At 41.6% G+C, this 1,082,800-nt stretch overlaps 8 protein-coding genes, 1 long non-coding RNA gene, 2 other non-coding genes and 1 pseudogene across 24 annotated transcripts; 10 read left to right on the top strand and 2 right to left on the bottom strand.

Annotated features, from left to right (window-relative positions):
* Positions 1 to 27,816: 27,816 nt before the first annotated feature.
* Positions 27,817 to 48,230, top strand: CFAP97D2 (CFAP97 domain containing 2). 5 transcript variants are annotated; one of them, XM_066237157.1, is made up of 5 exons: positions 27,817 to 27,938; positions 33,118 to 33,198; positions 34,157 to 34,275; positions 36,056 to 36,265; positions 47,644 to 48,230. In XM_066237157.1, exons 1-5 carry the CDS (start codon positions 27,849 to 27,851, stop codon positions 47,657 to 47,659), a joined length of 516 nt encoding a protein of 171 aa, XP_066093254.1. In that variant the 5' UTR covers positions 27,817 to 27,848; the 3' UTR covers positions 47,660 to 48,230. The 5 variants fall into 5 exon arrangements, with proteins under 5 accessions (XP_066093254.1, XP_066093250.1, XP_066093249.1 ...); XM_066237153.1 differs by having other exon boundaries at positions 47,608 to 48,230; XM_066237152.1 differs by having other exon boundaries at positions 47,578 to 48,230.
* Positions 48,231 to 63,746: 15,516 nt separating this feature from the next.
* CDC16 (cell division cycle 16) lies at positions 63,747 to 94,975 on the top strand. Its single transcript, XM_066235921.1, has 18 exons — positions 63,747 to 63,967; positions 66,369 to 66,423; positions 66,526 to 66,623; positions 67,873 to 67,911; positions 68,227 to 68,367; positions 69,938 to 70,097; positions 71,101 to 71,192; positions 71,686 to 71,819; positions 72,653 to 72,732; positions 73,771 to 73,820; positions 75,612 to 75,685; positions 77,250 to 77,375; positions 80,930 to 81,082; positions 83,014 to 83,077; positions 85,526 to 85,587; positions 86,564 to 86,699; positions 88,383 to 88,473; positions 92,374 to 94,975. The coding sequence occupies exons 1-18, from the start codon at positions 63,920 to 63,922 to the stop codon at positions 92,631 to 92,633; spliced, it is 1,863 nt and encodes a 620-aa protein (XP_066092018.1). The 5' UTR covers positions 63,747 to 63,919; the 3' UTR covers positions 92,634 to 94,975.
* Positions 94,976 to 106,859: 11,884 nt separating this feature from the next.
* On the top strand, positions 106,860 to 130,701 carry UPF3A (UPF3A regulator of nonsense mediated mRNA decay). The gene is made up of 10 exons (XM_066236269.1): positions 106,860 to 107,124; positions 108,481 to 108,587; positions 110,467 to 110,573; positions 112,857 to 112,955; positions 113,080 to 113,190; positions 118,409 to 118,464; positions 118,555 to 118,713; positions 124,440 to 124,609; positions 126,148 to 126,433; positions 129,610 to 130,701. The coding sequence occupies exons 1-10, from the start codon at positions 106,918 to 106,920 to the stop codon at positions 129,760 to 129,762; spliced, it is 1,455 nt and encodes a 484-aa protein (XP_066092366.1). The 5' UTR covers positions 106,860 to 106,917; the 3' UTR covers positions 129,763 to 130,701.
* Positions 130,702 to 138,218: 7,517 nt separating this feature from the next.
* On the top strand, positions 138,219 to 152,609 carry CHAMP1 (chromosome alignment maintaining phosphoprotein 1). 2 transcript variants are annotated; one of them, XM_066235979.1, is made up of 2 exons: positions 138,219 to 138,372; positions 149,106 to 152,609. In XM_066235979.1, exon 2 carries the CDS (start codon positions 149,154 to 149,156, stop codon positions 151,617 to 151,619), a length of 2,466 nt encoding a protein of 821 aa, XP_066092076.1. In that variant the 5' UTR covers positions 138,219 to 138,372; positions 149,106 to 149,153; the 3' UTR covers positions 151,620 to 152,609. The 2 variants fall into 2 exon arrangements, with proteins under 2 accessions (XP_066092076.1, XP_066092077.1); XM_066235980.1 differs by lacking the exon at positions 138,219 to 138,372 and adding an exon at positions 145,401 to 145,439.
* Positions 152,610 to 293,957: 141,348 nt separating this feature from the next.
* LOC136307725 (arylamine N-acetyltransferase 1-like) lies at positions 293,958 to 360,029 on the top strand. 2 transcript variants are annotated; one of them, XM_066234433.1, is made up of 2 exons: positions 293,958 to 294,039; positions 356,101 to 360,029. In XM_066234433.1, exon 2 carries the CDS (start codon positions 356,107 to 356,109, stop codon positions 356,977 to 356,979), a length of 873 nt encoding a protein of 290 aa, XP_066090530.1. In that variant the 5' UTR covers positions 293,958 to 294,039; positions 356,101 to 356,106; the 3' UTR covers positions 356,980 to 360,029. The 2 variants fall into 2 exon arrangements, with proteins under 2 accessions (XP_066090530.1, XP_066090529.1); XM_066234432.1 differs by lacking the exon at positions 293,958 to 294,039 and adding an exon at positions 346,319 to 346,380.
* LOC136307724 (arylamine N-acetyltransferase 1-like) lies at positions 293,980 to 314,993 on the top strand. The gene is made up of 2 exons (XM_066234431.1): positions 293,980 to 294,039; positions 310,453 to 314,993. Exon 2 carries the CDS (start codon positions 310,459 to 310,461, stop codon positions 311,329 to 311,331), a length of 873 nt encoding a protein of 290 aa, XP_066090528.1. The 5' UTR covers positions 293,980 to 294,039; positions 310,453 to 310,458; the 3' UTR covers positions 311,332 to 314,993.
* Positions 321,819 to 335,305, top strand: LOC136309001 (arylamine N-acetyltransferase 1). 2 transcript variants are annotated; one of them, XM_066236992.1, is made up of 2 exons: positions 321,819 to 321,874; positions 332,347 to 335,304. In XM_066236992.1, the coding sequence occupies exon 2, from the start codon at positions 332,353 to 332,355 to the stop codon at positions 333,223 to 333,225; it is 873 nt and encodes a 290-aa protein (XP_066093089.1). In that variant the 5' UTR covers positions 321,819 to 321,874; positions 332,347 to 332,352; the 3' UTR covers positions 333,226 to 335,304. The 2 variants fall into 2 exon arrangements, with proteins under 2 accessions (XP_066093089.1, XP_066093090.1); XM_066236993.1 differs by lacking the exon at positions 321,819 to 321,874 and adding an exon at positions 323,860 to 323,897 and having other exon boundaries at positions 332,347 to 335,305.
* A 76,136-nt stretch (positions 360,030 to 436,165) lies between the features above and the next one.
* On the bottom strand, positions 436,166 to 1,055,764 carry PSD3 (pleckstrin and Sec7 domain containing 3). Of its 7 annotated transcripts, none has more exons than XM_066234423.1 (19): positions 1,055,647 to 1,055,764; positions 1,049,726 to 1,049,781; positions 984,968 to 985,017; positions 942,157 to 943,050; positions 801,697 to 801,805; positions 752,177 to 753,275; positions 748,835 to 749,230; positions 693,732 to 693,926; positions 693,563 to 693,643; positions 691,983 to 692,095; positions 687,174 to 687,232; positions 668,589 to 668,678; positions 552,678 to 552,721; positions 534,083 to 534,276; positions 512,107 to 512,177; positions 483,538 to 483,695; positions 480,739 to 480,883; positions 469,014 to 469,157; positions 436,166 to 444,663 (listed from the first exon to the last, which is right to left on the bottom strand). In XM_066234423.1, exons 4-19 carry the CDS (start codon positions 942,925 to 942,927, stop codon positions 444,448 to 444,450), a joined length of 3,885 nt encoding a protein of 1,294 aa, XP_066090520.1. In that variant the 5' UTR covers positions 942,928 to 943,050; positions 984,968 to 985,017; positions 1,049,726 to 1,049,781; positions 1,055,647 to 1,055,764; the 3' UTR covers positions 436,166 to 444,447. The 7 variants fall into 7 exon arrangements, with proteins under 7 accessions (XP_066090520.1, XP_066090521.1, XP_066090522.1 ...); XM_066234424.1 differs by lacking the exon at positions 1,055,647 to 1,055,764 and adding an exon at positions 1,032,216 to 1,032,318 and having other exon boundaries at positions 1,049,726 to 1,050,473; XM_066234425.1 differs by lacking the exons at positions 1,049,726 to 1,049,781; positions 1,055,647 to 1,055,764 and adding an exon at positions 989,447 to 989,556.
* LOC136307726 (uncharacterized) lies at positions 743,857 to 748,828 on the top strand. The gene is made up of 3 exons (XR_010725996.1): positions 743,857 to 744,150; positions 744,268 to 744,435; positions 748,215 to 748,828. It is a non-coding gene; the product is annotated as an uncharacterized lncRNA (long non-coding RNA).
* Positions 842,598 to 857,652, top strand: LOC136308299 (amidophosphoribosyltransferase-like; annotated as a pseudogene).
* LOC136309849 (small nucleolar RNA SNORA48) lies at positions 923,996 to 924,139 on the top strand. The gene has a single exon (XR_010726480.1). It is a non-coding gene; the product is annotated as a small nucleolar RNA SNORA48 (small nucleolar RNA).
* A 6,446-nt stretch (positions 1,055,765 to 1,062,210) lies between the features above and the next one.
* Positions 1,062,211 to 1,062,286, bottom strand: TRNAS-GGA (transfer RNA serine (anticodon GGA)). The gene has a single exon. It is a non-coding gene; the product is annotated as a tRNA-Ser (tRNA).
* Positions 1,062,287 to 1,082,800: the final 20,514 nt, after the last annotated feature.

Below are 1,082,800 nucleotides of genomic sequence, written 5' to 3'. Positions count from 1 at the left end.
CTCCTCACTATTCCCATTCCACTTTTGTGTTTTATGTGAAGAAACTAAAGGAGAGTTTTGGGAGTGCCCAGGATAGAAGACTAGTTAGTATGCAAGCTGAGAGAGATATCATCTCTTCTGATTCTGATATAATGTCACCCCATAAAGTTCTGCCTCTTGTTTCTTACCCCACCCTGGAGGCAAGAGGTATCCATACACAGCTGAGTTGTGAGGCTCTAGTGTTAGAAGCAGAACTTTCTTCCTATCTAGCACTGATCATGTCCTTCTGAGACGTAGACATGGGGTGTCAGAGAGCAGATCACTGCTCCAGGCACATCCACTGTGCCCACAGGTGTCCCAGGAGCCACTACCAGCTGGGCTTCTTGGTCAGGCAGCTAGTACTCACTCAGCACAGATGGGGTGCTGGGTGAGGGAAGGCAGTTGCGGAGACCCAAAACCCAGCTTTGGGAACATGTGAGATCTTTGCTTTCTGTCTATCCTACTGATGCAATCCACTCCTGGGGTGTGCTTCTTATTTGCCCCTTCCAAACTTGTTTATAACATGTCGTTTAGGAGGCAGGAAAAGAGGACCTGGAGTAACTAGGAACATTAGCCCTTTGAACCATTTCTCCAGGCTGCCCCTAAATTAGAAAGAGTGTCTGATGGGGAAACTGTGTGTAGTTTTTGTTGCTATACATGACGGCCTTCACTGCCCATTCAAAATATGTTTAATGACAACATTCCAAAGCATTTCTCTTCCATCATCAATTTTAATTGCTATAAAGGCAACAATTAGGGAAATTTAAAAGAAGCACTCATAGTCCCACCACTCTCGCATGAAAGCTGTGTTTATGTCTCTATAATCATCCCAGCAGTCTTGCTCCTGACACCTGATTTTCACAGTTGTAACCAAGGTCCTGGACAGCTAGAGCCCTACATCATCCTTCCTGAAGCTATTGTGGATAGCCTTCCATGTTTTACCTGAATGGGCACTGAGGCTCTGAGGATTTGCTGTGGGCCTTGGGACCGATAAACAGGGCTCTCTGCTAATCTCCTTGGCATATTTGAAGGGGATGAGGATGAGGTGTGAGGCCACAGTTTCTCTGTCCTATCATAACTCTCTCCTTGCATTTTTCAGGTTTAAATAAGAACAGATACAATTGGCAGGGCCTCTTTTCCTCTAGAGAAAAAAATAAGCTGAAAATTGCAGTGTGCTTTTAATGAGGTAATGGCCCCAGACAGGTCATTGATGAGCCCCAGGCACAGTCCCTGGCTTTCATTGTCCCCGCCTCTCCCACCCCAACCATTGTAGAGAAAGCAGCTTGGGAAGCCTGGGCAGAGGAAAGAAAAAACAAAGGACGACCCCACAGGACAGACTTGGGGCCTCCTGTGATGAAACATCGTGTTTGGGAGCTGGGAGTAGCAGGAAGCTATGACACTCTGGCTGGGTTATCTTCTGTAATTCTAGCTCAATTCTGCCTCACACAATCAAAGGGGCTCAGAATAGAAATTTATAGTGATGAACTAAGTCCTGGGGTGTTACCTGATCCTGTGATCACTATGAAGTTACTTTTGAAATTAATATGTGGAGTATTTCTGTTTTATCAGTCTAGAAATTTGAGATGAATTAAAGCACAACCTCTGGAACCCACCCAGCTCAAGAATAAACATGTACCTTTTTTTTTTCCAAATTACTGCCTTATTATAATAAAGTATAAATATTTAATTTTTAATTTAGAAATTTTTAGTTGCAGTTGACATAAACAATATTATATTAGCTTCAGGTGTACAACACAGTGATTAAACAAACATTTATTTAACAAACAAAGTGATCATTTGCAGCAGTTTTGACAATAACCAAGATACGGACAAACCAATAGATGAATAGCTAAAGATGGTACATCTACTCAATGGAATATTTCTCAGCCATAAAAAGAATGAAATTTTGCTATTTGAGACAACATGGATGGACCTACGTGAAATAAGTCAGACAGAGGAAGAAAAATACCATATGACTTCATTTATATATGGAATAAAAAAACCCACAAAGTAAATGAACAAGCAAAACAAAAACAAACTCATAGACACAAAGAACAAATGCATGGTTGCCCAATGGGAGGGGGTGGAGTTTGGGAGGGGGGCCGAAAAAGGTGAAGGGATTAAGATGTATAAATGGCCAATGCTAAAAGCAGTCACAGGGCTGTAGCCTGATCGGGCGGTGGTGCAGTGGATAAAGCATCAGACTGGGATGCGGAAAACCCAGGATCGAGACCCCGAGATCGCCAGCTTGAGCGCGGGCTCATCTGGTTTGAGCAAGGCTCACCAGCTTGAGCCCAAGATCATTGGCTCAAGCAAGGGGTTACTCGGTCTGCTGAAGGCCCGCGGTCAAGGCACATATGAGAAAGCTATCAATGAACAACTAAGGTGTTGCAATGTGCAATGAAAAACTAATGATTGATGCTTCTCATCTCTCCGTTCCTGTCTGTCTGTCCCTGTCTACCCCTCTCTGACTCTCTCTCTGTAAAAAATAAAATAAAATAAATAAATAAATAAAAGCAGTCACAGGGATGTAAAGTACAGCATAGGAATATAGTCAATAATAAACATTTATTCTTTGTTTCTCAGTGAGAGGAATCCTCTGGAAACTTGATTCAGGCCATGTCACTCCTCATGAGGAGGTTCAAACCCTCTTGCTGGCCTCTCATCTAACATCTCACACCCCTTCCACACCAACGAGAGCTAATGTAATCTGGCCAGGCTCGTGCTCTGCCCTCACCTCCCACCACTCCTTTCCTCGCTGCTCCGGGCCACTGGCCTCCTTACCCTTCCTTCAACGCTCCTGCCTCCGTGCCTTGCACTTGCTGTTCTCTCTGCTGGAACGCTCTGTCCTTACACAGCTGCATGTCACTCTCTCTTCTTCCTTCATTCCTTGGCTCAAATGATACCTGTCAGACAGAGATTTCTCTGACTATCTAATATCAAATAACTGCCCTTCCCATCCCCGTTCATTCTCAATCTCTTCACTCTGCTTTATTTTTCTTCCTAACATTTATCATTACTTGACCTATTATAGATGTAATTGACTGCTTATTATCTGTCTCTCCCGGACTGGCTGGAGTGAAAATATCTCATTTAGAACTCACTTTGCAAAAATAAACAAAACGCTAATCTGCATTCAGACTGAGGATGCTTTTGTAGTTGGTTTTTTTCAATTCCTTAAGAATCTGTTTCATGGGTAAATTGGCGTATCCAGCTAGTAATAAGAATGATAGTGCTGATGGTATGACAGCTGCCATCTGTCATCTGCCGTGGCTGTGAGCCACACCATGCTAGGGCGTCACACTCTCAATCTCACTGGCCTCTCATAGCAAGGAAGTAAGTCTCTCTTGACCCTCACTTTATATACATAGGGAACAGAGCTTCGGTGACTTTCCCAAAGGCGCATAGCTTGTCTATGAACTTTTTAAACAGCAGTTCTTCTCTGTAAAAAGAAAAAAATCTCCAGCCTTTACTGGGCACCCTTTCTATTTCCTCTAAGAATCAAAAGTCAGGCTTATGAACCTCATGCACTTTAGTTTTCCAACTGGGGAGAATAAAGATCTGAAAACAGAAAGGACCAGAACTCAGGGATGCCTGGGTGCTGATCCCAACGTTCTCAGTGTTTTCCACGCCACCATCCCTGAAGAGATGCTCAGCCCGGAGCTCAATGACTCACCGCCACCCAGCCAGTCACTTCCTTCCTGCTCTCTGGAGGAGGGCTTCCCGCAGGGAGACAAGAAGAATTGTCACTCCAGCCTCCTTGGTACCGTTCCAGAAGCCAGCAAGAGAATCTTCCGTTTGTGTGTGTGGCCTGTTTTCCCTGCTCTGACTTCCCTTTACACACACATACACACACAGATTACTTTCACATCCATTCAAATAAGCAACTCAAAAAGAAACTGAGAAAAAGAAAAGTGATTAGACTCAAATGGAAATCAAAAAGTGGGTCAAAATGAGAATTAAGATTCGTGGCATCATAGTAGTTGTTGTCGTAATTGAGGATTTTTTCTAATTTAGCAGCTATTCTGAACCTGAGGACCGATACCTATTTTAAGTTGTGACTTAAGGATCTCAGAGCTAAAGTTTGGTGGGTTTTGTCGGGTGTTGTGGAGACGGGAAGCCACCCGCACAATTTGTGAACCACTAATCCAATGACAACACCTCTTTGATCAAATTTTTCTTACTCCTGTCCAGTCCTCAGCGCTGAGTTTAAAAGGCAATTGAGCCTGATCAGAAGGTGGCACAATGGATAGAGCATCAGACTGGGACACGGAGGACCCAGGTTAGAAACCCTGAAGTTGCTGGCTTAAGTGCGGGCTCACCTGGTTTGAGCAAGGCTCATCATCAGCTTGAGCCCAAGGTCACTGGCTTGAGCAAGGGATCACTCGGTTGGCTGTAGCCCCACAGTCAAGGCACATATGAGAAAGCAATCAATGAACAACTAAGGTGCTGCAACGAAGAACTGATGCTTCTCATCTCTCTCCCTTCCTGTCCGTCTGACCCTATCTGTCTCTCTCTCTGTCTCTCTCAATCCCTGTAACACACACACACACACACACACACACACACACACACACAGACGGCCCAAGAGAAAAAACAGATGCAGATTCATTTCCTCTTACTTTTAGGTGGGTTTAAGGCAGAGCTGGGAAAAGTAAGTAGAAGTAATTTAGATTCTCAAAATGAGAATTTAAGATTGACATTTTCCTCCCATTTCTCATTTGTTAAGTATATATTAGCATCATTTGTGTCTTAATTTCTCCATGAAATAACTAGAAATACAAACAATAGTGTATAATATTTTGAAATTTCTATTCAAAAGGACAGTATTTTGGTTCTTTTTATTTTTTAGCAAGGGAGCATGAGGAGGGACAAACAGGGACAATCAGGAAGGGAGAGAGATGAGAAGTATCAGCTAACTCATAGTTGTGGCACCTTAGTTGTTCATTGATTGCTTTCTCATATGTGCCTTGACTGGGAGGGCTCCAGCTGAGCCAGTGACTCTTTGCTTAAGCCAGCGACCCTGGGCTCAAGACAGCAATGTTTGACTTTAAACCAGCAACCATGGGATTATGTCTATGATCCCACACACAAGCCAACAACCCCGCACTCAAGCCGGCAACCCAGCGCTCAAGGCTGATGAGCCCGCACTCAAGCCAGTGTCCTCAGAGTTTCAAACCTGGGTCCTCAGCATCCCAGCTCAATAGGTCAATGCTCCATTCACTGCACCACCACCTGGTCAGGCTGGCTTTTTTTTTTTTTGAGAGGATCTTACACTTTTGTTTCAGTTTTGTTGTTTTTGTTCTCTAAACTAAATGCCAGCATTTAAACTATATATAAACAGGCACAATTATGTAATTATCAATGTGGGATTCTCTCAGAGATACGTTCAGATAATCAAAGGTCTTTTCACTAACAGAATTTTTTGAAGACTCTCAACCATGTTCATAATGCCCTTGGAAGCGTGACTTTTCTCTGAGAGTTTTCAGCACTAATTGGCAAGGTCCTGCTCAACCCGAGCATTGGCAGGATCACCAGCTATATTTAACTTCCTTGTGCTATATTAAAATGCTTAATTTCTGGCTAAGTTACGGGGACACGTTACAAGACCATCTATTCAAAACTCTGAGAGGCCATGTTATTGCTAATCCCAATGCTAATTTTTCTCCCAAATTCCAGGAAATACTGAGACCAGCAAAGATTTCCAAGGTGCAGTATGCAACAGACACCATGGTAGGAGCATTAAGAACACCTGTCTACTGCATTTCTTAGCAATGATCATTGTGAAGAGTGGCCCCAACAGGCTGCTGTGACCCATCAAATCTCTGGTCCATGGTAGAGTTAGGGGCTCAGGACCCATATCCTATCTGCTTTGCTGCCCACAGCTCACGGCCATGTTCAGAGAGGCCCCATACTCACTGTTCTCTATAGTTTTTGCAGAAGACAATGGTTTCCAGGCTACAGATAATACAGATAATCACACTGGAAGTCAGTATCACTGTAGGGCAATTTCTCAGGTAGTAGAAAATAACCTGTTCTTGTATGGTTTTTATTCTAAGGCATCTGTGAAATAATGGGGATATAACAAAAATTTATAGGGCCAATGTCTTTACTTTGCCCCAAATTTTCTCCTTAATAGATAAAAAGGAGATTGCATTTTTGGTCACACTCACGTCATTAAATCATCTTATTTCCTTCTCTGTTCCGCTAAAGGCAATTTCATAGATTTTTACCAGGATTGGGCAACATTAGCATATATCCTACAAAGCATAGTAAATTTTAAAATTTGATGGAGTAAACAGATACTGAATTTTAAAATATCATTCTTTATTTTTATCCTTCAAAAAAATCTGTGCTTACCAGTCTCAGTGTAACTGGAGCCAAAGAGAGTATTCTTCTTGATGACACATTACTGCACTCAAGTACTAATTACGCCAATTACAAGTTTCTCTTCATCATTGCTGATGGCATAATTTGCCTGCAAGTGCTTTGCAAATGTACACACCTGGTGTTTCAGTAACTCAGTCAAAGCTTGAATTTACTCAGATTTCTAACGGGGGCAATTAGCGTGTGCCACCTGCTGGAAATAACAACATTGTCCCCAAGTGAGAAGAGAAGCCTGGAAGGTGGCCTCAGAGCAAACAGACCTGGCAAACTTAGGTTCTCAAGTCTCGGCAGACTTGGGGCTGTCAGGACCCTCCCTTTGGGCAGACCACACAGCTCCAAGCAGTGGTGGGATTCAAATAATTCAACAGCCAGTTCTTTGCCTTAATGACCCTTTTAAGTATAAAAAAAAATGATATACCGAAAGGTAGTTTATTATTTCATGTACTTAATATTTAAATAAGCAATAAAAAAGGTACACAACACTAGATTATGTTATAAGAAAGAGTTTTAAAATATTAATGAAAAATATTAAATAATACCTGACAAAAACCAATAAAACTTATTTAAGATATTTCCATATTGCTTCTTCGTTTTTTTGTTTTTTTTTTTTACAGAGGCAGAGATAGACAGGGACAGACAGGAACGGAGAGAGATGAGAAGCATCAATCATCAGTTTCTCGTTGCGCGTTGCGACTTCTTAGTTGTTCATTGATTGCTTTCTCACATGTGCCTTGACCGTGGGCCTTCAGCAGACCGAGTAACTCCCTGCTGGAGCCAGCGACCCTGGGTCCAAGCTGGTAAGCTCTTTGCTCAAGCCAGATGAGCCCGCGCTCAAGCTGGCGACCTCAGGGTCTTGAACCTGGGTCCTTCCGCATCCCAGTCCGACGCTCTATCCACTGCGCCACCACCTGGTCAGGCCATATTGCTTCTTGATTGGCATCGTCACTTGCAATTTTTTTCAGCTATGGACAGAACGAACATTAATTACTACATGTACTTAGAATACACTGTTGTCCAGATGCATGTTGAAAAGAGTAAGGAATGTAAACTTGTGATTTCCACATTGGGCGGCTGCCCAGGTGCCCACCTTACAGAGAACCCTGATCACAAGTGCCATTTTTACAACCGGTTTGCCTAACTCAACAAAAAGTTAGGTATTGATTCTGCCAAACCAGTGCAAACTGGCTGAATCCCACCACTGGCTCCAAGTAGCCAATAGTCCCCGTCTGCCAGAAACTAAGGAGGGGTTCTCAGGACTGGATTTCAAAACTGGAGCAGTCCTGGGTTCAAAGCAGTCCAAGGCACTTACTTGGGGACCACACTTTGAAGTATCAGGACCATGATCTAAAGTATCTACCCCAGTGATGGAATTTTACTTCTAATATTAATTGTTCAAAACTTTGTACTTTTATTGAAGATTTTCTTCTTTAATATGTAAATATTCAAGGAAGATAACAGAATAAATCTCTAACACCTAATCTAACTTTGTTCACAAGGAATTTTCTTTTATAAAAAGGAACTTCAAAAGAGGTAGCCACTTAAACAGGAAAAAAATAACAACTTGATAGAACATTGTGCGTTCAAGCTAAATCTGAACTTTATATGCTTCACTTCTTTGGTCTTAGCTCTAAATTTTATAAAAGGTTATGTTCTTTTCTAATGTCAGAATGTAGAATCATTTCCACAACTTGATTTTATGCACGAAACAGCTTAAGTTTTATTCATTAACTTTTTAACAAAATCTCGATCAGTTACATAACAACCCTCCACAAACCTAGTGGCTTAAAGTAGCCAGCATCATTCTCCTGGTTCTGCGGGTTGACAGAATGGCTCCTCTGACAGTAGGAGCTGGGGTCCAGGAGGACCTCACTCTCTGGGGTGAGTGGGGCGGTGGTGGCAGGTAGGGCAATGGCAGTGTGTCTCTCATCATTCTCTCACGTGCTCTCAGGCAAGCAAACCAGGTTCCTTTGTGCTGTGGTAAAAGGGTTCCTCACAGCAAGAGTGGAAAACCCCAAGATCTATGCCCTTTTAAAGTGTCTGCTTGTGTCCCAGTGGTGAAACCAAGTCACGTGGCCCAGACAGAGGCAGTATGGAAGGGAATCACAGGTTCAGAGGCATGGCCATTGTGCAGTCTGTAACAATCTCATTGCCTCTTTTAACAAAAAAAACTATTATTTCTGAATCGTCTTTAAAAGTAACTTGTAGAGGGGAGTGTAATAAAGAGAAAAAATGTATGGTGACAGAAAATGATTTGACTTTGGGTGATGGGCACACAACACAATCAATAGTTCAATGCTATAGAAAAGTTTACTTGAAATCTATGTGCTCTTATTGATCAGTCACCCCATCAAATAAAAAAGTAACTTCTGAGAAACGTGAAAGGCTAACTAGTATAGCACTCACCAAGCATGGTGTGACAAGGCTTCTCAAATTCCAGATCCATGGGGGCCAACAAGCCAGAACTATCCCCGTCCTAGCATCCAAGGAAACCAAGACACTTAGTCACCCTGTGTTCACCCTATTGTCTCCGTTTCACAGTGAAGACATTGTGGGTTGACACATGAAGTGATTGTCCCAGATGTTCCTGTAAGTAAGCAGCCAGGCAAGGTTTGAGCCAGGCAGTCCAATGTCAGACTTATAGCTGCCACACTGCATTGCTTGAACAGCTAAGAGGCATATTTAACATTTGGATAAGTGTTAGGGCCTTCTTATTTGTTCATTTAAACAATGATTCCAAATTACTTTGGTCTGTGTTGGAAAATAAAATTCAAACTTACCTTCAAAGACAAAGATTTGCCATAATTAAGAATAGTCCGAAGAATGTGCTGCTGGTTCTGAAGAAATACAAAAATACTTTGAAGAATAGCATCATCATTGCATAAGCACATCATATTCTAATTAACTATTAGTGGCATGTTAGCAAAAGCTGTCATGCTATCTGTCCTTCTTCAAGGCCCATGTCCAATGCTGTGCTTATACTTTGCTTCATTATCGCTGACTGTCTATGCTGGCACTGTAGTAGGTACTTAGCGTGCGGCAAGTTATTCGATTCTTCATTAACCCCATGAAATATATGTTTTGGCTGGCATTCTGTTTGTTTATTAATTATGTATATATGTATGTATGTATATATGTATGCATGCATGTACGTATTTATTTTGCAGAGTTTAGGCATCTTGCCTAAGGTGACAAAGCCAGTTAGTAGGGAAATTATGGATTGAACCTATCCCCTTATCCCAAGTTAATGCTTAATCACCACACACAGAGGCTCCTTTGCTTAGGCAAAGGTCCAAGATAGAGACCAGGCCCTGGTGCACAAGCTCTTTTCACTAGGCTGTGGTAAAACCCATGCTTGGAAGAACCACCCTCATTTGGCTAAATAAGTTCTCATTGGTTAGTTGAAAATCAAAAGATCCACCACTTCCCACTGGGTATTCTTTTGGTGGATGTATGACAGTTTAATGGCCAGCCCTGGTCCCCACCCAAGGAAAGGGTGGAGAAAACAAATCCATGATTCAAAGAACTACACCTAGAAATAGCACGACTCTTCCACTCCCATTTCCCTGGCTGAGAATTAACCTATGGTCACTGCCAACTGCAAGGAGGAGACACAAGTACATTTAGCCATGTGTCCAAGAAGGAAGAGAGAATTAATTTCGGTGGACAACTTGCAAACTCCACCACAGAGTTTTGTGTAATGTGAATATTCATCTTTTCATAAATTAAGACCAATGTATTTTTGCTATGAAATATCTGTTCATCTTTATTGCTCATTTTTTATGCATCTGTGGTCTTTGTATTAATTTGTTGGTACTCTTTATTTATTAAAGAAATTAAGCTTTTATCTGTGATATAGGTTGCAAATCTTGACCTCAGTAATAGCAAATGTTGGAGAGGCTGTGGAGAAAAAGGAACCCTCATACACTGTTGGTGGGAATGTAAAGTAGTACAACCATTATGGAAGAAAGTATGATGGTTCCTCAAAAAACTGAAAATAGAATTACCTTATGACCCAGCAATCCTTCTACTGGGTATATACCCCAAAAACTCAGAAACATTGATACGTAAAGACACATGCAACCCCATGTTCATTGCAGCATTGTTCACAGTGGCTAGGACATGGAAACAACCAAAAAGCCCGTCAATAGATGTCTGTATAAAGAAGATGTGGCACATATACACTATGGAATACTACTCAGCCATAAGAAATGATGACATCGGATCATTTACAGCAAAATGGTGGGATCTTGATAACATTATATGAAGTGAAATAAGTAAATCAGAAAAACCAGAAACTGCTTTATTCCATAGGTAGGTGGAACTTAAAAGTGAAACTAAGAGACATTGATAAGAGTGTGGTGGTTATGGGGGGAGGGAGGGAGGGAGAGGGAAAGAGGGAGGAGGAGGGGCACAAAGAAAACTAGATAGAAGGTGACAGAGGACAATCTGACTTTGGGTGATGGGTATGCAACATAAGTGAATGACAAGATGACCTGGAGTTGTTATCTTTGAATATATGTATCCTGATTTATTGATGTCGCCCCGTTAAAAATAAAATTATTAAAAAAAAAAATCTTGATCTCAGTTTGGTTATTACTTTTTTTAAATACTTTATTTATTGATTTTACAGAAACAGGAGAGAAAGGGGAGCATGGAATGGGAAGTATCAACTCATAGTTGCTTCACATTAGTTGTTCATTGCTTGCTTGTTGTATGTGCCTTGACCAGGGAAGCCCAGGGTTTCAAACTGGCAACCTTGGCATTCCAGGCCAAAGGTTTATCCACTGCACCACTACAGGCCAGGCAGTTATTTTGTTTTTGAAATACATTCAGATCTTGGGGAGGGGGGTTGAGGCCATATTCTATTTTTATGTAATAAATTTATTTATTTTTATTTTAAATTATTTTCATTAATCTTTCATATTTTGAAATTTTATGTCATACGTAGAAAGACCTTCCCCTCTCATATTATTTTAAAAACCAGTCATATTTTATTTTACTACTTTCATAGTTTTATCTTCTCCAGTTAAGTTTCGACTGGCCTAGAATTTATTTTGGCATTAGGCGTGACATATGGATTAAAGTTCATTTTTCATGTCTATTTAGTTGTCTTAAGATCACATATAAATTAAACCTTTCCCTGATGATTTGAAATGTCATTTGTAGCAATAGATTTCGGAGTGTATTTCTGGACCTTCTATTCTGGAGTGTATTTCTGAGTGTATTCTGGAGTATATTTCTTTTTTTTTTTTTTTTTTTAGAGAGACAGAGCGATCGCTTCTCGGCCTTTTGGCTAAGATCAAGTGTAGAGAGACAGACCGAGAGTCAGAGAGAGGGATAGATAGGGACAGACAGATAGAAATGGAGAGAGATGAGAAGCATCAATCATTAGTTTTTCATTGCGACACTTTAGTTGTTCATTGATTGCTTTCTCATATGTGCCTTGACCGTGGGGCTACAGCAGACCAAGTAACCCCTTGCTCAAGCCAGTGACCTTGAGTCTAAGCTGGTGAGCTTTACTCAAACCAGATGAGCTCGCGCTCAAGCTGCCAACCTTGAGGTCTTGAACCTGGGTCCTCCGCATCCTAGTCTGACGCTCTATCCACTGCGCCGCCGCCTGGTCAGGCTAAAGTGTATTTCTGAACCTTCCAATTTGTTCATTGATTTGTCGATTTATCTACCAGCACTACCACCATGACCATGGGTCCTTTTTCTCAGATATTTTTGTAGCTATTTTTGATGATTTATCTTGTTTAATTAAAAAAAAAAACCCACATCACATAATGATGTCTTTCCTGGATTATTTGCCTGACATGACTTTGCCCATCCTTTCATCCAAATCCCTGTTTTAGGCGTGCTTTCACATAGCATAAAGCTGGGTTTGCCTTGGTGATTCAGTCTGGTTTGCATTTTAATAGGTGTGTTGAGCTTATTTATGGACATTCATTGATAGGACTGCCACAGCTGCTCTTAGCTTTGTCATCCTATTTCACATTATAGTTTCTAGTTATAATGTCTTCTCCTTAAAAACAAAACATTTTCTGTGTACTTTCATTTCCTATGTATGTGTTTCTTAGTTTGGAAGGGCAACATTTTTGTTCCAGGAGCTGTTTGGTCATGATTTTTATTCCTTTATGCCACAGTCTTCTGCTTCTTCTGCAACGTATTTTACTTGTTCCTTTCCTTTTGTTTTATACTTTTTATTCTTGCTCTATCTCTGTATAAATCTTGTGCTGGCTTCTTTCTGATTATGACTCATCTTCAAGTGTGGCGAGTCCTCCCTGATTAGCTATTTTTAGGAGGTTCTGTTGGGGGCTGCGGCCCTGCCTTTCTGCCAGAGCTCCCCTCAAGACCAGCCTGGACAGGAGTGATTGCCCTCCCCCTCCGTGAGCCGTGCAGTGCGCTGCTTCCTGCGGGGGCGTCTTTGCCCAGTGGCTCTATCGCTTCTTCTTTTCTATGCCAAACGAGGCCTGTTGCCCACATTGTTGTCTTCTGAGGATGTGACACTTGCTTTGAAGGCCTGTGACCGATAGCCTCGTGGGGTCTTCCTGTCTTCTCGGACCGGCCTGCTCCATTTTTCTCGCTACTGCAGTTGAGACTCACACTATCTCCTGTCTCATGGGAGCTACAATGTGTTACTCTTTCTTCTTCTTTTTTCTTTCTTTATTTTTGTTCCCCAAAAAGAGAAGGGAGGAAATGTCATTTTCACTCTGCCGTCTCCCAGTGAAGTCTCAAGCACTCCAGTGCCTCCTAAAATGTTGCTGACAGGTCTGGAGTGGTTTGGCTCCGGAGGCTCACAGGTGACCTGGTCTTTCGGATAGCTCCTCCTGCCTGTGCTCTGAGAGGCCCTCTGGCCGGCTCTCCATGTGCTCATTACATCTAACAGCCTCAGCCCTCTGATGGGATTGTCTCATGAGTCACATCTTCTTTCTGCTCTGGGAAATTTTCCTCTGTTATTTCTTAGTGATTACTCACCCTTCCTTTTTTCCCCCTGAAACTCGTAGTGGTCAGACAGTTGACTCCCCAGCTGGTTACCTATGCCTCTTCTCTCCCCTGGTGTTATTTCTCCATCTCTCCACTTTTTTGGAAATATGTTCTAAAGATCCATTTGGCTCCAGCCTCCAACTATCTTGGGACCTTAAGTTCAAAATCATATTTTTAATTTCCTTCTTGGTTCCTGTCAATTTGTAAATAGCATTCTGTTCTTACCTTATGGATATGCAATATTTTCTTGAATCTTTCTGAGGACAATAATTAGATTTTTAATTATTTTCTTTTGTTTTCAATCTTAAAAGTTTTCTCCCTAGGTTGCTGATTTTCTTCTGAAAGTCTAGAGATACCTGGATATCCAAGTATGTTAAGTGTCCATGGCTCATTCTGATGAGCTACTGTGGGTTTTCCCTGGGCTTCTCTGAATGGTAAATTGCAAGTTCTGTGTCCTCAGGTGGGGTTTGTTGGCTGTGCTTTATTTAGGATAGACACATATACCTTGATATACCCCATCCCAAGAGAGAATAAGGGAAATTTTACTCTGGGTCCTCAGATCTATGTAGTCCGACCCATGCTGTTGATTCAAAGTGTTTGCAGAAGCGCCCTCTAGTGTCTGCCTGTTGGGAACCTGTCTGCCTTGGGGGGTGGGGGGCAGTTGCTGGAAGCTTGTTCACAGACAATTACAGCCCAGTTACAGATACATTTCACATCTCAGTGCCTCTCTAGGGTTCCCTCTGCAAGATGAGACCAGCCTCCAGTGTCACCTTCCTCTGCCCTTTCCACTCACCATCACCTTCCATCCCCTTTTCAACCTCAGAGATTGTTTGGCATCTTATGTCCCATACTCTTTGCCATTGCAGGTCTATTCTTCTGGCTTGTTTTCCTCCCAGCCCAGTGGGGCCTAAGGAGGAAGGAAGCTGTGTGTGTGCTCAGTACACTCGGCATCCCACACCATCATATTTGGCTCAAGTTAAGGACAGATGCCGTTGTCCACAGGGCTCGAACTCTTCGGGGCATTCTGTCACTTCAAGACACCCCTTTACAGAGTATTCCCAGGGGCCTTCTTAAAAGAGGGAAATGAAATTTAGGCCTATGACTCTTCTGAGAGATCAGGTCACACTTAGAATAGAGGGTAATTAGTGTCTTTAGTCATGCCCTTGCAAATGGTACCCTGTATCAGTTTATCTTTTTAAAAATCAAGTAGAAAAAGACAATAACTAGTGTCTTGCCAAGGCCTTGGGGGCCTGTGTGGGCTGGGCTTCTGAACTCAAGGTTCTTCAGTTTCAGGGTAAATCTGCATTTTTCCTGAAGAGGTGCCAGCGGTGCGGAGTGGGCGGGAGACCCACAGAGTCAGGAAAAGGCAAGGAGAGGGGGTGGGGTGGGAATAGGAATGTTTGAATTTGGCAGTGAGCAAGTAAGATTTGGGAAATCTTCATCAGTGTGGTCTCTAAGGACTAGAGGCCAGGAGCCTGACTGGAAAGAGTCCAGAGAGCAGCAGTTTGTCAGGAAGCTCACACAGTGAGCTCATGGCAACCAGTGAATCGGAGGAAGGAATGAAGGACACCGTAGCCCCCCACCAGCCTGGGCCCTTCCCCCACCTTCTCAGGCCCGATGTGTTAGTGATACTCAGCAACGAAAACCCTTTGTCTGTAATCTCATTACCTTGAGGAAAACAGAAGCTTGTCCTAAACTAAAGACCTGGTCAAATCTTCTAACTTCTGTGTTCTTGAAACCAAGGTATCTATTATATTATCTACAGAAGAAGGTGAATTACCACCACTGAAACACCTCAGGCCTATTTCATCAAGACATTTCAAACAGAAAGATCTAATCAGAGGGAAATGTCACTGGACTAAGAATCAGGACACTTGGCTTCCAGTTCTGTCTCCACCTGAGCTGGGACTACCTTGTAAGGTTGAAACAATTATTACTGCTTATTGGGTCTGGGTGTTGTTTTTGACAATAATCACTTCTGCTGTGTGTGTGCGCGTGTGTGTGTGTGTGTGTTTTTTTAATTGGCCATGGTCAGTTAGCTCAGTCGATTAGAATGTCATCCCAAAACACCAACCTTCCAGGTTCAGTTCTTTATCAGAGCACATATGGAAAGTGACCAATGAATGCAAAACTATGAGGAACAACAAATGAATGCTCCCCCCACTCTTTTTCTCTTGTCTCTTCCCCTTCTGTCAATAAATTTTTTATTGATTGATTTTAGACAGAGAGGAAGAAGGAGAGAGAGAGAGAGACATAAATTTTGTTGATCCACTTATTTATGCACTAATTGGTTGATTCTTATGTGTGCCCTGACAGATTGAACCCAGAACCTCTTCTATTTTTTTTTAAATTAAGCAGCCCAAGAATGTCTCTGGCCTAAGGCTAAGATGACTACAGAATGCTTTTCTGACATTTGAAATTCAATTTTTTCCTTAGAGGAATAAGATTTAAGAACTCATTACTATATATTATTGAAATGATATCTAATAGGGAAGAGTGTAAACGGTCTTCAAAGGGAGACTAGGGTCTTATTTTTAAAATAAATGTAACTATTAAAACCAAAATAACTCATAACTATAAACCAATATAATTGAGCTTTTATCTGAGGGACTCACTGTGTTTTCCAGATTTTAACTAAGCAATGACTATTTGTTATTGAGGCTTAACAGAACACTCTTGTTCAAAAAATTTCAAAGCACTTAAAAATTCTTCAAGTAGCAATATGAACCTAAAGATCTTGCAAATAGTTGTTAGTTTTTCCAGGGGTCAAATAAAATAAAGAAAAGCTAGTCAACTAGAGATATGAAGATTTTTCTGTCGAAGAAGCTGGGTCACCTCTCAATATGGGAAGACAACTATTACCAATGCATAAACCCAGGTGGAAACAAGAATTACTTTACCTTATGGTTTTAGATTCTTGATCTCTGTCCACTCAAGACAGAGAGAAATTTATAGAAAGATTCTGGAGTCTGATATAAACCCAAAGGAAACAAGACTTTTTGCACATCAAAATTTGTGCCTGGAAAGCCAGCAGGGGCCCATTGGCCTCTTGGTATCCCTTCTCTGCCCCTCCTTTCATGACTTTCAATCTTCTCTAGTCTGAAGGCTGTTTCTCCTTGCTTTTGTGTCTATTGGGTAGAAGATGGCTCCCTCATTTCTAAAGATTTTGTGGGTATCTCAGTGCCAGCACAAGCCCAGACAGACGAGCTGAATTCAAATACTAATTCCAGTTTCTAAAGAGATAATTTTACTGATACAATCGACTGGGGTGCGGGTCAAGGATAGGGGTGGGGGCATCGTATGGTAAGAACATGACATTTAGGGGCAGGTCGGGAGAGCTGGCGGTCATGGGAGCTGGGCAAACACCCTGAAAGGTATCTGCAACACCCATTTATATTAAGAATGTAATTGGAAGAGAGCAAAGATGAGGAGATCTTGCCACAGATTTGAGGAAGGTGAAAGAACAAAAGTTAAGTCCATATCCTAATAATCTCAGGACTGAGGAGCTGTGTTTCCCAACCAGATCCTGTCAGCCTCCCTGAGACATAGTTTCTTATTGAAAATATGAGACTGGACTACAACAAACAATCTATGCATGCTACTTGACCATTTTTCTTGCTCCCACATGACCAACCACTTCCACTGATAGAAGTACAGTACTTCTTTTATACTGGGGCAAGGGTGAATTCCAAGTAGCAGTATGGGGGAGGGGGGTGAGAGATGACACTTAGAGGGGACCACCCCGACTAAGAGGGTTCCTCTACATCTTCTGGGGCAAGGTTGGGATACTGTTTGAACTCTACCCACCAGATTCTGATCCACAAAGGGACCTTTCCTCCCTACTCCCCACTCCCACTTGTGAATCACTGTTCTGAGGGATGTTCACTCATTGTTTAAGGAGTAGTTAAAATAATTGAGGAAGTTTCACCAATTATTTTAATTAAGGGAGAGGTAGATAGTGGAGGGGTACACACTACAAACACATCAAATACTGAAAGGATGTCATGAGCAGAAGGACACCTGTTTCTTCAATGTGACTTTAATTGGCAGAATTAGAATCAAAAGGTAAAGGTTATGAAAAGGCAAGTTTTAGATCATTTAAATTTTTTTTCTCTGAATTCACGTTGTCCTAAGTTCAATATGCTTCTTCTGGAAGTATGAATTTTCCATCCCAGGGGTTATTTATGTACCAAAAATATGTAAATCAGGGAAGGTCAAAGTAGAGAAGATGAAGCTCCTTCATCATTTAGTCCTGAGGTTTAGGGAATTTTTTTTTTTCCAAGTGTTTCTCCCTGTGGTCTTATTTGCCTCTAGTAACATGTCTCAGGTATCAAGTCCCCGAGCCTCACTTATAACTGCACTGGAGCCAGAAGGTGAGTGACATGCCCAAAGACAGCATCAAGGTAGCAGAGCTGGGATTTGGCCCTATGTCTTGGAGTCCTAGCCCAGCGCTTCTGCCACTTGCTTTAGATAGAACAAAAGTTCTTCATTGCCATCGGGGGCGCACTCCTAGCACACAAGGTGCTTCTACACATCCCTACCGATTGAACGGATGCTTTTGAGTGCCAATAAGAAAATAATTTGTTGTTTGGGTTCTTGATCTATCTTTCTCACCAATTTTGGTTAACTTGGCCCAAACTTCCAAAAGTACAGCTTGTGTTAAGTTCTTACACTTTCGGTGATTTCTGTGAATTTCTCATCATCCTCCCTCCCGGGTCCCTCATTCCTGCTGTTGTTCATAAACACTTTCTCCATTTGATCTTGAGCTAGTGTACACACACTACAACTTCCCGCCAGGAAACCCACTCAGAATTTGGTTTTCAGAACTTATTAACTTTACTGAGGACTTGGTAGTTATGAGGACAAATTATACTGCATTCCACACAACTATCTACCAGCTTCCTGACCTACTCCTCATGTCCTCCATCTTCCTTAAACTCACCCCCCTCGTGGCCTCTTCACATGTACAGACCCTTCTTTTGTGTGTGTGTGTGTGTGTGTATTTTTCTGAAGCTGGAAACAGGGAGAGACAGTCAGACAGACTCCCGCATGCGCCCGACCCGGATCCACCCGGCACTCCCACCAGGGGGCGACCCTCTGCCCACCAGGGGGCAATGCTTTGCCCCTCCAGGGTGTCGCTCTGTTGTGACCAGAGCCACTCTAGCGCCTGGGGCAGAGGCCAAGGAGCCATCCCCAGCGCCCGGGCCATCTTTGCTCCAATGGAGCCTTGGCTGCGGGAGGGGAAGAGAGAGACAGAGAGGAAGGAGGGGGGAGGGGTGGAGAAGCAGATGGGCGCTTCTCCTGTGTGCCCTGGCTGGGAATCGAACCTGGGACCTCTGCACACCAGGCTGATGCTCTACCACTGAGCCAACCGGCCAGGGCCATGTACAGACCCTTCTGAAGGGTGGACAGCCTTTCACTCAAACTGCCTTTCTGACGGATACAGACTCTTCAGGCCAGTCTGTCCTTCCTGTTTGCCTGAAATTAATAATAGTAAATAACAGTCTCTCTTTTATCACACATGAAAGACAACTACTCTGATTTCACCAGTCTCCCTCCAAATTAGCCTAGTTACCACACCCAAAGTTTCACAGATTAGACTTATAAATGATCCTCAACTGGGGGGGGGATTTAGCTGCCAGCTCTCCCCAGGGTACAGCTGGCAACATCTGGAGGCATTTTGGGCGTAACTCTGGGAGGGAGGGGTTGCGGCTGGCGTAGAGATTCGTTTAGCCACAAAGACCCGTTCAGCCCAAAATGTCAATAGCGCCGAGGTTAAGAAACCCTGAATTAGACCATTTGTCTAGTTGCCTTGCTTGAAGTTCTTCCAATTAGGCAATAAGCAATCTTAGTGAAGAGTGTGGGGGCAGGGGGTGCATCACTCTAATCGGACTGCTTTCCACCCGAAGCACCAAGTGGAAATCACTGTCTGTAAAATAATGGGAATCCTGACAGGCAGTTCTGAGGAAGTAAGAGAAGGAGAAGGGTGGAGGAAGAAGTGGCAGGCGTGAGGCATTTTGAGATGGGGCAGATTGAGGAAATACAGCAACCAGCTCTGCCCAGAGAGAAGGCTCCACAGCCATCAAGCTGGACCTAGGTGAAACCTCCTGTTAACAGCCTCCTCCTGATCACTTGGAAACATGCCAGGAGAGCAGCAACCCTCAGTCATGAGTCACAGATGAGACACAAAACCATGCAGCGATGCCTGGCCCAGAATTGCTATCTCACTAGGAGGCACTTCATTACCGTTCAGGTGCAAATCATACCCGGTGCGCGTGTCGTTTTCTTTCTAAATTGGAGGAGAGGGTGTAGTTTGTTTTTCAGCTTCATTTTCTTCTTTTCCTTGAAGGGATGGCTATGTTGCCAAAAATACTCATGAACTGCTTTTTTGTTTTTATGATGGAGAAAATGGTTTATTTATTTTACAGTTACATCCACACAAAATGGTAACAAGGGACAGCGGGGTTGAGAGCCTGGACCCTGTTCCCTGCCTGGGTTCCTAAAGCGCTCATGGGCAGGGCATCACGAGTGTCTCCCGGACACGGGCGCGCCCCTCCCCCCGGGGCTCAGAACGCACACACATCCTGTTTGGCTTGTGCCCCCTGCAGAGCCCACACTTCAAGAGCTATGGAGACAGTGTCCGCAGCCACAGCAGTGTTCAATCCAAGGCGGCTCCCAGCAGCCCTCCTGGCAGGCAGGGCCTGTGGGTTCTCCTCCAGGGACTGGCTGCTCTGCAGCCTCCCCTGTCCCAGTCAGCACCCGCTTCCCTGCCCCTGGCCCGCAGGGAGCCTCCCTTCCGTGCTGATGGCTTGAGCTTCACCAAAGGCCGGGCTTGAAGACCAATAACTAGTGACAAAATATAGCTGCTTTAAAATAGCACAAAAGCTCTGAAGGTCTCACTACCTTCTATAGCCAGATTCAAAAATAAGTTGGGGTGGAGACCCTGGGAAAGAGCTCCCCACCCCTGAGTGTTCTGTGATCATGGAGCGACTTGTGCCCTTGCTTCCTCCATACCGGGAGCCGGACAGCTCTTGGCAAGACTGCAGGAGGGGTCGGCTTTGCCCCCTTTCCTGGTAAAAGCAGACTGAAAATTCAAATCAGCTCTCCACTCGGCTGGCTTGAAAGAGGAGGAAGGAAAAAGATGGAATAGTGCCCTTAGGATCCTTTCTGATGTTTTCCCAGGAATTCTTAGTGTCCCTGAAACGGTTACAGAGTTTAGTGCCTTCTTGATACATGGCCTCTCTCTCTGCAGATGCCCTAAGACAGTCAGACGCCATGAAAACAGTGTGGGCTGGTGAGCAAAGGCGCATTCACTGACCACATGACCTGAAAGCGTGAGGACCCAGGAATGCACTGTTTAGACCTCAGAGGCCAAGTAGATTCTTGTTTGCTTTACAAGAGACTGTCTAGTGAAGGGGTCAATGGAGTGTTGGGGAGTGTGGTATTTGTTAGTTGAATTCTCAAAACTCACTGGATAAGAGAAATGGTGTCAGGGAGAAGGGGGTGGGCCATAAATGGTGTGATCAAGGCTTAATTCACACATCAAATAGATTTTTTAAAAAATTAACTACACAAATATGATAAAACTCATTTTCAAAATTACAAATTTTTTCATTCCCACCTATGACAAACTAACTTTTCCAGGATGTCTTCTAGATGTCTGTGAACACTCCTGATTCTTACATATTGTAAGAGAAACAATTTGGTATTTGCTTTATTGGGTTAATCATCTTTCCAACTGTAACAGTAGCGACTGCACAATGTCCATTGTGTTGATATGCACAGATGTCGCACAGCGCACACTGCAGGTGCAGCTCTCCACCGGCACTAAATAAATGACACCAAAATTCATTGTTTGTGTACATAGCTTTTCCTCTCTTGTGGATTAATTGCCTAAAAACATCCCAGAGTAGGGTTAATAGACCTCAGTGAATCTTTTCAGGACTAACATTCTTGAGAAGCAATTGTAAAATTAAGGTTACAGTTAACATCACTGTTACTAATTACTGGCAACTAGAATGCTTTATGTTCAACACCCAACAAATATGTCCAATTTATATTAAAAAGCATCTCTTGAAAGTCAAAGATATCCCTGTCATGTTTTGACCTTTAAAACTGCATTGGTTCATTTCCAAATATATGGGATTCCGAGTTATCTTTGTTGTTAATTCCCAGCTCAGTTCCACTGCCAACAGTATCCACTGCCATCCTTTTAAAGGTGAAACTTCTTTGTGTATGTGTGACAGAGACAGAGAGAGAGTCAGAGAGAGGGACAGATAGGGGCAGAAAGACAAGAAGGGAGAGAGGTGAGAAGCATCAGTTCTTCGTTTTGGCACCTTAGTTGTTCATTGATTGCTTTCTCATATGTGCCTTGACTGGAGGGAGGGGGGCTACAGTAGAGCAAGTGACCCCTCGCTCAAGCTGGTGATCTTTGGGCTCAAACCAGCAACCATGGGCTTCAGGCCAGCGACCATGGGGTTATGTCTATGATCCTACGCTCGACCATGGGGTTATGTCTATGATCCCACGCTCAAGCCAGTAACCCCGTGCTCAAGCTGGATGAGCCCACAATCAAGCCAGCAACCTCAGGGTTTCGAATCTCAGTCCTTGGCATCCCAATCCGATGCTCTATCCATTGCGCCACCACCTGGTTGAGCAAAACGTGAAACTTTTTTACAACTCAGCACATGAACATTTTTGTGATTTCCTGTACATGAAAGTATTTCTAATTTCGTCTTTTTTTCCTCCTTAAAAACAGTGAGGGTAGTTGTCTGTATCTTGTGATTTCAGTATCTGTGATCTCTGGGGCTCTGTTCCAAGGTTTCTGCTGGGTCTCATCATGGTTGATGTCCATGCCATGGAGGCATCAGGAAAGTCCGGGGCCTTTGGAGGCAGGGTCATCACTTTGTCTCGGCATCTTGGGACATTGTCAGTCTCGAGCTACTTTAGCCGGTTTCACTATTTGAGGGTGTTTTGGCTTCCTAACACATTGCAGATATGAGCTGCAAAAACTTTTCCCTGTTTACCCCTGTTCTACACTAACATGGCAGGTGCTTTGGGGGGAGAAGTATTTGATTCATTTCTTGTGTGTGCAGCCTTTGCATTCTATTAGCTCCCCTTCCCCCCACACCATCTTTCTAACCTGCAAAGACCTCAGTTTTCAAGAAGAAGCCCCTGTTTTCTAAGCTGGCTTGGGGCTCTGTTCTCTCTGACCATAGCCTGGAAATTCAGACACCTCTGTCAGCTCCTTGATGCATTTAAGTCACTGTCTAGGATTTCCAGTTGTTGTGCGTGGAAGGAAAGGGACCTGGCCCAGCGTCCCTGGAGGTGAGCACCCTGGTGCTTTAGTTAAGGTTCTTGAGCTACCCACACTCAGCAGAAGGCACTGAAGACATGTTCATTTTTCCTGTAACACAATACGTTTTTCCTCCAAAATCTGAATGAATCTGAAGCAATTTGAGTTTGTTTTTAAGCTACTCTGTCCTGCATAAGAATGAAGTCTGTTGTTTTGTTTTGATTTCATTGTTCTTCTGGAAAGGTGGAGAAACAAAAAAGCCAAAGCTTGAACATAAAGTTATAGTTCATGGAACACATAAAAAAAATAATGACTATTAAGGATTTAGTTAATATATATTATATCACAAAGGCTTTATTATACCATATATTATAAATGATGTAACAACCAATTCTATGTAATGGCCTTTAGTTATTCAAGATATCTATCACTTGGTAACATTTAAGGCATTTCTCATAAGCTCAATATTCAAGTCAATATTGGGCCAAAGCACTGATTAAGGCTGAAGTCAAACATATAGTTATCATCTACATAATCAAATCAAAAATAGGTTTTGGTGTTTATGTTCTGCAGGGTATGAGTAGAAAGTGTATAATATTAAACATTTAAACCTACTTCAATATTAAAAATATAGTCTCTACTTAAAAATCCACAAAATGTGGCTCTGGCCGGTTGGCTCAGTGGTAGAGGGTCAGCCCGGTATATGTATGTCTTGAGTTCGATTCCCGGTCAGAGAACACCTGCCTCTCCACCCTCCTCCCCTTTCTCGCCCTCTCTCTTTCCCTCTCTCACTATTCCCCTACCTGCAGCCATGGTTCAATTGGTTTGAGTCCATTGATCATGGGCATTGAGGATGGTTCTGTGAAGCATCCATCTCAGGTACTAAAAATAGCTCAGTTGCAAGCATGACCCCAGATTGGGTTGCTGGGTAGATCCTGGTCAGGGTGCTTGCGGGAGTTTGTCTATCTCCCATCCTCTCACATGGAAAAAGAAGAAAAAAAAATTCACAAAATGCAAAGTGGTATTATGGTGTGGATCTTAGAATAAGAAAAAGAACATTAGTGGGAATTAATATTAACACTATTTTAAAAAAAATTTTATTTATTATTTTTTTAATAAAGAAAGGAATGGAGAGAAACAGAAACATTTATTTGATCCTGTATGTGCCCTGACAGGGGAACGAACCCTTAACCCTTGCATATCAGGACAATGCTCTAACCCAGTGGTTGGCAAACCGCGCTCGTGAGCCACATGCAGTTCTTTGACCCCTTGAGTGTGGCTCTTCCACAAAATACCACATGCAGGCGCTACCTCGATAAGGAATGTACCTACCTATCTAGTTTAAGTTTAAAAAATTTGGCTTTCAAAAGAAATTTTAATCGTTGTACTGTTGATATTTGGCTCTGTTGACTAATGAGTTTGCTGACCACTGCCCTAACCAACCAAGCTACTGGGCCAGGGTGACACTTACTATTAATTAAACTCCAAACTTTTCAATTTCCACTTTTATGAGTAATTCTTTGATGTGTATGAATCCTTGTCAGTGTTTCAGGCTATTCCTCAGGATAGATTCCACAGAGCTACTGGTTAGCTGACCTTTCTGGCCTGGTCTTGTTAAGAACATGGTAAGAGCCAACACTGAGTTTGAGCTTGTGTGGATGGGAGCCTTGAAATCCAGACCGTGTGGTTGACAATGATCTTTCCAGTTTGGGGGGGAGGGCGTATCTAATTTTTTCAGATCCTTTGTGTGGGGCCCTAGCATCAAGTCTTACAAATGTTAATTGAGTGGTTAGTCAGTTAAGAATAAACATAAATGACTAGGACACTTCCTTGAGGTCACTTATTTGACGGGGCATCAAAAACAATTTGTGATCAAAACATGAGTGCTTCCATTATTTTTAAAAAAACCTCCAGTTTCCATTTTGCCCTCAATCCATGGTCTGTCTATACAAATGTGAGCAGACTGGACAGAACAGTACCTCACCCCTCAGCTGACTGGCAGCACCTCTGAGCATTGTCAGGAGTTTCTCAGCATGTGTGGCAAACAGGCTTTAGATAGCCCTGGCCGGTTGGCCTAGTGGTAGAGCGTCGGCCTGGCGTGCAGGAGTCCCAGGTTCAATTCCCGGCCAGAGCACACACGAGAAGCGCCCATCTGCTTCTCCACCCCCCCCCCCCCATCTCCTTCCTCTCTGTCTCTCTCTTCCCCTCCCGCAGCTGAGGCTCCATTGGAGCAAAGATGGCCTGGGCGCTGAGGATGGCTCTGTGGCCTCTGCTCAGGCGCTAGAGTGGCTCTGGATGCAACAGAGCGATGCCCCAGATGGGCAGAGCATCGCCCCCTGGTGGGCATGCCGGGTAGATCCCGGTCGGGCGCATGCGGGAGTCTGTCTGACTGCCTCCCCATTTCCAGCTTTGGAAGAATGCAAAAAAAAAAAAAACAAGCTTTAGGAAAAGGGAAAGATAAGAATCATACAGAACCAGCCCCATAGTCTGAATAAAAAAAACTCAGTTGGGGAATCATTCATTAAACTTATCATTATTTCTATCATTATTAATTGCAGATATTTATTGAATATCTACTTAATATTGGGCTTGACCAATGACAATAATTGGGTAAAGAAAATTATTTTAATAGAATTCCTCTGGCCCTGGCTGGTTGGCTCAGCGGTAGAGCGTCGGCCTGGCGTGTGGGGGACCTGGGTTCGATTCCCGGCCAGGGCACATAGGAGAAGCGCCCATTTGCTTCTCCACCCCCACCCCCTCCTTCCTCTCTGTCTCTCTCTTCCCCTCCCGCAGCCAAGGCTCCATTGGAGCAAAGATGGTCCGGGCACTGGGGATGGCTCCTTGGCCTCTGCCCCAGGCACTAGAGTGGCTCTGGTCGCGACAGAGCGACGCCCCGGAGGGGCAGAGCATCGCCCCCTGGTGGGCAGAGCATCGCCCCTGGTGGGCGTGCCGGGTGGATCCTGGTCGGGCGCATGCAGGAGTCTGTCTGACTGTCTCTCCCTGTTTCTAGCTTCAGAAAAGTACAAAAAAAAAAAGAATTCCTCTGAATTTCCTCTGAATATGACATATAAATTTTTCCCCCCCAAAGTTAGAAGCAGGGAGGCAATCAGACAGACTCCTGCATGCACCCAACCAGGATCCACCTGGCATGCCCACCAGGGGTCAATGCTTTGCCCATCTGGGGCATTGTTCCATTGGGGCCAGAGCCATACTAGCACCTGAGGTGGAGGCCATGGAGCCATCCTCAATGCTTGGGCCAACTTTGCTCCAATGGAGCCTTAGCTGCAGGAGGGGAAGAGAGAGACAGAGAGGAAGGAGAGGGGAAGGGTGGAGAAGCAGATGGGCGTTTCTCCTGTGTGCCTTGACTGGGAATCAAACCCAGGACTTCCACATGCCAGGCTGACGCTCCACCGCTGAGCCAACCAGACAGGGCTGACATAGCTCCACCGCTGAGCCAACCAGACAGGGCTGACATATAAATTTTATAGGCTATGAAATCTTAATCGAAGCTTATATCTTAAACTGCTGGTTGTATTTTTATTATTATTATTATTAAATGAGAGGTGGGGAGGCGGAAAGGCAGAGAAGCAGAGAGAGAGGCTCTCACATGTGCCTCGACCAGGATCCACCCAGCAAGCCCACTAGAGGGCGAGGCTCTGGCCACCTGGAGCAGCTGCTCCCTTGCTCGGCAATGAAGCTATTCAGTGCCTGAGGTGAGGCCATGGAGACGTCCTCAGCACCCAGGACCAACTTGCTCAAACCATTCAAATCATGGCTGCGGGAAGGGAAGAGAGAGAGCAAGAGAGAGAGGGAAGGGGAGGGAGTGTGGGTGGAGAAGCAGATGGTCACGTTTCTTGTGTGCCCTGACCTGGAATCAAACCCAGGACTTCAATATGCTGGGCCAACACTCTACTGCTGAGTCAACTGGCCAGGGCCTATTGGCTGTATTTTTTAGGTAGTAATTCTTACATCTATCTTCTACTGCATGTGCACAGTTTTCTAAAGCTAACGCTTGTGGACTAAACTAAATTAGTACTTTGAAAAACCCAGACAACTTTTTAACTGTCAGTACATCAACCATTTACCGATCTGCAAAGTTTTCTGCCAAAGTTTTGAAGGTCATTAGAACCAGCAAAGGACAGCATAACTCAGCTTGCCTAAAGCAGGAGAAGGGACAATCATATTCTGATCGTATTCACATCTCATTTTTTCCAAGTGTGTTTCAATTTAAGCTTGGTCCATTCTCTTTCAGACTGACAGGCACTGACTCATGCTAATAGGCAGAACAAGATTTTTCATAAAATGCCCCTTTTCTTTATTTACACCCAGCTGAACAATGAGTTCCCATTCACGGACTCTGCACTACAACATTTTCTTTAATGGGTGCTGTAATGTCTTGAAGACAAGAATTCTGAAATGAAAATAATATTGCTATTTTGTCGTTAACCAATTCTAATCACGTCATCTCCAAAACGATGCATATGTTTTCAACAAAGATGTGTGACTCAACAGATGTCAGCATGACTTCCACTTCATTTGTCTCATGGAAAACCATTCCGACCAGATGAGACATGAAGCAAGGAATGGCTTAGGATGGCTGAAACTTTCTATAACTAATCCTCAAATCAATTTAAAAAAAAAACAACCACTTAATGATGATCTGCCACCTAACCTGCAAATAAAAAAGTTTGAAGTTGTATAAATTATTATAAATTATTCAAAGATAAGAGAGAATGGGGGTAAGGAAGGGAGGAAGGAAAAAGAGGAAGGAACAAACATGAGAAAGAAGGGAATGAAAAGACAAGGAAGAAGGGGAGGAAAAAGCAAAGAAAGGAGGAAGGAGGGGACAGAGAGCAAGTTAGTTGGAGGAGAAATTCTCTGACATCCTCGTGAGTACGGATGGGGAAGGTGGGGTGTGGGTATCAAAATGGCATCACTAAGCTACTCAGTATCTCATTGGAAAGGAAGAATATTAGATTCCTTGTTAAGCACGCACAGCCAGGGATCCTCACACACAGGCAGAGATCCTCACGCTCTCTTTTCTTCTCCGTAGCTTGGATGCCAAGGCGATTGTCATGTGATCCAGCAAACACAGCCGTTCCCAAGGTTGCACCTTGGCCTGAACCAGTCTCTCTCTGAAGGGAGCAGGCTGGTGGTCTTTGAGATGCACAGGGCACCCTGGCTGATACTTCCCTGCAGAAACGAGTGCCTGCAGAGCGCATGGGAGAAAGCCTACCACAATCACAGGAAAAAGGTAGGAAATGCTGGTGCCGGGCCCTGATGCTCGGGGGTGAGGTCCCCAAAGCAGTAACAATGAAACACCAGGGCTTTCCCTGGAAACCAAAAGCTAGTTTTCTCTTCAGGAATGGGATGGTTGAAATGACATTTCCTTACAAAGTTGGCCATATATCTTGCCATACAATAAAAATCCCACTAAATGGATTACGGTTTTTATGTGTCATGTTTTAGGACCATTCCTTTTTCAATTGAAACATACACTTATGAAGGACTTCATTTTGTATGAATCCCTTGAAAGTATCCTGAGACCGAAAGATCTGAAGGACGCTTCCTCCTGTCCGAACAACGTGCTCTGGCGGGACAAAGGCTGCCTTTGATCTCCATTGGGAGATTAATTATTATTTCCATTTTATTTGATGCAAATGTGGACATCTTTCGAGACTGTCGCCATGTGGTTCCCACATGGTCTGCCGTGGCCTTATGCCTGTGGAGAGACCAGTGGGACCATCCACCTGCTTATGCTCGGTTCACATTTCCACGTCTGTGTTCATGAAGGCTGAGGAATCCTCTGAGGGGATGTTCTGGAACAGGCTGTTGCTTCGTGATCATCTGAAATGGTCCCCCAGGCAGTGGACCCAAGGTCTCTGCAAGATCACAAGACCCACGCCTGACCTGTGGTGGCGCAGTGGATAAAGCGTCAACCTGGAAACACTGAGGTCGCCGGTTCAAAACCCTGGGCTTGCCTGGTCAAGGCACATGTGGGAGTTGAGGCTTCCTGCTCCTCTCCCCCTTCTCTCTCTCTCTCTCTCTCTCTCTCTCTCTCTCCTGTCTATAATGAATAAATTAAAAAAAAAAAGATAACAAGACCCAGACAAGCCTTTCTACTCCTTCTGGGTTGTGATGTGAGACAATAAGCCTTCTCAAGGAGGCTCAGGTGGCACTCTCTGCAAGGCTGGCCTGGTGCCCATATGCACAACCGGGCCCTGAACCCATGGTCCCCCTTGATAGTCCCACTAAGCACTCTTCGCCCAACTGTTCCAGGGCTCACCCTCACGTCCTTAGACATCTGGTCTTCCTAGAAGTCTCAACCGTGCCCTCTCTGAGAAACACATCTCTTCATCCTTCTGTGGTCTCTGGTTCTGCTGTCTCATGTCATTTCACGATTGATTTATGATTTGTATTATTTTATTTTGTTTGTTTCTCCCAATCTGTGGAGGTGGTGACCATGTCCTGTCACCATGATATTCTCAGCACCTACGTCACACAGTGCCAGCTTAGTAAATAGTTGTTGCTAGGGAAAGATTGAAAAGGGTATGTGTGACAGTAACAAGTATAAATCAATTCACATCTTTGAATAATAGACAGGAATGTAAACACCATGGGTGTTTCGTTGTTCATTTTATATGCCAGGGGCTAGAATCATCTCTGGTAAGAGACAGGTGGTCAATAAACACCCCTAATTTAAATGAGCAACCAGGCTCTGTGCCTAAAAATCTGTAAGAAAAGGAAGATTCAAAATAGTCACTGTGGAAAGTGGCGAGCTGATCGAATGCAGAGTCAGTGTGTTGACAGTTGGCATGGGCCCCGGGTGTGGTTGGGAGCATGCATGCACATGGCACTGATTCATGCAGTTCCGCTCTGTCCCAGAAACACACGGTTGCTGGGTCTAACAACGGAGTGTGGGCACACCCCTATATGGCTCGTGGCCAGCAACAGGGCATAGGGTTGGGAATCCAAATGATCTTGGCTCAAGATGTTAAAGGGAGGGCCACAAATCTTACCTGGAAGGAGATGAAGTAAAGACGGGGAGCCAGTCAAGGAGAGATGCTGGGAGCAACATGAGGTCAAGGAGTCACTCTTGAACACAGACAACCAAGAAAGCTGAAAAGAAAGGGACTGTGGGCGAGGAATGGGATAGCTGCAGCACAGCTTCCCAGAGGGGTGGTTTCAGGTGAGGGACGTGCCTGCAGTCCTGGCACAGCTGCCCCAGGGTGTAGAACTTATTTAGGGGCAGCTGAAACCGTGGTCAAGATGTTAAAGGCCCTGGTGAATGAGGACAGACAATGGCCTGCAGCAGGAGGAGTGAGGAGGAGCAAGGGCTGGGGTGTGGGAGCCCCCCCCACCCGCTCTGTCTGGACGCAGCAGCAAAGAACCCACATGACTCTGTCACCGCTCCAAACCTCGCCAGTTGGCATTACAACTTGGCTTAGAACAAAGTCTTCCATATTAAGAGAAAGGAAAGTCAGCTCTTCAAAGTAATTTTATTTCTTACTGCTTGGCTTAGAACCCTGGGAATATAAGGGGCTTCGATGCAATAGAAGAGAGAAAACAGAGCTGAAGGGACCTCCGTGCCCAGAGCCAGCTCCTCGTCCTCAGCCTGGCGCCTCCGCAGAGCCTTCCACCTTCCGCATAAACACATACTTAGCCTAAAATAAAATCAAAATAGCCTTGATAAAATATAAATTGCTATTGCTATTGCTCTAACTTAATAAAAAATAAATATCTCATCCCTAAGCCAGTATCTGAATTAATAGGGAAATACTAAAAGTGTTCCTTATAAAGCAAGAAATAAGACAAGGATGCCTACTATCTTTCATATGCTTTTAAATTGTGTTGTGTTGGAGGTATTAACCAATGCAAGTAGTCAGAACAAATCCATTAGGCAAGAAAATAGATATTTTTTTCTATTTGTGGATAAAAGGATTAAATAACTGATGAACCCAAAAGAATCAATGAAAAGATTAATATAAATTGGACAAAATAATTACAAGTTATATCACAGACACAAAGTTAATATCCTATGTATAAAGAACTTCTAAAAATAAGTCGGTTGATTTGAGCATTGACCCCAGAAGGGGGTTGCCGGGTGGATCACGGTGGGAGCACACGCGGGAGTCTGTCTTACTGTCTCTCTTCCTCTCATCTAAAGTAAAAGAACATCTAAAAATAAAAACAATCCTCTATGAAAATGGGCAAGTGATATGAACACAAGTTAACAGAAAGAAATATTGCAAATAACTCTTAACCCATATAAAGATTACCAACTTCACTTATAATAAAAAAATACAAATGAAACTTGCACTCTAATACTGTTTCTCAACTATCAGATTGGCAAAAATTCCCAAGCTTGTTGGCAGTGCTCTGGTGGACAAAAGGGCACAGCCGTGTGTGTGTGTGTGTGTGTGTGTGTGTGTGTGTGTGTGTTGGGGGTGAATTTAGCAATGTGTAATAAAATTATACACACATTTTCCCTTTACCCGGAAGTCCCATTTTTAAGTATTCATTCCAGAGGTACACTGGCAAAGATACAAAAAGAAATTGCAAAAGATTCTAATTGTAGCATTATTTGGAACAGCAAAATTGGAACTAACCAAAGTGCAATCAAAAGTGAGCTGCGGCCTGACCTGTGGTGACGCAGCGGATAAAGTGTCAACCTGGAATGCTGAGGTCGCTGGTTCAAAACCCTGGGCTTGCCCGGTCAAGACACATATAGGAGTTGATGCTTCCTGCTCCTCCCCCTTCTCTCTCTCTCTCTCTCTCTCTCTATCTCTATCTCTATCTCTATCTCTATCTCTATCTCTCTCCCCTCTAAAATGAATAAATAAATAAAAATAATTTTAAAAATTTTAAAAAGTGATCTGGGTGAATAAATTAAAATGCTTTCACATGGTGAAGTAGTATACAGCTATAGAAATGAATGAGAAACAGCTATGTATATTGCTAGAATGTATTTTGAAGTGAAAAAAACGGTGAAAATGTATAAAATGTATTATGTTTAGCTAAAAAAGAGGGGATGAAATGTGTATATACACACACATATAGATATATTTACACATATACACATATTATATATAGCTTTATATTTTCAGAAATGAAAGGAGAAACTGTAAAGTTAGAAGATTTTTCAATAAGGTAAAAACGATAAAGATAAGGCTCAGACCACTTAGAAAAAGAAGTTGTTTGACAGATTCGACTTTGGAGTCATGTGAATATTTTATAAATTCTAAAACAAAATGAAATTTAGCCTGACCAGGCGGTGGCACAGTGGATAGAGCGTCAGACTGGGATGCGGAGGACCCAGGTTCAAGACCTCAAGGTCACCAGCTTGAGTGCAGGCTCATCTGGTTTGAGCAAAATCTCACCAGCTTGGACCCAAGCTTGCTGGCTCGAGCAAGGGGTTACTCGGCCTGCTATAGCCCCCCGGTCAAGGCACATATGAGAAAGCAATCAATGAACAACTGAGGTGTCGCAAGAAAAAACTAATGATTGATACTTCTCATCTATCTCCGTTCCTGTCTGTCTGTCCCCATCTATCCCTCTCTCTGACTCTCGCTCTCTGTCTCTGTAAAAAAAAGAAAAAAAAAGGAAATTTTAAAAGCACCCCACAATGAGTGTGTTAGTCACACGCTCTCACCATTGAGCCTTTCACCATCTCCTGGCTCCTCCCACACGCACTCTGCCCATCACTGCACACTCTGTGGGTCTGGTTCCCGTCGTGCATGATGCTCAGGTTATCATTTTAGACAGACTCAGCTGGTGGAGCTTCCCAATACTGTCACTTTCAGATTATCAGCTAGTAGGTCCCGGTAGTTAGTGATATCTATAAACAAGTACCTATATAGAATCTGGAGGTGGGAAGGAATTTCTTTTTATTGCACGTGATCAATAGCCCTCATGCATTTAGTCCATCACATTTTGAAGTATAAATTTCTTCTCTTGTTTGTACATTTCCAGATAGAAAATTCTGCAGAGATCATTTTGCAGTTAATCAATGTTTAATGCACTCATCCTGAAAATATTGCTGGAGGCTCAGAGATTAGAGTGAGGTAGATATAGGGACATAATTCACCGTCTTAAAGGCCTTTGGCAACAGAGTGAAGAATACAAGTGTCAGCTGGTGGTTATGGTTAATGAATCCTCACTCTGCACCTATTTAATTCTTCACTTGAAAATGACACTTATAGGCTCATTTTTGAGGGCTGCCTGGTTCCTGCAGGGGATATTCAGATTCTGAATCAGATCCTGAACCTCATTCAGAGCTTTCTGCCACAGGCCAACTCGGAATCATTGGTGCCATGAATAATGATCTATACATGTCCCTAGTGCCCGCAACCCAGAAGCTGTGCAGCCTAAGCTCACATTGATTATCTACGACAAGTGTGCCTAGGGTCACGCCACCCTCTCTTGTGCCGTAGGTCCGGGATGCCCAGCCGCTTGTGGACAGCCATGCCCCACTGTGCCTCAGCCACCTCCACCTGAACCTCAAGAAGCTGAAGGTATCTTTCAGTGTTACCTCTCAGCTACCGTCATTGCTAACTAGAAAATGTCAGCATAAAAACCGAGGAAAATGGAAAAGGCAGGCTCAGTAAGGAACAAACAAGTTACTATCAAAGATAAAAAGCCGCCTAGGCAAACAATTAACCTTGTCAAGCTCCAGAACGAGCTGGTGGGTCATTGCACCAGACAGCTGTCTCTAGTCTTTCTGTTGATCCATCATGTCTTGAGAAAAAGGGGGAGGGAAAGGAGAGGAAATTTGCAGTAGTAATGTATTCAATGCAGTTCTATAATAATTAATTAATTAGCATCATTTATTTCTACCAGGCATCCCATAGTCACCTCAGAATGTTGATTTCTTTAAACTTAGGACATCTAGTGAAAGTAAAAATCATGTGGTTATGCTGATAGTATTGCCTCCAAAATCAAAATGCTGTGTGCTTTTTATGTGCTTATTAAATAATAATATCATCAATGGGCAGAACAAAAACTTAACCAGTTTCAAGCAAGTCAGCAGATCAATCAATTTTAAAACCTAGAGCAAGAGGGTTTTTGTTTTCTCTGGGCTAAAATCTGCTACTCAACAGTATAAAATATCTTTCTTAAACTGGAAAGTGATTTCCTCATTAGCATCACTGTTACACATCAGGGTTTTAGAGGCTGACCTAATTTCACAAAGAATCATAACATCCTTGCTGTCACTTCCACTCTGAGCATAGAAGATTTGGCTTCATCCTAATGTCTTCCAATTTACAGACGAAGGGGCCTTCCCATGTCACACGCATTGCTGAAGCTTGCTACAACGGCGTTTGCTGGTATTTGAGCAGGCAATGTACAACCCGCAGGGTACTCAGGTCAAGGGAAGTGTGGGGCTGCAGGAATCCTCTGAATAAATCTGTGCACAGTAATAGCACAGATACAGCGGGTGCTTCTGAAGGCTCCTTGTGTGTCTGCCCACAGCTGGAGGAGGAGAGGCTCTGGACCATTGCCAGGGACAACCGCCTGCTGCTGGAGAAGTTGTCCTGCATTATGAGGTCCAGGGGACAGACTGACAGCAGAAACAACTACACACAGAAGAGGTAACTGGGGCCACAACACCAAACCTGGAAGAACTTGGAGCACTTGCCCCCAGGGCCTGAGCAGAAGAGTTTCCCATGAGCCAGAGTAAGGCATTTCTGCCTTCTCTCAAGAGAACCATCTGCCAGAGAAATGCCTTTTACTGTGGTCCATGAACCGAGGCGGATTCAACGGCGGGTGCACCAGGCCTGCACCCAGGGCCCCAACTTCTGAAGGGCCCACAAAACTCCAACTTGACATTTTTTTCTAATGACACCAAGATCGATTTCATATGGGCGATTTTTAACATTAATAGTACATAGTATTTTTTATTTATTTAAAAATATAGTTAACATGTATTTTTATTTTCCCTGTCTCTCTCTCTTTTTTTTAAGGGGTCCAATATTTTCTTCAGCACCCAGGGCCTCAACCGACCTTAATCTGCCTCTGTCCATGAATCAAAATTCTATGTGAGACTTGGCTTCACTCTGAAGGGTTTGAAGCAGGTGAACTTTGCCTGGGTGTCAGAAACACCCTATGTTCCCTGGTTGCACTCAATACCCAGTCACTGTCATTCAAACCTGGAACTATGGGTCAACCTCCGTTTTCCTGGGACAGTTTATATTAGATCTAGAATCACTTTCTGCTTTAAAGGTAGATATTTAACCTGAGTATAAAATCATTGTTCAGTGTTGCTTACCGTAAAGCTGCAATGAAGGGGCCTAGGATAACAGTTAACCTGAGGTGTCACTCAGAGGAAAGCTTACCATTGTCCCCATTTCCAACTCCAGCGCTCTGAGATTTTACCCAGGGAGAGAAGCAGACCACAAAACAGAGAGCTCCTGATCTTTTTTCTAAAAGGAACTGGCTTCATTTGCAGCAGAGTGTAGAGCAGTCCAAGGCTCATTGAACATGAAATAAAAGGCATCCCATCTGGGGAGAAAGAAGTAAAGCTGCCTCTATACACAGATGATATGATCTTGCATACAGAAAATCATACGGAAATCATTTTTAAAAAGCTATTAGAACTAAAACAAAAATTCTACAAGGTAGCAGGGTACAAGATCATTACACAAAAGTTAATAGTATTTTTATATACTTGCAATAAACCATCTGAAAATGAAGTTAATAAAAATAATTCTATTCACCGAAGTATCAAAAAGAATAAAGCACTTGTGAATAAATTTAACAAAAGAAGTGCAAACATATTCTGAAGTACAAAACACTGCTGAAATAAATTAAATAAGATCTAAATAAATGGAGAAAAAAATCCTGTGTTCATGGTTCAAAGTCTAAATATTGTTAAGATAGCAATATTCCCCAAACTGATCTACAGATTTAATGCAATCCCTATCAGAACCCCTGCTTAATTTTCTTCAGAAATTGACAAGATGTTTCTAATCAGATGGAATTGCAAGAGACACCAAATAATCAAAACAATTATTTTTTCTTTTTTCAAACAAATGAGAGGCAAGGAGGCAGAAAGACAGACTCCTGCACACGCTCTGACCGGGATCCATGGGACAACCCCCATCTGGGGCCAATGTTCTGCCCATCTGGGGCTGCTGCTCTGTTGCTCGGCACCCAAGCTATTCTAGTGCCTGAGGCAAGGCCACCTGGAGAAGGATGGATTACTAAGTATTTATGAAATGAATGAATGGAACAAACACCTTCTCTCTGGGAGCCCTTCCTACCCTATTGGCACTCAGGCACTTCCTCTTGAATGCAGAGTGAGAATTCTGTCACTGGCATCAACATTCTTAGTACTTCAAGAAATATCTATGGTGGTTTTGTTGTTTTCAGTCTAAACAGGGGTAAAAGAGGACAGAAACTTCACAAAATTCAAAGGAAAAGCCATGTGTTGCAAAGAGAAAGCAAAACCATTTTGGGAAGGATCACAAACTCAGAGCCAGTGTATCGAACTCAGAAATGGCAAGACTGGAAGACAAGGGACAAGCCCGGGCTCGCCTTTATGAAGTATCCTGGGAGTCTGCAGACAGGCCCAGGGAGAAGGTACCTGTGGTTTCTTTTTTCTTTTTTCTTTTTTTTTGTATTTTTCTGAAGCTGGAAACAGGGAGAGACAGTCAGACAGACTCCCGCATGTGCTCGACCAGGATCCACCCGGCACGCCCACCAGGGGGTGACGCTCTGCCCACCAGGGAGCGATGCTCTGCCCCTCCTGGGCTTCACTCTGTCGCGACCAGAGCCACTTTAGTGCCTAGGGCAGAGGCCAAGGAGCCATCCCCAGTGCCCGGGCCATCTTTGCTCCAATGGAGCCTCACTGGGGGAGGGGAAGAGAGAGACAGAGAGGAAGGAGAGGGGGAGGGGTGGAGAAGCAGATGGGCGCTTCTCCTGTGTGCCCTGGCTGGGAATCGAACCCGGGACTTCTGCACACCAGGCCGACGGTCTACCACTGAGCCAACCGGCCAGGGCCCCTGTGGTTTCTTTTTAATTTTGAATCTATAGCTATCTCAAATTTTCATTTACTTCCCCAGATTTTTCAAACATATGGGCTCACTGATTCTTTGCTATTTTAGGGTTTTTTAATCTATTGTCAACAAGCATATGCCAAGTGATAATATCCTAATAATAGAAGACACCGAATAATGATTCAACTGACAAATTCATCCACACACAAAATATTATACTTACAGAAGATAAAAATGAGCTCAGCTGGCTGTGGTCAGGTTGCTCACTGGATGGAGCACTGGCTCGGTGCGCGGAGGTCACAGGTTCGATCCCCCATCCCTGGTCCCTGGTCAGAGCACATAAGACAAGCAACCAATGAGTGCACAACTAAATGGAAAAACTAAGTGGAGCAACAAGTTGATGTTTCTCTCTCTCTCTCCCTCCCTCTCTCTCTCTTTCCCTTGCCCCCACTTCCTCTCTCTAACTCTAAAATCAATGGGGAAAAAAATTTAAATATATACATAAAAACTGAGCTCAGTTGATTGATTATAGATGATAAGAGAAAGGTTTTGTGAAAAATAACTTAGCAGGATAACATGCATAAAACCTCATTAGGAAATTATGTGACAATCTTGAACTATTGATAGTTTGCTGCCACATACTATGTCCAGAAAAGCAAAGAAAATCAGTAATTTGAAAGAGTTTGCCAGCTAACTTAAACTTTACATTTCCCTCTTCATCTAATCCTCTTTACTGGCACAACCATAATTCCGAATGAAGAAAAATGAAAATTTGTCATTAATTATCCTGCTCATGAGTGTCCCGATAAATAAAAACCAAAGAGTTGTAAAACCTTCACTCACACCCCTTGCTAGGATATATAGCTCTATGTGGTGGAATATTTCAGCACATTGCTTTCCCTTGAAATCTAACCCATCTTAGGAAAAAAATGCATGATATTGAAGTTAAGAAACTCTCTTGGCTCCAAGTCCCCACCCCCTGCGCATGCTCAGGCTCCACGCGCTCCCCTCCCATGCTCCTCTCTCAAAGGCTCCTGCTCCTTTAGGTCCTTGCTGTCCCCACAGGCATTGGAGTTGATGTTGGATCTACTGACACTTTTCCCCTTGCTTGGTAGGGACGTTGAGAAGCCCCAACCTTCCTGCCTTCTTGCCTTGGGTATTTCTTACAAAATTTTGAGGCATGAAGAAAACAAATATTTTTTTTGCAAAGATGCTTAACTAATAAGCAATTACTAATTACTAAGACATTCAGAAAATTTAGTTTGCTTTGCAATTTATCATACATGGAAAACTTAAACATTTTGTTTGAAATCTTTGTTTTTACTTATAAAAGTAATATTTCTTTATTGTAAAAAATAAATGATCAAACAGTACAGAGTGTCTAAGTAAAAGGTAGGGCTTCTCTTGAACTGAACTCCCTGGAAGCAACCGATATTGACTTTGTTCATTATCTGTTAAAACAAAAATGGAATCGGACTCTACGCAGTTTTTCATCAATTGCTCGTTTCATTCAATAACACAGCAACTTTCAATTTTTTTTCATCTAATGGCACACATAAACTAATTACTGAAATTCTGCAGCACACCAAGAACTATATTATATATTTTGCCAACCTGACAAAAAAATAGACATAATTTTGATTCATTCACAGCAGACAACTATTGTTGTATTAGTTGTTGTCATTTTTTTATTTGACAATCTAAGGGAAAACAGGTCAATGACCCTGACTGAATAGTCAGGTGTGGCATGTTTTAAAAATTCTCATGACACACCAGGGTGCTGCGGAACATGGCTTGAAAATCACTGCCACAACACGTCCTAGAAATAGTTTCATGTCAATACAAAAAGAATTTTTCATTCTTTCTGAACCTGTTAAGAAGATTTTTGTACAGATGGATCCTAATCTAATCATCCCCCTAGCTATGGACATTTAGATTATTTCCAGTTTTCCACTATTCCAATGAAACTATGACAATCATCCTAGCTCACATGTGTCATTACACATAATATTTCTGTAGTTTATATCCCTAGAAATAAAATTGTTCAATTATAAGGCATGCATATTTAATTTTTTGATACTGCCAAATGGCTTTCCAAATGGTCTAGCACTCTGCACTTCCGGGTGCCGTGGCAGCAAATTGCCAACCCTCGGTGTTTTATGTGTTTTAGAGTCTTGTCCTGTCTGACTTCTTCCTCTATGAGTGGTCTCTTCATACCCTTGGATCGTTCTCCTACTGGGTGTGTCTCTTAGTTATTAGTAACTATTTACATATAATTGATAATGACTTTTTTCTATTATCAATGTCACAAATTTTTTGCACATTATTGCCTATCAAATCAGTCCCTCTTTCTCTTTATGACATCTGGTTCTTGTATCAAATACAAGAAGGGCTCTCTCCACCTAAGACTGAAAAATAATATTCTTCTCATGCTTTTCCCAGTTTTCTGGATGCACTTGAAATCTTCCATTAACATAGAATTTAATAAATACGGGATTTTTACACATTGTGTAAATTAGAGATCAAAGTCCTGTTTTTCCCAAATTTATTGCAAGTTAAAAGGAAAAAGTTTGCATTATCTGAAACTTTTTCATATTCTTCATACATCATGCAAAGTGGTTTCCGGAGGTTCCCAAGGGCTTCCAGGTCCTCCCACAGTACACAGGATATTTCCTAGTCCTCCCTAGCACACAGGCGAGAATCACCTCCTTTATTGCACATGACGCTGTCTCTTCCAGTGAGTTCTCAGTGTTTTGGGGTCCTTTTCCATTGGGATCTTGATTTTATTTGTGCTGGTATCTCTGCTGCCCGCCTTTGGTTTATATCTGCCTAATTTGTTTTTTGAGATCATTTTGTTTTATTCACTTATTTATTTATTTAATTTTATTGATTGATTTTTATTTATTTATTTATTTATTTATTTTGGACGCTATTGATTGATTTTTAGAGAGAAAAGAAGGGCGAGAGACAAAGATAGAAAGAGAGAAACATTGATTTGTTGTTCCTCTTATTTCTGCATTCGTTGGTTGATTCTTGTATGTGCTCTGACCAAGGGATCGAACTGGCAACCTTGACTTATAAGGATGATGGTCCAGCCAAACCAGCAACCTGGCCAGGGCCAATGTCATTTTGTTTTTTTAATATTTTTGTGTCATTTTATTTCAGGTTTGTGTCTTCTAAGCAGACCACTATGCCTTGCTTTTTATTCTAGCTTAGAGACTTTTATCCCCTCCATTTTATTCGTTTTATATTTATTGGCATAAATATCTTATTTACTTTCCTTTCTGATTTTTTTTTTTTTTTTACAGAGACAGAGAGAGAGTCAGAGTGAGGGATAGACAGAGACAGACAGGAACAGAGAGATGAGAAGCATCAATCATTAGTTTTTCGTTGCGCATTGCAACACCTTAGTTGTTGATTGCTTTCTCTTATGTGCCTTGACCGCGGGCCTTCAGCAGACCGAGTAACCCCTTGCTTGAGCTAGCGACCGTTGGTCCAAGCTGGTTAGCTTTTGCTCAAACCAGATGAGCTGCGCTCAAGCTGGCGACCTCGGGGTCTCGAACCTGGGTCCTCAGCATCCCAGTCCGACGCTCTATCCACTGCGCCACCGCCTGGTCAGGCTCCTTTCTGATTTTTGTTTGTTTTTATTTTCTTACTTTCCCTCCATTTATATTGTTTTCTTAACAAATGTCAAAAATTAATGCTTGGAATCTAAATTTCAAATCTATTCTTCATTCATTTACTTTGACTCTCTCTCTCTCTCTCTCTCTCTCTCTCTCTCAAGCCCCCTTTTACACACAGGAAACAGATAAAGCCTAAGAGATGTTAAGATAAAGCAAAACAAAGAAATGGAAAACAAGCCTCTAAGAAATAGGGTTTCCGGCAGCTGAAGCCCAGAGACTGCATTTTATTTGAAGTGTCACCAGTTTCGCGCAGTGTTTCAGGCTCGGGCCCCTTGTGATGCAACCCTGAGGAATGGGGCCTTGACAAAGAGAACTTGAGAAGCACTCAGTTCTGACAAAGACCAGAGGCAGGGCGCCAGGGTGGCAGGCAGCCAGCCCGGACCTCCTACTGAGACATCTCTGCTCTGTGTGCGCCTTCCTGCGGACAGATAAGCACGGAAAGAAAGCGTTAAGGAAACAACTGCCAGCTCATTGCCTCTGGACCCCAAGTCGGAATGGAGATCCAAGTGACCTAGATCAACAGGCGGTTCTGCCATGCGCGGCCTTCACACCCTGTTTGTTATAAGTGCCCAGGGCCTTCTGCTGCCGTGTTTGTGGGGGGTGGGGAGAGGTAGTGACGGGGCACAGAGGCAGATGGGCAGGCTATGGAATTCCCCAGCAGAAAACACCCTTCCCTGCTGTCAGGCCCCAGGGCTTTGAACTAGCGGAATGTGTTCTTTTCCTCTGCTAGTCCCCTGCCCGCAGCCTTTCACACATCAGAGACTTAAGTCAGCATCAAGGAGGGGGCGGGGGATAACGGGGCACTTTTTATGGTAGGGTGCTTCCCTGTAGAAAGAAAAACAAGACCAGCTATTTGAAAACTGCGGGTTTAGGGAGGAAAGAACTCAGTTTTATAGGACAAGAAAGTTGGAAAGGGGCCCAAAGAAACGGCAGGCGCCGCCCTTGACCAGCTGTCTGAGGACCAGATGCCACCTACCAGATGTCTGGTCAGCTGGGTCTGGGACCTTTGCTGGTGCAGTGCAGACAGGACACGCCACAGTTTACCGTTAAGTTCTCAGCAAATGTGCCTCTGTCGTTGGCTTGCCTTTCCCTGGACCCCGCCCCTCTCCCCCAGCAGCGTCTCCAAGGGAACACTGTGAGTCTCTCTCTCTGAGGAGGGCTGCCCTGCCAGCTCTGCAGAATGTCTCAATCTTTTTTTTTTTTATTTCCACTAGTTTAAATATTAACTTGAAAAATATCTCAAATATTTTGAAGGAAGAATTTCAACATTCTATCCTCCTCACCCTTTCAAATCATCCTCATTTATCCTTAGCTCCAAAATAAGAAATTACGTATTTAATTTGGTAACTGTGTGTATGGCCAGTGGTGGTCGCCATTGTGGTCATTCACTGTAGGTTCTCATTGAATTTGAGCAGACGGTAAAGAAACAATGGAGCCAAAAAATGGTGGGCCATTCCGTTTATTAAAGTCTCGCACCGGCCAATGAGCAAACACACAGGGAAAATACTTTCCTTTCATTCAGGGCTCCCAAAGCCCTGACACATTCTCCAGTTCCACAACCAGGAGAATCTTCTCCGGTTCCTCCCAGAATCAAAGGCCTCACCAGTCTCCGCAGTGCTTGCAGAGCCCCTCAGCTCTGGTTCCCCATCTGCACACCTCCTCTCTGCACAAACTGACCTCTTCTTCAGCACTCCGCATTCTCTCTGAACAAACTGTCTTCTTCTTCAGCACTCTGCATTCTCTCCCTTTCCCTGCAAAAACTGCCTGGACCCTCAAAGACCTCTCCTCCAGCAAACATAAGCAAAACAATGGTCCCTCCCAAGTAGGAATGCAATCCACAATTTGAAATCAACTGCCCTGCTCTGCGGGCAAGCACACACATGGCTGCCCAGTGCCATTTTTTAACAATAAAAGTGAGCAAACTCAAAAAATACAAAGCTTACAAACTCATTTGTCCAACACTGTGTTTACCAAGGAAAGATGAGATTTCTACAAAATTGTCTAATAAAATCCATTAGCCATCCGGGAATTTACTGGAGCCTTCAATTAACTGGAAAGATGTACTACTCTAATCTAGTGCCTCAACCCCGAATAACCCACCTTCATGAAAAGGAAACAAAAACAAAGCACAAGTGATCTTGAGGAGCAAGATACATGTTCATCTGATCAGTGCAGAGACGCATGGTGGAGACAGGGGAACATGAGGCTGCTTCTAGCTCATTCAGCCCCCTTAAACCCCTATTTCTTGTTTGTAAAGAGAGAATATGAACCTTGTCCAGAACTCATGTCAGGGTTAAATAAGTAGCTGTAAAGCCAGTAGCCATGGCCACCATCACAGCCGCCTGGCCCGTGCAGGTTCGCATTTGATTCAGACAGACGGTAATGAAACAACGGAACCAAGAACTGGGTGGACCATTAGCTTTAATCCTAGCTTTCACCTGGTTGGTGAGAAATACTCTCAGTGAGAAAACACTTCCCTTTCCATTCAGGGCTCCCAAAGCCACTGACTTACCCGAGTTTCCTAGAATCAAAGGTTTCTACCTCACCAGCCTTATTCACCTGTTTCCCACCTCCTTTTCTCTGCACAAACTCTGCACAAACTGGCTTCTCCTTCAGCACTCCACCATCTTGGCTGCTTCTCCTCTCTTCCACGTGGCCTTTCTCTGCTCTCCTCCAGCATGGACTCCTCTGCCCCATTTTATAGTGTAGAAATCAAAACTTTTAATCCAATATACAAACAAGGAAGTCTCTGATACAAAGTCACTTATCTGAGGCATTAGTGGGATTCCTCATGAGAGTGCACCACCCCACATCATGCAACAGTCAAGGGTGTGGGGAAAAGCTTAGTCTTAAAACTAAGCCTTAGGCTATAAGGACCCTGCCTGCTTACAGCCTGTCCTCCACACCCAGCGCAAACTATAAGCAAGCAAACATATATATCATATTTACAAACCTATTTGACCAACAGTAGCGTTTGCAAAAATGACTATAAAAGTGCCTGGTATTTACTTGGCAAGCAATGAAGTTTTTTCTATTTTTCACCTTTAGCTATATGCATCTGCCACATGGAAGAAAAACACAAATTAAAAAATATTTATATATCTGCCCTGGCCAGATAGTTCAGTTGGTTAAGGTGTTCCCTTAGGCACAGAGGTTACCAGTTCGATCCCTGGACAGGGCACATACAGGAACAGATTGATGTTTTTGTCACACACTCTCTCTCCCCTTTCTCTCCCTCTAAAATCAATTTTGAAAAAGATATCTGCACTCCATGTTGATTGCAGCATTATGTACTATAGCCAAGACAGGGAAACAACCTAACTGTCCATTAATGCATAAAGAAATTGTGGGGTGTGTGTGTGTGTGTGTGAAATAGAATATTATTCAGCCATAAAAAAGAGTAGTCAAGTCATTTGATACAATATAAATAGGCCTCAAGAATATTGTGCTAAGTAAAATAAGTCAGACAGAGAAAGACAAATACAGTCTGATCTGTCCTACATGTTGAATCCTTTTTTTGTGTGTGTATGACAGAAACAGAGAAAGAGAGACAGAGAAAGGGACAGATAGGGACAGACACACAAGAAGGGAGAGATGAGAAGCATAAATTCTTTGTTGCAGCTCCTTAGTCTCCTTAGTTGTTCAGTGATTGCTTTCTCATATGTGCCTTGACTGGGGAGCTGCAGCAGAGCAAGTAACCCCTTGCTCAAGCCAGAGACTTTTGGGCTCAAGCCAGCGACCCTGGGCTCATGTCTATGATTCCACGTTCAAGACAGTGACCCTTGCGCTGAAGCTGGTTGAGCTGCCCTCAAGCTGGTGACCTCGGGTCTCGAACCTGGGTCTTCTGCATCCCGGTCCAACGCTCTATCCACTGTGCCACCACTTGGTCAGGCTCCTACATGTTGAATCTTAAAAAAAAAAAAAAAAAAAAAAGCACATTCATAGACACATAGATTAGTGGCTGCCAGAGGCAGGAGGTAGGTGGAAGAAACAAGTAAAGGAGTTCAAAAGGTGAAAATAAAGTAAGGACAGAGCCTTTAACCTTTACACAAACCCTAAATTCTGTTTATAAAAAATTATTTATTAAAAAGATGTGGGCAGCCTGACCAGGCGGTGGCACAGTGGAGAGAGCATCGGACTGGGGTGCGGAAGACCCAGGTTCAAGACCCCGAGGTCCCCAGCTTGAGTGTGGACTCATCTGGTTTGAGGAAAAGCCCACCAGCTTGAACCTAAGGTCACTGGCTCGAGCAAGGGGTTACTCGGTCTGCTGAAGGCCCATGGTCAAGGCACATATGAGAAAGCAATCAATGAACAACTAAGGGGTCGCAACGAAAAACTAATTATTGATGCTTCTCATCTCTCTCCGTTCCTGTCTGTCTGTCCCTATCTATCCCTCTCTCTGACTCTCTCTCTGTCTCTGTAAAAAATAAAAATAAAATAAATAAATTAATTAAAAAAAAAAAAGGATGTGGGCAGGTCCTTCAGACGTTTACCCACCTCAAAGATTTAGTGTATATGATGTGTGTGTGTGTGTGCATGCACACTTGTGTATTGAAGAAGTAGATGTGGAAATAAATGGACAATGAAAAGATAGAGCTTGCTGTTAAAGTTATTTTAATTATCTTATGATAGTGTAAAACTAGGAATAGGGTGACATTTTTACATAAGTAGTTGAAATCAAGAATTAATTGTTAAAATATTTCTGTCATCAGTCAATCAATGTTCATTGAAAGCCTATCAATTATTCGTCATAGCTCCCAGTAGGGATTTGTTGTTTTAGGCTTGTAGTTAGAGCTGAAGAGAATACAGTAGGTTCTTTTTAAGGGTTTTAATCATTTAAGATAATATAAAAACTTTAATGTTTCTCATTTTAAGCTAGAAGAATCCATTACTGTGTTTATTGAGGTGGTTTTTTAATTTACCCCTTAAGCTATGTATAAGCTTTGGAAATTTTTGTAATTATAATGATTATAATGGCCAGGACTTGATGAGTTGTTTGCCTAATTATATCTTTTTTTGGGGGGGTGGAGACAGACAGGGACAAATAGAAAGGGATAGAGATGAGAAGCATCAACTCAGTTGAGACACTTTAGTTGTTCATTGATTACTTCTCATATATGCCTTGGCCGGGGGACTCCAGCTGAGCAAGGGTGCTCAAGCCACTGACCTTGGGCTCAAGCCAGTGACCATGGGGTCATGTCTATAATTCCATGCTCAAGCCAATGACCCCATACTCAAGCTGTTGAGCCTGTACTCAAGCCAGATAAGCTCATGCTGAAGCCGGATGAGCCCGTGCTAAACCCAACGACCTCAGGGTTTCAAACCTGGGTCATCAGCATCCCAGGCTGACACTCTATCCACTGTGCCACCACCTGGTCAGTCACCTCATTATATCTTAACTACATTGTGAAATAAAATAAAACTCTAAGAATTCAACTAGCATCTTAGATGAAAATTTTATACGTGTGTTATAACACTCCCCCCCAACACACACACACACTGTGGAAGGTCAGAGTAAGTGGACACTCTCCAGTGGAGGAACTGGCAGTGAATCTTGATTTTTTCTTTTATCAAGTCCGAATGATTCCATAGCAAAGAAAGAAACCCTATTCCACCTCTTTCCCTGAGAGACCAACACAACTAGGTCCCCTACTTCAGACTTTATCCACATACATTTCTCAGAACAGCTTTCAGAAGAGGAATGAGGGAAATAAAAGGAAAAAAACTCTGGGATTGAGTTACATCCTGAAAGTCCTGCACATCCAACACCAACAAGCAGACAGTGTTCGTAGTGTAAGTGTAGATGCACTAGTTTAGTAGAAAAGTACTTTGATATATTTCAGAAATATTTCAACAACAAAATTGTAATAACAAAGAATTATCTGATTATTTAGGCCCTGGCCGGTTGGCTCAGCGGTAGAGCGTCGACCTAGCGTGTGGAGGACCCGGGTTCGATTCCCGGCCAGGGCACACAGTAGAAGCGCCCATTTGCTTCTCCACCCCTCCGCTGCACTTTCCTCTCTGTCTCTCTCTTCCCCTCCCGCAGCCAAGGCTCCATTGGAGCAAAGATGGCCCAGGCGCTGGGGATGGCTCTGTGGCCTCTGCCTCAGGTGCTAGAGTGGCTCTGGTCGCAACATGGCGACGCCCAGGATGGGCAGAGCATCGCCCCCTGGTGGGCAGAGCGTCGCCCCATGGTGGGCTTGCCGGGTGGATCCCGGTCGGGCGCATGCGGGAGTCTGTCTGACTGTCTCTCCCTGTTTCCAGCTTCAGAAAAATGAAAAAAAAAAAAAAAAAGAATTATCTGATTATTTAAATAGACATTTCTCCAAATAAGATGCACAAATGGCCAATAAGCCCAGGAGAAGAAGCCCAATATTATCAGAGAAACATACCTCAAAACTATAAGACCTGACTTCACATCCACTAGTTGACCTAAATCAAAAGATAGAAAATAACAAGTGTTGACAAAGGATGTGGATAAACTAAAACTCTCAACCTCTGTTGGTGGGGTTGTAAAATGGTACAGCCACTTTGTAAAACAACCTAGCTGTTTCCCTGAAAAGTTAAACATAAAGTCACCATAAAGCCTAACAATTCCACTCCTAGGTATATACCCAAGAGAATTGAAAACATATGTCCTCATAAAAACTTGTACAAGAATTTTATAGCAGCATTATTTATAATAACCACATAATAAGAACAACCCCAACGTCTATCAACTGATGAACAGATAAACAAAATGTAATATAACCATGCAATGAACTATCATGCAATCACAAAAAAGAATGAAATCCGGACACATGCTACATTGGGTAAGATCAACTTTGGAGACTATATGATAAGTGAAAGAGCCCAGATACAAAAGGTCTCAAATTGGATTCATTTACATGAAATGCCCAGAATAGACAAATCCATTGAGACACAAGGTAGATTAGTGATTGTCAGGGCTATGAGAAGGAAAATTGGGGAATCAGAGCTAAGGATTATGGGTTTTGGGGGGAGAGGTGGTAAAATTCTTCTAAAATTGGATTTGGTGATGGTTCACAATTCTGAATATACCAAAACCACAGAAATACACGCTTTAAAAGAGTGAATTTTACGATATAGAATTATGTCTCAATGAAGTTGTTATTTTAAAAAAAATTATATGATTAACTCTAAATAGAGTAGAATTGCCCATGAATTGAAATACTCCATTTCCCTTGCATTACAGCATAATGCTTCTTTACTGTCTTTGCCTAAGGAAGGTGCTTATTTCCAGTATGCATTTTTAATCCAGCAGGAACTTAAACTGAACTTTCAGAACAGCTGCATCCAAGCCTGCACCCAAATGGAGAAGTGGAAAAGGACGGCTCAGAACAAAACTTGGGGAGAAAAAGACAAATGTGAGAAGCAGTGATGGAGAAATGGAAAGGCTGCCACGGGCTCCCCGATGCTCGAGTCACCGCTGGTCCTCTGGGGGCTGACCAGGTCTCCCAGCTGTTATCATACCGAGGGCAGCTGTAAATGTGCATGAGCCAGCACTCTAAAACAGTGTGTTCTTACACAATGTACTTGACCTGATGATACAGCACAACTATTTTTTGTGCTTCTTAGGCTGATAGCTGGAAACAATTATGCAGAGTAACATTGGGAGTTGAAGGGCTTTGAATTAGTTTTTTTTTTCCTCTAGCTATTACTTCTTACTCTATTCCTGTATTTTGTGCAGTTGTGTATTTGTTTATGATTCCCAGATAGGTTTATATAATTTACCTTACAAACCTGTGACTGTTTCTTTAACAACTATCTAAATAAATCAGATGAAACCCCCTCTGCATGATGAAATACAACATAACTTCATAATTGTATTCATAACCTACGTTGTGAAAGAAACCAGTGAGTCCTGGTTAGAGTAATCAAGCATGGCTGAAGAGTGTCTCAAAAACTGCTTATTTTGTCATGCCCGGGTAAGGTCATGTTTAAACTATTCCACAACAACAAACATATCTTATAGTTAGTGCTTCAAAAAATATGATTAAAAGACTCATACACACATCCATTCATTTATTCAACAACCTGTGTGTATGTGCCAGGTCCTAGGGCAGTCTGGGTGTCGGGTGAAGAAGACAGATACGATCCCTGCCTTACAGGGGACCCCTCTGTAAGGCCACAGTACTTAAGGCCATATTTATTCTTCCCTATATTTAATTCATGCTGTAAATGGAGGTTGAGGTCTCTACTTAAAAAAAGAGAGAGAGAGAAGAATAAGAACAAGTTCCTTTATGCACAAAAGCTTTAAAGCATACTTGATGATCAATAGTGAGTCTCGCTTCAGGTTTCTGTATCTAAACAGAGTCATCTCAAGTCCTTGAGTGAACTTGCGGGAAGGCCTTTTAATCAGTGGTGTTTAAGATCATGGACCCTGGAATCAGAAAGATCTGGATGTGAATTTTGACTCTTTAACTCAGTCACTGAGTGATTTGAGCAGTTTGCTCAACCTCTCTAAACTCCTCATCCATCGAGCAAAATAGTGCTGGAATCTGGCTCTTAACTGTGTGCTTGGCCTTCAGTGCACTGTAGGGACCATCTTCAGAACCTCTCCTGGCTGTCCACATCCCTGTCCTATTGTAAAGTCTTGAGTTGGGCACATACTGCGCTAAGAGTCTAGAGCAGTGCTAAATCTGGTAGAGAAATAGCTTCTTTTTTTAATTCAGTGAGAAGAGGGGAGGCAGAGAGTCAGACTCCTGCATGTGCCCTGACCAGGATCCACCTGGCAAGCCCACTAGGGGCAATGCTCTGCCCACCTGAGGTGTTGCTCCATTGCTCAGCAACCGAGCTCTTCTTAGAGCCTGAGGCGGAGGCCATGGAGCCATCCTCAGCACCCAGGGCCTAATCACTTCAATCAAGCCATGGCTGCAAGATAGGGAGAGGGAGAGAGAGATAGAAGCAAGAGGAAGAGGGGTGGAGAAGCAGATGGTTGCTTCTTTTTTTTTTTTTTTTTTTAAAGATTTTTATTCAATTTTCAGAGAGGAGAGAGAGAAAGGGAAAGAGGGAGAGAGAGGGAGGGAGGAGCAGGAAGCATCAACTCCCATATGTGCCTTGACCAGGTAAGCCCGGAGTTTCAAACCGGCGACCTCAGTGTTCCAGGTCGACGCTTTATCCACTGCGCCACCACAGGTCAGGCCAGATGGTTGCTTCTTATGTGTGCCTTGACTTGGAATCAAACCTGGGATATTCACACACTGGGTTGACACTCTACCACTGAACCAACCAGCCAGGACCGAGAAGTGACTTCTTAGTGCTATCATGTATTTGATTTACAAGCCCTTATACTGGCACCTTCTTTATAAAGTGGAAACTTAGGGTTGACATCAGCAGCACATTCTGACTACAGTCAGTATTTTTCGTGCCTTGGTCCTTACCCCAATGAGCACATTACTCCCAGAGTTGTGGTTTTAGTAGCTTTGTCTCTGCAACCTTGTTCCAAAAACAACCTCAATGTTATGAAATTTTTTTTTATTTATTTATTCATTTTAGAGAGGAGGGGGGGAGATACAGAGAGAGAGAGAGAGAGAGAGAAGGGGGAGGAGCAGGAAGCATCAACTCCCATATGTGCCTTGACCAGGCAAGCCAGGGTTTTGAACCGGCAACCTCAGTGTTTCCAGGTTGACGCTTTATCCACTGCGCCACCACAAGTCAGGCAATGTTATGAAATTTTAAAAATCTATCACAGAACTGGAAGCATTGCTGTGTAGTCATGAGGACATAATTCTCTTTTTCCACCTGCTACTTCCCAGAAAACTGACAGTTTATAAAGACGGTCAAATTACTCCACATGGCCAAGAAATAGCACTCTCTATTGGAAAAACAGGCTTTTACAAGTCTTCCTGTTACAGGGTGACTTCAGCTCTTTCCTCTCTGAACCTTGCTGAGGGAGTCTGTAGTCGCCAAATGGGTCTTACTCCATACACCATACACAACCTTTACAGGGGAAACTGGTCATCCAGGAGCTCTGATTTTGAAGATAACTTGAAAAAGAAAAGTACACAATGGGTATCTTTTCAGGTGAAGAAATGTGTCTGTCCCATATTACACTGTCCTTCAAATTAGTTTAAACATGTAGAACTTTGAAACACTTTTAAATCAGCATCATTGTAATAAACAGAAACAGTGAGAGGGTGGGAGGAGGAAGGAGGAAGAGGAGGAAGAGAAAGAGGTGGGGCAGGAGAAGGGAGTGGGGCCTGGAAGAGCCATGCCATGCTGTGCCCAGTGACCCCGCAGGCACTGAGTGAGGCGGGTAAAGGCCTTGGGCAGCATGTATGGGGAAGGTGCTCCCGTCAGGGTGTGCAGAGCCCCTCAGGGTGTGCAGAGCCCCTCAGGGTGTGCAGAGTCCGTGAGGGTGTGCAGAGCCCCTCAGGGTGTGCAGAGTCCGTGAGGGTGTGCAGAGCCCCTCAGGGTATGCAGAGCCCGTGAGGGTGTGCAGAGCCCGTCAGGGTGTGCAGAGCCCCTCAGGGTATGCAGAGCCCCTCAGGGTGTGCAGAGTCCGTGAGGGTGTGCAGAGCCCCTCAGGGTATGCAGAGCCCGTGAGGGTGTGCAGAGCCCGTCAGGGTGTGCAGAGCCCGTCAGGGTGTGCAGAGCCCCTCAGGGTGTGCAGAGCCCGTCAGGGTGTGCAGAGCCCCTCAGGGTGTGCAGAGCCCCACCCTGCACTTGGCGACCTGAGAGTGAGTGCCTCTTCCTTCTCAACTCTTGGGACCCTCCCCTGTACCACCCAGCTTCCAGTGAGAGCACCACAATGCAGTGGCCCCTGTCCCTTTTCACAAGGACAGTGAGATATGGGTCTGCTAGAAACTCCAAAGTCTATTTTGGGCCAATTTTATCAAGTTTTACATGACTCATCCTCTTACTTGCTGCTAAATCAGCCAGCGTCACCTAAGAAGACTAAATAAAGGTGTCCTTGGGGCTCCTGTATCCCCTGTATTCTAGACAGAGAAGAAGGAACTCACTATAAAGGGCACTTTTCTTTCTGTTGGCCTTGGAATACATGAAGACCCCCTCTGGTTGCTAAGTAGATAGAGTCCTGAATGTGAGAGAATATACCGGAACTGCAGATGTGGGTGGCTCTTGCAGTGTTGTTAAAGGTCTATAACGTCTTACTTCCAGAAATGGTTGTCAGGTCTGAAGGTTAGACTTGCCCAGCAGAGAAAACAAGCTCCTGTTCGCTAGAGTGGGTTCCATAAACTGGGTTGCAGGGAACACCAAGAGTGAGCCCAGAAACAGAACTGAAAATGGAAACTGTGACACAGGCTTAATCCACCAGGAAACAGGAGCAGCTGATAGTGAAGATAACTTGAAAAATGCAAATTGCACGGTGCTTTCAGATCTGCAGATGAGCCAGTCCTGGTGCACGTTGAGTGTGAGCCATTCACTGAGGCCTTGTTTTGCTCATGACACTGCCATCGCTCCTGGTATTTATCACCCAGGCCTGTTGTTGGGTAGCGGCTGTCTTCTTTCAACCTTCACTTTAACGTCCTAAAACACTGTAGACAATAATACATTTTTAAGGACCACATTAATTTCTACATAAGCCTTAGTAAATGAAGGGAAACCACAAATAGGACCAGCCCTCAAAACAACGAGTGGCTAAACCAGCAGGAACCCTGTATGTTTACGCTGTTGAGTCAGCCTTGCTACCGGCGACCCTGTGGATGAGTGATGTCCACCCTGTCCTGTCCTCACCAGCCCTCCTAGGCTCCTGGGGACTCATGCCTATGGCTTCTTTTATGGAGTCATTGCATCTCATATTTGGTCCTCTCTTTTCCTGCTGCCTTCTATTTTTCCCAGCATTATTGTCTTTTTCAAAGAACCCTACTTTCTTATAATATGCTCAAAGTAAGCCAGCATCAGTTTTTGCTTCCAGTGATGTTTCAGGCTTAATTTACTCTAAGACCCACTTGTCCATCTTCCTGGTGGTCCACGGTATCTGTAGAGCTCTCTTCCAACACCAAATTTCAAACCAATCAATTTGTTTTCCTGGCAGCCTTCTTCACTGCCCAACTTCTGCATCCCTACATAGTAATTGGGAATACAAAAAAAGTGCATATAATCTTAACCTTGGTTTCTAATAACATTTTTTTACTGCTGGCAATCTTTTCAATTCTCTCATTGTTTTCTTTCTGAGTCTCAGCCTTCCCTTGATTTCTTGGTTGTAGTTCCCATTTGAAGTGATGACTGCATCAAGGTCAGCAAAATCTTTAATAATTTCAATTCAAATTCAAAAGAACCCTAGCAGTCCTCATTGATTCTCAGGCTCTATGACTTGGACTTTAAACTTCCGATGTTCCTAGCCTGACCATGCACCTATCTGGTCAGGGACTTGCACAAAAATCAAATGCCACAGGCCTACCCACCATGGCCCCCACAGACCTTAGGGAAAAGCCAATGGATTGCATAGAGAAGTGGCACCCACTAGTGGTGGTTTCTGAAACTGCAGCTCTAATTTAAAGGAAGATGCTCGATTGGTCCCAGCGGTAAACCACAAAGCACTTCCAAATCACTCAAGGACAATTTAAGGTTTTCTTTCTGTCCAGAATTTTAATGAGAAATTTTAAGAAGCCTACACGTCAACTTCCCTAATTAACATTTTTTCCTTCATATTTCCCCCTAATAACTTCATCAAACCGCAAATTGTAGCAACATAATCAATTGTTCTCAACCAATATGTGCTAAGTGACCCAGAGTACTGAGACTTGATCAAGAAGAATGTTAGCAGTCATCAAGTGCTACTTTCCTGAAAGTAGCAGTTCTTCAGCACAGTTTTACAGGCTGCAGTTTTATAATGAGATTCTCAAAATTGTGGGATTCAATTTGGAAAAATGAAAGTAGATTCCCCAAGAATCTTAACAAAATCATGTTTAAGAAGCGGTAAGAGTAAGAGCCGTAGAGGAGGAAACTTCCATTTACCCTGCCAGATTCTGCAGCCGGTCTCAGAGTTGAGCTGACGTAAAACATTAACCAGAGAAAAGTATATACATTTTAAAAATAATTTCACGTGAACATGGGAGTCTTCAAAAGGAAAATGAAAACCTGAAGAAACTATTAGCCCCAAAGTTTATGTACATTTTGAACAAAGAATGATAAATTATGAAGGTGTGACGAGACAAAGGGGCTTGAGCCGAGGCAGTAAGCTGTGGGACATTGACTAGGAAATACATGGGGAAAAGTAACAAAAGTAAGGGTTATTTGAGTAGCTGTGTTTGTACAGATTCATCTTGCATTGCCTCCCATCTGGTGGTAATCATGTTCTCTTCTTCTTGGTGCAAGGAGGGCACCTTTTTTTTTTTTTTGTATTTCTCTGAAGTTGGAAACGGGGAGGCAGTCAGACAGACTCCCGCATGCGCCCGATCCCGGGATCCACCCCGCAGGCCCACCAGGGGGCGATGCTCTGCCCATCTTGGGGCGTGCTCTGCTGCAATCAGAGCCATTCTAGCGCCTGAGGCAGAGGCCACGGAGCCATCCCCAGCACCCGGGCAAACGCTGCTCCAATGGAGCCTTGGCTGCGGGAGGGGAAGAGAGAGACAGAGAGGAAGGAGAGGGAGAGGGGTGGAAAAGCAGATGGGCGCTTCTCCTGTGTGCCCTGGCCGGGAATCGAACCTGGGACTCCCGCACGCCAGGCCGACGCTCTACCACTGAGCAAACCGGCCAGGGCCAGGAGGGCACCTTTCTCACGGGAATTTATGCCCCCACCTCACTCCTCCTCCCACTCCACACCCCCTCCAGCATGCCTGGCCTTGTTCCCAGGGCCTGCTGCGATTCCTTTATGAGGCTCAACACTCAGTAAGGAGCCCTTTCACTGCTCTCCCCGCAACAGCGGGCCCAAGAGCCTAAATATACATGTGAATGAGCCAATGAGAAGAATACTTTATATTAAAAGATGTTTTCCTAAATTTGAAATAAAAACTGAGATGAATGACCACTCCTTGGCTAATAGTGAGGTTCATGTCTGCTTAACACAACATCAGAGATTTATTGACTTAATGCGATACATTTAGGCAGATAATCAGGTAACCAGCTAGAGAAGACCTGTGTGAATGGGGCCTTTACCCTGATGGAAAAGCCTAGTCGGGCTTGCCCACCCTGGGCAACCAGCTGTCCATGCCCACAGACTGCAGAGCTGCAGTGAATCCATGGTTATTGTTATGTCCTATAGACATCAAGGCAGGATGTGCTGGTTGCTAGGAAGAACTAGATGCTATGCCCAGGTGACATGGCTTGCTACAGGCAGCTTTGTAGTCATTTTAACACTGCAGTTTCAGGGGATAATGGTTGGAGACACAGAGACATGGTCAAGCCTCTCCAGGAGTCCCTTTGCCTGGCAGAACCCCCCCCCCCCTGCACAGGCACGGGATTACCCCCACAGCCCGAGGACTCATTCCCTGGAGAAGCTGTCCCCACACAGAGCAAACACTATGCCGTTGCATCAAGGTGCGCTTTTCCCCAAGCCTCAAACCCACTCCCCCCGCAATGGACTCGGTGATTCCTAGCGTGGAAGAACGAGCCATATACTGAATCTGACAAGCTCAGGGGAGGCCTGCGTGGTGGGCGGGCCTTACAAACTCAGAGACTGAAAGTAACCAAGCCGGGTGGCCTGAACATAAAAATTCCTAACTAATATACGTGGGATATAAAACTAAAACTCATAGACACAGACAACAGCATGGTTGCCAGAGGGAAGAGGGGTGAGGGAGTAGTAAAAGGTGACGGGGGCCGACTATATGGGGATGGAAGGTAATTGGACTTTGGGTGGTGGGCACACAATGCAATGAGCAGCGCATGTATTGTAGAAATGTACAATTGACACCTATACAAAGCAATACATGTTTTATTAACCAATGTCACATGATTAAATTTAATATTAAATGTTTATTTTATGGATTTTAGAGAGAGGAAGGGAGAGAATGAGAGAGAGACAGGAGCATTGATCTGTTCCTATATGAACCCTGACTGGGGGTCAAACCAGCAACCTCTGCCCTTGGGGACAATGCTCTAACCACCCAAGCTAACCCACCAGGGCTAAACTAAAAAAAGAACTTAGCCAGAGCTAAATTTTAAAAATATCCTAACTAAACATGGGGCATTGTGGGTAGTCATGTTAGAAGCCTGTAACTTCCTTGACAAAAATCCATCTTTACTTTAAATTAGCCTATTGTCTTTTTTTTTTTTTTGAACAAAGGACATTAATATTTTATTATAACTGTTATGATTTGCTAAAACAGCATTCATTACACTGGGTACAACTGGTAGATTTTACTTCTCATGCCAATTCCTATTGACTCTTTTTTTTTTTTTATAAATAAATTTTTATTTTAATGGGCTGACATCAATAAATCAGGGTACATACATTCAAATAAAACATTTCCAGGTTATCTTGTCATTTAGTTATGTTGCATACCCATCACCCAAAGAGAGATCGTCCTCCGCCACCCTCCATCCAGTTCTCTCTGTACCCCTCCCCCTCCCCCTCTCCCTCCTTCCCTTCCCCCACTCCCCATAGCCACCACACTCCTGTTCATGCCTCTTAGTCTCGCTTTTATGTCCCACCAATGTATGGAATCCTGCAGTTCCTGTTTTTTTCTGATTCGCTTATTTCACCCCGCACAATGCTACCAAGACTCCACCATTCCGCTATAAGTGATCCGATGTCACCATTTCTCCTAGCTGAATAATATACCATGGTGTATATGTGCCCCATCTTCCTCATCCAGTCCTCTATTTTTTTTTACAGTGATTAAAAGCCTTTAAGCAAACTCTTGGTCAATACAGCAAGAATCCATAAAAGAGTAGTGTCCTTAACATGTTCCCCAAGTCCAAGTTGGCCCCATCACCATACCAAATCCCTGAAAAATGCAACCCAACCACAGTTCAGTCTGTTAGGAGCTGTCACAGGGAGCAGGAGTCCAGGAAAGTTATCCACAGGAAAAGTCCGCATGGCACTGGAATTGTTGTTACCATTCTATACTTTGCAGCTCATGTCCAAGTCCCAATGATTGCTGCTTCTAGCTGGTAATGATTCAGGTAGACTGGAAAAAGCCATTTGCAGCATGCGTGGATATGGAGCTTCTGTTCTCCTCTGCCTGGAGAGTTGAGACCAGGTTGCTTTTCCCTGGAGCTCTGTGACTGTGGCCTGGTAAAGAGAACCTTGGGATACACTAAGCTGGGTGGCAAAGGTAAATTCATAATACTAGTTGGCAAAAGGAGGAAACAGAGCTCTAAATTAAGAGTAGGTCCCAGCCTGAAATATGAGTGGGGCATTGAGGTAGGAGGGATAAAGGAAACACTATATATTAAGCAAAGCAGCAGAAAATAGGACTATCAACACCCACAACAGAGATCTTTGAGGGAAGAATAAAAAACCTGACTATTCAGGCAAAACATAGTTAATTGGCCCTTGTGCGAATGAGATCAGTTTACCTGCTTCTTGGAAGAAATACCCTAGGCTCGTCCACAGTGTCGTAGATGGGGCCGATGGCCCTGGGCACCTTCAGCCTTCAGTGGCAAACCCCAGCTTTCTGGGCAAGGTTAGGTCATAGGTGGCTGGAGCAGGGCTAGAAGAGACTGTACCCTCCCTTAGAGGAGCGAGGGGGAAGCCCACCTTCCAGTGTCCCTGTTTCCTCACAGCAGAGGCGTGTAAGCCTGGCAGGCTTTAGCTCAATGACCTTCCTTTCCACTATTGAAGCAGGACCCAGATTAGCCTATTGTCTTTTTGCATCTCAGATAACATATCTTTGAAATGTCAGAGAATAATCTCTTCTAGAGTCCTCAAGGGACAACCACTGCAACAGAGCAGAGACTATGAACCCCTCATTATTGTCTTATTCCCACACACCATCTCTATGTGCTGTAAATCAGTGGTCCCCAACCCCCGGGCTGCGGACCGGTACCAGTCCGTGGGCCACTTGGTACAGGTCTGCAGAGAAAGAACAAATAACTTACATTATTTCCATTTTATTTATATTTAAGTCTGAACGATGTTTTATTTTTAAAAAGTTAACAGATTCTCTCTGTTACATTCGTCTAAGACTCACTCTTGACGCTTGTCTTGGTCACGTGATACATTTATCCGTCCCACCCTAAAGGCCGGTCTGTGGAAATATTTTCTGACATTAAACTGTTTTGTGGCCCAAAAAAGGTTGGAGACCACTGCTGTAAATGGTCATTGTCAACTATCCTGGACTCACCAATGTAAAAGAAGTACGCCTTTTCTATTTTGCTGTTTTCCCAGTCCCAGACATTTCCCCTCTTTGCTTTCTCCCGCCCCCTTAATCTACCATCAATAAATTTCACATAATCCTCTTTACATCTACTCCTTTGAAATCATGTATAAAATGCGCTGCCAAACTGTTATTCTCTGGAGCGCTTTCTCAATGTGTTGAGACTTTGCTCCCTGGCAATGGTCATCATCAGTTCAGCTCAAATAAATTCATAAACATTCTCTACCGGTTTGGATGTTTCTTACATCAACACCGGTGTTCCAGTAAAGCCCCTGGGTACAAGTTAGCTGTGATTCCCACTGACATGGAAATGTCCCTAAATCACATGCCCTAATTTTAACCAACTGAATAAATCAATATATAAGATATAAACCAATAGTATTCCATAATGGAAATATGCTCAAATTAATATACCACACACACTCAACTGTAAGAGGCCAGGCAAAATGAAGAAGTAATCAATTTTCCAGTGCACTAGTGAACACAGGGTCACACAAGCAAGCAACTGGCAATACTCCAAAGATTCAGAGATGACTATTTGCCCAGAACCCTGCATGACCCTTCTGTGGGATGACCTGAGAAAGCACGAGATTCAGCATGAGTCAGCCGCCTGGGGGTGAGTCTCAGCAAACCCCTGAGATCAGAGCCCATCCTAAACAATAGAGCTGATGCCACCACAACACAGGATGGTGTGAGGTGGGTGACAAGCTACGTGGGAAGGTATTCTGAAAAGGGAGAAGTCTCACATGGATATCGGATATTACCTAAAGATTGCTGGGACTTTGAAATGAAACATTCCAAGGTTTAGATTCTTCAGATAGTCAAATGTCACAAGAATCATCTTGTTTTGAGTGCAGTGAAGAGGATTCTGGAACTTCCCTCAAGAGCAGAAAAGAACAAACTGGAAAAAAGAGTTATTTTTATTCTCAAGGGTATGTGTTTACTTTATTAAATCCTTTTGCAGTAAAGCTTTTAAGACGTGAAGACGTTTGGAGAGCTGCAGAGAATGAAATAAAAGATGTATGAACCTCAAGCACATCTGGGTCATGTCAACATGATGCAGTTACTAAGGGCTTGTAATTCAAACTAGATTCACTATTTTATTTTGTCTTTTTATAAATGAGTTTGATGGAAGACTATTTTAGGCTATATCTGTGATTTTATTAATTACTCATCTCAACTTTGTCACTTTATTTTTTAAATTTTTTTTTTACTATTATTATTTTATTTATTTATTTTAGAAAAGGGGGAGAGAGAGAAAGAGAGAGAGAAGGGAGAGGAGCAGGAAGCATCAGCTCCCATATGTGCCTTGACCAGGCAAACCTCAGCGTTGCAGGTTGAATGCTTTCTCCACCGCGCCACCACAGGTCAGGCTCAACTTTGTCACTTTAACTAGGACATATATGTTAACAAAAATGTTCAGTAGCCTGACCTGTGGTGGCGCAGTGGATAAAGCGTCGACCTGGAAATGCTGAGGTCGCCTGTTCGAAACCCTGGGCTTGCCTGGTCAAGGCACATATGGGAGTTGATGCTTCCAGCTCCTCCCCCTTCTCTCTCACTGTCTCTCTCTCCTCTCTCTCTCTCTTTCTCCTCTCTAAAAATGAATAAATAAAAAAAAAAATTAAAAATGTTCAGTAAAAACTCTACGCATGAAATCAGGTATGACAAATTACCTGGCCAGCCTTACCACAATAGAGCAGTGTCAGGCCTATCTGAGGTCCTAGAAACTTTGTTTGGCAATCTGCTTTATAGCTATTCCATAGAGTCGAGCAAGCCAAGAGGTAAACAAGAAGTTTTGGCACAGAGACCTCAAATGAGACAGGAACAAATGATCTAATTTTGAGACGGACACTGAGAAATGGCTAAGACAGATATCCATGCTGCTAGTTTGTGTCTCTCAGACTTGTTAGCAAACTTCTACTATTACTATCAATACTGATAAGTGCCATTTAATAATATAATGTAGGTACTTCTGGTCAAGATGGCAATGCAGGTAAATGTGGTGTTTGCAGCCTTCCACAACCACATCAAAATTACAGCTAAACTACAGAATGACTATCATTCAGAACCAGCTGAAATCTAGTGGCATGGAAGTCCTATAACTAGGGATTGAAAAAAGCCACTTCGAGACTGGGAGGAGGGGAAAAGATGCTGAATGGGCTGGTCTCACACTCACGTGTGTCAGATAAACATTGAGAGGGATATCTCAGCTGCAGAGGTCCCACCTGAGGAGCAAGGGGTCCTAGCCCACACCATGCCCTCCAGCCCAGGTCTCCAGTGCCAAGAAGAGAAGTCACCAAAACTTCTGTCAAACCCAGCAGGAACTGTGGCTGAATAAGACGGTAGGCTGCTGGAGTCTCAAGCAGTTCCTCTTAAAGCGCTCATGCGCAGACTTATGTGCACTCACTCCTTCTGAGCTCCAGTACTTGGGCAGCAGCTCAAAAGGCACCAGGGACATAGAGAGAGGAACATCTGGCATCAGGGTGAGAGCTGGGGCAGCTTTCCGTCAGACAAAAATGCTGGCAGAAGCCGTTGTTCCTTTTCTGAGTCCCCTTTCCCCCAGGGCCAGTAGGTAAGCACCGTATTTGAATCTTTATCAACCAGGCTCACACTGTTTGCCCCAACCTCATAATTCCCTGAGAACCCATTGCTACATAACCTGTGGACCCACCCAAGCTGTTTCCAGTGGCTTTTCCATAAAAATGGCCTGTATTGGCTCATATTTCAGACTTTCCTAAACCCTTCATGGTAAGTGGCCTCAGGACTGGCATTACCCGCAGCCTGCCTTGGGTCACAGCATGGCCTCACCTGAGCACCTCCAACCTAGCACAAGTAGCAGCCATCTGCAGATTGCTGTGTAGCTCATGTCAGGTAGCAGAACATAAGCGGTGGCTGACATTGGCCTATAACTCTCAGGAGTCCCCACAGCCAGCACACCTGGTGGAGAGCTTCAGACTACATCAAAGTGCCACCTAGCCAGTTTACCTGCAAGGAAGTTCTCATAAGACTGTCAGATGATTCTTTAACAGAAATTTTGCAAGCCAGAAGGGATTAGCAAGAAATATTCAATGTGATGAAAAGCAAGAACCTACAACCAAGATTACTCTACCCAGTAAAGCTATCACTTAGAATTGAAGGACAGATAAAGAGCTTCCCAGACAAGGAAAAGCTATAGGAGTTCGTCACCACCAAACCAGTATTAAAGAAATATTAAAGGGTCTTATTAAGTAGAAGAAAAAAGATAAAAAATATGAACAATGAAATGGCATAAATACATTTTTATTAACAATTGAGTCTAAAAAACACAATAAATGAACGAGCAAATGGAAACAGACTCATAGATACAGAAAACATTTTGACCATTGTCAGATGGGAGGGGGGTTGGGAGATGGGTGATTAAATGAAAGGATTAAGAAGTACAAAGTGGTTCTTACAGAATAATCATGGGATGTAAAGTACAGCATGGGGAATATGTCAATAATATTCTTTTTTTTAATAACTTTAAAAAAATTTTTTTTTTAATTTTATTTTATTTATTCATTTTTAGAGAGGAGAGAGACAGAGGAGAGAGAGACAGAGAGAGAGAAGGGGGTAGGAGCTGGAAGCATCAACTCCCATATGTGCCTTGACCAGGCAGGCCCAGGGTTTCAAACCAGCGACCTCAGCATTTCCAGGTCGATGCTTTATCCACTGTGCCACCACAGGTCAGGCCGTCAATAATATTCTAACAACTATGTGTGGTGTCAGATGGGAATGAGATTTATCAGGATGATCATGTATTAAACTATATAATGTCTAATCACTGGGGTTTGCTCCTGAAATTAATATAATATTGTACATCAACTGTAATTGAAAAACAAACAATGATTTAAATTAAAAAGAAATATAATTTAACAAAAAGCAATGCAATATATACTGATATACATATAGGATGGAACAAAAGTAGGTTTACAGTTGTTCATATGTAAAATAATACAATAATTAATAAATAATAAAACAAGAGTAAACTCTTTGTTTCACAAATTCACAACTTTAGACCTACTTTTGCCCCACCCTGTATGACTTACAATCATATGGTCAGCATTATTATAAGCACTTTACATGAATTATCTGAGTCCTTACATGCATCAGTCTTACAAAGTAGGAGCTATTACCATCCCCATTTTACAAATGAGGAAAATGACCCACAGAGAGGTTGAGAAACTTGCCCCAAATCTGAACCAAGACAGTCTAACTCCAGTGCCCCCTTTCTCACCAAACAGCACGCTTGTTGCTTCCTCTCTGGTGGGCTCCCTTGGCCTTGACTTTTTATTACTCTTCTGCCCCTAGCTGCATTTTAGTGGTCTGCCATCCCCATGCCATGGTTACCGTCCAATGGGAGTGGGTAAATCACTTGGCTACAGTGTTGGAAAGAAGAGGTGGTCCTGGAAAAGATAGTCCATATACTTTGAATTGACTTCTAGTCAGAAGGGTGAATTTTCTCTGATCCATCCATATATATTTTTTTACCTTGCTGTAATAAAGACATGCGTTTGAGTGGCTGACTTGGTTAAGTAATGTGGTGGCCAGAATAACAGCCCTTAAGGTATTCTCACCTAATTCCCGAACTTATGAATATGTTACCTCAAATGTCAAAAAGTACTCTGCAGATGAGATTAAGTTAAAGATTTTAAATGAAGTGATCATCCTGGGTTTTTTTTGGTGGGTACAATGTAATCATAATATCCTCATAAATGAAAGAGAGAGGCAGGAGGAAGGGTCAGAGTCAGAGAGATTTGAAGATGCTATTCTGCTGGCATTGAAGATGGAGGAAGAAGCCATTAGCCAAGGAATGCTGGTGGCCTCTAAAGCTGGAAAAGGCAAGGAATTGTATTCTTCCCCAGAGCCTCTAGGAGGAAAACAGCCCTGCAAACACTTTGACATGAGCGCAGTGAGACCCATTTTAGGTAGTGATTGTACGCTATAGGAAACAAAATTAGAACTCTGCCAAATGTTTACAAATTCAAGGGTGGTTTGACTAATAGAGGAAATTCTATTTATTTTCCTTGGTATTTGCCCTCATATTTGCTCTAAACTTACCTAACAGGATTCTTGCTGAAGTCAGGCCAGGGTGATCAGACATCACCTGGGGGATGGAGGGAGTGAGGAATTTGGTCATATATGGGAGGGGGATTCTGGCTAAATAGACAGAATTTTTGCTAAAATTGGACAATGACTCATAAAGGAACATGAAAGTCCAAAATTCAGGTCTAGTTGAGAAAGAGTTCATCTTTTTTTCTGATGAGAGTGCCTGAGTAGTGTTTGATGGATGAGAGAACCTTTGTCAATGGAATCATGCAATATGTGATCACTTGTGACTGGCTTCTTTCATTAAGCATATTACTTGTTGCATTGTGTGTCAACACTTAATTCATTTTTGCCACTGAATAATATTCCATTGTATGGATTCTAAGTTTTACTTGATCTTTTTGTTTTGTTTTTACTTGTTTGTTTTTTTTTAGGTTTTATTTATTTATTTTAGAGAAGGGGGAGGGGGAAGGAGCAGGCAGGATCAACTCCCCTATGTGCCTTGACTGGGCAAGCCCAGGGTTTCCAACCGGCGACCTCAGTGTTCCAGGTCGACGCTTTATCCATTGCGCCACCACAGGTCAGGCTGTTTTTACTTGTTTTTGATCACAGTGTTCTTTACCTGAGGTTGAAGAATGAGCCTTTCGGGTTTGTTTGCCAAAAGACAATCTGAAAGACACCAGGGTGTGATGATAACAGTAAAAGTTTATACATCACGTGCCAGGACTTGGTGTGTGTGCTCATTTAATCCTCACAACCAGCCTCTGAGGTGGGTCTCCTTACTTTTCCACATGAGAAAAAAACGAGGACCTCGCCCAACATGAGGGAAAAGGAGCTGAACTCCAAACAGGCCTAGATTCTGGGTGCCCACGCCCCATCGAGAATGGGTCCCCGATGCAGGGACATAGGCTGCGTCTTAACAGGGCACTTGGGTCAGAAGAAAAGGCGTCCAGGGCCACTCACGAATCTCAGCCACCCAAGAGCCAAGAGCGCGCCTCGGAACCAACGGCGGGAACCCAGTTCCCGACGCCGGAGGGGACGCGTTTGCGGAGAACTTCCGGGACGAGGCCTGACCGGGAGCGGAAGAACCGGGTCCGCTACATCGCGGACAGGAGTAGTTCTGTCGGGTCTCTGGGCGTTCGCAAATCGGGGTTGGGGTACGGATCTGCTCTGCGGGCAGCGTGGGGGAGGCTGCGCGCCTGGGCGGCGAGGGTGTTCGGCCGGACACCTGGCCGCGCGGCCATGAACCTGGAGCGGCTGCGGAAGCGCGTCCGGCAGTACTTGGACCAGGTGGGCAGCCCGACTCGGGGAACCCGGGCCCCGGGATTCGTGATCCCTTGTCCAAAGGGGTAACAGCGGTGAGGGGTTTGGTGCTGCTTGGCCCGGCCAGGCCTGGGCGTTAGGGTAAAGCACCGGATGGGCGGGATCCAGCCCCCAGACTGCTCTGCAGCCTGGAGGAGGAACACTGAAAATGAAAGCCATCTAAACTTAGGGTGGCCTTCCTTGTACTTAAGGTCCCTCTCTGCAGGCGACCTAACTCCTAGGCACACAGTATGTGCTCAGTACAGACATACTGCTAAGTGGAAGTTGAATTATTTTAGAAGGAAAATTGCAGGGTGGCTTTTGAATTTAGGTAGCTGATAGAAAATGTCGAGAAGCTGTCCTCCTTTATTTGGCCGAATTTAAGTAAATAAAGATACAAACAAGCTTGTCTCAAATCCGTACTTTAAACTGCATCAGTGTTCCCTGCATTGGCCTTCAGTGAACAGCAAACAGTGTTTTAAGGAAAGAAGTGTCTCCAGAAATCAGCATCAGTTCAATCTAAGATGTTTTAGTAAAATGTATGCTCTCCCAATAAATTGGAAACCAAGGAAGGGAGAGAAGAGCATGTTCAAAGTGAGATGTTCAGAATTGGTTGTGAAACGATGCTGCCAAATGTTTGCAGTGCTTTGGAGGGCTTTATATTGGTTTACCATAAGCCTGTTGAACAATGCTTCCTGAGCACTTTTTCTTTGGCACTGGGGATGTAGTGGAGAATGAGAGGCCTGGTTTCCACCCTTGCAAACTCACTTTGGGCAGATTTGTTACCAGCTTAAGCATTCCTCCTTCCAGATTGGCAGCAGTTTGCATCCAGGAGGACTGAGGCAAAGATTATGGAAAAATTGAGAACCACTGCTTATGACTAGATACTGAAAAATAATCATTTAAATTGTCTACTGTTTTCGATGCCTGCTGATACTATTTTCTCTGTTTTTAAAACTTTATTTTCCCCCCAACCCCTTACCCTCCTCTCTTATGACAGCAATCAGCTTGTTCTCTGTATCTATGGGTCTGTTTCTGTTTTGTTTATTCACTTGTTTTTTCTTTTAGATTCCATTTATAAGTAAAATATGACATTTGCTTGTCTTTGTCTGACTCTTTTCATTTAACATCATACCCTCTGGGCCCTGACATATTGTTGCAAATGGCAATATATCTTCATGCATTCATCTACTGATGGACGCTAGGTTGCTTCTGTATCTTGAGCTATTGTAAACAATCCTGCAGTGATCATAGAAGTGCACATATCTTTTTGAATTAGGGTTTTGGTTTTCTTTGGATAATATCCAGAAGTAGAATTGCTGGGTGATAAGATAGTTCTATATTTAATTTTTTGAGGAAACTCCATACTGTTTTTCATAGTGGCTACACCAATTTGCAATCTCACCAACAGTGCATGAGGATTCCCTTTTCTCCACATTCTCACCAGCACTTGTTGATTTATTTGGTAGCCATTCTGATCGGTAGGAGGTGATATCTCATTTTGTTTTAATTTGCATTTCCCTGATGATTAGTGATGTTGAGCATCTTTTCATATGTCTGTTAGGGATTTGGATGTCCTCTGTTGAGAAGTGTCTATTCATGTCTTCTGCCCATTTTTAAATTGGATTGTTTTTGTTTTTGGTGTTAGGTTGTACAGTTCTGTAGGTTATTTTGGATATTAACCCCTTATCAGATGTATCATTTATGAATATCTTCTCCAAATCAGTAGATCGTCTTTTCATTTGTTGGTGTTTTCCTTCACTATTTGTGCAAAAACTATTTTTATGTAGTCCCATTTTGTTTTTATTTTTGTTGCCCTTGCTCAAGACATATCCAAAAACATATTACTAAGAGTGATGTCAAAGAGTTTATTGCCTGTTTTCTTTTAGGCCTTACATTTAAGGCCTTATATTTAATTCATTTTGAGTTTATTTTTGTATAAATATATGGTTTGATTTTATTTTTTTACATGTATCTGTCCATTTTTACTAAACTGCTTACTGAAGAGACCATCTTTACCCCATTGTATATTCTTGCCTCCTTTAATTGACCATAGAAGTGAGGATTTATTTCTGGGCTCCCTATTCCATTGATCTGTTTTTATGCTACTACCTGCTAATACCTTTTTGCAATGTATATGTTTAAAAAAATAAACTGCTTCTTGAACTGTATATATCATTGATCTTACAATAGTTTTTTTTTATTGAACGACAACTCACCTAGCTGAGATAGAAGATAAAAATAAGATTGATAGACCCAATACATGTAAAAAAATTATTGTATTAAGATGTTGACTGGTTATATAGCATTCTAATAATAGTAGATATCTGTTTAACAGTTGAAATAATAGAGCAATTACCACCTTTTTTTTTTTTTTTTTTAAATACAGCAACAGTATCAAAGTGCTCTATTTTGGGCAGATAAAGTAGCTTCACTCTCTCATGGTAAGTGACAAATTCTAATTTTTTTTTTTTCTGATTTCTGTCTTTAAAACATCTTTCTATTTTGCTTTGCACCTCTGACCATTGATGTAATTTTTGCCTCAGAGGAGCCCCAGGACATCTATTGGTTGGCTCAGTGCCTTTACCTGACAGCACAGTATCACAGAGCAGCTCATGCGCTTCGGTCACGAAAGCTGGACAAAGTAAGTGATTGTATGAACTTTAAAGCTTTCCAAAGCTTTTTAAAACCGTCATTAGATTGGTATTATAGGTGTATGTTTTATTGAAATCAAAATTATTTAAAGGATTTGATTTTTCTATTGCTAATCTCAGTCGCCTTGTTTTCCCCTCCCATCTCTAGTCACCAAGTTTTGAAAATCCTATTCCCTAAATACCTCTGAAGTATGGGCATTCCTTCCTATCTCATTACTGCTCATAAGTGTCGGGCCTTTCATTTGTTTGTTTTGTTGTTTTTGTCTCTTTTCTCCAGTAAAATCTTTCCCACTTCCCACCTTCCCTGTCTCCAGTTCATCATTTAAACTATCCCAGGGGTGGTCTTCCTGAAATACAGATCTGCTTATGTCACTCACAGTATCACTCAGGGATTTCCAGTTTCCTACAGGATAAAATCAGACGCTTTAATAGACTCCCAGGGTCCTTGATGACTTCTTGCCAGTCTGCTTCCCACCTCCCATCACCATTGGGACATGTGACACGTACTCAAGGCATGCTGACTACTTGTTCTTCCTTAGACTCGTGGCAGTTACTCAGACTCCGTGCCTGCAGTGCTGACCAACTCCTCAGTTAGCCTCTCCCCTGCAGATGTTTCCTTCAGGGGCTAGTACTTTATGGCCTTCTTTTATAGTTTGTGAAAGAAACTCTGTGGCCCCCCCCCCCACACACACAGGTCCTCACTCCAAGAGGCTGGTCCTCGCTCCTTTATGAGTCCTCAGTGCCTAGTAAACAGTAGGTTTGTGATTGAAAAGACTGGTTGAAAAGACTAGATTTTATTTTCTCTGCAAGAGGAAAAGAGATCCTGGCTGGTTGGCTTAGTGGATAGGACATTGGCCTGATGTGCGGATGTCCCGGGTTTGATTCCCAGTCAGGGCACACGTGAGAAGCGACCATCTGCTTTTCTCCCCCTCACACTCCTTCTTCCCCTCCCACAGCCAGTGGCTCAGTCGGTCCAAGGGCATCAGCCACAGGAGCTAAAAAGAGCTCAATTGATTCAAACACTGGCCCCAGGCGGGTTGCTGGGTGGATCCTGGTTGGGGCACATGCAGGAGTCTGTCTTACTATCTCCCCTCCTCTCACTTAAAAAAAAAAAAAAAAAAGGAGTAGAAGGAGTAGTTCTGAAAATAACTTTCTTTATTTCATCTTCATAGTTTTCTTTTAGCGTGAAGATGCTTATTTATCTTGACCACTATTTTAACAGATTAATTTATTTCCTAGCTGTATGAATCATGCCGCTACCTTGCAGCTAGATGCCATGTAAGTATGCTCTCAGTTTTCGTATTATTTGACAAAAGTTTAATTATGTGAATGTTGTACATTCCTCACATATATGTGAGAATTCTTATGATAGAGTTTGGCAAATTAATATTTTTTGAGGAAATGATTTTTTCTTTAATATTGTTTGCTATAAAATATTGATTCTCCAATTACATGTATGAAGAAATTTCTACTTTAGACATTTTAAATGTAAGCAATGAGTGGGATAACACCCTTTTAAAGTCTGTAGTGTTTGTGTCTATATCTAATGTTAGAAAGCATGACTGATGAACAGTATTTCTGTTTTCTACCTAGTATGCTGCGAAAGAGTATCAGCAGGCGCTCGATATTCTTGATATGGAGGAGCCAATCAACAAACGATTATTTGAGAAGTACTTAAAGGAGGAAAGTAGCTTGAAAGACCCCTCCAACGACTGGGAAATGTCACAGTCCTCAGTAAGTAGTACTGTAATAAGCATGCTTCAGTACCATCAATAAGAATTACCCACACAACATGGCAAGCATCAATCATTATCTTTTACTCGAGTACAAACCATATTAAAAAATTAAGTTCTTTAATTTGAGCACCAAACCCCAAGAAGATTCCAGACATTTCTGAGCCATCAGTTGGAAGCTGTAATTATGTTCTCACGTGCATGAATCTGAAATAGGCTAACTTGAGATCTTCCTTCTCATACTAATGCCTTATAACCTAACCCTTACTGTGTTTAAGCATTGTTTGTTCCTTTCCCCCAAAACTGTAATTACCTTAGATTGTTTCTTTCCAGGGAGTCGTTTGGTGTTACTGTTTATGAAAGTGTAGAGTTGTTTGGCTTTTGATATATTCACAGAGTTGTACCACCCTCCCCACAGTCAATTTTAGAACACTGTCCTTACTTCAGAAAGAAACCCTGGACTGTTTAGTTGTTACCCATCAATTCCTCCATTTTTCCAGTTATTTTTTTTATTACATTTACTAAGGAACTTGGTTACTTTCACCTAAAAAACGTAGCAATACTATGCATTTTTAGGTGTTTTTCTTTCTTGCTTTTTTTTTTCACTGTTTATCTATTAATTTTTGTGCTAAGAAGTTCACATTCATTTTTCTGCTAAGAAATGCATTTATGAGGGAGCTTGGTGTTACTATTATTTTTGGACCTCTTATCCATTAACTTCCATGCTAAGAAATACATGATTTATTTGAAATGTATTATTATTTATTTTATAAAATAACTTTTTTTTAACAACTCATTGGATACTGCATAGATCTAAGATTTTCTCATAAGGGGTTCCAGTATTTTGATTTCATGATGAATTGTCTTCATTCCTTTACCAATTTTAGCTTCCCTTCTATGGATCATCTTTAAGCTTAGTTATATGTTTCTTGAGATTTGGAGTCTGGAACACCAATCAGATTTCTATATTCTGTTGTTAATGAAAATAGTGAGGTCACTACTATGTTACCATCTTACCATGTGCTAGCTGTACAGAGAATATCACCTCTACTCCTCGCAGAGCCCTGTAATTTAGATGAGAAAAGGAAACTGAGGCCAAGAGAGCTTACATCACTTGTCCAAGGTCACTAGTAAGTGTCAGCAGGATTTGAACTCAGGTCTATCCAATTCCAGAAAGCCATGCTCCCAACCACCATGCTGCATTGCTGCCAGTTTTCTATTATTTTTAAAGATCCTTTCATTGAGATCTATCAAACTGTATTAAAGTTTGATTTAATATGTGTGTACTGTTTGCTGTCTCTAAATTATTACCCTACCTGAGACAGAACAAGTAATGAGAAAAGTAGCAGTGACATGTGCACTCTGAAGATTTGTTGGAGTGAGGAGAGCCTAGGGAAGATAGGTTAGAGAAGTTCTGTTTGCCTCCATGTTTCTACTTATACTGTGACAGTGCGATTGACAAACCCCGTTAGATGTTAAAAAATGTCTCAGCTTTCAGATTATATAAAATTTTTTGATAAATTAATTTTGAAAGTATTGACTTAGTATATAACTCATCATTTTTCCAACAGATAAAGAGCTCTATTTGTCTCTTACGAGGGAAAATCTATGATGCTCTCGATAACCGAACCCTAGCTACCTATAGCTATAAAGAAGCTTTGAAGCTTGATGTCTACTGTTTTGAAGCTTTTGATCTTTTGACGTCACACCACATGTTGACAGCCCAAGAAGGTTTGGAAACTCAGGTGTTTTTATGTTTCACACAATTGATATTCATTGTTTTTATTCCTCTGAAATATGTAGAATCAAGAGCAGCCTATGTACAGATTTAGATTTAAATGGACCTATTAACTTCTCTAATGTCTTCAAATATGAAGTTATTACAGAATACAATTTTGTGCAGTACCTGTTGCAGTCAGGATCTCTAGGGATTGTGTTGTAATGAGGCCATTATTTTAAGAAGTGATAAGAGGTAGTATCAATCAACATTTCAATATCTGGTCATGTGACTTTCAGCCTGACTGCACTTTACATTCCCTAGGAGCTTTAAAAACTTCAGTACAGGTCCCAACTCTAGACCAGTTGAATCAGAGTCTCTGTTGGGGAGGCTCTGGTGTGGTTAAAAGCTCCCAGATGATCCTAAGTTACAATAGATTCTGAGAACCGTTGACCTAGAATATTGGCAGTGATATGAGATGGATAAACAAGAGAAACAAAATAAAGTGGGGATATTATATTGATGAGATTCAAACATAAATTAGCCTAGTGCAGCAGTTCTCAAACAGGATGATTTTACCTCATCGGGGACATTGAACAATATCTGGAGACATTTTTGATTGACGTAACTTGGGAATAGGGAGGTTGGGAGGTTGCCACTGCTTGCTAGTGAGTAGAGGCCAGATATTGCTATATATCCCGTGGTGCGTAGGACAGCCAACACAACAGAATTACCTGCACATAGTGCATTAGTGCTGAGGCTGGGAAACTGGCCTGGTGCTCCATCAGTGTGCTGCCGACCAGGATCACCTGAAGTCTTCATGGCATAGCCCTGCAGGTAGTTCTCATCACCTGGGCCTGGAAGCTCTCTAAGCTTTCTCTAGTACACTTTGATCTTGCTGTTTTATTTTTTGAGTTTGAGTTCTTAGACAAGAATGATAGAAGAATATTTTTCATTGCTGATTCTTCCCCACATAAATATTGTAAGGACATTTTTTTTTTAATTAATGTTTTTAAGAGAAAGAACTTCTTGAATCACTACCTCTTAGCAAGCTCTGTACTGAGGAACAGGAATTGCTACATTTTCTATTTGAGAACAAATTAAAAAAGGTAAGTAAAAATACATTTAGTATTTGTATTATGTGTCTTATTTTTTTCACTTAAGGTATCCTCTATTCTTTTACTAAATTTTTAGAAATTAATTTTTATTAATTTAGCACATTTGCAAGAATAAATTTAGATTACTTAAAATATATGATATGATTCCTTAAAAAGCTTCCCAAAACAACTGTCTGCCTCCCAGGGATTCCTTATACTAGAAGATTGAAATGTGAAATAAATGGAATGGCACTGCGTGAAAACGAGGATATTTTTCTTATGTGTCCTGAATTTTTACTTTGTAAAATGCCTTCTACCATGAAGTTCTGTGGTAAAATTGCGAAGAGAATTAAACTCATTGAGAGGAGTCCTGATGGGTCTTGAAATTAAAAATATTTCCAGAGACTCACACTTGTCCTTATGTAAATCCTTGAAACACAGGTCAAGTTCTGCCTTTTGATTTAGTATAGCTCACTGAGTTTATGTTTACCTTCCTCTGTTTCAGTATAATAAACCAAGTGAAACTGTCATCCCCGAGTCTGTAGATGGTTTGCAAGAGAATCTGGATGTGGTAGTGTCTTTAGCTGAAAGACATTATTATAACTGTGATTTTAAAATGTGCTACAAGCTTACTTCTGTGTAAGTATATCTACTCATTTTTGTGTACCAACATAAGAGTTCCGTCCATTTCGCCTAAGAAATGCTTGTCGCATGCTTTCTGAGTAACCTTGAACTAACTGATACTTACTTAAGTTGCCTTTACCATTCTGCAGAGTACCAAAGCAGGTGCTGTTTTAAAAGAGCATTTATAGACAAAGGTTTATCCACATTTTTAGGGTTATTTCATTAACTCAGGAGTGTATAGGTCCCTCGATTCAGTCTTTGACAAACTGCAAGTTTGAAAATGCCATTCCGGCACATAATTTTATAAAATCCTTTCTTTTTTCTGTTAGGGACTAATAAAATCTGGAGATACTCTAGGTGCTTGGTCAGGCTCACGGACTAGACGAGCCATCTTACCCCTCACCAGTTTTCCAGTGTACATAGCTCAAACTTGTCCTTTAGCTAAATTGCGTATACTATTTAATAGATTAAATAGAATCTTTAAGGTTGCTTAAATCCTTGAATTCACAGTAATTTTAATTGCTAAATACTTGGTTCTATTTTACATTTCACATTATTTTTGATCCTTCTTAATAATTGGACTACTTATTTTATGTCCCAATTCTGTTGATTTAAAGTCAATGTATGTGATGTTTATTTTTATTTCTTCAAACAAGCCAGAATTTTCCTTTTCACTTATAACCTAATCATTGCCTTAATTGGGCCAGCCTGAGATAATGGTATTAAGAAAGTAAAAGAAAAATATTATGACCCACAATATTGCACATAATGTTGTAATGATTACTTAAAAATGGATAATTATAATGGGTGCTGTTTCTGAGGTAGTAATGTGCTGCTTTAACTTTCAGAGTAATGGAAAAAGATCCTTTCCATGCAAATTGTTTACCTGTTCATATAGGGACGCTTGTGGAGCTAAATAAAGCAAATGGTAAGAATTTTTCTGTTAACTTGTCCGATTTTGCCTCACAAGTCCTGGATAATTGAGATTGCAGATAACATACAGGGTTCTACAGTCAGAGTAACAACTGGGAGAACTGCTTATCAAAGAGACCTGTGGTCTATTCTGTTATCTCAATAGAATACTCTTTGTCTCTGGTTCCCCTTCCATGTCTCAAATGTAATTTGTGATTTAAGAGACAGTTTTGCTGTTTTCTTTTCTTTTTTTTTTTGGTAAAATCCTTAAGTAAAGTGATATGGCAAGAGTCAGTAACTTTTTAGAAGTTGGAAGGGGGAGGATTTTGTTGCTCATGTTTTCTTAACGTTTTAGAAACATTTAGTTGTGTTTGGACTGTATTTGCCCTTAAATCTTTTCTTCAAAAAGAAAAAAAGCCAGCCACCCCACTCCAAGTCCCTGCTGCTCAAAGTGGTGTCTGTGACCAATAGCATGTCTCCTGGCAGCTAGTTGGAGGTGCAGACACTCCAGCTGCCCTGGTCTGATGAATTCAAGCCTGCATGTAGGAACCATTAGAGTGACATGCCTAGGACTCACATTACTCAAGAGGAAATCATCTGGCTGATTTGATCAACTTGAGAGTTTGGTCCAAAAAGATTGGTTGTGGGTGATGGAGCTGGTCCATGGTATGCCCCTCAAATAGGAGAATGAGCTTCTAAGATAGGTGAGGTGCTTTGAAATAATCTCTTAAGGACCATGAATTGCTTTATCATGTGCCATTCATCCATTTTTCCAGTCACTCTGCACATACTCAGTGCCCACTCAGGGGTCAGGCACCAGCTAAGGAGTTGGGTGGAGGAGATACGATTAAACGGCCAAGGTATCTGCCCCTGGAATTTCTATAGTTCATTGGGTAGATGAGTTTTGTATCTAGAAAGAAAGAAATGAATGAAATAATTGCTGTGAGAACAATATTTATGTGATTGTAGAGTTGTAACTAGGGGAAAGTCATATCTTAACATTCATTTGATGTGAATAATTTTATTCTTTTTTTTCCCATTTTTCCTTCTGTAGAACTTTTCTATCTTTCTCATAAATTGGTGGATTTATATCCTAGCAACCCTGTAAGTAAATATAAACAATTCTCTTTTCTTACAGTGTTTCTTTCTTACTTAAACACAAAGAAAATGTTTAACTAGTATTTAGACAGCTTATATTTAAGTTAAAACAGATATGTTTTATTTTAAGGTGTTTGGAGCATAGTCTCCTGGTGTTGATGATTATTAGAAGCAGCATTAACTTTCTCAATTTATGAAAGTATTTTTTTAGTATTGAAACATAACTTAAAACAAAAATCTTTATTTTTTTCTGATTATAGAAATTATATATCTTACTATTAAAAATACTTAACAGCCTGACCAGGCAGTGGCACAGTGGATAAAGCATCGGCCTGGGACGCAGAGGACCCAGGTTCAAAACCTTGAGGTTGCCGGCTTGAGCGCAGGCTCATCCGGCTTGAGCGCAGACTCACCAGCTTGAATGTGGGATCATAGACATGACCTCATGGTCGCTGGCTTGAAGCCCAAGGTCACTGGCTTGAACAAGGGGTCACTGGATCAGCTGTAGGCCCCTGGTCAAGGCACATATGAGAAAATAATCATTGAACAACTAAGGTGCTGCAACGAAAAAGTGATGCTTCTCATTTCTCTCCCTTCCTGTCTGTCTGTCCCTATCTGTCCCTCTCTCTATCTCTGTCTCTTACTAAAAAAAATAAGTAAATAAAAATACTTAACATATGGGAAAATAAAATAATGAAATTTAAAGTTGCCTGACCAGGTGGTGGCACAGTGGATAGAGGACCCAGGTTTGAAAACCCGAGGTTGCCGGTTTGAGCCCAAAGGTTACTGGCTTGAGCAAGGGGTCATTGACTTGGCTGGAGCCCCTGGTCAAGGCACATATGAGAAAGCAATCAATGAACAACTAAGGTGCTGCAACTATGAATTGATGCTTCTCATCTCTCTCCCTTCCTGTCTGTCTGACCCTGTCTGTCCCCCTCTCTCTCTCATTAAAAAAAAAAAAGTCAAAGTCACACTCCCTCCTCTCATAAGTAATATTAATAATTGCTTAGTAGCTTTCTCATATTGCATATATAAAGTAACTTACTAGATTGTGCACTGATTGAATCACTGTATCTTCCAACTGCCATGAATCAGAACTAAGACCTAGAAATTAAAAATGGATCCGGACCTATGTTCTTAAAGACAAAAGTCAGGAATTGTTGTCTTCATCTCAGGCAAGAATCTGCACCCTAGACCAGTGTGAAAATAATTGATAAAGAAGTGAAACCAGGCCTGGCCTGTGGTGGCGCAGTGGATAAAGCGTCGACCTGGAACGCTGAGGTCACCCGTTTGAAACCCTGGACTTGTCTGGTCAAGGCACATATGGGAGTTGATGCTTTCTGCTCCTCCCCCCTTTCTTTCTCTCTCTCTTCCTCTCTCTCCTTCTCTCTCTCTCATTCTCTCTCTTCTCTAAAATGAATTAAAAACAAAACGAGTGCCAGAGATGTCAGCTAGCAACATAGAACCTGGTAGAACCAAAGTCGAGCCAGGGAAAACTCACAGTGCAGGTGGTAGGCAGGACTTTGGCTGGGTTTGAAGTCAGTGTTCAGGGGCCTCATCCTGTATTCATTCAGTGCTGTAGCGAAGTGATTGGAGGCATCTTGAGGAAGAGCTGTGCAGGTTGGGTTCTCTTTTCATCTAGGACCCTTAGATAGCTTGTCTCAGTGAAGTTTCTACCTTGAAGCAGAATGTGGAATGAACACCTAGCCTACCCTCTGGCCTAATACTACATGTTAGATATTTTAATTCCAAGTTCAGATCTTTGGTCATGGTAAACTTTGAACTGTAACTTTGTAGGTGTCTTGGTTTGCGGTGGGATGCTATTATCTCATGGTAGGCCATAAGAATGAACATGCCAGAAGATATCTCAGGTATGAATTTTTTATCTTTCTCACTCTAGCGAACCTATAGGAAGAGGTTTCTTACTCATGTGCTTTAATGCAATAAATAGTAAATATTTTTAAAGCAGTGTAAAAGAACAAAATGTTTTCTTTGGCAGATTCAGTTCAGTTGCATCAGTTATGAAACTTGCTCTTTCTAAGTTGTCATGAGGGAGATAAAAGTAATCAGTGGTGCTGACCTTGTTCTTGAGGAACATATATTTAAGTTTTTATTTATAAATGAGAACTGTGAAATAATAGAGAATGATATAAAGTGGTTTGAAAAATTTGGTTTTTCCTTACAGAGGTACTACTAACCATTTACTTTTAGGACTTTTGTTTAATAGCTGTGAAATCACAAAACTTTACATAAGATTGGGATCACTAAATGTGTCATAAAACAGAATTCTTGACATAGTAAACTGGTTTATATGAGGACCTGCTGTGGTTTTAGTTTAAGGAACTCCATGCAGCCCAATCAAGATACTTAACCAATATTATTCAGTTATTCAAGTACAGGAAAGTGTCTATATGTGAAGAATTGATTACTAAAGATTTAAAATAAAATGATGCTTGTAATTTCCTTCATGTAAACAAAATAGATAATGGATCTAAGGGAAATATGTATACTTTGGACACAGACTTGAATTCTAACCCAAGTTCTGCCACTTACTAGCCACAATCCCTTGGGAAAGTTAATTTCTCTATTTAATTTTTTCTAAAATTTGGAATGATATAATACTAGTATCCCAGGATTGTTAGGAAAATTGATGACACAAAAGGATCCTGCACTAGGAAGAAAATAGAGCTCTCAGGTTAGTTGTGTTAAGCAAGTTAGAAAACCTAGCTTGTGCTTTTTCCTAGAGTAGGAAGATGATGTGTATTATCATTATTCTTTGAGCTATGCTTCTTTGAGTTAGTATGCTTATTCAGTGATGGACTCTACATGAAACAGGGAACACTTAGGTAAAAGAAAACTTGGAAAATAAAGTGGTAAGAAGTGTGAATCTCACCCTTTATATTTTCCATGTTTTGTAATATTTGCTTTCTTTCCTGTTAGGGGTCACTATGAAGACTGTTTAAGATTGTGTAGTTCACTTTATAGAATCAGGGTGAATCTCTCACCACCTTCTGTAGGATGTCAGTCTTTCCAGCCTCAGTATTAATCTTGCCAGTTATTAGGATTAGAGGATGCAGATAAGGCATCTGACCTGGTACCTGACACACAACAGGCCCTAAATGGTTGCTGCTACCACCATTTACCCACTAGGCTGTGAAGTAGAGCTCCTTGCTCCTTGCCAATCTATACAGAATTAATGGGTTCAACTATAGTACCTAGACTGGAGTTGTGGACCTCTCTGAAAATTTCTTAAAATTTTGCTTGCGCTTTTAAACATTCTTTTAGTTCACATGAATTAACACAAATGTTACCTTAGTGTTTAATATATTGACAGCTCATTTATTTAATTTGAATGTTCTTGAAACCTTCAGCTTACATAAAATTAACAACTTAAGCATAAAAATTATATTAATTGAGTGAAATTTCTCATTTTAGTAAAGCTACCACCCTGGAGAAGACGTACGGGCCTGCCTGGATAGCCTACGGGCACTCGTTTGCCGTCGAGAGTGAGCACGACCAAGCGATGGCTGCGTACTTCACAGCAGCGCAGCTGATGAAAGGGTATGGCGGAGCGACTGACCCCGCGCGTGAGGGGATGTTTCCTAACAAAATGAAATTTCTGTTATCGCTATCACTGCCGTTTGGTTGGTAAACTATCAAAAACAAATCTTATTTTTATCTTGTTACTAGCTTATGATTATAAAATAACTATGGAAATTGAGGAAGAAGGAAGCTGATATAGTGATTTTTGCCTAGCAGTTTATCTTAACCAACACAGAGGAAACTGGGAAATTAGGCTAAGGGAACAAACGAGGAACGAAGCTCGCGTGCTCATGCGAGAATGAAAGTATTCCTAGCAAAATTGTTTATACGCTGTTTATATCCAAAAGGTATTTGATGTGGCTTAATAGTAGGACAGGACTATATTTGTTATATGTTCTAGATTAGTGGTTGACAAACTCATCAGTCAACAGAGCCAAATATCAACAGTACAACGACTGAAATTTCTTTTGAGAGCCAAATTTTTTAAACTTAGACAATATAGGTAGGTACATTCCTTATCGAGGTAGCGCCCGCACGTGGTATTTTGTGGAAGAGCCACACTCAAGGGGCCAAAGAGCCGCATGTGGCTCGCGAGCCGCGGTTTGCCGACCAGGGTTCTAGATTGATATTGATATAAAATATATTTTACTTTTAGGACTCCTTTCATTAATAGTTGTGACATTATATAAAACTTTACATGAGATTAGTGTCGGTAAATAAGTTAATAAGAGTGTGTTACTTCGGGGAGTAGAGTGTTGCTGTCGTTCCCATGGACGATTTGGACTGAAGGTCAGTTCCACCTTGCAGTGTTGACTCCGTGGCCGCCTCCGCTGCCCGCTGCCTCCAGCTCCGTGTGGAGAGGTAGTGGGAGTGTGCTGGTTCAGAGGGCTGGTCCGCAGTCAGGCTGCTGCTGACCTTGCAGTGTTGACTCCGTGGCTGCCTCCGCTGCCCGCTCCCTCCAGCTCCGTGTGGAGAGGTAGTGGGAGGGGAGTGTGCTGGTTCAGAGGGCTGGTCCGCAGTCAGGCTGCTGCTGACCTTGCAGTGTTGTCTCCGTGGCCGCCTCCGCTGCCTGCTGCCTCCAGCTCCGTGTGGAGAGGTAGTGGGAGTGCGCTGGTTCAGAGGGCTGGTCCGCAGTCAGGCTGCTGCTGACCTTGGCAAATATTGTGCACTCTTGAAAAACAGGAATAATAGTGACACTTACTCTTAGGCTTACAGTGAGGAGTAATTGAGATAATACCAGTTAAAGTGAACAGTATCTGGCATGTATCAATAGAGAGCACTCAATAAAAGTTAGCTACCTTAATTTGTTTGCTTCCAGTACTCAGGAGTAGGATCACCTATTTATCTGCATTGAATTTCATCTTGTTAGTTTTGATTTACCTTTTCAGACTATCAGACTCATTCTGACACCCAGTTCTTCATTAAAATTATGATCCCCAGTTTTTTTTTTGTGTGTGTGTTTGATGTTAAATTTGATACATGACTTAAATCTAGTCATTCATGAAAATACTGTAAAGGACATAGCTCCCTAACTGTATTAGTTTGCTCAGGCAGCCATGACAAAATATCATAGACTGGGTGACTTCAACAACGGAAAGTTATTTTTTCACAGTTCCTGAGGTTGGGAAGTATAAAAGGTCAAGGTGCTGGTACGAGTGCTCTTCCTGACTTGTAGACGGCTGCCGTCTCACTATGTCCTCACAGAGTAGAGAGAGAGCTTTGATGTCTCTTCCTTTTATAAGGGCACCAGCATTATGGCTTATTTAACCTTTATTATTTCCTCACAGGCTCTCCAAGGACAGTCACATTGGTTGTAATATGGATTTTGGGAGGGACGCATACATTCAGTCCATAACAGTAACTTATTACTAGAAATAATCCTCCAGATTAACTGGTTCAGTTAGGTGTTGGTCCACCTGATGGTCCTCATACCTAGTCCAGGTCTCTCTAGCCCATCCACCATCGTGTCTGACCTTTTCCTGTGCTTGGCTCCAGGGTCTGCATGGACCCCCATTCTGTCCATCTGTTACTTGTCAGGGGAAAAAATCCTAATAATTTGTTGTGAATTGTTTCTTATCAGCACATTAGGGTCTGCTAATTTTTTTTCCCAATTCTAGGTTCTCTGGACCCAGAATAGTTATGCGTTACTAGTTGCCAGCTAAAACTAAAAACCAATGGTAACTAATGACATAACTAATACTTAAAATTTTTTTATTGATTGATTGATGTTAGAGAGAGGGAAGGAGAGAGATACATCAATTTGTTGTTCTACTTATTTATTCGTTCATCAGTTCCTTGTATGTGCCCTGACCGATCAAACCTACAACTTTCGATGTTGGGACGAAGCTCTAACCAACTGAGCTACCCAGCCAGGGCAATGATTAATATTTTTAATGTTTCCCAATCTGGACAAACTTTATATAATTAAATTTTCAAGTCAGCTTATCAAGCTGTAAGCTTTTGGTTAACTTCTAGAGTTCTGAAAAAGTTTATTTTGATCATTTTTGGCAATGCTCTTGTTGCTTTTATGGAGAAGTAGGGTTAGGGTACAACTTCTTCCAGGTTAGTACTTTTAAAGTATTCTGTAGAACAGGGGTCGGGAACCTTTTTGGCTGAGAGAGCCATGAACGCCACATATTTTAAAGTGTAATTCCATGAGAGCCATACAATGACCCGTGTACGTTACGCATTATCCAATAAAAATTTGTTGTTGTCCTGGAGGACAGCTGTGATTGGCTCCAGCCACCCACAACCATGAACATGAGCAGTAGGAAATGAATGGATTGTAATACATGAGGATGTTTTATATTTTTAATGTTGTTATTATTTTTTTATTAAAGATTTGTCTGCGAGCCTGATGCAGCCATCAAAAGAGCCACATCTAGCTCGCAAGCCATAGGTTCTCAACTCCTGCTGTAGAACATAGAATCTTGACTCATGATTCTAGATTAGAACCAAAGCACATACCATCAGTATCTATTAACATTCTTAGAACTATCTTCAAAGAAAATTTATGTTGTGATTGTTTAATATAATCGCTGGTCTGACGCAGTACTTACTCTGTCCCTAAAACTGTCTCAGCGGATATGAAAATGGACATTATATAATTAAGAACTCGGTGGTAGGAAACTGATGATAACTGATATAATGGGAATCCACACAAGGGAGAGCCAATTTAAGTAGAAAATCAGAAGGAGCGTCATAAAGGAAAGTATAACTGAAACACAATCATGAAGGATACATGGTTCTGAATAAAGGAAGACGAAGAAGACAATCTAGCATAGTGGAGTAAAAGAGGCAGCATAGACCTGCTTTTGAGGATTTTGGGGTCTTATTGTAGAATAATGAAAAGTAAAGAGTAAATTACTGATAGGTTCTAGAAGTGGCAGCTGATTAGTCTAAAAGCCCATTTGACATTTGTTAAATATTAGTAAATGAAATCTTAGAAAAAAGTAAGTGCTCTGTTTTTGGCTATATTTAAATTATTTTGCAGACAGGATTTGAAGTCAATAGATTTCTATCAAATTATGAAGTTTTTGGCATTGAGTATGTGAATTTTCCAATATTTTTAGGTGTCATTTGCCAATGCTCTATATTGGATTGGAATATGGATTGACCAATAACTCAAAATTGGCCGAAAGATTCTTTGGCCAAGCTCTGAGCATTGCACCAGAGGACCCTTTTGTCATGCATGAAGTTGGCGTGGTTGCGTTTCAAAATGGAGAGTAAGTACTGAAAGGCCAAAGGCCCTTCTGTTTCCTTTATATAAATAGAATAATACCTCAACCACTAGAGTTTAACTGATGAGAGTGGTTCTTCAGCAGATTTTTGTTTTTAAATGTGTATTCTTTTAGGAGAAGGAGGTGGGCAGTTAAAAAAGGAAATAGGAAGTGTTATCTTGGATTTTAAAAAAATGTTCAACTTCAGGTTTTGGTCCTTTTTGATGTGGGCTATCACAAGCTCTTAACTTCTAAGATTAGACAGTTGTTGCTAACTGTGTCAAGTCACTGGACCCCACAGGACAGCCCTGGGGCACTGCAGAATCCTTAATCATCTATCTTCTTGTTGATTAGGAGTTGGGTTCATGCATTTGAGAAAGATTTTTTACAGTTTTAAAAGGAAAATGTTTTCTGTTTAATTACCAGTTAATCCAAAAATTAAACTAACTAGAATGGACTAATCTGAGTTTTCTGGTCAGTTGAGGTATTACAGTAGCCTTGGATATTTATGGAATAAGTAATTCAATGTCAGACTCAAAGAAAAAATATCTGTGGCCCTTTGCAATAAATCGTACAGGAATTTAAAATAGTAAATTAGTATTACTATAGTGGTTTGTTATGGCCTGTGTGTGTGTATTTCTAAAAACTGGGTTGTCTAGTATTTCTAAAAGGAAGTTTGGAGCTTTTAAAATAAGGTATAGTAATAATTTAATATGCAGTCAACTTATTTTTAATCCCAAAGTCCATCAAGTTGCTTTCACATATGCAGACATGCACGTGTTCCCAGCGAAGGTCAAACAGTGATGTTCTGCTTTCTTATTTCCACTCTCCTACTATAAGCAAGTGCTCTTTTTTACATTCTGTTTTGTGCCACGTTTTTGTTGGTGATCTCTTTAAAATGACCCCCACTGAAATGGTGTCTAGTGTTCCTGAGCACCAGAAGGCTGTGTCGTGCCTTGGAAAAAATTCATGTTAGATAAACTTTGTTAAGTCATGAGTTATAGTGCCTTGAGCTCAATGTTAATTAACAATATATGTTAATTAGGCATCACTAAACACAAGCACATATAGAACAGATTATAGGTTGAACAGTTGGTGAAAAAATGTGAGCCGAGGTTTATAAAAATCTAATCTTGTCCTTCCACTGGGAGCAGCGGTTCGGTCTGCACTAAAGCAGCGTGCATGGTGACTTCACAGAATGATGAGAGTTGACTGTGTCTCCTAAAATCTTGAACTCCTGTGATGTTAATACCATAAATTAACCATTGATCATTTGACTTAAAGTTGAATTGTAATAAACCATTTAGAGAGGTTTATCTCATTGTATCTTTGTAAAGCTAGAAAGAGATTCAAATTTTTCTTTTTTTCTTTTTTGACTTTTTATTTATTGATTTTAGCGAAAGAGGAAGGGTGAGTGAGAGACAGGAACCTTGATCTGTTTCTGTTTGTGCCCTGACTGGGGATTGAACTGGCAACCTTTGTGCTTCGAGACAATGCCCTAACCAACTGAGCTATCTGGCCAGGGCTCAGATTTTTCTTAAAATGATTCTACTTGCACCTGACCAGGCGGTAGCACAGTGGATAGAGCATTGGACTGGGATGCCAAGGACCCAGGTTCAAGACCCTGAGCTCGCCAGCTTGAGCGCAGGCTCATCTGGGTTGAGCAAAAAGCTCACCAGCTTGGACCCAAGGTCGCTGGCTCGAGCAAGGGGTTACTCGGTCTGCTGAAGGCCCGTGGTCAAAGCACATATGAGAAAGCAATCAATGAACAACTAAGGTGTCGCAATGAAAAACTGATGATTGATGCTTCTCATCTCTCTCCGTTCCTGTCTGTCCCTATCTATCCCTCTCTCTGACTCTCTCTCTGTCCCTGTTAAAAAAAATTATTCTACTTGCTAACTTTAAATAACCTACAATCTTTTTTCCTTCTATTTTAGGTGGAAAACTGCAGAAAAATGGTTCCTCGATGCTTTGGAAAAAATTAAAGCAATTGGGAATGAGGTATTTTATATAATATCTGTAAATATATATATATATATATATACACACACACATAAGTATGATAACTATTGAATGAGAACAATAATCTAAACAATCTGTCTTAGAAAAAAAGTTACCTATTTGTCATATAATAACCTAATATTTATCATAACAATTGTCAGGCTATTAACTGTTTTACTACATGATGCAAAGTTTGTTTCTAATTGAGAGGAGAGCAAAATTTGTTTCTAATTGGCTCTTTGATTCTTAAGAGGGTCTAGCTTTGATATGTGGGAGTAATCAATATATGTGGTGATTATTTGATACGGGAATGTGTGTGATCGTTAATGGGGACTGGTAGGCACTGAAGCATGTAACATAATATATCTTTTTCTAGCTGCCCAAAGAGCCTCATCCTCGATTAATGGGTAAATATAGCAGTTGAGCCCCCTTTTACTGAAATAGGGCTAGGTGTCATTCAAATTCAGACTTATTATTGTTTTTCCTTATCTTGTACTTAGTGTATATTTAGACTGTTAAGTATTTGAAAAATTTACTAGGTTCTGTTGTATGGAAGATGTACCCCATGAATCTGTGCTCATGAATTAACCTTCTAGCCGGCATGGGTGTGTATGTACTACATTATTTTTAAATAATAATAACAGTTTTAGAGATTGTAAACTTCTGTAGGTAATAGATTTGCCTGTTGCTACTCTTCTGTTTCCTGATTCCTTTTATTCGCACCTATTTGGTTTTATTCTGTTCTGATTGTCAGTTCCCGGTTACATTCTGTCTCTGGGAATACTTGCCCACAGTCCACCTCTTCTTTGGCTGTAGTTCTTCTTTCCCAAGACAGACACCAGCTACCTTGGGCCTCCTGCCAGCTGGTAGTTTGCCTCTCCCTATAGACACAGCTTTGTTTATTTTGGTTTCTTCTCTTTTGTCATATGAACTTAAAAACACTATATTTCTGTGTGTTTGCACGTGGATGTATATAAACAGGTTCTTCCACGTGGATGTATATAAACAGACTCAGTCTTAGATGGCTGGATAATGCATGTGGTTTTGTTAATCAAACTGGACCAACCACATCAGTATTACCTGGGAGCTCCTTAGAAATACAGAATCACAGATCTACTGAATCAATTCCTGCAGTTTTAGCAAGATCCCAGGTTATTCTCCTGCACAGGAAAGTTTGAGATGCGCTGTCGTAAATGACACTTAAAATGGAAACTTATGTTCTTTGATACTCAGAAGGTGCTTTGAGAGTGTTACAGAAATTTAAAGTAACGGTTTTAGTTACAAAAGCACAGTACTATTAAATGGTCAGGATGTCCATTAAAAAGTTAAGTGAAGAGGGGAAAATATTGTTTGGCTTTAGTTAACAACTGCAGCAAATGTCAGAATGCCCACAGGAAAGCAGTCACGCCTCAGGATCGCCAAGGGTTTGTTTTCGCCTACAAGGGCTGTGCCTCCTGAGCCAGGCTCAGGAGAGAGTGCGGCTCAGGTCTGCTTTCGTTCAGTTCAGGCTTACTCACTGCTGTTGCCTGTGTCCTAAGCTCTAAGCTAGCATTGGGAGGCAGTGGGGAGTTGTTTTGATATTTCCTGCTCTCAGATCTATTGGGGAATGCAGATAGGTAAATTGGCACTAATACAGTGTACAAAAAGGGCTATAATTGGGGAAATGAACCCACATATAAGGGCAGTTAACCCAGACTTGGGGGTGGGTCAGAAGCCCTGGATACATTATACACCTCAGTCCTAAGGGATGATTGATGTTAACCAGGTAAAAGCGAGGAAAAGGATATTTTCGGTATAGGGAACAGAGTGTGCAAAGTTGGAGCTAATTCAATATGGCTTGGATTTTGAGTTCACAGAGAATGTCAAGAAATGGTGCAGGAGCTGTTAAGGGCCTTGAAGGTGATGTTAAAGGTCTGCACCTTACCCTGAGGGGGTGAGACAACAAAAGGTTTAAGAACAGTAGTAGCATGGTCAGACTTGTCTGATTGTGGCAGACAAGACTTGTTAATGGACGGTTGAAGTTATGTCACGGAGGCTGATAAAACAGGGTGATTCCTGGAGGGCTCAAGGATGACATGACATAGTGCCGTGTACTGGGTGGCGGGACACTCAGGAAGAGGTGAGTGTGGGGAGCTGGGATGGCAGGAGAGAGAAGATGGTTTAGCATGTGTGCTTATGAGATTTCTAAGTAGAAATATTTAGTAGGTAGAATGGAAGCTCTTGGCCAGAGATACAAAATTTGAACTTCAATATAGATGGGCTCTTTGACAGAATTATGCTAATAAAATAATGTCTCAGGAAGTCTCATTAATAGTAAAGAAAGATGGAAAAACCAGGAAGCACCAGGAGAGAGGCCAGCTCTCAGAGATGTGTGAAATAATGCAGTACAAACAGGCCAGGCTGAAAGGGTTGTCTGTGAATCATGGGTTTGCTGGTGCTGTGTTTCAGGTTACTGTTGACAAATGGGAACCTTTGTTGAACAACCTGGGGCATGTCTGCAGAAAACTTAAGTAAGTGAAGTAGAGCATTTTCAGAAATACTCTTTGTGACTAGAAGTTTGCTTAGTTTTGTGTAGCCTTTTCCGTATTTTTATTTTACAAGATCCTCCCTCCATCTTTCTTGTACTTGGCTGCTCAGATATAACAAGCATCAAAGTAGTTACTATCTCTGTTGGTAGAATTTCTTTTGGTACTATATTAAGAATTATAATAACTTTTATTAGATAAAAAATTTTTTAGTGTTCAAAATTAATTTAGAAGAATTAGGACAGTAAGATCTAATTAAAACCTTATCTGTACTCTAATTTACTGTTTTCTCTTGGTAACAGTTTTGTGTTGTGATAAACAGATGGTCGTTAAAAACTAGATTCTTTAGTTAAATGAGTTTGGTACCATCGAGGTTACTCAAAATTTAACAGGTTTTTCTATATCAGGAGTTCTTGGAGTCTTTACTGTGCATTGTGAACTGTAGCATTTCCCAAACTTTATTGAGCACAATACCTTTTTTTTCACAAAGGTTTTACAGGGCAGTTATTCCAGAGAACTGGGAAACTGCTGCTCCATGTAACTCCTCTGGGCCTTAAAGCAAAACGCTGGTTGCTTTTCACCACCCCTGGTGTGGCTCTGACTTCACACAGGAGGCCTTGCCTTGTGATGGGGCAGGGGCCCGGGGTCAGGGGTTAGGTTCTGGCTGCAGTCTTCTTGCTAAGCTTCAAATGGAATGCAGCTGATGGCCCTGCAGGAGTCCCCTCAGCTGGCTGAGTGGGCAAGACAGGAAAGGACATGTTGGACATGTCGAGGACGTGCTAAGATACACTGAAGTGGACATGAAGTACCGTTACCAGTCTAGACTGTTATTTTGATACAGGGAAGTGTTTTTGGTGTGTTTTTTATAGACTTAGGAACTTAGTATTTTTACTGTACCCACCAATTGTTTTCTCTCTTCCCGTTCTCCTTTCCTCACTTACTTCTCTTTATTCTCTCACAGAAAGTATGCTGAGGCATTGGATTATCACCGTCAGGCACTGGTGTTAATTCCACAAAACGCCTCCACCTACTCTGCCATTGGGTATATCCACAGTCTGATGGGCAACTTTGAAAATGCTGTGGACTATTTTCATACAGTATGTCTTTTATTTGTACCTAACTTTAAATCTGCTTAACATTTACCACTTTAAAAAAAAAAGGTCTTTTCTAGGCAATGTTTTGTTACTTTACCATTTTAAACTCCTTTAGGTGACCTTGTATTTTATTTAGTCTTCTCTTTGCAGAGAAAGTTTGTGCATGTTGTGCAATATTCATCAAATTAGAAACAGATGTGAGACTTGTCTTATATACGCAGTGAGACGTGGTAGTGTCCAGTGGTGTCTGTCAGCCCGTATGAGCTGGGCGTTAGTCTAGGCAGGGAGTACAGAAATTCTTGTTGCACAGTGAGAGCCCTTTAGGAATTACAGTCTTTTTATTTATGACTTGTAATTAACTCCCTTAGATCACTTTAATAGGTGAGCAAAACACTGCATTCATTACGAGGAAAGAATCTCTTCTTAACCTATATGCTGTATTTCATCAAGTGTAAGACACCATTAACAAGCAAGATGGCCACAAGGAAAAAAAAACAACACAAACAAAACACTGTCACACTTTAACATCATTTTTTCCTATCACTTAATATTTTTGCACTTAGAAAACATGCTTTATTGGACATTTTAAAATGCAGATTTTTATCGGGGATCACTCTAGTACCTACGTAAAGAAGAAAATGTGATATAAATAGTTAAGATAGTTCTTCACATTCAGACTTTGGTTCTTCTAAATCACTTTTGAACCAGGTGATCAATACCCCTGTTTTCCCAAAGTCCTGTCTTGATGCTAACACACCCTGGTGTTGACTCAGCCAGACATTTGCTCTGCCAATCTTATGCTGCCAGAAAATACCAACGAAGTTTTTAGATAACAACCACAAATCACGTATCTCCTCCCTGTGTCTCCCTCACATGGTTGGTGTCTAGTTTATGCCGCTGACCTGGTCACCCGGTCTGTGCCACTCTCACGGGATACCCTCGTCACAGCGCGGCCAGGCGACAGTGGTAGTGAGAAACCACCAGTGTAGGATATCCCAAGTTCAAAAATGTCAGTATTTGAAAAATGTGGGCCTTAGAATTGATGGAAAAACAGTATTTATAGAAATATAAACAATGATAAACTATAATATTTCAAATATGAATTAAAGAGTGAAAGATTCATAACTGACTTTAAAGGGTTGGTGATAGATTTTCAGGTGAGATTATGTCCTGAGGTGCCACAGTGATAATCAGAATACTGAGCTAGTCAGAAGTGTGGACTAAGCAGGTTTCCTAGTGTGTGTGATTTTCAAATATGTGTATTTGAATATTGTATAATATATTTCTCTTCAGTTATTTAATTAACACAGAGGCTTGGAGGGCTCTATGTGAAGCTAGAGTTTTTAAAATCTTTTTATAGGAGGGGAATTTTAAACATAAAAATTAGAATAGATGCCCAGAATCTATGTACTCTTGTTGACCAATGTCACACTGTTAAATTTAATTTTCTAAAAAAAAAAAAAAAAAAAAGGAATAGTGTAATGACCTGTTACATACCGATCACTCAGCCTCCACATCCATTAACTCATGGCTACTCTTGTTTTAGCTGTATCCACTAACAACCTCCCCTCTACTCCCACCCTAGATTTCTGGAGTAGTTTGAATTGAGTTTAGCAGGTATATTTTGAAACAAAAGAGAAGGAAATACATTTTCTTGTAATAACCATGCTGAATTTTTTCTGGCAGGCTCTTGGTCTTAGGCGGGATGATACATTTTCTGTCACAATGCTTGGTCATTGCATTGAAATGTACATTGGTGATTCTGAAGCTTATATTGGTAAGATTACAATTATTCTTACTGATATTATATTCCCTTTTTTTTAGGCTTCTGTTTAGGTTTCTCAAATTTTTGTGTAAAGTTATCTTTCTAACCATTTTAACTACATTAATATCAAGAAACTCCATTGTTTTATACGCACAATGCTGTGAGAATTAATGACTTATTAAGTATTCATTCAGTTTAAAGTTGAGTACTTGCTATATGCAAAATACTATCACAGAATATGTGCAGAGCCCTGGGATATATAAGAATTATTCTGCCTGACCAGGCAGTGGTGCAATGGATAGAGCATCGCCCAAGGATGCTGAGGGCCCAGGTTCAAAACCCCAAGGTTGCCAGCTTCAGCCCAGGATCATCAGCTTGAGCACAGGGTCGCTGGCTTGAGCATGGGATCATAGACATGACCCCAAGGTCGCTGGCCTGAGCCCAAGTGTCACTGGCTTGAAGCCCAAGGTTCCTGGCTTGAGCACAGGGTCACTCGCTCTACTGGAGCCCCCCAGTCAAGGCACATATGAGAAAGCAATCAATGAACAACTAAGGAGCTACAATGAAGAATTGATGCTTTTCATCTCTTCCTTCCTGTCTGTTCATGTCTGTCTGTCTGTCTGTCTGTCTCCCTCTCTTGCTAAGAAAAAAAATCTAATTGCATAATGGAAAAATCTTGGAGACATTTTTCTAATAAGTGGCTCTGTCCTTAATATTTTATAATGCAGGGTATGGCTAATTTACTCCATTTTTGGAATATTAAGTTGGCTTACATTCACATTATAGTGCTCTATAATTCTTCAAATTATTTTTAATGACAAGCAAGTCAAAGTTTGAATGGAAGTGGTATACTGTACTTGGACGCTCATTTAGTTATAACATTGTAAGGTAAAGAGGGTGGAATAAGGTTAAATCTTGAGATGTGGACTTTGGAGTAGCCAAAGATTTCTGTAACAGGACAAAAAGCCATAGAAGGAAAAATGTTATATTAGGTTTTAATAAAATTAAGAACTGTTCATCAAAAACACTAATATTAAGAAAGTGAAAAGGCAAGTGATACACTGGGAGAAGTTACTCATAGTACACAGACTTGTCAGAGAACTCATGTCTAGAATACAAAATAATATACAAATCAGTAAGAAAAAGTTCAGTCAAAAATAGGCAAAATACTTGAACAGGAGCTTATGAGATACCACTCCACACCTGCCAGAATGGCTAAAAATGAGAAATACTGATAGTATCTATATTGCCGATGATAATGGAGTAACTGGAACTCTTATATATTGTTGATACAGTTATAAACAGATAAAAACTGTTCATAAAATTGTTAAACATATCAACCAAGTTAAACAGATGTATTATATCAGTTATCTGCTTAACAAACCACTTCAACAAAGTTTAATTCTTTTTCAAAGTTCTTTGGGTTGATTGTTGGCTTTTGATGGTATCATGGTGTCATTCAGTTAGGCATCTGTGGTCAATAGGCACTGGGCGGGGCTGATGATCTGAGTGGCCTCATACACAGTTGGGGACCTCAGCTGACACAACTGAGCCTCTTCATGGGTCTTCTGTCCCAAGGTTCTTCATATCATGATGACCTCAGGGTTTTAAAGACAAGAAGTAAATAAAGTTCAAGACCTTTTGAAAGCTACAAGTTATACAAACTCATTTCCATCACATTCTTTTCATCAAAACAAGTCGTATGATTCAGTGCAGAGTCAGCCTGGGAAGGGGTTATTTGAGGGTGGCAGAAATGCCATGGGGGGATGGGTATTAGAGTAGTGATAGTAATCTATCATACTGACCTTACGATGTAGTGGTTCTACTCCCAAGTATATGCCCAGGAGAAACCAGCGCCTCAGGAAGCCAAAGTTCACACACAAGATTGTTCACAGCAGCTTCATTCTTAATAGCACCGAAGTGGAAATAACTAAATGGCCACCAATCGGAGAATGGAGAAATATGTTATACTGTAGAATACTACACAGTTAAAGTTAGGAGGACTGACTACTGAATTGTGTTGTAACATAGATGAATTTCACAGATTTTGACAAAAGAAGAATATATACTGATTAATTTCATTTATATGAAGATTAGTAATAAGTAAAACTAATCAATGACCATAGAAAATAAGAGCAGTGACTACTCCTGGCATGGAAAGGGCACTATTCACTAGAAGCAGCAGGAAGTGGTTTTCTAGAAGCTGGCAGTGTTCTGTTTCAGTCTGGTGGTGGTGATGTGGGTTTATACATATGTGAGAATTCATCCAGCTGTGCACACTTTATGGTTTGTAGGTTATGACTCAGTTTTTTAAAGTTAACAGAAAAAGAAGCTTGAACTCTGGCATCTGGAAGACCATAGGTTGAAATCTCAGCTCTGTCACTCAGTAGCTCTGTGGCTTTGGGGCACACCAGAGCCTCGGTTTCATCATTTGGTCTAGTTGTGAGGCTTAATGCAACATTCGTATATAGATAGCTAGGTGAGGTCTGGAATAAGACAATACTGAGTAAGACAGACCTTTTTTTTTTCCCCTGGGGGAGGGACAGACAGTGACAGACAGGAAAGGAAAGAGATGAGAAGCATCAACTCATAGTTACAGCACCTTAGTTGTTCATTGATTGTTTTCTCTTATGTGCCTTGACTAAGGGGCTCTAGCTGAACTGGTGAGCCTTTGCTCAAGCCAGCGACCATGGGGTCATGTCTGTGATACCACACTCAAGTTGGATGAGCGTACACTCAAGGGTCCTCAGTGTCCCAGGTCAATACCCTAACCATTGTGCCACCATCTGGCCAGGCATGAGTAAGACAGACCTTTTGCTTGTCCTCATAAAGATTTCCAAATGTATTATTCGCTATACTTGGAAATCTCCTCTATGATTTTATATCCTGTACTACTTTTTATTTTATTGAGGTGTAATTAACATATAACATGTAAGTTTCAGCTGTACAACATAGTGCTCCGATATTTGTGTATATTGCAAAATGATCATAATAAGTCTAGTTTAACATTTGTCATCGTACATAGTTACCGAATTCTTTTTCTTATGCTGAAACTTTTAAGATATATTCCTTTAGCAGCTTTCAAACACAGGATTTAGGATTATTAACTATAGTCACCATGCTGTACTATTTATTTTTTGTTTTTCTGAAGTGAGAAGCAGGCAGACAGACAGACTCCCGCATGTGCCCAACCGGGATCCACCCAGATGCTCTGCCCATCTGGGCCATTGCTCTGATGTGACCAAAGCCATTCTAGCACCTGAGGCAGAGGCCAGGGAGCCATCCTCAGCACCTGGGCCAACTTTGCTCCAGTGCAGCCTTGGCTGTGGGAAGGGAAGAGAGAAACAGAGAGAAAAAAGAGGGGGAAGGGTGGAGAAGCAGATGAATGCTTCTCCTACGTGCCCTGGCCAGGAATCGAACCCAAGACTTCTATACACCAGGCCAACATTCTACCACTGAGCCAACCTACCAGGGCCTATGCTGTACTATTTTTATTTTTAGAAGGCTTATATATCAGTATCTGTCAAAACACCTATTCGTTTGGACTGTGTAAAATTGTCCTTTTGTTTATGTCAGAAATGATTGAACCTAATACAGTTGAAAGTCTTTCTTCCATTCTAAAGATTTTGATATGTGGAAAATATATTTCCCTTCACTGTAGTTTTTATATACCTAAAACTTGTTACTATACCAATGCTAAAATGCCAACAGGCAGTTCTTGTCTTGTCTATAATTGTCTGCCTTGATAATAAAAATAGAGCAGGAAAATGATTGGAACATTTTTTCATTCTGAGCTGTACTTGTGTTCTGAAAAGTACCCTTTGACTTCAATGATAGAGGCAGTGTTACATAATAGTGGAATGATAGTGAAATAATGGAATTTCTTATTCTTATTATGGTGTTTCTTTTTAGGAGCAGACATTAAAGACAAATTAAAATGTTATGACTTTGATGTGCATACAATGAAGACACTAAAAAACATTATTTCACCTCCGTGGGATTTCAGGGAATTTGAAGTAGAAAAACAGACTACAGAAGAAACGGGGCTTGCACCACTGGAAACCTCAAGAAAAACTCCCGACTCCAGACCTTCTTTGGAAGAAACTTTTGAAATTGAAATGAATGAAAGTGACATGATGTTAGAGACATCTATGTCAGACCATAGCACGTGATTCCCAAATGGGTCTGATTTTGTTTTGTCCTAGAGCAGAGTAGGTCTGCGTTCCTCACATCCTTGTCATGTCTTAAGAATGTCCCATTTCTGAACATGAATTCAGATTATACCTCTACATTTAGGAATGGAGACCTGCCTTAAGAGACTGGATAGCTCACCTTTGCAATAGATATTTTCTGATCCCACAAAAGAGTTATACATGATGGAATAAAGAAGTAAAGCATCTACTATGTCTTTTTTTCTTTTTAATAAATTTTTATTTTGGACTGATTTTCCCTTTACAGAACAGCTGCAGAGTACAGAGAGCTCTGTATATCCCTCACTAGTCTCTTTCATTATTAGCATCTTATATTACCATGGAACCTTTGTCATAACTAAGAAGCCTGCATTTTTACATTATTAGTAACTTAACTCCAGACTTGGATTTCATCAGTTTTTGCATCAATGTCCTCTTTCTGCCCCAGGATCACAGTCGGGGCACGCTACACTGAACTGAACTGTCCCATCTCATTAGGCGCCTCTTGACTGAGACAGTATCTCAGACTTCTGTTGTCTTTCCTGATGTGAATGGTTTTGAGGACTGGTCAAATATTGTGGAACCTTCCTCAATTTGAGTTTGTTTTTTGTATTTCTCATGATTGGACTGGAGAGAAAACACCACAAATAGGAAGGCTCTTATCACATCATGTTGGGGTACATATCAACTTACCACAGATCGTGTTAGCCTTGGTCATTTGTCTGCCAACTTTCACCTCTTAAAGTGACTAGTTTTCTATTTCCATATGCTGTCTTTTAGAAGCAATCAGACCAAGTGACTCAGTGGGACCAGAGGTTTAAGCTCCACCCCCTGGAAAGGGATATATCTGCACATATCATTTGGAATTCTGTAATGAAAATTTGTGTCCTCATTCCCATCATTTATCAGTATGTACTCACATGTGTATTTTATATTTTAGGTTATAGTCCAATTGATATTATTTATTGTCTAGATTAAGTTCAGCTTTTACCATTGAAGTTCTTTCAGCTGGGCTCCTTTGACATGCCCCATCCATTTGTTTTGTTTTACTATGGCAATGATAGATAGATAGATAGATAGATAGATAGATAGACAGATAAATAGATAGACAAATATCTAACATTAACTGTAGCCTTTAGTTGACAATAATGCATCACTTTTTTGTAACAGAAGTGCCATACCAGTTCAAGATGGGGATCTGGGGGAAGTAGGGAGGCAGAGAGTATATGGGAACTGTGTGCTTCTTGTTCCATTTTTCTGTTAACCTAAATGTTGTAAGAAATAAAGTATGTGTATCTGTTGATATAGCAATAGATAGGCATTTTAACCATTTTTATGTGTGCAGTTCAGTGACATTTATTTCCAAATTTTTTTCATCACCCCAGGCAGAAACTTTGTACCCATTAAGCTCCACTCATCCTTCCTCGGAGCTCCTGGGGACCTCTAATCTTTCTGTCTTTCTGAATTTGCCCATTCTAGGCATATAACCGGAATCATATAGTATTTGTCCTTTTGTGTCTGGTTTATTTTACTTAGCATAATATTTTTAAGTTTATTCAAGTTGTAGCTTTTATCAGAACTTCCTTTTATGGCTGAATAACATTTCATTATATTTATATAATGTATATATATATAATTATATAATACATTCTTCTGTTAATGGACACTTGGGTTGTTTCCACCTTAAGGTTTTTGTGAATAATGCTGCTATGAACATGGGTGTCATAAATATGAGTGTCTGTTTTCAGTTCCGTGGGTATAAATGAGTGGAATTGCTGGGTCATGATAATTCTGTGCTTAACTTTCTGAGGAACCAGCAAATATTTTCCACGTGGCTGCACCATTTTACATCCCCACCAACATGGTGTGAGGGTTCCAGCCTCTCTGAGTCCTCACTAGTGCTTTTTACTGTTTTAGCCATCCTACTAGGTGGATGTGGTGTTGCATTTTGGGTTAATTTGCACTTCCCAAATGACTGGTTTTGTTGAGCATCTGATTCCTGCGCCTATTGGTCATTTGTATGTCTTCTTTGAGAAATGGCTATTCAAGTTCTTTGCCCATTTTAAAATTGGCTTGTTTGCCTGACCTGTGGTGGCGCAGTGGATAAAGCGTTGACCTGGAAATGCTGAGGTCACTGGTTCGAAACCCTGGGCTTGCCTGGTCAAGGCACATATGGGAGTTGATGCTTCCAGCTCCTCCCCCCTTCTCTCTCTCTCTGTCTCTCTCTCTCCTCTCTCCCTTTCTGTCTCTCTCCTCTAAAAATGAATAAATAAAATAAAAATTAAATTTATTAAAAAAATAAATAAAATTGGCTTGTTTATCTTTTTTGGTGTTGAGTAGTAAATTTTTTAAATAGATTTTGGATATTAAACCCTTATCAGATATATAATGTGCACATATTTTCTCCCATTCTTTAGGTTGTCTTTTTACTCTTGATAGTGCCCTTTGAAACACTCAAGTTTTTAATGTAGTTAAGTCCAGTTTATTTTTTTCTTGTTTGTGCTTTGGTATCCTACTGGTCAGAAAAATTAGGGGATAATTCAAAACGCATATGAAGTGATGAAATATCCCCTAGTATTTGTGAGCAGTATATTTAGGATACTATTGTCAAATCCAAGGTTATGCAGATTTCTACTTATGTTTTCTTCTAAGATGTTAATAGGTTTACTTTTAAATTTAAATTGACCCATTTTGAGTTAATTTTTGTAAAGGTTCTAAGTTAAGGGTCCAGCTTCATCGTCATTATTATTTTGCATGTGCATATTCTTTTCCCAGTACCATTTCTTAAAGACACTGTCCTTTCCCCATTGAATAGACCAGGCATCCCCAAACTACAGCCCGCGGGCCACATGCGGCCCCCTGAGGCCATTTATCTGCCCCCCCCCCCCGCCGCACTTTCGGAAGGGGCACCTCTTTCATTGGTGGTCAGTGAGAGGAGCACTGTATGTGGTGGCCCTTCAACGGTCTGAGGGACAGTGAACTGGCCCTCTGTGTAAAAAGTTTGGAGACCCCTGGTAGACTTTGCACCAGTGTAAAAACCAATTGACAGCAAATAGAAAGATTTATTTCTGAGCTCTGAATTCTATTCTATTGACCCATTTGTTTTTCTTTATGTTAGTACCACAACATTTTTATTATTGTAACTTTGTAGAAAGTTTTGAAATTGGGAAGTGTGAATCCTCCAACATTGTTCTTTTTCAAGACTTTTAGATATTGTGGGCCCCTTAAATTTCCAAATCAATTTTACAGTATTTCTGCAAAAAAAAAAAAAAAAAAGCCATTGTACTTTTTTCATTGAATTTTTGTATCTTCTTATTATGATGTCTAATTCATGAACACAGGATATCTTTCTATTTATTTGTGTCCTTAGTTTATTTCAGTAATGTTCTGTAGTTTTTATTGTAAAAATCTTTTACCTCTGTTAAATTTACTCCTCGGTATTTTATTCTTCTGGATGCTATTGTAAACGTAAGGCTTTTTTAGTTTCCTATTTGGATTGTTCATTCCTAGTGTGTAGAAGTACAACTGATATTTGTGTACTGACTGACATTGTATCCTGAAAATACTTGTTCACTTTAACATATGTGTATTCTTTAGAAATTTTATATAATAGGATTATCTTCTCTGTGGCTAGAGATAGTGTTACTTCTTTTCCAGTTGGGATTCTTTTTATTTCTTTTTTTTACATAACTGCTCTGGTTAAAATTCCAGCATTATGTTGAATAGAAGTAGCAAAAATAGGGCATCCTTGTCTTATTCCTGATCTTATAGGGAAAGTTTTCACTTTTTTAACATTGAGTATAATGTTAGCTATGAGTTTTCAAAAGCTCTTTATGGTGTTGAGGAAGTTCTATTCCTAATTTATTGAGTGTTTTTTGTTTTGTTTTTAATCAGGAAAGGGTACAGATTTTGTCAAATGCTTTTTTTTGGTTCAGTTGAGAGAGAGGGCCAGTTGTTTGTAATGAGTTCTGGGATTTCAGAGCTGTTCAAGGAAAAGGCATCACCACGAGGTGGCAGTAGCACATTGTATTTGGGTTAGCTTTAGCTGAGCCAAGCTTTGCAGGTTGTGGGGCTGATAGCCCCTTCCAGAAACAGCAGCGTGGAGCTACCACTCAGAAGGGGAAGAGAGCAAGAGTACTCCTGGGGGAGAAGGGAATTAGAGGCAGCTCCCATGTCTCAATGATGTAGGAGGAACATGGCAAGGAGTCTCTAGGTTAGAGAAGTCAGAAATGCAGCAGCAACCTAGTCTTTTATAGTCCTGGATATGGCTCATTTATGCTAGCAGATGCTGGGTATAGTTTTGCCTGGCATGCAATTTAGGCAGGCTCTAACTGGCTAAAAATATGGGCTTTGTTTAAAATAATTGCAAATGGAAAAATCTGATTTAGTGCCTTGTGGTACTGGCCTGCTGTGAAGAAGGAAACAACATAGGGACTGATACATAGCAGCTATCTTTGGCTCATTTATATAACATCATGCAGTTTTTTTCCTTCATTCAGTTTATGTTGTATATTACATTGATTGATTTTTGTATATTGAACCACTCCTACAATCCTGCGATTAGTCCTACATGGTCAAGGTGTGTGATCCTTTTAATACAATGCTGAATTAACTTTGTTGATATTTTGTTGTGGTGTTTATGTCTATATTCATAAGAAATAGTGGTCTGTAGTTTTCTTGCCGTGTCTTTGGTTTTGGTATCAGGGTTATACTGGCCTCATAGAATGGATTAAGAAGTGTTCCCTACTCTTCAAATTTTTGGAACTGTTTGAGAAGAATTGGTATTAATTCTTTAAATGTTTGGTAGACTTCACCAATGAAGCCATCTAGTCCTGGAAATTTTTGATTAGTGACTCATTCAGTCTCCTTACTTGTTACAGCTATTTCTTCTTGAGTCAGTTTTGGTAATTTGTATATTTTTAGGAATTTATCTGTTGATCTCAGTTACTCAATTTGTTGGTGTATAGAGTTGTTCATAGTATCTTGTTATAACCCTTTGTATTTCTCTAAATAAAGAACAATTTCCCTTCTATTTTATAATTTTAGTAACAAGTCTTCTCTCTTTTCTTAATCTGGCTAAAGGTTTGTCAATTTTGTATGCCTTTGAAAGAATTAACTTATGATTTTGTTGACTTCCTCTTGTTTTTTTCAGTTTCTATTTCATTTCCACTCTAATCTTTATTATTTCCTTCCTTCTGCTACCTTTGGGCTTAGTTTACTGTTCTTTTTGTAGTTCCTTGAGGTGTACAATTAGGTTATTGAATTAAGTTTTGTTTTGTTTTGTTTTTTAACAGGCATTTACAGCTATGAACTTCCCTCTGAGCACTGTTTTTGCTGTATCCCATGAGTTTCGAAATTTTTATTTTTTTAAAAAGATTTTTAAATTGCAATTGACAGTCAATATTATATAGTTTCAGGTGTACTGCATAGTTGTTATACATGTATATAATTTGCAAAGTGATGCCCCCAATAAATCTAGTACCACCTTGACACCATAAATTTATTATAATATTATTGACTCTATTCCCTATGCTGTACTTATATCCCTCTATTTTGTAACTGCCAATTTGTACTTTTTAATCACTTCACCCAGCTCCCCAACCCCAGTTGCACCTGGCAACCATAAATTTGTTCTCTGTAGCTATGAGTTTGTTTCGGTTTTGTTTGTTCGTGTACTTTGTTTTTTAGATTCCACATGTAATTGAAATTGTATGATATTTGTCTTTCTCTGGCTGATTTCACTTAGCGTAATACCCTCAAGGTCCATCCACGTTGTCACAAATGGTCAGATTTAATATTTTTATGCCAAGTAATATTCTGTTTTATATATACTGCAAACAAAAATTAGGGGATATTTTCAAAATGAATATGAAGCAATAAAATATCCCCTAATTTTTGTGAGCAGTAAATATATATTCCACTTCCACAGCTTTATCCAAATGTCTTTATCTGTGGGTACTTAGATTGCTTCTCTATCTTGACTGTTGTAAATAATGCCTTTATATAATGAACATAGGGATATATATTTTTTAAATTAGTGGTTTGGATTTCTTCAGATGAATCTCCAGAAGTGAGATTGCTGGGGCATATGGTAGCCTTGTTTTTAAGTTTTTGAGGAACCTCTATACTATTTTTTTAAAAGAATATTTTTTAAAGATTTTATTTATTCACTTTAGAGAAAGGAGAGAGAGACAGAGAGAGAGAGAAGGGGGGAGGAGCAGAAAGCATTAACTCTCATATTTGCCTTGACTAGGCAAGCCCAGGGTTTTGAACTGACGACCTCAGCATTCCAGGTCGACGCTTTACCCACTGCGCCACCGCAGGTTAGGCCATATTTTCTATAATGCTTGCACCAATTTGCAGTTCCTTCAACAGTATGTAAGGGTTCCCTTTTATCCACATCCTTGCCAGCACTGCTTGTTATTTAATTTTTTTATGATAACCATTCTCACAGGTGTGAGGTGATATCTCATAGTGGTTTTAATTTGCATTCTCTGATGATTAGTGATGGTACATTTTCTTTAGGTGAGAATAGGGAGGATAGTGAGGTAGATTCCCACATGTGCCCCAACTGGGATCCAGCCGGCAACTCCGTCTGAAGCTGATGCCTGAGTACTGAGCTATTTTTAGCACCTGAGGCTGACACTCTGACCAACTGAGCTATCCTCAATAACTGGGGCCATGCTCGAACCAACTGAGCCACTGGCTACATGAGGGGAAAAGGGAGAGAAGGAGAAGAAGAAGCAGGGGAGAAGCATATAGTCACTTCTCCTGTGTGCCCTGACCAGGACTCGAACCCAGGATGTCCATATGCCAGGCTGATACTACCACTGAACCACCAGCCAGGGCCCTGTTAGGTCTAATTCATTTATAGTTTTGTTTGAGTATTTTATTTTCTTGTTTATCTGCCTATTTATTCCATCTGTTATTGAAAGTGGGTGTTGAAGTTTTCAAATACTATTGTAAAATATTTCTCCATTTAGTTCTATTTTTTGCTTTATATATTTTGGGTTTCTCTCAGTGGATGCATATATGTTTATGCTTGTTATAGCTACTTGATGAATTGACCCTTTTATTAATATATAATCTCCTTTTCTGTTATAAAAGTTTTGACTTTTTATAATTTGATTATTAATATAGCCAGCCAAGCTCTGTTACTATTTTATGGTAGTTTTTTCATCATTTTGTTCTCAACCTCTTTGTGTCTTTCTATCTAAAGCAAGTCTCTTCTAGACAGTATATAAGTAGATCTTTTTTTTTTTCCGTAATTGAGAAGCAGGGAAGCAGAAAGACAGACTCCCGCATGCACCTTCACCAGGATCTGGCAAGCCCCCTAGGAGGTGATATTCTGCTCATCTGGGGCTGTTGCTCCATTGCTTGGCAACCGAGCTATCTTAGTGCCATCCTCAGAGCCCAGGGCCAACTTGCGCCAACCAAGCCATGGCTGCAGGAGGGGAAGAGAGAGAGAGAGAGAAGCAAGAGAGGGAGGGTTGGAGAAGTAGATGGGTGCTTCTCCTGTGTGCCCTGACCGGAAATTGAACCCGGGACATCCATATTCTGGACTGACGCTATACCACTGAACCAACCGGCCAGTGCCAGTTCTGTTCATTTTTCATCATTCTTTCAGCTTTTCATACTGGATAGTTTCAATTTCCATATTTCAGGTTTACTGATATTTTTTTTTCTTCTGCTTGCCCAACTCTGTTGAACTCCTCTAGTGAATTTTTTATTTTCACTATTATACTTTTCATTTCTAGAATTTTTATTTGGTTCCTTTTTATAATGTCCATCTTTTTTTTTTTTTTGTATTTTTCTGAAGCTGGAAACGGGGAGAGACAGTCAGACGGACTCCCGCATGCGCCCGACCGGGATCCACCCGGCATGCCCACCAGGGGGCGATGCTCTGCCCCTCCAGGGCGTCGCTCTGCCACGACCAGAGCCACTCTAGCACCTGGGGCAGAGGCCAAGGAGCCATCCCCAGCGCCTGGGCCATCTTTGCTCCAATGGAGCCTTGGCTGCGGGAGGGGAAGAGAGAGACAGAAAGGAAGGGGGGGGAGCAAATGGGCGCTTCTCCTATGTGCCCTGGCCGGGAATCGGACCCGGGTCCCCCGCACGCCAGGCCGACGCTCTACCACTGAGCCAACGGGCTATAATGTCCATCTCTTTGACATTTCCTATCATTGTACCGCATCATTCTTCTACTTCCCTTAGTTTGTTATCCATGGATCTTTTAGCTCTTTGAGCATGTTTAATACAGTTGATTAACATCTTTGTTTAACAATTCCAATATCTGGGATTTCTCTGAGATAGTTTCTGTGAAATTCACTTTTTATTGTGAAAGCACCATATTTTCTAGTTTATTTCTGTGCTTTATATTTGTTAAGACTAAGACATTTGGGTATCATAACATGATAACTCGGGAAGTCAGATTCCTCCTCTCTGGGGACTGGTTTTGCTACCTGTTGAGGTGGCAGTTGTCCATTTGTATATTGACTTTCCCAAAGTCTGTATTCCTCGTTGTGTGTAATTACTGAAGTTTCTGATCTTTTCTCTCTTTAGTTAGCCCATAGCCTCACAGATCTGTTTTAAATGTCTGGATCTTAAAGAAACAGTGTGTATGTGTCTAAATTTTCTAATGGATTCTACCAGGAAAACTGCTACAGCCTGAGGGGGTCAAAGCAAGGTTGACTCAAGTCAAACATTTATGTTGGTCCTTTGCCACTTCCGACAACCAGATGTACAACTCTATAAATTCTCAGAGGACAAGCTCCTTTCTGTCAACCTTAGCACCAGCTAGTTAATCCAGGAGCACAAGCCACTTTTCCACGGCAGGGAATAATTGAGGTCGTGTCCATAGAGCACCACCCCTTATCAAACACCCAGTTTTTCCATTGTCAGCATTCCCCTGGTACCTATAGTACCTGATCAGCTTGCAGCATTCCAAAAGTTGATTCTGATTTACTTTTTTCATCTTAATGGTTTTGGTGGGGGGACTGACCCCTGGAGCGTCCTCCTCGGCCATTTTTTGTGCTGTTATTCCTATGTCCTAAAACTATAGCTAGATCTTTTCCGATTACTGTGATAAATGTTGGGAGTCACATAGAATTGTATACAGTACTTATCAAAAGTAATTATAACACTCAAAGACCGTAACAGTATTTAAACTAATAAACTCAACTAATAAGCAAGTTTTGTGATATTTACAAAAGCCAAAAGAATTGAACAAATTTTGGTGCTAACTTATAATTTTGTTCTATAAAATAAATGTGATCCACTGTTCTCTATAATGTCTACATCCTTGTTTGTAGAAGTTGAGTTCTACCTACCTTCTCACATACTAACTTGATATATTCTTTTAACTGTTGGTAAATGTTATAAATTCTCTTGGCCTGTTGTTTTTTAGTCATTTTAACAGCACTTGTACTTTTCTCACATAGGGATAAGATTGAAAACTAAATGCATGTGAAATAAGTAGGGAATGATCGGTAATGAAGTATAATTTTTAGTGTCATAGCTAGATAACTGTCTTGTGAAGACATCTGGAATCAGCCGTGGCAGAGCTGATTGAAATGATATGCCGCATTTATTGGAGAGAAGAAAGTTCTCATAGAGTTTTGTACATTGGCAAGTGATTTATTTTGTGAAGGATGTTAAAATTTTTCTCTTAGAGAACTTACATTTTCAAAGTTCATATAAAAATTTACTAAATCTCTAATTTTTAAAATTTTTTTTACCTCTTCGCTGAAATTGGCACAAAAAAAATATCTTGCTATGACTCAGGTGGTAACTGCAAAAGCAAAGAACAGCTCTTTCATTAGTCATGTTAATAAAGATGTGTGCTACATTTATAGAAATTCTTTCAATCTCTTATCTTGAATATGACTTCAACAGGCATATTATTCATATTTTTAATAGAAAATGTTGTATTCCAAGATGTTTATTCACAGCTTCACTAACAGATAAGGTACTGTATAGAAATGAATTTTTCAGGCACCTGAAGTGCTCCTTTTTTTATCTTAAAATTAATTCCAGATATTTTTACCTTCTTAATGTAGAAATACATTGGCTAAGGTAGAAAAACTATATATAGTATACAAGTAAGAAAAATACTAGCTCTCATTTTGTGAGGCCCAACCAGTAAGGCTTCCTACAGATGAGGAATCTGAGTACTGCTCATGAGGGGTCAGGCCCCGTTCTCTGTCTCAGCTCATCATAGAGAATGTCAGTTTAAAGCAGTGATGCACTTAGAGACCATGACCTGCCTACTCTTTAACTGTGTTCTGAGGGTTTTTTTTTTTTGTTGTTGTTGTTGGTTTGTTTTTAGAGAGAATGAAAGGAAGGGGGAGAAAGAGAAGCATCAACTCATTGTTCCACTTAGTTGTACTATTGATTGCTTCTCATATGTGCCCTGAACAGGGTTCAAACTAGCGCCCTTAGGATTGAGCCAGTGCCCTCAGGGGTTCAGTCCTGACTGGGGCTCGAAACTACCACCCTGCTCAAGCCACTTGGGATCGGTGACCCCAGGCTCCAGCTGGGGACCTCTGCACTCCGGAGCAGTGTTCTTTCTATCCAGTGTGCTATGCACTAGGGCTGCTCTCTCTTCTGTGTCAGGTGTCCTCTGTGCCTGTTTTTATGCCTCCCCTTCTCTTTAGTTGGGGCTAGAAATTCAAATGACTGCATTTAAAATAATCATTTTTAAAATAAAAAGGAAAGTACATTTTAAATTTATTTTGCTCATTAGACCAAAATATTTCATTTAGTTTCTTCATTGATTATCTATAATTTTTTTAGGTTTCTAGGAAAATGAATTCCTGATAGTGAGCCATTAACCATATTGACCATATTTTAAGACACTAAAAGCAAAAGCTTCAAGACATTTGACTAAGGGGCTTTTCAGCTCAGCAAGTTTAATACCAATGTGTAGACTATTTAGAGAGTATCAACAAGGTAATGTGTAGTTGTGCTGTCATGCTGGCATCTTCAAAGGGAAATAGAAGTGTTACAGTCACCACCTGCTTTTAAGTCACTATCATCCACCAGTTAGCCTGTGCTCTCAAGTAAAACAGACTTTCCTATGACAGGCATTTAATTTAGTCCAGGACCATATTGATGGGTGAAGAGTTCAGATAACCCAGTGATTTTCAATTTTCATCTCATGGCACACATAAATTAATTTCTAAAATTCTGTAGCATAACAAAAAAAAAATATATTTTTGCCAATTTGACAAAAAATAGGTATAATTTTGATTGATTTACCAAAAAAAAATATATATAATAGTAATTACCTACACTTTTTGCTCCAAAATGACTTTTTAAAAAATAAGGTGCCTATATTTTAAGGATTTCTGATACCAAGAATTAACCTACAGACGAAACCTGATGCTATGTGACCAATTAGACACGACTCTATTATATGACCTCTATATTTATGGTATAAGACAGGGCATTCACACCAGATGGCTATTGTTGTGTTGGCTGCTGTTGTTCTTTATTTGACAATCTATGGGAAAAGAGGTCAGTGCCCCTGACTAAATTGTCAGGTATTGCGTGTTTTAAAAATTCTTGCGACTCGCTGCAGCACATCGTTGAAAATCACTGAGTTAAGCAAAATATTTTTTTACTGTGTTCACTGTTTTGAGATGATTTATTACTAGTTTGTTTTGGCTGTATTACTGGACAATGTGTAGGAAGCCTTGTTTTTTAATGTTTATTTTTTCATATAAAATCATAGGCTATTTTACTAGTGTATTTCATTTGCTATATCTTTATATTTTTATTATAAGATTTTTATTTAAAGAATAATTTTAGAACAAAAAACATGAAGACAAAAGAAAAACAAAACAATTTTAGCAAACCCGAGTTCTAAAATTCTGTCACTTTCGTGAGTCCATTTCTCAGAACTTATTTGAATTAACAGGCAGTACAGAATCAGAGGGGTCTTTTAAAATTGACACTGGTATATGTTTGTTGTGGGGGAAAAACATTTGGGCATTTTGCTGGCTGGATTGACAAACAAACATCCAACAAACATGTTACTGCCTGTAAGTACCAGGTGCAGGCCTAGGCTGGGTACACAGACTTGAATATAGACATAATTCCTGCCTAAGTTTTGGGCTATTGGGTATGTCCTTGGAGCATTGAGTATACTGTGGTAACCAGTGAGTGGGGGTGTGCTCAAGATCCTGGGGGATCTCAAATGAAGCCACCTTGACTAAAAGGGTGTTCGGTTCGACTAAGAGGGCTTCATAGCAGTGGGGGCAACATGGACACAAGAAACGTCACAGGCATTGTGCATGACTGAGCCTATTGAGAAGCTGAGGACAGCAGTTATTTTTCCCTTTTGATAATTTTGATGGTTTTTGTCTGAGTAGTAAAATAATTCCTTTGGAGCAAGAGTTCAATAAGAATAGATGTGAGGTCTGAGATTTAGAATCCTTTTTTATTACCCCTATTTAGAAAACTCACAAAGATAAATTAGATACTGTAAGATTGTTTAATCTGAATTATATTTAGAAATTAGGGAAAACCTTCAAATAGCTAGAGAGCAATTTTTAAAAAAGCTAGTACAAATATATGCTCTGTATAAAGATTGCTGAGACATTCAAATTTTTTAAGTGAATGGTTTTTACAATTTTCACCATCAGTCCCCCTGCCCTACCTCCCACCTCACTATATAATAAAAGATTTTGTTTGGCAACCCTTCTTGTTATCACAAATAAGACCATTATAGTTTCTGATCAGCATAACTATACTTTCTATACTGACTCCATTTGAGACAGAAAAGGACACTGGATCTAGTTTGTGTAACTTTATTACAGGTGTGTTTCCTACAGGATACCTTTAGACTTTATGATATATTGAAAACAGCTCCTGGCCCCCTTGGAGGGGGCTGTAGAGAACTCAGTGTTGGAATTGCTTTTTGAATCCTTTGGTCCATTAATATGTCACATTTCCATTGTGTTCACAGGTACTTAGTGGTTCAAAGATAAAGTACTGGATTGCGGTAAGCCTCCATTTACTTCCAGTATCAGCCAGTGGCTCTTTTGATCTCTTAATGCCTCAGTTACTCCATTCTCTAGCTTCCTCTTTTGTTTATACATGGAAGTTCTTGGGAAAAGGTAGTGTGAATGAAAAATATAGCCAACATGCATAAACAAATGAGAAAATTATTTTAAAACGTGGCACTTAAAAATAAACTTCCATATAAAAATTATACTAACCAAAAGTGTTACTGCCTATATGTTTGTAAAAGAAAAATAGGCAAATATGAACCTGGTTTAGTTGCTGTCCGATTGAGGACCCCCCAAAAAAGCTGAGTAAAAATTATATTAAAACCTTATGTCGTTTTGTGAATATAGTGGGCCAGCCTGAACCTCCATCCACACAGTAGTCGACGTTTACACCTGAGCTCTAAGGACAGTCGAACCTTTTATGCCAGCTAATTTATGCATTTATTTTATTCCGTATAGGAAAGCCATGCTTTTGTTAATCGCTTGACTTTTCTTCAATGTAATTGCTATTATCTGGTGAGACACTCAGGTTTTCTTAGAGAAGAAAAACGAGCTGCAAATAGTTTCTTAAGCATGCGTATGTAACCTTCAGCCAAAGGGCCTATTTCCGTGGGGAACACATTCAGCCCTGTAGCTCCTTCTCCTCCACAAGTCAAGTCTTCCGCCGTCACTATTTATGTGACCACACAATACTGTGTACGGAGACATGTAGGATTGGGCTGCTGAAACCTGTATACTTTTGTTAACCAGTGTCACCCCAATAAATTCAATTTTTAAAAATAAAAAATAAAGGCTCCTGCTGGAGCCAAAAGTCCTCTCTCTGGTCCTGATTTTTCCGGTCACTGCTGACAAGCTCAGAGAGAGGCCTTTGACACCTCTTCTGCCCCCAGATCCTCCCTAGTCCGGGCTGCAGGAGAGCGTGGTTAGTCTGACATCTCACCCTCCCTCCCTTGCCCGCGTCTGCTGCTTCCCAGAGACCGTACGCCTGGGCACTGGCGGCACCAGGCGCTGCTAGAGGTGCGGGTCCTCGCGCTGCGGGGGTCCCGACCCCGCCGCAAGCCCACTAACCCCCGGGAGTCGCCAACCCCGTGTGAGAGTTCGGCATCGGAGATCCTGTGCAGGAAGCCGGGCAGCTGGACGTAGAGCAACAAGGACGGGGGAGGAGGGGCGGGGTGACAGTGGGGGCGGTGGCTTCCCAGTTCTCGCGAAGTTTAGGCCCGGGAGGGAGGCGGCGGTGGAACCGCAGCGAGTGCGGGATGCGCTCGGAAAAGGAGGGGGCTGGAGGCCCCGGGGTGGCCGTTGCTGTGCGAGGCCAGAGCGGGAGGGAGAGAACATCGGCCGTGGAAGTTCAGTTCCGCCGGGAGTCGCCACGGCGAGAGACAGGGGCACCGTCGGCCTTGTCTTCCAGCTGCGGAGGCAGCGCAGGCAAACCTCGCGAGGAGAAGAGGACGGTCCTGAGCAAGGTGGGTATGAGACCAGGAACGGGGCGGGGTGAAGACGGAGCGGGGCAGGCAACTTTCGCAAGAGGAGCAAGGTCCTTCCCAGCGTGGAGCGGGGCGAGGACGGATGGTATCTGCAAACTCGGGTGAAGAGCAGCGTGCTGAGCAAGGCGGGGCGGGCCAGGGAAGGACGCCCGGAGGGTGGAGCGCTGCAGGCGGCCCTCGCTGGAGGGGGAGGAGGAGGAGGAGGAGGAGGAGGAGGGTTTTCAGCTCGATGGGCGGGGCGAAGGTGGGGCGGGGCGGGACGAGCAAACGTCCGGAGAGGAGTACGGTCCTTAGCAAGGCGGAGGCGGGGCGAGGGCAGAGGGCGGGGTGAGTACAGGAGATGCGGTCGTGCGTCGCGAGGTAGACATTCCTGACCAAGGTGGAGGCGGGGCGAGGAAAGGGGATGGTGGGCGAGGGCGAGGCCAAGGGAGGCTAGGCGGTGGAGGGGCGGGGCTAAGGTGCCTTCCACGGGCCGGTGGGCGGAGCCGAGGAACCGGGCTGAGGGGCGGGGGCGGGGCCGCCAGCGGCGTGACCGTATCAGCACCGTGGACAGCGGCAAGACCGAGCTCTGGGCATCTCAGGCCTCCAGGGATAGTTTTCGGCGCACTCTGACGTTTACTTTTCTGTTTTGGGGAGAAAGAAAATTCCTTTCAGCCTCTGGAGGTGAACGTGTCTCCTTGAGGCTGAGACGCTGGGCTTACCAGCTAGGTAGGGACAGTAGCTGTCCACACTCTCGAGGATCTTGGCCTGAGGGGGTACGAAAGGGATGTGGTGCAGCTCTGCTGAGGTTCTATCAGGTTCAGGGAAGCCGGGCAGAAAGCCTGAAAAGCCTGTGGCACGATGTGAGAGGACCCGCTGTGTAGACACTGGACTGCAGGCGAAGGTGTCCACCGCAGGTGTGGTTCCTTTTGGCAGTAAGAATAATGCGCCATTGCTTCGTTACTGCTGGTAACAAACATTACAAAATACATACATTACCTGCATGGGTCTTACCTTCCATTGTGGCTTACTGTGCAGATAGAGCGTGGGGAAAGGTAGTATTTTTCAGCTTGGGCACAGACATTCCAACAGTTGTCTGGTGGTAATGAAATGATTACATGAAAAAGGACTGTTATGCACAGCCTTTCCTGACCTCATGGATCCCTTTTCAATTATTTAGCCTTAATTACACCTTTTATAGCTATGGTCTTATGTACGTTTTTCTTAACCTTTCCTAGTGTCTGCTGGACTCCTGGTTTAGATTTTCCTCTGAGCATAAACACAGGTCACCAAGCATTGAAATAAAGGTTAATACAGTAAGAGTGAAACAAAACCCAGCCAGTGTCTTTTCCCCAGGTGGTCATCCGGCGCCTTCCTCCAAGTCTCACCAAGGAGCAGCTAGAAGAGCAGCTACACCCACTACCTGCACATGATTACTTTGAGTTCTTTACTGGGAATCTCAGGTGAGAAGCTGTTTGCTATCATTGAGTATCCAAGAGGCATTGTCACTTTCTGGCAAATTATTATAGATAATAGAACACATTTGCATTTCCATCTTCTTTTCCACATGTTCCTAGAAATCAGTGCAGCCCTTTATGTCTGCAAGTTGTTTCTAAGTAGGCCGATCATTAAATACCTCTAAAGCAATTTGAAATACACCTCTACTGGCAATGCTACAGTCTAAAAAAAAGACCAGCTAACAACGTAATACTTTTGTTTTTGGATATTAACAAACCTTATTTCATGTAGCTTTTTAAAGTAAATTGCATTAAGTTATAACAAAGTAAATTGAATAAATAATAGGTGTATAACCTGATGAATTTTCACAAGTGAACACACCCATGTCACTAATACTAAGTAAAGAAACAGAATATTCCAGACCCAAAAACCCCTCTGGGCCTCTGGGTTCCCTTCCATCACTTAACACCCAGACCACATCCAATCCCCCTTTTATAGTTTTTTTAAAAATTTATTTAAAAAATTATTTTGTGAGAGAGAGAGACAGACAGGGATAGACAGGAAGGGAGAGAGATGAGAAGCATCAATGCATAGTTGAAGCACCTTAGTTGTTTGTTTTTTCATATGTTCCTTAACAGCGGTGGTGGTGGTGGGGTTTCAGCCGAGCCAGTCAGTGACCCCTTGCTCAAGTCAGTGACCTTGGGCTTCAATCCAGAGACCTTTGGACTCAAGCCAGCAACCATGGGGTCAGATCTATGATCCAACAATCTAGCCGGCAACCCTACACTCAAGCCGGAGACCTATGATTTTCAAACCTGGATCCTTAGCATCCCAGCCTGATGCTCTATCCACTGCACCACTGCCTGGTCAGGCTTATTATATCTTTTTAAATTCTCTTTTACAACTTGGGTAGATAACTATGACAACACTTTTTGCTTTCAAATCTCCCTTTTATTAACAAAGAGAGGACTAACCTTGGGTTAGACCTTCAACAGGTAACAATTCAGCTGTGATTTTTCACTATGTTTTTATTAGTATTTCAATTATTATCTTTTTTTCTTAAATATCATGAGTTCTTATTTATGGTAACCATAAAATTGTCCTTTTGAAGAAATATATTGAAGTAAAAAATGTTTGGCTATTCAGTAAAAAAAATACCACTAATAGGTAAATACAGAAATGGTTAAAAAAAAAACCATAAAGATTATTTTAAAATGACTAAAATTGGAAAACAGGTACAGTTAAAAGAGGACTGACGTAGGATCTAGAGTGACTCAGGTTGGAATCCCAGTCTCACGTTTCACCTAACTGCACCTTCTGCAAATACCTAATTTCTCTGAGCCTCAGTGTTCTCATCTGTGAAATGGGGTTGAGAGTTCCCGCCGGTAAAGGAAATTGGTAGTTGTGAGATGGTAGAGAAAGGCCTAGTTCTTCTGTAGACCCTGTATAATACGCTACAATAAATACTCTTATAATACCTAGAACTGTTCTCTTAAATCAGTAAAGAATCATTTTTACGATATAACATTTTTTTCTATGGAGGGATATAAGTAGGTTTTATTGCAGCCATGATACATGATGAGGCATGACCTTTGAATGACCTTGTCTTGGTTTCCAACCCCTGAGAACCAGTATTTTGGCCCTGATTCCAAGGATTTGAGAAACTAACCTAAAGAGTTTCTCTCAACTCATTAAGAAGACCTCAATTAATGTTTTGTTTTTTTGCTAAAGAATATCCAGATCGTTGTCATTTAGTGAGAGATGAATCCTTGGCTTAGAAGTTTCATAGGAAATCGTTTGTTGTATCCAGACAAGGGGAAAAAAAGGCAAATTTAAAAATTCATACTTTATACTAACCATTTTCACTGTTATTTCTTATTTCAGCTTTTATCCTCATCTCTACTCAAGAGCATACATTAATTTCAGGAATCCTGATGACATTCTTCTTTTTAGAGATCGATTTGATGGATATATCTTCATTGACAATAAAGGTTGAGTCATTGGCTTTTTCAATTGCTTGTTACAATCTTTAAGGACATTAATTAAATTTGATGGAAAATTTGCTAATTTTAATTAAAAATTCTTAGATACTGATCTAAAGTAATGTGTAAATTTAGATAATGTTTACTTTGTGTGCTTATTTTTTTTCTTCTTTTTTTTTCTTTCTTTTTGTGAGTCAGAGAGAGGGATAGACAGGGACAGACAGGAACGGAGAGAGATGAGAAGCATCAATCATTAGTTTTTCATTGCGTGTTGCAACACCTTAGTTGTTCATTGATTGCTTTCTCATATGTGCCTTGACCGCGGGCCTTCAGCAGACCGGCAACCCCTTGCTGGAGCCAGCGATCTTGGGTTCAAACTGGTGAGCTTTTGCTCAAACCAGATGAGCCCGTGCTCAAGCTGGCGACCCCGGGGTCTCGAACCTGGGTCCTCTGCATCCCAGTCTGACACTCTATCCACTGCGCCACCGCCTGGTCAGGCTTTGTGTACTTATTTTTAAAATTGCAATTATATATAAAACAAAGAATTTCAGCAATTGTGTGAAACAACCTATTTATGTATTATCATCGATGATTGAGTTTTTTCATATAAATGAACTTTCTAGATGAGTGAGCTTGACTTTTTTATGTCTCCGAACTAAGTTATTTTACCCATGTTTGATAAAATTTTTCTAAAATACATTATTCACTTATATCAGTATTTTCCTAAATAGACTATGCCTCATAATTTTACCATTTATGGATAATCTAATGGAAGGAGGGGATTGTAAAACTAAACATCAGTTTTTGACTGTGTCAGTTTTTGACTGTGTTTAATAGTATTGTCTGCTGAGACAGTGTCATTTACCTCTGCTCTAACTGTGCCAGTTTTCTGAACTTTTGTGTCTGCTTTTGATATATATAAATATTTTTTTCTTTTTTCCCTTATCCTGTCAGACTGTCAGCTATTGTGTTTGTTGCTATCATGTTCGTACACTTTTAACAGGATATTGTTTTTGACACACTCCTTACCAACCAGCCTCCTCCCTCTCCACCCCACCCCGTCTCCTAACAACTGTTTTCTTCCCCTTCACTGAGGGGTTATGGACCTGAAAATACGGTTAAAGGGTGCCGAGGCTGGGCCAAGATATTTTTGCTGTGATTAAAAGCAAGTGTATTGCTTGAACTATTTGACATTTGTGTTGAATGTTCAATTACTCAGTAATTCATTCAAGTACCTTTTTTCTTGCCTTTTTAAAAATTGTGATAAAATACATATAAGTTAACTATCTTATTTTTTAAAGTGTACAGCTCAGTAGCTTTAAGTATGCCCATATTGTTGTGCAGCCAGTCTTCAGAACTGTTTCATCTCGCAGAACTGAAACTGTACTCATGCAGCAACCTTCCCCACTTCTCCCTTTCCCCAGCGCCTGCCTTGGGCAACAACCCTTCTAATTTCTGTTTCTATGAATTTATTCTAGTTACCTCATAGAGTGGAAATCATACAGTGTTTGTCTTTTTCTGACTTGTTTATTACATTTAGCATAATGTTTTCCTGGTTTGCTGATGTTATAGCATGTGCCCTCCAGAGAAATGAGAGAATTACAGTATGATAGTCTCCTGGCCATTCCTGACAAGTCTGAAAGTGATTACTGAGTAGGTTTAGTATGGAGGTGGAGTGGTTCACTTGTTTATTAAGTATATAGCAGATTCTCATCGTGATTATTTCTGTGAGTATGCCGCCTCCCCTCACAGCAACAAATTAAATTTTTAGTGACTTTCATTGGAACATTTTTATTTGAAGCAAATCTTACCTGAATGTTATATATACACTTTGAAACCTTCTCTTTTAGCAAAGTATCTATTCAAAAGCAAAGTAATTTTCTTGAACTCATAACAGATTAATAATTGAATTAACCTTTTAAAATTAAAAATAAAGTTCAACGATACTAAGAGACCAATTTAAAGATATTCCATTCTTGATGAGGAGAGACAAGGCTTATTGAGGCATAAGTTATATTTTAAGGTGTACAAGTAGATGAATTTTGAATGTATTCAGTCATGTAACCACGACAACATGAGGTATCATTTTATTTAATAAGTAATTGTTCTCCTTTGTTTAAATTTGAAGGCTGACATGCTATGATGCATTTGCTTGAAAGTATGATTAAATTATAGATTAAACAATAACATTTTTATTGTTATGTTCACTCCATAAGGAAGCTAGATCATTCTTTTCTAAGATAAATATAGTAGAATTTCAGAATGATTTTTGTAATTTGTTTCTGGCGTAAGGCCTGGAATACCCTGCAGTGGTCGAGTTTGCTCCGTTCCAGAAGACGGCCAAAAAGAAACTAAAAAAAAAAGATGCCAAAACTGGAAGCATTGATGATGGTGAGTCATTTTTCCAAGGCTGGATGATAAAACTGCCAAATTAAATACACTGATTAAATACAATTTCTCTCCTTTACATGGGAAAGAGTGTATTTATTTTCTTTTTTTCTTTTGAAATGTACAGATCCAGAATATAAGAAGTTTTTAGAAACTTACTATGTGGAGGAAGAGAAAACTAGTGCCAATCCAGAAACTCTTCTGGGAGACTTAGAGGCAAAGACAAGAGAACTTATTGGTTTGTTTTGCTCGTTTCTTCTCTTTACTTTATTGAGATATATAGTCATAGAGGATGTGGTTTTTTCTTGTTTTCCACGATTTTCATAAAAATTGACACTTGTGCCTGACCAGGGGGTGGCGCAGTGGATAGAACATCAGCTTGGGATGCAGAGGACCCAGATTTGAAACCCCGAGGTCGCTGGCTTGACTGTGGGCTCATCCAGCTTGAGTGTAGGCTCTAGGTTGGTCATGGGGTAGCCAGCTTAAGCGTAGGATCATAGATATGACCCCACGGTTGCTGCTGTGAGCAAGGGGTCACTGGCTCAACTGGAGCCCCTCCGTCAAGGTACATATGAGAAAACAGTCAATGAACAACTAAAGTGCTGCAACTATGAGTTGATGCTTCTCGTCTCCCTTCCTATCTGTCCCTGCCTATCCCTCTCCCTGTCTCTATCTCTCGTTAAAAAAAAATAAAAATTGGCCTGACCTGTGGTGGCGTAGTGGATAAAGCGTCAACCTGGAAATGCTGAGGTCGCCGGTTCAAAACCCTGGGCTTGCCTGGTCAAGGCACATATGGGAGTTGATGCTTCCAGATCCTCCCCCCCTTCTCTCTCTGTCTCTCCTCTCTTTCTCTCTGTCTCTCCCTCTCCTCTCTAAAATGAGTAAATAAAAAATTAAAAAAAAAATAAAAAAATAAAAATTGACACTTGTGACAGGTTTGACAGAAATGTAGACTATTTCCTAGTTTTGACAAAGGGAAAGCAAGATGGTGGCTTGGGAAAATGTTCTGTGTGTCTGCAGGTGGGACAGTATTGAGTTTTCAGTTTCACTCATTTTCTTTCAAAGTTGTGATACATGAACAGTAGAAAAGACATATGAGTTCTCTGTGCCTGGCTATATTAGGCAAAGAATGTTATATCTCAAGGTTGAAATCAGTACCTTTTCAAATATCAACCGCGTACAGTGTGATGATGAAGGAGGGGTGTGGGGGTGGGGTGCAGGATAAGGGGGGATAAATGGTAATGGACGGAGACTTGACTTGGGGGTGGGGAGCACACAATACATGTCCTGAAGACATGTTGTGGACTTTGTACCTGAAACTTGTATAATTTTGATAATCAGTCACTCCAAGAAATTCATTTGAAAAATATAAATAAAATAAGACAAAGAAAATGACCAATCACAGAAATGAGATGCTTAAGTATAAAATCATCTTACTGCTGTTCAAAAACATATTAAGCCTCTTGCATGAGCTAAGCAAACGAGAGGATAAACCCAGCCACAGCACAGAATCTGGTTTGAACCTCAGCTTGCCGGCCAGTGCTTTATTTATGGAGCCACCCAGCCAGAGCCTATAATTTTCTTCGTATCTGCCCATCTCCTTCTACATAAACTCTCTTCTCATTTGGCTCCCCATTACCCCTGCCAGTGGAACTGTATGTTTGTCTTCGTAGACCAGCACATAATGCATTGCTTGGACAAGTTTAGGTATTCAGTAGAGGTTTGTTGAGTAAATAAAATAGGTTAACATTATTGAAATATTCTTCATTAGTCTAATAATTGAAGTTTTATATTTTTAACAGCTGGTTTAATGTGTAGCTCAAAGGATTTTTAATCACTGAAGTAAATGTTTATTAAGATGCACTTAGGCCCTGGCTGGTTGGCTCAGTGGTAGAGTGTCGGCCTGGCGTGCGGAAGTCCCGGGTTTGATTTCTGGCCAGGGCACACAGGAGAAGCGCCCATCTGCTTCTCCACCCCCCCCCCCCCTTCCTTCCTCTCTGTCTCTCTCTTCCCCTCCCGCAGCCAAGGCTCCATTGGAGCAAAGTTGGCCCGGGCGCTGAGGATGGCTCCATGGCCTCTGCCTCAGGCGCTAAAATGGCTCTGGTCGCAACAGAGCATCGCCCCAGATGGGTGTGCCGGGTGGATCCTGGTTGGGTGCATGCGGGAGTCTGTCTGACTTCCTCCCCGTTTCCAGCTTCAGAAAAATTACAAAAAAAAAAAAAAAGATGCACTTAGGATGCATTTGCTCATTTTTATTCAATGCATGTTGACTGGGTAGCGACTCTGAGCCTAGGCAAGGGGACAGAACATGAGCAGGATGACAAGGCCTGTGCCCTCATGTAGCTGCTCTTGTAGTGGGGATGCCTGTGGTAAACACATGCAGAAATCATCAACCTTCATGCCAGAGCATTTGTATATGTGATACGTGCCACAGTGTAATGAAATGGGATAATGGGATAGAAAGAAAGGCTCTGAGCCGGTATTTCAGCTGAGTCTAGCCGTGCTCAGGGATGGAAGAAGGGGGAATTCCAGCTGGAAGAGCTGCAAGCTGGCACTTTGGGTTATAGGAGCAGGATGGGTTATAGGAGCAAGCGTGTGGTTGGCACGTGGTGGACAAGGAACAGAGTGACTGGAGAGGCAGGTGGGCACATCCAGTCAGGCTGGTGGGTAAGAGCTTTGGATTTTGTCTGTGGGACACTCAGAAAGCATTGAGGGAGTGCACGGTCGGATTTATTTTCCCCATCTGGTTGCTCCACACATGATGCATTATGGATGCCAGGAGGAGAAGCTGGGCCTCTGGTTAGGAGGCCCTGGCTGTAGTCCAGGGAAGGCTGCTTGAAGGAGGCCTCAGAGTCAGCATGCATTCTGGGGACAGAACTGACAGGACTGACTGACGGGTTGGGTGTGGGAGGTCAGGGCCTCCAGGAGTCTCACTGGAGCAGATCAGTGACTGTGGCACCTCAGAGTCAGCATGCATTCTGGGGACAGAACTGACAGGACTGACTGACGGGTTGGGTGTGGGAGGTCAGGGCCTCCAGGAGTCTCACTGGAACAGATCAGTGACTGTGGCACCTCAGAGTCAGCATACATTCTGGGGACAGAACTGACAGGACTGACTGACGGGTTGGGTGTGGGAGGTCAGGGCCTCCAGGAGTCTCACTGGAGCAGGTCAGTGACTGGCGCCGGTACTGACATGAAGAAGACAGGGAGAAACGGAGGGGCACCCCCAGATTCACTGTAGAACATGTTAAATTTAAGAAGAGCTAAAATAAGAAGCAAATTACAAATTGCTTATAGACCTTGCCTTCCTCCCGGTCCCATTTCTTTCCCCCTTTGTTTAAATGCCCCGTACAGGAGAGCGGCAGGAAAGTGGTTCGGGGACATCTCCTTGCTGGTCAGACACACACCCTCCAGCAGTTTGTTGTGGCTTCCCTGCAGAGGAGGGATCACTTCCTCCCTCACCCATTCTCAGGGCCTGCCGCACAGTAGATGCAATGGGGTTATTTACTGAATGAATAAGTGCGGCTGAGAATCCACTGGCCCAGGATAAGGCATAGATCTTTGTTTCTGTGATTCTTCCTTCTGCCGTTTAGATTTGCATTTTAATCAAGCAAATCATGGCAAATAGCCTCTTTCTTTTTTTAGATTCTGGCCTCCAGTGAAATTTTATGATCAAGGGTAAGCAATCCGGGTTCAATGGGAATATGAATTGGCTCTGAAGTTGCAGGTCAGAGCAGTGGCATATCAGAGTCTCTAGAGCAGACAGCCCTAAGACCTGTCAACCATGTGGCCTCAGCCCTCGCCTCAGGTTCCGTGTTTCCTCGCAGGTTGTGGTGACACTGCCTACTGTGCATCAGCTCGCCGTCGGTGGTAACTGTTACACTGTTGGTTAAGTTAGTATATTACATGGTCATGTGTCCTCTATTTAATAAATGACCACTTTTGTAGTGTGTAAAGTGCTTTCTTATACAGGGTCTCATTTCCCTTCACATTGATCATTGGGTTACTCGCCAGGTGTTTCATTGGAGAGGAAGGAAGGTAGGGGTGGTCTCAGGTTGGCTCCTTCACCCACTGGCGTATGTCTCGGCCACTTCCTTGGTAGAACTTCCACAGTGCAGAGCGGAGTCTTCTCTAATTTGGGGTGACCTGCCTGTTACAAAGGCTGTGCTAGTTAATCCTAAGCCACGGTTTGTGGTTAACATAGGAGCCACCCAGGGAGGGAGTGGGCTCTTCTTGGCCCCCAGAGCTGTGCTGCAAAGTGAGCATCCGCATCACGTCAGCTCTTCATCAAGGCCAGGAACCTGGGGCAGAGCTCCCTGGAAGACCGTTGGATACCTGACATCAGGGTGTTCAGCAGTCCTTATTTCCAAGTTCAGAATCCCTGGCCAGGGGCCGTCTTCCAATTTTTTATTCATTCCTGGTCCTCAGAATTCTGGAAATGTCATGTCAGTCTTCAAGTGCATCCAAGGATTCTTCTTTCTTTCACTTAATCTAAAGTATTGAATACCTATACTACAGACCCAAACCATGTTCCACCTTCTCACCTCCACCACAGCCATGGGGGACACATAACTCTCAAAGCAGGTCCCTGGGGGTGGCAGCACCCGGAGACCTGCCATCCATTTGGGCACCCCAATATCCCGGTCATATTGGACAGGTTAGGGGCGTGAAAGTTCAGGACACAGTTAGAGTTTGTGGAGACCTTTGTTCCTGAGTAGTTGGTAATTTTTTTTTAATTTTTAAAATTTTTATTTATTTATTCATTTTAGAAGAGAGAAAGAGAGAGAGAGAGAAGGGTGGGGAGGAGCAGAAAGCATCAACTCCCATATGTGCCTTGACCGGGCAAGCCCAGGGTTTTGAACCAACGACCTCAGCATTTCCTGGTCGATGCTTGATCCACTGCGCCATCACAGGTCAGGCCAAGTAGTTGGTAATTTTTAGATCAACATACGGAGTTATTTTCTAAACTTGAACTTCTGGTTGTTCTGATTTTTGGAGCATATTTTATAAGAAATTAAAAGAATTCACACTATTGTGTAGGAGAGCTGTAAAGGGAGAAGTTACCAGAATATGCATTGAATCAAAGTGAATATATATCATAAATGTTATGTAATGGTTTACAATTTCTGCAAAAATATGAATATATAACATTTGGGAAGTTTAATTCATTTGTAGTCATTTTGCTTTTATACTATTTTTGTAATATATGACTCCCTTACGAATCAGAAATTAAGGGCCTACTATATATAAAATTGTCAGTACTTTCAAATTACTTGACTTTATAGTGATGGAATGAGAACCCCCTCATATGCAATGCATGCTTATATAAATGTAAAAATGAAAATATTCTCCCCTTAATTATTTTAAAAATTACATTGAAAACAAGTATTTAGAATAAAGGAAAGAAATATTCTTTTTGAGTTAATACTCCAATACAATTTTTTTGTTTGTTTTAGCTAGAAGAACCACACCTCTTTTGGAATACATTAAAAATAGAAAATTAGAAAAGCAGGTATGTCTGGCTTTTTATGTGATGACTATCCTTCCTGTTTCTATCACATCCGTGCTGACAATTTGTACACATACGTTCTCACCTCTTTAGAGAATTCGAGAAGAGAAGCGGGAAGAACGAAGGCGGAGGGAGTTGGAAAAGAAACGCCTACGGGAAGAAGAGAAAAGGAAGAGAAGGGAAGAGGAGAGATGTAAGAGAAAGGAAACCGAGAAGCAAAAGAGAGCTGCTGAGAAAGAAGTAAAGATTAAGGTAATTTGGAGGAGAACTTTTATTTCTTTTTATCCAAAAATAGTTATGCTATTTTAATCATTTAAGTATTTTAGTTCTCTAGAAGTAAAAGAACATTTTAATTTGTCTATTTTTTTTTTACTCTAGTTTCTTTATTCTATAATAGTAGTTCTCACGCTGTGTCCCTTAACCCTCGGGGCTCCTCGGGGATGCTGTGTTTGGGAGGACTGCGTGGTGGACACGTGGAGGAGGACTGCCTCCCGTGTGCAGGGAGCATTTCGCCCAGAGGAGCCCCACATTTACGTGTCATATTGGGCTCCTGCTTACATTTTCCTTTTTTTTAATTTTTTTTCTTTTTTTTTCTTTTTTGTATTTTTCTGAAGCTGGAAACGGGGAGAGACAGACAGACAGACTCCCGCATGCGCTGGGCCGGGATCCACCCGGCACGCCCACCAGGGGCGATGCTCTGCCCCTCCTGGGCGTCGCTCTGTTGTGACCAGAGCCACTCCAGCGCCTGGGGCAGAGGCCAAGGAGCCATCCCCAGTGCCCAGGCCATCTTTGCTCCAGTGGAGCAAAGGGGAAGAGAGAGACAGAGAGGAAGGAGAGGGGGAGGGGTGGAGAGGCAGATGGGCGCCTCTCCTGTGTGCTCTGGCTGGGAATCGAACCCGGGACTTCTGCACACCAGGCCGACGCTCTACCACTGAGCCAACCGGCCAGGGCCACATTTTCCTTTAATGAAAAAGTTTCTTGACTAAAAAATACACACTTGAAAACCACTGGCTCAGTGTATACTGGCCTTGCTGTATGAAGGCTGACTCACAGAGCTGGTTTTCTTGTGGAACTGGCCTCTACATCTCTTGCCCGATTTCTCCTTTGCTGGATGCGTTCATCTGGGGAGGGTGGTTTCATGCCTAGAGGGAACTATTCTCTATGTAAACAATGTTGCCCCAAATTGGAGTCAGCCCTGTCCTTCTTGGTACTCTGCTCAGATGACCTTATTAAACAGAGTTCAACCTAATGTGTGTCTTACCTTACTCCATGAAGGATATAAAATGCCTTATAATTCATTAAAATTAGTTGCTATAAAGAAAAAACGATCAAAGCTCAGAACTAGGGGGAAGCTAGAGAGTAGGAAGGGAAAGGCTGGGAAGAGATCACAGTCTCCATCATTGTGCAGTAGATTAGTTTCTGATATTCTCAGCAGTCAGAAAAGTTGATTAGAAACATAGTTTGTATTTTCCATGAAGAGAAAACATGCCAGTTCTTCAGAGGAAGCAAAGCTCCTTCTAGGCCTTTGCTTCTAAAACAGTTTCTTCCATGTGGGGTATACTAGCAATGGAGGGTATAACTTCTTAACAGTATTCATACAAAAGCACATTAGCAGTTGTATCAGTCAGGACTGCTTAGGTTATCCTCCAGTAACAAATAGTCTCAAAGTCTCATTGGTTTCATAAAACTCAAGTTCTGTTCTTGTTCATGTCACTTGCCCATTGTTCATTACTCATTGTGGCCATTCAGTGACCCACGCTGACGGAGGTTCCACCTAGGCATTTGCTTATACAATTTTTTTTTAAGTGAGGGGAAGGGAAATAGAGAGACAGACTCCTGCATGGGACCCCTACTGGGATCCACCCGCAACCCCCATCTGGGGCCGATGTTTGAATCAGTGGAGCTATCCTCAGTGTCCAGGGCTGATGCTCGAACCAATTGAGCCACTGGCTGGGGGGTAGGGGGTGGGGAGAGAAGGGGAAAAGGGAGGGGAAGAGAAGCAGATGGTCATTTTTTGTGTGTGCCCTGACTGGGAATCAAACCTGGGACATCCATACACTGAGCCGACGCTTTATCTACTGAGCCACCCAACCCAGGGCCTCCACAATCTTTATGACAAGGGAAAGGAATGGGTAATATGGCAAGTTGCACACTAGTTCTTAAACCTTCCACATGGAAGTGACATGTCCCTCTGCCCACATGTCACTGGCTGAAGCAGTCACATGACCCTACCAGGTCTCAAATAACAAATAAAAATGGAACCTTAAAATATTACAGTAAAGGCCTTTGTCATTGTAGAAATTCAGCCCTGTAATGACCAGGGACAACATAGGTATACATTTAATGTAAATTTCATGGTCAAGGTGTGTGAATATTGTCTAACCCTTTCATTTTACTTCCTAGACAAAGAGTAATAGCTCACTCAATGCCTAATGCTTTACATTCTCAAAAGCAGTGTTGTCAACAGCTCTGAGAGTTTTTCAGGAAGAATCACTGAAGCTGATAGCCTGCAATTTCAACTGTAATTTTAAGTAAGACTTTAAGTATTTGGAATATAGTATTCTACTTTCTCAGTTTGGAGAATGAAATTAGAATCCAAGATAAGCTAAAGAAAAAAACACAAATTTGTTAGTAAAGTAGATAGAGGATCTTTCATATAGAAAAAAATAAATCAAAGCTTAAACACAGCAAGAAAAAGAGTTAATCTGGTCCAAATCTAATAGAACAAAATCTTGGTGACAGGTTAGACCCAGTGACATGAGTAGTCCACAGCTTCAGTCCTTAGGAGTGTCTAGTGTTCTGATCTAACAGTAAACATCTGACCCAAGTTTACTGTTAAGGGTGCCTTTAATAAGCATCCTTGCTCAATTGGGGTTCTCTAGCTTATGAATGATTTGGAGAATGTAAATAAACCGAGAAACAAAGTCTGTGAAGAAATGCCAAAATAATCTGTATTAATAGCCTAAAAATAACAAGTCAGAGAGCGATCCTCATGGCTAGTGTTAGCAGTAAAGCCAAGGATAATCTAAGAGCAACCCCGCAGCTGTCTATTTTTCTGTGAATACTAGAACTAAGCATTAATCAACTTGAAGTAGCAGGTTAGGTTACCAAAATTACAAAAAAATCCCTGAATATATAAATTGTATAGATTATATTAAAAAATTTGAGTGATATTTTTCACAAAGCTCTTTAAAGACAGATGCATGTGTGTGAGAGCTGGGTACAGGCATGGAGGAGGAGCACAGATGAAGGCTGGAGGGAGCACTCCCGACCTGGCACCTGCTTCCACCACCTCCTGTGTCATGTGCCCCTGGCTTGTCCCTCCTTCTGTTCGTCCCTCCCTCCCTTCTTTCCTTCCACCCTCTGCCTGCTCTTCTCCAGTGAGCTCTCCCCCCAGACGTATGCCTTCTCATAAGGACCGTACTCCTTCTCATCACTTGCTCCCTGTTCCCGTCTTGTTTTCACAGAGTGGCCTTCCCGAACCCCCTTTAGAAACCATTCCTCTTCCTCCTCTCACCCCACACATCTCTGTCATTCTATTCTGTTCATTGCATTTCATACCACCTGAGATTATCTTGTTCACGGTTTTCTGTTTTTGTTACTGCATGTACCAGAATTCGACCCCATGGCCCCACTGCCACAGCTAGAATGTCGAGTGTGAGTTCTTTGGTTGTGGGCACTTGTCTCTCATCCACAGCTATATTCCTAGCACCTAGCACAGGGTCTGTTTCCCTGGTTGCTGGCACATAGCCCTTATAACCCTTGTAATCTCTGGAGTGATAAAATGTCTTCTCTATCATAATGTTGTGACGGTGGCTAATACCCTAGATAGCTTCAGGGTGGGAGCTGGTCACCAGAAGACAAGGTGTGATTAGAGATTGAGTTCAGTCACCTGTGGCCAGTGGTTTAATCAATCCTGCTCAGTGGAGCCTCTATAAAAATTCTTGCAGTATGGAGTTTAGAGAGATTTCAAGCTGGTGAACAGATTTAGGTGCCAGGAAGGTGGTGTCCCTGCATAGGGTGTGGAAGCTCTGAACCAGGCGTCCCCAAACTACAGCTCACGGCCGCAATGCGGCCCCCTGAGGCCATTTATCCAGCCCCCACTGCACTTCTGGAAGGGGCACCTCTTTCATTGGTGGTCAGTGAGAGGACCACTGTATTTGGCAGCCCTCCAATGGTCTGAGGGACAGTGAACTGGCCCCCTGTGTAAAAAGTTTGGAGACCCCTGCCCCCTGTACCTTGTCCTATGCATCTCTTCCATTTGGCTGTTCTGGAGTTGCATCCTTTATAATAAGCCAGTAATAGTGAGTAAAACACTCTCCTGAGTCCCATGAGTCTGTCTTATTCAAGCACCCCCTGAAGTTATAGCCATTTGTCCAGAAGTACCAGCGATGACAACACCATCTGAAGTGGGGCTAGTCTGTGCCCAGGGTCTGGATGTCCCGGACTTGATCCCCGGTCAGGGCACACATGGGAGGCGATCATCTGCTTCTCTCCTACTCCCTCTCCCCCTTTTCTCTCTCTTCCCCCTCCCAGCCAGTGGCACAATTGGTTTGAGTGTGGCCCTGGGCACTGAGGATAGCTGGGTTGATTCAGGCATCGGTCCCAGACGGGGCTTGCTGGGTGAATCCCAGTTGGGAGTCTCTCTCTCTTTCCCCTCCTCTCACTAAAAAAAAAAGAAGAAAGAAAAAAAAAAAAAGGCCTTACTAAACACTTGGTTTCAGAAGTATTGTGAATAAAAACAATTCATAGGTGCACAAATTATTTGCTGGATGAATGGATGGGTGGATGGATGGAGATACATACTATTGTACTTCCAATTGCATTTATTATAAGCATATGTTACCTTTGTAATTTAAAAAACAGGTTGATAGTTATCTGAAAGGAAAAGTTAAATTCACAGATCCCACTTAGGCAGAATAAGAGCATATACAGAGGTAACCAAAATGCATACCTTTGCTACACTATATCTGTTTCTTTCTTAAATGAACTCATTTAGTCCAAATGTATCTGTTTATAATTTTTCTATGCTGCAATTTAAAATATATTTACTTTTGTAAGTGAGAACAAAATTCTCAGAAGTAGATATTACATTTATGCTCTACAAACGGACTCTACTTATGGTGTTTAAATTTCACCAAAGAGTAAGTCATATGGGGAACTAACTGGGAAGAAGGCCCAAATAAAAGGTATACCAAACTAAATGTGTCACAGCAAGCTGCTAAATCTGTTTCCAGAAAGGAAACAATGAGTGTTTCGAAAACTCAAACTATTCTAAAAGTCATTAATATAAAGTGATATTTTTAAAAATTGTTTTTCCTTATTATAAAAGTAGTATTGTCTGTTTTAGAAAAACTACAACCTGTAGGTGAAAGGAAAGAAAATCATTCCAATTCTGCCACCTAAAAATAATCACTATTTTTTTAAAAGCTTTTATTTCTTGATTTTTTTAGAGGGGAGGTGGGGGAGAGAGAGAGAGAGAGAAAAAGGGAGGGAGGAGCAGGAAGCATCAACTCATAGTAGTTTCTTCTCATATGTGCCTTGACCGGGAAAGCCCAGGGTTGCAAACTGGTGACCTCAGCATTCCAGGTCAACGCTTTGTCCACTGCTTCACCACAGGTCAGGCAATAATCACTATTAACACAGTGTCGCAAGCCCTCTAGACATTTTTCTATGTGTGTGTATTAACATAGAACTAGAAATCAGATCGTTCTGTTTTGTATCAATCAGTCCTTTGTTCATTAGTATTATCATCAATTCATCCCGTTAACTATCCTAAATCATTTTTCGTAACTACATAGACTGAATGTTGCCCTAGGTATTTAACTGAAAACCTATTCATTGAACCATTATCTTATATTTTTTGCTATTCAAACATTTGGGCTCAATATTGGTATATATTTCTAATTATTTATTAAATGACCTCTTTTATAATATACTCTTAAAGTGATTATTTTACTAACATTATAATTTCTCAGCTTCTTAAGAAACCAGAAAAGGGAGAGGAAGCAGCCACAGAGAAATCAAGAGAAGGAGGAGAGGAAGCTGATCCTGGAGACGCACAGTGGGAAGCCTGTCCTGGCGGTGGTGTTGGTGGTGTTGTGAAGGCCAAGGCCTGGGAGGGGCTGCTGGAGGAGCGCAGGGAGAAGTGAGCCCGCCCTTCCCTTTCTCTGACCACGTTAAGCATCGCAGAATTGACATCGAGTCATAGTCATTTGTCCTTTGTCAGTATGAGTGCTTATATAATATCCTTGGAAGTCTTGAATGCTTGTCCTCATTTTTGTTTCTCGAGGAACTTGGAAAACCCATTTAAGCTGCAGCCTCAGGTCTGTCATCGGGTTCTGTTACCGCACTTTAGGTCTCCAGGGTCGTCTTCCCAGCCTCTTTTCCTTGTATTTTTTATCAGTTCATAATTTTCCTGTGTGTTTGGAGGTATCTTGTCCATTTGATCTTCCAGACCTCAGTTTGTCTATGGAATTTTAAATTTGAGAACCTACTCTTGTAGGTGCCCCAAATCTTTTGTGCTACAGATAGAATTCTCAGTGCTGCAATTCCTTTGTTGGAGTTGTCATTCTTCTGGTCCCATGGAATTTGACCCACAGCTGTAGATCCTGGTGTTCTGCGGGCCCTGCCGCCTCTCTCCTGCTGGGGGTCCTTTGGCACATAGGTCTTTGCCTGCTTGTGACATGAACCCGGGAAAGGAGCTTGGGCAGGGCTGCTCTGGCAACCTCCTGGAGCCTAGGGCTGCTCTGCTCACAGGGGTGACTGGAGGTGGATTTGAGTTCAAAGGGGAAGATCATAGAATTAGACTGCTATTTGCCCAGAATCCCAATAATGTGAATGAGTTATTACTGCCTCCCTTGCATACAGAGTTATGTATATTTTCTTCCCCCTTTTTTTTGGGGGGGGGGATTCCGGTTTATTGCTTTGTATATAGAATTAACATACATGATATCAAATCTGATCTGTTAGCACTGCGACTTACGTTGCAGACATTTGTATTATGATTGCTTATGATATAGCAGTGCCTTTTGTCATGTTTCTGGCACCAGCTCACACTTGGCTTATAGATCTCTTTGTCCCTGCCAGTCCTGCTGCTTCTGTATGTGGGGAATCCACAGGTGGTATGTGAGGACTTTTGCCTGTGGTTCATGGAGAGAAGGACTTTAAGAGCCAAATGAGCTCACCAGCCACTTATTTATTTACTATTCATTTAATAATCTGACATATGCATACATATTACTAAATTTCAGTCAATTTTAGCTATGGTTGGAACAGAAACTAAGCTGTCAGTGTGAAATCTTCCTCGTGATGGATGTGCACTTGGGCTGCTGGGAAAGTCACTTGACCATGTGCAGCCTCATTTACTTTACCTGCAGTGGGGGGAATATATTTACTTTGGAGGGTTACTGAGAATTGAATATGTATGTATGGTACCTGAGCATAGCACTTAATACATACGTGTCACTGAAGTGTAATAGTAAGTATTGTTAATAAAATTTATTCATCTTTTCAATAGCTTTTTTTATTGAATGCATGTGGTGTGCCCATTACATGCAAACTTGGCATAAAGTTATGGGCAGACATATATTCCCTGCCTTTTCTGGAACTTACAGGCTGGAAGGGAAGACAGGTAATTGAGAAACAATTGATGTAAGGTTACTGATAATTTGTATTAAATCACAGGCCACAAAATGACAGCGATAAAGAGCAAAAGGAGATGGAGAGAAAATTTCGAGAAAAAGACCTTGAAACACAAAGATACCACTTGGATGACAGCAGAAAGCTTAGAGCTCACTGTGAGTTTGACAAGTTTTCAAGAAGAGGTGAAGAAGAGACAAAACGGAAAGGATTCTCCCCAGACCGAGGGGGCCAGGACCGCGGCGTCCCTGTGGAAGCAGCGGAGAGACCAGGCAGAGAGCAGAAGAGAGAGGATGGCCTGGTGCCCAGAAAGGAGCGCGTGGGAAACAAGGTTCTTTAGGGCATTTGGGATCATCTCCCGTTCACCTGTCTATGCTAGAAGTAGAAACGTCACTTCTGCAGGCTTGTAACTGCTTTTCCAAACAAATTATTTTATTTCACGAAAAAAGGAAAGTCTGCACAGGTGTCTGAGGTACAGGACCTCACACTCCAGCAGTGCGGGGCCTGCCGCACTCGCGCCTCTGCTCTCTTAGGCAGTCTGCTCTGGGAGTCTGTATTTATTAGAGCAGGTTTTTGTCCACTTAGTGGGCTCAGGTGCTGAATGACAAATCAAAAAATAGAACCAGCTGTCATCTTTTCACCAGGGGAAAAGATAAGCTTTTCTTAAAATTTAATTTATTGATTTTAAAGAGAGGCAAAGAGAGAGAGAGATAGAAATATCGATCTTTCTGTACTTACCCTGACTATTGAACTAGTAACATCTGTGTATCGGCTCGATGCTCTAACCCAGTGGTCCCCAACCCCCGGGCCGCGGACTGGTACCGGTCTGTGGACCATTTGGTACGGGTCCACAGAGAAAGAATAAATAACTTACATTATTTCCTTTTTACTTAAGTCTGAACGATGTTTTATTTTTAAAAAATGACCAGATTCCCTCTGTTACATCTGTCTAAGACTCACTCTTGACGCTTGTCTTGGTCATGTGATACATTTATCCGTCCCACCCTAAAGGCCGGTCCGTGAAAATATTTTCTGACATTAAACTGGTCCGTGGCCCAAAAAAGGTTGAGGACCACTGCTTTAATCAACTGAGCTATCTAGCCAGGAACCCCTAATAAGCTCTTTTAGTATAAGACTAGCATATTCATACCATTTGCTTGAAAATAATAGTATGTCATCAGATTTCCCTCTAAGACAGTAAGGGAAATATTAATAATATTTCTGGAGCTTTCTTTTCCATTATTAACAATGTCTGATGATTAATGGACAATCAGATAGCTCATGAACACCCAGAGGTTAGAGCTGCACAATCAACCCTGGATTGAGATTGCCCACTTAGCCCAACAAACAGGCTTTGTTTCAGAAATTTGAGGTTAATTTGTGTTCAGATCACATTGTCACAGAGAAGCATTATAAATGGGGTCATGTCCCTTCCAGGGCCAGGCCACATGTTGCTTTCAGTCCCTCAAAGTCCACCATCCAGATGAGCAAGTGGAACCTAGGCTGCCTGGTTGCAGGTCACACTCCCCTCCCACCCATTGCTGACCCTGGCAGCCACTCTCTGTTCTCTGTCTCTATGACTTTGTCATTTCAGGAACACGGTATAAATGGAAACATAGAGTATGTAACCTTTTGAGATTGGCTTTTTCACTCCCCTTGATTCCTGTCACATCCATCCCAAGTTCCACATGGTATCCATGCTGTTGATTCCCTGAATGTTTCTGGTAAAGGCAAGGGAGATCTTCGAAGAGCCAGCGTGCTGTAGCTTCACCCTTGACTGATTATCTGCATTGAAGGGTTTCTGTAGTTGCCTTAACCCCGGGTACACCAAGTACAGTCGTGGGTCTCATCAGTGGGAGTTGTTCCTATGAATACTTGTTTTTCATTTGCCTTTTTATTTAACAGGAGCGAGTGATTTGGTTATTTGCATAGCTTTAGGTGCATAGCTTTAGCTCATGATGACTCCTTCTCCTTCTGTCAATTAAGTCTGCAGTGCCGTAGCAGTGGAAAACTGCTTTGTGGGTAATAGCTCCTTTCTTACCAGACTGGGAAGGTTATGATGTGCTTTTAGGGTCAATTTGAACTCTGTGCACACTGATGTTCCCCTGGTGAAAAGAAGAACCATGCTGTTGACCTGAGAGGTGGTGGCCTCTGAAGGCTGCATCTTGGCCTACACAGTGGATCCTTTCCTACTCTTCTCACCTGCCAGGCTTCTATTAAGAACATTCTGATAAACCCGGGTGGGGGCTGTGGGGCCTCCACACACAGCCCAGGAGAGGGTAAGGGTGAGACAGCAGCAGGACATGCCCACTGAGCTGCACCGCCCTTGCGCTCCAGGTGGCCATGGAAAGGCAAAGGTTGCTGCTGCTCTGTCATACATGCAGGCGTGCAAGGGGCACTGAGGCAGGGCTTCCTCCCCAGGCTGCAGGCTTCACTGAGCTGGGATGGGGTTGTTCCCTCTCTTCTTAAGCGCTGGTTCCCTGGGAGGAGCTATTGTTCCCACTGGGATTACTGATCAGAATCACACTGTCCTTCCCTGGCCTCACTGTCCTCATGCCCGGAAGCTACCTAATTGCATTCTGTGTACTTTATTCTATCTTTGTTTTTATTCCACTACCTCTAAGATTTTTTTTTTTTTTTTTGTATTTTTCTGAAGCTGGAAACAGGGAGAGACAGACAGACAGACTCCCGCATGCGCCCGACCAGGATCCACCCGGCACACCCACCAGGGGCGATGCTCTGCCCACCAGGGGGCGATGCTCTGCCCCTCCGGGGTGTCGCTTTGTTGTGACCAGAGCCACTCTAGCGCCTGGGGCAGAGGCCAAGGAGCCATCCCCAGCGCCCGGACCATCTTTGCTCCAATGGAGCCTCGGCTGCGGGAGGGGAAGAGAGAGACAGAGAGGAAGGAGAGGGGGAGGGGTGGAGAAGCAAATGGGCGCTTCTCCTGTGTACTCTGGCTGGGAATCGAACCCGGGACTTCTGCACGCCAGGCCGACGCTCTACCACTGAGCCAACCGGCCAGGGCCCGTCTAAGAATTTAATAAGACGATAGGTTAGTATTTTCTATAAAAGGGACAGTTCAGAAATAATCCTCATGGAAATGTCTTATTATGACTGTTAATAACTTGAGGTTAGCCCTCTAAAAAAGCTGTTTCTCTGAGGGACCATGCCTCATTTTCTTTTGGACCTCAGGTTCACTGCTTGGCGAGTTTGAGGGACTGAGATGTGTGTATTTGACTTGTCATCTGTCAAATGCCATGCTCTACTGTTTCCACAGAGTGTTCTAGGTTTGTGTAATAACATATTAACTATCTTTTTATTTTGTGGCTTTTTATTTTTTGCCTCGAAATGCTTAGTTTCTGAGATAGTGCTGTGAAAAAGGCTAATTTTTAGCTGCAAGGCTGATAGTCTTTAGATAATTAAGATCATCAGTCCCTAGACATGGAGATGTTGCTCCCTCCTGCATTGCCACCCTTGGAAGAGTAACCCACCCTTCTGTCCTGGCAGAACCGGCCATCCTTGCAGCTGTACCAAGCAGGAGCTCGCATGAGAGCACGTGAATGTGCGGGAAGATTCTCTGAGGAGGGCCGTGATGGGAGGAAGGCTGACGCAGAAGATTCAACCGGGGCTGGTTCCAAGAAGAGCGAAGAGGCAGAATGAGTCCATGTGCGTACCACAGTTGTGACAAGGGTGAGCTCCCATTCGAAATTCCTTGGATTAGAAATATATAAGTTAGCCTGGAATACCACCTGCAAGGGGAATTTACAACTTACAAAGAAACCAGAAACTGGTGGTTTAGAAACAATCCTTTAAAAATTCGAACAGTTTTCTTTGATTTTGCTATTTTTGGTATTAACTACTGCGTATCATTTAGACAAAACAGAGAATCTCCTTTGGAAAGAGAAAAGTATGACCAAAATAGGGGAGGGAATTAGTATTGTGTCAGTATGAATTCTGAAGCACTTTGAAAGTGTTGTAGGAGTAACACACTTCGCACTGTACACATGTGTAAGCAAATCTGTTGAGATCTGTATCTCATTAATGCTTCTTGTTGTTTTCTCTGAGCCATAGTTTCTGGGAATTGGCAGCTCTCACTCCATTATAACCTTGGTAATTCAGCCACCTTTGTGCCTTCTGCCATAATATTCCAGAAGGTCTGCTGTTCTGTAGTTCCTCTGATAGGAACCTTAACAGAAGGTAAAGCCCAATAGCTTTAAATATGGCCCTGTTAACAATTTGGCCACTGACTTGATGAAAATAGTTTCACAGTCTTTTGATGGATGTGGTCATGGTTTATAACCATTATGGTTTAAGGATTGCTAACATAAATAGCGTTACTTTGAGACATGGATAACTTAGGTACAGCATCTACGGTTTTTCTTTTTGCAGTCTGAGGTAACTTTAAAGTGACTTTATGTAGCTTTCTGCAACTATGCATTCTAAAGTATTTTTACTTTTTAGTGAAATTTTAAAATGTTCATGTATTTTTGGCACTGTTTTGAACCATTAAATAAAAATTTTAGTAGCTATGGATTTGAAGTCCAGTTATTGTACTTTTCCTACATAGAATTTTACACAATAAAATTTTGCTTTTTAAAATGTAGCTTTAAAGAAAAATGTAGCTTTATCTGAATATTTTGTTGATTACATCTTATTAAATATGAAATGTTTGTCTTATTAAATAAGAATTACTCATTTATCATTGAAAACATCTGTAATTGTTGGACATACGGTTTTATGGCACTGCTGCCTTCTTCTTCTTCACTCCTGAGCTCCAAGACTCCGGTGGGGGAGGAGATAGAGGGCTCACTGTGGGTTCAGCGAGGCCCATGTGATCCAGAGGAGCCAGCCCTGGCTCACTGTGGGTTCAGCGAGGTCCATGTGATCCAGAGGAGCCAGCCCTGGCTCACTGTGGGTTCAGCGAGGCCCATGTGATCCAGAGGAGCCAGCCCTGGCTGGAAAGGGCTAGATAGTAGGTATTTTACACCTTGCAGGTTCTCTGGTCTCTTTCACATCTACTAAACTGCTGTTGTAGTGAGAAAGCAGCCTTAGACAATAAATAAATGGGTGGGCAGGACTGTGTTCCAATAAAACTGCATTTATACAAACAGGCAACAAGCCATCTTTAACCTGTGGACCACAGTTTGCCGACCCCTACTTACAGGGTGGGTCAGACTGGACCCACTGAACAGTGAGTGGCTGTGGTCCTTGCTGCTCCTGTGGCTTTGATCCAGACCTGAGAGTCCAGGACATAGTAAATCTGATTTCTAAGGCCTCCGTCTTGGTCCTCTTGGCTTGTTGGCTTGTTTGTATTTGGTGATGAAAGACCTGGAGGTCTTTAGTGCTCATTTTCAAAATTTGTGGTTTAAAACATTGGTTCTCATACCTTTTGGTCTTAGGAACTATTTACATTTTTAACAACTATTAGCAACCCCAGAACTTTTGTTTATCAACTAGGTTTTATCTACTGATGTTTACTGTATTCAAAATTAAAACAAATATTTAAGGCACAAGAATACATAAACACATGTTCCATTTACTGTCATAGTAATAACATCATATATTATATAGCCTCTGGAAAGCTCTACTATACACTCGTACGAGGATCAAGGTGAAAAGGGGAATAATGCCTTAGTCTTAACATAGAAGTAGGGACACCGAAGGAGGGACCAAGATGGTGACAGGTAGGTAAGTCTGTAACACACTCGCACCATAAACCCGGACCCCAGCAAGACACTGTACAACCAGAAGGGAACCTTCAATCCCTAGCTTGTCCTTGAGGAGAATCTAGGCTCCTCATATCTAGGACCCAACTTTTAAGGGTTCCACCTGAAGGATGGGCCCCCAAAACACCTAGCTTTGTAAGCCAGAAGGGCTTGCATCAGTGAGACCCACAGGACTATAGCAAACAAAGAAGCAGTTAATGGGTACATGAGTACTTGCTTTTGCTGTCACCCCAGGGCTCAGTACTGAGGGAGCAGACAAAGTATCCATCTCATTTTCCTGGAAGAGCTTTGACTGAACACCAGCTGCTGCCTGAGGGTCTGACTTCTCATTAGCACCCATCTAAGTACTGACTGCAATCCTCCCTGGAGTCTGGGGCAGCTAGTGGGCACTTTTACCACCTTCTCCCGCCAGCTTGCTCCAATGATAAAACAAAGTTGCCAGCTTATATCTAGATAGAGCTTGTACATTTTTTCTGGTGTGTCAGCTTTTGTAGCTGCTGCCTCAGGGTTGGCCCCTGGATCACCTAGTTCTCATATATACAAGGGCACTTGCCTTCACAAGTCCAACAGGACTATGCAAGCAAAGGCATTGCGAACCCCTGCAAGGGAGTTGAGTGCCTAGTCTTACAGCTACCGGAGAGTCCTGCTCCTAGTCAGCCTGTATGTGGAAGCTGACTGGATCGTAATCTAACCTATACATACAGCCTAGCAGTAGCCCAGCACAGACTAGCTTTTATTTAGAATTCATAACTTTGCTTAGATTAACCTGTAAACCCACTTAGATCACTATAGATTTTATAAAGTATAACCATATCTTATAATTTGTCAAAAGTTTAATAGAAAGGCTAACACTTAATTAGCTAAACTTGCTTCCATACGTATGCTGTCACCAACACTGATGATTGCCAGAGCTATTTTTCAGGAACAAACCCAGAATATTTTTGCAGGACCAAAGAGTTAGCTGGCTGAATCTTCCTGAGGCTGGCTGAAGCTGCTTGGAGAACCCTCTAGGCCTCCTCATGAACTTTTCTCATTATAATACAAAATTTCTCCCCAGGAACAGAGATTTTCCAACATTTTTGAACATGGGATGTATGTATAGCCATGTTTTCTAACTGCAGATGCACAGGAACGTCTTTACCTATACACGCAATGAGGAAATTCACCTTAATGTTTATGCATGATATCCCTGAATAAAGACAAATTCAATCATTTGTTTAGGATGCACTGCTTTGGGTATGTCCCTGCTTGCTGGCTCACAATAAAGTTCCTTCTCATATAATCATCTTGGAGTTGTCTTTTGGCCGGCAACTTCTGAGTAATTGGGCCCTGTTCAGTCTGGTAACAGGATACACCCCTATGGGACACTGATGAATCTTGGTATACTCTCAACTACTGGAACCCTCTAAGAACAAAGATGATAGTTTGGACAATCAAAGGTTTGAGGCAACCAGCTGTTTGGGCTGAGTTGATTGACAAGGTTCATTTCCTACATGAGACCAGTCTCTCAGGAGTGGGAGAGATGGCTGTTTTATCTAATGCACAGAAACCAACACAGAGAATCAAGAAAATTGAAATAAAGGAATATGTTCCAAACAAAAGAACAAGATAAACATACATTAACAGATTTTTATGAATTGGAGATAAGTGAGTTACCAAATATAGAGCTCAAAAGAACGGTCATGAGAGCAGAAATAGTAAACTGATACATTTCTAGAAGTCTCCGGGCTTTAACCAGCTCTTTAATTGGAAATTGTGTGATATGAATGATAAACTACTTCCAGGTGTCCTTAGGAGTAACAATTACAATAAAAAGTTGCAAGTTATTTTGGTAATGGCTGATATAGCATCAACACTTCAAATAAAAATTACAAGATTTTTACAATATAGACTCAAAATAAGAAAAATAAAACTTTACACCTAACCAGTGGTGGTGCAGTGGTTCAAAATCTTGAGGTCGCAGGCTTGAGCATGGGCTCACTAGCTTGAGCTGGGTAGCAATCACAAAAGTTAACATGTAGAATTTGATATTCAGAAAAAGATACTCTCATTTTTGCATATAAAATTTACATCTTAAAAAGTGCTTTTACTTGTATTTTATTATTAAGGCTGAAGATTATTTTCACTATTGGACATTTGTCTCTTTTGTAATAGCTGTGTGTTTTGCCTGTATTTCTAGTGTGGTATTCAAGTTTTCTTTTTTATAAAGATCTTTTCAAAGTTGGGCCTTGAAGGATGGGAGGGCTTTGAATGATGCTCAATTATTTAGTCCCCAGTTACCCCCTCCCAGCCATAATTAAATATAATCAAAATGAATGGATCACTTTGTTAGAAAAAACAAAAATCTGACTGTAACGTATTTTTCCCCACTGAGGAAGAAGGAAGGGTATAGCCACCAAGTGTGGAATAGCAAAAGCTTTATTTAGTACAGCGCATCCTGCCCCATGAGGTTCCCTGGTCCAGGGTCCAGGGGCCTGAGAAGTCACATGGAGGAAACCGCATGGGGGAAATTTAAAGGGTTAAGACCATCAAGCTAATATGATGTGGTGAAATTTCATTGGCTGACAGATGGTCGCTCTTTTCCAAAGGACTCCTGGGAAGTTTCTTTTGGCGCACATGGTTGTGGGAGGTCTAGCCAAAGTTCCCCCGTCTGGTTCCTCATGTGACCTTCCCCCATTGCCCACCGACCTTACATTCCGACCTTTTATGTTAGGTGGGGCGCCGCAATTCGTCTACTTCCTGCTGGTTAGGGGCATCGTGTGGAGGGGAGGTCGGAAGGTGGTGCCTTTGAGGGGAGTTGTGAGGGACAACTGTTTGACCATGACTCGAGAAACTTCTTGGATGCGGTCCTGTAAGAATTAAAAAAAAAAAAAAAGGAGCAAATATGAGTTATATACTGATAATTAGAGGATTTAGGATAGGGGCAGCCCAGGTGAGGATGGGTGGCTGCCATCAAGAGTTAAGCGGGTTGTAGGAGGAGAGATTCTTGCTCAGTTTCTCTTGTAGATTGTTGAGGAGATTGAAGTTTTCTTCCGTTAGGCCAGTCTCATTGAACAGCAGTGTTCCCTGCTTCAGCTCGCTCTGGCAGCAGCTTCCTGATGGGAAGGGACAGGAGCAACAGGAGGGTCTGAAGGGCCCAACCTTTTGGTGAGCCAGAGACGGATAGGGCCCAGTGGTTCTGACTGCCAGCAGTCCTGCATGGGGGCAATTTTGAGGTGAGAGACATGATTAGAAATGAAGGTAGCATTGATCATAGGGGAGCCCTTGGTAGTGAGGAAGCCTCTTTCCTTTCAGAGGGCATAACAAAGGAGTGCGAAAAGGAGATTCCATCCAAACTGCATGTCAGGGGTAGCGTGTGAAGAGGAAAAGCAGGGGTCCCATCCACTCCCATAACCGAGACCTGTGAGGGAACTAGAGGTCCAGAGTGTGATGGCGAAATAGAGAAGGTAGCTCCCGTGTCCACAAGAAATAACATGGACTTACTCGCTACATGTAGCATTACCCAGGGCTTGGTGAGGGTGATGGGGGTCTCCAAGTCTGGGCCATGTCAGTTGTCCATGAGGCCAGGAGTTCGAGCGATGGTCCCGCCTGGCTGGCTTGGCCTCCCATTCGGAGGCTTGTCCTCCACGTAGAGGCGCTGAGGAAAAGCCTGTTGCCCAAAGGGGCAATCGCTCCGCTAGTGATCGGTTGCTTGCAGCTAGGGCAGGGCTTAGTGGGCAGCCGTGGGCCGTGGGCAGGGACACTGTCAGGACCAGTGACCCTACTTGTCACATTAAAGCAAGCTCCTGGTGGGGATCCTCTTTGACCGGGCACCTGCTGTGCCTTGCCCCTGTTGCTCTGCTGGCCTCAGGGCTGCCACAAGAGCCTGGGTTTAGAGTGTTGCTTTCTGCTGCATGCGGGCCTGGCAAACAGCCTTGGCCTTTTTCTACTAGCCGCGACCATTAAAAACTTTAAGTGCCATGTTCACAGGTCTCGGATAGGGGTATGAGGGTTGAGAATAAGAGAAGGGGGCTCCTGGGGAGCCCAGCACCCAGATCCAGCCAGAAATGCTGGAGCCAGAGGCAGGACAGGATCAAGCCTTCCTGCAAGAAGATGGGGGTTGGGTTGTGGGGTCAGGAGCCCTGCAAACAGGTGTGAAGGCCAATGCCCGGTGGAGGGTGGCCTGATGGGGGAGGGGCTGAAGAGCACAGTGGAGAAGAGAGGGGCCCCTATCTGGCAGGGGAGGAGAAAGAGGGACTGGTATTTGCAGGTGAATGAGAAACAGGATTCTGCAGAGGAGAGGGGGCTGAGACCTGAGGGAAGAGGTCTGCAGAGGGACCAGAGAGGGGGTCCCGAGAGAGAGGCGCCCCTGGGTATCAGCAAAGGAGGAAAGATCAGAAGTGGAGAGTTTAGGTGAGGTTTCTCTGGCCATAAAGGGCCTGCGCCATATGTAGAATAGGCGACACAGAGATTAGGATAGGAGCACAAATACTAGAAGCCCTGAATATAAGGGATCTCCAACCAGTTCCTGTTAGATTCAGGGAGTACTGATATGCTAGGGCTGCCAAGAGTGTAACTATTGAAGGAACAGGGAGTGCTGATATGGCCCCTGTGAAGCTGAGAACAAAGAAGGTCAGAGACCCTTATCAGAAGTTTATGTTTGAAATTCACCACTAAGCTAAAACTGGCCCCTGTTGCTATGCTGTGTGCGACCTCCCTAGCCAATAGCTAAACTGCCACATCTGCTTCTGTACTATGCTTGCTCACTTAGGATATATAAGGACCTGGCTGTAAGTGCCAGGCACGGCTTCCGTTTGCAGCTCCTTGTGAGCACGGTGTCTCCGGACATCTTGGGAGTTTGCCCCTGCACAGGTTAAATTGGCCAATAAAGTAACATCTAAACTCCTAAAAGTCTCCGACGTTTGTTCTCGTACCCGGTGGATGCAACAGTTCCCACTTCTTTTGGTGGTAAATTGGTGAGGATGTTAAAATTCAAAGTCCCTTCAGGAGGCCACCTGGTTCGATTATCCAGTGGGTTCTGTGGCCTGGGCACAGTGGAGAAAAAGAACAATTTCTTCTTTAGGGAGGGAGAGATTTCGGATAAGGCACTTCAGGAGTGTTTTTGAGTCAGGTTTAGATTCCTGTGCCCCCACGGCCGCCCCCAGTTCTCAGAGTGATCAGAGATGAGAATTGGTGGAAAGAACTGAGGGGAGGCTAGAGGCAGGGGACTTATTGCACCATGTGCCAAAGTGGGTGGAAAGTCAGAAATCCTGGTTCTTTCTTGGAAGGGAAGGGGAGAGGAGCGGGCTTCAACTCCTCCTGGGTTTTGGCACCAAATGTAAGGTGTTTCTCCCCGCCAAGGAAGAAGGAAGGGCACAGCCACAAAGCGTGGAATAGCAAAAGCTTTATTTAGTACAGTGCATTCTGCCCGACAAGGTTCTCTGGTCCTGGGGACAAAGGCCAGAGAAGGTGCATGAAGAAAATCTCCAAACCTTGTGGAAGAAATTTAAAGGGTCGTTAGGACAGTCGAGCTAATATGATGTGGTGAAATTTCATTGGCTGACAGACGGTTGCTTTTTCCAAAGGACTTCTGGGAAGTTTCTTCTGGCGCGCATGGGTGTGGATGGTTCTATCTAAAGTTCCCTGGTCTGGTTCCTCACCTGACCTTCCCCCATTGCCCACTGACCTTACAGACAATTTCCTAAAATGCACCCCAATTACTATACAAACATTAGAAATCAGAATATGTCCAGAAATTAAAGACTACAGAATCTTAAATTCGGTGTGAAAGGGAGACTAGAAGAAACAGCACAACATACTGGAGGTGCCAGTAACTGAGGTATAGTGGATGGATGCCTTTTGCTTACACAAGTGAACCTTGCGGGATGCGTTTGCTGGCTGGCACAGGTGAACCTGGTGGTGATGGGTTTGCTCACACAACTGAATCTGGCGCAGATGCGTTTGCTCACGCAAGTGCACGTGGAGGCAATGCTCACACAGAGGAACCTGCTCTGATCAGAGGAGCGGGAACACCGAGGTAGAATCAGCTTGTTTTACCCTAACAGGTTCTACCCCGGCCTTCGAGCCAGCGAATCTGAAACGGCGCACCTTCTCGGCTGGGCACCCCAACGCTAGGGCTCCACTCCTCGAACTGGCAGGGTGTAACAGCGGACTCAACGAGTGTGAAGTACACAGAGGCCCTTCCCCAAACCCTGGCCGAAGGGAGGGAAGTCATAGGAACCGGGTTAGGGACGCGTCACTTCCGGGGGCTGGGCTAGCCGTTTTACGCGCCAACGCACTCTCGGCAAAGACGCGCCCGGCGATGCGCGATTTGATTGGCCCGTGCGGAGGGCGCGTGTCGCCAAACTCGCTTCCCGTCAGCCCCGGTCCGTCTGTCCCGTGGGCGCGCGCGCGCGCGCACGCACGCTCGCGCGTCTGCATCTTGCGCCTGCGCCTCGCCGCCATTCGGGAGGCCGTAGCTCTGCAGGCCCTTGCAGAGCAGCCGGAGACTGCGAGCTGGCCTCCGGTCGACGTTCACCCTCTTGGACGCAGCCGTGGTTTAGCGGTGAGAAGCGAGGCGGGCATGGGGGGCGTCATCGGGGCCTGCAAACCTCGGGGCCCGCGTCCCGAGAAAGCCTAGGGCGTCCACCGAGGAGGGGCCTGCACCGCTCCGCTCCTGCCCTGCTGGCGGAAGGACCCTCTTTCCAGAGGACGCGGGCGGGGGCACTCGACGGGACTTGGGGGTGGGGAGGCAGGAAACGTTTTATTCAGAACTACTGGGAAGTCAGGTCAGGCTGCTGAGGAATGCGTTCTTTTCGTTTCAGTCCTAGATGCAATTTTCTTTGCTCTTAGACTGCGAGGGCTATTGTCATTGTTTTAAAATCAGCTAGGCATGCCACAGAATGGGAGAGATGTAATTATTTATCAGATAAGGGATTAGTGTCCAGAAAATGTAAAGAATTCTTATAATTCAACAACAAAAAGCAATCCAGTTCAAAAATGGTCAAACGAGTAGTTTGTAAGTAGTTATTTCTCCAGAGAAAATCTACAAATGGCCGGTGAGCACACCAAAGAATGCGCATTCGCCATCAAAGTTATGAAAATGAAAACCAGGATGAACTACTGTATCAGACCCATTGAGATGGCTATTCAGAAAAATCACAAGTGACGGCGAGGATTTGAAGAAATCTGAGTATTTGTGCATTGCTGGCAGGGATGTCAGGTGGTGTAGCCAGGAGCCGTGGTAAACGGTTTAGTAGTGGTTCCTCCAAAATTTAACCAGAGTTATTATATTGTATGATGTGGCAATTTCACCTCAAGGTATAAACTTCAAAAAATTGAAAGCAGAGACTCAGATAGATATTGTACATAAGTATTCATAGCAGCCTTATTTAAAGTATCCAAAAGGAGGAAGCAATCCAAATGTCTATCCACAGATGAATGGAAAACAAAATGTTATTCATCTTTCAAAAGGACTAAAATTCTGTTGCATGTTAGAGTTTACTTGAGCTAAGTGAAATAAGCCAGACACAGAGGGACAAATATTGTGTGATTCTACTCATAGAGAAAGAAAGTGGAATAGAGAGTACCAGGGGTTGGTGGAGGTAAGGTGGGTCTGGGAAGTTATTGCTTAATGGATACAGAGTTTCTGTATGTGGTGAAGAAAAATTCAGAAAATGGGTAAAGGTGGTGGTTTTACAATGTTGTGAACGTACTTATGCCACTAAATTGCACTTTTAAAAAAGTTTAGAATGGTCAATTTTGTTATTTTTTACCACATTTTTTTAAACGTATAGGAAAAGGCAGAAAGATCAGTGGTTGTTAGGATTACAGGGAATTGTTATGGCAGTGACAGTATTCTGTATGATCCTGTAATGGTGGATACATGACACTGTACATTTATGAAACCCATAGAACTGTTAAAATATGTACAGTGACCTCTCATGCAAACATTGGACTTTAGTTAATATCATTATTTGTCATTTGTAGCAAATATACCACACTAATACCAGATGGTAATAATAGGAGAAATTTTGTGCAGGGAGGTGTGTAAAAGAAAGTACTATGTGGAAACAATTTTAATTTTTCTTTAAACCTAAAACTCCAAAAAAATAAAGTTTACTAATTTCTAAAAAGTCATTTGGGGTAAAGAGCAATGCGAGAAGCACAGCTTTAAAGATGCTCTACTGGCCCTGGCCGGTTAGCTCAGTGGCAGAGTGTCGGCCTGGCGTGCAGGAGTCCCGGGTTCGATTCCCGGCCAGGGCACACAGGAGAAGCGCCCATCTGCTTCTCCACCCCTCTCCCTCTCCTTCCTCTCTGTCTCTCTCTTCCCCTCCCACAACCAAGGCTCTATTGGAGCAAAAAGTTTGCCCGGGCGCTGAGGGTGGCTCTGTGGCCTCTGCCTCAGGCGCTAGAATGGCTCTGATTGCGGCAGAGCAACGCCCCAGATGAGCAGAGCATCGCCCCCTGGTGGGCGTGCCGGGTGGATCCCGGTCGGGCGCATGCGGGAGTCTGTTTGAGTGCCTTCCTGTTTCCAACTTCAAAAAAATGCAAAAATAAATAAATAAATAAAATAAATATGCTCTACCAAGTTGAGTTAATTTTAAAAGCTATACATCAAATGCCTGGCCTGTGGTGGCACAGTAGATAGAACATCAACCTGAGCACTGAGGTCACCAAATTGAAACCCAGAGCTTGTCCAGTCAAGGCAGGTATGACAAGCAAGCAATGAACAGTGAAAGTGAAACAACTATGAGGTGATAACTTCTCGCTCCCTCCCCCTCCTCTCTGTAAAATCGATTTTAAAAAAAATTTAAAAGCTGTACATCAAAGTGTTTTTTTTAATGACCAGGAAGAAATTGGGTAAGAATGGGAAATAGGTGTGATATCATATGGCATAGAATGTCATTGAATGATGCACTGGCAAAATAATAATGATTAGAACTTAGGTATTTAGAACATGTATTCTGTAGAGGCAAAACTAGGACAAGAAATTTTTATTAACTGGAGAATTTAGAGTTACTTTCATTGTTAGGCTTTAGAGCTCTGATAAATTGGAAAAAATTGCTAGAATTGTAAAACTGAAAGGAATTTCAGTGTCTATACCCAGCAGCTGAATTCTAGACTCGGTTCTGCAGCAACTCTGTGGAGAAGGCAGCGTTGTGTTACAACATAGTTTCAGAATCAGGAAACCAGGATCTTCTCTTGTTTCTTCTGACTTTGTGTGATCTTTCACAAGTCACTTCTCTCACTCAGCATCAGTTTTCTCAATTGTAAAATGACGAGGTTGTACTTAACTCTGAGGATCCTTTCAGTCCTGTCCTGATCATTTGCTTCCAGTTACGGAGGGCTCCTACCTGACAAAGTAACTTATCCTGGGCTGTGATTAAGCAGTTCATACAACTTTATATGACATCTGTTTTCCAGCCGGCTTCCTTTTGTTGCTTTTAGGACAACTTACATATTATCCATACGTAATTCCTCGTTTGAAGTTATGCGCCCATACTCACGAAGGACATGTTTTCAAAGACTGTGTGCTACCCTGGTTGCTTTCTTTTGCAAGTTCCCTAATGCTAGCAGAACTTCATTCTTGTCCTCCATTACATTGCTGATTATTTGCCTTATGTGGAACAAGTTAATGTCTAGACTTTGAGTTTCCTTAACTATAAATTGAAGTTTTAAAGTAGTGTGTCTGTAAAGTCATGGTGCACTTTTGACCGGTCACAGGAAAGCAACAAAAGACGATAGAAATGTGAAATCTGCACCAAATAAAAGGAAAACTCTCCCAGTTTCATACTTACTCAGTGCAGTTCGATGTGGGCTCACGCACAGATTTTTTAGGGCTCCTTAGGTAGCTATCCCGTATAGCCTCTACAGACTCATCACTGACTGATGGCCTACCAGAACGGGGTTTCTCCACCAAACTGCCGGTTTCCTTCAACTGCTCATCCCACCAGTAATGTTATTCCTATGTGGTGGCGCTTTGTTATAAATGCACCAATATTCACGTTGCACTCTGGTCATGGATTCGAATTTAGCGAGCCACAGAACACACTGAACTTTCCTCTGTACCGTCCACATCTTGACTGGCATGGCCGTGGGCTGCTCCGCTGTATACACGGTGTTACGGCATCATCTGAGCACGCGCACATGCTGCCACATCATCCTACAGAAACTGGGAGGGTTTTCCTTTTATTTGGTGCAGATTTCACGTTTCTGTTATCTTTTGTTGCTTTCCTGTAACCAGTCAAAAGTGCACCATGACTTCACGGACACACTGTAGTTTTGGTCCCCAGCCCTTTTCATCCTGAATTCCAGTGGCTCTAAGACTAGATGGTAGCTCAGGTCTTTTCTAGTTTTAATATCCTGTGAATATAAAATCAGGTCTCCAATCTTTAGGAAAAAATGTGTGAGATTGAATAGATACTTTCTGAGCATATACCATGTGTCGGATGTGCAAAGGTTACAGAGGTGAATGGGTAGACCTTGCCCTTCAAGAGCCCATGGCCTGGTATGGAATCAGGCTGTAGTGCCAGAGGATGACCACTATAATAGACATGTGTGTACTCTAGGGGTCCAATGAAGTTGGTGAGGGTGAAGAATTGGCCAATATTTAAGAGGTGATCCCACCTAAAGAATGGAGGAACTTGCCTGATGCCTGGTGGCATTTCCTGGAGAGGAAATACCTTGTGCAAATGCCCAGAGGCTTAAATTGTCAGGGACTTACAGGTGGGTCAGTACTTTGAGAATGCAGGGTAGTCAGTGAGATTGTGAAGAGCTTTATATGCCATGTTCAAATTTTGTAGTATAGGTGTTGGAATTACCTTGAGAAATTGTGAACAGGCAAGTCACATGAGGTTTTTCTCTTGGGAAGATGACTGGCAGCGGTATATGAGTGGATTGGAAGGAAGTGATACTAGTGGCAGGGAGATAAGTTACCAGAATTAAAGCAGTTGACAAGATGTAGGGAATGGAGGGAAGGGTAGATAAATGTACTAGAACTTAATCAGAAGAGTTTTGTGAGCTCTATCTAGCTTATTCACAGCCAGTTTATCCCATTCTGTTCAAGTCAACAACTTAGACCCTTCTAAATTCATTCATGAAAAGGCCTGAGCAGTCACTGAAGCACCAGTATCTTCCCTTTCCCCAGGGGTCCCTTTCTTCTTTGCCTCTTGGTCCTGTTGATTATGTTGTCCTTTTCTCTACTGCCTGTTTTTTGCTGTTCTGCTGTGCAGGTTGGTAACTGACAAAATGCCAGCTGCACCTGTCGTCAGACAACAGTCTCCTGAGTGCTTGTCACATCAGCTGAAGTTAGATGGTGGGTTTGAGAAGGGTTTGGTACTACTCATGGGGATTAGTTCCATAGTGGATTATTAAAGTGGAATTAGACAGGGATGATGTCATGGATAGAACTGTATTTGGTATCGTGTCATTAAGGTAAGTGTCCAGGCTGACTGGATTGGACCCCTCTCACTGTTGGGGGTGGGACAGGGTAGTGAGAGAAATAAAGGCACACAAGATACCACAGAGATAGAATTTTAATTGCCCTTTAATTTTTTTAATTTTTTATTTTTAGGGTTCAACTTCTTATCTTGGTCCTTTAGGTGGTCCAGACTATTTCCTGTGGTTTAGTCAAAAAGCCATGTAAACTTGCTGTCCTCTGAAGACCACTTTTTTTTTTTTTTCCCTGAAGCTGGAAACGGGAACGCAGTCAGACTCCCGCATGTGCCCGACGGGGATCCACCCGGCACACCCACCAGGGGGCGATGCTCTGCCCATCTTGGGGCGTAGCTTTGCCGCAATCAGAGCCATTCTAGCGCCCGAGGCAGAGGCCACAGAGCCATCCTCAGCGCCCGGGCAATCGCTGCTCCAATGGAGCCCTGGCTGCGGGAGGGGAAGAGAGAGACAGAGAGGAAGGAGAAGGGGAGGGGTGGAGAAGCAGATGGGTGCTTCTCCTGTGTGCCCTGGCCGGGAATCGAACCCGGGACTCCCGCATGCCAGGCCGACGCTCTACCACTGAGCCAGCCGGCCAGGGCTGAAGACCACTTTTAAAACTTCTAGTAAGACAGCTGGTAAGTCTAACAGGGAGAAGCATGTTGGTCTTTCCCACTCTAACAGTACTCATTGTGGATTTGTAAAGTGTTATTCTACCAGCAAACATTTCTTGCTTTCTAACGTTTAGGATAATATTTTATGATGACAATATTTTTGAAAAGTATTTGGAGTTCTTAAGGAAGAACTCTAAAAGCATACACAGCTATATATATAAAATGATTTATGAACATTACTGATATGCAGATAAATAATAGAATTTGGGATTTGAGTGGTAAATTCTGTAATTCTTTTTATTTCATTTTTTTAAGTAAGCAGTTATCAGAGTATGATATTGAGGTTCAGTAGTAGGCAGGTGTGGATAATAGGCACTTTGAGATTGGCCAGAAGGATTTTTGATAGAGGAAATTTTTTTTCTCTCTCTTTGGGAGAGAAAGGGAATGATCCAAGAGTAAGGAGCCATTGGGTTCAGTACAGGGAACTGGGAAGGGATGATGCATTTACTGAGTGGCCTTCCTGACGGGTGGGAGAGCTGGTCAGCGGACAGATTTGGCAGGCAGCAGCTGAGGACAAAAGTAGTCAGTTCACTCCAAGGAGCTGAGGCTGCTTGAAGAGCAGCGGGAATTAGGCTAAGTGATGTTCATGAAACAAAGACTAAATTACAGGAGCAGCTGTAAAATGTAGGGTTAGTATAAAATTTCCAAAGAGGCAAGAAAGGGAGAAATTCAGTCAGTGAAAAGTAGGAGTAAGGAGAAAAGGTGGTAAAGCTTTGCATACTGAAAGGTGCCAAAGGCTGGGATAGCAATCGAGAAAGTGTATGGCTAAAACGGGGACCAGCTTTTTACTGTTTTGCTGTATTAAAGATGTCTGTTATTGAGATGTGGTTTTGTTTTATTCTGTGTTTCATTTGTTGTTTGCCAGAAGCATTTAAAAAAAAATCTTCCTGACTGTAAAATACTGTGCTCAGACATTTCCTTGGGAATAGAATAAAAAATGTTTTACCTGTAAAGTTCATAATCTAATCCCTGTATTATACACTTCCTGGGCTTTTAAATGACCTCTATTATATGAGTTAACTATTGGTAAAAGTTGATGAGGCAGCCTGTAGGAAAGGAAGAAAATTGCTTTGTTAATGGGACTACACATGCATAGAGGAGAGCGGTGTAGCTAAGTATGTGCTGCATTGATAGGAGAAAACAAAAATATATTTTTCATGATGTATATGAGTTATTGCTTGAGAAGTTTAGGAAAGGTTTCTGTGGTTAGCAGTTTGTTAATTAAGCTTAAGAAAGTTGAACAACCTGTGGTGGCGCAGTGGATAAAGCGTCGACCTGGAAATGCTGAGGTCGCCGGTTTGAAACCCTGGGCTTGCCTGGTCAAGGCACATATGGGAGTTGATGCTTCCAGCTCCTCCCCCCTTCTCTCTCTAGTGGCGGTCCAGCTTTCATGGTGGGCCAATCGCAGCGCTGTTTGGTTGCGCTGTAGGGACCAGGTTGACCAGCACTGCAAAAGTGGGCGGTTTTTATAAAGTTTGAAGACCCCATGATCCACTGCATGTTGGTCAGCCATAATGTCACCAAGGTGAGTCGGGACTATTTAATTGCCAGAAACTGAAGGATTATATATTTTACAGACTACCTTGTAGTTTTTGATGTTATAATAATAGCTAACACTGAGTGCTTGCTGTGTAAGAGATACTATTCTAAACATGCTATAAAATGTCACATCATTTTATAGTCAGGGAAACTGAAGCATAGAAATATTTAGTGACTTGATGAAATGGTGGAGCCCAGCAAGCCTGAGCTCTTAACCTGTATATCATAATATATATGATATGACGTTATAATATGATATAATATATAGCATAGTAATATAGCATATATGTAATAATACACATAATATGAACATCCTTTTACTGTTCATTATTGCTACTATGACTATATGGGGTTATTGAGATAACCTATTTTTATATGTTTTCTTAATTTTGTTTTTAAGGTAAAGATTCTTTTTAGTTTTTTTTTTTTTCAGTACTAAGTGATAATATTTTTCTTTTTTTTTTTTTTTTGTAGTCCTTCTAGCCCTAAAAACAATTTTCTAAAAAACAGGACAATTGTGCCTGACCAGGATGTGGTGCAGTGGATAGTGTTGGACTGGGATGCAGAGAACCCAGGTTCGAAACCCGGAGGTCACACTAGCTTGAGCGTGAGATGGATATAAACCTATGGTCACTGGCTTGAGCCCAAAGGTCTCTGGCTTGAGCAAGGGGTCACTTGCTGTGCTGTAGCCTCCCAGTCAAGGCATATTTGAGAAAGCAATCAATGAACAACTAAGGTGCTACAACTAAGAATTGATGCTTCTCATCTTTCTCCCTTTCTGTCTGTCCCCTCACTTTCTGTCAAAGAAAAAAAAAGGATAATTGCTAATACTTTCTGAAGCACTAGTTTGTTTCCTTAGTTATCACCCAACTTTAGCTGCCCTCTCAAAAAATGCAAATGATATACCACTGATACAGGTGATAGAAAATGGTATTTTCAGTAGTAACATTTTAAAAGCAAGTTATCAGAATTAGAAATGATGCTAAAATTTTAAATTAATCTGCTTTAAATTAATAGAGAACTCTTGTGATTATCAGTAAGTATTTTTAATCTTTTTTTTTTTTTTTTTTTTACAGAGACAGAGGGATAGACAGACAGGAATGGAGAAATGAGAAACATCAGTCATTAGTTTTTCGTTGCACATTGCGACACCTTAGTTGTTCATTGATGGCTTTCTCATATGTGCCTTGACTGCGGGCCTTCAGCAGACCGAGTAATCCTTTGCTCAAGCCAGCAACCTTGGGTCCAAGCTGGTGATCTTTTGCTCAAATCAGATGAGCATGCGCTCAAGCTAGCGACCTCGGGGTCTCGAACCTGGGTCCTTGGCATCCCAGTCCGACGCTGTATCCACTGCACCACCACCTGGTCAGGCTGTATTGTTTTTTTATTGAGGAGCAGTAACATGGAAAAAGTATATTTTGACCTTGTTGTTAACCATTAGCACAGAGCATATTGCATACTTTTAGTCATGCTTGTACTTTTGGTAAATGATGGGGCCTAGTTAAATGAGAAGAGATTTTGTAAGCCACTGGTGAAGACTCACTGTGTATGTTACAGAATCTGTTTTAGCAGTTATTGGATTCTTGTGCTGAGAACAGCATACCAGGTAGAACTGATGGAGAACAGGATAGAATCATATGCATGAAATGTAGTAAATGCTAAATGGAAAATTATAAATAAGTTAGGAGAAGGGTTACATAATCAATATTGTTGACATAACTCTCCATTGGGGTCAAAAAATAAGCTGGGTCCCTAGTTCACCTTATTAAAGATATAAATGTAAAAAAAGAATTAAATTATCAAAATCATAGGAAAAATCTTGAGTGGTTAAAAAATAATGATGTGGCCTGACCTCTGATGGCGCAGTGGATAAAGTGTCGACCTGGAACGCTGAGGTCGCCAGGTCAAAACCCTTGGCTTGCCCAGTCAAGGCACATATGGGAGTTGATGCTTCCTGCTCCTCCCCCCTTCTCTCTCTCTCTCTCTCCTCAAACATGAATAAATTATAAAATAAAAATAATTTAAAAAATGATGTGGGTAAACATTTTAAAACACAGATGTAAGGAAAACACTAAAGTTTTGAATATTTGTGTAAACCAGTTGTGTGTGGTAAATGCCATAATAAAGTCAAGAAACAAATGATAGACTGAAAATATTTTCTGTAAGGGAGTTGAATTTTTTATATACAAGGACAGTTTACAAATAATTTAAAAATGACAAAGCATGTCCTAGAAAAATAAATTACATGGCTAATAAACAAGGAAGAATGTGCAGTGTCATTCAAGAAAAGCATATTAAAACAAGAGTGCGGTATAGTTTTCACCTAAGAAATAGCAAGATTAGAAATATGATACTCAGTGTTGATGAGGAATTTCGGGAATTGTTTCTCATATATACACGGTTGGTATGTAATAGTGCTGTAACTTCTTAAGAGTTTGGTAAAATGTGTCCGTTTTAATTGCAAATAGATTTTGAACCAGGTAATCCATTTCTAGGCATTCTTCCTTCAGAAATACCTTGGCATTCAAAGATATGTACAAAGAAATTCAGTGCTTATTCTATTTGTAAAAATGTCCTAGAAAATGCCCTTTAATTCATCAGAGCACCTGAAACCTATACTTGCCCTTTCCATAGAAACTTAGAAACTTGGCCCAGTTTATTTCTAGAATCACAGAACCTCTCATTTTTGTGGAGCCTTGGAAGCCTGGCCTTGTTATTTCACTTGGAGCCAGAAAGATACCTTCTCTTCCTTTAATGAAAGCAGATCGCAGAACATGTTTAATATCCCATTTGTGTAGAATGTGTTTATGCATTGTGTGTACGTAGGACATTTCTTCACTGGCATGTAAGTACAGAGGCTACCCCTAGGCAGTGATACTGTATCAGTGATACTGTATGAGCATCTTGTATTGCGTTAATGAGTTGCTTTTAACTGAACTTTTGTTACTTTTATCACCTAAGAAGACTCACTTGAAGATTTTAAAAAGACATATTTTCTGGCAAGCAAGTTCCTGCTTCAAGCCTCAAGACTGTCCTCTGTCTAAATTGTCCTTTGCTTAGCAAGGGCAACATCTCTGCTCAAGTAATGATTTTAAGCCTTGGGTGGCATGTCATTCAAACCTCTGCCTGCGTCTCCTGACAGAAACAGCAACAACAACAAACCTTCATGGTTAGACTTAATGAGTTCTGAAATGGATTTAAAGTTTCTTGCTTAGCCTGAAATAGCTTAGCTTGAATTTTGATATATATTTAGCTTTGTACTCTGACAGCTTACCTATATTCGAGGTTTTAGGGTCAAGGGGGAAAACACATGCAATAGATAATTCTAGCTTCAGGCTCAGGTCACTGATAGTTTCATAACCTTGATTAAGTCACTTCTCTGAACCTGTTCTTTCATCTGTAGATGAAGACAATAATACTCAAGTTATTGTTAGGAGAATACAATGAGATAATATATGTAAACGTAGCAGAATTCCTGGGACTGAGGTAAAAATTAGTTTCATTTCTTTCTCTACAAAATCTTTTATAGAGATATTATTGAATATTTGCATGTGTCATCCTAGGCTTAAAATTATGCAGTTTTAGAATGGGATAATAGCATTTCATTCAAAACTATGTTCCCTGAAAATAATTTATTTCTACTTTATTGCAGCACTGTTGAAAGTTTTTAAGGAATATAACTGTTGTAACAGAAAGAAAAATGGAAGTATTTCAGGAACTTCGTAAACCATCACTACGCTTGGAGTGTGACCACTGCAATTTCAGAGGCACAGATTATGAAAACGTGCAAATCCACATGGGCACCATCCATCCAGAATTTTGTGATGAAATGGATGCTGGTGGGTTAGGTAAAATGATATTTTACCAGAAAAGTGCAAAGCTATTTCATTGCCATAAATGCTTCTTCACCAGCAAGATGTACTCTAATGTATACTATCATATCACATCCAAACATGCAGCTCCAGAGAAATGGAATGAGAAACCAAAAAACCAGTTGAACAAAGAAACAGATTCTGTGAAAAGTCCTCCTCTTCCTGAACACCAGAAAATGCCCTCTAATTCAGCAGAACTCCAGAAACCTCTACCTGTCCTTTCCATAGAAACACAGAAACTTGTCCCAGTTTTGTCTCCAGAATCACCCAAACCTCCTCTTATTTCCCAGGAGCCTCAGAAGCCTGGCCCTGTTGTTTCTCCTGAGCCACAGACACCTGTTCCTTCTCCTGAGCCACCAAAAACTACTCCTGTTTCTTCTCCTGAACCTCTAAAACCAGCCCCTGTTGTTTCTGAACCTCAGAAACCAGCCCCAGTTCCTTCTCCAGAACCACAGAAACTTGCTCCTGTTTCTCCTGAGCCAGTAAAGGCTAGTCTTATTAACCCCAAGCCTCAGAAACACTCCCATTTCTCAGAAACATTGGGGCCACCTTCAGCCTCCTCTCCAGAGTCACCAGTTCTAGCTGCTTCTCCTGAACCTTGGGGGCCGTCCCCAACTGCATCTCCAGAGTCTCGGAAGCCAGCCCGGACAGTCTCCCCTGAGCCGAGGAAGCCATCCCCGTCAGAGTCTCCTGAACCTTGGAAGCCATTTCCTGCTGTCTCTCCAGAGCCTAGGAGACCAGCCCCATCTGTGTCACCAGGTTCTTGGAAGCCAGGACCACCTGGGTCACCCAGGTCTTGGAAATCCAGTCCTTCAGCATCAGGATCCTGGAAGCCAGCAAAACCTGCATCATCAGTGTCTCCAGGACCTTGGAAACCAATTCCTTCTATATCACCTGGACCTTGGAAACCAACTCCATCTGTGTCCCCTGCATCCTGGAAGTCGTCATCAGTGTCACCCGGTTCCTGGAAAACTCCCCCTGCTTCTCCTGAGCCGTGGAAGGCTGGCCCACCAGAACTTCGAAAGACAGCTCCCACCTTGTCACCTGAACATTGGAAGGCAATTCCTCCATTGTCTCCAGAGCTCCGTAAGACAGGACCTCCCTTGTCTCCTGAGCTTCGCAAACCAGGCCCACCATTGTCCCCAGACATTCGTAGTCCAGCGGGATCTCCAGAGCTCAGAAAACCCTCAGGGTCTCCAGAGCTTTGGAAGCTTTCTCCTGATCAGCGGAAAACTCCTCCTGCTTCACTTGATTTTCCGGAGTTCCCTAAAAGTTCTCGTGGTGGTTCCCCTGATCTCTGGAAGTCTTCCTTTTTTATTGAACCTCAGAAACCTGTCTTCCCTGAGACCCGGAAACCTTCTGGGCCATCTGAGTCCCCTAAAGCGGCATCTGACATCTGGAAGCCTGTTCTCTCTATTGAAACTGAGCCTAGAAAGCCTGCCCTGTTTTCTGAGCCTACCAAAACAGCCCCCCCTGCTTCTCCTGAACCACGAAAACGTGCTCTTTTTCCAGAGCCTCGTAAACATGCCCTTTTCCCTGAACTTTCCAAATCTGCCCTATTCTCAGAATCTCAAAAGGCAGTTGAACTGGGTGATGAACTGCAGACAGATACCATAGATGATCAAAAGTGTGATATTTTGGTTCAGGAAGAACTGCTAACTACACCTAAGAAACTATTAGAAGACCCTTTATTTTCTGCCTCAAAGAAGCTCAAAAAGGACAACCAAGAGAACTCTGATGCTGAGCTTAGTAGCAGTGAGTATACAAAAACAGATTTAGAAGCAGTGGATAGTAAGGGCCAAGAATCAAGCAGTGATCAAGAGCAGGTTGATGTGGAATCGATTGATTTTAGTAAAGAGAACAAAATGGACATGACTAGTCCAGAGCAGTCCAAAAATGTACTACAATTTACTGAAGAAAAAGAGGCTTTTATCTCTGAAGAAGAGATTGCAAAATATATGAAGCGTGGAAAAGGAAAATATTATTGCAAAATTTGTTGCTGTCGTGCTATGAAGAAAGGTGCTGTTTTGCATCATTTGGTTAATAAGCATAATGTTCATAGTCCTTACAAATGCACGATTTGTGGAAAGGCTTTTCTTTTGGAATCTCTCCTTAAAAATCATGTAGCAGCCCATGGGCAAAGTTTACTAAAATGTCCGCGTTGTAATTTTGAATCTAATTTCCCAAGAGGCTTTAAGAAACATTTAACTCATTGTCAAAGCCGGCATAATGAAGAAGCAAACAAAAAGCTAATGGAAGCTCTTGAATCACCACTGGAGGAGCAGCAGATTTGATTTTTAAAAACTGTGGATATGGTCTACGAAGTTGTTTGTTGAAACTATTTGTTGACAATATAGTTAAATAGCCTAGTTGGGTCAGTAGATGTTGCTGTGTATGGTGTTCTGTGTTTGTCTCACTAGTGTACACAGAATAGGCAGTTACTTATTTTTTCATGTTCTCTGTTTATGTTGCTATCTTGTAAGTCAATGCAGACTGTATATTCCAAGTGGATAAAATATCTAGTCTTTTAACTATATTTGAATAATATGAATATGTAGGTGTTCATTTAACAAGAACAAGTTGTACTCAATTTAAAATCTAGTTAAAGTGTTATCTTTTTTGTGAAAGTAACTTCAGACAATGAAAATTATCAGTTGGAATGTTTAAGAATTAGGCATGAAAATTTTGAGAAATTCTGTTTTTCCTTAAAACTATTTTCAGATCATAAAAGTTATTTTGAAGTTTCTATTTGACCATTTTTATAAATCTTGAACAGTTTCTAGATGTTTTATTACTTTGGTGGTATGGAAAATTGGAGTCTCAGGGTTGCTGACTTTCTGCTAAAAGGGGGAAAATTGAGTAAGTATAAAAATTGTTTGCAGCCATTTCCTATAGGGAACAGAAAGATGAGTGTGATTTTAGGTCTTGTCCTTAGTTGTTTGCTTTGGAGTCTTCCATTCTGTGTCCTGTCACAAGATCTGGCCCTTCACTTCCCTGTGAGCTTACACCAATAGATGATCCTTCATTGCCAAATGTGTTAGAAATGTACCTCCTACTCCTAGGCCTCTGGCCACCTGTTGGGGCTTCAGATAAGGGTAATGAGTAGGAACTGAAAGTCTTCCAGAGTCACCATAGAAAAATTTATAAATAGACATTTGTTTGAGAATGTGTCAATTTTTTTTTTTAAATTGTGTCTGTAAATACTTGAGCCTGTTCATGGATTATTTTATTCTAAAATATTTTGTCAAATGTGTATCAGGCAAATTAAAAAGGCTTTCATGTCACCAACATCATGTGTCTTCTTTTCTGTTGTATGATATCCAGTTCATCTTTCCTATTTCCACTTGTTTTCAGCATACTAGTTCTTTCATGTCTGGAGCAGCATTTTCTCAGTACTGTTTTTTCAGTTCTGTAGTCGGTCAGGTAAGTTAGGGAATCACTATACTAGATACTCCTTGTGTAAAATCTTACCAGTGCACACCAGCTTTGTAAAGTTGTTTAATTCTAATGGTTATCAATCTTCGCTGCTTCATTTAAACAATGTGAAACATTTAGTGCTATTAGGATTCTGGTATAATCAGAATTATACCAGAATTGAGACGCTGGCCTTAATTAGCTGTTCCTGAACATTTCTGAACAAAGAGTGCCATTTTTTTTTCTTCTTTTTAATTGCATCCAAATTAATACGCCAGTTGGGAAGAGAGTGTTTAGATAATACTGGGAAGGGCTTACAAGCTTCAGATTCTTGATTTTGGTGAGCAATGTCAGGCAGGGAGAGCACTGAGCAGTTGTCAGTTTACACTGGGCACCTCAAGAACGCTTCCAGTTCTGGACTTCCCCTTCTAGGCATGATGCCGAGTAGGACAGAGATACCTTGGATATACAATATTTTTCTCGGTACTTTATTAAAATTATGAATGGAAGATGGGTCTGCGATACCCAGAAACTCTTGAAGCCTATAGTCTAATCTGTCGTATTCTATGCAATAGATTATTTTCCTTGCACATTTTGGTGCAAACTTCTCACAGAATTCTTTCTAGACCTTTGCTCAAGGTGGTGCCAACTACGTAGTTCCCGTGCCGTCTAATATGTTTTTGTTTCATAATATCGCTATAGAATAGAGGATGTTACACTAGGGGAAATGGTGGTGACCTGTAGTTTTAGCTATAAGGCCTCAAGAAGGGGTAATCAACCTTTTTATAAAAGCCGCCCATTTTCGCAGTGCTGATCAACCTGGTCCCTACCGCCCACTAGTGGGTGTTCTAGCTTTCATGGTGGGCGGTAGCAGAGCAGCCAAATGGCGCGCGATTGGCCGACCATGAAAGCTGGAAGCCCACTAGTGGGCGGTAGGGACCAGGTTGACCAGGGCAAAAGAGGGCGGTTTTTATAAAAAGGTTGACTACCCCTGGAATCAGCATGTTTTTGGCTCACCTCACTGGTGGTTTCCCACTTTTCTCTCCTTTTTGCCTCCAAGGTTAGGGTAAGCAGTGCCATTAATTGAGGACCTAAAAAGTTGTTAGATCCTTGATAATTCTATGTGGTAGCATACCTCTCCAATCAATATGACCCTCTGCATTTTTATTTTATTTTTCCATGTATTTACAGCTTATTGTTAGATCATTGATTTTACTTAATATGCAAGGGAATAAAAATTATTGTATCATCTTTTACTCAACATTCATGGGCTTGATGCCATTATATTTTTGGTGACTAATTCCTTTGAATTGTATCTAGAGACTTAAAATAACTGGTGTGGATTCTACAGCTTTGTCTTGCATGAAGACAGAAGAATGCCTATCTAAGTGTCACAAAAGGGTGCCTTTTTAAGTTGAATTGGGCTAGATCTTAAAAACCCTGAAATTGTTCCTCTTTCTCAACCTACCTGATTGTGTTCATGTAGTGTATTAGTTTCCCACTACTGTAACAAATTATATTAAGCTTACTGGCTCAAAACCACAATTTTTTTTCTTTGACAGTCTGGTTTTACTAAGATAAAATCTGGGCATCAGCAGGACCACATTCTTTCCTGGAGGTTTTATTTTATTTTTTTTTAATAAATTTTTATTAATGGTAATGGGATGACATTAATAAATCAGGGTACATATATTCAAAGAAAACATGTCTAGGTTATTTTGTCATCAAATTATGTTGCAAACCCCTCGCCCAAAGTCAGATTGTCCTCCGCCACCCTCTATCTAGTTCTCTGTGCCCCTCCCCCTCCCCCTAACTCTCTCCCTCCCTCCCTCCCATGTCCTCCCCCCCCCCCCCACCCTTGGTAACCACCACGCTCTTGTCCATGTCTCTTAGTCTCATTTTTATGTTCCACCAATGTATGGAATCATGTAGTTCTTGTTTTTTTCTGATTTACTTATTTCACTCTTTATAATGTTATCAAGATCCCACCATTTTGCTGTAAATGATCTGATGTCATCATTTCTTATGGCTGAGTAGTATTCCATAGTGTATATGTGCCACATCTTCTTTATCCAGTCTTCTATTGAAGGGCTTTTTGGTTGTTTCCATGTCTTGGCCACTGTGAACAGTGCTGCAATGAACATGGGGCTACATGTGTCTTCACGTATCAATGTTTCTGAGGTTTTGGGGTATATACCCAGTAGAGGGATTGCTGGGTCATAAGGTAGTTCTATTTGCAGTTTTTTGAGGAACCACCATACTTTCCTCCATAATGGTTGTACTACTTTACAGTCCCACCAACAGTGAATGAGGGTTCCTTTTTCTCCACAGCCTCTCCAACATTTGCTATTACCCGTCTTGTTGATAATAGCTAATCTAACAGGAGTGAGGTGGTATCTCATTGTAGTTTTGATTTGCATTTCTCTAATAACTAATGAAGCTGAGCATCTTTTCATATATCTGTTGGCCATTTGTATCTCTTCCTGGGAGAAGTGTCTGTTCATGTCCTCTTCCCATTTTTTTATTGGATTGTTTGTTTGTTTGTTGTTGAGTTTTATGAGTTCTTTGTAAATTTTGGATATTAGGCCCTTATCTGAGCTGTCGTTTGAAAATATCAGTTCCCATATAGTTGGCTGTCTGTTTATTTTGATATCAGTTTCTCCTGCTGAGCAAAAACTTTTAATTCTGATGTAGTCCCATTCATTTATCTTTGCCTTCACTTCTTTTGCCATTGGAGTCAAGTTCATAAAATGTTCTTTAAAACCCAGGTCCATGATTTTAGTACCTATGTCTTCTTCTATGTACTTTATTGTTTCAGGTCTTATATTTAGGTCTTTGATCCATTTTGAATTAATTTTAGTACACGGGGACAGGCTGTAGTCGAGTTTCATTCTTTTGCATGTGGCTTTCCAGTTTTCCCAACACCATTTGTTGAAGAGGCTTTCTTTTCTCCATTGTGTGTTGTTGGCCCCTTTATCAAAGATTATTTGACCATATATATGTGGTTTTATTTCTGGGCTTTCTATTCTGTTCCATTGGTCTGAGTGTCTATTTTTTTGCCAATACCATGCTGTTTTGATAATCGTGGCCCTGTAATATAGTTTAAAGTCAGGTATTGTAATGCCCCCAGCTTCATTCTTTTTCCTTAGGATTGTTTTGGCTATTCGGGGTTTTTTATAGTTCCATATAAATCTGATGATTTTTTGTTCCATTTCTTTAAAAAATCTCATAGGGATTTTGATGGGAATTGCATTAAATTTGTATATTGCTTTGGGTAATATGGCCATTTTGATTATATTTATTCTTCCTATCCAAGAACAAGGAATATTTTTCCATCTCATTGTATCTTTTTCGATTTCCCTTAACAATGCTTTGTAATTTTCATTATATAGGTCCTTTACATTCTTTGTTACGTTTATTCCTAGGTATTTTATTTTTTTTGTTGCAATCGTGAAGGGGATTATTTTTTTGAGTTCGTTTTCTAATATTTCATTGTTGGCATATAGAAAGGCTATGGACTTTTATATGTTAATTTTGTATATTTTGTATCCTGCGACCTTACTGTATTGGTTTATTGTTTCTAATAATCTTTTTGTGGAGTCCTTCGGGTTTTCGATGTGTAGGATCATATCATCAACAAAAAGTGATAGCTTTACTTCTTCTTTTCCGATATGGATGCCTTTTATTTCTTTGTCTTGTCTGATTGCTCTGGCCAGAACTTCTAGCACCACGTTGAATAAGAGTGGAGAGAGTGGACAACCCTGTCTTGTTCCTGATTTAAGGTAGAAAGTCCTCAGTTTTATGCCGTTTAATAGGATGTTGGCTAATGGTTTATCATATATGGCCTTTATCATGTTGAGATATTTTCCTTCTATACCCATTTTGTTGAGAGTCTTAAACATAAAATTGTGTTGTATTTTATCAAAAGCCTTTTCTGCATCTATTGATAAGATCATGTGGTTTCTGTTCTTTGTTTTGTTGATATGGTGTATTACGTTAACCGTTTTGCGTATGTTGAACCATCCTTGAGATTCTGGGATGAATCCCACTTGATCATGATGTATTATTTTTTTAATATGTTGTTGTATTCGGTTTGCCAGTATTTTGTTTAGTATTTTAGCATCTGTATTCATTAGAGATATTGGTCTGTAGTTTTCTTTCTTTGTGCCATCCTTGCCAGGCTTTGGTATGAGGGTTATGTTGGCCTCATAAAATGTGTTTGGAAGTATTGCTTCTTCTTCAATTTTTTGGAAGACTTTGAGTAGAATAGGAACCAAGTCTTCTTTGAATGTTTGATAGAATTCACTAGTATAACCGTCTGGGCCTGGACTTTTATTTTTGGGGAGGTTTTTAATAGTTTTTTCTATTTCCTCCCTGCTGATTGGTCTGTTTAGGCTTTCTGCTTCTTCATGACTCAGTCTAGGAAGGTTGTATTGTTCTAGGAATTTATCCATTTCTTCTAGATTGTTGTATTTGGTGGCATATAATTTTTCATAGTATTCTACAGTAATTCTTTGTATATCTATGATGTCTGTGGTGATCTCTCCTCTTTCATTTTGGATTTTGTTTATTTGAGTCCTGTGCCTTTTTTCCTTGGTGAGTCTTGCCAAGGGTTTGTCAATTTTGTTGATCTTTTCAAAGAACCAGCTCCTTGTTTTATTGATTTTTTCTATAGTTTTTCTGTTCTCTATTTCATTTATTTCTGCTCTGATTTTTATTATCTCCTTTCTTCGGCTGGTTTTGGGTTGTCTTTGTTCTTCTTTTTGTAGTTCCTTAAGGTGTGAAGTTAAGTGGTTTACTTCGGCTCTCTCTTGTTTGTTCATATAGGCCTGAAGTGATATGAACTTTCCTCTTATTACTGCTTTTGCTGCATCCCAGAGATTCTGATATGTCGTATTTTCATTTTCATTTGTCTGTATATATCTTTTGATCTCTGCGCTTATTTCTTCTTTGACCCATTCATTTTTTAGAAGTATGTTGTTTAGTTTCCACATTTTTGTGGGTTTTTCCCCCTCTTTTTTGCAGTTGAATTCTAGTTTCAAGGCTTTATGATCAGAAAATATGCTTGGTACAATTTCAATTTTTCTAAATTTGCTGATATTGTCTTTGTGGCCCAACATATAGTCAATTCTTGAGAATGTTCCATGTACACTAGAGAAAAATGTATACTCTGTCGCTTTGGGATGAAGTGTCCTGTAGATGTCTATCATATCCAGGTGTTCTAGTATTTCGTTTAAGGCCACTATATCTTTATTGATTCTCTGTTTGGATGACCGATCTAGAGCCGTCAGCGGTGTATTGAGGTCTCCAAGTATGATTGTATTTTTGTTAGTTTTTGTTTTAAGGTCAATAAGTAGCTGTCTTATTTTGGTGCTCCTTGGTTTGGTGCATATATATTAAGGATTGTTATGTCTTCTTGATTCAACTTCCCCTTAATCATTATGAAATGACCATTTTTGTCTCTGAGTACTTTTTCTGTCTTGTAGTCAGCATTATTAGATATGAGTATTGCTACGCCTGCTTTTTTTTGGGTGTTGTTTGCTTGGAGTATTGTTTTCCAGCCTTTCACTTTGAATTTGTTTTTATCCTTGTTGCTTAGATGTGTTTCTTGTAGGCAGCATATAGTTGGATTTTCTTTTTTAATCCATTCTGCTACTCTGTGTCTTTTTATTGGTAAGTCTAATCCATTTACATTTAGTGTAATTATTGACACTTGTGGGTTCCCTACTGCCATTTTATAAATTGCTTTCTGTTAGTTTTTTATCTAGTTTGATTCTTCTTTTTTGTTTTTCTATCATTTGTTTTTGTTTGTTTGTGTTCCATACTTCTTTCCTCTGTTGCTACCTTTTTTAAGTCAAGTGTTTTTGTGGTGGTTTTTTTAAGGGTGGTTACCATTAAGTAATGAAAAGGGTACCTACCATATTCATTGTAGTACCCTATCTTATAAGTATTTCTGCACTTCATCATCCTTTGCTACTGTTAATCTCCATCCTCTCCCCCCTTTTTTTCCTTTGTTGTCACAGTTTAAGTTTGGTTTTATTGTGTTCTTGGTGAAGCTGTTACTTGTGGTGGTGTTTTCTTTTGTTCTTTGAATCTGGTTGGAAAACCCCCTTTAGTATTTCCTGGAGTGGGGGCTTTCTGTTGATAAATTCTCTCATCTTTTCTGTATTTGTGAATGTTTTTATATCTCCTTCATACTTGAAGGATAGCTTTGATGGGTATAGTATTCTTGGCTGAAAGTTCCTCTCTTTCAGGGCTTTAAATATTGGGGTCCACTCTCTTCTAGCTTGTAGAGTTTCTGCTGAGAAATCTGATGATAATCTAATAGGCCTTCCTTTATATGTTGTACTCTTCTTTTCCCTGGCTGCCTTGAGAATTTTTTCTTTGTCATTGGTTTGTGTCATCTTTATTATGATGTGCCTTGGAGTGGGTTTGTTGGGGTTAAGAAAACTTGGTGTTCTGTTTGCTTCTTGAATTTGAGGCTTTAGTTCCTTCCACAGGCTTGGGAAGTTCTCGTCTATTATTTGTTTGAGTATATTCTCCATTCCATTTTCTTTCTCTTCTCCCTCTGATATACCTATTATTCTTATGTTATTCTTTCTGATGGAGTCAGACAATTCCTGTAGGGCTTTCTCGTTTTTTATTATTTTTGAGTCTCTTTCTTCTTCTCTCTGTTGTGCCTCAAGTTGTTTGTCTTCTATTTCACTAATCCTATCCTCAATCTGGGCTGTTCTGTTAGCTAAGCTTGTTACCTCGTTTTTCAGCTCGTGAATTGAGTTTTTCATTTCTGTTTGATTTGTTTTTATAGTTTCAATTTCCTTGGTAATATATTCTTTGTGTTCATTGAGTTGTTTTCTGATCTCCCTATATTGCCTTTCTGTGTTTTCTTGTATATCTCTGAGTATTTTTAAGATTTCTATTTTAAATTCTCTGTCATTTAGCTCCAAGGCTTCCAATATGTTAAGTCTTTTCTCCATAGATTTTTCCACATCTATTTGTGTTACCTCTTTCTTTTGTATCCATAATATTCAATTTCCTCTTTCTTATCGGTATCTGAGGGTGGTCTTATTGATAGCACTAATTAGAATTAATAAAGAGTAAAAAGTAAAAAAAAAAAAAAGTAAAACACCCCACAAAAAAAAACAGTAATAATTTATTATTTCCCCCTTTTTTTCTCTCTTCTCTTTCCCTCCTCTCCCCTCCTCAGGGAAATATCGTGCCTATAATGGAGGGCCTGATTTGGGGTGAAGAGTTCAAGGGGCAAAAAAAAGGGAGTAGGGACCTACTAAATGCAAAAAAAAAAAAAAAAGGAAGAAAATCTTAGACAAGCATAAGATGATTTGCTTGTATGTGATGGTCAACTAAGAGATATAATGAGAGGGATAAGAGGGAACCAGAAAAAAGGACCAAAAAAGAATAATAAAGAAGAAAAAATAAAAATAATAAGTAAAAATCTGTTGTATTAAGTGGAGCGAAGACTAAATACAATGGAGACCTTGGGTTGGGAGGACCCAAAATGCCACAAAAATAAACAAGAAAAAAAAAATAAAAACAAAAGCAAAAAAGAGAAATAAAGCCAAAAAAAAGCCTTGAGTCCCAAATTAACTAATTTGTTCGTGATTGAGGATTATATGGGAGGAAAGTAAAATGAGAAAAGAAAAAACGAATAGAAAGGAAAAAATAAGAAAAAGAGAAAAACGAAGGAAGAAATAAAATAGGAAGAGAAAAAAACAAAATAAAGCAAGACAAAAAAAAAAATAGGAGAGAGTGAGAGTTAAGTGTTTTGGAGTATAACCTTAAAGGAGGGTGAGGATGAAGAAGAAAAATAAAATGCAACACTCATGGGTAGTGTAGTTCAAGAAAGGGGAAGCATAAGATGGGCAGAGAATAGAAGGACCGAGGTGGAGGAAATAAAGGCAAAAAGATAGAAGAAACAAACAACAACAACAACAAAAAAAATAGTGGATCAAGTTGTAAAGTCTGTGGGTTTTTCTTGATTTTGAGAGGTTAACTTCTTCCTTTTTCTTTTCTCTCCCTCTTCCTGGTCGGTGACTCTGTACCCCAGGCTCTGCCCCTGTGTCACTCTTAGGTAGGGATTTGCAGTTGATGGGATTCTATGGCAATGTCATATAATTGGCTTTAGTCTTGCTGGAAGTAAAGGCTTGTTGGCGTTTGCAGGGTCCAACGATGAGAGAGTTTGCTTTCCTGGATTCTCTCTCCTAGTCCCCCCTTTCTGAATTAGCAGCCTGGTGATCCAGCTATAAGGCTGCAACTGCTTCTGCCTGGGGAGTAAGAGGCTCAAAGAGCTGGGAAATCCCCACTCTATCCCCACTCAGTGCAAGGCTTTGGGAAAGGCTCTGACAGTCAGGGCCTCCAGTGTAATCAGGCGGGGGTGGGAGTCAATTATTGTCAAGGTGACTGTTCAGCGCCTATCATTTAGTTGGACCTCTCAACCCAGGCTTTCCACACTTTGTAGCCTGTTTTTGCAGGGAAGAAGAGGCACTAGTCTCTGCTTACGACTAGTGTAGTATAGACCTTATTATCTGCCAAGTCCTTCTTGTTAGCGTTTATCCCTAAATATGGAGGCTCTATTAATCAGAAGTTGCCCCCGCCCCTTTAGCGAGAGGCACTAAAAAATATCACGCCTCTTGTCTTGGAACGCTGAATTGAGAGAGATCTTATCAATTAGAACCGAGGGTGCGCAGATTTCATGGGTTAAGCTAATTTCAGTGATTGGGTCGCAGCTGTGCTTCCGAAGGTATTTTAGGCTGCCTGCGCGCGCCCCTCCCCCAATGCTTGATTGTTAGCTTGAATGGCTGGGTGAGGTGCCCCGCCCACGGAGAGAATCTCCCAAGCCTCTCCTGCTCGCCCCGCCGCTGGCGGCTGGACCGCACCAGGCGCAGGATAATGGAGCCCCCTGGGTGTGCGGGCCAGCAGGGCACCCTGGGCGCGTGGAATGCCCAAGGCACGCGCGCGAATGGGGCGCTCCGGGCACCGGTGGCCGGCGACCCCCACTCGCAGTGTGCGGGCCGCTGGGAACGTCAGCGGTGCTCAACCGGACCGGGCGCGCGCGGCTGCTCGCGGTGGCTCACGGCGGCGGCTCGTGGCGGCTGCTCGCGGCGGCGGTTCGCGGTGGCGGCTCGCGTCGGCCGCTCGCGGCGGCTCGCGGTTCCCAAGTATATGGGCTGACTCACCGCAGGCGCCTTCCCTTGCGGTTTGAAAGAACGTCCCTGTGGTAGATTCCTCCACACCCTCGTCTCTCAGATTCAAGTGATAACAGTCCTTTTGCTTTCAGTTTGTGTGGAACTCCGGAATGCTCTGAGGATAAATTTTTCTGTTTCTAGTTGATAAATTTGTTGTGATTTAGGGGAGAGCTGTCGGACGCGCTGCTCACGGCGCCATTTCCCTGACGTCACTCCCCTTTCCTGGAGGTTTTAGACCAGAATCCCTTTTCTTCCCTTCCCCCATTCATGGATTATTTTATTCTAAAATATTTTGTCAAATGTGTATCAGGAAATTAAATACATGTTGGCTTTCATGTCACCAACATTGTGTGTGTGTGCTTTTCCCAGCTTCTAGAAGCCACCTGCGTTCTTTGCTCATGGTTCCTTGCCTGCATTGTTGAGCTAGTAGATAGCATCTCTTTGGACCTTCCTGTTGTCACATCTCTGACTCTGTTTCCCTCTTCCACTTAAGGACCCTCGTGATTATGTTGGGCCACCCAGATAATCTAAGTCCATCTCCCTATTTTAAAGTCAGCTGATTAGCAACCTTAAATTTCCTTTGCCATAAACTACCATATTCACAGGGTCTGGCAACTGGGTCATGGACATTTATTTTTAGGGGCCATTCTTTCTACCACACCTGGGTGTGAAAATTGGGAGTTTTGATTCCTCTTCTTGGCCTAAGCAAACCTGGTTTTGTTTCTTCGGCAATATGTCTGTTGCTAGTGCCTAACTGGTGTAAAGCCCTCATTGTGTGCACAGATTGGTGCAGTTAAGACTGCTCATAGTCTGGGGCCTCTCAACCCACCCTTCTTTTTACACGGTAGAATAAGGTCTCTACAGCACTGATTTTATGGTGTATTAATACAGAATGACCCCTTAAGATCGAGTTACTTAAGGCATTGGCAAATGATATTTAAGTAACCTTCGCACCCCAGGTTGCTCATTGCTTTTTCTTCTCCAATTTATAATGCTTACTGTTTTTTCTATTAAAGTCCTACCCATATTGGCACAGTTCTCTCTCTCTGCCAAGGCTACTTTTTCCAAACTGCTTTTCATTTTATGAGCTGGGGGGAAATCCTATAGGACTGAATTGGGCCTTATTTAGTTTTAGTTTAGTTCAAGAATGCTTTTTTTCCTTACAACTCCTGATTGAATACTACATTCATCCTAAAACAAAATACTGTTGTAATAAAATTGTTTTAACACCTTTGATTCTGATCAATTAATATCTTAGTTGAATTTAGCATAATGGCAATTAACTTTGCTTCTAACACCAGCCAATTTCTTGCAAATTCTTCCCATAGGCCACAGGGAGGGTTAGATGAAATAGATGGGAAGCCTACCAAATTCTTACTTTATATAAATACAGGAGTTTTAGGTAAAGTGAACAAAAATTTAATTTGAATCATAGAGTCATGGCTCCTTAATCAGTTCCCAGACTTGAGCCAGCTTACAGACCCAGAGAGAGCCCCTTGGATAAAAGGGAGGCCACGTCTCTTTAAGCAGGGACTCCAGTACACTGTCAGAAAATGTATGCTGTTAATCCTTTTCCTAGCCTCATGCAAAGAGAACTATGGCCATTTCCTGAGTCACTGTGCTTTGGGAAAAAATAATCAGGACACTAGGAATGCCTGGATACTGGCTCTGAACTGACATTGATTCCAGGATATCCCAAGCATCACTGGCCCTCCAATCATAGTAGGGGCTTATGGAGGTCAGCTAATCAATAGACCTTAAGTTTAGGTCCATATCACAGTGAGTTCAGTGGCCCCCTAAATCATTCTGTGGTTATTTCCCCAATCCTGGAGGGCGTAATTGGATTAGACATACTCAGGAACTTGCAATATTCCCATATTGGTTTCCTGACCTGTGGGGTGAGGGAAAGGCTAGTTGGTTGGAAGCCACTAGATTTGCCTCTACACTAGTAAATAGTCAAATACAATCAGGTGATGAGGCTAGGAATCTGTCTCCCTACCTAGACAACAATGTCATTGGCAGGATCTGGTAACTGCTTTGAAGCTGAAGTCTGTTGAAGGTTTGGAACTTCCAGGAGAAGGCTTGGACAGAAAATTGTGGTTCATTTTTGTCCATTTCAGCTCCACACAGTAGCATCTACACCCTCCTCCAACTCCCACAATATGAGCATCTTGCACACAACTTGAGGGAGCTAGGGTGGGTTAAAAGAACCCTATATTCCAAATATTGGGGATCTAAGCTCTGATTGCTAATTGCTGCTTTTGATCACAGTTGCAAAGAGGCAGACAGCCATTCTTACTGCATCTCCCCCATTGTTGCAAGCACCCCCCTCCCCAGCAGAAGTGACTTTCAGGATAGTTAAATTAAAGATCAATGGAAATTATCAAGGCTAAGGAACAGAATGCAAAATGGCTGGAAATAAGTGAGCACAACCTAAGGACCTGTGGGATATCATAAAGTGGAACAAAATATTCATTGTGGGAGTCCCATCAAGAGAAGGGAGAGAGAATGAAGAAATAATGGCTAAAATTTTTGCAAATTTGATTAAAACCATAAAAACATCCAAAAAGTTAAGCAAACTCCAAGTAAAGTGAACTCTAAGATGAACCCAGACACTGAGACATTATAATCAAACTTTCAATAGCCAAAGACAAAGAGTAATTTTGAAAGCAGTAAAAGAGGAGGCAGTCATCAAATACAAGGGATCCTCAATAAGATTTGAAATTTCTCACCAGAAACTGGAGGTCAGAAGATACAGGGTCAATATATTCAAAGTGTTAAAAGAAAAAACCAAGAATCCTACCCATCAAAACTGTTCTTCAAGAGTAAGGGAGAAATCAAGACACTCCTACATTTAAAACAAAGCTGAAGGAGTTTGTAACCACTAGATGTGGCCTGCAAGAAATGGCCAGTGGAGTCTTACCAGGTTAAATGAAAGTACAGGGGTCCTCAGGTTATGACACAGCTCTGTTTCTACGACAGTGACATAACCTGAATTTTGGTGTAAATCGAAACACACCCTAGCCTAGGTCACTTACTTATCCTAACACAGTTGTAAAATCATAATCTAGAAAACAACTAAACTACAGAAAAAGGAAAAGGACATAAATATACTGTACTGTACTATATATAGTAACAGAAAAAATGATTATAAAAAGAATTACCTTTGTTCCTGTGGTTGGCTTGCACACTGGAAGGGGCATTACAAGGTGGGAGAGAGTGACCTATTGGGAGGAGGAAGCGGGAGAGACAGGATAACCTGCAGAAGGTGCTGGAGAAGCTGGGTCAGGTGAATCAGGATTGCCTAAGGAACATGCCCGAGATGGTGGAGATGACTCTACCTGTACTACAGGTGTGCTATCTCAAGAAGCAGCTGATGTAGAGGGTACAGGGTCTGTTCCAGGTCTCTCTACCTTAAAGAATTATTCCAGGCTAGTCTGTAAGGTTGATGACTTCCAAAATCTGCCTATAGCATTGCAAGGCATCCATAACAGCTCTGTAGACCTTACTGAATCTGTCATCGCTGGGGTCCTCAGCCTGAAATTTTGCCAACCCATCCTCTACCATAGAAAAACCTTCTACCAAACCCTTGGTAGTAAATCTCTAGGGTTTCTATTGCTTCCTCTTCAGTCAGCTGCTTCTCCATCTGAATGAGGTCCTCAGCAGACAGCTCCTCTCCATGTGATGCCAGTAGCTCTGTGACATCCTCAGCCTCCACCTCCAAATTAAGCTGTTTATCCATGGTAACAACATTCTTTGTTACAGCCTCCACTGACTCCTCAAAGCCATGGAAGTCATACACAAACTGGGAACACAGTCTTTACCACACACCATTTAAGTTTGTTCTGCATAAGCTGAAACAGGTCTCAATTTTTAAAGTTTTTATGGGAGTGAGTGTCGTAAACTCGAAACATCATATGTTAAGACTGTTGTAACCCGAGGACCCCTTGTATTACTAGACAGTATCTCAAAGCTCTATAGGAAAATAAATATCTTAACAAAAGTAAATGTATTGTCAATTATAATGGCTAATATTGTAACAATGGTTTATACTTTGTTTTCTACTTGACTCAAGAGACAGCTATTACCATATTAATTGTACTTTAAGATAAAAAGCGCCCTGGCCGGTTGGCTCAGTGGTAGAGTGTCGGCCTAGCGTGTGGAGGACCCGGGTTCGATTCCCGGCCAGGGCACACAGGAGAAGCGCCCATTTGCTTCTCCACCCCTCTGCCGCGCTTTCCTCTCTGTCTCTCTCTTCCCCTCCCGCAGCCGAGGCTCCATTGGAGCAAAGATGGCCCGGGCGCTGGGGATGGCTCTGTGGCTTCTGCCTCAGGCGCTAGGGTGGCTCTGGTGGCAACATGGCGACGCCCAGGATGGGCAGAGCATCGCCCCCTGGTGGGCAGAGCGTCGCCCCTGGTGGGCGTGCCAGGTGGATCCCGGTCGGGCGCATGCGGGAGTCTGTCAGACTGTCTCTCCCTGTTTCCAGCTTCAGAAAAATGAAAAAAATAAAAAATAAATAAAAAAAGATAAAAAGCAAAACCTTCAAAACATTTGACTAAGCTGCTTTTCAGCTCAGCAACAATTTAATACCAATGTTTAGACTTCAGAGAGTATAAAAAAGGTAATGTGTAATTGTACTGTCAAGTACAATATTTTTCTGTTACTACCCAATTCTCTAGTATCTCACAATGATGCATAGTTTCCTAAAAAGGCATGCTTATTGCCAACTCTACAACAACTATGATATCTGGATGACCCTGGAGATTATTATGCAAAGTGAAGTAAGCCCGTAACAGAAAGAAAGACAAATATCATATGATCTCACTTGTATGTGGAATCTAATGAACATAGTAACTGATGAACAAAATAGAAACAGGCATGGACATGGAACAGAGGGACAGCTATCAGAGGGGACAAGGGTGAAGGGACTGGATGAAAGAAGGTGAAGGGATTAACCAAAAAAATCCATATACATAACACATAGAAACCGACACCAGGGTGACAACAGCCAGAGGGAAAGGAGGGTGGTGCAAGGTGGAGGTGGGCAAGGGGGGTGGGGATGGAAACTGCTTGGGGTGGAGGGTGCACGATGCCGTGTGCAGATGGTGTTATACTGAGTGTGCACTTGAAACCTGTATGGTTTTTGTGAACCAATGTCATCCCAATATACAGTGTGTCCGTCAAGTCATGGTGCGCTTTTGACCTGTCACAGGAAAGCAACAAAAGATGATAGAAATGTAAAATCTGCACCAAATAAAAGGAAAACTCTCCCAGTTTCATACCCATTCAATGCAGTTGGATGTGGGCTCACGCAGAGGTTTTTTTTTTTTTGTTTTTTTTTTTTCAGAGACAGAGGGAGAGAGTCAGAGTGAGGGATAGACAGGGACAGACAGACAGGAACAGAGAGATGAGAAGCATCAATCATTAGTTTTTCGTTGCGCATTGCGACACCTTAGTTGTTCATTGATTGCTTTCTCACATGTGCCTTGACCATGAGCCTTCAGTGGACCGAGTAACCCCTTGCTTGAGCCAGCGACCTTGGGTCCAAGCTGGTGAATTTTTGCTCAAACCAGATGAGCCCACGCTCAAGCTGGCGACCTTGGGGTCTCAAACCTGGGTCTTCCGCATCCCAGTCTGACGCTCTATCCACTGTGCCACTGCCTGGTCAGGCCAGATTTTTTAGGGCTCCTTAGGTAGCTATCCCGTATAGCCTCTACAGACTCGTCACTGACTGCTGGCCTACCAGAACGGGGTTTCTCCACCAAACTGCCGGTTTCCTTCAACTGCTCATCCCTCCGAGTAATGTTATTCCTATGTGGTGGCGCTTCGTTATAAACGCGCCGATATTCACGTTGTACTTTGATCACGGATTCAAATTTAGCAAGCCACAGAACACACTGAACTTTCCTCTGTACCGTCCACATCTCGACTGGCATGGCCGTGGGCTGCTCCGCTGTATACACAGTGTTATGTCATCATCTGCAAATGCACACATGCTGCCACATCATCCTACAGAAACTGGGAGGGTTTTCCTTTTATTTGGTGCAGATTTCACATTTCTATTGTCTTTTGTTGCTTTCCTGTGACCGGTCAAAAGTGCACCATGACTTTATGGACACCCTGTATTCAATTTAAAGAATTAAAAAATAAAGTGACTATGCTGTCATCTTCAAAGACTAGCAGTTTATATATCAACTATTTTAATATTTGCTTTGTTTTTAGTATACTTATTGAAATAGATATTTTTAATACTTAGGAACTTAGGGCATTTAATGATCTGCCTACTTAAGAAACAATTTGCAGAAATAACGGTCTGCCTCTGTTCTTACTGTCAAGAGGAACTCTGCTGTCCTGGACGCCTTTTGCCTCCAGTCCACAGTGTCACATCGTGGCGCCTTCCCTCCCACCACTATGCCACCAGGCTTTCCCGGCTCTCTACCTTCCCAGCTTCCCCGGACCTGGTGAACCCTCGCTGAGCCGCCGCCTCCTCGTGCCTCCTCAGGGCCGGTACCGGCACTGTGGACAGATACTGTGCAGCGGTGGTGAACCCAGCGTCTCAGCTCCAACGGGGCATCTCCACCTCCACAGGCTGAAAAGACTCCTTCCTTGTCTAACCCGGAGAACTCTGAGTCCAGCAGCAACACGTGCTCCCAAGCAGCGCTACCTAACTGCTGTCCGGGGTGCTGAAGCTCTCGCCGTTCTTGGCCTCAGCACAGGACCCCTCCAGGGATCACACCGCTCTTAGCTCCGCCCATTCCGTCGCCACCCGACCCCTTGAACTGGTCCCATGATCCCATCCGCCCACTCCTCCTCCTCCTTCGCCCCAACCCCCACCTAGCTCAGGACAGTGCACTTCTCATGAGTTTTGACCGGGGCACCTCGTCCTCGCCACGCCCCACATTGCTGAGAACCCCCTTCCTCTAGCTAGGTTTGCCAGCAGGGCCCGCCCACCCGATCCCACCCCACTCAGTAGCTTCCGCTTCCTCTTCCTCTCGCGAGGTTTGCCTAAGCTGCTCCCACAGTTCGGCCCCAGGCGTCACGTGCTCTTGCAGGCGACCCCCAGCGGAACCGAACTTCCACAGACCACGCCTTCTCTCTCCCGCGCGCGGCACCCGCGCTGCAGCGGACAGCCAGGCCTCCGGGTCCCTCCGAGTGCATCCCACACCCGCTGCGGCTCCGCTGCCGCCGCCTCCTTCCCGGTCCTAAACTTCACGAGAACTGGGCTGCCGTCCCCCTACTCTTACTCCTGCTTGCTCCCACTCCATGCTCGCCCTTCCTCCTGGGTTCAGTTACCCCTTGACCCTGATCCAAGTTACTCATAGATCTGCAGCAACTCTCCCAGGCCCACGACCTCCCATGCCACCCCCTTTTACAGTGCTGGAGACACGCGAGGTCCGGGGGTTTGCAGCGGGCCGAGACCCAGCTCCTGGAGTCAGGAGGCCCCCTGCCGGGCCGTGGACCCGAACCTCCACCCTGTTCTGCCGTCACCGGGAGGCGGAGGTCAGGGTGGTTGATGTGTTAAAAGTGCCTGCACTCTCCTGCAGCCCGGATTTTGGAGGGTTGGGGTTGACAACGGGATCCAAGGCCCCTCCTCTTAGCGGATCAGGGGTCAGCAGGAAATTCGGGACCAGAGGACCTTTGACTCCAGCAGGGCGGAGTCCTTCCCACTGAGAAGGTTGGGCTGGCTCTTTGGCTAAACATTACTGTCAATTACATACACGTGCTTAATAAACTTTCCTGCTATTTATTTATTTGTTTTTAGAGAGAGAGAGAGAAACATGAATTTGTTCCACTTATTCATGCCATCTTTGGTTGATTCACATTTGTGCCCTGATGGTGAAATATAGAAAAGAAAGGCTTCTAGCAATGGGTAACTTTAAAAGGCTCTTAGCATAAGTAACTTCATTTAGTTTCTCTTCTATCTTAAACTCTAAATAACCCCAGAACTCTCTTAGGTCTAAAACTCCCTATCCCCCAGCCTTGAAGTTAATTTTGCCAAATTGCAGATGTGTTGGGAGTGGGTCGTAAATCCTGAAATGTTTAGAAGGTTGTAAATTCTAGAATGTTTAGAAATGTTTTTGTTAAGCATGCAAAACATCACTACTGTGTTTATCTTCAAAGTTTATGGTCTTAATGTGTAGAAATATTTTTTCTTTGAATTAAATCCTATAGATAAATATTGTAACAAGACAGTAAGATTAGCGAGATTAATGAATATGTTTTATTGCTTTTGTACCATACTTTGCTGAGCAGATGGTGTTATACTGACTGTGCACTTCCCATACCCCAACCAGCATGTGATTATGTTTTTATGTTTTATTTATTATTATTATTATTATTATTTTGTATTTTTCTGAAGCTGGAAATGGGGAGAGACAGTCAGACTCCCGCATGCGCCCCACCGGGATCCACCCGGCACGCCCACCAGGGGCTAAGCTCTGCCCACCAGGGGGCGATGCTCTGCCCCTCCGGGGCATCACTCTGTTGCGACCAGAGCCACTCTAGCGCCTGGGGCAGAGGCCAAGGAGCCATCCCCAGCACCCGGGCCATCTTTGCTCCAATGGAGCCTCGGCTGCGGGAGGGGAAGAGAGAGACAGAGAGGAAGGAGAGGGGGAGGGTTGGAGAAGCAGATGGGCGCCTTTCCTGTGTGCCCTGGCCGGGAATCGAACCCAGGACTTCTGCACACCAGGTCGACGCTCTACCACTGAGCCAACTGGCCAGGGCCGTGATTATGTTTTTAAAAGCTAGCTCCAAGCTGTGTTTGGGGCCACATGATTTCAATGATTTAGGTCTCCACGTGGTCGCGCCGGCTTTAAAATAAAGACTCCTTAATCATGTGGCAAAACGTCTGTTTTTCCCTGTTCCAATACAACAATGGGACTGAACAGGCAACCTTGGCATATGTGGCCCACACTCTAACCAACTGACCTACAGGACCAGGACCTACAACTATTACACATCAGGCTCATGTTTCTCATAAACATAAGAATGAAAAAACTTAACACCTTCACTCCGGGACCTGCTGAAATTACTAAATCTTACTAAGAATCTATCTATATATATAAAATGATAACTTTTTTGTCGTTTTTTAATTTTTTAGCCCCTCTTTTTTATGAATTCTAAAAAGTGTAACTCAAAAAGTGTAACATAAAAATGTTTTTAATGTCAGAATAAATTTAATTTTGTCATATTTATTTTGTTTAATTACCATAAAAGCACACTTGGACTTTATATTTTTCTTTAATATTTACTTTAATTATTATAACATATTTCTCAGAAATTTGTATATAGTGCACCTACAATTATTTGTAGCAGTTTAAATCTGCCCCGACTTCAAAAAGTTTGTGAACCACTGAACTAATAGCTCATACCAATCACATTCACAAAACAGGGCATAAGGTTTTCCAAATGTAATTTTTACTCAACTTTCTGGGGATTCTCAATGGAATGGCAACCAAGCCAGGTTCCCATTTGTATATTTTCCTTTTACAAACACAGGCAGTAACACTTTATTTTATTGATTTTAGAGAGAAAGGAAGGGAGAGACAGGAATATTGATCTGCTCAATATTAATCTGCCCCAACGGGGATCAAACCAGCAACCTCTGTGCTTCGGAGCAATGCTCCAACCAACTGAGCCATCAGGCCAGGACCAGGCAATAACGCTTTTTTTTTTTTTTTCTCCAAAGTTAGAAGTGGGGAGGCAGACAGACTCCCGTATGCGCCTGACCAGGATCCACCCGGCATGCCCACCAGGGGGCGATGCTCTGCCCATCTGGGGCATTGCCCCTTTATGGCCGGGGCCATTCTAGCTCCTGAGGCACAGGTCATGGAGCCGTCCTCAGTGCCCGGGCCAACTTTGCTCCAATGGAGCGCTGACTGCAGGAGGGGAAGAGAGAAATAGTGAGGAAGGAGAGGGGGAAGGATGGAGAAGCAGATGGGTGCTTCTCCTGTGTGCCCTGACAGGGAATCGAACCCGGGACTTCTACAAGATGGCAGGCACTCTACCACTGAGCAAACCGGCCAGGGCCCAGGCAATAACACTTTTGATTAGAATAATTTATATATGTAATTTATTAATTTTTAAATGCCACATTTTAAAAATATTTTCTCATGTTTTTCTTTATGTATGTTAGCTATACTTTTCATTCAAAGAACCTTTCTCCCCAGAACTTTTAAATACAAACAAGAAAAGAAATTAAAGAATGGAGTAACTGAAGCATTAGGAGATGAGGGCTGATATAGGAAGTAAATCAGGTTTACCTCAATCCAGCATTTTATCCTTGAACCAATAAATTATATATAACTACTATTGATGATTTTATATGACTCTCAACATTTATCACAGTAATAGCAAAATATCTAGTTATAGTTTTAAGACATAGTAGTGACATCATAGTAAATGGCAAAGAAGGTTGCACCAGAGGACCAGTTTAAGAACACATTTAATTAAAATGTTTCTCAGAAACTACTTGAAACATGCATTCAGAACAGTGTTGTTTAAAAAAACCAACAAAAAAAGTGTTTTAATGGATGAAGTGATACTCTAATACATTCAGTAATGTGTTAAGCATACATTTTACAAAGATGTTTTTAAAAGAATTATTTACAAGATGCATTCAAAACAGGTTATTTCAGTGAATGAAAGTGATAGGCACTCTGTAATGTAGGTAGTGAAGTGTTAACACATTTAATGTAGATGTTTCTTCTGACAAAATACTAGTAAGTAGTGTTCAGCATAGTATTATTTCAGGGAGTGGAAGTATTACACACTCTTCAAAGCATGTAGTAAACTGTTTAATAACACATCTTATATTTCTAATAGTCTCCTTGGAGGATGGGTTCACAATTATTTCAGTGAATGGAAGTGATACCTATCTGTAATGTATGTAGTGAAATTTTAAAGAACATTGAATATGTTTCTAACAATCCACAACGCATTCAACACAGTTATTTCAGTGACTTGATGTAACAGACATTCTGTAATGCATGAGGTGAAGTGTTTAAGAACATTTTTTTTTTTGTATTTTTCTGAAGCTGGAAATGGGGAGAGACAGTCAGACTGACTCCCACATGCGCCCGACCAGGATCCACCCGGCACGCCCACCAGGGGCGACGCTCTGCCCACCAGGGGGCAATGCTCTGCCCCTCTGGGGCGTAGCTCTGCGGCGACCAGAGCCACTCTAGCGCCTGGGGCAGAGGCCAAGGAGCCATCCTCAGCGCCCGGGCCATCTTTACTCCAATGGAGCCTTGGCTGCGGGAGGGGAAGAGAGAGACAGAGAGGAAGGAGGGGGGGTGGAGAAGCAAATGGGCACTTCTCCTATGTGCCCTGGCCGGGAATCAAACCCTGGTCCCCCCCACGCCAGGCCGACGCTCTACCACTGAGCCAACCGGCCAGGGCCAAGAACATTTTTTATAAAGATGTTTCAACAGTCGACTTGCAGTATGTATTCGGTACAGAACTTTTCAGTGAATGGAAATGATACACTTAATGCATACTGTGAGATGTTTAAAATACTTATAATGATGTTTCTAACAAACTACTTGCAAGGTGCATCTACCACAATATTATTTCAATGAATAAAAGTAATATTTTATATGCATGTAGTAAATTAAGAATGCATTTAGTTAAGATACTTCTAAGAAATTACTTAAAAAATGCATTTTTAAAAACTCCTGATATTTCATGAATGGAGTGATAACCACTCTGTAATGCATACGGTGAAGGATTTACTCACACATTTACTAAAGATATTTCAAATAAGCTGCTTGAAAGTTAATTTAGTGATTGGACTAGATACCCACTCTGAATGTATGTAGTAAATTTTTTTAATAACACTTCTTGCGAGATGTTTTTAAAAAGCTACTTGGAAGATGTGTTCAGGAAAGTGTTATTTCAATGAATAAACATGATGCCCATATACAATGCACTTACTGAAGTGTTTAAGTACCTTTTTGATACAGATGTTTCTACAGGCTACTTGCGAGATGCATTCAGCATAATGTTATTTCAGTGTATGAAAGTGCCACCCATTCTTTAATGCATATAGGGAAGGGTCTTTTGTTTGTTATTTTTTGAGAGAGAAAGGGAGAGGCAGAAAGGGAGAGAGATGAGTTGTATCACCTTAGTTGTTCTTTGACTGCTTTCTCGTATGTGCTTTGACTGGGAGTCTTCAGCTGAGCCAGTGAACTCTTGCTTAAGCAAATGGCCTTGGGCTAACGCCAGCAACCTTTGGGCTCAAGCCAGCAACCATGGGATCATGGTGATGATCCTACACTCAAGCCGGTGACCTCATACTCATGCTGGTGAGCCTGTGCTCAAGGTGGTAACCGGGGGGTTTTGAATCTGGGACTTCAGCGTCCCAGGTTGATGCTCTAACCACTGCTCCGCCACTGGTCAGGCTGTTGTGAAGTTTTTGTTTGTTTGTTTTTTGTCTTTTTAGGTGAGAGGAGGGGAGATGGTGAGGCAGATTCCCGTATGATCCCTGGCCAAGATCCACCGGGCAATCCCATCTGGGACTGATGCCTGAGTACTGAGATATTTATTTTTTTAACTCCTGAGACTGATGTGTTCTGATGGCGCTATCCTCAGCACCCAGGGCCACACTTAAACCGATTGAGCCACTGGCTGTGGAGGGGAAGAGGAAGAGAAGAGGGCAAGCAGAGAAGCAGACGGTCGCTTCTCCTGTGTGCCCTGACTGGGAATCGAACCCAGAGGTGCCTATGTTGGGCAGGTGCTTTATCCACTTGACCACCGGCCAGGGCATTGAATAAAGTTTTAAGAACTTATTTAATAAAGATAACAGGCTAATTAAAGATACATTAGGCACTTTTGCTCTTTGTTACTTCTCTGACTGGAACTTTTACTTATTCCATAATGCATGTAGAGATATGTTTAAGAACACATTTATGAAGATGCTTCTAACAAGGCACTTACAATTGCATTTAGAACAGAAGATGAAAGTGACACCCAATCTGTTGTGCGTGTAGTGAAGTTTTTAATAACACTTACAAAGATGTATCTACCAAGCTACTTGGAGATGCGTTCAGCATGGTTTTATTGCAGTGACTATAATGTATGACATGAAGTGTACAAGAACAATTCCTATAAAGTTTCCAACAAGCAACTTATAAGATGTAATCAGCAAGTGCTTTTTCAGTGAATGAAAATAATACACATCTTTAATGCCTGCCCTGGAGTTTTTAAGAACACATTTAATAAAGATGTTTCTGAAAAGCTACTTTCAGAGGCAATCAGCACAGCATTAATTCAGTGAATCCAAGTAATAGACATTCAGTAATGCCTCTAATGAGGTGTTTAAGAATTCATTTAATAAGGGTGTTTAACAAGTTACTTGCAAGATGCATTTAGCACAGTGTTATTTCAGAGAATGGAAGTGATACCCACTTTGTAATACTTGTAGTGAAGTGTTTAATAACACGTGTAATAAAGATGTTTCTAATAAGCTACTGGATAGATACACTCAACAGAATTATTTTAGAGAATGAAGCCATGTTTACTCTATAATGCATGTAGTGAAGTGTTGAAGACACATTTAATAAAGTTGTATTTTTTTTTTAACAAACTACTTTCAAGATGCGTTCAGCATAGTGTCCTTTCACTGAATTGAGAAGATAAACTTTCTGTAGTTCATGTAGTGAAGCTTAAAGAACACTTATAAAATTGCTAACCTACTAATGATCTAATAAAGATATAAACTATGTAACACATAGTAATAAAGGATCTCAAGAATTAGCATGACTTAAAAAAAAGAACACTTGGCCCTGGCCGGTTGGCTCAGCGGTAAAGCGTCGGCCTGGCATGCGGGGGACCCAGGGTTCGATTCCCGGCCAGGGCACATAGGAGAAGCACCCATTTTGCTTCTCCACCCCCCCTCCTTCCTCTCTGTCTCTCTCTTCCCCTCCCACAGCCAAGGCTCCATTGGAGCAAAGATGGTTCGGGCGCTGGGGATGGCTCCTTGGCCTCTGCCCCAGGCGCTAGAGTGGCTCTGGTCACAGCAAAGCGATGCCCCGGAGGGGCAGAGCATCGCCCCCTGGTGGGCAGAGCGTCGCCCCTGGTGGGCGTGCCGGGTGGATCCCGGTCGGGTGCATGCGGGAGTCTGTCTGACTGTCTCTCCCCATTTCCAGCTTCAGAAAAAAAAAAAAAAAGAACACTTATAAAAACGTATCTACCGGAGAGACAAGATGGCGCTGGAGTAGGCGGACGTACCAGCATCTACCTCCCAGAACCAAAGTGGATTACAAACTAATTTTATGAACTATCATCTGGAGAAACCAACTTTGGACTAAACTAAAAGGACTCTTCAACCAAGGAACGCTGAAGAAGCCACACAGAGACTGGTAGGAAAAGCGGAAACGCAGAAACGCGGAGAGGGCTGCCCAGCTCCTCGGAGCTAACGGCAGCAGGCAGCAGGGAGAGACTCGTGTGGTGGGAAGTGAGTTTAGCAGAGGGGAAAGGGTCCTGAGCCCCAGGAACAAAGCCCCAGCCTGCAGCCCCAGACCCCAGAAGAGGCGTAAGGACAATATTTAGCTGGAAACAAGTCAGGATACTGTTTGTGAGAGAGTCTGATTTCTCAGACCCAGGATCCTTCTTAAAGGGACCGCGCAGAACATCTCTCTCAAAAACAATCACCTGGGGCTCCTGGGGACGGGGGGAGAGAGGATAAAACCACAGTAACAGGAAGAGAGTGCAATCTAGGAGGCATAGGGAGAAACATTTTGGGAGATAGCCACCCTAACCCCTGGGACGAGTCACTACCCAAAGCTGAAGAGAATATTTCCCCCGGAAACAGCAATACCAGCAAAGGGAAGCAGGAGAGCAGCCAAACAAGCTCCCCTGCAGCATTCAGAGCAGAGTCGCATAGAAGGAGGGAGCTTTTGGGTCTACAGTAGTGAGTCTTAGGGTCCGAGCTGCAACGCCCCCACCCACGCGGCTGAGGGCACATCGGAGAGCGGGTGGCAGTGGGAGACAAAAGCGCGGTTCTGCTGGCAGGGGCAGAAGCCGGCAGGCCACCACTGGGCTCAGGTGTGAGCTCAATCTTGCACGGCTGGGGAGAAGGGGGCCTGCAAAAGTGGTCAAGCTCAGCTGCCGGCAGCCTGTAATCCAGCCTCTGGGAGAAGGGCGGGAACCCCGGAAAGGGTAGAGACCAGCCCCGGAGCAAGGGCAGAGGAGCACAGCCCTGCCCCACCCACGTAACCCAGGCTTGTGGTCTGACTTGGTAGCCGGCTCCTCCCACGGGGGTGGAGCCAAAAGCCCAGAAGAGGCGGAGTTCCGCTACGGAGCTGAGCTTGGGCACGCAGCCCTGCCCAGCGGTAGAGCCAAGGCTAGCAGCTGTTCCTTGACTGGGCTCATCCTGCAAAGGCAGGACGAAAGCTCAGAAACAGGCAGAGACCCGCAGCTGAGCAAAGGTGCTCGCCAGTGCCCTCAGGACCGAGCATAACGTCACACACAGGGGCGGGGCAAAGGCCAAAGCCACCAACCCTTGTGCACCTGAGCACATGATCACAGCCACTCCCGTGAAGAGAAAATGCAGAGGCAGAGAAATACAACACAAATAAACCAAGAGAAATCCCCAGAAAAGGACCTAAGTGAATCAGATATAACCAAATTACCAGATGCAGAGTTTAAAATAACGATTGTTAGGATGCTCAAAGATATTAGAACAACCATAGATGGCCATTACGAAAACCTAAATAAAGAGATAACAAATATAAAAAAGGACATTGAAATAATAAAAAAGAATCAGACAGAAATGACAAATACAATATCTGAAATAAAGAATACAATGGAAGGAATTAAAAGCAGGATGGATGAAGCAGAGAATCGAATCAGTGAGTTAGAGGACACAATAAATAAAGGCACGGAAGCAGAGCAGAAAAAAGAAAAGAGACTCAAAAAATCTGAGGAAACTCTAAGAGAGCTCTGTGACAACATGAAGAGAAATACCATCCGCATCATAGGGGTTCCTGAAGAAGAAGAGAAAGAACAAGGGATAGAGACTTTGTTCAAACATATTATAGCGGAAAACTTCCCCCAATTAAGGCAGGAAAACATGTCACATGTTCAGGAAGCACAGAGAACTCCACTAAGGAGAAAGCCAAAGAAACCAACACCAAGACACATCATAATTAAATTATCAAAGCTAAATGATAAAGAGAAAATATTAAAAGCTTCTAGAGAAAAAAAGACTATCACCTACAAAGGAGCCCCCATAAGGATGACTTCTGACTTCTCAACAGAAACACTTGAGGCCAAAAGGGAATGGCAAGAAATATTCAAAGTAATGCAGAACAGGAACCTACAACCAAGACTACTTTATCCAGCAAGGCTATCATTTAAAATTGAAGGAGAAATAAAAAGCTTTACAGACAAAAAAAAAAAAACTCAAGGATTTCACTGCAACCAAACCAAGGCTGCAAGAAATGCTAAGGGACTTGTTGTAAACAGATCAAAGGAAAAAAAGAGTATAGCAAAAGAGAAAAACAGTTTTAAAGAAAAAAAATGGCAATAAACAATTACATATCAGTAATAACCTTAAATGTTAATGGATTAAATGATCCGATCAAGAGACATAGGGTAGCTGCATGGATAAGAAAACAGGACCCATACATATGCTGTCTACAAGAGACACACCTTAAATCAAAAGATGCACACAGACTGAAGATAAAAGGATGGAAAAAAATATTTCACGCAAATGGAAATGAAAAAAAAGCTGGGGTAGCAATACTTATATCAGACAAAATGAACTTTAAAACAAAAACCATAGTTAGAGATAAAGAAGGTCACTACATAATGATAAAAGGAGCAATCCAAAAGGAAGATATAACCATTATAAATATCTACGCACCTAATATAGGAGCACCTAAATATATAAAGCAGACTTTGATAGAATTAAAGGGCGAGATCAACAGTAATACTATAATAGTAGGGGATTTCAATACCCCATTAACATCATTAGATAGATCCTCAAGAAAGAAAATTAACAAAGAAACAGCAGACTTAAAGGACATATTAGATGAACTCGATTTAATAGATATCTTCAGAACTTTTCACCCTAAAACAGCAGAATATACATTCTTTTCAAGCGCTCATGGTACATTCTCTAGAATAGACCACATGTTAGGGCACAAAAGTGGGCTCAACAAATTTAAGAAGATTGAAATCATATCGAGCACTTTCTCTGATCACAATGGCATTAAACTAGAAATCAACGACAATAGAAAAATTGAAAAACATTCAAACACTTGGAAACTAAATAACATGTTATTAAACAATGAATGGGTTAACATTGAGATCAAAGAAGAAATTAAAAAATTCCTAGAAACAAACAACAATGAGCATACATCAACTCAAAATTTATGGGACACAGCAAAAGCAGTCCTGAGAGGGAAGTTTATAGCATTACAGGCATACCTCAAGAAGCTAGAAAAAGTTCAAATAAACAACTTAACCCTGCATCTAAAAGAACTAGAAGAAGAACAGCAAGTAAAGCCCAGAGCTAGTAGAAGGAAGGAAATAATAAAGATCAGAGCAGAAATAAATGACATAGAGGCTAAAGAAACAATACAGAGGATCAATGAAACCAGGAGCTGGTTCTTTGAAAAGGTAAACAAGATCGATGAACCTTTAAGAAGACTCACCAAGAAAAAAAGAGAGAGGACCCAAATAAATAAAATTAGAAATGAGAGTGGAGAAATAACAACTGACACAACAGAAATACAAAATATTGTAAGAAAATACTATGAAGAACTGTACACCAAAACACTAGACAACCTAGATGAAATGGACAAATTCCTTGAATCATATAATTTTCCAAAAATCAATCTGGAAGAATCAGAAAACCTAAACAGACCAATTACAACAAATGAGATTGAAACAGCTATCAAAAAACTCCCAAAAAAGAAAAGTCCTGGGCCTGATGGCTTCACAAGTGAATTCTACCAAATATTCAAAGAAGAACTAACTTCTATCCTTCTCAAGCTATTTCAAAAAATTCAAGAGGAAGGAAGACTTCCAAACTCCTTTTATGAGGCAAGCATAATTCTGATTCCAAAACCAGGCAAAGACAACACAAAAAAAAGAAAATTATAGGCCAATATCCCTGATGAACTTAGATGCTAAAATCCTCAACAAAATATTAGCAAACCGGATCCAGCAATATATGGAAAAAATCATACACCATGATCAAGTAGGATTTATTCTTGGGAGGCAAGGCTGGTACAATATTCACAAATCAATCAATGTGATTCATCACATAAACAAAAGAAAGGAGAAAAACCACATGATAATTTCAATAGATGCAGAAAAAGCATTTGATAAAGTCCAGCACCCATTCATGATCAAAACTCTCAGCAAAGTGGGAATACAGGGAACATACCTCAACATGATAAAGCCCATCTAGGACAAACCCACAGCCAACATCATACTCAATGGGCAAAAATTAAAAGCAATCCCCTTAAAGATCAGGAACAAGGCAGGGGTGCTCCCTTTCACCACTCTTATTCAACATAGTTCTGGAAGTCCTCGCCACAGCAATCAGACAAGAAAAAGAAATAAAAGGCATCCAAATTGGAAAAGAAGAAGTAAAACTATCATTATTTGCAGATGACATGATATTGTATATAGAAAACCCTAAAGTCTCAGTCAAAAAACTACTAGACCTGAAATGAATTTGGCAAGATGGCAGGATATAAAATCAATACTCAGAAATCAGAGGCATTTTTATACACTAATAATGAACTGTCAGAAAGAGAAATCAGGGAACCAATCCCCTTTACCATTGCAACCAAAAAAATAAAGTACCTAGGAATAAATCTAACCAAGGAGATTAAAGACTTGTACTCGGAAAATTATAAAACATTGATAAAAGAAATCAGGGAAGATACGAATAAGTGGAGGCATATACCGTGCTCATGGTTAGAAAGAATAAACATCATTAAAATGTCTATATTACCCAAAGCAATTTATAAATTCAATGCAATACCGATTAAAATACCAATGACTTACTTCAAAGACATAGAACACATATTCCAAAAATTTATATGGAACCAAAAGAGAACACGAATAGCCTCAGCAATCCTGAAAAGGAAGAAAAAAGCGGGAAGTATCACACTTCCAGATAGCAAGTTATATTATAAGGCCATTGTACTCAAAACAGCATGGTACTGGCATAAGAACAGGCACATAGATCAATGAAACAGAACAGAGAACTCAGAAATAAACCCGCAGCTCTATGGACAACTGATATTTGACAAAGGAGGTAAGACAATACAATGGAGTAAAGACAGCGTCTTCAACACATGGTGTTGGGAAAACTGGACAGCTACCTGCAAAAAAATGAAACTAGACCACCAACTTACACCACTCACAAAAATAAACTCAAAATGGATAAAAGACTTGAATGTAAGCCGTGAAACCATAAGCATCTTAGAAAAAAACATATGCAATAAGCTCTCTGACATCTCTCGCAGCAATATATTCACTGATTTGTCTCCACAGGCAAGTGAAATAAAAGACAGGATCAACAAATGGGACTTTATCAAACTAAAAAGGTTCTGCACAGCTAAAGACAATAAGAACAGAATAAAAAGACAAACTACACAATGTGAGAATATATTTGACATAGCGTCTGATAAGGGGTTAATAACCAAAATTTATAAAGAACTTGTAAAACTTAATACCAGGAAGACAAACAATCCAATCCAAAAATGGGCAAAAGAAATGAATAGACACTTCTCCAAAGAGGACACACAGATGGCCAACAGGCATATGAAAAAATGTTCAACATTACTAATGATTTGAGAAATGCAAATTAAAACCACAATGAGATATTACCTCACACCAGCCAGAATGGCGCTCATCAACAAAACACAGAATAAGTGCTGGCGAGGATGTGGAGAAAAGGGAACCCTCCTGCACTGCTGGTGGGAATGCAGACTCGTGCAGCTACTGTGGAAAACAGTATGGAGATTCCTCAAGAAATTAAAAATCGAACTGCCTTTTGACCGAGCTATACCACTGTTAGGAATATACCCCAAGAACACCATAGCACTGTTTGAAAAGAAGAAATGCACCCCCATGTTTATAGCAGCATTGTTCACAATAGCAAAGATTTGGAAACAGCTCAAGTGTCCATCAGAGGACGAGTGGATTAAAAAGCTTTGGTATATATATACTATGGAATACTACTCAGCCATAAGAAATGATGACATAGGATCTTTTACAACAACATGGATGGACCTTGATAACATTATACTGAGTGAAAGAAGTAAATCAGAAAAAACTAAGAACTATATGTTTCCATACATAGGTGGGACATAAAGATGAGACTCAGAGACATGAACAACAGTGTTGGGGTTACAGGGTGGGGGGAGGAGAGGGAGGGTGTGGGGGGAGGGGAGGGGCACAAAGATCATGGCTTTTCAGCATTTGCCATATTCCCCCCTTAATCTATAGACAGACAGCAAATATTTACGTATGGTGTTCCCAATATAAAGACTGCTGTCTTAGGGACAAATGCTGATAAACTATTTCAGCAGTTCCTCCTTCTTCAAAGACTTATATGTCAACATAGAGCTCCATGTTTCATAGGACATACTCAAGCTCACTCCATGCTCCCTGGAGCTTTAGCACAAGGGAATGCTCCCTCCCCCCCCTTTTTTTTTTAGTATTTTTTCTTCTATTTATTTATTTTTTGTATTTTTCTGAGGATGGGGATGGGGAGGCAGTCAGACAGACTCCTGCATGCGCCTGACTGGGATCCACCTGGCATGCCTACCAGGGGGGAATGCTCTGCCCATCTGGGGTGTTGCTCTGTTACAACCGGAGCCATTCTAGCGACTGGGGCGGAGGCCATGGGACCACTTTTAGTGCCCGGGGTGGCTTTGCTCCGGTGGAGCCTTGGCTGCAGGCGGGAGGAGAGAGACGAAGAGGAAGGAGAGGGGGAGGGGTGGAGCGGTAGATGGGTGCTTCTCCTGTGTGCTCTGGCCGGGAATCGAACCCAGGAATCCTGCACACCAGGCCAATGACTCCGACGGGTCTACCGTATCATGCTTTTTACTTAAAAAAAAAAATTTACATTTCTTTTGAATGCTGATGAACAGGAGACACCAAATATTTTTTGCCTGCAAACTACTACCTTCTTTATTAGATCTAGTTAATAACACTGTTCTGTCTTTTTTCCAAATAGCTCCAGATATATGGAAAAGATTTATATAGGCGGATGGGGATCCTCAAACCCCTCAGCGAGATCTTCTGAGAATGGCTTTTAAGATACCTAGAGGCAGAAAAAGCCCAATATAGATCAGGGGAACTACCAGCTTTTAGGATACACCCTTAAAGGCTCCAACGCCCCAAAGGGGTCTCATAGGATGCCATCTGGGTCCTGCTTCAATAGTGGAAAGGAAGGTCATTGAGCTAAAGCCTGCCAGGCTTACACGCCTCTGCTGTGAGGAAACAGGGACACGAGAAGGTGGGCTTCCCCCTCGCTCCTCTAAGGGAGGGTTCAGTCTCTTCCAGCCTTGCTCCAGCCACCTATGACCTAACCTTGTCCAGAAAGCTGGGGTTTGCCACTGAAGGCTGAAGGTGCCCAGGGCCGTCGACCCCATCTACGACACTGTGGACGAGCCTAGGGTATTTCTTCCAAGAAGCAGGTAAACTGATCTCATTCGCACAAGGGCCACTTAACTATGTTTTGCCTGAATAGTCAGGTTTTTTATTCTTCCCTCAAAGATCTCTGTTGTGGGTATTGATAGTCCTATTTTCTGCTGCTTTGCTTAATAAATAGTGTTTCCTTTATCCCCCCTACCTCAATGCCCCACTCATATTTCAGGCCGAGACCTACTCCTAATTTAGAGCTCTCTTTCCTCCTTTTGCCAACTTGTATTATGAATTTACCTTTGCCACCCAGCTTAGTGTATCCCAAGATTCTCTTTACCAGGCCACAGTCACAGAGCTCCAGGGAAAAGCAACCTGGTCTCAACTCTCCAGGCAGAGGAGAACAGAAGCTCCATATCCACGCATGCTGCAAATGACTTTTTCCAGTCTACCTGAATCATTACCAGCTAGAAGCAGCGGTCATTGGGACTTGGACATGAGCTGCAAAGTATAGAATGGTGACAACAATTCCAGAGCCATGCGGACTTGTCCTGTGGGGAACTTTCCTGGACTCCTGCTCCCTGTGACAGCTCCTAACAGACTGAACTGTGGTTGGGTTGCATTTTTCAGGGATTTGGCATGGTGATGGGGCCAACTTGGACTTGGTGAACATGTTAAGGACACTACTCTTTTATGGATTCTTGCTGTATTGACCAAGAGTTTGCTTAAAGGCTTTTAATCACTGTAAAAAAAAAATAGAGGACTGGATGAAGAAGATGGGGTACATATACACCATGGTATACTATTCAGCTAGGAGAAATGATGACATCGGATCACTTGCAGCGGAATGGTGGAGTCTTGGTAGCATTGTGTGGGGTGAAATGGGCGAATCAGAAAAAAACAGGAACTGCAGGATTCCATACATTGGTGGGACATAGAAGCGAGACTAAGAGGCATGGACGGGAGTGTGGTGGTTATGGGGGGCGGGGGGAGGGAAGGAGGGAGAGGGGGAGGGGGAGAGGTACAGAGAGAACTGGATGGAGGGTGGCGGACGATCTCTCTTCCGGTGATGGGTATGCAACAGAACTAAATGACAAGATAACCTGGAAATATTTTCTTTGAATGTATGTACCCTGATTTATTGATGTCACCCCATTAAAATAAAAATTTATTTAAAAAAACAAACAAAAAAAAAAAACGTATCTACCAAGGTACTTGAAAATGAATTCAGTACAGTGAAAGTTCATTATACATAAGTGATACCCATTTTATAATGCATGTCGTGAAGTGTTTAAGAACATCTTTTTTTTTTTTTGTTAGGGAGACAGAGAGAGATAGAGAGTGGGACAGATAGGGACAGACAGACAGGAAGGGAGAGAGATGAGAAGTATCAATTCTTCATTGTGGCACCTTAGTTGTTGTTCATTGATTGCTTTCTCATATGTGCCTTGATGGGGGGAGGGGGGGGGCTATAGCAGACCGAGTGACCCCTTGCTCAAGCCAGCAACCTTGGGCTCAAGCTGGTGAGCCATGTTCAAAGCAGATGAGCCTGTGCTCAAGCTGGCGACCTCGGGGTTTCGAACCTGAGTCTTCTGTGTCCCAGTCTGACACTCTATTCACTGTGCCACCCCCTGGTCAGGCCCTTTTTCCCTTTTATTGAATTTATTTGGGTAACACTGGGTTAACACAATTTTACAGGTTTTGGGTGCACAACTATACAACACATCACCACACATCACCACCCCAAGTCAAGTCTCTGTTCACCACTATTTATCCCCTTTGTACCTTCCTCCACCACTTCCCCCGCAACACCACACTGGTGTCTGTGTTCTTGAATTGTTGTTTTTTTTTCAATCCCTCTACCCCCCCCCCAGCAATATACCCTCACAGCTGTCAGCCTGCTCTCTATGAGTCTGTCTCTATTTTGATTGTTCATTTTGCTCATTAGATTCCACATATGAGTGAAATCGTATGGCACTTGTCTTTCTCTGCCTGGCTAATTTCACTTAGCATTATGTTCTCCATCCATGTTGTTGAAAAGGGTAAGATTTCCTTTTTCTTTTTTTAAACAGTCATGTAGTATTCCACTGTGTAAATGTACCACAGCTTTTTTATCCACTACTGATAGACACTTGGGTTGCTTCCAAATCTTGGCTATTGTAAATAACACTGCAGTGAACATAGGGGTGCATGTATTCTTTCCAATTAATGTTTTGGGTTTCTTTGGATAAATTCCCAGAAGTAAAATTACTGGGTCATAAGGCAGGGCCATTTTAAATTTTTTGAGGTACTTTATACTGTTTTCCACAGTGGCTGTACCAGTCTGCATTCCCACCAGCAGTGCACGATGGTTCCCTTTTCTCCACACCCTCCCAACACTTACTGTTTGTTGATTTATTGAAGGTAGCCATTTTGACAAGTGTGAGGTGCTATCTCATTGTGGTTTTAATTTGTTTTTCTCTGATTGGTGATGTTGAGCATCTTTTCAACTGTCTATTGGCCATCTGTCCTCTTTGGAGAAGTATCTATTCAGGTCCTTTGCCCATTTTAAAATTTGATTGTTTGTTTTTTTGGTGTTGAGTTGTATAACTTCTTTATAAATTTTGGATATTAACCCTTTATCAGATATATCATTGGTGAATATGTTCTTTCCTTCAGTATGTTGTATTTTCATGTGCAAAAACATTTTTTGAGATGCTCAATATACAAAAAATTAGTTTATTATAGTTCTATTTGTTTATTTCTAAAGATACTTTTAAAAGTTACTTGCAAGATTTGTTCAGCACATGTTATTTCAGGAGTGAAAGTAACATCACTCTGTAGTGCATGCAGTGAAGTGTTTGCAAACACATTAATAGAGGAGTTTATTTTATTTTATTTTTAATGGGGTGACATTGATAAATCAGGGTACATATGTTCAGAGAAAACATCTCTAGGTTATTTTGACATTTGATTATGCTGCATTCCCATCGCCCAAAGTCCAATTGTCTTCAGTCACCTTCTAACTGGTTTTCTTTGTTCCCCTCCCTCCCCCAACACCCTCCCTCTTCTCCCCCCCTCCCCATAACCCCCACACTCTTGTCCATGTCTCTGAGTCTCATTTTTATGTCCCACCTATGTATGGAATCATATAGTTCTTTGTTTTTTCTGATTTACTTATTTCGCTCAGTATAATGTTATCAAGGTCCATCCATGTTGTTGTAAATGATCCGATGTCATCATTTCTTATGGCTGAGTAGTATTACATAGTATATATGTACCAAAGCTTTTTAATCCACTTGTCCACTGACGGACACTTGAGCTGTTTCCAGATCTTCGCTATTGTGAACAATGCTGCCATAAACATGGAGGTGCATTTCTTCTTTTCAAACAGTGCTATGGTGTTCTTGGAGTATATTCCTAAAAGTGGTATAGCTGGGTCAAAAGGCAGTCTGATTTTTAATTTCTTGAGGAATCTCCATACTGTTTTCCACAGTGGCTGCACCAGTCTGCATTCCCACCAGCAGTGCAGGAGGGTTCCCTTTTCTCCACAACCTCGCCAACACTTATTCTGTGTTGTTTTGTTGATGAGTGCCATTCTGGCTGGTGTGAGGTGATATCTCATTATGGTTTTAATTTGCATTTCTCTAATGATGAGTGATGTTGAGCATTTTTTTCATCTGCCTATTGGCCATCTGTATGTCTTCTTTGGAGAAGTCTCTATTCCAGGGGTCCCCAAACTTTTTACACAGGGGGCCAGTTCACTGTCCCTCAGACCATTGGAGGGCCGGACTATAAAATAAACTATGAACAAATCCCTATGCACACTGCACATATCTTATTTTAAAGTAAAAAAAACCAAAACGGGAACAAATACAATATTTAAAATAAAGAACAAGTAAATTTAAATCAACAAACTGACCAGTATTTCAATGGGAACTATGCTCCTCTCACTGACCACCAATGAAAGAGGCGCCCCTTCCAGAAGTGCAGCAGGGGCCGGATAAATGGTCTCAGGGGGCTGCATGTGGCCCGCGAGCCGTAGTTTGAGGACCCCTGCTCTATTCATTTCTTTTGCCCTTTTTGATTGGATTATTTGTCTTCCTGGTATTGAGTTTTACAAGTTCTTTATAAATTTTGGTTATTAACCTCTATCAGATGTATTGTCAAATATATTCTCCCATTGTGTAGTTTGTCTTTTTATTCTATTCTTATTGTCTTTAGCTGTGCAGAAGCTTTTTAATTTGATATAGTCCCATTTGTTTATCCTGTCTTTTATTTCACTTGCACGTGGAGATAAATCGGCAAATATATTGCTGCGAGAGATGTCAGAGAGCTTACTGCCTATGTTTTCTTCTAAGATGCTTATAGTTTTATGGCTTACATTTAAGTCTTTTATCCATTTTGAATTTATTTTTGTGAATGGTGTAAGTTGGTGGTCTAGTTTCATTTTTTTGCAGGTAGCTGTCCAGTTTTCCCAATACTATTTGTTGAAGAGGCTGTCTTTACTCCAAAATATGCTCTTACCTCCTTTGTCAAATATCAGTTGTCCATAAAAGTGTGGATTTATTTCTGGGTTCTAGTTCTGTTCCATTGATCTATATGCCTGTTCTTATGCCAGTACCAGTCTGTTCTGAGTACAATGGCCTTGTAGTATAACTTGATATCCGGAAATGTGATACCTCCCACTTAATTCTTCCTTTTCAAGATTGCTGAGGCTATTCGTGTTCTCTTTTTGTTCCATATAAATTTTTGGAATATGTGTTCTATGTCTTTGAAGTAAGTCATTGGTATTTTAATCGGTATTGCATTGAATTTATAAATTGCTTTGGGTAATATAGACATTTTAATGATGTTTATTCTTCCTAACCATGAGCACGGTATATGCCTCCACTTGTTTGTATCTTCCCTGATTTCTTTTATCAATGTTTTATAATTTTCCGAGTACAAGTCTTTAATCTCCCTGGTCCTAGGTACTTTATTTTTTTTGGTTGCAATGGTAAAGGGGATTGCTTCCTTAATTTCTTTTCCTGACAGTTCATTGTTAGTGTATAAAAATGTCTCTGATTTCTGAGTATTAATTTTATGTCCTGCCACCTTGCTGAATTCATTTATCAGGTCTAGTAGTTTTTTGACTGAGACTTTAGGGTTTTCTATATACAATATCATATCATCTGCAAATAATCATAGTTTTACTTCTTCTTTTCCAATTTGGATGCCTTTTATTTCTTTTGTTGTCTGATTGCTTTTTATTTATTTTTTTTATTTATTCATTTTAGAAAGGAGAGGGAGAGACAGAGAGAGAGAGAAGGGGGGGAGGAGCTGGAAGCATCAACTCCCATATGTGCCTTGACCAGGCAAGCCCAGGGTTTTGAACCGGCAACCTCAGCATTTCCAGGTCGGCGCTTTATCCATTGCGCCACCACAGGTCAGGCCCTTGTCTGATTGCTTTGGCTAGGACTTCCAGAACTATGTTGAATAAGAGTGGTGAAAGGGGGCACCCCTGCCTTGTTCCTAATCTTAAGGGGATTGCTTTTAATTTTTGCCCACTGAGTATGATGTTGGCTGTGGGTTTGTCATAAATGGCCTTTATCATGTTGAGGTATGTTCCTTGTATTCCCACTTTGCTGAGAGTTTTGATCATGAATGGGTGCTGGACTTTATCACATGCTTTTTCTGCATCTATTGAAATTATCATGTGGTTTTTCTCCTTCCTTTTGTCTATGTGATGAATCACATTGATTGATTTATGAATATTGTACCAGCCTTGCCTCCCCAGAATAAATCCCACTTGATCATGGTGTATGATTTTTTTTCATATATTGCTGGATCCAGTTTGCTAATATGATATTTTGTTGAGGATTTTAGCATCTAAGTTCATCAGGAATATTGGCCTCTAATTTTCTTTCTTTGTGTTGTCCTGGTTTTGGAATCAGAATTATACTTGCATCATAAAAGGAGCTTGGAAGTCTTTCATCCTCTTGAATTTTTTGAAATAGCTTGAGAAGGATAGGAGTTAGTTCTTCTTTGAATATTTGGTAAAGTTCACTTGTGAAGCCATCAGGCTCAGGACTTTTCTTTTTTGGGAGGTTTTTGATAACTTTCAATCTCATTTGTTGTAATCGGTCTGTTTAGGTTTTCTGATTCTTCCAGATTGATTTTTGAAAGATTATATTTTTCACGGAATTTGTCCATTTCATCTAGGTTGTCTAGTGTTTTGGCGTACAGTTCTTCATAGTATTTTCTTACAATATTTTGTATTTCTCTTGTGTCAGTTATTTCTCCATTCTCATTTCTAATTTTATTTATTTGTGTCCTCTCTTTTTTTCTTGGTGTGTCTGGTTAAAGGTTCATCGATCTTGTTTACCTTTTCAAATAATCAGCTCCTGGTTTTATTGATCCTCTGTATTGTTTCTTTAGCCTCTATGTCATTTATTTCTGCTCTGATCTTTATTATCTCCTTCCTTCTACTAGCTCTGGGCTTTACTTGCTGTTCTTTTTCTAGTTCTTTTAGATGCAAGGTCAAGTTGTTTATTTGAGTTTTTTCTAGCTTCTTGAGGAATGCCTGTAATGCTATGAACTTCCCTCTCAGGACTGCTTTTGCTGTGTCCCATAAATTTTGAGTTGATGTATACTTGTTATCATTCATTTCTAGGAATTTTTTAATTTCTTCTTTGATCTCATTGTTAACATATTTGTTATTTAATAACATGCTATTTAGTTTCTAAGTGTTTGAGTACTTTTCAGTTTTTCCTTTGTTGTTGATTTCTAGTTTAATGCCATTGTGATCAGAGAAAGTGCTCGATATGATTTCAATCTTCTTAAATTTGTTGAGACCGGTTTTGTGCCCTAACATGTGGTCTATCCTAGAGAATGTCCCATGAGCACTTGAAAAGAATTTATATTCTGCTGTTTTAGGGTGAAAGGTTCTGAAGATATCTATTAAATAGAGTTGATCTAGTATGTCCTTTAAGTCTGCTATTTCTTTGTTAATTTTCTTTCTTGAGGATCTATCTAGTGATGTTAGTGGGGTATTGAAATCCCCTACTATTATAGTATTGTTGTTGATCTCACCCTTTAAATCCATCAAAGTCTGCTTTATATATCTAGTTGCTCCTATATTAGGTGTGTAGATATTTATAATGGTTATACTTCCTGTTGGATTGCTCCCTTTATAATTATGTAGTGACCTTTTTTATCTCTTACTACAGCCTTTGTTTTAATGTCCATTTTATCTGATATATAAGTATTGCTACCCCAGCTTTTTTTTCATTTCCATTTGCATGAAATAATTTTTTCCATCCTTTTATCTTCAGTCTATGTGCATCTTTTTTTTTTTTTCTTGTATTTTTCTGAAATTGGAAACGGGGAGGCAGTCAGACAGACTCCCACATGTGCCTGACCGGGATCCACCTGGCACGCCCACAAGGGGGCGACGCTCTGCCCATCTGGGGCATCACTCTGTTGTTACTAGAGCCATTCTAGCGCCTAAGGCAGAGGCCAAGAGCCATCCTCAGCGCCCGGGCCAACTCTGCTCCGATGGAGCCTTGGCTGCGGGAGGGGAAGAGAGAGACAGAGAGGAAGGAGAGGGGGAGGGGTGGAGAAGCAGATGGGCGCTTCTCCTGTGTGTCCTGGCCAGGAATCAAACCCGGTACCCCTGCACTCCAGGCCGATGCTCTACCACTGAGCCAACTGGCCAGGGCCTGTGCATCTTTTGTTTTAAGGTGTGTCTCTTGTAGACAGCATGTGAATGGGTCCTTGTTTTCTTATCCACGCAGCTACCCTATGTCTTTTGATCTGATCATTTAAACCATTTACATTTAAGGTTATTATTGATATGTAATTGTTTATTGCCATTTTATTCTTTAAAACTGTATTCCTCTCTTGCTATATTCTTTTTCTCCTTTGACCTGTTTACAACAGGCCCCTTAGCATTTCTTGCAGCCTTGGTTTGGTTATACTGAATTCCTTGAGTTTTCTTTTGTCTGGAAAGCTTTTTATTTCTCCTTCAATTTTAAATGATAGCTTTGCTGGATAAAGTAGTCTTGGTTGTAGGCTCTTGTTCTGCATTACTTTGAATATTTCTTGCCATTCCCTTCTGGCCTCAAGTGTTTCTGTTGAGAAGTCAGAAGTCATCCTTATGGGGGCTCCTTTGTAGGTGATAGTCTTTTTTTCTCTAGCAGTTTTTAATATTTTCTCTTTATCACTTAGCTTTGGTATTTTACTTATGATGTGTCTTGGTGTAGATTTCTTTGGGTTTCTCTTTAATGAAGTTCTCTGTGCTTCTTGAACATGTGAGATGTTTTCCTGCCTTAATTGAGGGAAGTTTTTAGCTATGATATGATTGAACAAAGTCTCTATCCCTTGTTCTTTCTCTTCTTGTTCATGATCCCCTATGATGTGGATGTTATTTCTCTTCATGTTGTCACAGAGCTCTCTTAGAGTTTTCTCAGACTTGAGTCTCTTTTCTTTATTCTGCTCTGCTTCCGTGCCTTCATTTGTCTTGTCCTTTAACTCGCTGATTCAATTCCCAGACTCATCCATCCTGCCTTTAATTCCTTCCATTGTGTTCTTGATTTCTGATATTGTATTTGTCATTTCTGACTGATTCTTTTTTATTATTTCAATGTCCTTTTTTTATATTTGCTATCTCTTTATTTAGGTGTTCGTAATGACCATCTATTGTTGTTCTAATATCTTTGAATATTCTAACAATCATTATTTTAAACTCTGCATCTGCTAATTTGGTTATGTTTGACTCATTCAGATCCTTTTCTGGGGATTGCTCTTGATTCATTTGTGTTGTGTTTCTCTGCCTTCTCATTCTGTCTGTGTAAAAGAAAGTTTTGGCCACTGGAGTCCACTGGTGTGGCCTCTGGTTCCCTAGGTGTGGTCTGCCTGCAGGCCCACCACTCCCTCTGCTGCTGCTGCCTAGGGCATTCAGGTATGAGTGTTGCCGGTGCCTGCCCACTGGGGCTGTTGCTGTGGTCCTCGCCTCTCCTTCACGGGAGTGGCTGTGATCACGTGCTCAGGTGTAGAAGCCCTGGTGGCCTTGGCCTTCGCTCCACCCCCACAGGTGGCGTTATGCTCGGCCCTGAGGGCAGGGGTGAGCACCTTTGCTCATCTTCAGGTCTCCTCCTGATTCCGGGCTTTCGCCCTGCCCTTGCAGGAGGAGCCTGCTTGTGGGATGGCTGCAAGCCTTGGCTCCACAGCCAGGCAGGACTGTGTGCCCACGCTCAGTAGTGGGACTCTGCCTGTTCTGGGCTTTTGGCTCCACCCCTGTGGGAGGAGCCAGCTCCCAAGTCAGACCACAAGCCTCAGTTCCACGGGCGGGGCAAGGCTGTGCTCCTGTGCCCTTCCTCAAGGGTGGGTCTCCACCCCTTCTGGGGTTCCTGCCCTTCCCCTGCAGGCTGGATTACAGATGGCCCGCAGCTGGGCCTGACCACTTTTGCACGCCCCTTCCTCCCCACCTGGGCAAGACTGAGCTCACACCTGGGCCTCAGTGGTGGCCAGCCAGCTTCCACCCTTGCCAACAGAATGGTGCTTCCTTGTCCCACTGCTGCCCACCCTCTGGTGAGCCCCCAGCCATGTGGGTGGTGGTGCTGCAGCTCGTACCCTAACACTCACTACTCTAGTCCTGAAAGCTCCCTCCTTCTAAGCGACTCTGCTCTGAGTGCCATGGGAGAGCTTGTTTGGCTGGTGTTCTGCTTCCCTTTGCTGGTATTGCTGTTTCCAGGGGAAATATCTGCTTCAGATTTGGTGAGTGACTTGTCCCAGAGGTTAGGGTGGCTGTCTCTCAAAATGTTTCTCCCTGTGCCTCCTAGATTATACTCTCTTCCTGCTACTCTGGTCCTCTCCTCTCTCCCTGTCCCCCGGAGCCCCGGGTGAGTGATTGTGAGAGAGGTATTCTGCGTGGCCCCTTTAAGAATAATCCTGGGTCTGAGAAATCAGTCTCTTTCTCACAAACAGTATCCTGACTTGTTTCCAGCTAAATACTGTCCATACACCTCTTTTAGGCTCTGGGGCTGCAGGCTGGGGCTTTGCTCCTGGGACTCAGGACCCTCTTCTCTCTGCTAAACTCACTTCCCACCATGCGAGCCTCTCCCAGCTGCCGTTTGCTCCGGGGAGCTGGGCAGCCTTCTCCGCATTTCCGCTTTTCCTACCAGTCTCAGTGTGGCTTCTTCAGTGTTCCTTGGTTGAAGAGTCCTCTTAGTTTAGTCCAAAGTTGGTTTTTCCAGATGATGGTTCTTGAAATTAGTTTGTAATCCACTTTGGTTCTGGGAAGTGGAAGTTGGTATGTCCGCCTACTCCATCTACATCTTGTCTCTCGAGGAGTTTTTAATTAGCTACTTTCAAGATGTGTTTAGTGTTACTTAAGTGAATGGACATGACACCCACCCTGTAATGCATAGTGAAATTTTTCCTCCCTCCCTTTTCCATCAGGAGTCCCAATTAAGTCTAATATTTGTCTTTCTGGTCAAACCCAAGAACTCTCATAGACTTTCTTCACTATTCTAAAATCTTAGTCCTCCCACCCCCGCTTCTTATAAGCATATTGTTTATATTTTCCTATCCTCCAAATCACTTATTCTATCTTCCAGTCTGTCTTCCCTGCTACAGATGCTCTTTACTGCATGATCCATCTCATTTATTGAATTCTTCAGCTCCAGAATAAATCTTTGACTCTTTTAAATAATTTTATTTTTTTGGTTAAGAACTTTTTGTGTTCATCACTTTCATTAAATTTATTGAGTTCATTAAACTTCCTTCCTGAATTTTCTTGTGGTTTATTAAATTTGTTATTTTTGTTTATCAAAATAACAGCTATTTTGAATTCTGTATCATTTATATTACAATATTCTGTACCTTTGAGTTTGGCTGCTAAAGAACCATCATTTAAAAAAATACGTACTTACTTGATTTTTTAAAAATAGTGTTTGCAGCTAAATGCTTCCGCTTTCATGTTTAGTAGCATACCCAGTGGTGAGATTCAAATAATTTAACAACCAGTTCTCTGCTCTAATAACTGTTTTAAGTATAAAAAATATATACCAAAAGGTAGTTTATTATTTTATGCATTAAATACTTAAGAACAATAAAAGAAGTACACAAAACTAGATTATGAGTTTTAAAATATTAATGAAAAAATATTAAACAATACCTGACAAAACAATAAAACTGTTATTTAAGATATTTCCATATTGCTTGATTAGCGCCCTTATTTGACATTTTCTTCACTTTTTATCCAAGAATCATTGGCTGTGTGATTTATCCTTAACCATATTTTCACTGTAGGAGTAGGGTCCCATTTCTGTAGAGGTAGGCTGATCAGACTAATAGTCATCGTGTTTGATACACTGTTTCCTTGAAAATAAGACATCCCCCCAAAATAAGACCCAGTGCAATTTTTTTCAAGCTTAACAATATAAGGCCTACCCTGAAAATAAGACCTAGTGTGTCTTTAGGAGCAAAAATTAATATAAGACACTGTCTTATTTTTGGGGAAACACAGTATTAGAAACAGGTGACTTCTCTTCTCTGAACATATTATGTTCATTTTTGAAAAAACCCCTTCTGCTTCTGCTGAATTTACAGCAATTGTTCTGACAATATTTTTAGCTCTTTGAACACTTTCAGAAATTGCATGGTTCTGGAAATTTTTTAAAACGTTTTTCACAAAATCTCGATGGTCATTAATATCAATTTGGTAATTAAAAATGTCATTAAATATGAGCAATTGTCCCTCAACTGCTTTACATGGAGCTGGTACTTCTTCAATATTCCAATAATCTGTTCTGTTGTGCAGCTGAACATTAAAGAAGAGTAAGTAAACTTGTGATTTCCACATTGGGCGGCTGCCCAGGCACCCAGCTTAGAAAGACCCTGATTATAAGTGCTACCGGTTCACCAAACTGAAAAAAAAATTAGGTATCGGTTCTGCCAAACTGGTGCGAACCAGCTGAATCCCACCACTGCATACACCTAACTAAGCTTTTTAATGTCTTTGGTTCTTAAAATTTACCAGGCTGGCCATTAGAACCTTTCTTTTATATTCCAGCAGGTGGCACTGTAGTTCTAGTGTGTGTTTTTTTCTTTGCCCACTGACCTTGGACTATTTCCTAGCATACTCCCTGTCTCTTGGAACTTGCTCTTGCTTACGCAGTAGAGTAGCAGGCACGCACAAGTAGTCAGCAGCAAAGTCGGGGAGGTTGGGTTTAGCACCTGGGTCTTTGGGGCGCCCTGGGCCAAGTGGGTAGATCTTCCAGGGGGGTGCTCCAAGAGGCCTGTGGACAGACTTCCTCCTAAAGTTCTGAAGCAAACATCAGGAACCACATTCTTTAATATTTGGGACTCTTTTATGTCTCCTTTCCTTGGCCTTCTCTCCCTCCAGTCATGGAGGTCCCTCCTCAGAAATGCAAGTGCAGCTTGAGAATCCTTGGCTTCTCCACTTGTACCCCGAACAGCTGGAAGCGGGGCAGTCTCACCACGTTCACTTTGCACCTCCTCCGCAGGAGCTGTTGCCGCGGCCACCAAACAGCTTAGCCTACTGCAGTATTTCCCTGGAGAGGGTGTAGCCTTGGCACGTTTTTCCCTCTCCTCTGTTTCCAAACTTCTCTCTATCCCACACTGAGGGCAAGCTGGAATCCCCCCCCCCCCCCCCCACACACACACAGGCAAGCTGGACTTCTACAGGTCTATCTCGGCCCTGAGTATCTATCTGCTCAGGATCACATTCCAGGTTTTCCCCATCACAAGTGTGGGAATGGGTCCTGGGCCCTGATTCTGTCTTGCTTGTTTATTTTCTGGTGCACACGGGCACAGTAATCCTCCCAGGTCCCCTGTGTAAAGTGTGGCAGGCACTTTTGTTTAGTTATTGACATTTAATTAGTTTTAAAACAAAAGGAAGAAGAAGGAGAAGAGACTTGTGTCTCCATGATGCTGACATCACTTCTTTTTTCTTTTCATTTTAAAATTATTTATTGATTTAGAGAGAGACAGAGAGAGCCAGAAACAATGATCTGTTTCTGTACATGCCGTGACCGGGGATGGAACTTGAAATCTTTGCATATTGGGACGATGCTCTAACCAACTAAGCTTTCCGGCCAGGGTTCTTTCCTTAATGTAGGCATTTATAGCTTTCATTTTAGATCTGCTTTTGCTGCATCTAATAAGTTTCGGTTAGTTGTGTTTCCAGTGTCTTTTTTTTTTAATTTATTCATTTTAGAGAGGAAAGGGAGAGAGAGAGAGAGAGAGAGAGAGAGGAGAGACAGAGGGAGAGAAGGGGTGAGGAGCTGGAAGTATCAACTCCCATATGTGCCTTGACCAGGCAAGTCCAGGGTTTCTAACAGGCGACCTCAGCATTTCCAGGTCGACGCTTTATCCACTGCGCCACCACAGGTCAGGCTTCCAGTGTCTTTTTGTAAAAATATATTTGGATTTTGCTTTTGCTTCCTTTTTTACCCATTGATTGTTCAGGAATATGTTGTTTATTTTCATGTATTTGTGCATTTTCCAGTTTTTCTCCTGTTATCAATGTCTAGTGTTACACAGTTGTGGTAAAAAAAAAAATATGCTTGATACGTTTGTAAGACTTGTTTTGTGGCTCAGCATGTGATCTATCATGGAGAACCAACCATCTGTGTGTGCTTGCGGGGAACCTGTATCCTGCTCCTTTTGTGTGGAATGGTATATATATCTTTTTTGGGTCCAGTTGTTCTATAGAGTTACATGAAACTTGTTTCCATTAATTTTCTGTTTGAATAATCTATCCATTGTTCAAAGTGGGGTGTTAAAGTCTCCTACTATTTTTGAAATTTTTTCTTTAATTTTTTTATTTTAGAGAGGAGAGAGAGAAAGAGAGAGAGAAGGGGGAGGAGCAGGAAGCATTAACTCCCTTATGTGCCTTGACCAGGCAAGCCCAGGGTTTCCAACCAGTGACCTCACCGTTCCAGGTTGACTCTTTATCCACTGCGCCACCACAGGTCAAGCCTCCTACTATTTTTGTATTGCTGTCTATATTTCCTTTGGTTTTATTAATATTTGATTTCTATATTAAGTTGCTCCAATTTGGTAATAATTTGCCTGTATAGGATCACTGGAATATAACAGACAAATAGTAGCCACCCTCATCCCTTCTACACGTACTCAAAAATGCATAAAAAGGAAGAGGGAGAAGATGATTGATTATTCTCTTAATCAAGTCAGTCCTGAATGGAATCACCTAATGTCATTTTCTGTTGCCCAGGATGAGAATTTATGAAGACCCAGCACTTCAGTCATTGTTTCTGTTTAGTTCTAAATTATAGATGCAGTGAGAGCTAAGATAGAGATAGAACACACTCTGTTCGCCCCACTACTTTCAGCAGAATAAACGAAAACGTTTCCTGTTTCGTAAATGTATTCCTTGGTTTTGGTTGGAGTAGTTTTTTTTCTTTGTTTCAAGATGCCTCCTCTGTTGTGCTTTTATGTAAAACTAAGTAGTTATTGTGTTCTAGCTAAAATTGTTCTCTATAAATCTTGGGGACTTGGCCCTTTTGCTTTGCACTAATCTTCCTTTATGACATCCTAATCAATACTACGATTACTTTGCTTTGTGTCCATCTGTCCAAATAGCCTAGCATTCCAGGTCCAGTTCAAGGTCTTGGTGGTGTTTAGAAAGATGCAACTCTCTGAAGCCACCCTAATCTCATCATAGGAGTGATTCTTCCCACTTCTGAACACCTATAACCTTTATCGTCTATATTACTCAGTGGAGGAGTTTCATTTTCAAGCTTTTATGACTATATGTCTGTGTCTTATGTTTCAACTAGACTAAAAGTTCCTTAAGAGTAAGAATCACAGCTTATATTTATTTCTCTGTACTCTGCAGAGTACCTGCTCAGTGCAGAATCATTACCAATATGTGTTATTTATTGCATAGCGAATGAAACTGACAGGAGGGTTTCAGGAGCTGGCGTGTTCTCGCAGCATTGCATCAGCCACAGATGCTAGGAATGCACTCTGCGCTCTACCTACACTTGAGTGTGAGCTGCACCTAGTATATTGCTTCTAATAAACAGAATATAAACAAAAACTATGAAATGTCCCTTCCAAGATTAGATTATAAAAGACTGTGATCACCTCAGTGTCTCCCTCCTTGCTTGTTCACATTGATGGAGCCAGCTGTCATGTTGGGAGCTTCTCTATGCAAAGACCTACCTGGCAAGACATTGAGGGTGCTGCTTCCAGGTACAGGCAGTGAGGAACTGGGGCCTTCAGTTCAACTACCTGTGAGGAACTCAGTACTGACAACAGCCACATGTGTGAGGTTGGGTGTGGTCCTTGCCCAGGGCAGCCTGCAATGACGACAGCCACAGCTGGCCCCTGGATGGCAGACCCTGAGGGACCGTGAGGCAGAGCAGCCAGCTGAGCCACAGGTGAATTCCTGATATACAGGAACTGTGAGATGGACAATATATTGTCATCTTAAGCCACTAGGTTTTGGAGTATTTGTTATAGCAAAAGATATCTAAAACACCGTGAAGGATGTGCTTCTTCTTATGCACAGGAATTGAATAGGAAGTGTTCATTTTTTTGGTCTTTTTTTTTTTTTTTTTTATTTTTCTGAAGCTGGAAACGGGAGAGACAGTCAGACAGACTCCCACATGCGCCCGACCGGGATCCACCCGGCACGCCCACCAGGGGTGACGCTCTGCTCACCAGGGGGCGATGCTCTGCCCCTCCGGGGAGTCGCTCTGCCGCGACCAGAGCCACTCTAGCTCCTGGGGCAGCGGCCAAGGAGCCATCCTCAGCGCCTGGGCCATCTTTGCTCCAATGGAGCCTTGGCTGCGAGAGGGGAAGAGAGAGACAGAGAGGAAGGAGGGGGAAGGGTGGAGAAGCAAATGGGCGCTTCTCCTATGTGCCCTGGCCGGGAATCAAACCCAGGTCCCCCACACACCAGGCCGACGCTCTACCGCTGAGCCAACCGGCCAGGGCCGAAGTGTTCATTTTTTTCATATCTTAATATTTTTTCCTTTGACAATCAGCAATCTGATAAGTAAGAAACATGATTTAGACATGTGTCTAGAGCCTGTACAGAACCCCTCTGCCAGGCAGCCCTGAACTGCACTGCGGGACCCAAACCTCCCTAGATCCCTTCCACAGTGATGCCTACAGCTTGACTTGAAAAGATAATTTTGATTTCTTGTATTTTTATCATGGAAATTTGGCATTGGTAAACAAAAAATCCACAGAGTCAATTAGCTGTAGAAACTAAAGTGAAGAGATTATGATGTATGTATTTGAAAGAAAGAGAGAGAGAGAGAAGGAGGAGAAAGAGAGAGAGAGACTGGCAATAAACATCTATATTCATTTTGATGTAGAGACGGTAACATTTAAGGGTGAGTAGGAGAAGACAGCTGGTATATACACAGAGAGAAGAATGCAGCAGAGCAGAGAGAACCATATGGTCCATGAGCGAGAAGAGCTGAAATGAGGAACTGCCTTGGTTCCGATGGCCACCGATTAGACCGGCTGCCCGATGGCTTCTATTATCAGTGGGCTCACCTCTGCATTTGCTTATAGTCTGTCTGTTACATCAACTCTGAAAAATTGTGATTAGAATGGGCAGCTGCCCACAGGGGCCTGCGAACCAGCCTGGGACCCTGTCCCTGTGGTCTGGGAGCACCTGGGGAATGCTGACTTGGGCAGACACCCACAGACAGGGGAGCTTCTGTAGAAGTCCAGGTTTCCCGAGGACAGATTACAACATTCTGTTGGAGAATAAAACAAAACTAAACAAACAACCAAATGAGTCTGGATGCATTGGAGAGGGTAAGAGGAGCTTGGCCAGCCTCACACCTCCGGAAACGCAGCAGACACGGGCTGAACTAGCTGACGGCCACCTCTGCGAGCCGAGCCTCCCCAGCGGCAGAAACCCCGGGTCTCTCCTGCTGCACTCAGGTGCCTAGATAGGGCCCCCTAGACTTCAGGTGAGGCCACACTTGTGGAAGTCTAGTTCTCCTGAGGGGAGACTCCGGTAGCCACTGGAGCATGAAAATGCTTAGTTTGGACACTCAGGAGAGGAAGGGACTCCACCAGGGCAACACTGCACAGGCTGAGGTGTGCAGGGGCAGTGGCCTCCCCCACAGAGGGGGAGAAAGCGGTGCGTGAGTGCCTGACTACTCCAGTTACGCGGGTCATGGCTGGAGAAACCCCTTTGCATCCAGCATCACGCTGAGTAGTGCGGTGGGACCTCCAGGACTGGGGAGGAAGGAAGAAGTGAAGGAAGCAGATACTCTAGGACTTTGGCAGGAAGTTCGCACACAGGCCTCTGGGAGTGAGCCGCAAGGGTCTCCCCACTGGGTCCTTGGAACCCTCAACACCTGAATGCTAAGCTCATCCGTCCTGCCCTGCGCTCTGCAGCCACCTCCTTGTGCTCACTCCTGGCAATAATAGCTATAGGAGGTCCGGCAATAGAAAAACCACAAACTGGAGCCCCAGCGCCACCTTCTGGAAAACAAGAGAAGTTTCCAGCATCCAGCCTAGTGAGTCATGAAGAGAACATAAAAAAGCTTTAAAAATTCTGCCACAAGAGGGCGCAAAAAGAATGAAGCAAGCTTATCCAAAATAAACCTAGGAAATCCCAGAGAACACCAAGTCGCAGTGCCCCACGTCAACATCACCAGCAAAGGTACTTCAAATGTGAGAGCAGCAACATAAAAATGGAAACAAAAAATCAAGGAAATATGCCATCTACCAAAGACATCAATAATTCTCCAACAACCGGCTCAACCCATAAAACACAGCAATCTAGCTGATAAAGAATTCAAAATAGCTGTGTTGAAACTCAATGCACTACAAGTAAACTCAGAAGGACAGTTCAGTGATGTCAGAAAAAATAAATAAACAAAATAGAAATGCTTTACAAAAGAGATAAACCATAAAAAAAGAGCCCAGCAGAAATTCTGAAACTGCAGAACTTAGTGAATGAGATGGAGAATATGGCAAGAGCCTCTGCAGTAGAGTAGAGCGGATGGAAGACGGAATAAGTGATGTAGAGACAGCAATTCTGAAATAACACAGTTAGAAAAGGACAAAGAGAAAATAGAAATGAGCAAAGAAAACCTGCATGATCAATATGAGATTCAATAAAACAAAACATCACAAAACACCTATCAGAATAATCAAAATTCCAGAAGAAACTGAGAGGGAGAAAGAGGCAGAAAATTCATTTAAAGATATACTGGCTGAAAATTCCCAAGCCTGGAGAAAGACTTGGGACATCCCTGTTCAAAAATCTAATAACAGATCCCCCTGTTATTTCAATGCCAAAAGACCATTTATCAACACATTATAATAAAACTATCAAAAATCAAAGATAAATAAAAAAGCCGGCTGAAAAAAATTAAGTGACCAGCAAAAGAACCCCCATTAGGCTATCAGCAAATTCCTTAGCAGAAACTCTACAGGCCAAGAGAGAGTGAAGTGACATAGCCAAGTGCTGAAATATAAAAATTGCTCCAAGAATACTCTGTCCGGCAAAGTTATCCTTCAGATAGAAAGGGAAAATGGAGCGTTCCAGACAAAGAGAAGCTGAAGGGATCCATCACTACTGGACCTGCCTTGCAAGAAGTGCTGAAAGGAGTCCTTAACAAATGCATAAGATAGAGTAAGGTAGGATGATGTCAGCGTCGAAGCAGCAGGAGTCCTTCCTCCTTTTCTCTCCCCTTTGATCAGCAACTAATAGGACATCCATTATTGAGGCTCTGCACATTACACCCAGACACGTAGGAGCCTCCTAACTATCTGTGCATCTGAGAGTGGGTAGATAGGACCTCAGTGAGAACTGCAAACCCAAGGCAGTCTGTGGGGCTGATCCCCCCTCCCATAATGACTGGGGAGAAAAAAGGAACCTGGAAATTAGAAAATATATGGAGGTGCAGCCTCTCTAACGGTAGAGTCTGGCATGCCATCTCAGTGGGGTAGAGATGACTTTAGATGCAGAGGAGAGGCAGGAACAAGGTGGTCCCCTCCTGGGACAGCACTGGAAGGTGCTGGACTTCACTAACATCAGCAATGATCTTTTTGGCAGAGGATGTGGAAAGCAAATGTGGTGAGTGACCACCTGCTGTCCACATGTGTGCATCAGCATTGGGATGGTCTCTTCCTCTCCAGCAGCTGCCAGATTTCTGAGAATGGTCCTTCTCAACTGGGGGAAGGAAGAGGAAAGAGAAGAAGGTGGCAGAATATCAAAGGGCACTGATGAAATACATGTCCTGCTGCCTGTTTGGAGACTTCAGCAGGAGCCCACTCATAGCCCTCTGGGTGTACCCCTCTTGAGGACTCTCCAATTTTCTTCCCCCACACAGTTTTTAGAATGATGTGGAAACCATTTAACTATAGTATAAAGGTTAAAGAAAAAGAGTATTAAAAATAACTGTAGCTTCTACAATTTGTTAACCCATTCACAGCATATAAAAGGCAAATTATGACATCAAAAATATAAAAGGGGAGAAGTGAAAGTACAGAACTATTATAAGCAAACAAAGATGAGTTGCTATCAGCATAAAATGGATGTACTTATCTATGAGAACTATTATGTAAACCTCATGGTAACCACAAAGCAAAAATCTAGAGAAGATTTATGAAACATTAAAAAAAAGAAGGGGGCAGGGAACTGTTTACCACCATGAAATACTACAAACTTAAAAAGGTAGGCAGAACAGGAAAAATAAGCAATAGAGACACAAAACAACAGGAAGACAAATGGTAAAATGGCAGTAGTAGGTCCTCACTTATCACTGATTACTCTAAATGTAAATAGGTCAAATTCACCAATAAAGAGGCACAGAGTTTCTGGATGAATAAAAAACAAGATCCAACTATATGCTGCTTACAGGTGATTCATTTCAGCTCTAAAGACACACAGGCTCAAAGGGAAAGGGTGGAAGAAGATATATTATTCAAGTGGAAACCAAAAGATATCTGGAACAGCCATACTTAGAAAAAATAGACTTCAAGTCAAAACATTAACAAGAGAAAAAGAAGGTCATTATATAATAATAAATGGGTCAATAAATCACAAAGCTATAGCAATTGTAAGTATACACATACTCAACATTGGAACACCTAAATATATTAAGCAAATACTAACAGATGTTAGGGAAAAATAAAGAACATATTAATAGTAAGGGACCTCAATATCCCACTATCAGCAATAAACTGATCACCAGGCAGAAAATCAACAGGAAACATTTGAATTGAACAATACTTTAGACCACATGAACTTATAGACATATATACAACATTTTATCCAATAACAGCATAACGCACATTTTTCTCAAGTGCACAGGGAGCATTCTCCAGGAGAGATTATATCATAGGACATAAAACAAATCTTATCAAATTTACCAAAACAGAAATTATACCAACTATCTTTTCTGAACACAATTGAGTATAACTAGAAATCAAAAACAGAGAAGAACTGGAAAATCCACAAACATGGAAACTAAACAACACTTCTGAACAATTATTGGTTCATAGAAGAAATCAAAGGGAAATTTAAAAATTGTCAAAAAACAAGTGAAAGTAAAAACAGAACATATCAAATCCTAAGAGATGCTGCAAAAGCAGTTCTAAAAAGAAAGGTTTAGCAATAAATGCATATGTTAAGAAATAAAAAAATCTCAAATAACCCAACTTTGTACCTCAAGGAACTAGAAAAAGAATATAAATTAAGCTCATTAGCAGATAGAAGAAAATACAAAGATCAGTGCAGAAATAAATAAAGTAGAGACCAGGAAAACTATAGAAAAGATTAATGAAACTAGAACTGTTTTTTCAAAAAGAATCAAAATGGACACATTAGTGGGACTTAATAAAAAGGAGAAGACTCACACATAAAATTAGAAAGAGGCAACATTACAACTGATAATACAGAAATACATAAAATTAAACAGACTGCTATGAACCTTTAAATGCCAACAAATTAAATAACCTAGAAGAAATAAATTCCTAGAAGCACACAACCTACTAAGATAGAATCAAGAAGAAATAGCAAGTCTGAACACATCAGTAATGAGTAAAGTGACTGAATCAGTTATGATAAACCTCCCAACACAGACACCCCAGGGCCAGATGGCTTTACAGGTGAATTCTATAAAGCATTTAAAGAAGAATCAATGTCAATCCTTCTCAAACTCTTAAAAAATATTGAAGAGGAGGAAATACTTCCAACTCATGTTTCCAGGCCAGCATTACCTTAACATCACAAGAACAGAAAACTGTAGATTGATATCCTTGATGAATGTAGATGCAATAATTCTCAACTAAATATTAACAAACAAAATTCAAGAATACATTAAAATGATTATACACCATGACCAAAAGTGATTTATCTCTGGGATGCAAGGATGGTTCTACATACACAAATCAATAAATGTGATATATCACATTAATAGAATAAAAGATAAAAATTACATGATCATCTCAATAGATGCAGAAAAAGCATTTGATAATATTCAACATCTTTTCATGAAAAAATATATAACAGATTGGGTATAGAATAAACACAATTCATCATAATAAAGGCCACGTAAGACAAACCCAAGCCTATGTTACATTCAATAATGAAAAATTGCAAGCTTTTCCTTTAAGATCAGGAATAAGAATGAGATACCTACTTTCACTCTTATTCAATATAGTCCTGGAAGTTTGAGTGAGAGCAATAAGAAAAGGCAAAGAAATAAAATGCATCCAAGACAAAAAGAAAAACTTATTTGTAGATAAGATAATTTTATATAGGATAAATCTCAAAGGCTCAACAAAAAAAATTGTTGGAACTAATAAATAAGTTCAGTGAAGTTACAGACTATAAAATCAACATACAGAAATAAATTACATTTTTATACAACAGTAATGAAATATCCAGGATAAAAAACTATACCATTCACAATAGCATCAAAACAATAAAATACCTAAGAATAAATTTAATCATGAAAGTGAAAGATATATACAATGAAAACTATCACACTTTGGTGAAAAAAACTGAAGATCCAATAAAGAACTGCAAATACCATGATATTCAATCAATCTGACAATGGTTGCATGGACAAATAAGATGATTGTATATACAATGGTGTACTGTTTAGCCACAAGAAACAAAGAAATTGTGATATTTGCAACAACATGGATGAAACTTGAGGGCATTATGCTAAATAAGATAAGTCAGAGATAGCCAAATACTATATGATATCACTTATGCATAGACTCTAAAAGAGCTGGACTCATCTACCCAACAGAGCTATCATTTTGAATGGAAGGACAGATAAAGAGCTTACCAGACAAGAAAAAACTAAAGGAATTCATCACCAACAAACGAATATTACAAAAGAATGTTAAAGGATCTTCTTGAAGAAGAAAAAATGAAGATGACGACGACGAAGAAGAAGAAGAGAAGGAAGAGGAAAAGATAAAAATATGAGTAATAAAATGACAAATACATAGCTACCAACAATGACTTTAAATGCAAATGGATTAAATGATTCAATAAAAAAACATTCGGTCGCTGAGTGGATAACAAAACAAGACTCTTACATATACAAGAAACATTTCAGATCAAAAGACACACACAGACCGAAAGTAAAGGGATGCAAAAGGGTATTTCATAAAAGTGAGAGACAGAAGTAGACTTTAAAACAAAGGGTAAAATAAGAGACAGTGAAGGATCCAGCATTTCCACTTCTGGATATTTATCTGAAGAAACCCAAAACATTGCAGTGAAAATACATATGCATCCATATGTTAATTGCAGCATTGTTTAAAATAGCCAAGATACAGAAGTAGCTTCAGTGTCCATCAATACGTGGATGGATAAATAAGAAGTGGTGCATATATACCATGAAATATTACTCAGGCATGCCAAAAAAAAAAAAAAATCTTGTTTGCAACCACCTGGATGGACCTAGAGCATATTGTGATGTATGAAATAAATCAGACAGAAAAAGACAAACATAATATGATTCACTTATATATGGGATCTAAAAATCAAAATGAAAAAACAAGCAGACCATAAACAGATTCATAGATACAGAGGACACTGCCAGACAGGAGGGAGGTTGGGAGGATGGGTGAAAAAGTGAAGGGATTAAGAAGTACTAATTGGTAGTTACAGAATCATCACGGGATGTCAAGTACAGCATAGGGAATACAGTTAGTAATATTGTGATAACTATGTATGGTGTCAAGTGGGTACTAGGTTTACTGGGTGAACACATTGAAAATTGTATAATCGGAAACTAATTAGATTAGTTGTATAGCTGAAACTAATATAATATTGTATGTTAACTGTACTTGAAATATAAAAGTTATTTTAGAAAATATAAGAAAGCTGAACTCATAAAAACAGAGACTAAAATTGTAGTTACCAGGGACTGGGAGTGATGTTGGTTAAAGAGTACATGTTTGCTGTTAGAGGGTGAGTAGTAAGTTCTGGAGGTCTTACACACAGCACTGTGGTTATAGTCAATACTGTACGACATGCTTCAAAATTGCTAAGAGACTAGTCCTAAATGTTCTCACCACACACACAAAATATAATGATGTGACATGATGGAGATGTTAGCTTAGCTATGCAGGTAGTCATATTGTAATATATAAGCGTATCAAATCAGAACACTGTACCCCTTAGACGTACACAATTACTCTATGTCAGATACACATCAATTTGAAAGAAAAAATGTGGGTTAGTTAGCAGAGCATAGCACAATGGTGACCTACAAAGACTGCAGCTAGACCGCCTTGGTGCAAATTCTGCCCCTTAACAGATTTCATGCAAGTTACTCAGCTCTTTGGGCTTCCTTATTCTGCTTGAGAAGGAGCAAATAATAGCATATTGTGATGGAAGCTACATGGCTTAAATAAATTAATGTATGCAAAATTCTTAAAACAGTCATTAAGCAAAGCGGAAGAGCTGAATACATTTTAGTTGCTATTAGAGGGGAGCATCTGAGACATAGCTTATACCTTTTAATACAAAGTGACTCCAATCACTTATTAAAATTTTGCTAATATGACCAATCATAAACAATTAGGAGGAAAGTTGGCAGGTGGGAGTCTGACCAATGGGAGTGTCAGGACCTCCATAGACCGACACAGTGGGATGTCCTGGGCTCTGGGCCGTGACCCGCTGGTGGAGCAATGGGGAAGAGGAGAAGAAACTCATGTTACTAGACTCAGAGGGAGATTCCACACGCAGGGTAGCCCTGTCTGGAAACGATGAGCCTCAGTAAGTCCCCAAAAGGTCCACGATAGGTGGACAGAAAAAGAGACTGCTGAGAAACTCGGAGAAATGTTTTAAATCAAAAATAACATTTAAGACTTTTAAACAACTTGCCTCTAAAGAGAACGTTCTTTATAAATAACAACTGTCCTTTTCTGAAGCATCCTTTCCATTGAAATAGTATGCACATTAAAGAGAACACAATCTTCTGGGTAAAAATATGCCTTTGCCCTCCCCACATTTCTCTTATTTGAGAGTGAGTGGGAATGTCTGTTCTGAAGGAAAAACCAAAAAGAAAAACATATTCATTTCCCTTCTTAGACACGTAAATCTACCCAAACTGGCAGAATTACAGCAGCTCCTATTTTACTACATTCCCATGACTTGGTGGTGTTAAGCAGGAGTTTAAAAAAAAGAAAGAAAAGGAAACCCTACATCCTGTTATACAAAAATATGGCACGGCTGACATCACTATGATAAAATTTCTAAGTGAAGGAATCAACAGTTTACTTAAACATTCCCGTTTTTGATTGCCATATCCCTTAGTTATGTGCTTCACTAAACACATTTCCAACCATGAGGAAGGTGTGTGAGTGTGTGTGTGTGTCTTCCTTGGGCTGGATATATCTTTTCCTTTGAGATCTCAGCCTAAAATGTAAGGATCTTTCCTGCTATTGATTTTTTACAAGAATGTTGAGGTGAGATATGCCTCAGACCAGTCTTTTTAAATAAACTGACATATGAGAGGGTGTTTGTTTGCCATTGGTTCCCAAATTGAGTTGGATTAAGGGCCAGGCCAGTTTCCTAACACCTTAATCTAATCTATGATATACTTTTTTCCCTTTTTTCTTTCTAGTGAGAGAGAGAGAGAGAGAGAGAGAGAGAGAGAGAGAGACAGGGACAGACAGACAGGAAGGGAGAGAAATGAGAAGCATGAACTCATAGTTGTATCACTTTAGTTGTTCATTGATTACTTTCTCACATGTGCCTTGACCAGGGGGCTCCAACTGAGCCAGCGACCCCTCACTCAAGCCAGCAACCTTGGGGTTTCGAATCTGGGTCCTCAGTAACCCAGGCCTATGATCTATCCACTGTGCCACCGCTCAGGTCATGATGTACTTTTAAAAATCACTAGAAATAAGTTAAAAGTAAAGAAAACTACATTTACTTTTACTCTTCTCAGGGAAAAGAATCTGTAATGGGAAGAGATCAGCTGATAATCAAGAGGAAGGAGGGAGTTGCGGGTGAATGATACAAACCTCACAGGGCAAACCCCTTCTAAGCTGGTCCTCTGGGTGATTCACGGGCTTTTCATTATGCCAGACAGGACCCAGCTGGAGGCCAGAGCGGCACCACACTCCACAGAGCACTGCTTAGAGCAGAGGCCGAGCCATCCCCAGGCTTCTCCTTACCAGACACCTACACCTCAGCCTGTCCTAAAGCATCTCCATCAATTTCAAGGGTGTAGTCAAGTGCCCCAAAGGTCCAAAACATCAGATTAAATTTACTAATTAAAGCAAAAATGTATGTTCTTTCATAGCACTTTTATGAGAGGGGAGAAAATTATGAAATTTGACGAGCCATATCAACCCCTCTCGGACGTGGGCTGGGGAAGAATACAGGTTGGTCTTTTAATCTCTAATGATAGAAAAAAATCTTTGCCTCTCACACATCTGTTTTCTAGAGCAGTGGTTCCCAACCCCCGGGCCGTGGACCGGTACTGGTCTGTGGGCCATTTGGTACCAGTCCACAGAGAAAGAATAAATAACTTACATTATTTCCGTTTTATTTATATTTAAGTCTGAACAATGTTTTATTTTTAAAAAATGACCAGATTCCCTCTGTTACATCTGTCTAAGACTCACTCTTGATGCTTGTCTTGGTCACGTGATACATTTATCTGTCCCACCCTAAAGGCCGATCCGTGAAAATATTTTCTGACATTAAACCGGTCCGTGGCCCAAAAAAGGTTGGGGACCGCTGCTCTAGAGCATCTGGATGGCTCTTCAGTCAACACCACAAAAGGCCAGTCTTCCAGGCAGGCGCTCTTCAGAGAACTCAGCCATGAATTCACGTAGAGCCAGCCCTTCCCAAAGGCTTACTTGGCTTATCAGCATGTGAGGGAGGCCTTCACTACCCATTCCTAAACACTGACCTTCTCCTTTGTAGCGAAACATCACAAAGCAACACAATGAAGTCGATAGATTTCATGTAGAATTTGATTATGGGAAGTTTGTCAAAAATATCAAAAGGTTTTAAAACAGTCAAATAGGATCATAGTCATTGTGAAACAATACTTGGTTATGCACTTAACCCCAGTGCAAAGACTGTGTTTACAGGCAAACACAGAATGTTAACTAGTGGTCAGTAAAACTTAGTTTTTTGCATGTTAGAATACGTAATTTTAAGCAATCAAAGATTGAATGAAGACAGCATGAAGCACAATTGGTAAGATACAATGTCTTTGCTTTCTAGGAAGATTAGTTTAAAAGGAAAAGACAAACCTTTTACACTTCATTATCAAAAGCATAAAAAGTTCAAGAAAACTATCATGTTAGCATATAAGAGAAAATTAAGTTTTAGTTTTACATAAGTGCACCATTCGTATTAAAGATTCTTTTTCAAACCCATATGATGAATTCACTCAATGTTATCTAGCTTGAGCATACATAAAATTCCTTTATTAAGATTCCTTTGTTGTTGGTTTTTTTTTTGTATTTTTCTGAAGCTGGAAACAGGGAGAGACGGTCAGACTCCCGCATGCGCCCGACCGGGATCCACCCGGCACGCCCACCAGGGGCGATGCTCTGCCCACCAGGGGGCGATGCTCTGCCCCTCCGGAGCATCGCTTTGCCGCGACCAGAGCCACTCGAGCGCCTGGGGCAGAGGCCACGGAGCCATCCCCAGCGCCCGGGCCATCTTTGCTCCAATGGAGCCTTGGCTGTGGGAGGGGAAGAGAGAGACAGAGAGGAAGGAGGGGGTGGGGGGTGGAGAAGCAAATGGGTGCTTCTCCTATGTGCCCTGGCCGGGAATCGAACCCGAGATTCCTTTTTCCACCTGAGACCTGGGAGGAACCTCTCTGAAATGTTAACACTAAGGAAGATGGCACTTTTTTCTCCCAGTGGGAGGGTAGGAATCCAACTTTAGTGGATGCCTTGCTCCAACTTGCGAAACTACCTCCTGTATTAGTAAAGATATGAGGAATTTGTTTTTTCTCTGGATAGAGCCAGTTAGCTAACAGATGGTCACCCCTATTACCAGGTGAATTGGAGATGAGCTGCTTGTGACAAATAGTGCTGTCAAGTTCTCTTAACTTGAAAGCTAGTTACCGTTAATCTTGGAAACGTATGTGTCACAGAGTGTATCTTCTTTGCTGTATAAAAGGGGAAGGTGTCTTTCTGCTTTTACAATCTTAGCAGGTTGCCTGTGATGTAACCAATTCTTCCCCCTTTCTCCAAAACACCCATTAACAGAACCTCCAATATTATATTTTTCTCATTCAAAATCTATATATCCTAATCACAAAAAGTGCCTGCTTGACTCGTGGTGCTCTAATAAACTAGTTCTCAGCATAATGTTAGAAGTTGTTGCGTGACCAGTGGTGGCGCAGTGGATAAAGCATCGACCTGGAATGCTGAGGTTGCCAGTTCGAAGCCCCAGGTTTGCCCATCAAGGCACATATGAGAAGCAACTGCTTCTTGCTACCTCTAGCCCCCCTTCTCTCACTCTTTCTCTCCTCTCTCTAAAACCAATAAATAAAATCTTAAAAAAGAAAGCAGTTAAGTTTGATGTGCTGGTATGAAAAGTTGTATAACCCTAAAGTGGTGTTTATAATCACTTTAACAAAAGAGCCATATGACCACTGCATGCTCTACAGAGCTGCATAAAATAACAAAGAATAAATATTTGCATGTGATTAGAATTCCGCAAAGCAAACTGTGACACAGGTGGCGTGACAACCACATCACTGACTGATGCAAGAACACGTGCCTTCTCAAAGGAAGCTGACCAGTGTGCCGTGGGGGTGACCCTAATGCCTTAAAGACATTTATCCTTACCAAATATCTCAGCCTAGTCATCACTGAGTTACAAGGATATCCTCTTCATGACACATACGAGCATTAACGAAGGGCTTTCTAGAAACAACTTGAAATTATTTGTTTCTAGAGCATTTAGTCATTGGTAACCAAACATCTAACACCTGCAGTTCGTTGCTATTATTTCCAAAACTCTCAACACTGTGGTACTTACTTATTGTCACCTCCTAAAAGTCATAGGAAGAAACAGATATAAAGAGCCTGTTTAATAGCAAGACCCAACAAGCAAAGCTCCGATCTGGAATGTGCCCTTGAAACAATGTCAAAAGGGGAGACATGCATTCAGGCTGGGTGGGGCTGTTCTAAGGAGGGAGAGGCAAGAATCCAGAAAGGGACTTGACCTCTGCTTCTTTCTCTTCCACTATAATTAGGCCACATTTGGAGAAATATCCATAAAGTAGCATATGCAAAAAGTAATTATAAGCCAGATGTGTGGGAATAATAGCTTAATTGGAGCTAAATATTTGCATGCGATTAGACCCTCACAAAGCAAACAGTGACACAGCTGGCATGACAACCACATCACTGACTGATGCAAGAACACGTGGCTTCTCAAAGGAAGCTGATCAGTGTGCTGTGGGGGTGACCGGCCCCAAACTGAGGATCATTAACTGAAGTCTCTGAGTCCTAGGATTCTATGGATAATCATTAGGAAACATATGGTTGCTATTCCAAGGAACAGGCCCCTAGTTTCATCAGATTATCAAGCAAACTGAAACACAGTAAAACCTAAAAATCATTTCCTAGGTGTTATACAGAAATGAAGTAGATGACTTACTCCCTACAGTGATTTGTAGGTCGTTGTATTAATCTGAGTTCTCCAGAGAAACTGAACCAATAGGAGAGATAGATATAGATCTCAAGAAATTTATTGTAAGAGAATTGGCTCATATGATTACAGAGCCTGAGGAATCCCAAGATCTGTAGTCAGAAAGCCGGATACCCAGGAGAGCTGATAGTATAGTTCTAGTCTGAGTCCCAAAGCCTGAGAACCAGGCTAGCCAATGGTATAAATTCCAGTTTGAGTCCAAAAGCAGATGGATGGTATTTTAGCTCAAAGAAGAGAGAACATTCTCTCACTCTCCTGTTTTGTTCTTAGGCCTTCAATGGATTAGATGGAACCCACTCACACAGGGAAGAGCTTTTCTCAATCCACCAGTTTAAATGTTAATCTCATGCTGAAACATCCACACAGATACACCCAGAACAATGTATAACCAAATATCTGGGCACCCATGCGCCGGTCAAGTTGACATGTAAATTAACCATTGCAACTCCACCCCTTGTCAACTGGACTGCCATACATATCTGCTGAAACCATACTTAATCCCAAATAATAGCAATAACAAAGCCATAATTCCACCTGCCATAATAAAACCATCCTGCATGTAGAATAAAAAGAAGTAAGACCTTCCCCAGAAAGGAAGGTAACGTCTTTGAGTGATGTTTACTCTTTTCCTTAATATCACATATAATATATTAATACACAGCTGATCACATTAATACTGTGATATAGAATTAACTATACTTAAATACCATGGTATAAAGCCAATACATTCTACAAACATGATGAGGGAATATGAGAAAGAAGAAAATATATTTGCTTAATATATATACGTACACACATCTCTAACAAAATAAAGAGGACTATTCATGACAAATATAGTTCTCATTTTTTATCTGGTCACATGGTCCCCAGGGTATTCATAACTACCTCCTCTTACTATCCGCATTCCCTTCCCCCTACCTAAGCAAGCTTCTCAGCTGATCACGGTTCTTCTCCTGTGGGGTGATGAAAGCTTCAATCCTGAAGGGTCTGGGCCTCACAGAAACATCTAGAAGAATGTCTAACCAATATCTGGGCACCCTGTAGCCCAGTGAAGGTGGCACATAGAGTTAACTAGCACAGGCAAGTTAACCTGATCAGGTCCTCTCCCTGACCTAGGGGCTTGGCCTTGCCTGGTCCTGCCCCATGTCTTAGAATTCTCACCACCTGAATAGTTCTTCCTGATTAACAATAGATGACATAATGTTGTATTATGAAATAAATATGGAATGGAGTAATTTTATTTATTTATTTTTCATTGAATTTATTAGGGTGACACTAGTTAGCAAAATTATACAGGTTTCAGGCACCCCATACTCCATTATGGGATGGAGTAATTTTAGTAATTTAGTCATTTTCTAGGACTGCTATAAAAAACTATCCCAGATTAGGGGGCTTAAACAACAAAAACTTCTTGTCTCACAGTTCTCGTGGTTGGCTCTGAAGTAGAACGTCGTCAGGGGCGGTGCTTTCTGAGGTTGGGAGAGAGAGGCTGATCAGGCCCCTCCTCTGGTTCCTGGGGTTGCCTGGCAATCTTTGATGCTCCTTGGCTGATGGAGGCACCACTCTGAGCTCTGCCTTTATCTTCTCATGCGTTCTCCCTGTGTGTGCTTGTCTCTATAGCTCCCATTGTTATAAGGACACCAGTCATACAGAATTACCTCTTTAAAGGCCCTCTCTCCAGGAAAGGTCACATTCTGAGGTAGTAGGGATTAGAATTTCAACACAGAAATGGGGGTAGGGGCAGTGCAATCCATGGCAGTCTCAGACATTTTTGAATGTTAGATGGTATGTAAGTTTCCGACCCCTCAGGGTCATAGGAAACTGGTATATAACAGATGACAAATCCTGGCTAGAGAGTCTGGAGGGCAATTTTGAAAAGGCCTAAAGCAGCAACAAATCCCGGAACTCTCGTCACATTAGACTGAAAATATAAATAATATCCTTGGCAGCAGTTGACCACTCTTGAGAGATTTTGCTTCTTTTACCTATAGGGAAGCTTAGCTCTATTCTGCCTGGACACTACCACTGATTTTAATACACTTAAAATTTTTTTTACTTATTGATTTTAGAGAGGGAGAGAGAGAGGGAGAGAGAAATATCAATTTGTTGTTCTACCTATTTATGCATTCATCGGTCAATTCTTATTTGCGCCTTGACTGGGGATTGAACCAGCAACCTTGACATATTGGATGGTGCTTTAATCAGCTGAGCTACCTGGTCAGGGCACTATCACTGATTTTAAAGGCCTATCACTCACTCTGAAAGGACTACCTATGTGTTGCAGTATAAATTGCCAAGGATGAATGAAGGGGGTCATAGTGAGATTTTAAATGCCTTGAGTTCTCAATAGTTGCTCACCATTACTGTTTCTCCAAAGGTTATACCAGCAGTGGCCTTAGTCATATGATAAGAATGAGACCCTGGCCGGTTGGCTCAGCGGTAGAACGTCGGCCTGGTGTGCGGGGGACCCAGGTTCGATTCCCGGCCAGGGCACATAGGAGAAGCGCCCATTTGCTTCTCCACCCCCCCCCTCCTTCCTCTCTGTCTCTCTCTTCCCCTCCCGCAGCTAAGGCTCCATTGGAGCAAAGATGGCCTGGGCGCTGGGGATGGCTCCTTGGCCTCTGCCCCAGGCGCTAGAGTGGCTCTGGTCGCGGCAGAGCGACGCCCTGGAGGGGCAGAGCATTGCCCCCTGGTGGGCAGAGCATGGCCCCTGGTGGGCGTGCCGGGTGGATCCCGGTCGGGCGCATGCGGGAGTCTGTCTGACTGTCTCTCCCCGTTTCTAGCTTCAGAAAAATACAAAAAAAAAAAAAAAAAAAAAAAAAAAAAAAAGAAATATGAGGGAGGCATGCTTTTTCATGCAGTCTTTATTGAGTATTTATATGCACACTTAACTGGCACTAAATTTAAAATGATGTCTGTTTGCTAGCCAGTTCTCAGATAGAAAAAGACCAATGAAAGGCTTGTAATCAAGGGAGACATGGGCAAAATCCCAAGAAACCTCTGCATATTATTTTTTCTCACTGTAGTTGGTAGGTTGAGTCTGACCAAATACATCTTACCAAAAATAATCTTATAAGCATACAGTTTTTTTATGAATAAAGAGAGGGTGCTAAGAGAAAAGATTTTTCAGAAATTACTTGGTGATCTCCCAAGATCTGCAAATATGAGTCCCAAAGGACAAAGTGTCCGTGTGGTTTTCATTCCATTAGTCTAAGGTAGCATTTCTCCCATTCACTTTAGGATATTTATTATTATTATTATTATTTTCTGATAAAAGATGTTGTGAAACAGTTTACAGCCTTTGAAATCTCAGAAACAACCGTTCAGGATATTTTGCTACATTTAATATTGGCTACGCATCTTTAATTATAAAATTCTATTTTTCATCCTTAAAAAGAAGAAAAAAGGATCGTAGGTCTCTTTCCCATCTGTTTCTACAGCAGGAGGCAGAGTATTTAGTGGAAGGAATGAAGTGCTCCGAATTTCATTTGCTTTTTCAGAGCTAAACTTTGCTTAGTAACCTGTCTCCAGTGCTGTGCTTTCTCTCTGGACTCCAGGATTCTCACATTAAGGAATCAAACTGCAGCAATGACTTACTGCTTCCAAGATTCAGAGGTGCTGACAATCTAGGTCAGATCAGATGAACTATCCTGCCTTTGGCCAACCTTGGGCTGCTATATTGCACGAAGAAAAGAAGTGTAACGAGACTTGGTAAAATTATAAGATCAAGTAAGGAGAATCTGGATTCATAAACAAAAGCACTGGATGGTGATGTGAGGGCCCCTGGAATGATCCCCAGGGGAGACTGCACGATTATCTACACGTTAATTTCCTTGTGTTGACTCTTAAATATCTGCCTGCAGCTTAACTGCTTTCAGCATCATTTATCTTGATTACTCCAGGAAATATTTCTCAATTATTCTTACACAGACCACCTAAATTGAAATCTACCATGGTGCTGATAAAAATATACAGGTTGGGGGTCCCTTTTTTATATCTACTTGAATCAGAAGCTCTAGAATGAGGTTTGAGTTTTAACAAAACCTCAGTGGTTTTATATACACTGAGGTTTACAGACCACTGATCCAGGGTCTTTCCCCTTCTTGGCCAGGTTCTGGGACAAGACCTGATGCAAAAGCACTTAGGGAAGGCTAAAGAAGAGAGCACTGCTGCTGTCAACCCTGGACCATGGACCCCAGCCTCATCCCAGCTCCTCTAGAGCCGTGATGTCACTGCTACGTCACAACCTACAGGAGAGAGCGCGCCATCGTCCTCCCTGCCGTTGTAGCCTGAGACTCTTCAGTCCAATCCTCCCTTCCCTTCCCTTTCTTCCACAGGGTCAGACCCGCGTCATGCTCTGCAGGCTCTCCCTGCTTTCCCCTGCTTCCTAGCCTCTGTTCTTTTTACAGGTGTTTCCCCGCATAAATATTTACAGCTCGAATTCCATCTGAGAGTTGGCTTCCAGAAGAGCTGAACAGACAGACTAGCTTTCCTCTGGGCTTCTGTGGCATAACTCTATAATGACAGTTTTCAAAATAATTGCTCTTTTTAAAAGTATATACTTTTACTTCTGTTATTGCCCTTAAAAATGTTTTATTGACAAAATAGACACTCAGACCAGTGGAACAGAATAGAAAGTCCAGAAATAAAACCACATATATATGGTCAAATAATTTTTGATAAAGGGGCCAACAACACACAATGGAGAAAAGAAAGCCTCTTCAAAACTGGAAAGCCACATGCAAAAGAATGAAACTCGACTACAGCTTGTCCCCTTCTACTAAAATTAATTCAAAATGGATCAAAGACCTAAATATAAGACCTGAAACAATAAAGTACATAGAAGAAGACATAGGTACTAAACTCATGGACCTGGGTTTTAAAGAGCATTTTATGAATTTGACTCCAAAGGCAAGAGAAGTGAAGGCAAAGATAAATGAATGGGACTACATCAGACTAAAAAGTTTTTGCTCAGCAAGAGAAACTGACAAAAAAATTAACAGACAGCCAACTAAATGGGAAATGATATTTTCAAACAACAGCTCAGATAAGGGCCTAATATCCAAAATTTACAAAGAACTCATAAAACTCAACAACAAACAAACAAACAATCCAATAAAAAAATGGGAAGAAGACATGAACACACACTTCTCCCAGGAAGAAATACAAATGGCCAACAGATATATGAAAAGATGCTTATCTTCATTTGTTATTAGAGAAATGCAAATCAAAACTACAATGAGATACCACCTCACACCTGTTAGATTAGCTATTATCAACAAGACAGGTAATAGCAAATGCTGGAGAGGCTGTGGAGAAAAAGGAACTCTCATTCACTGTTGGTGGGACTGTAAAGTAGTACAACCATTATGGAAGAAAGTATGGTGGTTCCTCAAAAAACTGAAAATAGAACTACCTTATGACCCAGCAATCCCTCTACTGGGTATATACCCCAAAAACTCAGAAACATTGATACGTAAAGACACATGTAGCCCCATGTTCATTGCAGCATTGTTCACAGTGGCCAGGACATGGAAACAACCAAAAAGCCCTTCAACAGAAGACTGGATAAAGAAGATGTGGCACATATACACTATGGAATACTACTCAGCCATAAGAAATGATGACATCGGATCATTTACAACAAAATGGTGGGATCTTGATAACATTATATGGAGTGAAATAAGTAAATCAGAAAGAACCAAGAACTACATGATTCCATACATTGGTGGGACATAAAAACAAGACTAAGAGACATGGACAAGAGTGTGGTGGTTACCGGAGGTGGGGGGAGGGGGGGGCGGGGGGAGGGAAGGAGGGAGAAGGGAAGGGGGAGGGGGAGGGGCACAAAGAAAATTAGATAGAGGGTGACGGAGGACAATCTGACTTTGGGTGATGGGTATGTAACATAATTGAATGACAAGAAAACCTGGACATGTTTTCTTTGAATATATGTACCCTGATTTATTGATGTCACCCCATTAACATTAATAAAAATTTATATTAAAAAATGTTTTATTGAGATATATTACATATACTACACAATTCACCCATCTAAAGTGTACACTGCATTGGTTTTTAGAGTTATTTACAGGTCTGTTCAACCATCACCAGTCAATTTTGGAGCACTATCATCACGTTACAAACAGAGCCGTACTCTTTAGCTATCACCCCCGTGCCCCAGTTTCTCTGGGAAGCGGGTCTGCAGGGGTCCTCCTGCTGTCCTGCTTGAAGTCCCTCTTAGGAAATGACCTACCGCATTGCAGATTAGCCAATAGAAATATATCTCTTGACTTTTTTTTTTTGTACTTTATAGATTTTTCTTTTTTTCTTTTTGTTGAATTTATTGGGGTGACACTAGTTAACAAAATCACACAGGTTTCAGGTTCACAGTTCCACAGCACAGCATTGGTACACTGTAGTGTGTGTTCACCACCTAAGTTGTTTCCTTCCGTCACCCTTTATCCCCCACGCGCCCCTCAGCCTCCCCTCCCCGCAGTCGCCACACTGTTGTCATGTCCCTGAGCTTTCTCTTTTATTTCTCTTTTGTTCAAATCCCTCCACTCCTTCTTCAGCCCGGCAGGCCCCCCCACCACAGCTATCAGTCTGCTTTCTTCCTATGAGTCTGTCCTTATTTTGCTCGTTAGTTCATGTGTAATTGTCTTTCTGTCTGTTGCCTCAGCTAAACTGTGAACACATCAGAATAGGCACCTTAGGCCCTGGCCAGTGGCTCAGTGGATAGAGTGTCGGCTGGCATATGGACATCCCAGGTTCGATTCCCAGTCAGAGCACATAGGAGAAGTGACTGTCTGCTTCTCCCTCCTTTCCTCTCTCTATACTCTCTCTTCCCCTTCCGCAGCCAGTGACTCGATTGGTTCAAGCATGGCCCCTGGTGCTGAGGATAGCTTGGTTGAGCGTGTCAACCTTAGGCACTAAAAATAGCTGGGTTCAGGGGTTGCCAAGACGATCACGGTCAGGGAGCTGCAGGATTTTGCCTCACTGTCTCCCCTCCTTTCTCATAAAAAAAAGAAAAAAAAAGAAAAAACACCTTCTTTATGTTTCCATAACAGCATTTATTAGAACTAGTGATGTTTTATTTACTAGCTCTTTCCTGTCAACTTTCAGAATTGTGGGGACTTGGTCACATTCAGCATTACAATATTCCATTATAATATTGTGCCTAGTAAAATACTTGGTACATGTAAGGAACCCAATAAACCTTAATAAATAAATGTATGCGTTATGACTGATCACAACAGATTCAACCCATTGAGCTAGGCCTATATATTTTGTGTCATATGAGACAGGCTCTTTGGCTCCATAAAAGTTATGCCTATACCCCTCTCCCTTGACTCCTCTCACTTTAGAAACTTAAGGGTCAACTGTTCATTTCCCAATTTTCTTTGCAGCTAGGAGTGACCATGTGACCAAGTTCTGGTGTATATGAATTAAACAGAAATCTACTAGGATAGTGAGTAAAAGACTTCTAGAAAATGTACTGTGTTTCTGATAAAAAGGAGCAAAGAGCATGTAGTCCTTCCTCCTACTCTGCCTTAGAAGTTGATTTGATGACTGTACCAGTAGTAACTACCATGTGACTAAAAAAAAAAATCACAAGATTAGAGAAGATATTTAATCTGTTGAGTGGCTGGACCAATGCCAGAAACTTCCTACCTCCTGATGTCTTGTGATGTGAGAAAGAGAAACTTTATTTGTGGAAGCCAAGGGTGGTGGTACTGTGTAGGCTGAACATAATTATAACTAATATACCACAGTATGGAGGTAGGGCAGATAGCAACTCATGGTATACTTCACCCATCCTTTTATTCATTTATTCACTAGTCATTGAATGGGCCATATTATTTTCCAAACACTGTACTGGCTAAAAAAATGAGTAGTCTGAATAATATAGACCATGTTTCTTAGGGATCTTACCTTCTAATAAGAAAGACAATAATAAAACAAATAAATAGAAAACATGTGATTAAACATTAGATAGTGATATGAGGTACAAAGCAAAATAATGTCAGGGTCTATTCTTTTAGATTAGGAAGGGGAAGTATCACTGAAGTAGTCATATTTGAGTGAAGACTTGGATGAAGTGCCGGAGTAAGGAAGGTAAGGAAATACCCATGGGAAGAGCATTCCGTGTGATGGGGAAGTGCTTGTGATCAAAGGAAATCAAAGAGACCAGTGCATAGGAGCCACTGGCAAGAGTAGGTGGCCCCAAATAAGGGAAGTTTTCAGAAAGGGGACAGACAGAGCATCGGATTATACACTCCGATGTATAATTATACACTCGGATATATCTCACTATAGCTCACAGTGAGAACCTCGAATTTCCATCTAAACCAAATGAGCAGCCAATGTAAAATTTGAATAGAGTGCCATATTTGGGAATATGAGAAATATATTCTAGGGGAGCAAGGGTGGAAGTGAGGAGATGAGTGAAGACATAACCCAGATGAATGGAAAGTCTGTGACGTGATGGAAGTGTTCATTGACCTGATTACAGTCATCATCTCAAAATACATAGGTATAGTAAATCATCATGTTGTACATTTTCAATAGATATAATATTATTTGTCCATTGTACCTCAGTAAAGGTGGAGGATAAAAACTAAATAATAATTTTTAAATTCTACATGTTTATGTTCATTTAATTTGATTAGTAAGTTCTTTTTAAAAAAATTTATGCTGAAGGCCCTGGCCAGCTGGCTCAGTGGTAGAGCGTTGGCCTGGCGTGCAGAAGTCCTAGGTTCGATTCCCGGCTAGGGCACACAGGAGAAGCGCCCATCTGCTTCTCCACCCCTCCCCCTCTCCTTCCTCTCTGTCTCTCTCTTCCCCTCCTGCAGCGAGGCTCCATTGGAGCAAAGATGGCCTGGGAGCTGGGGATGGCTCCTTGGCTTCTGCCCCAGGAGCTAGAGTGGCTCTGGTCGCAACAGAGCGATGCCCGGAGGGGCAGAGCATCGCCCCCTGGTGGGCAGAGCGTCACCCCCTGGTGGGCGTGCCGGGTGGATCCCGGTCGGGCGCATGCGGGAGTCTGTCTGACTGTCTCTCCCCGTTTCCAGCTTCAGAAAAATAAATTAAAACAACAACAACAACAACAACAACAAAAAACACGAAAAAATTTATGCTGAAACAATAGGGGTTTGTGAAGTACATAAATTGTTCACCTTTTGTAAACTGTTTTGAAGTTGTATGAATGCTGTAATTTACTTTCACGCTAGGAATCTAGGGCATTTTTACCCTTTTAATACAGCAATTTTCAACCTTTTTCATCTGATGGCACACATAAACTAATTACTAAAATTCTGCAACACACCAAAAAAAATTTTATATTTTTTGCTGAATTTGACAAAAAATAGGTATAATTTTGATTCATTCATACCAGACAACTATTGTTCTGTTGGCTGTTGTTATTTTTTTATAAGAGGAAAGAAGTCAGTGCCCCTGACTAAATAGTAGTACTACATGCTTTAAAAATTCTTGCGGGAGACCTTGGGAGATGACGTCAGAGTAATGGCGGAGTAGGAAGCGATACTGATAAATCTCCCCCAAAACTCAACAAGATCTTCAACCAGAAACAGAAAAACCTATACTTGGAGCCTCCAGATGCTTCACAATACACCCGAAGGTATGGTCGAGTGAAAAATTGGCTAAATATATAACCAAACCCTGAAGGAAATAGGGAGTAAGAAATGCTCCGCCTTCCTCACTAACCTAAACAGGGCGGCTTTCTCTGGTAACTGTGAATATAGAAACTGAGGCGGGCAAAGGGGGTGAATACATCCAGGCCGCACACAAAAGGCCGAACCAGGCTGTGGCACGGAGATCCTAGCGGAGGAAAAACTGTTCCTGTGGCAAGCCGGGCAATACAAGCTAACACTCGCGCCAAACCCAAACAAAGAAAGACAAGCGGGGCAGCCATTTTACCCGGTCTCCTGGTCGGTGCGCAGTTAGTGGGCGAGAGATCTCTTCCTAAGCCCCAGAAGTGGGTGTCCGTGTAGCCCCACAGAGAGGCAGGGTCAGAGGCCTTTCTGTGGGCCGAAAGCAGAATCTCTGGGCAGCCCCAGCGCCCTGGGAAAGCCGCGCACGGGAGGGAGCGAGAACTAATTCCAACGGTGGAAATTTTCCGTGCTGGTGAGGGTTTCACTCAGGGAAACGCGGCCGGCCTCATATCCTGGTGTGCGCGCGCAGATAGGTAGTGAGCGATTCCTCCGAGGGCCTCGGCAGGGCGCGCCCGTGTTATCGCACAGAGGGGCAGAGTCAGGGGCCTTTGTGTGGGCAAAAGCGGAATCTCGGGCCGCCCCAGCGCCTTGCAAAAGCCACGCACGGGGACGGAGCGAGAGCGAATTCCAGCGCTGCAAATTTCCATGCGGTTGGGGGTTTCACTCAGAGCGTGAGACTACTGGCCGGATATCCTGGTCTGCGCGCGCAGATAGTGAATGAGAGTTTCCTCCAAGCACCCCAGAAGTGGGTGCCCGCCTGTGTTACCGGACAGAGTGGCAGAGCCAGAGGTGTTTGAGTGGGCGGAAAGCCCGCCTGATTATGCTAGCAGCTCTGACTGACTGAGCCTTACCCAGAGCCCTGTGCTGAGTGGAAATAGAGTGGGGAGTTGCCAGCTCTTTGAACCTCTTACTATCCAGGCAGAGGCAGCAACAACCCCATAGCTGGATTATCAGGCTACTAATTGAGGAAGGAAAGACTAGGAGAAAGGCTCCAGGAACACGGACTCTCTCACTGTCGGAGCCTATGAAAGCTAATGAGCCTTGACTCCCAACGAGACTAAAGCACAATACATGACATTGCCATAGAGACTTATCAACTGCAAACCTCTATCTGAGCGTGCCAAAGGGGCAGAACCTGGGGTACAGAGTCACCGACCAGGAAGAGGGAGAGAAAAGAAAAAACAAGAAGATAATCTCTCAAAATAAAGAATAATCTGCAGACTTTATAACCTATCCCATTTTATTATATTTGTTCGTTTGTTTCTCTTATCTTCATTCTTGATACTTTTTTTCCTCCTCCAATTTGGCCGATTAACTCTCTGCCGGTCTTACTCTCTCCTCTCCTTGAACTACACAACCCATAAGTGTTACATCTCCCATTATCTTTTTTCTCCTCTTCCTTTCTCTCTATGAGGGTTGCACTCCAAAACCCTTAACTCTCTCTCTCTCCTTTCTTTTTTCTTCTTTTACTGGTTCCCTCTTTTTTTCTCTCTCTCTCTTTCTTTTCTCCCTCTATATTAGTTTCTTCCTTTCTCCTTTACATCTCCTCTCATTCAAACCTCAATAACAAACAAATTATCTTATCTGGGACTCAAACTTATGTTTGTGGCATTTTGGGGTTTTTTTACTTCACCTTTTTAACTCACTAGCAGTGCTCCCATCCCTGGCTCTCCATTTTATCTAGTTCTTGTTCCACTAAATACAATAGTATTTTTTTAATTTGTCCCCCCATTTTTCTGTTCTCTTATTCCTCTCATCATAACTCTTAGACAACACCTAAAAGCAAATCATTTTATTCTTGACCCAAATTTTTTCCTTATTTGCTTTTTGTGGGTCCATACCGCCCCCCCTTTTTTTTTCCTTTTTTTTCTTTTTTTTTTGCCCCTTTATTACTTTTCCCCAATTCAGGACCTCCATCACAGGCATTGTTTGTTATAATTCACAGTTCACCACAAGATTTTCTCAAGAAAAAGGGGAGAGGAGAGGAAAAAAGGAGGGGGGGAATAATTTCCTTTTTTTAAAAATTATTATTTTATTTTTCTTTATTTCATTATTATTTTTTTTTAAAAAAAAACAACTCTTTTTGATTTTTTATTTTTTTTAACTTTTTATTCTTTATTAAATCTCATTAATACTATCAACAAAACCACCCTCAGATGCCATTAAGGAAGAGAAAATCGAATATCATGGATACAAAAGAAAGAGAGGTAACACAGCTAGATGAGGAAAAATCTATGGAGAAAAAATTTAATATATTGGAAACCTTGGAGCTAAATGACAGAGAATTCAAGATATAAATCCTAAAAATCCTCCGAGATATACAAGAAAACACAGAAAGGCAATTTAGGGAGCTCAGAAAACAACTCAATGAACACAAAGAATATATGTCCAAAGAAATTGAAACTATAAAAACAAATCAAACAGAGATGAAAAACTCAATTCACGAGCTGAAAAACGAAGTAACAAGCTTAGCTAATAGAACAGGTCAGATAGAAGAGAGGATTAGTGAAATAGAAGACAAGCAACTTGAGGCACAACAGAGAGAAGAAGAAAGAGACTCAAAAATTAAAAAAAATGAGATAGCCCTACAAGAATTATCTGACTCCATCAAAAAGAATAACATAAGAATAATAGGTATATCAGAGGGAGAAGAGAGAGAAAATGGAATGGAGAACATACTCAAACAAATAATAGATGAGAACTTCCCAAGCCTGTGGAAAGAACTAAAGCCTCAAATTCAAGAAGCAAACAGAACACCGAGTTTTCTTAACCCCAACAAACCTACTCCAAGGCATATCATAATGAAATTGACACAAACCAACAGCAAAGAAAAAATTCTCAAGGCAGCCAGGGAAAAGAAGAATACAACATATAAAGGAAGGCCCATTAGATTATCATCAGATTTCTCAGCAGAAACTCTACAAGCTAGAAGAGAGTGGACCCCAATATTTAAAGTCCTGAAAGAGAGAAACTTTCAGCCACGAATACTATACCCATCAAAGCTATCCTTCAAATACGAAGGAGAAATAAAAACATTCACAGATACAGAAAAGATGAGGGAATTTATCATCAGAAAACCCCCACTCCAGGAATTACTAAAGGGGGTTCTCCAATCAGATACAAAGAACAAAAAAAAAACAGAGCCACAAGTAAAAGCTCCAAGAAGAACACAATAAAACCAAATTTAAACTGTGACAACAACAAAAAGAAAGAGGGGGAAAAGATGGAGATTAACAGTAGCAAAGGACGATGGAGTGCAAAAGTACTCACAAAATAGTTTGCTACAATGAACAGGGTAGGGACCCTTTTCATTACTCAAAGGTAACCACCATTGAAAAAACCACCACAGAAGCACATGAGATAAAAAAGATAGCAACAGAGGAAAGATGTATGGAATACAACCAAATAAAAACAAAAGATAGAAAAACGAAAGAGAAGGATCAAACAAGACACAAAACTAACAGAAAGCAAGATATAAAATGGCAATAGGGAACTCACAAGTATCAATAATTACACTAAATGTAAACGGATTAAACTCACCAATAAAAAGGCACAGAGTAGCAGAATGGATTAAAAAAGAAAATCCAACTATATGCTGCCTACAGGAAACTCATCTAAGTAACAAGGATAAAAACAAATTCAAAGTGAAAGGCTGGAAAACAATACTCCAAGCAAATAGCATCCAAAAAAAAGCAGGTGTAGCAACACTCATATCAGATAATGCTGACTACAAGACAGGAAAAGTACTCAGAGATAAAAATGGCCATTTCATAATGGCTAAGGGGACACTGAATCAAGAAGATATAACAATTCTTAATATATATGCACCAAACCAAGGAGCACCAAAATATATAAGACAGCTACTTATTGACCTTAAAACAAAAACTGACAAAAATAGAAGATGGCGCTGGAGTAGGCGAACGTACCAGCATCTACCTCCCAGAACCAATGTGGATTACAAACTAATTTTATGAACTATCAACTGGAAAAACCAACTTTGGACTAAACTAAAAGGACTCTTCAACCCAGGAACGCTGAAGAAGCCACCCAGAGACTGGTAGGAAAAGCGGAAACGCGGAGAGGGCTGCCCAGCTTCTCGGAGCGAACGGCAGCAGGGAGAGACTCGCGTGGCGGGAAGTGAGTTTAGCAGATGGGAAAGGGCCCTGAGCCCCAGGAACAAAGCCCCAGCCTGCAGCCCCAGAGCCCAGAAGAAGCATAAGGACAGTATTTAGCTGGAAACAAGTCAGGATACTGTTTGTGAGAGAGTCTGATTTCTCAGACCCAGGATCCTTCTTAAAGGGACCACGCAGAACATCTCTCTCACAAACACTCACCCGGGGCTCCTGGAGACGGAAGGAGAGGGGAGAGAACCACAGTAACAGGAAGAGAGTGCAACCTAGGAGGCATAGGGAGAAACATTTTTGGGAGATAGCCACTCTAACCCCTGGGACGAGTCACTCCCCAAAGCTGAAGTGAATATTTCCCCCGGAAACAGCAATACCAGCAAAGGGAAGCAGGAGAGCAGCCAAACAAGCTCCCCCGCGGCACTCAGAGCAGAGTCGCATAGAAGGAGGGAGCTTTCGGGTCTACGGTAGTGAGTCTTAGGGTCCGAGCTGCAACGCCCCCACTCACGCGGCTGAGGGCACACCGGAGAGCGGGCGGCAGCGGGAGACAAAAGCGCGGTTCTGCTGGCAGGGGCGGAAGCCGGCTGGCCACCAGTGGGCTCAGGTGTGAGCTCAATCTTGCCCGGCTAGGGAGAAGGGGGCGTGCAAAAGCGGCTAAGCTCAGCTGCCGGCAGCCTGTAATCCAGCCTCCGGGAGAAGGGCGGGAAACCCAGAAAGGGTAGAAACCAGCCCCGGAGCAAGGGCAGAGGGGCACATCCCTGCCCCGCCTGTGCAACCCAGGCTTGCGGTCTGACTTGGTAGCAGGCTCCTCCCGCGGGGGTGGAGCTAAAAGCCCAGAAGAGGCGGAGTTCCGCTACGAAGCTGAGCTTGGGCACGCAGCCTTTCCTGGTGGTAGAGCCAAGGCTAGCAGCTGTTCCTTGAGTGGGATCATCCTGCAAAGGCAGGGCGAAAGCTCGGAAACAGGCTGAGACCCGCAGCTGAGCAAAGGTGCTCGCCAGTGCCCTCAGGACCGAGCATAACATCACACACAGGGGCGGGGCAAAGGCCAAGGCCACCAACCCTTGTGCACCCGAGCACGTGATCACAGCCACTCTCGTGAAGAGAAAATGCGGAGGCAGAGAAATACAACACAAATAAACCAAGAGAAATCCCCAGAAAAGGACCTAAGTGAATCAGATATAACCAAATTACCAGATGCAGAGTTTAAAATAACGATTGTTAGGATGCTCAAAGATATTAGAACCACGATAGATGGCCATTACGAAAACCTAAATAAAGAGATAACAAATATAAAAAAGGACATTGAAATAATAAAAAAGAATCAGACAGAAATGACAAATACAATATCTGAAATAAAGAATACAATGGAAGGAATTAAAAGCAGGATGGATGAAGCAGAGAATCGAATCAGTGAGTTAGAGGACACAATAAATAAAGGCATGGAAGCAGAGCAGAAAAAAGAAAAGAGACTCAAAAAGTCTGAGGAAACTCTAAGAGAGCTCTGTGACAACATGAAGAGAAATAACATCCGCATCATAGGGGTTCCTGAAGAAGAAGAGAAAGAACAAGGGATAGAGACTTTGTTCAAACATATTATAGCGGAAAACTTCCCCCAATTAAGGCAGGAAAATATTTCACATGTTCAGGAAGCACAGAGAACTCCATTAAGGAGAAATCCAAAGAAACCAACACCAAGACACATCATAATTAAATTACCAAAGCTAAATGATAAAGAGAAAATATTAAAAGCTTCTAGAGAAAAAAAGACAATCACCTACAAAGGAGCCCCCATAAGGATGACTTCTGACTTCTCAACAGAAACACTTGAGGCCAGAAGGGAATGGCAAGAAATATTCAAAGTAATGCAGAATAAGAACCTACAACCAAGACTACTTTATCCAGCAAGGCTATCATTTAAAATTGAAGGAGAAATAAAAAGCTTTACAGACAAAAAAAAACTAAAGGATTTCACTACAACCAAACCAAGGCTGCAAGAAATGCTAAGGGACCTGTGGTAAACAGATCAAAGGAAAAAAAGAATATAGCAAAAGAGAAAAACAGTTTTAAAGAAAAAAATGGCAATAAACCATTACATATCAGTAATAACCTTAAATGTTAATGGATTAAATGATCCGATCAAGAGACATAGGGTAGCTGCGTGGATAAGAAAACAGGACCCATACATATGCTGTCTACAAGAGACACACCTTAAATCAAAAGATGCACACAGACTGAAGATGAAAGGATGGAAAAAAATATTTCACGCAAATGGAAATGAAAAAAAAGCTGGGGTAGCAATACTTATATCAGACAAAATGGACTTTAGAACAAAGACCATAGTTAGAGATAAAGAAGGTCACTACATAATGATAAAGGGAGCAATACAAAAGGAAGATATAACCATTATAAATATCTATGCACCTAATATAGGAGCACCTAAATATATAAAGCAGACTTTGATGGACTTAAAGGGCGAGATCAACAGCAATACTATAATAGTAGGAGATTTCAATACCCCATTAACATCATTAGATAGGTCCTCAAGAAAGAAAATTAACAAAGAAACAGCAGACTTAAAGGACATATTAGATGAACTCGATTTAATAGATATCTTCAGAACCTTTCACCCTAAAAGAACAGAATATACATTCTTTTCAAGCGCTCATGGGACATTCTCTAGAATAGACCACATGTTAGGGCACAAAAGCGGGCTCAACAAATTTAAGAAGATTGAAATCATATCGAACACTTTCTCTGATCACAATGGCATTAAACTAGAAATCAACCACAATAGAAAAATTGAAAAACATTCAAACACTTGGAAACTAAATAGCACGTTATTAAACAATGAATGGGTTAACATTGAGATCAAAGAAGAAATTAAAAAATTCCTAGAAACAAACGATAATGAGCATACATCAACTCAAAATTTATGGGACACAGCAAAAGCAGTCCTGAGAGGGAAGTTTATAGCATTACAGGCATACCTCAAGAAGCTAGAAAAAGCTCAAATTAACAACTTAACCCTGCATCTAAAAGAACTAGAAAAAGAACAGCAAGTAAAGCCCAGAGCTAGTAGAAGGAAGGAAATAATAAAGATCAGAGCAGAAATAAGTGACATAGAGGCTAAAGAAACAATACAGAGGATCAATGAAACCAGGAGCTGGTTCTTTGAAAAGGTAAACAAGATCGATGAACCCTTAACAAGACTCACCAAGAAAAAAAGAGAGAGGACTCAAATAAATAAAATTAGAAACGAGAGTGGAGAAATAACAACTGACACAACAGAAATACAAAATATTGTAAGAAAATACTATGAAGAACTGTACGCCAAAAAACTAGACAACCTAGATGAAATGGACAAATTCCTTGAATCATATAATCTTCCAAAAATCAATTTGGAAGAATCAGAAAACCTAAACAGACCAATTACAACAAATGAGATTGAAACAGCTATCAAAAAACTCCCAAAAAAGAAAAGTCCTGGGCCTGATGGCTTCACAAGTGAATTCTACCAAATATTCAAAGAAGAACTAACTCCTATTCTTCTCAAGCTATTTCAAAAAATTCAAGAGGAAGGAAGACTTCCAAACTCCTTTTATGAGGCAAGCATAATTCTGATTCCAAAACCAGGCAAAGACAACACAAAAAAAGAAAATTATAGGCCAATATCCCTGATGAACTTAGATGCAAAAATCCTCAATAAAATATTAGCAAACCGGATGCAGCAATATATGGAAAAAATCATACACCATGATCAAGTAGGATTTATTCTTGGGAGGCAAGGCTGGTACAATATTCGCAAATCAATCAATGTGATTCATCACATAAACAAAAGAAAGGAGAAAAACCACATGATAATTTCAATAGATGCAGAAAAAGCATTTGATAAAGTCCAGCACCCATTCATGATCAAAACTCTCAGCAAAGTGGGAATACAGGGAACATACCTCAACATGATAAAGGCCATCTATGACAAACCCACAGCCAACATAATACTCAATGGGCAAAAATTAAAAGCTATCCCTTTAAGATCAGGAACAAGGCAGGGGTGCCCCCTTTCACCACTCTTATTCAACATAGTTCTGGAAGTCCTCGCCACAGCAATCAGACAAGAAAAAGAAATAAAAGGCATCCAAATTGGAAAAGAGGAAGTAAAACTATCATTATTTGCAGATGACATGATATTGTATATAGAAAACCCTAAAGTTTCAGTCAAAAAACTACTAGACCTGATAAAAGAATTTGGCAAGGTGGCAGGATATAAAATCAATACTCAGAAATCAGAGGCATTTTTATACACTAATAATGAACTGTCAGAAAGAGAAATCAGGGAATCAATCCCCTTTACCATTGCAACCAAAAAAATAAAGTACCTAGGAATAAATCTAACCAAGGAGATTAAAGACTTGTACTCAGAAAATTATAAAACATTGATAAAAGAAATCAGGGCAGATACGAATAAGTGGAGGCATATACCGTGCTCATGGTTAGGAAGAATAAACATCATTAAAATGTCTATATTACCCAAAGCAATTTATAAATTCAATGCAATACCAATGAAAATACCAATGACTTACTTCAAAGACATAGAACACATATTCCAAAAATTTATATGGAACCAAAAGAGAACACGAATAGCCTCAGCAATCCTGAAAAGGAAGAAAAAAGCGGGAGGTATCACACTTCCAGATATCAAGTTATATTATAAGGCCATTGTACTCAAAACAGCATGGTACTGGCATAAGAACAGGCACATAGATCAATGGAACATAACAGAGAACTCAGAAATAAACCCACAGCTCTATGGACAACTGATATTTGACAAAGGAGGTAAGACAATACAATGGAGTAAAGACAGCCTCTTCAACAAATGGTGTTGGGAAAACTGGACAGCTACCTGCAAAAAAATGAAACTAGACCACCAACTTACACCACTCACAAAAATAAACTCAAAATGGATAAAAGACTTGAATGTAAGCCGTGAAACCATAAGCATTTTAGAAGAAAACATAGGCAGTAAGCTCTCTGACATCTCTCGCAGCAATATATTTGCTGATTTGTCTCCACAGGCAAGTGAAATAAAAGACAGGATAAACAAATGGGACTTTATCAAACTAAAAAGCTTCTGCACAGCTAAAGACAATAAGAACAGAATAAAAAGACAAACTACACAATGGGAGAATATATTTGACATAGCATCTGATAAGGGGTTAATAACCAAAATTTATAAAGAACTTGTAAAACTTAATACCAGGAAGACAAACAATCCAATCCAAAAATGGGCAAAAGAAATGAATAGACATTTCTCCAAAGAGGACACACAGATGGCCAATAGGCATATGAAAAAATGTTCAACATCATTAATGATTAGAGAAATGCAAATTAAAACCACAATGAGATATCACCTCACACCAGTCAAAATGGCGCTCATCAATAAAACAACACAGAATAAGTGCTGGCGAGGATGTGGAGAAAAGGGAACCCTCCTGCACTGCTGGTGGGAATGCAGACTGGTGCAGCCACTGTGGAAAACAGTATGGAGATACCTCAAGAAATTAAAAATCGAACTGCCTTTTGACCCAGCTATACCACTGGTAGGAATATACCCCAAGAACACCATAGCACTGTTTGAAAAGAAGAAATGCACCCCCATGTTTATGGCAGCATTGTTCACAATAGCAAAGATTTGGAAACAGCCCAAGTGTCCATCAGAGGATGAGTGGATTAAAAAGCTTTGGTATATATATACTATGGAATACTACTCAGCCATAAAAAATGATGACATAGGATCTTTTACAACAACATGGATGGGCCTTGATAACATTATACTGAGTGAAAGAAGTAAATCAGAAAAAACTAAGAACTATATGTTTCCACACATAGGTGGGACATAAAGATGAGACTCAGAGACATGAACAACAGTGTTGGGGTTACAGGGTGGGGGGAGGAGAGGGAGGGGGTTGGGGGAGGGGAGGGGCACAAAGATCATGGCTTTTCAGCATTTGCCATATTCCCCCCTTAATCTATAGACAGACAGCAAATATTTACGTATGGTGTTCCCCCTATAAAGACTGCTGTCTTAGGGACAAATGCTGACAAACTATTTCAGCAGTTCCTCCTTCTTCAAAGTCTTATATGTAAACATAGAGCTCCATGTTTCATAGGACATACTCAAGCTCACTCCATGCTCCCTGGTGCTTTAGCACAAGGGAATGACCTCCCCCCCTTTTTTATTTTTTATTTTTTGTATTTTTTTTTTTTGTATTTTTTCTTTTATTTATTTATTTTTTGTATATTTCTGAGGATGGGGATGGGGAGGCAAGCAGACAGACTCCTGCATGCGCCTGTCTGGGATCCACCTGGCATGCCTACCGGGGGGGAATGCTCAGCCCATCTGGGATGTTGCTCTGTTACAACCGGAGTCATTCTAGCAACTGGGGCGGAGGCCATGGGGCCATCCTTAGTGCCCAGGGTGGATTTGCTCCGGTGGAGCCTTGGCTGTGGGCGGGAGGAGAGGGACCAGGAGGGGGGAGAGGGGGAGGGGTGGAGAGGTAGATGGGCGCTTCTCCTGTGTGCTCTGGCCGGGAATCGAACCCGGGAATTCTGCACACCAGGCCAATGACTCCGACGGGTCTACCATATCATGCTTTTAACTTAAAAAAAAAAAATTTACATTTCTTTTGAAAGCTGATGAATAGGAGACACCAAATCTACCTTCTTTTTAGATCTAGCTAATAACACTGTTCTGTCTTTTTTCCAAATAGCTCCAGATATATGGAAAAGATTCATATAGGCGGATGGGGATCCTCAAACCCCTCAGCGAGATCTTCTGAGAATGGCTTTTAAGATACCTAGAGGCAGAAAAAGCCCAATAGAGATCAGGGGGAACTACCAGCTTTTAGGATACACCCTTAAAGGCTCCAGCACCCCAAAGGGGTCTCATAGGATGCCATCTGGGTCCTGCTTCAATAGTGGAAAGGAAGGTCATTGAGCTAAAGCCTGCCAGGCTTACACACCTCTGCTGTGAGGAAACAGGGACACTGGAAGGTAGGCTTCCCCCTCGCTCCTCTAAGGGAGGGTTCAGTCTCTTCCAGGCCTGCTCCAGCCACCTATGACCTAACCTTGCCCAGAATGCTGGGGTTTGCCACTGAAGGCTGAAGGTGCCCAGGGCCGTCGACCCCATCTACGACACTGTGGACGAGCCTAGGGTATTTCTTCCAAGAAGCAGGTAAACTGATCTCATTTGCACAAGGGCCACTTAACTATGTTTTGCCTGAATAGTCAGGTTCTTTATTCTTCCCTCAAAGATCTCTGTTGTGGGTGTTGATAGTCCTATTTTCTGCTGCTTTGCTTAATATATAGTGATTCCTTTATTCCTCCTACCTCAATGCCCCACTCATATTTCAGGCTGGGACCTACTCTTAATTTAGAGCTCTCTTTCCTCCTTTTGCCAACTTGTATTATGAATTTACCTTTGCCACCCAGCTTAGTGTATCCCAAGGTTCTCTTTACCAGGCCACAGTCACAGAGCTCCAGGGAAAAGCAACCTGGTCTCAACTCTCCAGGCAGAGGAGAACAGAAGCTCCATATCCACGCATGCTGCAAATGGCTTTTTCCAGCCTACCTGAATCATTACCAGCTAGAAGCAGCGGTCATTGGGACTTGGACATGAGCTGCAAAGTACAGAATGGTGACAACAATTCCAGTGCCATATGGACTTTTCCTGTGGGGAACTTTCCTGGACTCCTGCTCCCTGTGACAGCTCCTAACAGACTGAACTGTGGTTGGGTTGCATTTTTCAGGGATTTGGCATGGTGAGGGGGCCAACTTGGACTTGGGGAACATGTTAAGGACACTACTCATTTATGGATTCTTGCTGTATTGGCCAAGAGTTTGCTTAAAGGCTTTTAATCACTGTAAAAAAAATAGAGGACTAGATGAAGAAGACGGGGCACATATACACCATGGTATATTATTCAGCTAGGAGAAATGGTGACAATGGATCACTTATAGCGGAATGGTGGAGTCTTGGTAGCATTGTGCGGAGTGAAATAAGCGAATCAGAAAAAAACAGGAACTGCAGGATTCCATACATTAGTGGGACATAAAAGCGAGACTGAGAGGCATGAACAAGAGTGTGGTGGCTAAGGGGGGTGGGGGGAGGGAAGGAGGGAGAGGGGGAGGGGAGGGGGAGGGGTACAGAGAGAACTGGAAGGAGGGTGGCAGAGGACGATCTCTCTTTGGGTGATGGGTATGCAACATAACTAAATGACAAGATAACCTGGAAATGTTTTCTTTGAATGTATGTACCCTGATTTATTGATGTCACCCCATTAAAAAAAAATAGTGTTAAAAAAAAAAAAAAAAAAAAAAACTGACAAAAATACAATCATACTTGGAGACCTCAATACACCGCTGACGGCTCTAGATCGGTCATCCAAACAGAGAATCAACAAAGACATAGTGGCCTTAAACAAAACACTAGAGCACCTGGATATGATAGACATCTACAGGACATTTCATCCCAAAGTGACTGAGTATACATTTTTCTCCAGTGTACATGGATCATTCTCAAGAATTGACTATATGTTGGGCCACAAAAACAACATCAGCAAATTCAGAAAAATTGAAGTTGTACCAAGCATATTTTCTGATCATAAAGCCTTGAAACTAGAATTCAACTGCAAAAAAGAGGAAAAAAAATCCCACAAAAATGTGGAAACTAAACAACATACTTTTAAAAAATGAATGGGTCAAAGAAGAAATAAGTGCAGAGATCAAAAGATTTATACAGACTAATGAAAATGACAATACGACATATCAGAATCTATGGGATGCAGCAAAAGCAGTGATAAGAGGGAAGTTCATATCACTTCAGGCCTATATGAACAAACAAGAGAGAGCCCAAGTGAACCACTTAACTTCCCACCTTAAGGAACTAGAAAAAGAAGAACAAAGACAACCCAAAACCAGCCGAAGAAAGGAGATAATAAAAATCAGAGCAGAAATAAAATGAATTAGAGAACAGAAAAACTATAGAAAAAATTAATAGAACAAGGAGCTGGTTCTTTGAAAAGATCAATAAAATTGACAAATCCTTGGCAAGACTTACCAAGGAAAAAAGAGAAAGAACTCATATAAACAAAATCCAAAATGAAAGAGGAGAAATCACCACGGACACCGTAGATATACAAAGAATTATTGTAGAATACTATGAAAAACTTTATGCCACTAAATTCAACAACCTAGAAGAAATGGATAAATTCCTAGAACAATACAACCTTCCTAGACTGAGTCAAGAAGAAGCAGAAAGCCTAAACAGACCTATCAGTAGAGAAGAAATAGAAAAAACCATTAAAAACCTCCCCAAAAATAAAAGTCCAGGCCCTGACGGCTATACCAGCGAATTTTATCAAACATTCAAAGAAGACTTGGTTCCTATTCTACTCAAAGTCTTCCAAAAAATTGAAGAAGAAGCAATACTTTTAAACACATTTTATGAGGCCAACATAACCCTCATACCAAAACCAGGCAAGGATGGCACAAAAAAAGAAAACTACAGACCAATATCTCTAATGAATACAGATGCTAAAATACTAAACAAAATACTAGCAAATCGAATACAACAACATATTAAAAAAATAATACATCATGATCAAGTGGGATTCATCCCAGAATCTCAAGGATGGTTCAACATACGTAAAACGGTTAATGTAATACACCATATCAACAAAACAAAGAATATAAACCACATGATCTTATCAATAGATGCAGAAAAGGCTTTCGATAAAATACAACACAATTTTATGTTTAAGACTCTCAACAAAATGGGTATAGAAGGAAAATATCTCAACATGATAAAGGCCATATATGATAAACCATCAGCCAACATCCTATTAAACGGCATAAAACTGAGGACTTTCTACCTTAAATCAGGAACAAGACAGGGTTGTCCACTCTCTCCACTCTTATTCAACGTGGTGCTAGAAGTTCTGGCCAGAGCAATCAGACAAGACAAAGAAATAAAAGGCATCCATATCGGAAAAGAAGAAGTAAAGGTATCACTTTTTGCAGATGATATGATCCTATACATCGAAAACCCCAAAGAATCAACAAAAAGACTACTAGAAACAATAAGCCAATACAGTATGGTCGCAGGATACAAAATTAACATACAGAAGTCAATAGCCTTTCTATATGCCAACAATGAAACAATTGAGAACGAACTCAAAAGAATAATCCCCTTCACGATTGCAACAAAAAAAATAAAATACTTAGGAATAAACATAACAAAGAATGTAAAGGACTTATATAATGAAAACTATAAACCATTGTTAAGGGAAATCGAAAAAGATATAATGAGATGGAAGAATATACCTTGTTCTTGGCTAGGAAGAATAAATATAATCAAGATGGCTATATTACCCAAAGCAATATACAAATTCAATGCAATTCCCATCAAACTTCCAATGACGTTTTTTAAAGAAATAGAGCAAAAAATCATCAGATTTATATGGAACTATAAAAAACCCCGAATAGCCAAAGCAATCCTAAAGAAAAAGAATGAAGCTGGGGGCATTACAATACCTGACTTCAAACTCTATTATAGGGCCACGACAATCAAAACAGCATGGTATTGGCAGAAAAATAGACACTCAGACCAATGGAACAGAATAGAAAGCCCAGAAATAAAACCACATATATATAGTCAAATAATTTTTGATAAAGGGGCCAAGAACACACAATGGAGAAAAGAAAGCCTCTTCAATAAATGGTGCTGGGAAAACTGGAAAGCCACATGCAAAAGAATGAAACTGGACTACAGTTTGTCCCCCTGTACTAAAATTAACTCAAAATGGATCAAAGATCTAAACATAAGACCTGAAACAATTAAGTACATAGAAGAAGACATAGGTACTCAACTCATGGACCTGGGTTTTAAAGAGCATTTTATGAATTTGACTCCAATGGCAAGAGAAGTGAAGGCAAAAATTAATGAATGGGACTACATCAGACTAAGAAGTTTTTGCTCAGCAAGAGAAACTGATAACAAAATAAACAGAAAGCCAACTAAATGGGAAATGATATTTTCAAACAACAGCTCAGATAAGGGCCTAATATCCAAAATATACAAAGAACTCATAAAACTCAACAACAAACAAACAAACAATCCCATAAAAAAATGGGAAGAGGATATGAACACACACTTCTCCCAGGAAGAAATACAAATGGCCAACAGATATATGAAAAGATGCTCATCTTCTTTAGCTATTAGAGAAATGCAAATCAAAACAGCAATGAGATACCACCTCACACCTGTTCGATTAGCTATTATTAACAAGACAGGTAATAGCAAATGTTGGAGAGGCTGTGGAGAAAAAGGAACCCTCATACACTGTTGGTGGGAATGTAAAGTAGTACAACCATTATGGAAGAAAGTATGGTGGTTCCTCAAAAAACTGAAAATAGAACTACCTTATGACCCAGCAATCCCTCTACTGGGTATATACCCCAAAAACTCAGAAACATTGATACGTAAAGACACATGCAGCCCCATGTTTATTGCAGCATTGTTCACAGTGGCCAGGACATGGAAACAACCAAAAAGCCCGTCAATAGATGACTGGATAAAGAAGATGTGGCACATATATACTATGGAATACTACTCAGCCATAAGAAATGATGACATCGGAACATTTACAGCAAAATGGTGGGATCTAGATAACATGATACGAAGCGAAATAAGTAAATCAGAAAAAACCAGGAACTGCATTATTCCATACGTAGGTGGGACATAAATGTGAAACTAAGAGACATTGATAAGAGTGTGGTGGTTACGGGGGGGAGGGGGAATGGGAGAGGGAAAGGGGGAGGGGGAGGGGCACAAAGAAAACAAGATAGAAGGTGACAGAGGACAATCTGACTTTGGGTGACGGGTATGCATCATAATTGAACGACAAGATACCCTGGTCTTGTTATCTTTGAATATATGTATCCTGATTTATTGATGTCACCCCAGTAAAAAAATAAAATTATTTAAAAAAAAAAAAAATTCTTGCGGCACACCAGTTGAAAATCGCTGCTGCCTGACTTGTGGTTGCGCAGTGGATAAAGCACACCTGGAAATGCTGAGGTCGCCGGTTCAAAACCCTGGGCTTGCCTTGTCAAGGCACATATGGGAGTTGATGCTTCTAGCTCCTCCCCCCTTCTCTCTCTCTCTCTCTCTGTCTCTCCCTCTCCTCTCTAAAAATGAATAAATAAATAAATAAAATTAAAAAAAAAAAGAAAATTGTTGCTCTAATAGAATGCAGATATAACCTCAGCCACTATTTCCAGAAAGTGGTGGATTAAATGATGGTTTAATGTAATCTTAATTATTCAAAGGTCATGAATTTAACATGAACCAATTAGTTTATTTTGTTTGCTTTTGCCTTAACAAATCCTTTGTCAAAATAATTTACAAATTATACAGGTTCATTCTATATCATTATATATATAAAAAATTTGGAAAATCCAGAGATATAGGTAGATAACCAATCATAATTCTTAGAGCAATTAATGTTAACATTGTGGGCATATGCAGTGGAATGCTGATACATGTTTAACAACCATGTTGTGTTTCCAGTATGAATTCTTTTTTTTTTTCCCCCTGCAGCTGGAAACGGGGAGAGACAGTCAAACAGAATCCCGCATGCGCCCGACCGGGATCCACCCGGCACGCCCACCAGGGGGCGACACTCTGCCCACCAGGGGGCGATGCTCTGCCCCTCCGGGGCGTCGCTCTGTTGCGACCAGAGCCACTCTAGCGCCTGGGGCAGAGGCCAAGGAGCCATCCCCAGCGCCCGGGCCATCTTTGCTCCAATGGAGCCTTGGCTGCAGGAGGGGAAGAGAGAGACAGAGAGGAAGGAGAGGGGAAGGGGTGGAGAAGCAGATGGGTGCTTCTCCTGTGTGCCCTGGCCGGGAATTGAACCCGGGACCTCTGCACGCCAGGCCGACGCTCTACCACTGAGCCAACCGGCCAGGGCTCCAGTATGAATTCTAATGAGTGTTGGTTGATATTTTTGTTTATATTAACGAGTAAGATAAAAATAAAACAACCAAAACATATGTCAGAGTTTCTATTCATTTGTCAATGACACAATCGGTTTCTTTGCTGAATCAGACTAATAGTTTTTAAGTACTGGAAGAATATTTCCTTAATTTTATGTGCTATTCATGATGTAACAGCTACAAGCACAACACATTTTTAAGTTGAATCTGCATAGTTAATGTATTTTCTCCATCACTTTCTTAAGTCTAGACAATCAATAAAACAATTATTAAAAAGACAACTCAGATGAGACAAGATCAGGATGTGGGAGCAGTATACTGTTAAAGGTCTGGATGTAACTGGAAGGTAAAGCCCACATGGATTGCCAACAGTATGTGAGTGCTTTGTGAGAGAGAGAAGTGAAAATGATCCCCAGGCTTTTGGTTCAAGCAACTGAGTACGTACATGGCGATACAAAGGCAGGAAACATTGGAAGAGGAGCAAATTTGAGGGGACAGAACAAAAGGTGCCAGTTTTAGACATACCTAATTGAAATTTCCAAGGTGCAATGATCAGCAGGCTATTGACTGTGTCTGCAGTTCACAGGAGAGGCAAGATCTGGAGATGCAGTAAGAGGAGTCATAACAGATGGTACTGGAGGCCCTGGGCTTGGATGAGATCAACAGTAGAGTGTGTATAATTAGATAAGAGAAGAGATCCTAGCACTGAGACAGGGGAAATGAGGACAAATCACAGAGCAGACTGAGACGTTGCTAGGGAGGTGGGAAGAGAACCTGAAGAGTGAGCGACCCCAGCGGCCAAGGGAAGAGAGTGTTTGTGAAGGAGAGAATAGTTGGAGCAGACAGTGTTGGAGCACACCCGCTTCCCCTCAACTCTCGTGAGCAAAGAAACCACAAAAATAAATAGACATCTAGAAAGAACAGAAAACTACTGACATGCCAAGGGTTACAAAGGTGTTACGAGAATATAATGAAAATTAATGCCAATAAATTTGAAGACTACCTAGTAGAATGCATAGATTCTGAAAACATAAATTGGCAAAATTAAGGCAAAAATTAAAAAGCTTGACAGTTCCTACAACCACATAATTGTAGTCATTAGTTGATTTTTTTTAAATTCAATTAGAGGAAGGGAGGCAGAGACAGACTCCCTCATGTGCCCTGACAGGGATCAACGGAATCCCTGTAGGGAATGATGCTTTACCAATCTGGGGCATTGCTTCATTGCTCAGCAACTGAGCTCTTTCTAGGGCCTGAAGTGGAGACCACGGAGCCATCCTCAGCACCTGGAGACAACTCAATGGAGCATTGGCTGCAGGAGAAGAAGAAAGAGAGAGAGAGAGAGAGAGAGAGAAGCAAGAGGGGGTGGGGTGGAGAAGCAGATAGGGGTTACTCCTGTGTGCTCTGACCGGGAATTGAACCCAGGACTTCCACACGTCCACCACTGAGCCACCCTGCCAGGGCTGAAATCTTCATTCACTTATAAAGCAAACAAAAAAGGCCACATAGTTTAACACACTAGGGCTATTAAACTTTCAACTACCAGATAATTTTAATCTTAAAGTTTTCCAGAGAAATAAAAAAGGAACTACAGTCATCCCTCGCCATATCATAGTTCACTTTTTGCGGTCTCACTGCTTTGCGGATTTTAAAATTGTATATATCTAATTTTGTATCGTGGATTTTTCACTATATCACGGGATTTTATGTAGGTTTAAGAGTGTAGAAAGTGTTTAAGAGCATAGGAAGTGTTTATAACAGTATGGGAAAGGTTTATAGGAGTGTGGGGAGGGTTTATAAAGCCTTAGAATATATATAAATAATAAAATAAATATAAGGTTGCTACTTTGAGGATTTTTGCCTGTCACAGGGGGTTCTGGAACCTGTCCCCTGTGATCGATGAGGGACCACTGCATTCCTCATTCTATAAAGCTGTGGATCTTTCTTTCCAAAAGTCAAATGAGGGAAGTATAAGAAAGAAATTATAAGAGGAAAAGGGATCCCCCTTGTCAGATGATTAAAGCATGAAGTACTGTTGCCTTGGATGACATTTAGGAAAGCCCAGGTCACTTGTACTTGGTTCCCTCACACCAGCTGGGGTGGCCATTAAAAAAAGACAAGAGGTAAGTGTTGGAGATGATGTGGAGGAAAGGGAACCCTTGTGCACTGTTGCTGGGAATTTAAGTGGGTGCAGCCATTGTGCAAAGCAGTAAGACAGCTCCTCTAAAAATTAAGAATTAAGCTACCATTTGACCCAGCAATATCGACCACTTCTGGGTCTATAAACAAAGGAAATAAAAACAGGAGTTTGAAGGAATGTCTGCACTCCCTTGTTCATTGCAGCTTTACTCACAATAGCAAAGAGATGCAAACAACCTGTGTGGCTGTCGCAGGGTGAATGGATAAAGAAGTTGTAATGTATACAAAATGGTGTCATATTTGGCCACAAGAAGAATAAAATCTTGCCCTTTGTGACAACTTGAGGACAAGATGTTAAGTGAAATGTCAGACAAAGCAAGAAAAGTACTGTATGGTATCTTATATGTAAAATCTAAAAACGTTGAACTCATAAAAACACTGCGAGATTTTATCTGCATCAGTCATTGCCTGCAAAGCTATTGGGCTTTCCGTGGCTTGCGTGCATTCCATTTCCGGTACTTCCTTATGATTTTTTTAAGTTTCTGTTAATTTTGTTTATAACTTCCCCATCATTCATCTGAAATTTACCTTTTTGTTTAGTGCAAATTCTTTGGTATAAAAATTGTTTATCGTTGTAATTTTTAAAGTGCTTTGCCTCTTTCAGTCTCTTAAAGAGATCATTGGCAATTTCTACAGAAATTCCATTAGGAGGATGTTCTATTTTATAAATGTGTACAAACACACATGCATGGGCATGCACACATGTTCACACACAGAATCTTTAATCCAGTGGTTCTCAAAGTGTGCACCAGAGTGCACTGGTGCGCCCTAGAAGATTTCTAGGTGTGCCCTATGGTATTCCAGAGAAATATGTGCCTGTTGGGGACCAAAAAACCAACAGAGTTTTTGGAGTTTAGATTTTTGGGGGATAGAGGGGTGGGGAATTGGCTGTAAGCTGACAGTCTGCCCAACCTCCCACCTCACTTGCCTGATTAGGTTGCAAAAGGCTGTTAAACTGTGGTGCTGGATTGTTTACACTAACCCCCATGTTCACCAGAAAGACTGGAGGCAAGTTTCTTCTATCCTTTGGTGTAAAGTTAAGATGATATGTATGGTGGGGGTTTTCTGCACTCAACACAATTAAGAGTAAAAAGAGAGGAATTCTTCAATGTATTGACAAGGAAATGAGAATTTGCCTTTCAAATAGATGCCCAAACATTCAAGAAATTGCTAGGACACATCAGGCTCATGTTTCTCATAAACATAAGAATGATACTCTGGTTTCTCTTCAGATCGCATAAATCTTTTGCCTTTTTAACATAAGAATGAAAAAACTTAACACATTTGCACCCGAACTTGCCAAACTTACTAAATCTTACTAAGAATGTATCTATATATATATAAACAGATAACTTTTTTGTCGCTTTTAAAATATTTTTTAGCTCCTCTTTTTTACGAATTCTAAAAGAATAACTCAAAAAATGTAACATAAAAATGTTTTTTAATGTCAGAATAAATTTAATTTTGTCATATTTATTTTGTTTAATTACCATAAAAGCATGCTTGGACTTTATATTTTTTCTTTAATATTTGACTTAATTATTATAACATATTTCTCAGAAATCTGTATATAGTGCGCCTACAATTATTTGTAGGATTTTAAATGTGCCCTAACTTCAAAAAATTTGAAGAACCACTGCTCTAATCTGTACCAGGCTTTGTCCTAGGCTCTGAGGTAACAGCAGTTAACAAGGAATGACAATTTGCTGAATCACCTTGTTAGTTGTCTCTCCGCTTGTCTGCTTTTTGTCTCAAGTGTGCCAAGACTTTGTTCATCCTGTTTCTTGAAGTGCCTGGAATAAAATAAGTAGTTTCAATAATTAGTTCAGATTTTTTGAGGTAATTCATTAACCCTTTGACTAGTGAGTTTTTTTCATGCTTGCTGACCCCTAGGAGTATTTTTTCAAAAAATAAAATTAGTTCCAGTTCCAGTTTTATTAACTTAAAATTATGTTTGATAACCAATTTATGGAAACAAGAAGAACATACATTTGCCTTTTTTTAATGTTGCTTTACATATTTTTAAAATAAATTGATTGTACTCTGGATGGTCAGAAGGCATGAGAACATACATGAATGTTTGTACTACTCAAAGGGTTAATTCAGCTGCTATACTTACTTCTTGTATTAGTCAGAGCTCTCCAGGAAAACAGTACCAATAGGACATATAAGAAGAGATTAATTGCAGGAACTGGCTCACCACATTATGGAGGCCTAGAAATCCCACATTACGCAATCTGCAAGATAGAGACCCAGAAAAGACAAGGTAGTGGTGTAGGCCCCAGCCGGGTAGCTCAGAGTGTCATCTGGATACGCCAAGGTTGAGGGTTCAATGCCCAGTCAGGGCACTTAGAAGAATCAACCAATGAATGCATAAATAAGAAACAATATATTAATGCTTCTCTTTCCCTAAAATTAATAAGTAAAATTTAAAAAGCTGGTGGTGTAATTCAATCTAAGTCTGAAAGCCTGAGAACCAGAGGGCTGCTGATATAAAACCCTGGAGTTGGAAGGCCCCAAACCCAGGAGCTCTAATGTGTGAGGGCATAAAAATATGAATATGCCAGCTTAGGCAGAGGGAGAGAGACTTCACTCTTTCTTTGCCATTTTTTGTTCTATTGGGCCCTTGGCAAATTGGATTATGTCTGTCCACCTTGGTGAGGGCAGAACTCTTTACTCATTCTACTGAATCATATGCTGATTGATCACTTCCAAAAACACGCTGAGAGACACACTCAGGAAGATGTTTTACCAGCTAACTGGGTATTCCTTAGCTCAGTCCAATTGACACATTAAATTAACCACTGCACTTCTGAACCATTTATCTGGCAATTAGTCATGTACTTCCTTGTGAAATTTATTTAAACACACATATAAATCAAAAGTTAGAAAATAAATTCATTGTCACCCCCTATAGCCCATCTGAATTGTTTTTGGACAATCACACTGTTTCTTTCTGCTTCTTCCACAAATGACTTGTATTGTGATTGATTCTCAAGAAACGGTGGAGATGGTGATTATAAGAATTACTAAACAAGTTCAAATATAACAATAAAAATTGTCATGAGCATTTTAAAAAGAATGCTCACCAGTTCTTCAGAGTAGTTAATATAAATGTGTGTATATTTGTGTGTATATGTATATACATTTATTGTATTTTTTGCTCCATAAGATGCACCTGACCATAATACGCACCTAGGGTTTTAAGGAGAAAAATAAGGGAAAAAATATTCTGAACCAAATGGTGTGTTAAAATATTTAATAAAATATACTACAATAATATTTCAACAATGTAAACTCAACAGCAATATTAACAACCAGTAGTACTGTTATTAACAAATGAAAAGAGCAGGGGTCCCCAAACTTTTTACACAGGGGGCCAGTTCACTGTCCCTCAGACCATTAGAGGGCCAGACTATAAAAAAACTATGAACAAATTTCTATGCACACTGCACATATCTTATTTTAAAGTAAAAAAACAAAACAGAAACAAATACAATATTTAAAATAAAGAACAAGTAAATTTAAATCAACAAACTGACCAGTATTTCAATGGGAACTATGGGCCTGCTTTTGGCTAATGAGATGGTCAATGTCCGGTTCCATATTTGTCACTGCTAGCCGTAACAAGTGATATAACATGCTTCTGGAGCCATGATGCGTGCGTCCCATGTCACCGGAAGTAGTACTGTATGTGAGCGACGCCACACTTTCCTCTCACTGACCACCAATGAAAGAGGTGCCCCTTCTGGAAGTGTGGCGGGGGCTGGATAAATGGCCTCAGGAGGCTGCATGCGGTCCATGGGCTGTAGTTTGGGGACCCCTGGAAAAGAGACTTTAATGTTCAAATACTCTTCTAGTTGTCCGGGAACCCCAGGAACTCATCATCGCTAGTGTCAGAATTTAAGAAGCTCAGTTGCTCATAATCACTGGTATCATTTTTTTTCACTATTTTCATATATGATACCATCTTCAGTGCCATCTAAGGCATTGCTAATGCCACATTTTTTGAATGACCATACCACAGTTTTGTTCTTCACCAACTGCCATGATGTTTTCACCCATTCACAAACTTGAGTGATAGTGGGTCTCTTCATTCATCCAGTTGGTGTTAGATCATGATTACCAGCACAACTATCCATCTGTTCCAGTCTTCTTGCATAAAGACTTTATATGGTTTGTTGATGGAAATGTTGAGAGGTTGCAACTGGCTGGTAAGACCCCCAGGAATTACAGTTTGATGAGTCTTCACTTCTTTAAAGTTTTTTTTTATTTGTTTGTTTCACTAATAGGTGCTCTAAACTGGTCAAGCACTAATAGAACAGCAAGTGACATCAGCACTTCACACAGAGCTCCAGCCGCTGTAGCGCAGTCCTCCACTGCTGCAGTGCACCTCTCACATCTGCCCTGGATGCCAGATGATGAGTGCATCCACACAACATTGCTCGCCTTCCCTTCTGTGCTGCATGCAGCTGTAGAAACCGGAACCAGGAGATCGCTCAGCAGATGCTGGGGTTCCGCACACCGCTGTGGCGGGTATGTATGCTCCCACTGGCGCTCATTCTACACATGTTTACCAGCACATCACCCCACAACAGCTAAAAATAAATGAACATTTGCTCCATAAGATGCACGGGCATTTCCCCCTCCACTTTTGGGGAAAAAAAGTGCATCTTATGGAGTGAAAGATACGGTACATGTATTATTGAACAAAGCCAGGAGTAGCAGGTATCTCCTATTAAAGTACTGAATTTCATACATATTTTATTTTCTTCATTCTCTCCCCCTCTCTCTCTCTTTAAAAGAAAATTACTTTCCATTTTGCTTTCTCACATATGCCTTGACCGTGGGCCTTCAGCAGACCGAGTAACCCCTTGTTCAAGCCAGCGACCTTGGGTCCAAGCTGGTGAGTTGTTTTTGCTCAAGCCAGATGAGCCTGCGCTCAAGTGGCAACCTCGGGGTCTCGAACCTGGGTCCTCGGCATCCCAGTCTGACGCTCTATCCACTGCACCACCGCCTGGTCAGGCGAAAATTACTTTCCATTTTGAACCAAACAGAATCTTGGTTCTAAATGAGAAATCTCATTGAATCAGACTGGAAGTCCCGTTCAGGCCGGTCGCTCATTCCCGTTTGACCCAAAGCAGAACACTTAGTAACTGCTCACCTGTGGTGAAGACTGGTTTGGGAGGAATTTTCCATCCTTTTTTTGGTAGGCTGTTGAATGCAATGATTTTTATTTTCTGGGCTTTTTATACTTGGAAAACATCTTCATGCCTTTCGGTTTCATTTTTGTCAAGTGTGTGATGTTGTTACTTTACTGGACTCTTGTTTATTTCTTAGAAATCCTGATTAAGATCCCTACCAATGTTTGAAAGATCTGCCTTTGAAGAAAAGAAAAAAAAATTTTCTTCAACCTATTAATCAGGTTGAAAAATACCCGCCATTAACCAGCACACATTTTAGAGGCCGTCTGCAGTAATTTCACAGACGGGCTCACACATGGCAAAAACTATTCAGTGTTTCAAACCCTTGGAAATACTTCTTATTCTGATGCCAAGCCCAAGCAGAGAGGAAAATATAATATGGGAATGTGACTGCCTATAATTCTAAAATTTCTTAATGTTCACTTTACTTCTTGAAATACGTTTCTTTAATATTCATTATAAATCCTGACAGATAATATCCAGAGTATTAATTAACATTCTCAGTGCCCACTTATTTACTCTTCTCTGAAGTCCTAGAAGAGAATAAAGAGATGGGTTTTTCTACAATAATTCCTGCATGGTTCCATAACTGTACTCTCTCATCATGTTCGTGTCCTTTCTTCCCAAGTCAGTTGTGAGCAACTCAACACCAGGGGTTGTATCATTTTCCTGGATGTCCCCCCTGGGAGAGCAGAGCCTCTGAGTGCTGCTGGGTGACTGTGGAGAGGTTAAGGTGGCCTGGGACCCAGCGCAGTTTGTGACTCAGTAAGACAGAATATTGTAGCCTGGGGCACAGCAGATACTCTGAAGTGTTTCCTCAGATGGACCTGGGTAAGAAATAGCTGTGCAGCATGAAGGCACATTTGATATGTCTCCAAAACATCTGTTTTCTCCCATGCAAGCAAAATGTCGAGGTAGCCTGAGACACATGGCTTTAATTTGCCAAGCTCTCCAGTTTGCTTTGTGGCACTTTAATCACAAACACTCACCTGCCCCACGAGGCAGTCAAAAGGGGAGCTTAGGAAGCACTTTCAAGATTACACTCCAAATTCTTACCAGAGTGGTGGAGAATGTATCATACTGATGTTGTGAATTGATTTACTGTCTTACTATGGGCTAATGATAGAATTAAGATTTCCCGAGACCAGCATAATGATAATACTTCGCTGTGAGCGGGGAACTTGTGCACAGCTTCTGTGAGAACTTGGCCAGGGCAGTGATTATTTTTGCTTTGTTTATTTATTATGCTTTGGCCCACAGAGTCCGTTTTTCTTTTTGGTGTTTGAAAACTATGAAACACACATTGTAATCTCTTAATAGCTATGGGATGGCTTCTCTCCTTTATTTACCATAACATGAAATCTGGCCAATCCTGGGGAATACAGAGAAATTGGCAAAGTTGCCTTTACAGTGTGAACCGCATTTTTTCCTCCACTGTGTAAAATATCAACCCATGAAGAAACCCATAGTGTGCATACATACCTCCCTTACAAAACTTAGTGCCATGGGAGGATCAAGTACATTAATTCTCACAGAGGGTCAAGAAACCAATTAGGAAAGAACATTGCTTGATACAGGAGGCTGATGCTTTAAACCAGGGGTCGGGAACCTTTTTTGGCTGAGAGAGCCATGAACGCCACATATTTTAAAATGTAATTCCGTGAGAGCCATACAACAATCTGTGTACGTTACGCATTATCCAATAAAAATTTGGTGTTGTCCTAGAGGACAGCTGTGATTGGTTCTAGCCACCTGCAACCATGAACATGAGTGGTAGGAAATGAATGGATTGTAATACATGAGAATGTTTTATATTTTTAATGTTATTTTTTTTAATTAAAGATTTGTCTGCGAGCCAGATGCAGCCATCAAAAGAGCCACATCTGGCTCGCAAGCCATAGGTTCCTGACCCTTGCTTTAAACCCAGCTGCAGTATTTGTGAACTGGGTCATTTGGGGGTATGTTACTAAGCTTCCTGAGCAAATTTGTTAATGTTTTTATCTGAATCAATCTAGGCGACAAATTATGATATGGAAGAAAGAGTGTTAGAAATCAACTCAAAATAACTTCATGTATTGACCTGAAAAGATGTTTTATGCTATGTGGGAAAAAAGCATGCTAAGAATAGCAAGTATAGTGTGTAAAAAAGGAAGGAAGGAAGGAAAAAAGGAAGAAGAAAGTAATGTAGGAATGACTGAAATTTTACCTTCTACTTTGTTTTTAGAAGACCCAAATTATGTAGAAGTGTATAAATAGCATATATTACCATTGTTTTTTAAATTTCCAAGACAATGGTGAACTATGTCTTCCAGTTATGTATTCCATGTGTACAATGCATTACCCCATAATTAGTATTTTTTTGGTTGGAATGCATTCCTATTTACATGGTTGTATCCATTCCAGAAGAAACCTTTCCAAACAGACTGTGATTCTAGCACAGTATTTTCTTGTGCAAGAGTCTAGGGCAGTGGTAGTCAACCTGGTCCCTACCGCCCACTAGTGGGCGTCCCAGCTTTCATGGTGGACGGTAGCGGAGCAACCAAAGTATAAATTAAAAGATAGATTTAACTATAGTAAGTTGTTTTATAAAGATTTATTCTGCCAAACTTAATGAAAATCTGACATAAAGTACTTGGCAAGTAATTATTATTATATGCTTTAACTTGCTGTAACTCTGCTTTATAAATTTTATAAAGTAAAGTTACTTCCCTACTTTATAAATCACCATTACTGTGGAACCGGTGAGTGGTTAGAAAATTTTACTACTAACGAAGATACAAAAGTGGGCGGTAGGTATAAAAAGGTTGACTACCCCTGGTCTAGGGCCTGACCAGGCGGTAGCGCAGTGGATAGAGCGTCAGACTGGGATGCGGAGGACTCAGGTTCAAGACCCTGTGGTTGCCAGTTGAATGTGGGCTCATCTGGCTTGAGCAAAGCTCACCAGCTTGGACCCAAGATCACTGGCTCGAGCAAGGGGTTACTCGGTCTGCTGTAGCCCCACGGTCAAGGCACATATGAGAAAGCAATTAATGAACAACTAAGGTTTTGCAACAAAAAACTAATGATGCTTCTCATTTCTCTCTATTTCTGTCTATCTGTCCCTATTTATCCCTCTCTCTGACTCTCTCTCTCTCTCTGTCTCTGTAAAAAAAAAAAAAAAAAAAAAGAGAGAGAGAGAGAGTCTAGGGCAGCTTCCTGACTTAATTTATTGAGCCTAATAATCATAGCATTTCATCCACTGCACCCACATCTCTCCAGATACAACGATTATCTTACGGTTTCAATGAAGTTGGTCCTTGTTTTTGCCAGAGTGTCCTATTTTAAACCACTCCATCTTGGGAATAATTTTCTCCCACCCAGTGGTGGTATTCAAATAATTTAACAACTGGTTCTCTGCCGTAATTATCATGTTAAATATAAACAAAATGATATACTGAAAGGTAGTTTATTATTTCATGTATTTAATAAATAAGAATAAAAGAGGTACACAAAACTAGATTATGAGTTTTAAAATATTAATGAAAAAATATTCAATAATACCTGACGAAAACCAATAAAACTGTTATTTAAGATATTTCCACATTGCCTCTTGATTGGCATCCTCACTTGCAATTTTTTTCACCTATGGACGAATGAACATTCCTACGGGCGCTTGGAATACGCTGTTGCGCAGATGAATGTTAAAAAAGAGTAAGGAATGTAAATTTGTGATTTCCACATTGAGCAGCTGCCCAGGCGCCCACCTTAGAGAGAATCTTGATTAAAAGTGTCATTTTAATAACTGGTTTGCCAAACTCAACAAAAAATTAGGTATCGGTTCTGCCGAACCGGCCGAATCCCACTACTGTTCCTACCTCTTCATCAAAACTATTTTTCCACCCCTCCATGTAGGTTATTTTTCTTAACTATTAATTATAAAAGCAAAATATGTTTACTGAGAAAAATTCAGAAAATAGTGTCCAAAGAAGAAAATTAATCCACCACCATTTCCCACTAATATTTTAATATGATCATCAGTCTTTTACTCGTGTTTCCCATACATTTTATTTTATTTATTTATTTATTTATTTTTCCCCTATACATTTTAAAAGAGAAACTTTGGAATGTAACTTCACCAGTTTGTGTAATCTGTTTTAAATTTCAACTTTGGGATTCTGTTGAAAATCCTGGATTCAAATACAGAACCTCTGTCCCATATCTTTGCAGAGGTCACAAATATTGGTTTAGGGGTCTTAATTTTCATAACAAAGTGTTAACCTTGTCACTTGTTCCCAGAGACTAAACTTAAGGAAGTAACTTTAATCAACAGGATAGGTTATCTACATATCAAGCCCTCATCAGAGAGTAGAGCCTCCAACATTATTCTTCAACTCATATTAAAAAGGCCAACTGAGGAAATTGATATATAAATTTGGTAAAATGCTATATATCCCCTGTTACAAATATTCAAAGTTCTATACTTGTGTGGGTCAGTACAACATAAAAAATTACATTCCTGGAGTGTGTTGCATTTGAGCCTGAAAATGAGACTTTGTTGAATTATGTGTTAATGCTTTACCTTTACATTTTATTTTATTTATTTTATTGATTTTAATTTGTTGTGTACATAGATTCTAGTGTTGCACCAAATGCATCCCCCCTCCCCCGTATTCCCCTCAACATCTCCCTTCCCCCTCTCCCCATACCACCCTTCCCCTCTCCCTTCAGGTTTATCCCATCCTATCATCCCCTTTCCCTCTGTTCTCTTTTCCTCTGGTCCCTTTGATCTCTCCTCTGTCTCAATTCTGTTCCTCAGTTCACATTGTTCATTGGATTCCTCAAATGAGTGAGGCCATATAAAAAATATAATATGAGTTTACCTCTACATTTTAAGAAGAATCACAACAAATGACAACCCAATCAGTTTAAATTCTCTAATGTGTGGGTAAATAAGGTTTGAGGCTACAGTCTAATATTCCATCTACAGGGAGTGACCTGAGTGAAAAGGACAGAACAGGCATAATTATGTTCATTTTCCAGATGATAAAGTCACCCACCCCGGAGCCTCAGGGCCAGAGGGGCTAGGGTTATAAATGAGACCTGAATCCACGGGGGGAGCTGTAGAATGCCATATTGCTGCTTTCTCTCTTAGTCTATTTGGCACCTACTCCTACTTCTACTTTAAGTTAAAGTCTATCTGAGGATCAATTTAACATTTTACTAAATTTCTGATGTTTTCTATAAAAATAAGAGATAATGGAGTCTTTGAGTTTTATTGGACAGCATTTCATAGAATCACTTTAGACAAATATATGCTATATATAATTTATGGTTAGGAATTTACAAATCATCCCTTTTTGCTCTTTTCCATTCTCTTACCAATCTTTTTAAACCACATATGCTAGATTTGGTGAAGACTCAACAAATATTGCCCTTGTTTAGGTATTTTTTTTCTGGCTGCCCACATAACCTCTGCAAACAACAGTGGGAACAGACTAGAACACTAGCTGACTGCTCAGAGGACACACAGTCATCACCAGCACACTAATCATCAGCCAGGCAGACCCAGAGCAACACAGAAGCTATGGAACATGAATGCAGGGAGGGGGGCTCCGCAAACCCATAAAACAGTATCATCCTGCTGCCAGTTCTGACTTGACATTATTTTTAGACAGCAGTCTGAACCTCAAGGCAACAATTTTCACAGTAAATGAATGCAGTCTCTTTCCTGGGTAAAGCTGGGAAGCTACTGTTTTATTGGTAAGCTCTTCTTTTCTGGATTGCCAGCAACAAGCCATGAGTAAAGGATGAAGGCAGAGGGGAGACCAACAGGAAGAGGCCTTGTCTGCAGCGTGGAGTATGAACAACAGGATGAAGCTGAAGAAATGGAAATACTTTCCTGAAAGTCAAGTGCTATAAACATGATTATAATTTTGGTTTTCTCTTTGTCCTCCAGGATGTTGATTGTGGTTCAGAGATATAGTAGGATCAGCTAAATAATGTATTGAAACCATAAACTGAATTAGCATTGAACTACATATTATTTATGGTGTTGTTGGTTGCATGTAACAGAAAAATTCAATCCAACTGGCTCAAATGACCATGGAAAATATATTATCTTATATAATAAATCCAAGGGTAAACCAGTTCCAGGGTTGTGCCAGTAGCACAACAAAATCAGGATCCTCTTTTCTTTCCATCTTTTTGTTTTTCCTTCCTTGGCAGTTTTGTCCTAAACTCACAGGGTAGGTTTTTCTTCAGATGGTGCCTTTCATGATTATAAGACAATGTAGCAGCTCCAGATATTACAGCTAGAACAATGTCCAGCAGAAGTATAAGGGGATGTGTGCCCACGTGCGTGTGTGTGTGTATGTGTGTGCTCATGCTTCTCTCTCCTTTTTGCCAGACATCCCTCGTGTTTTCATTGGCCAAAATTTATCTCACACCCATGCCTAAGCTAGACACTAGAAGGAGAAATGAGGTTCCCATGATTATATTAGAGAAAATATGATTCACACCCCTGAGACTGAGGATGTGACCAGCTTCCTCTCAAAAGCTCAATTCCACAGAGGAAAAAGTGATCTCAAAACAAAATTGGAGTCTTGAAAGAATGAAATAATCAGTATAGTAGCATAGGAGAGGATGAAATTTAAGAGCATCTGTTATTAAAAAACCTCATTCATATTAACTACAAATAAGTATGGTTTGAGACAGAAGATGGGGAACTTCCAGAGCTAAGTAAAGTTTTAGATGTCAAATATAGTGGCAGATCTGGGTCCACAAGGGAGTAGATGCCAGATCTGTTCCAACTCAGTGCCCTGGAAAGGAGAATCTACAGAAATTTGGGGAGTAAATCTAGTATGTATTATTGGAAGCTCAGTCTTATTTGTCACCTTTGATTAAAAGAAAGGGTTTGGAGCTTCTGCTCAATGAAATCTTACGGAGCTACAGAGGTCCAAGACAGGTCACATTTCCTTTGGATAAGTACTGTGGTGACTTTGAGAATATACCTCAGTTCAGTTCCAAGGACTGAAATTGACCATGGCCCCCAGCTGCTGCACTCTGAAATCTACCTGAAATTCATTATATTTTCACTGAGGTCACACTCCTTTTGGGATACCCCAAGCCCTTGATTGCACAAGGGAGGGCTGCTGAGGCAACCCCATTCCTAGGTGGCATTGGACTCTATCCAGCAACTTTATCTTGAGGGCTCCCTGAAGGCCTTTTCTTAGACTTCCCACAGGCTAGGACACTTCTGCATGGCCCCCTTTCTCTTTCTCCTTCACTTTGGGTCAGACTTGCATTGTGGTCTGACAACTCTCTGTGTCTTCCCAGGTTTCTCCCTATTCTCTTTCACTGGCATTTACCCTTTTAAAGTTTTGTACTTTTAACTTCATTTTGATATTTAAATTAACAAAGGGCCTGAATTAACACAAATGATACCAGTAGTCTGAGAATCGAATGTTAAAATAAGGATTTGGTCACAGGTTATCTACCGCTAGTGGTAGAGTTAAGTGGGTGACAGATAATCCCTGGCAGGCAATAGAGGCTGAATTGCTAAGATTTCACTGGTGGTGATTTTAGAAAGCATTGGCTGGTATGTTTCAGACACAAGCACAGGAGTTAAGGAAAATGAAGAATCAGAGAAAATGTTCCATACAAAGGAACAAGGTGCCCCTCCAGTAATGATGCTAATAAAACAGAATAATATAATTCACTTGACAAAGAATTCAAAATAATTCATAAAGATTTCCACCAAGGTCAGGAGAACAATTCATGAACAAAGTGAGAATTTTAACAGAGAGAAAATATTTTTAAAGTACCAAAAAGAAATTGTGAAACTGAAAAACACAATAATTAAAACAAAAACAATTACTAAGGGGTTCAACAGCAGAATAGCACAAGCAGAAGAAAAGATCAGCAAACTTGAAGAAAGGTCATAATAATTCAGTTAAGAAGCAAAGAGGAAAAAAAGAATTTAAAAAGTGAAGGAAGATCAAGGAATTTATGAAATGAATTATTATGTGTATTATGGAATCCTGGAGGAGAAGAAAGAGAGAAAGGACTAGAAAGCTTATTTAAAACAATAATGACTTAAAAAAAAAAGAAAAACAGAACACTAAGAGTTAGTTTTTTTTTTTAAAAAGACAAAGTTGACTAACTTTTGGCTAATTAACTATGAAAAAAGAAAGAAGACTCAAATAAATAAAATCAGAAATTAAAAATCAATATAGCTGATATTACAGGGGAAAAGAGGACAATAAAAGACTACTATAAACTGTACATGCCAACAAATTGGGTAACCTTGAAGAAATGGATTTATTGCTAGAAACACAAGACCTACAACAACTAAATCATGAAGAAATATAAAGTCTGGAAAGGCCTATAAATGGTATAGAGATTGAATCAGTAATCAAAAATCTTTCAATAAAGAAAAACCCAGGACCAGATGGCTTCACTTACGAATTCTACAAAACATTTAAGGAAAACTAATGCCCATCTTCCTCAAACTCTCCAATAAAATTAAATAGAAGAAACATTTTTAAACTCATTTTATGATACCAGCATTACCGTGACACCAAGGCCATGCAAAGACACCACAGGTAAAGAATACAACAGGACAATATTTCTGATAAATATAGGTATAAAATTCAAAATTCTAGCAAACTAAAGCCAACATCTCTTTAAAAGGCGCATAACCCATGACCAAGTGAACTGTATCCTTAGGATCTCAGTAAAAATTCTTACCTCAAAAACAAACAAACAAACAACAAAAAACACCCCAGATCTTGGCACAATACTGTGCCCTAGATAGACCTAAACACTTGACTGGGGGACACCAAGTGACCATATATACTGCATTCCTTGTGGTCCACAAAGTTATATAAATGGGTGGGCTGAGTAGCTGTCATTGCAGAACAGAAATGTTATATTTTGGATTGAGACCTGGAAGGACAAGAAGACATGTATAAATAGCATGAACAGGTAGCCTAGATCTTTATACTACACATCCCAATTGCACCAGAGCCTCTCCTGACTTGGAAGTTATTCTGAGCTTGGTCTACCAATCGTTCATCTCAGTACATTGATGCAGGCTGGAAATTAGGATGATTGCATTAAACATTTGTTCATGGGAAAATTTTCCCGAAGGGTGGCATCACAAGCAGTGCACCTGGTCATTCACTTAATGTTAAAGGAGAAGTGGTTTGAAGTGAGAGCAGACAGAGATTCCTGGGCAGTGGAAAATGGCCTGGATGTCTGGTCAGGGGCCTGAAGAAAAAAGGATCAGAAGATTAGAGACAAGAAGTTCATGGGAAAGCATGTGAATGAATGTATGAGTGAGTATGACGTGTGAAAATTTTGGTGCCTCATGTTAAGCTCTACCAGAAAGCATCTGCTAGCTACAGAAAGACCAAGTTGACAAAATTATTTGGCCTATTGACTGACATTAGCCAGCTTTTATAATTAGCCATTTCACAACTGGCACTATGGGCTCATGGATGGAGTAAGTATAGTGGCAAAGAAGAGGTGTGGGCTTAAGAGCACGAACTCCTACTTACCAAGGTTGATGTAGTTACTGCTGCTATTGAATGCCCAAATTTTCAGAAACCAACACTGGGTTACTAATATGCCACTATTACTATATCAACTAACCACTTGATGGCAAACTGAATTCTATCCTAGAAGACCAAAATTGGTTTTCAAAGGGATAAAGTAATTTTTTGGGGATATGGATTTGCCTTTCCTGCCTACAGAGCTTTAGCACTACTCTCTTGAGGCTTAAAAATACCTGATCCACAGGCACAGATCCCACACTATGTCACCTAACCAGAGGGCCTGCTTCACCATGATGAAGTGGGACCGTGCCTATAGGACCACTGGTTGCATCAAATATCACAAGAGTCAGAAGCAGCTAAACTGACAGACTGCTGAATGGCCTTCTAACTAAAGTCTCATCTTGGAGGAAACATTCTGGAATGATGAGATGTCATCCTTCAAAATGCATTGTATTTATTAAATTAGAGATCTTTGTACAGTGCTATGTCCTTAGGAGGAAGGACACAGGGTGTGGGAACCCAGGGTTGGAAGCAATAGTGGCCCCATGTATTACCGCTCTCAGTGAGCCACTGGGTATTTTTGAGCTTCCCATCTCTCCAACTGAGAGCTCTATTAGGTCCATATTTGTGCCAAGACCACATTTACTATGAGCTGTTTTCAATGAATGTTTAAGGCGACCTTGCTCTGCTGATGGGTGACGTGTTTCAAGGATTCCTCATTGGCTTGAAACTTTCCTTAGCTAGCATGTGGTCTGGAACACTTTCACTCAACCTTCCTAACCTCTGTCCCTCACTTGGGATCAAACTTGCTTCATGGTCTCATGGCTCTCCCAGTCGTCCCATGCTTTCTCACTCTTTCTCTCACAGGTATCCCTCCCGATGAAACTCTTGTCTACTGATCATGTCTTGGCATCTGCATCTCAGAAAACCCAGACTAATATATGAAGGGTTTTGTATGAGAAAAAACAACAATAAAGGATACATTCTGGTTAACCTAACAATTAATTAATTTGAAGGTTAACAAAAAAAGTTAGAGAATGGGTCTCAGAAAATGGCGGGAAAGAGAGAAGCTTTGTGGCCCAAATCATGCCAATGGGAGTGTAGCTGGAAAGCTGCTCCCCCACTGGACCTTGGAAGTCCTGCTAGCACAAGACACTGAACCCCACCACCTCCTCCTTCACCACCAGAATCATTTCTGAACTGCTCCAGATTCTTTGTGTTTCTAACTCCTAATTTAAGTTCCTCGGCTGGAGCATTCACTAAGCTGAACTTAGGTGATACTGCAGGGTCATTTCTCCAGAAAGCAATTCTGCAACGGAGGTAAGTGAGACATAATCACAGTCTGTAGAGTGGAAGTCAGTATAAGGTAAGCCATGTCGAACTCTGTTTAAGAGAATGTATCTAAATCAGGGGTCTCAAACTCGCGGCCTGCAGGCCGCATGCGGCCCGCTGAACAATTTTGTGCGGCCCACAGACTAATCCACAAAGTTCAAAATCTTTTGGATAAAATTAAGTAAGCCTAGGGGCCTACTTGTATTTTTCATTTCTCTAGCATCCTAGCTAGATATTAGCTTAGTTAACAGCAGTTGTGATGCGAACTACAGTTTCTGGTCGTTTTGTGACACTGAGTAAACTGCATGTACGATTGTGCTTGTTGTACTGATTTTTTTTTGTTTTCAACAGCAGTGAGAAAAGTGTTGCATAACAGTTGCCTTTTGTAGACCTAATGCGGCCTGCCGAACGGCTGTGATCTTGCTCTGCGGCCCACATGCTGAGTTGAGTTTGAGACCCCTGATCTAAATTGTTAAAATTTCATTATAAAGCAATTTAATCTGTTCTAGGCTCCTGTGACATGCATATGCAATCATCCCTCAAGTTCTAAGGTTAACTCCCTGATCCCATCTTCCCTACTGCTCTTTCTTCTTTGCCTACAGAATCCACTGTGTCTCACTGTGTTTCTATAGAACTACTTTTTTTTTTACAGTTCACATCCTTTGTTGCCTTTCTGATACCTTGTTGCATGCCTCTCACTCCTGCTGGAATGAGCCTCTTAGAGACAGAGTCTTACTGATAGTGGCGTCTCATAAACTCTGACATAAGATAGGTAGAGTACCCACGAACTCAGAGATTCAAGGACAGCATTATAATGCAACAATGACTCCAACCATCAATGTCTTTCCAGAAGCCAATCTACTTCCCTTAGAAACTAAGCTGATGGTTTGTACATGATGGAATCTAAAGCTTGGTTAGATTAGGCAGACTTCAAAGATGTTCCTCACAGTGAGTCTGAGACTAGATAATGGGCAGGAGATTGGGGGAGACTACAGACTGTATCCCAGACAGCAAGAACAGTATGAAGTGTAAACAGCAAGTCATGGTCAGGACCAAGAAGAGAGGGCAGCAGAAGCTAAGGCTGGGATCTGAGACAAGCTAGACTTGTTTCCATAGGAGCTAGAGGCCCATTCCGAGCTTGTCTTCTCCCTCAAAAACTCCCCAAAGAGATCACCTCCCCTTAGAGCACTGCCTAGCCTATCAGCGGTGGGAGGTGTTATGTCTTGACTGATCAGGCTAGCAATGTTGAATCAGATGGTGGGTTTAGCCAGCCACATCATGTATGGGGCTCCCCTTCATTTCAGGAAACACTGACATCATTTCCCAACTCATTCATTCATTCATTCATTCACTCATTCATTCAATTCATTTAACAAACCATACTCTAAATGCAGATCTGAACACTTTCCAACTGAAGAGTAAATAAATTACAATCCAGATAACCTACTCCTTATTTCACCCAGTATCTTCTCTCCTTTTATCTCTGAATTCCCTCCACATACAAAGACAGTCATCAGTGTAATGCTCTGCATGGTCTTTTGTGCTGAATATGTACAAAAGGCTTACATAAGTGGGAGACCACTGGTGACTAGCTGAGTGATGGGGTTAGTAGTATACATTAGAAAGATGATCTGTTAAAGGCACAATCTCCTCTATCAGCTTACCCTTTGTAAAGCTGATAATTTCTCTCCTCTAAAACCTAACTCTATTGTTTTGTTTTTCAGCTGATTTCTGAATTTGGATGGGGAACATAAATACTGTATACATTGAGGCTTATCAACCACCTAATGACAGTCATTATATTAACCCTACTTTTTTTTTTTACATTTAGTCTTCCTTTATCCCTCTCTTCACAACAACTACCATATCAGATATCATATTTTGTTTTCACTCATTCTTCAGCACTCTGAAAAGTACAATGATATCTCTCTGTGGAAAAGCTAGAAAGTAGTTTTTTTCTCACCATGTCACATTATCTACAAACCAAAGTCAGCTTGTCACACTCCCAGTGTTATTAAACCTGAAGAACACGTGCCAGCATGTACCTAGGGACACTTCAAACCTCAGAAAAGCAGGCAGGTTTCATTCATTCACACTGGTATTTGAAAGAATTTGAACATACTATGCTGAACTTGTTTTGTTTTGAATTGTTAAGCTTTTTTATAGTTAGCTTAAGAAAATAATATAAGAATAACTTTAAAGAACATAATTTATGCTTAACAGTAGCATTAGTTATGTTTAAGTATCCTTAATCAGTTTAGACATATGCATTTACAACAAACCATGCTAATTATTTTGGTTAAAGTAGATTAGATTTTCTGAAGATAATTTAATCAGATTTATCATCAAGTAAACTTTATATTATACTACCGATTTGACTGACTTCCTCTTTGATTAGTCTGAATTGTTGAAGTTTAATGTAGTACTTCAATTATGAAAACTGAAGTTCCAGAAAGATTATCATCTAAACATCAATTCAAATTCTACTTAAGTGCTTGCTACGAGCCAACAATTATGTTTGGCATTTTCTCAAATTTCTACCCTGAAGATCCAAAGTAAATTTTCTTTTTTGAAGACATAACTCTAATAATTAAACCTGAATGGTGCTTTTGAAAAATAACTCACTCTGCCACTGTAAAAAAAGGCCACGTATTCTGGGTAACTGAGAAAGACAGCTCTCTCTTAGAAGGAGTAGCAAGAGTCTCAGAAAATAAAAAGCATTTGCATACAGACCCCCAAATTCATTTAATTAAACTTGCAAAAACAATTACTGAGAAAAATACTGACAAGTATAATAAATAAAAAGAAATCTCTTCTTAGTATAGAACACAAGTGACTACAGTTCATGGGCCATGTATGATCCAGCACCTGTTTTTTGTATACCCTGCAAGCTAACAAGAGTTTTTACATTTTTAGAGTAAACAAATAAGATGAATAATGGTTCATGGTAGATGAAAATGATATGAAATTCAAATTTCAGTATTCATGAACTTTTAATGGAAAACAGCCATGCTCACTCATTTATGCATTGTCTGTGACTACAGTGGCTGAGCTAAATCATTGCCACAAGAACTACATGGATCTCAAAACTAAAGTATTTACTATGTATCTTTTTATAGAAAAGTTTGCCTATCCCATTATAGAACATAATGGGAAAGAAATCTTTATCATTACAGAATCCTACCGTTAGTACAACAAGCAGCTAAAAAATTGAAAACCGCATAATTCTAACTGCATGACATATCCTTTACTTAACAGTTTCTGACCTTGCAAAGTTATTGAGCACCTCCCTGACACTGAGGCAGAGAAATAAAGGGACACGCAATATGATCTAAAGCAAAATGTTAGAGAAAATGCTGGGATCATATATGTTTGCTGTTGCCTATTTTTTTATTTTAAGTATAAAAAATGAGAGTGCAGTACTGTATTTACTTACCCACGTATAAAACGCATTCCCCCCCCCCAAATTTGATGTCTACAAACTGGGTGCGTCTTATACGGTGGTTGTAGTTTTTTTACTTGCATTTCCTGCTTTTCCGCGCTTGTTTTTGCGCTCATTGTTGAAGACAGTGATTCATCATCAAACACAGATGCAGACAGGCTAATGGATGGGAGTTTTGACAGTGATGAGGAGTTCTATGAATTTTATGATGAATAAAACTTGAAGTCAATAACTTTATGTAATACATTTTCCCGCCCAAATTTCAGGCCCCAAAATTAAGGTGCGTCTTACACATGGGCTTGTCTTATACATGGGGAAATATGGTATATGTAGTCATACTTCAAGGAAAAGGAAAAACTAGATTCTATAATAGCTTTAAGAAGACTGCTGTTAAAAGTATTTGTGTGTTCTGGAATTAAATATAGAAAACTCAGATGCTCCCAAATTATTCTCCTCATTTAAAAAATAAACAAGTAACATATTTTTCTGAATCTTTGTGTTCCTTTCTCTCTTTTTTATGTTTATAGTCTCCATCATACAAATTGTCATAGTTTTGTTCTTTCTCACACTCTGATAACTTGCTCTAAAAATGGAGATGGGATGCTGTCCTTCTCACTCTAGAGGAATGCCATCTACAGTCTTGATTTTCTGGTTCTTTTTTAGCCTATTTCAGTACCTTCTACCGCTTTCGTAGCCCACATTTTAGGTTTTCTGCGTTTCAGACGTCCTACCAGTTCTCTTGTACCCCCCCCCCCCCCCCCCCCCCCCCCCCCCCCCCCGGCGCGCGTTCCTCCTCCGCAGTTTTCGTTTGCCGATGGACGGCCTTCTCCATGACTCAAAGTTCCCTGCTTTTCTTTCAGCATTGAACCTCACCAGCACCTGCTCCTCTAATCTCTAGTTTCCGCCCTCAGATCCAGGATCCCGTCCAAATGCAAATTCTTCTCCCACACCCAACACACCTGCCAACTGCTCGGCACCGCTTCACACGGTCAGAACGCCTCTCCACGGAACCTGCTCCAATTAAGCCACCGTCCCTTCTGTGAGCATATGGTCCTACGCTGTGCCCTATTCCCTGTATCCGGGAAGATGTGTCTTGCCAAGGATGCATGATGATCAGACCTAAAGAGTCTCACACTCTGGCAATTCAACTTCGTTTTATTTTATGTGAAGCTACAATACGGTAGAAGGCAATTTAAAGAGATTTATTATTAGATTTCAACCTACTCCAGAGAAGACAAACCTCGCCAAAAAAATCAGATTAGTAATTGAGGCTGAAAGGCAAAGAAAAAAAACAACAAGAAAGAAAATAGAAGAAAAAGTATTCATATATCGGGTAGGGCAAATATATATATATATTGGTTTATAGTTGTGAGTACACAAAACACAGTTTATTGTTGTATTATTACCATATTTCCCCATGTATAAGGCGCTTCCATGTTTAAGGTGCACCTTAATTTTGGGGCCCGAAATTTGAAAAAAAATGTTTTACATAGTTATTGACCTCAAGTTTTATTCATCATAAAATTCACACAACTCCTCATCACTGTCAAAACTCCCATCCATTAGCTTATCCTCATCTATGTCTGATGACGAATCACTGTCTTCATATATTGCCTCGTCCTCAGTTCCATCTATGACATTCCAAATGCCACAACCACTGTATAAGACGTACCCAGTTTTTAGACCCCAAAATTTTTTGGGAAAAAGGTATGTGTTATTATATTATTTTCCACATGAATAACTGAAACCCACTTTTGCCTCACCCTGTATATCACACATACACAAACACACACATCTGTGTTTATTAATATAAACATTTATATTGCACTGATCATATAACATGTTTGGCATTGCCATCCTTTTTTAATTACCCCGATCTTATCATCCTTTGTTATACTTACCTATCTGGGCCTCACAGAAATTCAACTAATAATATGGTTGGTGTGGACTTCACTAGGATTAATATTATTCCATGCACATGTTATTTTCACTGTATACTTTTCAATTTTTTTTCATAAAAATGTCTCGTTTAACCATTGCAGTTGTTAGTTATGAGCACTGTAGGCCCTGCCTTGCCTAGTACTTGTGGACAGTTGTTGTTGTCAACAGAATATACTTTAAAGTCAGAGACAAATCTAATTTGCAAGCAACTCTATTGCCCCTGGGATGCTTGTCATTATAGGAGAAGTCAGTGTGATATCTGAATCCAACTCAGTTATCAACCATCGTGAATGGTTACAGTGGCTAAACATAATATACAAAAGTTAATCCAAAATGGATCCAACCTAAATGTAAAGCCTGATGATATAAAACTATTAGGAGAAAACGCAGAGGCAAGACTCCATGAGAGTGGGTCTGCAAATTACATTGGAAATATTATATGACACCAAAAGCACAGGCAACAACAGAAAAAATAGATAAACTGGGCTGCATCAAAATTAAAGACTTCTGTGCATCAAAGGACACAATCCACAGAGTGAGAAGGTGACCTAGGAAATGGGGGAAAAGATTTGCAAATATTGTCCCCAATAAGAATTAATTTCCAAATATATAAAGAACGTCTGCATCTAAACAATTAAAAGCCATATAACAATTAAAAGATGAACATACTCAACATCATTAATCATTAGGAAAGTAAAAATCAAAATTACAATGATATTATCGTCTTATCCTATTAGAATGACTATTAAAAAAGTGTTGGCAAAAACATGGAGAAATTAGAAAGATTTGGGAATGTAAATTGTATATCTGCTATAGAAAAAATTAGAAAGGAAATATGATCTAGCAATTCTAATTCTGGGTATATACTCAGAAGAATGGAAAGAACGGTCTAGAGGAGATATTTGCATACCCTTTCATAGCTTTTCTATTCTTAGTGTCCATCAGTGGATGAATGGGTAAACAAAATAGGGCATATACGTAGACTGAAATATTATACAGCCTTGAAAAGGAAATTCTGACACATGCTAGCACATGGATAAACTTTGAGAACATTATGCTAGGTGAAATAAGTTGATCACACATGCACATACACAAAAATCCAAACACGGTATGATCTCCCTTAAATGAAGTACCTTGAGTAGTGAAATTACTACTCATAATTTTAAGTTATGTGTATTTTAACACAATTTAAAAAACAGTTTTTAGAGGCTGAGACCCTCTGATTTTGTAATATAGTACACATTCTACTCCCATGCAAACCTTGCCTTACCTTAATATCCCTCACCCTCCTATAACAAGAAGAGAACGGTTTTTATGACAGAGGATCCTGGGCTTGATAAAATATACAGTAAGGCCCAATCTTGATGGCTCAGAGCCATAGATATAGTCCTCAAATACAAAGATTACAAAAATCCCACATAAGTGTATTTAAGAAAGGTATAGGGCCTAGTTCTAATTATAATCCAGTCATAAAGAAAAACTGTGAAACATTCAAAAGTTCCAACCAGAATGCAGCCTGATATCTGGTGGAGTATTCCCATCCCCCAAAGCACTTTACATCAGTGAGAAAGACTCTTAGCAATGAAAGGAAAATGAATGACTTCTATGTCCACCACAAGACCTGAAGACCTGTGTACAAGCTCCCAATTCTGTCTGAATGTGTCCGCTCCTTACCTCATCCCTCTTTAGACTCTCCAACAACAATTGCCCTATATTACTACCTTGAGCAAATGGCACTAAATCCAAGGTCAAGTAGTTATTGACAGCCAAGACTAAAGGTCTTCTGCCTTAGGAAAAGAGATGACACCACTCTAGAAGGCCTTTAAAAAATTCCTTCCAATTACTGTCCCATGGAAGGTATATGCAGTAAACCACCTGCCACTGGAAACCACCTAAAGTAGTGTGCTCTCCTTGCCCTCGGAATAAAGCCCAGGCACACGTGAGAAGAAGGAACTGATACCGTGGGTAAGAGGCCCATGCAGAATGGATGCTCACTCGGCCCTGGCCGGTTGGCTCAGGCATTGGTCTGGCGTGCAGGAGTCTCGGGTTCAATTCCAGGGCACACAGGAGAGGCGCCCATCTGCTTGTCCACCCCTCCCTCTCTCCTTCCTCTCTGACTCTCTCTTCCCCTCCCGCAGCCAAGACTCCATTGGATTAGGGGTAGCCCGGGTGCTGAGGATGGCTCTGTGGCCTCTGCCTTAGGCGCTAGAGTGGTTCTGGTTGCAGCAGAGCAATGCCCCGGATGGGCAGAGCATCACCCCCTGGTGAGCATGCTGGGTGGTTCCCGGTCGGGCGCATGCGGGAGTCTGTCTGACTGCCTCCCCCATTTCTGGCTTCGGAAAAATACAAAAAAATAAAAAAAGAATGGACGCTCACTCTGAGGAAGCAGCTTCTGACCATGAGAACTGCAGCAGCAGCTACAGGAAAAACGCTGGAAGTGGAAACCATGCTTGGAGGGACTGCGGAGCATCACCAGAAACTTCCAATAGTGGGAGGGGGCTCGGGAAGTAAACACAATGGCATGGCACAAACATTCTGAAGCCTCTGCCTAACATTTCCACTCCGAACCCTAATTATCCCAGCATCTGCAGGACACTTTGAGGCTGGTTTTTTTATTTTTTATTTTTTGGTTTTGAAGGGTTTTTAGTTGTTTTGTTTTGCACAGATCAAAACCGGAGTTGAATGATACCATTAAAATCAAGAGACTTGGGACAGTATCTTGAATGTATTTGAGGCCTTAAAATGTATAAATTGCCCTGAGCTGCCGTATGACTTACTTAATGAGAGAGTCAACATATGTCTCAGACATTGTGACAAATGGAGTCTTTTATTAAAGACACTGTTTGGACATGGCCAGAAAGGCTGTGAGAAAACCCCACCCCAGGCACATTGATCATGGAAAGTTCCAGGCCACAGGGAGGTTTCCCCTTGCCCTGGGATCCTCACAGGGATGAAGGGCAGCGTGGACCCTGGCTTGGATGCTGATGTGTTGAGCCTTGGTCCTGGCTGCATAGAGATCTCTTAAGACTTTTCCAATAACCCCTCTTAGCTCTTTCCATTCCTCCAGCAGATGGGAGAATGCAAACCCAGATATTTGGCTACATGTTCATACTCTCTGCATCTTTCTAGAGTCATGAGTCTCAAGTCGGGCTGTATAATAAGACTTTTGGGGAGCTTTGAAAATATATCAATACAACCAAAAAAAAAAAGATGCTAGCAACAGAGGCACCATATTTTAATCTCTCGGAATTCCCTCACACTCCCTCCACAAAGAAGAAATTTAGAAGGAACAACTAGCATAGCAAAAAAGATTTAAAAACATTCATGGACAACATCTTTAACAAACAAAGTGACAAGATACACCAAATAACATAAAATATAGTGGGTAGGGTCAAACGACTGGCAGCAACAACATCCAGTTAGTATAAATAACTGTGCAGGAGGAAGAAAGGGCAGAGAAAACTCAGACGGCCCTGAAAATTTGGAAAGCAAGAAATAGCTAATAAGCATTTACCCTAAAAAGAAAGGGTCCAAATCAGAATACAAGATCGGAAGCCGATCTAAAAACAATAGCCAAACTTGGGAGGGATCCTAACAGGCTTGAATTATGGGATTAGTACAGGGGGACTGCAGGAAGGTTGGAGGGAGTGAGTTGGGTCATAAGAATTCTCAAAACACCATTGTCCGGGGGAACAGCCAGCCTTCTAGTGACAGATTGATTACGTAGTACTATTGCCATTATAACACGGGAGCACTTCCTTCTCACTAGACAAGACACTTACTCTGAATACAGATGTGTTCTCTCTATCTGCAAAGTTTCTGCTAAACTCACTGTCCATTGGCTGCCATATTCATTCACCTTCATGTTATTCTATTTAGGATTACTTCCTACCAAGAAACTAATTTTACAACAAATGAAGTGCAGCTATTGGCTCATGCTCGTAGCATTTACTAGTCTTTCATGTGCTCTGTTATTCTGAAGCATATGGCCTGATAGGTTTGCAAAACAGACCTTTAAATATATACAGCACCAATTAAAGGAAGCACCTTGTGAGGCTGGAGTAGTACCTTCCAGGATGTGGCATACCCTCCAAATCAATAACTAATACATGGCACTACTTTTATTACCAGGATTCACAGATCCAGAAACAAAGAGTGGCTTCCAAGAGAGTGGCCCCTCTCACTGTCACCTCTAGGATCCACTAGCATCTTTCCCAGCTCCATGAGTTTGGGCTACGCATGCCTACGAGTTTAGTTCACAAGGGAGAATGCTTCCAACAGGGGACACAGCAGTGGTAGTTGAGACTATTTGAAGCTCCAGGGTTTGAAATAGACCAAAAAGAAAATAATGACAAACATGAGGGTTATTAAAAGAAAAGTATCAGGTATTTAATTAGATCACTTAATTATATAACTGACTGAGGTTTGAGTCCTGAGGATGGAGAAATGTGATGGAGACCAATGAACTGTCCCTGTGCAGGGGTAGACCCTGGGAAGGGCATGCCCCAGGGCACCTGAGCCTCCTGGGACTTGATGGAGTTACGGGATCGACTGCTGGAACTGTGACAAGATGGAGGAAGTGAAAACTACTAGAAATCCTGAGGGAGTTGAAAGGAGTCGCTTGATAAACTGCTAAGGATTTCCAGGTTGGAAATCTCCAAGGAGAATGTTCAGGAATGCAAACTTCTACTTCAGGAGGGTGACCCTGGTTCATAGCAGGGGTCTTGTTTTGCTGACTAGGGTTTCCTGTTTGCTGACTAGGGGCAAGGTGAGAGCAGTGATGGGCAGCAGAGGAGGAGCTGTGGGCCCCTGATGGCTCTCCTCTGCCCGCCCCCTTGCAGCACAGAAAGCCTCTCTGCTAAATAAATATTAAATGTCTACCCTTCCACACGCACATGCGTGCGTGCGCACACACACAGACTCATACAAGCATGCACATGGAAATCCCTTTGGGACTAAATTGGGAGATAATTTTTCAATAAATGTATGAATGATTAAACAGCTGGAAGATCTGTATTGAAGGAACACCAGTGCTAACTATAGAAAATATATTATAAATTTCAGAAAGTTATCCCTTTAATAGCAAAGACAATTTAAAGAGAGTTTTTAAGAAAAGTATAAATCACATGTATGGGATTACAGAAGTATAAACAAAACATTCTACAAGCAACTTGTATTGTTTGGTAAAAATTACTCAACACAAAGAAAAGTCCTCTTAGTTTATTTGGTCTCGGGCAAGTGACTGAACATCTGCAGGCCTTCCTTGCGTGAAGAAGATGAAGGGTAGGTTTCCGGAGTCCACGTAGGCTATGAAATCCCTGGAGCCGGGATTGTTCCACCAGGGCAAGGTCAATTTTAAACTCACTGCCACATTCTTGTGTTCTCCTTAATATTGTCTACGCACTTTCCTGTTGTGAGTCGTTTCAGTGAGAAATTGGAACTCTTTGCCCTCTGGATAACCTTCTTTTCCTTTACACTTTCAAGACACTCCTGCAAAACACTTAGTCTTCCAGCCCAGACTGGCCGCTGTCCCCGGGGCCCCATCTCAGCATCCCACTCTCAGAAACCTGAGGTCAGTCTTGAATACCTTTTCTCCCTAGTCACCCAAGTAGAATATTTTGTAGATGTTTTCAGAATGGCCCTCTATATCAATAGCCACCACATACAAAACATGATTATTTATTTATTTTTGTGTGTGACAGAGAGAGACAGAGAGAGGGACAGATAGGGACAGACAGACAGGAAGGGAGAGAAATGAGAAGCATCAATTCTTTGTTGTGGCACCTTAGTTGTTCATTGATTGCTTTCTCATGTGTGCCTTGACCAGGGGGCTGAAGCAGACCGAGTGACCCCTTGCTCAAGTCAGCAACCTTGGGCTCAAGCTTGTGAGCCTTGCTCAAACCAAATGAGCCCGTGCTCACGCTGGCAACCTCAGGATTTTAAACCTGGGTCCTCTGCATCCCAGTCTGATGCTCTATCCACTGCGCCACCTCCTGATCAGGAGTAAACATGATTATTATCAAAGAAAAAATTATAAACAGTTTTGGGAAAAGTTTTACTTGCATTGCAAGGGAGCCAGACTTTCAGAAAAAGTGTCTTCCCGAATAGAGAAAAGAAGCAACATTTGCAGCTCATTTCTTATATGGTAGTCTATAGTTCTGTTTGCATAGTGATTGTGTGAATTTTAATAAAATTTACCTTAGGACGCAGAACTTCTAAGCTATGACACACAGCATTCATTACCCAAAATGGTGGGGGAGGTTAGACAAAGGGGCAAGATGTCAGTTTTCCTTTTATTATAATTTTTTACTTGCATAATTAGAGTAGTCTTCTGAATGGATTCCCAGCATTCATTTTTGTTCCTTTCAATCTGTTCTCTAGTCTTCCAGCATAATAAGCTGCATAAATTGTGCATCAGTCCATATAATGGCCCTAGAATTCCCGCTGCCACCTAGAATAATGTACTCTCATTCCTGTTTAAACTCTATTCATTCTTCAGGTTGCAGCTTAGTTATTTCTCCTCTGGGAAGCCTTCCTTGGCCATGACCTCCCCGTCTACCCACATACACTTAGTTAGATTCCCTCTTCAATCACTTCAACCACAGCCTCTTATTTAACCCTTTTGAAGTTCATACTTGTTTACTTCAATTTGACTTGCTTACTTCTTGTCTTCCCCACTAACCTGTGGGCCCCATGGGAGCAAAGATTAGGTCTGTCTCATCCATCCCTGTGTTCCAGCAACTAGCCCAGCTCTCAGTCATAGTGAGCACACTGTAAACATTTCTGAGTGCCTCTGTCTTAGACTCCCTTCTGGCAGAGACCCCACTATTGTCTTCGACGGAGATGCCGATGCTGACAGTGATGAATGGAGAAATGATGCTGAGAACTGTCCCCGGAGTCCTCCAACAGTCCCCTGTTCTCTCCACCCCCAGGAGGCTCGGCCTCCGTCTGTCTCTCATCCCACAAGGTGCTTCCAGGTGCAACAGCATTAATATTAAGTAAGATATTGTTCATTCATTCCTTGATTAAGGCTTGTCTTCCTCTGACACCAACACAGCAATTTAAATCATCCTCCAGGTCGCTTTGCTCTGCGACAGCATGTGTCCATCTCCCAGGGTTGGGTTCCCTGCCTGCCCGCACAACGGCCAGGGGCAGCTAAGCATTGCTACGGGAGCTTGGACTTCAATGAACCGCATTCTCTTCTTTCACATGCTGCTGTTTTTGTTTTTCATTATTAATAATTTCTACTCATCAATATTTCAGAGATTTCATTTACTTGGCGCCTGAAGACAGAGATAAAGCAGGGGACCTTCCTGCAGCGCAGTTGTGTATCTGTTCCAGGGAGTGACTTTTCCATGGACGGCTCAGCTGCAGACCCCAGGACTGAGTTATGAGAGCAGAATTCAGGGTCACCAGGAAATGTGCAACCCATTCCTACCATCCTAGTGTCAGCAACCTGATTAGATTGGCTTCACATTTATTTAAAAGTTTACAATGCCATTTCCCACAAGTATCAGGGACCAGTCACCCACATAGCACTGAAAGAACCCAGATAAAAAATACCTGTGTCCACAGTGTCCTTCTCCCTTAACACTCCTTAAAGCAGACATCTGCCTCTTCATCAAATCCGTTTGGCACTTTTGCTCGGTATAGAATTTTTAATGTCTCTTCTGGCAAAGAAAAACTAGAGGTGGATAGTATTAAAGCAGTGAAAACAGATTTTACTCAGGACTATCGCAGTAGGGAGAAAGAGATGTCAGTACAGCACCAGGCTCAGTTCTGAACACAGCATAACAGGGTGGGGATTTACAGTCAAGGACCAGGGCAGGGGTTAGAAAATAGGCAATCACTAAGAGGAAACATCGTGGGTAAAGGAGATCCTGGCTAAACTGGCCCGACGGTATCCCTGCTGAAGACAGGCGAGGGTGATCAAACTTCACCTGGGAAGTGGCGGAGGATGAGGAACCCAGTTAGATGCTAAGGCTGATCAGATACGGAGGCTGGGAGACTGGCTAAGCCGATTCAGCAGGGCTCTCATTAACTGAATTTTACAAGGAAGAATACAGATGGGCCTAGGAGAAGTTTCGGGAGCCTGACCACAATTTGGTTAAGTAAAGAATTTCTGAATATATCTGTACCTAACTGCCCATTCCAGGAAAGAGCCTGGAATGCCTGTTAATGGCTCACATGTTATTCCTCCATTGGACCTCCGGGGTCACCGTGGACAAAGTGGCGCTCCCTCTCTGGTTTTTGTTGCCTATTGTTTGTGCCTTTACAGGACACTACATGAAATTACTTGTATATGTCACTGGACTGAAAGTCAGCAGAAGACTTTATCTTCGTGCCCACGCCCACAATGCATGGCACCTAATGAGTGCTTAGCAGTGGTGGGATTTAGCCAGTTCGCACTGGTTTGGCAGAACCGATACATAATTTTTTGTTGAGTTTGGCGAACCAGTTGTTAAATGGCACTTGTAATCAGGGTTCTCTCTAAGGTGGGCGGTTGGGCAGCTGCCCAATGTGAAAATCACAAATTTACATTCCTTACTCTTTTTTAAACGTTCATCTGTGCAACAGTGTATTCTCAGTGCCCGTAGGAATTTCATTCTATCCACAGGTGAAAACAATTGCAAGTGAGGACGTCAATCATTAAGCAATATGGAAATATCTTAAATAACAGTTTTATTGTTGTCAGGTATTATTGAATTAACATTTTAAAACTTTCTCATAACATAATCTAGTTTTGTGTACCTCCTTTATTGTTCTTAAGTATTAAATATATGAAATGATAAACTACCTTTCAGTATATCGGTTTTTTATACTTAAAATGGTCATTAGGGCAGAGAATCGGTTGTTAGATTATTTGAATCCCGCCACTGGTGCTTAATAAGTGTTAATAGGTTGAATTTCATTGAACTCCTTAAGATTTGTGAACTAAGAATTTATGGTATCCAAACTGTATTCTGGACCTTTCTGTTTCCCAATTCTTTTTTTTTTAATTTTTTTGTAGGCTTAGTTTATTTTTATTTTATTTTTTCAGTTATTTTTAAAATTTTATTTAGAAAATTAACTTTAACAGGGTGACATTGATCAATAAGAGTACATAGGTTTCAGGTGAACATCTCTATAGCATTTGAACTGTTGATTATGTTGTATACCCATCACTGAAAGTCAAATCATTTTCCGTCACCTTATATTTGTCCCTCTTTACACCCCCCCCATTCACTCAAGCTCCCCCCACACACATTCCCTTTCTCCCTGGTAACCACTTTACTTATATCTAGGTTCGTAAGTCTCAGTTTTATATCCCACCTATATGTGAAATCATACAGTTCTTTGCTCTTTCTGATTTACTTGTTTCACTCAGTATAATGTTCTCAAGGTCCATGCATGCTGTCATAAAGATCACTATGTCATCGTTTCTGATGGCTGAGTAGTATTCCATTGTATATATGTACTATGTCTTCTTTATCCAATCCTCTATCAAGGGACACTTTGGTTGTTTCCATGTCTCGGCCACTGTAAATAATTCTGCGACGAACATGGGGAGTACATGTGTCTTTATGTACCAATGTTTTTGAGCTTTTGGGGTAGATATGCCAGTAGAGGGATTGCTGGGTCATATGGTAATTCTATTCTTAATTTTTTGAGGAACCACCAAATTTTCTTCCATAATGGCTGTACCAGTTTACATTCCCACCGGCAGTGAGTGAGGGTTCCTTTTCCTCCACAGCCTCTCCAACATTTGTTATTACCTGTCTTATTGATAATAGCTAATCTGACAGGTGTGAGGTGATATCTCAGTGCAGTTTTGATTTGCATTTCTCAAATAGCTAGTAAAGGTAAATATCTTTTCATGTACCTGTTGGACATTTGTATGTCCTCTTGGGAGAAGTGGCTGTACAGGTCCTCTCCCCATTTTTTAATTGGATTGTTTGCTTGTTTGTTGCTGAGCTTTGTGAGTTCTTTATATATTTTGGATGTTAACCCCTTATTAGAGCTGTTGTGAATATCATCTCCCATTTAGTTGGCTGCCTATTTGTTCTGTTTTCAGTTTGTTTGTTTTTCTGCTTTGCAGAATTTTTTTTAGCTCGATATATTCCCATTCATTTCTTTTTTCTCCTTTACTTCCCTTGCCTTTGGGGTCAAATTCATAAATTGTTCTCTATAGCCAAGGTCCATGAGCTTAGTACCTATGTTTTCTTCTATGTAATTTATTGTTTCAGGTCTTATATTGTTTCTCAATTCTTTACGATTCACCCATTATTCTTCCTCTCCCTGAGAACTTAGAGTCTACAGAGAAATATACCTTCATTGTTGAAAGTGAGATTCCTAGAATATATATATTTCTAGAATTAGTACCAGTGTCTATTTTAAATGCTAATTTATTTTGAAGGATTGTGCCTAGAGATGAGATTTAAAACTTTTAACAACAGCAATTTTATTTACCAGTCATTTTGCAGTCAATCTTTTCATTTGGAACAAATAACTTTTCTGAAATAATGCCACTTGTTTTCAAGTCCCTGATGTCCTCTATATGTGGGAAATGTGAAGTGAGGGCTTGCTAGTGAGGTTCCCTTAGCAGAGGGACTTGGACCCGGTCATGTGATGGCAGCTGTGTGCCCATGCCATGAGGTTCTTTTTTTAAAAAAATATTTTTATTTATTTATTCATTTTAGAGGAGAGAGAGAGAGAGAGAGAGAGAGAGAGAAGAGAGGGAGGAGCAGGAAGCTTCAACTCCCATATGTGCCTTGACCGGGTAATCCCAGGGTTTTGAACTGGCGACCTCAGCGTTCCAGGTCGACGCTTTATGCACTGCGCCACCACCGGTCAGGCTGCCATGAGATTCTTCAGAGAGAAAATCAATACCATTAATTCCAGTAGAATTCAGGGGTTTTCATCCATATCCATGGAATCAATGCACAAGTGTATTCTTTCAAAGGTTAAACATGTGATATTGATGTGAATTATTCTGAAAATTTAATTAAAGATTTAAGACTGAAAACAAAATTGTGTGTTTGTGCGTTTGTGCTGATTATAGTAATTTATGTTTTGGTGGCATATGGAGTCTTAGAAATTTTTTTCTTGTAAAGTAAGCAGTCTATGTAGCAGGTTTATACTTATAATTGCTTATGTGTACATATATTTCAATAGCTGTATTCAGATAAACTATGATATTGCATTAATCAAAAGAGGAGTTGTACTTTCCAATATTTCATAAATGCACTCAGAGTTAGAATTACTGAACTACAAAATTATTGTCTAAAACTGATGTTGAATAAAAGAAACAAACAAAAAAAACCCCACAAAAGCACATAACTGTGCACTTTACCTATCATTTTCACCATCATTTGCATGTTAGAAATAAAGAACTTCCAAAGAACAACTTTTTTTGTTTGGAATCAGTGGGAAATTTTAAATTAAATGTAGTTCAACAAATAAAGCATCCACAGACCTTTAGCTTTTGAGCTTTTTCATACACTGCCATTTTTAACAACAAAACTTACCAAAAAGAAGGCACTGAAATGTATCTTTATGAAAGACAGAAAAAAATTTAAACAAATTAAACAACGAGAACTAAAAAAAACCAAGATTTAATTTAAAAATTTTATAATCCTGACCTAACTGGTGCTGGCGCAGTAGATAAAGAGTCGACCTGGAACGCTGAGGTCGCTGGCTGGAAACCCTGGGCTTGCCTGGTCAAGGCACATATGGGAGTTGATGCTTCCTGCTCCTCCCCCTTTCTCTCTTTCCTCTCTAAAAAATGAATAAATAAAATCTAAAAATAATTTAAAAGTTTATAATCCTAATCTTAATATCATGACTTGTGGAAAAAAATCTGTTAATGAATATCCAATTTTAATTTACCTTCTGTACCAGAATAGAGTGAAATTGAGAAAGCCTATGGTTTTCCAACATCTAAATTTGGAAAAACATTAATAGGGTTCACTTAAATAAATTTTCATAAAAATATTTTAAAATAAAAAACATAAGTAGGGTACACTTATTTGTTTTATTTTATAAAATTATATATTAAAAACTACTATGAGTGGAGACAAAATTATAAACCCTATTAAAATATTTGAACTCAAATATTGATGTACTTCAATTGAGAGAGAATTATCTTCCACTTAGCAACATGTCAGCTTGACTTACAACTTTTAACATTTTTATATAATAGACTATGCCCCCTCCCCACTTCCCAAGTTCTTGCCCTAGCTCCTGTAAGTGTTACAACAGCTGTTCTATCATCAGTCCTGACAGCGAGCTACAACAGATTTCTGGAGGATGGCGTTGTTTTGGTCTCTAGTGGTTGTGCCTTAACTGAACCCACTGTTATATTATGCCATACTCTCACATAGCAAGGATAGAAGAAGGAGTGTCATGAAGGACAGTATTGTAATTACTGGGAAGCGTGAAGGAGGCTCCTGGTCACTGTGTTACACACTGTCCATTGAGCGCTCATTCACGAGAGGAGTTCTAGCCCACTAGTAGCAAGAGCGAGGCATCACCTGATTTCATGTTAGTAGATCCCTTATGGCTTCTAAGAATCATGACACTGATTTTTACATTGGCTGCCAGCGCGTCAGAGCCTGATGTGTGGCATGCTTCTCTGAAATGTACTAGAGCTCATTATGCACTGTGTCCTGACCTTAGGTCTGACTTCCAGTTCTCCTCTAGTCTCATATTACTTTTGTTCTCTTTCTTTCTCCGCTCATTTTTCAATTGAATTTTATTTCACATATATTTATTCAAGCCAAATTAATACTTTTCTGGAACAAAGCTGCTATATGTCCATGTAAATAAATAAACACAACATATAAACTCAATATTTTAGGGGCTAAATAATTCCCATCATATATATTCACCAAATATTGAAAGTACCTGTCCTGAATAGTGAGATTAAGGGTAATTTTTATTTTCTGTATTTTTCTACATTGTCTACAGTTTTCTAATATGTAATAATAATGACAATAATTTTGTAATTAAAAAAACTTTAAACCAGTTTAATAAGGAATTTAGAAAGTTCCTTAGCATTATATATAATATAAATGAGATGAACAGGAATGACATTAGTGTTGTGGCAGAATAAGATGTCGCTTGCTTCTTTCCCCTCCTCAACAGCAACAATTTGACATCCTACCATAGACAAAGTGCCTTTGTGGGAGCCACATGTCAAAAGGACCCAGAAAGAGTTTCACCCACCTGTGTGCCGAGTAGTATGCCAACCTGGCTCTGGGAGGCCTAGAAACCTCCAACACCTCTTGGCTGCAGTCCGGGAGCTTTGGGAAACACTGGTTTAGATGATCAGCCCTTGTCTTTGTGGAAGTCCAGGTTCAGAAACTGTTCAGCATGCTATTGGGGAAAAGAGAGAGAGAAAGGATAAAAAGAACAGCTTGCTTTTACCCATATCCTCCCACCCCAGTCAAGAGACTGCACTGATCACCTGTTTGGAATATTGGTTGCAACCATACATTACAAGAAAAATTATGACACACTGAACACTTTCTTGGTATTTGAGAATTTTAAAAGTAATTTCTTAAAAACACATAATTAAAAAAAAACAGATTTGTAAAATGCTTTAGTTTGGGTCCTGATTCTGGAGGTCTTCCACCGGAAATGCTGCAATCTATTCCATGCTCTTACAGCATTAGTGTAGTAACATGGTATCATAGCAAATTCTGTAAGTATTGCTGCATAGTGACATAACAACTCTGTGTTGCTTGGTGCTCAGTAGAACATTCATTCCTTTTCTGTCTTTGCTTCTCATCTGTCTAGATAGATTTACACAGACACCTTAGAAATATGCAAGACCAATTTCTTCTCTCCGAGCAGTAAACAGAGCTGTTACCGAGTGCTCTCTTCTTCTAGACTGGACTGCAACTAGACTGCTTCCAGGGGAGACAGGGAGAGCTAAGTCATCTCTAAGGCCATCTCTCATAAATCCCCCTTTGAAATTAAGTAGCTTGTTAGTCAAATAAGTTTGTAAATATGATATATATGTTTGCTCGCTTATAGTTTGCATTGAGTGTGAGGGACAGGCTGTGGGCAGGCAGGATCCTTATAGCCTAAGGCTTAGTTTTAAAACTAAGCTTTTCCCCACACCCTTGACTGTTGCATGGTGGGGGTGGTGCACTCTCATGAGGAACCCCATTATGCCTCAGATAAGTGGCTTTGTATCAAAGACTTTCTTGTTTGTGTATTGGAATAAAGGTTTTGATTTCTACAAAACCTTTGAGGTTTTGAGGAGAGCAGAGAAAAGCCACGTGGAGGAGAGGAGAAGCAGCCAAGATGGCAGAGTGCTGAAGAAGAAGACAGTTTGAGCAGAGTTTGTGCAGAGAGAAGGAGATGGGGAACAGAGGTGAAGAAGGCTGGTGAGGTAGGGCCCTTTGATTCTAGGAAACTCGGATAAGTCAGTGGCTTTGGGAGCCCTGAATGGAAAGGGAAGTGTTTTCCCACTGTGTGTATTTCTTGCCCGCTGGGTGCAAGCTAGGATTAAAGCTAATGGCCCACCAGTTCTTGGCTCCATTGTTTCATTACCATCTGTCTGAATCTAATGCAAACCTACAAGGGCCAGGAGGCTGTGATGGTGGCCGTGGCTACTGGCTTTACATAGCTTTATTGTTAAATGTCTAGAAAACTTTAGGAATAAAATTATATGGTTTGTGCATGTGCATGTATTTTAAATTACATAAATGGATCTCATTCTGTTTCATACTCTATCACTTAACACAATAGATTTTGAATTCTAGCCTGTATGGCTTATGTACATCTGCTCTGTGACTACTAACTCTAGAGCATGCAAACATTGGTTTTATCTACCTCTTCTCCTCGGTTGCTTTCAACTCTCTGTCACTGCAAACATTACTGTAGAGATGAATGTCTTTATAATCCTTTATGGACCTCATGAAAACACATTTGGAACATATCTCAGAAGCAGAATCTGTAATCTATTATAATTAAACTGCTCAGAAATTGTGCTTCTGAAATATATGATAAATAAATTCTCACCTAGGTCCATAAGTGTGTGTGTGTGTGTGTGTGTGTGAACACACACACATAAATATATTTGATCAGTACTTCCAGCTCACTCTCCAGAATGGCTGTTCTAGTCAAGCCTCCAATATATACTGTCCTCCCACATTTATCTAAAGATAAATAAATAATGACTCTTATGGCCTTGTCCAACTTTTTAATATCTTGCCAAGTCTTACAGGAGCAAATACCTGACTGCTATTTTAAATAGCAATTCTCTGATTACTAATGAATTAGAGCATCTCTTGATATGCTTGTAGCTATTTGGATTTTCTCTTCTTTAAATTGTTCTTATTCTTGCCTTTTTCTACTAAGACTCCTGTCTTATTCTTGGTGATGCAAAGGAATCTCTTATATATTATACAAAACAGTCCCTTATCAATTTTGGATACTATAGCTATCACCTCTTACTCTATCATTTCTCTGTCATCTTTGTCCCTGATGTCCTTAATTAAACAGATATTCAGATATTTTTAATTTTGAAGGAACCAAATTCTCCAAGTGTTTTTCTCTAAGTGTTGTAGGGTGAGAACATCGTGGGTTTAGATTTGGAGAAAACCCACCTTCAGGAGAATGTTGCTGAGAAGCCAGATCTCACAACTAGTCAAGGCCGGTCTCCATTCCTATGGCCCAATGAACACAGAGAAAGAAGCTGCAGTAGGAGACAATGAATACAGTTTAAGACAACTACCCTCTAGAGCAGTGGTCCCCAACCCCCAGGCCGCGGACCGGTACCGGTCTGTGGGCCATTTGGTACCGGTCCGCAGAGAAAGAATAAATAACTTACGTTATTTCCATTTTATTTATATTTAAGTCTGAATGATGTTTTATTTTTAAAAAATGACCAGATTCCCTCTGTTACATCTGTCTAAGACTCACTCTTGACGCTTGTCTCGGTCACGTGATACATTTATCCATCCCACCCTAAAGGCCGGTCTGTGAAAATATTTTCTGACATTAAACCGGTCCGTGGCTCAAAAAAGGTTGGGGACCACTGCTCTAGAAGACGGCTTGTGAGCTTGAGGGGAGCAAGTCCATTATTAATGAGGAGGTGGTTGTCTGAGAGCAGTTGAAATCCGTAATCCCCTGGCTCTTATTCTTTTATTCTAATACTTCATTTTTCTTATGCTCCTTTCTTCTTTCTCTCCTAACTTTCCTTTTTTTGGTTTTGTTTTTTATTAATTCCCTTCTTCAACATCATTATTTTGGAAGTTCTGGCTAATGCAAAAACCTGGGGGGAAAACATAAGTACAGAAATATTGTTGTAAAGTACCGTACCCCCAAATGTAAAGTACCATACCTCACTTCTGTGGGTTTACGTAGAGACACTAAGTCCAGATGAATTTTGAAGGGTTTTATTAAAAGGAGAAGATTTATTAATATGCCGGCCGCATATGACTGACACGGGGCATAGCAGACCCAAATCGTGCAGCCCCAAATGTATCTCAGAGGCTGGTTATATACCTTTTGACTACACACAGGTTGGGGGAGCATGAAAGCATGACACAATCATTAACAAGATTATAACATTTGTCTAGGGCAGGGGTAGTCAACCTTTTTATACCTACCGCCCACTTTTGTCTGTTAGTAGTAAAATTTTCTAACCGCCCACCAGTTCCACAGTAATGGTGATTTATAAAGTAGGGAAGTAACTTTATTTTATAAAATTTATAATGCAGAGTTACAGCAAGTTAAAGCATATAATAATAATTACCTACCAAGTACTTTATGTCGGATTTTCACTAAGTTTGGCAGAATAAATCTTTATGAAACAACTTACTATAGTTAAATCTATCTTTTTATTTATACTTTGGTTGCTCCGCTACCTCCCACCATGAAAGCTGGAACGCCCACTAGTGGGCGGTAGGGACCAGGTTGACTACCACTGATTGAGGTTAATCCACCTTGGAAATGCCTCTTTTCAGATCCCTCTGAAGCAAAAATACCCTCAAGAGAACACATAATTCCTACCTTGCTTTCTCCCACCTTCATGTAATCTTTTTTATGTCCCCTCCTTAATTCTAAATGTCCTAAATGCATAAAAGAAGCTGCAAACTGCCACTCTGAGAAGCTTTTCCTCAGTCTGTTGAGATCTTTCTTCCAGGCATATCCTCTGTTTTGGCTCACATAAAGTTCTATAAAAACTCTCTACAGGTTTGGACAGTCTTACTTCAACAGAATGCAGTTGATTTTTATTATGCATCCTCTGAAGGGAGAAATAAAGGGATTTTATATAATAAACATCTCATGGAAAATTTTCCGAGTATCTGTTTCAGACACGGTTTCCTCCCTGCAGTGTTCCGCACTGAAGGTGGCTAATGGAAGGACCTGGCTCTGTCACCTGCTGAGTTTCCGCCCCAGCACACTGCTCTCCTCATTTAGCTCCTCTTCCCCCCGCTCCTCCTCCGCTGTCTGATGCAACATCTCCCAGGCAGACGTGAGCCCAGGGACTTCCATTCCCTGAAATGGGAGAGGGTCTCGTGCCTTCTTCACACAAAGAAATTTTTGGAAAGAGTTGTTTCTTTCTCACCCTGAAATCACCTATAGGATGAAATTTTCAGTGAAGGCCCATTTCTCACATCTATTAAAAATAACCTTTAAAACCTAATGTGTCACTTCACACTATATCTCTTGGTATTTTAATAGGGTGTTTAGAGACGTACACATGCTGGCTGTTTCACAAAACAGCACACACAGCTTCTATGTTAACTGCCAGTGTCTGCTGCTTCTTGCTGAGTAGTAAGAGAGCTGCTATGAAGCCTGACATACACTCACTATCCAAATCTGGCAGAACAGGCTTACCATTCACTTAACCCCAAACATCTAACCATCAGTACTCTGAACTTTAGGGAGAAAAGACATTAAAATAATACCTTCATCTCTAAGTTGTGTGTGTGTACATTCTGACATGTGTGTTCTATGTCCTCCTGAAATATAATGATGAGAGTTGACTACTCATGTGGAAAGTTATTTTATAATACCCCAAGTATTTCTTTTTATGCCATATCGTTTTTCAAATAATGAATGTTTATTTATTTCCCTTTAAAATAACTTTTAAATTTTAAATAAAAGACTCGTTTTGAGATCCCACTGCATGACAGACATTGGTGCGAGGTGCCATAGCTTTGTATTTTTCAGGGTACAGGAAAAGGCCATAAAATGAAGCAAAAACTTCAAAGGGGCTACAATATGTGTAAAACCAGTAGCCACGGCCACCATCACAGCTGCTTGGCCCATGCAGGTTCCCATTTGATTCGGACAGACGATAATGAAAAAATGGAGCCAAGAACTGGTGGGCCATCATCTTTATCCTAGCTTGTACCCGGAAGGCAAGAAATACACACAGGGGGAAAACACTCCCCTTTCCATTCAGGGCTCCCAAAGCCACTGACTTATCTGAGTTTCCTAGATCAAAGTTTTCTACCTCACCAGCCTTATTCACCTCTGTTCCCCATCTCCTTCTCTCTGCATGAACTCTGCATAAACTGGCTTCTCCTTTAGCACTCCACCATCTTGGCTGCTTCTCCCGTCCTCCACATGGCCTTTCTCTGCTCTCATCCTGCATGGGCTTCTCTGCTCCATTTTATAGTATAGAAATCAAAACCTTTAATCCAATATACAAACAAGGAAGTCTCCAATATGAAGCCACTTATCTGAAGCATAATGGAGTTCCTCATGAGAGTGTACCACCCCCCACCATGCAACAGTCAAGGGTGTGGGGAAAAGCTTAGTCTTAAAACTAAGCCCTTTAGGCTATAATGACCCTGCCTGCTTACAGCCTGCCTTTCACACCCAATGCAAACCATAAGCAAACAAACATATACATCATATTTACAAACTTATTTGACCAACAGTATGGCTTGTGTGATATTTAGGGTTGATTTCTATGATTTTTTATTCTATCCAGACTCAAATTGGGAAAAAACAGATGACTCTGTTTGACTTCCCATGTAAAACTGAGAAGCATTAAATAAATGGGAAAGGAAAGAACTCTTTCGGAATCCACAAATCTATTTTATTTATGACTAAGAGCCCCACTTAGCAAATATCAAGACGGATCTCAAATATTGTTCAGTTAAAAAGAAGAATTCCATTTTATAAAACCAATGGAAACAATGCAGAATCATCTGTTTTTACTAGGTTTGAATGGGTACATGAAATCATTCTTTTCCTTTAAAATGATATATGCTATCCATATGTCCCATGGGTTTCTTGCAAATCTTACTGTTCTTAGAATGCCTTAAAATAGTTGTTCCCAGATGCTATGGTTTTGTAGTAGGTTATTACATCAATATGTTTTATAATTAATATTTAAACACATGAATAATTAAATTGTTGATTAAAGGATACAAAAAGAGACAAAATTGTTGGTAAACTAAAAAAATTACTTTTTAAAAATGGGTTTTAAAAATAATCTAATGAATGCTTTCTTTAACTTGATCCTCTCTATGATGTTTATTCTTCACCATTTTAGTCTCCCAATTATTATCTTCCTTTAACACTCTGAGCAGCTACTAATCCAGACAACAGAGTTTACATAAAATGTGTAGAGCAAAACTAAAGGTATAGTCTTCAGTTTAAAGGAAAAAGTGCATCTTTGATGAAGATCAATTTCGTATTCTGTTTCCTCAAGTCTGAGCATGAATAAAAGGGTAACATCAGCCAAAACTCATCTGGAAGGGACGCGCAGCCCGACCGCGATGACAAGCTTCCCAATATGCCAGCACTTCGTCCCTGTGGAGGACATCTGCCTTCCCCTCCTGTTGACGAGGCAGTGTTTGTTGAAGCCAGGATGCGGGATGTGTTGGAGATACCGCATGTATAAACAGAATTCTTTTTCATCCTAGGGGAGAAACCCCTTCTCAATTTAAAAATGAAAAAGGTAGCATGTTTTACTACCTAATTTTTCCAAACCAGAAAGCTTGAGTCTACTCCAGGATTTATTAGCAGTCCCCACATATGAGAGTTTGCCCTTGGACTGATTTAGAATAACTTCTTATAGCAGTTCTGTTGATGCCCAAGTGATCCACAGGTTACCAGTTTAAGTGTTGTAAAGTACCATATACCTCACTTCTGTGGTTTATGTAGAGACAATAAGTCCAGATAAATTTTTAAGGAGGTTTATTAAAGGAGGAGATTTATTAAATATGCCGACCTCATATGACTAACAAGGGGCATTGCAGACCCAACATGCACTCCAAATACATCTCAGAGGCTGGTTATTTACCCTTTGACCACATACAGGTTGGGGGGAGCATGACATCATGACATAATTATTAACAAGCTTATAACATTTGTTTAGGGGACCCACAAAAACATTAAATTTTTCAAGGTAATACAATCAAAGACATTTACAAATCTTTTAGTGTCTATCTTCTCTCCTTTGCCTGGAGGTATGTTACTCTCAGGATTCCAGGAAGGGAGGAAGAGCCAAAATCAATGTAGGGTGGTATGTAAATTCTGTCTCTTATTGAAAGAGAAAAGAAGTTCCTCAGACAACCTTTATTCTCTAGTTAAAACTAAATGACCCATTGTCCTTGTAAGTCAGGAAGCTTTTACATTCTTCTACCCCCTCTCCAAGGAAAGGACAGGACAAAAAGCCTGATCTTTCTTCCTAAAATATCAATATTAATTTTGCAACTTTTTGGTATCTTACCACATTCCCCACTGGTTTTATATCCTAAGTCAAATCCTTGACTTAATTTACTGAAGAGCATGAGGCTGTTGAGTATAACTTATAACATGTAACAGATATTTAACAGAGAGCATTAATAGCAATACAGTTCATTAAAGAAACAAATGTTACTGATTAATTTCTTATAAACTGCACAATCCTTCTGCAACTTATATAAAACTAACTGGCTTTTATGACAATTTACTTTTAGTCAGAACTTTAATTTTAAAACCCTTAACCTTTAATGGCAACTAAGCTGGCTTTCTTTTTACCCTAGTTTTTCTTTTTTTCTCAAAGTCTGATTAAAAGGGAGTCCTTAGTGGGTTTCTTCATGCATTAGCTATATGTAGACCAATCAGCTTCTGGTTTGTGGATGGAGCAGGGCATGCTGTCCTTCTCAGGGTTAACATACAAGGGTTGGTGGGATCAGTCTCCGCTGTCCACAAGGGTGTCTCTGCTGGGACTGCAGGCTTCAACCGGCTATGGTGGACCCAGGTGGGCATGTCTTCTACCTTGGCAGCAGTGGGAGTGGTCAGGATCATGGTCTGTAGACCCATTCACATGGGAGTCAGTTCTTGGGTGATGTACTTCTTTACCCAGACTGAGTCTCCAGGCTGAAAAGGAGGTATCAGATCTCCTGACAGTGTTGGAAGTGCCTCTCGGACAGTCTTTTGAACAGCCTGCTGAATAATTTGCAGACCCTGCAAGTACTTAAGGAAGGAGTGGTTATGTTTCCTTTATGATTTAATTTATGCTTTCTGCTTGCCCTGAACCTTTGGGGCCGGTGGACACAATGTAACTTCAAATTAGTTTCTTCTAATTAATATTGGGTTCTCTTCCTACTAGTTGTGAGACTTTGGACACGAATGCAGGCCTAACATTAGAATGGGAAAGCTAAATCTGGAAAGAATTCTACCCAGCAACTTCCTAACAACTGTTACTGTGGCCCCACTTCTAGTAGAAAAAGCTTCTATCTATTTGTCAATTACTTCAGTAAAATCTATTTCTAAATGTTTACCTGGGAAAAGTTTCTCTCTTCCTGTTTCTTTTCACAGTTTCCTTACTTTATTTAGTATTCACTTGGGCACAATCTAAACACTCGGACATTATGTATGCCTTATGCAATAGATTCTAAGTCTGGCTTTTCTAATTATCCCTTTCCTGCTGGCAAAATCCTTTTTTTTAATTGGTTGCAAATAAACCTTTGGCAATACTGGTTCTAGTAAAGTCACTAAAATTTTCTAGAAACCCCGCTGGTTTTATGTAGCATCTTCAGCTGTTTGGTTTTTCTTGAGTCTCCCTTCTTTTGGTGTCCTGGTCAGTGGATGGAAAGCCACTATTTTAGGGGAGCAGGCTCCTGTATTATTGGGGTGAGGGTTTGAGCCTCACTTGGTTAGTTCTTAAGCTTTCTCTTTATGGCCCCTTTTTCGACTGTGCCTGTCTTAGGTTGTCCCTTTCTTTCAGGGATTACCCATCATTGATAACCACTCTCTTTAGGGGCCATGCAGAGCTATGTGATTGAGGGAGAAGCGATGTCCCTTACAAAATGCTTAGTTTTATTCATTTATTTATTTTTAGCAGCTGATGATGCAACCCTTTTTAAATTCTAGAGCTGGTTGCTATGTAAAGACTAAGTTGACTGTCTCAGTATCTTTTCTGAACCTGGCTAACAGAAACTGATGGAAAAATGTCTAAACCTTCCTCACTTGCTTGGTTGCTAAAATCTTACTTAAGCTAGGCAACTAGAAATACTTTCTTGAGGTGGTCTCAATTGTTTTACAGATGGTAGTTTTTTGATTATTGATTCAATTTCATTTCTAGTAATTGGTCTGTTCAGATTTTCTGTTTCTTCCTGAGTAAGTCTTGGAAGATTGCATGTTTTGTTTGTTTGTTTTTTGTTTTTTTGTGTGTGAGAGAGACAAAGAGAGAAACAGGCAGGGACAGACAGATATGAAGGGAGAGAGATGAGAAGCATCAACTTGTTGTGTCATCTTAGTTGTTCATTGATTGCTTCTTGTATGTGCCTTGACTGGGGGGCTCCAGCCAAGCCTGTGACCCCTTGTTTAAGCCAACGATGTTGGGTTCAAGCCAGCAACCTTTGGCCTTAAGCCATTGACCATGGGGTCATGTCTATGATCCCACTGTCAAGCCAACAACCCCACATTCAAGTTGGTGAGTCTGCACTCAAGCCAGATGAGCCTGCGCTCAACATGGCAACCTAGGGGTTTGGAACCAGAGTCCTCAACATTCTAGATCAATATTCTAGCCACTGCACCACTGCCTTGTCAGGCTGCATGTCTTTTAATTAATTATATATACTATTCACATCTAAGTGATTATTTATGTAGTTGAATTAGTATTTATCATATTCTTAACTGTTTTTTGCTTGTTGTATTTGTTTATATTTTAATCATCTTGTCTTTCTGCCTTCTTAGTTTTAATATAACATCTTAAAGCAGTGGTCCCCAACCCCTGGGCCATGGACCGGTACCGGTCCGTGGGCCATTTGGTACCAGTCCACAGAGAAAGAATAAATAACTTACATTATTTCTATTTTATTTATATTTAAGTCTGAACGATGTTTTATTTTTTTAAAAAATGACCAGATTCCCTCTGTTACATCCGTCTAAGACTCACTCTTGATGCTTGTCTCGGTCATGTGATACATTTATCCGTCCCACCCTAAAGGCTGGTCCATGAAAATATTTTCTGACATTAAACTGGTCCGTGGCCCAAAAAAGGTTGGGGACCACTGTCTTAAAGGATTACATGTCTCTCTTTTCTTTGCAGATCAATTATACTTATTTGAAAAATGTTTGCACTACTTGTCCAAGGGTTTGCCACATACATTTACAACTAATCTGTATCCCCTTTCAAAAAACTCTGAAATGCTTCATAGGTAATGGTAATGCAGGTCCTTTATAATATAGTATTCCAGATCTTATCTCACATCCATCATTACATTTGTGATCCATTGCACTTATCCATAAGCCACAATTACACAAAACATTGTTGCTATCATTATTTTAAACAAATTATCATCTATTAGAATAATTAAGAATAAGAAAAGTAAAAGTCTTTTTTAGCTTTCCTTTAATTTTCTTTAATGTTCTTCATCTTTCTGTACATTTGAATTTCCGATCTATATCATTCCTCTTTCTGAAGAACTTCTTTTAAGATTTCTTGCAAGGCAGATCTACTGGTAACAAATACCCTTGGTTTTTGTTTGTCTGGAAACATCTTCATTTTTCCTTCACTTTTGAAGGATAATTTTGCTGGATACAGAATTCTAAATTGGTGGGTTTATTCTTTCAATACTAAATATTTCACTCCTTGCTTGCATGGTTTCTGAAAAAAATTTAGTGTAATATTTCTTGTTCCTCTATATGAAAGATGTCTTCATCTCTAGATTTTTTCTAGATTTTAATTTGGATTCTGTTTTTCTACAGTTTTAAGATGGTATTCTTAGGTGTCTCTATTTTGAATATTTTTTTCTGTGGTGTTCTCTAAGATTCCTGGATCTGCAGTTTAGTGTCTGTCATTAATTTGGAAAAATATTCAGCTATTATTAATTTAAATGTTTTTTTCTGCTTTTCTCTCTCTCTTTTTTCTCTCTGATATCCCATTACATGTATGTTTTGCCTTTTATAATTGTACCAAAGTTCATGAATATTCTCTATTTTTGGGATTTTTCTTTGTATATTTTTCTCTTTGCATTTCAGTTTAGAAAGTTTCTTATTGACATATCTTCAAGCACACTGAATCATTCTCCAACTATGTTTGGTCACTGGGGAGTTGTTTATTTCATTACAGTATTTTTTATTTTTAGCATTTTCTTTTTATTGATTCTTAGAGTTTTAATTTCTGTGATGATGATACTTACAATACCTACCTATTCTTACATGTTGCCCACTTTTCCATTAGAGACCTTAGCATATTAATTAGTTAATTTTAATTCCTAGTCTGATAACTCCAAAATCTCTACCATATCTGAATTTTATTCTGATGCTTGATTGGTTTCCTCAGACCATGTTTTTCATATGTTAGCATGTCTTACAATTACTATGTTGGAAGCTAGACATGATGATGTAGAGAATATGAACTGAGGTATGTGGGCCTTTAGTGTGAGGGTTTATACTTACTTGGCTAGGAGTTATGCTGTGTATCCTATTTTCTTCAGCTATAGATGTTTTAGGTTTCAATTTCCTTTAGTGTAATTGTTTTTGTCTTCCCTCTCTTCTCTGGAATGCCTAGAAATTCCTCATTAAATAGAATCTGATGCTCATCTTCTTTAGTTATTAGAGAAATGCAAATCAAAACTGCAATGAGATACCACCTCACACCTGTTAGATTAGCTACTATTAACAAGACAGGTAATAGCAAATGTTGGAGAGGCTGTGGAGAAAAAGGAACCCTCATACACTGTTGGTGGGAATGTAAAGTAGTACAACCATTATGGAAGAAAGTATGGTGGTCCCTCAAAAAACTGAAAATAAAACTACCTTATGACCCAGCAATCCCTCTACTGGGTATATACCCCAAAAACTCAGAAACACTGATATGCAAAGACACATGCAGCCCCATGTTCACTGCAGCATTGTTCACAGTGGCCAAGACATGGAAACAACCAAAAAGCCCATCAATAGATGACTGAATAAAGAAGATGTGGCACATATACACTATGGAATACTACTCAGCCATAAGAAATGATGACATCGGATCATTTACAGCAAAATGGTGGGATCTTGATAACATTATATGAAGTGAAATAAGTAAATCAGAAAAAACCAGGAACTGCATTATTCCATACGTAGGTGGGACATAAAAGTGAGACTAAGAGACATTGACAAGGGTGTGGTGGTTATGGGGGGGGAGGGGGGAAAGTAAAAGGGGAAGGGGGAGGGGCACAAAGAAAACTAGATAGAAGGTGACAGAGGACAATCTGACTTTGGGTGATGGGTATGCAACATAATTGAATGACAAGATAACCTGGACATGTTTTCTTTGAATATATGTATCCTGATTTATTGATGTCACCCCATTAAAAAAATAAAATTATAAAAAAAAATAGAGTCTGAAACTCAGTTTTTCAACAGAAATTCTCTGTTATATACAAAGATGTATTGATGTAGTTATAAGGTATGGTGGGCAGAGAATTGTTCTACAGTCTTATATAATTAGTCTCAAGCTTTTAGTAAGCCTTGGCTGTGTACTATGGTGTAAACTTATGGACAAGGACAACAGTGTGGTTATTGCCAGAGGGTAGAGCTAGGAGGAGGTGGAGGAGGGTATAGGGGAGATAAATGGTGAAGGACAGAGACTTGACTTGGGTGGGGGGGCTGAGCACACAATATGATCTACAGATGATGTGTTGTAGAATTGTGAAACCTGTGTAATTTTGTTAACCAATGGCATCCTAATAAATTCGATTAAAAATACTTCTCAACATTTTTCTCTCTTAGGTAAGAAAAAGATGCTACAGAAGGTTGAAGTACTGTATTTTCCTTACCTCACTTCAACTAGGCCAGGGGTTGGGAAACTTTTTGGCTGAGAGAGCCATGAATGCCACATATTTTAAAATGTAATTTCATGAGAGCCATACAATGACTCATGTATGTTATGCATTATCCAGTAAAAATTTGGTGTTGTCCTGGAGGACAGCTGTGATTGGCTCCAGCCACTCGCAACCATGAACATGAATGGTAGGAAATGAACAGATTGTAATACATGAGAATGTTTTGTATTTTTAATGGTATAATTTTTTGTGTGTGTATTTTTCCAAAGCCAGAAACGGGAGGCAGTCAGACAGACTCCTGCATGCGCCTGACCGGGATCCACCCGGCACGCCCACCAGGGGGTGATGCTCTGCCTATCTGGGGCGTTGCTCTGTTGCAACCAGAGCCACTCTAGTGCCTGAAGCAGAGGCCACAGAGCCATCCTCAGCACCCAGGCCAACTTTGCTCCAATGGAGCCTTGGCTGCGGGAGGGGAAGAGAGAGACAGAGAGGAAGGAGAGGGGGAGGGGTAGAGAAGCAGAAGGGCACTTCTCCTGTGTGCCCTGGCCGGGAATCGAACCCGGGACTTCTGCACACCAGGCCGACGCTCTACCACTGAGCCAACCAGCCAGGGCTACGTTATAATTTTTTTAATTAAAGATTTGTCTGTGAGCCAGATGCAGCCATCAAAAGAGCCACATCTGGCTTGCGAGCCATAGGTTCCCGACCCCTGAACTAGGCTCTTATAATTTTCCTTGAGGAAAAGGAGGAAACAGTATGTTTAACATTCACTTTAAAAATGATTATGTTGTGTTCCTTCTATCAAAGCAGCAAGGAGATTTTTCTCTAGTCTTCTCAGTGAGGACCTGGTGGGGTTTCTGGAGATAACACTCAGAAAAGGGAAGTGGCTTCCCTGAGACTGAGCCCTCAGCGTTATGAACTTTCAAACTAGTCTACACTGAGTCTGCAGGAATTTATCAAATAACGTGTTTGAGTGTGTTACGAGCTTCAGCTGCGGGCTTCTCATCCTGGGCTGCAGTTGCCAGTAATCTGTGATTCTCTACATGCACTGTCTCCACTTTTCAGGCAGCAGCTTGCCTCGTGACCTGACACTCTGATGAGTCTGTTTTATTCTCATGAGCTGTTGATTTTCTGTGAAAATGGGATAGTTGACTCCCAAAGTTTTACCTGATAGAACAGAAAACAGGAGGGTCAGCAATCAAATGATAAAACAGACTTATTCAACAGTAACTAAAATGTCTTAAATTAGAGGCCAGTGTGTTCCATGGATTCAAAAACTGAAGGGGAGAGTTTGACTTCAATCTTTCTACCTTTGCAAAAGTAAATATTACTCTAAATGGTTTTTTGAAAAGCAATAAAAAGTGATCTAGCATGCTTTAATATTTAAAATAAAAATGTAAAATTGTTATAATATACTAACTAATTTGACTATGTTTGTTTTATAAAAGGGAGTATGCTTACAAATTTTACAGCATTCACATATTGGAATTGAAAGAGCTTACTCGCATATTGTCATTATTATTATTCCTACTTCACTTCTCTCTGTCCCTTCTGTGGTGACAGTAGTGCTCCATGATAGTTCAACTGTTTCCCAGGAAACAGTCAGCTTTCAGCTGAACGTTACTGTCCTTGGGCACTAAGATCTGTGATTCAGGTCTGATACTCCCTTAGCCACAAAATCCATGATCTCAGATTCCTGTGACCTTTTTTTTTTTTTTTTACAGAGACAGAGAGAGAGTCAGAGAGAAGGATAGACACAGGCAGACAGGAACGGAGAGATGAGAAGCATTAAATCATTAGTTTTTCATTGTGCATTGTGACACCTTAGTTGTTCATTGATTGCTTTCTCATATGTGCCTTGACTGCGGGCCTTCAGCAGACCAAGTAACCCCTTGCTCGAGCCAGCGACCTTGGGTCCAAGCTGGTGAGCTTTTGCTCAAACCAGATGAGCCCGTGCTCAAGCTGGTGACCTTGGGGTCTCAAACCTGGGTCCTCGGCACCTCAGTCCGATGCTCTATCCACTGTGCCACTGCCTGGTCAGGCCAAGACCTGTGACAGTTTTTGATGGAGATTTTCAAGAGGCTCCATTCCTTTAGCTACAATGACAAGTGAATACGGTGAAGAGATTAAGCAATGACAAAAAGAAAAATCTCAGAGACACAGACAACCGTGTGGCGATTATGAGAGGGAAGGGAAGAATAGGGAGGTAGACGAGGGTAAAGGGGCGATAAATGGTGAGGAAAGGAGACTGGACTTGGGGTGGTGAAAGTGCAGTGCAGTATGTGGGTGATGCATTATGGAATGGTACACCCAAACCCCTGTAATTTTATTAACCAATGTCACCCCAATAAATTCAGTTGAAAATAAAATTGTAGTAGTATTCTCAAAATCATGAATTAGTCATGGATTTTATGTCCAAGTATCAAATTTTTGTGAATCAAGAGAATAATACTCATACTCTATTGAACAATTCCTGCCCGTAGTTTGTGGTGAAATGGCCCAGCCCCAAAGCTGCATTCTGAGGATTATATCTTTCCCCTGCAATGTCCTTCTAGCAAGATCAGCCCTGCCAGCTAGCTTTCATTTCTGCCAGGTCCTGGTGACCAGGGCAGAGGAGTGCTTCCTCAACGCCTTGCCATGTACTTCTCAAACAAGAAACTGAGAGGGTCAATAGGACTGTGAAGAGCTGCTCAAACTCACTGGGAATCAGAAAAGTGTAAATTAAAATAACACTGAGCTGTCACCTTAGATACATGAGACTGGCAGACATTTGAAGGTCGCTAACAGAAAGTGTCAATCAACATGAGGAAAATGGGACTCTATCTACACAAGAGGACAGTAACGCTCAGTGAAGTTAAGCACACATATGCCCTGTCCACGGTACATCCACTCCTGATGTTTGTCCATGTAGAGTCCTCATTCGTGTCCATCACAGGGCATGTGAAGGAAAGCTTTCCTCACACTGCTGTTTGTAGTAACTGGGAGTGGAGGGCCCCTAGGTGGCCTTCACCAGTGGTACTGGTAACCTAAATGGCCTTACCTTGGTTTCCTTTAAGACCAGACCCCAGATGTAGATTTGCATTTAAGTAGCTTATTTGGGAGGTGATTTAAGGAAGCACCATCATGGAAGTGGGAAAGGCAGGGCGGGGCAGTTTGAAAGTCATTAAAGGCTACATATTGGCAGGTGACCTCAGTGGATAATAGGAGCTTAATCCCACTGAAGGACATTGAGAGGCAATGTTGTCCATGCCCCAGAGTAATCCCACCTGAGCAAGTTGAATGTGACAGTATTTATCATTAATTCCCATCATGCTGGGCTGAGTGGTGGTCCCAGGGGCATAAGTTGCCTCTCCATCTAGCCTGCCCACGCACAGGCCAAGAGAAAGGCTTCCCAAGTTTATGCAGGAGGACACCAGAGGCATGAACTAGAACCGTTAGTGCCAAAGGGAGGGCAAGAGGCAACAACTGTGTCATGTAGACAACTTCCAAAACATAGTGTAGAGGGAATGCATAGGAAACAGCTGAGCTATAGGCCAATCTCATTAATGTGATTAAAAACACAATCAGGAACACTGCCACCGTACTGTAGACATGTCACACTCATACTATAATACATAAGGAGACTCATTTTGGACACATTACACAGGTGCTAGGGTGAGGGGAGTGGTGAGTGGGACTGACATGGGGGATGAAAGGAAGAAGAATAGAAACCGAAGGGCCTCATAGAAACTGATGACAAAGCAGTATCACAACCTAGGGAGAGTGGCTTAAAACATCCATCTTCTGCCTCCTCTATTTTAATAAATCTACTTTTCCTGGACCTCTTTAAAACCCCACATTATGTATAGGAATCTGACTTCAGGCTTTTTAAAAGCGGGAGCTGGCCCTGGCCAGTTGGCTCAGTGGTAGAGAGTCACCTGGTGTGTGGAAGTCCTGGGTTCGATTCCTGGCCAGAGCACATAGGAGAAGTTCTCATCTGCTTCTCCACCCCACCCCCTCCCTTTTTTTTTCTATCTCTTTCTTCCCCTCCTGCAGCCAAGGTTCCATTGAAGCAAAGTTGGCCTGGTGCTGAGGATGGCTCCATTGCCTCTGCCTCAGGTGCTAGAATGGCTCCAGCTGCAACGAAGCAACACTCCAGATGGGCCGAGCATTGCCCCCTGGTGGGCTTGCCAGGTGCATCCCGCTGGGGTGCATAAGGGAGTCTGTCTGACTGCCTCCCTGCTTCTAACTTTGGGAAAAAAAATTAAGTGGGAACTGTGTCAAAAATAAGATCCTACCTCCCACAGCCTGGGACTGAGGCTCATGAGATAACAAAGCTTTCCACTCTTCTCCAATGAATAGATTTGAATAAGAGGAGCACAGGACAACCAGAAGGCTTCACGGTTACATTTCCCAGAGGTCCCTGGGAGGTTCTGAGTAGACTCTGAGGGAGGAGCAGTTTGCAAAGCCAGTGAGGGCACTTCCTGTGTTGGCCTCCAAGTGGAAGGAGTGAAGTCAGTGTGGTTCCTGGTGTGGGTCCAACTTGAACTCGGTAAGTAACTTTTCTATGCTTTGAAATTGGGCTTAATCTTATCTCAAATGTGGGTCCAGGAGACTAGATACTGCAGTGTGCCTGAATTTCAAGTCCAGCGGTGGTTCAGAAACTTTAGCTGGCACCTCCTTTGAATCCGTACCTATGCTGTGAGGACTGTACAGTGTAATGTGAAGATAATGGACCTTAATTCAGACTGTCTGGCTTAGAGTCACACATCCCAGCTGTGAGGACTTGGGCAGGTCAGCCAGCATCTCTAAAAAGTCAGTTTATCTGTCAGTAAAATAGAGCTAATTAGAGAGCATACTTAAAAAGATCGTTGTGAGGATTAAAGAAGTGTAGTAACCATTTCTGCTCCCTCTGCATTAGCTGATCAGAACTTTTCTAATGATCCAGAATGGCCAGGGAGGCTGGGATACGCTGTCTGCAGTGTTTGCAGGAATTCCTAGGGAGAGTTTCATCCTGTTGGAGGGACACTTAGGGGAAAGGGTGCTCAGAAACCATAAATGACAAGAATGAACAGGTTCACTGCCAGGCAGACTGAAGACACCTCTCCCTGGGCAGAGACATGCAGAATTCCACAGGACACGGACCTGTGGGGGCAGACGGCCCAGCAGCCAGGGCCCTAAGGGTGCTATGTTCCAGGCTGTGCTCCCACGTTCTGGCATAATGCCCACAACAACACCTCAGTGGGCTCATTCTTTTGATAAACTGTTCTTTCCCTTCCCAAGACCCCTCACTTTAGTTTTATACTAACGAAATGATCGATTCAAAAGAAATGAACTCCCAACTACTTATCCCACCCACAGAATTATTGTGTTTGCCCATAGGCTTAAAGAGTTCAGAGCCAACTTTTATGAGCTGGCTACCTCAGGATCAATCCGCCTTATTCTTCTATGTTTGGCTCTTGATTTCAATTTCATTCAAAGTAAAGAGAAAGGATCTTTAACCAATTAGAAAACTGCTATTATATATGAACACATTCTGGAGACTGGGAACAAGTTAGTTCTTTATATTGCATCTGCTCTGCAGGGAGATAGCCACGACGGTGATTTGCACTGGAAGTGGCACATGACATAAGGATAAATCAAACAGTATGTCCAACTTAAATACTGACTATTTGACAAAACAAAAGGCATTGTTGTGATCCACATAAAAAAGTCAATCTTTTGTCTGATGTGTGAGGCCTTCTGGAGTTGGCTTCACCCTGTGTATCTTTTCTTATAAACGACTTTTAAGAATGTACCACTCATGTGTCTCAAGTCAGGGTCCCCAAATTCAGACACTCAGATTAGAATTTATATGCAAGTAATTTATCAAGGAAGTGCTCCTGGGAGTAACTAATCGAGCAATTAGAAAAATGTGACTGGATAGAGAAAGAATCCTAGCAGGTATGAGATTCAGGGAAAATGCCAGCTTCATTGTGGATACGAATTGTGTTTTAGACTTTGCCAGACTCCATGCAAAGATACAATACCCCAGCCAGAAATTCATTGGTTCAAAGCTGCCCTGGCAGGATATGAATTTCCTGGCCCGTCCAGCTGTCTGCAGAAGGAGCCAAAGCAGCTTCAGGAGTTCTCAAGTGGTCCTTCAAAGAGTTTAGGGTGCAGGTCCTTAAGTATAAGAACACAGAAGCCAGGTCAGGGGCACAGCAAAATGGTAAAAGACATCTGAAGAGATCTTTAGTACAGACAGAATGCTCCCTACAGTAGAATCCAGTCTCGAATCCTCATCATCTCATGTGGCCTCTCTAGGTACACTGAGCATGCTCTGTTCCTTACTTCTGTACATTGTGGAGGCCAGTAAGTCTAATTGGTTTCATTTACTTTAGATAGGCAATACCCTTTCATTCCCTTCAGGCTCCACTTTCCCCTATTTTATTTCACTGGATGCTTCCTGCCTTTACAGTTCAGTCATTTATCCAGGTTATGTTCTAGTGTTAAGCATGCTTGATCACATTTTCTTAAAAATCTAGTATCTGATTTTTATATATAATTTTTGCTTTGGGTGAGTTACTCCTGGGTCTTTCTTCTTTCCTGAGATTCAGGCCATCTCCTTCAACTGTTTCTACTTTGATCATATCACATATATAACCATATTTTAATTTATTTCATCTTAACTTTTAATATTAGTAAACAACATAATTTTTGGCATGGCAACTTTGAAGATCTGAATTTAAATACTAGATAAATAAACAATCTTAGGGAAATAACTCCATGAAGTTCTAACTTCCTCTTTTTAAAATTAGTTAATATTTATCTTCAAGATTAAATAAAAGTATAGATATCAAATTTTTGGATTTGATCTTGGAAAACAATAAGTATTCAAAAACTGGTAATTACTATTAATCTAGTCTTTTGTTTATACTTGTATTTTATTTTGAAAGGTTTTGTAACATCGTTAAGGGAAAGCTAATCAACATAGACAATTATAATTACATATTAGAAGAAACTTATTTTCTAACATTGAGAGAAAAATAAAGGTTAAAAAAGTATAAACATTATATTAACTCTATTAAAGTGTATAGAAAAAACCTAGAAATAAATGCACTAAAGTATTGAGTGTAGTTATTTCTTAGTGTTGAAGTTAGAAAAAATATTTTCTCTTCAAAGAATCTTTTTTTAGTGTGTCAGTTTAAAAATGTTTCTGTATCATAGGACACACTTTCTAAAAGATTCTTTTAATGTGCAAAAAACACACTATAAATAAATGTTAACTAAACAGAGTCAACTTTCACCTTCATATATATTTTGGTCAAGTAAACATGTTACTTTAACTCCTTATTTCTACTTCCATATAATACAAACTAGTTTATTCAAAACCCATAATTCTCATAAGTTATCTCTTCTTAGTTTTGTTAAAAAAAAAAAAAAAGGCCCTGGCCGGTTAGCTCAGTGGTAGAGCGTTGGCCGGGCGTGCGGGGGACCCGGGTTCGATTCCCGGCCAGGGCACATAGGAGAAGCGCCCATTTGCTTCTCCACCCCCCCTCCTTCCTCTCTGTCTCTCTCTTCCCCTCCCGCAGCCAAGGCTCCATTGGAGCAAAGATGGCCCGGGCACTGGGGGGATGGCTCCTTGGCCTCTGCCCCAGGCGCTAGAGTGGCTCTGGCAGAGCGAGGCCCCGGAGGGGCAGAGCATCGCTCCCTGGTGGGCAGAGCGTCGCCCCTGGTGGGCGTTCCGGGTGGATCCCGGTCGGGCGCATGCAGGAGTCTGTCTGACTGTCTCTCCCCGTTTCCAGCTTCAGAAAAATACAAAAAAAAAAAAAAAAAAAAAAAAAAGGAGCCAAAATTGCTCGCCAGTCCTTTACTGTGGCCCACTGAGGTTGCTCATCATTCAGGTATTCCTCAAGTTCTTTCATGTTTGAGATTATCTTTATATTCATGATGCCTTTGTGATTAAATGAAATACTCGCTGAGAATAGTATTTGAGGCTCAGACTTCTCTCTTAACTTAGCAGACATATTACTGTGGAGTATTCTGACACCTGCTTGATAGTCTCTCCCTTATAAAGGGTTTGCTTTTCTACCAAATACAAGTAGTTTGCTTCAATTTTGAATTTTAATAATTTAACCAAACTTTCACAGAATCTTGCTGTTTTTCAGATTCAAATTTTGCTTCATTTCAGGAAAATGTTTCTTTGATATTTCTTTATATATATATTTTTTCTATTGCACTATTTGAGTTCTCTGTTTCAGAAGCACCAACTGTCTTTATATTGGATTGTCTTTGACAGCTTATTTATGTCTATGGGTTCTTTCCAATTAATGGCTTCATCTTTTCATTAATTTTATTGTTAGTAAAAAGTTTTTCTGCATAAGTTGATAGTATGCTGTATCTATGTGTCTCTTTCTGTTGGGACACATGGGGGTCTATCATATCATATCATATCATATCAATCTATTTTTTGCATGCTATATTCTTTTATTCTTACTCCCATGTTATAGTATATTTGCATTCTATTTTTTCACCATCTTCAGGCTTGTGAAAGTCTGCCTCCAATTTTTATTTATTTTTGAATCTAATGTTGCTGTTGAGATGTCTGGTTGAAGCAAGTACATGGACTCTTCATTCTTTTCTTTTTTCTTTTCTTTTTTTATGTGAGAGGAGGAGAGATAGTGACTCTTGCATGTGCCCCTACTGGGATCCACCTGGCAACCCTATCTGAGGCTGATGCTTGAATACCAAGCTATTTTTAGTGCCCAAGGCTGATGTATCCAATGGAGCTATCCTCAGCACGTGGGGTCAGGATCAAACCAATTGAGCCACTGGCTGCAGAAGGGGAAGAGAGAGATAAAGAGGAGAGGGGAAAGAAGTAGATGGTTGCTTCTGTGTGCCCTGAATGAGAATCAAACCCAGGACATCCATATGCTGAGCTGATGCTCTATCCACTGAGCCACTGGCCAGGGCCTCTTCATTCTTTTCAGTGGAGGTGAGGAGAGATGAGTGAGCTATGAGATATCCTAATGACTGATTTTCTGTATCTGTACTTAGAAGGTCCTTTTTCCTTTCTGGTGACACCAGATATTCAGGGCACTGACTTGTTACTCTGCACTCAAATATCTGCAATTACAGTTATCACCTAGAGGGAGACTTGTTAGTAATCACTATATACTGGTCTTTACTGTGTATGGTATATGAAGTTAGATGTCAAACATGGTTCACCCATTCTTACTGATCCCATGACAACTAGTCATCTGGTTGGCTGCTTCTGAGACCCTTTGTGGTGACTCCCACAATCTCCATCTGTGTTGTTCTCATCTCACATCATTATATCCAGCACTTTACTAGCCTTTATGCAACCCAGATAGCCATGTTACTTTATTCAATTATTTTATTTAAATTTTTTTTACATTTATTAGAGAGAGAGGGTAAAAGAGAGAGAGAGAGAGAGGAGAGAGAGAGAGAGATATCAACTTGTTCCACTTAATTGTTCCATTTAGTTGTGTATTCATTGGCTGCATCTCATATGTGCCCTGACTGAGGATCAAACACATGACCTCAGCACACTGGAATGATGCTCTATCTAATGAGCCACTGGTCAAGGCCTGGATTTTTATTTTAAATATCCTTCATGTTTATGGCTTAAAAAGAATTACTGCTCATGTTCTCAAGGAAGGATATCATATATTTTTAGACAATTTTTTCTGTTATTTCTAGAGTTTAGGTCAGGAAGAAGAAACAGTCTCGGTGTTCTGAGTTAAAATTAAAAATCATTCTACATTTAACTTCTTTAGAAAAGTATTAAGTGCTTTTCTGAGACATCTCAGTGGGCTCCCTAAGTGTGTTTACTCTGCTTCTTTTAGTCTTCTCTTATATTTATGATTAAGCCAAAATGAAGGGGTATATCAGTGCACAGTTAAGCTGCAAGTCAACATATAAATTTAGTAATGTTTTCAGTCAGTTATATCCTAGCAAATATTTCCTAAATGCCTCCATATTTTTCCACAGACGATAACTTCCGTAGTATACAACTCCTTTTACTTAGTCATGGAACATTCAGCTATAACTTGGTTATACCATGTTGCTTGCATCCAGGTCCCTAAGAGAACTGGATTTTTTGAATGGACTTGAAATTACTAAATCCTAGGTTAATATCATACCTTTAAAAATACATGGAAAACAAAATGTAGCTTTTTAAAAAGAGGTATAAAGTAATTTTTAAATAAAAAATATGTTGATCAACCCAAGAACAAATGGCCAGGCATGTCTAAACCATATTCCTTTTCTTGCACATCTCCTGTCCTTCTGACTTAGCACTGCTTCTGAATGTAGAGAAGGAGTAGGTTTAGGATGATCTGGTTAAATAAATTATAGTAGCTCTCTCTGTGCCTGAGTGGTAGTTTTAGAGCTTGTATAGATGTTTAGAGAATGTACAGATAAAAGTTAAGATGAGAATATATGAAATGAATTACATAGTTATAGGGAAAATAATTTTGCAGATATTAAAAGAAGAGAAAATTAAAATACTAGCCGAATGGGAAGAATAGCTGATCAAAAAAGACAGATAGGAGAATCCAAAAGAAATGACATTAAGAGGGGCAACAGGAAAACATAACTTATCACAATTAACCCAGGGAAATGGTGCTTTGTTCCATGTCACCTCAGTCCAGGTCATATTACAATGGTAATGCACCACTGTTATAATCAGAGTAGCAGGGGGCAGAAACCTTCCTACATGGGATTTAACAAAATAAAGACACCCGTATTTTCTTTTGGCTCACCTTACCAGAAAGTCAAAAGATAAGTCGACCCTTGGAGCCTGACTGGTGATGGCGCAGTTGATAGAGCATTGACCCCGGATGCTGAGGTCCTGAGTTCAAAACGCCGAGGCTTGAATGTGGGGTTGCTGGCTTGAGTGCAGGATCATTGACATGATCCCAAGGTCACTGGCTTGAGTCCAAAGGTCACTGACTTGAAGCCCAAAGTCTCTGGCTTGAGCCCAAGGTCACTGGCTTGAGCTCAAATTTTCTGGCTTGAGCAAGGTAAAGATATGGTGTAAAAGTGAAATGTGGTGCTCATGCATAGGTCATTTACCATGAATGGAGCTTGTGGGACTGAAGTGGTTCTGGGGACTCAGCGAGTGAGTGCTGCATAAACGTGAAGCTCTGGGGCATTACAGCACACTACAGTAGACTTTATAGACACTGCAAACTTAGGCTGCACTAAATTTATGAAAACACAAGATTAAATCAAGCACAGGAATATGATGCAATCAAATATATGGTAAGCATGTGACTGTATGAGGCTGTTGTCGGCCTAACATGGCATCCTGTTCTATAGTAAACGTTTTAAATTTCTAAATTTTTTTTTAATTTTAATTTTTAAATTAATTTTAAGGGGGTAACATTGATAAATCAGGGTACATATGTTCAGAGAAAACATCTCCAGATTATTTTGACATTTGATTATGTTGCATACCCCTCACCCAAAGTTAAATTGTCTTCTGTCACCTTCTATCTGGTTTTCTTTGTGCCCCTCCCCTCCCCCCACCCCCCTTCTCCATCCTCCCCCCCTCCCCTTCTACCCCCCCAACCAGTTACCATCACATTCGTGTCCATGTCTCTGAGTATCATTTTTATGTCCCATCTATGTATGGATTCATATAGTTCTTAGTTTTTCTGATTTACTTATTTTGCTCATTATAATGTTATCACGGTCCATCCATGTTATTGTAAATGATCCAATGTCATCATTTATTATGGCTGTGTAGTATTCCATGGTATATATGAACCAAAGCTTTTTAATCCACTCATCCTCTGATGGACACTTGGGCTGTTTCCAGATCTTTGCTATTGTGAACAATGCTGCCATAAACATGGGGGTGCATTTCTCCTTTTGAAACAGTTCTATGGTGTTCTTAGGGTATATTCCTAAAAGTGAGATAGCTGGGTCAAAAGGCAGTTCGATTTTTAATTTTTTGAGGAAGTCTCCATACTGTTTTCCACCAGTGGCTGCACCAGTATGCATTCCCACCAGCAGTGCAGGAGAGTTCCCTTTTCTCTACATCCTCCCCAGCACCTATTCTGTGTTGTTTTGTTGATGAGCATCATTCTGAGTGGTGCGAGGTGGTATCTCATTGTGGTTTTGATTTGTATTTCTCTAATGATTAGTGATGGTGAGCATTTTTTCATATGCCTATTGGCCATCTGTATGTCCTCTTTGGAGAAGTGTCTATTCATTTCTTTTGCCCATTTTTGGATTGGATTGTTTGTCTTCCTGGTGTTGAGTTTTATAAGTTCTTTATAAATTTTGGTTATTAACCCCTTCTCAGACGTATTGTCAAATATGTTCTCCCATTGTGTAGTTTGTCTGTTTATTCTGTTCTTATTGTCTTTAGCTGTGCAAAAGCTTTTAAGTTTGATATAATTCCGTTTGTTTATCCTGTCCTTTATTTCACTTGCCCATGTAGATAAATCAGGAAATATAATGCTCCAAGAGATGTTGGAGAGCTTACTGCCTATGTTTTCTTCTAAGATGCTTATGGTTTCACAGCTTACATTTAAGTCTTTTATCCATTTTGAGTTTATTTTTGTGAATGGTGTAAGTTGGTGGTCTAGTTTCATTTTTTTGCAGGTAGCTGTCCAATTTTCCCAACACCATTTATTAAAGAGGCTGTCTTTACTCCATTGTATTTCCTTACCTCCTTTGTCAAATATCAGTTGTCCATAGAGCTGTGGGTTTATTTAGGGTTCTTTGTTCTGTTCCATTGATCTATATGCCTGTTCTTATGCCAGTACTAGGCTGTTTTGAGTACAATGGCCTTGTAGTATAACTTGATATTGGGAAGTGTGATACCTCCCGCTTTATTCTTCCTTTTCAAGATTGCTGAGTTTATTCGTGTTCTTTTTTGGTTCCATATAAATTTTTGGAATATGTGTTCTATATCTTTGAAGTATGTCATTGGTATTTTAATTGGTATTGCACTGACTTAATAAATTACTTTGGGTAATATAGACATTATAATGACATTTATTCTTCTTAACCATGACCATGGTATATGCTTCCACTTGTTTGTATCTTCCTTGATTTCTTTTATCAATGTTTTATAATTTTCCAAGTACAAGTATTTAATCTTTTTGGTTAAATTTACTCCTAGGTACTTCATTTTTTTGGTTGCAATAGTGAAGGAGATTGTTCCCTTAATTTATCTTTCTGGCTGTTCATTGTTGGCATATAAAAATGCCTCTGATTTCTGAGTATTAATTTTATATCCTGACACCTTGCTGAATTCATTTATCAGGTCTAGTAGTTTTTTGACTGCTACTATAGAGTTTTCTATAAACAATATTATATCATCTGCAAATAATGATAGTTTTACTTCTTCTTTACAATTGGATGCCTTTTATTTCTTCTTCTTGTCTGATTGCTGTGGCTAGCACTTCCAGAACTACGTTGAATAAGAGTGGTGAAAGGGGGCACCCCTTCCGTATTCCTGATCTTAAGGGGATTGCTTTTAATTTTTGCCCATTGAGTATGATGTTGGCTGTGGGTTTGTCATAGATGGCCTTTATCATGTTGAGGTATGTTCCCTGTATTCCCACTTTGCTGAGAGTTTTGATCATGAATGGGTGCTAGATTTTATCAAATGCTTTTTCTGCATCTATTGAAATTATCATGTGGTTTTTCTCCTTCCTTTTGTCTATGTGATGAATCACATTGATTGATTTGTGAATATTGTACCAGCCTTGCCTCCCAAGAATAAATCCCACTTGATCATGGTGTACAATTTTTTTCATATATTGCTGGATCTGGTTTGCTAATATTTTGTTGAGGATTTTAGCATCTAAATTCAACAGGGATATTGGCCTATAATTTTCTTTCTTTGTGTTGTCTCTGCCTGGTTTTGGAATCAGAACTATGCTTGCCTCAAAAAGGAGCTTGGGGCCCTGGCCAGTTGGCTGCAGGAGTCCTTGGTTTGATTCCCAGCCAGGGCTCATAGGAGAAGCGCCCATTTGCTTCTCTACCCTTCCTCCTCTCCTTCCTTTCTGTCTCTCTCTTCCCCTCCTGCAGCCAGGCTCCATTGGAGCAGGGTTGGCCCGGGCACTGAGGATGGCTCTATGGCCTCTGCCTCAGGCACTAGAATGGCCCTGGTTGCAACAGAGCAATGCCCCAGATGGGCAGAGCATCGCCCCCTGGTGGGCATGCTGGGTGGATCCCAGTCGGGCGCACTCAGGAGTCTTTCTGACTGCCTCCCCGTTTCCAACTTCAGAAAAACACACACACACACACACACACACACACACGAGCTTGAAAGTCTTTCTTCCTCTTGAATTTTTTGAAATAGTTTGAGAAGGATAGGAGTAAGTCCTTCTTTGAATATTTGGTAGAATTCACTTGTGAAGCCATCAGGCCCAGGACTTTTATATGTTGGGAGTTTTTTGATAACTGTTTTGATTTTATTTGTTGTAATCGGTCTGTTTAGGTTTTCTGAATCTTCCAGATTGATTTTTGGAAGATTGTATGTTTCAAGAAATTTGTCCATTTCATCTAGGTTGTCTAGTTTTTTGGCATACAGTTCTTCATAGTACTTTCTTACAATTCTTTGTATTTCTGTTGTGTCAGTTGTTATTTGTCCATTCTCATTTCTAATTTTATTTATTTGAGTACTCTCTCTTTTTTTCTTGGTGAGTCTAGCTAAAGGTCCATCAATCATGTTTACCTTTTCAATGAACCAGCACATGGTATCATTGATCCACTGTATTGTTTCTTTAGCCTCTATGTCATTTATTTCCGCTCTGATCTTTATTATTTCCTTCCTTCTACTAGCTCTAGGCTTTACTTGCTGTTCTTTTTCTAGTTCCTTTAGATGCAGGGTCAAGTTGTTTATTGGAGCTTTTTCTAGCTTCTTAAAGCATGCCTGTAGTGCTATGAACTTCCCTCTCAGTACTGCTTTCGCTGTGAACCATAAATTTTGAGTTTTATGTTCATTATAATTCGTTTCTAGGAATTTTTTTATTTCTTCTTTGATCTCATTGTTAATCCATTCGTTATTTAATAACCTGCTATTTAGTTTCCATGTGTTTGAGAATTTTTGAGTTTTTCTGTTGTGGTTGATTTCTAGTTTTATGCCATTGTGATCAGAGAAAATGCTTGATATGATTTCAATCTTCTTAAATTTGTTGAGACCACTTTTGTGTCCTAACATGTGGTTTATCCTAGAGAATGTACCATGAGCACTTGAAAAGAATGTATATTCTGCAGCTTTAGGGTAAAAGGTTTTGAAGATATCTATTAAATCCAGTTGATCTAGTGTGTCCTGTAAGTCTGCTGTTTGTTAATTTTCTTCCTTGAGGATCTATCTAGTGATGTTAGTAGGGTATTGAAATCCCCTACTATTATAGTAATGCTGTTGATCTCGCCCTTTATATCCATCAAAGTCTGCTTTAAATATTTAGGTGCTCCTATATTAGGTGCGTAGATATTTATAATGGTTATATCTTCTTGTTGGATTGCTCCCTTTATCATTATGTAGTGGCTTCTTTATCTCTTACTATAACCTTTGTTTTAAAGTCCATTTTGTCTGATATAAGTATTGCTACCTCAGCTTATTTTTCATTTCCATTTGCATGAAATATTTTTTCCATCCTTTAACCTTCAGTCTATGTGCATCTTTGGTTTTAAAGTGTGTCTCTTGTAGACAGCATATGTACGGATCCTGTTTTCTTATCCATGCAGCTACCTTATGTCATTTGATTGGATCATTTAATCCATTTACATTTAAGGTTATTATTGACATGTAGTTGTTTATTGCCATTTTATTCTTTACAGCTGTATTCCTCTTTTGCTATATTCTTTTCCCACTTTGATCTGTTTACAACAGGCCCCTTAACATTTCCTGCGGCATCGGTTTGGTTGTAATGAAGTCCTTGAGTTTTTTTTTTTTGTCTGGGAAGCTTTTATTTCTCCTTCAATTTTAAATGATAGCCTTGCTAGATAAAGTAGTCCTGGTTGTAGGTTGTTGTTCTGCATTACTTTGTATATTTCTTGCCATTCCTTTCTGGCCTCACGTGTTTCTGTTGAGAAGTCAGATGTCATCCTTATGGGGTTTCCTTTGTAGGTGATAGTCTTTTTTTCCCTAGCAGCTTTTAATATTTTCTCTTTATCACTTAGCTTTGGTATTTTAATTATGATGTGTCTTGGTGTAGATTTCTTTGGGTTTCTCTTTAATGGAGTTCTCTGTGCTTCTTGAACTTGTGAGATGTTTTCCTGCCTTAATTTTTTTTTCTTTTTCATTTTTCTGAAGCTGGAAACAGGGAGAGACAGTCAGACAGACTCCCGCATGCGCCCGACCGGGATCCACCCGGCACACCCACCATGGGGCGATGCTCTGCCCACCAGGGGGCGATGCTCTACCCATCCTGGGCGTCGCCATGTTGCGACCAGAGCCACTCTAGCGCCTGAGGCAGAGGCCACAGAGCCATCCCCAGCGCCTGGGCCATCTTTGCTCCAATGGAGCCTTGGCTGCGGGAGGGGAAGAGAGAGACAGAGAGGAAAGCGCAGCGGAGGGGTGGAGAAGCAAATGGGCGCTTCTCCTGTGTGCCCTGGCCGGGAATCGAACCCGGGTCCTCCGCATGCTAGGCCGACGCTCTACCGCTGAGCCAACTGGCCAGGGCTTCCTGCCTTAATTGAGCGAAGTTTTCAGCTATGATATAATTGAACAAAGTCTCTATCCCTTGTTCTTTGTCTTCTTCAGGAACCCCTATGATGTGGATGTTATTTCTCTTTATGTTGTCACAGAGCTCTCTTAGAGTTTCCTCAGACTTTTTGAGTCTCTTTTCTTTATTCTGCTCTGCTTCTGTGCCTTCATTTATCTTGCCCTCTAACTCGCTGATTCAATTCTCAGCTTCATCCATCCTGCTTTTAATTCCTTCCATTGTGTTCTTGATTTCTGATATTGTATTTGTCATCTCTGACTGATTCTTTTTTAATATTTCAATGTCCTTTTTTATACTTGCTATTTCTTTATTTAGGTGTTCGTAATGACCATCCATTGTTGTTCTAAGATCCCTAAGCATCTTTACAATCATTATTTTAAACTCTGCATCCAGCAGTTTGGTTATTTCCATATCACTCAGTTCATTTCCTGGAGGGGTTTTTTTTGTGCTTTCATTTGGATTGCACTTCTGTCTTCTCATTATGTCTGTGTGTTTGGGTGTATTGTTTGTAGAGCTGGTTGAGTCTAGGCTTGGTGTTGTCTGCCTCCAATTTTCAGTTGTGTTATTTTTAGGTCTTCTTGGGTTGGCATCAGCTGTTATTTGTAATCCACTGTTGGATTTGGCTTTTGTAGTAGAGCTGCTTTGAAGGTTTTTTTTATTTGTTTGTTTGTTTTTTTTCAGAGACAGAGTCAGAGAGAGGGATAGACAGGGACAGACAAACAGGAACAGGAGAGATGAGAATCATCAATCATTAGTTTTTCGTTGTGACACTTTAGTTGTTCATTGATTGCTTTCTCATATATGCCTTGACTGGGGGCCTTCAGCAGACCGAGTAACCCCTTGCTCGAGCCAGCAACCTTGGACCCAAGCTGGTGAGCTTTTGCTCAACCCAGATGAGCCCATGCTCAAGCTGATGACCTCGGGGTCTCGAACCTGGGTTCTCCGGATCCCAGTCCGATGCTCTATCCACTGCGCCACCGCCTGGTCAGGCTGAAGTCTTTATTTGTTTGTTTTCTTCTCAGTTTACTTAACATGTGGTAGTCTTGTTTACTGATCTCAGCAGGAGACTTATTTGAAACTGTATCCAGGAATGCAGTGTGTTTAACCTGAGACTCTGAAGGCCTGATCTGCCAGTCACTCTCTCTGGGGGTGGGGTGTTTTCTTAGCTTCCGTAGGGGGAGATGTATCTCAGATCTCCATGGAGACCAGAGTTACTGCCCTTCCTCCCTACTTCTTGTTTTCATATGTGTCTTGTGCTGATTGGAACTGGAGAGATGTCTGTGATGGGTGACCCGGAACTACTTTAGTCTTGTGTTATGTGGAAGGATCAACTCCTCCCCCAGCTATGGCCGCCTCCAGCACTGGATGAGTCAGCTTCTCAGGTCGTCCCATGCATTCCTCTGCCCCTCACTGTCTGTCCCTTTCTCTCCCCTTTCCTTTTGGAAGACAAGCCAGCCCTTTCAACACACCTTGTTCCCAGGTCCCCAGGCAAGTGGCTGTGAGCAATATTTTCTGCTCTTTTCCTTGGAGTGAGAGCCCTTTGAGAGCTGTTCTTGTAGTCCAGAGTTGGTTTTTCACACTAATTATTCCTAAATTAATTTGTAATCCAGTTTGGTGGTGTGAGCTGGGAGTCTGTGCATGTGCCTATACTGCTGCCATCTTCAGGTCCCCTTAAATGTTTTTTTATTTTAAATAAAAAGAGTATGCTAAAATAATGATTAAAAAGTGTGGTAAATACATAAACCAATAACATAGTCATTTATTATTATCATCAAGTGTTCTGTACTGTACATAATTGTTGTTGCTGTACTTTTATAGGACTGGCAGCACAGTAGGTTTGGTTATGCCAGCATGAGCACAGATATGTAATACTTTGTGTTACAACATTATCCAACTATAATGTCACTAGGTGCTAAAACTTTTTCAGCTTCATTATAACCTTACACACAGCTTGTTACTGACTAAGCTGTAGTTGACCAGTGCATAGCAGTACTATTAAAAGCCCTCTATAGATTAAATTAGTCCCTATCAAAATTTCAACGACATTTGGCACAGAAATTTTTTTAAAAATCATGAAATTCATATGAATCAAAAAAGACTAAACAATACTGAGAGAAACAAGCATCACAATACCTGATTACAGACTTCATTACAAAGATATAATAACCAGAATAATGTGGTATTATTTAAAATAGTCAAAAGGGTAAATTATAAGAGTTCTTATAACAAGAAAAATTCATTTTTTTCTTTTCTTATCTATATGAGAGGATGGATGTTAACCAAACTTACTATGGTAATCATTCCATAACATATGCAAGCCAAATCACTATGTGGTACACCTTAATTTTATACACTGCTGCATGTAAATTATATCTCTATAAAACTTGTGGGAGGAGTCATAAGTTTACACAACTAAAAAATAAATCAAAACAAGAAAACAGCATGGGAATGACAAAAATTATACACAGACCAAAAGAACAGAATCAAGATCCAAGAACTAAACACACATACATATGATCAAATAATATCTGACAAAGGAGTCAATAAGATTATATAGGGAAAGGATAGTCTCTTTAATAAACAGAAAACTGGACAACCATATGAAGAAAAATGAAATTGACCCTTACCTTACATCACTCACAAAAATGAACTCAAAATGGATTAAAGACTTTCATGTCCTTCCAGACCGTAAAACTACTAGAAAATACATAGGGGGAAAGCTTCTTGACATTGGTCCTGGCACTGATTGTTTAGCTGTGACAACAAAAAGCTCAAGCAACAAGAGCACAACTCAACAAATGGAACTATCTGAAACCAAGAAGCTCTGTCAGCAAAAGAAATAACCAGCAAATTAGAAACACATCCTACCCCCTGGCAATGGGCAAGGAGACACCTGATTGGTCTTATATCAGTCAGGGCAAAGCAGACATGTAGCCCTAGTTCATCCTAGTTTGATGGTTATGTTGGTGGCCAGAGCTTTTTCATGTCTGGGCACATAAAAATATATAAATAAATAAAAATGCAAATTACAGAATGGGAAAAAACATTTTCAAATCATCTATTTGAAAACAGGTTAATATCCAGTATATATACAAGGAACTCTCAACTCAATAGAAAAAATGAACCCAAAATAATTCAATTAAAAGTAGGTGTATAACTTGAATAGATATTTTCCCATAGAAGCACTACAAGTGGCCAACAAGTAAATAAAAAAAAATACTCAATGTCACAAATCTCAGGGAAATGCAAATCAAAACCACAATAAGATACCACTTCACACTGTTAGAATAGCTGTTATACAAAAGAGAAGAAACAAATGTTGGTGAGGTTGTGTGAAGAAAAAGAAACCCTTGAACACTGTTGGTGAGAATGTAAATTGGAGATATGGAAAATAGTTTGGAGGTTCCTCAAAAAATTAAAAACAGAACTACTATATGATCCAGCAGTTCCACTCTAGGGATATAGCCAAAGGAAATGAAAACACTATCTTGCAGAGAGAGCTCCACCCCTATGTTCACTGCATAATTATTCAAAATAGTCAAGAAATGAAAACATCCTAAGTATTCATGCACATATGAATGGAAAATAATTCAGCCATATGAAAGAAGAAAACCAGGTCTTTTTCCACAACATGGATGGACCTTGAGGGCATTATGCTAAGTGAAATAATTCAGACAAAAGTGACAAATCCTTTATGTTCTCATTTATATATGGAATCTAAAAAGAGCCAAACTCATAGAAATAGAAAGTAGAATGGTGGTTGCCATGAGCTGGAGGGGAGAAGTAGGTAGATGTCCGCCAAAGGGTGCAAACTACAAGCTAGAAGATAAATAAGGTCTGGGGAGCTAATACACAGCATGGTAATTATAATGACAATACTGAATTATATACAAAAAGAAACTAAGAGAATAGATCTTAGATCTAATCACCAATACCAAGAGAAAATTATAAAATATGACAGCAAAGAGGTGTTAACTAACCTTATCACGATAATCATGTTGTAATATAAATGTATCTAATCATGTTATACACCTTAAACTTACACATGTTATATGTCAATGATATCACAATAAGGTGAAAACATTTTAACTTAAAAATAAATTTAAAAAATTAAAGATTTATAAATACAGATGTTTATAACCATTTTAATCTTAATATATTTATTTATATATTTAAGACTCATTAGATTTATAATTAATCTACTCAAGGAAATCCAAGCACAAAAGTAACACTGTGTTTTTGTTTTATTTTCCTTGCTTTAGGAGATCATGGATATTGAAGCATATTTTGAAAGAATTGGTTATAAGAAGTCTAGGAACAAATTGGACCTGGAAACACTCACTGACATTCTTCAGCACCAGATCTGGGCCATTCCCTTTGAGAACCTTAGCATCCATTGTGGGGAACCCATGGAATTGGGCTTGGAGGCCATTTTTGATCAAATCGTGAGGAAGAACCGGGGTGGGTGGTGTCTCCAGGTCAATCAACTTCTGTACTGGGCTCTGACCACCATCGGTTTCGAGACCACAATGTTGGGCGGGTATGTGTACAATACTCCAGGCAACAAATATAGCAAAACTATAATTCACCTGCTGCTGCAAGTGGTCATAGATGGCAGGAACTACATAGTTGATGCTGGGTTTGGAAGCTCCTACCAGATGTGGCAACCTCTGGAGTTAATTTCTGGGAAGGATCAGCCTCAGGTGCCCTGCATCTTCCGCTTGACAGAAGAGAGAGGGATCTGGTACCTGGACCAAATCAGAAGAGAGCAGTACATTCCAAACCAAGAATTTCTTAATTCTGATCTCCTGGAAAAGAATAAGTATCGAAAAATTTACTCCTTTACTCTTGAACCTCAAGCGATTGAAGATTTTGAGTCTGCAAGTTTATACTTTCAGATGTCTTCAGAATCTGTGTTTACAAATGAGTCTTACTGTTCCTTGCAAACCCCAGATGGTGTTTGGTGCTTAGTGGGCTGTATTCTTGTCTTTCGGAGATTTAATTATAAGGACAATATGGATTTGGTGGAGTTCAAGACACTGAATGAAGAAGAAGTAGAAGTAGAGCTGAAAAATATATTTAATATTTCCTTGCAGGGGAAGTTTGTGCTGAAACACAGTGAAAATTTTTTTACCATTTAGAGTAAGAGTAAAAAAATAGGTCAGCCCCCAAAGGCAAAAGAAGTAGAAACAAAAATAAATAAATGGGACTTGATCAAAGTAAAAATCTTTTTTTCACACAGTGAAAGAAACCATTAATAAAACAAAAAGGCAACACTAAATGAATTGGATTATATCAAACTAAAAAGCTTCTGCACAGCAAAAGAAACCAACAACAGAACAGACAGCCAACCACAATAGCTCTGATAAGAGGTTAATGTCCAAAACATATAAAGAACTCCTAAAGCTCAGCAACAAATAGACAAACAATCCAATTTTAAAATGGGGTGAGCTGACCTGTGGTGGAACAGTTGAAAAAGCTTTGACCTGTGGAACACTGTGGTAGCCAGCTCAAAACACTTCTCTTAAGAAGACATACAAATGACCAACAGATATATGAAAAGATGCTGATCTTCTCCAACTATTAGAGAAATGCAAATCAACATGTCAATAAGATACCACCTCACACCTGTCAGGCTGGCTAATATCAACAAGGTAGGTAATAACAACTGTTGGAGAGGCTGTGGAAGAAAATGAACCCATATTCACTGCTGGTGAGGATATAAATTGGTATAGCCATAATGGAAGAAAGTATGGTGGTTCCTCAAAAAATTACTAATAAAATTACCTTATGACCCAGCAATTCTTCTATTTGATATCTACCAAAAATAACTCAAAAACATTGGTACATAAAGACGCATGCACCTCCATGTTCATCATAGCATTATTCACAGTGGCCAAGACACAGAAACAAAAAAGTGTCCCTCAATAGAGGATTGAATAAAGAAGATGTGGAACGTACATACAATGGAACTACTCAACCATAAGTAATGGTGACATGGTAACATTTACGACAACACGGATGGGACTTGAGAAGATTATACTGAATGAAACAAATAAATAAGAAAAGGCTAAGAACTATATGATTTCATGTATAGGTGGGATATAAAAGTGAGACTCATAGAGATAGATAAAAGTGAAGTGGTTACCAGGGGGAGAGGATTCTGAGGTAGGGCTTGCGGGGTAGGGGCGTAAAGGGGGACAAATATATGATGACAGGAAATTATTTGACTTTGGGTGATGGGTATACAACATAATAAACAGTTCAAATGTTATAGAAACGTTTACTTGAAACCTATATACTCTTATTAATCAATGTTGCCCTGTTAAATTTAATTTTCTAAATAAAAATTTTTTAAAAAGCAACCAGCTGAATAGAAGATGTTTTCTAACAATACCTCTAATAAGGGGCTAATATCTAAACTATATAAAGATCTTATACAACTCAAAAAAAATCTAATTAAAAAATGGGCAAAGGACCTAAACAGATGCTTCTTTTAAGAAGATATACAAATGTCCAGCATATATATGAAAAGATGCTTAAATTCACTGGCTATTAGGGAAAAGCAAATCAGAACCACATGAGATAACACCCCACACCTGTTAGAATAGCTATTATTAAGAAGACAAGAAGTAACCAGTGTTGGAGAAGATTTGGAGAAAAAGAAACCTTCATATACTGTTGGGGGGAATGTAAATTGCTGTAACTACTATTGAAAACAGTATGAAAGTTCTAAAAAAAACTTAATAATAGAGTTACCATATGAGCCAGCAATCCCACTTTTGGGTATCTACCAAAAAATTGAAAACACTTATTCATAAAGATATCTCTATCCTTATCTTCATTGCTGCAACATTATTCACTGTGGCTAAGACATGGAAACAACTTAAGTGTCCTTCAATGAATGACTGGATAAAGAAGTGGTACATATACATAATGGAGTACCACTCAGCCACAAGAAAGGATGAAATATTGCCATTTGTGACAACATGGATAGATCTTGAGAATATCATTCTAAGCGACGTAAGTCACATGGAAAAAGACAAGAACCCTGTGATTTCATTCATATATGGGATATTAAACAGAAAGCAACAGAAGAACAAACAAAACAAACTCACAGACACAAATAACAGTGTGCTGGTTACCAGAGGAGAAGGAGAGTGGTGGGAAGTTGAAGAGAGGAAAGGGGGTCAAACATATGGTGATGAAAGGAGACTAGACTGTGGGTGGTGAGTACACAGATGATGTATTATAGAATTGTATACTTGAAACTTACATACAGTTATTGACCAATGTCACTCCAGTAAATTTAGTTAGAATGGGTCAGTATTACTTCAGATATCAAAAAATTTTAATATGAAGAATTTTAAAAAACATTCAAAAGTAGAGAGAATAGAATAATAAGCTACATATTCATCACCCAGCTCATCAAACTTCTAGATTATTTTGAAAAAATAAAAAATTAGGAAAATATAATTCAGACTCCAAATTTGACCTGTAAACATTTTAGCATATCATTAAGTAATAAAGAAAAAGCATAACTGCATACCTTATAAAAATTGATAATAGTGAGGGAATTACAGGGATGGGAATCACAGTCATTTATAGTAGAAAGCTATACTAGAAAGCTTGCCACATTTGTTGAGTGTTGAATTCATAACAAATGTTTAATGACTGGCTTGACCAGGCGGTGGTGCAGTGGACAGAGCGTCAGACTGGGATGCGGAGGACCCAGGTTCGAGACCCCGAGGTCGCCAGCTTGAGTGCGGGCTCATCTGGTTTGAGCAAGGCTCACCAGCGTGGACCCAAGGTCGCTGGCTCGAGCAAGGGGTCACTCAGTCTGCTGAAGGTTCACAGTCAAGGCACATATGAGAAAGCAATCAGTGAACAACTAAGATGTCACAACAAAAAACTAATGATTGATGCTTCTCATTTCTCTCCGTTCATGTCTGTCTGTCCCTATCTATCCCTCTCTTTCTCTGTAAAAAAAAAAAAAAAAGTTTAATGACTAGGTAGTAAAATATTAAGAAAATCATTCTATTAAGTTTAAGCAGAATTTATTCAATATCTACTTTTTAAATAAAATACAGCATGTGTAATTTGGGATCAAAATTTAGCAAAGAAAATGTAATATATTGTTTTGTGTGGTCTCAGCCTGTTGATAGTGATGCTATTGGCTAGAAATGCCTAAAATCACTGCCGGGGCCCAGAGTTGTGACTGGACAGATCCTTGTGGTTCTTATTATGATTACAAGATGCCCTTCAGCAATAACCATCAGGAAACTTTAAAGAAGAAATATCTTTATTACTTAAAACAACCAGAACATACACACAAAGGGCTACAAGGCAGGGTCAAGGTAAAGGGAGCAAGCCTGGTCCTGGAGTCCGGCTTTTATTGGGCTTGAGGTGGAGGTCTGGGGTTTCCTGGACTCACTCTTTATTGACAAATTTAAATTGTAAGAGTAGAAATTGAAAGTACTGGGAGAGAGAAAAAGGAAAAAGAATGCAAGCAGCTCAAATGGCCAGTTATTTAAACCAGTCAGGAGCTCTAAAATGAAGGAGCCTCTTTGGGGGCAGGGGGTGACTGAATCCTAGCTTTTTATCTAGTCATGTATCTGGCAATGTGTTTATTTGGGACAACTTTCTTTGAAGGGTTTGCCTCTTTAAAAAGACATTTTGGTATGCAACATAATCAAATGTCAAAATAATCTGGAGATGTTTTCTCTGAACATATGTACCCTGATTTATCAATGTCACCCCATTAAAATTAATAATAAAAAAAAGACATTTTGGCAAAGCCTAAGTCAGGCACTTGCATTACAAAAAGGAAAAGCGGCTGTCAGGGTTTACACTACAATGGTACCTGCTTCTGTGGACGAGTGGATTAACAAGCTATGGTACATATATATAATACAACGGAATACTATGGGGCCATGAAAAAGAAGGAAATCTTACCTTTTGCAACAACATGGATGGACCTGGAAACTATTATGTTAAATGAAATAAGCCAGGCAGAAAAAGAAAAATATCATATGACCTCACTCATTTGAGGAATCCAAGGAACAATGTGAACTGAGGAATGGAATTGAGACAGAGGAGGGATCAAAGGGACCAGAGGAAAAGAGAACAGAGGGAAAGGGGATAATAGGATGGGATAATCCTGAAGGGAAGTGGGGAGGGCGTTATGGGGAGGGGAGCAAGGGAGATGTTGAGAGTAATACGGGGGGAGGGAGGGATGCATTCGGGGCGACACTAGAATCTATGTAAACACAATAAATTAAAATCAATTAAAAAAAAAACAACAAAACAAAAACTCATGACAGAGACCTTAACCTAGACAGGAGTTGGGAGGGCCTGTGGGAGGAGCCCTAAGACCCTGCATTGTCTTGAGGGTGCAACCTAAACAACTGCATGTTCAAACATAGCTCTGTGGCCGTAACAGCCTGTCCCTTTAACTTTTCTTCACCAATGGAAAGTTCTTTCTCCACCTTGTTCCAAGCAGAGCTTGCGTGTAAATTGCCATATCTTTACATTCCACACTGCAATCTTTTATTTTTTACCAAATAAATCTTTCTTGGTGACAGAATACAACTTTTATTTTATAGCCAACACTTCCAAATAAACTATTAATTCCCAGGGAAAGACGTTAAACCAATACAGTAAGACCTCTCTTAATGTTGTACTGATAAATTCTCTGTCTTTAAGCTAAATGATGTATAACTAAGACCAATTTCACCAAAGGCTAATTGATATAAACAAAAGTTAAGTTCTTAGGACATGTTCTCAGCATATAACAAAACAATGTGGAATAAAACAAGGTTTTTCAAGGGCATGCTATACATAATAGTATGCGAATCTTCTACATATATATATATATATTTTTTTTCTTTTTGTATTTTTTTCTGAAGTGAGAAGTGGGAAGGCAGAGAGACAGACTCCTGCATGCACCCAACTGGGATCCACCTGGCATGCCCACTAGGGGGTGATGCTCTGCCCATCTGGGGCATTGCTCCATTGTAACTGGAGCCATCTAAGCACCTGAAGTGGAGGCCATGGAGCCATCCCCAGCACCTGGGCCAATACTGCACCAGTGGAGCCTTGGCTGCGGGAGGGGAAGAGAGAGATAAAGAGAAAGAAGAGGGGAAGGGTGGAGAAGCAGATGAGCGCTTCTCCTGTGTGCCCTGACCAGGAATCAAACTTGGGACTTCCATATGCCAGGTCGTTGCTCTACTGCTAAGCCAACTGGCCAGGGCCATGAATCTTGTATTTTGTGCACATAAAAAATTTAGGCTTAAAAAAAATTTTAGGCTATTTCTTATAAATGCCTCTGATAATCACGAACAAAACTTAATATGTACATCTTCCTAAAATGGTATGAGGTAATCACTTTTAACCAATCCCCTGATATCTGGTAATCCCAATTATTATAACCAATACTTTTGTATTTTCCCTTTATAAGCTGTCTTATAACTACATGCCTCTGAGTTTCTTTCTAGTATTGGTTTGAAGTCTCCCAGTTTGCATACTATTTTTTTGTATGCTGAATAATTCTTATATGATCTGATTTTACTTTTGACAGACCATGACACAGCTAATATTTCTTTCACAGTTCTCTGGTAACCACCATACTATTACCTGTGTCTAGAAGTTTGTTTGTTTGTTTGTTGCTTTCTATTTTATATTTCACATATGAGTGAAATGATATGGTTCTTGTCCTTTTTCCATCTGACTTATTTCACTTAACATTATACTCTCAAGTTCCATCCGTGTTGTCACAAAGGGTAATATTTCATTCTTTCTTATGGTTGAATAGTATTCCATTGTATATAAGTACCGCATCTTTATCCTATCATTCATCATATCTAAGAAAAGATTACATCTAAGTAAAGTGATCAATGTATTGTCCAAACCAGAACACTTCTGAGAGCGAAAGGGGAAACCACCAATTATTATGCCAGGACAAGAGGTGTAAAGCAGAACTGTTCCAATCAGACAAGGACATTGTCTTACTCAAACCCTATCAGTTCTCATTACTAAATAAAGGGTGTATTTTCTACAAATGAAGCTTTAAAACAGCGAGTCAAAGGAAAGGTTATGGTTCCAGAGGTCCATGGACTGGGCTCAGGTCATAATCTAGGACTTTGAACTGCCCAATCACATGGTTCTCAGTCATCACAGGAACTTAGCTGAGAACAAGATTTGGACTAATTCATGTTCAATGATTGCAGGCAGCCATGGAGCTTGGTAATTTGAGGAAACACTGAAATCTGCCTGGGCTAGAGGCCGTCCACTTGGACTGGTTCAGAGCCTGAGCTAGGCGTCAAAGAGTGTGGAGCAATCTGCAGCTCTACCACTTTCCGATTATGTGCTGCCAGCAACTTATTAATCACTCTGGGCCCCAATTCATCTGTAAACCGGAAAGAAGAAGAATACTCTTCTCACAGGCTTGTCACTGAGGATTAAATAAGATAATCCAAATAAAGTGCTTTGAACAATGCCTGGCACAAAAGACCATGCTGTGTATGTCACCTATAGTTACTGTTCTTGTATATGTGATCTAAAATATGCATCCTGTTACCCTATGGGACACTAAATTCATGAGTGTCCAATGCTCATGAGATGAAGAATTTTAAGGTATAGTTATAAGCCTAAATCAATTGTTTAAACTCAAGTAGACAAAAAGAAGATGGCTCAAAAGAAGCATTTTGAAACATTGCTTGCTAGACTGTTCTGACACCACATTACTGCCAGAGCACCTCTTTCCCCTGAGACTGGGCCCACACGGCCCCTGCTTCCCCAGGCTCTGTCTGTTTTCCACTCCAGTTCTCTGCCTGACTAAACGCTCTGTGCTCACGTGGGGACCAAAGAGCTGCGAGGTCTCACTGTGTCCCACTTGACTGGCATATAGCTTGCCTACTCTTGTCTTCCCCTCCTCCTCCAGGACTCCCAGCACCAAAGTATCTGAGACTTTGGAAACTAACCTTTCCCGCTTTAATCTAGACTTTCCCTCTACTAATTCTGTCCCTTAACATTTCCTCTCCCCTTACCATACTCACCTACCTACCTGCTGTGGCACTTCCTCACTTTTTACTAAAGTTCCAGCACCCCATTACTAAGAAGTCTCAGAAACCATGGCTGAAATTCAAGACTCTAAACTGATCCTGACTTTCCCAAGACCCATCAATTTGCTGCTTTTCTCAGATCTCTATGGTCATCTCTCCTAAACAAAATTATGTCTGAAGTAAAAACATTACTTAACAGTGCCTTTGAACATTTTAGTTAAAATCCTAGAAAACAGGATAATCTGAAATGATATAACAGAATTAGTCAAAACATTCACCTAAACAGATCAACTGTTTTTACAAGAAATTGCTCCTTGCCTAACTGGTGTTAGCTCACTGGAGAGAGTGTTGACCTGGGATGCTGAGGACCCACGTTTGAAATCCAGAGGTCACAAGTTGACTATGGGCTCACCAGCTTGAGCTCAGGGTCACTGGCTTGAGCGTGGGATCATTGATATGATGCCATGGTCACTGGCTTGAGCTAAAGGTCACTGGTTCAGCTGGAGCCCTCTGGTCAAGGCACATTTGAGAAAGCAATCAATGAACAGCTAACGTGCCACAACTATGATTTGATGCTTTTCATCTCTCTCTTCCTGTCTCTCTCTTTCTTTATCTCTCTCTCACTAAAAAGAAAAAAAACTGCTTAAACTCATCTACAAATAGACATCAGCACTTTTCTATTTCCCGAGTTAAGTACTTTATAATTTCTACTTGGAGGATACAGTTTCAGGCAGAAAATTATTTCTATGTTCCTGCCTTCTGCACACCATTAAAAATAATAATAACAATCTTTAACCAAATATCAGTAATACAAGGCCATATGTATACACATGTGGAAAAGAGAGAACACAACAAACAGAATCACTCAGTAATAAAGTCTCTACTCGGAGCCAGTGTCACCATAAATGTCTTTTTCAAATTAAGGTCTGAGAAAAGAAAGTTTTTCTTCCCTTCTTTCTGCCTTACAAAAATAAAAGTATGATCTTTAGCAAGGAAAGAAAAGTATGAGTAAACTCTACAATTTTGAAATAAATGAATTAACCCATAGGAGAATGTTTACACTAGACACACTAATTCTAGTGCTTTAAGTTTATTTATTTATTTATTTATTTATTTATTTTTGTACTTTTCTGAAGTTGGAAATGGGGAGGCAGTCAGACTCCCGCATGCGCCTGACCAGGATCCACCCAGCATGCCCACCAGGGGGCAATGCTCTGCCCATCTGGGCCGTTGCTCTGTTGCAACCAGAGCCATTCTAGCACCTGAAGCAGAGGCCACAGAGCCATCTTCAGCGCCCGGGCCAACTTTGCTCCAATGGAGCCTCAGCTGTGGGAGGGGAAGAGAGAGACAGAGATGAAGGAGAGGGGGAGGGGTGGAGAAGCAGATGGGTGCCTCTCCTGTGTGCTCTGGTCAGAAATCGAACCCGGGACTCCTGTACGCTAGGCCGATGCTCTACCACTGAGCCAACCAGCCAGGGCCTACTTTAAGTTTTTTTAAAAACCACAATCAGCATTCTTTCAAATGACCTCTGTCATGGTGAAAATGAAACCTTCCTTCATGTTATTTATCATCATTACTACTGCTAGCCCACCTCTGTATCTCTGTCCCTTCTGTAATGAGAAGAGTGCTCAGTGACAGTTCAAGTATTTCCCAGGTCTGCTTTTATTCCATGAAGAAAACCTAGGAAGTAGTAAGACTGTGGCTTAAAAGTTTGGATGGCCACTCTACGGGAGGCAGGAGGAAGTTCTCAAGCCCACAGAAATCTCAGCCCTATAACCTCCGCTGTTTCTGCTGTTAAACACCAAGATGGCTCAGGTCTGACTCTCCCTTAGCCTCAAGTCGTGTGATCTTAGATTCCTGTGACAGTTCTTGATGGAGAGCCTCAAGGGTCAAAGTTCTCATAATAAAGGGGGCAATAGTCATACTCTACTGAACAATTCCTGTTCATACTTTGTACCAAACGGTCCAGCCCCAAAGTTGCATTCTGGAATAATTATACTTCTGAGTAATGTTTTCCTAGAAAGATCTGCTCTGCAGTCCAAGCTTTAACTCTGCCGGGTCCTGGTGACCATGGCTGAAGAGTGCTTTCTCAACACCTTGCCATTTACTTCACAAATGAGAAAATGATAGGACTGTGAAGAGCTGCTTAGATTCACTGCTATTAGAGAAGTGAAAATTGAAACATCACTAACCTATCACCTTAGATACATGAAATGGGCAGACATTTGAAGGTTTCTAACAGAAAGTGTCAATCAGGACATGAAGAAAGTGGGAATCTATCTACACAAGAGGACAGTAAGCTCAGTGAAGTTAAGCACACATATGCCCTGTCCACAGCACATCCCACTCCTGATGTTTGTTCATGTAGAGTCCTCCTCGTGTCCATCACAGGGCATGCATGGGAAGGAAAGCTTTCCTCACACTGCTGTTTGTAGTAACTGGGAGTGGAGGGCCCCTAGGTGGCCTTCACCAGTGGTACTGGTAACCTAAATGGCCTTACCTTGGTTTCCTTTAGGACCAGACCCTGAGATGAGAATTTGCATTTAAGTAGCTTATTTGGGAGGTGGTTTAAGGAAGCACCATCATGGGAGTGGGAAAGGCAGGGCCGGGCAGTTTGAAAGTCACTGAAGGCTACATATTGGCAGGTGACCTCAGTGGATAATAAGAGCTTAATCCCACTGAAGGACATTGAGAGGCAATGTTGTCCATGCCCCAGAGTAATCCCACCTGAGCAGGTAGAACGTGACAGTATTTATCATTAATTCCCATCATGCTGGGCTGAGTGGTGGTCCCAGGGGCATAAGTTGCCTCTCCATCTAGCCTGCCCATGCACAGGCCAAGAGAAAGGCTTCCCAAGTTCATGCAGGAGGACACCAGAGGCATCAACTAAACCATTAGTGCCAAAGGGAGGGCAAGAGGCAACAACTGTGTCATGTAGACAACTTCCAAAACATAGTGTAGAGGGAAATGCACAGGAAACAGCTGAGCTATAGGCCAATCTCATTAATGTGATTAAAAACACAATCAGGAACACTGCCACTGTACTGTAGACATGTCACACTCATACTATAATACATAAGGAGACTCATTTTGGACACATTACACAGGTGCTAGGGTGAGGGGAGTGGTGAGTGGGACTGACATGGGGGATGAAAGGAAGAATAGAAACTGAGGGGCCTCATAGAAACTGATGAAGAAATGGCACCATAAATTTAGGAGAGTGATTTAAGTTCTTAGTCTTCTTCTGCTTCTTCTAGTTTGATGTATCTGCTTTTCCAGGACCACCTTAAAACCCTCACCTCCCACATACACATTGGACATCTGGCTTCAGGCTCCCTAAGGCAAGGACTATGTCAGATACAGTATTATCCCCCTCACAGCCTGGGACTGGGGCTCATGAGATAACAAAGCTCTCCACTCTTCTCCAGTGAATAGCTTTGACTAGGGGGCACACAGGACAACCTAAGGTCCCAAACTACATTTCCCAGTGATCCCTGGGAGATTCTAAGTGGACTTCAGGGAGGAGCAGTTTGCAAAGTCAGTGAGGGCACTTCCTGTGCTTGTCTCCAAGTGGGAGGGGCGAAGTTAGTCTAGTTCCTGGTGTGGGTCCAAGTTGAACTTGGTAAGTGACTTTTTATTTGAAATTGGCTTTGAAATTAGGGCTTAATTCTCTATCAAATGTGGGTCCAGGAGACTAGATACTGCAGTGTGCCTGAATTTCAAGTCCAACGGTGGTTCAAAACTTTAGCTGACACCTCCTTTGAATCCGTATGTATGCTGTGAAGACATGAAGTGTAATGTGAAGATAATGCTCCTTAATTCAAACTGTCTGGTTTAGAGTCACAGCCAAACCACATCCCAGCTGTGAGGACTTGGGCAGGTTACTCAGCATCTCTCAAACTTAGTTTATCTGTCAATAAGATGGAGCTAGAATTTACTTAAAATAAATGTTGTGAAGATTACAGAAGTGTATATGAGTATAATGTGTATTTCAGGGAATTAGATTTCCCTGTTGGATAATTGAAACAGTGATGTCCACCCCCTCTGTCCCCGACTGAGGGTGTCCCAGAGGGCTCAGTTAGTCCTTGTAGCAGCAGGTTCGTAACCACTCCTGCTCCCTCTGCATTAGCTGATCAGAACTTCTCCAGTAATCCCAAGTGCCAGGGAGGCTGGGTTGCACTCCCCACAGGGATTGAGGGAAGTCCTGGGGGCAGGTTCATCCTGTTGGAAGGACACTTAAGGGGAAGGTGTTCAGGAGCCATAATGACAAGAATGAACTGCTTCACTGTCAGGCAGACTGAAGAGCCGTGCAGAATTCCACAGGAGAGGGGCCTTGGGGGCAGACAGCCTGGCAGCCAGGGTGCTAAGGGTGCCATGTTCCTGGCCTTGACCCCCTGCCCCAGTAGGTGTCCATAACATCACCCATCTCTTTTTTGATAAACTGCAGTTTCTTTCCCCAAGACCCTCACTTCAGTTTCTCGCTCACAATATGGCTGACCCCCCTGTTCTCACTCAGAAAAAGTAACAACTGCCCGTCAACTATGTAGTGCGTCTCACCAGAGAATTATTTTATTTGCCCTCTGTGGGTTTTAACAGTTCAGAGCCAACTTTAAAAATACTGAGATTATCACGTGCACATCTGAGCTTGTCAGTTTTGGCCTCTCCTGAGGAGGGGGAAATATACTGTTTACAAGAATTAGGGCATATTTCAAAATGAATATGAAGCGATAGAAGAAAAAGAAGCATTTAATTTTTTTTTTCTTAAACAAGAATATCAGGAAAGCAAATGACAAGTCAAAGAAAGTTGTTCAATTATGTAAATGAGATGCAATATCAACTTTTATTTCATTGGTGAAAATGTACTATATAAAAGGCTGAGAGTAGTGGAGTATCTGCACATTCCCTGATCCCCTAAATTTTGTGAACAGTATATTTAAAAAAACGAAACCTACTCAGAAGTTCCTCTTTTTGCTCTAACCACAGCTTTCCGTGCTCAGGGCATTCTGGGCCTGCGCACAGGCTGTCAGGGCACTAAGCACTGTTGATGGAAGGTCTGTGGGTGAGGCTTGCCCAGTGACTTCTTTCCCATTAAGAAAATTACTGGCTGGCCACCTGCCCCTGGGACCGAGCTGGATTGTAGTGTCCTGGCAGGGGGCCTCACAGCCAAAAGGAAAGATCATAAGGAGGGGAGGGGAGGAGAGGGAGAGACAGGGAAGAAGAGGGAAAGAAAATAACAGCACATAGAAAGCAAAGCCACTCAGAAACACTCCGTAAAATTCTTCTATTTAACTCAGCAAATCTGTTCCTAGGTATGAATGCAAATTAATTGAAAACACATGCCGAAACATGCTCTTGAACACAGACTTCACAGCAGCACTTTTCACAGTAGCCATCGGTGGAACAGTGAACGATGGCCTTTGAGCAGGACTAGCCTGGCAGCGTTCTTTCCATCCGGAAACAAACAGCTGGCCTCTTGCCCTTGTGAGGTGGGGCTGGGTTGTAGAATCAATACAGGGGAATGCCATGACATTCATAGGGACAGAGAAAAAAAGGAAAGGGATGGAAACAAACAAACACCTAAAGAGATAGTCACCCACTACCACTCCTCAAAATTCTTCTGTTCTGCAATGCCAGACATTTAAGCGGTAGGTAAAGAAGATTACATTTCAGTCCATAATTGTACTTGTGTTGCTTGTAGCCTTGATGTGTGACAGCACCATCTCATGTGTGGACTAGTTTTGGATCAATCTGTTTTTAATTATTCCATTTTAGGCTTTTGCCTGTAACTTTGTTTGAGAAAAGACTAGGGTTTTCTTTGGCAAAAATAAAATAAATAGCCTGACTAGGTGTGGTGCAGTGAATAGAGTGTTGGACCGGGACATGGAGGACCCAGGTTCAAAACCCCGAGGTTGCCAGCTTGAGCATTGGCTCATCCAGCTTGAACATGGGCTTGCCAGCTTGAACACAGGGTCGCTGGCTCGAGCCTATGGAATCACAGACATGACCCCATGGTCGCTGGCTAGAGCCCGAGGTTGCTGGCTTGAGCAAGGGATCACTTGCTCTGCTGTAGCCCCCACTTCAAGAAACATATAAGAAAGCAATCTCTGAACCACTAAGGAGCTGCAATTAAGAATTGAGGCTTCTTGGCCCTGGCCGGTTGGCTCAGTGGTAGAGCGTCGGCCTGGCATGCAGGAGTCCTGGGTTCAATTCCCGGGCAGGGCACACAGGAGAAGCGCCCATCTGCTTCTCCACCCCTCCCCCTCTCCTTCCTCTCTGTCTCTCTCTTCCCTCCCGCAGCCGAGGCTCCATTGGAGCAAAGATGGCCCGGGCCCTGGGGATGGCTCTGTGGCCTCTGCCTCAGGCGCTAGAGTGGCTCTGGATGCAACAGAGCGACGCCCCAGAGGGGCAGAACATCGCCTCCTGGTGGGCATGCCTGGTGGATCCCGGTCGGGTGCATGCGGGAGTCTGTCTGACTGCCTCCCCGTTTCCAGCTTTGGAAAAAAGTAAAAAAAAAAGAATTGATACTTCTCATCTCTCTCCATTTCTGTATGTCTGTCCCTATTTGTCTCTCTCTCTGACTCTCTCTCTGTGTCAAAATAAATAAATAGAGAAATAGAAATAAATAAAATTAAATTAAATTAAATAAAAAATAAAGAAACTCACTTATCCATGAAAGATGTAGAGATCCTAGAGACTGGGAACTGGTCAATGAGTTCTTCATGTCAACCTATTTTCCAAGTGTACATTCAAAAAAGTAATTTGAAATTAAAGTACCATGTCATAAGGACAAATTATTGAAAATGTTGAAATGACAAATGAAAATATTGAAAGGACAAATGTTGAAATGACAAAAGTCAGTTCAACAATTGACGATCATTCAGCAAACAAGAAGAATCCATTTGATCTTCAGAGAAAAGTAAGTCTCTTTGACTTGCCATTCCAGCCCCTCTGGAAGCTGCCTGTGTTTTGCACAGCTCTCCTGAATGACCGCCAATATGTCTTAAAGCAGGTTCCCCAGAATCAGACTCTGAGACAAAGACTCAGAATCACAGACAAGTGACATTAAAGAAGTGCTTCTGGTAGAAACCTGGTTGTAGCCTGGTTGTGCATTCTAACTCAAAGTGTATCCAGACTCCAGGCAAAGCAGCTGGACTTTAAAACCTCCCACCAGTCACTCATTGACTCACAGCTGCCCTGGCAGAATATGACTCCCTGGCCCCTCCAGCTCTCTGCAGAGGATGGCAAAGCAGCCCCGGGAGCCCTCAAGAGGTCCTCCAAAGCGAGTCTAGGGTGCAGGCCCTTAAGCATAAGTATAAGCAAACATGCAAATGCAGGTTCGGCTGCCTGCTGCAAAAGAAGTTAAACTCATGAGGCAAGAACTGATGCAAAAAGAAAGAGGTTCATTCAGCTGCCCTGACTTGGGAGAATGATGGACTCCCCACTCAAAGACATCTCTCCTTCCTGCTCAAGACTAAGGTTCTTACAGGGATAGGGAAGGGAGAGTTTTTCCTATCCAAGTATCTTGCTAGCTTTTGGTGCACTGGGGCCCTGTCCGTTCATGTCTCTAGCTTTTGGTGTGCTCAGTGTAAGAACCTCCCCCTGCAGCCATCTTGGTCAATGGGGAAGACTTACTGGTGCTTCCTGACTGTCTAGGTAACATAAGAACATGGAAGTCAGGCCAGCAGCATGGTGAAATGGTAAAAGACATCTGAAGGGATCAGGTGGTACAGTCAGAATTCTCCCCACAGTAGTTCCAGTCCTGAGTCTTCACCAATCCCATGTGCCCTCTCTGGGTACACTGAGCAGCTCTATTTCTTACCTCTGAACTTAGGGTGAGGCCAATAAATAGGTCTAACGGGTTTCATTTGGGTTACTTTTTAAAAAATTTACCATTGCTATAATTCTCATAACTTTCTACTCTTTGTTCTATAATAAAAGGAGCCAATGATGACCATGAGTCCTTTACTGAGGCCTCTCTCTTCCTTCTTTTTTCATTTTGATTCACATCTTCATTGGCCAACGAGGAGGTAGCACTTTATCAGGGTAGCTCATTGTTCATGCATTCCTCAACTTCCTTCAGGTTAGAGGTTATATTTATAATGCCTCTGTGCTTAAATAAAATACTCGCTGAGAATACTATTTGAGGATCGGACCTTTCTCTTAATTTAGCGGACATATTACTGTGGAGTATTCTGACACCCTCCTGATAGTTTCTCCCTTATAAAGGGTTTGCTTTTCTGCCTATTACCCAAGTCGTTTTTGGCAATTTTGAGTTTCAATAATTTAACCAGAATACATACTGAGTCAAACTTCTCCATAATCTTGCTGTTTTTCAGATTTATTTTTGTTTCCATCCAGGAAAATGTTTCTGTTTTTTTTCTATGCATTTTCTATTGTGCTTTTTTAGTTTTCTTCAGATGCATCAATTGCTTTTCTATTGGCTTTTTTCTGATTGTTCAATGGATTTATCTTTTTATTCACTTTTACTGTGAGAGTCAAGTTTTTCTTTTATGTATATAATTTAATATCCTGCTGTATCTATATTGTCCCTTTCTGTTTATAAGTAATTATGTGTTAGTTTGTTTTTTTTTTTCTTAGTTTCCTAAGGTCTCAAATTTGTCTTTCCATAATGCTGTATTATTTTATCACCTCATTTTTTGGCTCTTTGTTATGAGTCCAATTTAAATGATCTTTTGCTCCAAGTACCTGTGAAGAATTTCTTTCCATTGCTCAGTTTATTCTTCTTCTTGAGTTGGTTGTCTTTTCTTTTTTGTCTATCTTTGGCATATTACGTCCTTTTCTTTCATTCCCAACCTCATAGTATAATATATTGCGTCCTGTTTCTCATTATGTTCATGCGTGTTTAGCTTTGTCTCCTCCTTTTACTTGTCTTGAATCTAATGTGACCGGTGAGATGTCTGACGGGAGTGAGGCTTGGCCCCGTTATGAAGGAAGGTGAATATAACAGGAGATACTTTGATGCCTAACTTCCATATATGCATGGTTCTTCCTTTCTGGTGACACTAACAAAAAGAACATTGTGTCTTATTTTTTCCCCCCAAAATCCTAAAGGAAGAACAGCTGCTACTGTTACCTCCTGTGGTGCTGTGTTTGGTAAATCTTGTAGCAATAATGGGGGCATGGAACAAGGCTCACAGCTCCTTGCTCATTCCGTGGCAGTTAGTCATCTGGTTGCTTGCTGCCGAGCCCTCTCCTGGGGCTTCCGTACCCTCCAGGCTTTGAGCCCATCACTGCTGCTCCTGTCTCCTGTGGTTATACTTTCACATTCTCTCCTGTGTAGCTCAGATGTTCACATTATTCTTCAATCCTATCCCTTTTGTTTTGTGATTTTTAGGGATTTTTCATAGTTTATAGTCCATCAAAATACCCTTTTATTTTCTTGGGAGGTCACATGATATGTTTTACTGTCTTTTCTATTATTTTTAGAGTTTTGGCCAGAAAGAAGAAACTTCCAAGTCTTCTGAATTAAACCCAAAAATCAACATACTTCCAATTTACTTCAAAAGATATTAGGTGTATTTCTGAGAGTTCTCATTGTGTTTCCCTTGAGTCTTTTTTTTTTTTTTTTTTAGTTGAGAGACGGGGAGATAGCGAGGCAGACTTCTGCATGTGCCCCAATGGGACCCGTCCTGTAACCCTACCTGGGGCCGATGCTCAAGTACCAAGTTATTTTTAGTGCTTGAGACTGATGTGCTGCAGTGGAGCTATCTTTAGCTGCCTAGGGCCATGCTTCAACCAACTGATCCACTGGCTGCAGGAGCAGAAGAGGGAGAAAAGAGGGAGAGTGGGGGGAATAAGCAGATGGTCACTTCTCTTGTGTACGCTGACTGGAAATAGAACCCTGGGACGTCCATATGCCAGGCTGATGCTCTACCCACTGAGCCACTGCCGGGGCCCCTGGAGTCTTTTCTCATATTTATCATCCAACTGAAACAAAAGGGCACATCCTGCACTGAAATGATATAAGTCAATATATAAAGTCAGTAATGTTTTCAGTCATCTATTGCCCTAGGGACGACCTCCTAACTGCTTCCAGTGTTTCACCTTGAATCACAGCTTTAGTAAATCACAGCTTCATATGTTTAGTTGCAGAATACTGAAATATTATTTGGTTACATGTTACTTGCATCCAGACTCATAATAGAAACTGACTTTTTATGAATGAACCTGCACTTACTCAATTTGAACTCAAAATAGTATCTTAAAAAAAAAAAGAGGGAAAGAAGAGAAAGAAATGGGAAAAAAAGAGAAAAACAGATTATAACATTTAAAACATATTAAATTTTTTTCTAGTAGAAGGAATAATGGTCTAGCCAAAAATCAACTAGTCAGGTTATAAACCACCTAATTTCTTTTTGGTCAACCTTCACCTTTTTTTCTTACATACTCATTACAGATTCTAGGTTAGGGGCCAGAATTGGTGTGGGACAGTCTGGCTAAATACTCGTGTTCTTTTTCTGGCTGGGTGGAAATGTATTAGAGCTTGTCTAAATGTTGAGAAAGATGCTGGTGAGATGAGAAGAGATTCAATGAATCTCATAGATTTAAGGAAAGTAATATTACACATATATAAGAAAAGAAAATTTAGAAACACTGACAAAATGAAAATGATAGCTGGGTCAAAAAGAGAAATAGAAGACTGAAGAAATAATATGAGAGAAAAGAGAGATGCTTCGCTCATCATTAAACTATGTCACCTCAGGCTGGGCCACATTTGCAAAGAGGTCAGTCTTGATGTCTCTGTACCACTGTTGTGATCGAAGTCTCAACAGATTAAGGTAGCAGGTGAAAAAACCTTTTCAGAAAGGTTAGGCATGTTGAAACCACACTCCTTTTCTTCCATATCACCAGCCTTCTTATTCAGCACTGCTTCTAGATGTAGAAGTGATAGGGGAGCCCAAAAGTTAGAAATTTGGCTTCAGTTATAGAAGTTTTTCAGTTGCATTGAATATAAGATTATGTAAGGCAGGGGTCTCAAACTCGCGGCCCGCAGGCCGCATGCGGCCTGCTGAACAATTTTGTGCGGCCCGCAGACTAATCCACGAAGTTCAAAATATTTTGGATAAAATTAAGTAAGCCTAGGGGCCTACTTGTATTTTTCATTTCTCTAGCATCCTAGCTAGATATTAGCTTAGTTAACAGCAGTTGTGATGCGAACTACAGTTTCTGGTCGTTTTGTGACACTGAGTAAACTGCATGTACGATTGTGCTTGTTGTACTGATTTTTTTTTGTTTTCAACTGCAGTGAGAAAAGTGTTACTTAACAGTTGCCTTTTGTAGACCTAGTGCGGCCCGCCTAAGGGCTGTGATCTTGCTCTGCGGCCCACATGCTGAGTTGAGTTTGAGACCCCTGATGTAAGGGATTAAATTACAATAGTTTCTTACAAGGGCTCAGTCACAGAATTTTCCTGCAAAGAGTTAAGGCACTGTGGGTAACAAAGGGTTCACAAGCCATAATCTTTATTTTGTTGCGTAAGAAATATAGGGAGTTCTCTTGCAGAAGTTCCCAGATGCATCACAATCCTGACTGTTCTTGAGAAATGCCAGGGACACCAGATAGGACCATGTTGATTAGGCCTGTGCTACCTCAGAAGACCTCGTAAAGGAGACGTTCCTGCAACTGAACCTCTACTTTCTGCACATTTTTTTTTTTTTTGGTATTTTTCCAAAGCTGGAAACGGGGAGAGACAGTCAGACAGACTCCTGCATGCGCCCGACCGGGATCCACCCGGCACGTCCACCAGGGGGCGACGCTCTGCCAACCAGGGGGCGATGCTCTGCCCCTCTGGGGTGTCGCTCTGTTGCGACCAGAGCCACTCTAGTGCCTGGGGCAGAGGCCAAGGAGCCATTCCCAGCGCCCAGGCCATCTTTGCTCCAATGGAGCCCCCGCTGCGGGAGGGGAAGAGAGAGACAGAGAGGAAGGAGAGGGGGAGGGGTGGAGAAGCAGATGGGCGCTTCTCCTGTGTGCCCTGGCTGGGAATCGAACCCGGGTCCCCCGCACGCCAGGCCAATGCTCTACCGCTGAGCCAACCGGCCAGGGCCTTTCTGCACATTTTTACATGACTATCTGCACGGAACTTTTTCTCCCTTCCACCACTACTAACAGCCCCTGAACCCTATAAAAACCGCCAGCCCAGGGAGAGTGTTTGCCAGTTCTTTTGTACAGGAGTCCTCTGCCTTCTTAAGTTGCTACAATTTGAGTTAAGAACACTCATACCTACTCAGCCCCTGTCTCTCATGAAATTGGCAATAGACAACTCAAATCCCAGCTTGTTCCAGTCACAGAAGCAGAGAGAGTAGGGATGGTTAGGTTAAATTAGTTCTCTCTGTGTCTGACTAGTAGAGTTTTAAGCTTGTATCGATATTGAAAAAGAATATTGATGTAAATTAAGATGAGAAGAAATGAAATGAACTCCATTGATTTGCGAGAAATAATATGGTAGACATCAAGAATACAGAAAGTTGAAACACTAGCAGAATGGGAAGAATAGCTGAACAAAAAAGACAGATAGGAGAATCCAAAAGAAATGACATTAAGAGGTGCCAGGAACACTTGGCTTATCAGCATTAACCCACAGACAGGGTGCTTGTTCCACGGCACCTCAGGGCAGGGCGTATTACCAGTGGTAAGCACCACTGTTCTAATCAGGGAACATACTAGGTTAAGACAGTTTAGTAGTAGCAGGGATAGAAACCTTTTCTACATGGGCATAACAAACGAAGCACTTCTTTTATTCTTTTCTCTTTGGGCTCACCTCACCAGAGAGTCAAGTTAACTTGGGGCTTCATTCAGGTCTTTTCTCATCTTCCCTTCTCTTGCTGTTCATACCTCAACTCAATAAATTCTTTGTTGATATTATTCTCTAGCAAGTTCTCCCAGGTGCTTTGAGCAGATATCCTACCAGCTTCTAGCCTCACAGCAGAAAGTATCTGCTTCGGCTTTAGCAGAGTCCCCCGCAGAGTCTCACCCACCTGACCTGGGCTACATGCTATCCATGTGCAAGCCAGTGGCCGTATGGCACATGTGCTGTGAAGTGGTCCAACCTGGATCACATTTAGCTCGGAAAGAATGAAGAGACCAGCTCATTCTCCATACAATAACCAAAAATGCCAATATGATCATTGTATAATGTGCCCAAACTGCAACCTTTTTACAGTGATTTCTCACCTAAGAGTAAAAGCCAACAGAATTGGTTTTAAGGCCACTGTCATCTGTCTGATTTCATCTCAGCCCACACTTCCTCTCACTCACTCTGCTCTGATCCCCCGGGCTTCTAGGCAGGTGTCACTTTAAGGCTTTTTAATTTTCCATTGTTTCTGCCTGAATGGTCTTTAGTACATATGTGACATGGCTAATTCTCTCATATCCTTCAGGCCATAGTGAGGGTTTTTCTGACCACCTTATTTGAAATGAAATATCACTGTGTGCACATCTTTCTTTGCTGTAGTTTTTTTCCAGACACTTAACGTAATGAAGAAATTGCATGTTTTATTTCTTTATTCAGTTGACTGCTTGTGTTCTCCCAACCAGCCCTGTAAGATTTCTGAGGGCAAGCAAGTACTAGATCAGTAGCAAATATACATAATAGGTTTTTATAAACTTTTTATTGACTGCATCAATAAATCAATGAATATAAATCTTTGAGTAGGTTCAGCTAAAGGTGAAATTAAGGGTGTCAGGCACCAAGAACACAACATACTCTATAATTCTCCTGTTTGCAATGGAACTCTTTGTAAACCAATTTGAAGCTCTTTAAATTTATTACCAACAAAATCACATATCTGTTTATCATCAGTTTATCATCTTGCTCATCATTTAATCTGGATTTACAACGTCTCAAGTTTAAAACATGGACCCAGTGATAATATTTTTCTTACGGGGTTACTGAGACAATTAAGTGAACTTTAGCATGTAAAAGCAATTAATACAATAAAAGTAGTAAACAAATGATTGGATTGCAGATATTCGGAACCACTGTTTTATAATTACATATTTAAAATAATTATTTATAATTAGGCTAAATCCAAGCGCTAAAGTAACACTGTGTTTTTGTTTTATTTTCCTTGCTTTAGGAGATCATGGATATTGAAGCATATTTTGAAAGAATTGGTTATAAGAAGTCTAGGAACAAATTGGACCTGGAAACACTCACTGACATTCTTCAGCACCAGATCTGGGCCATTCCCTTTGAGAACCTTAACATCCATTGTGGGGAACCCATGGAATTGGGCTTGGAGGCCATTTTTGATCAAATCGTGAGGAAGAACCGGGGTGGGTGGTGTCTCCAGGTCAATCAACTTCTGTACTGGGCTCTGACCACCATCGGTTTCGAGACCACAATGTTGGGTGGGTATGTGTACAACACTCCAGCCAGCCAATATAGCAGTGCTATGATTCACCTCTTGCTGCAGGTGGTCATAGATGGCAGGAACTACATAGCTGATGCTGGGTTTGGACGCTCCTTCCAGATGTGGCAACCTCTGGAGTTAATTTCTGGGAAGGATCAGCCTCAGGTGCCCTGCATCTTCCGCTTGACAGAAGAGACAGGGATCTGGTACCTGGACCAAATCAGAAGAGAGCAGTACATTCCAAACCAAGAATTTCTTAATTCTGATCTCCTGGAAAAGAATAAGTATCGAAAAATCTACTCCTTTACTCTTGAACCTCGAACAATCGAAGATTTTGAGTCTGTTAATGAGCATCTTCAGATGTCTGCTGCATCTGTGTTTACAAGCAAGTCATTTTGTTCCTTGCAGACCCAAGATGGGGTTCACTGTTTAGTGGGCTTCACCCTCACCTTTAGAAAATTCAGTTATAAGGACAGTATGGATTTGGTGGAGTTTAAGACACTGAATGAAGAAGAAATAGAAGAAGAGCTGAAAAATATATTTAATATTTCCTTGGAGAAAAAGCTTGTACCCAAATATGGTGATAAATTTTTTACCATTTAGAGTAAGGAATAGAAATGATCTTCAGTATTATATCTAATACTGACACTTTTTATTTAAAAAAATTCCAATAGGTATAAAAGTAGAGAGAATGAAATATAATAAACCCCTATTTTTTGTCACCCGTCTTACCAACTATGAACTGGTAGCCTATTTCTTGTATTTCTTCAATGACCCCACATGATGTTAGAGAAAATCCTAGACATCAAATAATTTCATTCTTTAAAATGTCAGCATAAGTATTCAGATATCATTTTAAAGAAAGAGAACCACACACCTTTCAAAATTAATAACAGTAAAGGTATTTTAAGGATGGCATATGGCTTTCTGGGGGAAAATAGTAATTTCTGGTAGTAAAATTTTCATATAGGTTGAATATGGAATTTATAAGAAATATTTACCCATAGTTCAGTAAATGGAAAATTGAGAATATATCTTTTTTATTAAGTTCAACCAGCATGTGTCCAATATTGAATTTTACCAAAAAAATCCAAAAAGCATAATGTAAAATTAGAATTCAACAAAAAAGAATGAGACATGATATTGCTTCCTAATACTTCTCAAGACAAGGCTTAAACCACAAGTAGTAACGTAATTAAGTACCAAGAGAGACACAGCTAATGATTTCATACATGGTTCTTTTGCAACCAGCTCTTTAAGTAGAATTCTCCTTAATATAGAAACACTGATATTTAGAATTGTTTAAATTCCAGAATTGTCATTCTGTCCAAAATAATTATTGTGAATTTTAAAATACGTATTATCTGTAAAATCTTGATGCCTACAAAGTATGTTAAATATTGGAGGCTAATACAATGTCAGTCCTGAAGTGTGTGTTTGGCAGAGTTGGGATATCATGGGGCCAGTTCTTTCTTGCATCCTTTTTCTGTTTTTGTTATTTTCTTTTATTTCCTCCCACACTCTGTTATAAGAGTGTGAGCTTCAAAGTGTGTAGATCTGAGTTCAAATCCTGTGGACACTGGATGAATCACTTCATGAATCTGTGCCTCTGATCTCCCAGATGTAACATGTGGACAATACTTAGGTAATTAAGTGCCAGACCTACAGTCACCTCTCAGAGTAACATTTGTTATATGGATGAATGAAAACGTCAGTAATGTTTTGGATACTGAGTCAGCATTTGATGAAAGTTCTTCCATCTTGCTTTATCTCCCTAGCTCAAAACTGGTCTGGAATCTGCCTGCTTCTTCCGTGATTAAAATGAATGCAGTATCAGATGGCCTAAATCTGACTGTGGCTGGTGCTTCAGTATTGGAATCTTTACTTATCTATAACTCACATTTTCTGTTAGTGAATTCCAGAACCGGGGCTATAATTTCAACTGCAGCCTTGTTCTTACATTATTCTCCCTCTTCAACTTGTGGTTATCATAATGATAATGAAAAAATAAAACAAAATGGAATGAGCTTTGCCAAGAGAGGCACTTCAAACAGAGTCAGGAGGGTATTAAGGAAGTGGGGCCTTTGCAGCCCAAGCACAGACCAAGCCTCGGTGCTTAGAGCTGTTATTAAGTTGCTAACCTGTTGCTAAACTGAGGTCAAAGGCTGAGCCAGAAACCTCCTGGAACAACTGCTGTATGGATCCATATGGACTTGACTTCTTCCCTGTAGTGTTTGCCTCTCCCACTGCACATTGGAACCAATCAACCCCTGGCAGTTTAGTGCACAATCCTTCCTTTGCAGGAAAGAATTTCACTTTGTAGATTTTGCCTTTATAAACCTTGCCTTTCTTTATTCTCTCTAAAGTGCAGTTTGAGTTGCTACCTGAATTTGCATCTCTTGGATGGAATTCTTTTGCTCAAACACATGTCTTTGTTCTTTTTTTAAAAAATTTTAAATTTCTAAGTGAGAAGAGGGAGATAGAGAGACAGACTCCCGCATGCACCCCAACTGGGAATCACCCAGCAACTCTCATCTGGGGTTGACCCTTTGCCCATCTGGGCCATGCTTGCAACCGAGCTATTTTTAATGCCTGAGGCAGAGGCTCCATGGAACCATCATAAGTACCTGGGGCTGATGCGCTGGAATGGAGCCATGGCTGCAGGAGAAGAAGAGAGAGGAAGGGGGGGGGAGGGATAGAGAAGCAGATGGTCACTTCTGTGTGCCCAGATGGGGAATCAAACCTGGGACATCCATATGCTGTGCTGACGCTCTACCACTGAGCCACCGGCCAAAGCTTGGTTCTTTTTCTATAGCCTGAATCTCTTCTTTGGTTAATAATAAGTTTAAAGGGAGAGCAGTGGCTGGGATGGAGAAATGCTAGTTAAAAGAAGAAGTTACTTTGGATTATGGGTACTTCATGCACTGATGTGAGAGTTGGGATATGCTGCTCAGGGTAGATGGAGATCCCTAGGAGGGTGGATAGACCAGTCCTGAGTGGCAGGAAGGATGAAAAGTGTATTTCAGCATGTGACAGCTTGCTATCTTTCTTACCTTACCTGATGGGCCTTGCTCAGCTCTGATGCTATCTTGTAGCAATGTGGGAAAGGATTTTCTCACATTTTTACTAAGGTCATGTCAATGGAAGAGTAGCTGGCAAGAGACAGACTAGATTAAAAGCTGGCTCAAGGAGAAAGATGCAGGTTTGTACAAATGAGTTAAGGAAGTCGTATTGTACAATGAGTATCCTGAATCCCAATGCAATTGCTTTTCTTTGACTGCACCTCATGTTTAAAAAGGCTAAAATACACGGATCATAAAAATTAGGGGATATTTTATAGATTCATATTCATTTTGAAATATCCCCTAATTTTTGTAAGCAGTATAAATTTGACTGAGATATATAAAATTAGCTGCCATATTGAAGAGTGGTGCCTTATTTGCAATGCTAACTTTTCTTCAATAAATCTAAATGAGTGGTCTCTCCTGAGCAGAGAGTTCAATTGGTTAGAGCATCATCTTGATATGCCAAGGTTTCAGGTTCAACCCTTGGTCAGGGCACATATAAGAAGCAACCAATGAATACATAAATAAATGAAACCACTAATCAATGTTTCTTGCCCTCTATCTCCTCTCCCCATGTAAAAATCAATAAAAAATTTTAATAGGCCCTGGTCGGTTAGCTCAGCGGTAGAGTGTCAGCCTGGAGCGCAGGGGACCCGGGTTCGATTCCCGGCTAGGGCACATAGGAGAAGCACCCATTTGCTTCTCCACCCCCCTTCCCTTCTTCCTCTCTGTCTCTCTCTTCCCCTCCCGCAGCCAAGGCTCCATTGGAGCAAAGATGGCCTGGGTGCTGGGGATGGCTCCTTGGCCTCTGCCCCAGGCGCTGGAGTGGCTCTGGTCGCGGCAGAGCGATGCCCCAGAGGGGCAGAGCATCGCCCCCTGGTGGGCAGAGCATCGCCCCTGGTGGGCGTGCCGGGTGGATCCTGGTCGGGCGCATGTGGGAGTCTGTCTGACTGTCTCTCCCCGTTTCCAGCTTCAGAAAAATACAAAAAAAAATTTTAATGAGTGATCTCTGTGGATGATTATTTTTCCAGATACTATGGCTGCTTAACACATTGCCTGAAATTTAGGGTTAAAACTGCAGATCCTGTCGGTCTGCAGTTCAGAAAGGACACAGGAGAATGTCTCTTTTCTGCCCTACTATGTCCAGTGTCAGCAGGAAGGACTCCGGAAATTGGTGGTTAACTGATGTCTGTGTATGTCTTGTCTAGAAGCTTTTTCACTGACATGTGTGGTTCTGGTCTGAGGGTAGCAATTGGAGTACCTCCATGTGGCCTCTCCATGCCAGCTGGGCTTCCTCACAGTATGGTCGCCTCAGGGCAGTTATATTTCTTACATGGTGACTCAGAAATCTATGTGTGAGGTGGAAGGTGAATCAGCTTTTTAAAACGTGTATTGTTTTTAGTTGAAGTAAAAATTATATAACAGAACTATTTCAAAGTGAACAATCCATTGATATTTATTACAGTTTGTGCAATCACCACCTCTAGTTTCAAAACACTTTCATCACCCGGACACAACGCCCTATCCATTGAGTAGTCTGAATTACCCAGCATCAAAGTCATGCCGCATAATTTCTGCCACAGTCTGTTGGTTATGTCAGTCACAAGTCCTTCTGGTTTCAAGGGGCGAAAACTGGACTTCACTTCTTAATGTGGGAATGGATAGGTTCTAGATCATCTGGAATGGAAGAGAACTCCTTATTTCATTGAAAAATTAGGGTGACATTGTTTAACAAAATTACATAGCTTTCAGGGGTAGAATTCTATAATATATCACCTGTATATTGTATTGTTTGCAGGATGGAAGATACTTTGATGGCCATCTATGGAAAATATTGTTTGACACCATCAACCTTCTGGTTCCCCAAATTATATTCTTCAAATGTGCAAATACACTCTGCCCATTCCAATATTCCACAAAAGCCTCCTTCCATTATGGCATCAGGCTCGGGCTTGAAGTCCAGGATCTTGTCATCATGGCCTGTTGTAGAGGATGCTTCTTGGGTGGTTTTGTGGGTATATTCTTTGAGTTCCATTCTTGATATGAACTCTTGTGAGCTACCTTTCCTCCACATACCCAGCACACTGTAGTGAAACCAGCATAAAACAAACAAGCATAAAATAGACCCTTTTATTCAAAAAGTGGTAAATAAAGCACACAGCCATGACCTAAATTCATAAGCGTTCTGAAATCCAGCTGGGCCCAGGTGGCCAGTTCCTTGATTAAGGCTCAGTCCTATTTCCTAGAAGTTGTTCTCATGGTTCTTGTCTTTATTCTCTGGGCTCTTAGATTTATCACATGCCTCAGTCTTTAAACTATAAAAGAACCTATTTTATAATAAGAAGCTTACAGACCAATCAGACCTAATAGAACTGTTTATCTAAGGACTTTTCTTTGGGATAAAAGCAGTTTCATTTACAGATCTCCCGAGAAATACCAAGACTCAAATGCTGTTTGATGTGAGTTTATGCAACTAAATATGCATGCATTTATTAATATGATGAGACAATGTTTTTAGAAAGTGGTTTCCTAAGTTTGGGTACTCTGAAAACAGAAGTATTTTAAATTGTGGGCATAACAGTGAGGTCAAGTGTGAAGGAGGGACTGTAGTGGAAGAATGGTAGGTAAGAAAAAAGATTACTTGGGAGCATGGAGGTTAGATGCAGCACTTTAACGCTCAGACACTTGTGTGTAGTTTATCTGTGAGGTGACACCAGTAAGCAGGAGAGGGGACAGTGAAAGTGAGGAGGAAGAGGAGAAGTTACATGAGGGCTTACATTAAGTTCGCTGCTGTGGGAAACAGGGGCTCAATGCCACTGGGACTTCCAAAGGAGCATAAATGAGCACCCCCCAGTTTTCCACCAAAGACCAATAGGTGCACTGTTACCACTGGTTCTCATTTGCTGTTCATTGAGAGTTTACCCTGAGGAGTTATCTCCCCTGCACTTCCAAGCTCCACATGAGATTGAGCTCCTAGAAGGAACCACTGGAGAAGCCTGTGCCAGGAATGAGAGCACCCAGTGTCTATGTGAGACAAGACACTATCCACACGAAGCCGCCGGAAGCCCGCATGGCTGGATTAGCTCCTTTGCTTGAGTCCAAGGTCGTTGGCTTGAGCAAGGGGTCACTCGCTCTGCTCTAGCCACCTCCCCCATCAAGGCACATATGAGAAAGCAATCAGTGAACAACTAAAATGCTGCAAAAAAGAATTGATGATTCTCATCTCTCTCCCTTCCTGTCTGTCTGTCCCTCTCTCTGTCTCTGTCACAAAAAAACAAAACAGAACAAAAATAAAACCTCATATTGAATTAATGGCACACATGGCTTCTGAACATGTTTGGTCCATGCAAGGCTCCACACTTGAATATTGTTTTATTCTTCTTGGTGCTTTTTTCTAATTCCATTCTGAGTTAGATAAAGCTCCGTCCCATCGTCCTGTGTGTCTCTCCTTTACTCTCTCACTATGGTCACCCTCACAACCCTTCCGACACCAGATGTGCGGGGTTTTCCCCCCACCAGGCAATTTTTCTGTAACTCCAGCCTCACACTCTACAATTTAACTCAGTTCTGACACTGTCTACCTGGAGACAGCATCAGATCCCACAGGTGGAGGGCTCAGTCTCACACACTTCAGATGCCAATCTCAAGCCCAGGTTGCCACCTGGACCTCTGACCTATAAGTCAAAGGTAGCCATGACTTCCTCCTTGGTTTTGATTAATTTGATAGAGTTGCTCGCAGAGCTAAACAAACAAACGAACACCATTTATAGATGTTTACCAGTTTATCATAAAAGGATATTTTAAAGGACATGGATGAGCATCCAGATGGAAGAGATGCGCAGGGCAGGGGAGGGCAAAGGGGGCGGGGCTTCCATGCCCTCTCCACGCCCACCACTGTTCCTGCACCTCCACGTGTTCACCAACCCAGAAGCTTATGGTCTTGCCCAATAGTATGTGTTTGTTGGCCTCTGTTTGGGTAGTACTGCTTACTGAACCTTCTGATTTCATTCTAGAAGTCTCACAAGGTTCAGAAAATTAACTTCTCAAAGTGTAACTCAAAACTAGCTTTCCAGATATTAAAACTTATTATAAAGCTAAGTGACTAAAATAACATGGTGCTGGGGCAAGAAGAGAAACAATTTAATGAGATAGAAGAGAAATATATCCAAATACATGTAAGAATTTACAACAGAATAAAAACCACATTTCAATTCAATAGGGAAAAAACAGATGATGCAATAAATAGTATTGGGCAATTGGCTAGTTATTTGGGGAATGGGATAAGATGGATCTCCAACAAGAGTCAAAATAAATTCTCAGACAGATCAAAGCATTACCTGTAAAAATAAAATCATAAAGGAATTTTTAAATATATAAATATGTTGACAATCATAAGATAAAAGAAACTTTTAAACATAATGATCATGTAAGTTTGTAATTCTGTGAACAATGGCATTAATATTTTGTTAGGGATTGCACTGAATCTGTGGATTGCTTTGTGTAATATGGGCATTTTAACAATGTTAATTCTTTCAATACCTGAACATGGTACATCTTTTCATTTATTTGTGTCTTTTTTTTATTTCTTTCAGCAATGTGATAGTTTTCTGAGTATAAATCTTTTACCTCCTTGTTTAATTTTATTCCTAGGTATTTTATTATTTTTGATGCAATTTTAAATAAAATTGTCTTCTTAATTTTTCTTTTTGATAGTTCGTTATTGGTATGTGAAAAACACAAGCAATTTCTGGATATTAATTTTATATCTGTAACTTTGCTCAATTCATTTATTAGTTCTAATAAATAGGTTTGTGGAATCTTTAGGATTCTCTCTATATAGTATCATTCCATTGGCAAATAAGTTTTACTTCTTCTATTCCAGTTTGGATCCTTTTATTTCTTTTCTTGTCTGGAAAATGTGGTAAGAGTTGATTTTCTGTTTTGCTACTAATCTTAAAACTTTCAGCTTTTAACCATTGAGCCTGATGTTAGCTGTGGTTTGTCATATATGGTCTTCATGAGGCATATTGCCTCTATCCTTACTTTGCTGAAAATTTTTATGATAAATGGATGCTGGATTGTGCCAAATGCTTTTTCTGTATGTATAAATGTGATCACACAGTTTTTATCCTTTGTTTTGTTTATGTGGTGTATCATGATAATTGATTTGTGGATAATGAACTAGGCTTGTATTCTGAGAATCCATCCCATTTGGTCATGGTGTATGATATTTTCAATGTATTGTTGGATTTGGTTTGATAATATACTGCTCACAAAAATTAGGGGATGTTTAAAAATGAATAAGAAGCAATAAAATATCCCCTAATTTTTGTGAGCAGTATAGTTTGTTGAAGATTTTTGCATCGACTTTGTCAGGAATATTGGCTTGTAATTTTCTTTTTTTGCAGTCTTTGTCTTGTTTTGGTAATAGGATAATGCTGGCTTTGTACAATGAGTATGGGAGCTTTCTTTCCTCTTTAGTTTTCTGAAATAGTTTAAAAATAGGTATTAATTCTTCTTCGAATGTTTGATAAATTTCACTTGTGAAGTCATCTGGTCCAGGACTTTTATTTGTTGGCAGTTTTTTTTATTTCTGATTCAATTTCACTTCTAGTAATTGGTCTGTTCAGATTTTCTGTTTCTTCCTAAGTCTTGGAAGATTGCATGTCTCTCTCTCTCTCTCTCTCTCTTTCTCTCTTTCTCTCTCTCTTTCTTTCCCTCTCTATTTTATTTTATTTTTTTAGTGAGAGAGACCATGAGTGAGGAACAGACAGGGACAGACAGACAGGAAGGAAGAGAGATGAGAAGCATCAACTTGTTGTGGCTCTTTAGTTGTTCATTAATTGCTTTCTCATATGTCCCTTGACGGGGGAGCTCCAGCCAAGCTAGTGACCCCTTGCTTAAGCCAGTGACCTTGGGTTCAAACCAGCAACTTTGGGCTTCAAGTCAGTGACCTTTGGGCTCAAACCAGCGACCATGGCATCATGTCTATGCTCCCATGCTCAAGCCTATGACCCTGCGCTCAAGCTGGTGAGCCTGTGCACAAGCTGGATGAGCCTGCGTTCAAGCTGGAAACCTCGGGGTTTGGAACTGTAGTCCTCAGCATTCCAGGTCAATGCTCTATCCACTGTACCACTGCCTTGTCAGGCTGCATGTCTTTTAATTAGTTATTTATACCATTCACATTTAAGTGATTATTTATATAGTTAGATGAGTATTTACCATATTTTAACTTTTTTTCCTTGTTGCATTTGTTTGTTTGTTTGTTTTTTGGGTTTTTTTTTTTTGCATTTTTCTGAAGCTGGAAACAGGGAGAGACAGTCAGACAGACTCCCGCATGCGCCCGACCGGGATCCACCCGGCACGCCCACCAGGGGGCGATGCTCTGCCCATCCTGGGCGTTGCCATGTTGCGACCAGAGCCACTCTAGCACCTGGGGCAGAGGCCACAGAGCCATCCCCAGCGCCCGGGTCATCTTTGCTCCGATGGAGCCTTGGCTGCGGGAGGAGAAGAGAGAGACAGAGAGGAAGGCGTGGCGGAGGGGTGGAGAAACAAATGGGCGCTTCTCCTGTGTGCCCTGGCCGGGAATCGAACCCAGGTCCTCTGCACGCTAGGCCGACACTCTACCGCTGAGCCAACCGGCCAGGGCTGTTTGTTTGTTTTCTAATCATCCTGCCTTTTTGCTTTCTTAGTTTTTTTTTTTATTTTTGTATTTTTTCTGAAGCTGGAAACGGGGGAGACAGTCAGACAGACTCCCGCATGCGCCCGACCGGGATCCACCCGGCATGCCCACCAGGGGCGATGCTCTGCCAACCAGGGGGCGATGCTCTGCCCCTCCAGGGCGTTGCTCTGCCGCGACCAGAGCCACTCTAGCGCCTGGGGCAGAGGCCAAGGAGCCATCCCCAGCGCCCGGGCCATCTTTGCTCCAATGGAGCCTTGGCTGCGGGAGGGGAAGAGAGAGACAGAGAGGAAGGAGAGGGGGTGGAGAAGCAAATGGGCGCTTCTCCTATGTGCCCTGGCCGGGAATTGAACCCGGGTCCCCCGCACGCCAGGCCGACGCTCTACTGCTGAGCCAACCAGCCAGGGCCTGCTTTCTTAGTTTTAATATAACATCTTAAAGAATTCCATGGCTCTCTTTTCTTTGCATATCATTATACTTATTTGAAAAATGTTTGCACTACTTGTCCAAGTGTTTGCCACATACATTTATAACTAATCTGTAATCTGTGTTGTCTTTCAAATAACCATGTAATGCTTCATAGGTAATGCAGGTCCTTTATAATATAGTTCCAGATCTTCCCTCCCATCCATCATTACATTTGTCATTCATTGCACTTATTCATAAGCCATAACCACATAAAGCATTGTTGCTATTATTATTTTGAACAAACCTATTAGATTAATTAAGAATAAGAAAAGTAGAAGTCTTTATTAGTCTTCGTTTAATTATTTTTAATGTTCTTCCTCTTTTTATGTACATTTGAGTTTCCAATCTATATTATTCCTCTTTCTGAAGAACTTCTTTTAACATTTCTTGCAAGGCTACTGGTAACAAATACCCTTGGGTTTTGTTTGTCTGGAAACATCGTTATTTTTTCTTCACTTTTGAAGGATAATTTTGCTGGATACAGAATTCTAAATTGGTGGGTTTATTCTTTCAACATTTTAAATATTTCACTCTTTGCTTGCATTATTTCAGAAAAAGAAATTTAATATAATACTTCTTGTTCTTCTATATGAAAGATGTCTTTACTTTCCCTCTAAATTTTTCTAGATTTTCTTTTTGATTCTGCTTATCTGCAGTTTTAAGATATTCTTAGGTGTTTCTATTTCAAATATTTTTCCTGTGGTATTCTCTAAGATTGCTGGATTTGTAGGTTAGTGTTTGTCATTAATTTTGGAAAATATTCAGCTAATACTTAATGTAAATATTTTTTCTGTTTCTCCCCTTTTTTTGTCTCTGGTATCCCATTAAATGTATTTTCCGCCTTTTATAATTGTCCTAAAGTTCATAAATATTCTCTATTTTTGGGTTTTTTGTGTGTGTGTTTTTTCTCTTTGCATTTCAGTTTAGGAAGTTTCTTGTTGACATATCTTCAAGCACACCGAATCATTCTTTATCCATGTTCAGTCACTGGAGAGTTGTCAAAGGCATTCTTTATTTCTGTCACAATATTTTTTATTTTTGGCATTTTCTTTTGATTTTTACTGAGAGTTTTAATATATATGATGACAATACTTACAATACCTATCTATTCTTACATATTGCCCACTTTTCCATTAGAGTCTTTAGCATATTAATTAGTTATTTTTAATTCCTAGTCTGATAACTCCAAAATCTCTGCCATATCTGAATCTTACTCTGATGCTTGATTTATTTCCTCAGACCATGTTTTTCATAGTTAGCGTGTCTTACAATTATTATGTTAGAAGCTAGACATTATGGTGTAGGCAATATGAACTGAGGTATGTAGACCATTAGTGTGAGGGCTTAATCAGAAAAGTGTAAGTTAAAACAATAGCCTGACCAGGAGGTGGCCCAGTGGATAGAGTGTTGAACTCTATGCGCAGGACCCAGGTTTGAGACACGAGGTCATCAGCTTGAGCGCAGGCTCATCTTGTTTGAGCAAGGCTCGCTAGCTTGAGCTCAAGGTTACTGGCTTGAGAAAGGGGTCACTCGCTCTGCTGTAGTGCCTCTAGTCAAAGCACATATGAGAAAGCAGTCAATGAACAACTAAGGTGCTACAACGAAGAATTGATGCTTCTCATCTCTCTCCCTTCCTGTCTATCTGTCCCTCTCTCATCTCTCAGTCTCTGTCACAAAAATAACAAAACAAAAACCACCCCACAAAAAACCAAAGAAAACAACACTGAGCTATCACCTTAGATACATGAAATGGGCAGACATTTGAAGGTTGCTAACAGAAAGTGTCAATCAACATGAGGAAAGTGGAAATCTATCTACACAAGAGGACAGTAACGCTCAGTGAAGTTAAGCACACATATGCCCTGTCCACAGCACATCCCACTCCTGATGTTTGTCCATGTAGAGTCCTCCTCGTGTCCATCACAGGGCATGCATGGGAAGGAAAGCTTTGCTCACACTGCTGTTTGTAGTAACTGGGAGTGGAGGGCCCCCAGGTGGCCTTCACCAGTGGTACTAGTAACCTAAATGGCCTTAGGTTGGTTTCCTTTAAGACTAGACCCTGAGATGAGAATTTGCATTTAAGTAGCTTATTTGGGAGGTGGTTAAAGGAAGCACCATCATGGGAGTGGGAAAGGCAGGGCGGGGCAGTTTGAAAGTCATTAAAGGCTACATATTGGCAGGTGACCTCAGTGGATAATAGGAGCTTAATCCCACTGAAGGATATTGAGAGGCAATGTTGTCCATGCCCCAGAGTAATCCCACCTGAGCAGGTAGAACTTGAAAATATTTATCATTCAATTCCCATCATGCTGGGCTGAGTGGTGGTCCCAGGGGCATAAGTTGCCTCTCCATCTAGCCTGCCCATGCACAGGCCAAGAGAAAGGCTTCCCAAGTTCATGCAGGAGGACACCAGAGGCATGAACTAGAACCATTAGTGCCAAAGGGAGGGCAAGAGGCAACAACTGTGTCATGTAGACAACTCCCAAAACATAGTGTAGAGGGAAATGCACAGGAAACAGCTGAGCTATAGGCCAATCTCATTAATGTGATTAAAAACACAATCAGGAACACTGCCACCGTACTGTAGACATGTCACACTCATACCACATAAGGAGACTCATTTTGGACACATTACACAGGTGCTAGGGTGAGGGGAGTGGTGAGTGGGACTGACAATGGGGGATGAAAGGAAGAATAGAAACTGAGGGGCTTCGTAGCCCTGGCCGGTTGGTTCAGTGGTAGAGTGTCAGCCTGGCGAGCAGGAGTCTCGGGTTCGATTCCCGGCCAGGGCACACAGGAGAAGCGCCCATCTGCTTCTCCACCCCTCCCCCTCTCCTTCCTCTCTGTCTCTCTCTTCCCCTCCCGCAGCCAGGGCTTCATTGGAGCAGGGTTGGCGCAGGCGCTGAGGATGGCTCTGTGGCCTCTGCCACAGGCACTGGAATGGCTCTGGTTGCAGCAGAGCTAAGCCCCAGATGGGCAGAGCATTGCCTCCTGGTGGGCATGCCGGGTGGATCCCGGTCGGGCACATGTGGAAGTCTGTCTGACTGCCTCCCTGTTTCCAACTTCAGAAAAGTACGAAAAATAAAAAAAGAAACTGAGAGGTTTCATAGAAATTGATGATGAAGTGGTACCATACATTTAGGAGAGTAATTAAAATTTTTGATCTTCTTCTGCCTCTTCTAGTTTGATGTATCTGCTTTTCCAGGACCACCTTAAAACCCTCACCTCCCATATATACATTGGACATCTGGTTTCAGGCTCCCTAAGGCAAGGACTATGTCAGATACAGTATTATCCCCCTCACAGCCTGGGACTGGGGCTCATGAGATAGCAAAGCTCTCCACTCTTCTCCAGTGAATAGCGTTGACTAAGGGCACACAGGACAACCTAAGGTCCCAAACTACATTTCCCAGTGATCCCTGGGAGATTCTAAGTAAACTTCAGGGAGGAGCAGATTGCAAAGCCAGTGAGGGCACTTCCTGCGCTGGTCTTTAGTGCAAGGAGTGCAGTCAGTCTAGTTCCTGGTGTGGGTTCAAGTTAAACTCGGTAAGTAACTTTTTTAATTTGAAAATGACTTTGAAATTAGAGTTTAATTACACCTCAAATGTGTGTCCAGGAGACTAGAGACTGCAGTGTGCCTGAATTTCAAGTCCAATGGTACTTCAAAAACTTTAGCTGACACCTCCTTTGAATTTGTACGTATGCTGTGAAGACATAAAGTGTAATGTGAAGATAATGCTCCTTAATTCAAACTGTCTGGTTTAGAGTCACAGCCAAACCACATCCCAGCTGTGAGGACTTGGGCAGGTTACTCAGCATCTCTCAAAGTTAGTTTATCTGTCAATAAGATGAAGCTAATCAGAGACTTTACTTAAAATAAGTGTTGTGAAGATTACAGAAGTGTATATGAGTATGATGTGTGTTTCAGGGAATTAGATTTCCCTGTTGGATAATTGAAACAGTGATGTCCACCCCCTCTGTCCCTGACTGAGGGTGTCCCAAAGGGCTCGGTTAGTCCTTGTAGCAGCAGGTTCATAACCACTCCTGCTCCCTCTGCATTAGCTGATCAGAACTTCTCCAGTAATCCCAAGTGCCAGGGAGGCTGGGCTGCACTCCCCACAGGGATTGAGGGAAGTCCTGGGGCAGTTTCATCCTGTTGGAAGGACACTTAAGGGGAAGGTGTTCAGGAGCCATAATGACAAGAATGAACTGCTTCACTGTCAGGCAGACTGAAGAGACCTCTCTCTGAGAAAGCCGTGCAGAATTCCACAGGAGAGGGGCCTTGGGGGCAGACAGCCTGGCAGCCAGGGTCCTAAAAGTACAGTGTTTCTGGCCTTGATCCTCAGCCCTAGTAGGTGCCCAGAATATCACCCTGGTGGGCTCTTTTTTGATAAACTACAGTTTTCTTTCCCAAAGTCCTCACTTCAGTTTCTCGCTCACAAAATCGCTGAATCCCCATTTCTCACTCAGAAACTGTAACAACTGCCTGTCAACTATATAGTGTGTCTTACCAGAGAATTATTTTATTTGCCCTCTGTGGGTTTTAACAGTTCAGAGCCAACTTTAAAAATACACAGATTATCACCTGCACATCTGAGTTTGTCTGAGTTTCTGCTTCTTCTCAGGAGGAGGAAATATTAACAAAGAACCTACTCAGAATTCCTCTCTTTAGCACTAATCACTATTTTCATGCACAGGCTGTCAGGGCACTAAGCGCTGTTGATGGAAGGTCTGTGGTGAGGGTTGCCTGATGACTTCTATCCCATCAAGAATATCACTGTCTGGCCACCTGCCCCCGGCACTGAGCTAGATTGTAGTGTCCTTGCAGTGGGCCTCACAGCCAAAAAGAAAGAGATCATAAGGAGGGGATAGAAGGGAAGGAAGAGGAAAAGAGAATAACAGCACATACCAAGAAAAGCCACTCAGAAGCACTCCTTAAAATTCTTCTATTTAAGTCAGCAAATGGATTCCTAGGTATGAATGCAAATTAATTGAAGACACATGCTGAAAAATGCTCTTGAACACAGACATTCACAGTAGCGCTATTCACGACAGCCATCGGTGGAAACAACCCAGGTGCCCATTGAGGAAGGAAGAGATAAAACAAAAACCGGAATATTATTCTGTCATGAAAAGGAATGAAGTACTGATACGTGTTATGTAATAAATGAACTTTGAAACATTAGGCTACGTGAAAGAAGCCAGCCACAAAAGGCCCCATGTGTGATTGCATTTCTATGAAATATCCAGACTGGATAAACCCACAGAGACAGAATAGGGTGCTGGTTGCCAGGGGCTGGAGGAACAGGGAGTAACTGCTCAATGGGTATGGGGTTCTACTTTACGCTAATGAGATATTTTGGAACTAGATTGAAGTGGTGATTGCACAAAATTGTGCCCTTACTAGATAGTACTGAATTGTTCACTTGGACATGGCTAATTTTACGTTATGTGAATTTCACATCAATTTTTTGAAAATCTATTCAGTAATGCCAGCAATCCTGGAAGTAGGGGCAGACCATTTCCCCTCAGCCCAGAAGTGTCCCCGTGCTGCTATAGCCTGGGGGAAATGGCAGCTTTTTATTTCCTTCCCTCATGTTAGTTCCTCAAACACAAAACAGGGACCCCACTCCTTCCCTCAAGTCAGCGTTGAGCTGTTGTCCCAGGGACTGATTTTGTTTGGCCTTCCCCATCTCCAGCTATTTTGGTGGACTGGCCCCGCGGGCCTGCTCTGTGGACCTGCCTGGCCTCAGCAGGTGCTAGCTCAGAGGCAGGCCGATGCCCAGGCCTTCAGTTCACTAAGAACAGTGAACGATGGCCTTTGAGCAGGACTAGCCTGGCAGCGTTCTTTCCCTCCAGAAACAAACAGCTGGCCTCTTGCCCTGTGGGGTGGCGCTGGGTTGTAGAGTCAATACGGGGGAATGCCATGACCTTCATGGGGACAGAGAAAAGGAAAGGAAAGAAATGGGGTAAAAAAAAAAAACTACCCAAAAAGACAGTCATTCACTACCACTCCTCAAAATTCTTCTATTCTGTAATGCCAGACATCTAGGCCGTAGGTAAAGAAGATTACATTTCAGTCCATAATTGTACTTGTGCTACTTGTAGCCTTGAGGTGTGACAGCACCATCTCATGTGTGGACTAGCTTTGGATCAATCTGTTTTTAACTACTCCATTTTAGGCCGTTGCCTATACTTTCATTTGGGAAAAGACTAGGGCTTTCTTTAGCAAAAATAAAAAATAAATAAATAAAATAAAATACAATCCAAAAAATAAGAAAAATCATTGTTGTCCATGAAAGAGATAGAGATCCTAGAGACTGGGAACTGGTCAATGAGTTCTTCATGTCAACCTGTTTTCCAAGGGTACATCCAAAAAGTAATTTGAAATTGAAGTACCACGTCACTAAAGAAAAATTACAACAGTCAGTTCAACAATTGATGAACATTCAGCGAACAAGAAGGTCCATTTGATCTGCAGAGAAAAGCAAGTCCCTTACCTGACAGTCAAGTCCCTTGGGAAGTGCCTGTGTTTTGCACAGCTCCCCTAAGTGACCGCCAGTACGTCTTAAGGCAGGTTCCCCAGATGCAGACCCTGAGACAAAGACCCAGATTCATGGACAAGTGACATATTAAAGAAGTGTTCTTAGTGGAATCCCAGTTGTAGCCTGGATGTGCATTCTAACTCAAAGTGTACCCAGACTCCAGGCAAAGCAGCTGGACTTTAAAACCTCCCACCAGTCACTCACTGACTCACAGCTGCCCTGGCAGAATATGACTCCCTGGCCCCTCCAGCTCTCTGCAGAGGATGGCAAAGCAGCCCAGGAACCATCAAGGGGTCCTCCAAAGCGAGTCTAGGGTGCAGGCCCTTAAGCATAAGTATAACCAAACATGCAAATGCAGGTTCAGCTGCCTGCTGCAACAAAAGTTAAACTCATGAGGCAAGAACTGATGCAAAAAGAAAGGGGTTCATTCAGCTGCCTGACTTGGGAGAATGGTGGACTCCCCACTCAAAGACATCTCTCCTTCCTGCTCAAGACTAAGGTTCTTACAGGGATAGGGAAGGGAGAGTTTTTCCTATCCAAGTATCTTGCTAGCTTTTGGTGCACTGGGGCCCTGTCCGTTCATGTCTCTAGCTTTTGGTGTGCTCAGTGTAAGAACCACCCCTGCAGCCATCTTGGTCAATGGGGAAGACTTACTGGCGCTTCCTGACTGTCTAGGTACCGTAAGAACATAGAAGTCAGGCCAGCAGCATGGTGAAATGGTAAAGGACATCTGAAGGGATCCGGTGGTACAGTCAGAATTTTCCCCACAGTAGTCCAAGTCCTGAGTCTTCACCAATCCCATGTGCCCTCTCTGGGTACACTGAGCAGCTCTATTTCTTAACTCTGAACTTAGGGTGGAGGCCAATAAAAGGTCTAATGGGTTACCTTAAAAAAAGTTTTTTTGGCCCTGGCCGGTTGGCTCAGTTGTAGAGTGTCGGCCTGGCGTGCAGAAGTCCCGGGTTCAATTCCCGGCCAGGGCACATAGGAGAAGCGCCCATCTGCTTCTCCACCCGTCCCCCTCTCCTTCCTCTCTGTCTCTCTCTTCCTCTCCCGCAGCCGAGGCTCCATTGGAGCAAAAGATGACCCGGGCGCTGGGGATGGCTCCTTGGCCTCTGCCCCAGGCGCTAGAGTGGCTCTGGTCGCAACAGAGCGATGCCCCGGAGGGGCAGAGCATCGCCCCCTGGTGGGCGTGCCTGGTGGATCCCGGTCGGGCGCATGCGGGAGTCTGTCTGACTGTCTCTCCCCGTTTCTAGCTTCAGAAAAATACAAAAAAAAAAAATTTTTTTTTAAATTTACTATCGCCATAATTCTCATAACTTTCTACTCTTTGATCTATAATAAAAGGAGCCAATGATGACCATGAGTCCTTTACTGAGGCCTCTCTCTTCCTTCTTTTTTCATTTTGATTCACATCTTCATTGGCCAATGAGGAGGTATCACTTTATCAGGGTAGCTTGTCGTTCATGCATTCCTCAACTTCCTATTTATAATGCCTCTGTGCTTAAATAAAATACTCGCTGAGAATACTATTTGAGGATCAGACCTTTCTCTTAATTTAGTAGACATATTACTGTGGAGTATTCTGACGCCCTCCTGACAGTTTGTTCCTTATAAAGGGTTTGCTTTTCTGCCTAATAACCAAGTTGTTTTTTTCGATTTTCAATTTCAGTAATTTAACCAGAATACATTCTGGTGTGGATACTGAATCAAACTTCTCCATAATCTTGCTGTTTTTCAGATTTAATTTGCTTCAGTCCAGGAAAATGTTTGCTTTTTTTTTTCTATGCATTTTCTATTGTGCTTTTTGAGTTTTCTTCAGAAGCACCAATTGCTTTTCTGTTGGCTTCTTTCTGATTGTTCGATGGCTTTATCTTTTTATTCACTTTTACTGTGAGAGTCAAGTTTTTCTTCTGTGTATATAGTTTAATATCCTGCTGTATCTATATTGTCCATTTCTGTTTATAAGTAATTATGTGTTAGCTCTGTTTTCTTTCTTAGTTCCCTAAGGTCTCAAATTTGTCTTTCCATAATGCTGTATTATTTTATCACCTCATTTTTTGGCTTTTTGTTGTGAGTCCAATATAAATGATCTTTTGTTCCAAGTACCTGTGAAGAATTTCTTTCCATTGCTCAGTTTATCTTCTTGAGTTGGTTTTTTCTTTTTTGTTTATCTTTGGCATATTACGTCATCTTACTTAATTCCCAACCTCAGTATATTTGCGTCCTGTTTCTCATTATGTTTATGCATGAATAGCTTTGTCTCTTTTTACTTGTCTCGAATAAATGTGACTGATGTGATGTCTGGTGTGAGTGAGGCTTGGCCCCATTATGAAGGAAGGTGAATATAACAGGAGATACTTTGATGCCTAACTTCCCTATATGGATGGTTCTTCCTTTCTGGGGACACTAACAAAAAGAACATTGTGCCTTATTCTTTTCCCCCAAAATTCTTAAGAAAGAACAGCTCCTACTATTTATTACACACTGTGCGTGCTGTGTTTGGTAAATCCTGTAGCAATAATGGGGGCATGGAACAAGGCTCACAGCTCCTTGCTCATTCCGTGGCAGGTAGTCATCTGGTTGCTTGCTGCCGAGCCCTCTCCTGGGGCTTCCATATCCTCCAGGCTTTGAGCCCATCACTGCTGCTCCTGTCTCCTGTGCTTACACTTTCACACTCTCTCCTGTGTAGCTCACATGTTCACATTACTCCTCAGTCCTATCCCTTTTGTTTTGTGATTTTTAGGGATTTTTCATAGTTTATAGTCCATCAAAATACCTTTTTATTTTCTTGGGAGGTCACATGATATGTTTTACTGTCTTTTCTATTATTTTTAGAGTTTTGGCCAGAAAGAAGAAATTTCCAAGTCTTCTGAATTAAACCCAAAAATCAACATACTTCCAATTTACTTCAAAAGATATTAGGTGTATTTCTGAGAGTTCTCACTATGTTGCCCTGGGATCAATTTTTTTTTATTTTTATGTTTTAGGTGAGAGGAGGGCAGATATTGAGGCAGACTCCCACATGTGTCCCAACAGGGATCCACCTTGCAATCCTACCTGGGACCAATGCTCAAGTACCAAGCTATTTTTAGTGTCTGAGACTGATGTACCCCAATGGAGCTATCCTCAGCCCCCTGGGGCCATGCTTGAACCAACTGGCTCCAGGATTGGAAGAGGGAGAGAATGGGGAGGGGGGAATAAGCAGATGGTTGCTTCTCCTGTGTACTATGACCAGGAATTGAACCTTGGACATACATTTACCAGGCTGACACTCTATCTACTGAGCCACTGGCCAGGATCCCTTTGAGTCTTTTCTTATATTTATCATACAGCTGAAAGGAAAGAGTACATCCTGCACTGAAATGCTATACATCAATATATAAAATCAGTAATGTTTTCAGTGATTTATTGCCCTGGGGGACTACTTTTTCAGTGCTTCCAGTGTTTCTCCTTGAATTTCAGTTTTAGTAAATCACAGCTTTTTATGTTTTTTTCACAGAATACTCAAATATTATTTGTTTATATGTTACTTGCATCCAGACTTATAACAGAAACTGAATTTTTATAAATGAACCTGCAATTTTTAAATTCTAACTCAGCATGGTATCTTTAAAAAACAAAAAATAAAATAAAATAGAGAGAAAAGAGAAAAACAGATTATAACATTTAAAACATATTAAATTTTTTTCTAGTAGAAGGAATAATGGTCTAGCCAAAAATCAAACAGCAAGGTTATAAGCCACCTAATTTCCTTTTGGTCAACCTTCACCTCTTTTTCTTACATACTCATGAAAGATTCTAGGTTAGGGGCCAGAATTGGTGTGGGGCAGTCTGGCTAAATACTCATGTTTTTTTTTCTGGCTGGGTGGAAGAGTATTAGAGCTTGTCTAAATGTTGAGAAAGATGCTGGTGAGATGAGAAGAGATTCAATGAATCTCATAGATTTAAGGAAAGTAATATTACAGACATATAAGAAAAGAAAATTTAGACACACTGACAAAATGGGAATGATGGCTGGGTCAAAAAGAGAAATAGAAGACTCTGAAGAAATAATATGAGAGAAAAGAGAGATGCTTAACTCATCACCATTAAACTATGTCACCTCAGCCTGGGCAACATTTACAAAGGGGTCAGTCTTGATGTTTGTGTACCACTGTTGTGATCCAAGTCTCAACAGATTAAGAGTGCTTGGTAGCAGGTGAATAAAGCCTTTCAGAAAGGTTAGTTAGACATGTTGACACCATATTCCTTTTCTTCCATGTCACCTGCCTCCTTATTCAGCACTGCTTCTGGATGTGGAAGTGAGAGGGGAGCCCAATAGATAGAGATTTGTCTTCAGTAATAGTTTTTCAGTTGTAATAAATATGAGATTATATAAGTGGTTAAATTACAATAATTTATTATAAGGGCTCAGTCACAGAATTTTCCTCCAAGGAGTTAAGTCACTGTAGGTGAGTAGGAACTTAGTTCACAAGCCTTAATCTTTATTTTGTTGCCTAAGAAATATAGGGAGTTCTGTAACAGAAATTCCCACATGTATCACAACATCGGCTGTTCTTGAGCAATGCCAGGGACACCGGATAGGACCATATTGGCTAGGCCTGTGCTACCTCAGAAGACCTTTAAAGGAGACGTTCCTGCAACTGAGCCTTTATCTCCTACACATTTTTACATGACTATCTGCACAGAACTTTTTCTCCCTTCCACCACTACTAACAGCCCCTGAACCTGATAAAAACCACCAGCATAGGGAGAGTGTTTGGCAGTTCTTTTGTACAGGAGTCCCCTGCCTTCTTAAGTTGCTACAATTTGAGTTAAGGACACTCATACCTACTCAGCCCCTGTCTCTCATGAAATTGGCAACAGACAACTCAAATCCCAGCTTGTTCCAGTCACAGAAGCAGAGAGAGTAGGGATAGTTAGGTTAAATTAGTTCTCTCTGTGTCTGACTAGTAGAGTTTTAGAGCTTGTATCGATATTGAAAAAGAATACTGATGTAAATTAAGATGAGAAGAAATGAAATGAACTTCATTGATTTGCGGGAAATAATATTGTAGACATCAAGAATACAGAAAGTTGAAACACTAGCAGAATGGGAAGAATAGCTGAACAAAAAAGACAGATAGGAGAATCCAAAAGAAATGACATTAAGAGGTGCCAGGAACACTTGGCTTATCAGCATTAACCCACAGACAGGGTGCTTTTTTCCACGGCACCTCAGGCCAGGGCATATTACCAGTGGTAAGCACCACTGTTCTAATCAGGGAACATACTAGGTTAAGACAATTTAGTAGCAGGGGTAGAAACCTTTTCTACATGGGCGTAACAAATGAAGCACTTCTTTTATTCTTTTCTCTTTGGGCTCACCTCGCCAGAGAGTCAAGTTAACTTGGGGCTTCATTCAGGTCTTTTCTCATCTTCCCTTTTCTTGCTGTTCATTCCTCAACTCAATAAATTCTTTGTTGATATTATTCTCCAGCAAGTTCTCCCAGGTGCTTTGAGCAAATATCCTACCAGCTTCTAGCCCCACAGCAGAAAGTATCTGCTCTTAGGCTACAATTGAGTTTCTCACAGAGTTTCATTCACCTGACCTGATTCACATGCTCCTATCCATGCACAAAGCAATAGCTCTAGAGAACACATGTGCTATGAATAAATTTGACCTGGATTACATGTCTACTCATCTAGCTCAGAAAGAATGAGGAGACCAGGTCATTCTCCATACAACAGCCAAAAATGCCAATATGATCATTGTATAATTTGACCAAACTGCAACCTTTTTACAGTGATTTCTCATCTAAGAGTAAAAGCCAACAGAATTGGTTTTAAGGCCACTGTCATCTGTCTGATTTCATCTCAGCCCACACTTCCTCTCACTCACTCTGCTCCAATCCCCCGGGCTTCCTAGGCAGGTTCCACTTTAAGGCTTTTTAATTTTCCATTGTTTCTGCCTGAATGGTCTTTCCTACATATGTGACATGGCTAATTCTCTCATATCCTTCAGGCCATAGTGAGGGTTTCTTTGACCATCTTATTTAAAATGAAATATCACTGTGTGCACATCTTTCTTTGTTGTAGTTTTCTCCAGACATTTAACATATTGAAATAATTGCATGTTTTATTTCTTTATTCAACCGACTACTTGTGTCCTCCCAACCAGCCCTGTAAGATAGCTGAGAGCAAGCAAGTACTAGGTCAGTAGCGAATACATAATAGGTTTTCATAAACTTTTTATTGACTGCATCAATACATCAATGTGGGGATGAATATAAATCTTTGAGTAGTTCAGCTAAAGGTGAAATTAAGGGTGTCAGGCACCAAGAACACAACATACTCTATAATTCTCCTGTTTACATTGGAACTCTTTGTAAAGCTGTTTTAATTCACACCAATTTGAACCTCTTTTAATTTATTACCAACAAAACCACATATCTGTTTATCATCAGTTTATCATATCGCTCATCACTTAATCTGGATTTATAATGTCTCCTGTAAAAAACGTGGAACCAGTGATAATACTTTTCTTACAGGGTTACTGAGACAATTAAGTGAACTTTAGCATGTGAAAACAATTATAACAATAAAAGTAGTAAACAAAAGACAGAATTGCAGATATTTGACCACTGTTTTATAATTACATATTTAAATACATTATTTATAATTAGGCTAAATCCAAGCGCTAAAGTAACACTGTGTTTTTGTTTTATTTTCCTTGCTTTAGGAGATCATGGACATTGAAGCATATTTTGAAAGAATTGGTTATAAGAAGTCTAGGAACAAATTGGACCTGGAAACACTCACTGACATTCTTCAGCACCAGATCTGGGCCATTCCCTTTGAGAACCTTAACATCCATTGTGGGGAACCCATGGAATTGGGCTTGGAGGCCATTTTTGATCAAATCGTGAGGAGGAACCGGGGTGGGTGGTGTCTCCAGGTCAATCAACTTCTGTACTGGGCTCTGACCACCATCGGTTTCGAGACCACAATGTTGGGCGGGTATGTGTACATCCCTCCAGCCAGCCAATATAGCAGTGCTATGTGTCACCTCTTGCTGCAGGTGACCATAGATGGCAGGAACTACATAGCTGATGCTGGGTTTGGAAGCTCCTACCAGATGTGGCAACCTCTGGAGTTAATTTCTGGGAAGGATCAGCCACAGGTGCCCTGCATCTTTCGCTTGACAGAAGAGACAGGGATCTGGTACCTGGACCAAATCAGAAGAGAGCAGTACATTCCAAACCAAGAATTTCTTAATTCTGATCTCCTGGAAAAGAATAAGTATCGAAAAATCTACTCCTTTACTCTTGAACCTCGAACAATCGAAGATTTTGAGTCTGTTAATGAGCATCTTCAGATGTCTGCTGCATCTGTGTTTATAAGCAACTCATTTTGTTCCTTGCAGACCCGAGATGGGGTTCACTGTTTAGTGGGCTTCAGCCTCGCCTTTAGAAAATTCAGTTATAAGGACAGTATGGATTTGGTGGAGTTTAAGACACTGAATGAAGAAGAAATAGAAGAAGAGCTGAAAAATATATTTAATATTTCCTTGGAGAAAAAGCTTGTGCCCAAACATGGTGATAAGTTATTTACCATTTAGAGTAAGGAATAGAAATGGTCTACAGTATCATTCCAGATACTGACAGTGTTATTTAAAAAAATTCCAATAGGTATAAAAGTAGAGAGAATGAAATATAATAAACCCCTATTTTTTGTCACCCGTCTTACCAACTATGAACTGGTAGCCTATTTCTTGTATTTCTTCAATGACCCCACATGATGTTAGAGAAAATCCTAGACATCAAATAATTTCATTCTTTAAAATGTCAGCATAAATATTCAGATATCATTTTAAAGAAAAATAACCACACACCTTTATAAAATTAAAACACTAAAGGATGGCTTATGGTTTTCTGGGGGAAAATAGTAATTTCTGTTGTAAAACTTTCATACAGGTTGAATATGGAATTTATAAGAAATATTTACCCATAGTTCAGTAAATGGAAAATTGAGGAAATATATTTTATTAAGTTCAACCAGCATATGTGCAATATCCAATTTAAAAAAATCCCACAAGCAAAATTTAGAATTAGAATTCAACAGAAAAGAATGAGACATGATATTGCTTCCTAATAGTTCTCAAGACAAGGCTTAAACCAACATGTAGTAACGTGATTAAGTACCAAGAGAGGGACACAGCTAATGATTTCTTACAATTTTTTTTTTTGCAACGAGCTCTTTAAGTAGCATTTTCATTAATATAGAAACACTGATATTTAGAATTTTTCAAATTCTAGAACTGTCATGTTTTCCAAAATTATTGTTAATTTAAAAATACGTATTATCTGTAAAATCTTGATGCCTACAAAGTATGCTAAATATTGGAGGCTAATACAATGTCAGCAGAGTTGGGATATCATGGGGCCAGTTCCTCCTCACATCCTTTTTCTGTTTCTGTTATTTTCTTTTACTTCCTCCCACACTCTGTCATAAGAGTGTGGGCTTCAAGGTGTGGAGATCTGGGTTCAAATCCTGTGGACACTGGATGAATCACTTCATGAATCTGTGCCTCTGATCTCCCAGATGTGACATGTGGACAATACTTAGGTAATTAAGTGCCAGACCTACAGTCACGTCTCAGTGTAACATTTGTTATATGGATGAATGAAAACATCAGTAATGTTTTGGATACTGAGTCAGCATTTGATGAAAGTTCTTCCATCTAGCTTTACTTCCCTAGCTTGAATCTGGTCTGGAATCTGCCTGCTTCTTCCTTGATTAAAATGAATGCAGTATCAGATGGCCCAAATCTGACTGTGGCTGGTGCTTCAGAATTGGAATCTTTACTTATCTATAACTCACATTTTCTGTTAGTGAATTCCAGAACCGGGGCTATAATTTCAACTGCAGCCTTGTTCTTACATTATTCTCCCTCTTCAACTTGTGGTTATCATAATGATAATGAAAAAATAAAACAAAATGGAATGAGCTTTGCTAAAAGAGGCACTTCAAATAGAGTCAGGAGGGTATTAAGGAAGTGGGGCCTTTGCAGCCCAAGCACAGACCAAGCCTCGGTGCTTAGAGCTGCTATTAAGTTGCTAACCTGTTGCTAAACTGAGGTCAAAGGCTGAGCCAGAAACATCCTGGAACAACTGCTGTGTGGATCCATATGGACTTGACTTCTTCCCTGTAGTGTTTGCCTCTCCCACTGCACATCGGAACTAATCAACCCCTGGCAGTTCAGTGAACAATCCTTCCTTTGCAGGAAAGAATTTCACTTTGTGGATTTTGCCTTTATAAACCTTGCCTTTCTTTATTCTCTCTAAAGTGCAGTTTGAGTTGCTACCTGAATTTGCATCTCTTGGATTGGAATTCTTTTGCTCAAACACATGTCTTTGTTCTTTTTTTTTTTTTTTAATTTTAAGTTTTTAAAATTTCTAAGTGAGAAGAGGGGAGATACAGAGACAGACTCCTGCATGCGCTCCAACTGGGAATCACTCAGCAACTCTATCTGGGGTTGATCCTTTGCCCATCTGGGCCATGCTTGCAACCGAGCTATTTTTAATGCCTGAGGCAGAGGCTCCATGGAACCATCATAAGTACCTGGGGCTGATGCGCTGAAATGGAGCCATGGCTGCAGGAGAAGAAGAGGGAGGAACGGGGGGGGGGAGGGGTAGAGAAGCAGATGGTCACTTCTGTGTGCCCAGATGGGGAATCAAACCTGGGACATCCATATGCTGTGCTGATACTCTACCACTGAGCTAACCAGCCAGGGCTTTGTTCTTTTTTATATACCCTGAATCTCTTCTTTGGTTAACAATAAGTTTAAGGGGATAGCAGTGGTGGGATGGAGAAATGCTAGTTAAACTAGAAGTTACTTTGGATTATGGGTATGGATTCGTGCACTGATGTGAGAGTTGGGATATGCTGCTCGGGGTGGATGGAGATCCCTAGGAGGGTGGATAGACCACGTCTGAGTGGAAGGAAGGATGAATGGTGTATTTCAGCATGTGACAGCTTGCTATCTTTTTTACCTTACCTGATGGGCCTTGCTCAGTTCTGATGCTGTCTTGTAGCAATGTGGGAAAGGATTTTCTCACATTTTTACTAAGGTCATGTCAATAGAAGAGTAGCTGGCAAGAGACACAGACTAGATTAAAAGCTGGCTCAAGGAGAAAGATGCAGGTTTGTACAAATGAGTTAAGGAAGTCGTATTGTACAATGAGTATCCTGAATCCCAATGCAATTGCTTTTCTTTGACTGCATCTATCTCATGTTTAAAAAGGCCAAAATATACGGATCATAAAAATTAGGGGATATTCGATTGCTTCATATTCATTTTGAAATATCCCCTAATTTTTTAATCAAGTATATGTTGACTGAGAAATATAATGTTAGCTGCCAGATTGAAGAGTGGTGCCTTATTTGCAGTGCTAACCTTTCTTCAATAAATCTAAGTGGTCTCCCCCTGGAGAAGAAGTTCACTTGGTTAGAGTGTCATCTTGATATGCTAAGATTTCAGGTTCCAGCCCTGGTCAGGGCACATATAAGAAAAAAAACCAATGAATACATAAATAAATGAAACAACTAATCAATGTTTCTTGCTTTCTCTCTCCTCTCCCCCCTGTAAATATCAATAAAAAATTTTAATGAGTGATCTCTGTGGATGAAAGATTATTTTTCCAGATACTACAGTTGCTTAACACATTGCCTGAAATTTAGTGCTTTAAAAGAACCATGTTCTTTTGCTTATAGATTCTGTCTGTCTGCAATTCAGAAAGGACACTAGAATGTCTATTTTCTGCTCTGTGATGTCCAGTGTCAGCAGGAAGGACTCCGGAAATTGGTGGTTAACTGAGGTCTGTGTATGTCTTGTCTAGAAGCTTTTTCACTGACATGTGTGGTTCTGGGCTTGGTGTAGCAATGAGAATATCTGCATGTGGCCTCTCCATGTCAACTGGGCTTCCTCACAGCATGGTCGCCTCAGGGCAGTTGCATTTCTTACATGGTGACTCAGAATTCTATGTGTGAAGTAGAAGTTCTATCAGCTTTTTAAAAAGTGTATTGTTTTTAGTTGAAGTAAAACTTACATAACACAAAACTATTTCAAAGTGAACAAGCCATTGATATTTAGTACATTCACTGTTTGTGCAATCAACACCTCTATCTAATGTCAAAACACGTTCATCACCCCAATACAATGCCATACCCATTGAGTAGTCTGAATTACCCAGCATCAAAGTCATGTCGCATAATTTCTGCCACAGTCATTGGTTATAAGTCAGTCACAAGTCCTTCTGGTTTCAAGGGGCAAAAACTAAACTTCACTTCTTAATGTGGGAATGGATAGGTTCTAGATCATCTGGAATGGAAGAGTATGCCTTATTTAATTGAAAAATTGAGATGACATTGTTTAACAAAATTACATAGCTTTCAGGGATAGAATTCTATAATATATCACGTGTATATTGTATTGTTTGCAGGATGGAAGATACTTTGATGGCCATCTTTGAAAAATATTATTTAACTCAGTCAAACCTTCTGGTCCCCCAAATTATATTCTCCAAATGTGCAAATACACTCTGCCCATTCCAATAGTCCACAAAAGCCTCCTTCCATTATGGCATCAGGCTCGGGCTTGAAGTCCAGGGTCTTGTCATCATGGCCTGGTGCAGAGGACGCTTCTTGGGTGGTTTTGTGGGTATATTTTTTGAGTTCCATTCCTTTTTTCTTTCTTTTTTTTTTTATAGAGACAGAGAGAGAGTCAGAGAGAGGGACAGACAGGGACAGACAGACAGGAATGGAGAGATGAGAAGCATCAATCATTAGTTTTTTGTTGCGCATTGCGACACCTTAGTTGTTCATTGATTGCTTTCTCATATGTGCCTTGACCATGGGCCTTCAGCAGACCGAGTAACCCCTTGCTGGAGCCAGTGACCTTGGGTCCAAGCTGGTGAGTTTTTGCTCAAACCAGATGAGCCCGCGCTCAAGCTGGCGACCTTGAGGTCTCGAACCTGGGTCCTCAGCATCCCAGTCTGACGCTGTATCCACTGCGCCACCGCCTGGTCAGGCGAGTTCCATTCTTGATATGAACTCTTGTGAGCTACCTTTCCTCCACATACCCAGCACACAGTAGTGAAACCAGCATAAAACAAACAAGCATAAAATAGACCCTTTCATTAAAAAAATGGTAAATAAAGCACTTAGCCGTAACCTAAATCCATTCAAGTTCTGAAATCCAGCTGGGCCCAGGTGGCCAGTTCCTTGATTAGGGCTCAGTCCTATTTCCTAGAAGTTGTTCCCATGGTTCTTGTCTTTATTCTCTGGGCTCTTAGATTTATCACATGTCTCAGTCTTTAAATTATAAAAGAACCAATTTTCTACTAAGAAGCTTACAGACCAATCGGACCTAATAGAACTGTTTATCTAAGGACTTTTCTTTAGGATAAGAGCAGTTTAATTCACAGATCTCCCGAGAAATACCAAGACTCAAATGCTGTTTGATGTGAGTTTATGCAACTAAATATGCATGCATTTATTAATATGATGAGACAATATTTTTATATAGAAAGTGGTGTCCTAAGTTTGAGTACTCTGAAAACAGAAGTATTTTAAATTGTGGGCATAACAATGAGGTCAAGTGTGAAGGAGGGACTGTAGTGGAAGAATGATAGGTAAGAAAAAAGGTTACTTGGGAGCATGGAGGTTAGATGCAGCACTTTAACACTCAGAGAGTTGTGTGTAGTTTATCTGCAAGGTGACACCAGGGGGCAGTGAAAGTGAGAAAGAGGAGGAAAGTAATACGAGGACTCATTAAGTTTGCTGCTTTGGGAAACAGGGGCTCAATGCCACTGGGACTTCCGAAGGAGCATAAATGAGCGCCCCCAGAGTTTTCCACCGAAGCCGAAGTGTGCTCATTTACCACTGGTTCCCGTTTGCTGTTGGTTGAGAGTTTCCCCTGAGGAGTTATCTCCCCTGCACTTGCAAGCTCCGCATGAGATTGAGCTCCTACAGGGAACCACTGGAGAAGCCTGTGCCAGGAATGAGAGCACCCAGTGTCTATGTGAGACAAGACACTATCCACACCAAGGCGCTGGAAGCCTACAAGGCTGGACTAGCTCCTTTCCGAAGCAGTCGGTGGCGTAGGTGCAGGGCACAGACACAGTACCCTGGTAGGACTCTGAAGCTGCAGTCAAAGCAGAGGAGGAAGCTACGAACCAAGTATTACGGTGCTCACATTCCCCACTGGCCAGGCTAAATGTTGAGTGTAAGTGAGTAACTTTCCATTGGCGGCTTCAATAGCCTAGCTAGGAGATACTAAAATGAGTGCTATGCTTTATGAGAGCTCCTTCTAACAAGACAACATGGGAAAGCAGTTGTTAGCTCTAATCAAAGCTGAGTAACAACTGAGACCTTTGATCTTGCCACTACACCAGAGCCTCACTGGACCTTTAAAGACTCTTTTCTGACCAATGAATAGTGGAACTTGTTTTAACCAAAAAGATAAAAAATCTTATGCAACTATTTTGTCCTGTTCAGCCAGAAAGTGTTAAATATTTGACTTGTATAGCCATCTGTATATTCCCCTTTTTAGCCATAAAACCTCCTGACTTTTCCCCTCCAGGGGGCCACTGGGGTGATTATTCATTCACCTGTGTGAGTTCCTTTGTCTGGTAAGTCAATAAGCTCAGCGTTTGCCTGCTTTTATATTCTTTGGACTTTGTTCTCCTTTACAGAAAATAAAGAGATGCTATATTCTTGCACATCGGAGTCTAAGGACTGAAATTCATTTGACTCATTGCATGGCTCATCAAGCCATGAGGTGTCCCCTGCTACAGTGACCAAATGCCTGTTTAAAATTCAAATGCCAAGATGTATGAAGCTTTCATTAATGAAAGGAATTGCTTGCATTCCCAATGCCAGCTCTTAGATGTTTTTGCCTTCCCCACCATCTTCCTAAATGCTAATTTCAGTATCCCTTGTGGCAGCTTTAGTCCTTGCTCTGAGAAATACCCCAATATAGACCTTTTAGTTTTGCAAATGAAGTGATATTGTTTTCCAGAAAGGAGGTGTTCCCTAAACAGAACAATTTTGGGGATGACAATGGAAAAGTTGTAGGTCACAAAAGAGCACTGAGTCTTTCTTGGGAGAGAAGTAGAGATTAAGAGCTGATGGAGCCCTGGCTGGGTGGCTTGGTTGGTTAGAGCAGTGGTCCCTAACCTCCGGGCCGCAGACTGGTAGCAGTTGGTGCCATTTGGTACCAGTCCGCAGAGAAACAATAAATAACTTACATTATTTCCGTTTTATTTATATTTAAGTCTGAACAATGTTTTATTTTTAAAAAATGACCAGATTCCCTCCGTTACATCCATCTAAGACTCACTCTTGACGCTTATCTCGATCACGTGATACATTTATATGTCCTACCCTAAAGGCTGGTCCGTGAAAATATTTTCTGACATTAAACTGGTCCGTGGCCCAAAAAAGGTTGGGGATCACTGGGTTAGAGCACTGTCCTGATACTCCAGGGTTGTGGGTTTGATTCCTGGTCAGGGAACATAGAAGAAGCAACCAATGAATGTGTGAATAAGTGGAACAACAAATTGATTCTTCTCTCTTTCCCTCTCCCTTCCTCTCTTTCTAAAATCAATAAGTTAAAAAAATTTTTTTAAGCTGGTGGATTGTTCTCATGAATAATTTGGATATCAACAGTAGCTTCATGGCCCAGGTGACCACAGGAGGCCCCAGATTAAGGAGAGCCCATGCTCTCTGCTTTCAAGGGTATTTCTCTGACAATCTAGAGTAGTGTTTATTTTAAAAGGTAGTTTACCATTATATTTTCTAACTGGTTGTATTAGATTGCTAGGGCAAATAGTAATTAAGTTAACCTGTGGGTTAGTGAGTCTCCACTTACTGAGCCCTCCCCATCCAGCTCAAGAGCCGGAAGCAATGAAAAGGCGAGGAGCTAGCCGCCACAGGAAACAGGCGCCACCACTAGGCCTGGGAACCCCAGAAGGCAAGAGGCACCACTGCCTGAGAAATAGGAGCTGGAGGAGATGCACATAGAAAAAGAAGTAAAGATAGAGGTAGAAGAGAGAGCAAGAGCAAGAAGAGAATGATAATATAGCCCCATCTTCTGTCTACGAATCCACTAGCGTCTCCCACTAGTACAACTAGATAGGAAACCACTGGCAAAGAATCGGAGAACTGCCTTTTGTAGATTCCCACCCCAGATTCCCAAAAGAGTGTAAAAGCAGTTATGGAACTGAAAGAGAACAGGTGGATACCCAGCACCCCTCACCAAAGGGCCCCAAAGAAGTCACCCATCTCTGAACTGTCTCCAATTCCTCCATCTTAATAGTCTCTTCCTTTCACAGCTACAAGACAATGATCAAAGAGATACCTTTCCTCTCTTCCAACAAATGTCACTGTCCCAGAAGCAATCCCTTTAGCATGAATAATTCTTGAACCTTTTCGTGCCCATCACATTTGGGTTACCTATTATCCTATGTGCAATGAAAAATCATTTTATAAATCAGGTAGAGCATGAGGATTGGAGGCATCTCTTTTTAAAAATTTAAAGCAAATACATATGTATTTGGTTTTTTATTTCTCATGTTTATCAAATACATAAGCACACGAGGGAACAACTAGGGGAACTGGGGAAAATATTTCGACCCTGACTTCACCCACCAGAGCCATCCTCCTATATTTTTTTGTCTTAGTAGGTGGTACCACCAATGAGCAAGACAGAAACCTAGAAATCATATTTAACTTCATCCTCATCTCGTTTCAGGCATCAAATCCAGTGGACCTTTTTTCTGACTATTTCTCAAACATGTTTCTTCACACATAAAGCTTTTGTTCTCTCTTGCTTAGACAAATGCAACAGTTTTCTCATGCTGTAAGCCCACAGGAACCCATGCTCTACTGGGGAAAGACACATAATAGATGTGTTTAGACTGGGATGGCCTTATTTGCTTATGTGTACTGAGCCCCTAAGACAGTGCCTAGCACCTATGTTATCAATAAAGTATTTGGGGAGTAAATCTGTCCTTTTCATTGGTGGGAGTAAGGTTTAGTTAATGTATTTAAATTACTAGAATAATTTTGTGTATATTAGCAGCCAATGTCCTATCTGATAGTCTTTGCCAACCTAGTATTTATTCTTCCTTTGTCTTTCATAACAGAAATTTGACTTTCTCTTCCTCACTCCCACTTCCAAAGGGGAGTCTGATTCTTTTGATTCAGCTAGTTGAATTAAGGCATTTCCCAGCCAGTGTTATTGATCTAGGGGGTGGACACCTGCCTAAAATAAACCAGACTCTCCCTCAAGCTTCGACCACTTCATTTTTGATGTGAACAAGCCATTTACTTCTGGGAGTAATTTTATAACCATGAGGAGGCCCAGCATTAGAATAAAGCTGATACTTTGGACAGAAGATTGGAGAGACAAAATAAGTGATGTCTACCTTTGAACCAGTGACTCCAACAACCCTGAAGACTTCTCTATGTCTATGCTTCCTTTTTTTGTGAGATAGTAAATATTCTCATTAAATAAATTGGAGTTTTCTGTTACTTATAACCAAGAGAGTCCTACGTGGTTTATTTATTTACCTACTATTTCCTAAATGGTCTATTGTCACCTCTAAAGGTTGTTTTTTACTACTTCTAATCTGAAATATCTCTGCTGATTAAAAAGTTTATCACAGTGTTTAGAATTCCAGTCTATACTGCAAAGAGGAGGGGAAAGCGAAGTAGAGGAGTAAAGGCTTCTGCCAAACAGGGGAGGGGTTTCTGGGAGAGAATTGTCAGTAAATATTTCTCATAACTAATGAAACAGGAATTCAAACAAATGCGAATACGCTAGTTAATGTGACACATTGTTGGGAAAGTTTCTTGGGTTGTTTTTAATCCATAATCTTGCCTGGGCCTGAGGATCTACAGTTATGCACCACTTAACGATAGGGGGTATGTTCTGAGATGCACCTTTAAACGATTTCCTCCCTCTACAGACTCATACAATGCACTCACACAAATGTAGATGGGGTAGCCCAGTAATTGAAGAACACTGGTGTAGCCCATATACACCTAGGTTATATGGTATAGACCAGTGGTCGGCAAACTCATTAGTCAACAGAGCCAAATATCAACAGTACAACGACTGAAATTTCTTTTGAGAGTCAAATTTTTTAAACTTAAATTATAATATATAGGTAGGTACATTGTTATTAACTTAATTAGGGTACTCCTAAGCTGGCCTCTGAGCTACACTTAAGGGGCCAAAGAACTGCATGTGGCTCGCGAGACGCGGTTTGCCGACCACTGGTATAGACTATATTACTCCTAAATGAGAAGCCAGCACAAGATGTTATTGCTCAAAACAACACAAGAGTAAATCGAGCACAAGAGACAATGATGCAATCAAGAGATGTGGTAAACACAAGATGTATGAGGTGGCTGCCAGGGCAACAGAGCATACTTACTGTTTTATAGCAAACAATTTTTTTCAATAATAGAAAGAGTACACTCTAAAATAATGATAAAATATATAATAAACACATAAACCAGTAACAGAATTATTATTGTCATTATCGAATATTGTGTGCTGTACATAACTGTATTGCAGTATTTTACACGTCGGGCAGGGCGGGAGGTTTGTTTACACCAGCATCACTGCTAATATGGGAGCAGTATGTTTTCAACAACATTACAGTGTCACTAGGTGGTAGGAACTTTTCAGCTCCATTATATCTTATGAGACCACTGTCGTATATGCGGGCCATCCTTTACTGAAACGTCGTTTTAGAGTGATGACTGTATAACATCAGGGCAATCTGCAACCATAGAGCTGAGTAAAGTTAATGTGATGATAGAAAGTTAATACTTGCCTCATTAAATTAGCACCATCTTATGACATAGTAAGATGACTTGTCCGCAACTGTAATTCTACTGTTAATAGATAAGATTTAATCTCTGAGCCTGACTAACCTCTGATCACAGGAAAAGATTTAATGGCATAAAGCAAATTAGAACATCTTAACTCATTTTCATCTGATTTCCAGTACTATTTTAATTTAGTTTTTCTCCCTGACTACGACATGCTCTTCTTCCAATACAGGAAAAGAGTGTTATAAATATGATTCACCCTGAGAGATGGATTCAGTTTGATTGTGTAAGACCTTTCTATCCCTTGTTTTGAATAAAAGCTAGACAAGGTGACTGACAGGCTCTCCAGAGATGTTTTGTATAACAGCATTTCTTATATGTATTGCATCACCTAGATCAATCAGTAGTCAAATTTCATCCCTTAATACTCGTTGGCATTTTCCCTTCAGAAAGTAATTACTTTAGAATTTAAAAAGAAAAAAGGAATGCATTAGAAACAAGCCAATATTGTTTTAATTTCAAAACACCCTCAGAAACTTCTAAGATCAAGGTGAATGGCAGGATAATAGATTGTGATTCAAATGAAAGACAACAATGTCCCTACTCATGGCACATCACTAGGCAACCAGAATATACCGTCATTTAAGAACCATACCCAACAGTTCCCCAATGTATTTTATATTATTTGATCTTGACGTTGGTGGATAGGTTGAAAGAACTCATAGACCACTATTTTCTTAGGTGATTTAACAATTCAATTGTTGACAGCCAATTTTTTAAACAACATATATTTTCATGAGGAACTTATCTTGAGGATAATGAGGTCCAGGAAGGTTAGATAAGTTTGACACTTCCCACTTAAATCCTGGTTTCCCTTTTCCATTTATTCTTGTTCCACTATGCATATTAAGGCCAGATCATAGAATATTGACATGACATGACTGACATTACAAAGAGTTAATCCTCATTCTGTAGTTGGAAGGCAGGGGGTGGGGATTTAATCTTTTGAGGAAGGAACATCATGAATCAGGTTGTTATGTTAAGGTGCTTATATGTCCCATGTGATCTGGGTTAAGACATAGTTCATCAGCATTTTAGGGAAGGTTGATAAAAAGCCACGGAACACACTGGTGATCGATGGCCCTCAGCTCCTTCTTTGAGATCTCACAGGCCTAATAAATCTTTATCCAGAATGAAGTTCTTGTTTGTTTACTTTAGCCAATTTTATTTTTTGAGAGAGAAAAGGTGGAGAGAGGAGAGAAAGAGAGAGAGAAGCATCAATTCATTTTCTACTCAGTTGTGCACCCATTAATTGCTTTTCACACATACCCTGACTGGGGCTGGAACCGGTGACCTTGGGGATAAGCCGGTGCTCTTGGTACTGAACTAGCGACCTCTGCATTCTGGAATGACACTCTATCCTCAGTGCTACCAGTCAGGGCTATTTTAACCAATTTTTGATCCTGCTCGTCCATTTTTCTAACAAATCCGAAGCCATAGGCAAACAAGTAATTTTCAAGTTTTATATTTTCACCTTCCTATTCCCAAAATGGGCCTGAATGAAAAAGCATTTTCATCAAATGGGTATCTCTCCCATAAAGGAGCAGTGTTGGAAACACAGAATGTTGTAGAGATTGCCCCATACGCATCTCAGTCCAGACTTCAGGTAGAGACGGTACTATTAAAATGGAAATCATGCAAGTCTGCATGCTCTGGTAACTTGTTTTATGAAATTAAATATATTTCCAGAAACGGTAAAGCACTGCGGTCATGTAGTTATTGTTTGAATCTGAGATAAAAAGACGCCCACGTTCAAAAAGAAAAGAACTATGAACAAACCCTGAGTCTTAGAAGATGAATATGAATCAGCAGAATGAGACAATCTTATCCCTGAGGGTTTTCCTTTCGGATCAGAGATGAAACATTTAAAAATAAGAATTCAAAGCTTCAAACCTCTTGCAGTGCTGTGTGACTCAGAATTGAATTTATTAGTATGACAAATTGGTTTTTACAGATGCCTTGATTTGAAAACCTAATATACTGTTTGGCTGATAACCTCACAGAAGCCACATATCTTGCAGAAATGGCTGAGACCAACTTCCACTGTGTTTGTTTATACAGATGACAGAGGACACAGAAGGGGGCTGCCTCCCAGGTGATGAACTTCTTCACAAAGCAGGAGGATCCTTCTCAGCGAGGATGGAACTGGTTTGCCCCTGCTGCTCTACTGGGAACTGCCTTCCCTAACCCGGACCTCCTCTGCTCTCCTAACCCCAAGCATGAACAAAAGGGAACATGGCCGCAAGACACGCTCAAGTCTGGGTAATGGAGTCGAAGCCAGAACTGAAAGCCAGAACTCAACGTCTGGATTTATTGGCCGTAGAATTCTAGAGCTATCCTTTTTCTTACACCTCACTTTCTCATGAGGAAGAAGAGGAAAGTGGCTAAGTGTCCAGGCTCTGAAGTCAGTTACATCTGAACTTGCAACCTGTCTATCACATGCTGTCTGTGTGTTCTCTAGCCTCCGTTTCTCTATCTGTGAAATAAGGATAAACATATTACCTCACTGTTTTAGTCGAGCTCATCAAGGAAAAAGAGTCAAAGTGTGTGTGTGTGTGTGTGTGTGTGTGTGTGTGTGTGTGTGTGTTGAGGGGTAGATTTGTTATAAGGAATTAGCTCGTGTGCTTATGGAAGCCAGAGAGTCCAAACCTGCAGCATGGGCTGGTAATCTGGAGACCCAGGAAAGTGATGTTGCAGTTTGAGTCTGAAAGCAGTTGGCCCTAGAACTAGGAAGAGCCAGTGAGATTGAATGTCAAAGGTAGTCTCCTGGGGGGTTTCTTTCTGCCCAGGGAAGGCTAGTCTCTTCTTTGTCTATTCAGGCCTTAAACTGATTAGGCGAGGCTAACCCATATTATGTAGAACAATCTTTTTCTACAAAGACCACCAATTTAAATCTTAATCTCATCTAAAACAACCTCACAGAAACTTCCAAAATAATGTTTGACCAACATCATACTCATCTAATCCTTACAACAGCCCTGTGAAACGGGTATTATTTCTGAGGCACATCTTCCAAACTCATACAGCAGTCATTTTTATTCCTTCATGTATCAAATAGTGACAAAGTCAGGGGTCACTGCAGCTTTCTCTTGTGTTCAAGACATTTCCAAACGAACCCCTTCTTCTCAATGCCCCCTTCATATATATCCACTCACTGTTTTTTGATAAGAAAGCTAAATATAGTTAATAGTTACTCAAGTGACTTGAGAGTATACGGTATTTCACTTTCTGACAGTTCTGCCATGAGGTCACTTCTGAGGCACAGGAAATTATAAAAGTGGATACTAAATCCCTGACCCTCAAATTTTCTGTTTTAATGATTATATTCTCCCATCTGTCTCCTCCTTTGGAAGAGCCCTCTCATCTCCTAGAATGAGAAAGAGAGGAAAGGCAAGATACGGTAGGGAGAAAGGAAGGAAGGAGGGGAAAGAGACGGACTTAAAAACAAAACGAGGAGTGACGTCACGGAAATGGCACCGTGAGCAGCGCGTCCGACAGCTCTCCCCTAAATCACAACAAATTTATCAACTAGAAACAGAAAAATTTATCCTCGGAGCATTCCGGAGTTCCACACAAACTGATAGCGAAAGGACTGTTATCACTTGAATCTGAGAGACGAGGGTGTGGAGGAAGCTACCGCAGGGACATTCATTCAAGCCGCGAGGTTGTGCGCCTGTGGTGAGTCAGCCCACACTCGGGAGCCGCGAGCAGCCGCGAGCAGCCCGCAGGCGCGCGCCCGGTACGGTTGCAGAACGAGCACCGCCCACACTTGGGAGCAGCGAGCAGCCGGCAGTGCGCCCGGTCCGGTTGCAGAGCGAGCACCGCTAACGTTCCCAGCGGCCCGCGCACTGCGAGTGAGAGTCGCCAGCCACCGGTGCCCGGAGCACCCCATTCGCGCGCGTGCCCTGGGCATTCCACGTGCCCAGAGCGCCCTACTGGCCCGCACACCCAGGGTGCCCCATTATCCTGCGCCTGGTGCGATCCAGCCGCCAGCGGCAGGGCGAGCGGGAGAGGCACCAGGGTGGTCTTACCTACTTGGGAGATTCTCTCCGTGGGTGGGGCACCTCACCCAGCCATTCAAGCTAACAATCAAGCGTTGGGGGAGGGGCGCGCGCAGGCAGCCTAAAATACCTTCGGGAGCACAGCTGCAACCCAATCACTGAAATTAGCTTAACCCATGATTCTAATTGATAAGATCTCTCTCAGTTCAGCGACCCAAGACAAGAGGCGTGATATTTTTTAGTGCCTCTCGCTAAAGGGGTGGGGGCAACTTCTGATTGATAGAGCCTCCATATTCAGGGATAAACGCTAACAAGAAGGACTTGGCAGATAATAAGATCTATACTACACTAGTCGCAAGCAGAGACTAGTGCCTCTTCTTCCCAGCAAAAACAGGCTACAAAGTGTGGAAAGCCTGGGTTGAGAGGTCCAACTGAATGATAGGCGCTGAACAGTCACCTTGACAACAATTGACTCCCACCCCCGCCTGATTACACTGGAGGCCCTGACTGCCAGAGCCTTTCCCAAAGCCTTGCACTGAGTGGGGATAGAGTGGGGATTTCCCAGCTCTTTGAGCCTCTTACTCCCCAGGCAGAAGCAGTTGCAGCCTTATAGCTGGATCACCAGGCTGCTAATTCAGAAAGGGGGGACTAGGAGAGAGAATCCAGGAAAGCAAACTCTCTCATCGTTGGACCCTGCAAACGCCAACAAGCCTTGACTACCAGCAAGACTAAAGCCAATTATAGGACATTGCCATAGAATCCCATCAACTGCAAATCCCTACCTAAGTGTGACACAGGGGCAGAGCCTGGGGTACAGAGTCATCGACCAGGAAGAGGGAGAGAAAAGAAAAAGGAAGAAGTTAACCTCTCAAAATCAAGAAAAATCCACAGACTTTACAACTTGTTCCACTAATTTTTTGTTGTTGTTTGTTTCTTCTATCTTATTGCCTTTATTTCCTCCACCTCAGTCCTTCTATTCTCTGCCCATCTTATGCTTCCCTTTTCTTGAACTACACTACCCATGAGTGTTACATTTTATTTCTCTTCTTCATCCTCACCCTCCTTTAAGGTTATACTCCAAAACACTTAACTCTCACTCTCTCCTCTTTTGTTTTTTTTGTTTGTTTGTTTTGCTTTATTTTGTTTTTTTTCTTTTCCTTTTTTATTTCTTCCTTCGTTTTTCTCTTTTTCTTATTTTTTCCTTTCTATTCGTTTTTTCTTCTCTCATTCTACTTTCCTCCCATTTAATCCTCAATCACGAACAAATTAGTTAATTTGGGACTCAAGGCTTTTTTTGGCTTTATTTTTCTTTTTTGCTTTTGTTTTTATTTTTTTCTTGTTTGTTTATTTTTGTGGCATTTTGGGTCCTCCCAACCCAAGGTCTCCATTGTATTTAGTCTTCGCTCCACTTAATACAACAGATTTTTACTTATTATTTTTATTTTTTTCTTCTTTATTATTCTTTTTTGGTCCTTTTTTCTGGTTCCCTCTTATCCCTCTCATTATATCTCTTAGTTGACCATCACTTACAAGCAAATCATCTTATGCTTGTCTAAGATTTTCTTCCTTTTTTTTTTTTTTGCATTTAATAGGTCCCTACTCCCTTTTTTTTGCCCCTTGAACTCTTCACCCCAAATCAGGCCCTCCATTACAGGCATGATATTTCCCTGAGGAGGGGAGAGGAGGGAAAGAGAAGAAAGAAAAAAGGGGGAAATAATAAATTATTACTGTTTTTTTTGTGGGGTGTTTTACCTTTTTTTTTTTTTTTTACTTTTTACTCTTTATTAATTCTAATTAGTGCTATCAACAAGACCACCCTCAGATGCCGATAAGAAAGAGGAAATCGAATATTATGGATACAAAAGAAAGAGAGGTAACACAAATAGATGTGGAAAAATCTATGGAGAAAAGACTTAACATATTGGAGGCCTTGGAGCTAAATGACAGAGAATTTAAAATAGAAATCTTAAAAATACTCAGAGATATACAAGAAAACACAGAAAGGCAATATAGGGAGATCAGAAAACAACTCAATGAGCACAAAGAATATATTACCAAGGAAATTGAAACTATAAAAACAAATCAAACAGAAATGAAAAACTCAATTCACGAGCTGAAAAACGAGGTAACAAGCTTAGCTAACAGAACAGCCCAGATTGAAGATAGGATTAGTGAAATAGAAGACAAACAACTTGAGGCACAACAGAGAGAAGAAGAAAGAGACTCAAAAATAATAAAAAACGAGAAAGCCCTACAGGAATTGTCTGACTCCATCAGAAAGAATAACATAAGAATAATAGGTATATCAGAGGGAGAAGAGAAAGAAAATGGAATGGAGAATATTCTCAAACAAATAATAGACAAGAACTTCCCAAGACTGTGGAAGGAACTAAAGCCTCAAATTCAAGAAGCAAACAGAACACCGAGTTTTCTTAACCCCAACAAACCCACTCCAAGGCATATCATAATAAAGATGACACAAACCAATGACAAAGAAAAAATTCTCAAGGCAGCCAGGGAAAAGAAGAGTACAACATATAAAGGAAGGCCTATTAGATTATCATCAGATTTCTCAGCAGAAACTCTACAAGCTAGAAGAGAGTGGACCCCAATATTTAAAGCCCTGAAAGAGAGGAACTTTCAGCCAAGAATACTATACCCATCAAAGCTATCCTTCAAGTATGAAGGAGATATAAAAACATTCACAAATACAGAAAAGATGAGAGAATTTATCAACAGAAAGCCCCCACTCCAGGAAATACTAAAGGGGGTTTTCCAACCAGATTCAAAGAACAAAAGAAAACAACACCACAAGTAACAGCTCCACCAAGAACACAATAAAACCAAACGTAAACTGTGACAACAAAGGAAAAAAAGGGGGGAGAAGATGGAGATTAACAGGAGCAAAGGACGATGAAGTGCAGAAATACTTATAAGATAGGGTACTACAATGAATATGGTAGGTACCCTTTTCATTACTTAATGGTAACCACCCTTAAAAAAACCACCACAAAAACACTTGACTTAAAAAAGGTAGCAACAGAGGAAAGAAGTATGGAACACAAACAAACAAAAACAAATGATAGAAAAACAAAAAAGAAGAATCAAACTAGATACAAAACTAACAGAAAGCAATTTATAAAATGGCAGTAGGGAACCCACAAGTGTCAATGATTACACTAAATGTAAATGGATTAAACTTACCAATAAAAAGACACAGAGTAGCAGAATGGATTAAAAAAGAAAATCCAACTATATGCTACCTACAAGAAACACATCTAAGCAACAAGGATAAAAACAAATTCAAAGTGAAAGGCTGGAAAACAATACTCCAAGCAAACAACACCCAAAAAAAAGCAGGTGTAGCAATACTCATATCTAATAATGCTGACTACAAGACAGAAAAAGTACTCAGAGACAAAAATGGTCATTTCATAATGATTAAGGGGAAGTTGAATCAAGAAGACATAACAATCCTTAATATATATGCACCAAACCAAGGAGCACCAAAATATATAAGACAGCTACTTATTGACCTTAAAACAAAAACTAACAAAAATACAATCATGGCCTGACCTGTGGTGGCGCAGTGGATAAAGCGTCGACCTGGAACACTGAGGTCGCCGGTTCGAAACCCCGGGCTTGCCTGGTCAAGGCACATATGGGAGTTGATGCTTCCTGCTCCTCCCCCTTTCTCTCTCTCTCCTCTCTATAATGAATAAATAAAATCTTAAAAAAAAAAAAATACAATCATACTTGGAGACCTCAATACACCGCTGACGGCTCTAGATCGGTCATCCAAACAGAGAATCAATAAAGATATAGTGGCCTTAAACGAAATACTAGAACACCTGGATATGATAGACATCTACAGGACACTTCATCCCAAAGCGACAGAGTATACATTTTTCTCTAGTGTACATGGAACATTCTCAAGAATTGACCATATGTTGGGCCACAAAGACAATATCAGCAAATTTAGAAAAATTGAAATTGTACCAAGCATATTTTCTGATCATAAAGCCTTGAAACTAGAATTCAACTGCAAAAAAGAGGGAGAAAAACCCACAAAAATGTGGAAACTAAACAACATACTTCTAAAAAATGAATGGGTCAAAGAAGAAATAAGCGCAGAGATCAAAAGATATATACAGACAAATGAAAATGAAAATACGACATATCAGAATCTCTGGGATGCAGCAAAAGCAGTAATAAGAGGAAAGTTCATATCACTTCAGGCATATATGAACAAACAAGAGAGAGCCCAAGTGAACCACTTAACTTCCCACCTTAAGGAACTAGAAAAAGAAGAACAAAGACAACCCAAAACCAGCCGAAGAAAGGAGATAATAAAAATCAGAGCAGAAATAAATGAATTAGAGAACAGAAAAACTATAGAAAAAATTAATAGAACAAGGAGCTGGTTCTTTGAAAAGATCAACAAAATTGACAAACCCTTGGCAAGACTCACCAAGGAAAAAAGACACAGGACTCAAATAAATAAATCCAAAATGAAAGAGGAGAGATCACCACAGACATCATAGATATACAAAGAATTATTGTAGAATACTATGAAAAATTATATGCCACCAAATACAACAATCTAGAAGAAATGGATAAATTCCTAGAACAATACAACCTTCCTAGACTGAGTCATGAAGAAGCAGAAAGCCTAAACAGACCAATCAGCAGGGAGGAAATAGAAAAAACCATTAAAAACCTCCCCAAAAATAAAAGTCCAGGCCCAGACGGTTATACTAGTGAATTCTATCAAACATTCAAAGAAGACTTGGTTCCTATTCTACTCAAAGTCTTCCAAAAAATTGAAGAAGCAATACTTCCAAACACATTTTATGAGGCCAACATAACCCTCATACCAAAACCTGGCAAGGATGGCACAAAGAAAGAAAACTACAGACCAATATCTCTAATGAATACAGATGCTAAAATACTAAACAAAATACTGGCAAACCGAATACAACAACATATTAAAAAAATAATACATCATGATCAAGTGGGATTCATCCCAGAATCTCAAGGATGGTTCAACATACGCAAAAACGGTTAACGTAATACACCATATCAACAAAACAAAGAACAAAAACCACATGATCTTATCAATAGATGCAGAAAAGGCTTTTGATAAAATACAACACAATTTTATGTTTAAGACTCTCAACAAAATGGGTATAGAAGGAAAATATCTCAACATGATAAAGGCCATATATGATAAACCATCAGCCAACATCCTATTAAACGGCATAAAACTGAGGACTTTCTACCTTAAATCAGGAACAAGACAGGGTTGTCCACTCTTTCCACTCTTATTTAACGTGGTGCTAGAAGTTCTGGCCAGAGCAATCAGACAAGACAAAGAAATAAAAGGCATCCATATCGGAAAAGAAGAAGTAAAGGTATCACTTTTTGCTGATGATATGATCCTATACATGGAAAACCCGAAGGACTCCACAAAAAGATTATTAGAAACAATAAACCAATACAGTAAGGTCGCAGGATACAAAATTAACATACAAAAGTCCATAGCCTTTCTATATGCCAACAATGAAATATTAGAAAACGAACTCAAAAAAATAATCCCCTTCACGATTGCAACAAAAAAAATAAAATACCTAGGAATAAACATAACAAAGAACGTAAAGGACCTATATAATGAAAATTACAAAGCATTGTTAAGGGAAATCGAAAAACATACAATGAGATGGAAAAATATTCCTTGTTCTTGGATAGGAAGAATAAATATAATCAAAATGGCCATATTACCCAAAGCATACAAATTTAATGCAATTCCCATCAAAATCCCTATGAGATTTTTTAAAGAAATGGAACAAAAAATCATCAGATTTATATGGAACTATAAAAAACCCCGAATAGCCAAAACAATCCTAAGGAAAAAGAATGAAGCTGGGGGCATTACAATACCTGACTTTAAACTATATTATAGGGCCACGATAATCAAAACAGCATGGTATTGGCAGAAAAATAGACACTCAGACCAATGGAACAGAATAGAAAGCCCAGAAATAAAACCACATATATATGGTCAAATAATCTTTGATAAAGGGGCCAACAACACACAATGGAGAAAAGAAAGCCTCTTCAACAAATGGTGTTGGGAAAACTGGAAAGCCACATGCAAAAGAATGAAACTCGACTACAGCCTGTCCCCGTGTACTAAAATTAATTCAAAATGGATCAAAGACCTAAATATAAGACCTGAAACAATAAAGTACATAGAAGAAGACATAGGTACTAAAATCATGGACCTGGGTTTTAAAGAACATTTTATGAACTTGACTCCAATGGCAAGAGAAGTGAAGGCAAAGATAAATGAATGGGACTACATCAGAATAAAAAGTTTTTGCTCAGCAAGAGAAACTGATATCAAAATAAACAGAGAGCCAACTAAATGGGAAATGATATTTTCAAACAACAGCTCAGATAAGGGCCTAATATCCAAAATTTACAAAGAACTCATAAAACTCAACAACAAACAAACAAACAATCCAATAAAAAAATGGGAAGAAGACATGAACAGACACTTCTCCCAGGAAGAGATACAAGTGGCCAACAGATATATGAAAAGATGCTCAGCTTCATTAGTTATTAGAGAAATGCAAATCAAAACTACAATGAGATACCACCTCACTCCTGTTAGATTAGCTATTATCAACAAGACGGGTAATAGCAAATGTTGGAGAGGCTGTGGAGAAAAAGGAACCCTCATTCACTGTTGGTGGGACTGTAAAGTAGTACAACCATTATGGAGGAAAGTATGGTGGTTCCTCAAAAAACTGCAAATAGAACTACCTTATGACCCAGCAATCCCTCTACTGGGTATATACCCCAAAACCTCAGAAACATTGATACGTGAAGACACATGTAGCCCCATGTTCATTGCAGCACTGTTCACAGTGGCCAAGACATGGAAACAACCAAAAAGCCCTTCAATAGAAGACTGGATAAAGAAGATGTGGCACATATACACTATGGAATACTACTCAGCCATAAGAAATGATGACATCAGATCATTTACAGCAAAATGGTGGGATCTTGATAACATTATAAGGAGTGAAATAAGTAAATCAGAAAAAAACAAGAACTACATGATTCCATACATTGGTGGAACATAAAAATGAGACTAAGAGACATGGACAATAGTGTGGTGGTTACCAGGGGTGGGGGGAGGGAGGACATGGGAGGGAGGGAGGGAGAGAGTTAGGGGGAGGGGGAGGGGCACAGAGAACTAGATAGAGGGTGGCGGAGGACAATCTGACTTTGGGCGAGGGGTATGCAACATAATTTAATGACAAAATAACCTAGACATGTTTTCTTTGAATATATGTACCCTGATTTATTAATGTCATCCCATTACCATTAATAAAAATTTATTTAAAAAAAAAACAAAAAAACAAAAAACAAAACGAAAATATGATCAGGATAACTGTATCAATAAAAGAGGCAGGTCGTACCCTGGCTGGTTGGCTCAGTGGTAGAGCGTTAGCCTGGCGTGAAGGAGTCCCAGGTTCAATTCCCGGCCAGGGCACACAGGAGAAGCGCCCATCTGCTTCTCCACCCCTCCCCCTCTCCTTCCTCTCTGTCTCTCTCTTCCCCTCCTGCAGCCAAGGCTCCATTGGAGCAGAGTTGGCCTCGGTGCTGAGGATGGCTCCATGGCCTCTGCCTCAGGTGCTAGAATGGCTCTGGTTGCATCAGAGCGATGCCCCAGATGGGCAGAGAATCGCCCCCTGGTGGGCATGCCGGGTGCATCCTGGTCGGGCACATGTGGGAGTCTGTCTGACTGCCTCCCTGTTTCCAACTTCAGAAAAATACAAAAAAAAAAAAAAAAGAGGCAGGTTGTCAACTTTCCCTGGCTTAATTCTAAAACCCCAAACCAGGAGTCTGGGCTCTGGGTGACAATGCTCACAGTCTATTTGGAACAGCCAGGCAAACTGACTCACTTGTAGTTTTTGGGGAAAAAATTCCAGATATTTGGGCATTAGAAGAAGAGCCAGGAATAATTATACCCGCTGGTCAATGTGGAAACCACAGGCAGCCAGTCCTGTCCTTCCCACCCACAGCTTGCTCCAACCATGCATGGTGAGCATGGGGATTCTCGGTAGACTTTTGGAGGCCTGGGGACTGAGGCGGCTCTCTAGGGCTATGAAGGCTGCAGTGTGCAATCCTCATATATTCCTTCCCTAGTGCGCGGCCGTTTGAGATCCTATTGTCTCTGTATCACATTTTCATTTCCTTTCTCATCTGAGGAAGAGTCGCAAATCTTGGTATGATATGTTTATAATCAACATATGGCTGTTATTGACCCAATACTAGAAGAAACCCCAATGGTCTATGAGACCAACTCCTTGCCTAGTGTGGAAAGCCCTATAACAAAATCCCAGTCAGATGATCATTGAACACATCATTCCCGTGTCCTCCTGAAGTGATTCAACCTGCTGGTCACTTTAAAATGAAAAAATATGAGGTACTCAAAGGTGTAATCCAAACATTCCCTTTGTGTAAATGATGAGATAATGACAAAGGACTCCAGATTTTCAATTATTGAAAAATATTCCTGAAAATTTTTTTCCAAAATTTCAAATCCTGACTTACTCTGCATTAGGATAATCTGTTCATTACTTAAAAGAAATTAAATTCTAGATCTATATAGATGTATCTGAATTTTGGAAACAACGAGAATTTAAATGTCACTTCTCTGTACCAGGCTGACTGGGCATTATGTGATAGAGATCTAAAGACTACTCTCTGTCATCGAAACTGGAGTATTTTAACTAAGTCACAATGAGTCAGATAGAAACAGTCACTAAGCCAGGATTTAGGAGATTCCGGGAGGAAGACACCAGGGGAAACACACTCCACCATATTCTTTATGATGCTGAGACCCAGCTGTTCTCTAACAAGATTTGTTTGTTAAGAACCCAGAATAACTAGAATAACTGGTGGGACACATAATAAAGAAATAAAGCTTATTACACAACAAAATGGAAATAAAGGCTGTTATAATTATTCACATTCAAAAGAAAGGCTTCAATGTGCTTTGATCTATGGATTAAAAAGTAAATGAAAACCTTCCAACTTTAAGTTGCAAATGTCAGTTTTCAATGTTTTCCACATGAGATTAGAAGTGCTATTGTCCCCAGTGTGACTGGCCTTCTTTTTCATAAAACAAGTGGAGGGAGTCTTAGCACAAACAGCCAGCAATGAAGAGAACTATCATTAGAGACTCTGAGGCAGTGGGAGAGGTTGTGTGTGCTCCAGGAAGCTTAAACAAAAGTTTCAATTCAGCTAATACTTTATAAGCAATATTTTAGATTTGTTTTTATTCAAGGTAAAAATTAATTCCACAAACACTGAATGTTTTCAGCTACCAACTTTGCCAAAGAACCTGTTTTGGGAGTAAAAGAAATAACCAGGGAAAATGCTGTTTGTGACTTAATTCTGACTGAAAAGAAAGAAGCTTTGGGTTGTATGGAGAAACTGAATAGAAAGGAATCATTTTTTAAAAAACCTCATATTGAATTAATGGCACGCGTGGCTTCTGAACATGTTTGGTCCATGCAAGGATCCACACTTGAATATTGTTTTATTCTTCTTGGTGCTTTTTTCTAATTCCATTCTGAGTTAGATAAAGCTCCGTCCCATCGTCCTGTGTGTCTCTCCTTTACTCTCTCACTGTGGTCACCCTCACAACCCTTCCGACACCAGATGTGCGGGGTTTTCCCCCCACCAGGCAATTTTTCTGTAACACCAGCCTCACACTCTACAATTTAACTCAGTTCTGACACTGTCTACCTGGAGACAGCATCAGATCCCACAGGTGGAGGGCTCAGTCCCACACACTTCAGATGCCAATTGCAAGCCCAGGTTGCCACCTGGACCTCTGACCTATAAGTCAAAGGTAGCCATGACCTCCTCCTTGGTTTTGATTAATTTGATGGAGCTGCTCAAGGAACTAAACAAAAATGAAACCGTTTATAGATGTTTACCAGTTTATCATAAAAGGATATTTTAAAGGACATGGATGAGCATCCAGATGGAAGAGATGCGCAGGGCAGGGGAGGGCAAAGGGGGCGGAGCTTCTGTGCCCTCTCCACGCCCACCACTCTCCCTGCACCTCCACGTGTTCACCAACCCAGAAGCTCTCTGGACCCCCTACTATTGGAATGTTTTGGAGGCTTAGTCACATAGCATACTCACTTAGTTCCCCAGTTTGGCCCTTCTCTCTTCTCAAGAGAATGGGGAGAAAGCCTGAAAATTTCAAGCTTCTAATCATGCCTTCCTCTTCCCAGTGAGCAGCCTCATTCAAGAGCCAACACAGCCACCTCATTAAACACAAGGCACTGTATGGCCCAGGAAATTGTAAGGGTTTCTGGTACCCTGCATCAGAAACTGGGGGCAGAGACTTAAAAGTCCTTCAGTACATTGTTGGCAAGAACGTGAAATGATGTAGTCCCTCTGGAAAACAGATTTTGGAAGTTTCTTATTAAACTAGACATGCAACTGCTATTCAATCCAGCAATTGGACTCTCGTCCCTTACTCTGGAGAATGAAACACAGGAAAATCTGGATGTGACTGTTCAAAGAAGCTTTCTTCATAATAAACAAAACTGGAAATAACCCAGATGTCCTACACCAAAATATGGACATGGAAAAGAGCAGAAAGCGGGGGCAAACAAGACAGAGAAAGGCAACCAGTGAGTAGTGAAGGGTTAAGGGTGAACTGTTAAAGAAAACCCATACATCTTTGCAATTTGCAACCCTTCAGCAATACAAAAGAATGAAGCATTGATACAATCACACAACAACTTGATCAACCGCCAAGCAATTATGCTGAGTGAAACAGGCGCATCCCCAACTGTTACACACTGTAAAATGTTCTTTAAATGACAAAAGTATACAAATGGCCTCTCAGGCCCCTCAGCACCCCAACTTCTACATCCAAAGCAGCTTATCAAGTATTTTCTTAAGCAATCAGAACCCATCTGTTGGCCTTCACCGGTGGCTTGTTTTTACCGGGTTATGTTCAATGTAGAGAAACCACTTGCATTAGAGCCTTGGTTAGTAACCAATGTTTGGTTAAAATTTTTAAAGGAGGAGGATGAACAGTGTATGCTTTAAGAGTCCACACTAGACATCTGTTACTGACTCTCTTCTTCATCCTTCAGATGGACAGGTCCCCTCTCTTCCTCTTCGTTCCGAAGCTCAGCCTGCTCTGTCTCCCCCTCTGTCTCTTCCTGGTGAACAGTCCCGTCTCTGCCTCCATTCTCCCAACTCCCTCCCTTCAGCCCCGCCTGATCTCATCAATATCTGTCTGCAGAACCATTGGACTTGCTTGCCGTTTCTGCCTACAAACTTACGAACCTGTATCCCTCGCTTTGCTCGGGAAAAAGGGGTCCTCTTCATACCTGGACCTCATCATCCTTAGAAAGCAGAAAGGGACTATAAATATTTCCCTTTTTTTCTTTCACACAAAAGTTCTTTCTCTATGAGTAAACAACAATTTTTTAAAACTTAAAATGTAAACCTTAGTTTTAAAAACCTGTTTTAATAAACTTCATATTTTAAAATTCTTATGAAATCATGGACAAGAGCTGATGGCTACAGAGAGGCTATCTCAATACCTCCCGGTAACGTGGGCAGCTGGACTATAAGCTAGCCTGCGGAGTGACGCCCACCACTGTTGCAATGCACCGGCACTGCCTGGATGCTTCTGGAACATTGTATCTCACTGCAGCCAACCAACTTTCTGAAAGACAAAGCTGAGGAAGACAACTAGAATGTCAAAGAATGTAGGGATTGGAGACATTTATTCTCTTTTAAAGAAGACTTAGGAGTGGCAAAGCTGTCATCAAAGTCACTTTGTATTGTTCCAGGGGAAGAATTAAGTAAAAATTAGTGACAGCTAGATGTTAACTTAGTAAAAAAAAGATATGCTCTAACAAATCTTACTGTCCAATAATGGGGTAATAATCTACCTCATGAGATAGTGAACATTCTGTCACTCACAGTCTTTAAACAAAGATTAAAAGAATAGTTAAGATGGTTATGAACGTATGAATTACTGCAGCAGGAAAGTGTCACGGATCCAAAAAAGATGATTTAAATATAATGTTGGCTTCACTGAATGGGGACAAGAGGAGGAGAACAAGAGCATCATCAGCATTTATGAAGTGCTTACTGTATGCTAGGCGCTATGCTAGTGTTGGTGTTATTTTTGTTGTTAAATGATCACACGTTGAATAGGCTTTACCAGTGACCTTGAACCATGTAGAAGGAATGCCCTTCACCATGTATTGCATTCTCCAAACGATGAAGTGGTTATGAATAAAATCAGAGTTACTGTGGGAATCCATGAGAACTTTCTGCCCTGTGTTGGCAGCATGTTGCTGGCTCCTTCCTGAGCTTAGTGTCAGTTGAAATTTCAAAACATTGGTAGTGGGAATGTCAGAATTAAGAAGTGTAGATCCTATTTATAATTTTTAATTATTCACTGTCATTGACCTCTAAAATGTAATTTAAAAAAGGACATCTTTTATTTCATTTAATTTTTCTTTCAAATAATTTAGTGTATATAGTTTTCAGAAAGAGCCTATATGTTTTGAAACTTTCTTGAGAGGAAAATATTTGGGGTTTAATTAAGAATCTCTTTGTAGGCAAAGATTTGAAGTGTGCCCCCCACCCCCGAACTCCTGCCTTTCACTGTGAAAGGATGTGCTTTGAATACCCCTAGTCCAAGAAGGAACAGGAACATGAGGAGCAGGTCGGGATCTAACTCATAGCTCAACTTGCAGCTGAACCCAACCTGTACCAGTAAAACTCAGCGGCCCCATAGATGCATGCACAAGAAATTAATGCCTATTGTCGAATGCCATAAAAATTACAATAAAGAAACGCCTTTGTTAGGCACTACTGCATTTGGGTCTTCGATCCATTTTGAGTACATTTTTATATGTGGTGGACGGTGAGACTGCAACTGCACTCTTCTGCCTGTGGAGATTTAACTGGTTTTTGTTTGTCTGATTTGGTTTGTTACCTGCAGAAAATTATTTGATATGCTTAATGCCTTAAATAAATTATTTACCTCCTTTAAAATTAAGTAAGACTGCAAGAGAGGGCTTAGAGGATCAAATAAGAAATGGCGTCTCAAAGAGAGGTAGACTTACACGAGATAGCAACACCGAGATTTGAACCCATGTCAGTTGATCCTGTTTTCAGGACACTGGGCTCTCTCTCTAAGGCTGTTTGGTAGCCATTTAAAGCTCTATACTGCTTATCAAAACCCTGCTTCCCCCACCTCACCATTTACTATTGTTGCCTTCCTATCTGGGGGCTTATTTCTGAAATGCATATTTTTCTAAATATAATATATTATGAAAATGTCCAGTTTTGAGAATTCTAGAGAACAGTGGCACAGCTTAAGCAAACAATACTTTCGTTTATTCTAACCCTACCTATCCTGTTTAACCATATTAAGAAAGCGCTCTTCATGAAGCCTATCCTGCTCTTCTAGAGCTCTTGTCCCCAGACTTCTAGAGCACTTAGGATGTAGAGTCATGTTTGGGTCTTGTTTTTTGATACACTGACAATCACCATCAATAATTATTGTATTTAGACCATTGATAGTTAAAGTGTTTACTGATATTTTGGATTAATATCTACCATATTTGTTGTTTCCTATTCATTACTTTTGTTCTTTGTTCCTATTTTTATATTATTTTTGTGGTTTTCTTTTTTTTTCAGAGACAGAGTCAGAGAGAGGGATAGACAGAGACAGACAGACAGGAACGGAGACAGACAAGAAGCATCAGTCATCAGTTTTTTGCTGTGACACCTTAGTTGTTCATTGATTGCTTTCTCATATGTGCCTTGACCATGGGCCTTCAGCAGACCGAGTAACCTCTTGCTCAAGCCAGCAACCTTGGGACCAAGCTGGTGAGCTTTGCTCAAACCAGATGAGCCTGCGCTCAAGCTGGCAACCTTGGGGTCTCGAACCTGGGTACTCCACATCCCAGTCTGATGCTCTATCCACTGCGCCACTGCCTGGTCAGGCATTTTTGTGGATTTCAATGAGCATTTTATGATTTTTTTTTCTTTCTTAGCAAATCAGCTATGCCTTTTAAAAATGTTTTGTTTTTCTTTTTTTAGTGGTTGCCCTAGAGTTTGCAATATACATATAGAACTAATCCAGGATCACTTTTTTTTTATTGATTTTAATTTATTGTGTTTACATAAATTCTATGCCTGACCTGTGGTGGCGCAGTGGATAAAGCGTTGACCTGGAACACTGAGGTCACCGGTTCAAAACCCTGGGCTTGCCTGGTCAAGGCATATATGGGAGTTGATGCTTCCTGCTCCTCCCCCTTTCTCTCTCTCTCTCTCATTCTAACTCTCTCTCCTCTCTAAAATGAATAAATAAATAAAAATTACATAAATTCTAGTGTTGACCTGAATGCATCCCTCCTCCCCCCTATTCCCCTTCACATCTCCCTTGTCCCCTCCTCATAGTGCCGTCCCCTCTTTCCTTCAGGTTTATCCCCTCATATCATCCCCTTTCCCTCTGTCCTCTTTTCCTCTGGTCCCTTTGATGCCTCCTCTGTCTCAATTCCGTTCCTCAGTTCACATTATTCCTTGGATTCCTCAAATGAGTGAGGTCATATGATATTTTTCTTTCTCTGCCTGGCTTATTTCACTTAACATAATAGTTTCCAGGTCCATCTGTGTTGTCGCAAAAGGTAAGATTTCCTTCTTTTTCATGGCCCCATAGTATTCCATTGTATATATGTACCACTGCTTTTTATTCTACTCGTCCACTGACGGACACTTAGGCTGTTTCCAGGTCTTTGCTATTGTGAACAATGCTGCCATAAACATGGGGGTGCATTTCTCCTTTTGGAACAGTGCTATGGTGTTCTTAGGGTAGATTCCTAAAAGTGGGATGGCTGGGTCAAAAGGCAGTTCGATTTTTAATTTTTTGAGGAATCTCCATACTGTTTTCTGCCAGTGGCTACACCAGTCTGCATTCCCACCAGCAGTGCAGGAGGGTTCCCTTTTCTCCACATCTTCGCCAGCACTTATTCTGTGTTGTTTTGTTGATGAGCGCCATTCTGACCAGTATGAGGTGATATCTCATTGTGGTTTTAATTTGCATTTCTCTAATGATTAGTGATGTTGAGCATTTTTTCATATGCCTATTGGCCATCTGTATGTCCTCTTTGGAGAAGTGTCTATTCATTTCTTGTGCCCATTTTTTGATTGGATTGTTTATCTTCCTGGTGTTGAATTTTACAAGTTATAAATTTTGGTTATTAACCCCTTATCAGATGTATTGTCCAATATGTTCTCCCATTGTGAAGTTTGTCCTTTTATTCTGTTCTTATTGTCTTTAGCTGTGCAAAAGCTTTTTAGTTTGATATAGTTCCATTTGTTTATCCTGTCTTTTATTTCACTTGCCAATGGAGATAAATCAGCCAATATATTGCTGAGAGAGATGTCGGAGAACTTACTGCCTATGTTTTCTTCTAAGATGCTTATGGTTTCACGGCTTACATTTAAATCTTTTATCCATTTTGAGTTTATTTTTGTGAATGGTGTAAGTTGGTGGTCTAGTTTCATTTTTTTGCTGGTAGCTGTCCAATTTTCCCAACACCATTTGTTGAAGAGGCTGTCTTTACTCCATTGTATGCTCGTACAGCCTTTGTCAAATATCAGTTTGTCCACTCTCATTTCTAATTTCTAATTTTATTCCATAAAGGTGGGGGTTTATTTCCAGGTTCTCTGTTCTGTTCCATTGATCTCTATTCCTGTTCTTATGCCAGTACCAAGCTGTTTTGAGTACAATGGCCTTGTAGTATAACTTGATATCAGGAAGTGTGATACCTCCCCCTTTATTCTTCCTTTTCAAGATTGCTGAGGCTATTTGTGTTCTTTTTTGGTTCCATATAAATTTTTGGAATATTTGCTCTATATCTTTAAAGTATGTCATTGGTATTTTAATTGGTATTGCACTGAATTTATGAACTGCTTGGGTAATATAGACATTTTAATGATGTTTATTCTCCTTCCTTTCGTTTATGTGATGAATCACATTGATTGATTTACGAATATTGTACCAGCCTTGTCTCCCAAGAATAAATCCCACTTGATCATTGTGTATGATTTTTTTCATATACTGCTGGATCCGGTTGCCTAATATTTTGTTGAGGTTTTTAGCATTTAGATTCATCAGGGATATTGGCCTATAATTTTCCTTTTTTGTGTTGTCTTTGCCTGGCTTTGGAATCAGAATTATGCTTGCCTCATAAAGGAGCTTGGAAGTCTTCATTCCTCTTGAGTTTTTTGAAATAGCTTGAGAAAGACGGGAGTTAGTTCTTTGAATATTTGGTAGAATTCACTTGTGAAGCCATCAGGCCCCAGACTTTTGTCTGTTGGGAGTTTTTTGATAACTGTTTCTATCTCATTTGTTGTAATCGGTCTGTTTAGGTTTTCTGATTCTTTCAGATTGATTTTAAAAATATTATATGTTTTAAGAAATTTGTCCATTTCATCTAGATTGTCTAATTTTTTGGCATACAGTTCTTCATAGTATTTTCTTACAATTCTTTGTATTTCTGTTGTGTCAGTTGTTATTTGTCCACTCTCATTTCTAATTTTATTTATTTGAGTCCTCTCTCTTTTTTTCTTGATGAATCTGGTTAAAGGTTCATCGATCTTGTTTACCTTTTCAAAGAACCAGCTCCTGGTTTCATTGATCCTCTGTATTGCGTCTTTAGCCTCTATGTCATTTATTTCTGCTCTGATCTTTATTATTTCCTTCCTTCTACTAGCTCTGGGCTTTACTTGCTGTTCTTTTTCTAGTTCTTTTAGATGCAAGGTTAAGTTGTTTACTTGAGCTTTTTCTAGCGTCTTAAGGTAGCTTGTATTGCTATGAACTTCCCTCTCAGTACTGCTTTTGCTGTGTCCCATAAATTTTGAGTTGCTGTATGTTCATTATCATTCATTTCTAGGAATGTTTTTATTTCTTCTTTGATATCATTGTTAACCCATTCATTATTTAATAACATACTATTTAGTTTCTAAGTGTTTGAGTATTTTTCAGTTTTTTGGTTGTGGTTGATTTCTAGTTTCATTCCATTGTGATCAGAGAAAATGCTTGATATGATTTCAATCTTCTTAAATTTGTTAAGACTGCCTTTGTGCCCTAATATGTGGTCTATCCTAGAGAATGTACTGTGAGCACTTGAAAAGAGTGCATATTCTGCTGCTTTAGGGTGAAAGGTTCTGAAGATATCTATTAAATCAAGTTGACCTAGTGTGTCCTTTAAGTCTGCTGTTTCTTTGTTAATTTTCTTTCTTGAGGATCTATCTAGTGATGTTAGTGGGGTATTGAAATTCTCTACAATTATAGTATTGCTGTTGATCTCGCCCTTTATATCCATCAAAGACTGCTTTATATATTTAGGTGCTCTTATATTAGGTGCGTAGATGTTTATAGTGGTTATATCTTCTTGTTGGATTGCTCCCTTTATCATTATGTAGTGACTTTCTTTATCTCTTACTATAGCCTTGGTTTTAAAGTTCATTTTGTCTGATATAAGTATTGCTACCCCAGCTTTTCTTTCATTTCCATTTGCATGAAATATTTTTTCCATCCTTTTACCTTCAGTCTATGTGCATCTTTTGTTTTAAGGTTTGTCTCTTGTAGACAGCATATGTATGGGTCCTGTTTTCTTATCCATGCAGCTACCCTATGTCTTTTGATTAGCTCATTTAATCCATTTACATTTAAGGTTATCATTGATATGTAGTTGTTTATTGCCATTTTATTCTTTAAAGCTGTATTCCTCTTTTGCTATATTCTTTTCTTCCTTTGATCTGTTTACAAGAAATCCCTTAACATTTTTGAAGCATTGGTTTGGTTGTAATGAATTCCTTGAGTTTTTTTTTTTTTTTTTTTTTTTTTTTGTTTTGTTTTGTTTTTTTTGTCTTGGAAGCTTTTTATTTCTCCTTCAATTTTAAACAATAGCCTTGCTGGATAAAATAGTCTTGGTTGTAGGTTCTTGTTCTGCATTACTTTAAATATTTCTTGCCATTCCCTTCTGGCCTCAAGTATTTCTGTTGAGAAGTCGGATGTCATCCTTATGGGGGTTCCTTTGTAGGTGATAGCCTTTCTTTCTCTAGCAGCTTTTAATATTTTCTCTTTATCACTTAGCTTTGGAATTTTAATTATGATGTGTCTTCGTGTAGATTTCTTTGGGTTTCTCTTTAATGGAATTTTCTGTGCTTCTTGACTTTTTCTTGCATCAATATGGGAAAGTTTTCAGCTATGATTTGATTAAACAAAGTCTCTATCTCTTGTTCTTTCTCTTCTTCTTCAGGAACCCCTATGATGTGGATGTTATTTCTCTTCATGTTGTCACAGAGCTCTCTAAGAGTTTCCTCAGACTTTTTGAGTCTCTTTTCTTTTATCTGCTCTGCTTCCATGCCTTCGTTTATCTTATCCTCTAACTTACTGATCCTCAGCTTCATTCATCCTGCTTTTAATTTCTTCCATTGTGGTCTTCATTTCTGATATTGTATTTGTCATTTTTGACTGATTCTTTTTTATTATTTCAATGTCCTTTTTTTATACTTGCTATCTCTTTATTTAGTTGTTCGTATGACTATCTATTATTGTTCTAAGATCTTTGAAGATACTAACAATCACTATTTTAAACTCTGCATCTGGTAATTTGGTTATATCTGACTCATTCAAGTCCTTTTCTGGGGATTTCTCTTGATTCAATTGGGTTGTACTTCTCTGCCTTCCCATTTTGTCTGTGTATAAAAAGGGTGTGGCCACTGGAGTCCAGTGGGTGTGGCCTCTGTGTTTCCTAAGTGTGGTCTGTCTGCAGACTTGCCCCTGCCTCGGGTGTTTGGGTATGGGCATTGCCTGCACTGGCCAGCTGCAGTTGTCGGCTGCAGCTGTTACTGCCTCTCCTCCATGGGAGGAGCTGTGTTCACATGCTCTGGTCTACAAGCCTCAGCCTTCACCCTGCCCCCGCAGGTGGGGCAGTGTGCTGCGCCTGGGGCCACAAGCCTCAGCTCCGTGGGCCAGGCAGGCTCTGCCTGCACTCAGCTGCAGGTCTCTGTAGTTCCCAGGCTTCTGCTTTTCCCCTGCGGGTGGGATTGCAGGTGGACCTGCAGTCGACCAGACCGCTTTTGTGCTCCCCTTCCACCTCTGCTGGGTGAGACTGACCTCATGCTGGACCTCAGTTGTGGCCAACCTGGCTTCTGCCCCTGTTGATTGGACTGCGCTTACACTTCTCGCTGCTGCCTGTCCTCCGGCGAGCCCTCAGCAGTGTGGGTGGGGGTGATGCAACTCAGACCCTAGCACTCAATACTGTATTTCTTAAGGCTTCCTCCTTCTAAGTGACTCTGCTCTGAGTGCCATGGAAGGGCTTGTTTGGCTGGTGTCTTGCTTCCCTTTGCTGGTATTGCTGGTTCCAGGGAAAATATTCACTTCAGATTTGGGGAGTGACTCAGCCCAGGGGTTAGGGTGGCTGTCCCTCAAAATGTTTCTGCCTGTGCCTCCTAGATTACACTCTCTTTCTGTACTTTAGTCCACTCCTCTCTCCCCGACCCCCAGAGCCCCAGGTGAGTGGTTGTAAAAGAGATTTTCTGCGCAGTCCCTTTAAAAAGAATCCTGGGTCTGAGAAATCTGTCTCTTTCTCACAAACAGTATCCTGACTTGTTTCACAGCTAAATACTGTCCATATGCTTCTTCTAGGCCAGGGGTCCCCAAACTTTTTACACAGGGGGCCAGTTCACTGTCCCTCAGACCACTGGAGGGCCGGACTATAAAAAAACTATGAACAAATCACTATGCACACTGCACATATTTTATTTTAAAGTAAAAAAAACAAAATGGGAACAAATACAATATTTAAAATAAAGAACAAGTAAATTTAAATCAACAAACTGACCAGTATTTCAATGGGAACTATGCTCCTCTCACTGACCATCAATGAAAGAGGTGCCCCTTCCGGAAGTGCGGTGGGGGCTGGATAAATGGCCTCAGGGGGCCGCATGCAGCCCACGGGCTGTAGTTTGGGGACCCCTGTTCTAGGCTCTGGGGCTGCAGGCTGGGGCTTTTTTCCTGGGGCCCAGGACCCACCCCTCTCCACTAAACTCACTTCCTGCCAAGTGAGTCTCTCTGGGCTGCCATTCGCTCACAGGAGCTGGCAAGCCCTCTCTGTGTTTCTGCTTTTCCTACTAGTCTCTGTGTGGCTTCTTCGGTGTTACTTGGGTAAAGCCCAGGATCACCTTTTAATAGCACCATACTGCTTTATGGGCAATACAAATACCAAATATCAAAATAATCCTAATTCCTCCCTCCCAATCCTTAAATAATTGCTGTTATTCATTTTACTTATACATAAATGTATATGTATACTTATTATGTATATAAATATACAAGCATTTGTAATTGAATAAATTATTACTATTATCATTTTGAACAAATTGTTATCTGTTAGATCAAATGTCCCCAAACTATGGCCCATGGGCCGCATGCAGCCCCCTGAGGCCATTTATCCTGGAATACTATATGTGGCGGCTCCGCAAAGCCCGTGGCATTGCTTACATATAGTACTACTTCCGGTGATACGGGATGCACACATCATGGCTCTGGAAGTGCGTCATATCACTTGTTACAGCTAGCAGTGCCAAATATGGAACTGGGCTTTGACCATCTCATTAGCCAAAAGCAGGCCCATAGTTCCCATAGAAATACTGGTCAGTTTGTTGATTTAAATTTACTTGTTCTTTATTTTAAATATTGTATTTGTTCCCATTTTGTTTTTTTACATTAAAATAAGATATGTGCAGTGTGCATAGAGATTTGTTCATAGTTTTTTTTTATAGTCCAGCTCTCTAATAGTCTGAGGGACAGTGAACTGGCCCCCTGTGTAAAACGTTTGGGGACCCCTGTGTTAGATCAAGTTAAAAAATAAATGTTTTTATTTTACTTTCACTTATTCCTTCTCTGTTTCTCCTTCCTTTAAATGTAGACCTGAGTTTCTGACCTATATCATTTTCAATCTTTCTAAATATCTTCTTTTAACACTTCTTACAAAGCAAGTCTGTGGACAACCAATTTTTGTTTGTCTGAAAAATTCTTAATTTCTCACAGTACGGTATACAGAATTCCATGTGGGCGAGTTTTTTTTTTCTCTCAACACAATTTAAATAATTCACTGTCTTGCTTATGTGATTTCTTACATGAGGAGAATTTGGATATAGTTTTTATCTTTGCTTCTCTACATTAAGGTGTTTTTATAAACCCTCTGTTGAAGATGTTTTTAATATTACTCAGGGTAATATTAAAGAAACCACACCAGAAATGTGAACAGAAAACTTTAACATAAAGAATTGTTAACCATCAACAGAGGTATTGACTACTAAGGGATAAAATAGAACTTTAAAGACCACCGAAGTTACAATCTGCCCTTAGCAGTTCTGCAGTTTACTAGATATGTGACCTCTGAAGAGTCAGGCAAGCTCTGCAGCCAGGACTCCCAAGGACACACCTGGATTTATTACCCACTGCAGCAAGGGAGACCATGCAACCTTGCAGTTCAGTAAGAGAATGTTAGATCAGACTTAGAAGATTAGGGCTTGTGTTAGGTGATTTGGGAAGGGCTTAAGCAAGGGGGGCTCTCCTCTGGATTCGATGCTGTCAGAGTCTGTGGTGATTATATGATTCTGTACACAGGAGGACAGATTAAGCAAGGCTGCAGTTCTAACTGATAAAGTAGCTACCAGTACTCAGATTAGCTGGCAGAGGAGAGGTTTGGTCAATTTGAGGAGTCTGGACCCCTCATTTTGTCTGGGGTCATATATGGTGACAGAAAGGTCTTGATCTTGTCTTGACCCATCATGGTCACAGAGTGGCCTTGTGTGATATTGGTCTCTGGTGAAATTGTTTATGTTTAACAAGCAACAGAATACCAGCTGTTAGAACACAGGGCCTGCTCTTCTTTTTCCCACTGTGCTGGGTTTTTTTTCATCTGTAAGGTAGGGAATAATGAAATTTACTATGTTTTGGGTTTGGGACTAGGGAAGAGTACCCAAGAAGAAACAGATATGGAAGGGACCTCTCTCTCCAAGGCTCAATTTCAAACACCACTGGAGAGGGTGTATGTGGTTCAGTGGATAGTGGCAAAGTTCACTGCGTTGTACTGGGCCCAAGCCAGTTCCACAGCTTGGAGAGTTAGGGCTGCTGAGCCAGAAACCACAGGCCAGAGCTGAAAAGCATAGCTTGCTTGTGGATGAGTGCCACTATAACACTGTACACGAACAGCTGTGCGGAAGAGCAGGAGGTTGGAAGGAGCACCTTCCTCCTCCAATGGGCCTCCAACACCCTCTGTAGACAAAACCAAACATTTGTGCTAGGTGGATAATGAAAAATGTGTGTAGTGTTCAGCTCTAGTAACACAAAGAAGGGAGAATGAGAGACTTGGAGCTAAAAGACAACAAACTGATAACTGGAACAACCAGTATCCATTCATTCTTCTTCTGATAGTTGTACTCCAGTTTCCCACATCTACTTTATTTGTCCACATACTCCAACCAGAGCACCACATCTTCCTGACTACAGCAGTTAGTGTACAGGTGACATGTGACCCAGGCAGGGATCTCTATCTGTCTATCTCTTTATCTCATCTAACTGTCCATCTGTCTGTCTACTTAGGCTTATACCAAATTTACAGACTGAGAGTCATGTGTTCTTTTCAGCAGTTTGAATAAGGGAGAATGTGAGTCTTTTGTTGCTGGGGGCAGAACATAGAGCCTGAAAGTATAATCTTTGCAGCAGAAAGCATCACTCAGAAGTGAGCCATTGTGTCCTGATGACTTAAAGTCAACAATCCTTAAGCTTTTCAGTTATGTGAGTGAATAAATTCCCATTCTTCTTTTCTTAAACCCTTTTGAATTAGGTTATTATGTTTTCTGTTATTGGCAACAGAAACTATTTTGAATGATACAGTTCTTCAAATTTCATGCACATTGGGTATTTTCTAAAACTCTTAGCATGTCTGGTTATAATTTTCCCCAATAATTATTTAACATGGCTTTTAAAATAGGTCTTTGTCAATATAAGGTCTTTGCCAATATATTAAGTCATTTCTAATTTGATAATAATTAATTCAGAAAACATTTGCATGACTGATATATGCCACATAACCTGCTAGGCACTGAGAATTAATACATAAACAAGTGGGCACATTCTTTATGTTTTGGAGCCTATGGTCTAGTGAGGGTTATGGAGAAAAGGAGAAGCAAATAGCTGGTAGCAATCCAGGATAAACATGATGTTGAGGGAGTCCTGGGTGCTATGGTAGCTCAGAGGGGAGACAGCTGACCCACTCTTGAGGGAAAGGGTGGGTAATACATTGCAAAAAACTTCCCAGAGAAGGTAACCACTACCCCATGCTGCTTTTCTGATGAGGATGAGAAGTACTTAACAATTAGGGAGGCAAAGAGAGAATGATAGTAGACACAAAGTCCTGATGAGAAAAGAGAGGATGGCATGGCCTGGCACTTGGACAGCAGCAAGGCTGGACCTAGAGTATGGAAGGAAGGGCAGGAGGCTGTGAGAGGTGAATGGAAACCATGCGAGGCAGGAGGCTGTGAGAGGTGAATGTAAATAATGCTAAAGAATGAGGACTTTGTTCCACAAGTGCGAGTGCGGTGCCAGGAAGGAGAGAGGAGAGAGGAAGGACTGGACGTGTGTGTCAGGTCACTCCAACAGTGTGGAAGGGGAGGAGGGGCCCCAGCAGGAGCACAGGATGGGGGATGATCCACGTAGGTGATTCTAGTGACCTGAACGAGGGTCTATCAGGCAACGAGAATGAAATGACAGGGACAGACTTGAGACATATTTAGAAAGTGAACTGGACAGAATGTAGGGATGGTTTGATGCCTCCCTAAGGGAGAGAAATATGAAGGCACCATGGTTGGCTTGGCGCCATTCACCAAGAAGGAACAGAGGAGGATGAACAGGTTAACGGTGTCTGTTTGGGACCTGGGGGATGTTGAGAGTGCACGAAGGAAAGTCAGAAGGTGAGTGTGTGACCCCTCGGTTGAGAATATCTCGGCTGGAAATAAAAACAAGAGGTCATACACAGACGGCAACTCTAGCAATGAAAGAGCAGTAAGTCAGGTGTGAAATTACCACAGAAGAAAAATAAGAAATGGGCCAAAGGCAATAATAAAAATGATTAAGAGGTGGTCAAAAAGAGGAGCTTCCAAAAGCGACTAAACAAACAGGGAGAGAGGAGAGAAGAAAGGGTCTGAGTGAAGCAGGGAATGGACAACAGTGTCCAATCACACCAGAAAGCAGTGAATTTAGGGTTAAGAACTGGTAATAATTTAATGGCAAGAAGGTCATGGGTAACTTCAGAGAGAGCAGTGTCAGTAAAGGGGGTGGGACTCATAGTCCATTCATCTGCAGGAGTGAATAGGGGTGAGGAAGTAGAAACAACAAGTTAAATTTTTTTCTTTCAAGAAGTTCCCCATGAACCATTAAAAGAAATAGCTAAAGGTAAACTTGAAGGAGAATTTTTTTAAAGATCAGTGTTGAACATATTTACAAGTTAACAGGAAGGAGCCAGTAAAAAGGGGGTCAGATGGGACCCACAGCGGAGTGAAGGATTCACCCGGAACAGGAGCTGGGATATGTCCTCCCCAAAGAGAGTGAGTAGGGAAGGACATAGGTCTGTGCTTTGGGGGACAGGAGAGTGAGGACATCAGATGGCTTCTACGCATTCTCTGTGAACAGGGAAGCAGTCCTCCCTGCCAGGAGGGATGGGATGAGGATTTTGAGGCGTGGGGAGAAGTCCTGAAATGGTCCCTGTGGAACACAAGCAAGAACTGATCAGAGAAACACAGAAGGGGCCACCCTGAGAGCCTCACTGAAGTGGGGACCACAATTACAAAGTGACACAGAGCCTTAAATTGTTGAATTTTCTGCAGTGGCCCTTGGCAGCTTGAGGGCACACGTGGAGAAAACAGAGAAAGCACAGCTAGCTCCTTTTTTAGATTTCCTAATCTTTTGTCCATGTGATAATCTGTCTTTTTTTTCCTAAAAACTCAACCATCCATTTCAGTGAGATTCTAAAATGTAACTAGCATTAATTTCCTATAGTTATTCTTTATGAATTGATAATTCTATCCTTGGCAGAATTTTCGTTTTTGTCTTCTAATACTCCTTGACCAACCTTCCTGAAAACTAGGATGTCCTATGTATTTGATTCCTTTGGTGGTTGAACAAATGGCCACAAACTTGGTGGCTTAAACCAACACACATTTATATTCTTACAGTTATAGAGGTCAGAAGTCTGAAACCAGTTTCACAGGGCCGCACTCAGTCTCTAGGGAGGCATCTGTTTTCTGGCCCTTTCCAGCTTCTTAGAGCTGCATTTTCTGTGTTCCTCTCATGGTCTCTTCAAAGCCATCTTGCTCGAGTAGTCATATTGTCTTCTTCTGTCTAGTCAAATTGCCCTCTGCCTCCCTTTTAGAAGGACACTTATGATTGTGTGTAGGGACCACCCAGATATTCCAGTATAATCTCTCCATCTCAAGGTTCTTAACTTCATGACACCTGCAAAGCAAAGTCTTCTTTACTGTATAACATATGCAGGTTCCAGGGATCAGGAGCTAGATTTCTTTGGGGGCAACCCACCACATCCTGTGTTCCTCCATGGGACTTAGGGGTGACTAGAATGACTACAGGCAACAACAGCTATAATGGCAATGCACCACTTTCTCTTTTTTTAGTGAGAAAAGGTGTAGGAAGGGAGAGAGATGAGAAGCATCAATTGTAGTTGTGGTACATTAATTGTTCATTGATTGCTTTTTCATATGTGCCTTGCCTGGGGAGCTCCAGCTGAGCCAGTGGCCTCTTCTTTGCTCAAGCCAGCAACCTTTGGCTTCCAGTCAGTGTCTTTTGGGTTCAAGCAATCCTGGGGTCATGTCTATGATTCCATGCTCAAGCCAATAACCCCATGCTCAAGCCAGATGAGTCCGTGCTCAAGCTGGCAATCTCAGGGTTTCAAACCTGGGTCCTCAGCATCCCAGGTCAATACTCGATCACTGCACTACCACCTGGTCAGGCAACAATGCACCACTTTCTGAAGTCCATGTGTGGGAAGCAAGGGGCAGCTCCGTCAGACCAGGATGTAGAATCTGTGAAGGGAGATTAGGATAAAGCTTGAATCCCACGAGGTAGCTATGGAAATGATGATGCATCATTTTGCAGGTGGGCGAGTCAGCTTGCAAGTGGGGAGAATGAGACACAAGAAGAAAACAGTTGCCTACGTCCATCAGAGAAAACAAAATCCCAACTTCCTACTCTCAAGTGCTTCTAACACAATTTTCTGTGCCATACTTGCCAAGGTTCTGCTCATTATTATCTCCAACATGCTTAAGAGATCCATTAACTTTAACAAAAAAGATTTTTATACTTGCATATCTCATTTCCTTTGACTTTCCCTTATGAAACAGGCAATTTTCTGGAACAAAGAAGATCCTTGACCAGCATCAGGACACGATGCCTCTAAACTAATTTCGGGTCTCTCTCATGTTGTAGAGCTCAGTGTGCTTCTATGTAAGTGTTCATTTGGGGGAATAAGGACTATGCAGTGTCAACCCAGGGCATCGCAAAGACAGGCCTAGGAATTCAGGAACCCTGACATCACTCTCATAAAAGCATCTGCTTTCTGTTAAATGATTTCATAACACAGAGAACTGGAGAATTACCAGAACTGGTATTTCTTCCTGTGGTTCATATGCTTCGACTCAAGAAACCCCGTCTTAAATTTATATCCAAAAATTTAAGTGGAATAATCAAGGAACATTATAACGTAGAAAGTAACTCTCTCATCTCAATTAATAGCTTTCCAAAAGTTACGAATGACATATGCTTCTGTTATATAAAGGTATAACCATGCATTTTCAGACATGGAAGAGTCCTAGGATCCAAGAACCCTAGGTTTGAGCCCAGCCTGAACATGGCACTTTACCATTTGACAAACTTGTTTTTCTCATCTGGGCCTTATTTTCTGCTGTTGTGTGATTTTATCCACAAGTCAAAAGATATTAGATTAGGGACAATTGTTTAAGAGTCTATAAATTTCTTAGCATAGCAAAGGGTAGCTATCACTCAAATAGCATCGACACAGACATCTGATTCATATGTTTTATTTACATTAGTCAATTTGAGCATTGTAGGATCTCTGCAGCCATAGCTAAAGCATATTTCTCTTTTACAAGTTCTTTTATATTGAAAATTTTTGAATCTTTGCTAGGTTTGCTGCCCAGAGCATTTTGAGGGAGATCACACCCTTTCAAAAATGCTTAAATTCTTGAGACAAGGCAACATAGCCATTAAAGTAAAGACAATGTTGTTTCTATAAAAGGAATTTCATCTCTTTAAAATTTAAAAGGTTATCTTGAAGACAATGACAAAAAAGAATACATAATATATTCAGCCTTGAAAAATGTCTTTCAGGATTTCACCCCAAGGGCTATTTAAACATTAAAGTTACTATAGGATTTGCAAGTTCTGTCAAGGATGAGAAAATGGCTAAAATCAGAGGTTGGAAATTATAGTTCAGATCTGCCTGCAGATATTTGAGTTTAACCCACACAGAATACTAAAAGTTCAAAAATTTTATTTAAAAAGAATCGAATTTGGGCTGCTCTTGAAAACTGGAAAGATCTGGCTCTCCTGGGCTTGTTCCGCAGTCCCCTCCACCCCCTACTGTCTCACCCAGTGCACTGCTCTCAAACACATCACTCCCTGCCCTGTAGGAATTCAAGTTTACTCCCCAGGCCTTGGGCAAATGAATAAAGACTAAAAATAAACACAATTTTTATGAAAGTGATATGGGGGAGAGGGAATTTCTCCTCTGCCATCCTTTACGGCTAGCTCTTTTAAGTAGAGAAATGCCAAGTTGACAGGAACAGAGTGTGGCAAGACCTCCCAGGCAGCGTGGGTAGGAAGGAAAATGGAGAAAAGCCTCAGAGTGGGTTAAGTGTAAAGCGCTGCGTTTGGGAGAATGTTAACTAGAATCCTCACAGGAGCGTCTCTGAGCCACGCATTACGATTCAGGAGTGATTGCTATTCCTCTCGTCTCCAAACGGATGGGCCACATTCAGGATGTTGCTACTGATACCAGTTCCTCCTTCTGGGAAATTCTGGGGACATGTGCCCCAGGGACGACAAAGTACTACATCTGTGAGTGGCTGCAATTCTTAAGTGGAAGTTAAGATAATTCTAGAAACACAGACTCTCATGTGTCTGAAAATACATGGTTAGAAATGAAACTTGCCCCAAAATGCAAATTCTAAATTACATTTCTACATTTTCTTTATAACTCTGACACTATTTGGCATAGATGCTTTCATTTACTTTTATGAAGAGTTAATACATTTGCATGATTCAAACACTAAAAACTATTTTTAAAAATGGATTTCTCCCTCCCACTCCACAACATATGCCCCAATTTTCTCCACCTCACACCACACACACACACACACACACACACACACACACACACACACACCTCTTGTATATTTTTTCCTTTTAGAGACCCATTATACACATAGGATCTAATAGATTTGCTTTTTCTTCCCCCTCCTTTTAAAAATAATACCATGCTCTGTACACCCCTCCATCCTGACTTCTTTCCATTCAGCAATATGTTTCAGAGATTGTTCCTCATTAACACAGAAAGAGCTAACTTATTGACTTTTATTAGATATGAAATAGTCCTTAGGCATATACACCATAGTTTGTTTAGCCAGTCTTTGGCTTGACATGTAGATTGCTTTCAGTATCGTGCTCCTCTAAACAAGCTGCAATGAAAAACCATCCGTGTATGTTATTTTATATGTATGATAGTGTTAGAAAAAAATTCTAGAATTGCAATGGTTGGAGGGCCAGATGTATATATATTTGTAACTTGCATATCCAAATGGCCCTTCAGGAGGCTGGTGCCAATGTAGCTTCTTAGCACTAATGTTTAAAGGGGCCTGCCTCACCCACACGTATACTGATCACAAAAATTAGGGGATATTTCAAAATCAATATGAAGCGATAAAGTATCCCCTAGCTTTTGTGAGCAGTGTATATTAACAATCGTTTGGAACTATTATGTTCTAGTGGTCTATTCTGATTATGTCTTCATGACTGGTACTTCGTGGTTTTAGTTGCCAAGATTTATTATTTGTATGTTTGGTAGGGCTCGTCCCCACTCATTGCTCTGCTTTTACAGAACTTTGGGTTGATACTCAGTTTTTTTTTCTTCTTTTCATACGAGGTTCAGAATCACCTGGGCTAGCTTGTCTAATCTGGTGCGTTGAAATCCAACTTTAGGCATAGCCTCATGAGGCAGCAGAGAGCTACATCCTTGTGTCCTTGATCTCTCCTTGTCTTACTTTCCACTGCTTGTTAATGAGTTTGCTCTAAATTATGTTGGCTCAGCGGTAGAGTGTTGGCCTTGCATGTGGAAGTTCCTGGTTTGATTCTTGGTCAGGGCACACAGGAGAAGAAACCATCTGCTTCTCCATCTCAACCCTCACCCTCCTCCTTCTCTCTCCTTTTCTCTCCTGTCCTCCTGCAGCATGCTCAAATGAGTTCAAGCAAGTTGGCCCCGGGCTCTGAGGATGGCTCCATGGCCTCACCTGTTGAAGTGGCTCTGTTGCTGAGCAATGCTCAGATGGGCAGAGCATCCCCTGGTAGGGGGCTTGCCTGGTTGGGGCAAATGTGGGACTCTGTCTCTTTGCCTCCCGCCTCTCACTTAACAAAAACAAACAAACAAAAATAAAACAAACAAAAAAATCATGTAAAAGTGCTCTCACAGCCACCTTCAGACCCTGGCCAACTTTTGTGGTCCAGCCTAACTTAAAATAGAAGTAGATTAAGGGTGGATGTCTAAAGGAAAAATTAGGATACTATTATAAAAAATAAAGGAGAAAAGAGTGCTTAAAGGCAACTTTTACCACAAAAATAGTGGCTTAATTATCACAGTTTTTGTGGCTCAGGAATCTGGGTTCTCAGCCAGGTTGCCATGAAGTTGTCGCTTGGGCTGTCCTCTCATCTGAGGCTCACACGAAGGCTCTGCTTCCAAGCCCTTGTTCTTTTAAAAAAATTTAAAATGATTTTATGTATTCATTTTAGAGAAGAGAGAGAGAGCAAAAGAGGGGGCGGAGGGGAGGAACAGGAAGCATCAACTCCTATATGTGCCTTGACCAGGCAAGCCCAGAGTTTCGAAACGGTGACCTCAGTGTCCCAGGTCAACACGTTATCCACAGCCTCAACACAGGTCAGGCTCCAAGCCATTGTGATTGTTGGCAGATCTCAATCCTTCACAGCTGGAGGACTGAGGACCTTGTGTTCACACTGGCTGCTACCTAGAGGCCAGTGTGGGTGCTGTCCTCATCTGTTAGAAGTCACTCACAGCTCTTAGGGTTCCCCAGCATGGTAATTTGATTCCTCAAAGTCAGGGGGAGAGAGAAGGAGAGAGAGATTCCAACAAGACAGGTGCTTCCATCTTCTGAACATAATTACATAAGCCCATGTCTTCCATCACTTTTACTATATTCTATTGATTAGAACCAAGTCAGAAGTTACATCCACATTCAAGGGGAGGAAACTACTCAAGGGCATGAACAGCAAGAGGAGGGGATCATGGGAGCCATTTTTAAAGCAGCCTACAACCAAAGGTTACTCTTTTGTTGTGGTGTAAACCTAGGTATTAACCTCAACATTCAGAGCCATGCCCTCTGAGAAAACGCCAGGAATGTATGACATGATAATGTATGACATGATAATAAGTCCTTACATCTTCTTTCATTGGGGAAAGGGACAATGGGTATAGCATGTTCAAGATGATTCAGTCTAGGACAGAAAGGGGACAGTGAAGAGGAGTCAGTGTCTTTTAAAGGAGATTGGATCTGGTAGCACACAAGACGTCCGTTGTTTTCACCTGTCTCGTCCATTTTATCTTCATTTAACAAGTCCCTGACCTTTCTTGGAACTCATCCTTCCCCCATTCCCAACCCATGTCATTCAAGTGGGGAAGACAACCCACACACCAACTAGAGCTACAGTGCACTATATATGTAGTAACAAGCATGTATCCCAACCAGGATGATCAGAAGTGGGCCTGGGACTTTTGTAAGTGTTACTGAGAAAGACGCTCTCAGTTCTCTGGGGTAGTCGAGTTCAAAATAAAACACTAGACCAGCTAGCAGCCCAAGCTGGCGGGAGGGAACAAAACAGTTATCAGGTGGAGTGAGGAATAGTCCTGATTATAGCATCTGAGTAGCTGGTCCCACCTGTGTCTGAAGTAATTAATGCATACCTGGTCCTATAAATCCATAAACCAACAAATCCCTTTCTATTTTGCTTGAGCTAATTTAATTTGGATTTCTATCATTTGTAACTGAGATATAGTCGAGATGACTTACTCCAGATGAAATGTCAATTTTAGGGGGCAAGGAGACTGTCCTACTGGACATGTCCACTTCTCACCATGTTTGACTGCTCCTTGTAACCTGAATCACCTTTTTGTTCATTTTAGGGTGAAATTTAAAGGGCCGGTTCAGGCCTAGGTGACCTTGTTTCTCAGAGCTGATCACTACAGCTATTGACATCAGGTATCAGCACCGGTTTGGACAGAACCTGCGCGTTCTAGGTGATGGAGACAAATATCATGAAGTAGAGAAGATGCCAAAAACAAACGAACAAACAAACCCAGAAAGTCAAAGGAGAAGAGTCGATTTAGCAGCATGGAGTACTTCAGGTGAGATAAATAAGAACTGAAATAAAATCTCTTCATCAGAGGTGATGAAGAGGTTGTTTGGTGCCTTTGCGAGCGTATCTTCACTGGCGCATCACGGGGTCTGCAGCAAGAATCTAAACAGGAGCAGCAGAGAGGGAACAGTAGCTCACCGAGGAACCTGCTGAGGCAAGTGTTCTCGCCTGAGAAAGGACGGGGAGCTCAGACATCAGAGGGAACAAGGCATTCTGGGAGAAAGAGTGAAGGATCTCCTCCGACGGCATCCTCAGCCCCGGCTGCACACGGACTCATCTGGAGCTGGTGTACCAAATACCAATGTCTCTGCCTCATTAATCCGTAAACAGAGTCCCTGCGGGGCATGGCCCAGGCTTTGGGATGATTTCATGCGCATCCTGGGTTAAGAACCACTCCCTTAGACAAATACTTCACTCCCTGGATCAATGGGAATGGATGAAGTTGGAAAGAGAAACAAGGAGATTTCAATGTTTCAAGACAGATGGTATCGGTCTCCTCAATAAAGAAGACAAGGTCATCTGTGAAGAACAAGTGAGATAGTCACTGGTTTGGGCCCGAAGTACAAAAAGTTTAGAACAGCCATTAGGTTAAAAACAAACGTCCTCAAAAACCAGCGTCTCCGTCTCCGGAGTGCTTCTGCTTCCGTGCAGTTAGGTCATGTGATGAATAGTGCCCCAAATGAACTATCCTGGCTGCGACCGGAAAACAATGCAATAACTCACTGAGCTTGTGAGATTTAAAGTTGAAAGGCAGGGAAAGTGAAGTGGTTAAATCAACTTTGGAGAATAAATTATATGGAAGATGTCATTAGCTGTGAGGATTCAACGGTAGGAGCATGTAACGTCGGCTCAAATGGTCATTTAAATATAACACTTTATTCTTTTTAGCTCTGTGGATGAAATTACATTTTTGTGTTGCATCCATATGACAAGGCTTTAATGATTTCTTTCTCCAGTTATGAAAAGATTGGGGGGAGTGAATGGGTGCAGAAAATATGAGTTAATTTGCCCAGGCTCCAAGGAAAGAAAAACATAATTCTACTTAACAATTTTCGAGGCTTAAAAAAAAAGGAGACACAGTACTTGACCGTACAAAGCATTTACTCTAGCAGAGGGTTTAATTAATAACTGCGGAACATGTTCAAAGACACAAGCAGGTACAATGTGCTATGGGGAGACCCTAAAAATAACTCAAAAGGCATTATTTGCAAATGCCTAATTTATCAGAGAAAGTTTCATGTGCCTAACAAAAATTTAACAAGGCCTTTAAATGTGGGCAAGCATCTATGAATAGATGTCGGGGCTGGGGGTGTGGAGTATGAAGGGAGAAGGGAGAAGGAGCTAAGACGACAAAGTATGTCACTATGGGGTCAGTTTAAAGAGGAACTAGAGAGCCACAGCAAGGACTTTGAACAATGAGAGTCACTGAAGACAGATGAACAAACAAGTCATGAGATTGGAACGTGCCTCTTAAAGATTACACTTGCAGGAATGCTACATGGGAAACTGCAGGGGGTCCTCGGGTTACAACAGTCTGGACATATGATGGTTCGAGTTTCCGATGCTCACTTCCATGAAAACTTACAGAAGTAGATGTGAATGTTTCAGCTTACGTTGTTATCGACGTACTTACAGACAAGATGGGCAAACTAATTTGGTTGCTCACAGCGGAATACACAGTAACATGACATGAGTGAGGGAGTAGGCATCCCCCAGTACGCTTTCCTATACCATTTTGGACTGTTAGTGCAAGTGTTCCGTTTGTGTTAGACTAGGGTGTGTTTCAAATTACACCAGAATTCGAGTTACACAACTGTCATTGGAATGTAACCCAAGGACCCCTGTATTTCAATGTTTGGGTGAGAGACATAAAGGAGGAAAATGGGTAAATTATATATATTTTAACTTTTTTTACATTTTTATTGAAGTGTTATAGATTAAATAAAAGTACAGAAATCCTAAGTGTGTAACTCAGTGAACACAAGTGTGTCCTACCACTGAAATGAAAAAATAGAAAAACAGCAATATTTCAGAAGTGCCTCAGACACTCCCCAGCACCCTCCCAGTCACCACACCCTCCTCCTCAAAGGTAACCCACTACCTTGACTTCCACACTTGGGTTTGAATTTTATATGAATGGAATCATACACTATCATTCTTATGTCATTGGCTTCTTTCCCCTAATATTATTGATGCAAAATTTAGCAATGATTTTGTGTGTAATTATAGTTTGTTTTCTTTCTGTGCAGTGTCCCATTAGATGAATAAGGCACAACTTTGGTCTTTATTCTCTTATTCATGGATATTTGAGTTGTTTCCAATCTTTGGAAACATCTGTCCCTGTACATACATTTTTTTGAGTATAATTTAGGAGTGACATTGCTGGTCATAGTGTAGGGATCGGGAACTTTTTTGGCTGAGAGAGCCATGAACGCCACTTATTTTAAAATGTAATTCTGTGAGAGCCATACAGTATGTTTAACACTAAACACAAGTAAATGTGTGCATTTTATGTAAGACCAACACTTTTAAAGTACAATAAGTCTCTGAATTCTTTTTAATAACGTTGTTATGCTGTTGCTAACCAATGATGAATAAAGTACTTCTTACCATTAATGCGACTTCTGGTGCTGCATGGTTTGCTGATGGCTTTGTAGTCTGGTTGATACGTGGTGAGGTTAAGCTTCATGCAGGCGTTGAGACTTCTATCAGTTAAACGTGATTGTAGGTTGGTCTTAATGTTCTTTGGATGTGAGAAAGACTGCTCACATGCATACATAGAGCCAAACATTGTCAGTACAGCAATACTCACACGCTGCAGTGTGTGGTATGTGACAGGAGCACGTTCCAAGTTTTGACAATCAGCTGGTCCGCGGGTTGAAGTTTTTTCATTTCTCCCCACTTGTGTTTGCTCACCAACTCTGCTTGCTGTTGTGCAAGTCTTTCCAAATCTTCATTCAGTGACTTGAACTTATTCACCCACATGTCTGAGGCCCTCAGGTCAGCAGCTTGTAGCTCAAAATCTCTGACAGAGACACCAGGGATATAACTCAGGTCGGCGCTGTCCACTGCACACTTGTGTGGATGGGTGATGAACTTAAAAAGATGAGTGCACTCACAAAATTCTCCAAAGCGCACTTTGAATGACTGCAGGAGATTAGATGTGAAGCCCGCTAGCTGCTGGAGATCAAGATGTTGAGCCCAGTCACTTGCTGTGCATGCATCTTTAAACTCTCCCAGTTTTCCAAAGTGTAGTAAACGACCTGTTTCAATGTCGGTGATGAAGAGTCCCAGCTTGTTTTCAAATGCAAACACTGCTTGTTGAAGGGATAAGACTGTATTTCCAATGCCTTGCATTTTCACATTGAGCTGGTTCAGATATTCAGTCATGTCCACGAGATAGTAGGACTTCAGGAGCTACTCAATGTTAGCTAACTCAGGATGCTCGACGTTTTTCATTTCAAGAAAAGTTCGGATTTCGCTCAGACAAACTGTGAAACCGCTAAGCACCTTCCCTCTTGACAACCAATGCACATTGCTGTGCAAAAGCAGACCAGGATAATTATTCTCAATTTTATCCAGCAGTGTTTTCAACTGGCGATCATTTAAAGCTCAGGTAACAATAAAGTTGACTACCCAAATGACCAGCAACATCACCTCACCAAGCTGCTTGCCACACATCTGAGCATAAAGTGCCTCCTGATGTAGGATGCAGTGAAAACTTAGGATGGGTCTCTTTTCATGTCACGAAGAAGCGTTATGAATCCTCTGTTTTTCCCCACCATCAGTACACACAGAAGTAAGTTTATCCATTGGTAGATTTTTTTTCTTTAGCGAACTCAGTGAAAGACTTGAATAAATCCTCCCCTCTTGTCTCTTTCATAGGCAAAACAGCAAGACTTTCCTCACATAGTGTGTCACCAACAGCATATCTTGCAATCACGCTGAACTGGGATAAATGGCTTATGTCTGTTGACTCATCCAAAGTGAGAGAAAAGAATGGTGCTGCATTTATGTCCTTCACTTGTGTTGCCTCAATTTGATTTGCCATCATGATGGTACGATCATGAACAGTTCTTGCCAACAGAGTCACGTCTTTTATTCATTTGATTATCTTGTGTTTGTCTGAAAAGTCATCAGAAAGTTCATTGGCAACATCAAGCATGAATGTTTTGGCATACTTTCCATTTCTCACAATTGCTAAAGCACCAGCGAAGCTAGCCGAATTCCAGTCACCTTGTTGGGTCCAAACATGGAGTTGCTGCTGACTAGCTTGCACTCTGCACAGTAGCTCTTGACATGCTTTCTTCCTGCTGTCCCCCGCTGGATATTTCAATGCAAGTGTAGTATGGCGTGTGTTGAAATGCTGCTCTATATTTGACTGTTTCATCGACGCAGTTTTATCATTGCATATTAGACACACTGCAGTGCCTGCTCTCTCCACAAAGGCAAATTCCTCCGTCCATTCCTGCTGAAAAGTATGATACACCTCATCTTTTTTTCTTTTAGCCATCTTCTTCTTCAAAAGGGTTTCTGCATTTAGCTAGCTGACTACTTGATTAAAAGGAGGGAAGTTTACTTCCTGACCTCACAATGACCCGTGTACTTTATGCATTATTTAATAAAAATATGGTGTTGTCCCAGAGGACAGCTGTGATTGGCTCCAGCCACCCACAACCATAAACAATAGCAGTAGGAAATGAATGGATTGTAATACATGAGAATGTTTTATATATATATATATATATATATATATATATATATATATATATTTTATTTAATGGGGTGACATCAATAAATCAGGATACATATATTCAAAGACAACAAGTCCAGGTTATCTTGTCGTTCAATTACGCTGCATACCCACCACCCAAAGTCAGATCGTCCTCTGTCACCTTCTATCTTGTTCTCTCTGTGCCCCTCCCCACCCCCTTTCCCCCTCCCTTTCCACCCTCCCCCCCCCCCGTAACCACTACACTCTTATCAATGTCTCTTAGTTTCACTTTTATGTCCCACCTACGTATGGAATAATGCAGTTCCTGGTTTTTTCCGATTTACTTATTTTGCTTCGTATCATGTTATCAAGATCCCACCATTTTGCTGTAAATGTTCCGATGTCATCATTTCTTGTGGCTGAGTAGTATTCCATAGTGTATATGTGCCACATCTTCTTTATCCAGTCATCTATACGGGATTTTTGGTTGTTTCCATGTCCTGGCCACTGTGAACAATGCTGCAATAAACATGGGGCTGCATGTGTCTTTACATATCAATGTTTCTGAGTTTTTGGGATATATACCCAGTAGAGGGATTGCTGGGTCATAAGGTAGTTCTATTTTCAGTTTTTTGAGGAACCACCATACTTCCTTCCATAATGGTTGTACTACTTTACATATGTTTTATATTTTTAACATTTTTTTAATTAAAGATTTGTCTGCAAGCCAGATGCAGCCATCAAAAGAGCCACATCTGGCTCGTGAGCCATAGGTTCCCGACCCCTGTCATAGTGTATTTGCATGTTCATCTGTAGTAAATATTTATACTAACAGATTTCCAGGGTGGTTGTACCACTCTACACTCTCAACAGGATGTGAAATTTTTGGTATTCCACATCCTTCTTAATACCTGGGAATGTCAATCTTCAATTTTTTTGTGGTTCTAATTTCCATTTGATCTATTACTAATAAACTAGAGCATTTTTCAAATACTTACTGCCTATTAGGTTATTCTCTTTTATAAATGTCCTGCTCACATTTCTTGCCAATTTTTCCACTAGACTGGCTCCTACTTATTGATTTGGAGGAACTCTTTATACATTCTGGATATATACCCCTTGTCCGTTTTATGTGTTGTAAAAATCTCCCACCTTTTTTCTTGCATTTTAATTTTTTTCACAATTTTTTTTTATGGAAAGTGTTTCTTGATTTTTAAATACTGTCCAATGTATTGACCTTTCCTTTATGTTAAGCAGTCTTTTGGTCCACTTAAGAAGCCTTTGCTTGCGACTTGTTCGGAGGTTCTAGCAGGGGAGCGCTGCTACTCGTATACCCTTGACAGAAGAACGGTCCTCTCCTCTATCAGGGAAGGTCGTCCTCTTCAACCTAGCATGCAGCTTCGGGAGGGATGCACATGGAGCGGTGAGGGAGGAGGGGACACTTGCCTAGCCAGCCAGATCAGCCGAATCAACCCTGGCGATCAATGGGGTGACAGGTGTCGCAGCCAGATTCCCCTTACATCCAAGAAGCCTTTGCTTAGTCCAAGGTTAAATTAAAGTGTTTTAGGAATCTCTGATGCTGTAAAAATGAAATAATTAATTTTTCTAAGTAGGATTTCCTCTGGCAAAGCATCCCAAGCTGGTAGATTTAGCTTTAAGCAAATGTTGCCACAATTGAAGTAGTAATGTGTTTGAGTGTTTAACGTTTCAAATGGTAGTCAAATCTAAGAAAAAATTGTAAGCACCCTGACAATATGACCTACTGAACTTGAACTTGAACTAAAACCATGAGTCTTTCATATACACTTTTCTTTTGAGTTAATTTTGAGCCATTACTAAAGTGGTATATGCTCTATGTGTCATGTATATCTCTTCTTTGAAAGGTATATTTTTTTATGCCTTGCATATTTGAAAATATTTTGATTGCTAAGACTAAGTAATAAATTCTTAGATCACTATCATTTCTGCTCAAACTCTATAAACTATAATTTTTTTCAGGTGCTAAGTGTTGTATAGTCATCTGAAGTTAGGCTGATTTTTTTTTCCATTTATTTGTAATTTTTTTTTTCCTGCATGGATGTTTACAGATTTTTTTAAATTTGACTTATTGTTTAATGGGTATAAAGTTTTGGTTTTGAAAATGAATAGAGCCTGACCTGTGGTGGCGCAGTGGATAAAGCGTCGACCTGGAAATGCTGAGGTCGCCGGTTCAAAACCCTGGGCTTGCCTGGTCAAGGCACATATGGGAGTTGATGCTTCCAGCTCCTCCCCCCGTCTCTCTCTCTCTCTGTCTCTCTCTGTCTCTCTCTCTCCCTCTCTCTCTCCTCTCTAAAATGAATAAATAAAAAAATAAAAAAATAAATAAAAAATTAAAAAAGAAAAAAAAAAGAAAATGAATAGAGTTCCAAAGATGGATGATCATGATGGCTGTACAATGTGCATGTACTTAAATGCCACTGTACTGTACATTTTAAAATGGTTAAAAATTTGTTTTGTTGTGTATTTTTAAACCACAATTTAAAAATAACACAGATCTTTGATGTGAAAAAAATAAAAAAAAAATGATTTTGCCACACTATGACCATACATAAGACATTTCTTTTTTATTTTCACCTGGAACATAGCATTAAATAACAAAAGTGTCAACTGAGTGAATTTTGAAGATTTAATTGGTTTTATTAAATGAGTCATGAATTGGGCAGCATCCTAGCTAACAAGGAGAAAGGTGCTCTGAGGAATTGTACAAAATGGAAGGCTTTACAGGCAGAAGGTGGAAAGGAGTTAATGACTTCATCTTTCCTTGAGGGATAGAAAGGGGGTTATGTGACAAATTACCTCATAGGTGGTGACCAGAAAATTCCCGACTGACCAGTTAAGACCTTATTCCTGGGTAAGGTTGTAGCTGCAATTAGGTGAGGTATTAAGTCTTGGTTTTGTGATATGAGGTTTTAACACAAGTGTTCCATTTGGGGGCTGTTGTCTCTTTTTTAATAACAGTGAACACTTTTGATCTATATATTGTTTTGTTTTCTCCAAATCTCCAACTTTTTTTTTTTCAACTAAGCCTTAGTTGTTCCTCCTTTCTAAGTAGTTCAGCCTTTTCATCCTGAATGCCCAGTTCTTCGGCTGATCCTCAGGTTACGTATTCTCTTTATGTGTCGTGACCGCTTTCCTGATTTTACACACTGTGTCCTTTTGCTCTGTGCTCTGATCTGTGGGCATCTCATTCATACCGACGCAAATTCTCACCAGGGGCAGTTCTGCATTCTTTTGTCTTTACTGAGGTCTTTATTTCTATTTATTTTTTATGTCTCTTTACAGACTTAAAAAAAATCTTGCCAACCTTATATTTTGTCTCATCCTGCTGGGCTTTTTTTTTTTTTCCTCTCATCTCAATCAGTTTCACAGAGGCTATGTATTCATATATCTTCTTAGGGATGTCAAACAATTCCCATCACTTTTTTTTTTGATGCTTGTAGTCAATCTCTGAAAAAAAGAGACTTCCTCTTTGTCAGAGTTTTCAGGATGATTCTGCTTTATTTTGTCCTAACTACCTTCTCAAAAGTGCCACACTGTCTTTTCCCCTCAGCATCCTCATATTTGAAGAAGAAGAGACTTTTATTGGGTTTGACACTAGGAAAAGTTTATTCAAATTCCAGAGATATAGGCAAGCCACAGACAAACCTAACCTCAAGAAAGTTTCAAGAATTATAACAGAATGGACCCAAACTGTCTAATTTTATAAATATAAAAAAGTATGATCTCAGAGCAATGAGAATTGAGGGGACTAGTGTGTTAAATAATTTCAGTGCTTATATGTAATGAAATTTTCTACCACAGTATAATTGTAACTAATTTTTGCATAAGGTATTACAAATGAAAACTTTTTTTTGTGACAAAGACAGACAGACAGAGAGAGAGAGAGAGACAGATAGGGACATACAGACAGGAAGGAAGAGAGATGAGAAGCATCAATTCTTCACTATGGTACCTTAGTTGTTCATTGATTGCTTTCTCATATGTGCCTTAACTGGGGGGGAGGGGGCTACAGAAGAGTGAGTGACCCCTTGCTCAAGCCAGTGAGCCTGTGCTCAAGCCAGCAACCTCAGGGTTTTGAACCTGGGTCCTCTGAGTTCCAGTCCAACGCTCTATTCACTGTGCCACCACCTGGTCAGGCATGAAAAAAATCTTTAAATATTTTATTTAATTGCATTTGACCACATCTTTGAGGTAGATATTAGTATTTGACTTTGATGAATAAGAAAATAAGCTCAAGGAAATATGATTTGCTTACAATCACACAACTAGCAAAGCACAGAGATAGGGTTCAGATCCAGTTCTTGGGACTCTCCTAAACCCTTGTCCTTTCTCACACGATGCAGATATTGCTTCATGTATGAGATCTGCAAATTCTGTAATTTTGACAACAATGGTTTATTTTTAAAATAGAAACTGGGTGAAAAGCCAGGTTGTTTAGGTAAGAAGCTCATAGTCTGGGCGTCTCCTGGTGGAGGTACCTGAATTATAGGCTCAGTCCTTATAAAGCAGCTCCCAGTGCATCAGCCCTGCAAATCCGAGTAACACAGACAGAAGGCGGCTGTCGTGCAAATCAACCACTTACATGGCTCAAGGTTAAGAAATCATTATTCACCTTGATGGTCTGAGGTAATCAGCCATACCCATCTCCCACCTTCAATACAGTCTTCCAAAATATCTGATCAAGAAAAAAAAATTGAGATAACAAATAAATAGCTTTACAATCCTGGAGACTATGTTTGTCAGAAACGGTGAGTGAGCAGGAAATAAGACTGTGGTATTTCTTAACAGTCCTCACAGTTTCTTCCAGAATCCTTCCACTTGCTACTTGCCTCCATTCAATATTTTATCTAAATGTTCTTGAACCAGGCAAAAGGTGCCCCATAGGCTAAGCAGGGGTCCCCCAGTCTGGGCTTGCTCTCGCGCCTCCAATACCATCCCCCTAGACATCTCCTTTGTGAAAGGTCAACGGAAGTGATTTTAGAAAATAATAATCATTTATATTTGTACAGTGCTTCACAGTTTACAGATTGCTTTCATAAGATATTATATGAGGACCTGGGTAAATTATTTTTGGACATTAAAGAAAACTCCCTAACAATTGAAAATGGCATCTTAGAAGGTCATTGTCAGTGGTCAACTATTTCTGGTGACAAATGGAAGTCACCTCCTTAACTCTGATCGTTGATCCCAGAGCCATCTGCTAGCCTTTACTTATCCTTTCAGCAAATATATTTTACTTTCAACAGCAAAAAAGCAAAACAGAAAAATGCTGAGATGATGTTTATTTGAAATGCCTTCCAGCACAAGCTTGATTTATACCTGAATATTGTTTTTATTTTTTCTTGAGGCTCAATGTTTGTTGAGCAATTCTGCAATATTTCCTCACCTCTAATAAAACACATTTTAGGCCTGAAGTAATTTATTAAATAGAAATATAAATCCAAAAAATAATTAGATTTTCCCTTCTCTAATATTAAAGAAAAACAACCTCGAAGGATTATAATGTCTAAAGTGAGGTCTCTCTGGCTTCTCTTCCCATTGCATATAAACTTTTCATTTCTATGCTCATTTGCAGCATTAAAATGATTAGAGGTCAGTTTCAATATACCATAAACAAATATACCAGAATATTTAACATGGCATCAGTGGTATACATAGTAAAAAAAAATTTTTTTAAGGAAAATGAATTTATTTATTTATTTATTTTTTTTTGTGTGTGTGTTTTTCTGAAGCTGGAAACGGGGAGAGACAGTCAGACAGACTCCCGCATGCGCCCGACCGGGATCCACCCGCACGCCCACCAGGGGCAGACGCTCTGCCTCTCCGGGGCGTCGCTCTGCCACGACCAGAGCCACTCCAGCGCCTGGGGACATAGTAAAAATTTTAAGGTGAGGAAAAGTATAAATGTTTCATGCTTACAAGAATACATGTTGCCAAGTTTTATGATACTGTTTATTTTTCTTTAAATTCATATCCCTTCTACCACTGACAGGAACACAGTGAACTATTTGGAGCTTCCTATGTGTTAAGAAGGTAGTAGGTGAAAACAGGATCTTTGTTCCAGGTGGCAATTTCAACCAACTGAATTTCAAGATAGAAAAGGTTAGGCTCTGACAGTATAGCCGAAGTTCTGTTTCCAGGCGACACAGAGGCTGGCCACAGAATTTCAGTCGCAGTCCCAGCAGTGTCCTGTGGACAACTGGGGGTCTGGCGGCAGAATGGATGGTCACTCATAAGGGGTGGGTGTAGGGGGTTTTAAGAATAGGCAAGAGATTAGAGTAGCCAACAGCCAGCATTCAAAGCTGCGTTCAGTTTCGAGAGTATATGATTCCAGAAGCAGGGGAGGTTTATGTGCCCCCAGGACAAATTGGGTTTGGCTGGCTTCACTAGCCCAGTGTTTCCCCCTCACTGCTCTCAGGAGTTCCCTGCAGTGCAGAGCTGAACCCTGAGCACTTTGCCTGGGCTTCTCCATGGGCAGGGGCAAGGACACAAGGGGATCTCCCTTGGGTTCCTGTGGACGTGTCTCATTGCAGTACTGGGATGGTGGAATACTCCCCCCCCCCCCCGCCATTGGAACTGGCACCTGGAGAAGGAAATGGGGAACGAGTGACAGACAACTGAGGAATTCTGAAATGAAAAAATGGAGAGCTGGGTCTTACGTAATGGGAAACCCCAACAAGGATGTGCATCTCAGCAAGTGAAGAAGCTGGTGCCAGTGGGGTGCCCTGCTAGGCTCGCTACTCCTCAGGCTTAGAACTGTGCCAGCATGGAGCCTTCACTGCTATCATCTGCCCTTAACTCGGACATTCACTGGGCACCTGCTCCATGCTGGGCCTGCGCTACCCCTTCCCATCATAATCTCTGCATTTCTCACTTGCCCAAGGTCCCCAGGGGAAATGAAGGATTAGGGATTCGGCACCAGGCGTGTCTGCTTCCCGCTCTGAGCCACCTAACTCAGCGGCATTCTCCACTGTCTGCTGGGAGCACCCTCCCCTCAGGCTGAGGGTACAAGTGGCTCCTTCCTCCTGATTCCTGGATACACACCTCTCTCACAGTGTACATCACACCTCGTGGAGTGGGGACTGTCCTCTCAGTCACCTCTGCATCCTCATGGATGAGCAAAGTCCAAGAAGCGTTCAGTAAAGACAAATTCAACAGAGAGGAAGAATTCATAAAGATCTGGGAGACCGCCAGACCAGGCGTAAGGACGGCAGCCAAGGGCAGGCTTCGGAAGAGGGAGGGAAGGCTGCTAGGGGTATGAGCAGGCCAAGAAATTCAACCATTACAAAACAGGCTCTCAAAGATGGAAACAAGCCAAAAAAAATCTCGTTAGCAAAGGAGGGACACCGTGGCCCCCCAAGCCCCGCATATCTACCTCTCAGCCCCTGGGGAACAGGCATCTGCTTATTCAGTGCTATCTTCATTAGCAGCACATTTCAAAATCTATTTCGAATTGGTATTGGAACTGCATGGTTCTGAAAGATGAATTAATAATAAGACTAATTTTGTATCTGTCTGGTGACTTCAGAGTCTCTGATAACCTGGGAGGAGACACACACACGCTGGCAGAAATCACAGCCACGCCCCCTGACTGCCAGGGTCTCATCCCGTCTGAAGGTGCATTGCGGGTCTTTCTGGGCTGAAGGCTTCAACTCTGGAAATACTAGTTGTCATAGGGTGAATTATCTAATCACTCTAAGCTTCATTATCCGTACTTTCCAACTGCAGAAAGTAGTACCGTGTCGTGGAGTTTTTCAAGAGATTAAATAAGCTAATGTACGTAAGAGCACCTAGAACACAATGTTTGCATGGATAGATTTTAATTAAAAACGAGTGTTGGAATTTTGTTTTCATCCTGTCTGTTGGGCCCTTTCTGTGGACTGGCCCTAGATGAAACTGCTCTACAATGACAACTTTTAGAATGTGAACAAGAAATGAAATAATCTTTTAATGGAGCCAAGAAAAACTCACTCTCTACATATTTTTACCGACAGCACCATAATAAGATGTTCAGTTTAAAATGGCACCTGGCTGGCATTAAATAGCACTAACATATGACAAAGTGAGGAGGGAAAATCACAATACTAAAAATGAAGATGACGTATTTCCAGATTCGAGGAAGAAATTCTACTAATTATAAGTCAGCGAGAGGTGGGCCAGCTCCCCATAGGGTTTGTGCCGTAACATGGGGGTTGGGGAGGCCCCTCGGGAGAGCAGGACAGGAGCAGGGCTCATCATCCCTCCCCCCGACATGTGGACGCTGCTTTCTGGAGCAGCCAAAATACACCTCCCACTCTGCTCCCACATTGTCCGCATGTCCCAGACAGTGACTCTAAGGGCGGGAGGAGAGGGATTGCAGAGCAACGGACTTGACCCTAGGAAGTTCCGTTCTGTGGGTGGAGCGCAGAGCGCATTCCTAGCAGCTGTGGCTGATGCAATGCTGTGAGAACACTCCAGCTCCTGAAACCCTCCTAGGCACACCCAGGAGGGAGCTCGCCCGCTATAAGGAAGTGACTCAGCGCCAACCACGCAGCTCCCTGACCTTTTCAGCCATTGGCTTTGAAGGACACGCTGTAACACCCTATAGGCTGAACCTGTGTATATAAGCTAGCTTGCTTCCTGAATAAAGTGGGTCTGCGTCACTGAACCTGGTCTCCGGAGTCGGGTCTCTGCGTCTCCATCATTCTCACCCCCGGTGGGCCTTGTTCACACCATTCCAAAGAACAGAGCCCTGAAGATGGACAGAGAGACAGGAAGTGCCCCAAAGGAAGTGCTGGCAGAAAGCCGGTTCTTCCAGTCAGAATACCAGAGGAGCAGGAAACGGGGCAATGGCACAGCAGAGACACAGGATGACGCCACTAGGAAGGGGGACAGAGACACATGTTAAAAGACCAGGGATGTGAAACATCTTTAAATACTCGTTGAATTTTATTCAATAAGGGCAAAGCACATCAAAATATAGAAAAACTCCCCCAACATTGCTGCACTATCAAAGGTGGCAGAGCTATTGAAAGGGAAGTGTTTGGTTAGCCGGCAGTCTCACATAACAGCTTAGGTATTTGATTTACTGAAGCCCAAATCCAGAGAGTGGAAGGTGGTTTAAGGACATAAACCAATATGGATTGTTTTAGAAAAAGTAGGGAACAAGATAACTTTGGGTACAATTCTTAAAAATATAACTTGAAGACATGTATCAATCAATGAAATGATAAAGTAGATGAGAAAAATCATACAAGAAATAAGATAGCAGATAAACATGGCATTGTTTAAATAATTACAAGAAATGTGGTTTCAAAACTGCATTGCAATGTCAAAGGATCCTTTGAAGAGAGGATGTAATGTGCAGAAGGTATTGTTAGTATCTGGGGCTTTAGTCCCAGAGTCAGTGAATTTGTCATAGGGACTGCAAGGTCCACATTATAAATAAGGGCAACTCAACACAGCATGAGGCTTCCAGACTGGTTTTGGGGTGCTCTCCAGAAAGGCTCTCTATCATGGGAAGTGGGTGAAATAGAGAGTAAGGGCCAATCCACCCCCAGCCCTACTCCCAACCGAGCTCATTGCCTGTCCCTGTCAAAACCCCAAAGGAAAGAAAACACAAACTCAGAGTCCAAAAGACATGAAATTCCAGTGGAAGATGAAAGTCTGAGTGAATAAAGAAGTTTAATTAGCTCTATTTTTTTTTATAAGCTTTGATGAGGTTTACTGAAATTCTGTGAGTAGCTGTTTAAACTACCTCTAATTACAGAGCATGAAAACAGTAATGATGCAGATGAGAATGTCATATGTACAGCCATTTGGGACAGTGTCCTCCAGGACTCAGGGAGACAGGGCACTTTCTGGGGCCCATCTAGCCTCTGGTGAATGAACTAAGTTTTAAGGGCTGATATCCAAAGGGCAGAACTCTGGCCTGGTCATCAGGCAGGCCGGGTGGGAGACATGGTCACACGGCTGAATGTTCACAAGGACTTCAGGGCATAGAGAGGATTGTGAGTTCCGTGGAACACTGGACTCATGGGATGGAAGAAAGTCAAGAGGTGACAAGACCAGCAGGGAGTGTGTGATCAAGGACACTGCAGTGGAGAAGCAATGAAAGTATTCTGGCACTGCGTGGCTCTGAGGGGAGCACGGCAGGACACAGGGACCAGTCAGGAAGCTACAGAAATAACCTAAGTGAGAAACACCGCAATTAAAGAGGCCTGTAAGGATAGCAAGAATGAATTTGAGAGAGATGTAGGAAGCAGAATTGACAGGACTTGGGATGTGGTAGGGAATGAAAGAGAACAGTTTTACAGGACTCAGCATTTCTGCTTTAGATGGCACATCAGTCAGCAATACGAAGGCATGAACCAGCACCACCACAGTAACATGGACGACTCTCAGCCGGGGTAAGTGAAAGATGCCAGGCTCCTAAGGTTACGTCACGTATGATTGCATTTATATGACATCCCGGAAAAGGCAAACTTACTGTCACAGGAAACAGCTCAGTGGTTTTCAGGGATGTTTCAGAGGTTCTGTCCCCTGATTATAGAACTGGTTACTCTGCTGTAAACCGGTATCAAAACTCAGAGGGCAATGGCTAAGAAAGGCAATTCACTGTATGTCAGTCGTAAGAAGTCTGACCTAAAAGTAAGTTTCTGTCTTGGGCAACGGGGTAGGAAATGATGCCATTCATAATTTAGAGAACAGTGGGGGTGGGCGGAGGAACAGGGTTTAGCTGGGGATCAGCAGGCAGATGAGGATTTCTGTTTGGATGTGCTGGGTTTGAGCATCCAAGTCACAGAGTCCAGTAAGCAGCTGGGCACACGGGTGCAGAAGAGCTCGGAGCTGAGGTCAGGAACCAAAACAGCATGGCTGCCCTCAGCTCACTGGCAGTGGGTGGAGCTGCAGGCCCTGTGGGGTTGCTGCTGGCAGAGGGGGAGAGTTTGTGAGGGCCAGGTGGCTGCCACAAGATGGAGTTTTAGGTGTCTTCGCTCCAGTTCCTTCCCTGAAATACCTCCCTCCAATGTCTGGATATCCTTAGAGTAATTTAATTTGTTCATTAGCATTTTTAAAATTGAGTGATCCTGTGAATGGTAACACAATTAAAAAAAAAAAAGGTTGATGTAATGATTACCTAATGTAAATGATTAAGGTCAGATCTTCTTATGAGAGCTACATTAGAATTTAGGGTAGGGCATTTATTTTTTATTATTTATTTTTTATTTTAGTGAGAGGAGGGCAGGCAGAAATAGACTCCCACATATGCCCCTACTGGGATCTACCCGGCAAGCCCACTAGGGGGCAATGTTCTGCCCATCTGGGGCCCTTGCTTCTTTGCAACTGAAGCCATCCTCAGCGCCTGGGCCCACTTGCTCTGATCAAGCCATGGCTGCAGGAGGGGAGGAGAAGAGAGAGAGAGAGAGAGAGAAGCGAGGGGGGGAGGAGTGGAGAAGCAGATGGGCGCTGCTCTTATGTGCCCTGACTGGGAATCAAACCTGGGACATCTACATACTTGGCTGACATTCTACCACTGAACCAACCAGCCAGGTACTAGGGTAGGGCTTTTAAATACTTCAAAATGTAGAGCATATTTCTCAACTTTATCCATTTATCCTGCTACATTACTTTTCCCAAACATAGGTGAAAATAGGACTCTTTTCCACCACACAGGACTTATTAACCTTCTACAGAGAGTTCTTCCAAACAGCAGCTTGGAAAATTCTAACTCAACTGAGAGAATTGAGATCTGGCTAGCATTCTGGGCGGAGTAGCCGGTACTGGGGAGGGCAAGGAAGCATCCAGGGCCTGGAGCCTGGTGCCCCAGGCTGTGCCTCTGACAGCAGCCCAGCTGTGGCTGCAGGCAGAAAGGGGCACTGGCCCCTACCAAGGGCTGGCCTCGGGCTCTGAGCAAGAGCTCTCAGGCCCCCGGCCAATCCCAGCTCAGACACATGCTGGTGGCCAGGTCACTGACACCCCCGTGCTGATTCTGGGATTCCAGCGCCAACCTCAAAAGATTCTTGTGAGAATGAAAGAAAGTGACAAAAGAGATAGTGAAGGCTGTTTCTTTTCTTTCTTTCTTGTTTCCCCCCAGGACCAATAGTGGCATGGGACAGAGCTAGCGGATGCTGGTGGAAGACAGTGTGACAGTGCCACTCAGCAGTCTGTAAACGTGAGGCAGCCATACATGCCTAATCATAGTACAGACTAACAGTTGACGTGCTTCAGCGGCTTTTCACTTTGCATTCTGAAAATAATTATAGCCTTGGCTGGATAGCTCAGCTGGTTAGAGTGTTGTCCCAAAGCTCAGAGGTGGCCAGTTCGATTCCCATTCAGGATACATACTAGAACAGATGTGTGTTTCTCTCCTTCTCCCTTCCCCCCCTCCCTCTAAAAATCAATCAATATAGAAAATTTAAAAAAAGAGAGAGAGAAAATAATTATAGGCTCACAGGAAGTTACAAAAATAGTACAGAAAGGGTCCTACATTCCCTTTCTACCCAGCTTCCTCCAGTGGGAACTATATAGCTGTAGCATGAGGGTAGGATACTGCTACCTAGACGACAGACCTTGCTCAGATTGTGTATGCCTTCATTCATGTATGTGTGGTTCTATGCACTTTTATCACGTCTAGATTTGCGTAGTCACCACCACATTCAAGACACACAACTAGTCGAGCCCTGGAAAAGAACCTTTGAACATAGGTTTCCAGATCACCTCAAAGCAATATAGCTCTCGCTCCAACTGCCATGTCATTCTCAGGAAGGCAGAAGGCAGGCACTAAGTTTGCCTACCCCCTTAACCCCCCGCTGGAAGCCACTTGATGAGGAACAGGAGAGATGAGACAGGGTGAAGTGGGCTTGGGTGGGTGAGGGAGGGTTGATTTATCAAATATTCATTCTACAGACTTGGCTTCTTCTTAGATGAGAAAAATAAAAATTCTCCCCACATTACATTATTGATATCAGCTCAAAAAGCAGTATCGGGGAGACAGCTGCCATGTCTGTGAAGAACAAACACCATGGTGTGCAGACAGAATTAAATAGCTGTTACATGGATTATTCAAGGTTCAGGGTGACACTGAGAACGGCCTCTTCAGTGACAAAGGCACATAAAGTTATCAGGAAAGTTTCAGTGTATTATGGACTAAGATTCTGGAGCAGCAAACTTTATTATGTATTATGTATTATAAAGAAGAGCAAACACCAAAGGACAAACAGAAGAGAAATGAAACTGCTGCTCTGGGGAGGAAGGCGACTGAAGGGAGGTGACCGAGGCCCCAGCACCAGGTGCTCTTGTTCAAAAGGAATGTGGCCAGGGATGCAGAACTGTTCCCCATCCCGGGGGCCTGACTGGGGAAAATACAATACAGAGGTCAAGAAGTTAACGTCACTTATCCAGGAGCTAATGCTGTCAATTGGTCTTGTAAATGACCTAGACTAGGGGTCAGGAATCTATGTGGCTCTTTTGATGGCTGCATCTGGCTCGCAGACAAATCTTTATTAAAAATAATAATAATGTTAAAAATATAAAACATTCTCATGTATTACAATCCATTCATTTCCTACCGCTCATGTTCATGGCTGCGGGTGGCTGGAGCCAATCACAGCTGTCCTCTGAGACAACACTAAATTTTTATTGGATAATGCGTAAAGTACACGGGTTGTTGTATGGTTCTTTGGAATTACATTTTAAAATATGTGGCGTTCATGGCTCTCTCAGCCAAAAAGGGTCCCGACCCCTGACCTAGACCTAGCCTTTCTTCCTGGTTCTTCCTGCATTTTGGTAAAGGCGTTGCTCATAAGCACTTTATCCTGAAGGTGAACAACCATATGCATCAGCCAAACATTAGCATCTTTGATTAAGGTTCCAAAGAACTGGGGAAGAGGATTTAAATTTTCAATAGTGCCAGGGATTTTGACAGTTTTGCAAATTAACTTCATCCACTGTGGATGTGTTATTCCCCAGGACCCACACAACAGTTGGAGATCTGCAAAGTGGCCATTAAGTACTGCGTTAGGGACTTCTAACCATCTACCTGGAAGAAGATACCCAGGAAAATATGAGAGAATTAGAATTGTGCCGGGAGTGAAAGAGAATATAGAGATAGCACCTACTATTGTAGAAGCCCTCCTTCCCAATGACTCACCACCTTCCCCAGGACTCAAAGGAAAAGAGTTTATTTGGGAAAAAACGTCGGCGGTACAAAAACAATCACACCCAAAGGAACAGGCCTTCACCTAGCTGAATGTTTTAGTTCTCATGACGGAGGACACAACTGAAAGAATCAGTAAGAAAGTGTAGAGCACCTCGTGTGTGACCTGTACAGGTGGAGGGTTGAGTGAGACACACCAGCTCTCAGTGAGTTTGTACTATTGTTGTAGGCTATAAAAGAAAACAAACATCCAGAAAACAAAAAGAGTAGTCTGCCCAGGACAGATGGCCATCGGGGGCTGCATCGTTCGGTCTAAATGGTTACATGCTACAGCTCAGGGAGAGGAATGGACTAGGGGGGCTTCATAAGCAGTACAAGGCTCAGCTGTGACAGGTGAGCACAGCTAGAAAGGAGGAGAAGACAACCGGATGGGACATCAGATAGGGTTAGGCCCCCTCTACTTCTAGACGAGAAGTCCGCACCTAGTAAGGGGAAGGCTGAGGGAGAAGCACCAGCCAGAAAGGAATCATCCACATGGGAGGCCCTCTCCAGAGCCATCTTGTTGGGAACTGAGGTTGGTGGTGGGCGGGGAGAGGAAAAACAATCCACCGAAAACAATCTCAGCCTTTGAGTTTCTCTTGCAACGACAATGATCCGATTTGTTCATCTATCTTTAAAGGAGGGGTGCAACACAGATCTGAGCAATGGCAGCCTTGCTGGAATAATAAGTACTCCGATGAAGATCTGTCTGTCAAGTACTCATGATAACAGCACCTACTTCATGGGGTTTTCGAGAGAGCTAAATGACATTTCTCCTCTGCAAAATGAGGATGAATGTCAGAAAACTTACCAGAGGCCACATGACAGGAGAGTCTGAGGGACAGAAGTCAAATGATAAGCATGTATGTTTGCAGCGAGGGAGCAGGTGCTGCACTGAGGATTGTTTCAGTAAGAAGTTGGCTTTGTCGACTCCACACAACTCTCCTGGAGGCAGAAAGTAGAGAGGGGACCTGTTCTGTAGCAGCCAGTATCTCTCTAAAACGGCCTCTGGCCCTCCATGGGCCTGCAGTCCCTGCCACAGGATGATGGCCCACCAGGAAGGATTTTTTAAGAATCAAGGGCTTTCTGAAGTGTGCTAGTCTCCTAGGGCTGAGTATAGGCTTTCCCCTAAACAGAGCCCAAGCCTGGCTGACCAGCCCCTCCCCTCCCACGAGGCTTCCCCCAACACAACAGCGCCAGGCCATGGGACCCTCTGTAGCAGCGGGGCGTGGGCTTACAAAACTCAGTCGTCTGGACCTCATCAGTCAACAAGGAAATTAACATTAAAACCATAACATTATACTGCTACACACCCACCAGAATGGTTAAAATAATAGGATAGAAAATACCCAGTATTAATGAGGATGTGGAAGAAACAGAACTCTCATATACTGTCTTGCGAATATAAAGGGAATTGGTGCAACCACCCTAGAAAGCCATTGGTGATTTCTACTACAACTGAACAAGCCCAGACCCAACGACCCAGAAATGCCATTCCTAGGCACAGACCCATCGGAAATGTGCACATATGTTCACCAGAACCATGTGTAAGAATGCTCACAGCAGCACGATGCATAATAATCCCAAACTGGAAATGCCTATTGAAAGAAAAACGAGTTAATACCTTGTAGTGTTTTCTACAAAGAAATATTATAAGGCAAAAAGAATGAATAATCTACAGCTGCCTGCAACAACCTGGCTGCGTTTCAGAAACATAATATCGAGTAAAAGAAGCCAGACACAAAAGAGCAAATACCATGCGATTTCCCATTATACAGTTTGGAGACAGACAAAGCTAACCCATTGAATCAGACTTCAGGGGAGTCGATACTGGAAGGAAATGGGAACAGGACTGGAAGGAAATGTGAGGGGTGCCCGGGGTACCAATAATATTCTGTCTCTCAGTCTGGGTGCTGGTTAGACAGGTTGAGTTCAGGTCATAAAAATTCACTGATATACATTTAGGATGTCTGCTTATTTTTGTATGCAGGTTATACTTTAAGGGGTGCAAAAACATGTTTGAGGAATGCTTATAATTTGGCAGGAAGAAGGGGGGCAGGTGGAGGATAAGAAGGGGAACTGAGGAGCACAGACGTCAGTCAGGGGAGGCACAGCCTTGGGGACAGAGAGAGGACCTGAGAGAGGGCAGGCTAGACAACGGAGGTCCTCTCTTAGCAAAGCATGGGCTCCTGCTTTGAAAGGGACAATGGGTATTTGTGTGTGAAGGCACACAGTGCCCCTCCCCATCCCACCCAGCGTTGACCTGGGTCACCCTTGTCATCTTCATCTGCACTCTTCTAGAGGGATGGCAAAGCCAAGCAGAGGCCTCTAGACCTCACCAGGAGGGAATCTGGGTGCTCTCCGGAAATCTGACCCAGGGAGGTTAAGACGGGAGCTGTGGAATCAGACAAAACAGCTACTATCAGCTGAATGATCTCTGCAGGAGTGGCCTGCCCGCTGGGAGGTTATTAAAAAGCACCACCACGCACATCAGGATTTCTAGGTTTCAAACAAGACCCAAAATGTCCCGGCTCATGACTTCATGCCATAGTACAAAAAATTCTAAAGTTTCAAAAATACTATATTATTTAAAAGGAAAGTAGAGCTTTTTATAAACCAAGCTATAAAATAAGCTTTTGATATATGCTTTTGGGAGATTTTGGCAGAGTTAGAAAAGGAGGCCAGATTCCCTACAGCTCAGGTCAACAGAAATCTAGACAAGGTTTCAAGTCACGGAAGCAAGCTTTATACGTACATGCTCACATGAAAAACTTCAGCTGGGAACTCTAGAAATTACTTTCATACCATTTTTATATTGATTAAATGGATGTTCACATTAAATACACACACACACACACACACAAGCACCAATCAGAGCAGCAACTATCTTTATTGACAATGACACTTTGATGACCCTTCAGATGTGCAGGAGGAGGTTCCAGGGAAGAATTTTAAAGGGGAAGACACTTGGGTTACAGAGAGAAATGGGAAAATAAATTCTTTATGGATATTTATCTGGACACCAGGAATGTCATTTATGCTAATCTTTGGCTTGGTCTCACACTTGAGGTCTTTCTTCTGTAAGTTTCTGTGGCTTCCTCTGAGGGTCATAAAGCAGCCTAATGACACTGTGTAGGGAAGTAAGAACCTTGGGTTGGGAGTCAGGAGATATAGATCCTGATACCCTAAAGCTTGAGGCCATATCTGCTCTCTTGATGTAATTCCTAATAGCGTTCCCTTTCACTCTCACAAGTGCCCCCGTTTAAGACATAAATTACATGACAGGGTACATACACTCAGTGGAGGCATTCAGCCAGTTTGCATGGGTTCGGCAAAACCGATACCTAATTTTTTGTTGAGTTCGGTGAACTGGTTGTTAAAGTGGCACTTATAATCAGGGTTCTCTCTAAGGTGGGCGCCTGGGCAGCCACCCAATATGGAAATCACAAATTTACATTCTTTATTCATTTTTAACATTCATCTGCACAACAGTGTATTCTAAGTGCCCGCAATAATGTTCATTCTGTCCACAGGTGAAAAAAATTGCAAGTGAGGTCGCCAATCAAGAAGCAATATGGAAATATCCTAAATAACAATTTTATTGTTTTTCTAATTAGGTATTATTTAAATTTTTTTATTAATATTTTAAACTTTCTTATAATTGAGTTTTGTGTGCCTCTTTTATTGTTCTTATTTAAGTGTTAAACGTATGAAATAATAAGCTACCTTTCCATATGTCGTTTTTTTATACTTAGGTCGTTAAATTATTTGAATCCCACCACTGGGTACACTGAAAAACAACCACTTCTCCCTGAGCCAACATCCTTCCCAATGTGACTTTTCAGCTTCTCCAATAATAAGTTGAATCTTCCCGTCATTGAGTCTGGACTCATCTTATGACTTGGCTTTGCTGATACAATACTATGGAAGCAATGTTGCAGCTCCAGGCCCAGGCAACAGCAGACTGCGCATTTTCATAATTGTTTTTGGGGTTGTGCTTAAGTGAGCCTGCTGGCAGTAGAGCAGAGGCAGACCCTACCAGCTGAGACCATCCCAGATCAGCCAACCCCCAGAGGACAACTGACTTCAGCTGTATAGATGAGATCAGTCATCTCCAGAAAAAACACGCAGGGGAGCCTAGCTTAAATTTATGATCCCGGAGAAGTATTTGCTAAATAAATGTGCATTGTTTTAAAGCACTAAGTCCTTGGTTATTTGTTACACATTAAAACCTAATTGTTATATAGTCACTCTAGTTCTAATCAACACTTTTGTCTATAATCATCCCTGAGAATTTGGATGAGCCCCTTAATTCTGCAGAAGTTAAATGCTAGGTGCAGACTAAATTAATTTTGTAAAGAGGTAACTAACATTGCCCGTGTTAGTTTCTTATTGCTGCAGTAACATATTACCAAAAATGTAGTAGCTTAAAACAACACCACTTTATTCTCCTACAGTTCTGGAAGCAAATCAGTTTCCACGGGCTAAAGTGGAGGTACTGGCGGGGCAAGTTCCTTCTGGGGGCCCTTGGGGAGAGTCCATCGCCTTTTCCAGCGTCTGAAAGCTGCTTGCCTTCCTTGGCCTGCGGCCCCATCCTTCTATCACTCCAGCCCTTTGGTTCTGCTGACACAGCTCCTACTTCTCTGATCTCTTGCCTCTCTCCTATACAGATCCCTGGGATTACACTGGACCTGTCCAGATATTCCAGTGTGATCTCCCATCTCCAGATCCTAAACTCAGTCACACTTGCAAAGCCCCTTTGGGCATAGAAAGTATCACTTACAGGTTCCAGGGAGGAGGACCGGGTATCCTTGGGCACTATTATTCAAGCTACCAAATTGCCCAAGAACTCAATGCACGTTAGGCACTCCCAGGAGTCCTGGGGGAAAAAAGAGATGCAAAGATCCGTTTCTGTCCTCATGTAGGAAGCTGGACTGGAATGATTTCCATGGATTCCTGAGCAGTACTCGAGTGTTCTTTACTTCTGCACTGCCGCAGTTGCCCCTGGCATAGTGTATGTTGCTGCCCCAGGAGTGATACAAGAACCATATTTATTTAAGCCGTGAGGTCCAAGAGCAGCTGTTTCCCAGTGCCCGGTCGCAAGTGAGCCATTTAGTCAGAGGCAAGACATGTTATATAGTCTGTGCCAGAGGCAGCGATGGTTTAGTAAAGGCAAGTGGAAAAAAAGTGCAAGCTGAATGAGAGGGCATATGTTAGCTCCGAACTGGGCGGAGAGATGTGCTAAATATAAGCTATTAATTCAAGTGACACTGTGGATCCGTTGCTTATTTGTGGAGGAGGGGACAAGAGAGGGCAGAGGGTAACAGTGGGTGAGAGAGAGCAAGAACTGGATGACGCATCAAGAAGAGGGAGAGAAAAAATGCACGCCGGAAGAAAGGAGGAACGGCTCAGTTTGGAAAAGTGAATCCTATAAAATACCGAACGGCACAGGGACCACAGGCAAACGACTCAGGCAGCGAGAGGCGGGGCTGGAGCTGGGACGCCCAGGCATTCGTACCCATTACCACCCACCTGCTTGTATGATTCATTGCTTTGGAGAAGCATTTATCCTCAGTGGGAAAACATCAGAATATTAAAAATATTATTTCTAGAAATGGTGAAAATGAGTTCTTGTCAAACTCACTTTGAATTTGGAAGGAAAACAGGGCGAGCACATGTGCCGCCAAGAGAGAATCTGGAACTGAAACTCAGCTGCCCCTCCCTGGAGGCTCCTGATGCCTGAGGACCCCGTGAAAGCAGCCAGTGTGGCGAAGGCTCGCCGCAGGAGTCAGATTAGCAATGGCAGCAACAACAATAGTAATAACTAAGATGGGCTGAGCACTTCATATGTGCCATGAGCTTCATCTGATCACGAAAATAACATTGATGGGACACTCTTGTTTTATTTTATTTTATTAAATTATTTATTTATTTTAGAGGGGAGAGAGAGAGAGAGAGAGAGAGAGAAGGGGGAGGAGCAGGAAGCTTCAACTCCCATATGTGCCTTGACCAGGCAAGCCCAGGGTTTTGAACCAGCGACCTCAGCATTCTAGGTCGACGCTTTATTCATTGCAGCACCACAGGTCAGGCTGGACATTCTTGTTTTAAGAAAAAGAATCAGAGGCACAGAGACTTTCCCATTCTCATGGAATAAGACAGTTGTCTAAATTAGGATATATCCACACATCCTACAAAAACCACACACACACACACACAGCAATTTAAAATCCATAGAAACACAATGCAGAATGCAGATTGGTGGTTTCTGGGGGGATGGGGGAAAGCTAGCTGGGGAGTAACTCCTTAATGGGTATAGGGCTTCCTTTCAGGGTGATGGAATTTCTTGGGACTAGGAAGAGGCAGTGGCTGCACATTTTAAATGTACTAAATGCCATTCAATTGTTCACTTTAAAATGGTTCGTTTTAGGTTAAGTAAATTTCACCTCAATTTTAACAATAACTAAAAAATAACATAAAAATGATCAAAGAAATAGATTGCATGGAAACACAATAAATATATAACACCATGAGGACAGTTAAATATAACTAAAATATGGCAGATGTGATGCCAAAGATATTAGTCACATAAACTAATGTAAATGGAATTGACTCACTTATTAAAAGAAAAACATTTTCAGAGTGGCTCACAAAGCAAACTCAACTCTTTGGTGCCCAAAACAAAGTAATATGGAAAGGTTGGAAATAAAAGTCAAGGCAAAGGTTATGCCAGGTATATGACCAGTAGTTGCCACCGTCATGGCCATCCTCATGCAGTTTCCCAGTAGATTCAGAAAGACTGTAAAGAAACAGTGGAGCCAAAAAATGGTGGGCCATTCCTTTATTAAAGTCTTGCACTGGCCAATGAGCAAACACGCAGGGCTCCCAAAGTTCTGACACATTCTCTGTTTCCACAACCAGGAGAATCTTCTCTGGTTCCTCCTAGAATCAAAGGCCCCACCAGTCTCAGTGGAGCTCACAAAAGTCCCTCACCTCTGTTCCCCATTTGCATACCTCCTCCTTTCTCTCTGCACAAACTCTGCAAAAACATGGCATCCCTCTCTTCCAGCAAACATTAGCAAGACAATGGCCCTTCCCAAGCAGGAAGGTAATTTGCAGTCTCACAGACCACATACCTGGTGCTGCTCAGAGCCATTTTTTAAAACTAAAAGGGAGCAAACTCAAAAAATTCAAATTTTACAAACTCCATTTGCCCAACCACTGGGAAATGCAAACCATAAGGAAAAAGGGTTATGATTCCTACAGCAAACAGAAGGATTCAGGGGGAGATTATTAAGCATTTTAAAACGCTATTGTTCCACATCACAATGAAGAGTTAATGGTTATCAATGTGACTATTCCAATAAAATAGCAACCATGTTGGCCCTGGCTGGTTGGCTCAGTGGTAGAGCATTGGCCTGGCATGCAGGAGTCTCAGTTTTGATTCCTGGCCAGGGCACACAGGAGAAGTGCTCATCTGCTTCTCCACCCATCCTCCTCTCCTTCCTCTTTATCTCTCTCTTCCCCTCATTCAGCCAAGGCTCCATTGAAGCAAAGTTGGCCTGGGCGCTGAGGACGGCTCCATGGCCTCCACCTCAGGCGCTAGAATGGCTCCTGTGGCAGCAGAGCAACGTCCCAGATGGGCAGAGCATCGCCCCCTGGTGGGCATGCGGGTGGATCGTGGTTGGGCGCATGTAGGAGTCTGTCTGACTGCCTCCCCGCTTCTAACTTTGGAAAAAAAATTAGCAACCATGCTTCCAAAGGAGAAACTACACTAATAACTAAGAAAAGCACACAAATAATTGGAGATTTTAATGTGCCACTCACAGTCCAACACAGATCATGAGTGGATTTTAAATATCTTCATTATTTAAAAATTTAGAAGACCTAATACATAGCAAAACAAAATAAAACAAGGCATGATCATAAGGTAGAATGTATGAATATACATCAAACTTCATATCCTGAAATAGAGAACATATCTTCTTCTAAGGAGCCCATGGAATGGAACAGTCATGAAAATTGTCCACACTGGTGGACAATTCCAATGGTGTTACATAGGACTGCAGCTATCCACAAAATAGATTAAATGTAAACAGCACTCTTTGATCAAAATGGAATCAAATTAGACACTGATAACAAACATTTAACAAGCCCTTCAACCTGGAAATTAAAAATGTCTTTAACAAATAAGTGTTGGGTTAGAGCAGAAATGACAATCTTGATTGCAAAATTTCTTTAAAGCTATGATAATGAAATGATAATGAAAACACTATCATTAAATTTCACAATTAAAATGATAATCTGAGGGAAAATGAACAAATTCGATACTTAGTAAATAACAGTACTTGAGAATAAAAGAAATTAGATTCTCAATTCAAAAAGCTACTAATAAGAAGGCAGAAGAAAGTAACAAAAATTAACACAGAAATGAACAGAAAAACAAATATCAAAACACAAAATCCTTTGAGAAACAGCACAGAAATATATAAATCAGCATCTAATCTAATCAGGCAAAAATGGAGAAACAGCACAAATATACAAGATAAATAATATCAAGGGGAAAACAGCCATCGAAATACAGGATATTAAAAACAACCATAAGAGCTTATTTTGCACAACTTTATGCAAATAAAATTTTAAATGCAGATGGAATATATAATTTCTTAGGAAATGCAATTCAACAAAATTGACCCCCGCAGACTTGGAACACCATATTAGAGCAGTTTCCATAAAAGAGACAGGCGTTTACTGAAGGTCTTTTTTACAAAGAAGGACTGAACCAGGTGTTTCATAAGAAATTTTTCAAGGTCCTGATAGTTCTAATATTCTAAAATATAGAAAAAAAGAACTTCTAAAAGAAAGTTAGCAAATAGGATCCAGCAGCATATTTATAAATAACGAATCATGACCAAGTAGATTACTGATCTAGGTTTAAACTGGAAATAAAATTATTAATAATTCGGAAATCTGTCTACATAATACAACATGTAAATAAAACTAAAAAAAATGATATGATTATCTATATTGATATATAAAAGGCTTCAACAAAATTTAACACCCCTTGCTGATAAAAAACAAAACCAAACACTTAATAAAAAAATGGCAGAAACATCTTTATAGAAACTGCATGCATCAGTATTAAAATTGCACCTAAGTTAACGTGAAAACATCGGAGGTGCGGCTGTTAAGGTGAGGGAAAAGGATGGCCTCCGTTTGCATGATTGTGTAATATTGTATTGAACGTCCTAGCAGAGTTGCCAGATAAAAATGTAAGATGCCAGTTAAATTGGAATTCCCCCAAATATTGCATGGGACATATACTAAAAAATTATATTATCTAAAATTCAAATTTAGTGGGGCATCTTCATTTTCATTTGCCCAATCTGGCAACCATCAGTATTAACCAGTGAAGCGAGGCAAGAGAAAACAATGAGGTGTATAGACACCAGAGAAGCATGTGTGTGGATTATATGGTAGGACACTTGGAAAACCCAAGAGAATCACTGATCAAAATAACACAGTTCAGTAAAGTAGCAGAATGAGAAATTTGGGGTATGAAATTATCATAACACAAATCAATAGCTTTTTGTGTCATACACAAATCAATTTCTGGCTTCTGCGTGGGATGTAGAAAGTCAAAGAGAGCCTAGCTCCCATTACTGCAATAAGAAAAGCCAGATACTAATTGGAAAATTCACAACCTTTCTTGAACCCTCAGAGTCCTGAGGTTGCAGGGCAACCATCTACCTGAAATCCGTGTAAAGACGTCAGACGTCCAGGAGAGACAGGAGCTGCGCCTTCGCTCGCCCTCGCCCTTGCCCTCACCTACCTGAGTCGACCAGTTGGTCAAGGCTGAGTGCGGGGAGAATACAGAACACCTGGGGGCTGCTTATGTCAGAGGTACGTGCACCCAATTGCAGGCTCTCTCCATGGACCTCCCTGGGCCCTCACAGAAAAGATTGGTGAGCCCTGAGAAAGTGTCCCTGGAAGAAAGGGGGCAGCTGCTGCAGGAAAGGCATAAAACTTCAGATCTTTGTCCCCCCAGGACAAAAGCTGCCGTGTGTGTACAAGCAACTGCCCTGGTAAAAACCAGTTCCAACTGGGGAAAGGGAGCAGAAAAGAAATCTCAACCTCTGGAACCAGGTTAGGAATACCACTGGCCCTAGAACAACGCAGGGGTGAGAGGTGTTGGCCCCATGCAGCTGAAAATCCAGGTATAATTTTTGACTCCCCCCATAATTTCACAGTCGGCCTTCGAATTCCTGGGTCAACCAGATCAAAACCAGTGTTTTCACATTCCCAACTGCAGTTTCCCAAACAAGAATAGACCTGTGGTTAGTTGAATCTGTGGATGCGAAACCCCAGATGGGAAGAGCTGATTATTGAAAAAAATAAAAAATCTGTGTGTAAGTGGGCTCGTAGTTCAAACCCGTGTTGTTCAAGGGTCAGCTACCCTTGCGGGAACCCCACACTACAGCTAGGGAGGTGACCCGAACCCTGACACCAGGGACACCCTGCTGCCTCACGGTTGGGACTTGGAACAGAGAACACACTCCCCACACCCTCCCCACCCCCTCGCCAAGCTGGCAAGTACGGAGTGAAAAGGTAACGGTGGGGTGCCGCTGACAGTGTCCCCGCTCGGGCTGCTGTTATAACAAGGCACCATAGAGTGCGTGTGGACGCCAGGCGTTCAGTTCTCAGTGCTGGAGGCTGCGAGTCCGAGGTCGCGGCTGGGTGGTGGGGGGAGCCCGCTTTCAGGCTGCGGACTGCTGACTTCTCCGCGCATCCTCACTCGGTGGAAGGCTCGCTGCTCTTCTTACGAGGAGCTCGCTCCCGCGGGGCTCGTGACAATCGCTCCCAAAGGCCCCCAATCACATCAGGGATTACATTTCAACATGTGAATTTTGGGGGCACATGAACATTCAGCCCATGACTGTTTGTTACAAGAGCACGGAGGAAGGCCCCATCTGTGATAACAGCACAAAGGGAGAAACTAAAGCGGAGGCCAGAACACGAAGCAAAGCCTCAGAGCGGTCCCACCGGCTGCATTCCGCCCTGGAGCCTGGCACAGGCTCATTCCCAACGGTAACACGGAGAGGGGAGTGCCACACGGGAAAGATGGAACAAGAGGGTCTGTGCTATGTAGCTAACAAATTGCCAGGCACTTAAGTGCTCGGTAAATATTTTATTTTTTTCCAGTAGATATTTAAAATAATAATAATAATAATAATATCTATCAACATTATCACAATCCACTCACCCACTTGAGGTTTCCCTTGTTCCTCAATATTGCACCCCTCCCCCGCTCCATGGGTGCCAGCCCCGTCTGAACTAGTCTATTGGCAGAGGACTTGTCTGTCATGCCAGATTTTGGTGGAAGGTCCTCCCTGTCACTGAGCTGTTGTGTTACTTCTCCTAGGTTCCAATAACCAGCGCTAGGTAACCCCGCAGATTGCTGCAGCATGGTTTCATTGTCCTCCCTCCTAAGACTCAGATAAGCCACCAGTCTTCCCTAGTTCTGTCGTGGGTTAACCTTCCTACCCCCTCCCCACCCCCAGTTCATATATTGCCCATGTTCCCCATATTGCTTTGTTCATAATTCTTGCCATCCTGGTTGCTGCTCGTGCATACAGTCTGGTTTTGCACCCCAACTCTCAAGGTCATTTACGCAGGTGCGGTCTCACTAGGGAAGGGCAGTCCCACGGACCTCCCTTGTCAGAGAGATGGCACTGACGTCACAGAGAGCATGTGCCTGAGATGGCCTCTGGGTTTGGTGGCTACAGCACTGTGTTCACATTCACTGCGCTCGCTGTGGGTTAAAGCTGGAGGCCTTCATTCCTGTGCTCACTATACTATGCCTCACAAGGTCTCCTACCTTGACCTTGGTAATTGTTTTTTGTTTCATAACTGAAGTGTAAAATTGCACACATTTTCATTTCTCGGTGTTACTTTGCCCCATTTCTCTGCCTGATGAGATTTCTTTTTGAATCCCAATTCTGTCATTTAGTATAATCATTCTTTCTCAGCTTTAGGACATACACATTTTTAACAAACTCATCCTTTGTAGCTTCAGCCAGTTATTAATTAACATGTAGAACAGATAGGGCCAGAAGACAAGCTCTGCAGCAGGACACTAGAAGTGTTCTTATAAGGTGGATAGGTGGCCTTTAATTAGCACCATTCCAGTGGCCACACACCCACCAACTGTACTGATGTCCAGACTATACTCCTCCATTGGCCCAGGCATATTTCATTGAAGACCGTGTTAAATTCTTTGTCATGGCTCAGATATTCTGTCTACTACATTCTTCTAACCTACCTAACCATACAAAAATAGGGAATGAATGTAGTCTGAAACGATTTGTTCTTGGCAACCCAGGCTGGCTGCCAGTAATTGCTGCTTCCCTTATTCACTCTAAAACGGTGCCCAGAATTAATACCGAGCTCGCTGGTCCACAGCATCTACAGCGCACGCTCTCCTCTAATACGCCTGTCTCCAATATGTCCCACTGCATACAGTTTTCTTTTTCCTCAATAAAAACTGAGTGATTCGGTAGTCTCACTGGTGGGATGGAATTAATCTACAGATGACACGTTATTTAGAATTGCTAGTTTTTTCATGATAATATCTTAATTTTCTCTGCATTTTAGTTTCCCCTCATGAGTATTCATCTTTTATATAGTTCCTTTGGTTCTAATATTATTAATTGTGCAACAAACAGAATCTGATAAGATACACAAAACTCTTGGCTCCAGAGCAGAGACAATTTATATATTTTTTGTATTTTAAAAAATTACGATATAGTTGACAAGTAGTAACATATTAGTTTCAGGTGTACAATGATTCAATGTTTGTATAAAAGGATTCACGTCTGATATCCACATGCCACAGAGGGCGTTTCTGTGGAAGCCGAGGGGCTGCCGAAAGACCCCTCCTCCCCCTCCCTCTCCCCAACTATTCAGTTCTTTGAGATTTACACGTTGTTGAAGTTTTGATCTCTTCCAGGCTGCAGTCTCATTTATATTTAGGAGGACATAACCAGCATCCTTGCTTCAAAAATCCCAAATCCCCAAACATAAGACACGCTTTGCAATATTCAGAAGTTAAGTGGTGACTAGTGAAGACACTTTTGTTTTCGTTTTCCAAGTCCACAGATGTTATTTTGCCACTAAGTTTGGTTATGAGAATAATATAGTTATACACACAAGGCACCATGAAGCAGAGATCAATATTTGCATTTTAGGGCAATAATGAACTCCTTTGGTCCCTTTACCTTGATGAGAAGTATTACAAATAAATGGGGATGCAGATGGACTTTTGAAATTATTTCAAAAAGTTTTGTTTTTCCCCTGCTCAAGCCCCCTGATGAAGACAGCAGGGGTCTTAGGTCCCATTGACATCCTTAGGAGACACACATTTTGCACAGAAGTCAAAAGAGGTAAGTCGGAGTGGACAATTTTTTTTTTTTTGTATTTTTCTGAAGCTGGAAATGGGGAGAGACAGACTCCCGCATGCGCCCAACCGGGATCCACCCAGCACGCCCACCAGGGCGCTCTGCCCACCAGGGGGTGATGCTCTGCCCCTCTGGGGCGTCGCTCTGCTGCGACCAGAGCCACTCTAGCGCCTGGGGCAGAGGCCAAGGAGCCATCCCCAGCGCCCGGGCCATCTTTGCTCCAATGGAGCCTCGCTGCGGGAGGGGAAGAGAGAGACAGAGAGGAAGGAGAGGGGGAGGGGTGGAGAAGCAGATGGGCACTTCTCCTGTGTGCCCTGGCCGGGAATCGAACCCGGGACTTCTGCACGCCAGGCTGACGCTCTACCACTGAGCCAACTGGCCACGGACCGGAGTGGACAATTTGACTCTCGCCACCCTCCTCAATTACCCTGGCTTGCTCTCTCACTGTGGAGCCTGTGCTGTCTTTCTAGAGAAGAGGGAATAAGTCGTGTTGCTTGTTTGATTTTTAAAGGTATTTATTATTCTAGATGCTTCAATGAGCAAATAAAAACACTCCCCCAAATGATTGAAATTTGTTTTATTTCTCTCTTTCTAAAGTTTGTACATTTACATATATCATATACATACTTTAAATCCTTCACTATTTTGCATGATTTCTATTACATAAAAACCATTTAAATGCAATAAATTTTGTTGTAAAACAACAAATTATCCCCAACTTATAAAAACACAGGAACAGTTCTATTCATAAACATTTACACAATAGAGAAATGTACTATATATATATCACAGCTTCTATACATATCAGGTGACTCACTTGTCTACATGGTTTAGGTTTACTTCAACAACAGTGAAATGTAATATTTACATACAACTATTTTTTAATAAAAAATAAAGCAATTGTAAAATGTAAACTTAATTTTCAAAATATTCTTTAAACACTTTAACAATATCCACATAAATTACTGTTCCATTCCAAAGATGACCACCGTAAATGCCCTAATTTTCTAGGAGATGGCATTTCTGAAATCTGGTGGGTGGTGACGAGGAACAGGTTTCCAGTACAGGATACGGTACCACTAGCTTCCCCCAGTCCGCTAATGCTGACAGTTTGGCCACCGAAAAGGAGTAGGCTGCTATTTTGTCACTAATTACTCTCACAATGTGCAGGGACATATGGCACCAGGACTGCAATGAAACTGAAATGATTGGTGGAGAAAACTTTGAAGGTGAAGGAATGTTGCACACTGCCAATTAGTCTCAGCCACAGCGAGTCTAATCCAGTTCATAGGCTGGACAGTTAAAAGCTTGCCTCATGTATGTACACGTTAGTAAAGATGCAAACTACCTCCCTTCCACCTGACCTACGGTCGTCCAGGCTGACAGTAGTGGCTCTCCACTTGGGTGAATTTCTGTTCTAGAAATGGGCTCCTAAAATGTGAGGTAGAAGAGAATGCAGGGAGGCATCTAGGCCTTCCCCGACAGCTCTCACCTGGACTGAGCAGAATGGCTAAGCAACAGGCTTAGTGTTCCTTGACCCTTCCCACAGAAACGAAAACGTTTTCCGTTTCCAGAAGTCTGGGCGCAAAGGCAGAGATATCATCCATCCCTGGTTAGAGCTCAACGTGCCAGCTTGGGTCTTACAAAGGCAAAATATACGGCCTTGGCTGCAGTTAGATTTATTTTTATACCATCATCATGCGGCTGGGTCACTCTCAGAGTTGATATCTTGCCTCAGCAGGGTCAGCCCATTAGGACAGCTGGATTCCTAAAGCTGGAAGGCAGCACGTGAAACCCAGGGTGCGCCTCTGCTCAGCGGGAGCCCCAGTGGAGTGGAAGGCCAGGCAAAGCTCCCCTCTGCAGAGAGAATAGATCCTCACCCTCTGTAGGCCCCGGCATTCGGGGGTCAGAGCAGTGAGCCTCAGACCTGCAGGGCTGCCTTCAACGGAGCTTTGCAGCTGGGACTTGGCGGGGAAAGACTTACCAAGGCAGGCTCACAGGGAGTTAACAGCAAAATTCCAAAATTCTCTCCATTAACCAACATTTTCAGGAATTGAAGTTAAGGTGCTTATTTTATAACACTATTCACGAGAATTTAGTTCTCTACCCTGCAGAGGGGAAAGTATTTGAGCTAGGTCCCTTCCCATTGTTGCTGATGGAAAAGTGCTTAACTGTCCAGCAAACTTCAGTCTGAGCTCACGGCAGCGAAGTACAGAGGGGGCTGTGGACCAGCAGCTCATCGGCTCCTGGGGAAGTGCTTTGTTGCTTCTCTGCTGCACCTGATTTCCAGAGCAATGCTATCTGGAAAAGGGCGCGCACAGCCTTCTGGAACTTCCCCGGCTACTGCAGGAGGCTGGAGGGTGACTGCTTATGAGCAACAAGCCAGCATTAATTTAATGGTCCATCAGGAAAAGTGTGATCTGCGTCCCCTCACTTACTTGTTTAAAATGCAGTGCATCTCAGAGCCAGACGCTAGAGCTCAAACTCCTACCTGGCCCTTGGAAAACATTCCTGTGATGCAATTTCCACCCCCCTTTTCACCACCTCTTTAGAACACTCTGGCCCTTGGTGTCTTAAGTTTGTAGAACTTAAAACATTCACTCTATGTACATGTGTGCAAGCGTATGTGCACATGTGAGAGGCCCAGATGTGTGAACCTTCCCCCTTACACACCTAATGACACAGTAAACTGGTTGTGAATCTCTCAGTGCAGAGACTGACCACATGCATGTCTACCTCCGAAGGAAGGACCAGCTTACATTCCCCTACCCCTGACTTTAATTTGGTCTAATTACTTTTGTTCCTACAGCTTAAAAAAAGTATGTTAATGGCATTACAAATCAATGTGCATATATACTCTCTGCAGAGTGGATATTATTATCCATGCCAAATGGTTACTTGGCTTTATAATGTACATGGCTTTATATTGAAAGTTCAAACATTCCAAATAATTAAGGCCCAAAATAAAGTTTTGTTACTTTTGCTACTCCTTTTGTATAGGATTTCTGAATCAAATAGATGTTTTTGCAAAGCACTACATACCTCTCAGAAGGAAACACACTCTTGCAGAACAAAGACCCCGCTCATCAGACACAGGGCCAGTTCACCGCACATCAAGAACAAATCAGGAAATATGGTACATTTGCAAAAATAGTTTGAGACCGTAGAGTTAATAAAAAAAGCTCAAGTGGAACTACCAACACACCACTGTAGCCTGGAGCCAAAGACTAGTCTCCCACTCTACAACTCCAGCTCTCAGAATCGGGCTCAGACACGAGATCACAGGCAGTGCGCTGACACAGACCCAGTGCTCTCAGCCACACACTCAAACACGCTCAGATGCTGCTGTAGATACGCCAGACATGCTGGTTAATAAATTTTAATTTCTAGTTACCTATGTACACGCTGTCAGATAAGCAGTAAGCTCAAACAACTAAGGCCAGTGGCTCTTCTTTGGGGAGAGGCAGGAAAAGAGACTTAAGTATAAAAATATTAAATAAAGTTTTCACCTGGTCCATAGCCTGTCCTAAAATTCTTCTACCTGTGACACTAGCTGCTAGTTTGCGCAACCGTGAACCTAGAGCACAGTGCCCAACCGCGGGAAGCCCGATACCCCAGCACGTGGGCACTATGTCTTTACAGCGGAGAAGAGAGGAAGTGGCAGGGGCAGTTTGAGCTACTGTACAACAGACACAGGGACACGGACGAGCGGTGTGTACTTACTTAGCTCTCCCAAAAGCTTTTACATTCCTGGACTAATTACAACAATAAAGAACGTGTGCTTTAAAGCATCACATTTTGTAAAAAGCCCCAAACTGACAGTTTGACTTTATGTTTAAGTGCTCTTAATACTGAAGATGCTAAAACGGCCTGCTTGTTTGTTTTTTGTGTTTTTTTTTTTTGTTTTTCTCCCTTTCTGTAACCCCAAATTCTAACGCGCAACTCTCCTTTGTCCGGTCCTCAGTACACTGAGAGTTTCCCAAAGTGATTCAGAGTCTTTTTTGCCCTGGTGTCTCAAAGCTCAAAGATGGAGTTTTCTAGCATAAAATCTTATTATTACAAAAATTTAATCAAAATAGCATTTGAATTTAAGTTTAATAAAACAGTACCACTATATATATTCTCAATAACTGTATTATAATATACTCAATCCTATGAGGTTTTTACTTGCTTTTCATATCACACTGGTTATTAAGGACAAAAATAAATTTGATGTACATATACGATATACTGATATACAATCTACACATTGATACATATACATACATACAACCATAAATACCCACAAGGACAACATTGGCAGGGGACAGAAAGCATCTTCTTTGACATCTGACATACTAGCTAAATGAATACTTTTCAAAAGCCTGCAATACTACAGATACACACATGAATTACACAGGATGAGCCAAAGAGACTCAAGGAAACCTACTGTATAAAGAAATTACTTAACTTGCAATAGTTCCTTGCTGTTGCATTCAAGTTAACAAACTATCATGCAGATTCAAGTATTCACTGACATAGTCTTCATGAAGACATTCTCTCTGCATGCACTGTCCTAAGCAGAAGGCTGCCCACTTGGGTTTTGGATACTTTAGGTACAAAATAAGATTGGCTATGACTTTGGACGTTACTCTCCTTGTAAGAGTGAGGCATCGAAAAGGAATCTGAGAGAAGTGACAAGTTACCTCTCGATCACTATTTGGGAGTATTTTGTGGTGAACTACTGATTTCTGAAGTCCTTCAGAGAACTTGGTGGTGGGAGATGTCCGAAGGCTGGTGGGGAGAGCTGCTGACCTGGGCAGACTGGTGGCCCGGCCTGGCAGAGGGGGCAGCCAGAAAGCCTGGAGCAAGTTCGGCCTGGAAGCTCATCTGCCTACAAAGGTGACTGATTTTTTTTTATGTTAGAGTGACTCAGATGATTTGTGACAAAAGCAGGTGCTACTCAAACCCCAAATCACCCTACTCATAGCTAGACTCTCCTTCAACAAGTCCACGATGCCACTTTGTTCTTTGTTGAACAGTGCTAATTTTACTAGTGGAAAAAATGCTGCTGTTTGAAAAGCGAAGGGGCCATTCAATGGGTAGTTTTCGGCCACCACCCTGCGGAAAACCTGACCAGAACCACAGGAGCTCACTGACAGGGAACTGCACCAACAAGGCCAAGTGACTCCCTGTGAGTTCAGACAAAACAAACAAAACAAAACAAACAAAAAAAACCTAACTGATGACTACAGGAAAAATGTCAAAGGGATTCAAATCTCAAGACAACAATCTAACCCCAACGAAGTCTGGATAGTATGATCATGGAGAAACTTCTTTACGGAGAGTTGTCTTCCAATTGCTCAGGAGCAGGGATCAAGGCAGAGAAAAGGGCGGCTCCAGCCACAGCGGGCCTGGCTTCTCCGAGAACACCTCCCAGCCTCCTTACACGCCAGAGGGGCGGCAGGCCAGGGCCCTGTAACCTTATATACGATATACAGGGGGAAGCCCTCTAACCTTGCGCTTGGGCAGCAAAGGGCCCCTCCCCTGCCGGCTATCTAAACCCCTCTCCAGCCTCAGAAGTTCTGTGCTTTGGCCACAGGGTGAGGTACAAACTCAAGAGACCAACCTAGTTTGGCTTTGGAAAGCCAGCCGACTTTCTCCGTTCACAAGGAACTCCCCCACGTGACTTTTACCTAGGAAACAGCGCTCATCTTCTGAAGCTAGCATCCCAGTCGGGGAAGCACAGAGGGGCTCGTGCAGCTAGCTGCCTTCCATCCAGAAATCACAGCTCCACCACAGGACTCTCCCACACGTTGGTTTTACTGAGATTCATTAAAATGCACACAAGTATTGCTTGGCTCAATTAGGCATTGCTAAGAGTTAATAACATGATGTTTTGTAAAATGCGCACCTCAAATGATATCTATGGCCTAAGGACTCTGCATGCTAGTAGTAATTAAGTTTTGATTGCTAACAATAAGTTTGACACCTCCCTGTAAGAGTCAGCACATGAGGTGGGGGTACAAGGCCTGAAATACTCACAGATTTAATACACGGGCCACTTCTACGGTCAATTGTGCAACAAGACTACCCATCAAAGTATTTTAATGACTATCAAGACTTTCTAGACTGAAAATTAATATTAAGTGTGTATATGAAGAAGAATAATGACTTATCATATGGAGAGACATCCCAGGCTCTTGATGCTGAGGTATGGGTGAGGAACGGGGTTCGGGGTGGGCGTACCTTCAGAAGGAAAGAAGGGGGAGCTCCCCTGTACCGTGAATTAGGCAGCTGGCTTGGGCTAGCCATGAAAGGAATGTCTTCAGTTTCTTCTGACTACATACCCTAGAGAATAAATTATGGCAAGCAACAACGTGGTTGACCAGGGGCAAGATTCTCAGAACCCAGTCAAACCGGGGTCCATTTCCTCCTACAGGAGAAGCTCCTGGCCTGTTAGGTGCACTGACAACAGAGAGGAACCTCAGAGGGTCCAGGTGGAGGTGTTCTCAGCCCGTCCCTTAAAGAGGAACAACATCATGCCAGGGCAACGTGCCACCCAGGCGCACCAAGTAATCACTCGCAATTGTTCTTCAAGATAAACTGTGCAAACACAATATACTGCAGTTTCAAAAGAGCTCTTCTCATCCAATTACCTATTAGCATATCCAGCAGTTCCTGGAGATGACATTAGTGAGTCATACAATGGAAGCAATGCTGTTGTGCTAATGCTGACCAGGCACTTCCGGAATACTCTGTGTCAGACACGGTAGCAAGGTACCATTCTATGTTTATTAAATACTATAAGGAAAACACAGGGCTATTCTATGTACACAGACATGCTCACACTGTGGGCGGACACATTCAAGCCAGTCAGGGATGTTTATCTTTCTTTAGTTACTGAAGCTCAGAGAAGATATGATCTAGATACCTTCTCCTCTCAGCTTAGGATAAACATCTTGGCAGAAGACCAACAGGAAGAAAGACAATTAATTCCCTTGTGGACATCCTGAATTCAGTCACAAGCTATAAAAATGAATCAGGTCCACGAGCCATGGTGGTAACTATCCTGTTTCTCAGTTTTGGAACATAAATTTAGTCATTGGCTTCACCTCAACAAGATAGAGGGTTAGAGTGTGAGATATTCAAGACGGAGGCCAAAATACTTATCACAAAGCAAGCAGCTAGAACCTCAGAGAGGGGTTCCCTTTTTCTGGGCACCAGCAAATATGAACATTTATATACTAGGTGAAGGAAGTGCATGTGAATAAATAATCCTGTAACTGAATGCTGGCACGTGGAAACACATGCCAGGAGAAACCGCCAGGGTTTAACAGCAGGTGTCCTCTCACTCACCGGAACTGCGCTACCATGCAGAGTCCCTGCTCCTTTGGTCATAGTACCTTTAACTAATACACTGAGTAGAACTAGAGAAAATTTCTCTAGGAAGAAAACGAGTATTCAAAGTGATTCCATTAGCTTTGAAGTTGTGGAGATTATAGTTTTAAAGATCACAAAGTTTCAAGTTTTCAAAATCATGAAGTTCTAATTCATAGTGGGCTCAATTTTCACTCCTATCCCTTCTAATACAAGAGAATGTTCTTTTTACCACCCTGAATTTCAAAGGGACTGTCCCTGGAACAAGCTCACAACTTTAAGGTCAATAGAACTATTCTGGGTAGATAGAAATGATGTAATATAAAGTATTTATTTATAGGAGAAAGTTCAGTAGGAGCAGAGAGAAGTGGCTATCAAAGAAACTGAAGAACAAACTAAGTAACTCTGTCTATACAACCAGCAGATTCCTCCGTTTTCCAACCATAATTCATTCAGACTAGAGGTTACTTTCAGATTGACTTTATAAAGAATCAATATTCCATTGCCAGAAAACTGTTACTTTTTCCGCTCTTACTTTGTTTTGCTTAAGACCCCAGTATTCTGACCACCAGACCTGAACACCATGCCTATACATATATAAATTCCTGGGCGGCAGGGTATCAGCAGTAGAGAGATGATTCTGGATTCCTAGTCTAGACCCTGTGGGAATGAGGTAACAACTTCTTGCAGATAGAACACATGCCTACCGCGGCTGCTCCCGAGAGTCAATTATTATCATGATTCTTCAAAAAAACAAAATGAACCTGGTGTCGTCTTTCCTCAACCTTCAATGGCAAAAAGGTTCCACTCTCTCTTTCCCCGTTTGGCTGAAATGACAGTCCAAGCAAGCTAACGTGGTTCCTCAGTTCTCCAGTCCTGTGATCTTGCCACCCCCTGTCCCTGCTTCCGGCAGGTCAGAGCTCAACTATGAGTGCTAAGACGCACCCCAGCCGCATCACTGTGAAACGTCCCAGAACTGCATTTCTGAGCTTAACTTGCGTGCGTGCTCAATTCCACGTCTGTGACTGGGCAAGATTTCACATATAAAGGCTTATATGAACTCTGGCTAGAACGTACTAAACTACCAAATTTGTCCAGTTAAGTGTTTCACAATGAATTAAGTTTTTAACCTTAAAGAAAAAGTGTAACAGTTGTTTTGAGAATACATAAAACAACTGAGCAGAGTGCAAATAAGAGGAAACCAAAGGAGAAGTGATACAAAATTCATTCTGAAATCATGAGACCCTCCCCCTCCCGAAAAGGTGCATTAGTTATCAAGTAACCAAAATCATCAAAGCAAAGAAATCAAGAGCAAAGAGACACACTGTACAGAAACTAACAAAAAAAATACAATAGGAAAGGTTACTAATGCACCATGTAGTCACAGACTTTTTTTTTTTTTAAATATATTCACGGATTTACCAGAAAGATCTTGAAAACTCTATTTTGCTCCATGACCAGCACTTTCCTGGTCGCAGATAGATTCTAAGTAACTTTTTGCTTAATGCTGGGTGTTTCAGGTCGGTGATCTTTTCTCTCTGACACGTTACGCTTGACTTTGGCCGTGACGGGCGATGAGTCAGGATTCAGTGAAGGACTCGAATGGGACTTCTTCAGTCCTGCGGCCTCGCTCTCGTTGTTACTCAGGAGCTTCTTGCCACCTTCTTTTAGAATGCTGACATAAGTTTCATAACGGGTTTGCTGGAGGGGAAGTCAGAGAAGAATGGTAATCAATATGTAACTGGCAATAAATATGCTATATTACTGATTTACTGATCATATTCTGACTAGCCATTAAAATAGAGCTACATAAGAACATACTAACAAAGTAATCATGTAAAAGAACTTCTGGGAAATGTCGAATCCAGTTTGTTGCTCTCATAACCACAACTCAATATTACTAGTTTAGTGATCACAGTTATTATGTATTCTGTAACAAATCAAGAGTGTATAATCAGTCCTGTGCTTTCACCTCTGACCAAGGTCTTGTTACAGTTAACAGGCCTGTTCTTCTCTGGCTGAAGCACAGCAAGGGTTAACACCTGAGCAAGAAGAATACGCATACGCAGGAACGACACCTCCTACTGCTGTCATCATGATGAAGCGTGGAGTTCTGATTCTCGCCCAAGTCCAAGAGGACAACCTGACTGTGGGAATCTGGACACTGGTTACATGAAACAAAAACCCTAATTTATAACTTAACTTCAATTCCTGTACCACCCAAAGGAAGGAACTCTGATTTTCAGATATGCCAGCTCCAGAACATGTGCTGGCCTTCAATGTTATCTGAGCACTCTGAGCCGGCTTGCATATCACACACCTCGGCCCTGCTTCAGCAAAGGCCTCTCACCCCTCCTTTTGATTCCTTTGTTCTTTTTCAGTTTATTTCCCCTCCTTCTCCCTCCTCATAAAAATCCCTGCCTGTACCAAAAGAGGAAAGTGGGTTTTTGAGGACAGGAGTCTCTCCATCTTCTCACGTGGCCGACACTTGAAGAAATCTCTTTCCTGCTCATCAGCACCTGTGTTGTATGACTGGCTTTCATCATGACAGGCAGCCTGACCTGTGGGCTCTTTTTCTGGTTTCAAATACACTGTTCAATGCATACATGCAGCATACCTGGTGTGCTAACTACCTGGAGAGTATGCTTTGCTGTTGAAGACTTGACTTCAATCCCCAAAGTGGGCAACAGGTATAGGAGACTGATGGATTCATTTATTTAGATAAGAAAAGATAAAATTTTAGTTCTCATTTGTTCTGCATTCCGAAGGAATGTCAATCTGGAATTGTTGGCTATTAGAAGGAAAAATTGTGCTTCTTGAACACTCAGGTTCAAGAAGGGTGTCAGCTGGAGGAGCTGTAATTTCTGGGTTTGGGGGACTGGATGGTTCTTAATGGCTCTGTGATGCCCGTACTCATTGGAATGTCCCTTGCATGGCCTGGGTGTCACTTGAGCCTGGCTTGGATATGGTTGTTTACTCTCTTTCCTATTCCCTATAACTCTATACAGACTCAACCAGAGGACTCAGTCTACAGTGACTGGACTCTCTAGTCCCCTGCAAGACCAAAACACTTTCCAGAAGCCACTCTGGGTTTCCCGCCATACTTCAAATTATTTTCTGATGTTTTCCTCATTTTACAATTTTTTTCCATTTATTATTTGTTGAGTATCCACTACATTTTAAATAGTTCCCAGTACTCTGATCTCTGAGCATATATTTTGGAAGAATAATTAAAAGAATATTCCAGAGATTATTTTTTTCTCTAACCCTAATTGGTACTTTTTAAAAAAAGTTTCGATCTAAGTTACTACTTAGAACTATTATGTACAGTATACTGCAAATTGCAGAAGGGTCTCGGATTCTTGATTTGGCAGATTCTAGTCAGAATGAGTCTTTCACTCTACTGCTTCAACACATGAAGGATTTACAAAGGCCTACAGTGTTTCATTTCAAAACAAAAGAACATGTCAGTTAAAAATTGCCTCAACAAAGGCAAGCAAATTCTGTTATGACTAAATCTTTGAGGAATTTTTCTAGTCAGATTGAGATTTTGTATATTTCAGTTCTAAGGTAGTAATTATGAAGTTGGAGCTATTGGGAGCTTTCGTTAAAGTTATCTCATTCAAAGTGGAAAAAAACTTCTAGTCATAAGCTTGTTCTGGGTATGGTCTATGTGGGGTGGCCAAGCTTTGGCTGGTGATGAAGATGACATTAATGGAATGCCCGCATGCTAACCTCAGATCATTAGTATAATAATCATATTAGTACATTCCTAACCCTTTTTTACAGTAGAGGAAATAGAGGTAGAGAGAAGTACAAGGTCAGAGTCAGCAAAGAAATAAAGCCAAGGTTTGAACTCAGGAGATCTGACTCCAGAACCCATGTTCTTAAGTTATATTTCCTCCCTGGAGATGAAAATAAGTACATCAGAACAGTCTGACTGTTCTGACAGACACTGTTGGTTTGGTCAGTCCAAAGCCATTCTCAGCCCCCTCTTCTCCTATGTCCCTCCTACTACACAGTTTGATAAATAACTACTTTCCCAGCTCCTCTGTAGCTGAGATGGGCCCTGCAATATTCTAGCCAATGAGATAGAAGAAGAAGTCTATTGAGGGGCTTCTGGGAAAGTGACTGGGGTTAGCTCTTCACTCATTCCTTCCTTGACACGGGTATGATTCCTATAGCTGTACCCTGTGACATGGGGCAGTGGGCATGAGGACAAAAGAGCAGCACGCAAGGCCTGAGGAAAATGGAAAGACAGAAGGAGGCTGGGTTCTTGATGACACAATGAGTTGGATTAAACTCTAAGATTCCCTAAAACCTCTGAATACCTTGTTAACCGATGAGTAAGATACCCTTAGGGGGTACGCCACTGTTAATCAGGTACTGTTAATTGCAACTGAAAGCATTAAATCTAACTGACACACATTCTAATTTTAATAAAGAAGTAACAAAGTAAAAGAATAAAATGCTAAGCTTATCACAGAAAGCTACATCAGGGTTTTTAATAAGGGCATTTGCTAATTTAAAAAATGTCACCGGTAATACACATCAGTCTATGCTTCAGTGAAATCAGGGGATTGAAGTAGACAATATCCCAAGGGCATACTAGTCCTAAAGTCCTAGTCACTAGAAATTTATTACTTAATCTGTCTCTAAACTGCTTTGGTGGTAAGATTAAAATGCAGGAAAGAATTACTCCCAATATGAACAAGGTTTAGTAAAATGACCTAAAGGCAGTTTAAAAACTGATTCGGAAAACCAGTGAAGGCAAGCTATATCATGAAACTGGGGCATTTATACAATGAAAGGGGGGTGAAAGACGATTTTTTGAGATGACTTGAAAGGGACAAAAGGAGAGAAGGTGATAAGGCCAGTTTTCTACTAGCCTCTGAAGACACTGATAGTACCAAAAAAATTCACCTGAAAAGCACATGAAGGAAAACCATTCATCCACTCACTCTGCAGCTCCGGCTGCAAAGCTGTTGTCTTAAATAAATTACATCAGGGAGTCAACAAAAAAAGTCAAAGGCACGGCACAGAGGTGTGGCAGTCTTTGAGTCATCAGACAAAGCAAAGCCAAGGGTCAGGGGAGCCAGGGAAGGAGGGGTGTTCTGTCCTTGTTAAAGAGAAATAAGGAAAAGGAAACTGAAGTGGGTTATGACTTCCCAATGTCTGTGCTCTATTTCTGAGTTACAGAGGCTGACGGACAGAGGCAACAAAACCCAATAATACAGCTTTGCTTTTTACCATTCTCTGAAACCAAACCAAACATGCCTCTTCAAAACATTTTCGCTAGATATATCTTTTCTTTTTTTGTATTTTTCTGAAGTTAGAAGTGGGGAGGCAGTCAGACAAACTCCTGCATGCACCAGACCAGGATCTACCCAGCAAGCCCACCAGGGGGCGATGCTCTGTCCATCTGAGGCATTGCTCCATTGCAACTGGAGCCATTCTAGTGCCTGAGGCAGAGGCCATGGAGCCATCCTCGGTGCCCGGTCCAACTTTGCTTCAATGGAGCATTGGCTGTGGGAGCAAAAGAGAGAGACAGAGAGGAGGGAGAGGGGGAGGGGTGGAGAAGCAGATGGGCGCTTCTCTTGTGTGCCCTGGCCGGGAATCAAATCGGGGACTTCCACATGCCGGGCCGAAGCTCTACCACTGAGCCAGCTGGCCAGGGCCTGGTAATATATCTTTAACCTAAGAACTATTCAGTGGGTATTGGTTTCAGCCACCACCTTCCCAGATGACAGACTCATCTAAATATATAGATCTCTATCCAGAGGCTGCCCCCCCCCCCAATATTGCCTATGTGTAAAGAAACAGCTCCGCATGAAGCCATGAAGAGCGATGGGAATGCACATGATTTCTGAAGTTGCTTCTTCACTGGTATCTCCTTTTTGGGGGAGGGAAAGACATACTTCTACTGGGGCATTTATTTCCTATCTTCCTTCCAGAGAAGAAATGATTCCTAACTTTTTTTTTTTTAAAAAGAACAATTGTGGAATTTAAGTTAAAGCTGGTGTGTAAGGAAAAGTACAGCAGCAGCAGGAAGGGTATTTGTGAGTCACTTTGAAGCCCCCGATGCACCAGTGCAGAGACTGAACCTGGTGGCACTGCTCAGCCGGGCCGTCTGCCGAGAAGCTGGCGGCGATACTGCGGCAGTCACGCTGCTCCCCAGCAGCCGCTCCTCTCGCGCTCGGACTGGGATTGTTAGTGAGGATGTCAACGTGCCTCGTCCCAGGAGAGGAATCGTGGTTTAAACCGGACATGACAACCCTTTACCTCCTTTGCCAGTCAACCCTGCAGCCATGTGGCCTAGATTTGGCTAATGGCCTGTAAGTAGAAGTTGACTAGGGTACTTTGGTGAGAGCAGCTTTTGTGACCCTGATAAAAAGTGATGGAACAAAATGTGTGAAACTCTGGTAGCCATTCTGAGACCATAAAATGGTGAGCATGAAGACAAAATGCCAACGTACTAAGGAGAGCAAGTTAGAAATCAGGAAGATCACCATCCATTTCCAGATTTCTTATGTGAGATAAAGAATGTTTAGACTGTTTAAATAGTCAAGTTTTCCGATATCTGCAGTGAAAAGCATTCTTAGCCAATAAGATGGTCTACACTCAGCTTCATCTCACTCATAAAAAAAAATCCCAGTTGAGTTGTACATGCACCCCTATCTTCATTTTATTTAGGAAAATACATGCTTGATTAATAGGCTTTGTTGTGATGTTGCTTTGTTAGGTTTTCTCTGAATATTCAATAAATTATTGATGGACATTATCCACTACAGGCTGTACGTGGGCCACATAATAAATATCAAATCTCAGTCCTTCCCTATAAGCCCACAACATGCAGGACACCTAAGAGATTCTAAGAGTTAGCCAAAATATTGACAGTTCTATACCAGTTTCCGGAGCTAGCTAATGGTCAGTAGTAGTCTAGTATTGAGTGAACAGGCTAGAGATACTTGCAAAACCCTGAAGATGGAAATGCAACAATAAAAACTTCGCTCCTTGATCCTTCTCTTTCTCTGAAACCCCACAGTCATTCTGGTGGCAACGCCTGTCCCTGTCCCTCTAGCTTCAGAATATACCCAGAATCACACCATTTCCCACCACCGTCACCACTTCCAGTCTGGACCAAGCACCATCATCTTGTGCCTGGCTTACTGCAATAGCTGCCTCATTGGTCTCCCTGCTTCCCTCTTGGCCCTTCCACCTCCACACAAGCATTCTTCTCAAGAGAGAATGACATATTACAATGTAAGTCAGAGTGTGCCATCTCTGCTCTAATTGCTCCAGTGGCTTCTCATCCTTAAAAATACTTTCTGACACCATATTGTTTCTTTTCTTTTTAAGTGAGAGGAGGGGAGATAGTGAGACAGATTCTCACATGCACCTTGACCTGGATCCACCTGGCAACTCCTGTCTGGGCATGATGTTCGAATCAACCAAGCTATTTTTAGTGCCTGAGGCTGATGCTCAGACCAACTAAGCTATCCTCAGTGTCCAGGGCCAATGTTCGAACCAATCGAGCCACTGGCTGTGGGAGGGGAAGAGGTAGAGAAAGGGGAGGGGGAGAGAAGAAATGGTTGCTTCTCATGTGTGCCCTGAGAGGGGATTAAGCCCGGGACATCCATATGCTGGGCCAATGCTCTGTCCACTGAGCCAACTGGCCAGGTCTACCATATCCTTAAAATGGCCCAGAAAACCCTAATCTGTGTCCACTTCCTTCTGCTCTCCTGGTCTGCGTGCCAGCGTCTCTCTTCCCGGCCACCCCGAGCACGGGTGACTCACTCTTACTCCCAGGACCGATGGTGCTTGCTGGGCAGGAACCCACAGGGCTTATTCCCTCACTGCCTCTTTCTCTTCTTTTGATCTTGACTCAGATGTCACTTGTACACCGAGGTCTTCCTTGGCCATCCAAATCTAAATTTATAACAGCTACTTGTATTGCTGTTCACTGCTTTATTTTTCTCCTTAGCACTTCTTAGCATCGGACATATAATATTTACATACAAAAAGCAATCTTGTTTATCTTCTCCCTGCCAAAGCTAGAATGCAATTCATGAGGGTAGAGACTTGGGCTTTGCTTACTAATATGTCCCCAGCATAAAAAACACATAGTATACACTAAATAAACATTTGTTGAATGTATGAAAGGAAAGGAAAAACAAACATGAAAAAATAAAAATTTTCATATCGAGCAGAAAATATATTTCAAATCCTCAATATAGCAAACTCTAGAAATATAAAAATAATGGGGATATAGATAGATATAGAGGTAGGTGCCTGATGAGTTTCTAAGCCAGTAACCTATGGGGACACACTTTAATCTCCCATGTTTTCCACAAAAACACTAAGGGCTGACCCTATGTGGCAGTACTGAGGCTCATGAGCTGCCACTCAGCAAAGACTGGTGTGTACCCTCCCATGTCCATGTCCACTTTTTTTTACAGAGACAGAGAGAGGGATAGACAGGGACAGACAGACAGGAACGGAGAGATGAGAAGCATCAATCATCAGTTTTTCGCTGCGACACCTTAGTTGTTCATTGATTGCTTTCTCATATGTGCCTTGACTGCGGGCCTCCAGCAGACCAAGTGACCCCTTACTCAAGCCAGCGACCTTGGGTCCAAGCTGGTGAGCTTTGCTCAAACCAGATGAGCCCGCGCTTAAGCTGGCGACCTCGGGGTCTCGAATCTGGGTCCTCCGTATCCCGGTCCGACGCTCTAGCCACTGCGCCACCGCCTGGTCAGGCAGTCCATGTCCACTTGACCGTGACTGTCAAGACACCACGCATAACAAACCCTGGCCGTGCACTGAGGGGCAGGCTGCGAACGGGGCTCTCTCTATAGAGAAAGAGGTAGTTTATCGCCTACTTTTGAAGTTCATAAAACAGATAATTGTTTTCTGAGGACCTTTTATAGCAGTAAATGAAGACCAATTTTATTATCCATGTTCAGCTTAAAAATAAAGAGAAGCTGGAGTACAGTATATGGACTATGTTGGATCTTCATTTGGATAGTTACTAGATCTCACTCATAATTGCAGACCAGCCTCTAAAAGGTTCCTTTATATCAAAAGCATCCATTAAAGGGATAAAGATTTGCCCATGGTTATTTATATCTGAACTCCTCTGCTTGATCTTCTTACATGTAATTTACATGCAATGGGTTAGGAGCACATTTACCTTCCAGTAAATACTTCAATACTAACCCAAGAATCTAAGCTCCCTGGGTGAGAGCAGCAGTCTCCTCAGCATTTTTCTTTTTTAAGATTTTTAAAATGTTTATTCATTTTTTAGAGAGGGAGAGAGAGAAAGAAAGAGTGAGAAGGGGGAAGAGCAGTAAGCATCAACTCCCATATGTGTCTTGACTGGGCAAGTCAGGGGTTTCGAACCAGCGACCTCAGCATTCCAGGTCGACGCTGTATCCACTGCCACCACAGGCCAGGCACCTCCTCAGTATCATTATGGAAAGGAAACTGTTGCTGACATTAACAAATAAACCATAGCAATATTGACGTTTTATATTTTGTTTTGACAATAACATTCATAACCAGAAGGTAGAAAGGTAAGAAGAAATGAAAAAACCTGAATGTTTTAATTAGTATAACTTCATGCTACAAAGTAATCACTAGGCAAGAACTAGCCTAGCTCCAGACGGGAAGAGCAATGAGACCAGATGTGGAAGAGGAGTCCATGAGAAAGAAGCATGGTGCAGTGAGAAGTGTTGGGGGCAGGTCACCTGCTGTGGACGCTGCCAGGAACTAGTAAGCATGGCATTAATTCACTTTCTGAGATCGTTATTCAGTTTTCTTTATGGGCCCTTTCAGGTGTGTGTGCCTTTCATTAAAAAAGGCAAAGAGGGTCTGATAGTAAGATGTGCCTCAGGGACGATTTACTACTGGCTTTGGTCAGGTTTTTAAAGATTTTGTCTTAGTCTCTGCTGGCTCCTTCTCAGATCAATTCTAACAAATTTCAGAGCTGTGCACTCAACATCCTCAGGAGTTCTCCCACAGTGTGAAGAGCTTTCTGACAGGGCAACTGCATAACACTCTAATTCGGCTAACAGAAAAGAACTCGAGATGGGATCTTACCAAATCTGAGCCCAGCAGCTACTCTGCGGATGAGCAGCTGATCACTGTTTTTGTGGCTGGGCATTCAGCAGACTCTCCCTTAATTTCCTTCTTAAGATCTGCTATTTTCATGAAGCCTTTTGTGACCAAGAGACAAAGACAATTCAAATGTTTAATGGCTTCTTTATCTACTAAAATAAAATCCTTTCTTCCCTTTGTAATCTCCTTACATCTTTTTGCTATGTTATTTAAGTTGGGCTTCAGTTACTTATAAAAATACTTCTCAAATATGTAGAAAAACATATCCCTGTTCACTAGCAGCAATGCTTATGAGGGAGGAATAAAAAATACCACTTCTAAAGCTGCTGCTTAGATTGAATGTTAATTGCTTTAAAAAAAAATCACAGCTCTTGATATTATTCCAAAAGAAATTTAATCATATCCACATGTAAATTTACATGCATCTGACCAAGCAGTTTCTTTTCCCTTGAGCCCTGCATACAATTTTTTATTTAATTTAATAGAACACTATCTCCTTTTGACCTCTGCTATGAATACGGTAGTAACAACCTGAATGACAATGAAACTGCACAGGCAACTGTAATACGGCCCTGCCATTTGCATTCGGACCTCACGGCTCTGACAATCAAGTCCTGAATACATTTCCTCCTGACATTTTTCTTTCTCATGGAGGCAGAAGAAAAGGCCACCTTGAAGCGGGAAGGAAACTAATAATGTCATGTACATAGCAAAACACTTTTTGCTCCTAGATCTCTCCATTGGAAAACAGAAACAAACCAAAAACTAAGGACAAGCAAACAAAACAAAAAGGAGCTCTTGAGTAACTGCTCATTCACATAAAGGCTGCACTGGTGTTCTGGGGGGAGGGCGATGGCGAATTCATCTGCACAGGCTTTCTCCATGATTGGCTGAGGTACCCGGCATCACCCGCTAACTTACGAAAGGAATTACATTCAAAATAGAGCTTTCTCTAAATTCTGATCTGAAAGCTATGTCAGGACTTATGTTTTTTTAATTTTTTTTAAATTTTATTTATTCATTTTAGAGAGGAAAGAGAGAGACAGAGAGAGACAGAGAGAGAGAGAGAGAGAGAGAGGAGAGACAGAGAGAGAGAGACTGGGGGAGGAGCTGGAAGCATCAACTCCCATATGTGCCCTGACCAGGCAAGCCCAGGGTTTCGAACCAGCGACCTCAGCATTTCCAGGTCGACGCTTTATCCACTGCGCCACCACAGGTCAGGCTAGGACTTATGTTTTTTTAAAAGAAAATTAAAGAAAAGGTTTCCTCCTATACTACTTCCCTATCAGGCTTCGGCATGCTGCCTAAATGCAGCAAATACGCACATTCTCAGTTTGTGTTTGTGGCTTCCCGGGAAAACCGAAGGCAGTGTGGACTCAGTCCCTTTGTTTCACTCTACCTTTCGGCTCTAGCGCTCTCTAAATAATGTTCTGGCTTCAATTTAAGAAATATTTAACATGAAAAGTTTACTTTTTATACTGACACCAGCAGAAGAGGACAAGGCCGTGTTGCAGATGAAAAGGACTAGGTTTGCAGAAACGCTCCGATGCTTCAGAGTGTCCACTCTGTGGCCCTGGCCCCTGGCCCAGTCTTTGCCAGGTGACACGCAGGCCGCAGGCCAATGCCACCGCCCCAGAGAAAAAGGAGAGCCCAAAGGCCAGCAGGGTGCACCCCCCACCCCAGCCCACGGTCTTGCTGCTGCCTCCTCAGAGCCCACCTGAGCACAGGAGCTGGGTTGCTCCTCATTCCTGCTGAGGGCTAACTCCTAGAACACTGGCCACCGCTCTCGCGCTCTCTAGCTCTCAGAGCCCCTCCGGAGAGCCAGTCTGTGTTAGCGCCCATCTCAGAGCCCCTCCGGAGAGCCAGTCTGTGTTAGCGCCCAGCCTTCCCTTCTAACAGAGTAAACCCAGACTCTGACCTGAAAGTGCACAAAGCTCACTTAGAAAAGTGCACATTTTGTTTTCTAGGTGGAAAATTCAAGAAATGAGTTGTCCAGTTCCAACCCACTAACTGGGGGTTCCAGTTACACCAGTTCCTAAACGGCCCCACCCAGCTTGGCCTTGTGGCAGGGTTTTGACAATAACCAAGTATATAAAAACCTTTTAAAAAATTTACTCTGGCCCTGGCCGGTTGGCTCAGTGGTAGAGCATCGGTCTGGCGTGCAGAAGTCCCGGGTTTGATTCCCGGCCAGGGCACACAGGAGAAGCGCCCATCTGCTTCTCCACCCCTCTCCCCTCCTTCCTCTCTGTCTCTCTCTTCCCCTCCCGCAGCTGAGGCTCCATTGGAGCAAAGATGGCCCGGGCGCTGGGGATGGCTTCTTGGCCTCGGCCCCAGGCGCTAGAGTGGCTCTGGTCACGGCAGAGCGACGTCCCGGAGGGGCAAAGCATCACCCCCTGGTGGGCAGAGCGTCACCCCCTGTTGGGCGTGCCGGGTGGATCCCGGTTGGGCGCATGCGGGAGTCTGTCTGTCTCTCCCCGTTTCCAGCTTCAGAAAAATACATAAATAAATAAATAAATAAATAAATAAATAATTTACTCTGGTTGGATAGATTAACAGGGTAAAATATTGCTGTTCAGTACAATGGAAAAAAAACCCACGTCTTTTGAAACACAGGGATATGAAGTTAAGTTTCTATATACCCAAATAAGTAATCTGAGCCACAGAAACACTACTTAGTTATCTGGACAAAAGGCTAAACTTAGTTCTTGCGAGATAAACTTTGTTTCTCACCAAATTTTCCCTGAGGGAACTCACGTCTAAAACAAAATTTCAGTCCATTATGACAACATTTTTATACAGGTCATGCTCTTAATATTTTGGCTTACATTTTGTTGATGCTTGTGATTGTATTAGAGCTCTCTAAGGTCACAGAAATGTCCCTCAGAGGCATGTTCCCAGACCTCCTCACCACAGCTTGCTCGTCACAGACTCCGAGCTCCAAAAAAGGCCACAGCATGCATAAGGGGACAAGGTCAGTCTTCCCAGGAAATCTTTCAAGTAGGATTTCAGGAGGCTTTCAAGGACCTGCCCACAACATTTCACACCCCCCCCCAAGATGTATTAATTGTTTCGACCTTGAAGCATTTCTACACCTTCTGTATACCCTGCTAAAACACCCCTTTCCATAGGAAGCCCCATCAGCTCCCATCTTACCCGTTCTGTGTCCAGCTTTGCCCTGGGATAAGGCTCTTCCACCCATGGAGTCAGAACACCAAGCAACCGGGTGCCAGCCAAGTCCCTGCCTCCCTCCAGGTCTCAGGTGCCTCACGGGCAGAACGAAGGAGCGTGGCCACTTTCCACTGTAAATGTCCCTAGACTCTAAGTTGGTGAGACTACTTGGAAGAACCATATGGAAGAAGACACACTACAGGTTCTTAGGAGGGAATGAGAAACCTGAGGTGGGATGAGGGTACTAAAAGGAAATAGGAAAACCAGCCATGATTTACCTATTTCACAACTTTGTCCAAGGCCAGAGCGAGGCAGGGCAGAAAGCTACCGTGAAAACACCCTGCACATTCCTTACTGTGTGGTCAGAACTGCCTTCTTCCACGCATCCTGCTTCCAAGCGTGGGCTTAGGAGGAACGTGAGTGGGCAGGTGTTGAACGCTCCTGGGAGAAGTCACTGTGACACAAACGGAACAAATCTGCAGCCTTCCAGCGGAGGCTGGGCTGACAGTGCTTACAGCAAACATCTCTTGGCTTGCGTATGACTCTTTTAGTCTCATATTTTCAGAGAAAATATTTCTGAAAACATTTAAAGTTTTCATTGTAAGTCTACTGGGTAATTTTGAACTAGATACAGCTAGAGAACCTCAAAAATCTGCTCCCCACAAAAAGCCTCTTCATCTCCAACCAGCTACTTAAGCAAACAAGTTTTTACAACTCTTACATCACAAGCATACAGAATTTTCTAGAAAACAGTAAGACGAAACTTAATATGGCCTAGAGAGAGATAAAGTACTTTGGGTCAAAACCGAAACAACAAAAACAAAAAGCATACCCTTTTCATTGTTCTGATTCCAGAGAATGGACCCGGGAAAGGACCAGGCAACAGCCATCTGCAACCTGACAGACAGGGTGGGTCATTTACCAAAGATATTCACATTGTTCATGTGAGAACTTTCATTGTGAGGTAAGTGAATCTAGCTTTCTCCTATCTTGTAAATTACTGATGGGAAAAAGCCACAAGTCTGCAGGTGAGTATATCGCTCACACTGGGAGGGGGGAGCCACAAGTCTGCAGGTGAGTATATCACTCACACCAGGGGGTGGGGGGAGCCACAAGTCTGCCGGTGAGTATATCACTCACACTGGGGGGGGGGGGGCACAAGTCTGCAGGTGAGTATATCGCTCACACTGGGGGGGGGAGCCACAAGTCTGCAGGTGAGTATATCACTCACACCAGGGGGTGGGGGGAGCCACAAGTCTGCAGGTGAGTAAATCACTCACACTGGGGTGGGGGGAGCCACAAGTCTGCAGGTGAGTAAATCACTCACACTGGGGGGGGGAGCCACAAGTCTGCAGGTGAGTATATCACTCACACTGGGGGGGGGGCTCCTTGTTAGTGTATCTCTACCCAGAAGTAATAACCAAAATGTTAAACAACTGGCACAGCAGGGGCGCTGCTAAGCCACAGCGGACACCATCCGCAGAGCACCGGAACTCCTAACGGGTGCACAATACCTGCATACCCTACTGCGCAGCCGCGCCCCTTCAGTTAAGCACAGACCCTGGGCCCGGGCTGTCTCCAGGCCTCTGCATACCCGGCTGACTTTTAAGCAGACTGCGTGGGCCACACATGTGCTGGCCGGAAAGGCAGCCTCCGGCCTCACCTGCCACACAGCACGGCAGACGTGGCTCATCGGCACTGAGATATGCCACAAGGATAAGGCGTGTGCTAAATTTTGAAGATACAGTAAGAAAAAAAAGAATATTAAATATCTTAACATCTTATACTAATTACATGTTGGAATGATAATATCCTGGATATACTGCATTAAATTTAAATATCTTATTACAATTAGTTCCACTGCTTTTAAGTTTTTATCTTATTTTATTTTTAAATTTTATTTATTCATTTTTATTAAAGAGAGAGAGAGAGAGAGATAGAACAGAGGGAGGAGCGGGAAGCATCAACTCCCATATGTGCCTTGACCAGGCAAGCCTGGGGTTTTGAACTGGCAACCTCAGTGTTCTAGGTTGACATTTTATCCACTGCGCCACCACAAGTCAGGCCTACTTTTAAGTTTTTAAATGTGGCTGCTAGAAAATTTAAAATTACATATGTGATTTGCATTATATCTCTACTGGATAGCACTGTTTTAGATGCCCAGATCTCCCCAAATCAAACTATTTGTGTTCCGTGTTTAACATCCTTAGCGTGAGAGTGAGTTACTTTACTCCACTAATTGGTGTTAATATGTCACTGTCCTCAAAAACACATACAGAGTTGGAAGGGGACTTATAGGTTAGTTCACTCTCCCCCATCTCAATTTGATACACAAGAAACCGAGGCCAGAGAGGATGACCATGTAACACACACATCAAGGACAAGACGAACAAGACCTCCTCACTTCCAGTCGTCATTTCCCCAGTTTTACTAATTTATTACTCAAGTACTTGCCCTTTTTCTGCAGAAAATATCTTCACTCAAAGCAGTGATCTCATCACAGCAGACATTTCAGGCATAAGGACAGAGCTGGAAACAGGGAGTCATTTCAAGTCACACGACTGGCTGTTTATTCCGTCTTCTGGAGGATGGCCCTAGTTCTTGTCAATCGTTTATTTAAGATGCAATGCAAAGGATCCTGTTGCTAAGCGTCTCTTCCTTTCAAAAGCACATATCATCATTTACAGATTAAAATTCAGAGCTTCTTAGCCTTCTTTCATCATGTCATACAAAATGCAATTGCAATGGCAATGCAAGAATTATGTCTCTATTATTGCCTGGACCGGAGAGCTTAGACAACTTCTGATCTTAGGTCTCTAGCCTTTGACCCGTAATTATACTACTTAGCATACCACTAAAAGAAGAAAATTCTTAAATTTTCCCAAGAATTCTATTAACCTGCAATATCTTAGCTTCTCAGACCCAGACGTGTAATTACCTTTGTGATGTTTTCTATAAAGGGGACGGCAATGGAGTCGGACTAGTCACAGTTGCTAAGACCGAGACATGCCACTAATCTTCTTTAAATTAATGGATTTCTCCCTTGCTTTCACCAGGGAGAAAGAGACTAATAATTGCTATCTTTGTACTTTTATGATCAAGGCCACTTATAAATTAATAGCTAGGTCATTTTGTTTCAGAGGTGGATTTGCCTTGTGACAGGTGGCATTATATTGAGATAAGTTCTTGTACTGCTCCCGGGAGAGGAAAAGTGGTCCACAGTGAGAAAATCACTTATCTGATGTAGACAAATAAAAAAATGAGAAGCTGGCCCTGGCCGGTTGGCTCAGTGGTAGAGCGTTGGCCTGGCGTGCAGGAGTCCTGGGTTTGATTCCCGGCCAGGGCACACAGGAGAAGCGCCCATCTGCTTCTTCACCCCTCCCCCTCTTCTTCCTCTCTGTCTCTCTCTTCCCCTCCTGCAGCTGGGGCTCCACTGGAGCAAAGTTTGCCCGGGCGCTGAGGATGGCTCAGCCTCTGCCTCAGGCGCTAGAATGGCTCTGATTGCGGCAGAGCAACGCCCCAAGATGGGCAGAGCATCGCCCCCTGGTGGGCATGCCAGGTGGATCCTGGCTGGGTGCATGCGGGAGTCTGTCTGACTGCCTCCCTGTTTCCAGCTTTGGAAAAATACAAAAAACAGAAACAGAAACAAAAACAAAAAAAAACAAATGAGAAGCTGAGGAAACAAAGTTAAGATCACAACGAGAGAATTTGTTCAAAAGAAATATATCAGACCACTCACCCACCCAGCAACAAGCAACCCAACAATAAAACTGAGGGTTCACAACCAGAAATTTTTATTACATGCCCTTCTAGATATGAGCTGTTTTGAGTTTCCCTAAGGACTGCATGGAATGTGCTCTTATTTTCAAGTATATCAGTTTCAAAGGAATCATGCCATTTTACATGCCACTGAAAATTAGAATTCAGAAACAATGCAAAATGTCTCAAGAATGTCCTAGATTTTCTAGATTTAAAATATTCAGCCCTAAGACATTCATATGTTTCGTTACAGTGGACATTTGTTGTTTCTAAAATTGAGTTTCCTAGCCATGTGGTTGGTGTGGGTTCTGATTGTGTTAAGCCATAAAAAGCTTATACTACTCCAGGTTGCAATTCAGGAGTGACACTTGGCTGAATTCTAGCCCCTAAGCCAAGGAGACTTTATTCTCCACGTGGGCTGAGCCATCAGGGAAGTGAACTCTTTTCCCTGCTGGGCTGAAACCTGCAAACACAAATACCTGGAAGTATCTCCTTTCTAACCATGAAGGGACAGTGATTCCAAAGTCCAAGTTCAAAGATCTAAGAAAGGAGCACATCCACCAGGCTCAGCCTCTGCATCAGGATGGCAAAGCCACTTTGGGGCCAGGCCAGCAGAGCAGTGTGAAAACCGATCTGATGTGTTATAATATGGAAGGGCGGGGAAGAGACTGTTTGCCTTCCCTAACTGCTTTCAGATTGTAATAAAAACAAATACAGCGCTATGCTGGCTAAGAAACATGTTGGCATTTGGTTTGGGGACCACATAAAGTTCACTGGCACTGTGCGGGCCACCCTGCTTCCACCCAGCTCTGCAATGAACCTTGAAAGCGTCTATTAACTTGACCCTCAGTGACCCCTCTTCAGTAAATGCTTTACAGCACAGTCAGCTTTTTCAAAATTAAAGTATGTATTATAGTACATTGATGTTTGTGTTGATTTTTTAGACATAAGGCTATATTGCACACTTAACAGACTATATATCACAGTGTACACATAACTTTCACATGCACTGGGAAACCAAAAAATTAGCATGACTCCCTTTATGTTATGTGCGCGTTATTGCGGTGGTCTGGAACTGGATCTGCAGTTCTCCGAAGTAGTCATGTGTTCATCTCCAGGCATATTTTTAATAGGTTTGGGCTGCTACCCAGAATCCCTTTCCATAGTCAGATCAAAGAATTAACTACTTAAGCCACTGAAAACATCTTAAATGTTACATGAAAACATCCTTGAATACACAGTATCTTCCCGGGAACTTCTTTAAAGGCGATGTTTCTCTAAGGGCTCAGGAGTTTCCCAGAGTTTTTACCTCCCATTTAAACCATCTATTGGTCCCACACCACATCCTGATACATTTCCAAATCCACCAGAAGCATGGAGAACAATTCAAACATTTCTAAGTTAAATGGGAACTGAATAAAGTAAAAATAAGTTAATATAGCGAAATTAGGCTATTTCAGATATTTACTTTTGGAAATTGAGAAATAATGGTGCATTTAACATAGATTTATGATGCCTAACAACTCTTTCAAAAGTGAGATTACATTCCAAGTGAACCCTTCTAAAAAAGTAACAGGCCCTGGCCAGTTGGCTCAGTGGTGGAGCGTCGGCCTGGCGTGCGGAAGTCCCGGGTTCGATTCCCGGCCAGGGCATATAGGAGAAGCGCCCATCTGCTTCTCCACTCCTCCCCCTCTCCTTCCTCTCTGTCTCTCTCTTCCCCTCCCGCAGCCAAGGCTCCATTGGAGCAAAGTTTGCCCGGGCACTGGGGATGGCTCCATGGCCTCCACCTCAGGCGCTAGAATGGCTCTGATTGCGACAAAGCGACGCCCCGGATGGGCAGAGCATCGCCCCCTGGTGGGCGTGCCGGGTGGATCCCGGTCGGGCGCATGTGGGAGTCTGACTGCCTCCCCGTTTCCAGCTTCAGAAAAATACAAAAAAGAAAAAAAAAGTAACAGCCACAGCTTGGAGGCACCAATTCAGTCAAAAATAAAACAACCCTCCTAATTAACAGTTAACAAAGAGAAGGACATGCATGTGGTCACGTAGCCCAGTGCTGCGTTTTGACTCTCTTTCTAACAGGCTTGGGCTAAGATAGATGGAAGTCTCCTGCTCTCTGTAGACATTTTGTAGTCTTAAAAATAAAACCTGAACCTACTTATTTACCAGAATTTCTAATTATTTACTGTCAGCCAGTATTTGGAGAATTTCTAAGACATAGAAAGAGCTATGAATTTGGCCACCATGAAGAACTGTTGGTGCTCAAAGCAACTTGAGAAATAACAGAAATGCAAAATGTTAGGAGAGCCTGGCTGGGTAGCTCAGTTGGTTGGAGCATCGTCCCACTACACCAGGGGTTGGGAACCCTTTTGGCTGAGAGAGCCATGAACGTCACATATTTTAAAGTGTAATTCCATGAGAGCCATACAATGACCCGTGTACGTTAGGCATTATCCAATAAAAATTTGGTGTTGTCCCGGAGGACAGCTGTGATTGGCTCCAGCCACCTGCAACCATGAACATGAGCGGCAGGAAATGAATGGATTGTAATACACGAGAATGTTTTATATTTTTAACGTTTTTATTTTTTTAATTAAAGATTTGTCTACGAGCCAGATGCAGCCATCAAAAGAGCCACATTTGGCTCACGAGCCATAGGTTCCCAACCCCTGCACTATACCAAAGTTGCTGGTTTGATCCCCAGTCAGGGCACATACAGAATCAACCAATGAATGCATAAATAAATAAAACAATAGATCAATGTTCCTCTCTCTGATTCTTTCTAAAATCAATAATAAAAACAAAGTCAGAAGCAACTCCCAGTGTCATTACTAACAGCTTACTGTTCTAACAAAGTAAGAGTTCTCCTCACCAAGCCGTGAAAATGGTGGAACTGCTCTGAAACCACAGGTGGCCTTGACCACAGGGACAGGTGAGAGAGCTAATTCCAGGCCACAGAGAGATTAAAGCTCCCCTGTCACTGCCCATGTGAGGGTCACACTGAAGTGTGCATGCTGCTCTCTGTCCTCAACTGCCCATCAGACCTGCCTTTTGGGGAGGCAGGTACTGGACGTCTCCAGGGAACTACTCCAACTGCTGTGACCTCTTACACACAATGATACAATTCCATTTCCTCAACAGATATGTACTGAGCACTCATTCCATGCTCCAGAAGCTGAGGGTAAAGCAGCGAGCAGAGTACACAAAGCAGTCACTAACTCTCATGCCTATTTAGGGAGTGAAGTGGCTTGCTCAGAGATGTCGCTTATAAAGCAAAGTACTTAATGCCATGTCAAGGATCTCCACCAGCCAACACATGGATCAAAATCTGGTGGTTGAAATAACAGCAAAGTGTACCCCACCCCCAACACACACAAGATACACTGCTTTAAGTTTACAGGAATGAAAAATGATCCTTTTTTTTTACAGAGACACAGAGAGGGATAGATAGGGATAGACAGGAACGGAGAGAGATGAGAAGCATCAATCATCAGTTTTTCATTGCGACACCTTAGTTGTTCATTGATTGCTTTCTCATATATGCCTTGACCAAGGGCCTTCAGCAGACTGAGTAACCCCTTACTCGAGCCAGTGACCTTGGGTCCAAGCTGGTGAGCTTTGCTCAAACCAGATGAGCCCGCACTCAAGCTGGCGATCTCGGGGTCTCAAACCTGGGTCCTGTGCATTCATTCCAGTCTGATGCTCTATCCATTGCGCCACCGCCTGGTCAGGCAAAAAATGATACCCTTTAAAAAGACAATTACTTTTACAGAAACCTTTACAGAGAATATCTGGAAAGTGAGGCACCCCTCTACCTTTCTGGTAGACACGGATTAACGCTCGTGGCAGACAATCCAACGTGCTCCCCATATTAGCACAGGGTGTACTTTTTTTTTTTTTTTTTGTATTTTTTTGAAGCTGAGAACAGAGAGAGACAGTCAGACTCCCGCATGCGCCCGACCGGGATCCACCCGGCATGCCCACCAGGGGCGAGACTGCCCACCAGGGGGCAATGCTCTGCCCCTCTGGGGCGTTGCTCTGCAGCGACCAGAGCCACTCTAGCGCCTGGGGCAGAGGCCACAGAGCCATCCCCAGCGCCCGGGTCATCTTTGCTCCAATGGAGCCTTGGCTGTGGAAGGGGAAGAGAGAGACAGAGAGGAAGGAGAGGGGGAGGGGTGGAGAAGCAGATGGGCGCTTCTCCTGTGTGCCCTGGCCGAGAATCGAACCCGGGACTTCTGCATGCCAGGCTGACGCTCTACCACTGAGCCAACTGGCCAGGGCTCACAGGGTGTGCTTTTAATGAGCCAAGGGTCCTGGAGCGCAATCCTCAGGCTCCTTGAGCCGACAATGTGATGAAAGCAAGACTTGAGCCTGACCTGGCAGAGGTGCAGTGGATACAGTGTCGAACTGGGATGCCGAGGACCCAGGTTCGAGACCCCGATGTCGCCAGCTTGAGCGCGGACTCATCTGGTTTGAGTAAAGCTCACCAGCTTGGACCCAAGGTCGCTGGCTCAAGCAAGGGGTTACTTGGTCTGCTGAAGGCCCACAGTCAAGGCACATATGAGAAAGCAATCAATGAACAACTAAGGCATCGCAATGCACAACGAAAAACTGATGATTCAGACTAAGAAGTTTTTGTTCAGCAAGAGAAACTGACAACAAAATAAACAGACAGCCAACTAAATGAGAAATGATATTTTCAAACAACAGCTCAGATAAGGGCCTAATATCCAAAATATACAAAGAACTCATAAAACTCAACAACAAACAAACAAACAAACAATCCAATAAAAAAATGGGAAGAAGATATGAACAGACACTTCTCCCAGGAAGAAATACAAATGGCCAACAGATATATGAAAAGATGCTCATCTTCATTAGTTATTAGAATAATGCAAATCAAAACTGCAATGAGATACCACCTCACACCTGTTAGATTAGCTATTATTAACAAGACAGGTAATAGCAAATGTTGGGGAGGCTGTGGAGAAAAAGGAACCCTCATACACTGTTGGTGGGAATGTAAAGTAGTACAACCATTATGGAAGAAAGTATGGTGGTTCCTCAAAAACTGCAAATAGAACTACCTTATGACCTAGCAATCCCTCTACTGGGTATATACCCCAAAAACTCGGAAACATTGATACATAAAGACACATGCAGCCCCATGTTCATTGCAGCATTGTTCACAGTGGCCAAGACATGGAAACAACCAAAAAGTCCTTCAACAGAAGACTGGATAAAGAAGATGTGGCACATATACACTATGGAATACTACTCAGCCATAAGAAATGATGACATCAGATCACTTACAGCAAAATGGTGGGATCTTGATAACATTATACGGAGTAAAATAAGTAAATCAGAAAAAACCAAGAACTACATGATTCCATACATAGGTGGGACATAAAAACGAGACTAAGAGACATTGACAAGAGTGTGGTGGTTACGGGGCGGGGGGGGGGGGAAGGAGAGGGGAAGGGGAGGGGGAGGGGCACAAAGAAAACTAGATAGAAGGTGACAGAGGACAATCTGACTTTGGGTGATGGGTATGCAACATAACTGATCGACAAGATAACCTGGACATGTTTTCTTTGAACATAGGTACCCTGATTTATTGATGTCACCCTAGTAAAATTAATAAAAAAATAAAAAAGAAAAACAAAGAAAAACTGATAATTGATGCTTCTCATCTCTCTGTTCCTGTCTGTCTGTCCCTGTCTATCCCTCTCTCTGACTCTTGCTCTGTCTCTGTAAAAAAAAAAAAAAAAAAAAGACTCGACTCCACAAAGCTTGGTCTAAGTTTGTGTCCAGAGAGGAAAATGCTGGCTCTTGCTGGGTTACCTTTTCAGATAAGGGGTGTCACAGTAGATTGAAAACAGGAAGTCTTCTAGCAGTGGCAAGCCCTCCACGGTCTTGTGGAGTCCCCACTGCCCGGGGACAGGCTTTCAGCCTTCAGAGTCAGGGCGCAAAGCAAGGTGTTGAGTGCCGGAAGCCAGGGACTGAGGTGTTGGGAAATTTAATTAGCACGTGTGAAACGAAAAGGGCCATAGCTTGAAAGCCCTTCCAGAGGCGTGAAAGAGGATTATTGCTGTTTGAGAGCTCCTACCTCCCGGGAACAAACAAGCCCAAGGAGAGCTGCTTAGTTTTCTTGTTTGTTTTTCAAAAATTATTTGTTCAAGTCTTTCGTTGGTAAGGCTTCCACAGTTTGTGCTAATAAACTTTCACTTTTACTAAAATAGAGACCCATCGTCACCTGCCCAGAGCACAGACTCGCCTGACCATGAAGAGAACTAACTGTATGTGGAGGTGCAGTGGGTTAAAGGCCACGCTTTACAGCCAACGCTTTATAAGTCGGGAAGAGACTAAAGCTTCCCTGAAATCCTGCTCAATTCCACAAGCGAGCATAGAGCACAGATTAGAAATGAACTGGGGGTCCCTGCACTCCAAGGCTCACGGTCTCGGGCAGCGCAGGTGCCACAGAATTCACCACAGACACACAGTGAAAGAACTTGAACAAAGCCACCTGTGATGGGACTCGCGGCAAGTAGACCCAAATGGTGAGCTCAGAGTAGGTTTTTCACAGGGGGTCTGGTTGCATCTTGTAAGATACAAAGACTTTCAGAAATGAAGATGAGGGGAAGAGCATTTACGGCAGAAGAAAGCAGGTAAATAGATAGACAAAGGCATCACAGCGTGTGGGAAGAGTGGACAGCGATGTGGCTGACGTGCATGGAGGCTGTTGTGGAAAGACCGACATTGTGGAAAGACAGAAGGAACTCACCCCCTCTCAGACTGGAACTTCGAAATCAATAAGCAAGTGTAGGCAAGGATGTGGGAAAAGGAAAGCTTGTGCACTGTTGGAAGAATCGTAAATTGGTGCAGCCAGTATGAAAACAGTATGGAGGATCCTCAGAAAATTAAAACTAGAACTGCCATATGACCCAGCAATTTCCTTCTGGGTCTTTATCTGAAGAAATGAAAAATGCTAATTTGAAAAGACATATGGACCCCCGATGTTCACTGCTGTGTTATTTACAATAGCCAGGATATGCAGGTAAACCTAAGTACCCGCTGACAGACGAGTGGATACAGACGTGGTACATCCATACAGTGTAACAGTACTACTCAGCCACGAAAAAGAACAAAATCCTGCCATTCGTGACAACACGGATGAACCTAGAGGGCACTATGCTAGTGAAATAAGTCAGAGCAAGACAAATACTGTATGATTTCACTTATATGTGAAATTTAAAAAGCAAAATAAATGAACAAAACAGAAAAACAAACTAATAAAGACAGAGAACAGACTGTTGCCAGATGGGAAGGCGTCCAGGGTGGGGGTGGGGTGGGGGGTGCATCCAGGAAAGGTGAAGAGATTAAGAAATGCAAACTGCCAGTTATAAACATAGTCACGGGGATGAAAAGTACAGCCTAGGGAATATAATGAATAATACTGGAGTCACTAGGTAGGATGTCAGATGGGTACGAGACTTATTGGGGTGATTACGTCTTATGTTCTGTAAATGTCTAACCATGAGGCTATACACCTGACATAAATATAATACTGTGTGCCAACTATAATTGAAAAATAAATGAAAAACAGAAGGATCGAGCCATTACCGAAACGAAGGCAAATTCTGGGGGCAGGTGTAGGGGAAATCAAGGGCAGCTGTCGACCCGAGGAATGGCATTATCTGGGATGAGCCTTAGAAAAATACTGTCAGAGCCTGCAGGATGAACTGAGCAGAGATGAGAGGCAGCCGCCAGGCTCCGGCCAGGATGAAGACCCCGGACTTGCAGGAGGACACAGAAAAGCGGCCGTGTGGCAGTGACGGTGTGGGACGCCACAGAGGCACTGCAGGAGGACACAGAAAAGCGGCCGTGTGGCAGTGACGGTGTGGGACGCCACAGGGCACTGCAGGAGGACACAGAAAAGCGGCCGTGTGGCAGTGACGGTGTGGGACGCCACAGGGCACTGCAGGAGGACACAGAAAAGCAGCTGTGTGGCAGTGACGGTGTGGGACGCCACAGAGGCACTGCAGGAGGACACAGAAAAGCGGCCGTGTGGCAGTGACGGGTGTGGGACGCCACAGAGGCACTGCCCGACCCGGCTCCTGGTTAGACCTTGGGTGGTCGCAGGGGCCAGCAGGAGGCAGTCAGATGACTCTAAGTTCCAAGCCTGAGGAGGAAACCGGATGATAAGATGGAAATGAAGGAGATGAATGATGGGAACTAAAATCAAACAGAGCTACAGTGACAAAGAACAGCTAAAGACGGATGCAGCACACCCAACAGAAAAAAAACAACAGTGAAAAGAAATGACATTTTGCATGTTGAAAGGTGGCAGCTGAAGGGGGAGAGTCAGAGGATCGATCCTGCATCGCCCTGACACTGTCCAGTTAGGGAGAGTATTGAGCCGACGGTAACATTTATATCTATCCTGCTTTCCACTAGTGTTTAAATTTCCCACCATCTCCGAGTTTATGGGTCCGCCCCAACCTCTCCCGCAGCCACGCTTGCTGTGGCTGGGCCTCGACTCCTCAGCCTCCGCCTGCAGGGCAGTATGCGGGCAGAGGAAGAACAGCGGTGTCGCCCAGCAGCAGGACAAAGCTTCCTGTCACCCCACATCTGGATCTCATTTCTCCACTGTACTGTTTTCTGTGGTTTGTCTCAAACTCGCTTGGAGGAGACACAAGAACACAGAAAGCAGCTACCCGCCCGGGCACAACCATCTATTGTTGGTGTTTTTTTCTCACAGCAACACAGGCCAACCAGGCATTTAAGCGCATAAACTGACTGTTATCTTTGATGTTTCTTTGATGCTTAAAGAGCATCATAAACATAAGGGGCCACCATGACTTAGCCCAGGCCCGGAGCTATCCAGTTAGAGCCACAGGGCAAGGCACATTTCCCACAGTTACAATAACTGAAAAACCAAACTGCCTCAAGGAAAAGTCACTGAATAACTCAGGTACAGGCTTGCATCACACGTAGGCCCCACACACCTCGAACTCCAGATAGTGGTCTTTCAGTTTGTACTCATCGATCTCCTTGGCCTTCACTTTCTTGTCCGGGGGGTATGAGCGGTGCTCGGCCAGCTCCGTGCTAATCTGCTTCAGCTTGCTTTCGTGAGATTTCAGCTGCTCCTCCTGCAGGAAATATTAAGCAATTTAGTGTCCGAGAATCAATCAATGAAACATTGCAGAGTACTTTAAAAAATCCTTTGTGATGAATGACTTTAATTCACTGAAACAGCAGTCTGCTGTGCCCCGGTTGCCACATCTCACCAGCTTTTCCAAGCCAGTTGCCTGTTCACATGTGCCCCTGCCCAATGGCAACCCGGGCCAGCTGCCTGCCCAGGGACTGCCACAGAACCAGATGCTTTCAGAGCCCTTCGCCAGGCGTGACTGTCACGAAGCTGAGACAAAGCCTCCCAGGACACTCCACCAGGCAGGGCACCCGCCGAACAGGGAAGCGCCGATCCTCAGTGCCACACAATGTGGCTTCTCAGTTCTGTGGCCACTCAGCAATGCTCTTACTTTCCCTGTCTGTCACAATGACCAGAGCACCGATGTGCACCGTTTTCCCCTTTTTCAAATAAGAACTGTCTGAAATAATTCTCTGAGATCTATTAGAGAATATTCTTAAAAAAATGACGCAGTCTATGTATTTTCCCTCCAAAGTAGTAGTTTCTGACTTCCTTCAAATTTATGGACCCAAAGTAGTTACTCAGTTAGAATATACCAATGGAGTGATTACTGCCCAAATGGTGTTATTACGGGCATCACGCATCATTGCAACATGGCTGATTGTATGTCAAAGAATTTCCATTCTCGGGAGCTTTTATATCACGTTAGCAATAAGCTACCTGACAAGAGACACTACCAAACCCTCTGGTGGCATTTTAAAAGCTGAAACAAAGAGACTGGAATTTTCTTGCATTCCTAAAATTGCATGACTGCTTTGCTTACCATTTTACTTTCACATGTAATAACCCAAATTCTTATTGAGAATAAATTTCACATGTACAATAAAGAACAGATGAAAGCAAATGAAGGCAAGTTATTTAAACTAGTTGATAAATGCATTTTGTATAAAGCTAACATAATTGCAAAGCATAAACATTTTATTCCAGATAAGTGGAAAAATTTAAAAGACTGCCAAAAAGGAGTAATTATGGACACCAATTAAGATTATATAACATCAATGTAAATTAAAGAAGAGATATTCAGAAGTTATAAGAGTCACATATAACACCTTCAGGATTTGTTATAATGTACATCCTAAAACTCAAACAAGGAAAAAAAAATCCAAGTCTAAAGCCATCAAAATAGAGAAGAATGAAACGCTTTTAAACAGCAGAGTACATGAATTGAAAAAATGAACAACAGAGGTGGCAGGAATAAGCAGAATGAATAAAAAGAACAAGACTTATTTTTAAATACAAACTAACTAAAAACCAAACCAAATACTTAAAGAAGTCTCAGAAAAGTAAAGGGGGGAAAAAGAAACCTATCCTGAGGTTTTGCAAAGGGGTCTACACCCCCACACCTGTCACTTGCACACTGATGATACTGAACATACAGGAAAGATGCTTCAGATAGCTTCTCTTGACAACTTCTCATTCCTCCTTCTTTTTCTCCAAGGAGACCATAGATTATATGATGGACTGAATGTTTGTGTCCCTTCAAAATTTATATGTTGAAGCCTAGTATGGCTATATTTGTAGCTGGGGTTCCTAAGGAAGTAATCAGGGTAACAGGAGGTCATAAGACCGTGGCCCTGATGTGCCTGCCTGGAGTGTCCTTACAAGAAGAGACACCCAGAGCACACACTGTCTCTGGGCACAAACAGCACAGAGAGGCTATGTGAGAACACAGGAAAAGGGAGGGGCCGTCTGCCACACACAGGGAGACCCTCACCAGGCCCCAGCCCTGCCGGCACCTTGATCTGGGACTTCAGTTTCCAGAACTGTGACAAAAAATTTGGCCATGGAAGCCTCACCGTCTGTAGTATTTTGGTCTGGCAGCCAGAGCTGACTAAGAATATATTAATAGCTGTCATCTTTCAAAGTAACTTTCCTTTGTATATGTACTGCAACATGTAAATTATTTAATAAAATTTTTGGCAAAAAGATGTTCGGTGACTACTAGACCATTTTGAAAAATAAATACAAATGCTTCAGGTATATAAAAAAGTCATACTGAATAATTTATGAAAAACACTCATGTGTCTAACACCCAGTTTAACAAATATTACAAAAATAAGTTGAAATTCCCTATGTGTATCTATTCATCTTATTCAGTTGCTATGCTATTCCTATTCCATAAAAGAGAGTATGTCCTTTAGGTTTTTATACTTAATAAGCTTCCTACTGTAACTTGTGTTTTCACTCAACGTTTTTTTAAATTTTGTTCACATTTAAGCCCTAGCTCTTGCCTTTTAGCCACAGTGTGGCATTCCACTGTGGGACATACGACAATTTCACTGAAGGATAGTTAGGTTGCTTTCAGGTTTCTTTGAGCAATTTTAAGTGATACTGCATTAAACATGTTGCCTAATGAATTCGAGCAAGAATTTTCCTATAGTATAATCAACAGGAGGCGGAATTTTTGAATTTCAGAATATGTACATCTTTGAGATGACCCTAAACTGTGTTCCAAGTATTGCTACCAATTTACAATTCTGCAGTAGGCTTGAAAGTTCCCATGGCTCTACATGTTTGTCAAAATTTTATATCACACTTACAGATCTTTGCTAATTTCCTTGGTTTGAAATGATTAGCCATTATAATTTGAATTCACATTTTCCTTATTACAGATGAATATATTTTCATATGTTCTTCTGGGTTTCCTCTTCTGTAACCTGACTGCTAAAATATTGGCCCCATTTTTCTACTGGATCTAGATTTGTAAAGTACAGTGGTTTATAGTTTAAGAAAATGAATTTGTTTCATTTTTGGTTAATACAATGATTAGAGTCCAAATACGAGCTTTTTTCAAATAAGATTTTACACAATTTGGTAAAACAATTTACAGAATTCTCTGTAGTTTTGGTCTCTGCCTCTATGTCAATATTCTTTTAGGTGTTTGCATCTTCCAAAAGCTTTAGATCTAGGCTTCTCCATCTTGAATTTTCAAATGTCTCTTTCTTATTGAATAAATCCCAATTTCTACTCATTTTAATGAGGACTATATGACAGGACAACACTATCCAAAGGGTATTACATTTGTCACTTTCCTACTTTCCCAGGACTTACTCACTGTATGGTTTGTAAACCTATTTCTCTAGCCGCATGAAAGATTAGTCATTAGGGCTATACTTTTATGAAGGAACTAGTCGAAGAAATGTTGAAATTCAATGTGCAATGCCTACCTCCTACTTTACTGTATCCATGAAGCAAGAATCAAGAAAATAATCTCAAAATGCAAGCATTTTAGAATCTGTCCATTTTGACCAGTGAAATACCACATGGCTCTCTTGGGCATAGAATAGGGCAGACCATGGAAATTATTCCAATGCTGAAATCCCACGGTAAAGGAGACACACAGACTTTCCTGGCAAAAACCAATGGGAAAAACGGAGGAAGAAGGCAGTGGCCAGGGAGGCATGGTGCATGCTTCCACTCAGGACAATTACATTTGTAACAGACATGATGAAGAAAGACAAAGCAGGAGCCCTGCTGTCTTTTTCCCTTTTTGCTCTTACAATTGATTGGGGGAGCACAGGCTCTGTTCTTCCGGGATGACGCTAACAGAAAGGGTTCCAGACAGGCAGGGAAATGCAGCTGACGGTTACAGGGAACAGAGACGGGAAATGGCAAGTTCTCATGGAAACTGTTCTAAGTTAGGAAGTGGTAACTTAAGGAGTGGAACTAAAATAATAGATGCAAGAAAAATTGCTGTGCTTGTATGTCAACAGATGAAACTGGTAAAACCTATGAGGATAATATAATGAAATCTTATCTAAAAGGCAACTCTCAGGTGATATCATCCAGGAGTTCATCCCCCCCTTGTATTGTACTTGGAGGAAAATTTCATATTGTTTTAAAATACTGCACTCTAATTTCATCTCCATGAAAAATGCATTTCTAACAGATGAGGCAATAGGGCCACGCAAGCAGATGTTCAATATCTGGGAGTGAGCCAAGGGCTGGGGGAGAGAGAGCCCTCATACTGATGCACAGCCCAGGGGAGCTCCCACCACTAGCAAGGCTCAGAAACTAGCTCTCCATCCATCTTATACCAAGCATTAGACTTTCTAATTACTTCTCCTGCAGAAGAGGATGAAAGAAAAGCTGTCAAAATAAAAGGGAATGACGATATAGAAATGCACATACAAGAGGAGAGAAGGTGCAGCAAGGACTAGGCAGAAAGAGCCGGGCAGGAGAAAAAAGTCCCCCATCCCCAACTCACCGAACACCGCCCTGCGCAGGCTCTGTGCTGGGTTCCCGCCAGCTGCCCCCTTCCCCCCCCCCCCCCCCCCCCGCAGTTGTGAATCCTCGGAACTCTTAAGCCAGAAGAGAACCTGGCCATCGCCCTTCTAGCCTATTCCTCTGAGAGGTGACGGAGCTCCAGAGAGTTCCTGTTCGGGACCGCAGAGGTCAGGGCAGTGGGGCAGCAGCCCCCTTCTCCCAGCTCCTAGGTATAAACTCGCCTTGGAACAACCTTCTTCAATCCAAAGGGCTACCGAAGACAAGCTTGAAAACATTCCATGTTTTAATGTATCAATGCTGACCTCAGTTTTCAAAATTCTGTGCACTGCTTGGGTTCTAACGTGCCCGCCCCCCATGGTTCTCAACATGGAAGTGGTACTCAGGTCCCTTCTCCGAATTCCACCCAAGACCAGTGTCATCACATCTCACAACCTCCTCTTCTTCTGCATTACCTTAGCCCCTAAAGTCTATACCGCATGCTTATTACAAATATACTCTAAATCAGGGGTCCCCAAACTTTTTACACAGGGGGCCAGTTCACTGTCCCTCAGACCGTTGGAGGGCCGGACTATAAAGAAAACTATGAACAAATCCCTATGCACACTGCACATATCTTATTTTAATGTAAAAAAACAAAACAGGAACAAATACAATATTTAAAATAAAATACAAGTAAATTTAAATCAAGAAACTGACCAGTATTTCAATGGGAACTATGGGCCTGCTTTTGGCTAATGAGATGGTCAATGTACTCCTTTCATTGACCACCAATGAAAGAGGTACCCCTTCCAGAAGTGCAGCGGGGGCCAGATAAATGGCCTCAGGGGGCCACATGTGGCCCGCGGGCCGTAGTTTGGGGACCCCTGCTCTAAATTATGTGTGACTTTAATTTCCTTTCATGATTACAAGCTCTTTAAAGGCAGAAAAAGGTTAATTTTCTCAAGTCCTTCTCTCAAATCCTCCAGTGCCCAGTACATGCTGAACTGAGACCACAGTATGCAGCAGTCTGTGGCTTACAGATATTGCCTGCCTGACACGAACACATACCTTAGGTTCTCAGAAGCTGAGAGTCAAGACCATTGCCTTAGATATTTTTATAATGCCCACATAGCTAATACAGTACCTGACTGACAGGTCCCTCAGTAAACAGTGGCAGAATAAAGTGGTTTTTTTTAAAGGGAAGGTAAAGACGGGAGGGCTCACACTGTTTCCTCTGTGCTGTTTTAAAGCAGACAGATGACTCAGAAGGTTATGACATTTTGAGGAGTCTGCTAGGCAGTTTATGAGTCAAATTGCGAAGCACATATCAAACCCAGGCTGTATGGAAGTTAGAATAAAAACATCTGCCTTTGAGTCAGTCTGAGGGGGGACTATTGCCGGAAGTACCATCAGAAAGATTGTTTTATCATTTCATGTTTAAAACAGTAGTACAGACCTTAAACAGTGTTTAGTGAGCTTTAGTATGATAGCTTCAATGTGACTTAATCAATTGTTTTATTGAGTATTTAATGTATGTTAAACACAGACCTCTAAGAAATGAATGTACTATTTCTCTATTCTGGAAAAGTATAGTCATGAGCTTGGGACGTGGCAGTTCTGGCTGCATCTTCTTGGCAAAAGTGAGTCAATTACAGTTAAGTGACATAATACGAAATATGGATTAGCCAGAACCAAGAAGGATGGATTGGAGAGAAGCAAGATCAGAGGAAGAGAGTTGAGAGTATGCCAGAGTTTCCCAAAGTGGGGTACGTGCATCCTAGGCAAGATGACCCTTGGGAAGAATTTTTAAAATCAGCACTGAGATACAATTCACACACCTAACAGTTCACTCATTTAAAATGTACAATTCACTGGTTTTTAATAATTCACAGGGTTTTGCAACTATCATCTCTATTTTGTTTAATGACATTTAGTTTCCTTAGAATGGAATGTCCCAGTATGTTTCTTTTGTGACTGTCTTCTCTCACTAGAATAATATTTGCAAGGTTCGCCCATATTGTAGGATATGTCACGTCTCATCCATCCATTTCGCAGCTGATGGCCATTTCCACCTTTGGCTATTATGAATAATGCTGATACGAACATTTGGGTAAAGGTTTTTGTGTGGGTGCATGTTTTCATTCTCTCGATACCTAAGTAGGAGTGAAACTGCTGGGTCACATGTTAACTCTGTGTTTAATCATTTGATGAACCATCAAACTGTTTCTTGCAAAGTAGCTGCGTCATTTTACATTCCAACTAGCAATGTGTGAGAGTCCAAATTTCTCCACACCCACAACAACACATTATTATCCTTTTTAAATATAAAGATTAAAAAAATATACATAGCCATCCTAATGAGTATAAAACGGTATCTCATGGCTTTGATTTGTGCTGTATTTCCCTAATGACACAGGATGTTCAGTATTTTGTCATGTTGTATTTATAGTAGGACATCCAATACATTTTATATAAATAATACACATACTGTAGGATATCTGTTCAAAGATTTAGTACTGAGAAAGTGAGTGATTAAAAACATCAGGAGACTGGTGATCTAGGTAAAAGATGACAAAAGTCTAAATTAAGGGATGTGGGTAGGATATGAAAGATACTAAAAGAGAAGTGACAAGATTTGTGACTGAAAGCATGACACTGAATGGGGTGGGAAGGGAGTGGTTGTGGCCAGTGAGGGACACAACTACAAGATTGACTTCCTCCTCTGAAATCCCACCAAATGTCTGCCTGTCGGAGGAGGTGATCAAGGGGATGTGACCTCTGGGTGACCCTCGAGCTTGCCGGCCATCAGAGGCTCCTCGTCCTCTAACCTGTCCTCGGAATGTGCAGTCAGCTTGCCTTCCACACACTAGACACTGCCCCAAGGACACAGCCATGAGGGAGCAAGGGGATGCTGAGACTCTATGGATGGTCTGCATGACTGAACCCTGTTAAGACCTCTACATACACTTTTAAGATTATGGTGGTTGGGTGCAAAGATCTACTTCCATAAATCCCGTGTACATGAAAATTGGAAAATGACTACTCTGATGAGTAGAAAGGGAGGTCCTGAATACATCCTGGAGAGAGCCAACCACAGAACCCTGTTTGGAATGCTACCTGAGAAGGAGAACAAACTTGAATTTTCAAACTAGTCTCTCCACCCCCAACAGAGGAAAAATGTGCTCTGGCAACACTGCCATGAAAAACAGCTAAGGAAGGTGACTCCTCCCACACAGTAAGTGGCTCAGAAAGAACCACGCTGCGCTGACAATTATCGATATTAATAATGAAGGCTAAAATGTTTTGGATAGAAGACAAGAATAAATTAAAGAAAAGCTTGCAAATGACAGGGTGATGAACAGTGTGTTTTCAAAAGCACCAAACAATCTTTTAATTGAATGCTTAGTTATTTTTCTAGCAGGGCACTCACACTGTTATCCATGTACTCCGTAAATTGAAATGATCCAAGTGGTCCTGGCATCTAGGGAGGCACAGCCAGGCTGTGGGCGGGCGGAGGAAGGATGACGGGGCTGCAGCAGGGATCTCAGCAGCAGGTGGGTGGATTTTGGCCCCTAGGACATTTGGCAATGTCTGAAAACATTTCTGGTTGCACAACTGGGGAGATGATACTGGCATCCATGGGTAGAGGCTGATAATTTTACAATTCAACTCATCCTACGATGAAGAACTAATCAGACCAAAATGTCAGTGTAGTGCGGATGTTGAGAATGCCTGGGCTGCGGGATGAGGACCAGCCTTCGGGGCACGGAAGAGCTCGCGGGAACAGAAGAACTCGCAGGAACGGAAGAACTCGCGGGAACGTCCTGATGCATCCCAGGATTCACTGACGATGCACTAGGATCCCAGCAAAGACTACTGCAACACAGAGGGTACCCAAACACCTGCACCAGGCTGTGTGTGACCTCTCTTCTCCCCCTCTTTCTAACCTGGTCTTTATAATGTGCTTGGTTTTTACGTATTTGTTTCTAAGTTAGCCTTTTCATCTTCATTTTTAGTAAATAAACATGATGACCTGGGGGGGGGGGGAGAAGAAAATAGAGCTAGTGATAGAACCTTAAAAACATTCTAGAATGATCTCCTCATTTTCCAGATGGAAACAAAAGTTTGGTTATTTATTTGTAGGAAAAGAAATCATCTTACAGTTTACAATGCAATTAAATGCCAGCAAAGGGCTTGGTTACCTTGTCTTATGTGACATAAGAGGGTACTTCTTTTTGGTTATTGCTTTCTTATTTAAAATTGTGAATTCATCATTTTGATCACATTGCATCATTACATATGCATTTTTTTTGCACTTCTGTGGATTTATGTTCAACATGAGGAAATATCTAAAAATTTTATGCATCCTATTTTTAGTTCCAGTATAAGATTTATTTAAATTCCAGATTCTGCCTTGAGGAAAAAGGCGCTTGTCTGTCTGGTCTCATGGTAAAAATATACAAGTAGACGAATATTCACTTTTATGTATAAGTGACTTACTAATAGATAGCCTGCACACAAACAGTACAATAGTATCTTTTTCGAAGTAGAAAGTAAATAGAAATGTAGATTCTATTGTGAGGAAAGAACAAGGAAAAACACTTACGTTGCTCTATTCTTATCAATGGTTCCTCCTTAACTTCAGCTCACCTTTCCCCTGATCTATCAGTGAGGTTAATTGTGAGAAAGATCAATTTGTTGAAAAATAACAACTGAGAAATCCCTAGTGAAATTAATAGAACAAAACCCGACTTTGGAAGGTGTTTTTTTTTGCCTCTTTTTCAATTGCTTTTTTCTCCTCTTACGTTCAGTAATGTGGTTCACTGTTTATGTTAAATACAATCATGTTAAATTTATGTTCACCATCCAAAATAAAGTGAGGAACTACATTTGCTTTTAGAGTCCATATGTCAGCTGGGTAGATGGAGAAGTCTGCCAACATATTCTATGATCACCAATAAGATGTAAAGTCTTCTTTTGTCCTTAGGGTATTTATTATCCTTGAAAAGTAAACGCCATTCTGCCTTGTAAAGTGAGCTGGCTCAGTCCCTTCTGTGCTGACCAGTTTCCTCGGTAGCCCTACGTAACACCGGCAATGACCTCCAACTCACATTAATAGATAATAATTATGAGCTTACAAAACCAAGAGTCTTTCCTAAGCCCATGTCTCCCCTCTTCTTCGTACCTGCCAGTATGTTTGTTTTTTTAATACACATTCCCTTCCTGCACCTCCTTACTACCTTTCGTTTCTTCCTCAAAGAACACCAGCATGGCTTCTCCCATCACCCCATTCCTCCTCTCACCAAGGGACCCAACGTCCTCCCTGTCACTTCACAGGAGATATTTTTTTTTTGGTCCTAATTTTATCTGACATTTCTTCCTTTTCCTAGCACAACACTCTCCATTTTTTCTCAACTAACTTAAAGCCTTCCACTTCCGTCTATTCTGCAGCTAACAGTTATTTTTACACTGCATTATTGCTAGTGCCTTTAAAATTAGCCTTTCTCCTTCTAGCAGTTTCCTTATCTAATACCTTCTTCCCATTGTAACAAGAATACTTTTTAAAGGGCAAATTTAATCCCATTACTTTGTGGCTTTCCCACTATTACTCTAAGGACGCTGGGAACCAGTGAAGCATCCAAATCCTACATGTGACAAATGAGATTTCATCATTTGGCGTTGGCTCACCTCTGCGGGAACGTCTCTTGCCTTTTCTCCACACTTCGTGTTCAAATCACATTTGATAACTTACGAGTGGCTCCCATATCCCAGGGCTTTCTCCTTTGGGCCCTTTTGATCCTCAGCTGATCATTCCCTCTTGCCACACACACCTGACTGCTGCTCATCCCTCAAGGTTCATAGTAGATGTCACACTTCCACCTTCACCTCCACGGTGATGTCCCTTTCTTGTACCCCCACAGCACTCTGGACTCATCCTTCCTGCACTTCTCATCCAGCTGTGTTACAAATACTTGCTCGTTTGTATTTGCCAATCCAATCTCAACATCTGGGTTTCATCTGCTTTTCTATCTCCAGACCTAAAAATAGTCTCTGAAGTACAACAGGCACATAATACATATTTATTAAATAAATGTATCATTGATAATGATAATATCAAATGTGTAGACGAGCCAGTTAATAACAAGACCTGGTTGATCAGAGACTGATGAAATTGTTTCTATTATTGTATCAATAAGAAATTCACAGTAGATATCAAAGTAGCTTCCAAAGTCCCTGACTCGTCAGCGTTGCAGACAGGTTTAAAGCTGGCAACCCTGGACTGTATGCAGCGTCCTTAGAGCAGAGTTTTAAGTAGGAGAGAGACACGATAAAATATGATCTTTAGAGGGATCAATCTGACAACAGGAGAGAAGCTTCTGTGAATGCAGGTGGCACAAAGCTCTAGCACTCTGTCATGATTAGCTGTGGGAGGAACACCCACATGGTACACTCAGCTCTCCCCGTGGGATCAGGAGGGCCCTGCCCCATGGAACTGTGCAAGATGGATTCCTGTGAATATTTTTTATATACTTAGCATCGCATACAGCCTGGGATATGGGAAAACCTCAATTATAAAAATAAGGAAAAACAAACAACTAAAAGAGTGGATAAAAGCTTGTTTCCGAACCAGGATGTCTAAGATCAGCTAGTTCATTCAAAAACATGAGCTGTTCATACAAACAAAAACAACAAAACTAGGCCTGTATGACTGGATAGTAAGTAAACGAATATAGATTTTAGAAAGTAATTCAAAGTGTGTGTCCTACTAACCTTGACCCAATTATTTTGGCTTCCTACCTGAAGTGTAAAACCCAGTATACTTCATTGTGATCCATTTCAACAACATGCCCTTCCAGAACCAGGCCTCCCAGGTCTCACCCCCGCCTTTCGAAAAAAAAAGTATTTTATATATATATATATATATTAAACATATATATATATATATTAAACAGAGACAGAGCAAGAGTCAGAGAGAGGAATATCTAGGGACAGACAGGAATGGAGAGAGTTGAGAAGCATTAAGTTTTTCGTTGCGACACCTTAGTTGTTCATTGATTGCTTTCTCATATGTGCCTTGACCGTGGGGCTACAACAGACCGAGTAACCCCTTGCTCAAGCCAGCGACCTTGGGTCCAAGCTGGTGAGGTTTGCTTGAACCAGATGAGCCTGCACTCTAGCTGGCAACCTTGGGGTCTCGAACCTGGGTCCTCCGCATCCCAGTCCGACGCTCTATCCACTGCGCCACTGCCTTGTCAGGCCCTCCAAATATTTAAACACAAATATTTCCAAGGTCAAAGCACTACCAAAATGGTTACCTGAGACAATTTCGTTGTGGTGGCAGGAAGAAGTGGGCGACTGAACTTCTTCTGAGACCCAATGGCTGCTGGGAATGGCGGCGCCGAGAACACAGCCGCCACACAGTTGATTTTGTTTATCCACCCCTGCATCTCCTCCGGGCTCCTGTGGAAAACATACATTGACGTCAGGGTATTTCTATATCTGAGTGCATCCCACCTTGCCCATTTCTCATTGCTGCTTTGAAACGGCACATAAAATCATTTATTCTTCTTGGTACAACTAATCCTGGACAGAACTTCATTAGCGATGAACATTTCCACAGAAATCACCAAGGTAATGAAGGACCCTGGAACCTATGATCACCTGCAGTATAAGGCTGTGATTATCCCTTAAGGATACAGAGGGGGAAAAAAAGGGAAATCAATTGATAAATATTTATTAAATCCTACTTTCTGTTTAATACTGGGTGAGGTAAAAAATTAATTAAAAAGCTAACTCATCTCTTCCAATCACATATTTGATTTTAAAATCCAACTGAGGGATAAATTGATAGAAGGAACAGAAAAGGGTCGACCCACTTTGGAAAGCAATTTTGACAGTTTACTAAAAAGGTATCTACAAATTATCACACAATTCAGCAATTCGACTCCTAGGTCTGTACCCAAGAGAAATAATAACAAAGAGGCACAAAAAGATTTGTATGTGAATGTCTAGAGCTGCATTTTTTATAAAAGTCACAAGAAAAAAAAATAATTCAAATGTCCATCAACTAGCAAATGAATACACAAAATGTGGTATATAGCCACACAGTTGACAACTACCCAGCAACAAAGGATGAAGAGCTGACACACACTCTGACGTGGGCGAACCCCCCGAACTTTATGCTCTGTGCAGAAAACCAGACGGAAAAGACCACATACTGTACGATTCCCTTTAAAAGAAAGGCCCGGAAAAGGACACACCATAGAGACAGAAAGGAGACGGTGGCCTCTGGGGCAGGTGTGAAAATGTGGAGGGACTGCAGGATGGGCGCCGGGGGGTCCCTTTGTGGTGACGGAGTTCCCAAACTGAACCGTGGGGTAGTTGCTAAAAATCACTGACGTCACATGGTGCCATTATCATACTTTAACTTACATACCACAGTCACAGGGTCTAGAACTGACAGCGGTTAATAAATATTTGTGAATTGATAAATGAGTGGTAGAAATAGTCATAAACCAGGACCAATTATCCACCATGGATGTAATCGATAAACAAAATGTTAGCCAATCTAAAATCATTTTCTTTACTCAAAGAGAAACCACACTAACCTGAGACCACATGGGTATCACGCATGGCACTAGGCCTCTCTAATCTGATTTCACCACTCTGTTATTTCAACTGACTGATTTCGGCATCAATTTTATCTGAAGTAATTAGATCTCCTTAGTTATTATATCCGGTATTTTAGATTGAAAATAAAAGAATGTTAGGGAATAGAATAATTTGAAGGACTCTTATTACTAATAGCTATAATTATACAGCTGGCTATGGTTCCCTTTGTGGTGTTAAAACTGTATTCCTCCCACTCCACAAAAATCCTGTGTAACTTGGATTTCCTTACAACTTCCTCCTCACCGGATGTCAGCAATTTTATACCTTTGCAAGTTCAACATTCACAAATCACTAGAACACCTGTTCTTGTTCTTATTTCTTTTTTGGAACTTACATTGTGTTGACCAACAACCATGTTCACTACCTTGATGTCAAATTTTGATCCCAGTATCAAATGCAGTCTATTGGCAGTGTTGCGCTGAGAGTGCTTCTAAAGTCAAGTTCAGGCTATGAAAGGTATGCTGTGAATAATTAATATTTTCTGTCACAAACACGGATGCTGTGCATGCTCCTATTAAAATTTCTGTTCTGAAGGCTCAGTTCTGAAAATCCAGTTTCCCACTTCACAAATCCAGAATTTTCCAGGTAGAATGTTCCACTTCTAATCCAAAGGCTGTCACGGACCCCTTATTACTTTTTAATTGAATTTACTGGGGTAACACTGTTTAATGAGGTTTCAGTGTACAGTTCTATATCACCTGCACTCTGTATTGTGCGCTCACCACTCCAATCAAGTCTCCTTCCGTCATCATTCATCCCCCTTTACCCTCTTCTACCTCCCCCACCCCCTTTCTTTCTTATAACAGACCCTTAGTAAACTAGCACTCTATCCTATTTCCTAGCCCATAACATGATTTCATCTTCTCCTCCTAGTATAATCACAGATTAGAGCTCAGAAGGAAGGAAAAGAGAGAATGCATGGAAATCTACATTTATTGAACAGTTTCTATGTGCCAGACATTGTGGAGGCACTTTCTACACTTGATTTCATTTAATTCTCACTAGAACCCTGTAAGAGAAACATTATTATCTACACTAGCAACAAGCTGAGGTTCCAAGAGGTTAAATTACATGCTAGGACAAAGAGCCAGGAAATAATGATCTGAACTCGGGTTTATTTTACTCACTGTTTGATAGACCATGTATACTAAAACGCTTGTATTTTATTCATGAGGATATGAAGTTCTAGAGATGAAAGCGGCTGACTAGAAGTCACACGGCGACTTTGTGGGGCAAACAAAAAACTCGAACCCAGGGTTTATATTTCTTTTTCTGTTTTCTTAGGCAGCCAGCTGTCTCTCTAATGCAACCAAAAACTTTAACTCCAGCTCAAAAAGTATCCCCTGCAGATCCTGATTCTCTTTCTCTGTATAAAGTGGTGCCATGCAAACTAAAAAAAAAAAAAAAGAAGAAGAAGAAGAAACCAAATCAACAGAACATACTGGGCCTGGAAAAGCAAGACCCTCCAGTCGGCAGTTTTAAGTTTGAGCACGTTCGGTTTCTTCTCGTAGTCGGTGGCCTTGGACGCCAGCGCGTGGTGCACGCTCACGGCATTCTTCAAATCCTCTTCAGACAGAGACTTTTCTGGCTTATATTCATCCTGTGGGCGGATACGACAGAAACAAAGACAAGGTCATGTTCAGATCTCACCTCTATACAACGTATAAACGCAAGGAAAAGTTTCAGAATACTCGTGAGGGTGTTCAAACAAAGTGAAATGAATGGTGAGGAAAGACAACTCTTCGCTGCTTCATAAAAGTCATAGAACACGCTGGTGTTTGAAAAGTATGCTCAGAATGAGAAAATATACTTACCTAAGGGGCACTTCTAAAAAAGCTGATACTTCATAAGTAAGGTAAATAGCTAAAGAAGGCCAGAGATAGAATATCCATCATAGACGTTTTGTAGTGATTTGAAACGAAGCTAGGTACACAGTGAGGGTGAGTGGTTTCAGGAATAAAGGGACAAATGCAAGAGCTGTCAGATGCCCATCAACAGAACGATGCCAGCACTGAAACCCAGGCCATCGTTTTCTTCGCTCTAAAGATGCTACGTTTCCCTGCTCCTTTCTTTTGAGGATTATTTTAACAAAGAGCAATGACCAGCAAAATGAAATAATTTCTCCAGTTGCTCTGAAAGAGGAGGAAACTCAGTTTAATAGAAGAAACCTTAGCTGTATTATCACAAATTTGAGAAATGGGTAAAATTACAGACTAAGGAGAGTATCATGTATAGAAGCAGTTTTATCTTTGGGCATGAACTATACACACAGTCATAGAATCTTAAGGTTATTATGTATGGCTTCCCTCCAAACATAACTTAACCAGCCAACCAGTAGAATAATAAAGATTTAAAACAGATTTGATTCTATTATTATTATTACTATTATTATTCTACCTAGTTTTCCTGGTGGTGGCAGTGGTATTTGTTGTTGTATTATTATGATTATATCTAGTGTTTAAAGTCCTCTCTCCCCCCTTCCCGTACTTTATCATATATGATGCTAAACTTGCACTTCTGTAAATAGCACACACATGCATGTACACACAGACACACACACAGGTGCATGTGCGCACTTCACTTTCTAATTAGTAGTAAAAGCCTAAAGGAAGACGCTGCCTATTACCACAGAATAGTTGTATAACTTTTCAAAACAATTACAATTAGAGTCTTCCATACCTCTTTCCCCTCCCCTAACCCCCTTCACAAACCAAGCAGTAATTTCAATGTACTATCACCATCATTGCAGACTGAGTCAGAAATAAACAGCAGCTGTTCATCCTTCATGATCACTGTCAGCGACAGTGCTGAGACAAAAGCAGGACTAATCTCAAATATACAGCAAATACCAACAGCAATAGAAAGACTGCCCAAGTTTGTAATATTAAATGATGAGATTTCTACTTTAAGGTTGCAACAAGTCTACTTTAGAAACCCGCAGAGATACAGAACTGCTGCTGGCAATAACAGTTTTCTAGACAGGTATGATAACTAAAGGAGAATAAAAAGAAATCTTAAAATACAATATATTTACATGTATCTGTTCTTCTATAATTACCTTTAATGCATAAAAGTTTAATCTACTTATGTGTTAGGGTCTCCTCGCCCTTTCTGAATGAGATTCTTATTAGCGATATAACATTCCAGAGATTCACAAACCTCTTTCCAGGGGAATCGTTGTAGAGTAGGAGTATCTACTAGAGGTAGCATGACTACAAAATCCCCATCAGCCTTATGATTCTGCTAAAATAGAACCATGCATAGATGGCCACCCACTCAACTTAACCGCATGGTTCCAGACAGGAATCTGAGTGGGGAAAAATGACCAGGGCCAAATTATCTTCACTGAACTGATATGCTACTTCCATTTCCACACATACTGATATTTGAGTTTGCACAGAGATCAGCCTAGAAATTTGTATGCACCATTCTTGATGGGCTAGGTCCGTGATTTGGGTTTTTTAAGCTTAATTCCTGCTCATAAGTTTCTTTTGATTAAGTTTTCTTGTTGCTTGAATTTAAGATGATTACTTAGTTCTTTTGCTTTTTGTATTTCTTCTCTAATTAAGAAAAGTTAAAGCTATAATTTTTTCTTCTCTGAGTACAGGTTACACATAGTTTAAGAATGAGAGTTTTTATTAGTCTCTAGATCAGGGGTCGGGAACCTATGGCTCACGAGCCAGATGTGGCTCTTTTGATGGCTGCATCTGGCTCGCAGACAAATCTTTAATAAAAAAATAATAACAATAAAAATATAAAACATTCTCATATATTAAAATCCATTCATTTCCTACCACTCATGTTCATGGTTGTGGGTGGCTGGAGCCAATCACAGCTGTCTTCTGGGACAACACCAAATTTTTATTGAATAATGCGTAACGTACACGGGTCATTGTATGGCTCTCACGGAATTACATTTTTTTAAAGATTTTATTTATTCATTTTAGAGAGAGGGGACAGAGAGAGAAGCTGAGAGAGAGAAGGGGGGAGGAGCAGGAAGCATCAACTCCCATACGTGCCTTGACCAGGCAAGCCCGGGGCTTTGAACCAGCAACCTCAGCGCTCCAGGTCAATACTTTTACCCACTGCACCACCACAATTACATTTTAAAATATGTGGTGTTCATGGCTCTCTCAGTCAAAAAGTTTCCCGACTCCTGCTCTAGATAGTTTGTAGTTTTATTTTTTTAGCTCTTCTTTGATATGAGTTACGCCAAAGAATGTATTTCTCAAATTTAAAGTACCTAAAGTTTTAGTTATTTATCATTATCTGTTTCTAATTTTATTGGCTTGTGATCAGAGAATGTGGTCTGTAAAATCTATTTTATTTCCTCAAAATTTGTTAAGGTTTTCCAACTACAACTTTGATTCTTGTTAATGTTCCACAAACATACAAAATAAGATTCTTCTTTGAGGGATGATTGTATATTTATATTTAAGTTTATTGATTCAATTCCTCTTACATTAATTTTTATACCACTTAATCTTCTTAAGACAAGTATATTAATTTCTCTCATCTATTATATTATATTTTAAGTTCCCCTTGCATTTCTAATTTTGTTTTAGATTTTAGTTGCTATGTTGTTTGGTATATTTAAGTTTATGACTGTTATCTTCTTTATAACTACATGCTATTTATTACTTTTAAATGTTCTTTATCTGGTTTGGTGCTTAGTGGAAATGGAAACTTAAAAGGTTCTCTCCCCCATCAAAATGCTCTATTTCTCTACTGCTTGTTTATATCAACAGTATAAAGATTTTAAAATGGTTTCAATTTCTTTCACCTAACCATTAATTCTAAATTTTGCTGAAATAAGCCCTGGCCGGTTGGCTCAGCGGTAGAGTGTCGGCCTAGCGTGCGGAGGACCCGGGTTCGATTCCCGGCCAGGGCACACAGGAGAAGCGCCCATTTGCTTCTCCACCCCTCCGCCGCGCTTTCCTCTCTGTCTCTCTCTTCCCCTCCCGCAGCCAAGGCTCCATTGGAGCAAAGACGGCCCGGGCGCTGGGGATGGCTCTGTGGCCTCTGCCCCAGGCGCTAGAGTGGCTCTGGTCGCAACATGGCGACGCCCAGGATGGGCAGAGCATCGCCCCCTGGTGGGCAGAGTGTCGCCCCCTGGTGGGCGTGCCGGGTGGATCCCGGTCGGGCGCATGCGGGAGTCTGTCTGACTGTCTCTCCCTGTTTCCAGCTTCAGAAAAATGAAAAAAAAAAAAAAAAATTTTGCTGAAATAGTTTAGTAATTTTTATTCTGTAATATTATTAAAATTATCTTGTATTATGTATTTTCTACTGGAAGAAACTTCATTTCGCACTTCAATCACACATTTCCCAAGTTTCTCTTTATTTTTTTAGATTTGATTGTGTACGTGTTTCATTGCTCACCTAAATTCTATTTCTTCTCCATCCTGAGGTTTCTTTTCTCATCCCTTTGACATTTCCTCTTCTTTCAAGTATTTTGCTCAGATGGGTGATATATATTCTAGTTATTATTTTCAAGTATCTTTCGTTTCCTTTGACATGTTAGAACTGGGTATGGAGCTCTTGATTCCGTTCCTTTCCTATTAACTGGTCTGCAGATGCTATTCTGCTGTTTTCTACCTTCTGGTGTGACAAATTTGTACCTTCTAGTGTTACAAAAGTCTAAAGCCAGCCAGGTTCTTATTTCCTTTTCTTATACTTGCAGTTAGGTGTCTCAAAGGGGTTTCTTTTTATCCTTAGAATTCAGAAATTTTTGCTAGGCTATGCCTTAATATTCTCATCCATCCAGTCTGGAACTAAAATATTTCCATCCTAATCCTCTCTTATATAATCATTCACTTACTTCTAACTGCTGTGCAGAGCATGTGTCAGCACAGATTTATAGTCTCCAGCTACAGCTGTACCCAGTGTCAACCTACAATTCTTTTATCTGTCCACATAATTGCTCTGTTCCATTCCACCAAATGCCCACCATTCTTTCCAATGTCCCTACTTTACCACAACTGTGGTTAAGAACATGGGTGTCTGGAGTTAGAATCAGCTAGGTTCATGTGACTAGTTCTGATAGGATACTTAAAGTTTCTGTGACCTTAGACAGGTTCATTGAGTTCATTAGTCCTTGCTTTCTCTGATTAAGTAGTGATGATACCTTCCTCACAGAGGTGTAGGATGAAATTAAATGAGATACTGTGTTGTTGTTTTTTAACTCAATGTTTCACAGCATATAGTAAGCACTCAAATGCCAGGTGGTACAATTTCTAATAATAACTTCTTAGTAGCATATAAGCTTGACCTTGTATTTTATAAGGTCAGTCTTGTAAATATCAAACTTTCTGTTTATATAACCTATAAACAGCTATATTTTGTGACCACCTTTATCTTTTTTCTTCCTAAAACAGTGAAATCTTGATCAAGGCTAATACTATCTTCTCAGATCAACCTCCATCAACCTTTCCTAGGATTTTATTTCATTGGTTATTATATTTCTTCTATATTTTTAGTCATTCTCTACCTACTGGCTTTTTCACTGTAGCCTATCAAGACAGTCAAGATCTCTCTTACCTTTGTAAGATAAATAGCCCTTCCTCAATACTGATTTTTCCTCTAGCTGTCACCTCTCTGCTTTTATGCATGAGTTAGTAGTCCACATTAGCTGTTACAATACATTAATTTCCAGTTTACTTTCTAACCCACTGAGATCTGGAGTCCATGTCTACACTTCATTGAAACTGCTCTGACAATGTTGACAAGGTCAACAATGACTTCCTAATTGTAAAACTCAATAGATTTTTTTTTAGTTCTTACCTTCTAGCACCCAAGGGAGTCAACAATATTCTTGGAATTCTTCCTTGACTTCTTACAATACTCTCCTGGTTTCTCTCCTACCTCTCTGACCATGACTTTGCTATCTCCTCTTCAGCCTGTCCTTCAGATGTTAGTTCTGCCATTGGCTTTATCCCTTCTCATTCTATAGGTTCCCTTTGGGATGATTACAACTACTGCTATTAAGTTAAACTCCCACATAAATTGTGATGTCTAACAAACTACAACAGGTGAATAAGAAACACAATACTAACTGATTGCTATTAATAGTGGATGACTTAGACCTTTACACTTGGAGCATATTTTCCCTGCTGATACTTTCATTTAAAACCAAGCTTAAAGAAGGATATTCTCAGACTTTTCTAATAATGAAAAGAATTTGACAATGCAACATTTATTATAGCCCTAAGCAAAAACTAACTTATCAACTTGAAAGAATTATATCATTGCTTTTGGTTCTAAGGCAGTTTCCTGAACTCTAAGATACATGGCCAGCTTACCTTACACTGCAAGGACACTTATACAGGATAGAAATGGATGGCAAGATGGATTTAACAAGGATGCAACCAAAGTCTAGGAATTTTAAGTTTAACAAGCTCATGCTTCTCTAGTTGAGAGTAATATCATTTTACCATTAAAAAAAAAAAAAAGGTAAAATAGAAACAAAATATGTTTGGAATTCTGAACTCCCACATGGAAATGAAACTCCAAATCCATAAAAAAATAAGTAAATCCCAGGATAGATTGGAAAAATTGGGATTGACAACTGGATAAAAAGAAATGACTTTATCCTAAAGAGTTCATTTTTACATCTTTATTTTTCACTGCTTAAAGTAGAAGATAGTGTTTAAATGATAAAATCGGGAAGAAAAAATAAGGGATACATTATTGTAATCAAATCATTTCAACTCTAAGACGCTTGGCTGTGCAAATTAAATGTGAAACAGAGAGCAAGATAACGGCAATCAATTCTCCTATAGGAAAAGAAAATGCCCCATGACATCCAATTACTATCTACTCTCTCAAACAAATGAAGGGTGAAAATGATACCTAAACACGTTACTCTCCTCTGTGTTCACCTTCACCCACATCTTTTTTATTAGCATGATTCACCAGAGCATCCCACCACCCGAATAAGCACCAAGAATGTGATTTCAAAACGCTATTTAATTTAAATTCATTTAAAGCATGAAATAAATGGTTTTCCCCCAAAAAAACTTTTATTAAACCTCTTGTGATACTGAATCATAACACAGCAACACAAAAAATCATCTACACAGGCACAAATAATTGGCATCAATCTGAATATCTGTAGTTTCAGGTGAATATAAAGTCCAATTTGGAAAGTGACCAAATCTCAGTCGAAATTCATCAACATCAATTAAAAACACGTTCTTATTCCTTATTCCAGTTTCCAAAGTATTATTTACTTCATGTCTTATTAAATAGGTGTCACTGCTATACCTAATTTAAAACAGTTTAAAACAATGTTGAAATTGTCTTTTTCCTCCTGCTTAAACTATAATCAAGTTTTATTTTTTAAATTACAATATTACATTAGTTTCTGGTGTACAACCTAGTGATTACACATTATATAACTTACTAAGTGATTGTCTTTATAAGCCTCGTACCCATCTGACACCATACAGTTATTAGAATATTATTGACTGCATTGCCTGTGCTGTACTTCACATCCTCATGATGACTGGTACAGAATCGTCATTTTGTACTTCTTACCTAACCCCTTCAGCTTTTTTTTTTGTGTGTGTGTTTTTCTGAAGCTGGAAACGGGGAGAGACAGTCAGACAGACTCCCGCATGCGCCCTACGGGGATCCACCTGGCACGCCCACCAGGGGTGACGCTCTGCTCACCAGGGGGCGATGCTCTGCCCCTCCGGGGCATTGCTCTGCCGTGACCAGAGCCACTCTAGCGCCTGGGGCAGAGGCCAAGGAGCCATCCCCAGCGCCCGGGCCATCTTTGCTCCAATGGAGCCTTGGCTACGGGAGGGGAAGAGAGAGACAGAGAAGAAGGAGGGGGTGGGGGTAGAGAAGCAAATGGGCGCTTCTCCTATATGCCCTGGCCGGGAATCGAACCCGGGTCCCCCGCACGCCAGGCCGATGCTCTACCGCTGAGCCAACCGGCCAGGGCCCCTTCAGCTTTTCCACCCACTGATTTCCATGGAGAGGCCACAGACAGCAGAACTGGGAAAATGTTCTTGCTTGAAGCTGTGAGGCTACTTATAAAACTGTCAGCAACTAAAGTAAACTGGATCTTAAACTGTCTATTAATTCCTAATTTTGAAAAAAGGCATTAAAAGTATTTTCATAATTTGATAACTATAAAAAAATTTTAAAGGTATTTCTGGTTAGATATCTTTCTAAAAATCATTCAGCTTTATTTTTCTTTACTGGGGAGCACAGAAAGTGCTGTTATTTCCACAAATCTGAAAGCGAGGAGTAAAAGCAAATCAAATGGAAGGCATGTTTTGTCCATCACGTAACTAATCATGTATCTGGAAATCATCTATTTATAGAATTTCAAACCTGAAAGAAACCTAAAGTATCATTTCATCTCATTTTCTCATGTTTGTAGATAAGCAAATTTAGAGTCAGAAAAAATGTCCTATATCACTGTACAAAGGAAAATTTAAGAAAGAATATGCAAGTTAAAAAAAATCAAAGGATTCAAAACATTGATATTATTTTGTTCAATTAACATATGGGGGCCTTTCTTCCATGTTACAATAATGTGGAGGTATCAGTAGGATGTTCGCTAGCACCAAGATCCTTTGTATCACAACCTAACTAATTTGTGCAGAGAAGCAGCCGTCACAGACATGAGAGGCCTGGAAGGACCTGGCCTGCTTTCTCAGCGAGGCCCCAGACCTCAGCCGGGCACAGGGAATGTTCCAGGGTAAACCTGGTGCGTGAGCCCGGGAGTTAATGATTTATCTTTTTAATGATTACGCAGCTGAACTGGAAGAGAGTAGCAGATAAGCATCAGCAGCTCCTCAGGAAGATGACAGGATTCCTTGACTCAGTATCTACAAGTTAAGCCTTAAAGTTTCCAAGCAGAAGACAAATGTCAGCACCCTTTCCAACTTCTTCCGTATTTCTACCTAATACGGCGACCAGAGTGTTTACCGATGAAAGGAGACTTTCTGCTGTCCTCTCAGTTGCAGGGTTCTCTCTAACATTCTGTTAAAGGCTGCACTCGTCACTGCCACTGCGTTGCTGTGTCTGTCCATCAGCCACTCTTTCACCCCTCAGTTCAGAACCCATGAGACCAAATTAGAGTCTAATTCATAGTTACCTCTACAACTTTCACATGAGTGGTGTGGGTACAACTGTTACTGACGGGAAGGAGGGAAGGAGGGAAGGAGGGGAGGAAGGGAGCTGGAGGGGAGAGGAAAGTGCTGCTGAGGGAACAGAGCAGCAAACAGAAAAAGGGGCTGCATTTCTGGACCCATTTCCCAAAGCCCTGCATCAACTCATGTGGGACAAGTTCTCTTTTTAAAAATGTTATTTATTAATTTTTAGAGAGAGGGGGAAAGACACACACACACACACACACACACACACCAATTTGTTGTTCCACTTATTTATGCTTTCATTGGTTGATTCTTGTATGTGCCCTGACCGGGGATCAAACCTGTGACCTTGGAGTATAAGGACAATGCTCTAACCAACTGAGCTACCTGACCAGGCTGGGCAAACACATTCTTTAGGAATAAACCAGTTTCTGTCTGCTAGGTGTAAGAATTGGAATTGTGTTTTAAAATAGAAACCTTCGGAGCATAGACTTTGTGTCTTAAACCCTACAGACAAAGCATGATTCCAACTGTAATGTCTTCTTATAAATTCGTAGTTTTTTATAATTATGATCACATCTAAATATCATTTATATAATGGTCATGCTTCCCTGGTGGACTGAGAATTCACCTATTGCATGACCAGTGAAAGCTTGGATGTGATCATTATTTTCCTAAGAGAATATGGCTTCAAAGCCTAGTTAACTTTTTCTTTCACGCATTTCCCACCACTATGGAGAATGAAAGAGGGTCCGAGGGCCTTTACAAAGTGTGAAAGGGCACAGAGCGGGCAGTTTCACAAAAGGAAATGAGATGCCCTGAGCACACATGAAAGCTCTTCCCTATCAGGGACCAGGCCCGGCTCCCCATGCTGCTACATCTGTCAATCAGCCCCAGATGGGCAGCCATCGTCCGGCCTGGGGGCCTTGACCCTTCCCTGTCTTCCTTCGGCCTGGCCTGGCTCACACCCTGGATGTTACCTATACTTCAAACACTGCAGAAACACAACAAAATAAAGCAAAAACCCCTCTTCCTAATCAGACTTAGAAAAAAAAACTTTATAGGAAATTAGAACAAATTTCTCTTCCAAGTAATTCAAGAAATGAAGAGATGATTTGGCATCAAGGACTTAAGAGTGCCAAGAGTATTGTGACAGCACACTAAATTTTTAGATAACAAATGGATTTTTTTTTACTGTCAAAAGACATGGGAAAAGCAAATATATTCAATTTTGAACAATTGTTTTCTAGACCCTAGAGATAAAAGACATTAGAAGAGTCTCAAGAAGCTGGTCTGGGGAATAACACAATAATCAGGATACTGAGTGCCATGTACTGACCAGCCACCTACAGCCACTCTGCTTACCTGTTCACCTCTTTATTTATTTTTCATTTATCGTGTTGACATGGTTTCAAGTATCCCACTCAATGTAACACCCTCTACGCACTGCATCGTGCCCCCTCATGTCCCATGCCAAATCTCTTTCTACTGCCTTTTCCCCTCCTTGCCCTCCCCCCCCCCCGCCTACCTCCAACCCCCTTTCCCTCTGGCTGTTGCGACCCTGTTGTCTGTCTGTATGTGTTAGGTATATAAGATTTTGGCTAATCTCTTCACCTTCTTTGATCCCGTCCCCTCTTCTTCCTTCCCTGTGACAGCTGCCCATCTGTTCCCTGTGACCCTGACTCTGTTTCTATTTAGTCCCTCAGTACAATTTATTTTAAGGTAACAAAGCTCAGCTTTGTAATAATCCGACCTGTAACAAAAATACCATCATAGAGCTTATAACAAAATAGTTTCAAGAAATAGCAAGAGACAAGCAGGCTCAGACACAAAGCCCACGACAGACACCAACAGAGAACTTCTGAAGCTTTGGCTGAGGTATTTGGATAGCATATTGACTCATTCTCAGTTAACAGATAGATATGAAGTTATTATCCATTGTCAACGATGGTAGATCATCAGGACCAACAGGAATTTTATCACTTTATTATCAATTCATAGCAATTTCAAAATTTTGAAGCACATATGAACTGTTACATTAAAATGATAATATTAGACTTCTCTGCTACAAACACTTAATATTCCAATAATAATAGTTATCAATAGGGTACAAATTTCCTAGCCATGTGCCTGGGCTGAAGGGACTGCTTGATTAGAATTAAAGAAGGATAAGAGTTCATTCTTACTTAGCTGAAAGACAGACAAAACCACTCTATCATAAATGCCCTAGTGTACTCTACCTCAGAGTTCCAGAAATGGGTTAAGTTATTCACCCGACTTTATTCTATCCACCCTATGCTTTTCCCAGTCCTCACCAACATCTGGTTTAAATCATGTCACTAACCATTCACTGCAGAAGACTGGTCTCATCTACACTGTAAACCCAAGCTTGTTCAGGGGGTCGATACCGTGTTATTTCTCAAATAGCTCCAATGTGACCTTTTGTGAATGGTTCTGACATTGTTATTGCTATACTCTGTGGATTTGCTATTTGCTTGAAAGTCAGAGGCAAATGTGACTAAGTAACACAAGCAAGGGGGCCTGAAAGAGAAGTGAGGTGGGCATGAGGAACCATGTGTGCCAGCTGCAGAGCCAAAACAAGAGCTTGGGTAATGTCAGAAACTGTCCAGGGGAAAGGAAGAAAGGAAAAGACTTACTTCATTTTAGAGAGAAATCAATAATGGAAAAGAAAAGGCATTCAGTAGAAATGAGATAGACTCTGGGGATCTGTTATTTACAAAAGTCACACACATTTGCAGCAGAAAAGGGGCAGTGGAGGGAAGATCCAAGTCAAACCTTCTGTTTTTTCTGCCTCCATGCCTCTACCTCTCACTCCACCCTCACTTCCACGCCCAGCTGTCCATGTAGCTGCTTTACCATGAGCATCCTTGTTGCTGAAATCAAGAGGCACTTCCAAATTCCTATCTTACTTAACCTTTTTACAACATGCAACATTCTACCATCTCCTGATGGCAGTGTCTGTCTGTCCCTCTCCGTCTGATTTCTTCCTGGCTCTGGTCACTTACTGTTCAGGCTCCTTCACTGTCTGTTCCTCGTCTGGCACATACAAAGGGTTGGTGCTCCACGGGTTCTCTCCCCCATCTTCTCACCCTTCGACTCTGAGTGCCATCATCTACTCCCATGGCTGGAATGACCAACTATTTCTTGGTTACTCTCCAGATTTGTATTTCTAGGATCCCTATTCAGCTCTAGATCTGAATATTCATAACTGCTTATTGGACAGATCCATTTATTATTCTACAGCTACCTTGAATTCAACACTGCAAAATGAACTGTCCATTGAGACCATGCTCTTCCTTCCCATAGCCTCTACCACAGTTCAAGCAAATCTGGTCTCTATGTCTCTGAGAGAATCTGCTTCCAATCCATTCTCTATCCTAGAGCCAGACTAAACTTTCTCAAATACAGATCTGATTATATCACACCCCATTCAAAACTTCAATAGCTCCACATTGCTCTAAGGTAAAATCTCAACTTCTCCACATGGCTTTCTAGGCTCTGCACATCTGCCTAGGACACCTTCACACTCCACTGACCCAGTAGCTCATTGAATGTGCTGGGGTTTCACCCATCGGGGCATCCACAGATTCCTCCCTGTCTGTATTCTCTGTGTGGCTAACTTCCATTTGTTTTTTTAGTGTAGGCTTCAATATCATTTTCTTCATAAATTCTTCCACAATCGTCCCTTCTTTTCCTGAGTTTCAGTTTCATGTCCTTACAAATGCGTTTCCATAGCATACTGCCCTCTTTGTAGCACTTATCAGATTGCAGTGAAATGGTTTGCATTTGTTGCTCTCTTCATATGGAGTGTAAGCTCCATTAGGGAATATGTCTTGCTCACAGTCATTTCTCCAGTGCATACATTTGGAACAAAGTTCAGCTGAGAACACATGCTCTGGTCTCTTTTGAGAGTCAATCTGAAAGCCTAAAAGCGAAACCTTTAAGAACAGGTTCTTGGTCCTATTATCTTTGTATCCGCACACCTGGGATAGCCCCTACCCACAGTACACTGAAGTCTTTGCCAAACTAAATTAAGTTAATCTTGGGCTAGAGGAAAAGTGGGTCCTTTCTCATGATCTCTGACCCAAATAGTAAAGGACTGGCTAATGGGGGGAAGGAGAGAAAAAGGTGACTACTTTTTTTTACAGCTATACTTGTATCCCAGGAATGTAAATACTGGCATTTCAAGAGCACAGAGGGAGGGCAGTGCGCCACTCCTAGGACACACCTTACCCAGCAGGCTCTGTGAGAGGGGCTGCCCCCATGGAGTCCTAGGCTGTCTGAACACTTTGAGGGAGGGCAGTGCGCCACTCCTAGGACACACCTTACCCAGCAGGCTCTGTGAGAGGGGCTGCCCCCATGGAGTGCATGGAGTCCGAGGCTGTCTGAACACTTTGAGGACTTGGGCATCGGTGGGAGGAACACACAACCCGCACTCAGTGTCTGAAACTCCTTCAGGGAAGAAAACTGCTTCATTTGTAAAGTGGACAGTTTATGACACTGTGAGACCATCTATCCCATTTTCACAATATAGTAGTTATTTGAAACAAATTTTCATGTTTCTACCACCTGCTATTTCCCATTCATCCCATAACCCAAACATAAAAGGTTGTTTGGCTATTCTTTGAACATGCCCTTTTCTCTCAAAATGTTAATTTTCCCCTCTCCAGCTCAATGTTATTTATCACTTGCCTGCCTAGCAAACTCCTGCTCAGTTCTGGATATAAGAATTCCTCAGGGAGACCTTCTCTGACCTTTGCAATCACAATTAGGGAGCCCTATTCAGTAAGACATTCTCATTCCTCCATCAATTTATCCCATTGTGTGATGAACGTTCAATTTACCTGCTCCTTTATCTTGTTTTGTAAGCTCTATGTAGGCAGAGACCATGTCTTAGTCATCAATGGAAGCCCAGTATTTACCACTGTGCTTGACATGTGATGAACTCTACATGGTTATACGGGGATATAAACCCCAAACTGTACAAACCCTCAACTGCCTTGCAACATAGCATACCATATTCTCCATGTATAAGATGCACCCTTTTCCAAAAACTTTGGGGGTCTAAAAACTGGGTGCGTCTTATACAGTGGTTGTGGCATTTGAAATGCCATAGAAAGAACTGAGGACGAGGCAATACATGAAGACAGTGATTCGTCATCAGACATAGATGAGGACAAGTTAATGGATGGGAATTTTGACAGTGATGAGTTGTATGAATTTTATGATGAATAAAACTTGAGTTCAATCACTTTATGTAATACAAATTTTTTCAAATTTTGGGTCCCCAAATTAAGGTACATCTTATATATAGGGAAATACGGTAATTATATAATTTACTTTTTGTGGCTATCCTGACAGATTAGGTCTCCAGCAAGGGTAAAGATTAGCCAGCAGTGGAACATGAGAAGCCCTCCGTAGGGCACAGCCTGTACCAGTACTGAGCCTTCTGCACACTCCATAACTCAGAGGTAATTCAAGGAAGTCTAAATACCTAGCACTGCTGTTTCTAGTGAGCAGCTCAACATCTCAAAAGTCCCTTTGAGGCAAAATTCTGTGTAGCAGCAGACAGCACCCTGTTAACTTTACAAGTGCTTGACATTTTCAGATGTACACATTTTCATATTTGTATTGCCTGACTTGATGCTTTTTAAATTTTATAAATCAGAAAAAACTAATTAAAAAAATCAGAGTAGATATATCCATACAAAAACCTGGCCTGCTATGATTCAGCTTCACTGACTGAGGAGCCAGTCTCTCGGATCTGTGTGAAGTTTCTGAGAACAGATACTGGTTGATTACTATAAGATTTCAAGCACTTGTCACATTTTTTTCAACCTCTTCTTTTTCTTTTCTTTTAACAGGTGTTAACAACAATTCTATTGTCAATAGAAGAGGCAGGATAAAAACATGGCTGCCCTTTTTCAGACCTACGCTCATCCTAAGTAGAGATTTTACAGCAATGCTTGCATTTTAAATTCAAATGAAACAGCAACCGGATAGAGGCCACAGGTCTAGGCTGTACTTGCCTACGCAAATGCATCATTTCCTTGGTGTCCTCTGTTTCGCTGTATAAAAGGAGTTTCACCCAACTTCCCCTAAATCCACACCTGCCACACTCTAGCGGTACCATGAATATGGAGATGAGACCTAATTTTGGAGCCCTAATCCAAACTGCTGTTGAAGCTCCTTGGATGACCAAGTTTACTTTCTACTGCCCATGTCCGTTCTTCCTCTTCTCCATCTGGATGAGTCCAACTCAACTCAACTCATTTACCTGACAGAGAGGACAAAGAGAGAGAAGCTGATGAATTGGACACAGCATCTCTCTTCATTGAATGCAAGAGTATTTCTCTCTTCCCAGGCTCAGCCTGGGATGGAGTGGGTGGAAATCCTGTGGCTAGGTATTATTCAATGACGTGGTTTTGCCAAAGACAGCCATGCCCCTTATAGAGATTTTAGAGAAATTGAAAAAGTAAGCCAAAAAATAGGATTTATGCAGGGGAAACAGCTGTGATGTGTGAAATTTACCTTCAAAGGGTTGTTCCCTGCAGAGACAAGGCTAGCTGAAAGGACTAATGTGGACCCAGCATGCACACACACATGCTGTTTTGGAGGAGACCAAAGCAGCTGACTTATAAATGAGAAGCTATATGGATTCCATAGCAAAATAAAGACAACGCAAGATACCTGGCCACCTTCAGAAGTATGGATATCTCATAATATCAACAAATTACTATTTTTCCCATTGTTTTGTCCCTCAAAGTAATGTGTGCATTTTAGTAGGATGCCATGAGTCATTTTTCTTTCTTTTTTTTGATAATTTCTGAGTTTCAACTACCTCCACACCTTTCTCTGCAAAGGCTATTTACCCACAAAGAGCGCTCTGGTCCAAGGTGAAGCACCCCATGCTCCAATATCCTTATCTAATCCAGTCCAAAAGGAATAAAAAAAAGGATTTGTGTTAGATATGGTTCTTCCCAGTCTAGACATCTGAAAAAAGTCCCAATAGAGAAATACAACAAGCGAGAATTATAGAAGTTCCTTCCAATGCTGCTCTGGCAACATGCTGAATGTTGATACAGGATTTAATACAGTACAGTCAAGGTCCTTTCAAATATTAAGTTGGGTGAACTCCTAAAAAAGGTTGGTTTTAAAAAGTATTTCCTGCCTGACCTGTGGTGGACACAGTGGACAAAGTGTCAACCTGGAACGCTGAGGTTGCTGGTACAAACCTGGGCTTGCCTGGTCAAGCACATATGACAAGTAAGCAATGAACAACTGAAGTGAAGCAACTCTGAGTTGATACTTTTCACTCTCCCACCCCTCTCCTCTCTCTGTAAAATCAATAAATAAAATCATTAAAGAAGAGAATAATTCCTTCAATTTTATTATACAGGGCATTAATGTTTAAATAAAAATAATCAAATATATTTTTCCCCAACAGTTATCCCTCCATTCCAAAGCAGATTATTGTCTCAGTGGTTCGAGTTATGGATGCCATCTGATTCCGTGCTGCAGGTGGCACCCTAAGGGAAGGACTCCCAGAGAAACACAAGTGTGGAAAGGCATCTACAGAAGTGTGGGAGGTGTGTCAGGGCATGCGTTTGTGCACTCAAAACTAAAAACTCAAGAATGAATGAAATCTTTTTCTTTAAACATCCAAATATTAAAAGATTAGTGTGGTAAAAAAGAAGTTGTGGTGAGACAGATAGATATTGTCCTAAACTGCTATTGGGAATGAAAAACCTCATTCAACTTTTCCAGAATTTATAAATGTATCTTAACACAGGCACACCTCACTTTGTGCTTCACTCTATTGCGCTTCCCAGACACTGTGTTTTTACAGATTGAAGGTTTCGGCACCCCTGCAGAGAGCAAGAGTGTTGGTGCCATTTCGCAACAGCATTTACCCACTTACTGTCTGTGTCACAGTTTGATAATTCTTGCAGTATTTCATACTTTTCTGTTATTGTATTAGTTACAGCAACCTGTGATCAGTGATCTTTGATGTTACCTGGGCAAGATCCTCTACCAGCAAAACAATTACAACTCGCTGAAGGCTCAGATGATAGCGTTTTTGTGGTTTTTTTTGCAATAAAGTATTTTTAATTAAGGTATGGACATATTTTTTAGACAATGCTACAGTGCTTAGAAAAATTAGGGGATATTTTATCGCTTCATATTCATTTTGAAATATTCCCTAATTTTTGTGAGCAGTATATTTTAGTTAATAGATTATAGTGTAGTGTAAACATAACTTTTACATGTATTGAGAAACAAAAATATTTGTGTGATTTTCTTTTGTACAATATTCACTTTATTGCAATGATCTGGACCAAACTGGCAACATTTCCAAGGTATGCCTATACTTTTAAACAGTTCCTACCCTGTCCCTGTGTTCCATAGCAATACCAGTAATCTATCTTCAGGACATAAACAGATATGTGCACAAATATATATATTATACAGTTAATTCTAACTGTGGAAAAACTCTAAGTGAGGATGTCTAAAAACAGGAGAAATATTAAATTATGGTAAGTCTACTCAATGGATAATATTTTAAGTAATTATAATGAATGCTTTTGTAATCCCGAGTAAGAGGGAAAAAAATAAAACCATATGACTTAGTATTTTATAGTTATCAGATACAAAATTGACCAAAAAATATGCTTCTACAAATTTTTTAATTTAAAAATGTTTATGATAATAAATAGAGTAAAAAGACAAGGATGCCAATACTATATCATAGTTCAAACAGATTTAAAAATGTTTTCCTAGGAATGACATCAATAACATGGCAGAATAAGAAGTGTCTCAGTTCTTGTTCCCTTACAGGATTACCAATTTAACAGTGATATTCAGACCAAAATACCTTTATGAGAATGCAAGAATGCAGTTAAGAAGTTGTAGTATTCCAGGCAAGCCCAAGCCCAAGAACAGCTGCAATCAAATGGGTAAAAAGAACAAAGACTGGGAGAAAGATACACAAGCTAAGGTTTCTCTCTTGGGAAGGAGGAAGAACAGAGTGTATGTCTGGCATTCTGGCTCATCAGAGAGCTGTCCAAGAGAAATTTATCTGTCTCATCTGACTTGGGGCATTGATGGCAATCTGGAATACTCTGAATGCCTAGCTGCAACTCAGAACAAGGGAGAACTGGGTGGTTTGCTGCTGCATAACCAAAAACTTACCAGCTCTGAGGAAGGAAATGGACATTCAGATCTAAGAAGCCCAAAAGTCTCAAATCAAGATAAACCAAAGATATCCACACTGAAATACATTATAATCAAACTGTCAAAAGTCAAGGATGAAAGAGAATTTTGAAAGCAGCAAGAGAAGAATGATTTGTCAAGGGACTCCATTAAGACTATCATATCATTTCTCAGCAGAAATTCTGCAGGTCAGGAGAGCAGAATGATATATTTAGCATGCTGGGTTGGGGAGACTCCTGCAAACCAAGAATAGTATATACAGCAAATTAGTCTTCTAAAAATGGAGAGATATAGACTTTCCCAGATAAGCAATAACTGGTGGAGTTCATCACTGCTAGACCTGCCTTACAAGAATATGCAATGAAAACAAAACAAGAATGTGAATTGAAAGGAAATGAAACAGCAGTATGAAAGTATATGAAGGAGATGACGTCAGAGTAATGGCGGAGTAGGAAGCGATACCGATAAATCTCCCCCAAAACTCAACAAGATCTTCAACCAGAAACAGAAAAACCTATACTTGGAGCCTCCAGATGCTTCACAATACACCCGAAGGTATGGTCGAGTGAAAAACTGGCTAAATATATAACCAAATCCTGAAGGAAATAGGGAGTAAGAAATGCTCCGCCTTCCTCACTAACCTAAACAGGGCGGCTTTCTCTGGTAACTGTGAATATAGAAACTGAGGCGGGCAAAGGGGGTGAATACATCCAGGCCGCGCACAAAAGGCCGAACCAGGCTGTGGCACGGAGATCCTAGCGGAGGAAAAACTGTTCCTGTGGCAAGCCGGGCAATACAAGCTAACACTCGCGCCAAACCCAAACAAAGAAAGACAAACGGGGCAGCCATTTTACCCGTTCTCCTGGTTGGTGCGCAGTTAGTGGGCGAGAGATCTCTTCCTAAGCCCCAGAAGTGGGTGTCCGTGTTGCCCCACAGAGAGGCAGGGTCAGAGGCCTTTCTGTGGGCTGAAAGCAGAATCTCTGGGCAGCCCCAGCGCCCTGGGAAAGCTGCGCACGGGAGGGAGCGAGAACTAATTCCAACGGTGGAAATTTTCCGTGCTGGTGAGGGTTTCACTCAGGGAAACGCGGCCGGCCTCATATCCTGGTGTGCGCGCGCAGATAGGTAGTGAGCGATTCCTCCGAGTGCCTCGGCAGGGCGCGCCCGTGTTATCGCACAGAGGGGCAGAGTCAGGGGCCTTTGTGTGGGCAAAAGCGGAATCTCGGGCCGCCCCAGCGCCTTGCAAAAGCTGCGCACGGGGACGGAGCGAGAGCGAATTCCAGCGCTGCAAATTTCCATGCGGTTGGGGGTTTCACTCAGAGCGTGAGACTACTGGCCGGATATCCTGGTCTGAGCGCGCAGATAGTGAATGAGAGTTTCCTCCAAGCACCCCGGAAGTGGGTGCCTGCCTGTGTTACCGGACAGAGTGGCAGAGCCAGAGGTCTTTGAGTGGGCGGAAAGCCCGCCTGATTATGCTAGCAGCTCTGACTGACTGAGCCTTACCCAGAGCCCTGTGCTGAGTGGAAATAGAGTGGGGAGTTGCCAGCTCTTTGAACCTCTTACTATCCAGGCAGAGGCAGCAACAACCCCATAGCTGGATTATCAGGCTACTAATTGAGGAAGGAAAGACTAGGAGAAAGGCTCCAGGAACACGGACTCTCTCACTGTCGGAGCCTATGAAAGCTAATGAGCCTTGACTCCCAACGAGACTAAAGCACAATACATGACATTGCCATAGAGACTTATCAACTGCAAACCTCTACCTGAGCGTGCCAAAGGGGCAGAACCTGGGGTACAGAGTCACCGACCAGGAAGAGGGAGAGAAAAGAAAAAACAAGAAGATAACCTCTCAAAATCAAGAATAATCTGCAGACTTTATAACCTATCCCATTTTATTATATTTGTTCATTTGTTTCTCTTATCTTCATTCTTGATACTTTTTTTCCTCCTCCAATTTGGCCGATTAACTCTCTGCCGGTCTTACTCTCTCCTCTCCTTGAACAACACTACCCATAAGTGTTACATCTCCCATTATCTTTTTTCTCCTCTTCCTTTCTCTCTATGAGGGTTGCACTCCAAAACCCTTAACTCTCTCTCTCTCCTTTCTTTTTTCTTCTTTTACTGGTTCCCTCTTTTTTTCTCTCTCTCTCTTTCTTTTCTCCCTCTATATTAGTCTCTTCCTTTCTCCTTTACATTTCCTCTCATTCAAACCTCAATAACAAACAAATTATCTTATCTGGGACTCAAACTTATGTTTGTGGCATTTTGGGGGGTTTTTACTTCACCTTTTTAACTCACTAGCAGTGCTCCCACCCCTGGCTCTCCATTTTATCTAGTTCTTGTTCCACTAAATACAATAGTATTTTTTTAATTTGTCCCCCCATTTTTCTGTTCTCTTATTCCTCTCATCATAACTCTTAGACAACACCAACACCTAAAAGCAAATCATTTTATTCTTGACCCAAATTTTTTCCTTATTTGCTTTTTGTGGGTCCATACCACCCCCCCTTTTTTTTTCCTTTTTTTTTTTTTTGCCCCTTTATTACTTTTCCCCAATTCAGGACCTCCATCACAGGCATTGTTTGTTATAATTCACAGTTCACCACAAGATTTTCTCAAGAAAAAGGGGAGAGGAGAGGAAAAAAGGAGGGGGGGAATAATTTCCTTTTTTTAAAAATTATTATTTTATTTTTCTTTATTTCATTATTAATTTTTTTTAAAAAAAACAACTCTTTTTGATTTTTTATTTTTCTTAACTTTTTATTCTTTATTAAATCTCATTAATACTATCAACAAAACCACCCTCAGATGCCATTAAGGAAGAGAAAATCGAATATCATGGATACAAAAGAAAGAGAGGTAACACAGCTAGATGAGGAAAAATCTATGGAGAAAAAATTTAATATATTGGAAACCTTGGAGCTAAATGACAGAGAATTCAAGATAGAAATCCTAAAAATCCTCCGAGATATACAAGAAAACACAGAAAGGCAATTTAGGGAGCTCAGAAAACAACTCAATGAACACAAAGAATATATGTCCAAAGAAATTGAAACTATAAAAACAAATCAAACAGAGATGAAAAACTCAATTCACGAGCTGAAAAACGAAGTAACAAGCTTAGCTAATAGAACAGGTCAGATAGAAGAGAGGATTAGTGAAATAGAAGACAAGCAACTTGAGGCACAACAGAGAGAAGAAGAAAGAGACTCAAAAATTAAAAAAAATGAGATAGCCCTACAAGAATTATCTGACTCCATCAAAAAGAATAACATAAGAATAATAGGTATATCAGAGGGAGAAGAGAGAGAAAATGGAATGGAGAACATACTCAAACAAATAATAGATGAGAACTTCCCAAGCCTGTGGAAAGAACTAAAGCCTCAAATTCAAGAAGCAAACAGAACACCGAGTTTTCTTAACCCCAACAAACCTACTCCAAGGCATATCATAATGAAATTGACACAAACCAACAGCAAAGAAAAAATTCTCAAGGCAGCCAGGGAAAAGAAGAATACAACATATAAAGGAAGGCCCATTAGATTATCATCAGATTTCTCAGCAGAAACTTTACAAGCTAGAAGAGAGTGGACCCCAATATTTAAAGTCCTGAAAGAGAGAAACTTTCAGCCACGAATACTATACCCATCAAAGCTATCCTTCAAATACGAAGGAGAAATAAAAACATTCACAGATACAGAAAAGATGAGGGAATTTATCATCAGAAAACCCCCACTCCAGGAATTACTAAAGGGGGTTCTCCAATCAGATACAAAGAACAAAAAAAAAACAGAGCCACAAGTAAAAGCTCCAAGAAGAACACAATAAAACCAAATTTAAACTGTGACAACAACAAAAAGAAAGAGGGGGAGAAGATGGAGATTAACAGTAGCAAAGGACGATGGAGTGCAAAAGTACTCACAAAATAGTTTGCTACAATGAACAGGGTAGGGACCCTTTTCATTACTCAAAGGTAACCACCATTGAAAAAACCACCACAGAAGCACATGAGATAAAAAAGATAGCAACAGAGGAAAGATGTATGGAATACAACCAAATAAAAACAAAAGATAGAAAAACGAAAGAGAAGGATCAAACAAGACACAAAACTAACAGAAAGCAAGATATAAAATGGCAATAGGGAACTCACAAGTATCAATAATTACACTAAATGTAAATGGATTAAACTCACCAATAAAAAGGCACAGAGTAGAAGAATGGATTAAAAAAGAAAATCCAACTATATGCTGCCTACAGGAAACTCATCTAAGTAACAAGGATAAAAACAAATTCAAAGTGAAAGGCTGGAAAACAATACTCCAAGCAAATAACATCCAAAAAAAAGCAGGTGTAGCAACACTCATATCAGATAATGCTGACTACAAGACAGGAAAAGTACTCAGAGATAAAAATGGCCATTTCATAATGGCTAAGGGGACACTGAATCAAGAAGATATAACAATTCTTAATATATATGCACCAAACCAAGGAGCACCAAAATATATAAGACAGCTACTTATTGACCTTAAAACAAAAACTGACAAAAATACAATCATACTTGGAGACCTCAATACACCGCTGACGGCTCTAGATCGGTCATCCAAACAGAGAATCAACAAAGACATAGTGGCCTTAAACAAAACACTAGAGCACCTGGATATGATAGACATCTACAGGACATTTCATCCCAAAGTGACTGAGTATACATTTTTCTCCAGTGTACATGGATCATTCTCAAGAATTGACCATATGTTGGGCCACAAAAACAACATCAGCAAATTCAGAAAAATTGAAGTTGTACCAAGCATATTTTCTGATCATAAAGCCTTGAAACTAGAATTCAACTGCAAAAAAGAGGAAAAAAATCCCACAAAAATGTGGAAACTAAACAACATACTTTTAAAAAATGAATGGGTCAAAGAAGAAATAAGTGCAGAGATCAAAAGATTTATACAGACTAATGAAAATGACAATACGACATATCAGAATCTAAGGGATGCAGCAAAAGCAGTGATAAGAGGGAAGTTCATATCACTTCAGGCATATATGAACAAACAAGAGAGAGCCCAAGGGAACCACTTAACTTCCCAACTTAAGGAACTAGAAAAAGAAGAACAAAGACAACCCAAAACCAGCCGAAGAAAGGAGATAATAAAAATCAGAGCAGAAATAAATGAATTAGAGAACAGAAAAACTATAGAAAAAATTAATAGAACAAGGAGCTGGTTCTTTGAAAAGATCAATAAAATTGACAAACCCTTGGCAAGACTTACCAAGGAAAAAAGAGAAAGAACTCATATAAACAAAATCCAAAATGAAAGAGGAGAAATCACCACGGACACTGTAGATATACAAAGAATTATTGTAGAATACTATGAAAAACTTTATGCCACTAAATTCAACAACCTAGAAGAAATGGATAAATTCCTAGAACAATACAACCTTCCTAGACTGAGTCAAGAAGAAGCAGAAAGCCTAAACAGACCTATCAGTAGAGAAGAAATAGAAAAAACCATTAAAAACCTCCCCAAAAATAAAAGTCCAGGCCCTGACGGCTATAGCAGCGAATTTTATCAAACATTCAAAGAAGACTTGGTTCCTATTCTACTCAAAGTCTTCCAAAAAATTGAAGAAGAAGCAATACTTCCAAACACATTTTATGAGGCCAACATAACCCTCATACCAAAACCAGGCAAGGATGGCACAAAAAAAGAAAACTACAGACCAATATCTCTAATGAATACAGATGCTAAAATACTAAACAAAATACTAGCAAATTGAATACAACAACATATTAAAAAAATAATACATCATGATCAAGTGGGATTCATCCCAGAATCTCAAGGATGGTTCAACATACGTAAAACGGTTAGCGTAATACACCATATCAACAAAACAAAGAACAAAAACCACATGATCTTATCAATAGATGCAGAAAAGGCTTTCGATAAAATACAACACAATTTTATGTTTAAGACTCTCAACAAAATGGGTATAGAAGGAAAATATCTCAACATGATAAAGGCCATATATGATAAACCATCAGCTAACATCATATTAAATGGCACTAAACTGAAGGCTTTCCCCCTTAAATCAGGAACAAGACAGGGTTGTCCTCTCTCTCCACTCTTATTTAATGTGGTACTAGAGGTTCTCGCCACAGCAATCAGACAAGACAAAGAAATAAAAGGCATCCATATTGGAAAAGAAGAAGTAAAGGTATCACTTTTTGCAGATGATATGATCCTATACATCGAAAACCCCAAAGAATCCACAAAAAGACTACTAGAAACAATAAGCCAATACAGTAAGGTCGCAGGATACAAAATTAACATTCAGAAGTCAATAGCCTTTCTATATGCCAACAATGAAACAACTGAGAAGGAACTCAAAAGAATAATCCCCTTTACGATTGCAACAAAAAAAATAAAATACTTAGGAATAAACATAACAAAGAATGTAAAGGACTTATATAATGAAAACTATAAACCATTGTTAAGGGAAATCGAAAAAGATATAATGAGATGGAAGAATATACCTTGTTCTTGGCTAGGAAGAATAAATATAATCAAGATGGCTATATTACCCAAAGCAATATACAAATTCAATGCAATTCCCATCAAACTTCCAATGACGTTTTTTAAAGAAATAGAGCAAAAAATCATCAGATTTATATGGAACTATAAAAAACCCCGAATAGCCAAAGCAATCCTAAAGAAAAAGAATGAAGCTGGGGGCATTACAATACCTGACTTCAAACTCTATTATAGGGCCACGACAATCAAAACAGCATGGTATTGGCAGAAAAATAGACACTCAGACCAATGGAACAGAATAGAAAGTCCAGAAATAAAACCACATATATATAGTCAAATAATTTTTGATAAAGGGGCCAAGAACACACAATGGAGAAAAGAAAGCCTCTTCAATAAATGGTGCTGGGAAAACTGGAAAGCCACATGCAAAAGAATGAAACTGGACTACAGTCTCTCCCCCTGTACAAAAATTAACTCAAAATGGATCAAAGATCTAAACATAAGACCTGAAACAATTAAGTACATAGAAGAAGACATAGGTACTCAACTCATGGACCTGGGTTTTAAAGAGCATTTTATGAAATTGACTCCAATGGCAAGAGAAGTGAAGGCAAAAATTAATGAATGGGACTACATCAGACTAAGAAGTTTTTGCTCAGCAAGAGAAACTGATAACAAAATAAACAGAAAGCCAACTAAATGGGAAATGATATTTTCAAACAACAGCTCAGATAAGGGCCTAATATCCAAAATATACAAAGAACTCATAAAACTCAACAACAAACAAACAAACAATCCCATAAAAAAATGGGAAGAGGATATGAACAGACACTTCTCCCAGGAAGAAATACAAATGGCCAACAGATATATGAAAAGATGCTCATCTTCTTTAGCTATTAGAGAAATGCAAATCAAAACAGCAATGAAGCCCTGGCCGGTTGGCTCAGCGGTAGAGCGTCGGCCTAGCGTGCTGAGGACCCGGGTTCGATTCCCGGCCAGGGCACATAGGAGAAGCGCCCATTTGCTTCTCCACCCCTCCGCCACGCTTTCCTCTCTGTCTCTCTCTTCCCCTCCTGCAGCCAAGGCTCCATTGGAGCAAAGATGGCCCAGGCGCTGGGCATGGCTCTGTGGCCTCTGCCTCAGGCGCTAGAGTGGCTCTGGTCGCAATATGGCGACGCCCAGGATGGGCAGAGCATCGCCCCCTGGGGGGCAGAGCACCGCCCCTGGTGGGCGTGCCGGGTGGATCCCGGTCGGGCGCATGCGGGAGTCTGTCTGACTGTCTCTCCCTGTTTCCAGCTTCAGAAAAATGAAGAAAAAAAAAAAAAAAAAAAAAAAAAAAAAAAAAAAAAAAAAAAAAAAAAAAAAAAACAGCAATGAGATACCACCTCACACCTGTTCGATTAGCTATTATTAGCAAGACAGGTAATAGCAAATGTTGGAGAGGCTGTGGAGAAAAAGGAACCCTCATACACTGTTGGTGGGAATGTAAAGTAGTACAACCATTATGGAAGAAAGTATGGTGGTTCCTCAAAAAACTGAAAATAGAACTACCTTATGACCCAGCAATCCCTCTACTGGGTATATACCCCAAAAACTCAGAAACATTGATACGTAAAGACACATGCAGCCCCATGTTTATTGCAGCATTGTTCACAGTGGCCAGGACATGGAAACAACCAAAAAGCCCGTCAATAGATGACTGGATAAAGAAGATGTGGCACATATACACTATGGAATACTACTCAGCCATAAGAAATGATGACATCGGAACATTTACAGCAAAATGGTGGGATCTTGATAACATGATACGAAGAGAAATAAGTAAATCAGAAAAAAACAGGAACTGCATTATTCCATACGTAGGTGGGACATAAAAGTGAAACTAAGAGACATTGATAAGAGTGTGGTGGTTACAGGGGGGAGGGGGGAATGGGAGAGGGAAAGGGGGAGGGGGAGGGGCACAAAGAAAACAAAATAGAAGGTGACAGAGGACAATCTGACTTTGGGTGACGGGTATGCATCATAATTGAACGACAAGATACCCTGGTCTTGTTATCTTTGAATATATGTATCCTGATTTATTGATGTCACCCCATTAAAAAAATAAAATTATTTAAAAAAAAAAAAGTGTATGAAGTATAAATCTCACTGGTAAAGGTAAATATATAGACAAATTCAGAGTAATGAAATACAGTACAAATCACTTTTAACTACAGTACAAATGTTAAAAAAGAAAAGTACCAAAAAGAACTATAAATACCAAAATTTGTTAATGGGTATACAAAAAGAAGTAAATACTGACATCAATTATCATAAACTTTGTATGTGAGTAGAAAGTAAATGTAGAGTTTCTGTGCATGACTGAAATTGTTATCAGCTTAAAGTTAGAAATATAATATGTTTTATGTAAACCTCATGGTAAGTACAAAGAAAATCTCTTTAGAAAATACATACACACACACACAAAAAGAAAAAGTAATCAAAACGTATTTCTATAAAATATCAATAAAACACAAAGGAAGACAGCAACAGAGCAAAAGAGGGTCAAAAAGCTACAAAAGAGTAAACAACTTACTAAATGCTAATAGTAAGTCCTTCTTTACCAATAATTATCTTAAATGTAAATGGAATAAACTCTCCAATCAAAAATACAGAGTGTCTTCTGTTAGCTGTGGGATTTTCATATATGGCCTTTAGTACAGTAAGGTGATTTCCAGTTATTCCTATCTTATTGAATGTTTTGGGTTGTTTTTTTTTTTGTCATGAAGGGTGTTGAGTTTTTTAGTAAATGGTTTTCTGCATCTATGAAAATGATCATGTGATTTGTAATTTTTGTTGTATTTTCATGTAGTTTATCATATTAATTGATTTTCATATATTGAACCATTCTTGCATCTAAGGAGTATGTCTTACTTGGTCATGGTGTATGTATGCACCTTATACTATGATACTGAATTTGGTTTGCTGGTATTTTATTTAGGATTTTTGCATCTACATTCATCAGGGATATTGGCCTGTAGTTCTCTTTTCTTGCAGTATTTTTTCCTGGTTTTGGTATCAGGGTAATGCTGGCCTCATAAAATAAATTTAGAAGTGTTTCCTCCCTTCAATTTTTGGGAAGAATTTGAGAAGCATTAGCATTAATTCTTCTATAAAAGTTTGGTAGAATTTATCAGTGAACTGGTGATTACTAATTCAATCTCATTACTAGTTATAAGTCTGTTCTTATTTTCTATTTATTCATGATTCAGTCTGGGCAGATGGAATGTTTTTAGGAATTTATCTTTTCTTCTAGATTGTCCAATTTGTTGGTGTAACTGTTTCTTTTCATTTCTGTGGAATCAGTTGTGATATCTCTTCTTTCGTTTCTGATTTGAGTCTCCTCTCTTTTTTTTCTTAGTTGTCTAGCTAAACTTTTGTCAACTTAATTGATCTTTTCAAAAAAACAAGTCTTAGTTTCATTGATTTTTTTCTTATTGTTCTTCAGGTCTCTATTTCATTTATTTCTTCTCTAATCTTAATGTTTCCTTCCTTATGCTAACTTGGGACTTTGTTCTTTTTCTAGTTATTTGAAATGTAAAGTTAGATTGTTTATTTAATGTTTTCTTTTTTTATGTGCTTATCTCTACAGCCTCCCCTCCTAGTACTGCTTTTGCTGTACCTCATAAGTTTTGGTATGTATATTCATAGATCTAGGTAGGATTGAAATAAAGATAAATAACTAAATAAGGAAAAAATTGTTAAATAACAATAAATAAAAGATAACTAATTTATAGTTTATATCCACTGGAATAAGTGCTGCCACAGGTTTATACCTGCACAGACCTTATGAAGTCTAACTTATAAACATATATTCAAATTTCTAATTGGACATAACAAGAACACAGCTCATCTATTTATTCCCTCTGGTCACAAACACACACATACTGACACATGTAAAATCTTCTAAATATAAAATATATATTACACATATATGTATAATCTCCAAAATAATTGTTTTACTAGAAACAGAAAAGAATCTAAAAAAGAATTTAGACATCAATGAGTGTTTTGGTGTTTGTACATGAAGTACACATTTTGGGGGTAACTTGTCTTTCATTGCATAGTTTTGATAAATTAAATAATTAATTTTTACCTTTTGCAAATAAAGAACTGTCCCCTTCAGTACAGCATAAAAGGTTTTCCATCCTCGCTTTCCTCTTGGAGCTAGAAAGGAAAAAAAAAATGGAAATTTTTATTTGACAGAAATTAGCATTGAGAAAGAGAGCCTGAATCATCAACACAGTGACTGTGTTTCCATGTTCCTGGTTTAACAGTGACCGGAACTAACAAGGAGAACCAAAATTTTCTTGAGTTTCACTGTGGCAAGCAGTATTCTTAAAATGTTTTCCACAAATTATGTCATTTAGTCATCACATTAATCCTAAGAGACAGGCACTATTCCTGTCGTTTTTTACAAAACTGAAGCACAGAGAAGTAATCCCTCCTGGTCACATGAGCAGTAAGAGGACAGAAGACCTGAACCCCGATGGCACGGCTGTCCAGTCTGCACCTGGAGGACTCAGAGACTGGGACAGCGAAGGAGGCTTACTGGAAATACGTATCAACCTTAGAGGATGTTTAAAAGGCTCATTTGCCACGGCCTTTATGGCTTTGCTAAAGTTTCTAGAAATTATAATAAACATGTCCCAGTATATAAAAGGACATTTTCCACACATGCTCACCAACCAGGTTACGACTTTAATTATTACCATTCGCACAACAACTTGTGACACCTTGGGTACAGAACTTGCTGCACTGGAACATAATTTTTTTGTCTAATTTCTCTTCTAGGAAGAATGACCCGAGACCGGGTATCCTTCATCTTTACAATCTACAGAACCAGACACAGTGCAAGGCAGACTTCAGGGGCCTTCATAAAATGTCTCCAAATGGCTTTTCTTTCAGAAGCCCTTACATTCCTGTTCTTCCTATTCACCTTGACTACAAGAATGTAGAATTTCTCTGTTGACTTAGATAAGCTTTTACAGACTGTCCTACAATCTATAGGACAGACTGGCAGAGATTAGCAAAACAGTTTAACTATTTATTCTTAATAAAAGAAAATCTGTAACTGGAAAATGCTATTTTAGAAAAACGAAGGCCATTTTTCTAACCATGTCTACTGAAATAGAGAAGGCTAGTTATTCTTATTCTTTAGCAATTATTTGGCTGCCTTTAGACTGTCTTTAACTTGGACACCTGATTAAACCAGGAAGTGTATTATTAAGATTTAAATTCTTTAAACCCTCCTTTGACTGAAGACTTAGGAATTCTTAAGTCTTAGAAAGTGGGTGAGTACATCCCCTTCAGAACAGGGGTGCTCCTGCCAACACCATGCAGAGATAGCCACCTGGCACAAAAGGACTCAAAACATCCGCTCTGCAGATTTCCAGGGGGGGAAAAAAAAATGTCCCATCTGTTTCCACTATGCAAGGCTTAAAAGTGTATACTCAAAAATAAATGATCATTTATAAAGAAAAAAGCGACTACCACAAGTAGGATCACAGATCATCTCTATATAAAACAAATATTGTCTGTTTTCAACAGATATCAAATACTGTTATGGTTGATGTGAGAACAGGTGGCCACAGAAGTGAGCACGGCCGCAGGCGCTATTGAGAGCGGGACCCTGGTGGTGGGAGCACCTGACTCGAAAGCAGACCAGCTGGGTCTGGACCTTGCCTTAACCCTCTTCTCTCACCGCCGACCCGAACTGGCTAAGTCCCACAAACTTTCGGACCTCAGCTGCTTCATTTTAAAATGTGGATAATCCACATAACTTAGGACAAAGCACTGGCTAATGCAGGAAAGGAATTTAGAAAAAAAAAAACACTTTTGTTTTCCATAAGAGAAATATAGGTCCTACATTTTGAAGGCTTTCCCCAAGCCCTAAAACTAGTTTAGTGACATCTTGAGATGTCTCCAGTTCCAAGATCTACAAATCTATTTTTCTACTTTTCAAGCAGAAACCTCCTCTCTATGAATCCACGTACATGTTCACAATAAATTCAGTTGTTTAAACTTAAATGAAACAAACAATGTTCCTAACAAGATAACTTAGAAGCAAGTGCTCAACAGTATATAGTAGCTAGAATTCTAGGAAAGCAGTGCTCTAAGTGATTTTACGTGCACTAACCCATTTAACCCATACCGTAATTCTAAACATAAGGTACTAGTATTACCTCCATCTTATAGGATGGTATGAATGCAAACGAAAGTGCCACTGTGCACTAGAGCAGGCTGGGAGGCTCTCTAGGGGCAGGCTCCACTGCCCTGATTTTTAAAGACACACACACACACACACACACACACACTCTCTCTCTCTCTCTCTCTCTCTCTCTCTCTCTCTCTGCTTCTATGGCTTTTGCATCCTCGGTGAGGCTCCATGTGTGAAACACCTGGGCTAAATATCAACAAATGAGGGACACTGTTCCTCATAATGATGACTGAAGAATAAATTAGCACTAATTTCATAGCACATATTAAGTATATACTCTGGGGAAAGAGTTGTAACTGATTACATAATGAACATAATGCGAGGAATGAGGGAGATGATTGATTGGAATCCCAATGTATCCTCTTTAAAGAAGTTGGTGGGTAGATGTATTTTAACAAATCTGGCTGTCTATTGTGAAACAGTGTTTATGAACTTGATCAAAAGATCCCATTTTATGGACTAGACCATGCTTTCATGGTTATTTTTAATATGCATAATCATAGTCCAAAGATAATCAGTTGCTTTCTTTCTTTTTAAAAATACCAGGATCTTGAATATTTTAATTTTAATCATCTTCCTTCAACCTTACATGATGGCATCTATTACATTAGTTTTTTAAAGTATTACTAAAATAGACATTATTTTTCATCAACTGCCATTGTAGGATTAGATTTACTGTCCCACTTACTATTATATTACCTTTATTAGTTACTGCTTTCTGGACCTCAGATTGATTTTTGGAGGCCATTTTCAACTACTTCTTGAAGTCTATATTTAAGTTTCTTCAGTGAGTGTCTTTTGGTGGTGAACCTTTCCCTATTTTTGTTTATATAAAAATGTGTTTTTTCATTAAAAATTCTAGGTTGGTAATTATTTTCCTTATGAAGGTATTATTCCGTAATCTTACTCCCATCATTGTTGGGATGTCCATCTTGAGTCTGAACATAACGTCTAAGTATAGGTTTTTTTAAATTAAAATTTTTGGTTTTAAATTTAAAAACTTGGTTTCCTTCAGAGGCGGGATCAAAGGGACCAGAGGGAAAGGGGATGAGAGGATGGGATCAGAGAAGGGAAAGAGATTGGTGAAATTATATTGATATATACATAACCCAGCGTTGTAGAGAGCAGAAAAGCAAATCCTGGAGGGAAAGGGGGAGGACATGAGGGGGAGGGGGGCAAAAGGAATATTGAGGGGAACAACGGGGGGGGTGTATTCAGTGGGACACTTGAATCTACATAAACACAATCAATTAAAATCAATTAAAAAAATCAAAAAACCCACCTTGGTTTTCTTTAGACTTTTTTTTTTTTTTAATTTTACAGAGACAGAGTCAGAGAGAAGGATAGACAGGAATAGAGAGAGATGAGAAGCATCAATCATTAGTTTTTCATTGTGTGTTTCAACACCTTAGTTGTTCATTGATTGCTTTCTCATATGTGCCTTGACTGTGGGCCTTCAGCAGACTGAGTAATCCCTTGCTTGAGCCAGTGACCTTGGGCTCAAGCTGGTGAGCTTTTTTGTTCAAACTAGATGAGCCCATGCTCAAGCTGGTGACCTCGGGGTCTTGAACCTGGGTCTTCCGCATCCCAGTCCGATGCTCTATCCACTGTGCCACCGCCTGGTCAGGCTCTTTAGACTTCTTGAACATCATTTCTAAATGCTTCCAGTCATTGTACCTTTGACTCTCGTCTCTCCTCCACTGTGTCCACTACTGTAACCTCTGTGACTCTAACTTCTCACTCCATTCCATGCTCTTTCCTATTCTCCAGCTTTTTGGCCTTTCTGTGCTAATTGCTCTGTAATTCTACCTGCAGTCCTCCTCCCTGGGCACCCAGACCCAGAGGTGCCCCGAGAGGTTAGCAGCCCAGGGTTAGGGTCCCTCCATAGATTTGCAAATAGTTTTTTTTTTTATCATTTTCAGATGTTTTATAATAGAAGTTTTATAATTCCTAGGCTGTCATATGGCCAAAAATAGATTATCCAGTTCTTTTTACTTACTCTTCTTATAAAAAAATTATTCACAAATTTTGTAATCTCATGAGAATTCATTTGGAATAAGATATAGAAGATATAGGCTAAGGACAGAACAAGTCAGAAAAAGGAACAACAGTAAGGAGGTTATTATAATTTCCCAAGATGAGAGAAAAAGGCCAAAATATAGATAGAGGTGCAGGATAAATTAAGATAAAGAAGTGGAAAGTAAGAGGAAGGCAATAATGTTAACTGAGCACCTATACTACAGTGATCTAGGCACTGGGCTAGATTATAAATGTACATTCTATCTGAGCTGAACAACCTTTTCAGTTAGAGATTATTGCCTCTATTTCATGTTAATGTTTCCGTTATTAACTACATCCGCAGTTCTAAGAGGTAGATGAAACTCCTGAGGAGGTTACCTGTGTAAGGGTCTCAGAGACAGTGTACCCGGCACTTCAGATAAGGAAACATGTTCTAAGGGCACATTAAGAAGGAAAAGCTTTGCAGGTGACGACCCTTTGCAATGGTCAGGCTGCTGCCCGCTCGAGGTGGATGTGGGGTGCAGGGAAAGGAGAAAACGAGACAGGAGGGGAAGACAAGTCAGGCACGTTCTCTAATCTCACTGAACTCCAGGAGTGTCACGGGCATTCCTGCTCACTCACAGCTACGGGTTTCAGACCTGAGGCACCACCTCCATGTCTTCCCTCTCTGCTGCTAACCGCCCAACATTTCTGCAGAGTAATAATGCTAAAAGCAATGATAATTATAGTAGTAACAGCAGCAGCTAACCTTCACTGAGAACATACCGTTTAAAGCACTGCTCCAAAACTTGATGTGTATTAGCCCACAGCTCTATGAGGGAGCCATTATTATATATTCCATTTTATAGATGTGGACTCTAAGACCCCACCTAACTTCCAACTCTTGGTTACCAACTGCACTGACCAATTTCACTCTGCAGGTGTTGGGGACTAGGGCAGCCTGTCCCCAAATATCCCACAATAGCACACTGATTACTTTGATTGACAGTTACTTGGTAAGCAGCCAGTGCAAGAAAGGCATGTTGACCGTTTGTCTCCTTGCGTGTGGGAAGTCAACCTCCCCCTTGAAGGGTGCCCGCCTGTTCCAGTAGGCCTGAGAGGAACACTCTTATCACTAAGTGATGAAATCCAGGACCAAAAAGCTTACATAACACCCCTTGTCCTCCTTTGTTGACTTAATACCCAAGCCCACACTTTGTTTAGATTCCTCATTAATGAGCACCAAAATCTATCTTTATCCTATCATTTCATTAGAAATTTGTTCAAAAAGTAACAATACTTTTCATTGTGGCTGGTTCATCATTTCTGAGGTCATCTTTTATGATCTTTGTCTGCATGTATTATATTGACTTTTCTCCTGTTAATCTGGTCTTGTGTCAGTTTTCTAATCAGTCCAGCCATCAGAACTCAAGAAGGTTAGAGGAAGAATTTCCCCCTCCCCAACACAGGGAAAGAGCAATTAAACCAGACTCAGGCTAGAATGTCTTGGTTAACTCTCAGATATAGGGATGAAATGGAAATTATTGAAGAGCTGATTCAGCGTGGAAACTGACCTATCAGAAAAAAACACTGTCCAATCAGGATTGAAGGGATACCCATGGCAAACAGTCTGTATAAATGAACCAGTACCCACTCCCTATAAGCCCTGGCTTGGGGCTGTTTCTTACCCACTGTAGGCAGAAATAAGAAAGAAACAAAAAAAAAAAATGTAACCAGGCCTCTATGATTGTTATTCTATGTTACACACACAGAGAATATATATTTCTGTAAAGAAATTGGCTGTTGTTCTAAAGATGGGTGATATTGGAAATATCATTAAATCTTCAATATTAAAAAGTAGTTATTATTCATATTCTCATCTCACCTTTATTATACATTTGAAGAACTCTTTTTGGAAATATAAAGTAGAATGAACAATATTTTGGCTTCAATTATTACCACTGATCTTTGTAAAATAGTTAAAGGAATAACTGGGAATGAGCACACAGGTCATCACCCTTCGTTTGTGAAGAGAAAGGTATAAAATATTCCTAAGCAATAAAATATTCAGTTAAGAGTAATAATGGATATCTATCAGAAATAAAGTTTTATTTTTTAATCCATCAAAAGGTATAAACTTCAGGCAAAAGTTTGTAATTGCATGCTGTGCTTTCCAACTTTAATTTCTTCTGAACTGAACTGAGAACAGACTGTGTTTAAGATCTTACTGTTCCAATGTTTTATTTTATTCAAAGGGCAGATAGTTTTTTTCTACATGAAAATTTCATCATGTTTTGACCGCTTCTCACTCTGGGTTCCCCGATCATCTACTTTTCTGTTTTCTTCAAGTTTAATACCCGAAGGACCACGTGCATAGAAAGACACAGTATGCACATTGCTTATTTGTTCTTTTACTATATATACTACCCTCTCCTGTTGGCTTGAAAAGCATTCTTCCCTTGACAAAAATACCATCACCCCCACAAGAGTCAAGAAAGCCAGTAAGCCATATCCACAATAATGAGAAAGAATCCTTTAGTCATGCATGGCCTGAAGTCTTACAGTGAAGGTTAGAAAACGGGGAAATATGAGGATGTGATAGTTCTGTGCAAAATACCTTCGGTTTCCTCATAATAATGGAGAAAGATTTAAATTTTATTTATTTATTTATTTATTTTAGTGAGAGAGGCAAGGGGTGGGGGAAGAGACAAGAACATCAATCTGTCCCTGTATGTGCCCTGACCAGGGATTGAACTGGCAACCTCTGTGCTTCGGGATGATGCTCTTAACCAACTGAGCTATCTGGCCAGAGTGAGAAAGACATTTAAAATATAATGCAATACCAAGGAGAGCATTCCAAAATAAATCCAACGCCTTGTTGTACTTTAGACAAAGATGTGCTCAGAAAAGCTCTTCTATACTAATACAGTTGGGATGCATCTAGATTTGATTTGTAGAAGGCACAAGACATATTTATTTATTTTTATTTGTATATGAATTACTCTAATATTGAAAACAGCTTTATGACCAGCTAAACTTCTTAACTCCATATCAATGATTAGTAAATTTAGATATCTATAGGGCTTGAGGTCAGGGAGTATAAGAACTGAGATTCAAAATCAGGAGCGCCCCTGTACTACACATACACACCCACATAGATCACTCTCCATGAGAACCCCTAGATTGCTCGGTGAGTGTGAAATCAGAAATATAGAATATGATGAACTAAATGTTAAATAGTGTCTGATGCAGAAGATTTAGGCAGTCATTTTATCCCATGAGTACTGAATGGTCTTGTAGGAATAGTATGGAGCACAACACATAGGGTGTTACAACATTAAATGCTTACAGGAGCCAGGATAGTGCTCAACGCTGCAGTGATACTGTACTAAATTACCAGCTGTTCCTGGAGACCAGAGGACGCACACCCTGACCTAAACGAACAGTTGCCCGTCAGGCTCAATGAAGGACCACCCTGGACAATAGAACCAACCCATTCTGATTTTTCAGGAGAGGTTATAAAAAAAGGTTGTTTATACTTAATTTTTTAAAATGTTGATAACTAACTAAAATGATTTTACAAAGACATGGTGGGTCCTGGCCAGGTAGCTTAGTTGTTTAGAACATTGTCCCAACACGCCGCAGGTTCGAGCCCAGTCAGGGCACATACAAGAGTCAGCCAATGAATACAAAATAAGTAGAACAACAAATCAGTATTTCTCTCTCGAATCAATAAACAAATTTTAAAAAATGACAAATAATACCTGCCAGCAATGACCTGCACAAGACATTTTTTTTTTTTTTCTTTATCATTTTTCTGAAGCTGGAAATGGGGAGAGACAGTCAGACAGACTCCCGCATGTGCCCGACCGGGATCCACCCGGCACGCCCACCAGGGGCGATGCTCTGCCCACCAGGGGGCGATGCTCTGCCCATCCTGGGCGTCGCCATATTGCGACCAGAGCCACTCTAGCGCCCGAGGCAGAGGCCACAGAGCCGGCCACAGAGCCATCCCCAGCGCCCGGGCCATCTCTGCTCCAATGGAGCCTTGGCTGCGGGAGGGGAAGAGAGAGACAGAGAGGAAAGCACGGCGGAGGGGTGGAGAAGCAAATGGGCGCCTCCCCTATGTGCCCTGGCCGGGAATCGAACCCGGGTCCTCCGCACGCTAGGCCGACGCTCCACCGCTGAGCCAACCGGCCAGGGCCTCTGCACAAGACATTTTTAAAGCTTCTATATTTCCCTAATGACAGTATCCAAAATTTGGGCAAAATTCTTAAAGTATCTATCTTATAGGATGAAGAAAGAAGCTACGCTGGTAGGAAGCAAGCTCTACGTTCTGTATCACTGAGGCAGTTGATGGTGTATCTCAGGCGGGCAAAGTCTGCTTTCTGTGGGTGGTCTGCAAAGGGTTTACATGAATTCATAGATGATATCCCTACAAATCATTAAGTGAAGTTAAAGGTAATCCTTGCATATTTATCCCTAACTTTCTTTCATAAAATATCTTCAGGTGCCACCATGAAGTACTATTAGATTTTAATTAATAGAGTAAACTCAGACACTTTCAGATTACTGCTTGAAGCAACAGAATTCAAGTTGTGCATAACAGAAGTCACCTTGGGGAATGAGGCACAACACATTAACAACGGACAATATGAATTATCCCAAGGTTTATAACAGAGTGATAGAAACAAACTAGTACTATTACTTTCTTATATTAATAAATAACACCTTTAAAACACATAAAGTAATTTACACATTTTTGAAAAACCAGTTAATTTTTATAATCTTCCTCTTTAAGATTGCAAGCTATTACATATCATCAACTCTACCTTATAAAAGGAAAAACTGGGCAGCTGAATGGAACCAGAAGTACCACCAATATCTATTGTTCTTCCCAGAAAAACGGTTGTTTCCTTTGTGTGATAGGAATACATTTATAATACTGACAGAGAACAGAACCTAAAACGAAAGAGAATTGGGAAATACCCTACGCAAGCTGTCCCCCCGAGAGTGGACCTTCACTCTGGATATGGTTCTATTCCTTTAAGAAGTCAAGACTCTTACCCTAAATCAGTCTGGAATGGCAGAACGTACCCTGGACTGGGAGCTTAGAGACTTGGGATTTTATTCACACCCTGATGTCCATTATTTCTCTGATTTTGGACAAATCACCTAACAACTCTGGTCATAAGTCTATAAAATGAATATTCTACAATATACCATAATTACTTTACAATTTTGTTAAAATGTTTGTTATGTAAAGATTATTAGGAACACAGACCCGACCCCTAAAGAGTTCCCATTAGAAGCAGTCCTATTAAAAATCTGACTTAATACAACATGATAAGCTGTATAAACCAGATGGTAGCAGGGCACTAACCTGAGAAAATCACAGTGGGTTTCAACCAGGTAAAGAGGGGAAGAAGTAATTAATTGTATTACTGAGTAAAGTTTGGAAGGCAAAGATTTTAAATGAGCATTTAGTTTTCAGCAGGACTTTGAAGGGGAAAAAATTTTTTCTTTTGACCTCTACCATCTCTATATTTTGGACTAAGACATTAAATCAAAATGTGAATCACAATTATGGAAGTCTCATAGCATTGCTAATTAACACCACCGTTTATCAAGATGAACAGAAGTGAACATAACATTTTCTATAGAGAACATCTGGTTTGAAATTCTGGTTTCACCTGAGTGACCTTGGGGAAGTCACTTAGCCTCTCCACGCTTCACTTCCTTTCTCTGTAAAATAGAAATAAAACAGTACCTACCTCATAGGGTTATTCTGAAAATTAGATGAGTTAATATATGTGGATCTGTTAAAAATATGTTTTTTTAGGCTAAGGTTACTGTGTACTAAAAGAAAATGCATCCAATTTTCATGCTAAAACAGAAAGACATACTTTTTAAATTTCATTCATGTATTCAGAATTTTTCTTTGTTAAAGTCAACATTTGGAGAAGAAGACACTCCTGATAGTATTGGTGAATTTTTAACAGAAAGAAGATAAACCTTCCACCCTCAATTTAGGGGAGGGTGGTGTGCCATCTTTTATTAATATATTTATTATTTCTATTTTGTTCTGAGACCGGTGTTGATATTGGAGAGGTCAAATATAAATACAAACAATAAAAATAAATAATGGGAAAAGGGACAAAAGCTGATGGAGAACTTTTTACCTAAGTAAGAGGCTACAAAAATGTCCAAACTTACAAGTGTCTTTCTCTACTCAGCCAGGAGATAGCTTCACAGGTGGCCACTATTAGAAGCACGGGAAGGATTTAAACGACCTGTGCTGAGGTTGGGAAAGAGGACAGAACATACAAGGACTTATCATTATAAACTAAGGGTACAGGAAAGAGCATGCAGGCAGGAAGAAACACAAAAATGACTCTGAATATCTAATTATTTATCAGGAAAAACAGAAGTACTAGCATCATATAAATTTGTTTAGAATTTTGACAAATGAACTATACCTCACATTCTTTCCGGCTAGAATTCCTTTCCCCAGATATCGCCATGACCTGCCCTTTCACTTCAGCTAGATCTCTCATTCAAATGTCACCTCACACAGAGGTCTCTTCAATCACTCTACGCAACACAGCACCTGCCACTCCACTCTCTCCTCACCTTGGCTTTGCTCTTGTCTGGAGCACTCACACCCTTTGGAAATGCCACGTGTAAGTTTATTACTGAGCTCCCCTTATAATAGAATGGAACTTCCAAGGAGGTACTTTGCTTGGTTTGTCGCTGTGTCCAGAGAGCAGATTAAAACCAAACAAACAAAAAAGTCAGATATTCTAAATAGGCATGTAAATTGTGACTCAACAAATACTAAAGAAATTTTTTAAAAGAGGCATTTTTCTCTATCATTTAGGTGAAACATATTAGAAAGCTCAGGTTGCTCAAGGAGAAGAGAAAGCAGGATAAAATTCTGATGGCTTATTTCAACAGATTATTTCAACAACATGATGTTGGATATGAAAATAAGGTATCAGTGACAACTCAGGCTCATAAGCAACAAATACAGCCTGACAAATTACGATGGGTTGTCAAGGGTTATTAAAGAATGAACCTCTCTGGTAAGGGAATTCACAATTCTAAGAAACAAATATGATCTCATAATTTTTTAAACTATATAATTGACATACAACATAATATTAGTTTCAGGTGCACAAAATAATTGGACATTTATATATATTGTGAAATAATTCCCACAATAAGTCTAGTTAATGTCTGCCATCATATATGTTGCAATTTTTTTCTTTCAAAATCTGCTCTCTTAGCAACTTTCAGATATGCAATACAGTATTATCAACTATACTCACTGTGGTCATAATTCTCATAAGCTAAAGGAAGCTGGAGAACTTGTTTTAATAACCATCTAAAAAGCTGGACACAGCAAAATGTACTGAAGTTCAGTTAAGTTCATTACATGTGAAAGGTATGAAACAACTCCAAGAAAATCAAGCCTCGTAAGGTTTTTTTCATAATTTCTTGAGTAATTTATAGAGCTCATTATAAAACTCAGAACAAAGTGTTAACACAGATCGTAAGGTTAAGTTATCACAATCTAGCTGAGAAGCACAGGTAACTGCTGAATCAGACAGGCAAGCTTTTCAAGTGACACCCAATCAGATTTCTTCAACTTCACGAGCACCTTAGACCAAGATGTCAAAGTCAAAGACCCTGCTGAGCACGCATTTCGACAAACAGCAAATCAAATAAGCTACTGTAATTATAAAACAGCCCAAGGCCCATGGGCATCTTTAAAATATGCTTCTGGGTGAACTAGAATACAGGCCAATAGAAACAATTCCTAGCGACAAGGACGAGCAGCCTCTAACAGAATCTGTTCTGAGAATGTGACAGCAGTCTGACAGCTTCGGCAACCTTAGCAGCTTCAGGCCAGACTTCCAGCTTCTCCTTTGGAAAAGCCATTCTTCACTACAAGGCTGCTTGCATACAAGGACCAGAAAATGGCCCACTACCATGGTCGGCCTCTGGAGAGGTACCACTGCTTGTTTAACTCTGCTTTCCAAGTCGGGCGGAGCTCCTCCCCTCCATCAGACTCCCAATGCTCCAGAGGTCCATTCCCACTGAAAGGCAACCAGAAACCTTTATGCAAATTACTAAGTGCGCAGAAACAACATGAAACCACGTTTGTCAACTGTCCCAATCATCCCCCACTCCAATTTATTTACAGTAAAAACTGCAGTGCGACCGCTGTTAAGCAAATTTTTAAAGGAGAGGGAAACTACCCACCCATCTTACCTTAATTCATCTTTTTTTTTTTTATTGGTAATCATGCTATATAGTAAACATTTGTTTTACCTTTTTTCGTTTGTCATTATTTTAAAAACATTTGTGTATATTTTTAGACATAATGATATTTTATTAAGATTTTAAAACATTCCATTGTATTGATGTCATATTTTAAATAACAAGTGTTTAACATAAAATATTATTTTTCCCTGATAAAATAGTTATACTTGTCCAGTGTTAATGGCAAAAATAAAGTTAATTTAAAAATAAGGAAAAATAGCAGAAAAACACACAGAAAAAAATATAAAATCACCAGCCTAATCACTAGAGACAACCACGATTAACATTTTGGTATATAACCTCCTAATTATTTTACTATACGGACAATTGCCACACAATTGGAATATTATACTTGTTCTTTTAAACACTTCTATGTATATGTGTGTGTATATATCTATAGATATGTCAACGTCATTTTTAGAATGATTGCAAAGAATGATACTGTATTGCTCTACCATATTTTATACAATGAATATTTATTTATTTTATTGACATCATTAGTGTGACACTAGTTAACATAATTATACCGGTTTCAGATGCCCACTTCTACAACACATCTCTACACCATATTGTGTGTTCACCCCTCATCCCCTCAAGCCAAGTCTTCATCTATCACCATTTATGCTCCCCACCCTCCTCCACCTCCCCCACTTCCTGGCAATCACCACACTCTTGTCTGTGTCCATGAAGTGTTTTTTTGTTTTTTTAGCTCTAACCCTCCACCTCCCTTGCCCAGTCCCCGCCTACCCTCCCATAGCCGTCAGCGTGCTCTCTATGTATGAGTCTGTCTCTATTTTGCTTGTTAGTTCATCTTTTATTGTCCAATAAGCTGTTTCTAAGATGATGAGTACCATGAGATGAGGATATTCTGTAGCTAAAATAGCAAAAATAGCAAAAAAGCTAAAATGGGTGCTTTGCTGTGCTAAACACCTTAACGGGTATCAGCCTCATTTTGATGCTTCTCACCTTAAGGCTTTTGGTTATCTATTTCTTGGCCAGAATAATCTTATCCTCGATCTTTGTGTACAAAGGTTTTATGGACTTCTTTTTGCAGTTCAGCTCTAAGTTGCATGATGCCTACTCAGGTACAGCCTCTCCCTCCTCTTATGCCTCATCAAGAGTGATGAACTGGCACACAGCTGCTGCTCAGAAGTGGTTTTTAAAACGAATCAATGACCCATTTCATTTCAAAGCTCAAATTCTCAAGTCTAGACAATCCAGTGGTAATTTTTTTTGTGCATGAATTTCTAGCACCGTCATTATTACCTTTAGGAAACTGGTAATGCATTTTTAATTTCAAGTTTTCATCAGATTACTGAAGGATTTGAAGCACTACATTACATAACCATAACAGAGGCATCAAGATTATTTTCTTCTTTCTCTTAAATGTTAATTAAACCAAAAATGTAAACAAAACACGTCAACAGTACAAACAGAACAATCAGATGCAGTGAAAACTGCATGTGTCTCCTTCAGGAAGAAATACTGACTGCCATTTATTTTTCTTTTTCTTTTTGGTGCTAAAAGATTGCAGTTCCTATTCCCTGGGTCCTTGTCAAAAGTAGTTCTTCTGGCGAGAACGGTGAGTGACCTCTTTCAACCAACTTTACTCCAGTGCTGCAAAGGGTGGATTTTGAAAAAGGCACGAGCCATCAAAACGAAACTGAAACAGCTAAAACTTATTCTTTTAGTCTATATGTAAAATTGTGAAGAGGCATTTCCCATTAAAACAGATAAAATGCCACCAAAACATATCCTGGGCCAAACTACTACTCGAGAGCTTGAGGGGCTGCCTTTCTGTGCTGCTCTTTGACCTTTTATCAGAGCTCGTATCACTTCAATACAGACCCTGCTGCCACAGGACACAAAGAGGAAGGAAGGGGGACCTTGGCCTGGTTTTAAAATAATTGCTTTGCCTTCATTCAAAGAGTCTTTCTCTAACAGGAGGAAATGACTATTTTCAGGGGGGAGGGGCACCTATACCACTTTTATGTCTTAATTATAGTGTCACTGTTCCTAATGTTACACAATAGCAAAGACTTCTACCAGCACTGCCATTATAAACTCTATTTTCAGTGTGTGTGACTCAGAACAACATCTACTCTCTCAAATCTGACATGTGGGACTAAATTTGTAACGCTTTTGCTGACAGGCAAGTATGAAAACCTGTCTAAAGTGCGTGAGCCTCCCCAACCTTCTCAAGATGCTCCCCAACACTCCTTAGATGCAGTTTGAACTGGGATTGAAAATGTCAACCAAATATGGTTCTCACATCCTTAAAAGGCAACGAACATTTCAATATTTCAAATCAGAAACAAATCTCCATTGGGTAAAATCACTGGAGAACCAGTACTGAAGCTGTAGTGCGATTAAAACATTTCAAAATTATTGAAGTGAGCTGACCACATAATTACCTCTTTAATGTGCTTCTTCCCAACTCCCCCACTTCCATTTTCCAAAAGAAAATATTTTTTTCAAAAGAAAATATTTTGACATTTGAGTTGTTTTTGTGGGTACTATCCATCAGAACACTAAACAAGGTGCTGTTTTAATAGACTGTAAAATTCTCTCTTGTTTTTCTGTTGTGCGACAAGATGATTTAGTAAACTTAACCACTTCAGTCCATTTTCCCAGTATATTTGAGTGGCCTTTTACGCATCTGTCTCTCTTGGCTCCCCCAGTAGAGCATCCTAACAACGCAACTTTCTGTTTCCTCTGTTAGCAGGTCTCTTCCCACCTTCCTGGCTTTCCTTCATGCCTCCTGTCTGGTTTTACCTCCCAATAATTAAATCTTTTGTACTTCCAAAAGTGAAAAAAAAACCCCACCAAAATCCTATTATTTTGGTAAAGTTTTAAAAGGTTACACTGTGGTGATAGTGAATACTAATTTTTATTTTTCTGGTTTGCTGTTATTCTTGCACAGATTTTAAAAAAAACAACCCTCAATTGTTTCTAAATTTCCTATGCATCAGTTATTCTATTAAGTTTATAAACATTTATTATGAAACATTAAGACATCAAACGGTTATCAAGACCAATAAAGTCAACATATAGGTACTATCACTTAATTAAAAAATTATCAGTACAAGGTGGGGTAAAAGTAGGTTTACAGTTGTTTGTGTGGAAAATAATGCAATAATAAATAACAATACAAGAATAAACTCTTGTGTTTTGTGTACTCACAACTATAAGCCTACTTTTGCTCCACCCTGTATAGCTGAACTGCTGGGTATTCCTCACTGATGGCATGTTCTTCCCCTGCCAGAGTAACCCCTACTCCATAGTTAATAGTTTCTGTGTGTGAATGCATTCTTACTAAAAACAGTGCTGTATGCTTTAGAATGTTATCATATGCGTACATTCTTCTGCAACTTGATTTTTTTCATTTTAATACTATGTTTGTGAGAGCTTCCCTGTGATTGACAGAACTCTAGTTCCTTGTTTCACACTGTTACATAGTTTTCCATTATATGATAGATAAAATCCCTCTAATTTCTTATTAAGGGCCATTTAGGATATTTAATTTTGAGCTATTACAATGTTGCTATGAACATTCCCTCTCTTTAAGAGTTTCTGGAAATATTCAACTATGATTGGATTAACTGAGACAAAATTGTAATTGTTTTCAATTTTACCAATTACTGCTATCTTCCAAAGTGGTGATACCATCGACACATTCACAGGGCAGAAGAGTGGTCACTGCTCCGAATCCTTGCCAACATTTGGTATTATCATCCTTTCAAATTCTGGCCAATGTGACATATGTGATATGGTATCTTATTGTGTGTTTAATTTGATTATCCTTGATTATTGATAAGGTTCAGTACCTCTTCATAAATTTACTGATTACCAGTATCTCAATTTCTTTTTCTGTGAATAGTCTGTTCAAATTATTGCCCATTTTTCTAGGGAACTGTCCTTTCTAATTTGTGCAAGATTTCTTTTTTTTATATATATTGTGGATATTAATCCTTTATTAGTAATATGCTACAACTATCTTCTCCCAATCTGTGGACTGACTTTTAACTTTTTAAAGAGGACTTTAATATAAAGGAGGCTTTACTTTTAATGTAATCATATGTATCATTATATATTTATAATGCTTTTTTCCCCCTAAATCTTGAGAAATCCTTCTCTACTTAAAGGCAACCAAGATATTATTCCACATTTTCTTTTAAAATTTTTAGATTTTGTCTCTCAAATGTTTACCTTTAATCTACTTGAAACTTATTTTTCTGGTTGGACTAATGTGGAGAACACACACACACACCACTCTCTGCCCACACTCCACCCACCCACATGCCACATATATCCTCAGCACCATTTACTGAGACATTTCTGTTGTCCCTAATTATCTGAATTACTTCCTATGTTATATACATCAAGTTATCATATACACTGAACACCATTGCTTCTAGACTCTTCTATTCCACTGTCCTACTGATGTCTTGCTAACTGGGAGATATCTGTCAGCATGGTCCCAAGGGCACTTTCCCCACTCAATTTTGAACACGTTATGTGGTACTTTAGCTAAGTGTATGCATTTAAAAATTTGTACTATGGATTCCAGACTGTAATTACTCTCTATATAATACAAGTAAAAATAGGCTCCTTAGAAGAGAGAGGCTGTGTTTCAAATCTTTGCACACAGATAGTCTTAGCTATTGAGAAGTGCTTAACTCATGTAGAGAAAAAAGTCATTACTTACTTCTCAGCTTATAAGCTGTGGTAACAAAAACTAGACAAGAACCTCATTTAGCACCACTAAAATATAAATACAGCACTATGTAGGGTTCTGTCCATTTGTCCCCATGTCTTGGGTGCTATGCCAGTCTACATTGGGGGTGAGGAGTCACAATTTCAAAAAACTCGAGGGTCAGAAAAATGGCAATTATTGTGTGAGGAGGCCTGGTGTGACACTACAGGGAATTGTGGAAATTACAGTCAACTGGAAAATGCCCAAATAAATTCATGCAATTCAATTTACAAAATGCACTGTTTTGGACAAGTAAAAGCCATGTTTAGTCCTCATTGGCCCTAATTTGAACCTCTAGTCATCTAAATGCATGCTGCATAGTGATGGACTGTCCCAATCACACAAAACATGCTGAACCTAAATGTTTTCTAAGCATATATTTTCTCATGGGCATTGGTTTTTTAACAATATGCTACAATCAATTTGCTATATTCAGACTTCAGTTTCAGCAGGTGTTCTGTGATTCTATACTGCAGCCTTGAATAAGACATTTAGGATCAATTTCCTCTTCAGTAAACTGGAGATGATGATGATGATGATGACGACGACGATAATAATGCCTGCTTCATAGGGCGATCATTAAACGAGTTAATATATGAAGTGTTAGGATAAAGCTGTAATACTGAGTAATCATTTAATTACGACTATTATCATCATCATTAAGAACATTCATCTTTTCAGTACCTTGTTTCCCATCACTTTATTGATTTCCACAGGTATCTTACATCTAAAACTAAAAGCTTATGTCGAACTGTTTTTCATTCTGCCTGACAAAATCCAGGAGACACATTTCTTTTGCCAAATTTGACTGTGCAAAGCTTTCCCTTAATGTCAGATTTAATGGGCTTGGTAAACACGCTCTTTTATGAGAGACACAGCGTTTGCTTTTAATCATGGTTTGTCTCCTGGAGGCAGAAATTCGGAGCTGCGTATATCTTCAAAAGGCTAAATAATTAAATAAAATGAAGCAAAGAAAACCTCCAAGGTTTTTAAAATGTTTATATGAGCAATTATGCATTGCCATCTAACAAATTGAGCCTAGAGTTCATTAAGAAAATGAAAGATATCAAATCTTAAGTCAGACAAGTGGTCATTTAGAGACAAGTTAATCAGGTTTTAAGTTTCTCCATAGAGCTTTGACCTAAATCTTCATTTACTAAAAAGTTTTAGTGATATCTGTCATTAGAGAACCTGGCCGTGTTTATCTATATGTACAAATGCCAATAGAGCCCTACCTATACTGAACGTGATGAAGCCAAATAAATGTCTATAGACTTAGCATGATAAATATGCTTCGAACGTATCATTACAGATGTCTTAAAAATTATTTGGAGCTTATGTTCTAGGAAAGCACTGTTTGTTTTTCTTTCAAAATGTAGTAGAAGTAAAAATTGCTGTATTTCAGAGCGCATCAGACATAAGGAATAGAAAGCACCTTTCATGTTTGTTTACAGTGACCACGTCTCAAAACGGAAAGGCAGGTGCGTTCAGAAGATCAGGATCAAATTTAAAAGTTTAGAAAAAATATTCTGTGCATTGTGCTAAAACTAAAAAGAAAGCGAGAGTCACTATTAGACATCGAAATAAGGGATGTGACCAGGATAAGGAGAATTATTTCATGACAAAGGCATTGTTTTATCAAGAGGATATAACATGCATATCTAGCAAAGATGCAAAATGGTATAGACACTTTGGAAAAAAGTTTGGTTTCTTATAAAGTCAAACATACACTTAACATACACCCAAACAATTTCACTCCCTTACTCCTAGACAACTTCTAAAAACATGTACGGCAAAGACTTGTGTGTGAATGTCCAAAGCAGGTTTATTTACAACAGCCAATAAACAGACAGCAACCAAATGTCTAGCTGCTGAATGTGTGTACTGTGGGGCATCCAAACCATGGAATGAATATTCTACTCAGCAATAAAAGAGGCAAACTACGAATTCACACAGCACACAGCAATATGGATGCATTTACAAAGAACAATGCTAAGTGAAAGAAGTTAGCACAAAACAGTATCTATAATTCCATTTACTAAAATTCTAGAAAAGGTAAAAATATAGTCCTTTTGGACAGATAAGTGGATGCCACAGGCTGGGAATAAAGAAGGGGAAATTAACTGCAAAAAGTACAATGGAACTTTTTCAGGTAAAATGTTATATATCTTGATTGTGACAGTGGTTACACAACTGTATATATTTTGCAAAACCTGAACTATACACTTTAAATTGGTATATTTTAGTGTATGTTATTACTAGAAATTATTCACTTTCTGTACTGGAAAAGTTAAATTATCTGCCCACACTAAAGTGATTAGAAAAAACATGGAAAATTGGAATGAGAATAGACAGGAAGAGCCCAAAGAACTGAAGGTGGCTGGAACTTGGAGACTCCCTCCAATACCCCTCCCTCAAAGGCAGCGTGAGGAAGCCCCCGGTGGTAAAGCAACAGACAGGCAGGAAGTCACAGACGGGGGCCCAGTCAGCCCCAGGTTACTTGATCCAGCTGTTTGCCACTTATTTTTCTGTCCTGAGGCAGGAGCAGAAACAGAGAAGCAGAGGCAGGTAAAAGGCAGAACTCTTTAAGTTGCTGACAAGATAAAAGTCCTGTGACACTTAAAACTGCCCTAGTGACCCAGAAGTTCTCAAAGGAATTAACTAAAGCCTAAAGAAGTTTCATTAGAAGGAAAACCTTGGCCTCGGGGGACAAGAGGTCTATGATGGCTCAACTAGTAAGAAACTCCCAGGTTTTCTATCTATACTCATGTGCAGTGGACTGTTAAGGAAACAGAACTTCTGGCTGGGGAATTCTCTCCAATAATCCTCAGAGGTGGTGCAGGAAAACATGGACAAAGAAAATTTCATCAGTAGGCTGAACCTGGGGACATGGAGTAAGTTAACCAAGTATGTTAATCCGTTACTAGGGACGTGAATCCATGAAAAGATGCTCAAGTGGGTTAAATTTGTTCTGGTCCAGCAGGATGTAGTAACATTCTCTGAATCAGTGGTAGCTGTTTGGCTTCCTTGTTGTTTTTTTTTCCTTTTCTTGAACTGGCATTTTAAATCACAGTTATTCCGTTTTCCTTTTTTTGCCTCTAGTACTTCATCTGAAGTATGTCAGTTATTTCTGTATTTTTCATTTAGCCTACCAAGTGAAGCCACATCCCTCCTGAGGAGGACGGATACCAACTGGCAAATTTTAGCCCTGGAGATGGGAGCCATAGTTAGACACGGCATGTGGGACAGAGATGAGTATATGTGTATTTGAGGTTATAAATGAAAGACTGGACTATGTTTGGCAGCAGTGTTGTTTGAACTCCATATCTGGAGAAAGGGTGTGTGTGTGCAGGCTGGGAACACAGAGATGAATGCCTATTGCTTTATCTACCAAGTAGCCCCTTTCTCTGAGAACTGTATCTTACTCCTTCTTGATGGAACTTTCCTGTTGCCATGACAACCAAGTTGGTGCTGGGATAGCACCCCATACCCGCAGTCATACAAATCAGGGTCCTGCCCCAGAACACACTAAATTGGAAGTGTGGGATGAAAAAGAATCCTTCTGGTGACAAAACTGAATATATGCTCTACGGTGCTGCTAATCACCATGTGTCCAGCCATGTAAGAGAGTTCTGTTTCAAAGAATACGGCTGACATGCAATATAATGTAGAGACAGAAATGGTTCTAGTGACAATTCTTCATCTTCCGGTGTGTCCTTGCCCTTTTATCCCTGAGCTAGTTGGAACTACCGTCACCTGCAACTACAAGAGTTCCGAAACCATGCTGTTAGAGAAAGTGAAGTAGTTTGTAGGCTAGTGCAGAGGATGCACAGGACATATGACGGGGGGACTCCTGAAGAACTCGGAAACATTCAGAAACCTGCTCAGCCTGTAAGTCAGTGTCAAAGTCACTCTACTGCAGTGCTTCCCCTGACTGTAACCTACAGAGGATGCTCGCACAGGAAGAAACAGTGCCCAGTCACAGATGGAAACAGCGGTACTGCCCATCCCAGCACTGATGCTTGTCTCTGCGGGCAGCAGGGACACCTTGGAGGCAGAGCCTACTAATTTTAGCAGACATGTCAGCTTATTTCGCCTGTTCAACTACATCAAATTGCTATTTCACTTTGTAAAGGTTATTCTAAACATGGAAACATACTCCATTTTTCTCAAATCTCAAAGACTATATCTGTCAGCAGATATTTATGTCTCATACTTCACAAAGCTGTCATATGGGACTCCTTCAATTTCCCAGTGATGCCATGCTCGCCTACGTCGCACCTGTCCATCTTCCACAGGGCCAACTCTTGCACATGTGCTTGAGTTTTAAATTTTTTCCCTCCTGCTTTGTCTCTGGATTTTATTCCATTCTATGTGTTATACGTTCAACCTTTCCCATAATGACCAGAAATGTAAATGACATGAAGACAGGGACCTTGTCTATTCTATTCACTACTATATACCTAGCACATAGTAGGTGCTCAGAATTATTTGTTGAAAGCAAGACTAAATGAATAAAAAGTGAGAGATGAATAATCTGTAAGAAGCCTTTCCTTTCTGAAGTTCTGTAATTCTACTTGGAGATGATAAGATGCCACAGTGGATCTCTGACTTAGGGTTAGTGGTTTTATCAAACTTCAATAATACCTTTCTAGGTCAACATAATAGAATTTTCCTTCATCTTCGACTTTACTTCATACAAATTCACTTTCAATTTTGAGCCAAAAGATGAAATAAATAAAATACAAAATGACAACAAATGATGCTTACTCTTCTTTCCATCCATATCTGCGTGAATTTTCCGAGCCAAGAATCCACTTTTGTACACAGCAGCATTTGGGTCATGGGGAATGTCCAAGAATGGGTTGGTGGTGCTCCCAATACGACTGATGGTCTTTGGATGTGTACCATTAGCCTTTTCATCAGTACCTTCTGACGGAGATTTCTTTTTCTCTTCATCATCTCTAAAGGGAGGAGACACAAAGATTGAGCACCCACCACAATATTCAACAAAGTTATTTAGTGTAATAAACTATCATATTTTCCAATGGTTTAGCAGCCTTAATAACCACCATGATAATATCAGCTATCATTTACTAAATATCTCCTATATGCAAGGTATTAATGATCATGACAATTCTGTAAGACTGGCATCAATACCCTACATTGAGATAAGCAAACAGGTTGAAATATACACCAATGGTACAGATATAGTAATTAAAGGAAGAGATAGGGAGGATATAATTATAAAATCTCTTAAGTCTCTGCTCTTTCTACCCACTACAGTGCCTTCATGTTTGTCTTCTTTCAAACAAGTAGAAGTTCTTTGGCAGAGATTATGATTTTGATGTTGGTTTTTGATATATGCATGGTCTAGCTCTAGTACAACACCAAGCATACAGAATACTACAACAAATAGTTATAAGTCCAATGAATAGCATTGACTTCTATCTGTCAAACAGCATTGAACTATACCTGCCAAATAACCAGGTTAATCTCAAATATTAAAACATCAGGTAAAGTTACCAATGGGTTAGGATGGTGGCACCATGTGCACTACTTTGGCATCTAATAGCTATTATATTTTCTGAACCACATGAAAGTTTGGGACACCCTATCAGCCATGCCTGAGATTGTAATGCACATTAAGTAAAAGAGGAAAATGGATGGTTACATTCATCTAATACAGAGGAGGGAAGAGAAGAAGAAAGTTAATAAGCTTGGCCCTGGCTGGCTGGCTCAGTGGTAGAGCATCAGCCTGGTGTGTGGAAGTCCTGGGACTAATTCTCGGTCAGGGCACATGGGAGAAATGACCATCTGCTTCTTCACCTTTTTTCCTCCCCCTTCTCTTTCTTTCTCTCTCTCCCTTCTCCCACAGCCATGGCTCATTTGAGCAAGTTGGCCCCAGGCGCTAAGGATGGCACCATGGCCTCGCCTCAGGCACTAAAATAGCTCAGTTGCCGAGCAACGGAGCAATGGCCCCAGATAGGCAAGAGCAACAATCCATAGGGGGCTTTCCAGGTGGATCTCAGTTGGGGTGCATGCGGGAGTCTGTGTCTCTGCCTCCCTGCCTCTCACTTAATAATAATAATAAAAATAGAAAGTTAATAAGCTCTGATAGACTCCTGGAAAACACAGCATGGCAATGGAGCATTTGTCTTAGTTCCCCTGTTTTAGTTTTCTGAATTACATCTGGTTCCACTGTTTATGAAACTTTGATTATTGAATCTTTTTATTAAAACTTCAACAAAAGTAACCATCAATAAAATGTATTTAAAATAAACCACAATATTATCATAAAAAGTGTTTATTTAGTGATCAAAGAAATATAGCCTTTTTCTCCACTGGTATTTTTTAAGTAATTGTGATATATATGAAAATAACACGTGCTCTAAGGCATCCATATTTCAATTTTAACTTTATTTTTTTGGAGAGAGGCAGGAACATCCAGCTGCTCCTGTATATGCCCTGACCAGGGAATTGAACCAGCAACCTCCACACTCCGGGACGACACTCCAACCAATCGAGCTATCCAGCCAAGACTTAATTTTTATTTTTTTTTTAGAAAGACAGAGAGAGAAAGGAAAGAGAGGGGAGAAAGCAAAGAGAGGGGAGGTAGAAGAGAAGCATTTGTTGTTCCTCTCAGTTGTGCATTTTTGGCTTGGTTCCCATGTGTGACCTGACTGGGGATTGAACCTGTAACCTTGTTGTTTTGGGACAATGTTCTTAACCAAATGAGCTAACTGGCCAGCCAGGGCTACTTTTAACTTTTTTTGAGATAATTTTAGATTTACAAAGATAGGGTTCTCATATGCCCATCATCCAGTTTCCCTAATGTTAAGATCTTGTATTAACTACAGCAAATGTTTTAAAACAAAGAAATTAACACTACGCAATGATGACTTAAACTTGACTTTATTTAGATTTTACCAGTTTTTCATTAATATTTTTCTGTTCCTGGATGCTATCCATTATCCCACAGTGTATTTAGTTGTCATGCCTCCTCTAGTCGATGACATTCCTTAGTCTTTCCTTGTCCTTCATGACCTTGACACTCTGAGGAGTACTGGTCAATTACTTTGTAGACTATCCCCAATTTAGGTTTTGTATTTTCTCAAAATGGAATTGAGGCTATATATATTTGGGGAAGGACGTTATAGATGATATACCTTCTCAGTGTGCCCAATGTTTTATTACCAGGGATATTAACCCTGATCACTGGTTAAGGTGGTATCGAGTAAGTTTCTATAATATAAAGTTTTCTTTGTATAATTTGGGGGAGATATTTTATAACCATGAAAATATCCTCTTTCTCTTTAAACTTCTGACCACTAATTTTAACATTTATCAATGAATCTTGCCTGTGACAATTATTATGGTGATCTAATGGTGATTTTATTTTCCTCATTTCCCCTATACTATTAACTGGAAATTCTCTGTAAGTATGGACAACGGATATTTAAATCTTTCACTGGGTAATAATCAATCAGTATTATTCTTTAATTTGTTGCTCAAATTTTTCCAGCTTTGGCCATTGTGAGTTCTATCAAGTAGGCTGGCCACGTAAGGTTATTGAGAACTTAAAATGTGAACAGCTCAAATTCAGATGTTCAATAAGTAGAAAAACATACATTAGATTTCAAAAGCCTTAGTACAAAAAAATGAAAATTATTTCAATAATTTTTATATGGATTACATAGTGAAATGATAATATTCTGGCTACTCTAGGTTCAATTAAAAAATGTATTTCCTGTTTTCTTTACTTTTATAATGTGGCTACTAAAATTTTTAAATGATAGAAGTGGCACGCATTATACTTTGTTTAAACAGGGTTGTTGTTAGAAAGGCTTGTAGATTCTATGGCATTGGGACATTAAAACCCAAAGACGACAATAATAGCACAATAACTGGAGAAATGTTCAACAGAGTACAGCTCAGTAAAACGCGGACAGTAAGCGGAAGTGTTCAATCCTGCCAAATAAGTGTTCTTGATATTGCGAAGGTTAGTGAAATGACCTTGCCAGGCTCCGAGAGTAGAATCTGTCCTCGAAAGAGATGCAGGTTGGCACCACCTGGTGATGGCTGTCTTTGGGCTTAAATACACGTGGCTGTGTGATGGCTGGAACTTCCAGGATGGAAGTGATACCAGTAACAATACTGGGAGGACCTTTCTTCCCTTGGTAGTGCCCTCCTGCCCCCCACATTCCCTTCTCTTTTCTTCATGCTTTTCCCCCCATATCTCCTCAGTCCCCAGGACTTTTACCTGGCTCCATTTGAAACATGGAAGAGGCAGAGACTAGAAACCAATCACGTTATATCTGAATTCATATTATTCTTGATTGCATCATTACATCATTGTGAGGTTTTATCATTTTTACAGAGATAATAAATGCCAGTGCCTCTCATAAGGGAGGTTGTTTCTACTGTACATAAAAGCAGGTATAAATTAATATAATATACTGATAAAAATAATTTTACAAATATATAATACTAATAAAAATAATTCTACAAATAAACTTAACTTGTTTCTATAAAAAACAGCCCCTTGACTAGGGATTTCCTATGTACCCTGATCTACTGAGATATTTTCAGAGTGATATTATAAAGGATTTCGTTAAAGTAAAACAGAGAAGACCCAACAGGGCTCTCTGTTTTGATTTTGAAAAGAATGACCCATACATGAATATTTTGTACATTTAAAAAGATTCCATCCTGGCCAGTTGGCTAAGTGGATAGAGTGTTGGCCTGGCGTGTGGACGCCCTGGGTTCAATTCCTGGTCAGGGCACACATGGGAAGTGACCATTTGCTTTTCTTTCCCTCCCTCTCCCCCTTTTCTCTCTCTCTTCCCCTCTTGCAGCTGGCCCCGGGCACTGAGGATAGCTTGGTTGGTCTGAGTGTCAGCTGCAGGTGCTGAGGATAGCTTGGTTGGTTTGAGCATGGGCCCCAGACAGGGGTTGCTTGGTGGGTCCCAGTCAGGGAGCATATGGGAGTCTAACTATCTCCCCTCTTCTCACTAAAAAAAAAAAAAAAAAAAAAAAAAAGATTCTTAGTAGAGTATATTCTACTGAGATTCCAGAAATCACAACACCTTACAATGTACAAAATTCCCTCAAACATTCTTTAAAACAATCTGTTCTCTTGCTGATCAAGTGTATCCTTCATTGGGTGGTTTAAGTCCTACATCATGAGGCAGTCCAAGCATGGCAACAGCTCTAGTGCTGATGATGGATAACCTTTCTACTTCTCTGTTCTTCCTAAAGGGCAGTAACCCACATATTTCCTACATTCTGCCTTACTCATGACGGGTGCTTTTATTTTTAAACAAACAAAAATTGGATAAGACATCATACCAATCCATTGGAGTCTTATGTTTTACTGAAATTCCACAAAGAGTGGAAAACAACTGCTTCCTAAAATTTACAAAAGCTGAATATTGTTACCGTGACGTAGCTTGTGAGCAGATTATAAAATACCCCATTTGGCAAGTCTCATTATAGTGAGGTTTCAACTGTAACAAAACTGTTAAGCTAGCACCAAACTCAAAAACTAAGTTATTTTTAAGGGCCTGTTATGTGAAATTCAAACACTGAAAATAAATTGGTGGGGTTTTTGTCTGTGTGGATGTGTATGTGTGTGTATGTGTGTGTGTGTGCAAATAACAGTTAAAAAGAAACATTTTCTGGAGCAGAGCTGAAGTGTTAACCTGCGAAATCATCACTGAGCACGATATTGAAACTGGATAATAAAGATAAATTCAAGTCCATTGGCAGAAAAAGTGAGGACACTTCCAACATTCACATTTATATGTGCATTTCCTTTTTTAAACTGTAGTAAAATATTTAACATACAATTTATCATTTTAGCCATTTTTAAATAGTAAAGTTCTATGGCATTCAGTACTCTCACATTTTTGTGAAACAAAAACTACCAACCATCTCTAGAATTTTTTTATTTATTTATTCATTTTAGAGCGGGGGGAGAGAGAGAGAGAGAGAGAGAGAGAGAGAGAGAGGAGAGACAGAGAGAGAGAAGGGGGGAGGAGCTGGAAGCATCAACTCCCATATGTGCCTTGACCAGGCAAGCCCAGGGTTTCAAACCGGCGACCTCAGCATTTCCAGGTTGACGCTTTATCCACTGCGCCACCACAGGTTAGGCCACATCTCTAGAATTTTTCATCGCCCCAAACTGATGTTCTATACCCATTAAATAACCTCTCATTCCCTCCTTCCTCAACTACTGGCAAGAAGTATCCCATTCTGCCTCTATGAATGTGACAACTGTGGTGCCTCCTACCAGTGGGATCATACATTATGACGGGCTCATTTCACAGAGAGTGACGTCCCAAAGGTTCGTCCATGTTGTGGTATGTGGTGAAATCTCCTTCCTTTTTAAGGATGAATAATATTCTGTTATACATTATATATATAATTGTACCACATTTTGTGTATCTATCCATCCATTAAGAGACACATGGGTTGCTTCCACCTTTTGGTGACTGTCAATAATGTTGCTGTAAACATGAATGTGCAAATCTTTTTGAGTCTTTGCTTTGAAATCTTTTGGGGATATACCCAGAGCTGGAATTCCTAAAACATACAGTAATATTTGTTTAAAAATTTGAGGAACTATCATATTGTTTTTCATAGCGGCTGCACAACTTTACATTCCCACTGACAGTGCCCACGGTTCCTTTATTCCATGTGCTTGCTAATATTTGTGTTCTGGTTCTAATAGCAGCCATTCTAATGGGTAATGGAGTATTTTATTGTGGTTTTGATCTACATTCCCCTAATGATTAGTGATGTTGGGCAGCTTTTTGTGTACCCGTTGCTCTGTCATAAATCTTCTTTGGGAAACTGTTAATTCAGGTCTTTTGCCCGTCTTTAAACTGGATTACAGAGTCACGTGCCACGGAACAACAGGGATATATCCTGAGGGACAGGGTACTATATAGCAGTGGGTGGGCTATGAATTAGCTTCTTTGCCTTGGCAAGGCAGCAAGATGAGACCCAGGGCCTTCATGGCTCATTGTCTAGGGTGCTGAATCAGGCAAGAGTGTACACTGAACACTCTGGTCAGATGTGGCCAGCTGTTTTGCTCTGTAGACAGGAAAAGCTATGGGCTGTGCTTGCCTGTTTAAGTGGGCTCTGCAACTTCCTGTGTGTTCTGTCTGGTGGGTTTCCTGGTCAAGTGACTGAAGACTTTATTCAGGCATAAGTGGGACTACAAATCAGTCTCCCTGCCCAGGCACAGTGAGAGAAACAGCTCCAAAGCTATAATGCTCTGTGCAGTCTTGATTCCTGCCATCTGCGTCTCAAGATCCTGGCTGAACAGGGCCCCTGGCTTTGCTCTGGGGGTGATCAGCTCTGCCTGCTGGGTTTTGGCTGGAGCTGCTGGGTTACCCAGCATCCAGGGGCTCTCACCATCCTTCCTGCCAGATGTGGCTGGGGGACATGCTCCACAGGAGACGCGGTGATGACTCGACTCTTCTGCCTGGCTGGGGGCGGACCAGGCTCCAGGGCCAGCAGCACCCGCATTCAGGAACTTAGGAACTCAGATTAGGCAGAGCAGCACTCTGCCAAATTCCCTGGTTACCCTGAAACGTTGCCTTGGTTTCACAGATGAACAAAGCCTCTGGTTGGGACTGCTGTTTGGGCTCTGCAGTTAAAAGCCCAGACTGCCAAGATCTGAGTGTTGGTTATTAAAAGTCCCTTTCCCCCTTCTTTCTTACTCAGATCCCCAGTAGTTGAGCAACACAAACACCCTTACCATGGGGCAAAACTAGAGTAGGGGCTCCCACAAAGCAACCCACAATGCTTGTGGGGGGTGCTGGATGTCATCCCAAGCTCTCTCCCCACTGGAGGAACTGCAGGCTTAGGGAAGACCTCAGTATGGAGCCGGGCTGGCCTGGGAGAGGGGCAGTACAACCTATGGCCATTCCTCTTACCCTTCTAATGTGGTCTGTCTTGGTTTCTGTGGTTCAGGGGGGCGCTTCAGACTCACTCCAAATTTCTAGGGTTCTCCCAGTGATGTCTTGTCCATGAATAGTTGTTAGTTTTTCTTGTGAAGGGAAGCGAAGTCAAGAATGACTGATGTCACTGGTCTCTTTTTATTTTTGAAAAATAATTTCATAGGGTATAGAATTTTAAGTTGGTGAGTTTTTCTCTCAACACTTTAAATATTTCACTACACTCTTTTCTTGCTTGCATGGTTTCTGGGAAATTGAATGTAATTTTGATACTCTATAGGTAAAGTGTTTTTCTCTGGCTTTTTTCAAAATTCTTTTCTTTTTTTTAATTTTCTGCAAATTGTATATAATCTTCCTAGGTGTAGAGTCTTTAGTTTTTGAGGTTTTTTTTTTTTTTTTAATAATACTTGTAGTTTTTATCCTGTTCGGTGTTCTGAGTTTCTTGAATCTGTTGTTTGGTGTGTAACATTAGGTTGGGGGAAATTCTTAGTCACTGTTGTTTCAAATAATTCTTATCTCTATTCCTGATATTCTCATTACATGTGTGATACACCTTCTGTAGTTGTCACACAGTTCTCAGGTATTTTGTTCCAACCCCCCTCCAGTGTTTTTCTCTCTGCTTTTCCATTTTTGAATTCTGTTGACATGTTTTTTTAAGAATTTTTTATTTTTCAATTACCATTTACATTCATTATTATTTTTTACTAGTTTCAGATGTACAGCATAGTGGTTAGATAATCATATACTTTACAGTATCCCTTCCCCTCATTATTTCCAGTAGCCAGATGTCACCATACACAGTTATTATAATATTATCGAGTCTATTTCCTGTGCTGTATTGTACATTTCCATGACTATTTTGTAACTACCGATTTTGTACTTCTTAATCCTTCTATCTTTTTCTAGCCCTCCCCTCTGACAGCTAGAGGTTTCTTGTATTTATGAGTCTGCTTCAACTTTGTTTATTTTGTTCTTTGGATTTTACATATAAGTGAAATTATACGGTATTTATCTTTCTCTGACTAAGTTACTTCACTTAGCATAATACCTTCAGGGTCCATTCTTACTGTTGCAAATGGTAAGATTTCATTTTTTATGGCTGAGTAATATTCCATTGTATATGTGTGCCACACTTTTTTAACCCACCTGTCTGTTGAAGGGCACTTGGACTGCTTCCATATCTTGGCTATTGTAAATGATCCTGCAGTGAATACAGGGGTGCACTTAATATTCCCTCAAATTAGTTTTGAGTTTCTTTGGATGTATACCTAGAAGTGCAATCACTGGACCCTTCATATTGTTTTCCATAGTGGCTATACCAATCTGTATTCTTACCACCAGTGCATGACCTCACTAACACTTGTTTGTTCATATATTCATGATAGCCATTCTGATAGGTGTAAGGTGATATCTCATTGTATATCTTTTTAAAGTAAAAATAACCTTTAAAAAAATTAATCCGTTCACTTTTTTCACCCAGTCTACCAACTCCCATCCTCTCTGACAGCTGTCAGTCTGTTCTCTGTATCTATAAATCTGTTCCTATTTTGTTAGTTTATTGTGTTCATTAGATTCCACATTTAAGTGAAATCATATGGTATTTGTCTTTCTCTGACTGGCTTTTCACTTAGCATAATACTCTCTGGGTCTATCCATGCTATTACAAAAGCTTAGACTCCCTTTTTATAGCTGAATAGTATCTATTGTGTAAATCGACCGTAGCTTCTTTTCTTTTTTCCCCCCAAAGTTAGAAGCGGGGAGGCAGAGACTCCCTCATGCACCCAACCGGGATCCACCCAGCATGCCCACCAGGGGGCGATGCTCTGTCCATCTGGGGCGTTGCTCCGTTGTGGCCAGAGCCATTCTAGTGCCTGAGGTGGAGGCCATGGAGCTGTCCTCAGTACCCAGGTCAACTTTGCTCCAATGGAGCCTTGGCTGTGGGAGGGGATGAGAGATATAGAGAGGAAGGAGAGCAGGAATGGTGGAGAAGCAGATGGGCACTTCTTCTGTGTGCATTGACTGGGAATTGAACCTGGGACTTCCACACGCCAGGCCAATGATCTACTGCTGAGCTAACCGGCCAGGGCTTGACCATAGTTCTCTATCCACTCATCTACTGATGGGCACTTGAACTGTTTCTAAATCTTGGCTAGTGTAAATAATGCTTCAATGGATACAGAAGTGTGTATATTTTTTCAAATGAGTGTTTCAGGTTTCTTTGTATATATTTCCAGAAGTGGAACTGCAAGGCCATAAGGCAGTTCCATTTTTAATTTTTCCTGAGGTAACTCCATACTGCTTTCCACAGTGGCTGTACCAATCTGCATATCCACCAACAGAGCATGAGAGTTCCCTTTTTCTTACATCCTCACCAGTGCTTGTTGGTTGTTGATTTACTGATGATAGCCCTTCTCACAGGTGTAAGGTGATATTTCATTGTTTTAACTTGCCTTTCTCTGATGATTAGTGACATTAAGCATCTTCTTATATGTCTATTGACACATCTTTTCATATTCTTAAGCTCAGAGATTCTCTTCTCAGATGTGTCCAACTACTAATGAGCCCATCCAAAGCACTCATCACTTCTGTTACAGTGTTTTTGATCTCTAGCATTTATTTTTTGGTTCTTTCTTAGAATTTCCATTTGCATGCTTACATTGCCCATCTGTTCTTTCATGCTGTCTACTGTATTCATTAGAGTACTTGGCATATTAATCAGAGCTGTTTTAAATTTCTGGTCTGATAATTCCAAATCCCTGCTATATATGTATCTGGTTCTGATGCTTGCTCTGTCTCTCTCCAAACCAAGTCTATTACCTTTTAGTATGTTAATCATTTTCTCTTGATAGAGACAATGTACTGAGCAGAAGGAGCTGCTATAAATAGGCCTTTAATAATGTGGTAGTTAGATGGGGGAAAGAGAAGCATTCTCTAATTCTGTAATTTGCTCTCAGTCTTTAGTGAGCCCGTGCCTTAAACTGTGAACTTCACATAAACTTTTCAGAAACCCCACACACGCACCAGCATTAAGCGGAGTACTCTCCCTTCTGCCTCACTGCGTGGCAAACCCAGTGGGTCAGGCTTTTCTCTGCTTCCTTAATTCTGGTTTCTCAGTCCATAGTCAAGTCAAGAGGGCTGAGCTCAGCAGGCTTGCAGTCATCCAGCTCCCCACTGCATTCTCCAATCTAACCTTCTCAGGGCACCTTGCACTTTGGGATATAGAGCAAATATTTAACTTCATTTGATTCAGTACTCCTCTAGCCAGAATATTAAGACAGGAGTGGGGGTATGAGTCAGCTACCAAACTCTATCTTGAATCTCCAAACATTACCATGAACATTATCTTAACTTAATTTCTTAATCTCACAACCACCCTAAAAAGGAAGATATTACCTACCATCTCAATGAAAAACCAAAGGTCAAACAGGTGAACCTTACATAGGTAGGACCTTTGTTGAGTGGCTAACAGACCTTTTTGGAGCTGTACATAGGCTATGATGAATCACAGGCACAATGCATCTCAGTGGAATGACAATAATGGGGTGATGGATTGTTATGCAACTCTGTAAAGTAACCAAAAACCTTGAAATCAGACTTATATTGGTGAATTTTATGATATATAAATTAAACCTCGCCCTGCCTGACTTGCAGTGGTGCAGTGGGTAAAGTGTTGACCTGGAACGCTGAGGTCGCCGGTTCGAAACCCCGGGTTTGCCTGATCAAGGCACATATGGGAGTTGATGCTTCCTGTTCTTCCCCCCTTCTCTCTCTCTCTCTCTCTCTCTCTGTCCCCTCTCTCTAAAATGAATAAATAAAAAAAATCTAAAATAAATAAATAAAATTAAAATTAAACCGCCCTGACCAGGCAGGGTTGGGCAGCTCAGTTGGTTAGGCATCATCCCAATAGGCCACAGCTGCAGGTTCTACCCCCAATCCAGACACATACAAGAATCAACCAATGAATGCATAAAGAAGTGGAACAACAAACTGATGTTTCTCTCTCTCTCTTCCCCCTTCTTCTCTCTCTAAAATCAATAAATAAAAATAAAAAAATAACCTCAATAAATCTGTATTTAAGAAAGAACACGGTGGTTGAGTGTATGAACAGAACCTTAAGTTGAGTATAATTTTAACATTGTGATCAGGTGACTATTGGAAAATTAAAAATAAGCTTATTTTAAAAATGTGCTCACTTGTCATGGAGTTTTTATTATATCCCATCATATAATGCCATAAGGCAGAATGAGTTTAAAATGGATCTGCTTTGACACTTAACAAAAAAGCATGTAAACTAAAAAATTGTTGTTTAAACATAAATACATTTTATTTTCTGAAAATATCCTATTCCAACACAGGCATCTTGGCTATAAAAACAGACTATACTTTTATGAATGATGTTAAGCTCCACGATCGGTCCTTTAACACAAAGAAAAATGCTTCCAGGTGCGAGTAAGAAACCAGCTAATAACTTGGTTTTCTGAAAGAAAGGGTGTGACTATATGAACAAAGACTGCAGCATACTTTCCAAAAGAAGAAAAACTTCATTGAAGATGTTAAGATGTTTTTGTTTTTGCGTTTTAATGGAAAACAGTGGTTGGTAGTACACTGGGGTAAAGCCAGATGCTAGTTTCCAAAAAGACCTACTAGGGAATTTCTAATGGGTAACTAAAAATAATTTTCTCCAGTGTTACTGACAGGAGGCGAAATTCTTCTCACCTCTGAAAATGTATGTATGTGAGTATATCACAATGTACACATACAAGATGGTCAGTAAAATCCAGACAAATATCGTCCAAAACATTCAGGGCACTATAGTAGCCATTGTATGTGTATTATGCTTCATTTAGAAATTATATTTACTACTTTTCTTCTTTGTCATTCTTTAACAAAGAGAAAGGCTTAGCAATTCTAAATCATCAGCATATTAGGGGGAAAAACCCACTGTTCTTATATCCCAGCCTCTGTAATTCATCGCACCTCAGTGATTCTAAAATTGCTTTGGGACAAGTAGGTTACTGCCATTATAATCACATTCCATCTGTTCACCAACCTGTCTGCTCTGCATATTTTGAAGATAAAGAAAATGTGAAGCAAAGATAACAGTGTTTATAAAATTCTATCACTTTTGTCACCATATTTGTGGATATTAAAAGTTATACCCATAAAATCCTTGCAAATTCTAAGTATTGATCTCAGTCTCAGCTTTGAGATGCCACTTACACAGAAAGGAGACTTTTTTTCCAACTTACCCTTTTAAAGCTAAGAACTGGATGGTAAATTCTTTCCAATTAGATGGCCAAGAAAAATAGGTACTTAGAGATTAAACACTAAGTGTGAGCTATGGTTCAGATTCTTAATAAAATGATATCTCACAGAGCTATATGAGATAATCTTCCCTAATTCTAAACCTGAAACCTTTCCTCCATTAAACACCAAAACTCAGGAGATTGATCCATGTTCAGTATTATTTTTAGCGAATAAATTTTTAAGTGATATCAATCCTTTAGCTAATAATCCGCTTTGCATATCCACTATATATATTTAGATTTATCCTTACTTAATATTCGTATGGATTGTCTCTTAAATGTGTCTTCTAAAATTGTAAAGTCCATCAATTATTAACACTAGAATTACTATAATAGTTTACTACAAGTCCAGCATGATGCAGTATATTTTCCATGTTAGAAATGTGAGGATAGTCTAATATATAGCAACAATGGTAGAAATGTTAAATTCTATCTATTTTAGTATTTCAATGAGGCACAATGCATATCTAGAAAATGTTTAAGAATATGAGCACCTCAAATAAAGAACTGAGTTTTATTCATTCTTTATAGACAAATATATCAGTTTTATTAATTTTTAGTTAGTTCTCTTTCTACCAATTACTTCTAATGCCAACTGTCCTACCTCTTTCCCCTCACACTCAAATTTTTCTTTATATATTTACTATATGTGCTATATCTACAAGCATTGTCTAAATTATAGCAATTTCTCTTTGTCTTAGTTTTCTCAGTAGTATTTACCAACCTACAGGTGGCTACTTGGAAGTTTCAAATGAGAATTACCTTTGGACTTCTTAGATCAAAATATCAAATAAATGTTTTGACTCAACAAGACTTGAGTAAGAAAGTTATTATTGCCCTGGCCGGTTGGCTCAGCGGTAGAGCATCGGCCTAGCGTGCGGAGGACCCGGGTTCGATTCCCGGCCAGGGCACACAGGAGAAGCGCACATTTGCTTCTCCACCCCTCCGCCGCGCTTTCCTCTCTGTCTCTCTCTTCCCCTCCCGCAGCCAAGGCTCCATTGGAGCAAAGATGGCCCGGGCGCTAGGGATGGCTCTGTGGCCTCTGCCTCAGGCGCTAGAGTGGCTCTGGTTGCAACATGGCGACGCCCAGGATGGGCAGAGCATCACCCCCTGGTGGGCAGAGCTTCGCCCCATGGTGGGCGTGCCGGGTGGATCCCGGTCGGGCGCATGCGGGAGTCTGTCTGACTGTCTCTCCCTGTTTTCAGCTTCAGAAAAATGAAAAAAAAAAAAAGTTATTATTTATCTATACCTGCTCTTAAGAAACACTAACCTGATTAATGATAACACATATCTAGATTCACCAGGGCATTAAGATAATAAAATTATTTAACAGAATAACTTATTGTAAAAATGAATTGCCATGATTTATCTTTTTATGCAAATAAAATAATTTTACCTCTAGGTAAGGTATATTTTAAAATAAAACAAAGAAGCATGCTTTCCTTTAGGATACAAGTTCAAATATAAAAGATGTAGATAGGAATTTCAATTCTTCTTCCTAGAGGGCTCTAATGCTAGCAAATTAAAAAAATATATCAGTGAGAATTATAACAAAGAGAAATTGATAAAGAAAATTTAAATGCAAATCAATAAATTACATTTACAAGCTAAAGGTGGCTCACCTAAATAATCTAACTTAAAAGAAAACTCTCTTGATTGGAAAGAAAACTATCTTTTGAGATGGCCATTCCCATCTCAACAATTGCGACTACATTTTAATTGATATGCATTATAACATAAAATAAAATGAGAGTCAACACAATTATGTTAGATACAAAAAGGGACTAAATAATGAAAGTAAAACTTCTAAAAGGGTTCCTTTCTTGGAAAGAATTTTTTTCCCAAGACTGCATAACAAAGAGACACTGGAGCAGTTGTCAGTTTCAGATCCAGACCCTTGGATTGGATAGAGAATTAAAGTGCCATGTGAACTAACAAGTACTAGTTACTCCACTGTCTTTATCTATCATTCTCTAACAATACACACAGATGCAAACACAGGGACACACCTTCACACTCACAAGCAGCATTACATATAATAATGGTAAAGGAGGAGGAGGAAATATTTGGAGAGCTTTCTCTACTTCCTAAAATTAGCCAATAAATGGGCAGCAATGGTTTCCTGAAAAGCTCAGCCATGATAAAAGTTCTTAACAGTAAGGACAACAAAAACAAACAATGAGCTGTTGGCATTTAAAACTACACTTTTTAGGGCTCTGGGATTACATAACACATGATCTGAAAGACAGATTCCAAGATGTTACCACATCACCTTATTAGTTAGGACAGTTTGATACATGAGGGCATTCAGAAAACAATTTACTTTAAAAGCGAAGGTAATAAAGATTTTAAACTGCTCTTGTAAAATGAGCAATAGGGTAATGTAAAATAGCCAAGTTTATCCCATGAGGCAACGTTGTAAAATGCTTCTTCAGAATTAAAGAGAACTGTGCATAATGATACAAAGCAAACGGTGTTGTGACCAGACATGGAGGGAAGTGGGGAGTGGAGAGGGGATCCCAGAGTGCATTATTTAAAATTAGTTTTATTGTATCTTAATTAAAGTGAGACTGGATATATAAATTTTTAAAAACCATGGTAAGAAAGATTTCTTACAATTCCTAAATACTGTTGTACAATAACAGCAATAAACAAGAGGAGACCATCAATTTTCCTAATGAATAATATGCACTGTTTTTCCTTTTGGTTAGTTGTTATGTTCTCTGAAGACCTTCATGCAGCTCATTTTAAACAATTCTACATAAGTTATAAGCTCCCATACCCACTACCACTCACCTCATCCCATCCCATCCCATCCCATCCCATCCCATCCCGATCAGAGAGAACCTACTCTTTACCTTTATTTTGTCATCATTTGTATTAAACTATAAAATTTGTGAAGGCCAGGGAAAATGCCTTAATGTCTTGTTTTTCTCTCTTACTTTTTGTTCTCTCCAAGTTTCCAGATATTGCCTACTACAAAGTCGTTCAACAAATAAACGCTTCATGAATAATGAACAACTGAACAAAGGGTCTGGGGAAGAAATGGTCATTGTCCTGCATGAGGGAGCTGAGACCTTCTGCAAGGTGGTTGAGCTAACTGCACTCTTCGCTACAATTCTTATGTTTTATGTTTTTCTCTTTGTGCAGTCCACCCCCTCCCACCACTCCCATGTTGTGTTCTCATTAGGCAGAAAACCTGTCTTTTTCATACCTGTATCTAGGATACAGTACTGTGCCAGGCACAGAAGCAGCGGCCTAAAGATTTGTGAAATAGATGTAATAATGACTCGCCTCAGTGAAAAATACTAATAATTCTAGGAACATTTAACGAGACTAAAAATTTAATATAAAATTCTCTTAATTTGCACTGTATCAAAAGCTGGCATAGAGACTTTCAGACATGTTTGCTGCCCAGCAAAGACTTGATGAGTATGTGGTCACAGAGAAGCGAGGCAACACGGGGCTGCTCCCGGGAGCCAGGGTACCGGGGAGTAACGCCTGCCTTTGCCACTGCATTAAACTGTAACTTTTTTGGTGTGTGTGACAGAGACAGAGAGAGGGACAGGTAGGGACAGACAGATAGGAAGGGAGAGAGATGAGAAGCATCAAATCTTAGTTGTGGCTCCTTAGTTGTTCATTGATTGCTTTCTCATATGTGCCTTGATGGGGTGAGGGGTGGGCTACAGCAGAACGAGTGTCCCCTTGCTCAAGTCATGGGCCTTGGACTCAAGCCAGCAACCTTGAGCTTCAAACCAGTGACTTTTGGGCTCAAGCCAGCAACCAAGGGGCCATGTCTATGATTCTATACTCAAGTCAGTGATCCTGTGCTCAAGGTGGCGAGCCTGCATTCAAGCCAATAATGTCAGGTTTTCAAACCTGGGTCTTCTGAGTCCCAGTCCAATGCTTTATCCACTGCGCCACTGCCTGGTTAGGCACTAACTGTAACTTTTGACCTGTTAATGAATGCTACTTGACTTCATATTCATATATGAAATGAGAACTATTGGACTGAAGTAGTACTTTTCAAAAAAAATTTTTTAAGTACAGATACCTTTAAAAAGAGAAATATTAAGTAGAATTCAAAATATTTATTTTAAAAAGATAACAGTGGGGCTGCTTTGATCAACCAAAAGAAGCGTGATACTTGTGGAAGGTAGAATTGTTACCTTCCCTCTCTCCCTCAGTCACATCGCTTATGGAGGCTCCCAGCCATGTACCTCCTAGGGCTTCCATGGAACCCAGAAGATCAATGAATTAAAAAACTCAGAGGTCCCTCTGGTTGTAACATTCCATGATATGATTCCATAAGTCAATTTCTTCTAAGGTTCTAAAATCAATGTCAGGATACCTCCCATGCAAATATAGTTTCCTACAAATTTTGTGGCAGCATCTTTGTAGCTGAGCTGGAATTCAAACCCAAATCTATGTGACTCTGGGATCTGGGCTCCTGAACACGATACTCTGTTGATTTGACAAGGCGGGGATAGATGAATCCCGTTCACGGTAAACTCCCACTCCCCACACATAGATAGGGTCCAAGATCAAGGTTTCTTGCACCAAGTTGCCACTGCACATAAATATAAATGAAGCCTACTGTAACAAATTCATATATCAAAAATCTAGATTTGCAATATAGATCCTCAGGAACATATTTATTTGCTTTTAAAAACAACTTCATAAAAGAATCCTTAAAATATTCTCTCCCCTAGTAAGACTGTGCTTATAATTATTTCATTTTTATTAGTTTTCTCTAGAATAGGATAGGATGTGCCTTTATCATTTCAGCAAGATTCTAACTACATTATTTATGTAATTGTTCTAGAAACTAGAAGTCCACTTTTATTTAAGAGAGATAAAATGATCACTTTGGATCTCAGATCATGAATTCTTGTTAATCTTAATGAGTTTCCATTGAAATGATACATTGTCTTTAAGTGAATCTCATGATATCTATATATACATACATACACATAAGCCATCACATATACTTATAAATATTACAGTCTCAACTTAGACTTTGAATCCCTAAATTTAAAGCAGTAGTACCATATGACCTTACAATTAGTGGAAACAACTCAAGTGGTATTGATATTTTCTGTCCTTTCAAGCATATTATATGTAAGATGAAGACAACTGCTAAGCCACTTTTCCTCAAGGTACATATGAAAGAATAAGATTAGTCCTCCATGTTATGATTCTGCAAACAAGTTCATTGCTGATTGCTATGTTAGGTCACATGGTAGAAAAATATTTATGAATGCTTAATATAAGTGAAAATCAAAAATAAAATTCACATGTAGTTCTCATTGAAAACCATATTTGACCTAACTTCTTGACAACATCATTATAAATTTAGTAAAGAGTCTTCCTTAATAACTTCTTAAAGATTAAATTAACACTTATACTGATCAGTGAAAATTTAACAAGAGTGGTACATTCGTCTACACAGAGTTAGGTATAATTAATCTGGAATAGTATCTCCCAAAGTATTTACCTTGAAATACTACATTGTACTGTCAAACAGGTTCAAGAAACATTTCAAATTGTATTCATCTCTTGGAGATTGACACTATATATTGGCACTACATAAGCTTCTGGAAGTTTTACAGTTAAAAAAAATTTGTAGCTTATTTTACCTACCATTTCTCAAGCTTATATATCAATACCCTGGTATCATAAGAAATAGGATTGGAAAACCCTTGATCTGTGACAATTTGACAGAGAAAATTAGAATAAGTGGATGTACTTATTTTAAATGATTAAAAATCACTTGTATTAGAGTTTGGAATATATGTAATTTTATCAGATTTCTTTGGGAATGCTGTTTTTAAAAGGATACATTAAAAAGGAAATTAAGTGCCTATAGGCGTAACAACCAAATGAAAAGCAGAACAGGAGCATGCTGGGTACCCAGATAAAGACACGGGCATTTCGGGTATGGTACAAAGTAGGTAAGACACTAGTGTAAAGTGAGAACTGTCCACGCATATTTAATCCTTCTCTCGGATCACCTCTAAACCATAAAGGAAGACAGAAGAAAGGAGCAAGCGGTTCATTTATTAAAAGGCTGACATCCAGTATACTTACGCTGCCCACTCAAGCTTCTCATTCTTGATTGAGTTGTACAGAGCCTGTAAAGAGAGAAAACAAGATGGAATTATTCCTTCTTTCCATTCCACATTTTGAATTCAGACAATGATCAAAGCCAGAAGGCTGGAGTGCTTCAGAAAGCAGTGCCCAAGCCCCTTGGCTGGTCACCCTCTGCAGAGACGAGGGACACACAGATGAGGCCAATATGCACAGGGTAAGCAGCATTTCATAAAACAGATTTTTTATAAAGTAAAAAAAAAGTCTTTTTTAAGTAAGACATATATGACCATTACATTTGACCAGTGAGATATTAATATTTATCCTATTTAAAATGGGATATGATTAAAATTAAACCATGTCTTCTGTTTTTCTTAGTCTTGTCATTTCACTAGTTTAAATATATTAGAGTATTCATACCTTTTCCTTAATGGAATAGGTACAACTTAATGAGAAAGATACATGGAAGGAGTACCAGAGCCAGATTATAAAAAACCATCATAGAGTAATTCCAGAGTTTCTATACCAGTGGTGCAGGCAGCTTTTACTGGTCTAACTTCATGACTGGGCTTGACAGTTGGTGTGATAGTGGTGTGTGTGAGGAGCTGGAGGGGGAGGCAGCCAGCTTGCTCAGAGCCTTGGTAACGGTAATGACAAGGGCGGCGTAAGACTGCCTCCCTGGTTCTCCCAGCGCTGGCGTTACACAGACGCGCCGTGCAATCAAGATGTTCCACTACCACAGCGATCCAACGAAATGCCACTCCACATCTCAACTTTCTCAATTTTGAGTAAGATGTTACAAGGAAAACACAAATGCACCTCTAAGATATAAAACCACAACAGCGAATCATACTGAAGGGAAGGATAATGTAGGCGCATAATCACATTATGATGAAGTTGGAACATTTTTCTTCAAAAAAGGACTTGGACCTATTAGACTGAGCAAAGACTACACTGACTTTGAGATGGGAACAGAGGGGCTCGGGTGTCATTTAGCCCCTCATCTTTCAAAAGAGGAAATGGCAGGTTCACACTTTCCCGGGGAACAGAGCAGAGGGAGAAACGCCTCGCATTCCTACCTCTGCCTTTCGCTCTTTCTTGTACAGGTGCAGGAGGGCCTACACGTGTGTAAACAGAAGACTGCGTTCCAGTAGTAAGTCCCCTTTTCAGCGAAAACACTTCCAAATTCAGTTCAAATGTATTTAGGTTACAGATTTTATATTATTTATGGTTTAATACATGTATCCTTACCCAGTATCTTGACAGACTGGGAATTCTTCTATGTGATTACAATAGTCAAGTTTAACTACAGGCTAATTATGGGAGCTAATAAATTTTAAGACACATTTAATCATTATTAGGACATGGCAAAATGTGTCCTCAAATACAAAAATGATAAAACACCAAATTAAAATGAGGGTAACTCAAGGCATAAAAACCATGCTGTAAATTGTGTCTTCTTTTCGAAGAACTCAGATTTCCTGAAGAACTACAATAAACAAGCTAATATACAGCTAATGTTTCATGAGGCTGCACTTAAGAGAGGTACAGAGACTAGACATCTAACTCAAGACTCAACATACTCTTACTGGATTAATGCCTTTTGAATGGATTCTATTATTTGTATGAGCCATTTTGAACCCACAAGTGGAAGTGGGCTGAGAAACTATAATTGAGAAGAGATAGATCATTAAAGGTTCTTTATAAATGATCACATTCAATACTACCCAGCATACTTTAACAATGTGGTAAAGATTTAAAAAAATCTGTTTATAAAGGTAGTTGAAAATGATATTTAAGTTCTAAAATTTTTTTGATACAGTCAATTCTGCCCTAGAACAAATTATTTCAGTTTTTTTTTTTTATTTCTGAAAATATTTCACTTAAAGGGATATTGAATTCCAAATCAGGAAATTCTTGTTACTTAATCAGCTGCATATAATACATTAAAACTTGATCATAAAATGTCTTATATAAGTCAACAAACTTGCCACATTGTAAGTCCCTGTGTATATAACAAGATCACCTAAAAGGTGGATGTTAACCTTTTCAACGGCAAAATTACAGAGATTTTCCACGAATTATTTTAGAGCTTTATGATGATCTGTTATTTTTCTTAAGGAAGCAAAATCTGTTTTGCAAATGCATCCAACACTCTTATTACAACTCATTACAACTTCTTATCCTTTTATCTACATACTTAGTTTAGCTAAGAACTGAATTCCCTGGATTCCTCCTCATCACTGGAATCCCTTCCCTGCCTGTGCAGCGAGGACCCTACGCTCTATCACCTCAGACAGTCTTGTTCATGTCTTCTGTTGTATCTGTAACTCTTGACCAATCCAACTCTGACTTCTCCACATTTATACTCCCTATATTAGTTAGGGTTTCTTTAGCTTCAAACACAAATACCTAAATTCTATCTTAAGGATAAAGGGGACCTAATAGTTTATGTAGTCAAATCATAAAAGGATATGGATGAAGTTGGCCTTGGGACACAGGAATTTAAAACTCTCTCCGCCTCTCAGCTCTTCCCTTGCCAACCCAAATATCTCCACTCCTTCCTTCTTTACTATACAAGAAATGTGTTCCAAACCAGCAACGTCCATTCACATCTTTGTGTCTCTCAACGAGAGAAAACCAATAGTTCTGTCTCCTACTCCAGTTTGAAAAGATAGCAGTTGGTGTGATTGAGGTCAGCTGCTTTCTCCACGGATTAATCCACATGACGGGAGATGAGGTGCTACGATTGGGTCCACCCCTGGAGTCAAGGGGGCTGGGGTCTCTATAACAGAGAAAGCAACAATGACCCCACCACTGGTGGAATCTTCCTGAACTGAACAGGCTTCCCTCTTTGTAGGTGACTAATTCAGCACTAACAGAAAATTAAACAGTAGTACAAATTAATGCCACTGAAGATCCATCACCTCAAACTTCAGCAGAGCCTTCTTCAATCGTGAGCCTCCTTTCACTTTTTGACACCTTCCCTAAAATGGATCTGCGCCGGCATGGCATGTACCCTCCCCTTCCTTCTGATGGTTCTGATGGGCAAGGAAGGGGCGTTCCACATCTCCTCACTGGCTCCCTGACAGGTTTCACACATGTGCGACTCTCCCAACCCCACTTCTGTAATGCAGTTGTGTCACCTCTGTTCCTCAGCTCCTCTTTTTAAGCCACGTTTCTGAGAGATGCTTCTGCAATCCTTATTTGTATTTACTTCCTTCTCTTCCATTCAGCAATCCAGCGCTCAGCCCTGTTCCTCTATTAAAACTGATCACAATAAATTCATCCACTTCCTTCGATGCTAAATTCAGGCCACTTTTTGGTGCTCCTACATCTCTTCACCTTTCAGCAGCACTGAACACTCTCAAATATTTTCTTTCTTATTTTCTGTGACACGTACATAGTCTCCTGAATTTTCTCCTGTCTCCTGGGATTAACTTCCTCATTACTCCTATCTTCCTCATCTTATCTCTTCAGCATGAGTGAATTTAGGGTTTTCTTTAGCCCACATGAACTCTTGTGAACTTCAGAGCGACTTGTCAGCTGCCCCTGGCTGTTCCCAAAGCATCACAAACTCAGTAAAGAAGAACTAGGGCATGAAGAACTAAAGACAAAGTGAACTCTCAATCTTAGGACATGCTCTCGGTGTAAGGTATAAAATGTTTACTTTTTTCAGTACAGACACATGACATACAAAGCACAAGGTAATTTATGGTAATATAAGCTACTCAAAACAGAATCCTAGAACCGCCAGAATTTTTCCAGCTGTTATTCCACCTTGTAACTGCCTAATGATGGCACAAGAACACGTCTTTTAGTAACAACATTTTCAGGACAAATTGTTAAATTCTCTAATTTCCACTCAAGAAAAAACAATAGAATTTCAGAGCTGAAAAGTGCTTTAGAGCAGTGGTCCCCAACCCCCGGGTCGTGGACCGGTACCGGTCCGTGGGCCATTTGGTACCAGACTGCAGAGAAAGAATAAATAACTTACATTATTTCCGTTTTATTTATATTTAAGTCTGAACGATGTTTTATTTTTAAAAAATGACCAGATTCCCTCTGTTACATCCATCTAAGACTCATTCTTGATGCTTGTCTTGGTCACATGATATATTTATCTGTCCCACCCTAAAGGCCGGTCTGTGAAAATATTTTCTGACATTAAACCAGTCCGTGGCCCAAAAAAAGGCTGGGGACCACTGGTTTAGAGAGTATGGAACAAATTCTCCCTTTCATAGGTGAGGAAAACGAAGCTCAATGTTAATTAACTTGCTCAAGGTCCTGTAGCTGGTTTTCACAAACTATGACTCAGCAATCACATTTCTTTTAGACATAAAGTAACTATGACCAACTATAAACTACATCCCAAACTTTACAGCACCATAAATATATGGCTTAAGTTAAGGCCCATGTGAAAAGGTAACAAGCCTTGTACCACCCTTAGAATAGATTCAAATAAGGCTGGTCACTGTAATAGTCTAATCTTAAAAGATGAGCTGGCCCTGGCCGGTTGGCTCAGTGGTAGAGCATCAGCCCAGCATGTGCATGTCCTGAGTTTGATTCCCAGTCAGGGCACACAGAAGAAGTAACCATCTGCTTCTTTACCCTTCCCCCTCTCACTTCTCTCTCTCTCTCTCTCTCTTCCCTTCCTGCAGCCATGGTTTGATTGGAGTGAGCTGGCCCTGGGCGCTAAGGATGGCTCCATGGCCTCTGCCTTAGGCACTAAGAAGAGCTCAGTTCACAATAGCGAAGATCTGGAAACAGCCCAAGTGTCCGTCAGTGGACGAGTGGATTAAAAAGCTTTGGTACACATATACTATGGAATACTACTCAGCCATAAGAAATGATGACATCGGATCATTTACAACAACATGGATGGACCTTGATAACATTATACTGAGTGAAATAAGTAAATCAGAAAAAACTAAGAACTATATGATTCCATACATAGGTGGGACATAAAAATGAGACTCAGAGACATGGGCAAGGGTGTGGGGGTTACAGGGTGAAGGGGAGGAGAGGGAGGGAGTTGGGGGAGGGGAGGGGCACAAAGAAAATCAGTTAGAAGGTGACAGAAGACAATTGGACTTTGGGCGATGGGAATGCAGCATAATCAAATGTCAAAATAACCTAGAGATGTTTTCTCTGAACATATGTACCCTGATTTACCAATGTCACCCCATTAAAATTAATCAAAAAAAAAAAAAAAGAAGAGCTCAGTTGCTGAGCAACAGAGCCACATCCCAGATGGGCAGAGCATCACCCCCTAGTGGGCTTTCTGGGTGGATCCTGGTTGGGGCACATGTGGGAGTCTGTCTCTGCCTCTGCACCTCACTGAATAAAAAAAAAAAATGAGCTTTCAACAAGAGCCACTGTTGATAGGACACATGCTTGAAATGCCTTTGTTGGTGAGGATGACAGTTGCTGACCACCGGATCTTTTACTGTCAGTCCACTTATGACCAAAGGTATTTGTGACATGAATGGCTGAAAGTGGAGGTATAGTCTACATCCTCAGGGAAATAGTTTATTTCCAGCTATAGGAGGGGTTATCTGAGCTAGCTCTAAGGGAGCAATGTTTGTGGGTAAATACTCATGGAAGGCTGCCAGTTCCCTGTGACCATGAGTTGGTACTGGGGGATAAATGGAGAAAGGTACTAAAATGAACGTTACTGGGCCACAGCAGCCCATATAAATTACATGCAGTGAGATGACAACCAGGTATCATAGGCCAAGCAGTGAACCCTCCAAAGATGACCAGGTTCTTAACCCCTGGAGCCTGTGAATGTTTCTGTATATAGCAAAACATGTGCAGATGTGAAGTTAATGATCTCAGGATGGAAAGAGTATCGGGGCTGAAGTGGTGCCTATCTACATAAGAAGGTGGCAGAGGGAGATTTTAGAGAGGAAGCCATGTAAAGATGAACACAGAAACTGGAGTGATTAAACACAAGCCAAGGTATCCTGGCAATCTGCAGAAGCTGGAAGAAGAGGGAACAGATTCTCTCCTCCCTCTTAGATACCTTGATTTCAGACTTCTGGCCTCCAAAATTGTAAACGAATAAATTCCTGCTGTTTTAAAATACCAACGTTTGTAGTGATTTTGTTACAGTGGCCCCAGGAAATATACTAGGGTATAAATGAAAGACATGTCTGAATAAAGAATAGTCATACCTATAAGCAGATATTTACCCATAGGCGGATTTTCAGAAATATTTCCAGAGTAAGTCCTTAGGTAAAACATCGTCTTTTACTCTACTGGTATAAACTGAAGGAAGGTATGAGGGTACCACCAGAATCAGCAAAGAAATGTTTAAAGCATTGACTGTTGAGCCCCATCCCACATCTACTGAATCCCATTCCCAGGTGAGAAATCTATACGTGAATATTTCCCAATGCCTACACAATACTTTGCTATGAACCCTTGGTTAAAACTCCTCGCTTTACAAGTTTACCAATCTTTTCTCTAACTGAAATTCCTGCCACTTAACCAGGAGCTATACAACAATCATGTACTTCCACCGGGGCTCAACAGGAGAAAATGATTCTTCAAATTCAAATGAAAAAGCAAAGTTGCTTAAACAGAGATCAAGGTATCCTGATCTAAATTTACTTTAAAGTCTTTATTCCTCAATTCTGATTGCTTTCTGGTAAAATGCAATTTTCTTCGAGGCTTAGCACCGTCGTTGACAGTCCGCACATAGGTCTCTAAAGTTTCCCCCTCACCACGCACGGTGTAACTACGAGTCTCTTTCTCCGTGTCTCTCTAGTCTAGAAGCACATTTTGTACTCTATGAAATTTATGCATTTTAGTTCAATCATCTCTAAACTCCAATGATTTTTCCCCTCTGTGCTCCTTGAATTATTATGAAAAGTACAAAGGATAACAAAGCTTCCAATTTCCCTTAGTGAGACTGACAGTGGCCACAGAGAAATTTTACCCAGCAAGGATTATGACACATCAACACCATGACTACCTCTGTCAAGTGCAATGCTGTTTCACACGGATATTCAGATCAAACAGACTTTTAAGTAGAGAATTAAATACGCACCCCTCTGGAAGTATTATCAGAGAAAGACTGTGTTTGAAAATGATAAAGGTTAAAAAATTAATGATAAACTAGTTACATCAAATAAATTTCAGATTGGTTAGAAAAGCTCAAAATACCTTAAAGCAATGGGCCTCAAGTTTTATTTTCTTCTCTATGCCTTAACACAATATTGAAAAACTGCATTATCCCTCATTAAGGAAGGCTCCCCTAAAACCAATATTTATAACTGACTCTTCATTTGACCCCTTTACCTCTGAAGATTTTTACATCTGTGCAATATCAAAAAAATTATGAGTGAGAGTTATGTGGGGTTTTCTTGGACAGAGACAGAGAGAGAGTCAGAGAGAGGGACAGATAGGGATAGGCAGGAAGGGAGAGAGATGAGAAGCATCAGTTCTTCGTTGCAGCTCCTTAGTTGTTCAGTGACTGCTTTCTCATATGTACCTTGACCGGGCTACAGCAGAGCGAGTGACCCCTTGCTCGAGCCAGCAACCATGGGCTTCAAGCCAGCAGCCTTTGGGCTCCAAGCCAGCGACCTTTGGGCTTAAGCCAGTGACCATGGAGTCATGTCTATGATCCCATGCTCAAGCCAGCGACCTCGGGTTTTTGAACATGGGTCCTCTGCGTCCCAGTCCAATGCTCTATCCACTGCGCCACCACCTGGTCAGGCTATGCTTTTTTTTTTTTTTTTTTTTTAATGCCAGAAAGCAACTGTCAAACAGGTAAAAAAGGATAAACAGCCAGAAACTTTGACCACAAGGGTATCATAGGTGGATCTATTTTAATGAAAAGTAGGCAGTAAAGAGGAGTTTCTAATAGCACTCCCTTTAAACTACATGTGTTCCTGCACCTACTGGACAGTTTCATGCACTCAAGTATAAATGGGGTACATCAAATAGCTTCACAAGCAACCTCGTAGATAGTCAATGCTTTAGCTCTCCTTCAAGGGTGACAGAAGCATACTCAATGTAATGCAACGTATTGTGAATTTGTTCTTTTCCAAATCTATAGTCAGATCTATTTTTTGGATGTAAAAAGTCAAAAATCGATGCCCTGGACCATGAACTTAATCTTGTGTGTGGGGCATGGACCAACCAGCCAGCTGCGGCAGACAGAACCAATCTAACCGTGAAGCGTCTGACCACCGAGCAGACGCACCAGCACAAGCCCGTAACAGACACTGCAAACTTAGAAAGCCCTTACCTTACGGAATGGGAATCTGAAGTGCAATTAGCAGGTATCATTCATCTCATAATAAACCTTTCTGAGGACATTCTATAGACTAGAGTGGCATCATGCTCAGTGCAGGTGAATCCACCCCATGCTCAGGGGCCTCTTATGCGAGCAAAACATAATGTGCCGCTTCACCCAAGAGAGAATTAGTCAGCCAAGAGTATCACCTAACCTTCTTCTTCCCACTTACAATGTACAAGAAACTTTCACACACGGTACCTAATGTGCGACATTAGATTACATGTAGTTAGAGAACAATGAAATAGAACAGACCGATTTTCAGAACTTAAAGGGGAGGGGTGGGCATCTGACTGTCATTAACTTGCCCTTTTAAGACAAATTAAATCCCTCTGCTGGCTTTTATTTTCTAAAGATGCAATTGCAAGGGTTATGTAAGGCTATCCTTTTAGGCTCCTTTCCAGATCTACCATTTTATGGTCCTGTAAGAAAAGATCGCAGAAATCTCCTGGTCAAACGCTCAAACTACTTCCTTCCCCAGTCCCTACCCCTCTGCCTGTGCCCCTACTAACTTTTTTTTGCCACGGTTGCTGATTAGCAGGATCACTACCTGCCCTCAAATCTCAGGCACGACTATTATCAACTAACAACTAACTGTTTTAAAATTGCATGTGAACAAGAATGTAAAAGGGAGAGAGGGAAAGAAGGGGGAGAGAGAAACTGAATTGATTCTCTAAGAGGGAGGGGGGCACAGGGGCTCCCCTGATTGTCTGCTGTCAAATGTATCTTTTTCAGCTAAAACAGGAACCACCACACCTTCATTATTGCCAAAGGTGAAAAATGAAGGGGGTAAAGGGTGCAAACTTACAGCTATAAAATAAATACGTCACGGCAGTGGAATGTGCAGCCTGGTCACTACAGGTACCAATACTGTGTTGCATACTTGAAAATTGTTAAGAGAGTAGATCTTTTTCTAAAATTTTTAATTTTGAAATTAAATTTAATGGGATGGCATTGATCAATAAGAGTACATAGGTTTCTGGTGAACAAACTCTATAGCATTTGAACTGTTGATTCATTGTGTGCCCATCACTCAAAGTCAAATCATTTTCCATCACCATATATTTGTCCAAGAGAGATTTTACAAAGTCCTCCTCAACAAGAAAAAATTTTATAACTATGTAAGATGACATGTTTATAACGAGACTTACTGTGGTGGTCATTTTGCAATGTATATAAATATCAAATCATTATGCTGTACACCTAAAACTAATGTTATATGTCAAAAATACCTTAATTTAAAAAAAAGCTGTAGATATATCCTAATGAGTTGGTTTGAATATCAAATCCAAATGCTTGTCCAACATCAGAAAACAAACTAAGACTCAAATATGCAGAGAAGTAGGTAAGTAACATAAATGAGTAAAGACAGCTAGGGAGAGACTCTAGGGAATTCAAGAAAGCTCCGTCTAGAGGAGCAGCTAATACTCAGCTGTAGCCTAACTTCAGCCAGGTGGGAACGTAGACTCACCACTACCAGCTCTTCCTATTTTTCAGAAGTAGCTAGAAGTACAAATCATTCAAGGTCTCCAAATTTTCAAGTGTGGCAACAAAAACAAAAACATCTGGTGGCCAGATACGACACATCTGTTGTTCAACAGGATGCCAGTTTTGAAATGCTGAGAATCACTGAATAGGTCCAGCAAAACTTCTTGGTTTATGATTTAGAGATTTAAACTCCTGTCTATGTGGTGTTTCGGTTGATGAGATTTCAATGCTTTTGTGATGATGGTCTAGCCTTTTTTCAATAGCTGATCCTCCACTAATGTTGATAATACAGATCCAGGAGTCCACACTGTGTGAGCCACTATGCTAAAAGATTTATTTCTACTTAATCACTCTGAATCCTCACAGCAACTATGTGGGAGAGGCATTATTATCCCCACTTTAGAAATGACATAACGTCATTTCTAAACATTAAACAACCCAAAGGTCATAGGAGAGATGTGAGGGTCTGAAGACAGGTCTATCCAAAGCCAGGCAGTGCTTTAACTGTACTACCCATGACCCAGTGCCAACATTCGTATACATATATGCTTCAAATTAACGTAAATGGGGTGATAAATTCTGCAACTTCAATAAATGCTTTGCTGTTAAAAAGCTTATTAGAAATTAGAGTTTATAAAGTTAAAAACAAACAATGCTATAGCTATTCTTTAATTGCTTTTTTTTTACTATTATGTCAGCTCAGGACTTGTTATTTAGTTTATATTAAAATGTTTTCACAGGGAAAGATAGGCTTGAGTTTTAATAGCTAAGAAAACTTATGATCACAGTGTACATGAATTGATGGTCAGTAGTTCAAATTCTCTTTTAATGCATCATTGACTCTTTATAATCTGTCTGCTCCAACTGCCTTCATGGGATGCCTTGCTTAATTTTTATTGTATTATTATTATTATTATTATTTGAATTGGTAATAGTGCATTTTATTTTTTTGTTTATTTTTCTTTAAATTTTATTTATTCATTTTAGAGAGGAGAGAGAAAGGGAGAGAGAGAGAGACAGAGAGGGAGAGAGAGGAGAGAGAGACAGAGAGAAAAAGTGGGGAGGAGCTGGAAGCATCAACTCCCATATGTGCCTTGACCAGGCAAGCCCAGGGTTTCGAACCGGCGACCTCAGCATTTCCAGGTCGATGCTTTATCCACTGCGCTACCACAGGTCAGGCTATTGTATTATTTTAATGTATAATTACCACAACAAATATTTTATTGTAACATGCTTATATGGGAAAGTACTTTTTATAAGTACTAGACAATAGAAGGCATTTTTCTATAATAGTATAGCATATACTATAAGTATCTATATAGAATGGTATATTTTTATAGCTAATATAGAAATAATTTTTTATATTTCCTATAACAAGAATAGTACAACACTTATAACACCTGTAATAGTATGATATAAATAAATCTTGTAAAACAATGCACTCATTCACTCACTGATTCAGCTGACAAATATTTATATTTACTGAGTCTCTACTACCTGTCAGGCTGTCGGGTACTGATACAGAACACAGGCACCACAAGTCCAGTGGTGAACAACGCAGACGCAGAACTTAGACTCAGTAGGGGCAGAGACAGACAGTAAAGGAATAAGAAAACATCCAGAGAAAGGTAATTCTGTCATTTTCTGGTAGGCTACCAGATAATTATTGTGAGATAATTAAAATACGGTAACTCAGAAGAGTAGCTTTGGACTGGGTGGTCAAGTAAGCCTCGCTGCAAGGGATTCAGGGTACGAGCGACAAGGAGCAGCCCCGCAACAGAGCAGGAAGTATTTCCTTGGCCTGCCGGAGCTCGGTGACTGAGAAACAGAGCTGAGCTCCGTGAGGCTACAGCATGGCGGGCCCGGCTGTGGGGTGTCAGAGAGCAAACAGGTAACCAGGTGAAGTCAGGCTCTGGACCAGAAAACAAGGCTTTCCTGTGTGTCGGGCAACCGCTGGAGGACTGTACGCCAGAGAGTGACTTGTCTAATCCATGTTCCTGAAGGTCACCCTGGCTGCTGCATGGAGACAGGGTGGGAAGTGGCGGCAAGACCAGGGGTACCGGGCTGAGCAGGGCGCTGGCCGGCACTGCGGCGACAGCAGCGGCAGACTGAGGTGTGTCAGGCTCTCTCCTAAATGACGGAAGAAGGGTGGCCCATTTTCACAAACCTCACGCACAAATTCAAACTGGAGTAAATCAGCTTCAACAGGAGCACCAGAGATACCTTGCTTTCCATTAGTACCTAACGTCAACTTGCCAAGCGAAAAATGAGGTAGATATATTAGAACACACTGTTAAAATAAAAAGTAAGGTGCAAAACTGTGTTTGGCATGCTCCTGTGTGTATGTGTATTTACTCACACAGGCATTTCTGAAAGCATACAGAAGAATCCATTGACAGCAATTGCCTTTGGAGAGGGCAACTGGGAGAATGGGGTGGGAAAGAGAATTTTCAATGCATCATCTTCTCCGTACTATTTGAATGCTTACCACACCACTCATATATTATTTTTTCAACTAAAAATCTAGATAACACTAAGTTTTTAACTCCTTGCACGTGTGATCAAGTCTTCTGCTTCTCTTTATTTCCCACAATGAATCAGCATGTGTTTTATAAAAACATTGGTTGAGAAGACAAGGACCTCAGAGATAATGATCCTGATGCCACAATTATGATGAGAGGCAGCGAACGTAAAAAAAAAGAACAAAGAACTAGATATCAGTCGACTTGTATCAAACCTGTTGTATCAAACCAGCTGTGGGAAATGAAATCACCAGTATGAAAACATCTGTCCTCTGTGAAACGACATGGAAATAAAAGGCACCACTGCTGTTCTATGCAGTCTACTCCTGTCCTCCTCAGACTTCACAGCACATGAGAATTGAAACATCCAGAGTCTAGCCATTCCACTCCCCTTAGCCGATCAATACCCCATGCCAGACATAAGCTGAGTGTGGGGAGAATCACTTGTTTTGAATCAAATTGGCAGTCTGGCTTTTGGACAAACTATGCCAACCACTAATATTTATTGGACCTGCTCTTAGGGTTGGATGTGCATTACCTCATTTACTCTTCACCACAACCCATGCATAGCATTCCCATTTTACAACAGTGGAAAACGGGGTACAGAGAGGTTAAGTAAGGTGTTATTAAGTGGCAGATCTCAAAAGGGGATTATAGGGCAGTTTAATTGCAAAGCCTTTAAATTTTTTCCCTTGACTTTTTATTTTCCTTTATTAAACCTTTCACTTCCTGTCTCCACTTCCTGGCACACAAGTTAGCCTCTGCTATATAATTCTCCTCCCAAAATTTAGAAGGACAAGACATGCCGTCTCTGTATATTACACAGGATATACTCTCTGTACTTCAACTAGCATAGTATTCTCTCAAGGATCTTAGAATTTGGTACAAAACTCCAACTTGGACATTTCACTCCCTTTTACAGCTAGAATCCTGTCTTTATTAGGAGATGCCAGGATCAATGTCTGACAAGTGAAGGAGAACCCTCCATATAGTTGACGCTTACTGAGTGCTTCTACATGGTGGGCTCTGGGCTGAGCAGGTATGTGCCTATTTAAATCTAACCTACAATCTGTGAATTAAGTATGATTTACTCCACTGGTCTCAAACCTGGGGATTAGGTAGATTGAAAGTTGCTGCAGGTTGTAAATTGCCAGATCAAATGAACAATGCCTAGTTTAATGTGTGAAAACAAATGACCACAGTAACGCCATCTTGTACTCTGGAATCCATCTTGTTGGACAAATTGCACTGACCTTGCTGACTTGCCAAACGAAGTTATTTGTCGAGAAAGAACTTCTCAAGGGCTGTACAAAATAGCTGTGCTTTTCCAGTTCTGTGGGGGAAAATGTTTCATTCCCAGTAATGGAAAGAGATGTTCATGAGAAACAAATGACTTGTAAAAAATAAATTTCCCTCCAATCACAATTCTTGATAAACAACTAATATAACCTAAATGCTCTTTTTTTTTTCCTTTTTCTTTTAAAAACCCCTGTGCCTAATCCCTATAGGGGACACTTTTCTGGTTGCTGCCAGAATGTGTGTACCCGAATTATAACTCAGGACCCCGAATAAATGTTTTTCTTGCCTGTATACCTGCCTTTTCCTCTCCATTGACTAGTCTGAATTTCAGATAAGTAACATTTTTAAAGCATAAGTATGCCACCCTATTTTGCAAGAGATATATTTATACTAAACATATATTTATACTAAACATAACTTGTTATTTATCTAAAATTCAAATTTAACTAGGTGTTCCATATTTTATTTGCAAAATCCTACCCCGGTGACTGAGTTATCAAGTAAGCGGCATAACTGGAACTTAACAGGACTGACTATCTAACTCCAGAGCCCATGTTTTTATTCACTAGTTTCTTCTTTGTCCTTCCCAAAGTGGACTTACTATGACGATGTCAGCCCTGGGCTGGGTAGCTCAGTTGGTTAGAGCACCATTCCAACATGCCAAGGTTGTGCATTTGATCCCCAGTCAGGGAACATACAAGAGTCAACCAACGAATGCATAAATAAGTGGAACAACAGATAGATGTTTCTCCCTCTCCTTCTCTCTCTCTAAAAAAATTGATCAATAAAAAAATAAAATACAATTAAATAAAAAATTTAAAAAAATGACCACAATGTCAAAACTCTCCTGGGAAGAGGATATGTATCCTAGGTCCAGAGCAGTGAAGTATCGCTGGAAGGATTGTAACATTCATCACGAAAGGCAGCTAACCTTCAAATCAATGTGGGCATTAAAACCTAGTGTCCAAAACTTGATGTAGATGTGATTTAATGTAGCAGTTCTTAAGAGCCTGAGAGCTTATACAAAGTTGATGTAATTAAGGTCTTAGTGAATCACCACCTTCTCCCATGTGAGTTAAGATTAAGGTCCAGCCTGACCAGGTGGCGCAGTGGATAGAGAGTTGAACTGGGATGTGGAGGACCCAGGTTCGAGACCCCGAGGTCGCCAGCTTGAGTGCGGGCTCATCTGGTTTGAGCAAAGAATGCTCGCCAGCTTGGACCCAAGGTCGCTGGCTCGAGCAAGGGGTTACTTGGTCTGCTGAAGAGCCGCAGTCAAGGCACATATGAGAAAGCAATCAATGAACAACTAAGGTGTCGCAACAAAAAACTGATGATTGATGCTTCTCATCGCTCTGTGTTCCTGTCTGTCTGTTCCTATCTATCCCTCTCTGTGACTTCTCTCTGTCCTTGTAAAAAAAAAAAAAAAAAAAAAAGATTAAGGTCCAAAGTATTCTTCAGCACATGTAACTATTTATTGTCTGACCTGTGCAAACACAATGATTTTCAAATTCACTGCATTCAGTCATCTCCTGATTTGCTTTTAATTCTTATACCCTAATCCTCAGGCATTATAATTTATCAAAAACTTGTTTGAATTTGAATAGCTAAGCCATGATTTGGAAATATATAACAATAACCCATATTTTCAGAGAAGATTCTGGATTGTACTTGCCATAATCTGCTGTTAGACCCTCTTGTTGGTAAACCTTACTTGTTGGGATGTGGCAGGTACATACAATAATAAAGGATGCTTCACAATTTTGCTACATAAGGAGAACATAAATTCAAAGTGACTTTGCAAATTACATGCAGTATTTTTTAAATACCCGAGAAAAATGATCAATTATATTTAATGATTCTGGAGATATGATGATAAAGTTAATGTCACAGTTAAAAAACTGTTTTCTGGGTGAAACGAAGAGTTTGTTTTTTTATATAAATGGCTTGTAGAAAACGATCCCTAAGGGACTTTGACATTTAGAGGGATCACCAGGCCTGGCATTTGTTCTCTGTCATTTTCATGCATTAGACAAAGCAATGAAGACAAACCAAATGGAAATAGATTTCATTTAAGCAATCAATCCAGCCAAATTAAATAATCTAATCCAGTGGCTACCAGGCTTTGGGATTTCATAAAATGGAAAATTTTCAAAAGAGGTTTTGGGAACCCACATACAACTGTCAGCTTTTAATTTTGCAAGTGAGAAAATAAACTTAAATAAAACAAAACCAATATTATCTAAAAACAATCTCAAAATAAAGGACTTTTTTCCAAGAAAGGACAAACCTTACACTAACATTTCCACTACAGCCTGAAAATTTAGGCAGCAATCAGCCACAGTACACAGTCTAGTTCTGTAATTGCCAGAGTGTTCTGAGAAAGACGTGATTTTTAAAAAGGTGTCTGTTATTTGGTATTTGCTAAACACAAAGTTAATTAAGACATACAACCCAGTCTAGTCATTCCAGTTTTAAAATTTTATTTTAAAAAATTTTATTAAATTTATCGGGGTGACAATAGTTGATAACCTGTAGAGGTTTCAGGTGTACAATTCTATAACACATCATCTGTACGTTGTATTGTGGTCACCACAAGTCAAGTCTCCCTCCACCCCCATTCACCCCACTTTACCCTCTTCTACCTTCCACCCCCTTTCCCTGTTGTAATTCCCACTCAATTGTCTGTGTCTATGAATTTCTTTTTTCTTTCCTTAGTCCCTTCACCTTTTCCACCCAGTCTCCCAACCTCCTGCCCCTCTGACAGCTGTCAGTCTGTCTCTGTATCTGTGAGTCTGTTTCTATTTTGTTTGTTAGTTTATTTGCTAGATTCCACAGATAAGTGAAATTATATGGTACTGTCTTTCTCTGACTGGTTTACTTCACTTAGAATTACAGTTTCATATGTATCTATATATGCTATCTTCCTTACTATTCAGCATTGTTTTTTTTATCAAAGTAATAGATACATACTTTATAATAAAAACTTACAGGCTTATAATGAACATAATAATCTCTTGATTTAGCTCTGATTCTTGATGCCCAGAGGTAACCTCTTCCAACGGGCTTTTCTATTTCAGTAGACACTACTGCCTTTCAATGTGAAACTCTAGAAAAAGAGCACTTTGCTATCTTAACACACACAGCTTGCTCTCACTCTCTTGCTCCTGTCCTCCACCCCCAGCCCTTCCACTAAAATGATATGGCAACCACAATTTGGAGGGACATCATTTTTCAGTTCCTACATTATGATGACTGTATATACAAACTGCTCCTGAGCTGTGGGTGCATTATGATTATGCTACATTTCTTTCTTATGAACTTTTCTTTTCCCTGGGGTTGATCATCACCTCACTTTGTTGTTTACTTCATGTTCTAAAAGTCTATCTCTAATTCAGGGGTCCCCAAACTACGGCCCGTGGGCCGCATGTGGCCCCCTGAGGCCATTTATCCGGCCCCCGCTGCACTTCTGGAAGGGGCACCTCTTTCATTGGTGGTCAGTGAGAGGAGCACATTGACCATCTCATTAGCCAAAAGCAGGCCCATAGTTCCCATTGAAATACTGGTCAGTTTGTTGGTTTAAATTTACTTGTTCTTTATTTTAAATATTGTATTTGTTCCTGTTTTGTTTTTTTTACTTTAAAATAAGATATGTGCAGTATGCATAGGGCTTTGTTCATAGTTTTTTTTTTTTTTTTTTTTATTTTATAATTTTATTTTTTTAATGGGGTGACATCAATAAATCAGGATACATATATTCAAAGATAACAAGTCCAGGTTATCTTGTCGTTCAATTATGTTGCATACCCACCACCCAAAGTCAGATTGTCCTCTGTCACCTTCTATCTTGTTTCCTTTGTGCCCCTCCCACCCCCTATCCCTCTCCCATTCCCCCCTCCCCCCCGTAACCACCACACTCTTATCAATGTCTCTTAGTTTCACTATTATGTCCCACCTACGTATGGAATAATACAGTTCCTGTTTTTTTCTGATTTACTTATTTCGCTTCGTATCATGTTATCAAGATCCCACCATTTTGCTGTAAATGTTCCGATGTCATCATTTCTTATGGCTGAGTAGTATTCCATAGTGTATATGTGCCACATCTTCTTTATCCAGTCATCTATTGATGGGCTTTTTGGTTGTTTCCATGTCCTGGCCACTGTGAACAATGCTGCAATGAACATGGGGCTGCATGTGTCTTTACGTATCAATGTTTCTGAGTTTTGGGGATATATACCCAGTAGAGGGATTGCTGGGTCATAAGGTAGTTCTATTTTCAGTTTTTTGAGGAACCACCATACTTTCTTCCATAATGGTTGTACTACTTTACATTCCCACCAACAGTGTATGAGGGTTCCTTTTTCTCCACAGCCTCTCCAACATTTGCTATTACCTGACTTGCTAATAACAGCTAATCGAACAGGTGTGAGGTGGTATCTCATTGCCGTTTTGATTTGCATTTCTCTAATAGCTAAAGAAGATGAGCATCTTTTCATATATCTGTTGGCCATTTGTATTTCTTCCTGGGAGAAGTGTCTATTCATATCCTCTTCCCATTTTTTTATTGGATTGTTTGTTTGTTTGTTGTTGAGTTTTATGAGTTCTTTGTATATTTTGGATATTAGGCCCTTATCTGAGCTGTTGTTTGAAAATATCATTTCCCATTTAGTTGGCTTTCTGTTTATTTTGTTATCAGTTTCCCTTGCTGAGCAAAAACTTCTTAGTCTGATGTAGTCCCATTCATTAATTTTTGCCTTCACTTCTCTTGCCATTGGAGTCAAATTCATAAAATGCTCTTTAAAACCCAGGTCCATGAGTTGAGTACCTATGTCTTCTTCTATGTACTTAATTGTTTCAGGTCTTATGTTTAGATCTTTGATCCATTTTGAGTTAATTTTTGTACAGGGGGAGAGACTGTAGTCCAGTTTCATTCTTTTGCATGTGGCTTTCCAGTTTTCCCAGCACCATTTATTGAAGAGGCTTTCTTTTCTCCATTGTGTGTTGTTGGCCCCTTTATCAAAAATTATTTGACTATATATATGTGGTTTTATTTCTGGACTTTCTATTCTGTTCCATTGGTCTGAGTGTCTATGTTTCTGCCAATACCATGCTGTTTTGATTGTCGTGGCCCTATAATAGAGTTTGAAGTCAGGTATTGTTATGCCCCCAGCTTCATTCTTTTTCTTTAGGATTGCTTTGGCTATTCGGGGTTTTTTATAGTTCCATATAAATCTGATGATTTTTTGCTCTATTTCTTTAAAAAATGTCATTGGAATTTTGATGGGAATTGCATTAAATTTGTATATTGCTTTGGGTAATATAGCCATCTTGATTATATTTATTCTTCCTAGCCAAGAACAAGGTATATTCTTCCATCTCATTATATCTTTTTCGATTTCTCTTAACAATGGTTTATAGTTTTCATTATATAAGTCCTTTACATTCTTTGTTATGTTTATTCCTAAGTATTTTATTTTTTTTGTTGCAATCGTGAAGGGGATTATTCTTTTGAGTTCCTTCTCAGTTGTTTCATTGTTGGCATATAGAAAGGCTATTGACTTCTGTATGTTAATTTTGTATCCTGCGACCTTACTGTATTGGCTTATTGTTTCTAGTAGTCTTTTTGTGGATTCTTTGGGGTTTTCGATGTATAGGATCATATCATCTGCAAAAAGTGATACCTTTACTTCTTCTTTTCCGATATGGATGCCTTTTATTTCTTTGTCTTGTCTGATTGCTCTGGCTAGAACCTCTAGTACCACATTAAATAAGAGTGGAGAGAGTGGACAACCCTGTCTTGTTCCTGATTTAAGGGGGAAAGCCTTCAGTTTAGTGCCATTTAATATGATGTTAGCTGATGGTTTATCATATATGGCCTTTATCATGTTGAGATATTTTCCTTCTATACCCATTTTGTTGAGAGTCTTAAACATAAAATTGTGTTGTATTTTATCGAAAGCCTTTTCTGCGTCTATTGATAAGATCATGTGGTTTTTGTTCTTTGTTTTGTTGATATGGTGTATTACATTAACCGTTTTACGTATGTTGAACCATCCTTGAGATTCTGGGATGAATCCTACTTGATCATGATGTATTATTTTTTTAATGTGTTGTTGTATTCGATTTGCTAGTATTTTGTTTAGTATTTTAGCATCTGTATTCATTAGAGATATTGGTCTGTAGTTTTCTTTTTTTGTGCCATCCTTGCCTGGTTTTGGTATGAGGGTTATGTTGGCCTCATAAAATGTGTTTGGAAGTATTGCTTCTTCTTCAATTTTTTGGAAGACTTTGAGTAGAATAGGAACCAAGTCTTCTTTGAATGTTTGATAAAATTCGCTGGTATAGCCGTCAGGGCCTGGACTTTTATTTTTGGGGAGGTTTTTAATGGTTTTTTCTATTTCTTCTCTACTGATAGGTCTGTTTAGGCTTTCTGCTTCTTCTTGACTCAGTCTAGGAAGGTTGTATTTTTCTAGGAATTTATCCATTTCTTCTAGGTTGTTGAATTTAGTGGCATAAAGTTTTTCATAGTATTCTACAATAATTCTTTGTATATCTACGGTGTCCGTGGTGATTTCTCCTCTTTCATTTTGGATTTTGTTTATATGAGTTCTTTCTCTTTTTTCCTTGGTAAGTCTTGCCAAGGGTTTGTCAATTTTGTTGATCTTTTCAAAGAACCAGCTCCTTGTTCTATTAATTTTTTCTATAGTTTTTCTGTTCTCTAATTCATTTATTTCTGCTCTGATTTTTATTATCTCCTTTCTTCGGCTGGTTTTGGGTTGTCTTTGTTCTTCTTTTTCTAGTTCCTTAAGGTGGGAAGTTAAGTGGTTCACTTGGGCTCTCTCTTGTTTGTTCATATATGCCTGAAGCGATATGAACTTCCCTCTTATCACTGCTTTTGCTGCATCCCATAGATTCTGATATGTCGTATTGTCATTTTCATTAGTCTGTATATATCTTTTGATCTCTGCACTTATTTCTTCTTTGACCCATTCATTTTTTAAAAGTATGTTGTTTAGTTTCCACATTTTTGTGGGATTTTTTTCCTCTTTTTTGCAGTTGAATTCTAGTTTCAAGGCTTTATGATCAGAAAATATGCTTGGTACAACTTCAATTTTTCTGAATTTGCTGATATTGTTTTTGTGGCCCAACATATGGTCAATTCTTGAGAATGATCCATGTACACTGGAGAAAAATGTATACTCAGTCACTTTGGGATGAAATGTCCTGTAGATGTCTATCATATCCAGGTGCTCTAGTGTTTTGTTTAAGGCCACTATGTCTTTGTTGATTCTCTGTTTGGATGACCGATCTAGAGCCGTCAGCGGTGTATTGAGGTCTCCAAGTATGATTGTATTTTTGTCAGTTTTTGTTTTAAGATCAATAAGTAGCTGTCTTATATATTTTGGTGCTCCTTGGTTTGGTGCATATATATTAAGAATTGTTATGTCTTCTTGATTCAGTGTCCCCTTAGCCATTATGAAATGGCCATTTTTGTCTCTAAGTACTTTTCCTGTCTTGTAGTCAGCATTATCCGATATGAGTATTGCTACACCTGCTTTTTTTTGGATGTTATTTGCTTGGAGTATTGTTTTCCAGCCTTTCACTTTGAATTTGTTTTTATCCTTGTTACTTAGATGAGTTTCCTGTAGGCAGCATATAGTTGGATTTTCTTTTTTAATCCATTCTTCTACTCTGTGCCTTTTTATTGGTGAGTTTAATCCATTTACATTTAGTGTAATTATTGATACTTGTGAGTTCCCTATTGCCATTTTATATCTTGCTTTCTGTTAGTTTTGTGTCTTGTTTGATCCTTCTCTTTCGTTTTTCTATCTTTTGTTTTTATTTGGTTGTATTCCATACATCTTTCCTCTGTTGCTATCTTTTTTATCTCATGTGCTTCTGTGGTGGTTTTTTCAATGGTGGTTACCTTTGAGTAATGAAAAGGGTCCCTACCCTGTTCATTGTAGCAAACTATTTTGTGAGTACTTTTGCACTCCATCGTCCTTTGCTACTGTTAATCTCCATCTTCTCCCCCTCTTTCTTTTTGTTGTTGTCACAGTTTAAATTTGGTTTTATTGTGTTCTTCTTGGAGCTTTTACTTGTGGCTCTGTTTTTTTTTTGTTCTTTGTATCTGATTGGAGAACCCCCTTTAGTAATTCCTGGAGTGGGGGTTTTCTGATGATAAATTCCCTCATCTTTTCTGTATCTGTGAATGTTTTTATTTCTCCTTCGTATTTGAAGGATAGCTTTGATGGGTATAGTATTCGTGGCTGAAAGTTCCTCTCTTTCAGGACTTTAAATATTGGGGTCCACTCTCTTCTGGGTTGTAGAGTTTCTGCTGAGAAATCTGATGATAATCTAATGGGCCTTCCTTTATATGTTGTATTCTTCTTTTCCCTGGCTGCCTTGAGAATTTTTTCTTTGCTGTTGGTTTGTGTCAATTTCATTATGATATGCCTTGGAGTAGGTTTGTTGGGGTTAAGAAAACTTGGAGTTCTGTTTGCTTCTTGAACTTGAGGCTTTAGTTCTTTCCACAGGCTTGGGAAGTTCTCATCAATTATTTGTTTAAGTATGTTCTCCATTCCATTTTCTCTCTCTTCTCCCTCTGATATACCTATTATTCTTATGTTATTCTTTTTGATGGAGTCAGATAATTCTTGTAGGGCTATCTCATTTTTTTTAATTTTTGAGTCTCTTTCTTCTTCTCTCTGTTGTGCCTCAAGTTGCTTGTCTTCTATTTCACTAATCCTCTCTTCTATCTGACCTGTTCTATTAGCTAAGCTTGTTACTTCGTTTTTCAGCTCGTGAATTGAGTTTTTCATCTCTGTTTGATTTGTTTTTATAGTTTCAATTTCCTTGGACATATATTCTTTGTGTTCATGGAGTTGTTTTCTGAGCTCCCTATATTGCCTTTCTGTGTTTTCTTGTATATCTCGGAGGATTTTTAGGATTTCTATCTTGAATTCTCTGTCATTTAGCTCCAAGGTTTCCAATATATTAAATTTTTTCTCCATAGATTTTTCCTCATCTAGCTGTGTTACCTCTCTTTCTTTTGTATCCATGATATTCGATTTTCTCTTCCTTAATGGCATCTGAGGGTGGTTTTGTTGATAGTATTAATGAGATTTAATAAAGAATAAAAAGTTAAAAAAAATAAAAAAATAACAAATCGAAAAGAGTTGTTTTTTTTAAAAAAAATTAATAATGAAATAAAGAAAAATAAAATAAAATAAAAATTTTTTAAAAAAGGAAATTATTCCCCCCCTCTTTTTTTCCTCTCCTCTCCTCTCCCCTCTTTCTTGAGAAAATCTTGTGGTGGACTGTGAGTTATAACAAACAATGCCTGTGATGGAGGGCCTGAATTGGGGAAAAGTAATAAAGGGGCAAAAAAGAGAGAAAGAAAAAAAAAAAAAAAAAAAAAAAAAAGAAAAAAAAAAAAAAAGAGCGTATGGACCCACAAAAAGCAAATAAGGAAAAAATTTGGGTCAAGAATAAAATGATTTGCTTTTAGGTGTTGGTTTTCTAAGAGTTATGATGAGAGGAATAAGAGGAAAATGGAAAAATGGGGGGACAAATTAAAAACTTACTATTGTATTTAGTGGAACAAGAACTAGATAATATGGAGAGCCAGGGATGGGAGCACTGCTAGTGAGTTAAAAAGGTGAAGTAAAAACCCCCCAAAATGCCACAAACATAGGTTTGAGTCCCAGATAAGATAATTTGTTTGTTATTGAGGTTTGAATGAGAGGAGATGTAAAGGAGAAAGGAAGAAACTAATATAGAGGGAGAAAAGAAAGAGAGAGAGAGAAAAAAAGAGGGAACCACTAAAAGAAGAAAAAAGAAAGGAGAGAGAGAGAGAGAGTTAAGGGTTTTGGAGTGCAACCCTCATAGAGAGAAAGGAAGAGAAGAGAAATGATAATGGGAGATGTAACACTTATGGGTAGTGTAGTTCAGGGAGAGGAGAGAGTAAGACCGGTAGAGAGTTAATCGGCCAAATTGGAGGAGGAAAAAAAAGTCTCAAGAATGAAGATAATAGAAACAAACGAACAAATATAATAAAATGGGATAGGTTATAAAGTCTGCAGATTATTCTTGATTTTGAGAGGTTATCTTCTTGCTTTTTCTTTTCTCTCCCTCTTCCTGGTCGGTGACTCTGTACCCCGGGTTCTGCCCCTTTGGCACGCTCAGGTAGAGGTTTGCAGTTGATAAGTCTCTATGGCAATGTCATGTATTGTGCTTTATTCTCGTTGGGAGTCGAGGCTCATTAGCATTTATAGGCTCCAACAGTGAGAGAGTCCGTGTTCCTGGAGCCTTTCTCCTAGTCTTTCCTTCCTCAATTAGTAGCCTGATAGTCCAGGTATGGGGTTGCTGCTGCCTCTGCCTTTGGGTGTATTGCGAAGAATCTGGAAGCTCCAAGTATAGGTTTTTCTGTTTCTGGTTGAAGATCTTGTTGAGTTTTGGGGGAGATTTATCGGTATCGCTTCCTACTCCGCCATTACTCTGACGTCATCTCCTTCATAGTTTTTTTTTATAGTCCGGCCCTCCAACGGTCTGAGGGACAGTGAACTGGCCTACTGTGTAAAAAGTTTGGGGACCCCTGCTCTAATTCATCTCCACGTTCTCCAACAGAACAGGAAATCTCCCTACAGTCTAGCACATCACTCTCTCAGTGACCCTGCTGGAAGCATACTTAGGGCCCTCTATTTTCCTAGCATCGCCCGCATAACTGTTGTCCTAGGACCTCCCTTTTCCAACATCCTGGGGACTCTCTCTGCCCCTAATTATTCCATCCCCAATTTGATGGATATCATGCCTTCCCTTCTTCAAGTAACTGAGAAAAGGTGCATGGGTGAGGACAGAGGGAACAGCCTGTCTATTATGAAATGGGTGTACATTTTACTTAATCCTGCTATTTTCAATGTGGGAATCTCACTACTGGCTTCAACTGAGCCTTGGTTTGCTAAATCAAAAGTCTCTGAGTTAACCTACACAGAGCAGAGTTGCAGAAGATGTGGGGATATAGAAAACAGGGGAGGTCCTCTGGAAGGCCCAGTCACTGATTTTAGAAGCTTTAAAGCAGTGGTCCCCAACCCCTGGGCCGTGGACCGGTACCGGTCTGTGGGCCATTTGTTACCGGTCCGCAGAGAAAGAATAAATAACTTACATTATTTCCGTTTTATTTATATTTAAGTCTGAATGATGTTTTATTTTTGAAAAATGACCAGATTCCCTCTGTTACATCCGTCTAAGACTCACTCTTGACGCTTGTCTCGGTCACGTGATACATTTATCCGTCCCACCCTAAAGGCCGGTCCGTGAAAATATTTTCTGACATTAAACTGGTCCGTGGCCCAAAAAAGGTTGGGGACCACTGCTTTAAAGGGAATCTTCCAGTTTTGACCCACTGCCCTCAGAGACAGCCAGCACCTCCAATTCCTGGGTCTTTCCTGTCTTCTGGGGAAAATGGCTCCTTCCTCCCTTGGCTTCGAGGTCTGCAGACACTTGGGCTGCAGCTTCCTCTGCTGTGCTAAATTAGCTAACAAATCTATGTGCTTCCCATCTTTCAACTTTGTTGACATCTTGAGGACAGCCTATCTTGTCCTCTGTGCCTGAGAATATCTATGAGTTCTACTGAGATAAAAGCATACGGTTACATTAAACTTAGAGAGTTATGCTTTTGCAGTATATAAATACCACTTAACCGTGGTCTCAGAGATCACAGCAGGGGCTGATGAGGCATACAAAAAACCCTGAAAGCACTGCCCAGTCATAACACATGTGTTCTGGAGAGCCTTTCCATTTTACCTGTTTTTTAGAAAGTGTTTTGAGGAAGAGAAATGTTATAAACCAGCATGCTGCCGGAGCTTTCTCATCCCTCTGACAGTCAAAGGCTTTTTCTTTTCACGTACTTTTCTGTATCTGGTTGCTTATTAGATCTAGTTAGTTAGCCAAGACCCCCAACCCTTCCAGTTTACTTCTGCTGGATTAGAAGAGAACGCTAATAAAAAGCTGGATAGAAATTAATTCCCCTCTCATGAGCTGCGGGGGATCCAGGGTCTAGAGCAGGTCCCGATGCTCGCCGTAAACAACTCAGCATGCCCCAGAGGGCTTCTCAGCTGTAGAGTGAAAGCAGACCCCACTGAATTGCCTCTTGGTTCAAAAGGAGATGACTGTGTCTGGGATGGATTCATAATCTCATTTGATTTGCAGGCATACCTTGGAGACATTACAGGTGTGGTTCTAGACCCCTCCAATAAAGCCAGCTGTGATCTTTTTGCTGGTGGAGGGTCTTGTCTTCAATTTCTAAAAAAGTCAACAGCTGTGAAGTACAATAAAGCGAAGCGCAGTAAAACGAGGTGTGCTTGTAGTGGAATCCTCAGGTTTGAGTCTGGCGGCAACCAGACTACCGATGTCTCTAGCTGCCTTGGATACTGTCTCACATGCTAACTTCTAACTGCAGGCTACACCAGCATCACATCAGGAGATGAGTCAGGCTATAAAGAGAGGACCTCAGCCAGTACTTTCGTCAAAATTTTGACCTGAAGTATATTCCAAGTAATCTACCTAGAAAAACACATTTCACTGAAATCAGATAATCTGCGTAATACAAACAAGACACTAAATGTTGTACCATCAAATGTGGTAGACTGGATTTTAAACATGTAATGAAAAGTAATCTACTTAAAGAACAAGATAATGCTCAAAAATTCTTATGTGAAATCAAAGATAAAAGAGTAACTCCCATGACAAATACTGAGGAGCCACTCTGCCCAGCTGTTCATGGTTTTCACATCACTATGGATGAGTAAATTAAAAAGAAAATTCTCCAAAAATTTCCTATTAGTTCCTAAACCGAATGTAATCCCTGAACTAAACCAGGCAAGCAGGCATGATCTAATAACAGATTGCAATAAAGGAAAAGTATCATTCTGGAAAATGCGGGACATTTGGTCACCGTGTGTATTTCCACACAGTAGCTGCTGATGGTTAGCTTCAGGCGAGCATGATAGGCTGCTAACCTCCAAGCATCTGCAACAACAACAAAGACCCAAGTATTTTTTTCTCCCTTACCTGCCAACACAACAATATTTCACACATTTTTCTTCTTCCCTTTCCTTGCTTCCGCCAAGGGTATTATGCTAGCTTGCCAGGAATGACAGCGTGGACCAGAGCTTTCTTTACAATGTTCAAATACTGTGTGGGAGCTCAGAAACACCTGCTTCAGGGCACCATCACCGGAGGAATGTCTTCAAATAGAAAGGCGTGAGTGTAGCAGAGCAAAACTTCAGCGTTGACACTGGGAGTTACTTCAGAGACACTCAAGCCAAACACACACCACCGGCACTTTAACCAAGTACAAACGGGTAAATAGTGTGACAGTGAAGATCTGCTTTTAATTACAGTCAGGAGTCAACAGTGTCATCTCACCAGAGTATAGTTTGTTCAGCGTTGTGCCATATTTCCCCATGTATAAGATGGACTCTTTTTCAAAAAATTTGGGGTCTAAAAACTGGATGCATCTTATACAGTGGTTGTGGCATTTCAAATGCCATAGATGGAACTGAGGATGAGGCAATATACGAAGACAGTGATTTATCATCAGACACAGATGAGGACAAGCTAATGGATGGGGGTTTTGATGGTGATGAGAAGTTGTATGAATTTTATGATGAATAAAACTTGAGTTCAATAACTTTATGTAATACATTTTTTTTTCAAATTTCGGACCCCCAAATTAAGGTGCATCTTATACATGGGAGCGTCTTATACATGGGGAAATATGGTAAATAATTATGGGCATATCCTTTTTAAAAAGGTATTAATTTACAAAAAAGTATTGGCAGGATCTGAAAAATTCAGAAAGAAGCTGGGGTGGGAGCAGGGGGGCATGTAGAGGTTGGAGGAGAATCCAAAAAACCAAACCCAACAACAAAAAACATTATCATTTTGTTAGCTTCATAATTTAAAAATAAAAACGAAAGTACTGAAAAACCAAAGGCACTCTATTTTGGGGCAAGGTTGACTCAAGTCTTAAGAGGATTAAATAGCTACTGATAATGATGAAGTCTGTAGAGCTACCGTCCAGAAGGGACCAGAGGCATCTTCTTAAGGTAACCTCCTTGGGGTAAAGATTATATTAAAACATCAAAATGTGTTAGTCTGGTAGAGTCACACCTGAGGGAAAAGCATAACTCTGATAAAATAACAGCAGAGATTTTTAACCTGGACATTACCGGAGGGTCTGTGGGAGGAGCTCCGGTTTATGGGAGGAGTTCTCATACTCTAAGTCACTGTGAGAAGCCTACACAAAGAACCCTATTTACAGAGCTTTATGGTTGTTAAGAGTCCCTCCTGTTAAACCTCCTCCATCTTTGCCAGGTGCAGTGTGTGCACGTGCTTCACCACGTCTGTATGCACTGGGCTGTGTTCTTTCCTATATGATCCTATATGTGATGGATACCTGGTCGATTCTGCTTTTCTAGTTGACAACTTCTTAGAACACAAGAAGTAACTCCAGTGGCAGGATAGAAGGATCAATAAAAGAAAAACAGAGTTCTGGAGATAAAATTGTTTTTATTTTTGCATTGCTAGATTTACTTTGTGAAAGACCACTCCTCTGCTTCTCTCACGTGCCAGGGTTACAACGAGTACCGAGACATGCTCTTGATAGTCTGACCCCAATAGTTTAAATCTATTGTCCTTCTGAAAGGATGCAGCTAACAGGTGAATTTATGAGGTTAATAGATGTTCTACTTCAATTTAAGAAAAAAAATATGTTATATGTAATATATATATATATATATATATATATATATATATATATATATATATATATATAATGCCATTTGCAGGAATTTTTTCCCCATTAGACTAAGGATTTCCTCTATAGTATATGAAAATACACATTTTTGAATAGGCAGATATAAATGACCCATTTGACCAGAATCTCCTTCCCAGGCTCTAGATTTAGTCTAAAGAACAAAGGAATTGAGTAAGGAAAGACAACAATCTGCAAACCTCCCATATAAAACTTCATGTTGCCAAAGGGCAATGTATTGATTTCTTCAAGGTTCCTTTGCATATAGACTTGATTTACAGGGAGACAAAGGATTACTATTTACCTAACAATGCTAAAGGAATAATAAGCAACGCCTATGCAGGATGAAGAGCATGGAGTTGATGGTGCCTTTCAACACTACTGCAACAGGTTTGGCAAAGCAATGTATTAGGCACTCCCATTCTCCTTTAACACGTTATGGTTAACATCCCCCAGCACAGAAGGAGGTTTATGCAAAATACATATAACATTCACCTTCCCTGAGTCTAGCTCAGTCTTTAGGTTCCTTTTATAGAGGAAATAACTCCCACCAACCCCCACAAGATTTCTAAAATTAACACTGCTCGGAACAAAGATACCATTTTGTCAACCCCTGCATTTTATGGATGAATCTCAAGGAGAAGTGACTCGTTTAGGCTCTCATTGCCAATCAGCGAGCAAACCCAGGCTGGACCACCAGGGTGTGGCATCGGGGCACAGGGAGCGAATGGCCCAGGTTTTCATCTTGCACCACCCAAAGGAATACCAGGTGTTTCACTCTGAAATTTCACTGCTGGGAAAATCGATTTCTTTGAGTAATACCTTTAAATAGTTCATTTGAATCCAGATGATAATCAATTAGAAAATTCTTGGTGTTATCTCTAGTCTCATACTGTTCCTAAAAAAATGCCTCCAGGATTCAACCATGCATGTTACGTCCACCCACAACAATATAGAGAAATAAAAGCATCGAGATCTCCCCAATCTATAACGTGTAATGCAGTTTGGCAAGAGACAGGAAAGGAAAAAGGGATATTATCAACATGAACTTTTACAGATTTATGTTTTAAACCTAGAATTAGTTGACTTACTCAAATTAAAAATTAAGCCACACCGAAATAATTTATATTTGAGGAATACTTAGATCTGGAGGAGAAATGAGGGAATGTTTGGCAGATCACCATCTTAATACTGCACACACAGAATTCCAGAGTATTTGCCTTTTAAGAAATTGATTACAAAATGTTACGTCTGTCAGAGGTAGAGCAACCAGCTGGCTCTGACAGCAGGAAGGTCTGCACTGCCCCCTCCTGGTCAGGAGCCTCACTGATAACTCTCCCAATATCAGACCCTTAACTGATAAATAACTTAGATCAAAGTCAGACATGATTAATACATTTTAATAATGAATGTGTTCTCTACCAAACATATAAATATTCTAAAGCATCTTGACATTTACGTCCTGCCCATCTTATCTGCTTCAGAGTTTGATGTAAACATGTTTATGTAGAAAAGAACAAAGTCACATTCTATTCAGAGCTCTAAAGAGTAGGATTTAAAAAACCTTAAGTAATCCTAAAATAAAATAAAAAATACTTTAAGGAAAAAAAGAAAAGGCCACACAAAGGATGGAGTTGGAAAGAAAATAACATATAGACTGTGTTTCAGTAGTTTAATACTCAATATTAACCACAAAGAATTAAAAAATCAAATTTCCTGAATTTAAAACAAGAATAAAGAAAGCCTTTAAGACATTTTGCTGAACTCAGAGGCAAGAGATCCAGTCCTTGCAGAAGTCCTTTAACGCTTGCTTTAAATAAAGAACAAAAAATGAACAAGCCAGATAAAAAGTGAGGACTGCGACAAATCAATATTTAAATAAGTCATCAGTTTTTAATAAACAATCAAACAGAAGTTAGAAATGTGAAAAATGACATCTTTCAAGGAATATAAAGCATGCTCTAACTCCAACTCTCTGACAAGGGGCAACAATTATTACGCCTATTCTAGAAAGAACCAGAGTGTCGAAGAGACAGAAATTAAACCCCAAGATCACATCAGAAACTAATGGTACCTTCTCCTTTCTTGAAGGGGGTGGAGAGATGTGAGTGGTAATTTCTTTTTATCATTAGATTAGACATTTTGCATACTGAATAAAGCATCAGATAATCAAAAAGTGTTATTTACATGATTAGCAGGAGGAAATAAATACAATTTAACTGCTAAAAAAGTACTACTCTATGTAAGTAAGGTGAATGAGGACTCTGGTTATTAACCTCTGGAGTAAAATGTATACACTGTAGGCAGGAATATGTATTAACATGGACTTATACACATTTATAAATTAACTCAATTCATTACACTCAGGGTATGAGTGTTATTCAGGTTACCTCATTTAGGGAACAGAAATGGCTAGTGAAAGACTGGTTCAATTTATCCAATTTCCTAGTCTAATGATTTTTAATTAGCTACTTCTGATGTTCAATTTTAAGCCTGCATAATCCTATAATATCTCTTATGAGATATTGGGAACTTGGATACATTCTACAACACATTCCAGAACTTAGAGATTACATATGCCTCTAAAATATAATTTTAAAAAATTGACTACAATCTCCAAAGTACCATGTGATGACCTATTAACTACAATTCTGCCAGGTGTCTTTTATATTGTTCACTCCTTGTGATGTTTGCAATATGCCCAAAAAAGGCTTGGCAGTCTCTTGCATAGATGCATATCAGAAAAGAACCTGTTCTGAGTAACGGAGAAGACAGTCAGGATGCTTCATTTCACCTCTGCTAAATTCCAACATTAAAGTACACAATCACAATTCTAGGTGAATAAAATTATATCACACGTAGGGACTGGTGATAGTTGATAATAGTCTGTTAACTCCCCAAAGCCTCTGGCTGTACACTGTGGGTATAAACCACACACAAAAAAATTTAAAGATGCTTCTTAGCACTCTTAATAAAAGTCAATGTTAGAGGCATGTTGAGAATCACATGCCTACCTACATTTGGTTATTTAACACTATAATAAGGCATCCAGGTCTATCTCAGCAGGAGACAACAGTCATCACACCATAGGAGGTCTCATAACAGTTTCAGTGGAAACCAATATATATCCCCATGCAGGTCACATTAACGGAACTGTGAAGACACGTTTCCCCTAAAGCTACAGTTTTAAAAAAATACTAAGGAGGAAAGAGCTACAGCTGAAGACATTCCAGCCAAACAATTTGCCAATGATTGATGGGGTGAGATCCCACTGTGTCATAGTCTGAGGGGGTGGACAGGAAGCCAGCATGCTTCTTTAAGTCACACTAAGGCATTTTGCCCCCTTCTGCCCCACCCCCGCCATATCTTGAGGGGAGCCTAATATCACCAAAGTCTTTTAATAATGTAAATGTCACAGAAGGGGACTGGGAGCCTAAAAGCCTTATGTCACTCTCAGTGGGTCTGCATATATAACCCATGAGAAGACCGAAACGATACTGAGCTCCACCTCCTGATGCTTTTTCTGTATATTATCAAACCTCTGAATCTCCATCATAATCATCCACATCTCCAGCTGCAGAGTTCTGGGATCCTATGATTCTATTATTCCATTTTTAAACCTGTGGAGTGGGAGTGTTTCTGAGTACCCTGCTCACACAGATGGTGGTGGGAAGAATCTCAAGAATATGTTGCATGTAGTAAATGCCCACTTCACTACGTAATCACTCCCTTCACATATCATATGAACAGGGACTATATTATCCTACAGAGAGTCTCAAAAAAACCCCAAACCACAAGTAATTAACAGCAGCACAGCCCCAGCACACATACATGGAAGGAACATGAAATAAGAAATTCTCCCCAATTACATACACCTGAGGTTGAGGGCTCTGAACAAGACAAGAATGTATGTAACAGGACCGGGTCCCCACTGTTGATCAGCTCCACATACTGAGGGGAGAGCAGGAAAGGGAAAGCAAGAGGAACTAACTGAATGATGAAAATCACAGACCATGTCTCTGTATTCCCGATGTTCTAAAAATACACTGTACTGACAAATCGTCTGTCAAGACAACCTTTCTGAGTCTAAAAGCAAGATCAATGTGCCAACCAACACTTCACTTTCCCACAGTCGTCTCATTCTGAGCATCGCTTCATCCTTGTCTTCCACAAACTGGCTCTTTACGAAACTGACCCAGGCAACAGCAACCTTTATATCAGGAGTTCAGATACCAGCCCTTGCACCTAATCTCACCTTGATTATCTTAGAGCCATTTTATACACCTTACTTTCTCAGACTGAGCATCAGATCCTGGCAAAGACTGTACTGAATTTTGTTATCCGAACATACAATTGTCAATATGGTTTAACACGGTATTTCTTTACCTTGGTCTCCTTAGCAGAAAACTCTGATGAGTTGGAAATTTTCATAGACTTTGACCGGTGGGACTGCCGCCGGATAGAATCCTCCCGGGAGTATTTCACGGACCCTGAGGTCCTCACCCGCACCTTGCTGGCGCTCTGAACACTATTCACGCCAATCATTTCAGAGGCTGACTGGGGAAGGGGTTTGGAGAAATAAAAAAGGCACTTTCCAAACGCTGCGAGGCTCGGAGGCTGGAGGAGCTCTCTCAGGGCTGTGCCGGAGCAGCTCGGGGCGCCGTGTTCCGCGTTAGCTTGAACACCAGGCTGCCTCCCCCAGCGGCTTCAACTACCCTGTTTGCAGCCAGTCTGATTGTTCCAGGCACAGCTCACGTCACTGGCTGCGAAGAGGAAAAAAAATGCAATCCCACCCCTGCTACTCGGCTCTCTTTTACACACACACACACACACACACACACACACACACCCGTATTCACACATTGGAACAAATGGCAATTGGCCAGGCAAGCAATGCATTAACATTCCAAATAGCAACACTATTTCTCTGGTGATGTTTTGCAGTACTCATTAACATCAACAACAAAATAGAGACTCCAAGATACCACAAATAAAAGTCTCCAGTAATCTGTTAGACACTATGTGGGGTGGGACCAGTGATAAATTTTCAAAAGGGAAAAAAAAAAAATACAGAGAGACATCAAAAGGTTCAATCAATTACAGGCTAGTAAATGAATGGTAGCCACAAAGGCACTTCAATGATCATTCATTTTCCTCTTTCCTGTTCCAGGCTGTACATTGTTTAATAGTAATTCAAACTGTATCGCTTTCTAAAGAACAAAATGTTTCTTACCGCCTTAGACGACTACAGCCAGATATTTAAACAGGAATTATATCAGCTTATGTGAGAAATCAAGAATAAAAATGTTATGCTGCCTCCCTGACATACTGAAAAGTTAAAAGGAAAATTGGTTGGTTAGCACATGTTAACTTTAAATATGGCTTAGAGTAAGACCAGTAAAGACAATGACAATCAATGAGGAGCAAAGAGCTTTTCCAAGAGCTACACGCTTAGTACACAAGAACGTATGTAACCTGAGTCAGAGCTACAAATGGGAGATTATTAGAAGCCCAGATAATTTCAGTTCCTGACACATGAGGTTAGCATAATAAGCAGGACTGCATGCCTCATTTATCTAATATTCCAAGGGGAGAGATAAGCCTCCAGATAAAGGAGGATAAAGGAGTGGTTATATAAATAACAAAGTAGTTTGTAAAATGCTGGTCTGGGAAAAGCATCCCTATCCTACTCTTCAAATCTGAACTCTTGGATGGCTCAGGATTACAGGTTTTGTATAGCACACGGCAAAGTACTGAGCACTGTTTCAGGCACCCAGGGTTGTTTCCTTCACGGTCAGGGAGCCCAGGCGAGGTGGTGTTTGGACAGGGCTTTGCTTCACCCTCACACCATGGGCTTGTTCCCAGCCTCCTCCACACTTCCCTCTCTGTCTCCCTGAAGCACTTGATGCTTCAGCTCTGCTCTAAGCAAAACAAAGGCATTCACTAATTTTGGCAGACTTTTGTCCAACATGTAATAGATTCTAGGTTTTGAAAGATCTTCCTCTTCTTTAAGAATGCATCAAGTTTAGAGTCTACATTATTTTAGCTATTTTGAGGTAAATTTTCCTCTCCTGACAGGTAATTGCAAGCAACTGAGTAACTGTCCTTTAAAGTAAACTTAAACAAATTTCTGTAGTGACTTAATACTTTGCAAAGCATGTAACAAAGACATAAAACATGGTGTAGTTATAACATTATGATAAAATTGATCATTTTGAATACATATGCATAATTCTAACTTAAGCGTACGATGATTCCATAGGCAAGCATCTTCATTTAACACAAACTTGAGGTAAAAAGGTAAAACCTGGGCCCTGGCCGGTTGGCTTGGTGGTGGAGCGTCGGCCTGGCATGTGGGAGTCCCGGGTTTGATTCCCAGTCGGGGCACACAGGAGAAGCGCCCATCTGCTTCTCCACTCCTCCTCCTCTCCTTCCTCTCTGTATCTCTCTTCCCCTCCCACAGCCAAGACTCTATTGGAGCAAAGTTGGCCCGGGTGCTAAGGATGGCTCTGTGACCTCTGCCTCAGGCGCTAGAATGGCTCTGATTGTGGCAGAGCAACGCCCAGATGGGCAGAGCATCGCCCCCTGGTGGGCATGCCGGGTGGATCCCGGTCGGGCGCATGTGGGAGTCTATCTGACTGCCTCCCCATTTCCAACTTCAGAAAAATACAAAAAAAAAAAAAAAAAAAAAGGTAAAACCTATGAAGCAACCAACAGCAGAGCCAAGATAAAAATGTAAAAAGGATTATGTAAAAGAGAGACCCTGCCTCCACATGGTTACAAATACAGAGCACTTGTTTAAAAGAAACATATCTTTTGGTTATTTGCCAGTCACCATAATGAGGAGTTAGACTATGGTAAACTTAATTCCCTTTTCCCCACCAAAAGCGTTACATAAAAGGAACAAAAACCACGTGCCAGCGTGTACAGAAATGGAATCTGATAAACAACTTGATTTCTGGGGAGTTTAGCAGAAGCATGCTATCTTTACCCAAATACAGCAGGTCCTCAAATAACATCGTTTCACTATAACATCGATGAGATGCCACAGGAATTTAACTCTTGTTTATGAGTTGAGTTTGCCTGGTAACACCATTCGGCGAGGGCTTACTGTAGCTTATCTTTACTCTAAGACTGACCAACTGGCCTTATGAACCCTGATAAGACATGACTAACAAAAACTCTCATCTGTCTAACCTTTTTACTTTACAGAAGCACCTTGTTATCTCGTTTTGCTCACATGAAAATTTTGTGAGGTGGGTGAGCCCGTGCGGCAATCCCCACTGTACAGAGCGGTCAGCTGGGCAGCCATGGTGGAGCGGCACGCAGGTTCTCCCTTGAAGCCACAGCACAAACCACACTGCTTCCCACAAATGAGGGCTATTTACATCGCCCTTGCCTTTTAAAACCAGAAATGGACCTTTCTGCCACTCAGGGAGAGAGAAGTCTACCTCTGCCCTCCCCTGCAGTCTCGGTTCCAACCAAATCCTACCCTGGACAGCGCGAAGGGCATGGCTGCAGGCCTCTAGCAGCCCCGGAATTCACAGCGGGTGATGCCTAAGCCATGTCTGGGTAGGTCGTCAAGCGGGATGCAGAGGCAAGGGCAGGACCCCAGCCCCCCCCCCCGGACCCTGGGCTGCTCTGGCTCCCCCTGCTGGCCTGCACGGAACCCCCACTCCTTTCCAATGACACCGCCTCCCTCAGGGAGGCCTGTCGCTTCACCCCAGGTTAATGCACGGGACTGTGGCTTCCACTAAATCCGCACGTGACCCAGGAGCGCGCCCCCTTTCGGAAGCTTCCCGAGTTACTCCCCATCTGCTGGCCACCCGCCTGGAACTCTGCTGCGCCTCCCTGGTCCTCCACAGAGCCGGCTTCTCATCACTCGCGGACCAGCGCACTGTCACCTTTCCTGTTGGACTTTCTCCCACCACCCATCCTCAGAGAGCCTGCGCCCTCCACCCAGACCTCCTCCATCGTTGCTGCTACCTCCTCGTCCTCACGGCCCCCTCACCGCCTGAGCTCACCTGCAACCCGAGCACAGAGCAGCATCCACAGGGAGCAGGGGCTCAAGGACTGTTTGTCGGATAAACACACTCCTTAAATACACCATGGGCTTTTCTTCCCTTCTCCATTGGATTTCATGTCCTCGAACTCTCTTTTTGAAACAGTGCAGCATACACAATGAACTTCTTCACAAATGGTGCAAGAGAGGATGCAGGGAAATTTCAGTTTTCTTTCCACAGCAGCTTCCCGTCCTCCGCCCAGAAACAAGCACCGCAGCCAGCTCTCCATGCACCCTTCCAGAGACAGTCCAGCCACGCTGAGTGTGCTTCTGCTCCTTAGGGGCTAGACATCAAAGCAGGATACACATCCATTTCTTGCCTTCCCTCCTTCCCATCAAGACCTTCCTCCATCAGCACACATAGCGCTACCTCGTGCTCCTCACCAGCTGCACACAGAACCCAGCGTGTGGATGTGGCCTGTTAGCGGGGTCAGGTTAGTGGATGCACAGTTTAGTCTTTGGCTACCAGAGTTAGGCTGCAGTGGATATGCCTGTAATACGTCACATCTTAAAGAACAGTTGGTTTTCCAATTGTTTTCTGAGCCAGTCTTTATTTTTCCTCCTCCTGCATGTATTTCTAATCGCCCACAGTCGTTATGTGATGTACATATGGGGTTCACATCTAGATTCAAGAGGAAAACAATCACTTCAAAGACATATTGGATGTCCCCGTCTGGCCCCATCCTGCTCTGAGAGGGCGTGACCGTTTTTAGATATCAGCCAGTTGGGGTGCAGAGAGCCTGCTTGCTATAAAATAAAGACAGGCCTCCCAGAGAGCAGCAGCTGTTTAAAAGTCCAAAAATAACTTTCCACAAAAACTTTAGCAGAAAATAAAGGTGACTTCCCTGTCAAAGTAAAAATTGTAGGAGAAATTTCATTATGCAAATGGATTAACTGAAAGGCATTACCTTCTGATGCTTCCTCTGACTGAGGACATTCTTCAGCACATAAACCCTAAACGGCCTCTAACAGTGTTCCAGTCAATGGAAAACTCTCTAACGCTCTTGACGCACAGAGTCTCAGAGAAACTGGGGGTGCCTACAAGGTACTACGTGCTGGGGACATGGACAACACCGACAGGATAAGGCCCCTTACTTCAGGCAGCTCACATTCAGTTGGCGGTTGACGGTAAGAAGACCAGGATATTCCATTGCCACACTTATAATAGTGAATGCCTGCAGGATATCAGTGAACTGAAGACCTGTAGACCCCAAATGAGAAAGACAGGAGAACATCCATGGTATTTAGGCAGATGCTTCTGTCTCAGAAACTGGCACAGAACCATTAAGCAGAGAAAGCTTCTGGAAATTAGAGAAAAGGCCAAGGTGGTAATGAATTCTAAATACCACTTGTCCAGAGGTACAATTAACACCACACACAGAAGGGCTAGGGGAGGAGAGGGAGGCAGCAGGCGGGGAGAGGAAACCAGCTTCAGTTTACTTTCAGAACAGAGTGGTGGATGTAATGTTCACTTAAAAGGGTCCCATGGGTCTCCCTTGGTGGCTTGGGTCACACGGGTTTATATGAAACAGAGGAAAGTGACGAATGCTCATCTGGAAGTCAGAGGCCAGGTGCTCAGTGAGGCGTTCTGGCAATGAGTGTCACATGGCCCAACAACGTCAAGAAGCTGATGCTACTGTCATAAAGCCACAAAGGAAGAACTTCTTTTCTAGACCGTTCATTTGGGGTTAATCTCATTGGTAGAGCTAGAAGTGCCCTTAGAAATGGTTGCCTTCTATCTCTTCATTACAGAGGAAGATTCCCTGAGATCCAGAAATATGACCTCATAACTGTCAGTGGCAGAACTGAGACTTGTGTCCAGGCTTCCTAATTTCCAAGAGAAGTTATTTTCCTCCTCTGTTCTTTGTTTCTTAAAGGCTAAACAGCCCATGGCCACGCATCTGTTCAGACTGCAGTAAGGCTTGGAATGGTTGCCTTGAAATGGAAAATCGAATATGAAGAGACTGACTCCAGAAATGAAATGGAGGCCAGCCACTCCTGTAATAGCTGCAGAAAGGAGACTGGAAAACTCAGCTCTGCCAATCACTTAGGAAGTAGTGTCATGGTCCAGAAAATTGTGTGACAGCTTCCTGACCCTGACATGGCAGGAGGAGGTATGCCTTCCATGCAGCAACATGATAACAAAAGCAGTTAACCTTTCAGAGAACAACGTCTACTGTCGTCACTGAGAGAACATAAAAACAACAAATGATTTTATATATTAAAAATAAATAGGTTAGATAAAAACACATTCCCTGCTTCATTTTCCTTGTTTTCCTCCCGACTTCCGCAGCTGACACTTTTGTAGTCTGGGTACTTGTTTGGAACCCCAGAAGATGGTGGCAGGCTAGATCACCTAGTGCTCACACCCCAGGACTGGGGTCTGATGCCCAGGCGGCCCAGCTGCAGGAGGCCTCCTGCAGACTCCCGGGGCTGGCATCTGTGTTCCGAGTCTGCGCTGGGTCCCTGTTGCCATGCGTCACTAATCTACCACTTGAGTCGCTTGGACACACCTCAAAGACTACTTTCCGAAACAGGACTCGGATCATTTCTCCCAGAATAGACACTGGATCTGCTCTCTGGTCTCTGTATCCTTTCATCTCAGCCTAATGGGCAACTTTCACAGCCCGTCCCCTTTGTCCACTGACCTTTTTGTAAAGGTCTGATAATGCTTCTTTTTATCCATCTCAGCTAGATACAAAACTGGAAAGTTTTCTCTAGCCATGGGGCTACGGATTTCCTTAGTTCATAAGTCATTATCTAGAATGCAAACTAAGTCTAATTTTAATGAACAAGCACTGTCTTCGTAATTGGCAGTTAGAAGCCCAAATCCTTGTGACATGTTTAACCTTTAATGACATATTACCTCACGCTAACGGCCCTCAATCTTGCTTGTATTATCCTATGCTTTCGTTCCATCTGTTCTTCAAACATACAAAGCAACAGGATGCAGAATAAATCTTTAAATAGAACCTTCTTACATTTAAAATTGAATAACATTCTTACGGAGGAAAAAAAAACACACACCCTGTAAGCGTGAAAACGTTCCAAACTTGAAAAAAGCATCATTTTTCTCTTATAAACCAAAGCCAGTCATGTAAGACATTTAGACAAAGGATATTCATTTATTAGATATGCTATTTAGAAATACAGAAAAATAAGAAGGAAGACTGCATCTCTGTGTGTTCATAAGACAATTCTTTATAGCTGGCAATGTCACATTCAGCTCTAAACAGAACCTTATCTTGAAGCTCATAGGCTTTCTGAAGGGACAGAAGAACCCATCATGTATACTGAGATAATAGAAATTCTCCTCTCTGTGCCACAAGAAGGTATACTACATTCTACCACAAAATACATACAAAATGCAAACACAGAAATCATATCAATTCAGAGGCTCCCAAGCTGCTCTTCCAGTGAGTAAACCTATAATTATAGACGGGGCAGTAAGTGCTGAGAATATAGGTTATTCCAGAAGCCCGCCCATGTAATCATCTCTTTGGAACAGTGAGGGTCAACTCAACAAACATTCCCTAAGTGCCTAACACATGCCAGGCACCGTGAAACGGGCACGACTGTCGCCCTGAAGGAGCTGCACACAAAAGACAAATCCACTAAGAAGCACTGCCGATCACAATACGTGACTCTACTTGCATTTTTTCCCAAATAAAAAAGATGGTTTGTACAGAGAGGCTGCCACATTTTGCTTCACTTTCACTTATCAGAAAGTCATCTAAAACCACAAAATGTCTATTTCTTTGCTTAGTTCACTTGCTAGTTTGGGTTCCTTCCTTATCCGTTTCCACCAGTCCTTACTCATTTCAAGTCATATCTAATTTCACCAAGAAATGGTCACCACTGGTGCTACATAACAGCAACTGTAAACTCTAGAGTCCAAATGACAAACACCTGTTCAATCCTATTCACCACGGTGACTTCCCTCCTTTACTCTGTTAGGCATGAGGAATAGAATAAACAAAACCAGACTGCTGCTCCCACTGAGTTTGCTTTGAGATAGACATCAATCAAATAACCATTATTGAGTAAATAACCAAATAATCCCACAGCAAATGTGCAACAGAAGCTCTACCCTGGCTGAGGGGAAGAATGAGATGCTCAGAGTCCCCAGCAGGTTCTGTCTGGGACTTAAGAAGCACAGGAAAGGGCCCTGGCCAGTTGGCTAAGTGGTAGAGTGTCAAGCTGATGTGCGGAAGTCCCAGGTTTGATTTCCAGTCAGGGCACACAGGAGAAGCTTCTCCACCGTCTGCTTCTCCACCACTTCCTTTCTCCCTTCTCTTTATCTCTATCTCTCTCTTCCCCTCCCACAGCCATGGCTTGGTTGAAGCAAGTTGGCCCTGGGTGCTGAGGATGGCTCCATGACCTCACCTCAGTCGCTAAAATACCTCAGTTGCCAAGCAACAGAGCAACAGCTCCAGATGGGCAAAGCATTCCCTGGTAGGGGCCTTGCTGGGAGGATCCCAGTTAGGGCACATGCAGGAGTCTGTCTCTGCTTCCCTGCTTCTCACTTAAGAAAAGAAGAAGCAGCAGCAGCACAGGAAGGCTTCCCTGAGGGAAAGAAGAAATGAGGCAGAGGTGGGACCTAGGATGAACAGGAAGGAGAGCGAACATTAATCTAAGCACTAGTAACACATCAGCAGTAGCAGTGGCTATATAGTTACAAGGAGCTGCAAAAACTACTAATTTGGAGACATTTTCTGTTTCCAAACTTATCTTCGGCTTTCATTCTCAAAAAGACAGTACCAAACTGCCCATACTACATGGATGTTATTTTATCTTCTCAATCATCAAGGTTCTCCAGAATTCCAATCAAAGAAACGCCTGAAGCAGAGAGGTAGGGACAAGTTAAATTCCTATAAAACCAAAGCGGTGCTCTGGGGCCTTCAGGTCGTACCCAGGGATACACGGTCCATTTGGGAGTTTCAGATGGTACCAGCCCACCCCTGAAAGGTTTAGAAAAATACTGGAGCAAATTCAGGAGTCTAGTTCACTGTGAAATAGGAAAAGGCTAGACCATACATATATCATAGCATATCAGATGATCAACTTTCCAAACTGAGCCAGACTTTTCAAAGTTTGCAGGATACGGGGCTGTTTCAAGCACATTTCTCTCAACCTGCTGCTTGTAGTGCTGCTACCCCTCAAATGAGTCCCGAACTACACCTGTAGGATTTCTATGGCACCAGAACAGCATTCAAACAAAACAATGGATTTCTATTTAACACTTTCTGCCTCATCCAAATCTCACTGGGGATAAGACCACACTGTGGGTTCTACAAGGCTGGCAGCACAACAGTGGCAGCAAAATGCAATGGTTATGAACCAAACAGACGTGTGTTCATATCTTGATTTCATCACTGACTGAATATAGCACATTGGGTAAGTTACTTTAATTCTCTAAAGCTCCAGGAAATAGGTGGGATACACGACTCAATGGACACCTGTTGCTTTTGGCTACTCCTAAGATTGACTTCCTACCTTAGAGGAAGTCCCCATTGTGTGCCCTTAAAGTAAAGTGACTTCTCCAGATGAAAGATTAATTCACTTCTTAACTAGATAATCAATTAAAATTATTATTTACAATAGCCAAAATATGGAAGAATCTAAGTGTCCAGCAATACGGAAATGGATAAAGATGTCTTAAAATGCAATATTACTCAGTCATAAAAAAAAAGAATGAAATCTTGCCATTTGCGACCCCATGGATGGACCTACAGGGTATCATGCTAAGTGAAATGGGTCTGACAGAAAATCACTTATACATGAAATCTAAAAAACAAAATAAACAACCAATACAGAAATAAACTCACAGACACAGAGAACAAATCGATGGTTGCCAGATGGGAAAGGTTTGGGAGATGGGTAAAAAACAGGAAAGGATGAAAAAGTACAAATTGCAAAATATAAAAACAGTTATGGAGATGTCAAGTACAGCATAGGGAATATAATCAATAACATGTAATAACTATGTATGGTGTCAGGTGGACACTAGACTTATGAGGTGATCACTTTCCAAAGTATTTACAGCTCTAATCCCTGTCATACACCTGAAACTAACGTACATGGTGGGGCAAAGGTAAAGTTACAGTTGTTCCTATGGAAAATAATGCAATAATAAATAATAACACAAGAACAAACTCTGTGTTTCACATCCTCACAACTGTAAACCTGCTTTTGCACCACCCAGTAATATTGTATGTCAATTGGAATTGAAAAAAAAGAAAAAACTATTCTGATAAATGAAATGGTTTTCAAGACAGTGGTGCTCACACAAGGGATCCATAGAGGTGACCAAGTGTGTGAGAGGAGTTTATAGAACCCCCTTAAAAACACCAACTCTCAGATATTAAAAACAATCCAATACACATTTTCATGTAAGAGGAACCAATAAGTGGAAACAGAGAATATAAAACAAATCGCAGTAAGAAGGGACCAGAGCTAAGCTGTGCAATTCTCAAGTCCTCTAGGGACTGAACTAATCTAAGAAGACAAAAGGTCTCCAGCAGAAGGAAAAGGTTTCTTTACAAAGAACAGCAACAACACAGGGCTGACGAGAGCTAATATTACGGCAATAGTGAGATCACAACTTAGGTTGATCAGATGAAGACTGACAATCTAAATTCAATCTTCATATCTCTTAGAGGAAGCTGCAGACACAACAGTGACTGATACCTGACAGCCTCAAGTGAGCCTTGCAGACAGGAAAGTGCAAGCATGAGGCACAAGAGTAACTGGTTAACAGCATCTTTCATGCCTCCTGTCACAATGTTCAAAACCAACGATCATAACCATGTACTTTAGAAGACTCCTGAAGGATTTCATGGAACTGGGGATAACTTCTTTCTATTCCCTCTTACAAAGCATTTTTATTATGTAATAATTGATGCACACAAGAAAATACATGTAATGTTTATGAAAATATTAAACATGAAAAAATAATCACCTTGCAAACTCCCAATATATGAAGTAGAATATAACCATCATCATTAACACTTCCTGGGGTCCCTCCCCACCTGTTTTGCTCTTCCTCTGCACACGCTCTGGAAAATCATTGGCGTCATCTGATAAAGCTGAATTTGTCCTCCTTATGGGCTGGCAATTCTTCCCCTAGGACTGCCTCTAGAAAAACTCTTACACATATGCTCAAGGAGATGAGTTTAAAAATGTCATTGTTTGTAAAAGGATACAGTTCAAATAGTCAAATTAATTAGGCTAACTTCAGACAACACAAGAGCGTATTCTCCTGCCCTCGGGCAAGCTTTGTAACAAGAGGGAAGGGTAATGGACACTCCTGGGCGGGCACTGCTGCGCTGCCCAGGGGCTTCCTCAGGACAGAGGGGCACCTCCAGCCACACCAGTCAGCCCCTCTGAGACCTCCTGCCCTGCGCTGTGGAAAGCTGCCTGGCCCAAGTCCACTGTTTCTAGGGACGGATGAGTCAATGGCTGTCTGGCTCCTGCACACAGCAGGACAGCTCTGAAGAGCCACTATGGTTTGAGAGCTCCACAGAGTCAGCGGAGGTCTTTGTCGAGACTGTATCGCAGTCCAACTTCTTTTCCTGTCTCTTCCACAGACCCCACCACCACCAACCACCACCACCATTACCCTGCCCTCCCTAGTATGATCTGGAGTCTAATCCTCATAAACTTCTTACAAGTTCATTCTGACTCAAGAGTATGCTTCCCCGAAAACTTTACATATGTCAGAAACTTCATGTACATTATTATTTCACTTAATCTTTTAATCCTTATGATTAACCCTATTAGGCAGATATTATTCATCGCATTTTAGAGATGAGTTGCAGAGAGATCAGTTATATTGCCTAAAATTGTTCAGCTAAAGTAAGACTTGAATCTACTAGGATCCTAGAAATAATGGTTATTTATTTATTTTTCATTTATTGATTTTAGTGAGAGAGGAAGGGAGGGAGAGACAAGAACATCGATCTGTTCCTGTATGTGCCCTGACCGGGGATGGAACCGGCAACCTCTTCGCTTCAGGACAATGCTCTAACTAACCCATCTGTCTGGCCAGGGCGCAATGCTATTTCTATTACTCAGAGTGACCTACTTTACTAAGCAGCACTTTGCTTAGCTTGTATTAGTATATATTCCTAGAAGCAAAGAGAAGTACATTTCTTTCAAAATATTACCTAACTCAGATACTAATGATAATTTCCCCCCAGAATTCCCAAGGTTTTAGTCTATTACAATAACATAGTATCACAATCACTCATCAAGTCATGCAGTTTACTCATTTGTGAATATAAGTCGAAATAAGACATTTAGTACTTACTGTGCTAGTTCTGAGAAATCTGGCTCTACCACTTTTACTTGTTCTGATTAGGATAAGGGGAAGGTGTTCAGACTCAAATCATACCATCATTAATTCTGGGGAAAAGCTTAGGGCAGTAGTGTCCAACAGAAATATAATGAAAGTCATATACATAATTTAAAATTAGTTCTAGTAACCTCATTACAATGAGTAAGAAGAAAACAGGTGAAATTAACAAATAATTTTATTTGACCTGATGTATATTAAATATTATCATTTCAACATATGATCAATTTAAAAATTAATAAGATAATTTGAATCCTTTTTCCTGCACTAAGTCTTCAGAATCTGGTGTACCTTATATTCACAGAGCATTTCAATTTGGACTAGCCACGTATCAAGTGCTCAGGAGCCAGACAGGACCAGTGGCCACAGTGTTGGACAACACAGGGTAAAGGAGGAAGGGGGAAAACAAAGAGCTAATTACGATATCTGAGAACTTCCAGTATTCCTACTATCCAATCCCTTCTAGCCAATAATAAAGTACTTGACAACTGATAGGAATCATCGTAAGAAATGTTCTCTCAAATATAAAGCCTGTCTCCTTGATGATCTATTTAAACAAGAGCAGCTTACAAAACACTCAGAAGAAATGTTTATTTTATTTATAGTTATTGAGGTCCATGATGGACTAAAACATCATTACTTTGCTATCAGAAATAGACTTGGAAACATTTGTGAGATGTTTACCCAAAATCTATGTACTTTTGTTGATCAATGTAACCCTGTTAAATTTAATTTTCTAAATAAATTTTAAAAAGTATTAGTATTATTATTTCTTTAATGCCTTCAATTGAGTTTCAAGAGAGGGACAAGGTACCTTCTCTCTTCATCTTAAAATCCCCAGAAAGTTTTGAAGCTCTGTCTCTGATGACTTGAATGACCTCCAGCAAAAGTCTCTTAATTTTTTTAGGGGACCTGCATTCCTCAACAATAAAGTATGAGTGTTGGATAAGATCATCTCTACAGTTTCTTTTAGAATCAACATTTTGTGGCTGTTGAACTGGTCCCCTGTCTTCTGAAAAGCAACTAAAAATTCATTCCATTGTTGTATCGCTTTTCCCTGAGAAAAGGCTGTTCATTATTTATCTAGTGTGTTAAACTTAATACTGGTCCCCCAAAGATAGCCACATCCTACTCCCTGGATTAGGTAGGGTATTTTTGTTACTCTATGAATACATTACCCACATGGCAAAAGGGATTTTTAAGATATAAATTAAGGATCTTGAGGTGGGGAGATTATCTGGGGGTATATCAGTGAGCACAATGAAATCACAAGGGTTCTTATAAGAGAGAGGTAGGAGGCTGAGAGAAAATACAATGGCAAAAGCAGACCTTACTACATTTGTGAAGTTTTAAGACACTAAGTTTATGGTAATTTGTTATAATAGTAACAGCAACTAATACTTATATATCATACAAATATCATCCCAGATTGGAAGTCTATGTTGTTTCCTTATCAGAAATAGGTGTTCTGATTTCTAACTAAGATTTCTATTTCATTAGAAATGACAAATTTTATATTGGTTCTTATATAAGAGAACAATAACAACATATAAGTTTGAAAAGAAAAATAGAAGCTGGAAGGGTTTAAGAAGTACAAATTGCCATTTATAAAAATAGAAATGGGAATGCAAAATATAGCATAGGAAATATAGTGAATAATATTGTAATAACTATCGTTATTACATATATACACACATATATAGTGTATATATATAAAGATGTGTGGTGTCAGATGGGTACTAGAGACTTACTGGGGTGATCACTTTGTAGGGTATATAAATGTCTAATCACTACAATGCACACTTGAAATTGCTATAATATTGCATGTCAACTCTAATCGAAAAATACCTTTTAAAAAATAGTACTAGCTCTTTCAATAAAAGATATAGAAATATTTAAACTTAAAATTACTATTAATGAAGACAGTAAGTCTTATTAAAACCAATGCATCTGAGAACATCAAGACCCAAAGAGGAAGCCTCATTCAAGCAGGCTCATCAGGAAACGGAGGAAAAGATGACCTGGTGTGACACACACACCCTTTGTCAGCCTAAGGCCCTCTCCTTCTTCGTGGTACAGGGTTGCTGCTGGGAACAGCCAGAGGCTGCTTCTCAGACCCACTTGCAGAGGGATGCCTACCAATGGAGTGCGAGTAGCAGGAACGTGTGCCACTTCCAAGCCCACCCCTCCAAGAACCACTGTCCCTCTGCTCTCTTTCCCCTTTCACAAGGCAGATACGGAAAAATTAAGATGTCCCTGGGGACAATGAAGCCACAAAATGGAAAGAGGCTGCTATATTTCTGCCCGAAAGACAGCAACTTGCTCACCAGGAACATCTGCTTTGAACGACCGGATAAGTACAATAATAAACAAACCACCACTGTGCTTGAGTCAATATACAATTTGAGATCACTTACTGTAGCCATTGAGCCTACCCAAATGGAGATACCTATTCACAATTAAGAAAGAGGGCCGACCATTTAGTTCTTCAGTTTGCTTTTGTGGTGATGATTAGTATTGTGTGGTCAAAATTTAGTGAGTTGACTAATCTTATACTCACTTGGTCAATTACTCTATATAAAGAGAGTTTCCTCAGAAAACTTTTGCTGAGAGGTTTATAATTCCTGGTAAAGATTTCAGGTAGTGAAAGGACTACTGAGCAATATTAATGATGAGAAAAATAAAAGGAATTCGAATGGTATAAAAGATAAATTAATCATAGAAAACCTTTGGCTAAGCATACTGACATACAGAATGGGTATGTGGTAAGAGTGGAAAATGCGATATTGCAGCTTTTTTGATTGATTGATTTTAGAGAGACAGAGAGAGGAAGGAAGAAAGACAAGGTGGGGGAGGGAGGGAAAAAGAGGGAAGCATTCATTTGTTGTTCCACTTACTTATACATTCATTGGTTGTTTCCATATGTGCCCCAACCAGAGCTCAGAGCCATAGCCTTGGTGTTTCCGGATGATGCTTTAACTGACTGATCTACCCAGTCAGGGCTGTGTAGCTATTAACACTGTTTCCATTATTTAAACCAAAGTTCACTATGCTTCCCAGAGCTACACACTGCACAAATTGTAATGAGACCTTAGAAAAGAAATGTCAAACTATAGATTTTGCTCTTTTTCCTTCCTTTCTTTACTAGGCCCATTGGAAATAGTTAACTTTTTAAACTTATTCCCAAGTATAAAATTTTCACCACAGGCAGTTAATCACAATAAAATTTCTGGAAACTTCTGATAATGTGAGGTGTTCTCATTTCCAAGGACATTTGATAGAAGTGTTCTTTAGTCAAATCCTGTATCATCTTCCTATGCCAAGAATTATTTGAGAAATAGGATCTGAAATTAACAATCATCTTTTGGGGCTCTCATATTACTATTAAACATAATGTATCTTTTAAAAACAAGAATGAGATAATAATGCAGCAACTCTTTCTGTTTCCCTTTGAAAACAAATTTCTTACTTTAATCATTTAATTAGATATAATTTAAAAGGTACATAAAGTTCAAGAATTTATTATATAGGCTGTTAAAAGTATGAATATTTTACAGGTTCTGATGAATGAGTCATCAAAAGGGTATATATTTACATTAATTACAGGAAATATGGTCTACTTTCTAGAGTATAGGTGTTTTCCTTTGGATCAAACTCTCAAACATATAAAACACCACTTAACAGAGTAAACACTGCTTAGGGACTGCACTCCAAACCTGTCATCTTAAATCTTTCTGATAAACTGAAAACCACGTTTGAGGGAATCAGTAATTTGCTCTGGGAGCTAAGACTTAGCAGAAGCACAACGTGGGCATTGAGCGGGTTTCCCGGACAGAACAACAGCTTCTAGGCAGCTGGCTGTAAGGGTCTATCATTTTATCATTAAACATAGCTACCCGTTTACTCGTAAATTAACGGAACTCTGGAGAATAAAGACTTAAAGAAACTACATTTCCCCAACAACAAAAAACCAAACTAAAACCAAAAACAGGCCAGCAGGACAGATACATAAAACAATGCGGAGAACACAGTTTTTACTTAAGAGGAAACGAGGCCAAAAAGTTAAACAATATTCTCAAGACACCAAAACAAGGACAAACAGGAGCAAAAGCCAAGCCAGACTTCAAAACCAGATCTCCAGACTTCAAAACCAATGGCGTTCACACTGTAACAATTAAGACCAATCCACAGAATACTGCATCTTCCTCTCCTTCTTTCTGTCTTTTCCTCCTTCTCCTCTGCCAGGTCTACAGACAGCAGAACAGAAAGGGTACTGGACTGACATTCAGAACATCTGAAGTTGAAGAAGTGCCACCAGTTTGCTACACAATCTTGGGAGAGTCCCTTCATGTTCCCAGGCCTCAGTTTACTCATCGGAACAGAGGGTATGGTCGCTAATGTCCCTGCAGACTTCAAGATCAACAATTTTATGAAATAACATTTATCTTAAATACCACAACTAAAAAGATTCTCTTGGTCACAGGAAATGATATATTTTGAGTTGGTATAAATAATTTCAATGACAAAACAAGTTTCATTTAGCTTGCTACAAATTATAAACCCATACACAGGAACCTAGTTTTTTAAATTGATTTAAATTTATTGTTTACATAGATTCAAGTGTCCCACTGAATACACGCCCCACCCCGTGTTCCCCTCAACATCTCCCTTGCCCTCCTCCCTCCTACACACTCCCCCCTGCCCTCCAGATTTTGCTTTTCTGCTCTTTATAACGCTGGGTTATGTATATATAATTTCACCAATCTCTTTCCCTACTCTGATCCCATCCTCTCATTCCCTTTCCCTCTGTCCGCTTTCCCTCTGGTCCCTTTGATCCCGCCTCTGTCTCTATTCCGTTCCTCAGTTCACACTGTTCATTGGATTTCTCAAATTAGTGAGGTCATATGATATTTTTCTTTCTCTGCCTGGCTTATTTCACTTAACATAATAATTTCTAGGTCCATCCATGTTGTTGCAAAAGGTAAGATTTCCTTCTTTTTCATGGACCCATAGTATTACATAGTATATATGTACCACTGCTTTTTAATCCACTCGTCCACTGATGGACACTTGGGCTATTTCCAGATCTTAGCTATTGTAAACAATGCTGCCATAAACATGGGGGTGCATTTCTTCTTTTGAATCAGTGATATGGTGTTCTCAGGATATATTCCTAAAAGTGGGATGACTGGGTCAAAAGGTAGTTCCATTTTTAATTTTTTGAGGAATCTCCATACTGTTTTCCACAGTGGCTGCACCAGTCTGCATTCCCACCAGCAGTGCAGGAGGGTTCCCTTTTCTCCACATCCTCGCCAGCACTTATTCTGTGTTGTTTTGTTAATGGACGCCATTCTGACTGGTGTGAAGTGATATCTCATTGTGGTTTTAATTTGCATTTTTCTAATGATTAGCGATGTTGAACATTTTTCATCTGCCTACTGGCCATCTGTATGTCCTCTCTGGAGAAATGTCTATTCATTTCTTTTGCCCATTTTTTGATTGGATTGTTTATCTTCCTAGTGTTGAGTTTACAAATTCTTTATAAATTTTGGTTATTAACCCTTTATCAGTCGTATTGTTGAATATATTCTGCCTTGTGTGGTTTGTCATTTTATTTTGTTCATATTGTCTTTAGCTATGCAAAAGCTTTTTAGTTTGATACAGTCCCATTTGTTCATTCTGTCCTTTCTTTCATTTGCCTGTGGAGATAAATCAGCAAATATATATATTGCTGCGAGAGATGTCGGAGAGCTTACTGCCTATGTTTTCTTCTAAGATGCTTATGGTTTCAAAACTTACATTTAAGTCTTTTATCCATTTTGAGTTTATTTTTGTGCATGGTGTAAGTTGGTGGTCTAGTTTCACTTTTTGCAGGTAGCTGTCCAGTTTTCCTAACACCATTTATTAAACAGGCTGTCTTTACTACATTGTATTTCCTTACCTCCTTTGTCAAATATCAGTTGTCCATAGAGCTGTGGGTTTATTTCTGGGTTCTCTGTTCTGTTCCATTGATCTATATGCCTGTTCTTATGCCAGTAGCAAGCTGTTTTGAGTACAATGAACTCATAGTATAACTTGATATCAAAAAGTATGATACCACCCACTTTATTCTTCGTTTTCAAGATTGCTGAGGCTATTCGTGTTCTTTTTTGGTTCCATATAAATTTTTGGAATATTTGTTCTATATCTTTGAAGTACGTCATTGGTATTTTAATAGGAACTGCATGGAATTTATAGATTGTTTTCAGTAATATAGACATTTTAATGATGTTTATTCTTCCTATCCAAGAACATGGTATATGCTTCCACTTGTTTGTATCCTCCTTGATTTCTTTAATCAATGTTTTATAATTTTCCAAGTACAAGTCTTTAACCCTCCTTGCTTAACTTTATTCCTAGGTATTCTTTTTTTATTGTTGTTGCAGTAGGGAAGGGGATTGTTTTCTTAATTTCTCTTTCAGACAGTTCATTGTTGGTGTATAAAAATGCCTCTGATTTCTGAATATTAATTTTATATTCTTCTACCTTGCTAAATTCATTTATCAGGTCCAGTAGTTTTTTGACTGAGACTTTAGGGTCAGTCACAGGTTATCTTAATATGTCCAGGTTATCTTGTCATTCAATTATGTTGCATACCCATCACCCAAAGTCAGATTGTCCTCCGTCACCTTCTATCTAGTTTTCTTTGTGCCCCTCCCCTCCTCCTTCCTATCTCCTTCCTTCCTTCCCCCCCCCATAAGCACCAAACTCTTGTCCATGTCTCTTAGTCTCGTTTTTATGTCCCACCAATGTATGGAATCATGTAGTTCTTGTTTTTTTCTGATTTACTTATTTCACTCCGTATAATGTTATCAAGATCCCACCATTTTGTTGTAAATGATCTGATGTCATCACTTCTTATGCCTGAGTAGTATTCCACAGTGTATATGTGCCACATCTTCTTTATTCAGTCTTCTATTGAAGGGCTTTTTGATTGTTTCCATGTCTTGGCCATTGTGAACAATGCTGCAAGCTCAGCGGGGCACTTCTTCTTTTCCACTTTGGATGCCTTTTATTTCTTCTTCTTGTCTGATTGCTGTGTCTAGGACTTCCAGAACTATGTTGAATAAGAGTGGTGAAAGGGGTCACCTCTGCCTTGGTCCTGATCTTAAAGGGATTGCTTTTCATTTTTGCCCATTGAGTATGTGGGTTTGTCATAGATGGCCTTTATCATGTTGAGTAATGTTCCTTGTATTCCCACTTTGCTGAGAGTTTTGATCATAAATGGGTGCTGGATTTTATCAAATGTTTTTTCTGTATCTATTGATATAATCATTAGATTTTTCTCCTTCCTTTTATGTGATGAATCACATTGATTGATTTGTGAATATTGTACCAGCCTTGCCTCCCCAGAATAAATCCCACTTGATCATGATGTATGATTTTCTTCATGTATTGCTGGATCCAGTTTGCTAATATTTTGTTGAGAATTTTAGCATCTAAATTCATCAGAGATATTGACCTATAGTTTTCTTTCTTTGTAGTGTCTTTGCCTGGTTTTAGAATCAGAATTATGCTTGCCTCGTAAAAGGAGCATGGAAGTCTTCTCTCCTCTTGAATTTTTTGAAATAGCTTGAGAAGGACAGAAGTTAGTTCTTCTTTGAATATTTGGTTGATTTCGCCTGTGAAGCCATCTATCTGGCCCAGGGCTTTTGTTTTTCGGGAGTTTTTTGATAGCTCTTTCGATCTCATTTGTTGTAATTGGTCTTAGGTTTTCTGATTCTTCCAGATTGATTTTTGAAAGATTATATGTTCCAAGAAATTTGTCCATTTCACCTAGGTTGTCTAATTTTTTGGTGTACAGTTTTTCATAGTATTTTTTTTACACTATTTCTGCTGTATCAGTTGTTATTTCTCCACTCTCATTTCTAATTTTATTTATTTGAGTCCTCTCTCTTTTCTTCTTGGTGAGTCTAGTTCAAGGTTCATCGATCTTGTTTATCTTCACAAAGAACCAGCTCTTGGTTTCATTGATCTTCTGTACTTTTTAGCCTCTATGTCATTTATTTCCGCTCTGATCTTTAATATTTCCTTCCTTCTACTTCCTTTGGGCTTTACTTGCTGTCCTTTTTCTAGTTCTTTTAGATGCAGAGTTAAATTGTTTATTTGAGCTTTTTCTAAATTCTTAATATAGGCCTGTAATGCTATGAATTTCCCTCTCAGGACTGCTTTGGCTGTGTCCCATAAATTTTGAGTTGTTGTATGTTCATTTTCATTTGTTTCAAGGAAATTTTTGATTTCTTCTTTGATCTCATTGTTAACTCATTTGTTATTTAATAACATGCTATTTAGTTTCCAAGTGTTTTGAGTGTGTTTTTCAGTTTTTCTATTGTAGTTGATTTCTAGTTTCATGCCATTGTGATCAAAGAAAATGCTTGATATGATTTCAGTCTTCTTAAATTTATTGAGACTCGTTTGTGTCCTAACATGTGGTCTATCCTAGAGAATGTACCATGAGCACTTGAAAAGAATGTATATTCTGCTGTTTTAGGGTGAGAAGTTTTGAAGATAGCTATTAAATCCAGTTGATCTAGTGTGTCCTTTAAGTCTGCTGTTTCTTTTAACTTTCTTTCTTGATCTATCCAATGATGTTAGTGGGGTATTGAAATCCCCTATTATTATAGTATTGCTGTTGATCTTGCTCTTTATGTCCTTCAAAATCTGCTTTATATATTTAGGTGCTCCTATAGTAGGTGCATATATATTTATAATGGTTACATCTTCCTGTTGGATTGCTCCTTTTATCATTATGTAGTGACTTTCTTTATCCCATACTATAGCCTTTGTTTTAAAGTCTATTTTCTTAGATATAAGTATTGCTACCCCAGCTTTTTTATTCATTTCCATTTGCATGAAATATTTTTTTCCATCCTTTTACTCTCAGTCTATGTGTATCTTTTGTTTTGAAGCGGGTCCCTTGTAGACAGCATATGTATGGGTCCTGTTTTCTTATCCATGCAGCTACCCTATGTCTTTTGATTGGAGCATTTAATCCATTTACATTTAAGGTTATTATTGATATGTAGTTGTTTATTGCCATTCTGTTCTTTAAATCTACATTCTTCTTTTACTAGATTCCCCCCCCCCCTTTGTTCTGTTTACAACAGGCCCCTTAACATTTCTTGCAGCATTGGTTTAGTTGTAATGAATATCTTGAATTTTTTTTTCTAGGATGCTTTTTATTTCTCCTTCAATTTTAAATGATAACCTTGCTGGATAAAGAAGTCTTGGTTATAGGGTCTTGTTCTGCATTACTTTGAATATTTCTTGCCATTCCCTTCTGGCCTCAAGTGTTTCTGTTGAGAAGCTGGATGTCATCCTTATGGGGGCTCCTTTGTAGGTGATTGACTGCTTTTCTCTTGCAGCTTTTAGTATGTTTCCTTTATCTCTTATCTTTGGTATTTTAATTATGTGTCTTGGTGTAGGTCTCTTTGGGTTCCTCTTTAATGAGATTCTCTGGGATTCTTGAACTTGTGTGACATTTTCCTGCATTAATTTAGGAAAGTTTTCTGCTATGATTTCTTCAATCAGGTTCTCTATCTGTTGTTCTTTCTCTTCTCCTTCAGGAACTCCTATGATGCTGTTTCTCTTCGTGTTTTCACAGAGCTCTTAGAGTTTCCTCAGACTTTTTAAGCCTCTTTTCTTTTTGCTACTCTGCTTCTGTGCTTTTGTTTATCTTGTCTTCTAAATCACTGATTTGATCCTCTGCTTCATCCAGCCTGCTTTTAATTCCTTCTAGTGTAGTCTTCATTTCTGATATTTTGTCATTTCTGACTGGTTCTTTTTTATGATTTCAATGTCCATTTTGATGCTTGTTATTTCTTTATTTAGGTGCTCATTATGTCCATCCATTGTTGCTCTAAGATCTCTGAGCATCCTAACAATCATTATTTTAAACTCTGCATCCGGTAATTTGGTTATTTCTATCTCATTCAGTTCTTTTTCTGGGGATTTCTCTTGTTTAGTCATTTGGATTGCATTTTTCTGTCTTCCCATTTTGTCTGTGTATAGATTCCTCCTTTGGGTGTGTTGTTTGTGTATCTAGCAGAGTCTAGGTTGTGTTGACCCCTCTAATTTTCAATTGTATTGTTTCTAGGTCTTGAGTTGCCATCAGCTGGTGTTTGTAATCTGCTGTGGGCTACTTATCTGCTATCACTGTTCTTTTTGCTATTTGTGTCAGCATTTTCTATGTCTTAGCTGGGTCAGGGGTGAGGAGCCTTTCCTTAAGCTACCACTCTAACAAGGGTTGTAAAGTCCTGAACTGATGCTCTCTGTATCTGGCCTCTGGATGTGCCTAGCCTGGACCTCTGTAGCCAGAGCCTGGCGCAGATCAGTGGGGGTCACTGCCTATGACTGGTCCTTAGCAACCTTCTTGGAGCTATAAGCAATCCAGAGTTTGTGGCTGCCTCTGCTGGACCCAGGTGCCATTGTAAATATCAGCTGTGCTCCTAGGCTAGCTTTTATCTACTCTTGGCCTGGGGGGAGTTCCTTTAAAAGTTCAAGTACCCCTGATATGTGCTTTCTGCTGCCTCTTATTGCTCTCCAATGGTCTGCTGGTGGTTCTTGGGTGGCTGAGATTGAGTTCTGCCCTGCCCCAAGCGTCTTCTTGTTTGGAGACCCAGCCTGAAGGAGCCATCCCTCTCTGCATAAGCCCATCCTCGGGTAGAAAGAGTAGGATGCCTGGCCCAACCACACAGTACACACCAGGGTTCTCCTCTTCTTTCCACTCGGTGTCTAAGTCTCCCCACTGCCCAAGCGCAGCTTCTCTCCACTGGCCCTCTCTCCTAAAGCAAAAGTCTTCGTTGTTAGTCTTGCAAGAGAAAAAATGTTCAAAATAAAGCAGATGATCTTTATTATAGTGACAAGAAAGTTTGTGTTGGAAGAGAAGACAGAAATGTATCTATTTTCAGTTGGGAAGCAACTGAAAAAGTTCTGTTATTGCCGGCTACATGTTGGGCTCAGTACTGTAGTTCAGTGATTAGGTATGGTAGTGGATGTGGCTTGCCTCTTAGCCTCAGGTGTCATTCTATCCAGACTTTTTATTTATTTATTTTATTTTGTTTTTTTCTTCTTTTTCAGCACTAGAGGGGTGTGGCCTCTGTGCTCCCGATGTGTGGTCTGTCTGCTGGCCCGCTGCCTGCCTCTGATGCTGCTGCTGCCACCTTGGGCATTTGGGCTCTAACCCTGCTGGTGCCAGTCCACCTCTGTGGCTGCCGCAAGTTCCACCACCCCAGGCGGGCTCGTGCGCCCACTTGGACCACCTCTGCAGTCGCCTGGGCCTCTGCCGCTGCCAATGGCGGGCTCGCGCCACCGGTGGGACTGCACGCAAGCAAGCTCAGACTTCCATGGGTGGGCCCGATTGCATCTGCTCAGACCGCCTCCTTGGCCTCGGGCCTGCTCCTGTGCATTCGGGCCATAGTTGCAATAGTTGCAGCCTCTGTGGCTTCCGTTTCCATGGGCGGGCTTATGCGTGCCCGCTCCGACCATTTCCGAGGTCCTCCCGGCCTCTGCCACTGTCAAGAGTGGGCTTGCACTGCAAGAGGGATTGAGTGCGAGTTTGGACTGCCGCCGCGGCCTCTGCCTCTACGGGCAGGCCCACGCATTCCTGCCTGGACCACCCCGCCCCCACAGTCAGGGCCTGCTGCCCCCTGCCTGCTGCTGGGCAAGCACTCAGCAGTGTGGGTGGGCGGTGTAGCTCAGACCTCAGCACTTACTACCTGTGTCCCAATCGTGCTGCCTACTTCTAAGTACCTCTTTGTTCTGACTGGAGCAGAAGAGCCTCTGGTGCGTGGGGTAATTTCTTCCCTTTGCTGGTGTTGCTGCTCCCAGGAAAAACGTTCACTTTCGATTTGGGGAGTGACTCAGCCCAGGTGTTAGGGTAGTTGTTCCTCAAAGTGTCTCCCCCTGTACCTCCGAGACCACACTCTCCCGTAGCAACTCCAGTCCCAGCGTTCCCTGCTCCGGGAGCCACAGGTAGCTGGCTGTGAATGAGGCTCTCCGTGCAATCCCTTTAAGACAGAGCCTGGGTCCGAGAGTTCTGTCTCCTTCTCTCAATCAGTGTATCTAGGCTCCATTCTCAGCCAAATACAGTCCGTACGCCCCTTCTAGGCTCCAGGGCTCTAGGCTGGGACTCTGGTTCTGGGGCTCAGGACCCACAACTCGCCAGGCAGCTCTTCCCACCCAGAGAGTCCCTCTGGGCTGCCACTTGCTCCCAGGAGCGGGGCAGCCCTTTGCATTTCTCTGCCTTTCCTACCAGTCTCAGTGTGGCTTCTTTGGTGGTCCTTGGCTATAGAATCCTTAGTTTAGTCCAAAGTTGGTCTTTCAAGATGACTGTTCTCAAAATTAAGCTGTAATCCACTTTGGTTCCGGGACATGGGAGTTGGAATGTCTACTACGTGGCCATCCTGTCTCTTCAGGAACCTATTTTTTAACAAGTCCCTGAGTGAAAGCTGCACAACTTAAAAACCAGCATAGAGTAAGGAACCTCTTATAGAGGACACAACAGAATCATATTGATTATCAACAGAATATAGCTGATCATTAATAGTACAGTTGAGTTAAACCAAATGTGTGTGTCAATGGTACATGAGTTAAGTCTTTCACTTGGGTGGCTTCCTAATAGTGCACAACAGATAAATTTTCATGATGTTTAAAAGAATATAGACATATCTGTCAAGGTGAATTGTCTTCAATCACATTGAGTTTATTTGGTAATATTTACTTTTAAAATGGAATTATTTACCAATTGCAAGAGCTTTACAATATCATGACCATCAGCTTTCCCAAGGGTGGAAAAACCTACTTACAAGGAAGAATCTTATGGACAATATTTCGTATCAATCGTTTTCGTTGTTTTTTTTTTTTTATTCTTTTTCTTTTTTTTTTTTTTTAGGCAGATCAGAACTAATTTTTTTATTTTTTATAAATAAATTTTTATTAATGTTAATGGGGTGACATCAATAAATCAGGGTATATATATTCAAAGAAAACATGTCTAGGTTATCTTGTCATTCAATTATGTTGCATACCCATCACCCAAAGTCAGATTGTCCTCCGTCACCTTCTATCTAGTTTTCTTTGTGCCCCTCCCCTCCTCCTTCCCATCTCCTTCCTTCCTTCCCCCCCCCCCATAAGCACCAAACTCTTGTCCATGTCTCTTAGTCTCGTTTTTATGTCCCACCAATGTATGGAATCATGTAGTTCTTGTTTTTTTCTGATTTACTTATTTCACTCCGTATAATGTTATCAAGATCCCACCATTTTGTTGTAAATGATCTGATGTCATCACTTCTTATGCCTGAGTAGTATTCCACAGTGTATATGTGCCACATCTTCTTTATCCAGTCTTCTATTGAAGGGCTTTTTGATTGTTTCCATGTCTTGGCCATTGTGAACAATGCTGCAATGAACATGGGGCTACATGTGTCTTTACGTATCAATGTTTCTGAGTTTTGGGGGTTTATACCCAGTAGAGGGATTGCTGGGTCATAAGGCAGTTCTATTTTCAGTTTTTTGAGGAACCACCATACTTTCTTCCATAATGGTTGTACTACTTTACATTCCCACCAACAGTGAATGAGGGTTCCTTTTTCTCCACAGCCTCTCCAGCATTTGCTATTACCTGTCTTGTTGATAATAGCTAATCTAACAGGTGTGAGGTGGTATCTCATTGTAGTTTTGATTTGCATTTCTCTAATAACTAATGAAGATGAGCATCTTTTCATATATCTGTTGGCCATTTGTATTTCTTCCTGGGAGAAGTGTCTGTTCATGTCCTCTTCACATTTTTTTATTGGATTGTTTGTTGTTGAGTTTTATGAGTTCTTTGTATATTTTGGATATTAGGCCCTTATTTGAGCTGTTGTTTGAAAATATCATTTCCCATTTAGTTGGCTGTCTGTTTATTTTGTTGTCAGTTTCTCTTGCTGAGCAAAACTTCTTAGTCTGATGTAGTCCCATTCATTAATTTTTGCCTTCACTTCTCTTGCCTTTGTAGTCAAATTCATAAGATGCTCTTTAAAACCCAGGTCCATGAGTTTAGCACCTATGTCTTCTTCTATGTTCTTTATTGTCTCAGGTCTTATATTTAGGTCTTTGATCCATTTTGAATTAATTTTAGTACAAGGGGACAAGCTCTAGTTGAGTTTCATTCTTTTGCATGTGGCTTTCCAGTTTTCCCAGCACCATTTGTTGAAGAGGCTTTCTTTTCTCCATTGTGTGTTGTTGGCCCCTTTATCAAAAATTATTTGACCATATATATGTGGTTTTATTTCTGGACTTTCTATTCTGTTCTATTGGTCTGGGTGTCTATTTTTCTGCCAATACCATGCTGTTTTGATTGTCGTGGCTCTATAATATAATATGCAGTCACGTATTTTAATGTCCCCAGCTTCATTCTTTTCCCTTAGGATTGCGTTGGCTATTTGGGGTTTTTTATAGTTCCATATAAATCTGATGATTTTTTGTTCCATTTCTTTAAAAAATGTCATCAGAATTTTGATGGGAACTGCATTAAATTTATAAATTGCTTTGGGTAATATGGCCACTTTGATTATATTTATTCTTCCTATCCAAGAACAAGGAATATTTTTCCATCCCATTGTATATTTTTCAATTTCTCTTAACAATGCTTTGTAGTTTTCGTTATATAGGTCCTTTACATTCTTTGTTATGTTTATTCCTAGGTATTTTTTTGTTGTTGTTGCAATTGTGAAGGGGATTATTTTTTTGAGTTCATTTTCTAATATTTCATTGCTGGCATATAGAAAGGCTATGGACTTTTGTATAATAATTTTGTATCCTGCGACCTTACTGTATTGCTTTATTGTTTCTAGTAGTCTTTTTGTGGAGTCTTTGGGGTTTTCGATGTATAGGATCATATCATCTGCAAAAAGTGATACCTTTACTTCTTCTTTTCCGATATGGATGCCTTTTATTTCTTTCTCATGTCTGATTGCTCTGGCCAGAACTTCTAGCACTATGTTAAATAAGAGTGGAGAGAGAGGACAACCCTGTCTTGTTCCTGATTTAAGGTGGAAAGTCCTCAGTTTTATGCCATTTAATATGATGTTGGCTGATGGTTTATCATATATGGCCTTTATCATGTTGAGATATTTTCCTTCTATACCCATTTTGTTGAATGTCTTAAACATAAAGTTGTGTTGTATTTTATTGAATGCCTTTTCTGCATCTATTGATAAGATCATGTGGTTTTTGTTCTTTGTTTTGTTGATATGGTGTATTATGTTAACCGTTTTACGTATGTTGAATCATCCTTGAGATTCTGGGATGAATCCCACTTGATCATGATGTATTATTTTTTTAAGATGTTGTTATATTCGATTTGCTAGTATTTTGTTTAGTATTTTAGTATCTGTATTCACTAGAGATATTGGTCTGTAGTTTTCTTTTTTTGTGCCGTCCTTGCCAGGTTTCGGTATGAGGGTTATGTTGGCCTCATAAAATGTGTTTGGAAGTATTGCTTCTTCTTCAATTTTTTGGAAGACTTTGAGTAGAAGAGGAACCAAGTCTTCTTTGAATGTTTGATAGAATTCACTAGTATAACCGTCTGGGCCTGGACTTTTATTTTTGTGGAGGTTTTTAATAGTTTTTTCTATTTCCTCCCTGCTAATTGGTCTGTTTAGGCTTTCTGCTTCTTCATGACTCAGTCTAGGAAGGTTGTATTGTTCTAGGAATTTATCCATTTCTTCTAGATTGTTGAATTTGGTGGCATATAGTTTTTTGTAGTATTCTACAATAATTCTTTGTATATCTATGATGTCTATGGTGATTTCTCCTCTTTCATTGGATTTTGTTTATATGAGTCCTTTTTCTTTTTTCCTTGGTGAGTCTTGCCAAGGGTTTGTCAATTTTGTTGATCTTTTCAAAGAACCAGCTCCTTGTTTTACTAATTTTTTTCTATAGTTTTTCTGTTCTCGATTTCATTTATTTCTGCTCTGATTTTTATTATTTCCTTTCTTCAGCTGGTTTTGGGTTGTCTTTGTTCTTCTTTTTCTAATTCCTTAAAGTGTGAAGTTAAGTGGTTTACTCGGGCTCTCTCGTTTGTTCATATAGGTCTGAAGTGATATGAACTTCCCTCTTATCACTGCTTTTGCTGCATCCCAGAGATTCTATATGTTGCATTGTCATTTTCATTTGTCTGTATATATCTTTTGATCTCTGCACTTATTTCTTCTCTGACCCATTCATTTTTTAAAAGTATGTTGTTTTGTTTCCACATTTTTGTGGGGGTTTTTTCCTCTTTTTTGCAGTTGAATTCTAGTTTCAAGGCTTTATGATCAGAAAATATGCTTGGTACAATTTCGATTTTTCTGAATTTGCTGATGTTATTTTTGTGGCCCAACACATGGTCAATTCTTGAGAATGTTCCATGTACACTAGAGAAAAATGTATACTCTGTCGCTTTGGGATGAAGTGTCCTGTAGATGTCTATCATATCCAGGTGCTCTAGTGTTTTGTTTAAGGCCAATATATCTTTATTGATTTTCTGTTTGGATGAACGATCTAGAGCCATCAGCAGTGTATTGAGGTCTCCAAGTATGATTGTATTTTTGTCAGTTTTTGTTTTTAGGTCAATAAGTAGCTGTCTTATATATTTTGGTGCTCCTTGGTTTGGTGCATATATATATATATATATATATATATATTAAGGATTGTTATGTCTTCTTGATTCAGTGTCCCCTTAATCATTATGAAATGTCCATTTTTGTCTCTGAGTACTTTTGCTGTCTTGTCATCAGCATTATTAGATCATATCAATCGTTTTCAATCTGACCAAAAAAAAAAAAAATCACGAAAATGTCTTTGGTGTGAAATACTATGCTCACAGGACTGTTTGCAGCTCTTGGCAAAAAACTATGTGAAAAAACTATCAATAAAATAAAAAATAAAAAAATAAAAGCTCTTTAAGATCCCGTTACTTTTAACATTTTATTTGTCAAGGCAGAATGTTTCCCAGGAATTGTGGGGCCAACTATATGCTGAGTGATTTTCACTAATCCAGGTTTACTCTGGTAACTCACCCACCTGCAGAGGAAGGCTGAAACCAGTTTTAACCAACAGTTCTTTCTATTTTTTTAAGATAATCTTGAAATAGACCGAACTGTTTGTCAGTCTATGTATCGGATTTATATCCTCTCCAATAATGTGAAAACATGACCCGATCAGTTAAATAAATTACACCATGGCAATCGAGTACAAATGAAAGGGGAGAGGGGTCATGCCATTTACTACAGGGGAAATCCTTGGGTACCTACGCTCTCTAAGCTTCAGTCTTTCATTCTGTAAAATAAGATGTTATGTGCGTGAGTATATGTATGTAACCTAAAATGTATGTATGTAACTATGTGAGTGTATGTATATGTATGTGAGTATATGTATGTAAACTATGTGAGTATATGTATGTAAACTAAAATGTGAGTGTATTAGTAAAACAGCTACACCTCAGTGGCACTCTTGAGCAGAGGGACTTGGTTGTTTTTGTGTGCTGCTTGCCTGGGCCACTTTTGTGTTCTCCTAAAATGTCTGCCTCTCTCTTTTCTGATGTCATCTTGATTTTTGTGTTTTTGTGAAGACACAAACTATGAGAGTTCAGAGCACAAGAAACTTTTATTTTTTACCAGTGTCAAGACCTGGACGAAGTGGCCATTAAATTTTTGCTGCTAGGGCTGCATTAAAAAGAAGGCAATGCTACCACGTGGGCCTGAGCTTTCTCACTGTACTTCAGGTATGGGTGCGGGGTAGCCTTGATGAATTCACAGTCTACAAACCACAGTAGAAAGTGTTCTCATGTGTATCTGTGGCTGTGAACAAGGGTGGAGTTCCCGCCCAGCTCAGGAAGGCCTTTCCTGGAGTCACACAGAGCTGCTTTCCCCTCCAAGGCACCAGTGGTGTCTACTCAGACTTTCAGGAGTTTGACATCAACTTTGCTTTCTTTCAGTTCTTCATGATCACGAGGCAACTTGAACTTAGAGGGGATCAAGCTTATTTTTCAAGAAACAGTTTAAAACAAATGAATAAAAACAATGTGCCGTTTTTGTTGGTGTAAATAATCACCCACAGAAAACAGACTCCCACATATAGAATCCCCTTGCAAGTGGAATTTTCAGTTAAAATAAATGACATGGAAATGACTTCCACAGGAGACTGGGTGATTTAGAGCACAATGGGTGCTATTTCTAAAAGGCCAATTGCTAATCTTCAGGGGTTTTTTTATATATAAAGTAAAATAAAATGAATTTGTTTCTAATAAGAATATATAACACTAAGCCTGAAAATTAGTAAGCAAACCTGGCATTTGAAAACACAATGAACAGAAATGAATGCAGTTGAAACTCAAAGCAATCATTTTCAGAATTTGGCCTGAAGTGTACCGACAAATTTCACTTTAATCAAAATGCTTTTAACCCTGAAAATACTGCAACATCACTGACTTGTTCCTAAAATGGTGGCACTGATTTCAAAAAAGCAGCTGATTCATCAAAAAGGAACTGCCTGGCACATAAGATCTAAAACAAAGATGCCAAAAAGATGAAAAAGCAAAAACCAAAGCAAAGCATCATGTACCAAAAAGTTGCTTCCCAACTGAAAATAGATACATTTCTGTCTTCTCTTCCAACACAAACTTTCTTGTCACTGTAATAAAGATCATCTGCTTTGTTTTGAACATTTTTTCTCTTGCAAGACTAACAACAAAGACTTTCGCTTTAGGAGAGAGGGCCAGTGGAGAGAAGCTGCGCTTGGGCAGTGGGGAGACTTAGACACCGAGTGGAAAGGAGAGGAGGACCCTGGTGTGTACTGCCCTTCCTGTGTGTCCCCCCACCCACCCACCTGCCGGGTCACAGAGCATCCCCTCCGGTCCTCCTGCTGCCCCTCGCTCCATCTCACTCAGGCTCCGCACTCTATGCCATTTCTAACGTCTCTGCTCTAAGACTTAGAAATACAAGCAGCGTGTATGACAGGGGTAAAAAATAATCCCTAAAATACATTTTTAGGATGAATTAGAAAAAAGAAGAAAGAATAACAGGCAATTCCAAAAGGAAGAAATACTACTGTTCAATAAACATACTGAAAAATACTTAATACTAAAAAGTGACAAGGAGATACTATTCTCACCTGTCAAACTGGCTCAGAAATAATAGACAATTTTGTAATACAAATAAAAAACACTAATTATATGCATTTATCTTTCGATTCAGTAATTCCTAAGAAAATAACTGAAGAAAAATTTTAAAAATGTTTCAACAGTTGTTTAAAATAGCAAAATCTAAAAACAATCAAAATGTCTACTAATGGTGCTCTGGTTAAATGATTCCAGCATATGTAATAAAATATAGTGAAGGCACTAACATTCTATTGAAATATATGTTGATATGTAAAGTTTTAATATATGAATTGAAAAAAAGCAGACCATAACCATTTTAATTTGTGTTCATTTATAGCTATATTGTGAAAGTTCTAAAGAATGCAACATATGCTGTTTGGATGACTCATCTTAGGGAGGGGTGAGTGCTTTTTGCCTGTGGATGGAGAAGAGCGTGTTTATGAATAGGCAAGTGGAAAATGGTTTTTGTATTATTGTACACGTGTATTTTACGTGTGGAGAAAGGGAATATATGTGACCAAAATTATAAAAAATTGCATTTTTTTTCCCAAATACCTCCTACACACCCTACTCCCAAGGTCTCCCAAGGAAACCTCCCTGTTCCATTGACATTGGCCATGGCCATGTAACTTGTTTTGGCCAGTAGGCTCGGAGTGAATATGATGTCTGTCACACTCCAGTGGAAACCTTAAATGCACTGTGTGGTTGGGCCAGGCGTCCTACTCTTTCTACCCCAGGATGCGCTTGTATACAGAGGGACGGCCCCTTCGGGCTGGGTCTCCAAACAAGAAGACGCTTGGGGCAGGGCAGAACTCAACCTCAGCCACCCGAGAACCACCAGCAGGCCACTGGAGAGGGAAATGAATACCTGAGTCATTGAGATCTTGGGGCAGTCTGTTACATAGCAAAGCTATTCAATAAATACATAATGTAATGCTATTCTGAAAAATGTTATTATGGAAAAACTATTTTCTCTTGTTTTGTTTATCTGTACTTCCTAATTTTTGTCTTGTAACTACCTATTACGTGATCACATAACAGTTCAAAAAAAGAAACAGAATAGTCAATGCACTAGAAGGATATTCACTTTAACTTCACTGAGTATGCTCCAATATATAAAGAAATTACTCATTGTCAGCTATTTGTCAGCCAAAGAAGAACAGCAAAAGAGCCACCCATAGAGCACAGGCCAGGGGAGAAAAGGGCTTAGCTAACAGGCTTGGATATGCTTTTGATCCAAGTGACAATCTCCTAGCACGGAGATGAATACAGAAGCTAAAGCTAGGGAGCTTGGAGGTCTGTGGTCCACTGACAAACATCCCTTTAATAACATGGGTTAGAGCATGACGTTCAATACTCAGTTCTTATAACACTCTTTTTCCTGAGGCCACACCAGCTAAACAATCTTCTGAGCACTACATGGTTTCTTAGTAGTTTTACCTATCGGGAAAGAATTTGCTGATAAAATAAGTTCAGATAAAATGTATTTAAGTTAAAAAAAAACCTAGCATTTAGATTTCATTTTTGAGAGAGAGAGAATAGCAAGGAATCATTAAAAAAAAAACAAAAAACACCTCAAAGCTCACTCTCCTAAACTGCCTCTTTCTTTTTTTTTTTTTTTTTTAAAGATTTTATTTATTCATTATAGAGAGGAGAGAGAGAGAGAGAGAGAGAGAGAACGGGGGGAGGAGCAGGAAGTATCAACTCCCATATGTGCCTTGACCAGGCAAGCCCAGGGTTTTGAACCGGCAACCTCAGCGTTTCCAGGTTGACGCTTTATCCACTGCGCTACCACAGGTCAGGCAACTGCCTCTTTCTAACTCACAACAGCCCTGCCAGTTATGCAGTTATGCTAGTCTGCTCACGGGTCAAGTGCACGACCCTTCCCCTGCAGAGGACTATAAGCTCCCTGACACTTCTCCACAGCATCAGATGAACAGCAGATCTTCAAAACATATTTATGGAACCGATTTCTGACCACATTAATCTGGCAGTTTCGGGGCAGGGAGGTTTATTAGAATTTATGGGCAGCAGCCCCACAGCAAGTGCATTTACTACAGAGTCCTGAGCACTTTATATGAATTATCTCATAAAAACATGAAGTACCAGACTATGAGATATATACTATCATCATTCCCATGTTCCAGATGAGAGAGCAAGGCTCAGGTGTTTTATAACATTCCCAAGGGCAGAACAGGTACAGCTGGGATTCAGAGCCCACAGCTTAGACTTCTGTGTACTGCTTGCTGTTAATGCTAGCTCATTATAATACTGGAAGACTCGCTGGGAACGATCACATTCCTCCTCCAAAGAGTGCGCCGTGAGACTGGAAAGTTGGGGATGGGAAGTCAGAGCCTCCAGGAGGCCTGATTAAAAACAGATACGTACTAACCTGTCTTCTATGGAGAACAGTGACTGCCTGCAGTTTTATTTGGTTGAATAAGACAGGAAAGTTTTGGGCTAGGGCTGAATTTCTAAGGACAACAGAGGACAGACGGCACTCTGCCACTGGCTTTCTCCTCGCTTCATGGCCCAGGTGACAAACAACCTCCCCGTTGTAATGACAATTCTGTAAAGAATATTTATTACAATTTTGGCAGAAGTGCCCAGCCTCACCCTGGAGGTAGGTTAAGTGAGAAAGACACCAAGGAATCATGTCTAACTTACAGTTTAATGGGGCTCAGGTTAATACTCAGACTTACTCTATTCTTCCTCCTTTATACTTAGGGCAATAAAAAATTACAAAAGTTACAGTTAGACTCCTTTTCTCTACTTGTGAAACAAGGATGATGATACCAGCAATTCCTCCAAGTTGCACTGAACAGCCTAAGTATGAGATTGTGGTGGAGCATTTAGTGCAAGCCCACACATGCTCTGACCTCACTTCCTGCCCGAGCACTGAGCAAGCTTCCAGTGGCAGCTACAGGCCACGGTTTGAAAAGATGACACGCACAGTCTCTCCACAAAGTTCTACCTTTCAGTGTTAGCAGTATCTGGATAGAGTTGTAAGTTATACAGTTTCCTCTCCAAGTTTTTCAAGGTGTTTTTACTCCAATGTTCAATAAGAAAGGACATTTTCATCATGACCTAGTACATGTAAGACACATATGAATATCTGAAACAAAAGTTTCAGAGAGTCACACTGACCATTCCTATGTGTACTGCATTCTTTTCTATTTCATTTTAATAAAATAAATGCCAGCCACATCGATCTAGATCCATGATGGGGAACCTTTTATAAAAACCGCCCACTTTTGCAGTGCTGGTCAACCTGGTCCCTCCCGCCCACTAGTGGGCGTTCCAGCTTTTTCTATTCTATTTTAATAAAATAAATGCCAGCCACATCGATCTAGATCTGTGATGGGGAACCTTTTTATAAAAACCGCCCACTTTTGCAGTGCTGGTCAACCTGGTCTCTCCCGCCCACTAGTGGGCATTCTTTCATAGGGTGGGCAGTAGCTGAGCAACCAACATCGCTGCAATTGGCCCACCATGAAAGCTGGAACGCCCACTAGTGGGTGGGAGGGACCAGGTTGACCAGCACTGCAAAAGTGGGCGGTTTTTATAAAAAGGTTCCCCATCACGAATCTAGATTAAGCAGATCTAAAAAACCCACTTTTAGGACACTTATTTTTATTAATGCATTTATGTATGTATCTGTTTATTGGGCAGCTACAAATTCTAACACTTTAAGGAAGGATATTTTGCTATTTTTTTAATTACCTTAATTTGGATAATTCAAGAAAGTAAATGCTCTATAAACTTTAAATCACCCAGCTTGTAAATTAACTACTTTAAAATGCAATTTATTTCTAGAGACTAGAAACCTTTAGACTTAGTCAACTATGCTAAATGTAACAGAACTTTTTAAAAAGGAAAACCACATAGAAGTATTTCCCAAACACAGGTGTGACCGCTGTGCCTCAGCTACCAGCTCTGGCAGCACGGCGAGCACAGGGCCCTGCTGCAGTCTGTGCAAGTGCCACTGATTAACAACACTTCTCTCACTGACCCCACTGCAGTCTCCCGTTTACGTCTCGATTCTCCAGGCAGCCACCCAAAAACTGGAGTTGGCACATAAGTTCATTCAACAAATATTGACTGAGACCTAGTATGTGCCAGGCTTTGTTCTGGGTACGAAAGGGCACAGTGGAAAAATACAAAGCCTCTACCCCCAGAGAACATAGACCTTAGTGAGGGAGGCAGCCAGTGCAGGAGAATGAAGCACATTAATCATTTTAGGTTATGTAAGTGCTGTGAAGAACACAAGCAAGGTGATGGACAGAGTGTATTGGCAGGGTGGGTAAGTGCTACCTGAGACGGTAGGCACAGCACAAATACTGGTTAGGGCACAAATAGAGAGAACACAGTCTACTTAGCTAGTTTGAGATTGTGATTGGGCAGACAGTGAGTGGCTTTCAGACTGCTGGAAAGGCGGGAGAAGTGCAGACTGAGTGTTCAGGAAACACTCCTAAAACTGTCACGCACCAGGAGCCACCCCACATCCTGCTGCTAGGTGCACACATAAGTACAGACATCTCCACATCAGAAACCACAGAAGAAATGTCACAGGCAGACCCGGCCTCCTCCTGGCCCACGCTCACCTCTCATACCTCATGTGGTGTGTCTGATGGCCAAACCCGAACCACAGATTGGGATCTTAGCAGCAAGGGAGAAGGGACATGTGCCCTTTCTGGGCACTACACTGCAGCAGCACAGATGCCTCTGTGAGAATGCAATCTTTGAGCAGGCCCCCCGATCAACAAGGGAGAGCCAATCAGAGGAAGAATGGCCCTGTAATGTGAAACAACAAAAGGGCCGAGAGTGGGAACGAGCGTGGTGTCTTCAACAGCAGTGAGAAGGCTAGTGTGGCAGAAGCTTGGGCAATAAGAGAAAAACTGGCAAGAGATGAGGTGGGGATCAGGGAGGAGGTGTCAGGAGCCAGATATGGTGATCCTTGTAGGCCTTGATAAGGAGCCTAAATTTATTTTTCTAAGTGTAGAGGAATGTTATGGGAGGAAGAGTTCTAAGCAGTGGAATCACACGATCTAATGAACTTTTATAATAGACCATTCTAGTTCTATGGCTAGTCTCCATGTCCTGATATGAATCAATGGCTTAGAAACACACATAGATTTAGAATGGCTAACTCGATCTTGTACAGAATGAGAATTTTATAAATCAGAAGAAAGGCCCAGAGGCCGTGTATGTCTTATCATGATAACTTCTTCCTTCTCCAGGACCAAGAGTTGGCCCAGGGGTGGCTGGCCAGACCCGGGCATCCGTCTCCTGCCGGACTCCAAAGACACGTGGTCGGTCAAGGATGAATCTTCTTAAAAGAAATGTCCAACTTCTGAACATAGAAATCCTGAGATTTTTTTTTTTAATGTGAAAAAAAATACTGTTAGAAAAGAAGAGGAAAGTTAGCCTCCCCGAAACCAGCGTTTGAAGGGAGCTGCAGCACAGAGGCAGGTCTGTTGCTGCTGTTGTTTTCTTCTCCAACACACAATTCCAAACCAAGCCCACGGGACGAAATAAATCAGCAAAGTCAATCATGTTTCTCCTGCATTTCTTCTTCTTTTTTTTTTTAAAGAATTAATGTTTTGTCTTTTTTTTAATTTTATTTATTCATTTTTTTAGAGATGAGAGAGAGAGACAGAGAGAGAGAGAGAGGAGAGACAGAGAGAGAGAAAGGGGGAGGAGCTGGAAGCATCAACTCCCATATGTGCCTTGACCAGGCAAGCCCAGGGTTTCGAACCGGCGACCTCAGCATTTCCAGGTCAACACTTTATCCACTGTGCCACCACAAGTCAGTGGATTTCTTTTTTCAGAGAGTGTGCATTTCACTCTAACCTCCCATTTACAATGGACCTGCATTTTGTAAGGAGAGGAGCCATTTAAAAGAAAACGTCTACTTAGAAAATGCTCCAGAAAGGGAGGAGGGGCACTTGTCCCAGGCACACACTGAGTCAGGCTTCTGCCAGGAACACCTCTTACGGGGCTGAGGTCAAGCACTGTAACTGTGGTCTACATATTCCAATTCACTCTTTATTTTACAATATTAATGTGTGAAGCTTTTGAGTCTAAACATATTTTACACAATTTTCAAAGAAAACATGACTTTGGGTGATGGGTATACATCAACATAATCAACAGTTCAAATGCTATAGAAACATTCACCTGAAACCTATGGTTTTCTTATTAATCAATGTCACCTTGCTCAATTTAATTTTCTAAATAAAATTTAAAAAAATCCAATATTGCAAAAAGGAAGTCAGTTTTAAATACATTTGATATATTATCTATTTTATGTATTGGTATATTAGTTATCTATGTAATTTCATTCACCTTTTCCTCCAAAGCAGCCATAATACAGCCTTTGATGAATTCCTGCCATTCTGACTGAGCCAGAAGGATAAACAACCATTATTTCCTTTGCTTTCTTTCCATACAGCCTACCTTGGTGATTTTTGTTTCACATATAAGTTCAATCTGACCCAATCATCCTCTTTCCATTTCACAGTTTTGCTGCTCCAGCTCCCCCACTTACAATGAATTAGAGAAGTGAGGCCCGGTAAACACAAGGACACAGAAAATGGTCCACAGAGGGTCAGACTAAATGCCAAGGATGACTCAGAAGGAGTTGGGGTGGCCAGCTTCCAAGGAGGCACCCCGCTCGCGTCTCCCTCCCCACTTCTGTATCAGGGTTTAATATACTCTTTTCAAGTGCATTTGATAGAAAGGGGATTTGTTTCAAATCTGCTCCCATGAGCAGGTTTGAGCTTCTCCTCCCGCCTGCTGCCCCCCCCCAACCACACACCTCCCTCCATTCCCTGAAAGAACCCCCTCCCACAGGCATGGGCAACAGTCTTTTGGCCTCACATTCTGTGTTTTAATCATGCCTCCATTCATTCGTGCCCATCTCTCCAGAATCACAGTGCAATGTTTACCTGTTTTCCCATGTCACCCGTTACATGCTCACATTGCCCTCCGCCCTTAAGGAAGGGTAAAGGGAGATATCTAGAAAGCACACTATTAAACGCATATTTTATTTTTTGCTTTTGTGAGCAAGACGGCAGAGGCAGGGATTACAAAGAGGTTAGAGCATTTAGCTTCATAGATCAAAAAGGACTAGAAGAGGATATTCAAAAACATTAATTATCTTTGGGCTATAGAAATACTGAAAGAGTTTTTAATACTATCAAGATTTTCCATCACTAGTGTTTAATTTAATAACCAGAAAAATTAGTAGCATAAAGAAAATGTGACTACCACATGTGCTCATGTCTTAGCTGTATTTTTGGTCACAAGCTCTTCCAAGACCTGAAATTTTTATGCAATTGTAGATAGAACCCTAAAAAGGCACTTAGGAGATGAAATATAATGGGAAGAAAAAAAGAAAAAAGGAAACGATGGTAGAAAAAAGGAGGGAGTAGTCAGGGAAATTTTCTAATTTAGAGATATAATGAGTTTGAAAGTAAAGAGGTTTGGAGCAAAACAACAAGGAAACACCTAAACTAAAATGGAAAAAACAGGTTTGTTTTTTTTTAAAAAAGGAGGCAAGTGAGGAAAGCAGAGCTTAGCACAAATGCCTAGACAACGTGCAAAAACAGATACCACAGAACAGCAGACTGCACCCGGCTGCCGCAACGTCTGTAAACCGTCAGGCAGGTGGTGCAGAGATCGTGTGGAAATAAAGGATTACGGCACGTCAGTGATAACCGAGTTACCCCAGATCAGGAGAATGAGGCTGAAAGGAAAGACTCAAGACAGATAGAATTAGGTCTGTGACTTCTGATAGTCAAGCAGCCTGCTTCAGAAGACAGGGCCTTGTTTTAGCTGATAAACAAGTTTCTAGAAAGCACGTGAAAGAGAGATATGAGTGGACTCCATGTTTAAAAGATGAACTTTTAAACATCTGAAATGAAGTATCTGGTCTAAGGAAATTGTCAAATTCAGGCTCCTCACACCTTTATTCTGTGTCTTAGAGAACTCCAAAGGTGAAGAACTTTCTCAGCCACGTAAGCAACATGGGCAGAAGCTGAAGACCTACCTCTTCAAAGGCATCTACTTTATTATGTGCTACTAGCATCTTGCTTTAAAATATTCAGACCTGTAAGCAAATACACACCTTAGAATCTCATTTGAGCAAGACTTTAAAAGTCATTTAGTCCAAACATTCTTTTAGCCGAACCCTTTGTTCAATATCCTGACTAATGGCCCAGTCTATGCTTGCACACCTTCAGGTCAGTGAAGCCACTATTTACTGAGTGGTACATTTTAACCATGGACTCTGCCAGCTCTAAGACAGACTGAGAAAGACCGGCTTGTTTGTTGTAGGATATTTTATTTTTATTTCTAAAATCGCCAACATCTGCTATTTTACGGTCAAGTGGTTTCATTTTAATCTAATAGCTTTTTTAGAAATAGAGCATACCAATGTAGGCAAAACTCAATATTTTATATGTTGTTTGGCCAAAGATTTTTGAAGTAGTAGATAAAAAAAAAGGGTTTTGTAAACCACAAACTATATACTAACACAAAGGATTAAAAAAAATACAAATTACCACTCTTCTTTTCTAAGCATTATGTTTCTCTCACTGAAACACAGAAGACATGTAAGTTGTCCTCAATTGGTGAAAGTGTAAAATAGAAGCCTACAAGCTATTGTGGCTGTTCCATCCTGACCCCTCCCAAGGGCTACTGTCGCACCCAGGGTGACGGAACTCAAATGCACGGAGACAATCTGCAGAGGGACAGGTATTCCCTGACTAGAGGGGCATGCTGGAAAACTCCAAAACGTTCAAAGCTCTGGTTCTGGATGCAAAAACATCACCCTGTTTTGTTGGACTTGGGATTGAAGTACACAGGAGGCATATTCCAATCATGGTCACCTACCTGAACTACCAGATGCGTACCAGATTACACATGTTGGCACAAGTGTATTCTACAAACCTCTCAAGAACATCTTCTCAACTGACAACATATTTTAATAAAACATCTGGAAAAACAGTACAATTTTTTTAAAGTGAAGGCCAAGCAATGAAAGAAACAAAATTTAAGATTAAAAAGAAAACAACCATCCATGGTCTCACACTATCAGAAATTATGTGTGTTCTTGGCTATTGAGAACTGGCAAAAGTGGGAAGAATAGAAGCTCTTGACTAGGACAGAAATATAAAATATTATATATATGCAAACTGACCAAAAAAAATGAAAAGTGCAAGGTTCTTAAAGAAGTACATATTCAATCTGCCGGAAGATTTGAAAGAAGAATCCGGTCTTTGGTACCGAGCCGTCCTCCCTGCCTGCCACCCCCACAGTGCCTGCAGATGGCGTACAATCCCGCAACGCAGGGTGAAGATGCACTCATGTACTGTGCTTTAAACACACATGCAATTACAACCCAAGTGTCAGGAAAAGAAGGGTCAAAGGTTACTTTCAGAACAGTAACTCATTATTAGTGGTTTTAATTTTTCCTACTTGAATCATTATTCCCTAGAATTTGGGTAAATAGAAACGAGGCTTCATTTAAAAAAAAAAAAAAAAAAGCATACAGACAGAAGTGTTCATATGAAGGGGTAAGCCTCATCAGCCGACACGAACAGAGAGAATAAACACATCACAAACATTCTACTGGTTTTCTTGGGGAAAGAAGCTGTTCATGTCGCCCTGAGAGCAAAGCCCACCTTGCCCCAAGAGCCCTGATGAATCAGTTCATTGCCATCTGACCAGCAGGACACCCCCTCAATCACACTTCTGGCTAGCAAAACAAGGTGAATGCAGTTTCTGATACGTTTTTTCAAGTAATCTTAATGGTTTCCTTTTAAGGATCAATTATTTCTAAATAAATCTGCCAAAATTCTAATAGAGATTCCCAAGGAGGTGCGGAGGCAAAAGTGCTATTGGATATGATTCGTTTTGAGATATGCCTACAAATGGCTGCCTGGATCAAATCATGCCCTAGGCAGCTAGGACCAAGTACTTGAGCCACCTGAGACTAAGGACTTAATTTGCATTTATTCTTTACCTCCCTCTGAGGTTCTGTAGCATAGCTAGGACCACAAAAATTTTAGAAGTGTACATGACTGACATTTAGTGAGAAGATAAAGCAACGTCTCATTTTATCCATGAGGATAATCAAGCTGTGTGTAACCTGCCCAAGGCCGCGGAGCAGTGTGACGAGCATGGCCTGCGTAGGGCCTGTGCCTCCTCCCCGCTGCTCTGGAATCACTCCTCATAAATAAAAGATCACTCGAGAAAATGTATTAAACTGCCACACAGAGCAGAAGGGAGCCATTTAATTATGACACTATTTACCAAGTGGCTCCCTAAGCAAAGATTCGCTGCGCTTCCTCATCCAATAAAATCCAGCCAATAGAGACTCACAGTCTATATTTATTTAACCTCTTGATGTTTGACATATAATTGCAATGAAAAGACAGCTTTAAAAGAAGCCTCCAGATCGACCAGTGTGTGCTGCACACATGCTGTCCCCCCTGCAGGGGCAGCCATTTTAAGTGGGTCACTAATAGTAACGCCATGTAATGTAAAGCATGATGACTAACAACACATTCTAAAACGGAAGCCAATTTATTGTTATAATTTCTAAACTGGTGCAGACATAGTCTGTGATTTTTGAGACTTAAAAAAAATTATATTTTAATTCCCCTTTTTCCCAGCTGCAGTATTGAACTTAAATGTCTACTAGATCAGTGGGTGGATGATCAAAGAACATTTAAAAATTTTTAGCTTTACTACCCACAAGGATGTGGGAGTAATATGTCAGTGGGACTAAAATGTATGTGACAGCGTCTCAGAGAGATCCCTAACTCGACAAGGAGCAGGCTGTTCCCTCTTTTAAAGAAGCAATATGCACCCTTCCTTTGCTTGGTTGCCTTCACAGAGCTGATGAATACAATAAAAAAAGTTAAACCAGAATCTAAAAATGTACACGTTCTTATATGTTCTCTTCCAGCACATTAAAAAACACAAACCACAGCTCATAATTCGAGCTGTCTCCTACCTAAACAGCCTGAGAAGCGTTTCCCTTCAGCTGGGTAATACTGTGATCAGCACTAAGAATAAACTCAATCTTGAAGAAATGAACAAATAGAAAACCTTTCCATTTCCTTCCCCTTCATTCCACTTTAAGGGAGTACAGATGTGAATAAACGTATCTTAGTATCATCAGTAGAGAAAGATGTCAATCTCATTTCCAAAAGCTGCAGCTAGGAAGGAGGAAGGTGCAGCCACAACTGTAGATGGAGCATGGACAGCAGGCGGACCCCTTGGTCCCCGGGTGCTCTTCCAGTGTCTCTGACTCATGTCTGGTCCTCTCGGTTAGTGTCAGACCTGTGCAGCTGGACCTCAGGTAGGCCATCTGTACTGCCACCCACCTCTCATACTGTGCTCCCTCCCATCACCCAAACCCTGCTTTTCTCTAACCCCAGAGGGTCCTTCCCTTCTTGCCACAGGTCCCCTGTCCATCTGTCTAAATCCCAATCTGTCAGGCCCATTCAGACGTCATCACCCCACAGAGCTTCCCTGGAGTATCGTGTACAAAACCAGCTCTCGTTTCCAGAGCTCTTACATTACTATGTGAACCCCATAATCTGCACCAATTACAGAACAGTTCATGCCCTTTGCTAGTTGTTGCTCTAAGTTACCATTTTTGTTTCCCCACTTACACTGTAATATTAAGGGTGCACAGCAAAAGCCACACTTTGAAGTGTTTTCTACAGCATTAGCATGTGAGTGGACAGAGAGGGACTTGGGGGAAGTCCTGCTGCACTGGGTGAACACAGCCAGACTCGGGAGTGACCACAGCAGTCCTTCCTCTGGCTGTGCGTGAACCCAGGTGCAAGTGGATGCTGTGCAGCTGTATGTCACACCAGTGCTCCAGCTCCTTGGGAAAGACGAGACACAACCACCAACCCTGTTGTTATTCATCTTCAGAGGAAGCTAAGTGCCCTGACACTCAGACATAAGCTGTCATGCAAATTCCTCAAATGCCCGCGTGCATACACAAATGCAATTTTTCCTTAATTTCAGAATTTCACCTTGCAGTGCACCTTCTCATTTTATAGCAAGTCATTAAAAAGATAGTTCAGTCGGCTACCTGAATGTAATCCGAATTAGTTCTACAGGCGTTTCTCTGCTGAGGAACTATTAAATGCCTGGGGCATGCAACCTCCTGAAGGGAATACAAAATAGACATATGACAGAGCTCCCGTTCTGTTTGGATAATTCTCAGCTGTAAAATGAACACATACATATACCTAAACACACACACTCACACAGACACACACACACAGTCCTCAAACAAAGGTATCAAAACCTGTTCCTTCTGCATCTCCAAACCCATTCCTCCCAGTGCTGTGCACATAACAACAGTCCAGTGTGCTGTGTCGTTTATGAAATGATGGAATTTATAGGTATATACACAGCAAAGCACAGTAGTGCCCTTTATAAACAAGCTCGTAAAAGCTATGTACATAGAAACAAATTAATGCATTTTAAGAACATTGTCTTCTGACAATGTATGAAGAAGAGTTGGTTCTCCCACACACTGTCACTGAAAAACCACTTATTGATTTTAAATCAGCACTCAGGTTCCTGAAGCAGAAATGAATTTGAAAACAATTCCTGTTTCCATACCCTTCCGAGCACCTGTGAGAGCGCCGCTGTCACTGAAGTGACTTGCTATTACAGTCATGTTAAAATACAATACATGACTATAAACATTCTTGTGTGAAGAAAGTTGCTTGACCAGGTGGTGATGCAGTGGATAGAGCGTTGGACTCGGATATGGAGGACCCAGGTGTGAAACCCCTGGTTGCCAGCTTGAGCGCGGGCTCATCCACTTGAGCGTGGGGTTGCTGGCTTGAACATGGGATCATAAACATGACCCCATGGTCGCTGGCTTGAGCCCATAGGTCACTGGCTTGAAGGTCAAGGTCGCTGGCTTGAGTCCAAGGTCACTAGCTTGAGTAAGGGGTCACTTGTTCTGCTGTAACCCCTCCCCCCAAGACACGTATGAGAAAGCAATCAATGAACGACTACAGAGCTGCAATGAAGAATTCATGCTTCTCATCTCTCTCCCTTCCTGTCTGTCCCTATCTGTCCTTCTCTGTCTCTCTGTGTCTCAGTCACACACACACACACACACAAATCTTATATAAAAATGAAAGTTACACAGAAAACTATTCTTTTGAAAGTTAATGACAATAGACATAAAAAAATCTATATACTAAAAAGAAGGCTAAAACAGAAGCCTAGGGTTTGGGTCACACAGCAGCAGTCAAGGAGGGGGCACCATGTGGACCAGAGATCCAGGCATCAGGACAATAGAGGGGCATGCCTATTATCGAGGCTGGTTACAGGGGTCAGTTGCCAGAAGGAAAACGAGGCAACAACATATTGAGTACCAACACAAACAGCAGTACTATGAAGGCTAGAAACCTCTTCATATAACTCTTTCTGGGGAAGTATGCATATAAAAGTTAATGTGGGCATGTAATGTTAATGTGAAAGAGGTAAATACTACTTAATAAATGATTCTAGAACAAAGGATCATGTGATAAATGGGAGAAGGAACATATGAATACATGAATAAAATAATGACTGGAGAGATCATCAGTAGCATGAGCTCTGGATACAAGGGGAAGTGGACGAAGAACAATTGTAACCATTAGACAAGGGCACTGGAACATTTGAGGTGGGCAGGAGCACTTGGGCAAAGTCACCAGTTCAGGGGAAAAGAGAGAAAACTTATGCAAAAAGGATTATAAGACAGATGAAGTGATCTCCCCTGTCCAAGATCATTGAGCAAGCCCTCATTTTCTTGTTCTTTTCAAAGAAGCTTTCAGAGTAGAAATCATGCCCTGTTCACCGGCTCCAATCACTTTATTTCTTTTGTAACGCATGCCTGGATTGTAACCCCACCCCACCTTAATCCTATCCATCCTTTAGGTCTCACACAAGCCTCAAGAATTCTTTCTTCTTTAGGACACGTAGGAGACAGTCAGCTTTGAGAAGAGAGGCTACAAGCAGATAAGGGATAGAAACAGATAAAGCGGGAGATGTAAGTAGAATCAGAGCTTGGAAGAGAATAACATTCCAGATTTCCTTGGTTGGGTTCTGAAAAAAAAGATGAAAATCAGGTCTCTCAACCACACTTTGTCCTAAGGGGGTAAAAATCCTTTATACGTCCTTCAAGGAGGCGAGCTTGTACTTTCTGGAATCACTCAAGACAATGGGGGGGTTGGTACACTTCTCTACCACCCCCTACCTTATGTCCTGTTTTCTCCTCCTTTTGTGGTTTGAGGCATCTAGTGTACAGGTGGCCCTTAAATAACACTGGTCTGAACTATGCAGATATCTACCTGAAACTTCAAATCTATGTAGCTTAAGGGTAAACTCTGATATTGGGATGCTAGTATGCAGAAGGCCAACTGTAGTTAAGTTTGGATTTTCATTTTTAAAATTTTTATTATTTTTTTTTTAAGTGAGAGGAGTGGAGATGGTGAGACAGACTTTCACATATGCCCTGACTGGGATCCACCCTGCAACCTGTGACTTAGGCCAATGCTCAAACCAACCAAGCTATTTTTAGTGCCTGAGGCTGACATGCTTGGACCAACCGAGCTATCCTCAGCACTCGATGGCTCAGCACTCGGGGACAACCTTCGAACCAATAGAGCCAACTGACTGTGGGCAGATAGGGAAAGAGGGAGGTTGGGAGAGAGGAAGGAAAAGAAAAGCAGATAGTTGCTTCTCTTGTGTGCCCTGACCAGGAATCTAACCTGGGATGCCCATACACCAAGCCAACACTCTATCCACTAAGCCAACTGGCCAAAGCCAAGTATGGATTTTCAACATCAGAGGAGGTCAATGCCCTAACCCTTGTATTGTTCAAGGAACTGTATAATCATTTAGGATATGTCCCAAAGAAAAAGGCAACAGAGAGGGACTATCTCTCATTTTCTTTCTTTTAAGAATTCCTACAGCCAGCATTAACCCTGTAAGATGGGATGAATAACATCTCCTAGGTTATTGCTTGAGAATACTGCCACAACTCCAAAGAAAATGTAATGCTGAGACACTAAGCTTCTCCCGGGGAAACAGGGTGGGGAAGGGAAGTATAATTAGTGGCACCGGTGGCAATGACGCAAAGAGAAAGAAAAAAAGGAAGAAATGCCAAGCTGTAGCCAGGCAATGCAATGCAAACCATTGCTTCATGTCCCACCCACTTCCACACCCACTGAGAATGCTGTTCTTGGGCATGAAAAAAAAAAAAAGCCAGCTTGAAAGAGCAACAGAAGAATCGATGCCAAACCATCCTTAGCTCTGAGCCAAGACACTAACCTCACGGTTCATGGCCATCACAGAGAGACAGAAGGCAAAGACACAGGAGAAGCTATGATTGTGGGTCTCCCCTTACTTGTCCACCGATTTCCAAAACCCAGAAAGACAGTCATGCTAAATCTGTTAAAGATCATGTGGATTACTGGCCTCTAATTCTTTTCATGCATTTGCTGGAGAGCAGCCTAAACTGATATTGACAAGTTAGTGAGATATTGCCAAGTAATTAGCAGGCAGAGACAATAAATGACTGAACTTTAATAAAATGACAGCTTAGAATTTCAAGACAAAGAAATGTCTTTTTCCTTTCCTTTTTTGAAAAGGAATAAAGCTGATTAAAAGATCCACAAAAATTCCCTGATTTTTTTTTCTGCTCTCTTTCTTTATTTTGCTATCAACTGCTATAGAACTATTAAAATCATTATATTATTTCAAACCGTAGATATAAAATGTTAAACAAACTACAGGATTTTCTGCTAACTAGATCCAAACCTCCATCCATGCCATGACTTCAAGTCATACTTATCAACAGAAGTTTTCCAAACACCTACCTACAATCCCTACCCTCTTATCTGGGTACCCAGGGGAATGTAAACTCATTTGATAGCAAAGGCCTCTTTTGTCTTGTGTACCTTTATGTCTATGACCACCTCCCAGAGCGTGATAAAAAGAGGGAGGTGAGTTTGACTGACAGTGGTGCAGTGCATAGAGTGTTGACCTGAAACGCTGAGGTCCCAGGTTCAAAACCCAGCTTTAGCAAGGGGTAGCCGCCTTGAGTGTGGGGTCATCGACATGATCCCATGGTCGCTGGCTTGAGCCCAAAAGGTTGCTGGCTTGTGTAAGGGTTCACCGGCTCAGTTGGAGCCCCTGGTCAAGGCACATATGAGAAGCAATCAATGAACAACTAACGTGCTGCAACTACAAGTTGATGCTTCTCATCTCTCTCCCTTCCTCTTTCTCTCTCTTGCTAAAAAGAGAGGTGAGGGAGCTAAATAAGCATCAAATGAATGAACTTAAGTTTCATGAAATCTCAGATTCAAATTATGCAAATATTTTAATTCCATCCAGAACTATTGCCCTGTCTTTCTCAGTGTTCCTACTGCTTTTCTGGGCTCTAAATTTATAGTTGCCAATTTATCTTTGTCCTTTATCTTCTCTAGCCAGACAACCCACCATTAAGGAAAATTTCTTTAGAAATGATATTGCTGAATTAAAAAGAAATCCAAACACATACACTCCGCCCCGCCCTGCACACACAAAAAGTCTCTTCCGTTCCTCTTTACCTCGTTGCCACCGCCCTATGCCAAACTCGGTATTATTAACCCCTATTTTGGCAATCTTGTCTAAGCTGGTCTTTTTACTTTCAGTTTCTGCATACTAATTACAGACTACAAGCCTCCTTTGCTCAAAAGCTATATATACTTCTCCGTTATCCACCTACTTTCCAAAGTAAAATCATGCTTTTAAGGGAACCATTCAAAGCCTGACTTTGCAACACACCCTAGCCATCAAATTGACCCCCTCAATGCCCTGCCAGCCTGCTAAGCGAATTTCTACCCTCCTGTTAACCCGTTTTGACCCATTAGTCCACTGGAATGTGAATTCCATGAGGGCAGGGACTTTTCACTGTTCTGAAATATAGCAGACCCTCAAAAAATATTTGCTGGGTGAATGAATGAGTGATTATAAGAAAAAAGAGAAAAGAGAAAGGAGGGAGGGAGGGAAGTAAGAGAGAGTGTGTGTCAAACTCACCCATGAAGGAGCTTATCATTCAGATCATGTCCCCATTTGCATTGATCACTTTACCTTCCCTGGTTTTCTCTTCATACCACTTAGTACTTAAACACTCATTAAACAAGCATTCGTGAATAGTGGAGAGCCTGCTACATGTTAAGCTCTGGTTAGGCCCTGGGGATACACCAACAAACACAGCAGACGTCCTGCCTTCTCCTAACTCACAACCCAGGTTAACATGAAAGCCAGTTAAAAACTGGATGCTACAGATGTACATAGAAAGAACACTGAACTCAGACTTCAACCGCAGCAGAGAAAGGGACATCTAAGCAAAGGCTGGACGGATCAGTATGAGTTAACAGATAAAAAGTAGGGAGGAGTGTTTGGGGCAGAGGGAACTGCACCGGAAGAAGATCTGGAACCCACAGAGAGTCGGAAAGTGTTTCGGAACTGAAAGCAGTCAGTGGATCTAGAGTTCGGGGCAAAAACTGGGCAGGAAAAGGGCTGAAGCGCAGGGTGGGCAGGGGCCAGAGTGTGAAGGGTCTTTCAATCACCTCCGCTTGCCCCTTAGGACCTAAAGAAAACAAGAAGTATGAGCTCTCAAAATGAACATGAAAAGGAAGCTGGGAAGGGGCTAAGGAAAGGGAGGGGCTTATGTGTCATTCTGTACCTCTCACTCTAGTAAATTCCCGGTGGGAAAAACACAGAATCAATTCCCCGCGCTCTTACATTTTCTCTGCATCTCAAAATGCCTGGTCAAAAAAAAATGCAGTGTTCAAAAGGTTGATCAAAATCAAAAGGTTGATATTTCCTTCCCCTTTCCCATGCAAAGGAAAAAAGAAAGATAAATTTAAAAGTGTAACAACTGAACAAAGAGGCTAATACATTTAAATGCAAGAGATTTCAACTATATATATGAACCTTAAGTATCTTTTCCCCCCTTTGAGACTCTGTATTTCCTTGGTTAGTCGGCTGAGATTACTGGACTCCACTCAGAATTCACAAGCCTATAAATTCTCCTAATTACCAGGCAATCTGTAAAAGCTTAAGCAATGAGCTAAAGAAACAGTTCATCAAACTGGCTTTGATTTTCTTTTTTACTTTTGCTTTAAATTGGTTCCTTTAATCCACAGTTCTTAACATTAGTCCATAGTCAATACAGAGTTCTATCCAAATGTGATACCAGGCTTGGGGCTTTCTCACCCACGTTATTTCAAGACCGGGCTATAGCCACACTCGTGCACGTCGTCACATTAAAGAAGTGTGCAACAGCCCTGGCCGGTTGGCTCAGCGGTAGAGCATCGGCCTAGCATGCGGAGGACCCGGGTTCGATTCCCGGCCAGGGCACATAGGAGAAGCACCCATTTGCTTCTCCACCCCTCCGCCACGCCTTCTTCTCTGTCTCTCTCTTCCCCTCCCGCAGCCGAGGCTCCATTGGAGCAAAGATGGCCCGGGCACTGGGGATGGCTCTGTGGCCTCTGCCCCAGGCGCTAGAGTGGCTCTGGTCGCAATATGGCGACGCCCAGGAGGGTTGCAACATGGCAACGCCCAGGATGGGCAGAGCATCGCCCCCTGGTGGGCAGAGCGTCGCCCCATGGTGGGCGTGCCGGGTGGATCCCGGTCGGGCGCATGCGGGAGTCTGTCTGACTGTCTCTCCCTGTTTCCAGCTTCAGAAAAGAAAATGAAAAAAAAAAAAAAAAAAAAAAAAAGAAGTGTGCAACAAAGATAAATAGGGTGTAGAGCACCCAAGTTTTTTTAGTATGAATTAGAAAAGGTATGGACTTTAACTGGAAAACTTTTAGTCTTTAGCATAAACTGTATTAAGAAATGCTACCCAGTATGTGTCTCATACCTCACCATTAAACATTATTCTTCCTCAAAACAGCTAGCAACTTACTCTGGGTCATGAATGAAGCGATGGCACTATGAAACACTATAAATGCCATTCTGTGGGAAAATCTTTCACACCCTTGTCTCTAGCCTACTGCACATCCTGCTAAACTAGCCTATTGAGGAAGTTACTAACAATTTTTCTAGCAATGTCACTACAATGCATCAAAACAATGTCTCTACCCATGAAAAACAACTCTGATTATCACATTCATTTCCTCTTTCATTAAAATAGCAAAGCCTGAACTCCATGGAGACTAGGAGGAGCATCATAAAGCAAAAAGCTTCCCTTTTTCTAAAATAGGGGCATCAACCTTAGAATCTATGTAAACACAATAAATTAAATTAAAAAAATAAATAAATAAAATAGGGGCATCATCAGGCATACTATCTCTTGACTCTGAAAAGTAAGAAATAGACTTTAGTACAGCTCTTTTCGAATTATTAGTAGTATGTGGTGTTTCCCCCCAATGTACTACTTCTTTTGCAATGTTCTTAACATGGAATGTTGCTTTGGAACAGCTCTAAAAACTGCATTCGTTCCCTAACCACAGGACAACAAAACGAGGACCTGCCCTTTTAAGGATGAAAGTACCAATGGTATCATTACCTGTGCCACCACCAATTGTCACCTGTTAAGACGTCTCCCTGGCTGATAAGTAGCAAGTATTCTCCAACATAAAGAAGCACGCAGCACGCAGCACGCAGCACGCACGCTCGTGTATACTGGTCATAGCATACGTAAATAAAAGCTTATCTAGCTTTGATTTTTGTCATTGTGTGGAGGAAATGCAAAACCCATTTGTACGTGAATATTAACAAGACAACCATGAGTTATATCTGAACTAACAATCTGGTCTTTTTTTTATTTTATTTTATTTTTTTCATTTTTCTGAAGCTGGAAAGAGGGAGAGACAGTCAGACAGACTCCCGCATGCGCCCGACCAGGATCCACCCGGCACGCCCACCAGGGGCGATGCTCTGCCAACCAGGGGGCGATGCTCTGCCCATCCTGGGCGTCGCCATGTTGCGACCAGAGCCACTCTAGCGCCTGAGGCAGAGGCCACAGAGCCATCCCCAGCGCCCGGGCCATCTTTGCTCCAATGGAGCCTTGGCTGCGGGAGGGGAAGAGAGAGACAGAGAGGAAAGCGCGGCGGAGGGGTGGAGAAGCAAATGGGCACTTCTCCTGTGTGCCCTGGCCGGGAATCGAACCCGGGTCCTCCGCACGCTAGGCCGACGCTCTGCCACTGAGCCAACCGGCCAGGGCCTAACAATCTGGTCTTTAAAAAGCCTCAGTACCTTTGAGGAGAGAGAAAGAAGACAAGACACACTAGATTCATTATTATGGTCACTAATCGCTCATCCGCCCCTTTGATCAGCGCTTGCTGGCCACTTCCCGTGTGCCAGACAGATACCATGCCCTGCATAACGTTTAGCAGCATCCTTGGCTTCTGTCCATTAACTGTGATATCCCCTACCTGTTTCAAGTTGTAACAACTAAAATGGTCCCAAATAGTGCCCAGTGTCCAGTGGGAATCACTGTCTTCAAGGTTCAGAGTATGTAGCCACCATTAAGCAGAAATTTAAAATATAATTAAAAGAAAAGATATGCACACTTGAAATATGCTTGAACACATCGGAAAAGATATATAAATAGCCTCTGATATCATTTTAGGGCTGGAAAGGTGGGGACCAAGTAGAAATACACATGTACCTAGGTTAAGGTTAAATATAATATCTATATTTAAATGAAACTATGGAGAGAGAATTTGTTCCTAAAAAACACTCCCCTCTCTCCTCTCTAGAAAATTATCTCCCCCTACCCCCAAAAAACCTCTTAATCATATGGCAAAGTATTATGGTAACGACTGACAAACCATCTTGTGAAAGCAGTGTTATTAAATAAACAGTCACCGGAAGTATGCAAAATCATTAAGATGGGCTGAAGATGATTTTGTCGATTAAGAAAGATGAGGTAGGTCCACTAAACCCAGTCTCTTCTATCTATTTGCTACGTAAACTTCACTGCCCTGGAATAAACATGATCCCAGTAATTCTCTCTTAATCAACTGTTTAGCAGTGTTTGAGGGGAGAAACTGCTAGGCAAAAAGACAACAGGAAAAATGATAAATAATTAAAGTACAAAAAACTGACAACAAAATGAGAAAATGACTACACTGAGCTTTCAAAGGAAATTGCTTATAGAAGCTGACACAAGAGCAAGCATTCGTTCTACTCAGGAAATTAAAAGTTGTATTTTTAAAACTGGTTTCAGATCCTTCCAGAAAATTTAAAATAAAACCTTCTAAGTTTTCCTGGGAATATTTATAAACAGAAAATGTACATTGCAAACTCTCCCTAGAATGGTTGGCCTTTGCTTTACTTTTATATTCCAGACCCTTTCCTTTTGTTCTTTATCCGCTGAGTAGAACAGTCAGCTAGCTGTTCGTGGAGTCTGAGAGGTGAGAATAGACTAATCTAGAAACCGGAAATACTCTTTAGAGAAATAAGACTCCCCCCCCCCCCCCTTTTCATTGTTTTTCTTTTGAGAGTGAGAAGTAATGTTTTCTCTCCCAGAAACAACTGTCAGGCATTGGTGGCGCTGTGAACCCCGGAGCAACGACCTGTCAGCGGCACTTTGGGAGAAGTGCCTGCTCCAAGTGAAGACAGATCCAAAGCTGGTCGAGAGAGAAATGCAAAACAGCTGCTATCGGACACTGAACACCTTCCACCACCATACACACGATCCTGACCAGTGAGTAGGTCCCTCAGAAACACAGGGTCATGCACGTACCGGAAGAAACAGTAACTAGCTCTGAGACAAGAAGGATATTTGGAAAATATAAAAATTCTGTCTTAATTATCTATTGCTCTGCAACAAAAGTCAGTGGCTTATAACAGCTACTATCTGCTCGTGCTTCTGTGCACGTGCAGGTTGGGGCAGAGCTCATCTCTGCCCCACGTGGTGCCGGGTGGGCTCGCCTGGGGCTGGAGGCTCCTCGTGCCTCGTGGCCACGTGTGGGAGCGGTGCTGGCTGCAGGAGGCGGAATGCCCATGTTCCTACTACATGCTTGCTTCCCCCTCTCCATCAGGATAGCTTGGGCTCCCTTCCTCACACGCTGGCTCAGAAACTACCCCTTCTTAAAGTCTGTAATTGTGATAGCACCACTCTGCCACATTCTGCCACACAAGCCCAGCCCAGCCCAGACTCCAAGGGAAGGGGAAAGAGACCGCCCTCTAGATGGGTAGAACAGCATAGCATCCCGGGGTAAGGAAAACTGCAGGTGGCCATCTTTGCAAACAATCCATCACACACCCCATTACAGGGAAGCCGGAATTAACATAAAGAAATCAAGGGAAGGAAAATAAAAGATGACCAGAATTAAGTGCCTTTTCTTGCCAATACACCCCGTCTCCTGCCCTTGACTCTTCAGCCAAAAGAGAATGAACAGATGGGAGTTGCAGTGCAAACTATGTCTTTATAGAGGCAGCCTGGATTACAAACAACTAATTAGCATTCTTCAAAAATACAAAAAAGAGTACAAAAGAGTGTATACAATCGTCACTGAGTGTCTCAGAACCGTGGGCTAAATGTACATTTTACACAAAAAGATTACAAGGGTTTGGTACCAGGTAAAGGATGTATAAATTGTTAGGAAAAAAATAAAATGTTCTTTTTAAGGAATGAGAAGTTTTATTTCTCAGGGTCATGATTTTAGAAATCAGTGTTTCTAGTATATCTTCCTAACAGAAATAAGAACTGGAGTTCTCACACTTGAGAAATAAAACAGATAAACAGGTAGTAACACAGTCAGTCCATCCTGTGGTCAGGTAGCTGCCTCTTTCCTGCACCAAAGTGTGATGCAGCCAACACCACACCCTCTTGAAATCTCCAAATCTGTGTACAGGAAACAGTGCCCTTACTCACGCATGACCTTCGCCAGAAGGCGGTTGGTAGATAGGCTTACATACCAAAGCGGAGATGTGATGGGATTATCCAGAGTCCCCAGGAACTGACCCAATGGAGCCTAGATAACTTTTCATTGGGTAAGAGGTTTATCACTTTCAAAGAAAGTGATCCTATGTGACATGTTACGATGGCCTCATTTTCTGGTTTGTCACCCTTCCTGTCCGAATTCTCCTTAATAAACAAAAGAAGGCAATAGTCTTTCTTCCAGCTAAGTTTTCATGCCATTCCGTCTCAGGGATATCTGCCATTTAGTAGCAAAGCTTTGAAGCCTGCAAATCATTTAGAACCAAAAAATGAGGAAATTCAAGTCCAATTGTGGGAAAATGAGAAAAAGACAAGATTAGACCACACAGAAGGCCAAGAGTGATTACCGAGAGGAAAAACCGGACAGCAATGCTTCTTCGGCTGCCTTTCAAACACAGACCCCAGTCTAAGCCAGCACTTACTGAACAAAGTTCTCAGGTAATGAGGTCTGCACCATAAAGGCACTGGGCTAAATAATTTCAGTTAGTTACTTATGGGCCTGGATAATTCTTCATATTGACAAACATTGATCCCTATGTAAAAGGCAAAAGTAGAAAGATCACTTAACTTGGAGGTAGGAAAAAACTAATGTGAATCCTGGTTCTGACTCTGTTTAAATTAATTTTGTCTATAAAAAATATGAATAAAAATACCTTCAATGAATGAGTTGTAGTATAGGGTTCAATGAAATATGTAGCTTATACACCTGAAAAATAGTATCCAATAAATGTAAACTGTGATCTTATACAGATTAAGGTCCCCAAATAATTTAGACACCCAAGTAAAAGGTTTATTTCTGTTTTGTTTTGTAATCATGGAAAAGTTACAAAATTGTAGTCAGAAGATGAAATTTCTGGGTCAGACTTTGCTACTTGCTGGCTGGACAATCTTGGGTAAGTCTTTTCTTTTCTCAAGTCCTAGGTCAGGGGTCCCCAAACTTTTTACACAGGGGGCCAGTTCACTGTCCCTCAGACCGTTGGAGGGCCGGACTATAAAAAAAAACTATGAACAAATCCCTGTGCACAATGCACATATCTTATTTTAAAGTAAAAAAACAAAACAGGAACAAATACAATATTTAAAATAAAGAACAAGTAAATTTAAATCAACAAACTGACCAGTATTTCAATGGGAACTATGCTCCTCTCACTCACCACCAATGAAAGAGGTGCCCCGTCCGGAAGTGCAGCGGGGGCCGGATAAATGGCCTCAGGGGGCCGCATGCAGCCCGTGGGCCGTAGTTTGGGGACCCCTGTCCTAGGTTCTTCATTTGCTCAGCAAACCTAACTCAATACCTACTGGGACTCTGGGACAAGGCAGTGAGCCAAGTACAGCGGGCCCATGCCCGCCTGGAGCCTCCCATGTAACAGAGACAGAAAAGGAAAGGCACAGTGCCGGGCAGGGTCGTCTGTTAAATGAGGTGATTGGGTCAGACTCTCTCCAAGCCCTCCCCACCCCCACCTGTCTATGAATCTTTGACTGTAACAGGAAAGCCAATGAAAAGGAAGATCCCCATTCCCCATTCTGTGCTTTATAAGGTGTTAAATCATTCTTTCTAAAGAGAAAATCAAAAGCTTCTAAAGAACAGCAGCGTCCTTACAAAGCCTTTCTGTGCTACAAAGGCAACAGTCCTCATCTGTGATGAAAACTTAAAATTCTGCTGTTCCAGGGAAACCTTTGCTGTTAAAGGAAAAATCAGATCTGTACATCAAAGACTATGCCTCTCTTTATGCTACTTAAATCAATGATTTAGAGGGTTATACTGGCATCATATATGCAAGAACACTGAAGCCTGAGCATACACAATCACAACGGATGCCTGAGAAACTCACTAGACTAGTTCAGAAAAATATCCTGAGCTGGCACACGGTCTGTGAATTGAACATAAACAGACCCAGGAACCTCTAGGCTAAGATTCACAGTGAATAGACATGCTTTATTTGCAGCCTTTGTACTTTATATTCTGTTATCAGTCGCACAAACATATATTAAGTTAATCAGATGGAGAAGAGTAGGTTCTACAAGGTCAATTTTTTCCTGCAATGTTTCTATTCCCCATAGCATGGTTTGTATGGGCAAACTCAAGTGTGTATCTTTACAAAGAAAGATTGAGCTTTCAGAATAAATCAGACAAAAACCAAGAAAGAATATTACTGAAGAATTAGAATCAATACAAATTTCTCAGGCTGGTGAAACTAAGAACACAAAAAATTACTGGATATCAACAAAGGTTCTTGAAATGATTTTTCAATGCTAGAGTCAGAAACTTTCTGTTTGAGTCAACTGAAGAAAAACTCACCTAAGTAATGAAATTATGTTTTAGAAAATTTATTTGGAAAAATGAACAAAGATTGTCTAACGAATTCATTAAAAATCTACTTTAAAGAATAAAAATAACATAATTAGCATATAAATTATTTTTATGGAAAGTAGCGTCTGAAATACTTGAAGTTTTTTAAAACAGCATGTAATTATAACAAATTTGTGCACATCTCCTATGATCTAGTTTACCTTATTTAGGTATAAGCATAAACCTTATACCCTCCATATAATTTCTTAACTCCCATCTTCCCCACTACAAACTAAAGGTAACTGACTTCATGACTCATAATGCTTGACACTCTCGAGCTGTAGAATTCTATGAAATATATCAAGGTTCAGAATGGGCTCTCTCCATATTTTTAGATGCTAGATGAATGAATAGAATCTAAATTCCTTTATGTTATGCATGTGTACATGTACACATGAACACATGCATGCATGTATGTATGTGTTACTACAAAGTGAAAAGAGTGGTTTGTTGTGTAAATTCAGACAATGGCATCTGTGACTTAGAATAAAATAAAACTTTCTTGGCTTTGTTATAACTTTAGAAACAGATCTAAGTGGCTGAAGATTGTTTTGTTTGAATATACTATCTTAAATTGATTGGTGTAAACATACTATTATTAATTTACATAGAATCTTAAGAACTTGGAGGTGGAAAGGTACTTGGAACCCAACATTTTTATAATACAGATGACGATTCCTCTGTTGAAAGGCCATAAGGGTTACAGGTTCTGCAGTAAAACGCCTTATATTACTCAAATTCTAGGTCTGCCAATTATTGTGAAACCAGAGGCAAGACACTTACCTGGCCTACTCCTTGACTTGTTTCATCTTTTAATCTATAAAATGAAGATGATAATGATTCCTACTCATACGGTTATTGCAAGAGTGTGTAATGTATGTAAACACTAGAACCATGCCTGGAACATATAAGAATTCAAAACTACTAGGGATCATATCTACCGTATTTATTAGAGGATGCATCTGTAGACCAGTGAGTGTTGTTAATGATTTAGCTATTTAATAAAACTAGGGACTTTTATTAACCCTAAGCTCAAGTAAGAGTTTGAGAGGATGACAATCACCGAACCCCCCTGGGCTCCCTCCTCTGATCATCAAGGGACACACTGCATGCAAATGATGGCAACCCAGGCTATCTATTGAGCAAGCAGGATGCTGGGATATGGAAATAATGTCACATGAGCAAAAGATAAAAATTTGGGAGTGTTTTACCTTAAAAGCTAAATTTGTGAATCATAAAAGTAATCTTCAAATATCAGAAAGGTCATCAAATAAATAAGGAATTAGATTTATTATCTCTTTCTCCAAAGGCAAATTTGGCTGCTTATCAGAAAAAAAAACTTAAGAATCTAAGATTTTTTATGGTAATAGACATCCTTTCAATACGAATGTTCACATAAAAACAAGATGCTGCCTTTCAAATACCGAGGGCTGAGCTGATTATGTGTGGTTGGCTAGATGACGTTAAAAAAAAAATCTCAGAATTGCAGAATATTAGAACTTGAAAGGGACTTTAAAGTCATCTTGTCTGTTGGCTTAGTTGTCCATTAGACTCACCCGGGGAGCTTTAAAAACAACGCCAGTCCCATAAAGACTGATTACAATCACAGCTTTCTGGGGGTGGAAACTGGCATTATTTTGTTTGCTTTGGGCTGTCTTTATCATTCTCCCAGATGACTGCAGCATACAGCCACTGCATGAGAAACACCATATTAGCTCACACATGAGGAAATCGAGGGCTCACTGCTACAAAAGGATAGGACTATCTGAACCCTGCTGTGTTATTTTCAATGAACTAAATTACTCAAAAAGTCTATTGCTTCATTCGATTCCACCTATAAGTGAGATCATATGGTATTTGTCTTTCTGACTGGCTTATTTCACTTAGCAAATTAAACTGATGAACAAAATAGAAACGGAGACATGGAACATGGAACAGACTGACAGCTGTCAGAGGGGAGGGGGACTGGGGGGACTGGATGAAGGAAGGTGAAGGGATTAAGCAAAAAAAACAAACAAACACACACCACATATGTATATATAAAAACACACAGACAGACAACAGTGTGGTGACAGTCAGAGAGGGGGTGGGTATATGGAGGTGGGCAAAGTTGGGGGATGGGGACAGAAGAGACTTTGCTTGGGACAATGGGAGCGTGACAGTGTGTGTAGATGGTGTTTTAGTAAGTTGCACACTCAAACCTGTACCCCAATAAACTCAATTAAAAACAAAGAATAAATATAAAATGTCTATGGCTTTATGATAACGAGTTTGAGGAGGAAAAAGGTGTGTATTTTAAGTCCCCCCCAGAATCCAGATCATTCTCTAGTCCATTATACCTTTTCTAGTTTTATAGCCATGACATTATTAAACTTTAGTAAAAAAGGCACACAAAGCCAATCATGTAAAATGGGGTTTACTTTTAACTTTGAATTTGGCCTACTTTATCATTTCTGCTGTATGAGTGTTTCCCTGCATAGGACCCTTATCACATGTTATTGGTACTGGCTCCTTCTACTCAATTTGTGACCAAGAGGAATTGCTTGTAAATTCTTTTCTACTTACAGGTAAGAAAGATTAAAAACTACCTTTGCTTAATTTTTAAATTAAAAAACTTTTTTTTGACAGAGACAGAGAGACAGAGTCAGAGAGAGGTTCAGATAGGGACAGACAGAAAGGGAGAGAGATGTGAAGCATCAATTCTTTGTTGCTGCTCCTTAGTTGTTCAGTGATTGCTTATTCATTGATTACTTTGTCATATGTGCCTTGATTGGGGGGCTGCAGCAGAGCAAGTGACCCCCTGCTCAAGCTAGTGACCTTGGGCTTCAAGCCAGTGGCCTTGGGGTCATGTCAATGATCCATGCTCAAGCCAGTGACCCTGTGCTCAAACCAGATGAGCCCGCGCTCAAGCCGGCGACCTCAGGGTTTCGAACTTGGGTCCCTGTCGTCCCCAGTCCAACACTCTATCCACTGCACCACTGCCTGGTCAGGCAATTTTTAAAGTCTTAATTAGTGTGAGACTGGGTTAAGGACAATGGAGTGGGAATCAGAAACTCAGAATTCCAGACACAGTCACTGGCAAAGAACAGTAGACCCAGAACTGAGTGTTAATTCCATCCCTCAGCCTCTGCCTCGCAGACTGTGGTCACAGCATTCCGGTACGTAATCAGTTCTGCATGTCATTTCAAATCAGAGGCATCCTGGCAGGGGGAGACCCAGGGTGGTGGAAATGAGAAATGGCTTTACTCCTCTCTATTCTCTTTGCTTATGCACACTAACTGGGGCCGCAAACTAGTCACAGTCTTTCCCTGAAACCCATTTTCTCACTTGTCAAATGAGGGGTCAGCAGGATCACCTGAAGGGTGACTTACAACTCTAATGATCTATGATTAGATAACACCCACACTGCCAAGATCAACAGGGCCGATCTATTATGTTTTACTCTATGTAGTTGCTTTTCCTGGGGACACCATCCACCAAATGGTACATCTGAATCTACACGGTAACCCATGTTTATAGAGGGGGTCTACACACATATTACACATTCAATTTTGAAAAGTCTAATCATTATTGGAAAAGTGAATTCCATCATAGGTTAAACCATAACATGAGTAGGTGTGAATGCTAAACTGGCCCCTTGCCCTCAACACCAAAATGAAGACTCATACTAGTCCTCAAATAATGGCTCCATGAGAGCTATAAACATCATGCAGGTTGAAGGGTTTGAGATTCCTTTAATGAAGTGATCATTTACCAGAAACGGTCTTGGATTGCTAAAAAATGGCAAAATTAAGCTCTACTCAAAAATAAGAAATTTTCAACAACCCTGCCTTCCCCCAAAAATGTTCTATAAAAAATTCTCATCTCTTAACAAAAACTGTGTCTTTTAATATATTTTTAAGACCAACACTACTCTAAGAATGATGCTTTTCCTTATAGGAAGAACCTTAGGTACCAAGGTATTGCAGGTTGCTCAGAACTCAGACCAAAGGCTGGTTTTACTTAATAATTTAATTAACAAGGTCAATGCCTAAAAATCATCGTGGAAGGAACATATGGAAAACTAGGAGAAATTCAAATGGATGAAAATTTCACAATAAATATAATTAAGACAATATTAAGCAACTGAAAAACTCATTTAGATTGCAAACTATGCTCGGTTATAATTGATAAGAAGGAGACATATAATTCTCCCAGTGGAAACAAAGAGTAGGAAATAATCAAATCTTTGTGGAAGAAAGAGGACTAGGATATATAAGGGGGAAAAATGGATGTTCTTATGCTTAATTATTACTTACAAGCATGCTGCTGAAATATCATGAACGTTTCATGCAAACTTAGAAAACATCAAATGTAAATATAGTGCATTTGTTTGAACTCTATGCTGAACTATAAAATGTCCTAAAACATCTGTTTTATTGTACAGTTGGAAATGAAAAAGAGGATAATATAGTTCAATTTATGTTTTCAACTTCCATTTTTCATGCATCTTTTGGTCTATAGATAAGTCCATTTTATAAATCCAGTATCTATCACTATTAATTAACATGGTCATAGGACTCTAATTCATGCTATTTTTAGTAGCAAAAAATATAACGTAAATATTTTTAAAGAAAACAAGAGACTAGATGAAATGAACACTGTTAGCTATTTTCAGAACCTAAGTTCTCGAAATAAGAAATTTCAAAGTACCCCAAATAATGTAACATCAAATCTGGGAGGGCAGACTGCTTGGTAACTTTCTTCTTCATGAAAATGCTCAGAGAAACAAACTGGACAATACCAGCCAAACGGCAAGGAGCAGTGGAGGCAGGCCACCCACAGGAGAGGTCGTCGGGCCACCTCCACAGCCACTGTCCGCGCTGCTGCTCTGTCCGGAGCCCACATCCACGTCACTCGGCTTTGTTTCCCTGCGTCCTGCTCCCATCTCCGACCTGTGACCGGCCTGACGGGCACTGGCTCCACGCCGATAGCTCCGCTGCGGTCACTGGGCCTGGGTCCCCCACACTGCCCTTACAGCCCTCGGTCTGGCCACCTGCTCGCTCTCTCCTCAGAGACTGACCTTAGTTCCCCTTTTCCCAACTGCTTCACAACTCCTCCTCCTCAATCCTGACAGCTTGCAGTGACCTGCTCCTGCTGCAGAGACAGAAAATACCTTGGTGTTTCATGTGCAAAATTCTCAAGTAGAACACATAAGCCTTAAGTGCCGCTCTTTGGGGCCTCTTCCAGCAATCAAATGACTGCCCGTCTATTAGAAGCAGGGAGAGTCTGCGTGACCTCGAATAAGTCTCAACTCCTCTTCGAGCCGACCCTTAAGTTCCTAGGTTTCCTCATCTACAAATTCAGGGTTATCAGACTAGAGAGACTTTGAAGATTACCTCCAGCTCTAATAAAAACATTCTTGGATTCCTAATCTCAGTGAAATGGCACCACCAGGCACCTCCTGAGTTTGCTTAAACGTCACTGCACCTTCCCCTGTGAGGCCAACCTAAACCCTCCCGCACCTCCTCACTCTGTCGGGAGCAGCACTTCTGCCTTGGGTCTCCCAGTGTCTCCTGGTTTCTGCGGACTGTGAATTAGTTTGAGGGCCTCCCCAAGAGCAGAGGGTTCACCTGATCCTCCAGAAAGATGTGCTGGCACCCAGTCTACAATAAATGGAGGAATGAAAGGAAGAAAAACACCAAGGATTATCAGGCTCAATTATCAAAAGGGACTGAGTATTTCCTGTTGTCTGTTTTTTAAATCTTAGACAACAAAACACTGAGCCAGAGGTAGATTAGAACAAATGGGCAGGGGAAGGCTTACAGGTACTAGTAATGAGCCAGAGGATGTGCTAACCACTTTGACATATGTAATCTAATTGAATCTTTATAACAACTGTTCAAATAAAGTAACATCATCTCCCTTTTGCAGACGGAGAAAGGAGCCTCAGAATGCATCACCAACTTGCCCAATGTACATAAAGCCAGTTAAATAGCAGGGTCAGAGCTTTTTACCCAAGATGATGAGACTCCAAGAATACATGGCTCTTCCCCCACTGCCTGTTTCTATCCTGATTCCCACTTCATATCCATGGCTCACAGGAGCCAATTTTATCTGATATTAAAATCCTAGAATTAAAAACAAACAAACAAAGGATTTGGAAAACGTGGAATACTCTACAAACACTGCAGCTGTGCAATAATTCATGCACAAACTCTACAATTATATGTTGGCACTAGCTACATAAACCGGTACCTTTAAAATGTAACATCCTAAAACCCAATCTTGTGCTAAAATTATCTACCGGAATCAGTGGCAATATAACAATATGGGCTTCGATGTATTGCAGCGTCTGATTTTACCATAAAAGAGAAATGCTCTGCCATCCAGTTCCCATAGATGGAACTGTGACTGTCGGAAACAGAAGAAAAACGCAGGTGGAGTCCTCAAGGAAAAAGTGGAACCTACATGAAAAGTAAATGATTTTAAGCAGCAGACCAACCAGTAGGATGTATTTAAACAAGTGTTTAAGAAAACCAGTATGAAAGAGGTGTAAACACATTACCAAAAGGCCAATGAGGAAAATAAGCTTTTAATCATTTTTCACTTTTTTCCTTGGAAAGTTTTGGTGATTTGCATTTGAGAGGCCTATTAGAGGGAAGATATAAAAAGGAATTGCAAATGCAAGAGAACAGAGGAGCATTCTACCTTTTATTCTAATTTCTTGGACTGGTCTTCTGATATCCCTGCAATATACATGTTTTTGATATTTCATCCTATTTCCCTCATGGTCTTTTTAGAAACCCAATATAGCCCAAAGTCATGAAGACAGATGGGCTTTCAATCTGCTGCACTTAGCCTGACCAGTGGTGGCGCAGTGGATAAAGTGTCGACCTGGAACGCTGAGGTTCCCGGTTCGAAACCCTGGACTTGCCTGGTCAAGGCACATATGGGAGTTGGTGCTTCCTGCTCCTCCTCTTGTTCTCTGTCTGTCTCTCTTTCTCTAAAAATGAATAAATAACATAAAAATAAGTCTGCTGCACAGACCTGTACACACTTAAATCAGAATGGTCAGGCTTATAGCCGTGGCACTAGAATATCACAAGCAAGAAAAAATATCCTTTATAATCATAACAATGTAATGTTATACCTAAAATATAAACAGTCTTTGAAAATATATACAATTGTGTATATATATTGGGGGGGGGCAGAGACAGAGAGATAGAGAGAAGAACAGATAGGAACAGACAGACAGGAAGAAAGAGAGATGAGAAGTATCAAATTCTTTGTTGTGGCATCTTAGTTGTTCATTGATTGCTTTCTCGTATGTGCCCTGACCAGGGGCTACAGCAGAGTGAGTGACCCCTTGCTCAAACCAGTGACCTTGGGCTTCAAGCCAGTGATCTTTGGGCCATGTCTATGATCCCACACTGAAGCCATACTTGGTGAGCCTGTACTCAAGCTGCATGAGCCCGCGCTCAAGCCTAAGCTTGCAACATCAGGGTTTCCTCCTGGGTCCTCCTTGTCCCAGTCCAACGCTCTGGCCACTGTGCCACCGCCTGGTCACGCTTTGCATATTTTCATGCCTATGCTTTTGTTAAAACACTGGTGAACCCTGACTCCCACTCTAACTCAGGTAGGCCTTTACCACCTAGGAATCAAAATGCAATCGACATTTATCCTATTTTTAACAACAGGCCTAGATATTACATCATTTTGGTGATCTACTCCAGGGTTTAGTTATTCTAATGAAAATTACTGGAATTACTTATTTCTGGCTAAACTCTACAATTTAGTTCTTTTGGTTTATTTCCTAGTAAGACAAAGAGCTGGTCACAACCATCCTCAATAATAACATTTCACAGCCGAGAATTATAGCCTAGAGTCATTAAATTTTTCATTTTCCAAGTTAAGAACCACCTTTCAGGGGATGATAGATACTGACAATTTTCGAGTTTTAGGAGGCTGAGAGCAGAATCAGGCCTCATATTCTCCACAATGACAGATGGCAAGTCACATGGTCTTGGAGACTTACCTAGAATGACTACCCAATTCCTGTAGTCAGCTCATTCCCCTATTTGCTAAGAAATAAAGTGAAATTTAAAAACCTGTTGATATTTTTTAAGGTTAAAAACGGTTTCTCAAAGACAAATAATTCTCCACTCTTAATAATGATAATGTAAAAACACACCATAAATTGAAGTCTGGCCTTTTCATAAAAAATACACCACTTACTGGAAGTTAACGGCATGGAAGGATCTTTACTGGAAACTTTCAACTAAGTATTACAAATAAGAAAAACATAAGAATCTAAAGAAATTGCCCATGAGAGTTTCTGAAGATTTGGTTTCATAGATTTTTTAACGCAATTTTGCCAACAGAAAAAAAATATGCAACTGAGTGGTGAACGAACAAGGAAAACACACACACACACACACACACATACACACTCAAAGGCAGCAGCACTGTGGAACTATAGAAAAAAATAAGTGAAAGCTACAACAACCTGTTTGAGCTACCAGAAAATGTAGCTTTGTATATATACTAAAGTGTGGAAAGCCAATGGTGAAAGAGGAAATCAGGAACAGTTCCGGTACCTCTGAATAGAAAAGCATAAAGCTTTAATAAGCCACCATCGGAGATCATGGCAGGATGGGGACAGGAAGATGGCCACATGGTGAAGACAGCCGTGCTTCCCTTGTGGGTGATAACTAGCTAAATTAACTACTGTATGACTTGCTTGTAGACTATTTACTCAGAACACAGAAAGCAACCCCCAGAAGAACTATTTTCTCCTCTCCAAGCTAGTAACAAGTAGCCCAGAAGAAGAATGGGCTTCCTCTGGCTGGCCTCTCTACTCCTCATGACCAGGCCGTCAGATCTGGGTGGAAGGTGGGAAGGAAAGGAAAGAAAACACACACTGGCCAGCCATAGGAAGAAAGGTTTGGAAAGACTCTTGAGTGCTAAGTGGCCCTGGAGGTGTGAAGAGCAAATTGTGAGTCACACGAGAGAAGTGACATTTGTGGATCCTCATTAAAAGGCCCCTTGGCTTTTTGCCACCATACCTTCCTTTTTGAATTCTATTTCTCCTACCCAGCTTTCAAAATACCAGCCAGCTGTGCTGGTTTCATTATTTTAGCCCTTATGGACACATCCTTTAAAAGGCTGAATAAAAATGACCATTGGCAGTTACAGCCTTTGTACTTTTAAAAGGTTGGCAGGAGACATTGTAAGACTTTTTTGTACAGATGCATACATGCTTTTCAAAATAAAAAGGTATACACAATCTTTTCTAAAAGCTTATATATAAATAGGTAAAAAGGAAGATAAGTGTTCAAAGTAACCTATGCATATACAAAGGGATTTTTCCTTTATGTGGAATAACTTAGAAAATAAAATCGGCTGATAAGGCTGTAGTGTTTTGAGAGATGCCCCAGGGCCACAGGGTCTCCCGGAGAAGCTGAGATCGTACTGATACTGTCATCCACATGGAGCAGGGTACAGAGTCCACCAACAATGGGCAGAGTTCAGTACTGTGAGAAGTATGAAGGAAGAGTGGTATACTTTTATGGAAGGCCACATTCCCTGGTTTTCATCCATAGATTTGGAGTTCTGAAGTTTAGCAATATGGAAATAAAATTCTTTAGATTCATAGAGTCTAACAGCCAAAGAGAAAGTGATACAAAAACCACACCATAAAACTGCCCCAGACCTTTTAAAGATAATATTTCTACATATTAAGTGTGTTACTTTTTGACATTCTTCCTATCTTTTTCTACTTAGATCTTAAAAAAAAACACACGTCCGTATGCTACAATGGCTGCAATGGCTCAGTGCAAAGAATAACTAAAACACACAGAAAGCAGTCATGGGGTAAGGAGGGGCTGTACTGAGCATATGATACATTGTCATCTCATCTTCCTCCACATGGGCACTTAAACTATTACACGTCCCCCTCCCCCCAATTCAGGCTCCATCGTATCCATCAGAGCAGCCTCTTAAATGACAAGTAAATGCTACTGCTTTGCAGGAAGTTTCCCAGATGCTCCCCTGCTGGAAGTCGCTCATCTTTATTCGGAGAGCCCTCCCCATTTTATATGTACCTCTCTTGTGTAGGCAGGATTCTAAAGATGCTGCCCCCACCTCCCAAGATTCTCATCCCCTGGTTATTTAATCAAACACCTATCTAGGCACTGCTGGGAAGGAACTCTGCAGATAGAATTAAGATTAATCAGCTGACCTTAATACAAAAAGAACATTCTGGATTATCTGGGGGCAGGGGTTCTAAGTAAATGTACTCTTCAAAGCATAAGAGGAAGACAAAACTGTGACTCAGGGGACAGAAGAGTAGAGCAGAGGCTAGACAAAGCAGTAAGGGGCCAGAGGCCGATGAAGGGTGAGGACCTGACCTGTCAGTGCTGGACGTGAAGACAGAGGAAGGGGCCGGAAACCGCGGGCTGCGGTGGCCTCTAGAAGCTGAGAAGGAGCCAGCAGCCAACAAGGAAATGTGCCCTCGGTCCTGCAGCCACATGGGCCTGATTCCTGCCCACAACCTGAAAGAGCTCGGCAGGGGCTTCACCCTGAGACTTTCCAGGAAGGAACATAAACCTGCCTACACCTTGACTTTATCTTATGAAACCTGGGGCAGAAAAAAAGACTCCAGGCCAACCCAAACCTCTGACTGACAAAATGGCGAGGTGATCAATCTGTACTGTGTTAAGTAAGCCCCTGAGTCTATGGTAATGTTACAACAGCAATAGAAAACTAATATGCTTTCTTTTGTACTTTATTCTATTTAATAGTTCAAATCTCAGAGGACATCAGAATCACCTGTAGAACTTTTTAGAATGCACATGGGCTCTAGCCCTGGAGATCTGTAATTATTGGGGGGTCAGGAGAGGAGGGAGAAGACATTGAGTTTTTGTTCATAGCTCTGATAGTAACATTTTCCCCAATATTTAAAAATATTAGATGTTTTGACTTTGGGTGGTGAGCACATAATACAACATATAGATCATGTATCATAGAAATGTACACTTAAAACCTATATAATCTTGATATCACCCCAATAAATTAATAAAAAATAAAGGCCAGGTCTGAGCTCCAGGGGCACTTGGGCCAGTGATTTAAGCTAATATATATATATATATAATATATAATATATAATATATATATATTATACACACACACACACACACATATATTAGCATCACCCCAATAGTTTCCTACATGCTTTTTCCCAGTGTTAGGCAAAATAAGTTTGTAAAATGTGATTTTTATGCTCACTTTGTTGAAAATGGTGCTGCCCACGTGACTGATGCTGCCCAGGTGAAATCGCTAATTACCTTCCTGCTTGGGAAGGGCCATTGTCATGCTAATGTGTGCTGGAGGAGGGGTTTTTGCACCAAAGAGTTGTAAGAAAAAGGAGAAAGGAGGAAGAAGGAGGCCATGGTTTTGCAGAGTTAGAGCAGGGAGGAAGAGTGCTGGAGAGAAGGAAGAAGCAGCCAAGATGGCAGGGTGCTGAAGGAGAAGCCAGTTTGTGCAGAGAGTAAGAAGCCATGTTGGCAGATGGGGAACCAGAGGGGGGACTTAGACTGGTCAGGGGGGCCTTTGATTCTAAAAAGAACGGAAAAGATTCTCCTGGTTGTGGAACCAGGGAATGTGTGAGTGGGTTTTGGTGCCCTGTGTGTTGTTTTCACTCGCTGGCTGGTTGCGAGGCTAGAATAAAGGGACGGCCCACCATTTTTCGGCTCCGCTGTTTCTTTACTGTCCACCTGAGTTCAATGAGAACCTGCACGCACCTGCAGCGATGGCCGTGACTATTGGCCATTCACTCAGGTAATTCCAATCCTCACACCCTCAGAGTATACCGCTGCTGACCTTTTCCCCTTGCCACAGGTTACTTTCGCCTATACTAGTACTTCATATAACAAGATCATGCATCCCAAACATTTGTATAAAGCGTCTCAATGTGGCGTGTAATGGCCATCCGTTCCATTTTATTATCACATGGTTTTATCCGTCCATCTGCTGGTGGGCATTTGGGTCCTTTCCAGTTTTCCAGATCTATTATGAATAAAGCTGTTACGAATACTCTTGTGATGTATGCTTTCATTTTTCTTGAGTTGCTGGATCACAGGGTAATTTTATAAGAAAGTTCAAGACCTTTCTCTGAAGTGTCTGTACCATTTAGCAGTTTCCATCTGAGAATATGTCAGCTGCCTGCTTTTTCTCCCCTCACCTCGAATGATGTTAATGTGCAGCCAGAGTTGGGAAACACTACACTAGATTAGAGATTAGGGCACTATGCATGTCTTCCTCACCTTTACTTTCCCTGGTATATTTAGCACAGTCTTTCCCAAAACAGGAACGCACACATCCTATCAGACTTCACCTGGATCCAGCTCCTGACTTCTGCCATACGCGGCAGAAGTATCAAGTACGTGTCTGTACCTTAACACAGTTAGGATATGATTTTGAATAAAACATTTCATAATGTGTGTAATCCTGGGTCTGCTGTTTGTTTTCCTACCAAATTCAAAGCTCCCTGAGGGCACGGCCTGGTCTGTCTTATTCAGGGCTGTTCTCCTGAACCTGCACAGAGTCGGGCACGTAGCAGGGCCTCGGTGACTGTGCTGAGTACTCCAGTGACAGGGAAATCCTGCGCTTGCTGTTTATTGTCACTGAAATACAAGGCACAATCTCCACTCTGGGAGAGTCCCAGGCCTACAGCTCTCAATACTCTGAGGAACAAAGATCCTTCTGAAAATCTGATTAAAGCTATGGATCTCTCCCCAAAACAGTTATATCAATATATACATTCACAATTCTGTATACAGTATAAAATTGTTCACATAAGCTCACAAAGCCCATCTACAGTCAGAAATCACTGTGTTTTATATGAAACTGAAATCATTTCTGGAATTATGCTAAGTAAAAGGGATACTGTGACCAACAAGCACAGTCTCTGCCCCTAAGAATAGGGGCAGGGGGAGATCACGCACAAGGGACAAATAATCCAAAATTTACATAGTCTCAGAACCCATAACTCTTTTCTTTCTTTCTTTCCTTTTCATGCAAGCAATCAGGTATTTAATAAAAAGCATGTCTATGAAAACAGGAAAAAAGAGGTTAATGATCAGAATAAATTAAAAACCCATTTCTGGGTCTGTGCGGCCGTCAGTCGAGATTTCTGGACGTGAGGCTCAAAGTTTCTTTTGCTGGAATGAAGGTGGGCAGGAACTAGCCAACAGATCCTCCTTGTCTGCCCTTTGAATGTGTCTGATGATGTTGTCAGCTGCTCAGGTGAGTGAGTTCTGCATGGTTAACACTGCATCGTAATTGAGATGCTTTAAGGGTGAGGTGTTGTGGTGATTTTTCTCAAGTTTATATTATGTCCTTTAGCTGACATTTGCAATTGCAAGGCACTGAAAAGTTTTAGTTCTTAGTAACTCTAAATCAAAGGATCGGAAGTAAATGAAACATTAGTTTGAAGGGTGATAGCCAAAAATTCAGGATCCAGTCCAGTTATAGGTGAAAAATAAAATATGAAAGATAATTAACTGAACTAGAATTTAATTTCCACAACTGTTACTATCGACTCTATGGAAACACAATTTCTCTCCCTAAAATCATCCTCATTTTTCTCAAAGATAATCAAATGAAGACTATTTACTGCATAAGTCTAGTTTCAATAAATTTGGCTTAATTATTAGCATAAATAAAATAAGAATAGCAATTGACCATATAGGGTCTCTTAAGTCTGCTTTGCTGGAATCTCAGAAGGAGTCTGCAGATTGAACTTGAATCCTTCAGAGGAGGAAGCCAGGCCACGGCAATACCCACAGATTTGGGTGAATTCCTCAAGTTCTTGATGCCCCCAAACACCTTGAGGTTCTATCTTTGCCAGCCCTTCATTCCTTACCTGGAAAGACTGCCATGAACTATGTAAATAAGCAAGGTCCCAGGGGGTTTTTCCCAGGGGCTTTTATTGGCCCCTAAAGTTCATCTTAATTCCTTAAAGCTTTCTGGCGACATCTAGAGTCTATGCAGGTCTCTTAAACATGACATGCCACTCAAAGTCTTGGTTAATAAACCTAGTTTCCAATTATCCTGTTATAAAGAGAACAGGTTCTCGCTGAATTCATACAAACAACCATATTGCCATGAAAATTAAATAATACTCATTAAGAGTTTCCACATTCTAGAGGAATCAGGTAGGAATAAAAATAGACATGCTTCAGTATTGCTTACAAAAGTATAATTTACCAAACTGCTCTAAGAAATGTTTCTTTATATGTGGAAAACAAAAAAAAAATTTAATCAATGTTTTGAACAAAGTCATAAAAATAATTATCCTCAGTTCATTCAGTCCCATATGATCAATTCTTCGTTGTCCAGATCATTTGCCAGTATTTCCATACATCTGGCTATTCCTTAGAAATCTAAGAAATAAATCTGAACCCAGTTTAAAGGTATGATCTGAAAACTTACTCTTAGAAAACTCTATCTTAGAGTAAGTCAGAGTCCTTTCCATGGATCTTGAAGAGGAAACCTATTTGCAAATGCATCAGAGTAAAACAATAACTGTCTGTAAATGACAAAATTTTAAATGACATGTTTATAGATCTGACTATAATGCAACTGACAAAGAACTTTGCTTTTCAGTCTTGATGTGGCTTCTTTCAATCCCTAGTTGGGACTTCATTCAGCTAGGTTTCAGGCGGTTCTGAATGATGGTTCTGTAGTTTAGTTGAAATTTTGATGTGGTTATAGGTGGATACGAGTACTGAATTTACCTATCCATAACTCTTTTCAAAGATGTCTCTTTTGCCTAAGTCTACAACATATCACTAGCAACTGGAAATGCAAATAATAACCCTTGAAGGTTATATTTTGAGTACACAGATTTACCTCTGATTTATGCTTCTGGAAGTGAAAGGAAAAAGAGGAAAAGGAGAGTAACAATTTATCTATGTTGCATTCTTAAGGCGTAATTGCTTCTAGAATTAAGCAACCTCATAGTGAAATGGCTTGTGCCAGCAGTAAGCACTGACATCCCTTGGTGGTCTTCAAATGGCAGTGTGATGAAATGAACACAGTGGTGTTCTCATCTGGAAAAGAATGTGAAGGTAGCGGAATTCTCACAGGCATTCCAGCGAGATGAGGAGGAAGCAGCACAGGAATATGTGTCTACATTGACCATGAGGCACGGTGCAAAGAGGAAGGCTCCTGTACCAGCCGCATCCTTGAGAGGTCTGGGCAGACATGTTCGCTGGTGTTTCTGAGAAAGCGACATCACGGCACAAAAGCTATCTGCTATCTGTGAAGAGTCTGAGGGAAGGGCCAATGTTACAACAACTAAAAGAAATAGAAAGCTCTAAAATAACAACAAAGAAAACCCAACACTGAGAGGGAATGCAGTTCAAGAATGTTTTTGGGTATAGAGATAAATTATTCTATATTAGCAGATTTTCTGATAGAAGCTAATTTCTTTAAATGCCAAAATCTTCATAAAATAATCTTGTTGGCAAGCTTTCCCAATCTATTTCACACATCCTGTCTCCTTAATCAAATTAAGTAAATGTAATGTAACATTTTTGATGACTCATTAAGTACATCCATTACTCTCTGCTGGGCTATAATTCAGCCATTCTCTGAGAAGCTACTGAGGACATAGATTTCCTGCCCTTTGTCAAAACGACTCCAGCTGTTCAGTTTGGCGACCCAGTGTTTTTCAAGGTTTCATTTTCTTTACATCTCATTTGCAAATCACTTCTTGAGAATGTCCATATAGCTGACTAACAGCACCCCAACTTTATCCTTCTAATTCATGGCTAACTGGGAAAAACTGTTTCTTCAAAATAATTGACTTAAAATAGTTTGATTTAAAATATTAGGAAAAACCTAAATGTTTCATGTCCCTTGGTGGTCAGCTAACTGGGAAAAAACTGTTTCTTCAAAATAATTGACTTAAAATAGTTTGATTTAAAATGTTAGGAAAAACCTAAATGTTTGATGTCCCTTGGTGGTCTTAAGGTCTAAATTTGTTTTAGAAAAATCCATTGGATGTGACTATTGCCTTGTGGCGAGGACCTGGCTCAGAGAGGATTAGTGGCAGGTCTGGCCCAGCCCCCAGTTTTTGGGGTTTTTTTTAATAATTTTATTTTTAATGGGGTGACATCAATAAATCAGGATACATATATTCAAAGATAACATGTCCAGGTTATCTTGTTGTTCAATTATGTTGTATACCCATCACCCAAAGTCAGATTGTCCTCTGTCATCTTCTATCTAGTTTTCTTTGTGCCCCTCCCCCTCCCCCTCTCCCTCTCCCCCCCCCCCCCGTAACCACCACACTCTTATCAATTTCTCTTAGTCTCACTTTTATGTCCCACCTACATATGTAATAATGCAGTTCCTGTTTTTTTCTGATTTACTTATTTCACTTCGTATAATGTTATCAAGATCCCACCATTTTCCTATAAATGATCCGATGTCATCATTTCTTATCCAGCCCCCAGTTTTAAGCAGCTACTTGTACATTGGTATTCACCTGTGTCTAAATGGCCATTTGCTTAGGATACTCCAGGGGAAAAGACTGGGGCAAAATTTTGAAATTTAGTTATTTTTAAAAATAGGCCATATATGAGGGTCAGAATAAAATTTGTAAGGTTTGTTATACAAACTCTGTAATACCCATTTATTCTGGCTGTTCAGGGTGACTTTTATTATGTGTTTTCAACTTTTTCAGGCTTTTTTAGATAACTGACCTTTACATTAGTGAAGCATTAATACAACCCCAAAGCACATTGTTTTCCTTTATAGATTTGTTTTTCCTGTACAGTTATATACAAATGCTTTTAAATTAAAGTCTGTTTCCACAGGCACAGACAACAGTGTGGTGATTACCAGAAGAAAAGGAGGTGGGGGAGGTGGAAGAGAGTATAGGGGGATTGGATGGTGACGGAAAGAGACTTGACTTGAGGAGGGGAAGACACAGTATAGTAAGTATATAGAGGATGCACTATAGAATTATACCCCTGAAACCTATATAATTTTATTAACCACTGTCACCTCAATAAATTTAATAATAATAAAAAAATCTTTGTTTCTATGCATCCTTAATGGTTAGGAAGGAACATTTGCTATGATAGTTCATTTGCCATTGGATTGTAGGCCTGTTAATAGAAGTGCATTGGCCCTGAGGAACTCCCACCTACTCCCCAATCCCCACCGGTATATCATACCCAAAGGAAAATGGTTTAAATTCACAAAGCGACCCACTGCATTCACACTACATTCATATCAATATTACATGTTCAAGCTTGAGTGAGAGAAGCAGCAACCTTGATGGACTATGTCATGACATTTAAAAATGGTGTAAAGACACATTCTAACATCTGTGGATGCATCTGAATATGAAATTCTGTAGCACTTCTTCACGATCAAACTAAAACTTGAATCTATCTAGAAATTATTAATATTCCATGACAGTACCCTTAGTGATTACTACATCCCATGTCAAACGTTTTTTCTTTCTTTTTGTTTAATAATCTGTTTGTACTTTTTAAAAAGCATCTATTCTGTCAAAATGTTCTAACAGACTTCTTTGTAATAGATTTTTTTTTTTTAAAGCATCAACATGATTCGTAGGTCTTCAGCTACTTCAAAGTATTATCCTCATTATCGTCACCAGTTTTCATTCAGGGTCTGAATCATTCCAAAGGGAGCATCATTATTGTGTGCATGCCGAGCACGTCACTGGAGGCAACGGCGGACCTCCAGATTTCCATGGGGACAGCGAGCAGGAATGCACCGCGAACCTTTTATCACAACTCAGCTGGATTCGTTTCACCAAGAAAAGCGGTATTCCATATTTTATGCCAGAACCTTTAAAGCTTTTCTCTTTAAAAGCTTGCTAACATAGCTTTTCTCTTAAAAGGCTCTCCTGCTTCCATCGGAATAAGCATCCAAGCACTTCCCCTCCCTAGATACTGTTGCTACCAGGTTTCCATGACCTTCTCTGAAAGAACTCACCTACTCTAGGCAACAGTTGATGCTCTTTTTTTAGCTACACTTAAATACCATCCATAAGTTCCTATTTTCAACTGCATACTCCGAATATAACTCAGATCAAGTATTTCTGAGACTTCACTGAGGATTTTCATTTATAAGAAGTTCAGATGTTTTTCAGATGGGGCCTGCCTGCTGCTTCTGCATGTGATTTTTTAGGAGTAACCCTTTGAGAATGCTGCTACAACCAAGGTAATGTTCTTGGACTTAAATCTGAACTTTCACTCTTAAGTACACACTTCTTTGTCTAAATCAATAAAAAAAAATTAAAGTTAAAACTTGAGAGATATAAAAAATAACCTGAGAGAGATGACTTGAATTTACAAAGAAATAAATGACAATTGAAAAAGATCCTTAAAGATCACGCATAGTGTTTTGGTAACTACTTCTTTGCCAAGGAATATTTTGCTCAAAAGACATTGCATGAGTAAGTTTGAGCACAACAGAAAAACAAAACAAGAAGTTCCGGTCCAGGTGGTACCGTGGGCCACAGAAGCCTGGACTGAAAACCTTAAAGTTATGGGCACAGCCCCAATATCTTATTTTACAAAGAAACTAAGGCACCAAGAGGTGGAATTACTACTGGAAGGCTCTGTCACTAGTCACTAGCATCACCAAGAGCCTCAGAGCCCAGTCACGGAAACTGGAGCAGTGCTGGGAAAACAAGCTCACACTAGGCGCCCTGGGATGCGTCCTAGATGACCAGTGCCTGCCGCTGAACACACAGAATTGCATTAACCGTCATAACCACTCTCGGAGGAGGTCGTATTACCCATGTTATACATGAGAAAACAGTGAGGTGGCCTGGCCCAGGTAAAATATTGGGCTTACCTTCCAGAGCCGACACTACTTATTCCACTCCACCACAGAGCCCTCCATTCCACTGGCTTCACAGATCCAATACTAACTCAGAAGAAACAATGGCGGTTAGAACAGCGATTTTCAACCCTTTTCATCTCCGGGCACACATAAATTAATTACTAAAATTCTGTGGCATATCAAAACATATATTTTTTACCCATCTGACCCCCCCCCCCCCGAACAAGCATAATTTTGATTTATTCCCACTGGACAGCTATTGCTGTGTTGGCTGTTGTCACTTTTCTATTTGACGATCTAAGAAAAAGAGGTCAGTGCCCCTGACTAAATAATCAGGTATTGAATGTGTTAAGATGCTTGTGGCAACACTGGTTGAAAATCGTTAGTTTACAATACAGGTGGTAGAGGAAGAGGGGCAATCTAGGAAAAGAGTTTTGCAAAAGAAACTTTAGTAATGAGCACAAAATAATTCCATAGCTAATATATTTCCCTCAATACGGTTGCCACCCACATCTAAGCCACCATTCCTCTTCTGGTGGACAATTGCAACCATTTCTTTCCCACCTTTTCCAATTCTACTCCCTTTTCCTTCCAAACAATTCTCCACAGCATCTGGAGTAACAGAAATAATTAAAAACCAAAAAAAACCCCACCAGATTTATGTGACTTTCCAGCTCTCAACTCTGGAAAATAACTTCCATTGCCTTTTTCTCAATACACTGTTGTCCTTAATGCTGCTACACAGTTATATCTAAGCTGTTGATCGTGACATTCAGCAATATGAAAGAAAGGCCAAGAGCAATGGAATTTCATTATGCTAATTTTTACACGATACATAAAAGTCTCTGGCTGAATGGAAAGAAACTGCCTTTTTTTGGTGTGTGTGGACTTTTTCTTTTTCATTGAAAATTGTATTTAGATAAATGTAGATGCATGTGCAGGTTTGTTTTTGTTTTGGGGGATTTCTTTTAGTGAGAGGAGGGAGGCAGAGACAGACTCCTGCATGCGCCCCGACTGGGATCCACCCAGCAAGCCCACTAGGGGGCGATGCTCTGCCCATCTGGGGCCTTTGCTCTGTTGCAACAGGAGCCATTTTTTTTTCTTTTTCTTTTTTTTTTTTTTTTAGTGCTTGAGGCAGAGGCCATGGGGCCATCCTCAGCTCCCAAGGCCAACTCACTCTAGCCAATCGAGCCATGGCTGCGGGAAGGGAAGAGAGAGAGAAAGAAAGGGGGGAAAGGTGGAGAAGCAGATGAGCACTTCTCCTGTGTGCTCTGACTGGGAATTGAACCCTGGACTCCCACACACCAGGTGGACACTCTACCACTGAGCCAAATGGCTAGGGACATGAAGGTTTTTAAAATTTTTTGTTTATTGATTTTCCTTTTTTAGAGAGAAAGAAAGAGAAGAGGGAAGGAGGAGAAGTAGAGGAGGGAGGGAGGGAGGGAGGGAGAGAGAAACATCAATTTGTTTTTCTACCTATTTATGTATTCACTGGCTGATTCTCATATTTGCCCTGACTAGGGATCCAACCCACAACCTTGGTGCACCAGGAGGACACTTTAACCAACTAAGCTATCTGGCCAGGGCATTCTCATACAGTATATGTAAGAAACAATAGATTTCTCTCACCTTCTACCCAGTTCACTCCAACAATAATATTTGCAAAACTATAGTGCAATGCCATACCGAAGTTCTGATATTAATAAAACCCATTCTTGTTCAGCTTTCCCTTTATACTTGTACTCACTGGTAATATTGGAAGCAAAGATGAAAGAAGAGAACAAAAAATAGAGGAGAATGTTGCTTAAGGTCAGACTTTGGTAGAAAGAAAAGTAGGGGAATTGTCATGTTAAATTCCCAGTCTTCTCCCTGGCTGAATGGGTCAAATGAGAAAGGTAAATTGAACTCTGTTAGAAAGCTGGGCTGACTTTGCTTTCTCTTTTTTAGAAGAATCTTTATAGCTCTTACTGTCACTATGTAAACAAATCTTTTTTGGAGTTTAAGTGTATAAAAATTGTTTATTTCTAACTCTTTAATGGCTGATTTTTTTTTTTTTTTGCTTACCCTTATATCCAACTATAATACATTAAAAAGACTAATGGTTATGACCCTGAATGGATGCTGTATTTCCTACTTTATTTCTTCCTTGTCCAACAAGACACATTAATCTTTATTTAAAATGTGTCCTTTTGTTGTTATTGTTGTTGACCTTTTGAGACTGTTTAAATGTTACCATCCTGGCTAATTTCTCCATCATCTTTACAAATGATATTTCCCTAAAAATGCCAAATGGAAAAACTGCATTTAAAACAAAACATATAATACTTTCAGCCAAGTACATATATTAAGGAATGGATGCAGGTAATCTATATGTTCTTAGAAACTACTTTTAAAAGAACCTCACCTAAATTCTTTCCTTTGGGAAAACAAGGACAAACAAATGCAGCAGAAAAAGAAAGAACTTTTATTGTGATTCCACCCAACAGAATATATATGTAACAATTTAATTCACTGCTATTTATCATTCCATTAATGGAATGAAGCATGCAAATTCTACTAAGCCAGGCACACTGATTTGCATTTTTTCAGTTTATCTGCCACTCTCCCTTCCTACCCTGCACTGGAACACACACACAAGCATGCACGCCCTCTCTCTCTCTCTCTCTCTCTCTCTCTTTTGTTACCAGTAACTACAAACTTGAGAGAGTAAAAAAACTTTTGGTTTTCCCTTGACTGCAAGCTAATTTCAAAGTTAATAAATTCTCAAGTAAAGGAGATAGAAGTAAGCAATTTCTACCAAAAAATTTAGTTTCTGAAGAATATCGTAAAGTCAAACATCTAATCATAAACCTGAAAGCATGGTATGTTATTGACTTGCCCAAGCAAGATTTATTTACCTTCTTTTTAATGATTTCTAGTAAGACTGCCTTTTAACTAGAATTATTATTAAAGCTATCTGTGTACTTATACAGATTTAGGAAGAAGTATGTTTTTGTTTTTTACAGAGACAGAGAGTCAGAGAGAGAGACAGACAGGGACAGACAGACAGGAATGGAGAAAGATGAGAAGCATCAATTATTAGTTTTTTGTTGCGTATTACAACACCTTAATTGTTCATTGATTGCTTTCTCATATGTGCCTTGACCGTAGACCTTCAGTAAACTGAGTAACCCCTTGCTCGAGCCAGCAACCTTGGGTCCAAGCTGGTGAGCTTTGCTCAAACCAGATGAGCCCATGCTCAAGCTGGCAATCTCGGGGTTTCGAACCTGGGTCCTCCACATCCCAGTCCAACGCTCTATCTACTGCACCATCGCCCAGTCAGGAGGAAGAGGTATGTTTTAAAACACTCTTCACATTACATTGTTTTATTTTTTAGTTATGTTAGAATCATTTTGAAAGACTTGGGTGTTAAGGTTTGTTGTGTCTGTCCTATCATTAAAATGATGCAAATATTCAGAAATTAGAGATTATTTTAGTTAATATTTTTTTCTAATTCTTTTTGGCACATGACTATGAAGACCTAACTACGAAGAGGATAAAAATATTAAGAACATTATTTGTGTATGAAATGATGGGTGACAATAGGAAAACTGGGATAAGAAACAACTAGGGTTTCATATTTCATGCCAAAATCTTCAGTCTGGATGTCCTCAAAATGTAATTAGTGTGCAGCCAATAACTGACCTTCACCCCAATATATCCCTATGCCACTTTTCACTGGCTCCTCTCTTATCTTACTTCATATTGTTTCCTTCCTTCTTTCCTGTAAATATAATTTGAAATAGCTATTTTCCTTCTAAATAGTTACATCCGAGGCCCCAAGTCTCTCCCTCTATGTAACAAGAAATGGAGGCTTATCAGCCACCAGAGTTAGAAACGAAAAGCAGCTTGGGCTGAAGATAAGGATGCAACTTTTCTGTTAAGAGTAAGGATAGAGGCTCATAGGAAACTCAGAAGAAGTAAAACTTAGGGAACAGGAAGGCAAAAGAACAGGTGCTACACTTTGAGCACAAGACAGGGAAACATTCAGGACAATTTTTAATTTGAAGGCTTATTCTACAAAGAGTTTCAGAAACATCCCTAGGACGACAGGCCAACACTCTGGTTCCTAGGTATCAGCCCCGAAAGGATTGGGTAGAAGAGATGCCCAGGCTAACAGGGTCAAGAGTCTGTAAGAACCTGCTGGACCAAGGCTGAAATACCCACACTTCGTGGTCCTGAGCTCTGACCTCAGACTGTCCAGAGAAAACTCAGGCGAGCAGGTACACACGGGGTAAGAATTGTTCGCACCCAGGGATTTTTAGTCACTTCAAATAATTCATGTCTCCATTCATATCCCAGGATCACCTTGGGGTCTTTAGAGAGCATAACAACCAATTTGCTTTCTCAAAGGTTTTTCAAGAGTCCAAGACTAGTTTTTTTTGTTTTTGTTTTTGTTTTTTCAAGACTAGTTTAAAACCAAACTCTCCATAGTACCTCCATGTTAGTAGCATCAAAGAATAATATTCCATCCAAAGTTGTCCTTTGGTATTCAACTTATTCCACTTTATACTATAGATATCTGTAACTTATACTCTAAGCAACTGGTGGGGGAAATTTTCTTACTTGCAGAGAGCACTCAGGATTCTTTTTAGTTCATCTGAGTAAAAGGGGAAACTACAGTGGAATTGTGAATTGTAAAAAAAAAAAGAAGCTCAACATATCTATTCCTTCAATGTAGTCTAAGGCAAGTTTAAAACAAAATATTAACTAAAGTCTCTTAGTTAAAAAATGTTTAAACAAGTTTCTCATTTTCATACATTTAAGCATGTTAAGATCTTTTTTTTCCCCCATAACCACTTCTCTTGAGAACAGTGGCACTCAGTTTATACTTCCATTTTAATCTGGAATGATGGTTTATTTTAAGGGAGAAAGAACCCTCCGTCTTTCTTTGTAGTTGGTGATCTCTGAGGATAGGAACCTCTTTGGTTCCAGAATGTTCTCCAAGTCCAAAACACCTGGTGAGCACAGTACACCTTCAGTAAATACCAGCCATACAACAACAATGAACCACAGACATGAGTTGAAATGTTACTTCCAGTCCAAAGAAATCTGTACAACAAACATAAGTACAAACTTTACTTTTGATGTAAGGAAATCTAAAAGTAATAAGGCCAATATGTAACAATAAAAGCTCCAATTCAGTATATGTAAATTAAGCACCTTACCTCATAAATTAAACTAATGTACATGTACATAATGTTTTAAGTTAGAGAGGAGGTGGGAGAAGAAAGGGGTCACCCAGAACCTGTAAGTGGTCCCATGTTTTGTGTTTATCTATATGCATATGTGTATCTGTCTGTGTGGCATGTGTATAATCAGATTTCCCCCCAAATTCAAATTAACATTCCACTCAATAATTAATTTCAGCAAGGAATCAAGAGCTAGCTAAAGAAAACATAAGTGACAGGAGAAAGAAATACAGAGAGGGAGAAAGGGAGGGGAGGAGGCAGGAGAGTCATGGAGGAGGGGAGGGGAACAAATAGCCATATATATAGAAGAAATAAAACAAAATGACCTGAAGAAAACCTTTTCTTGCTCAAATCTGCAGTAAAATCCAGACTCCTACTGAAATGAAAAACTCGTCTTGGGCTGTGAGTGGCTAGACTTTGCTATGAAAGAAAATCGATATTTTGCTTGACAATTTCCATGCTAAACACCATGGTCATTTTTCAGTGCCATTTCCCTGTCATCTTCCCACAGTAAATAAAGAATAGTATAATACATATTTTCTCCCCTGAGGTTTGTGAACATGATCTCAATTGTACAACTGCAACAAATCACCCAGCAAATTCTTGGCAGAGTAAATCAAAGAACGTGTTTACCCAAGGTGAACGGTGGCCACTGAACTGGACGGTAACTACATTTGGTGTCAGACAGCTCCATCCAACACGCTCTAAGCTGCCCAATAATTTACCCACAGTCACACATGTTACCATAAGCCTACCACTAAAATCTAAAAGCTTCACCAATGAAAAATGTTCCTGTCAATTTTCATTTCTGACATAACTGGATAAAAGCTTCACAAATCCTCTCTTAGAAAGACTCCATTATTTTCCAAGCTAATGTAGCTAGACTGAACACAGACTTGTTAATCTGTATCTACAGTATAGCGCCAGTGAAGGTGCAGAACGTATTCATCATGTCACAACCCAACACCTTTCATTTCCCATTCACATTTGGAATTAAATTGTAGCTTCAGAAGTGCAGCATTTGCTCTATAAAGAAGCAACTTAAAACAACAACAACAACAAAAAAAATGCCTTCCTTTAATAGATTGGTGGTTGCTGGCGGCAGGGGGTAGGCCAGTGAGCAAAATGGGTCAAGGGAGTCAGAGGTACAAACTTCCACTTATAAAATAAGGTAAGTCATGGGGATGTAATGTACAGCATGGTGAGTATAGTTAATAATTCTGTATTACATATTTAAAAGTTGCTGAATGTATCTCAAAAGTTCTCACCACAGGAAAATAAAATTCTGTAACTACATATGATGACAGATGATTAACTAGACTTATTGTGACCATTCTGCAATAGATACTAATAGTGAATCATTACATTGTACACCTGAAACAAATATAATGCTGTATGTCAATTATACCTCAATTTAAAAAGCTCCCTTAATAGTAAGCTGAAGCTACTTTTCTTCCTGTTTTTTTCATAATGTAACATTTTAACAAACTGCAATTAAAGTCAGAAAGACTAAGACTCTCATTATACCATATTTTTATAATTTCTTTCATTTTCCAAAGTATATATGTCTTTCTAAAACTTGCAGAACTCTATTCTATATTTTTATATGCTTTAAAAGTCATATAAAACATAATTAAGGACTTATCATGTAACTGGTGCATTTCTATACTGGGCATAATTCAAATGTGTCACCCTTATTAGCAAAGTCATTCAAAGGAAATGATTTCAAAAACATATGCACAAAATTTTTAAAAAGGGCTAGAAACAAACAACTCTAAAAGTCACACTCTAACATACACATCTTATTCTGAACTTCTAAAATAGTCACATCCATTATCAATCGGTGTCTTGCATTTGATCAAATGCACATCTCACTTATGCTGCTGCAGAATGTTATGAATTTCAAATCGTCTCCTTGAAAACAATCTGATGATAAGAAAAAAACATGCTGACTGCTACCAATAAAAAACCAAGTGCAAACAATTCAGGCATTCTACAATTACTTAGATTTAAATTAATTCGTTTTCAGAGACAACCTGAGTGGCGCTGTGACTAAGAACTGAGAACAGTCTGAACTGCTTCCAAGAGAGTGTGCAAATGCTTTTTTTTGTTTGTTTCCATAGTGAATGTACCTTTGTGACCTTTCTCAAGTTCTGACAGGCTGCTTAAAAATAAATCAAAAACTGCCCAAGTCCTTATATCACATTTATTCCAAATCTATTTATTACTATCTGCATGCCTGATTATAATGTTGACTTTCTGGAACTATTAATTGAAGGGTACTTTGCAGTCTGATGCATCAAGAACAAGGTCTAATCAAAATATCAACAATAAAACCAAAGCAAAAAAGAAAATATATACTATGCAATCCTTAGCCTGTCTGATAGAAATATATATGGATACATAGGAAATATAAACATAAGTATATTTTAAAAACAAATAGATCAGGGCTTACTTTCAGTAGATCCTTGGAGAAATCACCACCCTCATTAACCCCTTGAAGGTTTGCAATGAACTCTTGGCAGGTCATCTTCTTTCCAATATTCTGGAATAGAGGCAAATGACACATCATAATGCTGTATATGAAATTAAGATTAAGTCTATAAAACGTGATTAAGCAATGCAGGATTGATTTGACTTTTCAAAACATGAATATACGCACATACCCCAATATATTTGTGTATATATACATACATATAATACAAATCTATATGCATAAGAAAAACATGGCTTTTATGTTTTTAAAATTGTCATTAAAATAAATAACAAAATTATGCCAAATCTTTATTTTAACCTAAGGAAAAAACCCATGCTGCATTTATGTAAATAACATACAACATAGTTTTTAATGAAAAATGGATTGAAAATGGCATTTCTGTGCTGAACTCTGATAGCTATTTATTTGCTTTTTTATTTAAATCTCCTACATATTGTCAAGAACTGTGGAGGATCTGAGATATTGGCCAACTTCCAAGCAAACCAGTTAGCCTGTCACAATCTCACGAACACTGGCAGAAACAGTAAGCTTCCTGGGTGGAGGTACATGAATTTATACGGTAAGAGTAGTCAGAATATCAGCATTTGCTTGCTCCAGAGCAACGTGAGAGGGGCCGGCTGACATGTGCACGCGCAGTGGGCTGAGGAACAGGAAAGGATTCCCTGAGCTCTGGAACCTGAATTGGTGTAATGGGCAGGAAGCATGTCTACCCCTTTGCTCTAAGGGAGAAACCAGCCCTCATCTTCCAAAGCTATTTAAGCAAACCTACCTATCAGCTCTGGAGTCACTGTATCATCCATAGCTGCTCACTATAGGAATAATCTTGAAAATATAGCCAGAACAAAGGCAACCAATGCTTCTGTTCACAAAATGAAAAGAAAAGCAAGAGCCCCATAAATATCTCCAAACACATTTCTAAGCTAATTTAAAGTTTAACAACAACAAAAAATCATATTAACAAAATGTAATTAGAAAAATCTAAACTACAAAAAAAGAGAAAAAACACAGCTGAGTTGACTGAGAAAAGTAATAAAACTGCTAGGGCAGAGAATCACCGCCTAAGCCAGCTCCGATGGACTATAAAGGCGGCCAGTTGTGGAGGATTCGGAGGTTCTATCTGGACACCAAGAGAAAGCTGGCATGAGTGCAGGAGAGGGATGGAGAAGAGAAACAGCACAGGCCTGGGCTCCTGGCGGAACATGATCCAAGTGACTGAGTGTGCCAAGAGAATAGCGTCCCTGCACACACTGTTCTGCAAGGCTCTTTTATTCATAAAAGACGATACCCTAAGTAGAGCAGAGAGTAGTCCTCACGCTGGGGCAGCACCTTCCAGAAAATAAAAACCTGTAAAAGGGATGCAAAGCCCTGGATGGTTTTAAGGGAGTATGTATACAGAAGCTTAACTGAGAACAAAATAAAGATCTGCCTGAGAACAGATACGCCTATGGGTCTTAAAAGCAATTGCTTCCCACTTCCCCTTTCACAACTGCCCTTCTAATGTATCATATAAAATGAAACAATTTGTCTATCTCATGTTATCTAATTAATTACAGTGAAAGTGCTAAATAAATAATTTACCTTTCCTCTTTCATCAGCAAAAAGGGCATAATCAGACTTCATATGAAAGATGGATGAATGTTTTAACACTGATAACTGGTTTTGTCAATTAACTTATAGGATAGATATTTCCCATAATTTGAATAGTTAAACCTGCAGTTCCAAATTCTGATGAAAATTAATTTAAAGCACAGAAAGAAACTTTAATGAAAAATACTGTTTCAAAACACTGTATTAAAAAAAAACCGTTTGACATTTCCACAAAAATTTTAGGATTGGCATATCAATTCCTGGTTGGGGGGGGGAAAAAGCCAGCTAGTATTCTGATCGTGAATGTCTTGAATCTTAAGATCATTTTAGAGAGCACAGCACTTTAACATTCAGTGTTCTAATCCATGACCATGGGATAACTTTCCTTTGTTTCTTTCAACAATGTTTTGTAGTTTTCAATGTCAATGCCTTGCCCTAATTTTGTTAAACTTAGTCTTAAGTATCTGGTATTTCTGATATTATTGTAAATAAAATTTTATTTTCATATGGCTCATTGCTAGTACAAATATACAATGGATCTTGCAATCAATTCTAAAGACTTGCTAAATTTCTTTCTAGATTCTAGTAGGTTTTTTTCTTTCTTTTGTAAATTCCTTAGGATTTCTATTTTTTAAAAATCAGCAAATAGAGATCATTTTACTTATTCCTTTCTTATCTTGATACTTTTTGATTCTTTATCTTGTCTAACTACTCTGGCTAAAATCTTTAATATAATAATTACATACATGTGGCAAAAGCACACATTCTCATCTTGTTCCTCATTTGTGGGACAGTTCTGTTTTCACCATCAAGTATATTAGCTCTGAGTTTTTCATAGATGTCCATTTTCAGATTAAGGAAATTCCCTTTTATTTCTAGTTTAGTACGTCTTCTTTTAAAATGATAAAATGGCATTAAATTTTGTCAAATGCTTTACCTATGTTTACTGAGATCATCTTTTCTCTTTTATTCCATGAATATGGTATAGCGGGTTGATTTTTCACCCGTTGAACCAATCTTGCATTCCTTAAATAAATCTCAATTGTTTATAATTTGTAACCCTTTATCTTTATTATATGCGGCTTAAGTGTCTGTTTGTCGCCAATAGCTTATTGGTTGCTTGCATAACTGTACTAGCCAATGGGGTGAAGTTGCCACGGCTGAACGTAAATTGAGCGGGTCAGGGGAAAGGTGAACATTTGTTTGCATTGGCAATCATCTGTTTTACATAAAAACTACATCTTAACATAATTTCTTTTAAGAATGCCTCCTAGAAAATACAGCACTGAAGAGGAGAGAAAAGGAGCTAAAGCTGCACAAAAATGGCTTTCTCGACAAAAAGAAACCACCGAGCAGAGAAAGACAAGGCTTGCTTCAAGATGCAGAGCAAATGCGTCTTTCTCGGCAAAATGAGACTGATGAGCATAGAGAAACAAGGCTTGTCTCAGATACAAGACAAAAAAGCCTGTCTCAACAAAATGAGTCCCTTGAACAAAGGCAGGAGAGAAATGCAAAAAAATGACAGAGTAATGCTGACTGAAACACAAAAAGGATTAAAACAGTTTCAAACGGAGAAACTTTAATTTTTGAGCATTCCTCTGGTGACATGAATATTAAGTGTGAACACTGTCAGTCCTTAAACTTCAAGTTAAAAACTAATCGATTTGACCGTGGCAAGAAAGGATTTTCTCAATGTTGCAAGTATGGAAACATTATAGTTCCACTAATTGAGAATTATCCACCACTCTTGAATAAATTATTGACCAATCAGCATCCAAATAGCAAACAGTACATGGATAGCATTCAATCCATTAATAGTTGGCATTTTTTTACCTGAGCCTGCATTTGGACACGGTCAACTTTATGTTGCCTGTTCAAGAGTTCGTGAAAGAATGGACGTAAAATTAAAAATAATTGATGGTCTTCTGCAAGGCGAGCTTAAAAGTGATGGAAAGATCTACACAAGAAATGTTGTGTACAAAGAGATCTTTGACATGTGAATTAACATTTTATTATTTAAATCACCTTTATTTATTGAGCTAGCGGTGGCTCTTAAGAAATGTACCACCAGTGGTTTCCTTCATTGCACTCTACTTTAAGCAATTAAGCAAGTAGAAGGGGGAAACCCCGTGGGGCACTAAGCAAAGGGGTGTCCTCGCTGCCTGCTCTGGGTAATTCAGTTTGAATTAGCAGATACCTTTGCACAAATCATTTTAATTACAATTTATAATATCTAGAACAGTGGTCATTTCGTATGATCACCGGGATTTCTAGTATATCATAAGTTGCTGTATTAGGTATGCACTTTTTAAAAAAGTATTTTTGTGTCTATATTCATAAGGGATATTATTAATAAGGGATGTTAGTTTTGTGTAGCTTTGTCTGCTTTGGTTATCAAGGTAATATTGTCCTCATAGAATGCTTTGGGGACTGTTTCCTTCCACTTCTCTTTCTGAATATTTTTTAGAAGGATTTATGTTAAGACTTCTTTAAATGTTTGATAGAATTCACATACAAAGGCTTCTGGTCTTAGCTTTTTCTTTGTGGGGAGTTCTTTTTTAATTACTAGTTCAGGACCTGGCCAGTTGGCTCAGTGATAGTGTCGGCTTGGCAAATGGACGACCTGAGTTTGATTCCCAGACGAGGCATTCAAGAGAAGCAACATCTGCTTCTCTCCTCATTCTCTCCCTCTTCTCCTCCTGCAGCCAGTGACTCAACAGGTTCGAGCATCAGTCCAGATGCTAAGGATAGCTCGGTGGGTCGAAGCATCAGCCACAGACACTAAAAATAGCTTGGTTAATTTAAAGCATCAGCCCCAGACCAGTTTGCCGGATGGATCCTGGTCAGGGCACATGAGGGAGTCTGTCTCATTATCTTCCCTTCTCTCACTTAAAAAAAAATTAAGAATCCAACCACTTGCTATAACACAATAATTAATTAAAAATAGAAAAATAAGCTGTTTTATGTACTCACAAATTTAAACTTACTTTTGCTTACTCCTATATTTCTTCTTGAGTCAGTTTCAGGAGTTTTATCTTTCTAGAAATGTATTCAATTCACATAGGTGATCTAATTGTTAACATACAATTGTTGATGGAATTCACTTACAATCCTTTTTCTTTCTCTAAGGTAATAGTAATGTTTCCTTTTTCATTACTGATGTTAGTAATTTGAATCTTCTTTTTTTCATGGGTATCTAGCTAGACATTGTCAATGTTGTTGATCTTTACAAAGAATAAACTTTTGGGTTTGTTAAAATATTTCTCTATTACTTTTCTATTTCTGCTATTTCTGTTCCATAGTATTTCCTTGATTCTGCTTTTTGGGGGGTTTAGTTGGCTCTGTTTTTTTTCTTACACTAAAAGCTTAGCTTATTCCTTTGAGATCATTCTTATATAATACAGCAACAAATTTGCCCCTTAATACTTCCTTAGCTGCATCTTATACATTTTATGTTGTTTTTATTTTCATTCATCTCAAAGTATTTTTTAATTTTGCTTGTGAATTTCATCTTTGACCCATAGGTTATTTAGGCATGCGTTATTTAATCTCCACATAATTCATTCTGCTAAGATTACTAATTTCATTTCATTTTGGTCAGTGAACATCCTTGGTATATTTTCACACCTTTTCAATTTATTAAGATTTATTTTATGACCTATCCAGGAGAATATTCCATTTGTACTTGAAAAAAAAAAACATATTCTGCTGTTGTTCAGTGGGTATGCTATTGATGTCTCCATCAGATTTAGCTGATTTATAGTGTTAATTCAAACCTATTTCTTTGTTGATATTCTGGTGGTTATTCTAAGCATAATTGAAAGTGGTGCACTGAAGTCTCAAACTGTTTTGGTTGAATTGTCTAGTTCTCCTTTCAACTCACAAAAGCTCCAAACTGCCAGCTCCAAGGGATGCCAGGCTTCTGGTCTGCAGAGCTACTGTGATGTGAGGCTACTGGTTTTCAAGATTGCTGTGGAGCTGGAGAGGAATGGTAAGCGGGCACATGAAAACACCACGGAGGTTACTGTTTTTATAGAAACTCAGCTGCTTATTCCCCCTTCAATAAACACTCTTTAGATTGCTGTAATCCTTTGGATTTCCAGACAGTGTTTATTTTTTACTTTTTTTTGGGGGGGGGACAGAGTTTTCACTGTTTTCTAAAGAAGTAGCTTTTCCAAAGTAGTTTCTTTGTCATTTGGAAAGGTTTTCCCTCACCATGGTCATTAGAGTCTAATAAAAGACTATTTTAAAAATATCAATAGTTAATGTTTGCAACAGAAATTCTCTTTATGTTTTAATCAAACTTATAAAAAATTTACAAAAACTAAGATACTAATTTTCTCAAACTTCATTAGTAACATGTCAAAAATACTTTTTTTAGGACATTATGAATGTCTATTATAAGGTGTGAATAAAGTCTCATTTAATTATCAAAATTATTTATTTTTTTTAACATGTAAAAGCAATGGTAAAATCCTTTGTTATTTTAGTGTATAAACTCATAATTCATTCTAAATTTAGAATTATTTTACCTGCTAATTTATATACTTTCTCAGCACATCATTATCAACATTAATATAAAGACACCATTTTGACTCACTTGGACTTTGAGGCAGTAATTTAAAAGATAGCAATTGGGGGAGGGGTGGATATGTAAATTCAGACCAACAAATAATTCAAACAGCTTGGGGTCCTCACAGTAATGGCCGCATCAGTGCAATCACCCAACTCATGTGTCTCAACTTGTCTGACCAATGCAGAGACTACAGATAACCAAGACACAAGACTTACTACAAGTCAAAGGTGCCCAGCAACTTCTTGAATACTTTATTCACTGAGGCTGTTACATTTGCCATTTATTATCCTCCTCTGATTCTTGAATACTTTATTCACTGAGGCTGTTACATTTGCCATTTATTATCCTCCTCTGATTCTTGAAGACTTTATTCACTGAAGCTGTTACATTTGCCATTTATTATCCTCCTCTGATTCACTGGTAATTTTTCTAGGTAAGGTTTAGGAGCAAAAGAGCAAAGGGTCAGATTAGTCCATTATTGTCTTACTGACTTAGATGTGTGAAAGCTCCCTGAGTTTTTATACCATTGGTATCAGAAAGTAAAAGTAAAATGAAGTCTTGGCCATTAAGAAACACTCCTTATGATAGCCTGGATTTTCTTCTGCTGGTTATACCAAATTGTATCAATTACTGTGAAATACTATTATCCAAACAAATACTGTCCATTGCACAAAGCTAACGCTAACCACTGACTTTGTCTCCCAGTGATTCATAGGCACCAGAGAAGCTTACACACCATCATGGTTCTAGTCACTCTCTTCCCAAAGAGATTCATGATTTTGGCAATAAGGAGGCCTGCTCTGGAACGCACGCTGGCTGGCTGGCTGCCTGCCATGGCGGTGCTTTTCCAGTACTTTCTGATACTCCCAATTCTCCCCATGAACAGAATGAGGCAGGGAGCATTGAGAGCACTTTGTGCACAGACAGGCACAAATCATCCCTTAAAATCAATGCAACGTTTCTAATCACATCTCAGATAATGAAAATGAATCTCTAGATCAGTACCTTTAAAATCAGGAGGCATTTTAAATCAAACCTAAAAAGATAATACATAAAGTGGAAAAACCCACAAAAAGAATTCAATTTGAAATCCCAAAATACTAGGCAGGCCTGTCTTAAATATTTAGCCAAGTAAGGTACCATCTTTAATGAGAAAAAATAGTAATTAAAAAGTCAGAAAACCTTAGACTGGGATTCGTGTCCCTAGACAAATTTAGGCTGTTCTTTGAAATAATTAATTTGCCATTATCAAACATATTTTAATACAAAGAAAGAGCTGTTTTCTCCATGTGTTTTCTTTTAAAGATCCATTAAATGTCTTTCAGAGAAAAATTCTTTGATGAACTTATAATTTCTGAAAAATTTAATTAAAGATGTTTTTTTAACACATTCCTGTTTAGAATGTTAAGTAAAAGGACCCCCCTCAACCAGATCTTACCGAGTTTGGGGAAGGGAATAGTAGGTTTCATGGACAAGGGAAGGAGTCTGGAAGAGACACACCGTATTTCCCTATGTAAAAGACAATCCCATGTATAAGACACACCTTAATTTGGGGGCCCGAAATTTGAAAAAAAAAAAGTATTACATAAAGTTATTGAACTCAATTTTTTTTTATCATAAAATTCATACAACTCCTGATCACTGTCAAAACTCCCATCCATTAGCTTGTCCTCGTCTGTATCCGATGACAAATCATTGTCTTCAAAAATGAGCACAAAAACAAGCGTGGCAAATGCAAGTAAAAAAATCTACAACCTCTGTATAAGAAGCACCCAGTTTTTAGACCCCAAAATTTTGGGAAAAAAGTGTGTCTTACACACAGGGAAATACGGTATTCTATAAAGTTCTCTAAGTGACCAGATAGGAAATGTTTTAGGTTTTACAGGCCATCAGGTCCCCCTTACAACTATTCAACACTGTCATTTTAGTATGCAGATGTAAACAAATGGGTGTGGCTCCTTGCCAGTAGAATTTCACTGGCTTGAGTTTGCCTTGGGGCAAATTTGACCAACCCCCTGGGTCCAAAAGAAAACTGGAAGGGTGCCTTGATTGAGGCTGCATGATAACAAGCATGCAAACCGACTAGGCATCCTGATGTATTTTGTACCCCAATTTCAGATTTCTGCTTTGTCAACATTGTGGCATTTGCTCCCTACCCCAGCGCATAATCAGCTCCCAACTTCCGTGGTAACAATAAGAGCAAAGGGGGAAAGTTAAGATGAAGAGTTTCATTCCTAACAGAGTCATCTAGAAATCATATAAGCTACCATCGAAACTCAGCAGGTGTGAGCGTCTCTGCTTTGAACGTGTCTTCCCAACAACAGGGGAATGGACCCTCTACACAGCTCCAGCCAAGACCTAACCTAACCTCAGTCCTAAGGGAGAGCGGCTAACAGGCCACAGTCAAGTACTGACCAGGAAAGCCCACCTAGAGGTTAAAGAATCAGGTAAAATGATCCTAAAAGTTCTCATTTTTAATAGTATCATGTCCAGAGGCGTTATGGAAAAGATGCTTTTGGAGAAGCAAAAAGCTCTCAGGATCCACTGGTAAAATCTGGCTTCCTAAATCTTGGGATATTAAAAACACAGCAGGCATACTCTCCCACATGACAACTCCACCTTCTGCAACATGTTACAATAAATGGTGAAAAGCATACTACTGATCTGGTAATTAAATTCTGAAGTTCTGCTAAAGCTCCTATTTTTGTTTGGCAGGCTTCTCTATCAAACAAGTTTAATTGTGCTATGCTGCCCTCTGGTGTCCATTTTTTTACACGTGTAAGGAGCAGGTAAGGCAGGATCCTTTGTAAATTTCCAAACAGGGAAGCTATTGCTGTGATACTCAAAGTGTTCTTTCATAACCCCAATCGCAGAGCTAATATGTTAAAAGTACAACTTTTAGGGATATCAGAAATATTACTGGGATTTTTCCTACCGCCTGTGCAATACATTGTTATTGAGAAAGGAACCAGAAGTGGTATCGAGAAAAATATGGCAACTAAAAATACTATTGCTGTTCTCAAACTAGGGTTCAGGGACCCTGCTCAGGGTGTCCGTGGGGTCAAACTTATTTTTGTAGTAATACTAAACATGTTTTTTCACTCCCTTGAACAAGTTATAGCAAATTTTCTATAAGTTACATAACTTGTGCAATATTGCAACAGACTAAACACAAAAGCAGATAATCTAGCTCTCTTCTATTACGTCAAATATAAAAGAGATTAAAAAATTTTAAATGGTATTTTTTCCAATTTTTTGTTCTTATAATTATTATTCACAAAAAGCTGATACTCATTTAATGGGTTTATTAATGCTATTTTAAAATAATTTATGCCTGATCAGGTGGTGGCGCAGTGGATAGAGCATCAGACTGGGATGCAGAGGACCCAGGTTCAAAACCCCGAGGTCAACGGCTTGAGCACAGGCTCATCTGGCTTGAGTGCAGGCTCACTGGCTTGAGCGCAGGGTCTCTGGCTTGAGCCTAAGGTCACCGGCTTGAGCAAGGAGTCACTTGCTCTGCTGTAGTCCCTCAGAGAAGGCACATATAAGAAAGTAATCAATGAACAACTAAGGTGCCGCACCAAAGAATTGATGCTTCTTATCTTTCTCCCTCCCTCCCTGTCTGTCCCTCACTCTGTTCTCTCTGTCTCTGTCACAAACAAAAATAATAATAATTTAAAAAATATTTTAAAATTTTGTCCGTTTAAGTTCTAACATAATAAATACTTTTAAAAATATTAAAAATACTTTTAGGTTGACCAGTGTGGCACAGTAGATAGAGCGTCAACTAGGGACACTGGGGTCCTAGGTTTGAAACCCTGAGGGCTCTGGTTTGAGAGAGGCTCATCAACATGATCCCGTGGTCACTGGCTTGAGCCCAAGGTCGCTGGCTTGAGCCCAAGGTCGCTGGCTTGAGCAAGGGGTCACTGGCTCAGCTGGAGCCCCCTGGTCAAGGCACATATGAGAAAGCAATCAATGAACCTATGAGTGCCGCACCTATGAGTTAATGCTTCTCATCTTTCCCTTCCTGTTTTTCTCTCTCTCGCAAAAAAGAAATAAAAAAGAATTAAAAATACTTTTAAAAGCTGTTTGGGTTCCTTAAAAAATGTTAAGGGTGTAAAGAAATGCTGATGCCATAAAGTTTGAGAAGCATCGTAGCAGCAGATTTTATCACTACTTCATAGAAAATATTTCCCGGAAAATTTGAGAAGATAAATGAAAAGACACTGACCTAGTTATCAAATTACAAAGACTAACTGAACTCTCTTTTTAACTTGATTGTCATAGAAGGACAGGCATTAAATGAAGTAATGGGATTAGAGGTCAAAGGTTTCAATCACTTCCCTCATCCTCACTCCTCTCTCCTCCCTCCTCCCCAAAACATCAGAGGAAAGGAAGGGAGAGAACTGACTTACTGGAGTTTCACCTGCTTTCTTTTATCTCTTGCTACCAATTAGCTGTGCACACGCAGAAAATTATAACGTTCAGAATCAGAAGGCATGTAGTTACCAAATAATATATAAATTAGATACGATGAAGTCCTAATGAAAACCATTGGCTTATTGATAAAAGCTACTAGTGTTGTAGTTTCCATTATGTATGAACCTATTTTTTTTTAAAAAAGAACTACCAAAAAAAAAATAATGGTGAAGAAAGAAGGAGCTAGAGAGAGGAAGGCGATGAGAGAAGGGAGAACAGGGAGAGAATGAAGACAGAAAGGAAAAGGAAAGAGGGAGGAGGAAGAGGGAGGTACACAGGGAGGGAGGGGTGGGGGAAGGAAAAAAAGGAAAAAGCCTTTCATTTGGAGGAGTCGTAGAAGCCAAGAAAATCCACCAGTGCACAAATAACTCCGACATGCTTAAAGAAGGATTCCTATTAAAAATCTACGTAGTTGCCAATTTGATAGTGAATTACATTCTAAAGGTTATTTTTTAATTGAAAAATCTGAAACCATAACATTTTCCTATAAAAGCATTTCCCCAGCTGATGGTTAGGTTCTCAGACTATCCCATGCATGCTCATCCTGGCTACAGAAATAGTAACAGTAAAACTGAACCCCACGCCTCACTAGAAACACTTCACCACGCTGAGATCTAGGTCTGACCTTCAGTGAGCTTTCAGTATCACAGAGAAGCTCCCAGGGATGAGAGCCTGGAAGTCACTCTGGAGAGTCACTAGGAGATCCCAATCAGGTGTAAGAAAGACCAGGCCTGGCCAACAGGCTCAGTGGTAGAGCATCGGCCCGGCGCGTGGAAGTTCCAGGTTTGATGCCTGGTCAGGGCACACAGGAAAGCGCCCATCTGTTTCTCCACCCCTCTCCTTCTCCCTCTCGCTTCTCTCTCTCTCTCTCTTCCCTCCCCTCCTGCAGTCATGGCTCTACTAGAGTGAGTGGCTCTGGGCACTGAGGATGGCTCCATGACCTCTACCTCAGGCACTAAAAAATGGTTCCTGTTGCAATGGGGCAAGGACCCCAGATGGGCTAGAGCATCACCCCCTAGTGGGCTTGACGAGTGGATCCTGGTCGGGTGCATGCAGGAGTCTGTCTCTGCCTCCCCTCTTCTAACTAAAAAATATATAAGGAGGTGGAAAAGAGGCCTTCACGGCAAGGAGGCGGTACTGGCTCAGTGAAAATTAAAACCAAAGCTGGAATCTACAACCCAGGCCCAGGTAGGGAAAAAAATGAATCCCAGGGATGGCTTAACTGGCATAGGGGGTTGAGGACATGGGCTGGCACAGACAGGAAGGGGAGGCACAGAGAAGACAGCTCCACAGGAGGAAGGGGAGGCAGCAGGGAAAACGCACTTCAGGCAGCTGCCAGTTACAAGAATGACAATCACAGACATGCAGGTTTCCTGAGGACATTAACTATCTCTCAACCTCATGGAAGTTCGTGGGATGTTTGAGGGCGAAACTATAAAATAGCACGATATAAAAAGTAAAAGAGTTGAAATTTTTAAATAACAATCCTTCCAATACTCATTTTCCACTTCTGATAATAAACCACATATTTTACCAACTACTTAAAATTCCAGGCTCCTAGAGAGACAATCTGAGAATTGGAAACTCACAATTATCAATGCAGTTTACAGACTAAAAATAATGAATTCTTATGGCCTGTCTCAAATTGAGGTACACATCTCTCTTTTTACATTGTTCTGTTACAAAACCTACACTTCACTTCTTGACCTCTTTCTTCCCTACATCAGTATGGTGTACTAGCTTTGGTTTCACCCCTTATCCAACCCATAACCAGTGGTGGGATTCAGCTGGTTCTCACCAGTTTGGCAGAACTGATACCTAATTTTTTGTTGAGCTCTGCAAACAGGTTGTTAAAATGGCACTTGTAATCAGGGTTCTCTCTCTAAGGTGGGCGCCTGGGCAACCACCCAATGTGGAAACCACTATTTACATTTGTTCCTCTGTGCAACAGCATATTCCAAGTGCCGCAGTAATGCCCATTCTGTCCATAGGTGAAAAAAATTGCAAGTGAGGACACCAATCAAGAAGGAATATGGAAATATTTTAACAGTTTTGTTTTTTGTTAGGCATTAATATTTTTTCATTAATACCTCTTTCTTATAATCTAGTTTTATGTACCTCTTTCTTATAATCTAGTTTTATGTACCTCTTTTCTTCTTACTTACTTAAGTATTTAATACATTAAATAATAAACTATCTTTAGAGATATTGTTTTTTAATACTTAACACTGTCATTAGGGCAGAAAACCAACTATAAAATTATTTGAATCCCACCACTGCTTATAAACCCACACACACAGGCCAGTTAAGGTCCTGACTTCTGCATTAAGCCCAGACCACTGAGGATGACATTCCGCAGGCGCGGGAGTACCCCCAAGACAAAGCACCTGCAGGGTGCCAGCCAGAGGCAGAGGGAGCCACCACTCCCGAAGAACCATACTTCCACCCCCTTCCAGCCCCTGCACAGGGTGGGCTGGCTCCCGCCAATAGGCAAAGGCAGAGAGACACTTCGGGTAAAAGAGCAACTAAAAATCCCAAGCCATAGTGTTAAAGGGTAGATTTTGTCACAAATCTTGATTTAAAAAGTGTCCTGGCTACTGCTTCTGACCATGGCCTGACCTTGGGCAGCCACTGTCTTATAAATATCTTTTAACTTTTAGTTGTGCAATTGGCCAAACGAGTATGGACTTACTGTCCCACTCTTCACTGCAACTCAGTTCTAGGCCTACAACCTCCTCCCACCTCGGTCCGTCCCTGGAGCGGTCCCTGCCTGCTGTGCCAGCCCCACCACTTGGTGTCAGGCTCAGGAACAATCCAGCCAGGAAGCCTGGACTGAAGACAAGAGAGCTACTTGGAGTCAACAGGGCGAGCAGGTTTGAAGGTAAATCCAGAAAAGAGATAGGTTTAAATTTATTCTAACATGACAGATTCTTTTATTCATATTTCCAATAAAATGCAGGCTTAAATAAAAAGATTTTCAACTCTTATTGACAGTTCAAACAAAAATCAATACAACATAGTTCCATTATACCAAGAGAAAAAGAAATTATAGAGTTTGATTTGATAGAAATTTACCTGTCTGTGCAAGTTTAGTTTGCATATATTTCACAGATGAAGAGGCATTTTAAAAATGAGGTTACTTAGCAGATCAGGCATGTGGCCACAATGATAAAACATTTAAGAAAATAAACCACTTGCAGACAAGGAAAAGCAAGTCAATACTATTGCTAAGATCGTGATAAATCACTCATATTTTTCAAAAATAGGTACTGAAGGGAACTGCCATTCTTAGTTCCAATGAAATAACTATAACTCTGAGTGAGTCTCTCCCCAAAATATACTTCAGATTATTTTTTTCTAGCCTCCTTAGTGAGGTTGAACTATAATCCAATGTGGGATTAAACGCTCTCTCCAATGTCTTTCCACCAAAGCGCCTCTGTCGCCTGTCACCATTTCTTCAGTTAAACCTGACTAACGGAGGGCAGCTGGCTGACTCTACCAGAGACAAGATCTGGCTTCCATGCACGTGTCCCATGTGTTTCTGACCCTCGCCCCAATGGCACAGAACTTGGAATGGAGTAGATAAACTCTAAGAGCTTGTTGAATGAAAGAATAAAGTAGAAAAAGAAAGGCCCTGGCCGGTTGGCTCAGCGGTAGAGCGTCAACCTAGCGTGCGGAGGACCCGGGTTTGATTCCCGGCCAGGGCACACAGGAGAAGTGCCCATTTGCTTCTCCACCCCTCCGCCGCGCTTTCCTCTCTGTCTCTCTCTTCCCCTCCCGCAGCCAAGGCTCCATTGGAGCAAAGATGGCCCGGGCGCTGGGGATGGCTCTGTGGCCTCTGCCTCAGGCGCTAGAGTGGCTCTGGTCGCAACATGGCAACGCCCAGGATGGGCAGAGCATCGCCCCCTGGTGGGTAGAGCGTCGCCCCTGGTGGGCGTGCCGGGTGGATCCCGGTCGGGCGCATGCGGGAGTCTGTCTGACTGTCTCTCCCTGTTTCCAGCTTCAGAAAAATGAAAAAAAAAAAAAAAAATAGAAAAAGAAAGACAGAAAGGCATTCAACATGTAACACTATTAGATTTATTATATTAGTATACATTCTATCTTTTTATTAGTTGAGAAAATTAGCAGGAAGAACAAAAGGCCAATACCAATGCATTCCCAATGCATCATTCCTTTGAGTCAATGAAACCCACATGAAAGATTCACAAAGAACAGTCAAAAGAAATGAATCTCCCAAGTTATGCCACCCCCCACTGGGAGCATGAGGACAGCTTGTCCCAGCACTTCTAAGAAAGGTCATGCTGTTGTATTCCTGTTATGACACGATGTAAGGATGAAAAGCAAAATGGTTTATTAGTTCATTCCCCAAGAGAATTATCCCAGCATTGAAGTAAGGAAGGAGAGATGATGGCCGAGGCAGTGCAGCATAAAGAGAAGGTGAACAGGGACAGAAGTTAGAAATAATCCGCAAGTTCTGAATGATTCACTTTCATAGGGTCATGCTGGTAAGTCAGACAGACACTAGAATAATAAATCAGGCAATCATGATGGAGAGAAGATACATCCAGAATTATGGATAAAAACTTACCACCTAGAAGGAAAATTTATTTTTAAAATGAATCCAGAGGAAGAAGATAAGAGAAACACAGTTTCATAGAGTTAGTTCTTATATTGATACATTCTATAGAATTGTAACAGTATGCATTATAAGTAAGGATAAAGAAATTTTAATAAACAAAATCTAAACAACACACAATATTAAGTATATAGAACACATTTATGTAAACAAAGCTGAGAACTAATAATCACCAAAAATATGATCTTGAAGATGATATACCATATTCCCCATGTATAAGATGCCCCACGCATATGACTCTCCTTAATTTTGGGGCCCGAAAATTGAAAAAAATCTATTACATAAAGTTATTGAACTCAAGTTTTTTCATCATAAAATTCATACAACTCTTCATCACTGTCAAACTCCCATCCATTAGCTTGTCCTCATCTATCTCCGATGACGAATCACTGTCTTCAACAATGAGTGCAAAAACAAGCCCGAAAAAGCGGGAAATGCAAGTAAAAAAATCTACACCCACTATGTAAGATATACCCAGTTTTTAGACCCCAAACTTTTTGAAAAAAGGTGTGTTTTACACATGGGGAAATACAGTAGATTTACTTGTATTTATAATTGTTTCCCTCTTATATGAAGTTCTACCACTTAGTTACTTGTTTACTATGTATGATTAGCATAATTCAAGATAGTATTTATATATAATGTTCATTTAAATAAACTGTCCCTTATATTGCAGTTGCCAAAAAGAAGTAGATGCTTCATTTAATCTCCTTTCAATTCCTCAAAAGTGGTTTGAAGGGCAAGCCAGAGCCAATCTGAGCTCTGTGGTTCTAAATGTGCGTTTGTTTGAACACTAAGCATCTGAGTTATCTGAATACATAATAAACCTCACACCTTAGTTTACTGCTATTTCAAATTATTATGATTCAAAAGATACATGCTTATTTGAAAGTATTATAAAGCAATCAGCTTTTTTTTTTTTTATTTTAGAGAGGAGAGGGGAAGAGAGAGAGAGAGAGAGAGAAGGGGGAGGAGCAGGAAGCATCAACTCCCATATGTGCCTTGACCAGGCAAGCCAGGGTTTTGAACCGGCAACCTCAGTGTTTCCAGGTTGACGCTTTATCCACTGTGCCACCACAGGTTAGGCGCAATCAGCTTTTAATAGAAACAATTCCCTTCAGATTTAGCAACTTCCATAGAACTTCTGTTAGATCCTCAACCTTTAAATAAGAATTGAACTGTTACTGAATTTTTTTCCTTCATTATATATTTTCTCAGTCAACAGATAATAAATGCACAATACTGATATGTGGATAAGACCTCAAAATATCTGATGTGAAGAAGTTTCCTCATTCTGGGATCGTGGGCTTGGATCAATGTTATATGTGGACCAGCCCACTCACAATCGTCTCCTCTGGCGGAAAGTTAGGTTGAGAAATTGAGCGGGAAGAAAAAGAAAGGACCAAGTTGCAACTGGTATCACACGGCAGAGAAGAAGCAGTGAAAACTGGCTTCACTAGTAACCGGAAAATAGAGGTCAGGACAGTCCACTGATTGGTCATCCTTGTAACAAGTCAGGTGAATATTAGATTCTGATACTCATTTCAAAGCTCGAATTGTTGGAATCCCAGTATTTTCATTTCTGCAAGACATATTATGGCTCTATTATCCAAGAACGTCCCCTGAAAGCATCTATTCTTTAGGCTATATAACCTCTGCACACATTACATATGTCTACAAGTCACTAAGCTATTCTAAATTCACCTCTTTCTTTTTTTTTTTTTTTCTTTCTTTCATTTTTCTGAAGCTGGAAACAGGGAGAGACAGTCAGACAGACTCCCGCATGCACCCGACCGGGATCCACCCGGCACGCCCACCAGGGGCTACGCTCTGCCCACCAGGGGGCGATGCTCTGCCCATCCTGGGCGTCGCCATGTTGCGACCAGAGCCACTCTAGCGCCTGAGGCAGAGGCCACAGAGCCATCCCCAGCGCCCGGGCCATCTTTGCTCCAATGGAGCCTTGGCTGCAGGAGGGGAAGAGAGAGACAGAGAGGAAAGCGCGGCGGAGGGGTGGAGAAGCAAATGGGCGCTTCTCCTGTGTGCCCTGGCCGGGAATCGAACCCGGGTCCTCCGCACGCTAGGCCGACGCTCTACCGCTGAGCCAACCGGCCAGGGCCTCACCTCTTTCAAATTACAAAAGAAACTTCCTAGTGATGTACTGTGAGATCTGTGAAGGTAGTGCTCATTCTATCACTATATCTCTTTACTGTTCTGATGGTAGAACCCTTTTTCCCTCAGTCCATCTTAATACAGTTCTTTTTTGTCCTTCTTAAAGAGGACCACTACAATTTAAATAAGAAAATAATATGTCTTTTTGGAACAGTAGAACTAATTGAACTAATATTTAAGTTTCAATTCCTTTAAGTGACTTTTTAAATTGTAAAGTAAATCATGTAACCAATCAAGGGATAATCTAGACCAGTGGTTTTCAACATTTTTACACTTGGGACCAGTGAAAATAGGAGAATTATTTCAGGGAGCAGGAAGGCAGAAATCACCCTGAGCATAAGAGAATTTGACTAAGATTACTGGGTCTATAATCTTCATACAACATCAGGGTGGTCAAATCTTTCCCAAACCAGCACAAAATTTCTGGTGGACCAGTCCATGGGCTGGTGATTGAAAAACACTGATTTAAAATGATACTAATAAATACAGTGAGAAAAGTATTATTTTTCTTTTGTTTGCACTTTTTCTTTTTTTCTTTTTTGCTTGAGATGTTCAAAACCATTGTTTTAGCTGGTGCCATCAGAAATGAGATCCAATAAACCTTCAGTCAACCCTCTGGGGACCAGAGGAATCCTGAGGGCTTCTGGAAGCCACGGTGCACAGTCTCTCCAGCTGTAATAGAGCCAGCTGTCTGCTGGCCTTCAAAGAAAATGTCTCTTTTCAGGGTCTTAAAGATGATCCTTCTAATCCAGCCTGAGTAAATATCAAACCTAATAACTAACCAAAATAAAATAAAATAACAAAACAAAAAACTAAAAATCCGAAAGTAAAAGCTCTGCCTCTGCCATCTAGTGGAGAAAGAAGGTATGGAACACACATAAAATACAGCTCCATACATGCTGACAATGTGGTATTCACTTGTGCTCTGTGTTAGCATGTGAAATATGTTACTTCTTCTCCCAAGGATTGACATTTACTTACCTGCCATGCAGAGAATGAGAGAAGGGAGGGAAAGAATAAATGGGGATGAACATAAAAGCAAAGATAAGCCCAAGATATTTGGATTTCTATAAGATAGTTCATGATGTGCACTTACATGGCCATGGAGATCTGTGTTAAGAAGCATCATTGCACAGGTGAGGCAATGGACTCCGTCTAAAAAAAGAGACAAAGACAGAAAGCATTAATGCACTACTTCCTGTGGGACTCCTATGGTCATTAAAATAGTATATATTAAGACCCTATGAAAGCACAATACTAAAGGTAGGCACAAGACAGAACTCAGATAAGAATAAAACATTAAAATGACCTCTGTCCACAGAGTTGGACTCTCCTGGGTAAAGTAAATTATTCCTACCTCGCAGGAGGACAGTTTTATAGTACGTATCTTTAAGCTTTAAAACAATGTCTTGTGACACAGCAAATCTACTTCTTATGGCTGTATACTAAGGAAATAAAAATCTACATAAAATACAAAGCTATGCAAAGAAACATTGCTTATAATAGAGAATAAGTAAATATGACTCTCCAAAAAACACAACTCTGTTATATTAATTAAAATGTCCAAGTATACATGTTGAAGTAGAAAGGTATTTCATGATAAATCATTATGTAAAAAATATATTATATGGCCCTGGCCAGTTGGCTCAGTGGTAGAGCGTCGGCCTGGCATGCAGGAGTCCTGGGTTCGATTCCCGGCCAGGGCACACAAGGAGAAGTGCTCATCTGCTTCTCCACCCCTCTCCCTCTCTTTCCTCTCTCTTCCCCTCCCATAGCCAAGGCTCCATGGAGCAAAGTTGGCCCGGGCATTGAGGATGGCTCTGTGGCCTCTGCCTCAGGTGCTAGAATGGCTCTGGTTGCAACAGAGCAATGCCCCAGATGGGCAGAGCATCGCCCCCTGGTGGGCATGCCGGGTGGATCCCGGTCGGGCGCATGCAGGAGTCTGTCTGACTGCCTCCCCGTTTCCAGCTTCGGAAAAAAAAAATACATTATCTGTAGTATGATTTCATTTAAATATAAATACATTTAGAAGAAGATATAAGGAAATATTAAAAGAGATTATTAACTCTGGAGATTATCATTTTTATCTTTTTATTTATATATTCTCAATTTTCTTTAACACAAGCTATGATGATGAAAATAAAACATTTAATACTGTTACTTTTTTTTTCTTTACCTTCTGGGAGGAAAATGCATTAGGAAAGAAGCAAAAGTTAAAGAAAGTTACTATTTGCATCTTCTACACAGTTTACTGTTAGGGTATTAGTTCTCTGGTTAAAAATATATAGGCAGAATAGTTATTCTCTTTCTTGCCATTCTTTAAAGAAAATGTTTACATTGAATGGTCAAAGATACTATGGATCAGACAAAAGTAAAATACTGAAATAATCTGTGAAAATTAAAAAAATAAATATTCTGGGTCCTGGCCGGTTGGCTCAGCGGTAGAGCGTCGGACTGGCGTGCAGAAGTCCCGGGTTCGATTCCCGGCCAGGGCACACAGGAGAAGCGCCCATCTGCTTCTCCACCCCTCCCCCTCTTCCTTCCTCTCTGTCTCTCTCTTCCCCTCCTGCAGCCAAGGCTCCATTGGAGCAAAGATGGCCCGGGCGCTGGGGATGGCTCCTTGGCCTCTGCCCCAGGCGCTAGAGTGGCTCTGGTCGCGGCAGAGCGACGCCCCGGAGGGGCAGAGCATCCCTTCTGGTGGGTAGAGCGTCGCCCCTGGTGGGCGTGCCGGGTGGATCCCGGTTGGGCGCATGCGGGAGTCTGTCTGACTGTCTCTCCCTGTTTCCAGCTTCAGAAAAATACAAAAATAAATAAATAAATAAATAAATAAATAAATAAATATTCTGCAAGAAAAAGTTGACCAAACCAGAAGAATTTCACACTTATGTAGAAAGATCACTCTTCTTATATAAAAAAAGAAAAAGCACTGAGTTAAGCTTCTCATTTCCAAGCCTCAGAATTAGTCCTCCTCCTATTCTCTTCCAGCAATTCTCAATCCAAGTACAGGAGACCGTAGCGGCTGCAGATTCAGACAAATCTTATAAATTATGCTAACTGTACAGAAGGCCTGTCCAATTACTGAATTCACAAATTAAAGACAGTGCAGTTTTCCAAAGGATGCCTTTCAGTATAGTAGGTTTCTGTTATTTACGTCTCCAGGTAGATGCTTCTAAATGCCTAAATGTATATTTATTCCAGTTCTAGTTTATTATCTCAAATTCTAAACACATTTAAAACAAATTTCTGAATGCATTTGTGAAACTCAGTAGCCAACTCTCAACTGTCCTTATCAACGGCCAGCTGAATGCACAAATCTATATTCCAGATTCCACTCAGGAATGTCAACATCTTCTTAGATTTGACGGAGGTTCTAATAAAAATAACCCTCTTCTATCCCTTGCATTCTCAGTGCTGACAGTGATAGAGACAGTGGATAAATGGTCTAAATATAGTCAAAGAAAGGAATAAAAAAGGATAAGTTTCTATTTTACAGAGAGGAATGTAACTCTGATAATCAGATTTGTTTATTTATAGCCTGCAGAACAAGAGAGTGGGGGACAATCACTTTACTCAATAACAAGTACACTTGTCTTTCAGTTCACTGGTAACACTGCAGCTAAGAGATAAGTACTATTTCTAGTGCATCTCATCTCAGTGATTTAGTCCTGGATTTGTAACCCTATGGAAGATTCTCCAATGGCAAGTAAAGACACTTGATTTCACACCCTGAAAACTCTGCTTTATTGTAGGAATTGAAATGGAGAAAAGACCACTCCTCACAGGGGATCAGCAATTAAAGTTGCTTTTTAAAAATCATACAATTAACATCAAGTCATAGTTCATTAGCCAAAATCAGTGGTCAGTGTTGTTTTGATGAATATCAAACAAAAGCACCAGAGACACATCACGGACTCCAGTGAGATTTATAAACATTTCCAACACGAACCCAATACCAAAGGCGGATTTAATGGTGGGGGCACTGGACACGCGCCCTGAGCCCCGACTTCTGAAGGGCTCTGCAAAACCCCAATTTAGACGCTTTTTTCTAATGACACCAAGTTTGGTTTCATAAGTGCAATATTAAACATTAATAGTACATACCCTGTTTCCCCGAAAATAAGGCCTTCCCTGGAAATAAGACCTAGCGTGTCTTTAGGAGCAAAATTTAATAAAAGACACTGTCTTATTTTGGGGGAAACAGGATAGATTGTTGTACATGGAAATAGAGTCACAAGAAATTCTTGATGGAATTCAGAGTTTGGCTGGTTATGCTGATGTTTGTGATGACATGACTACAGTATATTAATAAATGTTGATTTTTTTGTTCAACAATAAATGTGAATTCTTGTTCATGGAAAAATAAGACATCCCCTGAAAATAAGACCTAGCATGTCTTTAGAAGCAAAAATTAATATAAGACACTGCCTTTTTTTCAGGGAAACACAATAGTATTTTTTATTTATTTAAAAATATGGTTAACATGTATTTTTATTTTCTCTCTCTCTCTTTTTTTTTAAGGGGCCCAATATTTTCTTCCACATCCAGGGCCTCAACCGACCTTAATCTGCCTCTGCCCAACACTGAACCCACGTACACTTCATTGAGAAATTTAGAGACTGGAGGTTTAGGAATAGAAAATAAGAAAATAGGCCCTGGCCGGTTGGCTCAGCGGTAGAGCGTCGGCCTAGCGTGCAGAGGACCCGGGTTCGATTCCCGGCCAGGGCACATAGGAGAAGCGCCCATTTGCTTCTCCACCCCTCCGCCGCGCCTTCCTCTCTGTCTCTCTCTTCCCCTCCCGCAGCCAAGGCTCCATTGGAGCAAAAGATGGCCCGGGCGCTGGGGATGGCTCTGTGGCCTCTACCCCAGGCGCTAGAGTGGCTCTGGTCGCAATATGGCGACACCCAGGAGGGTCGCAACATGGCGACGCCCAGGATGGGCAGAGCATCGCCCCCTGGTGGGCAGAGCATCGCCCCCTGGTGGGCGTGCCGGGTGGATCCCGGTCGGGCGCATGCGGGAGTCTGTCTGACTGTCTCTCCCTGTTTCCAGCTTCAGAAAAATGAAAAAAAAAAAAAAAAAAAAAAGAAAATAAGAAAATAGTTTCATTTATTACAACCCATTTTGAACATAAAATCGCAGCGTGACAAAGCATAAGCAATTTAAAGAATATTGTCATACTGTGAAACTGGAGAAGAAAGAACTGAAAGGAGGTGAAGAACATCATGCATCGATTAATATGCTTTTTTTTCTTTTTTTTTTTTTTTTGTAAGAGGGATAGACAGGGACAGACAGATGAGAGAGGGACAGACAGGAATGGAGAGATGAGAAGCATCAATCATTAGTTTTTCGTTGCGCACTGCGACACCTTCGTTGTTCATTGATTGCTCTCTCATATGTGCCTTGACTGAGGGCCTCCAGCAGACCGAGCAACCCTTTACTCAAGCCAGCGACGTTGGGTCCAAGCTGGTGAGTTTTGCTCAAACCAGATGAGCCTGCACTCAAGCTGGCGACCTCAGGGTCTCAAACCTGGGTCCTCGGCATTCCAGTCCAATGCTCTTTCCACTGCGCCACCGCCTGGTCAGGCCAATTAATATGCTTTTTAAAAAATATTTGATGACATGAGAAAATGCTCACAGTGAAAGGGAAGTAGGAAACAGCTCCCTCATGATTTCAATTTGACAGTAACCAAATATTGTACAAACAGACCAGAAAATAAATCTGTTAATAAAAGTTCTCTCTAGATAGAAAGATTTAGATGATTTTCATTTTCATTTTTTTTTATTTTCATTTTCATTTTTTTTTATTTTCATTTTCTTTGTACAATTTTCCACAATAAAATGTAACTGTCATAATGAGAAAAAATAACTCTTATTAAAAGAAAGAAATTGAAGCATTTCCATCAGATTACCTTGTGAAGTAATGGTGTCTGGGTTACAATAAAAATATCTATTGGAGAAGTGTATTAAAACTCTTTCTCGTTCTTGAGTTTCTCCCACAAGAGAAAATGCTTTAAAGAAATACCTAAAAAAGAATTGAGGGGAAAGGTAAAATTTTAGAAAATATTGCCATACTCTTATGTTTGACAGTTAAACTTAATTCATATAAACATAAGAAATTAATTATACAAGTAAGGTGTTCTGCAGTTATTTCCAAAAAAAAAAATCACTAGGTACCATTCAGTATAAATTTATATTGACATTTAAATTCTCTTAAATGTCAATGTAAAAAAATGACAGGGCAATAACATGGTGGTCAATACATCAAGAAAAGCCTTGGAGAGGTAGGTAACTTCCCGGTATGACTAAGTGTCAAGTAGCCATTTTAAAAGGTCAGCTGGATAAAAAACAAAGAACACTTAAGACTGAATACATAAGGCTATATTTTAAAACTTGACATAAATCACAGTTTTTCTGTCATTTTTTGTTACATGACTGTAATCGCCACTGATCTGTTAAAATTATAATTCTATTGTCTTGTGCACAGATTTTTCTTCATTTTACTTTGCCTATTATCACCATATTATTAAATTGTTACAGGAGGAAAAAATTGAGAGATAAAACTCTCATTTATTCCATAAATTAGGAATAAACTAATTTGTGCATAAAACTTCTTTGAACAATAGAAAGTATGTCCAGAACCATCTGCCACTCACATCAGAGTCTCTGTCTATTGCAGATAAATCCAGATGCTCCTCACTTGACAAAGTACATGCATTCCCCAAAACATGAGGTGGGAAGGAAACAATCATTTAAAGTGCTCTGTGAAATCTTACTATTGAAACATACAATAAACCTTATTTCTATGATGAAAACTTTGCTGTTTTTCCTTATAGTTTGTTAATCTATACAATCTATAGTTAATCTATAGCTTGTTCCTCCAAGCTCTGGTATGTTATAAACTTCCGAAGATTAGATGTTGACTGGGTCTTACCTTCAGCTGCTCTTTGAAATTTACAGTACGATAGATATGGTGTGAAAAGTGAGGATCCGTTTATTTAAGACACCGTCATTGGGACAGATCAGCAAAAAAAGTGTTACTGCCTGCCACACTTTTACAGATAATTTCTGCTGATTATTATGTTGATACTCATTTTTATTCCATTTATGATTTAATTCCAAAGTACTGTTTTAAAAGGTTAATTGGTTTTGTAAACAAATCCTTAGGAAAAATAACTAAAATTCTAGTCTGTACACTGCTTTTTTTTTTTAACATGAGCATCCGAAAACCAAATTCCCCAAGATTCCACTTCTCCTCAAGACCTCTGTTGCCATAATTTTCTACTCTGTCACAATGCAGACTAGGAGTTTGTGTGATTTCAGAAAAACAATATATTTTTCTCACTCTCTACTACATTTAATATCTACAGTACAATCTGAACTAAACTTACAAAGTGACTGTGGGTTTGAAAAAAGTAGCTTCAGCACATTACTTTCTCCTCTTGGGAGAAATTCTGTGGAAGCAAAGAACAGAAGTGATGTTTGATCGTACCTGAGAGACTGATCCAGCGTCATTCCTGTAAAATCAAAAAACTTCAGATATTCTTCTGCAACTAGTTTGCTAAATTCATTGCTGTGGGAAAACAGAACAGACTTGGTCATTAATCTCAAAGCTGATTGACACACACACACACAGACAACTGGCCGGGAGCAGCACATACTTCTTGCCCAGGTGTTTTGCGACATCTGATCTCTTGAATCTGTCCAGTTGATAAAGGCGTTTGGCCAACCTTTTGGCTGCTTCTACGTTGCTGCTGGTACCATTACTGAGATTTTCTGAGGGCTCCTTCTCCAGAATTTCAGTGTTCCCCATTTCAGAATGAGCCTCTAGAATTGTTGTTTTCACCCCAGCATGGCTGTGAGAATTAAAAAGAAAAAAAAAGATTTTTCTTGTATGGCAAAAAGGAAAAGAGCTGATAAATTATCATACTATTATAAAACAAAGTAAACAAAAATAAGATTTTAAGTGAGATCATTTCACGCTTAATTATTCATTAATATATTTTCAGCGACTGTATTTCAATGTACTGAAGAAGCGATTGCTGCTGAGACCCTGGATAAGCCGTTCTCACACCTGTTGGTCTCAGGACCTTTACCTTTTTAAAGGCATGAGGGATTCCAAAGGCCTGTTCATGGGGATTATATCTACTGATAGTCACTATATGAGCAATTAAAACAGAAAATTTTCAAATATTAATTCATTTAAAAAATCCATTTCATGAATATGAAGAATACATTTTTATTAAAGATAATCGTATTTCCTCAAACAACCTAAAGTTTAGTGAGACAAGCAACTGTGATTTACATTTTTTACAAATTTTTTAAATGGCTGGCTTACTAGAAAACAGCTGGATCCTCATAGCCACTCTCACATTCCATCTGTAATAATACATAGTTTTGTTTGTAATAAATTAAGAAAGTCCAACGTCACACAGATATTTAGTTAATTTTAATATCCTTTTCAGATAACTATAGATATTCTTTTCTGATATGACACCAGAATAAGGCAGGTGGTAATTTCTTAAAGGTTAGTTGCAATAAAGAATCTAAAATTGTATCGATGAACTTTTGGTGCTCTTATATTAAAGTCTGTTTTACATTTTGAATGGCTCTTTTACCCAGGCATGATTCTACAACATGCAGTGGTCATTTGTGAAATATTTGTTGACACAATTCATTATACCATTAAAAAATAATTGCATTCATTAATGTCACCATTAAATCTTCAGAAGAGCCTACATATTTGGAAGCTGTCAAACTTTTGGTACAGATGTTTTCCAAACTTCTAATTTTTGATCGAAAGGTCACATCTTTTCTCATTGGTAACAAAAATTGTCAGTTGTTTTCTTTAAAGTAATAGGTTCACTCTAATAATCTCCCAGAAAATGTTTGCCAATAACCATAGTTTCCCAGTCACATTTTGAAGGAAGGATGGCAGTCCCGACATAAGGGGACAGTTTACAGCGCAGGACTGTTTCCATACAAGTGCTTTTCCTGCGTGCAGCCAACAGGAGCGGAAGTGCTTTATGCCTATTTTCCATTTCATCACACGAGAAATTATAAAGGCATGTAGGCAAGGGTTGAAATGTAATTAATTTGTACTGCTTTACACCAAGGACATCTTCAGATTAAACTGTTTTTTGTTTTATTTTTTTGTTGTTGTTATTTTTTTTTTTTTTTAATTTCAAGCACAGGCAACATGGTAACAGCTGGAACTAACTTGATGCTACTCCCCTGGTGGGTGCTAAGCCCCGCCCCATCAGTGCAGATATCAACACAGTGAGACAGGAAAATAGTGCTGCACTGAGGTAAAATAACTCTGACCTCACTAACTCTATGGAAAGGGTCTCAGGAAGCCCCGCAGACCACACTGTGAGACCTCCGTTCGAGAACGGGGTCACAAACCACAGCCTGTGGCTGGCTATAGAAAGTGCATCATGCATTTTTAACACTAAAACTAATGAGGACATAGTAATGTCCAAATCTTCATTTTAACTCGGTAACAAAACGAAGCTATGTTCATAATAAACTACTGTGCCTAAGCAGACTCTGACACACTTACCACAGGCTCTGAAATGGCCCGAATGTTCCTGTAAGGGACCAGGCTGTAAGTATTTTGGACTTGCAGGCCACCTAAGGCCCCTGTCACACATGCTCCTTTGTTTCTGTTGTTTTCTTTTGTAATCTTTAAACACATAAAAGCCACTTAAGGCAAAGCTGAATGGGTGCATAGCCGAGTTTGTGTGTACTTGCTCTAGCCCATACTTCTCTAACTTGGCCTCAATTAAAAGCACAGTAACCACTGCCTGACCAGGCAGTGGCGCAATGGATAGCATGTTGGCCTAGGACTCAGAGGACCCAGGTTCGAAACCCCAAGGTCACATGCTTGAGCTTGGGCTCACCAGCTTGAGCGCAGGGTCGCTGGCTTGAGCGTGGGATCATAGACATGACTCCAAGGTCGCCGGCTTGAGCCCAAAGGCCACTGGCTTGCAGCCTAAGGTTGCAGGCTTGAACCCATGGTTGTTGGCTTGAGCAAGGGGTCACTCGCTCTGCTGTAGCCTCCCATCAAGGCACATATGAGGAAGTAATCATTGAACAACTAAGGTGCCATAAGGAAGAATTGATGCTTCTCATCTCTGTCCCTTCCTGCTTGTCTGTCCCTATCGGTCCCTCTCTCTGTCTGTCTCACTTAAAAAAAAAAAAAGCACAGTAATCATTTATTGTATAAACCAGGACACTCTGAAGAAGGGACAGGGATGATCGAAACATTATAATTGTTACAAGTAAAAAAAAAATTATTACCAACAGAAAAAGATTAGTTGTAACTTTACATTATGTAATAAATAAATAAATCATTTCAGCAAAATGAATATTTTAAAAACTGCTCAATCTGTATTTTGTCACTCTATCTAAATTATAATTTCCCACTGCCACTAATCCATCAACAGAATGTTGGCCTGCCCACTTCACAGTCACTCAAAGGTAGCGGGGCTACTGGACAACCAACTGGTATACTAAGTAACTCCTAGGGGCTGGGGCTACTTGTACAACCAACTGGTATACTAAGTAACTCCTAGGGGCTGCAGAGTCCCAGGCTTCTGCAACCAGGGCCAGACTCGAAGGAGTCAACCACCCCAGCAACTCCCAAGCTCACTTTATCAATAAAGCAAGTACTCTACTTACTGCCCCTGAAAGGTGGCTCTCAGGAAGGGAAAAAGAAAGGTTATCCCACATTGTCTTTGAGACTCAATTCACTACATGAAAATTCTGTTTAGTGCACGTGTCAACTTCCAGAAGAGACGACTGTGGAGAAGCTGAAAATACAACTTGGAGATTTGTCAAATCCTTGCTGACTTATTTTACTGCAACTGTTAATGGTATTACTTCTTTTCTTTAAGTCAAAGTCAAATGCTACAGTGTAGTCAATTCCAGAACACCAGATGCAAACTTGAATTGACCCAGGGAAACCAGGATGTTTGGTAACTCTCCTTAACAATCAGCCACCTTAAACAATGTTCCAGCAAAAGTACCCATCAATTTTAATAAATTACTTCATCATGATAAAATCTTCATGCAAAAACATTTAAGTATTTTTTTCAACCTAAACCTTCCTTTAGAGAGGTCACATTACCAGTTTTGTGAAATTTATCTTATCTATCAGAAAACTGAATATTTTATTATTACATGCAGCAAACCAATAATAAGGAAACTCACAGAAGAAATTTCTTTTAAAGACAGCTCAACTCTGTGCTTTCTCACATAAGTGTTGGAAATGTAAAATATTTACTCCAAGAGCTATTTTAGCTAAAATCAAGTAATTTTTATAAATTAAAGATAAAAAAATCCCTTGAGTTTTATTCTCATGCATTCTCTTATTCTCTGTATTAGCTATCATGTTGGAAAAAATGTCAAAGAAAGGATTTTCTTCTCAGTTAAACTGGTACTTTTATTCATTCTCAGGGCAAATTCATAGCATATACTTAATTATTCCAAGAAAACATATAATTATGCCATAGATATCATACTGCAAAGACTTTGTTCAAATACAAGTGACTTATCCTCGGGAGTATATACATATACATATTTTCTAATGTAGTGGCCAAAACCATTCCGACCATTCACGTTTCTCATCCCTTGTGTTTTCCTCCCTTTCTGCTATCTTGCCCAGTCGGTATACTCCTCACTTCCTTCACATTCATCAAAATAAGGTAATATTAAAGTCTACCTACTAAAAGCCTAGGCACCAGACTTCTCAGGATTTTCAGTAAAAAAGAAAATTAGGAATAAAGTGAGGTTAAATACCTCCATTCCTAGATGTCTTCCTTCTGTCCCATTTCACAATGTATGAGATTACTTGAATAACAACAGCAATTGCTCCTTTTAAATCAGAAAGTCTGCAAAAATGATGGCAACACAAACTCACCAACAATCAGACAGACACCACGACAAGCTCATCGCGGAGCCCAGGGTGCGCATGGGCCATGCCTCCTCTTTGAAGCCCCTTCCCAGCATCCATGTGCCCACAATGCCAGCATCTGCTGGTCTTCTAGGGATCCTAAAGAACCGGCTCCTTGTGAGGTCACATTACTATGACCTCACATTCTCAGCAGAGTGTTTATTGTTGGGGTTTTGTAATGTTTCTAGAGCCTCAATAAAAACAGAAGCCAGAACACAGGAGCCACTGTATAGCAAGAGCATAAGCAACAATGGCAGCCCAGCCGTGTCCACATTTGATCAAGCCAAGTGGATGCTCCCTCTCAGCGAGCATGACACCCATCTTCTTTCCTGGAATACACAAGGCTCTGTCCATCTAGTCTGCTGAGTATTAGATGTTCTTAGCGGTTTAAATTTTCCCTCTTCTAGAATTCCATTTTATTCTTAACAATCTTATAAGGTGAAATCCCTACCAGTGACTTAAATGTAGAAAACACTTCCCAAAAGATTCTCCCTGTGTTCTATCAAATGCTTCACGGGGATGTGGGTGGGGGGCTGTACTTCACATCTCCAAACAAACATGATAACACTCACAGAAAATAAAAACAGGGTCAGATCACTGAGTCTGATCACCAGGGTTTTTAATGATCTTCTCTTTTAAATTATATTAGGGTTACTAGATTTTCCAAATAAAAACAATAGGACATCCAATTAAATCTGAATTTTGGATAAACAAAAAAATTAGTTTTTAGTAGATTTCAAATATTGTTTGGGCAAACAACACTAAAAAATTATTCCTTGTCAATCTAGAAATTCAAATTTAACTGGGCATTCTATATTTCTTTTGATAACACTATCTCTTGAAATGTTTGTTCTAAACTTTATTTGAAGAATGTCAACAATGATGTTCCCTGACTGTGAGGTCGTATGTTTCACAGTTACGCTACCTTCTGGGTTTGTTTTGACTTGATTCTGTGATTATATTTTTATTCCGACTATTTTTCTATAGTTTTCTCAAGACTTTCTCAGTTGCCGAGGACCCACCAACTCTTCTTTAAATACTAAAAGAAAACCTTCTCTTCTCTGAATGCTCAGCCTTTTTCCCCAGCCTGCACACTGTCACCACATGGGATAACACGTGTCCTTTACGAAAATCCTCGCAAGATAAAAATACATATTCTATGACATGTGACATAAGACTTTTCACAAGCTGATCCCAAATACTCTTTTCAATTTATCATCCCCATTGTCCTCGTGCGTGGGCCACGCAGAAATATTACCTATGCTCTCACATCCCTTTGCCACTCTGTTACCCCACCCCAAACTCTGGGGTGCCCCAAATTCTGCAAGCTCTAACTGATCCAGGCAAAATAACTACTTTTCTAGAAATCATACTCCAACTCCTACCCATTGCATTTTCAGAGCAAAAGATATATACTTTTATTATAGCTCTGCCTGTTTAAAATCTTGTCTCTCCTCTACCACCATCTTGAATTTCATTTTGTATCCACATCACAACAGTAGACTGAAGTTTTTCATTATCTGTCAAAAGAATGCAAGAATTGAGCAATTGGCTGTGTCCATGTCCCCTATTGTATTCTATGCTCTGCCATCAATGACACGAACTTTCTATTCCCTTATAACTAATCTTGGAAAAGCGCTACAGAGACCAACGTCAGCAGAGGGTACTAGATATATGGTCTTATTTCATATTTACTTTGAATTTAAATTATGAAAAAAAAATTTTAATTTTTATTTAATTGTGGTACTAAAACTAGAAAAAATAAACTAGGCTAAGGTATCAAAGCTTTTCCTTCCTACATTTGTAAAATACACCCTAGGAGTTGTGCACAAAAAACAACAACACACAGCCACCTCGTTCAGTCCCATGGTGGAGTAAAAGTAGGTTCACAGTTTGTGAGTATGTGAAATGCAGTTTATTCTTGTATTATTACTTATTATTGTATTATTTCCCACACGAACAACTATAAACTTACTTTTGCCTTCCCTGTACAAGCAAGGCAAAGGCAATTCAGAGGAACCCCCAAGAGTGGGAAGAAATGACTCCAGTTGCTAGTGGAATAAAAGGACCAGGGGGAGCAATAAGACCCTGTTGTCATTTGACAGGCTGGAGAGACACAGAACCTGGAACCCACAGACTCAGGAGATCCAGTACAAATGTAGAGCTTTCATGGTTAGAAGGAAAGTCAGTCAAGAAGAGGTCTAAGTACCTCATAAGCAAGAGACACTTAAAACAGCGAAGCATAAATTGTCATTAAAGAAAGGAAATCCTTGGCTCAGCGGGAGAGCGTCGGCTTAGCGTGCGGAGGACCCGGGTTCGATTCCCAGCCAGGGCACACAGAAGAAGCGCCCATTTGCTTCTCCACCCCTCCGCCGCGCCTTCCTCTCTGTCTCTCTCTTCCCCTCCCGCAGCCAAGGCTCCATTGGAGCAAGGATGGCCCGGGCGCTGGGGATGGCTCTGTGGCCTCTGCCTCAGGCGCTAGAGTGGCTCTGGTCGCAACATGGCAACGCCCAGGATGGGCAGAGCATCGCCCCCTGGTGGGCAGAGTGTCGCCCCTGGTGGGCGTGCCGGGTGGATCCCGGTCGGGCGCATGCAGGAGTCTGTCTGACTGTCTCTACCTGTTTCCAGCTTCAGAAAAATGCAAAAAAAAAAAAAAAAAAGGAAATCTTGTTGGTCATCATTGTCTATGGTGTGAATTTCTCAGGCATTGCAGATAGCACATGATCTAGTCCTGAAGGAAATATCAATGAGCCGTCTGACCAGGCAGTGGCGCAGTGGATAGAGCATCAGACTGGGATGCAGAGGACCCAGGTTCGAAACCCCAAGGTTGCAGGTTTGAGTGCTGGCTCATCTGGTTTGAGCAAGGCTCACCAGCTTGAACCCAAGGTCGCTGGCTTGAGCAAGGGGTTACTCGGTCTGCTGTAGCCCCCCAGTCAAGGCACATATGAGAAAGCAATCAGTGAGAAACTAAGGTGTCGCAACAAAGAATTGATGCTTCTCGTCTCTCTCCCTTCCTGTCTGTCTGTCCCTATCTGTTCCTCTCTCTCTCTCTGTCTCTGTCACAAAAAAAAAAAAGAAAGAAAAGAAAAATGATTCAGAGCAGCGAGAACACCTCCTGTGGTACCATTCACCTGACAGCATCGAACACACATAAGTCACTGTGTGCCAGCCACTGGCAAGTGCTTGCTAGGGATTGTCTCACCTAATCCCCAAGCTTATGAAGTAGGTAGCGGTATACCCATTTCACAGATGGAAGCTGAGGCACAGGGCTGGACACGAACAGTGGGATGCCAGCGTCCAAGTCCTATATACCCTCCTATTACTACTCATTTTGCTAGCCATTTTCTGTTATGTTTTTGCGATTTGACAAATATTAACAAATTCCCAGGCATGTGCCAGGCAATGCTTTAGGTGTTTGAATAATATTTCAGCAAACAAAACAACAACAAAAAAACCCTTCTATCCAGGGAGGTAAAAATAAACCACAAACACAGTAAACGAGTATATGACATGCTAGAAGGTGACAACTGCTATGGAAAAAACCAGAGCAAAGAGTGAACGGATCGGAAATCCCAGTTTGGCGGTGGTATTCACATACTTTCCTATACAGTGGTCATGGGTGGTCTGAGCAAACGGAAGGGCAGGGGGGCCACCAACCCAGGCGGGAAAGGTCAAAAAGTGAGCACAGGTTTGGGGAAAGAAGGTCCATTTTAGACATGTGAACTTTGAGCTGACTGTTAGATATCCGAGCAGACAGGCTGACAGGAGGGTATGTGAGCCTTCCAGAAAAGACGAGCGCCAGGGCCCCACTCCAGGGAATTCCCACGCTGCTCGCCTGAAGTGGCCTCAGCACTTTCCCTTTTGAGGTCCAAGAGGAGCCTGAGGTGGTGTCAGGACTTTGAGTTTCCACTGCAGCCCAAGAGGAACCTGTACAGGGCTAGACGGGGGAAAGATAATAAGTCAGACTTGGATTTTGGTAAGACCATGGCTGTAGCATGGAGGAAAACAGCAGCAAGTCAAAACTAATGGCAGAGAAACCAGCTGGGAAAGGTCCCCAATAGCCCGGTTGGTGAAGAGGTATGATCCTGAACTGGAAGATAGTCTGTGTCAGTATAAAGGAGAAGCTTGCTCTGAAAGGTATTTCATAAAATGAAAGAACATGATGGGTGACTTGGGATTGTGTGGAGTGGCATTCACAAGGAGGACAAAAGGCTCACTCTGCCTTAGAAGCTGGGCAGAATGCGATGCCCCGACCAAGGTGACGAATACCAGAGGAAGTGTGGGGTGTACCATAGTGTGTGTGCACACGGAGAGGAACGGAGACAGAAGGAGCAGAGACAGGAGTCTGGTTTGAAGACTTGACAAGCAGGAGGCGTCCACAGGATGCCAGGCAAGCTGGTTGGCAGCCACAGCAACCAGGCGCTACCTGTGGGGAGTCAGCACAGGAACAGAAGTCACCCCGCACTGGGGGACAGGGCCACCTCTGAGATGCTACAGTTAGTGTGCAACATGACCAAGGAACCCTGAAATGTGCCAGTACAGAAACATGTCAGGTGGTGCATTCATCTGAACACAATTCCATTACAGCAGAAGAATGAGGTCTCCTGTCATTCATTTATTAATGGGGTTCTACATACAGGCGCTCAGTTTGCCAACAAGAAACAATTATTAATTTAGAAGATGCTAAAAGCAAACTCCATCCAGGTAAACCGCCAAGGTGCAAACACTGGTTCCATCCATCACCAGTTGTGGGATTTCAGGAAAGTTCCTCAGGCGCCGGAAGCCTGGGTGTTTCACGTGTGAGATGGAGATCACAGACCAGTGCCGTGCTGTTGTGCAGAGGAGCTGAGGAGAGCCGTGCGAATGCTCAGTGCCCTGTCCGCTCCCGTGGTGCTCATCACCAGATCCATGTTCACCACTATGCCTGCCCTCCAGGGGTCCCCAAACTTTTTACACAGGGGTCCAGTTCACTGTCCCTCAGACCGTTGGAGGGCTGCCACATACAGTGCTCCTCTCACTGACCACCAATGAAAGAGGTGCTCCTTCAGGAAGTGCTGCAGAGGGCCGGATAAATAGCCTCAGGCGGCTACATGCGGCCCGCGGGCTGTATTTTGGGGATGTCTGATAGACTCAAACTGCTTGGCTATTTGTATGATCACATGAGATAATCGTATCTGACAGTATTTTAGTCAATGTAAACTACTCTTTGTATGGTATACAAATGTTATCAGCTCCTGGTAAAAATTACGGTAATACTGACTTAAACTGCCACAAATGAATCCACTTTTGACACACAGAATACATTTTCTCTAGAAGGAACTTCGTCTCTCTTATAAATGATTTTGGGGCTTTTAAAAGGGGACTATAAACAGGCCCTGGCCGGTTGGCTCAGCGGTAGAGCGTCGGCCTGGCGTGTGGGGGACCCGGGTTCGATTCCCGGCCAGGGCACACAGGAGAAGCGCCCATCTGCTTCTCCACCCCTCCCCCTCTCCTTCCTCTCTGTCTCTCTCTTCCCCTCCTGCAGCCGAGGCTCCATTGGAGCAAAGATGGCCCGGGCGCTGGGGATGGCTCCTTGGCCTCTGCCCCAGGCGCTAGAGTGGCTCTGGTTGCAACAGAGCGACGCCCCCTGGTGGGCAGAGCGTCGCCCCCTGGTGGGCGTGCCGGGTGGATCCCGGTCGGGCGCATGCGGGAGTCTGTCTGACTGTCTCTCCCCATTTCCAGCTTCAGAAAAATACAAAAAAAAAACAACAAAAAAAGTGTAGGGGGAGACCATAAACAAAGCCTAACTGTCAAAACCCCTAACAGCTATTTCTCTGTTTAGCAGAGGGGCCAAAATTCAGTCTTTGTCAATGAAGATCTTTCAGGTCACCTCGAGGTCCCGCCTCCCCAGCCTGCCTTGTGCACCTCCTCAGCTCAGCTCGGTACTGCATTCAGTATTCCATCCAGGAGAGGGCGCCAACACGCAGGCCGCGGCACAGAAACTGGCCCACTAGTCCAGGGAATGGAGCAGGCTGCACTGGCTTTTAGCAGCATTGATTTCCAATAAATAAGTGGACTTTTGACTTCTAGAAGTTTGTACTCCTCTGGGAACATGACCAGGTGACGCGGGTTATTGCTTTTGGGGGTTTGATTTTCTATACTAAGTAGCAGCTTTTCTGAGCCAGCACTCCAACGAGGATGTATTTATCTGCAATATTATCAAGTCAACTTCAGTACAACATCATAAAAATTTGAGATGAATCCTTAGCAAAGCCACTATTAATACGTGTTCAGCTTGGGAAATATAGAGAAAAAAAATGATGCAAAAACATGTGCATGCTCCTAATTGCACAGAAGCGTCTTTGTGCAAACTGGGATCAGCGAGTCCCCAAAGCAGTGGACAAGAAGGGAAGAGTGCATCAGTTGTGTGGACTAACTTGTTTTCCTGCCAGGCTCTCAAACTGGCAGTGGATGTTCTGAGTTTACGTCTCCCATGAGAAACAGCTTCTGGCTATGTTACTTCACTGCCTTGCTATGGCATTACAACTCTCAACTGGCACCGCGTCGTGTGCGCGCTTGGCCGGGCAAAAGGAAACAGAGCAAGAGGAGCCTGCATCCCATTTCCCTGCAAATTACTGCGCAGACGGTCAGAAGCCCCCCGGGCCCTTCAGTGCCTGTGATGAGGGGCCGCCGCACACACCGCTGGAGACCGGCGCTCTGCAGTCAGATATCGCGCCCACATCTCTACACGGAAAAGCACTTGCTTATCCAGGTCAAGAGATCACATCCCTTCCCGTTTCTACAAATTCAAATGATCTAATTTTAAAAATCCATTTCAAGGAAGGTATTAAGTCTCAATAAATAAATATATCATAAACTTATACAAATAAACCAAACAAAAAACAAAACCCACACACAAAAAAAAGTTCCCTCCTTAGAAGAAGGAGGAAGGAGATGCTTCTTGGTCCCTGACACAGGAGACAAGTAAGACAGATAAAAGAACTATCTAAGTTGCTGGAGCCCAGTAACTGCCCTCACAGGGCTTAGTGAGGTAGAGTTGCAAATACAAATTTCACTTGATCAAACCCACGCCCTCGCCAGTAGAGGTACTAAATAACATTATCTAGCCAGACAGTATTAGATTGGTTCTGCTCTCCTCTTCTCTCTTCCTTTTCTAACCCTTCCATTTTTTGAAGAACAAGAGGCTTTAAGAATACTTTCTGGTATCGCACCCATTTTTACCATCTCTCTAAGTGCTTTCTGCCCTCTCTCCAGGCTCTTACAATTACCTGTTCCTAGGGTCAGTACAGGGCTCTGCTTCCCTTCTTTCATGTGCTCGGAACTGCACGTCTGCCCGCAGGGCCTCTCCTGCTGCCACGCTCACTACCAGGCTGTGCAGTCGCACCTTGCAGACACCTTCTGCAGCCTGCATGCTCCATGCAGCTCTTCCTACAGTGGCTGTCGGCACATCCTCTCCATCCTGAGTTTCCCTGAGTGCTACTTATTGCAATTACACTGCAAGCCACTGTCACCTGATATATGCAGGGTTTCTCAGATTCGCTTAACAAATTTTGTGTGCAGTTTTAAAAAGAAAGAATACGCTCCCTGACGAGCGTGCAGGAAGATCAGCAGGAAGAAGTCAGGAAGATCATCCCCTATGGAAAGAGAATCCTACCTCTGTCACTTCCTGCTTTCATCTCTTTGCAAACATCCAGCTCATCTGGGGACAGATCAAAGGGGCCATCCTCATAACAAGGGACTATGGGAATAACAAGGGACTTTTCTACTCTTCATTATGTATGACCAATGAGTTAGCAGGAATATCCATATACATGTGTGTCTTAACAGATTTTATAAATGCATCTAGAATAATTACTGTGCTCTGTACACAATTCTAAGCACTTTATAACCAATCAACAAATCTCTTAAACGAGTCCTGTATTATTTTACAAAGGAGGAAACACACAGAGAGACATTAAGTAACTTCACCTGGTAAATGCTACTAGTACACGGCAAAGCTGGGACTGGAGCTCAAGCCGGGCAGTTTTACTGGCAGAGTTCAAGCTCTTAACCAATCTGCCGTGTATCCTTTCTCCTGCACTGTATTACTGTGGGTTATACTTCAGGAATAACATTGAGATGGAGGAACAAAAATGTCTACTTTTTGAAAGGACATCCATATATCTAAACAAGTAGGCTTAATACTGTTACATAATGAAGCATACACACATGAATCGCATAAATTCTTTCAGCAATTACTTATTAACACACCTACTACACACTGGACATACTCCTAGGTGCTAAGAGTATAGCAACAACCCCCAAAGCTGCAGTTTTACCTTCTAACAAGAGGAGACAGACTATACACCAAATGAAGGTCCCCTTTCCTTCTGTCTCCCCTTCCCCCTTCCACAAATACTTGCTGAATATCTGTTGTAAGTCACACACTGTGCTAGGTAAACATTAGGCGTTCAGTAAAGCATCAAATAGAGAAAGCCTTGCTTTCATGAAGCTAACATTCAGCAGTGAGATTGCTTAAGCGCCTTAGGGAGGAATACAGCCTGATAAAGGAACAGGAAGGTTGAGGTTGCTGTTTTATTCATCGCACCACATACATTAACTTCATATATATCTCACCTGCTAAAATTAAAAAAAATCAGATGACTATGTTCAGATATCTTATGAGTTTAGAAAACAAGAATATTTGCTTGCCTACCCTTCTCCAAGATCCTGGCACCACTGAACTCCTATCCCAGCATTCATATGCTCTCAAAAAAGACGGTCAACCCAGTCATTCAGCCCTATGAAGGTTTTATTTAAGCCTTATTCTTTAATTTCATTTCTAAAGTGAATGATAGGATTATCACTATGGCAGTAAGAAAAGGAGGGGGTAGAGAGAGAGGGCAATGAAAAGAAAAAGCTAGCTAAGCCAATAGCTAGAGAAACATCCAAGAAGCTAAAAAAAATAAAAATAAAAAAACCTACCAATCTGGACTTCCACTCAGAGAATACACTTCTTCCTTCAGGGTAGGCAGAAAACTGATTTCACTTTGCTACCATTCTTTCATTTCATTTTATATTATTTTTCAATTTTTCCATTGATTTGAGAGAGGAAAGGAGGAAAGTCGGGGGGGGGGGAGAGGGAGAAGGGGAGAGGGAGGGAGGGGGGGAGAAAGAAACATCAACTCATTACATTTAGTTGTTCCATTTGTTGTGCACTCATTGGTTGTTTCTGTTACACTCCCTGACTGGGGATTGAACCTGCTATCTCAGAGCAGCGGGATGATGCTCTATCCAATGAGTAACCCGGCCAGGGCCTGCACCACTCTTAAAATTCATTTTAAAATTCTCCTTCAACCATAATCAAATCACTTAGACCGGAGGTCAGGAACCTATGGCTAGTGAGCCAGATGTGGCTCTCTTGATGGCTGCATCTGGCTCGCAGACAAATCTTTAATAATAATAAAAAAATACGTTTAAAATATAAAACATTCTCATGTACTACAATCCATTCATTTCCTACCACTCATGTTCATGGTTGCGGGTGGCTGGAGCCAATCACAGCTGTCCTCCAGGACAACACCAAATTTTTATTGGATAATGCCTAACATACACAGGTCGTTGTGAAGTCAGGAAGTAAACTTCCCTCCTTTTAATCACGTAGTTAGTTAGCTAATTGCAGAAACCCTTTTGACGAAGAAGATGGCTAAAAGAAAAAAGGATGAGGAGTATTATACTTTTCAGCAGGAATGGACAGAGGAATTCACCTTTGTGAAGAGAGCAGGTTCTGCAGTGTGTCTAATATGCAATGATAAAATTGCATCGATGAAACGGTCAAATATAAAGCAGCATTTCGACACACGCCATACTACATTTGCATCAAGATATCTAGCGAGGGACAGCAGGAAGAAAGCATGTCAAGAGCTACTGTGCAGAGTGCAAGCTAGTCAGCAGCAACTCCATGTTTGGACCCAACAAGGTGACTGGAATTCGGCTAGCTTTGCTGGTGCTTTAGCAATTGTGAGAAATGGAAAGTGTGCCAAAACACTCATGCTTGATGTTGCCAATAAACTTTTTGACGACTTTTCAGATAAAGGCAAGATAATCAAACGAATAAAAGACATGCCTCTGTCGGCAAGAACTGTTCACGATCATACCATCATGATGGCAAATCAAATTGAGGCAACACAAGTGAAGGCCATAAATGCAGCACCATTCTTTTCTCTCACTTTGGATGAGTCAACAGACGTAAGCCATTTATCCCAGTTCAGCGTGATTGCAAGGTATGCTGTCGGTGACACACTACGTGAGGAAAAGTCTTGTTGTTTTGCCTATGAAAGAGACAACAAGAGGGGAGGATTTATTCAAGTCTTTCACTGAGTTTGCTAAAGAAAAAAAAATCTACCGATGGATAAACTTATTTTGGTGTGTACTGATAGTGCTCCGTGCATGATGAGGAAAAACAGAGGATTCGTAGCGCTTCTTTGTGAACATGAAAAGAGACCCATCCTAAGTTTTCACTGCATTCTACATCAGGAGGTGCTTTGTGCTCAGATGTGTGGCGAGCAGCTTGGTGAAGTGATGTCGCTGGTCATTCGGGTGGTCAACTTTATTGTTGCCTGAGCTTTAAATAATCGCCAGTTGAAAACACTGCTGGATGAAGTTGGGATTAATTATCCTGGTCTGCTTCTGCACAGCAATGTGCGTTGGTTGTCAAGAGGGAAGGTGCTCAGCCGTTTCGTGGCTGGTCTGAGCGATATCCAGACTTTCCTTGAAATGAAAAACATCGAGCATCCTGAGTTAGCTAACACTGAGTGGCTCCTGAAGTTCTACTATCTCGCTGACATGACTGAACATCTGAACCAGCTCAATGTGAAAAACCAAGGTGTTGGAAATACAGTCTTAACCCTTCAACAAGCATTGTTTGCATCTGAAAACAAGCTGGAACTCTTCATCACTGACATTGAAACAGGTCGTTTACTATACTTTGAAAAACTGGGAGAGTTTAAAGATGCATGCAAAGCAAGTGACCCTGCTCAACATCTTGATCTCCAGCAGCTAGTGGGCTTCACATCTAATCTCCTGCAGTCATTCAAAGCACACTTTGGAGAATTTCGTGAGCGCACTCATCTTTTTAAGTTCATCACCCATCCACACGAGTGTACAGTGGACAGCGCCGACCTGAGTTATATCCCTGGTGTCTCTGTCAGAGATTTTGAGCTACAAGCTGCTGACCTGAAGGCCTCAGACATGTGGGTGAATAAGTTCAAGTCACTGAATGAAGATTTGGAAAGACTTGCACGACAGCAAGCAGAGTTGGCGAGCAAACACAGTGGGGAGAAATGAAAAAACTTCAACCCGCAGACCAGCTGATTGTCAAAACTTGGAATGTGCTTCCCGTCACATACCACACACTACAGCGTGTGAGTATTGCTGTACTGACAATGTTTGGCTCTAAGTATGCATGTGAGCAGTCTTTTTCACATTTAAAGAACGTTAAGACCAACCTACGATCACGATTAACGGATGGAAGTCTCAACACCTGCATGAAGCTTAACCTCACCACGTATCAACCAGACTACAAAGCCATCAGCAAAACCATGCAGCACCAGAAGTCACATTAATGGTAAGAAGTACTTTATTCATCATTGGTTAGCAACAGCATAACAACGTTATTAAAAAGAATTCAGAGACTTATTGTACTTTAAAAGTATTGGTCTTACATAAAATGCACACATTTACCTGTATTTAGTGTTAAACATATTGTATGGCTCTCATGAAATTACATTTTAAAATATGTGGCGTTCATGGCTCTCTTAGCCAAAAAGGTTCCCAACCCCTGGCTTAGACAGTCTTACTTTCACAATCTGAATTCCTATCTTTGGAACTAGAGCTAATAAAATGAAACTTAAACATACTTTATATCAATCTCACCAGTCCAATCAAAAGATCGTTGCCTCAACCACTTAAAATAAAAAGAAGTACAAGTCAAACAGTACTAATAGCACAGGTGTAAATTTCCCCTCCCTTCTACCCAGAGGTGGGAGAAGTCCTCCTACAGCTCAGGCTGCCTTTTCATCCCCCCCCCCCATGAGATTCTAAGACCCACAATTTGCTGCAATGTCCAAGTCCCTCAAGAGATGACACTTCTGCACCTTGCCACAGTGCTGTCACATGCTAGTCACTTCACAGCAACCAAAATACTTACAGAAGTAACTCCTATTGATACCATTTAAAACCTGCCAAAGTTTGCGGGAAGCTCGTTATTACAAATAAGGAAATTACTACTTCCTCTCTCCCCTACAGTTACAGGCGATGCCTTATACTCAATATACACACACCACGCCCACAAATGTCTTCAGTCCTAGAGGACTTTCCATAGTAAATAACCCACTGCACTAACAGAGACCTCAAACGGAACTAAAAAGCAAAAATCGCTAAGGAAGAAAAAGAAGATGTGGGTTAGGAGACTCGAACAGACCTAGGCTTGGGTTTCAGCCCCATCGAGTTATGTCACCTCTCTCAGACTCAGTTTCCTCATCTGAAAATAATAAGCATAATTACTTGCCTTAAAGGGTTATTGTGAAGACTGGATAAAATTAGTCATTCAAAAATAGTGATAAGCATTAAATTTTTTTAAAGATTAAAAGGTTTCTCCTTCCAAGAATTCTTAAATTTACAAAGCAGAAACTGAAAAAAAAAAAAAAAAAGTTCCCCGCCAATTCCCCAGAATAAATCCAGGACCCATATACCAACGCCTAAAACAGGCGTTTCATTGAAGTGTAAAATCACATGCTTGTTCAAAGCTGTGCAAGAGACCAGGAGAGCCAGATTCTAGGGCACAGAAGAAGGAGCTGAGGAGTGTGGCTATTCAGATGAGGAAGCCAGGGAGAGACTTCAGGTGGCTAAGAAATATGGGCAGAATATAGAGAAAGCACCAGGTGACATTATGGAAGGTGGCTGGATGAAATGGATGGATGAGATGAGTTGGGACTTCTAAGGGGCTTACCCACAGCACGTGGACAGCAGTGAGTCCTTGATACAGGATGTGTGCTAGGAGTGAGAGACTGGAGGCAGGGTCCTGTTAGCAAACTGCCACAGAGGTCCAGGTGACAGAGGTCGGGGAGAACTGTGGGAAACGCTGTAAAACTGGCAGAATGTTAGGGTCCATTATATATAGGGAAGGAAGGCAGGGGAGAACCAAGGTAGACTTCCGAACTCCTGACCTGAACACCACAAGGGTGTTGGGTAAATCACAGAGAATTTAGCCAGTATTTAGTCAAGACAAGAAATGCCTGTTAGGCCCTGGCTGGGTGCTTCAGTTGGTTAGTGTATTGTCCGAGGTTGTGAGTTTGATCCCCGTCAGGGCACAAATAAGAATCAACCAACTAATGCAGGCATCCCCAAACTATGGCCAGCGGGCCACATGCAGCCCCCTAAGGCCATTTATCTGGCCCCCGCTGCACTTCCAGAAGGGGCACCTCTTTCATTGGTGGTCAGTGAGAGGAGCACTGTATGTGGTGGCCCTCCAACGGTCTGAGGGACAGTGAACTGGCCCCCTGTGTAAAAAGTTTGGGGACCCCTAAACTAATGCATAAATAAGTGGAGTAACAGATCGATGTTTCTCTTTCTCTTTCAAATCAATAAATAAAAATTAATAAATTAGTCAAGCTGTTTTAGAAAGGATGTAGATAATGCATTTGATTTTTTATATCAGAAATAAAACCTGATGTTTCTAATTAAATCATTTGGGTCTCATAAGCTCCTTGTAAGGCGGACAGTTTATACTTATTTAAAAGAAAGGCTCCTGACCTGTGGTGGCGCAGTGGGATAAAGCGTCGACCTGGAACACTGAGGTCGCTGGTTCGAAACCCTGGGCTTGCCTGGTCAAGGCACATATGGGAGTTGATGCTTCCTGCTCCTCCCCCTTCTCTCTCTCTCTGTCTCTCTCTTTCACTCCTCTCTCTCTAAAAAATCAATAAATAAAAGAAAGGCTCTGAGAAGTTAACCAGACTGTCCTGGGTGCATATTGTAAAAGCTGCAGGCAGCCGGATCGCAAGCCAAGTCCTCCGGCTCTTTGGTTCAGGGTATTTCCACTTCGCAAACTTCACCAGGGAAAGGTGTCAGCCTCAGACCCAAGATTTCCCGTTTTCTAAACTGAGTGGAGAAAGCAACCAAAATCATCAAAACAATAGATTCCCGTCTTATAGCTGCTGGCTTTTCCACTGAAGGCTTTGTGGCATCTACTTAGTAATGAGAAATTCCAAACACTTATTAATACTATATATCAGTGGTCCCCGACCCCCAGGTAAGAATAAATAACTTACATTATTTCCGTTTTACTTATATTTAAGTCTGAACGATGTTTTATTTTTTAAAAATGACCAGATTCCCTCTGTTACATTTGTCTAAGACTCACTCTTGACGCTAGTCTCGGTCACGTGATACATTTATCCATCCCACCCTAAAGGCCGGTCCGTGAAAATATTTTCTGACATTAAACTGGTCCGTGGCCCAAAAAAGGTTGGGGACCACTGCTCTATATATTCAGTCACCAATGGACCTTTACTTTTCTTTCTAATCAACCTCTGTTCTTCCAGAGTTCTCCTGCAATTATAGACAGATTTTATTCTCTTTTCAAAAAACATTCCAATACCAAGGGAACCCTGTCCCACCTTGCTCGCGGAGGGCCACCTCACAGTTCCCAGCGTGCTGCCTCAGCACTGGCTGATCACGTGTTTGGCCTCGCGTGCACTGCATCTTCCCTTGTGCTCCACGCGGCCCTTTGCTTAGGCTACTGCCCCCGTCACCCCAGTGTCCTTCCTCCTGTCTAGCATAAGGACGTGACTCACTCCTCCAGCCCTTTCAAAGGCCCCTACACGGCCTACCTAAACCCACGATGGCCTTGACTTTGGTCCCCTGCTCTCGTGCTCTGCCTCTAGCAGGATCCTTCTTCTGTTCTGTCTTGAAATAAAACAATGCATGTGAGATGCAGTAAAAGATGCTTTAAAGTTTGACAGAAATTTTTATTATAATTTTGAAACAAATTTTTAAAAGACTACCACCTCATAGAACCCGACAGGCAAAAAGCACCGTTTTTTTCCCTCTAGAAAGCTCTAGAGACACCAAACCGCAGTAATTTTCTATTGAATTATTGAGCACTCTAGACTCCATGAACTCTAGATTCCACAGTGCTAACAGTAAAGCATATGTCAAGTTCTTTTTGGTCTCAATTATAAACTCCAATGAACTATATCTATCCAAAACATCCACTTTGGGTGTGTCTAGCCTCACAGCTCCTGGGGGTTCTCTGAGCTGTTTCCCAGGAGGACATATAGACAATGCATATTGTAACTTATTTAAAAGAATAACAATAGAAATTATTGTCTGTGATCAATACCAGAGAAATAGATATTTAATAAGTATCAAAATGCCTTTGGCCATTATAGCATCAACCAATTGCATCTGTTTTTGAGCCAACTTAAAAAAGAAATCAGTTCTCAACCATGGTTGAGAACGGAAACAAGACTTCAGTCTAACCCAAACTACACACTTGCAGAAGTTGTAGCTGTCTTGGAGGTGACGGCTCCCAGGCCGGTAGGTATGTTTCCTGTTTCAGGGTTCCTTACTCACAGACTAGACTCATGCGATCTGAGCCATCTCTGAAGCCAGAGCACGATATTACGGGAGGCTAGCGCCATTCTCATGCGTGGAGAACCCCTGCAGAAGTCATATGCCGGGAGCAGCGATGCTGACGCCATTCCAGGTGACAGCATGGTAAGAGGCAGAGAATACTGGACTGGGGCTGGGGGCCAAACCACGCGCTGGTTAAGAGCAAGGACTTGAGACCCAGACCTTGGTTCACATCCCGGCTCTGCCATGTGCTAGCTGTGTGAAGTTGGGCAGGTCACATCTCTGTGCCTCTGCTTCCTCATCAGTAAAACAGGTGAGAGTGTTACCTGCATCAAGTGTAGACTACAGTGCAGCTACTCACAGGCTGGCCCTGAAGCTAAAATGCTACATGACCTCAGGTACTCAACATCTCGGTTTCCTCATCTGTAAAGTGACAGGGCTGCCATGGGACCCTGTGCAGTTCTAGAATTGCTCTCCACTTAAATACAGTATCACCTCCCAACCCATCTGCCAAAACGAGCACCATCTGCCAAAACGAGCAGTCTCGTCTTGCTTAGTTTTGTTAGTCATAGTAACGTCACATAAAACCCGTTCAATCACTATGTGTTTGTTTCAACATTATATCACACAGCGGGCTCCGCCAGGAAGACCCTGCATGAATAAATGAGATAAAGGAAATGATAAGTAAAGAAGTATATGGTCTTCCAATCTATATTCAGTTCTGAGTCCACAGTTCATGATTTATCAGAGAAGTAATGTTATCACAATATAAAAGCAGAAGTACAGGAAGATAAGCTGACACTAACTTGAGGGACACTAAAACTATATGATAATTTTTTATTCACTGCTGGAAATATTTTCATTAAGTGTCACCCTCCAGGCTCACAAGCAAACCTTCCTCTCTTTTGCCAATGAAAGAGCAATGGATACTATACTTTTTTTTTGTACATACTCTTATACATACATAGCTTGTTTTTTCCCTCCTCCTGCCTTTTTCCGCTCTAGCTTTTGAAACATGGTGTTTACTGCAAGCGGGGCCCCTGAGCTGTGGCCAGCGTGCCATTGTGGATGCCGTCAAAGCCCCATGGCTGCCCCATTGCAGACCTGACAAGCAAGGAAATGATAGGGAAAGGCAGAAAGTATGGGGTTAGAGTATCCTTCGTGTCTTAGGGCGCAGAGTCCCCCCTGCACGAGATGGCCTTTCACATCCCTCCAAGCCCTGCTCCCTCCAGTAGTGGAAGGCGGGCCTAGCCTCAGTTCTGTATGGGTTCAGATCCAGGTAACTAAATGTTTCCGGCCCAGGCAGACACTGTCCCTCCCCCTTTCAACTCCTCGGCTTCCCTCTTGCTAGCTACCATTTCTGCTAGTCAAGGCAGCTCCTTGCAGTCTCTCACACAAGCTCCCTGCTAAACATGCCTGACACTATCCTCCATCCTTCTTGTAGTCATTAACTTGGGAAGCATTTACTGAGTGACTCTATCTGTGTCAGACAGTGGTCAATAAGGCAGTATACTCTCTCGCCGTGTGCAGTTTGAGTGCATAGGGGAACTGCTATAAAAAAAATTTAAAGAATTTAAAAAATCAATTATAACAATATTATTTTAAAGGAAATACAGGATTCATGAGAAGTACATGGTGGGACACATAACCGAGTCTAAGGAAATCACCAGCCTTCCTAAAGAAAGTGGCACTGAAGTTGACCCTGAGGGCCAGGATACTGAGTGGGCGGTAAGAACATGCAAGCGTAGGGCAGGAGAACAAGACATGGTTAAAAAAGCAAAAGAAATTTCCGATGGTCAAAGTTTAAGGATGGAGGGGTGGTTGTGCAGAACACAGAACAGGCAGAAGGTGCGCTGCTACATCATGAGGCTCCTGCTGACACTGCCTTCACAACACTTCCTGTTCCATTTGTTTAAGGTCCGTTCTCAATTTTCCATAATAGCAGACCACTATCAACTACCAGAAAATCAGAACACTAACTCCATGACATGCTGTAATAGCAAGTGCCATGGGCAAGGTCTCGTGTGCACTTTAACAGGGACTCCCCAGAGCCAATGATTTGACCAGAAAGAGTGGTACAAGTAAAAAGATCAGGTCCCGAGACAAGCCAGTGGAGAAAATCTTCTGAATCAAGACTGGTTTTCTACTAGTTTTGTTTACCTATATGTTCCCAAAGCATTCTATCTAATCAGAATAATTACCCCTAACAAAATACAACAGTGTAAAATATGCCTCATATGCCATTCCAATGATCATTATTCTGAAAGATCTACCACAATAAAATGCGAAGAACTACAGAGCAAGAGGAAGCTAGACATAAAACAATTATTTACAGATGTTGTAACTATCTACACGTAAAGCCCAAAAGTATCAAGTAAAAAAGCTGTTAGAACTAGTAAGGTAGCCAGTTATAAAGTAAAAATATATAAAAACAATAGCTTTAATAAACCATGAAGGACGAATTAGAAAACATAACTGGGGGGCGGGGGTTCTACTCAGAATAAAATTTATAAAGTACTAGGAATAAACTTTAAAAAAGTATAAAACTAATATAAAGAAAGCTACACAATCTTGTTGAGAGAAATAAATTAGTACTAAATAAACACTATGCTTCTGCGATGAATATGAATTATTTATTATTTCTCTCTCAAATTCCTCTAAAATTTATCACAATTCAAGGGGCACATAAAACATAAAACCGTAAAGAACTAGAAGAGGCCTGACCGGTGGTGGCGTAGTGGGTCAAGCATTGACCTGGAACCCAAGGCTGCCGTTCAAAGCCCTGGGCTTGCTGGTCAAGGCACATGTGGGAGGTGATGCTTCCTGCTCCTCCCCACCCCTTCTCTCTCTCTCTTCTCTAAAATGAATAAATAAATAAAAATAAAGTGCTTGACTTTAAAAAAAAAAAAAACCATTCAGGTTTCTATTAAAAAAAATAAAAAGAACTAGAAGAACATACAGCTGAATGTATAATTTCCTCACAGAAAAGGTATTTCTAAACTCTACACTGGCAGAAACCATGGTTTAATTAACAGATTTGATTACATGGCAAAAACACGTAGCAAAATTAAAATGATAGACAACACACATGAGACAAAAGACAACACTAGCCTTCATGTGTGGAGGACTTCTGTGTACCCACAGGAGAAAGATTAATACGCCAAGTCAAATGGGGCAGAAGATACGGCACTGAACATTCTAGTCACTGTGTTCTTCCTGGGGAAGCGCTTCATCTGCAGCCCCTGGACAGAGCAGCCCAGCTGCCTCGACTCCCGATCCCAGTGTCAGCTGACTGGAACAGCAGTGACCACCTAATGAAGCCAATTGATTGCTCACTCCTAGAAATCCAGGACGCAGATACCCATGGCACTTAGATGATGACGGGCACCTGAACTGTAAAGTTGTATTAAAGTTGGGCCAGACTAAGTCCCATGATAAGCCAATTACAGGTAGAATGAAGAGTTATGAGAGAGCAGAGAGACCTCGAGAAAAAGAAGAAAGGAAAATCCAGTTTGCCAGGAAGAGCAGGAGTGAAGCTGCCAGAGGGAAGCAGACCCTCCAGTTCCTGTCCCCGGGAAGTCTGGCTGAGCCCTCTACTCTGTGGTTGGCTATAAACCAGAGTGCCTGTGATAGACAACCAATTAAACCAGTTCACGCCGTTGCAGTCCACTGCAACGGGAGCCCCAGGCCAAAACAAACACAAGCAAGCACTTTGCAAAAATAAAAAGGATATAAAGATCATGCATTAAACATGAAAAAGAATGTTCAATACATATCAGCTCTCAAAGAAGTACAAGTGTAGGCACTCAGACAGCACTTCCGGCTCCCGAGCAGGCAAAGGCGCAGACACACTGAGATAACAGGGAGGTGTGGGAGGGAACCAGGCCCTCCACTGGAGAAGAGTGCAAACTGATGGATTTTCCAGCTTCCGTGAGTCTTTAAAATGTGTATGTCCTGAGTACCAGCAATTATACTTTTAAGCCAGTTAGTTTAAGAAAATAATCATAAATATACAAAAGAAAATTACTTAAGACTATGTACAGCAATGCTATTTATTTATAAGAACATAAAAAACAAACTCAAAGATGACTTGAATTAGTGTTTGTCAAACTTCATTCATCACTCTCATGACTTTGGCACACCCCTGTACCCCATGTACTTGCTTACTTAGCATTTTTCTTTAAATCAGCTCATGCTTTTACTTAACCTATTCTTCCAATAAGTTTTTACTGAGTGCCTACCAAGTGCCAGAAACCAGCCTGGGAGCTGGAGATTCAGCAATGACCACATGAGACAGAAACCCCTGCCCTGGTGGAGCTTACACTGCAGCGGGGAGACAGATGAGGAATAAAATCTACAGCATGTTAATGACATGGTTAGGGAGAAAAAAATAAAGTGGGCAATGGGACTATGAGGCTTGATGGGAAAGGAGGTAGAATTTTAGAGAAGGTAGTCAGATGCTCACTAGACAGGAAGCTTTAAAGACCTGCCGTGGGCGAGCTGGCCGTGGGACTACCTGGGACAAGCATTAGGAAGATGAAGAGCCAAGGGCACGGCAGGAGGTGGGAGCAAGCCTGGTGTGTTCAAAGAAAGGCGGAGCGTCCAATGGGATAAAGCAGAGTGAGCGAGAAGAGTGGGAGGAAATGAGGTCACAGAGGTACGGGGCGTCCACAAGGCAGGTCGTGTAGGGACTCGCAGGTGCTGGTGAGGGCTCCAGCTTTCACTCTGGGATGGAAAGTGAACAGAGATGGAAAAAAAGACTGAAGTGGGATGCTAGATAGTGGTTTTGGATTAAACCACGAGGACTTGGATCATCTGGACCATGGTGGCATTAGGAGGGTGAACTGAAATATGAGTACATTCTGAAAGTAGAGCTGACCGGATTGCTGACCTCCTACACCCTGAAGACCTAGTGAAATCATGTGATGAAGAAGCCTCTGAAGAGGTCCTGAGGACTCCCAGCATCTAAAGGTCTTCAGAGTAACTGTGACCATGAAATCATAGGTCTGAGGCACTAGTTGTTATTTTATAATATGTATATAAGTACACAGTATAGCTATTAGCTAACCATGCTTATTCACATATTTCCTACAGTTATTTCATATACCACGAGTAGTGTCTGCACCAGACGTTGGGACGCATTCATTTAAATACATTCTGTGTACATGCACACTCAAACACACACACACACACACACACACACACACACACCTGTTGACAATGAATATATACCAAAATAGCAATAGTACTAATTTCTTGGAGGTGGAATAATAGTAGATAATTTTCTTTGTGCTTTTCAAATTGTTTTCTTTGAATATATACTTTACTTTTTAAAAACTACACATGCACGTCTTGTTCAAATCAAGTTCTCTGCCTCTGGTTCGATATGATGGGAAGGCTTTTAACTGCACATTCAGGAGGAGAGAAAAGAACCAGACAGACCTATCAGCAAGGATGAGGAATGCTCAAAAACTAAAAAGAGAATCCCAGATAGCCGTGACACCGAAAGCATTTAGGATTGTAAAGCTCAACGGATGGCACACTACACAGGCAAAATCAAGACAGAAGACAGGGAACAAATGTGAGACAGTCTTGAACCAGCCATGAACTAGCCTGGGCACTCACTGGACCAGGGGCCAGCAATCCACTGAGCCTTCACTGCTTTGTGGTAAACAAGTCTTCTTACCACATGCAAATTTTATTACATTATATTTTAATAAACTGCTCAAATGCTTCTATGTAAATGTCACCTAAAATATCACCCAGGTAAAATAAACATTAGTATGCATAAACAGAACTCAAGAGGAGTAAGAATAAGTTCATAAAAAATCAGAGTCGTCTTGGCCCTGGCTGGTTGGCTCAGCGGTAGAGCATTGGCCTGGCGTGCGGGGGACCCGGGTTCGATTCCCGGCCAGGGCACATAGGAGAAGTGCCCATTTGCTTCTCCACCCCCCCTCCTTCCTCTCTGTCTCTCTCTTCCCCTCCTGCAGCCAAGGCTCCATTGGAGCAAAGATGGCCCGGGCGCTGGGGATGGCTCCTTGGCCTCTGCCCCAGGCGCTGGAGTGGCTCTGGTCTCGGCAGAGTGATGCCCCAGAGGGACAGAGCATCGCTCCCTGGTGGGCAGAGCATAGCCCCTGGTGGGCATGCCGGGTGGATCCCGGTCGGGCGCATGCGGGAGTCTGTCTGACTGTCTCTCCCCGTTTCCAGCTTCAGAAAAAAAAAAAAATCAGAGTCATCTCTAAAAGAGATCAATTGTTTCCCCTCCCTGCCCCAATGGTGCAACTTTCATAGGTAACTAGGATTAAGTGGAGGTTTTTAGGTCAAACCACTTAGGTTATCAAGAAGTCACTGTTCTTGAAGCTTTATTACCAACTGACAAAAGATCATACATGTGCATAGTAAATGAACAGAGACTAAATTTAGAAGGCACTCTAGTCAGCTCTGAGATTTGCAAGTAATTCTCTACCTAGTTTAAGAACTAGGATGACTCTTCTAACTTCAACCAGATCAACAACTCATTTTATCTTCAAGAAATCGTGTTGTACATCAGGTAGACAGCTGCTGGGTAATGGAGAGTCACTCTGGGAATGAAATGAGAGTGGGTTGTCCTAAAAGCCTATAGTGCACAGACACAGCTCTCCAAGCTCTCTAATAAAGAGCATAATTATGGTATTAACTTCTGTCATTTATCCAATGAATCATATGACTTCACTACTTAATCACGAAATGCCATCTGACAAAGCTCACACCTGAATGCATCTTGCAGCACTGGCCAGGGTTTTTAGTTCCTGAAACTATCTTGTGCCAATAATCCTAGATTTTTAGTTTTGATTTCATGTATGGCTATGGCTTCAGGATGTGATCAGGAAACACTGAGTATAAACAATTACCTAGCCATCTGCGCTGTCTCACCACAGAACAAGTGAGAGCACATGGGTTTCCTGGGAAGGAAACAGTCTGACCCTCTCTCCTCCCCTCTTCTGCTTTCCAAGAGCACTTTAGTTATTAGTAAATCACTTTTTTATTAAATGTGTCCTGTCCTCTCCCTAAAAAAAAAAAAAAAAAAAAAGTAAATGGAATTATGGAATTGCGAAAACTTTAAGTACGTTCAAACCAAAGTTCAACTTTTTTGAAAAAATAATGTTCAATAAAACAAATGTAAGCCTTCAGTGGCTGACAACCTGTTTCAGCTAATTGCATTTCAAAGATGTTGTGTTAATTATGCCCTGTTTGTTTCTCAGTAATCTCAATGGGTCTCTGAATATTCTATAAATGACCCACAGGAAATGGGTTTATCATACAAATAGAAGTGACAGACAAGTCAAACCAAAGTTAAAACAAACAGAAGGAAGAGGTCCTTGGAAAGGAACTAAATCTCAAAACGCCACTTCCTGTACACAGCTCCGTCACAAATACTCAGGCTTTCACCAGAAGATCCACAGGAGTGTACCAGCACCCTAACCGGAGGGGAACGCTTTACAAGCGTTCTGACTGGTCAGCGCATGGCTCTCTGGGATCATTTTTTCAGATCATAGACAGAAAAGGCATCCTTATCCAAAGACATTTCTCCATGGAACTTTCAGACACAAAACTAACTGTACTTTAAAAGGAAAATATTTTTCTTAAGCGTGAAAAAGGAAAAAGATAAAAAACAATACAGTAGAGCAAAGCTTTCCTTTGAAAAGATCCTTTCTCAGAGGGAACATTTCCCTGGCTGCTCCCACAACACGCTCCCGGAATTCACTCTCCACCTCAGCGCCTGGGGCTTGCTTTGCCTCACGCAGCTCCTGGCCCTTACAGGTGGAGCCTGTTTGTCACAGCAAAGCGAAGGGAGTGACAGGCTACTCTGAGGAGGAACACTTCTGTAAATGTGAGCAGGAACCAGGGTCACTCACCCGGAGAACAAGTTTCCTAGGAAGGTGCTGCAGCCCCACAAGTTCTAGGACATACCACAGGTCTCAGTCACCCCTGTAGGTCAGCGCGACCCTGCGCTCACAGTGCCAACGCAGCTAGGCTCCAAGTACACAGAGCCACCTGAGCTCGGCTGTGGCTCTCCCAGGACACAGTGATGGCACAATTAGCCCCACACAGTAGCTCCTTGCCTCCCACACAGCCCAGGGCCACGAACTGACAGATGCGGCAGTTACTTAGCAATACTTTGTGGTTATTGCACCCACATCAATCACAGAGACAGACAAAGCAGTGCCATCCTCTCATGAAAATCCTTCTTCCTCCCCGCCCACCTCCTGCTAAACTCCACATTATCACACAGAGGAACGGGGGAACGACATGCCGGCTCGTGCTTAGCAGGTAGTAGTCATCCCGTGGGCCTTTGGGGGTCCTACTGCCGATCCCTGTGTCCTCTGAACTGAACAGAATTCCTTGCAGGATTTCAAAAAAATGTGATTGCCAAGGGAATCAGTCAAAGGAGGTGAGTGAGAACCACCTTCCGCCTGAGAATGTCCCACCACGTCGGGCTAAGCAGCTGAGCCTTCTGCCCCTAATCACTCCTGAATAATAGACAAGGGCATGGAGGAGGGTGTTGGAGGGAAGGCCTAGGCCAAAATGTCTCAAAACACTTGTGACAGACATGCTGGCCTCCCAGAAGTGACCTGCGGGGCTGGTGTCTATTGTGTTAATGCTGCTAAGTGAACTAAATGAACCCTAGCTGGCTCTTCCAGGCTAGGTAAGCATTTCACTGGGATCCATAATGGACTCTGCTTAACTTCTCTCCACTGACATTAGAAGCACTGAGACGAAAATGAGGGTTAATATGTATTAAGCACTTTCAATGTCCCAGGCACTGTTCTGAGACTTCACAGCCATTAGCACCTTTCATCTTCACAGAGTACCTCCTCTTGACAGATGGGGAAATTGGGCACGAGTGAGCAGGATGGCAGAGCTGGGAGAGTCCCCAGGCAGCCTGACTTCAGACACCACGCTGGGAACTCCCTGGGAGAGGTCCGTGGTGCCAGCCCCGGGTGGCAGACCAGATGCTGAGGGCACTGGCAAAGACATTCCGGAACAGCAGGGTGTCTATGGAAGTCGGGCGAGTTGAAGCATTGTTTCAATTTCAACATTAGCTCTGAGCCCTGAGACAACTTACACCTCATAGCCCTGAGACAACTTACACCTCATTGCCTTGGCCTCTGTGTATTCATTCATCTGCACAGCTCCTATGTGTGGAGGGGACAAGATGAATGCCCCTTTTAAAAGTCTACAATATTGTCCTGTGGATGGTAAGGTTATCAAAAGACTATTTGCTATTGAGAAAGTACTAAAACAAGAACCCAAGTAGGGGGGAGAAAGCAAAAGAAGTCTCCCGATTTCTGTTGGATAAAAACCAAGTTTACAACCTAAACTGCCTGGTGGGACGCCCGAGCAGCAGTGACAATTCATGCCTAAAGCAGTCAGGCAGTCCCCACACTGGTCGATGGCTTAGGTCTTAGGCTGTCCTACTTGTTACGTCTGCTCACGTGTGCACCTGTGTCTACGCATGCTCGTGCACAGCATGGAACAGAAGCGAGAACTACATTACGTCCCCTTAGTGAGGACAACTCACGAAAGCGGCACATGGGAATGTCAGTATCGCCCCTCTCGGGCTTCTCATAACGCAGTCCCACTTTGAGCCACCTGACAAAACAGAGCTCGTTGTAACACATTATTTTTAAAAATGTCTATTTAAACACACAACGCGCAAAGTCCAGCACGGAGGAATCGCACTTACTTTCCATGAAGAGAAAGGGCTCCCCGGATCCCATGTGGACACAGAGACAGGAAGTGCAGGCATTGTTGGGACTGTGTGAGAGGAAGGAGGCTGGTGAGTGGGTGGACTTTTCTGGGTTGCACCCAGCCAGCTGGTATCAACCAGTCATCCTGACTCAACTAAGATGAAGACAGCCAAAATTGTCTGAGGTTTTCAAGAGACCCTTGTCTGCTGCAAACAGGACTAAACCACCCTCCGGAAGTCTCGGAAGGGGCAGGGTAGGAAGAGTCTTCTATACTGAACCATACCACCCTAGAGGGAAAGCCTGCCTGCCTCAGTATATGAGGGCAACAAAACGAATTTAAAAGTATACACTAGTAAAGGTACCTGGTCCCTTCCTCTGTGTGATGAGAACCTACCCCATCTGTAAGCAGAGTACTCAAGACCACTGGAGGTGTGGGAGGGTAGAGATGGTAAAGAAATCGTACCTACTAGTCACAGGAGTAGAAAGGCAGCAGAGGGCCCCTCCTCTGCTATTCCCAAGGCCAACAATTAGATGGATGTCACCACATTCCCATTTTAGCCAGTATTTCAAATCACTTAGATTCCCAGGAAGGAAAAGTGCCCAGAGCCTACTGCTGGACACAGTGAGGCTGCCGTCTGCTGACTGAAGATCATGTCAACCCGCACGCAGCCTGCAACCAGAGCTCCTTGGACCAACATGGCCCCTCTGTGCAGCATCACTGTGAATTCCCGTAAACTCAAAGCGGCTCAAGACCGTTTACATGCCCTTTTGTAACTCTCTGTGGTGCACAGACTGCTTAGAGGTCATTCATTTGGGGCATAAAAATGCTCCCACCAGGGGCTGAAGTGGAAACAACTCTCTTGGTTCTCCTCCACAGCAACCAGGATGTTTCATTTGTTTTAAGATGAGTTAGATCTCATAAATATTGTATGGTTCTACTAATATTCCGTCAACGAGAGCTCTTCAGTGACGGTTTTAGACATAGCATCCACCAGAGAGTAAGCACACTGATCACGGGAGGCGGCAGGGTCTTCCTCTGATGTGCCCTTCTGCCAGAACGTGTGGAAGCAGGCAAGGCTTTTTCTCGAGCACAGACCCATAAGCGTTCCTATGATTCTAACTTTTATAAAAGGAGGTATTTGATTTCCATGTTGTTTTTCCCCACTCTCAATGCAACATTCTCCAGCATGAGGAATCAGAATTGCCACACCTAAAGATATGAGCAAGAGGCCAGACATTACTTGCATTTCTTTTTCTTTTTCCCTGCTTTGTGCAACATAGCATATATAAGAGGCCACAGGCTATTCCTTCTCCCTGGAAAGATATCTGCAGAGAACTCTGTGTCCTGGACGTGTAGTTCTTTCTCCTCTTTTAATAATAGCTTTGAGATAAACTTCAGTCCTCATCCAGGACCCTGACCAAAGGGCTCCAAACAAAGGTACAGGGTATAGAGAAGAAGTAGAAAAAAAATGAGTATGCAATACTGTCCCTTGTTGCTAATCTGAGCTTCCTACTTAATGGAATAGTAGAAGCAGCATGGTGAAACAGGTATAGTCGAGCGAATGGAAGACCTGATGATGGGGACGACAGCGAAGACGGTGATGACAGCTGACACTTCCTGTGCACTCGCTAGTTCCAGACACTGTGTTAAGCACTTCACAGGCATTATCTCTATTGATGCTGGCAACACCTCTATAAGCAGGTATTACTGTGACTATTTTAGAAGGGACAGAGGGAGGTTTTTTTGTCCAAGGTAATAGTTCAGGAAATGGCCAGGTTGGGCTATTGGGACAAATTCCATGGTAAAGAACCAGGCACCTACCCCAACACAGAATTCTCCCCATTGCAGAGTTCCGACCCTAAAAGAGGCCCAGCAGTCAGCTTAACGTGATTAAAAATTTCAACATAATTATGGGAAGATTTGCATTAGTATCACCTTCATATAAATTACTCATAATTATTTAAGAGCTGCATCTTCCTAGGAAAAACTAGAAGAGTACTGATAATTACCATATTTCCCCATGTATAAGATGTTCCCATGTATAAGATGTACCTTAATTTTGGGGTCTGAAATTTGAAAAAATGTATCACATAAAAGTTATTAAACTCAAGGTTTTTTGTTTGTTTGGTTGGTTTTGGGTTTTTTTGTATTTTTCTGAAGTGACAAGTGGAGTGACAGACTCCCACATGCAGCCGACCAGAATCCACCCGGCAAGCTCACTAGGGGGCGATGCTCTGCCCATCTGGGACGTTGCTCTGTTGTGGCCAAAGCCATTTTAGCGCCTGAGGCAGAGGCCATGGAGCCATCCTCAGCGCCAGGGCCAACTTTGCTCCAATGAATCCTTGGCTGCAGAAGGGGAATAGAGAGATAGAGAGGAAGGAGAGGGAGAAGGGTATAGAAGCAGATGGGTGCTTCTCTCATGTGCCCTGTCCAGGAATCAAACCCAGGACTTCCACACGCTGGGCTGATGCTCTACCACTGAGCCAACCGGCCAGGGCTGAACTCAAGTTTTATTCATCATAATAGTCATACAACTCCTCATCATTGTCAAAACTCCCATCCATTAGCTTGTCCTCATCTGTGTCTGATGACAAATCACTGTCTTCATATATTCCCTCATCCTCAGTTCCATCTATGGCATTTGAAATGCCACAACCACTGTATAAGATGCACCCAGTTTTTAGATCCCATTTTTTAGAAAAAGGGTGCATCTTATACACAGGGAAATATGGTATTCTTTAAAAATGAGGATATTATAGAAAGTTCCCCTTTCGGTTCCCTGAAAATTCTAAAGAGGGTAGAATTTTCTAGTAGTCGATCTTTCCTTTAACCTTTTTCATGTACATATAAATAATTTGAGGTAGACACACATATCTTCCATCAGAAACTTGGAAATTATATTAATGACTCCTAGGGACTCTAACACATTTCCTTTAATTTTTTAAAAAAGATTGTATTTATTCATTTTAGAGAGAAGAGAGAGAGAGAAGAGAGAAAGAGAGAGAAAGAGAGAGAGAGAGAAGAGGGGGAGGAGCAGGAAGCATTAACTCCCATTGTGCCTTGACTGGGCAAGCCCAGGGTTTCGAACCGGCGACCTCAGCATTCCAGGTTGATGCTTTATCCACTGCGCCACCACAGGCCAGGCTCCTCTCTCTAATTCAAGGTCTTATATTTAAACAACTTAAAGTATACTTTATCTTGGCTAAATTTAACAATGATCCTCCTTCTTTCCGCCATATTTATAGCTCTTACTGTTCTGTATCCTTGAACTCAAACCACAGTGAGATCGAATCCCTCCCACGGAAAAGACACCCCGAAGCTAGCAAATCAAAACAGAATGCACTGGCTGGCTGCAATTTCAACCACAACCCCTGCTCCACCTTAAATAGCAGGGGCTGCCTTTTCATGGAAAAATAAGATTTATTACCAGAAAAGTTAGAAGCACAAAAACAGTAACTTATAAAGATACTGTTCACTAGCAGGGCTCTTTTGCAACAGAAGATTTTAATCAGGGCAAAAATAAAGCAGTTAAAGTCCAGAATCATTCAGTCAGCACGGCATTTACTTTGAGTATAAAGAAAATGACGTCGTTACAGGGCTGGGATCAGAAACAAGTGTTCCACACAAAACTGGTTACAATGACCAGTTCATTCCAAATTGGCGGGAAGAGGTTTGCATTCAAACGGGATGTACAGCCACACGTGGCTCACGGCTTGTCAGGTGAGTTCACAAACAGGCCTCGACTTTCAAAAATCTGGTCATTTAAATAGAATAGTTTAACTTGAGGTTAAGTTTGTCCTAAAGGAGAGGAAAAAAGTCATAAAATAAAAATATGACATTTAGTAAGTTAGACTATTTCCTCAAAAATAAAGAGCATATTTTACTACTACCACTCCGATGGGAGATTACAGAGAAGCGTGGCAGACCCCCACTGATACTACCTTGAAAAGGATGGGGACAGAGAGGCTGTCACATCAGTAGTGAGCTGGAGGGAATCTCCTGGCGGAGGTGCACCCTGGGCCCCCTGGCAGCTGCACCATCCCAGGGACACAGGCCTGTTTGTGGTCCCAGAGTTCGTGACATAAGCAGGGTAGCAACTCCCTCTTCACCCATCACTTCCACGGGTACAGGACGGGGTTTTAGGAAACAGGTCCTTCCAGCCTGAGCGCTGTCTGACCCCACCCCATCAACACCCAGTCGTACAGGTGGGGCTACTCGAGCCCTCTGTCTCCCCCTCCCTGCCCCGCTGCCCATGGGTGGACTTTCCCAGATCCCATAACTACAGCAATTAGAATTTGGCAGAAGAGAGAAATGCAAATGAATCAGACTATCACCGAGTCCAAGAATTTGATAAGAAAGAGTACAGAAACTACTGTTTTGAATAAAATAAACATATATAAATGACATCCATTTTATATCTGTTGGCCAACAGCACAGGTAACTAAATGCAATTGCAACCATCAACACTGGATTTCTATCCTTCAAGTAAGTCCGTGGGATGAGCCTAAGTAAAAGGCTTTTCCAGGCTGAGTAGAGCATCTGTCACTCAAACAGAGTGTATGTTACACTCAAGGCAGTTTGCCAACCCTAGTGCTGCCCTGTTATACCAATAGAAGGACAGAAAAAAAATTTTTTTCAGAACCCCTTATGACCAGAACGTAGTCTCAATAACCCATTCAATGCGTGTGCTCAACCTTATCAATCAGAATAAAATGTTTTCATTGACACTATCATCAAAAAGGCAGAAGTGAATAATTCCCAGGAGAATCACTGATGGTTCCTGCTAATCCTCACCATCGGGACCTTCAACCTGAATGCCAGCAGACAGTTCACATCGGCTGGGGAACAACGAACATCCCTGAGGGTTATATTCAAGGAAAAACACAACCCAAATAACAGAAAGAGGGAGATGGATAGAAAAGATTCTATCCCCCCCACACCCCTGACCCCCACACACAGGGAGACCTCTCCTTGTGAAAGCTCATTTTAAAGTCCTGCCGCCACCATGGGAAAATTCAACCACTCAAGTTTCCGGAACACAGTGCCTCAGACCACTGATGCCCAAATCGGTACACTGACCACAGGAACAATCAACCTCAAGACGTTCTGTGATAACCTGGACTTAGTGCTATGCAAAAATTAGAGGAGAAAACAATTCAAGGACATTACAGGCCCTCTCCCAGGCATCAGCAGAGCCCCAATGCTCAAACTCTCTCCTCTCCCCTTGCTGGCCCGCCTCTTCATGGTCTTGCAAATGAAGAGGAAAACCGATGGTTCCCAGAGCGTTGACACTGGAAAATAACCCTAACTATTGCCTAGTCCATCTCCTTCATTTTAAAGATCAGATCAGCTCAGAAATGGGTAAGCGATGTGCCCAGAACCACAGAGCTCCTGTAACGTACCCCAGACTGCCCACTTCATACTTCTTCCACTGCGAAGGGAGAGAAGTCTTCTCCTGCATGAAGGGCCTCCGATGTCCATACACTGGACAACTAAGATTCAAGAATCACATGGACATCTACTACCTCCTACGCCCTGGTTTCCTTTCAGCTGCTGTGGCTCTCACTTCTGCTTTGAAGTGAGAACAAGGACCCTCTGAAAGGGGTGGAGAAGATGCTACCATCAGTCACTTACTTCAGCTAAGAGAAGAATTATAACTGTCTCTGCACTCACCTCCCTAGAAGAGGTGCACTTGCGGTTTCAGAATAAGTATTTCTTTGCAAGCAGCTCAGACTGAGGAAGGGTGACCAGTGGAGGCTGCTCCCATGGGAGAACACACAAAGAGGTAAGTGTGTAAGGGGCCCGAGTCAGCCAGCCGAAGAATGGAACCGCCCCTCCCTCCACCTGCTCTCCACCTTGTCATTGGCAAGTTATGAGCATTGTTGCTAAATGTTGGTGGTGTTCTACCTGCTCCATTTTCACAGTCTCCTCACCGTTTATCACGTTGTACAGGAGATCCTGAACGGTCAAGAAGATCTCATCTAAGGAGTCAGGATTAGTATGATCTCACAGAGTCAAGTAATGGATTTTTGGAGTTGGAAATATATGTTGTGAATTACAGTATTTAATCTAATCTCATTTTCCAGATGAGTAAATGAAGGCTTCAGAAAGAAGTTAAACTTTTAGCTATAGACAGAACTGGGTCAGAACCCGAGACTCCCAACTCCCAGCACAGCACCCTTCCTAGATCTCTCGCACACCAGCAGACCCTGGACTGACGTGGCTGTGATCTTCCACAGAAGGGTCTGGAGGCCACCCTGGGCTCATGAGAGTCACTGTGGCCCTAGCTGGGCAATGGCTATGACATCATGAGAGTCACTGTGGCCCTAGCTGGGCAATGGCTATGACAACAGAATAACTTCAAGTCCCAGTCCATCGGCGGCTATTGAGGCTCAGCAATAGAAAGGGGACTGGAGAAACAAGGCGGGGGGGGGGGGGGGGGGATACGGGCACAGATAATACGCAGGGAAAGGAAAGGATGCTAACAACCTGAGTAACCTGGACGATGGGGCAGGAAAGGCAGGGGAAGGAGTGTAGGAAGTAGGAAACATGCCATCAAGAAAACGCGCCAGGAATGGCGTCAGATACCAGAAAGAACAGCTTATTTTAAAGGGGAAAATTCTAAATCCTGTTACATCCTTTACAATGACCCTTTCTCTAAAAGTTCGTTAAGAAGGTCTAACTCAATTTCTAACCAAGTTGGTGTACAGTTACAGCAGACTGCTGTCTTCGGATGTGTTTTGATAAAACTGAGTGCAAGGCAGGATAAGCACTTCCCACCAGCCAGCCCTGGGTGGATTCTGATCCCAGCACAGACCGGGTGGGGCAGCCGCACCCCTGGTCCGCAGCCCAGCTCAGCAAATGGATAGCTCAGCCTCTCGCCAGAGCTGGCCCCCTGGCTGTGTGGCCCTGAGACCGCCCAAGAAGCTCTGGGTGCCACAGGAAGAGGCAGTGCTGACTCAGGAGATGGCCAGCTCACTCTGAGGCAGACAAGTGAAGCCGGGCCTGGATCTGAGCAGCAGCATGTAGCAATGTTGACATTTCAATACTTTACTGACTGGCTCAAATGTAAGTGCTGGGAGTTCTCTCTCACCTCGGTGTGTTTCTGGAAACAGTCATGTGTGTGCATGTGTGTATGGTACAGGGTGTCTATTTTGTTCAACCTAAATTTCCTAGTAAAATACTTTTTAGAACTTCTTTCTTTCTCTCTCTCTCTCTCTCTCTGGCTTAAAACAACAGAAATGTATTGTCTCACAGCTCAAGAGGCCAGGAGTCTGAAACCAAGGTGTCCCCGTGTCGGTTCCTCTGGCGGCTGTGTGGGGGACCTGTCCAGTCCTCCCCCAGCTCCCAGTGGTGGTGACAGTCTCTGGTGTCACGTGGCTTGTAGACACATCACTCTAACTCTGCCTCTGTGATCACATCATAGCGTTTCTTTCCTGTGTGTCTCTCTGTTTCCCCATCTTTCCTCCCATGTAAGGATGCCAGTCAGATTGGATTTAGGGCCCACCTTACTTCAGTATGATCTCATCTTAACTAATTACATTTTAAAGGCCCTATTCCCAAATAAGGTCACATTTTAAGGCTCCAGGAAGGGCATAAATTTGGGGGTGTGGGCACGATTCAATTTAGTACACCTAGTAAGACAGTAAAAAGACAAATCACCTACTTACCTACCTTTTTGGCCCTTGTTTCCAAATTTTAAAGGCTTTTCCTTTAGTTACTTTCAAAGGAAGGATTGGGTTGTGAAATCCATATTGTTGGAACCCTAGAATGACAAATAAATTTACCAAGACCCCACACAGGTTAACCTGTGGACTATGCAGTTTATTATTACATTAAAATGTGGCAACTGACATTCTTTGGCTGTGTTTCAGGGAGATTATTTTTGGTTCCCTCGTTTTTGAGCCGTAGAAAATGCTCAGCCATGCAATCTCCATGATGAATTCAAAGTCAAAGCCAAGGAGGGGACACACAAGCTTCCTAAAGTCAAGAGGCTGGAAAATGCAGTCGATTTACTCCTTAGGTTCACTCTTCATTACCTTCTAACCTGTCAGCCAAATCTCCACCTTCAATCCTAAGTGGCACTTACACACGTGGCAGCGTAATAGGCATTGATATACTTGTTTTAAATTTTGTGCAAGGTAAATATCTGACATCCAATCCTTTGGGATTAGCAAGAAGTGTCACATCTTGAACAGAATCTCCGCTTACATTGCTACTGGAAGGGTCTACCACAGAGGTAACTCCTCCAGCACATGATCATACGCATGCACCGTTCAGCCGGTCACACACAATCTGTGCTCCTCTCACCAACCACTGCCTTTTGAAGCCATGAGTCCTACAGTTCTTTAAGTGAAATTGTTTCAACAAAAAGGCCATCTTCCATGGGTCTCTAAAGTTGGCCCAGCTGAGGAGTCCCCCAAGGTACTCACTAAATACACAAGTTTCAGCAGAGACTGTCTCCCTTCAGGCCAGTCCCAAGCCTTCTGATTTACAAGCTGCAGAGATAGTTTTTAACTATCTTTTTGTTTATCTTTTAGCAGCAAAATGCTGAAGAAGCCCTGGCCGGTTGGCTCAGTGGTAGAGCGTCGACCTGGCATGCAGGAGTCCCGGGTTCGATTCCCGGCCAGGGCACATAGGAGAAGCGCCATCTGCTTCTCCGCCCCTCCCCCTCTCCTTCCTCTCTGTCTCTCTCTTCCCCTCCTGCAGCCGAGGCTCCATTGGAGCAAAAGATGGCCCGGGCGCTGGGGATGGCTCCATGGCCTCTGCCCCAGGCGCTAGAGTGGCTCTGGTTGCGACAGGGCGACGCCCCGGACGGGCAGAGCATCGCCCCCTGGTGGGCGTGCCAGGTGGATCCCAGTTGGGCGCATGTGGGAGTCTGTCTGATTGCCTCCCCATTTCCAGCTTCAGAAAAAAAAAAAATACTGAAGAAATACAAAGGTCTGCCTATCATTCTGCCACCTAGAGATGCAGGCTAACCTGGGAAAGCCAGAGTAAGATGCCCACACAAGACAGATGTGCCCTTCTATTTAACAAGATTTAGAGAAAGAAGTTAAGAAACCAGGATTGATGAAGAGTGCTGAGGAGCAAACCAGAGCAATGCACACACCTCCCACCCAGCCTGGCAGAAGAGCCACCCCTGCCCTGAAGGGGGGACTGCCTGCAGCCCACAGAACAATCCCTTTCCCTCTCCCTCTCCCCCTCCCCCTCCCCATCCCTCCCCCTCCCCCTCCCTATCCCTCAGGATGGCTTCACTACCTCCTCACCAGCGGCCAAGGCAGCCTGTGTCTTTCTCCCTGCAGGTACCCACTGCCCCACAGTGGAGCTGGGACCTGCAGCCCTGATCAAAGAGGATTCCTTATGGGTGACTATAAAACAAAGCCATGTCAATCAAAGTCAGTAGATTATAGGCAAAACAATTTGATACTCACCCTTAACACCCTGTTACCCTTAAAAGGTTTTCATTACATTTAAATCTCAGAAGTCGACCTAGCATCCCTGAACTCGATGTTCAGCCTCATTATTTACGTTTTAATTTTTGAAGGTTCCTGTCCTAAGCTTTATAAAGGGACAGGAGACATTGGTCAGTAAGATGATGGACATAGCAAAGTCAAAGGAAGATAGAAAAGAAAGACAGTCATCATTTCCACCCCACATACAACAAGGTCTCTGAATGCACCCCCCTTTGTTGTGCAGATGAAGACAAGGGGTCCCAGGTCTCACCATCAGTAGCAGAGCTGGTCTGAGGGGGCGGCTCAGCTCGGGGCTGCCCTGCTCAGTGCTTCCCCTGCTGAAAAGCAGGGCCTCAGCAAGGGACCAGCTGAATCAACAAAAGGGAGTGGAGAACATTCTGAGCACAAACACTGCATTGCCCTCCTCCCTGCTGAATACGGGCTGGAGGCATGCGGGGAGCATTCAAGAGTGAGGGGCCAAGTGACCTTCACAAAGAGGTGGGATAAAGTCCAATGACACCAAACATCAGTCAGCTACACTGTTCCTCCTCCTCCATGGCACAAATTTCTCAATTTACCTAAACCAGTTCAGAGGAATAGCCAGTCCTTTATGAAAAACTAATTTAAAAACCCATAGAGCAAGCCCTGGCCTGTTGGCTCAGTGACAGAGTGTGGGCCCAGTGTGTGGAAGTCCCGGGGTTCGATTCCTGGTCAGGGCACACAGGAGAAGTACCCATCTGCTTCTCCACCCTTCCCTTTCTCCCTTTTCTCTATCTCTCTCTTCCTCTCCTGCAGTCAAGGCTCCACTGGAGCAAAATTGGCCCGGGTGCTGAAGATGGCTCCATGGCCTCTGCCTCAGGCACTAGAATGGCTCCAGTTGCAACGGAGCAACACCCCAGATGGGCAGAGCATCGCCCCCTGGTGGGCACACCGGGTGGATCCCAGTTGGGCGCATGCGGGAGTCTGTCTCTCTGCCTCCCCACTTCTCACTTCAGAAAAATACTAAAAAAAAAAAAACACAAAAAACCCCATTGAGCACTGCACAGCCTACCTAGCACTTTCACATACATGATATATTTTATAAGATGTATTCGGGTAACATTGGTTTAAAACATTATATAAACTGTGTGACTGGCTGAACGGTGCATGTGATGATCATGTGCTGGAGGTGTACAACTTTATAATACAACATCCAGATGCTCTATTATGTGCTTACCACCCGAAGTCCACTATTCTCCTCCCGTCATCTTGTTGTATTCGACCCTCCTTCATCCACCCTCTTAACCCCCTTTCCCATTCTGTCTGTTGTCTGTATCTATGAGTTGGTTTGTTTTGTTTCTGTTTATTCAATTTATTTCACCCTCACAATGGTCCCATTTTCCAAGTAAAGAAACTGAGGACCAAAGAAGCCTTATGTAAGCTCACAGCTGACAGCAGTGCGGCTGGAAGCTGAGCCCGCATCTGCCAACCCCATGGCGGCACACCTTCTTCTGCGCCACCTACGCCCAATGTTATCAATGACCAGAAGCCAAACACAACAGGGGACCAGACAGCTGACTGAGCCACACCCTCCAGCCAGCTAAACAATGACTCAAACCCTTGCTGGAGCCCAGCACAGGCTCTGCCTCCCGGAATTTCAGGACTGAGCATTTCTAGAGCAGGGTCAGCCCCGGCGTCTGAGAGAACCCCTGTGCCTCGCTACCCTGCATGGCGCTGGCCCGGTCACACGGCCCACAACAGTGTGGCTGGAGGTGGACCTGCCGAGTGCATGCTGCTCTTGGTGACACACCCAGCAGTGCAGGCAGATCCCCACGAGGGAGCTCCCAGACATCCCAGACCCTGTGCCATGGAACCCGAGAGGGACCACGCTGCACGGGGAGCGGGCAGGTCAGACAGAACCTTCTGTACCACAGCTGTCCTTCTGCACCAGGAAGGAGTTTCAGATCGGTTCCCAATGAGTCGCACAGACCATGCCTGATACAGACGCACCAGAACCCGGGAGGGCGTTCCTTCTAGGAAGTGACACCAAAGGTGCACTGATTTGGATTTTTACCATGGGTAGATATTCCTTTCATACTTTTGAAAACTAGTCCAAAGTTAAATTCAAAAGCTGAAAGGATTATAGACCGCACTGGAAAGTCACAGAGGCAAACGGAGTGAACTGTTTGTTACTAACTGAAGTAACTCACGACACAAGCAAATTATATTTAATTTAAAAGCTTTAGAAACACTGATCCAGACAAGGGGTCTTTACAAAGCACAAGAGGGAAGGCTCATTTACAGATCGTGTAAATTTTCCCTGCACAGTAACAGAAGAAATGGAGGCATTCTGGAGGAGTCGTTTGTGAGTATTGTACTTAGGTCTTACTCCGGGTCAGGCATTTTCACACGTTACCTAATCAATAACCATGGGAAAAGATATCATCCATAAGCTACAGCCCAGGAAATAGAAGCTAAGCAGCTTCACACGGCTGCCCAGCTACTAAGTCCTGGAACAACACAGAAACAGAAAGGGCCAGCCTAGAACTGCAGATAAGCCCTACAAGAGCAGCCACCACCTCACAGCAAAGGGCATTCTGCACCTGTGGAACGAACACAGGAGACTGGCCAGGTTCTGGCAATGTGTCATGCTTCTTCCTAGTGTGGGTCACATGCCACCCATGAGGTACAGGTGTTGCAATGCCATTCTCTATATTCAAAGATGATGAAACTGAAACAATATTGACAAGACAGGACATGAGCCTAATGATGTTTCCACAAAGTGTTCGTGGATCTGCACTGACCCACCCACGCTTCCTTCCCAGCCCTCTTTGCCACCAAAGGCTACATTTGAGGGATGACTAATAGCTAGGAAGAGGGGACCCTTGTGGGGTACAGGCAGTAATTAAGATGCTACCTGGGGCCCTGACGTGTTTACAGTACGGGTAACCCACAACTCCAAATTCATGTCCGCCTTTCTCTAAGGTCTAAGTCCCTCTCACAAGCTTCACACAAGGAAGAATGATTTAAACCTAATAGTAGCCGAGGTTTTCAATGTTTGTTGAGCTTTTATTTATGTGGGAGAGATTTTGCTAGATGCTTCCAATGCATTGCACCTTGGTTGACCTCACACCCCACACCTCTCATGTTAGCATCTCTACTTTACATATGAAGAAATCAATCAAGGCCCTGGCCAGGGAGCTCAGGTGGTTAGCATCATCCAGGTATGCCAAGGTTATGGGAAAGAGGCAAAAATTCTATACCAACGGGCTATGTAAACTAATGGTACTATAAAATACTGGAAATATAAACTTACAATTATGAACTTAAAATCTGTAATCAGGCAAGAAATACCAACCTAACCAATACATACCCACATACACACTTGTTATAATCAACTGACTACCATGGATGTTCAAGTACTGGGGTTCTCACAAGCTCCTGGGTATTCATAGAGCCTCTAACCCCAAGCATCTCAAAAATGGATGTCACGTCAATGTACTGGGTTGGCATTCCTTCTTTACCACCACTGACTTCACTTACGCCCTGCACTTGTCTGTGCCTGCTGAGCATGGAGAGAGAGAGAGACCTTCCCACAGATAAACTGTGGAGCTGAAATACCCTCGGCTCCAGAAAACAGACAACAAAAAAACCCCTATGTCTTTTTTCTTTAGATGACTGATTAGCCTTTGAAGTTTCAAACCCAATGCCGAATTCTAAGAGAAATCATGTTTCTATCCCAACTGCACAGTCCCTTTAGAGCAATGATACACCGATATAAGAATGACAACCTTGTACCATCGTCAGAATGGACCCCACTGAACAACCAAGCTCCAGTTGGTGACCTTCCAATACCTGAATGAAGTTTCACAAAAGCTGAAAGCACACTGCTGTCTAGGTGCGAGCAATGAGCCACATCTAACCTCCTCAAAGACGGTGCGAGTCTCTAAGGGGAAAAATACCATCTGGACCAAACACTAGAAAACCTGTAGCAAATACATCCTTTTCATTTTTGTCACCCTTATTTACAAAACAGTCTATATGAATGATCATTCTCCTAAGTCTCTCCTAAGACTTTCTTACAATGTTTGTTTCATTGGAAATAAAACAGCTTTAAAATCCAAGGCATTTTCTGTAACTGCCACCCTATATAATCCAGCACTGCCTAGCACCAAACAAAGAAAATAAACTGAATTCCAGTTACCTCCATCAGCAAACAGTCTGCATGTAATTGTGTCACGGATACAAAAAGCGTTCCCCGTTCCATCTGCTCAGCAAACCTTCATCCTCTGCAAGGGCTCTTTTAATGGACTTCTCCAGCTGCCTCTGTTGTGCGTGCACACTGCTCCACACTGACTCTGCTGTGACATTCTCCCAGAATGCCACTATCTCCCTCAGGGGCTGAGGGATAAGAACTTGAAAAAAGTTGAAGTTCTTCCAGCTCTGCCCAGCCTCCTCTCTCAACAGACAGCTTCCCTCCAAGAGATCTGTTTCAGAAGTCCAGACCCAGTGAAGTCACACATGACCTCACAAACCTCCCGCTTAACTCTTTAGGAGCCAGGCAGCAAGCTGACAACAGAGAGAAAGGACAACAGTCGTGGCTTATCTACCACGGTTGCTGCTGATGGGAGAAAAAGGAGTTCGTCCAGCATCATTAAAAAGGAAAGTAAATTCAGCATCGTCTTTCTTTTATAGCACAAAGGACTGTTTTGAAGGACTGTTTTTAAAGACCGTAATTTCCTACAGCATACACATTCCTGGGCCTACAGGACTGACTTACATAGACAACAAAACTGATCTAATTCATTTAAATTATAGAAAATTCGGCTGTGTTAATCTTATGGGGTTTGTTTCTCAACTTCCATTTCTAGTTTTGTGCCTGTTTTTCTGCTATTGTTGATATGAAAACATTCATTTTTCCTGTTGTTCAAACCCTGTTTCAGACAACCAGAAGTGGACAGGTGACACTCACAGCTGTCAGACACAGGCAACAACTGCCACAGCTGCTTCTGGGAACTCCAGGAGTTGGGGGGTCTGACGGGCAGCCGGCCACCAGACCTAACTAATGGATAACAGAGTCTGCACCCTTGTGCCCCTACAGGGGAGAGACGGGTTTCACTTCATTTTCTTTCCCAGGCATTTTCTTTGGGCTCCTGCTATTTTTCTTGGGATAGGGGAAGTATAAGGATGTAAAATAACTAAAAATTACTTTATAGACAGAAGTAGATAAAATTACATACTCTCAAAGAAAATGTAATATGCTCTTTCAACAATGCCTTGGTTCACCCAGAAAATGATTATGACTTACAGTCCGGCAATTTTATCCTTAAATATAGACAAGCCCAGAGAAACTCTTTCATATGTGTACAAGAGGCCATGAGTTAGAGCATGCCCTGCCATGCTGTCTGGGATAACAAAAATAAAAGCCAAAAGGTTCATAAATAAAGTTATAGTATATATTCATGCAATTAATTCTATATGGCAAATAAATTAATAAATTGGGGCTTTATGCACCAATAAGAATGAGTTTGAAATGAGCAAAAATAAGCAAGTTACAAAAAGAAACAAGAAGATAGCATTTATAGGAAGTTCAAAACTATGTGAAAGGATACCAGATAGTGTGTACGGATGCACGCCTACATAGGAACAGTCAACACCCACAGGTAATGGTTACCTTTAGGGAAAGAAAGAGAGGAATGGGACCAGGAAGGCATTCACAGGAGTTTGCAATTCATCCATAATGCTTCATTTCTGAAACAGGCTGGCAAGATCACAGGTCTTTATTATTTTCTACATTTTGGATAGCTCTAAAGTGTTTCAGAAGTTGTAAAATGTGAACTGCATACTGACCACCTTTTTGAAAATAGCTGCATGTGTTCAGTCCAGCAGATGAACAGAGCAGGAGGCAAGGAGGTTAATAATCCCCTCGACTCCCAATTCTCAAGTCCCCAAATCCACGTAGCTGTTACTATTCCGGCCTCAGTGTGGCTCCAGGGGGACAGTCACCCTGCCTGCCCCGCTTCCCCCACAACCATCTGCACGTGTCCGCCTGGTCCATCAAAGCCCACTGCAGAACGCGACAGTTCCACGGTTCCACGAGGGCCTCCACGACACCCCCTGCTAAGTACCCCAGCCTGGGAGCCTGACCGTCCCGTCTGGCTCTTGAGGCTTTGTACCCAAGTTATTTATGAAGTTACCTTATCTGCCTCCTCTCTGAGAAATACCTGGTACCAAGCATAACACCGCTAATTAAGTTCTTCATTCAACAAAAACTTAGGGTTAAGAACCCTTAATAGGTTCTCTGAGTCTCAAGACTATAGACTGGAGAAGTTTGCTGCCTAATAGCAGGACAGGCCCATACCTGACTAAGTTATATGATGGAGTCTAAAATAGTTGTTAAATGTATGCTCAGCATGGATAATGAACTTTTATGATTTTGTTTCACAATAATAATTATTCAACACCTCTTATTTTCTCCATACTAAGACTTTCTATTACCACTCTTGACTAGAAAATGTCACCTTCCTTGGGTTGAGGGAGTTGCTAACTAGGGTAATTATAAACACAGTAAAACACACTTTCATTAAATCTCCTCACTTTCAAGTAACCCAGGGCTCTTAGAATTATTATTAGATGCACAACATCCAAAGTCAATCTGACCACAGTCCATTCATACCAGGTGACTTTGAAAAAATTTTGAAAACAATAGTTCAAGCAGCACTATTACTAATAATAACAGCCAACATTTTTTAAATAATCATCAAGTGGCAATAAGTTATTATCCCCTTTCCTAGATAAGTACGTTGAGGTTTAGAGAGAGAATTCACCAAAAGTGGAACCGAAGTAGTGTGACTTAAGAACCCACACTCCTCACTAGGAAATGATACTGTTTCCTAGCAGGAAAAGGACCAACACCTGTGTTTCTAGAGTAGGGGTGGGCCCCCTATGATCACCACACAAAAGATGCACGAGAAACCACTCTGAGGCTCCCAGCCAGGGCTACTCTCTTCTATAAAGCTCTTAGGAGATTTCCCCCTGCCATTAGCACGGGGACCCAAACAGGCCTGCTCCCTGAAAATAGGGACTGTCTCATTCGGCTTGGTATTCTGCAACTAGATAGTTTCCAGTGCTTCTCAAACTTTAAAATGCTTAAGAGTCACCTGGGATTTTGTTAAAATACACATTTTAATAGAGTAAGTCAGGGGTGAGGTCTGTCACACATTTCTAACAAGCTCCGGGATGAGAGATTGACAACCTAGGCTGAACATAATCACCCGGGGAAGCTTTTTAAAGCTATCACTGTGTGGGTACCACGTTAGACCAATCAATCGGACTCCCAGTGGGGAAGTCAGGTTTTGTTTTTGTTTTTTTGGAAGTCAGGTTTTGAAAATGCTCCCCCACATGACCCAAATGTGCAGTCAAGTTAAAGAACTCTGTTCTAGAACACTTCTACTTTAGATGTGGTCCATGGACCACTGTTGTAGGTGGGTGCTCCACGAAGATCAATGTTGGTAAAGCACCTGAGTATTTTCTCAAAAATACAGATTCTAGTTTAGTAAGTCGGGGTGGGACCTGAGATTCTGCCCCCAACAAGCTCCTAAATCAGCGCTGCGGGGTAGCAAGGTGGGTGAGCAGAAAGATGAAAAATCTCAGACCAGTGTGCACGGTTTCGAGGCCAGTAGAACCCCGGGGACTGAGGTGCAGGCACAGGCATAGGAAACAGCAGATGCAGGGCGAGGATTATAAAGTCAAAAGTATTTACCTGGCATCAGTTTGGATGGAGTTCAATATTAATCCTCATTAGCATTCATCAGAAAGATTATATTCAACTTCCCTTGTCCGGTGGTCATGCAGGTACTGAATCATAAGGCTCTGTTAGGAGCTTGAGCCAATTTAATAAAGACTCCGAGTTTATAGAAAGCTCATGAGATCCACAGGAGAAAAACAAGATTAAAACACTGGAAAAGTACCCATTTAGGGTTCTAATAAAATGGCATTCCTATGTAAAATACCTTCAAAGAACTGTTTATTTGGAGGTCTCCTCTATTTTCTTCCCCAAACTATCGATCAATGGATAACCTTCTCATATAAAATTTGTGTTGTGACCTCTGCTGAAAAGAAGTGTTATTGCTTCCTTTAAAAGCTAAACATTGTACTGATACATGAATAAAAAGATTGCTGTATCATCCTGACCAGGTAAAATATGCACTGCCAACCTAGTTTTTATTTAGAGCTATGATTCCCCTGGTAGTACCAGGGCGCCAGTCTCCTTTATCATCCGAGGTCTTTTCATGTGTTCTTTGAGAGAGGATCATTCATTTCACCAGCACCCTGAACAGCAGTCCCTACCAACATCCAGGGCATCGCTGTTTATCTGAAGGTTTAAACTACAAAATTGCCGGTAGAATGTTTCTGGGAACCCCTATGTCTAGTCCAGGACCATTTCATGAAGTCATCCTCAGTTTACACGAGTGGCAACCAACAAACAGGGAGAGCCCAAGACCACCAGTGCGGGGCCAGGCCCGTCTGAAAGGAACCCACAGAGCAGCAGTGACCAAGCAGCAGCTTTCACTGTGCCCCTCAGGAAGCGGGGCAAGCACAGGGAGCTGCGGCCCCTCATCTCGGAGAGCACATTTCCACAGAGACGGAACTGGAAAGACAGCAAGCAGCACCCAAGCGCTCCTGCCCCCGCGTGCACACCACCAGCCGGCTGGGCTTCGACCACTCCTCCCTCCTCCACAGCTCACAGCTGCCAGCCCTACCTTGCAATGGGGCCTTGGTCTCTCCAGCTGACCTTCAAGCCCACACTCCCATCAGTGTTTGCCCTTGAGAGACCTTCACTTTCCTCAAGGTAAACTGTTTCCACTGCCCCCACTAGTGGGTGCCCTCCAGTGGTGGGGTTCAAATAATCTAACAACCGGTTCTCTGCCCTAATGACAGCTTTAAGTATAAAAAAAGATATACTGAAAGGTAGTTTATTATTTCATGCATTTAATACTTAAATAAGAACAATAAAAGAGACACACAAAACTAGATTATAAGAGTTTTAAAATATTACTGAAAAATTATTAAAATAGTACCTGACAAAACCAATAAAACTGTTATTTAAGATATTTCCATATTGTTTCTTGATTGACGTCCTCACTTGCAATTTTTTTCACCTATGGACGGAACAGACATTACTACGGGCATTTAGAATACGCTGCTGCGCAGATGAACATTAAAGAAGAGTAAGGAATGTGAATTTGTGATTTCCACTTTGGGCAGCTGCCCAGGCGCCCACCTTAGGGAGAACCCGATTACAAGTGCCATTTTAACATCCAGTTCGCCGAACTCAACAAAAAATTAGGTACTGGTTCTGCCAAACCGGTGCGAACCGGCTGAGTGTCACCGCTGGTGCTGTCCTACAAACACTGCTCTCCCCAGCTGCCGCTGACCCCGCCTGATGTCACCCACACCTGAAATCCCACAAGTGTTTTGATCCAGTGTTTTGTCCTATATTCAAGCATCCACCAAATCCTTATGGATCTTCATCTTTACCAGACTTTTTCTTATCTGTTTTTTATATTCCTGATACTCAGACTATTGTGAAACTCATGACAGGTTTAAAATGAACACCCACAAAACAGAACTCGGCAAATTCTCACAACAACACTGTAACTTGGGTGGTAGGTTCTCTCCAGTTCACCAACAAGGAATCAGGTTCCTTGAAGTCAGGCAACTGACCCAACATCGGGCCACCAGGAAAGAGGATGGCTTGGCCTCCTGCTGTTTGATACCAAAACCCCTATTTACGCCACCCTACCACAGTGCATTGTACTCTATGAAAAAAAGGTGACATTTCAGGAAATCCAGTAACAGGTGTTTCAGATAAGCTTAGACTCTGGAGGACGGTGCTGGCAGCTCAAGGCTGGCCCGGGTCTTGGATACACAGTGGGCTGCCGGGATTGTTTTCAGGTGCTACTGTTATTGGCATTTTATTAATTTTCACTTCTTTCTCTCCTAAGATATGCCAGGCCTTGTTAAGCCACTTGATCTTCATTTCTTGATTTTTCCCCACTTGGTTATAATCTCATCTCCTTCTCCCTCCTCTGCCAGATTGGTATTGCTCATTCTGTTTTACACTGGGAAAGCTTCCCAGATTATATGATAATTTACTCAACATCACCCACCTAGGCCCTGGCCGGTTGGCTCAGTAGTAGAGTGTCGGCCCGGTGTGTGGAAGTCCCAGTTTTGATTCCCGATCAGGGCACAAGGAAGAAGCTCATCTGCTTCTCTATACCTCCCCCCCTCGCTTCTCTTTCTTTCTCCTCTCTCTCTCTTTTTTCCTCCTCTCCTGCAGCCATGGCTCAGTTAGAGCAAGTTGGCCCCAGGCACTGAGGATGGCTCCATGGCCTTCACCTCAGGTGCTAAAAAATGGTTCCTGTTGCAATGAAGCAATGGCCCCAGATGGGCAGAGCATCGCCCCCTAGTGGGCTTACCCGGTGGATCCTGGTCAGGGCGCATGTGGGAGTCTGTCTCTGCCTCCCCTCCTCTCACTTAAAAAAAAAATCACAAACCTAATAAGTAACCGAGGCAGGATTTGAACCCAGGTATGACTACTTCTGAAGCCTAGTAGTGCCCCTACCCCTCATCCGTGAGCAAGAAATCCCCTGTGGCAATAAATAAATAATAAAATAATATAAAATCACCATTACAACTGCTTCAGGAAGCTACAAAGAGAAAAATGAGAACCTGTGTTTTACAGAACAAGTTTTAAAATGTGAGAGAAAAGGAGGAAAGCCAGTAAGAGAGCCACAGCAAGCCCATAACCAGCTGAGCCGGGAGCAGGGAGCTTCCGCTGCTAATGGCAGAGCTCTCTGGAGGCAGCTTCACAAAATCAAATCTGCTCCTCTGTCACCAGCTTAACTGGTCTCAAACTATTTTACTATTTACACATTCTATTAAAATGCCTGCAGACTTTAAATTGGAATGTCAAAAATTTTTTGAAATCACGCGTCAACAAATTTCTGTATGAATCTTGTTTCATGTGACTTGTTTCCTAGACAGAAAGACACTGAAGAGAGAGAACAACACATGAGGAAAGAGGCACTTCTAAATGCCAGCATTCCATATGAGAAGGGGGAAAGAAATAAATAAATAAGAGAAAGGCACAAAACCGCAACTATCAAAATCAGAGCGGACCCAAGTCCCACTGAAGCACTCTCCTCAGGCATATCAGTTGCACGCAGATGCAATTCACCTCCTCTGCTGTGCTCCGTCTGTATACGGAGTACTCAGTATCCTGAGCCATATCTGAAAGGAAAACTAGGAAGCTGAGACACAGAATATATCTATTACACCAAAAAGGTAATTTTATATATTAATATAATTAAAAAGCTTTATATATTTCAGAGAATCAAGAGAGAAGCTCCTGCCACATTATTATATTTGCTATCTCTCTTTTTCTATCTGTCCAAACCTAAGCTCAACAGAAATGGATAATATTCAGCTCTGTTAATGGCCACGATGACCACGTCTGTGCCTAATAGTCTCCAGGTCAGAACTTACTGATTGGAGTTGCAGTCATCAGCTGATGGGCCGGCGAGGGAGAAGCACCCAGACACAAAGGAACCCATTGGAACATGTATTACTGTAAGTCTCTAATTATCCTTTCTAATTTTGGAGCCATGTGACTGGACTTCACACAGCACCGCTGACCCACCAGCCCGAGTGCTCTGTAGCTGGACCACAAGGGAGGGGATGCTACTCTTTGCTCCTTCATTAAAATATTGTATTACATTCACAGGGCGAGCTATTTCCTGACAGACGTGGACATGCGGTTCCCCGGTTAACACTCAGTGTGCAGGGCACTCAGAGCACCTGAGAGAATTTAACTCTTCCTGTCTAGATTTACTCTAAGATCTTAAAAGACTTGTTTACCTTATCAATCGTGAGATCCTTTTGGTATCACAAAGGTATATAATCCTTTAAAAGACAAACAATGAGCATATACACTCTTTAAAAATGTCCTTTCTAACCTAATAGGAGAATACTACAGATTTGAAGTATTTTCTATCTGACTTGAGCGGAGAGAGTAACAGGGAAGAACAGCCCTCCCCTAGCCGCCGCGCCCCGTAACTCCAAGGCTGGAAGGTGCCCTGAGAGGGGACTAGATTTGCTCTCCCGCTACCACATCCTCATCACCTGTGCAACCACTCCTGCCTTTCTTTAGGGCAGCAGCAACAGAGAATTTTCAAAAGAGATCAAAGATGGCCACTGCCATAATCTTCAACAACTAACTAAAGGCACATGTTGAAACAGAAAAGGATTTTAAAAATACACACAGGCAATGCCAAACAAATATACTTTTGTTTTGAAACCAAAAATATATTTGGAGCCTGACTGCCTGGGTTCAAATCCTGGGTGTATCACTTACTACCTACCATATTTCCCCATGTATGAGACGCACACCTTTTTTCAAAAAAATTGGGGTCTAAAAACTGGGTGTGTCTTATACAATGGTTGTAGATTTTTTTTACTTGCATTTCCCGCTTTTTCGCGCTTGATTTGCTCTTGTTGAAGACAGTGGTTCGTCATCAGACACAGATGAGGACAAGCTAATGGATGGGAGTTTTCATAGTGGTGAGAAGTTGTATGAATTTTATGAGAAATAAAACTTGAGTTCAATAATTTTATGTAGTACATTTTTTTTTCAAATTTTGAGCCCCAAAATTAAGGTGCGTCTTATCTATGGGGGCATCTTATACATGGGGAAATAGGGTATGTGACTGGGAACCAGGTTACTCAACTGCTCTGTGCCTCAGTTTCCCTATCTGGAAAGTGAGATATTAATAGTTCCTTTCTCCCAGCTTATTATAAGAATTAAGCACCATGTATTTACTAAATAATAAAACCCCCTGGATGCACAGGATATAAAACTGTTTAGAGACGAACTGAAGTAATCTTACAGTATTTTCTACTGGCTGTCAACTGCCATTCAAGTCAATACCTGAACCGGGATGGGCTGAGTCTCCTCGGTGCATGTCTAGCTAAAATCCCAGAAGCATTACCAGGGAGACAGAGCATCCTCTCTCCTTGCGCCTTCCTCAGAGTCCCCATTCTCCAACACAGTCAGGACCCCGCCCCACCCCGCCCTGCCAGTCCACTGCCCAGGAAACAGGAGAGGCTGGTGACTAGATACAGAATGCTGGGTATGTGTTCTTGTTTCACTCATTTTTCTTGTGTAGATATCACAACATTTATTAAGACAGTTGAAAAATAATTTCTTCCCTTGAATCCTTACATTAGCTCTGAACGCCTGGACGAGGGAAGTCAATCGCGCTGACTATTGTGCGCTCAGCATTCTAAACTGGATTTCCTTAATAGGCTCAATACCGCTGTCTACTTCCTTACCTCTGCAGAAGAATGTTTTCATGCAGAAGGATTTTTTTTTTCAGAGGATTTTTTAAAAGCCTGCTCATTGATTACTTTAAAAATTTATGGAGACGTTTATGAACAATTTGGTACATTTTTTCCTCAAATTGAAAACACACCACCACCAAAAACAAGTAGCTCTCTACAGTCACCAACTCAGACTTCTGGCTCCGTAGACATATGGCATGGAAAGAAATTAGATGAAAAGAACAAATAAAGCGATAAGACCAGGCAGCCTAGATTGTTGACGACACGCGGTCTAGGAGTCAGTCGGGCAATCGGAATTCTGGCACAGGGCCTGTCACCAGGTAAAGCCATCCCACCAGACTGGGACTCAGATTCCTTACTGTAAAACAAGGTGAGCTAAGGCCCCACTTCCAGCTGGGAAATGTCATAATTCTTCAGTCTGTAATTCCTCGGGTGCTGCAACTTCCCCAAAGCACCAAGAGGCAGAGGAGGTAAAAAATACATATGAACATTATACCCGTTCCTTGGAAAGTTCTTAGGCTCACTGAGACTGTCCTTTTTTTTTTTTAAAACCCTGAACAGAGACGTATAGATGTGGAAAAGTGCCCAGAGCTGGCTGAGAAGTTCAGCTGGCTCAGCTCTAAGATGCTTCTCATCCAGTATTAGAATTCAGTCTTATCGTTGGGCACGATCTCGTGGCTCCACAATGCAGATGACGCAGCTGGAACCTTATCTCAGAAAGGCCTGAAGTATACCACTGTCTCAATCAGAGCGGGGACAATACTATAAACGGCCCCAGTCCCCTCTCTTAACTAGCTAACTCTGCCCTGCTAACGACTGGCTCTCCCACTAGCCCCAATTATGACGACTTCCTCTTCCGAGGGAGCAGATCATACATTTGATAACTTCCACCCTATTCCTTCCTGTTCTGACTCGGTGATGTTTATCTCACCTTTACTTACTCACCCGCTGTGGCTTCTGCAGCAAAGCCTCTCAGCCCCCAACGCCCGGCATGGCATCCCCACCTACTCTGTGTCTGCAGTAGGAACCACTTGCACTGGCCCCAGAAAGCTGGACTGGAACTGCCATGGGAAGTCGGCATTAGCTGTGCTATAGCATTTTATCACAATTTACAGTTACCAGAAATGACGGGGCGGGGGGGACTAAAGTGGTACCCTGCACGCAGGGATGCCCCTCTGAGTCACCCCCCTCTCAGGAACACAGCCACTCTGGGATGCCCCGCCCTTGGGAACGCCCTCTTCTCAGAGATACCAGGAGTCTGACTGCGTCCTCTCAGCCATCCCATTCTGGCTCCCACATTCACCCAGGCCCGCCCTGTGCGCCAGGCACCCTGCGGGGTGCTCTAATCTAGATCATCTCTTTAAATCCCACAGTCTCACGGCGTCCTGGGTATCATTAACCCTATTTGGCAAACACGGAAAGCGGGCTTCAGAGAGAATAAAAGTGGCTTGCTGAATAATTCAGACCAGGTCTTCTGCTTTTAAAACCTGTGTTCCTTTCGTTCTCTCTCTGTGACCCAAGGAGACAACCAACGTCCGTGGTCCATTTCACATGTACAGCTACAACATTATACTGTCCCTGCCTTGAATGTGCTCATGCAACGAATTATAAACCTATAAACAAACTGGCTGTAGAGAATGCTTACTATAGGATGAACTACTCATAAAAGGGGCTCCTTGGAAAACTGTACTCTGCACACTGATTTTTTTTAAAAAGCACTGACATTTTTTCATACATCTCTAAAACAGTTTATCCCCATTTAACCTCCCTGCCACCTCCACCAACGCACACTAGCACACTTTAATTGAGGAAAACTATATCAAAACTAAATTCATAAAATCCTTAAGAAGTTTAGCATGCTCTGTTCATTAACAGAGATGCTGAAGGACAGATTAATGGCCTCAGGGTGATGAGCAGGAGGAAATAAAATGCTAGATGTTCCCTCAAAAGGGAATCTCTAAATGACAGGTATGGCACCTAACATATAATTTGTCATTTTTATCTTGCAGGTGGACAAATAGTAATAGAGAGAGAGAATACACGTGGGTCATCTTGATCAAGGCATCAGCTCTGCCAGGAACCCATACATCCGCTCCTGCCCCTGCCGCTCCGGAACAGGAAGGTTGCCTGACAATGACAATGGGCCCATACAGAGCAAAGGGCGGGAAGAGACTTCGGTGACCATTTTGTCCACACCTTCAGTTTTACAATTAAGGAGCCTCTCTGGCCTAAGCAAACAACCTGCTCCAAGCCGTCACCCAACGTCAGTGTCAGAAGGAAAGCCAAGCTCTCTCAATGACCTCTTCACAGCACCACACCACTGCGACCACAGCTGCGTCACTGCGCTGATAGCTACTCATCGCTTCCAATTGTCTGTTCAGATATGTGACCAGTTTTTAAATGGCCATCCAAGAAATGCCACCAAATGGAGCAACCACAGCTTGCCAATTTGGCAAACCGCAAAAGTGAACTCTACCTGCCCCTAAAGCCCAAATTACGTTTTATCCACATCATTCACTTATACCCACAGAAACTGCCAAATGCTTTTCAAATATATTCCACACTCAGATTTGCCAAAGAGAAAACATGACTAAAACCACTATGAAACGAATGAGAATGAGACTAGTACCTTCCCCAGAAGGCCATCTCCGGGCTGCCTTTCGCGTAGATGGAGTCCCCGGCGTCACTGAGCCCGTTGGTGATCCCACCAGAACAACGCATCACTATCCCGCCGTCTGCCGAGACACTCAGGATGTCCTGCTGTCCCCCCACGGCCGCCCTCTCCAGGAACTGACCGCCTTCTTTGATGCGCTGCTGTATCATCGGAGTGAGGGGCATTTCAAAGCTGAAATAGCTGTCAGGCTCTGAGTACAAGGTCTCCAAGGACTCAGCACTGTAGTATAAAGACGTGTTGTCCAAGATGGTTTCAAACTGGGAGCTATACACGTCCGTGGAGTCCTCTGTACACCCGGGCCCCAGGGTGTCATCCTCCCCTCCCGCGAAGTGCTCCTCTTGTTCAAGAATCCTGGAAAGAAAACACAAGTGAAGAATTTCAGTGTTAGGTTAATTTTTTCTTTTTCTCCCTTCAACCATATAAAAATATAACATTCTCTTAAGCTAAATAACGCTTGTACTCACTGGGCTTTATGTCTTCATATATTTGGGAAGGAAGATATCATAGAAACATAGAAACAAATTCAGGTTGAAAAAACTCTTAGCATACATGTGCTACGCTACCTTCAAAATAATTTAACATCTTTTTAAACTAGTTTCCTAGTATGTGACTACATCTAGGCCAATGAATATTTGAATGAAATGGTCTCATTTTAGCCAGCTAAGCTCCTCAGGTTCAAATCATTAACAGCTACCGTCATGCTTAATTTTAAGAGAGGCAGATAGATATATTGTGTAAACTTAATGGAGTAAAAATACACTAAGCTTTCATCAGTCTATTAATACTTTCTGATTTAAATAAGGACAAACACCCTGGAGGGGACAACTACATTAGAATCCCAGGGCTGCCCCCTGCTGACAATGCGGCAGCACTGCAGAGAGACCAAGTCCAGAATTAGACAGTGATGCCTTAATGAAAGGACAAAAAAACAACACACCTTTATTGTAAGGCTAACCAAAACAGTGAAAACCTAGGGACGATTTATAAGTTAAGTTAGCATACAGAGATGGGACATTAATTAATAGGTAACATGTTCTTCAAATATTAAAAATGAACATTAGGATAACTAAGTAAAATTTTAAAAACTCAGTTAGGTGCAAGAGATCATCGGTTAGAAAAACCTGGAGCTGAATTCCGGATGTGACAATTACTGGCTGTGTCACTGAGGCAACTCTACGTGACCTCTCTGAACTCAGATTCCTATAAGTAGAAATAGGACTAAAAATACCTCATAGCTAATCTACATTCCTTCTAGGTATTACCAGGGTTCACCTTCAATGACACAGTTGTCTTGGTTGTTTTTACGTTACAGAAGGCCTACCACATACCCCGTATGATTCGGGGTGTCTACCTCTCACTGGCTTCTCACTGCACTTGGAATAAAATGAAAAGTTCCTGTGATAAAGCTCCTCCCCACACTGATTCCCCACCATGCCCCCCCACTCCTTATGATCCAGCCACCCTGGGGGTGTCACATCTTCACACTTGTCCTAAGGCCTTTGCTCCACACAACTCCAGCGCTCCTGTGCGCACGCTGTTCCCTCTCCCTGGAATATTCTTCGTCCCCATACTCTGCCTGGCTAACTCATGGTCATTCCTTAAGCCTTGGCCTAATTATCATGTCCAAAGGAAGGCCTTGCCCAAGTCATTGAATGGATCAACCTCTCCTGCATTCAGATTATTCCTTCTGAATAATAATAACAGTATGTGTCTCCTTTTCCTTCACGATGGAGCACAGTTTGTGATCGTATAGTCAGGAATGCGTTTATGCGGTCAGCGTTAACCTTCGGCAGTCAGCTCCAGGAGGGCAGTGACCACGGGCCACGTCTATGTCAAACATTCCTTTATGCCCAGCGTGCAGCGGTATCAAGGACAGAGAAGACAATCAAAAAATATTTGTGGGAGAGAAGGAGGGAAGAAGGGAAGGAGAAAGGGAGAAAAGGAGAAATGAATTAATAATCTACACAGAAGCAAAAGCGCATATTCCAGTGGGAATATCATCGCTGAGCCACGTGCCACACAGCAAGGCTGCTCTCGAGAGAAGTCCAGAGAGTTTCTGCGTGGGGGGGGGGGGCAGCGGGGCAGGGCGGAGGGAGTGGGGAGGAGCCCTGACAGCTACCCTGAAGAAGCATCGCTCCCCATGGATTTGTTAATTATTTATGGAGGAAAAGGCATTTTCTTATACCGACCGACCAGACAAACAAACCAAAAAACCCTTTCAGCCTTAACACTGATGCTATCCCATAAAAGCAATGAAATGCGGTGTCATGGAGACTGAGGGAAGGCAAGAACCCACAGCACAGACGACTGCCGACAGGAGCACACGGTCAGACTGCGCTCACAGGGAGTGAGGACGGGCACGCCGTCCATTCATCCCGGCTCTACGCTGCTGTGGAGGCGATGGCAGACGTGAATGGCAAGACCAAGAAATGTCCCACGATGCCGAGTTTACTTAGCAGGGACATCATCTAAACATACTCTTCCTGTGAGAAGGGACTCTCACATGAACGCTGTGGAACAACTTAAGTACACAGTTCCCTTCTGACCTTCTGACCGCCTCTCTAAACTCGAAAATATGGGCAGCGCAAACCCAGAACCTCTGTGTTCATACAAGTGTGTGGGCTGTATGTAGGCGCTGGTGTTGCACCCAGAAAATAACACCTAAATTAGGATGTAATGAGTACAGGGTATGTTGAGAGAGCCCAAATCTTTTCATATTATTAAAGATAATTGTGGGGCGCTATAGTTACCTTGATGTTGGAGAACTTGAAACCTGTCAAATATAACAAAATATCAGAAATGGAGTCACATGCATAAAACACTCCTATGTATAAGAAGCACCTTCATTTCGGGGCCCAAAATTTGAAAAAAAAAATGTATTACATCAAGTTATTGAACTCAAGTTTTATTCATCATAAGATTCATACAACTCCTCCTCTACACAAAAAAAGTAGGAAATGTAAGTAAAAAAAATCTACAACCACTGTATAAGATGCACCCAGTTTTTAGAGCCCCAGTTTTTTGAAAAAGGGTGCGTTTTATACATGGGGTAATAAGATAGTTTAGTGCTCACAGTCTCTCCATCACTCTCTGCTTGTCTATCTACTCCTAATGGACAACTTTATAACAAGATCACCTTAGTATCTTAGAAACTTAGAAGGAATGTGGCTAACAGTAACTTCTCTCCTGCTGTAAGATAACCAGGACCCAGGACACTGTAGTTGGGTTCTCCCAGCCAAGCAGACAGTTTCCCACTGCAGGCACGGGCGTCACCGACAGCAGACTGTGGGGGCTCACCTCGCCTTATCTCTCTGCGGTCCAGGTTTCTTCTCAAAATGTCCTCTGTTTTCCTTTAGGAAGACTTCATCCTCTCCACTCTCCACAGGAGGCACGGGGGACAATGTCCCCGAGCTGGTGGCAGGCCTCTCCGAAGGCCCTCTCCAGGTTTCCCCCCCAGTGAAACCAATGGAATTACTCAAGCCAGCAGAGGAGGCGAAGTGGCTTGGCACTGGGGACACCCCCTTGCCTTCCGGAGATGTAGTCCTTCCCAGCGATGTCTCCGAATCCACAGGCAGCCCTGTCTCTCTCTTCTCCCCTCCTGTCCACAATATGTCCACCCCTTCAAATCCCACATGTTTGACCCAGCCGGGGCGTCCTGTGGAGCTGCCCTGATCACACGCCCCAGGCTGCTCTTGCCCCAGACCAGAGCTCCACTCTCCCAAAACGCCAACACTGCCCGTGGAGCTCTGGGTCGCTGCTGGGCTCCCCACGGAGGACACGGGACAAGCTGGCTCCCGGGAATGGAGAGCCCCTTTCCTCCCATCACGCGTTATCTGGGAAGGCTCTGCCTGAGCATCCCCAGTCGACAGCACAGTGAGGTCCCTCTGGTTGCCTGAATAAAAGTGCTCTTCCGTTGTAACTTCAGCCAGAAGAGGGACCCCTGGCAGTGGGTCTTGGCCAGCAGGAAAGAGTTTGCCGGCCCTCTGTGTCTGATGACCGGCAGCGCCCAGCTCTTCTTCCGCCCTCTGAACCAAAAAACTAGCAACAGCATCTCTGTCCAGTACCTTTGTAGCCTGTAATGTCCCTGAAGCTATTCTGGCTTCTGTAGCTTTCAGAGCCGAAATCAAAGAGTCTAGGGGTTGTAAACTTTGTTCCTTGAGGTGACTTTGAGAGGCGGCCTCCCTAACATCTTTTGGTCCTTCTGTAACACTGTTGAGCCCGGAGTGTTGGCCAGCAAGAAGCTGGACCCCCTGCTGCCCCTGTGGGCAGCAGGGTGGAGAATCTGCATCAAACTCGAGAGAAGTTCTCAGGCCTTCTCCACTTTCCTCCATGGTCCCATATTCTGGAAATTCGTTTGTGACATTGGGTGGGAGTAAAGTGCTTCCTCCATGATCACCTGTGAACACAACAGAATGGACACATGACTTGTTTTGAACAACAGACTCCAATGTGCATTAATAAATATCCACACATATGAGGCACTCAATAATCCTGATCGGATTCTTTCACCGTCTCCTTCCCCTCAGCACTTCTCATGACCTCGCCAGTGGTGGCTTCCACCTCGCTGGCAGGGGTGTAACCGCACAGGCTGCGGCAGAGAAGGGGACAATCTAATGCCACAGGCCACATGGTAACCCTGCTCCTGATTAAAGTCCCACACACACAACTCAGTTGCTGCAAACTCAAAAAGAGATTAAAATAAGAATACGTATCACTTTCCAAATATCATTCATCAAACAGTAACTAAAATATTTATATTGGGCATAACAATAATATAATAGCCTTATGATTCAGCCGACAATATCTATGCAGGACAGTCTCTGAGATGGAGCCTCAGAAAAAAGATATGAGCTATTTAAAGTCAGTAAATATTTTTTCAGCAGGAAGCCTCACTGTTTGATTTCTGGGGGGGGGGGGGTTTCTTTCAGAATATCCTTGAAAAAATAAAGAGTGGAGTCAAAATGGAACAGGAAACTTATTAGGTTGAGAAAAATTTCCGGGATCCCAACTGCACATAATTTAAATAGTATTTTCTGCAGAATCCCAATACATGGAGCAGTGAAAACAGTAATTGTATATACTTAATACACTCGGTCAATTTACATTTTCTTAGTCAAATGGCAATCAGTGAGAACAAGGAAGACTTTCTCACTGAACAAAAATTTAAATTGGCAGATGTATGGATAACAGTTACAGTCATATGGCTCCAGGATCCAATTTCCCTCCGAACTTGGTTACTTTGTATCAAGAAAATCCTCATCTACACTAGAAATGCATTGTATTTCCTTTGACAACTTTATGAACTAGGACATCCATTGTTGTTTTTAAAGCACTGGGAACCACACCCTTCCTGTTCAGTGAACTATCTAACAAATGTCTGATAACATACATCGGAACAATGTGAAAGACTTAATTCCAAGTCATACACAAAATGAAGTAACTTGAAACTATGAATTAACGTATGTTATCCAGCGGCATGCAAAATTTGATGAATTGTAATACATCTGAGAGTGCATACTGTTTCATATTCCATTTTTAAAATAATTTGAAATATATGTTTAAAATTAAATTTGAATCAAATGTTGATGGAATAAAAAAAAACACTGCCCTGTGATGACAAAATGTAAACTCCTTGTAAAACAATTAAGGAGAGGTGGCTTGCTAAAATCTGAAGAGGAAGCAACTTTGCAAACACTGACTTTGAAAAGGAAGACAGTGAAAATCAATAAAGGTCCCTCGCTCTAGGATGGCATATGGACATTTAATTTTTCAATAAATACCACAGGACTTTTCACTTTTTCTCCTTTTAAAAATTCAGTGGTTTTTAATATATTCACAAAATTGTGCAGCCATCACCAGTATCTAATTCCAGAACATTTTCATCAGCCCTTCCCAAAATACATATCCACCAGCTGTCAATCCCCACTGCCCTATCTTCTTAGTCGCCGTCTCTAAGGATTTTCATATAGGGAGTATTCCATATAAATGGAATCATATGATATAGTATGTTGTGTTTGTCTTTTTTCACTAACAGGACGTTTTCAAGAGGTATTCACACTGTAGCATGGATCAGAATGTCATTCCTTTTTATTGCCAAGTAATATTCCACTGTATGGATATACTAGTTTCTTTAGCCATCCATCAGCTGATGGATATTTGTGTTGTTCCCACTTCTTGGCTATTATTAATAATGAACATTTGTATACAAGTTTTTACGTCTACGTTTATTTCCAATTCTCTTGGGTACGCACCTAAGAGTGGAATTCTGGGTTATGTCTAATGTTCTGAGATACAGTCAGTTTCCCAAAGTCACTGCAGCATTTTACATTCCTACCAGCAGCATGTGAGAGGTTCATTATTGTCCATCTTTTCTATTACAGCTATCCTTGTGGGTGTAAAATGGCATGTCACTGTGGTTTTGATTTGCGCTTGCTAAATTTATTCTCCTAAATATGTACTTGATACTATAACAAATACAATTGTTTAATTTCATTTTCTTATTATTTATTGCCAGCATATAGCAGTTCAATTGGTTACTGTATATGGGACTTCTATCCTGCAAGCTTACAGAGTTTATTAGTTCTCATAGTTTGTAGATTCCTCAAGATTTCCTCCTGCATACACATCATCTGTGAATAGAGGCAGTTTTGCTTTTTCTTTTCCCATATGAATCCTTTTATTTCTTTTTCATGCCTAACCTCCCTGGCTAGTCCCTCCAGTGGGATATTGAAAAGAAGTGGTTAAGAGCAGAAATCTCTGTCTTGTTTCTGATCTTAGGAGAAAATGTTTAGTCTTTCACCACTAAGTATGTTGTTAGCTGCAGGTTTTCCACAACCACTCAATATCAGGATGAGGAAGGTGCCTTCTACTTTTAGCCTGCCAGGTATTTTTTATCGTGAAAGTGTGTCAAACTTTATTAAATGCTTCTTCTCTGTCAATTAAGATGCTCGTATGGGTTTTGTCTCTTATTCTAGTAACATGGTATCTTGCCTTAACTGGTTCTTATACACTGAACCAACCTTGTGTTCCCAGCATAAATAAATACCACTCAGTCAGGGTGTATAATCTAGTTTATATGTTGCTAGACTCAGGATTTTAGTATCTTCACATCTATATTCATAAGCAATATTGGTCTGTAGTTGTATTATCTTTTTTTTATTCTGATATTAGGGTAATGCTGACTTCACAAAATGAATTAAGTATTCTACGTGGCCTTTGTTTACGCTTTTTTACACTTTTTAAAGGCTTTTAACAGTTTTTTCTCCCTTAATCACTTTAGTTTCTTCAAAGCTATAATGAATGGAAATTAAAAGGAAAAAAGCGAACAATACAAAAATATGTTTTTCTTTCTTTACACAGTTAAATAGCTTAAAATGATTAGCAAAGTACTTAGTTCATAATGGGAAGTATTTCCTTTAGATTTTACAATGTTTTTCTTATTTCACTAAGCTAAAGTATACCTTTACAAAAAGTTGAGGATTACAGAACATAAAATTCCAAAGGCTTAAGAAATCTAAGAATTCATAGACCTGACGTAATTGAGAAAACAGACTCAAAGGAATGATGTACTTACTACCCCGACACAGAAATCAGAATCAGAGACATGTATCCCTCTCGGGCTATGCTTGCACCCGCCTCCCCGCCTCTGGCAGTCAGGTACTCTAGGATGTGTCCTCAGTCTCTTCCACAAAACTTAAAAACATCTCCTGAAATGGCTATCCAATGTCCAGCCTCGTTTTACAACTTCATCTTATATGCCATAGTCTTCCTAAAAAGATGTTTATATTGCTTCAGTAGTTCCCCACTGACTACAGAACAAAGTCTAGTCCAAACTCCTGATCCACAAGTTAGAATCCATAATCCAGTCCCTATCTATTTTTCCCAATTGGCTCTCCCTTTCTCTCGCTTAACCCCCTTTTCAAATGTTGTACCACTGCCTCTCTAACTGAAGGGGTCAGCATATGCACGCTTTGAAAAGGTTCTCTCTAATATGCACTGAAAATAGAATTAACCATATAACCACTCTGAGTTTTAGACTCCCTCGCCTTTGCTCCACCTCTTTTCTTCATACGGCCCACGTTTTCTTCCTGTCTCTACATGATCAGGTTATTGTCACCTTTCAAGACCCAATCAAATTCCCTCTGTAAGTGAGCCATCCCATAACCACCAGCCTTGCAAGAAGTCACCTCTCCCCCATACAACTGTCAAGAGAATTTTAGCTGTACACTACATATAGTACATATACTTGAAATAAACAGGATGTGAGCTCATATTTTAAAGCTTCAAAAGGTTACAATTTTCAACCTACTATGAAGTATTTTAATGAAATCATCCGTAGTGACCACTGAGGCCATGTGTAAATCTGACATCAAAAGGTACTATAGTGAGATCTATTCAACAAAAGGCAGAAAAGTTCAACTTTATCATTTAGGAGCCTGCTTTGTTCTAACGGTTTCCTCGTTCTATAAGACAAGCACTAAAACAAACGCTGGCAAAGTAGCCCAAAAAAGAGTGACCAGAAAGGAAACTTTTAAAAATGGCCTCCAAGAAATTAATTTCTGTACCACATTTTTAACATTGTTCATTAAAATGGAACTTATAAAGGAGACAGCAAATGCATCAAGTGTTGCAAGTGTTTGTGATGCCTCGATATAACAGCGTGGCAGGTGATCAAAGGGGAGAGGAAACGGAGAGGGCAAAGGCGGAGCCCAGCGTGACACAGCTCGGTCACTCATCTCACTAGTCCTCTTGTTCTCCATTTACTGTGCTCGTAAGGACTAAATAATGAGTTTTACCTACTGTTTATCTAAACATGGACTGGCATAGACCAGGTGAAATAAATGTTCTAAGTGGCTAAATAACATGACCGAGGTAAATCAAATGATGTCCAATAATGTACAACATAAAAAGTCAGTCAGGGCTAGATTCCTGGTCTTTTGTTTCTCAGGAGTAAATTCTTGGGAAAATCTAAGAGTTGTCAGACCTTCATTTCCTTTTCTTTCCTCCTTTTTTTTCCTTTTTGTGTCAGAGACAAGGAGAAAGACAGAGAAGGGCAGATTGGGACAGAGAGACAGGAAGGGAGAGAGATGAGAAGCATCAATTCTTTGTTGCGGCACCTTAGTTGGTTATTGATTGCTTTCTCATATGTGCCTTGACTAGGGGGCTACAACAGAGCAAGTGACCCCTTGCTCAAGCCAGCAACCTTGGTCTTCAAGTCAATGACCTTTGGGCTCAAGTCAGTGACCATGGAGTCATGTACATGACCCCACGCTCAAGCCAGCAACCCTGCGCTCAAGCTGGATAAGCCCATACTCAAGCTGGCAACCTCAGGGTTTCAAACCTGGGTCTTCTGAGTCCCAATCTAACATTCTATCCACTGTGCGACCCCCTGGTCAGGCCAGACCTTCATTTCTAACTGCAGTAATGTTACCAAACATAGTAAAAAATGAAAAAAATCTCCTAGTTGTAGCTTCTGGGTAGAAATAGCCTTTACACCTCATGAGATTCTTGGCCAGAGCACCCATCACAGGCTGCAGCATGACATCAAGTCCTTCCCTCGAATGAGGCTCCTTTGTTAGAATGCAAGAGCAGTTGGTTTCTGCCGTTTGCATTGCTTGTCACCACTCGAACTGTTTTTAATAACAAACAAAACTTCATAAAACATTAATCCTGACCTTTTTATTTAGAATTTCTGATTTATTCCTTCATGTTTAAAGATCAGGATTATTTACATTAGTGTAATTTTTAAAAGTTTTCTTTTACTTGAAGGTTTTCTTTTCTGCTCCCTTATAAAACAGGGACATACTTTCCATAATATGCCCACCATTTCCAAAATCTATTCCCTCAATTCAGCAAGCATGCATTCATTACCTGCTGTGTACTGCATGGAGGGAATTCAAAACTGAGTATCGCCAAAGCATGAAGAAGCTGCTTGGCGTGTTAGAAAGCTCACCCCGCAGCCCGCGCAAGGCGCAGAGGGGAGAGAGTACAAGCGCAGGTGAGCTCAGGAGGGACACAGGCTGCTACAATAGTGCAGGTGACAGGGGAGAGCCTGAGCCGGGAGAAAGGCAGAATGGATGGGTCAAAGGTGCAGGCTGCCCCTCCTCCCACCCCAGCCAGTCTCCACAGCCACTGTCACCCCTGCCTCTGCCCTGGCCCTCAGGAAATTCAACATGCGTTCACAAAGCCACCGCGCAGAACTCTGCCTACTACTGCGGGCTCTGACACCTCGCTTGCTGAAGCTCTGCTTTGCCTTGCCTGCTGTCGGTCTGCATCTATTACCAATGTAAGAACCCGACTGAAAACTGAAATAGCATTACTCCTCCAGAAGTCTTACTGAAGCAGTCCTGCCCAAATTTGGTCTGATATATGTGACAAAGCAATTTGCTAAGTATAAAAAAAGGAACATTGGCACTTACCTAAATATATCCACACACTAGTAGAATCTGAATTAATAAATGTTCATAGATTTACTGCATTTATTCTTCCCTTTAAGGAATGAAAATGTAGTAGAAAATGCGTAGGCAGAAAAGGGGAGAGAGAAGAGTTTTTCTCCCATGAAATAATATACTTTTCAGGGTATCTATTTATATTCCTCTAGGAGCCATCCTTTTCTGACAGGAATCTGACCCACACAGCTTTGTGTATCTGGTCAGATTCCCAACGAATTATTTCCTGTTTAGTTAAAATGCTTTTTCCTATAAGGAACCAAATCCACTGGCTTAAAATGTTTCTTTTGGCTTAATACACTAAGAAAGAAACGGGATACTTTTGAATGCGGAAAAGATACAATTTCAGGAGTGCTTAGGGTTGTATTTCTCAAACACAGGGACAGGATTGTAATAAGATAAAATGGAATAGAAAAAAATTTCAACATCAGACTAAAAAGTTCTGTACAGCAAAGGAAATCAACAAAATGAAAGGCAACATATTGCAGGGAAAAAAACATTATTTATAAATCTTCTTTCTGATAAGGAGTTAATGCCCTAAATATATAAAGAATTCATATAATTCAACATCAAAAAAAGCAAACAATCTGATTACACATGGACAGAAGGTCTGAATAGACACTTTTCCAAAGAAGATACACAGACAGCCAGCAAGTATGACTGACCCTTGAGCAACGCAGGTTTGAACTGCATGGCCCACTTATACACAGTTTTAAAAAAAAATACTATAAACGTGTTTTCTCTTCCTTAAATTGTTTACAGAATAACCCATCAGCGAAGCGCTTTGCCGCGATGCTGAAACTCCCTCTGACGGCACAGGCTTTCTCACAGTACTCATGCCCCAAGATACTCCAGGCAGCCGTGTTCTTAACGTTAATTCTTTTTATTTAATTTAGAAGTTAAACTTAATGGGTGACATTGGTCACTAAGAATACGTAAGTTTCAGGTGAACGTCTCTAACAGCATTTGCACTGTTGATTGTGTGTGTGCCCATCACTCAAGATCAAGTCACTTTTCATCACCGTGTATCTGTCCCTCTTTACCCTCCCCCATCTATATCTGTCCCTCTTTACCCCCCATCTATATCTGTCCCTCTTTACCCCCATCTATATCTGTCCCTCTTTACCCCCCCATCTATATCTGTCCCTCTTTACCCCCCATCTATATCTGTCCCTCTTTACCCCCCATCTATATCTGTCCCTCTTTACCCCCATCTATATCTGTCCCTTTTTACCCCCCAGCTCTCTCCCTCTGGCAACCACTTCACTTCTGTCTATGACCCTGAGTCTCAGTTTTATACAATTAAATAATTTTCTCAATAACATTTTCTTTTCTCTAGCTTACTTTATAATAAGAATAGTGTACATAATACGTGTAAGACAATGCATTAATCGATTTCTTGTTATCTGTAAGGCTTCTGATAAACAGTATGGTAGGCTATTAGTAGTTTCTTTTGAGGGGGGGAGTCAAAAATTATAAGCAGATTTTGATTGTGTAGGGGGGGGTCAGTGCCCCTAACCCTGGCATTGTTCAAGGGTCAAATGTACATTAAAAAAATGTTCAACATCTCTAATTATCAGGGTAATACAAATCTGAGCCACAATGAGATATTACTTCATACCCGTTAGGACAGCTACTATCAAATACACAGGAAATAACGAGTGTAGATGAGGATGTGGAGCAACGTGCAGCCGCTATGGAAAACGGTTGGAGGTTCCTCACAATTAAAACTAGAACTACCACATGATCCAAGATTCCACTTCTTTGAATATGTCTGAAGAAAATGAAGACACTAATCAAAAAGATATATGCACTCCCATGTCCACTGCAGTATTATTTACAATAGCCAAGATATATATATAAAACTAAGTGGCCATCAGTGGATAAATGGATAAAGAAAACATAGTATTTGTACACAATGGAATATTATTTAACCATAAAAATTTTTTTTTACCATTTGTCACAACATGGGAGGCCCTTGAGATCATTATGCTAAGTGAAATAAGTAAGAGAAAGGCAAATAAACCATTATGATCGTACTCATATGGAGAATTAAAATAAAAAAGCAAGCTCATGGATACACAGAACAGATTGGTGGTGCCAGAGGTGGAGGGTAGGGTTTGGCAAATGGGTAAAGAGGGTCACAAGGTACAAACTTTCAGCTATAAAATATATAAGTCTTCGGAGGTAATATGCAGCATAATGACTAGTTAACAATACCATACTGCATATTTGAATGTTTCCAAGAGAGTAGATCTTAAAAGTCCTCATTACAAGAAAAAAATTTTATAACTATAAATGGTAATGGACATTAACTAGCTTATTGTGGTGATCATTTCACAATAGAAACAAATAGCAAATCATTATGTAGTACATCTGAAACTATTACAATAGTGTATGTCAATTATACTTCAATTTAAAAAAAAGAAGTCTTGCCTGACCAGGCGTTGGCACAGTGGGTAGAGTGTCGGACTGGGATGAGGAAGGAACCAGGTTCGAGATCCCGAGCTTGCCAGTTTGAGCGTGGGCTCATCTGGCTTGAGCAAAAAAAAGCTCACCAGCTTCGCTGGCTCAAGCAAGGGGTTACTTGGTCTGCTGAAGGCCTGCAGTCAAGGCACATATGAGAAAGCAATCAATGAACAACTAAGGTGTCACAACGAAAAATTGATGATTGATGCTTCTCATCTCTCTCCATTCCTGTCTGTCTGTCCCTATCTATCCCTCTCTCTGACTCTCTCTCTGTCCTTGTTAAAAAAAAAAAAAAAAAGAATTCTTCAAATCATAGAGAAATGAACCTGCTCCATAAGACGGGCTCCAGGAAGACCATGGCCCTTCTACAAATAATGCTGTTCGAGGATCAATAAATGAAAGATTTTCTTCCACTCTGGCTAGACAACTCCTTAAAGAAAATGGCTGAAGAAAATAATAATACTAATAACAAGAACTATGTCGCAGGTCTACTGCATACTTGGTCACAGGAAGCTGAAAGGTGAAGCAAGTAAAAATGTTTATCATGAGAGTCTGAGCAATGGGATGTAGGTTCCTCAGGAAAATAGGACTGTCACGTCTATGCCTAGAGCCTTTAGGGAACCATAATTATGAATTCTGTACACACACATTCCTTAGACATTGGGCCCCATTGTTTTCAGCGAAAATATTTTTGTTTGCTTCTTTCTTTGTTTTGTTGCCACTATAATACAAACTCCAAAAGGCAAGAACTATGTCTCTTTTCTTTACCATTGTATCCCCCAGAGCCAAGAACAACAACACCTAGCAAAATGGATATATTTGTTGAATCAATGAATAAATGAAGAATGTCCTATAATCAACAGGACACTATATAATGGAATCTCAAAACAGAAAGAAGTTTCTCAAAGAGCCACCCAAGTGCTGTCCCTTATTCCCAAGTATAGGCTTGAACAGAAGACTGGGAACCTGGGGATCCTCCCTAACTTTAGAATGAGCTGATCCTTCCATTTGCTCAGCCAACACTTACCGGGCAGCAAACACATGTTTAGCGCTGGAAGACAGAGCAGCAGACAAGGTCAGCATGGCCCTGGCCATCGGGAGCTTATGGCCTGGCACCCCCACTATATGACTTGTCTACCTGCAGACACAGTTCAGGCAGCGCTCAAGTTGAGTGGGGACAACCTTGGCCACAGTTCTAGAATTCAACATGATCTTGCATGGGCTATTACCACTAAGCATAAATTTTTTCAATTGATTATTTTAGTCTCTAAATGCTATGCTGCTGTACAATATGATAGCCACAGCCACACGTGGCTGTGTAAATTTAAATTAATTAAAATGAAAGAAAATTGAAAATCCAGTGTCAATACCATATATAGCTAGTGGCTACCACATTGCTCCACACAGATAGGTGACATTTATTCAGGATCACAGAAAATTCTGTTTGAAAGCGTCGTGCTAGAACCTTCTGTGGCCTTGGGATAATAGCCCAGGTATCACTCAAGAGTTCGTTAAGAATGCAGATTCAGGTACCACCCCAGACCTTACTTATCATAACCTGTATTTCTAAAAACAACCTCAGATAATTTGTGTACACATTAAACTACTAGAAGCACTCCTTCAGAGAACTAGTTCAGACTACTTACCATATTTCCCCGTGTATAAGACACACTCTTTTAGAAAAATTTGGAGTCTAAAACCTGGGTGCATCTTATACAGTGTTTGTAAATTATTTTACTTGCATTTCCCACTTTTTCACACGGATGAGGAGTTGTATGAATTTTATGATGAATAAAACTTGAGTTCAATAACTTTATGTAATACTTTTTTTTTTTTGTTTTCAAATTTCGGGCCCCATAAGGTGTGTCTTATACATGGGGAAATACAGTAAATGGCTACGTTTTTATTCTAACGGATAACCTTAAAAGTTCCTACCTCCTAACTGAAAGGTCTGACTACTTAACTCAAAGAGAAAACTAGAGAAAGCTAGGGAAAGACTGGCAAGGTTGGTCTGTCTGCCCTCCAATCACCCGGGATCCTCCCAGGAGAGGAAGGGGTCGCCACTCTTCTTCATTTTACAGCTCATAGTTAACTTCCTTCATACATGACTCTACCTGCTGAAGAAAGAAAAAATCCTGAAATAACTGCACATGTAAACTTGAGCATTAGTAAGTGCCTGTACATTAACATCTGTACACAGCCTTAAAAATTATGCTAGAACTTAAAGGAAAAGGATTGAGAGAAATGTAAGATTTAAAAAATTTTTAAAAACGGATATTTTCCCAGACTTTTAATATTCATATCATTGGATATATCACTTGTCAAATAAAAATTCATGGGCAAATTCACTCTGATGAGGCACTTTTGAGAATGTACTAGGGTCTATGATCAATTTTCCATGAGTACAATCCACCATATTTTCAATCTTTTATATCATAGCTAACCGAGCCACTAAAAAGCTGTTTCCACTCTTTCCAAGTAGGTTGTTCATGAACACAACCCTTGGTGGTCTTTGTTCCCTATGACTATCAGCCAGCAAACACATTAAAACTCACATTATCAGTTAGTGTGATAAAAGCACTATAAATTTTAAGTTATTTTAACACTGGAAAATTTACAAAGACAAGATTAAAGACACACTACCCTTGACCTGTCAGGAAGGAATTCAATCTCATAGACAGAGAGGGTGACTGCTTGTCCCCTTTAGTCTAAAATTTCATAAAATCAATAAAAATTTGGAAGACAAAGATCTAATTTACAAAGCAAATATAAAAAGTAAGCTTTGCAGAGCTAGAAAATCTCAAATGCATTTGACCGATAAGCAACTATAGTTGCTTATCTGTGAATATAGTTCCTTAACTGTGAATAATGATCAATGTTTTTATGTTTAATATTCAAGAAACCTCTTCAGTAACACAGTGGTGTGTGCATGGTTCAGATTTACAATCCAATAAAGAAAGTTGTATTTAAACACACACAGGCACGCGCGCGCACGCACACACACACACACACACACACACACACACGAGAATAATCCATTTGTTCTAAGCAATAGAAAATATATTTAGTGTGTTAAAAATATCAGAAAATAAGTATCAGTAATGAGAATTTACAAAATGAGTAATCTAAATACATTAGATTTTGACACATGCGTTCTACTCTAATGAAAGACACATTTTGGAGAGGCTACAGTATGTAGTCAAGGATGTTGGCTATTGTCTAGTCATTAATAACTCTCCAAAAACAAGTATTTAAAGCATTTATATACTGCAATAAACAAACAAACAAACAAACAAATAATAGGAAAAGACCTGCCAGCCACTACACAAGCTATTCACAGGTGCACACAAATCAACTGTTCTGTTAATTGGAGGCTCTTTCCGAGCGATGAATCGTTAGAGCTGTGCTTACCTCAAACTGAATTTCACATACTAATGATTCAGAACCGTTTTTTCTCTGTCAGTTCTAACCCCTGAGGAAATGATGCCAGCTTACCATTCCAGTCAAGTTCAGAGGAAGCTCTGTGAGCTAAGGAGCAGCACACATGCAGTGTAGAGAAGGTGAAAGAACGAAATAAGGAGCAGCCCACTAATTTTAAACCAAAGTCTCTGCAATGTGCAGTTACTTGTCAGAAGAAAAGCCAAGCTATAAGAGCTGAATTTAAGCCTGTCTTTTATTTTATTTTTTATTTTATTTTTTTTCATTTTTTCATTTTTCTGAAGCTGGAAACGGGGAGAGACAGTCAGACAGACTCCCGCATGCGCCCGACCGGGATCCACCCGGCACGCCCACCAGGGGCTACGCTCTGCCCACCAGGGGGCGATGCTCTGCCCATCCTGGGCGTCGCCATATTGCGACCAGAGCCACTCTAGCGCCTGAGGCAGAGGCCACAGAGCCATCCCCAGCGCCCGGGCCATCTCTGCTCCAATGGAGCCTTGGCTGCGGGAGGGGAAGAGAGAGACAGAGAGGAAAGCGCGGCGGAGGGGTGGAGAAGCAAATGGGCACTTCTCCTGTGTGCCCTGGCCGGGAATCGAACCCGGGTCCTCCGCACGCTAGGCCGACGCTCTACCGCTGAGCCAACCGGCCAAAGCCTGTCTTTTAAATCATTGGTTTTTAAAGCTAATTTCCTTTTTTTAAAACTCTTTATCATCCACTTCTCAGAATTTTTATTTCTTTTTATCTGTATACCTTCTTTGATCAGAAGCTTTATTGCTTCTAGTCAGAATTGCTTCTCTGATTTCATCCATTCTACCCACTTTCTACTACTACTTCTTCCTGCTCAGGAATCCACACTTTTAAAAACTCAATTTTTGTTTGTAGCTTTATCAAGATGTAATTGACATACAACACTGTGTCAGCTTAAGGTGTACGGCATGTATGTCCCTTTTATACTTATAGATTGCAAAATGATTAGTACTATAGCTTTAGCTAATATCTCCACTATGTTACATAATTACTATTTATTTATTTGTGTGGTGAGAACCAACTCTCTCAGCAGCCGGGAAGTATAAACTACAGTATCACTAACTAGAATCACCATGCTGTACATGACATCCCCAGAACTTACTCATCTTATAACTGGAAGTTTGTGCCCTTTGATCAACATCAATATGTTCCTATTACCTTCACCCCCAGCCCCTGGTAACCCCTACTGTCTGAAACAAAACAATATTAAAGTTTCTCAATCTTCTCTGACATTTTGTTTTTATTTTATTTGTAAAAGCAAAAAAAAAAATTTTTTTTTAACCTTTAAATAACTGCACAATTTTGTTTACAGTAGGTTTCTCTTGCTAAAGTGAACATGGACATGTTTGCTAACAAATTCTTATATAAAATTTTACATTTTAAAAAGTGAAACTGATGGTTGAAATTACTAAAAATCCTGACTGCCAAGCAGCTGGAGTTTCTGGGAGCGATGACTAACTACAGCTGTGAGTCAAACCAGACGCCAGGTACAGTGAGTGGTAAACAACCACCTCTCTCAGCCTCCGTCCCAGTGCGTGTCAGCTCACCCACATTTGCATTCAGTAGTTTCCACGTTCAATAAGAAACCCACAGCTTTGCAAAAGATTCAGGCTGCAACCTGACATGACCAATAATTCCCAGTACGTCTGAAAATGCAAATTTTACAGAAAGTTTAAAGTCAAGTTCCCTGGTCAGAGAGAAATAAATCTTGGATCATTCTAAAAGTGACACTTTCAATAGACAGGAAGCACACGCCCCTATGCAGACTGAGGAGTTAAAACCTAGTACGAGCTCCCAGTAGAGATGACCTCAGGCCACATGTCACACAGGATTTTGGTGCTACCCTACAGCTAACCTGTCCTCTTCCAGGTTATTCAGGCAGTGCCATACTTTGCAGGCAGATGGAAAAGAGTTCGAGCTCTTTAAGAGAAACTCCTCCCCTACTCCCATCAAGCGCCACAATATTATGTCTTTCTAAAACTCCGGGGGTAGATGTTTTCCTCTTTCTTCCTATACAATATTGAAAACAGGGAGCAGAAATAGTATGATAGAATTCCGTGTTGCCAGGAAAGCTGGTTGAAAAAATAAAAAACAAGTAAAGAAAATAAAAATTACAGGTAAGAATAATATTCTGTTTTTCTATCTAAAAATAAAAATTCTGAAAAATTCAATGTCCGAAGCTAAAATAAACATTCCAGGTTAAAGCCAGGTGAGGTTCTGGGCAAAAGCACTCAGAGGGCAGGTGGCATCCTTCTGATGACTGGGAATTAAAAGAGCAGTTGGCGTGAGCATCGCTAATTAAATAATAGGGTCCTCTCTATGTCAGGGTTCAGCAAAACCTGGTGTAGCCCCAGGAGTCTCCCTACTGGGATGGTCAGAAGACAGGACTAGTAAGCAAAAGCAGTCAATAATACAGACAGATCATTTCACAGCAGCATTTTACAAGAGATCGATGTACAAAAATAGATTTGCCTGCACAGACCTACAAATAGAGGTTACTCACAGAGATTACTGTAGCTCCAGCAGTTACCCATTGATCATAGAAAATGCCCAGTTCATCAGCTTAACGCTTGAGAAAAGTTAGCTAGAAAAAGAAGCCAGCCAATTCAAAATCTGCTGTTCTAGTCAACTGGAAGCAAATTAGTTTCAAATTTCCTGGCAGCCCCCTCTGCCCTGTACTGCACACGGCGATGTCAATGGAAGCACTCTGAGCACCGGGAGCCCTGGCGGAGAGGAGCTGCCGCCTCGGTCCCTCGCTCACAAAGGCTCAGCGGCCGCCCTCTTTCTGCCTCTGTCGCTCTCTACCTTGGGAGCTTACCGAAAACAACCACCGTAGGGCTTTTCTATATTGTGAAAACTACTTCCAGGGAGGTAACTGAGATGACTGGGAGTTAGCTTTAATGTAACCATTTCCCCAGTGCAGCACAGGCTCCGAGAGGACTGTACCATCCTCGGTGACATCAGAGGTGGGCTGTCATCTCAGTATTATGCAGCATTTTCTGCGGCGCGAGAATGACACACGTGAACGGAGATGGATGGTTTCCCTTTGAAGGGATTTAACTCTCAGGTTATTTAAGCAGAAAAGGCAAAAGTAAATGTGATGTTGAAAAAACTGCCGGAGGAGGTTGAAAATCCTGCCCTGCCAGTCCTGATCTCGCTGCTAAATGTTGCTGCCATCTGAAGTCACTTTATCAATGATTACATTACCGTTCCTGTAATTAGATTAATATTTAATGGGTGGCTGATGTTACTTGGAAGACGTGTCATGACAAGATTCACAGTCATTAATATCTACTTTTAAAATATGATGGCATAAACTTTTACATCACTAACAGTGCCCTGGATGTATGCAATACCTTTCCACACAATCTCAATAAAAATACTAAATGTAAGAATTGATGGTTTTGTAGATGAGAAAAGTGAGGTGCAAAATAATAGCACAAGATGAATAGAATAGCCTAATGTAGTATCAGTCCTTAGTCTTGGTAATGAGGATTAATGCAAACATTAAAATTAACACATCTCTATAATCTAATTATTCTAACCAGTATAAAAGCAGAGGCCAACAACACAAAGCAGTCGATGTTCATTTTCATTCATTCCATATATATTTACCTACCAAATGCTTCATAGATGCCAAAAAATATGTATTTCTGACAATATAATCAGAATAAAAAGTATGCCATGCTTACTATGTGCCAGACACTGTACTAAGCCGCTTTACTGTATGAACTTGCTATTTCTACCTGCAGCCCTCTCGGACAGCTACAATAATTAACCCATTTTACAGAAGAGACCACTAAGACACGAGCGGTACGTGACTTGCCTGAGATCACACAGCCAAAGCTGGCACAGACAGGATTCAAACACAGGCACTGGGGCTGCAAAGCCCACCCTCTGCACCCCTAAGCTGTCATGCATTTTAGGGCTTCCTAGTCAAGAAAAAGAATTCTAAAAAAAAAGTGTAATTTTCAGGATTTAGAACCTCAGCACGCCAGAAATAGCCACCTCTGAAGAAGCTATGCCCAAATAGAAGAGGATAAAGGTAGAGCGTGCCCCTAGAGAAAGCATGCCCAGCCGGCAGAAATTACACCCAGGGACAGGTTAGTGCTCACTGCTCACGTGACCCTGGGTCAAAGCCTTAAAAACAACTTCCCGCTCAGTCTCCTTATTTCTGAGCTACATATTTTTAAGTTATCGAGCATTATAAACATGTGGCTAAAGCACACGGTCTTGACCTGTAATCTGGGCTATGTCACTTTTCAATTATGTCACCATGAGCAAGTTATCTAACCTCTGAGGGGCTCAATTTCCTCATCTGAAACAAATGAAGATAACAATGGGGTTGTTCTCAGGGTTCAATGTACAATGCATATAAATATTTAAAGCACTGACTAGCAACTAGTATATAATAAAAGCCCAATAATTTTATTATGATTAATCATTATTACTTTTAATAATATTATCATTATTATTTAGTATTATTTTTTAAACTAAAACTACCAGCTTTCTCCCTTTTCAAAAACGTCTCCAAGCCTGACCTCTGGTGGCGCAGTGGATAAAGTGTCAACCTGGGAACACTGAGGTTGCCGGTTCAAAACCCTGCACTTGTCTGGTCAAGGCACATATGGGAGTTGATGGTTCCTGCTCCTCCCCCTCCCTCCTTTCTCTTTCTTTCTCTCTCTCCCTCCCTCCTCTCTAAAATAAATAAATAAAAATAAAAAATAATATTTACCAAAACGTCTCCAAGAAGAACCTGGAAAAGCAGGGAGAACAAACAGTCGGTTTCAAACAAACATTTACCAATCCCGCATCTCCAACTCCCTATGTGATGTAAGCTGGAGTTGTTGGGCAAGGCTTCCAAGAAGGCACCTTATAAGGGGAAACACAGGGACATGGAATGGACCCCTTTGCCATCCCCAACTCTTCCTTCCATGGCCGAGAATGTGGACAGGGTTAGAGCTGATACAGCCATCCCTAACTGCAGGCATCCCATTAGCTAAGGAGGCAAACCAGAAAGGGCCCCCCAACCCACCTCAGACCTCCTACCCCCATCTTCTTGTATGCTGAAGAGAAATAAACCTTTAGTTCAAGTATTTCATTCAAGTTTTCTATTATATTCAACTCTTCATGATCCTGATACACAGTTAAAGGCCACAATTTCACTATGATTTCAAAGGCTAATTTGATGTACGGGCTATTCAGCATGACTTTCCTGTTAAATCTTCTGTGACTGTGTCCTTGTCAACAACTAGCCAAAGTCGATCTGGGGGGCAGGGACAAAGTATAATACACTGCCTCCCAAGGCTTAGGGCCTGTGTTGTCTTATGGCAAACAGAACAATGAAGAGCCCAGTGGGTTATAGGAGAGCATGTGAAACGCTCCTCATTCTGACTTTCTCCCAATCCCTGAATGGATTTATACTTCTAATCTGCATGCTATTGAGCTAATGTTAAAAGTAGGGCAAAGAACTCAAATACAAGAGTAACGGTACTTAATAAAATTAGGGTTATTCTACAGGTTATATCACTAAGACGGTCCCCTTAACTGCGACTACAAGGACCATGAAGAAATAGTATGTCTTGACTACACAAATGTCTCGTATCTAGCATGTCATGTTAGTTTTTAAGTAACACCTTCTTTGACTGACACCCTAAAATTCACCATTTCAAAAAGTGAAACTCGAAAATAAATTTGTTATATGGCACTCCCTCTAAAAATATACACACAGAAAGAGCACTTGAGCCCATAACTGGGTTAGTAGTGCCATGCTGAGGTTCTCAATTATCTGTTTTGTTTCTGAAATGCAATCTAATAAAGCTGCCATTATTCTTGAAGGATAGACAATATCAATAATATTCAGAGGAGAAAACTATTAAAAATTCACAGACCAATATTCTGTTTATACCTCTTCTGTAAAATACAATAAATTGTTTTTCAAGAATTATCCCTGAATCAATCAAAAAGAGCTAGATTTATAAAATTTACTTTTTCATTAAAATTTAAAGAAATATTTTATAAATAAAAGTATACCCACCAACTGCAACCAATATTTTTCAAGAGAGAAAATATGAAATTTAAATTATAAAATATGTTGAATGTTAACATATAAAGTCTGTATGATTACATTTTAATTTCTGTATTGATGCTCTGGCATGCGTGCCCTTGATCTTGGAGAAGGAGCCCCTCCCAGGGAAGACTATTTCCTGGAGAGAGCAAAGGACTCCCCTTAGGGTACACCTGTGATATACAAACCAACCAATCCAGAGCCACACCCCCAGCCATATCTTTCTTTCATCAACCTCTTAAACCAATATCCCAGGGCCTGGTGCTGGACAACTAGGGACCATCCCTATAGACCAGAACCCATGAAAATTTTCAAACTATCCAACCCTGAACTTACTAAGGCATCCACCCTGCCTTCCCCATTCTTCCCACAATCCCCTGAAAGTTGGCCGTGTTCTCTCTGGGCCCCTCTGCCTTCTTCCCTGGTGGCCCTACAGCTGGGCCATGCCTCCTGCTTCTAGCGATCTGTGGGGACCAACATCTTCCTTCGTGACAATTACTTCAATTACTTCTGTGTCTCTGAGTCTTACCACACCTAATTAAAACAAATCTCAGTACAAATTTTATAGTTTTAAGAGAAAGGAAAGGCGAGTCATTAAGAACAAAATTTTAAATCAGTAATGCATTTCTAGACTTCTCCTGTCACTAGCACTGTCTCTTTAGTTTAGAAATGACAAGTTGTAGGAAATAAATTGTTATTTGACATAATGAGGTATTTCTCAAAAATACCAAACAAAGTAATACAAACAGGCAAGCAAATTAATTGTTATTCAATTTAGTATGAGAGTTTAGATTTAAAAATTTTTTTAATATATAACTTTTTAGGATGTAGGTCAAACAATCAAATAGCTTATAATATTTCCTTTATTATGTCAAGTCTGTACATACATCAAACCACAGACTACATGAAACAATTAAAAAATATTTGTTTTTATTCACTTACATTTCAGGGAGTTAGTTAGACCTTTTCACATGCAATTTGTCATTAGGGTCTTTGCTACCACTGGAGTCTCACTTTGTTATACGACAACTTCAGTTTGGTCTTAGGTTGAGATACAGCAGTTTTCAGATCAGCATGATGCTGTAACCAGAAACTCGACCCTAACCTACAGTATCCACCCACTTCCAGTGATCTCCAAAGTGTAACCATTACTGCATGACCTTTAGAAGTCGTAATTACTAAATGTGTGTTAAATGTGCTCTCTGCCCCCTTTTAAACCCATTTTAGTGATCTCTGTAAAAGCATCCCAACCAGCATGATCCGTAGTTAGTTCAAGCTAATGTTTTTTCTCCAGAAAGTTTTTTGGTATTCAAAATAATCAAAACATCCCTAATACAGAACCAGAACTTAACACCACACACCTTCTTTTGTGATAACTTTAAAAAAAAATTTTATTGAATTTATTGGGGTGAGATTGCATTGGTTAATGAAAGTATAGGTTCCAGGTGTACAATTCTATAATGCATTATCTGTAGATGGCATTGTGTGTTCACCACCCGAGTCAAGTCCCCCTCCATCACCATCCATTCCTAATCTATCTCCTCCCTCCCCCACCTCCTGCAGTCCCCACACTGTTGTCTGTGTCTATAACGTTTGCTTTTCTTTGCTTAATCCTTTCACCTTTTCACCCAGTCCCCCAACCCTCATCTGATAACTTTTTGAGGAAAGCTTCCTTACCCTACTTCACGGGTATAGAGATTGTTAACTCCTTTTCACAGGTGAAGGGCACAGAGTTTAACACACAATCAAAACTTAAGGAGAGCAGAAAACATCTCCCAGACCCAAGTTTTTTAAAAAAAGAAAAAGAAGATGGAATAGTTGGCCGCCCAAATGTAAGCATGCAGAAGAGCATAAGGAAACAGACCGGTATTTCACATTGGGGTACGCTTTATTCCTGTCTTCTATTCTAGCATCATTTGAAAACCAACTTTTTTCTTTGTTAGTCGTATTAACTTATTTACAATAATATTTGTTTTTATTAATATGAACCATATAAACATTTTAAACAAATACACAATATGCCATTTAGTAAACTAATTTAGTTATTATTGAATAGTTTGGTTATTTCCAGTATTATCCTAGGTAGAGTCTTATCTTGACAATTGGTCAATTAGTGTTATGCAGAATGTAATCAAAACATAAGCCCCACTGACCCAAATGAAACCTGTGATTTGCATCCGTTTGGTTCACTGCTCTAGCCCCATGTCGCAGAGATACCCAGGAAGCACAAATGTCAAACTGCAAGGTCAGGTGGAAATGACATAGAGCTCAGGTTGCATGTGATGGGCAAGGAGAATGCTTATGGTTGGTGGGAAACCGTCTTCCTCATGCAGGGGCTGGATAAAACCAGAACCCACAGGCATGGGGACAGCATAGGAGCAGAAGAAAGAAAGCAGAGTCCTGGGTAACAAGTAACCTGGGTGTGTGTGTGGGGGGGGTTCCTTATCCATACTCAATGGTGAAACTTGAAAGAAAATTCTAGGAGGAACTGAATCATCCTCCAAATGGAAAAGTTAATAAGTAACTGACATTAGCCAGAAGGTCTCTATCAGCTCTCCGCAGCAATCTGACTCCTGGCTAGACCTTAAATTAGGATTCTAATTCTCTACTCTATAAACTTTTTCATTCAATTGCTGTTTCTTTATATTTTCCTTCTTTCAGTAAGAGGTTCTCTTCAGAAACTCTCACGTTGCATCAACAATGTATAATAAGAGAGAAACGTGGTGGTCCACCTCTGTACAGGGGTCAATACAGGCACATGCACCCGAGGGCAGGAAGCAGGACCAGACTACGCCAGCCCCAGCCCCACCTGCAGAGCACAGCCTGGGATGGAAGGGTAAGGAACTGCCTGCAGAAGCTCTCTCCCACTGGCTCCTGGGACCACGTGCTGTCCTGGTGGTGTGTCATCCTCTTCTGCCACTCTGCTGCTTCCCTGGCGTGTGGCACTCCTTTGCCCTTTAATTGTAAGTAGTAATACCAAGAATTGATCAGTTCTCAACTCAGTGCTCTTCTCACTCAGTAGCCTTTGCCTTCTAAAGCTGAGGATTGTTATCCCACAGACAGACCGGTAAGGAGGCAAACAAATTCTAAGTGAATTGATAAACATAAAGTGTTTAAAATGATGCTCTGCGTATAGGAGACATTTAGTAAGAACTACCTGGTGTTACTAGTCCTGCTGGGAATCAGCCTTTGCTAGATTACTTACTGTGTGATTTGGGCAAGTTAATTTTGCCTCTTTGAACCTCCGCTTTTATCTATTACTTTAAATATCTCATTAAAAGTCCACTTTTTACAAGCCTTTTGTACTCACTGAAATAAAAACTTGCAATTACAGTATTCTGATTCATGATTCAAACAATTAATAACTAGGCCCTGGCTGGTTTGCTCAGTGGATAGAGCACTGGCCTGGCATGCAGATGCCCTAGGTTCGATCCCCAGTCAGGGCACACATGAGAAGTGACCATTTGCTTCTCTTCCTTCCCCTTTCCCCCTTCTCTCTCTCTTCACCTCTTGCAGCCAGTGGCTCAATTGGTTCAAGTGTCAGCGTCAGGTGCTGAGGATAGCTTGGTTGGTCTGAGCGTTAGCCCCAGATGGGGTTGCCAGGTGGATCCCAGTCGGGGGACATGTAGGAGTCTGTCTATCTCCCTTCCTCTCACTTAAAATAATATTTATAATAATAAAAATTAAAAATAATAAATAACTAGGCAAACAAGATGTTTAGCTCACAGGGTTGTTATAAGAATAAAATTAGAAAGGCCACATGGGAAAAGTAACTGAAAACTACAAAATGATATTTAAAAGTAGGGCTCTACACTGGTCATTCCAGGTGTCCAGAACTGACATCGCCTGAGTCTCAGTCCACCTCACACTTCTGTTGAGCGGGAAGTACTCATGAGGTGGAGACTGTTATCTATGGCAAGGAAAGACATCAATGATTTAAGAAACTGCACATGAGCCAGACCAGACATGTAGGGCAGGGGCGATGGGGCGGACTGCTGCAACAGAGCAAGGAGAGAATGCAAACACAAGGGAACTCCAGACCAATCTGCATCCTTTCCATTACCAGAGTGAAAGAAGACACACACACACACACACACACACACACACACACCATCTTACCAAGTACAGTTAAAGGTCTCAAGGCTACATTCTTATCTGTCTTGGCAAAAGGATCCCTCAATTTACAATAATGGCAATTTACAGAAATGAGAAAAAAAACAGAACAAGTAAACCACAGCTAGAAGCAGCTCCCGTATAATACAGTTAGGTGGTGATGGGAGGAGGTCTCAGGAGGAGTCTAGCAGGGGTCCCCAAACTTTTTACACAGGGGTCCAGTTCACTGTCCCTCAGACCGTTGGAGGGCCGCCACATACAGTGCTCCTCTCACTGACCACCAATGAAAGAGGTGGCCCTTCCGGAAGTGCGGTGGGGGGCCGGATAAATGGCCTCAGGGGGCTGCATGCGGCCCGCGGGCCGTAGTTTGGGGATGCCTGGAGAGGGATGTGTGTCTCATGCTAAGAATGGACGGGAAGAATCTGAGTTCTCAATGACGGGCTAACCAGAACCTCTACGCTTAACAGAGCCTTTGGGTTCTCTGCCCTGTGCTTCCCCCATCAACAGGTCAAGTCAGTGCCAGTAATAAACCATGCATTTCACACTCACAGTATTTTATTGCACCAACCCACTGCCTTCACTCTTTGAGAGGCACTAACAGGTGAAGAAAATGCGGACTGAAGACAAAGATGCTCTCTTTCCTGGGACCCTGTGTGGGGTTCGAGCAACTAAGGGCCTCTCTGAGCTGGACCTGCCGCCCCCTAAAGGTGGGTCTGCCCAGAGAAGCAGAGAAAGAGCAGAATCCATGCTTTCTAACTCTCTGCTGGATGTTGCAGGTTACACATTCAACATGTCAAAACCAAAGTGATCAACAGCGGCTCCTGGGAGAGAATTCTTGTTTCAGAGGCACCGATAACCCCTCCAGTCACTTTAGTGCCATATTTTGGAGTCCTCGTATCTCACGATATGTTTAGTCTCCAAACTATTATTATTCACTTATATTTTTATTACCATCTCTTCTCTAGAGCAGGTACTATTGCTATAGGAATTAACGGCTGGTCTTGACAGCCTGCCCTCTCAGCACAAATGCACACCCTCCAATGCACTCTACGCAACTCTGTTAGAGTTGTCCTCAGAAAACACTTTCCTGATGGCGCTGTTGCTACCACTGTCCATTAGGTGCCTCCCCCGCCCCCCCCCCAAAAAAACAAAAACTTAAAGTGGAGACTCAGTGTAACTAAATTAAAGCTGTAATTCTTTAATTCAAGAGTCAGAGAACCTTTTCTGTAAAAAAACAAAAGAGCAAATATTTGAAGCTTCATAGGCCTGAAGGTCTCTGCGCAAATACACAAAAACAGCCGCAGACCAAGAGTAAATTACTCCGTGGCTCTATGCCAATAAAACATTATCTACAGAGACAAGAGATGAATAGGATTTGGCCCTAGCGCCATAGTTTTCCAACCCCTGCTTTACCTCATCACACAAGACCCTTAGCTGCAGCCACTGTGGAAAACAGTATGGAGGTACTTCAAAAAATTAAAAATGGAACTGCCTCATGACCCAGCAATGCCATTTCTGGGATTATATCCAAAGAAATCCCAAACACTAATTCAGAAGAATATATGCACCCCTATGTTCATTGCAGCATTATTTACAATAGCTAAGATGTGGAAGCAACCCAAGTGCCCACCAGTAGATGAGTGGATACATTTACACAATGGAGTATGACTCAGCCATTAAACATGAAGTAAATCTTACCTTTTGTGACAGCATGGATGGACCTGGAAAGTATTATGCTAAGTGAAATAAGCCAGTCAGAGAAAGACAAGTACCATATTATTTCAGTTATATGTGGAATCTAATGAACAGAATGAACTAACGAAGAAAGGAGAAGCAAATTCAGAGATATAGAGAACAGACTGACAGCTGTCAGAGGGGAGGGGGGTGAGGGCTAGGTAAAAAAGGGGGAGGGATTAAGCAAAAAAACAACAAAAACTCACAGACAACAGTATGGTGATTGGCAGAGGGAAAGGCTGTGGGGGAGGTAGGAGGCGTCAAGGGGGATAAAGGTGATGGAAGGAGACCTGACTTGGGATCATGGACACACAATACAATATACAGATGAAGTATTATAGAATTGTGCCCCGCAACCTATATAATGTTATTAACCAATGTTACCCCAATACATTCAAATGTTAAAGAAAGACTCTTAGCAATCTCGCCACTAACTCTCACCTTGATGGCACTGTGTAATAGGGTTTTCTTTTTAAATATAAAAAAATGCATGCCACCCAAAAGGATGCTATAAGGAAAATCCTAGTTTTGCAAGTTAAAAAACAGGACAGAGTGGTTAGGCAGCGTCTGGCCAGGGCTGGAAGCCGGGGAAAGAGCCATTACCCAATGCTGCCTGTCCACTGGTCAATTCAGTGTCCCCCCCCAAGTGGCATGATCCCCCTTTGGACCTCTGCTCATAGTTATTCCTTCCTTTCCAACTACGTCTTACTCATTTCTGAGGTCCCCAATCAAATGCACCTCTCATTGAAGTCCTCATGCCTGACTCAACTCAGTGACCTCTCCCTCCTTTTTACTCTTAAAATATATAATATATTGTCTGTAATTTCCTTTGGGTTCCTATATATCTTCATGATTTCATACCATCTTGCCTACTTACATTCTATCCCATATTCTCTATATCCTGGGTCACCACCACTGCATTCAGAAGTTAAATGGTATTCACTGATTCCTTACTGGAATGATGCGGTTCACTTACAAGGCAATTCATCGATATGTGAACTTAATTTTCACCACTCTCATATTAATAAAGATTATAGCAAGTGGTCCTGTACAGTAAATATATCAACATTGTACATGGATAACAAGAAACTAAGAGTATAAATCAATCTCTTTGGCCTTTCCAGTAGGTGGTACATACGTCTTACAAAAACAACTATGACACTACAGATTCAATAAGTGAACTACTTTAAAAAGGTTATTTTATCATAAACATCCTGTTAGTGTAATTGATTTACAGTAAGAGTTGTATTTGTAGGACTAGGAAAATGGCCTTAAACTGATTTTTCTGTTACCCAAGTCTAAGAGAAGTGGTTCTTAATTCTTTTGGCACCATGAACTTCTATGAGAAAGCTATGGACTCTCTCCCAATAAAAAAACACCCAGATAGGTATTTATACAAACTTTGCATAAAACTTCTGGGGGCTCACAGACCCTATAAAGTTGAACATCCACCATAGAAGGTCTCATATTAGGCACTCACAGCTCTCACTCACCTAAGAAATTTTCCTTTTAATTCAAGTCATTCTCAACATACCAAATGTATCTGGCAGTAATATTTAAAAAACATTTCGCAGAACAAACTATTACATCAAAATTAGACTTCAAAGATCACAGCAGTGGAAATAGAGTTCATAGTCAAGAGCCAATGAGTGGGAAGGGAGAAGAGAAATGTCACCAATGACTTGCGAGATTTCAATTTCATGTCACAGCTTGCTAGGAAAGCTCAGATGCCCTGGAGACACTGTGACGTGTGTGAGAAGCACGGTTTTCCACGGACAACACGTTACTGCTAAACCTCAAACACCAGAAGTAGCAGCTTCCTATCCGAAAACAACAACTCAAACTAGGAACAATCAGCATGAGCAACTAATTGTAACATCTCCTTTAAAAACTCAAATTTGGAGACAAAAATAATAAACTCCTAAGCTAAATATATGTATGATATAAGCGGACTGACACACTGTGACCACAACAGCAGATCAATGGCAAACACAATAATATAAATAATACATTGTGTGGAATTTTAATTTCTTTTCATTGAATCTTTTTAAATAAGGCTTGGTGTGTGTGTGTGTGTGTGTGTGTGTGTGTGTGTGTGTGTGTGTGTGTTTTGTGACAGAGACAAAGAGAGAGGGACAGATAAGGACAGACAGGAAGGGAGAGAGATGAGAAGAATCAATTCTTTGTTGCTGCTCCTTAGTTGTTCATTGATTGCTTTCTCATATGTGCATTGACTGGGGGGCTACAGCAGACCGAGTGACCCCTTGCTCAAGTCAGCAACCTTTGGGCTCAAGCCAGTGACCATGGGGTCATGTCTATGATCCTACGCTCAAGCCAGCAACCCGTGCTCAAGCAGGTGAGCCCACTCTCAAGCCGAATGAGCCGATGCTCAAGCTGGTGACCTCGGAGTTTTGAACCTGGGTCCTCTGTGTCCCAGTCTGATGCTCTAACCACTGCACCATTGCCTGATCAGGCAAGGCTTATTTGTTAAATGCATCGCTAAATAGAATTTAATTTTTATGTCTTTTGTACCCAACATGAGAAAGCGAGCAAGGTATCAAAAAAATCTGAATTTTAAGATTCAACATAAAATGGTTAAAATCAAACTCTCTGTAGAAGTAACCTAACCCACCCTGAATATAACCGGTAAATTGATAAATGTGGAATTTCAAAAACAGCCAAATTCCAGTCAAGGTCCCAGGTGGAATCTCAGTCTCCTGTAATGGAAGAAAAACCTGTAAATCAATGTGTGCCTTTCACAGGGACTGCGTCAATAACAGAGGCAGACCCAAGGTACAGTGGGGACCCCAAGAATGGGAAGTCAATCAAACTGAGAGGGAAGCTTCTCAGGACATATGCTTCAAATTGTATCTTTTTAAACTGATCGTCAAGGCCTTCCATAATCCTACTTTAATTCACTTCTCCACCTGAGTCAACATTCTACTGTCCTCCACATCTCTCTCAACTTCTCCTCGAGTTCTCCCCATTCTTCCACACATTCAAATTCCACCTGTTCCTCAAGGCACAGCACACCCCACTATCCCTCTCAGTGGCCTCTGATGGCTTGCTCATACCCTGCTGTGTTCTCTTCTCTGCTGTACATAAGATGATGGCCTGACCCCCGATGTCCCTGCTGCTCCTGATTTCAACCGTGTCTCCTTAGAAGAGCGGATGTCTGTCTCGTGCAGGACCTTGAGCATGAATCAGCCATCTGTTCATGAGATTTATACCAATTATCTGGGACTTAATTACATATCATCTTCTATTTACTGGCTCCTGGAAGGAATATTGTCTTGCTTGTAAGTTCATTAGCTTCTTATAAGCAATGATTAGCCATATTGGGTACATAGCAAATACTTATAAATAAATGTTTGTAGAAATTAAATGTATTGAATAAAAGAAACTTAGTCCTGGCCAATTGGCTCAGTGGTAGAGCGTCAGCCTAGCATGTGGAAGTCCCAGGTCGATTCCGGGTCGGGGCATACAGGAGAAGCAACCATCTACTTCTCCATTCCTCCCTCTTCTCTCTCTCTCTCTCTTCCCCTACTGCAGTCATGGCCAACTAGTTCAAGTGAGTTGGCCCCGGGTGCTGAGGATGACTCCCTGACCTCGCCTCAGGCACTAAAATAGCTCGGTTGCTGAGCAACAGAGCAGCAGCCCCAGATGGGAAGAGCATCACCTGGTAGGGAGCTTGTCAGGTGGATCCTGATCAGGGCACATGCAGAAGTCTGTCTCTCTACCTCCCCACCTCTCACTTAATAATAATAATAATGAATAAATAAAGAATAAAAAAATAAAATAAACTTATTTTCTGCCTCTCTTTTTTCTTATTTTTTCCTAATAGTTTTATGGCTTTTTAAAAAGTTAAATTTATTAGGTGACTGGTTAATAAGATGATATAGGTTTCAATGATACATGATCTGTATATTGTATTGTGTGCCCACCACCTGAAGTCAAATCATTTCCCCTTTATCCTTTTTAAAAAACAAAAATAAACAAAAAAAATGCCCTGGCTGGGTAACTCATTGGTTGGAGTGTCATCCTGAAATGCCAAGGTTGTGGGTTTGATCCCTGGTCAGGGCACATACAAGAAGCAACCAATGAATGCACAAATAAGTGGAACAATAAATTGATATTCCCACCCCTCTCTCCCTCTCTCACTCTCTCTCCCTCTACCTACCCGCCTCTCTTGGAAATCAATCAATAAAAAATTTAAAAAGAAAGAAATAGTCTTCCACATTAGTCTCTTAATGATTACATGTCCAGTGATACTGATTTCTTTGGAAGTTTTTGCAAAATTCATAAATAGGAAAATATACTCCAGACTGGTCTTTATATAATATTGTACTGCATCCTGTATTCAAGCATTATTATTATTATGGGCCTACCAAAATGTCCATCAGAAAGTATCACTAGTTAACATTTCTATTTCAAAAATCAGTTTTGCCATGAAATTCCCAATCAGAACACTGTGAGATTTAGATACAACGTACACCACTGGGACTTTTATAAACTTCCAGATGAGATTAAACAGAAAGAACAACAGCATATTAACTGACTTCCAAAACAAATCTGAAAGAACGCTGCCCTCAGGAAAAGCAAACAGCACTTGACCATTTGAAAACTGCTATTAAAAGTATAACAGACTCTGTCCACCAGAGGGCAGTGTTGCTTAACTGTTAACGGAATAATTGAGAACTCGGGAACAAAATTTTGTACTTTTAAAAGAAAAGAATGATGTATTATAGAACTGAACACCTAAAACCTATATAACTTTATTAACCAATGTAATCCAAACAAATTTAATAAAAAAATAAAAAAAATTTCACAAGTGAAAAAAGATACCAAGTCTTTTAAAAATGTAGACAGTTGCCCATTTCCATGACAACTAGCATTGAACTCCTGTTTTTAATGGGTAATCCATTCTCAAATTTTTACATTATTGTGTAACGGCTTCCTGAGTAGGCAGAGGACTAGTAACTGCCTTCCATTTAAACTGATAGACTTACACTGGCATAGCCCTTCATATCGTATTCAAGGACATGTGAGGTAGACTTGCTGGTTATGATCTCCCACGATGCAGGGGAGGTCTCTGTGGAAGAAAAAACTAAACATAAACAGCCCAGCCTAGGACACCACAGCTAAGCTGGTAATGCAGCTGAGACTGAACATTTAAAAAATAACAAATTTGAAAAATAAAATACATATACACACATACACATATTGAAAGAAAATCTAGTATGTAATATGCCATTAGACATCTGTAATTAGGTTAAAATACCATAAAACATAGTCCACTTTTCAAAATCACTTTGTGCCTTTGAACTTATTACAGCCCAGGTGTAGGGTTGTCCTCAGAGGAAGGAAGACTCAACAAGCCCCGCTTCGCCTGGGCCGGTGCTGCTGTCTGAGCAGCCCTCAGCCTCCTCAGGGCCCAAGGCGAAAGCTGCAAGTAGGCAGTGACAGCAGCAATGGGGACCCTAACCTTCCCTCACATGTTTTAAAGCATGTGATGATGCTCAGGGCTCACCTGGATTCAATACCTACCCCGCCATGCCTGCGAAAACATTCTCACTTAGCTTGAACAATTTAGTCACTATCTTGTCACAGTGACAAAAGCCCAAAATACCAAGAGGTGAGGGGCACAGGGTATGTAGACTCCATTCCTAGACGTCCCTTCAGGGAGCAGCAACCATCTAACCTGAGTGGATTTCAGTTGTATGCACATATTTAGGTTTAATCTAAACAACTTCACACACACACACACACACACACACACACACGATATATAGAGGGATCTCTACACACACACACACACTTCCTTCTTTTACTACATTCAATTACCTCCTAATTGTCAGATGCTTCAGGCTTTATCTCACTAGACTCATCTATGGCATGTCTCTATAATTAATTACTCCCTTCTTATTAAAATCCTTCTCTCTTATTTCGCAAATACCTTTCTGTTCTGGTTTTCCTTCTGCCTCTCTGGCCGATCCTGCTGAATCTGTTTTAATCACAACTCCTTCAGCCCTTTAAATATTATTCCTCTTCAAGGTCCCATCCTCAGTCCTCTTTTTCATTTTGCACATGCTTCCTGGACAATCAGAGCCACTTCCAAACTCTCTTCTCGCTGACCCTGACCTGTACACCCACCTACCACTGGGATCTCCCCCTGAATGTGCCACGGGCATCTCAAACTCGCCACGTCCAATGTGTCACCATCCTTCTTCCCACCCCCAAGCCCGCCCTTCCTTCAAGCCTGTATCTAATTGAAGGCACCACCATCCACCCAGCTACCCAGGTCAGAAACCACCTCAGAGCCTGTCTGTCCACCACATCCAATCAGGTGCCAAGGGCAGCACCTCATCTTTGTAGAATACCTCATGCCTGTCTCCGCCACCTCAGTCCCATCCTCATCACGAGTCCCTTGCGTGCCTCTCTGTGGCACAGACACAGTGGTTCAACTCCACTGTCCACTCCTCCTCCTCTCTCAGTAACAGAATCCCCAACTTTCAGCTGGGCACATGGCCACTCAGAATAAAGATGACATTTCCGGCATTTCCCCTGCAGCCACTGTGGCCAAGGCACCCTGTTATAATCGATGAGATGACACTGAAAGTGCTCTGCAGTAATTTCTCCAAAAACCTCCTCAAGTCACAGACAGCACGAGCCCTTCTGCCCTTCCGGCCCCCCACTTCCTCCTCTCTGCTCTCGGGAATGGGGTAGAGCTCAGCGACCACATCGGAAGAGGAGACACGTTCAGAGGCTGGCAAACCAAACGGCCCGAAGAGTCAGGATCACCCAACAGTGTGGGCCAGCAGCCAAGCCTGCAATCACCATGATTCCTTTCATGGGAGAGAAGAGGAAACATTGTCTAAATTTCTAATGTGTGTCTGTGTGTGTGTGCGCGTGCGCAGGTGCCTTCCTGGCAAGATTCACTGCCTCCCATCTCCCCTTTCTATACCTGCCATCCAGTCTCTACACTGCTTCCAGACTGATTTCCTAAATCCCAAATGTGGCATCAATTCATTACTTTTAAAAAGTCAACAAAAGGCATACTCCTTAGCATGGCATAGAAGACAGTGACCTGGTCGCTGCCCGGCTTGAGCCCGCTCCCTCATTCCTCCCGTTGATACCAGCTGCTCAGAACAAGCCATGGCTTCCACAGCAACACATCTTAGTTTCTCCCCCGCCAGCACCCACCCCACCTTACCCTTAAAAGCACCGCTAGGTGATCGCCTCTTCCAGGAAGCCTTCCCTCCTGTCTAACGTACGGGTGCCTTCAGTGGCCTCCCGAGCTCCCGGCCCTCCCTCTAGGACAGCAGGCACGGGACTGTTGGCATCATGATATTTCTTGTCCATTTCCCCAACCGGACTGCGCAGCCAGACTGTCTAATTATCTCTCTATCTCCAGCCCTGCGACCACTGCCCCTCCCTGCATGCGGAGCAGTCAGCACCCTCGCGAGTGCCTTCACTTGTCCTGAAGGAAGTTTTTGACCTAAATGAAAACCCAGGCCTGTTTCCAGTACACCGGCATTGCCCCAACTGTGCTCCAATAACATCCGTGCAGGGGTCTCCAAACTTTTTACACAGGGGCTCAGTTCACTGTCCCTCAGACCATTGGAGGGCTGCCAAATACAGTGGTCCTCTCACTGACCACCAATGAAAGAGGTGCCCCTTCCAGAAGTGCAGTGGGGCCTGAATAAATGGCCTCAGGGGGCCGCAGTTTGGGGACGCCTGGTAGGGAATGCTTATAACACTAACAACGTGTGGGCTTCCAGCCACTCCAGACAACTCCCACTTCCACTAACCGGTCAGACTCCTTCCACCCTCCAGGGCCCTCCCCCACCTGCTGGGCGTCTTCATCTTCAGCCTCTGCTTCCCGCCAGCGTCCTGTAGACCCCCGTGCCAGCTCGTGTCTGGGGAGGACCCTACCCTCCCAACACTTTTAAGAATCCTCTCAAATTTGGTTGAAAATGACCTTCAACACAACAGTTTCTATAATCTCCTTTATTATCCTTTTTAAAATGCGGTTTCGCCTCTCAAACTCTTTTAGTACTTGTCGTTTCTTCATGATTCTCAGGGAATATCTAGAGTGGATCTATAACTTAACTGTAAGGGTGCTCAGCTTTGCAGGACATAACCCCTCCGAGTTCAAGTCCATGTGACAGGAGCAAGGGGAGCTCTCCTTGGGTTTCTGTCTCTCAGCAGTGTTTGCTCAACCACCCCCAGCAAGATGACCGCTCTCCATGAAGAGCAGACCCAGCTGAGCGGGAGCCCCTGTCTGCACGGTACCTCAGGAGTCCCCCTGTCTGCACGGCACCTCGGGAGTCCCCCTGTCTGCACGGCACCTCGGGAGTCCCCCTGTCTGCACGGCACCTCGGCAGTCCCCCTGTCTGCACGGCACCTCGGGAGTCCCCCTGTCTGACCTCAGGAGTCCCCCTGTCTGCACGGCACCTCGGGAGTCCCCCTGTCTGCACGGCACCTCGGCAGTCCCCCTGTCTGCACGGCACCTCGGGAGTCCCCCTGTCTGCACGGCACCTCGGGAGTCCCCCTGTCTGCACGGCACCTCGGGAGTCCCCCTGTCTGCACGGCACCTCGGGAGTCCCCCTGTCTGCACGGCACCTCGGGAGTCCCCCTGTCTGCACGGCACCTCGGGAGTCCCCCTGTCTGCACGGCACCTCGGGAGTCCCCCTGTCTGCACGGCACCTCGGGAGTCCCCCTGTCTGCACGGCACCTCGGGAGTCCCCCTGTCTGCACGGCACCTCGGGAGTCCCCCTGTCTGCACGGCACCTCGGGAGTCCCCCTGTCTGCACGGCACCTCGGGAGTCCCCCTGTCTGCACGGCACCTCGGCAGTCCCCCTGTCTGCACGGCACCTCGGCAGTCCCCCTGTCTGCACGGCACCTCGGGAGTCCCCCTGTCTGCACGGCACCTCGGGAGTCCCCCTGTCTGCACGGCACCTCGGGAGTCCCCCTGTCTGCACGGCACCTCGGGAGTCCCCCTGTCTGCACGGCACCTCGGGAGTCCCCCTGTCTGCACGGCACCTCGGGAGTCCCCCTGTCTGCACGGCACCTCGGGAGTCCCCCTGTCTGCACGGCACCTCGGGAGTCCCCCTGTCTGCACGGCACCTCGGGAGTCCCCCTGTCTGCACGGCACCTCGGGAGTCCCCCTGTCTGCACGGCACCTCGGGAGTCCCCCTGTCTGCACGGCACCTCGGGAGTCCCCCTGTCTGCACGGCACCTCGGGAGTCCCCCTGTCTGCACGGTACCTCGGGAGTCTCCCTGTCTGCACGGTACCTCGGGAGTCCCCCTGTCTGCACGGTACCTCGGGAGTCCCCCTGTCTGCACGGTACCTCGGGAGTCTCCCTGTCTGCACGGCACCTCGGGAGTCCCCCTGTCTGCACGGTACCTCGGGAGTCTCCCTGTCTGCACGGTACCTCGGGAGTCTCCCTGTCTGTACGGTACCTCGGGAGTCTCCCAACGCCACCTCGCCCACCCTTAGAAAGGAGCGAACCCCACCTCATTCCGTCTCCACCAGACCCACACGGCCACTGCACCGGCCCCCGAGGAGCAGCCGCCTGCTCACGGTGCTGTCCGGGAACCCCTGTGTCTGAACCACCTGGGGAGCTCGTCAGAGATTTTAGGTCACACACTAAAGTCAGAATTACTGCAGTGAGGGTCAAGCATTTGATTGTTTTTGCAGCTTTACTGCACTATAGTGGACAAAACTGTAAGATTTTAAAGGGTACAAGGTGATGATTTGATACACCTACACAAATCAAATGAAATGTGAAATGAAAAATCCAAATTTTTTATTTTTCCTGAAGTGAGAAGCGGGGAGGCAGAGAGACAGACTCCAGCATGTGCCCGACCAGGACCCACCTGGCGTGCCCACCAGGGGGCGATGTTCTGCCCATCTGTTGCTCCATTGCAACCAGAGCCATTCTAGCGCCTGAGGCAGCGGCCATGGAGCCATCCTCAGCGCCCGGGCCAACTTTGCTCCAATGGAGTCTTGGCTGCAGGAGGGAACAAGAGAGACAGAGAGGAAGGAGAGGGGAAGGGTCGAGAAGCAGGTGAGTACTTCTCCTGTGTGCCCTGGCCAAGAATCGACCCAGGACCTCCACACGCCAGGCCGATGCTCTGCCACTGAGCCAACCAGTCAGGCTGAGAATCCAAATTTTTAACAAGCATCCCAGACATGTGTTAAGACAGCCCTGCTGCCATGGCAGGCAGAACAGGATCACCAGAAGCCTCAAACTGTCGTCTGCAGCCTGAAGCCGCTGCCTTCATTCACCTCAGCATGCAGCACAAAGAATATCATTTTCTCAGTATGCCAGAAAATGGAAAAGGTTCCTAGAGTGCCTAGAATTTCCTAGAAAACTATTAAATCAGCATTTCTAGGGGAGGCTCACAGCAATCATTTCAAAACTCCCACAAGTCGCCTGACCAGGCAGCTGTGCAGTGGATACAGCACTGACCTGGGACCCAGGTTCAAAGCCCTGAGGTAACCCGCTTGAGCGTGGAGTCACCAGTGTGAGTGTGGAATAACAGACACGACCCCATGGTCACTTGGACCCAAAGGTCGCTGGCTTGAAGCCCAAGGTCGCTGGCTTGAGCAAGGGGTTACAGGCTTGGCTGGAGTCCCCTGGTCAAGGCAGGTATGAGAAGCCATCAATGAACAACTAAGATGCTGCAATGACAAGTTGATGTTTCTTATCTCTCTCCCTTTGCGTTTGTCCCTGTCTGTCCCGCTCTTTCACACAAACACACACAAAAAACCTTCTACATACAGATCAAGTCAATGTGCTTTAAAATATCAATTTTCAACTTTTTCTAAGAGCAAAAAAATACCTTTTTATAACAAATATTTTGCAATGCTTCCTTTATTATTTTGAAGTGTGTAATTCACTAACAGCATAACTTGCCTAAATATAAAATTCAAAACAATCAGTATAATGATTTACTAAATGTGGGACATCCAGTGGTTTACTATATGTAATACAAAGGAAAAGTAACATTAAACTGATTTCCATTACTAAATGCTCAGGGTAGTCAGACTTACTTGCTTGTACCTAAACACAGAATCGCCCTGAGAAGCGGCTGGAGTGAGACTGACCCAGGGGTGCTGAGCCGACCACACTCAGCAGCAGGAGCACTGCCTGTGGCAGTGCTGAATAATCCTTAGTGAATTCCCAGACACAACCAAGTACAGCAACCCCACCGTATCGGCGGTTTTACCTTCCGCGGTTTTCGTTAGCCACAGGCACCCACAATCTGAAAATATTACATGAAAATTTCCAGAAATAAAAAATTCGTCAGTTTTCAATTGTGCACTGTTCTGAGTGGCACGACGGGATCTTGTTCTGTCCCCACACGGCGTGCTGCCTGTGGCACCAGTCGTGCGTTTACCCAGCGTTCCCACCCGTGGGCGCTACCTGCCCCTTCGTCGTGTAGGAGCCGTCTCGGTTATCAGATCAGCTGTCAAGGCTTCAGAGCGTTTGTGTGTTTTTTGCTTAATAATGTCTCATTCACCTACTTTATCTCATCACGTAGGCTCTTTATCATCTCACATCGTCACAAGATGATAAAGGGTGAATACTGTACAATAAGGTATACTGAGGGACACCTCATTCACAGTAACTTTCATTACAATATACTGAGATAATGTCGTTTTTTTAATGCTGTTTTTAATCTGCTGTGCTTAATTTATAAATCAAACTATCACAGATATGTACGTATAGGAAAAAGCACAGTATAAATACGGTTCAGTACAGCACTATCTGCGGTTTCAGGGATCCAGCCGGGGTCATGGGACGTATCCCCCACGGCTAAGGAGGACAGACTACTTACTATAAAACCTTCCCTCGACTCACATGGCTGTTCCAGTCCTTGAAAATTCACTGATGTTTCCACCTGGCCAGGTGGCTCCGTGGGTAAAATGTCCACCTGGTGTGCCAGAGGTCACGGGTTTGACCCTCACCAGGGGACGTATGAAAGGTAATCAATAAACACACAACTAAATAGAACTAAGTGGAACAATGAGTTGATGCTTCTCTCCTCTCCTTCTCTCCCATCCCCCCTAATCTCTCCCCCTTCTTCTCTCTCAAATCAATCAAAAATTTTTCTCTTTTAATTCACTGATATTTAAAACCATGCCAAAAAAAATTGCTCACGTCCTAAGTCCAGATCATTAGAAACAGGTGATTCCCCTACACGAATGTCCAACCGGACATGCAAAAACAAGTGGCACACGGAGAAACTTTTCCTGTGCAGCCCTATCACCCCTGGCCTTTGCCATCTAAGGCCAGTAGCCAACCCTCACTTCCAATCATTATGACAACTAAAAACATCCCCACAAGTTTCCAGAACCACTGCTTTAAAACAACCACCCAGCCTCCCCAAGAAATCATAATAGAAGCACTTGTATCAGGCCGCAATATTACTTGAACCTGTGCTGCTATCTTACATCGTGGCAACTCCAGAATCTCTGCCTGATTCCACCTATATAAAAACTTTTCTGAAACAAATATTTACATGCCTATGAGCATCACAGAAATTGCTGGTGAAATTCCATATGAATGTACAATCATCACAGATATGAGACACTTTATTCATAAATTCCTGAAAATAATAATGCACAGTGTTGTTTTTTTAACAATCAAAACATGTTTTCTAATTGACATGGCGTTTCAGTTTGAGAGATGTCCCCTCACATACATGATTGATCTTCAACTGGCAGTGGTACCTAAGCACTTTAGCTCTGAATGTCAGTCAAATAGATAAACTATAGTTCAGAGGTATTAAAGAATTCCACAGTGAGTCCTTTTAGTATTAAGATGGTGTATAAATAGCTCGAGTAACTACCTTTTTAAATACAGTAGTTCTTCAGCCTGTATGTGCATCATAATCGCCACCTGGGGAACTGTTTAAAACTGAAAGATACTTGGGTCCCCTGTCCACAGATTTTGGCTGCACAGATCTGGAGAAGAGGGGGTCCTAGAATCTGTATTCTTTGTAAAGGGGCTACAGGTGATTTTCTTGTGGGCAGGGGTAGATCCCGTTTCGCAGCCCTTGAAAGCTATACAATTCGGATGTTCTTATTATGAGAAAGAAAAAAAACTGTTAGGTCTCTCAGAGCCTCAGAGTCCTACACATTAGCTCCATGGCCTATCCACCTTGGCTGCTATTCAGGACTGCAAAGCATGACCTAATGAGAATCGTGACTGGAAACCAGGAGCACAAGGGCAAAGTCATATACTAGCATGACTTTAAAGCAGAGACCACCAGCCCCAGTGCCTACACGCTCATGCTCGGGAGGAGACAGAGATGTAGAGTAGGAGACCACACAGGAGGGGTGCTGGCTAGCAAATGGGATGTGGGGCACCTGAGCTCTAAACCAGCTGCTATTCAGCATGACCGATGATGCCCGCTCAGTGTTGCAGTCTCACATTTCTCAACAAAAGTTTGAAATTAGGGATTTTATACCCAATCTCCCCAGTTCTTAAAAGTTAGCTTAATTTCTTCACAAAACATTGGCTAAGCCAAATAGAACATGCAGGATGCCAGTATGTGAGCTTTGCTTACAAAATAAAAGGGATAAGATACCTGCTGCCTAAAAATAAAATTTGAGATTAGATGGCTGATTTAAGGAACAATGAAGGAAGACACTGCCACAAGCTGAATCTGTAAAGCAGTTTGGACACCAAATAATAAAAATTTTTCCAGGGAAGCATCTCAAAGACCTAAGTTTATTCTAAAACAGCGGTCAGGAACCTTTATGGCTGAGAGAGCCATGAACGCCACATATTTTAAAATGTAATTCCGTGAGACCCATACAATATGTTTAATACTAAATACAAGTAAATGTGTGCATTTTATGTAGGACCAACACTTTTAAAGTACAATAAGTCTCTGAATTCTTTTTAATAACGTTGTTATGCTGTTGCTAACCAATGATGAATAAAGTACTTCTTACCATTAATGCGACTTCTGGTGCTGCATGGTTTTGCTGATGGCTTTGTAGTCTGGTTGATACGTGGTGAGGTTAAGCTTCATGCAGGCATTGAGACTTCCATCCATTAAACGTGATCGTAGGTTGGTCTTAATGTTCTTTAGATGTAAGACAGACTGCTCACATGCATACGTAGAGCCAAACATCGTCAGTACAGCAATACTCACATGCTGCAGTGTGTGGTATGTGATGGGAAGCATGTTCCAAGTTTTGACAATCAGCTTGTCCGCGAGTTGAAGTTTTTTCATTTCTCCCCACTTGTGTTTGCTCGCCAACTCTGCTTGCTGTTGTGCAAGTCTTTCCAAATCTTCATTCAGTGACTTGAACTTATTCACCTACATGTCTGAGGCCTTCAGGTCAGCAGCTTGTAGCTCAAAATCTCTGATGGAGACACCAGGGATGTAACTCAGGTCAGCGCTATCCACTGCACACTCATTTGGATGGGTGATGAACTTAAAAAGACGAGTGCGCTCACGAAATTCTCCAAAGCACACTTTGAATGATTGCAGGAGATTAGATGTGAAGCCCGCTAGCTGCTGGAGATCTAGATGTTGAGCAGGATCACTTGCTGTGCATGCATCTTTAAACTCTCCCAGTTTTTCAAAGTGTAGTAAACAACCTATTTCAATGTCAGCAATGAAGAGTTCCAGCTTGTTTTCAAATACAAACACTGCCTGTTGAAGGGATAAGACTGTATTTCCAACATCTTGCATTTTCACATTGAGCTGGTTCAGATGTTCAGTCATGTCCACAAGATAGTAGAACTTCAGGAGCCATTCAATGTTAGCTAACTCAGGATGCACGACGTTTTTCATTTCAAGAAAAGTCCAGATTTTGCTCAGATAAGCCGCAAAACGGCTAAGCACCTTCCCTCTTGACAACCAACACACATTGCTGTGCAGAAGCAGACCAGGATAATTATTCCCAACTTTATTCAGCAATGTTTTAAACTGGCGATCATTTAAAGCTCAGGCAACAATAAAGTTGACCACCGGAATGACCAACGACATCACCTCACCAGCTGCTCGCCACACATCTGAGCGCAAAGCGCCTCCTGATGTAGGATGCAGTGAAAACTTAGGATGAGTCTCTTTTCATGTTCATGAAGAAGTGCTACAAATCCTCTGTTTTTCCCCACCATGCACGGAGCACCATCAGTACACAGAGAAATAAGTTTATCCATTGGTAGATTTTTTTCTTTAGTGAACTCAGTGAAACACTTGAATAAATCCTCCCCTCTTGTTGTCTCTTCCATAGGCAAAACAGTAAGACTTTCCTCACGTAGTGTGTCACCGACAGCATACCTTGCAATCACGCTGAACTGGGATAAATGTCTTACATCTGTTGACTCATCCAAAGCGAGAGAAAAGAATGGTGCTGCATTTATGTCCTTCACTTGTGTTGCCTCAATTTGATTTGCCATCATGATGGTACGATCGTGAACAGTTCTTGCCGACAGAGGCATGTCTTTTATTCATTTGATTATCTTGTCTTTATCTGAAAAGTTGCCAAAAAGTTCATTGGCAACATCAAGCATGAATGTTTTGGCATACTCCTCATCTGTGAATGGCTTTCCATTTCTCACAATTGCTAAAGCACCAGCAAAGCTAGCCGAATTCCAGTCACCTTGTTGGATCTAAACACAGAGTTGCTGCTGACTAGCTTGCACTCTGCTCAGTAGCTCTTAACATGCTTTCTTTCTGCTGTCCCCGCTGGATATTTCGATGCAAATGTAGTATGGTGTGTGTCAAAGTGCTGCTTTGTATTTGACCGTTTCATTGATGTAATTTTATCACTGCATATTATACACACTGCAGAACCTGCTCTCTCCACAAAGGCGAATTCCTCTGTCCATTCCTGCTGAAAAGTACGATATTCCTCATCTTTTTTTCTTTTAGCCATCTTTTTCGTCAAAAGGGTTTCTGCAATTAGCTAGCTGACTACTTGATTAAAAGGAGAGAAGTTTACTTTCTGACTTCACAATGATCCGTGTATGTTATGCATTATCCAATAAAAATTTGGTGTAGTCCCGGAGGACAGCTGTGATTGGCTCCAGCTACCCGCAACCATGAACATGAGCAGCAGGAAATGAATGGATTATAATACATGAGAATGTTTTATTTTTTTTATTTTTATTTTTTTTCTGAAGCTAGAAACGGGGAGAGACAGTCAGACAGACTCCGGCATGTGCCCCACCGGGATCCACCCGGCACGCCCACCAGGGGGCGACGCTCTGCCCACCAGGGGTGATGCTCCGCCCCTCCAGGGCGTCGCTCTGTTGCGACCAGAGCCACTCTAGCGCCCAGGGTAGAGGCCAAGGAGCCATCCCCAGCGCCCGGGCCATCTTTGCTCCAGTGGAGCCTCAGCTGCGGGAGGGGAAAAGAGAGACAGAGAGGAAGGAGAGGGGGAGGGGTGGAGAAGCAGATGGGCGCTTCTCCTGTGCGCCCTGGCCGGGAATCGAACCCGGGACTTCTGCACGCCAGGCCGACGCTCTACCACTGAGCCAACTGGCCAGGGCCTGTTTTATATATATATATATTTTTTTGTGTGTGTGTGTGTGTATTTTTCTGAAGCTGGAAACAGGGAGAGACAGACAGACTCCCACATGCACCCGACCGGGATCCACCCAGCACGCCCACCAGGGGGTGACACTCTGCCCACCAGGGGGCGATGCTCTGCCCCTCCGGGGCATCGCTCTGTTGCGACCAGAGCCACTCTAGCGCCTGGGGCAGTGGCCAAGGAGCCATCCCCAGCGCTCGGGCCATCTTTGCTCCAATGGAGCCTCGGCTGCAGGAGGGGAAGAGAGAGACAGAGAGGAAGGAGAGGGGGAGGGGTGGAGAAGCAGATGGGCGCTTCTCCTGTGTGCCCTGGCCGGGAATCGAACCCAGGACTTCTGCACGCCAGGCCGACGCTCTACCACTGAGCCAACCGGCCAGGGCCCTGTTTTATATTTTTAACATTATTTGTTTTTATTAAAGATTTGTCTGCAAGCCAGATGCAGCCATCAAAAGAGCCACATCTGGCTCACAAGCCATAGGTTTCCGACCCCTCTTCTAAAACATCCTAACAGCATTCAAAGACTTCTGTAAGTCAAGGAAAGACTAGCTCTCCAATATAAAACACACAAAAAGGAAAGTTTAAGTTTTTCAAAAATGAATCCTCAATGGATGATAAAGACATGAGAAAATTCTGAGCTCAACTCTCTGGTGCCGCAAGCTTCTGCAGGCAAAGACTCCGTTCTAACAGAGCTGTACTACGCCAATGCCAAACCAACGTTGAGCCGATCCCATTCTCAGTAGCCAAATCCTGCTCCTCGGCTTTTCAAGAGCAGAAATTCCAGAAACAGAAGGTAACGGTAGGAAACATTCTAATGAATTCTTTAGAGAGAGTCAGTATTATAATAAATCCACAAAACAAGTGACTGCAATGAAAACTGAGGGATCAGAGAAGAGGAAAGAGAGCTCTTGAAACTATAAATAAAATCACTAAAATGAAAACTTTACTAGAAAGAAGATTATGTTTTAAAACAGGAAAGAAAAGCCTGATCAGGTAGTGGCACAGGGGATAGAGCGTGGGACTGGGATGCAGTGAACCCTGGTCGAAACCCCAAGGTTGCCTGCTTGAGTGCAGGCTCATCCAGCTTGAGCGCGGGCTCACCAGCTTGAGCGTGGAATCATAGACAAGACCCCATGATCGCTGGCTTGAACCCAAAGTCACTGGCTTGAGCAAGGGGTCACTTGCTCTGCTGGGGCCCCCTGCTACCCCAGTCAAGGCACACATGAGACAGCAATCAATAAACAAAGGTGCCACAATGCAGAATTGATGCTTCTCATCTCTCTCCCTTCCTATCTGTCCCTAACCATCCCTCTCTCTGTCTCTTTCTCTATGTCACACACACATACACAAAAATAAAATAAAATAAAAATAAAACAGGAGAGCGCCCATGTAGTGTAGTTGGACCCAAAGTGGAGTAGGGCTCTCCTTAATAAAAATTAAGATGTATAAGATGAATCCAATAGGAGAACCAATATCCATCTAGTAGGAATTTCAGAAGTAAAAATCGTAATAGTGTAGAGGGGAAATAATCAAAAAAATAATAGAACAAAAAAGTCTCCCAATGCCACGCCCCCTGACATGCTCAAGGGTGGGGTCACGAGCCCGGCAGAGAGGTGGCGAGCAGGAGCAGGTCAGGCACACAGAGCCAGCACCGTCGCGCCAGCCCAGTGGGGCCCGTGGAGAGCCACAATGTTTCTGAGGTCTGAAGGGCAATGAGCTGATAGTCTCCAACTCCGGGGAAACGAGTAACAAAGCATAAAAACAAAGCAGTCATCTGCAGACAGACGAAGCATTAAGAATGTTCCCCATCCCGGAACTTTTCCAAAAGTGTTACTAAAGGATATACTCTAGGAAAGAAAAATTAAAACAAAAGGTTCCAAGAATGTGGCGTGGAGTCCAAGATGCAGTATATCGAATCAAGAATGCAGTAAAGAATTTTGTCCAAGTCTAAGGAGAATAGCTGTGTAAAGGCCTAAAGAAACTTCTGGCATAATTTAGTACAAGTTGTCAGAAGGTTCTAATAAGTGTCTTCAAGATGAAAATTAACTGCCCGTTACAAATAATAGTTACTCCCAGCAATAAAGTGAAGACCTAACAATCGATCAGTAAACTGTACCAATCAGCGGCCCGCCTCCCCTGCCTCCCTCTTCTCTGCTCCAATTGGCTGTCCTGTCCCCTGAGCAGAAGAGGTCAGGGACACTAACAGGCCCTTCTCCACTTTGGGTCCAACTACACTACTTGGGCGCTGCAATCTGTAAATGCTGGTGCCTAGGTTTTAAATTTTTTGAGTCAGCCTGTAAAGAAAGCACGGAAGATTTTGTTACAGTTACAGAACAGAACGTGGACTCCACAAGCCTTGTAAACGTCAGGGTACACTGATGGGGTCTGGGCAGGGGGCGGGAGGCTGGAGTGGCAGCGCTGAGCGACTGCACTCCCCTCTCACAGGGGACGGTCAGGAGACGGCGCTCAGAACTGATGGCTTCCAAAACAGTTTCCAGTATCAATATTTAAAAATCATAAAGGTAACCAAGAAAAAAAAAAAACCCTCAACTTTTAGAATGAATGAGTAGAAAGACAATGTGAGCCAAATTCCTCATTTGTCATATTACAAAACAGATACTTTTAAAACATAGATAATAACTGCAGATGTAAGCATATATCTATGAGGCAACTACCAAAACCGCTTTAAAAACAAAATGAGCAGAAATAAAGAGTAGAAGAAAAAAAGCAATAAGCAAAGGTCACTGCCACTGGGAAGGCCCATGCGGCTGAGAGAGAGACCCCAGCGTGTGCCCAGAGAGAGCAAGGGACATGGTAAAGAAGGTGTCCCTTGCTTCGGGCACGTCCTCTTTAGTCATGCTGGTATTCCTCAGATTATACACAAGTATTATTTTAGGTAATATCAACTTCAAATTCGTATTTAAAATAAAAACTAAGGCCCTGGCTGGGTAGCTCAGTTGGTTGGAGCATCATACCAATACGCCAAGGTTGCAGGTTCGATCCCTGGTCAGGGCACATACAAGAATCAACCAGTGAATGCATAGATAAGTGGATAATGTTTCTCTCTCTCTCTCTCTCAAATCAATAAATAAAAATTTAAAATAAAAAGAAAAGCCTACATCTGGGAGACTACAGGCTAATCAGTCCATTTCCCCCATTGAGCTGCGTGGTGTTCTGTTTCAGTTACTAACTCCTTGGTGCTGAGGACTGTGGGAGGTGAGCCTGACGTGGCAGTCTTTCTGTGAAGCCATCAGTTAAACGGGAGTTTAGCTCCGTTCAATGCTCCATCCCCAAGACCCAGAACAATGTCTCCTGGGGTAACCCTTCAAATATTTACTGAATAATGAAGAAATGTCTGTGCAATTTTGGATGTGTATCAATCACATAGAAAAAAAATCAGAAGTAAATGTTACCAAAATTGAGAACATACTGCCTGGAATTATGGATGCTCTTTTTTCCCTTCTCACTTTCCTGCAGGTAACATTTGATAAACAGGGAAAGTAATAATAAAAGCAGGGATCAAAAAGAGTGTTTCAGTCCCTACCAAATGTAAACTCAAAAATGTGCACTTTAAATTTTACTATCTAGATTTTTCGTTTCCTCTAAGTTCTATTTGGTTCTTGTTCAAATAAGTATGCCTCTACCTCCTACTTTTCTATCACAATGGTTTCTTCTCCCTCATCATCTTTTAAACAAACCTATTTTACAGTTTCAGAACATTTTAGTACCTCTAGCTCTTTGGGTCTCAATTCCTCTATTTGTTGTGTGTGCTGACTTTCCTTGCCATGGAATTTCCTTCTTTTTATAGTTTATACCATTTTATTTGAGCTCTCTGATTTTAGGGATTGCTGATTTATTCATTAATACAGGAGTCTTCTGTGTCCTGAGCTGTGAAAGGGTCCCTTTCAGGGGGAAGTTTTGCATTGACTGTGGCAATAACTTGTGAGCATTTACCAGTCTAACACGCTTTCTCACTTTGTAGCTATCACATGAAGATAGACTTGGACCTCCACCCCACCTGTGCTGCAGGCTCGGGCTTCCGTTCTACAGGAGCAACTCTTCCTGCCCCCCACATGCCCTCGGAGCTCTGGCAAATCTGCACCAAGCCCCAGCCAACACTTCCTCCCCTGGCCTCCACCTGATTCTAAAGCATCTGAACTACGTGCCTTTGGACAAGTTCTTTAATGTCTCTGAAGTCCATCTCCTTTATCTTTCAAAAGTTAATAAGTCAATAGAGAGTCTAAGAGTAAGATTTTGTCAACTTCCAAGAGTTGCTGTACGAAGTCAGCTGATTCCTCTTAGCACTCCATAGCCTGTCACTCCCTCTCACACTTCCATAAGTCACCATTCTCCCAACAAGCTGACGAACAACTTATTCTTCTTCAAAGGTTCTCAAAAGCATTTCTTCCCTCTGGACTTCGACCAAAAGAGAGAGACCGACCTTGGCCATCTGATCCTGCCTTAGGAACAACACTTGAAAGAGCGCACCTTCCCACAATGAAGCCGCCCTCCTGTTTAAGTCAACTCCACCTGAGTGGTTTGGAAAAACCACGCTGGCCATCTAAGCGCAGCAATCCGGAGAGGACAGGTGTGGTGAGCGGGAAGCCCGGAAGGCACTATCCCCACCTGCCAATGAGTACAGGCCTATGGTTAGCCACCAGGGAGGTTCCCACGGTCCCTCTTTCCTCTTTGCAGTTCTGCCAATATTCTGACAGCTGACTGGAATGGAAGAGGTGAACCTACCTCTGGTGACTTGCCACCTCCTCATTAGGTCACAGCACACGTGAGGTCACACACAGCCCAGCACCTCTCAACAATGACCAAATACTGCGTGAACCCTTGAGAAGCTTCTGAAAGCTGCGACAGCTCCCAGGGAGCAGTGGGGGGCAGAGAAAACCAGGGAAGCCTGCTCCCCTCTTTCCCTATACTGATGAACAGATCCTGAGAATCCAGATTTTAATTCCCAGCCATTTAATTCCCAGTGGGATTCTTCCCACTATTCACCTGTTCTCCCACACTTTATCCAACACCCCAAACTTAGGTCACTGACTCAAGATCCCCACAATAAGCAAATAATCTTCACTTGATTTCTTTTCCCTAGACCCTCCCACCTGCAACCCATGTTAAGTCCCTGCACAGTGGCGAAGTCTAAGCCTCCCTTCCTACAACAGCAACACCTTCCTTGGGCCTAACTGGGGATCATGAGACAACTGACCTCACTGACCTCAGGTGATGCCACCTGAGTATTGCTGGAGATGCAGTCAAAAGTCACTGTCAGCACTTCCCTTTCTGCACCAGCTGTTTGTGGAGCACTAAGACTCTGTAAGTCACTTATTTAATAATTCACTTTGAAAAATCCTGTGTGGGAAGAGGTATGTCTATCAATCAAATGCAAACAGAAACACTATCCTACTCTCTCTACTACCTTCCCCTATGGCAGGGGTCCCCAAACTTTTTACACAGGGGGCCAGTTCACTGTCCCTCAGACCGTTGGAGGGCCGGACTATAAAAAAAAAACTATGAACAAATCCCTATGCACACTGCACATATCTTATTTTAAAGTAAAAAAACAAAACGGGAACAAATACAATATTTAAAATAAAGAACAAGTAAATTTAAATCAACCAACTGACCAGTATTTCAATGGGAACTATGCTCCTCTCACTGACCACCAATGAAAGAGGTGCCTCTTCTGGAAGTGCGGTGGGGGCCGGATAAATGGTCTCAGGGGGCCGCATGCGGCCCGCGGGCCATAGTTTGGGGACCTCTGCCCTATGGTCTTCTGAGTCTGGGCAGGGTTTTGATGACAGATGAATGCTCTGTATAAATAAGCTTTAGGAGTATTTTTGAAATGATAAAAATGTGCCATCATTTATTTCTTCATGAATATAGCAAAAGATGACTTGCCAAAAGTCAGTAAAAACTTGCATCTATGCAAGGTCCTATGGTAAGCAAGAGCGTGCTGCCCCATTCCAATTTCCTGATCAATCCGTCTTGACTTACCTGTCTACAGCAGCACTTGGCACTCACTTTCTGTAGACCTGAACAAACGCAAATCCTTTACCCCGCCTTAGAAGGTCCTACAAGATCCTTTCCTTTCTTCTTTTTTTGTTAATATTTTTTATTTATTGAGGAGAAAGAAAGCAAGAGAAACATCAATTTGTTGTTCCACTCATTCATGCATTCATTGGTTGACTCTTGCATGTGCCCTGACCAGAGTTCAAACCCACAACCTTGGCATAATAGGGCAACACTCTTAACCAACTGAGCTACCCGGCCAGGGCAGAATCTTCTCTTCTTAGTGGTTATCTTTCTAAATTTATCTCTCACTGATATGCTTTGCAAACAAACCAGGCTAGTCTCCTCCCTGTTCCTCAAACTAGTTACACTTTCTGCCACCACACCCTTGCTCATACCATGCCCTGTCCCAAAACTATATTAATTAGAATTCTAGAATTCAACTTCTCCATGACATCATCACCAGCACAGCTAAAAGTGGTCATTTCCTTCCTTCAGTCACTTACAGACACATCTCTTCCTGACCAAAGAATAAGCTACTAATGGGTAAGAACTCCATGTTCTTCTTTGCACCCTCACAATGCCCCGCACATAGTAAGTGCTCATTAAATATATTTGTTCAATACATGCATGTATACACCCACACATGCAGGATAACATCACACTAAACAAGTAACACCAACCATTTTTACCAAGACAAATAAGGAACAGAAGGTATAAAATGTCATTTGATTTGCCCCAGGGTCACAGAGAAGACTACTCAAAACCTAAAGTCTAACCAGGGAGTAAAAAAGAACCAAACTCACCCACCAATAAGTCAGAGAACTATGCAGACATTTGATTTACAGAGCAAAGTAAAAATCAGGTATTATCAAAGTCAAAAGAAGCTTACTTGGCATAAAATCACGATGTGGCATTCAAGGTTATGGCTATGCCAAGAGGAGCTTTAAACAGTTTGATGCAACTACTTCAGTATTCCCTGAGAAACAGAGAGTAGATGACCAAGTGTCCAAACCTAAAGCCCAGGACAGCTAGGCATTTATGCAGCACGATAAATAGCAAATCAGGACCTGTTACAAAAGCCGAAGGATTTTTTAAAAAGAACTGAGCTGTCTTAAATTTTATTAACAGTCCCCAACTATTAAAATATCTAATAAAATATTCATTATCAAGGCAAAGGAGTTATTAAATGGCTGCATATACATTGCATTCTTAACAAAACCAACTATTAGGGGCTCCACTATATAATCCCACCTAACATTCGTCAAAAATGTGTACTTATCTGACTTTTTCAGCTGAACAATAGCTATATTGGGTCAGGTTCCTTATCTACCCAAAACAGAAATCAGTCTCAGATAGTGAGGAAAGTAAGGTTTGTACTTCTAAATGTCAACTCCAAAGGTCAGGGACATGAAGTTGATGATAATAACATCAGCGAACACTTTTACAGCAGTTATTACGTGCAGAGTGTGGCTCTGAGATCCTTACACACCTCAATTGACTTAATCATCAAAGGAATTCCAAGACATGTCTCACTGTAATCTCATTCTCCAGGTAGAAAACTAAGCCACAAATTGACTCATAACTTGATCAAGGTCACACACCTCACAAGTTACAAGGCCAGATTTCAAATTCAGGCAGTCTAACTCCGGAGCCAGGCGCCCTTTTCTCGCTCCCAAGATGTGCTAAGAGTCCCTTTGCCACTTTTTCTCCCGCATTTCACCTGCACTGCTTGCCTTCCTGCTTCTGTGCAACACATTGGTTTTAATTATTCATCAAAATAATCTCCCTAAGATGCAGAATTCAGAAATGTAGGATGTGATTCTAGGTGATTTCGAGTAGGTTTCTGGTTTGAAGAATCCTCAGCTGTGAGCTCTGAAATGTCAGTAGTGCTTCACACCTGTGACTTGAAAGAGGAGGGCAGAGAAACACTTACTAGTATCTGGAGTTTTCTCTTCAGATTTGCCAAATAAAAATTCATATTTGGCCTTGGCAACACTCTGGGAATGTGCTGATGCATTGTTAACCCAAACAAATGTCTCTGCCTGCAAAATTAGAACAAAACAAAAGGCACAATTAAAAATACATCCTAGAGCAAACCAAGGAACAAAAAGTTGGTTAAGCAATTATGACGATAGAGTGTTATACAGCCATTAAAAATGAACCATGAAAACCACCCCTGGCAAAATCAGAATACAAAACGGTGAGTGCAAGAGTGCAATTATGTACAAAAAGATGAGCAGCTGAACGGGGACAAGGGACTAAAGAAATATGAAGAGTACGCTTCATTAGAAGGCAAGACTATGATAAACTTTTAGAAATTAGTTTTGCATTATGTTTTTGCAATTGGAAAACTGCCTTTTATTTTGAGAAGCATCATCTCCCAATGATTCCCACTACCCACAGCCCAGAGCAGGGACAGCTCTGCTATGTGCAGGATCTGCTAAAGTGTGCAAAAGAGTCTTTCCCCCAAAGAGGCCACATTGTTCTTCAATCAGAAATCCCATTCAGCCAAACAAGGCACAGAAGAGCCAGGCATCCCATGTATGCTAACTGTCCTAAATCTGAGCATCGGTCCCAATGCTCTCTGCAATTCTTAGAAGTCTCTTATTTGAAAGAAAAACTACAAAGGTGACCATGAAAGCGGTTCAATCACGATTCTGAATTCCCACAACTTTCTTCCTCATTGCTTTAAACAACTGACAAAAATCAGGAATGCCTCCCTTCTCCAGCCTCGGATTAATTTAAAATAAGTAATCAAGTAGACATTTCAAACACAACTAAGTGTGACCAAGTCTAACCAGGGAGTCATCATTCTGCTCTTTCCAGATCCAGACATTACCCACACTGGTTTCCACCCTCTAATTTAATGAGACATCTTTTCCACATCTGAACAGCAAATAACCATTCACTTTAGGAGCGAGGAATACGAAGAGTTTTATCAGCAACCAGGCAACTTCTTCAAAGAGGGAAAGTGTACGGCACCCATCGTTTCCTGTTGGAGCAGCAGGACTGACAGTTGCGAGAAGGCCTGTGACCGGGTTGTGATGAACTCCATCACCTCACGGCAGACGGGCTCAGTGGCCAGGCCTCTTTTCGTTCTTGTATACCGATATCAAAGAGCTAGCTTGTACAATTTAGAGATCAGCAGTTTCCTAAAAGAGCTCTACAGTCACTTCATTTTCATAATGTGTAAAATTTATCTTTCTCGAAAAGGTGCACACTCCCCTTGGAGTTACATGCTTGATAATCATAGGTCGTTAATTATCCTTTTCCCCAATAGAGAAGAAATATTAATTTTTATGTGTTTAGAGAGCTTCAGGCTAGTGAAAGAGGAGCTTGGTGCCCTAATTTAGGAAGGGTGGTTAGGGAAGGTTGTCTGAGGAGCCAATCACAGCAGAGTAGAGTTGGATGAGAGGCTGGGAAGGACGGAAACATCCATCTGTGCAGAGGGAGGGTCCTATGCAACGGCCATAGTGTACGGAAGGACGAGGCTACTCAGGTAACTGAGAAAAGGCCAACGTGGCCACAGAATAGGGGAAATGAGTAAGTTTAAAGACTGACCAGGAGCACAGCACAGCCAGATGTAACCCTGGACAGGAGGCAGGGACCAAACACGCAAGGGGCACAGGTCAAGGAAAGGCGTAATGTGAAGACCCAAAGGGTTTTAAACTTATAGCAGTTCCTTAACATTTTTAAAAAGTTATTCACACTTGTAAAAGATTACATGGTTGCTATCAGGAAAAAGGCCTGGCGTGAATCAGGAGGAAGTGGAAACCCTAGTGCGGCGTCCAAATGAGAGAATATGGAAGCTTAGAGTAGGGTAACTAACGACCACTGAGCTAAAAGGACATGAATTTTGAAATATATTTTGTAGGAAGGATCTATATTCATTTTTGAAGGTAGATTTAAGGAAGGAGGGAAAAGGAAAAATCGAGGATATTTATAACAAATAATATAATATTTACTAACCACTCACTTCCAGCCAGGCACTGTTCTAATGAGACACATGGGACCTCTCATCTGATGCCCAGAATAATCCTCTAAGGTGGGCACTACTGCCATCCCAGCTGCACAGGTGGAGCAAGGGCTAAATGACTTATCCAAGGTTAGCTAGGCAGTACACTGCATCCCAGAGTCATGCCTTGAATCCAGAGCCATGAGCCGGAGAATGACGCCCAGGAATCTGGCCTGAACAAGTGAGTGCACGGAGAGATGGGGAGACGAGGGAAGGAACATTATTAACAGCATAAATCTGGACTTCTAGGTGATCTAGCTCAAAGAACTTTTCGGAAGATAATTTTCTGATGTACAGTCTCAACCTAAAAGCTTGAGAACTGTTCTCTAAGAAAAAGTTTCTCATCAGCATACATTCTTAACCTCAGTTCCATGGGGCTCTGTCAACAGAACTCTGGAATTCTGAAGTAAGATGGGGAAAATATCCATCTTCACTTTCACTTACTTTAAGCTGAAGCTTAGCATTTTATTTCAAATACATATAAAGTATGCAACAAACCACAGTATTATCATGAGTAACTCTAATATTGACACCAACTGAAACCATAACCATTTTCACATCACATAACAGATACTGCAGGTATTTTGAACTATCATTCATACTCACCCATATTTTGAAATGATAGTAGTTACTAGATCTACCAGTAAATATTATTATGAATAAAGAAATATAATATATTACTACATCACAAATTTGAAAATATTTTAGTAGCCAATATAATTGCTTTCTGCTACAGCTCCACATACACTACTGTATGCACTTAAAAAGCATTTTTCTGGGCCCTGGCCGGTTGGCTCAGTGGTAGAGCGTCAACCTGGCGTGCAGAAGTCCCAGGTTCGATTCCCAGCCAGGGCACACAGGAGAAGCGCCCATCTGCTTCTCCACCCCTCCCCTTCTCCTTCCTCTCTGTCTCTCTCTTCCCCTCCCGCAGCGAGGCTCCATTGGAGCAAAGATGGCCTGGGCGCTGGGGATGGCTCCTTGGCCTCTGCACCAGGCGCTAGAGTGGCTTTAGTTGCGGCAGAGCGACGCCCCGGAGAGGCAGAGCGTCGCCCCCTGGTGGGCATGCTGGGTGGATCCCGGTCGGGCACATGCAGGAGTCTGTCTGTCTCTCCCCGTTTCTAGCTTCGGAAAAATACAAAAAAATATATAAATAAAAATTAAAAATTAAAAAAAAACAAAAAACATTTTTCTGGTCCTGGCCGGTTGGCTCAGTGATAGAGCATTGGTCCAGTGTGTGCATGTCCCAGGTTTGATTCCTGGTCAGAGCACACAAGAGAAGCACCCATTTGCTTCTCCAACACTCCTCCCTCTCGCTTCTCTCTGTGTCTCTTCTCCTTCCCGCCTGCAGCCATGGCTCAATTGGAGTGAGTTGGCCCCAGGCACTGAGGATGGCTCCATGGCCCCTGCCTCAGGCACTAAAAAATGGCTCCAGTTGCAACAGAGCAATGGCCAAAAATGGGCAGAGCATCGCCACCTAGTGGGCTTGCCGGGTGCATCTGGGACAGGGCACATGCAGGAGTCTGTCTCTGCCTCCCTGCCTTTTACTAAACTAAAAAAATTTTAAAAACATTCTTCTGAGAAGAGATCTAGAGCTTTACCAGGCTGTCAAAAGGGCCCTGGCACAAAAGTAGATTCAGAGAACCTATTCAAGAGCACCAGATCTCAAACTGTAGGTCGTGACCCCATTAGTGCAGTGGTTCTCAAACTTTTTGAAGTCAGGGCACATTTAAAATCCTACAAATAATTGCAGGCACACTATATACAAATTTCTGAGAAATATGTTATAATAATTAAGTCAAGTATTAAAGAAAAAGAAATAAAGTCCCAGCATGCTTTTATGGTAATTAAACAAAATAAATACAAAATTAAATTTATTCTGACATTAAAAAACATTTTTATGTTACATTTTTTGAGTAATGCTTTTCAGAATTCATAAAAAAGAGGTTAAAATAAAAAAAAATGACAAAAATGTTATCTTTATATATATATAGATACATTCTTAGTAAGATTTGGTAAATTTGGCAGGTCCCAGTGCGAATGTGTTAAGTTTTTTCATTCTTTTTTTTTGTATTTTTCTGAAGTGAGAAGTGGGAGGAGGGGAGGAAGACAAACAGAATCCCGCATGCACCTGACCTGTATCCACCCAGCATGCCCACCAGGGGGTGATGCTTGGCCCATCTGGGGCATTGCTCCACTGCAATAGGAGCCCTTCTACTGCCTGAGGCAGAGGCCATGGAGCCATCCTCAGCACCTGGGCCAACCTTGCTCCAATGGAGCCTTGGCTATGGGAGGGGAAAAGAAAGATAGAAAGGAGAGGGGGAAGGGTGGAGAAGCAGATGAGCACTTCTCCTGTGTGCCCTGACTGGGAATTGAACCCGGAACTTCCACATGCCAGGCCAACGCTCTACTGCTAATCCAACCAGCCAGGGCTTCATTCTTGTGTTTATGAGAAACATGAGCCTGATGTGTCCTAGCGATTTCTTCAATGTTTGGGCATATATTTGAAAGGCAAACTCTCATTTCTTCATCAATACATTAAAGAATTTCTCTCTTTTTACTATTAATTGTGTTGACGGTAGAAAATCCTAATTCACATAAATAGAATGTTTAAAATTGTAGTAAAATATTCAAAGCTTTTTTAGACATTGCCACATATTCTTCTTTTATAGAAATCCAAAAGGCTTCAAGAGACAATTCCTTATGTTTGATCATCAATCCATGATCAGTGGATATAGCTGCCAGTTCTTCTTCTGTTAATGTTAAACCAAAATCACTTGAAGCTTCCATGAATGGGTTTCTAATCCAAACGTATTGTTCAGTGTTAAGTAATGGAAAATGCTATAAATTAAATTCTGCCCATCAGCCTTCAAGTCCTATTTTATTTACACTTAACTTTTGCTCACTTCCAGAATCAGATTTTCTTTTTTTTTTAATTTTTTTTTATTTATTCATTTTTAAAGAGGAGAGAGAGAGGGAGAGAGAGTGACAGAGAGGGAGAAAGAGAGGGAGAGAGAGGAGAGACAGAGAGAGAGAAGGGAGAGGAGCTGGAAGCATCAACTCCCATATGTGCCTTGACCAGGCAAGCCCAGGGTCTCGAACCGGTGACCTCAGTGTTGCAGGTCGACACTTTATCCACTGTGCCACCCACTGGTCAGGCCCAGAATCAGATTTTCAATATCACGCTTCTTTTTGAGCAATCTATCCATTTTATTTGGGTGTATTTATCTAAAAAAATGATGTGTTAATAATAAATATAATAATGATATGTTAACAAAAAGAGCAGTACTTCCATAATGAAATGGTATAATAGAGTAATTATATATTTTTCTATATCTGGACACATGCCACAAACCAGTGCAGTAATTCTAGGTCCCGAGTGGGAACAGAGCAGAATTAAGAAAATATGCGGAATTAAGAAAATACGAGGTCAGGAGGGCCCTGTAATTGCTGCTGGCAAGAACAAAGCACACCCAAAAACCGCATCTTGCTTTGTTTATAGGGCAAAGTGAGGCCATTAGCAAATCAATGGTCTCTGATCACGTTTTCAAGGCAACCCAAGAATTTTACCAAGTGCAGAAAACCCCCACCATACATATCATCTTAACTTTACACCAAACAAAGGATAGAAGAAACTTGCCTCCAGTCTTTCTGGGGAACATGGAGGGTAGTGTAATCCAGCACCACAGCTTAACAGCCTTTTGCAACCTAATCAGGCAAGTGAGGTGGGAGGTTGGGCAGACTGTCAGTTTACAGCCAATTCCCCACACCTCTGTCCCCCAAAAATCTAAACTCCAAAAACCCAACAGGCACATATTTCTCTGGAATACCATAGGGTGCACCTGGAAATCTTCTAGGGCACACACTTTGAGAACCACTGTATTAGTGGATCGTGTAATCAGTTGTGTAGGTCATGGCCAGATTTTTACATAAATAAGTTTATACACACACACATATAGTTAACAGAATAAAACTGAAATGACCAAAAAAGAGAGTACATAGTAAGATAAGCATTGTTTTATAAAACTGCTAAGTGTGTGTGTGTGTGTGTGTGTGTGTGTGTGTGTGTGTGTGTGTGTGTTGTACTGGGTCATGATATAAAACGTATTTCTCCTCATGAGTCATGATCAAAGCTGCTGGAAACATTGCTCTAGAGCGGTTCTCAAAGTTTAGCACAAATGAACATCAGCTATAGGGATTGTTAAAACACATGCTGGGGGGCTGGCCCAGAGTTTCTGAATCAGTGGGTATGGGCCATCTGGCCTGAGAATTTTTATCTTCTAGCAATTCTGCAGGTGAGGCTGATGCTGCTGGTCCAGAGACCACATTTTGGAAACCGCTGCTCTGGATCAACATTTTCCGTGATATGAATCACCTGGGAATCTTGTTAAAATACAGACTGAGCGGGTCTGGGTGAGGCCAGGGACTCTGCATTCCTAAAAAGATCCCGGGTGGAGCTATCGCTGGTTCAGAACACACTTGTGCTGAGGCTTGAAAGGGAAGCAGTGTCCAAAGCAGAGGCAGACTCTCAGACAAGAGAAACTTTCTAAAGGGATGCTCTAACCAGAAGTAAAATACTTCAGTGGGCTCCACTCTAGTAAGGATTGTGTACCGTGACAATTGTGGGAAACCCTAATTTTGAGTCAGGCCCAATTAAAGCATGCACATTCCCCCAACTTCCTAGTGCAAGAAAATTCATTCTGCTCAAACTGGTTCTTCTTAAAGCTAAGAGCCCACTGGTGGATCCCCTCCCCATGCCCAGGGATATAAATCTTCGCCCGGCTCTATGATTTTGGCAGGTCTTCAAAAAATCATATTTGAAACAATCAGTTTGATAGAGGACTCTTACTGTATTACTAACTGAATGAAATATATTCTTTGGTTTTATCACAGTCATTCTAGAAACATAAATGACATTAATAAATACAGGAAATGAAGTAACATCGGTGAATAGACTAACAAAGGGTTCGGATTTAAATCCCAGCTGGGACGTGCACTCCATCACATACTAACGTTTACTCTTTGGACTTCAGCTTCCCAACTGATAAAGAGTGCTACTCAACTTCATCTCTAAGGTCCCTTCCAGTTCGGAAGCACACAGATTCTTCACACGTCTGAACCACCTTCACTGATACTCCATTATAGAGGAATAATGCAAATCTTTTCCATGTGCTAAAATTACAATGACATGATGACCAAAGACATGCCTGTACCTAAAGGCACAAGTTGACCATTAAGTGGGCTGGACAAATAAAACCTCACGCTTACATTTTACACGGCTTTTCAAACATACAAAGAATTTCACTTGCATTATCCAACTCGCAACATGTTACTGACTATAATCACCAATTTTATTTATTTATTTTTTTTTTTTTTTTCCATTTTTCTGAAGCTGGAAACAGGGAGAGACAGTCAGACAGACTCCCGCATGCACCCGACCGGGATCCACCCGGCACGCCCACCAGGGGCGACGCTCTGCCCACCAGGGGGCGATGCTCTGCCCATCCTGGGCGTCGCCATGTTGCGACCAGAGCCACTCTAGCGCCTGGGGCAGAGGCCACAGAGCCATCCCCAGCGCCCGGGCCATCTCTGCTCCAATGGAGCCTTGGCTGCGGGAGGGGACGAGAGAGACAGAGAGGAAAGCGCGGTGGAGGGGTGGAGAAGCAAATGGGCGCTTCTCCTGTGTGCCCTGGCCGGGAATCGAACCCAGGTCCTCCGCACGCTAGGCCGACGCTCTACCGCTGAGCCAACCGGCCAGGGCAATCACCAATTTTAGATGCAAGAGAAGCACTATTGATGTAAAGTAATTCTTTTAATTGCCTACCTACAACAAAGTCTAGAGAAAGCAGAGCGCTGTAAGCACACAGAAGTGATGGAGTTGATGTGAGAGGGAAGAACGGGGTCCGAGGAGGGTGTGGTAGGACAGAGGCTGAGAGTGGAGTTCGAGGCGGATAGCATGCTCCTTCATTTCCTTATCCTTTCCCTTTCAGCATGATGTTCAGAGGATATGAGAGCGCCCTTGCCAGTCAGAGTTGAGTTTGATAAGGTGCTTTAGGCCAGAGAAGATTAAAAGCTAAGTGAAAGACTATAAAAATAATATTTCACAACTCACTCAAAACCCACACTCAATTCCAACATTCACAGTCCGCATCCTGTTCAACCCCACCTGCTCCTATTCCCCAGCAGAAGTCGGGCCATGGCAACAGGGTACCGCACATGCCACTGAAGTACAGGCAGGGGCTAGCGGCTTAGTGCCAATGCTACAAAAGACAATGGGTAGGTGTTATAGGCTGATATGTGTCCCCGAAAACTTATATGTATATAATAAAGTCCCAGTTCCCAGTGCCTTCGATGTGCTCTATCTGGAGATAGAGCTTACAAGGTCATTAGGATGGGCCCTAATCCAATATACTGGTGTCCTTGTAAGAAGAAGAGATTAGGATACAGACACACAAAAGGAAGGCCATGTAAATAGAACAGGCAGAAGGCTCAAACCCTGCTGACACCTTGATTTTGGACTTCTAACCTCCAGCTCTGTAAAGTTGCTTTTGCTGTAGCTTTCAAAGCTCCTCAGTCTGTGGTACTTAATTATGACATCTAGAAAATACATTAGGAAAGGCTAAAAGAGTTAGGAACAAATAGGAACTTGTTTAAGATGACAGACAATTTAAGTCTTGTTAAAAGGGAACAGAACCGGCCCTGGCCGATAGGCTCAATGGTAGAGCGTCGGCCTGGCGTGCAGAAGTCCCAGGTTCGATTCCCAGCCAGGGCACACAGGAGAAGCACCCATCTGCTTCTCCACCCCTCCCCCTCTCCTTCCTCTCTGTCTCTCTCTTCCCCTCCCGCAGCAGAGGCTCCATTGGAGGAAAGATGGCCCGGGTGCTGGGGATGGCTCCTTGGCCTCTGCCCCAGGCGCTAGAGTGGCTCTGGTCGCAACAGAGCGACGCCCCGGAGGGGCAGAGCATCGCCCCTTGGTTGGCAGAGCGTCACCCCCTGGTGGATCCTGGTCGGGCGCATGCGGGAGTCTGTCTGACTGTCTCTCCCCGTTTCTAGCTTCAGAAAAAATACAAAAAAAAAAAAAAGGGAACAGAACCAATCCAAGTCACACCACAGATTACTCAAAGGCGAAGAAAGGGGGAAGATGGGAAAAGGAGTGGCTAAAACAAGCAGGGATGATGAAAAGGAATGGTTATCAAGAAGTTAGACTCCTACTACACCTGACCAGGTGGTGGTGCAGTGGATAAAGTGTCGGACTGGGACACGGAGGACCCAGGTTCAAAACCCCAAGGTTGCTAGCTTGAGCATGGGCTCATCTGGTTGAGGACAGCTCACCAGCTTGGACCCAAGGTCGCTGGCTTGAGCAAGGGGTCACTCTCTCTGCTTTAGCCCCATGGTCAAGGCACATATGAGAAAGCAATCAATGAACTAAGGTGCCGCAACAAAGAATTGATGCTTCTCATCTCTCTCCCTTCCTGTCTGTCCCTATCTGTCCCCCTCTCTCTCTGTCACACACACGCACAAAAAGAAGTTAGACTGCTAGACCCCACCTCCTCTTCATTAGACAACTGTACCACCCCCCACTCAGGCACAAAACTAAAGCTTTCTTCACTGGAAAGATGTTCCAAAGAACACCTCTGGCCTGAGGACACTAGGTACAATTGACACAAGGAAGCCATAGCAGACACAAGGAAGCCATAGCAGGCACCAGACAGAGATGTCAGACTTCTCTCACCCAGCTGCAGAATGCACCCTAGACTTTCCCTGCAGGCAGGATATCCAAAGAGCTTTCTCTGCCGAATGCAACCAGCCCAGGAAGACCCAATGAAATGGGGGGCCACTAATAAGTGAAGCTTAGAACTTCCAACTGGCCATTTAGACCCCACTATTATATTACATTCCTTAACTTTCATGAGTATGATGTGTTTTGAAAATTACAGGCCAGTTATTTAGTAGAATGTTCTTTAACTTGGGTTTGTCTTGACATTTTCTCACGACTAAATTCGGATTAGGAATCTCTGACAGGAATATCGGAGAAGTGATGGAATTCTCTTTGCGTCCTATTTAGAGGCAGAGGATTTCCATTGGCCCCATGACTGACCGTAGTCACTTAGATGGGCCAGGCTTCTCCACTGTCAAACCTTTTCTCTTTTTCATTGATTTGTAGAAACTGTATATATCCTGTTCTGTATCCATATTTTTCGCTCCATAAGACACACTTTTCCACCTTAAAAGTGGAGGGGAAAATGCCTGTGCGTCTTATGGAATGAAAAATCCAGTATTTTATAAATATTTTAACACACCATTTGGTTTATTTTTTTTTCTCATTTTCCTCCTTAAAACCCTAGGTATGTCTTATGGTCAAGTGCATCTTATGAAGCAAAAAATACGGTATATGTTTATTTTATTAATATGGACTGAGTTTACTATTTAATCGAATGAGTTGTAATCCACTCTTTTTATTATTTATTTCAATGTCTAAAATGCCCATCTTGGGGCAGTGGAAGGTCTCTCTAGCTCAGGGGTCCCCAAACTTTTTACACAGGGGGCCAGTTCACTGTCCCTCAGACCATTGGAGGGCCAGACTATAAAAAAAACTATGAACAAATCCCTATGCACACTGCACAGATCTTATTTTAAAGTAAAAAAACAAATCGGGAACAAATATAACATTTAAAATAAAGAACAAGTCAATTTAAATCAACCAACTGACCAGTATTTCAATGGGAACTATGCTCCTCTCACTGACCACCAATGAAAGAGGTGCCCTTTCCCGAAGTGCGGCGGGGCCGGATAGATGGCCTCAGGGGCCGCAGTTTGGGGACCCCTGCTCTAGCTGGCTCTGTGTCTTTGTGATCCATCCCCGTGACTCCCTGAGCGCTCCTTTCCTTTCTGGTACAGAAGTTTCCAGGCTTCTTCTTCTGGACTCAGCCACCTCTTAGAAATAAAATAAAATGAAATCTTGGCCCATTTTAGTGAGGAATATTATTTAGAATTTAGATTAAAAAAAACCACTAGACATTGGGTGGTTGGGTGTACTCACTGCTATCTGTTGGGGACGGGGAGGGTACCTGTTCATAGACCAGCTCAAAGGGACAGAGCTTGGGAATTTAAGACATACACACACACACAGAGGCACACACACGCACACGTGCACACTTGCACGCACACACTTGGTATAGGCTGAATAAGGGCCTCCCAAAATGCCCACATCCTAATAGGTCCTAATCCCTAGAACCCGTGAATATTGTTTTACATGGCAAAGACTTAGAAGATGTGATTAAGTTTCCTTAGATAATTCTGGCTTACCTAGGTGGGCCAAAATTTGAGACAGAAGAAAGAAAAGAGGCAAGCAGAGTGACAGGAAAGATGCTATGCCACTAGACGGAGAAAGCAGCCACGGGCTAAGGAATGCAAGAAATGCAGCTCTTGAGGCTGGAAATGGCAAAGAAATGGGTTCCCCTTGGCGTCCCCAGAGCAACCTGCCCTGCTGGCACTGGGAGTGGAGCCCCTGACTCTCGCTGCGCACTGCCGGCTCCAGAACTACACGGGAACAAACTGCTGGTGTTCTAAGTCACCAAGTTTGTGGTGTTTTGTTATAGCAGTCACAGCAAACTAATACAGACATACAGAGAAATTTACAAACATACTTTTATGTCTTCCTTTATTTCTACATCTATCTAATAAAAATAGGGTGAGTTCACACACATATCTTTCCGTATGATTCTGCTGCTTCTGAGTGCAAATGAGCGAGTTGTTAGTGAAATAACCCCAAGATTTAACAAGTAATTGTTACTCTACCTGCATTGTTCCTTGTTATGTGGTTCATCCAAACACACTTTGCTCTTCCACTACAATTAAGAAATTTGTATTGCTGAAAAACAAACAAATCCATCCATTCCTTCAGGCTATAAAGAGAGAAATTCAAATCCTGTCATGTGCAGTATTTTTCCCTTTAAAAATTTATTTGACCTAGACCCTGCATATAAACCAGTGGAAGAAACACCGGTATTTGAGAGAAAGGGTTGGCCGTGTAATTCACAGTCCCCTACAACCAGCCCCCACCCTCCCGACAGGCTAACTGCAGAGATATTTCCACCAGTAACAGCACCAGGGACAACTGGGACAAAGAGCCTCTCAAGAGTAGAAAGAGGCCAAATACAGCCAGGAGATGAATGGGGTAACAACAGAAAGGCCAAATCTCTGACTCTGAAAAGTCAGAAACAGAGTGGAAAACAAAGGACTGAGCAGGAAACAGAACGGCGAGGCCAAGGAGAAGACCGCAGGAAACAGAAGTGGGGGCTCAGCTCTCCCCTAATTCCCTGCCCAGCCCGGCTGCCAGCCTGTTCCAACCGTGTGAGCACAGAGACAAGGGCTGGATCCAGGGCCTTTTGAAAAGCCCCTGGAGGTCCATTCTCATCTTCCCACCAGCTGCCGCCTGTCCACTCGGCCCATTTCCTGAAGGCACACTCCCCTGGGATAGGGCGGTGAGGGTTCTGGGGCTCCCCCAGGCATGGCGCTGGGAAGGCAGCTGAATGGGGGTGGCAGGGGGCCCCAGAGCAGAGATGGTCACCAGCTGCCTTCCACTGACCTCACAGGGAAGGATGCAAAAGCAGGCCTTTGGCTGACTCTTCCCTAGGTCATCCGCATCTTGGAGACAGTTTAGTCGTCTTCTGACCAAGCGGGAAGATCCTGTCTCCTTTCTAGTAATTGTGCTGCCCTGGGCCAGGCTCTGCACTCACAATGCATTATAACTTATTATACATGGTGACGGCGGCTTTATTATTATTATTATTATTAGTTTGATGTAGAAAGTTAGGGGCTTGGAAACTAGGAAAACAAACATTCCTTTGTAACAAAGCCTCTCTTAAAACAAACGTTAGACAAAGAGATCGTTTTCCTCAGAGCTCCTTCACTAAGGAACAAAGATACTGAGGTGCTGAAGAGCTTCAAGAAAGAATTTAAAGGAAAATTACCAAATAGTATTAGTTCACAATACACCTTCTGCCTTTCCCACCCCTTGACAATTAGCAGTGACAGATGGGTGAGCCCCTCAACAGCGACTGCACAGACCCGGTGACTTGGGTCTGGTTTAAGCCTGTTGTTTCCCGACCCCCTACCTGCCTTTCACCTTCCTCAGGCGTGGACCTACACGCCTCTGCTAATGTTTGAAACTCAAAAGAAGTGGCCATTGTAAAGACCCTGATTTTAAAAAGAAAAACATACCTTTTTAAGCCGTGGGACACATCTGACTTGCTGCAGACTCTGGGTTCTTACTGAGAAGGCTGGAGCTTCCCACATGCAGGGCACTCTGAGGGTTCGGGTCAGGGGACACAAGGGCAGCCCGAACGGCCACTGAGAACTGGACAAGTCAACCCAGCACAGTCAGGATCCCTCCGAGGAAGTCAGCCAGACTTCAAATCAGTAACATTCACAGTACTCCTCCTCTATGTATTCAGAAAAAGGAGGAAGGTTCGGTACTAAAAACACTTCAAAACAAGTACCACACAAAGCAGAGACTACTGCTCACAGTAAGTGTTCATAAATATTTTACTGAGTCTTCATAAACTCAGCAACCTCAAAAAAAGCCTTTCTTTGAATACGCCTAAGAAATTACCTAAACCAAGTATCAGCCTGATTCACCTAAATCTAAATTTCACAAAATACAAAAGCACCTTTAGTTATTTCAAAGGTTCCAGTAACTTCTGAAACAAAATTAAATCCACTCTAATTTTTTAAAACCACATCGTTTAGCACTTTGACAAGAAGAAAAAATAAGTGTTAAATGTGAGACGAAGGCGGGAACCACGAGAGGGAAGAGTCTTCTCACCCTAGTCAGCCACGCTTCCACTCCCCTGGCGTGCGAGTCGCTCCCGGTGGCCAATGCTCTTCAGTGAAACACGTACCACCTGGGACTGGGGCCCAACCAGCACGACATGCCAACCATTGTTCTCGATTAAGGCAAGAAATCAGCCTTACTTTTCTCCTCCTCCACGGAGGGGTGTGAATGATTCAATAAATTAGCCCAACATTCTTTTCTACTTGCAAAGCATTTACCCAACTGCAGTGTAGGAAGAAAAAAAGTGCCTCTAGACAATACAAATGTTCTGACAGTCATAAAATCCAGGCTGCAATATAAGCTAGAATAGTACATGAAATAGTAGGAATAATATAACCATTGTACTAATTTCTACAGGAAAATATAAGGTTCATCTAAATCCACACAGTGAAATATCTGCAAGCACATACCCCCTTCGAAAAACACCAAATGATCCAGAGTTTAGTATCACAAAGAAAATGAAAGAAGAGTCAGGTCACCCCCTGGGAAGCATTTGGTTCTGCCCACAGGACATAAATCCTGACCAGACGACACCAAGCTCCTCATCCCCGGCTGCTAACAGATGCCTATTATGAAGAAGTGTGCACAGGCTGAGGTAAAGGGACCTATAAGACACATCTGTCATGTCAGGGTAGAGAAGGACTCCAATGAGAGCAGAAGGTCCTGAAAATAGAAACTGAACAATGGACTCCAAGTCAGGTCTCAGACAAATAACGCTATTCACCAATGGTCTTGGTGAAATTTTTAATTTTAATGTAAAGTGATGTGGAAAAGTGAAATATATTGTGTGGGTCCTTAATACCCCTGCAAATTACCAGTAAGGTCATTTCTTCAAAATGTCATTACAAGGTGAGATACATTAATTGCCTGATTTTCCACTGATAACCTCTCAGCATCCGAGGCTTCAGGAAAGTTCTGGTGGGAAGTCTATAGTTAAAGACATAAACAAACTGACAAACTAGTCTGGATTTTGGCTTTTCAAAGATCTCCGTTCTTTCTATGTAAGCATTATAGGACACACTACCTGCCATACTGAAAGTTCCCATTTTACATGCTGAGCTTTTACAAAGACACAAACTATTCATTTGTAAGCCAAAAAGAATAAACTTGTTGGAAGCAAGTTGCTTACATAAGCATGTTAAAAGTAAATAATTTGGTTGACCGGGCGGTGGCACAGTGGATAGAGCGTCGGAGTAGGACGCGGAGGACCCAGGTTCAAGACTCCAAGGTCGCCAGCTTGAGCGCAGGCTCATCTGGTTTGAGCAAGGCTCATTAGCTTGAGCCCAAGATCACTGACTTGAGCAAGGGATCGCTTGGTCTGCTGTACCCCCCCACCCACCCCGAGAAAGCATATATGAGATAATAATCAATGAATAACCAAGGTGCCAAAACGAAGAAGTGATGCTTCTCATCTCTCTCCCTTCCTGTCTGTCTGTCCCTATCTGTCCCTCTGTCTCTGTCACAATAAATAAATAAACAAATAAATAAATAGTAAATAATTCTTTCAGAACTTTTAAGTCCCATTTGGTCAATTACCTGGTCAGGGAACTCAGGTTGTCCGCTGGTGCCTGACAGTTTTCTCAGCCTCACCCGCAGAAGCAGGTGATCCAAGAATCACCTTGTCCTGACTCATCCTTGACAAAGACATAAAGGAATGAAATGTTCTAGAGCAGCAGTTCTGCTGGTCCAGGCATAACCTGCACCAGAGCACCCGGGACAATGGTGGATAGACTGTAATTGCTGAGCCGCTCAGACCCACTGAATGTGGTTCCTAGAGGTGGTGCGGGAAGACCTGAATTTTACCTAACTCCTCTAGATCCTCAGGCATGCTCATGTGAGAGCCACTGTTCTGGAGCTACGGGGGATACAACTGACTCCTCAGAACACACTAAGGAACAGCAGGACAGCCTCCAGAGCAACAAAGCCCAGCCCGCTTTGGCTGCCTCCCGGAGCCCTACAATGCAAACTGCACCACGCAACACCAGGAAAAGGTACTGTTAAGCTTTCTGGTTTATGGTGCATATTTTACAACTGATGCAAAAGTCGTTAGTTGCTTTTAGCAATGGCCTTGTATCTCTGCAGTGAGAACAATGCTCTAGCCTTAAAGCAATGGAGGAGTATGGGGAAGTGCCTCTTGCTCCACAGGGCAAGTCATTTTCAAAATCACTGGATTTCCAACAGCAATGCATGAGCTAAAGAATAATGAGTGAATGCAAATTACCTTTGTTCTTAAATACAGAATGCTGAAGAATAAAGAATTCATCAAGGGATTTCTTCACTTTTATAGTTTTATAACTCACCCACCCACCTACATACCCCACAATCTCTGAGCAACAGAGCTTCTGGGGATTTGAGGTTTGTTCTCTTTTCACATCTATCATTGGAATATAAAAATAATATGATAAACTATATTTTAGGTTCAGTTAAAATAATGCTTAGCGTTACTAAGTATTATTAATAATTAATTTTAAGCTTGCTGGAAACCCAGAAACTGACTTATTTCTATGGAAAACTAAAAGCAGAGTTCGAAATAATTAAATTACAAATAAATGTCTGGGGCGCACATAAGAAAGTCAGGGATTCCCTATACATTTTATCCAGACATGTGAAAAGTCTGGTTAACCGAGCTTGAGAGCTCACACCAATTCATGAACGACAACTACTGAAGTGAGTCTGATTGGATTCCTGATTTTGCTTGGGGGGAACTGCGTACAAACCATCTTCTGCACAAGAGCAACTGAGTTAAAAGCATAAGGAGATGGTGGCATTATTAGTGTAGAACTTCCCTTATTTGGAACACAATAATCCAGCAAAGACATATTCAGAACACAGAAAGTAGATTTTCAGAGTGGCCCAAGTATACACATTTAAATGTCCACGCAAATGAATATATTTATACTTTCTTTATTCAGGAGAGCCCCTCAGGGTTCTTACATGGGGACAATTTTGGGAAATTTTGTTATTTTCTAACTCTTGTAAGACTCCAAACAGTTTATTAGGGAGACGGGCCAAGGACAAACGGACACTATCAAAAAATTAAGAATGACAACCACAAGTCTGACAGTACAGACAAATGACAAGACAACATGAGCAAAGATGAAAGACGAGCAGACTCAGAGTGTTTGCAACACATATTTAAATATCCAAGAATAACAAAGTCCAACAGATCAATAAGAAACCAACAGAAAAATAGGCAGAAGATTAAAAGCAATCTGAGAAAAGTCAAATGACCAACAGACACTAAATGATGTTCGACCTTGCTAACCATCAGTGAAATTGACTATTTTTACCCTATCAAAGATTAAAATGTATGGAAATAATACGATTTCCTCATCTGGAAGTAACAACAGTCTGACTTTCAAAGATTTTTGAAAGGGTAGAAGAAGATAACAGGCTGGAACATAATAAATGTCCAACAGATGTCCACTGCTGGCGTATCATTATCATCGTCATCGCTACATTTATATTTCTGCAGGTGTGGGCAAAAGCTGTTATAAATAAGTAATACAGTAATAAATAATAATACATGAATAAACTCTGTTTTGCATACTCACAACTATAAACTACTTTTTTCCCACCTCTGTATATTATTTTGTTTACCTCTCTCTTATTCAACTATAAGCCCTTGCAGTACGGTAATTAAGTATATATTTTGAAATAATTTTTACCCAATAATATTATTGACATATTTTCATTCCAGTAGTGCGTGTGTGTGTGTGTGTGTGTGTGTGTGTGTGTGTGTATTTCTTTAAGTGAGCAGAGGGGAGACAGACAGACTCCCACATGCGCCCTGACCGGGATCTACCCAGTAAATCCGTATGGGGCTGAGCTATCCTCAGCGCCTGAGGCAGACGCTTGGATCAGCCAAGCCATCCTCAGTGCCCAGGACCGAAGCTTGAACCAATCAAGTTATTGGCTATGAGAGGGGAAGAGAGACAGAAGGGGGAGAAGGAGGGGAAGAGAAGCAGATGGTCGCTTCTCCTGTGTGCCCTGACCGGCGATTGAACCTGGGACTTCCGCACACTGGGCTGACGCTCCATCCACTGAGCAAACTGTCCAGGGCCAGCAGTGCATATATAGTTAACTTTCTTTACTATACTATAGTCTACTGTAGGAATGTAAAATAATTTATTAATTTATCAAAGTCTTACTATTATAAATAACGTTGTAGTAATGACTTTCTACACATTTCTTTACATTCCTTTCTGACTATTTGTTAAGGAGAATGTTCTAGAAGTGGAAGGTGGAGCCAGAGGAAATGCACACTTAAACTCCTGGTGTGTGCTGCCAAGCTGCCCTCAGGGAGCCTGTCCTAGCAGTGGGGCGAGAGCTCTGCTTCCACTCCTGCCCGAACCCCTAGCCAGATCACAGAGCGTAATGCATCTTACATACCTGATAAACTGCACGTGTGGAAGGAAGAACAGAGGAAGAAGGAAATGGCATCATTGGGGAAAGGCAGGCCACTGGGAAGTGCAGAACAGTCCACTAAAGGCCAGCTAGCCCTGTTATGCTGGTTGTAGGGTACTGAGGGAGGCTGGGAAAGTGGCACCGATCAGAACTGCTCCAGCTACCCCGGGCATACACCAAACGCGGGGTCTCACACAGTTCCAGTTCGTTTCCAGTAGATCTGGCGTGGAACCTGAGACTGCATTTTATTTTTTTATTTTTTATTTTATTTTAGAGAAGGAGAGGAGCAGGAAGCACCAACTCCCATATGTGCCTTGACCAGGCAAGCCCAGGGTTTTGAACCGGCGACCTCAGTGTCCTAGGTCAATGCGTTATCCACTGCCCACCACAGGCCAGGCTGAGACCGCATTTCTAACAAGCTCCTAGGTGATGCTCGTGCTCTTGGTCCATGAACAGTACTTTAAATAGTCAGGAAGCAAATGGTGACTGAAGAGGCAGATTAACCCTAAAGAATTCATGTGTTTTGGGCTAAAGAGTTTGGGCCTTGGTATTCAATTATTTGGTAGTCAATGTAACGGAAGGTTATATTAGATGTTTCTGAGCAAGAAAGACCAAATCATTAGAGAAAAATCAGCTGAGAAGAATCTTATGCCACATCATCAACCAAGTCTTTCTTAGAGGATGGTTTATTTTGTGTGTCACCAGTATTTTCTCACTTTGGGTAGTACTGTATACAAACTTGAGGCTATTTTGGCAAAGTATCAGTGCTTTACATATATCCTTCTCTAGACTAAATAGGAATGTTCATAATGCAAGAGTCAATTAACAGATAAAAGCAAAAGGATAAAAAGTTTTGGACCTCCTTATTGCTCTCTCCCCAGTCTTCGCTGGCCCACTCAGCTGAGGCCACACCCCAAAGCCCCTGGTCACCGCGTTATCCCTGTTTCTGGTAACACCAGGGGACCAGTTAAACATGACACAGGGGTAGCCAAGTGCTAAGTCTCCTCTATCATGTCCCCCTGTCCCCAGCCAAGACTACAACTACAACTGCTTCAAATTCAGTAAGAAACGAGTGCTAATTCTTGAAGCACACACACCTCAATCACCTCAACACGCTTAAGGTTCTGAGTAAAGAGTCATTCAGGAGAGAAGGGTGACTGCCCATGACTCAAGAAATGACTCTAACTCAGGGGGACGCAGTCCAAGCTAAGAACAGCCGAGACAGAGTCCAAATCCCCACGAGAATCCCATGCCACCCATTCATCTCCATCCTCTCCATTCATCACGGGTACTGGGAAGCCGGCAGAGACAGAAGCCAGCATCTGCTGCAAGCGCGGGACATAAAGAAGAGAGAGGATCATGTTGGGCAGGCTAACTCAATGCCTGACCTTGGCATTTTGCAGATACCCTCTCATCCCCACAGTCCTACTTCAGAATGCAGCCACTTCCGAGGCTCTCATGAGGCTCCCGGCAGCAAATCACTGCTTGCCAAAGCTTATGAGATCACCAAGTCAATAATGAATGCACTTGCACGTGGGGAGAAGTGTGGGTGCAAAGAGCAGGACCAAGAAACCGAGTGACCTGTGCTGAGTCTCAGGTAAGTGAGCCTTAGGCGGGACACTTCAGAGGCTGGCCATGCACAGCACACGCAGACAGTGTTGGAGCGCCAGAAGACAGAACTTATCTGGAGGATAACTGGGCTATTTTCATTAAAATTTGAAATGTACATACCCTTGTAGCAACTCTATTTGTAGGAATTTATCCCACAAAATACTACATGGCAAAGAGGATGGTAAAATTACGTTGATTTCAGCAAAATACCAGAAAAACATGTCCATGAACAGGGGTCTAGTTAACTATACTGGAATATCACGCAATTCAATGGAGATATTAAGAAAAGAATGAGGAAGACTTTCTGTGCTATACTAGGACTATCTCCATGATATATTAATAAATAAAAAGAGTAAAGTGGAAAACAGTACGTAGAACATGCAGTCATTCTTCTTAGAGCAGGGATGTGATACACAGACTGTCTCTGGTAACACACTGCCAAGGGACCTGGCTTTCTGAGATTGAGACTTCCGTTCTGTAGCTCCTACATGTGTGTGCGCGTGCACGCATGCGTGTGTGCGTGCGCGCGCTATACCGTGTATTATTATTTCCAATTTTGAGGGTGATTTGGTTTTTTTCTAAGGTTTCCCAATGTATGAGCATTCACGGTTTATAGAAAATAGGTATTTATACATATTCCTATGGAGGAAGATTGCAGGTCACACAAAACTAAATGTACAAATCTTAAACAAGAAATTAGCAAAGTAAATTCAATAATATATAAAAAAAGATAATCCATCATGACAAATCTGACTTTATCCCGAGAATGCAAAGCTGTTTTAATTTAATTCAGTTAATGTAATTTACCACAGACAAATGAATATATGCATAAAAATATTTAATAAAATTCAACATCATTTTATTATTTTTAAAAGAAGCCTTAACAAACCAAGTACAGACAGACGCTTCTAGACTCTTCTTACAGAACATTCCGCAGTAAGCAACCTGCTTGATGGTGGAATTCTACATGTCCTGTAAGCAAACAGCACGATGGGGTCTAGTGGTGGCTCTTAACCCTTTTATGGAAGACACCCTAAAATATCATACATATGAACTCAGGGAATTCTGTGACATCATTCACTTCAGAACTTCCAAAGCCAGAAGTTTCCTGAATCCCAAAGGAAGAAGCCTGGTCATAAGGGCTTACAACAATGTGGACAACAGGAGCCCTGTATTCTACAGTATGGTCAGATTCATGGCACTAAAATCAGACTCTATACGCTTAGTGTTCAAAACACTTGAATGGGTCCACAGCCCACAGAATGAAATCCACACTCTACAGCCCTGAGTGGGCTGGTTCCAATCTTCTTTCCCAGCCTTTATCTCTCATTGTTGCGAGAAACTAGCCAACAGTATACCTCTACTCAATGTGTAATGCCTATGGCTCCACCAACCTGTCCTCCACCCTCTTCGCCAGGCTCGCATGCAACCAAGAGAGAAATGAGAGTCAAGACATCAACTTTATTACTCGTAGAGCTGCTTAGGAAAATGGCTACATAGCTATGACGAGAAGTGACAGACTTCCCTAGCGAATCACTGGCACAGCTAGACAACCCCACGCCACCCTGGCAGGCCTGACTCTGAACAGAGAGGCCCACCAGGTGCTGAGCTAAGGATCTCCATTCTTTCTCCCAGTTTACCAAGCATACAGGTCATTCCTCTTCCCACGGCAGTCCCTCTGACTGGGAACACGGGCCAGGCAAATGTAGGCCCCCCACTAATATGCAACTCTTTTGTTTCGAGGCACAGTACAAGTCCCACCCCTAACCTGAAACCATCCCCTCCCAGACAGCATTTATCACGTTATCCTTGCCTTGGAATTCCCATAGCACTTGATGCCTGTGCTACACTTTTGAGTCACCATTTACTCTAGTATCTCTTTTGGATACTAATGAGTAGTCTATAAGATAAAACAGTCAGTAAGTCCCCTTATCTCAGGACTCTGTTTTATCTCTCTTTGAATTATCATCATTTGCATACATGCCCTGCACAAAGAGAACATTCAACAACCCATTGGTTTTAAGAAATTATCAATGTTGGAATGTGGACTGTAGTCTTTGATAGGTGAGAAGGAATCCTAATTAAGGGGGAAATACAATTAAGAGGTATTTTCTGAAGATTAATAGTCAGTGGCATGTCTGGTTAGAATATAAGATACAAAGAAGACACAAGAGAAGATAAAAGAGAAGCAAGAGAGAAAACCACGGTTACTAGATGTAATCTGTGAAAGAGTTCTTTTGAAGGTCAGAGTAATAAATAAAAAAACCATAAGGAAATGGAAAGTTGTCCAACAAAGCCAACTGAATAAAAGTAAACCATAAAAACAGATAGGAAATGCAGAAGGCGTACCATAGGTCACTAGGTGGTAATAAAGGGATGCTTCTGTACATTGCTACCATCACAGGGCTGTTATAAGTGGGAGGTGGTAAGTCACTTTATACTCTTTCTGTGTATCAGCAACAGATCCCAGTTAGATCCTTATTACAGTTCCAAATCCACCTACAAGAATAATGAAATCAACTTAAAGAAGCTGAAAATGAGATTTCAGGAGGGAGGAAAAGAAGCTTAGGACTAATATATCAATTTTTTTGCCAAGGGGTAATCATACTCTTGAAACTAGGAGTTAAAGAGAATATAGAAATTAGACATTTTATCACATCACTGAAAAATGAAATTCAGCAACAGAGAAATTTTAGCTAAATACGACAGAGAAGCTCTCTAAACAGAAGCATCGCTGATAGCTCAATGGTAGAAAAAAATACTATCGTTTTTAATTAGTTAACTCAATACTTAGGAGTCTACAGTTAACACAATGGGACAGCAATACATAACATAGAGAAAGTTACAATTTAAGCTATCTAAAGACAAAAGAAGTCAAAGACAGCGACAAAAGAAGAGCCATAAAAATTAAATATATACATAGGTATTTGTAGAGAGGTCTTTAAAAATGCCATCAAGATGTTTTATTTGTCCTGATTCAAATAGCCTGTCAGCTATTTGTCTAACAAAAAATATTTTTCAGACTGTATTAGTTTTATTAGGAAATTACCTTGTACTTTGAGTTTTTTGTTTTTATAATGATTTTAGTATATATATATTAATATACATATACTTAAAACTATAAATGTTCATAAACATTCTTTTCAAAGTTTACAAAAAATAGCCCAATTAAACATTTCCTATTATTGAATATATTATTCAAGCACATAATTTTCACTTTATTCTAAAAAATTCAATTTTTTAAAAAAAGACAAACATTTAGAAATGTTATTTATGCTCTTAGTTTTGAATATTTCCTTTAAATAGCGGAAGAAAGACTGGATAGTACGCCATTGTTTTCGTCATCTGAAACGTTAGTGTTGGAGAATAAAACGTGAGCAGAGGCAGTAACTGAACATCTGCCCCTCACTTATCTATAACAGCTGAACCTTGAGACTGGAATTAAGAGCATTTATCAGAACAAAACTTTTCTGGTTATTGTTTCCAGAAATGAAATGTCTAGAGGAGTAAAATAAAAACTATTTCTGCCTGACCAGGTGGTGGCGCAGTGGATGGATCATCAGACTGGGATGCAGAGGACCCAGGTTCGAGACCTTGAGGTCGCCAGCTTGAGCATGGGCTCATCTGGTTTGAGCAAAGCTCACCAGCTTGGACCCAAGGTCACTGGCTCCAGCAAGGGGTCACTCGGTCTGCTGTATTCCCCCCGGTCAGGGCACATATGAGAGAGCAATCAATGAGCAACCAGGGTGTCAAAACGAAAAACTGATGATTGATGCTTCTCAACTCTCTCCATTCCTGTCTGTCTGTCCCTATCTGACACTCTCTCTGTAAAAAAAAAAAAAAAAAAAAAAACTACCAGAGAGGAAACTATTTATAAGTCTTGGTCAAGAGCGCATATACTTCCTTCACGGCTCAGACTTATTCCTTCAAGCCTGTACCAGACATCACTTGTATTCCAGGAGAAACCATGTAAAATCTACAACACGTTCATTATGCAGAAATTTTATATTAATCTCAAAATGAAGATAGGCCAACTATGATTCTTAAAACTATGGCATGCCTATCAGGAATGCCCTTAAAAAAATTTCTCCAACATCAGAAAATTTGGAAATCTCTGGTTTGCTTTAAAGTCAGGAATATATGACAATACAGACACACACAAAAAAAGGATTTGGGGATGCGGATAATGTCATTTTGGAAAAAATGACAAACCACATTAGTAATGCATCTCCAGTGAGATATCTTTTTCCACCAGGTAAAAAGATGAGTCTTAGATTGAAACGGAACAACTCTGAAGTAATCCCAGTTATTCCAGCTGATGCCTGAGTCCTTCCACAACACCTTGAAATTCGAATACCTCCAACTGCAGAAAGATATTTTTTCCTAATGTTATATATGATTACAAACTAAGAGCCAGGCACTGTGCTAAGAACTTTATATATCTTAGCGCCTTTTCCCTTACAAGCAATTGAATTCTGGGTTCTGCTGTCACTCCTCCTCTAGCTGGAAGACCAGGAGACACCGAAAGACAAGGTCATATCAAGCAACCAGTGCAGCCAAGATTTGTCATGATTTTTAAAAGAGTTCTGCTTAGACACCACATAAATTCCTATACATTACAAACCGCAAAGAACTTGATCCTCTTTATGTTGGCCTCTAAAACAAAAACACTTCCTTCAAAACTTTTCTTGTGCACATACCAAGTCCTCTAAGGTTTATGTGTCTACAGATTCTGAGTTTATGAACTTTAGTTTCGTTCCCTTATTTTATGCATACCTAACCAGCAATAACTAAAATTCAAAGCATCAAGACAAATGCAATTCTCCTTTTTCAAAATTACTCAGAAAGGTACCTTGAAACCATCAAAACGTTTAAAAATTAGAACCAAGGATCAGTTCCTGAAATTTACCTTGCCCAGGAATTTCTATTACATAACATAGCTGGGAGCAAATAAGAATAGGGGGTAAAAGAAAATGAATGAACTGTGACAATGTTTCAGGTATTAAAACATTTATGAATAGGAAGCAGGGGTGGGGAAGAGGGGGAGGGGGAAGAGGGGGAGGGGGAAAGGGGGAGAGGGGGAGAGGAGGAGAGGGGGAGAGGAGGAGAGGGGGAGAGGGGGAGAGGGGGAGAGGGGGAGAGGGGGAGAGGGGGAGAGGGGGAGAGGGGGAGAGGGGGAGAGGGGGAGGAGGAGAAGGGATACAGGGTGACAGAGACCTGACTCAGGGGAGCAAACACACAACACAGTGTACAGGAGGTACGTTATAGAACTGTGCACCTAACACCTGGATAATTTTGTTAACCAGTGTCACCCTAATAAATTGAATTTAAAAATAGTACTTCAAATTTAATGAAATAGCAATTTTTTTTAAGACTTAGCTTATAGCGAAAATAAAGAGGCCATGTTATTGCAACATGAAGCAAAAATGTCACTGAAGAAAGTAGGAGGGGCCCTGGCTGGTTGGCTCAGTGGTAGAGCGTCGGCCTGGCGTGCAGGAGTCCCAGGTTCGATTCCCAGCCAGGGCACATAGGAGAAGCACCCATCTGCTTCTCCACCCCACCCCCTCTCCTTCCTCTCTGTCTCTCTCTTCCCCTCCCGCAGCCGAGGCTCCATTGGAGCAAAAGATGGCCCGGGCGCTGGGGATGGCTCCTTGGCCTCTGCCCCAGGCGCTAGAGTGGCTCTGGTCGCGACAGAGCGACACCCCAGATGGGCAGAGCATCGCCCCCTGGTGGGTGTGCCAGGTGGATCCCGGTCGGGCGCATGCGGGAGTCTGTCTGACTGCCTCTCCGTTTCCAGCTTCAGAAAAATACAAAAAAAAAAAAAAAAAAAAGAAAGTAGGAGGTACCCTGCTGGCCCATCCGATGGGTCCCTTCACCCTAGGTGTTCCACATGAATGCTATCTGCTTGTTACCTCTCTGTGAATGCTAACACCTGCTTCACGTAATTTAGCCCCAAAAAGAAGGCTTCGTGCAGAGGAAAAAGAAGTTACAAAAAATACAAAATTTCTGTATTTCAGCACTTTCTACAAAAAATATAGTATCTCATTAAGAAGACAGCACATAAAAACAGAGAGGGTCACAGGGAACATAGGCAGCTAAAAATAAAATTAAATTAAAAATTTTTAAAAAGAAGTCAGCACATATACGCACAGTTAGAAACTATGCATGTATTCAATATTTACAGGCCAGATGGCCCAATGAAAGTAAGTTCTAAGAAATATCATTTTCTAATTCTAATTAACAACTCTTGTTATACTGCACAAAACTAATGCTTTACTCCTTAAAACCTGAAGCACTTTTTTACTTCAAGGACTGTGTAGCCTCAGATTTCATTCACAGCTCAGGCCCTGCGTTTCTCCTTACGTGGCACCTTGTGAGCCACCAGCTACTCTAAACTTCTCTGTGGCAAGGTTCCCCTTGATCTCCAAAGCAGCCAGTGTAAGGCGCTCAGAACTGGCTGTTTTTCCCCCGAGAGGCACAAAAGACTCTTGTATCTACAAATACTCTTAACTCAGCGCCAGTGGTCTCCATTTTACATCCAAGCCACCCCTTTTGCATATTTTAAAATTCAAAGAAAACATAATACTATAAACAAAGTGACAAAAGATTTCTTCATTGGGTTATATATGACAGACCTATTATTATAACTAGTGTTGCTTTTAGGTCAGACTTTTTTGCTTTTACAGCTCTAAAAATTTTTCTTTAAATCCCAGCCCTAAAGTGTTTAAAACAAACCACTAAAAACCAAGTTGCATGACCAACTTATTCTTCATTGCAGCTCGGCTCATAAAAAGGTTCATTCATCTTAAGCTATTTTTAAATGAGCCTAACTCATTGCTTAGAACCCGCTAACAAGTAAGCATTATATTTCTGTGGAATTTTAAAAGTTTAAAATTATATTTCTTCCAGCTCACTTCCACCTCCCCCAGTTCTGCCATCCTGAATATCAACATTGGTTTAAACTTTGCTGTTTTCTATAACAGTAGCTTCATTCATTGGTCATTCAGATAAGTCTTTCTGAACACTCTGGCATCTGATTTTTCAATTCAGTCTTACCAGTGAGGTCCCAGCTACCTCAAGATGTGTGCACACATCCTGCCAAAGCCCAAGGGAAGGTTCTCCAGCCCTACCCTCAGAGGGAGCTCTACCTGTGGGCGGGAGGCTATGCCTTCAGGACCCAGGGTCCCTACTGGGTCGTTCACAAAAGGAATTGGCAGGCTTTGTTCTCTCTCATCCCATTACCCCCTCCATGGCAGGTAACAGCATGCCTCATATCCCCTGGTGAACGTGCATATCAGGTTTCCAGAATGACAGTTTATTCCTCAAGCAAGGCACAAGGTTTACCAGCGTTTCTCAAAGGGTGGTCCGTGGACTAGTCTACCAGAAATTTCCTGCCGGTCTGCAAAAGAGTCAACGACCCTAATGTTGAATGAAGATTACAGACCCAATGATTGTAGACTCTATAATCTTCATACATCAGGGTGTTTAACTCCCTCACGGACTGGCACAAAATTTCTGGCCGACTGACACTGGTCTGCACACCGGTGGTTGAAAACCACTGGTTTAAACTATAGTTTCCTTTTTGTTTGCATTCTTAAGGCTGCAAAATGCCGTAAAAGGTTTACAGAAAAGGTATCCAGTCCAACAGGCAGTGGTCGACTGGAGGAATTCTTAAGATGGAAGGCAAGTTAAAACATGTGAAGCCAACAGACTTCCCCATTCTGACATGTAGATACTGTCACACCTACTAAGTCACACCTCGAGCTTAATAAGGCACTGTATTGTTTAAAGCAACAAGTGAACAAAATAAATGAAAGCTTCCTAGTGGAGTGAAAGCCGTGCTGGGTGAAACAGCTGGTGATACAGGGCCTAGGTTCCGTGCCGTTTCCTCTGGGGAGTTGACTGCATATTAGTAGCATGATCTCACTAATCCTTACAAAACCTGACTCAAGAGGAGTTGCCAGCAAATACTTTCATCTCCCTTTTTAAAATGAAAAAAAGAAAAATGCTGTACAACTTTCCCCAAGCCTACAGCCAGGACACAGCCCACAACTGACTCGACAGAGCCAAGGGTGGAGTCCTCTGGGCCATTTTAAAGGCAGCGCATCTCCCTGAGGCGAGGCGGGCTTCATCTAGCAGCTGCACGGGATGGGACGTACTCTCCAAAGGCACTGCCATGCCACTTTGCGCAGTCTCTACTCCCCAGACTGTCAAACAGAGCAGTTATTAAAACGCGTACTTCCCCAGGCATCTTAACTTCCTGTTATGCCCTCCGACTGTGCCTCTCAAACAGGGCTGTCCTCAGACCTCAGGCTTACTCGGCATGGCACAAGGGGCACACGAAGTCTCAGAACCAGCAGGCATATTTTTGGGAGCTCAGTTTAAATAGATTATTTAAAAATTATAAAAAACCTGATCTTTATTTTAAAATAAATATATATATTTTTGAAATGGAATGCAAAATTGGCATGAAGTTTTTAGATGAGTAATTGAAGAAATAAGGGTGACGCAGCCCGCTGCCTTAGGGTCTGCAGGGCCTCCAGCAGGACGGGGAGTTACTGGAAGTTTGTTTTTAGGTGGTTCAGGTGAAATGTTTGAGAAGCTCTGAAAAACAGAACTAAGACATTTAAGAGAAAGAAATAATTCCCATCACCCCGCCTAGCCCGAACCACTCCAGGCAGAGAGGAATACATCTTTCCTAAAGGCTTCCCTTCCCCACACACAGGCTCGAAAACTTACAGCGGGATTGATTCTCCTTCACATCTTCTATAAAAGAACCATAAGATTACCAGTGGTGAAATGTTACATCCACAGTAAACCTGGACAACATCAAAAGCTAGGCAGTTCACTCATTTAACCATTTTCAGAATGCCGGATGCACACCAGGTTCACCCTGCTGAAGTCCTTTAACAAAGGCGCCTTGCTCCTTGGGCTCTCAGAACAGTGTTCCCTTGACTATTTCAACCGGGAAATTAGAAAATAAAGGAAAGGCAAATGACCACATATATTGGCAGTGACTCCTTTACACTTACTAAAAATATCCACTTACTGCCAAAACAGTCACATGATCAAGTTAGCAACCAAAGGTGATGACAGCACAGAAAGAAGCCGGCAGGTTATCCAGAACACCAGCTGACTGGGCAAACACAGGCTTCTCCCAGCACTCACTTCCAAGTGCAGAGAATTAGGGTTAGGTATCGACGGCCCATTCAAATATTCCCGGCAGCTACTAGGGGAACTGCTTTCAACATCCAAGAAGCTCAACAAGAGACTACTGAAATATCTAATTCTAAATCACCAAAACTAAATAAGTAACCCCACTGAGGAACTAACTTTGAGCAACTATGATCATGGGAGACATTCATTTCCGCTCCTTAGGACGGCTCTAGATTTATGAAAGAACCAGGGTGCAGAAATCCATGTCCATGGTCCTATAGTTCCTGAAATTACAATAGCAAATTTCCTTAGGAGGAAAGTCTTCCTGAGTCTCAACTGCGTTAGGGTCCCAGGCCCCTGGAGGGGTGAGCACACTGTACCCCTTCCTCCAAGGAAACAAAAACACTCATGCACACCCACATACAATTCTGTCCACAGCTTCAGGGCTGGCATTCCCTCAGCTAGGGCCACCTTCTGTTTCTACCCAATAACCGAAAGAAATTTCCCAACTTGGAAAAATTGCTCCCAAATCCAATTCTGACTAGTAGTTAGGATACTGGGACACTGAAGAAGGTTTCACCCGCAGATTATAAAGTCTATGGAACTTTATTTTTAAGAAACGAATATTTATTTCTAAATGAATTGTCCTCATTCGGAGAGTTACCCTAGGAAACCACACATGTTTGAAGGAACCTTTAGCAGATCACTTAGAATTCCTATTCTGAAATAACCTCCCAAACTAGTTTTCACATTGTATAAGACAGGTTTCACTAAAGAAAAACTGTCTCCCAGCTTGCTATCAGCTGGCTTCCAGAGCAAGCTTGAAAAGTTGTGGCTTGACTCAAAAATAAAATCCACTAACAAAAAAACAAAAATCCATTACTACAGCATAATTTTTAAAATGCAATTCCAAAGAGAAAGATCCAACAACACGCTGAGCCACTGTAACCTCGTGGAAGTAAGTACATATAGCCTTCCATGTGTCTGCTCTGAAAAGGGTAACATTCTTTAAAACCTTTTAGTGTACTTATTTAATAAACATGAGGGGTGGCTAATGTTCAGCAATGCCTTCCAGAATGGCTTCTCTTACTAGGATCCATTCTTTTTTATTTTATTTTTCTGAAGTTGGAAACGGGGAGGCAGTCAGACAGACACCCGCATGCGCCCGACATGCCCACCAGGGGGCGATTCTCCACCCATTTGGGGCACCACTCTGTTGCAACCAGAGCCATTCTAGCGCCTGAGGCAGAGGCCATGGAGCCATCCTCAGCGCCCGGGCCAACTTTGCTCCAATGGAGCCCTGTCAGTGGGAGGGAAAGAGAGAGACAGAGAGGAAGGAGAGGGGGAGGGGTGGAGAAGCAGATGGGCACTTCTCCTGTGTGCCCTAGCCGGGAATCGAACCCGGGACTCCTGCACACCAGGTCAATGCTCTACCACTGAGCCAACCGGCCAGGGCTAGGATCCATTTTAATAACAGCTCTCAGGTGCTAAGAAACTAGTCATACAATCTTTTAAAAACCTTATTCTCTCAAATATTCTTAGACTGTTCAAATGTCCCACAAAGTAGACTATCTTACTAAACCCTGAAAACAAAGAATTTAGATGTAAAAGGCAGTAAAAAAAAATGATTCCTTTATTATCTTCTTGGCTTTCACCTGTATAGAAAGCCTCAATGTGAATTTGTGGAACAATCAGAAAACATTACCAATTCCTTGTGGAGGAAGACTCAGAAATGAAATACAAAGTAGCCATGCTTCAGGCATTATTAAAAACATTTTATACCAATGGCTTTTTATTACTGGCTTCTAAAAGGAGGTCCCATAATACCTTATTTGTTCAATGTATGGTATTCACAGAAATGTACTAATACACATGAAAATTTTCCCTGAGAGTTTTTAGCAAGATGGTGTAAGATCGCATTAATGAAATGATCTTGATGTTTGGACGTTCACCTTTAGGAAAATTCAATATCCAAATTGTTATAAGGGATCTCTCATAACCATTAGTCTTGGCTATCATATTCCGTAGACCTGAATTCTTGTTTACATACCTATAATTTCAAGTAAATGGGTGTCATGTAAAGTAAACCCAAAGATCTTTCAAAATCTGAAAATTCTAGTCACAAGGAGTAAATATCAGGGGAAAGGATGGATTATTATTATGAATCTGCAAATACAAGACACATGGCCTCCATATTAATGGCCCACAGGGAATTTTATTTAAACCCTCCAAATTACATATAGCTTTAAGAATCCAAAAAGTTTATTCCCACTAATAACGTATCAATATATCAGGGATCGGGAACCTATGGCTCGTGAGCCAGGTGTGGCTCTTTTGATGGCTGCATCTGGCTCGCAGACAATTCTTTAATAAAAAAATAATAACGTTGCCCTGGCCGGTTGGCTCAGTGGTAGAGCGTCGGCCTGGCGTGAAGTTCTGGGTTTGATTCCCGGCCAGGGCACACAAGAGAAGCACCCATCTGCTTCTCCACCCCTCCCTCTCTCCTTCCTCTCTGTCTCTCTCTTCCCCTCCCGCAGCCGAGGCTCCACTGGAGCAAAGATGGCCCGGGCACTGGGGATGGCTCCTCAGCCTCTGCCCCAGGCACTAGAGTGGCTCTGGTCGCAGCAGAGCGATGCCTTGGAGGGGCAGAGCATCGCCCCCTGGTGGGCAGAGCTTCGCCCCTGGTGGGCGTGCTGGGTGGATCCCGGTCGGGCGCATGCGGGAGTCTGTCTGACTGTCTCTCCCCGTTTCCGGCTTCAGAAAAATACAGGGGAAAAAAATAATAATAACGTTAAAAATATAAAACATTCTCATGTATTACAATCCATTCTGCTCATGGTCATGGTTGCGGGTGGCTGGAGCCAATCACAGCTGTCCTCCGGGACAACACCAAATTTTTATTGGATAATGCATAATGTACATGGGTTGTTGTATGGCTCTCATGGAATAACATTTAAAAATATGTGGTGTTCATGGCTCTCTCAGCCAAAAAGGTTCCCGACCCCTGATGTATATGTACACGTAAATGCATGATAACATTATATCTTAACTATCTAGTTTTTTTTAAATGAGAAATACATGCTTGAAAGAAAAGAAAAAGACAATCCATTTACCCCAATATATCCATCACTGATAAACCAACTTTCCTCATTTTCTTATAGTTGTAATTAAAGCCCTTCCATGGAGCTCAATTAAACATTTCAATGTTCCTAATTAGATTGTAACTTTTCCATAAGCCCATCAGAGATAGCTTTACCTTTTTATAACACTTTCCCCATCCTAAATTCCAACATCTTGGTATGTTCCCTGCCTGACCTCCTTTTCTGAACAATACCTGCTTTAAAAGGGTCAAAAATTAAACCTTTCCTAAAGGAGTACTCTGAAAATTAATCAGCTAAGAAGGAGAAGAAATAACTCCCACCAGGCACAGGAAGGACAATTATCCACCCTCAGGACCACATTCCTTCACCAGGACACTCAGAGCTCAGAGGCACTTCAGCAGGGAGGATTCAACACCAGAATCCTACACTATGACTTGAAAAGAGTCAGTTAAGGATGTAATGTCTAGTTCCTGGTTAAAAACAAGAAGCTGATTCAGGTTAGGCAAGAAGAGTATCTGTTTATTGGCAAGGTCTGGGGTAGCTCCTGATCAGCCGGAGGGCTACAGACGCAGGCCCAGGCTAGGACCAAGTGGGACAGAGCACAGTGGACAGTCACCTCCGTTCACCGGGGTTCCGGACCCTGACACTGTCCACAGGATACTGACCCATCAACCCCCAGGTCTTCAGAGGCAAGAGGAGTCAGAACCACTGCCCTGAGAAGAGACTCCCGAGGCGACGGTGAGCCCAATCTGGTGACCAGAGATGGGCCAGGGGAGGTTTGCCCGACTCGGGCTTCGGCACTGGAGGCTGCGCGGGGCTCCGTTCTGCCTTTGATTCCCACAGAAAGGAAGGGAACCAGGCACAAGACATAAATGTCTGCCACAGAAGGGTCTAGAAGAAATGATTTGTAGGGTACCTTTCAGATCTAAAACACTATGAAGAGTTCAGCAAAAGGTTTAATGCTTATCATTCTAAACAGAGAAAGTATGAATCTTATTGATTCAGATAATATGGATGAATAGCCTACTTCCTCAATCTGTTTTGATAAAGAATGATCTGATGGAAGCTGCTCATTAAAAGAAACCAAATACAGTACCCCTCTGTCAATTTATCTATTTATAGATTCATTTGTCTATTTAACTTTGGCTTGCGAAACCAAATTGAATTCATTTCCCCCAATGATATTTAGTAAAATATTGTATAATGATTAGAGCAAATAAACATGAAGGGAGTCTATGAGAAACAGTCATGTGCAGGAAGAACAGACATTTTCTGCTACTCCACAGAGCACAGGTGTGATCAAAGATAGAAATTTCAGAGTCAGGCTCTAACTCAATATACATAATACCTCCAAACACTCAAAGGAATCCAAAAATGGAGTAAGTTGCATAGCAAAACAGCAAGCTCCCCACCACTGGAAGTATAGGCGCAGACGAGGCACCCACTGTTAGGAACACAATATATTGTGTTTATGTCCCCTCAAACTTAATCTGTTGAAACTCAATCACAGTGTGATGGTACTTGGAGGTGCTGCCTTTAGAAGGTGCTTAGGTCATGAGGGTGAAGCCCTCTTGAATGGGCTTAGTGCCCTATAACAAAAGGCTAGACTGCTGGGTAGCTCCTTTTCCATCAAGTAAAGACACAGCAAGAGGACAGCCCTCTATAAACCAGGAAGAGGGACACCTCACTAGAACCTAACCGTGTCACCACCCAGATCTTGGACTTCCAACCACCCAAACAATGAGAAATGAATATCTACTATTGAAGTCTCCCTGTGCATGGTAATTTGTTATGGCAGCCCAAACTGACCAAAATACACAGCATGCAAACTGCCAGCACTCAGTAAGTGGGTGGGCTGATTGGTTCACTGATTCATTCTTTAATACTCTACACAGCCTAATTAGAAACAGTAGGAGGACTAGTGATGGACAAGTGAAGAGTCTAAGCTTCTTCAACTCCCCTAGCTATTATAACTGTTACTAAACTATAGGATAGAAGTGACTTGGTTCTTTCACAGACCCAACCTGTGCTAAGCACTATCTCACTGAATCCTTAGAACCTTATACTCTGAGGTAAATATTATTATAGCCCTTTGTTGTTGTTTATAAATTGAGGCTCACTTTTGCCCAGTGTCACAGTGTCGCTAAGTGGCAGAAGAAGGACCAGTTCCCAAGAAGTCAAACTCCAAAGTGACCCACCCAGCTTTTAACCATTACATTGGACAGTCTCTTGAAATTAGTAAAAGATAGTTACAATACAACTGAGGAAATAACTCCATTTATCAATAACAAATCACACAAAATTTTCTAAAACATCAACACCCACATTACCACAAGTTCCTTTCTCCCCACACCCCAGTTGCCACCACATGTTCTCAGACACTTTCACTCACTGCTCACCAGGGAGGGAGGTATTACTATGCACATCTCACAGGTGAGGAAGCAGGCTCAGAAAGCCTTCCTCAAACTCCAGACTTACAAAGAACATCCCAGATCAGATTTCAAACCAATGCTGGCCAGATGGCTCAGCTGGTTAGAGCATCATCCCTAAGAGTAGAAGTTGCTGGTTCTATCCCGGGTCAGGGCATATACAGGAATAGATTGATATTCCTGTCTCTCTCTCACTCTCTCCTCCCACCCATTCCTTTCTTGCTAAAATCAACTAATAAAAAAAATTTTTTAATAAAAATAAATTTAAAAAAAAGAATTCAAACCAAAGTCTGAGCTGTTCCCCTACAAATCTCTATACTCCATTCCTACTGGGCTCTCAGCTGGGAACCTGAGCCCTAAAGGACTTCAACATCCTGCAAAATTGACCGACTTTCGCAGGGAGGGCCAAATACAGGGCACGGCATAAGTAGGTATACAGTTGTTTGTATGGAAAATAATACAATAATTAATAATACAAAAATAAACTGTGTTTCCCATACTCCTAACTGTAATCCTACTTTTGCCCCACTCTGTATAATTTAAACCTGCTATGAGAGGGAAGAGATGGAGGAGAGCAAATCCTAGGAAACAAAAGGAGGCTTTTCACCCCCCCACCCCCCTACCTCACCCCCAACCCCGGTCCTATGGCCCATGGAGGGCTGTAACATGCTCGTCCAGGGAATGTGCAGAGCAATGAACAAGAGAAAGTCTAACTCACGGAGACCTACATTCTAGTGGGGGGAGACTGAACAAACAAATGTCTAATTTTTTTTTAAGTATTTATTTATTGATTTCAGTGAAAGAGGAAGAGAAAGGAGAGGGGGGAGGGCAGGAACATCAATCTGTTCCTGTATGTGCCCTATCCAGGGAATCGAACCAGCAACCTCTGCGCTTCAGGTAATGCTCTAACCCACCGAGCTATCCAGTCGGGGCAAACGTCTAATACTTAACATGTCAGGTTACAAGAGAGGAGGCGGCCGTGGGCAATCCTTGAGAACAGGTGCCAGGCGAAGCTAGAGGCTGGACTGCGCAGGAGCCTGGCAGGACTGCTGCTTGTACTTAGCGGGTCCCGGTCTTGACTACAGTTAGGAACTTCCTTGCTTTTCCCTGGAGGAATGGGTGGATCGCAGTGCTAATTGCAAACAACAGCTCAGAGAGAAAGCAAAGCAGGCAGTTGTCTTCCTTGACCGCAAGGAGGGCAGTTACCCTGTCCCGTTGCCATGGCACTGGGCAGAGAGAGAAGGCAGCATTCCAACACAAAGGAGCCTTCCCTCCCTGGGAGTGCTGAAGCCGCTGGGTGGCAGGCAGGAAGGAAAGCTTTCAAAAGTGGCAGGAGGTGGAGGTGTGGGGAAGGGGAAGAGGCCAGAGCTTATTAGGGAAAAGGTCTTTGCCTAATAAAACTGAAAACACAGATATTGTCTAAAAATTTCATCTTTTTGGTCAAAATGTACCTTAAGAGTTCAACCAGTTAACTAACCACGTAATCTAAGTGTGCCTTGTTAAGGTGCGGCCCCGGCGTGGGAGAAACATGCTATAGGGGTCAGGCAGGACAGGACCCACGCCCTATTTCTTCCCTTCACAACTCTGGGGCTTGGGACAATCACCTGGCCTACCTGAACCTCTCGCTCTTTATCTGTAAGATTAAAACACAAAGGTTAGAGAGAGAGGTAACAGGTATAAAGGCTGACTTATCATTGTAAGTTAATATTCGTTCCCTGAAATATAAAGATATTTCAGTTCCTATATCTTTAACAGGGATAATAACATTATCTACCACATGGGAATATTTTGCAGATTAAATAAAATCTTAGTACAGCGTGTGGCACACTGGATTAATAGTGATAGCACTAACTGTCTTATTAGGTAGCAGGCACTATTCTATGAAACTTTACATCGAGTAGCTGATTGTGCCACTTAATAAATATTTGTATTAGTATGAGACTACGATTGCTGCACTGCTTATAACTGTAACTATGTGGAAACAACTACACTGGGCCTTGCAGTGACCAGTAACTGAACCAAGGAACACAGGCTGTCCATGTGGCTGTGAACAGAGACGGAGACAGCTTGCATGCTGGTCAAGATCTCCACGTCTACTTTTTAGACAAGATCGGGCGCGTTCAGGGTCCACGTCTACTTTTTAAAGATGTAAAAAAATGTGTATGATTCGTTTTGTATAAACAGAGATGGGTGAATGGTGAATGACACAAAAACACTTTTTATTTGCTTTTTCACAGTAACTAAGAAATGGGCCCTGGATCAGACTGCGTGGGTCCTAACCTAGGCTCATTTCTCACCAGCTCCACAGCTTGGGGAAGACTCATAAACACTGAGCCTCCATCACTCGTATCCTCCTCAGTAAAACAGGGCTGATAACAATACAGCTTTTATGAAGATTAGGGGAACTAACAGATAAAACAGCCCCTGGCATATAGCAAGCAACCAGTTTGGTTTACTAATCACTTAAATATGTCAACATGGGTTGTAAGATTATGGGCCTTTTTGTTTTCTTTGTACTTACTTATATTTTAAAAGATAGCGACAAAGAGACTTATCTATTGAAAATACAAAATTATAGTACTGACCTGAGAGATGTATAGAATACTTGTTGAATGAGTAATGCTGGTACAAAAGAGCATGTACAGAAAAACTCATTGTTATTAAACTATAGCTAATATTATACAAATAAGTATACATAGGAAAACATTTACATATGAACTAAAATGTTAGCAGTGATGTCTCTAAGAGGTGGATTACAGATTGTTTCTATTTTCTTCTTTTTGCTTTCCTTAGTTTCTGATTTTCCTAAAATAAACTTTCGTTACTTGTGCAATAAGCGAGTTTTACCTGCCAGAATTCATTTCCAACCACGGAACCTACAAAGGAAGAAGTTAAATAGATAAACTTCCAATGATGTAACCAGAGACAGACTTTAGAGGTAAAACAAATGAACAGTACGTGTTTTCCTGAGATATCACAATACCTCCAAAGAAAACAACTGATAATCAAGAGCTAAGGCTGCCATCCTGGATTGGGCCAGGCTTCCACCTGACTCCACGGAGGTCTGCTGGGATTTAAGAACCGGAATCTGGCTCCAGGCAAACGCCTCAGGCTAGATCAAAGTCCAGAGGGCACTGTGCACAGTGGTAAAAAGCAGGACCACACACCCAATGCTGGTGTCACTGCAGCACATTCAGAACAGACCCCGAGTGACTGGGAAAGGATAACTAAAATATGCAATACGTCTTCTGAAAATCAGTTTGCATTATGATTTCTCTTAAAAAGTCAAACCCTGACTAAACAAGGAGGGTCACAGGATTTTGCTCAGATTTAAAGTAGAAAGGAAATGTGAGGTTATATTCTTTTGCTGAGACCAACTATCTATCAGCCATGTAAACTTCAATTTGTCTCTTCTCTCCTTAACGTGTTCTCTCCTTAACATCTCTACATAACCTGAGACAGCTAGCTCTACTGGCTGGACTGAACTATACAGCCAATAAGCCTACAGACACAGCAAGCTCAAGACGGTCTTTATGCTAAAAACAGGTATAGGATGTTCCTGGAAGAGAGTCTGAACACCTAGTCCCTTCTAGAGTTAGCTATCTGACCTCAATGCAGCCCCTTCACCAATGCCATGATTCCATGACAGCTAAATCAAGTCACTAAACAGAAGAGCTGCCAGGACATCAACTGAGTTTGATCTTATTAGGCAGCACATTCAGTCAACAAGGAACTTTAGACATTTGGACTAATAGAACCAAGAATAACCCTGGCCAGGTAGCTCTGTTGGTTAGAGCATCATCCCAATACAGAAAGGCTGGAGGTTCAATTCCTGGTCAGGGCACCCACAAAAATCAACCAATGAATGCATTAATAAGTGGAACAACAAATTGATCTCTCTCTCTCTCTCTCTCTCAACTCCTTCCTTTCTTTCTAAAATCAATCAATACATAAATTAATAGAACCAAAAATATCTTTCACCCCAAAATAAGAAATTGCTATTTTGGTATGCATCTACCTGATATTTCGCCCAAGAAAAATACTTATTATTATTTTACTACTAATATTTTATCACAGCTTTTATATGAATAAAACATTTGTTTTGGTATTAAATAAATCACACTTTTCAAAATATAAAAGAATAATCTTCAATCTATAAAATGTATTTATGAAATAGTAGGTACTTTATTGTCTTCAGAATTGTTTTTTCTTGGCTTTTTATTAACAAGCCTCCAAAGCACAGGGAGTATGTGTCCTTATGCAGAAGTCAGATTTTTTTTCTAAAAGCCAATTAAGTTTTTCCTAATTAGTTTCATTTTAATGGAAATCTTGTGACTCTGAATTAATAATACTATAATATAACCATATTTCATCAAGCTTTGCTGTTGATAATCTACCTCATTTTACTCCACAAAGTTCTATTTAAAGACTAATATTCCAGTTGGGCCTTAAATTCCTAATATGTAGGGTACCATAGTAATACATCTTTAAAATACTTAAATGGTAATAATGTAATAAAGGCTCATTAACTCAGACTGTGAAAGGTCATACCAAGTTGGAAAGTTTATATTTAAAAAAATGATTTTGATCCTTTCACATACCTGGAATTATTGAAATTAGGTAAACAGTAGAGATCTTTGGAGAAACTCTATTAATAAATAGATAAAAATTACTGTGATTAGAAATTGAACTATAAAGTATTATACACAAGCACCTGAAAATTGTTTTATTTTTCCTTTTAGTATTTAGGTTTTCACTAGATACCACTATGCTTACAACATGGATTACCTCATGTAATCCTCAGAACGCTCCTGCAAGGTTGGCATTGTTAACCGATTATATACTATTAAAATACACTCAGGAGCCCTGGCCGGTTAGCTCAGTGGTAGAGTGTCAGCCTGGCATGCAGGAGTCCCAGGTTCGATTCTCGGCCAGGGCACACAGGAGAGGCACCCATCTGCTTCTCCACCCCTCCCCCTCTCCTTCCTCTCCGTCTCTCTCTTCCCTTCCCGCAGCCAAGGCTCCATTGGAGCAAAGTTGGCCCGGGCGCTAGAATGGCTCTGGATGCAACCGAGCAACGCCCCAGATGAGCAGAACATCGCCCCCTGGTGGGCATGCCGGGTGGGTCCTGGTCCCTGGCCGGGCGCATGTGGGATTCTGTCTGACTGCCTCTGCGTTTCCAACTTCAGAAAAATAAAAAAAATAAAAAATACACTCAGGGATAGAAGTGTTCAAAGGTCCGCCTGGCTCTACCTCATTACACATTTCATCACACCCATCAGCTCTCACCTGAGGTCAGGAAAGCGGTCAAATCAGCACACATGCTCAACGTTTGAAAACAGTCTCACAAGCATTTTCAATTGCACCGTATTTTGTTTATCAGATTAGTATCTATATTGCCAGTGTTTGGGTTTTTTTGAAGAGTTAGATGCTTCACTTATCACTGAATGCCCGACGGATTCTTCAAAAGAGCCTTTTGTCCGCTGGGAACAGACGAGTGTTCTCTTTAAGAGCAGACTGAAACGAGACAGCAGTGAGTCGACGAGCACTGTCCTGTCCCTGTTATGTCCTAGCCATGGGCACGAGGAAAAGCACCTCACCTTTCTGAACCCCGCACAACGTGCCCACTATGAGGGGCCTGCGCAGGGACAGATGTTGCCTCGCCTCCTTCAGAATTGACCGCAGGATCAAACAACACAGCATGTGTAAAAGGACTTGGTAAGTTATACCTTGTACCACATTAAAATCTGACATAACACTTTCCCTTTGCATTTTTATTCATAAAAGATCTATCTACAGCATTCCTGCTATTACTTTTTTAGAAGCAAATTCTTTGAAGAGATTTAGCCCAAGTGTTAAAACTATAGGAAAATAAATGGGATTAGATTTACAGAAATTTGTTTTCTTTTTTTAAAACAATCCGTTTTACAAAATAAGCTCCAATTCCATGAGGTAATTCTAAGCATACACATAAAATACAAAACAAAGGCCTGTCCTTAACTCTCTCCTTGTTTCAAAAAATATTTATATTTACATAGTACCTGCCATGCACCAAGCAGTGGGGACAACAGTCTTTAATGGCTACAGAGATCTGTGATCCTTCACACTCAGGCACCAAGAAATGTTAGATAAGTAAACACGTGAAATTCACTGTATGAAAATGACCAGAGGTGGATGACCCAAGCTTCTGAGGCCTGCTGGCCTGGCTGTGTGGCCAGCTGGCTGGTGCTCTGAGCCCTGCCATGGTGGCAGCAGGTCCCTCCCCGTGCTCTCCGTGGGGACATGGAGCTAGAGGAGCTGGGGACCGAGAGCAATCTGCTGTGTTTGGGAGCATCCACTCAGGAGTGTGGCCCACGCAGCTGGATGTGCCACACGTGACCTGTCTGGGACTCTGCGGAGCCACAGCCCTAGGGTCAGGAGAGTGCTGGTTGCCAGAAGAGATGGGAATTCAGAACCAACACTCAGCACACCCCAGGGAACGAGTCATAAAAATCACGTATTTACTGAAGACAATGTGAAGAAATTACACAGTTCAAATCTTGGAATTGGTCACACAAAGCATGCCACTATAGGAAACTGGATTCAAAAACTATTAAGTTCTGTGTTTTTAATTACTGATTCATTTTAGAGAGAGAGGAAGCAAAGGGGAGGGGAGAGAGAGAGAAACACCCATTTGTTGCTCCACTTATTTATGTATTCACTGGTTGATCCTTGTATGTGCCTGGACCCGGGATCAAGCCCATAACCTTGGCATATCGCAGGGGTCCCCAAACTTTTTACACAGGGGGCCAGTTCACTGTCCCTCAGACCATTGGAGGGCCAGACTATAAAAAAACTATGAACAAATCCTTATGCACACTGCACATATCTTATTTTAAAGTAAGAAAACAAAATGGGAACAAATACAATATTTAAAATAAAGAACAAGTAAATTTAAATCAACAAGCTGACCAGTATTTCTTTTTTTTTTTTTTTTTTTTTTTCATTTTTCTGAAGCTGGAAACAGGGAGAGACAGTCAGACAGACTCCCGCATGCGCCGGACCGGGATCCACCCGGCACGCCCACCAGGGGCGATGCTCTGTCCACCAGGGGGCGATGCTCTGCCCACCAGGGGGCGATGCTCTGCCCATCCTGGGCGTCGCCATGTTGTGACCAGAGCCACTCTAGCGCCTGAGGCAGAGGCCACAGAGCCATCCCCAGCGCCCGGGCCATCTTTGCTCCAATGGAGCCTTGGCTGCGGGAGGGGAAGAGAGAGACAGAGAGGAAAGCGCGGCAGAGGGGTGGAGAAGCAAATGGGCGCTTCTCCTGTGTGCCCTGGCCGGGAATCGAACCCGGGTCCTCCGCACGCTAGGCCGACGCTCTACCGCTGAGCCAACCAGCCAGGGCAGACCAGTATTTCAATGGGAACTATGCTCCTCTCACTGACCACCAATGAAAGAGGTGCCCCTTCCGGAAGTGCAGCGGGGGGCCGGATAAATGGCCTCAAGGGGCCGCATGTGGCCCGCGGGCTGTAGTTTGGGGACCTCTGGCATATCGGGACGATGCTCTCACCAGCTGAGCTACCCATCCAGGGCTAACACTGTTAGTTCTCTGTTGTTGAAACACTTCGCAGGAAAAGAGATGTGGCACATAGTGAAGAATTGGGAATACTGCTCCATTAAAGGAAAAGCTTTTTGAAGTCAATGAGTTCTGAAAGTGAAATGATGACCAGTTACTGGCATATACCCCACCTCAGAGATAAGATGACACCCCAGACTGGGTAGCAAGGATTAAAAACGTAATGAAAGAAGTGCCCACAGCCTACTCCCTACTTATAATGCACAGAGATGTTATTCATGCAGTACGAGACCCTTACAGAAATCATCCTCTATACATCGGCTGTCTTATTCCTTCCTGTATCTGATATAAATGATAAAAGTCTTCAGAAATGGAAAGATGGGTGGTGTCTTCAGAATCTTGTAGCTTTTTATCTATTGGTGCAAGATATTACCATGAAGTCATGCCTGGAGGAATTATGGAAATGTACAGACATAATGTTTAAACTCTTAATTTTATATCAAGGTCTGAAGAAAACCCAGTGAATTTTTGTATCTTTGAATATGTTTATTTTGCAAGACCAGATGGTATATTTGAAGATCTGACACTGCTGTGGTCAGCAGCTGGACAGGGAAGCGCCTGTGGAGGCAGATTTGGTTAGCACAGATCTGGAGCTGCTACACACCCACTGCTCTGGGTGACGCAGGGAAGCGCGTTCCCATGTGTGGAGGTGCTGTGTAAAAACCAATAAGAGGAAGAACCTTCATTCAGCCAACTATGAGGTTAACATAACTTGGTGTTGCAAAAAAAAAAAAGAGAGAGAGAGAATATTGTCAGACAACTTTAAAGGCAAAAGAACTGTCCTATAGACCCTATAATTCTATAATCTTCATACAAGCTAACTATGATATTTCATAGACCAGCACGAAATTCTGGTGAACTTGCACCAGTCTGCAGATTGGTGGTTAAAAACCACTGCTAGAGATGATGCAATGGTGAGAGGGAGTACCACCTCCCTATGGCCATGGCACAGCAAACTGGCATTGGAATACAGCCCTGGAACCACTGAGTGTATAGCCTCCTGTCGTAAATGTACTATAGTTCTCACAGCAGCACAGAGGAGGCAAGACTCAGGTCAGTTCTGAATGGCCTCACTTGCATTGGGTTTTTAAAAACAAGAGACTCAAGGAAATTATTAAACAAAAACTTTGTTTGACTTTTGTGTTTTCTACAGTTTTTATTTTATTTTTGTAGTCTTTATTTTCTTTTATTGAAATGCTTTTATAAAGGAATATGGTACTGTGACAGTTTGATAACAATAGATTTCTTATTTTTTTTTCCTTTTATTCAGTGAGAGGAGGGGAGGCGGAGAGACAGACTCCTACATGTGCCTAGACCGCAATCCATCAGCAAGCCCACTAGGGGGCAATGCTCTGCCCATCTGGGGTATTGCTCCATTGCTCAGCAACCAAGCTCTTCCTAGCGCCTGAGGCGGAGGCCATGGAGCCATCCTCAGCACCCTGGGCCAGCTTTTTCCAATCAAGCCATGGCTGCAGAAGGGGAAGCGAGAGAGAGGAAGAGAGAGAAACGAGAGGGGGAGGGGTGGAGAAGCAGATGGTCACTTCTCCTGTGTGCCCTGACCAGGAAATTGAACCCAGGACATCCACATGCCAGGCCAACGCTCTACCACTGAGCTAGCCGGCCAGGGCCACACATTTCTTAATGTTTCTCCATCACAGCCTTCTATTTCACAAGTTTCCGAAGTCTAAATTACAATTCTTTACCAATTAATCTGAAATGCTGTTGAACTGCTTGCCTTAAATTTATATAAGTACAGCATTATGAACTGCAGAGAAGATGAAATATGTGTTTTCACTGATCTGTACTGTGGTGAACTACACTAATCCTACTTTCTGTGACTTCACTGTGACGTGTTGGTGACAAATATATGTAATTAAGTAATTTTTTGAGTGACCAGAAAGATACTCATCAAGTTTCTTTCTTTTTTTTTTTTTTCTTTCTTTTTTTGTATTTTTCTGAAGCTAGAAACAGGGAGAGACAGACTCCCGCATGCGCCCGACCGGAATCCACCCGGCATGCCCACCAGGGGGCGACGCTCTGCCCACCAGGGGGCGATGCTCTGCCCCTCCGGGGCATCGCTCTGCCTCGACCAGAGCCACTCCAGTGCCTGGGGCAGAGGCCAAGGAGCCATCCCCAGCGCCCGGGCCATCTTTGCTCCAATGGAGCCTCGGCTGTGGGAGGGGAAGAGAGAGACAGAGAGGAAGGAGAGGGGGAGGGGTGGAGAAGCAGATGGGCGCTTCTCCTGTGTGCCCTGGCCGGGAATCGAACCCGGGACTTCTGCACGCCAGGCCGATGCTCTACCACTGAGCCAACCGGCCAGGGCTTCATCAAGTTTCTTATACGCTGACCCAATAAAACATTCTGGTTCTTTGCAAAGACTTGACTAAAGGCGTCCTGTGATGTCTGCTCCACCAGAATGGGGTGACAGAGATAGAAACAGAAGCAGGAGGCTCTGTCCCCAAACCCTAAAGTAAGATATGCTGCCTCTCTGTTATCAGATACATAACACTGAAACAGACAAAAACCAGACAAATAAATCTCTAATTTTAAAAATAAGTAAAACCCCAAGTGTGAAACCTGTTTTTCATCCATCAAACTAATCCGGCAAGGCAGCATTTCCAGGCCAGAGCCCTCGGGTCCGTGTGGCACTTACAGTGGCTTAACTAATTAGTCTAATCATGGCTTCTGTTCCACACCCTTGTAGCTGCCTAATTACCCAACTCGACAGTGCTCACTCGACCCCACAATCCAAGCCTTGCCATGGCCCTTTCCCTAAACATGTTTCCACATAAATATTCAGAGACACCACCACAGGTTAAAAACAAGTACTGATATCAGAGTGTGGAAGAGACCCCAAACAGTTCTGGGTCATTTCTCCTTAGAAATTTTTTAGGAACGGAACTGAAAGCCCTTCAGAAGTATGCAAATAAAGAGTAGGGAAAACATCTTCACTCTTTCTGAAATGTTCTTTATCATCAGTTTTAAAATCTGTAGCAGGCCCTGGCCGGTTGGCTCAGTGGTAGAGTGTCGGCCTGGTGTGCGGAAGTCCCGGGTTCGATTCCCGGCCAGGGCACACAGGAGAGGCGCCCATCTGCTTCTTCACCCCTCCCCCTCTCCTTCCTCTCTGTCTCTCTCTCTTCCCCTCCCGCAGCCGAGGCTCCATTGGAGCAAAAAGATGGCCCGGGCACTGGGGATGGCTCCTTGGCCTCTGCCCCAGGCGCTAGAGTGGCTCTGGTCGCGACAGAGCGACGCCCCGGAGGGGCAGAGCATCGCCCCCTGGTGGGCATGCTGGGTGGATCCCGGTGGGGCGCATGCGGGAGTCTGACTGCCTCCCCGTTTCCAGCTTCAGAAAAAGACAAAAAAAAAACAATAATAATAAATAAATAAATAATAAAATCTGTAGCAAATGGAGAAATGACAGAACAAAAAGCATGTTTTTGCCCCGGAAGGTGACCACATGTTAGACTGGTGCCTCACACTCAGCCTAACGGCCTCACAATGGACTGCCAGCCTGGGTCAGGGGAACACAGGACCGTCGCCATCTTTACAGCAGCCTGCACAGTGAGGACTCCAGGTAAGGGGAGCTGGGGTCATGCGGGCAACTTGGTTTTTTCCCAATTATCTCTATTCAAGTCTTCCTGTTCTAAAATTTCTCTTGAGTGGAAATAAAAAGCATGCCAGAGACAGCAAGAGCCATGAAGAAAGCAAACCAAAGCCGTGATGAGGTGGAGGAGTAGCATGGGTGAGCACCTGAGGCCTCGCTCGCTAGCCACCGCGCTGGCATGTTAGAAGCCCTCTGTCAAGAGGACTGGTTTGCCCTATAACCTCAGGGAGCTGTTGCTAGACCACCGGACTGGTCTCTTTTCACAGGTTCCTCAGAATGAGCCCTTTGGTAAGGGAAAAAGAAAAGAGACCCAAAGGAATGGAGAAAACAGCATGGAAGGTAGAGAGACCACCCAAAGACAACATATCTTGCTATTTGTGTTTTTTCTTTTAGTATAGAAGAACACCAAATAAGGGGACAAAACCCCCACTATTTCTGGGCAGAAAAAAATTACTCGGAAGAACAAGAACAAGATAGACAATGAAATGAGAATATCAGGGGTTAGAAGTTACAGCTATATCAATAAATTATCCAGGGCCGATTTCTTTAGCTCTGAGGCAATATTCCATTTTCTATTCAGTGTAGCTCATGGTACTTTCTTCTCACTTAATTTATATCATTTTGAACAAATTTAAAACCAAAAACAACAAATATCATAACAAATAGGATTTATTTTTAAAGATTTTAGAGAGAGGAGAGAGAGAAAGGGGTGAGGAAAGAAAGAGGGAAGCATCAATCCATGGTAGTTGCTTCTCATATGTGCCCTGACCGGGCAAGCCCGGGGTTTCAACTCAGTGACCCCGGCTTTCCAGGCCGATGCCTCATCCACTGCACCACCACAGGTCAGGCAATAGGGTTTGGTTTTATTCCTTAAGCTTATCAACAGTGAAGAAAGAGATGATATGTAATCCTCGTTCTGAAGAAGTTTCCAGTCTAAGTGGAAGGAATTGAGTAACACACAAAAAAATTCCAAGAATGTTAAACCTCAATAATGGCAACTCCACCCATTTGTTCATCAAGCCAGAAATCTACCTCATTCTTCCTTTCCTTACATCCCATCAGTCATCAGGTTCCGCTGATCTACACAAAATGTGGGTCATTTATCTTCCCACCTATCTGGATCACAACGGCCACCTTTCCTGTCCAAGAAACCTTCATCTCTCACCTACAAACACCTAATTGATTTCCCTGCTTCCTGTGGACAATGAAATGGAGAGTGATTTTTTTAAAGGCTGACCCCTTCATGACTTCCCATTTTCTAAGAATATAATCCAAGCACCTTCCTTTAACCATAAGGGCCTGCCCAATCTGGCTTCATCTCACCTTTCCAATTCCATCCCCTCGATTCCCCATCTCCCAACCGCAACACCTCCTTCTCACGTGGTCAGGCCCCGGGCCTTCTTTCAGTTCATCAGATGCTAAACTCGTGGCCGCCATGCGGGTGCTTGCCCTTCCTCTATGTGGCATATGCTGCCTCTGGCCTGCTCTGATGCATCTGCCGTGGACATCTGCTGTTGCAGCCTGCCCGGCACTGTTCCTTCTGATAACAGAACACCTCTTTTGTTCTTTAAAATCAGTGTCTTTCAACCACAGGTTCACCAGAAATTTCGTGCCAGTCAGCAAGAGAGTTAACCACCCCAATGTTATGTATATATGAGATTATAGACCCAAGGATCGCAGTTGAAATTCACCTATGCTCAGGGTAATTTCTGCCTTACTGGCCCCTGAAATAGTTCTCCTATCTTCACTGGTCCCCAAGTGTAAAAAGACTGAAAACCATTAAATCATTTCTCTCCTATTTTCACTCCATGCACTTAGGCTGAAACTGGCAACTTTCCCTCATACCCACCCAGGGCGATGCAATGTAGGCACGTGGCTCGGGCTCTCCAGCCCTCGGCCACAGGGGCAGACACATCACTCAAGCCAGGCCTATCAAACTTAAGCCCAGGGGTTTTGCTGGAAACACAGGCATGCCATGGGGCCAGACGACGGATAATGGTACTATGACCCAAGCAGAGGCTGTGCTGGGGCACGAAGCCTTGGCCATAGGCTCTACTCCCCTCTAATCCAGTCCTGGGGGACGACTGTCTCTGGTGCATAAAGGAGCAAGATGAGGAAGATGAGGGACAAGGAGTGAAGTCTCCAGTCCTGGCTGTATCTTTAGCTATCTGACCTCCGGTTTCCTCGTCTATAAAATATCAAGGCAGAACTAGATTTTTTTAGATCTAGATCTAAAGATTTTAGTTCTGTGATTCCACAATCTCCTTTGAAAGGTTCAACTTAGATAATAGCAACAATAAAGCCATCCCTGACCTATACCACTTAAAAACTACAAATGCTTTGTTCTGACTCTATACCAAAATGGGTAAAATGTAAATGGTACACCTTTTCCGAGAGGAATATGGATTTGGGGGCCTTAAAAAGTTTATACCTTTGACTCTCAAACTCTTCTTAAATAAAAATAGTCTATAGAAATAATCAGAGATAGACAAATGTTTATATATATATAAAGTGTGTGTGTGGGGGGGTCTATGTATGTCATAACAGTGAAAATCTGGAAATATCCTAAATATCCAATAATAGGGAACTGGGTAAGTGAGTTTCAGAAAAGCCCTAAGATTAAATAGTAGGTGGTCCTGTAAAAACTATATTTGCAAATAGTTTTAATGACATAGGAAAATATTTACAATTTAAAATTGAACGAAGTAAAATAACATAAAATTGTATATATACCATTTGAACACACACGCACACACGTTCAGAATTAGAGAATACAAATGCCTTTAAAAAGTTAACATTGTCTTATCTTTAAGCAGAGGAAGAATAGTTGGTTTTTGTTTTCTTCTCTAAATAGTTCTATATATCCTAATCTCTATAATTACCACGCCTTTCTCATACTCAGGAGAAAAGTTTAAAATTAAAAATTTTGTTTCAGCCTGACCAGGTGGTGGCACAGTGGATAGAGCATCAGAATGGGATGCGGAGGACCCAGGTTCAAAACCCCGAGGCCCCCGGCTTGAGCGTGGGCTCATCCAGCTTGAGCATGGGCTCACCAGCTTGAGCGCGGGGCCACTGGCTTGAGTGTGGGATCATAGACATGACCTCATGGTTGCTGACCTGAGCCCAAAGGTTGCTGGCTTGAAGCCCAAGGTTGCTGGCGTGAGCCCAAGGTCACTGACTTGAGCAAGGGGTCACTGGCTCTGCTGTAGCCCTCTCCCCCTGTGTCAAAGCACATATAAGAGAGGAATCAATGAACAAGCAGTCAACGAACAACTGAGATGCTGCAACGAAAAACTGATGCTTCTCATCTCTCTTCCTTCCTGTCTATCTGTCCCTATCTGTCCCTCTCTCTGACTCTGTTTAAAAAAAAAAGAAAAAAATTGTTTCAAAATATAATTTAAAAAATTCATTACACAATCCCAAAAAAGGTTGCACAAGCCCCTCTCTTCAGCAGAGACCTGCCAAGCACCTACCTTTCCGTGCATTCAGATTCTCGCGACAATACCACTCACTGACAGACCCACCGAAAATCATTCTGAAACGTTACATTAACACACGGCCTTAGTTGTTGCCAAAGGACTTTCAAATGCCTGAAAGGAGAGGGAAACAAAATACTGCCTCCAGGGACAGAACGTCCACAGGGCCCTCGAGCCCTCTGCCATGACCCAGATGAAACGATGGGCTCGGCTGGGTGACAGTTAACGCCCTGGGAAAAGGTGCATGTGGGGCTGACGGAAGTGCGGCCGCACAGAGGGCTCGGCAGAGGCCGAGGCACTTGACCCAGCGCTCTCTCCTTCTCTCCGGACACCGGCAAGTCCAATTGTACTGCTGTAGATACAACAGTGAACTAGAAGCCAGACTGACTTTCCAGGTATAAAAACATGCGAATAGAAAACATTACTACTTCTGTAATTTTACCACAAGAAATTTAATATAAGGAGAAAAAATTACAGAGGCGAATTTGACCATACAATCAGAAGGTGCTGTGTTTACTTTCTGGGAGGACAAAGATCCTGGGTTACAGAGTATACATGTACACACGATGGACACACACACACACACACACACACACCACACGTGCATGCACACACATTCCTAACCCAAGGAGGCCTCACAGTGAACCAGTTCCTCAGCTTGACGTCAAATGTAACCTACAGGCAAGAACCCCTCTGCCTCCTTTAATCAATAGTCAAAACTCCAGAACTGGTCCCAAACTGATAATGCCTATGAAACATAGAGAAGACTTCTAGAATTTGCCAAATTGTGACACCACAGAAAACAGCTAGTGACAATCAAAAAGATTAAGTCATAACATGTAAAACTAAACTGTGTTAATTAAGTGAGAGGTATTATTTTAAGCATTGTTTCAATGTCAGGACTTTTAGACAAAGGCATTCAAGACATTTAGTTTAAACTAAAAATAAAATTGAGGCTCTGTGTTAGCACCCTAAATCTATCTCTTAAATAACTTTCACAGATTCTTAAAATTCCCTAGACTAAATAATCATAATAATAGCTAGGCTTTCATTAAATGTTGACAATGTCCCAGGTGGCGAGCTGCACATTTAACATGGGGAGTCACTTAGTCATCAAAAAGGCCTCATATAACAGGTTTTAATTCCATTTTACCAATGAGGAAACTAAAGCTCAGAGGATTCATGCTTTTGGTCAAAATCATCGCCATGGAGATGTGGGATTCGGACCCAGGTCTGTCAGATTCCATCATGAAGTCATGATGTTTTTCAAACTGGAATACGGTAGAATATTTTCAAGAGCTTTACACTTCTTTGGTTGTATTTACTCATGTAACTACCAATGACCAAACCGCCAACTGCACTAATTCCAATCCTGCGCCAACTGGTCAAAATGTGTGGCTCACTAAATCAAGACTGACTACACCTGGCTGAAACTCCAAAGGAATCCTTTTAAATTGCTAGTGATATGTTAAAAATAACAATAATAATAAAATAAAAAGGCCCTGGCCAGTTGGCTCAGTGGTAGAGCATCAGTTCGGCATGTCTAAGTCCTGGGCTTGATTCCCAGTCAGGGCACACAGGAGAAGCGACCATCTGCTTCTCCACCCCTCCCCCTCCTCTTCTCTCTCTCTCTCTCTCTCTCTCTCACTCTCACTCTCACTCTCTCTTTCTCTTCTCCTCCTACAACCATGGCTCAAAGGGTTCAAGCAAGTTGGACCCAGGCGCTGAGGATGGCACCATGGCCTCGTTTCATGTACTAAAAATAGCTTGGTTGCCAAGCCATGGAGCAGCGGCCTCAGAGGGACAGAGCATCAATCAGGGTGGATCCCGGTCAGGGCACATGCGAGAGTCTGTCTCTCCGCCTCCCTGTCTCTCACTTAATAAAAAATTAAATAAATAAATGGAAGGAAGGAAGGAAGGAAGGGAGGGAGGGAAGGAAGAAAAAGGCAGATCTCATCTTCTTGTCAAAAAACATAAAACCTACACAGAAACATCCCCTCTCAGAGTAAAAGCTGACACTATAGTTATGCTTGGAAGGCATTTGGCTCACAGGAGGTCCCCAGCAAATATTTGTTGAATTAATAATAAATGATTAGCGCCACTGTAGCATGTCTAATTCCAATGTGAAGATGCTCGTGTTTTCAGGGAAATAAAACACTGTGGCCTTAAATAAACTGAAGAAACTGACAGCTTTCTTTAGGAAAATCACTGAGCTCCACACTCAGATGAGATTTTTTTTTTTTAAAGAAAGAAAGAACTCAAGTGTGCCCCAATTAGAACAAAGTGAACCAAGGCTGCTTCACTGCGTTAGCGCCGGAGAACATTAAATAGGACCTTTAAAAATGCGCTGTAAGTGGTTCCGTCTGTTTCCCCTGCGCATTAATAATTGTAATTTTTTTTTTAAATGCAGTGGAGCTGAAGTCAATACCTGAATACTTGTCCAACTGGGTCTTTATTCTAACTCTTCTCCTCATTTGCAAAATGAGGTTATATAGGCTAAAAGATTTAAAGGCCCTTCTTAGCTTTGACATTCTATTATTAAATCACAATCTACAACTTAACTTCCAAAAAAACTGAGATCTTAATTCTTTACATTGCAAACTCACCACAGGAACAACAGTGGGTGACTCTAGGGGATGGGGACTGGGGAAGTGGAGGAGGGTGTGGGAGGATGAATGGTGACAGAGAGAGACTCGACTTGAGGGTGGTGAGCACACAATGCGTCCTGGAATTATGTTCCTGAAACCTGTATAATTTTGTTGACCAGTGTTACCCTGATAAATTCAATAAAAAAAATAGAATAAAATGTTTTATCAAGTTTAGACTTTTTCTAAAACCCCAAGACTGGAAAGAAAACCCAAGGCTGGAGAGAACTGCAAAGAGTCTTTCATTTGTACACTTATGCAACTCATCTGATGGCCAATTCCTGTAATCCATCTCTTCCAAATATAAGCATTTACTCTAAAACATCCAAGTAGAGACCTAATCTCTGTCCAAACACATCTACACAGAAAGTTGGTTTGGTTTTTCAAACAAATCTGAGAAAACACAGTGGTCCTTCCTCTATGGTGGGGGTTAGGTCCCAGAACTCCCCGCGACAGGAGGAAATCCTCGAAGTAGTGACCTTATATTTATTTTATTATTTACATACATTTTTAAGGCTTTATTTTGATTTAATATTCTTTTAATATGTTTTAATTAATATTTTATATTGTTTTCAACATTTTAGGCTAGAAAGTGCTTATTTTACTGCAAAAATAATTAAAATAATAAATATACAAAAATACCTATATACTGTAAAATCCTGTGATATAGCCATGGCTCGATTGGAGTGAGTTGGCTCTGGGAGCTGTGGACGGCTCCATGGCCTCCACCTCAGGTACTAAAAAATGGCTCTGGTTGCAACGGAGCAAAGGCCCCAGATGGGCAGAGCATCGCCCCCTAGTGGGCTTGCCAGGTGGATCACGGTCAGAGTGCACACAGGAGTCTGTCTCTGCCTCCCCATTCTCTCACTAAATAAAAAAAGTTTTAAATAGTAAGTTATAATAACATTTCATTAGTATTAGTGCCTTATCCCCGCAATCAAGCTGTAAGCTCTAGTTCTCTACCACACCCACAGTCTGCCTTACATCTCATTAGCTGTTTTTCCCCTAAGTCAGGGTTCGGCAGAGAAAGTGTTGAGGCTCAATTAAAATTGAAGATCAGTCAGACATTAGGGTAAAGCAACTCTGAAATTAAAGAAAATTAATGGCAAACAGGTTGTGATTTATTTAAAGAGTCAATTTATAGTGAAGTTTCCAGAACACACGAGCAATCTACACTCTTTATTCCTTAATCATACAATTAAAGATGCACGGCCGAAACGTGCTGAGGGAATCCGTCTGGCACAGACTTTAAGAGAGTAAGCTCTGAAATCCGAGTGTCTAGAGTTCAAATCCTAGATCCACAGTTTACCCACTGTGTGACCCGGAGCAAATTACTAAACCTCTCTGGTCTCTCAGGTTCCCCATCTGTAAAATGTGAGCCATAACAGTACCTACCTACCTAATGGGAGTCTGTGGAAATCAAATGAAAACGGATGTGAAGTGTGCTTGGAATGGTGCTTCCACCTTTCAAAGCTCTTAGTGAAGTTACAGTTATTACTACTATGCAGAAGTTATCTAAAGAGCAAATTCTCCTAAACAATTTTGCTAAAACTTGTTACTTAAAAGTCTCAGTCATCTTTGATTTGTGTAGACCCTCACCTCTGACAGCCATTGCTGAAGTCAATCAGCAGCTCATTGTGTTTTTTACATATTTATAATAATGTTTTCCATATATTCACCTATTCATTTAAATTAACACAAAAAATTCTAATTTTTAATATTTAACTAACTATAAGTGCTATCTCTAAAGCACACAGTGTGTTAATACTCACAATGATGAAATAAAGGTACAAACAAACCACTTGTTACACCTGTGACCACTGAGCCTCCGCAGCCACGTGGGGCTCTCTGGCACCTGAAACATGGCAGATGTGCTGGAAATGTAAACTGCACACCAGCTTTCCAAGACACAGCATGAAAAAAATACAAATTATCTCATTAATAATTTTTACACTAATTACATATTGAAATGACAATATCTTGGATCTACCAGGTTAAATAAAACATTAATAAGTTAACGTTACCTGTTTCTTTTTACTTTTTAAAATTAGCTACTAGATATATTATTTTCTTTGCTACTGAACATTTTTAAACCATATATATAACATATATTTCTATTAGATAGCACTGATGTAGATGATCCTAAAAAATAGTGCCTCGTGAAAATTAAATTCAGGACAAGAGATAGGATCTAAATTATAGCAGAAACACCAAGACTTGAATCTAGCCAGTCTAGGCTGAGAGGGTAACTGTTATGTTACTTAACCATTTTGCTAGGATGGAACTTCTGAACTCTTCATCACGAAAACCTTCTAATGATTTATTGTAAAATAAATAAATAAATAATAGCAGAAACTAAATGAAGAACTTAAATTACTTTCCGAGTTTATATATACAACGTGGATTCGTCGATTGTAACAAATGTCTCACTCTGATGGCGAGTGGCGAGTGCTGATAATGGGGGTGTGGGGGGAGATGAATGTGTGGGGGGAGGGGTAAGTGGGAAATCTCCGTGCCTTCTTCTCAATTTTGCTGTGAACCTAAAACAGCTCTTAAAAAATAAAATCTTTTTTAAAAAGTCGTCAGTTACTGTAAGCGTACGGACGGAGTGCCCTGCATACAAGTCCTCAGGCCCAGCACACTGGTGCAGAACTAGGGGCTGCTCAGGTTGAATAAGATGAAAACTATCTATACTGAAAACTAGTTTATTTAAAAACTAACACAATAGTTTTGATTTTTGATGGAGATGGGAAGGTAAAAAACTTAAGTTAAAATATAGACTGCATTAATAAAAATTAGGGTTCATAATAGTAAGCTCAAGGGTTATAGTTGTTTTCAACTAAACCAAAGTTCTTCTGAATGGGAATTGTGCTGCTACATGAAGAACCGTTCCTTCTCTCCCCTTTCCTGTCTGTCCTATCAGCAGGCGTGCTGGCAGTGCTCCCTGTTTTAAAACCCTCTAGACCTCACTTTCCCTTCAGTTCTGTTTCTCACCTTCCCTTTACAGCAAAAATCCTCAAAATACTTGCCCACATTTAATATCTTCATTTCTCTACTCCTGTTCTCTCTTGAATCCTCACCAGTCAATTTTTGGTCCTACTACTTCATCAAAACTGCTGTTGCTCAGTAACAGCTAACTCCTTAAGTCAGTTCTTGACCCTTGCCTCCCAAAACTGCTCTCCTGGTTTTCCTCCTCCCTCATTAGCTGCTTTTCCTCCTTCTCCTTTACTAGTTCCATCTCCTCTCCCCAACCTCGGTGTGGAAGTTAGCTCAGTTTCCTGGTCCTCAGCCTCTTTTGCCATCTAGACTCATCCCTGTGGATTTCATTCTGACAACTCCCAAATGTTTATCTGAGAGCCAGACTAGTATATCCAACTGCCTACTGGACAGCTCCAAACTGAGCTCCTGCCCAGTCCCCCCAAACCAGCTTTTCCCTATATTAGTTCCTGCAACTCCATCCTTCAAGCTGCACTGATCAAATGCATGCATTTCACTACTGACTTCCCTCACTCGCTTCTCACATTCAGGGAATCAGGAAATCTTTCCCTCTCCCTTCATAACATAGCGCTGTGGTCCTAGCCATTCACCATTGCTCACTTAGGTTACCACAATAGCCTCCTAACTGGTTTCCCCATCTCTGCCCTTCCCCACTTCAGTCTGGTCTCATGAGACACAGTGTACTCTGTCCTCTTAAAACATAAACGGGATCGTGTCCCATCCTTATTTAAAACCCTCTGATAGCTTCCTCTACAAACGAGCCAAAGTCCTTGCAACAGCTTACAAGAATGGATGCCTTACAAGAACTGGTGTCTGCTCTCCTCTCTGCTCACTCTACCCCGTCACCCTGGTCAGGCCTTCCTGGAAGGCGGGCAGCCAACCCGAGCCCAGCCCCGCCCCGTCCCGTCCTAGCCCCCGCCCTAGCTCCCTCCCCAGCCCCGCCCTAGCCCCGCCCCAGCCCAGGCTCAGCCCCAGCCCAGCCCCAGCCCAGCCCTAGCCCAGCCCCAGCCCAGCCCCAGCCCCGCCCTAGCCCAGCCCCAGGCTCAGCCCCAGTCCCTCCCCAACCCCCCCACCCGCCCTAGCCCCACCCCAGCCCTAGGCCCAGCCCCAGCCTCAGACCCAGGCCCAGCCCCAGCCCCAGCCCAAGGCCCAGCCCCAGCCCCAGGCCCAGGCCCAGGCCCAGCCCCGCCCCGTCCCGCCCCAGCCCCAGCCCCAACCCAAGGCCCAGCCCAGCCTAGCCTCCAGCCCTTGCACCTGCCCTGCGGGCTTCTGCTTTGGACAGCACTCTTCCCAACCCGGCCACAGGGCTCCTTTCACCTTTCATCACAAGTCACCTTGAAGAGGCCACCCGTGACCATCTTATTTATCATATAACTGCAACTTTACCCCCTTCCTAACCTTCCTCCTCTCTCCTCTGCTTTATTTTTCCCCAAAGTACTTCACACACACACACACACACACACACACACAGTCTCACCTTGCGAGAGTGAATTTTTTTCGTTTTGGTCTATTTTGTTGACTACTGTATCCTCAGTATCTAAACAATGCCTGGTACATGGGAGGCACTCAATAAATATGTTTAATCAATACATGAATAAATGAGAGAGGACAGTGATCTATAACAGCCTATCGTGTAGCCTTTTTAAAGGGTTCTGTTTTACTAGGGCACTTTGTATGCATATATATACTCAGATGTTGCAAAAAAAACAAACAAACCCAAAGCTTCTCCCATTTGATAATTAAATTAACATCAAGCAAAACTTGAATAATTATAAAGAACTAGTTGTCTAGACTGAGAAATGCTCTGAAACACTCCAAGGTACCGGATTTCTTAAAACCTCGGCTCTTGCCTCCGCAGAGCATGCTGAAAACATGGTCTCAATTGCCCGCTCCAGCAGCACACATACTAAAACGGGAGCGACCCAGGGCCGATCAGCACGGCCCCTGCTTGAAGGTGACATGCAAACTCAGGAAGTGTTCCATAGTAAAAAGAAAAGAGAAGAGAGTCTCTGTATGTCTACCCTATCCTAAACGGGAATGTCACTAGGCCAATATCATGGACTTTGATTTCCTCAAATGATAGAGAAATTATGACACAAAGTACAGAGCACTTAATGTTTTAATGATGTATGAAATCTGGGTGTAACCTCACCTCAGTGAACCTCAGGACTCAAGTTATGAAAGAAGAAAATATCGTGGTGGTGGTGTCAGACGTTAGTAATACATTTGCTCAATGGCTAGACATGGGTGGGCCATATTTTTATAAACCACATTTTAGAAGAACTCAAATTTTTCTTCCAGATTTATCTTCCAGTGAAATGATTGCAAAAAACATTTAGATGCAGACATAAATTATCCAGGAGGGAAGAAAATCTGTATATAAACAGACGTGGTATGAGGCAGATAAAAGCTAAATGTGATTTTAAAACAAAAATGAAGTGTCTTAATTTCTCACAATATTAACATCTTGACAATATTAATTCTCATATACTATTATCAGGTTTGCTTTTGTTTCTGAAGTTATACATATAGCAGAAGCTCTCACCCAGCCTCCAATTAGCCAACACCAGGATGAACAGTCACCCTGCAGAGCACCCTTGCTGATGCTCATGACTACTTGATGCTCACAGCTTGTAATCGAGACTCGGGCAAATTCATGGAACTGTGCTCCAAGTGAGCTGATAGTTACCAAGAGTCAGTTGTGTTTGCTCCCAAACTGACTTGTGCTGGTTGTTTGCTATTGAAATTCTGTAATTTCATTAAATATTATGTAAAATAATTATATACAGATATAATAAGAGTCCTTTCCATGAAAGCTAAGAAGAATGCTCGAGAAATAAGACATTAAATGGCCATCAGAGAATTCTACCAACAACGTTTTATTTTTAAAGTGTTTTTACTAAATAGAGGCAAAATACAAATGATAAGTTATCTGTCACATATAAAGATTCATGATGCAAATATACCAATATACATCAAGAAATTACCATCATCCTTTTAACTTCCCTGTGAACCTGTTGATATCAAATGATTTTATATTTTAAAATACTGTCTCATTGAATCACAGACATATTTGTTAGCAGTTCTTCTAAAACTTTGGCTTTAACTGCTCTGAGCCTATCTAGTTCTTTCAAGTATATAAACTTTTATATATAAATAACAAAAATATATTTAAGTAAACATATATTTACTTAAGCTCCAGATTTAGAATATTACACTGTGTCTTATTAGACTTTTTTCCCCCCATCAGGACCCATCAACACTAGAGACAATCAACTGACATAAAAACCACACAAGGAAGGTTGGAAGAAATGAATTAAGAATGACAAAAGTAAGATATAAGCAAAGGAATGAATGAAACAGTTCTCTAAAACCGTTACATCAGACAAACACATCCCAAGCCTTTATCTGCTCTATCAGATGCCTCTGCCAGAAGGGAACAACATGTGTGAGAAAATTCACAGCAATACATTACTCTAATCTTTTGTGCCCTAGGTTGTCATTTGCAAGAAAGCTCTAATGAAAGTCACACACCTGGAGCTCTAAAGGCAGCCCAGAACACTATCTGCAAAGTTGGGAAAATTCCACTTTCCCAAAACAGGAGATGCAACAAACCCGCAGTGAAGCCAATAGCAAAAATGAATAGGCCAGAAACCCTGCTGACTCTGGAAATTCTACTCCACCATGAGACAAAGCTACATGTTAGAGTACCTACTCTGCCCATACATTCTTAGAAGGGTTCCTGGGCTTAGCTATAGAACAGCTTGGGATGTTTAACTCATTCACTGAACATACATTTATTGTGCCAAAGCACTGTACAAAATACTAGACTTTTCCTCTTGGCTTCCACACTGCATACCTACAGGGAACCACATTATAGGGTACAAGAAAGTCCAGTTTCACCATTTAATAGCTGTGTGATTTTAATAATAGAAATAATACCTTCCACCCAGGTAAGCAGAAAGTACCACCCAGGTCACATTTACTGTTCACTTACTGGTTTACTGCTTCTTTCCTATGGGCACTGTTCTAAGCCCTTCACAACCATTAAGCATTAGCAACACATTCCAGAAGACGATGAGCAGTTCAGCACACAGACATTAAAATACCGTTGGGGAAACCGCTGTGTTAGGCTTGCTCACTTGTACTTGCCATGATTAGTGCGTGAGCATGTGGCAGCACCATGATGTATATAGTCTATGTAAGTTGCCCTTAGGGTGCAGTGTGGATTGTGGACTGCCTGCCTGCCATTGCAAGGGGCTGTTTTTACTGTTCGTTTGCCTGCTCCTTGAGAAGCGGATTTCCCCTGCCTGCTTGCTTGTCCTCCATTGTGAGACCGTATTAAACAGGAATGGCCCTATGCTTTCCGGCCCCACAGTTTCTCTACAGTGGGCTCGAATCCAATGTGAAACTTCCAGGCCTCGGCCACCAGCACCACAGATACCTTACCCAAGGTGCCACAGCTAGAAGGTGGCAGAGCCAGGATGCCAATCAGGCTGCCAGATTCAAGGCTACACTCTAACCACACACTGCACTGCTGCTCCCTTGGTGACACAAAGTCCTCTTTAAGAAAAGGACAGGAAAATGAGTCTCTCCCTCCCCCATTAAAGGGAGCTGGCCCAACCTCACATTTATCAAACCCTTCAGGAGACCCCGACAAACCACCACAAACAGGAAAGTGTGTGCATTATATAAAAGGCCATCTTTTTTGCTTCCCACGTCTTCTCGTCATAGGCTTTCATGGAGATCTGTGGTTATGGGAGCGACACAAACAAATACATGAACACATCTGAAAGGGAGGGAAAGAGAAGGCAGAAATACGCTCAAGAAAGTGCCGGCAATCTTATGACTTGAAAATGTTTGTGAGCATGGTTTAAATTTTTTTTTAATTTAAATTTTTAGTTTTCAATTACAGTTCACTTTCAATATTATTTCGCATTGGTTTCAGGTATACAGCATAATGATTAGACATTGATATAACTTATGAAGTCATACCCCCCCCCCCAATAAGGTCAGTACCCACCTGGCATATTATAATACATAGTTATTACATTATTATTGACTAGATTCTCTATGCTGTAATTTGCAGCCCCATAACTATTTTGTAACTACCAGTTTTTAATCCTTAATCCTTTCCCCTCTTTCTCCCTGAACGCACCTGATCTCGTCTGGTTTAAATTGTTCCGGTGGAACCATCTCCACCAGGTGAGGGGAGGGCACGGGCACTGTAGTTGCCTTGGATCAAGATCACTGGCTTTGGTAAGCAAAGCGGCCAGACTGGCTGGATCAGCTCCCTGTAATCACCCTCCGCGAGGGATGTCTGTCACTGAGAGACCACGCCCACTAAACAGCTCTAATTAAGTTCTAGGGGCAACCACTAAAAGGTCATCATTATCACCAGTGTAGATCAGAATATCTCAGGTGTGCCTGATCTCAATCACGTGGGGGTGATTATGAACAGTGCCACCTCAGAACTACTGAACCTGAACCTACAGGCGGCCCTAGAAATCTAAAACTAGGTGACCCTTGTGACAGACAATCCTCCCAAGTAGCTTACCTTCTTAGGCAAAAGCTAAATCCATCCTTTTTTCCAACCAAAATTAAAAAGAGTGATATTCATTATATAAGTTATTTTACAAATCATTTTGTCGGCTGACTTCAGCAAATGTGTAAGGTCCTAGAAGTGTGTTAAGATAAAGAACTTCACTTACTTCAAAGGACAGGAACAAGAAAGTGAAAAGACAACCCACAGAACAGAAAGTATCTGCAAAGGATATATCTAATAATAGACTTGTATCCTGGACATAAAATCTTACAGTTCAATAATAAAAAGACAACCCGATTTAAAAAGACAAGCCAATTTTTAGAAAGGGAAAAGGATCGAAGAAGACATTTCTGCAAAGGAGATACACAAATGGCCAACAAGCATATGAAAAGAAGCTCAACACCATTAGGGAAATGTAAAACCACAATGAGATACCACTCCCTAGCCACTGAGATAGCTAAAATCAAAAAGAAAGAAAACAACAAGTGCTGATGAGGATGTGGAGAAATAACTCTCACACATTGCTGACGGGAATGTCAAATAGTGCAGCCCCTGTGAAAAACTGTGGCAACTCTTCCAAGTGTTAAACAGAGAGTTACAACATGACCTTGCAGTTCTACCCTTTGGTATATACCCAAGAGAAATGAAAACGTATGTCACACAAAAACCTGTACATGAATGTTCAGAGCAGCATTATTCCTAACACAGTACCCAGAAGTGGAAACAACCCATCAACTGATGGATGGATGAATAAATAAAATGTGGCCTGTCTATTCACTTCAATATATTATTCAGCAATAAAAAGGAATGGTGTACTAATACATGCTGCAATACGGATGCGCACGGAAAACATGCTAAATAAAAGAAGTCGGTCACAAAAGGCCACCCATTGTCTAATGCCACTTACATGATATGTGCAGAATGGGCAGAGTACATGTGGGTTGCCTGGCTCAGGGGGTAGGAGCAACAGTGTGATTAGAGAGTGGCGGCTAATGCGCCCACAGTTCGTTCTGGGGTGGTGAGGATGCTCTCAAGTTGCCTATGATGATGAACGCACAGCTCTGCGAACATACTAAAAGTCACTGCATGGTACTTTAAGTGGGTAAATTGTGTGCTTTGTAAACTGATCAATAAATTGTTTTAAAAAAGAATCCCACTTAATCTCCATGAGCCTCAATTTCATTTTCTGAAAATGGGGACACAATATTGTAAAGAAATATTGTAAAATAATTCTTTACAATATTGCAAAGAATATATAAGATATAAATTAACATACATACACACAGATAAAGCTTCACATAGTGTGTCTGGCACATATTAAGTACCGAATACATGTTATTCTTTCAGCTGCTCTTATATCCATGTTTTTGTATTGTTATGTTTTAATATCATTGTGTCTTAAGCACAAGTTAAAAAACTCAACACTGGAATGTATTCTAACAGAGGCCTAAGCATGAGAAGTCTCTCATGATTTCACACACACTACAGTCTAAGCCAGTGGTTCTCAAACTTTTTGAAGTCGGGGCACATTTAAAATCCTACAAATGCCTGACCTGTGGTGGCGCAGTGGATAAAGCGTCGACCTGGAACACTGAGGTCGCCAGTTCAAAACCCTGGGCTTGCCCAGTCAAGGCACATATGGGAGTTGATGCTTCCTGCTCCTCCCTCCTTCTCTCTCTCTCGCTCTCTCTTTCTCCCCCCTTCTCTAAAATAAATAAATAAAATCTTTAAAAAAAAAAGTCTAAAATCCTACAAATAATTGTAGGCACACTATATACAAATTTCTGAGAAATAAGTTATAATAATTAAATCAAATATTAAAGAAAAAAATATAAAGTCCAAGCATGCTTTTATGGTAATTTAATAAAATAAATACGACAAAATTAAATTTATTCTGACATTAAAAAACATTTTTATGCTTTTTAGAATTCGTAAAAAAGAGGGGTTAAAAAATAAAAAAAACAACAACAAAGTTATCTTTTTATATATATATATAGATACACTCTTAGTAAGATTTAGTAAATTTGGCAGGTCCCAGCATGAATGTGTTAAGTTCTTTCATTCTTGTGTTTATGAGAAACATGAGCCTGATGTGTCCTAGCGATTTCTTCAATGTTTGGGCATATATTTGAAAGGCAAACTCATTTCTTCATCAATACCTTGAAGAATTCCTCTCTTTTTACTCTTAATTGTGTTGAGTGCAGAAAACCTCACCATACATATCATCTTAACTTTACACCAAACAAAGGATAGAAGAAACTTGCCTCCAGTCTTTCTGGGGAACATGGGGGTACTGTAAACAATTCAGCACCACAGCTTAACAGCCTTTTGCAACCTAATCAGGCAAGTGAGGTGGGGGGTTGGGCAGACTGTCAGCTTACAGCCAATTTCCCACACCTCTATCCCCCAAAAATCTAAACTCCAAAAACTCTGTTGGTTCTTTGGTCCCCAACAGGCACATATTTCTCTGGAATACCATAGGGAGCACCTGGAAATCTTCTAGGGCGCACCAGTGTGCCCTGGTGCACACTTTGAGAACCACTGCTCTAAGCTATTCCTATCTGCCTAACCCTGCAGAAACCTTGGAGCCCGCAAATGTGGCAGTCTTCCTTCCATATCTGTTACTAAAAAGTACTTGGAGATGAAGAGTAAGATTTATTTTCTTAGCCTTAATGTGTCCTCTATCCTAACCATAGTGCAGAAACACCTCCACAACTGTGTAGTTTTAAAACCAGGCACATCCCTTGCTAATACATATGCTACTCAGGCATCTTTCCCAGTCAGCTTCATTGACAAATAGATATTCACTATTTGGCCTCCAAGACAGCTTTGCAAGGGTCCCAGGAAAGACCTTAGCCCTCAGATATCCAGCACTATCCACTCCATGCTCTACGATGCTACGCAGATTCAAAGGGGCTTGAAGCTATGGAACTATCCATAAGTTGCAACAAAAAGAGTTGACAACAGCATTCTCACTATCTCCCTAAGTTCTCAAGCAATTCACAGCTATCTCTTGAATCAATATAATAATGGATTCTCAGCAGACACTCAAGTTTTCCATCTTAACAAAAGCTTTCCTCCATCTTGCTCAGTATTGTCCTCCACGTGCTGTTTCACAATTCTCAGAAGAGTTCCTACTGTCAAATGCATTTTCTTTTTCTCTTCACTGTCAATGATTTTACCTGCACTTTCATCTCCATTAAAATCCCATGTCTCCATACACTCTTGCTACTTTTGTATTTATCAGACATGATGCGGTGAAAGTGTGCAAAACTCAAAACTCAGCAAAGCCCAGTGGGTAAACACACCACAAGCAACGCGATGGTCAGTGGGAGATGACTGCCCGGGACAGCCAGTGCCATCTACTAGAGCGCTTTTGCTCCAGAGCTGTGCTGCCCAATATATTAGCCGATGACCATAGGAAGCTACTTAAATTCACTGATATTAAATAAAGTTTAAAATTCAGTTCTTAAATCTCCCCATCCATTAAATGTGCTCTCAGTAGCTACCTGAGCCTACTGACACCATGTTGGACAAGATAGATATAGAATATTTCCATCAGAGCATAAAGTTCCACTGAATAATCCTGACTTCGGGGGCAATTTCATTCATCCTATTTAAATTTGTAGGTGCAGAGTTCTCACAACAGTTTTAATATTTACAGATCATGAGGGTTGTCTCTCAGAAGTATGATTCAAGTGCCTCTCAATTTCCTTGGCAGATTTTCTTAGCGGTTAGTAGACAAGGGTTTTGTAGCTTAACACAGAATTGGCACGTGGCAGGTACTTAATATCTGCTGAATGAATGAATGAGTAAATAAAGAGCAAATTAATATGTATGCTACAGTGTCTGCCCTGGTTTACTTCCAGATATCAGCTCACGGAAAGCAATGGTTTTTTTTACTTCTATGTGGGAGATCTCTATAAGGAGAATCATCAGCAGGTTCTCATAGACCCTTTAGAGCGGGGGGTCTCAAACTCAACTCAGCATGTGGGCCGCAGAGCAAGATCACAGCCGTTCGGCGGGCCGCACTAGGTCTACAAAAGGCAACTGTTATGCAACACTTTTCTCACTGCAGTTGAGAAAAAAAAAATCAGTACAACAAACACAATCGTACATGCAGTTTACTCAGTGTCACAAAACGACCAGAAACTGTAGTTCGCATCACAACTGCTGTTAACTAAGCTAATATCTAGCTAGGATGCTAGAGAAATGAAAAATACAAGTAGGCCCCTAGGCTTACTTAATTTTATCCAAAATATTTTGAACTTCGTGGATTAGTCTGCGGGCCGCACAAGGGCCGTGAGTTTGAGACCCCTGCTTTAGAGCCACAAGCAATGAAGCTGAATAAGCAAACATCTGCCCCGAAGGAACTCATATTCAAATAAGAAGTTTCAGACCCAAGGAAACATCTTGCTCCTTGTAGCTATTAGGAACCTGAAGGGAAGGCTGGAGGGGATGCTATGAAGGATCACAGAGCCTGCTGCCATTTTTCAGTATGTTCCCCGTATAACTTCTGCTAGTGAGTAATATAATCACACAAAGGCAGCAATCATCAATTGCATTGTCTGTGCTGCTCACTATTACGCCTAGGTCTCCCCGTCCCTCAGTGCCCTGTGACTCAATGTAAAATAAGTATTGTTGAAAACTGAAATTTAAAAAAGTATGTCAGTTTCCATACACAAAAGAAAAGCAGTTCTATTGGCCAGGAGTTCTTAACGAAGGCTCTCCTGGAGGCCCAACAACAGAAGCTACAGCTGCTTCTATTGAAATTGTTCCCTGTCCCTTATTCACAGACCAAACAGCCATAGGAAGAACCAAGCTGCTCCCTTTCTATAATTCACGTTCGGTAGAAAACTCTGGGGACAGAAGGAGAGAGAAACGGGGAGCAGCTGCCGCCTGATCTTCTTATGAATGCCCCGGGCTCACTCCCCATCCTCCTCCTTGTTGTTTCAGAATCCTTTTCTCATAACCAGAGGCCCCAGCTCAAGGGCGGGAGGGAGGTGGCTGTCACACCAGGAAAAGCAGCCTTCTCCGGGTCTACAACCACAGTGAACACTTCTATGAGGTGATGTAATTAGAAGTTAAAATAGGTAAACCTTACATTCAACTTTAAATTGTTAATGTGCTCTATATCAATTCCAATTAATTATTTATAATTGTATGGAAGTCCTTACATGTGGTCCTCAGTGATCCCTTTAGACACTGTATGTTTTTAAAAGAAAATGATACAATTTCTATCTCTTGAGTCAAACAACAGTACTTGTCCCACTATTTAAGGCACAGATATATAAAATAACAGTTGTTGATGAATTCATCATTCAGTTTCAGATTCCATGACCCACAGAATCTAAATATGAGAACCAAAAGGCTCTGTTCCTGCAACACACAAAGCTAACTTTGAGGGCATAAAAAAGGAATGGTGGAGGCCCTGACCGGTTAGCTCAGTGGTAGAGCGTCAGCCTGGCATGCAGGAGTCCCGGGTTCGATTCCCAGACAGAGCACACAAGAGAAGCGCCCATCTGCTTCTCCACCCCTCCCCCTCTCCTTCCTCTCTGTCCCTCTCTTCCCCTCCCGCAGCAGAGGCTCCATTGGAGCAAAGTTGGCCTGGGCGCTGAGGATGGCTCTATGGCCGCTGCCTCAGGCACTAGAATGGCTCTGAGTGCAGCAGAGCGACGCCCCAGATGGGCAGAGCATTGCCCTCTGGTGGGCGTGCCAGGTGGATCCCAGTCAGGCGCATGCGGGAGTCTGTCTGACTGCCTCCCCATTTCGAACTTCAGAAAAATACAAAAATACAAAAAAAAGGAATGGTGGATAAGGAAAGTGGACTGCTTAGGTTTAAATCTCATCCACTTATTAGCTATGTTACTTCTCCTCTCCAGACTTTACAATGGAGATTACAGGACTGACCTCAAGAGGGAGGGACTCTGTATTAAAGCAGCTAATAAGAGCTCAATAAATATTAGCTGTGACTGCAACGCATCACAACTGAAACAGCACTTAAACATTTTCCAAAATGGAAAGGACTTGGCCCTGGCAGGTTGGATCAGCGGTAGAGCTTTGGCCCAGTGTGTGGAAGTCCTGGGTTCGATTCCTGATCAGGGCACACAGCAACCATCTGCTTCTCTACTTCTCTCCCCCCCTCTTCTCTTTCTCTATCTCTCTTCACCTCCCGAAGCATGGCTCGAATGATTCAAGCAAGTTGGCCTTGGGCGCTGAGGATGGCCCCAAGGCCTCATGTCAGGCACTGAAATAACTCAGTCGTCAAGCAATGGAGCAACAGCCCCAAATGAGCAGAGCATCACCTGGTAGGGGGCTTGCCCGGGTGAGGAGTGATCCCAGTGGAGCACATGCAGAAGTCTGTCTCTCTGCCTTCCCTCCTCTCGCTTAATTTAAAAAAAAATTAGGACTTAAGATGAAACTTAAAGGAAAATGCTTCCCAGACAACCCACATGAAAATACTATGTAAAAAAAGAGCCTCAGGCTCAGGGCAAAATGCTCACCTTTTCACTATATCCCAAACTCTAATAATAAACTTTTAAAAATATCCATGAACATGTACAAATTCTTCATCTCACTGATTTGTGGCCAGAAAAAAGGGAGTTTCAAACTAGATGGCTGTTCACAGATAAGCAAGCCCCAAGAAATGAGTGGGGGACCCTGGGCAGGGACTGGCTCTCAGGTGGAGGAGGGGGAGAGGTATGACCCCCTCTCAAACATAGGTGTCCACAAGAGAGAAAATGCTCCACCACCTCTGTGCCCTGCAGTGTCAACAAAATTCCTACCCAGTGGGCGCCAATGGGCACCAGTTCGTTGCCCTTCTGGGCCCACAGAAAAACAAAGACTGCAGGGGCATGTGATATTTTTATGTAAATATGATAGCATAAGCCAAGATTCCTTACTAATGATATGAGTCACACCTTATTTTTGAACAAGGCATGAGAATTTATTAATTTGGATTTAAGAATAACTTGTTGGCCCTGGCCGATTAGCTTAGTCAGTTTAGAGCGTCATCCCAAAACAACAAGGTTGCGGGTTTGATGCCCAGTCAGGGCACACAGGGGAAGCGGCCAATATGTGCACAACTGAGTGGAACAACAACCGAATGCTTCCCTTCACCCTTCTCTCTATCTTCCTTCCTCTCTGTGTCTCTAAAAATAAGAATTTAAGCTTTGGCCTGTCTGCTCAGTGGGTTAGAGCGTCATCCCGGAGCACGGAGGTTGCTGTTGCTGGTTGGGGCACATACAGGAGCAAAAAAAAGAACTTGTTAACTACATGCTACAAATTATCCTTTCTCTCCATTATAACTTGCAACAGTGGTTGGCACTGCCATTTGTCACTACAACTAACACTAATTTGGAGCATGTGAAAAATGTCCTTGGAAGATGGTCTTGTACCTCTTGAAATACAGGAAAGTTACAAAGGGACACATTCAAGAAAATAATCCTACTGCTGAAATTCTCTCCAGCAAACCTCTGAGTCTGCATACAATATCATAAATAATACAAGCTGTCCAGACGTGGACACTCTGAACAAATGCTCTGGAGAATTCCATCTGGATCCTATACTTCTCTAAAACAACGCTAAGCTGGTTTAACTGTAAAAGAACTCAAGAAGAACTGAGAGGCTGTATTAAAGGTGAAAACACTTTCACTCGTGGCAAAGGGATGCCAAGGACGTCTATGCCTGGCCCAGACTGCAGCAGAACACTTGAATGTTGAGAACCCTCAAAGCAGCAGTGATTGGAGGTTAGACTGGACACCAGCCTTCTGTGAGCCCAATTCACATCCTCAGGTTAACAGATTTTGGTCATCTACTGATCACCAGATTACTTTTTACCAACTGCTTTAACCTCAATCATGTCTGAAATCATTTCTAAAAACTGGGAAGGATCATCATCCATTACTCACCTCCTACTTTCAATCCAAGCCCAAAGAAATGGTCTTTTCATATCTGCCAAATGACAACATTATTTCAGGTAAACCTCACACCAACCAGTCTGGAGGCCAAAGCGTGTGTGCACATGCACGCACGCAAAGACACACACACACACACACACACACACACGGAGTATTTTTACATGGTTTTTGCTTCTGCATTTTTTAACCAAGACTGAGATCAGCCCATTGCCACACTGGGGTCTTATTTATGAATAATGCTTGACAGATGACTCCAGAATTTCTAAAGAAAAATAAATCACCTCTAAAAGTAGTTAATGCCTTGGATGTATTTTTTTTAATGTAATGCCAGGCTAAATCCCATTCACATATTTTCCATCAGGGTTAGCAAACAAATACATCAAGGTTTCAGAAAGCAAATAGAGCTGTTCATGGAAAATATCTCTAAATTTTCCTTTTCAACAGCTCACTGTCTGTCTGATTTCATTTTCATTTCCAAATCCTCAAGATTTACTAGCCTATAAGGATTTCCAAGGTATCCCATGTTTTTAATTGCTAGTATTTAATAAAATTGAGCCTCTTGAGTACAATGTGCATCATAAAGTATGTATTATTTTTTAGCCACAAATGAAGAGAACAGTGCCAACAAAACTTTTCTTAAAGCCAACACACATTTAGATTTGCGAATCAAGCTTCTTATGCTTGCATTAAAAAAAAAAAGAAAACATTCAACTGTGGAATTTCACCTTAAAATAAGCTTACTTTAGCATTGCAGCTTTAATCACTCTCCCGTATTTCAATGGCCAGAAAAAGAGTGCTGATCTGTTCACAGAACACACAAACCAAGAGATATTCAGAATGTGAAGTTAAGTGTACATCACTGAATAAGTAATGTACATACATGTTTAGGCATGAAACCATAAAATGCTAGAGCTAGAAAGCTCTGGAGAGCATCTACCCAATTCTCTCATCTGGGAGAGGAGAAAATTTTAGCTGCAGAAGTTAAATGATTTGCCCAGGACGGCGGCAAAAACTCACCCAGTCAGTGACAAAATTTATAAACCAGGTAGGTAACTACTAATCCAAGTGCTTTCCATGGGACCTCTCCGTTCCTTTTAGCACAAAAAGCATATATTAATGAAATATCTAACAAACAAGACAAAATCACATGCATATATGTAACATGATTTGTAAAAGGATATAAGAAAGTTGTAGAAGAACATGCATCAAGCCATTAAAAATTGGGAGGAAAGGTGTAAATTTTATTTTGCATTGTTTTGCTGGTTCTGTTGAGTAGCTTGCATTTTTAAGTGCCAAAGAGGAATTTATTGCCTTTCTAAAAGAATATGTCTTGATTTGTAAATACTCTAAAAAAAAGAGGATACAATATTTCTTGGAAGAGGAGAGAAAGAGCATTTCCTTTCCTTCTGCAGAGAACATCCTTCCCTCACTCCTCAATAACAAGCCAAACAATCCCCTTCAAGGTCCAGTTCAACTGCCAGCTCCTCTCAAAGGACTTCCAAGCCCTAAGGCCAGAACCTCTCCCTCCTCTGGGTTCCTCCACCATCATAACCTTTGCAGAAGACTCTCCTACTAGAAAGCAAGCTCCTTGACAGCAGATATCCTGTCTTACCCACCTGGCTTTTGGGCTTTGCAAAGTCCTTTGCATATACTATATTCAATTACAGCTAATGAACTGAAGCATTTGTTTCCACAATCCTACCTAGAGTAATTTTCCAGATCTCCCTCTTCCCCACACCAACACCGGGACCTACTCGAGTTATTCCGGAGTGGAAATCCTGGATCCCACTGTTGGGCAAACCAGTCTCTGGCAAATGAAGTCGTTAATATCCTCTGCCTACTTACAGGGTGTGGAGCGTCCTTTACCATCAAGGGGCACGGTAAAACTAAACATTTATGATTGAGATCGCCAACAACATTCTGAAACCACGTTCTCCAAGTATTAATCTGGTTGTTGGCTGTATATATTTTTTTTAATCTCAGAACATCATTTGCCAGACCTATAGCTGAAAACAATGGATAATGTTGAATGCATGTGAAACAGAATGATTTAAAAAGCTACTGGGAATGTTAGACCTAATAATCTTCCGTTGTAGCTTAATACAAGTTTGTGGATTTTTTTTTCTTTCTGACAGAGAAACGTGATAGTCCCTAAATACAGGAGCCGACCTGGCAGAGTAACATCGGCACATCGGGTCCTCCCTAATGCTATCCTTGGCGATCATTAAGTGAGAAAGAGTACTCAGGCTTTTCGTCCAAGTCTCGGGTTTTCAAAGCGGAGGGTTGAACTAAAACCTTACCACCACAAAGTTGACCCCTACCGGCTCCTAACACAAAGAAAGAGCGAAAGGAAATCGCTAGGAGATCCTAACGTTAAGGTACAGACACAAGTGGACCAGGGACCCTGGAGAACTGAGGAGCGACCAAACCACCAAACCCTGACCCCAACCGGACCCGGAGCACCGCGCGCGACCCACACGCCCCCGGCCACGGCGTGTGTCGACCCTCACCGCGGCACTTCTTCCTTCCATCTTCCATCGCCCGCGCCGATCCCGCCGCCGGGCCGGGGAGCCTCAGGGCGCGACTGCGGGCGGGCGGCCGGCCGACGCACCGCTCCTCCTCGGGCTCCCGGGACTGCCGAGGGGCGGCGGGCAACGAGCCCCGCGGCGGTGGCGGCGGCAACGGCAACGCGCACCCTAGTGGAGGCTGCCCGCGCCGCCCCCAGCGGTGTCAAAGCCAAGGCGGCGAGCGGGAGTGGGCGGGGCCGGCGCCCGGGGGCGGGGCGGGGGCGGGAGGCGGGGGAGGGGGGACTGACGGGGAAGGGGCGGGGGAGACCGTAAGGGGAAAGTGGGTGAGAGAAAGAGTGGGATTGGGGCTCAGGAGACGGTGCCCCAGGGATGCGGGCAGGAGGGCAGAGTAGGGTGGTATAGCGGAGGGGGCGGAGAGGGTGGGAAGGGTTGGGATAGGGGCGGACGGGGACGAGCCCCAGGATGGGAGGGGGCGAAGGTGACCCGGTGGAGGGGGCGGTGCCCCGCAGGGAAGAGGGACGGAGTTGGGTGGGAGGAGGAAGCACGGGCTGGAAGAGCGCTGGAGAGGGCGGAGCCCCGGGACTAGGAGGGGGCGGAGGTGGGGGGCGGGGCCCTTACGTGGGGTGGGGAGTGCCGGGGGCCGCGTGCCGGGAAGGGGTAGGGGTTCAAGCGAGGTAGAGGGGCCCTCCGGCGCCACCCACTCACTCTCCGCCCGGCGGAAACCTGCCTGTTGCTTTGTCTCGTTCCCTAACAGTTTTCCCACCCCGAGAAAAGTGAGAGGCGCTCTCGATGGCGTTTCCTCTGAAGAAGGGCCATGTGAGGGAAGCCGCGAGTTGGCCGCCTTCCGTCACGGTCCCAGGACGAGTGACCAGACGTCCCTTCGGGGTCCAGGACAGCGAGGCAGGGGTAACTCTCCTTGGTCCGAGTTGTGCTTTGCCTCTTCGAGAGAGCTTCAAGTGCGACCTACGTTAAGATCTATCCCTCTCGAGGAGAACGAGCGGCCACATCCACTCAGCAATCTTGTCTCGGACTATCTACACTGAAATGCCTGCCTGGGCATAATTCACTTACAAACTGCATTTTCAATGGAAAGTTTCACAAACTAATGCCTTTTGTTCTCTTCCCCTTGACTGTGTGCAGTAGAGACAGGGTCTGGAAGGGCGCCCTCCTCTGGCAAAGGGATCGGGAGACCTAAAAACCACCCTCTGTTAGAGAGCCTTCACCTTCAGTTTGAATGTTTGCCAGATCTAAGCACCTGGAGGTCGAATCCCATGTGGCCAGTTGCTTGGTGCCTGTGGTATATTACAGCTTTAAAGCCACAAAGACTGGTCTTACCTCTTGAGACCAGTGGAAGACGCCCAAATAAAGAGATGTGACCTTTATTTGGAAGTGAGAAGGCCAGGCTTTGAGTTGGGGATGGAGAGTCAAGTTCCTTGATGGCCCAAGGACAGGATGCAGGGAGGCACACTAGTCCCTGACTTTTGCTTTGCCCCATTTACATCTATCGGTCAGCACCCACCAGAGGAAGCAGACCAGGGTGTGGGTACATTTATACAAATCCATTCCAGCTTCTGAAAAGTGATCTTAGTCTGTGCACCCCCTGCTAGAGCAGCAGTTTGGTCAAATGTGTAGGGTTTGAAAGCTCCCCAGTTACTTGGGTATAGTTCTCCTTTATGGATCCTACCTTTACCCCTACAGACAATCCCTGTGTGCCTATTCCCAATAAAAATTCAGCCTTCTTTGAAAATTGGGGTCTCATGATTTTGTCGACAAGGAATCAGGAGTAAGAACATACAGGAAATATAGTTTCTAACTGGGGCCTGACCACTGGCCTGGTGGCCTTTAACTGGAAAAGCAACCAACATCGCATAAAAGGAGGAAAGTCAAAGTTTTAAGATGAATCTAAAACTATTCCAACTATTCTGACACCAACAATTTATATAGGAGGCAGAGTGGACCTAGATTTACACGAGTTTACTAATTAAGAGACCTGGGAATAGATACTTGTACTCTGAATCTGTGTCCTCAATTATAAAGTGAGAATAATGCTACCTTGTAAAATTGTTATTAGCATGATGAATTATGTAAAATAAAGGTTCAATAACAGGGCATTTCAAAATTAAGCAAGCAACAGAATATGTTTCCCATTTTCATCACAAATGAACTTTTAAATTTTTTTCTCCCTAAATCTAAAAAAACTTTCAGATCTCACTTAATAAGGTAAACACAACTAATAAGTAATCATTCCTTTTCCCCACTTTAAATAATCAAAGATATAAATGTTGGAAATTCTGATCAGCATAAATTAACCAGTGTTACCACTTCTGAAATGATAAAACACAAAGCAAATCAAATAAAGACTGACATTTGATTTTACCAGCATGTATTTTGTGTGTAAATATTTTGTTAGCCTTTTTAAAATATTGAAAATGAAGTAAGAATCCCCAGAGACCCCAGGCACCCAGCTCAATTGATTACAATCATGCTCAAGTTCAGTGTCAGAATACACAACCATCCACCTTGGTAAAAGGAGGAAGGAGTCACACAGGCCAGCTAAGCAGCAGCTTCTAAAAGAGGCATGGGCTTGTCTATATGTATCCATATACTATTTTCCTCACCTCAGTTCTGCCCATGAGCCTAGTGTATGTAGTGTGGAAAGAAAGAGAAACTATAAAGTAGGCAAGATGTTAGATACTGGAGATCAAAAGAAAAAATGAAAAGGAAGTGAAAATTTTCTCATGCATTAGTCATACATACAGTTAATCCATACTATTTCTGAAGGCCAGTTTTATAATACCAGATGTGCAATATTAATTTTTGGTACAAAACTGAATATTTGTCTATAATGGGGTAAAAATTTTTTAAAAACAAATTCATAAAAATTGACAAATTCCACCACATTGCCAACTCCAGAAAAAGCATACATTTTTATTAACTGCCTTCATAAGATTTTCTACTCATTAATCTACTGCAATACCTCTATGATATTTTCCCCCATGTGTTTTGGCTGCATACTCTTTTTTTTTATTATTATTCATTTTAGAGAGGAGAGAGAAAGGGAGAGAGAGAGACAGAGAGGGAGAGAGAGAGGAGAGAGAGACAGAGAGAGAAGGTGGGGAGGAGCTGGAAGCATCAACTCCCATATGTGCCTTGACCAGGCAAGCCCAGAGTTTCGAACCGGCGACCTCAGCATTTCCAGGTCGATGCTTTATTCACTGCGCCACCACAGGTCAGGCTGGCTGCATACTCTTAATCACTCCTTTCAAATAGTTTTTTAAGCAGTTTTATTGAGATATAATTCATATATCACACAACTCCCCCAGTTGAAGGGAATAATTTAATGGTTTTTGTGTAATCATCACCACCGTCACTTTTAGAAAAATTCTATCACCTCAAAAAGAAACCCTATACTATTCTCAGCACTCCTCTTTTCCCTCCGACCCTCTCAGCCCCTGGCAACCCCTAATCTACTTTCTGTCTTTATGGATTTGTCTATTCTGCATATTTCATAGAAATGAAACATACAATATGTGGTATTTTTGTGACTGTTATTTTTTGTTTACCATAATGTTTCCAACGCTTATCCATGTGCAGCATGTATCAAAACCTTAGTCCTTTTTACCAAATAATATTCCACCATACAGATCGGTCACATTTTATTGATCCATTCATCAGTAGATGGACATTTAGGTTCTTCCCACTTTTTAACTTTTATAAATAATGCTGCTATAAAATTATTCAATGTACAAATTTTTGTATGGATACTATATTTCTATTTCTCTTGGATATATATTTATGGTAGCATTTGTGGGTCATAAGTAACTATTTAACTTTACTGCCAGACTTCACTGTGTCCTACAGTGGCTGCACCATTTTATATTCCCATCAATAATAAGTTCATTTTTCTACATACTAACCAATACTTTTTGTCTATATTTTTGGTTATAGCTATCCTAGTGAGTGTGAAGTGGTAGAATGATTTTGTAATATCATTTTCTGTGGGTACAATAAAAAGATAGTCCAATCTTTTCTCTAGTATGATTGATTAAAGGGGATTTTTTTATTATTGACATTTTAAAGTACCTGCCTCACATTCCTTATTGAAAATAACATGTGCAATTTTAGTGTGTTGTTAAATTTGGGAAGACTTCTCAAGTTTCTTTCATATGTGAACTGTAGGATTTGGGGACATTTCAAGGTTTTCTATTCCATGCTCAAAATTGAAACTCATTAACTTATTTTTATTAATATTGTGAGTTTTGTCCTTTCATAGATGTCAGTTATTTCATTTCAAAAGAGCAAAAAGAAAATGTTTTCATTTTGTTCTGTGGTTCATACCTCATTATTTAAATTTTCAGACAAACCAAAAGTTTAGAATATGCATTTTTTTAAAGTTTTAATTTTAAATACACAGAGAACTCTACACTTTACAGTATTTTTTATTAGAAGGGCTCTTCCACATGCTTCAGTGTATAAATATGATAGAATGCTTTGTAAGTCATATGCTGACTGCATACAAAATATTAACATACTAGAGTAGAGAACATTAAATCTTATTGTTATATTCCTAGCTTCTAGCACTGTGCCTAGTCTGTAATAGGGGCTTAATAAATAATTGTTGGATTGAAAATTGCCATTATTTAATAGCTGTATAGAAATATTCAACTTAAATATACAACAAATTTTCAGCCCATATATATATACAACAATCTAAAATCATGTTGTTCTTGAATTTCAGTAGAAACCAAGAAGACATGTCTGAGACAAAATTCACCGTGGCATCTGACTCTGCTGAATACTGAGTGAATGCTGGATGGATAAGGGGACTGGGACACGAGAAGCAAAGACTGAAAAGAACAGCGAAGTGGTGAAAGGTAGAGGAGGAAGTGGATCCTCCTGCCTTGTGGCAGGTGCACAGGAAATGTTAGATCATAGGATGACCCAAGGCAGGGCGGACTCAGCTCACCTTTGTCCCATGACCCAAATAAGTTAGGCTAGGTCTGGTAAAACTAAGAATAAGATACACAAATAATAAAGGTTGCTACTTTTTTTTTTTTTTTTTTTTACAGAGACAGAGGGAGAGTCAGAAAGAGGGACAGATAGGGACAGACAGGCAGGAACAGAGAGAGATGAGAAGCATCAATCATCAGTTTTTTGTTGCGATACCTTAGTTGTTCATTGATTGCTTTCTCATATGTGTCTTGACTGTGGGCCACAGCAGACCGTGTAACCCCTTGCTCAAGCCAGCGACCTTGGGTCCAAGCTGGTGAGCTTTTGCTCAAACCAGATGAGCCTGTGCTCAAACCGGCGACCTCGGGATCTCAAACCTGGGTTCTCCGCATCCCAGTTTGATGCTCTATCCACTGTGCCACCGCCTGGTCACGCACTACTTATTTTTTTAAAGTTCTTATTTTTCATTCATTACTGTGACAAATATTTATTGAACATTACTATGTGTGCTTGTTTACTGAATGCAGCAGTAAACAAAACAACCCAGTCTTCATGGAGCTTAGAGTTTAACGAACTTGGGGAGACAGAAAATAAGCAAGCTAAATGAATATATATGTGATGGTTTATGGTAGTAAGTGTTTTAGAGAACAACAATGAAAGGGGATAAGGAATAGGACTGTGTGGTGGGTGGGAGTAGATGGTTGCAAAGAGTATTCAGAGAAGGCTGCACTGAGAAGGTGACATTTGAGTAAAGACCTAATGGCGATGAGGGAGGTACACCATGCAGAGATGTGAGGAGCTGTAAGTGCAAAGGCCCTGAGAGTTTGCCTGGTGGATTCTCATCACAGCAAAAGATGTCAGTGTACCTAGGACTGAGTTAGTGACAGGAACAGTAATAAATGTGGCATGTGGGGTCTTACAAGTCATTATAAGAGTCTTGGCTTTTAACTGACTTTGGAAGATTTTGAGCAGAGGAGTGTTATGATCTGATTTATGTTTTACTGGGATTGAACTGTACGATTTGTCAGAAGCAGGGAAGTGAATTAGGAGGCTAATGCAACAATCCAAGCAGATGATAGTGGCTTAGGCCAGGTTATAGCAAAGGAACTGGTAAGAAGTGTTCAAATTCTGGTCATATATATATATATATTTTTTTTTTTTTTTGTATTTTTCTGAAGTTGGAAACAGGGAGGCAGAAAGACTCCCGCATGCACCTGACCGGGACCCACCTGGCATGCCCACCAGGGGGCGATGCTCTGCCCATCTGGGGTGTTGCTCTGTTGCAACCAGAGCCATTCTAGCACCTGAGGCAGAGGCCATAGAGCCATCCTCAGTGCCTGGGCAAACTTTGCTCCAGTGGAGCCTTAGCTGCGGGAGGGGAAGAGAGAGACAGAGAAGAAAGAGAGGGGGAGGGGTGAAGAAGCAGATGGGCGCTTCTCCTGTGTGCCCTGGCCGGAAATCGAACCTGGGACTCCTGCACGCCAGGCCGACGCTCTATCATTGAGCCAACTGGCCAGGGCCTAATTCCAGTCATATTTTGAAGGCTAAGCTGACAGGCTTTGACAATGAATGGAGGGTGTAAAAGAAAAAAGTCAAGGATCACAGCAAAAATTTTGAGGTGAAGTTGCATTAACCGATCTGGACAAAGTGATGGAAGGAGCAGGACAGGCTGGGCAACGAGGCCCTCATGCTCCGTTAGAGGTGCGGTTTAGATATCCAAATGCAGCGTTCAGTAAACAGTTGGATATATGAGATCAGAATTCAGGAAAGAGGCTGGAGCTATAAATTTAGCTGTCAGAGTAGAGATGGCATTTATACCAAGGAAGCTAAATGAGGCACCAAAGGAGTGATAGTAAAGAGAAAAGAGGAGAGTCCAACAGACTCCAGCGCACCACGGAGAAGTCAGGGAGCTTAGGAAGAACCAGCAGAGCAGACTGAAGAGGCCCAGCCAGGGAAGTAGGAAGGAAACAAATGGATGTGCTTCAAGCTGATTCTCGCCTGAAATCTTTGCCTCTCTCAAGTTTTCAATCAGCAGCTTCTCTGTGCCGCTCTCCCCCTACATCGTGCCATTGTCACTTCTCCTTTTATCCACATATCTTCTTACTGTATTTTCAAGAAGAATGGACGAGAGCTTGGTATGCCTGTAACTCCAGCAATTTCTCACTTTGTCTCTACCTACTTTTTCTATGCCTGACCTAGTTATTAATATTTATTCACTAAGTTTTTGCAAAAAATAATTACTCTAGAATTAACTAAAGAGATATTCAATATGTTTCCAGGATGATAAAAATTAACTATTAATTTGTTTGTTTTTTTGTAACAAAAGAAAGTTGCTATAAATGTAGCATCTTCAATTTTAACAAGAAAAATCTAATAAAATCAATATACCTATTAAAACCAGAAGTTGAACAAATGCCAATCCTGGTATACCAAAACGGTCTTCATGCTCACTCCATCCAGTGGGAGAAATGTTCCCTGGCATTAAGTAGCACTTTGGCAAGCCCAGGAGCTGTTCAGCTCACTCACAGGTCCTCTAAACACAGTGTTAATTCAGTAATTAAACTAGCCAGTCCAAACTTGACACAGCCTGAAGTCTTCTTCCCTGCTGAGCGGGAAGTATGCAGTGGGAAAGAGAAGATGAGCGAAGTCCTCTGTTCTTGTCCCTTAGCCCTAGCTTCCCAGTAGGACACCTTCTCTTTCTGCTGTCTGTCTCTCCAGCCACCTTATTGGACCGACCCCAGAAACTAGAGTGCAGTCCAACTCTCTGGCACATGGCCCACAACTAGTCCACAGGAAACACTCACTTGTCCCTTGCTTCAGGCACTCTGGAAGTGCAGGCTGATCTCAACCACACAGCAGGGGCTCCTTTCTCCTCTCCCCAAAGCACTGAGCAACTCTCACAGTGACTGTCCTGGGAAGGAGCGTCTCCATTAGCTCTCCGGGGCAGGAGTGAGGCCACCATCCTCAGTGTTTTCCAGCTCCCGGGAACACGTTCACGTTTCTCCAAGGGGTCACTTTGAAGCTCTCTCAGTAGGCGCGGGGTTGGAGGGGAGCACCACCCCTCCCCCAGTGGGGAAGAGAGCCAGGCAGCAGCTCTCATCACCATCTCCTGCCACTTTCATACTCTCACTTCTTTTTATAGCTTTGCTCTGACTGTGGGAGCCAAGACTGTGGAACAGGGTCTCAGGACCATTTCCTTAAAAATCTGTGCACGGACGGCAGTCTGTCCGACATTCACTCTGACATCTATTGCATTGACACCACAGTAGAACCTGAGACTGAAAGAGCCCCATTCTACCATCTTCTTACACTTTCCAGCTCAAGTCACAGCCTTTTGTTTTCTCACTATAAATGCATGTGTACATATATTTACATGGACATTTAAATATATCCATTATATATTGTACCTCTGGATACAGACTTAATCACCTCCATTGTAAATGTATATGTTTGGTGGTGATCATTCTGAATATTTGGTATCCTTGTAGACAGATGTCACTGGGGGAAAAAACCTGCATCCACATCTAGCCCAATCCACCGACACCACACTGTGACTATTGGGACCCTTCATATTACCTATTCCTCACCCCTGTCCTGTCCAACTCAATAACCACATAGAGCCATTACATTTAAATTTAAATGAATTAAAATTTAAAAGAATTCAGTTTCCCAGTCTCAATAACCACATTTCAAATGTGACCAATGCCTACTATATTTAGGCAATGCAGATAACGAACATTTTCACCATCATGGAGTGTCCTACTGGGCAGCACTGGCTTACACGAGGTTTGGCACATGGTGGCACTGAATAAATGACAATAAAGTTTGGCCCACAGATACCAAATATTGCACTGATGTATTTTATGAGAATATCAAGCTTTTCAGGACAGGACTATGTACTGACAACAATTAAAAACAAAACCCGAATCTTTACATAGGAATGTAGATAGCTGCAGATGCCTCCCTCCTTCACATACGAAAACCTATCCACATCCTTCTGCTGCACCAGAACATGCTTTTCATCAAAATAATTGCTGGAAATATTTAGGAAAAAGTCCCTATTTCCCTCAAAAAACAAATCACTTTTTCAGTATTATTCAACAAATGAAAAGGAATTGTTTCAAAGGCAGTATTGAAGGGAAATTCCATATAAAAACACTTTTTTTGCTGAAATAAGCATTTCACTTATAATATTTTTTTCCAGAGTAGAAATGACCTGTGGAAATTACCAATGACTTGGTGTGTCTGAATTCCAAAAAGCACTCTGGCGTCCCTCCAAGATGACATTATAGCATCGTAACAGCCTGCACTGCAGTGAGTGACAGCAGGAGACAAGGAAGAGGGTGCCAGGGCAGGCCTGCATGTTGACCGGCTGGGACAGATAGAGTCCTTGCTCGCTCACTGGCTAACCATGAGATGGGACCTGCTGGTTGTTAGGCCTCCATTTTCTTCTCTATGGATGGGAAAGGTTGGCCTTCCCACTTGCAAAATTCCAGTATTATGTGATTTAAAAAACTTTTAGGCCCTGGCCAATTGGCTCAGTGGTAGAGCATGGGCCCGGCGTGTGGAAGTCTTGGGTTCAATTTTCGATCAGGGCACACAGGAGAAGCGCACATTTGCTTCTCCACCCCTCCTCTCTCTCGCTTCTCTCTCTCTCTCTCTCCCCCTTGCAGCCATGGCTCAAATGGAGCGAGTTAACCCCGGTGCTGAAGATGGCTTCATGGCCTCCGCCTCAGATGCTTAAGAAGAGCTCGGTTACTGAGCAACAGAACAACACCCCAGATCATCGCCCCCTAGTGGGCATACTGGGTGGATTCCAGTCAGGGCACATGCAGTAGTCTGTCTCTCTGCCTCCCCTCCTCTCACTGAATAAAAAATATACATAACTTTTAATTAAAAGCAGTCTTTATTTTCACATTTTTTCTGGCAAGTGTTTAGTGACAGTGGCAACTCCCAGAAGCTGAATCTTGTAATGTTCTGAATTGGGACCCCAAGAAAGTCAGAGACTAGCCAGCACTCTCTAAAGGGCAAAGACCACACCTTATTTATTTACTTTTTATCTCCAGAGTGTATTGCCTAGGACAGAGGAGATGCTCAACAAATGTTCACTGAATGTATGAATGAGTGAATGAATGAATGAGTTTTCCTTATTTGGGGAGGGAATTGCCTGTTCTTTAAGAATTCCTTTGATTTCAGTGGCTCTACAGGGAGAAATGTTGGTAAACACTGTCAACAAAGTAGGTAGGAGAACTTTGAATAGAACTCTCATCACAAAATACATGTATTATGAATTCTTCCACTTGAAAATTTCTGTAAATTTGTTTATGAAAGGAGAGAAATCTATCAATTCTCTCCTCATTTCCCATTATACTCACATTCCTAACGTAACTACTGTATTACCTGTAAAAGGTGACAAGTTCGTAGGGCTGAATCCTGACAGAGTGGCTCTTTTTGAGTCACTTCCCTTCTGAGTTCTGTGGGCCCAGGTATTTAGGTCTGTTGATTCATACATATCTACCTTAAGGACCCTGGAGAAAAGGATTTTTTTTTCTTCCTCTAAATCAGTTTTATTGAGGTATAATTTACATACTGTAACACTCAGCAATTTTGTGTTATAATGTTGATTTACAATAAGAAATACATATTTGGGCCCTGACCCAAATATCTACACTATCTATCAGTGGATAGAGTGTCAGCTCAGCATATGGACATCCTGGGTTTGGACAGTCAGGGCACACAGGAGAAGTGACTATCTGCTTCTTTCCTCTCTTTTACCCCCTTCTCTCCATCTTCCTCTCCTGCAGTCAGTGGCTCGATTGGTTCAAGCATGGCCTTGGGTGCTGAGGATAGCTCATTTGGTCCCAGATCATCAGCCTCAGACACTAAAAATAGCTCTGTACTTGAGCATTGGCCCCAGACAGGGTTGCTGGGTGGATCTGGGTCAGAGTGCATGTGGGGGTCTGCCTCATTGTCTCCCCTTCTCTCACCTAAAAAATAAATACATATTTGGTCTTTGTCACCATTAGGTCTTAAACCCTTGAAATTTCCTAACAGATGAGAGCATAAAATTGTCTTTTGATATGTTAGTGAGGTGACTTTTGGACACCTAAGGGGCTAGTTGCTAGGAGAACCAATAGTTTATTTTAAAGGGTTAGAACTTTCAGACTTACTCCCTACCCCCAGACCTCCAGAAAGGGGAGAGGGGCTGAAGGCAAATGATTTAATCTGTTATTCCTGTGTAATAACACCTTCATTAAAAAAAAAAAGCAAAAACAAAAGGAAAGGGTTCAGAGAGCTTCTGGATCGGGGAACAAGTGAAGATTCAGGGAGACTGTCGCGCTCAGAGAGGGCGTGGAAGCCCCTTGCCCTTCCCCACCCATCGCCCTGTCCTGTACATCTCTTCCATCCGGCTGTCCCCGAGTTCACCCTTTTATAGTAAACCAATAATCTAGTAAGTACACGGTTTCTTTGAGTTCCGTGAGCTGCTCTAGCAAATTAACTGAACCTGAGGAGGAGGTTGTGGGAACCCCAATTTATAGCCTGTCAGTCAGAGACCTAGCTGACAACCTGGCCCTGTGATTTCTGAAGTGGGTGGATTGGGGGTGGGGCAGTCTCATCCTTACTCCCTTAAGGACTGAGCCCTTAACCTGTGGAATCTGATGCTACCTCCAGGTAGAGAGTGTCAGAACTGATTTGAATTATAGGACAACTAGCCGCTGTTAAATGTTTCTTTCTGCATCTATTGAGATATTCATATGAGTTTTCTTTCTTACGCTATCATTTTTGTGAATTACACAGATTGATTTTTAAATGTTAAATCAACCTTATATGCCAGAGATAAATCTCATTTGATCATGATATATTATTGTATTAGTCTGCTAAAGCAGTCATACCAGAATATGACAGACTTTGTGGCTGAAACAACAGAAATTTATTTCTCAAGTTCTGTAGGTGAGAAGTCCAAGATCAGGTGCCAGTGGGATTGGTTTCTAATGAGACCTCTCTTCCTGGCTTGCAGTCACCTTCTTGCTGTGATCTCCCTCGGCCCTTCCTCTGTGTGTGCACACCCTAGAGTCTTTACCTCTTGTACAAGGACACCCACCAGTCCTATTGGAATAGGTCCCCACACTTATGACCTTATTTAATCGTAATTACGTACTTAAAAGTCCCTATCTCCAAATACAGACACATTGGGGTTTAGGGCTTCAAAATATGGTTTTGGGTGAGGAAAAAATTCAGTTCATAAACATTGTAACTTTTACGGCACTTTTCCTCTTGGGAGCACACCCATGCCTTTCCCCCTTCTTCCCCCACAGGCATGTTACCTTTGCCTTTCTCTCTGTCTCCTAAGCTCTGAGAACGCTTACTCTTCTTTCTCTCTCTCTCTCTCTCTTTTTTTTTTTTTGTGAGAAAGAGAAAGAGAGAGGAGACAGAGAGAGACAGACAAACAGGAAGGAGAGAGATGAGAGGCATTAACTTGTAGTTGTGGCATTTTTAGTTGTTCATTGATCGCTTTCTTATATGTGCCTTGACCCTTTTCTCAAGACAGCGACCTTTAAACTCAAGCCAGTGACCATGGGATCCCATGCTCAAACCAGTGTCCTGGCACTCAAGCTGGCGAGGCTCAAGCTGAATGAGCCTGCGCTCAAGCTGGTGACCGCGGGTCAATGCTCTATCCACTGCACCACCACCAGTCAGGTTCAAGGGAACTTCTTTTGTCTCTGTAACTGTTTCCTGAACCCATTTCTTTATTTTATTTTTTATTTTAGAGAGAAAGGAGGAGAGAGAGAGCATCAGTCTGTTTCTCTATGTGCCCTGACACCATCTCTGCACTTCTGGACGATGCTCTAATCAACTGAGCTATCCGGCCAGGGCCTAGACCTATTTCTTCTTTCACTTACTTCTTCTACCTCTTTGGCTTTCTAAATAAACTTTCTCTTATAGTATGAAAAAATATTATACCTTTTATATGTTGCTGGATTCAATTTGCTAATTGTTTTTACTATTATTGCATCTACGTTTATGAAGGATAGTGATCTATAGTTTTCTTTCTTATAATGTATCTTTCTGGTTTGAGTATCAGAATAATGCTGGCCTCATCAAATGTTTTGGGAAGTGTTTTCTTCTCTCTTACTTTCTAAAAGAGTTTGTATAGAATCAGTATTATTTCTTTCTTAAGTGTTTGGTATAATTTACCTGTAATGTCTTCTGGACTTAGAGTTTTCTTATGAGAATATTTTTAATTACATATTCAATTATTTAAAAAGCATAATTATATGTAATAAAACATAAAAATACATACATATATATGTAATTTTTCAGGTTATCTATTTCTTCTTGGATGAGCTTCTAACGAATTCTTATTATCTTTGTAATGTCTTCATGATCTTTAGTGATGTTCTCTCTTTTTGTCCTTGATACTGGTTATTTGTGTCTTCTCCGTTTTGTTTTGTTTTGTTTTTTTCTCATTAGTTTATCTAGAGGCTTGTCAGTTTTATTGATCTCAAAGAATCAACTTTTTGTTTCATTGATTGGCTATATTGGGTTTTTTTTTAATTTATTTTTTATATTTTATTTATTCATTTTTTTTAGAGAGAGGAGATGCAGAGAGAGAAAGAGACAGAGAGAAGAAAGAGATAGAAAGAACAGAGGGAGGATCAGGAAGATTCAATTCCCATATGTGCCTTGACCAGGCAAGCCTGGGGTTTCGAACCGGCGACCTTAGTGTTCCAGGTTGATGCTTTTACTCACTGCGCCACCACAGGTCAGGCCCTATATTGTTTTTGCTTCCTGCTTTATTGATTTCTCTTCTTATTGTTTACATTCTGCTTTTTACTTTAGATTTAATTCACTTTTCTTTTTCTAGCTTCTTAAGGATGCATCTTAGAAAAAGCTTAAACTTAGGCCAATGCCAAGGAAATAGCATAAATTGGACTGTAGAAAGGTAGGAAGTGGGCGTCCAGGCAAAAATATCTGACAGAGAATATCTCTAGATTCTATAAATACTGCTCCCCAACATACACACAGTCACACACATACTGCAGAATAATGCACCTTTCCCCACCCAGCATTTTTCTTCTCCACCCCAATTTCAACTTAGTTTCTAACTTTCCACCACTCGTTTCCAAATCACCCTAAGGAGAAAAATTCCACATGGCAACTGTCACGACCTCTGAGGACTAGCCTAATTTTGGTTACACACAGTGTACTTGGAAAACTGTTCCTCTTTTTTAAAAATTTTTATTTATTGATTTTAGAAAGAGAGAAGAAAGGGAAGAGTGCACACATGTGTGAGAGAAAAACATCAATCTGCTATTCCACTCATTTATGCATTGATTGTTTGATTCCTGTATGTGTCCTGACCGGGGATTGAACCCGCAACCTTGGTGTATCAGGATGATGTTCCATCCAACTTAGTCGCCCGGCCAGGGCTTCAGACCCATTTTCCTCAACTCATTGCTAAAATGGCTCATTGCTGTAGAATGCTATGGCAGAAACAATCCTGTGCATTTACCGCACCATTCCGATTTCCTCTTTGGCACATTAGGAAGACTACATATCTAGCTGGGGCCATGTTACTAGCTCTGGTCCATGGAATGTCATCAAAAGTAATATATGCCACTTCAAGGCCCAGCACTTAAATCTCTAAGAGATCCTTCATGTTCTCTTGTCTGTCTACTGGAGAGTTGCCCATGCCCAGAGCAAGCAGAACATTCACCAACACACATTCTGCAAAGTAAGCGAAAAATCAACTTCTATTTTGTTAAGCTACTGACATTTATGGGTTTTTCTACTAGAGAAAGAACAGTACTTCACTGACTAATACCTCTTTCAAACTACATACAATCAAGTACTAAGCATATTATTTTGAAAGCTGTAAGACAATTCTATTGTTCAAAAATATGTGAACCATGTATCATTATCAGTTATTAATTTAGTCACATTTACCACACCACTTTTTTTTTTTTACAGGGACACAGAGAGAGTGTCTAGATAGGAACAGACAGATAGGAACAGAGAGAGATGAGAAGCATCAATCATCAGTTTTTCGTTGCGACACCTTAGTTGTTCATTGATTGTTTTCTCATATGTGCCTTGACTGCGGGCCTTCAGCAGACCGAGTAACCCCTTGCTTGAGCCAGCAACCTTGGGTCCAAGCTGGTGAGCTTTTTGCTCAAACCAGATGAGCCCGCGCTCAAGCTGGCGACCTCAGGGTCTCGAACCTGGGTCCTCTGCATCCCAGTCCGACGCTCTATCCACTGTGCCATCGTGTGGTCAGGCACCACACCACTTTTTGAAGAGAAATCACAGATGGGAACAGAGTAGTAATACAACAAATTTAAACTCATTCTTTTATCTACTCTGCTAAATGACCTTGTTTTTTGACATAATCAAGTCAAGAACAATCTGAAAAAGTACTAAAAACATATATAGGTGTGAGTATTCCCTTCTTCCCCAACAAAGGGACTAAAAAGCTTTCTAATAAGGAGATTTAGAGGCCCTGGCCAGTTGGCTCAGCGGTAGAGCGTCGGCCTGGCGTGCGGGGGACCCGGGTTCGATTCCCGGCCAGGGCACACAGGAGAAGTGCCCATTTGCTTCTCCACCCCCGCCCCTCCGTCCTCTCTGTCTCTCTCTTCCCCTCCCGCAGCCAAGGCTCCATTGGAGCAAAGATGGCTCGGGCGCTGGGGATGGCTCCTTGACCTCTGTCCCAGGCGCTAGAGTGGCTCTGGTCATGACAGAGCGACTCCCGGGAGGGGCAGAGCATCGCCCCCTGGTGGGCAGAGCGTCGCCCCTGGTGGCCGTGCCGGGTGGATCCCGGTCGGGCGCATGCAGGAGTCTGACTGTTTCTCCCCGTTTCCAGCTCCAGAATTAAAGGAAAAAAAAATAAGGAGATTTAGGATAAAAATTTATAACAAGTATATTATCCACATCATAGTACATGTGTGCTACTTGTGAGGAAAGTGAGAGACACTCTAATGATAGATGTGCTTCTGTCTGTTAACTAACTAGGGGTGGAAAAATAAAATTCTAAGAAAAAGACTCAGGCCTGACCAGGTGGTGGCACAATGGATCGAGTGTCAGACTGGGACACAAAGGACCCTGAGGTCACTGGCTTGAGCGTAGGATTATCTGGTTTGAGCTAGGCTCACTCAGTCTGCTGTGGCCCCCAGTCAAGGCACATATGAGAAAGTGGTCAATGAACAGCTAAGGTGCTGCAGCGAGGAGTTGATGCTTCTCATCTTTCTCTGTTCCTGTCTTTCCCTCTCTTTGTCTCTCTCTGTCTCTGTCACACACACACAAAAAAAAAAAAAAAAAGAAAAAGACTCAGTTTTGTAGACAGAACTCAAAGGGACATTAGAGATGATCTGATTCAATCTCTTTATTTTACAAATGAGAAAACCCTTTTGTAGACTCGGTACAAATTACAAGATAATTGAGTAAAGTCATCATAATATTTTACTTTAGAAATGTCCTTATTAGACACATCCCATGATCTACCCTTTTTTGGAGAAATGACCACCTTCCTAGAGGAGTCCCTCCTGCCACTCAGCATAACTTGGGAATGGGACACTCAGGCCACTGGGTACCTGAAGAGAGGGGACCAACAGAGGATGTCAACATGAAGCCAAAATCTATCTGGTCATTTTACTCCAATCACTGCCTTTATTGTGAAGTGAATTACAAATAAAAATGCTTTTATTTATTTTTTAAGACTTTATTTATTTATTTATTTATTTTAGGGAGAAGAGAGGAGGGGGAGAGAGAGAGAAGGGGGTGAGGAGCAGAGAGCAACAACTCCCACATGTGCCTTGACCAGGCAAACCCAGGGTTTCAAACCGGCAACTTCAGTGTTCCAGGTTGATGCTTTATCCACTGTGCCACCACAGATCAGGCTAAAAATGCTTTTACTTTTTTATAAAAGGCATTTAAAATTTATGGAACAATTTTTTTCCTTTGTATTTTTCCAAAGTGAGAAGTGGGGGTAGGGGGGGCAGGCAGAAAGACAGACTTCTGCATGTACCTGACCGGGATCCACCTGGCATGCCCACCAGGGGGCGATGCTCTGCCCATCTGGGGTGTTGCTCTGCTGCAACCAGAGCCATTCTAGCATCTGAGGCAGAGGCCATGGAGCCATCCTCAGCGCCTGGGCTGACTTTGCTCCAATGGAGCCTTGGCTGCTGGAGGGGAAGAGAGAGACAGAGAGAAAAGAGAGGGGGAAGGGTGGAGAAGCAGATGGGCGCTTCTCTGGTGTGCCCTGACCGGGAATCGAACTGGGGACTTCCACACACAGGGCCAACGCTCTACTGCTGAGCCAAGTGGCCAGGGCTGCAATTTTTATTTTTTAAAAATCAGCTTTTAATCTTCATACACAACCTCCAAACACACATACACACACAATTATGAGATGTGGTTTATCTATCTCTTTTGTGTGTATGATAAATATAACATTTAGAAACAAAATTAAAAAACAAGTTAATTTTGTAATTTAAGCTATATTGATCTGATACTGATATTTTCAGGTAAGAAAATATCTCCATGAAAGTATTAGTAATGTGTAGTTGATGAATATTATACATTAATGTCAGAGTATGCAACTTGCCTCTTCTTTTGTTGTGAATGTAAGTTGAATATGCCCATATTTTGCGAAAGAATATCAGAAACTGGTAACATTAAAAAAGATGGCGCCTGACCAGGCAGTGGCGAAGTGCATAGAGCGTTGAACTGGGATGTGGAGGACCCAGGTTCGAGATCCCGAGGTTATCAGCTTGAGCGCAGGTCCATCTGGTTTGAGCAAAGCTCACCAGCTTGGACCCAAGGTCGCTGGCTTGAGCAAGGGGTTACTCGAAAAATTGATGATTCTCATCTCTCTCCCTTCCTGTCTGTCTGTTCCTATCTATCCTTCTCTCTGACTCTCTCTCTCTGTCTCTGTCAAAAAAATATATATATATGGCTACTTTAATGCTCTAAAATTTGTCATTTGGTAAAAATGCCCCATAGATGTCACACACAAAAGAAAACAACAGTGACATATCTTCAAATCCATTTTGTCTCCCCCAATAAAGACTTTTAAAAATTATTTTATAGAGAAACCATTATTTAATAGATAGAGATACACAATCTTCACACTGTTGGACATGAGATTGTTCTCTCCTTTAATTTTTTTCTCATCTGCGGCCTACTCTGTATGGAAAGTGCCCATACCGGATATGCGAGTTTATACTGCCCATGCTATTATTGCAGTGCTTCTAGTAAATGATTGATTTTAGAATGGCTATCTGCGAAAGGATGTTTTTCTTTTCTCTCTTACTGCCTATTCTGTTCTGAAAACCTTAATTTTTATTCTCTCTAATGGACAGTATTTCTGTTTTCAGTTGAAGGCTCCCCGTAGATACAAGGGTTAAAGGTTAAAAAAAGGACAGATCTTAAACTCCTTTCTTTTCCCACTTAGGACTCTTCTTTGCCTTCCCTTCCCTTTCTTCCCTTGTTCTGTTTACATCCAGCCCTTTCCCCTCACCGTGGTTACCTCCCTGGGATTTGTGTTCCCATTTCCTTTTCCCTGGGCTCCCTCTCAGCCTCCTTTAAGGTTCTTTGTCAGTTCCCTGTTATTCTCAGCCCATTGTCATAGTGACAGCCACCCGCCCAGGAGTAGTGTCTCATGAGCAGTTGGGATGGGCCTGACACTAAGTCCCACAAGCAAGCCTGTCAATGTGTGAATTTCAGCAGGTCTGTGCAGACAACTTAGCAACTGGGCCAGAACTGTCACCTTATAGTGCTGTTAGAAAGAAAGAAAGAAAAATGTTTACTTTTCTCATGAGAAAGAAGTCCACATTATTTAAAGCTAGACTGGTTCATTGCCTGCTCACTGATAGAGAAGTTAAGTGACAAGGTAAAGATAGTTGTAAATATTGAGGAGAAAGTGACTATAGGCAGAGAATATGCTGGATATTAAGGGAGTAATTTGTCATTTTAGAACACAATGAGCCACAGACTTCAGGAAACAAGTTGGAAAAAATCTCCGTTTGAAAAGGATCTTATAAGGGGTCTCAGAGGGAAACTTGGCAGAGACTGGATAATCAAAATTAATGGGTGTTTTTCTCAGAGTTAAGGTTAGTTCAGGGCAAAAGTCTCAAAGAGAAAGGTTTGCTCCATATAATAACATTTAATCAATAGTATTATGTCATAAACATAGGTCCCCCAAATGCTACATTACTAGCAAGAATCCAGTGTAGAAAAGGTTGAGGGATAAAAATAGAAGTCCTTCCTCCTCTCCCCCACCAAAAAAAAAAAAAAGTCATGGAATCATATGGACCTGGAAGTCATCTATTTTAACCTCACCATCAAAGCAGGAAGCCCTTGTGCAATATTTTAATAGGTGAACGTCCAGTTTCTGCTTCATTGCTTCTGGTGACAGAGCAGTGAGTCATTGCCTCACAAAGCAGCCCATTTCATTCTTAACAACCTTTTACAGGAAAATCCTTCACTAATAAGAACTAACAGTCATGCACTTCTTACTATGCACTAGAAATAGGCCCGAGGCTTTCTTGGGGCACTAGGTTGGTAATCCCCACAGGACCCCATGTAACCAGCTTGGAGCAGGAAGCTTGACCTCCTGAACTGAGGCCGTCTGACTCCAGAGCATTCTCCGTACGCTCGATGTCATCGGGCCTCAGATCACACCTGCCTCTTGTAGCTCCCACCATCCGCTCTGGTCTGGGCCCCAGAGGACAAAGCACTCCGTCTCCTCTTCCACTGCAAACACCCTTCAGGCACTTGATGATGGCCACTGTGTCCTCTACTCCACTTCCCCACAACTCCCTCTTCACTGTTAATTCAGTGGAAATTTTTAGAAGCCTCTTGCATTCTGATGACCCTCTTCTCAGGATTGGTACTCGGGGACAAACACAGTAGATTAGATACAAACAGAATAATAGCTACAGATAAAACTTTCATTTTTGGCTCTCAGATTCGTTAAAGGAAAATACGTCTAGAGTAATAAATGTAAAATAATCTTTGTAAATATTTGCTATTGTACATATATATTTATGTACACTTGTAAATCTTTTCATTACTAACATAGTAATTACTATTCTGAACATATTATAGTGCTACACAATGATGATTTATTGCCCAAAATGAATTGTGTTTCAGGAGCTAAGAACAAATTCGATGGATACAACCAATTCTGTGTATCTCTTATTTACTACCATGGCAACCAATTAAAATAGGTTTGTTTAATTAATTACTTGTTGGTAAAGCAGTATGAAAATGAAAACTGCTATTAATAGATGCACAGTGTTTAGTATTACTGCTAATGTTATTATCATAAATGGTAAAGTGTTTATGGCCAGGACAGACCAATTCACTTTCCATTAACAGTAATCATTTTATTATTGAATTAGGAAGAGGATTTTAAAAAACTTCTATTGCCTTAAAAAAATTGTTTAGTCTTTCTTTTATGCTTCTCTTAGCCAAATCTTCACTGACTCACATCATATATTCAGGCAGAAGAGAAAATTAATGCATATAGTAATATAGTTTCCTGATTCAAAAAAAAGTATCTTCTGATGGTCAAATACCACGGAGCCCTTTAGTTTTCTAAAGCTGAACAAGGATATGAAGATTGCCAGGAGCACAGAGCCAGAGGAATTACTACACCATCTACCAGGAGCTGTTTCCATTAATGGCACAAGGGGTTGTTTGTGGGGAACCTTAGATCCCCCAAATCTTGTCAACCTCCCCAAGCCCCCCCCCCCCCCCGTGCTTATGCAGCTGGAGTAAGGCAGCTGCTTGCCCAGCAGACGCAACTCCCGAAAGCTCCCCAGCCTGGCCCGCAAACCTGTCCTAGGTTGCAATTCTGAGCTGTCCCTGCTCCCTCTCTCCCTGCCTCTGGCCCTGACCTCTAGTCTGCAGGAAGATCTTATAGCTGGGGCACACTCAAGGAACTTAGAAGTGGGAAAAACTCCCAGAGGCCCTCTAATCCAGCTCCCCGCATTCTAATAAGTAAGGTACTTTACAGACGAGGAACACGGAGTTCAGAGTTAGCCAAACTCAGGGCCGGGCCTGGCTGAGCTGGACTGAGCTGGACTCCATCTGAACTGCGGTAGGCTTGCACGGCTGCAGCTGGAAGTCTGTCCACACTTAGACTGAGAATACCTTTGACTATCCTCTCTTAGACCACGAACCTCAGGCTGGGTCCATTTAATGGATTAAACAGACTAACTCACTGGCAGCAATTGAGTGTCCTCCCTTACATGATGGTGATGAGTGAATGCTCAGGCCCTGGCTCCTCTTTAGATGGTAGCTCACCCCAGTCCCTGTCCAGGGCCAGAACAATCCAGTGGTGTGAAGAAGGATGAATATGGCTTCAGTATTTCCCTCCCTCTGAATACCCTGTGCTCTCATGTAAACCTCTAGGACTGACCCTTTTATCAGGGTCTTATGCTCTTTAACTTCTCCTGTGCTCCACTGCCCCCCCACCACACATTAGAATTTACTTACCCTTTTGGTTGTCCTCTGTGACTACCAAATGACCCTGTGGAGGAGGCACTACCAGTGTCTCCATTCCCTGGTTATATACATACCGTTTAAAAGAACCCTTCAGTGCCATAAGGCTAAAAAGTGCTTGGAAGTGGCAATTTCAATGCCAACGGCCAATCTGTGGGAGGACTTTCTGTGCTGCAGAATCGAACCTGCGGAAGAAAGGTCTGCCTTGCAGGGTACCAGTGGGATGCTGTTCAAATACAACTACCTGCGGGAGATGCTGTGGAGGAGGCTTGGGTGGCCTTGGACCAGATGGCTTTCAGATGTCTTCCCGTCCTAAGGCTCTAAAAGGATTCTGATGAAGCAAAAGCAACTTGATTTGCTGTTGATCAGTGGCAGCTTGGGAGAGGCCTTCTCAGGGCACGCTGTAGGAACCTACCCTTAGACCAGGGCTGTTCTTTCCAAACTAGAATAGTAGGCAGTGTTGGAATTATCAGCCAGCCTGTGGCACTGTAAGAAAGAGGGACCCTAAAGTCTCAACAAGCTGAGGCTGTGGATCTGCCTAACAAGGTGACCTCGGAATGGTTTCTCTTTATCAAAATATCCATATTTCTTCCCTAAAATCCATTATGTGCTCCTATCTCAAGCTCTATCTTCTCTTTCCTAAAACTAAGCCCTGTGCCTAAATTTGTGATCCTTTTCTTTCCTTACAGGAATTTGTTCACTCAAGAGAATTTTTCCCTGTTCATCTCTCACATTTGCATCTTACCTTTCTTCTTCCTTTATATCCTAAACTTTTATCAAGAGAAATAATATCTAAATTTATTGAGCAGTTCCTATGTGTCAGGTACTGAGCTAAGCAACTTGAATGAGTATTTCATTTATTTTTCATAACACTTTCATGTGATGGATACTAATTCTATCATTATTTAATACAAGGCAATAAGGCTTAGAGAGATTAAAAATCTTGCCCAAGGATATACAGTAAATGCTAGAGTCTGGGTCTAAATCTAGGCAGTTTAACTCCAGAGCTCTTGACCACTAATCACCTCATCCTCATGGCTCAGTCCCAGAAACCTGACCTTTGGCCCGGCACTGCTAAAACTTCCTCTCCTCCTACCTAGTCTTTGTCCTTCTTGACCTTCCCTCAGTTGGCCTTCTTTCTTCCTTGACTTTATGAGACCATGCAGGTCAGTGGTGGGATACAAATAAACAACTGGTTCTCTGCCCTAATGACTGTTTTAAGTATAAAAAAACCATATACCAAAAGGTAGTTTATTATTTCATGCACTTAATACTTAAGTAAGACTAAAAGAGGTACACAACACTAGATTATGCTCTAAGAGTTTTAAAATATTAATGAAAAATATTAAATAATACCTGACAAAAAACAATAAAACTGTTACTTAAGATATTTCCATATTGCTTCTTTTTTTTTTTTTTTTTTTTTTTTCAGAGACAGAGAGAGTCAGAGAGAGGGATAGACAGGGACAGACAGACAGGAACAGAGAGATAAGAAGCATCAATCATCAGTTTTTCGTTGTGACACCTTAGTTGTTCATGATTACTTTTTCATATGTGCCTTGACCGTGGGCCTTCAGCAGACCAAATAACCCCTTGCTCTAGCCAGTGACCTTGGGTCCAAGCTGGTGAGCTTTGCTCAAATCAGATGAGCCCGCACTCAAGCCTCGGGGTCTCGAACTTGAGTCATCCACATCCCAGTCCGACACTCTACCCACTGCACCACCACCTGGTCAGGCTCCATATTGCTTCTTGATTGGCATCCTCACTTGCATTTTTTTTTTTACCTATGGATGGAATGGGCATTAATACGGGCACTTGGAATATGCTGTTGTGCAGATGTACATTAAAAAAAAGAGTAAGGAATGTAACTTTGTGATTTCTACATTGGGCGGCTGCCCAGGTGCCCACCTTAGAGAGACCCTTGATGACAAGTGCCATTTTAACAACCAGTTTACCGAACTCAAAAAATTAGGTATCAGTTCTGCTGAACCAGTGGAACTGGCTGAATCCCACCATTGATGTGAATCGTTTTTCTCTGCGAACTTCTCCCATATGCAAAGGTTCTGGCCTTTGCACCCTTCCCTTGTTTCTTTCTCTCCCTTTCTTATTTTCTGTTCTTTATCTACCCTGGGCAATCTCACCCTTTCCCACAGTGAGTTGCGCAATCAGTGCAGATACCTGAGCTTGTTTCTGGCCTTACGTCTAACAGCAAGTGACCAGTGAATCTGAATATCCCAGTGACACTCCAGCTCAGTGTGTCCAAAGCTGAACTCATCATCTTTCCTTTATCATTTCATCTGTACCCCAACCTCACCTCCTCTGCTGACGCAAATGAGACGGTGTTATGTCACGGGAGGAATGCAAGCCAGGGAAATCAGAAGATACGCATTTGTCCTTGACATACTGGCTGTGTGACCTTGAAGTCATCATTCATCCCTATCTCTAGATAAGAAGTAGACAGAATGAGATTAGATGCCTTCCAAGTCTATATTCCTAAACTCCTGATGTCCCACTTCCATGATTCTTTTAATTATCCAGGTATAGAATCTTAGAGTCATCGCTTATTCCATATAAATTCAATTTTGAAATGGAAAGGAAATTTTCTAACAATTGATTTATTCATCTATCTATATATTTGTAGAAAACTTAGTATGTGACAACCATGAAAAACAATGGAGAACAAAAGAGACAAAATCCCTACCTTGGGAGCTTACTGTCTCGCAGAGAAGCCTGACAATAGACATCTGCACAAGTAAACATATTAAACACACAAAGGAGCAATAAGAGCTGTGAAGAAAAATGAAGCAGGTCAAAGGTTTGTGAGTGACTTGGCGGGGAGATCTGCTACAGTTAGCCTGTCCTGAGGAGTGATGTCTGAGCCTTGATCTCATCAGTTGTTGGCAAACTCAGTAGTAAACAGAGCCAAGTATCAACAGTATAATGATTGAAATTTCTTTTCAGAGCCAAATTTTTTAAACTTAAACTATATAGGCAGGTACATTCCTTATCGAGGTAGTGCCCGCACGTGGTATTTTATGGAAGAGCCACACTCAAGGGGCCAAAGAGCTGCACGTGGCTCACGAGCCGCAGTTTGCCGACTAGAGATCTAACTGAATGAGGGCATGTACCACACAGAGAGCACAGGAAGAGCCTCTCAGGCCCAGGAAGCAGCATGCAGAGGTCATGAGATAGAAATAGCAAGAAGACCACGTGGTCAGTAAGGGGCACTTACGGAGAGGGGTAGATGTAGGTAGGAAGCTGGGTCATTGAACCTCAAGGCTATGGTAAGAGTTTCAATTTAAATTTTAAATACCTAGAGCAGTGGTCCCCAACCTTTTTTGGGCCACGGACCGGTTTAATGTCAGAAAATATTTTCACGGACTGGCCTTTAGAGTGGGACGGATAAATGTATCACTTGACTGAGACAAGCGTCAAGAATGAGTCTTAGACAGATGTAACAGAGGGAATCTGGTCATTTTTTAAAAATAAAACATCGTTCAGACTTAAATATAAATGAAACAGAAATAATGTAAGTTATTTATTCTTTCTCTGCGGCCCGGTACCAAATGGCCCAGGGACTGGTACCGGTCCGCTGCCCAGGGGTTGGGGACCACTGCTTTAGAGGAATTAAAGAATAACTGAGTCTAATTACATTTCTAGGAGATCACTTGCTGCTATGTGGAGAATAGATCACAGAGGTTGGGGCAGGACAAGAGTGATGGCAGGAAGACTCAAAGACCTGCTAAGATTCAATCAGCCAAGTATGAGATATGGTGAACTAGAATAGGGTCCTGGACAGTTGGCTCCATAGATAGAGCATCAACCTGGCATGAGGACATACATCCCTGACTCGATCCCTGGTCAGGGCACACAGGAGAAGAGGCAACCATCTGCTTCTTTCCCCTTCCCTCTCTCCTTTTTCTCTCTCTTCCCTTCTTGTAGCCAGTGTCTTGGTTGATCTGAGTGCCAGTCTCAGGCACTGAGAATAGTTCAGTTGTGCTTTAATCACATGATATGTGAAATTTCTTTAACTCCAACATCCTACACATTATGAGACTATATTCCATTTTATGTATAACCTACTTCATCTTTGTTTTATATGGGCTCCTGCATCCTGTAAGTCAGATGCCTGTGGGAAAGGCCTTGACTCAGAGAAGGACAAAGCAAATTGGAGCTGGCCTAGCTGATTCTCCTTCCTTTAGTAGCCCATGCGACCCTGATGTGGCAGAATGCACTGCCACAGGAAATGGCCCCACTGCATAACATTCATTTTAGTTGTCTATGGAGATCCAGACTCCCCTCTATCTTAAATGCATGGTAAAAAGGGTGCACATTTGTGAAGATTAAAAGAAAATGTATATGAAAACCATAGAGCTATATAGTTTCATAGAAATCTAAGTTACTGTCTTTATTTAAATAAATGTCAGTGCAATCAAATATTTTCTTTTTCTTTTTCTTTTTTTTTTTTATTTAGTGACAGAAGGGGAGACAGAGACAGACTCCCGCATGCACCCCAACGGGGATCTCCTGGCAACACCCGCCTGGGGCCAATGCTATGCCCATCTGGGGCCCTTGCTCTGTTGCAACCAGAGCCATTTTTTAGCACCTGAGGCAGAGGCCATGAAGCCATCTTCAGCACCCAGGGCCAACTTGCTCTAATCGAGCCATGGCTGCAGGAGAGAAGGAGAAAAGAGAGAGAGAGAGAAGCGAGATGGGGAGGGGTGGAGAAGCAGATAGACACTTCTCCTGTGTGTCCTAACTGGGAATTGAACCGGGGACATCCACATGCTTGGTGACATTCTACCACTGAGCCAACCTGCCAAGGCACGATCAAATATTTTCTAATGTGCTATGTCACTTTGCAAAGCTATAATTGCTGGAAATGCTGCACCTCCTGAACCTACCTGGGCCATACACCAAGACAGCCAGAAGCTAGAGGTCAATATGTGTCAGGGACATACATTAGACTGTATGGCCCGACAGCTTTCGAGTCAGCGAGATAAGAGCAAGGGTATGTCCCAAAGTGCTTTTAACAACAGGTCCTCCTCTCTGTTCCGATCTTGTCAGCAAAAATTTCTGCCGTTTCATCTTTTCTCATTAAAAAGGAACCAAAAACCTTGATTGCTAATAATTGTGTTTTTCCTATGTGATTGTAGAGAGTTAAAAAGAGTAAAGGGACACGTTTGAAGGGAAACAAAAGAGACAATCAAAACTGTATTTTGTTTTAAACTCTTTAACTCATACATTTTCGTAATGCAAAGCTTCACATGAATTCCGTCATCAAAAAAACTTTAAGGGAAAAAGAGAATTTCTCTTTTCATTAAAATAGTTTTATTTTATGTGTATGTGTTTATATGGGGACAAAACAAAGCTGATGAGAAACAGCTGGATGAACATGTGGGTTTGAAAGCGTTATATAACAAAAGAGAAGAAAGAGATTGCGAGTCCCACATTGCACCTAACATATGGTATTTTGTCCCTGTAGGTTTCTTGGGATTTTTTTTGTTTATTTTTTTTTAAAGGATATCAAATTCCAAAGTAATTTCTCAGGTGACCCAGCTTCTAGGATTACATTGTGCGGAGTATTTTCCTTCCACATGCTTACTGAAAAGTAGAGAGATGCTCCCATATACATCCCCTGCATGTTCTCTAAGCAAACCCAGAAACCCAGGCACATATGTCAAAGCAAAATGTCAGGCATGATAAATCTAGGTCTATAATAAAGTGAAGAAAATCATATGTAACAGCAGGATATCAGTGATTGAAATATCAAAAAGCTTCAATTCTCTGCTGGCAGAGTAAGTGTCTATGAAGTTGACCAAGTCTACCAATGGAATTTGTGCAGTTAAAAAAAAAAATAATCTGAGACCTAAACTAAAAGCGCCTCATGAAAGTGCTTTCTTCAAGGATTACTAAAATTCAAAATGACTGAATTCATGAGAACTGAAAAAAAGTGTCACAAATTCACAGAATGCTCTGGAGCATGGGCTTGGGCATTTTCATTTCATTCATAATGCTGGAACTTGCTGCCAAAAGTTCAATTTTTCTCCTTTTTTAAAAAATTGAATTAAACGCCTATGAAAGAATCATACTTCCAAAAAAGGAAGCACAGCTTTGCAAGAATAATTGCTCTCTCCATTTAAATACAACCTCCATCTTGGTAAGAGTGAATAAAGGAATGTTGGCCAATAATGCACACAGGAAGACACTGCTCACAAAAAAATAAGGTCCTTAGCTTGTCCCAATTCCTCTCTCCAAAAATCTGGTTTTCGTCCATAAACTACTCTGACCTTACAAAAACAAAAAGTCTATTAGGTAGAGCAGGAAAAAAAGAGAGAGAGAAAAGAGAAAAGACCTAAGACTTGAAGCATATTAACCAGAAAGTCAATTCTGTACTCACCATCAGACCACACATTTTTGTCAAATAGCACAGACTAGTAAAATAGCATTTTTGGCCAAAATGGCTGTGGTAAGAATTAATAGGTATGAAATCATGCTTGCAAAACAGTTTTAGTTTTGAAACAAGACTTCCAAAAACAGTTTTAGTGGTAGTTCAGGGTCAAAAATCTTTCCGTACACTGTGGTATTCAGCCACAAAGAACTCAAGAAAAACGCTCTCAGCTAGCTGTTCATGCTTGTGCGGGGCTGAGGCACACACTTCCTGTGCAGTGGCTGCTAACCCCTGTGGACCTGACATGTCCCAGCTGGGAGAGAAATGGGATCCACCCTATCACTTTTGTAGGCCGCTTTCTGGTTCACAGTTGAGGGTAAAATACCATGATTACATATTGTGATAAATCTCAAATACTTTCACAGGCATTAAATACATTATGATTTTTCTTCAGGACCCAAGTCCTTTTCGTTTTCTGCTCCACACACTGCTGGGCAGTATCCCTGCTCAGGGACAGGGAACAGCTGCCACTGTGGACCAGGGCTCAGGACTGGGTTTGGCCCCTACTGCAGGTCCAATCCCGCTTTCCGCACTTCCTTTGGGACAAGGTAGGATGCTGTGCTGCACTGATATCTCTAAAACTCAGCTTGTCATTCACGGTTCTCAGTCTGACTCCTCCTTGTCAATATCTCTCACTTTCACTGATGACTCTTTATGGTGTGACTCTTATCCGGGCCATCATTACTTCATAATTGAATTATTCTACTAGTCTCTTTTTTTTTGTATTTTTCTGAAGCTGGAAACGGGGAGGCAGTCAGACAGACTCCCGCATGCGCCCAACTGGGATCCACCCGGCAGGCCCACCAGGGGGCGATGCTCTGCCCATCCGGGGCGTCGCTCGTGACCAGAGCCACTCTAGCGCCTGCGGCAGAGGCCAAGGAGCCATCCCCAGTGCCCGGGCCATCTTTTGCTCCAATGGAGCCTCGGCTGCAGGAGGGGAAGAGAGAGACAGAGAGGAAGGAGAAGGGGAGGGGTGGAGAAGCAGATGGGCGCTTCTACTGTGTGCTCTGGCCGGGAATTGAACCTGAGACTTCCACACGCCAGGCCAGCGCTCTACCACTGAGCCAACCGGCCAGGGCCTCTACTAGTCTCTTAACTGCTTTTCTTCCCCTCTCAAGTCCATACTGCTTACGGATGCCAGCCTATGTCCCCGATCACAGCATCCCCCTTCACTGGGCCAACCTGGTATGATGCAAAGAGCTGGGTTTGGAGCATCAGAGGGAATTCAGATCTAGGCTCCATCCTTACTTAGTCTACACAAGTCACTTTATCCTTAAACCCATTTTCTAATCTGTAAATGTGTTAATCCCCCCATGGTTGTTGAACAGATTAAATAAGATTATATCAATTACATCCTAGAAAGCATCTAGCACAGTGCCCAGCTCATAGCAGAGATTAAATAAATGTAAACTATCATCTGGTCTTTCTCATTATGTTTACTATTCTTTCTTAACTCAGTCACCAAGACCTTTAATACCCAGGTTTTTGTTTTTAGAAGTTTGTAGTCTAGTAAAGACAGGACATAAAAATAATTACAATAAAATGTGAAAAGGATGATGAGGTTGAAAGAATGATGAAAGCACTATGAGAACCTTGCTCTATGGGATACCATAAACAGGAGTTTGGTTTAGAGATAGAGAAGGCTATACGAGAAATGTGAAGCCTTAATTATATTCCAGGGAGAGAGAAAGATGATATTTTTAAGCATGTTAATGTTCAAATTATGAAAATCCTTGAATACCATTATAAGAAGTTTGGACCAGTGGTGGGATTCAGCTGGTTCACACTGGTTCGGCAGAATTGATACCTAATTTTTTGTTGAGTTTGGCAAACTGATTGTTAAAATGGCACTTGTAATCGGAGTTCTCTCTAAGGTGGGCGCCTGGGCAGCTGCCCAATGTGGAAATCACAAATTTACATTCCTTATTCTTTTTTAATGTTCATCTGCACAACAGCGTATTCTAAGCGCCCATAGTAATGTTCATTCCATTTGTAGGTGAAAAAAAATTGCGAGTGAGGATGCCAATCAAGAAGCAATATGGAAATATCTTAAATAACAGTTTTATTGTTTTTTGTCAGGTATTATCTAATATTTTTCATTAATATTTTAAAACTCATAACAATCTAGTTTTGTACACTTCTTTATTGTTCTTATTTAAGTATTAAATGCATGAGATAATAAACTACATTTTGGCATATCGTTTTTTATACTTAAAATGATCATTAGGGGCCCTGGCTGGTTGGCTCAGCAGTAGAGCATTGGTCCAGCATGTGGAAGTCCTGGGTTTGATTCCCAGTCAGGGCACACAGGAGAAGCGCCCATCTGCTTCTCCACCCTTCCCCCTCTCCTTTTTCTCTATCTCTCTCTTCGCCTCCTGCAGGCAAGGGTCCATTGGAGCAAAGTTGGCCTGGGTGCTGAGGATGGCTCCATGGCCTCTGCCTCAGGTGCTAGAATAGCTCCAGCCACAACGGAGCAATGCCCCAAATGGGCAGAGCATTGCCCCCTGGTGGGCATGCCAGGTGGATCCTGGTAGGGCACATGCAGGAGTCTGTCTGACTGCCTCACTGCTTCTAATTTCAGAAAAATAAAAAAACAAAAAAAAGATTAAAAGGTCATTAGGGCAGAGAACCAATTAAATTATTTGAATCCCACTACTGGTTTGGACCTTAATTCTAATAGGTGATAGGGAGAACATTTTAAGCAGAGAATGATAAGAATATAAAAAGATTCACAGTTCTATGTAAAAAGTTTACCAAAAGGCCTGGATATTCCTTTCATATCTTTTCTTTTGAGTGTATCAGAAGTAGCCAAAAACCCTTGAACATAGCCAAGCATCAATCCTCAAAAACGATAAGCATTTCTAGCAGCAACACGGAACTCTTGAAATAGCACCTTCCAGTAGCTGTTTTCTAGGACTGATTCTATAAAGTTTGCCCAAGTGATTATAAAACTTTCTGCTCTTGCAAAGCTGAGATCTTTTTACTGAATGAGAGAAAGGTAATAACCCCTTACCTTGGTAACATCTTTATTAAAATGGAAAGGAAATACATATTAGAACTGGAAGTTAAAGAATCGAGCCATCTGATTCAGCCAAAAATCAGCTAGTGTTGGGAGGGCTGAGAGGAAGCTATTAACAATAAGACCTCCTAGGTGGCAGCATTATGCTAGGTGCTATATACATTGTCTCATTAAATCCTCACACTAGGGCCCTGGTCAGTTTGCTCAGTTGATAGAGCAGCGACCCAGAGTATGGACGTCCCAGGTTCGATTCCCAGTCAGGGCACACAGGAGAAGTAACCATCTGCTTCTCTCCCTCTCCCTTTTCTCTCCCTTTTTTCCTCCTGCAGCCAGTGGCTAGATTGGTTTGAGCATTGGCCCTGGGTGCTGAGGATAGCTTGGCTGAGACAAAATAATTAAACAAAGCCAAACAATTTGAGCAATTTATAGCCAGCTAATGAATCACAAGGTTTTATCTTCCTTAACTAAGGACACTTAAAATAACCATGACCCATCTATATGCACATTTTGATAAGTCAGCATATTGAATCACACACCTTGAAAGCTAATAAATATCCTGTTAAGACCGTCCCCTGAGACTTCCACTAGGATTCCCGCTGCTAAAGAAAGATAAAAAGCCTCAAGACAAAGGACCCAGCAGTGTGCTCTCTTTAGAGCATGCCCATACCTTTCTCCCCACAAGACTTGCAACTGGGGGAGCAATGGACAGGGGCAGCTCGTCCAGGACTAAACCCCTGACCCTGTTTCCAAGGCCCCCTTTTTCTCTTACTTTCTAGAGAGCCAAAGCAACGTCACCTGGACTTGTGTTGTGAAATCTTTCCTGCACAAAGTCAAGAACCCACATACTACCGGCTGACCCGAGACAGACCCGCTCTGGGCCTAGTCCCTATCTGGTGACACCATCATTCTTTATGCTCTGTCTTTATTAGAAGGTACCCAAGGTCAGTTGATATCAATTTCAAGTTTAGTTTGGGGAATCATACTTTTACTGGGATTATCCAATAGGAGACAAGAAAATGTTGTGTATAACAAGGATGAAATAACTACATTTCACACTCTCAGACCTAATGACAATTGTGATTTATCTAACATTCTAGCATTGACCAATTTCCTTTGTCGGACCATCACTTACTCATTTAACAAAAATGAGCTAAGTTCCCAGCACCATGCATCTGACTGAGGTCAGACTTAACAAAGGCCATGCCTACTCCTTCTCATTCAGTCCTAGCCCTGCACCCTCTTCCTTTCCTTCTGCCTCTTGAAATGCCCGAGTGCTACCTCGCCTTGAATTTCCAAAGCAAGCTAAACCTCTTTTTTTTCTCGCAAGTTTGATGCAATGTTGGATTATTCAAATAAAACTCCAGATGCTAATCCTTTTAGTACGATCTGATGAGGTTTTGTTAAAGCTTACAAAAAAAGTTTCAAAGAAATACTGTTGACACTGCTCAACAGTATTTAACACTGAAGCTAGTACCATTCAAGTCTTGGCAAGTGAAATGGTTGGTTAGGTCTATAATGAAAGTACAGGGATTAAACTGGGTAGGGACAGGGATAGAGTTCTCAGGTATGAGCCTTGGGTGAAGACTTGTCTTTGATCAAGTGTGGTCTCTACTTCAGCTCACATAATGCCTGGAGAGGTAGGGGTTAACTCTGACAGCTGGCAGCCCTGGGACCAACAGCTGCCAGCAATTACATTTGTCAGCATATCCTCTGCAAACCCCACTACCTCCTTGGGGCGCACAGCCAGCAGGCCTCTTATTCCTGTGAATGTGGGGACATAAATCTGTTTGCAGGAAGCTGGAACTAAGGTAGGTGCTTGAGTAGACGAATTACTTAAGAGCCTCAGCAGAGAAATGCAGTGCCACTCAGCTGTTTATTTGCTAATGACAAAATGCACTGCTCATTTGCAAGCCAGGAGGTCTCTAGCTCTGCAGCTCTTGGCACTCTGGGGCAGCCCTCACGTGCTTCCATGTGGCCTCCAGGCCACAGCAGGATGAGTGCATTGTACAGATTACATCACACACAAGGGATTCAGAATTGTGTATTTTGAGGAGCCACAAGATGCTCATTTATCATAAAATATCTCTGAGCCAGATGGTAGAATCCTGCCCTCGGGGACTCACGCCCTGGGATAAGCATCACTCTTCCTGCACAGCCTTCTTCCTGGATGCAGACCTCTGGGATTAGGAGTGTGGATGGGACAGATAATTGGAAGAAAAGACAAAGAAGAGGGAGACAGAGTGTGGGTGGGGTGGGGGAAGAAGACACAGCCGTTGCTTCCCTGTACAACTACACGGCTGAGCCCAAAGGGCAGAGACCTCCTCTGTACAATCACTGCTGTTCTCCCACATCTGCCATAATATCATACTTGGCACAAATAGGCGTTCAATAGGGACATTATGAATGATGTGAATTAACCATGCAAAGAACCAGTTCTTTCTTCCCTAAGAATGGGACCCCGTTACAACAAAGATCCTAAGGTACCCCTGCTCCAGGCAGAAGCTGGCTATCACACTCCCTTGGGGCTGATGCCACCTGCCCCGAAGTTTTTGCTGTCAGATGACATTTACTCAGAGCATAGTTTAGCCATTGAGTGTCTTGTGCTTAGATTTTCTTTAAAAATTTATTTATTTATTAACTTTAGCGAGAGAGGAAGGGAGAGTGTTGGTCAAATAAGTTTGTAAATGTGATATATATGTTTGCTGGCTTATAGTTTGCATTAGGGGCCTGGCAAGGCTAGATACAGTGGTCTGTGAGCTGGCAGGTCGCCTTCCTGATTGGGAGGCACCATTGTCGTGCTAATGTTTACTGGACGGGAGATTCTGCCCCCACCACTAACCCCTTGCCCTCCATGATTTTCCCTTGGCTTTTCTGTGGCTCGCCTGTCTTGGTGAGACACCAATAGGCAGAACGGCCCACTATCTGCCTGAATTTAATGAGAACCTGCATGTGAATGGCCATAATGGCAGCAGCGGCCTCTGGCCTTACAGAGAGAGACAGACAGACAGACAGACAGACAGGGAATGAACCAGCAACCTCTACACTACAGGGCAATGCTCAAACCAACTGAGCTATCTGGCCAGGGAACATTTTACTTTTTAACGAGGCATCATGCAAAAACGCCTTCAATCCTCAGTGATGCAGCAGCTCTCCTGACCGACCTGCCAGCACCCTTGACTTGCCCAAACCTAGAAATAAGCAGTCTGTGCATAACCAAAGACTTCAAAGAACAGGGAAGACAGCTTCCAGTTCATTCTCCTGAGATCTCTGGCAGAAGTGCCAGCTAGCCAGGGTTGGATGCCTCCCGGGACTGAAATTAACCAAAACACTAGTGAGTCTGGCAGGACAATGGAGCCGACCTCTTTGGCTCTTCAAAGAGAGGCAGCCCCACCCTCTCCTAGAGGCCATAGCCTTGGCGGACCTGCCGCCTTGCAGGCAAGAGCAGCTAGAGACGCTCTTTAGGGGGCCCATTTGTGAGGGCAGGGTGTAGTTTGTCTCCCCATTTAGGGCCCTCGCCTTTCAAAGTCAGGTTCCTGAAGAAATGGTTTATAGCCCTCAGCATGGTAAAAAGTCGTTTAGCTTACAAAGATATATGGATAAGATAGTGAAAGGTGCTCAGCTGCTGAATTAATATTTTATGTACTTCAAGCAATTGAAGTGCCAAAGTGCTAGCTTAGATATCCTTGTAAGAGAAACGAGAGAGAATAAACAGAAGAGACTCTTAAATCATCAACACGGTCAATAAACATGAGACCTGTGAAATGTTGAGTTGAAAGATGGAGAGGTGTAATTTGCTTATGAATCAGTAAGCAGCTTCATTCACGAGCTAGAGAAAACTGTCGCTGTTAGAGTCCGCTTAATTCTATATGAGCAGGGAAGCGAGGAAACTTAATCAGGTGAGCTCATTCTACACAGATTTGCTGGAGCAACATTAGGCTCTGTCTTCATTTGCTAGGGCTGACATAACACCATACCACAGACTGGAGATCTTAAATAGCAGAAATTAATTTTTTCACAATTCTGCAGGTTACACATCCGAGATCAAGGTGTCAGCAGGGTTGGTGTCTGAGGCCTGCCTTTCTTAGCTTACAGATGGCCACCTTCTTCTTGTCCTCACATAGTCTGTGCGTTGTCTGTGTCCTAATCTCTTCTTATAAAGACACCAGTCATGTTGGATTTGGGTCCACCCCTCTGACCTCATTTTACCTTAATTACCTCTTTAAAGGCCCTATCTCCAAATATAGTCACATTCTGAGGTACTGGGAGTTAGGACTTCAACATATGAATTTGGGTTGGGGCGGGGGGACACAGTTCAGCCCATAATGGTCTCCAAAGGAGATGATACTCTCCAAGGAGGAGTGAAGAGAGTGTCTCCCATCCGTTAGTCCTACACAAGCAGGAGGTCAGAAATCCCTTAAACCTAAACCGTATGTGTGGGTGAGTTTCCTGTGCTTTTAAGACTTTCCTGTACCTCCTAAAGTCTGAGAGAAGGTGATGATGAAAATGGCCTTATTTTCTCATCTAATTAAAAGGGGAAAACCTGGGTGTTTTTCTCCTCGGCTCCCAAGGATGCATTGACTAGTGGGACAGCAGAGTGTCCTGGCAAAAGCCAGCATCTGAAGCCACACTCCCTGCATTTGAATCCCATCCCTGCTATTAGTAGCTTGACCTCTTACTTGACTAAGCCATTAATGAAAAAAATAAATAAATAAAAATAAAAATCATGACAAGGGAAGGAATAGAACAATTAAAATATTTTGTTCTATCCAGTACCTAGCAGAAAGTTGAAAGTCTTGGAGAAGCCAGGATTTTGAAAACGTAACACCTCTGTTCAAACATGCCAGCCAATTAGTGATGGAGATTGCAGTAATTCCTAGATCAAGAGCTCATTACTTGTGATATGGGCCAAGGAGGCCATTTAAGCCCTGCTAAGTGAGACTTTGAGGTCAGCCATTTGCAAATTCATAGAAAGAAAGTGCTCTCATTTCAGTGCCTCTACCAGTCCGGGGCCTGTGAGGGTGGCCTGAATGTGTTCCTCAAACCGGCCACAAAAATGCAATGGATTCCACAGTCTATACCCATTACCCACATGTTTTCCTGGTCAGACAAATAATGGCAATGAGGATTAGAAAAAATTAAGAAGATATAGGATCAAACAAGTGGGCTAGAAAATCTTCTGTGGGCGAGGACCTAGTCATACATCTTCGCCCAACTCTTTCAGAGTCCAGAGGAGGAAACCAAGCCTCAGAAAGAAAATAGAGTTTATCCAAAGTCACTAGGCTCATAAGACTTGAACATAGAACCCATGATTCCCAATTCCAAGTTCACTGCTCTTTCAATTTCACTGGAGTTGTCCCTAAAACTCTCCACACTGTTCCCCCACACTTCGACTAGAGTGCTCATTTATTCACATGTCTGATCATGCCCCCATCTTTGCTTAAAGATCTTCAACAGCTCATGGCTCTTCATGAAAACATACAGCTTCTTATCCTAGCCTGTGAGACCTTCCCACTGCTGTTTTTCCACCTCACATAGAGTCACCCAGCCTTCTCTGGCACCCCCACCCAATACACATACCACACACATGCACACACTCCTTTCCTCTCAAGAGAAAGGATGGGAGAACGTGAGGTTTTCAGGGGAGAGAATACTGGGACAGAGATCTTCAGAGAGAGGCAAGTTTCTTATAGGAGGAGGAGGAGCTGAAGTAAAGATATAAAGAGATTTACAATGAAATACTAAACATGCAAAGCACAGTCAAGAAAGAATATAATCCCTAATGAGGCCCCGTTACTGAGAAGCACCTTGGACTAAAGATCATTTTGGTCTATTCTAGTCTAGGTCTACAAGCCTGGGGCTGGAGCTGATAAGTTGGCATTTGCTCACAAATTTACCTTGAGTCACCTGGCTTGTGTGCTTATCGGCTCAAGGAGGAGGACTCACTGTTCTAGTGGTGAGCACAGTTATATGATAGAGATCAGGGAGTCAAACTCATGCAATTAAGAAATGCTTTGCTGATACAAGAATGAGCCTGCTCAGTCAAGGTAACCCAGATGGTCTGGCATCTGCCGAAAGAAAAGATAGATAGATAGATAGATAGATAGATAGATAGATAGATAGATAGATAGATAGATAGATATTCCAAGGACAAGAGCATGATGAAATGAAGTCCTACCACATGCAAAAGTTGAGTTTGTTGGATTTTCCTGAAAGCAGTAAAATTAATGGGGTTCCTCCCATTAGAAGAGTGATAGAAACAACCAGGGTGCTGGATTCCGGATGACCAGTGCATCCAAGACGTTCTTGACCGCAGTGTTTGTGAAAACAGACAACGCATATAAACTGCCATGCCCCTGTTCTTCCCCCGCTTGCTCCTCACTTGGAAGTCTAACATCTGTGCCCTTCGCCTCCCTCCTCCCACTGGCAGCCTTTCTGCACTGCCTCAGGGGCGTTACCTAAGAACTAGAAGGGAAAATGTCTCTCCTTTCAGGACCAGTGTTTGAGATATTTGTCTGGGGATTGCAGGATGTTTGGGAAGGGGGTGACAGGGGAAGGGAGTAGGAGGAAATGAGTCTAGTTAAAAAGATTATGAAAGACAGTTCGAATGTAATAACAAAGATAGATAATCATATGTTGAACACTCAGGCTAACATCCAGCTTTATCCAATCTGAACATTATGCCGTATTTGCTTCAGATTTTTCTAAGAGCAATTACACTTTATAGATACAGCTGAGGCCCCCAGTTTGGCCTAGCTTAACTAATACAACAGCCAAAGAGGCAGTTCATACATAATGATACTTCTGCTCCCTAAATGACTTGTATAGCGTTTTTCATTTACATCACTAGTCCTGGGGTGAAAAGCCTAAGTTATGCATTTTAATCTGAAGATAGCAAGAAAAGAAAAAGCATTCAGAAAGGTGAAATGTAGTTGGTGCTTGGGATAAAGGGCATTGACAAAGCAAAACTGTACAATTAGGACTAGTATGTTGAAATCCTAGACGCTATGGAATCCACACCCCATTCTGTGACCTGTGGACACAGAGATTTAATCTTCTCAGTGGTTGCTTTTCCTGTATTCAGATTACATTAAACATGACTGGAAGCAAACACGATTTGTTTGTTTCCACTAAGCAAGGGTAGATACAGAATTCAGTACAATTCTCTGGTCTCCACGCCAATGCACATAGCAAGAGAGCACGTTGCTTCTCAAAATCATCTGCTCTCCTACTAAAAATGCTGCTGCATTCCTTATTAAAGATACATCCTACTGAAAAGTAATTGTATTATCTTTAAAAATTTGTGTGTCTTGGTCTAATTTTTCTCCTCCATGTTAAATGCTTGTGCCCCTTGTTGCTGTTCTTTGAGTTTTTAATCTCATTTAAATGTTATCATTTATAGCAACTGTCTCATGGAATAATTTCCTTCCTTTCCATCTTTTTCAAATGAAAGCAGACAAAAGATATTATTTCAACACAGAATCTGACGCTCAGAAGCCATAAAAGAAACCTGTTGTGGCCTCTGGGCAGTTAGTTATGGCGCAGCTTTGCAAATAAAGATAGTTGAAGCTCCTATCCCCCGACTACTCGGGCCAGGCAGAATCCGGGTGTCTGAATATTTGTATTAAATCTAAAATCTATCTTGGAACAGCTCCTCTCAGCAGAATGGAAGCAAGCCAGACCATGGACTCCCTGGACAATCACAAGGTAAAGAGAAGGTTCCTGATGGAAAGATTGGATGGGTTCCACATCTGAATCTCACAGCCCAGAAAAATGCACCGGCAAACCGAGACTGGCTAAGTGCTTCCATGTTAGCAAGGCAGTTGCCATTATTTTCAAATTTCAACAGATAGCAAACACTCCATTCAGGCTCCAAAACACACCTGTGTCTCTACACTTCTTCCATTAGCAATCTGGCTTTCTCACCAGCTGTTCCAGACCCCTTCCCTGTGTTTCTAGTTTCCGTATTCTGAAGCTGAGGGAACACCACTATCTAGCTGGTTCAAATATACCTGAATATCACTTGCTAACCCCTTCCTCGGTCACACAGATTCAAAACAAATGAACAAAGACAAAAATAAAATGAAACAAATATAAAAATGTAACGAAGGAATTCACTGCGTGAAAATTCACAAAAAGCAGTTGGGTGGGAGCTAGTTTGGCTCCCCAAATCCCACCTGATCTCCCGGGCTGCTGGTGATGACTCGGATCGCTCTACATTAGCCAGTGTCAGCTCTCAGACAAGGCGATGCTCTGCCATCGTGCCACCACCCAACCTGCACGCCAGCCTGCCTCTGCACTCACCTGTCCTGCTAGCTTCTGATGTGCTGCTGGTGCGATTGCACCCCTCTCCTTCTCAAAACTGTGCCCCTTGGTTCTGTCCTCGACTCTCATTACCAGTACCCACTCCCCTGTATTGCCCTCACTGCCATGCAAATGTATTGTACTGTGTCTTCGATACTGCCCCCTTTCCACCCTCCATTTTCTTCTCTCATTCATAGCCACATTTCTCGAAGCATTGTGTACGGACACTGCACTTCACTGACTCTTCAACTCGCTCGATTTGACATCATTCCCATCATTCCACTGAAATTTTTCTTGTCAAGGTCTCCTCGTTGCCTCATCTCAACCGCGTTAGACACAATTAATCCTTCAAGCTTCTCTGACACCAAAAATTGCCCACCCCTCTACTGACCCCTTCTGTGTTCCTTTGCCAGGTCTAGGACTGATACTCAACTGGTTGGTACCAGTTTGGCTATCCCAGTTGCTAAAATCTTGAAACATTTCATTTCCAGTTGTAAACAGCGACTACCCTGAGCCACTCCTGCCTTAGCCTCCTGCTGTCCTGACCCCTCCTCTGGGTCCAGATGAAACATTTGCATAATCCAGTGTGGTGTCTCCAGGACCCTGTTTCAGGATTGCCACTGGCATCTGTGCTGATTGGCCAGTCTCTGTGCCTGGCCCTTGTGACTCCTCTGCTGTCTGAGCTCTAAATGTCTTACAGGCCCAATGCTTTGTTATGTTCTTTATTCCCTACACTCTCCCCCGAGTGATCGCATCTCTATCTGCTGATTTAAATATCTCCAACATGCTGATGATGCCTAAACTTCCATCTTCAGCCCACCCTCACTCCAGAGTTCAATGTCTTCCCTGACATTTTCTTTCGGATGAACTCAGAAACATCTCAGACTTGACACATCCCAAGAGCTCTAACTCGCCGCCTGGGCACCCGCACCCCAGCTTATTTGAATGCAGTCTTTGCCACAGCCCAGCTGCTCAGCAGTCCTCCTTCTCCCTCATTCCAGTCTTCCGTGTTGTTTCCATCTTTGGTCAATTCTACTCCCCAATATATTTCATACTCATTTTCCTATCATTTCTCTCCTGAACCACCGAAAAGCCTCCAAACTGTGTTCCTTGCTTCCATTCTTGCTCGTATCCAGTCTGTTTTCCCCACAGTGGTCAGAGTAATCTAAAAATACATATCTTATTATAGTATTCTCCTGCCCCCAACTCCTCAGTGATTTCCCACAGCACCTGGAATAAAACCAAATACTTAACAAGTAAGTAAACTGGTTACTGCCTGTTTTCTTTCTGAGATCCCATTACAGTGGCCTTCTTTCAATCCTTATATTCACCCAGCCTCTTCCAGCCTCAGGACCTTTGCATCCCTAGAGAAATGCTCTGTTTCTACTGTTGTTGAAACTCTTCCCAACCATCAGGTCTCGGCCATGAATCTTTTCACTTCAGAGCAGTCTTTTCTAGATATTGACTGTGAGGATTACCTTACACCTCCCTCCCATTATTTTCACCCACAGTTCTCTACTCTTTTTCCTTATAGTACTTTCTTCAATCTTTCATTCTATTTTTTGTTTGTTTTACGTGTGGTCTTTTCTCTCATGAGACCATAAATTTTAAGAGGATAAAAAGCCTGTCTCTTTTATTCACTGTTATCTATCTAGAGGCTGATGCCACGACAAAGGAAAAACTTTTCTTGGCCTTTCTGGCCAACAGAACTCCTGTCATCGAGCCCTATAACCACCTGCCTAACAGGGATACTGTTCTTCTATAGGAAAGGGCTCTACGTAATCACCGCAGAGTAAGTAGAAGCCCTTTACTCTCAGTACTATAAAATCAGAATGTACATGATTTCACTGGTAGAAGCCAGTGAAAGCTTATATTTAGAATATACCACCTTATTAAAGCACATATATTTGTAATTTGAAATTTGTTTTTAGCCTCTGGTAAGTGGAAAGGTATAGAGAAGTACCCATTTATGTTAGTATATATAAGTGTAAGACAGTCAACGTTCACATGCCAGCCAATGGGGTAGGCATTCACGTACAACACCTGATCTTCTTTTCACAATGACCCTCTAAAGCAGACGGTCTCAACACTGACCAGACTTTCGTACCACCTAGGAATCTTTAAAATACTGATGCCCATGTGTTACCTCCAAGATTCTGATCATTTGATAGCCATGCACTTACTCTAACATGTATTAGAAAACATGTAATTAGAACATTAAAGTTTGACTCCAGGAATATTTACTTAATGAAAAAACAAACAAATATGAAAGCAGTATATAAAGGATTGAAGCTTCCTGAAAACACTGTTAGGCCAAGCAGTCTCCCTATAGAAGCCAGAAAACTCTCATTATTTATGAAAGTGTCTCCTGCAATCTGTAGAAAATCTGAAGGCTTCCTTTGAGGCGGTGTTATGCATCGGTGGGTGGTTTGCATGGACAGGATGTCTGGCAGTGGGTAAGTACACTGAGAGCCACTAGTTGGCATCTATTTTCTCTCAATACAAGGCCACCTTCTCATTTGATACCCCTAACTAATGCGCCTCTCTCTTTTCTCACATTCATACATTGCAAGGAGAAAAAAATTAAAGCTGAGGGCAGGCAGAAAAAATATACTGTATTTTCTCATGTATAAGATGCACTTCTTTCCAAAGAATTTGAGATCTAAAAACTGGGTGCATCTTATACAGTAGTTGTAGGGGTTTTTTTACTTGCATTTCCCACTTTTTCATGCTTATTTTTGAGCTCATTGTTGAAGACAGTGATTTGCCATCAGACATAGATGAGGATAAGCTAATGGATGGGAGTTTTGACAGTGAAGAGGAGTTGTATGAATTTTATGATCAATAAAACTTGAGTTCAATAACTTCATGTAATACTTTTTTTTCTTCAAACTTTGGGCTCCAAAATTAAGATGTGTCTTATCCATGGGAAGGTCTTATATATGGGGAAATATGGTAAGTAGAGGAGCCCAATGGAAGAAAAAGCTTTGGGGACTCCAGACCACAGTCCTGGAGGTCATTCCTGAAAAAGATTGCACTGTAATTGTCACTGCTCCCCAGAGGCCAGAAGGTAGAGGGTACTGTGTCCTCTCCTCCCCAGCAGGAGGGAAGATGGGTTCCAGTTTCAGAGACTGTCCTGTCCTCTGTCGGCCTTTTCTCAACCTGTCCCCAGTGGCCTGAGGGAAGAGTAACAGAGTGCAGGAGATATGCAAGCCGCTCTCCTCCAGCGGTGAAGGTCCAGGCTGGGGCTGACAATTGAGAGCAGGGAGATGACCACAGCATGGAAATCGAAGGGTCAGTGAGACTGCTTCTTGTTGATGGGCAGGAACTGCAAGAAGCTGTTGTAGTCATTTTCCCAGTGCTTATATAATCCAAGTAGGCACACTTTTCAGAGTTAAGGGTTAATTTTGTTTACATTTGAAAAAATATATATATTTCTAAGGAGAAACAGGGTTGGACTACATTGACATTTTAGAGAGAGAAACTGATGTCAGCTGACTAAGCTGAATTGTGGCCGGTGTTCCTTTGGTGGCAGCAGAGAGAGCGGTGCCCAAATGTAAAACTTACAAAGATAAAAATTTTAGAAGTGAAACAAGTGAAAATCTTGTGACATAGGATTAGGAAAAGAGTTGTTTTTACGTAATAGTCCATAAGCAAGATCTATAAAAAAAAAAAGTGATAAATTGTAGTTCATCAAATGATAAAAAGCACGAGGACTGGGTTCGGAGATCACTGGGTTGGTGAGCACATGCAGATTAGGGGAGAGAGGAGCACACGGAGAGGTGGGCGGCTCTTCTACCTGGCTGTTCCTGAGGTTTGTCCTTTTATAGTAAACTAGTAATCTAGCTGCCAGCTGCAAGAAGGGATGGTGGGACAACACCTGCTTTGTTCCCAGAGTGTCCCCAGCACCTGCCATAGGTCCTAGAACATCACAGGCACCAACAATGCCTCAGTTGCATGAATAAAGACTGAGGGACTGGAAAAGTCCTTTCCGCTGCAGGCACAGAGGGATGACAGGGTCAAAGCTACCAGCTCCAGGGCTGAAGCTGAGAACCTCGGCTGTGTGTGACGCCCCTCTCCCCTCCTGCAGGAAAGCTCTAGAGTTGCTCTTCCTTCCCTAAATCCGGCATCCGGTGCTGGTGTTCTGGGATCCACCTTGGGCAAGTTGCCAGGGAGGGGTGGAAAGACGGACAAACCACAGACCTGTCTTTGAAGGGCTCACAGCCTAGTGGCAGAGGCAGCCATGGATGTACACACAGAAACTGCAGTTCAGAACAGTGTACAAGTCACTGCGATGATGGGCCCATCTACCATCTGTTGGAGTAAATCACTGCCAAAATCAGGGGCTGAGGCTCTTAGCAGAGGGAGAACGCTCTAGTCCCGACAGTTGGCTTAAGCCTTCTCATGTAGAACACACCAATTAAGGGGACTATGAGGCTTCCATTAGATCCCAGTGGGATTCATTAGAAGAAAATCTTGTAGACTATTGCATCTCAGAACAGGTATTTGGATAACCCAGAAGAGTGAATTAATTAGAGGATTAAAAGCTCATTGAAGTTGAAAAAAATAAACTTTCATCTTATGAAAGACACCATTGAGAATATGGAAAAAACAATGCACAGATTGATAAAATATTTACAAGCCACATATCAGACAATCAGTTATCACATATTCTTTATTCAGAATAGACATAGAACACACAGAATGGAACAAAAAGACAAAAAAACCCAAAACCCCAACAATAAATGGGCAAAGGAAAAAAGTAGGCAAAGGACCTGAACAAGTACTTCACTAACAAGGATAGCCATTAGGGAGGCACAAACTAAAACCAGGAGGAGACAAGACTGTATACATATTAGAATGGCAAATATAAAACACAGTGGCACTGCCTGCCAGCAGCAGTGAAACTCCCTAACAGAGGAGGAGGAGAAAGACATCTCATACATTGCTGGTAGGAGCGCAAAATGGGAGAGCCATTCTAAAAAAAAACAGCTTGTCAGTTTTTTTAAAATAAAATTAAACATACACTTATCATATGACCCAGCAATCTTCCTCCTGAGCACTTTTTCTAGAAAAATGAAAACTAATGTCCACACAGCAGCTCTATTCATAATCTCCAAAACTTTGAAACAACTCAAATGTCTTCCAAAGAGTGAATGGATAAAAAGAAACTATAGAACATCGGTGTAGGGGTCATTGCGATCAAAGGAACACACTGTGGACATGGACATGTGCAATAATTTGGTTTTATCTCAAAATCATTGAGGTTTGCTGCATGAAAGAAGCAAGTCTTGAAAGGTTCCATGATAATTTCATTTTTATGACTTTCCTAAAGAGACAAAACCATTGTGTTGGAGATCAGTAGTTTCTAGGGAGTATGGGTGGGGAGAAGGGATAATCATAAAGGGGTAGCAGAGTAAGTTGGTTGGAATAACGTAAACATTATATTTCCTGATTATGGTGGGGGTTGGTCATACAAATTTGTGTGTGTGTGCATTAAAACTCATGGAACTGTGTGCACACACACAAAAGTCAATTTCACTTTATGATATTTTTTCTAAGTGTCATTTACTCTACCAGCTAAGTTTAACTGAAATACCAAGAGTACCCCCTCATTTACCCTGAATTGGAGTGATTAAACACATTGTACAAATATCTGCTGAAATTTGGAGATGTTTCTGGAATTTAGAGAACCGTCAGTTGCTTATCTAAATATGTCTGATGGCCAGTGGCTCATTAGTCCCTCGGCCAGTGGGTGAGAGGGGACCATTGGGTGGGGCACACTTAGGAGAGAGAAAGTGAGGACACTGCCATCTTGGCTTTCCGTGGCTTAGGTGATCAGACAAAACCCAGCTGGGTTTTGTTCCTAGATTGAGGCTAACTGAGGGATGGGAGCCAACAGCTTGCCCTTGAGATCACCCTGAAAAGCAGAGCTGCCCAGCCTGAAGGGATACAGCGTGTACTGCTGGCCAGAGCCACAGGGAAGTCGGACTATCCTTCACTGATCTTTTGGGCTGGTTAGCTGTGTTGGCGCTCAGTGCTGTCCATGAAAATTCTGCAAGCCACCTACACTGAACTCTCCACTATAGCAGAGACCTTGAAAAACAAAATGACTGAAGACTACGTTCTCCCCACGCAACTAGCACCCAGCTGTGGCTGAGCCTGCGTCATCACACCAGGCACCATACCAGGGAATGGCACCCTAGCAGAGACCAATGAAGGAGAGACCACACCCAGGCTCCTGGACTCTGTTGACTGTCTTCACCCTTCTGAGAAGATAGTCCCCTACTCTCCAGCTCTATCGCTGCTCATGCTGAGGGTACAGCTCAAAGGGGGGGGGGTGGAGAGAGAAAGAGAAGAACAGGAAACAGGCATGCCAAGCTCTGCAACTCATTCTTTCCCTCAGTGCAGTAGCAGCGGCTCCTGAACAAGACCTAGCCTGAGCAGGCACCTGAGAGATTGAGACTTTTAGAAAAATCTAGGATTTAAGCCAGTATCAGAGGAGACGGAGTATTTTATGAGATCAAATAGATCCCTCCTCCTCCTCCTCCTACTCCAGTACCTAGGTAGGGAAATTATGGGAGCAAGTTTATTATTGGTTATTAGAAAAAAATGTTTTAAATGTCCTATGTGTGTAAAGTGATGAGTAGAAACCTCTAGTAACTCTCACAACAGAAAGAAGAAAGGTTAGGGAAATAGATTATGGAGATAACTAAAGGAGAGACAGGAAAGGAACAATTTATACAAAGTTTAAGGTTTCCTGTCTCTTGGGTCATTTTCTTTTTTTCTAGCCTGCAGAGCCCCTCCCCTCCCCCCTCCCCTCCCCCCTCCCCTCCCCCACCTTCCCGGCTCTCTGAGGCTAGCCTCCTGTCCAGGGCACTTGCATGGGGCCGGCTCCCATCTCCTACATCCATGGAAACTTCTGGTTTGGCTCCATGCCCGGTCCTGCATCCCAAGCAATTGCAATGAGAACTGATGGGTTAGCAAGTCGGCATGGGTGGCTGTCAAATCTGCCTTTGACCAAAGGCAGCCCTAAATGTCACTGATGTTTTAAATGCCAAACTTTGTATTGTTAGGATGCTCAGAGGACCCTAGCTCCCTAAAACCTCAGGTTTTTTGGCGATGTTTTCTTCCTTATTTGTGAGTCATGTCAGCTGAAGGAATACAGTTTGAAGTTGGGGGGTTTAAGTAGCATATGTTTTTAGGTGACTAAAAACCAATTTTTAAAAACACACACACACACTTTAAATTTTTAATCAAGTTTCCAAGAAGTAGCTTTAGGAATATCTGTATAGAGATTTTGCTATTAATACTTCTTACTTGTCAAGATGTAGATATCTATAGCTTCACTTTTAGGATTATTGGCGTCCATTTATTGATAGTCACAGAGATCTATAAATTTTATACATATATCAACTCTAACATATTAACATGTCAATAGATCTTGCTGGTGTGAAAGAGGCTTCCACTATGAAGCCCAGCTGATAAGTGTCTCACTGTCATACCTATTTTTCATTGATATGTCGACTTTTTCTGATTCCCTCAATTATAAAGTTAACCGCAGGAGAAAAGAGGGAAATGAAAGGTGATACATGGAAACCGGCAGTCATGCCAGGGCTGAGGCTTAAGAATGGCAAGTGGCTCAGAAGGTGCCTGTCCCCGCTTATCTAGGTATCTTCTCTGGCAAGGTAACAACAGCTGCTTGTTGAAGGCTCCTGGCTTCTACCTGCTCTGACGGGCCCTCTCTTTGCCCCTTTCATACAGCTACAAAACACAGTCGGGCACATTCATTAGCCCGGGTTTTCTTCCTAGCCTGGCATACTTTGCAGGCAACAGACAGGTGCCAGCCCCCATCAGTGGCATCTGATCATGCCTCATTTATCCTCACCCTTTCCCATTTTCCTATAACAGCATAGAATTTCTTTAAAAGAACTAAGTGAAATTATACTTGGCAGTCCTTATAAACACACACACAACCACATTTATAAAAAAAAAAAACAAGGCCCTGGCCTGTTGGCTCAGCGGTAGAGCGTCGGCCTAGCGTGCGGAGGACCCGGGTTCGATTCCCGGCCAGGGCACACAGGAGAAGCGCCCATTTGCTTCTCCACCCCTCCGCCGCGCTTTCCTCTCTGTCTCTCTCTTCCCCTCCCGCAGCCAAGGCTCCATTGGAGCAAAGATGGCCCGGGCGCTGGGGATGGCTCTGTGGCCTCTGCCTCAGGCGCTAGAGTGGCTCTGGTCGCAACATGGCGACGCCCAGGATGGGCAGAGCATCGCCCCCTGGTGGGCAGAGCGTCGCCCCTGGTGGGCGTGCCGGGTGGATCCCTGTCGGGCGCACGCGGGAGTCTGTCTGACTGTCTCTCCCTGTTTCCAGCTTCAGAAAAATGAAAGAAAAGAAAAAAAAAGTGACAAAAAAAAAAAAAAACAAGCAAAAGAGATAATCTAGTTGGTCAAGATCCTTATAGTTAGAGAATATTTTGGGAAATTAAAAAAAAAACATGGCTAATAATTTAACCATTGGTGACAAGATAAAATTAACAAAATGACTCAACCAACAAGTATGTTAGATTGCAAATACTGTGCTTGAATCAGGAGTGACAGGTAATACTATTTTGCTTGTTTGCTGGTGAATTTGTTAAATTATGCACCCCAAAACACCATTTCGCAGACATTACACACATGCTAACCCAGCTTAGAAAGTTCTTACATCTTATTTTATACTCTTCTTCCTTCAAGGTCACATCCCATCTTCTCCCCAAACCTTATTGACAACTTCCCTCTGCCCATCCTGGGTAAAACTCTCTACACCCAATTATTTGTTTGTGTAAATACCTAACTTGCTGTTTAAGTGACTTCCTGAGGGACCTGTAAACTCCTGGGGACATTCACCACCTCTGGTACTTCTCTCATTTCCTTCATTGCACCTCACAGGTTCAGGGCACAAATGAACTCAATGGATTGTTCAAATATTCAAGCTTGTAGCTACACAATGTATCTCTATAAGTATGCAACTGATGAGAAGGCTAATTCCATGGCCCCGTAGCTCAGCTGGTTAGAGCAGAGGTCGGGAACCTATGGCTCACGAGCCAGATGTGGCTCTTTTGATGGCTGCATCTGGCTCACAGACAAATCTTTAATAAAAAAAAAATGTTAAAAATATAAAACATTCTCATGTATTACAATCATTCATTTCCTACCGCTTATGTTCATGGTTGCGAGTGGCTGGAGCCAATCACAGCTGTCCTCCGGGACAACACCAAATTTTTATTGGACAATGCGTAATGTACACGGGTCGTTGTATGGCTCTCACAGAATTACGTTTTAAAATATGTGGCGTTCATGGCTCTCTCAGCCAAAATGGTTCCCGACCCCTGGGTTAGAGCATCATCCCCACATGTGGGTTCAATTCCCGGTCAGGACACATACAAGAGGCAACCAATAATGACATGAATAAGTGGAATAAGTCCAACAGTTGATTTTTTTTCTCTCTGACTGTCTCCTTTCCTCTCACTAAAGCTCAATAAATATTTTTTTAAAAAGAAAAAATGCTAATTATTGTAGACTTAAGGGACCCTAGAGTGATCAAACTGGAGGGATATCAGTTAACTGATTGAATCCTATAGTCATACACTGAGCCTCGCTGTGGTGATCTTCTCGCTGTGTTAGGGGTTGGGAGAGAAAGAAGAGTCAAATGGGGTCTGTAAGTTGAGGATGCTTACAGCCTATGGCTGATCATCAGGTCCATTGCTCATTTTGTAGATGAGGAAACCAAGGCTTAGAAAAGTAAGGTGACTTGCCGAGTCATGCAGGACAAGCAGCAGTGTACCCCTGTTTCTTCGGCTTCACCCCGCACATCCTCTGCCCGACTTTTGTTGCATATGAATACCATCTGTTCAATTCCTACTATGTTTTACTTAAATAATTTATAAAGGAATCTTTAGAATTATAAATGAGAAATAAATGGCAAACTAGTATCATTTTCTATAAGTAGAAGGTATATATAAATATTAAAATATATAAGTTTTAAAATAGACATAATAAAAATTGTGTTAGTACCTAAAGCCTATATTTTTGGAAAATATTACATCAAAATTCATATTGACCAACTAGATAGACTAGTGTATATATTCACATATATGTTACTATATACATACGCTATGGCCCACATTTGAAAAATTAGTTTTTTGCAGTTCTATTTATTTGATTCAATCTGTTTTGCTCCAAATGCTAAATGAATAAATAAATAAATAAATAAATAAATTCAAAACCAGGCCAAAAAAAATTAGCCATGCAAAAGTGAAAGTGCTAAATGGTATTCACCAAAAAGCACAATAAAGAAATTAATTAGAAAGCATATGTGAAACAGTGAGATTTGAAGAATTCAGAATTTATCTAAAAGGGCAGGAGAAAAACAACACTGTTTTCTATCTAGCAGTTTATTTAAACTTTGCTGAAATCAAAGTTGGCGCTTCTGTTGACTGAAAGGTTTTCCTATTTCTTTGTAGATAAAACAGTATAGCCTGAATAAAAGAAAAATTGAGTTTTTATTAACCTGAATATTTTCTAAGCCGATCATTCCAGTTAGCTAATTTTGATTGGAGTTTGCCAAGGATTCACAAGAAAACTTAATTTTAACTGTCATTGTTAAAAATAACTTTTGAAAAAATGAAGTCATAATTTCCTGTCAGCTAGTACAGAATACCAAACGCAATGTCATGTTTGATTATTGGTAATATTGTGGTGGGGCAGGCTAAACCTTGATTTTAAATGATTTTCGTTTCCTGAACACCTGTCATGAGCTGGTGTTCTGCTTTACTTGTACAAGCCCTTTTGATTATTTTCACATTTCAGCGGGACAGGCATTATTAGTATCCCCTTTGTGCAGACGAATGAACTGAGCTACCAAGAAATTTAATAACTTGCCTGAAGACACATCATGAGTGTAACAAGGACACTCAGCCAGGTCCATCTCAGTTCCAAGCTTATTATTTTAGCCCCAAGTGTAGCAGAACTGAAGTGCGCAGAATCCTGGCCTGAGGCGCACAGTTGGCATGGCAGTCCTTTGTCTTAAAATACATGAGTTGGGTTTTTCGAAAATGCTTCATAATCCAGCAATTTCGCATAAACCTTAGATCCAATACAAAAATAAATTCAAGTTAATTGAAAACTTCAGACGGCTGAATTCTAGTCCATTAAGCTTGACTAGCATGCGATTCCTAATAATTAAAGATGCTTCTGGTGTACAGCCAGACAAAGGATTGTGTGCACAGGGGCATGCTTAAATTGCTTCTTTTAAGTTGAGGTGGAAACATTCTAATAATACTGAGAGAATCTAAGTGCTGCCCAGGAAACCCATCTCCAAACGTTATGTCACTCCCTAGCTAAGAAATGTGCAAGTTAAACCTTTTAGAGCCCTGCTTAAAATGTCATGAATAAAATTCCTCCCTTCCACCATTATAATATTTCCTTATTTTCCCTACATTTTCTCTAAACATGTAATTCCAAGGATTGAGAAAAAGAACTTGTTAGAATCCATGCCTTTGTGACTAGCTAGGATTAGATTAGTCTACTATTAAAACAGTGAACACCCATTATGTTTGCCACCTGATAGATACAAGGTAAACTTTCATTAAAATCATTACAGAATTTTATTATTCAAGGCTTACTAGACAGACCACAGGTAGATTCATTTTGAGGAAATTTACTTCTCACAAACCCTAATACCTCTGACTGCATATAAACTATCTGCCTCCCTCTTTTCTGACTTAGAAAGCAGCTGGTTTTGCTTTCGCAAACACACTACTACCTTAAGGGACATAGGGACAAGAGAACTCCCTTCCAAGTGCATGTGTGACCAGCTGATGCTTTGCTCCAGCGTAATTTCACACAGAACATCGAGCCCAGCAGGGTCTGACCCGACTTGGTCTGAGGGCTTGTTCAGCTTCCCCGCTACCCCAGTCCGTGGGGAGCCAGGGGAACAGCTCCCCACGCTCAGATCCAGGTGTCCTCTCCGATGGTCGTGTTTCTCTCCTCTTGTGCTTGATTTCTCTCGTCTGTAAATAGAAACAGTAATAGACCCTACCTGATGCAGTTCATGTGAAGAGTAAATAAAATAATGCACATAAGCCCCTGGCAATGGGCAAGGAGGCACCTGATTGGCGGTGCTGTTCTTATATCAGTCAGGGGCAAAGCAGGTGTTCAGCCCTAGTTCATCCTAGCTCGATGCCTGTATTGGTGGCCAGAGCTGTTTCATGCCTAGGGCATGAAACAAATAAATTAAAAAATAAATAAATAAATAATGCACATAATGATGACAGATAGTTGCTCCATAAGTGTTAGCTGTTCTTAACCTGGATAGTCACTCCTGACGGGAAGCATTTCCTACCCATTTAAAGCCAGGCTAGGTACCCCGTTACACAGTTCTGTAGCATCTTGACCTTCCTTGCAAAACTCATTATACTTTTAATTGCTTATTCAATGTTGATTTTTTTAGGTAGATTATACACGCTTCAAAAAAAAGTCTTTTTTTTTTTATAATGCTAGTGTTTAGCACTGAGCCTAAAAATGTATATTTGTTAAATGAGTGAAAGTTAATTGCTGATGCTGTAAGACAGATGACTTTTTTGAACATATACATAATTATCATATTTTAAAATCGGTCAATTTCCAGGAACTATGAATCGAGAGAAGTTGATATTGTACTCCGCCTTCGTTTGTGATATCAGTCAGAGGAAAACCTATTAATAATAATTACCGTAGTGCTTACCTAAGGTTTCCTTACTGTAATGCCGGTGGCCGAGGCCAGGCAGGTTCACATTGGATTTGGGCAGACGGTAGAAAAACCGTGGAGCAGGAAAGGGTTGGGCCATTCCTTTTAATAGTCTCATAATGGTGGACAAGCACACAGGCAGGGGAAGCCACCTCTCAGGCATACAAACAGCAAAATGGTCCCTCACAGTGGTGGGCAGACAAGCCATGCATCCACAATCCCCCACAGGCCTACAGAGGCCACACACACGTGGCACTGCCACGCACTCACGCACCAATCAAGCAGAGTGCTTGCAGCTGGTAACCCCACGAGCAAGCCTAACGCAGCTGCCCCACACCAACCCTCTTCGGCTTTACAGTGTGTTCATAAGTATTATTCTATCTCAGCGGACCACAGAATATAAGAGTTGGGAGAAACTCCAGAGTCCTCGCATCCAAAGCTTCATTTCAGAGAGAAGGAAAGCGAAAGCTGTCAGTGCACCGCGAGGCCCCGCCCTCTCCGGACACCTCCTACCCAAAGGGCACGAGAAAAGCCCGAGGACTCTGCCCCTGTGATCTATGGCTTCAAAGTCTGGATCGTAACTTTCCTGAGCGTACCTCAAAGAGCCTGTGAAAGGATAGGAAATCCCACAAAAACGGGCAGCTCGAACTGGAAGGTGGGACTACAGTAGGGAGGTCCAGGCAGAGGTTTCCCTTGGGTTTCATGAGCCAGCAGCAAGCACTGTTGCTTCATGACCTGAGGTGACCCACAGTAGGGCCGGGTGAGACAGGCAGGGGCTGTTCCAGAGGGACCCACAGCAGTTGGCTCTGCATGACTCATGTCCCCCACTGGAGCCAACTGGGTGACTGCTGGGCTCAGCCGACGCAGCCCTGTTTCCTGGCCGGCTTGAGGAACTATTCCCGGCATCTGCCTCTGCATTCTGTCCTCTGTGCCGGCTGCAGACGTCTCCCTCCAGCTCTCCAACACGGAACACCTGGAGGACGGGGAGAGTCCCTCCGGCAGTTAGGCAGGTGGGAAATGCTTTCTGTTAATGATGTACAAGATAATGATCTTCCAAGCGACCAGAGGTTCAATTCAGTTCATCTGGCCATGTTTCAGGAGCGTGCTTTGGGACCACGGGGCTGACTGCCAGTCCCCTGATTTTGTCCCCTCTGCAGCCTCCATAAGGGGGGATACTTGCCACACCCCCAGAGCACCCAAGGAGAGTGGGTGGCCCCGTGGGCTACTTAGTAACAGCAGAGTTGAAGCTAAGGTCAGGGTCTTCCTTTTAAATAGAGTCAGGCTCAGTCTTTAATTCGCACTGTAATCTTTCTTCCTCATATCAAGTGGGCTTCGGACAAGGAGCTGGCATGAAAGGCGGGCCAAGTGCCTGGTGTGGTGACATCTGGAGCTGGCCTCGCTGTGACGATGAGAACAAGGCTGGGGCCTTCCTCCCAGGCACCTTTGCTTCTTTCTCAAGTGGTGGTCTAAACATCTAAGAATTCCAGAAAACCCCTTCCATCTCCTGACACTGTCCTTGGAGTCCTCTCACCCAAAGCCTAGTTATGCTTCATAATTCTGTAGAAATGTCTACGTTCCCATCACATTCAGCCCACAGTTCTGATGGGAGCTATTCACACACCCTGACTTAATGTCAAGCTAACATAAAGCAAGTTGCTTAAAACTGTCTAAACTCAACAGAAGAATAGCCACCCAGCATGATAATAATTATTTACTTTTAGCGGCTTGAATGCAAATGTCATTAAATCTTTACAACAGTTGAAAGAATTACACAGGGGAGCTTTTCAATTTAATATGAATGATAAATCTTGTACATGCTGTGGGATCTGCTGGCCTATAAAAACTGAGTGAAGCAGTTTCTACAAGGGCTTAGTTTGCCTGAAATAACTTAGGAACAAAGCTTCATTCTTCCTATGGGGGAAGGGAAAGGAAAGGGAATAGATTTGGAAGAAGGGGCCAGCCAAGTAGCCAGCCAACCAGACTCAACAGAAGTGCTTGGGCAGAAGCTGTGCTTCTGCAAAATTCAACAAAGTATGCCCCATTACGTGCAAGTCTCTGCAGATGTGGATCCTGCCTTCCAGTGAAAGAGAACCAAGTATAAATAAACGTTGTCAGTCCCTCCCAACACAAAAAGAGAGGACACACTGGGATGAACCAAGCCAACTTGAATCCAGGACATTGAATCCAGAGACCCAATATCCCCATATGGTTTATCAATATGTGTTTGTAAAATCCAAATTTTCTCTAACTCTCTCCTTTACCTAGTCTAGGCAGATGTGGTCTTGACGTTTTATTTGTAGAATGTGGTCTAAAAATTAGAAACCTCTCTAAATCATTTTTTAAATTGAATTTATTGGAGTGGCATTGGTTAATAAAATTATATAGGTTTCAGCTATACAATTCTATAATATAGCATCGGTACATTGTTCTAAATAATTCTTGAGTGGCAAAATAATTCATTAATGTGAACTTGTGGATTTTCTCCTGTTTTTTTTCAGCCTCCTTCCCTTTAAGACAAGGCCTTTGCTGTGTCTTGGGGAGGCTTATGTGTCAAAAATACACAGTTTCTTCAAGACATTTCTGCCTGGCCAGGTAGCTCAGTTGGTTAGAGTGTTGTCCCAATATGCCAAGGTTGTGTGTTTGACCCTCGGTCAGGGCACATACAAGAGTCAACCAATGAATGCATAAATAAGTGGAACAACAAATTGATGTTTCTCTCTCTCTCTCTCTCTCTCTCCCTAAATATCAATTAAGAAAGAAGACATTTCCCTTCTGTTAGGAAATGCTGTACCAAGTGTCCAGGGAGATGAGGGTGTTGGCTTGAGCCTGGAAAGGGTAAGAAGTGAATCCTGGAGAGCTGCTCAGAGGCAGTGTCCTGGGGAAAGTTTTAAGCGGGAGAGTGACACAAATTAAGAGAAGGGCCGGTGTGTTTATGAAATAACTTGCACACAGCTAGCCAGGATTTTCCAGGCTTCAATAATCCTGCCTCCCACCTTCTAACCTTGCCTGAGGACCCAGAGGCACATGCCTTTCCGCTCCCAACTACAGAGAGCCCTCTTCTGTTTTCCTGAAGATTGCTAAGCTTTTTCTCAAGGCCCCACCAGTTCTGCACTGGAGTGGATGATGACTTCAGACAGAATTCATATATTAGGTATATATAACAGAATTTATAATTAAAGAAAATAACAACTTTTGTCTTATATCTGGAGCTGGGGAGGGTATGAAAACGTCATCTTTACTCAGGCATAGAGAAGAGAGAGAAGATCCTTGACCTCCCCTCCCCCCTCCTAACTTGTATACTTCTTAGGGGTTGCTCTCCCAGAAGGCATGGGGGGTCCAGACCCCAGAATCAGCAGAGCTATCAGTTTATAAAGCTCACAGCCTAAGATGGGAGGCAGATTGGCCCAGGTTAGCAAGGATGGAGAACTAACTGATGACCAAAGCAGGAAGCTCCCCCAGCATCAGCATGCTCTGTGCCAGCATGGGTCCAAAGACTTCACCTATTAGAACTCATTCAACCCTGGTTTTCTATCAGATGGTACTCATCTACCTCTGTTTCACAGGTAAGGAAACTGAGGTACAGAGAGAGTAAGTGCTGCCCGGCCAGGAAGGGGCAGGCAGGGCCAGGACTCACACCTGGAGTCTGACTCCAGGTCTGTGCTCTTCTACCAGGGGCTAGGTTGGCATGTGCTGAAGGAACAGCGGATCAGGAATTCATGTGTGCTCTCATATCATGGAAGTTTCTTGACCCTTGGCCCAACTTCAGTGGACTGGGAGCCCTGAGGACATCTGAGATTGAATTTCAGGCTAGTCCAGTAGGGCTGGAATTTGGAGCTAGATTTTAATGGGATGTTATTACAAATAATAAAATAGCTCTTTTTCTCTGAGCATGTAGATGGCTTTTGTTAACTGCTGCATAGTTCACCAATAACTCAGTTTGTTCTTTTTCATGCTCTTAATAAATAGGAACCCATTTCTTCTTAAGACAGAGACTCTCCCCCTCAGCATAGGCCGATTGGTTAGAGAGCTGTCCTGATACGCCCAGGTTGTAGGTTTGACCCTCGGTCAGGGCACATACAAGAAACAACCAATGACTGCATAAATAAGTGGAACAACAAATTGATGTTTCTCTCTCTCTCTCTCTTTCTCCCTCTCTCTCTTTCTCCCTAAATATCAATTAAAAAAGAAGACATTTCCCTTCTGCAAAGAAGGGAAATTTCCCAAGCCTGCAAAGAGAGGGAAATTAATATGACAAATTCTTTGGCAGGTTTTTATGACTAAGTTGCCTAAAGGCCCCACAAACCTGTTTTCTGGGAGGGAAAGCGGAAGAAAAACCAATCTTTACATTTCTGTTACCAAATTCAAGGGGGTTCACTGTTTGGGGTGCTCTATTCAAGAATGAGACATTGTTGTCATTAGGTAATTTTGTTTACCTGCAGCAAGTGAAGGAGATGGGGTGGGGGGGTGGGGGCTGGGATTCACATCCAAAACTCTACCTCCTAAAGCCCAGGCTTAGCTAGGGCTTACACACACTGTTTGGCTAATTACTTGTCAGCCCAGGCTTAGCTAGGGCTTACATATACTGTTTGGCTAATTACCTGTCCATTTCTTCTTTGCACTTGGCTACACTTATCCAGTTGGGTGCCTGTCAAACTCATCTTGTTTACAACTGTGTCTGCAAAAATACTGTGCTTCATTTTAACATTTAACAAGAAGAACATTTGGTAAGAACTGCCCAGCCCCTGAGACCCTTGTCCTGTCTAACATTACTTTTGTGAACTGATGTATTGTTACAGTGTCACAAATTACAAAACCTCATTTTTGTTCAGGGGTCACACTCTACTTGCTCCCAACCTGGATCACCTGCTTTGATCTACTGTCCAAAGAGCAGAGTCCTTCCTGTGCGATGGCAAGGCTGCAGACCTTGCACAAGGGGCCTCATTCAAAGAAGCATCCCAAGCCCAACCTCCCTCCCCGCCTACATGCTCTGACCAGGAAATAGCTTCAGATCCACTGACTTTGATCAAGCTTACAGGATCCATTCCTGTGTTCCTGCTGTCTCTTAGCAACACCTTACAGTGTGGCTTTATTCAGTTGCCATCACCACCTGCCACCTGAGAAAGGAAATCTTCCAGCGTAAGGAAAACCCTTCTAGGTCTAGTAGGATGCAAACACTTTCTAATGCATAGACATGGCACTCTAGGTCCAGATTTGCTGGATCTGATTTCAAATTTTCCATTAAATGATGCAATTTATTTATTTATTTATTTATTGCTGAAATATATGCTTTTTAATTACATGTTATTCTTTCTAATAAATAATAAATAAAAGGTATAAATTTCTAAGCCAGAAATCCTAATTTTCTGTTTGGAAAATACTCACTCTGTGTATATATGACCACATAATTATTAGGTTACTTCATAACAAATAATGTAATTCACCCATGAACTCGGCAGAAACCCTAAATGAAACCCTCTCTTCATTCTGTTCACGCACCAAGCTTTCCTTCCTCCACTCACATGGCCCCTGAAGCTCATCCCCATTAGGCATCTTCCCCTAATGAAAAGGAACAGAGATGATGACTTTTCTCAGATTAGAATGTGCAGAGAGTAACCAGAGCGGCTTTCCTATTCAGCCATCGCCGCTGTAGGCCTACTCTGATGATTACACAAAGTGGTCAACCTTTGCCCTTATGCTGCTGATGTTTCTTGTATATGTCTAAAAATCCTTCTTTGCATATATGCTTGCCTGCCTCAGACTTCAAGCTTACAGAGAGCAGAAAAAGGATCTTCCATCTATTTTGTGCTTTATAAAGGACCTACGGAAACATTTAATAAATCCTTTTAATAATGTTTAAAGTAACTTACAGGGAGTCAATAGTATAATTCCTGCAATTACTTCTAATTGGATCTATATAATGCTTTTTTCCCCAAAAGAGCTTTTTGGAAGCTACAAACAACACAATACATGAACAAAAACAACTGGCCACACATGGTTCACAACAGCACACAAAGGCGGTAGAAGGTCAGTTTGCAGAGGACTGTAAGGGAAAGTTCACTTACTAAAACAGATGGAGGATGAGAAAGGATTTTGTTATTAGCATTTTTTTTAAATGGCATGAAACATAGGAATGATTTACTTAACTTGAAAACATTTGTTTTTTAAATTGTTTAAAGTATAAAGTAAGCTGGTTCTTTATAGGAGAATAGTTATCACTGTTGGAGGAACATTATTCACAAAGTAGATCTAGAAAATTAGGTCAACAAGCTCAGTCAAAGAGAAATACTACTGTAATTCTTTGGCCATGGGCCCACCCAAGAACTCTTTAAACATTAATCTAAGCCACAACAGAAATACATTTTCACAAAACAGCACTACTTATGATCCCAAAGATAGCTTGAAATTCTGTTCCATTTTGGATCGACTCCAACAGTGCCAACCAACCACCTTGCTTGACAAGTGGGCAGTCTGGTCGGCGTCACAGGTCAATGACTTAAGAACGTGAAATGGAGGGACTAGAGGGCATGAGGAAAGAACTGAAGGAATTAATAAAAGAGAAGTTCATTTAGAGTGGCTTTGCCATAGGTGAGCTTTTTAAAATTTTTTTTTTCTTTTCTTTTTTTTGTGAGAGATAAAGACAGAGGCAGACAGGCAGGGAGAGAAAGAGATGAGAAGCATCAATTCTTTGTTGCGGCACCTGAGTTGTTCATTGATTGCTTTCTCGTGTGTGCCTTGATCAGGGGGCTACAGCAGACTGAGTGACCCTTTACTCAAGCCAGCAACCTTGGGCCCAAGCCAGCGACCTTAGGCTTCAAGCCAGAGACCTTAGGGCTCAAACCAGCGACCATAGGGTCATGTCTATGACCTCACCATCAAGCCAGCGATCCCATGCTCAAGCTGGTGAGCCCACGTTCAAGCCGACAACCTCGGGGTTTTGAACCTAGGTCCCCCTGTATCCTAGGGCAGTGCTCTACCCACTGCACCACCATCTGGTCAGGCTACCACAGGTGATCTTGAAGGTAAGAAACATTTATGGAGCACCTATTAAGTGTAATGCTTTTTGTAATGATAAAAAAGTTTTTTTGATTTAAATTCTAAACATTGTAACTACAAATAATCACACTCTTTGAGGTTATAAATATTGAAAGGATCTGCTTTAGTGTCTATCAGTAGAGTTAAGTTTCATTTGGAGAAATTCAAGTCCTTGAGTAACTGGAGTTTCCCCTCCTTCACCTGCCTTGCTCCTTCATGAATTTATCAGACCTTTAGTTCAGCATCTCTAGTAAAGGATTTGGGGGGGGGGACCAGAGCTCCCATCGTTGAGAGGGATTTAAGTGATGTGCCTCAAGGGTTCTTCAACAAGATTAGGAAGTGGGAGGCAGCAGTATTACATCCTTTAATCTGCAGGATAACTGTGGGCAAGTCACTTCATAAATGCATCCATCCTTCACTTACTTTTTGTGTTTTCTCTCATGCTTAAAACTCTCCAAACGCTCCCCATTATACTTAGAATAAAATCCACACTCTTTACCTGAGACTCCGAGACCCTATGTGATCTGGCCCTACCTCTGGCCCTGACTTTGCCAGTGATTTAGGCTCACTATTAACCCCGCAGGTACATGGAACTCTTCTGCGAACCCTACCAGAAACCTTCCCCTCCTGATTACTAATAGCTGTTGCCTGTCATTCAAGTCTCATTCAACTCAGTCCCCTTCTCCATGATGCCTTCTCTCCTCATACAGACTAAACTATTCATTTCAGTGCCTCTCGCCTCATCCCTCCCTTCTGTTTTATTTTCTTCTAAGCACTTGTCACAATCTGAAGTTTGATGTCCACATTTCATTTACTTATCATTTCCTGCTCCTACCAGAATGTATGTCCTATTCACTGCTGTATGTCCACTGCCTAGGACAGTGCCATACACCTGGTGGTCAAGAAATATTAATGGACTGAATCAATCCAGAAGTCATTTGTTTGTCCATAGCGTGACCATAGTCATAGAAAGCAAAAGCATCACCTCTGAACAAGATAAAATGATCCATGATAAAACTCATGAGATTTTTTTTAAATTTTATTTATTTATTTATTTATTTATTTTACAGAGACAGAGAGTGAGTCAGAGAGAGGGATAGACAGGGACAGACAGACAGGAACGGAGAGAGATGAGAAGCATCAATCATTAGTTTTTCATTGCACGTTGCAACACCTTAGTTGTTCATTGATTGCTTTCTCATATGTGCCTTGACCGCGGGCCTTTAGCAGACCGAGCAACCCTTTGTTGGAGACAGCGACCTTGGGTTCAAGCTGGTGGGCTTTTGCTCAAACCAGATGAGCCCGTGCTCAAGCTGGCAACCTCGGGGTCTCGAACCTGGGTCTTCTGCATCCCAGTTTGACGCTTTATCCACTGCGCCACTGCCTGGTCAGGCAAAACTCATGAGATTTTATGCTAGATGAGCCAGTTAACCCCTTTTTACTTTGACTTTACATAATTAACAAGTCTGCCTTACAATTTAAACAAATCTGTTGTCTAGTGTCCTGGCCTGCGGTAGACACCATGTTGAAGGTAGGCATGCTGACGGCAGCATGGAAGAAGAGGCCAACACAGAGTAAACAAAAGCATTACTAAAAAGCAAAAAGAACTTGCTGAATGTTTGGAGGCATTGAGTACAGAAGCAAATAGTGTTACAGATCTAAAGCTGCCAGCAAACGATACCACTATTACAATGATTACTTAAATTATCAAGAAAATCAAATTATGATATATATCTATCTAAGGCAACAGTGAAATAGTAAATATTAACTGTTCCTTAGGAAAGTTTTACCCTGGCTGGGTAGCTCAGTTGGTTAGAGTGTTGTCCCAATATGCCAAGGTTGTGGGTTTGACCCCTAGTCAGGGCACATATGAGAAAAATTTTTATCCAACTTGTTATTTTTTTATTGTTATTTTAAAGGGCAAGCAAAATTCAGTTTTTAAAGAGAATTAATTTCTGTGGAACATGTGAAAGAAATGCCTTTCCTTCCTTCTTATCTTCCTTCCCTCCCTCCCTCCTTCCCTCCCTCCCTCCTTCTCTCCTTTCCTTCTCATGATCAGAGCTGTGCAGCTAGCCACATCTCTGTAAGTTTGGACAGCTAGTAAGCACAGGGCTAAATTTGACTTTCAAACATACCAGCTCTGTAGCTTTTATAGCACATTCTGTTGGGTTCTTTTCCTGATCTTGACCTGATCTCTTCTTCAGCTTTACCTTTATTTATATTTTCTTAGAACTGATTCTTTATTAGCACTATAGTAACCTTTACCATTATTTTAACTTATTTTTTATGTTATAGTTGTGGGGCACTTGAAATCATTTATGGAAAAAGATTGAGTGCAAATAAAACTCCTGAGATCTTTTTGCTTATGGCATAGGACAAATAGACTTCTTCTTTTTTTTTTTTCCGAAGCTGGAAATGAGGAGGCAGTCAGACAGACTCCTGTATGTGCCCGACTGGGATCCACCCGGCATGCTCACCAGGGGGTGATGCTCTGCCCATCTGGGGCATTGCTCTGTTGCAACCAGAACCATTCTAGTGCCTGAGGCAGAGGCCATAGAGCCATCCTCAGCGCCCGGGCCAACTTTGCTCCAATGGAGCCTTGGCTGCGGGAGGGGAAGAGAGAGACAGAGAGGAAGGAGAGAGGGAGGGGTGGAGAAGCAGATGGGCGCTTCTCCTGTGTGCCCTGGTCGGGAATCGAACCTGGAACTCCTGCACACCAGGCCAATGCTCTACCACTGAGTGAACCGGCCAGGGCCTAGAGTGACTTCTTAATTGTTACTCCATCATATACTCAGACTGACCACTCAGTGAAGAGGAACCAAGCTTCTTGCAGACAAGATGGAATTTTCAAGTGATGAATGCTACAATAATGCCAGGGCACATAATCTGGACCTGGTCATTGAAAGGTTAATACAAAATCACACATCCTGAAAACTGAAAGTTAAATCCCCAAAAGTTAAAATAAATAATCACAGGAAATACGCACAACACAAAGAGCAGCCGAAAAAGAGCCCCAGCGGCTGATTGCTTTAGAAAGAAGGAAAGTGGACTTCCGGAAGAAGCAGTCCTCCGGTAGCCCAAGGTCAGCTGGAAGGAGCCGTCACTCTTCCTTTTGTCCACGTTTCATTTTTTGTTGATATGGTTTATATGAAGAAATCAGTATAAACTGGTTAAAGAACATGGCTTGTCTTTACTTTTCTGTTGTTGTTTTGACCTCCAGTCCTGGGTCAGGAGTCCCAGGGACTTGTTAAAAAGTTGAAGTGATCACACGCAGAAGCCAAGATGGGAACCTGCCTACCATGGAACCCCACTTCTACCTGAGGACTTAGCATTTGCATAAACCTTGTAGTATGCAGAATCTTTAAAGATCTACAAAGAAAAGAATCTTTGAAAGAGAAAATTTACCATGTCATAACCAGTAGCAGATTCTGCAAGCAAATCTATTTGTAAACCATGTAAGGCAATAATTTGATTCTAATATATTGCTTAGTTTAGGGGGGCTGTTTTTAAAGATCTTCCCAAAGACTACTAAAAACTGGCTTCCCTAAAATCTGAGAGGACTCAGGATATTTAAGCAAAGCAATTATCTTATAAATTTTGGTTGACAACTCTCTGAAAGTTGTTGGTCATTTATTGGGTTCCCTGTCCATACCTGCTCCCCTACTCTCCATGTTCCATCAAGTTCTAGAAACTGTCCCTTTCCAAGATTTACATGGTTATGGCCATCTTTGAGCTCTTGGAAGACCTGATAATACCTCGTGAGCTGCACCCAGCCCCGGCCCTACCATAGTAAACTGGGTGGACACCCAAACCACACCAACCAAAGAGTCTCTTCCCAGGGGCATTGGGAAGCATGCCTAAGCATTTCTAGTCCTAGTCTGAATTATCTCTAAAGAGAAGAGATATAAATTTGGGAATTGAGATGACCATCTTCCTCCCTGTGGAGTAGGGAGTGGAGGACGTGGATATAGAAGACTGCAGGGAAGGGCAGAGGGCAACAGAGAGACAAGATGAAAAGAGAGACCTGAGTGCTTGGGAGCCCTCATTCCATTTGGTCCCGAGGCTCACCTGCGTCTCTGCCCTTGGGTCCACAAGACCCTACATCTACACACACCTGTTCTCCTTCTAATGAATCCCCTTCATTTGGGATTAAGTAGACTTGAAGGTTTCTATTACATTTAGCCATGACATCTAACTAACTCTCTAAATCTGTGATAGAAGATACATCTGTTCAAGGGTACAAAACTTGCAAGTTAAACTGAGGCCATCTGTTGGAACTGATACACACTAGCGGAGTGAGGTCTTAATTCCTGAGTGGAAGTGATTTTCAATACTCCCTTTGCTGAATAATTGATTCGTGAGACTGAAAACATAGAACAGCCCCTTTAAGCAAATTCATTTCCTTTTACTACGGGAAATGACAAAACACAATTCCTTTTTTGTATAGTCAGAAAAAACTCAATCTAGTTTTTTTGTTCAAATATTTCAGGCAAAACCTAATACTTGACTAATACTATCAATATTTTGTAAAAAAAAAAAATTAACACTCGAAATAATAAAATTGGGTATATACTGGCATAAAATATTTTAAAATATATATTAGTTCATATTTATCCTCTGGATCATGGGGAGGACCTAATTTTATGAATAAGGGAGTTTCCTAACAGTAGTGGCTTCTAAATATGATGGACTTTTAGAGATTTGTCATCAAAAGCTGTAGTTTCAGTTGAGTTTTCACAACTATAGGCATAAATGATTTGGTAAGAACTTAGAATCATGGCGCTAGAAGGGAGGACACCACAGTCTCATCTTTTCACACCACAGATAAGGAATTAAGATCCAAAATAAAGGTACTTCCCATTATTTAGCTAACTTGAATCAAAGAAAGGGCTAGAAGCCCTGTGTCTCGGCGCCCACTCCAAGTGCTTTTCTCCACGGCACAGGGACACAGAACTGAAAGCAGTCCGCGCGCTTGCCCCGCTCTCTTCCTCCAATCAGGATGCCGCGGTGGATGTAGTTCCACGAGGGGAGGACCTGTGCAAGGATCCAGAAGGCTTCTGTGTGTGAATGTCAACGGAAATGGTAAGGAGAGAAAGAGTGAGAGAACGTTGTCATGGGAACACCAAGGCAAATCACACGATGAAAAAGAACTGAGACCCATTCTGCTATCTCAGGCTTTATTTACTTAAAGAGTAAATAAAGACATCCATGTCAAAGCCAATGCAGTGTAGAACAGACTAAAGACAAGCTTTTCAATTTAACCAATACTGTCTTCTAAATACTAAAATCTTTTAAAGAAACACTACTGCACACCGATTTATCTAAATCACAGTTCAAAGTACTATATGGTCATTTGTGCAAACTCTTTGTTCTAGTTTCTTTCTAAAAACTCTAAATTGCTTATCAGGAAGAATGGATAGAAATACAGAATTATCTAGAGATAATTAATTACCAATTAATGATGAGAACAGTGTCTAAACTTATGAAATGGCCTAAAAAGTCAAACAGGTTCGGTTATATAATTGTTTCCCCTTAAATGAGATACATGATCTATTTCTGGGAGGTAAACCATACCCGGGGTCAGTCTTCAATTCCAGAAGGGAGTTTAACTCAACCTCAACCTGGTCAGAGAAGGAGATGATATCCTTAGGGGACAGACAGATGGCAATTCCGGCCCTAACATTCTGTGGTGGGGATTTTGTTATTGATTGAAGAAGGTACTGACTCCTTCATATCACTGAATGCTAATCATCTTTTCAAAGGCTTATTCATTCATTTATTTAAATAATCGTTCAGTGCCTGCTATGTGCCAGGCACTGTGCTATTCACATACGAAACCATCCTAGCTCCTCACTGAGGCCCCAGATCTTGCAGCTCATTGTATATGTAGCTTCCCGGCACTGAAGTCACTTGGCAACAGAATTCATCTTTAGAAATAAGCTGAGGTAGATGAAATTAACTTATTTTAATACTTTTCTTTCATTAAACAGTTTTATTTCTGGATTCACAGACTCATAGTTATCACAGAATGTCAGAACTATAAAGACCTCAGAGAACAAATAAGACGGCCTCGCTTGCTCGCTGCGTGGCCGGGGGCCACTTGCTCGTTAGTTGGCAGGAGCAGAGCTCTAGTGTCATCTCTTTAACCCCAGTGCCAGTGACCTTTACTCTAAATAAAAACTCTGTATCAAAAATTTAATGTACTTTACAGACTTACATTTCAGACGTTGGTTTTATTTTAAGGCAAAACAATCCAAGATACAGAGGGTTAAAACTATTTTTCTCTAGTTTGTTAGAAAGGGCCTTGTTTTTAAGAAATAAACCTGCTCTGCATTTCCATTCATTATCTTAAGGCAGTGATTTTCAACCAGTGTGTGGCAAGAGGCACTCTGGTGTGTCGCAAGAATTTTTAAAACATGCAATACCTGACTATTTAGTCAGGGGCACTGACTTCTTTTCCCTTAGATTGCAACGTTAAAGAAAATGAACATTGCCTGACCTGTGGTGGTGCAGTGGATAAAGCATTGACCTGGAATGCTGAGGTTGCCGGTTCAAAACCCCAGGCTTGCCTGGTCAAGGCACATGTGAAAGTTGATGCTTCCTGCTCCTCCCCGTTCTATCTCTCTCTCTCTCTCTCTCTCTCTCTCTCTATTTCTTTCTTTCTCTCTCTCTCTCCTCTCTGTTTCTCTAATAAAAATGAATAAATAAAAAATATCTAAAAATTTTTTTAAAAAAATGAACAGCCAACACAATAGTCGTTATTTTTTTTATTTTTATTTATTTGTATTTTTCTGAAGCTGGAAACGGGGAGGCAGTCAGACAGACTCCTGCATGCGCCCGACCGGGATCCACCTGGCACGCCCACCAGGGGGCGATGCTCTGCCCATCCGGGGCATCGCTCTGTTGCGACCAGAGCCACTCTTAGTGCCTGGGGCAGAGGCCAAGGAGCCATCCCCAGTGCCCGGGCCATCTTTTGCTCCAATGGAGCCTCGGCTGCGGGAGGAGAAGAGAGAGACAGAGAGGAAGGAGAGGGGGAGGGGTGGAGAAGCAGATGGGTGCTTCTCCTGTGTGCCCTGGCCGGGAATCAAACCCAGGACTCCTGCACACCAGGCCGACGCTCTACCACTGAGCCAACCGGCCAGGGCCCACAATAGCCGCTATTAAATCTATTTTTTCTGTCTGATTGGCAAAATATATGTTTTTGATGTGCCACAGAATTTTAGTATTAATTTATGTGTGCCATGAGGTGAGAGAGGTTGGAGACCACAGCCCTAAGGAGTTCTGTACCCATCCTTGTCTCGCTCCCCCACCAAGCCTCCTGCGGCCTCCTTGTCTGTCTTATTCACTCTCACTCCATCTCGCAAGCCCTGAACACTCAAAAAGGTCATTGTGTTCTAGGTGAAAGAAGATGAGAAAAAAGAAGACTCAACTAGAGAGGTAAAATTTCTTGGAATTTAAAACTACAGGTGAAAATGTTGTGGGGTTTATAAAAATGGCATTTGGAGGAAAAAGTTTAAAATATTTTTACTGCTAATTTTCTATCATGTACATACCAAAAAATCACTCTTATTTCAAAACATAAACGATGTAAGACCACCAGGCCCAGGAAATGGGGGACTGCCTTCCAAGGAAACCTTACCCTTTCGGAAGACAGTGAGGGAGGCTGCAAGGAACTGTCTGGGGTTATATTGAGTGGGATACTTGAAACCGTGTCAACACAATAAATTAAAAAGAAGAATTAAAAGTAAAAAGAAAGACTGTCTTGAGCTGCTGTGTCTCAGTCTTGGGTCTCAGCAAGTTGCTGACCGCCCTCACGGCCCTGCCTCCTCATCTGCGAAGAGGGGATGTTAGTAATCCACATGCTCACACAGTTTTGAGGTTTCCAAAGCCTTCTGTAGGTCATGGAGTGACAGAGTTGGTTCTGCCGAAGTCCAGTCATAGTATAAATTAAGAACCAAGTGATGTAATTCACAGCAATCACTCCTATGATATCTGGAAGGATGTAAGTCAACAATTCTTAGGAACCCACTTGTTTCAACAGCGCGAGTCAGAATTGAGCTATTTGGAGGGCTGTGTAGAAGAGACTTTACACTTAAGATCCAGCTCTTTCCGCTAGGAAAGTATCAATCCTGTGATACACATATAGGAACAGACCTTGCTCCCGTGTAACCAACATTTCACTTCAATAAGGGTAATTGATCACCTCTTTCCTGAGGATATCGAATGAAAGGTCCCAACATGGGTAATCAAGGACCTCACCATTCATAGTTGACAAGAGAACATTTTCAATCAGCTTCTGCCATTTTGCTGTGACTCATAAAGCTAACCTATAAGGCAGGAGAGGATGGGGTAGTTCTCATACACTAATCTATCATCAATCCTAGAGGACACCTTCATCTGTCTGCTCAACGCTGGGCAGACGGCAACACTCTCTCTGTTGATTTCGCTTCTTCCTCTGACACTCGAGACCAGGCAGGGGTCACCTGGTTAATACAGCCACAGGCATTTTAAGGACTTGTGGTTCTGAAGGTGCTCATTTCCCCACTCTCCTCCTTCCCACTGTGGAGGGACTCCCAGCATCTGAGCAGCACGGCTAAGAGTAAGATTCTGTGGCCCTGCTTCCTCCCCAGACCCACCTTACATTTGCACCTCTAACGCCATGGCTTCCCTGGTCCTACTTGGTGTCCCACTGGGTTTTCTTCTCTTCTCTCACTTAAGACAGGGCTGCTCAACTTGCTCAATACTTTATCTCCATAGAAAATCTCCATAGCAAATCTCCATAGCAACTGTGAGGTTTCCCAGATGGGAAGACTGAGGGCTCTGGTGGGTTGCTCAAAGTTAGACTTGAACCTGAGGTTTCTAAGTTTTTAGCAAGGAATCCTGCCTTCCTTACTTTAGATGCCTGTGGGCTATTAGGCTTCTGCAGACAAGGCAGAAATCTGCCCACCTGAACCAACTCCCAATGCCCCTCTTCCTAGTGAAATGGCAACAACTCTGAGGCTTTGACTTGTACTGGGACGGCGGGAAGGGAGAAGGAGAAGATGGTGTTTCCAAGTCATCAGAGCAGCATTAAGTACACAAACAACTAGCATGTGACCCCACAGACAGAGACTGGTCTCTGACACATCAGTACGTCATTCCTCCGAAGTCCCTGGAGGAAATGAGTGATACAAGAACCAGGATGGAATGTAAACTATTCCTTAAGGAAGCAGGCTAGCGTCTCTCTTCTTCCAAGAGTTCCCTTCCAAAGAAAACCTGGGCTCATCCTTTCTCCCTGATTCCTAACTGTGGCAATACAGTCTCCCTGTCCAGAGGAGCCCTGGGAAGGAGGGTGGCATGTGGAAGCACCAAGGAGAGAGCCACCGGAGCCAGATGAAACAGCATCACATCCAAGGCCAGAGAGGGGTCCTTCCTCGCTGTCATGGGTGTCCTCCATTTCTCCTGTGACTTCCCTGACAACCTCCTCCATGTCAACCTTCCACATACTTCAGCAAGAATCCCCCTCCTCTGACTCGCCCCACCCGCCCAACACACACACACTCATCCTCACCCTCACCCCCATCACTTAGAGATGTGGGGAAAGGGAAAGCAAAAGCATGGTTTTCTAGTGTGCTCGCCTATTTTGGGAGCAGTACACCTGAGCTGGGTGGAGAAGGCAGGCTGAGCTCAGGCATCAGCGGGGACGGGGAGGTGGAGTCAGAGAGTGAGATGCTCATAACAAAGCCAAGTCGTGGCTGTGATCACAGGCAGAGCCCAGCGGGGCGGGAAGAGACCCCAGAGACCACACATCATTCCCCTCCCCCTCCCTGTTGGAAAATGGCGGGGAGGAGGCTGATGCCCGGGGCTACACGTCTACCGGGGAGGGGTGCTGAAAGGTGGAGGCGGGCCTCAGAAGGTCAAGTGTGCAAGGGGGTGGCTGACTCCCAAGGCTGTGCTCCAGTTCTGGAAACCTCCCCAAACCTCTCAAAGTCCCTTTCTGGAGAAGAGGGTTGGGTCTGCCCTTGCTGTTTCGGAAGGGTGGGGGGATTTTTGCTGAGCCCCTTCTGAGTTCCCTCATCTGAAATCGGGGACGTGGTCATGAGGCCAAACTGGCTCTTAGAAACACCTAGCGTAATGCCTGCACGTCCGAGGGCTCAGGAAACATCTGTGCATCTCCTCTCCTTCCCTCTGGTCTTCTCCTACAAATTATGCACTTCTTTGCCTGAATTTTTCCCTATCTTTGGCGGAAATCTTGGGAAACAGTTATTCATTCTCTTTCCAAACAAAACGTTGCTAGTGGCTGGAAGGTGTCGGAGCACAGAGGAACAGACAGGCCCAGGAGGACTGTGGCCGCAGAGCCTCTGCTGTGGGGGTGTAGCCAGCCCACCCAGAGTCGAAGGAGACCCAAGTGTGAGGCCATGGGAGCCCTCGTGGTGCACCTGTCCCCTCTCTCCATTCTCTCCTCCAGTGGGAGCAACTAGGTCCAGCCACACACACTTTCTTACCTTGAGAGGCAGCACGGTAGGCGGGGCTGGGTAGCTCTCGCTGGTCTGAAGGGGCGGGCAGTATCTGGAGAGCCTTGCCCTCCTGGGCCGCACCGTGGGACCTGTGCCCTCTGGACCGCTCTCCGGAAGTCCTGGGCAGGTGGCAGCACCTCTCCTCAGCAGCGTCCTTTCACCCCCGTCAGCAGCGTGGGCCAAGGTGGCCTGTGGAACCGAACATCCCAAAGCATTCCAACACTGAGGCCCTGGGCCCCAAAGGTCCTGAGGGGCCGTAACAACCAGCCACTGCTTCCAGCCCATGGAGGGATTTCTGCTCCCATCGCTCATGATGACATCTGGGCTAGGAAGTCTGCATGACAGGGGCTGGAGCCGGCCAAGCTTCCCAGAGGCCGAGGCCAGGGAACACCCGCCACGCGGGGGTCCGCAAAGGCCACCCCTCCTCACATCCCGAGGATCTCGGGGCTTTTCCTCTCCCTCCTTCGCCTCCGTCCAAGCAGGGCAACCGAAAGCAGCTGGCAGCTGGGTCCCACGGCCCCCCTCCTGCAGCAGGCCCGAGGGAGGAGCAGCCCAGCCCTGTGTGTGCCTGAGGTCCTGGCCTGCCAAAAAGCCTGTCCTGGGACTTAGGAGAATGTGTCCCTCCTCTGGGCCCCCTGGGGCTGCTGTCCAGGCTGGAGCCGCTGGAGCCGGGGCGGGGAGAGCACGGGCAGGGGGGGCCTGCAGCTGGATGAAGAGGAAGGAAGTTTTCATCTGCTGCTGCTCAGGCTGCTCAGCCATTTCCTCCAAGGGGGTAGGGCTGGTCCTTGCCAGGGTCGTGTTTCAGACCTCAGCGCCCAGGGATGCAAGCGCCAGCAGCTGTGGGCAGACGAGACTGGGCAGCCCCATGGTTCCACCAACAGCCTGAGGAAGCAAACGACACATCTTCAGCATCCGGGAGGGTCCTCAAGAAGCAAGGGTCGGGGATGGTCTTGGGATGCCCGGGACTGGACTCCACACCCACCCCACAGGATCATGAGCACAGACAGACAGACAGACAGGCTGGTGGAGAACAACCGAGGCCTCAGGGCACAGAGACAGTCAAGACCTGGCCTCTGTCACCTGGGTGTGTCACGTGGAATTCCTTCTTCTTAACTGTTCTCCTCCCCGTATTTGAAATGAAAACACTAAAGCTATCTGTTTCACTGGTTAATCCTAAACTGTACATTAGCCACACCTGTTGGGTACCTGGCCGGCGAGACACGACGGGACGTATAGATGAAGCCTCCAGCACACTTCAGAGCGTGCTCTTAACCCACCTTGCTGGCATTGCTCACACACAGCTGTGAGCAACTTAATGTTTTACTGAGCTTCCGCTTTAAATCCTGCTGTTATGGAGGGGTTCCCCCGGGGCAGTCCCACACTCCTACATAAAGAAGCTTGGCATCCCGCACACACAAAATAAATACATAAATAAATAAAAGAGACAGAAATGAACAAGAGAAAATGAAAGAAAAAATAAGAAAAAGAATAGAGGAAAAGGTAAAATAAAGAAGTCTGGGTAACAACTCAGGCAGGTTTATCCAGGGTGGTTTTCTGTTTGTTTTTAAAAACACTTTAGCTTTCTTAACTTGTGAGAACAGTAGCAAGTCACCTGCAAGCCCACTGAGTGTCACTATCTGTCACTGTCTGTGCTATCTGTCTGTCACTGTCTGTGCTCACTGTCTGTCACTCCGGAGAAGAAGCTTTTGAGTCCTGCGGACTTCGTTCCTGGGGAGGGGTGAGGGCGGGGGGGGGGGCGGTGAGAATACTTTTTTTTTTTTTAATCAATTTGAACTTGACTGAAAGAGAACCAGGGCCTGACCTGTGGTGGCGCAGTGGATAAAGCATCAACCTGGAAACACTGAGGTTGCCGGTTCAAAACCCTGGGCTTGCCTGGTCAAGGCACATATGGGAGTTGATGCTTCCTGCTCCTCCCCCTTCTCTCTCTCTCTATCTCCCCTCCTCCTCTCTAAAATGAAAAAAAAAAAAAAAAAGAAAGAGAACCAGGAAAGCATCCTCTGAGGTACACGGAGCACGTGGCCCCGGAGTTGTCTGCTCTGCAGCACAGGAGCCTGGCTGTCTCCCTCCCTGACACGTGGCCGCTGCCTCACGTGGGCAGCCCCCCGAAGCACGCGAGGGCCTCAGCCCCGGCCGACCGCTGCTGGCCAGGGTGCCTCGCAGGGGATTCTCGGGATGGGTGCTTGGGGCCCTACGTGGGTTTTCCTTTTTAAACATCTTCACACAGATTTCCACCCAAGTGTATGGCAGCTTTGCCCACATTTTCGGACAAGTGAATTCTTTTCAGAGATGTGCTCAGAGCTGTCTGGACCAGGCACGGGCCACTCTAATCTCTTTATAACAAACACCATTACAGAGAAAAATCTGGCAAATAATAACATCCCCAAGTCTTAGTTAGACTCACTCACTGAAATAATGCAGTTTATCTGATGACCCTAATTGTCAGCAGCGATCCTGTGTGAGTGTGTCTAGTCCTCCTCCTGTAATTTTCCCACTGTCCTGTATAGGAGCTTGTTTGAACACTGAAATGACTCAACAAATACTAGTTTGTTAAGTGATTAACTGCTAATAAGGCAAGGAGCTATGTGTTTATACAGAACAGGGATTTGGGAGAGAAGGACCATTTCTTTGTTTTAGCTTCTGGAGGTGCCAAGCCTTCCACTAGACTAGGTGCTGTACACGTTGCACATTATTTAAGCACCACGCAACCCTGGGAGGCAGATGAGGAGTGTGGAGCTCAGGGAAGTAAAATAAGTGCCTTGTACCTTTTAACCAAAAACTGCCGCAGATAGGCAGGGGCTTCAAAGAGGTACTGGATGAGAAGTTTCACTTCAACGCCAAACTCCAAATAAGACAATGTACAAAAATAAAACAACAACAACAAAAACTGTGGTGAAATGTTCAGGACACCTCTCTTCTAACTTTTTATTTGCAGTCCTATCACAGAGGTGGTTACTGACAAATATTTCATTTCTAGGTTGTGTGGGCTGACATAGGAGAAGAGGAAAGAAATGAAGAAATGGTAGATATCACTGGAGGTGTGACAGGAGGGCTGACTTATATATGACACATATAAGATGACTCCTCAAGTATCCAGGAGCACCTGTAGAAGGCTGAGGTTCTATATGAGGAGTAGGGGCAAGTGCCAAGGAAACAAGGGTTTCTGCTGAGATGTAAATAGCAGAGCTCTGAGTCCACTGAGTAGCTGTGTGACCTTGAGCAAGTTACTTAACCTCTCTGATAATCAGTTTCCTCTTCTGTAAGATGAGGTAACCATACCTATATCACATGAGTGTTGAGAGGATTAAATGAAGTTTAGGTAAAAGGCTGTAATAGTAGCTGGCACATAATCGTTTCTCAGTAAATGTTAGCAGCTCTTAGAAGTTATACCCACACACTTTTAGAGAAAATTGTTTGACCCAATGGAACAACTTGAACTGTTGCTTGAAGTATAGCTTTTCTTTTTAAAGCTGCAACGGACATCACATGCATGTTTTTATACTTCCTACCTGATGGGTGAGCATCTAAGAGCTAAGTAAGTAGCTGGGATGAGGGAAGGGTCAGCAGTTAATTTGGGGTCTGGAGACACACTTGAGTCTTGGTGTGATCTTATTAGCTATGGCTCACAACAGGATTCTGAACCTCAGTGAATGTACCTGAGTGAAATAAGTTTCTGCTCTTCCTGACCTACACAATTGTTTTGAAAGTCAAATGGGATCATCAATGTATGAGTACTTTGTAAACACAAAATTTATATATCTTCTCCAAGTCAGGATGAGTATTGTTCTCTTATCATTAGTAATTACTTCAAATCATTGTATCTGATTTCTCTGCAGATTCCAGATTTCTTTGTCTAAAAGGATTCTAAGTTGATTTCATATTTCTTCACCACCACTGCCATTAAGATTCATAAGGTGTGAATGCCAACAACAGATAATTTTAACTGTACTCATTGCTGCTAATGATTTCTTCTTATCACATCTAGAGAGAAAGGAAACTTTCTAGAATCTTAACAAAGGTGGACAGGGGATGAGCACTGAGTACAGATATCAGCAGTCACTTCTCTCAAACCGAGGACAACTTTCTGAGGTAGGCACAATGACCCCCTCTTTAGAATGCAGAAAGAGAGATTGAGGGAGATAAAGTAACTTGCTTAAAGCAACACTTAGGGAGGGCAGTAGCTGAGATTTTCATCCAGGTCTGACTCTCTCCGCTGCCCTCTACAGCTGCAGGACCCAACCACACGTCGTGTCCAGCCTGTCTGTGCTTCTCATCACCAAAGCCTGGATTCCCACGAAAGATCCTCTGCCCCCACCCCCACCCCCCACATAAACACACATCTTGACTTTGCTACCCAGGGAGTTTCACCCTTTCTAAAGTTGCTTCCTTAGTGTTTTTAACAGTTTAAATGATTCAAGAGTCTTCAAAAGATCTTATCAAGAGCTGTTGTCTGAGTTGAAGAAAGCAATTCTCCCAAGAGTGACAATTCCAGAGAACAAGTGTTAGAGGCCCAAGTCCCGGGAAATTCCAATGAATAGTCCATTCGGGGTTTTTAAGTCAAAGGAGTCACAGTTTGCTCCTCAGAACTCATTCATTCTCTCAGAAGGTGAAGTCCACAGCACTCTGTCCCAGGCAATTAAATTGGGGGCCTTCTGGAGTCACTGTGCCCAATTTGGTTGTGACCTGTGGACATTCACAGCCTGATAGGAGGGAGAGAAGGTAGTAACTTCTCCTGCTATAAGGATGTATTTGAAAAATGCTTTCTACAGTCGAGAAAGAATGAGAGGCAAGGGGGTGGGGCATGGGACCGAGGGAGATCTTGACAGAAATGTAGCCTGAATGGCTCGGGAGGCCCGCAGAGGTTAAGAGAAGGAATGTCAAGGGCAGGGACATGGGGGCTGAATGTGACCTGGGAAAGTCAGAGCAATTTCAAGAATAAGCATCTGGACAAGTACAAATCCCAAATATTATCTGGCCTTGCTAGATTCTAGATTTCTCCCTTCTTGTTGCATAGGGCAGTGGTCCCCAACCTTTTTTGGGCCATGGACCAGTTTAATGTCAGAAAATATTTCCACGGACCAGATTTTAGGGTGGGACGGATAAATGTATCACGTGACCGAGACAAGTGTCAAGAGTGAGTCTTAGATGGATGTAACAGAGGGAATCTGGTCATTTTTTAAAAAATAAAACATCGTTCAGACTTAAATATAAATAAAACAGAAATAATGTAAGTTATTTATTCTTTCTCTGCGGACCGGTACCAAATGGCCCACAGACCGGTACCAGTCTGCAGCCCAGGGGTTGGGGACCACTGGCACAAGGGATCCCCTCATGTCTTTCTTGGGACAGGACTTGTGTTTAACGCTGATCCAGGTGACTGGTTCTTGATTCTGGGATCATTCTGCCCACGCAGGAATTAGGGAATAGAGCAAAAGATCAGACTCCCCAAGAAGGACTGAGGACCACAGTGCTTTACTTTTGAAGCCTTCATTCGGGGCCATTACTCAATCAATATGAGTTTAATAGTTGTTTTTATTAAGACCTGATAAAAACCTCTTTCACTTCTATCTAAACAGTGCCTCATTGTGCTAGTCACTGGATCATTCACAAAGTTTTCCAAAATAACTGATGAATTGGTCACATTTTGATTGTGTTCAGTGAATTTTGTTTTCTGGTATATATTAAAAATTACTACTATGTAGTTTTCTGATCTGAGTTTACAGTTGAGCCCAATATTTTACCTATGGGAGAAGAGTTGCAACACTGAGATATTTTGAATGGCTTTTGAGACTGAGTCTAAAGCCTTTGGACACCTTCTTTCTTCTCTATCTTTTTCTTTATTTCACCATAAGGAACAATATGTGATTGGCATCAGAATAAAGGTTATTGGGGGAAAGTGCTAGAAAGGGAAGTATTACTGGTAGCCAGAGTGTCTGCGAAGATGCTGGAGAAATGGTGGAATCTAGACAAGCTCCAGGCGGCAGCAGCACTTGCGTCAGTGGGACGGGCAGAAGAGGAAGGGCTCCAGCCAGGGTCTGAGTGCGGCTGTGAACCACGGGGCTGGGGAGCACCTCCTATCTGAGGGCAGTCACAGGGGAACAGTGGAGAGAGTCAAACCACTGGCTGTGGACTTGACCTCCACATTGGAGACACTGGCAACCGCAGGTCATAAGCATGGCAGACGTGGGGTCTAGAAGACCAAGGTAGCAGCAGTTAGTAAAATGGTTTGAATGGGGTGGAGTGAGCACTGGAAGGATTCAGTGGGGGTGAGCTGGGAATGAGGACAGGGTGGTGGCTTCATCTCTCTGGGCGTCAGTTTCTCTATCCTTATGGCCTCCTGACAACTACTTTGGAAAGCAATTGGAAAAGGCTTGGTGCATGGGGGCAGGAGATAAAGTTGCAGCCATTAGCAAGTTTAATAGAAACAAGCCATTGTCTCTGATTATTTATAAAATGTGCACTTAGAAATAATTCCTATTCAGCTAATCGAGCCTTTCTGAAGGCTGCTTCCCGTAAACTCACAGCACTATGAGGATGGCTTCACGGAGCACCAATCTGGAGCAATTAGAGGTTAATTGCTCAAACCACCCCCACCCCAGCCCTCCCCATCCCCTCTGCAGAGTGCAACCTGATTCCCACATGACTGCAAGGACCCCTGCCTCTAAGTGCCCAGCACTTCCACAGTGGGAAGACCTTTAAAAACTATGAATAAGAGGATGACCACTGGGACCTGACACAAGACAGAACATTTAAATTCCTCATGGCGGGTGCTCTGGTCTGTTCAAGAACTTTTTTCATTTACTTCAAAAGAAGTTGGCCTGTGTGATCAGATGCCAGGGTGGGCACATCCCAACTGAAAATATAAAGAATGGCTCAAAGCACACCCACATGTGTCTGGGGTTGGGGGGGCAGGCAGCCACGAAAATAGAAATGGGATGGAAATGAAGGACTTTCTAATTAGAATATTTTTCAAGTGTTCCCATCTGGTTCTTCCATAAATAATCATCAGAAGGTAGGACTATCAGACACAGTGACATCTCCTGAAAAGAAGGAACTGGGCTTGCTTTTTGGGAAGAGGTAGAAAATGGCCACAAGAAAGTTAGTTTGAAGAATATTAAGAGGTGGAAAAATTGAGGTACCATGTACCCTTGTTACTTGGAAACAATGTAAAGAAAGTCTTCCTTCCTTCCTTCCTTCCTTCCTTCCTTCCTTCCTTCCTTCCTTCCTTCCTTCCTTCCTTCTTTCCTTCCTTTATTTTTTTCCAAGTGAGAGGAGGAGAGATAGAAAGACAGACTCCCATATGTATTCCAGGATCCATCCAGCAACCAATGCTCTGCCCATCTGGGGCCATGCTCGCAATTGAGGCAGAGGCAGAGGCTCCATGGAGCCATCCTCAGCACCCGGGGCCAATGTGCTTGAACCAATCGAGCCATGGCTATGGGAAGCAAAGAGAAAAAGAAAGAGAGAGAAGTGGAATGAAGAGAGGTAGAGAAGCAGATGGTCACTTCTGTGTGCCCTGACCAGGAATTGAACCCAGGACATCCACACTCCAGGCCGACACTACCACTGAGCCAACAAGCCAGGGCTCTTTTTCTTTTCTTTTTCTTTTCTTTTCTTTCTTTTCCTTCCTTCCTTCCTTCCTTCCTTCCTTCCTTCCTTCCTTCCTTCCTTCCTTCCCTTCCCTTCCCTTCCCTTCCCTTCCCTTCCCTTCCTTCCTTCCTTCCTTCCTTCCTTCCTTCCTTCCTTCCTTCCTTCCTTCCTTCTTTCCTTCCTTCTTTCCTCTCCAAATCTCCAAACTTTGTCTATAAAATAGAAGATAAAGTTGCCCCTAAATATATACTCTGGGAAGCACTATGGCATTATGTTAAGAGCATAGACTTCAGAGCCTGAAAGGTCTAGGTCTGTACCCACTTCATTGCTATGTTGCTTTGAGAAAATAGCTTAACTTCTGCTGACTTCAGTGCCCATGTCTTTCAGACAGAGAGTCTACTGCTCACCTTGTTCTGAGGATTAGATGCAATGTTCGGTAGTTATCATCATCACCACCAACAAGCTCACTGTTAGGCAAATCTCCTTACAGTAATGGAGGAAACTAACCTACTACTGTGAAGGTGTATTCCTAACCAGTAGATAGAATATCCTGGGAAAACTTGAAGGCTTATTTGATATGGCATGAGTAGGAATGCTCAGACTGGGGGGAGTCAATAGAATACTGCCATTTGGGGACAAATGTTTGGTCCCTCCAGGATTCATACGTGGAAACCTAGACCCACTGTAATGGTATTTGGAGTTGGGGCCTTTGGAAGGTAATCCGGTCATGGGGGTGAAGCCCTGCTGGTAGGATTAGTATCTTTTTTTTTTTTTTTTAGCGAGAGACAGACAGGAAGGGAGAGAGATAGAGAAATGAGAAGCATCAACTCATAGTTGTGGCACCTTAATTGTTCATTGATTACTTCCTCATACGTGCCTTGACTGGGGGCTCCAGCTGAGCCAGTGACCCCTTGCTCAAGCCAGCGACCTTGGGCTCAAGCCAGTGATCATGGGGTCATGTCTATGATCCTGCGCTTCAGCTGGTGACCTCAGAGTTTCACACCTGGGTCCTCAGCGTCCCAGGGCAATGCTCTATCACTGTGCAACTGTGCGGTCAGGCGGATTAGTATCCTTGTAATAAGAGACCAGAGAAGAGTATCCTCTCTTTCTGCCATGTGAGGAGACACTGTGCAGCCAGGAAGAGGGCTCTCCTTAGACAAACTGGCAGCACCTTGAACTGGCACTTCCCAGCCTCCAGAACTGTGTAGCATCCATTTCTATCGGTGGTAAGCCACTGATTTTATGGTCTCTTGTGATAGCAGCCTGACCTAAGACAGAAACTACCACCAAGAAATAAAAATAAGGAAGCAACTTTGAAACTGGGTAATGGGTAGAGGCCGGAGGACTCTTAAGTGCATGCTGGAAGAACTCGAGATCATCATAGAAGCACTTTTAAAGGCAATTCTGGTGAGAGCTCAGCAAGAAAGGGAAGTTTCCATCTTAAAGAATACACAACTAACCATGTATGGGCTGTGGGTAGAAATAGGGTCAGTAAAGGCCATTCTGATGAACTCTCAGATGGAAAAAGGAACCTGTTATTGGACAATGGAGAAAAAGAAATCCTTGTTATAAAGTAGCGAAGAACTTGGCTGAAGTGTGTGCATGTTCCAGTATTTTGTGGAAGGTAGAATGTAGCTAGTGATGAAATGAAATATTTAGCTGAGAAAATTTTTAAGCAGTGTTGGAGAAGTGGCTTAGTTCCTTTTGACTTGACATACTAACATGTGGGAGGAGAGATATGGCTTGAAAATGGAATTATGAAGCAAAAGGGAACTATATAGAATGTAAAGATTTGGAGAAGTCGTATATTGCAAAAATGAAAAAGCCTGCTTGGAAGAGAACACTTAGGGTGCAGCCAAGGGACCGTTTGATAAGGAGATTAGTGTGGGTGTGGACTTCCAGGTAAGAAGCATCATAAATATTTTAGTTTGGAAGACCAAGGTGAGATGAGAGGAGGGGAGAGGGGCAATTTAGCAGTCATTTGCTTACTCAAGGTGAGTCTATGCAGTGGAAAGAAGGTTTCACAGCACACAGCACACAGCACACTGAGTCGTTGCTTGCTTAACTGTTTGAAGTCTGTTTCCCTAACATAAAGGCAGGCCCTATGTGATTTTGTTGTCCACTCTATATCAAGTCCCTCGCTCAGAGCTAAGCAAAAAGTAGAGGCTCAATAACTATTTGTGAAGTGAAAAAATGGTGTATAAATGGATAGGTTCTTGTCTTTAATAAGCCTGTAATTTAATGGGGAAGACAGAAAACATTTAGCTTTAATACAAGACAGATGTGATGAATACTGAGTAGGGTCCAAGGAGAGGGATTCAATCTGGCGGGTCTGTCCGGGAAGGCTCATGGGAGAAACGCCGTGTGAGGTGAGCCGTGCAGGTCAGCATTTCACCAGGTAAAGTCTGGGGAGCAGCGCGTTCAGGCCGGGGAGATGAGAGAGAAGGCACAGAAGGCACAGAGCTGGTTTAGGGCATGGTGCCTGGCCCAGACTGATGGAGCGCCTGCAGAGCGTGCAGGGTTTACATAGGGAATAGGGCTGGAGGGGTTCATCCCAGATCACGGAGGGCCTTCACAACCAAGCTAGGGGGGGTGTCTCTTAAGGCTTCTGGGGAAGGGGTGACTTTGAGTCAACGAAAGACTGTTAGTGCATACAGTTCAGCCCAATGAACCTTTCTCGGGGGTCTGGCAAAAGCTACTTCCCTTCGAAACCCTGGGCTTGTCTGGTCAAGGCACATATGGGAGTTGATGCTTCCAGCTCCTCCCCCCCTTCTCTCTCTCTCTCTCTCTCTCTCTCTCTCTCTCTCTCTCCCTCTCCTCTCTAAAATGAATAAATAAAAAATTAAAAAAAAAAAAAAAAAAGCTACTTCCCCACACAGCTGGGCATGAGGGAAGGGGCTTGATGGTGGCTACGAACCCTCCCCGGGCCAACACTTCCTGGACTGTACCTCACCAGTCCCCAGAGCACCCCCAGTTTTAGATAAGTTTGGAGGCTGAGGGTAACTTGACCTGCAGCAGCCTTAGTAAGTGGTGGGAGCCACCAGACTTCAAAGCCATTCTCTGCGGCCTCAAGCTGTGTTCCTGTCGGAAGCCGCCCACGGCACACAGAGCATCCTTGTTGCTGGGAGGAGAATGGAGCCAGTACGGGGCGCTAGGGCTTGGTAGGCACGAAGTCGTGCCAAGCGGCCAGATGTGGACAGACACGGGCATGCCGATCCGGTTCACCTTCGCCTGGTGGGCCAACTCCACACCGTCCACTGGGTACGAGTGGAGGCGTTTCTCACACACCCTCTACGTCTTTCAGAAGGAAATCTTGCAGTAGGAGAAAAAGGGCCTTATTTATCTCGAAAGGCCACAGCACGTGAAAGAAGAGCGAGGGGCAGAGGGCAGAAAGCAGCACTTAACAGTACAACTGTTGGAAAACAGAACGCTTTTCACTGGGTCTGTGCAGCTGTTTAAATAACGGAAAATGACTGCTTATTGCATCTGACACTCACAGGCGTTAGGACCCCCTTTTCAGCTCAGCATCTCTCATCTCCCGTGGTATCAGGACAGCGTCACAACTGGGAGAGGACAAGGTTCTCCCGTAGGATGCAACTTGAAAGATGCCAGGGAGGCCTGCTTGGCCTGAACATGTGCTCATCGGAGTGACAGAGACCCCAAGGTTCTACCCTGACAGATTAGTTTCTCTGGGTTAATGGCTGCCTGAGGGTGAGGATGGAGTCTCGTTTAAAATACTGATCACTCTGGGCAGGGCACACCCCACACCCTGAATATCTTGGAGCAAGTGGTTTCCCTTAGGCCGCTTCCTTACAGGCTGTCCAGGTTCGGTGGCTCCTAGGTGGGGGTGGGGTGACAGAGGGACAGGACGGGCTCCAAGCAGGCTGGGGACAAGCCTTACCGGCACGCATCATCCCAGGTGAACTCCCACAAGTCCAGGACATGGGGCAGCTGACGAAGGGCACTTACACCAGCGCAGGATTCCGGGGGCTCAGTGTCAACAACTGTAGTTGGAGAAGTTTTTCTAAGCCTTTCTACTTTTAGAGTATGATAAATGATGTAAATTTTTTTTTTAAAAAAAAGCTAAGTTTTACACTTTCTAGCACCTTGTTACTACAAAAATTTGCTTCTAAAGAAAATGTATATACTAGCCCACATTTCATATCTGACTGTGCTTTCTGTTTGTTTTGCATTTAGCAATAGGAAGAGAACAGTTCCTACTCTAAAAAAGTCCTGCCACACGGAGAACTGGGAACAGCGGCAGCTGTCGGGAGGGACGTGTGCACAGGGCACAAATCAGTTTCCTTCCTCCTCAGACTCTCCGTCCTCCTTGGTCACCAAAGGCCCATCGGGGAGACAGACCCCATGTGCTGGCAGTAACGACATTAGAGAAAGAGAGGGATGGAGAAGTAGCTAGAGGGTTTGATGGGGAAGAAACTCCTCAAATGCCTTGAGTCTTTCTATCCCTGGTGACTCACGTACCCACTCTGTGGGCAGGCCTGGGCTTTGAAGTGAGAACGCCCTGCTTCTACCATTTCTTAGCTGGGCAATCTCAGGCAAGTCACTCGGGCTTTCTGATCCTCACTTTCTCACCTATAAAATGATGATAATTATAATGTCTCCCTTGCAGAATAGAAGCAAGAACTCAATGAGATAATATGTAATAAAGCAACATATAGACTGGTTATTGCTATGTATAGATGAGTCATTTTTCTAAATATAGTAGATGGTTCCACTCAAGGTTACAAAATATTCCCAACAAACATGTGCTCCTGGCTGATTCTAACACAAATCTTAAAAGATGAATAGGAATTAGCCAGTCAAAGAGAGCCTTTGAGTTTTCAGTGAGCATGAGGCATGCAATTTGCAGGACAGGCCGGGGCGCGCAGACTGTGGCGGGCAGGGGTGGGCAGAGGTGACGCAGGTGGTTGGGCTCAGTAGCACAGAACATAAGCTTCGAGGCAGGCAGTGGCAGGAGCTCGATCCCGTAGGGCACTTTATGCCCTATTAGGAAGCCCAGATTCTATACCCTGGAACAATGTTGTGTCTACAGTTTTCAGTGCAATTTTAACAAGCATATCTTTTAAAGTGTCTATAGCCAAACAGGTTCAAGATTCACTAGTTAACCCTATTTCTTAGAACTGCAGGACTTCTCAGAGCCTTTACTATGCTAACATGTATCATGAATATTCAGTAAGGGAATGTACTGTGCCATATGTCTTCACATTTGACCCCAGGACCTTTTCCTGACCCCTCCCCTCCCCTGTACTCCCACTGCCTTAGGACTGCCCTTCTCCAGCTCCACATGGGGCAGGTGCTGCCACCCACCGCGGGAGTCTCAGCAGGCCCCCGCATGTCTGTGCTAACCGGTGTTCCTGTGGCTTTGCCAGCTGTTCCTGATCTCTGTCTGCTCCCCCAGACACCCCTCAACCTTCCCTTCTCACGGGCCCCTGCCTCTCCCTCAGGAGATGACCTCACTTCTTCGCCATAGAAAGGGTGAAGTCTCAAATGAACCAGTCTGTTTTATAGGAATATGGGTGTTGAAAGCAAGAGTCTCTCATAGAACTTCAGCTCAGAAAGAAAACACGTAGGAAAATATCCAAAAAAGTCAATTTGTAGAGAAAGTTAAGGATCCGGTAAGTGCAAAGAGAAGTAAAGACCAAAAAGAGAGAGAGAAAGAGTATGTCAGTGGCTTGTGTTTTCTGTTTTGAAGACCTACCTAAAACTCATGTATCTTTATAATAACTGCCTTCTTTGTTTTATTAATTTTTCAAATTGAAATATAATTGACATATGACATTAGGCAGTATTGATTTTAGATGTACAACATAATGATTTAATATTTGCCTAAGAAATGATCATTACAATAGGTCTAGTTCACATCCATAACCACGCATATTTACAAAATTTTTTTCCTTCTGAGACCTTTTGAGGTCTACTCTCTTGGCAACTTTTATGTATGCAATGCAGCACTATTAACTATAGTTACTATGTTGTACATTACTCAAACAATTTTGTATGGGATTTTGTACTTGTATTTTGTGAGTAAGAAGTTTCTCTCCCCAAAGCCTCCTTACCCTAGGCCTCAAAAAAAAAAAAAAAAAAAAAAAAAAAGAAAGGGTGAAGTCCATGCTAGAGGCTGGACTCCCACTCCACCCTTTTAGCAAACGTGCCTATGTCCACAGACGGTTTTAGCTCCTCCCAGAGATGTTCTTTCTCCTTCTGAAGGTGGATGGCAGCATTTTCGTCTAAGAAGAGGAAAGAGTTGTCTGAAAAGGGAGGCTGCTGTGCAGGGTTAGAGAATGAGTCAGAGGCAGGGATCTGGCTAGATTCCCCCTGATGCCCAGGTGAGGGCCCTTTCTCCAGACCACACTGACATCTCAGTGCCTCCTAGGAGGTAGTCCTGCTCCGAGAGGCCCATGTATGACAGACACGTGGTTTATACTGACATAAAGCTACAAGTCATACTGTGGATATCCATCGGTAGTATCTACCATGTTTCTTTTACTAGGACTATTTTGTTTCCTTCCTTTTCTTTTAAAAGAGTTATTTTAAATTTATTTTTTAAGAGGTAAGGTAAAGCATAAGGAATAGAGTCAACGATATTGTAATAACTATCTATGGTGCCAGGTGGGCACGAATTACCAGAGGGCACAATTTGTAACCTAAATGAATGTCTATCTGCTGTGCTGTACCCTTGAAACTAACACAAATAGTGTTAAATGCAAATTGTAATCAAAACAAGCACTGGTCTTTAAACTTATTTTTAAAATTACAATTGACATACAATATCACATTAGTTTCAACTGTACAATGTAGTGATATTTTTAAACCTTACAAAGTGATCGCCGCAACAAATCTCGCACCCACCTGATACCATACATGGTAACTGCAATATGATTGGCTGTATTTCTTAGGCTGTACTTGACATCCCCGTGACTTATTTTATAACTGGCAGCATGGACATCTTTTCTTCCCTTTCACTGCACTGTTTCTTCAAGATAAACCGTTCTAGTCCTGAAGCCACCTAGGAATTAAGATACTGTTTCCTGTCCCAACAATCAAAGCTAACACAAATTTATTCGGCTGCCTTCCAGAGGAGCACCATTCCCCCCAGCATTTCTCTGTGTCCCCGTGGGGCTGAGGATGCCCCAGTAAGGGGGCGACAGAGGAGGACCCACACCTGCCGAGCCCCAGGAGGGGCATGTGCGATGTGCCCTCCTCGCAACAGGCAGCTACTCCGCTCTCACCCTCAGACGCCCTCACCATGACGACCATTGAAACAAACACACCCAGGGTGGTTGCTTCTCATAAAAATTCTGGATTTAGAGACAACATAGGAACTGGAAATCTTTTAAAGCCCTTTGCTAGGGGTGGGCTTCTTAGCTTCAGTTCCACTTTCCCCATTGTCATTTTTCTTGCTGTTAAGGATAGGGCTATTCTTGACCTCTTTTCTTTTCCCAGGTACTTTGGGTAGAGTTCGTTGTTGTTTATTTGTTTTTAGATACATTTTTAAAAGCTGTAGGACTGTTTTTGAAGTGTTCAAAATGCATAGCTCCTTTGATCACTTTTTCCAGGCACCGTTTCAATCCAGATACTCTGAGGGCACTGGGCTTTCACCGTGTGGAGCTGGCACACACGTCCTGAATGAGAGCTCCTGTTCTCCGACTTTAAAGCAATCTGATTTGGAAGGAGGCAGAGGTTGCTTGTGTTTAAAAATAGCCAGCTGAATATGGGAGGCTTTTTCTAATTCCTGTGGAAAGATACTTCCGGGTTTGATTAGCCCCCAAACCACAAACCATAAATGTTTTACATTTTATGGGCATAAATGTATTCTATGATAATCTGGGACATTCTTTCCAGAACTATGATAGTTTGAACATGACAAGTCCAATGCTAAACTAATTTGATCAAGTCAAATATTGTGGATTCTCAATGAAAAAATATAATTATTATATGTAACTTAGTACAATCATAACATTTATACAGTTCATTTACCTTTTTTTTTTTTTTTTTTTTCTTTTTTCATTTTTCTAAAGCTGGAAACAGGGAGAGACAGTCAGACAGACTCCCGCATGCGCCCGACCGGGATCCACCCGGCACGCCCACCAGGGGCGGTGCTCTGCCCCCAGGGGGCGATGCTCTGCCCATCCTGGGCGTCGCCATATTGCGACCAGAGCCACTCTAGCGCCTGAGGCAGAGGCCACAGAGCCATGCCCAGCGCCCGGGCCATCTTTGCTCCAATGGAGCCTTGGCTGCGGGAGGGGAAGAGAGAGACAGAGAGGAAAGCGCGGCAGAGGGGTGGAGAAGCAAATGGGCGCTTCTCCTATGTGCCCTGGCCGGGAATCGAACCCGGGTCCTCCGCACGCTAGGCCGACGCTCTACCGCTGAGCCAACTGGCCAGGGCCTCATTTACCTTTTCAAAGAATATATATATATCTATATATGTGTGTAGATATAGATGATATAGATATAGATGATATAGCTATATACTAAATCATTTTATCATTCTAATTTCTTTCTAATTTAATCCATCCCCTATACGGCTACTAGGATATTTGCCCATAGACACCCATGAGGCTGTGACAGGTAAAGGAATTTATGGCATTTGTAAAAATGATTAGAATGCTGGAATAAGGCTTGAACCTAGGTAAGAAGGGCGGCATTTATGAGGATGTTGATGGACACTGAGAAAGTGGAAGAACCAATGACGTGGAAACCATGATGAGACTGAAGAACTTTCTAGTAGAAATACTTGAACAGTCGAAGCAGGAGGATGTGGGTAGTCTAGTCCGGGAGACTGATGCTGGCATGTAAGGTGTTTGGGCTGATGCAGTGTTCCAGGGTGCGACGACTGGAGCGGATGACTGAGGTGGAAAATAAGGAAAAGGTCATTGGAGACAAGAATCTAAGACGCCAAGGAATTAAACCGGTCTCTCCCTGGGAATGCGGAGGCTACGGAGGGTGACAGACTCTGCAGTGCAGAGGAAGACTGAGAGCCGTGAATGAGGAGGAGCGACCAGGAGGGGACAGAAACAGAGGGAGTATATCCACGTGACGTGCATGTCAAAGGGAAAAGGTTCTGCAGGACAGAGGAGAACAATGGTCCGCCGGTGGCAGAGGGAAGCAAGGACGCGCACCTTACTGCTGGGCCCCTGCTTACACGGACCAGGGGAGAAAAAAGGCTTTTGAGCAGAAGAGACATTTCCGAGAGGGCTGAACTGTGAGAAGGGTTTGACGGGACACTGTCAGTCTGAAGATGGAGGGGCCACGTGGAAAGGAATAAGGGGGGGGGGCCCTGGCTGCGGGCCAGCCGTGAGTGGGAACTTAAGACTTAAAGCTGCAGGGAGCGGGATTCTGCCAACAATGTAAATGAGGATGGAAGTGAATTATCCCCAACAACCTCCAGCTCAGAGCCCAGCCTGACCATCACCTTGGTTTCGGCCTTGTGAGGCCTGGAAGCAGAGACACCAGAGCAGCCCACCCAGACCGCTGACCTATAGAACTCTGGGTAAACATGGATGCTTAAGCTGCTAAATGCGTGGTGGTTGTTATGAAGCAATAGCAAACTAAAACAGGCAGAAAAGATTACTTCTCCCTTGAAGAAGGGGGGGGGTGGTTAGAAGGAGGAGGAAGAGAAAGAGGAGGAGGAAAAGAAAAACACCCTTTGATGGCCGTGGGAAAAACGTCTTCAGAGAACCTCCATATTTCAGGGGAGAGGACAGGACATGGACAAGTTTGGGCCCACAGTCCTGCCCTTGTCCTCTGGACAGCTGCTCTCTGCAGAGCTCACTGTGACTACCTCTGGGTTCTCGCCTTTCTCCACGCACACTTGGATTCCCACACCTCTGAACTCTGCCCCAAGTGCTCCTCCATGCCAGAAGCCCTACTTTAGTCCCCTCTGTCCTTAATGCCTGACGCAAATGCCACACTCTTTGCAAAATCCTGCAGGACATTTCCAATCAGAAACAACTGCTCCCGCTTCTAAATTTGAAATGGATGGAATGTTTTAAAACATTTTTTTCCCCTCCTCGACAGAAGACCTTCTAAGCTGAGCACTCTTGAGGGAGGGTGATATATCTTACAGCAGCGGTTCTCAACCTGTGGGTCGCGACCCTGGCGGGGGTCAAACAACCAAAACACAGGGGTCGCCTAAAGCCATCGGAAAATACATATTTATTATACAATACATTTTTAAATAAAATATGTATTTCCGATGGCTTTAGGCGACCCCTGTGTTTTGGTCGTTCGACCCCCGCCGGGGTCGCGACCCACAGGTGGGGAACCGCTGTCTTACAGGGAGACTCCTCTATTTCTAAAGCCCCCCCCACACTTCCCTTCCAGGAGGGGAAACAAGGAGGGGTAATCGAGTTTGGCAGACCACTGAGCCCCTGCCTGGGAGAAAGCAGAGAATGGGGCTTTGTGAAGGAGGGCTAAGAGGGGTGCGATGGAAGCTGGGGACGGGGCTGGGGAGCCTGGGGAAGGAACAGGGAGGGACCCCAGCTCAACGCTCAGATCCCTGGGCACCGAGGGCGCCTGCTGTAAGGGGATGCCAGGGTACCGGGGATGAGGATGGGACTGTCCAGAGCCAGAGCCTGCACCGTGGCCTGACTCGAGTCCCCTCTTTGGTGGCACTGCTGGTCCATCTGGGCCAGAGCTCTTACCTGTCCCCTGCCCAGGTAGCTGCAGTTGCTGGCACAGTGCCTAGAAGGGGTCTGCTCGAGTGTGGTAGGTGTTCATTTATTGAGCTAAAATAAAAGCATCCTGTGGGGTAGGCATCATCCTCTGTTCTTTACTCTGGGTGATTCTGGGCATGAGAAGGTGAGGATGATATTCATGTGTTGACTTAAAAGTGAGTTTCAGAGAGGGGGCAGGAACCCGGCTCTCGGTGGACGGAGTCCCCACCACTTGCTTTAGGTCAGTTACGCAGCTCCCCAGAATACACAGAACAGGGTACGTCAGAGAAGAAAGGCAGAAGCTCATGATTATGTATTAAAATTCCCTTATTGTAAAGAATTAATTTTCTGTAAACGCATTCCTTTGTTTACATAAACAAAAGCCAACCTTAAGGAGCATTTCCTGATACAAACACTACGATAACAGCGGTGTAAAAGTCGGAGTGGACTGGGCCCCGGGGGAGGATCTGCAGAACTGCAGTAGTTGTGGAGTCAGGTTGAGATTAGGAGTGGTACACTCTGACTTTTCTTCAGTATTTAATTTGCTATTTTTATGTTATGTTTTCTATAGAGATGCTTAAGAATATCTCAACTTTACCGTAAGACAACAACTGATATTTGTTGAATTGCTGTTAAAAAGAATCAGAGATTTTAAAAGACCTATTTTCTTGCCTCTGTTCCTAGAAGACAGGAGGAGGAGTGTTCTTAGGTCAGAGCAGCACCAGAGGTCCCCCTAGGTGGGAGCCTTTCCGCTCGGGACGCCCAAGACCACTAAGGTATCAGCTGAGGACTCTGTAGGTTGGATGCCACAGCTGCAGATACCTCTTGTGACTATTTTTTTAATTCAGTGAGAGGAGGGGAGGCAGAGACAGACTCGACAGACTCCCACATGTCCCCCAACTGGAATCCACCGGCATACCCGTGACTAGGGGGTGATACTCAGCCCATCTGGGGCCCTTGCTTGGTTGCAACCAGAGCCATTCTAGTGCCTGAGGTGGAGGCCATGGAGCCATCCTCAGCGCCCGGGCCAACTCACTCCAATTGAGCCATGGCTGCAGGAGGGGAGGAAAAGAGAAAGAGAGAGAGAGAGAGAAGCAAGAGGAGGAGAGGTGGAGAAGCAGATGGGCACTTCTCCTATGTGTCCTGACCGGGAATTGAACCTGGGACCTCCACACACAGGGCTGACACTCTACCACTGAGCTAACTGGCCAGGGCCTGCCTCTTGTGACTTTGTTCATGGAAATGCAATTGAGTGGGAAGCAGAAGAAAGTAAGGAGCTGGGCTGGGGAAAATAGGAGGGGGCCGAGTTACATATGATATTAGCTTCACATCATTATCTCCAGATGACACTATTCATTGCCAGGCTTCCTGCCCAGCTCTCGTCAGCTGTCACCCTGCCGTCCCCAGCTGACAGTTTCTGAGCGAATTCTGATCAAGGCAGATGATATCTCAGGACGTTCAGATCCACCAGTGTAGGGACTCTAGTTAGACTTGCTGCCATAGGCTGCAAGGCCTGGGGATGTGAGGCATCCTCATGCCCCCCAAGTCAGTGCGTTCCCCTGAGTCCTGCATGTAGGAGATAGTTAATGAAAGTTTAGCATGGCCAAATTAATTTCTGCTCTTAGAAGGTGGGATAGCGGTCCTTTAGGGAGTGTGGGCAATGCCCAGAGGGAGCAAGGAGGGGTTTCTGGGGTGCTAGTCAGGTTTTTATCCTTGATCTGGGGGTGTGGTTTGTGGAAATCCACTGAGTTATTGTATATTGTGCACTTTTCTGTATATTATATTTCAAGGAAAAGTCAAAAAGAAAGATGTAAAGAAGGGAAGGAAAGAGGAAATAGAGAAAGGAGGGAAGAAGGAAGGAAGGAAGAAAGGGAAAAATGTAAAGCTAAATCAAAGAACTTGAACCTAGTTCAGTGGCAATTGTGTGCAACTGTCGGTCGGTTAGATGTGGTATGTCATGACAATAGCATTGTTATAGAGAGATGCACCTGACCATGGAGACCCGCTTAAAAGGGCTGAGGCTGAGGCAATAAACGGAGTTCCAGCAGCCTCAGTCTGGGTGGTAATGACTTATATCAGATGGGTATCAATAGTGGTGATGTTTAAGAGGGTAGTGGGGCCATTAGCTACAAAAGGAGCCTGTCTCAAGGAGAGCTATTACATAAATGAATCAATGTGCAGCACATGCGGTAGGCTGCTTTACAATATCGCACACTATTGAAACTTGCTTTGTTTAAATAGATCCCAAGAAAACTCACTTAGATGGGCTCAGTTCTAGGCTCTGGACTTGATCAGCTTCTATCCCCAGATATGTGCCCTTTGTCAGGAGGCACCGAGTAAGAACCTACAAAGGACTCTAGCACAGACCAACCAAACACTAAACAGCATGGACCTTGTTTTGTTCTGTATTTGGGTTTGTTTAATAATACATAATAATAGTTAAAACTACTAATTTTTAGGACCTACTCAAAAGAGTAATTTAATAGCCAAATATTTGAGACTGAAGAGAATATTATTGCCTTCCAAAGTATATAATGAAGATTTAAAAGATAGAATTGAACAAATCAAAGCTTGTCCTTCAGAAAAATAATGTGAAGAACACTATAGCATGAGGTCCTTAGTAGAATTTAGATTTATGCAAATCTTCAATTTTCCATATTCCAAAATTAACAGACTCAGAATGACACAAATTTGTTGAAAATGTAATGCAAACCAAACATTTTAGTGCATCTTTCTAGAATTCAACAGAATGTTGACATCTAATTTCACATTATGCATCTCATTTAATTTCTGCATGATGAACCAACAGGCAGAAATAGATGAATCGCTGACACATTGGCTTTTTCCAACTCCCAGAAGGAAAACAAAGGCTCCCAGTCAGAGATGAAGGAGGAGTTCATCTGGTTCATTAGTTTGCATAAATCCATAATTATGTACACAAGTCATTTGTATGTACTGCACTAACTGAATTATTATTATTTAGCTTTGCTGTGATGCCAGTCATTGAACATAATCCAATATTATTAAGTTTCTCAAAGCCTTGGACAGTCTTAGTTATAAGCTGTTTCCCTGCTCATTAGCATTGGCCTCTATGGTTTGTTTATATGGATTACTTTCTTTTTTGGCCGCTTGCCCCCAAGTTAACACTCCTTTGTTTCATAATCCATACTGTCATTGTGCCCTCTTGACCCAGAAGAGAGGCAGATGAATGAAAGTATTGATGCCAACTTTATAGCTTCTGCGAACAGGCAAGAGGCCTCAATGACTAGTCACTTGGCTCTAATTTCTTTGGAAACAAAAAAGGAAAGGGAAGAACTGAACAGGTACTCAAGGCCTTCATGAACTCATTGTTAAGCACTGGAGTACAATTTATTTATTTACTTACTTACTTATTTATTTATTTTAAGTGAGAGGAAGGGAAGCAGAGAGACAGACTCTCATGTGTGCCCCCAACCGGGATCCACTCAGCAAGCTCCTATTGGGGATGCTCTGCCCATTGGGGTCATTGCTCTGTTGCTTGGCAACCAAGCTATTTTAGTGCCTGAGGCGATGCCATGGAGCCATCCTTAGCACCTGGGGCAACTTGCTCAACTGATTAAGCCATGGCTACAAGAGGGCAAGAGAGAAAGAGAGAAAAGGAATGGGGAGGGGAAGGGGTGGAGAAGCAGATGGTCACCTCTCCTGTGTGTCCTGACTGGGAATTGAACCCAGGACAGACACAGTGGGTCCTTCCTGACAGAGCCCTGAGTCCTCCCAGCTAAGGCCCTTCCTTCATTGCTTTTCTTCATTGAATAGGTCTGCCCACCAGGCAAATGGCACTTCCAGTTCCCACACTGCCAGCTCTGCCAGCTCAAACTTGGCTTACAGCCAAAAAGATGGCCTTGTTTCACACTGACTGCATTTGCTATGCTTGTGAACACCCAACATAAGGCTTTTCAGAAGTTACTCACTTTTAATCCCATTGCTCTGGTGGGAAAAAGGGTTCAGTGGGTGGGAAACGGTGCAGATAGTAGGAGAACAGACAGGGACACCTCATGTATTTAAATTCACTAGGAAATGAAAACGCTTTTTTCACCATCTGATTATCTTGGACCGCTTGGACAAGTGACACACAAAATTTAGGTAACGGGGAATGGTAGAGTAAAGGTTCCTCCAGGTAGTTACTTGGAAGCTCACAGACTTGCCAGGATTCACCAAATCCAGCAATTATGAAATCCTCCTCTTGGGAGTGCCACTAACAAGGATCTATGAGTTTGAAGTTAACAAGACACACTGACGTGTCAGAGCCAAGGTCACCCCTGGGGTGCGTGGCGCCTCTGTCTCTTGCTCAAGCTCTGTTGTGAAGGGTCAAGGAGAGACAGAGGGCAAAGGAGAGTGATTTTCCACTGACAACCCAAGAAACAACTTACTGTGGGAAGAAGAAGATGTAGTCTCAACTTTAATTAAAGATTCAGTCTTATTTCCACAACTTCTTTTGGAAAATCTCTGAAAAAACTATTTTTCATAATTGATTTGAAGGCAAAACCTGACCCGAACTGACGGGAGGCTATTTTCAGCCTTGATCCCACTTGGCCTGATGTCCATACAGTAAGCTCCAGGCCTGCTGATGTGTTTGGTTAGGAGCTGCTACCCAGGCCATCTGGGGGTGTCACATCATAGGCAACATACCTGAAATAATTTACCTTCACGAAGTCCACAACACTGTGGATTGGGAAACCCATCTAACCTCACGGATTTCAGGTAACGAGTCTACTTATGGTCCAACACAGCTCAGAAGGCAAGGGAGCAACAGCTCTCCACCTACTCACGTTTTCTCCCAACTCAGCCAGTTATGTAAGAGTTACTTTTCCCCCTTACACTCTAGTTCCTCATTGCCACCATCCTCCCCTAACTCTAAGGTAATTTAGTGGATGAGTTAGTGCAGGGGTCTCAAACTCAACTCAGCATGTGGGCCGCAGAGCAAGATCACAGCCATTGGGCAGGCCCCACTAGGTCTACAAAAGGCAACTGTTATGCAACACTTTTCTCACTGCAGTTGAAAACAAAAAAAAAAAAAATCAGTACAACAAGCACAATCGTACATGCAGTTTACTCAGTGTCACAAAACGACCAGAAACTGTAGTTCTCATCACAACTGCTGTTAACTAAGCTAATATCTAGCTAGGATGCTAGAGAAATGAAAAATACAAGTAGGCCCCTAGGCTTACTTAATATATCCAAAATATTTTGAACTTCGTGGATTAGTCTGCGGGCTGCACAAAATTGTTCGGCGGGCCGCATGTGGCCCACGGGCTGCGAGTTTGAGACCCCTGAGTTAGTGGTTGCCAGATACGTTAATGATACACGGTGAAAATGTGCACACTGGGTCTTTATGACACGGGTCAGTCTTGGCTGGCAAGCCTACATGGAATTACACTAATTCAATTTACCTTCTCTAAACTTACTGAAACAGGAAAAGGGTATGGAAGATCTTTTTGGTACAACTACAAAGGAAAAGAATCTCATGAGTTATGAGAGGAGAGTAATGTGTGATGATGTTGTATTCTTATTAAGATTATAAATTATTTTAAGGAACTATGCCACATACTCTACTGAGAGAGCTTGAATTTTCTCCAATTTCCTGTTAAGAATGATACTTTTCATTTATTTTCATAAAAGATTTCAAGCTTTAGGTAGAAATTGACAACTGAAATATAGTTAGATTTGATTTACCTTAATTAGGAAGTTTAAAAAAAATTCTACACTGTTTCTTTAACAACACTTCTAATTATCTGGCTTTGGTGAAAGTATTTATGGTTTCTTTCTTGGAAACATTTCCTTAGTGACTATTCATACACCACTCCAGATGGATGCTGCATATTTGTTATTGCTTACTGCCCTTTGGACCTAAATTTCATTTTCCACAATGATGGAACATGAGAAAACTAATCAAAGGGATGTGTACTTTCCTTGTCTTAAAAAAATTTCCATATCTCACTCCCAGGGAGTGAGTTAACCATGTAACTCTATATATAGCTTAGAACAAGCAGTGATTATAGTCAATATCTGTTAAATGACTATTTTGCTGCTTGAGTACTATTGCTCTAATACAAATTCAGAACTCTAGTATAGTCAGCCTACCTAACACACAAGACACAATGTACCTTTCAAACCTTGTGCACTATACAGAATTCCTACATGCCAAGTTATTTGGAACCTCCTCTTCCCTCCTGCCTGCTTGGGGTCATTTTAGTCATGACTGGAAAATCCCCCCAAATTAAACCCTTATATATTATAATATATATGTTAATATATACAAATATGAATTCATAACTATTTTTATGCTTTTGTCTTTTAAATTTTGTAGTATTTAAAACATGGAACTATAACCCGGAAGGAAGGAAGGAAGGAAGGAAGGAAGGAAGGAAGGAAGGAAGGAAGGAAGGAAGGAAAAGAAATAAAGAAATCTTGACACGGTCATCTACAGATCACGGCCCCTCTACAACTCCAGGTCCCAAAGACTTTCACTTTAGCAGCCATATCCCTTTGCTCAGCATGTTGAGAACCACCCTTGTATTTCTTTTCTGCAAGTCCCTCTGTCTCACGACAGCCCGGTCTGGCTTTCCTCTGACACTGCCACCTGCAGGCAGAGACTCTCACTGCTTCTCCTCTCTCCTGGTTCTTCCTCAGCTGTAAATCGGGGAGTGGCTTCAAGAAAAAAGGTCATCATGCCATTTCCTCGCAAGATTTATACCACCTCACACCATCAGATGTGTTTCTGGGCAGTGAACTTTTAATTGGCTCATATTTAAAAAAAATTTTTTTTTCTCATTTGCCATTAAACTTAGTTCTTGAACCTTTGTGTTCTTCCTTTGGCAATGAATTTAAATGAGTGTGCTTTGAGTGGGTCACTTATCTATCCCAAGCTCCACAAATGACCAGAGAAACGGCATTCCCTGCATAAACAGATGATTTTCCCATGAGGTACGAGACCCGTGTGCATTTATGATTATGGTGGTGTTTTAGGTTTTGTTCTTATTTCCTTCTTTCTAACAGTTTTACTTTGATCTGAGTTTTATAAGAACATATGAAAGTTCTGTCCTCACTCAGGCGGAGGGCATTCATTGGTAAGCAGACCTATCTACACTCGCTTGTGAGTATTCATGTGCCCCACCAGCACTGTGTCCACCCAGCCTGAACAACTGCATTTTCAAACTTTGAGCAGCACAGCAGTTGCCCTGGGAATGCAGTGACCTGAGAACTCAGCCAGCCTCTGCTTATCTGAGGCTCCCTCAGCCTGGCAGCATGAATTCTCCACACATTTCTCTTCAGTGCAAATGTACAGCAGTCTCCTTTACCAACTTGTTAATTTTCTAGACCACAAGTTGTCTCTAAAGTTCCAAATAATAATTTCTGGAGAACACTATTTTGTTTTCCCCTTCCTTCCTTCCTTCCTTCCTTCCTTCCTTCCTTCCTTCCTTCCTTCCTTCCTTCCTCCCTCCCTCCCTCCCTCCCTCCCTCCCTTCCTTCCTTCCTCCCTCCCTCCCTCCCTCCTTCCCTCCCTTCCCTTCTTTCCCTCCCTCCCTCCCTCTCTCCCTTCTTTTTCCTTCCTTCCTTTCTTCTTTCTTTTGTAATGTTTATCTGGGATATAATTCATATAACATAAAATTAACCATTTTTAACTGATGTTTTAGTATATCCAGTGATTTTCAGTATATTCACAATATTGTGCAACTGTGACCACTATATAATTTCAGAACATTTTGTCACTCCAAAAAGAACTTGTGTACCAGTTAGCAGTCACGCACCATTCCCCCACCACCCCGTCTCCCAGCAGGCACTAATCTCCTTTCTCTCTATCGATATACCTATTCTGGACATCTTGTATAAATGGAGTCACACAATATGTAGTTTTTTCTGTCTCTTTTCTTCATCCATGTTTGTTGGGGTTGTTTGTTTTTGCATGACTGAATGATATCCCATTGTGTGGCTATTCCATATATTGTTTATCCACTAATCAGTTGACAAACATTTGGTTTGCTTCCACTATGGATTATTCTGAAATATTGTGCTATAAACATGTGCATACAAGTTTTTGTGTGAACATATGTTTTTAGTTCTCTTCGGTAAATACCTAGAAGTACATACCTTGGACAAATGCAAAACTGTTTTCCACAGCAGCAGTGTTTTATAATACCAGCAGAAATACATACGGTTTCTACTTTCTCCACAGCCTCAACACTTGTCATTACCTCTCTTTTTAATTACAGCCACTCTAACGGGTGTGAAGTGGTACCTCACTGTCATTCTGATTTGCATTCCTGAATGACTGATTATGTTGAGCATCTTTTTATGTGCTCTCAGCCATTTGTTTATCCTTTTTGGGGGAGAAATCTCTCTTTTTCTTTCTTTTTTTTTTAGGTGAGAGGAGGGGAGGTAGTGAGACAGACTCCCACATGTGCCAGAACTGAAATTCACCTGGCAACCCACATCCGGGGCCTGTGCTCAAATCAACAGAGCTATCCTCAGCACCTGAGGCTGATGCTCAGACCAATTGAGCCACTGGCTGTGGGAAGGGAAGAAAGAGAGAAGGGGAAGAGGGAGAGAAGGAGAGGCAGATGGTCACTTGTCCTGCATGCCCTGACCAGGAAAGGAACCCAGGACATACGTACGCCAGGCTGACATCTATCTACTGAGCCAGCTGGCCAGGGTCCTATGTCTATTTTAAAAATTGGATTATTTTTCTTTTTATCATTGAGTTGAAGAGTTCTTTATCTTGGAGACTAGACTCTTATTAGATATATGATTTGCAAATATTTGTTCCTGTTCTTTCGATCCATAAGAGGTTTTAATTTTGATGAGGTTCAATTTATATATTATATATATATATATATATTCAGTTGCTTATGTTTGGACAACCTTTTTAAAAAATTAAATCTGGCCCTGGCTGGTTGGCTCAGTGGTAGAATGTCAGCCTGGTGTGTGAAAGTCCAAGGCTTGATTTCCGGCCAGGACACACAGGAGAAGCGCCCATCTGCTTCTCCACCCCTCCCCCTCTCCTTCCTCTCTGTTTCTCTCTTCCCCTCCAGCAGCCAAGGCTCCATTGGAGCATAGTTGGCCCGAGCTCTGAGGATGACTCCATGGCCTCCACCTCAGGCACTAGAATAGCTCTGGTTGCAACGAAGCAACACCCCAGATGAGCAGAGCATCACCCCCTATGGGCTTGCTGGGTGGATCCTGGTCGGGCACATGAGGGAGTCTGTCTCTCTGCCTCCCTGTTTCTCACTTCAGAAGAATACAAAAAAAGAAAAAGAAAAATCTATGTGGAACCCCACTAAATAAAATGAACAAAAAGTGAAGGGGTTCTGGTGAAGCAAAAGTGAGAATCCCATATCTCTGATACAATAGGGAGCCTCCCACCACATCAGCCTCTGTGGCACCTGATGAGGTTATGAGTGCCTTTACGGCTGGTCTGGAAACATCAGTTCTTCACTCACAATCTTTCCAGGTGCCCTACACAAAACATGACTTATTCTACTGTCTCACAGGATTCGGAAAGAAAAGGAGTCCACAAATGTGGGAGAGTGTTTTGTGAACTATATAAGGGACAGAAAAAATGGAAGTCAGAGATCATAGACAATCAGTAAAAAGAACAGTAAAGATTATCTAGTCTAATACCATATTATGTAGATGTAGAAACTAAGGTCTTGAAGAGCAATTTTCAAAGTTCTGTCTCTTGAAGATCAGAGAATCAGTGAAGTTAAAACTGTCTTCACAATAGTTGTAAGACATTATTTGCCTTTTTTGCCCTCATTCTCTCACAAGTATACAATAGAGTTTTCCACGATGTTACTATTCTAACAGCTTGTGGGGGAAACAGCTGTGTTAGGCTTGCTCGCTGGTTTCCTGGCTGCAAGCACTTTGCAAGATTAGTGCATGAGCATGCAGCAGAAAGCCAGGAGGGAACAGCTATGGGTGCTTTCCCCCCGGGGCGATTCTCACAGATCACTGTCCCGCCACTACGAGGTGCAGCTCCCTGAGGCCCTCAGCTGCCACTGTGAGGGGAGGGTTCCCTGATCCCTTGCCCTCCACTGAGAAAAGTGGTTTTCCTTTGTTTGCTCGCCTGTCTCTGCGAGCCTCCAATAAACGGGAGTAGCCCAACACTTTCCGGCTCTGCAGTTCCTCTACCGTCTGCCTGAATTCAACGCGAACCTGCCTGCCCTCAGCCATCAGTATTACATGGCTAATGGAATGTGTTTGTGTATTCTCATGTTTTATAACTATCTCAGATTTAATTTATAATATATAACTAATATACATGTATTTATCCTATCTATCTATCTGTCTGTCTGTCTATCTATCTATCTATCTATCATCTATCTATCCACCTACCTCTTACTTAACCCCTAGGTGAGGGGTGGAGGGATTAAGCAAAGAAAGAAAAAAAAGAGAGAGAGAAAACTCATGGACACAGACAACAGTGTGGTGATCGCCAGGGGAGGGGGTGTGTGGGGAGGCAGAGAAGGGTGTAGGGGGGATAAATGGTGATGGACAGAGGCTTGACTTGGGGTGGTGAACACAGAATACTGTGTACAGATGATGTACTGTAGAATTGTGTAGCTGAAACCTGTATACATTTGTTAACCAATGTTACCCCAATAAATTCAATAAAAAGAAAAAATTAAATAATGATAAAAAGTAAAAAATATATATGTAGGGAGAGAAATAAAATATATAGCAAAATATCAACCTCTAATGAATCTAGGCAAAGATTATATGGTTGTTTTTATTCAGGAAAAAAAAACCAGAGACAAAAACAGATATCTCTAGAGCAGTGGGAGACAACCTGGTCCCTACTGCCTACTAGTGGGCGTTCCAGCTTTCATGGTGGGCGGTAGCAGAGCAACCAAAGTATAAATAAAAAGATAGATTTAACTATAGTAAGTTGTTTTATAAAGATTTATTCTGCCAAACTTAGCAAAAATCCGACATAAAGTACTTGGTAAGTAATTATTATTATATGCTTTAACTTGCTGTAACTCTGCTTTATAAATTTTATAAAGTAAAGTTACTTCCCTACTTTATAAATCACCATTACTGTGGAACCAGTGGGCGATTAGAAAATTTTACTACTAACAGAGATACAAAAGTGGGCGGTAGGTATAAAAAGGTTGACTACCCCTGCTTTAGAGGAACAACAAACCTTTTAACTATTTACACTCAGAAAATTAGAGAGAAATAAGATAAATGTGAACTAGGCAAAAAAATTTTATTTAAAATATATTAAATTTATAGTAAAGTAAAGAAAATAATATAACCAACACCCATTGCTCAGTACTCAGCTTTAACAAAGCTTAGGATTTGGTTACTATAGTTTTTTCTTTACATACATTTGTAATAATATGCACACCATTCTGCAATTTGCTTTTTTTCATGTAGGATAATTTTTGGGATGTATTCATGTTGTTATCTATAGCTTCCATTTTAAATTGTCACTATTATATAATATTCTATTATATGAATATAACCAATTTATTTGTGCATTGCCTTATCAATGAACATTTAGCTCATCATCCTACTTTTTTATTATTGCAGACAATGTTGCAGTTAACATTCTTGTCCATGTTTTCTTGTGCTTTATGTGTAAAATTTTCTCTATAAGTGAAAACTAAATTTAGTGGCTGTATTAAATTTACACCTTCATTAGCCGGGTAGGAAAGGTTCCTTTTTTTATGCAATCTTGTCTGTGGTTCACTGGGCCAGCTTGTGTTGTATATGAGAATCAATTGCTAATATTTCAGAAATTTCGAAACCAGTTGTTTAACATAGCCATTATTAAAAATTAAATTATATAAACTTATAATTAAGTAAATGATATTGAAAATACAGAGAAAACTCAAAATTTTATCACCTTCTGATTATTTACTCCAGTTTAACATCATCTATGCTCTTGAGGTCACTTACATCTATTGTTTCTAAATGGCAAAAGCTCTCTTTGAAGAATGGTGTGCTATTTATACATCACTTCACAACCTCAAATTAATGACACCCTGTTGGTAGAATTTAATCAGCCAAGGAAATTGGCAAACACTTATAATCAGTGTTTGATTTATTGTTTTGTTGATTGCCTAGGCTTAAGAAAACAAGTAGTAAAAGCATTAATGATGTAGATTAAACTTAAATGTATGTTGTTTATGTAGTTGTTATACTACGAATAGCACAATATTTCACACATTGGAGTGTGTCCGCCACAGGTTGGAAGCCAACAATTAGATGGTGATTGACATGCAGGACATATCCTGGGATTTCTCTCTGAAGCACTACCAAGAGGGAAAGAATGAAGCAGGACCAGATCAAGGAAGTCACATGCAGTCAGAGCTAAAGTCTCATCAATCTTGTGGGGAACTCTGGAGCTAGTGTTGTCTCACACTGGAGAAGGGGGCTGTACTTTTATATTCCTACATCAACCAATCATTGGATATGGGCTGCCCCTGGACAGGGGTTGTGAGCTTGGTCAAAGTTGTTCCCTTCAGTGGCTTGCAATACAGGAAAGGGACTTGGGTGAGAGCTGCCAGACCACAAGCACTTCCAGCAATTAAAAAAAATAGTTTTCATTCCAAAAGGGTAGGGTGGACCACAGCGCCCCCTACAGTATCCAACAGATTTGGGATTTTATCCCTTTCCCCAAAGGAGCAGCCTTCTTTTTTTTTTTTTTTTTTTTTTTTTTTCAGAGACAGAGAGAGAGAGAGTCAGAGAGAGGTATAGATAGGGACAGATAGACAGGAACGGAGAGAGATGAGTAGCATCAATCACCAGTTTTTTGTTGGGACACCTTAGTTATTCATTGATTGCTTTCTCATATGTGCCTTGACCGTAGGGCTACAGCAGACCGAATAACCCCTTGCTCAAGCCAGCGACCTTGGGTCCAAGCTGGTGAACCTTGCTCAAACCAGATGAGCCCACGCTCAAGCTGGCGACCTTGGGGTCTCGAACCTGGGTCCTCCACATCCCAGTCCGACGCTCTATCCACTGTGCCACCGCCTGGTCAGGCAAGGAGCAGCCTTCTTAAACAATTACATCTAATTAATCTTTCTTCATGAACCCAAAGTGGCAAATTTTCAATTCGTTTCTCCACACTTGTTCACTTTAGGTGAACTAATGGAAGACTGATCTTGATAGAGAGGCAGTAGGCTTATCTCACTCATCTTCAATGTGCCAGATCCTCATCGATGTTTGCTCAGAGTGGAGAGCACGCCTCTGCATGAGGGCTGTAATAGTGAGTGTGATACGTTGTACCTGGATGTAAGAAGCAGGAGCAAATCGTACGAACTCAGGTATCAATAAAATCAAAGAATTCCACTTCCCTCCCCTCCACAATTCCACTGATCCTGGACCTATATCTTTATCCAGAAAGTTTCAGCTCTCAAGTTTGCCAGGATCACTTTAGTTTATACCCTACATACTAAAAAATTAAAAAGAATAAAAGATCTGACAGGAAGAAGCCATTCTTGTCCAGATCCAGCATCTGACTCAGCCTGGCCACTACCTGCTAGCACCCTGGGTGAGCTCACCACCTGGCACCCATCTGGCCATCTTTCTTTCTTGAATGCTGGCACATGGCTGTCTCCTTCCTTAGCATGGCCCTCTTCTTTCTTGATCTCTGGCCAGCTTGTAGCTAGCGATTCCAAAGACCTCCATCCCTAGCTTGGATCTCTTGGTTTCCAGAGCTGTCTTGTTTTAACTATTGTTAGCTCAGTGTCCTTAGTTGCTTGCTGCCTTATTCCCCTGGATCTTAATTACTTAGATCTCTTCTGACTTGTAGCAGCTAGTGGAGAAGCCCTTATCTGACTGTCCTGGCCCAAGAGCTACTCAGGCTGAGGGTAGCCCCTCTGTTCAGTCAGAGACGTCACAAATCTCCGAGTAGAGAAAGAGCCTGTTGGGTTAGAGCACAGAAGACAGGGTAGGGTGGCAGAAGGCATGCTGGACTAGGAATCAGAGGCCTGGCAACTGCTGATTACACCCTGGAATGTCAGAGCTGAAAGGGACTTAGAGACAATATACTTAACATCCATTATTTCATTAAAAAGGATGATTAATGCCTTGTTATGAAATGTGTCCTGCTTACATCACAGACCTATGTAGTGGCAGACTTTGTATGAAAATCTGGCCCTTGATGCTAGTTCCTTGGTCTCTACTCATGACCTTGAGCAAATAGATCTTTTATGTCTCTAAGCCACGATTTCCTCATCTCCCATGAGTGGGTAGTAATACCTTCCCTGTATGTCATAAATTGTTATGAGAATCAAACAGGATCATATATAAAGCCTTATTTTATTAAGTATAATTAACATACAACAATGAAGTCTTAAATGTTCTGTAAATACAATGTAAGCCAGTCTCTCAGCCGCAGTCTTGACAAATTATAGGTATTTAGTTAGGTATCTTATTTTTCTTGTGCTTATTTTTTGAGACGTAACATCTACATATTAAAGGAAGAAACAAATATATGTCATCCAGCTAAGGTTAGACTCAAGTTATCTAAGATTTTGAAGGAGAGTAAACTTGCTGCGTTTTTCCTGATTACTCTCTTTTTTTTCCTCTGTTAACCTAAAAGGCGAGGTCAATGAAATTACATATATGCAATTAATTTTTGTATATTTACTTTGATCTCAAATCATTTGTGTAATTTGAAGGAAAATGAAAGTAAGCAGAATCTGCCAGTTTGTCTCCATCTTCTGAACATTTTCAATTACATCATGGAATTGAGGAAAGGGCACGAGGCTTGGATTAAGAGGCTTAGACTTGAGAAGGCTTGGGCTCATGTAATCTGGGTAAGCCTCTCATCCTCTCTCACACCACTGCCATCTCAGGGAAGGGAAATGATAACATTCCCATCTCACCGGGTTCCTACGCAGTCCAGAGAGAGACTGTACAACTCCTGCCGGAGCCAGCAGAACAGTCTCATTCTGGTATATACTGTGGGCCCATGCAGTGCTTGAACATTTTTTACTCGCTAGCTAACCTTTTTAAGAGGGCAACTTTATATGAAAAACTGGGTTTCTGGCTTCTCTTGTCTGTCCTGGACTGATAGTCCTGGGAACACAGCTATCAGGATGACCACCCTGCCATGGAGACCAGGTGACGGCTGGGCTTGTCCATTGGGCCCACCCCTTGTTTTTATTACACTGAAATTTTTCTTGTAATAGAGTGAAGAGGGAAGTGAAGCATTTCTTAGATTCGTGTCTTTATCAGAAGTTAGAAAATGAAAGCTAGACTGAGAGGATCCATACCACACAGAAAAAAACAACAACAGAGAGAGTGTTTCTTTGCAGAAGCTAAGAATATGCTCACATATTTAATATGCAAATAAAGCATATCTGTGTTCAAAGCATGTCCTAAGACGCCTTTGTAAAACATCAACAACAACAAAACCCCAGCCTAAATAGTGTGATGCCCACTCTTACATGTTATGCGATGGTAGCAAGCATTTTGTCAGCATCCACTTATCTATTACTTATTTCTCCTCTTCTCTTCTATTTAGCAGGATATGAATTGCTTTTATGGTCATTAAATTCCTTTGCAACCTTGAAGCACTCTATCATAAAAGTTTGCAGTGTTATCTAATACATTTCAAGTGTCTTCGATCTCAGTGTGAATTGCTTATTTTAAATCTCCCCATATTTCCAGCCCTAGATTCAGATTCATATTAGGGGATGTGAACTCGAGGAACAGAAAGACAGGCCACAGTTTAGTATGGTCACCATCTGCTGCAGGAAATCACTCACACAAAAATGGACTCAGAGCCTGAGACTGATGACAAAGCCCAGAAGTTAGCCGGTTTGCATTTACTCCTGGAAAACACCGCTCTTGAATTTTACCAACTTCCTTGCAGGCCATACATTCTACCAATATTTAATGGTCTTTAAATACATGTCCAAACCCCCAGACTAGAACCTCAGAGTTATATTTGGGTAATACTTCTTCACTGTGCACATTAATTTAGCTACTATATTTCATAAATTCTACTTTTAAATGTCCTAGAATCGACATCATTTAATCCATCATTATTGTCAAATATCATCGCAATGATTTTTAAACTTTTCCCTACCTCCTTGTATTTTTATATTGTATATATATTTATATATTATATATTTATACATTATATACATATATACACACACACACAAATGATATAAACACCTCTTCTGTTCCTGTGGTCTTTTATTGTCTGATGAGGATCAGAATTCTTAGTCTTACCATGGCACCTTCCAGAGCTGGGCCTTTGCATATTCCTTTAATCTCAACTTTGATCATTTTATACCCCATCTAGACTTCACTCATTCATTTGTAAATTTCATAAATATTTATTGAACATCTGTAATAGTCTGAGTGTTATTCTGGGTTCTGGGAATACAGTAGTGAACACAACAGATAAAAATCTCTACCCTCTGGAGCTTGTATTTTGGGGACGGGCTGTAGATGGCACGTAGTCACCTACATATGTGGAATACAGAGTGTACGTGATCCTTACATGTAGTATGACACAAGTTAGAAAGAAGAGGGTAAGGTCTAAGAGGAGAGATATTGCAATTTTAGGTGGGGATTAGGAAGACACGCTGAGAAGGATCATTGGATAAAAACTGGAAAGGGCAGAACAAGTCCATCTGTGGGAGGCTGGAGGAAGAGCTAGTATCCTTTGGACGAAGAGTGGGCCAGAAGGGGGGGTAGAGGGCAGGTAGGCAGGATGGTGGGGGGGGGGCGGTCAGATCATTGAGGGCCTTGGTCAGGCACAGTGAGTGCTTTAGCTTTTATGCAGATTGAAGTGAGGGTCGCTGGGGGGTTTGGGACTAGAAAATTATGTGATTTATTTCACTGTATAAACATATCACTGTCTGCTATGCTGAGAATAGGCTGAAGTGAGGCAAACCTGTGAGAGATAATGTTGGCTTGGACCAGGGCAGAGGCTGTAGAGCTAGAAAAACATGATCAGGTTTCGGATACTTTTCAGTGGAGCCAAAAAGATTTGCTGACACTCTGGATATGGGCTATAGAAAGTATTCAGTAGTGACTCTTTCGCATTTGGCTTGAGCCAGATTGGGATTGCCATGAACTAAGAAGAGGAAGAAGACGGAGGAATTGATAAGGCTGTGTGTGTGTGTGTGTGTGTGTGTGTGTGTGTGTGTGTGTGTGTGTGTGTGATTAAGAAGCTCAGTTTGGGGTGTCTTTACTTTGAGATGCCTGCTAGACAGCCAACTGCATGTGGTGAGCGGGGAGAGACAGTCTGAGATGTGTTTCCTTCACACCCAGGAATAGCAGCGTTCTTGTCTTTCCCTCAATACCTCATTCTTTCAGGTTTATATGCTGTCTTAACTTGCTTAAATATACTTTGTTCTTGGCTTCTATTTTAGCACTTATTGCATTGCATTGTAATTATTATTTTAACTTGTCTGTTCCTTTCACTCTACTGTCCTGCTTTTACCCTCAGCATAATGTCTGATATAAAATAACTGAAAAAAAGTTCATAGAATAATTGAAACCTATGGGAATCATAATCTCTAGTCCGTTGTTAGGTTTCTTGATAGAAGTCACTATTTTTTCTCTCCAACAAAAAGAGCTGTTGGGCACATATTGTTTCAATCAATGTGAATTAAACTCTATTTTTGTTGACGTGCTTTTTTTCGTAGTCCCTTAAGCATGCAATTTATTGAGCATGAGTAATATCTGGCACACAAAGTCTGTAATGGCTTCTTTTTGTTAGATCAATAATTGTCTGCAATATTGAGAAAGGAAATATTTAGAAAGAAAATGTCCAATGCCTTGAAAATGGAGCTAAAGAGAAGAAAAGGCAGCATAAAACCATCAACAATGAGATTACTTTGGGGGCACTTGACTCCTTATTTATGGAAACTTGGAATAATTTTTAAAGTATATTTTCAGCCAATAACTTAGTAATGATAGTTTGGCTTCTGAATATTAGATCTATTTAGTGTATCTTTCTTGTGTGTGTGTGTGTGTGTGTGTGTGTGTGTGTGTAGGGGCGTGGGTGGGTGTGTCTTTATTTAAATGTTTATGGCATATTTAAAAGATACATTAAGAAAAAGAAAACTAATTTTTTTTTCTTTAATTTTATTTTTATTTTTTTACAGAGACAGAGAGAGTCAGAGAGAGCGACAGATAGGGACAGACAGACAGGAATGGAGAGAGATGAGAAGCATCAATCATCAGGGTTTTTGTTTGTTTGTTATTTTATTTATTCATTTTAGAGAAGAGAGAGAGGGGGAGAGAGAGAGAGAGAGACAGAGAGAGAGGAGAGAGAGAGACAGGGGGGAGGAGCTGGAAGCATCAACTCCCATATGTGCCTTGACCAGGCAAGCCCAGGGTTTCAAACCGGCGACCTCAGCATTTCCAGGTCGACGCTTTATCCACTGCGCCACCACAGGTCAGGCCAAAAGAAAACTAATTTTAACAAATTTTCCCTCACACCTCCTTGCCTTTCCCAGCCCACCAGTCCCCTTCCTCAGCCTAACACAGCTAGTAGCTATGTATTTATATTTATGTCTACCTGATTTTTCTACGTAAATAAGACCATACTGCATAGTTTTTTTCTATCACATACTTTTTGTTCACTTAATATATCTTAAGCATTTAAAAAAATAATAGCATGTAATAAATAGCATGTGTGCTAGTACATATCAATATACTTTTTTTCTTGTCAACAGTTTCATAACATCTCACTGCATAGATGGGTCAAAATCTAATTAAACATATCTTACTGTTGGGCATTCAGTGTTGGATGTTTATTGTTGCAACAAAAAATGCTACAGTGAACAACTTTGTGTGTATATATATTATATATATACCTATACTATTTACATTACAGATACATACCGCATTTTTCGCTACATAAGATGCACCCCCCCAACCCCGCCAAAAGTGGAGGGAAAAATGCCCGTGCATCTTAAGGAGTAAAAGATACAGTATTTTATTAAAAATTTTAACACACCATTTGGTTCAGAATATTTTCTTTATTTTCCTCCTTAATATCCTAGGTGTGTCTTATGGTCAGGTGAATCTTATGGAGCAAAAAATATGATAAACATTAAGTATCTATAATGTACATATTGGTATATGTGTATATAGGTATATATATGTATATATACACAGAGTTGTTCATATATATATTTAATAAAAATTATCTGTGGGATACATTTTAAATGGCAGTTGCTGTTATGATTTTTGACATATAATTGACAACTCTGAGAAACCCAGCAAGACAGAAACCCTAGTGTCCACAAACACATGCTGCACAAAATTTAATCAGGGCCCAGATTGCTATTATGGAAGCCTCATTAACCAAGCCATCTACACTCATTTTCGAGATTGCTGGTTGGCCAAAAAGCAAGTAGCAGATGTTGACCTTGCAAAGGTTAACTTAATAGACTTGAATTGGATTCAGATTCAATCACCGCCTCTACAGCGGTTCTGTGGGCCAAATCATAGACTGTAGAGGTGATGTCATGATGCTGCTCTGCATGGGTTGGTGCTCAAGCATGACTCACACCTATGCCCTGAAAGGCTCTATTGTCGTTTCACTCCTGGGTGGAGCAGGGATTGGACTCACTCCCTGACTCAGTCCACCAGCACACCCTCAAATATGCCGATGGAAATTCCATATGGAAACATTAACTCCCTCACACCCCCCTCTCCAGCAAGTAGGTATGGGTACAGGGAGCCCCCATCTAGGATGGTTTTCACTGTGCAGTATGCAGCTTATCCTTGGGGTTCTCCATCCCCTCCTCCCACCTCCCGCTACCTAGCTTTTGAATGGCACTTTAAATGCAAAATGGTCATTTAAGTTTAATTCTACAAGCAGGGCATGAATAATATTGTAACTAAATATTTCAGTTATATCTATATGCTCAATTATAGTTATAGAATGTATCCATAAATAAATCATTCCAGGGCCAGTGCAGTTTGAGCCTCTACCCCTCCTTACGAGGGAGACGACAGCGCCACAGCTTGGGTGAGCAGGCTACACGTTCCGGTTGGGTACCTGGTCCTTTGCTAAAGCTCCACGTTTTCCTTATTGCTTCCAGAGTCACTTTGCATGCTCTGGTGGACATGGTTATGAATGTTACAAGATAAATACCTCGCTGCCAATTCATGATCTTTCCATTCATTCCCTTACTGTCTCTTTCCTTTCAAGAGATGCTGCTGCTTTTCCCATAACATTCATTCCACTTTTCTCCTCGTTTTTCTTGGGGTGTCAGCATCTGTGTTAAATCAATGTCTTGTCTATATTTGTTCAGACCTTTTGTCTTGCCAGCGTTTTTTTTTTGATGGGGGGCTAGCTCTTTTCATAGAGGGAGAGGCTATTTCTCTGCCATTTAGGAAATCTCATTAGTAGGTTAGGAAAGACTGGCCTTCTGGGACAGTCATCAGGAAAACTGCTCCCTCTTCAAAACACACACACACACACACACACACACACACACACACACACACACACTTCTGCATTATACAGACCACTTGAAACTTGCAGAAGTTTCCCTGCAAGAAGAAGTTCCCCTCAACATCTTCCCTTTGTAACTCTGCACCGTGTCCTAAAGTTGTCCTGAGGCAGAGGGGAGGGGTAGAGCAGACACGCTTGAGTAGAAGAGGTGAAGCAGGAGGGAGGTCTGTCTGTTTTATTATCTGGGTCGAATGTTATTACAGGTGGGACTGGGATAAGAAGGCAATGATTCTGTTCCTTGGTGAGGTGCTTATTCTGAGCAACGTTTTTCAGTTTTAGCTTTTTTGCCTAAAGTCTTCCAAATTAGGGAGTTAGAAGCACAATATGCCATCTGCAGTAACCATTTTTTTTTTTTTTTTTGTATTTTTCAGAAGCTGGAAACGGGGAGAGACAGTCAGACAGACTCCTGCATGCGCCAACCGGGATCCACCCGGCGCGCCCACCAGGGGCGACACTCTGCCCCTCTGGGGCGTCGCTCTGCCGTGACCAGAGCCACTCTAGCGCCTGGGGCAGAGGTCAAGGAGCCATCCCCAGCGCCCGAGCCATCTCTGCTCCAATGGAGCCTTGGCTGCAGGAGGGGAAGAGAGAGACAGAGAGGAAGGGAGGGGGGTGGAGAAGCAAATGGGCGCTTCTCCTATGTGCCCTGGCCGAGAATCGAACCCGGGTCCCCTGCACGCCAGTCCGATGCTCTACCACTGAGCTAACCGGCCAGGGCCAGGAACCATTTTTTATTTCACCTTCACCTCTTCTTTCTACACTTTGAAAGTGCAACTCGTCGAGGAGGAGCCATGACACAGAGGTGCTATGCCTCAGACTCATTGACTCTCACTCTCACGCTGAAGCTCGGCGGAGGGGAAGGATGCCTGAATAGGAAACAAGATCTTAGCAGGAGACTTGGACCGTGGTGTCAGTTCTACCATTTTCTAGCTAGATGACCCTGAGGAGGTGACTGAGTTATCTCTTGCTCTCCTGGGCATGACCGTCTGAAGGCGGAAGGCTACCTCCAGCCTCTCTGGGTCCCGTCTATCTCGATGTTTATGAACCAAGCACTTCTTTTAATTTGTTACTGCCCTCATCCTCCCAAGGAAAAAAAAAAAGGAAGTACAAATAAGTGATTACCCAAGTCCTATGAGGTAAAGAAGATTACATTAATGGAAAAGCTGCTGAAGCCAAACCAGATGACCTTCCAAACCCTGGGATTTCTTAAGTATATTACTTTCAGTTAGAAACACTGGCTTAAAAGAGGGAGTGTGAGATCATGTAATATGTGGTCAGCACGTGCCTAGAACACAGGTTATCAGAAAACAAGCACTTCTTGTAAAAATAATAACGGTTTTGTTGTAAATTTTTTTATAGAAATTTCCTCATGTGATGTATATAGTCAGGTATATTATATATCATATTTATATAATTTCTACTGAGCAAACAACATATACATTTTAACTTAATATTATATAGTAGCTTTTAACAAAATGTGCCTCATTTCAATTCCTCATGATTGTGGATTTATTTATTGTTGTAAACTACAACAATAAAAAGTTTGAGGACATGTTTATTCAGGAGACAAGATTATCTAGTAAGAAAAATATGAGCTTTGGTGCTATCTGGAGGTTTTCCTGGCTGCAAAAATGAAGGCCCTTGAAGTTAGACATAATGACACCTTTGAAGCAGGACACTTTCTGCTGTCCTGAGATGTTCTTGACATATAAAGCTTCAACTTGTGCCTGACCTACTCCAGGGCCTCTCTACTCATGGAGTGCATAATGAAGTCTTATTCACAACAAACTTTCACCTTTGTTCCTTTACCAGGTGGTTAACTTATAATCTCAAAAATATAAAAGTTTGGGCTTGCGTGGTACCCAAACTCAAAGGTGCAGAACACTGAGTTTGATTGTAACCTTCACAAGCAAGGTTCTGTCCGTCTTTCTTGTCGCTCTCAGTCTGCTCCAGGACTGTTTCTATACTGCCACCTTCCCGCTGAAATGACCGATCAACCTGAGGCTCAGCCCTGGTGAGGATGGAAGCCAGACCTTCGGGACATTTAAGCTCCCACACACTAGCAAGTGGAGCTTGTTTCATGCCCCGGGTCTGTGGTGTGGCATCTGAGGGTCTGAACTAATGCCTATGTCATGTTCACATGAATTAAAAGCCTCAGTAATGTACCCACTCAGTCTTCACCTAGAGACTGTCTGTCTGTCTGTCTTCCTCATTCTGGGGTTGCACTTCCATCGGGTTGGGTCATCACCTACTCACGCAGTACCCACTGGTCCATTCCTCCAGGGAGGGATACTATTTTTGTAATAGCTCCTATCTCCCCAATGTCTGCCCTTTACCCTCAAAGACTTGCCCTTGAGCTAACCCAGAGAAACTCTCTGGACCTGGAAGTTACCTGATCCTGAGAACCATGGCACCAGAAACTCCCCAAGGTGGACTCCATTATGGACTACACCCCTGGGCTTGCGACTCAGGCCCTGCCTGACAGAGCTGTGTGAACTGGCTCCAGCCCACCTCTGTGCGTGCCCCTCCATCATCTCCCCTCACCTCCCACAGGTCTTTCTTCCTTGCCCCTCAGACCTGTTAAACTTGGTCCTACTTTTGGTCCTTTCCACTAGCTGAGCCCTAAGTCCTAAGTGTTTTCCCACCTAATTTTATATGATTGGCTGCTTCTTACCATTTATATCTCAGCTTATATGTCACTTTTTCAGAAAGACCTTCCCTAATATCTCTAATCTCTTACACATCACTCTTTTTTATTTTTATTTTTAGCAAGAGAGAAAGAGAGACAGATAGGGACAGACAGATGGGAAGGGAAAGAGATGAGAAGCATTAATTCTTCATTGCAGCACCTTAGTTGTTCATTGATTGCGTTCTCATACGTGCCCTGACTGGGGGGCTCCAAATGAGCCAGTGACCTTTTCCGCAAGCCAGAGACCGTGGGCTTAAGCCAGTGATTTGGGCCTCAAGTCAGCAACTGTTGAGCTCAAGCCAGCAACCATGGGGTCATGTCTATGATCCCACACCCAAGCCAGTGACCCTGCACTCAAGCTGATGAACCCATGCTCAAGCCAGATGAGCCCATGCTCCAGACGGCAACCTTGGGGTTTCAAATCTGGGTCCTCTGGGTCCTAGGCTGAGGCTCCATCCACTGCGCCACTGCCTGGTCAGGCCATATCACTCTTTTAAAAATATTTCCAAGCTATTTACCACTAGCTGACATGTTTGCATTTATTTATTTATTTTAATTATTATGTGTCTCTTTGCCTATCTCTTGCCCCTTAAGCTCCTCTGTACCTTAAACTGCTTAAGAGATGGCAGTTTAACAAATGGAAGCACCCCTGAATAATTGTGTGAAGCAGAGCCACTTACCAGCCTAGACTGCCCAGAATAAGGTTGCTATGCAAGAGAGAAACGTCTTTCTTACTTAAAGTGCTGTACCTGGGGGCCTATTTATTATAGTAGCTTAGCCTTTATTCTAACTAACACAATGTTCAACCTGACTAGAAATCTGTGAAATGCAAGTTAAAACAAGATACTATTTCATATCATAAGGTTAACATCATTTTTTTAAAATCTGATGATACTAAAAATTGGCAAGAATCTGGGAAATGAGAAACTCTCATACTTCTGCCAGAAGAGTAAATTGGTACAATCACTGAGGAACAATTTATCAAAATTACTAAAGTAGAAAATAAGCATCCCCTTCATTTCACTTCTAGGTGCAATTTTACAGACTGAGATACACCTATAGGGTGGTTATAACATCACTCGTATTAGCAAAAATTGGAAACAATTTGAAAATTAAGAGGATGGATAAATAGCAGTATTTTTATATCATTGAGCACAAAATAGATGAACTGCATCTATATAAATACATTTTAATAATAATATTAAAGAGAAAAGGAAGTAGAGGAATATGTATAATATGACAGCATAGGTAAAATTCAAAATATGCAAAGCATAACTATGTTTTTAATAAATATAAATGTAGGATAAATAAAGAAATGTAATCTGGAAAAATACATACCAGATTCTTGATAGTAATTGTCTCTGGGGAAGGAAGGTAAGGAGATGGATCTGTAGAGAGAACAAGGAGACTTCAGCATTATTCATAATATTTTATTTTTGTGAAATAATGTCATTCAAATATTGTGGATATTTGTCCATTATGGCTATTGGGTACAATCAGTGTCACCTGGGGGAGAGTAGACAATGCACCTCTCTTCTTAACTCCCCATTCAGTGATGTCATTGCGATAGCTTGAAATCAACAGTGAAAGTATTTATACCACAGAAAGCAGCAAATACTACAAACACTACAAATCAGAACCTCCCCGCCTCCCGCCTCTGGACAGTCTATTATTTACACTGACCAACAGACTGATAGGTACAATGCATCTATTAAATTAATCTTTGTACTTTTTAATGATTTTAAAACTTTTCAAAATATAAAAAGTTAAAATTTTATCTGTATCTAGTTTTCCAGGATGATGCTTTTTTTGTACAAATCATTCACATGTGTGCCTTGGTGGGGATGAGGAGAAGTAAAGCGTCTCAGAAAGATCTGACCGAAAGTCAGGTTGCATTCGGCTTTTGAGAAAACTTGATTCATTTGGGCTGGGAGAAAACTTTGGACCTCCTACTTATTATACAATTTCAGCATCACTTGTCTTCAAATTATATATGACACCCTTATGCAATAAGGGGCTTCCTGCCTCTTCTTAAGAGAACATCTTTCATAACTGCCAGAATGCCTAGGTTTGCCTTACTAAATTCCAGTTGTTGAACCATAATTTTCATTCCTCCTTGTATAAAAATAAATCAGGATTAAAAGTGTTTAAAATATGGCCTTGAAGGCCCATGGCGTTTGAGCAGGCCTTTGCCTTCGTAACTTAAGGTTACAGTAATCACATTTTCTGAACCCCAAATCAGGACATATGCCATATAATTACAGGGGACTGTGGGGAAGGATGGTTGCCTTCAGTCCTGTCCCATCGTTAAGATTCTCGGCTTTTGATCCATCTGACCATAGTACCAGGTATCAAAGAGGACTTATTCCTCATTAATTCAACTCGAATGCTCTGTTAACCTCAATCTTTGAAATGATTATTTCAAAATAACTTAATTTTTTTTATTATTTTAATTTTTTATTAAGCGAAAAGCAGGGAGGCAGAGAGATAGACTCCTGAATGCACCCTGACCAGGATCCACCTGGTAAGCCCCCTACTAGACAATGCTCTGCCCATCTGGGGCCACTGCTTTGTTGCTTGGCAACCGACCTGTTTTAGTGCTTGAGGCAAGGCCAAGGAGCCATCCTCAGCACCCAGGGCCAACAGCTTGAAACAATCAAGCCATGGCTGTGTGAGGGGAAGAGAGAGATAGAGAGAGAAGGGGAGGGGCAGGGTGGATAAGCAGATGGCTTGTGTGTCCTGACCAGGAATTGAACCTGGGACTTCCACACACCGGGCTGATATAATTTTAATTTTTGTTATTAAAAAGTAAAACATATTAAATGCAGAAAATGTATATAACAAAATAAGATCATCTGTCCATAATTTCATGACTCAGTGATAACAACCATTAATAGTCAATAGAAAACTTTTCAGTTTAACTTGAATCTGTTTATATTTTTTCCGAAATATTGATCTATATACACAGCTTAAACCAGTCTTTTCCACTTAAGACTCTATCACTAACTTATTTCCATGTCATTAAATTTTCTTCAAATGTATTATTTTTTATAGCTACATAGTATTATATTACTATAATTAAATTTATTTCACCAGTTATCCCACTGTTAAATATTTGAATTGTCTTCAATTCTTCCATCATCATAGGATCCTCATCATGCTATATCTTCACATGTATCTTTGTTCCTTTCTTTGGGATGAATCTTAATGATATAATTCCTAAGTCAAAATTATGAATAGTCTTCAAAATCTTTGCTTATAAACCTTATGAAACTTGGTTATTCATGTGGAAAACTTTATATCATACACAAAAATATATTTCAGTATGTTGAAGGCATGTAAAAAGCCAAACTTTAGAACTTTAGAATAAAATTTATGAAAATATTTTTTATGACATCAAGTTAGGAAAGAGAAAAATACAAACAAGAAAGGTAATAATATATAATTTTGAGTATATTAAAATGTAAAACTTCTGTATAACAAAAGACAGTATAGAAGGGAAAACACAGGCTGGAAAAAGTATCTGCATCCTATATGACACAAAAGTGTTAGGATTCAAAACAGAAGAACACTTATAAACCAGTAAGAAAAATATAAGCAGTAAAACAGAAAAACAGAGACTATGAAAGACAATTCACAAAAGTGGGAATGTGAATGGTTAATAAACAGGATTATGCACTCAGATTTACTAGTAATAGGAGAAATGTAGATAAAACTAACACACTGGATCATAGCCATCAGATGAGCAAAAGTTAAAAAGTCTGACGTCAAATTTAACAAGAATGTAAGATAACTGGAACTCTCAAATATTGCTGATGAAAATGTAAATTGGCTCAAATGTGTGGAGTGGTGACATTTATGAAAGTTGACAAGTTTGCTCTTCAGTGTTAACTAGGGTATAGGTCAAGCCAGGTGTCAAAGGCCAACATTAATGGAGGTGCCCGTCCCAGGGTCCAGCCAGTGCTGGCTGGCCCCTGCTCTCAGGGGCCTCCTGAAAAGCTGTGCTCTGGGTGCTTGGCTTGCCCTAACCTGGGCCAGGCCCTGAGGTCTATTCCTTAGAAGCTAACAATTCCATTTCTAAATAAACACCCGTAAGTTCATTCACATGTGTACCAAGAGAGACAGAAGTAAGGATCTCATTGCATCATTGTCCATAAAAGTGAAAATTGGAAACAAGTTAAATGTCCATCAATAAATACAGTATATTTGTGAAATACACATGAAAGAGTTACTTGTATCAACATGGCTAAATCTCATAATAAATCTCAAACACATAATTTTGAGTGAACAAAGCAAGTTGCAAATGATACTTTGGCATGATTCATTTTCATAAAGCCTAAAACATGTAACATAATATTATATACTATTTATGAATACATTCACGGGGAGGACTAGAAAAAAGTCAGGGGAATGATAAACACCAAATTTATGGAGTTCTTTCTGTAAAAGAAGGGAGAGAAATAGAGTCAGAGTAATAATGTAATTTTGTTGTTTTTTTAAGTAAAGTATCTGAAGCAAATACATCAAAATGTTAAGACTTCATAAAGTTGGATGTTGAGCACTTGGGTGTTAAATTATTCTCCATAGCTTTATGTATGCAAGAATATTTCATAAATTTTTAAAAACAGAAATGAAAAATTAACAAAATTCATATTCATTTTCATAGCTTGATGACTTTGGGCAACTTTTCCTGAATATTAGTTTATTTTTCTCTAGAATGATAATATTAATATGTAAGACATATAGTGACAGTGGCTAGTGGTTTTCCTGCTACCTGTTAAACTGGCTGAGCTCCAGAGCTACCCCTCACTGAGGTATATTAGGCTGTCCTCGTTAGTTAGTGGGGCCCAGAATGGATCTTATGTCACAAGATTCAAAATTTGGTACGCCTAGGGTGCTCGTTGAGCTGTAATTCCATCTTCACCCCATTATCCTGGTCTCTGGGGTATTGTGGTGGACATGGTGACATATCACTCCAATCTCATTGAGGGTAGGGCTCTTGCCCACTGCTGGGAGTGCTGTCAGCAGACAACCTTCCGTTGTCAGCCCTTCCAGGGATTAGCATGGCTGCAAGAGCCGCCTCATTCAAGGTCAAGCCTTTCCCAGGGTAACCCACCTCCAGAGATTGACAGGTGCAGGTATATAAACACCCAGGCATTTTGGCCCAACTCAGGACAACACTGAGAAGTGATTTTAGCTCCAACGCTCCCTGTGGGGTTGATTGAGGCTGTTGCATCTTGACTTCCCCTCCCTTCCACAGGTACCAAGAACATCCCCTAATAATCATTCTGCAGGGTCTGCTTCGTAGAAAACCCAAACTGTGAAATGCTGTCAGGAATGGGTGACAGAGGCAATATGGAGTTTTGGAACTGATCGGTTGTCACATGGCTGGCCATGTGGAACCCCTTGTTGATGATAAGTCTCAAGCACAAACAGTCTCTGACACAAAGTGGCTGTGGGTAGTGGGTAGAAGAGTGTCCCCCTCCAATATTTATATCTTTCCAAAACTTTAGAATATGACCATATTTGAAAATAGGGTCTTGCAGATGTAATTAATTAAGGACTTCAAGATAGAAGCATCCTGGATTTGGGATTGGCCTTCGAACCAGTGATTGCTGCCGTTACGAGGAAAGGGAAAACATGCAGACAGAGAGACTGGGGAAGAAGGCATGTGAACACGGAGGCAGAGATGGAGTCATGAAGCCACAGCCAAGGAACGCCAGGAGCCACCGGACACCGGAGGAGGCAGGGAAGGATATTCCCTTCAGCCTTCAGAGGGGCACCGACTCTAGTGAGACACCTTGGTTTCAGACTAACCTCCAGACGGTGAGAGAATAAACTTCTGTTGTTTAAACCACCCCATTGGTTAGGGCAGCCCTAGGAAACGAATGCCCAGCCTGGTTGTTAAAACATTCACCGATGGCGAATCGAGATGGTGTACCCGTGGAAGACAAGGCAGCAGCTGGTGGGGAGGGCCAGGTGTGTGAAAAGTCTGGAGGAAACAGTAATTATAATGACGATGAAACTCAGTAGCTATTTATCTATTTATTTATTTATTTATTCTTACAGAGACAGAGAGTGAGTCAGAGAGAGGGATAGACAGGGACAGACAGACAGGAACAAAGAGAGATGAGAAGCATCAATCATTAGTCTTTCATTGCGTGTTGCAACACCTTAGTTGTTCATTGACTGCTTTCTCAAATGTGCCTTGACCGTGGGCCTCCAGCAGACTGAGCAATCCCTTGCTGGAGACAGCGACCTTGGGTTCAAGCTGGTGAGCTCTTGCTCAAACCAGATGAGCCTGTGCTCAAGCTGGCAACTTCGGGGTCTCGAACCTAGGTCCTCCACATCCCAGTCCGATGCTCTATCCACTGCGCCACCTCCTGGTCAGGCAAAACTCATTAACTATGACTACGGTAAGCTGACACTCTAAAAAATATAAAGAAAACCTAAGAACAATTTATGGGCGTTAAGAGCCTAACGTGCAAGCCACAGGACCCCCACAGCACACGGGGGGGAGGCAGAGAAGGCTGCTGACTCCCAGGCTCGGGACCTAATGGTCAGAACAGCGGAACTCCGAAGGAGGGAAAGCTTCCAGCCGAGGGCCTGTGGGCTCATTTCAGCCCCACTTCAGTTGCGAAACTCCTAACTCCCCAGACCTCTTGGGCCTGTGGGAGCGGGCCACCCCTCACTCTACGAACAGCACTCTCCCTTGCTTGAAGGCTGTAGAGACTCTATCCACAGGACAGTGTCCCCGTCGGACCCTGCCACCACCTCGCCTCTTGACCCCTCATCCTATAACCAGGGCTAAGATCCAGCAGAACCTAGATGCTGAGAACATACAGAATGAGCCTGTGTCCCTTCCTCTCTTACAGAAGTGGTCCCTAAGAGCACACCCCATCAACCTCGGAGCCGATCTCTGTCTCAGGACCTGTTTCTGGAAACCCTACCTAAGACAGTATAAGTGTTGCCATCATCCTAGACAGGCTGGCTATTTGCATACAACTTCACATTTTAAAATGTTTTAATGCACTTAGAAAGATAGGAAGCAGGGTTGGGGAAACTGATACCCATAAATCTGTCCACAACAGACCCAATAGCTCTGAAAGCTCTATAAATGGCTTTTTAATTCTCTGTGCTTCCAGTCAGTTTTATTAATGAATTTAAAAACATCTGACCTGTAATAGCTCCATGCAAGCTTACAGTTTGCTAATTGAAAGACCGCCAGAAACTCAAAGCAGTCTCTGCATTCTCCGAAGCCATCTTGCACTTGGAAACAGGAGCTCTCAAGAGATTTCGGGTTTACAAAGGCACATGCATGCTCGGAAGTGTATGGGTGTAGCGTATTCAGTTAGGTCATTTCGTATCTTCAGGGTTTAGAGCTGAGGATTGGGACTGCTACGCAGGTTGGTTACGGAACGTTACTCGGAAATAATGACGCTGTTTCAGGTACCTCTGAACCACCCCAAGGGAGACACTTGATTGAAAGTCCATGCAATGTGCACTGTGTCTTCCCTAATTAGATCACCTGGGACTGAATATCAAGAGTTATGTATAATTTCTTAACATGATAGAAAGTAAATTCTCAGGGTGATATGACCCAGAAAGAACTAGCAGTGATGCTTATATTCTAGGCTGAACGTTTCTGGTGACCTTGACCTCCAGTTCAGGCAGAAAGAGCTCCACCTAAGTGAGAGCAGACATTACTCCTGGGGCTCCCGGCCAAGCCACCCATGAGTTGGCTCGCTGTTCAGGTCTCCTCCTGGGTCCCTGATGCATGACCCGAGGAAGCGTGGTATTGTTGCTGTTCAAGGAGGTAGTCTCACCCAGTAATGGTGTAACTTCCTTCATGCTGACAAACTGAACAGAGAAGCCAAGGTTTGGGGACAAAGCCATGTGCAGCCTGACTCCGCATCTTATGACAGTCGAAGCAATACAGAGGTGTCGGCACAAAAGAGGCACTGCTTCAGGGCTAAGACAGAGAGGACCCAGGATGGTGGGCAGAGCAGGAGGAAGCTACGCTCACCTCCTCCCAGGACCAAACTGGAATTACAACTAAATTACAGAACAATCAACCGGAATAACCAGCTGAACGGAAGTCTGACAACTTAGGATATACAGAAGAAGCCATGCAAGACTGGTAGGACGGGCAGAGATGTGAAAAGTGCTGACCCCACAACCACATGTGGCAGTTGAGAAGCTGGAGGGAAGGATACCTCCAGCTTCAAAGGTCTCTCTGAGGAGCAAGGGCTCTGAACCCCACACCAGGTACCCTAGCCTGGAGCACTACTGCTGGGAAGAGGAGCCCACATAACATCTGGTTGTCAAAATCAGTGGGGATTCTGCCCACCAGGGTGAGATGGGAGACTGCTAGAACCCCAGATGTCCTCTTAAAGGGCCAGTGCATAAAATCTCATTCATGGGTACTCATCCCAGGCTCCAGTAGAGGGTCAGCAGCTCTGAGTGGGCTGGAGTGATACAGGGAGTGATTGAGTTGTATGACTTCAGAGATGGGAATAAAGAGATAGCTACCAAGGTCCCTGTACTGAGTCCCTCTTCCACGCTACCCACAGACGCCATATTTCGAGTCAAGCACTCCTCTCCATATAGAATCAGCCTGGAAGAATGCACTAGCCCCACCCTCCTGACCACACCCTGCCAAGCTTGCCCCTTGCCAAGGGGTCTGCTGCCTGCAGCCAGCCTGGGCGTGCACTGCGGTCTTTCTTTGGAGGCTCTGGAGAAGGTCTGGGCAGACTCAGGGAGTGTCAGACGTGTACGAAGAGAGCCTGAGTTGTGTGCAGGTGGGTGCTTGAAATATTGAGGAGCCCACTTTGCACAGTATATAATCATCTAACAGTGTGCTGCACACCTGAAACTAATACAAAATAATAATGAGGGTAAACTATAACTGAAAAACATTTTTGAAAAAGAGCTAAGGCAGAGGTATTTAAGTTTATGAAACCATCAAGAAAGTGAAGAAACAACCCGTAGAATTGGAGAAAATACTGTATTTGCCAATTTCTTACGTGATAAGAGACTAGTATCTAGAATATGTAAAGAACTCTGAGAACTCAATAATAAAGAAACAACCTAACTAAAAATGAGCTGTCTTTGAGTAGAAATTCTCTCCAGAAAAGATATCCAGATGTCCAATAGTCATATGAAAAGATGCTCAACATCATTAGCCATTTTGGAAGTGCAAATCAATGAGCTATCACAAGACTGTTAGAATCAAGACAACAGATAATAACAAATGTTGGTGAGGATGTGAAGAAATTGGGAACCCTATGCATTGCTGATGAAAGTATAAAATGGTACTGCTGTTCTGAAGAACAGTTTGGCAAGTTCTACCAAAGGTTCAACACAAAATTAGCATATGACCCAGCAATCCCACTCCTAGCATATACCGAAGAGAAATGAAAACATACGTGCATACAAAAACCTAGACGCAAATGTTCATAATAGCACAAAAGTGAAAACAACCTGAATGTCGATCAACTGCTGAACGGGTAAGCGAAATGTGGCATACACACACAGTAATATTATCCAGCCAGAAAACATTACGAAGGAAGTTCTGATACATGCCACAAAGTACGTGAGCCTTGAAAACGTGCCAGGTGGAAGAAGGCAGTCACAAAGGACAACCTATTGTATGACTGCATTTCATGAAATGTTCAGATGGGGCAAATCTAATGAGATAGAAAGTAGCTTAGTGGTTGCCCAGAGCTGGGGATGGTTAACAGGAAGAGATTGCTAATGAGTCCAGGGTTTCTTTTTGAGCTGACAAAAGGTTCTAAATTTAGATTGTGATGATGGTTGTACAATTCTTTCAATCTACCAAATCCATTAGATTGCACACTTTAAATGGGTAAATTTTATGATATGTGAATTATAGCTTAATAAAGGTGTTACAAATTTTTTAAGATTAACTTTATTTAATTAGGATTTCTCCACCCATTGCTTCTCTAAGCCTGGGTCCAAAATAGAGAGGAGCTGTCTGTGCTCAGGCTCTAGGGAGAGCCTGCATGCTAGTCCACAGCTGACCTGTAGTTTACCGTATCTGCACATACTTTCCACGCAGGCTAGGCTGTATGTATGACAGCTCCCCAAGCAGAAAATGTGTAAGGGTGGAGAATCAGTGTGAAAGAGCCTCTCAGGGCAGTGACTCAGCTCGGTGGTGCTCTGCCACAGCACTAGACCTCCCCTGTGGGTCCACTGCTTTTTCTACTTTATATTCTTCATGGTCCTTATGTGGATCATATAATTTCTCCATAAAAGCTTCCTCGCACCTCTGATTGTATGGTCTCACTCCTCGTACATTCCCAGGAGAGAAGACTATTTCCCAGTGCAGTGGGGTTTGTCTGGGTGACCTGCTTTGGCTGAATAGTGAGGGAAATAGTGACCCCTGTTAGCTCCAAGTGAACTCTTTTTTTTAAAAAAAATGTATTGATTGAGTTTTTTAGAGAGACAGAGAGAGGAAGAGGGAGATAGAGAGATAGAGAGAGAAGCATTTATTTGTTGTTCCACTTAGCGGTGCATTCATTGGTTGCTTCCTGTTTGTGCCTTGAGCAGGGATCTAATCCTCAACTCTGTTGTTTCAGGACGATGCTCTAACCAACAGGCTAACCAGCCAGGGACCCAAGTGGACTCTTGAAGAGCCTTTGAGATTCCCTGACAACCTTCCTATAACTACCCACCATGGGGATTCCAGATAGAAATGTCTCCTTTCCTTCAGCCTGAGTCCCAGACAGAAGATACGAGAAACAGAACTAAATTGAGCATCATCTTGGAGAAGAGCTACCCCAGACTGTCCATGTCCTCCAAGGGAAAGCTGTGTGTTCATCAGACAGGGATTTGTTCTGGTTTGTTTTACACAGCATTATTATAGTGAAAGCTGACTGATACAATCATTTTATTTATTCAAGCATATTTTGAGCAGGCTATCATGCATTAGAGTCTATGGCTCTTCTTTAATAAGCAGGATTTAATCTCTTCTGTTCTCAGGTACCTTACAATCTAGAAGGTAAAATAGAAAAGGACACTAATAAACAATATACAAAATATACGGTAAATAGCATGAGAGATATAAAGTGCAATAAGAAGATAACAACATAAAGAGATTACTTCTGACTCAGAGGAATCACAGAGCTTCTTGAAAGAGGTGGCATTTCCATAATCAATTATTTTAGGAGATGAAACCTAATTGTATATAGCTTGAAAACAAAATATATATTTTTAACATAACATACCCAGTTATCAGCATAAAGAAGTATAAAAGTATAGTACAATGTAGACTAAGTTAGGAATAGAAGGAACAGTGTAGATACAACAAACAAACAAACAAACAAACAAAAACCCCAGAGAAATGGGAACATGTACTTAGAGAGAAGCCAGTGGTCTGATTTGTGGAAATTTAAAGAGCATCTCTTGGCCAGGATAAAGGGGGTGTATCCTACAATCCGCAGGAAGAGAGAGATGACTTTACCCCAACAGGTGCTGTGTGCAGAGAAGTCCACACCCATGGACCAGGCAGGTTGTTCCCTTCACAGGATGTCACTGGAGAATGGAGATCAACTAGAGATCTCACGCTTTCCTACGTGCCACCCTTGCCCTGGCTATGATGCTAGACAAGCCTCTGGGATTTAGGGTATCCATCAGAGTAGGAGGAAGGAGGCAGGGAAAATCCGAAAATGTCTGAAAAAGCCTTGTTGTAATAGGTTTGATTGGAGCTGACTGTATTGGTTATCTTCAGGAAGCACGGGGGCTGAAGATAGGCTTTAGGTTTAGTTATAGAAAAACAAAGGCAGTTAGAGTTCTGTGCACCTAAGTCTGTGCCTATGAAAGTCATACTGCACACACAGCAAGGGAGTGGTGATTCCGAACGCGGTTATATATATCTTAGAAAGCTAGGTGTTTGGGTTCTTGCCCAGATATCTTGTTCCTTTAGATTACTGCTCTATTTTATTCTCTTTGCTAAGATAAAGTCCTATGAGTTTTCCATATACTGTGCTATGGCTGAGCCCTAAGCGGAAACATCAAACCCAAAAGAAAAATCAACACATTTGCGTTTTTCTGTATTGAAGGCATGCTTTGGAAACGTAGGTTTTCCTCCCCAATGTTTCTATTAAAACATCCCTGCCTGCAAATTCCAGCTTGTTTAGAAAACACATTTATAAAAAGAGAAACCTGAATGTACCTTTACAACAATAAACTAAAACTGACCACAAGTACACTGAGAAGATTCAAAACCATGGTGACATTATACAAACATTTTTGGCAGTCTGAATTTTAACTTTCGCTTGAGTACACGTTTATGAAATCAAAATGATAGAAAAATATGTCTTCCAATTCCTTTCATTGAATATTAGGGCAATCACAAGATCTGTAGACGCTGTTAGTACAATGAATTGCAGCAATGGTTTTTAGGAGTTGAGTCTGGTATATCCAACAGGCCCCGGTGGGCACGGTGGCGGGTGCCTGGTTTCACTCCTGGCTCACCAGTAGTCCCTGGGAGGCTTGGGCAAGTCCCTTCCTGCCACTCAACTTCATTGTCTCATCCTTAAAATGAACGGGGCCCGGAGGAGATTTCCAGGCCTTTTCCAACAGTCATTTCTTTAATTCTGCTCTTTTGAATTTTTTAGTGAAACTTTCAGACTCCCAGCTTGACAGTTGAATCTTTTAGGGTTTTTTTTTCTCCTAATAACATATGTTTTGATCAAAGTCCATTGGAGCTAATTTTTTTTTTTTTTGTATTTTTCTGAAGCTGGAAACGGGGAGAGACAGTCAGACAGACTCCCGCATGCGCCCGACCGGGATCCACCCGGCACGCCCACCAGGGGCGATGCTCTGCCCACCAGGGGCGATGCTCTGCCCACCAGGGGGCAATGCTCTGCCCCTCCGGGGCGTTGCCCTACCGCGACCAGAGCCACTCTAGCACCTGGGGCAGAGGCCAAGGAGCCATCCCTAGCACCCGGGCCATCTTTGCTCCAATGGAGCCTTGGCTGCGGGAGAGGAAGAGAGAGACAGAGAGGAAGGCGCGGCGGAGGGGTGGAGAAGCAAATGGGCGTTTCTCCTATGTGCCCTGGCCGGGAATCGAACCCGGGTCCACCGCACACCAGGCTGACGCTCTACCGCTGAGCCAACCGGCCAGGGCCCATTGGAGCTAATTTTATTTATCATAAAGGTTTATTCAGAATTTATCTTGACACTTAGATGAAGGAGGTGATTATGCTGGAGGAAATGTACCATCCCATGCAGGCTTCATCTCAGATCAATAAACTCTTCCTTGTTGATTGCAAGTGATGGTAGGTCACTCAGAAAAAGTATTATCCCATGAAAAGAGAACGTGAGCCTGGTTTTCCATGAGAAAGAGAACCAGTAACATTCCAGCAGAAGCCTTGCAGAACCAATACTGCCTCCTCCCCTCGTTTCTACACAGCTTTATTGACAGAGTCAAGGTAGCATTGAGTTTGGGGGCAGTTAGCAGTATTTGTAGTTTACCTTTAAGAATAATTTTGCTAAATATAAAGCTCAGAGATGATGGCAATGAATGTATTCTGTAAAGAGAAAATAAAATGTCAGGGAGGTGTGTCTTAAGATTACAGACAAGAGAAGGAGAACCAGGAAGAAAAGTAAGATGATTTTTGAAAAGAATTTTTTAAAGAAACTTAATAGCATATAAAGTCTGAGTGATGAAAGGTATTCAATTAGAAGCAGAATGTAATCTAAAAACAAGTAGTGGTGACGTCACGGAAATGGCGCCGTGAGCAGCGCGTCCGACAGCTCTCCCCTAAATCACAACAAATTTATTAACTAGAAACAGAAAAATTTATCCTCGGAGCATTCCGGAGTTCCACACAAACTGATAGCGAAAGGACTGTTATCACTTGAATCTGAGAGACGAGGGTGTGGAGGAATCGACCACAGGGACGTTCTTTCAAACCGCAAGGAAGTGCGCCTGTGGTGAGTCAGCCCATATACTTGGGAACCGTGAGCCGCCGCGAGCGGCTGATGCGAGCCGCCACCGCGAGCCCCTGCGGGGCGCTGCTGCGAGCCGCCGCCGCGAGCAGCCGCGCGCGCCCAGTCCGGTTGAGCACCGCTGACGTTCCCAGCGGCCCGCACACTGCGAGTGGGGGTCGCCGACCACCGGTGCCCGGAGCGCCCCATTCGCGCGCGTGCCTTGGGCATTCCACGCGCCCAGGGCGCCCTGCTGGCCCGCACACCCAGGGGGCTCCATTATCCTACGCCTGGTGCGGTCCAGCCGCCAGCGGCGGGGCGAGCGGGAGAGGCTTGGGAGATTCTCTCTGTGGGCGGGGCACCTCACCCAGCCATTCAAGCTAACAATCAAGCTTTGGGGGAGGGGCGCGTGCAGGCAGCCTAAAATACCTTCGGAAGCACAGCTGCGACCCAATCACTGAAATTAGCTTAACCCATGAAATCTGCGCACCCTCGGTTCTAATTGATAAGATCTCTCTCAGTTCAGCGATCCAAGACAAGAGGCGTGATATTTTTTAGTGCCTCTCGCTAAAGGGGCGGGGGCAACATCTGATTGATAGAGCCTCCATATTCAGGGATAAACACTAACAAGAAGGACTTGGCAGATAATAAGGTCTATACTACACTAGTCGTAAGCAGAGACTAGTGCCTCTTCTTCCCTGCAAAAACAGGCTACAAAGTGTGGAAAGCCTGGGTTGAGAGGTCCAACTAAATGATAGGCGCTGAACAGTCACCTTGACAACAATTGACTCCCACCCCCGCCTGATTACACTGGAGGCCCTGACTGTCAGAGCCTTTCCCAAAGCCTTGCACTGAGTGGGGATAGAGTGGGGATTTCCCAGCTCTTTGAGCCTCTTACTCCCCAGGCAGAAGCAGTTGCAGCCTTATAGCTGGATCACAAGGCTGCTAATTCAGAAAGGGGGGACTAGGAGAGAGAATCCAGGAAAGCAAACTCTCTCATCGTTGGACCCTGCAAACGCCAACAAGCATTTACTTCCGGCAAGACTAAAGCCAATTATATGACATTGCCATAGAATCCCATCAACTGCAAATCCCTAACTAAGAGTGACACAGGGGCAGAGCCTGGGGTACAGAGTCACCGACCAGGAAGAGGGAGAGAAAAGAAAAAGGAAGAAGTTAACCTCTCAAAATCAAGAAAAACCCACAGACTTTACAACTTGATCCACTAATTTTTGTTGTTGTTGTTGTTGTTGTTTGTTTCTTCTATCTTTTTGCCTTTATTTCCTCCACCTCGGTCCTTCTATTCTCTGCCCATCTTATGCTTCCCCTTTCTTGAACTACACTACCCATGAGTGTTGCATTTTATTTTTCTTCTTCATCTTCACCCTCCTTTAAGGTTATACTCCAAAACACTTAACTCTCACTCTCTCCTCTTTTGTTTTTTTTTTTTTTTGTCTTGCTTTATTTTGTTTTTTTCTCTTCCTATTTTATTTCTTCCTTCGTTTTTCTCTTTTTCTTATTTTTTCCTTTCTATACGTTTTTTCTTTTCTTATTTTACTTTCCTCCCATATAATCCTCAATCACGAACAAATTAGTTAATTTGGGACTCAAGGCTTTTTTTTGGCTTTATTTCTCTTTTTTGCTTTTGTTTTTTTTTTTTCTTGTTTGTTTATTTTTGTGGCATTTTGGGTCCTCCCAACCCAAGGTCTCCATTGTATTTAGTCTTCGCTCCACTTAATACAACAGATTTTTACTTATTATTTTTATTTTTTCTTCTTTATTATTCTTTTTTGGTCCTTTTTTCTGGTTCCCTCTTATCCCTCTCATTATATCTCTTAGTTGACCATCACTTACAAGCAAATCATCTTATGCTTGTCTAAGATTTTCTTCCTTTTTTTTTTTTTTTTTTTTTGCATTTAGTAGGTCCCTACTCCCTTTTTTTTTGCCCCTTGAACTCTTCACCCCAAATCAGGCCCTCCATTATAGGCACGATATTTCCCTGAGGAGGGGAGAGGAGGGAAAGAGAAGAGAGAAAAAAAAGGGGGAAATAATAAATTATTACTGTTTTTTTTGTGGGGTGTTTAAACCTTTTTTTTTTTTTTTTTTTTTTTACTTTTTACTCTTTATTAATTCTAATTAGTGCTATCAATAAGACCACCCTCAGATGCCGATAAGAAAGAGGAAATTGAATATTATGGATACAAAAGAAAGAGAGGTAACACAAATAGATGTGGAAAAAATCTATGGAGAAAAGACTTAACATATTGGAAGCCTTGGAGCTAAATGACAGAGAATTTAAAATAGAAATCTTAAAAATACTCAGAGATATACAAGAAAACACAGAAAGGCAATATAGGGAGATCAGAAAACAACTCAATGAACACAAAGAATATATTACCAAGGAAATTGAAACTATAAAAACAAATCAAACAGAAATGAAAAACTCAATTCACGAGCTGAAAAACGAGGTAACAAGCTTAGCTAACAGAACAGCCCAGATTGAAGATAGGATTAGTGAAATAGAAGACAAACAACTTGAGGCACAACAGAGAGAAGAAGAAAGAGACTCAAAAATAATAAAAAACGAGAAAGCCCTACAGGAATTGTCTGACTCCATCAGAAAGAATAACATAAGAATAATAGGTATATCAGAGGGAGAAGAGAAAGAAAATGGAATGGAGAATATACTCAAACAAATAATAGACGAGAACTTCCCAAGCCTGTGGAAGGAACTAAAGCCTCAAATTCAAGAAGCAAACAGAACACCAAGTTTTCTTAACCCCAACAAACCCACTCCAAGGCACATCATAATAAAGATGACACAAACCAATGACAAAGAAAAAATTCTCAAGGCAGCCAGGGAAAAGAAGAGTACAACATATAAAGGAAGGCCTATTAGATTATCATCAGATTTCTCAGCAGAAACTCTACAAGCTAGAAGAGAGTGGACCCCAATATTTAAAGCCCTGAGAGAGAGGAACTTTCAGCCAAGAATACTATACCCATCAAAGCTATCCTTCAAGTATGAAGGAGATATAAAAACATTCACAAATACAGAAAAGATGAGAGAATTTATCAACAGAAAGCCCCCACTCCAGGAAATACTAAAGGGGGTTTTCCAACCAGATTCAAAGAACAAAAGAAAACAACACCACAAGTAACAGCTCCACCAAGAACACAATAAAACCAAACTTAAACTGTGACAACAAAGGAAAAACAGGGGGGAGAGGATGGAGATTAACAGTAGCAAAGGATGATGAAGTGCAGAAATACTTATAAGATAGGGTACTACAATGAATATGGTAGGTACCCTTTTCATTACTTAATGGTAACCACCCTTAAAAAAACCACCACAAAAACACTTGACTTAAAAAAGGTAGCAACAGAGGAAAGAAGTATGGAACACAAACAAACAAAAACAAATGATAGAAAAACAAAAGAGAAGAATCAAACTAGATACAAAACTAACAGAAAGCAATTTATAAAATGGCAGTAGGGAACCCACAAGTGTCAATAATTACACTAAATGTAAATGGATTAAACTTACCAATAAAAAGACACAGAGTAGCAGAATGGATTAAAAAAGAAAATCCAACTATATGCTGCCTACAAGAAACACATCTAAGCAACAAGGATAAAAACAAATTAAAAGTGAAAGGCTGGAAAACAATATTCCAAGCAAACAACACCCAAAAAAAAGCAGGAGTAGCAAAACTCATATCTAATAATGCTGACTACAAGACAGAAAAAGTACTCAGAGACAAAAATGGTCATTTCATAATGATTAAGGGGAAGTTGAATCAAGAAGACATAACAATCCTTAATATATATGCACCAAACCAAGGAGCACCAAAATATATAAGACAGCTACTTATTGACCTTAAAACAAAAACTAACAAAAATACAATCATACTTGGAGACCTCAATACACCGCTGACGGCTCTAGATCGGTCATCCAAACAGAGAATCAATAAAGATATAGTGGCCTTAAACGAAATACTAGAACACCTGGATATGATAGACATCTACAGGACACTTCATCCCAAAGCGACAGAGTATACATTTTTCTCTAGTGTACATGGAACATTCTCAAGAATTGACCATATGTTGGGCCACAAAGACAATATCAGCAAATTTAGAAAAATTGAAATTGTACCAAGCATATTTTCTGATCATAAAGCCTTGAAACTAGAATTCAACTGCAAAAAAGAGGGGGAAAAACCCACAAAAATGTGGAAACTAAACAACATACTTCTAAAAAATGAATGGGTCAAAGAAGAAATAAGCGCAGAAATCAAAAGATATATACAGACAAATGAAAATGAAAATACGACATATCAGAATCTCTGGGATGCAGCAAAAGCAGTAATAAGAGGAAAGTTCATATCACTTCAGGCCTATATGAACAAACAAGAGAGAGCCGAAGTAAACCACTTAACTTCACACCTTAAGGAACTAGAAAAAGAAGAACAAAGACAACCCAAAACCAGCCGAAGAAAGGAGATAATAAAAATCAGAGCAGAAATAAATGAAATAGAGAACAGAAAAACTATAGAAAAAATCAATAAAACAAGGAGCTGGTTCTTTGAAAAGATCAACAAAATTGACAAACCCTTGGCAAGACTCACCAAGGAAAAAAGACACAGGACTCAAATAAATAAAATCCAAAATGAAAGAGGAGAGATCACCACAGACATCATAGATATACAAAGAATTATTGTAGAATACTATGAAAAATTATATGCCACCAAATACAACAATCTAGAAGAAATGGATAAATTCCTAGAACAATACAACCTTCCTAGACTGAGTCATGAAGAAGCAGAAAGCCTAAACAGACCAATCAGCAGGGAGGAAATAGAAAAAACTATTAAAAATCTCCCCAAAAATAAAAGTCCAGGCCCAGACGGTTATACTAGTGAATTCTATCAAACATTCAAAGAAGACTTGGTTCCTATTCTACTCAAAGTCTTCCAAAAAATTGAAGAAGAAGCAATACTTCCAAACACATTTTATGAGGCCAACATAACCCTCATACCAAAACCTGGCAAGGATGGCACAAAGAAAGAAAACTACAGACCAATATCTCTAATGAATACAGACGCTAAAATACTAAACAAAATACTGGCAAACCGAATACAACAACATATTAAAAAAATAATACATCATGATCAAGTGGGATTCATCCCAGAATCTCAAGGATGGTTCAACATACGCAAAACGGTTAACGTAATACACCATATCAACAAAACAAAGAACAAAAACCACATGATCTTATCAATAGATGCAGAAAAGGCTTTTGATAAAATACAACACAATTTTATGTTTAAGACTCTCAACAAAATGGGTATAGAAGGAAAATATCTCAACATGATAAAGGCCATATATGATAAACCATCAGCCAACATCCTATTAAACGGCATAAAACTGAGGACTTTCTACCTTAAATCAGGAACAAGACAGGGTTGTCCACTCTCTCCACTCTTATTCAACGTGGTGCTAGAAGTTCTGGCCAGAGCAATCAGACAAGACAAAGAAATAAAAGGCATCCATATCAGAAAAGAAGAAGTAAAGCTATCACTTTTTGCTGATGATATGATCCTATACATCGAAAACCCGAAGGACTCCACAAAAAGATTATTAGAAACAATAAACCAATACAGTAAGGTCGCAGGATACAAAATTAACATACAAAAGTCCATAGCCTTTCTATATGCCAACAATGAAATATTAGAAAACGAACTCAAAAAAATAATCCCCTTCACGATTGCAACAAAAAAATAAAATACCTAGGAATAAACATAACAAAGAACGTAAAGGACCTATATAATGAAAATTACAAAGCATTGTTAAGGGAAATTGAAAAAGATACAATGAGATGGAAAAATATTCCTTGTTCTTGGATAGGAAGAATAAATATAATCAAAATGGCCATATTACCCAAAGCAATATACAAATTTAATGCAATTCCCATCAAAATCCCTATGAGATTTTTTTAAAGAAATGGAACAAAAAATCATCAGATTTATATGGAACTATAAAAAACCCCGAATAGCCAAAACTATCCTAAGGAAAAAGAATGAAGCTGGGGGCATTACAATACCTGACTTTAAACTATATTATAGGGCCACGATAATCAAAACAGCATGGTATTGGCAGAAAAATAGACACTCAGACCAATGGAACAGAATAGAAAGCCCAGAAATAAAACCACATATATATGGTCAAATAATCTTTGACAAAGGGGCCAACAACACACAATGGAGAAAAGAAAGCCTCTTCAACAAATGGTGTTGGGAAAACTGGAAAGCCACATGCAAAAGAATGAAACTCGACTACAGCCTGTCCCCGTGTACTAAAATTAATTCAAAATGGATCAGACCTAAATATAAGATCTGAAACAATAAAGTACATAGAAGAAGACATAGGTACTAAAATCATGGACCTGAGTTTTAAAGAACATTTTATGAACTTGACTCCAATGGCAAGAGAAGTGAAGGCAAAGATAAATGAATGGGACTACATCAGAATTAAAAGTTTTTGCTCAGCAAGAGAAACTGATACCAAAATAAACAGACAGCCAACTATATGGGAACTGATATTTTCAAACGACAGCTCAGATAAGGGCCTAATATCCAAAATTTACAAAGAACTCATAAAACTCAACAACAAACAAACAAGCAATCCAATAAAAAAATGGGAAGAGGACATGAACAGACACTTCTCCCAGGAAGAGATACAAATGGCCAACAGATATATGAAAAGATGCTCAGCTTCATTAGTTATTAGAGAAATGCAAATCAAAACTACAATGAGATACCACCTCACTCCTGTTAGATTAGCTATTATCAACAAGACGGGTAATAGCAAATGTTGGAGAGGCTGTGGAGAAAAAGGAACCCTCATTCACTGTTGGTGGGACTGTAAAGTAGTACAACCATTATGGAGGAAAGTATGGTGGTTCCTCAAAAAACTGCAAATAGAACTACCTTATGACCCAGCAATCCCTCTACTGGGTATATACCCCAAAACCTCAGAAACATTGATACGTGAAGACACATGTAGCCCCATATTCATTGCAGCACTGTTCACAGTGGCCAAGACATGGAAACAACCAAAAAGCCCTTCAATAGAAGACTGGATAAAGAAGATGTGGCACATATACACTATGGAATACTACTCAGCCATAAGAAATGATGACATCAGATCATTTACAGCAAAATGGTGGGATCTTGATAACATTATAAGGAGTGAAATAAGTAAATCAGAAAAAAACAAGAACTACATGATTCCATACATTGGTGGAACATAAAAATGAGACTAAGAGACATGGACAAGAGTGTGGTGGTTACCAAGGGTGGGGGGGGGGAGGGAGGACATGGGAGGGAGGGAGGGAGAGAGTTAGGGGGAGGGGGAGGGGCACAGAGAACTAGATAGAGGGTGACGGAGGACAATCTGACTTTGGGCGAGGGGTTTGCAACATAATTTGATGACAAAATAACCTAGACATGTTTTCTTTGAATATATGTACCCTGATTTATTAATGTCATCCCATTACCATTAATAAAAATTTATTAAAAAAAACACAACAACAACAAAAAAAAACCAAGAAGTAAATAGAAAAGAAGAAGAAAGGGATGATTTGGAGAAGGGAAGTAAACAACTCACTAGCTGTAAGAACGTAACGTAAAAAGTCACTAGTCTGAATAAAGGACCTGTACTCCAGAGAAGTAAAGTGAAAAGAATTTCATGAGTGCTAATATTCTTCTCATTAGCAGGGATAACTTATGCCTATATTACTATGTTGTTTCTCATCTTGGGAGTTATTTAACCCATGAGCATGTTGTTATAGGGTATTTAAATATAAATGGCAGACAGGTGAATAAACAAATAAATAGCCATTAGAAAAAAATATATGTATAATTTAACTGGCAGGAGATTAAGATAACTGAGGTGAAACTAAAAAAAATTCTTTAACTTTTCTCCAAAATATTATTTTTCTTAGGTCCATTCAATAAAGAGTATACAGATTAAACATAAATAAATTCTTATGACCATAACGCCATAGATTAGCTATCAGCATTTATAACTGGCAAGTTTTTTTTTTAAATGATAATCAATTATGCCAAGATTCTTATAGCTCTACAACCCAGGCTACACTAAATATTTTGAAGAAAATTTAAGATGCGTAACCAGAAATATCTTCATGATGATGGGAAAAAAGAATAACAGAAATAAATCCAATGAGAGGAGCACTCTACCCATTGTGCAGATGGAAAAACTGATATTTAGAGAGGTGAAATGACTTGTGCAGAGGTGTCCAGTCAATGGGAGCTGGAATTGGATACTATATAGCCTGTGGTCTCATCAATTCTATCGATCCACATGGAACATTACCGCTTTATTTCTTTATTATATTGTAGAATAAGTTTTGCTAGTGTTTTATTTGTGATGTTTACAGCTATCGTCAAAAGTGAGAAGGTTGTGCAGTTTCTTTGCAAACATGTTTCCTGACCTTGGTGTTTGAACTACCTCCTGGCTCTGGCTGGTATTCAGAACCTCTGACGTCTCCTGAGGTCTTGGTTATCATGTTCGATCAGTCTGTTTCGCACATACCACTAAATGCCTGGGCTTGGCACACAATCCCTCAAGCGAGACAAACCAAGGACGGGGCCAGAGAGAGAACAGTGCAGATTTTCTGCTGAATTACTCGCTCTTAGTGTGTTTTTTCTTTCCATCAGGAATGAAATAAACGTGCCATAAGCAGGTGATAAGCAGATTCCACTCCGCCAGTGTTGCCTGAAGCAAGAACTGTCTGGAGATGGTGTGGGTTCAGTTCAGTGTATATTTTCAAGTGTTCATTTCATTTGATTAGAAACAGCTGGAAAGTCAGACCGCCTGCGTAACCTCTCCAATGATGCAGAGGGAAAGAATGTTCAGTGACATAACCACAAGTTACCATTCTGGCTTGATTCAGAGACATGATTTGCATTAGCGCAGTTACAAGCCTCAACCTTCTTGTCCCTCTGTGTTTCTCTTCTCTGTTCCGATGACCATCGCCCCCCCCACTCTGCTAACTCCTATCACAGTGCTAATCATTACCTAATTTACATCCTTTTTGTCTTTCAAAGGAGTTTTTAAGTATTCATATCAATATAAGATTCTTACCAAAAGTAATTATTTTCATTATTCAATCAAGAGCAGAGAGGAGAGAAGTTTCTCTAGGTAGATGGAAGACTTAGATGTTGAGCCAGCCCAGCCGGGAAGGGCAGAGCCTGCTTCTCTACTCCCAACGCCCAGCCTCCATCGTCACTGCGGTGGGTGTGTGGGCCTGCGCTGCCCTCTACCTGAGACCAGGCCCCCTCCCCTCCCCTGGAGACCCTTTTCCCAGACACTGGTCCGAACTCAGTCTTCAGATCCTTGATTGAGCCTACCTACTACTTGTTTCACAGAAGAAGTTGAGAGAATTCTTGGCTAATCTTTTCTATTCTTTACTTGCATACTGTAAAAATCAAATCAAAACTGTGTGTGACCCTCACAGAGCTAGTGTCAGAATAAACAGCAAACCTTCTACATTGTGTTTTAAGTAACACAAGTTGACTTTAAATGATGAAACCTTATAACAGTTATAAAATGTGAAAGTACAGAAAAGAAAGGAAGTAAAAGAGAGAGAGAAGGTAATCCATACTTTCCCTCCCAACAACCACTATTAACATCTGGTTACATTGTTTCCCAATACAAAGTACTATGTTCTTTTGTTCCCTTTCTCCTCTCTCGGTCTCTTTCTTTCCCTCTCTCACCCAGAGGTTGCCTTGCTGATTTTCCCTCACAGGTAGTGCAGAGAGGTGAAAAGGGAGATGGGTACAGTGGTACGCACACTCCTGAAAAGCTCTTGGGGTCGATAACTCGCTGTGGCCTTAGCTCTTCACACACCGCGTCCTCCCAGGCCCCCCTATGATATATATATATATATTCATATTCCCTGGCTTACTTCTTAGTTACTCACAGCCATCTCAATAGGGGTTAGCTGGCAGTCATCTGTGAGCGAGGACGGGATAACGAGACGCAGCGTGTGGACTGGATACAGAAGGACCCTTGTTTCCATGGCTGGCCGGCCCTGGCTGAGTGCTTCAAGTTCTAGGTGCCATACTTAACCCCACTCTCATCTGTCCAGTGGCCCTATGTTGCCCCATCTAGAGAGTTTTCAAATTCTCTTTCTACTAGCATGGCAGAGACTCACCCAAAAGGGGCTCCCCAAACACTCCTGCCAATCCCAGCTCTTCCACAGCTAGGCAGGGCTGTGTGGCTAATTTTCTCCTTCCTTGCCCCAAATGGTGCAACTGCAAGGTGGAATACTGAGGGATTATATGTGTTGCAAAACCCTTGCTGGCCCATGTGGAACATGTTATGTGGGAGAGAAAAGTAAATGTGTTTTAGGTCTTTAAAGTTTATGGGTTTTTAAAAGACGATTACAAAAAAAATAAACGATTACAGCACAATCTAGCATATTCTGACTAATACAATTGGAGAGGCTTTGCTCAGTTGGCACTATACTCTGATCTTTTTATATCCTGACAATGAGGATTCAATCATAGTATTTCTTTATTTAAAAAGGGTCAGGAGCTCACCATTACCTGAACAGTGAGGATGAGGTCCAAACGCTTTACTCGGGCGGACTATCCGATCCAGCCTATGCTTGGGCTAAGCTCCTGGTAGTCGACCCGCCACCCTCCACCTGAAACTGCAGCCTGCCTCCTCGGCCATTCCCCACGTTGCCAGTTCCCGGATATCTCAGTTCTTTAACTGCTGCCAGGCCGTTAGTCATGCTGTTCTTTTTGCTTCGCTGGCTCCTGCATTTCTCCACCTGGCATATGGTTACATATCCTGCAAGACCCAGCTGAAATATGGTATCGGTGACACCGAACCCAACTCCGCAAGCATTGTCGGCTCCCTCCTCCAAGGTGACACAGTGTGTGGTAAGGTGTCTCCTTCAGAAAGTCTCCTACCATATGATGTATTTACATGTCCATTTTTTTAAATAACATGGTTAGGTTATTTTTTTTTTTACTTTAAAATTTTTTTTTTATTGATTGATTTTACAGGGAAGAAAGGAGAGAGAGAGAAAGAGTGAGAGAGATTGGCTTGTTATTCCACTTATCTATGCATTCATTAGTTGATTCCTATATGTGCCCTGACTAAGGAATTGAACCCACAACCCTGGCATATTGGGACAATGTTCTAACCAACTGAGCTACTTGGCCAGGACAATGATTAGGTTCTTAAAGGTGGTGTTACAGCACATTCTTTTCTAGCACAATGGCAGGTATGTAGAGATGCATATGCACTCTCTATAGAGCCTACAGCTGGGGCCATAAGGGGTGGCTAGAAGCAGCATTTGTCCCTCCATGGTTCTGTTGGTGTACCCTGTTAAGTAGTTAGTAGGTAAGGCTGATGCTTCTCAACCACAGTGTTACTTAAATACAAGTTCTCTGCCAAGTCTTCTCCCTCTAACTAGAATGCTACCCCTGAATCTCTCCTATGTCACATTTTAGAGCCAAAACTGAGTTCCACTAAACAATCTATAATAGATGCTCAACAAGAATATATTCATGATACAAAAAATAATATCTCATGGTTACAGAGCACTTAGTATGTACTAGGCAATAAGCTAAATATTTATATCCACCATTTTATTCATTATGCCCAAGTTAACATAGCTGGTAAGTGGCAGAGCTAAAATTTGAACGCAGATTCTCCAACTCCATAGTTTTTATATTGATTAATTAAAGAGTGCTCAGAGTTGATTCTTATCATCCCAAACAATGACACTTGAGTATGAAAATCACCTGGGAAAGCGCCTTCTTGTAAATCAGGTCTCTACAGATGGTGACATAATTTTTGTGTATTGATTCCTGAGACCTCCCACACAATCTCTGGAACACCAGCCTTCCTGAAGAGGGCACATGGCACAGAGTAGAATGCAGAGGCTTGAAGCAACACAGAATTATGTTCACATCTGACTCCACTCCTTATTCAGTGATATCAGAAAACCCTGTCTCAGCTTTCCTGGTGTTAGCTGGAAATTCAGGAGAATAATGTCTACCTGCATATCGTTCTGAGGCTCAGTGAGTGTCATATCTTTATAAGCCTCCAGGGCCCTGGCATACCCACCCTGGCATTCTAGAAGGTTAACCATCTGTTATTCCCTCGGGCCCTTTCTTTCTCCCCTTGAGCCTCAGGTGTCTCCTCCATAACCCGTATGCTTTGCCCAGGGTGCCCTCCCGAGGACCTGCCATTCAGCTGCTTGGTCACCAGCTCTGACTGGTGGCCCCACTGTTGCTGCTCTTGCCTGCCCACTCCTCCAAGGGACACACCGATCTGAGCTTTTATTTTTCATCACCCACAAGAGGTTCGGTCCCAGAGGTCAGCCCCAGATCTCGCCCTGCCGCGAATTTAGCTAGTTATTAGCTTGCACCCTCCTTGCAAGGCTTTAACACTCTGAAACGGGCAAGCTGCTTCATGGCATTTAGACCTTTTAAAGAAAAATCTGAGTTGTGAGTTTCAAACACACCAACCACAGCACACACTGTCCAATAGAGTAGCTGCAAACACACGTGGCTATTGGACGCCTGAAATGTGACCGGTCAGAACTGAGTATGCTGTGAAGTAAACTACACACCAGATTTCAAAGACTGACTACAATAAAAAAAAAAGAATTTTAAAAGTTTAAATATTTTCGCTGATTGCAGGTTAAGATTCATGGGTTTAAATAAAATATATTATAAAAATAAATTTTAACAGTTTCTTTTTACTTGTTTTAATGTAACTACTGGAAGATTTTAATATGGTTTGCCTTTTATTTCTGTGAGGGAGCACTGGTCTAGACAAACCTGCAAGCAAGCATACTAGCAGTTGCAGAAATGCTGCAGCAATGAAGCCCTTCCGTACGATTGGGGCAGCTTTTTATCTGAAGAGGTTTGAGGAACAGGTTTGAGGAACAGGTTGTGTTTGTCGTATACCTTACATAATTACTAATACTTTAAAAGAATGCTTGCAGCCCCTTTGTATTCACCGTTCATATGTTGTCATATGACTATTTCTTTTATTGTATTTAATAAAGTCACAGATAAATGGTTTCAACTGGTAAAAAAAAAAAGTTAAATATCATGCTTAGGGTTTTCTGATATACGAGTGATACACAATAATCACTGACTAATAAAACATTTGTCATAGCCAAGGGAGACTTGACAATAACAGAGCAGTGTTTGTATTTGGCTTATTTATTTGATTGTCTAACTCATATTTTATATCTTTTCAAGTTATTTTGATTGATACTTTGTAAACTATTTTGGAGAAGCAAGTCCCCTTTATGAAACTGCCAATTGCTTACTTAGCCATGAATCAAATTCTGGAATTAGCTCAACGATTCCCATAACAGTTTCATTATTTGAAAAAAGCCACTCTTCATTGCAACATCGGAAGAATAAACTTTTCATTAGAAAAGAAAACACAACTCTTTTTAGCAATCAAAATAATACTGTACTTCTTTGTCTGTTCTTTGAGACATACTGTGTTTTTAATTGATCCAAATAAACATAGCCTTCTAGTGCTTTGTAGAATCTTTATGATGTTTGAAGGTTCCCAGCATATTTATCTAGTCTAGAAACTGATCTGGTGCAAGGAATATCCATCTCTGAGAACAGTTTATAAGCAAAATGATACATGGAGTCTTAGAATAGGCCAATCAGAATCTCATGATAGTTTAGATCATTTAAATTTTCTCCAGAATATCTCTATTTTCAAGACATCATTGTGTGTGTGTGTGTGTGTGTGTGTTTTGTTTGGTTTCTGTAAATGGCATTGGAATAATAATTATGGAAAACATAAAAACAACTATTTTCGCCCTGGCCGGTTGGCTCAGCGGTCGAGCGTCAGCCTGGCGTGCAGGGGACCCGGGTTCGATTCCCGGCCAGGGCACATAGGAGAGGCGCCCATTTGCTTCTCCACCCCCCCCCCCTCCTTCCTCTCTGTCTCTCTCTTCCCCTCCTGCAGCCAAGGCTCCATTGGAGCAAAGATGGCCCGGGAGCTGGGGATGGCTCCTTGGCCTCTGCCCCAGGCGCTAGAGTGGCTCTGGTCGCAGCAGAGCGATGCCCCGGAGGGGCAGAGCATCGCCCCCTGGTGGGAAGAGCTTCGCCCCTGGTGGGCTTGCTGGGTGGATCCCGGTCGGGTGCATGCGGGAGTCTGCCTGACTGTCTCTCCTCGTTTCCAGCTTCAGAAAAAAAAAACAAAACTATTTTCATTAAATAGTATCAAATAAAGTTATTGCTCATTGCAACAAGCTGATCGCGGTATTTATTAAAGCCAGTGAATTCATCAGGATGAAGTTGCTGTTGGCCATTATGTATGTCTGGCTATTCACATTGTGTTTCACTTCATTCTTATATTAATCCTCCTGCTTTTTTCTTTCTCATTTAAAAGTGGCCTGACCTTCATTATCTTTTAAAATTCTTCTATGTAATTTTTATTATATTTTCTTGGCTTTATTAACTCATTTTATCCTTCTCTTCATGAGCGTTAACCATCAGAGGAGTTTCTGTTTGTTTTTTGGGTTTCTATGGTGCTATGTAGGAGAGCTGTTGACATTTAAACTCTGCTAGTCTTTCTTTCAGCTGATAATTTGGGCTTCCCCTATGCTACTGCCTTTGTCGTTGAACTTTAGTATGAAGAGTAAATCTGAAGAGATTTACCAAATTAATTTGAAATTAAGGCATACACTGGAGCAATTCAAAGGCACTTTTGAATGGCTACAGTGCTGTTCTGTGTATTGAGCTGCCTCGCTGTGTGATCAGACCACTCTTCTGCTCTATACATTGACTTCTCGGCGACTGAGCTCAGGAGTGTGGTCCCTGGGTCAGTAGTGTCAGTGACTAGTTCGCATGTTGTTTCTTCTGGAACTACAAGACTTTGTTAGGACAAGACATATTAAGATGTTGCTCACGTGGTGTAATATACGCATAAAGCACATAACCTCACATAGATATTTCCCCTGTATTTGGTACAGTATAGGTTTGTGCCCTTAAACACAAGAAATCAAATCAATTCATTGCAGTGACTTCCAACAATAAAGAAAAACATGGTACAGAAATTTTATTATTTCATTCACTAGGTTATTGAGTCTATTCCTAAGAGAAGAGCACTTTTTATTTTGACCAGGTGCTACTGAAAATAGAATCCTCTACCTCTCATACTCATACTGCATGTCGGAGAGCTGGAAGTTTTCCACAGATCAGTGTCTGTCTCCAGCTGTGTAAATCCTAGCTTCTCCTCCACTGTCGAGCTGTCCCAGTGCGGGTAACACAGGACATGTCATCACAGCATGACCTCTGGCCCTGTCTCATTGCATCACAGCAACCGAACTGGTGTGAGGGCATGGGACCCCCACTCCGGGACAGCTCACAGCAACTAGACCCTGCAAACACTTGACTGTGAACCTCATAAATATACTCCCAATTCAACTTCCCCTGAGACGGAGCCTCAAAACTCCACGAGCACTCGACATACTCAGCAAGAGAGAGAGAAGGACAGGGGCAAAGTGAGAGTGGACAGAGACAGAAGTCTTGACTGGCACTGCTTAAAATATCATGTTTTTCCTTTTCTGGGTGCGTATTTTACCAGGACATCTGAACACGTGCACACATTTCTAAGGCCCCTCCAGGGGTCCTGGAAGAGGCCCACCGAATGAGGGCCCTGACGCATAAGCTTTACTAGCTTCACAGTAGGTCAGCCTCCGCCCTTACCTCAGGACTTGGCCCAGGCGTCTCAGTTCCCTGCTGTGTCAGGGTGCATCCCATGCCCACCACTGTGCTCTTTATCTGGATACGGGCACCTCTGCCTCCCTTTTATTCAGGAGCATTAATCAGAGTGGTGAAGCTCTGTGAGCGAGTCCTTCGGTGTTCTCCATTTCTCCCATGTGGTCTGTTGTGTCTTCATGCAAACATGTCCCCTCTGGCTTCTTCTGATAACCCAAGCTGCCTCAGCTGAGCTCCCTAATTCCGGTCTTCTCTGGTCCTCACTATGAGTTATGGCAGAAATGACCATTAAATGAATGAAGAATATGAAAAGGGAACCCAAGTTTTATCGGACAAAATTCGAAGAACCTACACAAAGTTTGTGTTAACAATGAGAGGAAAAGAGTTTCTGAGTGTTTGATGCTATTGGTCATAAGAATTCTGGGAAGAGCATCAAACATCAGAGCAAATGATACAACGCAAGCCCAGAATTTTTCACACCATCGTGACATTTAAGAAGGGCTATGATAGCTGCCTTCCAACAATTGCTGTGTGTGTTTACAAGGAAAGGGATGGATGATTTAGCTTGGTGCAAAGCAGTCTAAATTAAATCAAATGAATTAAATTAATTTAAAGATAATCAGGGTCAAATGTTGTGAAACTCCATTCGGTTATAGAAATCTCCCTAAGGAGATGTAAATAACACCATTACTCAGAACTGAGTAAAAGATATTATCGCTGAATGTTACGAGTAACTGCACTGTGTGTTTTCCAAGGTCTGAGGAATGTCTGACACATATTTACTGTTTCTCTTCTCCAATGCCATGATTCTGTGGTAACTGCATTTTTGTTTTCCCAGTGCTAAATTATGAGAACAGATTTATTCATTTATATAGTCCTTTAAATATGAAACCTGTTACCTAAAGAGTCCAATGACTTAAAGCCCTAATTCAAATGTGGTCATCTCATAGCATGGCTGAATTTCCAGGCAGGCCAATTAGTCTTGATGCCACCCGATAAAGAATGTCAAACTGGAAAGAGAGAGATGAAAGCAGGGAAGATAAATGCGTTTTGTCTAGCAAGTCTACTCTGAGCCATGAACGGTGTCTGCTTGAAGCTCTAGGTTAAGAATGGCTTGTGGAAAACAATATAAGCCATTAGTCATTAGTGATGTCTGCCATGACATAGGATGAGCTAGTAACAACTTGTCTGCCATTTGCAAAAAGCTCTCTCAGACCACAGCGAGAGTCAGAATCCAAGATACCCAGGCAGTATGGGCATCCTGTACCAGAGCTCTGGAGTCGAGACTCTCCATTCTTCCCTTAAAGGAGACCACCAGCAGCGAAGAAACCAGGAACCCATGTTTTAGATGCCACTACCTTAGGCTCTGGAAGTCATATGTATATATTAAGCTTTAACAGGGAAAGTTCTTAGAAATCTCTTTTTCCTCAACTGTATCACTTTAATTATGAGGAAGCTGGGGCCACAGAAGCTATTTCACATTAAGACATAAGAAAAGCTAGAAGCCAAGTTGGGACCAGAGCCCAAGATCTCTGCCTCCCAGAACTGTGACTTAAAGCTCTGAGGCAACAGGAAGTCCCTTCCCTGCTCCCACCCCAGAGCCCTGCTCCCAGGTCCTGGGGAGCCATATCAGATTAGTCTTAGAGCTGTGTAGGTTTACAATCTCTGGGCTGAAGGCCAGCTGCATCCCCGGGTTCTGTTCTTGCTTTAGTGTCACAGGATTGACTTTCTCTTGTTCTTCAGGATCCAGTGGCTCACTGCGCATAGTAATTGAGGATATAGCAATAATGGTGGCTTCTAATGTGTCCAGAGCTCAGGCTGGAGTATACTGTCCTTTATTATAAGGAACGGTTTGTAAGCAACAAAACTGGATGTCTTCGATCTACATCTAGAGACCCTTGAACAAGCCCCAAACATTCTTCTCCAGTCATTAGGTGGTGAGAGCCAGCTGAAGGCAGATCTGAGTCAGGCAGACCTGGTATCAGGTTGTCTCAACGTGCTATACATAGGAAAGGCCTAGGGACAGGGGCAAGAAGCTCCTCCCTGCCTTGCCATGGGCAGAGGATGATCTGACCCATTGGGCTTGGCTTCCTTTCATTTACACTTTCTTCTCTCCCTACCGAGGGACTCAGAGATAGCTGACAGCATGATGACCACCACCTGCCATCTTTCAAAGGCTTGTCAAGACGCAGATCAAACAGGTAGAAATAGAACTTCATATCGGTACGGAGCCGAGCACCTCCTGTCTCCTTTCCAGAATGGGAAATGTTTGGTGATACATTCCTCTGAGCTGTCGTTGGACATGGGCCACAGCCACGAGAAATAACCAGCAAGCACCCTACCGGAAAGAGCGTCTCTCCTCCTGCAAGGACTTGAACCATTCCTGGTGCAGGGCTTTGGCCTTTGTTTTGTTTACACGGAGAGGGGCCTTAGCTTGACTACAAGACCACTATTGCTCTGGCAGTATTGGGGGTTGCATGGAATGAACATAAAACCCAGAATGGCAACTCCTCCATCTTTGGAGCTTCTTATTTTCAGAGGACCTGAGCAGACTGCTGTTACTCTTCCAAACACCTGCTGGATTTGCACATACATGCCTGAGTCTCTGGGAAAGGGTCCACATTTCTGCCTCATCATCTAATCTTTAAAAAGGAAATATCTGATTTCTCATGCAAAGCACCCAGCACAGGGTAAGTGCTAGGTACTATTACTGTTAATTATTATAATTCTGTTTGTTTTCTTTCACATATCTCTAATCCCTTCAGGGTGCTAATATCTCCCTCGGTTATTAGTCTTTGGGAGCCTGAATAACTTTCTTTTAACCTTGCACACACCCCTGCATATAATCCATCAGTCAAGTCTCCTCATCTGAACCTTTTAGGGTGAATGCTGTTTCCTTGTATGGTCCTGATTCATCTTTTCTCCCATTTTATAATCATAATAAAAATATTGGTTTATTGTGGAAATTTTAGAAAATAGAGAATACATAAAAAATAAAAAGCAACCAGAATCCTGCGAAAAGGAGGTAATCATTGACTATTGGGATGAGTGAGGAGTGCAGTATTAAATAAATAATTGGTCCTTGTGTGTCTTATTTATTTAAATATTCTTCAATTTTTAACAGTTGCCTATTATTCTGTGGTATCTATATTTCTTGTGGCATTAGGATCATAAAATATTTTCTGCACCCAATAAAAACTCATAGGGTCGATTTCTTCTGTCATTCAACGAACTTGGTACCTTGCACATTATGTTATTCATTTATAAATACATCACTTATCCTACCTTACCGAAGATGCAAAATAGTTTGCAGAGATAAATAAAATATAGCAAGAGAAAGCACATGTTAAATATCTGAGACTAAAAGAGAAAATAAGCATAGTGAAAAACGATGAAGTCAAGAGTGAGGTTAGAATCCAATAATGCATTCCAAGAACCTTACACTGTTGTTAGAAGTTAGCCACAACTTGGCTCAAAGCTTTCCAATAGTCCATTCAAAGAGGAGAAATAGTAGTTACTCAATTCAGAGTTTCCATTAAAGAAAAGCAATCCAGTTACTCACGAGTAGTACTAACAGAAAGGCGTAATATGGTCTTCAGCTAGATCTTTACAGTGAAGGCAGCAAGGGTTTTCACAAAGCTGTTTCTTGTAAGAACTATAAGCTGAGGGTATTGTGCCAAACTGCAGTTCAGGAAAAGCAATTCTACAAGGGGCCTGATGAGATACATTCCTGGTACGCAGCTCTCGATTTGGCTTAGCCCAGGAGTGGAGGTCAGAGAATCTATGAAAAGGGTGGCTTGCATATTCTTCAGGACAATCTCAAGGCTAGATCTCTCTCTACATCTATAGTAAGTGGCAGAGTTCTGGTTCCAGCAACACAGTCATTTTAACTAAAACAGGCTTCATCCCGTCTACAAACACATAAACTATAACAAAAAATTGTAAACACTCAGCCAAGATTGGAAGAACAAATGGACTTCCTCCAGTTATCAGCAAGAGCAAGAAAGGTCCGGCAGAGGGGTAGGCTGACAGGCAGCCTCTGGTGGCCCCAGGAGACATCCAAGCTGAATACAGATTCACAAGGGCGAGGTTTTCAGGCTTCAAGAAGGTCATGTTGATAAGGTCTTAGCTCCCTGCAAAGTAGGAAGCTGAAACTGGGAAATGCTTTCTACAGCTAAGTATCTGGAAAGAAGTTCTAGAAAACTCTGCTATTAGTTTTGTTTCTGGAACATGCTCTGATTTAAAAATAAAAATCAAATAAATGGGGGAAAAAATCCTCCTTTGAGAAATGAAATCCCAATCCTAGCCAAATGCAAGTATAGAGCCTCAATTTATGGAATCATAAATCGCTCACTTAACACAAAAAATGGTTCCCAGACCAGAGAAACCCATGGAACACTTGGCAAAAGAAAATGTAGAACGAGTCTGTAGGGACAATTTCCTACCGTGGCTCATGGAACAGCCACAGAAACAAACAACCTCAGCTGAAGATGAGCTCACAGTCAAGATTTACAAACCACAAAAAATGAGTCACCATAAGAGAAAGTCAGCAGATATAAATACACAGGGAAATATGTGCTCTCCACCAAATTGAAATACTAGAAAGAATGTATAGAATAACTATGTTTAAATAATTAAAAACTTAAAAGCCCGTAATAGAAACCATATGAAAGCTCAGGACACTATCTGAGAAAAGGAGATGCTAAATAGAATTAAACAATGAAATAGATGCCGACTGATGTTAAAAACTCAGGATATGAGTTAAATGACAAATCAGATATAAAGAGAAGGAAGACTTAAGGAGCTCCCCTCAGAATTGAGGGCTCAAACAAGTTTATAATATTAAATGATGGCAAGTTTAACATCAGACGTACTTTGACACTTGCATGGCGCTTACTTTGGGCAGGCACTGCACTGCATTGTTTATAAATATCATCTCACTTAATCCTCGTAGCAATCCCTGTTTTTCAAATGAGTTAACTGAGGTACAAAGAGCTTGATCCACTTACCAAAGTCACACAGCCAGTGAGTGGCAGAGCTGGGACTGGAACCCGGGTGAGCCAGGCTTCCTGACTAGAGCTTAACTCCTCCTCAGAGACGTCACCGCCTGTTCACCGCTCACTGCCGCGTCATTCCTACCAGTGTCTAATGTTCTCATATTTCCCCAACATTTAAAATAATCCTTTTTTTTGACCTTATATTATTCTCAAATCCATTATTTTGCTCTTTCTCACACCAGCAGGTACAAAAGATTTCTCCATACACTCCTGACGTGCTTACTTAGTCCCTGCTCTCCGGTCCACTTCCTCTGTCAGCGGCGCTGCACCACGCTCACTGTTTCGGGACCCGTCTCTGCGCTTCCTCCTCATTCATGTGTCTGCCTATCTGATATCCCAAGTTTAACTGACTTAAAACTCTTGATTCCTGTCTTCCTCATTTTATTCTAAAAATGTAAAAATATTTATATGAAAGTAAATTATCTCCCCATAAGATGCTTATTAGTGACAAAGAGCAAATGTTACTTTTCTGGCATCAATAACCTTAACCAAGTAAAGTTAGTAAAGTTAGTCACCAATAAGGGGACAAGCACATATGGTGTGACTGTTGATCTGATCCACAGAGAAGAACACAGCTTCTGTGATGTTCCTGCCAAAATGGTATAATCTCAACCTAATCATAAGGAAACATCAAACTAACTTTAATTGAGGGACATTTTACAAAATAAACGGCCTGTGCATTTGTCTAAGTTGAAGTCATGGAAGTTGAGGAAAGACTTAGGAACTGTTCCAGTTTTAAGGAGACTAAGATTAAACAACCATTAAATGCAATCTGTGGTCCTGGATTGGATTCTGAACGAGAAAAAAATTTATTTTTCTTTAGCGATAAAGGATATTAGTGAGACATTTGGTGACATTTGAGTGAGATACGTAGATTGGATGATAGTACTGTATCAGTATGAATTTCCTGAATTTAATCATTGTACCATGGGATATAAAAGAATGAATTTGTTTATAGGAAATACACTGTTCACAAATATTAGGGGATATTTTATAGCTTCATATTCATTTTGAAACATCCCCTAATTTTTGTGAGCAGTATATATACTCATAGAGGTAAAGGACATTATGTCTGCAACATTCTCAAACTATTCAGTAGAGAAATAATATGCAAGCACACACACACACACACACAAACGCATTCATATATATACACAGAAAAATAATAAGGCAGAAGGGGTGTTATCAACATTTGAGGAACTGAGTGAAAGGTATACAGGAATTTTTTACATTTTTTACAACTCTTCTGTATTTAATTATTTCAAAATAAAACATTTTGCATGTACACACACACACTCAACCAAGTAGAACACACAGTGTAACGACGTCCTATGCACCTGTCATCTAGCTTCAGCTGTTACCAACCATAGCTAGTCTCACTCCATATTTACCTATACTCACCTACTCCCCATTGGTATGGTGCTTTAGCCCTTGAACATTTTTACAAACACTATTTCATTTTGAGTCTCACAGAAATTCCCCAAGAGAAAGGGTGGAGATCATCTATCTTCTTCATTATGTAGATGGGGTGGTTGAGACAGGCAGGTTAGAAAACTGTCTATCTCCATAGTTAGTAACAACTTGAAGACTCAGATAGCTTTCTGACTTGAGCTCACTGCTCTTTTTGCCACATAACATTATTCTAAAAATAGTAATAGCAGTTTTAGTAGTTTCCTTAGTTGCAAGGAAATCTCACACCTCCAAACCCCCACCAGCCCAAATGCTACCTCTAGGTGAAGACTACTGTGTTTGCACCTCTGCCTTTCCCAGGAAGACTTCATCCCTCTTTCCTCGGTGCTCCGACATCCCTTTGGGCAGGCCTTTATGTAAAGTTTTCACTCTATGTCACAGTTAGCTGTTTATATGTCTGTCTCTCCAGCTAAAATGTGAGTTCCTTGGTGGTGAGTCTGTATCTTCATCTATCAGGGGCCCGGCCCCGCAAATTAGTAATTTCGAGTGAGTTTAACAAAGGGACTATTTACAAAGATGTGAGCAGGGTTTAAGAAAATGAATGAAATCATACAATATTCTTTTCCTTCTCTCACTTTCTCTCTCCTCAGCCGTCCCCCCACCTATTTATCACCTCTAGACCTGACCAATTACTGACACCCCTCCGGATTCAGAGAACGCCACGTGGAACAAAGCTGCTGACAGTCTTCACAGGTGCAGCTGACCCTAACCGGAAGCCAGAGGGCAAGGGCGCCAGGGGTGGTGGTCAGACCCAAGGCACAGAGCAGGCAGGAGAGGACAGAAAGTGGGGCAGATGGAGAAAGTGCTCACGTCTTTGTATCCCTGGCACTAAACAGAGCACCCAGCACAGTACCAGCACACAGAAATATTTTTAATTGAATTGCTGAGTTTTAGATATTCCTCATTGATATACCCTAGAAATACAGAAAACAATTTTAGCATTGCTACATACAGCATAGTTAGCACAATTTGAACCACAGACATATAAAAATTGAAAGTGCTATGTTGTCATGCTGAATTTGATTTCTAAACCAAAACAGAACACTGTTTTATTTAACAATGCCATAGCCCATGCATATGGTATCATATGATTATGAAGTCGTAATTCATAAGTGGATTGTATACTCTTCAATATTAGAAAATATATTTTTGTTCTACTTTTATGGCCCAAATGCTGAAGCTCCTCAAGCTACTTAATAATTAAAACACCGTAAGTCTTAGACAGAATGTCAAGTGCTGCCGATAATGATACACATGCAAATATATCAGTTACACCCCCTCTGAAGAAACTGGAGGGTGGACCCAGGAACTCTCTGCAGTGCCTGCCAAGGTCCCCAAACAGGCATGTCGCTGCTCCGGGTTTCCCGAGAAGTCTCTCCCCGGCAGTCAGTCTCTGCTTTGGATAAATGTCTGCCTGATGATTTCTGCAACATAAAATCCTTGCTTCAAAGGCCCCACAGTATTCATTTCTCTCATTGATCTAGTTAACAAAAACACCCTGCAGTATTTGCACCAGACACTCAAATTCCTTGAACATCTATAATTGATACACTGAGATTCACCAGTGGCCACTCCTTTGCTGGAAATTAATAGCTTAAGCCATAGTCACACAAATCAGCTGGTTCAGGATTTATGCACACTGCCCAGGTGTAATCATTGCTAGACCCCCTTCTTCCCTAAAATGTGTTCTGATTTGGTCAATAAATGCTATGATCACCCTACTTAAGGCCTGACCTCAGTCTAAGCATCAAAAATTTTAAGTAGATAGGTAACACTCCTCGTGTAGCCCCTTTACTGACATTAAAATCTCAGCATTTATGCTATTATTTGTCATTTTATTGCCATATTGTATTAGTTTCCTGTGGCTGCTGTAACAAACTTGGTGGTACAGCAGAAATTTATTAGCTCATAGTTCAGAGGCTAGAAGTCCAAAATCAAGGTGCAAGTTGTTCTCTACTCCTTCTAAGGTTCTAGGGGAAACTTCCTCCAGCTTCCGATGGCTGCAGGCATTCCTTGGTGCTCCCTGGCCTGTAGCCACATCCCTCCAATCTCCGCCTTTCTCGTGGCCTTCTCCTCTTCTGTCAATGAAAGCACTATCCATTTCACCTTGATAAGAACACTAGTCATTGCATTTAGATCCCCCCAGGATAAGACAGGATGATCTCTTCATCTCAAAATCTTTAGCCCTCCAAAGACTGTTTTTTTCTAAAAAGGTCATATTCACAGGTTCTAGGAATTAAGACATAGACAGATCTTTTGGGGGGCTACTGTTAGCCTACTACACATATTTAAGTTAAGCTTACATTTTCTTACTACATTTCTGAAAGTATGGTATTTCTGCATTACATTTTCAAAGATTCCATTGAGTCACTTATACTTGACATAATTATGTCCCAGCACACAAAATTATATTTAATATTTCAACATTTGGGCAATAAAAGTAGAACAAAAAATATGTTTTCAAATATTGAAGAGTATACGAGATCCTCGTCTCAATGCATTTAATAGGAAAAAATTATAACTTTGTAGTCATATGGTACCACATACTTGGGCTATGACATTGTTAAATAAAACAGTTAGTTTTATGTTTCAGTTTAGAAATCAAAATTCATAATGACAACATCACACTTTCAATTTTTATATGTCTCTGTTTCAAATTGTGCTAATTATGCTGTAGCAATGCTAAAATTGTTTTCTGTATTTCTAAGGTATATCATTGAGGAATATCTGAAACTCAGCAATGAAAAATATTTCTGTGTGCTGACTATGTCCCCATTAAAAATTGAAAACCAACTGAGAAACCAACTGAGACAGCTTCCCCAGTGTCTGGCCTAAGAACTCTGCTTCCCATAACCCTGTTTACAGCAGGTTAGTTCAATTCCACTACACAACATCTCATTCATGGCCACCCACTCCATGCTCCTGCAGCTCAGAGTAAGCTAGAGCCATACCGGGAGAGATTGGGTTGTGTGGGTTTAGGGAGAGGGCTGAAGGGACAGCTGCCACGGTCCCTGTGCTGAGTCCCTCTCCCATGCTGCTCACAGACTCCATCTTTCCTGGGCAAGCACTCCTCTCCTTATGACATCAGCCTGGGGGAATGCACTAGTCTCACCTTCCCAAATACCAGGGTCCGCCCAGCCAAGTTTGTACCCCGTGGAGGAATCTGCTGGCTGTGGCCAGCCTGGGCTCACAATACAAACTTTCTTTCTTTTTCTTTTCTCTTTCTCTCTTTTTAATGCAGACTTCTTGAAGGACTCTTGAGGAGCTCTGGGCAGATTCTGGGGCATGAGGGATGCACAGGGAGAGAATAAGTTGATGGCTTTAGGCTGAGAGCTTTTTTTCCCCCACATGTCCCCTCATAGGAAATCCACTCCTGGCTCCCGGTGGCCCTGCCATGCCAAGCTGGTGCCCTGTGGAGGAGCCAGTTAGCTGTGACTAGCCTGGACTCATGGTGCAAACTTTCTTGGAAGGCTCTTGAGAAGGTCCAGGCAGACTCAAAAGGTGGCAGAGATGCACTGCAAACACCTAGTTGTGTGGTACGAGAGTAAAGGCCATTTTTCTTTCATGCCTAATGGGTGCCACCATTCCTATGCACAGTGCTCCTTCCACACGGCCAAATCATAGTCCATTTTAGCCTAAAGAACCCTAGTGGCCTCTTCCTGATGAATTCCTGAAACACCACGCCCCAATAAAAGTCTGCAGGCCCAGGCTGGTAGTGGCTGGCTTCGGTGTACGGTGAGACTTGCTGAGTGACCTCAGAGCACGCACTGGCACTGAGTTTAAATCTGTTAAAACCTGGCGAACACCACTCACCTTACCCAGTGACTCACTGAGAATCTACCTCATGCAACTCACATATAGCAAGAGGCTCTTTCAGTGACTGAGTCTCACAGGTAGCTAGAAGACAGAGGCAGATCTCGGGCTGCCTTGGGCCTTTTGATGACCTGCCCAGAAGACTAAGATCTGGTGAAAGCCAGACTTAGTACATTAGCTTGGCCCCTCCCATACACACCCAGGCCCAGCACATGCAGCTACAAACTGTGGATCACTTTGTACCTCCTAGCAGGTAGCCTTGGGCTGGTCACAGGCAGTGTCTGACATTGACCTGCACTGGAGTCCCTCCCTCCCAAGAGGCCCCAGAAACAACACATGTAGTGGAAGACCACATCAGAGAATGACCTAATTAGCTCCACAAGTTGCACATTCAATAGGCACTCACCAGAATTCTGCTTAATAAGGTCAGTCCTCCCTACACCCACAGTAGCTGTCAATGGGGAACTGTAACACCCTACTGACATCAATGGATAGATCTTCTGAAAAGAAAATTAACAAGGAAAAGAGACCTTAAATGACACTCTAGATCAGATGGATTTAATTGATATTTTCAGAGCATTTTACCCTAAAACAGCAGAATATACGTGCTTTTCAAGTGCACAAGAAGTACCTTATGTACTCTAGTCAGGGGTAGTCCCCATAATCATCCAGCCAAAGGGTCAACCTCACCCGCAGATGGGTCAACAGCAGTCAAGACTCAACTACCACAAAAGGGTTCACATAACCTGCACAGGGACATTCCTGATGCACCCAGCTCAGATGCTCAAGAAGACTGCATCACTGAGCCCCATAGGGCACCTGCTACATAAGATCACCATATCAATATGGGGAGACATAGCATATCTGCCTAATGCATAGAAACAAAAATAGAGAGGCAGCCGAAATGGAGAGACAAAGAAATACAGAAGCTATCCCCAGAAAAATAAACAAATAAAATGTAGGAAAGCGATCTAACAGATACAGAGTTCAAAACAATGTTTACAAGGATGTTCAAGAAACTTAAGGGAAGAATGAATAAACTCAGTGAGAACTTCAACAAAGAATAAGCATAAAAAAGGATACAGAAACCATAAAAATGAACCAGTCAGAAATAAAGAACATAATATCTGAAATTAGGTAGAATCAACAGCAGATTAGATAGAGCAGAGGATCAAATCAGCAATTTGGAAGACAAGATAGTAGCAAACATGCAATCAGAGCAGCAAAAATAAGAAGAATTTTAAAAAATGAGAATATTTTAAGGGACCTCTGGGACAACATCAAGAACAACAACATCCACATCAAAGAAGTACCAGAAGGAGAAAAAAGAGAGCAAGAGATTGAGAAGTTATTTGAAGAAATAATGACTGAAACTTTCCTAACCTGGTGAAGAAAAGAGACACAGGCCCTGGCTGGTTGGCTCAGCGGTAGAGCGTCGGCCTGGCGTGCGGGGGACCCGGGTTCAATTCCCAGCCAGGGCACATAGGAGAAGCGCCCATTTGCTTCTCCACCCCCCCTCCTTCCTCTCTGTCTCTCTCTTCCCCTCCCGCAGCCAAGGCTCCATTGGAGCAAAGATGGCCCGGGCGATGAGGATGGCTCCTTGGCCTCTGCCCTAGGCGCTAGAGTGGCTCTGGTCACGGCAGAGCGATGCCCCGGAGGGGCAGAGCATCGCCCCCTGGCAGGCAGAGCGTAGCCCCTGGTGGGCGTGCCGGGTGGATCCCGGTCGGGCGCATGCGGGAGTCTGTCTGACTGTCTCTCCCCGTTTCCAGCTTCAGAAAAAAAAGAAAAAAAAAGAAAAAGAAAAAAAGAAAAGAAAAGAGACACAAAAGTCCAGTAAGCACAGAGTTCCAAACAAGATGAACTCAAAGAGGCCCACACCAAGACATAGCATAATAAAAATAGTTTAAAGACAAACAGAGGATCTAAAAACCAGGAAGAGAAAGACAGAAAATTAACAAGGAAAGTGACCTTAAATGACACTCTACATCAGATGGATTTAATTGATATTTTCAGAGCATTTCACCCCAAAGCAGTAGAACATACATGCTTTTCAAGTACACAAGAACATTTTCCGGGATAGACCACATGCTAAAACACAAAACATATCTCAAAAAGTTTAAGAAGATTGCAAACCTATATCATTCCAATAAATTTAATTAAAAAAATAAATACATTTAAGAAGATTGAAATGATATTAAGCATCTTTTGTGGCTACAATGATTTGACACTAGAAATCAATTATAGCCTGACCTGTGGTGACGCAGTGGATAAAGCGTCGACCTGGAAATGCTGAGGTCGCTGGTTCGAAACCCTGGGCTTGCCTGGTCAAGGCACATATGAGAGTTGATGCTTCCTGTTCCTCCCCCCTTCTCTCTTTCTTCTCTCTCTCCCTCTCTCTCTCCTTTCTAAAATGAATAAATAAAAAAAATAAAAATAAATAAAGAAATCAATTATAAGAAAAAACTGAAAAACACACAAACATATAGAGGCTAAATAACATGTTACTAACCAATGACTAGATTAACAATGATTTTAAGGAATAAGTAAGAAGAATCTTTGAGACAAATAAAAATCGGAACACAACAACTCAAAATCTGAGGTACAGCCTATCTCAAGATATATAGCAATACAGGCCTATCTCAAGAAACAAGAAAATTTTCAAATAAAGAATCTAACTTTACACCCAAAGGAGCTAGATTAAGAACAACAATAATAAAAATCCCAAAGTGACTAGAAAAAAGGAAATAATAAAGATCAGAGCAGTAATAAATAAATAGAGTCTAAATAAAATCAATACAAAAGAACAATAAAACCAAGAACTGGCTCTTGAAAAGATTAAAACAAAAAAATTGATAAACATTTAACCAGACTCATCAAGAAATAGAGAGGACCCAAATAAATAAAATCAGAAATAAAAGAAGTAATAACCACAGAAATACAAAGGACTATAAGAAAATATTACAAACAACTGTAAGTGAACAAATTAGACAATCTGGAAGAAATGGATAAATTCCAAGAAACATACAATTTTTCTAAACCAAATCAAAAAGAAACAAAAAATCTTAACACACCAAGTACAACCAACAAAATTGAAAAGTAATCAAAAACTTCCAATTAACAAAAGTTCTTGATCAGATGGCCTCACAGATGATTTTTACCAAACTTTCAAAGGAGAATCAATACCTACCCTTCCCAAACTATTACAAAAAAATCAAGAAAAAGGAAGATTCCCAAGCTCAATTTATGAGGCCAGCATCATCCTGATTCTAAAACCAGATAAAGACACTAAAAGAAAGAAAATTAAGACCAATATCCCTGATGAATAATGATGCTAAAATCCTCAAAAAATATTAGCAAATCAGATCCAGAAATACATTTTAAAAGATCATAAACCTTTTTTGCAGATGACATGATCCTGTACCTCGAAAACCCCAAAGACTCCACAAAAAGACTACTAGAAACAATAAACCAATACAGTAAGGTCGCAGGATACAAAATTAATATACAAAAGTCCATAGCCTTCCTATATGCCAACAGTGAAACATCAGAAAACAAGCTCAAAAAAACAATCCCCATCATGGTTGCAACAACAACAACAAAATATCTGGAATAAACATAACAAAGAATGTAAAGAACCTATATAATGAAAACTACAAAGCATTGTTAAGGGAAATCGAAAAAGATACAATGAAATGGAAAAATATTCCTTGTTCCTGGATAGGAAGAATAAATATAGTCAAAATGACTATATTACCCAAAGCAATATACAAATTTAATGCAATTCCCATCAAAATTCCAATGTCATTTTTTAAAGAAATGGAATAAAAAATCATCAGGTTTATATGGAACTATAAAAAATCCCTGAATAGCCAGAGCAATCCTAAGGAAAAAGAACAAAGCTGGGGGCATTACAATACCTGACTTCAAATTATATTATAGGGCCACGGCAATAAAAACAGCATGGTATTGGCAGAAAATGGACACTCAGACCAATGGAACAGAACAGAAAGCCCAGAAATAAAACCACATATATATGGTCAAATAATTTTCAATAAAGGGGCCAACAACACACAATGGAGAAAAGAAAGCCTCTTCAACAAATGGTGCTGGGAAAACTGGAAAGCCACATGTAAAAGAATGAAACTAGACTACAGTTTGTCCCCCTGTACTAAAATTAATTCAAAATGGATCAAAGACCTAAATATAAGACCTGAAACAATAAAGTACATAAAAGAAGACATAGGTACTAAACTCATGGACCTTGGTTACAAAGAGCACTTTATGAATTTGACTCCCAAGGCAAGGGAAGGAAGGCAAAGATAAATGAATGGGACAATGTCAGACTAAGAAGCTTTTGCACAGCAAAAGATACTGACAACAAAACAGACAACCAACTTAACAGGAGAAGATATTTTCAAACAACAGCACAGATAAGGGCCTAATATCCAAAATATACAAAGAACTCATAAAACTCAACAACAAACAAGCAAATAATCCAATAAAAAAATGGGAAGAGGATATGAACAGACACTTCTCCCAAGAAGAAATACAAATGGCCAACAGATATATGAAAAGATGCTTATCTTCATTAGCTATTAGAGAAATGCAAATCAAAACTACAATGAGATACCACCTCACACCTGTTAGATTAGCTATTATCAACAAGAAAGGTAATAACAAGTGTTGGAGAGGCTGTGGAGAAAAAGGAACCCTCATCCACTGTTGGAAATGTAAAGTAGTTCAACCACTATGAAAGAAAGTATGGTGGTTCCTCAAAAAACTAAAACTAGAACTACCATATGACCCAGCAATCCTTCTACTGGGAATATACCCCCCAAACTCAAAAACACTGTTACGTAAAGACACATGCAGCCCCATGTTCATTGCAGCATTGTTCACAGTGGCCAAGACATGGAAACAACCAAAAAGCCTTTCAATAGAAGACTGGATAAAGAAGATGTGGTACGGCCCTGGCCGGTTGGCTCAGCGGTAGAGCCTCAGCCTGGCATGCGGGGGGACCCGGGTTCGATTCCCAGCCAGGGCACATAGGAGAAGCACCCATTTCCTTCTCCACCCCCACCCCCCTCCTTCCTCTCTGTCTCTCTCTTCCCCTCCCGCAGCCAAGGCTCCATTGGAGCAAAGATGGCCTGGGCGCTGGGGATGGCTCCTTGGTCTCTGCCCCAGGCGCTAGAGTGGCTCTGGTCGCGGCAGAGCGACGCCCCGGAGGGGCAGAGCATCGCCCCCTGGTGGGCAGAGCTTCGCCCCTGGTGGGCGTGCCAGGTGGATCCCGGTCGGGCGCATGCGGGAGTCTGTCTGACTGTCTCTCCCTGTTTCCAGCTTCAGGAAATTAAAAAAAAAAAAAAAAGAAGATGTGGTACATATATACTATGGAATACTACTCAGCCATAAGAAATGATGGCATCAGATCATTTACAACAGCATGGATGGAACTTGATAACATTATACTGAGTGAAGTAAGTAAATCAGAAAAAACTAAAAACTATATGATTCCATACATAGGTGGGACATAAAAATGAGACTCAGGGACTTGGACAAGAGGGTGGTAGTTACTGGGGGTGGGGAGGGAAAGGGAGGAGTTAGGGAGAGAGGAGGGGCACAAAGAAAACCAGATAAAAGGTGATGGCAGACTATATGACTTTGGGTAATGAGTAATGGATAAGATAATCAAATGTCAAAATAACCTGGAGGTGTTTTCTCTGAACCTATGTACCCTGATTGATTAATGTTACCTCATTAAAATAAATAAATAAATAAATAAATAAATAAATAAATAAAGTACCAATAGTTAAGAACAACAACAAAAAAAGATCATATGCTATGATTAAGTGAGATTTGTTCTGGAGAGGCAAGGTTGGTACAATGTCCACCAATCAATTAATATGATACACCAATACACCACATAAAGAAAATAAAGGATAAAAATTATATGATCATATCAATAGATGCAGAAAAAGCATTTCACAAAACCCAGTGCCTATTTATGATAAAAATTCTCAGCAAAGTGTGAATAGAGTGAACATATCTCAATATAATAAACCCTATATATGACAAACCCATAACCAACATCATACCCAACAGGGAAAAACTAAAACTATTTCCCTTAAGATCAACAAAAAGACAGGTATGTCTGCTTTCACCACGTTTATTCACTGGAAGTCACAGGCAGCTATCAGACAAGAAGAAAAATACAAAGTATTCAAACCGAAAAGGAAGAAGTAAAACTGTCATTATTTGCTGATGACATAATACTGTACATAGAGAACCCCAAAGATTCCACCAAGAGACTACTAGAACTGATAAAGAAATTCAGTAAAGTAGGAGGATACAAAATAAATATTTAGAAATCGGTTGCTTTTTTTTTTTACACACCAATAATGAACTATCAGAAAGGGAAACTAAGAAAGCAATCTCTTTACAGTTGCTTCAAAAGAAATAAAATACCTAGGAATAAATTTAATGGAGGAAGTAAAAGACTTGTATGCACAAAATTATATGACATTGTAGAAAGAAATTGAATATATAAATAAATGGAAGCATATACCATGGATAAAGAGAATTAATATTATTAAAATGTCCATACTACCCAAAGCAATCTATAGATTTAACTCAATTCTAATCAAAATACCAATGGCATTTTTTCACTAAACATTGTACTAAAACAAATGGAAGCAAAAAAGGCCCTGAATAGCCAAAGCAATCTTGAGAGAGAAGAACAAAGTTGAAGGAATCATGGTACTTGATATAAAACTATATTACAAGCTACAGTAATTAAAAGAGCAAAGTACTGACATAAAAACAGCCATATAGATCAATAGATCTAGTCTTAGAGAACACAGAAATAAACCCACATCTACATGGTCAATTAATATTTGACAAAGAGGAAAGAACATATAATGGGGTAAAGATAGTATATTCAGTAAATGGTGTTGAGAAAATTGGACAGATACATGCAAAAAAAGAATATTAGACCATCTTCTTATACCATATACAAGAATAAACTTAAAATGGATTAAAGACTTAAGTGTAAAACTCAAAATCATAAAACTCCTAGAAGAAAACATAAGCAGTAAAATCTCTGACATTTATTTCAGCAATATTTTTTCTGATGTAACTCCTCAGGCAAGGAAAACAAAAGAAAAAATAAACTATGGGACTACATCAAATTAAAAAGTTTTTGCACAGCAAAGGAAACCATCAACAAAACAAAAAGACAACCTACTGAATAGAAGTTATTGGCCAAGGCCCTGGCTGGTTGGCTCGGCGGTAGAGCGTCGGCCTGGCGTGCAGGGGACCCGGGTTCAATTCCCGGCCAGGGCACACAGGAGAAGCGCCCATTTGCTTCTCCACCCCCCCTCCTTCCTCTCTGTCTCTCTCTTCCCCTCCCGCAGCCAAGGCTCCACTGGAGCAAAGATGGCCCGGGCGCTGGGGATGGCTCCTTGGCCTCTGCCCCAGGTGCTAGAGTGGCTCTGGTCATGGCAGAGCGACGCCCCGGAGGGGCAGAGCATCTCCCCCTGGTGGGCAGAGCGTCGCCCCCTGGTGGGCGTGCCGGGTGGATCCCGGTCGGGCGCATGCGGGAGTCTGTCTGACTGTCTCTCCCCGTTTCCAGCTTCAGAAAAATACAAAAAAAAAAAAAAAAAAAAAAAGAAGTTATTGGCCAATAATACATCAAGTAAAGGATTAATGTTCAAAATATATAAAGAACTTATACAACTCAACACCAAAAAAACAAACAATCCAATTTAAAAATGAACAGAGGACATAAATAGACCTTCTCCAAAGAGAACATACAGATGGCCAATACACATATGAAAAAATGGTCAATGCACTAATTACAACAGAAATGAAAGTTAAAACAATGAGGCCCTGGCCTAGTAGCTCAGTTGGTTAAATCATTGTCCTGATACGCTTAGGTTGTCAGTACTACCCCTGATTAGGGCACATTCAAGAACCAATCAATGAATGCATAAATAAATGGAACAAAAAATAAACATTTTTCTCTCTCTCCTTCTCCCTTTATCTCTCTCTAAAATCAGTAAGTAAATAAAATTAAAAAAACACACACACAATGAGATACCATCTTACACCTGTCAGAATGGCTATCATCAATAAATCAACAAATAAGTGTTGACAAAGATGTAGAGAAAAGGGAACCCTCCTGCACTGCTGGTGGGAATGCAGACTGGTGCAGCCACTGAGGAAAACAGTATGGAGTGTCCTCAAAAAATTATAAAGAAACTGCTTTATGACCTAGCAATTCCACTTTTGGATATATAGCCATAAAAAGCCAAAACACTAATTTTAAAGGAATGTATGTACCCCTATGCTCAATGCAGCATTATTTACAATAGCTGAGATATAGAAGCAACCCAAGTGCCCACTAAAAGACATGTGGATTTTAAAAAGTGTAGTACACCTACACAATGGAACATTACTCAACTGTAAAATAGAATAAGATCTTACCATTTACAACAGCCTTAGACGGACCTAGAGGGTATCATGCTCAGTGAAATAAGCCAGCCAGAGAAAGACAAATGACCCATATGATTTCACTTTCATGTGGAATCTAAAGAAAACAGAAACAAACAAAATAGAAACAAATTCAAAGATGCAGAGGATAGATTGATGATTGCCAGAGAGGAGGGGGTTTGGGGAACTGGGAGAAAAAGGTGGAGGGATTAAGAAGCACAAATTGGTAGTTACAGAACAGTCACGGGGCTGTAAAGCACAGCCTAGGCAAGGTAGTCAGTTATACAGTATCACTCTGTATGGTGCCAGGTGGGTACTGGAAATATCAGGGGGCACACAACACTTGGTTAAGGGCATGACTGTCTAACCCAGCGATTTTCAGCATTTTCCATCTCATGGCACACATAAACTAATTACTAAACTTCTGTAACACACCAGAAATTATATCTATTATACTGATCTGACAAAAAAAAAAAAAAGGTACAGTGATTCATTCACACCAGATGACTATTGTGTTGGCTGCTGTCCTTTCTTTACTTGACAATCTAAGGGATAACAGATCAGTGCCTCTGGCTAAATAGGTATTGCATGCTTTAATTAAAATTTTTTATTGCACACTAGTTGAAAACTGCTGGTCTAACCACTATGATGTACACTTGAAATTAATATAAAATAATATTAAATGTAAACTTTAATTAAAAAATAATTTATGCCTATTAAAATTATGAAGCAATATATTGTTATCTATTATTAAAATCCAAAATCATAGATATTAGTAAAAATCATTTTTTTTGGCTTTTGCATGTGGTGTTTGTAAATTGTTATTTTTTAAAGTATTTTGGGGCCCTGCCCATTTGGCTCAGTGGATAGAATGTTGACCCAGCGTATAGACATCCTGGGTTCAATTTCTGGTCAGGACTCACAAGAGAAGTGATCATTTGTTTCTCTCTCCCTCTCCCTCCCCTCCCCCCTACTCTCTGTCTTCCTCCCTGACAGCCAGTGGCTTGACTGGTTCAAGCATCCATCTGGGCGCTGAGGATAGCTCAGTTGGTCTGAGCTGGTCAGCCTCAGCTGCTAAAAATATCTGGGTTGATTTCAGAATCGGCCCCAGATGGGGGTTTCTGGGTGGATCCCAGTCAGGGTGCATGTGGGAAACTATCTATTTCCCCTCCTCTCATTTTAAAACATACAAAAAACCCATATTTTTTGGAGAGGCGAGTATTAAGGGTTACATTATTCAAGCACATACAGTCAGACAATAAAGAAAGTAACCTGAGAGTTTTTTGGAAAACCAGAAGAGACTTCATTCAGTGTGAGACTCAGAAAAAAGAATAAAGAAAAAATGAAAAAAAAAGAGTGAGACTGAATAACCTGGAAAATGTAATTGAGAACAAATCTATCAATTCTAGTCACAGCTGTGAAAATAAAAGGATTGTTCTCACGTGCAGTTTGAGTAACCAGTATATGACTTTCTAGTAATTTGATATTAGAAGAAGAAGGAGATGGTGAAAGGGAGAATTAGGAGGCAAAACCAAAGACCAATAATGAAAGAGAAGGAAAAAGGCAAAAGCTAAAATGACTTCCTTAGCTCTCTCTGTCTCTTCCTGGTGGCAATTGTTACCCTTGCTCTCAATTCCTAGTGGAAAGTGAAAGGAAGCAACCCAGATGAGGTAGGTCACAGAAAGAACACGTGTGACCATCACAACTCAACGTCATATTGTCGATTTGTTTCCCCAAGTTTCCTCTCTGACTATTTTGCTAACCGAGACCCAGTTCCAAACAGCAGGGATTGCACAGTTCTGGTAGACTCAGGACACCATGTGCTAAGATAAACAATCTTTAGGCACTGCTGCTGCTTTGTGTGTGTAATGAGCAACCCATTTTCAGTGTTCTCCATCAGCCCCGGGCACAGCAAGTGCCAGAGAGACAGTTCCATAAGAGCACAGTCAGTCCCCAAGCATGGGCTCCCTCCCCCTCCTCCTGGGGCACAAGCCTGTGAGTCCCTGCAGGCTGGACATGCACAGCCACAGCCACGGCTCGGCTATGACCGCACTGTCCTCGCTCCTTTTTTAAATAGTGTTCGAGCCTGAGCCTGAGACAGCACCTCGATCTCTTATTTATTTTGACACACGAGCATTTAAGAAGCTGAAATATCATGTGGAAAATGTAAAGGAGAAGACTGGTATCCTCAGGGTGCTTCAAAAGTCATAAACACCTAAAACTTAAATAAATAAATAAATAAATAAATAAATAAATAAATAAATAAATAAAATGAGGCCAAGCCAAGCAAAGCACATTGTGGGGTACTGTTGCATGATGTCTTTGAATAAGAATACAGGACACAGGGAATCTGAGTTGTGTTTAAGTTCCAAAGGCAAAATTTTTAGAGAGACACTTAGTGCTTTACAATTTGGCTGAAGGGACACGTCCTGATTCAATCCTGTCTGCTGGATGGATGCCAGATAATTAAATATTGTGATGTCAAGTAGGCCAGCTGGATTAAAGATGCAGTTGGGCTGCTGACTGCATAGGTTTTGTATATAAACGGAGCTGGCCTCAACAAAAGCCATCTGACACCAAATGTTATGGTCCCTTTGCAAAGGCAAAAATCACAGAGCGGGGTCCCATAGCAGCAAATCCCTGAAAAAAAGGTGATTTGGCTTCTTCATCTCAGGTGTTTTTTAAGCTCTGTGTTATACCTTTCAAGTCACAGGAGATAGTAGTTTTGTTTTTTTAAATATCACTTTTCTCAATATGTGTTCTTCATCACAAATTCCCACATGAATGCCTTAGTTTCCCTTCCATATGCAGAGAGTGAATGCAGAAACTGATTTAAAGGCCGTGTATAATGGCCATGCTGTAACATGACAATCGGAGCAGCGGCTCTCCAAGTGCAGTCTCTGAGCAAGCAGCACCTGCAGCACCTAGGAACCTGCTGGGAATGCAGGTTCTTGGGCTTCCCCAGAACCGCCGAACCAGAAACTCTGGAGGTGGGCCCCCGCAACCTGCATGTGATGAGCCTGCCAGCCGCTTCTGATACAAGACAAAGTTCGAGAAAAACACTGTCATTATTTTTTACTGATGACAGGGATTCATTATTAGACATTAAGGAAAGGGAAACCACTGAATTGCACACTTTTTGGTCTGTTCTCACATCTGCTATTAAGCCAGCTAGATAATTTTGGAACTGCTGTGTTCTCATGCATCTAAAACATAAATCCTAGACTCTGTTCACTGAAAAGAGAGTTCTGGAAGGATAGCTTCCTTGCCGTTTGCCATTCAACTTCAGAAGAGACAGGATCCTGAAAACAACTTTGCATCTGAGTTGCTGACAACGTAGATTATTCTGCAGGAGTGGGTGATGTGCATAGTTTCAGACTCCGCGTGTCATCTGATTAGCCTGGGCAACTTAAACTCCCTGAGTAATTAGTGAGCACTCTGACTCAGAAAAGACCTGTGATGAAAAACTAAACACAAAGGAGCAACTTTTTGTTTGGATGTAAGTGGATGGAAATGTTTGGGAGGCTGGAGGAAAGAACAAACGACACATAATATCATTAGCACGGTCAACTGCTTCCTGCCCGAGTCACCTCCATTTTAAATTAAAGCTGTTTTATTCCTATGTAGACCTTTGAAACTGTCTAGAATATACAAAAATAGAATATAAAGGGAAGGGTCTTCTGATAATCCTTACAACCCAAAAGCGTGACTGTAAATTGATGCTCCTTGAAAAGTTACTGAGTGTTCACATTCCTCTAAAAATTAAGTCTACAAGAAGGAAAACCAGGAAAATGAAGGGATCATTCAAGCTGGTAAAATCAGTATCTTTACTTCCTCCAAAAAACAAACAAACAAAAAACCCTAGTACATTGGGCTTTTAGTGAGTGTTGGAAATAAACTTTACTAAGACATGGAAGAGCGCCACATCAAATGAATTTTGAGACTAAAACTCTCAGCTACCTCTCTGAGCTGATCGGGTTTCCTTCTTTACTAATACTGGGGTGGGGGGGGCTTTCGTTTGGGGATTTCTAGAGCTCCTGTGACTGGTTTTCTGCTTCTCTTCTCCCTCAGGCTTATGAGATGTACACAAGTCTTACGTCTTACTTCAGGCTTCTTTGCTACTTTGCAAGAAGTCTTTCCCTTTTGGAAGTATTTGCACAACTCTTGTCCTCTGTGACTTCTGTTCTTTAGAAGAAAGTTGAAAGTGCAGTTTTTTAGGGGTTATTAATGGTTTCCAGCAAAATCATCCCACAAACAAAAAGGAAGGGCAGAAAAGAAAAAAAATGTGGAAGAGGAAGGAAGAAGACAGTTAAAATGAGAAGTAGGCAAGTAACTACCGTCTTTACATGTAAATCTACAGCACAAATGAATGCTCTAACTTTGGAGAAGCCTTTAGGGAATGAATATACCCAGAAACTACAGGAAGGCTTCACTGGGTGAGTTCCTGGATATTTCTCAATGCTGTGGTAAAGAGGTATTAAGTACCTTGTAATAGGCAGTGCTGTTTTCTAAATAAAAGATACAGGTTTTGTGCTTCAAAAATATTTTCTGTAATGACTCTTCACTTAGAATGGAATATGCTGCCATTCTTGCGGCTGAGAGATGGGACTCATGGGGGCTCACAGACTCAATGTAGCAAAATGTCATAGTAATATACACTCTGAGTTCATAAAGGACCCAGAGGCAAGACCTGCTTCCAGGTTTTCACATAACCTTGTAAAACCCTCTTTTGTTCTGATCCTTTTCAATAGCCAGCAAACAACAGAGAAAGACCAAGGCCTTTGTCACCAAAAGGAACTTCCTTCCTGTATTAGGGTAAGGCAAGAAGGGAAACAAAACCATCAACTTCTGGACTTGAGTATCAGATATTGTGAAGCATTCTTATTTCTATAACAACCCTAGGGAAGAAGTGAAAATGGAAACCATGGGATGATCCATGCTTTGAAGTGTCTCTAGAGAGAACATGGTAGGAGCCATTGCCAAGTCCATCTCAGTCCCAATTAAAACTGACCCCAGGGAGAGAACCATGGGGAGGAGAAGAGAGCTGCTTCACCAACCCAAGGGAGGAGTTTTCAAAAGGGAGGTTGTAGTGAGCTTCAGTAAGACAACCGCTTTAAAAGGACACTGGGTTTAAGATCATGGATGATCTTTGCTATGTCAATTTCAGCCAAGTGGTGAGGCCAGGAACTAAGTTTCAAGGGGTTGAGAAGTATGTGAGAGAAGAGAAATCAGTGATTGTAGAAAAGGCAATCAAGAAGTTCGGTAGTGAAGCAATGGAGAAGGAAAGGGGAGTAAGTAGATGGGACATTGTGACGTTAAGGAAGGGAAACACTTATGTGCAGTTATAAGCAGGAACAAAGGAATAAATAGAAGAGAGAACGAGAGTAGGAAAATTGATGAAATAAATCCCCAGAGACAGTGGGAAAAGGGAAAGATTGTCAGCCAAGATGAAAAAAACTGGTTTTGGAGAGAAATGAAGAATTTTCCCCCCTCTAAGATAGAAGGGGGAATAAGATGAGTAACTTTGGAAGTGGACAAAAGGGAAACTGGGGCATGAAGATGCCTCATAGTTTCTTTTCTGAATAACCTTGGAAGCCAGGCTCCCTGTTAAGGGTAAACATGGCTAATGGAAATGAGAATAGAAGTCAACTGAGTTTATGTAGAGATATATGGATGCTCATCGCTAGGGACCAAACCAAAACATTTATTTAAAGCTTCTTCCTCCAGTCACTATGTTTTCTGGTAAAATGATACTTCATTTATTAATTAACTTATTTTTATTGAATTTATTAGTAGTGGCACTGGTTAATAAAATTATATAGGTTTCAAGTGTAGAATTTGATAATCCATCATCTGTATATTGTATTGTGCGTTCACCACCTAAACTGAAGAGAAAAGTGGGACTCAAAGTGAAGCGGAGGCAGGGGCAGAAGTAATATTGATTGGTCTAAAAGAGAATCATTTGGTCTAAAAGACAATCCGTAGTTGATTGGGACCTCAACTGGTCAGCTCAGTTGCTCTCACAGGGATAAAAGTAACATTTACCCAAGGCAAAGAGTCCTTCACTCTTGGACTCTTTCAGCCATCACAGTTAAGAAACCTTGTTATAACCTGACTTCAGGTATCCCTAACCTGCTTGCTTGGCCTGAAATAAGGAAGCAAAGTACAACCCCAAGTACTGCATTTATATCCCCTTTGAGGTTCTAATTTTGGCTCTGCTAAGGCAAGAGGAACTCAATGCCAAACTAAATTCGGAGTCGAAGGAAGGAAGTCTCAGCAGAGCCCCAGGTAATGTACAGTGCATTCTAAGAAGCTAAGGTGTGTTTTGTGGGGTTTTTTTGGAAATGAGAAAATGTTCAGCTTACCATATAGACATTGAGCTAATAATCCTTTATAAAATATTGAACCCAAAATATGTGCTATCACAAAATATTTGTTTGAGCCTAGAAAACTGATTATGTTTCCCATAGATAAGCTGCTACCAGAAAAACAATGGTGTTTTGAAGTTTGGATATACAGGTGACCTGTGTATAGTTTCTAGTTAAGAAGTAATACACTTAGTCACAATTCATCCAATTATTTTTTTATAATAACATTTTAAGAAAGGAAAAATAATAACTAACTCTTAAATAACAGACATAAGCTTATACAGAGCAAGATTTAAAGAAACTCAAACACCCAGGTATATTTTGGGACTGAAGAAACTAGAATTCAAATTTAATATGTCTGCCTTTAAGACTCACTGAGTCTTTTCTTAAGATCAGAAATTACCTAAGACTTATATGTTACATATACAGACCAATCTCCTTGGACAAGAAAGCATATTGCTTTAGCTAACAGGCCTGTATTTACTTCTTTACTCTAATTACTAGGACTTTATCTGTATCTATCCCCTAATTATTCCAGGAATCTAAATTCCTTGAATCCTCTTTTCTAAGAGAAAGTTACTTCCTCTCTGCTCCAAACAGTGAATGTTCTCTTCCTTATGGCTAGCAGAAGAAAAAAAAAAGAAAAGAAAGAACCCATGGTATAGACTGTATTTTTCTGTGCTTTCTTCTTGTTCCAGCATAAAAGAGGTCCTTGGCAATTAAGTCACTAACTTCCTTTGAATGCTCCTCCTTCTTTACTTTTAAATTGTATGTTGCCTCTAAAAGTTTCTTCGCTTCAGATTCTCAATCCTAAGAGACTTCTTTTATTCTTTCCCAGTTTTTTTTTTTATTATTTTTTTTATTTTTATTTTTTACAGAGACAGAGAGAGAGTCAGAGAGAGGGATAGACAGGGACAGACAGACAGGAATGGAGAGAGATGAGAGGCATCAATCATCAATTTTTCGTTGTGGTGCTTTAGTTGTTCATTGATTGCTTTCTCATATGTGCCTTGACCATGGGGTTAAAGAAGACCGAGTAACCTCTTGCTCAAGCCAGCGACCTTGGGTCCAAGCTGGTGAGCTTTGCTCAAACCAGATGAACCCACACTCAAGCTGGCGACCTCGGAGTCTCGAACCTGGGTCCTCTGCATCCCAGTCCGACGCTCTATCCACTGCGCCACCACCTGGTCAGGCTCTTTTCCAGTTTTATTGAGATATAATTGACACACAGCATTGTATAAGTTTAAGATGTACAGTAACATAGTGATTTGACTTACCTATGTTATAAAATTATGAAAATACTTCTTTAATGAATCAAACCTTTTAAAAAATTTTTAGGATCAAACAATACCCCCCCCCAACAAAGTATTTTTAGTCAAGCTATTCAGTAGTTTCTTAAAATATCCGTTTAGAAAAAAAAATAATTTAAACCATTTTATCATATCTTCCATTATTTTCTCTGCCAACAGAAGAAATGTCTAAACCTATAAGAATTTTTATGAGTTTATTTGAGCCAAAGTGTCGACAACTGCCAGGAAGCATGGACTTTTTGTTCACATTCCACTGTCAAATTTGTTGAATATACCCATTTTATACATGAGCATATTAAGGCAAATGTATCTATCTCTTAATTTATTTATATATTGAGACAATTTTATTTTTTCTCCAATTATTAAAGTCCCTGCCTAATAAGGTAGTTGTAAAAATTATGGTTAATGTAAATTAATTACATGTAATGTAAAACACTTAAGAAAGTGCCTATAAATAAGCAAGTGTTTAAAAAAGTGTTAGCTGCTATTAGAATTTTAGTATTCCCCAAATATAAGATGCACTAATTTTTGAAAAATTTGGGTTCTAAAAACTGGGTACGTCTTATACCGTGGTTGTGGCATTTCAAATGCCATAAATGGAACTGAGGGTGAGGTAATATATAAAGACAGTGATTTATCATCAGACAGATGAGGACAAGCTAATGGATGGAGTATGACAGTGATGTATGAATTTTATGATGACTAAGACTTGAGTTTAATAACTTTATGTAATACATTTATTTTTCAAATTTTGGTCCCCAAAATTAAGGTGTGTCTTATACATGGGAGCATCTTATACATGGGGAAATACGGTAAGAAAATATTAATTATTGCCCTGGCTAGGGTAGCCCAGTTGGTTAGTGTTGTCTCCCCCCAAGATGCCAAAGTTATGGGATCTATCCCCAGTCAAGACACAAGAATCAATCAATGAATACATAAGTAATTGGGACAACAAATCAATGTCTCTCTCACTCTCTCTCTCTTCCATCTTCTCTCAAATAAATAAATAAGTAAATAAATAAAATATTAATTATCTATTCTGATAGTTGGCCTGTATTTTCTGCCTAAGAAATCCATGAGTTTATTTTTTCTGAGAACACCATTTAAAACTCAATTTTTAAAAAGATATTAAACTCCTTGTTTAAAAGTGAGCAGGAATTGTCGGTTAACCAAAAATTTCCTATTAAAACTTCAGACATAGCTGATGCTTCATCCAACAACAAAATTATTGTTGAGGTCATATTATTCATAAATTTTCCTGACATATGATTCCAAGAAAACTGTGTGAGTTATATTCTGCTTTCTTATAACTGTTACAAAATATAAAATTTTGTAAAAAGTATAAAATATTGCAACATTTTACCATATTGTGTTAGATTATATAGTCTTCAGAATGTGGGGAGTTGGGAATGAAATCTTTACTAAGTGGGGATTGCATGGTTTAGGTAAAAGTACATATTTCATTCAAACGACAGGTTATTTCCAGGGGCACATCTAGAAAGAAACCAAACAAGTTACAGAAGTCCAAGGACGTAGTCTGTCACTTTGATGGTGGGGAATTATTTTTTCCCCATGAAGGTCTACTGACTATCCTCAGGTACTTAAAAAGAAATCAACAAAAGACGTCATGTAAGTTTAAATAAAGCAATTCAAATTTTGAGAGAATAATATAAAATAATTCAATAACTTTGCTAATTAAGAACAGGTGGTCCAGAACCTTACCTAAAAACAACAATAATCTAAAATATATTTAGAAAGGCAGAGAGATGAAGGAGACAGAAGGGGTAGTAGGATCAAGAAAAGAGTAGGAAAAAGAGGCAAGAAGAAGAGATAGAAATATTTCACATAAAAAGGAAGAAAAAAAAACGTCAGGAAAGTTATAACAGAGGGAAAGTGATATAGGAGAATGATGAAAGAGTTCCTTCTACATTAAAGAAAAAAGAAAAAGATTTTTCTAGATATGTATTACCAAATACCCCTCCATGGAGATTGTACCAGTGTGCATATACACTAGCATTGTATATGAGTGTCTGTTTCCCTACTGCCTTCTCCAGAGAGTGTGTTGTTTAACTTTGTGATGTTTGCCTATCTGACACATGAGATGTGGTATCTTGGTGTAATTTGTTTTTTAACTTCTTATTTAAGTACACTATACATACAGAGAAGTTTTCATGGCGTAAGTACACAGACGGTAAATTTTCACAAACTGAACGTACCCGTGTAACCAGCACATTGATGAAGAAGTAGAGAGTTCCTAGCATTCTAAAAGCCCCCTTGTGTTCTCTCAACAAATTTTCATCTGAATTTCTCTTACTTTGAGCACAGTGAAGTTTCTTTTCACATGTTTAAGGTCCATTTGCATTTTTGGTAATTTTCCATTTAAATATTTTGCTATTTTTCTACTGAATGAATCACAGTATGATTTATAGGAAAGCAACAAGGTTTTTAGGAGAATTGTACTGGTAGAAACAACATCAACTGGGACAGGAAAAGATAAAATACTATAAAGTGAAAAGACCTTTGGACCCCAAACCTTCTACAGACAGGAAGCACAATAGGAAAATTACTCAGCTGCAAATATGGGCTACATTTTATTCAAAGGGAGTAATGCAGGACTCGGAGGACAGAGCCAAGAGCTGCAGGAAATCATCTCTAGAGTGGTAGGCCTGAGCCCTAATCAAGAAGCTGGCAGTCAGGTACCTGGCAGGTTTTTTAAATTGCTGTATTCCTCCTGTCGTCCCACTTTTGAAGGGACGCGCCCATGGCAGTTACTCTACACTGTCCTACTATTGTAGGTGGCACATGAAGAGACCAGATAAGCTGTCTCTTTAGTTTGCAACTCTTTAGATTGAGGAATGTTATTTAAGGAGCTGCGTATAAAAACTGCACTTGAGAGGCCTAAGCTCTACCTATACTTTATTTAGATAACTTGATCTTGAACCTTAAGCCTAAGCCTGGTGTCTTAATGCATGATATTTGGGGGTTTTATAAGAGAGTATGAATGCATTTTGCTTTTGGCTGGGATGTGGATTATTGTAGCCAGAGAATAAACTGTAGAATATTGTGTGTTCCAAAAAATGGACATTTGTGACCCCACATATTCTCCTGAGAACTTTTCAATTCTCCCATCAAGAGAGAGTCTATGTCTCCTCCCCTTGAACTTGATTGTGATTTGATGACTGTCTCAATGGACAGAATATGGCAGAAGTGACACAAATGACTTCCAAGGCAAGTTCATTATAAGGAATACAATTTCATCCTGGCTTTCTCTCTTCTCTCTCTCTCTCTCTCTCTCTCTCTCTCTCTCGACACTAGGCTTTGGGGCCCTGAACCACCATGTAAGAGTCTGAGGCTCTTATGCTATGAGGAAGCACAACTAGTCATGAGGAGACCACATGCAGAGAGAGATGCCTGGCCAGTCCCCAGATGCTTCGGCACACTACTGATTCCACGGCAGTCACTGTCAGCCTGCACCACGCCAGACACTGTGAGCCAGAACTGCTAAGCAGAGCCACTCCCAAATTCCTGAGCCATAAAACCCATGAGAAATGCTACATAAGTCATTATTTTAAGACAGGGGTCCCCAAACTTTTTACACAGGAGGCCAGTTCACTGTCCCTCAGACCGTTGGAGGGCCAGACTATAAAAAAAAACTATGAACAAATCCTATGCATACTGCACATATCTTATTTTAAAGTAAAAAAACAAAACGGGAACAAATACAATATTTAAAATAAAGAACAAGTAAATTTAAATCAACAAACTGGCCAGTATTTCAATGGGAACTATAGGCCTGCTTTTGGCTAATGAGATGGTCAACGTCTGGTTCCCTATTTGTCACTGCTAGCCGTAACAAGTGATATGACGCACTTCCCGAGCCGTGACACGTGCGTCCTGCGTTACCGGAAGTAGTACTGTACGTGAGTGATGCTGTGCTTTGCGGCGCCACCACATATATTACTCCAGGATGCATCCTGTGCTCCTCTCACTGACCACCGAGGAAAGAGGTGCCCCTTCCGGAAGTGCGGCGGGGGGCCAGATAAATGGCTTCAGGGGGCCTCATGCGGCCTGCAGGCCATAGTTTGAGGACCTCTGTTTTAAGACATTAAGTTTTGGGGTTGTTATGCAGAACTAGATAACTTGAACAGATATTGATCCTTGCTCACAAAATAAGATAATTCCAATTCTGTACTGAATTTAAACTCAAAAAGAAACTCAGGTATGTGAAAAATAGCTCAAGTTTTATAAATTTATTCTGGAATGCAAGAGATGTTGGTTAATTTCATACATATCACCTGGAATTTAGTTATCTGAGTGCCTTACACTTTAATTTGCAACAAGAAGACATAATACCTGAGTTTTCTAGTTAACATTTATTTAATTAATATGAGATTTTAATTGTTCCCACAGCTTTACAAAAATTTAGTCAGTATAATAAGGATAATTAAGCATACGAACAATACCACCAAAAGCAAACACAAGCCAGGAATAAAATTGGAAATACTATTCTCAGATCTTCAGCAGTGATTATAAGCTTTGCTCTGACTAGAAATGTTAAAGAAGCCATTTGACAGAAATTAATTTCTGAGACAAAATAATATCCCTTTTAAGCATAACTGGCCAATTAAATTTTTCTAAAGAAAGTTAGGACTTGATAGTTTTGAAAACCTAAATTTCATTATTTGATATGGCCAAGTGCCAAAACATAGTCACTGGATACAAGTTCCAATAACTTTATTATATCACATTAAAAATAGCACCAAACTCTTGCCTTGACTAGTTTAGTAAGCAACAATAAAAATATTGGTTTCTAGAATGTCAGCACAGAAGAAATATCAGAGCTGACTTATGAGCATAGAAATTGCCTTAAATTACTGAGTCAATTAGGTGCCCCTTACTCTGTAATCCAAATATAGAAAAAATAGGGTTTGACTAACTTTTAAAGTGGTTAATGTGGTTTTCTTTGGAAAGCTTTTGGAGTCTCAGCACATTTTATCATATTCAATGTGTGTTTCCTCTTTCTCGTTAGTGGTTTTCATTATTAACTCTTAACAGGAGTTTTTTTCCAAAAGACTGAAAAATAAGAGATCCCAGGTATTGTCGAATTTCAAAGACCAACCTAGACAAGGTGCATAAGAGCTGAAAACTGCTTTCATAAAGCTTAACCCATTGCCCAACTCGAGCTGTAAAAAGACTGGATGTGAAGAGGAAGAGAGAGGTTTTCTGGGATCGGGTTGTGGTGTGCTGTGCCTCCTCCACCACCTTCACCCTGACACAATGGAGGAACGGAGGAGGCTTTACCCCAGCCATAATCCGGGTGGAGAGGAGCTTTGGTAGAACCTCACGGGGAGCTTGGCACAGGCGTGAAGGGTGGTCTGAGATGTGTTGCTAGGTCAACCTGATGCAGTGGGAGTTCACCGCCCTCCGTCAGTGAGTGGCTGGACACAGGGGCACATATCTTCCCTTGGGTCCGTGGGGCAGCCCAGAGATGCGAACCACGCAGGATCATTTACAAAAGGGGATGTTTCCCCAGAGCCTTCTGCTGATGACAAGCCTACGTCAGCAGAATGAAACTGGAGGCAGGCCTTGGTCAAAGAGGCTGAGGGTTAGAAGTTGATAATGACCAGCCAGGCAAGTTCAAGATCCACCTCACTAAAATTCAGACAGAATAAGTCCCAGAGGGATTCTTGAACAGCTCACGAGAACTTCCTCGTTCCCAGCAATGAATCAGCTGCGGGAATCCACCACACTCAGACAGCACGCCAACATACTAGCTCGGAGCTGGACTCTCAGGAGCTCTCACGTGCCTCATCTCCCTTCCTGGTGGATGGGACCAGCTGTCTACAGGTGGAAGTGCAGGGAGGGGTCAAACAGAGAGCAAGCTGGGAACAGAGGGCACCAGTGCATTACTCATGCCTTTTTATTTTCTGTATTCCTCATGCTTTGATATCTGGGACCTTGCTGACCCCAGGGACACTGCCCCTCCCACAGCTAGATGATTCCTAGAGACTTTCCTAGGAGTGCACTTTGCACAGGCAAACTGGCCGACCCAAAGCCCATACCCCATCACTCTCTGAGCCATTATCCCCCTGCCCTAATGATCCCAGGGCCAAGTACCAGAAAACTAGAGACAGCCCTATACCCCAGAGCCTAAAGATATTCAAACCAGCCAATCCTAAGCCCATTTACCTGCCTTCCCCATTTCCATGAAAACCACAACAAGAGTGCTTGCCCAATTTTCCCCTCACTCCCTTTACTTCCAACCGACCCTGGTTCTTCTCCACCTGGCTCTGCGTGCCATGCCACACCTCTTACTAACTGTGAGGGAACACTGATCCCTTCATGACAGTCACTTCACTGTCCGCATGTCCTACCACATCTGAGTAAAACGAAATTCCAGCACTGGAGAAACAGGAAGCCACTGCATTGTAGGCTTCCCAGGATGAACAGACCTCGGGGAGGAGGAAGCTTCTCTTTTGAATGAGGCTAGACACTTGATTATTTCACTAGATTGGACATTTAAATACAGACATGAGACTCCTCTTGTATCTGACGTTGACAGAAGATGCTTTGTCCTCAAGGGGGAGGGTGGCCTGGAAAAGTTATGGGATCCACCTGAGAGTCTGCAAGCTTCCAAGGAAGAAATGGAGTCAGTTGCACAAGACTTCTTTAGGTAACCTTTAGCCTGTAATGTAAGACGTTCGCCGGAGTTTGCCTAGCCACAGTATTCGGAAACCAGTGAGCCCGATCCGTCGCAGCCCCGTTAGGCCACCATGGCCACCCATGTCCAGCCCAGCCAGCACAGCTAGGTGCTCTCTCTGCTAGCAGAACCAGTTCAGAGTCATTCGTCGTGAGTTCTTCCTTTCACCTGCCCCGTGCTGCTGTCAACTCATCACTAACTTTACTGCCAGCTTCCAACTTCTCTCCTTGCCTTGATCCTCAGATCCACACACCTCTCTTCCTTCGTAGGATTTTAATGCTCTACTATTCTGATTCTCCACTTGAGTCTTCATCTCCCCCCTCCTGGATGAAACTCAGAGCCATCCCTGTAAGCCTCAGCTTTTCTCACGGCCAAGACTCTATCCATCTCTGGGCAAGACGAACCCAGCAACAGCCACATGCCACTTAGTGACAGGGATCTGTTCTGAGAAACGCATTGTTAGGTGATTTTGTCATTGTGCGAACATCACAGAGTGCACTTACACAAACCTCAGCGGTAGACCCTACTGCGCACCTCGGCTACATATATATATATATATATATATATATATATATATATAGCCTATTGAGTCTAGGCTACAAGCCTGTACAGCATGTTATTGCACTGAAAACTGTAGGCAGCTGTAACACAATGGTAAGTTTTTGTGTATCTAGACATATTTAAACATAGCAGGTACAGTAAAAATACAGTATATAAAGATAAGAAATGGTACACTGTATATAGAGGGCATTTACCATGCATAGAACCTACAGGATTGGCAACTGCTCTGGGTGAGTCACTGAGTGAGTGGTGAGTGAGTGTGAAGGCTGAGGACATTAGTGTGCACTTCTGTAGACTTTGTAAAAACACTTAGGCTACACTGAATGCATAAAACAACACTAGATTAAATCAAGCACAAGAGAAAATTATACAATCAAGAGACACAGTAAGTGTGAGGTGTATGAGGCTGCTGCTGTTTTACAGAAAGTTTTTTTCTATGCTCTAAAATAGCAATAGAAAGTATGGTATAGGCCCTGGCCGGTTGGCTCAGCGGTAGAGCATCGGCCTGGCGTGCAAGGGACCCGGGTTCGATTCCTGGCCAGGGCACATAGGAGAAGCGCCCATTTGCTTCTCCACCCCCCCCCTTCCTCTCTGTCTCTCTCTTCCCCTCCCGCAGCCAAGGCTCCATTGGAGCAAAGATGGCCTGGGCGCTGGGGATGGCTCCTTGGCCTCTGCCCCAGGCGCTAGAGTGGCTCTGGTCGCGGCAGAGCAACGCCCCGGAGGGGCAGAGCATCGCCCCCTGGTGGGCAGAGCGTCGCCCCTGGTGGGCGTGCCGGGTGGATCCCAGTCGGGCGCATGTGGGAGTCTGTCTGACTGTCTCTCTCCGTTTCCAGCTTCAGAAAAATACAAAAAAAAAAAAAAAAAGAAAGTATGGTATAGTAAACACATAGGTCAGTAGCATCGTCATTTATTGTTAGTATCAAGTACTATGTACTGTATATAACTGTGTCCTATCCTCTTACACGGCTGGCAGCGCAGTAGGTTTGTTCCCACCAGCATCACCACAAACATGCGACCAATGCATTGCACGAGGATGTTCTGATGGCTACACTGTCACAAGGTAGTAGGAATTTTTCAGCTCCATTAGAATCTCACGGGACCACCGTCATATACGTCATGATCCATCACTGACCAAAACACCTTTATGCAGCAACAACTACACAGCATTCTCACATTTCACTGGCTGATGTGTATCTGTTTACCAGGAGCATTTTCTCCTCCCTCTCTCTATGCACAGCAATTCTGCATAAAATCTCAGGGCGTTTATAGGTTTTCTGAAGTCCACCCAAGGATGAACCAGCTGGGTCCCCTTAGAGTTTCTCTAACTTGGTCAGGATCCTTTCCTTTCCTCATCTCAGGAAAGTGAAAGTTCCAGGATAGAGAGCGGGGAATAAACCACATCTCATGACTGACAGAGTTCTTCCTGAGAAATTGATCTGTTCAGTTCATATCGCAAAAGTACATCCCTGGACTGCTCTCCCCTCACCCAACACTTGTCCCTGAAATCTCACTCCTTTGCTTCCATCCTGCTCACTTATTTACTTGAGATTATACAACTAGGCTAAATTTAGTCTACCTTCACAGTTGCTACCGTAATGATATTTATCAGTGTTATTAATGACACTAATTATAATATTGACTCTTCTTAGGAACATATAACACAAGGGGCATGCTTGCTGATCATTTTATCATTATTTATAAACTATGCCTTTTGTGTAGTTATCACGTGTCTTTAAAGGGAATTCTGACATTTTGTGGTTAGGAACTGCCCTGCATGGCAACTGGTTATCAATATATGGTTAACAAGTTTCTCTGTGACATTTAATAAATTGCAGTGATTTCACATTTAGGTATTTCCCTACTTGCCTGATGAGGGCAAAGAACCATAGGAAGGCCAACTTAGTGGGTCCAATTCTAAAAATAAAGGCAATTTTTATGGACAAGCAGAAAACAAAATGTTTTTTCTACTTTTTTTTTCTCTTTTAACTGTTTAGCTTTTCTTTGGAAATACATGAACTGTTATTCTAATATGGTTACTGTTCACAGGTTTCCTTTATAATATATTTGTGGGCAACTCAACACTTTGATTATAGTTTTGTCTGTTTCACACTGAAGATATTATTAAATAAATAGCAAAAAAGCAACATTTTTGAAAAATGGAATTACATCTCCTTAAATCAGGATAGACTTGAGTTTTCTAGTAAAATCGTTCCTTAGTTACATTTATGAAAATTCTACATATACAGCCAGTCACTATTTCAGAATAGACTAAAAGAAAAGCATAATTCATAAGTCATCAACATGCTGAGATCCTCAAATCCCAAACCACTAGCTATTTAATATAATGCTAGAATAGATTTAGATGGTAAAACAAGAATATTTTTCTTAGCTCAGCAAAATACCTCAAATTGTTGCTCTTGTCATGTGAGAATTCTTATTTTCACACGGTCGTGGTTATAGAGAAGATACGTATTTTTTTTAGGACCCTAACTTTTTTTTTTCTAAAATATATTCTTACTAGACTTTTTCTTCACATGAAAGGCTCAGTGCTAAGCAGTGACTTACCAGGCTTGCGTCTGGTCAAGCTCTTGGAAAGGTTCCTCTTTGCTTCGAGGTTGTGCCTGAAATGTGAAATAGAAAATGCAATCGGTTCAGCGGCCTGGTGTTAGTGACCGTTCATCCCAGAGGACTCCACAACAGAATGAAAAGCTCAATCTCTTCTCTGTAAAATCTTCAAAGTATTCTCTCTTCATTCCCCTTCTCTTCTATACTTCAGGCCACGATGAAAACCACACAATCTTGGTTGACTTGTCAAGGAAGAGGTGTAAAATGTACATGTCTCAAGCAAATTAGGGATCATCAATTGCAAAATGATGTAAAAGTTTCTTCAAATAGTTGTAGTTAACCCCATGAGCTCTTTGCTGGTATTTGTGAAAAGAGTAAGTTTTGTTGTTTATTTTTTCCAATGCTGGAATGATCTAAGAGCGGCAAGGTACACTCCTGCTAGCTGAGAGTGAAAGGGAGAGTGATTCTAAAACAAGCCAGAGGGAAATCGGACCCTTTGGCTCTGATAATTAATCCAAAGCATGATTCAGGAAGTGCACTGGTTAGCTAAAGTTAGAGAAACAGTGGCCTCTTACGGAGTCCCAGATGTCACACTGATTACATACGGTGTGGGAGCTTTTGACTCCCATGCAAGTGAAACTACAGGATGAGAGGGCTACACTAGAAAAGCCATCTTAGGCCTAATTAGTCCATTTTAATAAATAACATTCAATAGCTCCCATTCGGTTATTAGCCTGTATCTCTTCTTCCTCCTCCAGACTTTTCAAAGATGCAAACACACTCTAATGAGATTCAACTTTTAAAATATTAGTACAGACCCATGAATTATAGGTTTCCTAATGTTTCTGGTATTCTCTATGTTGACATCATAAGCAAACAATCTCACAGTGTTTACTTTGACAACTTCAGATATTGAAAGATATCTTACAACTGGGAAAAATCTGTTATTTCTATATGGAGCAGTTTTGCCCACTTTGCATGTAGAACATAGGCATGCATGGCAAGAGACAGTGAGTAATTCATAATTTTCTTTAATGCTATTTTTGCCAGAGTAAGCACAGCCAAGAATATTAGCACACGTGGGTCTATCCAAAGTCTAATATCAAGCTGGTCCTAAAGTAAACCAGACAGAGAGGCTGCATCCTGACCCTTTTCAGATATGGTATTTACTGGGGTTTGGGAAACTTCGTATTTACAGAACTCTGAACCCCAGCCAGGTGGACCTTAGTGTTGCACCTGTGACCTGGGAGAGTGACATCCAGAACAGAGAGCAACGGTAAACACGAGCAAGGACGACGACTTTACCCTGGGAGAAGAAAACAATATTTGAAGAGAGTTCCCTGAACTTTGAGTGGCATGCATTTGGCGGCAAACAACAACACAAGGTAAGAGTAAAATAAATTCTAAGATAAACCAAAAGGGGGGCTCCATTTGTCAGAAACTTCTCTGTCTGTTAAAGATAATTGCCATCGTTTTCAATTCAAGGGATATATGTAGCAGAAACTTTGGAGTCAGACCATTTTACCATTCCATATTGCCTCAAGTAAGTAGCCTTATCATGTCATATTACCTGTTTGCTAAGTACAAAGCTAGGAATTACCGTGGTTCTAAGATAAATTATTCTCTTGGTTTTCAATTATTATTTTCTTCAAGGACACACTGTGGTCTTGTTTCCTAGAAATATTTCATTTAATTGTATATAAATTCATTAGAAGTTCTCAACATATAAACGATTTATGGTGTCATGGGATGGTCAGTTTTCATTATTCTTGAATGCACTTTCATTGAAAAAATTTTGCAGTCCTAGTGGCAAACCAAGAGAAATTGTGGCAAAGGTCTCCTCAGAGGTTAGCAAACCTAATGAAATACATCAGACAATGAAGCATTGTTTGTAGTTGTGACATAACTGCATTCTTATCAACTTCCGGAGTTGCCTTTGTATTTATCTGAGCTATAAACAGCTTCCAAAGGTCAGACTACCTTACACAGAAGTCCTCTGATTTCCTTTCAGTCATTTCAGTCAAGGCACATAACTCTGCTCTATTTTTGCGGTATTTTATCTTCTTTAGATCTATTCCTTTTCTCCTATTAACCTCACTGCGCTCGCTCTCTCTCTCTCTCTCTCTCTCTGCCATGCCAAGAATCTACTCCACTTCATTAATATTTTCTTATAAAAAGATGCTATCTCTTTACTTATGATATACTATTTTATTTTGAAACAGTTATCAAAGATACAACACATCTAAAGATTTTAAAAGTAGTGGTTGACCTCATGTCTTTTTCTTTTTTTCTAAATATCTTTTTCTCATTATCAAAGGAATAAAGATTCATTGTAAACAATTTGGAAATTCCAGAAAAATACAAAGTATAAAAGTGGTAATACAAATCAGTCATGTACCATTAGCCAGTGATAATCACTCTTAACATTTCATTCCGTTCCCTTTTTCAAGTCATATGTTTATTTTAAATATTCAGACAGCTTTGTGTCCTGTGTTCTCCACCTACCTTTATAGTTTGAGTATTTATGCCCCAATGTTCTTCACATGTGATTTTAATTTCTACATAAATTTCATAATTTATTTACTTCATCCCCCACAGTAGATAGAGCATTTAGATATTTACCAATTTTTTTTATCATTTTTAAATAATGTTCTTAGAATATCTTTCTAGACATTTTTAATTGCTTCTCTTTATTAAAACAACATACGTGCATAACAAATTTCAATCGCTGGTGAAGTGAGTGTTGCCATCTCATTTTCTTCCCACGAGAGGCCCAAAGAGATTCTACGACTTGCCTGAGGCCACATAACTAGTTACAGTCATGTGTGCCATAATGGCATTTTGGTCAGTGATGGACCACACATCGAGGACAGTCCCGTAAGATTATAATGTAGCTGAAAAACTCCTATCGCCTAGAGATGTCGTAGCTGTCATAACGTCGTGCTGTTAACTGTTAACTTTGTAGAGCAATGTATTAGTTACTCAGGTGTTTGTGGCGACGCCAGGGTAAGCAAGCCTACTGGGCTGCCAGTCGCGTAGAAGCACAGCACGTACAATTACGCGGCAGGCGGTGCCACACAGGCTTGTCAGTCACTCTATAAATTCCCACAGTAACAAAATCACCTTAGGACAAAATTTTCAGAATGTATCCCCGTCATTAAGCAGAGCATGACTGTAGTATTTGAAATGTGAAATTGTTTGATTGTTTTCACTTCCGCAACTAAGATTATTCATTTGTATTTTTTTATTTATTTCTATTTTATACTGTTTCCACCCTCTTCCAAGCCCTTGCTTGTAGTCACACCCTAAGGCACTTAGATGGACTTCCTGCCCCTGGGGCCTCCCTGCTTGATCCCTTCCTGCACATCGCTATCGGATGGGCCCTTCTCTATGCCGCTATCACTGGCTGCTTACTGAAGTCCTAGATGCAATCTAAACACTTCTGCCTGGCTCTCAAAGCCCCACTGACCACCCGTCTTGCCGTCTGCTCCCCTTTCTGTCTGCTCTCTACCCCATCCTTGGCTTCCTGCCTTCTCCTTATAGCATTTCCCCCATTCAGAACACCTCATCTTCTGTTTCACCTCATCGCTTCAACCCTCTCAGCCCCATTCAAGTCTCACTTGCTCCATGGAATACAGTGAGCTTCCCGTTGCTTTTGAAGTTGGCCGCCTTGAGTTCAAAATTTTATTTTTCTGCTTTTGCTGGGGGAGTTGGAGAGAAATAGTTACTCCTCTGAGCCTATTTCTGCACATGCAATTATAAATGAGTATACTAATATCTGCCCTATATCAAAAGCTCCCAAGATCCCAGGAAGGATTGAATGTATGTTATAAAGTTTTGGTAAGCAGCTAAGTACTAGATGAATGAGAGAAAATATTTCCTACACTTCAAACCAGGTCAGTATGCCAGTCTGTATACATAACGCGGCACCGAGTTACATTCTGTCCTATCATACTCTCTTATTGTTTTATATATGTTAATAATCTTTCCTCGGCTTGGCTGTTAGGTCTCTAAATGTACTACAGCATCTTCTATTACTTCTACAATCCCCAGAGCCCAACATTGCACATTGTCTTAATAACTGCTAGCCTAATCTAGATGAGTTCTATCTGGTAAGGACTGGATTCCGGGCACATTGGGATTTAGCTATAAATGGAAAAGCCTCAGTGTACTGTGTGTCATCTGCAGGAAGAAAATCTTTTATTTTGGGGGGGTCCTAAAAGTCTGAGATCAGGTCATCACACACTTTGTGAAGTCCATGAAAAGGTACCCTCAATTTGGGTCTTGCCTCTCAGAGATATTCACTGAATTTTCCCAGCAACCCTGATTAGGGACCTTACTGAAATCAGAGAAGAGAGGCAAGGATGTCCTGTCGACATCCAGGACTAATACCCTGACCGTTGGATATTTTTATCAGAAAGGTCAGGCTACCTAATCATGATATGTTGTTAAAGACAGTCTCCTGATATTTCCTTATAATTTACCTAATCTGAAATTCATTTCTCAGCTTTGTTTATCTAGTTACTAGAGACCTAAAGAGCATTTTCCCTCTACTAGGTACACCCCTTAAAAAGCCAATTTTAGGGTTAAGGTTAGGATTAGTGACAAAAAAACAGGGTTAAAGCTAAGGATAGGGTTAGTGCTACATTTAGGTTTAGAATTAGGGTCACAATTAGGTTTGTGGTCAATGTTAGAGTTAAGATTCAGCTTTAAAGGAGGCATAGATTTGAGTGTGTAGAAGTAGATTTATGCTAGAATTAGTGTTAGTGTTTTACTTAGGTTTAGGGTTGGTGCTAAAGTTAAGGTTACAGTTTAGGGTAGAATTAAGGTTAGGGTTAGGTTACACTTCTGGATACAAAGGACAATTTTACAAAAAGCTGTAAGTATTTTTAAAAAATATTCTTAAAAATTCCACTTTATATAGTAAAAGATTATAGGCCTTTCACATTTTTACCAACTTCCCAGGGACTCATAAAGTACTGTTGGGAAAGAACTTTCATTTTATAGCATTCCAAGATTAAATGCAACTATGCAATCTCCCATTGTTTGTCAGAGTGTCTTTTAAATCTCTGATTCTGAAAAGGCGAGTAACACTGTTAATGTTGATGTTAACACCCTAAAGTTTAATTTGTAGATTGTTTTCAGTTTGTACTGTTCTCTTTTCCCCTCCTGATATGTCCAACCCTCAGCATAAAAGCTGTTCAGATTAAAGAAAAAAAAACCTTGATCTGGGATCCACTGACATTTTACCTGAAAACTATCTTTTACAATAAACACTATAAACCTTGGAAGCACCAGTCAGTTGTCAAGCACCGAAACAGATAGCACAATCCGTTTTAGAGTCATCCTTCCATATTGTCAGATATCGCTCACATCTGTATCTCCAGCAAAGACCTCTTTCTCAAACGACAAACTTGGATTTCCAATGAACAAGTGACATCCCCATGTAGCACTTGAATTTCAACAGGTCCGACAGTGAACCCTTTGTCTCCATAGGCCTCACCCAACACACCTGCTTCCCCTTCTTTTCCATTCTATCTAAAGATAACACCACTTACCAAGGGCTCTTAAACAAACACCTTCACTCAACTCTTTTCTTCTCACCTCCCACTGTCTCATCTTATTTTAAAAATTCTGTCAAATCTCCTCTGCAGCCCACCCTTGTCTTCAGTCAGGCCCTTATCATCTCTTGCCTACACCATTGCAACAGCCTCGCTTTCAAGCTCTTCCTTATCCAGTCTGTCCCCTTACATTGTCACTAAACTGTGGCATCTTTGTCATGTCATCCACCCACTGAAAAGCTTTCCTAAATTCCCGTCTTGAGCCTCTTCTATGAACCCTCTCACTCCTTTTTTCTCCTAGAATTTTCCAGTTCCTCCTTTGCATCCCGTCACACCTTGCACTTCCAGCGTTGCACTTACCACACTTTATAACACTTGTCTCCCAGGAGTAGATGGTGCGCTGTTGGACATTGGGAGCCTCTCACTCACTCCTGCAGCACCGGTGCGCCAAGCAGTGCCTGGCACATCGCGAGTGCCCACCAATTGTTGCTGAAAAATAAAAAGGCTTATGTACAGGACTAAGGAACTTTCACAGATCCTCTTTATATATTAGTACATCCAGTCCCAAAATAAAACATATGCTGTGTAAGGCTTCCTTAAAAAGCACACCCTGCATCTTCACAGGAAGTTTCAGATTAATAAACAGCTGACAGAATGAACTAAATAGCATCCAATGAATCACCAGTTGACCATTCAGTGCTGCTAACTGGGCACAGGAGGAGAGTAAAGATGGAGACAAAAAACATCATTCTTCATGGATGGAAGGTTCTGCAAGATGCTGGAAACCTCTGGGCATCAGGGCACGGCGTGCTTCCCTACACTGTGGTGAAATTTCAGGCACAGCAAAGGGCTGTAACAAAATTGAACTTGGGAGGTTATGTGAATACAGAAACTGGACGGATACCAAATTCATGGCCTCAGAACGTCCACCACGCCTTACTTCGTCCTCTGGTGTAACAGAGCTTTGCACTGGGGCACATACTCAGTTTCTGGTTGCTATTCACGAGAATGCGATGAAAATATAGACAGAACTAAGCAGCGAGGAGAGGAGGGGAGGTGTCACAATTTTAAAGCCGAAGAGCTCAGCTGTCCATCTGCATCACAGAGCGGAAGGCCTGGAAGACACAGCCGTGGTCACAGGCTGCCTGTGCCAGATACCGGCACTTGCAGCTCCTCCTCTCGGGAAAAGATGCTCAACCCCAGCACGTAGAAAGGGTAGACCCTACTGTGAACTCCCCATGACCGCTTTCACTAGGAAAGCTGTATGTGGTCAGAGGAAGCAGAAGGGGATGAGTGGTAGGGACAACGGGATCATGGCCAGACCAAACCAGACAACAGAACTCTGACCCACCATCTCTGCCACAACCAGTGCAACACCTAAAATTGGGCCGATAAATGCAAGCTTCCTTAGGGTTTGCCCGGTCACCCACCAGGCTTCCAACTCAGGACCAACCAAAGAACGCCAAATAGACTTTCCGAATCAATCCCATAGGATGTCTGCCTCCAGCTTCCCCAGGTCGACAGCCTGCAGACGCACCTACCTGACACCCTCTTCCCCGTTTAACAGCGAGAGCCTTCCTGGTCCTGGCCGCCTGGCAGTCTCTGTCCCTCGCAGGTGATGTAGGCCAGCCCTTGTGCCGCAGTACGTTCTGAATAAACAGCCCCTGCTCGTTCTCATTTGGGTGGTCTTTGTGGATTTTCACCCCTTTAAAGCATGCTGAGAGAGAGACTGCTGCATGTGCTGGAAGGGGCACTGGGCGTCGCTGGGGGGTGTTGGGGCCTTTGCTGGGGAAATGGGATCTGGATTGGGAGGAAGGCACTTGCTCGTTCCCTAGGAGCAGCCAGGGTGCAGGTAAAAGGCACAGGGTGACTCCTCCGGCCGGGATCCGAGAGCCACTGGAGAAAACAGGAAGGAGATGAAGAAATGTGCCCAGCAGTGGCCAACGGTGACCTGCACAGGAAGAGGGGTGCACAGGACTTGTGCTGGGCTCTGGGTGGTGGCCGTGGTGGCGGTGGCACGGGAGCTGACTGGCTATGTGGCAATGAGGTTTCACAGGGGGGTTGGGACCCCAGCCACAGGGGCACACTGTTTCTACGGTGAGACCCTACCATCCAAGCCCACCACTGTCCTGGAGCTGGAGTGCCGGCTTGGCATCCTACAGGTGGCCTCTGGTTTGCCCGTGACAGCTTCAGTGACAACCCGGAGAAGCTCACCAGTGAGGCCTCCAGGTGGAGGAGGTCCCCCCGTGGCCCTCGTGGTGGGTGCCATGGTGAGGCATATGCTGCAGTGGATGAGCTGTGGATCCTCTGTCGCCACCAGAAAATGGATGAAGGCTCCCTTGCCAGGCAGTCTGAGATGATGAAGAAGGTGACCCATGACCTCATTTGGCCTTAACTAGCAAGCGGGCCTCAGGCCTCCTTGTGTCTTTGCTGAGTTCTGAAACAAAGAGCAAGGGCAGTGCAAAGAAAACAGGTTCTCACAGGACCAGGGAGGACAAAGCAACCCCAGAGTGAAAGCAAATGTGGCTGATTGAGACATGAAAGCCAAAGAATAGTGGATTCTATAAGACCTTTATCCACGACAATGGCCAGTGCTGCTTGCTAATGACCTTCCTCACTTGTCTTTTTCTTCTTATTTTTTTCTTTCTATTTTTTTTTTTTTTTTTTTTTTTGACAGTGATAAAGAGAGTCAGAGAGAGGGACAAACAGGAAGGGAGAAGATGAGAAGCATCAATTCTTTGTTGTGGCTCCTTAGTTATTCACTGATTGCTTTCTCATATGTGCCTTGACTGGGTGCTTCAGCAGAGCGAGTGACCCCTTACTCAAGACAGGGACCTAGAGCTCAAGTCAGCGACCTTTGGGCTCAAGCCAGTGACCATGGTGTCATGTCTCTTATCCCACGCTCAAGCCAGCGACCCCACACTTAAGCGGCAACCTCAGGGCTTCGAACCTGGGTCTTCCACATCCCACTGTGCCACCACCGGGTCAGGCCTCACTTGTCTTCTTAATGACAAGCTCTCCACTCTCAGGTATCCACTAACTCCAGCAGTCACTGTTTCAGGGCTGGTCCCCCAAACCTCATGCAGATCAAGTAGGCTCCAGCAGCCAGAGAAAGCCCCCAGGCTCAGGCTCGCTGTGTGAAGCGATGGAGTCCTGGAAAGTTCAGACAGTGGACATCTCCTAGGCAGGAGATGTGGATGGATCACCCACAGTGTCTGCTACAGTGTATCCCTTGTGCCGCTCACATCCGCTTGTGCCCCACATGACGTTCACTCTGTTCTGTGGTTGTGGCGGCCAGTCTCAACACTTATATATAATATATAAATAAGTAGATTTTCCTCAAAGTGCCATAGGAAGGTGCCCAGGACACACTACAGACCCTGCTATTCAGTTAGTGCTAAAGCCATCATTTGTATCTCTTTCCTCTAATGCCCACCCTAGACTCTCATTCTTGGCCAGCAGTCCCTCTGGGTTGCTCTCTAGGCTGCTTGCCCTGTAGGACAACCCAGACCTCTACCCCAGTGGAGTTGGAGACCCTGGCTATGTCTCTGCCGCAGCAGACACACAGGGATCGAGATGCCCTCAGGTTGAGGCTTGAGTTTCAAGTGCACTTCTCCCTGCCCTCCACAGCAGCCGCTCTGCCTCCCCAGGGTAATCACTACAGTAATTCCGGTCTTTGCCAGATGGTCTACTGGCACGAGAAATCTGAAATTATTAGATCTAGGTTATGACTTATGTTTAGAGAAATTTTACAATGTCCCATGTTAGAAGGGTCTCACCATCTTTCACCTTCTTTCAGGCAACAAGGACTGCTAGCCCAGGGGAGGTAAATGTTTCAGGGACAGGATGCACAAATTTCCCAAGCCGGTCACCAGGAGTGGTGGGGAGAGGGGCTAGGCCCCTCTTGGTTCTTGGATCCATGCATTCGAGCTAACGATGAAGAAATCACACATTGCAATGGCTCGTCTAGGAGGACAGCTCTCTCAGCCCATGCTACTGCCCTCGGTTACCTTTACATTCTAACACCGGATCAGGCCAGCAGCTTCCACGTGCTGTTGTTTATGACAAATCCAGTGGGTCCCCTAGTCGTGTATACATTGTCACCACTCATTTGCTATAAAGTGGGTCCCGTGGTCTGAGGCCATGTTAGGTGGGGCGTACTGTCTGAACTGAGACCCTCTCTGAGACCTCGGAGAACGGTGCTGGCCAGGACACTGACTCGTCCTGTTTGGCTCTGACTTCGAAGGGGAATCGCTCCTTTTCTTAGAGTGTAGTCCTTCCTCCAGGAAAGGGAAAGTCATCCGTGAAAAACATGTCAACGGCAATTAGGATGAATTAAGGAGGATGAGAGAGTCCAATACAGTCACCTGCCATCAAATGGCTGATTAATCACATTGAGGGATGACACCGCGTACTGTCTGAGCGCCTTGAACATGGAACTGGTGTGTCAGACTCCTAGCAGCAGGGGTAGGTCGGTCAGCCTTGGTGAGAGGACTCCATGCTGTTGGTCTCATGCATTGCTTTCATCTCGGCAACAACGACTATTCCTTTTATGGGTCAACTTCATTAGAATATATTCGTTCATAACCTTACAATTTTTTGTCTAATTATTTCCCCTTTTCAGTATGTATATTTGGGCGGGTGGGACTCACTCATACCTCTGTAGGCAGTGGAGCAAAAACTTCAGCTCCTGTCTGCCCAGGGCAGTGTGGCACGAGGCAAAGCCACCCTGACTGTCAGCACCCCTTTCGCTCTTAGCACCCGAACATTGCCCCATCTTTTCTGCCAGCTCTGTCCTGTTGTGAAAGGGGCGTTTGCAGTACAGTACTGTAAAGAGTTTGAAGTACAGTAGGAGGATTTCCAGGTAGTTTAGTCCTCTGTGTTGCTTGCAGCTGGAACAAATTCAGACAATACAGGTGGGTATAAAATGAAAGTCTGTGCCAGTAATCCCAGTGTCAAGAGCTAACCCCTGAGAACAGTGTGGTTGCTTTCCCACAAGCCTTTTCTTTCCACCAACACAGTCCTCTGCGTTTGCGAGAGTGGTGACAGAGAGCCTAGATTCCTAGGTTCAGCCCACCACAAACGACTTACCTGTGTGACTTTGAGAAAAATCATTAACATTTATAGATCTGGTTTTCTCTGTTTGGCAGTGAAGGGGCCAAGAAAACACTGAGATATAGCATAGTAAGCTCTTTTTCTTCTTTCTGACTTCTTTCTGTCTTTTCCTTTTGGTTTGTATAATTTTTTTTTTCATGGAACTAGACTGTTCTTAGCAATGTATAACTTTTCTGTAATTAAAAAGAAAAAAAATAACAGGACTCTATGCCTATCTACATATATCTACATATATGAGCAGTCCTGCTAACTTAGACCAGTATTGCCCAAACCCTGCTGTCTATCTGGGAGCACTTGTTAAAACTAAAAATCCATGTTAAAAATATTACCTCTGGGTTTTAAAATAAAAGAGTCCTGGAGAATTCCAGTAAAGCCAGTGGGATGCAGAGCAAAGCTCTGGCATTGGGATCGTGGCCTCGCCAGCAGCGCCAGGGCGGCACACGGGCACTGCTCACGTCACTATGGAAGCCGCTTGGCATGGCGACTGTGAAGTCCCCGTGCTGACCTTGGATAAGATCCTTTCTCTCCCTGGGCCTCAGTTGCTGCTTCTGTGAAAAGGAACATGGGATCCTCTTCCACCTTGTATTAATACATTCTACCTATTCATAATCAGCTGCAGTTCTCCCTTGTGCCAAAGCCCATCCGACATAGTAGGGCGTCCCTTCGTCCAGAGCTGGTCCTCTGCATAATCCTGAGGTGACACTCCTCTCTTTAATGCTGTGCTTCAGGGCCTGGTTCCAACAGCCACCCTGAACCCTTTCTCCTGCCTGAGAGGAAAAGACCTGGTAGTCACACTTATTCCAGGGGGGTTGTCTGTCCTTCCTCAGGATGTTCATATTTTCAAAGGGGTCCTAGGCATGGTCAGTGTTTAACCCAAAAATATAAATTATTTGTAAAATGAAATACTTGCTTGGATAATACATGGGATACTGAAAGGTAGGGGTGTTGTTTCTCATTATTTCAGATGTACCCCTCAAATGACCACCCATATTCCCTGCAGATAAGAACACTACTTCTCTATTAATCTTGCATCATTATTTGTTTCACTTTGAATGAGTCACAGTCCCTGCATTTAGCACCTTTAAGGTAGGCAATGCTAAGCTATGATGTTCTATAGGTTAAGTGTATTAAATGCATTTTTAACTTACAATTGGTTTATCAGGATATAACCCAATCAAAGCTCAGGAGCATCAGTATTACTTCCCTCTGATTGTAAACAGATTTAAGGATTCCTTTGAGAAGTCTCTGAGTCCCAAATCATTAAATAATTAGCAACCTGAATAAGCACTGTTTTAAGAATAAGCACTCATTTGCTACTTCTTCGACTAGAAAATTAAAGAGGCTCAATTTCCTAATACTTACCAGCCTTAGAGAAAGGACGGAGTTAATCTTGTTAATGACATCACTATATTGTAATTGACTACTGAGGAAGGCAAGGATCTCAACAGTGATGCCTCTCCATTCAGCATGGTTCCAGTGCTTTTTCTTTTTTCTTTCTTTTTTTTTTTTCTGAAGCTGGAAACGGGGAGAGACAGTCAGACAGACTCCCGCATGCGCCCGACCGGGATCCACCCGGCACGCCCACCAGGGGGCGACGCTCTGCCCACCAGGGGGGCGATGCTCTGCCCATCCGGGGCGTCGCTCTGTCGTGACCAGAGCCACTCTAGCACCTGGGGCAGAGGCCAAGGAGCCATCCCCAGCGCCCGGGCCATCCTTGCTCCAATGGAGCCTCGCTGTGGGAGAGGAAGAGAGAGACAGAGAGGAAGAAGAGGGGGAGGGGTGGAGAAGCAGATAGGCGCTTCTCCTGTGTGCCCTGGCCGGGAATCGAACCCGGGACTCCCGCACTCCAGGCCGACGCTCTACCACTGAGCCAACCAGCCAGGGCCACCAGTGCTTTTTCTTTCAGAGGTGAGGGAGGATGAGAAGAGGTCTGGGCACCTGATCATAGCTAAAGTCTGGACTCTGGGTTGAAGGAATCAGTCCATCTCTGCAAAATGGTCCATTTTACAAATGAGCAAACTGATTCAGAAAAGTGAAAGTTCACTAGATGTGACGTTTTCTTCCCATTATATCTAAGTAACTTTTGAAATGCTGTATTAGATGCTAGAAGTGTGCATTAAAACCATCTGTGGACTTAACACATGTGCCCCCCACCCAGACTTGTCAATCAGAGCATTCAGGGGTGCAATCAAGAAATATTTATTTGTTTCAAGCTCGAAGGGTGATTCTGATGAGTTCCTTTGATTAAGAACCATTGCAATATATATAGAGTCAATGCAATTTCTATTAAAATACCAATGGTATACTTCACAGATATAGAACCAATATTCCAAAACTTTATATAGAACCAAAAAAGAACCCAAATAGCTGCACAATCTCGAAAATAAAGAACAAAGTGGGAGATGTCATACTTACTGATATCAAGCTATATTACAAGGCCACTGTAATCAGAACAGCTTAGTACTGGCATAACACCAGGCATACAGATCAATGGAATAGAACAGGGAACCCAGAAATAAACACATGCCTTTATGGTCAATTAATATTTGACAAAGGAGGCAAGAGTATACAATGGAGTAAAGACAGTCTCTTTAACAAATGGTGTTTGGGAAACTGGACAGGTACATGCAAAAAAAAGGGGAAAAAAAAGTAGACTACCAACTTATACCACTCACAAAAACAAACTTAAAATGGATAAAAGGCTTAAACGTAAGCCACAAAACCATAAAAATCTTGGAAGAAAACATAGGCAGTAGACCTTCAGTATCTCTCATAGCAACATTTTTGCCAGTATATCCTGTGGACAAACGAAATAAAAAACAAAATAAGCAAATGGGACTATACCAAACTAAAAAGGTTTTGTACAGCAAAAGACACCATTAACAAATTAAAAAGACAACCCACTCTATCAGAGAATATATTTGCTGATACATCTGATAAGGGGTTAATAACCAAAATTTCAAAACTCAACACCAAGAAGGTAAATGATCTAATTTAAAAATGGGCAAAGGACCTGAATAGACATTTCTTCAAAGAACACATACAGATGGCCAATAGACGTACAAAAAAAATGCTCAATGTCATTAATCATTAGAGAAATGGAAATTTAAACCACAATGAGATATCACCTCACACTTCTTTCAGCCACTGTGGAAAAACAGTATGGCATTTCCTCAAAAAATTAAAAATGCAACTACCTTATGATCCAGCTATTCTACTTCTAGGACTATATCCTAAGAATCCCTAAAGAAGATAGGCACCCCCATGTTCATTGCAGGATTCATAGTTAACAATAGCCTCGATATGGAAACTGCTCAAGTGTCTGTCAGTGGATGAGTGGATAAAAAAGCTGTGGTACATATACACAATGGAATACTACGCAGCTGTGAAAGAGAAGGAAATCTTACTTTTTGTGATGGAATGGATGGACCTGGAGACTATTATGCTAAGTGAAATAAGCCAGATGGAGAAAGACAAATATCATGTGTATCACTTATATGTGAAATCTAATGAACACAATAAACTAAAGAACAAAACAGAAACAGAGGCAGGGTCACAGGGAACAGATGGAGAGCTATCCGAGGGAAGGGGGAAGAAGGGATGAGAGCAAAGAAGGTGAAGAGATTAGCCAAATTACAAATGCATAACACACAGATACAGATAACAGGGGAGCAATAGCCAGAGGGAAAGGGGAGATGGACGTGGGGGGAGGGCAAAGGGGTGAAATGGAAACGGAAGAGGCTTTGCATGGGGCACGGGGGATAATGCAGTGTGTAGGGGGTGTTATATTGAGTGGGACACTTAAAACCATGTCAACACAATAAATTAAAAATAATTTTTTTTTAAAAATTGCATTATTATATGCTTTATTTTTTTTTTAGATTTTATTTATTAATTTTAGAGAAAGTCTAGAGAGAGAAAGGTGGGAGTAAGGAACAGAAAGCATCAGCTCATAGTAGTTGCTTCTCATATGTACCTTGACTGGGCAAGCCTGGGGTTTTGAACCGGTGACCTCAACATTCCAGGTCAACGTTTTATCCACTGCACCACCACAGTTCAGGGTATTTTATGCTTTATTTATACTTAAGTTGTTTGGTTTGCTTGGCTCATTTTTTTTGTTTCCCGCTTTAAGTCAGTCCAGTTTCTGTTAAGACACCATATCTGAAGCCAACATTTCGGTGCTTCGCCAGGATTATTCTCAATGCTTACTTTGGCTAACTTACCCAAGGCTATATGCACTGATTTCCCACGTGGCCTCTACTGATTGCCTTGTCTGTAAAAGGATCACATGGCAACGCTGTTGGATTCCTGGAAAAAACAAAAACAAAAAAACCCTGGGCATGTAACTCTGTCCTTGAACAAACCCAGAAAGTAAGGTTTGTTTTCAGACTGTAGGATATGCACCTGGTCCTGGAGCCAGCCGCGTCCAGAGCCTCTGTAAGCCTACAGTGCCGCCTGCTGGAAGAACTTTTCATTTCATGCAATTTTAGTAAATTGGATGTGGTTAATCCGGAAAAAACACAAAAATACAAAAGCGGTCAGCCAACCCCATTCGTATAGGCAAACAGAGGGCCAGTCTATAAAGGGAAATTCTGCCCAATGGAGGGAAGGATGAGGGGGTGGGTGGAGAGAGGGTGGTAGGAAGGAAGAAAAATGGATTATTTCCCTTTATTTAGGCAGACATTATGTTGACTATCCTACCCGGGCTATCTCGAAAGCCAGTGCACAGCTAGACAGTTTTAGACGATGCCTGGGAGCAGCAGGACCAATACCATATAGAAAGTATATGCCCATTAAACAGAAACAGGAAAGGCAAGATATTAAAACCTGTGGACCTGCTCCACGATCAATAAAGGCTACATTTTATGCCAACAAGATGTTCTAAGCCAATCAAAACAGCTCTGCTCCACGTCTTGCTGAAAATAACTCCCAGGAAGTTATACAGCCCTAGGAACGACTCCAGCTGGAAGCAGAAACGGTGGGCTCTGACAGGTTTTGAGGAGGGAAAAAGAAAGGCACCATTGCAGGAGGAGTCCTCCAGCAAGCAATAAAAAATTATTTTGCCTCTAGGAAAATGTCAATCTGGAGATAGGCCAGAATTTTCAAATAAGACACAAATAAAGATCCTGGGAATTTTCACCTGGGGATGTTTTAGTTCTACGCCTGTGAGTCGTTGGAGCAGCCCCTAGCGTGGGGTGCTGTCATCACCACCGTTGTCACCCACAGCGTGTGGGTTTTTTGACAAGGATACGGCTGTGTCTAGGTTTGAGTACGGGAATGTAAAACCTGGCTCTGAAAAGTGAAACTGCTTTCCTTCCTTATTCTGCTTCTAGTCCAGTCACCTGTTCTGTTTATTCTTTTCGACAGCGTTGATTTCCTTGGTACAACAGTAACAACGTGACTACCAGAGACGAGTCTGATAATGCCATTGAGAACAGACTGGGTTAGGGAGGAGAAAATGTCAGGATTTTTTTTAAAAAAAGAGTTTTGGGCAAGATCTAAAATCTTTCCCTGGTTATTTCAAGTCTGTACAGAGAGTAAGATCCCCGTGAAGCCCCTATTCTCCCTACAGCAGCCCTCCCTGCTTGTCAGGTTGGGCCACTTCAGCTGTCCAGAAGTGGGACCTGGAACCCTCCTCAGGTTCCTCAGCATGACTTAATGACTTAGGAGGTGAGCTATTGCAGGTGGCCCAACAATTCTAACCTTGAAAGGCAAGACAAGGCCAGACTACTGGAAATCACTTTAAAGGTTGAATCAATGTATGATCTGTTTTTTTGGTGTTTTTTTCTTTTTTTTTTCTCTCCTCTGCCTCTCACAGCCTAAATGGTTCTAAATGTCCATGTGGAGTAATATAAAGAGCCTGAGCTCTGAACTCGGGGAGACGTGGGTCCAAATCCGAGCTCTGTCACTTATTAGCTGGGTGACTTAAGCAAACGTAGTTCATCTTTCTGACCATGTCCGTTCCTCCTAGGAAAAGCGGGAAGAACATGGTGCCTAGCTCATGAGTTCTGCCTAATAAGTTGTGGACAGTGAGCAAGAACAAAGGTGATAGGCTTACCCTGGTGCCAGTCTCATAGAAAGAGCCCAAAGAATGAGGATGACAGTGGTCCTGAGGATGAGGGGTTAATGCAACGGAGGGGGAGGGAATTGCAGAACAGTCATGGCCAGGGGACCAGGAGAGGGCAAAGGACATACTGGGACCAGGGGACCTCCACAGACCTAAAGAGATCAGGCAGGGTGGCTGTTTTGTCATTTACATTGTCCCTCTCTAGTTCTGATGCTGAGCCTCCGCAGAGAGCCTCACTAGAGGCGACAGCCCTGCACCCTGTTCTGGCTCAGGAGGTGGAAGGGAAGACTGAGGTTCCCAAAATAAAAGCTTGAGAGGCCCACGATGAGGGTGAAGGACGGGCCTCCGCCATTGACACAGGGCCATCTGCTTGTTCACGGTCCTTTCAGGCACCTCCCACAAGGCGTGGGACATGATAGACATTCAATGTATATTCAGGAAATAGAGTCTCTGTCCAGAGCACAAGGGTGAGTAGAGAAAGCCGGGCCCTGGGAAACTGACACTCCCCATTTGTCTGGCTGCTCAGGATGGTGACTCAGGATGGCAAGTATTCTGAAGCAGACGATCTGTGCCCTGACCCAGCCCCTTACCAGACCTGGGACCCTGAGCAGATTACTTAGCCCTCTTAGGCTCAGTTACTTTGGACACCCACACTTCTCACCACCAGATAGTGAGCTATGAATCTGAAGCTCCCACTATGTAATTCCAGGTGTGACCTAATCCACACCCGTGGGACCCAGTTACTTGGCCGCTACCATAATGCCCCTCCAGGCCTGCATGCAGTCGGTATCCCTGCCACTGGGCTACTGAGTTTTCGTTATTGCCCTTGTGAAGTGTTATGACATTGTCCTGGGGTGTGTGCAGAGGAGGTCTGGAGGGTGAGTTGGGCAGAAAGAAGACAATGATGGTAAGGGAGCACACAGAAGGCAAGGAGACAGGAAGCAGTGCTTGGCCCGAGGGACCCCCTTACTGCCTACATCTGATTATGCATGTCTGTCCAGGTGGGAGGTCCCAGCCCCAACAAACACGCCAAGAGGGACTGTAGCCAGAGCGAACTCCAGAAACAGGTGCAGTTTCCTGGGATCTGTCCCTGAGTCTGGGCAGACGTAACCCAGGTAACAGGCAGGGAGTTTGGGGGGACACACCACACTGCCCAGGTCCCGCCCGCTCCAAACAGAGGTGCCAGTCCCCCAGAATGCATATCTCATGGGATCTCTGGAGCCATTCGGTGTCATGCCAGCAGGAAAAGAGTCTGCATTGGGACACAGGCAGGCTGGACTGTTAGAATGAGCCTTGTTCCCAGACAGCCAGCAGGGCCATAGTGGTCTGAGGGAAGACCCTTTCCATGCTCTGCAAAAGGAGTTCAGCGTGGGGACCATGGCCCCAGAAGATGGCCTGCCAGACAGAAGCGGCCCCTGTCTATGCAGTCCTAGGGGACCAGGACACCTGAAGGCAAGAGGTGCACAGAAGCAAACTGTGCGTGTGTCCGTGGCTGTGACTCAGGATCCAGGCTCCCTGGGATTGGTTCCGAAACTGGGCCACAGACAGAGACTTAGGGGGGACACACTGGGCTGCAGGGTCCACTCTGCGCTTAAAAGAGTAGCTAATTCTCCTGATGTCAGATCTCAAGATATTTCCAAACCAGATCTCCCAGGAGCAAAAAGCTATCCTTGGCCTGACCAGGGCTACCTGGGACGGGAGACACCTGGAAATCATGGCTGCCAGACAGGCTCCCAGTCCTATGAGGACAGCAGGGACATAGGGGTTTGATAGCAATCACCATTCAAACGTCCTCATCAGTGATGCTGGGAAAGCGTTCACTAGAATGAAATGACAAAGTATTTTTCAAGGGTCTTAAGATTTGCAAATCAGGTAGCACTCAGAGTGTTTTGAAGAAAGGAGAAAAGTTGAGAGTTCTTACAGTCAAAAAGTACATTCTTGAGAAGAATCGGTCTTGCATTGTTAGCCCTTGGATTGGTCCGAGATGGTAATCTTCCGGATGGCCACTGGTCTGGCTGATGGATGTCAGGCAGAATGTGAACATTCTTTCCTAAGTCTTCAGACAGTTATCTATAAGATATATATATAGATATATATATAGATATATAGATATATAGATATATATCTCCAGGCATGGATGCATAACTGAAAAATTCAGAAGTGTAAGTCCTCAGGTTAGTTAATAAAAATAAAAGCTATTCTTTGTATTTCTACCTAGTCTGATTCAAGTAATGTTGTTAGATTAGTCATGATGACCATAACCAAGTGGTGAATCCATTCTGTTTCTTTACTCTTTCCTCGGGTTGCTTCAGAAAGATGGTGCATGGGTGAGAGCAGGCCCTATTCAAAAGGCCGAGAGGGCCTGACGCCCGGGGACAGGTATGCCGGAGCAGACTGCCCATGCGGAACCCTCCGTGGCAGCCTCCAGGCACCCTGGGCCCAGTCCCCAGGTTTGGCACTTGAGGGGATGGATAGGCTGGTGAGGACTTCTGGAGGTTGCCGGTTCAGGTCCCTATCAGGGCACATATGGGAAGAAATCAGTGGGTGCACAACTAAGTGGAACAAGTTGATGCTTCTTTCTCTCCTTCTCCCCACCCTTCTCTTTCATAAAAAAAAAAAGGTCAACTGTATGTGGAAACAAGAAGTGTCCAATTACAAATATAGTAATAGATATACTTCTTAATTACCACACTGAATTTAATCACATGTCCTTCTCCCCTAGTTAATTTACAGATTAAATACCTACATTCCAGTGCAGGCCGAGTGCTATGAATCTCACTACATCCTGTATCAATGGTGGCTTTGTAAAGCTATACAAGCTTTTGGAAAGCAATTTGGCAATATGTGTAAAGAATCATAAAAATATTAAAGCTCTCTGGCCCATAATTCTACCTCTGGGAATGTGTCCTGAGGAAATAATCCAAACTATAAGAAAAACCATATGCTCATAGATGCTCACTGCAGCACTTACAGTGAAAAATTGGAAGCAATTTAAATGCTAACTAATGGAGAATGATTATGATACACCATAGAAGGAATATTATACAGATATTAAAATTACCACACAGGAAATAACGTTAAGGAACAAAGCGCAATACGAGGCTCTGTTGTTACAACCAATAAAATGCTTAGAAGCAGATGTTTAAAAAATTACACTTTACGAGTTAAGAGAGTATATGACTTTCTTCTTTCTAAATGCTCTGTAATTTTCCTGCTATAATAAAAGTAAAATTAGAGCATGATCAAGTTAGAAAGGTGTTCTTTGTGATTCAACTAACTACATCAAAATGAAAGGCAAGAAGTTGTGGCCTGCCAGACATCGCTTTTCACTTGTTAGATTTGTTTTGTTTTTTCTCTTTCCAAGTGAGAGGAGGTGAGATAGAGATACAGACTCCTGCATGTGCCCCATCCGGGATCCACCCAGCAACCCCTGTCTGGGGCTGATGCTCTGCTTATCTGGGGCCATGCTTGCAACTGAGCTATTTTTAGCACCTGAGGCCAAGGCTCCATGGAACCATCCTCAGCACCCTGGGCTGATGTGCTCAAATCAATCGAGCTATGGCTGTGGGAGGGAAAGAGAGAAAAAGAGAGAAAGGGGAGGGGGAGAGGTAGAGAAGCAGATGGGCACTTCTCCTGTGTGCCCTGACCAGGAATCAAACCCAGGACATCCACACTCCGGGCTGATGCTCTACCACTGAGCCAATCAGCCAGGGCTAGTATTTTTTTCCCCCCTTAATTGCAGACACAGTGCCAAGAAAACAAAATATTTTTTAATGGCTTTGGAGTGCCTGGGAAACCAAAATGATTAAATGATAACAAACATTCTATCTCCAAGTTGCCACTGCATAGAACAGGCTACCACTCCACCTAAGTCAAGTCACAGAGCTGTGCCCTCTCCCGACCCTGGTGGATTCAGGGTAGGGCAGTGCTCAAGAGACCTGTCTTACAGGATCTGAGGCTTTGTTGTATCATGAGAGCTATAGGAAGGACCAAAGGAAGAATCACAAAGGGGTAAAGACCAGCGCTTTTCATCTCACTACGGTGTCTTCATCAAAAACATCATACTGAACTGTGTGTGTTTCTATAAGCCATCCCAATGTCCTACTAGAATAAGATGGTTATCTACATAAAGAAAACATCTAGAATTTTAAAAAATATCAAGAACTGACTCTATGTCCAGCACTATCAAAAACATTCTGGTAGGGAGCTAGGTGGTAGAGCCCTTAAGCAAGGTGCCTGTCTTCACAGAGGCCTAACACTGGCAGGGGAGACGGGGCCGTGGAGGGCTGTATAAGAGTGAGGATGTGACAGTAAACTGAGTGATGAACAAATGAAGACCAATGTTGTTCTAGGTCAGTGGTCAGCAACCCGTGCTCACGAGCCACATGCGGCTCTTTGGCCCCTTGAGTGTGGCTCTTCCACAAAACACCACGTGCGGGCGCTACCTCAATAAGGAATGTACCTACCTATATCGTTTAAGTGTAAAAAAATTTGGCTCTCGAGAGAAATTTCAATCGTTGTACTGTTGATATTTGGCTCTGTTGACTAATTAGTTTGCCGATCTCTGTCTAGGTGAAGGGGAAAAAGGAAATGACAGGAGGAGAAGAGGGACAGGGAACTGTAGGACTGGGGGAGATTTACTAAAATTAAAAAAAGACATACTGGGGAAGACAGGCCAGCCAGCTGTGGATCACAGAACACGCAGAGCATGATAGCACCATGATAAATAAATGGAGTTCTGGTTTGGCTTCCCATTCCTGCTTTCCATTGGGGGCACTAGGAAACTCCATTTTGATCAAGTGCAAACACATCTTTTTCATTTTGATGTGTCTGAGAGATTTCAATCAGGTCCCTGAGCACAACACAGTATGCAGGTTGTCATTTCTGGGAGAGACAGGTGATGGATGGGCGTAACCGGCTCGGGTCTTCTGCACGCTGTGTTCCGCAGCTGCCCTGCCAGCATGGGAGCCCATCAATCTTGGCGCTGGCTGGCACAGTTCAAGCCTCTGTTGTGAGGTTGCGAGTGTGGCTTTGGTCCACATTCTTGGCATGTGATCAAAAGATCATTTGAAAGCTTAAACAGTCACTGAAATTATTCTGTTGTTTTATTGCGTGAATGATGAACTAAGATATCATTCCTGAAGGATATGGCCTGGCTTTCTATTACTATGCAGATAAGATTAGGTTACTTCTTTCTGATGTTAAATTTAAAAGCTCTGCTCTCTTTTCCAAGAGTTCATATGACATTGTGACAGGAACACCACTGAATTTTTTGCAGCAAATTGAAGAGCACGTGGGAATGTCTGCATCAGTCAATAGCATTGCTTGGGCATCAACCTGATGCAAGGAGCTAGGTTGGACAAGGCAGGTGAAATCTGGTTTTTATATACAATAGAAACCCTGCTTTCACAATGCTCAGACTGAGCATCCTAGAGAGAGCGGATAGAATGTTAAGTGAAAACAGAAGAGTTCAATAACAGGGAATTCATTAACACAGATTGATTGCAAGGCCCGCGTGATTTTCCAACCAACCCCCCCCCCATCCACGCTACTCGCAGTTTACACTGTAAGGAAGGTCTTATCTATATTTGCAACCCCTTTTTTTACATTCCCGATTCCATGCTTTATTTTCATCCTCAGCACTTTCTACCATCTAACATAATATATATCTATATCTTTATTATATACGGCTTAAGTGTCTGTTTGTCGCCGATAGCTTATTGGTTGCTTGTGTAACTGTACTAGCCAATGGGGTGAAGTTGCCATGGCTGAACGCAAATTGAGCGGGTCAGGGGGAAGGTGAACATTTGTTTGCATTGGCAATCATCTGTTTTACATAAAAACTACGTCTTAACGTAATTTCTTTTAAGAATGCCTCCTAGAAAATACAGCACTGAAGAGGAGAGAAAAGGAGCTAAAGCTGCACAAAAATGACTTTCTCGACAAAAAGAAACCACTGAGCAGAGAAAGACAAGGCTTGCTTCAGTTGCAGAGCAAATGCGTCTTTCTTGGCAAAATGAGATTGATGAGCATAGAGAAACAAGGCTTGCCTCAGATGCAAGACAAAAAAGCCTGTCTCGACAAAATGAGTCCCTTGAACAAAGGCAGGAGAGAAATGCAAAAAAACAACAACAGAGTAATGCTGACCGAAACGCAAAAAGGATTAGAACAGTTTCAAATGGAGAAACTTTAATTTCTGAGCATTCCTCTGGTGACATGAATACTAAATGTGAACACTGTCAGTCCTTAAACTTCAAGTTAGAAACTAATCGATTTGACCATGGCAAGAAAGGATTTTCTCAATATTGCAAGTACAGAAACATTGTAGTTCCACTAATTGAGAATTATCCACCACTCTTGAATAAATTATTGACTAATCAGCATGTTGGCATTTTTTTACTTGAGCCTGCATTTGGACACGATCAACTTTATGTTGCCTGTTCAAGAGTTCGTGAAAGCTCTCTCCACTCTTATTTAACGTGGTGCTAGAAGTTCTGGCCAGAGCAATCAGACAAGACAAAGAAATAAAAGGCATCCATATCGGAAAAGAAGAAGTAAAGGTATCACTTTTTGCTGATGATATGATCCTATACATCGAAAACCCAAAGGACTCCACAAAAAGATTACTAGAAACAATAAACCAATACAGTAAGGTCGCAGGATACAAAATTAACATACAAAAGTCCATAGCCTTTCTATATGCCAACAATGAAATATTAGAAAACGAACTCAAAAAAATAATCCCCTTCACGATTGCAACAACAACAAAAAAATACCTAGGAATAAACATAACAAAGAATGTAAAGGACCTATATAAAGAAAACTACAAGGCATTGCTAAGAGAAATAGAAAAAGACACAATGAGATGGAAAAATATTCCTTGTTCTTCGATAGGAAGAATAAATATAATTAAAATGGCCATATTACCCAAAGCAATATATAAATTTAATGCAATTCCCATCAAAATTCCTATGACATTTTTTAAAGAAATGGAACAAAAAATCATAAGATTTATATGGAACTATAAAAAACCCCGAATAGCCAAAGCAATCCTAAGGAAAAAGAATGAAGCTGGGGGCATTACAATACCTGACTTTAAACTATATTATAGGGCCACAATAATCAAAACTGCATGGTATTGGCAGAAAAATAGACACTCAGACCAATGGAACAGAATAGAAAGCCCAGAAATAAAACCACATATATATGGTCAAATAATCTTTGATAAAGGGGCCAACAACATACAATGGAGAAAAGAAAGCCTCTTCAACAAATGGTGTTGGGAAAACTGGAAAGCCACATGCAAAAGAATGAAACTCGACTACAGCCTGTCCCTGTGTACTAAAATTAATTCAAAATGGATCAAAGACCTAAATATAAGATCTGAAACAATAAAGTACATAAAAGAAGACATAGGTACTAAACTCATGGATCTGGGTTTTAAAGAACATTTTATGAACTTGACTCCAATGGCAAGAGAAGTGAAGGCAAAGATAAATGAATGGGACTACATCAGAATTAAAACTTTTTGCTCAGCAAGAGAAACGGATATCAAAATAAACAGACAGCCAACTAATTGGGAACTGATATTTTCAAACAACAGCTCAGATAAGGGCCTAATATCCAAAATTTACAAAGAACTCATAAAACTCAACAACAAACAAACAAACAATCCAATAAAAAAATGGGAAGAGGACATGAACAGACACTTCTCCCAGGAAGAAATACAAATGGCCAACAGATATATGAAAAGATGCTCAGCTTCATTAGTTATTAGAGAAATGCAAATCAAAACTACAATGAGATACCACCTCACTCCTGTTAGATTAGCTATTATCAACAAGACGGGTAATAACAAATGTTGGAGAGGCTGTGGAGAAAAAGGAACCCTCATACACTGTTGGTGGGAATGTGAAGTAGTACAACCACTATGGAGGAAAGTATGGTGGTTCCTCAAAAAACTGAAAATAGAACTACCTTATGACCCAGCAATCCCTCTACTGGGTATATACCCCAAAACCTCAGAATCATTGATATGTAAAGACACATGTAGCCCCATGTTCATAGCAGCACTGTTCACAGTGGCCAAGACATGGAAACAACCAAAAAAGCCCTTCAATAGAAGATTGGATAAAGAAGATGTGGCACATATACACTATGGAATACTACTCAGCCATAAGAAATGATGACATTAGATCATTTACAGCAAAATGATGGGATCTTGATAACATTATACGGAGTGAAATAAGTAAATCAGAAAAAAACAAGAACTACATGATTCCATACATTGGTGGAACATAAAAACGAGACTAAGAGACATGGACAAGAGTGTGGTGGTTACCAGGGGTGGGGGGAGGGAGGATGCAGGAGGGAGGGAGGGAGAGAGTTAGGGGGAGGGGGAGGGGCACAGAGAAAACTAGATAGAGGGTGACGGAGGACAATCTGACTCTGGGCGAGGGGTATGCAACATAATTTAATGACAAGATAACCTAGACATGTTTTCTTTGAATATATGTACCCTGAATTATTAATGTCGTCCCATTAACATTAATAAAAATTTATTTAAAAAAAGAGTTCGTGAAAGAACGGACATAAAATTAAAAATAATTGATGGTCCTCTGCAAAGCGAGCTTAAAAATGATGGAAAGATCTACACAAGAAATGTTGTGTACAAAGAGATCTTTGACATGTGAATTAACATTTTATTATTTAAATCACCTTTATTTATTGAGCTAGCGGTGGCTCTTAAGAAATGTACCACCAGTGGTTTCCTTCATTGCACTCTACTTTAAGCAATTAAGCAAGTAGAAGGGGGAAACCCCGTGAGGCACTAAGTAAAGGGGCGTCCTCGCCGCCTGCCCTGGGTAATTCAGTTTGAATTAGCAGACACCTTTGCACAAATCATTTTAATTACAATTTATAATATCTAGAACAGCGGTCATTTCGTATGACCACCGGGCTTTCTAGTTGCTTATAACCCTTCTCCCTCACTAAAATGTAAGCTCTATGTGGGCAGGAAATTTTGTCTGTTTTGTTACTGCTACATCCCCAGAGCCTAGAACAGTGTTCAACACATGCCAAGCATTCATAAATACTTATCACATATTCATCAAATGAATGAACAAATGACCTCTTGTGCCCCTTGCTCCTACCTGTCACATATCAGAAGCCTCTCAGCAACACCATGAGGCAGATGTGATTTGTACAAACCAAAATGCTAGTCTTTAAGCCCATAGCAATGTTTTAGAGTCCTCCCAAAAGGCTTCATGTGGCAGTGTGAAATTTACTCCGGTCTAAGGCTTTTGACCTGCCAGGTTCTCCAGATTGCCAATATATTCATTCACAGTAAGAGAGAAAACTGCCCCATGCACAGGCCTGAGCACCACCCACGGTGGGTAGCCCTTCCTCTGTAGCCAGACCCACACGGGGACCAAACCATCTACCCAGGACTGCATCCCTCCCGCGTCTACCTCAGTTAGGACTGCCCACCTGAAGCCTCACCTGAAGCTCCCACTCTCAGCTGGGTCAAATCTCCCTCTGCCCTGGACAGCCCTTGGGGGAGGGCTGATCCCCCCCTTGCCCCTCCGTGGCAGCCTGCAGCCCCGTGTTCTCTCGCCCTCTGGCTGCCAGTCAGATGCTAGTGGAAGGCACTGGCGAGACAACCAGAGATCAGGAAGACGATGAGTCAGGGTATTTCCTGAAAGTGCCCACTGCACGGCCATCAGGTTAGCCGTGCCTATTATGTCCAGCGATGGCTTTCCTCCCTCGGGCCTTCCATCACCAGGATGGTAACAGCCCCCCGCTGTGCAGTCGGCAGTGCCTCCCTATCTCTTGTTGGTTCCCTTAGCCCTGTCCACAACTTTATAAATAATCTGTCTATTAAACTCTCTTCAGTTAACCTCTTAAGTGTACCATCTGTTTTCTCCCAGGACCCAGACTGATGCTCACTGCCAAGGTTTGACCTATCTGAACTTCAGAGGTTAATCAACTGACCAGCCCTTCTATCAGTTAATGGGAGCTCTTCCAGCTCAGCAGCGTCCAGAAGAAAATGTCCTCACTTTGCACTGTCCAACATAACAGCCACTGGACACATTGTCTATTGAGCTCTTGAAATGTGACTAGTGAATTTTTATTTTATTTTACTTTAATTATTTACATTGAAATAGCTATATGTGGCCACCATATTGGACAGCATAGGTCTAGCCCCTTAGTCAATAACTGCTGGCTTGGTACTTATTTATTCTTCAAATGACCAGGTTTTGGGTGAAAAAAAGTCCATAGCTCTCAGGACTTACAACAATACTATCTAAAGAGAATAGACAACTTGCCAAAGTGGGTTGTCCATTAGCAATTATGAGAGGGAACCCTGCAGTTCTAGTAGGCTGAGGGAAGTGTAAGTGTGAATTATTTTATAGGGTCCCTGTCTCTACTTTGATTCTGCTGGGGAAGTGGAACAAAAATTTCCCCCTTTATCGCTACAGAAAAAATTCAGCAAATAGATGCTAGCGTAACAGTTGAGGGAGGAGGAGTAACTTGCTGAGTGGACTGGGCAGAGGAGTGGACAAGCACAGGCCAGGCTCTCCCCTCGCGGGAACCAGCCGCCTGCAGGACGCGCATGGTCTTCTCTCTGCCATCAGGAGACCGCACAAAGCGGGACACCGGGCGGAGAGCCTGCACTGACCCAGCGGGCACGAGTCTAATTCAGGAGCTCGGCATCAGAAGCCTTCTTCATAGCAGATATAAATCATGCCCTAGCAGTTATCAGTAATTAAGGAGTCATTTAGATCTCCCATCTGTCTTACACTTGACTTACTTCCTAAGTGGTTCAGAACTTAGGAAAGAAAGAGTAGTGTTATTAATGAGACTCTTCAAAAACTCCCAATTGAAGAGCCTGGTAAATGTTTTGTGACAATGACAAGCCATCTGATACTGCAGGGAGAACCAGCAAAGGAAGGATGTACCCCTAGAAGGAGCTCTGTGAAAGCAAGTGTGCACAGGAAAGGCGGGACTAAGGAGACAAGGCAGAATTTCTTTTTTTTTCTTTTTTCTTTTTTTTTTCTTTTTTTTTTTTTTTTTTTGTATATTTCTGAAGCTGGAAACGGGGAGAGACAGTCAGACAGACTCCCGCATGCGCCCGACCGGAATCCACCCGGCACGCCCACCAGGGGCGACGCTCTGCCCACCAGGGGGCGATGCTCTGCCCCTCTGGGGCGTCGCTCTGCCGCGACCAGAGCCACTCTAGCGCCTGGGGCAGAGGCCAAGGAGCCATCCCCATCTCCCGGGCCATCTTTGCTCCAATGGAGTCTTGGCTGCGGGAGGGGAAGAGAGAGACAGAGAGGAAGGAGGGGGTGGGGGTGGAGAAGCAAATGGGCGCTTCTCCTGTGTGCCCTGGCCGGGAATCGAACCCGGGTCCCCCGCACGCCAGGCCGATGCTCTACCGCTGAGCCAATTGGCCAGGGCCAAGGCAGAATTTCTCATCACGTGTGTCTGACTCTCACTCTGTTTTGATTAGTATTTTGTCAATTAGGCATGTAGCTCCACGAGGAAGAGCACTTTGTTTTGTTCATTGCTAAGTCTTCAGCACTTAACTTCTGCCTGGTACAGAGTAGTTGCTCAATAAATATTTCCTGAATGAATAAATAAAACACAACTGCCCATGGTAGAATCATAGACTTCTTTTACACGTGAATACACTAAGGCCAAGGGAACTCAGTTACCCAAAGAGAAACTGCTAACTCATGGCCAAACCCAGGCTTCCTGGCTCCAATGATCTTTTTGTAACAACATATTGTCTTCCTCTCCTCCAAGCTGCCTCCCAATTCCAGGCTCTTGACAAATTCTCTCACCTTTAACTTAATCTACTATAATGCTCTTTAATCTCTGATTTTCATTTTTTGGACTAGTCAAGCAAAGCAATTCCTCTCCCCAAAACGGGACTTGTTTACTCTTGTCTCTGAGCCTGCATGCATACTCTTCTCACTGTCTGACATAGCAAGGTCTCACCCAAATCTTTAAATTCCCACTCAGTCAGATCTTCTCCCTTCTAAGAACTCCTTCCTGGTCAACCTCACCTAGCTTCAGTTACACCATGAAAGCATTTATTTTACCTATTGATAGAAATCTGTAAGTAGAGCTTTGCATAGACTGAAACATATTAAGATGGTCCTCAAGTACTTATGGATGGAAATAGAAACTGCCTCTTCATAAAAGCAATAAAATAAAATAAAACTAAACCCTGACTAATTTATTTGTTTTAAATTCTGCTATGAGAAAAACAAGTATATTTGTTTATTAAATTTAATATCTTTCAGAAACACATTATTCTTTGACTTTTTAAAAAGATACCTTTTTACAATAATTACTTCATTATATTCACAAAGAGGGACCATTTAAACCTAACTTTTAACACAAAAATAAAAAAAAAGACTTGAGATTACTTGAAAAGTAAAGGGGAATATTTATTTTCAGAATTAATTCTGAAGTTCTGTTTATCATTTGAGACTTGGTTTGCAGTAGATAATGACAATTTAGCACCTGTATATTCTCTATGCAATTTTGTAATATTTATTAGGTATTGATCTTACTGTGTCCCCAGCTGTTGTGATGTGTCCTTAAGGAGTTTAAAATCTAGTGTAGAGACAAGACTTACACAAATGAAACAATAAATAACAACCTAAGACAGAATAGATCTATATCCCATGGAGATTAAGAAACAGGAGAGAATTATATAAATATCTTTATGATTTTCAGAGAATGGCTTCTCTTTCAAAAGCATTATATTGGTTGACCATTAAATAATCCAAATTATGAAGCACACTAATGAGGGAAGACATTATGCAATAACTCTGGAAACTGGCATGCTTCATTAATTATCTTTGGGAGGGTGGAGGGGCTATTAATTTCTGTCAATTATCAGGTCTTTTATTCCCTTGACTTTAAGTTTTTAAACTTTATTTTGCAATTATAGTTAACATAGAATATTATATTAGTTTTAGGTGTACAACATAATGATTAGACATTTATTATCCTTACAAAGTGATCACTTTGATAAGTCTAGTACCCACCCTGGCACCATGCATATTTATTACAGTATTATTGACCATATTATTGACTTTACATACGCATGATTTTTTATAACTGGAAATTTGTACTTCCTCTTAATCCTTTTGTTTCTTTTTCTCTTTATTTATTTATTTGCCCATCACCCAACCCCTTCTCATTTGGCAACCATCAATTTGTCCTCTGTATCTATGAGTTTGTTTGCTTACTTTATTTTTTAGATTCTACATGTAAATGAAATTGTATGGTACTTGTCTTTCTCTGTCTGTCTTATTTCACTTAGCATAATACTCTGTTGTTGCAAATGGCAAGATTTCATTCTTACGGCCAAGTAATATTCCACTGTTTATGTGTACTGTATCTTCTCTATCCGTTCATTTATTGATGGGCACCTAGGTGGCATCTTCACCTTGGCTATTGTAAATAACCCTGCAACAACATAGGTATGCATATATCCTTTCAAATTAGTGTTTTGGATTTCTTCAAATAAATACCCAGAAGTAGAATTTCTGGGTCATATGGTAGTTTTACTCTTAATTTTTTGAGGAACCCTCATACTGTTTCCATGTGGCTATACCAATTTACAATCCCACCAATGAGTATAGGAGCATTCCCTTTTCTCCACATCCTTGCTAACACTTGTTGTTTGTTGAATTTATTATAACCTTTCTGACAGGTGTAAGGTGATATATCATTGTGGTTTTTATTTGTAAATTAATTATATCCTTAAGCATTTAAGTTAAAAGGAATAATTTTCAAGCCATGTTGCATAGCCACTTAATGAAGACCATTATTCAAGGAAGTCAGAAAAATACAGAGATGGCTTAAAAAAAATTATTTCCCCATGTGATGTTAGCTGAAAAGCCAGTTAGACAGCTTCACTTCCCGACAGGCAAACTGGCTCAGGAGGTGTGAGCTCCAGCCAGATGCTCACATCACGAGTGACTCAGGGCATGCTCGTTGTTTCCTGGTAGAGGAGGCCAGCCCTGCAGATCGATTAGCATCTGTGGATGCCGGGCATACTTTGGGATTGCACCTTGGTTGACACAAATTCAAGAGGAATGTGAAATGTGACAAAGAAGATTCCCAATGTACTTTGCACTCCAGGATGGCAGAATGTTTAATGGGCAAGTTGGGAGGCCAGTGGCCTGGGCTGGTATCCTACCACTCTTCAGCTGTGTGATCTTGGGCAAGTAACTTCTCTGCCTCAGTTTTCTCATCTGTAACACGGAGATAACAAAAGGTTTCCTATGATGGTTAAATAAATGAAACATATGAGACATGTGATGCCCAGCACCCAGTAAACAGTCAATCAATGCAAGCTATCTATTCACTGAAAGCTATTTGGATTGTTTCTTAAAAGAGACACCGGTGCACACAGGGCAGTGGTCACTGGTCCCCTTTCCTTAGGACTATACCCAGCTGTATAAGTCAGCTAGGAAAAGAAAAGGTGATAAATGACAAAATCCATGTGACTATTTGCTGCATCCTCTATACATATCATTTTTGTCTTCACAGGTACCTACATTCTGTTTGTCCATGTTCTGTGATCCAGAACCACACAATCCTCCAGGAAGACAATCTCCAGGACGGAGGGAATAGACTACAGTTACTTAGTCAGTTTTTTTCTATTTCAGAGTATATGGTTAGTAGAGGACAAAACGAGAGCCAGGCAAGAACAAAGGGGGCGGGGCGGGGGACTGAATGAGATGAGTTTCTTAGAAAGATGAGAAAAGTTGCTACATTTCTATGGCCAATGGGCATTTAAGGGAAGTAGATTATCAGGACATTTAAAGTTTGAGTGATTATTTATTTATTTATTTATTTACTTTTGTCCAAATAATCCTGATCTCCTATTACAGGAACCTAGTAGAAATCTACTTGGAAATCTTTGCTATGTCAGTCTGAGGAAACCTTGTCCATCTTGCTGTTTTACAGATTCCCTTGCCTCATACTGGGCTGAGAACATATTAACACTTTGCACGCATTTTTTGACAGCTAGATCAGATCCTGGAAACGAGTCACTGAGACTAATTCAAATACTTCAGTTACATAGGAGTCTATACATCTGTCCCACTCCTTCTGGAAGTGCTGGGGCACCAGCTGGGGAACACGCAGTGGATTTGTAAAGGCTATCCAAGTGTTGGACACCCACCAAGCAGTTTAGTCTCCAAAGCCTCCTATGTCACCAGCCTCTCGCTAATCACCACTGTGATGGGACCAGGACCTGTCATTCCTTGAGCTTCGGCAGATGACAGAGCAGTTTTGAAATTCACCTAGGTGCATCTTGTCATCAAGAAAGACCAAAGGACCTTCATATCCTCCTAGACCCCTGTTCTTAGTCAAACTGCCATCACTGACCTGTGTCAATTTGATGCGGGAATGCTAAATATAACTGACCTGCCTTTGAGTTTAAGATTGGTCCTTAAGAATGAAAAAAAGAGAAAAGTTAAATAATTACAGAAACACACTCCTAGTCTTAATGACACAACCAGAAATTCTAGTTTTGAATCATTCCACTTAAACCTCCAAGTACTGGGTGCCTAGTTTATGAAAAGAAAAAGAAATAGATTGACAACTGGATAAATCTTGCCATGGGCTGGAAATAACAGACTACTAGCATTTTCAAAATCTTCCCCATTCATTCTTTTTTATAAATAGGTATAGAATATTTGTTGGAACTTGGAAATTTACTACATCTACCTTTAATTACATTTAACTCACAATCTCAGGCTAATTCATTGTCTATTTCTCAAGATTCATGAAACTGTAGAATTTTAGACCTTTTGTTTCCTTTCTTTTTAAGTCTTTAAGGATGTAGATGGAGGAATTGCGACTGGAGAAAGGAGACTGAGCCCTGGTCCCCTGTTAGACTCAAATAAGCCTCCAGGTACCCACCCCCATCCCTTTCTATTCCTTAATCAGTCTTTATTCCGTTCCAAACTGTCATCTCTCTTTCAATCTTGGGCCATTCCTACAAGAGAATGTTTTCAGCTGATAAGGATTCGTTGCCAGAAGCCGAAGTGTTTTGGTTAATGACTAACTTACTTCTTCCAAAAGTGGAGCTACAGAAAGGTTCTTTTGTCCTCTGATGTAGTTCCCTGCCAAAGAGCACAGCCATCCCAGATGTGGAGAAACAGACGCCAGTCCCAGTGATCGTCATACTGAGATCCACTTGGGGAAGAAAGCGGGGTGGGAGGCTCCCAGCCACAATGAATACAGCTCCTGCCATGCTGGGCAGAGGGTGGCACATGGAGACAGCGCAGGAGGGAG

Source organism: Saccopteryx bilineata, chromosome 6, assembly GCF_036850765.1.
Source record: "Saccopteryx bilineata isolate mSacBil1 chromosome 6, mSacBil1_pri_phased_curated, whole genome shotgun sequence".
Classification (NCBI taxonomy): Eukaryota; Metazoa; Chordata; class Mammalia; order Chiroptera; family Emballonuridae; genus Saccopteryx; species Saccopteryx bilineata.
This window is presented reverse-complemented; position numbering and strand designations above follow the sequence as displayed.

Excerpts from the sequence above, each read along its gene's own strand:
- LOC136309001 (XM_066236993.1), top strand. The coding sequence starts at position 332,353 with ATGGATATTGAAGCATATTTTGAAAGAATTGGTTATAAGAAGTCTAGG.
- PSD3 (XM_066234423.1), bottom strand. The coding sequence starts at position 942,927 with ATGGCTGAGCAGCCTGAGCAGCAGCAGATGAAAACTTCCTTCCTCTTC. Across the intron at positions 749,231-752,176 it reads CCGCAGAGAGATAAGGCGAG|GATTCTTGAACAAGAGGAGC; the intron begins GTGAGCCCCCAC and ends TTTTCTTTCCAG. Across the intron at positions 512,178-534,082 it reads AGATATGGATGGAAAGAAGA|CTCCAAGAGGAAAGCGAGGA; the intron begins GTAAGCATCATT and ends TTTCCTTTCTAG.
- UPF3A (XM_066236269.1), top strand. The coding sequence starts at position 106,918 with ATGCGCTCGGAAAAGGAGGGGGCTGGAGGCCCCGGGGTGGCCGTTGCT. Across the intron at positions 113,191-118,408 it reads AAAGACAAGAGAACTTATTG|CTAGAAGAACCACACCTCTT; the intron begins GTTTGTTTTGCT and ends TGTTTGTTTTAG. Across the intron at positions 126,434-129,609 it reads AGGAGCGCGTGGGAAACAAG|AACCGGCCATCCTTGCAGCT; the intron begins GTTCTTTAGGGC and ends CTGTCCTGGCAG.
- LOC136307724 (XM_066234431.1), top strand. The coding sequence starts at position 310,459 with ATGGATATTGAAGCATATTTTGAAAGAATTGGTTATAAGAAGTCTAGG.
- CHAMP1 (XM_066235979.1), top strand. The coding sequence starts at position 149,154 with ATGGAAGTATTTCAGGAACTTCGTAAACCATCACTACGCTTGGAGTGT.
- CFAP97D2 (XM_066237152.1), top strand. The coding sequence starts at position 27,849 with ATGCACAGGGCACCCTGGCTGATACTTCCCTGCAGAAACGAGTGCCTG. Across the intron at positions 27,939-33,117 it reads ACCACAATCACAGGAAAAAG|GTCCGGGATGCCCAGCCGCT; the intron begins GTAGGAAATGCT and ends CTTGTGCCGTAG. Across the intron at positions 36,266-47,577 it reads CAGACAGGCCCAGGGAGAAG|CATAATGCTTCTTTACTGTC; the intron begins GTACCTGTGGTT and ends CTTGCATTACAG.
- CDC16 (XM_066235921.1), top strand. The coding sequence starts at position 63,920 with ATGAACCTGGAGCGGCTGCGGAAGCGCGTCCGGCAGTACTTGGACCAG. Across the intron at positions 71,193-71,685 it reads TTGAGAACAAATTAAAAAAG|TATAATAAACCAAGTGAAAC; the intron begins GTAAGTAAAAAT and ends CCTCTGTTTCAG. Across the intron at positions 75,686-77,249 it reads CATGCCAGAAGATATCTCAG|TAAAGCTACCACCCTGGAGA; the intron begins GTATGAATTTTT and ends TTCTCATTTTAG.
- LOC136307725 (XM_066234433.1), top strand. The coding sequence starts at position 356,107 with ATGGACATTGAAGCATATTTTGAAAGAATTGGTTATAAGAAGTCTAGG.